Source organism: Scyliorhinus torazame, chromosome 6 (assembly GCF_047496885.1).
Source record: "Scyliorhinus torazame isolate Kashiwa2021f chromosome 6, sScyTor2.1, whole genome shotgun sequence".
NCBI classification, from domain to species: domain Eukaryota; kingdom Metazoa; phylum Chordata; class Chondrichthyes; order Carcharhiniformes; family Scyliorhinidae; genus Scyliorhinus; species Scyliorhinus torazame.
The window spans coordinates 123171134-124157694 of NC_092712.1; the positions used below are offsets into that span (position 1 = coordinate 123171134).

The 986561-nt window shown below is 46.1% G+C and overlaps 1 protein-coding gene across 1 annotated transcript; it reads left to right on the forward strand.

Moving 5' to 3' along the window:
- The first annotated feature begins 59874 nt into the window (after positions 1-59874).
- tbc1d5 (TBC1 domain family, member 5) lies at positions 59875-843292 on the forward strand. Its single transcript, XM_072508754.1, has 25 exons — positions 59875-60011; positions 228535-228611; positions 256016-256090; positions 294124-294196; positions 398722-398873; positions 448602-448671; positions 494261-494369; positions 501434-501523; positions 501612-501686; positions 505417-505484; positions 515193-515295; positions 516065-516153; positions 517058-517108; positions 517195-517264; positions 534134-534306; positions 609384-609526; positions 611645-611751; positions 683855-683940; positions 702825-703072; positions 717069-717134; positions 731463-731629; positions 766205-766304; positions 790886-790965; positions 823058-823243; positions 838059-843292. Exons 5-25 carry the CDS (start codon positions 398756-398758, stop codon positions 838383-838385), a joined length of 2526 nt encoding a protein of 841 aa, XP_072364855.1. The 5' UTR covers positions 59875-60011; positions 228535-228611; positions 256016-256090; positions 294124-294196; positions 398722-398755; the 3' UTR covers positions 838386-843292.
- Positions 843293-986561: the final 143269 nt, after the last annotated feature.

Genomic DNA, 986561 nt, shown 5'->3' on the forward strand with positions numbered 1-986561 from the left:
AATGGTTGACCGGTACGGCTTACGCGCAACGTTCCCGTATCTGGATAACGTCACCATCTGCGGCCATGACCAGCAGGACCACGACACCAACCTCCGAAAATTTCTCCAGACCGCGAAAATCCTTAACTTAACGTACAATAAGGATAAATGCGTATTTAGCACTGACCATCTAGCCATTCTAGGCTACGTAGTGCGAAATGGAGTTACTGGCCCCGACCCTGAGCGCATGCGCCCCCTTATGGAGTTCCCCCTCCTTCACTGCCCCAAGGCCCTGAAGCGCTGCCTAGGGTTTTTCAGTTACTACGCCCAGTGGGTCCCGAACTACGCAGACAACGTCCGACCCCTAATCCAGTCCACAACCTTCCCCCTGTCGAAGGAGGCCCGCCAGGCCTTCAGCCGCATTAAAGCAGACATTGCAAAGGCCATGATGCGCGCCATCGACGAGTCCCTCCCCTTCCAGGTCGAGAGCGATGCGTCCGACGTAGCTCGGGCGGCCACCCGCAACCAAGTGGGCAGGCCCGTGGCCTTCTTCTCCATGCTTCTCCATGGAGGGTACCTCCATGCTTCTGAAATTCGCCATTCCTCGGTCGAAAAAGAGGCACAAGCCATTGTTGAAGCTGTGAGACATTGAAGGCATTACCTGACCGGCAGGAGATTCACTCTCCTCACGGACCAACGGTCGGTTGCTTTCATGTTCGATAATGCACAGCGGGGCAAGATTAAAAACGACAAGATCTTGCGGTGGAGGATAGAACTCTCCACCTTCAACTATGAGATCTTGTACCGTCCGGGGAAGCTAAACGAGCCCCCTGATGCCCTGTCCCGCGGCACTTGTGCCACTGCACAAGTGGACCGCCTCCGAGCCCTCCACGAGGACCTCTGCCACCCGGGGGTCACTCGTTTCTTCCACTTCATCAAGACCCGCAACCTGCCCTACTCCATCGAGGAGGTCAGGACAGTCACCAGGGACTGCCAAATCTGCATGGAGTGCAAACCGCACTTCTACCGACCAGAGAGGGTGCACCTGATAAAGGCTTCCCATCCCTTTGAACGCCTCAGCATGGATTTCAAAGGCCCCTCCCCTCCACCGACCGCAACACGTATTTCCTGAACGTGATTGACGGGTACTCGCGGTTCCCATTCGCCATCCCCTGCCCAGACATGACCACAACCACCGTCATCAGGGCCCTCCAGGGTATCTTTACACTGTTCGGTTTCCCCGCGTATATACACAGTGATAGGGGGTCCTCCTTTATGAGCGACGAACTGCATCAATTCCTGCTCAGCAGGGGCATTGCCTCAAGCAGGACGACCAGTTACAACCCCCGGGGAAATGGACAGGCGGAGAGGGAGAACGGAACGGTCTGGAAGACTGTTCTACTGGCCCTACGGTCCAGGAATCTCCCAGTCTCCCGCTGGCAAGACGTCCTTCCGGAGGCCCCCCACGCCATCCGGTCGCTGCTCTGTACAACTACCAATCAGCCACCTCATGAACGTCTCGTTTTCCCCAGGAAGTCCTCCTCCGGGACCTTGCTCCCAACCTGGCTAGCGACACTCGGACCCATCCTGCTTCGGAAGCACGTGCGGGTGCACAGGTTGGACCCGTTGGTCGAGAGGGTCCACCTGCTGCACGCTAACCCTCAGTATGCCTACGTGGCGTTCCCTGACGGCCGGCAAGATACAGTCTCCCTTTGGGACCTGGCGCCCGCCGGAACCCCACGCACACCCGAACCATTACCCCCACCCCCACCCCCCCCAACAGCACCTCACTGGAGGGTCAGTTCTCCCGCCGCTCCTGCCTAGGCCCGCCACCCACTGACGCCCCCTACAGGCGCCCCCCCCGTGTCAACCGTTTGCCCCAACATCGCCGCCTAGGGATGACGAAGCTGCCAGGGAGGCCAAAACCACGCTCCCAGAGTCGCAACCACCTGGACTCCCACCAGAATCACCACCGAAGCCCAAATGATCCAGAAGGACGACCAGGCCACCCGATCGACTGATTGCTTCGCTGTGACTTTAACCGTGAACGAACACTTTGTAAATATTCTCGACAGCCCTGTAAGGAGGTATCACGGTACCTCCATATCTGATCATACCATGTTAAAGGCGACTGTTACCACTGGCCACCACCCTCGCAGGACTCTTTTTTTTAACAGGGGGTGAATGTGGTATTATCCAGGTATTGCTGACCTAAGAGGCTGATGAACATTGGTTAAACCTAGGAGTTTACCATTGGCTGTTGATATGTAGCTCCGCCCTGAGAGGCAGAGTATAAGAACCGGTGCCGTCCCAGCAGCCTTCACTTTCTGTACCGAAGTTGCTGGAGAACAAGTTCTAGTCGATTAAAGCCTTCAGTTATGAAATCACTTCGTCTTGAGTGTAATTGATCGTGCATCAACGCCTGAGGGATTAAACTTGTGAGACACTGAAAAATAAACAGCAACTTCGGGAGGACTGTCATTTTCACAGTCTGTAACCTCCCCACCAGAGACAGCGGGAGCACGTCCCACCTCCGGAAGTCCCCCTTCATCTATTCTACGAGCCTACCCAGATTCAGTTTATGCAGCTGTCCCCATTCCCGTGCCACCTGGATACCTAAATACCTAAAGCTCCCAGATCCAAAAGTAGCCAAGGCGTGAGAGGACGGGATAGACCGGGAGGGGAACAGCTAAACCTAAGAGAAAAGAAAGGTGAACCACAGGAGAAGAGGAGGGTGGAAGGGGGGCAGAATGGGGGGGAGGGGGGGGAAGAGAGAAGAGGGAGGAGACAGGGAACAATAGAGGGGAACCAGAGAGGGAGGGGGGAGGCAAGCGAATGATAGCCGGAAGGAGAGCACAGGAAACGATAACAAACTTGGCAAACACAGGAACAGAGAGCAAGAAGAATACCAGCAAAAGACGGGACGAACGGCTGAAGCTGAGGTGAATCCGAGACGACAACAGCAGCAAAATCCGACCAGGAGAAGCAAGTAACAACATCAACACCAGATCCATTCTCGTATTGCCCTCTCTGTACTGGACATATCCAATGTAATTGTTTCTCTGGCACCCAGATGTATATGTAACTGCCCAGTCCCCCCGCCCCCCCCCCCCCCCCCCCCCCCACAAACAGGTGCCTACTTAAGTGTTAAAAATAATATTGTTAACTGTACAGAGTTGCTGTTGTTGAGCTAGTGCACAATATCCTACCAGTTTTTTTTTCTTTGGTTTTCTTCTCTTCTATGTAAATATATTTTATTCTGTGTACAAAACTGCAAATACACTTTGTTCAAAAACCCAATAAAAAACATTTATAAAAAAATGCTCCCAGGTCCATTCAGCTCATTTAAATCTGTGTTTGCAGGATTCATCCGGGGCCCAGGATTCACCAGCCTCGTCAGCGAGGCATCAACCAGGTGCCATTTGGTACTGGGACATAAAGTCGTGAATCAGTCGCGATGGCTCCTTGTGGGGGAGGTCCTCGCTGGGGAGTTGAGGCCCCAGGTGGTCGGGCACTGGATGCTGATACTCCCTCGACACCTTGGCACTGTGAGACAGGCACCTCGGCACTGCCACCCAGGCACCGTGATGGTGCCAACCTTGCATTGCCAGGGTTCCTGGGTGGCGCTGCCAGGCTGGAAGAGACACTGACAGGGTGCCAGGCTGGATGTGCCATGGTTACCATGTGTCAGGTTGCCCGTGCCAGGGGCCAGGCCCAGGGGGCCTTGCCCATAAGAAGGGGGCTCGAGGATCCCGGAAGAGGTAAGTTGGGGAAGTGGAGGGGGGTTCCTGAGGCCGTGGTGTGGGTGCTGATGGATGTCGAAAGATCGGAGCTGTCTTTAATAATGGCACCCCAATCTGCAACTATTCTTCCTACATTGGCGAGCTGACAGGAAATGACTTAAAGACTGGCCTCGATGGGGATTTCCTTACTGAGGCCAAAAAACACGGTAAAGTGCAGTTGAACAGCTCCAAGAAACACCCTGTTCGACATGCCATTTGACCTCCGAATCGCGCCCACTGTTTCTCTCTCCACAGGTGCAGCCAGACTTGCTGAGTTTTTCAAGTACTCCCTGTTTTTATGTCAGATTTCCAGCATCTAGAGCATATTGTTTTTTAGGTTTCCAGCTGGTTACAACTACAGCTGCATATACGGTCAGAAAGCATTTTGTTCGCTGTTTAAAATCTGATTTGGAATTGAATTGCTGACAAATGGTGCATGTGCCGATCATATGAGCAGCAGTTACAGTAATCGGTTGGAAACGTTCTTCATTCTTAGACAGACTGAGAAAGGCATTTAAACCTATTGTAGGCTTAATTTAAAATTTTTATTGTAAAACACTCCTCTCATGAAGAGCAAAATATCTACTGGGTCACCATAAGCAATGCCAAGGGAGAACCACAAGTATATAAAATATTGCATTTGAGACTTCCGGATGTGACCATGGAGTGAGTAGTCACATACAGGGTAGGGGGTCACAGATTTGGGAGATCGAAGGAGTGACCTCGGACCACAGCGATCATGTGGTGGCTCTGGAGGCGGAGGTGGGGCTCCTGGGGGACCTGTGTAAAACGTTGAGGGCAACGGTGGAGGAGCCGGAGAATGTCTCGAGAAGGCAGAACCTGCAAATAGTGGGCCTGCTGAAGGAGTGGAAGTTGTGCGTGCCAAGAAGTATGCCTTGAAGATGCTGATGGGGCTGGTGGCAGAAGGGGTGCTAGATAAGGCGCTTGAAGTGGACCGAGCGCATAGGTCCCTGAGGCAGAAGCCTAGAGCTGGGGAGCCGCTGCGGGCGGTGATCGTGAAACTCCACAAATTTGTGGAGAAAGAGAAAACTCTGCGATGGGTCAGGGAGAAGCGTACCTGCGACTGGGAGGGAAATAACGTCCGAATTTATCAGGATATCGTAGCTGTGTTGGTAAAGTGGCGAGCAGGCTTCAACAAGGCCAAGGCGGTGCTGTACCGGCGGCTGATCAGGTTTGGGTGCTCTACCCGGCGAAATTATGGGTGACGTTCGGAGGCAGGAGTATTATTTCGAGACTCCAGAAGCGGCCGAAGACTTCATTAAGGAGCATAAACTGGGGGAGAACTGAGTGGACAATGCTTGGGAACCGGGGTGCTGGCACTATGTAATGGTCGGGAGCATGTTTGAAGTGGGTGTAGGGATTGGGGGATTTTCATCTTTTTTTGGTGGGGGGGTTTGCTGTTTAGTGTTGAGATTGTAAGGAGTTGTAGGGGTAAAAAGTTTATGTGGGGATGGATGTTCCAATCCCCCCTCCTGTTTTATGGGACTGTTTGTGTTTGACATTTGTTTGTTTGCTTTTGTAGAAGGCTGCCTCGAAGTCAGGAGAAGTCCTTGTTTGGGTGGGGGAGGGTAAGGTCAGCAGGGAGCCTCTTTCCTTGAGCTGAGGAGTGGAGTGGAAGGGAGGGGGAGGTCATTGGGAGGTGCCTTTGGGCCGCGCAAGCAGGTTATACTGATAATCGGAAGTGAGGTGGTGGGGAGAAGACTGAGAAGGGTGGCCGGGGGGGAGGGGAGAGGGGAAGTGGGGGGAAAGGAGGGGAAGAGGGAAAGTGAGGGGAGGTTGCTGCGACGTTACAGGGGGTGAGACATGACATGGTCAGAGGAGGAGAAAGGGCCCATCTGGGATGGGCTAGGTAAAGGGTGGAATTAAGGGGCGGGAGTTAAGTAGGGAAGATGTTGGACGGTCGAGGGGATTGGAGGTGTAAGCCTTCCGTAAGGCTGGTAACATGGAACGTCCAGGGACTGAATGGGCCGGTTAAAAGGTCACGGGTGTTCACGCACCTCAGGAGCCTGAAAGCGGCGGTGGTTTTTTTGCAGGCCATGTGAAGGATCAGGTTAGGTTAAGGAAGGGGTGGGTCGGGCAGGTTTTTCACTCGGGGTTTGATTTGAAATCGAGGGGAGTGGCAATTTTAATGAGCAAAAAAATGGGATTTGTGAGTGCGAAGGTGGTGAGGGATCCGGGAGGGAGATATGTGATTGTGAGTGGAGTATTGGAAGGGGCACCGGTAGTGTTGGTAAATGTGTATGCCCCAAATTGGTATGGTATGGGTTTTATGAGGGGGTTGCTGGCAGCAAACCCGGATTTGGCCATGCACCAGTTGATCATGGGAGGAGATTTTAACTGTGTCCTGGAGCCGAGGAAGGATAGGTTAAGCCACTGGTCAAGGGTATTGTACGAATGGCGAGGGAGCTGGGGGGCTTATGCAGAGGATGGGTATGGTGGACCCATGAATCCAGGGGGAAGGGAGTATTCCTTCTTTTAACACATCCATAAGATGTATTCGAGGATCAACGACTTTGTAGTGAGTCGGGAGATTTTGGTTGGGGTGGAGGAGGCAGAGTATGTGGGAATGGTTATCTCGGATCATGCGCCCCACTGGCTGGAGATTCGGGTTAGAACGGGACAAGAGGAGAGGTCGGGGTGGAGGTTTGATTCAGGGTTATTGGTGGATGGAGGTTTTTGTGATAGGTGTGGGCGGCGATTAAGGAGGATGTGGAGTTGAATCAGAATGGGGAGATCTCGGCAGGCATTTTCGGGAAGCACTGAAGGCAGTGGTCCGGGGAGAAATTATTTTGTTTCCGGCTCGTGCGGATAAGGAAAGGAGGGAGGAACATGACCGTCTAGTGAGTGAGATAGTGGAGGTGGACAGGGAATATTCAAGGGTGCCTACCGTGGAGGGATTGGCGAGGAGGAAAAAGTTGCAGGGGCAGTTTGACAGGCTGACAACGGGGCGGGCGGTTGGGCAACTGCGTAGGGCAAGAGGGGTGCAATATGAGTATGGGGAGAAGGCGCACCAGCTGCGGAAACAGGTTGCGTCCAGGGACATATTGGATACAGACTGGGGCTGGGGATGTGGTGTCAGAGCCAGGGAAGATAAATGAGGCATTCAGGGAGCACTACCAGGGACTTTACGAGGTGGACCCGGGGGAGAGGAGGGGGACATGTGGTGGTTTCTGGACGAGCTGGAATTTCCCCAGGTGGAGGAAGCAAAGAGGCAGGCATTGGAGAAGCCCCTGGGGCTGAGGGAGGTACTGGATAGTAGCAGGGGTATGAAGTCGGGGAAGGCCCCTGGGCCGGATGGGTACCCAGCGGAATTTTATAAGGAATTTGCGACGGACTGGCAACACATCTGTTGGGGGCTTTAATGAAGCACTGGAGAAGGGGGAGTTGCCGGAGACGATGACGCAGGCAGCAATCACACTAATCCCCAAAAAAGGGAAGGATCCGGTGGAATGTGGGTTGTATAGGCCTATATCACTATTGAACACGGATGTGAAAGTTGTTGGCGGGGAGGATGAAGGACTGTGTGCCGGGGGTGGTTGCAGGAGATCAAACAGGTTTTGTGAAGAGCAGGCAGCTTGAGAGTAATATATGTTCGCTGTTAAATGTGGTGATGAATCCGCCAGGGGCTCTGGTACCGGAGGTGGTGGTGTCCATGGACGCGGAGAAAGCATTTGATCGGGTGGAGTGGCAATGCCCACGAAGCTTTGGGAAGGTTTGGGTTTGGACCAAGATTTGTGGCATAGGTGTGGTTACTGTATGTGGCACCAAGGGCGAGGGTGAGGACGAATGATATGAGCTCACAAAGCTTTGACTTACACAGGGGTACGAAGCTGGGGTGCCCACTGTCGCCGTTGCTGTTTGCACTAATCATGGAACCGTTGGCGATGGCTCTCAGGGGGGGTCAGCGGAGTGACAGGGGATTATGAGAGGACAGAGGGAGCACGGGTGTCGCTCTATGCCACTGACCTCTTGCTGTATGTTTCGGATCCGTTGGAGAGTATGGGAAGTATTATGGGCCTGTTGGAGAGGTTTGGAGGGTTCTTGGGGTACAAACTGAATGTCGGGAAAAGCGAGGTAATCCCGGTGAATGAGCTGGCACAGCGGGTTAATTTAGGGGGGATGCCATTTACGGTAGCAAGGCATATGTTTAGGTATTTGGGGATTCAGGTAGCGAGGGAATGGATGGGGCTCCATAAGTGGAACTTAACAAAGTTGCTGGAGGAGGCCAGGGAGGATCTTAGAAGGTGAGATATACTGCACTTAACATTAGCGGGGAGGGCCCAAGTGGTGAAAATTAATATTCTGCCAAGGTTCTCGTTTATCTTTCAGGCTCTCCCGATCTTTATACCAAAGGCCTTTTTTTGGAAAATGAACACGATCACCTCGGACTTTGTATGGATGGGGTAGATGCCAAGGGTGTGGAGGACCCTGCTACAGAGGCAGAGGCAGCAGGGGGGTTTGGCGTTGCCGAACTTGCTTCATTATTATTGGCAGCGAATGTGGACAAGGTGCGACGGTGGTGGGAAGTAGGAGGGGTAAAGTGGGATAGGATGGAGGAGAAATCTTGTAAGGGATCTAGTTTGAAGGCTCTGGTGACGGCAGCGTTGCCAATGGCTCCGAGTAGATTTTCAGGGAGCCCGGTGGTGCAGTCCATGGTGAAGATATGGAATCAGCTGAGGAGGCATGTTAGGATGGAAGGGATGTCGGTGCTAATGCCGCTGTGTGGGAATCACGGGTTTGAGCCGGGGGGATGGATAGTGTATACAGGAGGTGGAGGGAAGTGGGGTTAAGGTGAGGGATTTGTATTTGGAGGAAGGGGTCACCATCTGGAGGAGCTAAAGGTGAGGGTAGAGCTGTCGAGGGGTAGTGAGTTCAGGTACCTGCAGGTTAGGGACTTTGCGTGAAAGGTCTGGAGGAGGTTTCCTAGGTGCCGGGATACACCCTGCTGGAGCGACTGCTGCTCCCGGATATGGAAGGGGAGGGAAGAATTGGGGATATATACAAGTGGCTGGGGGAGCAGGGAGGCGAACGGGTGGTGAAGATCAAGGAGAAAAGGGAAGCGGAGTTGGGAGGGGAGATCTACTGGGAAGTATGGAGTGAGGCACTGCAAAGAGTAAACGTGTCCTCCTCTTATGCAAGGATGAGCCTGATACAGTTTAAGGTGGTGCACAGGGTGCAAATGAGTTGGGCCAAGAATGAGAGGGTTCTTTCAGGGGGTAGCAGATGAGTGTGAGAGGTGTGGCCGGGGGCCAGCGAATCACACGCACATGTTTTGGAGTTGTGGAAAATTGGGAAGATTCTTGCTGTAAGTGTTCACGGTCTTAGCCAGGATAGTGGAGGAGGAGGTGGACCTGGGCCCTTTGGTGGTGATATTTGGGGTCTCAGAGAAGCCGGAGCTCATGGAGAGGAGGAAGGCTGATGTTGTGGCCTTTGGCTCTCTGATTGCACGGCGCCGAATTTTGCTGGAGTGGCGGTCGGCATCGCCACAGGGGGTAGCAGCTTGGTTGGGTGACCTGTACGACTTCCTGCGGTTGGAGAAGATTAAGTATGAGTTAAGGGGCTCAGCAGGGGGCTTTGAGAAAAGTTGGGTAATGTTTGTGACCGTGCTTGAAGGAGCTGGTTGTCACAAGGGGTTGGGGTAGGGGGAAGAGGGGAGGAGGGGAGGGGGGAGGGTGAAAAAGGGAGAAAATCTGTATGGACTATATAGTTGATTGTTGGGAAGTATGTTTCCTGTGGTGTTTATTTGCTGTAACCTGCTTTGATACATGTTTGTAATAAAATTAATTTGTTTTGAAAAAGATATTGCATTTGACCTGCACTTTCTCTAACACTTTGTGAGTCACAGTTTAGGCATCGCACCTACATATACATATGCATTAATACAAATCCCTGTGTCAAATTTGCACAACATTGGTTCAAATTGAATATTTATAAAACAGCAACATATCACAACTGAATGATTCCAATAGAAAATCTTCTGAATGATTGATTAAAAAGAAAATAAATAGTGAGCAAATCCTACCAAAAAATGGCAGAGATGAAATCAATGAAATTTCGTCAACTATCTTTTGAAAATGACTTCCGGTGACTGCGGGCGGGAGGCGGCCGCACAATGGAGGGCTCCCGTTCGGGAACGGCATTTTCGGGGCTTCAAGCCCGGTCCCAGGGTCCACGGAGGTGGCAAAAGCAGGAAGAAACAGTAAAGGCACAGTGAAGAAGAATGTCGAGGGTAAGTGTAGCACCATCGATCACGCACGAGGCGAGACGTAAAGAACTTCAATCGAGGCTTTATTGAGCAGACTTGTTCAGACTTGTTCCCCAGCAGCTCAGTCACAGAATGCAGCTGCGTGGAGTAAACCGGGTTCTTATACCCCGCCTATCTGGGTGGAGCCCAGTAGGCGGCGGATCCAATCGGGATCCAGCATCAGTCCTCCAATGGCTCCTCGGCATTCATGGTGTACCGTATTACCCCTAATACATACCACCACATTCTCCCCTTGTTAAAAAAGAACCCGGCGGGGTGGTGGGTGGTATGGTGGTAGCGGTTTACAGGGTCGGTACCTTAACCATTGAACTATATACAATCATGCCGCTTTTACTGGGCCACCGAATTATTCACATTTTACCCGATTTGCAGCGTTAACTATTTACAACAATGCCGCTTTACTGGGCCACTGAATTATATACATCGTAAGTCGATTCGATGAGTCGAGATGGTGCTCTGGTCGCCCTTTCCGATCGTCTCAGCCCGGGTGGTGGTGGTGCTGGCTCGGGTCCGTTCGATTCTGGGAGCATCGCGCTGTCCCCTTCTGTTTCCTTACTCCTGGACTGGCCTGGGAGGAGGACCGATCCCCCCGGGAAGCGGGTGGCTGTGGGGTGCACCGGCAGGAGTGAGGGAGAGGTGATTTGTGTTGGGGGGGGGGGGGGTGGGGAGCTCCGGCGGGCGCCAGGCCCCGCAGAGAGTCCGTGTCCTGTCGGCCGTCTGGGTACGCCACGTAGGCGTACTGCGGGTTTGCGTGGAGTAGATGTACCTTTTCCACCAGAGGGTCTGATTTGTGCGCCCGCACATGTTTCCGGAGAAGGATGGGTCCCGGGGCCGCCAGCCAGGTCGGCAGCGATGTTCCGGAGGAGGACTTCCTGGGGAAGACAAGGAGGCGCTCGTGAGGCGTTTGGTTAGTGGTGGTACACAGCAGGGACCGGATAGAATGAAGTGCATCCGGGAGGACTTCCTGCCAGCGGGAAGTTGGGAGACTCCTAGACCGTAGGGCCAGTAGGACGGTCTTCCAGACCATTCCGTTCTCCCTCTCTACCTGCCCGTTCCCCCGGGGGTTGTAGCTGGTCGTCCTGCTCGAGGCTATGCCCTTGCTGAGCAGGAATTGACGCAGCTCGTCACTCATGAAGGAGGACCCCCTGTCGCTATGGATGTAGGCGGGGAAACCGAACAGGGTAAAGATGGTGCCGAGGGCTTTAATGATCGTGGCCGCGGTCATGTCAGGGCAGGGGATGGCGAAGGGGAAGCGGGAGTATTCGTCAACGACGTTAAGAAAGTACGTGTTGCGATCGGTGGAGGGGAGGGGGCCTTTGAAATCCAAACTGAGGCATTCAAAGGGATGGGAAGCCTTTATCAGGTGCGCTCTATCTGGCCTGAAAAAATGCGGTTTGCATTCTGCGCAGATTTGGCAGTTCCTGGTGACTGTTCGGACGTCCTCGACGGAGTAAGGGAGGTTGCGAGCCTTTATGAAGTGGTAGAAACGAGTGACCCCCGGGTGGCAGAGGTCCTCGTGGAGGGCTTGGAGACGGTCCACTTGTGCGAGATAGGGCATCGGACGGCTCGTTCAGCTTTCCGGGACGGTACAAGATCTCGTAGTTGTAGGTGGAGAGTTCGATCCTCCACCGCAAGATCTTGTCGTTCTTTATCTTGCCCCGCTGCGCATTATCGAACATGAAGGCTACCGACCGTTGGTCAGTGAGGAGAGTGAATCTCCTGCCGGCCAGGTAATGCCTCCAATGTCGCACAGCTTCCACTATGGCTTGGGCCTCCTTTTCTACTGAGGAGTGGCGAATTTCTGAAGTGTGTAGGGTCCGGGAGAAAAAGGCCACGGGTCTGCCTGCTTGGTTGAGCGTGGCCGCCAGAGCGACGTCGGACGCGTCGCTCTCGACTTGGAAGGGGAGGGACTCGTCGATGGCGCGCATCGTGGCCTTTGCGATATCCGTTTTGATGCGGCTGAAGGCCTGGCGGGCCTCTGACGACAGGGGAAAAGTAGTGGACTGGATTAGTGGGCGGGCCTTGTCTGCGTACTGGGGGACCCACTGGGCGTAATAAGAAAAGAAGCCCAGGCAGCGTTTCAGGGCTTTGGTACAGTGGGGGAGAGGGAACTCCATGAGGGGGCGCATGCGTTCGGGGTCGGGGCCTATCGCTCCATTACGCACTACGTAGCCCAGGATGGCTAGACGGTCGGTGCTAAACACGCATTTTTCCTCGTTGTAGGTGAGGTTGAGGGCGTTAGCAGTCTGGAGGAATTTGCGGAGGTTGGCGTCGTGGTCCTGCTGGTCGTGGCCGCAGATGGTGACGTTGTCGAGGTACGGGAACGGTACCGTGCTGGTCGACCATTCGGTCCATCTCTCGTTGGAAGACCGAGACTCCGAATGGAACCCTTAAGAAGTGGTCTCGCCGCCCGTCTGCTTCGAAGGCAGTGTACTTGCTGTCACCCGGGCGAATGGGGAGCTGGTGGTAGGCGGACTTAAGGTCCACGGTGGAGAAGACCTTGTACTGTGCAATCCGATTGACCATGTCGGATATGCGGGGAAGAGGGTACGCATCTAGCTGCGTGTCCCTGTTGATGGTCTGACTGTAGTCTACGACCATCCTTTGCTTCTCCCCTGTCTTCACTACTACCACCTGGGCTCTCCAGGGACTATTGCTGGCCTGGATTATGCCTTCCTTCAGCAGCCGCTGTACTTCGGACCTGATAAACGTCCGGTCCTGGGTGCTGTACCGTCTGCTCCTAGTGGCGACGGGTTTGCAATCCGGGGTGAGGTTCGCAAACAGGGAGGGCGGTTCGACCTTGAGTGTCGCGAGGCTGCAGATAGTCAGTGGGGGTATAGGGCCGCCAAATTTGAATGTTAAGCTCTGGAGGTTGCATTGGAAGTCCAACCCCAGGAGGGTGGGAGCGCAGAGGTGGGGAAGGACGTACAGCCGGTAATTTTTGAACTCTCTCCCCTGCACCGTTAGGTTTGCGATGCAGAACCCTTTGATTTCAACGGACTGGAACCCCGCCGCCAGGAAGATTTTTTGGGTGCTTGGCCGAATTACAAGGGAACAGCGTCTTACCGTGTCCGGGTGAATAAAACCCTCCGTGCCCCCCGAGTCGATCAAACACGGCGTTTCGTGGCCGTTCACCAGCACCTTTGTCGTTGTCGTCTGGAGCGTCCGGGGCCGCGACTGGTCGAGGGTCACTGATGCCAAACGTGGTTGGTGTATCAGACTGTTGTCTTCAGGCAGTGTGGAGCCGGCCACACCGGGGTCCTTGCCTGCCAGCCAAGATGGCGGCGTCCATGGATCGCACGCGGTTGGGGGTGGACAAAATGGCCGCTCCCATGAGTCGCACGCGGCCGGGGGTGGACAAAATGGCCGCTCCCATGGATCGCACTGTGGGTGGGAAGATGGCGGCGCCCGTCCCCCCCTCGTGGTGTCCGGGGTCCAAAATGGCGGCGCCCGTTGGCCGCCCGTGGGTCGCTGGGAGAGTTGAGCCCGTGGTCCTATTTGTTCCCCGGAGATAGCGGCGACCCCACGGGACTGGCACACCGCTGCGTAGTGCCCCTTTTTACCGCAGCTTTTGCAGGTGGCCGAGCGGGCCGGGCAGCGCTGGCGGGGGTGTTTTGACTGCCCGCAAAAGTAGCAGCGGGGGCCCCCCGGGTGGTCTGGGATTCTGGCTGCGCACGCTTGCGGAGGGGTTGGGGTTGCCGGGGGGTCAGTCGCGGCGGGGGTCCACGGAGCCCAAGGGGCTGCAGCGCGGTCGGGGGCATAGGCGCGGGCGTGCGGAGGGGTTGGGGTTGCCGGGGGGTCGGTCGCGGCGGGGGTCCACGGAGCCCAAGGGGCTGCAGCGCGGTCGGGGGCATAGGCGCGGGCGTTTTGGGAGGCCACGTCGAGGGAGGCTGCGAGGGCCCGTACCTCTGTGAGTCCAAGAGAGTCTTTCTCTAAAAGCCTCTGGCGAATTTGCGACGATGCCAAACCTGCTACGTAAGCGTCTCTGATCAGGAGGTCCGTATGTTCGTTCGCCGTAACCGCTGGGCAGTTGCAGTTTCGTCCCAGGATCGTTAGAGCGTTGAAGAAATCGTCTAGCGATTCCCCGGGGATTTGTCGTCTCGTCGCGAGCTGGTAGCGTGCGTAGACCTGGTTGACGGGCTTAATGTAGATCTCCTTCAGCAAGTTGATCGCCTCTGGGAATTCTTCCGCGCCCTCGATGAGTGAGTAGATTTCGGGACTCACCCTGGAATGCAGAACCTGCATCTTCTGGTCTTCTGTTGGTCTGCCGGGGGCCGTTCGGAGGTATCCCTCAAAACACACCAGCCAGTGTTTAAACGTGGATGTTGCGTTTGCTGCGTGGGGGCTGATTCGCAGGCACTCCGGGGTGATCCGGAGCTCCACATTCCTTTTTAAGTCTGCTCAATAAATTGTAGCACCATCGATCACACACGAGGCGAGATGTAAAGAACTTCAATCGAGGCTTTATTGAGCAGACTTGTTCAGACATGTTCCCCAGCAGCTCATTCACAGAATCCAGCTGCGGGGATTAACCCAGGTTCTTATATCCCTCCTATCTGGGTGGAGCCCAGTAGGTGGAGGATCCAATCGGGATCCAGCATCTGTCCTCCAATAGCTGCTCGGCATTCCTGGTGTACCGTATTACCCCTAATACATACCACCACAGTAAGCAAAAAATTGTCCGTAAAGAAAACAGCTGAAGGTCTGTCGGGGAGTGGAAAGGTCACCGCGGGGTCACCAAGGAAAATGGAGGCTGGAGCACCAGTGGAGGCCGCATTGCTTATGGCTGAAGAAATAACTAAGGTGATGGCTGCGGAATTCGAAAGGCAGTTTACAAGATACATGGAGACAATGAGGAAGGAGATGAGAGAGGTTTTGAGTGCGCTGGTGGAGGAGGCGATTTCCCCGGTGAGGACGGAGGTGGCGAGCGCAGTGGCGGAGGTGCGAGAGCAAGGGGAGGCGCTGAAGGAAGTGGAGGAGACATTATTGCAGCACGCTGATCAACTTGCCTCGATGGGGAAGGAGATGCGGAAGGTGATGGACATTAACAAGGATCTGCGAGGAAAAATGGAAGACCTGGAAAACAGGTCCAGGCGACAGAATTTGAGAATTGTGGGGCTGCCCGAAGGAGTTGAAGGACCGAGGTTGATTGAGTATTTTGCTGCGATGCTGGCGAAACTATTGGGGGAGGATCCCTCCCGATATGAACTGGATCGGGCTCGTCGATCATGGAGGCCTGTACCAATGGCGAGTGAGCCGCCAAGGTTAGTGACTCTGTGCTTCCGTAGGTACAGTGTGAAGGAGAAGGTCCTGAGCTGGGCCAAGCAGAAGCGGGTGGTGCAGTGGGCTGGAGCTGGTATACGTGTATACCAGGACTTTACGGTGGAGCTGGCGAGGAGGCGGGCTGCCTTCAACCGGGTGAAGAGGGCACTGTACATTAACAAGATGCAGTGCGGCATTGTATATCCAGCAAAGCTGAGGGTGACTTGCAAGCTCAGGGACTTTTATTTTGGAACGGCGGAAGCAGCGGAGGAGTTTGCAAAGGCAGAAGGACTGTGGCAGAACTGAGAAATTGAGAAATGGCCGTGTGCCGATGTGGCCTCATGACTGACTGTATTTTCTTCTTTTTTTGTTTCACTGCATGCAGGGCTAAAGGAGCCAATGTTGTATATATTTGGACAAGGGAAGTGATGGGACTTTCACTCGAAATGAGGGCTCTTTGGGGTGTAGGTGGATATGCGAGGTTTGTGTGCTAAAAGGGGATTTCTGGGCATTCCTAGGGCTGGTTTAAGCCGGCCAGTGAATGGGAGTGAGGTGGGGGGTGGGGCTGTGGCCATCGGAGCCTGGCAGAACAGGGTCCGAGTGGACTAGCCGGGGTGGAAAGTTGGGGGGAAGGAACCGAGGTTGGGGGGAGGAGTTTTACAAGAGGCAGTGGACGGGAGGAGCTGGAGACTGGGGAGGCGGGGGGAGGTGTACAACTCTTGGGTATCATGTAGGGTACTCTTTCAGAGGTTGGATGGCGTTGAGTGTAGTGGGGGGAGGGGGCGTGGACTCTAGGTCAATGGTGACCATGGGCGGTCCCGGACTCCTTTTTCTTTTTCTCCTTTGTTTTTTGTTGCCACCGTGGGAGGGTTTGTTTTATTGGATGCATATATTGACAGGTGGGCCGTTGTTTGGGGTGGTGGGAGGATGGGATCTGTGGGTGGGGTGTAAATTTTGAAGGAAAATGTGAAAATGGAGAATAAAAACATTTTAAAAAAAACTATCTTTTGAAAATCCTTCAGTTACCATTTTGAGTTCACACCAAATAGAGAAACCTATTAATGTACAGATGTACCGGATAGTTCTGCGCAGTCTCTAATTTTATATTGTACCTTTGACAGGAGGTTAGCAAAATTCCTGAAGAAACAACTATAAAGAAGTCCTTTTACCAAAAATGTGTTTCTGCCATAGTTACAATAGGAGAATCTGTTAAGAGTTTTATGGGATACTCTCCTCTTGCCTGGATGATTGTAGCTCCAACAACACTCAAGGCGCTTGACACAATCTGGAACAAAGCAGCCTCATCAGCACCCCATCCATCACCTTAAACATTAATTTCCTCTATCACCTCGCACAGTGGCAGCAGTCTGTATTGTACATAAGATGCACTGTGGCAACTCATCAAGGCTCCTTCAACAGTACCTTACGAACGAGTGATCCCTACCACCTAGAAGGACAAGGCCATCAGATGCATGGGAACACCATCAATTGCAGGTTTCCATCCAAGCCACTCACCATCCTGACTAGTGTAGCCATCTGGGATGGCCACTTCCCGATTACAAAATGAACACTTTGCAAAGATTGCAGGGAAAATGGACAATACTGAGAAAGCAAGCAGGTGCAGGGTATGTCTGTTGATTGGGGCCGCAGCTCCCAGACAAGACCGAAACTGCAAAACCATTACCATACTAATGAGCTATCCCCGGGGACAAAAGAGGAATATTTAAGTCAACGATACCAAGGCAGACACCCCGGCGCCAGAGGAGACCAGAACAAAGCAGGCCAACGGCCACCTAGGACACGCCCAGCCATCAGGGCACCCACCCCTTTATTGGAGGAAATTGATAGGAACGATTGGGAAACGGCCCAATTAATTGAGGCCAAGTTCAAGGCCTGCCCAAAAGCGCGCGAAGCCCCTTTTGGGTATAAGAAGGATCCCCCAAGAGAGAATCGCTCTCTTGACTCCGGCTCTCACCAAGGAAGGACCTGCCAAAGCTGCATCAGAACAAGTAAGCCCAAGGTCAATGCACGCTACCAGACAGACGCTCTTAGATGTTATCCCATAACAGTTCAACCCCAGCAGCTTCAGAACCGAACAACGGCCATTGTTCCTCTGACCGAATGGGCACCCGAAGCTAAGTATAGGCTTTTAGCAGTAGTGATAGTTTAGTCTGTAGAGCTTTGTGCATGAGTAGATTTGACTGTGTGTAAATAAATGAGCATTGAGTTTGAACTTACTAACTGGTGTATCGAGTCTTTGATCAGTATTCGGTTTTGAACCTTGTGGCGGTATAAAGAGATACCTGCAGACTCTAGAGCAAAACATAATTAGAATTCAGGAAAGTGACCATATTGGCCGCCACATTCAGAGCCAAATTAAGTGAAACACAATTAGCAACATTTACTGGCAACTCCGCCAGGACTCGACTTAGAAGTGGCCTAACCACTCCGAGAGAACCCAAAATTTGAATTGGAATCCAATTAGAAACAGAAAACCCCCCCACAAGTGTAAGAACAATACTGATCAAAACTCCGAGATTCGGAAGTGTGTTAATGCATGGGTACTAACAGGGATATAAGGTAAACCTGAGAGATTTTGTTGCGTAAAACTGTCGGGAGTTTTGTAGGCCAGAAATTAACGTAAGCCGTACCCGTGTTTACATCACCACTTTATCACCCCCTGTTCCAAATTCAGTAGAGAACCCAGATAGAGAAAATGGCAATGAAGGCAATGGAACGCCTTATGAACCCCCAGGAATTCGAGGTCGCAGCGACCAGTAGAGTAGGACAGTGTCCCGTATGGGAAGAGGAAATCAGAAAGTACCTCAAAGAGAAAGGATGGCCCCTTTGGACCAAATTCTGCGTGAATGATGAAACAGGTCCCGGGAGTACAGGACATACTTGGTGGGAGAACCTGTCAGAGATCCACAAGAAGAGCTTAGGGAAAGCTCGCAAGCCGATGGCAATCGTGTCCTGCTTGGCACAATTGCGAGGCACAGAGGAGGTCGTTAGGACGCTCCGTAGAGAGATAGAGGAGAGAGACAGAAATAGTGAGGGAGATATGAGCGAGTTTGAGAAAGAGAACAAAGATTTGAGAGAACAGTTAGCAGCGAGGGACAGAGAGGTGGATGATGCCAAGTGGGCACATCAGTCATGTCTCGCCCATTTGAGTAGTTTTCAGACCCAATATGATAAGGCCTACCAGGACACACAACGCACGGTCTTGGTAAGACAAGAAACCGAGCAACAGGTAGAGAAATTGCAGAAACAGTGCAATGATTTGAAAGCAGCCCTACAAGCGCTCCACACTTCCACGACGGAACAAAGGCAGAGCTCCGTAGATCACGCAAAGTGCCGGAAGCAAATTGCAGAATTGCAATCTCTGGTTTCTGTCCAGAATGGGTTTCAAAGTACGTTTGGACCCCAATTAGACCAGGAAAACGGCCACGATTGGCAGGAGTTAAATGAAACTGCCCACAGATACGTACACGGGACATGTATGCAAGAAAAACCTCAAAAGAGAAAAGCACCCCAACCCCCGACTGAACAGGCAGAACACACCTCCATGAACCCTGTAACCACACACCGCAAGGCCGCAGCAGAAGGAAACGCAGATTTCCTGTATACAACCCCGTTAACCGTGACCCAATTACGTGACGCGTGTGGAAAGATTACACCATTCCCTCCTACATCAGACCCCACCAGTTTTTCGCTAGAGTTGAACAGCAGGCTACCATGTACGGCCTGAACGAAAAGGAGCAAGTGAAGCTCACAATTTTAAGCCTCGACCCTTCAGTCGTGGCAGCCCTTCCCGACCCACAGAATGTAGGAGGAAGCACATTCCAAGAGATGCACACAGTGATCCTAGATGCGATCAGCTATAACAGAGGAGACCCCGTAGAAGGCCTAAACAAGTGTAGGCAAAAGAAAACAGAGCACCCCACAGCGTTTGCTGGACGCTTGTGGATACATTTCAGAGCAGTATTCGGAGAGTTAGCCCGCGCCCATTTGTCTGCAGATAATATGGCCAAATGGACTCGCATCCTAATCTCTCATGCGACAGAGGCAGGACAGAGAGCTTGCGCAAATTACGACCCCTCAGACAAGGCCCACAACGAGAAATGGGTTTTGAAGAGATTGTCCCGTGCTTGGGAGCAATCAGTCCAAGGCAAAACCGCATTTGCAAAACCCGAGGAAGAGCAGGCAGACATGAATCCAGTTAAAGCGCACCAGAACCCCGCATGGGTAAACGAGGGCAGGAACAGTCCACCACAGCCAAAATCCCAGGAATGTTACAACTGCAGACAATTAGAACACTTTGCACGAGAATGCAACGCGCCCCAAAAGCAGCAGAGAAACCAACAGACAAGCATCCTAAATAAAAATAGGGCAAAGCCAATCCATAGCGTTAGCGCTCGTTCAGAGAACATAGACTTGAACGGCACCGACTGACGGTGTTCGGGCTCCACAACTTGGGTCTGCGGCACCCTTTGGGACAAGTCCAGTAGACCGGTCATAGCAGGCAAAGTCCGGGGACACCCCGTAGTATTTTTCCGGGGCGCAGGAGGGTCCCGCACCACACTCAATTCCCATGGCCCACAACAGACACCATCACACTCAGCAGCTTTACAGGTCATTTACAACAAGGACACATCACAGCCCCTGTAGCGATACAAATAGGGAACATTACAACTAAACACCCCGTAGTTTTGGTCGATCTACCCCAGACAGCTGAACACATCCTAGGAACCGATTTTATGAGCTCCCACAAACTCTCTTTTGATCCAGTTAATAAATGCATATGGAGAATGGCAAAGGCAGCGTGAGCCCCCGCCACGCTCACAGTTGGAGACTATGAAAACAGGATTAACTCAGTAGGAGACTTCTGGTTCGACCCTCGAGCCATTAGTCAGGACAAACAGGTTAGGAAAGTCCTGCAGCAACACAAAGCAGCATTTGCACAGCACAAGCACGACTGTGGCAAAATAGCTGGCTTGGTGAACATTACAGGTCCTGACCCCAGACCCCAAAAGCAGTATGGTTTTCCCCAAGAGGCAGAGGGAGAAATATCAAAGGTAATAGTGAGTTTGCTTGATCAAGGCAAACTCAGATCAGTAGCCTCCACAAACAACGCACCGATTTTGGCCCATCAGGAAACCCGATGGATCATGCCGACTGACCATTGATTGCCGGGAACTGAACAAAGTAACCCCAGTAGCAGCCCCCATCATAGCCACGAGTCCCGAGACCATGCTCAAAAAGGGACTCCAGTCAAAAAAAAATTTGGTTTTGGACATTAGCAACGACTTTTGGTCCATTCCATTGCCAGTACCAATTCGCCTTTACATTCCAGGGACAACAGTATACGTGGATGTGCCTTCCACAAGGCTTCCACAATTCCCCCTCCATTTTCCACCTGTGGCAAAAGGACTAGCAACATTTTCCCACCCCGATTGTCTGGTCCAGTATGTAGATGACTTGCTACTACAGACAGACACAAAGGGAGAGCACATTTCACTTCTCACCGAACTCCTAGCACTCCTAAAAGAAATTGGATGTAAAGTGAACCCCAAGAAGGCCCAGATTTTGCAAGAAAAAGTGATTTATTTGGGTACAGTAATCACACATGGTAAACGCGAGATCGAGCAAAAAAGAATTGACTCGATCGTCAAATTGCCCCTTTCCCATAACGCGACAGCCCTCCGGTCATTTTTAGGACTGGTGGCTACTGCCGAAACCACATTGACGGTTTCGCCACAAAAGCAGCGCCACTATCCGACCTTCTCAAGAAAAAGGCACCTTGGGAATGGCTTCCACAGCACATGGATGCTGTGAATGCTTTAAAACGAGCCCTCAGCATTACAGGTCCCAGATCCACTTTCCCCGTACACAATTGAAGCTGCAAGCACTGACCGAACCCTTTTGGCCGTATTCCTCCAGGAACGCCATGACCAATTACGCCCCGTGGCAGAATCCTCACGTGTGTTAGACCCCGTCGAGCAAGGATTTTCTGCCTGCGAAAGGCACCTGCTCGCAGTTTTTTGGGCAGTACAGTACTTTGCCTACATTACAGGACTCAACCCCATCACCATTCTCACTGAACACTCCCCAACACAGCTATTATTAGACGGTCGACTTAAGGATGGCACAGTCAGCCAAATCCGCGCAGCCCGTTGGACCCTTCTTTTACAGGGACGGGACATTACAGTCAAAAGAACCAAGACCCACACTTTCCTAGCCAATAATTTGCAATATGCAGGTCCCCACATGAGTGTGAGATCATCACCACAAAACACAACACAGGCCCATTTATACCTAAGTCAGCTCCCAGGAAAGCAGGTAATACACCCCAGAGACCCCAGCCCACAGACACGTGCGCACCCCTGAAAATTTATGTGGATGGCTCCTCCACAGTTTTGAACGGAGAGAGAATTACCGGCTGCGGCATTTATGTAGAGGACACGCAGAGACGCGCCATAGATGAGGTTTCACTAAAATTGCCAGGACACCTAGGCTCGCAGGCAACAGAACTGGCAGCCATAGCTTACATTGTAGACCACCCTGACTCATTTCCGAACCCGGCAGACATTTATTCGGACAGTTTATATGTCTGTAATAGCTTAACGGAATTCCTACCCCTGTGGGAAACTAGAGGATTTGTTTCCACAGACGGAAAGCCCCCACCCTCAGCCCCATTACTCCGACATATCCTAGAGACAGCCAAAAATAGGAAATATGGCATAATTAAGGTTCGCAGTCATCACCGTTCTTCCCCCCCCGGTAACGTTAAAGCAGACGCCCTAGCGAAGGCAGGTTCCAGACATGGTTACTTTTGGACAGCCCCCCCCCCGGAGAGCACCCCAGTACACGCGGTTCAGGTCTCACAGACCAACATTCAGGATCTAGCAAAGGCACAGAAGGAAGATGAAAAACTCAGGGAAGTTTTAAAAGGAAGCTTCCCAGCCCCGTACGACAAGTTTAAAAACGCAATCACCACACACGACGGTGTGATTTTAAAAGAAGGCATTTATGTAGTTCCCAGCCAGGACAGGAACCAGATTATTTGTCAGTTCCATGACAATCATGGACACCAAGGCATTGAACCCACCCTAGCCCACCTCAGACCGCTCTGCTGGTGCCCTGATTTAAAAGCCTATGTTACTCACTACATTGAAAATTGCTTGATCTGTGCCCAGAACAATCCGGACAGATATGCAAGAAAGGCTCAGCTTAGTCACACCCGCCCCGTTAATGGCCCCTGGACGAATTTGCAGATAGACTACATAGGATCCCTCCCCCCTGCAGAAATGGTTATAAGTATGTGTTAGTGGTCATCAACACCTTCACAAAATGGGTGGAAGCTTTTCCATCGAGAACGAATACGGCCAAGACAACAGCTAAAATACTAACACAGCACATCTTTACAAGATGGGGCCTCCCCCTCAGCATAGAGTCTGATCAAGGCTCCCATTTTACAGGACAAGTAATGAAAAACGTCCTCACAATTTTTGGAATCAGGCAGAAATTTCACATAGCCTACCACCCCCAGTCAAGCGGCATTGTAGAGAGGATGAATAGGACTTTAAAAGCCACTCTCAAGAAAATGGTACAACGGAACAACAGCACCTGGGATTCAGTCCTCCCATTTGCTTTAATGTTCCTAAGAAACACGGTATCCACGTCCACAGGATACACCCCCCACACTCTCATGACCGGACGTCCCATGAAAGGGACAAAGTATTTATTAGGACTGGATTTGGCCAGCCCCGCAGTCACCGCCCTCACGCATGAAAATGCTGCACAGCAGTTACTTGAGAATATAAAGGCAGCCCACCTCGCAGCAGCTGTGAAACTTGGGACCAGGTGGAAACAAAGGAAAGCTTGTTTTGATAAAAAGGTACACGTTACCGAGTTTGTAGTAGGGCAGCAAGTGATGCTTTCCCTATACAACCCCAGTTCATTCCTTTCCCCCACATTTCCTGGACCGTACTCCATTTCGGACAAAGTAAGCCCCTCGGTATACAAGATCACATATCCCAATGGCAAGTCTGCATGGTTCCACATAAACCAGCTCAAGGCTTATGGCTCGCAGAACAACCATGCACACCACATCTTGCTCGCAGAAGCAGACGAGCACGCCCCGCCCACAGATGACGTATTCCTACCCTCCACCATCCAGTCCAGCCCGTCCTCAGACACATCTTCAACTCCACCCTCAGAGGCACGACTCCGCCTCTCCTTTCCTTCAACCAGCAGCGACAGCAACAGTGATAGTGACAGCAATGACGACAGCCACAGCACACCACGTTATAATTATACCCCCACACCAGGCCCCACTCCCAGCGAATCCGAGCATGATTCCAGCGACCCCTTCGAAATCACATACATCAAAGCCCGTGACCCAGACCCACTGCCCGACAATTACGGATTAAAACCTAGCAGCTCCAACCTCGACACACGGTTCTGGCACCGTGACAATTCGTTCAGGCTCATCCGGAATGATGGGATGGACCCCAGTTCGCCCCAAGCAGCTTTCGCCAAATGACTCCAGGCAAGAGTATGGCAGCCTGGAGAAGATGATGACTTAGAGTCTGACTCCCACCAAACAAATCCCTTTGCGACTCTGTTAGCTACTGAGCAATGAGGTGTCCACATGATGGGAAAAAAGGAACCGATGGAGAGATACGGTGTCCTTTCTGATGGAACCTGCACCATGTTTGTCGTATGTTTGTTCGTTTAATGTACATGTTTGTTGTTTGTAAATTTAAAAGTTTTTCATGGCCCCACACCACCACCCTTTTGACGCCCAATGACTGTTAATGGAATAAGTTTGTCCACATACAACCGTTCAGAGGAACTAGTTTGTTGACAGACAACCATTCAGAGGAACTAGTTTGTCGACAGACACCACTCATAGCTACTCTCCTGATCCGATCACGAGAGGCAGCCCCTCACGACGACCACATTCTTACCCGTTGTTGCCGGTTGCTCAGGCAGTGAAGAAACGGCACTGGTCTCTGCCCTGCCTGAGGACCCCCCTCTGATCAGCTATGCTCGGGTAGAACACATACGGCACTGGTCACTGTCCTACCCGGGGATTCCACCCATTTCTTACCTGCCGCAGCCCATACGCACCCCATTTTGGCACTTTCAGTTCAAAATTCTTTTGTTTGTTTTTGGCGACCCTTAGGTTGCTTCCGTATGCTATTTACATCCTCAAATATTAGGATGGTAGATCGCACCGGCTGCGAGACAGCTTGCACTATGTCAGTATTTTTCTCAGATGTCTTGTCCCAAATATTTGTTTTTTTTAAAAAAATGTAGGAGTCACAGATGGTGACCAATCATAATGGGTAATTGGCAACTAAGGATAGACAGACAGACATACAAGATCTTAAGCAAGATAATAACAGATATTATGCTTGTGTCCATAGAACTCCGGAACCTCAGGAACCCCAGAGGAAGAAAAAGAAGAAGACAGAAAGACAGAAAAGATAAAGACAACCTTCATGTTCACCTGGATCTTAGCGGGATCCCTTCAGTTGTGCGTGGACGCTACCCCCCTGACCCCTACCACACAGGCCGTGAATGATTCCCAACCCTACCGTACACCGTACCTCAACATAATTAACCCTGAGATAGTTAACAACACCCCGACCTGGTATGACAAGTTCATAACCTGGTATTCACTATCGTACATAGTAGAATCACTCTTAGTACTGGCGATACTCTGCAATGTCGTGCAGACACATAGGCTCAGAAAATGGCAAAGGAGAGCCTACCGCCCTAGCACCCCGGTATACACGTTTAGGTCCCCTATTTTCAGACTTCACCAAACCCCCCAAACCCTCGAGTGAATTAAAGTGCATCCGCTTCTCTTTATGTGTGTTTTGTTCAATAAAGAAATGTAAACCTCTGTGCCTGACTGCCAAGCCAGTGAAACTTGTGTTGTTGCTATTTGTACATTTTAAAATGTTGTAGAATTATTGTTGATTGTTGAGTGAGGATAGTTTATTGAGGATAGTTAGAGGTTCCAGTTCTTTAAATTTTGTAATGCATGCCTGAATGTCATAGCGCCCTGTAGAGTTTTATAATGATGTATGTATGTAAAATGATTTGAGGTAAAAAATTGTGTTTCATAGGATAGGGCAGTGTAGAGCCCGTGAAGTGCTTATGTGTGCCCCATTTGGTCAGAGAACGAAGATGACGCAGTAATGTGATCCTTCACGCTTCGCGTTGAGGATCACAAGGAGGGAGTGTAGCCATCTGGGATGGCCACTTCCCGATTACAAAATGGACACTTTGCAAAGATTGCAGGGAAAATGGACAATACTGAGAAAGCAAGCAGGTGCAGGGTTTGTCTGTTGATTGGGGCCACAGCTCCTAGACAAGACCGAAACTGCAAAACCATTACCATACTAATGAGCTATCCCCGGGGACAAAAGAGTAACATTTAAGTAAACGATACCAAGGCAGACACCCCGGCACCAGAGGAGACCAGAACAAAGCAGGCCAACGGCCACCTAGGTCACGCCCAGCCATCAGGGCACCCACCCCTTTATTGGAGGAAATCGATAGGAACGATTGGGAAATGGCTCAATTAATTGGGGCCAAGTTCAAGGCCTGCCCAAAAGCACACAAAGCCCCTTTTAGGTATAAGAAGAATCCCCCAAGAGAGAATCGCTCTCTTGGCTCCGGCTCTCACCAAGGAGAGACCTGCCAAAGCTGCATCAGAACAAGTAAGTCCAAGGTCAACGCACGCTACCAGACAGACGCTCTTAGCTGTTATTCCATACCAGCAGCCTCAGAACCGAACAACGACCATTGTTCCTCTGACCGAGTGGGCACCCGAAGCTAAGCATTGGCTTTTAGTAATAGTGATAGTTTAGTCTGTAGAGCTTTGTGCATGAGTAGATTTGACTGTGTGTAAATAAATGAGCATTGAGTTTGAACTTACTAACTGGTGTATCGAGTATTTGATCAGTATTCGGTTTTGAACCTTGTGGCGGTATCAAGAGAAAAACTCTAGAGCAAAACGTAATAAGAATTAAGGAAGGCGACCATATTGGCCGCCATCTTCAGAGCCAAATTAAGAGAAACACAATTAGCAACACTTGGAACTATACCGTCATTCCTTCACTGCCGCTGGGACTAAATGCTGGAACTCCCTTCCTCATAGCACAGAAGGTGAATCAACACCATATTGACTGACGTGGTCCAAGGAGGTAGTTCACCACCACCTTCTCAAGGGCATTTAGGGATGGACAAAAAAGATTATGGCGTAGCTAGCGACACTCTCATCCAATGAAAGAATGTTTAAAAAAACACAGGGCTGAAGATTATCATTTAATACAGGGAGAAAAATATTTATGATATGAACTCAACACTTATACATGGGTTGCTGGATTTTACGTTTTTCAGTGGAGTGAGGGAGGCGGAACAGAAACTGAGTGGTCCGCTCACTCTCACCACCACCTTCTCAGCTCATTGATTCAAATGTCAAATGGTCAATTATTAGCCATACTGCAGGAAGGGAGCCAATTAGAGGTGAGGAGTTTGGAGGGTTCCATGCCCAATCAGGACTGTAGGCCAAGACGTCAAGCGGCAGAGGGGTATTGCCATGAACAGGAAGTCGGTCATGGCTACAAGTTTAAAAGACCCTACTCTCTAAATCTTTCTTAATTTCTTATGGTACCTTCCAAAAAGTGAAAGAAAAGAGATAAAAAAGCATACATCAGCTGTTACCTTCACCAGTAGAAGCTGGTGCTACATGCAGTCAGGCCACAGCTGTTTCTGCCCTGGTGCCATCTTAGATTTCATAGATTTCATAGAATTTACAGTGCAGAAGGAGGCCATTCGGCCCATCGAGTCTGCACCAGCTCTTGGAAAGAGCACCCTACCCAAGGTCAACACCGCCACCCTATCCCCATAACCCAGTAACCCCACCCAACACTAAGGGCAATTTTGGACACTAAGGGCAATTTACCATGGCCAATCCACCTAACCTGCACATCTTTGGACTGTGGGAGGAAACCGGAGCACCCGGAGGAAACCCACGCACACACGGGGAGGATGTGCACACTCCGCACAGACAGTGACCCAAGCTGGAATCGAACCTGGGACCCTGGAGCTGTGAAGCAATTGTGCTATCCACAAGGCTACCGTGCTGCCCCTTGTTATAATTGCAGTAAAACACTTGCAAATCTTTCACATCTAGCACTCAAAAAGTACAGTGGCAGTGAAAAGTTGCAGACAATTAGATGGTTAACAAGTTCAATTGGTTTGTTGATTGGTAATTTCAAAATGGCAGATGGGCTTTTGATTTTTGAAACTGCTTGCTTTCTGTTATTTTGGAGACTGGCATGATGACCCATGTATTGTCAAACTCTTTTGTTTTTTAAAATAAATTTAGAGTACCCAATTAATTTTTTCCAATTAAGGGACAATTTAGCTTGGCCAATCCACCTACTCTGCACATCTTTGGGTTGTGGGGGCGAAACCCACGCAGACATGGGGAGAATGTGCAAACTCCACACAGACAGTGACCCAGAGCCGGGATTGAACTTGGGACCTCGGTGCCGTGAGGCAGCAGTGCTATCCACTGTGCCACCCTGCTGCCCTCCATGAATTGTCAACCTGACATCATCATGCCCTATTTTACATCTGTGTGTGTGTGTGTGGGGGGGGGGGGGGGGGGGGTTGTTCAAACTGCCCAATTTGAGGACATACAGTCCAGTTCACGGAGTAGTATTTTATACTTGAAATGTGCCTAATAATGCTTTTATTCAGAGAATTTCTGCTGCCCTGAGAAGCCTTGGCCTTAAATTCAGTAGGTTTCTTTTCCCTATCATCTTATGAAGAATTATAAAAATATAGCGGCGTACAATCGCAGAATGCATCTATGCTAACAATTGCAATAATTTATTTTCAGCAAGATCAGACAAACATTGCAAGACTTAATACCACCTTCTCTTTCCCAGAGTAAGGAAATACGGAAGAAAATGAGGTGCAGAGCAAAGGTCACAGAGATAATACGAATGAGTGTTTTACATGAGTGCAGAGTCCAGAATAAAAAGTTAAATGGTGTTGTCCTTCACAGGGATCAGCAGGTAGAAAACTGATGCTGGATTATCCATTGTTCCAATAGAGATGACTTCCATGATGAGTCGGGCACAGAGGCTGGTTAGTCTTGTAGGTGGTGGCACAGAAGTTTAGAGATCCCAGTAGTTCCCGTAGAAACTGTGTAGATGGGGCACAGGCATTTACCTGGACCAACCCTTGTTCTGAGCTGCCCTCCTGGCAGTCTGCTTTGCAGCTCCACAAGGCAGGGTAACTGGTTCTCCAAGCTGCGGATCATACATGGCTTCCACTTCTCAACTTTTGTTTGGACAAAGGATGCATATTCCTTTGACTGGATTGACTTAAGATGGTTAACATTTCAACCATTAATAATTTCAAAAGAGGTTTTGGGATCCTTTGACCTGTCAGACTGTTCCTCTCTGTTGAACAGGCCTTGGTCTTAGAACAGTATTGTACAATTCCCTTGGATTTAATCTCTGCAGTCATTGGGATCATGAGCATATCTTCATAGATAACTAAGTGGCAGCTGTTCTGAATGCCAGAAAGTTCAGTTTGTTTGAGTCACAGCCAGCAATGGCTTTAATTATTTTAAAGCCTTTGGCCAGTTTTTCGAAAAATGTTATAAATTAGATCTGATGGTATGTGTATATCTTTAATAAAAATATAGAGTGAGTTCTTAGCTCCAGGACATCCTGGACAACAGAGGAGCTGGATGTCTGCCATCGATGAGGGAGAGAAAGGACTACTTCTTGGAGAGTGGCAGGAGGCTACTTCATCACCAAGCAGGAGAATGTCTCTGCTCAGCATCATCTTCCTCTAGTTTGCCCTCCTCTCTTACCTTTTGCTCTTCCACCGATGAGTTGTCCCCTTCTCGGGCCTTCCCATCCAACACCTCTCCGGAGGGCAATGTTATGGAAAGCAGCAAACCATCACAAAGATTGAGACTCTTGCAGGAAGACATCACCAACATGGATCATAGAATAGATAGAATTTACAGTGTAGAAGGAGGCCATTCGGCCCATTGCACGGTCCTTGCAAACAGCACCCTACCTAAGCCCACACCGCCACCCTATCCCCATAACCCAGTAACCCCACCTAACCTTTTTGTGCACTGAGGGCAATTTAGCATGGCCAATCCACCTAACCTGCACATCTTTGGACCAGGCAATTATCCGAGTGACCTCTGAGCCTGCAATGCTCCATCAGTTGTGATTTGATGTGTTATCCAGCAAGAGTGAATAGGACATTTGTCACCTGGGTGATGCATCGCCATGCAGCCCCATCAGATAATATAGAGATCAGTATTGATGAGGGCACAGATGTCTGTGACCATCTGCCTCGAGAGTCGCAGTCTCCTTTGTCACTAGTTCATCGACAGATCTCTTTGCCTCTGTCTGCAGACGCTGTGCTCAGTTTAATGCCTCCTCCTTCTTTGTGCCCTTGTCTCTCACCTATGACCTCCTGATGCATCCGCACTGCCCCTCTTCTGCACGCAGACACCTCTGATTGGCAATGGCCTCAATTTCTGAGGAGACTGCATCCATTTCCAGTTGCCTCCTGCCTGCTCAGGTGGAGTCCAAACAGTCATGCCCACTGCTTTGCTGCCTGCACAATGACAGGATGGTGGCAACTCCCTGAACTGGCAAAGTTCCTAATTCTGGCTCCTCTCCTGACCTGTGCTTGGCTGCTGCAAATTTAATTTCAAAGGATTAATCCCTTTAAACTTTAAAAGCATTCATATTTAACTTTTTAACCTATTCCCACCCCACACACAGTCCTGCTTTCATGAGCTAGCCTGATTTAGATGGCTGCTAATCTTTGGCAACATGTGGGAAAATTAAAAAAGTTGTGATGAGTTTGGAGGTCTGTACTCTCCCGTGCTCTTGGGAAAACCGGCGATGGCAGAAATGGAGACGGAATTTGTGACCTTCTGACATCACAGCCATTTTTTTCTACCCGCCCACCTCAGTTCCAACCTGATCATAGAATTTTACAGCACAGAAGGAGGCCATTTGGCCCGTCTTGTCTGCACCGGCTCCCAAAAGAGCAACCTAGCATATCCCATTCCCCAGCCCTTGCTCCATAGCCCTCTAAATATATCACTTTTGCTCTCTTATGAAACCAACCTATGAAATCCATCTCCACCCCTCTCCCAGGCAGCGCATTCCAAATCCCAACAACTCTCTGAGTAAAGTCATTATTTCGAAGGAGGAAGTGTTAGGTGTGCTAAAAAGCATTAAGGGGGGGGGAGGGGGGAAGATGATCTGCTGACGAGGGAGGTAACTGAACCAGGTAACAGGGAAGAGGTTAGGGGTGGGAGCTGCCAAGAGGCGGACCAGGGGAGGCGCGGCACATGGGCAGGGGATGGGCCCAAGAAGGGGGGTGGCTGATCAACGTAGGGGGGGCAGGGTGCCCTCCAACCAGACTGATCACCTGGAATGTTCGAGGGTTAAACTGGCCGGTCAAGAGGGCACGGGTGTTCGCGCACTTACGGGCTCTGAAGGCGGATGTAATGTTGCTGCAGGAGACACATTTTAAAGTGGCGGACCAGATTAGATTACAGAAGGGCTGGGTTAGCCAGGTCTTCCATTCGGGGCTTGATGCTACGACCAGAGGGGTCGCGATCATGATTAACAAACGGGTTCAATTTGAGGTGGACAGCACAGTTGTGGATGGGGGTGGTAGGTTTCTCATGGTCCGGGGTAAGCTTGAGGGGGTGAGGGTGGTCCTAGTGAATGTTTACGCTCCAAACTGGGATGATGTAGATTTCATCAAAAAGCTGCTGGGGAAAATCCCCGACTTGGATTCGCACAAGCTGATTATGGGTGGGGACTTTAATACAGTCCTTGATCCCGACCTGGATCGGTCGTGCTCCAGAACAGGCAGGGTCCCGGCAATGGCAAGGGAACGGAGAGGGTTCATGGAACAACTGAGGGGGGTAGACTCCTGGAGAATCAGTCGGCCAACGGGGAAGGAGTTTGCGTTCTGTTCACATGTTCACAAGGTTTATTCTCATATTGACTTCTTTATTTTGGACGTTTTGGAGGGGGTGAGGGATACAGAATACTCGGCGATCACTATTTCGGACCATGCTCCACATTGGGTTGACCTGCAGGTCTGCAAAGAAAGTTACCAGCGTCCACAATGGAGGTTAGAGGTGGGATTGTTGGCAGATGAGGGTGTGTGTGAGAGAGTGGGGAAATGCATGCAGAACTACCTGCAGGTCAACGATACAGGGAAAGTCTCAGCAGCGGTGCTCTGGGAGGCGCTGAAGGCAGTGGTGAGAGGGGAACTGATCTCAATCCGAGCCCATAGGGACAGAATGGACAGGGCAGAGATGGACAGACTGGTTCAGGAGATGAACCGGACGGACAGGGATTATGCGGAGTCCCTGAGGGCAGAGCTACTTAGGGAACGACGGAGACTGCAGGCGGAGCTGGGGGCGCTATCCACTGGGAAGGCTGTAGAGCAGCTCAGAAAGGCAAGGGGCGCGGTGTATGAGTATGGGGAGAAAGCCAGCAGAATGCTGGCACAGCAACTTAGGAAGAGGGAGGCGGCCAGGGAAATAGGGACGGTAGTGGACGGGCAGGGAACCGGGTTGGAGACCCGGTAGGATTGAACAGGGTATTCAGGGACTTTTACAGCAAGCTGTATACCTCGGAACCCCCCACAGGGCTGGAGGGGATGAGGCGCTTCTTAGATGGGCTGACCTTCCCAAAGGTGGGCAGGGGGATGGTAGAGATGCTGGGGGCCCCAATTAGGGCAGAAGAAGTAATGGGGGGCCTGAAGGCCATGCAGCTGGGTAAAGCCCCGGGGCCGGACGGGTATCCAGTGGAGTTCTACAAAAAGTTCTCGCCAATAGTCGGACCGGTGTTAATTAGGGTGTTTAACGAGGCGCGGGACAAGGGGGTGTTACCCCCGACGATGTCGCAAGCCACCATCTCGCTGATATTAAATCGGGATAAAGATCCGGAAGCCTGTGGGTAAATAGGCCAATCTCCTTGATGAATGTTGACGCTAAGCTACTGGCCAAGATCCTGGCGTCCAGAATCGAAGACTGTGTACCGGACGTGAATGTGGAGGACCAAACGGGGTTCGTAAAGGGCAGACAGCTGGTAGCCAACCTAAGAAGGCTACTCAATGTGATTATGATGCCCCCGGAGGGCAGAGAGGTGGAGGTAGTGGTGGCAATGGATGCTGAAAAGGCTTTTGACCGGGTGGAGTGGGACTATTTATGGGTGGTGCTGGGACGGTTTGGGTATATCAGGCCCCGGAGGCTAGTTTAAGGACGAACAGGACGACATCTGAGTATTTTCGACCATACCATGGGACAAGACAGGGGTGCCCCCCTCTCTCCATTGCTGTTTACGTTGGCCATAGAACCGCTGGCAATTGCTCTGAGAGCGGCAAGGGGATGGAAGGGAATGGTCGGGGGTGGGGGGGGGGGGGGGTGTAGAACACAAGGTCTCGCTCTACGCGGATGACCTGCTTTTGTACGTGTCAGATCCAGTTACAGGGATGGACGGGATTATGGAAATCCTTGGACAATTTGGCCGGTTTTCGGGGTACAAGTTGAACATGGCTAAGAGCGAGATGTTTGTGGTGCAGGCGAGGGGTCAGGAGAATAGGCTGAGGGAGCTACCGTTTAGGCTGGTTGGGGAAAGTTTTAGATATTTAGGGTACAAGTGGCGCGGGACTGGGGCAGGATGCATAAGTTGAACTTGTCTAGGCTGGTGGAACAAATGAGGAGCGAGTTTTGGAGATGGGATGCACTCCCCCTGTCACTAGCGGGGAGAGTACAGACGGTGAAGATGACGATCCTCCCGAGATTCCTTTTTATTTTTCAGTGTCTCCCTATTTTCATTCCGCGGTCCTTCTTTAAAAGGATCAATAAAATCATCCTGGGGTTTGTTTGGGCGGGGAGGTCCCCGCAGGTAAAGACGGGGATGCGGGAACGGAACCGTAGTGAGGGGGGACTGGCGTTGCTGAACCTCAGCAACTACTACTGGGCGGCTAACATAGCCATGTTAAGGAAATGAATGGTGGGTACGGAGTCAGTTTGGGAGCGGGTGGAGGCTGCTTCGTGCAGGGGCACCAGCTTGGCAGCCCTGGTCACGGCTCCTCTGCTGCTCCCGCCGGCCAGGTACTCCACCAGCCCTATATTGGTGGCGGCTCTGCGGATTTGGGGCCAATGGAGGAAGCACGCGGGGGAAGTGGGAGCATCGGTCTGGTCCCCAATATACGACAACCACCGATTTGTCCCGGGGAAGATGAACGGCGGGTTTCGAGCGTGGTGGAGGGCGGGGGTGGGAAGGATGGGTGACTTGTTCCTGGAAGGGAGCTTCGCGAGCATGATGGCGCTGGAGGAGAAGTTCGGGCTGGCAAGGGGAAATTACTTTCGGTACTTGCAGGTGCCTTCCACCAAGGGGGATCCAGGACAGGGTAGTTTCCAGGGGAGAGGTAGGAGAGGGGAGAGTCTCGGATATTTATAAGGAGCTTATGGGAGCGGAGGACATAGGGACCGAGGAACTGAAACTCAAGTGGGAGGAGGAACTTGGTGGGGAGTTGGAGGGAGGTGTATGGGCAGATGCTCTGAGGAGGGTAAATGCAACCGCAACATGTACCAGGCTCGGCCTGATTCAGTTCAAGGTAGTTCACCGGGCCCACGTGACGGTGGCCCGGATGAGTAAATTCTTTGGGCTGGAGGACAAGTGTGCTAGATGTGCGGGAGGACCAGCGAACCATGTCCACATGTTCTGGGCGTGCCCAAAACTCAGGGGGTACTGGCAGGGATTTGCGGACGTCAGGTCCCGGGTACTGAAAACAAGGGTGGCGATGAGTCCAGAGGTGGCGATTTTTGGGGTGTCGGAGGACCCGGGAGTCCAGGAGGGGATAGAGGCCGACGTTGTGGCCTTTGCTTCCCTGGTAGCCCGGCGACGAGTACTGTTGGCCTGGAAGGACTCAAAGCCCCCAAAGACCAAAGTATGGCTGTCGGACATGGCAAGTTTTCTCGGCTTGGAAAAAAATCAAGTTTGCCTTACGAGGATCACTATCGGGGTTCGCCCGGAGGTGGCAACCATTCATCGACTTCTTCGTGGGGAACTAATCATCAGCAAGGGTGGGGGGGGGTGTGGTAGAATAGTGTAGAGTAGGGGGGAAGAATAGGCGGGTCTATTTGCGAGAGGAACTGTTATTTGCACTATGTTTTTGTCATTGAATTTTGCACACTAATGTATATTGTTACTGTTTACAATGCCAAAAATACCTCAATAAAATTGTTTGATAAAATAAAAAGCATTAAGGTCGACAAATCCCAAGAGCCAGGTGGCATCTATCCCAAATTACTGAGGGAGACAAGAGAGGAAATCTCTGGGCCTTTAACAGAAATCTTTCTTCCTCGATGGCCACAGGTGAGGTCCCAGAGGATTGGAGGACAGCCAATGTTGTCCCATTATTTAAGAAGGGTAGCAAGGATAACCCGAGCAATTATAGGCCAGTGAGCTTGATGCCTGTGATAGCGAAATTGTTGGAAAAGCTTCTCAGAGATAGGATCTGTGCACATTTGGATTTGAAAGGTCTTATTAGCGACAGACAGCATGGTTTTGTACGAGGGAGGTCATGTTTCACTAATTTAATTGAGTTTTTTGAGAAGGCGACAAAGATGATTGACAAGGGAAGCCAATGAGTGGGCAGCACGGTAGCCTTGTGGATAGCACAATTGCTTCACAGCTCCAGGGTCCCAGGTTTGATTCTGGCTTGGGTCACTGTCTGTGCAGAGTCTGCACATCCTCCCCGTGTGTGCGTGGGTTTCCTCCGGGTGCTCCGGTTTCCTCCCACAGTCCAAAGATGTGCAGGTTAGGTGGATTGGCCATGATAAATTGCCCTTAGTGTTCAAAATTGCCCTTAGTGTTGGGTGGGGTTACTGGGTTATGGTGATAGGGTGGCGGTGTTGACCTTGGGTAGGGTGCTCTTTCCAAGAGCCGGTGCAGACTCGATGGGCCGAATGGCCTCCTTCTGCACTGTAAATTCTATGATAGACACATGAACAGATGGGGTATAGAAGGATACAGGCGATTGGTCTAGATAGGACACGTGATCAGTGCAGGCTTGGAGAGCCGAAGGGCCTGTTCCTGTGCTGTACTGTTCTTTGTTCTAAAGAGGTTTTTCCTCATCTCACTCCTAGCTCTTGAAATTGTGACCCCTAGTTACTGACCTGCTAACTATTGGAAACAGAATATAATTCTTTACCCTGTCAAAATTGTTCATAATTTTGAACACCTCAATAAGGTCACCTCTTAATCTTCTCTGCTCTAAAGAGAACAAGCCCAATTTCTCGAATCTTTCCTTATATCTGAAATTCCTCATTCCTGGTATCATTCTGGTAAATCTCCTCTGCCCTCTCTCTTGGGCTTTAACATCCTTCCTTAAATAAGATGCCTAGAACCAAACACAATATTACAATTGTGGTCTGACTAATCATTTGTAGAGGGGTAGCATTGTTTCCCTGTTTTTATATTCTGTGCTTCTATTTATGAACCCAAGGATCCTATAGGCCTTCTTTACAACTCTTTCAACTTGCCTGGCCACCTTCAAGGAATTATGCACTTGAACCCCAAGGTCTCTCTGCTCCTGTACTCCCCTCAAAGTTGTACCATTGAGCCGATATTGTCTCCCCATGTTTCTTCTGCCAAAATGTATTACCTCAGATTTCTCTGTATTGAAATTCATCTGCCAAGTATCTGCCCAATTGGCCAACTTGTCAATGTCCCTCTGAAGTCGCTCAGCGTCATCCTCACAATTCACTATTCTCTCTAGCTTAATAATATTAATAATATTATCTGCAAATTTAGAGATTGTTTCCTCAACACCCATCTCTAAATCGTATATATAAATCCGAAAAAGCAAGGATCCCAACGCTGAGCCCTGGGGAACACCACTTTCAACTCGTCTCCAGTCTGAGAAATGCCCATCTATACCTACCCCCTGCTTCCTATCACTTAGTCCAGTGATTTTCAAACTTTTTTTTCCGGGGACCCATTTTTACCAACCGGCCAAAGTTCGGGACCCACACCTCCAACCTTCGACCCATGCTGGCCGACATTCGCGACCCACCATTTTCTCTTACCTTTAATGTGAGAAGTGAGCCTGCTTGGTCCTCATGATCTCATTCCAATCAGGTTCACAGGAGGAGAGCGTGGATTTCGTACCTCAGTTCGTAAACTCTGAGTAGCTCCCCTGTTGACTGATCATTACAGTAACTCTTCAAGCGGATGAAGTCCACCTCATTGGGACTGACCGGTCGCTGTTTCGATTCAATGCTTTAATGTAGTCTAAAAGGTCAGCAAAAAACTTATAGCCACCCTTCAGTACACAGAGGGTGATGATGTGATGATTTCCCATGGCTTTCATTCTATCCCTTGCCAAACGTTCAGTTCTGTCCATGATTAAACCATGAGGAATATATACTCTCTCCAGATCATTACAGTAATGATGTGGAGATGCCGGCGTTGGACTGGGGTGAGCACAGTACGAAGTCTTACAACACCAGGTTAAAGTCCAATAGGTTTGTTTTGATGTCACTAGCTTTCGGAGCGCTGCTCCTCCCTCAGGTGACTGAAGAGGTATGTTCCAGAAACATATATATAGACAAATTCAAAGATGCCAGACAATGCTTGGAATGCGAGCATTAGCAGGTGATTAAATCTTTACAGATCCAGAGATGGGGTAACCCCAGGTTAAAGAGGTGTGAATTGTGTCAAGCCAGGACAGTTAGTAGGATTTTGCAGGCCAGATGGTGGGGGATGAATGTAATGCGACATGAATCCCAGGTCCCGGTTGAGGCCGCACTCATGTGTGCGGAACTTGGCTATAAGTTTCTGCTCGGCAATTCTGCGTTGTCGCGCGTCCTGAAGGCCGCCTTGGAGAACGTTTACCCGGAGATCAGAGGCTGAATGCCCTTGACTGCTGAAGTGTTCCCCGACTGGAAGGGAACATTCCTGCCTGGTGATTGTCGCGCAATGTCCGTTCATTCGTTGTCGCAGCATCTGCATGGTCTCGCCAATGTACCACGCTTCGGGACATCCTTTCCTGCAGCATATGAGGTAGACAACGTTGGCCGAGTCGCACGAGTATGTACCGCGTACCTGGTGGGTGGTGTTCTCACGTGTAATAGTGGTATCCATGTCGATGATCTGGCACGTCTTGCAGAGATTGCCATGGCAGGGTTGTGTGGTGTCGTGGTCACTGTTCTGAAGACTGGGTAGTTTGCTGCAAAGGTTTGTTTGAGGTTGCACGGTTGTTTGAAGGCAAGTAGTGGGGGTGTGGGGATGACCTTGGCAAGATGTTCATCGTCATCAATGACGTGTTGAAGGCTGTGAAGAAGATGACGTAGTTTCTCCGCTCCGGGGAAGTACTGGACGATGAAGGGTATTCTGTCGGTTGTGTCCCATGTTTGTCTTCTGAGGAGGTCGGTGCGGTTTTTCGCTGTGGCGCATTGGAACTGTCGATCGATGAGTCGAGTGCCATATCCCGTTCGTACAAGGGCATCTTTCAACGTCTGTAGATGTCTGTTACGCTCCTCCTCGTCTGAGCAGATCCTGTTTATACGGAGAGCTTGTCCATAGGGGATGGCTTCTTTAATGTGTTTAGGGTGGAAGCTGGAGAAGTGGAGCATCGTGAGGTTATCCGTGGGTTTGCGGTAAAGCAAAGTGCTGAGGTGACCGTCCTTGATGGTGACGAGTGTGTCCAAGAATGCAACTGATTTTGGAGAGTAGTCTATGGTGAGTCTGATGGGTGGATGGAACTTATTAATGTCATCGTGTAGTCGTTTCAGTGATTCTTCGCCGTGGGTCCAAAGGAAAAAAATGTCATCGATGTATCTGGTGTATAACGTCGGTTGAAGGTCGTGTGCGGTGAGTAGGTCCTGTTCAAACTTGTGCATGAAGATGTTGGCGTATTGGGGTGCGAATTTGATCCCCATGGCTGTTCTGTGCGTCTGGGTGAAGAACTTGTTGTCGAAGGTGAAGACGTTGTGATCCAGAATGAAGCGGATGAGTTGCAGAATTGCGTCTGGAGATTGGCAGTTGTCGGTGTTGAGTACTGAGGCTGTTGCAACAATGCCGTCGTCATGGGGGATGCTGGTGTAGAGTGCCGAGACGTCCATTGTGACGAGGAATGTTCCTGGTTCAACTGGTCCATGGTTGCTGAGTTTCTGTAGGAAGTCTGTCGTGTCGCGACAGAAGCTGGGCGTACCTTGTACGATGGGTTTCAAAATGCCCTCGATATAGCCGGAGATGGCTATTACAGTAACATAACATTAATTACAGTAATGTTTAGGGATGCAAAACAGATCACGGTCATAACCTTGTTCATCATCGGAGATCACCACACAGTCAGCCGCCGCCATACTGTGATTGCACTTTGACCCCGGGTTCTGGTCCCAACCCTCCCGGGCCGCATGCACATTGAAGAGTGAACATGCATGCATAGTGCACCCGCATTTTTTTAGCTGGTCACAGCCGCCATTTTCAAAGCCGCTAGCAGCCGGCATTGTTAAAAGCTGGCTGCTGCGGCTGTTGTGCGTGAATTCCCACGATTGGGAACGCTGCGATGGCTGGCTCCATGACCCTCTTGACACTCGCCCATGACCCACCCGCGGGTCGCGCCCCCCACTTTGAAAATGCCTGACTTAGTTAACTTCTAATCCATGCTGCCAAGGACCCATCAATCCCAAATATTTCTAATTTGCTAACCAACCTGCCATGTGGCTCTATATCAAATGCTTTATGAAAGTCCAAATATACAACATCCACAGCACTACCCTAATCAAATAACTCAATTAAATTGGTCAGACATGACCTGCCCATGACAAAGTTATGTTGGACTGTCTAATATTGACTTATATTTCTCTAAATATATATTTATCTTATTCCTATTATGGCCTCTATCAGTTTTCCCACTATTGATGTCAAACTGACAGGTTTGTAGTTTCCTGTGTTATCTTTTGCCCCTTTCTTAAACAACGGTGTCACATTTGCAATCCTCAAATCCCCCGGGACTAACCTTGTGTTCAGAGATGCCTGCAAAATTTCTGTCAAAGGCTCTGCAATTTGCTCACTTGCCTCTCTCAGCAATCTAGGATGCATCCCATCCGGGCCTGGCGACTTCTCACCTGGAGTGCTGGCAGCCTTTTTGCGACCTCTTCTTTATCTATCACGATACTGCTCACGTTTTCAACTTGTCACCATCTTCTATTTTGGTAAAGACAGAAGCAAAGTATTCATTTAGTACCACTGCCAGACCCTCTCCTTCCGTAAGCAGCTTACTCTGCTTGTCCCTCATAGGTGCCACGCTATCCTTCACTAATCTTTTACTATTAATATGTTTGAAGAACATTTTATATTTGTTTTAGCACAGCCTGCCATCCTTTCCTCATGCTTCCTCTCGGCCTTTCTTATTTCATCCTCAGCTTCTCTCCTGCATTTGAGGTTCTCTTCTCGATTTCTAAAGCTGTTATTACTCTGGATCATATGCCTCTTTTTTCTTCTTTTAAAAAAAAAAAAATTTAGAGTACCCAATTCATTTTGTTCCAATTAAGGGGCAATTTAGCGTGGCCAATCCATCTACCCTGTACATCTTTTGGGTTGTGAGGGCGAAACCCACGCAAACACGGGGAGAATGTGCAAACTCCACACGGACAGTGACCCGGTGGCCTGCCTCATTTCTTCGGGCCAGATCCAGCACAACTTGCTCCCTGGTAGGACTGGAAATGTACTGTTCCAGAAAGTTCGCTTGCACACACTGCAGGAATTTCTCCTCTTCTGTGTCCCACACTCTACCCTTCTCACAGTCTATTTTAGGGTAATTGAAATCCTCAACTATTACAACCCTACTTGTCCTGCAGATTTCCATAATCTGCCTACAAATGCTCTCTTCTACTTCCTCCCCACTATTTGGAGGACTAAAGTAAGTACCCAACAAGGTAACCGGTCCCTTCCTCTTTCTCACCTCCAATCATATAGATTCTAATTCAGGAACTGCATCTCGTTGAAGGCTTATGATACTATCTTTGACCAAGACAGCCAGACATCATCCCTTTTTGCACACCTTGTTTCTACTAAAAACCTTATAACCCGGGATGGTAAGTATCCAGTCCTGTTCTGGCCTGAGCCAATTTCCAGTTCCCCAATTTTGTTCACTATACTCCTTGCAGTTACATACATACAGTAACCCTGCCCTTATCTCTCTTGGCCTTTGGGAGGCCACCATTTCTTTGTTCACTGTCAACACTCAAGCCTTCCCCCACTCCTTTTCACTATTCTCCATCTTCTCTCTTTTGCTCTCACAGGTATTTCTAAAACTAGGCACATTAGTCAACCCATGCCGCTGCCGTACAAGTTTAAATCCACTCCCACTACACTATTTACTCTCTCAGCCAGGAGATTAGTCCCGTTTCGGCTCAGGTGAAACCCATCTCTTCTGAATAGCTTTCCCCTTTCCCAAAAGAGATCCCAATGCCCCAAAAATCTAAACCCCTCCATTCTACCTCATCCCTCAAGTCACACATTAACATCCCTGATCTGCCATTGCCTAAATGGTGAAGCACTTGACACAGGTAGTATTTCTGACATTACTACCTTCGAAGTCCTGCATTTCAACCCACTCCCTAACTCCTGAAACTGACCCTGCAAGATCCCCAAGCTGTGCCTCCCTATGCTGTTGGTTCCCACATGAATCACAACCTTTGGTTGTTCTCACTCCCTTTCCAGATGATTTTCCAGATGTTTTTCCAGACAAGTTGTTATGTCCCGAACCCTTGCACTCAGGAGGCAACAGACCATACGGGACTCATGATCTTGGCTACAAACTATTCCTCATCTATCCCTCAAATTATTAAGTCACCCACTCCTACTACCTTTCTAATCTGCTACCAGCCTCCCTCTCTTTTCCCAGAGTTGCCTCAGGCACCAGGGTACAATGGTTTTCCCTCGAGTCATCTGACCCTGACTCAGTCGTGTTGCTCACTTCATAGGCATCTAAAATTTCATACCTATCAGATAACTCCAAAGAGTCTTGGGTTTACTGAACCTGCTGTCTATTTTCCATTCAATGAATGGTCACCCACTCTCCTTCTATCCCTACACTGCTCTTTGCCTGTCTTTTACGGTGTGGAATGACGACCCTCTGGTACGACTGTTGCAGAAACTTTTCTCCCCCTTGTATGGTACACTGTGAAGAGAGTTGATGCTCTAAATCAGCCAAATGTTGTTAAAGGATTATTACCCTCTGGCACTTCATGCAGATGTGACTGTCCTGGGTTTCTTGTGGATCCAAAACCTCCCACATCTTGCATACCACACACATCACAAGCTTTTGCAGAATCCCAGCCATCTTTACAGGTAACGCACACTGCAGAGGTTCTGCTGTTTCTAAGCTACAACCATTTATCGAACAGCCCCTCTCGATCTGTCTCTCTGATCAAGGCCAGGAAAATCGAGCCTCAAGTGTTTCAAAATTTTTCTGAGGTAAATTTACTAGAAAAACAATAAATGTTATTGCATTGAAGGAATCAGTTCATTTAGTAAAATCAGCAAATTAAAATTTGCACTTCAAAAATGTATAATTCTTTCATTTTTTAAAAATGTAGCATTCTTTTCTAAATCCTCACATTGTGGCCAGAATTTTATCAACTTACTTCCTGCTGGAATGATGGGACCATTTTTGGGTTGGGAAACCAGAGACATAGCAGTAATTTTTCTTATTTGTTCATTTTTACGGGATGTAGGCTTCGTTGGCCAGCATTTGTTGCCCTTCCCAAATTGCCCTTGAGAAGATGGTGGTGAGCTGCCTTCTTGAACCACTGTAGATACACCCACAGTGCTGTTTGGAAGGGAGTTCCAGGATTTTGAATCAGCGACATCGAAGGAACGGCGATATAGTTCTAAGTCATGATGGTGAGTGATTGGAGGGAAACTTCCAGGTGGTGGTGTACCCAAGTATCTACTGCCCTTATTCTTCTAGATGGTTCTGGTCGTGGGTATGGAAGGTGCTGTCTAAGGAGCCTTGGTGAGTTCCTGCAATGCATCTTGTAGGTGGTACACAAGGCTGTCACTGTTTGTCGGTGGTGGAGGGTTTGAATGTTTGTGGATTGGATGCCAGTCAAGGGGGCTGCTTTGTCCTGGATGGTGTCGAGCATCTTGAGTGCTGTTGGAGCAGTACTCATCCAGGCAAGTGGGAGTACCGCGTCACACTCCTGACTTGAGCCTTGTACGTGGTGGACCGGCATTCGTGAGTCAGGGGGTGAGTTACTCAATGCAGGATTCCTAGCCTTTAACCTGCTCCTGTAGCCACAGTAATTACATGGCTAGTCCAGTTCAGTTTCTGGTCAATGTTAACCCCCAGGATGTTAATAGTGGGGGATTCAGTGATGGTAATGCCATTGAATGTCAAGGGGCAATAGCTTGATTCTCTCTTATTAGAGATGGTCATTGCCTGGCATTTATGTGGCACGAATGTTACTTTCCACTTGTCAGCTGAAGCATGGATATTGTCCAGATCTTGCTGCATTTGCACATGGACAGCTTCAACATATGAGGAGTCACAAATGGTGCTGAACATTGTGCAATCATCAGCGAACATCCCCATACCTGACCTTATGTTGGGAGGAAGGTCACTGATGAGGAAGCTGAAGATGGTTGGACTTAGGACTATCCTGAGGAACTCCTGCAGTGATGTCCCAGGACTGAGATGACAGACCTCCAACAACCACAACTAGCTTCCTTTCAGCTAGGTATGACTCTCACAAGTAGAGTTTTCCATTGATTCCCATTGGCTCCAGTTCTTCTAGGGCTCCTTGATGCCATACTCAATCAAATACCTCCTTGAAGTCAAGGGCAATCACTCTGATCTCATCTCTGGCATTAAGCTCTTTTGTCCATGTTTGATCCAAGACTGTAATGAGATCAATGGCTGAGTGACCCTAACAGAACCCAAACTGAGCATCAGTGAGCAGGTTCTATCTAAGTTAGTGTCATTTGATAGCACTGTATCCTATCTCTAGGTTACTCTACCAGTTAGGGAGGAAGGATGAGATGACTTGTCCATTCAGTCAAAGGATGGATATTTAATTAAAGGGGCAACCACATGCGTTACAAGGCTCACCAGCATTTGGATTTTGAGGCTGCAGAGACCACAGTAATGGAGAGTGTCAAATGAGAGTAGTTTTAAGAAATGGGTGTTTATAAATGGGTGAGTATATAAATATCTGTAGTGAGAGTACCTTCAAGAAATGGGTGTTTACTACTGCAGTGATGTCAGAGAGTGGGTGGAGCTGGGCTGTCTGTCAGCTTTTTACTTTAGTTTTTGAGCAGGCTGCAGGGTGTGTTTTAGTTTTGCTTTCAGTGTTGGAGCTAAAGCCAGACCAAGCAGGTGTACTGCTGCTCTCTCTGCCAACTGCTGTTCTCTCTGCCATCAAAAGACTATCTCTTGATCATTTGGTGAATTCAGAATTATAAATGTTTTCAGTAATGACTTTAACCTGATGTGCTTCTGATAAAGGTTTTGTTTTTAAGTCGAATGGATGTTAAAAAGGAAAGTTTAAAGGTTTACTTAGTGTTGTAGTCTTTGGGGGTTGTATTTGAATTAATGGTTGCTAAGATGTTCACTGTATGTTTTAAAAAGGTTAACTTGAGTTCATAGAATAGACATTATTTTGCTTTAAAAAATACTTTTCCATTTCTGCTGTACCACAGCTGTAGAGTGGGCCATGTGCTCCCATACCACAATCTAGTAAACGTTGTGGGTCAGGTGAACTTCATGATACACTTTGGGGTTCTCTAAACCCTGGCCCATAACAAATTGGGGGCTCGCTGTGGATAAAAGTCTATCTATTGGATTGGCTTAGTGAACTTAAAGACAGTGAGGGGTGAGCATATTGGGGTGCTTTTCAGGTGTGGTATTCTACTTTAAGTAGAGAGTGTGTTGTGGACAATGGCTCTTTCAGAGGCTCAGATGTTTTTGGGGGTGGAGACGGTCACACGCAGTACCTTACGGACAGAGACTAAAAGCAGACTGTTAGATTTGGCAAAAACATTGCAGTTAACATTACCTGACAAAATGCGAAAAAGATGAGGTAATTATGGCGGTGGCTAAGCATTTAAAGTTACCTGAGATAAAATTAGACTCATTGGAAATAGCAAAAATTCAGTTGCAAATTAAACAAATGGAACGTGAGAAATAATTAAAACAGCTTGAATATGAAAGAGAGAGAGAGGAAAAAGAAAGAGAGAGAGAAAGAGAGAGAGGAAAAAGAAAGAGAAAGAGAGAGAGAGGAAAAAGAGAGAAGAAAGGAAAACAGAAAGAATAGCCCTAGCAGAACAAAAAGAAAGAGAAAGGGAGATACAGATCAGGGAAAAAGATAAAGAGAGAGAGCTTGAACTTCAGAAAATGGCCATAAAACATGACAGTCAGTTAAAATTGGCAGACATAACGGGAACCGTACAGTTGGTGGATAGTGATGAGGATAGTGAGAATGAGTGTCAAAGTCGAAGGCTTGGTTGGAATCTATTTAAATATGTCCAAGCATTGCCAAGGTTTGATGAGAAGGAGATAGAAGCCTTTTTCATTTTGTTTGAGAAGGTAGCCAAACAAATGAAATGGCCACAGGAGATGTGGGTATTACTGATTCAAACAAAGGTGGTAGGTAGGGCTAGTGAAGTGTATGCATCACTACCGGAGGAAATTTAGGGAACAAATTTGGTCAAACACACATGGAGTTTGAAAGGATCAAACAGAGTAATTTTGATAGGTGGCTAAGGGCTTTGAAAATGGATCAAACGTATAAAGCTCTCAGAGAAATTATACTTTTAGAGGAGTTTAAAATTTGATTCCTGATGTAGTGAGAACTCATGTGGAAGTGCAGAGGGTTAAAACTGCGAGAGTAGCAGCAGAAATGGCAGATGATTATGAATTAGTTCATAAATCAAAGCTTGGTTTCCGACATCAGTTTCAGCCTGTGAGGGACATGAGGAATACTCAAGTGGTAAAAGTAAAGGTGATCTGATGGGAGATAATAAGGAGAGTGTACCTCAGACTAAAAAAGAAATCCAGGAGGGTGGAAGAGACATGAAAAGTTTCAAATGTTTTCACTGTAATAAACTAGGCCATGTAAAGTCACAGTGTTTGTGGTTGAAGAAAAGCACTGGGAAGGCTGATGTGGTAAAACAGGATAAAACAGTGGGGTTTGTGAAAGTGATAAAGGAAAGCCCAAGTGAAGCGAAGGAGGTGCAAAAGATCGTACAGCCTGATCAAGAGGTGATTGATAAGAAGGTGCCAGATCTCTTTAAAGAATTTACTTGTGAAGATAAAGTTTACTCATGAGTATCAGGAGGAGCAGGTAAAGTAGTCACAATTTTAAGAGATACGGGAGCTAGTCAATCTTTAATGGTAAGAGATGAGGAGTTATGTAGTCTGGGAAGAATGTTGCCAGAAAAGGTGGTAATATGTGGAATTCAGGGTGAGAGGAGTAGTGTTTAATTATATAAGGTAAGGTTGGAAAGTCCAGTGAAGAGTGGTGAAGTGGTAGTAGGAGTAATAGAGAAACTATCTTGTCCAGGAATACAGTTTATCTTGGGTAATGATATAGCTGGATATCAGGTGGGAGTGATGCCTACTGTGGTTGATAAGCCAGTGGAAAATCAGACAACTGAAGTGTTAAAGGACGAATATCCTGGGATTTTTCCGGATTGTGTAGTGACAAGGTCGCAAAGTCACAGGTTAAAACAAGAGAAGTCAAAGAGTGAAGATGACATTGAAGTGCAATTGTAAGAAATGATCTTTGATCAGATGGTTGAAAAAGAACAAGAACAGGTGCAGGATGAGGCGGATATATTTAGTTCAGGAAAATTGGCGGAGTTACAACAGAAAGATATAGAAATGAAACGGATGTATCAGAAAGCATACACAGAAGAGGAATCTGAGTGTATACCAGTGTTATTACTGTAAAAGTGATGTCTTGTGAGAAAATGGAGACCTTTACATATGCAGGCGGATGAAAAGTGGGCAGAAGTTTATCAAGTAGTATTGCCAGTAGGATACAGAAAGGAGGTGTTGCGAGTTGCACATGAGGTACCAGTGGGAAGTCATTTGGGAATAAGGAAAACTCAAGCTAAAATCCAAAAACATTTTTATTGGCCTGGACTACATAAAGATGTAGTTAAATTTTGTCAATCATGTCACACATGTCAAGTGATAGGGAAACCTCAAGCAGTGATAAAACCAACGCCTTTAATACCCATTCCAGCATTTGAGGAACCTTTTACAAGGGTCCTAATTGATTGTGTAGGCCCGCTTCCCAAAGCAAAAAGTGGGAATCAATATCTTTTTACTATAATGGATGTATCTACTAGGTTTCCAAAGGTCATTCCAGTGCGTAATATTACAGCCAAAAAAATTGTGGAGGAGTTACTTAAATTATTTACCAGATATGGACTACCCACAGAAATACAATCGGATCAAGGATCGTATTTTACCTCAAGGTTATTCAAAGAAGTTATGGATAGCTTAGGAATAAAACAATTTAAATCAACTGCATACCATCCAGAATCGCACGGAGCGTTAGAAAGGTGGCATCAGACATTAAAGATAATGTTGAGGGCTTATTGTCAAGATTATCCAGAGGATTGGGATAAAGGAATTCCATTCGTACTGTTTGCAATTGGGGATGCACCTAATGATTCAACCAAATTTAGTCCTTTTGAACTAATTTTTGGTCATGAGGTAAGAGGACCACTTAAATTGATTAAGGAAAAATTGGTGAGTGAGAATCGGAAATTACATTATTGGATTACGTGTCAAATTTTAGGGAACGATTAAATAGAGCAGGTGAATTGGCTAGACAACATTTAAAAGTTGCACAAAATGCGATGAAACAGGTAGCGGACAAGAAATCCAAAGTTCGTAGTTTTGCCAGTGGAGATAAAGTTTTAGTGTTGTTACCAGTGGTCGGTGAATCTTTAAAAGCTAGGTTTTGTGGACCTTATTAGATTGAAAGGAAATTAAGTGAGGTGAATTATGTGGTAAAAACACCAGATAGAAGGAAGACTCATCGAGTGTGTCATGTGAATATGCTTAAAAGATTTTAATGATTTTAACTCAAAGTGATGAACCAAATCCAGATGACTTGGAATTTGACACACCTCAAATTAAATTGGAAAACAAGGATGTTCTTAAACATTGGGATAAATTGTTGAGTTACCTGCCAGAGGAAAAACAAACTGACCTGAAAGAGTTATTGATATCACGTGGGCAAGTTTGTGGAGATAAATTGGGAAGTACTAAAATGGCTATACATGATGTAGATGTGGAAAATGCTGTTCCAATCAAACAACATCCATACCGACTTCACCCTTTAAAATTGGCACAGGCTAACAAAGAGATTGAGAGTATGCTTAAAAATGGCATAATTGGACTTCCGGGTGCGGCGATGACCAGCTGAGTTGCACGTTTCGGCAGCTTCCGGTGTAACAGACTTTTGGGCTTTTAATAAGAGCCCCAACGGCAATTTCAACGGCTAAAAGTACTGTGCGGTGAACCAGAAGGGAATCCCCCCTGGATACGGATGGAAAAAGGAGAGGAAGGTGGCCGGATTGCGGTGGATCCTTTAGAGCAGCGGCAAGGAAGGCAAGCAAAAACCAAGATGGCGTCGGAAGGTGGCAGTTTAATATGGGGCCCTGAACAACACGAGTTTTTGAAACGCTGCGTGGAAGAACTCAAAAAGGAAATGAAGAAGGAGCTGTTGGCCCCGATATTACAGGCGATCGAAGGGCTAAAGGAGGAGCAAAATACCCAGGAGCGGGAGCTTCGGGTCGTGAAGGCAAAGGCTGCCGAGAATGAGGACGACATACAGGGCCTGGTGGTGAAGACGGAGATGCACGAGGCACACCATAAACGATGTGTGGAAAGGCTGGAGGCGCTGGAGAACAACGCGAGGAGGAACAACCTAAGGATTCTTGGCCTTCCTGAAGGTGCGGAGGGAGCGGACGTTGGGGCATATGTGAGCACGATGCTGCACTCGTTAATGGGAGCGGAGGCCCCAGCGGGTCCGCTGGAGGTGGAGGGAGCATACCGAGTGATGGCGCGAGGACCGAGAGCAGGAGAAATTCCTAGAGCCATAGTGGTGAGATTCCTCCGTTTTAAGGACAGAGAGGTGGTCCTTCGATGGGCAAAGAAAACTCGGGGCAGTAAGTGGGAGAACACGGTGATCCGCGTATACCAAGACTGGAGTGCGGAGGTGGCGAGAAGGAGGGCGAGCTTTAATCGGGCCAAGGCGGTGCTTCACAAAAAGAAGATAAAATTCGGAATGCTGCAACCGGCAAGACTGTGGGCCACATATCAAGGGAGGCACCACTACTTTGAGACGGCGGATGAGGCGTGGACTTTTATCGTGGAAGAAAAATTGGAATGAGCGGGTTATTAAAAAAAAACGTTTGAAACAAAGTGGTGGGGCGAGTATGGGGGGCGAAGAAGGGGGGAAAGAGGAGTTTTATGTTATTAATCCTGCGATGTGGTAACTTTTCTCTCTTCCACAGGAGGTGGTGGGGGGAGGAAAGGAGGTGGAAGAGATGGGGCGTTGGCCATTGGGGGCGGGGCCAAGGGGGAAGCGCGGGCTCGGTTCCCGCGCTATGATAATCATGGCGGGAATAGGGAAGCAGGAAGGAGGGGGCATCGCACGGTGCGAGCCGAGGTCACGGGGGGGAAGCCGAGGTCGGCCAGAGTTTGCTAACTTCTGGGAGCAACATGGGGGGTGTCACTACGCTAGTGGGGGATCTAGCGGGGGGGGTGGGAGGGGGGAATTATTGGGCTGCTGCTGCTGGGGAGAGGGGGGAGCTGGTCTGGGGTGGGATGGGCGGTGGGGCACCGCCTGGGGGGACACAGCTGCGTGGGAACCGGGTGAGGAGCTGGAAAAAGGGGATGGCTAATCGACAAGGTGGGGGGGTAAAAAGCCCCCCAACCCGGCTGATCACGTGGAACGTGAGAGGGCTGAACGGGCCGATAAAGAGGGCACGGGTACTCGCACACCTTAAGAAACTTAAGGCAGACGTGGTTATGGTACAGGAAAAGCACTTGAAACTGATAGACCAGGTGAGACTACGCAAAGGTTGGGTGGGGCAGGTGTTCCATTCGGGGCTAGATGCGAAAAACAGGGGGGTGGCTATATTAGTGGGGAAGCGGGTAATGTTTGAGGCAAAGACTATAGTGGCGGATAGCGGGGGCAGATACGTGATGGTGAGTGGCAAACTACAGGGGGTGACGGTGGTTTTGGTAAACGTATATGCCCCGAACTGGGATGATGCCAATTTTATGAGGCGTATGCTAGGACGCATCCCGGACCAAGAGGTGGGAAAGTTGGTAATGGGGGGAGATTTCAATACGGTGTTGGAACCAGGGCTGGACAGGTCGAGGTCCAGGACTGGAAGGAGACCGGCAGCAGCCAAGGTGCTTAAAGATTTTATGGAGCAGATGGGAGGAGTAGACCCGTGGAGATTTAGCAGACCTAGGAGTAAGGAGTTTTCGTTTTTCTCCTATGTCCACAAAGTCTATTCGCGAATAGACTTTTTTGTTTTGGGAAGGGCGTTGATCCCGAAGGTGAGGGGAACGGAGTATACGGCTATAGCCATTTTGGATCACGCTCCACATTGGGTGGACTTAGAGATAGGGGAGGAAACAGAAGGGCGCCCACCCTGGAGAATGGACATGGGACTAATGGCAGATGAGGGGGTGTGTCTAAGGGTGAGGGGGTGCATTGAAAAGTACTTGGAACTCAATGACAATGGGGAGGTCCAGGTGGGAGTGGTCTGGGAGGCGCTGAAGGCAGTGGTTAGAGGGGAGCTGATATCAATAAGGGCACATAAAGGAAAGCAGGAGAGTAGGGAACGTGAGCGGTTGCTGCAAGAACTTCTGAGGGTGGACAGGCAATATGCGGAGGCACTGGAGGAGGGACTGTACAGGGAAAGGCAAAGGCTACACGTAGAATTTGACTTGCTGACAACGGGTACTGCAGAGGCACAGTGGAGGAAGGCACAGGGTGTACAGTACGAATATGGGGAGAAGGCGAGCAGGTTGCTGGCACACCAATTGAGGAAAAGGGGAGCAGCGAGGGAAATGGGGGGAGTGAGGGATGAGGAAGGAGAGATGGAGCGGGGAGCGGAGAGAGTGAATGGAGTGTTCAAGGCATTTTATAAAAAATTATACAAAGCTCAACCCCCGGATGGGAGGGAGAGAATGATGGGCTTTCTGGACCGGCTGGAAATTCCCAAGGTGGAGGAGCAGGAAAGGGTGGGACTGGGAGCACAGATTGAAATAGAGGAAGTAGTGAAAGGAATTAGGAGCATGCAGGCGGGGAAGGCTCCGGGACCGGATGGATTCCCAGTTGAATTTTACAGGAAATATGTGGACTTGCTCGCCCCGCTACTGATGAGGACCTTTAATGAGGCAAAGGAAAGGGGACAGCTGCCCCCGACTATGTCTGAGGCCACGATATCGCTTCTCCTAAAGAAGGAAAAGGACCCGCTGCAATGCGGGTCCTATAGACCTATTTCCCTCCTAAATGTAGATGCTAAGATTCTGGCCAAGGTAATGGCAATGGGGATAGAGGATTGTTCCCGAGGGTGGTCCATGAGGACCAAACTGGGTTTGTGAAGGGGAGACAGCTGAATACGAATATACGGAGGCTGCTAGGGGTAATGATGATGGCCCCACCAGAGGGGGAAGCGGAGATAGTGGTGGCGATGGATGCCGAGAAAGCATTTGATAGAGTGGAGTGGGATTATTTGTGGGAGGTGCTGAGGAGATTTGGTTTTGGAGATGAGTATGTTGGATGGGTGCAGCTGTTGTATAGGGCCCCAGTGGCGAGTGTGGTCACGAATGGACGGGGATCTGCATACTTTCGTCTCCATAGAGGGACAAGGCAGGGATGCCCTCTGTCCCCATTACTGTTTGCACTGGCGATTGAGCCCCTGGCAATAGCATTGAGGGGTGCCAAGAAGTGGAGGGGAGTACTTAGAGGAGGAGAAGAACACCGGGTATCTCTGTATGCGGATGATTTGTTGTTATATGTAGCGGACCCGGCGGAGGGGATGCCAGAGATAATGCAGACACTTCGGGAGTTTGGAGAATTCTCAGGATATAAACTGAACATGGGGAAAAGTGAGTTGTTTGTGGTGCATCCAGGGGAGCAGAGCAGAGAAATAGAGGACTTTCCGCTGAGGAAGGTAACAAGGGACTTTCGTTACTTGGGGATCCAGATAGCCAAGAATTGGGGTACATTGCATAGGTTAAATTTAACGCGATTGGTGGAACAAATGGAGGAGGATTTCAAGAGATGGGACATGGTATCCCTGTCACTGGCAGGGAGGGTGCAGGCAGTTAAAATGGTAGTCCTCCCGAGATTCCTCTTTGTGTTTCAGTGCCTCCCGGTGGTGATCACGAAGGCTTTTTTCAAAAGGATCGAAAAGAGTATCATGAGTTTTGTGTGGGCCGGGAAGACCCCGAGAGTGAGGAAGGGATTCTTACAGCGTAGTAGGGATAGGGGGGGGCTGGCACTACCGAGCCTAAGTGAGTACGACTGGGCCGCCAATATCTCAATGGTGAGTAAGTGGATGGGGGAAGAGGAGGGAGCGGCGTGGAAGAGATTGGAGAGGGCGTCCTGTAGGGGGACTAGCCTACAAGCTATGGTGACGGCCCCATTGCCGTTCTCACCGAAGAAATACACCACAAGCCCGGTGGTGGTGGCAACTTTGAAAATTTGGGGACAGTGGAGACGGCATAGGGGAAAGACGGGAGCCTTGGTGGGGTCCCCGATAAGAAACAACCATAGGTTTGCCCCGGGGAGAATGGATGGGGGATTTGGAATATGGCAAAGAGCAGGAGTAACGCAACTGAAAGATCTGTTTGTGGATGGGAAGTTGGCAAGTCTGGGAGCGCTGACCGAGAAATATGGGTTGCCCCAAGGGAATGCATTCTGGTATATGCAACTGAGGGCTTTTGCGAGGCAGCAGGTGAGGGAATTCCCGCAGCTCCCGACGCATGAGGTGCAGGACAGAGTAATCTCAAAGACATGGGTGGGGGACGGTAAGGTGTCAGATATATATAGGGAAATGAGGACGAGGGGGAGATTATGGTAGATGAGCTGAAAGGGAAATGGGAAGAAGAGCTGGGGGAGGAGATTGAGGAGGGGCTGTGGGCGGATGCCCTAAGTAGGGTAAACTCATCGTCCTCGTGTGCCAGGCTAAGCCTGATTCAATTTAAGGTGTTACACAGGGCGCATATGACTGGAGCACGGCTCAGTAAATTTTTTGGGGTAGAGGATAGGTGTGCGAGATGCTCGAGAAGCCCAGCGAATCAAACCCACATGTTCTGGTCATGTCCGGCACTACAGGGGTTCTGGGTGGGGGTGACAAAGGTGCTTTCGAAAGTAGTGGGGGTCCAGGTCGAACCAAGCTGGGGGTTGGCTATATTTGGGGTTGCACAAGAGCCGGGAGTGCAGGAGGCGAGAGAGGCCGATGTTTTGGCCTTTGCGTCCCTAGTAGCCCGGCGCAGGATACTGTTGATGTGGAAGGAAGCCAAGCCCCCGGGGGTGGAGACCTGGATAAATGACATGGCAGGGTTTATAAAGCTGGAACGGATTAAGTTCGTCCAAAGGGGATCGGCTCAAGGGTTCACCAGGCGGTGGCAACCATTCGTCGAATACCTCACAGAAAGATAGAGGGAATGGAAAAGAAGAAGGCAGCAGCAGCAGCCCAGGGGGGAGGGGGGGGGGGAGGAAACAGAAGTAGTCTCAGGGTTATTAATATATATGTATAATATGTATAGGTCGTTGCTATAAATAATTGTATATTGGATTGTTAAACCATATTTTTGGAGAGTGTTTATCTGAGACAAGGCAGTTGCTATTTAGTTTTAGTTTTCGTTTTTGTTATATATTATTTATTCTTTGTTTATAAAACAGGTCATTGTTATTTATACTGTTATATTATTGTGTAAAGGATACACAATGTACTGTGATGGTTGACCAAAAATTTTCAATAAAATATTCTTAAAAGAAAAATGGCATAATTGAAGTGGGTTACAGCCAATGGAGCTCACCCATAGTGATGGTACCAAAACCAGATGGTACCCAATGGTTGTGTGTGGACTATAGAAAGGTTAATGCAGTTACAAGAACGGACTCTTATCCTATCCCACGTTTGCAGGATTACATTGAGAAAGTGGGACAATTAGCTTTTATTTCCAAACTGGATTTACTTAAAGGTTACTGGCAGGTACCTTTATCCGTAAGGGCGAAAGAGATTTCAGCTTTTGTGACTCCAGATGGTATATACCAATTCAAAGTTATGCCATTTGGCATGAAAAACGCACCAGCCACATTTCAACGGTTAACTAACAAAGTTGTTTCAGGATTACCCAATACATCGACAATCCGGTAATTTTCAGCCGGACATGGAAAGAACATTTAAAACATCTGATGGAGTTATTCGATCGACTTCAGGAGGTGGGTTTGGTGGTAAACCTAGCCAAAAGTGAATTTATAAAAGCCCAGGTCACTTTCCTTAGCCATACAATCAGACAGGGTTGAATGGTCACACGGGATGTGAAACCAACAGTTATTGAGGAGTTCTTGGCATGAGTGGATTTGATCGAACATTTGTGCAAAGGTTTTGTGGCCTGATTGTTCCACTGATGGACTTACTGAAGAAACGTCAAAAATTTCAGCGGACAGCGGCGTTTCAACATGCATTTGACTATCAGAAAGCTGTGATAACCAATGCTCCTGTATTGGAGAATTACAAGGGACTCTGTGATCAGATTGAACTAAAGTATCTGACTTTAAAGAGAAATGCCGAGGCGTAGAGAAATGGAGGGATCATGCAGAGACCTTCTTGTTCAAAGAGACTATCAATTGAGAAGAATTTCAGTTGGAGGAAGAAAAACGAAAAGGAAATGGACTATATTATTATACCTGTCTGTGTGTGTTGTCTTTTGAAACGATAAAGTATATTTACTGTGTGCATTTCTTAAAGGATAGTGAAAAGGTGAAAAATTAAACCATCTTGAAGTTGATGTTTTTTTTTTCTTGGGGGGAGGTGCCATGTGAGAGTGCCTTTAAGAAATGGGTGTTTATAAATGGGGGTGTATATAAATATCTGTAGTGAGAGTACCTTTAAGAAGTGGGTGTTTACTACTGCAGTGATGTCAGAGAGTGGGTGGAGCTGGGCTGTCTGTCAGCTTTTTACTTTCATTTTTGAGCAGGCTACAGGGTGTGTTTTAGTTTTGTTTTCAGTGTTGGAGCTGAAGCCAGACCCAGCAGGTGTACTGCTGTTCTCTCTGCCATCAAAAGACTATCTCTTGATCATTTGATGAATTCAGAATTATAAATGTTTTCAGTAGTGACTTTAACCTGATGTGCTTCTGATAAAGGTTTTGTGTTTAAGTTGTCTGGATGTTAAAAAGGAAAGTTTAAAGGTTTACTTAGTGTTGTAGTCTTTGGGGGTTGTATTTGAATTAATGGTTGCTAAGATGTTCACTGTATGTTTTAAAAAGGTTAACTTGAGTTCATAGAATAAACATTGTTTTGCTTTAAAAAACACTTTTCCATTTCTGCTGTACCACACCTGTAGAGTGGGCCGTGTGCACCCCATTCCACAATCTAGTAAAAGTTGTGGGTCAGGTGAATTCCATGATACACTTTGGGGTTCTCTAAACCCTGGCCCATAACAAGAGGAGGTCTGGGAATTCTGCTGCCCTGGATGACACACTATTAGGAAAACAATGTTAGTTTTAAGGAATTTATATTTGCATTGGTAAACATTAAAAATAAGATATGGGGCGGGATTCTCCTTTCTGGGGTCTAAGTCCCCACCCCCGACGGAAAATGGGCGAGAATCACTCCGGACTCGAAGGGGTGATTCTCTGTTTTCCAGGGGGCTAACAGAGCCCAGCATACGTCCCGCAGCTCTGGCTGCCGGCAGGGCCCTGCTAGCCAGACCGCACAGCCGTGCATGTGCATGGCGGCCGCAAGCGAGGCCCACCTCTGCACGGGCGCCGCCGACATGGTGGAGCTGCACAGCAGACCCGCATGGAGGAAGGTAGGTCCCTCCCAGAGCGCGATGGCCCGCTGATCGGTGACCCCCGATCGCGGGCCTGGCCACCGCTGAGGCCCCCTCGGAGTCAGATACCCCCCACCAGGACCGCCAGCGCGGCCATGGGTCCCAGCTCCCGCCTGGTGGCACCACATGTAAACCATGGTGGCGGGGGTTCGGCCGGTCGACCGCGGAGAATCGCAGCGGGGGCCTGTTCCAACGGAACCCGACCGGCGCCGCATCGACCGTGCACGCAGGACTGGCGGGTCTGCGGAGATTCGCGGAAGCACCTTCGCGCCGGATATCCGTCGTGAGCGGCTATTCTCTGCACCCGAGCTGGCCGCGATTCCGGCGCAGAGACTCCCGCCCCCAGTTGTAAATGGGTTTAATTTAATGTTTCTGTGCCTGGAAGAGTAAAACAAAAGGTTTGATTCATGCTGGACAGAGGTGTTTGTATGTGTGGGGATTGGTTAAGTTCCATCTGTGTTTCTATTGTGGTGAGAGAGGGCTATGATATGAAGAACAAATAAACCAGCAGTGGTTGCTTAGCAACTGGGGCCTTGTAAGGTAGAGAAGCTTTTCAATTTTAGTTTAGCTAGTTTGCAGATGGAGAAAGATAGTGAGCGAGAATGCAGTTTTCACAGCTCTTCTAGAAGCAGTTGGTTTAGAAAGCTCGAGAGGCAACATCTCTCTCAGCTTTGCTCGCAGAAAAGCTATACCATGGAGTAATGGTTAAGAAAACAAGTGCAGATATCTGAAGAGCAGCTAATTAAGGAAACTATAGAAATACAGAAGTCTGAGGTTAAAGGTACTGGAACAGAGCATTCTTCAATAAAGACAGACTGAGTTGAAAAGAAGGCTGTGACACCAGAAAGATATCTGCAGTGATTTTCAGGTTTGTGAGATTTTCCTGCAGCCTGTGGAACATGAGTTGAACTAGCTATGGAAATCAATGGCTGGATCTCAAAGTTTGTGGAAAAGCAGCTAAGACAAAGGAAACCTAAAGTGGATGATGTACAATCCTGGACTGCATTCACTGTTAAAAATGGAGCAAAAACTTTGTTTGAAAGTGTCTTTTGGAAAATCTGGTCTGAATTTCGGCATGCAAAGCACTAAAGGAAAGAATAATCATGAGAGAAGATTTTAAAGCCTGTTTTTGGGAGTGGAGTTTTGGAACCTCTCATGTGATAATAATCTGGGGGTGGGGATTCTGAGGAAACATCCACAAACATTTATTGGGGTTCAGAGTGGAGAATGTATTTGCCCACAGTCATCTTCTGTGCCTTGTGTTAATGAGATCATTGTAATTAAGATGTACTTTGTAATCCGTGTTAATTCTAAAACCGATGTGTATAATTATTCAACTAAGGGGTTGGGAGTAAAGGAGTATTATATCATAATCCAATTTTATTCCTGTTTAATAAAATTTTTTTGTTTTGTTAAAATTAATATGAGCCGTCCAGTGACTCTATTCCTCCATGTTTTAAGAAAAAAAACCCTAAAAGTTACAGTCTTTTGAGCCAGGGTACCGTTCCGGGATCTTCCCATCCAGTTATAATGCCAACTGGGACCGTAGCAACATTCTAACCCAGAGATCCTGCAGTGGGACCTGAGGGACTGAAGAAAGGTGAGTTCAACGAAGGATGAGAGGGCAGCAATAGTGTCTCCAAACTTGCAGGCTGGATAGAAATAACCGGGGAAATCAGCATACGAAATTCATAGGATCCCTATAGTGCAGAAGAAGGCTGTTCAGCCCATTGAGTCTGCACCGACCCTCCAAAAGAGCATTCCACCCTATCGGAACAACCTATCAACCTAACCTACACATACTTGGTCACTAAGGGCAACTTATCATGTCCAATCCCCCTAACCTGCACATTGTTGGACTGTGGGTGGAAACCGGAGCACCCGGAAGAAACCCATGGGGAGAGCATACAAACTCCACACAGAGAGTCACCTGAAGCCGGAATTGAACCTGGGTTGCTGGCGCTGTGAGGCAGCAGTGCTAACCGCTGTGCCACCATGGTCACTCAAACCGGGACACAGTACACCAAGAGAATCCAGCGACCTCAGGATGATATGGGTGGTGAGCAGAATAATACATTCAGAGCCCCACTGACTGTCACAGCATCCACCTGCATAGTACTCCTCAGGACCATCTGCCTTGCAGCTCCACTCATTCTATTCTGTGCAGGCCCCTCACATCCCCATCTGAACACATCCTCAACTCGCACTGAAACCTCACGGCCACCCTTCACAAATGATGTCCTTTGTGTCTCTCCACACAAAGCATTCTGAACATTCACACATCGCATGAGAAGAGGGGATACAACTTAAAGAGAGGCACGAAGGGTGACTAGAAGACTAAATTAAAGGCCCTGTGTCTGAATGCACACTGCATTCATAACAAAAATGATACATCGATAGTACAATTAGAAACAAATACGCATGACTCAATAGCCATTTCAGAGTTGTGAATGCAAGGTAACCCAGGCTGGGACCTAAATATTGAAGGGTTTGTGACATTCTGGAAGGATAGGAAGCTAGGAAAAGGTGGTGATATAACTGTTAATTTAAAAAAAATGAATTTAGAGTACCCAATTATTTTTTTCCAATTAAGGGGCAATTAGTGTGGCAAATCCACCTAACATAGAACATAGAACATTACAGCGCAGTACAGGCCCTTCGGCCCTCGATGTTGCGCCGACCTGTGAAACCACTCTAAAGCCCATCTACACTATTCCCTTATCGTCCATATGTCTATCCAATGACCATTTAAATGCCCTTAATGTTGGTGAGTCCACTACTGTTGCAGGCAGGACAGTTCACGCCCTTACTACTCTCTGAGTGAAGAACATACCTCTGGCATCGGTCCTATATCTATCTCCCCTCAATTTAAAGCTATGTCCCCTCGTGCTAGCCATCACCATACGAGGAAAAAGACTCTCACTGTCCACCCTATCCAATCCTCTGATCATCTTGTATGCCTCAATTAAGTCACCTCTTAACCTTCTTCTCTCTAACAAAAACATAACCTGCACATCTTTGGGTTGTGGGGGTGAAACCCATGCAGTCAGGGGGAGAATGTGCAAATTCCACACAGAGTAACTCTGTTAATTCAGGATACCATTAATACAGTAGTGAGAAGACCTTAGTTCAGAAGGTCAAGATGTAGAATCAGTTTGGGTAGAGACAAGAAGTCACTTGTGGGAGCACTTTTTAGGCCCTCTAACAGAGTGACACTATTGGGCAGAGTATCTAGGAAGAAATAACAGGGGCTTGTAAGAAATCATGCCTGATTTTAATTGTCATATAGATAGAGCAAATTAGATTAGCAAAGGTAGCCTATCTGAGCTCAAAGAGTGTTTTGGGGACAATTTTGCAAAGCAGTATCTTCTCGCTCCAAACGGGGAAAGCTATTTTAAACCCAATAATGTGCAATGAGACAGGATTAATTAATGACCTTATAATAAAGGAACCTTTCTTTGCAACTGTGACCACAACATGATGGAATTTCACATTCAGTTTCAGGGTGAGAAATGTGGGTCTGAGACTAGTGTTTTTTTTCTCAAAAGCTTGGCATATTCAGAGCCTATAATTCTGTATGTTTTGCCATTAAGAACATACAGTGCAGAAGGAGGCCATTCGGCCCATCAAGTCTACACTGACCCACTTAAGCCCTCACTTCAACCCTATCCCCTTAACCCAATAAATCCTCCTAACCGTTTTTGGACACTAAGGCAATTTAGCATGGCCAATCCACCTAACCTGCACGTCTTTGGACTTTGGGAGGAAACCGGTGCACCCGGAGGAAACCCACGCAGACACGGGGAGAACATGCATACTCCGCACAGTGACCCAGCAGGAAATCGAACCTGGGACCCTGGCGCTGTGAAATCACAGTGCTAACCACTGTGCTACCGTGCTGCCCAATCTTGCAAACCCTGCTCTTATCTGCTGGTGCACTCTTAAGTTTAAATATTCTGTCCTTCCTGCCACACTATGGTTATTACCCATATCACAACCCTGCTCTTTACCTTGTCCCTTCTCTTTAATGTATTGAACTCAAATAAAGGCAATTTAAAGATAAAGGGCATGAAGACATAGTTGGCTACAGTGAGTTTATTAAAGTGGTGACCCCAGCTCCAATAACCACATGTAAGAGTAAAATACACTTTGCGACGCAAATTTTAAAATAGACATGTTTCAGTTGCAGATTTTTGTTGAACTTGCACTTTCACTGGGTGCAGCAGACACCATCCACAGTTTTGTTTCCATGATTGCCTTGACGTGACGGCGCTTGGCCGCGCGTCCAGCTGCGGGCGGGCGCCGTTGCTGGGAGTGCGCAGGCGCGGTGCCGGTCGCCCGGCGGGAGTACGCAGGCGCGTCGCCGGTTGGCTGGCTGGCTTGCAGCAGCGGCGCGAGGCGGCTGTAGTCGCCTGTCACTGGGACGGGGTTGGAGGAGGCGGAGTCCGTGCGGCGGACCAGGTAAACAAACACCATTACCTGCTGCCTCAGAGGGCCCCCCGGGGAAATGAGGGGGGCTTTCACATTGCAAGCCTCTGAGCGCCCCAATGACATGTTGTCAGGCCTAGAACTAAAGGCTTTTACTGAGGTCGAGTAAAACCCGAGCCGAGCTCTTAAGATATGAGGACCTGCCTGATTCCAATCCCCCAAGGAGTTTCCTTCTATTATTTCTGGTGAATGATGAAACTTTGAATTATTGAAGACGACATTGACTTGCAGAGGTTGAGGGGGTGGGATTTCAACTGAAACTGGGGAAAAAATAAACTTTAAACCCACCCCCTCCCTCCGCCTCTTCATAATTAATTTCTCTCTGCTTGCAATTGCTCTCAGCAGGGAAATGTTTTCGAGGAGGGTTAAATTAATCATACCACGAGGCCAGTCAAATTTCTAAAGCAAATGAAGGACATTAACTGGGAAACATCTGCAGTTTAAAATGAGTAGGTCCAGAATGTATGCAAAACGTTGACGAGTGATATTTTGTATAAGTAAACAAGCTCTCATTTTCATTAGTGGAATTGTGTTTTGAGTCACGGGTTATGTACAAAAATAAAACTCCTTTCATAGAAGTCAAATGTATTTATATCAACTAAGTTACTTTAACTGAAAAGAACAGTTTGAAACTTAACTATTTATACTGTGATTTCCGCTAAGCCTGTAGTGTGGAAATTAAGCTGCAGAACTTCGATTGTATTCTTGTATCATAGTTATGAAACAAATTTGCATTTTGTTCTTGCAATCTGATGGAAGCTGGCAGTGCATTCCGGTTATGTTCCACAGCATAAAAACCAGTTAACAGGGTTATGGTAGAGAATACTTATGATGAACAATATGGATGTAGGCATTGTAACTGCCCCTCAATTAAGGAGCATTGTGCTTTACAATTGTAGATATTAACCAACTAGAGTTTGTTTAAAAAATGGTATGTCATCATGTATCAATATTACCAAGTGTCACGTTATGTTACTCTATGATACTGGATAATGGGGATACTGTAGGTAGGTTATGTGATGTGCAATCCTTTGGGCATGAAACTTTCAATAGCAGTAGTGGATGGCTTCATATTGTACACAGGGGCACCTTTCTGGATTTTGTGTTTGAAAGCACTGCGCCAACCTTTCAACGTTTTGGATTTGTAAATTGAGCTTCCTACTCAAGGACATCGAAGCCTTCAGAGGATGCAAAAGAGATTTACCAGAATCATACCATGATGAAGGACTTCAGTTAAGTGGAGAAACTAGACAAACTGGGATTGTTCTCCTTAGAGCGGTGAAAGTTAATGGGAGATTTAATAGACATGTACCAAAGTTTTGGGAAATTTTGATAGAATACCGGAGGATGAACAATTTTCACTTGACAGGAGGATCACTAACTAGTTAGAGGATATAGAATTAAGATAATCGATAAAATAACCTGACGAGATTAGTTTTTTTTTTTGCACAGTGAATTGCTAGGAGTTGAAAAGCATTGCCTGAAAATGTAGTGGAAGAAGATTTAAAAGTAACTTTTCAAAGGGAATTAGATATGCAGTCACCACCACTTCTGATGATGGGTTCATATGAATGTGGTTTGCCTGCTATATGCAGTGACCAATGAAAGAAACTATTTTTTAAAAGCATGAAACCTCCTCTCCTGCTTCCAGCCTCTACAAAAGAAAACAATTAAATGTGATAATTATTCACAAGAATGTTTTTGTGAATGTAGTCTTTAACCTAATTGGACAATATACCCCAAAGGTCAGATGCCAAATCTCACTCATTAGGCATGTCAGTGGTTTGCAATTTATTTTCGTCTGTGTTATAATCATACTTATGCAAAATATTCCTTGCTACTGATAAATTATACAATGTGGAAGCTTTTCACATTCTCAAGCTATGAAGAGCTGAATGGGCTGAAGCAATGATTCTCAACCTTTTCAGTAACGCTGCACACTTCGATGAGAGAAACAATTCCACGGCACACCCATTTTTTCAGTTTGAATCAATTGCTCATATATGCCATATTTACTTATATTTACCACGGTCATGGTCTTACTAGAAGGCAAACTTCATAGCAAGTTCGCTAGATTGCAATCTTGGGGATTCTGCCTATATTTGAAGCTTTGCTCGAATTTGAAAACTGATCGTTTGCCGGATGCCCGGGGCATTGATGTTTATACATTTTGCAGTGATGTGCTGTTCATCTTGTTGTATTTCTTAGCCAACTCCTGTACGTGAAATGGTTTAGTTATTCTTAACCATGTGTCACACATGTCTATAACTCACTGTCCATTCTCAGCAGGACAAAGTATTCATGAATGAACGTGTCTGCAGTTTAACCACAACTGTTGAAGTGCAACTTTGGAGCTGCAGTGTCTACATGACTGAGTCAAATAAAGTTGCACTGATACCATTAAGCATGTTGCATTCATGGGGAATTAAACAGGAATGATGTGAAGGAGCTTTTTATTTACATGTGCTTTGCAGTGGGGAGCGAGACGGAGGATAAGCATACAATTACTCCATCATATTGTCAGACTTGTGTTTTACTGCTGAAGTGAGCTGCTAAGGCTGAAGGGACTGTGCCTTTCGCTGTTATTTACTGTGCAGACATGTCCTCTGATAGTTCCCACTGCGGGTGATGAGGAAAATGGGAATGCACTTTTTCAAAAACAAGGGAAAACTTTTATCACCTGTGAGGCAAGACCCCAAGGAATGTGCCAAGAAAATGAAGACGTTTCTGGAAAGCGAATGCTTCAGCAGCATTGGGCAGGTTTTACTGCCCCTCGGAGATATTGTGGCTGCCAAGCGATCGCTGATCACTGGGCTCACAGCAGCAGTCAGAGTTCTGGGTCTGCCACATTCCTGCTACCCCCTCTCTTCCCCCCCAGCTCACCTCGCCCATACTTCAGCTCTGGGCCTGCCACGCTCCCGGTTCCCCCTCCCCCTGCTCTCCTCAGAGCCACACTCCCAGATCCCAGTCCTGGATTTTTTATCCATCTTTCTCAGGCTCCAGCATATGCAAGCTTCTGTACCATGGCACAACAGTTGGGAACCACTGGGCTGAAGTATAAAACTGCTTGAACACCCCATTCACCCCTGCTGTGTTCAAGACTGTGTTCCCCCCTCTGTCCTTCACTCCTCCTATCTCCCTGGCTGCCTCCCTCTTTCTTAGCTGGTGTGCTAGCATACTATTGGCCTTCTCCCCATACTCGCATACCGCCCCCCTAGTATTCCTCAACTGCCCCGCCGCCTTCCCTGTGAATAACAGACCAACTCCATCTGCAGCTACTGCCGCTCCTTCAACAACCCCGCCTCCGGGGCTTCAGAATACCTTCTGTCGGCCTAGAGTATTTCCCTAACCAGTCTATCCATCTCTATCTGCTCCACCTTCTCCCTATGAGCCCGTATTGAAATTAGCTCCCCCCGAACTACTGCCTTCAGCACTTCCCATACCGTTGCTGCCGAAACTTCCCCCGTATTGTTTATCCCCAAATAATTCTGCATGGCCTCCCTCACCCGCCCACACACCCCTTCATCTGCTAGCAGTTCTACGTCCAATCTCCATTGCGGGCGCTGACTCCTCTCTTTGCTCACCCGTAAATCCACCCAGTGTGGGGCATGGTCCGACACAACAATTGCCGAATACTCGGTATCCACCACCCCCGCCAGTAAAGCCCTGTTCAAAATGAAAAAATCAATCTGGGAGTACACTTTGTGCATGTGGGGGAAAAAAAAGAAAACTCCTTCGCTCTTGGCCGTCCTAATCTCCACAGGTCTACCCTCCCCATCTGTTCCATAAACTCCTTAACCCCTTCGCCGCGGCTGGCACCCTCCCTGTCCTTGAACTCGACCGATCCAACCTTCGATCAATGACCGTATTGAAGTTCTGTCCCCCTCCATGATCAGCTTTTGCAAGTCCAGGTACTGAATCTACCCTAACACCCACCTCAGAAACTCGTCCCAATTTGGTGCGTAAATATTCACTAATACCACCGGCATCCCCCCAAGCTTCCCACTCACCATGATATACCTACCCCGCTGTGTCCGTCACTATATTCCCTACCACAAATGACACCCGCTTATTGATCAAGATCGCAACCCCCTCTAGTTTTAGTGCGCAGCCCTGAGTGAAATACCTGCCCGACCTACTTCCTCAGCATAGTCTGATCCACTACCCTCGGGTGTGTCTGTTGTAACATTGCCACGTCTGCCTTCAACCTCCTCAAATGCGTGAACATGCGAGCTCTCTTGACCGGCCCATTCAGCCCTCTCATGTTCCATGTGATCAGCCTGGTCGGGGGAGCACCACCCCCCCGCCGCCGCCGATCAACCGTCACCCGCAGGCCAGCCTCCAGCTCGCGTCCCGCGCCTCCTCAGACCTGCCCTCGGGCGCCCATTGTCCTCGACCTCCAATTTGTCACCCCAAGCCAGTCCCTCCCGTCAGCGGAACAATTCCCCCCCCCCCCCCCCCCCCCCCACACTAACTAAACAACAATCCCAATCCCCCATATCAAACTAGTCACCTGCTCGCCTCCCACTGCGCTTCCGTGAGCTAGCCTGCCCAGCTAGCCTGGTAGCCCCCGCCCACGGTGCCAAGCATCCTACCCCCTATTGTTCTCCCTCCCCCCGCTCGAACATACATATGAAAAATATCACAATCCCCAACAAACACAAAGAAGAAAATTCCACCCACCGCCCGCCCACAAGAAAAAAGTTAACCTACATACAAAACTGAGCAACTGCCCAAAATTGGTACAAAAACACGACGTACACAGCCCATAAAGAAAATAAATTTTAGCAGCATAGGTACAGAATTACTCGCCCACAAGTTCAATGTCCTCCATCACCTGCCAGTCCTTAACAAAGTTCTTTGCCTCATCCGGCGATCCAAAATAAAGTTCTTGACCCTTGTAAGTGACCCACAAACGAGCTGGGTACAGAATGCCGAACTTCACCCCCTTCTTGAAGAGGGCCGATTTAACTTTGTTAAAACTCGCCTTCTTTTGGTCAGTTCCGCACCCGAGTCAAGTCCTTGTAAATGCGTAGCTCATTATTTTCCCATTTACAGCTCCTCGTCTGCCTGGCCCACCTCAAGATCTGTTCCTTATCCAGGAACCGTTACATTAATACCACTATCGCCTCGGCAGCCCATTCATCTGCGGCTTCCTTGCAAGCACTCTCTGTGCCCTGTCCACTTCCAAGGCTCGAGCAAATGCACCTTCGCTCAGCAGCTTCTCGAACATACGTGCCACGTATGCCCCTGTGTCCGATCCCTCGATGCCCTCCAGGAGGCCAACAATCCTCAAATTCTGCCCGCGCGACCTATTCTCCAAATCCTCCACCTCCTCCTGCAGCCTTTTCTGGTGGTCCCTCATCAGATCCATCTCCGCTGCCATCACGGTTAGCTGGTCCTCGTGCTCAGCCGCCTTCTCTTCCACCTCTGGTTCGCCAGCCCCTGGGCTTCCAATCTTTGCTCCACCCGATCGATCGCCATCTTAATCGGGTCCAGGTACTCCTGTCTTTGTTTGGCAAAGCTCTCCTGAAGGAATTTCACCAGCTGCTCCGTCGACTACTGGGCCGGCAATCTCAGCTCCTGTGCCTCCACCGTGTTTTCCTGTGCTGCAGACTCCACTCTCTTCTTTGCCCAACAATCTCTTCTTTGCAGCTCACTTCTGGTCACACTAAACTGGTGGGGGATTCCTCCTCTCTACCTCATCAGTCTCCAATTTTACCAATCAAATCCCCCATAAGTTGGGGGAAAAAGTCCCAAAAGTCCGCCACGAGCGGGAGCTACCAAATAAGCCACCTCTCACGCCATGGCCGCCACCGGAAGACACGTGTACGGTTGATACATGTTTTGCTCCTTGTCTCATTAGCATCTCATTTTGTCTTGTACTATCATCCATTTCATCATTTAGCCTCTGCTGTTTTCACCCTAATGTAACCCTTCACTTCTGTTCTTTCCTTTCCTTCTCCCCATTTCTTTCTGCCATGCTTAAAACTATAATTTCCATGCATAAGAACTAGGAACAGGAGTAGAGCAGTTGAATCCACCCTGCTATTCAGTATGATCATGACTGATCTTTGACTTCAACTCCAATTTCCTGCCATTTACATTGATTCTCTGAGAGATTGAAGATCAGATAATCTCAGCCTTAAATGTGTTCAGTGCTGGATCATCCTCCGGGGTAGAGATTTCCAAAGGTTCACAATCCTTTTGAGTGAAGAAATTTCTCCTCATCTCAGTCCCAAATGATTAGCCCTTTATCCTGAGACTGTGCACGAGTTTTAGATTTCCCCAGCCAGAGGAAACAATCTTTCAGTATCCACCCTGTCAAACCCCTTCTAATATTGTTTTCTTCATTCTTCTAAACTTGGCCTCCCATCATAGGGCAGCCTTCTCATCCCAGGGACCAATCTGGTAAACTTTTACTGTGCTGCCTCAGTTCTCATGAAAGGCCATGGGAAGTCTTCAGAGTGTCTGCCAGACTTGCTGAGTATTTCTATCATTTTCTGTTTTTATTTCAGTCTTCCAGTATTGGCAATATTTTACTCTAAGATTTATTGGTTTTCTGTTTCAAAGAATCGGCGTGGGCTGAATGGCCGCCTTCTGTGCCCGATAACCCCATTATTTTTAGACAGTGATTGTAATAAATGTTCATTTTTTTTCAGACTGCAGTAGCTAGCGCCTTCTAGGGTGCATGCATCAGGAGGGTCATGTGAACCAATCATCCAATAGGGAATGAGTGCGGGGATTTCTACAGAGCGGGGGCTTTTGCAGCCCGTTTTGTGATCCTAGCGCTGAAAATGAAGACATTGATTATAGTTCTCTGTATAGAGTTTGTTTTGATAATAAACCCGTCATTGCTAGTTAGCTAACTGGTCGTTGCCAATTAGTGCAATTTACTACACCACAGACATATTAGGTGATTAGAAAATATACAATGCTTTTCAAAAGCTATTCGAATAGTATCAAAATAAAATTGGAAAGCCCAGAATATACTTTACTTTTGAATTCAAAAATGTATTTTCCACAAGAAAATTATACTGTGAAGTAATTTGATTTGGATGAACTACCTTTTGAGTTCTCCTGCCATATAGAAGATTTTCTACCTTACAGGACAGTTCATGTCTTCTGGGTCATTGTGGATTAACTGTGATTGTTTTACACTAATTACAAGATAAGTTCATTGGTCTGCCCTTTTTTGCTCTATCTTGTTTGTTCATAGTGGTGAAATATTGCAGTACATCAAGGTGATATTTTCAATAATTGGTAATGTATGTTGAATGTACATGTCAAAGATACAGGAGATGGAAATCTTTCTGGTTATTAAGAATGCTTCCTGAGGTTAGGCTTTTTCTCTGATACATATTTATTAATGTAAGTGTCAAATTAGTATAAATTACTTTGTAGTTTTATTTGTATTAATAACAGATTGATCATTTTAGATGGCTGTTCAGTACAATTTAATTTGCACATTGGAAATTTTTATTTTCTTCCAGTTCTCGTGTCCCATCACATAACTTGCTGCCGAGCTGCAGGTTTCTAAATAGCAAAAATACATGACCATGATTTGCCACAAATTGCCAGGCAGGGTTATTCTGACTGTTGTTCTAAGTTCTATTCACAATTCTATCAGAATTCCAGTAATTTGCACTCGATAGATAATTGTATATTTTTATTAACTACACTGTGATCAAACTTTAACTTTTATTTGAACTTTACCATTTTTAACGTTAAAATGAACTATTGAGTAGTTAGCCCTCAGTAAGGGAAAACATGTCTCCCACAATTTTCTATCCATGAACTAAGTTCCCACTAGAAGACGTGCAAGTGTAGTATTGGTGAGGACATGATTGGACTTGGTTATCATGCCTCCTGTTAGATTATTAATCATTGTTGGTTGACCATTTTCCTATCAGACACTGCCTTTGTAAGGCAAGCTAAAATATCCTTGTGATGCAATGGCTCTTTTCATTACAGAAAACAGGAAAACTAGACTTACAGATAAGAGAGCCTACACACTCCAGAGGACAATAAAAGACAGCAAGGCACTGTTGAATGTTGAGATTAGAATGCGACTTAAAACAGATTATTTTGAATTGGTAGCATTGCTTCAGCTGGGTAAGATAACTGACAACCAGAAGATGAGGACAGAGATGTGTGCATGCAGCCCAAGGCAGCCAAATAGTTTAATGATAAAGCACATTTCTGTCTCAAAGTTGGAACACTCCGAAGCCCATTGTTTCATGATGGAGATCAAGCGTGATAATCTTGAAATGTGCGGGGAAACAGGTTGTATTAGTTGTTTGTCACTTAATGTAAACGAGCAGAAAGATCCTATATTGATAGAATTTTTTATCAATATGGAGAGTGAAGTAGTTGATTCGGAGACTAGGGTGCTGAATCTTAATAAAGGGAACTATGAAGATATGAGGCGTGAGTTGGCCTTGATAGATTGCGGAGAGTTACTTAAAGGGATGACAGTGGATAGGCAATGGCAAACATTCAAAGAACGCATGAGGGAACTACAGCAACTGTTCATTCCTGTCTGACACAAAAACAAAATGGGTAAGAGGGCCAATCCATGGCTTACAAAGGAAATTAGAAATAGCATCAGATCCAAGGAAAAGGTTGAAGATTGACCAAGAAAAATAATAGGTCTGAGGATTGGGAGCAGTTCAGAATTCAGCAAAGAAGGACAAAGGGATTGATTAAGAAGGGGAAAGTACAGTACGAAAGTAAGCTTGCAGGGAACATGAAGACTGACACTAAGAGTTTATATTGATATGTGAATTGAAAGAGATTGGTAAAGAGAAATGTAGTCTCCCTACAGACAGAAACAGGGGAATGCATAATAAGGGGCAAAAAATGGCTGAGCAATTGAATACATACTTTGGTTCTGTCTTCACAAAAGAGGAATGTTGGAGAATGAAAGGTTTAGTGAGAGGGAAGAACTAAGGGAGATCAACATTCGTAGAGAAATGGTGCTGGGAAAATTGATGGGATTGAAGGCGGATAAATCCCCAGGGCCTGAGAATCTGCATCCCAGAGTGCTTAAGGAGGTGGCTCTGGAAAAAGTGGATGCATTGGTGGTCATCTTCTGGGATTCTATAGACCCTGGAACAGTCCCTGCAGATTGGAGGGTAGCTCACGTCACTCCGATATTCAAAAATGGAGGTAGAGAGAAAGCAGGGAATTATAGACTAGTAAACCTAATATCGGTAGTGGGGAAAATTCTTGAATCCATATCAAGGACTTTGTAGCTGAACATTTAGAAAGCAGTGGCAGGATCAGTCAAAGTCAGCATGGATTTATGAAGGGGAAATCATGCTTGACAAATCTGTTGGAATTCTTTGAAGATGTAACCAGTACAGTTGACGAGGGGGAGCCAGTCGATATGGTATATTTAGACTTTCAGAAGGCATTTGACAAAGTCCCGCATAAGAGATTATTGTGCAAATGGGATTGGGAAAGTGTATTGAGATAGATAGAAAATTGGTTGGCAGAGAGGAAACAAAGAGTAGAAATTAATGGGTCCTTTTCAAATTGGCAGGCAGTAACTAGTGGGGTGCCAAAGGGATCGGTGCTGGGACCCCAGCTATACACAATATATATTAATGATTTGGATGAGGGAACAAAACGTAACATCTCAAGGTTTGCAGATGATACCAAGTTGGGTGGGAGGGTGAACTGTGACGAGGATGCAGGGATCCTACAGCATGTTGTGGACAGGTTGGGCGAGTGGGCAAATCAATGGCAGATGCAGTATTTTTTGGATTTGTGTGAGGTTATTCACTTTGGAAGCAAAAACAGGAAGGCAGATTACTACCTGAGAGGTTGTAAATTGGGATGGGGAATGTGCAGTGGGGCCTAGGTGTCCTTGTGCACCAGTCGCTGAAGGTAAGCATGCAGAATGCTAATGGTATGTTGGCCTCCATTGCGAGAGGTTTCGAGTACAGAAGCAGGGATGTGTTGCGCAATTATACAGGGCCTTGGTGAGGCCACACCTGGAATATTGTGTGCAATTATGGTCTCCTTTTCTGAGGAAGGATGTTCTTGCTCTTGAGGGAGTTCAGCGAAGGTTTACCAGACTGATTCCAGGGATGGCTGAACTGTCATATGAGGAGAGATTGACTAGGTTCGGATTGTTCTCGCTGGAATTCAGACGAATGACTGGGGATCTCATAGAAACTTATAAAATTCTAACAGGACTAGACAGGGTAGATGCATGGAAGATGTTACCAATGATGGGTGTGTTCAGAACTAGGGGTCACAATCTGAGGATTCAGGGTAAACCATTTCGGACAGAGATGAGGAGACATTTCTTCACCCAGAGAGTGGTGAGCCTATGGAATTCATTTCCACAGGAAGTAGTTGATGCTAAAACATTGAATATATTCAAGAGGCGGGTAGATGTAGCACTTGGGGAGAATGGGATCAAAGATTATGGGGAGAAAGCAGGATTAATTAGGCTATTGAGTTGGATGATCAGCCATGATCATGATAAATGGTGGAGCGGGCTCGAAGGGCCAAAAGGCCTCCTCCTGCTTCTATCTTCTATGTATCTATATAAGAACAATACCGTTATTTGTCGGTATATTGCCGGGTTTCTTTAAAGTAGCCTGTGAACTAAGAATGTGAGTCGTGTGTGTGCATATGTGCGTGTGTGGTGTAACATAAGAACTCGGAGCAGGAGTAGGCCATCTGGCCCCTCGGGCCTGCTCCGCCATTCAATGAGATCATGGCTGATCTTTTTGTGGACTCAGCTCCATTTACCTGCCTGCTCATTGTAACCTTTTATTCCTTTACTGTTCAAAAATCTATCTACCGTTGCCTGAAAAAAACATTTTACGAGATAGCCTCAACTGCTTCACTGGGCAAGCAATTCCACAGATTCACGACCCTTTGGTGAAGAAGTTCCTCCTCAACTCAGTCCTAAATGTGCTCCCCCTTATTTTGAGGCTATGCCCCCTTGTTCTAGTTTCTCACACCAGGAGAAACAACCTCCCTGCTTCCATCCTATCTATTCCCTTCATAATTTTATATGCCTCTATACGATCCCCCCCTCATTTCTCTAAATTCCAATGAGTGTAGTCCCAGTTTACTCAGTCTCTTCTCACAAACTAATCCTCTCAACTCCGGAATCAACCTCGTGAATCTCCTCTGCACACCTTCCAGTGCCAGTACATCCTTTCTCAAGTAAGGAGACCAAAATTGTACACAACTCCAGGTGTAGCCTCACCAGCACCCTGCACAGCTGCAACATAACCTCCCTGCCTTTAAACTCCATCCCTCTAGCAATGTAGGACAAAATACCATTTGCCGTCTTAATTACTTCACCTGCAAACCAACTTTTTGCGATTCATGCACAAGGACACCCAGGTCCCTCTGCACAGCAGCATGTTGCAATTTTTTACCATTTAAATAATAGTCCATTTTACTGTTATTCCTACCAAAATGGATGCCCTCACATTTATCAACATTGAACTTCATCTGCCAGACCCTTGCTCACTCACCTACCAACCAGAAAAACACACATTTATCCCCATGCTTGCTTTCTGTCAGTTAACCAATCCTCTATCCATGCTAATACATTACCCGTAACGCCATGCACCTTTATCCTATGCAGCAGCCTTTTGTGTGGCGCCTTGTTGAATGCCTTCTGGAAATCTCATCTACCTGTTCCCCGTTGTCCACCACGCTCGTAATTTCCTCAAAGAATTCCACTAAATTAGTCAAACATGACCGACTTTTCATGAACCCATGCTGCGTCTGCCCAATGGGACAATTTCTATCCAGGTGTCTTGCTATTTTTTCTTTCATGATAGATTCAAGCATTTTCCCCACTACAGAAGTTAAGCTAACCTGTCTATAGTTACCCGCCTTTTGTCTCCCTCCCTTTTTTTAAACCTTGGCGTCACATTTGCTGTTTTCTAATCTGCTGGAACCACCCCAGAATCCAGCGAATTTTGGTAAATTACCACGCGCGCATTTCCTATTTCCTCCGCCACCTCTTTTAGTACCCTGGGATGCATTCCATCAGGGCCAGGAGAGTTGTCTACCTTTAGCCCCATTAGCTTGTCTAGTGATAATGATTGTTTCTAGGTCTTCATTTGCCGAAGCCTCCTTGCTAACAATTATTGGCATGTTATTTGTGTATTCCACTGTAAAGACTGACACAAAATACCTGTTCAATGCTTCAGCCATTTCCTCATTTCCCATTATTAAATGTCCCTTCTCATACTCTAAAGGACCAATGTTTACCAATGCAGGGCATGCATGGTAGCACAATGGTTAACATTGTTGCTTCACAGCGCCAGGGTACCAGGTTCGATTCCCAGCTTGGATCACTGTCTGTGCGGAGTCTGCACGTTCTCCCCGTGTCTGCATGGGTTTCCTTCGGGTGCTCCAGTTTCCTCCTGCAAGTCCCGTAAGATGTGCTGTTAGGTAATTTGGACATTCTGAATTCTCCCTCCGTGTACCCGAACAGGCGCCAGAATGTGACGATGTGGGGCTTTTCACAGTAACTTCATTGCAGTATTAATGTATGCCTACTCATGACAATAAAGATTATTATTATACATAAACTACTCTTTTTCATTTTATATATTTGTAGAAACGTTTGCTATCTTTTTATATTCTGAGCGAGTTTACTCTCATAATCTATCTTTTCTTTATAGCTTTTTCGTGGCTTTCTGTTGACCTTTAACGATTTCCCAATCCTCTAGTTTGCCACTAATCTTTGCCACTTTGTATGCCTTTTCTTTCAATTTGATACCCTCCTTTATTTCCTCAGATATCCATGGCTGATTATTATTTTTCCTACAGTCCTCCTTTTTAATTGGTACATACGTTTTCTGAACACTGAAAATTCTCTTTGAAATTCCTCCACTGTTCCTCAATTGTCACACCACAAAGTCTTTGCTCCCAATCTACTCTTGCCAACTCCTCCCTCATCCCATTGTAGTCTCCTTTGTTTAAGTACAAGACACAGATATTAGATTTTACGTTCTCACACTGCATCTGTATTTTAAATTCAACCATACTATGATCGCTCCTTCCGAGAGGATCCCTAACTATGAGATCATTAATTATTCCTGTCTCATTACACAGGACCAGATCTAGGATAGTTTGCACCCTCGTAGGTTCCGTTGCATACTGTTCGAGGAAACTATCGCGGATACATTCTATGAACACCTCCTCAAGGTTGTCCTGACCGACCTGGTTTGACCAATCGACATATAGATTAAAATCCCCATGATACTTGCCGTACCATTTTTGCATGCATCAGTTATTTCTTTGTTTATTGCCCGTCATACCGTAGTATTATTTGGTGGCCTGTAGACTAGGCCTTTCAGTTAACCTTTCTCCTTACTATTTCTAATTTCCACCTAAATCGATTCAACTTTTTTCTCCATCGAACCAAATCATCTCTCACTACCGCCCTGATGTCATACTTAACTATCAGTGCTACACCACCTCCCTTATCTTCCTGACTGTCCTTCCGAATAGTCTGATGCCCCTGGATATTTAACTTCTAGTCATGACCATCCTGCAACCATGTCTCTAAAGGCCACTAAAACGTACTCATTTGTGATGATTTGTGTCGTCAACTCGTTTATCTTGTTTTGAATGCTATGAACATTTAGATAAATTGCCTTTATGCTAGTTTTTATACGTTTTTGAATCCTAACACCCCCATTAATAACATCTCCTGAGTTCTTCCCTTTATCTTTTGTCATAACTTTCCATGTAGTTGAACCCACCTTCCCACGTGCTAACCTGCTGTCTTGCTTCCCATTAACCATTTTACTTTCCGTAATGTTACCCTTCCCTTTCCCCCCACTTGCTAGTTTAACGTCCTTGAGACCACCCTATTTGTGTGTGCATACGTGCGTGTAGCGTGAATGGTTCAATTTAAAATTAAGCCATCAGACAAACATTATTCTGAAGATAAAAGGATTCCTGAATGTTACTAATGGAGATAAAGAAAAATAGATACTTAGGGGCCTGGATAGAGTGGACGTGGAGAGGATGTTTCCACTTGTAGGAGAAACTAGAACCAGAAGACACCATTTCAGACTAAAGGGACGATCCTATAAAACAGATGAGGAGGAATTTCTTCAGCCAGATGGTGGTGAATCTGTGGAACTCGTTGCCGCAGAAAGCTGTGGAGGCCAAGTCACTGAGTGTTTTTAAGACAGAGATAGATAGGTTCTTGATTAATAAAGGGATCAAGGGTTATGGGGAGAAGGCAGGAGAATGGAGATGAGAAAATATCAGCCATGATTGAATGGCGGAGCAGACTCGATGGGCCGAGTGGCCTAATTCTGCTCCAATGACTCATGGTCTGAGATGAGATTCAAATCAATCTCTGAGATATTGTTGCTTGAATTCATCGAAACATAGAAAATAGGAGCAAGAGGAGGCCATTCGGCTTTTTGAACCTTTTTGGCTGATCATCCAACTCAATAGCCTTATCCTGTCTTCTCTTCCCCCCCCCCCCCCCCCCCAATATTCTTTGATCCTCTTTGCCCCAAGTGCTATAGCTAACTGCTTCTTGAAAACATACAATGTTTTAGCCACAACTACTTCCTGAGGTAATGAATTCCACAGGCTCACCACTCTCTGGGTGAAGAAATTTCTCCTCATCTCTGTCCTTAAACGGTCTGCCCCGTATCCTCAGACTGTGACCCCTGGGTCTGTACACCCTCACCATTGGGAACACCCTTCTTGCAACTACCCTGTCTAGTCCTGTTAGAATCTCTTCTCATACGTCAGTCCTGTCATCCCAGGAATCAGTCTGGTAGACCTTCTCTGCACTCCCTCTAGAGCAAGAACATCCTTCCTCAGATAAGGAGACCAAAACTGCACACATTATTCCAGGTTTAGCCGTACAAAAACCATTCCCTTGCTATGAAGGCCAACATACCGTTTGCTTTCTTTACTGCCTGCTGCACTTGCATGCTTACCTTCAGTGACTGGTGTATAAGGATACCGAGGTCTCGCATATTTCTCTCTCTCAACCTATAGACATTCAGATAATAAACTGCCGTCCCTTTTTTACTACCAATAACCTCACAAAATCCAAATTATACTGCATCCGCCATTCACTTACCCATTCAACTTGTCCACATCACACTGCATCCTCCTCACAACTCGCCCTCCCATCGAACTTTCTTCTTTCCAAAGTGAGGGGTTTGAAACTTGAATTTCGGTTTAGCAGCTGCGATGATTTCTGTCGTTGAAGAGTATGACTTTGGAGGTGGACTCAACCACCAGAAAAGGTCCTGGGAATGAGTGACAGCGCCTATTTTCATGATACTGGAGGTGGCGGCCCTTAGTGGCCGACAGCCGTCCGAAAGACTGTTTCTGGAAACATTCCTCAGTCTCTCCCTGTTGAGAAGCAGTTTCTGTTTCAAAGTGTGTTTCATGGTGTTTAAGACTGTTCTGCACACCAAAGTCTGTCAGCAGCCAGACTTTATACCGTTCCAAAACTAAAATGGCTGCTATCCCAACTGTCAAATCATACTTTCATATTGGGTATCGGGTTAGCCTGAGAGCATAGATCCATGCATTGGCTTTTTAGCTAAGGCAATTAACCTTTTAAAGGTTTCAACCATTAACTTCAATGGGTCCCATTCACCCAGTTTTGAGGGGATAGGAAAGAGCTATTTCCAGGGAAGCAGCAATGTGTTTCTGTTTACCCTGATGGAAATGCAAATTGAATTTCAAATGTCTGAATATGTCTGCCTGCAATTCAGTTGGAACTTTCTGGGAGATTGAACACATTGCATTGGAAAAGGTGAGGTGACTTTTGGCAACCAACTTTAAAGCTTCTTGTGTCCATTTAAAGAAGTTTAACTTTTTTTTACAAAAAGTATATTATCACAACTACACGTTTGTGACAGAAGCCTTGAAAAAATCCCTCCAAATATTGATGCAGACTTTTATATGCCGAGTACATGAGTGAATCGCTGGTGTGGATGGTCTTGACCCCTTGCTTCCATTTATAAGTTACTGTTAAGTAAAACATCCGTTTGTGGAGTGAGAAATTGTGGCTGGCTACTAATGTGAGTATAGCTGAAAATGGGGGTTGCATTATAGGCCAAGTATCTATATAAACATGATTTTGGGGGCTGAAGAAATGAGATTGTCTTCTACGCCAAAGTTGACTTGTGTTCTGTGATCCACAGTAAAAGTTGCTGTTTAAAATTACTTCATAGAATTTACAGTGCAGAAGGAGGCCATTCGGCCCATCGAGTCTACACCGGCCCTTGGAAAGAGCACATTACCTCTACCGTAGCCCCCCAACTCAGTAACCACACCTAACCTTTTTGACACTAAGGGCAATTTAGCATAGCCAATCCACCTAACCTGCACATCTTTGGACTGTGGGTGGAAACCCACGCAGACACGGGGAGAAAGTGCAGACTCTGCACAAACCGGGAATGGAACCCAAGCCGGGAATGGAACCTGGGACCCTGGAGCTGTGAAGCAACTGTGCTAACCACTTGTACCGTGCCCCCCTACTTGAGCTTGAACCACACATAGGTTGTTATTGAAAGTGTAACAGTTTTATTTTGCAACAGATTAGATAGAGAAAATGTTCCCACTCGTGAAATGATCAAGAATGAGAGGGCACAAGGCAACACGGTGGTGCAGTGGTTTAGCCCTGCTGCCTCACAGCACCAAGGTCCCAGGTTCGATCCCGGCTCTAGTTCACTGTCCGTGTGGAGTTTGCACATTCTCCCAGTGTCTGTGTGGGTCTCACCCCCACAACCCAAAGATGTGCAGGTTAGGTGGATTGGCCACGCTAAATTGCCCCTTAATTGAAAAAAAATGAATTGGGTACTCTAAATTTATTTTAAAAAAAGAATGAGGGGCTGGTTTAGCACAGGGCTAAAGAGCTGGCTTTTAAAGCAGACCAAGGCAGGCCAGCAGCACGGTTCAATTCCCGTACCAGCCTCCCCGAACAGGTGCCAAAATGTGGCGACCAGGGGCTTTTCACAGTAACTTCATTTGAAGCCTACTTGTGACAATAAGCAATTTTCATTTAATTTTTTTTTTCATTTTGAGAGGACACTAATGTGAGGGTGGACTGGGGGACCAAAATAGACAAGTAGAAAGAGGGAGGGGCTGGGTGCGGGGGAGGGGAAGGAACCTATGTAAGAGGAGGAGAGGCTACAACCCAGAACACGGGAAATAGGGTTGGCGGCTAAAAGGATGTGTAGGAGGGGAGCACAGCCCAAGAAGGATACCCAAAACAGCAACAGAAAGGGCACACCTGGGGACCGCAAGCCCCCCCTTGGTATGTTCCAATACCAGGGAGCCACACAAAATAGTAGAACAGAGAAATCGGGTACCTGACCGGGGGCCTGAAGCAAACAGCAATCCCCTCTGCCGATATGTTTTCAAGGTAGCTGCAACAAAATACTTTAACCCCCCAGTTTGCACTGTATTTTATACTGTACATGCTCAATGGATCCCTTGTCATTTATAGTTGCTTCTTGTAAGTTTAATGACTAAGGTACCAATGCTGCTATTCGCCAAATGTAAAGAACCAATAGAAATCAATGTTAAAAAGGTGGGGGAAGGGAATAGGGGTGGGGTTAGGTTGTGTGATGGGGTAGACTATGATTCTGAGATTTATGTTTGTACCGGTGTTTTATGCTGTCGTCTTGTTTTGCGCTATTACGTATTGTATAAAATGAAAATCCGACTAAAAGTATTAAGAAAAAAACAGAATGAGAAGGCACAGATTTAAAGTAATTGGTAAAAGAAGCAAAAGTGACATGGGGAAAAGCTTTTTCACGCAGCAAGTGGTTTAGGTTCTGGAATGCACTCCGAGTGTGTGGTGGAGGCAAGTTCAATTGAAGCATTCAGAAAGGAATTAGATTATCATCTGAAAAAACAAATGTAAGGTTGCGGGGAGAAGGCAGACATAGACATAGAATTTACAGTGTAGAAGGAGGCTATTTGGCCCATCGAGTCCGAACCGGAACAGGAAAGTGAATTGCTCTTTCTGAGAGCTTGTGCAGGCATGATGGGCTGATTGGCCTCCAGTGCTGTAACATTTCTGTGATTGACAGTAACTACAAGAAGAGACCTGCTGACCTGTGCACCCATTGTGAAATACCCTGCTGATGTAATGTAGGGTCAGAGTTGCATGTGATGAATAGCCATGTCGATCAGGTAATGAAGGATGCCTGATATCTTTGGAATTGCACTCTGGCATTATCAAAATAAGTTTTTAATTTTTTTTAAATTGGGGAAGAATTTTCCAAAAATAAAAACTTGTATATGGTCTGTGCAGCTTTTTGGACCATGTCTTTCTAATCACTTGAGCTTGACAATGCAGAAGTTGGTATTGAAAGCCTATCAGTCTTATGTTGCAACAGAGTAGATGACTTTATTGTTGAACAAAATCTAGAATGGATTTATAGAGTGGAATACCTGGGTAGGAATGTAAGAATGAGTGCAGAATTTTCAGTCGGTCCATCTTGATCTGTACATTTGTTTTTTCAGAGCATGCATTTACGTAGATAGGGTATACGGCACAGAAACGGACCACAAAAACAGACCATTCGGTTTAACCAGTCCATCTAGAATTTAAGCTCCACTCAAGCTTCCCTTCTTCATTTAACACAATTATTTATAACTCTATTTTCTTCTTCCTCATTTGCTTTTCTAGTCTCTCCCTTAAATGCAGCAACCCGCTGTGAGTGCAAGTTCCACATTCCCACCACTCTCTAGGCAACATTTTTCTGCTTAGTGTCCTATTTGATTTCTTGGTGACTATCCTATATTAATGGTCTCTAGTTTTTGTTTTCCCCACAAATGGAAACATTCTCCGTATCTTCTCTATCAGCATTTTAAGGTCCCACTTGGTCATCCTCCAGAATTTTCTTTTCAGGAGAAAAGACACCTAGAGTGTCCGACCTGCCTGTGATAGGCATGTCGCTGCATTTCTGGTATAATCCTTATAAATCTTTATGTCGCATCCTCTCCGGTGCCTCTATATCTTTTTTTACAACATGATGACCAGAATTGTATGCAACATTCTAGGTGTTGTCGAACCAAGGTTTGAAACTTGTTTAACTTCATTTTTCAATTCGATCCCTTTAGAAATAAATCCTGGTGCTTGGTTTGCTTTTTTAAGCCTGGTTAACCTGTGTTGCTATTTGTACAGATTTGTGTATTTTTACTCCCAGATTAGCATTGTTTTAAAGATTTTTTTGTAATTAAATATTAATTTTTGAGCAATAGAGGGTAGAACCCATTTGCAGTTTTGAGGATTTTATAGGTTTCTCCATTGTATTGTACCATAGAAATTGACAGCACAGATATTTAGCCTATCTTATCTGTCTTGGTTCTTCAATAGAACAATGCCTATCTAATTAGGCAACACCCATACTAGTGCGTACTAATGCCCTGAGTTTGCGTTATTTTCAACTGAATAGGGTTAGAACATAGAACAGTACAGCACAGAACAGGCCCTTCGGCCCTCGATGTTGTGCCGAGCATTGTCCGAAACCAAGATCAAGCTATCCCACTCCGTCATTCTGGTGTGCTCCATGTGCCTATTCAATAACCGCTTGAAAGTTCCTAAAGTGTCCGACTCTGAACGTCCACTCGATCTATCCCCCTCATTATCTTATAAACCTCTATTAAGTCGCCTCTCATCCTCCTCCGCTCCAAAGTGAAAAGCCCTAGCTCCCTCAACCTTTCCTCATAAGACCTATCCTGCTAACCAGGCAGCATCCTGGTAAATCTCTTTTGCACCCTTTCCAATGCTTCCACATCCTTCCAATAATGAGGTGACCAGAACTGCACGCAATACTCCAAATGTAGCCTCACCAGGGTCATGTATAGTTGCAGCATAACCCCGCGGCTCTTAAACTCAAGCCCCCTGTGAATAAACGGTAACACACTATAAGCCTTCTTCACGGCTCTATCCACTTGATTGGATTGGATTGGATTTGTTTATTGTCACGTGTACCGAGGTACAGTGAAAAATATTTTTCTGCGAGCAGCTCAACAGATCATTAAGTACATGAGAAGAAAAGGGAATAAAAGAGAATAAAAGAAAATACATAATGGCAATCTTCAGAGAACTGTGGACATGAACCCCAAGATCTCTCTGTTCCTCCACATTCCTCAGGACCCTGCTGTTGACCCTGTATTCCCCATTCAAATTTTTTCTACCAAAATTAATCACCTCGCACTTATCAGGGTTAAACTCCATCTGTCATTTTTCGGCCCAGCTCTGCATCCTATCAATGTCTCTTTGCAGCCTACAACAGCCCTCCACCTCATCCACTACTCCACCAATCTTGGTGTCATCAGCAAATTTACTGACCCACCCTTCAGCCCCCTCCTCCAAGTCATTGATATAAAATCACAAATAGCAGAGGACCCAGCACTGATCCCTGTGGTACACCGCTGGTAACTGGTCTCCAGTCTGAAAATTTTCCATCCACCACCACACTCTGTCTTCTATGTGATAGACAGTTACTTATCCAATTGGCCTCTATTGTAGGCAGGGACTTCCATTGTTCTCCCCCCCCCCCCCCCCCCCCCAACTTTTGTTTGCCTTAGCAAGCGAGCTGTCGGCCATTGATTTGAGATCATCCACCAGATAGAGGGGGATGGAGCGTGGGAGGCGAGGCCACAGGGTGTCCTTCTATGTGGACGATTCGCTACTATATATCACAAACCCACTTTCCAATGTGGAGGAGATAATGCGGCTGCTCAGGAGTTTTGGCTCCTCTGGGTACAAACTGAATCTGTGCAAGTGAATATTTTCCGGTCAACCTCACTGGGAGCGGAATTGATCTGAGGAGATTGCCGTTTCGCCTGGCCAGGGCTAGCTTCCGTTACCTGAGAATACGCATGGCCCATGATTGGGCCGCGCTCCATAAACATACGAGGCTGGTGGATGGGGTGAAGGTCATCTTGAAAAGGTGTGACACCCTCCTTCTGACCTTAGCGGGAAGATAAATGTTCTCTCGAGGTTTTTGTTTTTGATCCATGTCTCCCAGTCTTTCTTCCCAAGACTTTCTTTTGCATGGTCAATAAATTGATATCTGCTTTTGTTTGGGCGGGTAAGACCCCACGGGTTCGTACAACGTTTCTGCAAAGGGATAGGCAGTTGGGGGGTGTTGGCACCACCTAATCTATTTTGTTACTATTGGGCGTCAAATGGTGATAAGGGGGTGGCTCAAGGTGCCGGATTCTATATGGGGGTGGATGGAGGAGGGTTTGTGCATAGGGTCGAGTCTGAGGACTCTGGTTACTGCCCCACTCCTGTTTTCTCCTGCAAGATTCACTTTGAGCCTGGTGGTGATAGCCACTTTGAGGATCTGGAATCAGTTTAGGCAGCATTTTAAATCGCTCCATGTCACTGTTGGCTCTGACTGCAGGAATCATAAGTTTGTGCTATCTGGCTTTGATTGTCCGTTCAGGGCATGGAAAAGGGAGGGGTTGGAGATGTTAGGGGACATGTTTCTTGAAGGTAGATTCGCTAGTATTTAGAGATGCAACCACCGTCACAGAATTCATCAATAAGTGTGTCTAGGACTATGTACCAAAGAAGACAATACGGGTGTTCCCCAATCGGAAACCCTGGCTCAACCAAAGGGTCCACTCCCTGCTGAAGTTCCGGACGAAGGCATTCAAGTCTGATGACCCTGACCTATATAAGAAATCCAGGTACAATGTATGGAAAGCCATCAGGGATGCAAAAAGACAATACCGCATCAAACTAGAGTCCCAGACCAATGACACTAACCCACAACGACTATGGCAACGACTGTGACAAGATCACAGGCTACAAAGCAAGGCCAGGCGGAATATCTGGGGCTGGAGCATCCCGACCCTATGATCTGAACAAGTTCTATGCCCGCTTTGAGCAGTCAGCCAATGCATCAGTGTCACCCGCCCCAACAGCCCAGGACACACCCATACCCACTATTACAGCCTCTGAGGTAAGAGCTGCCTTCTTGAAAGTGAATCCGCGGAAAGCGACGGACCCCGACGGAGTCTCTGGACGAGCACTCAGAGCCTGCGCCGACCAGCTGGCGAGTGCATTCGCAGATATCTTCACCACCTCACTCCTCCGCTCCGAAGACCCCACCTCCTTCAAGAAGACCACCATAGTACCAGTACCAAAGAAGAACAAGGTAGCCTGGCTCAACGACTACCGCCCGGTGGCCCTAACGTCGGTTATCATGAATTGCTTTGTGTGCCTAGTCATGAGACAGATCACTGCCAGACTCCCAGTCTCGATCCACTGCAGTTTGCCTTTCACCGCAACCGGTCCACAGCAGACGCTATCTCACTGGCTCTGCAATCAACACTCGAACATCTCGACACAAGGACACCTATGTAAGACTGCTGTTCATAGACTACAACTCCGCCTTCAACACCATTATCCCGACAAGACTAATAACCAAGCTCTGCAATCTTGGACTTGACCCCTCCCTGTGCAGCTGGATCCTTGACTTCCTCACCAAGGGGCAGCGCGGTAGCACAGTGGTTAGCACAATTGCTTCACAGCTCCAGGGTCCCAGGTTCGATTCCGGCTTGGGTCACTGTCTGTGCGGAGTCTGCACATCCTCCCCGTGTGTGCATGGGTTTCCTCCGGGTGCTCCGGTTTCCTCCCACAGTCCAAAGATGTGCAGGTTAGGTGGATTGGCCATGATAAATTGCCCTTAGTGTCCAAAATTTCCCTTAGTGTTGGGTGGGGTTACAGGGTTATGGGGATAGGGTGGGGGTGTTGACCTTGGGTGGGGTGCTCTTTCCAAGAGCCGGTGCAGACTCGATGGGCCGAATGGCCTCCTGCACTGTAAATTCTATGATCTATGACCAACAGACCGCAATCTGTCAGGATAGGCAACAGCACCTCCTCCACAATAGTCCTCAACACCGGAGCCCGGGAAGGATGTGTGCTCAGTCCTCTACTGTGTTCCCTATACACACATGACTGTGGCAAGATTTAACTCTAACTCAATCTATAAGTTTGCGGATGATACGACTGTAGTGGGCTGTATCTCAAACAGTGATGAATCAGACTACAGAAAGGAGATAATTCACTTGGTTGCTGGTGTACCGAAAACAACCTTTCTCTAAATGTCGGAAAGACCAAGGAACTGATCATCGACCTCAGGAAGCATAGCATGACACACACTCCCATCAGCATCAATGGCTCCGAAGTGGAGATGGTCGATAGCTTTAAGTTCCTGGAGGCCACCATCACCAACAGTCTGTCCTGGTCCACTCACGTTGATGCAACAGTCAAGAAAGCCCAACAACGTCTCTACTTCCTACGGAAGGTAAAGAAATTCGGCATGTCTGCATCGATTCTCACCAGCTTCTACAGATGTGCAATAGAGAGCATCCTATCTGGCTGCATCACAGCTTGGTATGGCAACTGCTTGGTCCAAGATCCCAAGAAACTGCAGAGTGTGGTGAACTCAGCCCAATGCATCACACAAGCTTGCCACCCTCACGTTGATTCTGTATACACCTACCGCTGCCTCAGGAAGGCAGACAGCATTGTCAGAGACCCCTCCCACCCAGGCATTGCCTTCTTCCAGACCCTTCCATCAGGCAGAAGATGCAGAAATCTACCGGTTTGTCCCGGGGAAGATGGACGGGGGGTTCCAGAGCTGGCATCGGTGGGGATTGGAAGAATGGGGGACCTGTTCATCGACGGGACGTTTGCGAGCCTAGGGGCACTGGAGGAGAAGTTCAAGTTACCCCCGGGAAATGCCTTTAGATATATGCAGGTGAGGGCTTTTGTGAGGCGACAGGTGAGGGAATTCCCGTTGCTCCCGGCACAAGAAGTTCAAGATAGGGTGATCTTGGGTGTATGGGTCAGGGAGGGCAAGGTGTCGGAAATACACTAGGAGTTGAAAGAAGAGGGGGAAGCGCTGGTAGAAGAGTTGAAGGGTAAATGGGAGGAGGAGCTGGGGGAGGAGATCGAGGAAGGTCTGTGGGCTGATGCCCTTAGGTAGGGTTAATTCCTCCTCCTCGTGTGCCAGGCTCAGCCTGATACAATTTAAGGTGGTCCACAGAGCGCACTTGACGGGGGCGAGGTTGAGTAGGTTCTTTGGGGTAGAGGACAGATGTGGAAGGTGCTCAGGGAGCCCGGCGAATCATGTCCATATGTTTTGGTCATGCCCGGCACTGGAGGGGCTCTGGAGAGGAGTGGCGGGAGCAATATCTCAGGTGGTGAAAGTCCGGGTCAAGCCAAGCTGGGGGGCTAGCAATATTTGGAGTAGTGGACGAACCGGGAGTGCAGGAGGCGAAAGAGGCCGGCATTCTGGCCCTTGCGTCCCTAGTAGCCCGGCGAAGGATCTTGCTAATGTGGAAGGAGGCGAAACCCCCCAGCCTGGAGGCTTGGATAAATGATATGGCTGGGTTCATAAAGTTGGAGAGGATTAAGTTCGCCTTGAGAGGGTCTGCGCAGGGGTTCTACAGGCGGTGGCAACCGTTCCTAGACTATCTTGCGGAGCATTAGAGGAAGGTCGGTCAGCAGCAGCAGCAACCTTGGGGGGGGGGGGGGGGGGTGGATGAGCAAGAGATAACATGAAGGGTTGGGGAAACTGGCACGTACGGGTGAGGGCCAGTGTACAAAGCTGTGTAAATATATCATTTTGCCATGTATATATCTTGCTCTGCGTGATTTCTTGTTTTTTTTGTGGTTTTTTTTTGTTACCGGGGGGGGGGGGGTTATTGTTTGTAAGGGAGAAAAATTGTGTTAAAAAACTTTAATAAATATATTTTTAAAAAAAGAAGAAGATGCAGAAATCTGAAGACCCGCACATCCAGACATTGGGACAGCTTCTTCCCCACAGCTACAAGACTCCTCAACGACTTCCCCTCGGACTGATCTGTTGTTGATGTACCATTTGTCAATGTACTCTGTTGATTATTCTTTTTGTCTACGTATTGTATGTATTGTGCATGTTCCCTCGGCCGCAAAAAAATACTTTTCACTGTACTTCGGTACATGCGACAATAAATCAAATTTTTGGAAAAATTCCAACTCCCAGGATGGAACATATTCGTACTGGTTCGCGACTTTCTACGTAAGGAGCCTCCCTAATTTCCCTTGGTACCATCGCCCTCGCGATCGGTGGTCCTGTCCTTGGCTGAGTTCGGGGAGGATGTGATTTCAGATATGGGCAAATGTTGTCGACGGAGCAGGCTTCGTTGGAAGAAGTAAAGGGGAAATGGGAGGGCGAGCTGGGTTTGTGTTTTGAGGGGGAGTAAGGCTCTTCACAGGTCAACTTCACTGTGAGGTTAAGCCTGATTCTGTTCAAGGTGGTGCACAGGGTGCACCTGGCCAGGGCACGTTTGAGTGGGTTCTTGGGGTGGAGGAAAGGTGTGAGTGGTGCTCCAGGGAGCTGGCAAATCACAAGCACATGTTTTGATCTTGCTCCAAGCTTGTTAGTTTCTGGGTCTCCCGTTGGTGGCCATTCTGGGGTTTCGGACTCAATGGTGCTGCAGACGGGACGAAGGTAGATGTCCTGGCCTTCACGTCCCTAATACCCTGGTGGCGAGTTCTGCTTGGTGGAGGTATCCGGTGCTGCCTAAGGCTTCGGCCTGGCGGGGGTCCTGATGGAATTTTTGTACCTTGAGAAAATCAAGTAAACCATGAGGGGGGTTGGGGGGTCAGTCGAAGGGTTCAACTCGAGGTGGTAGCCTTTTATCTCCTTTTTCAGGGAACTGGTTATTGTCAGCTGTTAGTGAGGGGGAGGGGGTTGTCTTTTTGTTCAGGTTTTGCTTTCTTTATGGGGGATTGAGGAGGGGGAGGTGGACTGGGATCGGGTGGGTGTAGTTTGTGTTGTGTTGGGGTTTGCTGTATTGTTATGATGAATCTTTTTTGAATAAAAATATATTTTTAAAAAGTCATGCAAAGACCATGGGAGGCACGGTAGCACAGTGGTCAACACTGCTGCCTCATAGCACCAGGGACCCAGGCTCAATCCTGGCCTTGAGGGTGACTGTCTGAAGTTTGCACTTTCTCCCCATGTCTGCGTGGGTTTCCTCCGGGTGCTCCGGTTTCCTCCCACAGTCCAGAGATGTGCAGGTCGGGTGGATTGGCCATGCTGAATTGCCCCTTGGTGTCCAAGGAGTTGGATGGGGTTACCTGGTTGCAGGGATGGGCTGGGGTGCATGGGCTTAAGTGCTGTGCTCTTTCCAGGAGCCGGTGTGGCTGCAATGGGCTGAATGGCCTCCTTCCGCACTATAGGGATTCTATGATTTGGTATAAAAAGGCTGGTCAAAATTAAGTCAGGCAGGGTAAGTTTTGGAGATAGGAAGAGAAAGTTAAATAGGGATATAGATAAAGTTTCTCGGTTAGTGAGCAAAACCATTGGTGTGCTACTGCTGTTAAACTTACTTAAAATTAATCACACGTCCTCCCCGTGTCTGCGTGGGTTTCCTCCGGGTGCTCCGGTTTCCTCCCACAGTCCAAAGATGTGCGGGTTAGGTGAATTGGCCAATGATAAATTGCCCTTAATGTCCAAATTGCCCTTGGTGTTGGGTGGAGGTGTTGAGTTTGGGTAGGGTGCTCTTTCCAAGAGCCGGTGCAGACTCAAAGGGCCGAATGGCCTCCTTCTGCACTGTAAATTCAATGATAATCTATGATTAATCTAGGACAAAGGTTCGGCACAACATCGTGGGCCGAAGGGCCTGTTCTGTGCTGTATTTTCTATGTTCTATGTTCTATTAGGTTTTTAAATTTTTACAAGTGCTGAATTGTTTGGAAAGGTTAATTCGTTCATAAGAAGGGATCAGATTCAACACTGATGGCTAAAGATAAACTGCAGTTTTGTGAATTCTGTTGCAATGTCTCATTATGACAGTTTATCATTAGAAAAAAATGGTTGTAATATTTTCAATCCCATGATCCTAAAGTGGGGTAATTCCCTCCTCAACCATTGAGATTAGAGAATGATTTCTGATTTACAGAGGTTTTTGTTTGTTAACGTAATTAACTTAAGTGTAGGCCACAGACGATGCGGCGCGTCATCAACAATCGAAAAGAGCAGGAGAGATGATATGACTCCTAAATTGTATAATGCCAGCATTTTATTTTAATTTCAAACATTGCCGCCTTTTCATCATGCTCCAGTTTCTCACTTTTGTTTAAAAATGCCTTTTGAAGGATATACATCTGAACCATCAAAACCTATCTTTTTCTTTACAAATGCTGGCTGGCCAACTGTGATTTGACAAATGATGGCAGGTGATGGCATCTGTAGAGGGTGCCATCTCTGCTACTCCACTACTGGGCCGATATCTGGAGTTTGAGTATCTGTGTGTGTCTCTCTCCAGCTGGCACTGAAACTTCAGAGGCCAGGGGATGCCGCACTGGGACACCTCCACGGAAGAGAGCACTGAATCAAGCCTGCCGTTTATCCCTAACCGGAAGCCTGAGGCTTATATCACACAGATATCCAGACCCCTACCAATGCCCAGGTGATTCTCTCTCTTGCCGGTGGTGCAACACCCACCCGGTTCCTACTTCGCTGGAGTAGCTTTCCCAAGAGAGAGAATAGGACACTGCTGTTTATTACCTAACCAGCAGCCTGTCCTGAGTGAATCGCTCAAGATGACCCTAGATTCTTGAACCCGGAATTAAGGTGAGGAATATTTTAACAATGACTTGGTCAGAGATCGCTGGTGAGAGATTGAAGAATTTAAACGACTCCAATTATCAGCAAATCAAGGTTTATTGCAAAACCCAGGTCAAAATCATCAAACAGAAGAAATTATAATAAAATCTTAAACTCTAACACAAACTAAGTCTATTCAGAAAGTACTATAACGGACACAACGAAAAATCTTATTGTTACACAGTTTTAGCAATGACACAGAACACAAATCAAGTCCCCTTCCCCAAAGCCTCAACCACTATCAAGGTCAAGGGAGTTTCGCAAGCTGCTGCAGGGTACTTACAGTCACAGGCTGCAGAGGTCAAGTCAAAGGTGGAGAGGTCGAGCCAAGAGACCCTCAATCGAAACACAGCCCCTTTTATATTCGTTTTACCTGGCCCTTTCCTGTGTTCGGCCAGCCCCTTTTGCATTGAATTGGTAAGGTTTAAAGTTCCCACTGGTCCCGCCCCCTTTGAGCCGGTCAGAGCTGTCGACTTCCGGGTTTTCCTCCTCCTTTGCGTTGTATCAGTCCAAGTTTAAAGTTCCCGCTGGTCCCGCCCCCTTTGAGCCGGTCAGAGCTGTTTGCTTCCGGGTTTTCCTCGCAGGTCCGCTCCTTCCAGCCAGGCAGACCTGCCGCGATTTGAATTTGGCGCCGACTCCGCCCCCTCCACCCAGTGAGTTCCTGCCGGTGGCTTCTGTCAAGATTGGAGTACCTCCCCCAGGTCCGCCTCCAACTTGGTTTTTTCTACCGCTTATCTTCAAGGGGCTTTTCCAGCGCAATATACTGAGCCCAGACAGTCTGTTTTTTAGGATAACAAGGTTAAGCTCTCTTGTGAAGATTTTCAAACGTCTTCCAGCTGCTCCGGAGATGGCTGCTATTCTCACCTTGCTATGTTGATGGGGTGTTAATTGGATTCTGCTCTGGTGGAGGCCAGGTCATTTACATCTGCATGGGGCTATGACCATCCCATTGTCCTGCTTGCAGGCAGGCCCCCTGTGTATTCCCGTGCCCCTTTGTCTGTGTTTTGATCTTATCTCGTTGTCTGGCTCCTTCTTCCTTGTAGCTCCTAGGGGGGGTTTGTAAATACCTATGCCCCTACTCAGCTCAGCGGACCAAGCCTGCTGGGAAATCTGGTTACGTTCTCTTGGCTGAAAAGTCAATTTACAGTCTCTGGGTTTTATTCTTGGGCAGTCCAAAAAGGGCCGAATTGCCCGAAAACCTTACACATCCTATAGCTTAGAATCCTGTAGGTTTTGGGAGGAAAGAAAGAGTAGAGAGATCCATAGTTTTGAGGTCCTTTTCTCCTTTGTTTTTTAATCTTATTAGATTAATCAGATTAATCTTAATCAGAAAGTGGGGAAAGTAGCAGTTTGCTTTTAAGGTAGTTCTTTGTCAGCTCTTTTCTCTCTTTAGTCCTTCTTCCTTTGGCAGTCCCACTGGATTGTGGATGAATAGCTTTGATTCGATGGGTTCAGAGATGGCTGATGAGCTCAATGCACAATCTGCAGACTCTGCCACATAAAGAATCCGGCAAAGGAGGTGTTTGGAGGTTTGTGCTTTCTCCAACACCTCAACTTCACTCTGCATGATCCCGATGAAGTCTCTTGATGTATTTTGTGCCTTCTTGAATAAACTGTTATGGGTCAGGGTTTCGAGAACCCCAAAGTGTATCATGGAGTTCACCTGACCCACAACTTTTAATAGATTGTGGTATGGGGAGCACACGACTCACTCTACAGGTATGGTACAGCAGACATGGACCAGTTATTTTTTAAAAACAAAACAATGTTTATTCTATGAACTCCAGTTAACCTTTTTAAAACAAAGTGAATATCTTGGCAACCAGTAAATCAAATACACCCCCCAAAGAATACAACATTAAGTAATCTGTATGCTGTCCTTTTAACATCCAAAAGGCTTAACAAACCTTCAAACAGGAGCACATTAGGGTTTACATTCAAGACTGAAAACATTTATAATTCTTCTGAATTCACCAAATGATCCATAGATAGTCTTTTGATGGCAGAGATCAGCAGCAGTGCAGCTCACTTTTAACTTCAGATTCAGCTCACTGAAAAACACACAATCACCCAAGCTTTCTCAAACTGAAACTAAAAAGCAGAAGTGGAGCTCAGCTCCACCCATACTCTGACATCACACCCGTAATATGAGCAGCTCCATTTCTTAAAGGTACATTTCTTAAACACCCACTTCTTAAAGGGTACTCTCACATGACAAAACCTCTTCCTTTTTGGTTGGTCACAAATCAGGGACTTCCATGAGTCGACGGGGATGTTTTAGTCGCTTCATTGGTGCTTTAAGAAAATCTCTGAAGCATTTCTGTTGCTCCCAGTAGAGCAGTTGCTTCAAGGGTCTGGCGTCATCCACACAAATGACATGTCCCACCCAGCAGAGCTCATTTTGTGCGATTAGCCTCCTCGATCCTGCACATTATGGCTTGCTGCTGTTGCTGCTTTCTTGCCACCGGCTTTTGGGGATCTTGTGGAGGCACCTTGGTGGTACTTCCCCAGTGCTTTGAGGTCTCCGCTGTAGTAGTCCACGTTTCCGAAGCATCTTGGAATATGGGAACCACTGCTGCCCTGTAAATCAGGTGAGACCTTGGTTCCCACATACTCCTTTCCCCAGTCGGCCGAATGCCATAAACCATTGCGGACGGATATTAAAATATTGTGATATCAAAGATATTTCTAGATTAACAACTGAAATTGATTTTAAATGGCAGCATTTTTAATTGTATAGGAATATGATTTGCTAGTATAAATAAACCATTAGCTAAAGCAAATCACTGAATTCACCATGAAGTGCCGTATTCAGTTTATTTATCATTCAGGTACATCTTCAAATTAATTATGTACTAGTATCCAAATTTCAAGTGCTGATTAAAAAGAATGCTATTAGATACAGATTCAGGATTACAGTGCTCGCAGCGAAACAATTCCAGTGTTTAAATGTTGATGTACTTTCATTAGCTTTGCACAAATACTTGTTTGTTTGCTTCAAATGTCCAAAGATGTACAGGTTAGGTGGATTGGCCATGATCAACGCACAGGCTTATGGGGATAGGGTGGGGAGTGGACCTAGGTAGATTGCTCTTTCAGAGGTTTGGTGCAGACTTGATGGGCCGAATAGGCTGCTTCTTCACTGTAGTGATTCTATGGAAATGGGAAACTGAGAACTGCTCTTTTATCTGAGATAAAATATTAAATGCCTAGAACTTCCTGGTTCCAAGCATCACATGTAGGGGTACCCCAAAGATGCACTGGGTTCACAGGCAAGGGTTTAGCCGGCAATTATCCAAAAGTGCTACTTCGGATGGTTCTGCCAGCTATACCCTGATAGTTACTCTGAAGGAATCACAAGGGGAAAAAAACTTCTAACTCCAGAGTAACTATATTTAAACACCCAGGCCGAGCCTCGTACAGACACCCCCCCCCCCCCCCCCCCCCCCCAAAAAAAAATCTGATCTGCCAGGGGAGGAAGTTACAGGTTAATGTGTTCCTGTAAAAATTATATTTTTTACTTTACAAAGCTGTCATGACTGCTGTTAAGACTCCAGTCATTTATCTGTGCCATGAGCTCCTTGTGATCTTTGGACATTGAGGGAATGGAATCCCATTCGGTTCTGCGACATGGCAGAGTAAACAAAACTGTTAATTAAATACAAATGACATTTCTATTGTATTGTGTTTGTAATGGCAGGGATTTGAAGTGACTTTTTTCTTCTCTATATCCAAGTAGCCATTCCTGAGTCAACTCAGGCCAGCAATCTATTTTTGGGGCAGAGATCACATATCCGGTTCTTACATCATGCCTACATCAACACTTAACATTATGGTTTACCATATAGCAATAAGATTGAGAATATTGTTTTTTCTCCCCCTAGCTAGCTAATGATATTAATTCAGTCGTATGCAATTGTGGTAATAAGCATTTCTGCTTCCAACTCCCATTTGTGACATTTAAAAGGACCATCAACTACTTACAGGTTAGTTGCAAATTTATTTATATATTTGTTGATCTTATAAGACATCGGAGCAGAATTAGGCTACTCGGCCCATCGAGTCTGTTCCTCCATTCAATCATGGCTGATATTTTCTCAACCCCATTCTCCTGCCTTCTCCCCATAATCCCTGCAAGGATTTTGTGCTTTGTATAATTGTGACAAGTTGTACATCTACACGAAGTGGTGTGATAGGTACTGAAGGATGTTTTGTGATTTGAAGACAGTTGCTCACAAATATTGGTACACGACTTGTCATTTTGCTTGGAATTCCGTATGGCTTCAGGAATGAGAACGAACAGAGACTGTGCAGAGCAGGAGAAATTGCAAGAAGAGGGAAAAGGAGAAGAGGGAAACGGAATCTCAGCAGGCACCTATAATTCCTCCCCCACCACTCCCGTGGTGTGTTCTGAGACCCAATTCTCCTCTCGGCACCTCAATAAGGAGTAATGTGAGATATGTCAAAACTTCAGTAAGAAAATCTTCACTGAAATCTGTGATTTGTTGCAATTGCAACGCAGAACAATTACATTTGCATTGCTAGTGGCTGTGAAGGTGATCTTGGCAATGGACTTTGTATCTGAGTTTGCATACTGTCTTGCAAATGCTGAATATCGACTGTACTTGAACTGAAAGGCATTCCATTCCTTCAATATCCAGCTGACATGTGACCATAGGCAACGAAAGGCACAGGTAAATACCAGATATCTAGGCAGCAGTCATGATAGCTTTATTTTGTGGAATTTTCAGTGAAATCTGCAAATGAGCCACCATGGCAGCCACAGGGTGGTTAATAGGTTATGGTGGTAATCCACTGACAATGTAGCTGATGACTCCAGTGTGCAACCTACCCGCATATGTACATAAATTGAAAGCCGTGCTGCCACACTTGATGGAGCAGACCAGTGGTGGACTGCAGCATGCTGCACCATCTCTGCTGTTAAAAGGGGGCAGCTGTTGAAACCGAGTCAGTGAAGGAAATATTCGGGCAAGTGACCAAAAGCTCAGTCAAACAGGTAGTTTTTAAGGTTTGTTGCTTCCAAATGAATTCCAGAGTTTAGAGTTCAGACAACTGAAAGTATTGCTGCTAATGGTGAGGAGATGGAAGTTTGGGATTCAAAAGACGACAAAATTGGAGCAACATGGAATTCTTTGGAGGATTCTAAGGCGAATGAATACACTGCTTCATACAAAATTGTAGCACAATCAATCACTCACGAGACGAGATGAGGAGTCAATCGATGGCTTTATTACGCAGACTTGTTCCCCAGCAGCACAGTTACAGAATGCGGCTGCTGGGAGAACCCGGGCTCTTATACTCCGCCTTACTGGGTGGAGCCAGTAAGCGGCTGATCAAATCGGGACCCGGCGTCTATCCACCAATTGCCTCTCGGTATCATGGTACCGTAATACCCCTAATGCATACCACCACATTCACCCCTTGTTAAAAAAGAACCCGGCGGGGGTAGTGGGCCATATGGTGGTAGGGGTTTACAGAATCGGTACCTGGGATGCCACTAACACAGCAGCTATGCTCCGATATCAAACTACTAACACTATTTACAATGCCGCTTTTACTGGGCAACTGAATTATTTACAGAGGCATTTATTGCTTTGTTATAATGATTCGATGAGTCGAATGGGTGCCCTGGTCGTTCTCCCCGATCGTCTCAGCCCCGGCGGTGATGCAGGCGTTGGCTCGGGCACCGTCGTCTCTGGGAGCAGAGCGATGTCTCTTCCTGCTTCACTACCCCTAGGCAGGGCCGGGGGAAAGACCGATCCACCCGGGAAGGGGGCGGCTGTGGGGCGCGCCGGTGGGAGGGAGGGGGTGATTGGTGTTGGGGGTGTGTGTAGATCCGGCGGGCGCCAGGTCCCGCAGATAGACCGTGTCCTGTCGGCCACCGGGGTACGCCACGTAGGCGTACTGAGGGTTCGCGTGGAGGAGGTGAACCCTCTCGACCAACGGGTCCAGTTTGTGTACCCGCACATGTTGTCGGAGCAGGATGGGTCCCGGGGCTGCCAGCCAGGTCGGGAGTGACGTTCCAGAGGAGGACTTCCTAGGGAAGACAAGGAGGCGTTCGTGAGGTGTTTGATTTGTTGTGGTACACAGCAGCGACCAGATGGAGTGAAGGGCGTCCGTGAGGACTTCCTGCTAGCGGGGGACTGGGAAATGTCTGGATCGTAGGGCCAGTAGGACTGTGTTCCAGACGGTTCCGTTCTCCCTCTCTACCTGTCCGTTACCGTGGGGGTTTTACTGGTCGTCCTGCTCGAGGCAGTTCCCACTGCTGAGCAGGAATTGACGCAGTTCGTCGCTCATGAAGGAGGACCCCCTATCGCTATGTATGTTGGCGGGGAAACCGAACTGTGTAAAGATGGTGCAGAGGGCTTTAATGACCGTGGCCGCGGTCATGTCGGGCAGGGGATGGCAAAAGGAAAACGGGAGTACTCGTCAACCATGTTCAGGAAGTACGTGTTGCGGTCGGTGGAGGGGAGGGGGCCATTGAAGCCCAGACTGAGGCGTTCAAAGAGACGGGAAGCCTTTATCAGGTGTGCTTTATCTGGCCTGTAGAAGTGCGGCTTGCACTCTGCGCAGATTTGCCAGTTCCTGGTGGCTGTTCTGACCTCCTCGATGAAGTAGGGCAGGTTGCGGGTCTTCATGAAGTGATAGAAACGAGTGACCCCCGGGTGGCAGAGGTCCTTGTGGAGGGTTCGGAGGCGGTCCACTTGTGTGTTGGTACATGTGCCGCGGGATAGGGCATCAGGAGGCTCGTTTAGCTTCCCGGGACGATACAAGATCTCATAGTTATAGTAGTTATAGGTGGAGAGTTCGACCCTCCACTGCAAGATCTTGTCGTTCTTGATCTTGCCCCGCTGTGCATTATCGAACATGAAGGCAACCGACCGTTGGTCAGTGAGGAGAGTGAATCTCCTGCTGGCCAGGTAATGCCTCCAATGTCACACAGCTTCCACTGTGACATGGGCCTCCTTTTCCACTGAGGAGTGGTGGATTTCAAGGCGTGGAGGGTGCGTGAGAAAAAGGCCACGGGTCTGCCCGCTTGGTTGAGGGTGGCCGCCAGAGCTACGTCGGACGCATCGCTCTCGACTTGGAAGTGGAGGGACTCGTCGATGGCGCGCATCGTGGCCTTTGCGATATCCGCTTTGATGGCTGAAGACCTGGCGGGCCTCTGTCGACAGGGGAAAGACAGTGGACTGAATTAGTGGACGGGCCTTGTCCGATTAGTTGGGGACCCACTGGGCGTAATAAGAGAAAAAGCCCAGGTAGCGTTTCAGGGCCTTGGAGCAGTGAGGGAGGGGGAACTCCATAAGGGGGCGCATGCGTTCCGGGTCTGGGCCTATAACTCCGTTTTGCACGACATAGCCGAGGATGGCTAGACGGTCGGTGCTAAATGCGCATTTCGCCCTGTTGTATGTTTGTGGTCTGGAGGAATTTTCGGAGGTTGGCGTTGTCCTGCTGGTCGTGGCCGCAGATGGTGACGTTATTGAGATACGGAAACGTGGCGCGTAAGCCGTACCGGTCAACCATTCGGTCCATCTCCCGTTGGAAGACCGAGACCCCATTAGTGACGCCGAATGGAACCCTTAAAAAGTGATAGAGCCGCCCATCTGCTTCAAAAGCAGTGTATATGCGGTCGCTCGGGCTGATGGGGAGCTGATGATAGGCGGACTTAAGGTCCACTGTGGAAAATACCTTGTACTGTGCAATCCGATTGACCATGTCGGATATGCGGGGGAGAGGGTGCGCATCCAGCTGCGTGTACCTATTGATGGTTTAACTATAGTCTATGACCATTCTCTGCTTCTCCCCGGTCTTCACAACTACCACCTGAGCTCTCCAGGGACCATTGCTGGCCTGGATTATGCCTTCCCTCAGCAGCCATTGGACTTCTGACCGGATAAAGGTTCGGTCTTGGGCGCTGTACCGTCTGCTCCTAGTGGCGACGGGTTTGCAATCCGGGGTGAGGTTCGCAAACAGGGTAGGTGGGTCAACCTTGAGGGTCGCAAGGCTGCAGATAGTGAGTGGGTGTATAGGGCCGCCGAATTGAAACGTTAAACTCAGGAGGTTGCACTGGAAATCCAACCCCAGGAGTGTGGCAGCGCAGAGGTGGGGAAGGATGTAAAGCCGATAGTTCTTGAACTCCCTCCCCTTCACCGTGAGGTTCGCGATGCAGAACCCTTTGATCTCTACAGAATGGGATCCTGCTGCCAGGAAAATCTTTTGATTACTCGGGTGGATCGGAAGGGAACAGCGTCTTACCGTATCGGGATGTATAAAACTTTCCGTGCTCCCAGAGTCGATCAGGCAGGGTGTCTCGTACCCGTTTATGAATACCGTCGTTGTTGCCGTTTGGAGCATTCGGGGCCGCGACTGGTCCAAGGTCACCGAAGCCAGTCGGTTTGGTGCTGCATCGGGGCGTTTTCCTCGGGCCCCATGGGGCCGTCCATCCCGGGGCCCTTAGCCGTCAGCCAAGATGGCAGCGTTCAAAGGTCGCACACTGTCGGGGGTGGACAAGATGGCGCCGCCCATTGATCGCACGTGGCCGGAGGAGCAGAAAATGGCGGCGCCCATCCCTCCCGCATGGAGTCCGGGACCCAAGATGGCGGCGCCCGGTGGCCGCACATGGATCGTTGGGGGGGTTGAGGTTGGGGTCCTGGTTCTCCCCCAGAGATTGCGGCGACCCCCCGGGCCTGGCACACTGCTGCAAAGTGCCCCTTTTTGCTGCACCCTTTACAGAGGGTTGAGCAGGCCGGGCAGCGCAGTCGGGGGTGTTTCGCTTGCTACAAAAGTAGCAGCGGGGCCCACCCGGGTGATCTGGCACTCTGGCAGCACAGGCCTGCGGGGGTGCCGGGGGTTCGGTCGCGGCGGGGGTCCACGGTGCCCAAGGGCTGCCGCGCGGTCGGGGGCGTAGGCACGGCGTTCTGCGATGCCACATCGAATGAGGCCGCGAGGGCCCGTGCCTCCATGAGGCCTAGTGAATCTCTTTCCAGCAATCGCTGGCGAATTTGGGACGAAAGCATACCTGCCACGAAAGCATCCCGAATCAGTAGCTCCGTATGTTCATTAGCCAGGACCGGTGGGCAGTTGCAATTTCTCCCCAGTATTAGCAGCGCACTGTAGAATTCGTCCAGCGATTCCCCAGGATTTGCCGTCTCGTCGCGAGCTGGTGGCGTGCATAAACCTGGTTGACGGGCCGAGCATAGAGTCCCCTCAGCATGGCGAGCGCCGCCTGGTAATCGTCCGCGTCCTCTATGAGAGTGTAGATTTCCGGGCTCACACTGGAATGCAGGACCAGCATTTTCTGGTCTTCTGTAGGTACGCAGGTGGCCGTTCGGAGGTATCCTTCAAAACACGCTAACCAGTGTTTAAAAGTGGCCGCTGAGTTTGCCGCATGGGGGCTGATTCGCAGACACTCCGGAGTGATTCGGAGCTCCATGTTCTTTAAAGTCTGCATAATAAATTGTAGCACAATCAATCACTCACGAGACGAGATGAGAAGGAGTCAATCGATGGCTTTATTCCGAAGACTTGTTCCCCAGCAGCACAGTTACAGAATGCGGCTGCTGGGAGAACCCGGGCTCTTATACTCCGCCTTACTGGGTGGAGCCAGTAGGAGGCTGATCCAATCGGGACCCGGCGTCTATCCACCAATAGCCTCTCGGCATCACAGGGTACCGTAATACCCCTAATGCATACCACCACAAAGATCTAAGGGGATTGGGTTAGAAACTGGACTTTTCCCTGTGGACCTTCACATAATGAAGAGATGAGAACCTTGGGTGGAAAGGACTGGCACAAAATTGGCTTCCAAATGCTGTAACCAGATTATTGTGGTTAGAGGTCTACAGCATAAAACTATCAGTTTCTCTTGAGAGGAATCACTTGGTGGCTTCTGTGGGAAATACCACTGGTACAGCAAATATTTTGAATATTGGGCATTGCAGAAAGAGCAGTTTAGTGCATTTCAGTGTACTGTGCCTAACCTTGCAATGCTTGAAGTTGCAAGGTGCTCAAAATGGAAATTGATTATGCCTTGATGCTCACATGTTTCACCTTATAGCACAAGAAATCATAAGAGTGAAAAAACAATAGAGTGATGCCAGAATAATTGGAAGGCAATTGATGCCATTAGATTAATTTACTAGCTCTTTTACCTAATGAATTGCACTTAACGCATCATTCTCCAAGACTTTCCTTAACCAAGTCTTAACTCTTCACAAATTTGGATTATGAAATCTATTGGTTTCTCCTAAAGATCGGAGCACTTTTGTCTGTATTTGCAGTTTTCTTCTTGGTTTGAAGAAGCTTTTAGGACGAAGCTGTGACTAGAAATAAGATTTAAAATACATAGATTTAAGCATTAGAGGACTGAAACTGCTTAGCAAGCAGATAAAATAAATGGCTTCAAAACTGGCACCCGTCAAATTCAACAATAATGAAGATATATAAAACATTAATTAGGATGTGTGATTATTATACCTTTGGGTAACTAATCTTCATATATTCAAGTTGGGTTTCTGTTCGTGGTAATGTAAAAGCTGACTTTACTGCACACAAACTTCATAGACCATCAACAGTACCTTCACTGATTTTGAATGTTAGACGTTGTCCATGCTTGCAATATTTGGTGTCCTCGGCCAACTCTTCTTCAGCTGTTTCATCAATGACCTTCCCTCCATCATAAGCTCAGAAATAGGGATGCCTGTTGATGATTGCACAATGTTCAGCACCATTTGCAACGCCTCCCATACTGAAGCAGTTTGTGTCCATATGCAACAAGACACCACACCACATGGGTGCCAGGCAAATGCCATATTCAACAAGAGAGAATCTGACCGTCTCCTCATGTCCCCATTGCGAATCCCCCCACCCTGAGGTTCCCATCAGCCAGAATCTTAACTGGATCACCCATACAAATGCTGTGGCTACAAGAGCAGGTCAGAAGCTAGGAATTCTGTGATGAGTAATTAATAAAGAACAAAGAAATGTACAGCACAGGAACAGGCCCTTCGGCCCTCCAAGCCCGTGCCGACCATGCTGCCCGACTAAACTACAATCTTCTACCCTTCCTGGGTCCATATCCCCCTATTCCCATCCTATTCATGTATTTGTCAAGATGCCCCTTAAATGTCACTATCGTCCCTGCTTCCACCACCTCCTCCGGTAGTGAGTTCCAGGCACCCTGCGTAAAAAAACTTGCCTCGTACATCTACTCTAAACCTTGCCCCTCTCACCTTAAACCTATGCCCCCTAGTAATTGACCCCTCTACCCTGGGGAATAGCCTCTGACTATCCACTCTGTCTATGCCCCTCATAATTTTGTAGACCTCTATCAGGTCTCCCCTCAACCTCCTTCGTTCCAGTGAGAACAAACCGAGTTTATTCAACCGCTCCTCATAGCTAATGCCCTCCATTCCAGGCAACATTCTGGTAAATCTCTTCTGCACCCTCTCTAAAGCCTCCACATCCTTCTGGTAGTGTGGCGACCAGAATTGAACACTATACTCCCAAGTGTGGCCTGACTAAGGTTCTATACAGCTGCAACATGACTTGCCAATTCTTATACTCAATGCCCTCAATACTCAATTCTCCTAACTCCTCAAAGCCTGTGCACCATCTACAAGGCACACTTCAGGATTGTGATGGAATACTCCCACTTGCTTGCTTGAGTGCAGCTCCAACACTCGCGAAGCTTGACACCATCCAGGACAAAGCAATCCGCTTGATCAGCACCCCACCCACAAACTTAAACATTCATTTTCTCCACCACCGACACACACTGACAGGAGTGTGTACCGTATACAGGATGCACTGCAGCAACTCATCAATGACAACCTCTTACAAACCCTTGACCGTTATTATCTAGAAGGACCAAAGCAGCAGATGCATGGGAACACCACCTACAGGTTCCTTTCAAGCTATGCGCCACCTGACTTGGAACGATATTGCCGTTTATTCTCTGTCACTGGGTCAAAATCCTGGTATTCCCTCCCTTACAGCACCAAATATACCTACAAAACATGGACTGTAACAGTTCAAGAAGGCAGTTCACCACCATCTTTTCAAGGACAATGCGGGATGAGCTATAAATGTAGGCCTAGCCAGCGACGCCCACATCCTTTGACAGAATATAAAAAGAGAAACACCATGATTTTGTATAGTTGAAAATGTTTCTACATATTGGGTGCATTTTTTTTTTTTGGAAAAAAAAATGATCTATTCAATTTATTTTCTGTGCAGTGATCATATTGCTGTTGTTGCTTAACAATTAATACAGCAATTTTAATATCTCTGCAAAGTGACATTTGTTTGGCTTCAGTGTTTAAACAAAAAGCTGCAGTGTAAATCTGGAGTTCGATGTTGACTAGTGTTTCACTTGAAATAATCTTTGTGAGGGCCTTGGAGGAGGTAGTCTGACAACTGGTGTTGTTATTCAAACTGACTTGAAAAGTACCTGAGGGGTCTCTGGACTGCTTGAGCAATTTTCAATACCTTGATTTGATTTTTAAGGAGGTCTGGACACTTGTCTGAAGTCTCAAAATATTTAAATTGCATCAATAAATGTATGAAGCTCCCTAATGGAAAGAATAATCCAGGCAGTATTAAATCCTGTTCCTGTAATTCCGGGTCCTACATCTTTGGTGTTGTCAGGTTCTGTTCCAGATCTCCTCCACAAAATCGTTTTGACTCGTTGCTTGAGGTTATTTGTCTGACTGTTCCTTTAAATCTTAGGCGTTGGTGGAGTAACTCAATCTTTATCTTTTGATATTTTTCTGTGTTATTTCTTGTTAATGTAGCACCCAGTGCAGGTGAACTTTCTATACCACCTCTCAATGGAACCGAGTAATCTGTTGCTCTTTCTAGCTTTATTCTATTTGCTCTGTTTCGGTCACCTTTGCTCATGAGTCGCCAGGTATCTTTATGATACCGCCACGTGGTTCAAATTTAGGTTATGATTAATAACACAGCACACCGCTTAGTAAGGATTCAAACAACGGTCATTTATTCTATACAACAAGCAATATTAATACCCTAATACTACTTTCTATACAACAAACCTATCACTACTGGCCAATACTTAACTTGGGAAGAGCCCACCAGGTCAGGGAAACTAATGGCTTGTCCAATCAAATCTGGCCCCCGGGATTCAAAAGGCTGCTACAGGTCGGTGGCTAGGTGTCTCTACCGGATAGCGATCGTTGGATTCACACTTATAGTTGCCGGTTTCTGGTCTTGTGAAGGTCTCGAGCAGGCGAAGATGAGAGAGAGAGAGAGATCTGAACTTGGACCTTTACTTTTATAGGGCCCAGGGGCTTCCCGCCTCCCGGGGCGGCCCTTGACCCTGAGTCCCAAGTGATTGGATTCTGTCTGCAGTCTCTGGGGTCGATGTGTCCAATGGTGAGGCGATTCCTCGATCGGGGGGTGGTCGCTCACCTGTCTTTGTTTCGGCCACTGCAGGCGCCGACAGGTCTGGCCCGGTATTCAATTGCTAATATGTTACAATTGTACCCGGGGATAGCCGATTTAACTGTGGATGTCTGAGTTGATTAGGTGTAAACAGTCCTGAATGAAACTGCGGATACCTGGGTTGAAGGGCTGTTGATAGCCCTGAGTATCGATCTGGGCTACGTTCCCAGAGCTGAATATGCAAACCTGTCTGCAGCTGCCTGCCTGTGTCTTCTTGGCTGCTTTTCCCAGCAGTCTTTCGGGTTAGCCATTTAAACTGGGTTTTGGTCAGATTAATCGGAACGCAGCCATTTTACATGGCTACAGTGTTATTTCTTTTTAATGTAGCACCCAGTGCAGGTGAACTTTCTATACCACCTCTCAATGGAACCGAGTAAGTTTGGATGAGCCGAAAGGACAACTATGTAATCTATTCTGATTTTGCAATTTGTCCTGTAGTGACCCTTGTTTAAAAAAAGAGTTTCTGATAGCTGAGCAAAGGCCATCTCTTTATGTAGTAAACAATGGACCCACTTCATAAATTCAGGAAACTGGATCAATAAGTGTATGAAACTCCCTTTGGGAAAGAGTAATCTCGGCAATGTAAAGATCATGTTCCATATGTGTATTTCAGGCATTGTGGCATAATATGTTATGAAGCTTGGGTGGGTAAAGTTGTTTATCTATGAAATAAAACTTGTTTTACGCACAATTGTCCTTTTCAGTTACCAAGGAAAACATGTATGGTTTAAACGTTCAATCACTTTACAACAGGTAGCATCAATGCAAAGTTAATTTCTTTTTCATGCTAATATTGCACTTTAAATGAAAATGTAACTTGATTCTGGAGTCAAGGTGAGAGATCAGTTCCCCAGAGGCTCTTGGTGGAATGAGTTTGGCTTAATACCTTGGTTCGCCATCAGTGGAAACATAAAAACACTTTTCCCCATTGGAAACTTAACACTGATATATTGTGAATGCACATTGGTTGGGTTGCTTAAAATTAATTTGCAGAAAAATAAGATTTTCCTGAACTTTTAAGTATTTATTTTAATCATCTTAAAACATAAAATGCATGCTCTTAACATTGAAAAAGAAAATAACTTTTCTGTAAATTTTGTACATGTAGCTTGCATTATGCTGGCTTGATTCTTCATATTATCTCATTTATTTATTGTTTAGCTTTATTTGGGAATTATTTATGAATTTTATTTATTTGATTATTAAATTATTTATTTGTAAATTATTCATCTCGCCTCATTTTTAAATTATTTAAGTTTTAATTTTGGCAGTGACAAAGGCTCTAATACTGTTGCACAACTTTCTTTGCATTGTAATAAAGTACTGAATGCTAATAATATGGCCTCTTAAGATTGTTTTGCTGTGATTCGGAATAGTGTATGCCAGTTGTCTGTCATGAACTCAGCTATTATTGCTGATGTGTTATACATTTTATTGTTTTTCATACTACTGCTTTAATTATTTTCCAAAATACAGCCAGCACAATAATAATAATGCGCTTGAAGTGATTTTTGAAATAATTTTTAGTTCTAGTACTGGCCTCTCTTGCATGATTACCATTGACCCTCAACTCAATGGAATAGAATGATACGCAACAATATAGAAGAAAGAATGTCCAATTATATAGCACCTTTCACAACCTCGGGATGCTCCAAAATACTTCTGAAGTGTAGTCACTGTTGCAGTGTAGGGAAATGTCTGGCCGATTTGTGCACAGCAAGGTCCCTCAAACACTAATGAGATAAATGACCACACAATTTTTTTCTATTAATTTTGGTTAAAATCACAGTTTGCTGGATGCAGAAGCTGATCAAGCTTGCTTGTCAGATGGCAAACTTCCTCTTCGTAGGCAATTTTGACCTCTATGCATATCCACAGCCCACTAAATTAAAGTGAAGAGAAAGGGAGTCTTGCATTTAAAGAAGTGCCTTATCGTTTTTCTAAAATGTACCTTAAAGTGTTTAATAGACTCAAACGCATTAATATGAGCCCATTTTGAGCAAGATCAAGTTCCCAGCAAAGTATTGCTAGGTCAATGGCTTAAGCTTCTGATTGTGTCAGAAACCCTTTTCCTTCATATGTTCTCCCATTGAACTTTTTATCCGCTGCTCGCAATACAATACAATGGCGGTTATATGGAAAATTGGACATAATATCTGAAATTAACATGGATTCCCAAAGAAAACAGCTTGGATGTCACATCCAAAACTAGTTAATTACCCTGCACCAATAAGAACCATTTCCATTCAGCACCATCATCCTGGCTGGTTATTCCAAATGGAGCAAGATAAATTTGTATTCTTAGAATTTCTGGAATTAAACAATTGATGAAGATGAAGGGTGGGGAAATCATATCATACCTGCTGTTGCTATCTCTATGGGGGACTTCAAAGGAGAGTCAACACTCAGTTCTGTGGGGCTCACCATAATTGCTGTCTTCTTATGGATGATCCTCAAAGTAACAGGAAATGAGAACATATACAGGCACTGACATTCACTTCCAGAAAATGAATGTATTTCTCAGACTAACTATTTATCTTGGCTCCTGAAGCTAGATTTTGATAGATGTTTGTTTAGAAACCATAATGAAGAAATGGTATAGTGAAGGATACCATTGGAAATAATGCAAAGTGTGTCGAGCATGAACTTGAGGACTTCACTTCTGTTTCAGTGTGTGACTTTAAAAGGGTGAAGCTTTGTTGACACCAGTCTGTATTGTGACTTAGTCACTGTCGTCATCAGTCCCTTGAAATGAAGGTGGCATCATAGATTATCATAGAATTTACAGTGCAGAAGGAGGCCATTCGGCCCATCGAGTCTGCACCGGCTCTTGGAAAGAGCACCCTACCCAAGGTCAACACCGCCACCCTATCCCCATAACTCAGTAACCCCACCCAACACTAAGGGCAATTTTGGACACTAAGGGCAATTTATCATGGCCAATCCACCTAACCCGCACATCTTTGGACTGTGGGAGGAAACCGGAGCACCCGGAGGAAACCCACGCACACACGGGGAGGATGTGCAGACTCTGCACAGACAGTGACCCAAGCCAGAATCAAACCTGGGACCCTGGAGCTGTGAAGCAATTGTGCTATCCACAAGGCTACCGTGCTGCCCCTACCAGGCATCTACCAGGCTTGATGATTTGTGTGCCCTTTGGTGATTCAGCAGACCAATCCTGAAGTCACGGGTCTTTGGGCAGAGAGGACAAGAGTTGCCCTAAGGAACAGAAGTTCTTGAGCCAGGGTTCTCTCTCTCCTACTTTTGTTGCTTCTCTGCAGAAAAGTTTATGCGGTTAGTTTCCGACTGTTATGGTTTGTTGATTGAGGTGCCATCACATGGCATGGTTTATGACAAGTTTCTCCCACACATTGATGTCAATTTGTTCCCTTTACAGTGAGGAGTCAGAGTGCCCATAAAAATGTTTTTCTGAATTTGGAGGCAGCTTTGCCAACACTTCGATTTGGGGGCAGGGTCAAGGGAAATGCCGATTCGGGGGAACCACAGATTTAAGCCAGAGAAGTGGGACGGAGATTTTCGGAAATGGGAGGAGAAGGGGATTAAGACACTAAAAGATTTGTTTCTTGGGGATTGGTTTGCAGGATTGAAGGAGCTGGGAGCGAAGTATGGGCTGGAGCAGGGGTATGGGCTGGAGCAGGGGTATGGGCTGGAGCAGGGGGAATTTTTAGATACGTGCAGGTTAGAGATTTTGCCAGAAAGGAGAAACAGAGCTTCCCGGTGGAGGCGGCCTCCATATTGCTGGTGGAGGTGCTGACGACAGGGGGACTGGAGAAGGAGGTAGTTTCGGCAGTTTACGGGTTAATTTGGAAGAGGAGAAGCCACACACCACTGGAAGGGATCAAAGCAAAGTTGGAGGAAGAGTTGGGAGAGGGTACGGAGGAGGGGTTCTGGTGTGAGGTGCTCTGGCGGTTGGGGCTGATACAGCTGAAGGTGGTACATAGAGCACACCTTACAAGGGCGAGGATGAGCCGGCTCTTTGAGGGAGTAGAAGATGTGTGTGAATATTGCGGGGCCTGCCCGCCCGCAAATCACGTTGATATGTTTTGGTCCTGTTCAAAGCTGGAGGATTACTGAAAGGAGATTTTTAGGGTAATCTCTAAAGTGGTGCATATGTGGGGTGTCAGACCAGCTGGGGTTGGAAATTGGCAAGGAGGCAGATGTTGCAGCCTTCGCCTCGTTGATCGTCCGAAGGCGGGCCCTGTTGGGATGGAGAGCGCGCTCTCAACCCTGTGCCCTGGTGTGCCGGGGGGACCTGTTGGAATTCTTGACTCTTGAGAAGGTTAAGTCTGAACTGAGGGGAAGGATGGAAGGATTCTACAATTCTTGGGCGTTATTCATTATGCACTTTCAAGAATTGGAGAACATCCAACATTAGTTGTGGGGGGAGTTGGGGGGAGGGGGACTTTGTGTTAATGGTGACAGTGGAGGATTCCTAATTCCTTTTTGTTATTCATTTGGGAGAAAATGTGAAAAAGGAGGAGAATAAAAATATATTTTTAAAAAAATATATAATTCCCCCGTCAGGGGAAACATCCTTCTTGCATCTACTCTGTCCTCTTGACAGAAAAACCAGGTGCCACCTTAAATTTTGAAAGAGTATCTGCATGCGGATGCAGTATCCAGACCAGTAAAGGGGCTGGTTTATGGGGCTGGTTTAGCACACTGGGCTAAATCGCTGGATTTCAAAGCAGACCAAGGCAGGCCAGCAACACGGTTAAATTCCTGTACCAGCCTCCCCGAACAGGTGCCGGAATGTGGCGACTAGGGGCTTTTCACAGTAACTTCATTGAAGCCTACTTGTGACAATAAGCGATTTTCATTTTCTAAAGCTGATTTTGCACAAGTACAAGGAGAGTGTGTCTCCTTATTGCTTTATTTAATGCACCACCGCAATGTTATTGCTTGAATGTCTCCACCATTTCCATGTGACTTCATTCTTGCACCTTCAGATTGTTTCCTATGCCAAGGAGACAGGCCTATGTCACCAAAGGAAGACGTTGACTGAATTTGTAAAAGCATTCTGCTTCGAATGTTGGACTTAATACCTGTTTGTCGAGCATTATCCTCACTTTCATTTTGACAATGTGAATGTTGCCAGCATCAACCCTACGACTAGCAAATTTCTGAATCCTCCACATTCAAAGGAAGATGTGACAGCGAAGGTGTTTTGTTGTAAAGCAATCCTAAATCGATTTCAAAGGTACCTTCCTTTGAAAACAAAACCTGCATTGTTCCTTGCTGGCATTTTCCGTGAGATATCAGGAATCTCAGCTTTCTTAGCATACTCCAAACATGTTGTAATTGTTTATTATGAACAGTTGCGTCATGTGTCTAAATGCCGATGTCAAGGTGATAAATTTAAAGTGCTGTTAGGAATATTTGGGTTCTAACATTGTCAGATGAGATTGCATTGTACTACTGATGTACCTTCCTGCCTTATAGCAAATATTATAGCAGTGGTCATTTTCCTGCCATTATTCATGATTTAGATTCCTTTACCTCAAGTTAAAAACTTATTTTGCTGGATTGGAATGTTTCAAAGGTAGGTATTCTTTAAACAGTAGGACAAAAACACTTGTGAAAATTAAAGTCTTCCTCACAGAGACACTTCTTCATGAACCCAATACAGCCATAACATTTTAACTTGCCCTCTACAAGCAAATAACTGGGGCCTCTTCAATGCCATCTTCCTGGACTATCATTGTAACCCTTGATGTCATTGGAATCTAGAGATCTGTCAATCTCTGCTTAAAATGACTGAGCCATCACAGGCCCCTTGAGAATTCCAAAGATTCACCTCTTGAGTGAAGAGATTCCTCCTCATCACGGTCCTAAATGGCCAGCCCTTTATTCTGAGAATATGTCCCCTGGTTCTAGAGTCCCCCGTCAGGGGAAACATCCTACTTGCATCTACTCTGTCGAGCTTTTTAAAGCATTTGTACACTTCAGTAAGATCATCTCTCATTCTTTCAAACTTTGGAGAATATAGGCACTGCCTCCTCGATCTTTCCTCCAAAGGCAATTTGCCATCCCAGGGATTAGTCTGATGAATTTTCATTGCACCCCCTCAATGGCCAGCATATCCTCTCTTGTTTAACATTGCACACAATGTTGCATTGTGGTCTCACCAAGGCTCGATACATCTGCAGCAAGACTTTCTCACTTGTACTCAAATTCCTTTGCAATAAAGACTTGTTGCATCTGCATGTGAACGCTCAGTGACTTATGACCAAGACCACCCATGTCCTTTTGGAAGTCAAAAATTTGAAAATTAAGGTTGTGCTTTTGGATAATGCCATCAAGTAGTTGAAAACTAAGAGGGTGGCAAGGATAGAGAAAGTAGAGAGGAATGAGTTTGGAGAGGTGGGGAGGAACAATATAGGAATTTTGCTCAGGTGGGTTAATGATTGGGAGGGGCATGGCAAAGGAGGTTGGTCTCAGTCTTGGTGACAAAGAGGACCATGGGCTTCTTGCACTGAATTTTGGAAGTGAGCATGGAGGGGATAATTGACTAGTGGAGAAAATAAGCTGGTGGTTACTTTTGCATTCCTGGGAGAATGAACAGTTTAAAATCTCCAATTTGCCAAAGGCGGTTCCTCCCGAAGCAAGGGATCTCTTAAAGTTTTTGCTGTATGTCACCAGGGAGACCTGAGATTCATCGCAAGATATGCTAATTGATTCAAGCCATAAATTTGCCCTATGAATGTAGCGGCACATAAACTGGAGAGCAAACGTGAGCAATTAAGTTATAAGGCAAATCTGTTGCCTGATCCATCTTGTCAGTCCTATCTATCCTTTATGGTTTGGTTTTACAAAGAAACGGCACATGTGGGGTATTTGTTCATGGAATTTGCGTGTTGCTGGCAAGGCCAGCATTTATTCCTTCTTCCTAATTGCAATTGAGAAGGTGGTGGTGGGCTGCCTTGTTGGCCACTGCAGTCCATGCAGTTTGGGAAGCAGTTCATCGATTTTGACGAGTAACAGTGAAGGAATGGCGATATGTTTCTAAGTCAGGATGGTGTATGACTTAGAGGGGAATTTGCAACTTTTGGGTTTCCCCACACACCCAAGATGGTAGAGTTCTGGGTTTAGAAAGGTTTTTGGCAAGTTGTTGCAACAATTAGCTTGCTGTGGAGGGAGTGATTATTTAAGGTGGTTAATGGGATGCCAATCAAGCCCTCTGCTTTGTTCCTGATGGTTGGAACTTCTTGGGTGTTATTGGAAATGCACACATCCAGGCAAGTGGAGAATATCCCTTCATATGCCTTGTGAATGGAGGATAGGCTGTAGAGAGTCAGAAGGTGATTTGCACACTGCAGAATTCCCAGCACCTGACCTGTTCTTGTAGCCACAGTATTTATAAAGTTGTTCCAGTTACGTTTCTGGTAACCGGTGACGCCCCCAGGATGTTGTTGATGGGGAATTTAATAATGGTTACATTTTTATTTTTATATTCTTTTATGGGATGTGCTGTTGCTGTCTAGGCTTTCATTTGTTGTCCATCCCTAACTGCCACAACACTTCAGAGAGCAGTTAAGATGCGACCACATTGCTGCAGAGCTGGTGTCACATGTAGACCAGATCAGGTAAGGTTGGCAGAACAATATGGGTTTTTGCAACAATTAATGGTGTTTCATACTGACTCTAGCTTTATAATTCCAGATTGATTAGTTGAATTCAAATTCCACCAGTTGTTATGGTGGGATTTAAACCCGTGTCTCCAGAACATGAGCCTGGGCTTTTGGATTACTAGTCTATTGACATTAGAATTACACCACTGCCTCCTCCTCTCATTGAAAGTTAAGGGGGGGTGATCAGATTATTTTTTGTGGGCGATAATCATTGCCTGGTAATTATGTGGCATGAATGTTACTTTCCACTTATCTGTGCAAGACAGAATGCAGTCCAAGCCTGGCTGGATGAGGCTTGGGCTTATCTGAATGGTTCTGATTGGAATTGGAACAACGTACAATCATCAGTGAACATGCCCACTTCTGGGGGCGGGGGGGGGGGCAGGTAGGTCATTAGTGAAATAGCTGAAGATGAATGGGCCTGAGACAATGGCCTGAAGAATTCCTGGGACAAGCCAAGCACAATCATCATCCTTTTGTGCTAGAATGTGTATCCAGATCCCATTAACTTCAATATTCCTTGATGCCACATGATCAAATATTGCCTGGTTATCAAGGACAGTTAGCGTCCTCCGACCCTGCCCTCTAGAATTGCTTATATTTGGACTACAACCGTAGTGAGGCCTTTAAACCAAGTATAAAGGCCGGGATTTCAAACTGAGCATCAGTGAGTACGTTATTGATGAGATGCAAGTGTCATTTGAGAACATTGTCAATGACACTTTCCATCACTCTGCCGATGAGTGAAGCTTGCTGGGGTGGTAATTGGCCAGATTGGATTTGTCCTGCATTTTGTGGACAGGACATAGCTGGCAATTTTCTTCTTTGCTGGGTAGATGCCAGTGTCGTACCTGGACTGGAACAGTTTTGCCAGTGGTGTAGCTATTCTGGGGCAGAGGTCCATATCCACCTGCTTCATCAATGACCTTCCTTCCATCATAAGGTCAGAAGTGGGGATGTTTGCTGATAATTTAAAAAAATGTTTAGAGTAAATTTAGTGTACCCAATTAATTTTTTCCAATTAAGGGGCAATTTAGCGTGGCCAATCCAGCTACCTTGAACATCTTTGGGTTGTGGGGGCGAAACCCATGCAAGCACGGGGAGAATGTGCAAACTTCACACGGACAATGACCCAGAGCCGGTATCGAACCTGTGACCTCGGCACCGTGAGGCAGCAATGATGTTTGCTGATAATGATTGCACAATGTTCAGTACCATTGCGACTCTTCAGATGTTGAAGCAGTCCAGGTCCAAATGTAGAAAGACCTGGACAATATGCAGGCTTGGGCTGACAAGTGGCAAGTAATATTAGTGCCACAGAAGTGACAGGCAACGACTATCTCCAACAAGAGAGGATCTAACTGTTGCTCCTTGATATTCAATGGCAACACCATTGCTTAAACCCCCACTATTAACATTGACCAGAAACTGCATTGCATTAGCCATATCATTTTCTCTATAACAGATCATAGAATCCCTACAGTGCAGAAGGAGGCCATCTGGTCCATTGAGTCTGCACTAACCCTCCGAAAGCGCACCCTAACCTAGGCCTGCTCGCCACCCTATCCCCACAACCCTGTAGTCCCACCTAACCGTTGGACACTAAGGGACCATTTGGCATGGCCAATCCATCTACCCTGTACTTTTTTGGACTGTGGGAGGAAACCAGAGGAAACCCATGCAGACACAGGGAGAACATGCAAACTCCACACAGACAATCGCGCAAGACCAGAATTGAACATGGGTCCCTGGCACTGAGAGGCAGCAGTGCCAACTGGTCTACAGTTTCCTGCTTTCTGTCTCTAAATACTGTGGCTACAAGAGCAGGTCAGAGGTTTGGAATCCTACAGTGAGTAACTCACCACCTGACTCCCCAAAGCCTGTCCACCATCTATAAGGTACACGTCAGGATTATGATGGAATACTCTCCACTGACCTGCCTGAATGCAGCTCCAACAACACTCAAAAAGCTCGACACCATCCAAGACAAAATAGCCCACGTGATTGGTATCCTTTCCAGAAACATTCAATCCCCCCACCACCAGCAAACAGTGGTAGCTATGTGTGCCGTCTACAAGATGCACTGCAGCAACTCTCCAAGGCTCCTTAGATAGCACCTTCTAAACCCACGACCACTGCCATCTAGCAGGACACGAGCAGCAGATACCTGGAAACAACAGCACCTGGCACCCGGTTCCCCTCCAAGAAACTCATCATCCTGACTCCGAAGAGCAACTGAGGGCTGGGCAATAAATGCCGGCCGAATCAGTGACGCTAGCATCCGGTAAATACATTTTTTAAAAAACCTACAGGATGTTGTTGGAGCCCACAGCCTTTACTGTATGCAGTGCTTTCAGCTGTTTCTTCATCACATGAAGTGAATTGGATTGGCTGAAGACTGCCACCTGTGATGATGGGAACTCAAACAGAGACTGAACTCTCTGATCTGCATTGTGGATGCCACTAGTTGTATTCGCACAAACCCTGAGGCAAGAAGAAAATCTCAGAAATCTTAAGGGGCCATAACCTCCAAGCTCCCCAGTGTCAGATTGGAAGGGGGGGGGGGGGTTGAAACAAACTCAGATGTTTCTGATAGGGTTACTCCAATAGTTACACTGAAAACATTAGAAGAATAAAACCACATCTAACTTCGGGCCAATTGTTGCAAAGAACCCAGGAGACCCACTCTGACCTGCCCAACCACAAGTTCAAGCCCTCCACTGTAACTGCCCCTGCCCCACCAAAGGCCTGATTGTCTGCCCTTCTCTGGACTGGACCGCCAATGCCCCCACTCAAATCCTATCCGTTTACCTTCTCCCTGACATGTAAAAGCCTTTTAAATTTCAACAGAATCTTTAAATTTATCTGGTTTGCGGCAGCTAGTCCTCTTTAACTTTGGTATCGGCTGGACTTTGATGCTGGGCCTCAAGGATGAGCTGGGCTGCCTGCATCTCACCTGGCCTGAGTTGGAAGGTTGGGTGAGTCGGGCTTGGAATAAAATCGATGCAAGTAATTGGGCATGAGTGGCAATCTGATGCTGATTGCCATTCTGAGGAAGTTATGTCCCCTTGTTTACTTCAAGGACAGAAACCCACGGCCGCTACCATCTAGAAGGACAAGAGCAGCAGATACCTGGCAACCCCACCACCTGGAGGTTCCCCTCCAAGTCATTCACTACCCCGACTTGGAAATATACCGCCGTCCCTTCACTGTCACTGGGCAAATCCTGGAACACCCTCTCTAACAGCACGTTGGGTATACCTACACCTCAAGGACTGCAGCGGTTCAAGAAGGCAGCTCACCACCACCGTCTGAAGGACAACTAGAAAATTAGGGATTGCAATAAGTGCTGGCCTAACCCGCGACACCCACATCCCATAAAAAATACAAGTGGATCATTGTGAGACAATTCCAAGTGGAGGCTGTGTCGTCTGATAGAGCTGTTCAATTTGGGAAAATAAGAGCTGTTCAATTTGGGAAATTCTGTTTTCTTTAGTTATTGAGCTGATGCCTGGAGGGCATAAAATTAAGTCATCACCCAAAGAATGAAGGGAAAGGTAGAATAATTGTTTTATTTTAATTTTTTGGAGTGGTAGTGAAAGAAGTGTCAAAAAGTGAAGTGCATAAATATCTGAAAGACTAGAATTTAAAAGGACACTGAATGCAGGAAAAATCAGAAGTGGTTGGCTCTAAACTAAAATTTTGTTTCTGTTTCTTACATTCTAAATACTTTCATATCATAAATTCACTTTCTGCAAACCCTCAGACTTGTGCAGTAATGTTTTTTGTTTAAATATCAGTATGCAGTTGCAACAGAAGGGAATATTCACTAGACTTTTCTAAACATGTTTCTTTTATGAGAATTGAATCCCAGAGTTAACATTCTTTTCTCATTTAGCTTGTGCTCATCTTTTATTTGGCCTTTTTCTCTTAGTCTGTTGTTCTGGATTCAGATGTTTCACTTTCTGTGCATGTACTCTTCTAAGTACTTTGCCAGAAGAGATGTGCAATATTAACACCTACAGTCTGTTCAAAACCTCAGTGAAGGACTATTTAACCCAACTGCCTAGGCATTTGACTTAATCATGCATAGTACCAGTCTCGTATAAGCATCTGTTTAGTAGGTAAACTCCCATCAAATCCATTCTTGCACTACATAAAGTAGTCAATTTAGTATTCTTCTTGAAACTTAAATGCTAAAATATGTTTCATTAAATGTCCCCTACTACAGTTTATTACTTTAACTTATTGCCTGTGGTCATACTATATTATATATGAGCCCCTCAACCATTTTGCCTCCAATTTACTTGGTTTTGTTTCACAATATCTGTTTTCTTTCACTTCTGATTTTAGCATGTTAGATTAATAAAGAAGGACCAGAGATTTCAGATTATTTTGTTGCATTACTTTCAAAATATATTTGAATATGTTGCTGCTTATATGAGCTTCCAAAATTATTTTTTATTTTGATAAAGCATTAATGATTGTAGCATCAACGTAGCTCGCTTTTTTCATAATAACTTAATTAACCGGATCTCTCCAGTTCTTTCCTAATGTCCTTGATTTACAAGCTTTTAAAGGAAATCCTTCACAAACTAATCATCCCAACTATGTTTAGTCATAAACTCTTTTGTTTTCTTCTGGACCAATTGTGTTACTACTGTGTGTCTGCAGGAGTAAAATTTGACAAACTTTTGCTTATTTTACCCTATTGAAATTAACCTGTTGCTCAATTTATACATGATTTTGAAGAGCTTTGAAGCCATTTGTAATTTGTATGTGGTTTTTGATGGAATTCTGAAGGCAAAAAAAGCCAGTTGGAAGTAAAAGAAAAATAGCGTAATGTTTTAATTTTTTTCTATTGTATCATGCTTTTAAGGAAAAATAAAAGTCACAGACAAAAGAAGACATTTCAACCCATCAAAATTTCATGTATTCTGTCATTTAGATATAGAATCCAGCTGAATTTGCAGCGCCAATGGTACTTTTACCTTTCTTTAACCATTGCTGTATCTTAATGAAAAATGTATATTTTACAATGTATTTCATTCTTTCAGAATTTGCTTGTTAACAATCAACTTAATAGCCAAAGAATAGTTACAGCACAGAAAGAGGCCATTCAGCCCACCAGGTCCATGCTGGTTCTCCGCAAGAGCAATGGCACCCAGTCCCTCTACCTGTAGCCCTGCAAATATTTTGTTTGAAGTGCATGTGGAATTCCCTTTTGAAAGCCACAATTGAATTTGTCTCCACTTCCCTTTCAGGCAATGTATTCCAGATCATTATAACTCTACATGAAAATGTTTTCCCCCATTTCCCCTTTGATTTTTTTGCCAGTGACCTTGAATTTGTGTCCTCTGGTTCTCAACTCTTCCACCAATGGGAACTGTTTACCTCTATTTAGTCTATCTAGACCCCTCGTGATTTTGAACTCTTCTTTCAAATCTCCTCTTAACCTTCTTTTCTGTAAGAAGAACAATCCTAAATTCTCCACCTTGTATCCTCTGCCTTTAAATTAAAATAAAACTGAAAAATAATATTCTGGTTTTCATTTTTTTAGAGAAGGAAGTGTAATTGAGGATAGGGGGAGGAAAACTAGTACAAAAGGCAAATGCTGCAGATGCTGACCACTTCATGCTGGAAGGACTCAGCACATCTGGCAACATCTGTGGAGAGAGAAACAGAATTGATGTTTCAGATTGATAACTTTCCGTTAGTGTTCTGTAAAAGATGGGGTCAATCAGTGATATCCAAAGAAAAAATAATCTCACACTCTGGTTTGGGCAGACGTAATTAGCTCAATGAGCATTTTCCCTCAAGATTTTTAGGTGCTCTTACACAGGCTTGAACGTTTGTGAAAATATTATTGTCTGCTTAGTTCAGTGGAGGTGCTTAGAGTATAACAAAGGATTTAATATTTTTTGTCCTTGGATAACCGAATAGTAACTTGTTTCCTAAACTATATTGCTGTTTTCACCATACTACATGTCTGGGGAGCTGGTTTAGCACACTGGGCTAAATCGCTGGCTTTTAAAGCAGACCAAGCAGGCCAGCAGCACAGTTCAATTCCCGTACCAGCCTCCCCGAACAGGCGCCGGAATGTGGCGACTAGGGGCTTTTCACAGTAACTTCATTGAAGCCTACTTGTGACAATAAGCGAGTTTCATTTCATTTAATTTCATGTCTCCTCAGATATATACTCAATGAAGTAATTAATAGCATTTATTGAATGAATCCACCACCTATTTTTTATTTGCAGAAAATAGTTAAAATGCTTGATTTTGATTAGGTAAGATGCGTTTTAATATTTTGTTTGATATCTCACTGAAAAATACAGGTATTAAGCACTTGTTAATGCGAAAAAAAGCTACACGAATGGAAGTGTGGGCAATCACCAAAGGATTTCAATACAAGAAACTAGGAGAGCTGAAACTTAGTAAAATGTAGGTTTGATTAAGTTTCTATCCAAAACCACAAATGAAGCAATTACTATGTGCAGAATGTTTGGTACTGAAACTATCTAAAGCTTTATTTTTCCAAAAAGCTGGAAGGCAATAAATCTTTACTGGTGAAATAGGGCAAAAAGAATACCCAGTATTAAGCATTCTTCAATGTGAAAAAGCCACCTAAATATTGTTTGTGGTAATGCATTATATAGCCAACAGATGCCATGACAATAAGTTCATACATTATGCACAGAAGAAAAAAATCATTTTTACTGAAGCTTTGTTTCACAATTTATATCACAACAGTAATGGATTCTGATATGTTTTTGTTGACATATTTTACATTATTTACGAGAAGATGGTGATGCATAATCGAGTTGAAATTGTGGTCCTGTTTACAGAAATGGTGGTGCTAACATTCCAAGTGAAATATGGAGCTTTCTAATAAAAAAGGTGCATGCTGGTTTATCAGGCTTCTTGACTGAAAGCATTGCCTTAGTTTTACCGTTTCTTCTTTGTTAAGTATCTTGTATAACTCTAAGATGCTCTCTCTGAGGTATTTTTTGAGGCTTGCGTCTTGTCTTTCTCTTGTGCACTTTCTCAAGCACTGGTATGATGACAGCCAAAATTATATGACCAGATAATTTATTTTGTAGTAATTGGTGACTAAATATTGTCCAAGGTACTGGAGGTAACTTTCCTGCTCTTTTTCAAAATAATGTCATGGGGTCTCTAAAGCACACCTGGGGGGCAGATACCACTAATTGTATATTAATTGTTCTTAATTGTATTCACGTGGTAGGTATTAACTAAGGATTCACTTGTGCTCCTATAAATAGGATCAGATTGAGCCATGGCTGACATGGCTAAAATGCAATGAGATTTTTTTGCCCTCTCGGTGTCATTGGCTATCCCTCAATTTGAGCATGATCTCTACTAACCATCGCAGGTTTCTGTTGTGGATCTTCCTGTGCCTAACCAGGCCAATTCTTGACTCTCACATCTTTAGGCACATGGGGTAGATGTCGTATGAGTTGGAATCTGGAATGCAGGATTTGCTTCCTTTTCTTCTCTTTGCCGTCGCTCTGCCTCATCGTTGGGACGTGAGACTCAGACCATGATGCAGTTTGAGGGACAAGTTGTAAAATGATTGGTAGCAAGCTCCTGTCTGTCATTAAGATCAATGCCGCTGTACTTCAAGGAGTTTGTCAGGGTGCCTTTGGAATAAGAACATAAGAACTAGGAGCAGGAGTAGGCCATCTGGCCCCTCGAGCCTGCTCCACCATCCAATGAGATCATGGCTGATCTTTTGTGGACTCAGCTCCACTTTCCGGCCCGAACACCATAACCCTTAATCCCTTTATTCTTCAAAAAACTATCTATCTTTATCTTAAAAACATTTATAAGAAAATGTTTTCGTTGTCCACCCTTGGAACATTGGTCATTTGAAAGTTGAGGTCCGGTGGGGTAGACATTGTTTGGTCATCCGGACACTGCGCAGTCCATTGAAATTGATTTTGCAGGAGTTTTGCATAAGTGCTTATGGCACTGGCTTCAAAAAGGACAGTAGTGGTTGTTCGACAGTCCTCCCATTGAATGCAAAGGATCATAGAATATACAGTGCAGAAGAAGGCCATTCGGCCCATCGAGTCTGCACCGCCCCTTGGAAAGAGCACCCCATGTCCATGTCTCTGAAGCCATTGGATTTCAGTTTTTTAAATTGAATAAAGTGATCTCGCATCAATTAAAAAATGAACATGGCACTCTAGAGCACATTTCCACTATGCTGTGTTAACCCAATGTTCTTACAATTACACAGTTCATCCTTGAGGATTTTCCCTGCCTGGCTGATGCCCTGTAAGTATAAAACTGAATGAGAAATATTTTTATCAAGAGCTTCCATTTCACTGAGGTGACTGCAGGCTAATAACGAGCTCTGAATACTCAGCTCACACTGACAGCTGGGATAAATTCCACCAGAGCAGATGAGGCAATCCCAAGCATTCTAAAACTATAAACTGCATTCTAAATCAAATAACCCACAACTTCTTAAAATAAGTAAATTTGCCATACCTCCCGATGGTAGTCATGATGTGGAGATGCCGGTGTTGGACTGGGGTGAGCACAGTAAGAAGTCTTACAACATCAGGTTAAAGTCCAACAAGTTTGTTTTGAATCACTAACATTGAAACAAACCTGTTGGACTTTAACCTGATGTTATAAGACTTCTTACTGTATCTCCCGATGTTAATGTATAGATCCTTTTTTTAGAAAAACATTTGAGGATCCGGATCAGTTCTCCCTTGTGCCATACCTTGTCAGGATTCATTGAACCAAATTAATCTCTTCCAGCTCAGACTCTTTCTTGAGGTGACTTGGTGAACAGGATCGACAAATCTGCAGCAAACCTCAATGTCCTCATAACCTTGGAACATCTCTGTTAACTTTCTCTGTTCTCCACTTAACTGAAATTACTAATTCCTGACTAACCTTTAGCTCTTCATCTACATGATGACCCTTGCTTTTTGTGGATGATTGCATGACATTGTGGCCTTGATGGACCTCTGACTGAGGGGTGATGATACCATCCCCCTAAATGAACTCCCCCTGCCCAGCACCTTCTGGTCCTCTGGTGCCTTCTGCTCCTTTGAACACCTTCCCCTTTTCCATTTCGGTCTCCTCTCATTTAAAATCTTCACCTCTGCGCCCACTCAAGTATCATAAAAGTGCACTCACCAAAATATCTTCACAACTTTCCTCCCACATCCTCTGCAACGAGGAACTGTTCATCCTCCTGTGATTTCAACATCCAGCTCAATTCATCATGCTCTACTTCTGTGAATTCACTGCCCTCCAAACCTCCCTTAATTTGCCCCTCCATGTATCTCTCAAACCACATTCACATCCAACCCTTTGAACTGTGTGCCAATCACACGGTCTCCCAGGTCATTTCCTTCCATTGCTCTCCACCTACATCCCCAACCCCACTCAAATTCTATATGATATTGCTCCTGTGCAACATTGATATTTTACTACATTTGAGATTCTATATAAATATAAACTCTTGAATTAAAAATATCCATTTCCGTAACACCACTTTACACCCGCCTGCCAAACGAGATGAACTTGGTTTACTAATCCTGAGGCCGTAAATTTCAAAAGTGGGGGGGAAGCTATTGTCATCCAATCTAAAAGTTATGTGATGAGTGGATTCTGAAAGTTTTTTTCATTTTAGCCAAAATCTAATCCATAAGCAGTTCTCCAAAGTTCGTTCGTTATGAGAGGTTGAATAAACTCGGTTTGTTCTCACTGAAACGACGGAGGTTGAGGGGCGACCTGATCGAGGTCTACAAAATTATGAGGGGCACAGACAGAGTGGATGGTCAGAGACTTTTTCCCAGGGTAGAGGGGTCAATTACTAGGGGGCATAGGTTTAAGGTGCAAGGGGCAAGGTTTAGAGGAGATGTACGAGGCATGTTTTTTACACAGAGGGTAGTGGAACTCGCTACCGGAGGATGTGGTGGAAGCAGGGACGATAGTGACGTTTAAGGGGCATCTTGACAAATACATGAATAGGATGGGAATAGAGGGATATGGACCCTGGAAGTATAGAAGAGTTTAGTTTAAACGGGCAGCGTGGTCAGCGCAAGCTTGTAGGGCCGAAGCGCCTGTTCCTGTGCTGTAATTTTCTTTGTTCATTTGTTTCTTTGTTCTTTGTATTTCCTCGGGCTTCATTCGACCTGCTCTGGGTAATATTTTAAAATAGCTGGCTTTTATCCTCATTTCGGCTAAAACCATCCTGCTTCATCTGAAAGCCTTGAATTCTCACTTAGTAAAGCTGAAGCAGTTTGAAAAGCTAGCATGTTTTCTAGAACAATAATTGGTCATCCATTTTACATATTTTTGGAGGGAAATAACTTACTTTCTGATCAAGGGGTGGAATATCAGAAAAATATGCATTGTTATTATCTCTCAACATATCTTCCAGAAGTATGACAAAGTGCTTTGGGCGCGATCTTCCGGCCACGCTGCGCCAGAAAAGCAGCTTGCCGTGGCGCAGTGTGGATGGTGAAAGCCAGGAGATCCCGCTCGCATCGCGTCGCGGGATTCAACACAATCTCGCGAGACGTTGCAAGGGGAATCCCACCCACAATGGGCGGGATCAGTATTTGGAAAATCTGCATATTAGTGCGAGGCAATAAGCCTTGCTCTAATGTGAAGATTCCCAAGGTACTGGAGACTTTGGGACTCAATCCCTTTGCCTCGGGGACCTCGGGCGAGTGCCGTTTGGTACTGGGCGCCAAAAATGGGGACCAAAGGGAACGGCACCCTTGGGGGGTCTTCCCCCAAGGGGATCGGAGGCCCCCAGCTGCATGCCCTTTGGGCAGTGTGGTGTCCTGGCACTGCTGGTGGCAGCCTACCACCCTGGCAGTGCCACCTGGGTGCTAGCTTGGCACAGTCAAGGTGCCCAGGTGGTGCTGGCAGGGGCACTGCCAGGGTGGCAGGTTGGCACTGCCAGGGTGGCAGGTTGGCACTGCCAGAGTGCCAAGCTGGCACTGCCAGTGTCAAGCTGGCATTTTTGCGTGCCCTGATTGGGCTGGGGTTGCCCGCTGTTGGTGTTGGGGAGGGGGCGGGCGACCCTGGGTTCCAGGATCTCGACTCAATGATGGGGGAACTCATATCAGGGAACAAAGAAATGTTTGAAGAACTAAATTCGTATTTTGCTTCTGTCTTCACAAAGGAAGACATGAATAATGTACCGGAAGTTCTGAGAAACACAAGGTTTAGTGAAGAGCTGAAGGAAATTAGTATTAGTAAAGAAATGGTTTTGGGAAAATTAATGGGATCAAAGGCAGACAGATTTCCAGGGCCTGATAATCGTCATCCCAGAGTACTTCAGGAAGTGGCCCTCAAAATAGTAAATCCATTGGTGGTCATCTTCCAAAATTCTTTGGACTCTGAAATGGTTCTTACAGATTGGAGGATAGTGAATGTAACCCCGCTATTCAAAAAGGGAGGTAGAGAGAACTATAGACCAGTGAGCCTAACAAGGGTAGTAGGGAAGTTGCTAGAGTGCATCATCAAGGATTTCATAGCACAGCATTTGGAAAGCATTGGTGTAATCGGACAAAGTCAGTATGGATTTACAAAAATAATATCATACTTGACAAATCTACTAGAATTCTTTGAAGATGTAACTAGTAGAGTTGACCACGGAAAAACTGGTGGATATAGTTTATTTAGACATTCAGAATGCTTTCAACAAGGTCTCGCATAGCAGATTAATATTTAAAATTAAAACGCATGGGATTACGGGTAGTGTCTTGAGATGGATAGAAAGCTGGTTAGCAGTCAGGAAGCAAAAAGTTGGAATAAATGAGTCCTTTTCTGATTGGCAGGCAGTGACTAGTGGGGTATCGCAGGGGTCTGTGCTAGGACCCCAAGTGTTCACATTATATATTAATGATTTGGACGAGGGGGCTAAATGTATTATCTCCAAATTTGCAGATGATACAAATGTGGGTGGGAGGGTGAGCTGTGAGGAGGATGCAGAGATGCTTCTGTGGGATTTGTACAGGCTGTGTGTGTGGGCACATGCATGGCAGATGCAGTATAATGTGGATAATTGTGAGGTTATCTGCTTCGGTCGCAAAAAAAGGAAGGCAGATTATTATTTGAATGGGTGTAAATTGAGAGTTGGATACTCAGCGAGACCTTGGTGTCCTCACGTGTCAGTCGCCGGACGTAAGCGCACATGCAGCAGGCAATAAAGAAGGCGAATGGTATTGTTGCTAACTTTTGGTTGGTTCTTAGTAAATGTTGCTTGTTGTGTCTTTACTTAATTTGCTCTGTTTTATAACCTTTGCTCGAGAGTCGCCAGGTATCTTTATGATACCACCACGAGGTTCAAGTTCAAGTGCTGATCAATAACTCAATACACCAGTTAGTACGTTTCAAATCAAAACACATTTATTATACCCAGTCAATCACTACTCATGTATAAAACTCTACTTACTAGACTATCTCTAACACTAGAAGGCCTATACTTATCTTTGGAACTGGCCCACCAGGTCAGGGGAACAAAATGGCCTTTTGTTTGATTCTGAGTCTGCAGGCTTCAAAGCTGGTATAGACTGGTAGCTAGGAGCGCCTATCTCGTAGCGTGCGTTGACTGGAGACTTACTTGGTTGGTGCAGACACTAGGCAGGTCACGATCAAGGGTTGTTTCGAGCTGCTGAGAGATCCTGCCAAGAAGGACAAATTGAACTTGGGGACTCTATTTTACAGTCCCCAGGGGCTTCGCGCCCTTTTGGGCGGACCCCGTACCTGGTTCCAAGTGATTGGACTAAGTTCTGATCACTTGGATCGATTTCTCCAATACTGGAGCTGTTCCCTGATCGCCGGGCGGTTCCTAAGTGTCCGTTGGCCTTGCTTTGTCTTGGCTCCTGCTGGCGCCGAGGAGTCTGGCTAGGCCTTGTTTACCTTAACTGTTTCCAATTGTTCCCGGAGATCGCTCATCAGTATGAAGATGGTTGTTAGTTTCAGTGCTGTCTGGGTTCCTGCAAGTTCTGATTACAGGAAGCTTTGCACCTGCTTGTTTTTCCTGCGTTAGCTGAATTTCCCTGCATTCTCCATTTTAAAGTCGGCAGCTCCCGCCGGGAACGGACTTTTGGGCTCTCCAGAGGGGCCCCAACGGCAATTGTTCGACGGCTTCCAGTGTGGGGAGGTGACAGCAAGGTCCCCCTGACATTATATGGATTGGACCAGGAGTGGAGCGGTGAAAAAAGGGATCTTGGAGCAGCGAAAAGTGAGAAGGAGAAAAAGCAAGTTGGCGGCAGGTGGAGACCAAGCAGCATGGGCGCAGTGGTTGCAGGAGCAGCAGGAGTTTCTTAAAAGCTGCTTTGAGGAGCTGAAGACAGAAATGCTGGCGTCAATGAAGGCGGTGATTGAGAAGCTTGTGGAGACCCAGAAGGCCCAAGGGGCGGCGATCCGGGAGGTGCGGCAAAAAGCCTCGGAGAACGAGGATGAGATCTTGGGCCTGGCGGTGAAGGTCGAGGCGCTACACAAGAGGTGGGCGGAAAAATTCGAGGACCTGGAGAATGGGTCGAGGAGGAAGAATCTTCGGATTCTGGGGCTCCCTGAAGGAGTGGAGGGGCCCGATGCCGGGGCATTTCTGAGCACGATGCTCAATTCGCTGATGTGCGCGGGAGCTTTCCCGAGGCCCCTGGAGCTAGATGGGGCTCATCGGGTTCTGGCAAGGAGACCCAAAGCCAACGAGCTGCGAAGGGCTGTAGTGGTGAGGTTCCACCGCTTTATGGACAGTGTGTGTCCTGAAATGGGCCAAAAAAGAATGGAGCAGCAGGTGGGAGAACACGAAGATCCAAATTTACCAGGACTGGAGTGCGGAGGTGGCTCAGAAGAGGGCTTGTTTTAACCGGGCTAAGGCGGTGCTCCATCAGAAGGGGATGAAGTTCGGGATGCTGCAGAGAGCGTGATTGTGGGTCAAGTTCCAAGATCGGCACCACTATTTTGAAACGCCCGATGAGGCATGGAACTTTATACAGACTGAAAAGTTGGACTCAAATTGAGGGTTGGTCGTGGGGGGATGTTTACTGTGTTTATTGCGTTTGGGGAATGTTCTCTGGGTTTGAGTGCTGGGTGGGGACGGGTGAATGGATTTGATGTGGGGGCTGTGGGAGAGTGTGGACGTCGGTGTGGAGGGGCAGGGCCCCACGGAGGAAGAGGGGGGGTGGAGGCGCGGGGATGGGGAGTTGGGGTAAGGCCGCAAAAAGGAGCTGCGCCAGAGGGGGGCGGGGCCGGCTCAGGGAAGCGCGGGCTTTTTCCCGCGGTAGGGAAGGATGGGGGGGGGGGAAGAAGGGCGGTGCTGGAGAGGAGCGCACACTGACTGCCAAGGGATGGGGGGATTCTCACACTGGGAGGTCGATGGAATGGCGGTAGAGGCCGGGGTCAGCAGGAGTCAGCTGACTTACGGGAGTGTCATGGGGGGAGCAAACTGGCTAGATGTGGATCTGGAGGGGGGAGGGGGGGGAACAGGGTTGCTGCTGCATTGGCCAAAAGGGAGCTGGAAGTAGGAGTGGTAGTCGGGGCGAGGGCCCGCTGCCTGGGGGACTGGAGGGTGTGGGCACGTGGCTGGCCTAGAAAAGGAGATGGCTAGTTGGGGGGGGGGGGGGGGGGGGGGGGAGGGGGGGGGTTGAGTAGCCCGCCAATCCGGCTTATAACTTGGAATGTGAGGGGCCTGAACAGGCCGGTCAAGAGGGCCCGGGTGTTCGCGCACTTAAAGGGACTGAAGGCAGACGTGGTTATGCTCCAGGAGACACATCTGAAGGTGGCAGATCAGGTTAGGCTGAGAAAGGGATGGGTAGGGTAGGTCTTTCATTCAGGGCTGGTTGCGAAGAACAGTGGTTGCAATACTGGTGGGGAAGCGGGTGTCGTTTGAGGCAATGAATATTGTAGTGGATAATGGAGGTTGATATGCGATGGTGAGCGGTAGGTTGCAGGGGGTGTGTGGGTGATACTGGTGAACGTATATGCCCCAAATTGGGATCATGCCAGATTTACGAAACGCATGCTGGGTCGGATTCCGGATCTGGAGGTAGGAAGCTTGATAATGGGGGGGGGGGACTTCAACACGGTGCTGGACCCAGCACTGGACCGCTCGAGGTCCAGGACGGGTAAGAGGCCGGCTGCGGCCAAGGTGCTTAGGGGGTTTATGGACCAGATGGGGGGAGTGGATCCATGGAGGTTTGTCAGGCCACTGGCCAGGGAATTTTCCTCCTTTTCCCACGTCCATAGAGCCTACGCCCGGATAGATTTTTTCATTTTGAGTAGGGCGCTAATCCCGAAAGTGGAGGGAACGGAATAGTCAGCCATAGCCATCTCGGACCACGCCCCGCATTGGGTGGACCTGGAGTTGGGGGAAGAGAGGGACCAGCGCCCGCTGTGGCGCCTCGATGTGGGACGATTGGCGGATGAGGAGGGGTGCGGGGGTGCATTGAAAGATATTTGGAGGCCAACGTCAACTGGGAGGTGCAGCTGAAGGCGGTGGTCAGGGGAGAGCTAATCTCCATTAGGGCCCACATGGAGAAGAGAGAGGGTAGGGAGAGGTTGGTGGGGGAGAGTTTAAGGGTGGACAGGAGGTATGCAGAGGCCCCCGAGGAGTGGCTACTCCGGGAGCGACGGAACCTCCAGACGGAGTTCGATCTGTTGACCACAGGGAAAGCAGAGGCACAGTGGAGGAAAGCGCAGGGGGCGACGTATGAGTATGGGGAGAAGGCGAGTCGGATGCTGGCACACCAGCTTCGTAAGAGGGAGGCAGCGAGGGAGATTGGTGGAGTTAAGGATAGAGGGGGGAATACGGTGCGGAGTGCGGTGAGAATAAACAAGGTATTTAGGGACTTCTATGGGGATCTGTACAGGTCTGAGCCCCCAGTGAGGGAGGAGGGGATGGGATTCCTAGATCAGCTGAGGTTCCCGAGGGTGGAGGAGGAGGTGGCTGGTTTGGGGGCGGCGATTGGGCTGGAGGAGCTGGTTAAAGGATTGGGGAGCATGCAGGCGGGGAAGGCCCCAGGGCCGGATGGGTTCCCGGTTGAATTCTACAGGAAATACGTGGACCTGCTGGGCCCGTTGCTAGTGAGGAGTTTCAATAAGGCGAGGGAGAGGGGGACCTTGCCCCCGACAATGTCTAGGGCGCTGATTTCTTTGATCCTGAAGCGGGACAAGGATCCACTGCAATGTGGGTCGTATAGACCGATCTCACTCCTCTATATTGATGCCAAGTTGCTGGCAAAGGTGCTGGCTACGAGAATTGAGGACTGTGTCCCGGGGGTGATTCATGAGGACCAGACGGGATTTGTGAAGGGTATGCAAATAAATACAAATGTGCGGAGGCTCCTCAATGTGATTATGATGCCCCCGGTGGAAGGGGAAGCGGAGGTAGTGGCAGCTATGGACGTGGAGAAGGCCTTTGACCGGGTGGAGTGGGAGTATCTTTGGGAAGTGTTGCGGAGGTTTGGATTCGGGGAGGGGTTCATCAGCTGGGTCAGGCTGCTATATAGAGCCCCGGTGGCGAGTGTGGTTACGAATCGGCAGAGGTCGGAGTACTTTCGGCTGTACTGGGGGACGAGGCAGGGGTGCCTCTGGCCATGGCACTAAGGGAGTCCAGGAAATGGAGGGGTCTGGTCCGGGGGGGGGGGGGGAGGGGGAGGAAGAGGAACACCGGGTGTCGTTGTATGCTGACGACCTGTTGCTGTATGTGGCAGTTCCAGTGGAGGGGATGGCGGAGGTCATGCGGATCCTAAGGGAGTTTGGGGACTTTTCGGCGTATACACTCAACGTAGGGAAGAGTGAGCTCTTTGTGGCGCATTCAGGGGACCAGGGAAGGGGGATAGACGAGCTACCGCTGAAGAAGGCGGAAAGGAGCTTTCGGTACCTAGGGATCCAAGTAGCTAGGAGTTGGGGGGCCCCTGTACAAGCTCAATTTGACGCGGTTGGTGGAGCAGATGGAGGAGGATTTTAAAAGATGGGATATGCTGCCGCTCTCACTAGCGGGCCGGGTGCAGTCGGTCAAAATGACGGTCCTCCCGAGGTTTCTCTTTGTGTTCCAGTGCCTTCCCATTATGATCCCCAAGGCCTTTTTCAAACGGGTAAGAAGGAGCATCATGAGTTTTGTGTGGGCGAATAAGACCCCGAGAGTGAAGAGTGTGTTACTGGAGCGTAGCAGGGACAGGGGGGGGGGGCGCTGGCGCTGCCGAATTTGTGCGGCTATTATTGGGCAGCCAATGTGGCGATGATCCGTAAGTGGGTAATGGCAGCATGGAAGAGGTTAGAGATGGCGTCCTGTGTGGGCACGAGCCTGAGGGCGCTGGCGACGGCACCGCTGCCGCTCTCGCCGACAAGGTACACCACGAGTCCGGTGATGGCGGCGACGTTGAAGATCTGGGGGCAGTGGAGACGGCATAGGGGCGAGGTGGGAGCCTCGGTTTGGTCCCCGATTCGGGAGAATCATCGGTTCGTCCCAGGAAGGATGGATGGGGGGTTTCGGAGCTGGCATCGGGCGATGGAGGAGAAGTTTGGGTTACCCCCGGGAAACGCTTTCAGGTACATGCAAGTGAGGGCATTTGTGAGGCGGCAGGTGAGGGAATTCCCGCTGCTCCCAGCACAGGGGATTCAGGGCAGGGTGATTTCGGGTGTATGGGTTGGAGAAGGCAAAGTTTCGGCGACTTACCAGGAGCTGAAAGAAGAGGAGGAAGCCTCGGTGAAGGAGTTAAAGGGCATGTGGGAGGAGGAGCTTGGGGAGGAGATAGATGAGGGTCAGTGGGCTGATGCTCTGAGTAAGGTTAATTCTTCTTCCTCCTTGCGCCAGGCTCAGCCTAATACAGTTCAAGGTTATTCACAGAGCGCATATGACAGGGGCGAGGTTGAGTAGGTTCTTTGGGGTGGAGGACAGATGTGGGAGGTGCTCGGGAAGCCCGGCAAATCACGTCCATATGTTCTGGTCGTGCCCGGCACTGGATGGGTTTTGGAGGGGTTTCGCGAGGACTATGTCCAAGGTGGTGAAAGCACGGGTCAAGCCGAGCTGGGGGTTGGCATTATTTGGGGTAACGGACGAGCCGGGAGTGCAGGAGGCGAAATAGGCTGGTATTCTGGCCTTTGCGTCCCTGGTAGCCCGGTGGAGGATTTTGCTATTATGGAAAGATGCGAATTACCCTAGTGTAGAAGCTTGGACCAATGACATGGCAGGGTTCATCAAGCTGGAGAGGATAAAGTTTGCCTTGCGAGGGTCTGTGCAGGGGTTCCTCGGACGGTGGCAACCGTTCCTAGACTATCTCGCGGAGCGTTAGGAGGAGGTCAGCAGCAGCCCAGGGGCGGGGCGGGTGTGGGAGAGGGAGGGGGGGGTTCTTTTGGGGGGGCGTTTGGGTGGGTGGGGGGGGCGTTTGGCTGGGTAGGGGGGGCGTTTGGGTGGGTGGGGGGGGGTTTGGGTGGGTGGGGGGGGGTCTTCCCTATTGGTGCTTTTAAATGTCATTTAGGGGGTTATTGTATATGGGGGAAATCCAATGTATAATTGTTGTGTTCTTGTTTCTTTTTGTTTGGGGGGGGGGGTTCGTTGAAAATCTGTTGAAAAATTTGAATAAATATATTTTAAAAAAAAAATAATAATTGGTCACCATGTGTGACTCCCTCATTTAAAAAAAAAAAAAAAAAATTCCCGAATATTTGGACTAGACATCTAAGAAAATACTGCCGTACTGCGAGCCGTCTCGCAGCCTGTGTGATTTACCATCCCAGTGTTTGACGATGTAAATTACATAGGGAAGCAACCGAAGGGTTACCAAAACCAACCAAAAGAATTTTGAACGTAACGAGCCAAAATGGGGTGCGTATGGGCCGCGGCAGATAAGATTTAGATGGAATCCCCGGGTCGGACGGTGATCAATGCCGTATGTGCTCTACCCGAGCGTAGCTGACCAGAGGGGGGTCCTCAGGCAGGGTGGGGACCAATGCCGTTTCTCCACTGCCTGAGCAACCGGCAAGAACGGGTAAGAATGTGCTCGTTGTGGGAGGCTGCCTCTCGAATTAGGAGAGCAACTATGAGTCTGGTTCTGTCGACAGACTAGTTCCTCTGAACTATTGTCTGGGACAAACTTGGTCCATTAACAGCCGGGGAGCGTTAAAGGAGTGGTGACGTGGGGCCGTGAAAACTTTCGAGTTTACACACACTTAACGATAACATTAATGAACAAACATTCAACAAACATGGTGCAGGTTCCATCAGAAAGGACACCGTTTCTCCCAAGCGGTTCCTTTTAAAACATCATCTGGACACCTCAGTTATCAGTTGCGAACAGGGTCGCAAAGGGGTTCTCGTTTTGAGAGTCACACTCAATGTCATTATTTTCTCATGGATGCCATACTCTTGAATGGATGAGGGTTGCTAAAGCTGCATGGTGTGACTTAGGGTCCATCTCGTCGTTTCGGGCGAGCCTGTACGAATTGTCACGGTGCCAAATAGTCGTGTCTAATTCTCTGGAAATGGAGTTGGGGTCGTCATCGTAGGGCGGTGGTCTTTGGTGAGGTTTGTTAAGGAATGTGATCATGAAGGGATCACTCAAATCGTGTTCAGATTCGCTGGGTGTGGGGCCTGTTGCATGGGGATAGTAAGCGCTGCTGCTGCTGTCTGTGGGCGTTCCGGTGCGGAGTCTAGAGTTCGGGGGTGGAGTCGAGGTCGAGTCCGTGGATGGGGTGGACGTGTTGGGGGAGGGTAGGGATACGTTGGCTGTGGGCGGGGCGTGGTCTGCTGCGTCGAGCATGACGTGGTGTGCGTGGTAGGCTGCGAGCCATATGCCTTGAGCTGGTTAATATGAAACCACGCGGTCTTCCCGTTGGGGTACTTGATCTTATAAACAGAGGGGCTTACTTTGTCCGCAACGGAGCACGGACCCGAATACTTAGTTGACAGGAACGTGCTGGGGTTGTAAATGGGGAGCATGACCTGCTGTCCTACATCAAACTCAGTCGCATGCACTGTCTTGTCGAAACAGGCCTTGCTCTGTTTCTTCCTGGTGCCTAATTTTACTGCGGCTGCTAGCTGGGCCGTTTTTACATTCTCTACTAATTGTTTCATTGCATTCTCGTGTGTGAGGGCCGTCACTTCGGAGCTGGTCAAGTCAAGTCCTAATAAAAATTCTGTGCCTTTCATGGGGCGTCCGGTCATGAGAGTGTGTGGATGTATCCTGTGGATGTCGAAACAGTGTAATGCAAAAACATTAGTGTAAAAGGGAGGACTGAATCCCAAGTTGTGCTGTTTTGTTGGACCATTTTCCTGAGGGTTGCTTTTAGGGTCCGATTCATTCGCTCCACGATACCACTTGACTGGGGGTGGTATGCGATGTGGAATTTTTGGGTAATGCCAAATATCGTGAGAACGTTCTTCATGACACGTCCCGTAAAATGGGAACCTTGGTCGGATTCAATGCTGCGGGGGAGTCCCCATCTCGTAAAGATGTGGTGGGTTAAAATCTTAGCTGTAGTCTTTGCCGTGTTTGTTCTAGATGGGAATGCTTCTACCCATTTCGTAAACGTGTCAATCACAACTAACACATACTTGTGACCATTCCTGCAAGGGGGCAATGGTCCGATAAAATCAATCTGGAGGTTAGTCCAGGGGCCATTAACGGGGCGGGTGTGGCTAAGCTGAGCTTTCTTCGCATATCTGTCCGGATTGTTTTGGGCACAGATAAGGCAATTTTCTACATAGTCTTCCTTTAAATTCGGCCACCAACAGAGCTGCCTGAGGTGGGCTGTAGTGGGGTCAATTCCCTGATGCCCATGACTTTCATGGAACAAACAAATAAGCTGATTCCTGTCCTGTTCAGGAACCACATAAAGGGTGTCTTTTAGGACCACACTGTCATGTGTGGTCAGTGCATTTTTAAACCTATCGTATGGGGCTGGAAATTTTCCTTTTAAAATCTCCCTGAGATTACTACCTTGCTTCTGGGCCTGCACTAAATCTTCGATATTTGTCTGTGAGACCTGAACTGCATTCACTGGGGCGCTTTTGGGGGGGTTCCAAAAATATCCATGTCTGGAACCTGCTTTAGCCAGTGCGTCGGCTTTTACATTTCCAGGTGGGGAGGAACGGTAGTGACTTCGTACTTTAGTAATACCAAATATCCTGACCTGTGCTTTATCCAAAATGTGCCGGAGCAATGGGGCTGAAGGGAGGGGTTTTCCATCCGCGGAAACAAATCCTCTTGCTTTCCACAGGGGTAGGAATTCTGTGAGGCTGTTGCAGACATAGAGGCTGTCTGAGTATATGTCTGCTGGGCTGGGAAAGGAGTCTGGGTGATCTACAATGTATGCAATGGCTGCTAGTTCTGCCGCCTGCGCGCCGAAGTGTCCTGGCAGTTTTAACGAAATTTCTTCTGGGGCGCGTTCCTGCGCGTCCTCAGCATAGATGCCGCATCCTGTAATGCGCTTCCCGTTTAATATAGTGGACGAACCATCCACATATATTCTCAAGGGTGCGCACGTCTTTGTGTGCTGGGGGCTCTGGGGTGAACTACCTATCTTTTTGGGGGGTGTTTGCGCGATAAAGGGGTCTGTGTTGTGGTGAGGTGAGATGATTTCACATTCGTGGGGGGTGCCTGGGTACTGAAGGTTGTCGGCTAGGAAAGTGTGGGTCTTGGTCCTTTTAACAGTGATGTCCCCTGAAAAAGAAGGGTCCATTTGGCTGCTCTGATCTGGCTTACTGTACCGTCCTTCAGTTGTCTGTCTAGTAAAAGTTGGGTGGGGGTGTGTTCCGTGAGGATTGTGATGGGGTTTAGTCCGGTGATATATGAAAAGTATTGAACTGCCCAGAAAACTGCGAGCAGGTGCCTTTCACAGGCCGAAAATCCCTGCTCCACAGGATCTAAAACTCTGGAGGCGTAAGCCACGGGTCTTAACTATTCGTGCCGTTGCTGGAGGAGCACGGCCGAAAGGGTACGATCTGTGCTAGTTATCTCTATAGCATAGGGGGAAAGCGGGCCTGGAACCTGTAGTGCGGGGGCTGCAATGAGTGCGCGCTTTAAAGCATCCACAGCATCCGTGTGCCGCGGAAGCCATTCCCAAGGGGCTCCTTTCTTTATGAGTTCCGAGAGGGCTCCTTTCTTCATGAGTTCCTGCTTTGGTGGCGAAACCGTCAATATTGTTTTGGCAGTAGCCAACCAGTCCTAAAAACGACCGGAGGGCGGAAACATTCTGGGGAAGGGGCAATTTGACAATCGAGTCAGTTCTTTTATGCTCGATCTCGCGTTTACCATGCGGGATAATCGTTCCCAAATATACAAATTTGGGCCTTCTTGGGGTTCACTTTACATCAAATTCGCTGTAGGAGTTCCAGGAGTTCGGACAGAAGCGTGATGTGCTCTGCCTTGGTGTCTGTCTGCAGTAATAGGTCGTCTACATACTGGGCCAGACATTCGGGGCGAGAAAATTTTGATAAACCATTGGCCAGCTGTCAGTGGAAAATGGAGGGGGAGTTGTGGAATCCTTGTGGAAGACATGTCTATGTGTACTGCTGACCTTTAAATGTGAAGGCAAATTTGTACTGGCACGCTTTTGCCAATGGAATGGACCAGAATCTGTTACTGATGTCCAAAACCGTAAAATATCGTGAGTTGAGTCCCTGTTTGAGCATGGTCTCGAGACTTGTGGCTACCGTGGGGGCTGCTGCGGGGGTGACTTTGTTGATTTCCCGGTAATCGATGGTCAGTCGCCATGATCCATTGGGCTTTCTCACTGGCCAATTCAGGGCATTATTAGTAGAGGCTACTGATCTAAGTACGCCTTGTTCTCATAAACTATCAATAACTTTTGAGATTTCTCCCTCTGCCTCTTGGGGAAATCCGTATTGCTTCTGGGGTCTAGGGTCAGGTCCTGTTATTTGAACCGAACCAGCCATCCTGCCGCAGTCATGTTTATGACTTGCAAATGCGGTCCTGTTTTTCTGGTGAACTGCCCTAATTTGCGCTAATCGTGGTCGGGTCAAACCAAAAATCGCCGACTGCGCTAATCTTATTAGCACACTCACCTACTGTGAGCTTTGCGGGGACTCTTGCTGACTTTGTCATTTTCCAGACACATTGATTTATTGGGTCAAATGACAGGTTGTGGGAGTTCATGAAATCAATGCCCAAAATGTGTTCTGCTGTGTGGGGCAGATCGACCAAAACTAGGGGGTGTTTTGTTGTAATGTTGCCAATTTGAATGGGTACAGGGGCTGTGATGTGTCCCTGTTGTGAGTGGCCTGTGAAGCCGGTGAGGGTGATTGTGGCTGTAGTGGGCCACATGTCTTTTTGTAACATGGTGGAGGAATTAATTGTGGTGCGAGACCCTCCTGTGTCCCAGAGAAATTCGATGGGCTGTCCCCATATTTTCGCTGCAACGACTGGTCGGCCGGACCTATCCCAAAGGGTGTCGCAGACCCAGGTGGGGGAGCCCGAAAACCGTCAGTCAGTTCCGTTCATGTCTGTCTGGTCTGAACGGGTGCTTACACTATGTATGGGCTTTGTCCTGTTTCTATTCAGAGTGCCTGCCTGCTGGGCTCTCTGTGGCTTTCGTGGGGCATTGCACTCTCGTGCAAAGTGACCTAATTGTCCACAGTTGTAACACTCCTGTGGTTTCTTTGGGGGGCTGTTCATGCCTTCGTTCACCCATGCGGGGTTCTGGTGCGCTTTAACTGCTTGAATATCTGCCTCTTCCTGCTGTTCTTCGGGTTTTATAATCATGGGGTTGTTGTTGTCAGATTGCCCCCAGGAGCAGGACAACATTTTTAAAACCCACTTTTCGTTGTGCGTTTCTTCCGAGGGGTCATAATTAGTACAAGCCTTTTGTCCTGCCTCTGTGGCATGGGAGATAAGGGTGTGGGTCCATTTGGCCATGTTGTCTGGGGATAAATGGGCGCTGTCTAAGTTTCCGAAAACGGCTCTAAAATGGATCCACAGGCGTCCAGCAAACGCTGTGGGGTGTCCTGTTTTCTTCTGCCTGCACTTATTCAGGTCTTCTACTGGGTCACCTCTGTTATAACCGATCGCGTCTTGGATCGCCGTGTGCATCTCTGCAAGGGTGCCTCCTCCTACATTCTGTGGGTCAGGACGGGCTGCTACAACAGAAGGGTCTAAGCTTAAAACGGTGAGCTTCACTTGCTCACGCTCATCCAGGCCGTACATGGTCGCCTACTGCTTCACTCTAGCAAAGAAGTGGTGGGGGTCTGAGGTGGGGAAGAACGGTGTGATCTTTTTGCATGCATCCCTTAATTGGGTCACGATTAAGGGGGTGGTGTAAAGCAATTCCGCGTCTCCGTCCGATGTGACTGTGCGGTGGGTAGTTACTGGATTCATGGGTGCCTGATCTATCTGCTCTGTGGGGGGTTGGGGTGCTTTTCTCCTTTGGGCTTTCCTTGCGCACATGTTCCCTGTACATATCTATGCGCTGTTTCGTTTAGTTCTTGCCCATTAGGGCCGTCTTCTTCATCTAATTGGGATCCAAAGGTGCTTTGAAGCCCATTTTGCACTGAAAGCAAAGACTGCAGTTCCGCAATCTGCGTCCGGCATTTTGCATGATCCACTTTGTCTGTGCTCCGTGGTGGCAGCATGGAGTGCTCTTAACGCTGCTTTTAGATCGCTGCACTGCCTTTGCAATGCCTCTACCTGTTTCTCTGTCTCTTCTCTTACCAGGACTGCACGTTGCGTGTCCTGATAGGCCTTATCGTATTGGGTTTGGAAGCTGCTCAGATGCGCTAGACAAGACTGGTGTGCCCACTTGGCATCATCCACCTCTCCGTCCTTTGCTGCCAACTTCCTTCTCAATTCTACATTCTCTCTCTCGATCTCACTAACATTGACCTTGCTCATTCGATGTCCCTCTTCTATCTCTTTGCGGAGTGTCCGAACGACCTCCTCTGTGTCTTGCAATTGTGCCAGACAGGAGACGATTACCATCGGCTTGCGAGCTTTCCCTAAGCTCTTCTTATGGATTTCACTCAGGTTCTCCCACCAAGTATGTCCTATACTCCCGGGTCCTGTTTCCTCATTTGAACAAAAGTCACTCCAAAGGGGCCATCCCTTCCCTTTGAGGTACCTTCTAATCTCAACTTCCCAAACGGGACACTGACGTACTCTGCTGCTGGTCGTTGCGACAACAAATTCTTGAGGGTTCATGAGGCGTTCCATTGCCATTTTTCCTATCTGAATGGTCTCTTTTAAAATTTGGAATGAGGGGTACTAAGGCGGTGCTGTAAACACGGCGTTCGCTATTTTCCGGAATACAAACTCACGACGGTTTTTCGCAACATAATCTATCAGTTTTACCTTATAGCCCTGTTAGTTACGCAGGAATTAACACGCTTCCGAATTATGAGGATTGATCAGAACTGCTTGAACACTTGTGAATGTTTCTGTTCCCAATTGGACTCTCAATTCAAATTTCGAGTTCTCCCGGAGTGGTTAGGCCACTTCTAAGTCGGGTCCCATCAGGAGTCGCCAGTAAATGTTGCTAACTTTTGGTTGGTTCTTAGTAAATGTTGCTCGTTGTGTTTTTACTTAATTTGCTCTGTTTTATAACCTTTGCTCTAGAGTCGCCAGGTATCTTTCTGATACCACCACGAGGTTCAAGTTCAAGTGCTGATCAATAACTCAATACACCAGTTAGTACGTTTCAAATCAAAACACATTTATTATACCCAGTCAATCACTACTCATGTATAAAACTCTACTTACTAGACTATCTCTAACACTAGAAGGCCTATACTTAGCTTTGGAACTGGCCCACCAGGTCAGGGGGACAAATGGCCTTTCGTTTGATTCTGAGTCTGCAGGCTTCAAAGCTGGTATAGACTGGTAGCTAGGAGCGCCTATCTCGTAGCGTGCGTTGACTGGAGATTTACTTGGTTGGTGCAGCTACTAGGCAGGTCACGGTCAAGGGTTGTTTCGAGCTGCTGAGAGACCCTGCCAAGAAGGATGAATTGAACTTGGGGTCTCTATTTTATAGTCCCCAGGGGCTTCGCGCCCTTTTGGGCGGATCCCGTACCTGGTTCCAAGTGATTGGGCTAAGTTCTGATCACTTGGATTGATTTCTCCAATACTGGAGCTGTTCCCTGATCGCTGGGCGGTTCCTAAGTGTCCTTGGCTCCTGCTGGCACCGAGGAGTCTGGGTTGGCCTTGTTTACCGTAACTGTTTCCAATTGTTCCCGGGGATCGCTCATCAGTATGTAGATGGTTGTTAGTTTCAGTGCTGTCTGGGTTCCTGCAAGTTCTGATTACAGGAAACTTTGCACCTGCTTGTTTTTCCTGCGTTGGCTGTATTTCCCTGCATTCTTAGCGGATCTCCATTTTAAAGTCGGGAAGTGGCCAACCCAGGTGGCTACAGTATGTTGGCCTTGTAGCGAGAGGATTTGAATATATGAATAGAGATGTTTGACCGCAATTGTGTAGGGCATTGGTGAGGCCACACTTGGGAGTGTGGTCTGCAGATTCGGTATCTTTATTTGAGGAAGAATGTTCTTGCTATGGAGAGAATGCAGCAAAGATTTACCAGGCTAATTCCTGGGATAGCGGGACTGTCATGTGAGGAGAGACTAAGTCGGTTAGGATTGTATTCATTGAGGGTAGCACGGCGGTGCAGTGGTTAGCACTGCAGTCTCACGGCGCCGAGGTCCCAGGTTCGATCCCAGCTCTGGGTCACTGTCTGTGTTGAGTTTGCACATTCTCCCTGTGTTTGCATCGGTTTCGCCCCCACAACCCAAAGATGTACAGGGTTTGTGGATTGGTCACGTTAAATTGTCCCTTAATTGGAAAAAAATGAATTGGGTACTCTAAATTTATTTTAAAAAAGGATTGTATTCAATGAGTTTAGATGAGTGCGAGGAGATCTCATAGAAACTTACAAAATTTTAACAGAATTAGGCAGGGTAGATTCAGAAAGAATGTAGGGGAGTCCAGAACTAGGGGTTATAGTTCGAGGATAAGGACTTATGGGACTGAGGTGAGGAGAAATTTCTTCACCCAGAGAATAGTGAATCTGTGGAATTTGGTATCACGGAAAGTGGTTGAGGCCAAAACATTGTGTGATTTCAAGAAGGAATTCGATATAGCTCTTGGAGCTAATGGGATCAAGGGATATGGGGGGGGGGGGGGGGGGGGAAGGTGGGATCAGGGTATTGAACTTGATGATCAGCCATGATAATGAATGGAGGAGCAGGCTCCAAGGGCCAAATGAATGTATTTTCTATGTATGTTTCTAAAACAGGTGCTTCAGGCACATGATAAAGCTTGTCTGTAGCACATACAAATAAAATTTGACAGTTCAAGAAGACTTATTGGTATTGTGCTTTGGGTTACAATTCAATATAAATTGTATTACTCCTTTTTTCTTAACACTACCATCAATCCTATGAGAAGTAAGATTGTGAATGTTGGTTGAGACAGAAGTTCAAAATAGACATCTTGGAGGAAGCCCAATGGAGTAAACAATTCAAATATAATTCTTATATTATACTTAAGTAACTTATCTCTATCTTATATTGTTGCCTGGTGCCTAAAAATGTTTGTAAAAATTAGAAAGCTAATTTTTGAAAAATCAAATGGAGAGCATCTTCTTGGATTGCTTTGTCAAAAGTGTGACTTCTGCTTAGGTTTGCTTCTGAATGATGAATTTAAAATTGGCAATTAAGTGTCAGGATTTAAAAAGTGCTCAGATTTTTAAAAAAACTTCCTCAAACATAATCCCTTTTCTAAATATTTATTTGTTTATTGCTGTAACATTTGGGCATTTAAAATTTTCAAAAGTTAAAAGCTAAGGGGTGGGATTTTCTGACTGTTCCCATTGGTAGGATCTTCTGGTCCTGCCAATGGCGACCCCCCACCGCGGGGTCCCTGGCCGCAAAGAGTGTGAACAACGGGAGACCCCGTTGACAGTGGCGGGACCGGAAAATCCTGCTGCCGGCCAATGGGGGGTGGCTTCCGCCACAACAAAACACGCTGCATGGGGGGTGGCAAATTCCACCCAAGTGTTCCTGTAACCATATTTGCCAGCTCACCTAAGTGTGCTTGGAATTTTGATAATAAGAGATCTGCACAAATGTTATTTTTTCCAGACAAATAGTTCTTCCCCATTAATTTTAAAATTCAGATATTGTTTCGGCTGATTAAGGCTGTAAAATTAATTTTGAAGCCATATCGCTACCAAAGAAATTGCTGCAAAACACAAGTTTGCTTCAGTTCCAGCTTTTGGCTGGATGTAGTTATTCATAAATGACATGCAGTGGGTGCTGATGCACATGTGCACCGTGTGTGGCTTTTCTAAAATCAATAAATAGATTATCTCAAATTAAAATTCAGTGAATCTGAGTTTTAATTACTTAAAATTAAATTGCTTCATTTGATTAGATCTTTAGGCATGTACGACTTTTAAAATTTCAAATTTACAATCTGAAAGACAAAACTGAAAATGGGAGTTAATTTTACACTCTGGGCCTATTTCTTCAATATAGGTTTTAAAGGAATTGAGAAGCGTTGCTGGACTAATCGCACTATTTCCACAGCTTTTGATGCAGAATTATTTAAAGCTAATCAGGAACAGCAGCATATTTTCCTCAGCATCATCAGTGACAATGAAATTGGCAGCATTCCAGGTGGCTACATTAATATATTGATAGAATATTATATAGGATATATTGTGCTTTTGGTATGACTACTTAACCTTTATATACTGTTAAGTGGGGAAAAATCCCTTTGTATTGTATATTAATGCTATGAAATACCCACCAGAGTTTAATGCATTTTGGATCCATGGAGAAGAATTAATGATTTGAAGACACTGACTCAGTAAATTATTTATTCTGGCCCCGAGGAAGCTGAGTGAAAGACTAATAAATCATTTGTGGTGCTGCTGGTTGTCACTTCCAATTATTTTCGATGGTTTTGTGATAAACTACAGCACCTGCTAGACATCCCCATTCTATCCCTTGGTGCTTGCAATGCAGCTTGTTTTGTGATTGTCAAAGACAGGTTCTTAGAATTATTCTATCATTACAAAAATTATTCTGTAAGATTTGGCATTGCTTAAATTCTACTTCCCCTGGGGACTATGACACTGAACTCTTAAAAGATTATCATGAGAAACTGTTTTAAGGAAGTGTATGTTAGTATGCTATACAAAAATAGTAATCTTTAATGATACACAGTGGAACAAATGTTCATACTACGCAAGCTTCAAATGAAATGTGATATTGAAAGGCAAATCAAAAATTAGAAAAGACAATTTTAAAATGTTCTATTTAATTCGATATTTTTAGGAAGCAAACTGGTTGACACTTAATAAGTATTAAGTTAATTTTATAGAACTTGGCTTACAAGACAAAACTTTTCAGTAATGCAAATAGATTGAAAGATAGATCTGTTCAGATGCAGTTTTGCAAATCTTAGTTGTATGGAACTTGTTGACATTGAAATCAAGTAACACTGTGTAGCTGGATGAGAAAAGGCTGTTGCACCATGAAACCTGTTCACTACAAAGACCATTGCTTTATGTCATTCTATACAAATCACTTGCTCTGCTGAGGCAAGTGACCCTCCACTAATCCAGAAAATTCTGAGAATACAAGGCTTTGTAAAGCTACTTCTGATTTCAGTGGATGTTTGGTTTGGTGTCAGGTGCTCATCATACTATTTTGGCACATCTGACCTTGATAATTCAGTGTTAATCATCACTATCAATTTTTAAAAAAATGAAAACAATATCTGTAAGTAATGAAAGTAATTGATTATAATAGTGGTGTTTAGTGCCTTAAAAGCCTTTCCAGCATTGGAATTATCAATTTGTATTTTTGAGAAATTGTCACTGGAATTCTTCAGTTCAGTTGTGTCTTTTTTTAAATTTGTGGGCGTCGCTGGCTGTACCAATATTTATTGCCCATCCCTGAGGGCATTTAACAGTCAACCGCATATCACATTTGGAGTCACATGTAGGCCAGACCAGGTAAGGACAACAGATTTCCTTCCCTAAAGGACATATGGGGCTGGTTTAGCACAGTGGGCTAAACAGCTGGCATGTAATGCAGAACAACGCCAGCAGTGCATGTTCAAATCCCATACCGGACCCCCCGAACAGGCGCTGGTATGTGGCGACTAGGGGCTTTTCACAGTAACTTCATTGAAGCCTACTTGTGACAATCTATTATTATTATTATTATTATTATTTTTATTAGTGAACCAGATGGGTTTTTACGACAATTGACAATGGTTTCATAGTTATCATTAGACTTAATTCCAGTTTTTTATTGAATTAGCATTATCCTCATTCTCCCCATGTTTTTGTGGGTTTCGCCCCCACAACCCAAAGATGTGCAGGTTAGGTGGATTGGACACGCTCAATTGCTCCTTAATTGGAAAAAATGGTACTCTAAATTTATTTTTTTAAAAGAATTAGCATTAACCTGGGTCTCTGGATTACTAGTCCAGTGACAATACCACTGTGCCACTGCCTCCCCTGTCTGTAAGGAGCTTGCATTTTGGTCTTGAACGTGTTTCACCTATTGAGGTTTTTTCACAGATTTTATTTCTCAACACATTTATTGGACTGATTTTAAGCCAGATGTTAGAGGAGTCATTTAATCAGAAAGTATCAACCATTATAAATGTTTGTGAATTGCAGTTTTCAGTGAGTTAGCCCTGTAATTTGCTTCTGCTGAGTTAAACGTTACAATTTGGGCAAGGGGAGGGTTTGGTTGGGGAAAATTTACATTTGCCCTTAAAAAAAAGGAAGCATTTTGCAGGGGATTGCCCCAGGAAATAGTGAAGATTTTTTTGGTTCCTATTGACTGCAAGGAGAGATATGTAAATAAATCTCTGCCTATAATATTGGTTTACTTTATTTAAATTTTTAAATAAATTTAGGGTACCCAATTATTTTTTTCCAATTAAGGGGCAATTTAGCATGGCCAATCCACCTAACCTGCACATCTTTGTGTTATGGGGATGAAATCCACACTGACACGGGGAGAAATATTGGTTTACTTTTACTATCAATAAGGTATTAATTTTTAGAATGAAAGTTAATAAACATACATGTTTAAATCTGGCACAAGGTGGTATGGTCCTTTCATAACTTTTGTTTTGTTAATACGAACAATGTTTTTTAAAATTCAAATTGTAAACAACTGAGAGAGAGACAGCTGAATGGAATACATCGGAATGAGACTTGCTTTTGATTTGTTCCTAAATAGCTTTCCAGTAGATGGTTTTCTCTTCAGCTGCGTGTGGTTATTTACCCCGTCTTTCATTTGAAGAACCACATCTACTATAAAACATACACCATTTTGATTTCAAAGTTATCTTTGAAGAACATTTTAGTTCTTGCTTACTTAATATTTGTTTTGTGCATTGAAAATTCAGATTGTTTATACTACTTGTGATAGTGGTTTTCATTCATGCTCATTCTACAATTCTGTTGAGATTTGTTACTGCTTTTAATCAGTAAAAACAACAATAATTTATATATAGTGCCTTTAATGTAATGAAACATCTCAAGGTGCTTCACAGGAGTGTTATAAAGTATGATACTGAGCCACAGAATGAGATATTAGGTCAGATAACCAAAAGCTTTCCGGAGTGCCTTAAAGGCGGAAAGCGAGATGGAGAAGTGTAAGGAGGGTAGGTATTCCAGAGCTTGGGTCCCGAGGCAACTAAAGGCATGGTCTCCAATGGTGGATCATCAGTGGTGGAGCAGTTCACATTAGGGATGCACAATTAAAGGAATGCAGATATCTTTGAGGAATGTGGGGCTGGAGAAGATTTCGAGATAGGGAGGGTCAAGGCTGTGGAGGGATTTGAAAACAAGGATAAGAATATAAAATCCAAGACGTTGGTTGACCAGGAGACAGTGTAAGCCAGCGAGTACAGGGCTGATAAAGAGATGGGACAGCTAGCAGAATTTTGGATGACCGAGCACTGCTGCCTGATGGTGCCGAGGACCTGGGTTCAATCCCACCCCGGGTCACTGTCCGTGTGGAGTTTGAACATTCTCTCCTTGTCTGCTTGAGTCTCACCCCCACAACTCAAAAGATGTGCAGGGTAGGTGGATTGGCCATGTTTAAATTGCTCTTTAATTGGAAAAATAAAATTTATAAAAAAAATTTAAAAAAAATAATTTTGGATTACCTCAATGAAGTGTAGAATGTGGGAGACCAGCATTGGATTAGTTGAGTCTCGAGGTAACAGACCCATAAATATGACATTTAAAGATAATTTAGTGTAACTTAAAAACATGCAGGTTTCATACAAAGTTGAAGACAAAATGTTTAGCCTTTTTAAATGTTAAATCTCCCATCCAAGAAAATTGTGTTTTTATATTAAGGCGGATATGGCATGGTTGTGACAGAAAATAAGACTTGTTCAAAGCAGTTGAGCTGTCACTGAGGCATGCTTCATTGTTATTTATTTTGTTTGATTTGTGAATGATATCCTGCACCTGAAGCTGCTTTAGATATATTTATCAAAATGTATTTAATTCACTAATTTACTATTGGTGCTCTTCTGCTAACACCTGATATGCAGGATATGAATGTTGAATTCATTAATTCCCAATTGGCCTGCTTCTGCCAAACCCTGCTTGTATGTATGAGGGTGAATTGACTTATTAAATCAATTATCTGCTGGCTACATTTATTATTTATTTAATTCTTGGTTGTTGTGCTACCCCTGAAGCCCATTGGAATAGATTTGAGCCTAGATTGACGTGTTAATAAAAATTGTGGCGGGTGTGCTTCCCTTGAAAGCTGATTTAAAAAAAAAAAAAAAATTAGGCTGCATTTAATTTTAATACCTACTGGAAACCCTACATACCCTGATGCCCAGCTGCATTTAGATCACATTTAATTCCCAACTGATTTAAGTTCATCTCAATGTTAGTAGTTAAATTGTCTATATGTTCCAATAATTATAAAAAGAATTACAAAATACGAATTTACGAAGTAGATGTCATTTAGTGTCAAGAAAATTATTTGTGGACATGGCTGGCAGATGAAGTTTGAGGTGCCGGGGCTAAATCTTTTACCCCTCTGCTTGCAGATTTGATTGCAGGGCACATAAGATCCAGCTAGTGAACGTGCCCTACTGCTCATGACCTTCCTAAAATTTTACGAAGGTGGGGAAGGCGTCAGGCAGCCTTTGAACCTTTTGAGCCTCTTAAGAGGCCATTCAAGGTCCATATTAAGCTCCCGGTGGTATTTTACCCATGGTTAGGGTGGAGGCCACGTCATATTGGACTGAGATCCCAGATTTACCAGGACCCTTTGTGGTGGGAAGTGCCTGTAGTGATGATTGCTTCTGACTGCTGCTGCGGGGACTGCAATCAGATGGCTGGCAGCTCTCTATGGTGGGACTTCTGCCCAAGAAAGGGATGGAAGTCTCGCTTTAAAGCACTTGACGATAGGAATTCACTAGTGAGCCACACATCATAAGCACATGGTTCATTTTCCAAATTTTGCGAAACAGTTGGTTCCACATTCACAGTAATTCCAGATTAAAGGATCTCCATGTTAAACTGCTGAAGCCCTTTACAGTACTGTCACAAGGTCATTTTCCACTGCTGCCAAAAACCTAGAATAATTTTGGTTACAAAAAATTGTGATTGTTTCAAACTTCTGGGAACTACAAGACATCGCATGGTAGGAGCAGATATTTGTGAGTAACTGTTACTGTTGAATTTGATTGAGGAAAATCAACTCTTAATACCCGAGAGAGGCAGATCTGAGTGAATTGTACGAAAACAAAATGGCCACTGCTGCAGCAATAAATGCTTGATTCCAGCTCAAGATGAATTGGGAGGCTGATGATGTTGTGCAAGCATTTGAGAAGTTTAACGAAAGTACAGATTGACTTTGTGATAAATTACTGTATTGTACTGTACTGTTGTATTGTTTCATGCCTGGGCTTGTCCCTGCTGGCTCCGCCTGTGGCTCCTCCCCATGGGCTCATGTATAAAGGTGGCCAACCTCCAGTCCTGCCCTCATTCTGGGACCGGCTGCCAGCAGGTGTCTTTAAGCTGATTAAAGGCACAGTTTTTCTCCCGACTCCTCGTCTGTCGGTTAATTGATGGTACATCAATTTAATCAGCTTAACATTTTCAGATGGATCCATCGCTAAAACCTGATCGCCTGGAGCTGGACCCCCAAGCAGCCGACGCCACTATTACGTTTGAACACTGGCTGCGCTGCTTCGAATCGTACGTCGAGTCCTCCGCGATCGGCGAGACCCACAAGCTGCGAATCCTCAACTCCCGGGTGAGCCCGCAAGTATTCCTTATCATCAGGGACGCTGACTCGTACGAGGATGCGATAACGCTGTTGAAAGGGCAGTATGTTAAGGGAGTCAACGAGGTGTATGCTAGGCATCTCCTTGCCACGAGGCGACAGCGCCTCGGAGAATCGCAAGCTGAATTTCTGCGTGCATTGCGGGTACTCGGCCAGAACTGCAGTTGTAAGGTGGTATCGACTGCCGAGCACACACAGTTGCTGATCCGGGACGCCTATGTCGCAGGCATAAAATGGAATTACATCTGCCAGTGCCTACTAGAAGGGAGTACACTCGACCTCCAAGAAACAGTACGGATTTCGGACTCATTAGAAGTGGCCTTCCGCAACTTGGATGCCTACAACCAGGTGGGCAGGCTTTCTTCTCCCTTCCCTCAGGGCTCCGAAATTCAACACTCCTCCGTTGAAAAGGAAGCCCAAGCCATTGTGGAAGCTGTGCGACATTGGAGGCAATACCTGGCCGGCAGGCGGTTCACTCTCCTCATTGACCAACAGTCGGTTGCCTTCATGTTCAATAACACACAGCAGGGCAAGATCAAGAATAACAAGATCCTAAGGTGGGGGAGGATCGAACTCTCTACCTACAATTATGACATCTTGTATCCACCTGGGAAGCTCAATGAGCCCCCAGATGCCCTATCCCGCGGTACATGTGCCAGCGCACAAGTAGACCGACTTCGGGCCCTCTACAATGACCTCTGTCACCCAGGTGTCACCCGGTTCTTCCACTTCATCAAGGCACGCAACCTGCCGTACTCCATCAAGGATGTCAGGACCATGACCAGGGATTGCAGGTCTGCGCGGAGTGCAAACCGCACTTCTATCGGCCAGACAGAGCACACCTGGTAAAGACCTCCCGCCGCTTCGAGCGCCTCAGCGTCGATTTCAAAGGGCCCCTCCCCTCCACTAACCGTAACGTGTACTTCCTCAATGTCATTGATGAGCACTCACGTTTCCCTTTCGCCATCCCATGCCCTGACATGACATCTGCCACAGTCATCAAGGCCCTGCACGGCCTCTTCACCTTGTTCGGTTTCCCCACCTATATCCATAGTGATCGGGGTTCCTCTTTCATGAGTGATGAGCTGCGTCAGTTCCTGCTGAGCAAGGGCATCGCCTCAAGCAGGACTACTAGCTACAACCCCCGGGAAAACGGACGGGTGGAGAGGGAGAACGCGACGGTCTGGAAGGCCGTCCTTCTTGCCCTCCGGTCTAGAAGTCTCCCTGTCTCCCGCTGGCAGGAGGTCCTGAGTTCCTTCCCGATGCGCTCCATTCCATCCGGTCGCTCCTGTGTACCGCCACCAATGTCACCCCTCATGAGAGGATGTTTGTCTTCCCCAGGAAGTCCACCTCCGGGGTCTCGCTCCCGTCCTGGTTGACGGTCCCAGGGCCCGTCCTCCTCCGTAAGCATGTGAGGAGCCATAAGTCGGATCCACTGGTCGAAAAGGTCTTTCTCCTCCATGCTAACCCCCAATATGCCTACGTGCCACACCATGATGGGCGGGAGGACACAGTCTCCCTTTGGGATTTGGCACCCGCAGGTGCCCCATTGACCATCACCACTACCCCCGATCCTACACAGTCTCCCCCCATTGCTACTCATCTACTGCGAGACGCAGAAGACGCCACGCTCGGGGACACGCAGGCCTCAACACCTCATCTGACACCAATATCCACACCACAGCCGGGACTGAGGCGGTCACAGCGGAGAGTCAAAGCCCCCAACAGACTCTATCTATAATTCAACCCGTCCACTTCACCCCTGCCGGACTCTTTTTTTAACAGGGGGTGAATGTGGTAAACCACTGTATTGTACTGTTAGATCATAGAACATAGAATTTACAGTGCAGAAGAAGGCCATTCGGCCCATCGAGCCTGCACCGGCCCTTGGAAAGAGCACCCTACCTAAGCCCACAACACCACCCCATACACGTAACCCAGCAACCCCACCCAACCCCTGTGGGCACGAAGGGCAATTTATCATGGCCAATCCACCTAACCTGCATGTCTTTGGACTGTGGGAGGAAACCGGAGCACCCGGAGGAAACCCACGCACACACGGGGAGAAAGTGCAGACTCCACACACACAGCGACCCAAGCCGGGAATCGAACCTGGGACCCTGGAGCTGTGAAGCGATAATGCTAACCACTGTGCTACCGTGCCGCGTATTGTTACATGCTTGGGCTTGTCCCTGCTGGCTCCGCCTGTGGCACCTCCTCTCAGGCTCATGTATAAAGGTGGCCAGCCTCCAGCCCCGCCCTCATTCTGGGACCGGCTGCCGGCAGGTGTCTTTAAGCTGATTAAAGCCACAGTTTTTCTCCCGACTCCCTTGTCTGTCGTCAATTGATGGTACATCAATAGTTTTCTAAAAGGAAGTACTGAAGAAGAAGGAATTAACTACGTCCATTTGTGGACAAGAGAGAAAGGTTGAGATTTGTTTAGTAGCTGGGAGATGAGTGGGGATAAGAGGAAAAACCCAGACCACGTTTTTGAGGAATTCAGCACAAATCTCCAGCCAAAGTCAAAACACTGATCCACCGACATGATTTTCAAAGCCTGATGCAGGGAGCCAAGCAAGTCTGTTGACAATTTCTTAATGAGATTGAAAAATGAAGCCAGCAAGATTGAAGAAAACTGGCTGAAGAGCTGGTAGATTAGCTCATTTGGGGCTCTGCACACTCTGAAGTAGAAAAAGCTCTGGACTGAATAAGTTCCGAATATCGCAGGCTGCCAGAGCACATGAAGCCAGAAGAAGACAGGTGAAGATACTGACTACCCAAATGACTAACCTTCAGTTAAGTTAAGGGAAAAAGCAACAGGATTGATGCAGTGAAACAGCAACAAAAGAATAAATCTTTATTAGTGTCACAAGTAGGCTTACATTAACACTGCAATGAGGTTACTGTGAAAATACCCTGGTCGCCACATTCCGACGCCTGTACAGGTACACTGAGGGAGAATTCAGAAAGTCCAATTCGCCTAACAGCACGTCTTTCGGAACTTGTGGGAGGTGCACACCAGACGGAGAGAAAGGCGTGTAAGAGCTGTGGATGATCGCATTGAGTTAAAAGGCAGAAGAAAATATCCCACCTGCAGATCAAACTGCAGAATGTGTGGAAAATCCATTCACTGGAAAAGACATGTAGAATAAAGTAAGATGATACCAGAATTGCCAGAGGCAGTGCAGCATAGTGAATATGAAGGAAAATAAACCAAATCATCCAGACACTGGATTTAAAAAAAAATGTTTATGGGATGTGGGTGTCATGGCTAGACCAGCAGTTATTGCCCTCTTCTTGTTTCCCTTGAGAAGATGGTGGTGAACTGCCGCCTTGAACCACTGCAACCCTGAGGTGCAGGTACTGCATCAGGGCTGTTAAGGAGGGAGTTCCAGGATTTAGACCCAGCCACAGTGAAGGAACAGTAATATACTTCCAAGTTAGGATGGTGAGTGACTTGGAGGGGAACCTCCATGTGGTGGTATTTCAAAGTATCAGCTGCCTTTGACCTTCTAGAGTGCAGTGGTTGTGGATTTTGAATTTGCTGCCTAAGAAACCTTGGTGAGTTCCTACAGTGTATCTTATAGATGGTACACACTACTGCCACTGGGCGTCAGTGGTGGAGGGATTAAACGTATGTGGGTGGAAGGGGTAGCGATTAAGTGGGCTGCTTTGTCTTGGATGGTGTCAAGCTTCTTGTGTTGTTGGAGCTGCACTCATCTAGGAATGAGGAGAGTATTTCACCACACTAATGATTTGCGTCATGTAAATGGTGGACAGGCTTTGGGGAGTCAAGAGGTGAGTTAATCGCTGCAAGATTCTGAGTCTTTTACATGTTCTTGTTGCCACAGTATTTGTATGGCTATTCCAGTTCAGACTCTGATCAATGGTAACCTCCAGGATATTGATAGTGGGGGATTTGGTGATCGTAATGCCATTGAATGTCAAAGGGAATGACGAAGAGTTTTATTATACAATTGACATAGGAAGTATGCAATTGCATAAAATGGTTGAATGCCCTCGTTCCCAGAGAAAAGAAATTCACATAACTATTCAGATCAGGAAGAAGTTGGGAAATGCCCACAGCCTTAAGAGGCTTGATAACGGAACACAGAGTGACATAATTCCACTCAGACTATCCCAGAAGCCTTTCCTGAAAATTTTAAAGACATGGGTACCCAAAGAAAGGTCCTCTGAAACCGAGCAATGGTGGAACTGAGATTCGGCAACGAGGAACAATTCAAATATGAGGGACACACAGAAGCAAAGACATGTTCTACATCATGGAAACAGAGAGCTATATATGCGATTATAAGGGATGCAGATGGGTTACGTGAGGAGCACAAATTTGGCAGATGGAGTATAATGTAGGAAAATATGAACTTGTCCACTTTGGCACGCCAAATAGAAAAGCAGCATACCAAATAGAGGGGGATTGCAGAACCCGGTGGTACAGAGAAATCTCTAAAGTTTAGCCTGCAGGTATAGCAAGTGATTTGGAAAACAAATATAATGTTGGCATTTATTGCAAGGGGAATTGAATAGAAAATTCGAGAACTTTACTGCAACTGTACAGACCCTTGGTGAGAATACATCTAGAATACTCAACAGTTTTAGTCTACTAATTTGAAAAAAATATATAATTTGTCATGGGCCAGGGTTTAGAGAACCCCAAAGTGTATCATGGAGTTTACCTGACCCACAACTTTTAATAGATTGTGGTATGGGGAGCACACGGCCCACTCTACAGGTGTGGTACAGCAGAAATGGAAAAGTATTTTTTAAAGCAAAACAATGTTTATTCTATGAACTCAAGTTAACCTTTTTAAAACATACAGTGAACATCTTAGCAACCATTAATTCAAATACAACCCCCAAAGAATACAACACTAAGTAATCTGTAAGCTGTCCGTTTAACATCCAGAAGACTTAAAACAAAACCTTTAAGTGGAAGCACATCAGGTCAAAGTCACTACTGCGAGAAGTTATTAGTTTTAAATCACCAAAGGATCGATTTACATTCTTTAGATTACAGAGAGAGACTCTAATGCACCTTCTGGCTGTGACTGCAGCTATCCAGCTCTGAAAACGAAACTAAAACATAACCTGCAGCAAACAGCCTAAAACGAAAGTAAAACGCTGACAGACAGCCCAGCTCCACCCACTCTCTGACATCACTGCAGTAGTAAACACCCATTTAATAAAGGTACTCTCACTACAGACACTTATATACACACCCATTTTTAAACACCCATTTCTTAAAGGTACTTTCACATGACACCTCCCCCCCAAGAAAAAATAAATAAACCATCAAGATGGTTTCATTTTTCACCTCTTCGCTATCCTTTAAGAAATGCACACAGTAAATATACTTTATCGTTTTAAAAAAACCACACGCAAATAGCTATAATAATATAGTCCATTTTCTTTTGTCATTCTTCCTCCAACTGAAATCCTTCTCGATTGACAGTCTCTTTGAACAAGAAGGTCCTTGCACGATCCGTCCATTTCTCTGCGCCTCGGCATTTCTCTTTAAAGTCAGATACTTTAGTTAAATCTGATCACAGAGTCCCTTGTAATTCTCCAATACAGGAGCATTTGTTATCACAGCTTTCAGGCAGTCAAATGCCTGTTGAAACTCCACTGTCCACTGGAATTTGTTACGCTGCTTGAGCAAGTCCCTCAGTGGAGCAATCACGTGACAAAAGTTTTGCACAAATGTTTAATCAAATCCACTCATGCCAAGAAATCACATTATTTCCCTCGTCTTGAGGGAAAACTCCTCAATAACTGTTGGTTTCACATCCCGTGTGTCCATTCGACCCCGTCCTATTGTATGGCCAAGGAATGTGACTTGGGCTTTTCCAAATTCACTTTTGGCTAGGTTTACCACCAAACCCCCCCTCCTGAAGTCGATCGAATAACTCCATCAGATGTTTCAAATGTTCTGTCCATGTCTGTCTGAACATTACCAGATCGTCTATGTATACCGCACAATTGGGTAATCCAGAAACTACTTTGTTCGTTAACCGTTGAAATGTGGCTGGTGGATTTTTCATGCCAAATGGCATAACTTTGAATTGGTATCTACCATCTGGAGTCTCAAAAGCTGAAACCTCCTTCGCCCTTTCGGATGAAGGTACCTGCCAGTAACCTTTCAGTAAATCCAGTTTGGAAATAGAAGCTGATTGTCCCACTTTCTCAATGCTATCCTCCAAACGTGGGATAGGATAAGAGTCTGTCTTGTAACTGCATTAACCTTTCTATAGTCCACACACAAACATTGGGTACCGTCTGGTTTAGGTACCATCACTATGGGTAAGCTCCCTTGGCTACAACCCACTTCAATTATGCAATTTTTAAGCATACTCTCAATCTCTTTGTTAAACTGTGCCAATTTTAAAGGGTGAAGTCTGTATGGATGTTGTTTGATTGGAACAGCATTTCCCACATCTACATCATGTATAGCCATTTTAGTACTTCCCAATTTATCTCTACAAACTTGTCCACGTGATATCAATAACTCCTTCAGGTCAGTCCGTTTTTCCTCTGGAAGGTGACTCAACAATTTATCCCAATTTTTAAGAACATCCTCATTTTCCAATTTAATTTGAGGTATGTCAAATTCACAGTCATCTGGATTTGGTTCGTCACTTTGAGTTAGAATCATTAAAACCTCCTCCTCTTCCTCTCCTTCCCTTTCAAAGTACCTTTTAAGCATATTCACATGACACACTCGGTGAGTCTTCCTTCTACCTGGTGTTTTTACCACATAATTCACCTCACTTAATTTCCTTTCAATCTGATAAGGTCCACAAAACCTTGCTTTTAAAGGTTCACCTACCACTGGTAACAATACTAAAACTTTATCTCCACAGGCAAAACTACGAACTTTGGATATCTTGTCCGCAACTGTTTCATCACATTTTGTGCAACTTTTATATGGTGTCTAGCCAATTCATCTGCTCTATTTAATCGTTCCCTGAAATCTGGCAGGTAATCCAATAATGTAATTTCTGATTTCTCACTCACCAAATTTTCCTTAATCAATTTAAGTGGTCCTCTTACCTCATGACCAAAAATTAGAAAATAGAACATAGAACATTACAGCGCAGTGCAGGCCCTTCAGCCCTCTATGTTCGTCTGACCTGTGAAACCACTCTACACTATTCCCTTATCGTCCATATGTCTATCCAATGACCATTTGAATGCCCTTAGTGTTGGCGAGTCCACTACTGTTGCAGGCAGGGCATTCCACACCCATACTACTCTCTGAGTAAAGAACCTACTTCTGACATCTGTCCTATATCTATCTCCCCTCAATTTTAAGCTATGTCCCCTCGTGCTAGACATCACCATCCGAGGAAAAAGGCTCTCGCTGTCCACCCTATCCAATCCTCTGATCATCTTGTATGCCTCAATTAAGTCACCTCTTAACCTTCTTCTCTCTAACGAAAACAGCCTCAAGTCCCTCAGCCTTTCCTCATAAGACCTTCCCTCCATACCAGGCAACATTCTGGTAAATCTCCTCTGCACCCTTTCCAATGCTTCCACGTCCTTCCTATAATGCGGCGACGAGAATTGCACACAATACTCCAAATGCGGCCGCACCAGAGTTTTGTACAGCTGCAACATGACCTCATGGCTCTGAAACTCTCTCCCTCTACAAATAAAGGCTAACACACCGTACGCCTTCTTAACAACCCTCTCAACCTGGGTGGCAACTTTCAGGGATCTATGTACATGGACACCGAGATCTCTCTGCTCATCCACACTGCCAAGAATCTTACCATTAGCCCAGTACTCTGTCTTCCTGTTATTCCTTCCAAAATGAATCACCTCACACTTTTCTGCATTAAACTCCATTTGCCACCTCTTAGCCCAGCGCTGCAGCTTATCTATGTCCCTCTGTAACTTGTAACATCCTTCCACACTGTCCACAACTCCACCAACTTTAGTGTCATCTGCAAATTTACTCACCCATCCTTCTACGCCCTCCAGTTCATTTATAAAAATGACAAACAGCAGTGGCCCCAAAACAGATCCTTGTGGTACACCACTAGTAACTGGACTCCAGTCTGAACATTTCCCATCAACCACCACCCTTTGTCTTCTTCCAGCTAGCCAATTTCTGATCCAAACTGCTAAATTACCCTGAATACCATGCCTCCGTATTTTCTGTCGTAGCCTACTGTGGGGAACCTTATCAAACGCTTTACTGAAATCCATATACACCACATCAACTGCTTTACCCTCATCCACCTGTTTGGTCACCTTCTCAAAGAACTCAATAAGGTTTGTGAGGCACGACTTACCCTTCACAAAACCGTGTTGACTATCTCTAATCAAATTATTCCTTTCCAGATGATTATACATCCTATCTCTTATAAACCTTTCCAAGATTTTGCCCATAACAGAAGAAAGGCTCACTGGTCTATAGTTACCGGGGTTGTCTCTACTCCCCTTCTTGAACAAGGGGACAACATTTGCTCTCCTCCAGTCTTCTGGCACTATTCCTGTAGACACAGATGACTTCAAAATCAAAGCCAAAGGCTCAGCAATCTCCTCCCTAGCTTCCCAGAGAATCCTAGGATAAATCCCATCCGGCCCAGGGGACTTATCTATTTTCACACTTTCCAGAATTTCTAACACCTCCTCCTTATGAACCTCAAGCCCTTCTAGTCTAGTAGCCTGAATCTCAGTATTCTCCTCGACAACATTGTCTTTTCCCTGTGTGAATGCTGACAAAAAAATATTCATTTAGCACCTCTCCTATCTCCTCGGACTCCCAAGTACAACTTTCCACTACTGTCCTTGAGTGGCTCTACTCTTACCCTAGTCATTCGTTTATTCTTGACATATCTATAGAAAGCTTTAGGGTTATCCTTGATCCTACCTGCCAAAGACTTCTCATGTCCCCTGCTGGCTCTTCTTAGCTCTCTCTTTAGGTCCTTCCTAGCTAACTTGTAACTCTCGAGCGCCCTAACTGAACCTTCATGTCTCATCTTTACATAAGCCTCCTTCTTCCTCTTGACAAGTGTTTCGACTGCTTTATTAAACCACGGTTCCCTTGCTTGACCACTTCCTCCCTGTCTGACAGGTACATACTTATCAAGGACACGCAGTAGCTGTTCCTTGAACAAGCACCACATTTCCATTGTGCCCATCCCCTGCAGTTTTCCTCTCCATCCGATGCATCCTAAGTCTTGCCTCATCGCATCATAATTGCCTTTCCCCCAGATATAACTCTTGCCCTGCGGTATATACCTATCCCTTTCCATCACTAAAGTAAACTTAATCGAATTGTGGTCACCATCACCAAAGTGCTCACCTACCTCCAAATCTAACACCTGTCCTGGTTCATTACCCAGTACCAAATCCAATATGGCCTCGCCTCTCGTTGGCCTATTTACATACTGTGTCAGGAAACCCTCCTGCACACATTGGACAAAAACAGACCCATCTAAAGTACTCGAACTATAGCGTTTCCAGTCAATATTTGGAAAGTTAAAGTCCCCCATAACAACTACCCTGTTGCTTTCGCTCCTATCCAGAATGACCTTTGCAATCCTTTCCTCTACATCTCTGGAACTTTTCGGAGGTCTATAGAAAACCCCAAACATGGTGACCTCTCCTTTCCTGTTTCTAACCTCAACCCATACTACCTCAGTAGATGAGTCCTCATCAAACGTCCTTTCTGCCACCGTAATACTGTCCTTGACTAACCATGCCACCCCTCCCCTTTTACCACCTTCCCTGAGCTTACTGAAATATCTAAACCCCGGCACCTGCAACAACCATTCCTGTCCCTGCTCTATCCATGTCTCCGAAATGGCCACAACATCGAAGTCCCAGGTACCAACCCATGCCGCAAGTTCACCCACCTTATTCCGGATGCTCCTGGCATTGAAGAAGACACACTTTAAACCGCCTTCCTGCCTGCCGGTACACTCCTGCAACTTTGAAACCTTCCTCACGACCTCACTACTCTCAACCTCCTGTATACTGGAGCTATAATTCAGGTTCCCAAGCCCCTGTTGAACTAGTTTAAACCCACCCGAAGAGCATTAGCAAATTTCCCCCCCAGGATATTGGTACCCCTCTGGTCCAGGTGTAGACCATCCCATTTGTAGAGGTCCCACCAACCCCAGAATGAGCCCCAATTATCCAGAAATCTGAAACCCTCCCTCCTGCACCATCCCTGTAGCCACGTGTTCAACTCCTCTCTTTCCCTATTCTTCGTCTCGCTATCACGTGGCACGGGTAACAACCCAGAGATAATAACTCTGTTTGTCCTAAATCTAGGTTTCCACCCTAGCTCCCTGAATTCCTGCCTTACATCCCCATCCCTTTTCGTACCTATGTCATTGGTACCTATGTGGACCATGACTTGGGGCTGCTCCGCCTCCCCCTTAAGGATTCCGAAAACACGATCCGAGACATCATGCACCCTGGCACCTGGGAGGCAATACACCAACCGCGAGTCTCTCTTGTTCCCACATAATTTCCTATCTATCCCCCTAACTATGGAGTCTCCAATGCCTAATGCTCTACTCCTCTCCCCCCTTATCTTCTGAGCAACAGGGACAGACTCTGTGCCAGAGACCTGTACTCCATGGCTTACCCCTGGTAAGTCGTCCCCACCAACAGTATCCAAAGCGGTATACTTGTTACTAAGGGGAATGACCACAGGGGATCCCTGTACTGACTGCTTCCTCCCAGCCCCTCTCACCGTCACCCATCTATCTTTATTCTTCGGAGTAACTACATCCCTGAAGCTTCTATCTCTGACCACCTCTGCCTCCCAAATGATCCAAAGTTCATCCAGCTCCAGCTCCAGTTCCCTAACGCGGTTTCTGAGGAGCTGGAGATGGATGCACTTCCCACAGATGAAATCAGCAGGGACACTGACGGCGTCCCTCACCTCAAACATTCTGCAGGTGGAACATTGCATTACCTTCCCTGCCATCCCCTCTAGATGAAAAAAGAAAAAGAAAGAAAGAGCGTACCTGTTATTCACTCCCCTTCTCAGCAAGCACTCAGCAATCTCTGTGCCCCGCACGTTAACACCTGAGGGAAAATAAAAGAACAACTACTTACCAGTCACCAGCCAGTCCCTTACCTGCAGGCTGTGACGTCACGGTTCAACTTTTTTCGACTTCTACCTGCCCTTGAGCCTTCCTCTTGATCTTAACAGCTGTTGGGGTTTTTTTTGGTTAGAGGAGGGGTTAGGGAGAGAAAAACTGAAGAAGTGTTTTGGGTTTCAGTGTCACTTGACAACAGCTCCTCCACAAACCACCTTCAAGTTAGGGTGAGCACACGGACGTATGCAAATTTCTGCCGCAACAGCCAATTAGCAGCTCCGCTCTACTGCCCTCTGCTGGATGCGTGTCTTCACTTGAACAGCTAGGGTCTCCTGCTGAGATACACCGACAAGTTAGGGTGAGCACACGGACGTATACAAATTTCAGCCGCAACAGCCAATCAGCATCTCCGCTCTACTGCTCTCTGATGGTTCAAAAGTTAGTTCAAAAGGACTAAATTTGGTTGACTCATTAGGTGCATCCCCAATTGCAAACAGTACGAATGGAATTCCTTTATCCCAATCCTCTGGATAATCGTGAGAGTAAGCCCTCAACATTGTCTTTAATGTCTGATGCTACCTTTCTAACGCTCCCTGCGGTTCTGGATGGTACGCAGTTGATTTAAATTGTTTTATTCCTAAACTATCCATAACTACTTTGAATAACCTGGAGGTAAAATTTGATCCTTGATCCAATTGTATTTTTGTGGGTAGTCCATAATCTAGTAAAGAATTTAAGCAACTCCTCCGCAATCATTTTAGCTGTAATATTACATACTGGAATGCCCTCTGGAAACCTAGTAGACACATCCATTATAGTCAAAAGATGTTGATTCCCACTTTTTGTTTTTGGAAGCAGTCCTACGCAATCAATTAGGACCCTTGTAAAAGGTTCCTCAAATGCTGGAATGGGTATTAAGGGCGCTGGTTTTATCACTGCTTGAGGTTTCCCTATCACTTGACATGTGTGACATGATTGACAAAATGTAACTACATTTTTATGTAGTCCAGGCCAATAAAAATGTTTTTGTATTTTAGCTTGAGTTTTCCTTATTCCCAAATGACCTCCCATTGGTACCTCATGTGAAACTTACAACACCCCCTTTTTATACCCTACTTGCAATACTACTTGATGAACTTCTGCCCACTTTTCATCCGCCTGCATATGTCAAGGTCTCCATTTTCTCGTCAAGACATCACTTGTACAATAATAACGCTCTGGTATACACTCAGATTCCTCTTCCGTGTATGCTTTCTGATACATCCCTTTTATTTCTTCATCTTTCTGTTGTAACTCCGCCAATTTTTCTGAACTAAAAATATCCGCCTCAACCTCCACCTGTTCTTTTTCAACCATCTGATCAAAAATCGTTTCTGATAATTGCACTTCAACTTCATCTTAACTCTTTGATTTCTCCTCTTGTCTTAACCTACCTGTGACTTTGCGACCTTGTTACTACACAATCTGGAAAAATCCCAGGATATTCGTCCTTCAATACTTCAGTTGACTGATTTTCCACTGGCTTATCAACCACAGTAGGCATCATTCCCACCTGTGATCCAGCTATATCATTACCCAAGATAAACTGTATTCCTGGACAAGATAGTTTCTCTATTACTCCTACTACCACTTCATCACTCTTCACTGGACTTTCCAACCTTACCTCATATAATGGAACACTACTCCTCTCTCCCTAAATTCCACATATTACCTCCTTTTCTGGCAACATTCTTCCCGAACTACATAACTTCTCATCTCTTACCATTAAAGATTGACTAGCTCCCGTATCTCTTAAAATTGTGACTTCTTTACCAACTCCTCCTGATACACATGAGTAAACTTTACCCACACAAGTAAATTCTTTAAAGAGATCTGGCACCTTCTTATCAATCGCCTCTTGATCAGGCTGTACGATCTTTTGCACCTCCTTCGCTTCTCTTGGGCTTTCCTTTACCACTTTAACAAACCCCACTGTCTTATCCTGTTTTACCACATCAGCCTTCCCAGTGCTTTTCTTCAACCACCAACACTGTGACTTTACATGGCCCAGTTTATTACAGTGTAAACATTTGAAATTTTTCATTTCTTTTCCACCCTCCTGGATTTCTTTTTTAATCTGAGGTACACTCTCCTTATTATCTCCCATCAGATCACCTTTACCTTTACCACTTGAGTATTTCTCATGTCCCCAGTTTCTATCCCTCACAAGCTGAAACTGATGTCGGAAACCAAGCTTTGATTTATGAACTAAATCAGAATCATCTGCCATTGCTGCTGCTAATCTCGCAGTTTTAACCCTCTGCTCTTCCACATAAGACCATAAGACATAGGAGCGGAAGTAAGGCCATTCGGCCCATCGAGTCCACTCCTCCATTCAATCATGGCTGATTTCAACTCCATTTACCCGCTCTCTCTCCATAGCACATGAGTTCTCACTACATCAGGAATTGAATTTTTAAACTCCTCTAAAAGCATAATTTCTCTTAGAGCTTCATAGGTTTGGTCTATTTTCAAAGCCCTTATCCACCTATCAAAATTACTTTGTTTGAGCCTTTCAAAGTACATGTATATTTGACAAAATTCTTTCCTTAAATTTCTAAACCTTTGTCTGTAGGCTTCAGGCACTAGTTCATATGCACCTAAGATGGATTTTTTCACCTCCTCATACGTCCCAGATACCTCCTCCGGTAGTGATGCAAACACTTCACAAGCTCTACCTACCAACTTTGTTTGAATCAGTAATACCCACATGTCCTGTGGCCATTTTCATTTGTTTAGCCACCTTCTCAAATGAAATGAAAAAGCTTATACCTCCTTCTCGTCAAACCTTGGCAATGCTTGGACATATTTTAAATAGATTCCCACCAAGCCTTCGACTTTGACGCTCTTTCTCACTATCCTCATCACTATCATCCAACTGTACGTTTCTCTTTACGTCTGCCAATTTTAACTGACTGTCATGTTTCATGGCCATTTTCTGAAGTTCAAACTCTCTCTCTTTATCTTTTTCCCTGATCTGTATCTCCCTTTCTCTTTCTTTTTCTTCTGCTACGGCTATACTTTATTTTCTCCTTTCTTCTCTCTCCTTTTCTTTTTCCTCTCTCTCTCTTTCTTTTTCCTCTCTCTCTCTCTTTATTTTTCCTCTCTATCTCTTTCTCTCTCTTTTTCCTCTCTCATATTCAAGCTGCTTCAATTCTTTCTCATGTTCCATTTGTTTAATTTGTAACTGAATTTTTGCCATTTCCAATAAGTCAAACTGTATCTCAGGCAACTTTAAATGCTTAGCCAATGCCATAATTACCTCATCTCTTCACATTTTGTCAGGTAATGTTAACTGCAATGTTTTTGCCAAATCTAACAGTCTGCTTTTAGTCTCTGTCCGTAAGGTACTGCGTGTGACCATCTCCACCCCCAAAAACTTCAGAGCCTCTGAAAGAGCCATTGTCCACAACACACTCCCCACTTAAACTAGAATACCACACCTGAAAAGCAACCACAATATGCTCACCCCTCACTGTCAATAGATAGACTTTTATCCTGGACGAGCCCCCAGTTTGTTATGGGCCAGGATTTAGAGAACCCCAAAGTGTATCATGGAGTTCACCTGACCCACAACTTTTAATAGATTGTGGTATGGGGAGCACACGGCCCACTCTACAGGAGTGGTACAGCAGAAATGGAAAAGTATTTTTAAAAGCAAAACAATGTTTATTCTATGAACTCAAGTTAACCTTTTTAAAACATACAGTGAACATCTTAGCAACCATTAATTCAAATACAACCCCCAAAGAATATAACACTAAGTAATCTGTAAGCTGTCCGTTTAACATCCAGAAGACTTAAAACAAAACCTTTAAGCGGAAGCACATCAGGTTAAAGTCACTACTGCGAGAAGTTATTAGTTTTAAATCACCAAAGGATCGATTTACATTCTTTAGATTACAGAGAGAGACTCTAATGCACCTTCTGGCTGTGACTGCAGCTATCCAGCTCTGAAAACAAAACTAGAACACAACCTGCAGCAAATAGCCTAAAACGAAAGTAAAAAGCTGACAGAAAGCCCAGCTCCACCCACTCTCTGACATAACTGCAGTAATAAACACCCATTTCTTAAAGGTACTCTCACTACAGATACTTATATGTACACCCATTTATAAACACCCATTTCTTAAAGGTACTCTCACATGACAAATTGCATTAGAAGCAGTTCAGAGAATGTACGCTTGACTCATTCCTAGGATGAAGGGCTTTTCTTTTGATGAAAGGTTGAACAGGTTGAGCCTGTACCCTTTGGAGTTTAGAAGATTGAGAGGTGATCTTATTGAATCATATAAGATCCCTGAGGGATTTGATCGGGTGGATACTGGGAGGATAGTTACAGGATCTTGACCCAGCAATAGAGGAATGCGATATCATTCCAAGTCAGGATGGTCTTGTGGAAAACCTGTAGTTGGTGGTGTTTTCCTGCTTCTTCTGTCCTTGTTCTAGGTGACAGGGATCACTGGTTTGGACGTTTCTGTCAATGAGGGCATGGTGGCTTGCTGAGTTGCTATAGTGCATCTTGTAGGTGGTATACCCACAAGATACCTATACTGCAGGCTCTGTGTGCTGGCAGTGGAGGGAATGCATGTTGGAGGTGGTAAATGGGGTGTCAATTAAGCCGGTTGCTTTGATCTAGATGGTGTGAAGTTCTTGTGTTGTTGGAACTGCATTCATAGACTGGCTTTGGGGGAGTCAGTAGGTGAGTTGCACTCTGCAGAATTCCCAGCCTCTGACCTGCTCTTGTATCCACAATATTTATATGGCTGGACCAGTTCAGTTTCTGGTCAATGGTAACCCCAGGATATTGACAGTGGATGATTCATTGATGGTAATGCCGTTGAATGTCGAGGGATATGGCCAAATTCTCTGTTGTTGGAGGTGGTCATTACCTGGCAATTGTGTGATGTGAAAATTACTTGCCACCTATGAGCCCAAGCCTGAATGCTGTCCTGTCCTTTCTGCACATGGGTACAGACTGCTTCTGTATCTGAGGAGTCGCAAATAGTGCTGAACATGGTGCGATCATCAGCGATGATCCCCAATTCTGACCTTATAATGGAGGGAAGGTCATTAACTAAAGATGGTTGGGCCTAGGACACTACCCTGAGAAATTCCTACAATGAAGTCCTGGAGATGAGATGACTCTGTGTCAGTGAGCAGGCTATTGCTGTGTAACTGCACTTGAAAGCACTCTTGACAACTCCTTCCATCACTTTGCTGATATGATATGAGAAATATCCTTCAGCATTTGAGTTGAAGTGTGATTATTTTGAACTTCTAGGAACCACAGGACATAGCACTTAGTGACACGAGTTAAGATGAGGGATACTGTCTTGTCTGTCTCACATTCACTCACTCTATCTGCCTGACAGCTGTACTTAAACACATTCAAATTACTATACATATAAGCCAGATCATAATTAGGTGATCTAATTTAAAAATAATTTTTTTTTTTACAGAATGTGGACATCGCTGGTTAGGCCAGCATTTATTGCCCATCCTTATTTTCCCTTCAAAAGGTGGTGGTGAGCTGCCTTCTTGAAACTGCAGTCCACGTGGTGGAAGTACATCCGCTATGATGTTAGGGAGGGAGTTCCAGGATTTGACCCAGTGACAGTGAAGGAATGGTGATATATTTCCAAGTCAGCATGGTGAGTGGCTTGGAGGGGAACTTTCAGGTGGTGCTGTTCCCAGGTATCTGCTGCTCTTGCCCTTCTAGATGGTAATGGTCATGGGTTCATGCTGCCAAAGGAACCTTGGTGAGTTCCTGTAGTGCATCTTGTAGATGGTACACACTGCTGCTACTGTTCATTGGTGGTGGAGGGATTGAATGTCGGAGGGGAGCAATCATGCGGCTACCAGGGACGCAAAGGCCAGTATACCAGCCTCTTTCGCCTCCTGCACTCCCGGCTCGTCCGTTACCCCAAATAGTGCCAACCCCTAACTCGGCTTGACCTGGACTTTCACCACCTTGGACATAGTCCTCGCGAAACCCCTCCAAAACCCCTCCAGTGCCGGGCACGACCAGAACATGTGGACGTGATTCGCCAGGCTTCCCGAGCACCTCCCACATCTGTCCTCTGTCCTCCACCCCAAACCTCCCACATCTGTCCTCCACTACTCAACCTCGCCCCTGTCATATGAGCTCTGTGAGTAACCTTGTATTGTATTCGGCTGAGCCTGGCGCAAGAGGAAGAGGAGTTAACCCTACTCAGGGCATCAGCCCACAGACCCATATCAATCTCCTCCCCAAGCTCCTCCTCCCACTTGACCTTTAGCTCCTCTACCAAAACCTCCTCCTCTACTTTCATCTCTTGATAGACCCATACACCTGAAATCACCCTGTCCTGAATCCTCTGTGCCGGGTGCAACGGGAATTCCCTCACCTGCCGCCTCACAAACGCCCTCACTTGCACATAGCTGAACGCATTTCCCGGGGGTAACCCAAGCTTCTCCTCCAGCGCCCCTAAGCTCGCAAATGTCCCATCTATAAACAGCTCCCCCATTCTTCTGATCCCTGCCCGATGCCAGCTCCGAAACCCCCCATCCATCGTTCCCAGGACGAACCGATGGTTCTCCCGAATCGGGGACCAAACCGAGGCTCCCACCTCGCCCCTATGCCGTCTCCACTGTCCCCAGATCTTCAACGTTGCCGCCACCACCGGACTCGTGGTGTACCTTGTTGGCGAGAGCGGTGCCGTCACCAGCGCTCTCAGGTTCGTGCCCCTGCAGGACGCCATCTCCAACCTCTTCCACGCCGCCCCCTCTCCCTCTATTACCCACTTACGGATCATCGCCACGTTGGCTGCCCAATAGTAGCCGCACAGATTCGGCAGAGCCAGCCCTCCCTGTCCCTGCTACGCTCCAGAAACACCCTCTTTACCCTCTGGGTCTTATTTGCCCACACGAAACCCATGATGCTCCTACTTACCCGTTTAAAAAAGGCCTTGGTAATCACAATGGGAAGGCACTGGAACACAAAGAGAAACCTCGGGAGGACCATCATTTTAACCGACTGTACCCTGCCCGCTAGCGAGAGTGGCAGCACATCCCATCTTTTGAAATCCTCCTCCATCTGCTCCACCAACCGTGTCAAATTGAGCTTGTGCAGGGCCCCCCAGCTCCCAGCCACCTGGATCCCCAAGTACCGAAAGTTCTTTTCCGCCCTCTTCAATGGTAGGTCGGCTACCCACCTTCCCTGGTCCCCTGGATGCACCACAAAGAGCTCACTTTTCCCTACGTTGAGCTTATAGCCCGAGAAGTCCCCAAACTCCCTTAGGATCCGCATGGCCTCCATCATCCCCTCCACTGGATCTGCCACATACAGCAACAGGTCGTCTGCATACAGCGACACCCGATGTTCCTCTCCCTCTCGAACCAACCCCCTCCATTTCCTGGACTCCCTTAGTGCCATGGCCAAAGGCTCGATTGCCAATGCAAACAACAAGGCGGCTCTATGTACATGGGAGAAGAATGAGAATTCCCTGGCCAGGGGCCTAGCAAACCTCCATGGATCTGCTCCCCCCCCATCTGGTCCATAAACCCCTGAAGCACCTTGGCCGCAGCCGGACTCTTCCCCATCTTGGATCTGGAACGATCTAATGCTGGGTCCAACACCGTGTTGAAATCCCCACCCATTATCAAGCTTCCTGCCTCCAGGTCCGGAATCCGACCCAGCATGCGCTTCATAAATCCGGCAACATCCCAGTTCGGGGCATATACGTTTACCAGTGCCACCCACACCCACTGCAGCCTACCGCTTACCATCACATATCGACCTCCATTATCCACTACGATATTCTTAGCCTCAAACGACACCCGCTCCCCCACCAGTATTGCAACCCCTCTGTTCTTCGCATCCAACCCCGAATGGAACACCTGTCCTACCCATCCCTTTCTCAACCTGACCTGGTCTGCCACCTTCAAATGTGTCTCCTGGAGCATGACCACGTCTGCGTTCAGTCCCTTTAAGTGCGCGAACACTCGGGTCCTTTTAACCGGCCCATTCAGGCCCCTCACATTCCAAGTTATCAGCCGGACTGGGGGGGCTTCTCACCCCCCCTCTCTCCCCCCCCCCCCCCCCCGCCAACTAGCCATCTCTTTTTCTAGGCCAGTCACGTGCCCGCGCCTCCCGTACCCTCCAGTCCCTCAGACGGCGGACCCCCGCCCCGACTACCTCTCCTATTTCCAGTTCCCCATTGGCCAATGCAGCAGCAACCCTATACCCCAACCCCCTCCCCCGCTAGATCCATATCTAGCTCTTTTGCTCCCCCCCCCCATAACACTCCCGTAAGTCAGCTGACTCCTGCTGACCCCGGCCTCTCCTGCCTTCCCATCGGCCCCCCAGTGTGGGAATCCCCCCTCCCCTTCAGTCAGTGTGCGCTCCTCCGACCCCCACCACCATCCTTCCCTTGCGCGGGAAAAAGCCCGCTCTTTCCTGAGCCGGCCCCACCCCCTCTGGCGCAGATCCTTTTGCGGCCTTATCTCAATTCCCCCATCCCCGGGCCTCCCCTCCCTCCAACACCGGCGCCCACACTCTCCCACAGCCTCCCCATCAAATCCCTTCACCCATCCCCATCCAGCACCCAACCAAGCGAACATTCCCTACACGTAGTTAAAACCATATATACAGCAGACATCCTCCCCACAACCACAGACCCTCAATTTGAGTCCAACTTTTCAGTCTGTATAAAGCTCCAAGCCTCCTCAGGCGTTTCAAAATAGTGGTGCCGATCTTGGAATGTGACCCACAATCGCACTGGCTGCAGCATACCGAACTTCACCCCCTTCTGATGGAGCAAGGCCGTGGCCCGATTAAAGCCAGCTCTCTTCTTGGCCACCTCTGCACTCCAGTCCTGGTAGATTCGGATCTCCGTGTTCTCCCACCTGCTGCTCCGCTCTTTCTTGGCCCATCTCAAGACACACACTCTATCCATAAAGCGGTGAAACCTCACCACTACAGCCCTTGGCGGCTCGATGGCCTTGGGTCTCCTTGCCAGGACCCGATGAGCCCCATCTAGCGCAAGGGGGCTCGGGATGGCTCCCACGCCCATCAGCGAATTGAGCATCGTGCTCACATATGCCCCGGTATTGGGCCCCTCAACTCCTTCAGGGAGACCCAGAATCCGAAGATTCTTCCTCCTCAACCTATTCTCCAGGTCCTCAAATCTTTCCGCCCACCTCTTGTGCAGCGCCTCGTGTGCCTCCATCTTTACCGCCAGGCCCAAGATCTCATCCTCGTTCTCTGAGGATTTTTGTCGCATCTCCCGGATCGCTGCCCCTCTGGGTCTCCACTAGCTTCTCAATTGGCGCCAGCATTTCTGTCTTCAGCTCCTCAAAGCAGCGTTTAAGAAACTCCTGCTGCTCCTGCGACCACTGCGCCCATGCTGCTTGGTCTCCACCTGCCGCCATCTTGCTTTTTCTCCTTCTCACTTTTCGCTGCTCCAAGATCCCTTTTTTCACCGCTCCACTCCTAGTCCAATCCATATAATGTCGGGGGGACCTTGCTGTCACCTCCCCACACTGGAAGCCGTCAAACAAGTGCCGTTGGGGCCCCTCTAGAGAGCCCTAAAGTCCGTTCCCGGCGGGAGCTGCCGAACGTGCGACCTATTCAGGCATGGCCGCAACCAGAAGTCCCGGTGTTGAGCTTCTTGAGTGTTGTTGGAGCTGCACTCATCCAAGCAAGTGGAGAGTATTCAATTAAACTTCTGACTTGTGCCTTGTAGATGGTGGACAGGCTTTATTGGGTCAGGAAGCGAGTCACTCGCTCCATACTTTCTAGCCTTTGGCCTGCTCTTGTAGCCACAGTATTTATATGGCTCGTCCAGTTCAGTTTCTGATCAATGGTAATCCCCAGGATGTTGATTGTGGGGGATTCAGCAATGGTAATGCCATTGAATGTCAATGGGCGATGGTTAGATCCTCTCTTGTTGTTGATGGCCATTGCCTGGCACTTGTGTGGTGGGAATGTAACTTGCCACTTGTCAGTCCAAACCTGGATATTATCCAAGTCTTGCTGCATTTGGACTTGGAGCCAGTTTGCTATAAAATTCAATAAATTTTGTTTTTCTTCCGAAATGAATTCGCGGATTGTGAAAGACACTCTTTCCTTAAAGTGCATTTCTGTAGAACATCAAAGCTACAACTGTAGAAAATTAGTAGAGCAATGTGGCTATAATAGTTACAGTAACAGGTCAGAGACTGGCTGTTCCAGTGTGTGACTCGTCACCTGACTCCACCATCTTCAAGACTTGGTGTTGGGAATATGATGGGATACACCCACACTACCAGCTGAATGTAGCTTCAACCATGCTCAAGAAATGCAACACCATCCAGGGAGAAGCAGCCTGCTTGACTGGTACCTGATCAACCAGCTTAAATGTTCATTTCCTCTACTACTGGCACAACATGAATCTATGTGTACCATGTACAAAATGCACTACAGCTACTCCACCAGGACTGTTGCCATTTAGGATAAGAGCAGCAGGCGAACGGGAACATCACAGCCTGCAGGTTTGGTAGCCACGCCCCTGCAAAAAAAAAAGACCAGATCATCCTGACTTAAAAATATATCACCATTTCTTGTCACTTGGTCAAATTCCTGGGCCTATCTCTCTAACAGCATTGTGGGTGCGCCACATCGCCTGCAGTGGTTCAAGAAGGCAACTTGCAGTGCCTTCAAAGCTATATTCGAAATTTTACCTCAACCATGTTTTTGATTTGTTCCTTAAATTTTAATCAAATAAACAAGAACCAGCGTCAAAACTGCAAGAAGTGAAAGAAAATGTTGAATTAACATAAATGCTTGAATATTCCTGATGCACTCTGGAACATTATGCATTCTTAGGTTGAAAAATCAAATCTTGCCACGTAATATCAGAACAAAATATCCAGTCCAAACCCAGGGTTTTGTAAGCGGATATGGCTTTCAAGTAATAAATAGTGACCTAACGGACAATTCAGTGATATATCCAATTATGTTGTGAAGTTTTTTTAAAGTCAAAAATTATTTGCTATGCTCTAATTTTGGACATTAATAAATTCAGTTACTGAGGGAAAGAGAGGAAAGTTTTTCAAGTATTTGGTCTGTTTTGTTGGAGAATGATTATGCAGCACCACCTGATGGTCAGAATATGTAATATCATAAGTTGACATGGATAGTTTCCGTTATAAGTGCAGTCAAACAATTGACAGGACATTAACAACGGGAAAAAGTTTTTATAAATAGGGAGTTTGTGAAGACGCAAGATAAAGTCACAAGTTAAAATTATAATTCAAGTCCTAATTAAATGATTTTTAAGCGTGTGGCTTTGCACAGTTAGCACTGAACTCAAAGGCTGGTAGAATTTAATCCTATATCACCGAAGTCAAAATTTCCTGGATTAGTTTAAAAATTAATTTTCTTTGAAATATTAGAGGTAGATAGATTAGCGTAATAAACTGATCTTGCATTGTAACTTTGTTTCAGTTTTGAAGTACCACTGAGGTTATGGCATTGTGTTTTTTGATATTTAAGTAACTTCTCCAATCCTAGATTCTTAGATGCCCTTGATAACATAGTGATTTGTAATATTGCTGAAATGAAAGTCACCAAAGTCCCAGAGGACCATTGGCTGCCTTCCCTTTTTTGAATGAGAGCTGACTGATTTAACCTGAGGGTCACCATGCCTCGGTCAAGTTTGAGAAAGAGGGACCTTCATGAATAACCTCAGTCAGTACAAGAAAGTGACTTGGCCTGCACAGCCTTCTCACAGAATCACAGAATACTACAGTGGAGAAGAGGCCCTTCGGCCCATCGAGTCTGCACTGCACTTGAAAGTCCCTGACCAGCCCACTTAATCCCACTTGCCAGCACTTGGCCCATAGTCCTGAATGTTATGGCGTGCCAAGTACTCATCCAGGTACTTTTTAAAGGATGTGAGGCATCGTGCCTCCACCACCCTCCAGGCAGTGCATTCCAGACCGTCACCACTCTCTGGGCTAAAATATTTTTCCTCCAATCCCCCCATAACCTCCCACCCATCACTTTGAACTTGTGTGTCCCCTCGTAACTGACTCTTCAACTAAGGGGAACAGCTTCTCCCTATCCATCCTGTCCATGCCCCTCATAATCTTGTGCACCTCAATCAGGTCACCCCTCGGTCTTCTCTGCTCCAGAGAAATCAACCCAAGCTGATCTAACCTCCATAACTTTAAATGCTCCTGGGGTAGAGAATTCCACAGGTTCGTTACCCTTTGAGTGAAGAAACCTTTCCTCATCTCAGTCCTAAATGGTCTACCCCGTATCCTGAGACTGTGTTCCCTAATTCTAGATTCCCCAACCAGGGAAACATCCTCCCTGCATCTAGTCTGCCCAGCCCTGTTATGCTTTTCATTTAGATGTCCTCTCATCCTTCTAAACTCTATTGAATATGGGCCCAATCAAACCAATTTCTCCTCTTAGGAGAGTCCCGCCAACCCTGATGGGTAGCACGATAGCAAAGTGATTAGCACTGGTTGCTTCCCAGCGCCAGGGACCCAGGTTTGATTCCCGGCGTTGTTCACTGTGTGGAGTCTGCGTGTTCTCCGTGTGTCTGCGTGGATTTCTTCTGGGTGCTCTGGTTTCCTCCCACAAGTCCCGAAAGACGTGCTCGGAGGTAATTGGACATTCTGAATTCTCTGTCTGTACCTGAGCAAGCGTCGTAGTGTGGCAACTAGGGAATTTTCACAGTAACTTCATTGCAATGTTAATGTAAGCCTACATAAACATAGAACATACAGTGCAGAAGGAGACCATTCGGCCCATCGAGTCTGCACCGACCCACTTAAGCCCTCACTTCCACCCTATTCCCGTAACCCAATAACTCCTAACCTTTTTGGTCACTAAGGGCAATTTATCATGGCCAATCCACCTAACCTGCACGTCTTAGGACCGTGGGAGGAAACCGGAGCACCTGGAGGAAACCCACGCAGACACGGGGAGAACGTGCAGACTCTGCACAGACAGTGACCCAGCGGGGAATGGAACCTGGGACCCTGGCGCTGTGAATCCACTTGTGCTCCTAGTGACACTAATTAAGATTATTATTATATTAGCCGAGTGAACCTTCGCTGCAGTGCCTTTATGAAAAGTATATCCTTTCTTTTCATGGGGAAATATTTTAATTGAAATTTTAATGATTTTTATACAGTTTACTGAAAACCAAACAATAACAGATAAGAGGAATAGCCGCCCCTCCACAACAATATAAACTAACACCCCACCCCAACCAACAGCTGACCGTGACCAACTCTTAAAAGTACATTATAAACTGCCGGCATCTACGGTAAAACCTGTCCACCTACCCTCTCACAGTGAATTTACCATTTTGTGGTGCAAAATCTCCATCAGGTTACCCAGCCACGCCGAGGCACTTGGCGGTGTCCTTGACCTCCAACTTAAGAGGATCAATCCGGCACATCCAAAACCCCAAAATGTGCTCCAAGCGGGCACGGTTCCATTCCAATGTTCTAACATGGTGTCAAAAAGGGACCTCCAGAAGCCCACCAGCTTTGAGCACAACCAGAACATATGCGAATGGTGCTCCGGGCCCCTTAAACAAGGATCGCATCTATCCTCCACCCCGTTGAAAACCGGCTCATTTTAGCCTTTGTGAGGTGTGCTCGAAACTCTACTTTTAGCTGAATGAGACTCAGCCTCGCACAGGACGAGGTCGCGTTCACCCTCCTCAGTGCCTCGCTCCAAATCTCCTCCTCCAAAATTGGCTATAGCTCTTCTACCCACTTTGCCTTCACTCCCTCGACTGAGCCTGTCTCCTCCCCCACTATCCCCTGGTATATGCTCCTTCCAACCGCGAGCAGGATAAAATCCACTCGAGCAAGGTAGAAGACTGCTTCACCGGGAAGGCTGGAAATTACATTTTAACTCAGCTGCTCACCTGGAAATAACTGAACCCATCAGCGTTTGTAAGCCCATATTTCTCCTTCAGCTCCCCAGGCTAGTAGCCGATCTTCTAAAGATAAATCTGCCATATTCTCCAACCCTTCTGCTGCCACTCACTAAACCTCGCATCCAGCCTAGCAGGCTCGAATAACTGGTTTGCACAGATGGGAGCTAGCCTTGAGGCAACCTTCAAATTGAAATGTTGGTGGTGCTGCATCCACATTTTTTAACATGGCTACGACCGCCGGGTTAGTCGAGTGTTTCTTCAGCACCACCGAGAGCGGAGCAGTTATCAACACCCCAGGTTTACCCCCCTCACAGACTCTGCTTCCACCTTGACCCACAGCTCCTCCGAGTCCCCGCACCACTCCAGCACCTTTTTCAGCATTAGCCGCACAATAGTAATATTTAAAGTTTGGCAAGGTCAAGCCCCCTGCTTGTCTCTGCAGCACCACTCTCTGATCCTCGGGTCCTTACTCGCCCAAATGAACCCAGTAAGCATATCCTTTCTTGGGTAGGAAGACAACAACTGCACATAATACTCCCAAGTGTGGCCTCATCAGGGCCCCGTATAATTGCAGTAACAAATCACTACTTCTGAACTCAAATCTTCTTGCAATGAATGCCAACATACCATTTGCCTTCCTAATTATTGCTGTACCTACCTCTCCACTTTCAATGACTGGTGTACAAGGACGCCCGGATTCCTTTGTACACCACATTTCCCAATATATCACCATTTTGGTAATACTCTTTCTTTTTTTTTTACACCAAGTATATAACATCACATTTAGCCACAGTGTGTGAAGCCTCCTTGCATCCTCCTCAGAACTCTCAATTCAGTCTAATTTTGTGTCGCCAGCAAACTTGGAAATGTTACCTTTGGTTCCCTCACCCAGGTAATTTACACATATCGTGAACAGCTGGGGCCCAAGCACTGATCCCCACAATACCCCATTATTCGTTGTCTGCCACTCAGAAAGAGACCCATTTATTCCCACTCCTTGTTTCCTGTCTGTCAACCAGTTCTTGATCCATGTCAACACATTACGCCCATCTCATGTACTTTAATTTTGTCCACTAACCTTATGAGGGACCTTATCAAAAGCCTTCTGAAAATCGAGATATGCCACATCAACTGGTTTTCCCTTATCTATTCAACTAGTTACGTCCTCAAAAAGCTCAGTAGATTTGTTAAGAATGATTTGGCATCCATAAACCCATGCTGGCTTTGTCCAAACCGTTGATGCTTTCCAAATGTTCTGTTCTCACGTCTTTTATAATAGACTCTAGCATCTTCCACACTTCTGATGTCAGACTAACTGGTCTGTAATTCTCCCTTTTTTTCTTTCCCTCCCTTTTTAAATAATGGGGTTACATTTGCCACCCTCCAATTTGTAGGAACTGCTCCTGAGTCTAGAGAATTTTGGAAGATGACCACCAATGCATCTAATATTTCCAGGGCCACTTCCTACTTTGGATTTAGACCATAAGACCGTAAGACATAGGAGCAGAATTAGGCCACTCGGCCCATCGAGTCTGCTCCGCCATTCAATCATGACTGATATTTTCTCATCCCCATTCTCCTGCCTTCTCCCCATAACCCCTGATCCCCTTAAATTATCAGGCCCTGGTAATTTGTCTGCCTTTAACCCCATTAATTTCCCCAGCACCATTTTCTTACTAATACTGATTTCCTTCAATTCCACCCTCTCACTAGACTCTTGGTTCCCAAACATTTCTGGGAGGTTATTTGTGCCTCTGTTGTGAAGACACTTGTTGTAAATGATATCAAAATACACACCTTTAGGATACCGTTTTTAAAATTAACTTTGACTTTGTAATGCATGCTAAATTGTAACCTTTATGTTGGATAACAATCAACACCTTTGAAGATTTAATTGACTACTAAGGGACATGGTAGTATAGTTAAGTTATTAGAATTTTAAGCCAAAACCATCCAATAGCGATTGACTAAAACCTCACACTATATTTTTATTATATATATGTATATGGAGTCATCGGACTCGGAACATTAGCTCTTTTCTCTCCCTACAGATGCTGCTAGACCTGCTGAGATTTTCCAGTATTTTCTCTTTCGTTTCAGATTCCAGCATCTGCAGTAATTTGCTTTTATATATGTATATATACTCAGTGCTATTTCTGAAATTTAAAACTGAACTTTGGGTGAATTAGATCCTTAAAGTAGCTGAACCTATGTCTGTCAGCCATGAGTGATCACTTGTTCACTGTAGAGCTCACTTTAAAGGGAGCTATACAAAGACAATTTGTATTTAATAACTTTACTGGCCCACAGGAGGCCGATGTTCTGCTGAGACAAAAGTCCCTTAAATATTCTTTTTAACTCCGAATTAAAGTGCATGGGATTAGGTATAGTGTATTGTGATGATAGAAAACTAGTTGGCAGATAAGAAACCAAGAGTAGGAATTATCGGGTCTTTTTCAAATTGGCAGGCAGTGACTAGTGGGGTACCGCAGGTATGGGTGCTAGGACCTCAACTATTCACAATATATATTAATGATTTAGATGAGGGAACAAAATGTAATATCTCAAAATTTCCAGGTAACACCACATTGGGTGGGATCTTGAGCTGTGAGGAGGATGCAGAGATCCTTCAGTGCGATTTTACAAGTTTGAGTAAGTGGGCAAATGAATAGCAGATGTAGTATAATTTGGAGAAATGCAAGGTTATCCACTTTTGTAGCAAAAAACAAGACTATTATCTAAATGACCATAAATTAGGAGAGGGGAATGTGCAACGAGACCTGGATGTCCTCGTACACCAGTCACTGAAGGTAACCATGCAGGTACAGCAGGTGGTAAAGTAGGCAAATGGTATGTTGGCCATCATAGCGAGAGGATTCAAGTGCAGGTGCAGGGATACGTTGCTGCAATTATACAGGGCCTTGGTAAGCCTACACCTGGAATATTGTAAGAAGTCTTTACAGATCCAGAGATGGGGTAACCCCAGGTTAAAGAGGTGTGAATTGTGTCAAGCCAGGACAGTTGGTAGGATTTTGCAGGCCAGATGGTGGCGGATGAATCCCAGGTCCTGGTTGAGACCGCACTCGTGTGCGGAACTTGGCTATATTTAATCACCCGCTGATGCTCTTATTCCAAGCATTGTCTGGCAACTTTGAATCTGTCTATATATATATATATATATTTTTATGTCATCATTGGATACAGGAATAGTGCCAGAGGACTGGAGGATAGCAAATGTGGTCCCTTTGTTCAAAAAGGGGAGCAGAGACAACCCCGGCAACTATAGACCGGTGAGCCTCACGTCTGTAGTGGGTAAAGTCTTGGAGGGCATTATAAGAGACAAGATTTATAATCATCTAGATAGGAATAATATGATCAGGGATAGTCAGCATGGCTTTGTGAAGGGTAGGTCATGCCTCACAAACCTTATCGAGTTCTTTGAGAAGGTGACTGAACAGGTAGACGAGGGTAGAGCAGTTGATGTGGTGTATATGGATTTCAGTAAAGCGTTTGATAAGGTTCCCCACGGTAGGCTATTGCAGAAAATACGGAGGCTGGGGATTGAGGGTGATTTAGAGATGTGGATCAGAAATTGGCTAGCTGAAAGAAGACAGAGGGTGGTGGTTGATGGGAAATGTTCAGAATGGAGTTCTGTCACAAGTGGAGTACCACAAGGATCTGTTCTGGGGCCGTTGCTGTTTGTCATTTTTATCAATGACCTAGAGGAAGGCGCAGAAGGGTGGGTGAGTAAATTTGCAGACGATACTAAAGTCGGTGGTGTTGTCGATAGTGAGGAAGGAAGTAGCAGGTTACAGAGGGATATAGATAAGCTGCAGAGCTGGGCTGAGAGGTGGCAAATGGAGTTTAATGTAGAGAAGTGTGAGGTGATTCACTTTGGAAGGAAAAACAGGAATGTGGAATATGTGGCTAATGGAAAAGTTCTTGAAAGTGTGGATGAGCAGAGGGATCTAGGTGTCCATGTACATAGATCCCTGAAAGTTGCCACCCAGGTTGATAGGGTGGTGAAGAAGGCCTATGGAGTGTTGGCCTTTATTGGTAGAGGGATTGAGTTCCGGAGTCAGGAGGTCATGTTGCAGCTGTACAGAACTCTGGTACGGCCGCATTTGGAGTATTGCGTACAGTTCTGGTCACCGCATTATAGGAAGGACGTGGAGGCTTTGGAACGGGTGCAGAGGAGATTTACCAGGATGTTGCCTGGTATGGAGGGAAAATCTTATGAGGAAAGGCTGATGGACTTGAGGTTGTTTTCGTTAGAGAGAAGAAGGTTAAGAGGAGACTTAATAGAGGCATACAAAATGATCAGAGGGTTAGATAGGGTGGACAGTGAGAGCCTTCTCCCGCGGATGGAAATGGCTAGCACGAGGGGACATAGCCTTAAACTGAGGGGTAATAGATATAGGACAGAGGTCAGGGGTAGGTTCTTTACGCAAAGAGTAGTGAGGCCGTGGAATGCCCTACCTGCTACAGTAGTGAACTCGCCAACATTAAGGGCATTTAAAAGTTTATTGGATAAACATATGGATGATAATGGTATAGTGTAGGTTAGATGGCTTTTGTTTCGGTGCAACATCGTGGGCCGAAGGGCCTGTACTGCGCTGTATTGTTCTATGTTCTATGTTCTATGTTTCTGGAACATACCTCTTCGTTCACCTGAGGAAGGAGCAGCGCTCCGAAAGCTAGTGACATCGAAACAAACCTGTTGGACTTTAACCTGATGTTGTAAGACTTCTTACTGTGCTCACCCCACTCCAACGCCTGCATCTCCACATCCTGGAATATTGTATGCAGTTTTGGTCTCCTTATCTAAAGAAGGATATTCTTGCTCTTGATGGAGTGCAGCAAAGGTTTATCATACTGATTCCTGTGGTGGCGGGACTGACGTATGAGGAGAGATTGAATCAGGATTGTATTCGCTGGAGTTCGGAAGAATGAAGGGGGATCTTGTAGAAGCCTATAGCATTCTAACAGGGCTAGACGGGATAAATGCAGGAAGGATGTTCCCGATGGTGGGTGTGTCAAGAACCAGGGGTTACAGTCTGAGGATACGGGGTTGACCATTTAGGACAGAATATGAGGAGAAATTTCTTCACCCAGAGAGAGGCCGGCCTATGGAATTTGTTACCACAGGAAGTAGTTGAGGTCTAAACATTGTATGTTTTTAAGAAGCAGTTCGCTAGCACTTGGGCGAAGGGGATCAAAGGATATGGGGGAAAACAGGTTTATGCTATTGAGTTGGATGATCAGCCATGATCATGATGAATGGCAGAGCAGGCTTGAAGGGCTGACTGGCCGCCTCCTGCTCCTATTTTTTATGTTTCTATAATGGCTGGAACGTTTAGCAGTCATCAAGACCCAGCTGAGTTCCAGACGATGGATAAACATCCTTTGGAGAAGACCTGATGGAGCGGAGGGGTCATATGACCCAGGTATCTGGCTTGTTGAACAAGTTAATATTACCTTGCTGAGCTGAATAGCTCAGCCTGCTCTTCAGCATCTGACTAGCAGCTACACAGAACAGAAATCTACCCAGGTTGGACATCTGGCCCCATCTACACTGCAACTACACGGTTGAAAATTCTCAGAAAATCCTTCCATTGCCTCCAAGACTGAGTCACCTCAGCATGCCTATCTCACTATTAGAAAAGTTGACATCTGTTTTCAGCCAGCAGTGCAAGTATACCTTATTTGATTTTGATTCTGGACTCTGGGACTCGCATGAACCAACATTTATTTTCTCTTGAACCCTCTTCGCCGTATTTTGAGTGTGCTTAAATAAATTAACCCTTTGAGTTCATTCTTAGTCAAGTTACTGAGGGGTTGGAGAAATATGCCACTCCTTATAAAGAGAAGAACCAATCAAAACACCTTTGTGTTTATTAGTGGGTGGTGAGAGGAGAAATTAGTGTTGTTTACATTAATAATAGTAATAATAATAATAATCACTTATTGTCACAAGTAGGCTTCAATGAAGTTACTGTGAAAAGCCCCGAGTCGCCACATTCTGTTCGGGGAGGCTGGTATGGAAATTGAACCTACGCTGCTGGCCTTGTTCTGCATTACAAGCCAGCTGTTTAGCCCACTGTGCTAAACCAGCCTACTCCTCCTTCTGTCCATAACACAGCGAATGAGAATTCAAACTGCACCATGATTGAGTTTGCAGTTGAGAGAAAGTTTACTAGAACTTTGACAAAGGGTCATCTGGACTCGAAACGTTAGCTCTTTTCTCTCCCTACAGATGCTGCCAGACCTGCTGTGATTTTCCAGCATTTTCTTTGGATACTAGAACAGTACCTGGAATAGGCGGGTTGTTTTATGAGGAAAGGTTAGACAGACCAGGCTTGCACCCACAGGATTTTAGAAGACTACAAGGTGACTTGATTGAAACATATAAGATCCTGAGGGGTCTTGACAGAGTGGGTGTGGGAAGGATATTTACTCTTGTGGGGGAATCTAGAACCGGGGGACACTTTTTAAAAATAAGGGGTCACCTATTTAAAATGGAGATGATACATTTTCCCGCGAATTGAAGTGCCTTTGGAACTCTCTTCCTCAAAAGGCAGTGGAAGCAGAGGTTTTAAATATTTTTAACCCAGCGGTTGATTGTTTCTTGATGACTTTTCACCCCTTTGCTTATTGGAGGTACGTGGAATTGTGGAGTTGAGGTTATAGTTAGATCAGCCATGAGCATATTGAATGGTGGAGCAGACTTGAAGGGCTGAGTGATCTACTCTTGTTCCTAGTTTATATCTTCATTTGAGAATTTGAATTCAATTTTTAAAATCTGAAAGTAAAAAGTTGATTGACTCTTAATTGTCTTCTGAAGTGGCTGAGCAATGCACTCCATTGTATTAAGTCCAACCACCACTTCTCAGGATGTGCAATAAATACTGGCCTTGCCAGTGATGCCGAACATGCTGAGATTGAATTTTAAATATCTAGACAGTAGAAATGTAACTTCCCTGGTAAATTAAACGTTTAACAATTGTCATAAATAAAACGTTTAACATCTGTAACTTCATGATTGATGTAAATCGTTAATATATAAAGATGCATGAGGTGTAAGATAGAAGGATTTTCTGAGAGATTGCAACAGAACGGAAGTAAAATTTAGTAAATTATATATAAATACAATTGTGCAAAAGTGAATGTGATTTTTAAGTATTGCAATAAATGTCATAAATTCATCTTATTAGTAAGATGGGTCCTCCTAAGTCTTTACTTCTCTTCTAGAATTAAAATGCTGATTTAATGCTTTAAGCATATGCAGTAATTAGAAAATTATGTTGCAGTGATATTATTTATTTAAAGCAGAGCTTTTTAGCTGATCAGGTTTTTCATATTTAATTTGATTTAGCAAACCACAGAGACAAGGTAGTGCAATTTCCACTTAAAGTAACATTGCTCTGTTACGCAAGTTGTCTGGTAAGTGAAATTTGAACAATTTGGTTGCCTTCCTTGGAAAAATCTCTGGAGGTTTTATGTACTTTTTGAACCTTTTTGTGCTATTTGTATCATTGCTCCATCTTGACAGTTCTTTTGTTTATAATGTGTCAGACCTAATACTACATTTTGAAGATTTTGCAAATAGTTAGTCCTTTAAAGTATACAAAAAAGCTGGATATTGAACATCTTTATAGTATTAATAACATATAGAAAAGTTTTTGGGAGTTTGGTAAATTCTGTATTAATATGTAGAGATCTGTAGACCGTTACTCAGTAAGAGTCCCAATAACTGACTTGCAAATTGGTTTCACTGCAGAATCTGCAAATACAAATTCCAGAACTAGTGGAGAGCAGAATGAAAGGAATGTTTTTACCAAAAAAAGTTTCCATTAAAGTAAACAAAATTGGTTGCTGCTCTATTTGTGCTCTCTCTTTGAATGTCAGTGCTTTAATTCACTGGCTGCTCACTCCCTGGTAGTTTACTTTGGGTATTGCCTTTCTATCTGGACTTTGGCTCCTCAAAGCTATAGTTTTATTTAATAAAGTTGCATACTTCGCTAAACATACATTAAAACGTTTGCTGTATACAATATAAAGTTTCAGCTTCTATGTCCCTGTTTATTATTAGATTTCATAGTAATAGTTTCTGAAAAATGCTATATATTGTAGTTGACACCTTTTATTAAAGGGCTTCATCATTCAACTGTACACAATTCTTCAATTTGTGAAAGGCATATATGAGTTGTATCAAAAATGTAATTATATACTAAATCATCTTGTGAAAGAATAAGGTCTTCCTTGACTATGGTATCTTGGTTATAACCAGTTCAGTAGTTTAAATGGACAGTGCTTGTAGCTCTATTGGCACTTGATAGGTACTTGCTTGGATTAATTTTGCGTTTGACTCTACTGCTTCTTAACTGAACTGGCTCACCGCCCTCACTGCAGTGCAATCCTGTTCATGCCACTTTCAATTTGCCAGTAAAAGAAGGGATGAGCAAGAAGTGACAAAATGGGATTTCAGTTCAACACAATACTTACCTTTTCTGCAGGCTTCAAAATGAAATATTGTGCAATAAAATATGTTGTAAATAATGTTTTGTTGAAATTGGCTACGTGGTATGTGACAAACATGAAATAGTGCTGTACATTTTTCATCTGGCAGTTACCCCTTTAACACTGGTTAGAATATGCAATATTTTAAAAAGCCACCTGCATTCTTAAATTATTCATAAGTTTGTTACAGTCTCCTTGGTAACAAGCTAGAGAGTGGGGCTAATACAGTTTCGATTAGTAGATGTAAGTTTTGGGCAGTAATTCAGTCTGCTGTTCTGTAAATAGTTATGGGCCGCTCAACATGCGGCCTTTTCTTTGACATGTTTGAAACTGGGTAAATTCGTGCAAGCTATTGTTATAAAGTAAAGAAATTCTGCCCCATGGTAATTCATAGATAAAAATGAACAACTGCAGCAAATTGATAATGTCACTCGCTATTATTTCTTGCTTATTTTTGCTTTGCCATTTAGCATTGTTAGTCAATTTTTAGCTAACTGCTAAGCTTAGGTTGTCTCTTGCCAGATGGAATTGCCACAACCGGTTTCTTGTAAACCATCAGTACAATTGTAGAATGTACTTCATGTAACTAAAATCAAACAACTTGATGCACTGGCCATGAATGATTGACAAATAAGCTTGTTTGTAGGCTGCATCAGAGGTATATTATTGAAATGTTTAAGGGCTATTTTACTTGATGACCAAAAGAACAAATCACTATTTCCTGTAAGATATTGGTTCAAACAGAGTGACATCTGGGTTAGTATTTAGTATTTATTTCCACATGAGTTAAGCTGCATTTCAAAATGGGAAACCACTGATGAAATGGAGTATTTAAATTGTTTTTGAGGACACAATGTCATGGTTTCTGACGAATGTAGAAATTATGATCTGGTGACAATTTCAGTATTTATGTCATTCAACATTACTGACTGACTTTATTTTGAAAAATTCTGAAGTATCAGATCTTAGTATTAAGCCACAAATATGAATATATTAGTAAATAGCTTTTTAGTTGATAATGCAATTCCAGTTAAGAATGTATTTTTGAGCTAGAATGAACAGAATGCAGAGCTGAAGACTTAATATAATTTGGCAGAATTGAGAGAAGCTGGTTGAAAGCATGGAAAACGACTGCTCAAGACCAGATATGAGATGTTGTGCTACATAGTTGAGAAGGATAAACAGCTAGGTCTTTCAGCATCTAATTTTAGCAGAGGAGAGTTACCAGTACTTTGAATATGGATGTAAAGGAGCTGTTAACCGGGGGGCGGGGGCACGCAAAGGAAAGAGACGAAAATCTGTATTTGAAAATGGCTTTCTGGAATTTGTAAAATAAATGTGTACATACACTTCTTAAGTGTTCCTGTCCGAAAGAGCATGTCACAAGTATGGTGCTGCAATTCTAGAGGGCAAAACTGCAAATGAAATTCTTTTTGTATCAAAATATTGTTGCATAACTCTTTTAATTCGTCTAAACAAGACAACAAAATTTAGTGGGGCAAGGTTCCTATTGGGAATAGCCTCGTAAGTATTTAATGATCTGTTATGTGGCAGGACACAATTTTCAGTCGCTTTGCATCATGTTTAGTTCTATCCTAACAAATATGCATGTTTTTCTTCCACTTACTGTAAATGGATTGAGGCTGTTTGATTAAAAATATTTTTGTTGTAGACATGGGAACTGAAGGCCCTTATACAGTTGTGAAGATTGACACTGGTGACTTTGGTAATTGTAACAGATCTGTGAATCCATTAAGCTCCAGATGGAACTTTAATCAGGGTTCTGATTGAACCTGGTGTCCTTGTAAAGTCTCTCAGCATCTGCTAGGAAAAATATAAATGACATTATTCAAAATTTAAACAGAATGCGGCTATCTGAGGACCATAATTTTGTTTTTGTTTAAAAAAAAAAGTGTGCCGGTTATTATTCAGAAATTTTAGTATCAAGAGCTCAAGAACAAAATTGCTTTCATAATTTAAAAAGATCATTAAGTCTACAGTTGTGCACAAAGCTTTTTTTTAAATAGTACGACAAAATTGAACCCAACTGCCTGACATTATTACTGTACTTGGAACAACAGTATAGCGAGCAAGTACTTTGCCTCATTTATATCCAAAAATAGTAGCTGTATTCGCATATTACTTATTTTTCAATCGCCCTTGACCCCACTGCCCTTGCAAACTACTACCCCAACTCCTGTCACCATTTTGGCTCCCAAACCTAAGCCAATCTTTTCCAGATTCCATATCCGAAACCCCCCAATCTGATTTCTGTCCCTACAAGAATACCAAAATAACATACTTTGTGACATTGTCAAAGGTGAGCTATTACTTCTCGTTCTTCTGGATCTGTCTGCGACCTTCAATGTGATTGACCACACTATCCTTCTCCAGTGCCTCTCCACCTGTTCATGGTGGGACTGCACTCACCTGGTTCCATTTTCACCAATCGATTTGTAGCCAGAGAATGATCCGAAATAGCTTTTCTCCCAACTTTCACGTAGTTACCTCTGACGATCTGTTCTTGACCCGATCCTATTTCTCACCTATATTCTGGACTTCAGAGACATATCTAAAAACGGGTGCGATATGTTTATGCTGGCAAGAGCCAACTCCACCTCACCACTGCCTCGTTCAGTTCCTCCAATTCCTCTGATTTATCACATTGCTTGTTTGATTAGATGAGAAAAAATTACTCTCCAATTAAATATTGGGAAGATCAAAGCCATTACTTGAGTCCCTGCTTAAGATGGGATGCTAAGGTTGCAAATGGGTTTGCCCATGCCAGACCATCCCATTTGCACCCTATTGTCATTGAGACGAGCTTCTGAGCCCATATTTCCTCCTTCACCAAAGCCACCTACTTCCAACTCTCTAATATCATCCATCCTCACTCCTGCCTCAGCTTATCTACTGAAATCCTCATCCATTCCTTTGTTACTACTAGACTCAACTATTCCAAACTCTCTTCCTCACGTTGCACCCTCCATGAACTCCTGAAGTTATTCAAATCTCTGCTGCTCATATCCTAACAAACACAAAGTTGTGCTCATCCACCATCCCTGTGTACATTGACCTACATGGTCTCATGGTTCCGCAATGCCTCATTTTTAAAATTTGAATCCTTGTTTTGAAATTCCTCCATATACTCGCCCCATAATTTTCTCTGTAACCCCCACATACAATCTCCCAAATCTGTGTTCCTCTCACCCAAATGGCCTTTTAAACATACGCACCCTTTGCCCAACCATTGGTAATTCTGTTTAATTACTTGGATCCTATGCAACATGATTCCCTACTCAAACCAGTAGCTCCATGTGGTGCTGTAAAACCCTCCTTTAAAACCAGCTGTTTCATCGTGGTTTTGGTTTCTGTTCTAATATGTTACTCGAGCTTGGTGTTCATTTTTTGCTGGTGAATCGGCAAAGTGCCCTGAGACAATATTTTAACTATGTTAGGCATTTAAATGTTTAGATGTAGATGGAACAGGAAAAATAAATATGCAATAATAAAAGCACCAACTTGCATTTATATAGTGTCTTTAATGTAGAAACATATTCCTGTGCGCAGAAGAGGGTGAGGAGGAGGAAAGGGGAATGGACTTGCAACGACTAGGGAGTGGCATAGATCGCCCGGGAGGGTGGGGGATCTCTCCCACACTACCAGGTAAGCTAACACTAGGAAAGACTGGGGGGAGGGGTGGGGAGGGGGGCACATCTCCCGCCGGAAAGAGGAACAAGGGGTGAAGGGCTCCAGGCTGGCTATGACAGATCCCATGGAGGTTCACACACCCAGGGGAAAAGGAGTTCTCCTTGTCCTTGGTTAAGTCTTGGCGCAGAAGGGGGTGAGGAGGAGGAAAGGGGAACGGACTTGCAACGACCAGGGAGTGGCATAGATCACCCGGGAGGGTGGGGGATCTCTCCCACACTACCAGGTAAGGTAACACTAGGAAAGACTGGGGGGAGGGGTGGGGAGGGGGGGCACATCTCCCCACCCCTCCCCCCTTCTCCTTGGTACACCGGGGTCTACACCAGGATCGACTTCTTTATAGTGGGGAAAGGAATGCTTCCAGAGATAGTAGGAGCGGAGTACTCGGCAATCGTAATCTCCGACCACGTTCCATATTACATGGATGTGAGGTTGGAGACGGGCCGGGCCCAACGCCCCTCATGGAGGTTGGACACGGCCCTCCTTGCCGATAAGGGATTCTGCAAACGGATATCACAAGCCATAGACGGGTACGTTACCAACAACCAGAATGGGGAGGTCTCCCCCTCCACATTCTGGGAGGCTCTGAAGGCAGTGATGAGGGGAGAAATTATTGCTTACAAAGCACGCAGAGATGGGAAAAAGAGGGTGGCGATGAAGCAGCTGGTCAGCTCCAGACTGGAGGTGGACTGACGATACTCCATGGCCCCAACCATAGAGCTATTGGCAGAAAAGAAGAAGCTACAAATGGACTTTAACCAGCTCTCCACAAGGAAAGCAGTGCACCAGCTCTGTCGGACATGGGGGATCTTTTACAAACATGGAGACAAAACCACCTGCTGGCTCACCAGCTGAGAAAGCAGGCAGCCACGAGGGAAATAACTCTGGTTAGACTCTGGTAAAGCCTCCGAGACTTTCTTTTGGGGGCTGTACACCTCTGAGCCCCCGGAGGGGCACTCTGGGATGAAGCAGTTCCTTGACGGATTGGACAAGCTGGTCCTGGGGGAAGATAGAATACGGGGCCTCGAAGCACCATTAGAGCTGGGATAGGTACGAGCAGCACGGTGGCGCAGTGGGTTAGCCCTGATGCCTCACAGCGCCGAGGTCCCAGGTTCGATCTCGAGTCTGGGTCACTGTCCGTGTGGAGTTTGCACATTCTCCCCGTGTTTGCGTGGGTTTCGCCCCCACAACCAGAAGATGTGCAGGGTAGATGGATTGGCCATACTAAATTGCCCCTTAATTGTAAAATATTAATAATAATAACCGCTTATTGTCACAGGTAGGCTTCAATGAAGTTACTGTGAAAGGCCCCTAGTCGCCACATTCCGGTGCCTGTTCGGGGAGGCTGGTACGGGAATTAAACCCGCGCTGCTGCCTTGTTCTGCATTACAAGCCAGCTATTTAGCCCAGTGTGCTAAACCAGTCCCAGAGATCTTGGGTACTCTAAATTTATTTAAAAAAAAGAACTGGGATAGGTTATGGAGAGTATCAGCTCCATGCAGGCAGGGAAGACGGCGGGACCAGATGGATTCCCAGTGGACTACTACAAAACATTCACCACAGCACTGTCCCTGCAATTGCAGGAGACGTTCGCAGACTCGCTGGCAAGGGCACCCTGCCACCAACACTGGCACTAGCCTCAATATCGATGATCCCCAAAAAGGACAAAGACCGGACTGAGTGCGAGTCCGACAGATCCATCTCACTACTCAAGGTCGATGCAAAAACCCTGGCTTAGCGGCTGGGGAGTTGCATGTCAGAGGTGGTCGCGTAGGACCAAACGGACTTTGTCAAAGTCAGGCAGCTAACCATGAACATCAGGCGCCTGCTGAATGTGATAATGACCCCATCTGGGGAGAGAACACCAGAAGTGATCATCCCCCTGGATGCAGAAGAGACCTTATTCAGAGTCGAATAGAAGTACCTCCTGGAGGTACTGGAATGGTTTAGGTTTGGGCCAGGGTTCACCTCCTGGGTGAAACTACTGTACAGTGCTCCCATGGCAAGCGTGTGGACTACCATACTTCCAGCTGCACAGAGGCACGAGACAGGGATGGCCCCTGTCCTCGCTACTATTCATTTCGGCAATCGAGCCACTAGCGATCGCCCTCAGAACGGCGACGGGCTGGAGAGGTATCCAGAGGGGGGACAGAGAGCATGGAGTCTCACTCTATGCAGATGATCTGCTCCTCTGCATCTCATACATCTGAAACCCCCAAGCCAGCAGGAAGGGATAATGAAGCACTTAAAGGGGTACGGGGGTGTGTGCGTGTCCATCCGGCTAACCACATCTACATGCCCCAGATATCGGATTCTAGATGACCTTCCTTAAGGCAATGTCCAGTGGGAATGAGGGTGCTGAATGTCCAAGGTTGTGGAGTGAGGGTGCTGGCAGAACTGTGAGAGCCCACAAACTGGAGGACAGCAGATGCTGCTCATGTGCAAAATTTACTGAGGAAAAACCGCAACCCGGCAATATGCAACAGAGGACAAGTGGCCACAAATACGGCACAATCCTGTAAAATAAGGAATGGTTGTTCACTGTGGATGCAGGGTTCAAAAAATGGGGGCAGTGGGCAAATTTACTCTGGGAACCTTTAAATAAATTTGTACCTGACACTAAGTTAGCAATCTCACTTAGGTGTGCCAAAGGATGGCCTGAATGGGAAGTGGAAAACTAGTAAGAGTGCTCTCCAACAATTGAATGATGATGAAAAATTAAGAAAGGTTCCCCCCGCCTGTGAATTTTGATTTGGTTAATTTCCCATGGGAGGATAACATCTGGATCTTATCTGGTTACATATCAATCATGACAATGAAGTATTGACTGCAGAGATCTGATAATGTTAAGGAGCCTAGCCAATTTATTGAATTCTTAATGTGAATTCTTAAAAAGATTTATTTGCACATCAGGTGAGGGCTGTTACTGCTTGGAAAAGGATCACTTTCCATTTCAAGCATTTGATGTCAAAATCAAATTTTTCCAGATCTGGTTTAGGATGATTCTTATGCATTGTAAATGTGGATGGACAGAACAAGTTTTCACATCTATTACTTGGTTCTTAAAGAGGAGGTTTGCATTGAAGAATAGTTAAAATATATTTTACTCTACCTCTACAGAATATGGCTTAACGCTGGTTCAGAAGAGCACCAGTATTACTTTTCCACTTCCAATCCAGGCCATCCTTTGGCAGACCTAAGTGAGATTGCTAACTTAGTGTCAGGTACAATTTTATGGTGTAGCCCATGCCCATAATGAACTGAATCAGTGCTGCCAAAACCCATTCCATTTGCAACCCAAATACTGACTTTTTAATCTTCATTACAGGTGAGTTCAAACACCGATTCCAAAGTTGAAGACCACTGTCCCACCAAATGCCTGACTAAAGGTATTTTTTCATTCAAATAAGGATTTCCTGCAGCACAAATAAGATTTGTTTATTTATTTTTTAAAATTTAGAGTACTCAATTATTTTTTCCAATTAAGGGGCAATTTAGTGTGGCCAATCCATCTACCCTGCACATCTTTTGGGTTGTGGGGGCGAAACCCACGCAAACACAGGGAGAATGTGCAAACTCCACACGGACAGTGACCCAGAGCCGGGAACCTGGGACCTCGGTGCCGTGAGGCAGCAATGCTAACCACTGCGCCACCATGCTGCCCAGCACAAGTAAAAATGACCACATGGCACCAGAATGGTGTAACAAAAAGCTAAATTTTATTGGTGCCCCCCACCCCAACCCATTTTGTAAGTACATAAACAAACGTTTGTGATCAACTCAGCCCAGAAAAGCTCTTTGCCATTGCTTTTGGTGATTGTATTGCATTTGCCTCTACAGTTGACTTTCAGAAGCTCTCAGGTAGCTCTTTGTTTACTTCACCCCTGTAGCACAATAAACTAAATAGGACACATGATTTTTGGAAATCACCTCACCTACAGATGTTCAATAAGAACCCAGGAGACATGATTGGTGAATCTGTTTCTACTCCTGTGGGATATTGTGTGCAAGTGCAAATGGGAATCACTATTCTAAATAGGCTGCTTAAGACTATTGCCTGGCAACTAGTGTACATTGATTTTGCTCTAATATTTTAATAGTTTTATTTGGATTTTTATTATATTATAGGTCCAAATTAACACACCAGGTTATTGATTTATAGGCCTTGCATAGCTGGCTGCAACATGAAGATGAACCTGTTGAGATTTGCTGATGTTTATGGCCATACTTGTTGGTAGTGTAAATTTAGTTGCAGGTGGCAACCAACTTGGGAGTAGGCCCATGCTTTAAAAGCAGGAGGTTCTAACATTTGTCTTGCATTGTGTTAAAACAGTTGTAGACGATGGCTTGTTGAATTTGCCCCTGCTTCGTTGGTATTGGTACTGACAACTTTGTCAAAGATCAATGGAACACCATAGAATCTATGCATATCATAATTTGCCTCTTCTGTAAGTGCTTTATTTCTATGAATTGGTTTTTTTAAATGAGCTCTATCATGTATATAGAAATAATTTATTATGGTCAATTTTCTTGTTTCATTTAAGCACCAAATAAAAGCCTTTTATTTAGAAGTTATGTTAATTGACGCATTAGGAAGCTTGTGAAGTGTAGATAAAAATAGTCACATGTTTCTGCCAAAACTATAACTGACTCATACATTGATTTAATCTTGTACTACTGGATCTCAAGAAAACCTTATCAGAATGGTGAAAAATGACAACATTTCTCTGTCGAGTTAATATCACATCAGTTGAAGCCCTTCAGAGGCAGACTAGCTTAAAAAAGAGATTCATTTCTGATTTATTTCTCATGAATAGATTTGTGATTTCCACTCCTAAGTTTATAAAAATAGGACAGTTGTCAAATTATCTGGTGCAATTTATTGTAAAGGTACTTGATAGACTAAGACAATGACCCAGATTTTGCGGTCAGCAGCAAACGAATGGTGCAAATGATGTTTGTTACACTTAGTTGCCTACAGAATTTATCTGGGCTTTTGCCCTGGAATTTGCACTAATTAGGAATCCATTTCAGCACACCAGCAACCTTTGGTTTACAGGAGATTTAGAATTGCGTGAATAGGGTATCTGTCAGTGTTCAGATTTGAGAATCCCTACTGTGCCAAGCAGAATCTAAACTAGGAAGTATAAGCTAAAGTATTTATTTCATTGTGAAATGATGTATAAAAAGCAAATTAAGGAAAGTAAGTTAAATGGGTTGAGAGGGAGAAAGATAAGAGACAGGAGAAAAGAATCTCCACCAGCAATTAAAACCTAAAAGAATGAGGGTCCAAACTTTTTGAAAGAAAACATTTCAGTGGTAGAGATATTTTTTGCAGTAATAGTCATATTGAGTTATTAGAAATACAGTTATACAAGAATGGACGGGCCTTCACTTTGGCTGGTTTAGTGGGAATCTATTGGGTGTGTACAGCAAATTCACAGATTCCTGTGCATGGGGGAGGTTAATGTATTGCAACTTCTGGAGAAGCAGACAAACTCAAAGCAGCTTCCTGATTTCCACATCATTGGAAGTTGCTACCCTGTTTAATTTTTGTTAACTGTAAATGCATTTTTACATCAAAATCAAGGCCAGTGTCATAATGGATGGATGAAGATGGAGTGAGGTTATGTATCAATAGGTTATGGAATAGCCTGGTGGCCTTTGCAAAGAATGCTGCTCATTCGTGTGCGACATGTTCAGACCCCTTATAAACAATGAGATCACGAGATGCTTGCAAATAAATAGTACCCACACTGCAGTTATACTGGGGGTCTAACATCCATAGTTTAACCTTTGGATTCTTGCATCATCAAGACATTCAATCATGATGTTCTCACCAAATGGAATAGTGTAAATAAAAGCAAATTACTGGGATGCTGGAATCTGAAACAAAAACAGAAAAAAATACACAATCTCAGCAGGGGTAGAGAGTTGATGGAGGGAAAACTTTCACAAAGAGTATGCTGGCTGCCCATTTTGAAGCTTCATGTGGTTTCATAATAAGAACAGAAGAACTAGGAGCAGGAGTCGGCCGTCTGGCCCTCAAGCCTGCTCCGCCAGATCTTTCTGTGGATTCAGCTCCACTTACCTGCCCACTCACCATAAGCTTTTATACCTTTACTGTTCAAAGATCTATCTATCTTTGCATTAAAAACATTTAACGAGGTAGTCTCAACAGCTTCACTGGACAGGGAATTCCACAGATACACAACCCTTTGGGTGAAGATGTTCCTCTTGAACTCAGTCCTAAATCTGCTCCCCATTAATTTGAGGCTATGCCCCGTAGTTCTATTTTCACCCGCCACTGGATATGACCTTCCTGCTTCTATCCATCTGTTCCCTTCACAATTTTATATGTTTCTATAAGATCCCCCCTCATTCTTCCAAATTCCAATGAGTATTTGGGCAGCACGGTCGCACAAGTGGATAGCACTGTGGCTTCACAGCGCTAGGCTCCCAGGTTTGATTCCCTGCTGGATCACTGTCTGCACGTTCTCCCCGTGTCTGCGTGGGTTTCCTCCGGGTGCTCCGGTTTCCCCTCTCAGTCCAAAGACATGCAGGTTAGGTGGATTGGCCATGATAAATTGCCCTTAGTGACCAAAAAAGTTAGGAGGGGGTTATAGGGTTACAGGGATAGGGTGGAAGTGAGGGCTTAAGTGGGTTGGTGCAGACTCGATGGGCTGAATCGCCTCCTTCTGCACTCTATGTTCTATAGTCCCAGTCTACTCCGTCTCTCCTCATAAGCTGATTCTCTCAACTACGTAATCAACCTAGTGAATCTCCTCAGCGCACCCTCCAGTGCCAGTATATCCTTTCTCAAGTAAGTGCTATATTACTGAATTGAGTCCACTCAAATTCAGTGTTTTTCTTAATCAGTTGACGTAGCGCAACAGTTCTGGAAGATAGATTGGAGATGAATTTCCCGAGGAAATTGACAAAACCAACCTTAGTGCAGCTTTCTTGTCTTTTGGTTGCTGCATTTTTTTGATTGCTTCTATCTTGTCTTCATCCGGTCTGATACCATTGGCTGTGATGTTATCAACTAGAAATTTTACCGGTGAGGTAGCAAATGTGCATGTTGACTGGTTTAATTTTAAACCATACTGATGTATGTATGTGTTTGCAATGTGCTCTTCAGTGGTAGACCATATAATAATGTCGTATACATAGACTCGAACCACCATCTATGTTTTCGGTCATTTGCTCCATAAATCGGTGAACAATCCCGGAGGCAGAGATGATCCCGAAGGACATTCTATTAAAGCAATACCTCCCAAAAGGCGCGTTGAATGTACAGAGGAGCTTGCTTGAGTCGTTAAGCTGCATCTGCCAAAAACCTCGTGATGCATCCAACTTTGTGAAAATTCGCGAATTCGCCATTTCAGAAGTGATTTCTTGTCTTTTGGGAAATGGGGAATGTTCTCTACATATGTTTTTGTTCCGATCCCTGGGATCCATGCAAATTCTGATATCTCCTGATGGTTTTTTTACACTGACCAAGGAACTATCCCAATCAGTCAGTTGTGTGACCTTGGATATGATACCTTGAGATTGTAATCTCATGAGTTCTGCTTTCAATCTCTCTCTCAGAGGCGCTGTAACTCTTCAGGGCGGATGGATTATAGACTTTGCATCCTTTGTTAGCAGAATTTTATACTGATATGGCAATGTGCCCGTAATGAAAAACATCAGGGTATTCACTGAGTAACTGTTGAATGTCACCTTCTAATCCTGATGTCTCATTCGTGTGCATGAAAATCCTTTGAATCAACTGCAACTCCATGCATGCCTGAGCACCTACTAAAGACGATCGGTGATCATCCACAATCTCAAAATGCAGTGTTCTCTGTATTTCTCTGTTGAGAGCTGTTAAATGACACAAACCATGTGACATACTTTGATTGCCAATATAATCTTTAAGTTTGTATGCCGCAGGTAAAATCTTGTAATCCCCTTGAATGGATGATACATCCTGACAGTTGAGCAAATTGGCAGAAGCACCGGTGTCGAGCTTAAATAATATAGGGCTGTTATTGTCCATTCATTGACGTGATGAATGATGTTTACTTGATGAGGAACCTTCTTTGTTCATTGAAGATCTGTCGTTGTTGCTTGAAGATCTGTCGTTGTTGCTTGAAGATCTGTTGTTGTTTCAATTACTCCAACAAAAAATGTGTTTTAAGGAAAACTTTCATCTTCATCTGAAAAATTATTTTGTGAGTTTTTATTTTCAGTTTTATCAATGTATCTTACATTGAAATACTTTTTCTGTGCGGCAGGGAGACAAATGCTTATGATTTACATTGAGAAGCAAAGTGGTTTAATTTTGAGCATTTTAAACAACGTTTTCCTTGAGCAGGACAATTCTCCTTTAAGTGGGCGTTACCGCATCTGTAGCACGTCATGACGTCGTCTCCCTGATTCATGAGTGACGTTCGCGCATGCGCAGACTTCTTCTGTTGAGTCTTGCATTTCTGAACGAACTGTGCATGTCCCGAGTTGGTATGTGCGCATGCAAGATAGCTGCCATCCCGAACTTGTTTCTTTGCTGCCTGCGACACCATTTTAACATTTTCAACCTCGTGGTGGACTTTTTCTCGTGGATAAAATTCCAAGTACTGGTTTTTAGTCTGCTCATTTGAAATGCACTTTTCGATAGCAATTTTTAGAGTCTAATCATTTTTCCGTAATAGAGCTTCTCTTAGACTTTCGCCCGTTATTCCATAAACTATCTGATCTCTGATTTAAAAAGTCATGTAAATCAGCAAAATTACAAGTCTGGGCTAGAAGTTTAAGATCAGTGATAAAGCTGATGATGGATTCTCCATTTTTCTGTAAACACTTGTGAAACCTGAATCGCTCCAGAATTTCATTGGTTTGCATTTTGCAATGATCATCAAATTTTGTGACATTTACACCAAATTTTACTTGTCTCTTCGCCTTAAGCAAATATGAACGAATTATAAATTTCGATAGCTGAGGGCAGCACGGTGGTGCAGTGGGTTAGCCCTGCTTCCTCACGGCGCCGAGATCCCAGGTTCGATCCCGGCTCTGGGTCACTGTCCGTGTGGAGTTTGCACATTCTCCCCGTGTTTGCGTGGGTTTCGCCCCCACAACCGAAAGATGTGCAGGCTAGGTGGATTGGCCATCCTAAATTGCCCCTTAATTGGAAAAAATGAATTGGGTACCCTAAATTTAAATAACAAATTTTTTTAATCCTGATATTTTGCTGACCTGCCAGGGACAGAAGCAAAGCTATGTATCCAGCTTCAGAGGCTGTATTTTAAGTCATGAGCTTCTATATAGAGCTGGAATTGCTGTTAAATAACTTGCAATTAAGATTTAAGTCACCGGTAGTCTTCAGATGTCTGGGAGCCTGCACTTGGTCCATCAAATCGATTTGCTGTTGAAGATCCGTTTGCTGCGATGACTTCCACAGTCGAGCAGTCAGTATCGGAACTTTTTTTTTTCTTCTCTAATCTTTTTATTAGTTCTCAAAGCTTGTTTTTACCTGGTACCATGTTATATTAATGAATTGTAATGTAAATATTACTGTCATAGATTATCATAGAATTTACAGTGCAGAAGGAGGCCATTCGGCTCATTGAGTCTGCACCGGCTCTTGGAAAGAGCACCCTACCCAAGGTCAACACCTCCATTCTATCCCCATAACCCAGTAACCTCACCCAACACTAAGGGCAATTTTGGACACTAAGGGCAATTTATCATGGCCAATCCACCTAACCTGCACATCTTTGGACTGTGGGAGGAAACCCGGAGCACCAGGAGGAAACACGCACACATGGGGAGGATGTGCAGACTCCGCACAGACAGTGACCCAAGCCGAAATCGAACCTGGGACCCTGGAGCTGTGAAGCAATTGTGCTATCCACAATACTACCATGCTGCGCCTTAAATTGCCCCTTAAACTGTCATGGGAATGTCACTTTAAGAAATGTTTCTCTTCTCAAGTGGCTGCAGTAATGTCAGTGTGTGGTTGGAGCTGGTGTCTGGCTCTGCTTTTTTCTTTCGTTTTGAGCTGGAAGCTGTTTTTGGCTCTGAGTTTTAGTTTCGTTTTCAGTTGGAGAACTACATTACAACCAAGGAGGTGTATTTTGGTCTCTCTCCCTCTGCCTGCTAAAGAATGTCTCCAGATCACTTGATGATTTCCAAATAATGTTTCTAGAAGGAATGCGAACCTACTGTCTTTGTTTAAAAGGGTCTTTGACTTAAGGATGTTTTAGGAAAGTTATCAAAGGTTACCTATAGAGTACTGTATCTTTGGGGGGCTATCCGTGTTGGTAGTTGATAAGATGTTTACTTTGTGTTTATAAAATGTTAACTGGATTCATAGAATAAACATTGTTTTTGTTTAAAAATACTTTAGATCTCTGTTGCATCACACCTGTAAAGTGGGCCTTTGTGCTCCCCATAACCAAAATCTATTAAAAGTTGTGGGTCAGGCGAAGTCCATGATGTACTTTGGTGTTCTCTAAACCCTTACCCATAATAAATTAGGGGTTCGTCCGGGATAAAAGTCTATCTTTCGTGATTGGGTTGGCTTAGTGAACTTAAAGACTGTGAGGGGTGAGCATATTTGTGTTTGCTTTTCAGGTGTGGTATTCCAGTTTAAGTAGGAAGTGTGTTGTGGACAATGGCTCTTTCAGAGGCTCGGAAGTTTTGGGTGCTGGAGAAGGTCACATGCAGTACCTTACGGACAGAGACTAAAAAAAGGCGTTTAGATTTGGCAAAGACATTACAGTTAACGTTACCTGACAGCATACGAAAAGAAGAGGTACTTAGGGTGGTAGCTGAGCATTTAAAATTGCCTGAGATATACAGTCTGACTCATTAGAAATGGCAAAAATTCAGTTACAGATTAAACAACTTGAACATGAAAAAGATTAAATCAGCTTGAATATGAAATGAGGGAAAAGGAAAGAAAAGCCCCAGCAGAACAATAAGAAAGAGAAAGGGAGGTACAGATCAGGGAAAAAGAAAAAGAAAGAGAAAGAGATAGAGAGGAAAAAGAAACACAGAAAGAAAGAGAGAGAAGAAAGGGAAAAATAGAGAATTGAACTTCAGAAAATGGCCATGAAACATGACAGTCAGTTAAAATTGGCGGATGTAAAGGGAAAAGTACAGTTGCAGGATAGTGATGAGGATAAAGAGAAAGTGCATCATGGTCGAAGGCATGGTGGGGATCTATTTAATTGTGTCCAAGTTTTGCCAAGGTTTGATGAGAAGGAGGTAGAAACCTTTTTCATTTCATTTGAGAAGGTAGCTGAACAAAATGAAATGGCCACAGGACATGTGGGTATTGCTGATTCAGCAAAGCTGGTAGGTAGGGTTGTGAAGTGTTTGCATCACTATCAGAGGAGGTATCTGGGATGTATGAGGAGGCGAAAAAAATCCATCTTTGGCGCATATGAACGAGTGCCTGAAGCCTACAGGCAAAGGTTTAGAAATTTAAGGAAAGAACCTGGTCAAACATACATGGAGTTTGAAAGGATGGTGGATAAGGGCTTTGAAAATAGACCAAACGTATGAAGCTCTGAGAAATTATGCTTTTGGAGGAGTTTAAAAATTCAATTCCTGATGTAGTGAGAACTCGTGGAAGAGCAAAGGGTTAAAACTGCGAGGTTAGCAGCAGAAATGGCAGATGATTCTGAATTTGTTCATAAATCAAAGTTTAGTTTCCGAGATCAGTTTCAGCCTGTGAGGGATAGAAACTGGGGAAAAGAGAAATACTCAAGTGGTAGAGGTAAAGGAGATCTGATGGGAGATAATAAGGAGAGTGTACCTCAGTTTAGAAAAGAAATCCAGGATGGTGGAAGAGAAATGAAAAGTTTCAAATGTTTTCACTGTAATAAACTAGGCCATGTAAAGTCACAGTGTTGGTGGTTGAAGAAAAGCACTGGGAAGGCTAATGTGATAAAACAGGATAAGCCAGTGGGGTTTGTTAAAGTGGTAAAGGAAAGCCCAAGTGAAGCGAAGGAGGTGCAAAAGATTGTACAGCTGATCAAGAGGTAATTGATAAGAAAGTGCCAGATCTCTTTAAAGAATTTACTTGTGTGGGTAAAGTTTACTCAGGTGTACCAGGAGGAGTAGGTATAGAAGTCACAATTTTAAGAGATACGGGAGCTAGTCACGCTTTGATGGTGTCCGATGAGGAGTTATATGGTTTGGGAGGAATTTTGCCAGAAAAGGTGGTAATATGTGGAATTCAGGGTGAGAAGAGTAGTGTTCCATTAAATAAGGTGAGGTTGGAAAGTCCAGTGAAGAGTGGTGAAGTGGTAGTAGGAATAGTAGATAAACTATCTTGTCCAGGAATACAGTTTAACTTGGGTAATGACATAGCTGGATCACAGGTGGGAGTGATGCCTACTGTGGTTGATAAGCCAGTGGAAAATCAGACAACTGAAGTGTGTAGTAACAAGGTCGCAAAGTTACAGGTTAAGATGAGGGGAAATCAAAGAGTGAAGATAAAGTTGAAGTTCAATTATCAGAAACTTTTTGATCAGATGGTTGGAAAAGAACAATAACAGTTGGAGGATGAGGTGGTTATTTTTAGTTCAGGAAAATTGGCGGAGTTACAACAGAAAGATATAGAAATAAAACGGATGTATCAGAAAGCATACACGGAAGAGGAATCTGAGTATATACCAGAATATTATTACTGTAAAAATGATGTCTTGATGAGAAAATGGAGACCTTTACATGTCCAGGTGGATGAAAAGTGGGCAGAAGTTCATCAAGTGGTAGTGCCAGTAGGGTATAAAAAAGAAGTGTTGCGAGTAGAACATGACATACCAGTGGGAGGTCATTTGGGAATAAGGAAAACTCAAGCTAAAATACAAAAACATTTTTATTGGCCTGGACTTGCATAAAGATGTAGTTAAATGTTGTCGATCATGTCACACATGTCAAGTGACAGGGAAACCTCAAGCAGTGATAAAACCAGCGCCCTTAATACCCATTCCAGCATTTGAGGACCCTTTTACAAGTGTCTTAATTGATTGCGTAGGACCGCTTCGTAAAACAAAAAGTGAGAATAAATATCTTTTGACTATAATGGATGTGCCTACTAGGTTTCCAGAGGCCATTCCAGTATGCAATATTGCAGCTAGAACGATTGTGGAGGAATTACTTAAATTCTTTACCAGATATGGACTACCCACAGAAATACAATCGGATCAAGGATCAAATTTTACCTCCAGGTTATTCAAAGAAGTTATGGATAGTTTAGGAATAAAACTATTTAAATCAACTGCGTATCATCCAGAATCGCAGGGAGCGTAAGAAAAGTGGCATCAGACATTAAAGACAATGTTGAGGGCTTATTGTCAAGATTATCCAGAGGATTGGGATGAAGCAATTCCATTCGTACTGTTTGCAATTAGGGATGCATCTAATGAGTCAAGCAAATTCAGTCCTTTTGAACTAATTTTTGGTCATGAGGTAAGAGGACCACTTAAATTGATTAAGGAAAATTGGTGAGTGAGCAGTCGGAACTTACATTATTGGATTACATGTCAAATTTTTGGGAACGATTAAATAGAGCAGGGGAATTGGCTAGACAACATTTAAAAGTTGCACAAAATGTGATGAAACGGGTAGCGGACAAGAAATCCAAAGTTTGTAGTTTTGCCAGTGGAGATAAAGTTTTAGTATTATTACTAGTGTTAGATGTACCTTTAAAAGTAAGATTTTGTGGACCTCATCAGATTGAAAGGAAATTAAGTGAGGTGAATTATGTGGTAAGAATGCCAGATAGAAGGAAAACTCACCGAGTGTGTCATGTGACTATGCATAAAAGGTACTTTGAAAGGGAAGGAGAGAAAAAGGAGGAGGTTTTAATGATTCTAACTCAAAGTGAAGAATTTGACATCCCTCAAATTAAATTGGAAAACGAGGATGTTCTTAAAAATTGGAATAAATTGTTGAGTTGCCTTCCAGAGGAAAAACGAACTGACCTGAAAGAATTATTGATATCACATGGGAAAGTTTGTGTAGATAAGTTGGGAAGTACTAAAATGGCTATACATGATGTAGGTGTGGGAAATGCTGTTCCAATTAAACAACATCCATATAGACTTAACCCTTTAAAATTGGCACAGGTTAACAAGGAAATTGAGACTTCCGGATGCGGCGATGACCAGCTGAGTCGCACGTTTCGGCAGCTCCCGGTGAAACGGACTTTTGGGCTCTTGATAGGAGCCCCAACGGCAATTTTGACGGCTAAAAACACTGCGGTAAACCAGAAGGGAATCCCCCCTGGATACGGATGAAAAAAGGAGGAGAAAGTGGCCGGATTTAAGTGGATCCTTTAGAACAGCGGCAAGGAAGGCAAGCAAAAACCAAGATGGCGTCGGAAGGTGGCAGTTTAACATGGGGCCCTGAACAACAAGAGTTCTTGAAATGCTGTGTGGAAGAGCTCAAAAAGGAAATGAAGAAAGAGCTGTTGGCCCCGATACTACAGGCGATCGAAGGGCTAAAGGAGGAACAAAAGACCCAGGAGCGGGGGAGCTTCGGGTCGTGAAGGCAAAGGCAGCTAAGAATGAGGACGACATACAGGGCCTGGTGGTGAAGACGGAGACGCATGAGGCACATCAGAAACGATGAGTGGAAAGGTTGGAGGCACTGGAGAACAATGCAAGGAGGAACAACCTGAGGATTCTTGGTCTTCCTGAAGGTGCGGAGGGAGCGGACGTCGGGGCATATGTGAGCACGATGCTGCACTCGTTAATGGGAGCGGAGGCCCCGGCGGGTCCGTTGGAGGTGGAGGGAGCATACCGAGTGATGGCGCAAGAACCGAGAGCAGGAGAAATTCCCAGAGCCATAGTGGTGAGATTCCTCCGTTTTAAGGATAGAGAAATGGTCCTTAGATGGGCAAAGAAAACTCGGAGCAGTAAATGGGAGAACGCAGTGATCCGCGTTTATGAAGACTGGAGTGCGGAGGTGGCGAGTAGGAGGGCGAGCTTTAATCGGGCCAAGGCGCTGCTTCATAAAAAGAAGATAACATTTGGAATGCTGCAACCGGCAAGACTGTGGGTCACATATCGAGGGAGGCACCACTACTTTGAGACGGCGGATGAAGCGTGGACTTTTATTGTGGAAGAAAAACTGGAATGAGCGGGTTATTAAAAAGAACGTTTGAACAAAGTGGTGGGGCGAATGTGGGGGGCGAAGAGGGGGGTTGAAAAGGGGGGAAAGAGGAGTTTTATGTACTAATCCTGCGGGTGGTAACTTTTCTCTCTTCCACAGGTGGTGATGGGGGGGGGGGGGGGGGGGAGGGGAGGTGGAGGAGATGGGGCGTTGGCCATTGGGGGCGGGGCCAAGGGAGAAGCGCGGGCTTGGTTCCTGCGCTATGATAATCATGGCGGGAATAGAGAAGCAGGAAGGAGGGGGCATTGCACGGTGCGAGCCGAGGTCACGGGGGGAAGCCGAGGTCGGCCAGAGTTTGCTGACTTCTGGGAGCAACATGGGGGGAGTAATTACGCTAGCGGGGGATCTAGCGGGGGGGGGGTGGGAGGGGGGAATTACTGGGTTGCTGCTGCTGGGGAGAGGGGGGAGCTGGTATGGGAGGGGATGGGCGGGGGGGCACTGCCTGGGGAGATACAGCTGCGTGGGAACCGGGTGAGGAGCTGGAAAAAGGGGATGGCTAATCGACAAGGGGGGGGGGGGTAGGAAGCCCCCCAACCCGGCTGATCACGTGGAGCGTGAGAGGGCTGAACGGGCCGATAAAGAGGGCACGGGTACTCGCACACCTTAAGAAACTGAAGGCAGATGTGGTTATGTTACAGGAAATGCACCTGAAACTGATAGACCAGGTTAGGCTACGCAAAGGATGGGTGGGGCAGGTGTTCCATTCGGGGCTAGATGCGAAAAACAGGGGGTTGGCTATATTAGTGGGGAAGCGGGTAATGTTCGAGGCAAAGACTATAGTGGCGGATAACGGGGGCAGATACGTGATGGTGAGTGGCAAACTACAGGGGGAGACGGTGGTTTTGGTAAAAGTATATGCCCCGAACTGGGATGATGCCAATTTTATGAGGCGGATGCTAGGACGCATTCCGGACCTAGAGATGGGAAAGCTGATAATGGGGGGAGATTTTAATACGGTGTTGGAACCAGGGCTGGATAGGTCGAAGTCCAGGACTGGAAGGAGGCCGGCAGCAGCCAAGGTACTTAAAGATTTTATGGAGCAGATGGGAGGTGTAGACCCGTGGAGATTTAGCAGACCTAGGAGTAAGGAGTTCTCGTTTTTCTCCTATGTCCATAAAGTCTACTCGCGAAGAGACTTTTTTGTGCTGGGAAGGGCTTTGACCCCGAAGGTGAGGGGAACGGAGTATACGGCTATAGCCATTTCGGATCACGCTCCACACTGGGTAGACCTGGAGATAGGGGAGGAAACAGGAGGGCGCCCACCCTGGAGAATGGACATATGGCAGATGAGGGGGTGTGTCTAAGGATGAGTGGGTGCATTGAAAAGTACTTGGAACTCAATGATAATGGGGAGGTCCAGGTGGGAGTGGTCTGGGAGGCGTTGAAGGCGGTGGTTAGAGGGGAGCTGATATCAATAAGGGCACATAAAGGGAAGCAGGAGAGTAAGGAACGGGAGTGGTTGCTGCAAGAACTTTTGAGGGTGGACAGACAATATGCGGAAGCACCGGAGGAGGGACTGTACAGGGAAAGGCAAAGGCTACATGTAGAATTTGACTTGCTGACTACGGGCACTGCAGAGGCACAATGGAGGAAGGCACAGGGTGTACAGTACGAATATGGGGAGAAGGCGAGCAGGTTGCTGGCACACCAATTGAGGAAAAGGGGAGCAGCGAGGGAAATAGGGGGAGTGAGGGATGAGGAAGGAGAGATGGAGCGGGGAGCGGAGAGAGTGAATGGAGTGTTCAAGACATTTTATAAAAAATTATATGAAGCTCAACCCCCGGATGGGAGGGAGAGAATGATGGGCTTCTTGGATCTGCTGGAATTTCCCAAGGTGGAAGAGCAGGAAAGGGTGGGACTGGGAGCACAGATCGAGGTAAAAGAAGTGGTGAAAGGAATTAGGAGCATGCAGGCGGGAAAGGCCCCGGGACCGGATGGATTCCCAGTCGAATTCTATAGAAAATAGGTGGACTTGCTCGCCCCGGTATTGACGAGGACCTTTAATGAGGCAAAGGAAAGGGGACAACTGCCCCCGACTATGTCTGAAGCAACGATATCGCTTCTCTTAAAGAAGGAAAAGGACCCGCTACAATGCGGGTCCTATAGACCTATTTCCCTCCTAAATGTAGATGCCAAGATCCTGGCCAAGGTGATGGCAATGAGAATAGAGGAATGTGTCCCGGGGGTGGTCCACGAGGACCAAACTGGGTTTGTGAAGGGGAGACAGCTGAACACGAATATACGGAGGCTGTTAGGGGTAATGATGATGGCCCCACCAGAGGGGGAAACGGAGATAGTAGTGGCGATGGATGCCGAGAAAGTATTTGATAGAGTGGAGTGGGATTATTTGTGGGAGGTGTTGAGGAGATTTGGTTTTGGAGAGGGGTATGTTAGATGGGTGCAGCTGTTGTATAGGGCCCTGATGGCGAGCGTGGTCACGAATGGACGGGGATCTGCATATTTTCGGCTCCATAGAGGGACAAGGCAGGGATGCCCTCTGTCCCCATTATTGTTTGCACTGGCGATTGAGCCCCTGGCGATAGCGTTGAGGGGTTCCAAGAAGTGGAGGGGAGTACTTAGAGGAGGAGAAGAACACCGGGTCTCTTTGTATGCGGACGATTTGCTACTATACGTGGCAGACCCGGCGGAGGGGATGCCAGAAATAATGCGGATACTTGGAGTTTGGGGATTTTTCAGGGTATAAATTGAACATGGGGAAAAGTGAGTTGTTTGTGGTGCATCCAGGGGAGCAGAGTAGAGAAATAGAGGACCTACCGTTGAGGAAGGTAACATGGGACTTTCGTTACCTGGGGATCCAGATAGCCAAGAATTGGGGCACATTGCATAGGTTAAATTTAACGCGGTTGGTGGAACAAATGGAGGAGGATTTCAAGAGATGGGATATGGTATCCCTGTCACTGGCAGGGAGGGTGCAGGCGGTTAAGATGGTGGTCCTCCCGAGATTCCTCTTTGTGTTTCAGTGCCTCCCGGTGGTGATCACGAAGGCTTTTTAAAAAAGGATTGAAAAGAGCATCATTGGTTTTGTGTGGGCCGGGAAGACCCAGAGAGTGAGGAAGGGATTCTTACAGCGTAGCAGGGATAGGGGGGAGGCTGGCACTACCGAGCCTAAGTGAGTATTATTGGGCCGCTAATATTTCAATGGTGAGTAAGTGGATGGGAGAGGAGGAGGGAGCGGCGTGGAAGAGATTAGAGAGGGCGTCCTGTAGGGGGACTAGCCTACAGGCTATGGTGACAGCCCCATTGCCGTTCTCACCGAGGAACTACACCACAAGCCCGGTGGTGGTGGCTACACTGAAGGTTTGGGGACAGTGGAGACGCCATAGGGGAAAGACTGGAGCCTTGGGGGGGTCCCCGATAAGAAACAACCATAGGTTTGCCCCGGGGGGAATTGATGGGGGATATGGAATGTGGCAAAGAGCAGGAATAACGCAACTGAAAGATCTGTTTGTGGATGGGAAGTTCGCGAGTCTGGGAGCGCTGACCGAGAAATATGGGTTGCCCCAAGGGAATGCATTCAGGTATATGCAACTGAGGGCTTTTACGAGGCAACAGGTGAGGGAATTCCCGCAGCTCCCGACACAAGAGGTGCAGGACAGAGTGATCTCAAAGACATGGGTGGGGGATGGTAAGGTGTCAGATATATATAGGGAAATGAGGGACGAAGGGGAGACTATGGTAGATGAACTAAAAGGGAAATGGGAAGAAGAGCTGGGGGAGGAGATCGAGGAGGGGCTGTGGGCAGATGCCCTAAGCAGGGTAAACTCGTCGTCCTCGTGTGCCAGGCTAAGCCTGATTCAGTTTAAGGTATTACACAGGGCGCATGTGACTGGAGCACGGCTCAGTAAATTTTTTGGGGTGGAGGATAGGTGTGCGAGGTGCTCGAGAAGCCCAGCGAATCATACCCATATGTTTTGGTCATGCCCGGCACTACAGGGGTTTTGGATGGGGGTGACAAAGGTGCTTTCAAAAGTAGTGGGGGTCCGGGTCGAACCAAGCTGGGGGTTGGCTATATTTGGGGTTGCACAAGAGCCGGGAGTGCAGGAGGCGAGAGAGGCCGATGTTTTGGCCTTTGCGTCCCTAGTAGCCCGGCGCAGGATATTGTTAATGTGGAAAGAAGCCAAGCCCCCGGGGGTGGAGACCTGGATAAATGACATGGCAGGGTTTATAAAGCTAGAGCGGATTAAGTTCGTTCTAAGGGGGTCGGCTCAAGGGTTCACCAGGCGGTGGCAACCGTTCGTCGAATACCTCGCAGAAAGATAGATGGAATGGAAAAAAGAAGGCAGCAGCAGCAGCCCAGGATCGGGGGGAGGAGGGGGGGGGAGGGGAGGGGGGGAGGATGAACCAGAAGGACTCTCAGGGTTGTTAATATATACTGTATAATATGTATAGGTCGTTGCGACAGATAATTATATATTGGACTGTTAAATTATATTTTTGGAGAGTGTTACTTGTGATAAGGCAGTTGCCAATCAGGGTTAGTTTTCATTTTTGTTATTTATTATTTATTCATTTTTTGTTTATAAAATAGGTCATTGTTATTTGTGTTGTTATAATATTGTGTAAAGGATGCACAATGTACTGTGTTGGTTGACCAAAAATTTTCAATAAAATATTTATTTAAAAAAAAACAAGGAAATTGAAAGTATGCTTAAAAATGGCATAATTGAAGTGGGTTGCAGCCAATGGAGCTCACCCATAGTGATGTTACCGAAACCAGACTGCACCCAACGTTTGTGTGTGAACTATAGAAAGGTTAATGCAGTTACAAGAACTGTCTCTTATCCTATCCCACGCTTGGAGGATTGCATTGAGAAGGTGGGACAATCAGCTTTTATTTCCAAACTGGATTTACTTCAAGGTTAATAGCAGGTACCTTTATCCGAAGGGACGAAGGAGATTTCAGCTTTTGTGACTCCAGATGTTATATACCAATTCAAAGTTATGCCATTTGGCATGAAAAACGCTCCAGCCACATTTCAACGGTTAACTAACAAAGTTGTTTCAGGATTACCCAATTGTGCGGTATACATCGACGAACTGGAGATTTTTAGTCTGACATGGAAAGAACATTTTAAGCATATGATGGAGTTATTCGATCAACTTTAGGAGGCGGGCTTGGTGGTAAATCTAGCCAAAAGTGAATTTGAAAAAGCCCAAGTCACTTTCCTTGTCCATACAATCGGACAGGGTTGAATGATCCCACGGGATGTGAAAACAAAAGTTATTGGTGAGTTTCCAATACCCTCGACACGAAGGGAAATAACGCGATTTCTTGGCAGCCGAACTTTAGCAGTGTGGTCGCTCCACTGTCGGACTTGCTAAAGAAGCGTAGTAAATTTCAGTGGACAGCGGAGTGTCAACAGGCATTTGACTGCCTGAAGGCTGTGTTAACCAATTCTCCTGTGTTGGAGAATTACAAGGGGCTCTGTGATCGGATTGAACTAAAGTATCTGACCTTAAAGAGAAATACCGAGGCGTAGAGAAATGGATGGATCGTGCAGAGACCTTCTTGTCCAAAGAGAAAGTCAATGAAGAGGGATTCCAGGTGGAGGAAGAAGAACTAAAATGGACTATGTTATTATAAATGTTTGCGTGTTTTGCTTTGTTAAACAAACAAAAAAAAGAACTGTCAAGGTTGTTTAAAAGAAAGTGAAAAGGTGAAAAATGAAACCATCTTAAAGTTGAAGTTTTTTTTTCTTTGGGGGGAGGTGTCATGGGAATGTCACTTTTAAGAAATGTTTGTCTTCTCAAGTGGCTGCAGCGATGTCAGTGTGTGGATGGAGCTGAGCTCTGGCTCTGCTTTTTACTTTTGTTTTTAAGGGGTAAGCTGTTTTTGGCTCTGCGTTTTAGTTTAGTTTTCAGTTGGAGAGCTGCATTAAAACCAAGGAGGTATATTGTGGTCTCTCTCTCTCTCTCTCTGCCTGCTGAAGAATGTTTCCAGATTACTTGATGATTTCAAAGTAGTACTGTTTCTGTAAGGAATGCAAATCTACTGTCTTTGTTAAAAAGGGTCTTTGACTTGTGAATGTTGTTAGGAAAGTTACTAAGTGTTATCTATAGAGTACTGTGACTTTGGGGGGATTATTGGTGTTGGTAGTTGATAAGATGTTTACTGTGTGTTTATAAAATGTTAACTGGATTCATAGAATAAACATTGTTTTGTTTTAAACATACTTTAGCTCTCTGTTGCATCACACCTGTAAAGTGGGCCCTTGTGCTTCCCATAAGCAAAATCTATTAAAAATTGTTGGTCAGGTGAACTCCATGATATACTTTGGTGTTCTCTAAACCCTGGCCATAATATTACTCTTTTGTCTTGCCTAGTTGTATTGAATTCTGCTGACAAACAGCCAAAGTCTTCCAGATGAAGACAAATTATTTATTGAGTAATATAATCATATGCTCATGAGTTCTTTCACTTTAATACTTTCACTTTAATACTCGTGAAACAAATAAGTAAGATTAGATTAAACTAACAATTATGATAATACACTACACTCTGATCTGATCACGTCTTCACTCTAGCTGTTCGCCACACACACTAACGAAAGAAAGAGCGGGAAACTCCTTATATGGCTCCTGTTAGTGTTGCCATCTAGTGATCATCTGTACTTACTTTACATTAACTAAACATGTATTAACACATACCAGAGATCACTACAGTAAGGAGACCAAAACTGTATAAACTATTATCACTAAGTGACATTAGATCAATCAAAAAATAGGAACTATCCAATGCAGAAGATGGAGAGGAAGATGAATTGTGGTGGAGGATTGATTCTGAATCCCGAGTGATCCTTACGATGATGCCAAAGCCAGAGTGACTCAATGAATTTAATTAACCCTTTGTGTTGGATGCTGATGGCAATTAAGTTTAGTGTTTTTAATGGTTTGCTTGTAGTTGAAGGTACCTTTGTACAATTAATTAATTCAATAAACTTTTGTCACCTTGATTTGATATGAATTACCGGTTTTATGTTGTTTTTTCATATTTCAAAATGGCAACCACCCACATCGGCGGTTCCCATTTTATACTTGGTATATAAGTCTCTCTCGTTTTTGAAAGGATTTTTGGAGGTTTCGAAGGCTATGATCTCGCGATCTACAGTAACATTTATGCTTTTGTAAATCAACCCCTGAGATTTTAATTGCTACTTAAATAGTCGGATACAAATTTCCCATGGAGCGTGGTTCAAAACATCCAGGACATAATTAATTTATTATGGCGGCACAATGGTTAGTACTGCGCCTGACAGCGCCAGGGTCCCGGGTTCGATTCCAACCTTAGAGTTTGCGTGTTCTCCCCATGTCTGCGAGGGTTTCCTCTGGGTCCTCCCACAGTCCAAAGATGCGCATGTTAGGTTACGGGGTTGTTGGGATAGGGTGACGGAGTGGGCCTGGGTGGATGCTCTTTCAGAGGGTTAGTGCAGTCTTGATGGACCGAATAGCCTCCTGCACTGTAGGGATTCTATGATCTATTATTCTCATTGATGAATTGTATGACTTGTCTGAGGGCAATACGGGAAAACTGGAGTTTCAAACATAGAACATAACAACGCAGTACAGGCCCTTCGGCCCTCGATGTTGCGCTGACCTGTGAAACCAATCTAAAGCCCATCTACACTATTCCATTATCATCCATATGTTTATCCAATGACCATTTAAATGCCCATTTGTTGCTTTGAATATTTTTGCAATATTTTGTGTCTTGCCGCTTTGCTTTTGTTTTTCAAAGATATGTTCGTGTGTGCATTATTGCTCAAAATTACTTATCTATGCACCACCCAAAGTTTTCATTGGAAATAATGGATAATGAAATTAAACCATGGTGGATATTGTCAATTTTTGACAGAATTTATCAAATCTTATTGCCATATTGAGCAGAGGCCAATGTGAGGGAGTGAATATTTTAAGTGGTGGATAGGCTGTAAGAGTGCCAATCAAACTGGCTAATTCATCCTGGATGGCGTCACGCTTTGAATGTTGTTGGAGCTGCATTCCTCCAGGCAAGTGGAGAGCATTCTACCACATTGTTGACTTAACGATGTTGAATAGACTTTGGGGATCAAGAAGCGAGTTCTCGCTGCAGAATTCACAACTTCTGACCTCTTGTAACTGTACTATTTATGTCGCTAGTCCAGTTACGTTTCTGGCCAATGGTAACTCCGCAGGATGTGGTGGTGTGGGATTCAGTTTAATAGAAAGAGCAGAGATTTCAGCCCATGAAACCGTCTGAGAAGTGGGGAGAGAGAGAGTGGGGACTTTTGTCCATAAAAAAACACTAAGGGGTGAGAGAGCCGAGACTTCATTCCGTAAAACAGTTTGAGAAAGGGAGAGAGAAAGAGCAGTGACTTATGCCCAAGGAAACAGCACGAGAAGGGAATGGAGAGTGTGGAGACTTCAACTCCTAAAACAGCATAAGGGGAGAGAAAGAGGCCATAACATAATCGCGAGAAGGGGGAGAGAGAGTGAGAGAGACAGGCCATAAATCAGCAAGAGAAGGCGTTGGGGTAGAGAGAGAGATCATAAAATATTGTGAAAAGAGTGGGCTGAGAGAGAGACTACTAAAGTGTGACAGGGGGCTGGGGAGAGAGGGAGAACATAAAACTGTGAGAAGGGACAAGAGAGAGGCCAAAAAATAGCGTGAGAAGGAGAGAACGTGAGAGAGGAACCATAAAATAGCACGAGAAGGGGAGAGAGATCATGAAATAGTGTGAGAAAGGGAGAAAGTGAAACATAAAATGTCATGAGCATGTCTGTAACTATGACTATGACTCCTCGGCGCTGGGGGGGGGGGGGGGGGGGGGAGATAGAGAGTTAAAATGAGTGCAAGAAGGGGAGACCATGAAACAGCCCGAGGAGGGGCGAGAGACCACGAAACAGCATGGAAAGTAGAGAGAGAGAAACCATGAAATAGCACGAGAAGGGGGTGGGGAGAGAGAGAGAGACAGTAAAACAGTGAGAAGGTGAGAGAGAGGGACCATAAGACAGAGTGAGAAGGTGAGGGGAAGAGAGAATGGAGATGTCAGCCCATAAAACAGCAAGGTGAGAGGAGACTTTGGCCTGTAGAACAGCACAAATAGGGGTGAGAGAGAGCAGAGAGTTAGACGCATAAAAGAGCTGGAGATTGGGAGACAGTGACCAAGCAGACTTCTGCCCATGAAACAGAACAAGAAGAAGAACGAGAGGGAGCCGGGACTTGGATCCATAAAGCAGCTCAGGAAGGCGCGAGAGAGCAGAGACTTCTGCCCATGAAAAAGCATGAGAAGGAGTGAGAGAGAGAGAGGCTTCAATCCATAAAAGAGCTGATGAAGGTGACAGAGCATTGGGGGCTCTGTTTTGGACCGACTGTTCGGAGAAAAATCGAAGTGACTTCAGACAAAAACAGGTGAGTATGTTGCTCATTTAGCTTTCAAATAATTTACTAGTAATTGTTAGGTTTCATTGATAGTATGGTTTACTAGCAGTAGTAAAATCTTTTGGGAGGAGTAGGGTTTCTTAATTATAAATGAAGAATAATGTGATAAATTAATTGACACAATAAAGATGGCAGGGAAGGTAATGTGTTGTAACTGCAGAATGTGGGAGCTCCTGGACATGATGTGATCCAAGGCAAATATCTGCAGTAAGTGTCTGCATCTCGAGGAGCTTTCGCTCAGAATCATTGATCTGAAGGCTGAATTGCAGACACTACAATGCATCATGGAGGGAGACTGTTACTTAGGATACTTTATTATCTTAGGATTGACAGAACTTTAGAGTTGGTAATTGGTCAGGGACAAGAAGGTGTGACTGTGAGTCAGGCAGGTATGGGAAGCCAGCATGTAGTGATGGAGAAGCTTCAGCCCTTGATTTTGTCAGATATGAGGTGCTTATTACCTGTGTGGATGAGTAGAAAGACTGAAAGGTGGATGAATAGACTGACCATGACATCATGGTGAAGGATGCCATTTAAATGGGGGATGAGTAAAGATTCAAGTGGTTGGCATAGGAGACAGTATAGTCAAGGGATAGATACTGTTTAATGCATCCGTGATCGGAAGCTCCAAAGATTGTGCTGCTTGCCTGGTGCCAGTGTTAACGGCATATCCTCACAGTTGGAGAGAAAATAGGAGGGGGAAGATTCAGTTGTCGTGGTCCACATGGGAACCAACGACATGGGTAGAGTCAGGAATAATGTTTGCGAGAATTTGAGGAATTTGTATCTAAATGAAATGCAGAGCACGTGAACATCTCTGAATTATTACCTGAACCATGTATCAATTGACATAGCATCAAACAAATGGAGCATTAAAACGTGTAGCTCAAAGAATGGAGTGGGAAGAAGGGGTTCAATTCATGGGGCACTGGCAACGGTACTAAGGGAGGAGGAGTAAGCTATTCTGTTAGGATGGGCTCCACTTGAGCCAGGCTGGAGCCGGAGTCCTGTCCAGTCATATAATTAGGGCTGTGAACAGGGTTTTAAACAAACAAGATTGGGTGAAGGGAGATTTAGAAATCCAAAGAGAAATGTTGTGGCATTGGAACATTATCATGATGTGGATAAAGACAAGCAGAGGGACAGAGTTCATCAAACATTATACATCCGCGCATAAGGTCATTGCAGGGAACAGAATGTTTTAAAACAGTAATTAAAAATTAGTTATCTGGATGCATGAAGCACCTGCGATAAGCTGAATTAGCAGCACAAATAGAGGTAATTAATTGTATCTAATCAGTATTTATAGAGACATGGTTACAATGTGATCAAGGTTGGAAAATAAATATTCCAGGGGTACATAATATTTTGGAAATACAGATGGACTGGCAAAAGAGGAGAGGTAGCCCTTATAATAAAGCATGACATAAGGACTTGAGTGAGAAAGGCTCTGGTCTCAGAAGATCATGAAGTAGAATCAGCATGGATGGATATTAGAAGACACTGGTGGGAGAAGTTTATAGGCCCCACCAAAAGTTATGCCATTGGGCCAGAAATTATTAGAGCTTATATAATAAAGGGAATGTAAGTGTGGGAGACGTTAATCTTTTGCCAATCTAACTGTCCCAGTCTATACAGAGTGGCCTAAAGACAAGTTTGTAGAATGACAGTTTAGGACCGTTTCTTTGAGCAATACATTGTGGAACTGACCAGGCATAAAAGCTATCTTTGATCTAGTATTATGTAATGAAGCAGGGCTAATTAGTAATGTCATAGCAAAAGTTCCACTGAGAAATAATGATCATAATACCATTCAATTCCATATTAAGTTTGAAAGTGATATATTCCAATCACAAGCAAGAATCTTAAACTTTTGTGAGTGCCACGAAGAATCCAGCACGAGTTTGGAGAGTCAAACAGAAAGCTACTTTATTTACAACAAAATGTATACAGTACCAGCAATTCACGATTGGTTCCCTGTAGAAACCCGCTGTTTCCGAATACATCTAATAGGTAAAAGTGATGGTTAGAAAAATAGCTATTTAGTATTGAGGCCCTGGTCTATTGAATCACTCATAATCTCAGGTCATTTAAAAGCACACATTCAGCATTTCAAAAAAATAGAGCAGCAAACAGAAATTCCTACTCGGCTAACAAATACATTTGCAGAATAAAGTGACCAAGGACAGGGCAGTCTCCATGGCAATGCCACAGGAGCCTAAAGGCGCTATTGTATTCAATAACAAACCAGTTCAGGTCATTTGCGATAACAGCATTCCATAACTCATACAGGAATTCATTTCAGGTTCATGTTGCATATTAAAGTGGATGGCATGCCGTCAAATCAGATGTGTTTGAATCTAACCCAAACCAATTAGGATTATGTTGGGGTGTAATTAGATGGCTAAAGACAGATATGATACAGTATAACTGTGAAGTTTCGGTCGGCCATTTTTAGCTGGATTTCTCTCTATTTCCGGAATCAATCTATACTTTGACTGAACTATTCGCTGTCTCCCTGTCTTCATATTTCATTTTTCAGACTTTGACATCTAAAGTTATTGCGAGCTGTTTGCCTAAGCAAGAAAATCATTTCTGTGATTCTTTGAAAATTTCAATTGTCTACGAGTTGCCTTTTAAATTACTTTCAATTGTAATTAATAGAAGACAAATAAAACAATTCTTATTTGCACCTGAGAAGTTTTAACTTAAATTTCTACTGAGATTTAGCATACTGGCACTGGAGGGTGTGCAGAGGAGATTCACTCGGTTAGTCCCAGAGCTGAAGGGGTTGGATTACGAGGAGAGGTTGAGTAGACTGAGACTGTACTCGTTGGAATTTAGAAGGATGAGGGGGGGATCTTATAGAAACATATAAGATTATGAAGGAAATAGATAGGATAGATGCGGGCAGGTTGTTTCCACTGGCGGGTGAAAGCAGAACTAGGGGGCATAGCCTCAAAATAAGGGGAAGTAGATTTAGGACTGAGTTTAGGAGGAACTTCTTCACCCAATGGGTTGTGAATCTATGAAATTCCTTGCCCAGTGAAGCAGTAGAGGCTCATTCATTAAATGTTTTTAAGATAAAGATAGATAGTTTTTTGAAGAATAAAGGGATTACGGGTTATGGTGTTCGGGCCGGAAAGTGGAGCTGAGTCCACAAAAGATCAGCCATGATCTCATTGAATGGTGAAGCAGGCTCGAGGGGCCAGATGGCCTACTCCTGCTCCTAGTTCTTATGTTCTTCTTATGTTCTTATGATTCGCAAAGTGTAGCTAAATCCGGATGGTAGATCTATCATTCCCTCTCGAGCTAGTACCACACTGGTCAGCTCTATTTATACAGCTGCACAGCTAATGATTGTCCCTCCATAATTGGGGGAGCTCATATTCCTCAAGAAACATAGGGGCCGGGATTCTCCGCCCCGCCGCGCCACATTTCTGCCCCGACCGGCCGGCGGGGTTCTCCGTTTCACCAGCCGGTCAATGGGGTTTCCCGTTGTGGGGCAGCCCCACGGTTTGGGAAACCCCTGGGCACTGGCATAACGGAGAATCCTGCTGGCGGAGAATCCCGGTCAGGGTCACCAATTGTCCCCAGCCAATAGGATCTGGGCAGGTTATAACATGTACACAACCAATTGCATGGCGGCTGCGGACTCAGTCCGCGGCTGTCCTGGTTTTGCGGGGCGGGAGGGGGGGCGAGGGGATCCTTTACCGGGAAGGGGGGGGGGAAGAGGGCCTCACAGACAGCCAGGTTATCGATAGGGGGTCACCGATCTGCAGGCGCGCGCGATCTCTGGGGTGAGGGGGCCTATCTTTTTGGTGCTGGTCCGTGGTGTGGATCTGCCATGTCGCGTGGGGCGGCCGCTGCCGTGCACATGCGCCGACCCCCAACCGGAAGTGCAGGGCCCTGTATCGGCAGCCGGAGCTGCGAGGACTACTCCGGGGCCCTGCTAGCCCCCTTCAGGTCGGTGAATCACGCTGGACTTTCTTCAGCAAAGTCCAGAGTGAATTGCCCGCGGTTTGACGCAGGAGTGGGGACATAGCCCCATTATTGGAGAATCCCGCCCATGGTGTTCACCCAAGATCTGCTAGCTATCCACGTTTCAAAGCTATACCTATGCAGATATTCCAAAATTCGGCCCCAAGCATTTCGAATAAGGGTGCTCAACCTGTATCTATCTTATCAAAATCTTTCATGATTTTAAAAATATCTATTAGGTCAGCTTTATCTTTTTTTTCAAGAAAAAAAGAGTTCCTGCCTGTCGATCCTTTACAAAATGTATACGTACCTATTTCTCGTTAAATCTTGTTTAATCTTCTCGGTACTCACTCCAGCGCCTCCATATCATTTGTATAAAATGGTGAATTGAATTGCTTGAGGAACTAAAATCTGTCAAATCCCTGGGATTTGTCAGCCTACACCCTAGGGTTCTACAAGGGACAGCTGCAAGATGGTGGATATGCTAGCTATGATTTTCCCAAATTCCTTAAATTTTGGAATGGGCCCATTAGATTGGAAGTTGGCAAATTTTACACTGCTTTTAAGAAAGGAGGGAGTGCGAAAACAGTGAACTAAGGTCTGAAAGTCTAACATCAGTTGTTGGGAAAATGCTGGAATCTTGTCAAGGAGGTCTTAATATTGCACTTATCTCAGCATGATTAGAACAAGTCAACCTGGTTTTACCCAAGGGAAATCTTGTTTGACAAATTTATTAAGAGTTTTTTTGAGGATGTAAGTAATAGAGTAAATAAAGGGATGTAGTATACCTGAATTTCCAAAAGACATTCGATAAGGTGCCACACAAAAGGTTAATAGGCAAGATTTGGTCTCCTGGAATTACGGTTAATATATTAGTATGAATAGATGATTGATTAATAGAAGGGCGCGCAGTGGTTAACACTGCTGCCTCACAGCGCCGAGGACCCGGGTTCGATCCCGGCCCCGGGTCACTCCCCGTGTTGCGTGGGTCTCACCCCACAATCCAAAGATGTGCAGGGTAGATGGATTGGCCACGTTAAATTGCCCCTTAATTGGAAAGAAATAATCGGATACTCTAATTATATTTTTTTTAAAACCAAAAATAAAATGAAATAAAGTAAAATATAAAAATTATTGATTAATGGAGATAAAGCAGAGGGTGGGCATAAGCAAGCTATTTTCAAATTGGTAGGCAGTGAATAGTGTAATACCACAAGAATTAACTATTCACAATCTATAATAATTACTTCAATGAAGCGACAAAGTAATGGATCTAAGTTTTCTGATTATACCAAGTTAGGTGGAGAAATAAGCTTCGGGCAGGACACAAGCTGCAATCCTGTGATCACAGTCACAATTGGTCACAATGCTGGACCTCCCTTCCTAACTGCGCTGTGGGTGTACTTACACCATATGGACTGCAACAGTTCAAGAAGGTGGCTCATCACACTTCCTCTAGGGCAGTTAGGACTGGATAATAAATACTGGCCTATATCCTGTGAAAGTATAATGAAAAGGATATTCTTGCATTGGAGGCAGTACAGTGAAGGTTCGCTATGTTGGTTCCTGGGTTAAGAGCATTTCCTGTGCTAAGCGACTGAGTAAATTGGGTCTATATTCCCTGGAGCTTAGAAGACTGGGAGGTGATCTCATTGAAACCTTCAAAATTCAGAAGGGGCTTGGTAGGGTGGAAGCTGACAGATTGTTTCCACTGGTCAGGGAATCCAGCACACAGGGACACAGTCGCAGGATAAGGAGCTGATCATTTTAGGTCAGACGAAGAGAAATTACTTCACTCAAAGAAATGTGCACCTTTGGAGTTCACTGCCCCAGAGGGGTGCGGATGCCCCATCGTTGAGTATATTCAAGGCTGAGATAGACAGGTTTTTGGTGTCTCAGCAAATTTCTGAGCTGGCAGGAAAATGAAGCCCAAGATCAGCAATGATTCTTGAATGGCGGAGCAGGCTCAATGGGCTGTGTTGTCTACTCCTGATTCTATTTCTTGTGTTCTTGTGCAATGCTGATGGATGCAAAAGGAGATGGTCATATTCTATCTTGTTGGAGATGGTCATTGCCCAGCACATGTGTAAGACAAACCTGCCACCTGTCACCCAAACCTGAATATTGTCCAAGTCTTGCTGCATGCAGGTAAGGATCGCTTCATTATTTAAGGAGCTATGAATAGGATTGAACACTGAAATAATCACTGAACATCCCACTTCTTACCTTATGATGGAGGGAAGGTCATTTTTGAAGCTGCTGAAGATGGTTGTACGTAGGACTGTGCCCTAAGGAACTCCTGCAGTGCTCTCCAACAATCACAATATCTTCCTTTGTGCTAATTATGACTGGCTAGTGGAAATTTCTCCTCCTGATTCCTATTGACTTCAGTTGTACAAGGTCTCCTAAATATCTCACACTGCCAAATGCTGCCTTGATGTTAAGGCAATCGTTCTCACCGGACCTCTGGCCGTCAGCTTTTATGGACCAAGCTGTAATGAGGCATGGAGTTATGATCCCAGGGAACCAGGGCCATTTCTAATATTATGCCACTCTCGGATTACGAATTGCAATGGATTAAAATAGTCAACATTGTCATGTAGAATGCTAAATACACGTGCAAATTTCTTTAGATTTGACTGCAGGCTTTTTATTTTTAAAAATGCAGTTTTTAAAAAATGTTCAAAACCCGAAGTATGCATCTTAATTGTACATGTTCAATGTTTTTAAAGCAATTTTTTGACATGTTGATATAACACAATTGCTTTTATTGTTTTTGGACTTGTCGTGGCAAAATTATTTTGGGTGTTCTATGATACATAATTGAATTGTGGTATTTCATGAAAATGAATTCAGTGTTGAGGTAATGAACTCATGTGTGATGTGAAACAGTATGGCTTGAAATAATTGTTTTTTTAATGTTTGATACTAATAGATGGATGGTGAGGAGCAATTATTTTGTGTAGTGGAGTGTGGCAGTCCATTGTCGACAGTTGGCATGATAAGCAGCAATTTAAAACACTTCAATCATTTATGAATGCGTTGTAATGCATTGCATAACTTTGGGGAAATTGAAACTTAAGTCCGGAATAAGAACTGGCCATTTGGCCCATCAAAATGGGCCCCCATAAGCATTAAATTACCAGGCTCAGAAATAACTTTATGATAAACTACATTTATTCCACTCGAGTGGTGTAAACCCTTGAGCATGAACAACCAACAAATTTTCTGGCAAATGCAGGTGAAACAATTGAGAATTCAGATACATCATTCTTGTGGTTCAAATGGGGTTGTACAATACTGTGATATACATTCAGTGGTAATGTTTTATGATGTATGATATTCATGTTTCTGCAAGGAGCTTTGTATTTTAACAATATTATGCACTGCATGCTGTACAATTCAAATGATGATATTTGAAATCTTTTGTGTGTGTGTGTGTATATATATATTATATATATATATTATATATATATATATAATATATATATATAGTCTGTATGTGGTGTATTTATTTTATTTTATGTTGCATTGAAAACAGCTATGTAAACATTTTGTAAAAAATTTGAAAGGTTAAAATGTACACTTAATTCTCACATCTGTAGGTAATTATTTTACCGAATTTGCTGTATTAATCTGATCAGGGAGTTGTCAAGGCTCCCTGTCACACCATGGGGTCCAGCTGTGCCACCAGGTAGATCTGTTGATCCTGCTGGTCTCTTTCCTCATAGCTGTAGCTTGTAGTATTGTAAATAACTGAATTTACCAATGTTTGTTCAGCGTTGAAATTTATACCTCCCCTTTTGCCAGGTCAGTTCTTGAAGGTAGCTGTCAGGAAACGGTTTGATTCATTTTGTTGTTTATCTGGCCTGATGGTATACAGTTTTCACTATCTGGCTGCCCTGTTAAGCCTAAGCCGTTCCCAAGCTTTCATACGTCTTTATTTCCAGTGTGATGCAATGCCTTTGGCCGCTACTGCTTAATCTTTCTAATTTTATTTCTCACCAAAAAGTAGTATACCCCACAGCCAGCACTCCTACTACTAGATCTGTAAATTATTTTCACCCCATCTTCAGACTTTGAATATGCCTCGGGGTGGCTCTGAAGCTTGATGGCTTTTTCGTGGGAGCTACCCATCGTGACTTTAGTCTTCAAGAAGTAAAATCCGCAAAAGGCAACCACTTCAACATCAACTTTGTGTAGCTGCTCTAACATAATAAACATCCCAAGGTGCTGCACAGGAGCATTATAAAGAAAAATAGCTTGTCAATCCATCAGGAGATAGTTGGGCAAGTGACCAAAAGCATGGTCCAAGAGGTTGGTTTTAAGGAACATCTTAAAGGAGGGAAAGGAGGGAAGAAAGGCGGAGAAGTTATGGTGTGAATTCCAGAGCTTCGGATTTCAGCAACTGAAGTACAGGCAGTGGTGGAGTAATTAAATTTGGATTTGCTACAAGCAGCTAGAATTGAAGTAGTGTGGAGATCTTAAAGAGTTGTGAGGCTGTACGCTATTGCTATCTCTGTAAAACCTAATACTGTCTTACCGAATGTAAAACCTAATACTGTCTTCTCAAATGTCACTGAGAGGTAGCATTTAAATGAGAATAACAGGGACCAAGAATAAATCCTTGGCGTTCAGCAGAGTTAGCAGTGTGGGAATGTATAGGGAAGGTGATGATACTCTTACTATGGTTGGATAGACAAGGATAGAAACAGGCAAGTGCAATCTCACTATGTTACAATAGTGATCATGTTTCAAACGCACTACACCTCTGCATGTTATCTTTGTAACTGAGAAAAGAATAGCATTTTTGAAAAAGGCACTCCACCAGCTGAGTGCTTGGACCATTCGAGAAGTCTTGCGGTCTGGGAGCATTTGGTTGGCCCTCAGATCAAGGAGCTTTTGGAATGCAAATTGGGGGAATTAACAGCATTTGAGGATGGATTGCTATGACTGACGTGGACAACAGACAATGGGAAAGAATACAATAATTCACCCAAATCCGAGATGGCTTACATTAGAAAAACAATTCCAATCCTTTTCAATCCTGGGGAGAAAAATATTTTCCTTTTTTTTTTCTTCTCCAATTATTAATTAAAAAATATTTGCTAGTCAGCACTGTCTGAACATGCTGCAGAATAAAGTTAATACACCTTGAGAATTAATTTTCCAGTCTATTTCAATTGTTTGGAAGAAAACAACAAAACTTTCAGTAACTTGGTGTGGAGACCCATCCTGGCGCATGCTGATGTGTAGATTATAGGCTGGAAAATTCTGCAAACTACATGTACTAATAATGTCCAGATAAGATTTTTTTTTAATCTAGTACCCAATTCTTTTTTTTTCCAATTAAGGGGCAATTTAGCATGGCCAATCCACTGAACCTGCACATATTTGGGTTGTGGGGTTGAGGCCCACGCAGACACGGAGAGAATGCGCAGACTCCACACTGACAGTTACCCGGGGCCAGGATCGAACCCGGGTCCTCAGCGCCGTGAGACAGCAGTGCTACCCACTACGCCACCATGCCGTATTTACCCCCCCCCACCCCATTCAGATATAATTTAAAGTAAAGGCCTGTCCAACTGAGGTAAAAATATTCTGTTGAAGCCTCAGTCTTTTTAAGATGATTCGGTGGGTACGTGTAGACCCTCTTGGGAAGCACGGTAGCACAGTGGGTAGCATTGTTGCTTCACAGCGCCAGGGTCCCAGGTTCAATTCCCGCTTGGGTCACTGTCTGTGCGGAGTCTGCACGTTCTCCCCATGTCTGGGTGGGATTCCTCTGGGTGCTCCGGTTTTCTCCCACAGGTCCCGAAAGACGCGCTGATGGGTAATTTGAACATTCTGAATCTCCCTCTGTGTACCTGAACAGGCTCCGGAATGTGGCGACTAGCGGTTTTTCAGTTACTTAATTGCAGTGTTAATGTAAGCCTACTTGTGACAATGAAGATTATTATTATTATTAATAAACATGAAGGTATAGACGCACCAGTAACAAGCTTTCTTTAAGACAGCCCCTTCATTCTGGGTATGAACCAAGTGAACCTTCTCTGCACTCTGTAAAGTGAAAACATTGAGTTATTTAATTAATTAATCTGTAAAATGTAACATGCTGACAGTTTTCTTATTTTAAATATTGACAGGAAGTGTGTATCATGTGCACGATTTTGTGTATAGTATATACAGCAATTCGAGAAATAAGGATTGTTCCCCTTGGAGCCGAGGAGTTCAAAGGAAAATTTAATTTATGTTGTATTTGATAAAGCGGAAAGTGTCTTGAAGATGCTCTTATTCCAAATAGTGCTTTTTAATCCACTGGCTGGAAACTTAGACTGGAAGACTTTTAAAAACAAACTTTTAAAAAATAGGCTGGAAAGGATGACTGGAAATTACAGCCAAAAATGGCTGACCAATTTGCATTACTATGCAATCTACATTTCATAGGGAGGGGATGCTGAGTCTGTGAAGACTCCACCAGAGACAATAATCTCCTGAGGAATGTGAAAGACCCGATCTCCTGTGCCATTAATAAGACATTAAGACAAACATCTGAGATTCAACTGTTGGAAACAGAATGCTAAACATAATCATTTGGGCCATGAGACAATGGCTAAGGTAACTTTGTAGGCGTGAGCTAATCAAGCTATCTTTTGAAATGCACGAATAATGCATATTTGGATTCTACCCTCTGACAATGTAAAGAGCAAGTCTTTCTTGACAGTGCTCAGAAATTACTCACGTGACCCCTGAGTCACAGTGAAATAAAAGTAGAAAGTTTTGGAAATGCACAGACGATCAGTTGACATTTATAGAGATCAGAAAGAATTGCAAATTGGCAGCTGGACCTTTCTTTAGGAACAAAAAATAAGAGGCTGAAGATTTTTTACAGATCCTGCACCTAAATTTTAAAACTTCTCTACTCTGTACAGATGGTGACAGACCAGCTTTGGGTTTCCAGACTTTGTTTTTTTTTTGTTTCAGAAATTCTTTTTTTGCTTTATTTTGTTTTTACTTTTTTTGAAGTTATACTGTTGCTTTTATGCCATTCTATAAATTCATAGTAGGCTTATAAATGTTGTATTTTGTAGTTAGTCGCATACATCTCAGTTGCTGATTATATTTTGTGTTTGTGCTGCTTTTGCTGTTTTTTAGTATAAAATCTTTCTAATCACTTTCAGCTAAAGGATACAACATAACAAAGATAATAGGGAAAATTCTCTTACTGTTATTCTATTGCTAGCAGCACAATTTGGGGTTCATTAGGGCTCGTTCATGTAGCTTGTTCAACAAGAGGGCAGCTTGGTAGCACAGAGTTGCTTCACAGCACCAGGGTCCCAGGTTCCATTCCCAGCTTGGGTCACTGTCTGTGCAGAATCTGCATGTTCTCCCATTGTCTGCGTGGGTTTCCTCCGGGTGCTCCGGTTTCCTCCCACAAATCCCGAAAGACGTGCTGTTAGGTGAATTGGACATTCTGAATTCTCCCTCTGTGTACCTGAACAGGTGCCGGAGTGTGGCAACTAGGGGATTTTCACAATAACTTCATTGCAGTGTTAATGTAAGCCAACTTGTGACAATACTAAAGATTATTATGAGAACAATTTCAACCATGTTGTAAATTTCAAACTTTCACCAAGACGTATTCAGGAATTTCAGTTCAGAGTGCATATCTTTTAAGCCTCCCTTTCTGTCATGGGACTCATCAATGGATAAAGTAAATTAAAGCAATGTAGCTTTATGCATTAAAACAGATTTTTATGCCTCACTTGATTTCTAATGTAAATTAGTAGCAACAGCCATTATCCATTTGAGAGACTGTGTTCCCATAAAAATATAAATGCACTTACGGCATCAAGTGCACATTTACTTTGTTGGAAATAGTTTATTGTTTTTGTTACTTTTGCTGCATTGTCACTGGCTACAGGTGACATAAAAAAATTAACTTCAGCTCTAAGTGGTGGGAACAAAATTCTAATTTTAAACTTTGAATGAAGAAGCTGTTGATGTGTGCCTGTGCACACCAAGAGAACAAAGTAACAAATTCAATTGCCTAAAGTATCACAATGAAAATGTCATAACTCTTTTCATTTGGTCTGTCCTGGTCCTGCATCTCCTAAATCGACTGACGGGTGGACTTTTTGTTGTAAAAAAAATATTTTGGCCATTGTCTTTAAATCCAAAATTGAAATTTTAAGACTCCATATGCAAAATTAGGAGTCAATAGCAAGTTTGTGTTTGAAAGATTGTAAAGTATTCTACAATTTTAAGCTCCTAAAAACAAATGTAAGACCCTGATAGTAATAATAATCTTTATTAGTGTCACAAGTAGGCTTACATTAACACTGCAATAAAGTGACTGAGGAGGCTTGATTTCAACAGAAAGAGGAAAACAATGGGGTATTACTTATTTGTGGCTTAGAAGGACGACACAAGCTAAGTTCAGAGGAAGAAACTTCATTGCAGTATCGTAAGTGCTCACTTGAAGTTGTGGTTGCATTCCCGAAAATCTTTAGGTAATTCCTCCTCCCAGATTCAGGCCTTGCTTTCTCCATGTAGCCGCGGCCTCTGATGGCTGGCCTAGAACGCAGTGGGGCAGCAGACAAGGGCTGGAACCGAGTGCAGACACTATAAGATTGAAAATGGCGACGTAAACTGACAAAAACAGGCTTTGAGAAATAAACAGCATTCAAGTGAAGCAACGTTAAACAGAGTGATTTGATGTGGAGATGCCGGTGTTGGACTGGGGTGAGCACAGTACGAAGTCTTACAACACCAGGTTAAAGTCCAACAGGTTTGTTTCGACGTCACTAGCTTTCGGAGCGCTGCTCCTTCCTCAGGTGAATGAAGAGGTATGTTCCAGAAACACATATATAGACAAATTCAAAGATGCCAAACAATGCTTGGAATGCGACCATTAGCAGGTGATTAAATCTTTACAGATCCAGAGATGGGGTAACCCCAGGTTAAAGAGGTGTGAATTGTATCAAGCTAGGACAGTTGGTAGGATTTCGCAGGCCAGATGGTGGGGGATGAATGTAATGCGACATGAATACCAGGTCCCGGTTGAGGCCGCACTCATGTGTGTGGAACTTGGCTATAAGTTTCTGCTCGGCGATTCTGCGTTGTCGCGCGTCCTGAAGGCCGCCTTGGAGAACGCTTACCCGGAGATCAGAGGCTGAATGCCCTTGACTGCTGAAGTGTTCCCCGACTGGAAGGGAACATTCCGCATACGCGACAACGCAGAATCGCCGAGCAGAAACTTATAGCCAAGTTCCGTACACATGAGTGCGGCCTCAACCGGGACCTGGGATTCACCTACCAACTGTCCTGGCTTGACACAATTCACACCTCTTTAACCTGGGGTTACCCCATCTCTGCTAATGCTCGCATTCCAAGCATTGTCTGGCATCTTTGAATTTGTCTATATATATGTTTCTGGAACATACCTCTTCATTCACCTGAGGAAGGAGCCAGCGCTCCGAAAGCTAGTGACATAAAAACAAACCTGTTGGACTTTAACCTGGTGTTGTAAGACTTTGTAGGGTGATTTGAAGCCAGGACTTTGTAATCAAGGAAAAAAGATTGAGAGAGCAGTATTGCTAAGTAGGTGAGATTTTTTTTTCCATCTTATTTTTAATAAACTTTGAATTGGAGTAGAGAATTTATCAGGGCTACAAACACAAAATCCAATATATATTTTTCTATCTCAGGACCACATTCCACTTGTCATCTTGTTGCCATCCTTTTTGAGATCTGCAATTCAGCTCAAGCTGGGAATGGAGGTAACTGTGTCTGTCGCATGTGGAATATGTGAAATATTAACCTCTCATTCAGAGTTAATGATCTGTTGTGACAACACAACATCTTGGGCGGGATTCTCCGATGGCTGACGCTGAAATCGCAAAATGCAATTGGGCGGAGAATAGGTTTTGATGCTAAAATCGCTGCGGGCACCGATTTGACTCGGAATTCCCTGTCACCTTGACAGCGGCGTCAATACGGTCTGGACCGCACGTACAGTAAACACCATTTGCATGTCATTAAAGGGCCGACCTGCTATTCTCCGGGGCCTCTGCGATGCTCCGCTTCCGATGGGCCGAGTACCCGATGCCGCGGTTCACTTGTGCTTTTAAAAATCGTGAAACTGGCGCTTGGCTGCTGTGAGAGAGAGGGTGGGGGGTATGGAAAGTGTCCAACATCACCATAGTTTGCTGACAGTTGTGCGGCTCGCCGGGCTTTGGGGGGGGGGGGGAGGGAGGGAGGAGTAACAGGGGATGGCCAGGAGGTGGGCTGTGGGGTCGGGTGGACGGGCACGGACGCTATTGCTGCAGCTGGAAAGGCAGCCATGCAGCTGCACACACCGCTAACAGCCCACTTAGGGCCATGGCACATATAGGTGTCCCCCTAGGTGCCCTCTGGTCCGAACCAACTCATGGGCACTCTCCAGCACAACCAGTGCCATCTTGTTGGTTGGGATGAGTGTGTGTGGGGGGATTGTGATGTGTATTTGCGACTGCAGCTTGTCAGCCGCCCAAGTGTCAATCACGGACCTGGCAAATCCTGCACCATTTTTTATTGAAATCGATTGTGTTCCACGTGGCTCCGATGCTAGCCCCTCTACAGTTGCTGAATCGATCCAGGTTCGGTGCCAGTTTTGCTGTTGTGAAAGTCCACAAATTCTGCATCGCCGCCAAAACTTAGTCTCAGAAACGGACAATCCCACCCTGTTTTGTAGGACAGTACTTGAGTATTGTTGTTACCTTTACATTTTGTATTCTTGTGAGTTGTTGTGATGAGTGAAGATGTACAGCTTCGGCAATGTCTTTTTTCAACATTCTTATGTTTTCATGCAAATTTCATAGTATATTTGCCTGAGTTTTTTGCTTTTCATTAATAACGGTTAAATTTTTAAAAAAATGCCTTTGAGAAGTACCTTAGTTTCATTAAAAACATGACTGATTTGCTTTGAGTGGAAAACAGTGTCATCAATTCTTGTGCAACCAGACAAATCAGCTGTTCAATGAAGCCCACTTGCTTTGTCTGAAATTGAACTAAAAAGATTCAAAATGTTTGTGCAGTTTCAAGAGTATTTATCTGTCTGCACTTGGAACTCATAGTTGTTTGGTTAAATTCCCAACCTGCTGTATTGCTTAGGGAGGGATGGGAGGAAAGAGAAAAATTGTTGCTTTGATTTTTTTTCTCTTCACCTCCTGAGTTTATTGTGTGTAAATAAACTGCATGAACTGCAGTCATTAAAATTATACATTAATAATACATTTTACCATCTGAGAAGATTTAAATTGCATTAGATTGGATTATCTGTGCTTAAATAATGAATTTGTTTCTGCTTTTAGTTCATTGGCTTATTTCAGGTTTAACTACACTATTTTAACCATCTGTAAACTTTAGGCAAACTGTGGCATCGGCTCATGTTGCTTTGGTGGGGACACAGTGGTACACAGTTGGGAGGGAGTTGCCCTGTGAGTGCTCAACATTGATTCAAACCCATTAAGTCTCGTGGCACCGGGTCACCAAGGGCAAGGAAACCTCTTCCTGATTACCACATACCGTTCCTGGTTTAACCAGGTCGGTCAAGGCAGCCTTGAGGAGGAGTTTATAGAATGTATCCGCGATAGTTTCCTAGAACAGTATGTAATGGAACCTACGAGGGAACAAGCGGTACTAGATCTGGTCCTGTGTAATGAGACAGGATTGATTCAGGATCTCATAGTTAGGGATCCTCTCGGAAGGAGCGAGCACAATATGGTGAAATTTAAAATACAGATGGAGGGTGAGAAGGTAAAATCAAGCACTAGTGTTTTGTGCTTAAACAAAGGAGATTACAATGGGATGAGAGAAGAACTAGCTAAGGTAGACTGAGAGCAAAGACTTTATGGTGAAACAGTTCAGTTGAGGACCAGCGGAGAACCTTCCAAGTGATTTTTCACAGTGCTCAGCAAAGGTTTATACCAACAAAAAGGAAGGACGGTAAAAAGAGGGAAAATCGACCGTGGATATCTAAGGAAATAAGGGAGAGTATCAAATTGAAGGAAAAAACATACAAAGTAGCAAAGATTAGTGGGAGGCTAGAGGACTGGGAAATCTATAGGGGGCAACAGAAAGCTACTAAAAAAGCTATAAAGAAGAGTAAGATAGATTATGAGAGTAAACTTGCTCAGAATATAAAAACAGATAGTAAAAGTTTCTACAAATACATAAAACAAAAAAGAGTGGCTAAGGTAAATATTGGTCCTTTAGAGGATGAGAAGGGAGATTTAATAATGGGAGATGAGGAAATGGCTGAGGAACTGAACAGGTTTTTTGGGTCGGTCATCACAGTGGAAGACACAAATAACATGCCAGTGACTGATGGAAATGAGGCTATGACAGGTGAGGACCTTGAGAGGATTGTTATCACCAAAGAGGTAGTGATGGGCAAGCTAATGGGGCTAAAGGTAGACAAGTCTCCTGGACCTGATGGAATGCATCCCAGAGTGCTAAAAGAGTTGGCTAGGGAAATTGCAAATGCACTAGTGATAATTTACCAAAATTCACTAGACTCTGGGGTGGTCCTGGCGGATTGGAAATTAGCAAACGTGACACCACTGTTTAAAAAAGGAGGTAGGCAGAAAGTGGGTAATTATAGGCCAGTGAGCTTAACTTCGGTAGTAGGGAAGATGCTGGAATCTATCATCAAGGAAGAAATAGCGAGGCATCTGGATGGAAATTGTCCCATTGGACAGACGCAGCATGGGTTCATAAAGGGCAGGTCGTGCCTAACTAATTTAGTGGAATTTTTTGAGGACATTAACAGTGCGGTAGATAACGGGGAGCCAATGGATGTGGTATATCTGGATTTCCAGAAAGCCTTTGACAAGGTGCCACACAAAAGGTTGCTGCATAAGATAAAGATGCATGGCATTAAGGGGAAAGTAGTAGCATGGATAGAGGATTGGTTAATTAATAGAAAGCAAAGAGTGGGGATTAATGGGTGTTTCTCTGGTTGGCAATCAGTAGCTAGTGGTGTCCCTCAGGGATCAGTGTTGGGCCCACAACTGTTCACAATTTACATAGATGATTTGGAGTTGGGGACCAAGGGCAATGTGTCCAAGTTTGCAGACGACACTAAGATAAGTGGTAAAGCAAAAAGTGCAGATGATACTGGAAGTCTGCAGAGGGATTTGGATAGGCTAAGTGAATGGGCTAGGTTCTGGCAGATGGAATACAATGTTGACAAATGTGAGGTTATCCATTTTGGTAGGAATAACAGCAAAAGGGATTATTATTTAAATGATAAAATATTAAAACATGCTGCTGTGCAGAGAGACCTGGGTGTGCTAGTGCATGAGTCGTAAAAAGTTGGTTTTCAGGTGCAACAGGTGTAGGGGAAATGGTGAGGGAACCAACAAGAGGGAAAATCATACCTGACCTCATCATCACCAGCCTACCTGCCGGAGATGCATCTGTCCATGACAGTTTCAGTAGAAGTGACCACCCCACAGTCTTTGTGGAGACAAAGCGGCATGGTGGCGCAGTGGTTAGCACTGCTGTGTCACAGCGCCAGGGACCCGGATTCAATTCTAGCCCAGAATAATGCAGGAATTTACACCTGCAAATGGCCCAATCAAGGTGATTAAAGTAACAATGGGACCATCAGGTCCATCGCATCATCTTCCCGACTAGGCGGCACCGAGCTCCTACACAGAGCCCTCCCAGGATTGGCCACCGAGTGCCCACCCCAAAAGTGATGTGGCTGCCCCTGATTGGATGTGATCAATCAGAGGGCGGAGCCCTGAGGAATTGATTGACAGTGACCCAGAAACTACCCACAAAAGGGGCAGGGAAAACTCAAGCCAGTTAAAAGACAATGCAGCCATGATTTCTGTCTCTTTGGGACCGGCCTCTGCACAACTACAGCACCTCGACCAGCCAAGTTCAAGGACCCACGATCGCCTGCTGAAGGACGAGCCGCAGCCGAGACGAACCTGAAGACTTCCAGCCGACACACGTGTGGATCCACATAAAGGCCTTGTCTAACCTGCACAGAGCCGGTCACTTGGAAGTTAAGTAAAGGTCATTTTAGTTGTTAGGTGTAGTTTAATAACTAGCTGCGTGTAGATTATTACTCATAGCACCAAGCCTGTGTTTAATAATAAACAATAATTGAACTAACATACTGGTTGTGTGGTCATTTACCCTTCGTGTCCAAAATTGCCCTCAGTGTTGAGCGGGGTTACTGGGTTATGGGGATAGGGTGGAGGTGTGGACCTTGGGTAGGGCGTTCTTTCCAAGAGCTGGTGCAGACTCGATGGGCCGAATGGTCTCCTTCTGCACTGTAAATTCTATATACAAGAAATATACTCGCGTCTTGTTGTTCAGGTAAAAGAGCAACACCTCCATCGTGTTGTGCAGAACTACCACCATGCTAAATGGGATGGACCTTGAACAGATCTAGCAACTCAAGATTGGGCATTCTGAGGCTGAGAGAGCCACCAGCAGAAGCAGAACAGTACTCAACCTGGCATATCCTCCACTATACCATTGCTACCAAGCCAGGGATCAACTCTGGTTAAATGGAGAGTGCAGGGGGGGGCATGGTAGGAACAAAACCAGTCATACCTATAAATGAGGTGTCAACCTAGTGAAGCTACAACACAGGATTAGGTGCATGCCACGCAGCAACTAATAGACAGAGTTGAGCAATCCCATACCAACGGATCAGACCTAAGCTCTGCAGTCCTGCCACGTCCAGTCATGGATGGTGGTGGACTATTAAACAACTACTGGAGGAGAAGGCTTCACAATAACCCCATCCTCAATGATGGAGGAGCCCAGAACATCTTTGCAAAAGTAAGGCTGAAACATTCACAACAATCTTCTGAGTGAATGATCCACCTTGGTCTCATCCAAAGGTCCCCTGAATCACAATGCCAGTATTCAGCTGATTTGATTCACTCCACGTGATATCAAGGAAAGGCTGAAGGCACTGGATACAGCAAAGGTTTTGGGTCTTGACAATATTCCAGGAACAGTACTCTGTGCTCCAGAACTTGCTGTGCCCCTAGCCAAGCTGCTCCACTACAGCTATAACACTTGCATCTACCTGGCAATGTGGAAAATTGCCCAGGTATATCCTGTACAGAAGAAACAACAAATTCAACCCGGCCACTTACCGCCCAATCAGTCTATTCTCGAACATGAGTAAAGTGATGACAGGGGGTCATGAACAGCTGCAAAACCTGCTTAGCAATAACTTGCTCACTGGTGCTCAGTCTGGGTTCTGCCAGGGCTGCTCAACTCCTTACTTTATTACAGTCTTGGTTCATACATGGACAAAAGAGCTGAATTCCAGAGGTGAGGGGAGAGTGACTGCTCTTGACAGCAAGGCGGCATTTGATCGAGTGTGGCATCAGGGAGCAAAACTGGAGTCAGGAAATCAGGAGGAAAACATAAAGGAAGATGGTTGCAGTGTTCAATCAACTCAGTTCCAAGACATCACTTCTGGAGTTCGTCAGGGTAGTGCCCTAGGCCCAAACGCCTTCAGCTGCTTTTTCAAAGACCTTCCTTTCCATCATAAGATCATAAGTGGGATGCTCGCTGATGACTGCCCGATGTTCAGCACTTTTTGTGACTCACATACTGAAGCAGTCCATGTCCAAATACAGCTTGGACAACATCCAGGCTTGAGCTGACAAGTGGTGAGTAACATTCACACCACAAGTGCCAGGCAATGACCACCTTGGACAAGAGAGAATCTAACCACTGCCTCTTGACATTCAATGGCAATACCATTGCCTACTATCAACATCCTGGCGATTATTATTGACCAGAAACTGAACTGGGTGAGTCATATAACCACTGTGGCTACACGAGCAGGTCAGAAGCTAGGCATCCTGCAGCAAGTAATTCACTTCTTGACTCCTCAAAGCCTATCCACAAGGCACAAGACAACTAAATAGTGAGGTGGAGGGTTCAGTTGTATGGAAAATTAGAAAATCTAAGTTAGAGGAGAAGTTGGGAGTGCACGTTAATTAACTGGTTAAAGGGGTCGAGGGCTGAGGAGAGGTTAGCAAAAGTTTTCAGAATTCACATTAGAACAGAGAGTATAGAAAGTGGCAGGAATCAATCTAACTTCAGGCACAGCAAAAAAGGGACAACTATGAGAAGTGGGAGATCAATGCAGGACTGAGGATGTTGTACCTAAATGCACACAGTATACGAAACATGGTAAATGAACTTGTTGTGCACATTGAAATTGGCAGGTACGATGTGAGCATCAGACGTGGTTGCAAGGTGATCAGGACTGGGATCCACATGGTATGTCACCTGCCCGGTGCCAGGGTGAAAGACATCTCTGACCGGCTTGAAAGGATATTGTAGAGGGAGGGGAGGATCCAGTTTTTGTTTGGACAAACAACATAGGCAAGACTAGGAAAGAGGACCTGGTGGGAGATTATCAGGCACTAGGAACTAAATTTAAACATCAAGTCCTCAAGGGTCATAATCTCTGGATTACTACGCGAATCACGCGTGAATTGACATTGGGATGAGAAAATTAGGGAAGTAAACCCACGTCTAAAGGAGTGGTGCGGGAAGGAGGGGTTTCATTTCATGTGGCATCGGTATTGGAACAGGAGGGATCTGTACCGTTGGGACGGTCCCCACTTGAACCAATCTGGAACCAGTGTTCTGGAGGAAAGGATAAATAGGGTGGTCTCAAGCACTTTAAACTAGCAACTAGCAAGTGGGGGGGAGGGAGAGGGGGAGGGAAGGGTAACACAGTGGGAAGTAAAATGGTTGATGGGAAGCAAAGCAAAGCAGCAGGTTAGCATGTGGGAAGGTAGGTTCGACTAAATGGAAAGCTATGACAAACAATAAAGGTAAGAAGAATTCGGGAGTTGTTATTAATGGAGGTGTTAGGATTCAAAAAGAAAGTATAAAAACTAGCATAAAGGCAATTTACCTGAATTCTCATAGCATTAAAACAAGATAAATGAGTTGATGGCACAAATCATCGCAAATGAGTATGATTTAGTGGCCATTACAGAGGCATGGTTGCAGGATGGTCACGACTGGGGTTAAATATCCAGGGGTAACAGACTATTCGGATGGACAGACAGGAAGGTAAGGTGTAGCACTGATAGTTAAGGGTGACATCAGGGCGGTAGTGAGAGATGATGTAGGTTTCATGGAGAAAAAGGTTGAATCCATTTAGGTGGAAGTTACAAATAGTGAGGAGAAAAGGTCACTGATAGGCATAGTCTATCAGCCGCCAAATAATAACATCATGGTATGACAGGCAATAAACAAAGAAATAACCAATGCATGTAAAAATGATACGGCAATGTACAGGTTAGGTGGATTGGTTAGGTCCAAAAGAATGCAAGTTAGGTGGATTGGCCATGCTAAATTGCCTCTTAGTGTCCAAAAGGTTATGTGGGGTTATAGGGATAGGGTGAGGTGTGGGCTTGGGTCGGGTGCTCTTTCCAAGGGCTGGTGCAGACTCAATGGGCTGAATGGCCTCCTGCACTGTGGATTTTATGAAATATGGGAGATTTTAATCTACATGTCGATTAGTGAAGCCAGGTCGGTCAGGGCAGCCTTGAGGAGGTGTTCATAGAATGTATCCACGATAGTTTCCTCAAACAGTATGTAACGGAACCTACGAGGGAGCAAGCTATCCTAGATCTGGTCCTGGGTAATGAGACAGGAATAATTAATGATCTCATAGTTGGGGATCCTCTCGGAAGGAGCGATCATAGTATGGTTGAATTTAAAATACAGTTGCAGTGTGAGAACATAAAATCTAATTTCAGTGTCTTGTACTTAAACAAAGGAGACTACAATGAAATGAGGGAGGAGTTGGCCAGAGTAGATTGGGAGCAAAGACTTTGTGGTAGGCCAATTGAGGAACACTGGAGGGCTTGCAATGAGATTTTTCACAGTGCTCAGAAAAAGTATTTACCGGTGAAAAAGAAGGACTGTAGGAAAAATAATAATCAGTCATGGATATCTGAGGAAATAAAGGAGGGTATCAAATTGAAAGAAAACGCATACAAAGTGGCAAAGATTAGTGGCAAACTGGAAGATGGAGTACAATGTTGGTAAATGTGAGGTCATCTATTTTGGTAGAAATAACAGCAAAATGGACTATTTTAAATGGTAAAAAATTGCAGCATACTGCTGTACAGAAGGACCTGGGTGAGAGATGATATAGGTCCTTGTGCATGAATTGCAAAAAGCTGGTTTGCAGGTTCAGCAAGTAATTAAGAACGCAAATTGGATTTTGCCCTTCGTTGCTAGAGGGACGGAGTTTAAAAACAGGGATGTTATGTTGCAGCTATGCAGGGTGCTGGTGAGGACACACCTGGAGTATTGTGTACAGTTTTGATCTCCTTACTTGAGAAAGGATGTACTGGCGTTGGCGGGTGTGCAGAGGAAATTCACTAGGTTGATTCCGGAGTTGAGAGGATTAGCTTACGAGGAGAGACTGGGACTATACTCATTGGAATTTTGAAGAATGAGGGGAAACATGTAAAATCATGAAGGGAATAGGTAGGATAGAAGCAGGGTGGTTGTTTCCACTGGCGGGTGAAACTAGAACTAGGGTGCATAGCCTCAAAATAAGGGGGAGCAGATTTAGGACTGAGTTTAGGAGGAACATCGTCACCCAAAGAGTTGTGCATCTATGGAATTCCCTGCCCAGTGAAGCAGTTGAGGCTCCTTCATTAAATGTTTTTAAGGCAAAGATAGATAGATTTTTGAACAGTAAAGGAATAAAAGGTTGTGGTGTGCGGGCGGAGTCCACAAAAAGATCTTATTGAATGGTGGAGCAAGCTCTAGGGTCCAGATGGCCTACTCCTGCTCCTAGTTCTTGTGTTCTTATATGCAAGGATATGTGTCCTATCGAAAGTACAAGCAGATGGGCAGAGGGGGTGGGATGGCATTGTTAGTAAGAAATGAATTTAAATCGATAGCAATAACCAATATTGGGTTAGAAGGCATAGAATCTGTGTGAGTAGAGTTGAGGAATTGCAAAGGTAAAGAGTCTCTGATGGGAACCTGCACGTTCCCCCTGTGTCTGCGTGGGTTTCCTCCGGGTGCTCCCGTTTCCTCCCAAAAGTCCTGAATATGCGTTTGAATATTGCAGCAAATCAGCAAGGTGGTACATTAAAATTATTGTGAAATTATGTAAATGGAATATCTTTACTGCGTTATATACTGTCATCTGTATTTCTAGACAATCGCACATCATATAGAAATCATGTTTATAACTGTTTGGTGATGTATCTCAAGGAAGGAAATTTGTGTCCCTCAGTTCTTCAAGGATTGTTCTTTTTTGTCTTCAAAGAGTTCATTAATGATAAAGTAAAACTACACAGTGCAAATTGTTAGTATAGGAAGTCTACAGGCTAACCTCACACTTTTTAAAAGCTATTTGACAGCATATTTGGTTTCCTAATTTTTTGTTTTTCTCTTCTAGATGCTGATTGGCTGCATGATCAGTTATTAACTTGGGCATCTAATAAGAAATTTGGAGTAAACATTAATCAAAGATTGGTGAGTATATTTGCTATTGGATTGTTATTTTGTAAGACAAAGCATCTTGAGGAATAATTTTCACTGTGGACATATTACTTGCATCAAATTGGCATATGAAACAAGGAGCTGGAGTAGGCCATTCAACCTCAAGCCTGCTCCGCCATTTAATAAGCTCATGGCTGATCTGATAGTAACCTCAAATCTACATCCCACCTACCCCTGATAATCTATCACCCCCTTGCTTACCAAGCATCTATCCACCTTTCTGCCGTCAAAATATTAAAAGACTTGTTGGACTTATATCTTTATTAGTACCACAAGATGCGAGTACGTTCCATGTATTGGACAAATGCCCACACAACCAGTATATTAGTTCAGTTATTGTTTATTATTAGACATAGGATTGGTTCTATACTTAATAATCTACACGCTACTACACATTAAACTATACCTAACAGCTTAAATGATTTTTACTTAACTTTAAAGTGACTGGCTCTGTGCAGGTTAGATAAGGCCTTAACTGCTTCCCCGCGTGTGGCGGCTGGAAGTTATCAGGTGCGGCTGGGCTGAGGCTCATCCTTCTGGTAGCGATCGCGGGTCCTTGAACTTGGCTGGTCCTTAGGTGCTACAGTTGGTGGGGCAGAGGCCGGTCCCAAAAGAGAGCAAGCATTGGTCACGCAGTTCCTCTTATCCTCCGATCTTTCGCACCTTTTTGGGCGGTCCCAACTCGGGATCCAATGGATCAATAGGGTTTTGATCACCCTAATCGATTCTGGCCAGTTAGATACGGGTACCTTGATAGCTGGGCGGGTCCTGGTTTTTATTGTCCAAGACACGTATGCACTTACAAATAAGGTGAATAGGCACTCCCGAGTCTGTTACTACTGTTATTTTTCAATCTGAGTCCCATTGTCCTGGGGAGATTGGTGATTGACCTTTAGCAGGTGCAAGTTTCTGTTTAGGCCTGGTTTCCTTTGCACAATACACATGAGCTGTGTATCGTCTGTGTCCCAACCTGACCACAGTTCCCATTATCCTTTGCGGGCGGCCATTTTAGATGGCAACAGACTGCTTCCACTACCTCTTCAGGAAGAGAATTCCAATGACTCGAGACCCTCTGAGTGAAAACCTTTTTCCTCATCTCAGTTTTAAATGGCTGACCCTTTATTTTTAAACAGTGACCCCTCATTCTATATTCCCGCATAAGGGGAAACATCATCTCCACATCCAACCAGTCAATAATACCCCTCAGGATCTTGTATGTTTCAATCAAGTCACTTCTTACTCTTCAGAACTGCAGCAGATACAATCCTAGCCTGTCCAACCTTTCCTCATTAGATTACCCACCCATTCCAGGTATTAGTCTGGTAAACCTTCTCTGGACTGCTTCCAATACATTTACATCGGATTTCAGAATTTTTTGGTTTTCGGAATATACTGCGCAGGTGCGGTACGCGTGGGGAAATGCGCACATGCGGTGCGCGTGGGGAATTGCGTATACGATGAGCATTGGGAACTGCGCTGTTGGGAACTGAGCATGTGCAACATGCTCGGAAAAAGGTGCAGATTTTAGAATTTTCCGGTTTTCGGAATTTCAGATAAGGGATGCTCAACCTGTATTATCTTTCTTAACTACTTGCTGAACCTGCATACTAGCTTTTTGTGATTCATGGACTAGTATTTCCAGACCCCCCCCCCCCCCCGCACGTCATATGTCATAAGCAAAGTGTTTAACTTTGGAAAATAAAATATTGTATGTTTAACCTTTGGTACCCACAAATATGAATGCTGCATGTATGTTGCTACCCTGGATAAGTGCCTATTACATGATGTGGGGGAAGGTGGTGGCATAAGTGGTATTGTCATTGGACTAGTAACTCAGACCCAGGTTATCACTGGGGACCCTAGTGCGGATCCCACCATGGCAGATTAATGTCTTAAAAATCTGGAATTAAAAGTCTAAGGATGACTATGAAGTCACTGTTGATTCTAGAAAAGACCCAGCTGGTTCGGTAATGTCCTTTAGAAGAAGGAAATATGCCATCCTTACCTGGTCTAGCCTACATGTAGGAATCTGTGTGTGGAGCCGAAAGACATAGGTGAGGTATTAAATGAGTATTTTGCATCTGTGTTCACTTTGGAGAAGGATGATGTAGATACAGAAAGCAGGGAGGGGGACTGTGATATAGTTGAACAGATTAACATCGAGAGGGAGGAGGTGTTCGATGTTTTAGCAGGTGTAAAGTGGATAAATCCCCAAGCCCAGGTGAGATGTATCCCAGGTTGCTGTGTGAGGCAAGGGAGAAGATTTCGGTGCTTTGGCACATTTCCAAATCTGGCCACAGGAGAGGTGCCAGAAGACTGGAGGACAGCTAATGTGGTACTATTATTCAAGAAGGAAGTACGGAAAAATCTAATTCCAGGCCAATGAGGTCTAACATCAGTGGTAGGGAAATTATTGGAAAAAATTCTGAGGGACCGGATTAATGAAGGATAATCAGCATGGCTTTGTCAGGAAGGATCATATCTAACAAGTTTGATTTAATTTTTCGAGGAGGTGACTAGGTATGTAGTTGAGGGCAGTGCAGTTTTATACATGGCTTCAGTAAAGGGAATTCATTGAATGTTTACAGGAGGGCTTTTTGGAACAGCTTGTGATGGAGCCCACGAGGGAACAGGCCATTCTGGACTTAGTGTTATGTAATGAGCCAGACTTGATTAAAGATCTTAAAGTAAGGGAACACTTAGGAGGCAGTGATCATAATATGGTAGAATTCAATCTCCAATTTGAAAGAAAGAAGGTAGAATCAGATGTAAAGGTGTTACAGTTAAATAAAGGTAACTACAGGGGCATGAGGGAGGAACTGACGAAAATCGACTGGGAGCAGAGCCTAGTGGAAAAGACAATAGAACAGCAATGGCAGGAGTTTCTGGGAGTAATTGAGGACACAGTACAGAGGTTCATCCCAAAGAAAAGAAAGGTTATCAGAGGGGGGATTAGGCAGCCATGGCTGACAAAGGAAGTTAGGGAATGCATCAAAGCAAAAGAGAAAGCCTATAATGTGGCAAAGTGTTGTGGGAAGTCAGAAGATTGGGAAGGCTACAAAAGCAAACAGAGGATAACAAAGAGAGAAATAAGCAAAGAGAGGATCAAATATGAAGGTAGGCTAGCCAGTAACATTAGGAATGATAGTAAAAGTTTCTTTAAATACATTAAAAACAAACGGGAGGCAAAAGTAGATATTGGGCCGCTCCAAAATGATGCTGGTAATCTAGTGATGGGAGACAAGGAAATAGCTGAGGAACTAAATAAGTACTTTGCGTCAGTCTTCACAGTAGAAGACATGAGTAATATCCCAACAATTCAGGAGAGTCCGGGGGCAGAGTTGAATATGGTAGCCATCACAAAGGAGAAAGTGCTAGAGAAACTAAGACGTCTAAAAATTGATAAATCTCCGGGCCCAGATGGGCTACATCCTAGAGTTCTAAAGGAGATAGCTGAAGAAATAGTGGAGGCGTTAGTTATGATCTTTCAAAAGTCACTGGAGTCAGGGAAAGTCCCAGAGGATTGGAAAATCGCTGTTGTAACCCCCCTGTTCAAGAAGGGAACAAGGAAAAAGATGGAAAATTATAGGCCAATTAGCCTAACCTCGGTTGTTGGCAAGATTCTAGAATCCATTGTTAAGGATGAGATTTCTAAATTCTTGGAAGTGCAGGGTCGGATTAGGACAAGTCAGCATGGATTTAGTAAGGGGAGGTCGTACCTGTTAGAGTTCTTTGAAGAGATAACAAATAGGTTAGACCAAGGAGAGCCAATGGATGTTATCCATCTTGACTTCCAAAAGGCCTTTGATAAGGTGCCTCACGGGAGACTGCTGAGTAAAATAAGGGCCCATGGTATTCGAGGCAAGGTACTAACATGGATTGACGATTGGCTGTCAGGCAGAAGGCAGAGAGTTGGGATAAAAGGTTCTTTTTCGGAATGGCAACCGGTGACGAGTGGTGTCCCGCAGGGTTCAGTGTTGGGGCCACAGTTGTTCTCTTTATATATTAACGATCTAGATGACGGGACTGGGGGCATTCTGGCTAAGTTTGCCGATGATACAAAGATGGGTGGAGGGGCAGGTAGTATGGAGGAGGTGGGGAGGCTGCAGAAAGATTTAGACAGTTTAGGAGAGTGGTCCAAGAAATGGCTGATGAAATTCAACGTGGGCAAGTGCGAGGTCTTGCACTTTGGAAAAAAGAATAGAGGCATGGACTATTTTCTAAATGGTGACAAAATTCATAATGTTGAAGTGCAAAGGGACTTGGGAGTCCTAGTCCAGGATTCTCTAAAGGTAAACTTGCAGGTTGAGTCTGTAATTAAGAAAGCAAATGCAATGTTGTCATTTATCTCAAGAGGCTTGGAATATAAACGCAGGGATGTACTCCTGAAGCTTTATAAAGCATTAGTTAGGCCCCATTTAGAATACTGAGAGCAATTTTGGGCCCCACACCTCAGGAAGGACATTCTGGCCCTGGAGCAGGTCCAGCGGAAATTCACACGGATGATCCCAGGAATGGTAGGCCTGACATACGATGAACGTATGAGGATCCTGGGATTATATTCATTGGAGTTTAGGAGGTTGAGGGGAGATCCAATAGAAACTTACAAGATAATGATTGGCTTAGATAGGGTGGACGTAGGGAAGTTGTTTCCATTAGCTGGGGAGACTAGGACCCGGGGGCACAGCCTTAGAATAAAAGGGAGTCACTTTAGAACAGCGATGAGGAGAAATTTCTTCAGCCAGAGAGTGGTGGGTCTGTGGAATTCATTGCCACAGAGGGCGGGGGAGGCCGGGACATTGAGTGTCTTTAAGACAGAAGTTGATAATTCCTCGAGAAATCAAGAATTTAAGGGCTATGGAGAGAGAGCGGGTAAATGGAGTTGAAATCAGCCATGATTGAATGGTGGAGTGGACTCGATGGGCCGAATGGCCTTACTTCCGCTCCTATGTCTTATGGTCTTAGACAAGGTTCCGTATAGGAAACTGATCAAAAAAGATACAAAATGGGCTTGGTGGAGGATGATGGTTGAAGGTTATTTTTGTGACTGGAACATATTGAGAAATCCACAGAAATTAGCACAGCCGTAAAAATGCGCTTTATCCACCAGGTTTGCTGAATCTTATTTGCCCAATGACTTGAATATATTGAAAGGTTTCCAAACTGTGGTTCTGAGTCTAAAAATCACCTAGCTTCTGTATTGTTTTCTTATCAATGTCAGAAGCAATGTTGTTTGTGCATGGCATGTGAGAGAATTAGTGGAGGTATTTTAACTTAAGGAGTTCAATAGAAAAGAAAATCAAGCCGGGAGTAAAAGGGGATTGCCGATTCATTTAATGCATGTTTATCACTAAGTGATAATTTTAAATTACTCCCGTTATTGTTAAAAAGCATCATGCAATTCCATCCACCAGTCAAATGAAAATCTTAGGTATCCCTTTCCTTTCTCTTCCTAATATAGTCAAACACTTTTGTCTATTTTTATAATTGTATTAATGGGCAATATTTTGAAATGTACAACTACTGATCTGAGAACTCTTTTGTTGGGGAAGAAGCAAATGGGAGGAGTTGAAATTTCAAGGACAAGTGCTTAATCCCTGCAGGATGCTGAGGAATTAACGAGAAATTAATCAAATAACGTTATTGTTTGTATATTTACAATATAATTGTCATTTTAAACTGTTAGCTGTGAGATCCAATGCAATTAAATGGCAATTTTTAAGGGGTATTATTTCTCTGGTTTGGTAGAATGGTGAAGTAGACCGTGTCCTATTGAACAAGGTGTCACCTTTATTTCCGATTAAAATGTTCATTAAATAAAGACATTCCAAGTCGTTTGGAAAACAATATTTTACTCAGCTCGCTGTCTGTCTACTCAAAGAGGCTCCTTATCCTTATATAACAGTGAAAATATCCTGCTTTGAAGTATTTTGTCTGTAAATATGAGATCAATGTTTTTAGATTGTTTATACGGTGGATAAAAGGCATCAGTTTACAATGTGTTACAGTATTTGGATTCTTTTAAAACTATAACATGTAAATAAACCAAGTAGATAAACATTTCAAACAAATTAGTTGTTGCTAATTTCTTTATATTTTACTACATTTTACCTTTTCAAAATTGAGAGCTTAGTAAGGATAGATTATTTTAACTGAAGCAAGATGTATCATACTGGTACCTGAAATGGATCAAAAATCGACTTTGTGAACTACAAAATAGCATTCGGGTCACTGGTACAATTTCCAGATCTGAAGTCTATTACTTTTGCCGTCCTTTACAACGTTGATGCTACAGCACACGGACCTGTCCTGTGCAGTTGAGATAAATTAATATGTAACTAAGCAGCTACATAAATGGCAGCTGTGATATGTTGCTGCTGGGTGACTTTTGGGAATTGGGATAAACAAGCAGAGAGTTGACAGAGTGCATCCAGCCCAGTTGACCCTGCATGTCAATGTCTTATTAATTACATTGTTAAGGTCCAGTGGCAATCACTTTGTTACATGGCAATTACATTGGAAAGGTTTATGTTTCATCGACCCAGTTTTCACATTTTGATTTAATGTTTTTAAGTTTCCGTTCCTCTTTTTTTGGGGGGGCTGTGCTCGGGTTGTTTTTTCGGAGCGGCCCCTTTTAATTTATCCCTCAGTTAATATCGGTTCTTCTATTTAGTTGATTGGGCCTTAAAATACAACATTGGAAATGTTTAATGGCAATTACATTGTTAAGGCAGTTGCATTGTTATACGTGTGATTGATATTGGTCACCTATAAATGGGGACATTAATTGATTATATGCAAAAGAGCATAAATGGGGACAGCTGGAACACTGAGGGAACTCTTTTGCTTCACTGGCTTGGAAATAAACCTATTTTAAGGTGCAGGTTAGCTTCAGACTAAATTCTTCCTCAGCGTGCAATTAGTGGAACTGACATGGTCGCAGGAGATGAACATTAAACTTTGGTGATTTGTTGCTGAATAAGAAGTTTGAGTCTGCTTTTTCTCAAATGATGCTTACTGCTGCTGACAATTTCAGATGCAGAATACCAGAAGGACAGACTCTGGGGGCCTGTATTGCTGTTGAGATTATTAGATTGTGCATGCATTTCTCACGTCGCAAGACTTTTGGTATTGGCGGCGGTTCAGTTCTATGACATGCACTCGAGCGGCCCTAAAAATTATTTGGGAAGATGGTAATTTCCAGCTACTTTACTATCGAATAAAACAACTCTGCAGTAAAGCAAAGAATGGAGGGTTTCCATGGTGGCAGAATTCAGAGGTCGACAAAATATTAAACACAGATTCCAGTACCAAGATGGAGTTTCTGATGGTTGCAGTTTTAGCCATTTTGAGAATTGAGAAAGAAAGCGGACCTGGGACGGTGACCGTAGGTGCTTGATCCTGACAAATACATGAGGAATAGTGATTTCCAGTATCATAACACAATGAATTGCCTGCAGCGAAAGAAGTAGCACTTGAAATAGGTCGCTGACTCATCCAACTGTACAGCTTTGATTGGCTTTCTAAAGTGTGTGGGGTGGATTGGCTTAACTGCTGCATGGAGTCTTTCCGTAAAGCAGATCGGAGGAAGATTAAGGAGTATGGAAGCTCTACCTGCTTCAAGATTGGTGAAGATAATGTGCTAATTTCTTGCAAAAGTGTAATTCTCTCTTGCAAGATAGAATCACAGAATTTACAGTGCTGAAGGAGGCCGTTCGGCCCATCGAGCCTGCACCGGTCCTTGTAAAGACCACCCTACTTAAGCCCACACCTCCACTCTATCCCAGTAACCCCACCTAACCTTTTTGGACACGAAGAGTGATTTAGCATGGCCAATCCACCTAACCTTTTTTTTTCTAAATTTAGATTACCCAATTATTTTTTCTCCAATTAAGGGGCAATTTAGCACGGCCAATCCACCTAGCCTCCACATCTTTGGGTTGTGGGGGCGAAACCCACACAAACACTGGGAGGATGTGCAAACTCCAAATGGACAGTGACCCAGAGCCCGGATTGAACCTGGGACCTCGGCGCCGTGAGGCAGCAGTGCTAACTACTGCACCACCATGCTGCCCACAATCCATCATTGGACTGTGTGAGGAAACCGGAGCACCCGGAGGAAACCCACGCCGACACGGGGAGAGCGTGCAGACTCCGCACAGAGACCCAAGCCGGAAATCGAACCTGGGACCCTGGAGCTGTGAAGCAACTGTGCTAACCACTGTGCTACCGTGCTGCCCACTGGGATAGCTGGGATCCATCTCAGAATCAATACTGAAATGGTCTCGAACAAGATACCTCTATTGTTAAGCAGACATTTGATGAAAAAAGCTTGACATGGAGAATAACGGAATGATTATGTTTGTGAAAACTGGGGATCTACATTTTACTCAGTCAGGCCATGACTGCCTGCCATTAAGGAAATCCGATACTTCTCGTCAAATAATTTGTTCCGTCTTGTTAACTTCTGAAGATAAAAGTTTGGTGGACAGAAAGATGATTATTTGGAAGTTGCATAGACAATTTGCACATCCTGAGCCATAAAAACTGAAAGCTCTACTGAGAGATGTTGAGTGACTGATGAAGAATACAGTGACCTTATTGAGTAAATCACGGCTCAATGTGACATTTGTCTTAAATATCGGATGGTACCAACATATCCTATTGTGCGCCTGCCACTCGGGAGCCCGGGGGGGCGGGGGGGGGGCTTGCTGAGGTAATAGTCTACCATTAGATCTACAGAAGTAATCCAAAGTTGATGTTGGATGCCTCACCATGCTCGTAGAGGTAATTGGCATCATCTCTACTTTTTCACCTCCCTTGAATATCTTGCATGCAGGTAGAAAAGCTCTCATCAAAGATGAGGTTTCAAAGAAAATTCAATGAGTCTTACGGCATCATAAAAGGCCATCAGGTAAACAGTTTAGTCATGGAGCTATGGTGTATTACAAAGGGAAAGGCAGAAAGAACCTGGTAATTTTATAGGAAGTGATGCAAAGACCATGATTGTACAACATGGGCATCACACTCTTGAGGTACATTCTTCAAGGCTAATTGGCATTGATTATATCTTTATAGATTCTGAACAGTGCACAGAAAGCAAAGTGCCGTACACTTCACACATGCATCTATTGGGCAGTTATGAGGAGCAGATTATTGTAGATAGTGGGGTGACTGATTGCAAAAAGTAACTTTGAAGCACATGATACGGCTACTCATCCAAAAGGCAGCTAGGCAAAGTGGGAACGAGATCAACATATTTGCCAGTAGGGTAGAGTGTTTCGAGGGATGCCACAATTATCGGGAGATCAGATATCACTTGAATATTACTCCAAGTTGCTCTGAGCTGTGGAGAAGGTGCGGAGCTGGGTCAGAGGGGTTGATTCCCAGTGGGTCAGAATGGAGGAGAGTTTGTGCAGGGGGTCGGGATTGAAAGCACCAGCAACAGCGCTGCTCCCGATAGCTCCGGGGAAATACCCGGGGAGAATAGCTTCATTGAGAACTTGGAGGCAGTTTCGCCAACACTTCAGGTTGGGGGCAGGGTCAAGGGAAATGCCGATTCGGGGGAATCACTGATTTGAGCCAGGGAGGTGGGATGGAAATTTTCGGAAATGGGAGGAGAAGGGGATTAAGACACTAAAAGATTTATTTCTTGGGGGTCGGTTTGCAGGACTGAAGGAGCTGGAAGCGAAGTATGGGCTGGAGCAGGGGGGAATGTTTAGATACATGCAGGTTTAGACTTTGCCAGAAAGGAGATACAGGGCTTCCTGGTGGAGCCGCCTCCACATTGCTGGAGGAAGTGCTGATGACAGGGGGACTGGAGAAGGGGGTAGTGTCAGCGGTTTACGGAGCTATTTGGGAAGAGGAGAAGGCACCACCAGAAGGGATCAAAGCAAAGTGGGAGGAAGAGTTGGGAGAGGATATGGAGGAGGGATTCTGGTGTGAGGTGCTCCGGAGAGTGAATGCCCCCCCAGGGGTGGGGGGCGCTAATCACATTCATATGTTTTGGTCCTGTCCAAAGCTAGAGCATTACTGAAAGGAGGTTTTTCGGGTAATTTCTAAAGTGGTGCACGTGAAACTGGACCCGGGCCCCCGGGAGGCCGAATTCGGAGTGTCGGACCAGCCAGGGTTGGAAATAGGTGCAGAGGCAGATGTCGTAGCCTTCACCTCGTTGATCACCCGAAGGCGGATCCTGATGGGTTGGAGAGCAATCTCTCCACCCTGTGCCCTGGCGTGGTGGGGGGGACCTGTTGGAATTCTTGACTCTTGAGCAGGTTGAACTGAGGGGAAGGATGGAGGGGTTCTACAATTCATGGGCATTATTCATTATGCACCTTCAAGAACTGGATAACATCGAACATTAGTTGGGGGGGGGGAGGGTTGGGGGGAGGTGTGTGTTAATGGTGACTATGGGTGATTCCTGGTTCCTCATTGTCATTTGTTTATGTGAACATGCGGGCTAATGTTTTGGGTTTGGTGGGAGGATGGGATCGTTGTTATTGATAAGGGGATTGACATATTTGTTACTGATTATTGTTTATTGTTGGTGGGTGTAAATTTGGGAGAAAATGTGAAAAAGGAGAATTTTTAAAAAAAAAATGTTTTTAAGTTGCTCTGAGCTACCATTGTATGCACAAAATATAATATTGAAAAATACATTTCAAAATATTTGCCTTCTATGCCCATTCCTGCTGAAGATTAAAATAATTTCTCTATAAAATTATTTTTGAAAAATCTATTAAGGTATGCAACCGATTGAAGATTTGCATGATTTGAGTTGCATATTCAGTAGGTTCTTTGTGGTAGTTCTTCGTGGCTTGCCTTAATGCAGTCAAACTCCTTCATCGTTTTTGCTTTCTGGCTCATGTCAGGACTTGGGATGTTCGACAGGGCTCAGAGCCATGGTGCAGATGTTGATTTCACTGCAGAATTGATGATTTGTTGAGGACATCTGTTTTGCTGCTCTTTCACACACTGGTGCAGTATTTCTGCTGAGGAATACACAAGAGCAATAGCACAGTGGATAGCACTGTTGCTTCACAGCTCCAGGGTCCCAGGTTCGATTCCTGGCTTGGGTCACTGTCTGTGCGGAGCCTGCACGTTCTCTCTGTGTCAGCGTGGGTTTCCTCCGGGTGCTTCGGTTTCCTCCCACAAGTCACGAAAGTCGTACTGTTAGGTGAATTAGACATTCTGAATTCTCCCTCTGTGTAGCCGAAAGGCACCAGAATGTGTCGACTGGGGACTTTTCACAGTAACTTCTTTGCAGTGTTAATGTAAGCCTACTTGTGACAATAAAAATTATTAAAAAGGCGAGTGTTATGGGCGAGGCGTTTTCAGAACCCCTAAATCTATCATGGAGTTCAACCAACCTCTCCCTTTAATGTATTTGTTGCTTTTCCTAGCACACAATTATTACACGTGGGTTTTTAAACACAAAACAATGTTTATTCCATGAACTCAACTTAACATCTTAAATAAACATTGGATCTCTTAACACCCCTTACTTCAAAGATAACTCAGAAAATATTGCAACAGTAAATAATTCCTCAAAATGTTCCTTCAAACTTCCAAGAGACTTAACACCTTTAAACAGAATCACATCAGGTTAAAGGCTTTACTATTATGAGTTTAAATCACCCAAATGATCCAGAGATAGTCTTTCATGGCAGAGATCCAGCTCACTGCAAGACAGACACTCCCAAGCTCTTTTCAAACTGCAAAATGGCTGTCCTCTGCTCCACCCACTCTGACATCACTGTTTTCTTAAAGGTACATTGCTTAAACATCCATGTCTTAAAGGTAATCTGACATGACACCTCCCCCAAGAAAAAAAAATAAACCATCAACTTCAAGATGGTTTCATTTTTCACTTTTGCACCATCCACTAAAATGTACACAGTAAATATACCTTTTCATTTTTTAAAGAAACCAACAAACGCAAACCGGTATAATAATATAGTCAATTTTTCTTCTCGATTGACAGTCTCTTTGAACAAAGCCTCTGCACAATCCATCCATTCCTCTACTCGGCATTTCTCTTTAGAATCAGATACTTTAGTTCAATCTGACCACAGAGTCCCTTGCAATTCTCCAATACAGGAACATTGGTTACCACAGCTTTCAGGCAGTCAAATGCCTGTTGAAAGTCCGCTGTCCATTGACATTTTTTACGTTTCTTCAGCAAATCCATCAGTGGAGTAATCATGCCACAAAACGTTTGCACAACTGTTCGATCAAATCCACTCATGCTAAGAAATCGCATTATTTCCCTTTGTCTTGAGGGTATCGGAAACTCCGCAAGGAAAGTGATTCGGGCTTCTCCAAATTCACTTTCGGCTAGGTTCATCACCAAACCCGCCTCCTGAAGTCGACCGAAGAACTCCATACGATATTTTAAATGTTCTTTCCATGTCTGGAAGTTGGAAATAAAAGCAGATTGTTCCACTTTCTCAATGCAATCCTTCAAACGTGGGATAGGATAAGAGTCCGTTCTTGTAACTGCATTCACCTTTCTGTAGTCCGCACACAACCGTTGGGTACCGTCTGGTTTAGGTGCCATCACTATGGGTGAGCTCCATTGGCTGCAACCCCCCCACTTCAATTATGGCATTCTTCAGCATACTCTCAATCTCTCTGTTAACCTGTGCCAATTTTAAAGGATTAAGTCTGTATGGATGTTGTTTGATAGGAACAGCATTTCCCTCATCTACATCATGCATAGCCATTTTAGTACTTCTCAATTTATCTCTACAAACTTGCCCATGTGATACCAATAACTCTTTCAGGTCAGTTTGTTTTTCCACTGGAAAGTGACTTAACAATTCATCCCAATTTTTAAGAACATCCTCATTTTCCAATTTAATTTGAGGTATGTCAAATTCACAATCATCTGGATTTGGTTTGTCACTTTGAGTTAGAATCATTAAAACCTCCTTTTTCTCTCCTTCCCTTTCAAAGTACGTTTTAAGCATATTCACATGACACACTCAGTGATTCTTCCTTCTATCTGGTGTTTTTACCACATAATTCACCTCACTTAATTTCCTTTCAATCTGATATGGTCCACAAAGCCTAGCTTTTAAAGGCTCCCCTACCACTGATAACAACACTATAACTTTATCCCCACTGACAAAACTACGAACTTTGGATTTCTTGTCCGCTACCCGTTCCATCATATTTTGTGCAAATTTCAAATGTTGTCTAGCCAATTCACCTCTATTTAATCGTTCCTTAAAATTTGACACGTAATCCAATAGTGTAATTTCCGATTTCTCACCCACCAATTTTTCCTTAATCAATTTAAGTGGTCCTCTTACCTCATGACCAAAAATTAGTTCAAAAGGACTAAATTTGGTAGATTCATTAGGTGTATCCCTAATTGCAAACAATACGAATAGGATTCCTTTATCCCAATCCACTGGATAATCTTGACAATACGCCCTCAGCATTGTCTTTAATGTCTGATGCCACCTTTCTAACGCTCCCTGCGATTCTGGATGGTGCGCAGTTGATTTAAATTGTTTTATTCCTAAGCTATCCATAGCTACTTTGAATAACTTTGAAGTAAAATTTGTTCCTTGATCCGATTGAATTTCTGTGGGTGTCCATATCTAGTAAAGAATTTAAGTAACTCCTCAACAATCCTTTTAGCTGTAATATTACTAACTGGAATGGCCTCTGGAAACCTAGTAGACACATCCATTACAGTCAAAAAATATTGATTCCCACTTTTTGTTTTAGGAAGCGGTCCTACACAATCGATTAGGACCCTTGTAAAAGGTTCCTCAAATGCTGGAATGGATATTAAGGGCGCTGGTTTTATCACTGCTTGAGGTTTCCCTATCACTTGACATGTGTGACATGATTGACAAAATTTAATTACATCTTTATGTAGCGCAGGCCAAGAAAAATGTTTCTGGATTTTAGCTTGAGTTTTCCTTATTCCCAAATGACCTCCCACTGGTACCTCATGTGCAACTCGCAACACCTCCTTTCGATACCCTACCGGCAATACTACTAGATGAACTTCTGCCCACTTTTCATCTGCCTGCATATGTACAGGTCTCCATTTTCTCATCAAGACATCATTTTTATGGTAATAACACTCTGGTATACTCTCAGATTCCTCTTCCGTATACTCTCAGATTCCTCTTCCGTATATGCTTTCTGATATATCCGTTTTATTTCTACACCTTTCTGCAAAACTAAACTGCAAAATGGCTGACCTGACCTCAGCTCCACGCACTCTCTGACATCATTGTTTTCTTAAAGGTACATTGCTTAAACATCCATGTCTTAAAGGTACTCTCACATGACACTAGCAATGTGAAGAGTGCCGTACACTGGATACCTAGGTGATGCTTGCTAATTTCTTCGATCATTTTTACTCTGGTCTTGGCCCTTTCTGTAGCACTTTTAAGATGTTTGCAGTACGTGAGGCAGCGGCCCAGGGTGACACCGTGGTACTTGGAGAATGGTTCATTCTTGACCAATTTACCACAAAACGAAAACTGCAGTCCACTGTTGGCCAATTGCTGTTATTTGTGTTTGGACAGAGATACCAATAGTTGAAATATTGTTCCATCACTTCCAAATCCTCAAACAAAATTCGCAAGGTTGGTTGCCTACAGAACGGTCCAGATCATGTGCAAGGTAAGTTCCTAGAGGTGGTGAGAAGCCTGTTGCTCACACAGATGTTGAAGAGAATTGGAGACAAAACAGAGATTTAGGAAAGTACATCAATTAGGACAAATGGTGCAACTTTTGGGATGACACCAATGACATCAACAAACATTTTGACAGTACAAACTCCAGGTTTCAACCTCCCTCAAACAGTGGCCTACACTTAAGAGCTGCATTCTCCATGCAAGGACATCTCACCTCCGGCACACATCGAATTTCGAGGAGAGCCCAGCATATAACATTGGTCACCCAGATCAAACTGTTCACACTGTGAAAAAAATGTGGCCTACAAATTTGCCACAGGATTCTAGGCACAGTGTGCATCCAACACAGTGCTGTGACTCAATTGCCTAACTTGGAACTAGATTTGTAAAGCTGCAAGATGTCATACGCAAGAAGGTTGAATGAGAACTTCTAATGTTAAAACCAATTAAATATTTTATAGACAAAGCTGATTTGGCCCACCAGAACGATTGGTGGATAAGGTTGAAAGCCGCATAATGTGTTACAGTTGGAAAAGCAACCTGCACTGAAGGGTTCAGTTGTAGGGGAAATTAGAAAACCCAAATTAGAGGAGGAGGTAAGAGTACAGGTTGGCAATCTGGCGGATGGATACCAGAAAATAAAGGTGAGGGATAGAATGAGTGAATGACTTTGTGAACCAAGGAATTATAAAAGACTAGGGAAATTTAACAGTGGAACAAATTTAATAGCTTTGTATCTAAATGCATGAAGCATTCGGAATAAACATAATGAGTTAAACGTCACAAATAGAAACAGAAGGGTATGATTTTGTGCCGATTCTGAAACATGGTTACAGGGCGACCAGATCTGGGAGTGAATATCCAAGGGTACGCAGTATTTTGTAAAGATAGACTGAAAGGAAAGGGAGGTGGCGTAGCCCTGCTGGTGAGGAAAGGGATCATCAGTGCTGTACCGAGAAATGACAAGCAGTAGAGATCAAGATGTGGTAGAAATAAGAAATAGCTAAGGAAAAGGTTCTTGGTAGGAATAATCTATAGGTCTCCAAGCAGTAGTTCTGCAGTGGGGCACAGTGTAAACCAGGAAATACTAGCTTGTAAGAAAGGTACGGCAATAAAAATGGGGCATTTTAATATGCACATGGACTGGCAGAATCAAATTGTCAAAGGTAGTCTGGAGGCAGAGTTCATTGAATGTATCAGAGATTGTTTATTGGAACAGTATGTTGGGGAACCAACCAGGGAACAGGCTATTCTGGATTTGGTATTGTGTAATGAGAAGGGATTAATTAATGACCTCATAGTTAAGGATCCTCTGGGGAGTAGTGACCATAGTATGGTTGAATTCAAAATTCAGTTTGGGGGCGAGAAAGTGGAGTCCCACACTTGCGTTCTGGAATGAAACAAAGGAAATTACATAGGCATGAGGACAGATTTGGCCCGAGTAGAGAGGGCGGATAGGACAGCTGATGAGCAGTGGCAGTTGTTTCAGGAAATACTCAATCCTCACAACTAAAATATATCCCAGTGAGGAAGAAAGATGATAAGAGTGGTATAACAAAATCCATGGCTAAACAAGGAGGTCAAGGGCAATGTAAGGACAAAAACTAAGATATATCATATTGCAAAGGCCAGTGGCAGGCTGGAAGATTGGGAAACTTTCAAACATAAATAAAAAGTTACGAAAAATGTAATAAAAAGAGCTAAGATAAACTACAAAAGAAAACTAGCGCAAAATATCAAAAAGAATAGCAAAAGCTTCTATAAGTACATAAAAGGGAAGAGAATCGCTAAAGTGAATGTTTGTCCCTTGGAAAATGAAACCAAATGTTGGTCGCTTGGAAGATGAAACCGGACAGTTAATAGTAGGGAACACAGAAATGGCAAAGATGCTAAATCAATACTTTGTCTCAGTTTTCTCAGTGGAGGACACTAGTATCATTCCTATAGGAACGAGCAATTCAGCAGTAATAGAATGGGAGGAACTTAGAACAATCAACATCAATAGGGAAACAGTACCCAATAAACTATTGGGATTGAAGGCCTGGGCCTGATGTTGTGGACAGCACGGTAGCATTGTGGATAGCACAATTGCTTCACAGCTCCAGGGTCCCAGGTTTGATTCCGGCTTGGGTCACTGTCTGCGCGGAGTCTGCACATCCTCCCCGTGTATGCGTGGGTTTCCTCCGGGTGCTCCGGTTTCTTCCCACAGTCCAAAGATGTGCAGGTTAGGTGGATTGGCCATGATAAATTGCCCTTAGTGTTAGGTGGGGTTACTGGGTTATGGGGATAGGGTGGAGGTGTTGACCTTGGGTAGGGTGCTCTTTCCAAGAGCCGATGCAGACTCGATGGGCCGAATGGCCTCCTTCTGCACTGTAAATTCTATGATAATCCTAGGGTGTTAAAAGAAGTGGCAGCAGAGATAGTGGATCCATTGGTTATAATACTCCCCAAATTCACTAGACATGGGAAAGGTTCCAGTGGATTGAAAAAATGTTAACGTATCGCCTTTATTCAAAAAGAGAGGAAGGCAAAATGTGGGAAATTACAGTCCAGTTAGTTTAACATCTATTGTTGGGAAATTGTCAAGGAATTAATATCAGGACATCTGGAAAGTCAAAACCCTATCCATCAGAGTCAGCATGGTTTTATGAAGAGCAAATCATGTTTGACTAATTTGCTGGAGTTCTTCAAAGAGGTAACAAGCAAAGTGAATAATGGGGATCCTATAGATGTAGTATATCTGGACTTCCAAAAGGCGTTTGATAAGGTGCCGCACAGAAGGTTAATTCACAAGGTTAGATCACATGGGATTAGGTGTAATTTATTAGCTTGAATAGAAGACTGGCTGACGGACGGAAGACAAAGTTGGGATGAATGGGTATTTTTCTGGATGACAAGATGTAACTAGTGGGGTGTCACAGGGTCCATTCAGTCCTTGGGCCCCAACTATTTACAATCTATATTAACGACTTGGATACAGGGATAGAAGGTTCTATAGCCAAATTTGCAGATGACACAAAAAATAGGTGGGACAGTAAGTTGCAAGAAGGAAATAAGAATCTCACAAAATGATATAGATATGTTTGGAGAGTGGGCCAAAATATGGCAGATGTAGTTTAACATGTGTGAGTGAGGTCATGTATTTTGGTCAGAAAAATGGGGAGGCAACTTAGTATCGAAATGGGCAGAGACTTTGGGGTGCTCTGTTGCAGAGGGATCTGGGGGTACTTGTTAATGAGTCGCAGAAAACTAGCATGCAGGTGCTGCAGATAATAAAGAAAGCAAATGGAATGTTGGCATTTGTAGCTAAAGGAATAGAGTATAAAGGTAAGGAAATACTGTTGCAACTGTACAAGGCATTGGTGAGACCGGACCTGGAGTATTGTGCATACTTTGGTCCCCTTATTTGAGGAAAGATGGAGTGGAGGCAGTTCAGAGGAGGTTCACTAGTTTGATTTGAGAGATGAGGGGTTTGGCGTATGAAGAGAGACTGAACAGTTTAGGACCATACTCTACAGAGTTTAGAAGAATGAGGAGAGATCAAATTGAGGTATACAAAATGATAAAAGGTATGGATAAAGTAGACGTGGAGTTGATGCTTCATCTTGTGGGTCGTTCTATAACAAGAGGTCATAGTCTTAGGATAAGAGGCAGTACATTTAAAACTGAGTTGAGGAGAAACTACTTCTTCCAAAGGGTTCTGAATCTGTGGAATTTGTTACCCAGAGTGCGGTGGATGCTAGGACAGTGAATAAATTTAAGGCGGAGTTAGACAGATTTTTAATTGGTAATAGGTTGAAGGGTTATGGAGAGCGGCAGGATGGTGGAGTTGAGGCCAGGATGGGATCAGCCATGATCGAATGACAGAGCAGACTCATGGGCTGAATGGCCTAATTCTGCTCCTATATCTTACGAACTTGTATATGCAAGAAGCATTATATTACAAATTGATTAAGAATCATTGTTCAATTAATTTACAAATTACTGTTCTTCAATGCAGGTTGCAGTTTATCGAAATGTAATTTGGATTATGAGAATATGGTCTGGTTTGGCAAACTCTCAATTCCCTTTAGAGAACAGTGATTAATCATTATTTCTTTACTGGGTATGCAGGGAAAAGGAAACCTGCATTTCACACCTCTGAAGCAATTAAACCCTGTGATCTTTGCCAGCCTCCTCTTAGTGATAAGTCTAAAGAAAAAACTGTACCTAATTTATTGAATTGTGCATGGCAAAAAGTCTAAAATATATCATTTCTTTTCCATTATTTACCGGGCTGAAAGTGAAAACGTGAGTGCCAAACACTGCGTGGATAGCAAACTGAGTTGGGTAGCTGTGATTACAATGTAGCAACTACTGCTTTTTTTCAATGTGCACATCTGGCGTGCTTTTTCATTCACTTGCTGGCATTTTTTAGTGATTGTGGCATAAATCATTTTGCTAATCAGAAACACAAGTGACTGAAAGTCATTTCTTCTTTGCACAATAGAAAAAAACATATGGCTTTCCAGTCATTTCTGGTAAACAAAAAATCCATTGACATGCAGGTTTGCTGCTTTTTAATAGAAAAAATTGATAGCATGCTTTATTTAGTAGCTTAAATTTAGAAAGTCAGCTTTTTGCTTGTATACATTGTTATTTTCACAAAAAATGATATAACCTGGCAGTAAAGTTAAATCGCCTAATAATTCCAAATAGCAAAAACATGTACTATTTTTAGGTTTTCAGTTGTCAGTGGTATTTAACAGCAACTTTGCTTCCTCTTTAACAGATGCCTTAATGTTATGTTTTAAAGGGAAATATGTGATTTTTATTTCACAACCAGATGCTTTATGATGCACATCATAAACATTACCGTCTAAATTAAGTCCACTCACAGGCGACTGTAATCCTTATTGTTTTTAGTTTTTGAACGCCATTTTTCTTTTGTACTGTGTAATAGTCATTAACTAATTTAATCATCTACCCTTTATCATGCATTGTATCAGCTAATCTGGTTACATTGGCCTGGTTGGATGCATACCAGGGGCTGGTTTAGCACAGGGCTAAATAGCTGGCTTTTAAAGCAGACCAAGGCAGGCTAGCAGCACAGTTCAGTTCCCGTACCAGCCTCCCCGAACAGGCGCCGGAATGTGGCGACTAGGGGCTTTTCACAGTAACTTCATTGAAGCCTACTTGTGACAATAAGCGATTTTCATTTCATTTCATATTTTATTTCATTTCATTTCATTTTTTTCATTCTTGCCTCCGAATCAGAAAGTTTTGGTTTTAAGCCCCCTCCGATACTTGAGTGCATAATGTAGGCCATCACTTCACTGCAGTACCAAGGGAGTGCTGCACTGTTGGAGGTGCTGACTTTTGGACAATAAGTTAAACCAAGGGTTTGTCTGCTCTCTCAGATGGATGTAAAATATCTCTTGCCACTATTTCACAGAGAAGCTTCCCCTGGTGTCCTGGCCAATATTTATCCTTTAACCTATTTCACTATATATGGATTGTGAGATTGTGCTATGCAACCTGGTTGCTGCATTTCCTACATGACAGCATGTTAATGTACTTTGTTGGCTGTAAAGTACCTAGGACATTCTGAGTCACGTATGATGTTATATAAATGCAAGTTTGTTCATTCTATCAATGCAGAAATATGTTTCAAAGGTGTGACGATAATGAGAAAATTTAGTTTTAAATCCAATATTTGTTAAAGTATATTGTTTGCCCACTGTCCGTGTTGCCTTGTTTCTTCCTGCTCCATGTTGCTTGAATCAGGTTGTTTGAATAATGGTGTTGGGTGAATTGTATATCTTATTTTTTTAATATTGTCATTGGTAGGAAGTGGTTATTAACTGTAGACTGGGAACTGGGACTGGAAATGATTTTAGGGATATCCTCAAAGCATCCCTGAAGAGATCAAACATCCTCACCTATTCATTTCATCGATTCATGGGAGACCCTGATTTGTGACTGTTATGGACCAGGGTTTAGATAACCCCAAAGTGTATCATGGAGTTCACCTGACCCACGACTTTGAATAGATTGTGGTATGGGGAGCACACGGTCCACTCTACAGGTGTGGTGCAAACAGAACTTTACAGTACTTTTAAATTAAAACAATGTTTATTCTATGAACTCAAGTTAACCTTTTTAAAACATACAGTGAACATCTTAGCAATCGTCAATTCAAATACAACCCCCAAGGAATACAACACTAAGTGATCCTTAATAACTTCCTAAACAACATCCAGAAGCCAGAAGAAACCCCTTTTAACAGAAGCACATTAGGTTTACATTCACTACTGAGAACATTTATAATTCGGAATTCACCAAATGATCAAGAGATAGTCTTTTCATGGCAGAGAGATCACCAGTACACCTGCTCTGTCTGGCTTCAGCCCCAACACTGAAAACGAAACTAAAACACACCCTGCAGCAAACAGCCTAAAACTAAAGTAAAAAGCTGACAGACAGCCGAGCCCCACCCACACTCTGACATCACTGATAAATACCCATTTCTTAAAGGTACATTTCTTAAACGCCCATTTCTTAAAGGCACTCTCACATGACAGTGACCGACCAAAATGGAAAAGGCTCATTCGAAAAGTCATGAACACATTGAGAGACTTTTTCGGAAACTTGTTGAAGCAAAATCAAGGCATTGGAGGGAACACACAAACCTCCAAACGACCCATCTACCTAACCTTTGAAGCGCTATCTGCCTCACAGAGTCTGCAAATTGCACATTGGACTTGGCAGGCATTTCAGAACTTATTGAATCAGCGTAGAAGCAAGTCATCCTTGATCCCGAGGGACTGCCTAAGAAAGAGTGGCGGTATTGGGAGACTGGTTGTCTTTATAAGTACAGCAATGCTGGGTGATTAGACACTGCTTTGGATGAGCTGAATGTTCTATATGGGTGGAGGCAACCCAAGGGAACAGTGGAACAAGCGAGTTTTGAAGTGACAAAGGCATGAGTGTTTCAATGAAGTGGAAGCAGGTTACTTATGTTGCCTTTTTTACCTGCTATAAACATGGCAATCAATAAGGCTGCCCTTTCTTTAGATATCGATATTATATTGCTCAGAGTCACCAGGTATCAAATGATACCACCACAAGGTTCAACCGGATAGCGATCAAAGAGCCAAACACCAGTTAGTTAGTTCAAGATCAAGGGTACTTAATTTATACACACAATTAATCATGCAATATAGACACTACTAGTTAAACTACACCTATCAACTATGACAACCTGTACTTAACTTCAGGCACCCGGCTTAGGTCAGAGGAACAGTGGCCGTTGTTCGAATCTGGGCCTATCGGGTCTGTAGAAGTAACTGCTGCTCAGCTGGGCGCATCCATCTGGTAGCGGGCCTTGAACTTGAACTTGCTTCTGCTGGTGTTGCAATTGGAAGTAGACGTTGCCGGAGCACCAGGCCCAAGAGAGATCGAACACATGGTGGTCTCACGCTTTATCCTTGGGGAGTTTCGCGCTCTTTTGGGCGGTCCTTCGGTTTGGACCCCATTAATTGGGTAATTCTTGATCACTGGATTTGATTTAAGCCAATAAAGGGGCAGGTGCCTCGATGGCCGGGCGTATCCTAAGTGGTCATTGACCCTGTTGTTGATGCGTCCTGGGTACAAGGAGTGGCGCCGAAATGTCTGGGGTTGTATCGGTTGCTCAAGTATCAGTCTTTTGTCTTACGGAGATGGGCCATCAAAATGCTAATCGGTTGGGGCCATTTTTCCCGTTATGCTTTGCGACCATCCATGTTTCTTATTGTAAGTGGCCATCCCAGATGGCTACAGACCGTCCTCTTGATCCTCAATGCGAAGCGTGAAGGATCATACTACTGAATCTTCTCCTGTTCTCTGATATGCCGGGTACCCTCAATCAAGGAGAGATTCTATCTACTCTGTCCTATGTGTCGAAATATTTACCTAAGTTTTCCCTAATACAACACATATCTCTAAAAATTCTAAGGGGGCACTATAACATTCAATTATATATTTCAATTTCTTTACACAAAAGGGGATCTCTAACTGTCCTTAACTAAACTACACTCATGCTGCTATCTAATAGCCAAAGCACTTCTATTACTGTACAAAATAAACACTAGCAGCATCACATTCCTACCTAACACTAACGCCAATTTACAGAGAAAGTAACTTTATTTTAAAAAACAACCGTGGAATTTATTGGGGAGAAAAGGTTCAGAAAGAGTGTGGGGTTTGCTGAAGTCCGAGAAAGGGGGCTCTGAGTGTGTATACTGGAGGGCAGGGGGGCTCTCCTTCGCCATTTCCGAAGTCTGATCGTCTGGATGACACTGCAAAGTATAGCTATAATCAATAGGGCTTCTACTGTGTACGAAAGGGAATACCACTTTATGATATTGTCAAACCGTGTGGGGGTATCAGTGGCTGTGTCCATGTGTGGTGTGTCCGGGCTAGGGGTATCAGGTTGGGTGGTCATGTTTAGGGCCTGTGTGGTGAGGGGTATAGGGTCGGATAATGCACGCAACTGTATTGATCCAACGATGATCATGATGCAGATCATCAGGTCCGTCTTCATCTTGTCTGTATCTTCCTCTGTCTTCTGGTATATTCGTATCTTCCTGGGGGTACAAGCATAATATCTGTTATTATCTTGTTGTTTTAATATCTCGTTTGTCTGTCTGTTTCTCCTTAGAATCAACACCATATGTGACTCCCTCATTTTTTTTTTGAACAACCATTTGGGAGACGAGACATCCGAAAAAAAAAACCTGTCCCAGTGCGAGCACTCTCGCAGCCTGTGTTTGATGGGCTGAGTGGGCAGACTTCTCAGTCCCGTGCAAAATCGTTTCAACCAAGTATTTCAACATGTAAATAGCAGGTGGGGGTTAGCAACCGAAGGGTCGCTGGAAAGGAAACAAAAGTTGTGGCAAAGTGCATTCTTTAAACCAAATTTTAAAAAGAACAGCAAAAGAGTTGCAAAATTAATTTTCCAAATGGGGTGCGTATGAGCCGCGCGCAGGGCAAGAATGAGTGGAATCCCCGGGTAGGGCGGAGATCAGTGCCGTTGCTCCACTACCCGAGCTTGGCTGACCAAATACATAGGGGGTCCTCGGGCAGAGCGGGGATAAGTGCCGTTACTCCACTGCCTGAGTGACCTTCCAAGAACGGTAAGAATTTGAGTATATATGGACTTTCAACAAACTTGTGCCTTTAACTACCATGTGGCTTCAAAGGAGTAGTCATAACTGTATCAAGAAATGTGCCTGAGATGACTCACAAAGTCGTACAAGAGAGAAACATTCAACATTAAAAAAACAAACTAAAGAAGAAAGCGGGCAGGTTCCATCAGGGAATAGGACACCGTAAATCTCAATCGGTTCCTTTCTCTCATCATCTGGACACCTCAAGGTTCCATTCCAAAAAGGGTTTCAAAGGGGTTAGCATAGTGGGAGCCAGACTCTCAGTCATCACCATCTCCCGGGTGCCAAACTCGTGCCTGGAGTTTCAGTGCCAATGCGGCGTCGGGCCAATGTGGGATCTATCTCGTCGTTCCTTGTCAGACGATAAGAATTGTCGCGGTGCCATTGTTTCGTATTCTGTAGGGCGGTAGGGGCAGGGGGGTGTCGCTATCGTCAGGTGGTGGGTCAGGTTCTGTTCACTGCAAATAAATTGTGTCTGAGGGGCTGAACATATCGTGGTCGGTGTCACTGGGGCTGTAGTGACTGGGGCCTGGTCTGTTTTTCCATTGTTTGGGAGTAGCAAGGGCGTCCGTTGTGCTGTCGCTATTGCTATCAGCCAAATCCAGTGTTAGGGTGAAATTCGACCCTGGGGGCATAATTAAGGTCGTGTCTGTGAACATGCTGTCCTGGCTGGGGAGGGCTGGATTGGGTTGTCAGTGGGCGGGTCCTCGTCTGCCGTTGCCAGTGAGAGGTGGTGTGAGTGGCTGCACTGCGTTCCTTAAGCTGGTTTATATGGAACCATCCTGATTTTCCATTAGGATATGTGATCTTATAAACTGAGTGGCTTACTTTGTCGGAAATTGAGTAGGGTCCTGCGAATTTGGGGGAGAGGAATGAACTAGGATTGTTCAGGGAGATCATGACTTGCTGTACGACTATAAATTCTATTGGGTGTACTGTCTTGTCAAATCAGGTCTTACTCTGCTTTTTCCTGGCGCCTAGTCGAACAGCTGCAGCGAGCTGTGCTGCTTTAATATTCTCCATTATATTTTGGGCCGCTTTTTCATGGGTAAGGGCGGTGACTGCGGGACTGGCCAAATCAAGTCCAAATAAATACTCTGTACCCTTCATGGGTCGTCCGGTCATGAGAGTATGGGGAATGTACCCTGTCAAACTCGACACCGTGTTTCTAATAAACATCAGTGTGAATGGGAGCACTGTGTCCCATGTCGTATTATGCTGCTGTACCATCTTCCTCAGTGTTGCCTTTAGGGTCCGATTCATGTGCTCCACAATGCTGCTGGACTGCGGGTGATAGGCAATGTGAAACTTCTGTTTTATGCCAAAAATCGTCAGGACATTTTTCATAACCCTGCCTGTGAATTGCGAACCTTGGTCCGACTCAATACTACGGGGAACTCCCCATCTAGTGAAAATATGTTTGGTTAGAATCTTTGCCGTGGTTTTTGCCGTGTTTGTTCTTGAAGGGAATGCTTCTACCCATTTTGTGAAGGTGTCGATGACGACCAACACATATTTGTATCCATTTCTGCAGGGGGGGAGGGGACCAATATAGTCTATAACTGCAAGTTCGTCCATGGGCCATTAACAGGGCGGGTGTGTCTTAGCTGACCTTTCTTTGCATATCTGTACAGGTTGTTCTGGGCGCAAATCAAACAATTCTCAATGTAATGGGTTGCATCGGTTTTTAAATCGGGCCACCAGCAGAGAGGTCTGAGGTGGGCAAGGGTGGATTCTACCCCTTGGTATCCGTGTCCGTCACGGAATTGGCAAATAATCTGGTTCCTGTCCTGGGTGGGGACCACATAAATACCATCCTTTAAAACGATTCCCTCATGAGCAGCACGGTAGCATTGTGGATAGCATGATTGCTTCACAGCTCCAGGGTCCGAGGTTCGATTCCGGCTTGGTTCACTGTCTGTGCGGAGTCTGCACATCCTCCCCGTGTGTGCGTGGGTTTCCTCCGGGTGCTCCGGTTTCCTCCCACAGTCCAAAGATGTGCAGGTTAGGTGGATTGGCAATGGTAAATTGCCCTTAGTGTCCAAAATTGCCCTTGGTGTTGGGTGGGGTTACTGGGTTATGGGGATAGGGTGGAGGTGTTGACCTTGGGTAGGGTGCTCTTTCCCAGAGCCTGTGCAGACTCGATGGGCCGAATGGCCTCCTTCTGCACTGTAAATTCTATGATAATCTATGAATCGTTAACGTGTCTTTAAACTTATCATAGGGAGCTGGGAAGTCTCCTTTTAAAATTTCTTTTAGCGTATCATCTTTTTGTGCCTAGGCTAAATCTTGAATATTGGTCTGTGAGACCTGGACCGCGTGTATTGGGGCACTCTCTGGGGGGGTTGCCAAAAGTGGCCATGTCGTGAGCTTGATTTCGCTAGGGCGTCTGCTTTCACGTGACCGGGTGGGGAGGAACGATGGTGGCTTCTAACTTGTTTGATTCCGTATTCCCTACCTTTCGCTGTCTGGAGAATGTGTTTGAGTAATGGTGCTGAGGGTAGGGGTTTTCCATCGGCGGATATCCCCTAGATTCCCACAGGGGCAGGAATTCTGTCAGGCTGTTGCACACATGCAAACTGTCTGAATATATGTCTGCTGGGGTTGGGAACGAATCTGGGTGCTGCACAATGTAAGCAATGGCTGCTAACTCGGCTGCCTGCGAACCTAAATGTCCAGGCAATTTTAATGAGATTTCCTCTAAAGCACGTCCCTGCGTGTCCAACACACAAATTCTACATCCTGTAATCCTTTTTCCATTTGGAACTGTGGAAGAGCTATCTACATAAATTTTTAGAGCTTTGTCTGTGGGCTGGGTCGTCTGGTCGGATGCCTGTCTTTTTCGGCACCGATTTGGGAACAAAGGGGCCTGTGTTGTGCTTGGGTGCAATGATTTTGCACTCACGGGGGGGGGGGGTTCCTGCATTTTGTAAATTGTCGGCCAGATACTTGTGCGTCTTTGTCCTTTTTACCGTAATGTTACGTCCTTGTAGGAGTAGGGTCCAGCGCGCTGCTCGAATTTGGCTTACTGTGCCGTCTTTTAATGTACCATCTAATAGTAGCTGTGTCGGGGTGTGTTCGGTCAAAATGGTTACGGGGTTGAGTCCTGTTATGTATGAGAAGTATTGTACAGCCCAAAAAACTGCGAGCAAATGCCTCTCGCAGGCTGAAAATCCCTGCTCTACGGGATCTAAAACTCGCGAGCCATAGGCTACGGGTCCTAAACGATCGTGCCTTTCCTGTAGGAGTACGACCGGAAGGGTTCGGTCGGTGGCCACTACCTCTATTGCGTTTGGGGAGTGTGGGTCTGGTGCCTGTAATGCGGGGGCTGTGCTTAGGGTGCATTTCAATTAATCTACGGCATCCGTGTGCTGTGGAAGCCATTTCCATGGGGCCTGTTTCTTAAGGAGCTCAGAAAGTGGGGCTGCTTTTGTGGCGAAACTGTCTGTGTGGTTCCTGCAGTAACCGATGTTGCTCGTTGTGTCTTTACTTAATTTGCTCTGTTTTATAACCTTTTCTCTAGAGTCGCCAGGTATCTTTGTGATACCACCACGAGGTTCAAGTTCAAGTACTGATCAAAAGCTCAATACACCAGTTAGTAAGTTGGAAATCAAATCACATTTATTATACACAGTCAATCACTACTCATGTATAAAACTTTACTTACTAGACTATCTCTAACACTAAGAGGCCGATACTTAGCTTTGGGACTGGCCCACCAGGTCAGGGGAACAAATGGCCTTTCGTTCGATTCTGAGTCTGCAGGCTTCAAAGCTGGAATAGACTGGTAGCTAGGAGCGCCTATCTCGTAGCGTGTGTTGACTGGAGACTTACTTGGTTGGTGCAGCTGCTAAGCAGGTCACGGTCAAGGGTTGTTTCGAGCTGCTGAGAGGCCCTGCCAAGAAGGACGAATTGAACTTGTGGACTCTATTTTACAGTCCGCAGGGGCTTTGCGCCCTTTTGGGCGGACCCCGTACCTGGTTCCAAGTGATTGGACTAAGTTCTGATCACTTGGATCGATTTCTCCAATACTGGAGCTGCTCCCTGATCGCTGGGCGGTTCCTAAGTGTCCGTTGGCCTTCCTTTGTCATGGCTCCTGCTGGCGCCGAGGAGTCTGGCTTGGCCTTGTTTATCTTAACTGTTTCCAATTGTTGCCGGAGATCGCTCATCAGTATGTAGATGGTTGTTAGTTTCAGTGCTGTCTGGGTTCCTGCAAGTTCTGATTACAGGAAACTTTGCACCTGCTTGTTTTTCTTGCGTTTGACTGAATTTCCCTGCATTCTTAGCGGATCTCCATTTTAAAGTCGGGAAGTGGCCAACCCAGGTGGCTACACCCCCTCCTTGTGATCCCTAATGCGAAGCGTGAAGGATCACATAACTGCGTCGTCTTCACTCCGTGACCCAGCGAGCACTCTTCCATCGCCTCCAGACTGACTGTAACTATGCAAGAAACTTTTAACTGACAATTCAAAGTGACGCTATGTCACAACAGGGACATGCAGTACAACATATTAAAAAACGGTACCTCTAACTATCTTCCATAAACTACACTCACTTAAACATCCAATCATACTAACTTCCTAACAATACAAAAATAATGGCAGCATTCACGTTTTCCTGTGGCTTGGCGGTCAAGCACAGAGTTGTACAATCTTTCAGTTGCAAATGAGACATATTTCTTCATTCACAAATGACGCAAAACGAATGTCCTTTATTGTAAATCATGGCGTTCGGGGGTCTGGTGAAAACCGAAAATAGGGGATCTTATCCTGTATACCGGGGTGCGAGAGTGGTAGGCTCTCCTTCGCCATTTTCTCATGCGGATTGTCTGCACGATGCTGCAGAAATCGCCAATGCTAAAAGGGATTCAATTACATATGAAAGTGAGTACCACGTTATAAACCTATCACACCATGATGTTGTGTTACTTGTCATTGGGCTCTGGGTGCTATGAGGAAGTGAATCATTGACGGCCGGGGGGTTGGGGTCGGGGGTTCGCGTTCGTGCGTAACCGAATACAATTTATTTGATAACGAAAAACGCGTATGATGTCTTCATTGTTCTCTTCTTTCTTCTCTTCTCTTCCTTTTCGTCTCTTCTCTCTTCCTGGAGCTTCTGGAATTCTGTGGATTAAGCATAGTTTCTGTTACTATCTTGTTTAATATCTTGTACGTTAGCATGTCTGTCTTTTAGTGCCAATTTCCCTTTATAATTGGTCATCGTGTGTGACCCCCCTCTTTTTTTTTTTTTAAAAACCGAATATTTGGACTAGATATCTAAGAAAATACTGCCGTACTGCGAGCCGTCTCGCGGCCTGTGTGATTTACCATCCCAGTGTTTGAGGATGTAAATTGCATAGGGAAGCAACCTAAGGGTTGCCAAAACCAAACAAAAGAATTTTGAACGTAACGAGCCAAAATGGGGTGCGTATGGGCCGCGGCGGGTAAGATTTAGATTTAGGACGGTGATCAATGCCGTATGTGCTCTACCCGAGCGTAGCTGATGAGAGGGGGGACCTCAGGCAGGGCGGGGGCCAATGCCGTTTCTCCACTGCCTGAGCAACCGGCAAGAACGGGTAAGAATGTGGTCGTCGTGGGGGGCTGCCTCTCGAATTAGGAGAGCAACTATGAGTCGGGTTCTGTCGACAGACTAGTTCCTCTGAACTATTGTCTGGGACAAACATGTACCTTTTACAATTTTCTGGGGACAAGCTAGTTCCTCCAACAGCCATTGGGCGTCAAAGGGGGTGGTGACGTGGGGCCGTGAAAAACTTTCCGAGTTTACACACAACACTTAACGATAACACGAATCGAACAAACATTCAACAAACATGGTGCAGGTTCCATCAGAAAGGACACCGTTTCTCCCAAGCGGTTCCTTTTAAAACATCATCTGGACACCTCAGTTATCAGTTGTGAACAGGGTCGCAAAGGGGTTCTCGTTTTGGGAGTCAGACTCAATGTCATCATCTTCTCCCAGATGCCATACTCTTGAATGGATGAGGGTTGCTAAAGCTGCATGGTGTGACTTAGGGTCCATCTCGTCGTTTCGGACGAGCCTGTACGAATTGTCACGGTGCCAAAGAGTCGTGTCTAATTCTGTGGAGATGGAGTCGGGGTCGTCATTGTAGGGCGGTTGTCTTTGGTGAGGTTTGTTAAGGAAAGTGATCAGGAAGGGATCACTCGAATCGTGTTCAGATTCGCTGGGTGTGGGGCGCTGCTGCTGCTGTCTGTGGGCGTTTCGGGGCGGCGTCAAGGTAGAGTCCGTGGATGGGGTGGACGTGTTGGGGGAGGGTAGGGATATGTTGGCTGGGCGGGGCGGGGTCTGCTGCGTCGAGCATGACGTGGTGTGCGTGGTAGGCTGCGAGCCATATGCCTTGAGCTGGTTAATATGAAACCACGCGGTCTTCCCGTTGGGGTACTTAATCTTATAAATGGAGGGGCTTACTTTGTCCGCAGCGGAGTACGGACCCGAATACTTAGGAACGTGCTGGGGTTGTAGATGGAGAGCATGACCTGCTGTCCTACATCAAACTCAGTCGCATGTACTGTCTTGCCGAAACAGGCCTTGCTCTGTTTCTTCCTGGTGCCTAATTTTACTGCGGCTGCTAGCTGAGCCGTTTTTACATTCTCTACTAATTGTTTCACTGCGTTCTCATAAAAGTTGGGTGGGGGGGTTGTTCCGTGTGGATTGTGATGGGGTTTAGTCCGGTGATATATGAAAAGTATTGATTGAACTGCCCAGAAAACTGATGCAGATGCCTTTCACAGGCCGAAAATCCCAGCTCCACAGGATCTAAAACTCTGGAGGCGTAAGCCACGGGTCTTAACTGTTCGTGCTGTTCCTGGAGGAGCACGGCCGAAAGGGTACGATCTGTGCTAGCTATCTCTATAGCATAGGGGGAAAGCGGGTCTGGAACCTGTAGTGCGGGGGCTGCAATGAGTGCGCGCTTTAAAACATCTACAGCATCCGTATGCCGCGGAAGCCATTCTCAAGGGGCTCCTTTCTTTAGGAGTTCCGAGAGGGGTGCTGCTTTGGTGGCGAAACCGTCAATATGGTTTCGGCAGTAGCCAACCAGTCCTAAAAATGACCGGAGGGCGGAAACATTCTGGGGAAGCGGCAATTTGACAATCGAGTCAATTATTTTATGCTCGATCTCGCGTTTACCATGCGTGATAATCGTTCCCAAATATACCACTTTGTTTTCCAAAATTTGGGCCTCCTTGGGGTTCACTTTTCATCCAATTCGCTGTAGGAGTTCCAGGAGTTCGGACAGAAGCGCGATGTGCTCTGCCTTGGTGTCTGTCTGCAGTAATAGGTCGTCTCCATACTGGACCAGACATTCGGGGCGAGAAAACTTTGATAAACCATTGGCCAGCTGTCAGTGGAAAATGGAGGGGGAGTTGTGGAATCCTTGTGGAGGGCATGTCCACGTGTACTGCTGACCTTTAAAAGTGAAGGCAAATTTGTACTGGCACGCTTTTTCCAATGGAATGGACCAGACTCTGTTACTGATGTCCAAAACCGTAAAATATCGTGAGTTGAGTCCCTGTTTGAGCGTGGTCTCGGGACTTGTGGCTACTGTGGGGGCTGCTGCGGGGGTGACTTTGTTGAGTTCCCGATAATCGATGGTCAGTCGCCATGATCCATCGGGCTTTCTCACTGGCCAAATCGGGGCATTATTAGTAGAGGCTACTGATCTAAGTACGCCTTGTTCTAATAAACTATCATTAACTTTTGAGATTTCTCCCTCTGCCTCTTGGGGAAATTCATATTGCTTCTGGAGTTTAGGGTCAGGTCCTGTTATTTGAACCGAACCAGCCATCCTGCCGCAGTCATGTTTATGACTTGCAAATGTGGTCCTGTTTTTCTGAAGAACTGCCCTAACCTGTTTGTCTGCGCTAATCGTGGTCGGGTCAAACCAATGATCGCCCACTGCGCAAATCTTATTAGCATACTCACATTTTGTGAGCGTTGTGGGGCCTCTTGCTGACTTTGTCATTTTCCAGACACATTGATTTACTGGGTCAAATGACAGCTTATGTTCATGAAATTGATTCCCAAAAAGTGTTCTGCTGTGTGGGGCAGATCGACCAAAATTAGGGGGTGTTTTGTTGTAATGTTGCCAATTTGAATGGGTACAGGGGCTGTGGTGTGTCCTTGTTGTGAGTGGCCTGTGAAGCCGCTGAGGGTGATTGTGGCTGTAGTGGGCCACGTGTCTTTTTGGAACATGGTGGAGGAATTAATTGTGGTGCGGGACTTCCTGTGTCCCAGAGAAATTCGATGGGCTGTCCCCGTATTTTTGCTGCAACAACTGGTCGGCCGGACCTATCCCAAAGGGTGTCGCAGACCCAGGTGGGGGAGCCCGATCACCGTCAGTCAGTTCCGTTCATGTCTGTCTGGTCTGAACGGGTGCTTATAGTCTGAACGGGTGCTTACACTATGTATGGGCTTTGTCCTGGTTCTATTCAGAGTGCCTGCCTGCTGAGCTCTCTGTGGCTTTCGTGGGGCATTACACTCTCGTGCAAAGTGACCTAATTGTCCACAGTTGTAACACTCCTATGGTTTCTGTGGGGGGGCTGTTCATGCCTTCGTTCACCCATGCGGGGTTCTGGTGCGCTTTAACTGCTTGAATGTCTGCCTCTGCCTGCTGTTCTTTGGGTTTTCTAATCGCGGGTTTGTTGTGGACAGATTGCTCCCAGGAGCGTGACAACCTTTTAAAAATCCACTTTTCGTTGTGCGTTTCTTCCGAGAGGTCATAATTAGTACAAGCTTTTTGTCCTGCCTCTGTGGCATGGGAGATAAAGGTGCGGGTCCATTTTGTCTGGGGACAAATGGGCGCGGTCTAAGTTTCCGAAATCAGCTGTAAAATGGATCCACAGGCATCCAGCAAACGCTGTGGGGTGTTCTGTTTTCTTCTGCCTGCACCTATTCAGGCCTTCTACTGGGTCACCTCTGTTATAACCGATCGCGTCTAGGATCGCCGTGTGCATCTCTGCAAGGGTGCCTCCTCCTACATTCTATGGGTCGGGAAGGGCTTCTACAACAGAAGGGTCTAAGCTTAAAACTGTGAGCTTCACTTGCTCACGCTCATCCAGGCCGTACATGGTCGCCTGCTGCTTCACTCTAGCAAAGAAGTGGCGGGGGTCTGAGGTGGGGAGGAACGGTGTGATCTTTTCGCACGCGTCCCGTATTTGGGTCACGGATAAGGGGGTGGTGTAAAGGAATCCCGCGTCTCCTTCCGATGTGACTGTGCGGTGGGTAGTTACTGGATTCATGGGTGCCTGATCTGTCTGCTCTGTGGGGTTTGGGATGCTTTTCTCCTTTGGGGCTTTCCTTGCGCACGTGTTCCCTGAACATATCTATGCCTGGTTTCGTTTAGTTCTTGCCCATCAGGGCCGACTTCTTCATCTAATTGGGATCCAAAGGTGCTTTGAAACCCATTTTGCACTGAAAACAAAGACTGCAGTTCCCCAATCTGCTTCCGGCATTTTGCATTCTCTGTCTCTTCTCTTACCAGGAATGCACGTTGCGTGTCCTGATGGGCCTTATCGTATTGGGTTTGGAAGCTGCTCAGATGCGCTAGACAAGACTGGTGTGCCCGCTTGGCATCATCCACCTCTCCGTCCTGTGCTGCCAACTTCCTTCTCAATTCTACATTTTCTCTCTCTATCTCACTAACATCGACCTTGCTCATTCGATGTCTCTCTTCTATCTCACTGCGGAGCATCCGAACGACCACCTCTGTGCCTCACAATTGTGCCAGACAGGACACGATTGCCATCTGCCTGCGAGCTTTCCCTAAGCTCTTCTTATGGATTTCGCTCAGGTTCTCCCACCATGTATGTCCTATACTCCCGGGTCCTGTTTCCTCATTTGAACAAAAGTCACTCCAAAGGGGCCATCCCTTCCCTTTGAGGTACCTTCTAATCTCAACTGACCTACTCTGCTGCTGGTCGCTGCGACAACGAATTCTTGAGGGTTCATGAGGCGTTCCATTGCCATTTTTCCTATCTGAATGCTCTCTTTTAAAATTTGGAACGAGGGATACTAAGGCGGTGCTGTAAACACGGGTACGGCATTCGCTATTTTCCAGAATACATACTCCCGAAATTTTTTCGCAACATAATCTATCAGTTTTACCTTATAGCCCTGTTAGTTACGCATGCATTAACATGCTTCCGAATTATGAGGATTGATCAGAACTGCTTGAACACTAGTGAATGTTTCTGTTCCCAATTGGATTCTCAATTCAAATTTTGTGTTCTCTCGGAGTGGTTAGGCCACTTCTAAGTCGGGTCCCATCAGATGTCGCCAGTAAATGTTGCTCGTTGTATCTTTACTTAATTTGCTCTGTTTTATTACGTTTGCTCTAGAGTCGCCAGGTATCTTTATGATACCACCACGAGGTTCAAGTTCAAGTACTGATCAATAACTCAATACACCAGTTAGTAAGTTTGAAATCAAAACACATTTATTATACACAGTCAATCACTACTCATGTATAAAACTCTACTTACTAGACTATCTCTAACACTAAGAGGCCGATACTTAGCTTTGGAACTGGCCCACCAGGTCAGGGGAACAAATGGCCTTTCATTCGATTCTTAGTCTGCAGGCTTCAAAGCTGGTATAGACTGGTAGCTAGGAGCGCCTATCTCGTAGCATGCGTTGACTTGAGACTTACTTGGTTGGTGCAGCTCCTAGGCAGGTCACGGTCAAGGGTTGTTTCGAACTGCTGAGAGGCCCTGCCAAGAAGGACGAATTGAACTTGTGGACTCTGTTTTATAGTCCCCAGGGACTTCGCGCCCTTTTGGGCGGACCCTGTACCTGGTTCCAAGTGATTGGGCTAAGTTCTGATCACTTGGATCGATTTCTCCAATACTGGAGCTGTTCCCTGATCGCTGGGCGGTTCCTAAGTGTCCGTTGGCCTTCCTTTGTCTTGGCTCCTGCTGGCGAGGAGTCTGGCTTGGCCTTGTTTATCTTAACTGTTTCCAATTGTTCCCGGGGATTGCTCATCAATATGTAGATGGTTGTTAGTTTCAGTGCTGTCTGGGTTCCTGCAAGTTCTGATATACAGGAAACTTTGCACCTGCTTGTTTTTCCTGCGTTTGACTGAATTTCCCTGCATTCTTAGCGGATCTCCATTTTACAGTCGGGAAGTGGCCAACCCAGGTGGCTTCACCGACCAGTCCTAAAAATGACCGGAGTGCTGTAACATTTTGGGGCAAGCGCAATTTTACAATTTAATCTATCCGTTTCTGTTCTATCTCACGCTTACCATACGTGATGACCGTACCTAAATAAGTGACCTTTTCCTGCAGAATTTGGGCTTTTTTGGGGTTAATTTTGCATCCAATTTCTGTTAGGAGTCCTAATAGTTCCGAAAGAAGGGAAATGTGCTCTTCCTTGGTGTCAGTCTGGAGGAGCAATTCGTCAACATACTGAATGAGGCATTCAGGTCGGGAAAATTTTTCTAATCCATCGCCAATTGTCTGTGAAAAATGGAGGGGTGTTGTGGAAGCCTTGTGGAAGGCGTGGGTGACTAGAATACGGGTCCATTTGGCCGTATTGTCTACAGATAAATGGGCGTGTGTTAAATCACCGAATACTGCGGTGAAGTGGATCCAGAGGCGTCCAGCAAATGCTGTTGGATGCTCACCTTTATTCTGTCTCCACCGGTTGAGTCCTTCTACTGGATCTCCTCTATTGTAGCCAATGGCGTCTAAGATGGCTGTTTTCATATTTTGGAGACTACCTCCTCCTACATTTTGTGGGTGGGGAAGGGCTGAACTAACAGACGGGTCAAGGCTCATTACAATGAGTTTTACTTCTTCCTGCTCGTCCAGACAATACATGACGGTCTGTTGCCTAACTCGTTCAAAAAAGTGATGTGGATCTGACGTGGGGTGAAAAGTTTCAGTTTTATCGCGGGCATCTCTTAACTGGGTGATGGTTAATGGGGTGGTGTACACAAAATCGGGTTGATCTTCTGTTGTTACTCTGCGCTGCATGGTGATGGGATTCATTGGGTTGGGTGCTGCCTGTGCAGTCGGTGGTGCGGATGCTTTTCTTTTCTGGGCCTGGGGGGCTCTATTCTGACTTTCTGTCTCGTTCACATGTCGATGGGCCATTTCATTAAGTTCCTGCCAATCGGGGCCATCTTCCTGACCTAACTGTGAGCCAAAGGTATCTCTGAACCCGTTCTGAACGGAGAGCAGTGATTGCAATCTTGCAATTTGTTGCCTGCATTTGGCATGGTCCACCGAACAGAGTTCGGTGGAACTTTGGAGTGCTTGTAGGGCTGCCTTTAAATCCTCACATTGTTTTCTCAACTGTTTTGCTTGGTTTCCCGTATCCTCTCTTACCAAAACCGCACCATGCGTGTCCCTGGTAGGCCTTATCGTATTGAATCTGAAAGCTACTTAGGTGAGCGAGACAAGATTGGTGTGCCCGTTTGACATCAGCCATCTCCATGTCCTTCGCCGCTAGCTGCTCTCGGAGTTGCTCGTTTACTCTCTCACATTCGCAAACATTTCCCTCTCCACTCCTCTCTTTCTCCTCAAGCTGTCTACGGAGCGTCCTCACGACCTCCTCTGTGACTCGCAATTGTGCCAAGCAGGACACGATTGCCATCGGCTTACGAACTCTACTCAAATTTTTCTTGTGGTTCTCAGTCAGGTTGTCCCACCAAGTTTGACCGATGCTACCAGGACCTGTTTCCTCATTCGCACAAAACCCGGACCATAGGGGCCATCCTTTCCCCTTTAGGTATTTCCTAATCTCCTCTTCCCATATGGGATATTGTTCTGCTCTGTTGGTCGCTGCGACCTCGGGCTCTTGTGGATGCATAAGGCGTTCCATTGCCTTCATTGCCATCTCTCCGATTATCTCTGTTTCTACCGGGAATTTGGGACAAGGGGGAATAAAGCGGTGGTGCAAACATGGGTACGGGTTTTCCGGTTGAAGCTATTTTCCGGTTGACGCAACTCCCGAAAGTTTCACGCAACAAAATCTATCTAGGTTACCTTCTATCCCTTGTTAGTACGCATGCAAATTACACACTTCCGAATCTGGAGGTTTGCTCGATACTGGCCTTACGCTTGTGGTTTCTTTTACTTTGCCAATTTGGATTTCCTATTCAACCGTTTTGTGAGTTCTCTCGGAGTGACAGTCACTTCTGGGTCGAGTCCCGTCAGATGTCACCAATAACTGTTGCCTTTTTTACCTGCTATAAATATGGCAATCAATAAGGTTGCCTTTCTTTCTTTGGATATCGATTTATATTGCTCAGAGTCGCCAGGTATCAAATGATACCACCATAAGGTTCAACCGGATATCGATCAAAGAGCCAAACACCAGTTAGTTAGTTCAAGATCAAGGGTACTTTATTTACACACACAATTAATCATGCAATATAGACCTACTAGTTAAACTACACCTATCAACTATGACAACCTGTACATAACTTCAGGCACGCGGCTTAGGTCAGAGTTACAGTGGCCGTTGTTCGAATCTGAGTCTATCTGGTCTGTAGAAGTAACTGCTGCTCAGCTGGGCTCATCCGTCTGGTAGCGGGCCTTGAACTTGAACTTGCTTCTGGTGGTGCTGCAATTGGAAGTAGACGTTGCCGGAGCACCAGGCCCAAGAGAGACCGAACACATGGTGGTCTCTCTCTTTATTCTTGGGGAGTTTTGTGCTCTTTTGGATGGTCATTTGGTTTGGACCCCATTAATTGGGCAGTTCTTGATCACTGGATTTGATTTGAGCCAATAAAGGGGCAGGTGCCTCGATGGCTGGGCGTGTCCTAAGCGGTCATTGACCTTATTGTTGATGTGTCCTGGGTACAGGAAGTGGCACCGAGATGTCTGGGATTGTATCGGTTGCTCAAGTATCAGTCTTTTGTCTTACGGAGATGGGCCATTAAAATGCTAATCGGTTGGGGGTTTCGATGCTGTCTGGATTCTTCGCTCACAAATATACCTTCAGGCTCTGAGCCTATCTGACTCTTACATTGGCCATTTTTCCTGTTATTCTTTGCGACCGTCCATGTTTCTTATTGTAAATGGCCATCCCAGATGGCTGCACATAATGGAAATGGCAGTTGAGAGTCTTGGTGATGGACAAGATTTATGGTCAATCAAATAGAATGTAAGGGCAGCACGGTGGCGCAGTGGTTTGGAGTGCTGCCTCATGGCGCTGAGGTCCCAGGTTCGATCCCGGCTCTGGGTCACTGTCTGTGTGGAGTTTGCACATTTTCCCCGTGTCTGCGTGGGTTTTGCCCCCACAACCCAAAAGATGTGCAGGGTAGGTGGATTGGCCAGGCTACATTGCCCGTTAATTGGAAAAAATAAATTGGGTATTCTAAATTTGTTTAAAACAAAATCAAATAGGATGGCAAGATTGAGAATGGTTTGGTTCAGCCTGAGACGGGGACCAGGGAGAGGGCTGGAATCAGGACCAAAGTTTTGAAGGACCGAAGATGTCGGTTTTGGACCTCGCAGTTTTGGGAAAACAATTTGGGAAAATGTTACCTATCACTGACATTGGACAAGTAGTCTGTCAAAGAGACCGAGTAGGGGCTGAGAGAGTTGGTGGTGAGGTAGATGTTCTCAGCATATTTTTGGACCTAATATATTGTGTTTTCAGATTATGTGGCTGAGGGCAGTATGTAAAGGAGAAGTAGGAGAGGATCAAGGACAGATTATTTTGAGAGACCCCAGAAGAAAATATGTGAGGACATGAAGTGGAACCATTACAGGAGATTGCCTGGATATTTGAGAATGGAGCTAGGCTGGAACACTGTCATTTCCAATGAGGGAAGTTGTTAGAAAAGGATGGCATCGTCAACCATGACAAAATCTGCATGGATATTGAGAAGGACATGGACAAATAGTGCACCGCAGTCGTAATCAAAGGAATTTAATTTATAACGCGGAATAAGGTCCATTTCAGTATTTTGTCAACGATCAGACTGATCAGAGAGATTCAAACAAGAAGCTACAGGATGAATGTGTACAGATTTGGGAGATGACAGCCAATTCAAGAACTTAGAGATGAAATGGAAATTGGAGATGGACTATAGTTTGCAAAGAGTCAAAGGTGTTTTTTTAATGAGAAAGATATTTTGAAAAGAAAGGGGACAATACCTGAGTAAAGGGAGTATTGTAAGCTAGCCATGGAGTCAGGAAGGGAAGTTAGTTAGTGATGGGTAATTTAGTGGGAACACATCAATAAGCAAATTGTGTGTATCATAAACAAGATAGGAGAAGCTGAAAAAAGATGAGGATTCAGGACTTGGGCAGGAGAGAGAGCTTGGGAGAAATTTGTTGGCAAAGAGCAGTGGTGGATCCGGAAAAGACAACTGACTAGACAGGCTCCATCTCGCAATTAAACATCCTCACCATCGTGAAATATGAGGATGGCGGTGATGGGAAGAGGTAGGAGATGATTGGTGGCGCAGAAAAAAAGGCACTGGGATGATCCTGAAATAATTTCTGATTCTGGGACGAGCAAGGTGTGATTGTGTGTGCCATGGCTTGGAAAATCTGGCAATAGATGGCTTGACTGGATACACTGAGGTCTCTGATGCTTGATGTCAAAGAATGGGCTCTTTGGGGAACTGTCTGCAATGGGAGAGTTATCAATGAAAGACCTGAGATGGCTGTTGAGCAGATTCAACAGCTGTAGAAGTATTGTAGGAAATACAGGGCCAAAGGATTGTTCAAGTTAGAGAATTTGAAAGGCAGTTGTAAGTAAGGGAACAATACTCAAGTAAAGGGGAGAATTTTTTGCTGGGGACAGACACAGAGAGAAATGGGATTTTGGAGATATGGGTGGTAACAATATAGGGAAATAGTTGGAGATAGCGACTTGAGATAATGGGAGTAGATAGATTATATCAGTCAAGGGGTGGCAAGATGGCGCCGAGGACCCAGATTCCATCCCGGCCCTGGTCACTGTCCGTGTGGAGTTTGCACATTCTCCCTGAGTCTGCGTGGGTCTCACCCCCACAACCCAAAGATGTGCAGGGTAGGTGGAATGGCCATGCTAATTTACCCCTTAATTGGGAAGAAAAAGATTGTTAGTCAGCAAGTTGAGCTGTGCGGCCAAGTTAATATGGTTGGGGAGATTGGAAGGCTGTAGAATGCGTAAGTAAGGCAACACATACAGTTCTAGGAGAACTATTTATCAGCATTTCATAGTGCAAGATGGCGACTAGGGGCTTTTCACAGTAACTTCATTTGAAGCCTACTTGTGACAATAAGTGATTTTCAAGATCACTGCTTTCTGGGAAGGCAGGACTGACATATGAAGAAAGACTGGATTGACTGGGCTTGTACTCACTGGAGTTTAGAAGAATGAGAGGGGATCTCATAGAAACATATAAAATCCTGATGGGACTTGACAGGCTAGATGCGGGAAGAATGTTCCCAATGTTGGAGATGTCCAGAACTAGGGGTCACAGTTGAAGAATAAGGAGTAAGCCATTCAGGACTGAGATGAAGATGAACTTCTCTCAGAGAATTGTGAACTTGTGGAATTCTCTACCACAGAAAGCTGTTGGGGCCAGTTTGTTGGATATATTCAAGAGCGAGCTGGACGTGGCCCTTGCGGCTAACGGGATCAAAGGGTATGGAGAGAAAGCGGGAGTGGAATACTAAGTTTGCATGATCAGCTATGATATTGAATAGTGGTGCAGGCTCGAAGTGCCGAATGGCCTACTCCAGCACCTATTTTCTATGTTTCTATGACAGGGTGCTCAACTGTGTCTGATCATTCCCCATATATTTGCCCGCACCCCTTCCCCTTACCTTCCAGATTCATAATCGGGTTCCCCCTATCCTCACTTTCCACTCCACCAACATCTGTATTCAAAGGATTATCCTCTGCCATTTCTGCCAACTCCAGCAGGATACCACCACCAAAAACATCTTCTCCCTCCCCTGTCAGCATTTTGAAGGGAACATTCCCCCTGCACACCCTAATCCACTCCTCTATCGTCGCTAACACCCCTTCCTCTTCCCATGGCATCTTGACAATATGGTCACAATTCTAACTTGGTACAGTTTAAATTAGTATTTCATTTTCAATTTTCTGTCAATCTTTGGCACTTAACCTATTTCAATACTTGCTGTTCTGTAATCTGTAGTGCGTATCCAGAGTTGATTATCTGCCTAAATCTGGAGACCGATAATCGGACTATAAAAATCATTGTGCATAGCTGAACCTCCCAACAACAATGTGAGGAAAATTGTTTTGCGGCATTTACTGACAGCAGATACTGGACATTTTTAGCTGTGGCATGTAGTCTAAAATATATTTTTCCAATACATGAGAGAATGACTTGCGACATCTTCTGTCACTGAGTTATACAGCTTTATTTTGTTAAATGATAGGCTGGTTTAAAAAAAAAATCATAATCAAATGACTAGATCAGTCAATTTCATTAAATGAAGCTTCCCAACAAAGCTCCTTTCTCTTCATATTTGCATTTAAATGTAATTTTTCTGCTTCAGAATTGAGAATTAAATTTAATGCAATGTCATGTGTTTTAAATTCTAATTCTGCAATTGTGTAACACAGAATTTATTTCAAAACCATTGTACTTGTAACAGTAGAAAAAATAACTTATTTATAAAGCACCTTGAACACCTTCAATACATTAATTAATTTTAAAATATTGTCACTGTTGTTTTATAGCCAAACATGGCAGCCAGTTTTTTTCACATCGAGATAATGCACACAGCAACGAGATGCGTGAGCAGTTCATGTGCTTTAGTAATGGTGGTTGAGGGATGAAGTACTTTTACCCTACTTTGCAGCTAGTCAAACATGACCGAACTACGCACTGAGCCAAGTTTTATAGCTAACACTTCAGTTTATTTCCAGTTATAAATATTACCATTAATATTGTTGTGAACCAAGTCACTTGATCGAGCACAAAGAATCAAAAGCTGAAGGTAGCTGGAAGAGCAAGCTCATGCAGATATAGAGAAAACTGTTCCTTGGATAATTTTGCCAAATAATTTTATTCACTTAACCATTGTACTTTTTTTTATTAGTTTTGTCAGTTTTATCAAGTTTGGCAAGAAGATGGCAATGAAATGCAAATTGCATTCTAATTACATTACTGTTAAAATAATCACATAGTTGATATGGATAACTAAGTGTATTTATGCCATTTGCATAATTATACAAGCATATCAATTATATTTTTTTATAAGAGGCCACGATACGAGAAAACTTCAGCAATTTTACTTTAAAAATCTGGGAAATCTTTAGCTCATTCAACATTGCAGTTATTCTCACCTTGCAAACAAGACAATCATCTTCTTGAGCGGTGCCAATTCCATTATTCAGTTTCTGCCAGTTTGTTGCTGAAGGGTTTTGTGCCACTAAACATAGGTGAGTTATAGGCATCATCATAAAGCTAAGCATTAACTCCTGATAAGGTGGCTTTAACAGCTAACAAAAGTGCTTGGCATAATAATTGCCAAAATACTCGAGCCCAACAATGTACTCAAATGAGATCAAATGAAGTCAGAAAAAACACTGAATTGGTCAATAAATGATTTTTATATCTAAATTAAAAATGTTTCTAAAAATATTCTAACACATTGCCTAAAGAAATTTAACAGTTTAAAATAAATAAATCAAGATTTCTGCAATTCATTTAAACGTTTCATTCATTTAGCAGAGACCGCTATCACTGGAAAAAGTTAGAAAAGAGATTTGTGTTGGCGGTTTTGTCAACATTTCGATCTTTTATCAGTTATTCATTAAGTGGGCTTGACTGCCTTTGCTCACAGTAAGTGGCCAAGGTTACGTGATTCTGATGAGGCATTTATTTTGCAATGTACAGGAATTTGAGTTAATAGAGACAATTTCTTTCTCAGTTTTTTACTGTTTTACATAGACCATTTATTCCTTTAAAAATATTAGGAATTTTAATTACCTAATGCTTTGAAGTAATTTGCTGTAATATGGTTTCATCTTTTGGTGAAGCCAAATTTTGAGTGTTGAACCTAGATAAAAGCCTAGAACAGTGTCTGCTTAAATTTAATCTCTTCTACTTGAATGAGTTCTAAACAAGTTGCTGGTGAATAATTGAGTAGATGATTAACACAGGACAATACACAGCAATAGAGAAGTTTCTCTGGCATGCAACTCTTGTATTGAAAATGGCTTCACATATTTGTATTAATGTATTCAAGGCTCTAGAAGGAAAGTTAATTTTGCAGCTTAAATATTTAATTCAAGCTTAAAATTTAGCCTGTAATTAGAGCTCCCAAATGGCAAGAACATGGGGTATTTGTCCATTTTAATTAGATTGTTGTTTACCTATTAATTATATAGCATATCTTGTCATATAGTTTTGATGATAACAGATGGTGCTAGGAGTTAGTGAAGGTTTCAACAAAATAAAAATACACATGATTTATTAAGTTGCACTTTATTATTGACTGGTTTGCCCAAATCAGAGAATGCAGTTTTGAAAATTTCTTTAAATTAATTTAGGTTAATAGTAGGAAGAATCCCGCAGTTTGAAGCCATCTTTTCATTGAATTGAATGCATTGTGCTCATTGTTATTTAAAATATATTGTAAGAAGGTACCTGCGTGATAGCTGTTTAGAGGTATGCTTTGAAATGTTTTTCAGAGTTTAGTAGTGAGCAGCTTTGGCAGAGAAGAGCAAGGCTATATAGTGCTTTATGCAATCCAGCCAAATCTGGCGATGAATAGCCATGAAGTATTGGACTTAAATAAGTGGAAGTGGGCTATGTTATCTGGAACAACCAAGACAGCAATTTTAGTGAATAGAAGAGCATCAAAGATGGAGGTAAGGGTGTGGTTGAGCAAATCAGTGGCTGCAGAAATGTCCGAGATGATGGCACTGTAGTAATGTCACTGAACTAGTAAGCCAGAGGACCATGCTAATGATCTGAGAATACAGATTTAAATTGAGAATTTAATTTCAATTAATAAAATTGGGAATTGAAAGGCAGTCTCAGTAATGGTGACTATGAAACTATCATCAATTATCATAAAACACATCGGGTTCACTAATGTCTTTAGGGAAGGAAATCTGCAAACCTCACCTGGTGTGACCTACATGTGACTCTAAACAGCCCTCTAAAATTTCCATTCAGACCAAGGGCAATAAATGCTGGCCTCACGAACGGTACCTGTACCCCATGAAAGAACACATTTTTAAAAAGGTCATAGCTTATTGAGGGCCAGTGGAGAGGAGCAGTGGGGACGGGACGGTTGAATGATGAGGGCTACATTGCCACCACTGTGATTTGGGAGGGTCAGGTGGTGGGAGATATTGCTAAGCAGAAACACGTCATGAAGGGGAGGCCTCATTACCTGTGAGTGAAGTTTCCATTAATTCCATGTTATTGATGCCATCATCCACAACAAGTTCTTGGATAACAAGGACTCCATTCACACGTGGCCTTGACACCCTTGCTTAGGTATAGTTGCCAAGAATGGAATACACTACACCAGCGAGGCCTGACCAATGATTTTTTGAAAAAAATTATGAAAGATTTTCAATTGCACCAAATAGTGCAACAAAAAAAATTTTTTTTTTACAATGCCACAGATAGAACATACAAAAAAATATATTGAATAAAATATAACCACATGCAGCTCATACCAACCCCCCCTTTTCCCTACCACCACTCCCTCCCCCATCTCCCGGCAACTGACCGTGATTAGTTTCTTAAAATATGCAATGAAAGGCCCCCACCTCAGGTACAGTCTCTCGACCAATCCTCTCACTTGACCTTCTCCAGGTGCAGAAATTCCATTAGGCCCCCTAACCATGCTGTGGCGCAGGGTGGGGTCGGAGACCTCCACCCCAGCAGAACTCTCCTCCAGGCAATCAACGATGCAAAGGCAAGAACATCCGCCACTGCTGCACCCCTGAATATGGTAACTAGAGGTCAGGACTCCAATTCGACGTTCAGAATCGCCAACATGGTGCTGAAGAAGGAGACCTAATTTGGAAGTACCCAGAACTCAAGTGTTGGTATGCATACTAGCCGACTGCTGGCCTTCTCCCCATAGTCATAAATGTCCCCCCTCAAACACCGCAGCTGGCGCACTGCCTTACCCGTAGACAACAGATCGAACTGCATCTGCAGATTCTTCCTATTTGCTAGGCGCTCCGGGTTTGATTCACTCGAATACTTGCGGTCCACCTCCAGAATATTGTCAACTAGCTTTTGGTGCTCGTTTACCTCCCTATCCATGTGTGCCTTGTATGAAATAATCTCCCCTCTGATGACAACTTTCAAGCCCTCCCACAGCATGGTATGAGAGACCAAGCCCTTTCCATTGAACCCTATATAGTCATCTGTAACCTTGGAAATATACCCACAAAACCTTGTATCTGCCAGTAGCCCTATGCCCAGCCTCCATGCCGAATGTTGAATATGGCCCACCTCTAAAACTAAGTCCAGCAAGTGAAGAGCATTGTCCAAAATGACTATAGCTGAATATTCTGCTTTCCTCACCCTGGGAAGAAGAGACATACTCATCTAAAAGTCTATCTTGGAGTATACCTTATGAACTGGGGAATCTATCTTGGAGTATACCTTATGAACTGGGGTAAAGAATGAGAATTCTTTATACCTAGGATGCATGAACCGCCAAGGGTCCGCGCCCCATCTCTTTGATAAACGCTAACAGTGCCTTCACTACCCCCGAAGGAGCCAACGACTTCAGCCTAGAGCGGTCTAACTTTGGCTCCAGCACACAGTTTAAGTCTCCCCCCAAGACAGGCCAATGTGTGTCCAAGTCTGTGATGGAGGCCAATAGCTTCCTTACAATTGCCATATCATCCCAATTCGGGGCATATATATTTACCAAAACTACCAACTTATCCGTCAATGACCCAGTAACAATCTCATACTTGCCACCCGAGTCTGCTCTGATCTTATTTGCTAAGAATTGTGCCTGCTTGTCACCCTGCAGGCTCTGCTATCGAGGCCAGAGTGAAATATCTGGCTCTCCGCCCGCCGGAGTCTGGTCTGGTCTGGTCCCTCACCTGCAGGTGAGTCTCCTGCAAAAGCACCACATCGGCCCTTAAATTTTTCAAGTGAGAGAAAACTCCCTATCTCTTCACTGGACTCTCCAACCCCCACATGTTCCATGTGACCATCCTGAGCGGGTGTCTCTCACCCTCCCTCACCCAAAGTCAGCCATTTACACCTATGCCCAACCAAGATGGCTGCCAACTCACTCAGAAAATGAGACTGTTGGAGGGAAAAAAAACCCTCAAAGTCTGTTCTCGACCGCGTGGTGTTGGTAAAACTTTGTTTAATTCAGAAAAACTGTGTGTACACATGCGAGGCAAGTTCTGCTGCTAGCTTTAGCTTGCAAAAGTCAGCTCTGATCATAGTCAGAATTACATGCATATATATTTACAGTTCGTTGGAGTCACAAGCAGGGATTGGATTGGATTGGATTTGTTTATTGTCACGTGTATCGAGGTACAGTGAAAAGTATTTTTCTGCTAGCAGCTCAACAGATCATGAAGTACATGGGAAGAAAAGGGAATTAAAGAAAATACATAATAGGGCAACACAACATATACAATGTAACTACATAAGCACTAGCATCGGATGAAGCATACAGGGTGTAGTGTGAGGCGCAATCAATTTGACTGGAGACGAAGTTGAATCCAAACGGAGGCTTTATTAGTATCCGATGTGTGGCCTCCCATAGCAGCTGCCGAAATGGCTGCGAGCTGGAGGCCACGCATATTTATCACCCGCCTCCTGGGCGGAGCTAGCATGCAAGGGTCACAGGTGAAGCTGTAGTTCAGGTTCTACCGTACAACCTCTAATATCAGAACACAGTGGTTTACCACATTCACGCCCTGTTAAAATTAAGTCCGGCGGGGGTGGTGGATAACTATATACAATTAGCCATTTTTAATATTTACAGAGCAGTAAAAAAAAAAAATGTCTGGTCATCCGGCGGGCCGGTCAGAGGTTCAGCTGGTCCGGTGCCTTGATGGCCCTTTGAGATCGATGAAGTGGTGACGGCGATGGTGGCGCCGTCGTGGTCGAAGTTGACTCCGGGAGCCTGCCAAAATCCTCTTCACCAACGGGGGTGGGCAGGGGGAGGCGGACGGTCCTAGGGGTGGTGATGGAGGCAGCGGGGGAGGGGAGGGTGGCGCTGGGGGCGACGGGGGTGGTGTGGGGGTGGAACCTGCTGGTGCCAGGTCCCTGAAGGAGACGGTATCCTGGCGGCCGTTGGGGAATGCCACGTAGGCGTACTGTGGGTTTGCGTGGAGCAGGTGAACCCTTTCCACCAACGGATCCGCCTTGTGGAGCCGCACATGTTTACATAGAAGCACGGTTCCCGGAAGCTGTGAGTCAAGTTGGGAGCGATACCCCGGATGTGGACTTCCTGGGGAAGGCAAAAAGACGTTCATGTGGTGTACTGTTAGAAGCAGTGCAGAATAATGAGTGAATGGAATGTAGTGCATCAGGGAGGACCTCCTGCCAGCGGGAGGCCGGGAGATTTCTGTACCGCAGGGCCAGCTGGACGGCCCTCCATACCGTCCCATTCTCCCTTTCTACCTGTCCTTTTCCCCGGGGGTTGTAGCTCGTCGTTCTGCTGAAGGCGATACCCCTGCTGAGCAGGAACTGGCGTAGCTCATCACTCATGAATGAGGATCCCCTGTCACTGTGGATGTAGGCGGGGAAGCCGAACAGAGTGAAGATAGAATTAAGGGCTTTAATGACAGTGGCAGACGTCATGTCGGGGCATGGGATGGCGAAGGGAAACCGGGAGTATTCATCGATCACACTGAGGAAATATGTGTGTCAATCGGAGGAGGGGAGGGGGCCTTTGAAATCCACGCTGAGGCGTTCAAAGGAGCGGGAGGCCCTCACCAGGTGTGCGCGGTCCGGCCGGTAGAAGTGCGGTTTGCACTCCGCACGGACCTGGCAGTCCTTGGTGATTGTCCTTACTTCCTCGACGGAGTAGGGCAAATTTTGTGCCTAAATGAAATGGTACAACCGAGTGACCCTTGGGTGACAAAGGCTGTCGTGCAGGGTCCGGAGTCGGTCTGCTTGTGCGCTGGCACGTGTACCTCGGGATAGGGCATCTGGAGGCTCGTTGAGTTTGCCAGGGCGATACTTAATCTCGTAATTATAGGTGGAGAGCTCGATTCTCCACCGCAAGATTTTATCATTTTTGATCTTGACCCGCTGTGTGCTGTCGAACATGAAGGCTACTGACCATTGGTCAGTGAGGACAGTGAATCTCCTGCCGGCCAGGTAATGCCTCCAATGTCGCACAGCCTCAATGATAGCCTCAGCCTCTTTTTCGACGGATGAGTGCTGAATTTCAGAGGCATGGAGGGTGCGGGAAAATAATGCCACGGGCCTGCCTGCCTGCCTGGTTGAGGGTGGCGGCAAGGGCGACGTCCGATGCGTCGCTTTCTACTTAGAAAGGAAGTGTTTCGTCTACAGCGTGCATTCCAGCTTTGGCAATATCAGCTCTGATCCGGGCAAAAGCCTGTTGGGCCTCGACCGTCAGGGGGAAATGAGTGGGCGCGCCTTGTCCGCATAGATTGGGACCCACTGCGCGTAATATGAGAAGAACCCCAGGCAACGTTTGAGGGCCTTGGGTCAGTGGGGAGGGGAAGCTCCATGAGGGGGCGCATGCGGTCGGGATCGGGCCCCAGAACTCCGTTCTGGACCACGTAGCCGAGGATGGCTAAACGGTTTGTGCGGAACACACACTTCTCCTTGTTATACGTGAGGCTGAGGAAAGATGGGGTGCGGAGAAATTTAGCGAGGTTGGCGTCGTGGTCCTGCTGATCATGGCTGCAGATGATCACATTGTCTAGGTACGGAAACGTGGCCCGCAAGCCGTACCGGTCGACCATTCGGTCCATCTCCCTTTGGAAGACCGAAACCCCGTTGGTGACGCCGAAGGGGACCCTAAGGAAGTGATATAGCCGGACATCTGCCTCAAAGGCAGCGTATGGCCAGTCCGATTTGCGAATGGGGAGCTGGTGGTAAGCGGATTTCAGGTCCACCGTTGAAAAGACCTGGTACTGAGCAATCTGGTTAACCGTGTCAGATATGCGTGGGAGTGGGTACGCGTCGAGCTGCGTGTACCTGTTGATGGTCTGGCTGTAGTCCACGACCATTCGGTTTTTCTCCCCAGACTTAACCACTACCACTTGAGCTCTCCAGGGGCTGTTGCTGGTCTCGATGACGCCCTCCCGAAGCAACTGCTGGACCTCGGACCTGATGAAGGCCTTATCCTGGGTGCTGTACCGTCTGCTCCTGGTGGCGACGGGTTTGCAATCTGGTGTTAGATTGGCAAAGAGGGAAGGAGGATCGACCTTTAGGGTCGCGAGGGGTGGTAAGGGTCCGCCGAATTTAAGGGTCAGGCTCTGGAGGTTGCACTGGACGTCCAGGCTGAGGATAAGTGCAGCACAGAGGTTAGGGAGGACGTAGAGGCGAATGCCGTGGAACTCTACGCCTTGGACTGTGAGCGTGACCGTGCAGTAACCCCGGATCACTACGCGATGGGATCCGGAGGCCAGGGAGATACTTGGATTGGTAGGGTGTACCCTAAGGGAGCAGTGCCTTACCGTATTTGGGTGTACAAACCTCTCGGTGCTCCCGGAGTCCAGTAGGCAGGAGGTCACATGGCCGTTGACTTTCACGCTGGTGGATGCGTTGGTCAGATTATGTGCTCGGGACTGGTCGATTGCCATGGAGGCGAGCCGTGGTTGATTGTCGGGTAGGGAGGCGGCCGTTGAGTTGAGGCCCTGGAACGCCGTTGGTGTCCATGTGCTGCGGGGTGGACAAGATGGCGGTGCCCGGAGATCCTGGGGATTACAAAATGGCGGTGCCCATGGAACGTACGTTGCGGGGGTGGAGCAAGATGGCGGCGCCCATGAAACGCAGGTGTTGTGGGGGGAGAAGATGGCGGCGCCCACTGGTCGCACATGGCCTGGGGAGGAGAGGAGGATGGCTGCGCCCATTGTCAGTGACCGGGGGGTGGGGTGGGGTGGTGGCGATCGCAGTCGCTGAGCAGGCCTGGCACACCGCAGGGAAGTGGCCCTTCTTCCCACAGGCCTTACAAAGGGCCGGGCAGCATTGGCGGGGGTGCTTTTGCTGGCTGCAAAAATAGCATCGGGCCCCCTGGAGACCACTGGCTGGTGCGTAGCGCAGGCGTATTGGGTGGGTAGCGCCCCCGCTGGGGCGGCTGCGTGTGGGGCCCATGAAGCGTAGGAGGAGTGGGCGGCGCAGATGGGGGCATAGGACTGTACATTGTGCAGGGCGACCGTCATGGAGAGCGCTAGTGTTTTAGTCTCTGTGAGGTCGTGCGTGGCCCCTTCTAGGAGCCGCTGCCTGATAACATCAGACCCAAACCCAGTTACAAAAGCGTCCCGCATAAGGAGATCTGAGTGCTCCTTAGCTGTAACGTCCTGGCAGTCACAGTCCCGAACTAGTGGAATCAGGGCCCTCCAGAAGTCCTCAATTGACTCACCAGGTAGTTGAATACGCATTGCGAGCGCGTGTCTGGCGAAGAGCGTGTTCGTCCTCTGTTCATAATTTTCTTTCATAGAATTTACAGTGCGGAAGGAGGCCATTCGGGCCATCGAGTCTGCACCGGCTCTTGGAAAGAGCACCCCACCCAAGCCCACCCCCCTATCCCCATAACCCAGTAACCCCACCCAACACTAAGGACAATTTTTGCACACTAAGGGCAATTTATCACGGCCAATCCACCTAACCTGCACATCTTTGGACTGTGGGAGGAAACCGGAGCGCCCGGAGGAAACCCACGCACACACGGGGAGAACGTGCAGACTCCGCACAGACAGTGCCCCAAGCCGGGAATCGAACCTGGGACCCTGGAGCTGTGAAGCAATTGTGCTAACCACTATGCTACCGTGCTGCCCTTTGAGTCGGGTCATGGCATCAGCGTAATTGGGCGCATCCTGGATCAGCGGGAAGACTTTGGAGCTGAGTCTGGAGTACAATATTTGGATCTTCTGAGCCTCTGGAACAGGGGTCGCCGCCGCGTTGATATACACTTCAAAACAAGCTAGCCAGTGCTGGAAGTCCTTTCTGGCATCGCTTGAGTGTGGATCCAGCTGCAGGTGATCTGATTTAATCCGGAGGTCCATCTTCTGAATCTGATACTAATAAATTGAGGCACGATCAATTTGACTGGAGACGAATTTGAATCCAAACTGAGGCTTTATTAGTATCAGATGTGTGGCCTCCCACAGCAGCTGCCGAAATGGCTGCAAGCATATTTATAACCCGCTTCCTGGGCGGAGCTAGCATGCAGGGGCCACAGGTGAACCTGTAGTGCAGGTTCTACCGTACAACCTCTAATATCAGAACACAGTGGTTTACCACATAGTGTTAATGAGGTCAGTCCATAAGAGGGCCATTTAGGAGTCTGTTGACAGTGGGGAAGAAGCTGTTTTTGAATCCGGTGGTGCATGTCCTCAGACTTCTGTATCTCCTGCCCGATAGAAGACGATAGAAGAGTGAGAAAGCCGGGTGGGAGGCAGCTTTGATTATGTTGCCCGCTTTCTCCAGGCAGCGGAAGGTGTAGATAGAGTCAATGGGTAGGAGACAGGTTCGTGTGATGGACTGGGCTGTGTTCACAACTCTCTGAAGTTTCTTGGCGGTATTGAAGTGTTGACATCACTGAATCATTCGGAACAATACAAAGTGATCAGTATGCATATTTTCTGGTCCCCATAATGGGAAAACGTTTAAAGAATACAATGTTTCCTTACAACCTCATGGGTTTGTGCTTAACATTTCATTTCTAGAAGAGGTGCGAATGTGTTGGACAATGGATCCCTTAGACTTACTGGGGCCTCCTGTGTTTCCCTTTTCACATTCAAATGCTCTGTGAGATGATTAAATCATTTCCAATGTGGGTGACTTTAACCCCTTGCTTGCTGGTTTTCCCTTGGTATATGTTTAACCTCTTGCCTGCTGGTTTGCCCTTGACCTATGCTATTACAGTACTTTGAGACGGCAAGCTGCGTCCAGGGAAATATTGAAGATCCGGGCTGCGTCCTGGGAAATATTGAAGATCCGGGCTGGGGATGTGGTGTCAGAGCCATGGAAGATAAATGAGGCATTTAGAGAGTATTACCAGGGACTTTATGAGGCAGACCCAGGAGGAGAGGACGGGGACATGGGGTGGTTTCTGGAATTTCCCCAGGTGGAGGAAGCAAAGAGGCAGGTGTTGGAGGAGCGCCTGGGGCTGAGGGAGGTGCTGGATAGTATCAGGGCTATGAAGTCGGGGAAGGCCCCTGGGCCGGATGGGTACCCGGCAGAATTTTATCAGGAATTTGCGGCGACCTGGCACCACATCTGTTGGGGGCGTTTAATGAAGCACTGGAGAAGGGGGAGTTGCCGGAGACAATGAAGCAGGCAGTAATCACACTAATCCCCAAAAAAGGGAAGGATCCGGTGGAATGTGGGTCATATGGACCCATATCACTATTGAAGACGGATGTGAAAGTATTGGCTCAGTTGTTGGCGGGGAGGATGGAGGATTGTGTCCCGGGGATGGTTGCAGAAGATCAAACAGGCTTCGTGAAGGGCAGGCAGCTCGCGAATAATATAAGATGGCTGTTGAATGTGGTGATGAATCCGTCGAGAGCTCTGATACCGGAGGTGGTGCTGTCCATGGACGCGGAGAAAGCATTTGATCGGGTGGAGTGGCTGTACTTGTTCGAAGTTTTGGGAAGGTTTGGGTTTGGGCCAAGATTTGCGGCATGGTGCGGTTGCACTGTATATGGCGCCAAGAGCGAGGGTGAGGACGAATAATATGAGCTCACGAAGCTTTGACTTACGCAGGGGTATGAGGCAGGGCTGCCTGCTGTCGCCGCTGCTGTTTGCGTGGCCATAGAGCCATTGGCGATGGCTCTCGGGGGGGGGGGGGGGGGGGGGGGGGGGGGGGTGGTCGGCAGAGTGGCAGGGGATAATGAGGGGACAGAGGGAGCATCGGGTGTCGCTCTATGCCGATGACCTCTTGCTGTATGTTTCGGATCTGTTGGAGCGTATGGGAAGGATTATGGGCCTGTTGGGGAGGTTTGGAGGGTTCTCGGGACAAGCTGAATGTAGGGAAAAGCGAGGTATTCCTGGTGAATGAGCTGGCATAGCAGGCTAATTTGGGGGGGATGCCATTTACGGTAGCGAAGGATAGGTTTAGGTACTTGGGGATTCAGATAGTGAGAAAATGTACGGGGCTCCATAAGTGGAACATAGAACATAGAAAATACAGCACAGAACAGGCCCTTCGGCCCACGATGTTGTGCCGAACCTTTGTCCTAGATTAATCATAGATTATCATTGAATTTACAGTGCAGAAGGAGGCCACCCGGCCCCCCGAGTCCGCACCAGCCCCCGGAAAGAGCACCCCACCCAAACCCAACACCTCCACCCAACACCAAGGGCAATTTGGACATTAAGGGCAATTTATCATTGGCCAATTCACCTAACCCGCACATCTTTGGACTGTGGGAGGAAACCGGAGCACCCGGAGGAAACCCACGCAGACACGGGGAGGATGTGCAGACTCCGCACAGACAATGACCCAAGCTGGAAGCGAACCTGGGACCATGGATCTGTGAAGCAATTGTGCTATCCACAATGCTACCGTGCTGCCCTTAAGAACAAATAAATCTACACTATATCATTTTCCCGTAATCCATGTACCTATCCAACAGCTGCTTGAAGGTCCCTAATGTTTCCGACTCAACTACTTCCACAGGCAGAGCATTCCATACCCCCACTACTCTCTGGGTAAAGAACCTAGGTCTGATATCCCTCCTATATCTTCCACCTTTCACCTTAAATTTATGTCCCCTTGTAATGGTGTGTTCCACCTGGGGAAAAAGTCTCTGACTGTCTACTCTATCTATTCTCCTGATCATCTTATAAACCTCTATCAAGTCGCCCCTCATCCTTCTCCGCTCTAATGAGAAAAGGCCTAGCACCCTCAACCTTTCCTCGTAAGACCTACTCTCCATTCCAGGCAACATCCTGGTAAATCTTCTTTGCACCTTTTCCAGAGCTTCCACATCCTTCCTAAAATGAGGCGACCAGAACTGTACACAGTACTCCAATTGTGGCCTTACCAAAGCTTTGTACAGCTGCATCATCACCTCACGGCTCTTAAATTCAATACCTCTGTTAATGAACGCGAGCACACCATAGGCCTTCTTCACAGTTCTATCCACTTGAGTGGCAACTTTCAAAGATGTATGAACATAGACCCCAAGGTCTCTCTGCTCCTCCACAATGCCAAGAACTCTACCGTTAACCCTGTATTCCGCATTCATATTTGTCCTTCCAAAATGGACAACCTCACACTTTTCAGGGTTAAACTCCATCTGCCACTTCTCAGCCCAGCTCTGCATCCTATCTATGTCTCTTTGCAGCCGACAACAGCCCTCCTTACTATCCACAACTCCACCAATCTTCGTATCGTCTGCAAATTTACTGACCCACCCTTCAACTCCCTCATCCAAGTCATTAATGAAAATCACAAACAGCAGAGGACCCAGAACTGATCCCTGCGGTACACCACTGGTAACTGGGATCCAGGCTGAATATTTGCCATCCACCACCACTCTCTGACTTCTATCGGTTAGCCAGTTCGTTATCCAACTGGCCAAATTTCCCACTATCCCATGCCTCCTTACTTTGTGCAGAAGCCTACCATGGGGAACTTTATCAAATGCCTTACTAAAATCCATGTACACTACATCCACTGCTTTACCTTCATCCACATGCTTGGTCACCTCCTCAAAGAATTCAATAAGATTTGTAAGGCAAGACCTACCCCTCACAAATCCGTGCTGACTATCCCTAATCAAGCAGTGTCTTTCCAGATGCTCAGAAATCCTATCCTTCAGTACCCTTTCCATTACTTTGCCTACCACCGAAGTAAGACTAACTGGCCTGTAATTCCCAGGGTTATCCCTAGTTCCTTTTTTGAACAGGGGCACGACATTCGCCACTCTCCAATCCTCTGGTACCATCCCTGTTGACAGTGAGGACGAAAAGATAATTGCCAACGGCTCTGCAATTTCATCTCTTGCTTCCCATAGAATCCTTGGATATATCCCGTCAGGCCCGGGGGACTTGTCTATCCTCAAGTTTTTCAAAATGCCCAACACATCTTCCTTCCTAACAAGTATTTCCTCGAGCTTACCAACCTGTTTCACACTGTCCTCTCCAGCAATATCGCCCCTCTCATTTGTAAATGCAGAAGAAAAGTACTCATTCAAGACCTCTCCTATCTCTTCAGACTCAATACACAATCTCCCGCTACTGTCCTTGATCGGACCTACCCTCGCTCTAGTCATTCTCATATTTCTCACATATGTGGAAAAGGCCTTGGGGTTTTCCTTGATCCTACCCGCCAAAGATTGTTCATGCCCTCTCTTAGCTCTCCTAATCCCTTTCTTCAGTTCCCTCCTGGCTATCTTGTATCCCTCCAATGCCCTGTCTGAACCTTGTTTCCTCAGCCTTACATAAGTCACCTTTTTCCTCTTAACAAGACATTCAACCTCTCTTGTCAACCATGGTTCCCTCACTCGACCATCTCTTCCCTGCCTGACAGGGACATACATATCAAGGACACGTAGCACCTGTTCCTTGAACAAGTTCCACATTTCACTTGTGTCCTTCCCTGCCAGCCTATGTTCCCAACTTATGCACTTCAATTCTTGTCTGACAACATCGTATTTACCCTTCCCCCAATTGTAAACCTTGCCCTGTTGCACGTACCTATCCCTCTCCATTACTAAAGTGAAAGTCACAGAATTGTGGTCACTATCTCCAAAATGCTCCCCCACTAACAAATCTATCACTTGCCCTGGTTCATTACCCAGTACTAAATCCAATATTGCCCCTCCTCTGGTTGGACAATCTACATACTGTGTTAGAAAAGCTTCCTGGACACACTGCACAAACACCACCCCATCCAAACTATTTGATCTAAAGAGTTTCCACTCAATATTTGGGAAGTTAAAGTCGCCCATGACTACTACCCTATGACTTCTGCACCTATCCAAAATCTGTTTCCCAATCTGTTCCTCCACATCTCTACTACTATTGGGGGGCCTATAGAAAACTCCTAACAAGGTGACTGCTCCTTTCCTATTTCTGACTTCAACCCATACTACCTCAATAGGGTGATACTCCTCAAACTGCCTTTCTGCAGCTGTTATACTATCTCTAATTAATAATGCCACCCCCCCACCTCTTTTACCACCCTCCCTAATCTTTTTGAAACATCTATAACCAGGGACCTCCAACAACCATTTCTGCCCCTCTTCTATCCAAGTTTCCGTGATGGCCACCACATCGTAGTCCCAAGTACCGATCCATGCCTTAAGCTCACCCACCTTATTCCTGATGCTTCTTGCGTTGAAGTATACACACTTCAACCCATCTCCATGCCTGCAAATACTCTCCTTTGTCAGTGTTCCCTTCCCCACTGCCTCATTACATGCTTTGGCGTCCTGAATATCGGCTACCTTAGTTGCTGGACTACAAATCCGGTTCCCATTCCCCTGCCAAATTAGTTTAAACCCTCCCGAAGAGTACTAGCAAACCTCCCTCCCAGGATATTGCTGCCCCTCTGGTTCAGATGCAACCCGTCCTGCTTGTACAGGTCCCACCTTCCCCAGAATGCGCTCCAATTATCCAAATACCTGAAGCCCTCCCTCCTACACCATTCCTGCAGCCACGTGTTCAACTGCACTCTCTCCCTATTCCTAGCCTCGCTATCACGTGGCACCGGCAACAAACCAGAGATGACAACTCTGTCTGTCCTGGAACTTAACTAAGCTGGCGAAGGAGGCCAGGGAAGATCTTAAGAGATGGGATACACTGCAGTTAACATTGGTGGTGAGGGTCCAAGTGGTGAAATTGAATATCTTGCCGCGGTTCTAGTTTATCTTTCAGGCTCTCCCGATCTTTATACCAAAGGCCTTTATACGGAAAGTGGACACAATCATCTCTGACTTTGTATGGGCGAGGAAAATGCCGAGGGTGGGGAGGACCCTGCTGCAGAGGCAGCAGGGGGGGTTGGCGTTGCCAAACTTGCTTCATTATTATTGAGCAGCAAATGTGGACAAGGTGTGGCGGTGGTGGGAAAGAGAAGGGGTAGATTGAGTTAGGATTGAGGAGGAATCTTGTAAGGGGTTTAGTTTGAGGGCTGTGGTGACAGCAGCATTGCCAACAGCTCCGAGTAGGTATTCAGGGAGCCCAGTGGTGCAGTCCACGGTGAAGATATGGAATTAGCTGAGGAGTCATTTTAGGGTGGAAGGAATGTCTGTGCTCATGCCGCTGAGCGAGAATCATGGATTTGAGCCGGGGGGGGGGGGGGGCTGTTGGATAGTGTATACAGGAGGTGGAGGGAAGTGGGGCTGGTCAAGGTGAGGGATTTGCATTTGGAAGAAGGGTTCGCCAGTCTGGAGGAGCTAAGGGAGAGGTTGAGCTGCCGAGGATAGTGAGTTCAGGAATCTACAGGTTAGGTACTTTGCACAAAAGGTCTGGAAGGGTTTCCTTAGATTGCCGGGAGCGACTGCTGCTTCTGGATGTGGAAGGGGAGGGAAGAATTGGGGATATATATAAGTGGCTGGGGGAGCAGGGAGGCGAGCGGGTAGTGAAGATCAAGGAGAAATGGGAAGCGGAGTTGGGAATGGAGATCAATTGGGGAGTATGGAGTGAGGCACTGCGAAGGGTAAACGGGACCCCCTCTTGTGCAAGGATGAGCCTGATACAGTTCAAGGTTGTGCACAGGGTGCGTATGACTCGGGTGAGAATGAGTGGGTTCTATCAAGGGGTAGCAGATAAGTGTCAGAGGTGTGGGCGGGGGCCAGCGAATCGTGCGCACATGTTTTCAGGTGAAAAATTGGAAAGATTCTGTGAGGGAGTGTTCGCTGTCTTAGCCAGGATAGTGGAGGAGGGAGTGGACCCGGACCCTTTGGTGGCGATATTTGGGGTTTAAGAGAAGCTGGAGCTCATAGAGAGGAGGAAGGCTGATGTCTTGGCCTTGACCTCGCTGATTGCACGGCGACGAATTTTGCTGGAGTGGCGGTCGGCATCGCCACCGGGGGTAGCAGCATGGTTGGGTGACCTGTATGACTTCCTGCGGTTAGAGAAGATAAAGTATGAGTTAAGGGGCTCATCAGGGGAGTTTGAGAAAAGGTGGGGGATGTTTGTGACCGTGTTTGAGGAGCTATTCGTCGCAGGGAAGTGGGGGGGGGGGGGAGGGGCTAAAAAGGAGAAAAGTCTGTACAAACTGTATAGTTGATTGTTGGGAAGAATGTTTCCCGGGGTGTTTATTTGCTGTAACCTACTTTGATACAAGTTTGAATAAAATGCATTAAAAAAAAAACCAATACTTTGAGACATATTTATTATACTAATCCTGACACATATAGCAATTTCTTCATCTGACAGAGATAAAAATATCCGTCATCATCCCCCTCTCCCCAACTACTACTCCTCCCTTGAACCTGCTGATCACCACCCAGAGAACAATGCTCCCTCCTCTCCAACCCCATTCCCTCACACCAAACAAACGAGCTAGGCACATCGAACCAGGTCTAAGCAGGTCCTACAGGTCGCAGCTCCTCACCGCACTACATTCCCGTTTGCTAGCTGAAAACCTTGCTACTAGCGAAGTAGCCTCTACTCAGGGTGAATATTAAGAAACGACAAGAAAAAAAGCTCCCTAGCTCATCCTCGTTTTATATATATATAATATATATATATATGAAACAAAATCCAACACCATTGAAATGTTCAAATTCCCATTAGGAACCATGTATTCCCATTGCTATTACCTTAACCACTGCCTCCTACCCAAATTGGTTCTCCCCCACCCACATATACGCAAACCCCGAGTAACAATAAATGTACACAGTATATAAAAATTACAAACAAACCTATCCCACCAACAACCATAGCAGTTCCCACAGAACCCTTTTAACTGAGTCTGAGACCATGTTCTTTAACAAATACCTCCGCCTCCTCTGACATATCGAACTAGTGGTCTTTCGGTCCATATGTGACCCGAAGCCTCGCTGGGTACACCACCCCGAACCTACTCCACTCTGGTATAACGCTACCTTCTCCTTATTAAAGGCCGCCCATTTTTTCGCCTGCTCTGCTCCAACGTATTGATATACCCGGATGGCGTTCCCTTCCCATCTCAAGTCTCGGTTCTATTTAGCCCACTTCAGGACCCGCTCCTTCTCTTGGAAGCTGTGGAATCTTACAACCGCTGCCAGTGATGGCCTATTTGCCCAAGGCTTCTGCCGGTGTATTCGGTGCCGGAGGGGACATCTGTCCATCCCCTCCACCAGCTTCCCAAACATTGGAGAAAAATACTCAGTGGGACACGGGTCCTCTATCCCCTCTGGCAACCCCACAATTCTGAGGTTTTGTCTCCTTGACCTTGTTCTCCAGGTTATCCACTTTCTACTTCAGGATCTTGTTTCTCTTCCTCCACCAACGAGGTCTCTTCCTCCACCAACGAGGTCTCTGCCTCCAGCGAGGCGATTTGATCGCTGTGTTCCGACAAACTTTCCTCACCTGCTTCGCACCTCTCCTTGCTCCTTCACAGCCTTCAGGATTTCCTGCACCTTCTCCCGAATCGAACCAAATGCCTCCTTAATCGACTTTTGAGGGTTTCCATCATCACCTGCCCTTGTTTTTTGAAGTACTTCCCAAAGTTCCACCAGCCTTTTTTGAAACTTTTGACATTTTATTGACTGGTTCAGTAAACCTTTAGATGAGCCAAGTTTGTTCACCAAAGTTCCCTAGGATCCAGCAAAAACTACGAAAAAAACAAGTACCCTGGCAGGAACGACTAATGTGTGACCTTCTACATGCCGCTACTGGATGTCCTGACCAATGTTTTATGTAGGAAATGGAATGGAAAACCTGGAAAAGTCATAGAATTTGTAAATGATTTTCCCGAGCCTGGAAATGCCATGGGAGTTTCCACAAAGACCCAAGTCATTGGAAAGTCATGGAAATTTATAAAGGCAGGGATGAAACTTTACTGACTTTGGATGGAATTCCATACTTTTCCGATGATTTTCTAATGTCTTTCGATGTCTACTTCCCACTCGCTAAATTTTCCAGGCCCCCCTCTCTTGCTTGCCTATGTGAGGTGTATTTGTTAGCATCGGTTGCAGATTTTTGTTACGGAGATGGAGGACTCAGCAGGTACTTTTTTCAGAGCCGGAGCATGATAAGCGAGGTAAGGCAGAGCAGGAATAAACACTTAAGTGGAGGAGAGGGTGTTGAAAATCATGCTGCATGTCAGCATTCGAGAACTACTTGCTCTGATCTTGTGGGTAAGACCCACTGACAATTTATTGTTCATCATGGGTAAGTCATGGTCACTGTCTGTGTGGAGTTTGCACATTCTCCTAGTAGCTGCGTGGGTCTCATCCCCACAACCCAAGGATGTGCAGGGTAAGTGGATTGGCCATGCTAAATTACCCCTTAATTGGAAAAAAATGAATTGGGCACTCTAAATTTTAAAAAAAACATGGATAAGTCATGGAAAGTCACTGAACTTTAATTTACTAAAAGTGCACCCTGTTTGTACTTCTGTGTTTAATCTGCCATGAGTCTGTTCAATTTCACCAGTCTGTCTTTATCCTCTTGAAGTTGACTATCCCCATTGCCTATTACATTTGAGTTTTGTGCCATCTGAAACTCGAACGTTATGCCCTCTATATCGAAAAGAACAGGGGTCCTAAGACTGACCCCTGGGAAACACCATTGTGCACAGGAGAACTACTGATGGATTATAAATATTTTATGAACACGTCCTCGTTTTCTTGTGGTTATGAACGCAATATTTCTGTGGCTTTGAATAACATTGTGTAGTCAGTTATTCGAACCTGTGTATGCACATTTATCTGTATTGCTCATTTATTTGCTTTGTTTGCTCATGTATTTGCTTTGTTTGGCCCCTTGTTCCGCACTGTAAGCAATCACTGTTTGTCGATGTACCATTTGTCAACGTTCCCTGATGATTATTCTTGTGTCTACTATGTACGTACTGTGTATGTTCCTCGGCCGCAGAAAAATACTTTTCACTGTTCTTCGGTACATGTGACAATAAATCAAATCAAATCAAAAGCAAATCTGTTTGAAATTAAGATGAGTGCTGAGAATTTAAAATTGGCCTTACAACATTGTTTTTGAGGAGATCATGGCCCGTTACTTCCGAGCTCTGGGGCAGTGTATCTGGTGGATACCCCAAAGATGCAGTGAGGAACCCACCTCTCCCACCGGAGGATCTCTGATAAGGATTCATGGAAATTGCCTGGGAAGTTTCAAACCTCCGATGGGCAATTGCCCTGCACTGGGAACCATCAAAAAATGCAATTAATAATGCAAACTTCGGCTGGCTCTGACTGTCTTCCATCAATAGTTACCCAGAAAAAAAAAAGGGATCCCCGATACCAACCCCAACCTGCTGCAGGATCCCCTGACTAATCATCCCCCATCTTCACACTCCCCTGATTATGCCACCTCCCTTGCACTCCTTCCTGATCCTGCCCCAATCCTACCCACTTACCGTACAAACCTGGCTTTAATGTGGTTGGGCCTTTAAACTGATTTATGGCAGCTAGTGCTGTGAAAAAAGGGGCCTGGTCACTTTATTTTCGACTGTGCAGCCTTGACTGAAGGTCCCACATGGTTCTTGCTTGGCTTGGTAGGCCGGCGAGAGAGGATTGCTTTGATATTGTGGTTGGAAACTAGGAACAGAGTGGCAATTTGACTCTGATTATCATTTCACAGACTTTCATGCCCCATGTGATCCTTACAGTGAATCTGAGCTTTCATTGATACAAAGCTACTGTTCTTGGGACGAGGAGCTTAATTCTGTGAGGGGATTTGGGAATAAAAGTTGTTACATCTGTTTTGGCAATAAAATAATGTTTTCTTAGGATATCAAATTGTCATTTTTGCCTCCTCAGTTTAGGATTCAGGTTTTAGCAATGAAGGCTAAGGAATATAAATTTAGGATCTGTGGAACTCATTGCCACAGGAGTCTGTGGAGGCCAAGTCACTGGGTGTCTTTAAGACATAGACAGATAGGTTCTTGATTAATAAGGGAATCGAGGGTTATGGGGAGAAGGCGGGAGGAAGGGGATGAGAAGCATATCAGCCATGATTGAATAGCGGTGTAGGCTCGATGGGCCAAATGGCCTAGTTCTGCTTCTATGGTCTTATGGCATAAACTGATTTGCAGCTTTCTTATTGAATTAGTTAAAAAATCAGCTATATAAATCCTTATAATTATAGAACAAAATCTCCCATCAAACATAAATAATAGTGTTTCCAGAGGTTGACAGTTATGAATGAATGATATTGTTCTCGTAGTTTTAATTTCCATGACCAATTTAACTGAAAAAAGTGCACCTGGTCAAACCATTTGAATATATTTAAAAATCTGAAGACTTGGTTGAACCATTCCCACCTGAATCATTTCCCACTTACCAGTTTTCTCCTTGGCTGTTTCTTTATTTTACTGTACTTACTGTTCATATGCAAGTATACATAATTCTTGCTTTTAAATTTTATCACAAATAAGTTGCGTTTTAAACAGAAAATGCTGGCTAAACTCACCACATCTAGCAGTATCTGTTGGGTGAAACATTGTTAACGTTTCGGGTCTAAATGATCCTTCTACAGAAGGGTCTTTGCTTTTACCATGCTTTTCATGGAAAAGAAAATTGCTTAAGATTTTACTGCGCTTACTTTGTCCACAATTCTCCATTGATGCATAGGTCTTGGCCATGTTCTGTGAATGGCCAATCTTACTCGTTGTGGGCAGCAAAGTAGGTTGCACCCTTGTTGAAGCTCCTGAGCTGAAATTATGACTTTGGGGATATGTCACTCAGGTGGATGTAAATGATCCTGTGACACTAGTTTGAAGAACTATTTTGGTGAAGAGCTCTCATTCAAGATCACAAGGACTACTGGTTGTTATCACTTTACAGATTGTGGGATTTTTTTGTGTACAATTTTGTTTCCATGTTTCCTAAATCTCAACAGGGATTATGCTTCATTGGCTGCTGGAGACATCTGGGGGTCATCAATGGCACTATATAAATGCAGTACTTCTTCTGTTTGGTGCAGAATGTACATGCTTTCAGTCGTGTCTCAGTTGGTATCACTCTTGCCTGAGAGTCAGAAAATTGTAAGTTCAAATTCCACTCCATGTACTTGAACACAAAGATCAAGGCTGATATTCCAGTGCAGTACTGAGGGAATGCTGCACTGCTAGAAAATGCCATGCATTTTGGATGAAATGGTAAACCTAGGCCTCCATCTGCATTCTTAGCTGAATGTGTATGAACATTCATGGCTCAATGTCAAAGAAGAGTAGCGGAGTTCTCCATTGGCACCTGGCCAATATTATCCCTCAATCAACATTGTTAAAAACAGATATGCTGATCGTGATCACATTGCTGCTTCTGGGAACTTACTGTGTGCTCATTGGCTACCGCGTTTCCTGCATTACAAGAGGGTCTATCTATACTTCAAAAATGTTTCATTGGCTGTAAAGTACTTTGAGACTTCCTGATGTCATGAAAGGTACAATATAAATGTAAGTTTTTTTCTTATAAAAGTTTGATGTCTGCTGTGTGATACCTAAAGTGTGATGGAAAATGTACAGCAGAAGTACTTTGTATGATATTCAATGTTGGACACACTTCTTGTTGCTGAGCTCCTCATTCATATTTGTATTACCTCCTGTCTGCTTCAGTGTTCTCCTGGTTGTCATCCCTTCTTCCATTCTCTAAACTTGTGCTCACCCAAAGCTCTGCCACCTAAACCCTAATTTCACCAAGTCCCGTTCTGCTCACTGGCCTACATTGGTTCCTGGTCCAGCATCGCCACACCTCGATTTTAAAATTCACACTCTTGTTTTCAAATTCCAATTCTGGCCTCTTGTGCATTCCTGATTTTAATTGTTCCATCATTGGTTGCTATGTCTTCAACTACCCAGTCACTAAGCTCAGGAATTATCTCCCTAAGCCTTCCTGTCTCTCCAAATGTAAGCTAGTGGTTTTCAAACTTTTTTTCCCGGAATCCAGTTCGACCAGCCTTTGAGACCCACGTCGACCGACCTTCGTGACCCACCATTATTTCTTACCTTTAATGTGCAGGTGAGCCTGCTTGGGCCTCATGATCTCACTTGCTTTGTCATTCAATTTTACTTTTCTGCTGAGGACTTCAGCTGACGATTTAAGTTCTTGCTGCATCCTTTGAACAAAATCAAGTGGTTTGTCCTTGAACTCGCCCTGCTTAGTCTTCAAATGCCTTTGACTTTTTGAGGGTATTAAACTTCCATTTGCCAGTACTTCCCTGCATATAACACTCGGGCTTTGTATCCTGATTTGCATTGACATTTTAATAAAACCAAAGCTCAAGAAATCATCTTTTATACTGCGTTATTCTTGATTTCAGCTTCTTCTTAATGGGTCCTTAAGAGGTCCTGAACCCCTCACCAGCACTGCTTTGTCCTGCCGTGGACTCTCCTGAGCAGTGCTGTCCAGCAGATTTTGTTGTGAGATGCTGGATGTGTTTGTGTCTCTGGCCCTCTCTTTCTTATTTTGAAATGATCCATCTTCAGCTCTTCACAGTCCTGTTGCCTTGCTTGAAAGCAGCTACAAAATGGAGGAATCTCTCCTCTGTGATTATGCACCCAAAGCATGGATATACAGGGCGCGTGATGTCAGTGTACACAAGGGCGCATGACCTGCTCTCTGCCGCCGCTTCTGGCAGGAAGACTCCATTGTTTTTAAAAAAGAATTTGGTCCTGGGACAGCGTGCTGATGTCCGGAGGTGGTGGTCTGCCCCGCTGGGTTTCAGGCATGTACACTGCCAGATCCACCTGAGGGGGTACAGTCTAGCTGGTATTCTAAAGCCAACCGCGGCTGGCATTTTTAAAAGCCGGTCGTGGCCGTTGGATGCCTCCCAAGATCGGGAACCTGCAGGTCGCAACTCTGAGTTTGAAAAACCCTCCTTGAAGCCTACATCTTTCACTTATCCTAATATCACTTTATGTGATCCTTATTACGTTTTGTCTGATAATTCGCCTGTTAGCACGGAGCACAAGTGGATAGCACTGTGGCTTCACAGCGCCAGGGTCCCAGGTTCGATTCCCCGCTGGGTCACTGTCTGTGCGGAGTCTGCATGTTCTCCCCGTGTCTGCGTGGGTTTCCTCCGGGTGCTTCGTTTTCCTCCCACAGTCCAAAGACGTGCAGTTTAGGCGGATTGGTCATGATAAATTGCCCTTAGTGACCAAAAAGGTTAGGAGGGGTTATTGGGGTTGCGTGGATAGGGTGGAAGTGAGGGCTTAAGTGGGTCGGTGCAGACTCGATGGGCCGAATGGCCTCCTTCTGCACTGTATGTTCTGTGTTTAAAGGTATTACAAGTTCCTATTTGTCGCACCATCCATGTCAAGATTTTGTAATGCCTTGATTATGCCTGATTATTTAAAAATTATGTTAAATTTACCCTTCCTAATTTTTCAGGTCACCCAGCACTTGGCGGTACAGCTACTTACTAAATTGCCATTACCATCTTTGTCTTTAGGTGGCACTGTGGGTAAGTTTCTCTTATATTTATTAAACTGTTTATTTTTCTCAAAGTGAGGATTATTTAAATTCATCAGTGCGCTGTCAGAAATCAGATTTTACATTCTTATTTATGTGTTTCTGCTCCTCCTTTGCGCTTCTGTCTTTTTCCTCGATCTCTGCTGTTCAGTCACAGTCATTCACACCATTGCTAAAGCCATCTTTTGATTTGACACTTCGTCTCATTGTCACCTCCTTTCGTCCTTTAATTATTCCTGCCCTCCACTCTGTTGTCTTTGTTATTTTTCTGCCCCCTTTTCCATGGATCTGCACAAGCATTAAAGCTGTTTACCTGTAATCATTAACCTCAAACATTAACTCCTTTTCGCTCTGCACAGGTTTATTCTGATGGCTTGAGTGTTTCCAGCATTTTGTATTTTTATTTCCTGTTGCCAGTATCCACATTTTATTTTGCTTTTTGGTTTGCTTTCCTCCTTTCCTTCTCTTCCCTCCCTTTCTCTTCTCTTCTGGTTTTCCATTCAATTTTATTCTCTGTTTTTGTTCTGTTTTAATGTTTTCTGCCATTGGTGGGATATGGCGGCACGGTAGCACAGTGGGCAGCACTGTTGCTTCACATTTCCAGGGTCCCAGGTTCGATTCCCGGCTTGGGTCACTGTCTGTGTGGAGTCTGCACGTTCTCCCCGTGTCTGTGTGGATTTCCTCCGGATGCTCTGGTTTCCTCCGGGCGCTCCGGTTTCTCCCACAAGTCCCGAACAAAATAAGCCCATCAATATAAAAAAGAAAACAGTGCCCCACCCCAATTCAACGGCAATGACTCCCGAAAGTGCATAATAAACGAACCCCAAGAATCGTAGAACCCCTCCTTCTCCCCTGTCATGTGAGAGTACATTTGAGAAATGGGTGTTTATAAATGGGTGTGTATATAAGTATCTGTAGTGATACAGATTCAGATTAAGAAATTGGTGTTTATTACTGCAGTGATGTCAGAGAGTGGATGGAGCTTGGCTGTCTGTCAGCTTTTTACTTTTGTTTTAGGTTGTTTGCTGCAGGGTGTGTTTTAGTTTCGTTTTCAGAGCTGGATAGCTGCAGTCACAGCCAGAAGGTGTATTCGAGTCTCTCTCTGTAAATCGATCCTGGTGAGTTAAAACTAATAACAGTAGTGACTTTAACCTGATGTGCTTCCGGTAAAAGGTGTTTTAAGTCCTATGGATGTTTAAAGGAAAGCTTAAAGGATTACTTAGTGTTGTATTCTTTGGGGGTTGTATTTGAATTAATGGTTGATGAGATGTTCACTATATGTTTTAAAAAGGTTAACTTGAGTTCATAGAATAAACATTGTTTTGCTTTAAAAAATACTTTTCCATTTCTGCTGTACCATACCTGTAGAGTGGGCCGTGTGCTCCCCATACCACAATCTATTAAAAGTTGTGGGTCGGGTGAACTCCATGATACACTTTGGGGTTCTCTAAACCCTGGCCCATAACACCTCCATCAGCTCAAACTTCACCTTCTCCAGGGTGAAAAACTCCAGCAGGTCCCCCCTGCCACACCAAGCCACAGGGTGGAGACGCTGGCCTCCACCCCAACAAGCGATCAGTGAGTGAAGGCGAAAACATCTGCCCCCGCCTGCGGCTCGGGCCGATGCGACACCCCAAAAATGGTTTCTAAGGGAGCGGGCGCCACATCCATATGCAAGACTCCCGAGGTTGTGGTAAATACCTCCTGCCAAAAACTTTCCAGCTTCGAGCAGGACCAGAACATATGAATGTGGTTTGTGGGGCTCCTCCCACATCGCTCATGGACATCCTCCACCCCCTCAAATAGCCGGCTCATCCTCGATTTGATCAGGTGCGCCCTATGCATGACTTTCAACTGTATCAAATCCAGCCTCTCTCACGAGGTTGAGGCATTTACCCTCCGCAGCACCTCACACCACAGTCCCTCTTCCATCACCCCACCCCACCCAGCTCCTCCTCCCATTTTTCCTTAAGTCATCTTCAGGAGTCATCCCTCCAGCCTTGCCGCAAAAGCCTTTGCCAATATGTTGGCATCTACATTCAGAAAGGATTTGGGCCTATACTCCACTGGGTCCTTATCCTTCTTTAGTAGCAGGGAAATCAAAGCCTTCCCCAATGCCTGTGGCAAGACACCCCTGCCTATCGCATCCTCGAACATTCTCACTGTCAGTGGCGCCAGCTTATCCTTAAGTTTCTTATAGAATTCAACGGGGAACCCATCCGGTCCTGCCACCTTCCCTTCCTTCATCCTCCCAATTGATTCCTGTACCTCTTTACCCCCACCGGCCCCTTCAAGCCTGCCCTACCCTCTTCACCCAACCTTGGGTACCCCAATCCGTCCAGGAACGCACTAATCTCTTGCTTCTCTCCACCCCTGGTGGCTCTGACCTATATAATGTCTTATACAACTCTTCAAATACTTCATTGATCTGCTCCAGGGTCATCACCAGTTTCCCCCATCTTATCCCGCACCTGAACTATCTCCCTCACAGCCGCTTCCCTCTGGAGCTGGCTGGCCAACATACGCCCTGCCTTCTCCCTGTGCTCATAAACCGGCCCCCTCACCCTTCTCAACTGATGCACCGCTTTCACTGTGGACAACTAATCGAACTTCACCTGAGGCTCCTTCCTCTTGGCCAAGAGGGCCGGGTCTGGGTCCTCTGCGTACCTCCCATCCACCTCCAGGATCTTCTCTATCAATTTCTGGCACTCCTCTCTCTCCTTGTCCAACTTAGCCTTGAGCGATATTGCCTCCCCCCTCACTATGCCTTCAGAGCCTCGCAAACCACCGACTGCAAAACTTTCCCGTGCAATTAAACCCCACATATTCCTTGATCGCCTTCCTGATCTTATCGCAAAATCTCCAGTCTCCTAACAACCCCACGTCCATTCTCCACCCTGGCCTCTGAGCCAACCCCTTCTCCAAAACCACATCCACACAATGCAGCGCATGGTCCAAAATCAATATCGCTAAATACTCTGACCTCCTGACCCCAGCCAATAACACCATCCCCACTATGAAAATGTTTATTCTCGAGTGCACTTTATGTACCGGGGAAAAAAATGAATACTCCCATTCCTCGACTGCAAGAACCTCCACGGGTCCACTCCTCCCATTGCTCTCATGAGTCCAGCCAGTGCCTTCGCTCCTGCTGACTGGGCCAGCGAGCGTGGCTGAAACCTATCCACCATCGGCTCTTACACCATATTTCAATACCCCCCACCCACTATTAACTTGTGGGTATCCAAATCCGGAATGGCACCCAGCACCCTCTTCACAAATCCCGCATCATCCCAGTTGGGGCCATATATGCTCGCCAGCGCCACCAACCTCTCTTCCAACGCCCCTGTTACTATCACGTATCTGCCCCTCTGGTCCGTCACCACCTGCTCTATCTGAAACCTCACTATTTTGCCCGCCAATATCACCAGCCCCCGAGCCCTACCATCGAACCTCAAATGGAAAACCTGACTCACCCAGCCTTTCCTAAGCCTCACCTGATCTTTCACCCTCAGATGGGTCTCCTGCAGCATCACCACGTCGGCCTTTAGGCTCTTTAAATGTGTAAAGATCCTCTATCTTTTCACTGCCCCCCCCCCCAACTACCTCACGTTCCACGTTACTATTCTGACCTCATCTCCCCCGTCCCTCCTATCCGTCATCATCATAACCCCGGCCCCACTCCTTTGTTGCCATCGACCCCCTCATCCCCCTCCCAGAATCTCCCATCCACTTTCTCTTGAAAACGCCGCTCCAGTATCAATCCCATCCCCCCACCTTTCACACCACCCAAGCCCATCAAAACCTGTTTGACCAGGTTCCAATGACTGCGTCCCCTCCCCACCACACTCCTGTTAACTAGCCAACCTTCGCTTGCAAGTGTGGAGGCCCCTGCCTAGGACCCCCTCCCCCCCAATCCCCTCCCCCATGACCCAGTCCCTGAAAACAAAGACCAGCAAATACAACCAGTGTAAAAAAAAATGCGCCCCAGAAAACCACCTTAATGCCCAAGCCCAATATATTCATACCCACTGTAACCCACAGCAAGGGTAAACTACCCTTTCCCATTAACCAACCCAACTGTTTCCCTCCACAAATACAAAACAAGTAAACCACCTGAAACCAGAAATAAAGGCTGTACACACAACATTTAACCCCCCTCCTCTCAGTCTGAAGCTAAATCTCAATCCCATTTCTCATTTCAACCCCAGTCCTTCGGCCGTCACAAACACCTCCACCATCTCAAAGTAGAAATCCCTTGAGTTATAGGTCACCCTCAGCTTCGCTGGGTAGACCATGATGAACCTCCCATCGTTGCTGTAGAATACCGCCTTCATCAAACCGAACACCGCCCGCCAACTCCACAGTTAAGTCCTGGTATGTACAAATACCAGCTCCTTCCCACTTCACCTCCTGCCGATGCTTCATCCAACTCAGGACCTTTTCCTTAACATGGAACTGTGGAAGCAAATTATGACCGCCCTTGGCGGCTCGTTTGCTTTCGGCTTTGTCCTGAGCGACCAATGAGCTCTACCCAGCTTGTACCCCGAGGGTTCTTCCCCGTCCCGCAGCATCTCCGCCAACATCTTCGCAAAGTACTCAGTCGGCCTCGGATCCGCCAGTCCCTCAGGCAAGCCCACAATTCGTTAATTCTGCCACCTCAACCTATTCTCCAGGTCCTCCATCTTGGCGCTGAGTTCTTTGTTGGCCTCCACTATCCTCCGCAGCTCCTCACCCATCGAGGTGAACTGGTCACAATGTTGCGACAGAGCTTCCTCCACCCACTTCAACTTCTCTCCTTGCTCCCATACCTCGGCCGATGTCTTCAACATTTCTGTCTTCACCGGGACCATTGCCTCCTCCGGGGCCATCGCCTCCTCCACCCACTCCTTCATCACAGCCATCATCTCCTTTCGCATTACCTCCATGTGCTTGATGAACTGCCTCTCACATTCTCCAGCCATCACCTCAGTCAGAGTCCCCACTGTGAAGGGCGTGGCCCCACCCAGGATCCAGGCTCCACCATCTTTCCTGCTGCCGGGCTGACCTGTTCGCTCGCCCCTTCTTCCCAGCAGCTTTTTTCTTGGTCTTAGACATTCCCTACTTTCCTTATGCCTTCCTGCATCAACTTATTCAAAAACTGCCCTGGAACCGGGCATTACACTCAAAACCAGAGCCTCGAGCAGAAGCTACCCAACGTGCGACTTCCACCTACTTGCTGCCGTCGGAAGTTCCACAAAAATATGATTGCTGGGAAATTAGTCAATGTAAAATTTATTCTGTTTTCAGATATTGCCCTCTTGTGTTTCAATGAAATATTTTATCCTTCCAACCATGTAATTTTCTTTGTGCAATTGTCAACTTTTGCTTTTTACCATGTCATTATTTGTTTTCTGTCTGTCCATTTCTGCTCTACTGCTTGTTTATTTCTTGACAGCCTGATTGTTTCATGCCACTCTTTTCTCCTCTTTCCGCCCCCCCACCCACCATTGCATTTTTAATTCATTGTATATTTGTTGTCAGATATAGATTGGTTTATGTCTTCCTACAAATTTATGTGAAGCACTCCAGCACAGTCGTACCTGGACAAGGTTTTATGCTGTTTGAACTGATTATTTAAAAGAAGGTTCATGACTCCTTGTATTGTAGGAAATTTCATTTGTTCAAAAAAACTTTGCGTAAGTCCAAAATAGTAATATAGCAATGTTTTTCAGCATAAAAATGATGTATGCCATCAATAGCTTTGCTAAATGATTTTTCCCTGTAACAGATGTACAGTAGTTGGATTATCAAGTCATAATGGCATTTTGATGCAATTACCTTGGGCTGATTCAGACACTTTCATACCCTTCAATAAAAATTTGAATATTCTGCTTATGTCAGGGTTCTTTAGAAACATTTATGTAGGTTTATTGAGTTAAAGTACTTCAACTAAGGAATTCATCTATTTGTAAAACATTCTTCTGTTTGAAATGGAATAAAATGCTGGCTTTGTTTTGAAATTAAAATTTTAAGAAGAAGCTGTGATGGCTTTGCAGTGCTGTTATCTTGACCTTTTTCTATCTTCTATTCATACAGTCTGTAAATTTCTGATGTTCTTGACCTGTGCAGATCAAGATTTCAATCCTGAGAAATGTGGAAGCTATTTCATGAAGCTTGTTTGTGTGACTGGTTAAAGCATAGGGCAAGCAATTTTCACAGCCTCCATCACTTGCTCGCAGCAATGTGAAAGAGAGGCAAATGTACAGGCCACTCCCTGCCACTAAATAGCTTCTCCATCAGCAGTTGTCAACTGTATCTCCTCATGGTGACACATGGAAACTAGATCCTGTTCAGCCACAGGCTAAAGTTTCAAAGAAACGCAAAACAAAAGTCCTATGCCCACTTTAAGCAGTCAGCCAATGCAACATCAGTGCCACCCGCTCCAACAGCCCTGGGCACACCCATACCCACTATTGCAGCCTCAGAGGTAAGAGCTGCCTTCTTGAAAATACATCCGTGGAAAGCGACAAACTCGACGGAGTCCCTGTGCGAGCACTCGGAGCCTGCGCAAACCAGCTGGCGAGTATTCGCAGATATCTTCAACACCTCACTCTTCCACTCTGAGGTCCCCACCTCCTTCAAGAAGACCACCATAATACCAGCACCAAAGAAGACAAGGTAGCCTGCCTCAATGACTACCAACCGGTGGCCCTGACATCTGTTATCATGAAATGCTTTGAGCGGCTAGTCGTGAGACGGATCACTGCCAGCCTCCCAGACGATCTCGATCCATTGCAGTTTGCCGATCATCGCAACCGGTCCACAGCAGATGCTATCTCCCTGGCTCTACAATCAACACTCAAACACCTCGACAACAAGGACACCTATGTAACACTGCTGTTCCTCGACTACAGCTCCGCCTTCAACACCATTATCCGACAAGACTAATAACCAAACTCTGCAATCTTGGACTTGACCCCTCCCTGTGCAGCTGGATCCTTGACTTCCTCACCAACAGACCGCAATCTGTCATAATAGGCAACAGCACCCCCTCCACAATAGTCCTCAACACCGGGGCCCCGCAAAGATGTGTGCTCAGTCCTCTACTGTACTCCCTATACACACATGACTGTGTGGCAAGATTTAACTCCAACTCAATCTATAAGTTTGTGGATGATACAACTGTGGTGGGCCATATCTCAAACAGCGATGAATCAGACTACAGGAGGGAGATAAGCTGGTTGCATGGTGTACCGAAAACAACCTCTCTCTGAATGTCGGAAAGACCACGGAACTGATCATCGACTTCAGGAAGCGTAGCACGACACACACTTCAGTCTGTATCAATGGCTCCGAAGTGGAGATGGTCGATAGCTTTAAATTCCTGGGGGTCACCATCATCAACAGTCTGTCCTGGTCCACTCACGTTGATGCAACAGTCAAAAAAGCCCAACAACGTCTGTACTTCCTACGGAAGGTAAAGAAATTTGGCATGTCTGCATCGATTCTCACAAACTTCTACAGATGTGCCATAGAGAGCATCCTATCCGGCTGTATCACAGCCTGGTATGGCAACTGCTTGGCCCAAGATCGCAAGAAACTGCAGAGTGTGGTGAACTCAACCCAGCGCATCACACAAACTTGCCACCCCCACATTGATTCTGTATACACCTCCCGCTGCCTCAGGAAGGCAGACAGCATTACCAGAGACCCCTCCCACCTAGGCATTGCCTTCTTCCAGACCGTTCCATCAGGCAGAAAGTACAGAAGTCTGAAGACCTGCACATCCAGACATAGGAACAGCTTCTTCCCCACAGCTACAAGACTCCTCAACGACTCCCCCTTAGACTGACCTGTTCCCTGTAAGAACACTATTCACAACGCTCTATGCTGCTCTTGCTCATTTATTTGCTTTGTTTGACCCCTAATTCTGCACTGTAACCAATCACTGTTTGTCGATGTACCATTTGTCAATGTACTCTGTCGATTATTCTCTTTGTCTACTATGTCCGAACTGTGTACGTTCCCTCGGCCGCAGAAAAATACTTTTCACTGTACTTTGGTACATGTGACAATAAATCAAATTTTAAAAAAAATCAAATCTCTCTCCCTCTGAAGGCTGCCCAATGGCTGACCAATGGGGCATGATCGTCCCTCACACCGGAGACAGTCTGTAGCACCCATTCTCTATATTAATCGAGTTGGACCTATCACTCCTGCACAGGCCTGTCCTCCATGCAGTGTTAATGCTCTGCAACAAAACTGGAATGCCCCCTCTGGGACACAAGCCTGGGCATAATTAATAAGACACTGGCCTAACCAAATGTCAGTTTCTCTCTGGACTTCCACTGTTAAGTCCAAAGAAATGCAAAACACTACGTCAGACACCAGCTTGGTTGCAAGAGTTGCTGGAAAGATTACATTTTAAGTCACTAATCCACTCCAGATGCCTTGCTAGGATTTACCTAAGGCTCTTAGCCTTCAACTCTCAAGTATCCACTTGACCGCGGAGCTATTCACCCAGTGTTTCGGGAGGGGGGGGGGTGGTGCACTAACATTCCAGACTGAGAAACACCAGCAGGGGCAAAAGGTCACTCTCTCATGCTTGTATAGAACTTGGTTTGACCATCAGCATCATGAAGGCACATGTCATAGTTCAGGATGTTGCCATATCGCCATCTATCAGCGTTGACAATGAGACATTGGAAATTTAGCATTGCATACCTAAGCTCCACAGCAATCTGTCACCCATATGCTGAAATCAACACATGCATCCAAAAGCTGCAGAAAAATGACTGAACAGTTCCACCTTTGCGATCTCAGATGCTTTCTTGGCAGTACAAGATCACCCAACTCGAGAACAAGCTAATACTTTCAGCATAAAATAATTGCTGAGCCACAAAATCACGGTGTTTACAGCACAGAAGGCCATTCAGCCCATTGTGTCTGTGCTGTCTTTCCGAAGGAGCAATGCACCCTGTACCCCTTCTCCCTGTAGCCCTGCACATTCTTCCTTTTCAGATAATCAAAGTCCTTGAATGCCTCAATTGAACTGCCTCCACCACAACCTGAGGCAATGCAATCCAGGTCCTAACCATTTGTTGTGGAAATTTGTTGGGTGGCACGGTGGCACAGTGATTAATACTGCTGCCTCACAGCACCAGGAACCCAGGTTCGATTCCGGTGACTATCTGTGTGGAATTTGAACATTCTCCCCATGTTCGCATGGGTTTCCTTCAGGTGATCCAGTTTCTTCCCACAGTCCAAAGATGTGCAGGTGTTTGATGGATTGGTCATGCTGAATTGCCCCTTGGGGTGGGGTTGCAGGAATAGGGCGGGGGATTGGCCCTACGTAGGGTGGTCTTACGAAGGGTCGATGCAGACCTGATTGGCTGAATAGCCTCCTTCTGCACTGTAGAGATTCCATGATTCTAATTTTTTTTTTCCTTATGTCACCATTGCTTCTTTTGGTAGTTATCCCTGGAACCATTCTCCTGTTTCTTTTCTGCCCTCTCTCAAATGGCTTCACATCCTTCTTAAAGTGATGATGTGGAGATGCCGGCGTTGGACTGGGGTGAGCACAGTACGAAGTCTTAGAACACCAGGTTAAAGTCCAACAGGTTTGTTCCTAAAGTGAGCCACCAGAGCTGGATGCAGTTGTGGCCAAGCAAGTTTAACTTGTTCTTGTGATCTAAACAACTGCCAATAAAGCCCAAGATGCGCATGCTTTATTAACCAACACCTGCCTTTGCTCGACCATGTTTATTAGAATCATAGAGTCCCTACAGTGCAGAAGGAGGATATTTGACCCATCAAGTCTGCACCAATCTCCGAAAGCACACCCTACTTATGCCCACTCCACCACCCTATCCCCGTAACCTCCCTAATATTTGGACACGATGGGCAATTTAACATGGCCAATCCACCTAACCTATACATCTTTCGACTATTGGATGGATGACAGTCGTATACCCAAAGGCCTTCTATGTGGTGAATTGACAAATGGGTCGCAACCTTTTGGACATCCTTATATTTGCTAATAGGACACCTGTGAGAGAGATATAACGATGATGGACATTGTTGCTGACAATTGGAAGACGGTTGTTGGCGGCTCTGACCGCTGAAGGCTGGCCGTTTGCAAGGGCATCGGACAAGGCAAGCAGAAACAAGAAACCTAGAAGACTGTCAGAGAAAGTAGAGGTCAGCAAATTTAGCATTTTTTCAGCCCACTGGATTCCTCAGCAGCAAATGTCAGAGTGAGCTCATGAGGCACAGCAAAGCAGCATTCCTACTCATAATACAATAGTTTGTGAGTCAACCACTGCACAAACCATTGTCTTATGAGTTGCTTTGCTGCCCTCAACAAGTAATTGAAGATGCAGTCTTTTTTTATTCGTTCATGGGATGTGTGCATCGCAGGCTGTGCCAGCATTTATTGCCCATCCCTAATTGCCCTTAAGAGGGCAGTTAAGAGTCAACCACATTGCTGTGGGTCTGGAGTCACATGTAGGCCAGACCAGGTAAGGATGGCAGATTTCCTTCCCTACAGGACATTAATGAACCAGATGGGTTTTTAACCACAATCAACATTGGTTTTATGGTGATGATTAGACTTTTAATTCCAGATTTTTATTGAATTCAAATTTCACCATCTGCAGTGCCACGATTTGAATCTGGGTCCCCAGACCATTATCCTGGGTCTCTGGTTTACTAGTCCAGTGATAATACCGCTATGCCACCACCTCCCCCATCTCTTACAGCAATACATCCATATGAATCTTTGCTAGCTATGAATTTGCTAAATTATCAGAATAAAATGCTCAGATTTTACTCATACTATTTTTCCATTGAGATAACTGAATCTTTTTTCAGTATGTTTTAACTCTCGAGCCAATTCTGTTGCAACAATGTTTTAATGTTCTAGGTTGTTGGAAAAGAGTAAAAACAACAGGGTTGTGGTGATGGGAGACTTCAACTTCCCCAATATTGACTGGGACTCACTTAGTGCCAGGGGCTTAGACGGGGCAGAGTTTGTAAGGAGCATCCAGGAGGGCTTCTTAAAACAATATGTAGACAGTCCAACTAGGGAAGGGGCGGTACTGGACCTGGTATTGGGGAATGAGCCCGGCCAGGTGGTAGATGTTTCAGTAGGGGAGCATTTCGGTAACAGTGACCACAATTCAGTAAGTTTTAAAGTACTGGTGGACAAGGATAAGAGTGGTCCTAGGATGAATGTGCTAAATTGGGGGAAGGCTAATTATAACAATATTAGACGGGAACTGAAGAACATAGATTGGGGGCGGATGTTTGAGGGCAAATCAACATCTGACATGTGGGAGGCTTTCAAGTGGCAGTTGAAAGGAATTCAGGACCGGCATGTTCCTGTGAGGAAGAAGGATAAATACGGCAATTTTCGGGAACCTTGGATGACGAGAGATATTGTAGGCCTCGTCAAAAAGAAAAAGGAGGCATTTGTCAGGGCTAAAAGGCTGGGAACAGACAAAGCCTGCATGGAATATAAGGAAAGTAGGAAGGAAGGAACTTAAGCAAGGAGTCAGGAGGGCTGGAAGGGGTCACGAAAAGACATTGGCAAATAGGGTTAAGGAAAATCCCAAGGCTTTTTACACGTACATAAAAAGCAAAAGGGTAGCCAGGGAAAGGGTTGGCCCACTGAAGGATAGGCAAGGGAATCTATGTGTGGAGCCAGAGGTAATGGGCGAGGTACTAAATGAATACTTTGCATCAGTATTCACCAAAGAGAAGAAATTGGTAGATGTTGAGTCTGGAGAAGGGTGTGTAGATAGCCTGGGTCACATTGAGATCCAAAAAGAAGAGGTGTTGGGTGTCTTAAAACATATTAAGGTAGATAAGTCCCCAGGGCCTGATGGGATCTACCCCAGAATACTGAAGGAGGCTGGAGAGGAAATTGCTGAGGCCTTGACAGAAATCTTTGGATCCTCGCTGTCTTCAGGGGATGTCCCGGAGGACTGGAGAATAGCCAATGTTGTTCCTCTGTTTAAGAAGGGTAGCAAGGATAATCCCGGGAACTACAGGCCGGTGAGCCTTACTTCAGTGGTAGGGAAATTACTGGAGAGAATTCTTCGAGACAGGATCTACTCCCATTTGGAAGCAAATGGACGTATTAGTGAGAGGCAGCACGGTTTTGTGAAGGGGAGGTCGTGTCTCACTAACTTGATAGAGTTTTTCGAGGAGGTCACTAAGATGATTGATGCAGGTAGGGCAGTGGATGTTGTCTATATGGACTTCAGTAAGGCCTTTGACAAGGTCCCTCATGGTAGACTAGTACAAAAGGTGAAGTCACATGGGATCAGGGGTGAGCTGGCAAGGTGGATACAGAACTGGGACCTTTGCTCTTTGTAGTATATGTAAATGATTTGGAGGAAAATGTAACTGGTCTGATTAGTAAGTTTGCAGACGACACAAAGGTTGGTGGAATTGCGGATAGCGATGAGGACTGTCGGAGGATACAGCAGGATTTAGATTGTTTGGAGACTTGGGCGGAGAGATGGCAGATGGAGTTTAATCCGGACAAATGTGAGGTAATGCATTTTGGAAGGTCTAATGCAGGTAGGGAATATACGGTGAATGGTAGAACCCTCAAGAGTATTGAAAGTCAAAGAGATCTAGGAGTACAGGTCCACAGGTCATTGAAAGGGGCAACACAGATGGAGAAGGTAGTCAAGAAGGCATACGGCATGCTTGCCTTCATTGGCCGGGGCATTGAGTATAAGAATTGGCAAGTCATGTTGCAGCTGTATAGAACCTTAGTTAGGCCACACTTGGAGTATAGTGTTCAATTCTGGTCGCCACACTACCAGAAGGATGTGGAGGCTTTAGAGAGGGTGCAGAAGAGATTTACCAGAATGTTGCCTGGTATGGAGGGCATTAGCTATGAGGAGCGGTTGAATAAACTCGGTTTGTTCTCACTGGAACGAAGGAGGTTGAGGGGAGACCTGATAGAGGTATACAAAATTATGAGGGGCATAGACAGAGTGGATAGTCAGAGGCTTTTCCCCAGGGTAGAGGGGTCAATTACTAGGGGGCATAGGTTTAAGGTGAGAGGGGCAAGCTTTAGAGTAGATGTACGAGGCAAGTTTTTTCCACAGAGGGTAGTGGGTGCCTGGAACTCGCTACCGGAGGAGGTGGTGGAAGCAGGGACGATAGTGACATTTAAGGGGCATCTTGACAAATATATGAATAGGATGGGAATAGAGGGATACGGACCCAGGAAGTGTAGAAGATTGTAGTTTAGTCGGGCAGCATGGTCGGCACGGGCTTGGAGGGCCGAAGGGCCTGTTCCTGTTCTGTACATTTCTTTGTTCTTTGTTTGTTTGTTGTAATAGTTCTTAACATTTTGGTGATAACTTGAGATTGAAATCACGTTACATCTCGGGTTTACTGTTGAAACAATAATGTCCTTTCTCCCTAAGCAGAAAATGCTGAAATTGGTGTCCATTGTTTTCGGTGCAATAGAAATAAAGATTGTAAAAATAACAGCTGTTCTATAATGGCCATTATGGTGCATAATACAGCAATATTTTTTGTTAATATTCAGAAAGTGCTTTTCTTCAAAGTAAAAGTTGCTTTTAGTCAGCAAAGTTACATAGAATTTAATTTATTTGTCAAATTGCACCGAAGTTGACTGACTGCTATAGAAAAGTGCATTTTTGCACCCAATATCTTTGAGATGAAGGAAAAATTTTGGCACTGAAGTTCATCAAAATATAATTACAAATTTAGTATGTAAATGTATCATAAATTTAGTATGATGTTTAAATAATGGAACAATTTGTGGTGAGCAAGAAATACCCCAAGTGTTTAGGGTGGCACGGTAGCTCAGCAGTTAGCACTGCTGCCTCACAGCGCCAGGGACCTGGGTTCGATTCCGATATTGAGTGACTGAGTGGAGTCTGCACGTTCTCCCCGTGTCTGCGTGGGTTTCCTCCGGGTGCTCTGGTTTCCTCGCACAGTCCAAAGATGTGCGGGTTCGGTGAATTGGCCATGATAGATAATTCCTTAGCGTCCAAAGATTAGGTAGGGTTGTGAGGGAGTGGGGCTTAGGTAGGGTTCTCTTTCAGAGGGTCGGTCCAGACTCGATGGGCCTAATGGCCTTCTCCTACACTGTAAAATTCTAAGGTTACATATCGCCACAAATTGCTGGATGATTAGCATCATTCTGTTAGCCTTGCAAAGTAGGCTGTAAATAAATTACTTCAATTCTGCGATTAAAACATTACATTTGCACAATAAGTTGGGGCTAGCACTTAGGTTAAGGACACTTTTATGTACATGATTTATGTTCTTGCAATATTATTCAACCTCGGGTTAGAAAAGGAAATAATGGCGTTATGAAGTCTCACTCTGTAGGTAGTAATTTGTTCTTTGAAGTTTTTAAGATCTAGAAGTTTACTTTTTATGTTTTTGCAAAGAGCATCACAGGAACATGCCCTTTGGCCCACCAAGTCTGCGCCGATCCAGATTCCTTACTTAAACCTACTACTTATTGTCCAAATGATCTGCATCCACCCATTTGCTGCTCGTTCATGTGTCTACACGGGGAGAATGTGCAGACTGCACTCAGTCACCCAATATCGGAATCAAACCCAGGTCCCTGGCTCTGTGAGGCAGCAGTGCTGACACTAAGCCACTGTGCCACCCTAAAGACTGGGGGTATTTCTTGCTCTCCACAAATTGTGGTGAGTAAGATACATCTTAACGTTGCTGTCATGCCTGTCTCCTCCACCTCTGCTGGCAACGCATTCCAGGCACCAACCACCCTATGCGTGATAGAATTTCCCCGCACATCTCCCCTAAACCTATCCCCTCTCACCTTGAACCTGTGCCCCTTTGTCTTCCACCCTGGAAAAAAGCACCCTGTCTATAGCTCTCGTAATTTTGTAGACCTCAATCAGGTCTCCCCTCGGCCTTCTTTCCAATGAAAGCAATCCGAGTTTACTCAACCTCTCTTCATAGCTAACACCCTCCAGACCAGGCAACATCCTGGTAAACCTTCTTTGCCCTCTCTCCAATGCATCCATGCCCTTCTGGTAGTGTGGCGACCAGAACTGCATGCAATATTCCAAATGTGGCCTAACTAAAGTTTTATACAACTGGTTTTTTTTTAAATTTAGAGTATCCAATTAATTTTTTTCCAATTAAGGGGCAATTTTAGCGTGGCCAATCCACCTACCGTGCACATTTTGTGGGTTGTGGGGGCGAAACTCACGCAGGCACGGGGAGAATGTGCAAACTCCACCCGGACAGTGACCCAGAGCCAGGATCGAACCTGGGACCTCAGCGCCATGAGGCTGCAGTGCTAATCACTTGCGCCACTATGTGGCCCAAGTTTTATACAACTGTAACGTGACATGCCAACTCTTATACTCAATGCCCCGGCCGATGAAGGCAAGCATGCTGTATGCCTTGACCGCCTGATCCACCTGTATTGCCACTTTCATGGAACTATAGACCTGAAGCCCAGATCCCTCTATATATCAATGCTCCTAAGGGTTTTGCTATTTACTGTATAATTCACACCTGAATTTGATCTTCCAAGATACATTACCTCACATTTGCCTTTCTTTGCTGTGTTTTTTCCTCTATTTGGTCCAATCTTATTTCTCTTTCTATGCCTAACTTTACTCTAATTCACACTATTTCCACTTCTGTTGCTTCTCTGATTCTTTGTCAATCCTTAGATCTCATTGCTAATGAGATAAGACTCCTGATCCTACTTCATTGTTCACCAAGGTTCTACATGTCCTGTTGACCTTGGCACACGATTGTCCTCTCAGAATTTCAGCAATTTATGCACAAGATGCCATGTTTCAGTAGATTCTGGGCCAATGAATCCCAGATTTGAAGCAACTAGAAAAAAGTTGTGAAAATAAGCACCAAAAGTCTTCAAACTTGAGCATCAGCAGCTAGAATCTCTAACCATTATCTAATGGTAATTTTCTGGTTAATGGTAGTTTTCTGATTAATCTAATGGTAATTTTCTGATTAGATACATATAGAATCATGGAACTATGCATAACTCTCCAACCCATTGTAACTGTGCCAGAACGCTGTTAAAGTAATCCAATGTTACATAGCTAACATGCAGGGTTGCGTACTGGTTTTTAAACACTGTTCTTTGGCAGCAGACAATAATTTGTATTGTAATATTTTTCATTGTCTGAGTTTAACTTGCCCTCTGATTGTTAATTTGTGTTCTGTACAATAGTTGATGGATCTTTTCTTTTTGTTAATATTTTGAATGCTAAACAACTATGTTGTAGAAAATGCAGTTCTTCGTCACAGAAATAGCAAAATTGCTCACTACAATTCTTTTTAAAAATAAATTTAGAGTATCCAATTAATTTTTTCCAATTAAGGGGCAATTTAACATGGCCAATCCACCTATCCTGCACATCTTTTGGGTTGTGGGGGTGAAACCCACGCAAACACGGGGAGAATGTGCAAACTCCACACAGACAGTGACCCAGAGCCGGGATCGAGCCTGGGACCTCTGCGCTGTGAGGCAACTGTGCTAACCATCTGCGCTACCGTGCTGCCCTTTGCTCACTACAATGAACACTAGGCGTCAGTTTTTTAATTGAAACCTCATTTCTAAAAGCACCATAAAGAAGTTCACAATGCAGAAAGCTTGTAAAAGTACCAAACAAATTTATAACAGCGGAAAGTTCACTGAAGGGTTTGCGTTTCTCATTATGAAGGTACTTCTGCTGCTGCGATTACACTAAGAGCATCTTTAATTGCTTAAAAATCTGAATGCGTGATAAGAATGGATTAATTTGATTTTTCTGTTACTACAAGTGGCAGATGGTTTATGTCTCTGGAATGCTCATGTTGTTAAAAGAGATCCCTGACTTGCTTGTGATTGGTTGCTGTTAATGAAGCATGCTGTGCTGATTATTGATTTAGAAAATGAGTATGACATGAGTATTGTGTGTGTTGCTGTAATAAATTAAAGAGGAGTTTTCTAATAGCCAACAGACATACACCTTAAGTAACATGAAATCTTTGCATTCTATTTGGGTGGTCTCTGCACCATATAACTGGTTTTATTGCATAGTGAAAAGGTGCATATTGCTAGTTTAGAATACCAACCAGATGGTCTTCTTTTGACTTGCTTCTCTGAATTTTTGTTTGACAGATTAGAATCATGATAGGAACGCAAATTAGTCTAGCATAGAAAAAAAAAATGATAGAGCCTAAATATTTTTGTTCTTATTTTGTCCTGAGCTTCTCTTCTGTACAGTTAAAGCAAACTAATTGTACAATGCTCAGCATCCTCAACCTATCATTGTAGTTAGCCCAGAAGGGCCAAGAAATGTTCTGTATGAATTTGGCTGTGAAAGTGCTAGAAATTGTGGCAAAGATTGGTCCCTTTTTTGTTCACTCAATTTTTAAAGTTTTGTTGCTATCTGGATCCAAGAGCCTCCAGGAGGTCAATCTAAGGTGGGTTGGGATGTTCAGTATTCACGGAAGTGAGATTTTACCTCAGCCAATGTATTCGTTTATTTCTAATTTTATGGACTGCAGATATGTTGTTATGCTCACTCATTTTCTGAATTGTTTGGTATTTGCTTTGACAATATTACTATTTTAAGATCTGGAAAAAGTATAGACACTGCTCTTCAGTTGTCAGTTGATCATTCCATCAAAGAGTTATTCAGCAGTATTTACCTTATCTTAAGCTGGAGTGGGAAAATATAATTCAAGACATAGTTATGACATAATTGAAATCAGGGTTTTAGGCGTTGGTACAGTAGAGGCATTCCAGAGAAGGTCCACTTGGTTGATCCTGGATATGGAAGCATTTTCTTATGAGGAGAGATTGACTGGGTCGAGCTGATACTCATTGAGAAAAATGAGAAACGACCTTATTGCGATGTATAGGAATCTCGGGGGGGCTTGACAGGTAAGATGTTGAGAGATTGTTTCCCCTTGTGGAAGAGTCTCTGACCAGAAGCCATAATCTCAGCGTAAGGTGTGAGCCATTTAAGACACATAAGAAGAAATTTATTCTGAGGTTAGTGAATCTGGAATTATTTACCACAGCGAGCTGTAGAGGCTGGGCCATTTAAGAATGTTCAAGGCTGAGTCGGAGTCCCGAAAGACGTGCTATTTGGTGAATTGGACATTCTGAATTCTCCCTCTGTGTACCCGAACAGGCGGCGGTGTGTGGCGACTTGGGACTTTTCACAGTAACCTCATTGCACGTTCTCCCTGTTCCTGCGTGGGATTCACCCCTACAACCCAAAGATGTGCAGGTTAGGTGGATTGGCCACTCTAAATTGCCTTTTAATTGGAACAAAAAATAATTCTAGGATTTAGGTATTCTGGGAGTATGGAGTTGATGTGCCTCATGACCAACATCTTGAAGCACTTCATTACGGTCGATGTCACGACCACCAGATGATAGTCATTGAGGCGCGTTGCCTGGTTCTTCTTTGACACCGGGTGTATGATGGTGGTCTTCTTGAAGCATTGAAGTAAGTTTGAATTAAGATTACGATAAAGATAAAGGGAAAGTAAGAAACCATTTTTAAACCACCAATAATTGATAATCTGAAGGAATGAATCTCCAAACTTAAGTGTTCACTGTCATGTGAGAGTACCTTTAAGAAATGCGTGTTTTTATAGAATAGCAGTAGTGGGGTGTATCTTTAAGAAATGGGTGTTTAGGTAATTTCATTTAAGGGGTACAAGTTGAACCTAGACGAGTGAGTATTTTGTGGTGTCTCGGCCGGGGGTGGAGGCAGGGGTGGGGGGGCTGCCATTCCGTAGGGCAGGGACTCCCTTTAGGCATCTGGGGGTGCAGGTTGCCTGGGAGTGGGAGAGGCATCGTAGGTACAACATCACTAGTTTGGTGAGAGAGTGAAAGCCGATCTGGCAAGGTGGGATGGTCTCCCTCTGTCACTAGCGGGTCGGGTACAGGCGGTTAAAATGACTCTGTTGCCGCGATTTCTGTTTATCTTTCAATGACTACCGATTTTCCTGCCAAAGGCCTTTTTCAGGTAGATTGAGGGAAGGATTACCTCGTTCACATGGGGAGGGAAGGTGGCCAGAGTGAGAAAGGTGCTGCTACAGAGGGGAAGGCAGGCAGTGGGTTTGGATCTTCCGAACCTGGTGTATTATTACTGGGCGGCGAATGTGGAGAAGGTGCGGAGCTGGGTCAGAGGGGTTGATCCCCAGTGGGTCAGAATGGAGAAGAGTTTGTGCAGGGGGTCGAGACTGAAAGCACGAGCAACAGCGGCGCTCCCGATAGCTCCGGGGAAATATTCAGGGAGTCCGGTAATAATAGCTTCATTGAAAATCTGGAGGCAGTTTCGCCAACACTTCGGGTTGGAGGCAGGGTCAAGGGAAATGCCGATTCGGGGGAACCACAGATTTGAGCCAGGGAGGTGGGATGGAAATTTCCGGAAATGGGAAGAGAAGGGGTTCAAGGCGCTAAAAGACTTGTTTCTTTGGAGTCGGTTTGCAGGATTGAAGGAGCTGGAAGCGAGGTATGGGCTGGGGCAAGGAGAAATGTTTAGATACATGCCGGTTTGAGATTTTGCCAGGAAGGAGGTACAGAGCTTCCCGGAGGAACCGGCCTCCACATTGCTGGAGGAGGTGCTGACGACAAGGGGACTGGAGAAGGGGGCAGTGTCAGTGGTGTACGGAGCTATTTTGGAAGAGGATAAGGCACCACTGGAAGGGATCAAAGCAAAGTGGGAGGAAGAGTTGGGAGAGGTCATAGAGGAGGGGGTCTGGTGTGAGGTGCTCCGGAGAGTAAATGCCTCCACCTCATGTGCGAGTTTGGGGCTGATACAACAAAGAACAAAGAAATGTACAGCGCAGGAACAGGCCCTTCGGCCCTCCAAGCCCGTGCCGACCATGCTGCCCGACTAAACTACAATCTTTTACACTTCCTGGGTCCGTATCCCTCTATTCCCATCCTATTCATGTATTTGTCAAGATGCCCCTTAAATGTCACTATCGTCCCTGCTTCCACCACCTCCCCCGGTAGCGAGTTCCAGGCACCCACTACCCTCTGTGGAAAAAACTTGCCTCGTACATCTACTCTAAACCTTGCCTCTCTTACCGTAAACCTATGCCCCCTAGTAATTGACCCCTCTACCCTGGGGAAAAGCCTCTGACTATCCACTCTGTCTATGCCCCTCATAATTTTGTAGACCTTTATCAGGTCGCCCCTCAACCTCCTTTGTTCCAGTGAGAACAAACCAAGTTTATTCAACCTTTCCTCATAGCTAATGCCCTCCATACCAGGCAACATCCTGGTAAACCTCTTCTGCACCCTCTCTAAAGCCTCCACATCCTTCTGGTAGTGTGGCGACCAGAATTGAACACTATACTCCAAGTGTGGCCTAACTAAGGTTCTATACAGCTGCAACATGACTTGCCAATTCTTATACTCAATGCCCCGGCCAATGAAGGCAAGCATGCCGTATGCTTTCTTGACTACCTTCTCCACCTGTGTTGCCCCTTTCAGTGACCTGTGGACCTGCACTCCTAGATCTCTCTGACTTTCAATACTCTTGAGGGTTCTACCATTCACTGTATATTCCCTACCTGCATTAGACCTTCCAAAATGCATTACCTCACATTTGTCCGGATTAAACTCCATCTGCCATCTCTCCGCCCACGTCTCCAAACAATCTAAATCCTGCTGTATCCTCTGACAGTCCTCATCGCTATCCGCAATTCCACCAACCTTTGTGTCGTCTGCAAACTTACTAATCAGACCAGTTACACTTTCCTCCAAATCATTTATATATACTACAAACAGCAAAGGTCCCAGCACTGATCCCTGTGGAACACCACTGGTCACAGCCCTCCAATTAGAAAAGCATCCTTCCATTGCTACTCTCTGCCTTCTATGACCTAGCCAGTTCTGTATCCACCTTGCCAGCTCACCCCTGATCCCGTGTGACTTCACCTTTTGTACTAGTCTACCATGAGTGACCTTGTCAAAGGCCTTACTGAAGTCCATATAGACAACATCCACTGCCCTACCTGCATCAATCATCTTTGTGACCTCCTCGAAAAACTCTATCAAGTTAGTGAGACACGACCTCCCCTTCACAAAACCATGCTGCCTCTCACTAATACGTCCATTTGCTTCCAAATGAGAGTAGATCCTGTCTCGAAGAATTCTCTCCAGTAATTTCCCTACCACTGAAGTAAGGCTCACCGGCCTGTAGTTCCCTGGATTATCCTTGCTACCCTTCTTAAACAGAGGAACAACATTGGCTATTCTCCAGTCCTCCGGGACATCACCTGAAGACAGTGAGGATCCAAAGATTTCTGACAAGGCCTCAGCAATGTCCTCTCCAGCCTCCTTCAGTATTCTGGGGTAGATCCCATCAGGCCCTGGGGACTTATCTACCTTAATATTTTTTAAGACACCCAACACCTCGTCTTTTTGGATCTCAATGTGACCCAGGCTATCTACACACCCTTCTCCAGACTCAACATCTACCAATTCCTTCTCTTTGGTGAATACTGATGCAAAGTATTCATTTAGTACCTCACCCATTTCCTCTGGCTCCACACATAGATTCCCTTGCCCATCCTTCAGTGGGCCAACCCTTTCCCTGGCTACCCTCTTGCTTTTTATGTACGTGTAAAAAGCCGTGGGATTTTCCTTAACCTTATTTGCCAATGACTTTTCGTGACCCCTTCTAGCCCTCCTGTGACTCCTTGCTTAAGTTCCTTCCTACTTTCCTTATATTCCACACAGGCTTCGTCTGTTCCCAGCCTTTTAGCCCTGCCAAATGCCTCCTTTTTCTTTCTGACGAGGCCTACAATATCTCTCGTTATCCAAGGTTCCCGAAAATTGCCGTATTTATCCTTCTTCCTCACAGGAACATGCCGGTCCTGAATTCCTTTCAACTGACACTTGAAAGCTTCCCACATGTCAGATGTTGATTTGCCCTCAAACATCCGCCCCCAATCTATGTTCTTCAGTTCCCGCCTAATATTGTTATAATACAGCTGAAGGTGGTATACAGAGCACACCTCACGAGGGCGAGGATGAACCGATTCCTTGAAGGAGTTGAAGATGTGTTGCGGGAGGGGGGGTCCCGCTAATCACGTCCATATGTTTTGGTCCTGTCCAAAGCTGGAGGATTTCTGGAAGGAGGTTTTTAGGGTAATTTCCAAGGTGGTGCATGTGAAACTGGACCCGGGTCCCCGGGAGGTCATATTCAGGGTGTCGGAACAGCAAGGTTTGGAAACGGGTTTGGAGGCAGATATCGTAGCCTTCGCCTCGTCGATCGCCCAAAGGCGGATCCTGTTGGGATGGAGAGCAGCCTTTCCACCCTGTGCCCTGGCGTGGCGGGGGGACCTGTTGAAATTCTTGACTCTTCAGAAGGTTAAGTTTGAACTGAGGGGAAGGACGGAGGGGTTCTACAAGTCATGGGCATTATTCTTTATGCACTTTCAAGAACTGGATAACATCGAACATTAGTTGGGAGGGTTGGGGGGGGGGAGGGGGGCTGTGTGTATTAAGGGTGACTATGGGTAATCCCTGATGCCTTTTTGTCATTTGTTTATGTCATTCGATTTGGCAAAAACATTGCAGTTAACATTACCTAATAAAATGCAAAAAGGTGAAGTATTTACTGCGGTAGCTGAGCATTTAAAATTGCCTGAGATACAATCTGACTCATTGGAAATGGCAAAGATCCAGTTGCAGATTAAGCAACGTGAACATGAAAAAGAATTAAAGCAGCTTCAATATGCAATGAGAGAAAAAGAAAGAATAGCCCTCGCAAAACAAAGAGAAAGGGAGATACAGATCAGGGAAAAAGGAAAGGAGAGAGAAGAAAGAGAAAAAGAAAGAATAGCCCTAGCAGAACAAAAAGTAAGAGAAAGGGCGATACAGTTCAGGGAAAAAGAAAGAGAGAGAGAGGAACAAGAAAGAGAGAGAGCGTTTGAACTTTGGAATATGGCCATGAAACGTGACAGTCAGTTAAAATTGGTGGACGTAAAGGGAAACGTACAGTTGGAGGATAATGATGAGGATAGTGAGAAGGGGCGTCCAAGTCGAAGGCTTGGTGGGGATCTATTTAAATATGTCCAAGCATTGCCAAGGTTTGATGAGAAGGAGGTGGAAGCCTTTTTCATTTCATTTGAGAAGGTAGCTAAACAAATGAAATGGCCACAGGAGATGTGGGTATTACTGATTCAAACTAAGTTGGTAGGTAGAGCTAGTGAAGTATTTGCATCATTATATGAGGAGGCAGCTGAGTCGTATGAGGAGGTGAAAAAATCCATCTTAGGTGCATATGAACTAGTGCCTGAAGCCTACAGAGAAAGGTTTAGAAATTTAAGGAAAGAATTTGGTCAAACATGCATGGAGTTTGAATGGATCAAACAGAGTAATTTTGATAGGTGGATAAGGGCTTTGAAAATAGACCAAACGTATGAAGCTCTGAGAAATTATGCTTTTGGAGGAGTTCAAAAATTCAATTCCTGATGTAATGAAAACTCATGTGGAAGAGCAGAGGGTTAAAACTACAAGATTAGCAGCAGAAATGGCAGATGCTTATGAATTAGTTCATAAATCAAAGCTTGGTTTCCGACATCAGTTTCAGCCAGTGAGGGATAGAAACTGGGGAAAAGAGAAATACTCAAGTGGTAGAGGTAAAGGAGATCTGATGGGAGATAATAAGGAGAGTGTACTGTGGTGATGTGCATCAATGTAAATACATGTAGGCTAGCTAGACACAAGAGGGAGCACCAGAGACATCACACACACACACTCAACCAATAGATCAGTTAGATAGCACACGACCAATGGACATTCACGATACACACAGGTGACACGACCACAGGAGGGCTTTACACCAACACATATATAAATGACACCCCACACATGATCTGTCTCTTTCCAGTGGAGACAGTCAGTGAGTACAGACACAGGGTTGATTCAATATCTCTCCCACCACATGGATTGCAGCAACTGGTTAGTCAGTCTGGGTAGCTATAGTAGGATTAGCAGTAGTGTCGAACCCGAGTAAGAGAAGTGTAAATAGTTTAATAAACGTGTTGAAGTTATCTCCACGTCTGAACCTTCCTTTGTCAAGTGCACCACAAGGAAGCCGCTTATGCTACACCTAGAGCATAACAAATCATGGTACCAGCAGTGAACTGTTTCAATCCATATAGCCATACCTCAGCGTACAGTGACAACCAGCAACGATACCGAGGCAAGATGTTCGAGATCCGGGTTCCGCAGCAGCTCCAGTGCCACGGCGATCTCGGTGAAAACTGGCGGATATTCCGGCAAAGGTTTGAAATCTTCCTGGTAGCAGCCGACCTACAAGACGTGGCCGATGCTGAAAAGACAGAGCTTCTGCTCACCATCGTCGGTGCCAGAGCAGAAGAAATATTTTTATAATTCAAGTTCTCCAAAGGGCAGAACAGAAGCGAGTTCCAGGCAGTCCTGGACAAATTCGGCAAATACTGTGAGGAAAACACACTCCAACCAGCAAGAAAATGTAAGAGAAGCGCCAGTACTCACCACAAAGCCGAGATCCCAGAACAGAGAACAATTTTGATCGGTGGCCATCTTTCTAAAGGGACTGCAGTTGTGCAGTTGCGTGAGAAGCGTACAGAACGGGAAGGTCCATTTGCACATGCGCGAGACACCGCGCATGCGCAATCACGAAAACGGCCCCCGGTACAGGAACAGCGATTTAAGAATGCGCAAACGCTTCCTACGTATGATGTCACATGCGTAATGACGTCAGAGGCCCCGGACCCCTCCCATTTAAAGGGGAAACATCCCAAATCAAAGAAAAGATCTTTTAAAGCCGTAAAACAACCTTCTTTCACCTGGAATGACAGCACAATGCCTCAAATTGAACCAGGAAATGAAATTAACCTCCGAAGAACCCTGCAACAAGCAGTTACCTATGCCCAAACCGATAATTCCGACCTTGAATACTTCGAAACCGACCTTTACATTTTCTCTGGACCTTGCGAGCCCAATGCCAGCTCCGACGCAAACAGTGATGATATGGTCCTAGAAGACAACGACTCAGATGAACATTTCACCTTGGGAGGCTACCCCAGTACCAAATCCGAACCGCAACTAGACGTGTGGCACATTGACGACCCCGACGACGAGTTCATCAGATTTGAGGATCTTCAGACCAGCAGATATGACATCCCGACTCATGAATGCAGGATTATGCTGCGGCCTGAAACCAAGAGACAGAGAGCGTACAAGCCCACAGAGAGCGGCCTGCTGCCACGTAGAGCGTGGTCCACGCACTGCTCAGGGTTCCCGACTCTACGAAAGAAGACACGCAAGACTCCACACCGCAGTCCTTGCATGAACAAGAAGTGACTCCAGTGTCACAACCCTCCGCAGCGAGCTCGTGGACAGCCTCCATGATAGAAGCAACACAAGACTCCGACGTGCAGTCCTTGCAGGAACAAGACCATGAGGATCTAGCAACCTCCTCTGACCAACTAGCGGCAGACGATGCAAGTCTGCCCTGCTCAAGTAAACAGCAAGAAGACTGACAGCCTACCACACTCCAGTGCACAGCAGGACGACCATGACGGTCTATCATGCTACAGTGAAGAACAAAGCGACGATGACAGTCCAAGCCCAAATGAAGGACAACAGCAAGACAATAACAGTCCACCCACATTGTTTGCACCACCAGATAAAGACACTGACAATTTGCCCAGCCCAAGTGAACAACAAGCAGCTACTGAGGCTCTACCCACAGTATGTGAGATGAGTGACGGCAGCATCCCACTTCCCATGCAAGATGTGCAAAGTGACAGACCTCAACTAGTGTGTACAGTGGCACTCGACGATCGCTGTGAGACCACTGGTGACTCCGGTGACACCATGATACTTCCACCCTCATTCGCTCAAACCTCTCCACAAGTCAATGCATTCCTGCATGTTCCGACTCCAGACATGCAGTTTCAAGAAATCTCAGCTGACTCCAGTGAACCTGCTAAGACTCCGGACGGGGAGCATCAAAAAACCAACACTGGCTCAGTTAAAACAGACCAGACTCCAGATGGGGAGCAACCAAACGCCGACTCTGATTCGCGTAAGCCGGACATTACTCCAGACAGGGAGTGCCGCAATCTCAGTGATGGCACGCTCAGGGTGACAGCAGATGCCACAACGACAGCTGATGGATCACTTAACAATTACACTGGGTCAGTAATAACAAGCAGCGGCTACAGTCCAAGAGGAATACACCAATATTCACCACAGCTATATCCACCCATTTTTTTCCCCCACCAGCAGTGCCGCCAATGACAGCTCATGCTGGACAAACCCAGTATTCAGGCATGCAGCAGCCAGCAGTCTATGCAGCATATTCTCAAACAGGCCAGCACTACGGATTGCCCACGAATGGAATCAAGACCGAAGGAGGACTACTGCAAGCGCAATCTGCACTACAGACTGGATGCCTTAGTTGCAGCCCAGGATTTGTTGCACCCGAGCCTAGCCAGACGGCATATTCCTATCAGATGCAAGGTTCTAGTTTCACACCATCACCAGGTATTTATGCGAGCAGCAATTCTGTTTCCAAGTTGACAAGCTTCAACGGTTCTCAGCAGGATCACCCTTCCAGCACAGCATGTGGCCAGAACCAGTATGTACAGTCTCATCCAACTTCAACATATGGCACATCCATGACCTCGAATGATACTGTTGATGGTACCTCTTCAACGTCAACACCTTCTCAGCTACAAGATGCCATCCGACAGCACCATCACAACATCGAAAAAGAAAGGAACTCCAAATCAGAAAGCAAAGTGATTTTACCACTTTTTGGTTCCTGGGACGTTGATGGCGTCCATAACCAAGAGAGATATTTGACCATGATGATTGATGGTTTTTGGACTCACACGAATGATTTGGACTTACTGTTTAATCACTGTTCCCATGACTTGTATATACCTTAACTTATCTCTCTGTTTTTTGTTCAATTTTCTTAAAGTGTGCAGAAAAGATGTAACATATAAAAAAGGGGGGAATGTGGTGATGTGCATTAATGTAAATACATGTAGGCTAGCTAGACACTAGAGGGAGCACCAGAGACATCACACACACACACACTCAACCAATAGATCAGTTAGATAGGACATGACCAATGGACATTCACGATACACACAGAGGTGTCTCGACCACAGGAGGGCTTTCCACCAACCCATATATAAAGGACACCACACACATGATCTGCCTCTTTCCAGTGAAGACAGTCAGTGAGTACAGACACAGGGTTGATTCAATATCTCTCCCACCACATGGATTGCAGCAACTGGTTAGTCAGTCTGGGTAGCTATAGTAGGATTAGCAGTAGTGTCGAACCCGAGTAATAGAAGTGTAAATAGTTTAATAAACGTGTTGAAGTTATCTCCATGTCTGAACCTTCCTTTGTCAAGTGCACCACAAGGAAGCCGCATATGCCACACCTAGAGCATAACAAATCATGTAACTCAGATTAAAAAAGAAATCCAGGAAGGTGGAAAAGAAATGAAAAGTTTCAAATGTTTTCACTGTAATACACTAGGCCATGTAAAGTCACAGTGTTGGTGGTTGAAGAACAGCACTGGGAAGGCTGATGTGGTAAAACAGGATAAGACAGTGAGGTTTGTTAAAGTGGTAAAGAAAAGCCCAAGTGAAGCGAAGGATGTGCAAAAGATTGTACAGGCTGATCAAGAGGTGATTGATAAGAAGGTGCCAGATCTCTTTAAAGAATTTACTTGTGTGGGTAAAGTTTACTCGTGTACCAGAAGGAGCAGGTAAATAAGTCACAATTTTAAGAGATACGGGTGCTAGTCAATCTTTAATGGTAAGAGATGAGGAGTTATGTAGTTTGGGAAGAATATTGCCAGAAAGGTGCTAATATGTGGAATTCAGTGTGAGAAGAGGAGTGTTCCATTATGTAAGGTAAGGTTGGAAAGTCCAGTGAAGAGTGGTGAAGTGGTAACAGGAATAATAGAGAAACTATCTTGTCCAGGAATACAGTTTATCTTGGGTAATGATAAAGCTGGATCGCAAGGGGAGTGATGCCTACTGTGGTTGATAAGCCAGTGGAAAATCAGACAACTGAAGTTTTGAAGGACAAATATCCTGGGATTTGTCCGGATTGTATAGTAACAAGGATGCAAAGTCATAGGTTAAGACAAGAGGAGAAATCAAAGAGTGAAGTGGAAGTTCAATTATCAGAAACGATTTTTGATCGGATGGTTGGAAAAGAACAAGAACAGGTGGAGGATGAGGCTGATATTTTTAGTTCAGGAAAATTGGCGGAGTTATAACAGAAAGATATAAAAATCAAACGGATGTATCAGAAAGTATACACGGAAAAGGAATCTGAGTGTATACCGGAGTGTTATTACTGTAAAAATTATGTCTTGATGAGAAAATGGAGACCTTTACTTACGCAGGCGGATGAAAAGTGGGCAGAAGTTCATCAGTAGTATTGCCGGTAGGGTATAGAAAGGAGGTGTTGCGAGTAGCACATGAGGTATCAGTAGGAAGTCATTTGGGAATAAGGAAAACTCGAGCTAAAATTCAAAAACATTTTTATTGGCCTGGACTACATAAAGATGTAGTTAAATTTTGTCGATCATGTCACACATGTCAAGTGATAGGGAAACCTCAAGCAGTGATAAAACCAGCGCCCTTAATACCCATTCCAGCATTTGAGGAACCTTTTACAAGGGTCTTAATTGATTGCATAGGCCCGCTTCCTAAATCAATATCTTTTGACAATGGATGTGTCTACTAGGTTTCCAGAGGCCATTCCAGTACGTAATATTACAGCTAAAAAGATTGTAGAGGAGTTACTTAAATTCTTTACTCGGTATGGACTACCCACAGAAATACAATCGGACCAAGGATCAAATTTTACCTCCAAGTTATTCAAAGAAGTTATGGATAGCTTAGGAATAAAACAATTTAAATCAACTGCGTACCATCCAGAATCGCAGGGAGTGTTAGAAAGATGGCATCAGACATTAAAGACAATGTTGAGGGCTTATTGTCATGATTATCCAGAGGATTGGGATAAAGTACTTCCATTCATACTGTTTGCAATTAGGGATGCACCTAATGAGTCAATGTAATTTAGTCCTTTTGAACTAATTTTTGGTCATGAGGTAAGAGGACCACTTAAATTGATTAAGGAAAGATTGGTGAGTGAGAAATCGGAACTTAAATTATTGGATTATGTGTCAAATTTTAGGGAACGATTAAGTAGAGTAGGTGAATAGGCTAGACAGCATTTGAAAATTGCACAACATGTTATGAAATGGGTAATGGACAAGAAATCCAAAGTTCGTAGTTTTGCCAGTGGAAATAAAGTTTTAGTATTGTTACCAGTGGTCGGTGAACCTTTAAAAGCAAGGTTTTGTGGACCGTATCAGACTGAAAGAAAATTAAGTGAGGTGAATTATGAAAGATAGAAGAAAAACTCACCGAGTGTCATGTGAATATGCTGAAAAGGTTTTAATGATTTTAACTCAGTGATGAATCAAATCCAGATGACTTTGGATTTGACATACCTCAAATTAAATTGGAAAATGAGGATGTTCTTAAAAATTGGGATAAATTGTTGAGTTACCTTCCAGAGGAAAAACGGACTGACCTGAAAGAGTTATTGATATCACACGGGCAAGTTTGTTGAGATAAGTTGTGAAGCACCAAAATGGCTATACATGATGTAGATGTGGGGATTGCTGTTCCAATCAAATAACATCCATACAGACTTAACCCTTTAAAATTGGCACAGGTTAGCAATGAGATTGAGAGTATGCTTTAAAATGGCATCATTGAAGTGGATTGCAGCCAATGGAGCTCACCCAGAGTGATGGTACCAAAACCGGACGGCACCCAATGGTTGTGTGTGGACTATAGAAAGGTTAATGCAGTTACAAGAACGGACTCTTATCCTATCCCACGTTTGGAGGATTGCATTGAGAAAGTGGGAAAATAAGCTTTTATTTCCAAACTACATTTATTTAAAGGTTACCGGCAGGTACCTTTATCCAAAAGGGCGAAGGAGGTTTCAGCTTCTGTGACTCCAGATGGTATATATCAAATCAAATTGTGCCATTTGGCATGAAAAACGCCCCAGCCACATTTCAATGGTTAACTAACAAAGTTGTTTCAGGATTACCCAATTGTGCGGTATACATCGACGATCTGGTAATTTTCAGCCAGACATGGAAAGAATATTTAAAACATCTGATGGAGTTATTCGGTTGACTTCAGGAGGCGGGTTTGGTGGTAAACCTAGCCAAAAGTGAATTTGGAAAAGCCCAAGTCAGTTTCCTTGGCCATACAATCGGGCAGGGGCGAATGGTCACGTGATGTGAAAACAAAAGTTGTTGAGGAGTTTCCAATACCCTTGACACAAAAAGAAATAAAGGAAATCTTGGCATGAATGAATTTGATCAAACATTTGTGCAAAATCTTTGTAGTGTGGATGTTCCACTGATGGACTTGCTGAAGAAACGTCGGAGATATCAGTGGACAGTGCAGTTTCAACAGGCACTTGCCTGCCTGAAAGCTGTGATAACCAATGCTCCTGTGTTGAAGAATTACAAGGGGCTCTGTGATCAGATTGAACTAAAGTATCTGACTTTAAAGAGAAATGCCGCGGCGTAGAGACATGGATGGAGAGACCTTCTTGTCCAAAAAGACTGTCAATCAAGAAGGATTCCAGTGGAGGAAGAACAAAATTAGACTATGTTGTTATTAAATCTTTGCGTGTTTTGATTTGTTAAAAAAACATATTCATTGTCCATATTTCTTAAAGGAAAGTGAAAAGGTGAAAAATGAAACCACCTTGAAGTTGATTTCTTGGGGGGGGGGGCGGGGGAGGTGTCATGTGAGAGTACCTTTTAAAAAATGTTTTTTTTAATAGAATAGCTGCAGTGGGTGTATCTTTAAAAGATGAGTGTTTATTACTGCAGTGATGTCAGAGTGTGGGTGTAGCTGGGCTGTCTGTCAGATTTTACTTTCGCTTTGGATTTGCAGCTTCAGGGTGTGATTTAGTTTCGTTTTGAGAGCTGGCAGCTGTAAGGATCCCTCTCTGCAGGCTACAGACTGACTTCAGCTCATTTGGGGATTTCAAAGTGGTACATGTCTCAGTAGAGAAGTTAAACCTGATGTCTTTCTGTACAAAGGGTTATTTTTTTTGTCTTCTGGATGTTGCAAGGAAATACTAAGAGTTACTTATAGGGTACTGTATTCCTTGGGGGGATTTATTGGTGTTAATAGTTGTTAAACTGTTTACTGTGGGTTTATAAAGTGTTAACTGGTTTCATAAATAAACATTGTTTTAATTTGAAAGTACTGTAAATCTCTGCTACATCACACCTATAAGGTAGGCCCATGTGCTCCCCATTACCACAATCTATTCAAAGTTGTGGGTCAGGTGAACTCCATGATACACTTTGGGGTTTTCCTCTCATAATATCACCTTTTGGACTAGAGAGGTTGATTGGCCATCATTAGCAATTGGCGTAAAAATAAAATACTGTGGATGTTGGAGATATGAAATAAAAACAAAGTGCTGGAAAAATTCAGCAGGTCTGGTAGCATCTTTGACAAACGAAACAAGTGTTAATATTTTGAGTCCAATATGAGTCTTCTATCAAACTCTTCTGCAGTCGAGTCATATTGGACTCAGAAGGGATAACTCTGTTTCTTTCTCCACAGATGCTGCTTTGAACTTTTACAACACTTTTTCTGTTTCTATGAACAATTGGCATGTTTTTTAAAATTTTAGAGTAACCAATTCATTTTTTCCAATTAAGGGGCAATTTAGCGTGGCCAATCCACCTACCCTACACATTTTTGGTTTGTGGGGGCGTAACCCACGCAAACACGGGGAGAATGTGCAAACTCCACATGGACAGTGACCCAGAGCCAGGATCGAACCTGGGACCTCGGCGCCGTGGGGCAACAGGGCTAACCCACTGCGCCACCGTGGGTAACATGCCCTAACAATTGGCATGTTAAGAGTACACATGCAGCTAATTACTAGATCGCTGTCTGTGGTGGGTTTAATGGGCAATAAATGTGAAAATACAGAAACTGTATGAAAATCGTGGAGGGGTTTAGGGTGAAATTTCGGTGAAATTTTAACAATGCTAATGATTCAGCAGCATGATTAGCCAGTTACTTGCCATGTACAGTTCATGGATATTTCTCAGAAATGTGTTATTCAAAATTGGCAACCTCTGCTACTCTATTTGTCTTTTAACTTGACATATTTGTTCCTCTAAACGTGGTCACTTTATTGTTTTTTGCAAACCACTTCATGATCCAAAAGAACAATGCCTTTTCATTTGTGAAAAGCAATTATCAAGGAGAATAATATGGCTGACGTATTAAGTGATAAGTTACAGTCTCCCTAGTTCTACCATTTTTGTTTGGTTGATCACGTAGGTGAATAAAATATGGTCAAATCAAACCTATTGGGTGTAGATACATTTCATCCAGCGTGCTGTTAAACTTAAATAAAATGCATACAATAAAATGCATGTTCTTTTAACTTTCATTCTTTCAATGAAAGTTCTTAATTATTGACACCTTTTATATTTGGTAAATTGTATAATTATACATGAAAATTATCAAGTTAAACCAAACAGACTGTAGTTAATGGTACTAGTTTTAAAAAGCGCGGGAGGAGAGAGCCGGGACAGCAAAAACAGCGGCGGAGGAGAGAGCGGGAGATTTAAAAAGCGAGAGCTGGGACAGCGAAAACAGCGCCGGAGGAGAGAGCCGGGAGATTTTAAAAGCGCGGGAGGAGAGAGCCGGGACAGCGAAAACAGCGCCGGAGGAGAGAGACGGGAGATTTTAAAAGCGCAGGAGGAGAGAGCCGGGACAGCGAAAACAGCGCCGGAGGAGAGAGCCGGGAGATTTAAAAAGCGCGGGAGGAGAGAGCCGGGACAGCGAAAACAGCGCCGGAGGAGAGAGCCGGGAGATTTAAAAAGCGCGGGAGGAGAGAGCCGGGACAGTGCTGGGAGAGGTGAGTGCACAAAAAGTGTGGCTGGAGTGCCTTTAATCATGGAGTGCTGATTGGAACAGAGTGCATCTGAGTTTAGGTGAGTGACTGAGTGCTGATTGGAACAGAGTGCATCTGAGTTTAGGTGAATGACTGAGTTCGGGTTAGTGGCGAGAGAGGGCTGTGTTTTTGTTGGTGTTCGGGTTTATCCTTGAGGTTCTATAAAGAAAATTTAAAAAAGAAATATTTAACTAGTTGAATATGGCTGGACAGGTGATGTGCTCTTGCTGTATGATGATGGAACTGGTGGATCCCATTGAGACCGTCAGTGACCACATCTGCAGCAAGTGTTGGCTGCTCGAGGAACTTCGGCTCCGAATTGATGAGCTGGAGACCAAGCTGCACACACTGCGGCACATCAGGGAGGGGGAATATAACCTGGATGTTTTGTTTCAGGAGGCAGTCACACCCGGTAGAATAAGTACTGTTAATTCAGACAGTGGTCAGGGACAGAGTGGTGTGACTGCAAGGGAGGCAGGTAGGGGGATCCTGAGTTTAGGAGTTGAGGAGCCTCAGCCCTTGACCTTGTCCAACAGGTATGAGGTACTTGCCCCCTGTGTGGATGAGGAAAAGGGCTGTAGGGAGGATGCGTTGACTGACCACTGCACCGTGGTACAGGAAGCCATTCAAGAGGGGGGAGCAAAAAGACAAGTGGCACTTGTAGGGGATTCTATAATTAGGGGGATTGATGGCATCCTTTGTAAGCCAGATCGAGAGTCCCACATGGTATGTTGCCTGCCCGGTGCCAGGGTGAGGGACATCTCTGATCGGCTTGAAAGGATTTTGGAGAGGGAGGGGGAGGATCCAGTTGTTTTGGTCCACGTTGGGACTAACAACATAGGTAAGACTAGGAAAGAGGACCTGTTTGGGGATTATCAAACACTAGGGACTAAATTAAAGAGCAGGTCCTCCAGGGTTATAATCTCTGGATTACTACCCGAACCACGTGCCAATAGGCATAGGGTTGAGAAAATTAGAGAAGTTAACACGTGGCTAAAGGAGTGGTGCGGGAAAGAGGGATTCCATTTCATGGGGCATTGGCATCAGTACTGGGGCAGGAGGGACCTGTACCGTTGGGACGGTCTTCACCTGAACCATTCTGGGACCAGTGTTCTAGCGAATAGGATAAATAGGTTGGTCACAAGGACTTTAAACTAGCAAGTTGGGGGGAAGGGAAGTGTAAAGCTATGGACAGTATAATGGTTAATGGAGATCAAGGCAGCAGGTTACGTGACAGGTTATTATGTAGAGATATGGGTTCAAAGACAAGGAAAATTAGGAGAAAGGGTAAGAGGAAAAATAAATTGCGAAAAGTTACTGATCAAGGTGTTAGGATTCATTACAAAGACATAAAAAACAGCATAAGTGTACTTTACCTGAATGCTCGTAGTATACGAAATAAGGTAAATGAGTTGATGGCGCAAATCAGCGTGAATGACTATGATTTAGAGGCCAATACTGAAACATGGTTAAAAGATGGTCACGACTGGGAGTTAAATATCCAAGGGTATCAGACTATATAAAAGGATAGAATGGACGGTAAGGGCGGTGGTGTAGCTTTGTTGTTTAAGGATGGCATCCGGGCAATAGTAAGGGATGATATTGGTGCTATGGAGGACAAGGTTGAATCAATTTGGGTGGAAATCAGGAATAGTAAGGCGAAAAGGTCACTGATAGGAGTAGTCTATTGGCCACCAAATAGTAACAGGATGGTAGGGCAGGCAATAAGCAAAGAAATAACAAATGCATGTAGAAATGGTACAGCGGTTATCATGGGAGATTTTAATCTGCATATCGATTGGTTTAACCAGGTTGGTAAAGGTAGCCTTGAGGAGGAGTTTATAGAATGCTGCCCGGGATAATTTCCTGGAACAGTATGTAATGGAACCTACAAGGGAACAAGCGGTCCTAGATCTGGTCCTGTGTAATGAGGCAGGATTGATTAATGATCTCATAGTTCGGGATCCTCTTGGAAGGAGCGACCACAATATGGTGGAATTTAAAATATAGTTGGAGGATGACAAGGTAAAATCAAACACTAGTGTTTTGTGCTTAAACAAAGGCGATTACAATGGGATGAGAGAAGAACTAGCTAAGGTAGACTGGGAGCAAAGACTTCATGGTGAAGCAGTTGAGGAACAGTGGAGAACCTTCCGAGTGATCTTTCACAGTGTTCAGGAAAGGTTCATACCGACAAAAAGGAAAGACGGTAGAAAGGGGAAAAATCGACCGTGGATATCTAAGGAGGTGAGGGAGAGTATCAAATTGAAGGAAAAAACATACAAAGTGGCAAACATTAGTGGGAGACTAGAGGACTGTGAAGCCTTTAGGGGACAACAGAAAGCTACTAAAAAAGCCATAAAGAAGAGTAAGGTAGACTATGAAAGTAAACTGGCTCAGAACATAAAAGCAGATAGTAAAAGCTTCTACAAATATATGACAAAAAAGAGTGGCTAAGGTAAATATTGGTCCTTTGGAAGATGAGAAGGGAGATTTAATAATAGGACACGAGGAAATAGCTGAGGAGCTGAACAGGTTTTTTGGGTCAGTCTTCACAGTGGAGGACACAAATAACATGCCAGTGACTGATGGAAATAAAGATATGATAGGAGAGGACCTTGAGATGTTTGTAATCACTAAGGAGGCAGTATTGGGCAAGCTAATGGGGCTAAAGGTAGACAAGTCTCCTGGCCCTGATGGGATGCATCCCAGAGTGTTAAAAGAGATGGCTAGGGAAATTGTAAACGCACTAGTGATAATTTATAAAAATTCACTAGACTCTGAGGTGGTCCCAGAGGATTGGAAAGTAGCAAACATGACACCACTGTTTAAAAAAACGAGGTCGGCAGAAAGCGGGTAATTATAGGCCGGTAAGCTTAACTTCGGTTGTAGGGAAAATGCTGGAATCTATCATTAAGGAGGAAATAGCGGGGCACCTGGAGGGAAATTGTCCCATTGGGCAGACGCAGCATGGGTTCACAAAGAGTAGGTCGTGTCTGACTAATTTGGGAGAATTTTTTGAGGACGTTTCCAGTGCAGTAGATAACGGGGAGCCAATGGATGTGGTATATCTGGATTTCCAGAAAGTTTTGACAAGGTGCCACACAAAAGGTTGCTGCATAAACTAAAGATGCATGGCATTGAGGGTAAAGTGGTAGCATGTGTAGAGGATTGGTTAACTAACAGAAAGCAGAGAGTGGGGATAAATGGGTGTTTCTCTGGTTGGCAACCTGTAACTAGTGGGGTCCCTCAAGGATCAGTGTTGGGCCTGCAGTTGTTCACAATTTACATAGACGATTTGGAGTTGGGGACCAAGTGCAATGTGTCAAAGTTTGCAGACGACACTAAGATGAGTGGTAAAGCAAAAAGTGCAGAGGATACGGGAAGTCTGCAGAAGGATTTGGATAGATTAGGTGAATGGGCTAGGGTCTGGCAGATGGAATTCAATGTTGCCAAGTGTGAGGCTATCCATTTTGGGAGGAATAACAGCAGAATGGATTATTATTTAAACGGTAAGATGTTAAAACATATGCTGCTGTGCAGAGGGACCTGGGTGTGCTGGTGCACGAGTCGCAAAAAGTTGGTGTGCAGGTGCAACAGGTGATTAAGAAGGCTAATCGAGTTTTGTCTTTCATTGCTAGAGGGATGGAGTTGAAGACTAGTGAGGTTATGCTGCAATTGTATAGGGTGTTGGTCTGTAGTATTGTGTTCAGTTTTGGTCTCCTTACCTGAGAAAGGACATATTGGCACTGGAGGGAGTGCAGAGGAGATTCACTAGGTTGATCCCAGAGTTGAGGGGATTAGATTATGACGCGAGGTTGAGTAGACTGGGACTACTCATTGGAGTTTAGAAGGATGTGGGGGGATCTTATTGAGACATATAAAATTATGAAGGGAATAGATAGGATAGATGCGGGCAGGTTGTTTCCACTGGTCGGGGAAAGCAGAACTAGGGGGCATAGCCTCAAAATAAGGGGAGGTAGATTTAGGACGGAGTGTAGGAGGAACTTCTTCACCCAAAGGGTTGTGAATCTCTGGAATTCCTTGCCCAGTGAAGCAATTGAGGCTCCTTCTTTACACATTTTTAAGAAAAAGATAGATGCCTTTCTAAAGAATAAAGGGATTCGGGGAAATGGTGTACGGGCCGGAGAGTGGAGCTGAGTCCACAAAGATCAGCCATGGTCTCATTAAATGGTGGAGCAGGCTCGAGGGGCCAGATGGCCTACTCCTGTTCCTAGTTCTTATGTTCTTATGTAGTTTGTACAATGTACTTAATCTGTACTGATTTAAAAACAGAACTTCTGAAGATCGATCTGGGAAAATCCTATTTAAAGCATGTGGATAAGAAACACAGTCATTGAAGCAACTTCTAAAGTAAATGCTGCTGTGCATTCCAGCTCTTCATGGGTTAATGTATTGAGTACTACCAGGGGATGTAACTTTGAAGCACATTCTAAATGCAACCCTAACTGTATGTAGTTACTATTCACCTAACCAGTTGTTTCAAGCCTGAAATGTGATATTCAAGCTTGGCATTCTCTGCTTCTCTATTTGACTTTTAAACTGTGTGCAGATGAGGCAATTCTCAATGTAATGGGATACATCTGCCTTGAGACTTGGCCACCAACAAAGCTGTTTGAGGTGGGCTGCAGTGGGATCGATTCCCTGGTGTCCATGACCATCATGGAATAAACAGATTAATTGGTTCCTATCCTGCTCAGGAACTACATAAAGGGTGTCCTTTAACACCACACCGTCATGTGTGGTCATCGTATTTCTGTACCTCTCGTATGAGGCTGGAAACTTCCCTTTCACGATCCCAGTGAGAGCGCTATCCTGCTTCTGGGCCTCTACTAGATCTTCGATTCTAGTCTGCGTGACCTGAATTGCACTCACTGGGGCGCTTTCGGGGGCCTTCCAAAAGTACCCATGTCTGGATCCTGCCTTAGCCAGTGTGTCGGCTTTTACATTTCCAGGGGGGGAGGAACGATGGTGGCTGCGGACTTTTATAATGCCAAAAGTCCTGTCCTTGGCTTTTTGCAAAATATGGCGGAGTAATGGGGCTGAGGGGAGGGGTTTCCCATCCGCGGAAACAAATCCTCTTGTTTCCCAGAGGGGCAGAAATTCGGTGAGGCTGTTGCAGACGTATAGGCTGTCTGAATATATGTCTGCTGGGCTGGGGAAGGAATCTGGGTGCTCTACAATGTAGGCGATGGCTGCAAGCTCTGCTGCCTGCGCGTCTAAGTGTCCGGGTAATTTTAATGCGATTTCCTCGAGGGCGTGTCCCTGCGCGTCCTCCACATAAATCCCACAACCCGTTATGCGTTGCCCATCCAGGACTGTGGAAGATCCATCCACATAGATCCTAATGGGGTCACACGTGTCCGGGTGAGGGGGGCTCTGAGATGGAGTGGCTAGTTTTCTGGGGGGTGTTTTAGCTATAAAGGGGCCTGTATTATGGTGGGGCGAGATGATTTCACACTCATGGGGGGTTCCGGGGTACTGTAAATTGTCCGCTAAGTATGTGTGAGTCTTGGTCCGTTTGACTGTGATGTCCCGTCCTTGTAAGAGAAGGGTCCACCTAGCAGCGCGGATTTGGCTGACGGTGCCGACTTTAAGTCGTCCGTCTAGTAAAAGTTGGGTGGGGGTGTGCTCGGTCAAAATGGTGATGGGGTTCAGTCCGGTAATGTATGAAAAGTACTGGACTGCCCAGAAAACTGCGAGCAGGTGCCTCTCACAGGCTGAGAATCCCTGCTCCACAGCATCTAAAATTCGGGAGGCATAAGCCACGGGTCTTAGCTGGTCGTGCCGTTCCTGTAGGAGCACGGCTGAAAGGGTGCGGTCTGTGGTCGCTACCTCTATGGCGTACGGGGCAAGCGGCTCAGGAACCTGTAGTGCGGGGGCGGCTATGAGTGCCTGTTTTAATGATTCCACAGCATCCGTATGCTGCGGAAGCCACTCCCAGGGGGCTCCCTTCTTTAGGAGGTCTGAGAGGGGCGCTGCCTTGCTGGCGAAACCGTCGATGTGGTTTCGGCAGTAGCCAACCAGTGCTAAAAACGACCGGAGGGCTGAAACGTTTTGGGGAAGTGGCAATTTAGCAATTGAGTCAATTCTTTTTTGCTCGATCTCGCGTTTGCCATGTGTGACAATAGTACCCAAATATACTACTTTCTCTTCCAATATCTGGGCCTTTTTGGGGTTGACTTTACATCCAATGGAATGTAGTAATTCCAGGAGTTCGGACAGAAGCTCAATGTGATCTTCCTTTGTGTCTGTCTGCAGTAGTAGATCATCTACATACTGTACCAGACATTCGGGGCGAAAAGATTTCGCTAGTCCATTTGCCAGCTGTCGGTGGAAAATGGAGGGGGAGTTGTGGAAGCCTTGTGGCAGGCATGTCCACGTGTACTGCTGCGCTCTGAAAGTGAAGGCAAATTTATACTGGCACGCCTTTGCCAATGGAATGGACCAGAACCCATTACTGACGTCCAAAACCGTGAAATATCGGGCATGGAGTCCCTGTTTGAGCATGGTCTCGGGACTTGTTGCAACGGTGGGGGCTGCTGCGGGGGAGACTTGGTTGAGTTCCCGATAATCAATGGTCAAGCGCCATGATCCGTCGGGCTTTCTTACTGGCCAGATCGGGGCATTATTAGTTGAGGCTACCGATCTTAGGGCGCCCTGCTCTAATAAGCTTTCTATAACCTTTAGGATTTCTCCCTCTGCTTCTAGAGGGAATCCGTACTGCTTTTGAGGTCTAGGGTCCGGCCCTGTTGTTTGTACGGAGCCAGTCATCCGTCCACAGTCGTGCTTGTGGGTCGCGAATGCTGCCCTGTTCTTTTGCAGGACTGCCCTAACCTGTCGGTCCGTGCTGAGTGTGGTGGGGTTGAACCAAAACCCGCCTACTGCGCTAATTTTGTTCATGTAGCCCCCTATGGTGAGCGTTGCGGGGGCTCTAGCGGATTTCGGCATCTTCCAGACACACTGGTTGACTGGATCGAAAGATAGGTGGTGGGAATTCATAAAGTCGATTCCCAAAATGTGTTCTGCTGTTTGGGGCAGGTCGACTAAAACTACGGGGTGTTTTGTGTTAATGGTTCCGATTTGGATGGGTACAGGGGCCGATTTGGATGTGTCCCTGCTGTGAGTGGCCTGTGAAGCCGCTGAGGGTGATAGTGGCTGTAATGGGCCACGTGTCCTGACCAAGGGTGGAGGAATTTAAGGTGGTGCGGGACCCTCCTGTGTTCCAAAGAAGCTCGATCGGCTGTCCCTGAATTTTCGCTGCGACTACGGGTCGTCCTGACCTATCCCAAAGGGTATCGCAGACCCAACTGGGGGAGCCTGTACACCGTCAGTCCGTTCCGGTCAAGTCTGTCTGATCCGACCGGGCGCTAACGCTATGTATGGGCTCTGCCTTTTTCTTACTGAGAGTGCCTGTCTGTTGGGCTCTCTGTGGTTTTTTAGGGGCATTGCACTCTTTGGCAAAATGTCCCAACTGTCCGCAGTTGTAGCATTCTTGCGGTTTTGCTGGGGGCTGCTCTTTCCCTCGTTTACCCAGGCGCGGTTGTGAAGAGTGGTTCTTACTGCCTGTACGTCTGCGGCGGCTTGCTGTTCCTCGGGGGTTTTAGCGGGACAATCTTTTTACCACCCACTTCTCATTATGAGCCTTCTCCGAGGCGTCATAATTACTACAGGCATTCTGTCCTTCTGTGGCATGGGAGATAAGGGTGCGGGTCCATTTGGCCATATTGTCTGGGGACAAATGGGCACGGTCTACGTTTCCGAAAACGGCTTCAAAGTGAATCCACAAGCGTCCTGCGAACGCTGTGGGGTATTCAGACTTCTTCTGTTCTGTCTGCACTTATTTAGGCCATCCACGGGGTCACCCCAGTTATACCCGATCGCATCCAGGATCGCGGTATGCATTTCTGCAAGGGTGCCTCCTCCTACGTTCTGTGGGTCGGGAAGGGCTGCTGCTACCGATGGGTCTAGACTTAGAACCATGATCTTTACATGCTCTCTCTCATCCGGGCCGTACATGGTCGCCTGGTGTTTGACTGTGGCAAAGAAATGGTGTGGTTCTGAAGCGGGGAGGAACGGTGTGATTTTCGCACACGCGTCCTGTAATTGGGTCACTGTGAGGGGGGGTGGAATATAGGAATTCCGCCTCGTCTGCTGTGGCTGTGCGGTGGGTTGTTACAGGGTTCATGGGAGCCTGAACTACCTGCTGTGTGGGGGGTGGGGTGCTTTCCTCCTTTGGGGCTTTCCCTGCGCACATGTTCCCTGAACATATCTCTGCGCTGTCTCCTGCAATTCTTCCCAATCAGGGCCATCTTCCTGTTCTAAACTTTCCCCAAAGGTTTCTTGGAATCCCTATTGGACAGAAAGCAGTGATTGCAGGTCTGCAATTTGCTTTCGGCACTTCGCATGGTCTATGGTACTCTGCCTTTGTTCCGTGGTTGCAGCGTGGAGCGCTCTCAAGGCTGCCTTGAGATCACTACATTGCTTCTGTAGCGTCTCCACCTGCTTCTCTGTCTCTTTCTTTACCAGGACTGCACGCTGCGTGTCCTGATAAGCCTTCTCATACTGGGACTGGAAGCTACTCAAATGCGCCAGACAAGACTGGTGACCCCGTTTGGCGTCAGCCACCTCTTCGTCCTTTGCTGCTAATTTCCTTTTTAATTCCAGGTTCTCTTTCTCAACCTCGCATACATCGATTTTGCTCATACGATGTATGCCTTCTATTTCTTTCCGGAGCATCCTGACGACCTCCTCTGTGCCTCACAATTGTGCCAGACAGGACACAATTGCCATTGGCTTGCGAGCTTTTGCTAAATTCCTTTTGTGGATTTCACTCATGTTCTCCCACCAAGTATGCCCTATACTTCGTGGACCTGAGTCGTCATTATTACAGAAATCATTCCACATGGGCCATCCTTTGCCTTGGAGAAATGTCCGAATTTCCACTTCCCAAATGGGACACTATCCCACTTTAATGCTGCTGATCGCTGCGACCGCAAATTCTTCGGGATTCATGAGGCGTTGCATTGCCTGCATGGCCATCTCTCTTATCTGCTTGCTTTGTTCGAACTTGGAACAGGGGGCTAAGGTGGTGTCGTAGATGCGGGTACGGCTTGCACTAATTTCCGAAAATACCGGCTTCCGACAGTTTTGACGCAACAAAATCTATCAGTTTTACCTTATAACCCTGTCAGTTAAGCATGCATACTCACACTTCCGAATTGTAAATTATTAACCAGAACCACTTGAACACTTGTGGGTTTTTTTTTGTTTTTGATTCCAATTGGACTTCTAATCCAATCCAATCCAGGGTAGGTCCAATCAAGGACAGTAGCGGGAGATTGTGTATTGAGTCTGAAGAGATAGGAGAGGTCTTGAATGAGTACTTTTCTTCTGTATTTACAAATGAGAGGGGCGATATTGTTGGAGAGGACAGTGTGAAACAGATTGGTAAGCTCGAGGAAATACTTGTTAGGAAGGAAGATGTGTTGGGCATTTTGAAAAACTTGAGGATAGACAAGTCCCCCGGGCCTGACGGGATATATCCAAGGATTCTATGGGAAGCAAGAGATGAAATTGCAGAGCCGTTGGCAATTATCTTTTCATCCTCACTGTCAACAGGGGTGGTACCAGGGGATTGGAGAGTGGCGAATGTCGTGCCCCTGTTCAAAAAAGGAACTAGGGATAACCCTGGGAATTACAGGCCAGTTAGTCTTACTTCGGTGGTAGGCAAAGTAATGGAAAGGGTACTGAAGGATAGGATTTCTGAGCATCTGGAAAGACACTGCTTGATTAGGGATAGTCAGCACGGATTTGTGAGGGGTAGGTCTTGCCTAACAAATCTTATTGAATTCTTTGAGGAGGTGACCAAGCATGTGGATGAAGGTAAAGCAGTGGATGTAGTGTACATGGATTTTAGTAAGGCATTTGATAAAGTTCCCCATGGTAGGCTTATGCAGAAAGTAAGGAGGCATGGGATAGTGGGAAATTTGGCCAGTTGGATAACAAACTGGCTAACCGATAGAAGTCAGAGAGTGGTGGTGGATGGCAAATATTCAGCCTGGATCCCAGTTACCAGTGGCGTACCGCAGGGATCAGTTCTGGGTCCTCTGCTGTTTGTGATTTTCATTAATGACTTGGATGAGGGAGTTGAAGGGTGGGTCAGTAAATTTGCAGACGATACAAAGATTGGTGGAGTTGTGGATAGTAAGGAGGGCTGTTGTCGGCTGCAAAGAGACATCGATAGGATGCAGAGCTGGGCTGAGAAGTGGCAGATGGAGTTTAACCCTGAAAAGTGTGAGGTTGTCCATTTTGGAAGGACAAATATGAATGCGGAATACAGGGTTAACGGTAGAGTTCTTGGCAATGTGGAGGAGCAGAGAGATCTTGGGGTCTATGTTCATACATCTTTGAAAGTTGCCACTCAAGTGGATAGAGCTGTGAAGAAGGCCTATGGTGTGCTCGCGTTCATTAACAGAGGGATTGAATTTAAGAGCCGTGAGGTGATGATGCAGCTGTACAAAACTTTGGTAAGGCCACATTTGGAGTACTGTGTACAGTTCTGGTCGCCTCATTTTAGGAAGGATGTGGAAGCTCTGGAAAAGGTGCAAAGAAGATTTACCAGGATGTTGCCTGGAATGGAGAGTAGGTCTTACGAGGAAAGGTTGAGGGTGCTAGGCCTTTTCTCATTAGAGCGGAGAAGGATGAGGGGCGACTTGATAGAGGTTTATAAGATGATCAGGGGAATAGATAGAGTAGACAGTCAGAGACTTTTTCCCCGGGTGGAACACACCATTACAAGGGGACATAAATTTAAGGTGAAAGGTGGAAGATATCGGAGGGATATCAGAGGTAGGTTCTTTACCCAGAGAGTAGTGGGGGCATGGAATGCACTGCCTGTGGAAGTAGTTGAGTCGGAAACATTAGGGACCTTCAAGCAGCTATTGGATAGGTACATGGATTACGGTAAAATGATATAGTGTAGATTTATTTGTTCTTAAGGGCAGCACGGTAGCATTGTGCATAGCACAATTGCTTCACAGCTCCATGGTCCCAGGTTCGATTCCGGATTGGGTCATTGTCTGTGCGGAGTCTGCACGTCCTCCCCGTGTCTGCGTGGGTTTCCTCCGGGTGCTCCGGTTTCCTCCCACAGTCCAAAGATGTGCGGGTTAGGTGAATTGGCCAATGATAAATTGCCCTTAATGTCCAAATTGCCCTTGGTGTTGGGTGGAGGTGTTGAGTTTGGGTAGGGTGCTCTTTCCAAGAGCCGGTGCAGACTCAAAGGGCCGAATGGCCTCCTTCTGCACTGTAAATTCAATGATAATCTATGATTAATCTAGGACAAAGGTTCGGCACAACATCGTGGGCCGAAGGGCCTGTTCTGTGCTGTATTTTCTATGTTCTATGTTATGTTAAATCAAATTTCTTGGGTTCTCCCGGAGTGGTTTTCCACTTCTATTTCGGGTCCCGGCGGAGTCGCCAATTTGTTGCTCTTATTAGCCTTAGTTTTATTAGCTCTAATTCTGTCACCTTTGCTCATGAGTCGCCAGGTATCTTTCTGATACCGCCACGTGGTTCAAGCTCTAGTTATGATTAATAAGACAGCACACCGTTTAGTAAGAGTAAAATCAACGGTCATTTATTATGTACAGCAATAAATACTTACACAATAATCCTACTTTTTCAACTACTACCTACCACTACTGGCCAATACTTAACTTTTGGGAATGGCTCGCCAGGTCAGGGAAACGAATGGTTTATCGAATTGGGTCTGGCCTGCGGGATTCAAAGGCTGATACAGATCGATGGCTAGGAGTCTCTATCGGGTAGCGATCGCTGGAGTCAAACTTACGGTTGCTGGTCGATGGTTCTTGCGAAGGTTGCGAGCAGGAGAAGAAGGAAGGGGGAAGGGAAAGTCAGGGAACCAAGAGGTGAAGTAATCAGCGGGGAGCGTAGCTGCTTAGGAATACAAAAAAACACGAAAAGACAAAACTCAGGAGAGGTTACGATAGTCCCCATCCCACAAAATATGACAGTGTATGGAAAGGCTCAGTAAACCAAGGTCCACCACACTAAGAAAACAAAAAGGGACTGTCAATAGAGAATTAAAGGTGCTATATTTAAATGCGCGCAGCGCACAGTGTACGGAACAAGGTTGATGAGCTTGTGGCCCAGATGGTGACTGGCAGGTATGATGTGGTAGGCATCACCGAGACATGGTTACAGGGGGTTCAGGACTGGCATTTAAACATCCAGGGATTCACAACCTATCGAAAAGACAGAGAGGTGGGCAGAGGGGGCGGGGTTGCCTTGTTAATTAGGAATGAAATTAAATCAATAGCACTAAACGACATAGGGTCAGATGATGTGGAGTCTGTGTGGGTAGAGTTGAGGAACCACAAAGGCAAAAAAAACATAATGGGAGTTATGTACAGGCCTCCTAACAGTGGTCAGGACCGGGGGCACACAGTGGACCACAAAATGGGGATAGTCAGAGGCTTTTCCCCAGGGTAGAGGGGTCAATTACTAGGGGGCATAGGTTTAAGGTGAGAGGGGCAAAGTTTAGAGTAGATGTACGAGGCAAGTTTTTTACGCAGAGGGTAGTGGGTGCCTGGAACTCGCTACCGGAGGAGGTAGTGGAAGCAGGGACGATAGGGACATTTAAGGGGCATCTTGACAAATATATGAATAGGATGGGAATAGAAGGATACGGACCCAGGAAGTGTAGAAGATTGTAGTTTAGTCGGGCAGCATGGTCGGCACGGGCTTGGAGGGCCGAAGGGCCTGTTCCTGTGCTGTACATTTCTTTGTTCTTTGTTCTTTGAAATAGAAAGTGCATGTCAGAAAGGCAAGGTCACAGTGATCATGGGGGACTTCAATATGCAGGTGGACTGGGTAAATAATGCTGCCAGTGGACCCAAGGAAAGGGAATTCATTGAATGTTTACAGGAGGGCTTTTTGGAACAGCTTGTGATGGAGCCCACGAGGGAACAGGCCATTCTGGACTTAGTGTTATGTAATGAGCCAGACTTGATTAAAGCTCTTGAAGTAAGGGAGCACTTAGGAGGCAGTGATCATAATATGGTCGAATTCAATCTCCAATTTGAAAGAGAGAAGGTAGAATCAGATGTAAAGGTGTTACAGTTAAATAAAGGTCACCACAGGGGCATGAGGGAGGAACTGACGAAAATCGACTGGGAGCAGAGCCTAGTGGGAAAGACAGTAGAACAGCAATGGCAGGAGTTTCTGGGAGTAATTGAGGACACAGTCCAGAGGTTCATTCCAAAGAAAAGAAAGGTTATCAGAGGGGGGATTAGGCAGCCATGGCTGACAAAGGAAGTTAGGGAATGCATCAAAGCAAAAGAGAAAGCCTATAATGTGGCAAAGAGTAGTGGGAAGTCAGAAGATTGGGAAGGCTACAAAAACAAACAGAGGATAACAAAGAGATTAATAAGGAAAGAGAGGATCAATTATGACGGTAGGCTAGCCAGTAACATTAGGAATGTTAGTAAATGTTTCTTTAAATACATTAAAAACAAACGGGAGGCAAAAGTTGACATTGGGCCGCTCCAAAATGACGCTGGTAATTTTGTGATGGGAGACAAGGAAATAGCTGAGGAACTAAATAAGTACTTTGCGTCAGTCTTCACAGTAGAAGACATGAGTAATATCCCAACAATTCCGGAGACTCAGGGGGCAGAGTTGAATATGGTAGCCATCACAAAGGAGAAAGTGCTAGAGAAACTAAGACGTCTAAAAATTGATAAATCTCCGGGCCCAGATGGGCTACATCCTAGAGTTCTAAAGGAGATAGCTGAAGAAATAGTGGAGGCGTTAGTTATGATCTTTCAAAAGTCACTGGAGTCAGGGAAAGTCCCAGAGGATTGGAAAATCGCTGTTGTAACCACCCTGTTCAAGAAGGGAACAAGGAAAAAGATGGAAAATTATAGGCCAATTAGCCTAACCTCGGTTGTTGGCAAAATTCTAGAATCCATTGTTAAGGATGAGATTTCTAAATTCTTGGAAGTGCAGGGTCGGATTAGGACAAATCAGCATGGATTTAGTAAGGGGAGGGTGTGCCTGACAAACCTGTTAGAGTTCTTTGAAGAGATAACAAATAGGTTAGACCAAGGAGAGCCAATGGATGTTCTCTATCTTGACTTCCAAAAGGCCTTTGATAAGGTGCCTGACGGGAGACTGCTGAGTAAAATAAGGGCCCATGGTATTCGAGGCAAGGTACTAACATGGATTGACGATTGGCTGTCAGGCAGAAGGCAGAGAGTTGGGATAAAAGGTTCTTTTTCGGAATGGCAACCGGTGACGAGTGGTGTCCCGCAGGGTTCAGTGTTGGGGCCACAGCTGTTCTCTTTATATATTAACGATCTAGATGACGGGACTGGGGGCATTCTGGCTAAGTTTGCCGATGATACAAAGATAGGTGGAGGGGCAGGTAGTATGGAGGAGGTGGGGAGGCTCCAGAAAGATTTAGACAGTTTAGGAGAGTGGTCCAAGAAATGGCTGATGAAATTCAACGTGGGAAAGTGCGAGGTCTTGCACTTTGGAAAAAAGAATAGAGGCATGGACTATTTTCTAAACGGTGACAAAAGTCATAATGCTGAAGTGCAAAGGGACTTGGGAGTCCTAGTCCAGGATTCTCTAAAGGTAAACTTGCAGGTTGAGTCCGTAATTAAGAAAGCAAATGCAATGTTGTCATTTATCTCAAGAGGCTTGGAATATAAAAGCAGGTATGTACTTCTGAAGCTTTATAAAGCATTGGTTAGGCCCCATTTAGAATACTGTGAGCAATTTTGGGCCCCACACCTCAGGAAGGACATACTGGCACTGGAGCGGGTCCAGCGGAGATTCACACGGATGATCCCAGGAATGGTAGGCCTAACATACGATGAACATCTGAGGATCCTGGGATTATATTCATTGGAGTTTAGGAGGTTGAGGGGAGATCTAATAGAATCTTACAAGATAATGAATGGCTTAGATAGGGTGGATGTAGGGAAGTTGTTTCCATTAGCAGGGGAGACTAGGACCCAGGGGCACAGCCTTAGAATAAAAGGGAGTCACTTTAGAACAGAGATGAGGAGAAATTTCTTCAGCCAGAGAGTGGTGGGTCTGTGGAATTCATTGCCACAGAGGGCGGTGGAGGCCGGGACGTTGAGTGTCTTTAAGACAGAAGTTGATAAATCTTTGATTTCTCGAGGAATTAAGGGCTATGGAGAGAGAGCGGGTAAATGGAGTTGAAATCAACCATGATTGAATGGTGGAGTGGACTCGATGGGCCGAATGGCCTTACTTCCGCTCCTATGTCTTATGGTCTTATGGTCTTAAGGGAGAGAAGAGTCGATCTGAACTTGGCCCCTATCCTTTATAGGTCCCAGGGGCCTCCCGCCTCTCGGGGCAGACCTTGACCCTGGTCCCAAGTGATTGGACTTGTTCCCAATCACTGGGTTCGATATGCTCCAATAATGGGGTGATTCCTTGATCGGGGGGTGGTCGTTCACCTTTCTTTGTCTCGGCCACTGCTGGCGCCGAGAGGTCTGGATCGGCATTCAATTGCTAATATGTTGCAATTGTTCCCAGGGATAGCCGATTAAACTGCAGATGTCTGGGTTGATCTACTGCTAATGGTCGCAGGTATCGATCTGAGTCGACTTCCCCAGAGCCGAATACGCTATTCTGTTGGCACTGTCCGTTTGTGCCCTGTTGGCTGCTTTTCCCATCAGCCTTTTCGGTTAGCCATTTTACATCGGGTTTTGGCCAAATTAATCGGGAATCAGCCATTTTAGGTGGCTACAATTTACAGCAATAATGTTGCTCTTTGCCTCTTTTGTGTTGAGTCCTGTTTCTCGTGACTAGACTTGTTCATAGTTTCTCGCTCTTCCTTTATTCTGACTAGGAGTGTGGTATTGTCTGCATACTTGAGATTTATTATGGTATGACCCTGTGATGCAGCCACATTTCTTTGATGATTCTTTCTGCGCCACAATATTATAATCATCATAATCTTTTTAGTGGTCACAAATAGGCTTACATTAACACTGCAATGAAGTTAACATCCCTGCCTGACTCCTGCTTTGTATGCTTATCACCAACTCTGCTAACTTCTGAAGGCTTTTCAATGCAGCCAAACCAATACAAAGTTGGACACACCAATGTTTATAAGTATCTTTCATAGAGCATCATGTTGGACCGTGTCAAAAGCTTTGGCATAGTCTATGTACATGTGCAAAAGCTGACATCCTGCTTATTTTGATGTTTCTCCATGAGATTTCTGAGCACAAACATTGTGTCAGTTGTACCCTTTCCAGGAATAATGCCAAACTGCTCATTTGCCACTTCTCCTTTCATACGGAGGTAACTCACTGACTGGACATCGGCACTTTAGATGGGTGATTGATGAGACTTTGTATACAATGTTTTGAACAGCCCTGTGTGCCTACTATGTTGGACATTGTGACCATCTCCGATATAGTCCACTCTCAAAGCTATTTACCTGTATTCCTTATCATATCAGCAATCTTTCATTGCATCAGCTTCTTTAGCTCTTTCGCTCAGCCAGTTGTTTTGGATTTTATACAGGCTTTCTTCACATCAAGCCACATTTGAGGTAAATACCAAAATCACATTCAAGGATGAAATCCAGGTTAGGTTAGATTAGCTATGGTAAGGAGGCATGACCAGTGACTTAAGTACCAACTTGAAGTCCCAACAAAATGTCCACTACGATCCATGGTGTGGAGTTTTGTAGTCCATGGATGTGAGAGTCAGACTCTGAAGAGAAAGATGATCACTTTTGAAATGTGGGTATGGTGGAGGATGCTCCGAAACAACTGGATGGACAGAAAGACAAATAGACTTTTGAAACAAAAGCCCACAGCTTTGTCCTGGCAACAACTAGAGAATTAATTGAGTTTAAAAAAAGATCAAATGGGTGGATAACATTGAGAGGTGGACTGAGGGAGGCTTGAAGAAAGCCAGAGAAGAAGCTGGTGGGTTGGGGCTGGTTGAGCACACTCTGCTAAATCGCTGGCTTTTAAAGCAGACCAAGGCAGGCCAGCAGCACGGTTCAATTCCCGTACCAGCCTCCCCGAACAGGCTCCCCGAAAAGGGGCTTTTCGCAGTAACTTCATTGAAGCCTACTTGTGACAATAAGCAAGGTTCATTTTCAAGCAAGGTGATACCAGCTGTGAGACTATGCGGAAAATGAACAAATTAACTGCAGTTGGGTATTTATCCAGGAATACAACCTGTTTATCAAAGAAATCTCAAACTGTACAGTTGTTATGCGTATGTGACATTCTTAGTATTACTAAAAATATGGCAGGATTTTCATCCCCGCTCTGCAGCGGCAGAGGGCGCTTGCCAGTGGGAACTTCTGGTCCTGCCAAAGTCAATGGGGTTTCCCATCCATTTCTACTGAGAAACCCACGGCTGGGGTGCACCGTTGGTGGGACCGTAAGAAAATCTCGCCCAATGAGTTTTCAACTTTAAATGTCGCCCCAAATGTTCTACAAGAATGCCAAAGGACTCTTACAGCACCGTATGTTTTTAAAGGGCTTGGTATGTATGAGACTGATCAGATTTAATTCCCGTTCCTTTAAAGCCATTGTAAGACAAAAATCATAATTTCAAGTTGAAAGTTTATGCAATGATGTATGACATATTTAGATGATTTTGGGGTAGCAAATGCATTTAAACTACATTTATGTTCTGCTAGCATCCATCTCTGCTGTTTAAATGTTTTCCACAATTTGTTTGGTGAAACAGTCTTCTCAAGATCAGGTACACCATGTGACAAGTTCTGTCAGCTTCATCGCTTTCCTTGTGGGCAAATACGGCAGATGCTGTGATCTACAAGCTACATAAACCTGCTCCCAAACCCAAATGATTAAAGTAGTGTTCCGGAAAGCCTCGAGGTGAAGCATATGTGGCATAGAGCCAGTTAGTACTTGGTATCCCAAAAGCTGAAAAGAACAAAGATTCACACTGCATACCTGAAAACAGAGTAAAAAGGACCGCATAAATTGTGAATCGGATGTCAAGACAAGGTTGGAAGTTTGTTCTGAACAGTGTCCATCCTCCCCGACACTTGATCTTGATCATAAAAATATGCTGGTATTCCAGCCAGTAGTATTAATAAAGTACATAAAATGATGTCAGTATTAGTATTGTATAAATGTTTGCTGCTTGGGCCGTTGAATAATAAAATTGTCAATGTAGAAACTGCTGTAAAACTTTGAAATATGATAATTATTATTGAACTTCGAGTTCAACTAACTGAAAGAAAATGAAAAGCACTGCTGTGAAGGATAATCTTTCTGCCAGTTTAAGACCAAAGAACGCAACTTGCCATATTTAAATGGAGCCATAAAGCATTTCAGTGAAGTCCAGCTGAACAAATTTTCTTCAAGTTTATTTTACTTGAGAACTTGGGACTGGGCTTTTCTGCAGGTTTCGAGACCACTGCATGAAACCAAATGGGAGTCCTGAGCCAGGCCAAGGGAACTATTTTCCCAGAGGTGGCCTCCTAATTGGCAGCCTCTGGTATAGGAGAACCTCTCTGGAAGCGGTTGGGTCGTGGGGATCGCCTTTTCTGCCAACTGCCCCCCCACTTTTGGGGGAAGGGCTATCGCAAGGAGGCAACTCCATTCAGCCGGTATCTGCATGTGGCGAGGCCCTCTCTGCCACCAGCAAATTGCTTTAAATGGCCTCTAATTGGGACCTTAAATTTGCAGATAGGCTGAGGTATGAACTTCCTGGACAATTCTCGAGCAGTCTTTGCGTGGGGACTTCAAAGCGTGCCCCAGCGCACCTTTGGGGTACTTCCTAGGTACAAACCCCAGAGATCAGAAGTTCTGGGCCCATATTTTCAAATATTAAATTTATTTTGAGTATTCTATTTTCCTGCTACTTTGTATAAAAATCAATTGGTACGTACAACACAAACGGTTGGTGCAACATATTAGGTTCTGTATCAAATGATGCATGTTAAAAAGGCATGACCATTCTTAATTAGTATTTCAAATATGCCAAAATCTTCCACCTTTTTTAATGTTTTTGTACATTTTTGACCATTTGATCTGAACTAGTGAAATGTTTAACTAAGTTCCATATCATGGTAAGGTATAATATTGATCAATCCATTAGCCCTGATCTGACATTTGTCTTCCCACTTCAAATCTTGCCCATGAGACCATAAGAAATACAGGAGTAGGCCTTTCGGCCCCTCGAGCCTGCTCTGCCATTCAACAGGATCATGGCTGATCTGACATCCCTCAAGTCCACTTTCCTGCCCTTTCCCCATAACCCTTGATTCCATTACTGATCAAGAATCCGTCTATCTCAACCACAAGGTCTCTGGCCCACAGCTCCCTGTAGCAAGGGGTTCCAAAGCCACTCAACTCAACTCTCTTGAGAGAAGAAATTGATCCTTATCTCAGTCATAAATTGGCACCCCTCTATTCTGAGACTATGCCCTCTGGTCCTAGACTCCCCCATGAGGGGAAACATCCTCTCAGGATTTACCCTGTTAAGCCACCGTGGACACTCCTATTTTACGACAGGGGTGAGTTTTTCCCCTGATTTATTCAGTATGTATGATGAAAATAGTCTTAGTGATTGAATGTTTTCCTGGATTATTAGTTGGAGTTTACAACTTTAATGATATAAGATATGCTGATGATGTTGTTTGTTTTGCTGACTCTTAAAATCAATGCAAATCATTTTGGATAAAGTTGAGTGAAGACAAGAAGAAAGGGCTCAGTGTACATTATAAGAAAGCAAAATGTCCAGTAATGTCCAAAAGGAAAGTCCTATCAGAATGTAAGATTACAGTGTAGAATGAATAGGTCACAGAGGTAGACAAATTTTTTTCCTCCTTTTTCAAAAATAAATTTAGAGTACCCAATTCATTTTTTCCAATTAAGGGACAATTTAGTGTGGCCAATCCACCTAGCCTGCACATCTTTGGGTTGTGAGGGCGAGACCCACGCAAACACGGGGAGAATGTGCAAACTCCACACGGACAGTTACCCAGAGTGGGGATCGAACCTGGGACCTTGGCGCCGTGAGGCAGCAGGGCTAACCTACTGTGCCACTGTGCTGCCCTGAGGTAGACACATTTTGATACCCAGGAAGTATGTTAACATCAGATGGAAAATGCGAGCAAGAAATAAGACAAAGAATTGGAATGGCAAAAGATGCATTTCAAAGAAATGAAAATATTATGATCAACTCAGAATTAGCCATAAAAACAAAGTTGAGAATCCTGGACTGCAGCAGCACATACATTTTTACACACGGAAGCAAGTGTTAGTTGATCAGTGAAGCTGTTCAGAGAAGAATTGAGGCTGCAGAGTTGTGGTTTTTGAGGTGAATAATGAAGATATCTTGGAGAAGTTGCATTACCAACGAAGAGGTACTGGTAAAATCTTGTGACCAGAAGAACTCTACTGACCAAGTTCACAAAGAGACAGTTAGAATTTCTTGACCATGTAATAAGAAAGTATGATTTAGAAAGTTTGATACTGATGGAAAAGATTGACGGTAAAACAGATCAAGGTAGACAACAAAACATCGCTCTCAAAAGAAAATTGCATGAATGAACCATCAGCGAAGATTATCCACGCCTCCAGAGAAAGATTCCATGGAGGTCCATGATCCCTTGTGCCCTGTTAGAACATGGTTCCTGAAGAGAGAGAACAAGAGAGAGTATTGAGCGCAGGAGCGTAAAGTGTTGGGTGCTCTGAGGTACAGACGAACCAACACGGTTGCGATTGGTACAACGCAGTTTTATTCCATTAAACTATTTATACATCAAACTTGGTACTCAGCACGTTGTGACTGTGTGAGTGTCTTGCTTTGAGGTCCTGGCCCTGTGCCGTCTCCAGATGGACTGCCCAGGAAATGTCGTGTTTCTTGTTTTATACTGTGTCTGCTCTTGTCTGTGATTGGCTGTCGTGTTATGTGTGCTAATTGGTCCGTTGCTTTGTCTATCATTATATATGTGTTATGATGTATGTTTGAATATCATGACAGAGCGTGATTTGCTTTCATATATCAGAACTTAACTTGAGCTCTGGTAACTGATGGGCCAACTTTGCTGGGCATGTGGAAGATTGAATGTGCAACCATGCTAGCAGTAATTGATTATCCATCAGAAATATTAATTGACCCAAGTAAAAATACAGATGATTGTCATTTGGTTAAATACCCAAAGATCTATTGTAGTTGAAACATTTTCCCGAACATAAGCAATATTAAAGCTATTTCTTTTTTAAAATAAATTTTAGAGTACCCAATTCATTTTTTCCAATTAAGGAGCAATTTAGCGAGGCCAATCCACCTACCCTGCACATCTTTGGGTTGTGGGGACGAAACCCACGCAGACACGGGGAGAATGTGCAAACTCCACACGGACAGTGACCCAGAGCTGGGATCGAACCTGGGACCTCAGCGCCGTGAGGCAGCTGGGCTAACCACTGCGCCACCTTGCTGCCCTTTAAAGCTATTTCTTTCCACTCTTTTAGAGACTAAGCTTTTTGCTTAACAATTCCTCTGCGTAATTTTCCACTCACCACTTTGCCCAGAGGGATTTCTTTTGAACATATGGAACCACTTTGTAGTTGTTACCTTGAATTTCCGAGTTTTGATTTCTCCTTCCATTTTAATTAGATGAGTTTAAAGCTGAAATGTCCTAGAAAATAAACTTAAATTCAAGATAGACATTTAACTAAAATAAAATGCTTAATATTGGAAATATTCAATTTCCTCACTAGGTATACCAATAAAATTATAAACCAATCTTTCCTGGTTCTAATATTTACCGAAACCCTCTAACACCTCTTGCTTACCTAGTCTTTCCATGGAGTGTTGCAATCACTTTCTGCTGCTGTATGGAGAAATCATATGACCAATAATTTGTGTGCATTGAATGAAACTGCAGTGAGTCCTTGACAAACCTCCCAAAAGTCACACGATTTAAGTTTGTATTCATTTCTACCAACAAACACCAAGATGTAGCCCTGCTAAAGCACTGTTCGCATAAAAATGGATATTTGGTATTTAGGCATGTTGTACTGGGCATAACTTAGTGATTATTTAGTTTGAATATCTAATATGTTAGACATGTGTAATAGATTGATCTACTTTACCTGTTTCACTTTTTAAAAATGAAATCTACATTATGTATTTAAATACAGCTGCGTTCTGGAAACTTAAATCATAAGGTGCACATAAAGTGGGATTTGTAGAACAAGAAGGTATTAACTGTTGTGATGGTATTTTAATTACACTTTGTTTTCTGTAAGCATGAGGGCATTCCTTTCAAAAAGCATCAAACAAATGTTTAATTTCATGCTTGTTAATGGTCTGTTTTTCTTAAAACTGCTTGGATCCTTTAATAAATAGTCAAATGTATGTTATTCAAGTTTGATAAGTAAAAGTTGAAGATAGCACAGTGTTAAATAAGTGTCAAATGTATGTTTGTTATAACATAGGGTTGTTTGAGATTCATTTTACCTTTGACTTTTAATTTTTAAACTCTTTGTTCTATGTTCAGTCCCATGTAATTTTTTTCCTTTATTCTTTCATGCGATTTGGTTGTTGCTTGGAAAGCCAGCATATCGAACATAGAACAGTACAGCACAGTACTTGCCCTTCGGCCCACGATGTTGTGCTGACCATTTATCCTAATCTAAGATCAACCCAACCTACACCCCTTCAATTTACTGCTATCCATGTGCCTGTCCAAGAGTCGCTTAAATGTCCCTAATGACTCTGACTCCACCACCTCCGCTGGCAGTGCATTCCACGCACCCACCACTCTCTGTGTAAAGAACCTACCTCTGACATCTCCCCCATACCTTCTTCCGATCACCTTAAAATTATGTCCCCTCGTGACAGCCATTTCCACCCTGGGGAAAAGTCTCTGGCTATCCACTCTATCCATGCCTCTCATCACCTTGTACACCTCTATCAAGTCACCTCTCTTCCTTTTTTGCTCCAGAGAGAAAAACCCTAGCTCCCTCAACCTTTCTTCATAAGACATGCCCTCCAGTCCAGACAGCATCCTGGCAAATATCCTCTGCACCCTCTCCAAAACATCCACATCCTTCCTATAATGAGGCAACCAGAACTGGACACAATATTCCAAGTGCGGTCTAACCAGGGTTTTATAAAGCTGCAGCAAAACCTGACGGCTCTTAAACTCAATCCCCCATCAATGAAAACCAACACACCATACGCCTTCTTAACAATCCTATCAACCTGGGTGGCAACTTTGAGGGATCTATGTATGTGGACCCCCAAGATTCCTCTGTTCCTCCACACTTCCAAGAGTCCTGCATTTAACCCGATATTCAGCATTCAAATTCGACCTTCCAAAATGAATCACTTCACATTTATCTAGGTTGAACGCCATCTGCCACTTCTCAGCCCAGCTCTGCATCCTGTCAATGTCCTGTTGTAACCTGCAACAGCCCTTGGCGCAATCTACAACTCCACCAACCTTCGTGTCATCAGCAAACGTACTAACCCACCTTCCACTTCCTCATCCAAGTCATTTATAAAAACCACAAATAGTAGAGGTCCCAGAGTAGATCCCTGCAGGACACCACTGGTCACCGACCTCCAGGCGAAATACTTTCCATCCACTACCACTCACTGTCTTCTTTCAGCCAGCCAATTCTGTATCCAGACAGCCAAATTTCCCTGTATCCCATGTCCCCATACTTTCTGAATGAGCCTACTATGCGGAACCTTATAAAATGCCTTACTGAAATCCATATACACCACATCCACTGCCCGAGCTTTATCAATGTGTCTCGTCACATCCTCAAAGAATTCAGTGAGGCTTGTGAGGCATGACCTGCCCCTCACAAAGCTATGCTGACTATCTTTAATCAAACTATGTTTTCTAAATAATCATAAATCCTATCTCTCAGAATCCTTTCCAGTATTTTGCCCACCACAGACGTAAGACTGACTAGTCTGTAATTCCCAGGGATTTCCCTATTCCCTTTCTTGATCATTCGCCTCCCTCCAATCATTCGGTACTACTACAATGGAGAGTGAGGGTGCAAAGATCATCATCAACGGCGTAGCAATCTCCTCCCTCGCTTCCCGTAGGAACCTTGGGTATATCCCGCCTGGCCCAGGGGACTTATCTATGCTGATGCTTTTCAAAATTTCCAGCATATCCAGCACATCACGACGCCTTATGCTGCTCTTGCTCATGTATTTGCTTTGTTTGGCACCTTGTTCCGCACTGTAACCAAACACTGTTTGTCGGTGTACCATTTGTCAGTGTACTCTGTTGATTATTCTTTTTGTCTACTTTGTACGTACTGTGTACATTCCCTCAGCCGCTAAAAATAATTTTCACTGTACTTCGGTACATGTGACAATAAATCAAATCAATCAATCAATCAAACTTCTTCCTTCAAAATATCAACCTGTTCGAGTCTATTAACCTGGTTCACGCTATTCTCATGAGCAACAAGATCCCAATGATCTACATATCTAAAGCCTTCCCTCCTGCACCAGCCCTGTAGCCACATGTTCAGCTGCTCTCTGTTCCTTGCCTCACTTGCATATGGCACCGGCAGCAATCCTAAGATTACTGCTCGTCCTGCTCTCTAGCTTCCAACCTAAATCCTTAAAATCACTTTTTAGATCCTCGGCCCTTTTTTTAGCTATGTCGTTGGTGCCTATGTGCTTCTGGTTGCTCCCCTCCCCATTAAGAATCCTGTAGACTCGATCCGGGAGACATCCCTGACCCTGGCACCCAGGAGACAACGTACCTTCCGGGAGTCCCAGAATCTCCTATCCGTTCCCCTAACCATTGAGTCTCCTATCACTATTGCTTTTCTATTCTCCCCCCTTTCCTTCTGAGCCACACAGCCAGGCTCAGTGCCAGAGATCCGGCCGCTATGGCCTTCCCCTGGTAGGTCACCCCCCCCACCACCACCACCAACAGCATCTAAAACAGTATACTTGTTTTGAAGGGGAACGGCCACGGGGGATCCCTGCACTGTCTGCCCGTTCCCTTTCCTTCCCCTGACTGTAACCCAGCTACTCTTGTCCTGAACCTTGGGTGTGGCTACCTCCTTGTAACTCCTCTCTATCACCCACTCTGCCTCCCGGATGATCCGAAGTTCATCCAGCTCCATCTCCAGTTCCCAAATGCAGTCTCTGAGAAGCTGGAGTTGGGTGCACTTCCTGCAGGTGTAGTCAGTGGGGACACTAGTGGTGTCCCTCACCACCCACATCCTACAGGAGGAGCATGCAACTACTCTAGCTTACATCCCCTCTAATCTGAATTCCCAAAGAGATTTAAAAGGAAAAAATAAATAAATAAATAAAAATGAAAGATTACACACCCATTACACCCTTAAAAAATATATACATATACTGCTGCTACTCTCTCAAGTGAACCCTCTAAAATTGGTGATTCTGCAGAATGATACAAATATAGCTTGATGCACCCCGCCCCCCCCAAACAAAAACCCACAATTCTTACCTACAGAATGCAGCTGAGATTCTGCCCTGTGAACCAGCTGGAACTCCACCCTCCAAATCTGCTCCCAGTCAGCTGTACTCCTTGTAAACTCCCGGCTCCCCTCACGCTCTTTGAGGAAATGTAGGAAATGAAAGGAGCACCTTGCTCCCTCCTCACCAAACTCCATCAGTCAGTGAACTCCCACTTTAGCACTCTTTAATGCAGCTCAAAGTCAGCACTCCAGTGCAAATATATTGCCCATTCTTTATTGCTCTTGAAATGAATGGCTTGTTAGGCCATTGAAGCAGTTCAGAGTCAACCTTGAGTCACATATAGGCCAGACCAGGTAAGAATAGATTTCCCTCCCTAAAGGACATTAGATGGTCTTATAAGAATTGACAATGGTTTTATGGTCATTATTACTGGGACTAGCATTTTAATTCCAGATTTCTTAATTGAATTCAAATTCCACTAGCTGCTGTGGTGGGATTTGAACAGGGCATTAGTCTGGACCTCGGGATTACCAGTCCAGTGATTATTACCACTATGCCACCGCCTTCCAAATTACCCGTGGGCGTTAAACTCACCGCACCTCTCATTCTGGACTTAAACTCGGTTCACTTTCACCCCACCAATGGAAGGACTGTGCAGCATCAACATGGATTTATGAAAGGGAAATAATGTTTAACAAACCTGAGTTTTTTGAGGATATAACTAGCAGAATAGGGGGAACCGGTGGCTGTGGTATATTTGGATTTTCAGAGAGCTTTTGATAAGGTTACACACTAGTTTAGTAAACACAGTTAGAACACATAGAATTGGGGGGGAATCTACTGGCATGGATTAAGTATTAGTTTTTGGGTCATCTTCATGTTGGCACACTGACTAATGGGATACCATAAAGATCAGTGCTTGGGACCGAACTATTCACAATCTATATTAATGATTTGGATGTGGGGATTAAACCTAACAAGTGGAAATGTGAGTTGTGAGGAGGATGGTAAAATGATTCAAGGGGGATTTGGAGAGGCTAAGAGAGTGGGCAAAAATTTGGCAGATGTAATACAATATGAAGAAATGTGAGGTTATCCACTTTGTTAGGAAAAACATAAATACTGCACATTTCTTAAATGGTGAGAGGCTGTGAAGTGTTGAACTTTAAAGGGACTTGGGTGTCCTGGTTCATGGAAGCTAACATGCTGGTGCAGCAAGCAATTAAGAATGCTGACCTTTATTACAAGAGGATTTAAATATAGGAATAAAGATGTCTTACTTCAATTACATAGAGCCTTGGTGAGACCACATCTAAAGAAAGAAATTCTTGCCATAGAGGGAGTGCAATAAAGATTCATCAAACTAATTCCTGTGATCAAGTAATTCCTGCGATAGCAGGATTTTCTTATGAGGAAAGATTAAATAGACTGGGCCTTTATTCTCTGGTGCTTAGAAGAATGAGAGATGATCTCATTCAAATATACCAAATTCTTAGTGATCTTATAGGGCGCACACGTAGGTGCAGGAAGGATGTTTCCTCTGCTTAGGAGTTCTCAAGCAAGTCTTAGAATAAGCGACAGGCCATTTAGGACGGAAATTAGGAGGAACCTCTTCACCCAGTGTGGTGAATGTTTGGACATGTCTGCCCTAAAGGGCTGCAGAGGATCAGTCATTGAGTATTTTCAAAACTGCGATCAATAGATTTCTAGATATTAAAAACATCAAGGGATATATCAATAGTGCCAGAAAATGGTGGTGAATTGCAGAGTGACGCGAAGGACTGAATGGCCTACCCCTGCTCCTATTTCTTTTACTCCTATGTTCTTAAGGCCGCTGTGCCTGAACCAATCTAGGCTCTAAGGTGTGGAATTATCTTCTCAATCTACTTTTCCCTCCCCACATACCTCTCTTTCTTGAAGGGCTACGTTCTTGACCAAACGTGTAGTTTCCATTTATAAAACCTTTATTTTTAGTTTGTTCCACCTCGGTTGATCCATATTCTAGGCATTCTAAAAGTGTACATTTTTGTGGTTGTAAAGACTGTCCTTTATTGTTGTTATTGTTTGGTTTAATAATATGAGCCATGCATTCATACAAATCTTTTTGGCGATCAGTAATGGAAAAATAGAAGGGCTGATATTCTGAAAGGTGGAATCAAATGTCCTAAAGGTCATCTTCATCTGTACTTGTGTCAAGTGATTTTGGGATTATTCTCCCTAATAATAAAAGTAGGTTAACTTGGCATATTGTTGTCTCATCTATGTTCTGATTGTAGAAGAAGAATCATAGAATTTCTACAATGCAGAAGGAGGTCATTCGGCTGAGTCTGCACCGACCCTCTGAAAGAAAACCATACCAGGGCCCACTCTCCTGCCCTATCCCCGTAACCCCACCTAACCTGTACATCCCTGGACACTTAAGGGGCAATTTTATCATGGCCAATTCACCTAACCTGCATATCGTTGGACTGTGGGAGGAAATCACAGCACCCGGAGGAAATCCACACAGGCACGGGGAGAAAGTGCAAACTCCACACAGTCAGTGACCCAAGGCTGAAATTGAATCTGGGTCTCTGGTGCTGTGAGACAGCAATGCTAACTACTGGGCCACCCATGATATTGACAATTTATTCTCTATCATTCCACATATAGATAAATAGGTTCTTGATTAATAAGGGGATCAGGGGTTATGGGGAGAAGGCAGGGGATTGGGGATGAGAAAAGTATCAGCCATGATTGAAAGGCAGAATTGACTCGAGTGGGCTAATTCTGCTCCTATGTCTTATGGTCTTATGGGGTTAAAAAGCTTTACTTGGTGTTGTGATCCCCATAGAGACTAATAACTTAAAATAAGATATTTGGATTCCCAGCAACTGACTGGAAGGATTGCTCAAGAAGATTTGATGTTTTTGACTTTTACTGTAACAAACTAAACCATGTTGAAATACTGTTTAGTAGACAACTTGTACTCTAAACTACAGAAAAGATCCCTATTTCATTTTTAAAATTACTGAAAATTGCCCTCCTTGGTTATTCTTTATCCTGTTCTTTAAGTGGTCACTTGTTCTCCAAGAATCAATCCAAAACTATTCTCTGATCTCGATGGTTTGCTTTCCTTTCCTTTTCCAGCCAGATAACTTCTGATCTCCAAACGGACTCTCATCGTGAGATTTACCCTCTGCATTGCTCCCTGTAGACAAAGCTAAAATAGCAGGATGATGTAGATACATCATGCAGACAGTAATCTTTTTCAAATTAAAATACAAGATGTTTGGGATTTTTATTAAACATTTTTTCAGCATTATCAATTACTCCCATTGGTGGCATAACAATGCTGTACTAAATGTTTATTGAACTGCTAAAAGCATTCATTAATGGGTTTATAAAATCTGACATTCCTATCACCTTGGAGACTTGGCAACTATGGTCTACCCAAAGTCAACACCGATGCTCTGACCATTGTCTGCAAATGTGAATATCTTGCACCTTCTTCTCATTAAGGTGTCAGTGTCCAAATAGCTGAAAATATGCCAACATGGTATACCTGTGAATATCCCTTCAATTTGATAAGCTGTGGATAGTGTCGTGTTGGGTGTTCCGATACACAAATGAACCAACGTGGTTGTAGATGGTACAACTCTGTTTTATTGATCTGTACAATAATAACTATTAACTTCTGGCTAAGGTTTGTACTTCACCAGCTAACCTGTGAACCCAGCCCTTGCACTATCTTGGTGAGGCACTCAGCACATGGTGTATGTCTGAGTGGCACGCTGTGAGCTCTGTGCTCTGAGCTATCTCCTGTTAGAATGAGCGGGAACTGTGGTTCCCTGTTTTATAGTGCGTGTGCTCTCACTGGTGATTGGCTGCGATGTTGTGTGTGTGTGTTGGTTGGTCCAACTACCTGTCCATCAGTGTGTGTGTGTGTTTGCACCATGATATGTTAATGTGGATATCATGACAGATAGTTGAACCCACACAGCACAGTTTGTTGCTTCCTCAGGAGAAGGAATAAGAAAGTGACTGAAAGTGAAGTCAAATAAATAGCTTTTGTGCAGGCTGTTGGAAGTGGTAAGTGGCAGGCGGGCTTTAAAAAGGGAATTGTGCAGTGGGAGGCACCATGATTGAACACTCTGACATCAGTAATGGAACAAAAGTGCTTGAGAATGCCCACTCAGTGAAGGGAGTAAGTTGGACTACAGGGCTGGGAGAGCTTCATAGGCAGGGTAGGACAAAGCTTTGGAGGAATCTAGAAAGAAACCATGGGTTTTGAAATTGATGTGCTATTTGACGGGGAGTCAGTGAAGGTCGATGAAGAGAGGAATGATAGATGAGCAGAACTTAGTAACGGTCGGGATCCATAGGTTTGAGCTCTCTGATTTGGAGATTGTGGAAAGTTTGAGTTGAGGAGGCTGAACATTGGATATTTGAGCCTAGTGTTGGTATAGTTGTAGCAAACGGGTGTTGGAAAACGGGTACGGTGGGGATGCCAGGCAGGTGATATTCCAAAGTGAGTTTGGTGCATTGGTGGTGGATTAGACACCAGGGTTCAGTCTTGGCTTAAGTTGAACAGAACACCAGACTTCAACCTCAATAAGTAGCTGAGGATGGAGTTGGAATCTGGGCTCAGGTGCATTGGTGTGGTGTAGCCAGGGTTCAATGCAGGTTTAACGTAAATTCCTTACTTTTCAAATCTGTCCCTCTCGAAATGAACCTCGTGCTTGGCTTGCTTTTTTTTTATGGCTTCACAAACCTATGGGACAACTTTTAATGATTGGTGTATTTGTGCTCTGTAATCCCTCATGTTACTCTACCCCTCCTGATCTTGCACCTTCTAAGTGACAAGTGGTTTCTCTATTTTTCTTGCCAAAGTTTACTACCTCACATTTATCTGTGTTGAACTGCATTATTAATTATTTTCCATTCTGCAAGTTTCATGTCCCCTTGTAATTTGTTGCAGTCCTCAGTATTGAATATCCGCAAATTGAGTTTTTGATTTCAAAGTATCATTGTAACTTGTGAATATCAAAAACCCCAATGGAACACCACTTCCCACTTTCTGCCACTCTGAACAACTACCCTTGGCTCTTGCTATCTGATTTCTGTCGTGGTGGCAGCTAGCGTTCCATTTTAGACATTGAAGTCTCCTACCCAAAGTACATTCTGAGCCTTTACTCCTCTCAGTGCTTCTTCCAAGTGATGTTCAATGTGAAAAGAGTGCTGATTCAGGGAGGGCAGCAGATAGTAATTGGCAAGCGGATATGTTGCATTTGTTTGCCCGCATGCATTGAGTCTTCATGATATATGGAAATAATGTTTGTAGATTTGCAGGGCCCCTTTCTCTTTGTTTAAAAGTTATTTTATGGCATTTGAGCATTGTTGGCAAAGTCAGCATTTGTTACCAATACTCAATTGCTCTTAAGAAGGTGGTGGGGAGCCACCACCATGAGCCAACTGACAATTGTTCATCCTGTTTTACTCTCATATAGGACTTTGTCAAAAGTCTTCTGAAGTCCAAATGAACCACATTCACTGGTTCTCCCTCGTCAACTCTACGAGTGGCATCCTCAAAGAATTCCAGTAGATTTGTCAAACAATATTTCCCTTTTGTAAATCAATGCTGACTCTGTCCGTTCCTGCCACTGTTTTCCAAGTACTCTGCTAAAATCTTTTATAATGGACTCACATTTTCCGCACTACCGACATTAGGCTGACTGGTTTGTAATTCCCTGTTTTCTCTCCACCTCCCTTTTTAAAATAGTGGGGTTACATTAGGTACCCTCCAATCTGTTGGAACTGTTCCGGTGTCGATAGAATCTTGGAGGGTAACCACCAATCCATCCACGATTTCAAGTTCCACTTAAGCACTCTGTGATGTAGATTTCAGGCTCTGGAGTTTATCAGCCTTCAATCCCATCAATTTCCCCAACACTATTTCCCCACAAATACGGATTTCCTTCAGTTCCTCCAACTCACTTAATCCTGTGTTCCCAACATTTCTGGTATGTTATTTGTGTCTTCCTTTGTGAAGACAGAACCAAAGTATATATCTAGTTGATCAGCCAATACTTTGTTCCCCCATTATAAATTCCCCTATTCCTGACTGTAAGGTCTTCACCAATCTTTTTCTCTTTTTCACATACCTATACAAGTTTTTACAGTCAGTTTAATGTTCCCCACAAACTTAATCTCATACTCTATTTTCCCCTTTTTAATCAATCCCTTAGTCCTCCTTTTTGAATTCTAAACTGCTCCAAATCCTCGAATCTGCTGGTTTGTTTCTGGCCATTTTCTGGCCTCTTCTTTGGACCTAATATTATCTCTAATTTCTCTCATAAGTCATGGTATGGCCACCTTTCCCAGTTTATTTTCCCGCCAGAGAGGAATTAAAATTCTTGCAATTCACCCATACGCTGTTTGAATGTTTGCCATTGCCCATCCACCGTTATTCCTTTAAGTATTGTTCCTCAATCCATCATAGCCCACTTGTGCCTCATATCATCATAGTTTCCTTTATTTAGATTCAGGACCCTAGTCTCAAAATCAACTGCATCACTCTCATTTAGAGTGCCCAATTAATTTTTTCCAATTAAGGGGCAATTTAGAGTAGCCATTCCACCTACCCTGCACATCTTTGGGTTGTGGGGGCGAAACCCATGCAAACACGGGAGAATGTGCAAACTCCACTCGGACAGTGAGACAGAGCCAGAATCGAGCCAGGACCTCGGCACTGTGATGCAGCAGTGCTAACCACTGTGCCTCCGTGCTGCCCATCACTCTCTATCTTGATGAAAAATGCTATCATATTATGGTCACTCATCCCCAAGGGGCCTCACACAACACAACTTCGGGGCAGCACGGTAGCCTTGTGGAGAGCACAATTGCTTCACAGCTCCAGGGTCCCAGGTTCGATTCCGGCTTGGGTCACTGTCTGTGCGGAGTCTGCACATCCTCCCCGTGTGTGCGTGGGTTTCCTCCGGGTGCTCCGGTTTCCTCCCACAGTCCAAAGATGTGCAGGTTAGGTGGATTGGCCATGATAAATTGCCCTTAGTGTCCAAAATTGCCAGTAGTGTTGGGTGAAGTTACTGGGTTATGGGGATAGGGTAGAGGTGTGGACCTCGGATAGGGTGCTCTTTCCAAGAGCCGGTGCAGACTCGATGGGCTGAATGGCCTCCTTCTGCACTGTAAATTCTATGAAATCTAGATTGCCAATTATTCCTTTCTTATTACAAGTAACCAGTCTAGGATGGCCTGTTCACTAGATGGTTGATCCAGAAAACAATCCAGTCTACACTCCAGGAATTCCTCCTCTCTGGTATTGTTACTAGTTAGATTTGCCCATTCAATAGAATCATAGAATTTACAGTGCAAAAGGAGGCCATTCGGCCCATCGAGTCTGCACCGGCCCTTGGAAAGAGCATCCTTCCCAAGCCCACACCTCCACCCTATCCCCGTAACCCAGTAACCCCACCCAACCTTTTTGGGCGCTAAGAGGCAATTTAGCATAGCCCGTCCACCTAACCTGCACATCTTTGGGATGTGGGAGGAAACCGGAGCAGCCGGAGGAAACCCACGCAGACACTGGGAGAACGTGTAGACTTTACACAGACAGTGACCCAAGCCGGGAATCGAACCCAGGACCCTGGAGCTGTGAAACAACTGTGCTAACCACTGTGCCACTAACTATGCAGATTAAAATCACCCATAATTACAGATGTTCCTTTATCGCATGCATTTCTAATTTATTTCTTAATGACACCCACAACATCACCACTATAGTTTGGGGATCTGTATACTACACCTACTAATGTTTTTTGTCCCCTGGTGTTTCTCAGCTCTACCCATACAGATTCCACATCATTAGAGCTAATATCCTTCTTTGCCTATTTCATTAATTTCCTCAACCAGCAATGCAACCCCACTCCCTTTTCCTTTTTGTCTGTTCTTTCTAAATGCCAAATGACCCTGGATGTTCAATTCCCATTCCTGGTCACCCGACAGCCATATCTCTGTAATCCTGGCTGTACCCTACATGTTGACATATTTTTGCATGATTAATTCATCCACTTTATTGTGAATGCTCTGTGCATTAAGGCACAAAGCTTTAAGACTTGTCTTTTTCGCATTCTTTGTCCGGTTCCGATTATTTTTCACTGTAGCCTTGATAATTCTGGCCCTTGGTTTCTCTGCGTATCACTTTTCTTATTCCCCTTTCTGTCTTTTGTTCTTGTCCATGTTCCCCCTCCTCTGACTCCTTGCATAGGCTTCCATCTCCATGCCATTTTAGTTTAAACCCTCCCCCTGCACTCTAGCAAATACCCTCCTTTGGACATCAATTCCAGTCCTACTCGGGTATAACCCGACCAGTTCGTACTGGTCCCACCTCCCTTGGAACTGGTCCCAACATCCCAGGAAACTGACTCCCTCGCCCTGGCACCTTCTCTTTAGTCACGTATTTATCTGATATAACCGGTGATTTCTGCTCTGACTAGCATGTGGCATTGGTTGTAATCCTGAGATCACTACCTTTGAACTCCTACTTTTGAACTTCCTTCCTAACTTATGCTTTTAGCACCTTATCCCTTTTTTAACTATATTGTTTGTACCAATGTGTACCATAAACTCTGGTCGTTTACCCTCCCCCTCCAGAATCTCCTGTAGCTGCTCTGAGACACCTTTGACCGTAGCACCAGGTAGACAAGATACCATCTTGGAGTCTTTGCGGCCACAGGAATGCCTAACTATTCCCCTTACAATTGAATCCCCTATAACTATTGTATTCCCACACATTTTACTCTCCCTCCCCTCCCCCCTCCCGTGCAGCAGAGCCAACCATAGTGCAACAAATTTGTCTTTTGCTGCTTTCCCCTGAGAGGCCATTCCCAAAACAGTATCCAAAGCGGCATATCTGTTTGCAAAGGAATGTCCACTGGAGATTCCTGCACTGTGTGTCTAGGTCTCTTGCTTTTGCCTGGTGGTCACGCATTCCCTTCCTCCCTGTGGAGTCTTTTTTTCTTCTTAAACTTTAGAGTACCCAATTCATTTTTTCCAGTTAAGGGGCAATTTAGAGTGGCCAATCCACCTACCTATCCTGTGGCGTCTTAACCTGTGATGTGACCACCTTTCTATATGTGCTATACACTATATTCTCCATCTCGCGCATACTCCACAGTGTATCCAGCTGCAGCTCCAGCTCCAAAACCTAGACTTCCAGGGACTGCAGCTGGAGGCACTTGTTGGCACACATGTTGGCCATGGGCACGGGAAATGTTCCTGGCTTCCCACATAGAGCAGGTGGAGCACACCATGCTTTAATGTGACTTGAGCTATCCTACCATGACACAACCCTGTCAATTAAACCTTTTTGAAGATACTCAAAATCAAATAATAATTACTCTCGGGGCCCTTCTTCCTGGTTGTCGTTGTTACAGAATACAGCTTTTGCGAATTATGGACGACAAAATATAGACCGTACAAACTATTAGCGATAAGAGTAGCAAATACTTACCGACCATATTCACCGTTTATTAGAAGATGTTGTATGGATACAGGGTGTTGTAAAGATTCCTCTGTCCTATTCCAACAATGAGCCCTACTTAACCCCAACTTTAAAAGATCATATTTGAAGTACATTTTTGGCCTCCTGTACATTCCTATTATAATTGCGCCACCATTGGTTGCCTTGCGTTCAGTTGCCAAGCCCCAAGCTCTAGAATACCCTCCCTAAACCTCTCTGTCTCTCTACCTTGCTTTCCTCCTTGAACACACTCTCCTTAAAACACAACACTTTGACCAGGCTTCTGATCATTAGAATCTCCTTATGTGACTCAGTGTCACACTTTGTTTTATTATGCTCCTTTGAAGCACCATAGGATGTTTCATCTCTTTATTGTTTTGTAAATCTGTGAACAAAAACATGGCCTTACACTTGAAGCATGAGCGATAACGTATCATTAACAAACAGTGAAGCCATCAACATGATATGGCTTGCCCATTCCGTCTCCCAGAGTTCTGATTTGTTGAAACGCAATGTTTACATACCATATAGCTCAGGCTAAAAGTTGTTCTTTATAAAATTCTTTACAACTAAAAATGATGTTTCATTTTTCATCAGTGCATTTAGATAACAAATAATTAATATTATTTTCTTAAGCAAGTACTCAATCTGAGACTTCCTTCTAAAACCTAGAGATTTGATGGAACTTTATGAATGCAATTGAACACCTCGAAAATGTTTTTCATATTTATTCGGAAGTAGTTTCAATTTCTGAATACAGAACTATCAGTGAAGAAGAGGCTGGCCTCTCGGATATCTGATGTTAAACTTTTATGTATCCCGACCACCTGTGAGACAGCCTTTAAAGACAAGAGACAATAATGCAAAACTGTAGTTTTCTCTACATTTAACAAATCGGGATCTGAACCAAATGCTGCTCAGTTGATTGTTCAGGCAATCCATATTAATTTCTTGACTCGCTCTAGTAGGCTTGGTTTCTTGTAAAACATATCAAGTGATCAAATGTGCCATTTACCAGCCATGCTTAAGGTGGTAGCACTGTTGCCTCAGGAATCAGAGGTGCCGAAATTCAGCTATGATATAATACTGGGATGATTTCAGGCAGAATGGTGCAGTCAGTGAAAGGTGGAAGCAAGCTCTTCTTGGACACAGTTTGCAAAGATGAGTTGAATTTTGACTGTGATTAAAATGTTATATTACAAGGATAAAATCACATGTTGCAAGCTATCTTTTTCTAATTTGAGGTGAAACAGCATGTTAAGGAACGGAGGATGTGAAATTGTGCTGAAATCTGCCCAAACTCAGGCTTGTATGATAAAAGCGAATTACTGCGAATGCTGGAATCTGAAACAATAACAGAAAATACTGGACAATCTCAGCAGGACTGCCAGCAAACAAATCTTCCCCTCTCTCCCCCTGTCAGCATTACAAAGGGAACTGTTCCCTCCGGGATACCCTTATCCATTCCTCCATCACCCCCAACAACTCATCCCATGCAATCGCAGAAGGTGAAACACCTGCCCCTTTACCTCCTCCCTGCTCACCATCCAAGGACCGAAACATTCTTTTCAAGTGAGGCAGCGCTTCACATGCACCTCCTTCAATCTCGTCTATTGCATTCGCTGCTCCCAATGTGGACTACTCTACATTGGAGAGACGAAATGCAGACTTGGTGATCGCTTTGCAGTACACCTATGGTCTGTCCACAAGACCTCCCTGTCGCTTGCTGTTTTAACTCACCGTCCTGCTCTCATGTCCACATGTCTGTCCTTGGCCTGCTGCAATGTTCCAGCACCTCATCTTCCATTTAGGCACGTTACAGCCTTCCGGACTTAACATTGAGATCAAAACTTCCGACTGTGAACTTCACCCCATTTTTATTTCTACCAATTTATTTTAATTTCTTCCATCAATCTGTTTCTTCCCCCCCCCCCAGGTTTGATTCCCGGCTTGGGTCACTGTCTGTGCGGATTCTGCAAGTTCTCCCCCTGTCTGCATGGGTTTCCTGCGGTTGCTCCAGTTTCCTCCCACAAGTCCCGTAAGACCATAAGACATTGGAGTAGAATTAAGCCACTCGGCACATCGACTTTGCTCTGCCATTCAATCATGGCTGATATTATTCCCATCCCCATTCTCCTGCCTTCTCCCCATAACTCCTGATCCCCTTATTAATCAAGAACCTATCTATCTCTGTCTTAAAGACACTCAAGTGATTTGGTCTCCACAGCCTTCTGCGGCAGAGTTCCACAGATTCACTATCCTCTGGCTGAAGAAATTCCTCCTCATCTCTGTTTTGAAGAATCGTCCCGTTAGTCTGAGATTGTGTCCTCTGGTTCTAGTTTTTCAAAGAACAAAGAAAAGTACAGCACAGAAACAGGCCCGTCGGCCCTCCAAGCCCGTGCCGACCATGCTGCCCGACTAAACTACAATCTTCTACACTTCCTGGGTCCGTATCCCTCTATTCCCATCCTATTCATGTATTTGTCAAGATGCCCTTTAAATGTCACTATCGTCCCTGCTTCCACCACCTCCGGTAGGGAATTCCAGGCACCACTACCCTCTGTGTAAAAAAAACTTGCCTCGTACATCTACTCTAAACCTTGCCCCTCGCACATTAAACCTATGCCCCCTAATAATTGACCCCTCTACCCTGAGGAAAAGCCTCCGACTATCCACTCTGTCTATGCCCCTCATAATTTTGTAGACCTCTATCACGTCGCCCCTCGACCTCCGTCGTTCCAGTGAGAACAAACCGAGTTTATTCAACCGCTCTGCATAGCTAATCCCCTCCATACCAGGCAACATCTTGGTAAATCTCTTCTGCACCCTCTCTGAAGCCTCCACATCCTTCTGGTAGTGTGGCGACCAGAATTGAACACTATACTCCAAGTGTGGCCTAACTATGGTTCTATACAGCTGCAACTTGACTTGCCAATTCTTATACTCAATGCCCCGGCCAATGAAGGCAAGCATGCCGTAGGCCTTCTTGACTACCTTCTCCACCTTTGTTGCCCCTTTCAGTGACCTTTGGACCTGTGCACCTAGCTCTCTCTGACTTTCAATACTCTTGAGGGTTCTACTGTTCACTGTATATTCCCTACCTGCATTAGACCTTCCAAAATGCATTACCTCACATTTGTCCGGATTAAACTCCATCTGCCATCTCTCCGCCCAAGTCTCCAAACAATCTAAATCCTGCTGTATCCTCTGACGGTCCTCATCGCTATCCGCAATTCCACCAACCTTTGTGTCGTCTGCAAACGTACTAATCAGACCAGTTACATTTTCCTCCAAATCATTTATATATACTACAAACAACAAAGGTCCCAGCACTGATCCCTGCGGAACACCACTAGTCACAGCCCTCCAATTAGAAAAGCATCCTTCCATTGCTACTCTCTGCCTTCTATGACCTAGCCAGTTCTGTATCCACCTTGCCAGCTCACCCCTAATCCCGTGTGACTTCATCTTTTGTACTAGTCTAGATGTACATGAGAAACCTTGTCAAAGGCCTTACTGAAGTCCATATAGACAACATCCACTGCCCTACCTGCATCAATCATCTTTGTGACCTCCTCGAAAAACTCTATCAAGTTAGTGAGACACGACCTCCCCTTCACAAAACCATGCTGCCTCTCACTAATACGTCCATTTGCTTCCAAATGGGAGTAGATCCTGTCTAGAAGAATTCTCTTCAGTAATTTCCCTACCACTGAAGTAAGGCTCACCGGCCTGTAGTTCCCGGGATTATCCTTGCTACCCTTCTTAAACAGAGGAACAACATTGGCTATTCTCCAGTCCTCCGGGACATTAACTGAAGACAGTGAGGATCCAAAGATTTCTGTCAAGGCCTCAGCAATTTCCTCTCTAGCCTCCTTCAGTATTCTGGGGTAGATCCCATCAGGCCCTGGGGACTTATCTACCTTAATATTTTTTAAGACACCCAACACCTCGTCTTTTTGGATCTCAATGTGACCCAGGCTATCTACACACCCTTCTCCAGACTCAACATCTACCAATTTCTTCTCTTTGGTGAATACTGATGCAAAGTATTCATTTAGTACCTCACCCATTTCCTCTGGCTCCACACATAGATTCCCTTGCCTATCCTTCAGTGGGCCAACCCTTTCCCTGGCTACCCTCTTGCTTTTTATGTACGTGTAAAAAGCCTTGGAATTTTCCTTAACCCTATTTGCCAATGACTTTTTGTGACCCCTTCCAGCCCTCCTGACTCCTTGCTTACGTTCCTTCCTACTTTCCTTATATTCCACACAGGCTTTGTCTGTTCCCAGCCTTTTAGCCCTGACAAATGCCTCCTCTTTCTTTTTGACGAGGTCTACAATATCTCTCGTTGTCCAAGGTTCCCGAAAATTGCGTATTTATCCTTCTTCCTCACAGGAACATGCCGGTCCTGAATTCCTTTCAACTGACACTTGAAAGCCTTCCACATATCAAATGTTGATTTACCCTCAAATATCCGCCCCCAATCTAGGTTCTTCAGTTCCCGCCTAATATTGTTGTAATTAGTCTTCCCCCAATTTAGCACATTCACCCTAGGACCACTCTTATCCTTGTCCACCAGCACTTTAAAACTTACTGAATTGTGGTCACTGTTCCCGAAATGCTCCCCGACTGAAACTGCTACCACCTGGCCGGGCTCATTCCCCAATACCAGGTCCAGTACAGCCCCTTCCCTAGTTGGTCTGTCTACATATTGTTTTAAGAAGCCCTCCTGGATGCTCCTTACAAACGCTGCCCCGTCTAAGCCCCTGGCACTAAGTGAGTCCCAGTCAATATTTGGGAAGTTCTATCTGCTCCTCTATCTCCCGCTGGCTGTTGGGAGGCCTGTAGCAAACCCCCAACATTGTGACTGCACCCTTCTTATTCCTGATTTCTACCCATATAGCCTCACTGCCCTCTGAGCTGTCCTCCCGTACTACAGCTGTGATATTCTCCCTAACCAGTAGCACAACTCTGCCATCACTTTTACATCCCCCTCTATCCCGCCTGAAACATCTGAATCCTGGAACGTTTAGCTGCCATTCCTGCCCTTCCCTCAACCAGGTCTCTGTAATGGCAACAACATCATAGTTCCAAGTACTAATCCAAGCTCTAAGTTCATCTGCCTTACCCGTAATACTTCTTGCATTAAAACATATGCACTTCAGGCCACCAGACGCGCTGTGTTCAGCAACTTCACCCTGTCTGCTCTGCCTCAGAGCCATACTGTCCCTATTCCCTAGTTCTCCCTCAATGCTCTCACCTTCTGACCTATTGCTCCCGTGCCCACCCCTTGTCATGCTAGTTTAAACCCTCCCGTGTGACCCTAGCAAACCTTGCGGCCAGGATATTTATGCCTCTCCAGTTTAGATGCAACCCGTCCTTCTTATATAGGTCACACCTGCCCCGGAAGAGCTCCCAGCGGTCCAGATAACGGAAACCCTCCCTCCTACACCAGTTGTTTAGCCACTTGTTTAGCTGCTCTATCTTCCTATTTCTAACCTCACTGGCACGTGGCACAGGGAGTAATCCCGAGATTACAACCCTTGAGGTCCTGTCTTTTAACTTGCTGCCTAGCTCCCTGAACTCCTGCTGCATGACCTCATGCCCCTTCCTGCCTATGTCGTTAGCACCAATATGTAACATCGACCTCTGCCTGTTTGCCCTCCACCCTTTCGGAGACATCCTGGACCCTGGCACCAGGGAGGCAGCATACCATCCTGGAGTCTCTTTCACGTTCACAGAAGCGTCTATCTGTGCCCCTGACTATAGAGTCCCCTATTACTATTGCTCTTCTGCGCTTTGACCCTCCCTGCTGAACATCAGAGCCAGCCGTGGTGCCACTGCTCTGGCTGCTGCTGTTTTCCCTTGATATGCTATCCCCCCCCCCGACAGTATCCAAAGGGGTATACCTGTTCGAGAGGGGGACAACCACAGGGGATTCCTGCACTGACTGCCTGTCCTTTCTGGTGGTCACCCATTTCTCTGCCTGCACCTTGGGTGTGACCACATTTATATAACTGCTATCTATGACGCTTTCCGCCACCTGCATGCTCCTAAGTGCATCCAACTGCCACTCCAACCGAACCATGCGGTCTGTGAGGAGCTCCAGTTGGGTGCACTTTCTGCAGGTGAAGCCATCTGGGACGCTGGAAGCCTCCCGGACCTGCCACATTTCACAGTCGGAGCACTGCACCCCTCTAACTGACATTGCGTCAATTAATTAGTAAATTAAAGTTAAATGCAAGTGGAAACATCTTCTCCACGTCCACGCTATCCAGGCCTCCCTGTATCCTGTAAGTTTCAATAAGATCCCCCCCCCCTCATCCTTCGAAACACTAACGAGTACAGACCCAGAGTCCTCAACCATTCTTCATCCGACAACCTCTTCATTCCAGGGATCATTCTTGTAAACTTCCTCTGGACCCTTTCCAAGGCCAGTACATCCTTCCTTAGATACGGGGCCCAAAACTGCTCACAATACTCCAAATGGGGTCTGACCAGAGCCTTATACAACCTCAAAGGTACATCCCTGCTCTTGTATTCTAGAACTTCCTAACTGCCGACTGAACCTGCACGTTAACCTTAAGAGAATTTTGAACTAGCACTTCCAAGTCCCTTTGTGTTTCTGATTTCCTAAGCATTTCCCCATTTAGAAAATAGTCTACGCCTCCATTCCTCCTTCCAAAGTGCATAACCTCACACTTTTCCACATTGTATTCCATCTGCCACTTCTTTGCCCACTCTCCTAGTTTGTCCAAGTCCTTCTAAAGCCTCCCTGCTTCCTCAGTACTCCCTGTCCCTCTACAGATCTTTGTACATCAAAAGTAGCAACAGTGCCTTCAGTTCCTTCTGCCAGATCATTAATGTATATTGTGAAAAGTTGTGGTCCCAGCACTGACCCCTGAAGCACACCACTAGTCACCGGCTGCTAGCCTGAAAAGACCCCTTTATTCGCACTCTCTGCCTTCTGCCAGTCAGCCAATCCTCTATCCATGCCAGGATCGTACCCTTAAAACCATGGGCTCTTAACTTATTTAACAGTCTCCTATGCGGCACCTTGTCCAAGGCCTTCTGGAAATCTAAATATATCACATCTACTGGTTCTCCTGACAGATTTGTCAGATATGACCTCCCGTTGACGAAGCCGTGCTGACTCAGTCCCATTCTATCATGCACCTCCAAGTACGCTGCAATCTCGTTTTTAATAATGGACTCTAAAATCTTACCAATGCCCGTCAGGCTAACCGGCCTATAATTTCCCGTCTTCTGCCTCCCTCCCTCCTTAAACAGCGATGTTACATTAGCCACTTTCCAGTCATCTGGGACCCTCCCTGCCTCCAGTGATTACTGAAAGATCACCACCAATGCCTCCAGAATATCCTCAACTATCTCTTTTAGAGTCCTGGGGTGTAGTCCATCCGGTCGAGGTGATTTATCCACCTTTAGACCTTTCAGCTTCCCTAGAATCTTCTGTTTAGTGATGGCCACTACCTTCACCTCTGCCATTTCTTTGTTTCCTATTATTACTTCTCCAGCCACATTTTCCAGTGGTCCAATGTCTATTTTTGCGCCTCTCTTACCTTTTATATATTCTTATCTTCTTTTATATTACTAACAAGCTTGCACTCATATTTCATCTTCTCCCTCCTTATTGCTTTTTTAGTTGTCCTCTGCTTGCTTTTAAAGGATTCCCAACACTCTGGCTTCCCACTAATGCTCGCCACTTTGTATGCTTTTTCTTTTGCTTTTATGCTGTCCTTGACTTCCCTCGTCAGCCATGGATGCCTTGTCCTCCCCTTAGTATGTTTCCTCCTCCTTGGGATGAATTTCTGTTGTGCCTCCCGAATAACCCAAAAATCTCCTGCCATTGCTGTTTCACTGTTTTCCCTGCTAGGCTCCTTTTCCAATCAACTCTGGCCAGCTCCTCCCTCATGTCTTTGTAGTTACCCTTATTTAATTGTAATACCGTTACATCTGATTGCAGCTTCTCCCTCTCAAACTGCAGGGTAAATTCTATCATATTGTGGTCACTGCTCCCTAAGGGTTCCTTCACCTTAAGTTCCCTAATCAAGTCTGCCTCATTACACATCACCAAATCCAGAATTGCCTGTTCCCGAGTAGGCTCTGGCACAAGCTGCTCCAAAAAAAAATCTCTTAGAATTCTAAAAATTCCTTTTCTTGGGATCCACTACCAACCTGATTTTCGCAGTCCACCTGCATAGTGAAGTCCCCCATGATTATTGTAATATTGCCTTTTTTACATGCTTTCTCTATCTCCTGATTTATTTTCTGCCCCACATGCTGACTACTGCTAGGGGGCCTGTACAGAACTCCCATCAGGGTCTTCTTACCTTTGCGATTCCTCAACTCTACCCACAGTGACTCTATGCCTTCTGATCCTAAATCGCTCCTTGCTATCGATTTAACTTCATTCCTTACTAACAGTGCAACCCCACCCGCTTTGCCCATCTGCCTGTCCTTTCGGTAGGACACATATCCTTGTATATTTAAATCCCAGCCCTGGTCCCTTTGCAGCTAAGTCTCTGATGCCCACAACATCCTACCGACCAATTTCAATGTGCGCAACAAGCTCATTTACCTTGTTCCGTATACTGTGCGCATTTAGGTACAACACCCTCAGTCCTGCATTGACTACATCCCTTCTCACACTTGTCACCCTTTTTCTCTGCCTGAGGGTGATGTTGTTCTCATTTTTTGGTTCTCTATTTCCCCTTCAGTTATTACACCTTCCAAGCGAACGCTCTGGTAAACACCCCCCTGCCATGCTAGTTTAAATCCTCCCGAGTGACTCCAGCAAACGTCCCAGCCGTGATATTGGTGCCCCTCGAGTTTAGATGTAACCTGTCCTTCTTGTACAGGTCCCACCTGCCCCAGAAGAGAGCCCAATGGTCCACAAATCTGAAACCCTCCCTCCTACACCACCGGTTTAGCCGTGTATTTAGCTGCACTAACCTAGATTTCATAGAATTTACAGTGCAGGAGGCCATTCGGCCCATCGAGTCTGCACCAGCTCTTGGAAAGAGCACCATACCCAAGCCCACACCTCCACCCTATCCTCATAACCCAGTAACCCCACCCAACACTAAGGGCAATTTTGGACACCAAGAGCAATTTAGCATGGCAAATCCACCTAACCTGCACATCTTTGATCTGTGGGAGGAAACCGGAGCACCCGGAGGAAACCCACACAGATATGGGGAGAACGTGCAGACTCCGCACAGACAGTGACCCAAGCTGGGATTCGAACCTGGGACCCTGGAGCTGTGAAGCAACTGTGCTACCGTGCTGCCCATAAGATGAGCTAGTCAAGGGAAAGGGCAACATTTCATCATTATTTTCTTAACTTTTTTAAATTGTTAAAACTCTTCAAATTTAATTTTTATTTAAAATTATTTAAATTTTTGAATCACCTTTTAAAATTATTGGCTTTTCATGACTTAACTTTAGGGATTTATAAATGGTTTGAAATTGATAATACCTGCTACTTGTTTCCATATGGAGATGAAAATATCTTTAAACCGTTGCAGTTCATTTCAGTAAATTATTCAGTATTGAATCTCCATGTGTATATTGATGAAGTTTCCCAGAGTAGATATGACAACTTATACCCAAGAGCATAAATTACGATTTCCCTGTACAATCTTTTTGTTATAATTAGGGAGCATTAACAGCAAATGTTTGTTTTTGTAAATTATTCAGAACATTTATTTTACTTGTCAAAGGTTATTTTAAATGGTTTTAATACAATTATGGCTGGATCTGAAACCATCATTTTCAGAAATTATTCCTCCTTCTGTCATGTGATTTAAAATAAATAAAGCACACAAAAATTGTCTAAGTTCTTCAAATGCAAAGTAATTGTTCTGACCAAACACTCAGACTGGGGTAACTTAAATTTGCTGATTTGATACAAAAATGACTTGCATTTGTTTAGCAGCTCTGAAATGTTTTCAAGTGCTTCACAGAAAATTAATTTATTTGAAGTGTAATCACTGCTGTTATGCTTTTTGATCTATATGGGTTGTGGGTCAGGCAGGAAGTGGTCAGGCAGGAATTGGTGTGAAGGCCACGATCAGATCAGCCATGATCTTATTGAATGGTGGAGAAAGCTCGGGCCAAATGGCCTACTCCTTCATTTCTTGTGTTCTTAGGTTGATAGAAATAGTAGCCATTTTGTGTTCACCAAAGTTAGATCAATGACAGGCCAATCTAGTTCCGAGGTGTTAAATGAGTTGCAAAGACATGAAAAGAAAATGTCTGAACAGAGCACTAAATCTGCCATGGTTTTTAGTTGACCAGTGCATGAGCATAGCACACATCTACCGAGCCATCCTCAAAAATCCTTTCTGATTGCCTCACTGGTTTTGTCCCTTATCTTTGGTAGTGGTTTCAAGTTCATACTGCACCCATGATTGTGCTTTGTATATTGCACAACTTTTTAAATGTTGCATAAGGGTTAGACATTGTCATGATATTTAGATCAGCATATCATGGTGCAATCAAACACACACTGATGGACATACAGTAGGACCAACCAACACACACACAACATCGCAGCCAATCACCAGTGAGAGCACACGCACTATAAAAACAGGGGACACTACAGTTCCCGCTCATTTTCCAGCAGCAGCCAGCTCAGAGCACCAAGCTCAGAGCCTGCCACTCAGGCATTCACCATGTGCTGAGTGCCTCACCCAGATAGTAATAGGACAGGGTCCACCGATTAGCTAGTAATGCACATACCCAAGTTAACAGTGTGCTGTTATAGTTAAGAAGTAAATAAAATTGAGTTACACCATCTCCAGCCGTGTTGGATCGTTTGTACACCAGAACACCCAACACGACAGACATTTTTCGATTTTATTTTTAAATCCATGTAAACTGCAGACTAGTATTTTCTAGTGTTTGTGACTTTGTGACTCCTTCGAGATTTTGGAACTTCCTAAGCTGAAATTTGAAGATGGAGGAATTCATTACATGCCACCTTTGTGTCATTTTGCATGTGATGAGAAGTTGGCGAATACATCAACTGAAGAAAAGCTGTATGTCCATTTTTTTCTACACGTGGACAGCAAAAACTGCAATTTAGAGCAAATGCATAAAAAACAATATTCCCTCCAGCAGGGTTCTTTATAACCCTGTTGGCCATTAAATTTCTTACCTTGTTTGTGGACGTAAATGCACTGCAGCTTCAATTCCACATAACACCACTGGTTTATGGATGTGACCATGGATCCCTGAAGCGCTCAGTTCTTCAGAGGGTGTAGTGTGGATGATGAATTAGTCCTGGAGGTTTAAGAAGGCAGGTTGTGTGTGCAATGTGCCTGAATGTTAGTGCGCAGTTCTTATTCTAGGAAGCTGCAATAGAGTTTGGTGACTCGGATATTGCAGTCATGTTTTGTGCATTGTTGACACAACATGCAGCAGTGCATCAAAAAGTGGCAATACCAATCTAACTTTGTTCTTAAATTAGACATTTTTAATTATATGCTTGTAATCTTACCAATTTGTTTTTTTTTCTACTTTGGGCAGTTGACAGTGGACAGTGGCATCAACCTTGGCTTACCTTTGCCACAGTCCCTCTGAAAGGATTCGAACCTCACTCTGGAGCATTGAGTACATAATCTCAGCCTGCCACCCTGCCAGTACTGCACAAATGTACCACCTTTAGGATGTGAGGTTAAACAGAGGTCCCATAACCCTTTCAGATGGACATGCAGGGTTCCAAGGCACTAATCAAAAAAGAACAGCAGAGTTCTCTGTGTTATGGCCAATATTTATCAATTTCCCTAAAACAGCATGGTTGCTGTCTTTTCAGCATATCAGCAGTGACTACACTTTCAATGTAATGAATTGGCTATAGAATGCTTTGGGACTCCTGAGGTCTTGAAAAGTACTCCATAAATGAAGTTCATTCCTTTATTTTAGAGTCTGATTGTGTCAACAATGGCTCTTTGAGCAATTTGAAAATAGCTGAATGAATTTGGTAGGAGTTAACTTTACCATTAGAGGACAGCAGTTACGTGCTAGGGGGAGAGAAAGGTACAGCAGTATTTAAATTTACTTCAAAATAAACTTTCAAAAGTGTAACTTTCTATCGATAAACTTGTTCTTGACTTTTGCTCCACTAAAAAGGGGTATATATATTCCAGTTAATTAGTGCAGGTGCCACCATAAGAACTGACCATTGTGAACATCTTAATTGAATAAATATTCTTCCATGTGTATGTGGTCACAGCATCTTTCCCAGCTACACATTTGTGCGACATATCCGTCCAAAGCTAAAAACATACATTTGCTGTTCTGTTTCCACTGGTTTCTGTCTCAAGCCTCGCTGATGCTATCTGTGAGGGGTCCCGACTTGAAACACCAGTTCTTGGGCATGTATAGTTTTGTTTTTGGAATGGTGTGTGGAGTCACATGGAACCTCATTGAGAGTAAGCAGGCCAGTCATCATGTAACAACTTTAAAGAGTATTTAATTAAGGAAAAGGCAAATACATACAAACAGGATTACAATACTCAAAGATAATTAAGTATATGGATCAGTAAACACGCACGCAGGTTATGTAGAACATAACCCCTTATTCCAAAATATATCTACGATTGCTGAACTCCTTAAGACTTCCCCTTTCCACAAACAACATCCAAATTAAATAAATCTATATGTCAAATCCAGCTTATAGTTGCCACACAATTCAGGGCTATAATCAAGTCTGGGAAACTTCTATTCTTGGTCCAGTGAAGATATTTAAACTGTCTTTATGAAGGTTTCTGATGACCTTGGCCCTAAAAGACTTTGATGCGAGCCGAGCCTCCTGGCTCTGAGTTGTGTACAGCCACTGAGGCTGTTAGATATAAACTGACCTGTATGCTTTTGAGGGTGCTGGCAATTATGCCATTTGCCACTTTGATTCTCCATTCTGTGTATTGGGCTGTCTGCTTCTTTCACATTCTTTGATTCTAGAGATTAGCATGTGTATACCTCCACTGATCTCTCAGTTGGCTAGGTAAGCTGTTTCACTCAAAAGGCGATTTACACCTGATTCTGTGTAGATGCCTGCTAATTTTATTCCTGGGAAAGTCACATTTCATCATGCCTTTTGAATGTTGTCTATTGCTGTCATTAGTGTAGATTTCAAACTGTTGTTGAGCAGATTTCATCCTGTAATGCCTTGTTAAAATAGTTTTACTGCTGATACTAGGCAGATCCATAACAGTCCTCATTTACTTTAATGATGGAGTCAACTAAAGATCAAAATGTTACCTGGAGGGATCTTCACCCATCATTGATGAGCCAGTTAATGAAGAGAAAGGAAATTGGTAGATGATCAAATCCCTCGCTGAGATTTGCATCATGTACAGCAAATTATACTGCACCTTTTAATGAATGAAGCTTCCCAAGAAGCTATTTAGATGCATTATAAAATGAAATACCTGGCCACTTTAGGAGATATTAGGTTAGAAAGCCAAAGCTTTGTTCAAAGAGGCAGGTTTTAAGGAGTTGATTAACAAAATAATGCAAGACAGAGAGGCTGAGAGATGTTAGAGAGGGTATGCCAGATCTTGGAGTTTAAGCAACAGATGGCGTGGCCACCAATAGTGGAGCGATTAAACTTGGGAATATCCAGGAAGCCAGAATTAGAGAAGCGCAGATGGTTGTGGGCTGGAGGAGATTACAGTGATTGGGCGGGGCAAGGCCATGGAGGGATTTAAAAACAAGAATGAGAATTTTAAAATCAAGACCCTGCTTGACTGCAAGCTTGTGTAGATCAGCGAACACAGGGATGTTAGGGGAATGGGACTTGTGGCAAGTGAAGATACAGTTAGCAGAGTTTTGGTTGACCTCAGGTTTGCAAAGGGTAGAATCGGGGAGACCTGTCAAGGGTGAGTAGGAGCAGTAGAATCTAGAGGTGATGAGGGTTTCAGCAGCAGATGAATTGAGGCAAGGGCAAAGTCAGGCAATGTTATGAAAGTGGAAATAGGTGGTCTTAGTGATGGCATGAATAAGTCCAAAAGCTCATCTATGGATGAAACAGTGTTTGCTTTGTCCTGACCGTATTTGGCATCCTTGCATAACCTATCTCTGTGATCATTCTACTTCAGATCCTCAAGGAACAAATAGTTTCTAACAATTCTATGTCCATTATTTGGTTTGCATAATAACCCACTCAGTTCATAGAATTCCTACCGTGCGGAAGGAGGCCATTCAGCCCATTGAGTGTGCACTAACCCTCCAAAAATGCACTCTATCTAGACCAACTTCCCTGTCCTATTCTCATAACTCCGCCTAACCTTCGATTCACTCCACATGATGTCAACAAATAGCTGAAGGCACTGGATACTGCAAAGGTAATGGGCCTTGGCAACATTCCAGCAATAGTACTGAAGAGATGTGCCTCTTAGCCAAGCTATGCAGTCCACCTGCAACACTGGCATCCACCCGGTAATCTGGAAAGCTGCCCAGGTATGTCCTGTCCACAAAAAGCAGGACAAATCCAACCTAGCCAATTACCATCCCATCAGTCTACTCTGAATCGTCAACAAAGAGATAGAAGAGGTTATTGACAGTGTTATCAAGCGGTACTTACTCAACAGTAACCTATTCACTAATGCTCCATTTGGGTTCTACCAGTCAACTCCAAACCTTATAAAACCATTAGTCTAAATGTGGACAAAAGAGCTAAACTCAAGAAGTGAGATCAGAGTGACTGCCCTTGACATCAAAGTAGCATTTGACTGAGTGTGGCATCAAGGAGCCCCAGGAAAACTGGAGTCAATGGGAATCCGAGGGAAATATTCCGCTGTTTGGAGTCATACCTAGCACAATGGAAGATATTTGTGGTTGTTAGAACCGTAGAATCATAGAATTTACAGGCATAACATAACAAGAACTAGGAGCAGGAGTAGGCCATCTGGCCCCTCGAGCCTGCTCCACCATTCAATGAGATCATGGCTGATCTTTTGTGGACTCAGCTCCACTTTCCGGCCTGAACACATAACCCTTAATCCCTTTATTCTTCAAAAAACTATCTATCTTTATCTTAAAAACATTTAAAAACATCTACTGCTTCACTGGGCAAGGAATTCCATAGATTCACAACCCTTTGGGTGAAGAAGTTCCTCCTAAACTCAGTCCTAAATCTACTTCCCCTTATTTTGAGGCTATGCCCCCTAGTTCTGCTTTCACCCGCCAGTGGAAATAACCTGCCCGCATCTATCCTATCTGTTCCCTACATCATTTTATATGTTTCTATAAGATACCCCCTCATCCTTCTAAATTCCAATGAGTACAGACCCAGTCTACTCAACCACTCCTCGTAATCCAACCCCTTTAGCTCTGGGATTAACCTAGTGAATCTCCTCTGCACACCCTCCAGTGCCAGTACGTCCTTTCTCAAGTAAGGAGACCAAAACTGAACACAATACTCCAGGTGTGGCCCCACTAACACCTTATACAATTGCAGCATAACCTCCCTAATCTTAAACTCCATCCCTCTAGCAATGAAGGACACAATTCCATTCGCCTTCTTAATCACCTGTTGCACCTGTAAACCAGCTTTTTGCGACTCATGCACTAGCACACCCAGGTCTCGCTGCACAGCAGCATGTTTTAATATTTTATCATTTAAATAATAATCCCTTTTGCTGTGATTCCTACCAAAATGGATAACCTCACATTTGTCAACATTGTATTCCATCTGCCAGACCCTAGCCTATTCACTTAGCCTATCCAAATCCCTCTGCAGACTTCCGGTATCCTCTGCACTTTTTGCTTTACCACTCATCTTAGTGTCGTCTGCAAACTTGGACACATTGCCCTTGGTCCCCAACTCCAAATCATCGATATAAATTGTCAACAATTGTGGGCCCAACACTGATCCCTGAGGGACACTACTAGCTACTGATTGCCAACCAGAGAAACACCCATTAATCCCCACTCTTTGCTTTCTATTAATTAACCAATCCTCTATCCATGCTACTACTTTCCCCTTAATGCCATGCATCTTTATCTTATGCAGCAACCTTTTGTGTGGCACCTTGTAAAAGGCTTTCTGGAAATCCAGATATACCACATCCATTGGCTCCCCGTTATCTACTGCACTGGTAATGTCCTCAAAAAATTCCACTAAATTAGTTAGGCATGACCTGCCCTTAATGAACCCATGCTGCGTCTGCCCAATGGGACAATTTCCATCCAGGTGCCTCGCTATTTCTTCCTTGATGATAGATTCCAGCATCTTCCCTACTACCGAAGTTAAGCTCACTGGCCTATAATTACCCACTTTCAGCCTACCTCCTTTTTTAAACAGTGGTGTCACGTTTGCTAATTTCCAATCCGCCGGGACCACCCCAGAGTCCAGTGAATTTTGGTAAATTATCACTAGTGCATTTGCAATTTCCCTAGCCATCTCTTTTAGCACTCTGGGATGCATTCCATCAGGGCCAGGAGACTTGTCTACCTTTAGCCCCATTAGCTTGCCCATCACTACCTCCTTCGTGGTAACAATCCTCTCAAGGTCCTCACCTGTCATAGCCTCATTTCCAACAGTCACTGGCATGTTATTTGTGTCTTCCACTGTGAAGACCGACCCAAAAAATCTGTTCAGTTCCTCAGCCATTTGCTCATCTCCCATTATTAAGTCTCCCTTCTCATCCTCTAACGGACCAATATTTACCTTAGCCACTCTTTATATATTTGTAGAAACTTTTACTATCTGTTTTTATATTGGGAGCAGGTTTATTCTCATAATCTATCTTACTCTTCTTTATAGCTTTTTTAGTAGCTTTCTGTTGCCCCTAAAGATTTCCCAGTCCTCTAGTCTCCCACTAATCTTTGCTACTTTGTATGCTTTTTCCTACAATTTGATACTCTCCCTTATTTCCTTAGATATCCACGGTCGATTTTCCCCCCTTCTACCGTCCTTCCTTTTTGTTGGTATAAACCTTTGCTGAGCACTGTGAAAAATCGCTTGGCAGGTTCTCCACTGTTCCTCGACTGTTTCACCATAATGTCTTTGCTCCCAGTCTACCATAGCTAGTTCTTCTTTCATCCCATTGTAATCTCCTTTGTTTAAGCACAAAACACTAATGTTTGATTTTACCTTCTCACCCTCCATCTGTATTTTAAATTCCACCATATTGTGACCGCTCCTTCCGAGAGGATCCCTAACTATGAGATCCTGAATCAATCCTGTCTCATTACACAGGACCAGATCTAGTACCGCTTGTTCCCTCGTAGGTTCCAATACATACTGTTCTGGATACATTCTATAAACTCCTCCTCAAGGCTGCCTTGATCGACCTGGTTAAACCAATCGGCATGTAGATTACAATCCCCCATGATAACTGCTGTACCATTTCTACATACATCAGTTATTTCTTTGTTTATTGCCTGCCCCACCATAATGTTACTATTTGTTGGCCGATAGACTACTATCAGTGACTTTTTCGCTTACTATTCCTGATTTCCACCCAAATGGATGCAACCTTATCCTCCATAGCACCGAGGTCATCCCTTACGATTGCCTGGATGTCATCCTTAAATAACAGAGCTACACCACCTCCCTTACCATCCACTCTGTCCTTCCGAAAAGTTTGATACCCTCGGATATTGAACCCATATCTTCATGTAACAACCTGCCGCGTCGCTTACCATTAATGTTTTTTCTTCCCATTTTATTCCTTTTAGTATTCCTGGTCCTATTCACTGAGCTCCCCTCAGTCACTGTACCTTGTACTGTCGCCCTTTTTGATTTTTAACGATGGCTTCTCTGCCTTACACTTTCCCCCTTACTGCCTTTTGTTTCTGTCCCTGTTTTACTATCTTCCAACTTCCTGCATCGGTTCCCATCCCCCTGCCACATTAGTTTAAACCCTCCCCAACAGCTCTAGCAAACACCCCTCCTAGGACATCGGTTCCAGTCCTGGCCAAGTGCAGACCATCCTGTTTGTACTGGTCCCACCTCCCCAGAACCGGTTCCAATGCCCCAGGTATTTGAATCCCTCCCTCTTGCACCATCTCTCGAGCCACGCATTCATCCTATCTATCCTGACATTCCTACTCTGACTAGCTCGTGGCACTGGTAGCAATCCTGAGATTACTACCTCTGAGGTCCTACTTTTTAAGTTTAACTCCTAACTCCCTGAATTGAGCTTGTAGGACCTCAGCCCGTTTTTTACCTATATTGTTGGTGCATATGTGCACCACGACAGCTGGCTGTTCACCCCCCCCCCCCCCCCCCCCCCCCGAATGTCCTGCAGCTGCTCCAAGACATCCTTGACCCTTGCACCAGGAAGGCAACATACCATCCTGGAGTCTCTATTGCGTCCGCAGAACCGCCTGCCTATTCCCCTTATGATTGAGTCCCCTATCACTCGTGTATTTACAATTTCCCCAGCCATCTCTTTTAGCACTCTGGGATGCATTCCATCAGGGCCAGGAGACTTGTCAGCCCATTGACTCTGCACCAGACCTTAGAAAGAGCACTCTACTGAAGCCCACACCTCCACCCCATTCCTGCAACCCAGTAACCCCACCTAATCTTTTTGAACACTAAAGGGCAATTTAGCATGGCCAATCGACCTAACCTGCACATCTTTGGACTGTGGGAGGAAACCTGAGCACCCGGAGGAAACCCACGCGGACACGGGGAGAATGTGCAGACTCCACACAGTCACCCAAGCGGGAATTGAATCCAGTTGAATCCAGTTCCAGGATATCATGCAGGAGTTTCTCAGGGTAGTGTCTTAAGGCCCAATAATCTCCAGCTGTCTCATCAATCACTTTCCCTCCATAATAAGGTGAGAATGGGGGTGTTCTCTTTTGATTACAGAATGTCAGCACCATATGTGACTCCTCAGATACTGAAGCAGTCCATGCCCATACAAAACTAGACCTGGACAACATTCAGCCTTGGGCTGATAAGTGACGAGTAATATTCATGCCACCCAAGTACCAGGCAATATATCTCCAACAAGAGAGACTCCAACCATTTTTCCTTGCTATTCAATGAAATTACCATTGCTGAATCTCCCACTATCAACATCCTGAGAGTTGTCATTGACCAGAAAGTGAACAGGACCAGCCATATAAATATTGTGGCTACAAAAGCAGGTCAAAGGTTGAAATTCTGCAGCGTAACTTGCTTCCTGACTCCCCGAAGCCTGTCCACCACCTACAAGGCACAAGGAGTGTGATAGAATATATTTCACTTGCCCACATGAATGGAGCTCCAATAATACTCAAAAAGCTCAACACTATTCAGGACAAAGCAGCCTGCTTGATTGGCAAGCCATCCATCACCTTCAACATCCACTCCACCGCCAATGCACAGTGGCATGTATGTGCCACCTACAAGATTCACTGCAGTAACACACCAAAGATTATTCAAATAACATCTTCCAAACCTGTGATCTCTACGATCTAGAACGACAAGGGCAACAGATGCTTGGGAGCACCACCACCTGGGAGTTCCCCTGAAAGTCACTCACCATCCTGATTTGGAACAATATCGTTGTTCCTTTACTGTTGCCTGGTCAAATTTCTGAAACTCCCTCCTTAACAGCACTGTGGGGCACCTACACCACATAACTGCAGCCATCAAGAAATAGGCTTTTCCAGGGAAATTAGGGATGGGAAATAAATATTCTAGCAGAGCCAGGTTTTGCCTTGTCCCATGAAAGAGTTTTTAAACGTTTTATGGAGTTGGGAGGTTGTACCAACTTTAATAACAGGTTAGAGAGGTGGTTGACGAAAAGGGGACAAAACAGTACAGATTCAGACAGTACAGAAGAGGCCCTTCGGCCCATCAGGCCTGCACCAACAAAAAACACAACACTTTATCAACACTAATTTCTCTTCCTAGCACTTGGCCCATAGCCTTGAATGTTATGACATTCCAAGTGCTCATCCAAGTACTTTTTAAAGATTGCAAAGTTTCCTGTCTCAACGACCCTCCCAGGCAACGCATTCCATCCTCTGGGTGAATTTCTTTTCCTTCAAATCCCCTCCAAATCTCCTGCCTTTCACCTTAAAATTATCCCCCTGTCCATGCTCCTCATAATCTTATACACCTCAATCAGGTCCCCTCTCGTCCTCCTCTGCTCCAAAGAAAACAACCCAAACTTATCCAGCCTCGCTTCATAGCTAAAATGTTCCATTCCAGGCAACATCCTGGTGAATCTCCTCTGCACCCTCGCTAGTGCAATCACATCCTCCCTGTAGTGCGGTGACCAAAACTGAACACAGTACTCCTGCTGTGGCCTAACCAAAGCCGTGTACAGCTCCAATATAGCCTCTCTGCACTTATAATCTATGCCACAACTGATAAAGGCAAGTATCCCGTATGCCTTCTTTACTACCCTATTAACCTGTTCTGCTGCGTTCAGGAACATGTGGACAAGCACCCCACGATCCCTCTGTTCCTCTGAGCTTCCAAGTGTCTTGCCATTCACTGAGTGCTCCCTTGCCATGTTTCTCCTTCAAAAGTGCTTCACCGCTCGCTTTTCAGGGTTCAATTCCACCTGACCAATCCGTCTGTATCCTCCTGTAACCTAAGACCTCCTTCAGATTTACTGATCAAACCCCTCCCCCACATTTTCTTCTACACATTGATCCCTGTGTTACACCAGCGGACACTGGCCTCCAATCACACAAACCGGCTTCCATCACTACCCTCTGTCTCCTATCACAAAGCCAATTTTGGATTCAACTTGATCCAGTTTGCCACGTTTATCCTGTGCCTTTACGTTCCTTATCAGTTTCCCCCGTGGGACCTTGTCGAGGGTGATGTGTTAAGTAAGTTGGTTCAACGTTGACTGCAACTGGATGCGGTGAAACTAGAAACAGGCTTCCGACACAGGAGATGGTCCAACACTGTTTTATTGAACCTCCTGATTGCTGTACATAGTCTGCTGTGAGTTGACACTCTATCAATCTAACTGATAACCTCCTACTGGCTTGACCAGACTAACTTTCTACCTCATGGTGATGGTGCTCACTGGCATGTGCACTCTTACTATCTCAGTAGCTAAGTCCTGTAGAGAGAGGGAGAGTTTTAATGCCCTGTGTGCTTTATAGTGGTGGTGTCCTGTCTGGTGATTGGTTGTTATGTGTTGTGTGTGTGTTCATTGGTTATCCTGTGTGTCAATCACTGCCTGTCTGCATCTCATTATATACATGAGTGGATATTATCACAGAGGGCGTTGCTGAAATCCATATAAACTACATCAACTGCACTACCCTCATCGACACACATGGTCACCTCTTCAAAAATTCAGTCACCTTTGTTGGGCAAATAGTAACAGGTTGAGCGCAAGAGATTAGGCCAACTGCTCATGAAAAACATAGCTATTTCCACATTAGTATATCCACAAGAGAAATTATATGAAAAGCTGAAATAAAGAGAAAGCTAGCATTTATAGGTTTTTTTTCATTATCTCAGGATGTCCCAAACTACTTTGCAGCTGATTAAGTATTTCTGGAGTGTAGTGTCTGATTTAATTTAGAGAATTTAAAGCAATTGATTTGTTTTCCTCATATTTGGGGAATTATTTTAGAAAAGATCAGTCAAATATTTCCACATCACTTCAAAAAATCTAATCAGTCAGAAATCCTGTCACAGAACAAGCAATGTTACCTATACAGTGACAAAGTCTGACCAATCAGGTGGGAAATTGTGCACATCAGTTTCTGAAACTGACACCTCCTGGACCCTAGAAAGTTGTCAAACCCAGATCAAATACAAGCATCAAGGCTAGACTTTCAAGTAAAAATGTTAATAAAACTACTAAAATGACTGGAAAGGGAACTTTTTAGTTTGGTTTAATGTTACTGTGGAATATGAAGTTTTAAATTCTTAAGTTTAAAATTTTATTTTGTGAATAACCTCACACTTCCCTTCATTATGCTTAACCTGCCAACTTGTTGCCTACTAATGTACCCTGTCTATATCTCTTTGTAAACTCTGTGCCCTTCTGACTACTTCTATTTCCACTCAGCCTTTAGATTTACATTACTTCCTCTTTCTTTGTCTAAGCTATTAATGTTACTGTAATAAAGTCCCATGTTGCTCCTTCTGAAAAATATATGATATATAAAACTTGTAATTAGTATATGCTGGGCTGAAAATATAACATAAACAGCATCTTGTGTTTATTTAGCAGTATTAACATATTTCCACAGCCCTTCACAAAAATCTAATCAGATAGAAATAGACACTCAGCCAAAGAAGACGATTAATTGATGGGGTGACTAAAAGTTTTGTCAGAGTTAGTTTTTAAGAGAGAACTTAGAGAGGTTCTGTGCTGATGGAGAAGTGGAGCTTAGTGTGGTTGTGGGTAGCAGAGTTTTGGAGGTGGCGAAAGCTTGTGGAGGTTAGCATGGAAATAGTTAAGTCTTGGGTGAGAAAAGTATGGATGGAGCAGGTGGGTGAGGCATAAGTACGGTAGGGCAAACGTGCAGCCTTTGGAATTTTTAAGAGGAATAAGATGCCAATGGCCTGGTAAGATAAAACCTGGCTCCACCTCTTTGGATGATGCCACCAAAAGGAAATGTAGATTGGAAAGGGCCGAGGATAGATTTTTGCAGCTCCAGATATATTGCTGCAGCAGGAAGAGAGCCATTGCTGGAGATATGCTTGCTATATTTGGATAGGTAAGGGTGGAAACAAACAAGATTAATCCCACTGAGCTGGACATTAGATGTGAGGTGTAATAATTTAAAACTTGTAATTTAGTAGTTTAAAGTTTATTACATTTTTGTGAGTGCTGAACTTTAATTAGACTTATCGGGCAGGCATTTGCAACTTTAAAATGAAATAATGCTGAAAACTTTGTATAATTAATACAATTTATTGTAGTATTTCTTTGGCTTCAAGTAGTTACAGCAAGTTTTGTCGTACGTCAGTGTTGGGTGCTTGGACATAAGGTTTCAATATTTGTTTCTAATGATACTTAAATCCTAACTTTCTCCTCATCATTATTAATACCTGTTGAGTCTTCAGGTGTTGACACAAAAGTGTCAGAACAACAGCAAGTATCACAATATAATAAAAGCAAAATACTGCAGATGCTGAAAAACCCAAATAAAAACAAAATGCTAGGAAAAATTCAATAGATCTGGCAGAATCTGCGAGTTGAATGTCCATATAACTCTTAAGAGCTCAAATCTACTGGGTGTTGCTGTACCACCTGGGTGAGAAGCAACACTAATAGCATCCATAGAACTGGGCAGGACCATCCACCTTTCAAATCAAATATTCTTTAAGTATGGGAAATACTGGTAGCAACAGAATAATTCCAAGTGCAAACCATTGTATTTCGAACTGGCTACAGTCAGAGAAGAAATAAATAACCAAGTGGAATCTGCTCCATGCACACAAAGACATTTGTGTGGCCCTTAATGAGATTAGAATGTGTTCCCTGTTGTTATGGGACAGGGTTTAGAGAACCCAAAGTGTATCATGGAGTTCACCTGACCCACAACTTTTAATAAATTGTGGTATTGGGAGCACATGGCCCGCTCTACAGGTGTGGTAGAGCAGAAATGGAAAAGTATTTTTAAAAACAAAACAATGTTTATTCTATGAACTCAAGTTAACCTTTTTAAAACATACAGTGAACACCTTAGCAACCATTAATTCAAATACAACCCCCAAAGAATACAACACTAAGTAATCCTTTAGGCTTTCCTTTTAACATCCATACGACTTAAAAACAAAACCTTTGACAGAAGCTCATCCGGTTAAAGTCACTACTGAAAACATTTATAATTTTCAATTCACCAAATGATCAAGACATAGTCTTTTCATGGCAGAGAGATCAACAGTACATTTGCTCTGTCTGGCTTCAGCTCGAACACTGAAACCAAAACTAAAACACACCCGGCAGCAAACAGCCTAAAACAAAAGTAAAAAGCTGACAGACAGCCCAGCTCCACCCACACTCTGACACCACTGATAACCGCCCATTTCTTAAAGGTACATTTCTTAAACACCCATTTCTTAAAGGTACTCTCACATGACACCTCCCCCCAAGAAAAAAAATAAACCATCAACTTCAAGATGGTTACATTTTTCACCTTTTCACTATCCTTTAAGAAATGCACACAGGAAATATACTTTTTCATTTCAAAAAAACAACACACGCAAACAGGTATAATAATATAGTCCCATTTTTTTGCCGTTCTTCCTCCAACTGAAATCCTTCTCGATTGACAGTCTCTTTGAACAAGAAGGTCCCTGCAGGATCCGTCCATTTCTCTACACCTCGGCATTTCTCTTTAAAGTCAGATACTTTAGTTCAATCTGATCACAGAGTCCCTTGTAATTCTCCAACACAGGAGCATTGGCTATCACAGCTTTCAGGCAGTCAAATGCCTGTTGAAAGTCTGCTGTCCATTGAAATTTTCGACGTTTCTTCAGCAAGTCCATCAATGGAGCAATCACGCGACAAAACTTTGGCACAAATGGCAAGAAATCGCATTATTTCCCTTTGTCTTGAGGGTATCGGAAGCTCCTCAATAACTGTTGATTTCACATCCCGTGTAACCATTCGACCCTGTCCGATTGTATGGCCAAGGAAAGTGACTTGGGCTTTTCCAAAATCACTTTTGGCTAGGTTTATCACCAAACCCGCCTCCTGAAGTCGATCGAATAATTCCATCAGATGTTTTAAATGTTCTTTCCAGGTCTGGCTGAAAATTACCAGATCGTCGATGTGTACCGCACAATTGGGTAATCCTGAAACAACTTTGTTAGTTAACCATTGAAATGTGGCTGGTGCGTTTTTCATGCCAAATGGCATAACTTTGAATTGGTATATACTATCTGGAGTCACAAAAGCTGAAATCTCCTTCGCCCTTTCTGATAAAGGTACCTGCCAGTAACCTTTAAGTAAATCCAGTTTTGAAATAAAAGCTGATTGTCCCACTTTCTCAATGCAATCCTCCAAACGTGGGATAGGATAAGAGTCCATTCTTGTAACAGCATTAACCATTCTGTAGCCCACACACGAACGTTGGGTAACGTTTGGTGTAGGTATCATCACTACGGGTCAGCTCCATTGACTGCAACCCACTTCAATTATGCCATTTTTAAACATACTCTCAATCTCTTTGTTAACCTGTGCCAATTTTAAAGGGTTAAGTCTGTATGTATGTTGTTTGATTGGAACAGCCTTTCCCATCTACATCATGTATAGCCATTTTAGTACTTCCCAATTTATCTCCACAAGCTTGCCCATGTGATATCAATAATTCTTTCAGGTCAGTTCGTTTTTCCTCTGGAAGGCAACTCAACAATTTATCCCAATTTTTAAGAACATCCTCGTTTTCCAATTTAATTTGAGGTATGTCAAATTCACAGTCATCTGGATTTGGTTCGTCACTTTGAGTTAGAATCATTAAAACCTCCTCCTCTTCCTCTCCTTCCCTTTCAAAGTACCTTTTAAGTATATTCACATGATACACACGGTGAGTCTTCCCTCTATCTGGTGTTTTTACCACATAATTTACCTCACTTAATTTCCTTTCAATCTGATAAGGTCCACAAAACCTAGCTTTTAAAGGCTCACCTACCACTGGTAACAATACTTAATCTTTATCACCACTGGAAAACTATGAACTTTGGATTTCTTGTCCGCTACCTGTTTCATCACATTTTGTGCAACTTTTGAATGTTGTCTAGCCAATTCACCTGCTCTGTTTAATTGTTACCTAAAATTTGACACATAATCCAATAATGTAATTTCTGATTTCTCACCAATTTTTCCTTAATCAATTTAAATGGTCCTCTTACCTCATGACCAAAAATTAGTTCAAAAGGACTGAATTTGGGTGACTCATTAGGTGCATCCCTAATTGCAAACTGTATAAATGGAATTCCTTTCTCCCAATCCTCTGGATAATTGTGACAATATGCCCTCAACATTGTCTTTAATGTCTGATGCTACCTTTCTAACGCTCCCTGCAATTCTGGATGGTACGCAGTTGATTTAAATTGTTTTATTCCTAAGCTATCCATAACTTCTTTGAATAACCTTGAGGTAAAATTTGATCCTTGATCCGATTGTATTTCTGTGCGTAGTCCATATCTAGTAAAGAATTTAAGTAACTCCTCCACAATCTTTTTAGCTGTAATATTATGGACTGGAATGGCCTCTGGAAACATAGTAGACACATCCATTATAGTCAAAAGATATTTATTCCCACTTTTTGTTTTAGTTAGCGCTCCAACAGAATCAATTAGGACCCTTGTAAAAGGTTCCTCAAATGCTGGAATGGGTATTAAGAGCGCTGGTTTTATCACTGCTTGAGGTTCCCCTATCACTTGACATGTGTGACATGATTGACAAAATTTAACTACATCTTTATGTAGTCCAGGCCAATAAAAATGTTTTTGTATTTTAGCTTGAGTTTTCCTTATTCCCAAATGACCTTCCACTGGTACCTCATGTGCAATTCGCAACACCTCCTTTCTATACCCCACTGGCAATACTACTTGATGAACTTCTGCCCACTTTTCATCCGCCTGCATATGTAAAGGTCTCCATTTTCTCATCAAGACATCACTTTTACAGTAATAACACCCTGATATTCCTCTTCCGTGTATGCTTTCTGATACATCTGTTTTATTTCTACATCTTTTTGTTGTAACTCCGCCAATTTTCCTGAACTAAAAATATCAGCCTCATCCTCCACCTGTTCTTGTTCTTTCCCAACCATCTGATCAAAAATAATTTCTGATAATTGCACTTCACCTTTACCTTCACTCTTTGATTTCTCCTCTTGTCTTCGGGAAAAATCCCAGGATATTCGTCCTTCAACACTTCAGTTGTCTGATTTTCCATTGGCTTATTAACCACAGTAGGCATCATTCCCACCTGCTATCCAGCTATATCATTACCCAAGATAAACTGTATTCCTGGACAAGATAGTTTCTCTATTACTCCTACTACCACTTCACCACTCTTCACTGGACTTTCCAACCGTACCTTATATAATTGAACACTACTCCTCTCCACCTGAATTCCACATATTACCACCTTTTCTGGCAACATTCTTCCCAAACTACACAACTCCTCATGCCTTACCATTAAAGATTGACTAGCTCCCGTATCTCTTAAAATTGTGACTTCTTTACCTGCTCCTCCTGACATAAATGAGTAAACTTTACCCACACAAGTAAATTCTTTAAAGAGATCTGGCACCTTCTTATCAATCACCTCTTGATCAGGCTGTACAATCTTTTGCACCTCCTTCGCTTCACTTGGGCTTTCCTTTACCGCTTTAACAAACCCCACTGTCTTATCCTGTTTTACCACATCAGCCTTCCCAGTGCTTTTCGTCAACCACCAACACTGTGACTTTACATGGCCTAGCTTATTACAGTGAAAACATTTGAAACTTTTCATTTCTTTTCCACCCTCCTGGATTTGTACTCTGCGGTACACTCTCCTTATTATCTCCCATCAGATCACCTTTACCTTTACCACTTGAGTATTTCTCATGTCCCCAGTTTCTATCCCTCACAGGCTGAAACTGATGTCGGAAACCAAGCTTTGATTTGCGAACTAATTCATAATCGTCTGCCATTTCTGCTGCTAACCTTGCAGTTTTAACCCTCTGCTCTTCCACATGAGTTCTCACTACATCAGGAATTGAATTTTTGAACTCCTCCAAAAGCATAACTTCTCTGAGAGCTTCATATGTTTGGTCTATTTTCAAAACCCTTTTCCACCTATCAAAATTACTCTGTTTGAGCCTTTCAAACTCCATGTATGTTTGACCAAATTCTTTCCTTAAATTTCTAAACCTTTGTCAGTAGGCTTCAGGCACTAGTTCATATGCACCTAAGATGGATTTTTTCACCTCCTCATACGTCCCAGATACCTCCTCCGATAGTGATGCAAACACTTCACTAGCCCTACCTACCAGCTTTGTTTGAATCAGTAATACCCACATGTCCTTTTTAACATAGAATTTACAGTGCAGAAGGAGGCCATTCGGCCCATCGAGTCTGCACCGGCACTTGGAAAGAGCACCCTACCCAGGTCAACACCTCCACCCTAGCCCCATAACCCAGTAACCCCACCCAACACTAAGGGCAATTTTGGACACTAACGGCAATTTATCATGGCCAATCCACCTAACCTGCACATCTTTGGACTGTGGGAGGAAACCGGAGCACCCGGAGGAACCCACGCACACACGGGGAGAATGTGCAGACTCCACACAGACAGTGACCCAAGCCGGAATCGAACCTGGGACCCAGGAGCTGTGAAGCAATTGTGCTATCCACAACGCTACCGTGCTGCCCATTCTATGTAAATTCTATGTTAATCTACCATCCAACTGTACATTTCCCTTTACGTCTGCCAATTTTAACTGACTGTCATGTTTCATGGCCATTTTCTGAAGTTCAAACTCTCCCTCTTTATCTTTTTCCCTGATGTGTATCTGCCTTTCTCTTTCTTTTTGTTCTGCTAGGGCTATTCTTTCCTTTCTCCTTTCTTCTCTCTCCTTTTCTTTTTTTCTCTCTCTTTCATATTCAAGCTGCTTTAATTCTTTCTCGTGTTCCATTTGTTTAAATTGTAGCTGAATTTTTGCCATTTCCAATGAGTCAAACTGTATCTCAGACAACTTTAAATGCTTAGCCATCGCCGTAATAACCTCATCTTTTCGCATTTTGTCAGATAACGTTAACTGCAATGTTTTTGCCAAATCTAACAGTCTGCTTTTAGTCTCTGTCCGTAAGGTACTGCTTGTGAAGTCACGTCTGAAACATTTATAATTCTGAATTCACCAAATGATCAAGAGATAGTCTTTTCATGGCAGAGTGATCAACAGTACACCTGCTCTGTCTGGCTCCAACACTAAAAACGAAACTAAAACACACCCTGCAGCAAACAGCCTAAAACTAATGTAAAAAGCTGACAGACAGCCCAGCTCCACCCACACTCTGACATCACTGATAAACACCCATTTCTTAAAGGTACTCTCACATGACACTGTTCTAACTGGCTATTCCGTTCTGTCTTGTATTAATTTGGGTAAAAAAAAGCAAATTACTGCGGATGCTGGAATCTGAAATGAAAGACAAAATTCTGGAAAATCTCTGCAAGCCTGGCAGCATCTGTAGGGAGAGAAAAGAGCTAACGTTTCGAGTCCGATGACTCTTTGTCAAGGCTGGAAATATTTGGAAATAATTTGGTGTTGGATGCATGCAACTTTTAATAGAAGGAGATAATATGCTTGCAAATTGCCTTATTATAGATATAGATTAAGGCACGTGTAGGTCAAGGAGAATATTGTTCTGCTTCCTAACAGTGATATTCTCCAATGCCTTTTGGCTGGTTAGCTTTCAAGGCAAATTTGAGCTAGATAATTGGCTACTGCTAATGCCTATCACGCCATGATTTCTCTACATTTCAACACTGTTGGTTGACACAGTAGTTGTTTTCTTCTGATAGTACAAGGGTATTTGGGTCAAAAAGGATTAATTAGGAATGGGGAAGTCGTATCGCACATATTATGATGTGGAGGGTCACAGAATGACAGACCAGGTATAGAAAGAGTCTGAGAGAAGTCAGCAAATAGCATCTTGTTAGGGCTATACCTTGGAGATATAGAACATAGAACATGCAACATTACAGCGCAGTACAGGCCCTTCGGACCTCGATGTTGCGCCGACCTGTGAAACCACTCTAAAACCCATCTACACTATTCCTTTATCGTCCATAAGTCTTATCCAATGACCATTTGAATGCCTTCGTGTTGGCGAGTCCACTACTGTTGCAGGCAGGGCATTCCCCGCCCTTACTACTCTCTGAGTAAAGAACCTACCTCTGACATCTGTCTTCTATCTATCTCCCCTCAATTTTAAGCTATGTCCCCTCGTGCTAGACATCACCATCTGAGGAAAAAGGCTCTCACTGTCCACCCTATCCAATCCTCTGATCATCTTGTATGCCTCAATTAAGTCACCTCTTAACCTTCTTCTCTCTAACGAAAACAGCCTCAAGTCCGTCAGCCTTTCCTCATAAGATCTTCCCTCCATACCAGGCAACATTCTGGTAAATCTCCTCTGCACCCTTTCCAATGCTTCTACATCCTTCCTATAATGCAGCGACCAGAATTGCACGCAATACTCCAAATGCGGCCGCACCAGAGTTTTGTACAGCTGCAACATGACCTCATGGCTCCGAAACTCAATCCCTCTACCAATAAAAGCTAACACACCGTACGTCTTCTTAACAACCCTCTCAAACTGGGTGGCAACTTTCAGGTATCTATGTACATGGACACCGAGATCTCTCTGCTCATCCATACTACCAAGAATCTTACCATTAGCCCAGTACTCTGTCTTCCTGTTATTCCTTCCAAAATGAATCACCTCACACTTTTCTGCATTAAACTCCATTTGCCACCTCTCAGCCTAGCGCTGCAGCTTATCTATGTCCCTCTGTAACTTGGAACACCGCACTGTCTACAACTCCACCGACTTTAGTGTCATCTGCAAATTTATTCACTCATCCTTCTACGCCCTCCTCCAGGTCATTTATAAAAATGACAAACAACAGTGGCCCCAAAACAGATCCTTGTGGTACATTACCCATCAAGCACCACCCTTTGTCTTCTTCCAGCGAGCCAATTTCTGATCCAAACTGCTAAATCATTTGCTGAAATCCATATACACCACATCAACTGCTCTACCCTCGTCTACCTGTTCAGTCACCTTCTCAAAGAACTCGATAAGGTTTGTGAGGCATGACCTACCCTTTACAAAGCCATGCTGACTATCCCTGATCATATTATTCCTATCTAGATGATTATAAATCTTGTCTCTTATAATCCCCTCCAAGACTTTACCCACTACAGACGTGAGGCTCACCGGTCTATAGTTGCCGGGGTTGTCTCTGCTCCCCTTTTTGAACAAAGGGACCACATTTGCTATCCTCCAGTCCTCTGGCACTATTCCTGTAGCCAATGATGACATAAAAATCAAAGCCAAAGGTCCAGCAATCTCTTCCCTGGCCTCCCAGACAATCCTTGGATAAATCCCATCAGGTCCCGGGGACCTATCTATTTTCAGCCTGTCCAGAATTGCCAACACCTCTTCCCTACGTACCTCAATGCCATCTATTCTAATAGCCTGGGTCTCAGCATTCTCCTCCACAACATTATCTTTTTCCTGAGTGAATACTGACGAAAAATATTCATTTAGTATCTCTCCTATCTCTTCAGACTCCACACACAACTTCCCATCCCTGTCCTTGACTGGTCCTACTCTTTCCCTAGTCATTCGCTTATTCCTGACATACCTATAGAAAGCTTTTGGGTTTTCCTTGATCCTACCTGCCAAATACTTCTCATGTCCCCTCCTTGCTCGTCTTAGCTCTCTCTTTAGATCCTTCCTCGCTACCTTGTAACTATCCATCGCCCCAACTGAAACTTCACACCTCATCTTCACATAGGCCTCCTTCTTCCTCTTAACAAAAGATTCCACTTCTTTGGTAAACCACGGTTCCCTCGCTCTACGCCTTCCTCCCTGCCTGACCGGTACATACTTATCAAGAACACACAGAAGCTGATCCTTGAACAAGCTCCACTTATCCAGTGTGCCCAACACTTGCAGCCTACTTCTCCACCTTATCCCTTCCAAGTCACGTCTAATGGCATCATAATTGCCCTTCCCCCAGCTATAACTCTTGCCCTGCAGTGTATACTTATCCCTTTCCATCATTAACGTAAACGTCACCGAATTGTGGTCACTGTCCCCAAAGTGCTCTCCTACCTCCAAATCCAACACCTGACCTGGTTCATTACCCAAAACCAAATTCAACGTGGCCTCGCCTCTTGTTGGCCTGTCAACGTATTGTGTCAGGAAACCCTCCTGCACACACTGTACAAAAAACGACCCATCTAATGTACTCGAACTATATCTTTTCCAGTCAATATTTGGAAAGTTAAAGTCTCCCATAATAACTACCCTGTTACTTTCGCTCTTATCCAGGATCATCCTCGCCATCCTTTCCTCTACATCCCTAGAACTATTTGGAGGCCTATAGAAAACTCCCAACAGGGTGACCTCTCCTTTCCTGTTTCTAACCTCAGCCCATACTACCTCGGAAGATGAGTCCCCATCTAGCATCCTCTCCGCCACCGTAATACTGCTCTTGACTAGCAGCGCCACACCTCCCACTCTTCTGCCTCCTTCTCTGAACTTACTAAAACACCTAAACCCCGGAACCTGCAACATCCATTCCTGTCCCTGCTCTATCCATGTCTCCGAAATGGCCACAACATCGAAGTCCCAGGTACCAACCCATGCTGCCAGTTCCCCTACCTTATTTCGTATACTCCTGGCATTGAAGTAGACACACTTCAAACCACCTACCTGAACACTGGCCCCCTCCTGCGACGTCAAATCTGAGCTCCTGACCTTTATACTCTCATTCTCCCTTACCCTAAAACTACAATCCAGGTTCCCATGCCCCTGCTGCATTAGTTTAAACCCCCCCCCATAGAGCACGAACAAATCTCCCCCCCCAGGATATTTGTGCCCCTCAGGTTCAGATATAGACCATCCTGTCTGTAGAGGTCCCACCTTCCCCAGAAAGAGCCCCAGTTATCCAGAAATCTGAACCCTCTCGCCTGCACCATCCCTGTAGCCACGTGTTTAATTGCTCTCTCTCCCTATTCCTCATCTCACTATCACATGGCATGGGCAACAACCCAGAGATGATAACTCTGTTTGTTCTAGTTCTGAGCTTCCATCCTAGCTCCCTGAAAGCCTGCCTGACATCCTTGTCCCCTTTCCTACTTATGTCGTTAGTGCCAATGTGGACCACGACTTGGGGCTGCTCCCCCTCCCCCTTAAGGACCCGGAAAACACGATCCGAGACATCACGTACCCTTGCACCTGGGAGGCAACATACCAAACGTGAGTCTCTCACGCTCCCACAAAATCTCCTATCTGTGCCCCTGACTATCAAGTCCCCAATTACTAATGCTCTGCTCCTCTCCCCCCTTCCCTTCTGAGCAACAGGGACAGACTCCGTGCCAGAGGCCCGTACCCCATGGCTTACCCCTGGTAAGTCGTCCCCCCCACAAGTATCCAAAGCGGTATACTTGTTTCTCAGGGGAACGAGCGCAGGGGATCCCTGCACTGACTGCTTCTTCCCAGTCCCTCTTACAGTTACCCATCTATCTCCAATCTTTGGTGTAACTAATTCCCTAAAGCTGCTATCTATGACCCCCTCTGCCTCCCGAATGATCCGAAGTTCTTCCAACTCCAGCTCCAGTTCCCTAACTCGGGCTTGGAGGAGCTGGAGATGGCAGCACTTCCTGCAGGTAAAATCAGCAGGGACACTAACGGCATCCCTCACCTCAAACATCCTGCAGGAGGAACATTGCACTCCCTCCCCTGCCATCCCTCTAACTTTCTACCAAGATCTGGCTAACAACTAAATTACATTTTTTTAAAAAATAATAATAATAATAAAATATGGTACTTACCTCACACCAATGGGTTTTATTATTAGGTTAGAGGAGGAGGGCGGGTGGGAGACACTGCACGTGTAGTGTCTCGGGTTTCCTCTCCACCAGAATTTATTGGTGAGGGACTTCCCCGAAGACAGACTCTGTGCCAGAGACCTGTACCCCATAGCTTACCCCTGGTAAGTCCCCCCCCCCCCTCAATATGTATATAATTATATGTTAACAATAAGCAGTTCGACCGCACAAACCTCCAGACCTCTTGGTGAGACATCAAACAACATTACAACAGATTCTGACTTTTTTTTGAAATTATTTTTATTGCATTTTTAGCATTTCATACCAAAGTATACATAAGACATGAGCCATAACAAATATCCTTTAACAAGATTCTGTCAACAAGGCGGCACAGTGCTGCAGTGGTTAGCACTGCTGCCTCACTGTGCTGAGGTCCCAGGTTCGATCCTGGCCCCGGGGGCACTGTCTTAATGGAGTTTGCACATTCTCCCCGTGTCTGCTTGGGTCTCACCCCCACAACCCAAAGATGTGCAGGGTGGGTGGATTGGCCATGCTAAATTGCCCCTTAATTTGAAACAAAATTTGGGTATTCTAAATTTATTTTCAAAAACAAGATTCCATCAACAAACACCTTTTACAAAGACTCTCACTAGATTCTGACTTTGACTCATGAACATACAAATTAAGAGCAGGAAACAGCCCCTCAGTCCCTCAAGCCTGCTCAACCGTTCAATAAGATCATGGCTAATCTGATTTTAACCTCCTGCCTAACCCCAATATCCTTTCATTCCCTTGTTTATCAAGAATTTACCTCTGTTTTAAAATATTCAAAGACTCTGCTTCCATTGCCTTTTGAGGAAGGAAGTTCCTCAAATCTTTTGAGAGAAAAAGATTCACCTCATCTCTCTCACTTAAATGAACTGTATTTTTAAACAGTGGATGCAATTTATTGACCTTGTCACGTCGATTCGGGACGTGACGAGGCTGGTAAGTCTCGCGAAAAGCCTCACGTGAAGTTTATCACACTCGTTATGCCTCGCGAGTTCTAGCATGATCTCATGAGGTGTCTCGATCTGGATCCCGCCCACAATCCGCAGGATCAAGATTTGCATATTCAAGTGTGCTGAACTGCTCACTTGAATATGTCTGCACCGAGTTACCCAAGGCACGTGGTCTAACGCCCATGCCTCGGAGACCCCGAGCGAGAGCTGTTTAGCACTGGCCTCCACAAACGTGGACTAAGCATACTGACATGGGGAGAGGGGTCTCCCAGGCGATCAGGGACCCCTGGTTGCTCGGGCTCTGGGCAGGGTAGTACCCCGGCATCCCTCAAAGACGCCGGGGCAGTGTGGCCCTATCAGCCTGACACTGCAGTGGCATCTGGGCACCCTGGAGGTGCTACCTTGGCATTACCAAGGTGCCCAGGTGATTCTACTGGGCTGGCAGAGGCAAGGTGTCCAGGTGGCATCTTGCCTGCGTTGGGATCAGGCCTGGGCTATCCTGCCCATATGAGGTAGGGGCGGGGGGAGGAAGGATTTGGGTTTCAAAGAAGCACGGGTAAAATGGAAACTAGAAGAAGGTGGGGGGGGCGGGGAGGTAATTTAGAAATTAGTTGTTGGTTGTGTGAGGAAGACCTTCTTGAAACAGCTGTGGTCTGGGAGAAGGTACAGTTTGCATCAGGTCTCCAGTCAAGTCAGAAAAACCTTGGCCTGCAAAAAGCAGTCTTGTTTCTGAAGGTTCCTTGGATTTCCACAGCAGAGTGGAAGTGATTTTGAGAGGTCATCTGGTATACCTTATGAAAGCAACAGCAGTTTTGCCGTGGGTAATACTGGATTTTTATTGTTGACCATCTATGAGGAGGTTTTGCACTGCTTGGATGATGTTTACTTGTGCATCTGAAAAAGTAGGGAATCTTTTTGGGGGTAATGTTTATATATTTATTTTTTATTTTATAGTACCCAATTCATTCTAATTAAGGGGAAATTTAGCGTGGCCAATCCACCTACCCTGCACACCTTTGGGTTGTGGGGCGAAACCCACGCAAATACAGGGAGAATGTCTAAACTCCACACGGACAGTGACCCAGGGCCGGGATCGAACCTGGGACCTCGGCGCCGTGAGGCAACAGTGCTAACCACTGCACCACCGTGCTGCCCCAGGGGGAATATTTATAAGACTAATTTTAACTATGTAACTATAATCTTGTATGCTGAAGTTTTCTTAATTTTTAAAATCCCGAAAGTGTGACTGGATTTCTTGCTGCTGAGGTTGGGTATGTTTTCCTCTAGTTTTCAGAATGCAAAGAAAAGGTGTTGCCCATAAGCCACGTTCCCTCAGGGATTTGGTTTGCTCAGCAATTAACATCTGCTGTGGTCATAACATTTGGTCAAACTGCTTTCAGCAAGCTTTATATCCAGATCAATTATATAAACGAGAAACAAAATGATTTCTGGCATCGATTCTTGGGGGCCCTCCGCCCAACTAACCTGAAAAATATTAATTTCCCCCACTTTATGACCACACAAGATTTGTTTCCCTGTTCCAAATTGTTCCCTTAGCATATGGTTATACTTCTTTTAATACCACATGGCTTAGTTTGTGACCCAGATTCCTATGTGACAGATTCATATATTTTCTGAAAATTAATATACTTCTGTAATAATCTACTGTATTCTGAATTACTGCATTGTCTTCTTCCTTCTGAAACAGTCTCCAGTGACACCAGAGGTCTTATGTGGGTACTTGTGCAACACTAAGCCATACAGTTCAGTGTTAGTCAATCAAGTAACTGACATTGATAAATATATTTTTCAGTGCCAATATATTAATCTTTTCTGCTTGCAGGTAATTCAATTGGCGGTTACAGGTAACAGGCAAGATGTTGTCCTCTTCGAGTAGGATTTCAACTTTTGAACCTAGACACCCACTGGAAACAGATGTTCAAGAGACTGGGATAGATCCATTACAAAATGAACTGATAAAAGGCGACGACAATGGTGAGTTAAAAAAATCCTGAGGTAGCACTTTGATCATGTCTGATATACAGGAAAAAGAGAGTCATGGGCCATTGTTGCCGACTGTTACAATTTGATAGGATTTTAAGATTATGTATTTTTATTAGTATTTTGCTTCACAAGACTTTAATTGTGAAATGTGAATATATCAGAAAACTATTGCATGACAATATTTCTTGAAATGATCCTTCACAACATATTACTTTTGAAATGCGCATGATATGACCACAGCGGGCAGCTTTGTATCCATGTTGCTCAAGAATTCAAGTTGCAACTGATTTTGAACAGGATAGTTGCTTTGACTGGTAAGAGCACAAGAGTTCTCAAATTGTGTTGCTTGAACAATGTGAAGGTGTAAAAACTGCTTTTGAAATAGCTATACTAGCCTTGTAATTGGGCGCAGATTAATTCATTCTACCTAGTTAACTACATGAAAGTGAACATAGTACTCTTGCTGTACAAATCAGTTACAGTCTGAATGGTTCTCTTAAATAGCATTTTTTAAATTCTCCCAATTAATTAATATATGTGTAAACAGGATCCCATTAACTACCATGTAGCATGAAACTGTGTTTATTCATGTGATAAAGAATCCACAGAATAATGATCTGATTTTCACATATTTAGCAGTTTTTAGAAATCATTTCTTATGTACAACAGCAGAGTTCTCGAGTTGCTTGAAACTAGTTATATTCTTCGCAACATGAAGGTCCTTTTGTTTGGCCCCTTTTTAATTAATCCATGGGATGTAGGTGCCACTAGCTGGGCCAGTATTTACTACCCGTCCCTAATTGCCCTTTCTCTCCCACTCTATGCGGCCTGGCCCTCTCCATCAGTGTGGCTACCCTCAGTCTCTTTTTCCACCCCCTCTCTCCCTCCCCCCTCCCAGTCGGTCTATCTTTTCTCTCTTCTCGTTTTCGCCTTATCTCTCTTCTCTCTTTCGCCTTCTCTTTCTTTCTCTTATCCCCCCCTCAAAGGATGTGTGGCTTTTCCTTTCTTTGCATCTCCAACTCACTGTTTTCTCTTCCTGTGCCCTCCCAGGTTTCTTGACCTTTCCCCCACTTCCCTTTCCACCTCATCACTGCCCACCATTTAATTAATCTGTCCTATCAATCCACTCCCTGTGTCACTCCCCCTCTTTTTTTTAAACCACCTGCTCTTCTTGGGTTTCATAATCATTGTGAAATTCATAGAATACAAAAAAGATCTACCACAGTCTTCTTCCTCTGTAAATTCAAGTGCAAAGTATTTGGTTAATACCTCCACTTTTTATCCTGCCCCCATGTGCAAGACCAGTGAAGCATTTTTGAAGTGTCGATTGTAATCTAGGAAATACGACAGCCAAAGTGTGCACAGGAAGCTCAACAAACAGCAATGTGATAATGACCAGATATTCTGTTTTTTATAATGCCAAGGGATAAAGATCTACCAGAAGTTTAGGGATAACTCGCTTGCTCCTCCATGAAATAGTGCCATGGGATCTTTTGTGTCCAGCTTAGAGGACAGACACCGTGTTGGTTTGAAGTCTCATCCAAAATGTGTGCTGCGCATACCCAGCAGTGCACTGGAATGTCAGCCTTAATTTTCTGTGGAGAGAAAGTAAAAGTTAACATTTCAAGTCTGATCTTTCATCAGACTCCAACTCTATGTGAAAAGGATGAGCGGGACAAGGTCTATGACCTTCCTTTTGTGGTGAATTGAGGAAACTCAGGTTCAGCTCTTTACCCCTGTTGATATTCTGGCTTTTGCTAGATTGAAGATGCCTGGCCATCAGGTAAAACAACGAGTGAAAGTGGAGTGTTTGCCTTATGGGAGCGAAGGAGCTATCTTCCAAGTTCACAATAGAATCTGGTCACTTGAACAAGAATCGTTTTGATATTGTTTCTGGAAATAGGATAAAGTGATGGAGAGTACCTCCAGTGTGCATATTTAATCAAATAATAACTCTAGAAAAATAGAACTCCACATCCTGGATCGTAGAACCATTGGATTTGGATGTATGGTTATTTTCTAAAGTTGTTTACTGTGCATGATGTTCTGTTTGTAGGTCTGAGTTTCAATTATACACTTGTAGAAATCATTGGTTTGTAATTTTAATAAAGTCACCAAAGTCCCAAATGACCATCAAAGATAAAAGTAAATGACTGTGGATGCTGGAATCGGAAATAAAAACAGAAAATTCTTGACAATCTCAGCAGGTCTGACAGCATCTGTGGAGAGCGAAGGGAGCTAACGTTTCGAGTCTGGATGACTCTGTCAAAGCTGGCCATAGGCTGCTTTCCCCTTTTGAGGAGGAGAGCTGACTGGTGGTGATTTAACCTGAGGATCAGCACACCTCAGGCAAGGGCCAAGGTTGGAAGAGTGTGGCATTTATTTTCTTCAGCTCGGAGTGAACTTTTTGAAATTGAAAAAAATGTCAAATTCAAAGTTTTTTTTGTGGTGATGCGTTTTGGAAGGACTAACAAGGCAAGGGAATACACAATGAACGATAGGACACTCGGAAGTACAGAGGACCAGAGAGACCCTGGGGTGCATGTCCAAAGAACCCTGAAGGCAGATAAGGTGGTTAAGAAGGCATATGGGATTTGTGCCTTTATTAGCTGAGGCATAGAATATAAGAGCAGTGAGGTTAAGATGGAGCTGTATAAAATGCTAGTTAGGTCACAACTAGAGTACAATGTGCCGTTCTGGTCGCTTCACTATAGGAAGGATGTTAGAGTAAAGAAAGGGTGCAGAGGAGATTCACCAGGATGCTTTCTGGGCTTGAGTGTTTCATTTATGAAAAGATGCTGAATAAGCTGGGTTCTTTTTCCTTTCAGCAGAAAAGGCTGAGGGGGGAACCTGATTGAGGTGTACAAAACTATGAGGGATATAGATACGGTACATAGGAAAAAACGTTTTCCCTCACTGGAAGGGTCAATAACCAGGTGCACAGATTTGTAATAAGGAGATTTACAGAGGATTTGAGGAAAGACTTTTCACCCAGAATGTGGTGAGAATCTGGACCAGGTGCTAGAAAATGGGACTAGCATAGATAGGTATGTGATGGCTGGCATAAACAGGATGGGCCTCTTTCTGTGCTGTAAAACTCTGACTCATTTTTCATACTGTTCTGTCTCTATTTTTCTCTCCAATATAATGCAATCAAAGAATTTACAGTGCAGAAAGAAGCCATTCAGCCCATTGAGCCCTCACCGGCCCTCAAAATGAGCACCCTACTTCAGCCCCATGCCCCTACCCCATCCCCATTATCCCCATATCCCAGGAAATACACCTAACTTTTCTGGACACTAAGGGCAATGTAGCAGGGCCAATCCACCTAACCTGCACATCTTTGGACTGTGGGAGGAAACCAGAGCACCCGGAGGAAACCCACGCATACACGAGGATAACGTGCAGACTCTGCGCAGACAGTGACCCAAGCCGGGAATCGAACCTGGGACCCTGGAGCTGTGAAGCAACTGTGCTAACCACTGTGCTACAGTGCTAATTGTCCTTTCCCATGTTTTGTTACTCTTTTGGTACCTGATGTAACATTGAATTTACCTCCTTAAATTAATTCTCCTCCTCAGCTCTTTGTCTTCTCAGTTCTTTAATCTCTCTGTTAAGGTGGTACATTATTTGCCACATCATTCACCAAGGTTCCAGGTTCCCCAATGGTGTGACTGTTGTTGAGAGCTTGCACATCCAGCAACATACATGCCAAATCTTTTTTTTTAACTGCAAGGAAAAAGTTTAATTTACTCGTTCCAGTAAATTCCAGCCGAGATTGTAAATGTTCAGTTTGACGGAGGATAATTCTTGAGAATGAGAAATGTGTATCAGAAATTGTTTTGATGCTGGATATTACTGTCATGTTGGGTGTTCTGGTCTACAAACAGGTCAACACGGCTGGAGATGGTGTAACTCTATTTTATTAACAACTCAACTGTAATAACATACTGTAAGCTTGGGTATGTGCATTACCAGCTTATCTGTGGACCCTGTCCTATCACTATCGGCGAGGCACTCAGCACATGGTGAATGTCTGAGAGGCAGGCTGTGAGCTCTGTGCTCTGAGCTGGCTGCTGCTAGAATGAGCGAGAACTCTGGTGTCCCCTGTCTTTATAGTGCGTGTGCTCTCACTGGTGATTGGCTGTGATGTTGTGTATGCTGGTTGGTCCTACTGTATGTCCATCAGTGTGTCAGTGTGTGTGTGATTGCACCATGATATGCTGATGTATATCATGACATCCCCCCTTTTCACAAAGAATATGTGCCTACATGAGAATAAATAAAGTGTAGTGAGTGTGTCTGATCATGTGTGTGCATTATTTACATCAATATGTACATGTGGCTATGCTATATACACGGGAAGGTGCCAGGTGCAGAGGAAAACTATGTTACACCAAGAACTAAACAAATGCTATTAACAAACGATGAAAAACTCTTAAACAGTACGGCAGAACAAGTCAGTGAGTCCAAAAGTGCAAGGTTTATAAATCAAGTCTTTGGGGTGGGCAACGAATTCGGGTTGACCGCCTCAAAGGTGGTTCAGGATCCACCGGCTGAGGAATGGGCCGGGCCACGGTCGAGTGAGGAGGAGGCAGGGTATCCGGAAGCTCAACAAAGTCCATGTCAGGGACAACAGGAGGGCGTGGCACCGGTGTAGAATTTCGTAGCGAGTGTGTAACCAGACGAAGGGCACGCTGATTGCGGTGGCGAATGGAGCCATCAGGCAAACGAACCAGAAACAAGCGGGGAGCCACCTGTCTAAGAACCTCAGCGGTTGCCGACCAACCACCCTCCGGAAGATGTATGCAGACATGATCTCCAGGCACCAAGTCAGGAAGATCAGTCGCCCGAGCATCATGAGCCGCCTTGTGTTGCTCACGCTCTTGTTGCATCCGCCGAAGTACCGGAGCATGGTCGAGGTCTGGGACGTGAATGGACGGCACAGTGGTCCTGAGGGTGCGGGTCATAAGCAGTTGGGCCGGCGATAGGCCCATAGACAGTGTGGCCAAGCAATAGGCCAGCAAGGCGAGGCAGAAGTCAGATCCTGCATCAGCAGCCTTGCAGAGGAGCCTTTTTACAATGTGGACGCCCTTCTCTGCTTTGCCATTTGACTGAGGGTGCAGGGGACTGGACGTCACATGTGCAAAGTTGTATGCACTAGCGAAGGAAGACCATTCCTGACTCGCGAAGCAGGGGCCATTGTTTGACATCACGGTGAGCGGAATGCCGTGGCAAGCAATGGTCTCCTTACAGGCCCGGATAACAGCCGATGAGGTGGTGTCGTCCCGGCGTATGACCTCAGGATAGCTGGAAAAGTAGTCGATGATGATGTAGTCCCTGCCGAGCGCATGGAACAGGTCCACGCCCACCTTCAACCAGGGGGATGTGACCAACGCATGGGGCTGAAGGGTCTCACGTGGTTGTGCCGGCTGGAACCGCTGACAGGTGGGGCAATCGAGCACAGTGTTGGCAATGTCCTCATTTAGTCCCGGCCAGTATACAGTCTCTCGGGCCCTCCGCCGGCACTTCTCAACGCCGAGGTGGCCTTCGTGCAGCTGTTCTAAGACAAGCCAGTGCATGCTGTGTGGGATCACAATGCGGTCCAGCTTCAGGAGGGCACCATCCACGACTGCCAAGTCGTCCCGAATGTTGTAAAACTGTGGGCATTATCCCTTGAGCCACCCGTCCGTCATGAGGCGCATCACATGTTGCAGAAGGGGGTCAGCCGCAGTCTCACGTCGAACGTGGGCAAGGGGCTTGCCAGTGGCCGGAAGATTGGCAGAAGTGAAGGCTACATGTGCGTCGACTTGGCCAACGAACCCCTCTGGGTCGGAAGGAGTGTCGACTGCCCTGGACAGAGCGTCTGCTATGATCAGGCCCTTACCCGGGGTGTATACAAGTTGGAAGTCGTACCTCCAGAGTTTGAGCAGAATGCGCTGGAGGCGAGGGGTCATGTCATTAAGGTCTTTTGGATGATGCCAACCAGCGGGCGATGGTCGGTCTCCACAGTGAACTGGGGAAGGCCATACACATAGTCGTGGAACTTGTCAATGCCAGTCAACAGGCCTATGCACTCCTTCTCAATTTGCGCATAGCGCTGCTCTGGGGGTCATGGCACGTGACGCATAGGCGACAGGGGCCCATGATGAGGCGTCATCTCGTTGCAGGAGGACCGCCCCAATGCCGGATTGGCTGGCGTCAGTCAAGATCTTCGTCTCCCGTGCAGGATCGAAGAACGCCAGTACCAGGGCGGTGGTAAGCTTGACCTTGAGCTCCTCCCATTCACGCTGGTGGGTGGGAAGCCACTGGAACTCAGTTGTCTTCCTTACAAGGTGCCGGAGAGCTGTGGTGTGGGAAGCGAGGTTAGGGATGAATTTTCCCAGGAAGTTGACCATTCCTAGAAAGCGTAGCACCACCTTCTTGTCTGTCGGCTTCTGCATAGCCGTGATGGCTGCCACTTTGTCGGCATCCGGCCGCACACCCAACCGGGAGATGTGGTCCCCCAAGAACTTGAGTTCGGTTTGGACAAAAGAACATTTGGCTCTGTTAAGGCGCAGGCCCTGGTCACGTATCCGTTGAAAGATGCGTTGGAGGCGACTGATATGCTCCTGCGGTGTGGTAGACCAAATAATGATATCGTCCACATAGACGCGCACGCCTTCGATGCGCTCCATCATCTGTTCCATGATGCGATGGAAAACTTCAGAGGCCGATATGATTCCAAATGGCATCCTATTGTAGCAGTATCTGCCAAATGGAGTGTTGAAGGTACACAGCTTCTTGCTGGACTGATCCAGTTGAATCTGCCAGAAGCCCGTTGAGGCATCAAGCTTGGTGAATATTTTTGCCCGAGCCATCTCGCACGTGATCTCCTCACGTTTGGGTATAGGGTAATGTTCCCTCATTATATTGCGATTTAAGTCTTTCGGGTCAATACAGATCCGGAGCTCGCCGGAAGGCTTCTTGACGCACACCATGGAGCTGACCCATGCAGTTGGCTCCGTCACCCGGGAAAGCACTCCTTGGTCCTGAAGGTCCTGCAGCTGCTGCTTGAGGCAGTCCTTGAGGGGTGCTGGGACTCTGCGAGGTGCATGAACTACCGGGGTGGCATCCTGTTTGAGCAGGATTTTGTATGTGTAGGGCAGTGTACCCAAGCCCTCGAAAGCATCCTGGTTGTGAGAGGGGATTGAGTTTAGTTGCGCCCTGAATTCCGCATCTTGGAAGTCAGACGTGCCTTCTGGAGAGAGAGAGTGTACTCGCTGAACGAGGTGGAGGAGTTTGCACGCCTGTGCGCATAGCAGAGAGTCCTTTGAAGAGCCCACGATCTCGATGGGTAGGATGGCTTTACGCGAGTTGTGCGTCACTTCGAGTTGGCACGACCCCGTGGCGGGGATGACGTTGCCATTATAGTCGACCAATTGACAGATTGATGGAAGAATTGCTGGTTTGACCCTCAGGGTTTGAAATGCTGACCATGCGAGGAGATTTGCGGAAGCACCAGTGTCCAGGAGGAATGTGATCTGGGATCGGTTGACCGTCAGGATGGCACACCACTCGTTGTCCGGATCAATGCTGTGCACCGACGGCGGCTGGTGCGTTTGACTCGGGGACAGCTTGTTCTTGTTGATGACAGCAATGCGGAAAGGCTCCCTGTCCTCAGTGTCACTGGTCTGTATGATGTCAGGATCGGACTCTGTGAACGTGGGTAGAATTGCCTGAACATTTCTGCGAGGCTGGTTAAACTGTTGCGAGTTGGCAGGCTGAGGTGCTCGACAGCAGGCAGCATAGTGGCCAAGCCTGCCAGAGCGTAGGCATTGTCGCGCTTTGGCTGGACATTGCCGCTTTAAATGAAATGAAATATGAAAATCGCTTATTGTCACAAGTAGGCTTCAAATGAAGTTACTGTGAAAAGCCCCTAGTCACCACATTCCGGCGCCTGTTCAGGGGGGGGCTGTTACGGGACAAATGGGCGGAGCCACAGTTCCCGCACGTCATGACGTCCGTGCGTTCGTTGCGCCTGCGCAGTGCGGTCTTGCATAGTGCGCGCCTGCGCATTGCGTTCCTCCGTGTCAACGTCCCCTCTTTTGGCGCGTACAAGCGCGGGAGGCCTCGGAAAGCGCGCAAAACGGCCGCCCTCCTCTGGGCCGGCAGGTACTCGATCGTTTGGACCCGCTCCGCCTTGTGGGGCCCCTGCTGCGCCGTTTCAGCCGCCTGGATGTGTGAGTACCAGCTGGTGGCGTTCTCATGCAGGACGCAGGTCTTGATGGTCGTCATTAGGGTGAGTTGCTTGATTTTAAGGAGCTGTTGCCGCAGGGTGTCCGACATGACCCCGAAAACTATCTGGTCGCGTATCATGGAGTCAGAGGTGGGCCCATAGCCGCAGGACTGCGCGAGGATGCAGAGGTGTGTTAAATAAGACTGGAAAGGCTCGTTCTTACCCTGCAGGCGCTGCTGGAAAAGGTACCTTTCGAAGCTTTCGTTGACTTCAACGCTGAAGTGTTCATCAAATTTTAGGAGCACTGTCGTGTATTTGGGTTTGTCCTCGCCGTCCGCGAATGTAAGCGAGTTAAAGATGTGGATGGCGTGGTGCCCTGCCGTAGAGAGAAGAAGGGCAATCTTCCTGGTGTCCGATGTATTCTCCCTTTCTATGGCCTCTAGGAAGAGCTGGAAGCGCTGTTTAAAAAGCTTCCAATTCACCCCGAGATTGCCAGCGATGCGTAGCGGCGGGGGGGGGGTTGATGATCTCCATGCTGCAGGATGGCGGATTGCTGATAAGTTGCAGGTAGGTCTCACAGGGGCTAGTATGCGTCCACTCCTGGAACCATGTCGTGTTGGCTGTTCTGGTCTACAAACAGGTCAACACGGCTGGAGATGGTATAACTCTATTTTATTAACAACTCAACTGTAATAACATACTGTAAGCTTGGGTACGTGCATTACCAGCTTATCTGTGGACCCTGTCCTATCACTATCGGCGAGGCACTCAGCACATGGTGAATGTCTGAGAGGCAGGCTGTGAGCTCTGTGCTCTGAGCTGGCTGCTGCTAGAATGAGCGCAAACTCTGGTGTCCCCTGTCTTTATAGTGCGTGTGCTCTCACTGGTGATTGGCTGCGATGTGTATGCCGGTTGGTCCTACTGTATGTCCGTCAGTGTGTGTGTGATTGCACCATGATATGCTGATGTATAACATGACAATTACTTTCTCTTTTCATATCATCAGCGTATAAAGAATTATAATCTTCAGAAACCATTTTGTTATAATTTAAATACACTTTTAGATAAAATAAAGGTCAGTAACTAGTTTATTTGAAATATCCTAGTGTTGCTATTCACGGTTATCTCGGAAATAAAGTCTACAAAGAACGTTCAGCTTTGCAGTGTACTATATTTGCAGAACCCAGGTGCAAAATGAATCATTTATGCACTCAATAAATTTGAGTACAGGCATTTTGACTGGTGACGATTCCTTGTGAAAAAAAAGAAACTCATTGCGTTACACAAAGTTATTAACGCTGAATTGATACTTACAAGTGTCATTAATACATTTACCACAAATGTTCATTAGCAATGTAAATTTATGCTGATGCACTCTGAGATGAGGTAGTGACTAATGACTGTAAAGACTAATTGCACTGAAAATGGGTAGAAAGTTTAGTTAGCAAATCTTTCAGGATAAATTAATCAAGGTCTGTATTCAACTTGGTATCAAAATATCTCTATACAACAAAGCAGCTGCTGTTAGCACAAATTGGACATCTAAAATAACACTTAATCAAAGTCTAAAATCCTCTGGACTGTTAATCCAGATGTCTAGAGATCAATATTGATGTTTTCTTGATTGAACATACAATATTGAATATGGGACATTGGTATTTTGAAAGTTTATAGAATCATACAGCATAGAAGGAGGCCAGATGGCTCATTGCGCCTGTGCCGGCTCTTTGAAAACGATCCAATTAGTTCTACCCCCCCCCCCCCCCCACAAACTATTTTCCCCATAACCCTGCAAATATTTCCGTTTCAATGATATTTCCAATTCCCTTTCAAAAAAATTACTATTCATTGCAATAAAGATTTGTGTGCTGGAATGGTTTGGTTCTTAGCTTTGTGTTTTAGTTTTTAAGTTTTAAATCTTTGATAGGTTTTCAGTATTTTTGATATAGTTAGATGCACTGCCTTCTCCAATTATAAGCTGTTTCGTGCCTACAGTTTATCATGCTAGGAAGTTGTGACCCGCTGAGCTGAATGATTACTGATATATTATATTGTATCATATTATATCAATAGTCATGAAATGTTACAAGGCATTCAATAAAAATGTATTTTAGATCGTCTTTTTCCACATTGATCAATTACAGTTTGCCCATAGGTCAGTGGGCAATCCTACTCTGACCTTGGTCCATCAGATCCAACGGCACACAGATGGATTAGGCATCTATGTTCACATGCCTTTATTGATTTCTCTTCAACTATTAATACCATGCAACCATTCACGTTTATTGAAAGATTTGAAGACTTTTGATGCCAATCCTCCTCCTACTTTGGAGCAGTGGTTTCCTTCATGTTAGTTTCTGGGATTTACACAGAACTCTCCTGTTAATGAATACGAGATGATCTCAGGGCTGTGTACTGTCACCTTGACTTCTCATCCCCTATATTAATAATTGTCGATCAGAGCATGATAGCGATATAATCCTGGAGAATGTAGATGATGCAGTGCTTGTGGATCTCATCGGGAATAATGAAGGAAACTAGGAACTGAACACAGTAGCTCAGTGGTTAGCACTGTTGCTTCACAGCGCCAGGGTCCCGGATTCGATTCCTGCTTGGGTCACCGTCTGTGCAGAGTCTGCATGTTCTCCCCGTGTCCACGTGGGTTTCTTCCGGTGCTCCGGTTTCCTCCCACAAGTCCCGAAAGACATGCTTGTTAGGTGAATTGGATATTCTGAATCCTCCCTCAGTGTACCTGAACAGGCGCCGGAGTGTGGCGACTCGAGGATTTTCATAGTAACTTCATTGCAGTGTTGAGCTTACTATTAAAGATTTTAAAAGTGGAGAAGTTTGTAAAGCGGTGTCTTAACAACTTCCTTAGATTGAACGAAAACAAGACAAAAGCACTATTGTAGGCATTAAGAAAAAGCCAGTTCTTATTGTCCCTGTGAATAATCATGATGTGCACATTGAAATAATTACTACAAGTATCTAGTTGTCAAAATAGATGTTAAGTTGAATTGGAGGGAATAAAGTACATTTTGGTGGTGATTATACTACCTCAGGAAATTAGAATCCTTTTGCATAGTAGCTGCAATCATGAAACTCTTCTATATGGCTTTGTGAGAGTGCTATCTTTTTTAGATGCTTCGCCTGATATTGTTGTGTTCGGAAAGCAGACTCTTAAAGGATACTTAATGGTTATTGAGCCAGGCAGGAAGGGCATTTAATGAGCAGATCTTTATGATGAAATCTGTTCCTGAAGAATTTTAATGGAGTGTCATGAACAATGAGAATTAGCCCTTGTTTCAGTATTACTGCTGGATTCGTCCAGGGAATATGCAGAAAAATTGGTCCCTGAGCTTATTTGTGTACTCTTCCATATGAACTTTTAACAGGAGTTTGATGTGCGAATGAGGACATGCACTCAGGGTGGGACTAATTGATTATTATATTACATAGATTTTACGTTTTGATTAAAGTTAAATATCTGTGATGGGTAATTGTCTTTTTTTTGTTATCATTCATTTCTATGTAATTTTTAAATTAGTGAGGTTGTGTATCCGAAATGAATTTCCTTCTGAATAATAAAATTAATTGATTGGTTGATTGATGAACTTTACTACAAATGTTAACTTTTGTAAGATTATTTTTTAAAATGTTTCTTTAACTTGGTAAAATGGAACAGCGAACAGGGTCATGTGATCGACTACAAGTTCTGTTCGCCATAAGCCTCTGGCTTGGTGTGTGTCTCCCCCTCCTCAGGCGCTGTGTTCTCCAGTGGCTGAGAGTGGCTCACCAGTGTCCGGTGGCGGGAACTTCTGATCCCGCCATTGTCGATAGTATTTCCCATTGAACATACCCCTCACCGCCACAAAACCCACAGCGGAGGTGCATCCGTTGGCGGAATCGTAAGCTGTACCAGTGCGAAGGGCCAGAAAATCCTGCCCAAAGGAAGGAACAGCTGGTCTGACTGTGGACAGGCTTTCTGCCTCCCGGGTTCTTGGACAAAAAGAAAGAGAGAAATCTCACAGGTTGCAGCTGTTATGGCCTGCAGACAGCAGGCTCTGTTCCTCAGTAAGCTATCAGGCACAACATAGAAGGAATGACAGTCTCAAGGAACAGAGAACAGTACAACACAGGAACAGGCCTTTCGGCCCTCTAAGCTTGCGCCGATCGCGTGTCCTATCGAGACCAACCGCTTGTGTTCTTCTATACCCCGTCTGTTCATATGTCTATCTAGATAAGTTATAAAGATCGCTAACGTATCTGCCTCAACCACCTCACTTGGCAGTGCATTCCAGGCCACCACCACCCTCTGTGTAAAAAAACTTCCCTCGCACATCTCCACTGAACCTATCCCCCCCTCACCTTGAACTTGTGTCCCCTTGTAATTGTCATTTCTGCCCTGGGAAAAAGCCTCCAACTGTTCACCCTATCTATCTCCCTAATAATTTTATAAACTTCTATCAGGTTGCCCATCAGCCTCCGTCTTTCTAGGGAAAACAATCCCAGTTTATTCAATCTCTCCTCACAGCTAATACCCTCCAAATCAGGCAACATCCTGCTAAACCTTTTCTGTACTCTCTCCAAAGCCTCCACGTCCTTCTGGTAGTGCGGTGAGCAGAATTGGACACAGTATTCCAAATGTGGCCCAACCAACGTTCCATATAACTATAACATAATTTGTGAACTTTTATACTCGATGCCCCGTCCAATGAAGGCAAGCATGCCATATGCTTTCTTTACCACCATTTCCACCTGTGCTGCCACTTTTAAGGATCTGTGGACCCACACGCCCAGATCTCTCTATGTCTCTATGCTCCTGATGGTCCTGCCATTTATTTTATAGCTCCCACTTGAAATGGATCTACCAAAATGGATCACCTCGCATTTGTCCGGGTTAAATTCGATCTGCCATTTCTCGGCCCAATTTTGCAGCCCATCTATATCCTTTTGTATTCTCTGACAATCTTCATCACAATCCGCAACTCCTGCAATCTTAGTATCATCCACAAACTTGCTAATCGGACCCGCTACGTTTTCTTCCAAGTCATTTATATATGTTACAAAGAGCAGAGGCCCCAGTACTGATATTGGTGCGGAACACCAGTAGTTACAGACCTCTATTTGGAAAAACACCCTTCCACTGCTACCCTCTCTTCTATGGCCAAGCCAATTCTGAATCCATCTAGCTAGTTCACCCCTGACCCCGTGTGATTTAATATTTTGCACCAGCCTGCCATGAGGGACCTTGTCACGCAGCCACGGGGAGAATGTGCAAACTCCACACTGACAGTGACCTGGGGCTGGGATTGAACCCGGGTGCTCAACGTAAAGAGGCAGCATGCTAACCACTGCGCCACCATGCTGCCCAAAATATTATGACTTGGCAGGATGAGGAGACATTAACTTATTGGAAGCTGGGATTGACCATGAACTGTCTCCTGTAAAGACTGTAATCTTGGTGAGCATGCTGTGAAGTGTGTGTGTGTGTGTATATGAGGCATGGGGTTATGGGTCATGTTAAGATATCTTCTCTGCAATATGGACTTAGTTGCAGACTAGGTAATGTTTGGTTGACGTTGTTTGATACAGTAAAAGTCATAACATTTAAAATCTTGTGTAATTTCTTTAAATTGGTCATTGGGACCAATCGCATGCATTAGGGTTTTAAAAAATATATTTACGGGGTGTCGGTGTCACTGGCTCGGCCAGTATTTATTGCCAATCCCTAATTGCCCTTTAGAAGCTGCTGAGGAGTTGCCTTCCACAGCATTCACTCGCGTCAGAATTCAGAGGCTGGATGAGTACACTGGAATTTGTCAGAGTTCAAAAAACAGACAAAATCTCAAGTTACTTTTGCTGTATTAATTGAAAATGTTTATTGCTCAAACATTTCTCAAAAGAGGCCTATCTGTGAATCGTTTACAACAGTTAACAAAGCTTAATTTGAAGGCTGTAACAGAAATTGGAAATAGATTTTAAAATAAGACACCAAAAGGTAAAGCTTATTGAAGTATTGGACCTGAACCTTGTAGAAGATAAAAATAATCCCGATAGTGCACAGGTTGAGTTACCTAACATTCAGCTTCCAATAAAACAACTGGAACTAGAGTTAAAAGCAGTTTCTTGAAGGAAAGAAATGGGGGGAAAAAGAGTTTAAAAAAAGAGAGATGTAAAATCATAAACTTGAACTCCAGAGACAAAAGGAGCAAGAATCTGTTATTCAAAGAGAAAGCAGAAAAATAGAAAGGGAGAGCATTGAATTCCAGAGGAAAAAAGAAGTGGGAAATTTGATTTTGACAAAGAAAAGCTTGGATTACACAAACAAGGAGTCGTAAGAAAACTTGACGATGAATCAGATTTAACTCCTGGTTTGGATTTCGCTTCGAATATTGGCCTGAATTCAGGGAGGAATGAGTTACAATGTGTTTTGTGTTATATGAGAACATTGTAAGAAGTCTTACAACACCAGGTTAAAGTCCAACAGATTTGTTTTGATGCACTAGCTTTCGGAGCACAGCTCCTTCATCAGGTGAATCTTCCATCATCTCCAATGTGGGACTTTGTCGAAAGCCTTTTGAAAATGCAAATGAACCACATGGCTCCCCTTCGTCAACGCTACTACTTTCATCCTCAATGAATTCCAATAGATTTGGCAGGAATGATTTCCCTTTTGTAAATCCATGTTGACTCTGTCCGATTCCGATACTGTTTTCCAAGTGACTCTCAAATGTTTGAGTAGCAGCAGACTATTGTTTGCAAACTCATCCAGAAACTAGAGATAAGAGATCTTATATTGAACAGAATACTGGTTTCAGTGAGGAAGATTTCAGAAATGAAATGACAGATAATTAGCGTAGTTAAAAAGTAATGGGCTGGTTTAGCTCAGTGGGCTAGACAGCTGGTTTGTAACGCAGAACAAGGCCAGCAGCGCGGGTTCAATTCCCATACCAGCTTACCCGAACAGGCGCCGGAATGTGGTGACTAGGGGTTTTTCACAGTAACTTCACACTTGTGACAATAAAAGATTATTATTATTAGTAGGTATGGAGGATAAGCCTGATTCGAGGGAATCAAATGTATTAATTTTGTTATGAGAGGACATCAGTGGGCAGATTGTTTGAAATTAAAGGCCAAAGCTAGCATATGGGGGCATGCATAATGACTGTGGGAAATTGTTTCTAGTTGGTGCAGCTTGTGCGAAACTAGTGGCTTCAACTGTATTTACAATCAAAGATACCAGATTGTTGATTATAAGGGTTGTGTGTTCAAGGAAGACGTCTCCAACATTTTGTCCAGTAAAGCAAGCAAATTAATTAATATTCTGAGATACGAGTCAGACAAATTGTTAATGGTAGTGGGTGAAGGGGTCATCCCTCTATTTAAGTGCGTTGCTTAAGGGTGTTAATGGGTGTTATTTAACTGCTTTAGTGCATGAATTGTTTAATTTCCAGTGTTGCAGTTGTGGGAATTGTTTCAAAGTTGCCTATTGATGGTGTTGATTTTATACTTGGAAATGATCTCACTGGAGGTGAAGTCCTTCTGTCTTCAGTGATGTCAGCCACATCCACTGTTGAATTTGATAATCTGCAGGGGAAATCAAGTGACATGCAAAAATCCATGACGATCTGTAATCCTTTGAAATTTTTTTTTTTTTTTTTTTAAAGAGTACCTAATTCATTTTTTCCAATTAAGGGGCAATTTAGTGTGGCCAATCCACCTACCCTGCACATCTTTGGGTTGTGGGGGCGAAACCCACGCAAACACGGGAAGAATGTGCAAACGGACAGTGACCCAGAGCCGGGATCGAAGCTGGGACCTTGGCGCCTTGAGGCAGCAGTGCTAATCACTGTGCCACCGTGCTGCCTGACAATCTGTAATCCTGCTGTGAAAATTGCAGCTTCTACTAAAGATGTGTCCAAAGACTCAAAAGCTCTGACTGCTGAGGTTTTGCTGACATTGGAGCATCAGACTGGTGAAAAGAGCTAATAGCAGCTGAAGAGGAATGATACTAAGCAACTGGCATCAACGCAGAGAGTACCAGCAGTCAAAGCTTTTATTCATTCATGGCATGTGGACATCACTGACTTGGTCAATATTTAGTGTCCATCCCTAATTGGCCTTGGACTGAGTGCCACTTCAGAGGACAGTTTACAGTCAACTACATTGCATGTCACCTGTAGGTCAGAACAAGTTAGGAAGTGTTGCTAACTTTTGGTTGGTTCAATTAGATCTGTTTTATAACCTTTGCTCTAGAGTCGCCAGGTATCTTTATGATACCGCCACGAGGTTCAAGTTCAAGTAATGATCAATAACTCAACACACCAATTAGTAAGATTCAAATCAAAGCACATTTATTATACACAGTAAACCACTACTCATGCATAAACTCTACTTTCTAAGCTATTTCTATCACTAACAGGCCTATACTTAGCTTTGGACTGGCCCATCAAGTCAGGGGAACAAATGGCCTTTCGTTCAGGTCCTGAGTCTGCGGGATTCAAAAGCTGGTATGGACTGGTAGCTAGGAGCGCCTATCTCGTAGCGAGCGTTGACTTGAGACTTACTTGCTTGGAGGCCGCTGGACAGTTCACTCTCGGGGGTTGCTTCGTTCCAATCACTTGGCCCGATTTCTCCAATGCTGGAGCGGTTCCCTGATCGTTGGGCGGTCTTTAAGTGTCCGTTAACCTCTTTTGTGTTGGCTCCTGCTGGCGCCGAGGAGTCTGGCTTGGCTTTGTTTACCTTAAAATGTTTCAATTGTTCCCCGGGATCGCTCGTTAATATGTAGATGGCTGCTACATTACTATGCAGATGGCTGCTGGTTTCAGTGCTGTCTGGTTCCTTACAGGTCTTAATACACATGATTTCTGTATTTGCTAGTCTTTGCCTGTGTTGGCTGAATTTCCCTTCAGCCTTTGCGGTTCTCCATTTTAAGTCGGGAAGTGGCCAACTCAGGTGGCCACAGAAGGCAGATTTCCTTCCCTAAAGGATATTAGTGAACTTGATGGGTTTTTAACGACAATCGACTATGATCTCATGGTTATCGTTAGACTTTTAATTCCAGATTTTTATTAAATTCAGAACGTTAGCCTGGATCACTGGTGACAATAGCACTTTGTCACTTCCTTCCTCCAGAACGTTGATGGAACAACGGAAAGCAGGTTTGTGAAAGTGAAAGACTTAGCTACAAATAACAAATACTGATACCATTGAGTTTTTTAATTAATACTTCAGAAATATACAGCTGTTGCTCTCAGAAAACAAGAATTTGACGAGGCTCATACTGAATGGGAACATGGAAAGCAAAAAAAATTGGAACATTTTGTAAACTGGCTAGAATAGACTACTAGGATATAGAGCACGATTCACTTAAAAAATGACTTGAGTGTCATCTTGAACGTGTTTGGCAGAATGTTTCGCGCCTGCTGTAATGGCGAGATCGTGACCTGTATTCCCCTGCACTTAGTGCAAAAAACGAGTCCCTATTTGAATCTCACCAGTCCTGACTCCCTTGGCATCTGATTTGCCTGACTCGCGCCTCAGCTGCTCGCTGCTAACTGCTTTTAAACACTCCCTCAGCACTCAGTCCAAGTCAAGAAACGAGTATGGCAGCGTGAAGACCTGCTCCTCGCTTTGGGGATGCTGACCTGACCAGGCTTCTCGACGCAGTGGATGAAAGGCAGGGGACCCTGTTCCCCCAAGATTGTCGGAGATCCAGCAGCACGGTGAGCAATGCTGCCTGGGAGGCAATGGCAGCTGCAGTGTGAGTGTGGGCAGCATGACCAGGAGGACTACCATCCAATGTGAGGAGAAGATGAACAACCTCCTACGAACTGCAAGGGTAAGTTACCAACTTTCTGCTGGCATCAGTCCCGCCTGCCATCTTTCAACCACCCCCAAACTGGCTGACACCCCTTACTCTCCCAACATCCGATCTCCAAGCTTGTTCCTCAGAGCCCCCGGCACTCACAAGCACAAGCCCTTCATGTCTAGGTGCATTCCCCCAAACATGACACCTGCTATAGACCACCTTGACATTCAAGCATGGGCTCACAATGCCCTCTCTCTGTCCTCACGAGAGAAGATAGCACATAATATAGAACATAGAACAATACAGCGCAGTACAGGCCCTTCGGCCCACGATGTTGCACCGAAACAAAAGCCATCTAACCTACACTATGCCATTATCATCCATATGTTTATCCAATAAACATTTAAATGCCCTCCATGTTGGCGAGTTCACTACTGTTGCAGGTAGGGCATTCCACGGCCTCACTACTCTTTGCGTAAAGAACCTACCTCTGACCTCTGTCCTATATCTATTACCCCTCAGTTTAAAGCTATGTCCCCTCGTACCAGCCATTTCCATCCGCGGGAGAAGGCTCTCACTGTCCACCCTATCTAACCCCCTGATCATTTTGTATGCCTCTATTAAGTCTCCTCTTAACCTTCTTCTCTCTAATGAAAACAACCTCAAGTCCATCAGCCTTTCCTCATAAGATTTTCCCTCCATACCAGGCAACATCCTGGTAAATCTCCTCTGCACCCGCTCCAAAGCCTCCACGTCCTTCCTATAATGCGGTGACCAGAACTGTACGCTATACTCCAAATGCAGCCGTACCAGAGTTTTGTACAGCTGCAACATGACCTCCTGACTCCGGAACTCAATCCCTCTACCAATAAAGGCTAACACTCCATAGGCCTTCTTCACAACCCTATCAACCTGGGTGGCAACTTTCAGGGATCTATGTACATGGACACTAGATCCCTCTGCTCATCCAGACTTCCAAGAACTTTACCATTAGCCAAATATTCCGCATTCCTGTTATTCCTTCCAAAGTGAATCACCTCACACTTCTCTACATTAAACTCCATTTGCCACCTCTCAGCCCAGCTCTGCAGCTTATCTATATCCCTCTGTAACCTGCTACATCCTTCCACACTGTCGACAACACCACCGGCTATAGTATCGTCTGCAAATTTACTCACCCACCCTTCTGCGCCTTCCTCTAGGTCATTGATAAAAATGACAAACAGCAACGGCCCCAGAACAGATCCTTGTGGTACTCCACTTGTAACTGAACTCCATTCTGAACATTTCCCATCAACCACCACCCTCTGTCTTCTTTCAGCTAGCCAATTTCTGATCCACATCTCTAAATCACCCTCAATCCCCAGCCTCCGTATTTTCTGCAATAGCCTACCGTGGGGAACCTTATGAAACGCTTTGCTGAAATCCATATACACCACATCAACTGCTCTACCCTCGTCTACCTGTTCAGTCACCTTCTCAAAGAACTCGATAAGGTTTGTGAGGCATGACCTACCCTTCACAAAGCCATGCTGACTATCCCTGATCATATCCCTGATAATGAGAAGAAGAGGGCGAAGGTGGGGAGGGGGGATGCCAGAGATCCGAGTCTTCGGCCCCTATGAACTTCATTGCAGTGTTAATGTCAGCCTGCTTGTGACATTAATAAAGATTATTATTATTATGAAGAGCGGGCCCTGCAGGACACAGGGTTGCCTGAGGAGAAAGCAGTGACCGACAGTGAGGTAGGCATGCACCAGAGATGTGAGGATCCACTGCCCTTCACCCAGGTGCGCTGTCTCAAGTATGTTGTTGATGTCCCACAAAATTATCCTTCACTTTTGCTGAACACATGTCCACTGTCTTGAGGCCAGGTCATCCACCCAAGAGGATACCTTGGAGGAGATCTCCCTGGAGAACACCGCTAATGCATCACAGCTGTCTTCTGCACTTGCCCCCAGCGCAGAAACACACACCTCGGGGGACAACATTAGTGGACAGGTTTCGAGAGTACTATCTGGTGAGCACCACACAGCTGCTGATGCACATCAGGTAGAGGCAGGGACATCCAAGGGAGACGACATCACAGGTCTGCTGGATCCCAGGACTCAGCTGGGTCCCAGCCAGATGTCGAACCTCTGGACAAGTTTCTCCCAGAGCTGATGCAGTTGATGGGACACAGCCACAACATTCAGGAGGGTATGTCAGATACATTCCATCTACTGCAAGGCCAGTTGGAGAAGTGGCAAAGCCTTTAGGGGATGGTGCAGACATTGCATGGCACCCAGCCTAAAACTGCTGGGGTGACGACCTCAGTGGAAAACCTGGACGACCACTCCTTGAGAGAGGTGGTGTCCAACACGTTGCTCAATCTGTGACGACATTGGTTGAGAGCCCAAACATCATGCCCCATTCGCTGAGAGACACGTACCCGACATAGGTAGACAGTGCTGAGGCCCTGCAGCGCATGTCCCAGTCACTGAGGACCATCGTTGGCAATGTTGACACCATGATTCAGAAAGTGGGGAGCCTCCAGGATTGGCAGTGCCAGATGACTCTGGGGTTTCTGGAGCTCACTCCAGCTGCCCCTCCAACCCATGGTGTCACTCAGGGCCCTACAGGCATCCTTTGGGGAGGGGGTGGGGGGGAGAAGCGCTGAGGCCTTGCATCAAGGACTCTAAGGTGTTCTTCTGACTCACCCGCTTCTGACACCGGTACATCTTAAAGGGCAGCAGGCAGATCAGGGTGACATGGCGACGCCTACTCAATGACCGCTCGAGTACCACCGTGGACCTCCTTATAACTGGTCTCCTCCTCGGTCTCAGGCCTCTGCACTGGTATCATCAGCCATGACCTCAGTGGGCATTCCTTGTCCCCAATCGAGCCAATCTGTCATCATTGGGTGATCCTCAAAGAAACCGGGGGTCTCCAAGTGCCCCAGGGTGTAGCTGTCATGCACGCTCCCAGGATAGTGTGCCCACACATGCCTGATCCTGAAGCGTTGTCATACCCAATCTGAACATTCAGGTTAGAGCCCCTTCCTGTTGATATCGGGCACCTTCTGATGCTGCGGTGCTCGCATATGCATGTCATCGATAGCCCCTGCACCTGGTGCTTCCGATGATGGCCGTGAATCCTGCAGCTCGTGCATCTCGGTGAGCCTGGCCCAGGTCGAAGGTGATATAGTCAGATGCCTGGGCATACAGAGCATCCATCACCTCCCGGATGCACCTGTGGGCTGACAACTGTGAAATGCCTCCGCAAAGCCACCCGAGATGCCAAGCGAGAATATCAGACCAAGCTAGAATCACAGACTAGCGTTACCGACTCTCGGCGGTTATGGCAAGGCCTAAACAACATAATGGGCTACAAAGCGAAGCTGAGCAGTATCTCCAGCAGCAGTGCACCCCTTCCCGATGAACTCAATGCATTCTATGCACGGTTCGAGCAGGAAACCAACAATCCGCTGTCGAGTGCCCCAGCAGCCCATACCACACCCATACCCACAATCACAGCTTCCGAAGTCAGATCGGCTTTCCTGAAAGTGAACTCTCGGAAGGCGACGGGTCCGGACGGGATCCCTGGTCGTGCACTAAGAGCCTGCGCGGACCAGCTGGCAGATGTGTTTGCGGACATCTTTAACCTATCCCTACTCCGCTCCGAGACCCCCACCTGCTTCAAGAAGACCACCATCATACCGGTGCCAAAGAAATACCAGGCAACGTGCCTGAAGGACTACCGTCCGGTGGCCCTGACTTCAGTCGTAATGAAGTACTTTGAGAGGTTGGTCATGAAGTGCATCACCTCTATACTCCCAGAACGACTTGATCCACTGCAATTCACATACCGCTGCAACCGGTCCACAGCAGATGCCATCTCCCTGGCCCTACACTCCTCCCTAGAGCATCTCGACAAGAAGGACTCCTACATTAGACTCCAATTTATTGACTACAGCCCCGCCTTCAACACCATAATCCAGCCAAGCTGATATCAAAGCTCCAAAACCTAGGACTTGGCTCCTCACTCTGCAACTGGATCCTCGACTTTCTGACCCACAGACCACAATCGGTAAGAATAAACAACAACACCTCCTCCACAATATTACTCAATACCGGGGCCTTGCAAGGCTGCGTATGTCACCCCCTACTCTACTCCCTGTACACACACGACTGTGTGGCAAAATTTGGTTCCAACTCCATCTACAAGTTTGCTGCCGATACGACCATAGTGGGCCGGATCTCGAACAACGACGAGTCAGAATACAGGAGGAAGATAGAGAACCTAGTGGAGTGGTACAGCAACAAGAATCTATCCCTCAATGCCAGCAAAACTAAAAGAGCTGGTCATTGACTTCAGAAAGCAAAGTACTGTACACACCCCTGTCAGCATCAACGGGGCCGAGGTGGAGATGGTTAGCAGTTTCAAATTCCTAGGGGTACACAGCTCCAAAAATCTGTCCTGGTCCACCCACTTCGACGCTACCACCAAGAAAGCAGAACAGCGCCTATACTTTCTCAGGAAATTAAGGAAATTGGGCATGTCCACATTATCACTTACCAACTTTTACAGATGCACTATAGAAAGCATCCTATCTGGCTGCATCATAGCCTGGTATGGCAACATCTCGGCCCAGGACCGCAAGAAACTGCAGAGAGTCGTGAACACAGCCCAGTCCATCACACGAACCTGCCTCCCATCCATTGACTCCATCTACACCTCCCGCTGCCTGGGGAAAGTGGGCAGCATAATCAAAGACCCCTCTCACCCGGCTTACTCACTCTTCCAATTTCTCCCATCGGGCAGGAGATACAAAAGTCTGAGAACACGTACGAACAGACTCTGTTATCAGACTCCTAAACGACCCTCTTATGGACTGACCTGATTAACACTACACCCCTGTATGCTTCACCCGATGCTGGTGTTATCTAGTTCCATTGTGTATCTTGTGTTGCCCTATTATGTATTTTCTTTTATTTCATTCTCTTTTCATGTACTTAATGATCTGTTGAGCTGCTCGCAGAAAAATACTTTTCGCTGTACCTTGGTATACGTGACAACAAACAAATCCAATCCAATCCAATCCACTCTGAGCTCCAACCCTGGAATGACCGTGTGACATAGAAATTTAGGGCTGAAATGACCTTCACGGCCGTCGGGAGTGGATGTCGTCCTCCTCCACCACGGAGTGCCACGTTCGCGCGGACTTGGCACAGGTACCGCAATGTCTCTCAGTTGAAACAGTCTTCTGCGGCATGTGCTGTCTGGCAGCTCGTTTAAGGGCCAACGAATCCTGTACACCTTGACATGTCACTGACCTCCTTTTCTGGCCCCCTCCTCAGCCTAATGGATGGCTGGGCCCCCTGCACATGTGGTGCCGTCACCAGCCTGTGTTGGTCTCGCTGTCTTCTTTGGCGATAAGCGCAGTGAAGGCAGCCTCCACGGGATGTACACCAGCAAACATTTTTGTATCTGGAAAGAATTGACGAAGGACAGTGTTACGACACCCTGGACTAGTGCACGGTGAATTCTAGCCCTATGTGCCCTGCTGTCGCAACTCAAGTGAATTAATCAATAGCTCTTCTAAAAAAAATGCCCAAAGTCTTTGGGTAAGCGGAGATTAAAAGAGTTATTTTTTTAAGATGATATACTTTAGCACATTTTTCCTCACAGCAAGATGGCAGATTAAAGTTTTTGGTTCACAGCCTGTAATCATCTTTGTAGATTCATTCATTCAGGTACTCTGTAGGTTAAAACTGCATCACTCACAGCTTTCCCTGAAGAGGCACACTATTTCTAATCATACTGTGCTTTCAGTTTGTGGTTTGTCTTCAAGCCTGTAGTTCCAGGTAAACAACACAGAGGCTTTCTGGAGAGAGAGACTGCCCTCACTGTGGCCTTCTAGATGGAGGTAGCTGGATCTTTCTGAAGAGAGTTAGCTGGAACCCTTCGCCGTGCTGCCAGAATCAAAACTGAAACCAAACGCAAACCTTGGAACTCTGAAAAAGCATCCCAGTGGAATAGGATCCAATCACCACCTGTTACCAGTCAGAGCACAGCCATTGGGCAAATGCATTAGCCACCAGCCAATCAATCAAACCAAGTCCCAAACCATCTCTCTGTCTCTGATGCCAGCCAGTCTTCAAGTCTAGTGTAAACCAGCACTGCCTTCCGGATTCTTCCTGTGTGAATTAAAGATACAGGCTTTTTGCCTTAAAAAGACATGTTCAATAATCATCCATGGATCAGAAATGTAATGCCAAAATTAAAAGAAAGGGGAAATAAGGGAATAAACAGCGAATAAAGAGGAAGCACCCTTACAACAGAGACCAACAATTGTTAAGTTCTTCCATTCCAGGACCCTCATACCTCCCACACCTCCCCCCACCCTTACCAGGACTGTCCTGCCTTCTCTCAGTGCCACCTGGTGAGCCAATTGTGCTGGCAAACGTCCGTCTGCACACTCACTTCCGGCCAGATCAGAAACTCCTAGAACCCAGACCTCCTCTAGCAGCATTAGGGACATCGTGCTCAGCTGTCCTCTCATTCAGACGCTTACCCTTTAGCTGTGAGAGGGTCCTCCGTGGTAAAGCCATGCTCCTTCGTGTTTGATTGTTGGCAGCTGCCTTGATGGTGCTGACACCGTTCTGGCATCAAATGTTTCAGGACATCCAGTCCACTAATCATCCTGTCAGACATGCACCTGTTCCTTCAAGGAGGCACTCAAGAGTTCAGGAGCATGAAGTGCCATCACAACTAACAAGGCAAATCCCTCCTTTGAATAGCCTTCAGCTGTGAAGCTAGTGGCTGCACACAGTCAGAGGGGGTGAAATTGACTTTCATAAGAGAAGCCGCAGCGTGGCTCTGCTCTGGGAGAGTTTGGTAGGACAGTGTGCGCTTAGTGCATCAGACAGGCAGGCTGCAGCTGTGGTTACCCCAGTTATGGGTCGCCACAATATTTAAAGATGGGTTGAAGGCCTCACAGACGCAAAGCCCCCCCCCCCCCCCGGCCCAGGGGTGACTCCCGACCTGGATCCCTCCATTCCACCTTATCAACCCCAATCCCCCTGAAGGACCCCACTCCACTCCGAGCGGCAGAAACTCCAATGCCCTTGAGATGCATGTTGGTAAATGGACAGGACTGCTCACCTCCTCACTTCACCCTCTCTAACCATTGCTCCAGGTTTCCGTTTTTGTAGAGGAGTACTAAACGACCCCCGCATGACTTTTCGCTGGGGAGCCGGGTAATTCCGGGAGGCCGCTGCATTCGATTTCAATCTTGCTAATGAACGGATGAATCGCAGAATGGTTGGTGAATCTTGATTTTGGCCTCTCCCGCAATTCACCCGATCAGCACCAGGGGTAGAAAAGTCGCACCCATTGTGTCTGATCATGGACATCACCTTAATGAGGTTCTTCATAGTTCTGGGAGTGCAGCTCTCCTTTGGTGCTGGCCTTCCAGTGGTGCGCACTCCTTCAAATCATGGAGCCATAATGGAAGTCACTAAGATGGACCAGAGACAAGATTGCATCCAGGTCTCCCATACCTCTGCCTGATTACCCCACTGCCTGGAACCACCCACTCCTTCTCCAATCACCTTGAGGGACACCAACAGGACAGGAAGAGTTGGGAACTTCTCCCTGGGCTCTGCCTCAAATAACACTGGCAGAATTCAACTCTGGGCAGATGGGACAACATCAACTGGCCCAGCCAGGCGAGGTCCATAATCATCAAAGCCAGAACCAAAGGCGATGCATGAGAGAAACCTTCTGCAGAATTCCTTCTGTATGAGCATGAGTGACAGCTCGCCTGTATCCTTCCGTAGGGTTGAATAGGCAGGCCCATTGAACAAGATGAAGTTTGTCGAAGGAGGGAGGAAGCTACAAATAGTTGGTGCCTTCATTACTACGTTACCAGGACTGAACAATTGAGTGTATCCATTGTTCAGTATGAATCAGAATTAAAAATTCCAATTTAATGTTTTGGTTAATCTTTCTGTAGTTAGAAATTATGTAATAGTATGTAAATAATGTTAGATTGTATGTAAATAATAATACGATGAAATCACGAGTGATATTATTGAAATATTTGATATGATAGCCAATGAGACTTGTTAGAAAAATTCAGGCATTTAGTTAAAAAATATAGAAGCATGGACAAAAGGTTTCTTGATAGACCCGTTCCTGTTTAGATTATCTCTATTTTCTTGCATGGGATCTCATGCATGTGGCCTACTTCCTGCTCCATAAAAACTCTCCCCCAACTTGTTAACTATCATCCGCATCGTCAAATCTCTTTGAACATGCTGCTACCCATTCTGTCCACAACTTCCTTTGTTTCTTTACACTCTGACTTCCACCCTTTGCACAACAATGAAAGAAGCCAAAGCCCCAAATGCCATTTTCTGTGATTTTGACCATGTGGCATTATTCCTTGTCATGCTCTGTTTCCCTGTAACTTTCAACACAGTTGATTGCATTGTGCTCTTGCAACATTACCTGACCCCCATTGTCCTGCCCCCTCGGGCTGTCCACACTTAGTTTTGCTCTTACCTGTCCAATTATAGTCCGAGCATCTCTTAACAATGGCTTCTGTTTCCTCCCCAGACCAGAAATTCCTGAGACTTCAAAGTTCATCCTTTCCTCTATTTGTTCAATTACCGACTACTGATTAGCACGGACGGCTGAAGACCGGAGCTCTGCTTTGACACATATGGCCATGACATTCAATTTTGAAGCCATCATTTGGCCTTGAGCTAAGGTTTTACACTTAGATCCTTCCACCACAAACACTGTATGCTTCCACATATATAACAGTACTGTCCTCACCCTCACATTGGCCCATTTGTGGCTGAAACTATTATTCAAATCTTGTCATTGGGTAACTTATTTACTTAAGTGCTCCACTGTCTGGCCTCTGATCCTTTAACTGCAGTTTATCCCAAATCCTGCTGTCCTTATCGTACCTTGCGCTAGTCCTGCTCATCTATAATTCCAGATCTTTCTTACTGTATTTTTGCCTTGTCTCTGAATGCCTGAAATTAAAATTTTTTGACTACATTCTCATTTTTTTTTCATATAATCATAGGATCCCTGCAGTGCAGATGGAGGCCATTCGGCTCATTGAGTCTGCACCAACCCTTTAAAAGACCACCCTACCTAGACCCAATCCCCCCCTTTTCCTCCAACCCCACCCTAAGGGGCAATTTATCATGGCCAATCCACCTAACCTCCACATCTTTGGACTGTGGGAGGAAACTGGCGCACCCGGAGGAAACCCACGCAGACACGGGGAGAATGTGCAACCTCCATACAGACAGTCACCTGAGGTCGGAGGTGCTGTGAGGCAGCAGTGCAAATCACTATGCCGCCCATGGCCCTTGTCATCTCGATGACCTGACTCCAATCTTACAAGTCTCCCTAGCTTTCGGTTCCTCTGGCTTTGGACTCTTCTCTATCTCCCCCTACTCATTTTTTGTAATACCTTCCCTAAGTACCTTCATCTTGTTACCTTCCTCCTTTAATATTCTCTTTAAAGTTATTTTTTTTAATGAGGCTATTGTTCAAAGCACCTAATCTCTCCTTTGACTCTATGAAATTGCTTACTATGTTTTTGATATGATCCCAGTTGAAATGAAATTAAAATCGCTTATTGTCACAAGTAGGCTTCAAATGAAGTTACTGTGAAAAGCCCCTAGCCGCCACATTCCGGCGCCTGTTCGGGGAGGCTGGCACGGGAATTGAACCGTGCTGCTGGCCTGCCTTGGTCTGCTTTCAAAGCCAGCTCTTTAGCCCTGTGCTTATAACTGGATGGAAAGATTCAAGCATGGAACGCTGGCTCAAAAGATCGTAGACTTTATTTTATTAAACATGGAGGGACAGAGTCACAGGACCGTTAATTAGTTTTATCATCAAGAAAAATATGTATTAAACATGAAAAATATGGATTATGGAAGCAATACACCTTTACTGCCGCCTTAGCTCAACAGCTGCACAGGTTTTGGGATTAACATGGATTTTTTAAAAGTTCATTTTAACGGGATGAGGGTGTCGCTGGTTAGGCCAGCATTTATTGCCCCATCCCTAGTTGCCCTTCAGAAAGTGGTGGTGAGTTGCTTTCTTGAACCGCTGAAGTCCTTGAGATGTAGCTACACCCACCGAGCTGTTAAGGAGAGAGTTCCAGGATGTTGCCCCAGTGACAGTGAAGGAACGGCGATATATTTCCAAGTCAGGATGGTGCGTGACTGTGAGGGAATCTCCAGGTGGTGGGGTTCCCAGATATCTGCTGCGCTTGTCCTTCTAGATGGTAGTGGTCGTGGGTTTGGAAGGTGCTGTCGAAGGAACCTTCATGAGTTGCTTCAGTGCATCTTGGAGATGGTGCACATGGCTGCCACTGTTTGTCGGTGGTGGAGGGTTTGAATATATGTGGCAGGGGGAGCAATCAAGCGGACTGCTTTGTCTTGGATGGTGTCAAGCTTCTTGAGTGTTGTTGGAGCTGCACTCATACAGGCAAGTGGAAAGTATTCCATTACACTCCTGAATTCTACCTTGTAGAGGGTGGACAGGCTTTTGGGGGGTCAGTTACTCGCGGTAGGATTCCTAGCCTTTGACCTGCCCTGGTAGCCACAGTATTAATATGACTAGGCCAGTTCAGTTTCTGATCAGTGGTAACCCCCAGGATGTTGATTGTGGGGGATTCAGCAATGGTAATGCCATTGAATGCCAAGGGGTGGTGGTTAGACCCTCTCTTGTAGGAGATGCTCATTTTCTGGCACTTGTGTGGCAGGAATGTAACTTGCTACTTGTCAGCTGAAGTCTGGATAATGTCCAGGTCTTGCTGCATTTGGACATGGACTACTTCATTATCTGAGGAATCGCGAATGGTGCTGAACATTGTGCAGTCATCCACAAACATCCCTACTTCTGACCTTATGACGGAAGGGAGGTCATTGATGAAGCAGCTGAAGGCGGTTGGGCCTTGGACACGACCCCAAGGAGCTCCTGCAGTAATGTCCTAGAGCTGAGATGATTGACCTCTAACCACCTCAGCCATCGTCTTTTGTGCAAGGCATGACTCCAAGCAGCAGAGAGTTTTCCCCAATTCCCATTGACTCCAGTTTAGCTATGGCTCCTTGATGCCACACTCGGTCAAATGCTGCCTTGATGTCAACAGCAGTCACTCTCACCTCATCTCTGGCATTCAGCTCTTATGTCCATATTTGAACCAAGGCTGTAATGAGGTCAGGAGTTGAGTGACCCTGGCGGAACCCAAACTGAACGTTCGTGAGCAGGTTATCGCTCAGTAAGTGCCGCTTGATAGCACTATTGATGACTCCTTCCATCGCTTTGCTGATGATGGAGAGCAGACTGATAGGGCTGTAATTGACTGGGTTGGATTTGTCCTGTTTCTTGTGTAAAGGACACACCTGGGCGATTTTCCACATTGCCAGGTAGATGCCAGTGTTGTATCTGTACTGGAACAGCTTGGTTAGGGGTGCGGCAAGTTCTGGTGCACAGGTCTTCAGTACTATTGCTGGGATATTGTCTGGGCCCATAGCCTTTGCAGTGTCCAGTCGTTTCAGCTGTTCCTTGATATCACGTGGAGTGAATCATAGTGGCTGAAGACTGCCATTAGTGATGCTGGGGACATCCAGAGATAGATCCACTCAGCACTTCTGGCTGAAGATTGTCTCAGCCTTGTCTTTTGCACGTGCGCTGAGCTCCTCCATCATTGAGGATGGGGATTTTCGTGGAGCCTTCTCCTCCAGTGAATTTGTGCACCACCATTCGTGGCTGGATCTGGCAAGCATGCATTTGTTGTGGAATCGCTTTGCTCTGTCATGCTGTTTGGCTCACAAGTAGTCCTGTGTTGTAGCTTCATCAGGTTTACACCTTATTTTTCGGTATGCCTGATGTTGCTCCTGGTATAATAATCATATTCTTTATTGTCACAAGTAGGCTTACATCAACACTGCAATGAAGTTACTGTGAAAAGCCCCTAGCCGCCACATTCCGGCGCCTGTTCAGGTACGCAGAGGGAGAATTAAGAATGTCCAATTCACCGAACAGCACGTCTTTCGTGACTTGTGGGAAGAAACCGGAACACCCGGAGGAAACCCACACAGACATGTGGAGAACGTGCAGATTCCACACAGACGGTGACCCAAGCCGGGAGTCGAACCTAGGACCCTGGAGCTGTGAAACAACAGTGCTACCCCTCCTGCACTCATCATTGAACCAGGGTAGATCCCCTAGCTTGATAGTAATGGTAGAGTAGGGAATATGCCGGGCCATGAGGTTGCAGATTGTGGTTGAATACAATTCTGCTGCCCAGTCTTGAGTTGCTAGATCTGTTCGAAGTTATCCCACTTAACACGATGGTAATGCCACACACTACGATCGGGGGTATCCAAGATGGGACTTTTTCTCCACAACAAAGACTGTGCAGTGGTCACTTCTACCGATACTGTCATGGACAGATTCATCTGCAGCAGGCAGATTGGTGAGGATGAGATGAAGTTTGATTTTCCCTCTTGTTGGTTCCCTCACCACCTGCTGCAGTCCCAGTCTAGCAGCTGTCTCCTTAGGACCCGGACAGTTCAGTCTGTGGTGTTAATACCGAGCCACTCTTGGTGATGGACATTGAAATCTCCGACCCAGAGCATATTCTGCACCCTTGCCACCCTTAGTGCTTCTTCCAAGTGGTGTTCAACATGGAGGAGTACTGAGTGATCAGCTGATGGTGGCCGGCATGTGGTAATCAGCAGGAGGTTTCCTTGCCCATGTTTAACCTGAAGCCATGAGACTACATGAGGTCCAGAGTCAATGTTGAGGTCTCCCAGGGCAACTCCCCCCTAACTGTATACCACTGTGCCGCCACTCTGCTGGGTCTGTCCTGCCAGTGAGACAGGACATACCCAGGAATGGTGATAGTGCTGTCTGGGACATTGTCTGAAAGGTATGATTCTGTGAGTATGACTATGTCAGGCTGTTGTTTAACTAGTCTGTCCCAACTTTGGCACAGACCCCCAGATGTTAGGAAGGAAGACTTTGTAGGTTTTGCTGTTGTCGTTTCCGGTGCCTGGTTTGATGCTGGGTGATCCAACCGGTTTCATTCCCTTTGTGTTTTTGTAGCGTTTGAATATAAGTGAGTGGCTTGCTAGGCCATTTCGGAGGACATTTGGGAGTCAGTCACATTGCTGTGGGTGTGGAATCACATGTAGGCCAGACCAGGTAAGGATGGCAGATTTCCTTCCCTAAAGGACATTAGTGAACCAGGTGGGTTTTTACGACAATCAACAATGGTTTTTGAGTTTAAATTCCATTACCTGCCGTGGTGGGATTCAAACCCAGATCATTATCCTGGGTCTCTGTATTACTAGTCCAGCGACAATACCACTATGCCAACCCCCACTGTACATCTTAATCGACAATGGTCTCATTTACACAAAGTCCCTTTTAAGCACAGAAGATGACCCTGAACAAAAACACTCCACTCGAACCCCAAGTGAGTGTTTGTGGCTGTCTCTTCAGAATACCCCAGATGATTGTCACATAAGAATTTCCAAACTCCACTCCCAAAAAATACACTTTAAAATCTTCTTTCATAATTATGCTTTCCCTTTGCGGTTTGCATTCTGAAATCCAAACCAGACTTTCCACATGACACTTGAAAACAAAACGTCCGCTCCACTTTTAGCCACAAATCCAGTTCAGGATTCCTTCAGGATTTCTTTCTCTTGACTGCTAGACAAACTGTTCACAATTGCTTTAACTTTTGATTCCCAGACTGTATTAAAATAACATCAGACATTCGATTTACCTTTGAAGGCAGCTGTCCCACTTCAAATCTGCTTACTACAATTGTCTCTTTAACTCAGAAGATTTTGATTACTCTTCCTTGAGTTCTCCTGGCCAATACTTTGGTCTCTATTCACTTAACCCCAATCATGTTAAACATTCCCTCTGTCCGAATTCCCTGATTATCTGGACTGTAAATTGTACTTCAAGAAGACTGCTGCTTTGCAGCTGCCATCCTGTCCTGTCTTCTGGCAGGATTGAGAGATGTTCACTTCCCAAGGTCCTGTGCCAACTATAACCAAATTTGCTAAACTAAAACTTAAAAACTTCTTTACCTTACAAGACCCCAGTTGCTAAGCAACACCCACAATACCTCTGCTGGCTAATTTATTCTTCACGCTGTAGTCCTTTTTAAGCACAATGGAAACACAATGGTTAACCAACCCCCATCCACACACACACCTTTGTCCAGCATCAATCTAACTGTAGATTTTACGCTACCAGGCACAGAAACATTAAATTCAATTCAAACTATACCTTATTTCTACTGTTTACCAATACAAATATTCTTTAAAGCGACCTTTAAACAGTTTTTGAATGTTAAACCTAGGCAAAAGGGCAGTTAAAACAAGGCTAATGATGGATCCTCTCTACCTCCTTCACTATTCTGGTCAACTGCATTAGCGATAGACAGCATGGTTTTGTGAAGGGGAGATTGTGCCTCACTAACTTGATCGAGTTTTTTGAAGAGGTGACAAAGATGATTGATATGGGGAGGGCGGTGGATGTTGTTTACATGGACTTCAGTCAGGCCTTTGACAAGGTGCCTCATGGCAGACTAGAACAAAAGGTGAAGTCACATGGGATCAGCAATGAGGTGGTAAGATGGCTATAGAACTGGCTCAGTCACAGAAGGCAAAGGGTAGCAGTAGAAAGGTGTTTTTTTTAAATTCAAGATTGTTTCTCGTGGTGTTGCACAGGGATCGGTGCTTGGGCCTCTGTTGTTTGTGGTGTACATAAACGATTTGGAGGAAAATGTAGCCGGTCTGATTAGTAAGTTTGTGGATGACACCAAGGTTGGTGGAGTGGCAGATAGTGTTGAGAATTGTCAGAAGATACAGCAGGACATAGGTAGGTTGGAGACTTGGACAGAGAAATGGCAAATGCAATTTAATCCAGACAAATGTGCGGTAATGCATTTTGTGAGGTCTAGCATAGAGGGGAAAAATACTGTAAATGGTAAAATTCTTAGGAATATAGGAAGTCAGAGAGATCTGGGCGTGTAAGTCCACAGATCTTTGAAGGTGCAACACAAGTGGACAAGGTAGTCAAGAAAGCATACGGAATGCTTGCCTGCTTTGGACGGGGCATCAAGTATAAAAACTGGCAAGTCATGCTGCAGTTGTATAGAATCTTGGTAAGGCTGCACTTGGAATATTGCGCACAATTCTGGTCACCACACTACCAGAAGGATGTGGAGGCTTTGGAGAGGGTGCAGAGGGTTTACCAGGATGCTGCCTGGTCTGGAGGGTGTTAGCTATGCGGAGAGGCTGAATAGACTCGGACTGTTTTCATTAGAAAGACGGAGGTTGAGGGGTGACCTGATAGATGTCTGCAAGATTATGAGGGGCATGAGTAGAGTGGATGGGCAGGCACTCTTTCCCAGGGTGGAGGAGTCAATCACCAGGGGGCATGGACTTAAGGTCCATGGGGTAAAGTTTAGAGGAGATGTGCGAGGCAGATTTTTTACGCAGTGTGGTGAGTGCCTAGAACGCGTTGCCAGGGGAGGTTGTGGAAGCAGATACATTAACGATGTTCAAAACGCATCTTGACAAACACATGGATAGGATGGGTATAGAGGGATACAGCACAAGGAAGTGCTGAGGGTTTTGGCATGGGTTGTTATCATGACCGGTGCAGGCTTGGAGGGCCGAAGGGCCTTTTCCTGTGCTTTATTTTTCTTCTTTCTTCTTTATTCAGTGGGCTCCTCTTTTAAAATGCAGATCAGGCTGCACTGACATCCCAAGTCTGTTTCACTTTTGCTATAATTGCCATTCATTCACCAAAGACTGACCAGATTAAAATCAACCCCTTACTTCAATCCTTGTACTAATCTATTACAGTTGATTGATCTGCTGGAATGTGTTGAACATAAGTTGGATAGCTAGAGCTGTAATATTAAGGAACTTGACAGTTTCCTTTGTTAGCAATCTTATGCAGACTGCAAAACTAAAAACTATGGCAGTAATTTGGAGTGATTCTTCACTGATCTGTTTTATTTTTTATCATGTACTCCTCGTAATAAGCTTTATTGGTGCAATTTTTTTCATTTTTGTATCAGTGTCTGACTGTGTTGTCCATGGAAGGTATAATGCAAAGTTAGGTGGAACATGAGCTCTCTCTATGGCCTCACCCATCCCTATCTTTGTAATCTCTTCCAGCAAGCCGTCCCAAGATATTTGCACTCCCCTAATTTTGACCTCTTGAGTATCCCCAGTTTTATTCACTCTACCATTAGCGGGCCACACTATCTACTGCTCAGGGCCCAAGCTCTGGAATATCCTGTCTACACTTCTCTACCTCTCTACCACACTTTCCTCCTTTAAGGCATTCCTCCACCTCCCTTCTTGACTAAATCTTTGGCCATCTGACCTCGTATCTCCTTATATGTCTCGGTGTCATACTTTGTTTTATTCACCTGAGGAAAGAGATGCGCTCTGAAAGCTAGTGATTCGAAATAAACCTGTTGGACCTTAACCTGGTGTTGTAAGACTTCTTACTGTGTTCACCCCAGTTCAACGCCAGCATCTCCACATCTTGTTTTATAATGTTTTTGTGAAATGTCTTGGGACCTGTATAAATGTAAGTTGATGTTGTGCTGGCAGCACAAAATTAACAGTCACATGGACAAATATGAATTAATTAAGGAAAGCCGACACGGATTTGTTTCGGCCAAATCATGTTTAGTTAACTTGCTTGAATTGTTCAATAACAATTTATGGGTTTGTGATAACAATTTATGATGAGTGGCATGGTAGCACAGTGGTTAGCACTGTTGCTTCACAATGCCAGGGTCCAAGGTTCGATTCCTGGCTTGTGTCACTATCTGTGTGGAGTCTGCGAGTTCTCCCTGTGTCTGCGTGGATTTCCTCTGGATGCTCCAGTTTCTTCCCACAAGTCCCGAAAGATGTGCTGTTAGGTGAATTGAACATTCTGAATTCTCCCTCTGTGTACCCGAACAGGCGCCAGATTGTGGCGACTCGGGGCTTTTCACAGTAACTTCATTGCTGTGTTCATGTTAGCCTACTTGTGACAATCAAGATTATTAAAAAATAAGATAATATAGAGGGTTTGATGACGGTGATGTGGTGTACATGGATTTCAAAAAGACATTTGTTCAGCCTAACCAATCCATATCAGTGTTTATATTCCACTCAAGCCTCCTCCCATCTTTTCTCATTTAAATTACCAGTGTAACGATCTTCTCCCTAATTTGCTTGTCTGCTTTCCTCTTAAATGGACATCTAGTTCAGTCAGTGGACTCCTCTTTAGAAACTTGCACTCCTCTAATTCTGATCTCTTGAGCATCCCCAGTTTTTTTTTCTCTCTCCCATTGGCGGGTCTCGCCATCTGATGTTGAGGGCTCAAGCTCTGAAATATCCTGGAAGGTACAAAATATTTGAACAAGAGCTGTAGAAATAGTGCAGAGTGATGATATCTGAAGCTGTTGAACCATCAGTACTGAAAAATTATTTACATCTATTTGTAAGAATAGTTTCTATCTTAATATGGTCACCGTAACATTTCTTCAAATTTAGAATGGCATAAATTATTTTTTAAATCCTCAGTTTGCTACTTTATGTTATAATTGAATGGTGAAGGTGCTCTTGTATGGTAACTATTTTGTGATTTTATTTTAAGAGGGATAGCTTATTTAACTTATTTTAATCCTTCCTGTTCATGCCTATTCAATGCAGAACAAGGCAGCAGCACGGGTTCAATTCCCGTACCGGCCTCCCCGAACAGGTGCCGGAATGTGGCGACTAAGGGCTTTTCACAGTAACTTCACTGAAGCCTACTTGTGACAATAAGCGATTATTATTATTATTATTATTATTATTATTATTATTATTATTATTATTATTATTCTCTCCAGAATTCTGTATCAAATGGCTACAAAGTTTTGTTTGTGAGAGAATGCATGATTTTAGCAAGCAAATTTAAATTTGAATTTTTAATTGCTCTCTCCTCAGTTGTGGGCAGAGTGAGAGAATATAAGCAATGATATTGAATGATTTAATTAATCATTTTAATCTGGACTTGTAGACTACACTCATGATTTGAGTATGGTACTTGGAAAACGTCATTTGACAACCTAATCTCAAGCTCAAAGCTCTTGTGATCAGAACAGTTCGGCTCAGTAATCAGTTATGTTACTTTACATTTATTTTTAAAGAAATTAAAGTTTAAGTAATGGAGGGAGTGATATAATTCTGGCATTTCATGTCTTTAAGAACTATTAGATGTCCTTCTGCTATTTAAATCAATGCAAATTGTCTCCTGCTAGCTTTAAATCAATCAGTGCCAGTAATTGTCATTTTTCAAAATGTATTTAATCTTAACCGTGGAAATTAACTGTCTCAAGTTGTAATTTCCATTATGCCCATCCTGACCTGCGATAAGGTATGCTTTGGAACATTGTATTTTTTCCTGTAATTCAGTTTCTTGAGGCAAAACATGGTAAAGGCTCCATATTGAAAAAGGAAAGTCAAAAGCAGTCGTGATGTGGCTTGAATGTGTAATCACAAAAATAACTGAGCAATTTTATTGCCCCTTCTAACTGTTTCCAAATTTCATTACATTAATATTTTTCCTTAGTACATATTTGGCATGCTGTTGTTAGGATTCCAGAATGGAAACCCAACAACTTGCAATTTGTAAGACTGTGAGGGAAGGATACTTCGCCACAGGCATGATAACACTGACCAATACGTATCTTTTATGTTAAAACACACTTTGATTCTGTATTCACATTAACAACAAATAAACAGCTTTGCAGTTTAACAGTTCATACATTTCTTAAATAAAAAGAAAAACTTTAACTTACTCCCTACTCCTGAAACTGTATATATATTCCAATGAAGCAAACCAATATAGTTCAAAGACGACTTAGAAAGAAAGTTAACAATCAGGTTTACTTGCTCTTCCTTGGACTTTGGAGAGATCCTATCAAGAGCCAGCTGTAGCTCTGTCTTTTCAGACAAAAATCCTATGACAAACTGCAAAACCAGAGATAGACCTGGCTCTACCCCTTAATTACATCATTAAGCATTCTTCGGCCTCCTCCCACTAAGATGTACTGTGACCTGTTTATCCAGGACTACATACCTGCACCCCAGTGATCCTCAAAAATCAAAATAATGATCCATTTGCCATCTATCTGTAAATGCGTAAATAGGTAAAATCAATGAATATCTTTTACCACCCCTTAATCACAGCTTTAGCAGAAATGCTGCTTGTACGTATCTTAAACCATGTTTTTTAACAACATTACCACAACAAATATAAATTATAATACATAATAGTTTCCTGCACTCATCACATTGTCATCACATGGCTGTGAATTATGTGGGAGAAGAGGTGTCGGGAGGTCACTGGAGGGGGCTGGTAGAGTTGCCGGTAGTGGTCGTGGGGTGACAATGGAGAGAGGTGGGGAGGGGATATTTGAAGGGGAATCGATGCCAGGAGAGTTGGTGGTTGGGTTACCAGAGTAGAAGGGGGAGGGGGCACAGTAGTGGTATACCAGGATATACTGACATTTTTCAGCAGTCTGGTCAGATGACCTGAGGACTTTGTTTTTCTGAACCGGAAGATGTTTCCATTTCTCAGCGCAGTAGAATGTATCATCTGTAGGGTCAGAAGCCAGAGGATATACTTCCCTTCAGAGCTCACTCAGGAACCTGGCCTTTAGCAATGATTGCAGAATTAAACTAGTAGATTTTTTGTGACAACCATTCCTTTTCAGATTTAAATCTATGATCCTTTAGTGGGTTATTCTCAAGATAGATGGGGACATATTGCGCATCAGTCTGGAGTGCTGAGTGACACATTGACTTTGTGGAACCTCCAGTGCAACTAAAGAAAGAGGCTTGACCAACCACAGCTATTTCCGTGATTTCTCCTGGCATTTAAGATCTGGAGCGCTGCAATCCTGCAGAAGGATCAATCGTTGAATAATTAGTCAGAAAGGGAGTCTCCATATAAACTGCACTCTGATATAACTGTCTTACGTAACATGTTGAGTAAAGTTTATGCATTAATAAATAATTGAAATCAACCAGTTACTACCATATTCCTCTAGAAGTTAGGAAGGAGAAGTAAACTGCATATTTGGGTAGATACATTGTTTCTCATGCTTTACTTGTAATTTATTTTAATAACTGTATCTGAACTTTGGATATCTCAGGATATCGTTCCATTTTTGTTAACCATTGAGATGAAGTATTAGTTGGTGATTGGTAAGTGACGAGTTTTTGCTTTCAGGACAATTAGAATTAAACACACCCAGTCTAGAAATCACTTGCACTGCGATTTCTTTTAAACTCAATTTTGAAGTGGCAGTTTCGAGATTTGGAATGCATGTGATATGAATGACCAAAGTCCATTTATACCATCTGTAACTCAACTGCCGGGACTGATGTACATACCTCCAAATATAAAATTGCCATTTTATACTGCAGTGTTGTTATAGATTGAAGGCTCTGCTTTCAGTTTCTGCCTCATTTTGCTTTATTTAGAAATTAAGCTTAAATTAATTGAGGAAATGAGTTAGATTCCATTGTGTAAATCTACAACCTTTTTCAGTTTATGAAGATGTTCAATCTTTGGGTACAGTGTTGCTACCCAACTTGATGTTACTTGAAGTTTTTTTGTGTCTTTCACTATTCTTGTGTTTGGACTCTGAATGAGGCATTCACTGACTGAACAATTAACGTACAGTTCAGAGCAAACGCTCAAATATAGTGAAACTGACAAAAGGTAGCTGTGCATGACTCAAAGCTTTACAATCCTTAAATGATTTTCTCTCTTCTTTCCTTGGTGTAATGACAGTAAATTCATCTGAATCGAGTAAGTAACCAGAGCAGTAATCTGGTGTTTTCTTACATCGTTAGTCATTTTATTTACCTTGGGTTGTTTTTTTTTTTGGAGATATTGCTAACTATCTAAGCTCCTTTAACACTTGAACGTTGACCCTACCATTCAGATAATGCTAAGAGCACCTGTAGCGTTGTGGTTATGTGCCTGGACAAGTGATTCAGAAGTTAGGGCCATGCTCTGGAGATATGAGTTCAAAGTCCACCATTTTTCCACCAAATTCAATGAATTAAATAAAGCTGGAAAAAATGTAGTCTCAGGGTGGAATACTGTGCCCTCCCATTGGGAATTTGGTGATGGGGATGGCATTTGATCAGGTAGGAAGGTGATGGATGGGGACGCAGCAATTTTCAAAACTCCACCCCATTAAGTCTGAGGTGGGAGCACCCATGAGTGGCCTTCCCACCCCACTACCAAATTGAACCCAGCTTACATGCTTCAAGAAGGGCCCTTGTTCAAAGGCACAATGCTCGATTGAGGGACTTGGGATCGGCAAAGGGGAGGGGTCACCTGAGTGGCAGTCCCTGCCCTTGCTGCAGATCCTCTTCTCCCTGAACCCCCTCCTTCCCACTCCTTTGCCATGAATTCCCTTTTGCCATCCCTCACCAGTGGACTAAGAGCAAGCATCAATCCTAGGCCTTTGGTGGATGTCGTACTGTGAGCAACCACAACCTCCCTCAGTAGCCCTGCCGTTGGCAGCAGCCTGTGTGTTACAGAAAAGTGTTGAAAGTATCAGGTCATAAATAGTTATATTGTAAACTGAACATCTAGTTCATAGATAAAAGAGAAGTGGGATCAATAGTAACTAATCAGCACTTCTACCTAGATACAAGGCTAATGAGTTTCATCTTTCATGGGGAAGAGTGCAGAGGAGACCATTTTTGGAGATCAGGTTACAGGCTTCCCTGCAAATCAGAATATATAATGTCGCAGGCAGACTACAGTTTTCTGTGGTCAGCAGAGTTAAGGAATGCATGGCTTTGCGAACTGCCACAGCTGGATGCGTGAGGGTATCAAATTCCACATAAGAGATTAACGTGTAAAATTGAAATGCTTGGGATTTAGACAGGATACAAAAAGTAGGAATAAACAGTCTTTTTCTGAATAGCGGGCAGTGACTGGTGGGATACTGCAGGGATCGGTGCTGGGACTCATGTATATAATATATACATGATTTAGATGATGAACTAAATGTAATATCTCTAAATTTACAGATGACAGGAAGCTGGGTAGGAGGGTGAGCTGTCAGGAGGATGCAGAGATGCTTCAGTGTGATTTGCACAAGCTGGGCAAATGGCTGACAGATGCAGTATAATGTGGATAAATGTGATGTTATCCACTTTGGTAGCAAAAACAGGAAGGAAGATTGTTTTCTGAATGGCTATAGATTGAGAGATGGGAATGTGCATCGAGATCTGGGTGCCCTCGTACACCAGATGCAGATGATACGCTTGCAGGTGCAGCAGGTGGTAAAGAAGGCCAATGGCATGTTGGCCTTCATAATGAAGAGGATTTGAGTACAGGAGCAGGGATGTCTTACTGCAATTATACAGAGTCTTGGTCAGACAACACCTGGAATATTGTGTGTAGTTTTGGTTGTCTCTTATGAGGGATTATATTCTTGCTATTGTCAAGAGTGCAGAGAAGATTTACCGAACTGATCCCTGGGATGGTGAGACTGACGCATGAGGAGAGATTGAATCGGTTAGGATTATATTCGCTGGAGTTCAGATGAGGTGGGATCTCATAGATCCTCAGGGATGTGTACTAGGCCCAGTCATCTACAGCTGCTTCATCAGTGATCTTTCCTCCAAGATAAGACTGATCTTTTCTGATAATTGCACAATATTTTCAGTTCCATTCGCAACTCCTCAGAAAATGAAGCAATTCATACTCATGCTGCAAAACCTTGACAATACAGTAAAATTCCAATGAGTTGAATCCTAGAGGATCTGCCCACAAATTTGTGTTAAGCGGATCTTCGTGACCACTGAGGAAGCCCCACTCCCACATGAATGCATCTCTCTGTAACTCAGTAAGCCTATAAATGCAGTTTATGTTAAAAGAACAGATTCAGATGCCAAATGAAAACCTAGTTAAACAGTAAATGTGTGGAAAAAGTCTTTATTCAATTTGTTCACACCTTATAATGGCCTGACCTTGTAAAAGGCTGGAGCTTTGCATTAAAAAATGTCAGTTGGTGGCTCTGGAAACTTTTTATTCTGAGCTTCCTGTATCTGGGCGTTTGCAGAGCAGTCCACCATGTTGTTAATGCGGTCAAACATGTTTTTGTGCTGCAGTGCGAAATCTTGGAGCATCTGTATGGCCTTTGAGGCATGGTTAGAAAAGGCTGCAGATATTTATCAAAGTCATTGGCCTCCTTGAATTTGTCGGTTGAGAAATGCACTGCACCTACAATTGCATTGTCTGTCAATTCTGTCGTGTTGTGTACAGCATTATCCACCTCCACATAGGTTTCTATGGTTGTTTCCTGTAAATTTTCCAGCTGGCCTCCCACAACCATGCGAAAAGTGCCTTGTCATTTATTTGGTTACCTTCTGTTGAATCAATCGATTAAGGGCCTTAAATGGGCAATAATTAACCACTTAAAACTTTCAAAAGGCCGAAGGGCTAGTGGATGCCTTCCCTTATCCCCTCCCCTTCATATTAATGATGTGCCACTACGTTTTAATACATGTCATACAAAAGACCGGGTTGGACATGATGGAAATTATAAAATAAGACTGTTCATATTTTTTCCTGTTATGATTAAAGGAGCCTCCAAAATGCCAATTACTAGCACTGATTGATTTAAACAGCCAACAGAAGGAGGCAATTTGTATTAATTTAAACAGAAGCAGTACTTTTAACAACTTTTAAAAATGCAGAATTATGTCAATCTCACTAACACTAAAACTTAATGTTGGTGACTGATTGCTGTGATGAACTGTTTTATTCACGAGTGCACTGAGCACAAGATTAGATTTTAGTACTCGAGTTGAGTTCAGTCAACAAGTTGAGAACAAAATTGTTCATTAAGTCACTTAATCTCTGCTTAGATTCTGAACTGTTTGCGCGTGAACTGAAAAGAGAGCGATTATAACATTCAGCTTTGCAGCTGGGATGCTGGCGAACATGTATTGTCATGTCTATATATGTTTGTCTGCATAACGTATACATGTATGGGTGCTGGTGAAACATACATTGTACTGTCCCGATACATATTTTAAATGTTTAACCAATCATGCAGTAGTGGCTCCGTGCATCATTGGCCACCATTTTATCCATGCCCTGGTGCTCAACTGCTAACATTCCATCTCAGGCCTCTGCTCTGTTCCCCAATTCCACCATCTCATCACAAGCCTCAGATTTTCAATATACAAAATATACTAACAATATATCTGAAAATGAATGGGCAGATTTTAACAAAACTTGATGCACAGAAAGTTATAGCCCAAGGAAGAACTGATTAGTTTTTGGTGAAGATGCAGATCTGGATCCTGGAATTTCTTTTTCTTATAAATGTTTTTATTAAAGCTTTTTCCAACCAACATTTTTACATAACAAAAATAAACGAGAATTATTGAACAAAACAAGGTAGGTGCTGTCTTTATACAACACAAAATTCACATTATATCCACAAGTCAAGGAAAGGTTGCCACTGCCGGGAGAACCCCATCAAGGACCCTCTCAAGGCGAACTTTATTCGCTCCAGGCTGAGGAACCGCACCATATCGCTAACCCAGGTCTCCACACTCAGAGGTTTCGAGTCCCTCCACATTAACAAGATCCGTCTCCGGGCTACCAGGGAGGCAAAGGCCAGTACCTCGACCTCTTTCGCTTCCTGCACTCCCGGATCCTCTGACACCCCAAATATCGCTACTGTTGGACTCGCGATCACCCGAGTGTCCAAAATCCTAAACATCGCCCTCGCAAAGCCCTGCCAGAATTCTTTAAGCGCCGAGCATGCCCAAAACATATGGGCATGGTTCACCGGACTCCCTGCACATCTCGCGCACCTGTCCTTCACCCCAAAGAACTTACTCATCCTTGCCGTCGTCATGTGAGCCCTATGCACCACCTTAAACTGAATTAAGCTGAGCCTGGCACATGATGAGGAGGAGTTCACCCTGCCCAGGGCATCAGCCCACAGGCCCTCATCCGGCTCCCCGCCCAGCTCCTCCTCCCACTTGCCCTTCAACTCCTCCACTGAGGTTTCCTCCGCCTCCTGCAGCTCCTGATATATGCCCGACACCTTCCCCTCCCCTACCCAGATGTCAGACACAACCCTGTCCTGTATCCTACGCGGCGGCGGCGGCAGCAGCGGAATGTCCCCATCTGCTTTTTAAGAAAGTCCCGAACCTGGAGGTACCTGAACGCATTCCCCGGGGGCAGGCCGAACTTCTCCTCCAGCGCCTGCACGCTGGGGAAAGTCCCGTCTATAAACAGGTCCCCCATTCTCCTAACGCCTGCCCTATACCAGCCTTGGAACCCCCCCCATCTATCCTACCCGGAGCAAGTTTGTGGTTATTCTGTATCGGGGTCCACACTGAGGCCCCCTCCTCCTGCCTATGCCTCCTCCACTGCCCCCAAATCCTCAGTGCCGCCGTCACCACCGGACTTGTGGTGTATCGTGCCGGCGAGAACGGCAGCGGCACCATGACTAGTGCCCCTAGGCTGGTGCCTCTGCATGACGCCGCCTCCAGCCGCCCCCATGCCGCCGCCTCCTCCATCATCCACTCTTCCTAATCATGGCAACATTGGCCGCCCAGTAATAGCTGCAAATGTTCGGCAGAGCCAGTTCTCCCCCTCCCCGGCTACGCTCCAAGAATGCCCTTTTAACTCACGGGGCTTTATTCGCCCACACAAATCCCGTAACAATCCTATTCATCCGCTGAAAAAAGGACTTGGGGATAAAAATGGGGAGGCACTGAAAAAAGAAGAGGAACCTGGGAAGAACCGTCACCTTCACAGTCTGCACCCGTCCCGCCAGGGAAAGCGGGGCATGTCCTACCTTTTAAAATCTCCCTCCATCTGCTCCACAAGCCGGGTTAAGTTGAGCCTGTATAGGGCATCCCAGTTCCTAGCCACTTGTATCCCCAAGTACCGACAGCTCCTCTCCACTATCCTGAGCGGGAGCTCCCCAGTCTCTCCTCCTGGCCCCTAGCGTGGACCACGAACAGCTCACTCTTCCCCACGTTCAACTTGTACCCCGAAAAGCGCCCAAAGTCGCTTAGGATCAGCATGACCTCCCCATCCCCCTCTAGCGGGTCCGAAATGTACAACAACAGGTTATCCACGTAGAGAGAGACCCGGTGTTCCTCCCCCCCCGCACACCAGCCCCCTCCAGTCCCTTGAAGTCCTGAGCGCTATGGCCAACGGCTCAATTGCCGGGGCAAACAGCAACGGGGACAGGGGGCACCCCTGCCTCGTCCCCCGGTGCAGCCTGAAATACTCCGACCGTAGCCGGTTTGTGGACACACTCGCTACAGGGGCCTGATACAGCAGCTTGACCCACCCTATGAATCCCTCACCAAATCCAGACCTGCTTAACGCTTCTCACAGGTACTCCCACTCCACCCTGTCAAAAGCCTTTCTCCACATTCATTGCAGCCGCTACTTCCACATCCCCCCCCCCCCCCCCCCCCCCCCCTCCGAGGGCATCATGATAATGTTCAGGAGCCTCCTCACATTTGTGTTCAGCTGCCTGCCCTTGACGAAACCCGTCTGGTCCTCCTCAATCACTCCCGGGACACAGTCCTCCATTCTGGTGGCCAGAATTTTCGCCAACAATTTAGCGTCTACATTCAGGAGCAATATCAGCCTGTAGGACCCACATTGAAGCGGATTCTTCTCATTCTTCAAAATAAGCGAAATCAATGCCTGCGACATCGTCGGGGGGAGGGTCCCTCTCTCCTTTGCCTCGTTAAAGGTTCTTAGCAGGAGTGGGCTCAGCAGCTCCGATAACTACTTATAAAATTCTGCAGGGAAGCCATCCGGCCCTGGGGCCAAGCCCGACTGCATGCTTGCCAGCCCCTTAACTACCTCCTCCAACTCAACCAGGGCCCCCAATCCCTCCACCCGCTCCGCTTCCACCCTTGGGAACCTCAGTCGGTCCATAAATTGCTTCATCCCTTCCCCTCCCCTCGGGGGTTCCGACTCGTATAGCTTCCCATAGAACTCCCTGAAAACTTTGTTGACCCTCTCGGGGCTCAACACCGTGTTGCCTTCCTTATCCCGCACTCCCCCAATCTCCCTAGCCGCCTCCCTCCTGCGCAGTTGGTGCGCCAGAATCCTACTCGCCTTCTCCCCATACTCGTAGACTGCCCCTTTCACTTTCCTCAACTGTGCCTCCGCCTTCCCCGTGGTCAGCAAGTCGAACTCCGCCTGCAGTTTCCGGCGCTCGTTTATCAGCCCCCCCTCCGGGGCCTCCGCGTACTTCCTGTCTACCCTAAGTATCTCTCCCACCAGCCTCTCCCTCTCCTTCTTCCCTCTGTGGGACCTAATAGAAATTAACTCCCCCCTAATGACCGCCTTCAAAGCCTCCCAAACCACTTGCCACTGTTACCTCCCCTGTGTCATTCGCTCCTACATAGTTCTCGATGCTCCTCCTTATCCCCCCACACACCTCTTCATCCGCCAGCAGCCCCACATCCAGTCTCCAGAGAGGGCGCTGACCCGCTCCGCCCCCAGTCGCAGATCCATCCAGTGCGGGGCATGGTCCGAGACCGCAGTGGCCGAGTATTCGACCCCTTCCACCCTCGGGATTAGCGCCCTGCTCAACACAAAGAAGTCTATCCGCGAATAGACTTTATGGATGTGGGAGAAACAGGAGAACTCCTTCGCCCTTGGCCACGCAAACCTCCACGGGTCCACGCCCCCCATCTGGTCCATGAACTCCCACAGGGCCCTGGCCGCCGCCGGCCTCTTTCCGGACCTGGACTTGGAACGGTCCAAGACCGGATCCAAGACTGTATTAAAGTCTCCTCCCATAATCAAGTTACTTGACTCCAAGTCCGGGATCCTACCCAACACGCGCCTCATGAAGTCCGCATCATCCCAGTTCGGGGCATATACATTCACTAACACCACTCGGGCCCCCTGCAGCTTGTCACTCACCATTATGCATGCCCCCCTTGTCCGCCACGATGCTCCCCGCCTCAAACGCCACTCGTTTACTAACCAAAATTGCCACCCCTCGATCCTGGAATGGCATTGTCAATTGGACTTCCCTCTCCTAAATTCAAGGCCTGCTTACTATCTCCTAACAGCATTTGCTCCCTGTGTCCAATTGCCACCCTCTTATTATATTTGTTTAGTGATTGGTTAATCGAAGTTCAATATTTGGAAAATCTTGGTGAAGAATTAAAATTAAATGGTAGGCCTACCATGCAATTAAATTGCCAATATAGAGTGACATCTTTGATCACATTGAATCATTCGGTAAAGTGCCTGTCAGATTCAATTTCTTTTGGCCTAGAAAGGCTGTAAGTTTTGTTATTTTGGATATAATGGAATACAATTCTTCATGTTTAAGTATTTAAATTGAATTTTGTAGCATTATTTAATTGCTTGAAGTCTGAAAGAGAATTAAAGCAATCGCGAGAAACCTATTCATTTTCCCACAGCAGGTATAAACCTGATCAAAATGTCGCATGATGCAATTTTGCATAGTGACCGTTGTATATTGTTTCCATGACTTTACAAATCAAGAAGGCGGGAAAGTAAGTATTTTGGCATGTAGAGGGGATAAGATGCAATATTAGTGTGTTAGTGCAGTGCAAGCTTTTGGAAATCAATCAACCATAATTTTTAATTTATTTGTTCAAAGGATATGGGTGTCACTGGCTAAGCCTGCATTTATAGCCATCACTAATTGCCTTTGAGAAGATGGCAGTGAGCTGCTTTTTTAAAATGCGACTGGCCAGGTGGCGAAAAATACACCCACAGTGCTGTTAGGAAGGAAATTCCAGGATTTTGACCCAGAGACAGTGAAGGAATAGCGGTTATAGTTCCAGTCCGGAATGGTATGTGACTTAGAGGGGAACTTAGAGGTGGTGATGTTCCCATGCATCTGCTGCCCTTGTACTTCCAGGCAGTAGAGGCCGTGGGTTTGGAAGGTGCAATCAACAAAGCTATGCTGAGTTGCCGCAGGGCATCTTGTACATGGTATACACTGTCGCTACTGTGCGTCGGTGATGGAGGGATTGAATGATTAAGGTGGTGAATTGGCACCAATCAAGAGAGCTGCTTTGTCCTGAATGGTGTTGAGCTGGTTGAGTGTTGTTGGAACTGCACTCACCCTGGCAAGTGAAGAATGTACTCCATCACACTCCTGACTTGAGACTTGTAGATGGTGGGCAAGCTTTCGGGAGTCAGGAGGTGAGTTACTCACCACTGCTTTCCCAGTGGCGAACCTGCATTTTTAGCCACAGTATTTATATGGATTCAGTTCAATTACTTGCCAGTGGTAAACCCCACAATGCTGATAGTGGGGAAGTCAGTTATGTTAATGCCTTTAAATATCAAAGAAGAGTGGTTAGATTCTCTTGTTAGAACAGAGAACAAAGAAAAGTACGGCACAGGAACAGGCCCTTCGGCCCTCCAAGCCTGTTCTGACCATGCTGCCTGTCTAACCTAAAACCTTTTACACTTTTGGGGCCTGTATCCCTCTATTCCCATGCTATTCATGTATTGTCAAGACGCACCTCAAACGTCACTATTGTACCTGCTTCCACCACCACCTCTGGCAGTGGGTATCACTTCCCTCTGTGTAAAAAAAAAAAAAACTTCCCCCGCACATCTTCTCTAAACTTTGCCCCTCTCAATGATGGTTAGAGATGGTCTTTGCCTGGTTGTGGCACAAATGGTACTTGCCACTTATCAAAGTTTGAATGTTGTTTTGGTCTTGCATGTTGACACTGACTGCTTCAGTATCTGATGAGTTGAGTGGTGCTGAATATTGTGAAATCATCAGTGAATCCCGTCGTTCCCCCCTCCCCCTGCCTGAAGATGGTTAGGCCTTGAACGTGCCCTGAGAAACAGTTACAGTCATGTTCACGAACTGGGACGATGGACCTCCAAGAACCACAACTAGTTTCCTTTGTACTTGGTATGCTCGAAGCAGTGGAGAGATTTCCCCTGATTTCCATTTACCTGTAAATTTGTTAGGGCTCCTTGATGCCACACTCTAGTCAAAAGCTACCTTGATGTTAAGAACATTTACTATCACCTCATCTCTTGAGTTCAGCTCTTTTGGCCAGGTTATAAGATACAATAATCATCTTCCTACAAATGGAAGTTGTCCTAAAGTGTCATTCGATGGTCAGACTGAGATAATTCATTTAATAAAATTTTAATTCTGCAAAAAATCATGAGGATGTGTAATGAAGACAAACACTTACATCCCATGAAAGGACTGACTTCAGTTATCAATGATTAAGTTACTCAGTATAACAATTGAAACATCGACAAACCCCATTATTTGGTTACAAAAGCAAAATACTGCTCATGTCAGATATCTGAAATGAAAACAGAAAATGATGGAAATACTCAGCAGTCCGGCGGCATCTTTGGAGAGAGAGTTAATGTTTTTGGTTGATGAAGGGTCTGCTGAGTGTCTCCTGCATTTTCTATTTTTATTTCATATCTCAAGTAAAATAACTTTGATGTGAATTGTAATTTGTATTCTAGCACCAAACTAGAATCCTTTTTCAATTATTATGTAATCAATGAAATAAAAAACATATTTTATAGTAACCACGTCATCAGCTATGGTCTAAGAAAAATCTTGCTTTATTATTGTCCTGCCATCAACAAGAGATTGTGAATTAAGTTGGAATTGGATGGCAATTATTTTAGAAATGCAGGAACGTTGGATCAAGAGCAGGTAATTCAGCCTGTTTTACATCTGTACTTTGGGGCAGGATTTTCCGGCCCTTCCCACCGGTGGGAACTTTCAGAAGCTCTTCCTGATGTTATTCCTAGTTGGCCGAAGTATTTTGAAGTGTTGCAATCTCCTATTCTTGTCTCTTCACCAGGGAAAATAGTGGTCGGCATTTTCAGTCACCCGTACTCCTTCGGGACGTGCTGGAAATTTGAAACTGCAAGTGCAGGAGGGGAGTCAGGAACCCACTTGCTTCCAAACATTGGCCTGTTAATTGACCAGAAGACAGGTTCAATGTATATTCAACAAACACAAACTGTCTGGTGCATGTTAGGGCAGAACTGTTACCATCAAAATGTGGATTTCTGTTTTTTATGAGAGATTTTTGCCACTAGGAATTTTGAATCAGATTGAAAATAGCACCTTTCATTTGGCCATTTGTATGCATCGTGAGACAGTTGGCCCTGTCTCCTCTTTTCTATAAGATAACAAGAAATAGGCCGCATCATGGCTGCTGTCTGCCTTTATCACTTGTGCTCATCAGGTAGCTTCGGTCTTGCTGCCAGCCCAATTGGGACATTTCCATTTGAAGATTGCATTATGTGAGTGACAGTGTGTGGAATTGGGTCCCAGAAATGATCCAAACATCAGTTTCCCGAACTTGGATTGAAAATTAAGCCCAGTCTCTCTGTAACTGTCCTATAAGATCCTTTTATCATTTTAAAGTTTATCAAGGTTTGCCAAGTCTATAACAATTACGTTTGATCTTTTTAAACTTTTTGTTCCGAATTATTTTCCATTTTGTTAACTATGACATTCATTAATTGTGCGTTTTTATGTGTTCCATAGGTGAGAATAATGAAAACCAGCAAATAAAAATGCTTTCAGAGTTGGACAGTGGGAAATACAGCTCTTACAGGTATATTTGATACTTACAGAAAATAGATAATTGCATACTTCCGTGGATTATATTATGCTGAAAGAAATTTTTTTTAAAAAGCGGTTTCTTATTGATTTGTTCTGAAATTATGTTTTCTTTTGTATTCGAACTATCTTATTGTTTCACAAATATAAATATTTTGCTACGGTCATTAAGATAGGATATGGGATGAGTCTAACGTGATCACGTAAGATGTCAAAAGAGAAAGCCTTATTTGATCAACGTCATTAAATTCTTTGTAGACATAACAGAGAATAAAAATGGGTAATACAAATGTAGATGTAATTTATTTAGATTCGCAAAGGGTTTTCGATGAGGTGCTAAGAATAGAGCAGTCAGAGTTAGGAGAAAAGGAGTGGAATGGATAGCTACCTGGCTGTAAGACAGATAACAGAGACTAAGGATGAAGGCTGACTATTCAGAGTGGCAGGAGGTGGAAAGTGCAACTCCAAAGGATCAATGTTTGGACCACTGTAGTTCACAATTTATATGAATGATTTAGACTTTGGAATCAAAATAACAATTTCTAAATTTGTAGACCGCTCTAATTGGTTGGGACATTTAACACTGGGCAGGATGACAACAACTTACAAGAAGAAGACATAATAAACTTGCAGAATGAACATGTAATTAGGAAATGTATTTCAATATGGATGTGTTATATTTTGGTAAGTGTTATGGGCCAGGGTTTAGAGAACACCAAATTATATCATGGGGTTCACCTGACCTACAACTGTTTATAGATTTTGGTTATGAGGAGCATAAGGGCCTACCTTTCAGGTGTTATTCAACAAGGCCTTAAGCACTTTAAATCAAAAACAAAGTTTATTCTACGAATTCAGTTAACATTTTATAATCACACAGGAAGCATTTTATCAACTACAAGCATAAATACCCACACAGCTACAGTACTCTATATTTAACCCTTAATAACTTCCCTTTACTGTTTCACTCAAGTAACAACGTCCATAAATCAGACAATCCCTTTTACCCAAAACAGTAGGTATGAATTCTTTACAGAAAGCAGTTATCACTTTTGAATTATCAAGTGATCTGGACCCTTTTTGACATGCAGAGAGAGAGAGACCAAATAAACCTTTGTCTGAATGCAGCTTCCAACTGTCTAAACCGAAAGTAAAAACCAGAGCCACCGTCCAGCTCCACCCACACAATGACATCACTGCAGCCATTTGAGAAGACAAACAGTTCTTAAAGGGACATTCCCATGACATAAGGACTATATTAAAATACTATTAAGTTAAAATTTATATGTGGTAGAGGAGCACTTAATTTCAGTGACCGTTCAGATACTTATATTAGTAAGAAGATATAGGCGTAAAAAATTGTGAGGTTATAACTCAGCAAAGGATGAACAACAGCCGTGGATATTTTTACTCTTGAAGGATGAGCTTATAGGTATTTAAAAATTATGAATGGTTTCAACAGAGTGGACTGAGGCTATGTGCCGACGCCAACGGAGGATCCGTGGTGTTTCGCGACGGGAAAATCAGCGCGAAACTCTCACCGGTGACGGGCTGCCATCGGTGCCGCGTGAAACACCCACGGAACATGCAGAAAATGGTTAGAGAAACTAAACATATACTTTGTGTTTGTCTTCACCGAGGAGGATGTGAAAAGCCTCCGTGAAATACTAGAGAACCAAGGGGCTAGTAGTAATGAGGAACTGAAAGAAACTGTAATAAAACGCAGCATTGGAGAAATTAGATGGGACTGAAAATCGATAAACCCCTGGACCTGATGAAAGAGGTGACTAAAGATAGTGGATGCATTGGTGGTCATCTTTCAAAATTAAGGTAGCAAATATAACTCAACTATTTAGAAATAGTTTCGAAATCGGCAGCACGGTAGCACAGTGGTTAACACTGTGGCTTTACAGCTCCCAGGTTCGATTCCTGGCTTGGGTCACTGTCTATGCAGAGTCTGCATGTTCTCCCCGTGTCTGCGTGGGTTTCCTCCAGGTGCTCCGGTTTTCTCCCACAATCCAAAGATATGCAAGTTTGGTGGATTGTCCATGCTAAATTACCTTTGGTGTCCAAAACAGGTTAGGTGGGGTTCCTAGGTTACGGGGATAGAGTGCATGTGTGGTCTTAAGTAGGGTGCTCTTTCCAAGGGCCGCTGCAGACTCGATCGGCTGAATGGCCTCCTTCTGCACTGTAAATTCGATGATTCTATGAAAAGGAGGGAAGAGAGAAACCAGGAACTACAGACCTGTTAACCTAACAGTAGTAGGAAAATGCCAGAATCTGTTGTAAAGCATGTGGATAACTGGACACTTAGAAAATAACGGTCGGATTGGGCAGAGTCACCATGGATTTATGAAAGGGAAATCATGTTTGACAGCCCTGTTGGAGTTTTTTGAGGATGTAACTAGCAGAATAGATAATAATAATCGCTTATTGTCACAAGTAGGCTTCAATGAAGTTACTGTGAAAAGCCCCTCGTCACCACATTCCGGCGCCTGTTCGGGGAGGCCAGTACCGGAATTGAACCCGCGCTGCTGGCATTGTTCTGCATTACAAGCCAGCTGTTTAGCCTACAACCGATGGGCGTGGTCTATTTAGGTTTTCAGAAGACATTCGACAAGGAAGTTGTGAATACAATTGGAGCACATGTGATTGAGGATAATATATTGGCATGGATTCAGAATTCGCTATAGGACAAAAAACAGAGTAGGAACAAATGGGTCATTTTCAGCTTGGCAGGCAGGCTGTGACTAGTGGAGTTACGCAAGGATCAGTGCTTGGGGCCTCAGATTATTATTATTCACAATCTTCATTAATGATTTGGATATGGGGCCAAAATGTTGTAGTTCCAAATTTTCTGATGACAGAAAACTAGGTGCGATGTGAGGCTGTGGGGAGGATGCAAAATGGTTTTAGACAGACCAAGTAAGTGGGCAAGAACATAGCAGATGGAACATAAAGTTGAAAAATATGAAGTTATCTACTTTGGCAGGGAAAATTAAAAATGCAGAGTATTTTTTAAATGGTGAGAGATTGGGAAATGGTGATGTCCGAAGGAATCTGAATGTCCTTGTCCATGAGTCACTTAAAGCTAATATGTACATGCAGCAAGTAATTAGGAAAGCAAATGGTACTTTGGCCTTTAAATGAACCTGCACTGCTGGCCTCACTCTGCATCACAAACCAACTGTCTAGCCAACAGAGTTAAAATGGCCCCCAAAGAGAGGATACAACAAAGGTTCACCAGACTGATTTCCAGAATGTCAGAATTGTCCCATGAGAGAATAAGGCAAGAGAATGTGAGTATAGAAGTAAAGATATCTTGATGCAATTGTATAGAGCCTTGCTAAGATCGCACCTGGAATATTGCATACAGTTTTGGTCATTTTACCAAAGGAAGTGTAAAGCAAAGTCATCATAGTCCCAGATTACCATTGGCTGCTTTCCTCTTTGAGGGGGAGAGCTGACTGATCACCATACCTCAGGCGAGGGGCAAGGTTGAGAAGGCAGAGCCTTCATGAATAACCTCAGTTGTCTAGCCAACTGAACTAAAATGGCCTCCAAAGAGGGAGTGCAGCAAAGGTTCACCAGACTGATTCCCAGGATGTCAGGATTGTCCTATGAGGAGAGATTAAGGAGTTTGGGCCTGAATGGAGTTCAGAAGAATGAGGGCTGATCTCATTGAAACACACACATTTCTTACTGGGCTCGACAGAGTAGATGCAGGAAGTTGGGAGTGGGGAATGTTGTCTAGAACTAAGGGACATTGACTCAATAAAGTGTAATCCATTTAAGACTGCGGTGGGGAGGAATTATTTCACTGACAGTGGTAAATATTTGGAATTCTCTACTCCAGAGCACTGTGGAAGCTCAATAATTGAATATGTTCAGTGGAGAGATCAATAGATTTTTACTTATTAAAGACATCAAGGGATATGGGGCTAGTGCAGGAAAATGGCATTGAGGTAGAAGATCAGCCATGATCTGGTTGAATGGTGGAGCAGGCGTGAAGGGCTGAATGGCCTATTTCCTATGTTTATGATAGAGGGGGAAACAGTCATCAGCCTGAAGTTTCTTTTGGGGTGGGGGGTACCCCACTAATTGGCATGAAAGGTAATTTGGTGGGGAATTAACAGTGGCAGATGTGGAAAGGAGGCAGGACTGCTGAAGTGCAGGCCTGATTCACAAAGACCCCTGTCAACCATTACTGTGGCTGTCTTTTTAATGCTCTAGCATAGCCTTGCAGGAAATTATATTATGTGGAAATTGGAATGTCTCAGGAGAGCTAGGGGCCTGGCTGCCTTCCTTGTCCTCCGATGTTCCCCAGTCTGTTTCTCAACCTTTCCCCATCTCCTATATGACTGTGATGCCAAGAGCTTGTTGACCTTCTGCACTGGCTTATTGGCAACTCTTCCTGCCACTTAAGTTTCCTAATGGCTGAGGCCCCCTTTGCATTGTTCATCCTTTCAGGGGGCCCAGCTAATTTGATGGGGCAGCCATCACCAGCTCCACACTGTGTTCTTCTTCATTCAACTGGTCTGCCCTAGACAGCAAATGCAAACAATATGCCTCCAAAAAAGTTACAGCCTGTCCCTTAACAAGCCCAGTGACTTTCTTAACATTGTTAATTAGCCTCCAAACTGAATCGAGCTAGATCTCTGATCTGCCTTATCTTCATACTGCGTTGGGATCTGCATCCCCCACCCACCCCATTCCCACCCCTGTGGGGAACCAACAATACAAGGAGTCATAGAGCTTTACAGCACAGAAAGAGGCTCTTCAGCCTACCATGTCTGCATTGGCCATCAAGCACCTATCTATTATAATCCCATTTCCAGCATTTTGTCCGTAGCCTTGTACGCTATGGTGTTCCAAGTGCTCATCTAAATGCTTCTTAAATTTTGAGGGTTCCTGCCTCAACCACCCTTTCAAGCAATGAGTTCCAGAATTCCGCCACCTTCTGGGTGAAAAGGTTTTCCTCAAATCCCCTCTTTGTCTTCTGTCTTTTACCGTAAATCTGTGCCCCTTGTTATTGACCCCTGTACAGTCCCATCCTGATTATTACTCTTGGGGTGCCTGACAGGCTGACTTATTCCTCAGTTGTAAATACTGACGATGTAATTATTCAACATACCACCACTTCCTTATTTTCATTAACAAAATTACGGTTAACAGTTTTCAAGAGGCCCGCATGAGTCCCGATCATCTTTTTCCCCAATACAATTGTGAAAATCTTGATTTAATTTTGGCATCCTTGGAAGTTTCTTTTCATATGCCCTTTTTGCAGCTCTGACTATCTGTTTTGTCACCTGTTGCTGCACTTTATATCTTTCCCATCCATGACTCTGCTAATTAAGGACTCTTGTACCTCGGGAATATAAACTGATTGTGTCAAATGAAATTATCTTTTGAATACCTCCTACTGAACCTTCGACATTTTTTCCAGTTTACTGGGACAAACTTTGTACCATTATATTGAAGATAACCTTAACTAAATCTAGTATCTTAGTAAAAGCAAAATACATCAAATAATGGAAATCTGAAATACAAATGAAGTGCTAGAAATACTTTGCAGGTCTGGTCCCATCTGTGGAGATACTCAGCAGGTCTGGCAGCATCCATGGGGAGAAACAGGGTTAACATTTCAAGTCGGATAGAAATTTAGTAGATCATTCACATTTCTCTGTGACGAGCACAATATTGAACCCAACCATATTGTAATTGCTATTCAATAAATGATCAGAGTCTAACAGTTGACGGTTAACTAAATCTGGCCCATAAATCTATTGTGGCTCAACCTTTGTTGGCTCAAGAACATATTGATGTAGAAGACTATCCTGTGCACTCAAGAGACCCCTGTTTCTGACGTGGTAGTTACTAAAAAATAACACTTTTTATTGCTTATTAATCCAAGAAATGTATAACCTTTCATCCCGAGGTACAGTCTGCGGTTTACTGAAATAAGCTGTTGTAGGAGTTATTTCCATGTTGTGAATAACGGTGAATTGCTGTTGAATTAGTGTGCATTCTGAGAATATAAATGTGTAATCTGGGAATCCAATGTAGCAATTTACCTGAGACTAGCCACGCTGTAAGATTAAATCAGTGAGCAGAAATGTGTAAAAATAAATGTATCATGGGAATGAGGAAGGCTGGTGTGTGACCACACAACTTTATGATGAAAGTGGTCCAGAATCTTAATCTTGTTCCCTTTTCAGGCAGTTACTGATAACCATGGGATTTCCAATTATTTACCTTAAAAGATATCCTGGCACCGTCTGCATATGCAGTTTTCTATTTATATTTTAAAGCATTTATGCTTGCTATTGCGCATAGATATCTAATTATGTTAACATACTATAGGTTTGAAGTATTGGGTGTGATTGGAAGTTGCTTTATTCCTGCAAGTGTAGTTTGTTTTAAATAAGACCAGTGTATATATCTTTTATGCAGTAATGTTAACCAAATTACAGGGTAATCAATCTTGCCTTTGTACATTTGACAAGGTGGATCAGTGAAGGAGGGATGGAAACTAGCTTTAAAGTAAAATGATTAATTTACAGTATTGTATCACTTTAGCAAGTGATATCTTGTGTTATAAACCACCAAACATAGTGTCCCAAGGGAGACAAATCCTTACAGATTCTTTATGTTAGAATTCACACAAATTGTCAACAGCTCTCTTTACACAAGATTAGTTACTGACAGAAGATCTTGTTAAAATGTGGAGGTTTTTAAAAATAGCTGAATTTGGACATGAGAATTGAATATGGTATGTTATCTTGCAATAATACAAGAAGTAACCAAGCAGGGTTTGCTAATAGTGTTACACATTTGTCCTAATATACAAAATAAATGTCATCTACTGACCAAGTTTGTGGCATACTGACAAATTGATCATTTCACTGAATATTTTCACTACAAATTTCTGGTAGCCTTACAAAGAGAAGGATCTCACTGAAGTTTTATGCTTTTCGCATTTCTGTTCATTACCCATGAGTTATTATTCGTAGTGAGTTTTTAAAAATGTGTATGCAATAAGCAAATTTCTACACCAAGGAGCACAGTACTGTGACGAGCTGCATTTAGTCTGAAGAGCTCTGTTCCATCATGCCTTGCACCAAATGGCTCTGTTCAATGGATCAATCCAATGTTCCATTACATATCTCTAAATCTACAGCAACTATACCCTGATTCACTCATTAATTCTGCATTTGCAACCTTATCAGCACCTCTGGAGAACATAATTGATGCCTCTTTGCAGACAACTGTGTACTTAACTGAAGTGTCCTGTAGATAAATATACATTAGTTGCAATCAGCTGTTTGGAGAGAAGTAATGATTATGTTCTTCACCAATCCAAACCATTCAAATTATAAAATTATTTTTTTAAATCCTGCAATTAATTATTTTTAAATATATCTTGAAGACTGTAGTTCAGACAGTTAATAATGTTAAAAAAAATGTGCTTAATGTTTGCCTGCCAATAACTGCTGAAGCTTGTCTTAAAATGCTGAAACACCTCACTACGTCTTTACGATCAAGTGGCTCTAACCATACTCTTCTTCTATTTTGCAACAGTCTGATGTTGTTTTTAAATGGCTTTTTAAAAAAATGACCATTTCTGTTTCTGGTTTATATTTATTCCTGTTTGTATCAGGTACTTTTAGTATAGTTTATGAAGTTTTTTCCTGGATGTGTGGGAAAAAGTCATGTAACGGAGCTCAGCCAATAGAAGAACCAACTGTGTTGCATCCCAACCAGTTAAGGTATTGAGGGCAAATGGATGACCACTACTAACAAAAGCTTTATTACACAACATAATCAAGACACGTTAACCAACAAAATTATAATAACAACCTCTACACAGTCTAATCATCTCAAAATTAAACATACTGGATCAGTGTAAATGCTGGTAAATCTCATTTTATGTTGGTGTGAGAAAAAGGCTATGATACAGTGCAAACAATCCCATCCGACCAATTCACACGAGTGTTAAAAGATACATTCTTCTTTTTGTATTGGTGATTCACACCTGTTGTGCCTCATTGCCAGGTCTAGCTTTCTACTGTGTCTTCAAATCCACATATTCAAATTTGGGAGAAATATTGCCAGTGATTCTCTCAGAGGGGTCCAACAACTCCTCCACCCGAGATGAGTTTTACCTTTGTTATACACTTACATGTAAAAATTCCTCCACAGTTAGGCACACTTTCATGTTACCAACGAATCTATGTGTAGGCCTGCTTTAATGTTGCTAGTAATGTGGCGTACTTGGACATGAAATCAAACCCAAGAATCATCCAAAGTTGTGAATGAGGGAGGAACTTTAAAAATTAACTGTTACCAGATCACCAGTGTGTTGCTAGGTACAGTAGTTTAAGTTGCATTCATCAAGACTTCCGGTTGCGGCTATGCCTAGGTAGGTCGCACGTTCGGCAGCTCCCGCCGGGAACGGACTTTTGGGCTCTCTAGAGGGGCCCCAACGGCAATTGTTCGACGGCTTCCAGTGTGGGAAGGTGACAGCAAGGTCCCCCCAACATTACATGGATTGGACCAGGAGTGGAGCGGTGAAAAAAGTGATCTTGGAGCAGCGAAAAGTGTGAGGGAGGAAAAACAAGATGGCGGCGGGTGGAGACCAAGCAGCATGGGCGCAGTGGTTGCAGGATAGGCAGGGGTTTCTTAAACGCTGCTTTGAGGAGCTGAAACCGAAATGCTGGTGCCAATGAAGGCAGCGATTGAGAAGCTAGTGGAGACCCAGAAGGCCCAAGGGGCGGTGATCCGGGAGGTGCGGCAAAAAGCCTTGGAGAACGAGGATGAGATCTTGGGCCTGGCGGTGAAGGTGGAGGCGCACGAGGCGCTGCACAAGAGGTGGGCGGAAAGATTTGAGGACCTGGAGAATAGGTCGAGGAGGAAGAATCTTCGGATTCTGGGTTTCCCTGAAGGAGTGGAGGGGCCCGATGCTGGGGCATATGTGAGCACGATGCTCAATTCGCTGATGGGTGCGGGAGCCTTCCTGAGGCCCCTGGAGTTAGATGGGGCTCACCGGGTCCTAGCTCTTACCAAATGTTCCTTTGGTTTGGGTGCTGGATGGGGATGGGTGAAGGGATCTGATGGGGAGACTGTGGGGGAGTGTGGGCGTCGGTGTTGGAGGGGCAGACCCCCACGAAGGAAGAGGGGGAGTGGAGGCCCGAGGATGGGGAATTGGAGTAAGGCCGCAAAAGGAGCTGCGCCAGAGGGGGCGGGGCCGGCTCAGGAAAGCGCGGGCTTTTTCCCGCGCTAGGGAAGGACGGGGGTGGGGGCCGGGGGGGATGGGCGGTGCTGGAGAGGAGCGCAAACTGACTGCCAGGGAGGGGGGATTCTCACACGAGGGGGGGGAGTCGATGGAATGGAGGGAGAGGCCGGGGTCAGCAGGAGTCAGCTGACTTACAGGAGTGTTATGGGGGAACAAAAGGGCTAGATGTGGATCTAGCGGGGGGGAGGGGGGGTTGCTGCTGCATTGGCCAAAGGAGAGCTGGACGTAGGAGAGGCGGTCGGGGCGGGGGTCCGCCGTCTGGGGGGACTGGAGGGTGCGGGAGGCGCGGGCACGTGTCTGGCCTAGAAAAGGAGATGGCTAGTCGGCGGGGGAGGGGGGGGGAGAAGGAGAAGAGCAGCCCCCCAATCCGGCTGATAACTTGCAATGTGAGGGGCCTGAACGGGCCGGTCAAGAGGGCCCGGGTGTTCGCGCACTTAAAGGGACTGAAGGCAGACGTGGTTATGCTCCAGGAGACACATTTGAAGGTGGCAGATCAGGTTAGGCTGAGAAAGGGATGGGTAGGACAGGTATTCCATTCAGGGCTGGATGCGAAGAACAGAGGGGTTGCAATACTGGTGGGGAAGCGAGTGTCGTTTGAGGCAATGAATATTGTAGTGGATAATGGAGGTTGATACGTGATGGTGAGCGGTAGGTTGCAGGGGGCGCGGGTGGAACTGGTAAACGTATATGCCCCGAACTGGGATGATGCCGGATTTATGAAGCACATGCTGGGTCGGATTCCGGACCTGGAAGTAGGAAGCTTGATAATGGGGGGGGTGGTTTCAACACAGTGCTGGACCCAGCACTGGATCGCTCTAGGTCCAAGACGGGTAAGAGGCTGGCTGCGGCCAAGGTGCTTAGGGGGTTTATGGACCAGATGGGGGGAGTGGATCCATGGAGAGTTGTCAGGCCTTTGGCCAGGGAATTTTCATTCTTTTCCCACGTCCATAGAGCCTACTTCCGGATAGATTTTTTTATTTTGAGTAGGGCGCTAATCCCGAAAGTGGAGGGAACGGAGTATTCGGCCATAGCCATCTCAGACCACGCCCCGCACTGGGTGGAGCTGGAGTTAGGAGAGGAGCAGGACCAGCGCCCGCTGTGCTGTCTTGATGTGGGATTATTGGCGGATGAGGAGGTGTGCGGGCGGGTGCGGGGGTGCATTGAAAGATATCAGGAGGCCAACGACAACGGGGAGGTGCAGGCGGGGGTAGTCTGGGAGGCGCTGAAGGCGGTGGTCAGGGGAGAGTTAATCTCCATCAGGTCCCACAGGGCGAAGAGAGGAGAGGGAGAGAGAGGTTGGTGGGGGAGATTTTAAGGGTGGACAGGAAATATGCAGAGGCCCCCGAGGAGGGACGATTCGGGGAGCGGCGGAACCTCCAGACGGAGTTTGACCTGTTGACCACAGGGAAAGCAGAGGCACAGTGGAGGAAAGCGCAGGGGGCGACGTGTGAGTATGGGGAGAAGGCGAGCCGGATGCTGGCACACCAGCTTCGTAAGAGGGAGGCAGCGAGGGAGATAGGTGGAGTGAAGAACAGCAGGGGGAATACGGTGCGGAGTGCGGTGAGAATAAACAAGATATTTAGGGACTTCTATGGGGATCTGTACAGATCTGAGCCCCCAGCGGGGGAAGAGGGGATGCGACGAATTTTGGATCAGCTGAGCTTCCCGAGGGTGGAGGAGCAGGAGGTGGCTGGTTTAGGGGCGCCAATTGGGCTGGAGGAGCTGGTTAAAGGATTGGGGAGCATGCAGGCGGGGAAGGCCCCGGGGCCAGATGGGTTCCCGGTCGAGTTTTACAGGAAATACTTGGACCTGCTAGGCCCGTTGCTAGTGAGGACTTTCAATATGGCAAGGGAGGGGGGGACCTTGCCCCCGACAATGTCCGGGGCGCTGATCTCTCTGATCCTGAAGCGGGCCAAGGACCCACTGCAATGTGGGTCGTATAGACCGATCTCGCTCCTCAATGTGGATGCTAAGTTGCTGGCAAAAGTGCTGGCTACGAGAATTGAGGACTGTTTCCCGGGGGTGATACATGAGGACCAGACGGGATTTATAAAGGGCAGGCAGCTAAACACTAATGTGCGGAGGCTCCTCAATGTGATTATGGTGCCCTCAGTGGAGGGAGAAGCGGAGGTAGTGGCAGCTATGGACGCGGAGAAGGCCTTCGACCGGGTGGAGTGGGAGTATCTTTGGGAAGTGCTATGGAGGTTTGGGTTCGGAGAGGGGTTCATCAGCTGGGTCAGGTTGCTATATAGAGCCCCGGTGCCGAGTGTGGCTACGAATCGGCGGAGGTCGGAGTACTTTCGGCTGTACCGAGAGACGAGGCAGGGGTGCCCCCTGTCCCCTTTGTTGTTTGCATTGGCAATTGAGCCTCTGGCCATGGCACTAAGGGAGTCCAGGAAATGGAGGGGACTGGTCTGAGGGGAAGAGGAACATCGGGTGTCGCTGTATGCGGACGACCTGTTGCTGTATGTGGCAGATCCAGTGGAGGGGATGGTGGAGGTCATGCGGATCCTAAGGGAGTTTGGGGGCTTCTTGGGGTATAAGCTCAATGTCGGGAAAAGTGAGCTCTTTGTGGTGCATCCAGGGGACCAGGGAAAGGGGATAGACGACCTGCCGTTGAAGAGGGCGGAAAGGAGCTTTCGGTACTTAAGGATCCAAGTGGCTGGTAGTTGGGGGGCCCTGCACAAGCTCAATTTGATGTAGTTGGTGGTTCAAAAGATGGGATGTGCTCGCTAGCGGGCAGGGTGCAGTCGGTTTCTCCCGAGGTTTCTCTTTGTGTTCCAGTGCCTTCCATTATGATTCCCAAGGCCTTTTTCAAACGGGTAGGTAGGAGCATCATGGGTTTCGTGTGGGCAAATAAGACCCCGAGGGTAAAGAGGGTGTTTCTGGAGCGTAGTAGGGACATGGAGGGCTGGCGCTGCCGAATTTGTGCGGCTGTTATTGGGCAGCCACCGTGGCGATGATCCGTAAGTGGGTAATGGAGGGAGAGGGGGCGGCGTGGAAGAGGTTAGAGATGGCGTCCTGTGTGGGCACGAGCCTGAGGGCGCTGGCGACGGCACCGCTGCCGCTCTCGCCGACAAGGTGCACCACGAGTCCGTGGCGGCGACGTTGAAGATCTGGGGGCAGTGGAGACGACACAGGGGCGAGGTGGGAGCCTCGGTTTGGTCCCCGATTCGGGAGAACCATCGGTTCGTCCCGGGAAGGATAGATGGGGGGTTTCGGAGCTGGCATTGGGCCGGCATTAGAAGAATGGGGCGTTTGCGAGCCATGGGGCGCTGGAGGAGAAGTTTGGGCTACCCCCGGGAAATGCTTTCAGGTATATGCAAGTGAGGGTGTTTGTGAGGCGGCAGGTGAGGGAATTCCCGCAGCTCCCGGCACAGGGGACTCAGGACGGGGTGAATTCGGGTGTATGGGTTGGGGAAGGCAAGGTCTCGGCGATCTACCAGGAGCTGAAAGAAGAGGAGGAGGCCTCGGTAGCGGAGTTAAAGGGCAAGTGGGAGGAGGAGCTTGGGGAGGAGATAGATGAGTGTCTGTGGGCTGATGCCCTGAGTAGGGTTAATTCTTCCTCCTCTTGCGCCAGGCTCAGCCTAATACAATTCAAGGTTACTCACAGAGCACATAGGACAGGGGCGAGGTTGAGTAGGTTCTTTGGGGTGGAGAACAGATGTGGGAGATGCTCGGGAAGCCCGGTGAATCTGGTCGTGCCCGGCACTGGATGGATTTTGGAGGGGTTTCGCGAGGACTATATCCAAGATGGTGAAAATCCAGGTCAAGCCGAGTTGGGGGTTGGCACTATTTGTGGTAACGAACGAGCCGGGAGTGCAGGAGGCGAAAGAGGCCGGTATCCTGGCCTTTGCGTCCCTGGTAGCCCGGCGGAGGATCTTGTTATTATGAAAGGACGCGAAGCCCCCCAGTGTGGAAGCCTGGATAAATGACATGGCAGGGTTCATTAAGCTGGAGAGGATAAAGTTTGCCTTACGAGGGTCTGTGCAGGAGTTCTTCAGGTGGTGCCAACCGTTCCTAGACTATCTCGCGAAGCGTTAGGAGGAGGTCAGCAGCAGCAGCAACCCAAGAGTGGGATGGGGGGGGGGGGGCTTCCCTATGGGTACCTTGGAATGTACCTTGGGGTTACTGTATATGGGGAAACCCAATGTATAAGTGTTGTATAATTTTTGACTGTTGTGTTTGTGTTTCTTTCTTTTTGTTATTGGGAGGGGGTTTGCTAAAATTCTGTTGGAAAATTTGAATAAACATATTTTTTTAAAAATAAAAATAAGTTGCATTCATCACTAGTTAATAAAACCTTAACAAAATATGAATTATTAATAAAACACATTTATAAATGCAGAACTTTATGCTAAACTTGTCTATTTGAGTAGCTAAATTTTGATGTCGATTAAAACCAAGTTTAGAGTTCAAGTCTCCATACTGCATTGAAAAACTGCACCATTTGGATTAGTGAGTCTCAGCTTTAATACGCTTTTGAAATGTATAAGCTTGGAACCATATTTTTTTAATTTAAATTTGCAATTTTCTCTGTTGTTAACATTCAGTAAATTGATAGTCCTCGCTATAATGAAGTTGCTGAACTAGTATATCAATTCTCTGCACATTTCAATCGTCCCAGGATTTTCAGGATTTCTCATGAGAGATAATGCAAAGTCCTTATTTGCAATGATTACAGGCAGTACCATAATAACAAGGTAGAAGGGGTGTGTAGGGCCCTCCTACCTCTGTTTTCTGTGATTGTATTCAGCGCTCCCATTTCTAGTAGTGGACCATACGTGGGCAGCACGGTAACACTGGGTAGCACTGTTGCTTCACGGATCCAGTGTCCCAGGTGCGATTCACTGTCTGTGTGGAGTCTGTATGTTCTCCCTGTGTCTACGTGGGTTTCCTCCGGGTGCTCCGGTTTCCTCCCACAAGTCCCGAAAGTCATGCTGTTAGGTAATTTGGACATTCGGAATTCTCCCTCTGTGTACCCGAACAGATGCCGGAATGTAGTGACTAGGAGCTTTTCACAGTAACCTCATTGCAGTGTTAATGTAAGCCTACTTGTGACAATAAAGATTGTTATTATTATTATTAAAGCTTGAAGTTGTTTCTGTGCCAGAAGCCTCTCTCATGAGAGGGTCTGAGAGAGTCTGGTGGCAAAGTGCAGAAGGGCCAAAAAATAAATGATCTTCCTTTGTTGGATCCGTCAGATTGTTGGATGCTTTCTATATTCCATTGACAAGAATGTCCTGCTGCTGGTGGCCATGGTCACAGGTGTGAAAGGCTTGCATCTCTCTTTCCATATCCCATCACTCGGAGTCCAGCACAAGTCCTTGCTGGAGACAGACCTAAGCCAGGTATACAACTGGACCAAGTTAATGTCAAATTTTAACATATTATACATCAGATGCTGGCATCTGTCCAGTGCTCAGGAAAATCAGCCCCAAAATATATTGGCAAGGGTGCAAAAACTCATGTTCCAAAACTATATTTGCAAATAGTATATATTTGTCTGAAGTTAGTAAAGCTAACCTATACCCCGAAAAAATTGTAATCAATTTTGTGTAATTGTAATGGCAGCTAAGAGATAATTCTAGAGTAAATTTGCAATAGAGTTAATTTACAGTATTTCAGCATAGTGTCGGTTTATATTTAACTTGGAATCTTCAATGTAGGATTTAACATTGTGAGGATTGTTCTATTTCTTATGTGGAATAACATTGTGGAATATCTGAATATTGGTTAATATTATGGCTACTTATTGCCTGTGTTGCTAGCCATTACTTGAAACTTTGCATGGTCACTGTGAGTGATGTTGCTTGATTTTGCATTTTCATTAATAACATACATGCACTTGGTTATCAAAACCTGCAATTATAATGGCTGTGTTGTGGCACATGTAATCTTCAGGTAATTTGATCTTCACACTATGTGCCTTTGCTTTGCTCTTCTGACTAATTTATGTACGAAGCCTCTGTTGAGTATATTGATGCTATTTGTTTTAACCACTTCATATGGCATGTTCTCACCATTTACTATGAGAATAAATCCCTCCTAAATTCTGAATTGATGTTCTATATCGCTGAAAAAGGTACATGTTGTCGAAGCTTTACATCTTGCACTTGGACAAATGCAAGAATGCCAGATTTTAAATGATCAAAACAATTTATGATACATGAGAAAAGGGTGCTGATTTGTTGGCAGATTGATTCTGATTAGCTGGGGCATTGCCATGGAGAAAGCAGTGGGGACAATAGGTTCCCCCTATCCTCGGTAATTTAAAAACAACCACAAGGCTAGAACGTATTCCTTTGTTTGCAGAGAATAGGTCTTTGCATATGAATGTATGTTGCCTCTAGCAAGCATAAATGAGCCATGTTACAAGTTCGACTGGTTACCTTAAATTGGTTGTTAGTGAGCTATTAGCACATTCGGGATTGTTCAGCAATTGCAGAACAATTGCAGAATTGGATTTAGCAGTACACATTTTATTTTGGGTTTTGCAAGCGCAGATTGGTTGAGGAAGGTCTGTACTCTGGCTATATGGACAATCTCTTTGTTTCTAATTGGAATGTATGGCCTACCCATCTGGCATCACACCAGCACCGGCTTAATTCAATTTCAGTGATTTTTTTTCCCCAAGCTCATGCACCTTTTCACATGTTTCATTAAAACACCGATGACCATAGATTGGGGAGCCCCTTAGCATAGAAAGGCCTAGTTACATTAAGGGCACATGCCATTTTATAGTGGTGGGTGACTTGCTAGCCGTATCTGCTAATGGCGTACCTTTTACAATAGACAGCGAAGATCTGTACACAAATATAGAAACAGACAGTATGTTTAATAAATTTCCCCAGCCTGACAGATGAGATGGAGCTGTAATCCTGTGAATATATTTAAGTTGAACAAAAAATGACTTTGAATTCAATAATGAATTTCATCCTCAAATCAAAGGCACAGGCGTGGGAAAGAAAATTTCCCCAGCCTATGCAAATAAAACATGGCAGTGTGGTATTTTAAAAACAAATGTGCCAAATTCCCTATGTATTACTACAGGCATTTGGATTAAATACGGGATATTTGGACTCATCGGAAGCAGAATTCGAAGAATTCATAAATACCTTCAATAATTATCACCCTTCCATGAAACTTGAAGCTACAAGATATAAGGAAAATATTATTTTCTGGGACAATTTAAATTACATTAAAAGCAGGCAGAAGTTAGCAACAAAAGGTTTTTTTTTTACAAAACAATTGCCACACATTTCTACACAAAAAGCCAACACGCAAACAGACCTTCCATGGACTGGTGAGGTCACAGTTTTCATTGCATATGCACAACGTTAGAATATTTCAACAAGGCAGTTACTACCTTTTCTCTCCCTTGCTGAACCCCTCATCTCTGTCCCTTCATGAACCCCCAGTCTATCGCCACTGCTGCTCTGGTTTTGTGCTGCTATTCACTTTCCCGCTGCTCCTCCAATCCCAGGGTCTTTGTCTCTCGAGCTGACTGCTAATGGGCTGAACTGCACCTCACTGCAAGCCTGTTCAGCAGCTTGCATGGCAGAGGAACCGTCTGATTGGAGGAGCAGCTTCTCACAGATTCCGTTGTTCCAACATTTGGCGATGTTTCCTCTCATTTGTCCGCCCCATCGTTGATTTTCCACAGGCTATTTGGGGGCCCATATATTTTGAACCATGTGAACATGCTTTTTGAGTCAATAAAATGAGACAGTTTGCTGTTGTAATATTCCACAATGCTTCTTTTAAGAAAATGTGACAGTTATACATCAACCAGCAGGAAGAACAATCTACAGTTAATGTAGCAGATTTTACTTTACGTCTTGGAAGTTAGTTTATAATTTATATAAGTTTTGGTTTGTGACAGAAAGGAATTGTTGCTGTGGAATAAAAATAAAAGATCATAGATAATTAAGATTCGTTCTTCTCCTTACAAATACGCTTAAATTTTAAATTCTCATCCTTTTCAAATTTCTCTATGGTCTTACCTTTCCCTATCTTTGTAATTTTCTCCAGTCCTATAACCAAGTTCTGTGCAGCACGGTAGCATAGAGGTTAGCACTGTTTCGCAGTTCTAGGGTTCCAGGTTCGATTCCCAGCTTGGGTCACTGTCTGTGCAAAGTCTGCAAGTTCTCCCCGTGTTTGTGTGGGTTTCCTCCGGGTGCTCCGGTTACCTCCCCCAGTCCAAAGATGTGCAGGTTAGGTGGAATGGCTATGCTAAATTGCCCTTAGTGTCCAAAAAAAGGTTAGGTGGGGTTACAAGGATAGGGTGGAGGTGTAGGAATAGGGTGGAGGTATGGGCTTACGTAGGATGCTCTTTCCAAGAGCCAGTGCAGACTCAATGGGCCGAATGACCTTCTTCTGCACTGTAAATACTATGACTCTATGATTTTTCCTTTCTGGATTCTTGCACATCCACGTAACATATTAGTCACTCCACCATTAGGCCATGACCATCTCCAACAACAGAGAATCTCCCCTTGACATTCAATGGCATAACCATCACAGAGTCCCCCACTTCATCATCCTGGGGGTTGCTATTTCGACCAGAAAGTTAACTGGGTCCAACCATTATGTTCTTAGCTATGAAAACACTGGACAAGTCTGATACTTGTTAGGATCTGGCTTGATTGATCATAATCATTTAATGAATTTAAAGCGTTGAAGGGAACAAAGGTAAGAAAATAAATGGCAGGACACCAAGATTTTAAATTGAAACAGCAGAGGAATCTTTACTATGCAACTTGAACAAAACAAACCAGCAATTCTGAGTAAATAGGTACACTAAGGGACAAAGAACAATACAGCACAGGAACGGGCCCTTCGGACCTCCAAGCCTGCGCCGACCATGGTACCTGCCTAAACTAAAAGCGTATGCACTTACGGAGTTCGTACCCTTTCATTCCCACCCTATTCATATATTTGTCTAGATGTCCCTTAAATGCCGCTATCCTACCTGCTCCCACCACCTCCCCAGGCAGCGCATTCCATATATTTACCACCCTCTGTGTAAAAAAAAAAAGACTTGCCTCGCATATCTGTTTTAAACTGTTCCCCACGCGCTTTAAACCTATGTGCCCGAGTACTTGACTCTCCTACGCTAGGAAAGAGCATCTGACTATCCACTCTGTCCATGTGACTCATAATCTTGTAGACCTCTATCAGATCGCCTCTCAACCTCCGTCGTTCCAGTGAGAACAGACTGAGTTTATCTAACCTCTCCTCGTAGCTAATGCCCTGCATAGCAGACAACATTCCAGTAAACCACTTTTGTACCCTCTCCAAAGCATCCACATCCTTCTGGTAGTGTGGTGACCAGAATTGTACACAATATTCCAAATGAGACTTAAGTAAGGTCCTGTACAGCTGCAACATGACTTGTCATTTTTTATATTCAATGCCCTGACCGATGAAGGCCAGCGTGCCGTATGCCTTTTTGACCACCTTATCCGCATGCGTTGCCACTTTCAGTGATCGGTGGACATGCACGCCCAGTTCTCTCTGCCTGTCAGTACTCGCAAGAGTTCTACCATTTATTGTGTAATTCCTACATGCATTGGACCTTCCAAAGTGCATTACCTCACACTTGTCTGGATTAAACTCCATCTGCCATTTCTCCGCCCAAGATTCCAACCAGTTTATATCCTGCTGTATCCTCTGACAATCCTCTTCACTATCCTCAACTCCACCAACTTCTGTGTCGTCTGCAATAGAAATAGAATAATGAATCTAAACAATTTGAGCTTCTACTTTAAACTCAATCCAGTTTCACATTTTTACTGCAGTCTTCACTCTGATGGGCTTTAAATATACTCAGAATCTGGAAAGCAGTCATTTTTTTTCTGAGTCTAGCTCGGGTATGTGGTATATTCCTACAAATATGGTTCCTGATCAAAGTATGGGTGTTACTGATAGTCACACACCATGACCCATCAGACACATACAGACACACTCTTGGCATCTATTCCATAGCTGGACCTCTCTTTCCAAGTTACTTGGTTCTACCCAATTCTCTTGAGCTCCTCTTTCCTCTATGAACATACAAAATGGAGTTTTCTGGTTAAACAAAACAGATTGGATATCTGCAACCTCCAAGTCAGCTTCCCTTGCATTTCTTTCCTAAAAAAAAAAAAATCCAAATCCATTAGTTTTCCTTTTAGAGCATTGCTCCAACCTCAACAATTTTCTCCCCAGGAACCTCAGGGTTTTCTTTCTTCTAAAAGCTATGGCATAATTCAAAGATTGTTTGTAAACACACCAGGCATACTAAACCAAATTGAACATAATCAATCCCCAATTCACCTTAAACTGAAACCAAAACTCTACATTCTTAACCCTTAATGTAATCCAAAATGAGGCAATTGTAACAGCATATAAATGAATAATGTGTCTACAAGAGCAGGTCAGAGGCTGGGAATTCTATGACAAGTAACTCACCCCCAGACTCCCTAATACTTTCTATCATTTACAATGCAGGCATGTGATGGAAGACTCTTCACTTGCCTGAACGAGTGCAGTCCTTAACAATGCTCAAGAAGCTTAAGATCATCCCGGACAAAGCAACCTGCTTGATTAGCATCCCATCACCACCGTAAACATTCACTTCCTCCACCACTATCACAGTGGCAGCAGTGTGTACCCTAAACAAGATGCACTGCAGTTACTTGTCAAACCTCCTTCAATGGCACTGTTGCTCTATTAATAATGTTGGTGAACCACAAGCCTTCCCTTCTATCGATCAAATGACCACACAACCAGTTAGTCAGTTCAAAAGCTGGTTTATTTACATAAGAGTTATGTCAACATGCAAACACAATATCTACTACGAGTTAAACTACACCTATCAGCTACAATAACCTATACTTAACTTCAGGGCAATCAGCACTGTGCAAATGGATAAGGCCTTTATCTGGATTTCACTTGGCTGGTTCGAAGAAAGTGGCTCTGTCTCTGCTGGGCTCATCCGTCAGGTAGCGATCGTTGATCTTGAACTTAGCTGGCTGTTCCTGCTGCAATTGGGTTGGCACAGGCCGGATCCAAAAGAGACAGAACACATGGCTGTGCTCTCTTTTATCTCTCTGGGATTTCGCGCTCTTTGGGGCGGTCCTTAACCTTAGACCCAATAGTTCGACAGGATTCTGATCACTGTCTTCGATTTCGGCCAATAAAGGGGCAGGTGCCTTGATGGCTGGGCGGGTCCTTAGCGGTTATTGACCTTGGCAATTGGGCTTTCTGAGTAAAGGGAGTGGCGCCGATCAGTCTGTGGCTGTACCGCTTTCTTGGAGTTCTATTGTCCTGGGAAAATGGGCCATTAAAATGCAAACGAGCCGGGGTTTCGATCAGGCCTGGTTACCTGTGTTTCAGATACACATAGGCTTTGTATCTGTCTGAGTCCTGGGTTGGCCATAATTCCCATGGTCCTTTGCAGGTAGCCATAGGCTACAGCACCATCTAAATATGCACATACTACCACCTAGAATGGCAAGGGCAGTGGATACATGGGGACACCACCTGCCAGTTCCAATCCAAGCCACACACCATCCTAATCTGGGATTATATTGTCACTTCTTTACTACATTTTATCAAGATAAACCATCTTAAAATGGATCAAGCATAACAAATTCCATGCTGATGTCTTCTACATGCAAGCAATGTCTGGCATCAGTTATGTGACTTGATGTGGGAACAATGAGATGAAAAGTTTGGAACTGCTGCTGTTGGAATTAAAGTGCAATGGTCCTTTCATGACAGCTCTTTTGCTTCAGGGTGGCTTCAGTGTGGACCATGGATAACGTGAGGACTTTTTTTGATCTCTTGTTAGAAGTTAGTTTTTAATAGTTTAATGCTTTCATTTTGGTTAATAGCTTAATGTTATGTTTAATAGGATTTTAGATGATTCTAAATTATTTTCATGAGTAAGGGAATTTGTGATTAAAAAGCTTTTTTATTATAAAAGTGGTTTGAGCTTTTAAATTAAAATTGCTGATACTTACAGCTTTAAAAGCCATTAATGCTTGATTGCAATAATGATTAAGTTAATGTATGATTGTAAGTATAGTTTATTTTTATGGTATGTTTCTCAATAGCAAGTAAATACATTTTCATAATATAAAAATAATGTTACCATTCTTGCTGCAAAATATATGTTTTCTTGCTGCAGAAATTGGTTTTCAGCTGCTGCAGAATTCTAGAGATTCTGGCCATACAATACACCTCCAAATGAACTTTCTGGGCCAATTTGCACTAGTACCTAATGAATTAAATGTTGGTCATGACTAGTCCTTGGTCATTCCTGCTAATTAGAATACATAGGGCAGATTTCAAGAAAAAGAGTACAGTTCCTAAAGACGAGATTGGCTTGGCTGTCGGGAGCTGCAACACAGAATCTGAATGCAAATTTTATGTGTGCGGTGGGCATGTTTCCCACATGCAATCATGTGACAGGGGATCACCCTCAGCAGCCTCCTCTTCATCAGCTGCTGATTTGGGGGTTGCCACAAGGTACTGTGGTCATAAAAGAAAAACTAGTACGTTATTAAGGACAGAGGGTGACCTTGGTGCTGAGACACTGTTAAGCTGTTTACGTAGGTAAACGATAGGTATCACAATATATTTTGTTCACTTGACTATTGTGTGCATTATGTACATTTGACAAAGGGGACTGAGAGACATTTCACCTTTGTAGGCAACTATGTGGCAATGTCTCAGAGATCATGTATGTGGAGTGAATTGTATTCCCAAGGAAATGCAACATGGCTGCAAACCGGCATCTGTTGGCTTCCCCATAAATGGCTTGCTAAGCAGATTGGCCAAGGTCACTGATGAGTGAGAGAATTAATGTGCTGCTCGTGTAGTCATTGCCTTGGCAGTGTGGGCAAGGAGCAGAGAGATGGCTTATGATAGCTTCAGTGACTTGAGTGTCAATTCAAAGTCAGTATCCCTGGGGGGGGTAGTGATCTCTTTTCACTTCCTCGTGAGAATAGTTCACTCCTCTTCTTGGGGGTAGGGGACGTGTATTGTGGTAGCTCTGGATGGTGGCTGGCTGAGATAGGTGCACACAATTGGAGCAGGCAAATGTTTGCAGGTCAGGAAATCACAGTCAAAACATGATGTTGGCACTGACAGCCCTGGCATGACTCTGCATAGCCCTGGCATCTGGTAGAGTTGCCACAAAATCTCTGTTGTCCTATTTAGAACATAGAACATAGAACAATACAGCGCAGTACAGGCCCTTCGGCCCACGATGTTGCACCGAAACAAAAGCCATCTAACCTACACTATGCTATTATCATCCATATGTTTATCTAATAAACTTTTAAATGCCCTCAATTTTGGCGAGTTCACTACTGTAGCAGGTAGGGCATTCCACGGCCTCACTACTCTTTGCGTAAAGAACCTACCTCTGACCTCTGTCCTATATCTATTACCCCTCAGTTTAAAGTTATGTCCCCTCGTGCCAGCCATATCCACCCGCGGGAGCAGGCTCTCACTGTCCACCCTATCCAACCCCCTGATCATTTTGTATGCCTCTATTAAGTCTCCTCTTACCCTTCTTCTCTCCAACGAAAAGAACCTCAAGTCCATCAGCCTTTCTTCATAAGATTTTCCCTCCATACCAGGCAACATCCTGTTAAATCTCCTCTGCACCCGCTCCAAAGCCTCCACGTCCTTCCTATAATGCGGTGACCAGAACTGTACGCAATACTCCAAATGCGGCTGAACCAGAGTTCTGTACAGCTGCAACATGACCTCCCGACTCCGGAACTCAATCCCTCTACCAATAAAGGCCAACACTCCATAGGCCTTCTTCACAACCCTATCAACCTGGGTGGCAACTTTCAGGGATCTATGTACATGGACACCTAGATCCCTCTGCTCATCCACACTTTCAAGAACTTTACCATTAGCCAAATATTCCGCATTCCTGTTATTCCTTCCAAAGTGAATCACCTCACACTTCTCTACATTAAACTCCATTTGCCACCTCTCAGCCCAGCTCTGCAGCTTATCTATATCCCTCTGTAACCTGCTACATCCTTCCACACTATCGACAACACCACCGACTTTAGTATCGTCTGCAAATTTACTCACCCACCCTTCTGCGCCTTCCTCTAGGTCATTGATAAAAATGACAAACAGCAACGGCCCCAGAACAGATCCTTGTGGTACTCCACTTGTGACTGTACTCCATTCTGAACATATCCCATCAACCACCACCCTCTGTCTTCTTTCAGCTAGCCAATTTCTGATCCACATCTCTAAATCACCCTCAATCCCCAGCCTCCGTATTTTTTGCAATAGCCTACCGTGGGGAACCTTATCAAACGCTTTGCTGAAATCCATATACACCACATCAACTGCTCTACCCTCGTCTACCTGTTCAGTCACCTTCTCAAAGAACTCAATAAGGTTTGTGAGGCATGACCTACCCTTCACAAAGCCATGCTGACTATCCCTGATCATATTATTCCTATCTAGATGATTATAAATCTTGTCTCTTATAATCCCCTCCAAGACTTTACCCACTACAGACGTGAGGCTCACCGGTCTATAGTTGCCGGGGTTGTCTCTGCTCCCCTTTTTGAACAAAGGGACCACATTTGCTGTCCTCCAGTCCTCTGGCACTATTCCTGTAGCCAATGATGACATAAAAATCAAAGCCAAAGGTCCAGCAATCTCTTCCCTGGCCTCCCAGAGAATCCTAGGATAAATCCCATCAGGTCCCGGGGACTTATCTATTTTCAGCCTGTCCAGAATTGCCAACACCTCTTCCCTACGTACCTCAATGCCATCTATTCTATTAGCCTGGGGCTCAGCATTCTCCTCCACAACATTATCTTTTTCCTGAGTGAATACTGACGAAAAATATTCATTTAGTATCTCGCCTATCTCTTCAGACTCCACACACAATTTCCCATCCCTGTCCTTGACTGGTCCTACTCTTTCCCTAGTCATTCGCTTATTCCTGACATACCTATAGAAAGCTTTTGGGTTTTCCTTGATCCTTCCTGCCAAATACTTCTCATGTCCCCTCCTTGCTCGTCTTAGCTCTCTCTTTAGATCCTTCCTCGCTACCTTGTAACTATCCATCGCCCCAACCGAAACTTCACACTTCATCTTCACATAGGCCTCCTTCTTCCTCTTAACAAGAGATTCCACTTCCTTGGTAAACCACGGTTCCCTCGCTCGACGCCTTCCTCCCTGTCTGACCGGTACATACTTATCAAGAACACGCAGTAGCTGATCCTTGAACAAGCCCCACTTATCCAGTGTGCCCAACACTTGCAGCCTACTTGTCCACCTTATCCCCCCCAAGTCACGTCTAATGGCATCATAATTGCCCTTCCCCCAGCTATAACTCTTGCCCTGCGGTGTATACTTATCCCTTTCCATCATTAACGTAAACGTCACCGAATTGTGGTCACTGTCCCCAAAGTGCTCTCCTACCTCTAAATCCAACACCTGGCCTGGTTCATTACCCAAAACCAAATCCAACGTGGCCTCGCCTCTTGTTGGCCTGTCAACATATTGTTTCAGGAAACCCTCCTGCACACACTGTACAAAAAACGACCCATCTATTGTACTCGAACTATATCTTTTCCAGTCAATATTTGGAAAGTTAAAGTCTCCCATAATAACTACCCTGTTACTTTCGCTCATATTCAGAATCATCTTCGCCATCCTTTCCTCTACATCCCTCGAACTATTAGGAGGCCTATAAAAAAACTCCCAACAGGGTGACCTCTCCTTTCCTGTTTCTGACTTCAGCCCATACTACCTCGGAAGAAGAGTCCCCATCTAGCATCCTCTCCGCCACCATAATACTGCTCTTGACTAGCAGCGCCACACCTCCCCCTCTTTTGCCTCCTTCTCTGAGCTTACTAAAACACCTAAACCCCGGAACCTGCAACATCCATTCCTGTCCCTGCTCTATCCATGTCTCCGAAATGGCCACAACATCGAAGTCCCAGGTACCAACCCATGCTGCCAGTTCCCCTACCTTGTTTCGTATACTCCTGGCATTGAAGTAGACACACTTCAAACCACCTACCTGAACACTGGCCCCCTCCTGCGACGTCAAATCTGTGCTCCTGACCTCTATACTCTCATTCTCACTTACCCTAAAACTACAATCCAGGTTCCCATGCCCCTGCTGCATTAGTTTAAACCCCCCCAAAGAGCACTAACAAATCTCCCCCCCAGGATATTTGTGCCCCTCAGGTTCAGATGTAGATCATCCTGTCTGTAGAGGTCCCACCTTCCCCAGAAAGAGCCCCAGTTATCCAAAAATCTGAATCCCTCCCGCCTGCACCATCCCTGTAGCCACGTGTTTAAATGCTCTCTCTCCCTATTCCTCATCTCACTATCACGTGGCACGGGCAACAACCCAGAGATAACAACTCTGTTTGTTCTAGTTCTGAGCTTCCATCCTAGCTCCCTGAAAGCCTGCCTGACATCCTTGTCCCCTTTCCTACCTATGTCGTTAGTTCCAATGTGGACCACGACTTGGGGCTGCTCCCCCTCCCCCTTAAGGACCCGGAAAACACGATCCGAGACATCACGTACCCTTGCACCTGGGAGGCAACATACCAAACGTGAGTCTCTCACGCTCCCACAAAATCTCCTATCTGTGCCCCTGACTATAGAGTCCCCAATTACTAATGCTCTGCTCCTCTCCCCCCTTCCCTTCTGAGCAACAGGGACAGACTCCGTGCCAGAGGCCCGTACCCCATGGCTTACCCCTGGTAAGTCCCCCCCCCCCACAAGTATCCAAAGCGGTATACTTGTTTCTCAGGGGAACGACCGCAGGGGATCCCTGCACTGACTGCTTTTTCCCAGTCCCTCTTACAGTTACCCACCTATCTCCAATCTTTGGTGTAACTAATTCCCTGAAGCTGCTATCTATGACCCCTTCTGCCTCCCGAATGATCCGAAGTTCTTCCAACTCCAGCTCCAGTTCCCTAACTCGGTCTTGGAGGAGCTGGAGATGGCAGCACTTCCTGCAGATAAAATCAGCAGGGACACTAACTGCATCCCTCACCTCAAACATCCTGCAGGAGGAACATTGCACTCCCTTCCCTGCCATTCCTCTAACTTTCTACCAAGATCTGGCTAACAACTAAATTAAATTTTTATAAAAAATAATAATAATATAATAAAATATGGTACTTACCTCAGACCAATGGGTTTTATTATTAGGTTAGAGGAGGAGGGCGGGTGGGAGACACTACACGTGTAGTGTCTCGGGTTTCCTCTCCACCAGAATTTATTGGTGAGGGTCTTCCCAGACGTCCGCGGGTCGACTTCCTGTTCCCGCCTAAAAAACTAATTTAAAAAAAAAGAAAAATTCTCAGCTCCTGCTGAAATTGACTAACCAGCCAGCTCCACTCCCGCTGAAATCGACTGGCCTGCCCCTGCAAAGACAAGTGCTTTTAAAGGTTGACTTACCTCCCAGCAATCTCCTTCCGCAATGCTCCCGCTGAAACTGACTCACCAGCTGTTCTCCCGCCGAAATCGACTGGCCTGCCCCTGCAAAGACAAGTGCTTTTAAAGGTTGACTTACCTCCCAGCAATCTCCTTCCGCAATGCTCCCGCTGAAACTGACTCACCAGCTGTTCTCCCGCCGAAATCGACTGGCCTGCCCCTGCAAAGACAAGTGCTTTTAAAGGTTGACTTACCTCCCAGCAACCTCCTTCCGCAATGCTCCCGCTGAAACTGACTCACCAGCTGTTCTCCCGCCGAAATCGACTGGCCTGCCCCTGCAAAGACAAGTGCTTTTAAAGGTTAACTTACCTCCCAGCAACCTCCTTCCGCAATGCTCCCGCTGAAACTGACTCACCAGCTGTTCTCCCGCCGAAATCGACTGGCCTGCCCCTGCAAAGACAAGTGCTTTTAAAGGTTGACTTACCTCCCAGTAACCTCCTTCCGCAATGCTCCCGCTGAAACTGACTCACCAGCTGTTCTCCCGCCGAAATCGACTGGCCTGCCCCTGCAAAGACAAGTGCTTTTAAAGGTTGACTTACCTCCCAGCAACCTCCTTCCGCAATGCTCCCGCTGAAACTGACTCACCAGCTGTTCTCCCGCCGAAATCGACTGGCCTGCCCCTGCAAAGACAAGTGCTTTTAAAGGTTGACTTACCTCCCAGCAACCTCCTTCCGCAATGCTCCCGCTGAAACTGACTCACCAGCTGTTCTCACGCCGAAATCGACTGGCCTGCCCCTGCAAAGACAAGTGCTTTTAAAGGTTGACTTACCTCCCAGCAACCTCCTTCCGCAATGCTCCCGCTGAAACTGACTCACCAGCTGTTCTCCCGCCGAAATCGACTGGCCTGCCCCTGCAAAGACAAGTGCTTTTAAAGGTTGACTTACCTCCCAGCAACCTCCTTCCGCAATGCTCCCGCTGAAACTGACTCACCAGCTGTTCTCCCGCCAAAATCGACTGGCCTGCCCCTGCAAAGACAAGTGCTTTTAAAGGTTGACTTACCTCCCAGCAACCTCCTTCCGCAATGCTCCCGCTGAAACTGACTCACCAGCTGTTCTCCCGCCGAAATCGACTGGCCTGCCCCTGCAAAGACAAGTGCTTTTAAAGGTTGACTTACCTCCCAGTAACCTCCTTCCGCAATGCTCCCGCTGAAACTGACTCACCAGCTGTTCTCCCGCCGAAATCGACTGGCCTGCCCCTGCAAAGACAAGTGCTTTTAAAGGTTGACTTACCTCCCAGCAACCTCCTTCCGCAATGCTCCCGCTGAAACTGACTCACCAGCTGTTCTCCCGCCGAAATCGACTGGCCTGCCCCTGCAAAGACAAGTGCTTTTAAAGGTTGACTTACCTCCCAGCAACCTCCTTCCGCAATGCTCCCGCTGCAACTGACTCACCAGCTGTTCTCCCGCCGAAATCGACTGGCCTGCCCCTGCAAAGACAAGTGCTTTTAAAGGTTGACTTACCTCCCAGCAACCTCCTTCCGCAATGCTCCCGCTGAAACTGACTCACCAGCTGTTCTCCCGCCGAAATCGACTGGCCTGCCCCTGCAAAGACAAGTGCTTTTAAAGGTTGACTTACCTCCCAGCAACCTCCTTCCGCAATGCTCCCGCTGTAACTGACTCACCAGCTGTTCTCCCGCCGAAATCGACTGGCCTGCCCCTGCAAAGACAAGTGCTTTTAAAGGTTGACTTACCTCCCACCAACCTCCTTCCGCAATGCTCCCGCTGCAACTGACTCACCAGCTGTTCTCCCGCCGAAATCGACTGGCCTGCCCCTGCAAAGACAAGTGCTTTTAAAGGTTGACTTACCTCCCAGCAACCTCCTTCCGCAATGCTCCCGCTGAAACTGACTCACCAGCTGTTCTCCCGCCGAAATCGACTGGCCTGCCCCTGCAAAGACAAGTGCTTTTAAAGGTTGACTTACCTCCCAGCAACCTCCTTCCGCAATGCTCCCGCTGAAACTGACTCACCAGCTGTTCTCACGCCGAAATCGACTGGCCTACCCCTGCAAAGACAAGTGCTTTTAAAGGTTGACTTACCTCCCAGCAACCTCCTTCCGCAATGCTCCCGCTGAAACTGACTCACCAGCTGTTCTCCCGCCGAAATCGACTGGCCTGCCTCTGCAAAGACAAGTGCTTTTAAAGGTTGACTTGCCTCCCAGCAACCTCCTTCCGCAATGCTCCCGCTGAAACTGACTCACCAGCTGTTCTCCCGCCGAAATCGACTCCCATCATCTTCAGCTGAGGAGGTTCGCAACCTCTCCATAATCTCAACTGACCTTTCTTCCCCCTTTGCAACGCTATGTTGTACACCATATAGCAGATAATGATAATCCTGAACAGCCTTTATGGCGAGTGTTGCAAAGCTTCGTGTTACTGGACAAGAAATCGCAAATACATTTTAAGCAATCCTATGGTCTGCTCTATTATTGCACTTGTTGAGCAGTTTAATGTGCCTGTGCAGGGGCTGAAATACTGGTGCCATGAGCCATGTTTTGAGAGGATAGCCCTGGTCACCCAGGATCCACTCCAGACTTGGTCAGGGACCTCACATAGCTGCTGCAGATGGAGGTTTTTAAGATGTAAACGTCATGAGAGCTCCCTCATAAATGAGCACTCACCTGCCTAACCCTTTTTCACTGGTTGCAACAACTTGAACGTGAGGGAAATGAAATCCTTTCAGGTCGACACATGGAGCTGACTGTACCCGTGGAGCTCTAATGGCCACCACGTACGCATGGTTGATTACACCATGTACCTGTGGGAACCACGCAGTGGCCCCAAAACCAGCCATCAGCATCTGTTGAGATTCCTGTGAATTCTTTGGCCCTTCTAAACAGGACATTTGCCACCTTCCACCTGTGCGTTGCAGGCTGGTAAATGCCACATATGCCCCTGCAGAGCAGAGCCACAGGCATAGAAATTTAGGGTTCCAGGTATCTTGAGCGCAACTGGCATGGGGTACCTTCCAAAACCTGTTGCATGTCTTGTTTTGGATCATGTACAGGTCAATAACTGGGTCCTGAGAAAACCTTAGCTATGTCCGACATTGCTTCTTAGACATCTGGAGGTAGTTGGTTTGCATTCTGATCATGCGTTAATGCTCTTTGGTGACAAAGATGGTCTCGATTGAGTTCCACGTGCCTCTGACCACCCCCCCCCTCGATGGACTTGTTGCCTATGTTGTGCGGTGGAGGTCGCCGTCTGGCAAATCCTGTCCTCCGCAGCCCAAGATCGTAAAAAGATTGGGTGTATGAGGACTGTTGCTTTCACCCCCAGCCCCTTAACATGCCAGTGCCTTCATGTGCTGCCGCTTGAGGATCATAGCACAAGATCCACCCTCTTGTCAGCCCAAATGCTGCATCATTTGAGGACCTGAGCACTCGATACCAGCCTCATCCTTTCCGCTGTCTTTTCCTAGTAATGTTCCTCATGCTGCTGAGTTTGACAAATACAAAATTTCACCTCCAATCCAAAGATTGAATGACCTCACCTGGCGACGTACCATCTTTTTGCTATTGGGAAACTGGAAGCACGTGTTTACAATGCACCACAGATTTAATCTTGAAGTTGGGACTGAATTTGCCGTGCTTCCCAATTAATGAATATTCATGATATGCAAATGAGGGTGCATAGGCTCCTCCTATCTGGCAGCGTATTGGCCACTCCGCTTCTGACACTCTGCCCACTATCATACAAATGCAGCTTAATGTCGGGGGAAATTGACATTAAGTCCACCTGCCTGCTGCATTCCTGCTTTCAGGTCCCATTAAATGTCTCAAAGAACAACGAAAAGTACAGCACAGGAACAGGCCCTTCTGCCCTCCAAGCCCATGCCGACCATGCTACCCGACTAACCTACAATCTTCTACACTTCCTGGGTCCGTATCCCTCTATTCCCATCCTATTCATGCATTGGTCAAGATGCCCCTTAAATGTCACTATCGTCCCTGCTTCCACCACCTCCTCCGGTAGCAGAGTCCCAGGCACCCACTACCCTCTGTGTAAAAAAACTTGCCTCGTACATCTACTCTAAACCTTGCCCCTCGCACCTTAAACCTATGCCCCCAAGAAATTGACCCCTCTACCCTGGGGAAAAGCCTCTGACTATCCACTCTGTCTATGCCCCTCATAATTTTGTAGATCTCTATCAGGTCGCCCCTCAACCTCCGTCGTTCCAGTGAGAACAAACCGAGTTTATTCAACCGCCCCTCATAGCTAATGCCCTCCATACCAGGCAACATTCTGGTAAATCTCTTCTGCACCCTCTCTGAAGCCTCCACATCCTTCTGGTAGTGTGGCGACCAGAATTGAACACTTTACTCCCAGTGTGGCGTAACTAAGGTTCTATACAGCTGCAACATGACTTGCCAATTCATATACTCAATGCCCCGGCCAATGAAGGCAAGCATGCCATATGCCTTCTTGACTACCTTCTTCACCTGTGTTGCCCCTTTCAGTGACCTGTGGACCTGTACACCTAGATCTCTCTGACTTTCAATACTCTTGAGGGTTCTACCATTCACTGTATATTCCCTACCTGCAATAGACCTTCCAAAATGCATTACCTCCCATTTGTCCGGATTAAACGCCATCTGCCATCTCTCCGCCCAAGTCTCCAAACAATCTAAATCCTGCTGTATCCTCTGACAGTCCTCATCGCTATCCGCAATTCCACCAACCTTTGTGTCGTCTGCAAACTTACTAATCAGACCAGTTACATTTTCCTCCAAATCATTTATATATACTACAAACAGCAAAGGTCCCAGCACTGATCCCTGCGGAACACCACTAGTCACAGCCCTCCAATTAGAAAAGCATCCTTCCATTGCTACTCTCTGCCTTCTATGACCTAGCCAGTTCTGTATCCACCTTGCCAGCTCACCCCTGATCCCGTGTGACTTCATCTTTTGTACTAGTCTACCATGAGGGACCTTGTCAAAGGCCTTACTGAAGTCCATATAGACAACATCCACTACCCTACCTGCATCAATCATCTTTGTGACCTCCTCGAAAAAGTCTATCAAGTTAGTGAGATACGACCTCCCCTTCACAAAACCATGCTGCCTCTCACTAACACGTCCATTTGCTTCCAAATGGGAGTAGATCCTGTCTCGAAGAATTCTCTCCAGTAATTTCCCTACCACTGATGTAAGGCTCACCGGCCTGTAGTTTCCTGGATTATCCTTGCTACCCTTCTTAAACAGAGGAACAACATTGGCTATTCTCCAGTCCTCCGGGACATCACCGGAAGACAGTGAGGATCCAAATATTTCTCCTGTAATATTTAATTTATTTTTTAAAAAAATTTAGAGTACCCAATTATTTTTTTTCCACTTGAGGGGCAATTAGGCGTGGCCAATCCACCTACTCTGCACATTTTTGGGTTGTGGGGGTGAAACCCACGCAGACACGGGAAGAAAGTGCAAACTCCACACAGACAGTGACCTGGGGCTGGGATCGAACCCGGGTCCTCAGCGCTGTAGGCAGCAGTGCTAACCACTGGGCCACCGTGCTGCTCTCCCGTAATATTTAATTAACTGCTTCTTGCGGGTTGCAAAGTCTTCTGCTGTATTGTTGAAAACTGTTGGATCAGATCTTGGTGTTGCAGAGCAGCTTATTGTATGTTATTCGATCCTTTTTCTGCACCCTTTAGCTCATAATCTGTTTTGCACCATAACAGGAAGTGGGAGCCCATGAAAACCTGCTGAGGGCAACAGGGCATTGTGATGTTGGTGAACAGTGTGACCAACAGTGTATCTACTGAATGAGATTTGAGCTTTGAAATGGACGCAAAGCAAATGTAGAAAAAGCAGGTCAATTAGAATTGGTGAATTGGACTCAAGTCAGGTACAGGAAGAGAAATAAAGCGAGTGAAGGAATGAATAGATTCAGAGAGAGAAAAAAGAGATAGCTAAAATAAGAAAAATATTACTACACACAGGAATAAGTTTGAACGGTTTAAATTGTGCTCTTTCTTGACCAGTGAAGTTGATTGGCATTACACTAACAATTGTCGTGTCTTTGAAAATGTACTTGGACTGTCTAGTGCTGATTTCGGTCATTTAATGGACCGAGCCAGCAAATTCTTAAAAAAAACAGGTGCTAAGAGCACATAAATTGATTAAACTCTGAGATTCGGAACTCCACGATTTCTCTTTATTCCCTGGACTTGGTCGCCATTTTGTGCAGTAATATGACATGTACCGTTAACATACCGTTATTTTTCCAGCAAGATCCAGCCCATTAATTTTATCTTTATCAACTCGCATAACCACTCTGCAATAATTCCGTTTCAAACTGCAAAATACACAAATGACCTCTGTTATCCTTGCTAAATTAGTTTAAAAAGAGTAATTAATATTTTGTGTAAAATAAAATAAATAAAATGGTTGCTTAAATTGTTTACTCTCCCATACATTTATGTCTTGAAAAGAATTAACAGAAATCTCTGTGAAGAGGATATCACAGAATCATATCTGTTGCATGCTAAAACTGAACATTAATAAGAACCTTGGGTTTCTCATGTTTAAGTTCATCCAGAACAACAAAAAAAACACTGCTTCAGATCTGTCTGAAAATTGATTGTTTTTGCTCTCGTCAATGCTCGAGTATCAGATGTGCTCCATGAAGATTGTTTCCTTGTCTAATGTAACCTGAGTGAATCTCCATCATTACGATGTGTGTTCAGTTCCGAAGAGAAGAGCCCTTCAGCTACTGATTTCTCTGAAAGTAAAAAGAAGTGCTTGAAAAGTGGAACACATAAAGAGATAATTAGTTTACATTGAAACTACTTGTCTCCACAGTTACCTTCTCCTTTAAAGGGCCTACTCTATTTAGAATAAGCATTCACTGAATAGTTGGGGAGAGAATTATTTTGGTACAAAAATAGTATTTTAGCCCTCAAATGGTTGTTATGAACATGGTATGGCTAAATGAGGTTGGCAGCTTCCAGCTATATATCAGCCTGTTCATCAACTGCAATATTTTCCTTCTCGGTACTTAAGTTAATTCCACAGATAGGAATTCCATATGTACTAGGCACCTGCTGACATCCCCGCTGAGCTGAGTTACTAACAAACAACATGTAATATTTCTTTTTGTTTCTCCCAAGAAAACCTTTCAAGTTCCTCTTGACAAAAGAGGAATTTGAACTTGGGGACCTCATCAAACCAACAGATCACCCAATTGTTGATGACTTCTTGCACAATTGGGTGAAATTGTTTTTCAATGAAAGTCATTGCTGTTATCACAACCCATTAACATTTATAATGTGAATAGGAGTAACTGGGCTCACTCAGGCCAGTTGAGTACAAAAATAAATCAGTACTTGGTTTTCCAATTGATGTAACCAAGCTTTTATGGTTTTAAATTGGTAAACAAACTCAACTACATTGGAGAAGGAAGAGAAAGCCAAATAATTGCTTTTATAACAGTAAAGTCATTCTGTAATTCAAGTACTTCATTTTCAGCATTAATTTTATTTATAAAACAATTGTTGTTGGTGATAATTGAACATACTCAATACAGGCATAGTGACCTGTTCAATGGAAATATGCAATTAAAAACTCTAGTGAAAATCAAATAATGTAGACATTTTGATTTTCTATAAAATATGGAATCCTTTTTATTTTGGCTATCCACAATTTCATATTGGGTTTGTCCATCTATTTAGATGAAAAGGCAAATTTCCAGAGGTCTTACAATGAATGAATGGGAAATCAGGTTTTTTATACCCAATTGGATATTTTTGTTAGTCAAAATTAGACCATGCTACCGACGTACGTTGGCCTTACTAAAATTGAATATTTACGAAAATTGGCTCTTTTGCTTGAGTTCTGGACTATTGACAAAGAAGTGTAATGGTTTGCGGCTTAGCAAGTTGAACATGGGTACTGTGGATCTTGGAAGCTAGCCTGTGCAAACAGACTTTTAAAAAGCAGGTACACGTTGTAATCTTCGGAAAACACACTTTCTGTTTTCTCAGTGTTTCAATTTGTTCCATGCATTAATTTTGCTTTGTGAAATCTACTAGTTTTGCATTTGGGTTCTTTGTTGCCAGCATAATCCTTTATTATCTTTATTGCTCTGGATATTCAAGTGACATTGTATATAGTTATGACAAGAGAAGCCCATTCAACCTTTTGAGCTTGTCGCACAGATTATTGGCAAAGTTTGAGTTATTATCTTTCAGATAAGGAAGGATTTTGAGGAGCCACGAAATACAATTGCAATAATACCCATTAAATGCTGTTTGCACTTGTTCCAACTATGCTCACAGACACCTCCCCATATACCTCGATATGTCCAGGGAGTCCAATCTTCATTACCTCCTCATGTTTCATATTTATGCTGTCATTCATTATTAACATATGTTTCAAGATGATCTGCAGAAAACGTTTGTAACAAGACTAACTTTTCCAATGGAAGTGAAGTTAACAAGGCAAAAAACTCTCATAGTTCTACAGCTTCTCAAGCCATGCTATATGTGCTACATTTGGCTCTACCATTGCAGGTAATGTTTTTGCCCTTATTTGTTAGTCTGATTGTCTGAAAACAATATATTGCAAAACCTAATGGATGAATGCTCACAAAACTTAGGTGCATCGATAGGGTATGGTCCAAGAGAGAGATGATTAGTTTTTTGTGAAGGTAGCACAGTGGTTAGCATTGTTACTTCACAGCATCAGGGTCCCAGGTTCGATTCCCGCTTGGATCACTGTCTCTGCGGGGTCTGCACGTTCTTCCCGTGTCTGCGCGGGTTTTGTCCGGGTGCTCCGGTTTCCACCCACAAGTCTCAAAGACGTGCTTGTTAGGTGAATTGAACATTCTGAATTCTCCCTCAGTATACCGAACAGGCGCCGGAGTGTGGCGACTAGGGCATTTTCACAGTAACTTCATTGCAGTGTTAATGTAAGCCTACTTTTGACAATAATAAAGATTATTATTAACCTTTCGGATCCTGGATTTTAAAAAAAGACTCTGTCAACATTGAGAGATGAAATGAATTGTGTTGTTTTATTTAGAATTTTGTTCATTGTTTTAGAATGTGTTGAAAAAGGTAGACAAAAGGTAGGTAACTTTAGGTCTGTTAGCTTAACTTCTGCAGTGGGGAAAATGCTTGAATCTCATCAAGGAAGAAATAGCAAGACATGTGGATAGAGAATATCCCATTGGGCAGACACAGCATGGGTTTATGAAAGGCAGGACATGTTTCACTAACTTACTGGAATTCTTTGAGGACATTACAAGCGCGGTGGACAAAGGGGAATCGGTGGATGTGGTGTATCTAGATTTCCAGAAGGCAGTCGACAAGGTGCTGCACAAGAGGTTGCTGCATAAGTTAAGGATGCACGATGTTATGGGTAGTGTATTTGCATGGCTAGAGAATTGGTTAACTGACAGAAAGCGAAGAGTGGGGATAAATAGGGGGTTTTCTGGTTGGCAATCAGTGGCTAGTGGTGTGCTTCAGGAATCAGTGTTGGGACTGCAATTGTTTACAATTTACATCGGTGATCTGGAGTTGGGGACCAAATGTAATGTGCCAAAGTTTGCAGATGACACTAAGATGAGAGGTACAGCCAAGTTTACAGAGGACGCTGAAAGTCTGCAGAAAGATATGGATAGTTTAAGTGAGTGAGCAAGGATCTGGCAGATGGAATACAATGTTGGTAAATGTGAGCTCATCCATTTTGGTAAGAATAACAGCAAAATGGACTATTATTTAAATGGTAAAAAATTGCAGCATGCTGTTGTACAGAAGGATCTGGGTGCCCTTGTGCATGAATCGTAAAAAGTTGGTTTGCAGGTGCAGCAGGTAATTAAGGTGGCAAATGGAATGTTGTCCTTCATTGCTAGAGGGATAGAATTTAAAAACGGGGAGGTTCTGTTGCAGCTGTATACGGTGTTGGTGAGGCCACACCTGTAGTACTGTGGTCTCCTTACTTGAGAAAGGATGTAAAGACACTGGAGGGTGTGCAGAGGAGATCCACTAGGTTGATTCTGGAGTTGAGAGGATTAGCTTATGAGGAGAGATTGAGTATACTGGGTCTATACTCATTAGAATTTAGAAGAATGAGGGAAGATCTTACAGAAATATATAAAATTATGAAGGGAATACATATGATAGCATGGAAGTTGTTTCCACTGGTGAGTGAAACCAGAACTGGGGGGGGGGGAGGGGGGGCAAAGCCTCAAAATAAGGAGGAGCAGATTTAGGACTGAGTTGAGGAGGAATTTCTTCACCCAAAGGGTTGTGAATCTGTGGAATTCCCTGTCCAGCGAAACAGTTGAGGCTACCTTGTTAAATGTTTTTACAGCAAAGGTAGATAGATTTTTGAACAGTAAAGGAATAAAAGGTTATGGTGAGCAGGTGGGTAAGTGGAGCTGAGGCCACAAAAATATCAGCCATGATCTTATTGAATGGTGGAGCAGGCTCGAGGGGCCAGGTGGCCTACTCCTGCTCCTAGTTCATATGTTCTTATGTAACTTGTCACAGCTGTCAAAATGTGAGCAGAGTTTTCAGAGCAGGTTGTTGGATCGGGATGGCCTGAAGCCTCCTCAGTGAGATGGAAGCTATTAATAAACATATTTATTTTTCAGCTTTGTGATCCCTGTAGTGACTGATACATTTTCGGGAAAAAAATGAATTTTCAGTGACTGATGGGAAAGACCACACAACAAGGTTTTAAGTTTTAAGGCGTTTACTAAAATAAACTCACTAAAAATGGCACTGTTTAAACACTATTCAGTTGTAAATCTATTATAGGCCAGGGTTTACAGAACACCAAAGTATATATGGAGTTAACCTGACCCACAACTTTTAATAGATTTTGTTATTAGGAGCACAAGGGCCCACTTTACAGGTGTGATGCAACAGAGAACTAAAAGTATTTTTAAACAAAAACAATGTTTATTCTATGAATCCAGTTAACATTTTATAAACCTACAGTAAACATCTTACCAACTACCAACACTGATAACCGCCAAAAAAGATACATTACTCTATAGGTAACCCTTAATAACTTTCCAAACAACATCCGTAAGTCAAAAAAAACCTTTTTAACTAAGAAGTAGGTTTGCATTCCTTACAGAAACAGGTATTACTTTGAAATCATCAAGTGATCGGGAGACATTCTTTAGATTGCAGAGAGAGAGATCAATACACATCTACTTGGTTTGAATGCAGCTCTCCAGCTGAAAGCGAAACTAAACTCAGAGCCAAAAACAGCTCCCAGCTTAAAGCGAAAGTCAAAAGCAGAGCAGAGCTCAGCTTCACCCACACAATGGCATCACTGCAGCCACTTAAGAAAACAAACATTTCTTAGAGTGACATTCACATGACAAATCTCTAACCTAAACTACAGAAAAGATCCCCAATTGAATCTTTAAAACATCCAAAAATCCATCTGCATGGTTATGCTTTATTCTGTTCCTTAATTATACACTGCATTTGCAAGGAATCAGTCTAAAGCTATTTTAAGGTCCCAATAGTTTGCTTCTTTTTTCCTTTTCCAGCCAAGTAATTTGTAATTCCTGAACTAGTTTTCACAGTGAGGGTTACTGTGGAGATTACTCCCCATAGCCAAAGCTGGGTGAATCTTCTAGCCTTCTTTATATCGTCACGTATTTGGCCTCTTCAATCTGAGCACAAGTTCCCATCCACGTTCTGCATTGTGATCAAAATAGAAACTGGCTGTGATATCTTAGGAAAACTTGTAATCTGATACTACAATGGCTTTCTATGACCTTTTCCTCTCGCAAAGCCCACCTCAATCATAATATGAATCGCATAGGCCCTGTATCCAGGAAGAAATGTTGATTATCTTCTAAACCACAAACTCCAATCTACCTTGGAATTAAATCGACAATATCAAGTAGAACATTTTATAAAGCCTGTCATTCTTAACACTTCCCTGTTGTACTTGAACACAAACAGTGCATCCACCATCAGCACAGATGTTCTGGTCATTATTTACAGGTGTAAACCTTTTATACCTTCAGGATTCCAAAATATAATAATCCTATTAACATCTGTATTTGTAAAAGTAATTACAGAGCATCAACCAAGCAGGGAAAAAACCTTGAGGAAGAGCTGCGTAATTGTAATAATGTTGAGTTAACACAGCGTGGCGAGTCATACGCTCTATTCAATGCCCCTCTTCACTTGTCTCGTCTAAAATGCACACCTGCACCAAAGTTACAAGTGCCATGTTTCCAAAGGGCAATACATTCAGCAGATCCCTTGTGGAAAGAAGGCATCAGCTGGTTAGAACTTTGACAGATTGATAAGACATCCCTGAAGTGCAAAATATTGCAGATGGTAGTCATTTGAACTGTCAAGATTTTTCATATTAACAGTATGGCCCATCTGCGAAGAAAATGCTTGCACTTAATATTTAATTGCTATCTGACCATATAAATATTGTATGCACTTTAATTGCTGTTGTCCAGGAAGCAGGCATAATATCATCAGTAAGAGACAATTCCTAATGATTGCATGTTTGAGAGGAAACAAACAATCACAGGGAGGAAGATGACTCTTAGAAATCCATGGCTAATGTCAGTTGCAAACCCCATTGAACAACAGTGTGGGCCATAACTTCCTTGCTCTCCAGTATTGGATTTATGGGGTACCCCAAAGATGTGCTTGGGAAATCCCTCTGAGTTTCATAGAATCCTACAGTGCAGAAGGAGGCTATTCGGCCCATAAGAGTCTGCACCAGCCCTTGGAAAAAGTACCCTACTTAAGCCCATACCTCCACATTATCTCAGTAACCCCACCTAACCTTTTGGACACCACGAGGCAACTTAGCATGGCCAATCCACCTAATCTGCATATCTTTGGACTGTGGGAGGAAACCGGAGCACCCAGAGAAAACCCACGCAGACACGGGGAGAAAATGCAAACTCCACAGACAGTCACCTGAGGACGGAATTGAACCTGGGTTCCTGGTGCTGTGAGGCAACTGTGCCACCGTGCTGAGAATTTTCCACGTAAGGGTTTATGTGGCAATTGTTGAGAAGTGCTAACTTCCCCGCCAATTGCGCTGCGCTGGGAACCATCCAGTTAAGTGGTTTAGTTTGGATAGTTCTGCCAGTGATATGTTAATAGTTACTCTGGAAGAGTTAGAATAAATTAAACTGCTTCTAACTTAGTGTAACTATTTTAACCACACAGACTGAGCCTCGCACGGAATAACCCCCAAACTCCAGACCTCCTTGGGGATTCCGCCATACCACCACCACCCCAACTTCATTCCTAGTAATTCCCCACGGTATTCCGCACCACCGATTTCCTCCACTCCCCACCCCCCCCCTCTGCCCCGGCCTCCCCCAATGTCCAAACCCCACATCCCATCCACTTACCTTAGACATTTACCTTCTCCCTGGCCTGTTAATTTCAATGGGACCTTTAAGCTGTCAGGAAACAAAGATCGTTTTTAAGTAATCTACATTTGTATTTGTGGGTATTAGAAATAAGGTGTAGCTTTAAAGAAGCTTAATTTTGTGTTTCTGCATAAGAAAGGTTTAAAACTTCAGTTAGTTCAGATTAAACAGAGGTGCCTGCATGTCTTTGGATTTTGGTTTAATTTTAAACTGTGTCTGCATTTTAATTAAAGGTTTATGACATAAAAGCAATCATAGAAGTAAAGAAATAACGCTGTTTCTTAGCAAGCAGTGACCCACACTGTAGCACTTGTGGTTCAGTTAGAACCAGGTATCTGAGAAGAAAGCAGCTTTCACAGAAGTTGCCAGCTGAGGCAGGACACTGGAATAAGAGGCAAAAAGCAAATTCCAGAAGCTACAGAACAGCTTCTTTTGGAAACCAGAGAATGATTTTTAAAAGTCCCAGGAAGACTGAATTCAAAGGGACAAAGCTGGAATCTGAACAAGGTGCTGTTCACTGCAGTTAAAGAAAGGAGCAGGGAGAGCTCCCAATTAAGGGAACTGGGACAACGGAGGTTGATGGGCGACCTGATAGAGATGTACAAAATTATGAGGGGCATAGACAGAGTGAATAGTCAGAGGCTTTTTCCCAGGAGAGAGGGGTCAATTACTAGGGGGCATAGGTTTAAGGTGCGATGGGCAAGGTTTAGAGGAGATGTACAAGGCAAAGTTTTTTACACAGAGGGTAGTGGGTGCCTGGAACTTGCTGCCGGAGGAGGTGGTGGAAGCGAGGACGATAGTGACATTTCAGGGGCATCTTGACAAATACAAGAATAGGATGGGAATAGAGGGAAACGGACCCAGGAAGTGTAGCAGATTTTAGTTTACACGGGCAGCATGGTCGGCACAGGCGTGGAGGGCCGAAGGGCCTGTTCCTGTGCTGTACCTTTCTTTGTTCTTTGTTAAAGACAGAGCTGCAAGGTGCAGTTCTGATGGAGTTGGCTCGCAAAGTAATCCTAAAGTTGGTGATACCTTAGTACAGCCTGTGAAGCAGTGGTGTTCTGTTGTCATGTCTGGGTACCCGAGAGATTGTGTGGAAGCCTGAATGCATGTGGCAATTCGGGGCAGGGGAATACTGAAAGGTAAATTGAAATCCGAAAAGTGGATTCTTGGTGAAGGCATCCAAAAGAAAGCGTTGTTTGGGAGAAGGTACAAAATAGTGTTCTTCGAGAGTGGAATTTGGAAACATTTGTGTAGAGGTGAAATTCCAGTGAGATCAATTGGTTCAACAGTGTGATAAGCATCTCGGGCATTTGATGAGAAATCCACAGAAGTTGTATTGAGTGGCATCTGCCACTTGATGTGGTGGATTGTTGGTTTACATGGGCTGCATACTTACCAAGAACACATATTTTGTAACTTGTGTTATCCTTACAAATCTGTGTCCATCTGCGAAGATATAGATGGGGTGAAGGAGTAGTATTATGGTCAATCTTTTCATGTTTAATAAATGTTTTATTAATGTTTAATAAATGTTTTATTCTTTTTTAAAATGTTAATTGGCAGTCATGCGACTCTGTTCATCCACGTCTCTAAACAAAAAATAAAAGTTACGGTCTATTGAGCCAGAATTCCATTCTGGGACCTGACTGTCCAGTAGTGACATCAGCTGGGATTGTAACAACTCCCCTGCTTTACAGAAGCTTGTGCTGTGAGAAAGCGGCATGTTCTCCTTCGCTCCACTTGTTTTATACTTTGACGCTGGAGCTCACCCAGCCTGAGGCAGGCAAGACAGCCACTTAAGAGTTTTCACACAGCTAAGTCAGTACTGAGTGGCAATCCAAGCTGATTGCCACTCCAAGAAAGTTATGGCCCAGTGAAGGCAGATGAAATTTAATGCAGAGCACAATGAAGAGCTACACTTCGGTAGGAATAATGAGGAGAGGCAATAAAAAATAAAGGATGCAATTTAATGGGAATGCAGGGACAGAGGGGCTGGTGTATGTATATGTACAAACCATTGAAAGCGGCAGGGCAGGCTTAGAAAGTGGTTAATAAGGCATACTGATCCTGGGCTGTAAAAAATACAGGCATGGAATGCAAATGGAAGGAAGTTGCATTTATAAAACACTGGTTCAACCTCAATTAATGTATTATCTTCAATTCTGGGCACCCAACTTTAGGATGGATATGAAGGTTTTAGAGAGGCTGCAGAAAATTTCACAAGAATGGTTTCAAAAGGGATGGACTTTAGTTGCATTGATATTTTGGAGAAGCTGGGGCTGTTCTTAGAGAAGAGGTTGAGAAGAGATTTGATAGACATGTTCAAAGAAAATTGGAAAGGAGAAAATATGCAGGACTTTGGGGAAAAGGCAGTGGAATAGGAGAAGCTGAGTTATTCTTGCCGAGAGTTGGCATGGATCTGACAGGCTGAATGGATTATAGCGACTGGGATTCTACACCAGCAAAATCTTGGGCTGGCTGCCTGAAAACCAGCTGTTCACATCATGTACGTACAAGAATAGTGTGCCATGCAGCATTGGTACAATAGAAAAGCATGAACAAAGGGGCAGAACTTTGTACAATTGGGTGTGTCTCGTGGATAAGAGAATTTCCATATTAGGTTTGTGCAATCCTTAAGTGGTCCAAAAAGAAATGTATGCATTGATAAGGGGCTGAATTCTCCATTTTGCCGGCAGCCTGGGGGTTTCCCAACGGCGTGCGGCTGCCCCACCAATGGGAAACCCCATTGACCGGTCGGCGTAATGGAGCATCCCACCTGCGGGATGAAATGAAAATATGGCACGACGGGGTGGAGAATCCATCCCAAGGAGTGTGTAGTATTACTTTCTTCCTGATATCAGCATGCTTCTTGATGTGCAACTGTATGAAATAGATCTGAAAGATCATTCAGTACTTTTCCACAAGTGTGGTTTTCACTTCAAGGAAGGTCATCCTGTGGGCCCAGTCCTGTAACAGGTAGGAAAGAGGCCAGTGTTAACTATGCCTTTGTTCTGTCATTGTAACCGTCAACTCCAGTTTTCTATCTGCACATCAACTTCTACTCTCACTGTTAACTTCTTGCCTTTGAGAGAAGGCCCTTTGCCATACTTTCCAATCATCTGTCAAATGATTCTGAGTTCAAATTCTGTGGAAAAATTTACATTGTGTCATCAGCATAAGATGAAACTATAGGTAAAATGCTCCTTAGTCAGTTCAACTGCACATTCCTCCCTCATTGAAATTGAGGCTATGAAGTTATATAAAAGTATATTTGTTTTTAAACTGGGCTTTAAGAAGATTGTAGCGCATGACTGAATGATGAATCATTGCAGCATATGTTTGTTTTGTACATCATTATAGGATCTCAAATGGTTAGCACTGGTCCACTTCTCTGTCAATGGTTTGGGACAATTAATTTCTAATTGTTCCCATTGGAGAATTTATTCGTTCGTATATTAATGAAGCGCAGGTGTTTGTTCCCTAGTGTTTCCAAGCCTTGGAGGCATATTAAGTTGTTTATCTAGGGGCTCACAGCAGGCACTATAATGTATTGTGGCGTGTAACCAACAGTTAAAACAATGAGGCATTCTTGCATTTTTTCAAGAATGTAGGATAAATTTTAAGTTTGAATTCTTAAAATAGAACTTGGGATGATGTGCAAGTACATTTTGATCAGTAGCCTCGTGTAGTAAAATATTTTCAGCCTGATGTTTGCAAACTTTATTTTTGTAATTCATGTTGATATGTTGCATTCTAGTGATACTAATCGACTGCAGACTTAATAGTTTAATGGGTCTTGACCTTAAACATAGACTCTTGTCCATTGGGCTGGCTCCAGGATACTATTGCTTCAACTTCTCAAGCCTTCACACACAAAAAAGAGAAAATGCTGGAAATACTCAGCAGTTGAGGCAGCATTTGTGGAAAGAGAAAGAGAGTTAACGTTTCAGAGCAATGACCTTTCATTAGAACTCAGCCCATTGTCCTCAAATATTAATTAACTGGCTTGACCTCAAACAATCTTGCCGCATCTAAATTCTCCTATAACTCCATGATTATTCTCAAATGCAAAATAATTCTCAGACTCATTTGCTCAACAATGTTTTACTTCCTCCAAACTGTTCCCTCACCACTGCATCCAAATTTCCAACATCACTTGTGAGCAGCCAATAATGTTTTATGCATCCTGTTCCCTCCTCCCTAGCCCTTGCCTTCCCACTCCTGGCCTAACCCCAATTATTTTTTTAACTTCCCTGCATCCTTAATTCGTCCACGAGATCCATCTCATGTTTTGTTAACTCCCTCCCAACCCAAGTCAGCGCACAACTAGTTTTCCTTGCCTCAGTCACTCTCTAATGCTCAAAATGTTCACTGTTACTTGCTTCTTCAAAACCCCAAATCTTCAATTATTGCTCTAATTTTCCTTTCCCCCTCAACTATTTGAATGTATCCATTACTATCAATTTCAGTAGCTTCTTGTGCAAATGTACTTTTGAATACTTCAGTCCCATTTTGCACCCTGTGCACAATGCACTGAATTGCTCTGGTCAGAACATTGACGACATAGAATTCCTACAGCGCAGTAGGAGGACATTCAGCACATTAAGTCTGCACCAACCTTCTGAAAGAGCACCTTACCTTCTGAAAGAGCACCTTACCTAGGCCCACTCCCCCATAACCTCACCTAACCTTTGGACACTAAGGGGCAATCCACCCAACCTGCACATCTTTGGACTGTGGGAGGAAACTGGAGCACCCGGACGAAACCCACGCAGACACAAGGAGAAAGTGCAAACCCCACACAGAAAGTTCCCCAAGGCTAGAATTGAACCCAGGTCCCTGGTGCTGTGCGGCAGCAGTGTTGGCCACTGTTCCATCGTGCCGCCCCACATGCATCCTCTGAGTTTGCTATGGTGCCCCTTCTTGTCCTTCATCTACCGGCTATTAAATAGTCAACAACTCGAATCTTCCTCCATAGGATTGCCCTTGCTTGGCTCACTCCCAATGTGTTCATTATATCTGTAGCAATGACTTATCTTCCCTTCTTGAAGTGAAGATTGTATTTGTATATCGTGTTCAAGATAATCATAAAATGTTCCTCAAATAACTGAGGTGTGATTTTTTTCTAAGTATGAAAATCTACTATCAAGACTAAGAGCATAAGATTCTTACTGTAAAGTACTCAAACGTTTAAAATATTGCTAATAATGAAACCTCACCAGTTATAAAAAATTTGCATTTAGGCCCAAGTAACCCTTCATTGGTTTTGTGTGTTTTCCTGGTTCAAAATTGCACAATCAATGGCTACCAGATATCTATTAATATATTTTTTAATGAATGCCGACTTGAATTCAGCCAAAACTATACATTTTATGCATATATTTCACTTTTCAATTATTAGCAAAGAATGGGAAGACCTGTTTGGACATAGTAATTATTTTTCAAGAATCAAACTGAAGGGGATTAATGGGCAACTGAGAAGCAGCAGATTCCGCAGTGTTTGTTGGAAGGTAACAATTTTCTTTACATGAGAAAACTTTATTGATTATTGTGCAAGAACAAGTAAAATGGGCCCGATTTTAACTACTTCAAATCCCATCCACTTATAAAGAGTTAAAATCAGGCCCATTGACTTTGAAACAATATTTGTACTTTGTCATGCATCTCGAAGTATGTCTCAGGTGTGTATGAAAATCTAATATGTTTAAGTCTGAAATATTGTTGCTATGACTACATCCCATCTTTGTTTCACGTGATGGCATTACTTTCAGAGGTAGCCCTGCCTTTGGGCCAATGTTGTTGTTTTAAATGAGACAACTTGGATGTTAGCAAGTGTTACCGGTGGCAAAAGGTAAATTTCTACCAGTTGTGTTGTTTGACATTATAATCTATATTGTACTTTCACCCTTTCATGCCGTCATGTTCATTTTTCAAAAGTTGCTTTTGACATGATCAAAAATCATGCGCTACTGTTATACTTCACACTGTCACTCAAGAGGATACTCATTCACCAGGGACCAGTTCAAAGTTATTCTCTGCTCCCAATGGCTTCCTTTCTTTTCCTCTTTCCTGTCGGATAACTTCTAATCCCGAAACTGACTTTCACTGGGAGGTCACACCAGATATTCCTCCCTCTAGCCCAAGCTAGGCGAATATTCCAGCCTCCTTTAAATCCTCATGAACTTGGCCTTTTCTATCTGAGCTTTCTGTGATGACCAAGAGTCAGTATTTCCTCTGTTTTAGTGCAGAACTGGCTACCTCTGCCTTCTTGCTCTCCCTTTCTCTTGGATTCTTGCAGACTGACTTGTGTCTGTGAATTTTGGTGATTTCCGAAGAAGCTTACAACTCGATACTACAATGACTCTTGATTGACTTTTGCCATCCCAAATCCCATCACTTTTGTAACATGAACCATTATGGGCCTTGTATTCATGTAGAAATGCCTATTTACTTTCTTATCGACCCCTAACTCCATTTGATTTTGGAATTGAGCAGTTTAAAGTATATCAATTTATAAAGCCTGACATTCCTAACACCGCACTGTAAGACATAGACACTAACAGCCTCCCACAATCGGCACAGCTGCTCTTGCCTTCACCTACAGGTCTGAACATCTTGCACCTCCTTCCCAGTACGTCAACCTGGACTCCTTTTCCCCCATAGTTCCTAAGTCACCCAGGCTTGTTGTTGGGCATAATTATAACGTATCACATTGCCCCATCGCTACTCCATTTTATCTTAAATTAAAGAGACATCCCCATAACATAATAGTCTGAGAAGATTTGGGTACAAACCTGTATGTGGTATTGGGAAATAAACTCTAGTTGTAAGCCATGCATCAGTTCTTAAAAAATATTTTTATTGAATTTTTACATCTGTACACTATGCAATAGTAGACTGTTCGTATGTACAATTTACATGTTTTGTTTCCTATCATCCCCCCTCCCCCGCCCCCACACCCCTTTTGTTGTTTGGGCTCTATCTTGGGCCCTTTCCTCTGTCGTGGATGCTGTAGACTCTCTTTCATTTTGTATTTGTTGCTGTTGCAGTTGCCCCTATGGCTTTGTTGTGTGTGTGTGTGGGGGCGGGGGGGAGGGGGGGGGGTCCTCTGGTCCCCTCCTGGGTCTTTCCCCATGCCCTCCCCTGATGTTTCTCTGGGTTCCTTCCTTGCTGTTCTCTCCCCCTCTTTGTTCCTATCTGCTCTGTGTGGTCCTGTCTGCCCTCATTCGGCCCCAACTCCCCTCCTTTCCTAGCTACTATTGGCCTCGAGCAGGTCTTTGCACAGGCTGATGAATGGCCCAAACGCTTTGTGGAAGCCCTCGTCCAACCCTCAGTTGGTGTATTGGATCGGCTCCTGATGGAGAAATTCCAACAGGTCTGCCAGCCAGTCCGCAGCTGTAGGTAGTGCTGCTGATCACCAGCCGAGCAGGATTCTCCGGCGTGCGATTGAGGAAGCAAAAGCCAGGGTATTGGCCCTCTTCCCCATATTCAGTTCTGGCTGGTCTGATACCCCGAAGACTGCCACTCTCGGGCATGGCTCCACCCTCACCACTACAACCTTATACATTGACCTGAAGAAGGCTTCCCAGAACCCAACAAGTCTGGATCAGGCCCAGAACATGTGGGCGTGTTTGGCCAGGCCTCCCTGGCACCATTCACACTTGTCCTCCGCCACCGGGAAGAACCTGTTCATTCAGGTACTGGTTAGATGCGCTGTGTGCACCACTTTAAACTGTGTGAGGCTTAGCCTTGCACAGGGGAGATAGAGTTGGCCTTGCTCAGTGCTTTGCTCCAGAGTACCCACACTACTTCCGTCCCTAGTGTGTCCTCCCATTTCTGTCTTTTATGTCTAGTGGTGGCCTTGCCCTTTCCAACAGTTGCCCGTAAATGTCCCCACAGTTCCCCTTCTCCTTACTGTCCGCGTCCAGCGGTTCCTCCAGCATTGTGTCTCTAGGGGCCCTGGGGTACCTTGTCATCTCCTTGCAGAGAAAGTTTTTGATTTGTACATGTCGGAGCTATTGTCCGTTCGGTGGCCCCAGTCTTTCCGTCAGCTTGTCCATGGTTGCAAGTCTGTCCCCCATGTAGAAGTCTCTAATCGCTAGCATCCCCCCTGGCCTGTCTCCACTTAAAGTGGTGTCTAGCATGGCTGGTGGGAATTTGTGGTTCCCACAGATGGGGGCCATGGTGGACACCTCGGTTAAGCAGAAGTGTTGTTTCATCTGGTTCCAAGATTTTAACCACCACTGGTCTAGATGTGTACTTTGCCAGGGGGGAATGGGAGAGCTGTCATGGCTAGTGCTCGGAGGGTCATTCCTGTACAGGAGGACTCCTCCAGCCTCACCCATTCGTTGTTCGGCTCCCTTATCCACCCCCTCATTCTCTCAGGTGTGGCTATCCAGTGGTAGTATTGCATGTTCAGAATGGCCAGGCAACGGCCTATGTTGCTCCTCCTCTGCAGTGTAGGTTTGGGGATTCTTGGAGTTTTCCCCTCCTCTCCTGCCCCCCACACGCATAATTATTTTATCTATTCCTTGGAAAAGAGCCTTGGGGATGAAGATCGGAATGGATCTAAACAGGAAGAGGAACCTTGGCAGTACGTTCAGCTTGATCATCTGCACCCTCCCTGCCAGGGAAAGGGGGAGTGCATCCCATCGCTGTTGGTCCTTTTTAATTTCCTCTGCCAGACTGGACAGATTCCACTTGTGATCCGTGTCCAGTAGTGGGCAATCTGGATCCCCAGGTAGCGGAATTTGTTTTGGGCTAGTTTGAATAGTAGACCCTCCAGCTCTGTCCCTCCCCGTTCGGGTTCACCGGGAATACCTCACTTTTGTCCAGGTTGAGTTTCTTTGGCTGTTCTTCCAGCCTTTTGCGTCTCGTAGAGCGATCGCCAGGGGTTCAATTGCCAGGGCGAACAGGAGCGGGGACAGAAGACATCCCTGCCTTGTGCCTCTGTGCAGCTGGAAGTATTCAGAGCTAGTGGTGTTGGTCCGAATGCTCACTTTGGGGGATTTGTACAGGAGTTTCACCCACGAGGTGAACCCCGTCCCTAGCCCAAATCGCTCCAGTACCTCAATGAAACACTTCCATTCGACTCTGTCGAAGACCATTTCTGCATCCAGGGAGGCGATGACCTCTGGTGTTCTCTCCCCGGATGAGCATCCGTATGATGTTCGCAGTTAGCTGTTTACCCTTGATAAAGCTCGCCTGGTCCTCTGCAACCACAGTCTTCCAGTCTCTTGGCCAGGACTTTCGTGAGTATTTTCGCATCTACAATAAACTGCGAAATGGGATATGATCCGCATTCTGTAAGGTCTTTGTCTTTCTTGTTATCAATGATATGGTGGCCTGTGTTAGCATAGGAGGCAGGGCAGGGAGCCCCTTGCTAGCGAGTCTGCGAACATATGCTGTAGGTGCAAATGTTTTTGAAGATGTCTGCTGAAAACGATGTCGGCTTTCAAACTTCTCAAATGAGCGCAGACTCTGGATATTTTCACTGGGCATTAAGTCCCTAACGTTCCAGGTGATAATCCTGGTGGTGGATTTTTGTCTCCCCCCCCCCCCCCCCACACTTTCTGCAGGATCAACCATACTTACCTGGTGGGCTCGTCCTTGCACTCCGGGGTTTCCCTTTGTTAGGGGGCCGTCCAAAATGGCCGCGGTCACCGTTCTCACCATTTGGCTTGGTCCCTGCACTCCGAGGTTTCCCTTTGTCCATGGGGCACCCAACATGCCTTCGAACTGTGTGTACACCTTGTGGGTGCGCCCCTGCACTCCGGGGACTCCCTTTGTAAAGAGATCCTCCAAAGTGGCTGCTTTTGGCACCATCTTGTTCCTTCAATCTGCACCTTACTTGCTGAAGGCAATCTGAGAGCCATCCCTTTCTTGTCCTTGTATTCCCCTTGTGTTTCCCCCCTATGCCCTCTTCCCCATCTCCCCACTTACCTTCCCCATCTCCCCCCTTACCTTCCCCATCTCCCCCCTTACCTTCCCCATCCCTGCCCTTGTGGTCCTCCCTCGCAGTCCCCCCTTAATTTCATTCTTCGTAGCACTAGCTTTCCCTGCTGGTGTGGTGGCCTCTCCTGGGGCTGATCTTGCCCCTTTCCCAGGCCCGCTAGAAACCTGTTCCCTCCGTCTCTTCCCCATCCTCTCCTGCATTCCGCTGCCCTAGTCTTTCCCTGTCGTCTGACCATTCTGTTCAAAGTGAGGCAATACAGTCCCACACAAACATAGTGTGCGTCCATCATAGTTCTTTCTCTCTTTCCCCCCCCTGTTTCCTCCTCAGCTTCGCCCTCAGCGCTGCCTTGTCTGCCCCTTGTTCAGGCGGTTCGTCCAAACAAACACGTCCGCCACTGTCAGGTTGTTGAAATAGTATTCCTTGTTTTAGAACCTGACCCAGAGTCTGGCTGGGAACAGCTTTTGTACAGGACCAATTTCGCCTGGTTGAACTCAGCCCTGCACTTTGCCAGGTCTGCCCCAATATCCTGGTAGACTTGGATTCAATGTCCTTCCCAGCTGCTCGTCATCTGCCTGGCCCACCGCAGGAGCCTCTCAAGATCCTGATAACGATGCATTTTGCATTTATTGCTTTTGTTTTGGGCTTTTGTCGGAGTGATCTGTGTGCCCTATCACCCTCCTACAGTTTGGGGAGGCTGTCCCTCCCAACTAGGTTGCCCAGCATCTGGGCCACATAGCCCGTGAGGTCCCCGACCTCGAACTCCCCTGGCAGGCTCACGATCTGGAAAATCTGGTGTCGGGACCTATTCTCTTGGTCCTCGACTTTCCCTTACAAGCTCCCCTGGGTTGCCACCAATCTTTTGATGTCGGCCTCCAGATCGACAATCCTGTCGCTGATGTCCGCCGACGCCTTTTCCGGCTCAAGGATCGTCTTCCCCTGAGCCTCCAATTTCTTCCCTATTCCATCGATCATCTTCTGCATGGCGACCAACGCCTCCATCACTGCCACCTTGACCCCCACCTGGATTTCCACCTTTATCGTCTCCCTCGTTGCTATCAGTTCCTTTGTCAGGAACGCCTTCCATCCAACTCCAGGGCGGAGAGAGAGAGGCCGTTGTTCAGGTCGTCAGTCTCCCTCTCTCCGCGGAGGGTGGTCAGGGTCTGTCAGCTTGTGGCCTTTCCCTCCGCTCGTGCTGTCTCTGCAGCCTCTCGAGCTCCCGCTTGCTGGCATGGTATCCTTTCCCTTTCTTAATTATAGGTGAGATAAATCCAAGTTTACGGGCTAATTTTGAATAAAATGCCTATTTGGTTGTGTTGTTGGGGAGAGCCACCTGATGTGCATCTGCTCAGCACATCACTGTCACCGAAGTCACCCATGCATTAATTTTAAATTTGGAACCCCACTCCTCGGGACAGAATTCAGGCAGAAGATTAGTGGAGGTATCATAATTAGTGATGGAACCCAGATATATTGAGTTTCTGCCTTGTTAACAAACCAAAGCAGCAAATTTTGGCCAAATGTGGCAGGCATCACCTCTCTCCAATCAAATTTCACTTTTTGACAATCGTTTGGCTGAATAGAGCCAGGGCCGCCTTCAGGAAGTGATTATTGCTGTTCATAGTCAAATGCGGGTGGATGGAGCGGCATGTGGCACAGTGGATAGCACTGGGACTGCGGCGCTGAGGACCCGGGTTCGAATCCTGGTTCGAATCCTGGCCCTGGGTCACTGTCCGTGTGGAGTTTGCACATTCTCCCCATGTCTGCGTGGGTTTCACCCCCACAACCCAAAGATGTGCTGAGTAGGTGGATTGGCCACGCTAAATTGCCCCTTAATTGAAAAAAAATAATTGGGTACTCTAAAATTTAAAAAAAAAAAGAAATGCGGATGGATAAAGCAGCCATTGCAAATGACAGTCAGATACAGAGGGATGACTTGGCATTAGATCCTGGGTCTGTGATTATTGGCCCAATAGCTACCTGAATTCTGTGGCCTGACTAACCTGTGGCACCCTGTTAGTGCAAACAATTGCGTTCCAAAATTCTGACTGGTGTGCAGGATTGGTGCTCTTATTGCATCACTTTTGGCACTTCTGCAATTTCTGCCCTTTATTCATGCCTGTATGAAAAGTAGATGAAAGAATGCAGTTCATTCAAATATGCATGTGCTGACTAATAGGTAGAGATGTGCCCAGAACTGCAATTTTGGAAAACATTTTTTAATGAATTTATTAATAAAAGCCTTGATTAAATCAGTATTTTTAATATATGACTAAATTAGAGACACATCCTGTTTAATCCCTAATGTTTGTGTCATTCATTTTTTGTTTTCAGTTGTAAAGAATCTTCACTGCTATTGGGATTATTGCCTTTTTGTCGATATGTCTGCTTATCTACTCAAACAGGGTTGGTTGTTATATATGCATATATTCTTTGTATTGAATAAATTCAATTGGAATAAATTTCAGTGGGGTAGAAAGTTTACTTCAGTGTTGTTCGATTTATCGTAACCTGTGAGTGATGCCTTTCTTTCCCCGATGGATAGGTTTTGTTTCTCACTGGAAAGCAATGATGTATTTTCTGTTTACTTTGTTCTAACTGGTGAGATTTGTGTCCTTGCAGCTGTTCTTGGATGTTCTGCCTGAGGACAAAAAACAGTGGCTTAATAAGATAGCAGAATTAAGATCTCACTACGAGCAGATAAAAGAAATTGTAAGTATTTTTGCACTTTTTCCATAAACTATATATCTCATTATTTAACAAACACTGAAGTACCAACAGTAGTCTTGTCTGACCATAGCATATCACAAACCCTCGGAAAGCTGCTGGACAGCAAGATCTGGTCGTCAACAACCCACTTTCACAGGATGAGGGGGTGAGTATGATCAGATTTGTTCCTGTCATTTAATTTCTTGAAGATTGCTGCTTAACCCATAATATCTTCAGCTATTTAGCTAAATCAAATTTGATTCAACTCTCAGCTAATATATCAAACCAATGTCATTTGCTTGAAATAACCTGTGCCATGCCTTTTGCAATAGAAACATGTGAACTAAACAAGCTGCTTATTTTGAATTTCAAATGCCATTCGTTATTGCGTTCTAAAAGTTTGCGTTGTACTGACTAGCCACCAACTCCATCCCACTCCCTGGCCACTGTCTGAGGCTGAACCCGGCTGTTTGCAGCTAATTTTGTGAGATGATATATCTGCATAATTAACTGCTACCCCATATATATTACAAACACCCCCTGAGCTGAACTCTAGACCACATATCCCCTCCATCATGGCTGCCTCACTTACCTTCGTCATATTGGCCACCCCACCTTAGCTCATCTTCTGCTGAAACCTTCATCCAAGACTTTCTCCTTCCAGACTTGACGATTAAATGGCCAGTTGCTTACCTTCCATCTTCTATAAACTTGAGCTCATTCAAAATTCTACTGTTCATCCCTAGGCTGCACCAAGTCCTTTTTGCCCATGTGCTCTACTTCTGGCCACTTAAGCAATCCAAATTTTCATCCTCCACCATTCACAGCAATTCGTTCATATGCATAAGGCATCCCAAAACCTTTACATTTTTCTTCCTCTCCTCCTTTAATCACACCTTAAAACCTACCTGTTTGACCAGCAAATCTGCCCTGACAACTGCACTCACTGCAAGTTATTCAAGAAATGTAGAAACATACAACAAATAGAAGCAGGAGTAGGCCATTCGCCCCTTTGAGCCTGCTCCGCAATTTATAGTGATCATGGCTGATCATCAAATTCAGTACCCTGACCCCATCTCCCCCCCCCCCCTCCCCCATATCCCTTGATCCCTTTAACCCCAATTGGTATATCTAATTCCTTCTTGAAATCACATAAAGTTTTGGCCTCAACTACTTTCTGTGGTAGTGAATTCACCACTCTCTGGCTGAAGATATTTCTCCTCACCTCAGTCCAAAACATTTACCCCTTATCCTCAAACTATGACCCCCCCCCCTTGTTCTAGACTCCCTCAACAGTGGGAACATTCTTTCTGAATATACCCTTTCTAATCCTGTTAGAATTGTATAAGTTTCTATGAGATGCCGTCCTGCTCCTCTAAACTCCAATGAAGATAATCCTCAACCGACATAGTCGCTCCTCATATGATAGTCCCGCCATCCCAGAAATCAACCTGGTAAATCTTCGCTGCACTTCCTCCATAGCAAGAACATCCTTCCTCAGATAAGGATACCAAACTACATACAATACTCCAGGTGTGGCCTCGCCCAACGCTCTGGACAATTGCAATAAAACATTCCTGTTCCTTTACTCCAATCCTCTCACTATGAAGGCCAATATACGATTTGCCTTTTTTACTGCCTGCTGTACCTGCGCGCTTACTTTCAGCGATTGATATACAAGGACACCAAGGTCTCACTGAATATCCACCTCTCAATTTACGCCATTGAAATAATAATCTGCTTTTCTATTTTTTCTATCTATTTTTTCTATCCAAGTGGATAACTCACATTTATCCACATTATGCTGCATCAGTCATGCGTATGCATACTCACTCAGCCCATCCAAATCATGCTGAAGCATCTCTGCATCCTCCTCACAACTCACCCTCCCAATCAACTTTGTACTGTCTACAGATTTGGAGATAATATATTTAGTTTCCTTGTCCAAATCATTAATACATAATATGAGCAGTTGAGATCCTAGCAAAGATCCCTGTGGTACCGCACTAGCCACTGGCTGCCAATCAGAAAAAGACTCATTTATTCCAACTCTTTGCTTCCTGGCTGCTAACCAGCTTTCTAGCCATCTCAAGACAACACCTGCAATCCCATGTGCTTTAACTTTACATTGTAATCTTCCATGTGAGACCTTGTCAAAAGCTTTCTGAAAGTCTAAATAAACCACATCCACCGATTCTCCTTGGTCAACTCTACTAGTAACATCTTCAAAACATTTCCGTAGATTTGTCAAGCATGATTTCTCTTTCGTAAATCCATGTTAACTTTGTCTGATTAAACCACTGCTTTCCAAATGCTATGCTATGAAACCCTTGATAATGGACTCCAGCAACTTCCCATTGCTGATGTTAGGCTCACTGGTCTGTAGTTCCCTGTTTTCTCTCTACCTCCTTTTTGACTAGCGGGCTTAAATTAGCTACCTTCCAATCTGTGGGAACTATTCCAGAGTCCAAAGGATTTTGGAAAATGATCACCAATGGATCTGCTATTTCTAGGGCCACTTCGTGAAGTACTCTGGGATGAAGATTATCAGGCCCCAGAGATTGATCCGCCTTCAACCCCATTAATTTCCCCCAAACCATTTTTCTATTAATACTGATTTCCTTCAGCTCCATGTTTCTCAGAGCGTCTTATTAATTTCTTCCTTTGTGAAGACAGAAGCAAAGTACGAATTTAGTTCCTCGGCCATTTCTTTGGTCCCCATTATAAATTCCCCCATTTCTGACTGTAAGGGGCCTACATTCTTTTTTGTCAATCTTTTTCTCTTTACATACCTATAGAAACTTTTACATCAAGATGTTGACATCTCTGTGTAAAGTAAGCCTTTGTGTAGTTAATTTTGTACCACCCATGAGGAATATTACTTTGACATAAAATTCATTGCAATTTCTTGAAGTTTAATGTTTTTATAGTGAAATTAACTAAGGAGATGTGCAAGGAGGTTATTTTCCACATGTTTAATCTTACTGTATCAATTATATCCCCCCCCCCCCTTGTCATTCCTTGTGCCACTTGTTGACTTGGAAATATATCTTAAGAAAGATTATGTAGCCACCTGGTCCCAATATTTTTTTTTCTTTCAGCCTTAGAATTTTATTCATATTTGTGGTTCTTGTGTAAATTCGATGGTAAATTTAATGAATTTCTAGTCCCGTCATGAAGTTGCACCTGCATGAAATGCATGTGAAGATGTTCGGCACAGGTCAACAGGGTTTCTATCCATTACAATTATAATTGAATGGCCACACCCAAATACCTAATATGGACACCTGACAGGCAAAACTGTGTGTTGATAATGTCATTTTGTAAAATGTACCTTTTGTACAACACTCTAGATGCCAGCTGCAGCTCATTTTACAGTAAAATGCATGTTCTCTTCTTCATTCATCCCCAACTATTTCCTTTTGGTGATAATTTTCTGCAAATTGAATGAAGACTGCACAATACATTACAGCTAATGTAGAATAACAAAAATATTTGAATGAAAAATTAAAAGAAATGTGAAAATTTAATTTTAAAGCTTTTTGACATTTTTGCATAACATTTTGTCTTGAAGTCAAACATTTGATCCTGCATTGCTATAGCAGTGACATAGCTTTTTTCAAAAATAATTAAACACTATACTTTTTGCTTCCACGTGTTTGAATAAGATTTTAGTAGAAGCACATATTGTTTATCCGTACATTGTAATGCCATGTTATCTTTGCTTGGAAAATTCTTGGTTGTATCATGAGTTGCAAGGCTGCAGTTAAGGTACATGATCCTAAGAAGATGAACAAGAGGCAATTGAAAAAGACTATCAAGTAAATATGTTACCTAGTAAAGCATTTGGTTCAATTTTTTTGCAATTAATATTTATTGTCCAATTTCTTTTCCAGAGTCTTTGGAACAGGTTTTTTCAAGATAAAGAACTTCGGGCAATGATTCAACAAGATGTGACTAGAACGTATGTGCAACATTAAATCTGTAAATGAATCATAAAATGCAAGCCATGTGTTGATATTTAAGATGTTTGCTTTCAGTAAATTGCTGCCCATCCTTTTTTTTAGATGGTGTATCTGCATAATTCGCTGCTGTCCAGCATAAGGATATTATTTCTTTATCAAATTTTGTGAAGATTTTGATATTAGGCTTTATATGACCCCCTTAAGTATACGCAATATTCTTCATAAATGGTTTTGTATTTCTTTCCTATTTCTGTCCTCATTACTGATTGTATACTGAATATTCCTCTCAAGCACATGAGAAGGATAGTCGTGGCGCAGTAGTATTTCAGGACCAGCAGGAAGGCAATAGCACAATGGTATTTACGCTGAACTAATAATCCAGAGACACAGGGTAATGCTCAGGGGACCCGGGTTTGAATTCCACGACAGATGGTAAAATTTGAATTCAATTTAGAAGAAATCTGGAATTAAAACTCTAATGATAACCATGAAACCATTGTTGATTGCCATTAAAACCCATCTGATTCACTGATGTCCTTTAGGGAAGGAAACTTGCCGTTGTTACCTAGTTGGCCTACATGTGACTCGAGACCCACGCAGCAATGTGGTTAACTCTTACAAATACCCTCTGAAATGTAAGCCACTCAGTTCAAGGGCAATTAGAGATGGACATTAAATGCTAGGTCTTGCCAGTGACACCCAGATTCCATGGCCGAATAAAAAAAACAATAGGAGGCTGTCTTGAGGAGAATAAATGAGCCTCCAATTTTATTTTGAATGAGATAAATTCTTCAGTAGCTTCTCAAACTGCACAACTTAATTTTTTGAAAACATTTGTATTTAATCAACTAATGAAAGCAAGTTCAAGCAATATGAAATCTGCAACTCAAATCTCAAAGCTTCCTGTTTCTACAACAGTTGAACTACTGGGCCACCCCACCTATTCCAAATTATGTTTTTGCTTTTGCCTGCAAAATACCATGGAGATTTATTCAGTCATTTGTAGCTATGATGCTGTCAGTCTGGTTTGCAGTTTAGATATGAGATATCAGTGTCATTTCATAACTGTTGAATAATGCAAAACAAATCTGGAAATCTAGTGAAGGTCTAATAATTTTGAAAAAGGAGGAAATATTTCAAATCCTTTTTGAAGGCAAAAATTAATATTTTGTTCTGCCATTTGTGATCCAGCGGTAGCGCTCTCACTCAGAGTCAGAAGGTTGTGGATTCAAGTTCCATGCAAAGAACTTGAGCACAAAACCAAGGCAGCTACCGCAGTGCACTACTGAGAGAATGCTGCACTGTTGGAGATGCCATCTTTCAAATGAGACATTAATAAAGACACCATCTACTCAACCATGTGAATGTAAAGATCCAATGGCACTGTTCTGAGAATCAGTGGAGTTCTCCCAGATTGTTAGTCCAGCGACAATGCCACTGTGCCACTGCCTGGTCAATATTTATCCCTCACCTAACGTCTAAAAATCTGTTAATTATCACATTTCTGTTTGTGGAGCTTTGCTGTACATACATGTTTCCTACATTACAATTACTACATTACAAGTGCTTCATCGACTGTGAAGCATTTTAGAACGTGAAACATCTGATTCACACTCCGAATTTCCCCAGATTTTTTAGATTAGGCCATCGGTGACTTTTTCTCAAAGTGTCTCCTGTAATTTTTATTAGAATTCCTTTCAAACAACATTCTATTTGGGCAGCTCCAAAGTTCCATTTCATCGTTTTACAAAAGTGTTAATATGTATTTTTATGGTCAGTAAGTGCACAGCATCAAATTTAATCAGATTCTGGACTTGCCCGGCCTGTGCTGCTATTTTGTTTTGCTTTTGTTTGTTATTTTGTAAAAATATTAAAATAACGAACTAAGTTACAACCCATCATTAATTTTCATTGTTAATGTGTACTTGAGGCAATGTAATTATGTATTTTCAATCTCAAATTAACAGCACCCCCAATTCGTTTATGCTCAATAGGTAACGAGTACTCATTGAAGTGAATTGTATTGGCATAACTGACTTTTCTGTACACTAAAATGAATAGGGGATTCTGGGGACATACTTGTAAATTAAGGAAGACGCACGATAAATGTCAATGTAACCTGGAAATGTATACTGATATCATCCATGGCACAGACTGCCACCTAGTGTAATAAATACTCTCTCAATTTAAGCTTTCAAAGATTAATCAGATCGATTTCCAATTTAATGCAATATAAATTGGGGTTGTGCTGACAGGTGATTTTCTTTAATGATCAGATCCAGAGAAGGACTTTATTGTTTCAACAAGGAACCCGTGTTCCTGCATATTTACCTTTTTAAATGCATGTCCCTGTTTTTAACTGAATGACCCTTGTTGGCAAGTCTGTGCTTATGTCTTTATACACATTGTATTTTGTGTTTGTAAGTCTTTCTCATGAAGTTGTGCAGAATGAGGTAGAGGATGCAGTTTTTGATAGCAATTGGTGTTCATCCATTGATTTTATAGTAAGAACATTTTATTTTTGTTAAATGGTATTCTGTGACTTTTGCTGCCCCTTTGGTATGGGCTCTCCATTGTTCTCTGAAAATTATAAATCTGTGGCCTGTGTAGAATACACAAATATGTATATTTAGTTCTGAATACACCAAAGCAAGTGGTCCTGCTGATGCCTTCAGCTTTAATGGTGGAAACCTGCCTAACCGAATAACCCATCCCTTTTTCAGGCTATTGTAGTGTGTTAAGAATTGGGGAAAATTCAGATTGAAAACAAAGTAAGACAGGGAGTTTTTTAGATGCAGACACCTGGAAAAAGATGAGATGTGAAATTTGCCTATCAGTGGAAAACAAGTATTTTACACATGTGACCAGAAAAAACAATGGGGCTATAGAGGTGGTAGCTTCAATAATAATAATGGAGTAGAGAGATAATTAAATTGACATGTATCTGCCAAAAGCAAACTCCACAGGGCAAATAACAGCAAAGGGAAAGAAAATATATAACTGTAGAACACTAACTAGGGGGAAAAGAGGGAGAGACAGCTAACATTGGAACTGCAGATATTGTCTTCTGAAAAGAATCAGCCATTTTCCGCCTTAGCTGAACCGGAAGACTATTTCCTAGATGTGGCCATCTTAACCCGAGCGTGGCAATTATTTGTTGGATTGAGCTCACAGAGTTACTTAATATTGGCTGTTTATGAAAAAGGGGTATCTCAGAACTTAGGTAGTTGGGGACGAAGGGATAATTTCATGTAAAATTGTGTATAGTCTTCAGTGTACTTAAGTGGCATTGTGTATAATAGTCCTTCTTGCATGCCTTTGTGTTTTAAGTTATTAAATATTCTTTATCAATTGTTCGTGCACGACTGAACTGTTCCCCTCACTGGCTTGTCCATCGTTCCTGACATTATGCCAAAAACACACATAAGCCAACAATGAACCAGTGTTCCAAGTTACCCTTCTGGGTTTTGGGAAACCCTCGCATTTAACACCAGTGTGGTTCTTAACAAGTGTGACCACACTGACATCAACCATAAATGCGTTGTATTCCCAAAAAGCAACAAAGTCTAACACTGTCAACCAGCGCCCTATCAACCTACTTTCATTTACCAGTAGAATGAGTCACTGATGACATTAATTCACCATTACTCCTTTCCCAAAATTCAGTTCAAGTTCCACAAGAACAAGGCATCTGCTGACTTCTTCACAGCCTTGTTGTTGGAGAAGATAAGAGAGGAGCTGTCTTCATTATCAAGGCACCAGTAGATTTCGCATTGCAATAAAGATGCTTAGCAAAACTGAAGTTAAAGGGTAAACCTTCCATTGATATAATTCGTACAAAGTAAGATGGTCACGAAAGCCAGTCATCACAGGCCCAGGATGTTGCAGCATAAGTACTTGAGGCTGGCATGGTATGTCCAATGATCCTCAACTGCTTCATCAGTCAACAGTGTCTTCATTCAGCATAAGATAAGCAATGGGGTTGTTCGCTGATGATTATACCATGTTCAGCTTTATTGACAAATGCTCCAAACCAGCATCTAGCAGGATTTGTACACAACCAGGCAAAATCTAACACTGCCAACTGGCATCAACCTACTTTCATTCACTAAAAGATATAGAAGGAATCACAGATGACATCAATTCATCGTTATTCCTTTCCCAAAGCTCAGTTCAAGTTCACAAGAACCAGGCATCTGCTGACGTCTTCACAGCCTTGTTGTTGGAGAAGATAGGAGAGGAGTTATCTTCAATATCAATGAGTCAGTGATGACATCAATGCAATGACAAGTGGCAAGGAAATACCATCTCCATAAATAGAAAAAAAGCACCAACTAGCTGAACTACAGGCTTTGCGTGGGAGTATAATGTTCTGCTGATAACTGAAACCTGTCGCAAAATCAAGCAAACAAAAAATGCTGTAAATACTCAGCAGATCAGGCAGCATCCGTGGATTGAAGTAGAGTTTAATGTTTCCGGATGAGATGACCTTTCATCAGATGAGACATACAGGACAGGATGTATTCCATGGGCCTTTGACTATTGGGAAAGATATAGAGGGACAAATATGCAAAGAAATTAGAGAGGTGCAAAAACTATAGCATAGATATATTGAGGGACTTTAATTGCCCTAATGAAGACTGGGATAGTACTACTGTAAAGGGCAGAGAGAGGAAGGCTTGCTAATGTGTTCAGGACAACTTTTTCCATCAATATGTTTCTCCTTCAATGAGAAGGGAGGCATTGCTAGATCCAGTTCTGGGAAATGAGGTAGGACAAATGAATGAAGTGTCAGTCGGAAAACATGTAGGGGATAGTGATCAGAGTATCATATGGTTTAGATTAGTTTTGGAAAAGAGTAATCCAGAGGAAAAACTAATTAATTGGGAGGGGGGCGAGTTTCGATGGGAATGAAACAGATCTAGCCCAGGTAAATTTGAATCAAAGATTGGCAGAAAAATCATAATTGAATAGGCTGTCTTAAAGAAGAGTTAATTTGGGTACATTCTCACATGGGGGAGCAGTATGACAAACAAAGCCAGACCTCCCTGGATAACAAAAGAGAGAGTAAGATGAAGCAGAAAAACAGTGCATATGGCAGGTGTCAATGTTGATAATACAAGTGAGAACCAGGCTGTATATAGAAAGTTCAGAGGAGCTGTTAAAAAATAAATAAGAGCAGCAAAGAGACTGACAGCCAACATAATAGAGAAATCAAAAGGCTTCTGTGGATATGTAAATAATAAAAGGATTAGGCCCGATAAGGAACTATAAAGGTAACTTATGGAGGCAGAAGGCACACTGAGCTACTAAATTACTATGCATCTGCCTTTACCAAGTAAGAAGATGTGGTCAAGGTTTTGGGGAAGAGGAGGTAATTGAGTCACTGGATAGGCTAAAATTTGATAAAGGCTGCTGGCCCTAAAATTGATAAGTCACCTGGACCAGATGTGATTGATGCAAGGATACTAAAGTGAATGTGGAAATTGCAGAGGCACTGGCCATAATTTTCCAATCCTCCTTAGATACAGGGGTAGTGCAGGGAATTGGAGAATTGCAAACGTTGCATCCTTGGTCAAAATGGGGTGTAAGGATAAGCCCAGCAACTGCAGGCCAGTCAGTTTATCTTTGGTGTTGGGAAATTATTAGAAATCATAATCTGAGACCAAAGTTAACTTGTCATTTGGATTAACTAAGAAAAACCAGCACAGATTTTTTTAAAGGCAAAATGTCTTTCTTCCTCTCTGTTACTCCATTGAAAAAGTCAATCAAGTTAGCTAATGAGTGAATTGTGATTAATATGGTGTGCATAAACTACCAAAATGTGTTTGTACCAAATGCTATTTAACAGGCTTGCTCGCAAAGTTGAAACTCATAGAATTAGGATATAGTGGCACTATGATTACACAATTGACTGAGTGGCAGAAAAGTAGCAGTGAGCAGTTGTTTGATAGGCTGGGGAAAAGTAGATAGTGTGGTTCCCAAAGTTCGGTATTCAGACCACTTATTTTCTTGATATATATTCTTGATGACTTGTGTGCAGGGCACATATTCAAAATTTGCAGGTGACAAAACTTGGAAGTACTGTGAACTTTGAGGAGGATATTGGCGGCTTGGTAGGACAGTGGTTAGCACTGTTGCTTCACAGCACCAGGGTACCAGGTTCGATTCCCGCTTGGATCACTGTCGGTGCGAAGTCTGCACGTTCTCCCCCTGTCTGCATGGGTTTCCTCCGGGTGCTCCGGTTTCCTCCCGCAAGTCCCGAAAGACGTGCTTGTTGGGTGAATTGGACATTCTGAATTCTCCTTCTGTGTACCCGAACAGGCGCCGAAGTGTAGTGACTAGGGGGTTTTCACAGTAACTTCATTGCAGTGTTAATGTAAGCCTCCTTGTGACAATAATAAGATTATTATTATTATAAGGACATAGGCTGGCAGAATGGGCAAACACGTGGCAGAAGACATTTAGTGTAGAGAAGTATGATGCAATACATTTAATATGGAAGAACAAGGAGGCATGGTACAATTGTAAAAGGTGTGTAGGAGCAAAGGAACCTGGGGGCTAAATGTGCACAAATTGTTGAAAGTGGCAAAGCAGGTTGAGAAAACAATTAATGAGACATAAGGGATCCTCGATTTTATAAATAGAACAAGGAATACACAAGAAGGATGTTATGGTCAACATTTTCTAAGACACTGCTTTGGCTGGAGTATTGGGCTGCTCTCTTTAGAGAAAAGAAGGTTGAGAGGAAATTTGATGAAAGGTGTTCAAAATTATGAATCTGGACACAATAGATACGGAGAAACTGTTCCCATTGTTAGTAGCATTGATAATCAGAGAGTATTGATTTAAGGTGATTGGTAAAGAACCAGAGAAGAAATTAGGAAAAACCTTTTTGTGCAGCATATAATTAGGAGAGGAGGATAATAGCTTTTGAGATGTGGGTATGGCCCAAGATCAACTAGATGGACAGAAAGACAAATGAGCTGGTAACAGTAGATGTTCAGGAATCAGAATGGTTGCTGAGTACAGTTAGATAAAGAAAGATAGTCAAGTCCGGACATTGGAAACAAAGGCTCGATAGCCTTGTCTCAGCAACAATTGAAGGAGAAATTGAGGGTAAAAACAGAAGAAGGAGGAGAAAAATCTGATGGAAGGATAACGTTGAGATGTGGACTGAGAGGCTTGAAGAAATACAGAGAAGAAGCAAGACATGCCAATGGCCCTACTAAGGCTACGGTGAAAATAAATGAATGAATGTTGTTTGGACCTGGAATTCAATAAAAAACAAAAATTCTGGAAAAGCCTAGCAAGCCTGGCAGCATCTGTGGAGAGAGAAACAGTTAACGTTTTGAGTCTAATATGGCTCCTCTTCAGACTTGGAATGTGCTGTCTGCAAGTGTGTTGAAGCAGACTCAATTATGGCTTTACAAAGAAAATTGGATAATTATTTGAGGGAAAAGACGGTGTGGGACTAGCCGAGTTGTTCTTGCGTAGTTACATTGGACAAGAGGTCCTAATGATGGCCTTCTGCACTATCATGATTATATGATTCACTCTCCTCCCTCTGATCTTTAAGCATGCTGCCATCACCAAGCCCCTGATCAGCAGCATATTTTGGAACAGTGCTGACCAGAAAAGTAACTGGATAAGGCATATCAATTCTGTGGTTACAAGAACCCAACAAATCTGGGTAATCTGAAAAGTTGCTCATTTTCTAATCCTTTACTATCTTTCCACCATACACAAGGCTCCAGGGGGATTGTGTTGGAATATGTATTGATTTACTACATTGATGAACCAACACAAGAAGCTCAACATCATACAGAAAAGAGAGATCTGATGGTCAATGAAATGAAATGAAATGAAAATCGCTTATTGTCACAAGTAGGCTTCAAATGAAGTTACTGTGAAAAGCCCCTAGTCGCCACATTCCGGCGCCTGTTCGGGAGGCTGGTATGGGAATTGAACCGTGCTGCTGGCCTGCCTTGGTCTGCTTTCAAAGCCAGCGATTTAGCCCTGTGCTAAACAGCCCCGCTTGTACTGGACACGGTAGCCATACTCTACATTACTGGATAATTTAGTTTGCAGTATGTGGCTGAGAGGGTGCATTGCACCAATTCACTTTATTAAGTTTACTTCAACAGCACTTTACGATTTCTATCATAAAGTATTAGAGAAGCAATGTCATGGGAATGCCAGCAATTCTCACACAATCATATTTTGGACATTTTACACAGGAAAAAGGCCATTCAGCGAACCTAGTCCATAACCATGTTTACACTCCACTTCAGACTTCTCCTATCCTTCGTCATCTAACTCGAACATCATGATCCTCTATTCCCTTCTCCCTAATATGCATATCTAGCTCCCCTTAAATGCACCAATACTATATACTTCAGCTGATTGCAAAGGTAACGAGTTTCACATTCTCACCTCTTTCTGGCAAAAGAACTTCCTTATGAATTCCTTTTTAAATTTTCTTCTTCTTTGCTGAGTTGAAATCCTAAAATACCTTGCCTTGCACCATTGCCATAAGAGCCACAGTTGTTCAAGTAGGTGGCCCACCACCATGTCCTGAGGGCAATACATGCCATGTTGTTAATAGCCTGAGAATTTTTTTTAAATGGAGAATGGGTCATGGCAGACTGTGGTTCTACTGTGATGTCACTCAAACTTCAACAACATTCAAACAATTGCCCAGGTTCTCATGAAATATACTTGTTAGTATGATACTGGAGATGTGTCCAGCAATTATAGAACATGACAGAATTTTCCTGACGTCAGGTTGGTGGGATTGGACATGCGGGAGCCATGTTGGTATGGCTCCCTGACCCATTTGTGCCATCGGGCAAGGGCAGGCCGGGGAATAAAATGGCTCCCGACTGAAAGAAAGCTGACAGTCCGCCTGCATATTTAAGGCCCCGATTAAGAGCCATATAGAGTGCTTGGCAGCATTTTGCGGGCATTAGAACAGTGCCACATCTGAAGGCTGTCAGCATAATGGACTTTGCAACAGTTCAAGGGACATTGGAGCCATATCCTCCAAAAGAGGTGGTCTCCAACAGGAAGGCTGCCCTTTTGTCCCGAAGAACCACCTTGAGGGGTTTCTCCTTCAATCTGAGAGTTCTGACTACCTGACCACTCTTAAATTTTATTTCCATCTTAGTCCTCTGAGGATGGCTTCCGAGCTGCCGGTCCTCTAATTGGACCAGTAACAACGGAGCCCTCCCACTATCCTTCATTGGACAGAAAATGTGGAGGCAGCCAATTAGGAGACAGCTTCCAGGAATATCTCTGTTCTGATCTTGCTGTCAGCAAGTGTGGGCTCAGGACCCGAATTTAGTCCTGTGTTGGTTCAGCACCTCAATTCAGTCCCAACTTCAGGATCCCAAAGCTTTTTTCCAAAAAAGGAAATCCTATCCATTGTTTCCATAAGAGGATAAAACTCCAAGTGAATTTGTCTGATTATTTTTAAATAGATGGAAATTAATATTTAAAAGCTACAAAAGTTTAATTGATGTACCTTAGGCAAAATTGTAATTGGCCATTTTAATGTTCATTTCAAACTGGTTTAGTTCAAATAGAATTGTAACGAGATCACAGTGTTAACAGAATGTTGTCTGATGGCATTGTGAAAAATAACCTGAGGAGCAAAAAGGAACAACATTTCTTGAGATGATGTGCTGAAATTGTGTGTCTTTCAGGTTTCCTGAAATGCAGTATTTCCAACAGGAAAGTGTGAGGCAGATCTTGACAGATATCCTGTTTTGTTATGCGAGAGAAAATGAGCAGCTGCTTTACAAGCAGGTAATGAAATACTGTACAGGTTTGGTTGAATAATTAAGCAGTTTAAAATTGGACTGTAAGAAAAAGTGTCTTGTGACATTTACTAAGAATAAATATGCATTCGTTCTGGGCATAACATTCTGTCCCCAAAGCATTTAAGTCTGCTGCAAGTTACACGTTGCATATGTTTTAGTGTTGTGTTCCAGTACATTTTTATAGAAAAAAACATTCCATGCACAGAAGATTTCGTAATTTTCACATTAATGTTTTCATTATTCTGTCTTTTCCCAATGTGTTTCTATCTGCAGAGTTGCCTGCTTTTAAATTATAAAGCAAATATACTCTACTATTTCTTTTAATGTTTAAGTGAAGGCTATAAGAGATTAAATCTGTAATTAATTGTCCATTTACTAAGGCAATTGCATTTGAAAATCGTATATTCATATCAGTTTTAGGCTATTTGTGCATAAATATGAACAAAGAGAAATAACCCCTTGATTTGTATGATGTATACCATGCTAAATTGTAAAATGTTTCAAAACAGAAAATTCAGGGTGTGCAAAGCAGCCCCATCGGCATCTGTAAAGAAAAAAGGCTGATTTACATTTTAGGTGTAGAACTGTGTCATCTATCTGGTCTGCATGCTTCTTGCACTTTGTAAATTCATTGAGCAGTTGAAGCGACTCCACTTTAATAGATCCTCATTCATTTTCCAGAGTACGCATTTTATTTTTTAATTTGAGTAAGAATGCTCCGTCTCTGTTGATTTTTTTTTATGCTAATGTTTTAGGGCATGCATGAACTGCTGGCTCCTCTTGTCTTTATTCTGCACTGTGATCACCAAGCCTTCTCACATGCCAATGAAACAGCAAATCCAAGGCAAGTTTTATCTATACAAGTCAACCTGAAATAAGTACAACATTACACTTAATGTAGGACGTAAGTCAGCTCCAGAGAGGGGAAGCTAGTTCAGCAAAAGGGTAGTTCATTAATTGCAATGCTAGCTGGATTGTCAAGATTTTACTAAAGTGCAGTTGGAGTAGCATGATGCAGCATTTGAGTCTTGTCTGCCATTAAGAGGAGAGTCAATTTTTATACCCTTCTTAAGCCAGTCTACTGCAAACCTTAGACAACTGGTAATGTGAATTCTGGAAGGACGGATGACAGGAGAATGGAAAAGAGGAAACATTTTGAAATAATGTTCAATATAAAAAGTTTTCTATCATATCAGGTACAAAACTCATGTTGATTGACCATAATCTTTTTGTTACTTGAATGTTTCATGTGCGTAAAATAAAGTACTGTGAGCCAACTGGATTGGTCAATAACCCCACCACCTATTTGCTACCCAGAGTGCTAATAGTTTTTAATAAACAGTGCTGACTCGTAATAAAAAATCAAAGCTTAGCTTTTAGTCTTGACTAACAATCCCACGGGTTTCCCATGGAGTTGAAAAACCTTGGGAGAATGAGAAGACTTCTAAAATCAGCATATTCTTCCTGGCAGAAGAACAAACTGTATTTGATGGGCTGGCCAAAGAAACAGTGGAATTAATGCATGGGCTGCTTTTAGGACAGGGGGAGGGAAAATCCTTTTTTAAAAATGTCTATCATTTTATTTTGTGAAAAATTACCGTAGTTTTGCAACTATAAAAGATTATTACACATCGCTGTTTTTGATGATGCGCAATGTGAATACTTAGACTTTGGCAGTCATTGTAGGTCAAGCAGAATACTGGTATAGAAAGGAATATTTTGCTAATTTGCAGTTTCTATCTCCACAGCGAGGAAATGAAAGCTCTCCTCAACCCTGAGTTCTTGGAACATGATGCTTAGTAAGTTAAACAATGACATCATTCTTTTTGTTATTGCTATCGTTTTGCTTCTTGTTGTTTTGAAACGTGTCATCTTATCTCTTCAGTGCAATGTTCTCACAACTTATGGACACTGCTGAACCATGGTTTTCAAGTTTTGAAAGAGAAATAAGAAAGGTATGCTCGTCTTGGTTGTCAGTTAATTATAAATTAAAATACTTTATTTATGCTCATTTTCCTCAAGAGTTATTTAAGATAAAGTGACTTAATTATTTATTTTGATTTATGCAAATCAGCTTATTACTTCTCTCCCTGATCTCACACATTACCCCTGTGGATATTGGAAAATTCTCATGGATGCATTCAAGGTTTATGTGTTGCTAAAGAAATTGTCATATTTTATATATTTTGCAATAATATTAAAACCTGGGTTAAGATGCATACAGTCTGACTGCTTGAGGTGTGAGTAAGGTGTTGTAAAAGTGAGGTCATCATTGATTTGCAGGTGGAGTGTTCTGCTAATATATCTTGAGGACCATTTACTTGTTTACAGATGGCTAGCTAATGGAATACTGATTCCTGAGGTGTAGATAATTTATGGAAGGCTAAACAAGCCAAGGGACATCTTGGCAGAAGAGACAAACAAATTCCTTATGCTTTGGGTACAGAGGATGTAGTTAATGGATGGAATCAGAACTTTCTGAAAAGTCAGTTGGTCCTAGAACTCTCATTTGAACAGAAGGGCTTCGGTTTGGTCCTGAACAGTTCTCTCTAAAGATTCTGCATAGAGGAAAGCAAGTAGATACCTGGTTGTTAATTTTATTACTGAGTGGTTGTGGAGATTCTTATTTTTCTCTTCCAATAAGAATCGGTAGTCCGGTTGGTGGAGGTGTCAAGAAAACAACTTTATTGTCAGTTACTCACTGGTATACACTTGAATAAGAAGTGCAGAACTGAATAAAAACTTATAAACAAAATATTAAACAATACAGAAAAAAGTCAAGCACATGGCAAAAACATGAGCACAAAAACAAACACTAACGAGAAACAAACGTGATTCAAGAATTCAGGAACAAAGAACCTGCACCATAAGATCTTGGGAGGAATTCTCTGATAATGGGGCTATGTCCCCACGCCCACGGGAAAACAGGTGCAAATCACTCTGGAATTTTTCTAGAAAATCCAGAATGATTCTCCATTTTGAAGGGGCTAGCAGGGCCCCGTTGTAGTCCACGCAGCTCCGGCTGCCTGCGGCGGCGGCCGCGCCCAACATGGCAGACCCACACAGCGGGCCGGCCCCGACAATATAGGCTCCCCCCAGATCGCACCGGCCCGCCGATCGGTGGCCCTCGATCGCGAGCCTGGAGGCTCCCCCCGGTGACTGATCCCCCCGCCCCCCACCAAGGTGGTCGTGGACATGAGTGAACCACGCCGGCGGGAACTCGGCCAGTTGTTGGCGGAGAATCGCCGCGGGGGCCTCTTTCAATGGCCCCTGACCGGAGCCGCGTCGACTGCGTGCGCGCGATTGGTGGCAATTCTCTGGTCCCGGAGAATCGCGGGAAGACAGCGGAGCCGATCGCAGGTCTGATGCCCCATTCTCTGCCCCTGTGCCGAGCATGATTGCGGCGCAGAGGCTCGGAGAATCCCGTCCCTTATCTTTAAGGGAATTCTTGGGCGGGATTTTCTGCCCTGCCGCAGCAGATTTCTGGCACACCGTTGGAATTCTCCGTTTCGCCAGCTGGTCAATAGGGTTTCCCATTGTGGGCAGCCCTACACCATCCGGAAACCCCGGGCTGCCAGCTAAATGGATAATCCCGATGGCGGATAATTCAGCCCCTTATCTCTGTTTAACCCCTCACTTGCATTCATTGGCTTCTAATTCGTAGCTAGAAACTTCTGGTTTGTTCAAATCAATGTTTTTTTTTAAATAATATTTTATTGAAAATTTTTGGTCAACCAACACAGTACATTGTGCATCCTTTACACAACATTATAACAATACAGATAATAATGACCTTTTTTATTTAAACAAGAACAAAAGAAAACAACAACAAATAAATAAATATTAAATAACAAAAAATAAAAACTAGCCCTAATTGGCAACTGCCTTGTCTCAGGCCACCCCCCCCCCCCCCCCCCCACCCCCCACACCCCAAGTCCTGGGCTGCTGCTGCTGCCTTCTTTGTTCTCCCCTATCTATCTTTCCGCAAGATATTCGACGAACGGTTGCCACCGCCTAGTAAACCCTTGAGCCGACCCCCTTAGGATGAACTTAATCCGCTCTAACTATATGAACCCCGCCATATCATTTATCCAGGTCTCCACCCCCGGGGGCTTGGCTTCTTTCCACATTAGCTATATTCTGCGCCGGGCTACTAGGGACGCAAAGGCCAAAACATCGGCCTCTTTCGCCTCCTGCACTCCCGGCTCTTGTGCAACCCCAAATATAGCCAACCCCCAGCTTGGTTCGACCCGGACTCCTACTACTTTCGAAAGCACCTTTGTCACCCCCATCCAAAACCCCTGTAGTGCCGGGCATGACCAAAACATATGGGTATGATTCGCTGGGCTTCTCGAGCACCTCGCACACCTATCCTCCACCCCAAAAAATTTACTGAGCCGTGTTCCAGTCATATGTGCCCTGTGCAATACCTTAAACTGAATCAGGCTTAGCCTGGCGCACGAGGACGACGAGTTTACCCTGTTTAGGGCATCTGCCCACATCCCCTCCTCAATCTCCTCCCCTAGCTCTTCTTCCCATTTCCCTTTTAGTTCGTCCATCATAGTCTCCCCTTCGTCTCTCATTTCCCTATATATATCCGACACCTTACCGTCCCCCACCCATTTCTTTGAGATGACTCTGTCCTGCACCTCTTGTGTCGGGAGCTGCGGGAATTCCCTCACCTGCTGCCTCGCAAAAGCCCTCAATTGCATGTACCTGAATGCATTCCCTTGGGGCAACCCATATTTCTCGGTCAGCGCTCCCAGACTCGCAAACTTCCCATCCACAAATAGATCTTTCAATTGCGTTATACCTGCTCTTTGCCACATTCCATATCCCCCATCCATTCCCCCCGGGGCAAACCTATGGTTGTTTCTTATCGGGGACCCCCCCAGTGCTCCGGTCTTTCCCCTATGTCGTCTCCACTGTCCCCAAATCTTCAGTGTAGCTACCACCACCGGACTCGTGGTATAGTTCCTTGGTGAGAACGGCAATGGGGCTGTCACCATAGCCTGCAGGCTGGTCCCCCTACAGGACGCCCTCTCTAATCTCTTCCACGCCGCTCCTTCCTCCTCTCCCATCCACTTACTCACCATTGAAATATTAGCGGCCCAATAATACTCACTTAGGCTCGGTAGTGCCAGCCCCCCCCTATCCCTACTACGCTGTAAGAATCCCTTCCTCACTCTCGGAGTCTTCCCGGCCCAAACAAAACCCATAATACTCTTTTCTATCCTTTTGAAAAAAGCCTTCGTGATCACCACCGGGAGACACTGAAACACAAAGAGGAATCTCGGGAGGACCACCATCTTAACTGCCTGCACCCTCCCTGCCATTGACAATGCTTTCAAATCAATGTTAACCTGTTAATCAAACATAGAACATACAGTGCCGAAGGAGGCCATTCAGCCCATCGAGTCTGCATCGACCCACTTAAGCCCTCACTTCCACCCTATTCCCGTAACCCAATAAACCCTCCTAACCTTTTTGGTCACTAAGGACAATTTATCATGGCCAATTCACCTAACCTGCACGTCTTTGAACTGTGGGAGGAAACCGGAGTTACCGCAGGAAACCCACGCAGACACGGGGAGAACGTGCAGACTCCGCACAGACAGTTACCCAGCGGGGAATCAAACCTGGGACCCTGGCACTGTGAAGCCACAGTGCTGTCCACTTGTGCTACCGTGCTGCCCTAGACATTGGACATTACTTCTGATTGATTGGTGCCTATCAAACATAGCTTAGCGTTTGCGTGCACAGTCTTAGAAAAAATACTGGGTATGTCTTCTCACACTTTGCCATGTTTCATAGCTTTGCGGAGGCCTAACTACAATTAATTAGTTGATTGCACAAAGAACACTCCATTCTCAGCACTGAATACAATGGAATATAATGTTTAATTCATTATATGAGGAAATGACTGGGTTCCCACAGTCAAGTCCCTTTTAATATTTTGCTTATTAGTTTCATTCATTCAACTAACCCCTATATGAATACAACTAGAATTAAAACTAGACTGTCAGTAGTATTTGAGATGTATTGGTCTGCTTAATTGGAATATAGTGACAGGTGTAGCACGTAAGCTAAGGTTTTCTCTTTTACTTAAGAACAGTCATGATGTCATGATATTCAAACACACATCACAACACACACATCATGATAGACAGACCAACAGACCAATTAGCACACACAACACGACAGCCAATCACAGACAAGAGCAGACACAGTATAAGACAAGAAACACGACACCTGCTGGCCAATCCATCTGGAGACAGGACAAGGCCAGGACCTGATTAACAAGACACTCACACAGTCACCACGTGCTGAGTACCAAGTCAGATGTGTAAATAACTAGTTGGAATAAAACTGCGTTGTACCAATCGCAACCGTGTTGGTTCGTCTGTACCTCAAGAGCACCCAACACCACATGGTACCAGTGAGTGAATCGATACTTACCGGCAAATCTGCCATCCTGAGCCATGGACACCCACAACAAACCGCAGCCGTTGCAAGTCGCTGGGAACCTGGGCACCAATTGGAAGCTCTTCAAGCAGCGATTCAAACTGTTCATGCGAGCCAACGAAAAACAGGGCGCCTCGGACGAAACAAAGATTGCCATGCTCCTCACTACCGCAGGTCAGCACGCCATCGATGTATACAACTCCTTGGTGTTCGCGGAAGGCGAGAACAAATCTAAATATGACACGGTCCTCCTCAAGCCCGACCAGCACTTCAACGTTGAGGTCAATGAAAGCTTTGAGAGGTATATCTTTCAGCAGCGCCTACAAGGTAAGGATGAGCTCTTTCAGTCCTTCCTGACGCACCTCCGCATACTCGCGCAGTCCTGCGATTACGGCACCGCCTCAGAGTCCATGATCCGGGACCAGATCGTTTTTGCCGTTGCCTCCAGTGGCCTACGCCAGCAGCTTCTAAAAATTAAAGGCCTGACCTTAGCATCTGCAGTTGAAGCCTGTGTCCCGCATGAAAATGCGACCAGCCGCTATGCCCAATTTCAGGCGACCAAATCGGCACGGAGGGGGTCCCAAGCGATCGAATCGGCAAGCCAGGACGCCCACGAGGCCGAACGCATCCAGGCAATCGAGTTTCTCCCGGCCCGCGACCCGGACGAGGGCGGCCGTTTCGCACGCTTTTTGAGGCCTCCCGCGTTTGTGCGCGCCAAAACCTACGGCAACACTGAGGGACGTGCTGCGTAGGCGCGCCCGACGCAAGACCGAACTGCGCATGCGCAGTGGCATAACGAACGCCATGACGTGCGGCAACTGTGGAGCTGCACATTTAAAAGGGCAATGTCCTGCAAAAACCCGACAATGCCTACGCTGTGGCAAGATGGGCCACTACGCTGCCTACTGTCGAGCGGCTCAACCTGTGGATCTTCCACATCTCCGACAACCTCGCAGACACGTGCAGACCATCCAGCCTCCACATCACGACATCCAAACCGACGACCAAGACGCCTTCCTGGTTGCGGTCATTGATGTGAACCGGGTCAACATCATCAATCCGGCCGATGAATGGTGTGCCACCCTGACGGTCAACCCGAATTCGTCACCCACCTACTAGACTGGACTTATGAGACTGTTCACACGTCAAATTTTAGCAACTACTGTATTGTAACATGTCACTGTTTTATCGTTCCAGGCCTCGTTTGATCGGTCCAAATTTCAACGTACTTCTTCTTTTGTTATGGTACAACCTCGTTAGCATGTCACACCTGACATCGCCCCTTGTATATAGTTACGCTACATGTACATGCTGTAAATATCACGCACACACACCTTTAGCTGCACTCAGGACACATTTATATTTATAACCACGTAGGCACATAATCTTGTAAAAAAAAGGGGGGGATGTCATGATATTCAAACACACATCACAACACACACATCATGATAGACAGACCAATTAGCACACAACACGACAGCCAATCACAGACAAGAGCAGACACAGTATAAGACAAGAAACACGACACCTGCTGGCCAGTCCATCTGGAGACAGGACAAGGCCAGGACCTGATTAACAAGACACTCACACAATCACCACGTGCTGAGTACCAAGTCAGATGTGTAAATAACTAGTTGGAATAAAACTGCGTTGTACCAATCGCAACCGTGTTGGTTCGTCTGTACCTCAGAGCACCCAACACCACAGGTGGCACATTAGCACAGTGGTTAGCACTGCTGCTTCGCAGCACCAGGGAGCAGAGTTCGATTCCCAGCTTGGGTCACTATCTGTGACGTTCTCCCCGTGTCTGCGTGGGTTTCCTCTGGATGCTCTAGTTTCCTCCCATAAGTCCCGAAAGACGTGTTTGTTCGGTGTATTGGACATTCTGAATTCTCCCTCGGTGTACCCGAACAGGCGCCGGAGTGTGGCGACTAGGTGCTTTTCGCAGTACATTCTTTGTAGTGTTAGTGTAAGCCTTCTTGTGACACTAATAAAGATTATTATTATTATTAACTGTAAAGCCATTTCTTTGTTGCTGATGTGATTAATTATGTGTTTAAATTAAAGTTTGTTTCAACATAAAGGATACCTATTGGGCAGTGTTATCCTGTGGTGCAGTAATATTTTCTCACATGTTTACAAATGGCAAATAGTTGGGTTCTCGCCCGGGATGCTAACAGTATTTATTATATATTCAACATAAATATTTTTAACATTTTCTATGGAATTAAATATTGCCACTCCGGTCCAATATATTAGCAACACTCTCAGTTTCACTTCTGTTTACAGGAACAGCCCACGCTAATTATCTTAATATTTCTCACCGTAACCAATCCCCTCATTCTCTGGTGCATATAATTGCAGGAAATATGTTCATTAACATTTCCATCCTGGAAAGAGAAAGAGGCATGATAATTGGGAAGATTGGTATCGACTACACGAGCAGATTTTGTCTTTACAGTCATTAGTATTTTAAAACCAGGAGTTTTTGGTCTTCTGTTCAGGAACCAAAAGGATAAGTGGTCTTCAAAATTGCTAGTGATGATCATTGCAACAAATGTTTTGTCCACAGCAGCTGCAGCATTGAGAGTTCATACTGAAGACGAGAAATGTCTTTATTATAAACTGAAATTTGATTTTTTTGAGAGGAAGCTTGCTGATTTGTATTAGATCATGAACATTTATTTTAAATTGATATCATGTGAAGAATGGGGAAGAAATGTTAATAGAGAACAAGAATGGTTCCGAAGGGTAATTTAGCCATGAATGGCGATGTATGAAGTACATGGTGTTGTTGTAAACTTTATTCTCGCTTTCAAAATGATCAAAGTGTGTTTCAAATAATAGTATGTTAAATTTGCACTTGCAGGTATTAATCAGGTTAAGAGTATAGTAACAGTACTCAAGAAAATTTGGAATACTGTAGAAGAACAGGGGATGGCAAATAAATCTAGAATGCAGACTGTTGTAAAATAATTTAAGTTGGTATGGAAATATGTACGCAATAAAGCAAAGAAATGATCTGAGTGCAATTATTCATCAGTCAATGAAAGTGTCCAGAACTCCCTCCCACCTACCTCTTCCCCCCCCCTGCCTGACCCTCCTGCCTGCCCCGCCCCCTCCTGCCTGCCCCGCCCCCTCCTGCCTGCCCCGCCCCTCCTGCCTTCTCCGCCCCTTCCTGCCTTCTCCGCCCCTTCCTGCCTTCTCCGCCCCTTCCTGCCTTCTCCGCCCCCTCCTGCCTTCTCCGCCCCCTCCTGCCTTCTCCGCCCCCTCCTGCCTTCTCCGCCCCCTCCTGCCTTCTCCGCCCCCTCCTGCCTTCTCCGCCCCCTCCTGCCTTCTCCGCCCCCTCCTGCCTTCTCCGCCCCCTCCTGCCTTCTCCGCCCCCTCCTGCCTTCTCCGACCCCTCCTGCCTTCTCCGACCCCTCCTGCCTTCTCCGACCCCTTCAGCCTTCTCCGTCCCTCCTGCCTTCTCCGCCCCTCCTGCCTTCTCCGCCCCCTCCTGCCTTCTCCGCCCCCTCCTGCTTGCTCCGCCCCCTCCTGCTTGCTCCGCCCCCTCCTGCTTGCTCTGCCCCCTCCTGCTTGCTCTGCCCCCTCCTGCTTGCTCTGCCCCCTCCTGCTTGCTCTGCCCCCTCCTGCTTGCTCTGCCCCCTCCTGCCTGCTCCGCCCCCTGCTGCCTGCTCCGCCCCCTGCTGCCTGCTCCGCCCCCTGCTGCCTGCTCCGCCCCCTGCTGCCTGCTCCGCCCCCTGCTGCCTGCTCCGCCCCCTGCTGCCTGCTCCGCCCCCTGCTGCCTGCTCCGCCGCCTGCTCCGCCGCCTGCTCCGCCCCCTGCTCCGCCGCCTGCTCCGCCGCCTGCTCCGCCGCCTGCTCCGCCGCCTGCTCCGCCCCCTGCTCCGCCCCCTGCTCCGCCCCCTGCTCCGCCCCCTGCTCCGCCCCCTGCTCCGCCCCCTGCGGCCTGCTCCGCCCCCTGCGGCCTGCCCTGCCCCCTCCTGCCTTCTCCAGCCCCCCTCCTGCCTGCTCCGCCCCCCTCCTGCCTGCTCCGCCCCCCTCCTGCCTGCTCCGCCCCCCTCCTGCCTGCTCCGCCCCCCTCCTGCCTGCTCCGCCCCCCTGCTGCCTGCTCCGCCCCCCTCCTGCCTGCTCCGCCCCCCTCCTGCCTGCTCTGCCCCTCTCCTGCCTGCTCTGCCCCCTGCCTGCTCCGCCCCCCCTCCTGCCTGCTCCGCCCCCCTCCTGCCTGCTCCGCCCCCCTCCTGCCTGCTCCGCCTCTCCTCCTGCCTTCTCCAGCCCCCCTCCTGCCTTCTCCAGCCCCCCTCCTGCCTTCTCCAGCCCCCCTCCTGCCTTCTCCAGCCCCCCTCTTGCCTGCTCCAGCCCCCCTTCTGCCTGCTCCAGCCCCCCTCCTGCCTGCTCCAGCCCCCCTCCTGCCTGCTCCAGCTCCCCTCCTGCCTGCTCCGCCCCCATCCTGCCTGCCCGCCCCCCCTCCAGCTGCCCCGCCCCCTCCTGCCTCCCCTGACCCCTCCTGCCTGCCCCGCCCACTCCTGCCTGCCCCGCTCCCTCCTGCCTGCCCCGCCCCCTCCTGCCTGCCCCACCCCCTCCTGCCTGCCCCACCCCCTCCTGCCTGCCCCACCCCCTTTCTGCCCCACCCCCTCCTGCCTGCCCCACCCCCTCCTGCCTGCCCCACCCCCTCCTGCCTGCCCCACCCCCTCCTGCCTGCCCCACCCCCTCCTGCCTGCCCCACCCCCCTCCTGCCTGCCCCACCCCCCTCCTGCCTGCTCCGCCCCCCTCCTGCCTGCTCCGCCCCCCTCCTGCCTGCTCTGCCCCTCTCCTGCCTGCTCTGCCCCCTGCCTGCTCCGCCCCCCCTCCTGCCTGCTCCGCCCCCCCTCCTGCCTGCTCCGCCCCCCCTCCTGCCTGCTCCGCCCCCCCTCCTGCCTGCTCTGCTGCCTGCTCCGTCCCCCTCCTGCCTGCTCCGTCCCCCTCCTGCCTGCCCCACCCCCTCCTGCCTGCCCCACCCCCTCCTGCCTGCCCCACCCCCCTCCTGCCTGCCCCACCCCCCTCCTGCCTGCTCCGCCCCCCTCCTGCCTGCTCCGCCCCCCTCCTGCCTGCTCTGCCCCTCTCCTGCCTGCTCTGCCCCCTGCCTGCTCCGCCCCCCCTCCTGCCTGCTCCGCCCCCCCTCCTGCCTGCTCCGCCCCCCCTCCTGCCTGCTCCGCCCCCCCTCCTGCCTGCTCTGCTGCCTGCTCCGTCCCCCTCCTGCCTGCTCCGTCCCCCTCCTGCCTGCTCCGCCTCTCCTCCTGCCTGCTCCAGCCCCCCTCCTGCCTGCTCCAGCCCCCCTCCTGCCTGCTCCAGCCCCCCTCCTGCCTGCTCCAGCCCCCCCTCCTGCCTGCTCCAGCCCCCCCTCCTGCCTGCTCCAGCCCCCCTCCTGCCTGCTCCAGCCCCCCTCCTGCCTGCTCCAGCCCCCCTCCTGCCTGCTCCAGCCCCCCTCCTGCCTGCTCCAGCCCCCCTCCTGCCTGCTCCAGCCCCCCTCCTGCCTGCTCCAGCCCCCCTCCTGCCTGCTCCGCCCCCCTCCTGCCTGCTCCGCCCCCCTCCTGCCTGCCCCGCCCCCCTCCTGCCTGCCCCGCCCCCCTCCTGCCTGCCCCGCCCCCCTCCTGCCTGCCCCGCCCCCCTCCTGCCTGCCCTGCCCCCTCCTGCCTGCCCCGCCCCCTCCTGCCTGCCCCGCCCACTCCTGCCTGCCCCGCCCCTCCTGCCTGCCCCGCCCCCTCCTGCCTGCCCCGCCCCCTCCTGCCTGCCCCGCCCCCTCCTGCCTGCCCCACCCCCTCCTGCCTGCCCCACCCCCTCCTGCCTGCCCCACCCCCTCCTGCCTGCCCCACCCCCTCCTGCCTGCCCCACCCCCTCCTGCCTGCCCCACCCCCTCCTGCCTGCCCCACCCCCTCCTGCCTGCCCCACCCCCTCCCGCCTGCCTCACCTCTCCGATCTGACCCAACCTTCCCATCTACACTGCCGGACTCTCTCCCCTCCCTCCCCCGCCAGACTTTCCCGCCCTCCCCCGCCAGACCCTCTCGCCCTTCCTTCCCCACCAGACCCTCGCCCTTCCTCCCCCGCCAGACCCTCGCCCTTCCTCCCCCGCCAGACCCTCGCCCTTCCTCCTCCGCCAGACCCTTTCCCACGGCCGCGCCCCCCTTCCTGCCAGTCTCTCTCCCCCATCGGGAGACCCCCAGAATACACTCTGAGCCCCCCCCAAATATCATAGATCATGGCATGTAGGTCTACCTGACTTATAAGAAGACTCAATTGTCTGGCCCCAAAACTAGTGTTTTTGCATATACTTGCCATTTTAAGCCCATGAATTTCAGTATATCCAGCAACCGAACTGTGGAGTAGTGAAGAACCACAGGTCATGAGAAGACTAGATTCACAGTGGTATTAGCCTGCATGGTAGATGGAATGAATTTGAAGTCTATGGTAATTTTCAAACATAAAACCATGGCCCATAAAATGTTAAAAATATCAACTCTCCTGCCAGCGGTTCTGTGCATGTCCATGACGGTGGTTGGATGGGTGAGGGTAAAATGGTTGTGGATTGATAATGTGTGAAATAGGCATCCCAGTGGCCTATGTAAAGAGTGCAGTTTATTAGTGTGGGACAAGATAATAATATAATAATAGCTTATTGTCACAAGTAGGTTTCAATGAAGTTACTCTAAAAAGCCCCTGTGAAATGATCTGATCTCATAAGAAAAATGCATGAAGAACGTTTCAGTTATACCAGTGGTTCTTGCATCCATTGTTCAACATTTGGATATATGCGTCAACAAGCCATCCAAGGATCTTGTTCACACTGAATGAAATAGAAAAATCTTTCAGAAAGCATGGAAATATACACTTGATATTTTTCCGTGGTCTTGTCATCAAATGTGTTGTTCGTGCACAAATTGTCATAAGATCATTCAAAAAGGCAGAGTATTAAATTCAATAGATCAAGAGGAAGATAATTTATTGATGATTCTGAAAACAAAAGTGGGATCCAAACCATGATGTCATAAGTGACTTGGAATGAATGTGATGCACTCTTTGTCTCTTTGATGCATATTTGGGGTCCCTCCCATCACCACATGACAACATTGTGAAGACAGTGAATTTTATAGGTTTTAAAATATTTTCATCCTGGTAAAGGTATCGTTGTACAATTAATTTATTCAATAAACTGTGCCAGATTAATTTTTTCCACATTTAAAAACGGCAACGACTCACATCCAGACCGGGATTGATATTTTATACTCACTGTTAGTCAATCTCAATTTTTAGAACACCTTTGTATGTAACACTGTACCCTTGTCATCGCGTAAGGTGATTTCTCCTTTAAGACCGGGCTTGGAGCCTTGAGGAACTCCGCCTCCGGCTCTGCCCATCTGGGAGCCGTATATAAGGGGCCGCCTTGTGGGCGGAGTAGCTGTTAGCACACGTCTCGGCACCAATCTAGTTCTTAGTTTATTAAAGCCTTCTTTACCGTTTACTCTCGAAGCGTCGTTATTGAGGGTACCACAATTTAATAAACTAAACTACATCAGGATGGACACAGGCCTTAAACCAGAGAAGCTCAACCTGGAAGCATGGACACCGGAGGCAAAGGAAATTTTTAAATACTGGCTCCGATGCTTCGAGGCTTACCTGGACTCCTCGGAGACTCCCATCCTGGGGCCGCGCAAGCTGCGTCTACTCCACGCCCGGGTGAGTCACAGAATCTCCGCCACGCTCGAAAAGACGACGACTTATGAAGAGGCGGTCGAGCTACTCCGCAGGCGGTTAGTCAAGCCTATCAATGAGGTGCACGCCAGGCATCTGCTCTCTACCTGCCGGCAGCGCTCGGGGGAATTGCTAGACGAATTTGTCGAAAAACTCACCGTGCTTGCCAGGGACTGTGACCACCAGGATGTGACAGGGGAAGTCCATATGAACCTGCACATCAGAGAAGCTTTCGTGTCCGGCATCCACTCGACCTACATCCGGCGGCAGCTGCTCGGAAATGGAGCAAAAGACCTCCAGAACACGCTAACGCTCGCCTCCTCGCTGGCGGTGGCCCGACATAACTTGGGTACATACCCCGCGGACTCTGCGAGCCCCCCCCGGACTTCCTCAGACTCAGCCATATTACAGGCCTGCGCCACGCGGCGACCCGCTCATCATGGGGGCACATCGTGCTACTTCTGCGGGCAGGGCCAGCACCCACACTCACGCTGCCCTGCCCGCTCCGCGATCTACAGCGACTGCGGGAAGAAGGGGCATTTTGCGAGGGTCTGCCTGGCCAGACCCAGGGGCCAGAAGAACAAAGAACAGCCGGCGCGAAAATCAGGCTCTCAGGCCCGCAGGCCTTGCAATGCGGCTGCGCACCGACCCGACACGCCCCCTTCTGACACGTCATCAGCCTCGTGCGAATCATGGGGGCGGCCATCTTGTCGCCGGCCATCTTCTCGATCCGACACGCGCAGCCGATGGCGGCGGCCATTTTACGAGTCCGGCTCGGCTGAGAACTCCGAATACCCGCGAGTGGGAGCGATCGCCCTCAACCAAACTCGGCCAAAACCCTACAGAACTCTATGATGCAAGTCCAGATCAACGGGCGTGACACTGCATGCCTCTTCGACCCCGGGAGCACGAAGAGCTTTATCCATCCTGAAACGGTAAGGCGCTGCTCCCTTCGCAACCATCCCGCGTCCCAAACCATAGCCCTCGCATCCGGGTCCCACTCGGTACAAATCAAGTGGTACTGTATTGCGGATCTCTCGATCCAGGGTGCCAAGTACACCCGTTTCAAATGTTATATCCTTCCCCACCTCTGTGCCCCCTGCTGCTCGGACTGGATTTCCAGTGCAGCCACCGAAGCCTGACACTGAAGTTCGGCGGACCCTTGCCCCCCCCTCACGGTATGCAGCCTTGCAACACTAAAAGTCGCTCCCCCCTCGCTATTCGCGAACCTCACTCCCGACTGTAAGCCCGTCGCCACCAGGAGTCGGCAGTACAGTGCCCAAGATATGACTTTTATCAAGTCAGAGGTCCAGCGTTTACTAGGAGAGGGGGTCATCAAGGCTAGCATCAGCCCTTGGAGAGAACAAGTGGTGGTAGTCTGGTCCGGGGATAAGAAATGGATGGTCGTGGATTATAGCCAGACCATAAACCGATTCACGCAGCTTGATGCCTACCCCCTTCCTCGCATCATGGAAATGGTCAACCTGATCGCCCAATACCAAGTATTTTCCACGGTCGACCTGAAATCCGCCTACCACCAGCTCCCCATCCGACCAAAAGACCGCCCCTATACTGCCTTCGAAGCAGCCGGCCGGCTCTTCCACTTCCTCAGGGTCCCCTTCGGCGTCACAAATGGGGTCTCTGTCTTTCAAAGGGCGATGGATCAAATGGTGGACCAGTACGGTTTGCAGGCTACATACCGTACTTGGACAATGTCACCATCTGCGGCCATGACCAGCAGAACCATGATGCAAACCTCAAAGTTCCTCCAGACCGCCCGAGCCCTTAACCTGACCTATAATGAGGAAAAATGCGTTTTCCACACAACCCGGCTAGCCATCCTCGGTTATGTCGTGGAAAACGGGGTCCTAGGTCCCGGTCCCGACCGCATGCGCTCCCTTAAGGAACTCCCCCTCCCCCGCAGCCTCAAGGCCCTCAAATGGTGCTTCGGGCTCTTCTACTACGCCCAGTGGGTCCCCAAGTATGCAGACAAAGCCCGCCCACTCATAAAGACCACCACTTTTCCCCTCTCGGCTGAGGCTCGATTGGCCTTCAACCGCATTAAGGCCGATGGCGTCAAGGCCGCTATGCGTGCGGTGGACGAAACTATCCCCTTCCAGGTAGAGAGCGATGCATCAGACATCGCCCTGGCTGCTACCCTCAATCAGGCAGACCAGTAGCGTTCTTCTCCCGGACCCTCACCGCCTCCGAGGTTCGACACTCTGCAGTCGAGAAGGAGGCACAAGCCATTGTGGAGGCTGTGTGGCGCTGGAGGCACTACCTAGCCAGTAGGAGGTTCATCCTCGTCACCGACCAACGGTCGGTCGCCTATATGTTCGATAACGCAACGGGGCAAAATAAAAAACGATATAATTTTGAGGTGGAGGATCGAACTCTCCACCTACACATACGATATCAAGTATCGTCCAGGGGAGCTCAACGAGCCCCCAGATGCCCTGTCCCGCGGCACATGCGCCAACGCCCAGGACGACCGCCTGCAAGCCATCCACAATGACCTCTCCCACCTGGGGTTACCTGGCTCGTCCATTTAATCAAGTCCTGCAACCTACCTTACTCAACCAAGGAGGTCAAGGCCATGATCAGGGCCTGCCAGATCTGTGCGGAGTGCAGACCGCACTTCTGCCGGCCAGACAGGGTTCGGCTCGTGAAGGCCTCGGGGCCCTTTGAGCGACTGAGCGTGGACTTCAAGGGGCCCCTCCCGTCCACCATCGTATTGCCTATTTCCTCAACATTATCGATCAGTTCTCCCGCTTCCTATTCGCCATTCCCTGCCCCGACATGACCTCAGCCACCGTGATTAAGGCACTGCACAGCATCTTCACTCTGTTCGGTTTCCCCGCTTATATCCACAGCGACCGGGGTACATCGTTCATGAGCGATGAACTGCGTCAGTATCTGCTCAGCAAAGGCATCGCCTCGAGCAGAATGACCAGTTATAACCCACGGGGAAATGGGCAGGTGGAGAGGGAGAACGCGACAGTTTGGAAGGCTGTCCTTCTGGCCCTATGGTCGAGAAGTCTCCCAACTACCCGCTGGCAGGAGGTCCTGCCTGATGCCCTACACTCCATTAGGTCGCTCCTCTGCACGGCCACGAATGAGACCCCTCACAACCGATTGTTTGTCGTCCCTAAGAGGTCTACCTCCGGGGTTTCGCTTCCACCTTGGTTGAGGGCTCCGGGACCTGTTCTTCTCCAGAGACACACGAGGAGCCGTAAAACGGATCCCCTGGTCGAAAAGATCCGATTACTCCACGCCAACCCCAGTTACGCCTACGTCGAGTAACCCGACGGCAGGCAAGATACGGTTTCCCTCCGGGATCTGGCACCCGCTGGATTCCCCACTACAGACGCCCCTTCCCGCGCCGCTCCCCTGCAGGACCCGGCACCCCCTACAGCACACCCCCTCCCAGCCCCACTCCCATTTGGTGAGCACCTACCGCGCGCGCCCCCTAGCGCCCCCCTTTTACACACCCCACCGGCACCGCTACCCCCGGCCCCGCCTATTCTACCTGCGCCCCGTTCCCCTGCCCTGACCCGGACCGAAGCTCCGACCGCCGTGCTCCCGGACGTACCCTCAACCAAGACGTCCGTGTCCGCCGCACCACCGGCCGCCGCACCACCGCCCGAACTGAGGAGGTCGATGAGGACGATCCGGCCACCGAGACAAATGGACTTATGATGGCACTTCACCCCTGCTGGACTTTTTTTAAACAGGAGGTGTATGTGATGAACGGTTACTGTAACACTGTACCCTTGTCATCATGTAAGGTGATGTCCCCTTTAAGACCTGGCTTGGAACCCTGGGGAACTCCGCCTCCGGCTCCGCCCATCTGGGAGCCGTATATAAGGGGCCGCCTTGTGGGCGGCGTAGCTGTTAGCACATGTCTCGGCACCAGTCTAGTTCTTAGTTTATTAAAGCCTTCTTTACTGTTCACACTCTAAGCGTCGTTATTGAGGGTACAGTTGGAGATTTAAAGCTTCACCAAAAATAAATAAAATGGGCCTTACTAAGACCACAATGAACCTTGGATTTTTTTCTCCGATTCTTAGCTCAGAAGGCTCCTTTGCTGTGTTCTTTCCAGTATGGTTGTATCTGGAGTAAATTCGACTCGGGCATATGCAGCAGTTATTTCAAGTTTCTTGTATATATCTTGCAATGAGAGTGCCAATTTGGATTTGAACCTAGATCACGGGAATTGTAACTTTGTGAGAAGAAGATTTTTTCTTTTCAACGCAGTTGATGATGTGAGCACAAGGGTGTCATTTTAAGACTATAATTAGAACAGATAAGGAAAAAGCAAGATCTAAGCGCTATTAATATGACCCATTTAGGAGTGCAGGAAGTTGTTATTACAAAAAGATTGTGTAACTAAGATATATGTTAATTGTCAAAGAGATTAGTTTTATTCCAAAATGAGCAACATTCGTGGTTCCTATCACTGTTTTGGGTCTGATTTCACGATAAAGACTTGAAATCTTGCTTGTAACTTTAGCAAGAATTAAGAGACTTAATAAAGATTTAGAAAACTGATGAAAAGTTATGGTTAATATTGTTTGATTGTTATTGATTGTAGGACATATATCTTCATCTGGACACTCATTTTATCTCTAGGGAAAAGAAGAGATGGTTACAGCTGTACCATTTGCAAGGCCTCAGGACATGGGACCGTCACTTGCAATAGTTTCCAAAGTAAATCGCATTCAAGACCAGTTGTTAAAGAAATACGACGCAGAGCTGTACATGCACCTCAATCGACTCGAAATTGCACCTCAGATTTATGGAATGTAAGTGATCCTATGTAACTTTAGTCTCACTTCACTGACATTTCTACATTTAAAAAAAAAAAGTAATAGTTTTACTTGTACAAATTGTGTAAGGAATCATATGTTCGATGAGTGCTGAAACACATAGTAATAAATTGTGCAAGTAACATGTGCAATAGGAATTGATAATTTTGTGAGCTATGCACAGGAAACAAACAACCTACTGAAAACAAAATTGGGGATAATGTTACCAATTTAGTTCATCCATGTAGCCTATTTCCCATAACTGCCAAATGAAGGTTTTTGTGAAAAAATAATCAAGTGAATGGACTTCAAATGTATAATTCTGCAGAAATGACGGCTGCAGAGATTCTTCTGAGTCTGTCCATATGATGTGTGAAATGAATGTCATTTTACAGCTTCAAGATATTGAAAAATTCACGTCATTTAATGCAAAAATGGCACCCACAATCAGTTTGATGTTTATCAAATGTGTAAAAATGGATGAACTGTTCAGCCAACTTGTGTGATGCTTCAGACATTTCACTGAAGTGATGTTGATACGTGATGGTGAGCGGTAGGCTGCAGGGGGCGTGGGTGGTATTGGTAAACGTATACGCCCCGAACTGGGACGATGCTGGATTTATGAAGCATATGCTGGGGCGCATTCCGGACCTGAAGGTAGGAAGCTTGATAATGGGGAGGGGGGATTTTAACACGGTGTTGGACCCAGCATTAGATCGTTCCAGATCTAGGACGGGGAAGAGGCCGGCTGCGGCCAAGGTGCTTAGGGGGTTTATGGACCAGATGGGAGGAGTAGATCCGTGGAGATTTGCCAGGCCCCTGGCCAGGGAATTTTATTTTTTCTCCCACGTACACAAAGCCTACTCCCGGATAGATTTTTTTGTTCTGAGCAGGGCGCTGATCCCGAAGGTGGAGGGAACGGAGTATTCGGCCATAGCCATCTCAGACCACGCCCCACACTGGGTGGAACTGGAGTTGGGAGAGGAGAGGGACCAACGTCCGCTGTGGCGTTTGGATGTGGGATTACTGGCAGATGAGGAGGTGTGCGGGAGGGTACGGGAGTGCATTGAAAGGTATTTGGAGGCCAAGGACAATGGGGAGGTGCAGGTGGGGGTAGTATGGGAGGCGCTGAAGGCGGTGGTCAGGGGAGAGTTAATCTCCATCAGGGCTCACAGAGAGAAGAGAGGGCAGGGAAAGGGAGAGGTTAGTGGGGGAGATTTTACAGGTGGACAGGAGAAAAGCAGAGGCCCCTAAAGAGGGACTACTCAGGGAGAGGCGAAGTCTCCAGACAGAATTCGACCTGTTGACCACAGGGAAGGCAGAGGCACAGTGGAGGAAAGCACAGGGGGCGACGTATGAGTATGGGGAGAAGACGAGCCGGATGCTGGCACATCAGCTCCGTAAGAGGATGGCAGCGAGGGAGATAGGTGGAATCAAGGATGGCAGGGGAACTGCGGTGCGGAGTGCGGTGAAAGTAAATGAGGCATTTAAGGCCTTCTATGAGGAGCTGTACAGATCTCAGCCCCCAGCGGGGGAAGAGGGGATGCAATGATTTCTGGATGACCTGAGGTTCCCGAGGGTGGAGGAGCAGGAGGTGGCGCCAATTGGGTTGGAGGAGCTAATTAAAGGACTGGGGAGCATGCAGGCGGGTAAGGCCCCGGGACTAGATGGGTTCCCGGTTGAGTTTTACAGGACGTACACGGACCTGTTAGCCCCGTTGCTGGTGAGGACTTTCAATGAGGCAAAGGACCCTGCCCCCGACAATGTCTGGGGCGATGATCTCTTTGATTCTGAAGCGGGATAAGGACCCACTGCAATGTGGGTCGTATAGGCCGATTTCGCTCCTTAATGTGGATGCTAAGTTGCTGGCAAAAGTGCTGGCTACGAGGATTGAGGACTGTGTCCCGGGGGTGATTCACGAGGACCAGACGGGATTTGTAAAGGGCAGGCAGCTAAACACCAATGTGCGGAGGCTCCTAAACGTGATTATGATGCCTCTGGAGGGAGAGGCGGAGATAGTGGCAGCTATGGACGCGGAGAAGGCCTTTGACTGAGTAGAGTGGGAGTATCTCTGGGAAGTGTTGCGGAGGTTTGGGTTCGGGGAGGGGTTTATCAATTGGGTTAAGCTCCTATATAGAGCCCCAATGGCGAGTGTGGTTACGAATCGGCGGAGGTCGGAGTATTTTCGGCTGTATCGAGGGACGAGGCAGGGGTGCCCCCTGGCCCCCCTGTTGTTTGCATTAGCAATTGAACCTTTGGCCATGGCATTAAGGGAGTCCAGGAAATGGAGGGGGGTGGTCCGAGGGGGAGAGAAGCATCGAGTGTCGCTGTATGCAGACGACCTGTTGCTGTATGTGGCAGATCCAGTGGAGGGGATGGTGGAGGTCATGCAGATCCCCGAGGAGTTTGGGGACTTCTCGGGCTATAAGCTCAATGTAGGGAAAAGTGAGCTCTTCGTGGTGCATCCAGGGGACCAGGGAAGAGGGATAGACGACCTACCGTTGAGGAGGGCGGAACGGAACTTTCAGTACTTGGGGATCCAAGTAGCTAGGAGTTGGGGGGCCCTGCATAAACTTAATTTGACGTGGCTGGTGGAGCAGATGGAGGAGGACTTCAAACGATGGGATATGTTGCCACTCTCGCTAGCGGGCAGGGTACAGTCGATTAAAATGATGGTCCTCCCGAGGTTTCTTTTTGTGTTCCAGTGCCTTCTTATTATGATCACCAAGGCCTTTTTTAAGAGGGTAGGCAGGAGCATCATGGGTTTTGTGTGGGCAAACAAGACCCCGAGGGTAAGGAGGGGGTTTCTGGAGCGTAGTAGGGACAGAGGAGGGCTGGCGTTGCCGAATCTGGGTGTCTACTATTGGGCAGCCAACGTGGCGATGATCCGTAAGTGGGTGATGGAGGGAGAGGGGGCGGCATGGAAGAGGTTGGAGATGGCGTCCTGCAAAGGAACGAGCCTGAGGGCGCTGGTGACGGCACCGCTGCCGCTCTCGCCGACAAGGTACACCACGAGTCCGGTGGTGGTGGCAGCGCTAAAGATCTGGGGGCAGTGGAGACAACACAGGGGTGCGATGGGAGCCTCGGTGTGGTCCCCGATCAGAGGTAACCATCGGTTTGTCCCAGGAAGGATGGACGGGGGGTTTCAGAGCTGGTATCGGGCAGGGATTAGAAGAATGGGGGACCTGTTCATCGATGGGACGTTTGTGAGCCTCGGGGCGCTGGAGGAGAAGTTTGGGCTACTCCCGGGAAACGCTTTCAGGTACATGCAAGTGAGGGCGTTTGTGAGGCGACAGGTGAGGGAATTCCCGTTGCTCCCGGCACAGGGGATTCAGGACAGGGTGATTTCGGGAGTATGCGTCGGAGAGGGCAAGGTGTCGGCGATATATCAGGAGATGAAAGAAGAGGAGGAGGCTTTGGTAGAGGAGCTGAACGATAAATGGGAGGAGGAGTTGGGGGAGGAGATTGAAGAGGGTCTGTGGGCTGATGCCCTAAGTAGGGTTAATTCCTCTTCCTCGTGTGCCAGGCTTAGCCTGATACAGTTTAAGGTTATTCACAGAGCGCATATGACAGGGGCGAGGCTGAGTAGGTTCTTTAGGGTGGAGGACAGATGTGGGAGGTGCTCAGGAAGCCCGACGAATCACGCCCATATGTTCGGGTCATGCCCGGCACTGGATTGGTCCTGGAGGGGTGTTGCGAGGACTATGTCTAAGGTGGTGAAAGTCCAGGTCAAGCCGAGTTGGGGGTTGGCACTATTTGGAGTGATGGACGAGCCGGGAGTGCAGGAGGCGAAAGAGGCCGGTATCCTGGCCTTTGCGTCCCTGGTAGCCCGGCGGAGGATCTTGCTATTGTGGAAAGGCGCAAAGCCCCCCAGTGTGGAAGCCTAGATAAATGACATGGCAGGGTTCATCAAGCTGGAGAGGATAAAGTTTGCCTTGAGAGGGTCTGCGCAGGGGTTCTTCAGGCGGTGGCAACCGTTCCTAGACTATCTCGAAGAGCGTTAGATGGAGGTCGGTCAGCAGCAGCAGCAACCCAGGGAGGGGGGCGGGTCTCTTTCGGGAGGGGGGTATATGGGTGGGCGGGGAAGGGGGTTTTCCTAGGGGCACTTGAAAAAGGAAAAACATAAACATATGGAAAGTCAATATGTGCGGGAGGAACCCATTGTACAAGTTCTGTATTATGTTGGATTGATATGTTTATGTCTTCTGTTACTCTTTTCTTTTTTTTGGTACGGGGTGGGGGGGGGGGGTTGAATGGTTAAAATTTTCGTTCAAAATTTCTGAATAAACATTTTTTTTTTTTTTAAAACACAAACAACTCATGTCCATGTTGGGTGATAGTTGTCTAATTTTTGTTCAATTTTGAGCTGAATTTTCATTGTGGGGCTCCAAATCCACTCAGACTGAAATGTGGATTGGGAACCCCAAGTGCCAGTGGTGAGAATCAAAGGATGATTTTCAATGAAATAGCCAATTAGGTGGCCTTAAATCAGGTGGGTAAAATGACTGGTTTAGGGCATGGTTTGGGGTAAAAAGAAAGGTTTAGGCCCTTTGGAGCTGATGGGGAAACCTCCTACCGTACTGAACACTGCAATGGTTACAGCTGGTTTTTGGAGCAGAGGCTTTCAAAGAGATTGGAGCCTCCAGCTTTATTGTCTCCCTGTACTGGGAGACTGCCACAGTTTTCATGGACAGCCTCCAATAGGAAGTATTGTACAAGATATTATTGCCCTGTGTGTTACATCGAGAATCTAGTTTGTGTCAGGAATGTGCCCATAATAAGTCCTTTAGGTCTTAATTGGTTACCCACTACAGACAAACAGGTAAGTAACCATTCATGCCGTCAGTCCGGCTCCACCATAATCTTGTGTAAACTGGCTGGCCAATGGGAATTCCCCTCCCCCTTCCCCCATTATCAGCATACCCACCTCCAATCCCATTACCACAGTCCATTGAAATTCAGCCATTTGTTTCCTCATGGTCTAAATTCTGTGAAATTGAACAGTTAGGAATAACATGAGCAAATGGAGAAAGGAAAATAAAATTGAAGCACATCCACATGTATATATCAAAGTATATATTATATATATATATATATATATATATACACGGGCAGCACGGTGGCGCAGTGGTTAGCACTGCAGTCTCACGGCGCCGAGGTCCCAGGTTCGATCCCGGGGTCACTGTCCGTGTGGAGTTTGCACATTCTCCCCATGTTTGCGTGGGATTCGCCCCCACAACACACAGATGTCCAAGGTAGGTGGATTGAACACGCTAAAGTGCCCCATAATTGGGAAAAATGAATGGGTACTCTAAATTTTAAAAAGAAAAAGTACATGTATATACATGCAGATATGTATTATATAATATGTACAAACATATATTTAGATGTGTATATCTAGCTCATCTTTTTCTTATCCCAATGATGAAAGAAATGCGAAGAGTATGCTATGCAGTGGAGAAAATTGAAGAGATTAGTTTTGCACCTTATCAGAATTGCTGCAAACAATTGATGCATAAAAGTAAAGTGTTTAAAGTGCTGTGATGTGTTCAGCATTGCAGTATTAGAATAAAGCTCAAATATGTGGGTCAGACAAATTTGAAATTGGCACAAACTTTATTCAAACTTTTATAACTGGGTTTCCCTATATTACGACAGAGACTATTCATCCAAAGTACTTAGTTAGCTGTGAAGCACTTTGGCACATCTTGAGTTCAGGAAAATGCTATATAAGTTTATGTTCTTTTTTCTTTCTTTCGGTTGATACAATGTCCACATATTTCAGTTTTAAGTTGACCCAGCTGATATTGCCAACCATTTACATTAATAAGAACGTAATTGGGATTGCCAGTAACTTGTTTGCTCATATCAGATACAATGCCATTGAGTGTATCTTTTATGAAATGTGTATAGCACCAAGATCGAAAGGGTATACCTGATATGTATTTGAAACATGATAAAATTATTCATCTATAATTCTGCATATCAATACTTTCGTAATTTAAATTTAAATATGAAGATGTCAAATTATGCAGTGGCTGTGAAGACTAGAATGTGGCACTGTACAACTTAATATGCTCAGTTTGTGTGGCACAGTGGTTAGCACTGCTGCCTCACAGCACCAGGGACCCGAGTTCAATACCAGCCTTGGGCCTGTGTGGAGTCGGCATGTTGTGTGTGTGGATTTCCTCCGGGTGCTCCGGTGTCCTCCCACAGTCCAAAGATTTGCAAGTGGCTAAATTGTCACTTAAGTGTCCAAAAGAAAAAAGCTTAGGTGGGGTTATGAGAAGAGGGCAAGGGAGAAGGCCTGGGTAGGATGCTCTTTCAGAAGGTTGGTGTAGATTCGATGGGCTGAATGGCGGCCTCCTGTACTGTAAGGATTCTATGATTCTAAATTTGGATACTTAACATTTTGGAATAACAAACATTGCACTAATGAACTACTTTATTTGCCTATTTTGTGTTTAAGCTTTCCTTTATCTGAATCACAACATTGTTATTAAAAACAGAAACCTCAAATGATACTGTTTTTCTGAGAATTGTAATCTTACTAGATGTACTTTTATTTCTATTGATTTTTTAAATATATTGGCTTGTCAAGAATGTTCACTTCAAACAAATGTGCACCTTAAATTGTTAGTAAAAGGTAGCGTTACTTTTTGAATGGTTTACTTTGGCAGAAAGTTGAACAAAAAAATGACCATGCAATATTTGTTATCATAACAACTTGGTGTAATTTTGATGTAAAACCAGAATAGCACAGTCCAGACAAAAGTCAGTTGAGTTTCGAACAAAAATATTTTGCAAAATGTTTTGCAGAATAACTTCATTCAGTCCATAAGCATGAGCCTGATTTTCCTGGCATTTTCCATTTCAAATCTTTCTCTCCTGCTCACATTTCTGCCCTCAGCCTGCTACAATTTTCCAGCGAGACACAATGCAAACTGGAGGTACAGCACCTTATCTTCCAATTAGTCACTTTACAGCCTTCTGGACTTTGAGCTCAACAACTTCAGACCATAAACTCAGTCCACCATTTTGATATTTTCACCCTCTCCCCTCTAAACACCACCCACACCAGTCCTCCACCTGCAGAAAGAACCAACCCGTATGCAAATTTGTCGTGTGCTCTCTATGCACCACTTTAAATTGAATTAGACTTAATCGCATGCAGGAGGATGTCGCACTTACCCTCCGCAGGGCCTCACTCCAAAACCCACCCTCAATTACTCCACCCAACTCATTCACCCACTTCTTCTGAACTTCCCCAACGAGGCCCTCTCCCCCTCCATCAACTGCCCACAGATATCAGAGACCCTACCCTCCCCAAATCATCCTGAGTCACCATCTTTTCAAGTAACGAAGGGGGCGGCAACCATAGCAACGTAGTCGGACCCTTCTCAACAAAATCCTTAATCTGTAAGAACCAAAACCCATTCCCCTTTGGCAACTCAAATTTCTCCTCCAATTCTCCCAACTCGGTGAACCTACCTTGCACAAATAAATCCTTAAACCTCTCAATCACTTCCCGCTCCCACACCTTATATGTTGCATCCAACCCTACTGGGACAATTCTGTGATTGCCACAGACTGGTGTCCGTAATGACATGCCCTCAAAGTGAAAATGTTGCCTGAACTGATCCCAGACCGTTAACGTGGCTACTACCAGCGGGCTTGTGGAGTCCTTAGCTGGCGAAAACAGAAGGGGCGCCATCAAGGGAGTGCTGCGAAGGTTTACCAGACTGATTCCAGGGATGGCGGGACTGTCATATGAGGAGAGATTGACTAGGTTAGGATTGTTCTTGCTGGAGTTCAGAAGAATGAGGGGGGATCCCATAGAAACTTTAAAAAATCTAACAGGACTAGACCGGGTTGATGCAGGGAAGATGTTCCCGATGGTGTGTTTGTCCAGAATCAAGGGTCACATTCTGAGGATTTGGAGTAAACCATTTCTGACAGAGATGAGGAGACATTTCTTCACCCAAAGAGTGGTGAGCCTGTGGAACTCATTACCACAGGAAGTAGTTGATGCTAAAACATTGAATATATTCAAGAGGCGGCTAGATATAGCACTTGGGGCAAATGGGATCAAAGTTATGGGGAGAAAGCAGGATTAGGCTATTGAGTTGGATGATCAGCCATGATTGTGATAAATGGCAGAGCAGGCTCGAAGGGCCAAAAGGCCTCCTCCTACTTCTATCTTCTATGTATCACCAGTGCCCTCAGACTTGTACCCCTACAATACGCCTCCTCCATCCGCTCCCACACCTACCCCTCCTCCACAACCCACTTCCACACCTTCTCAATGTTCACCGCCCAGTAATACTTCAGGTTCAGCAGAACCAGGCCTCCACTCGCTTACCTTCCTCCAAAACTACTCTCTGATTCCAGGGCACTTTTCCTGCCCATATGAAACCTGTGATCATCCCATTTACCTTCCCATAAAACAACTTCGGCACAAAAATCAGGAGATTCTGAAAAGTGAGTAAAAACTTTGGAAGCACCATCACCCTCACGGTCTGGACCTGCCCCGCCAGTGATAACAGGAGAACATCCCACCTTGTGAAATCCTTGCTCACCCCATCCATTAGATTAGCCAAGTTATGTAGTTGAGCCCAACTATGCGCCACCAATATCCCCAAATAACAAAAACGTGACTCGACCAGCCGAAATGGTAGCTACTCCAGCCCCCTCCCCTGTACCTGAGCATTGACCACAAATACCTCACTCTTTCCCACACTAAGTATATACCCCCAAAACGATCCAAATGTTGGCAGGATCCTCATAATACTACCTATACTTGCAATTGGGTCTATGACATATAATAGGAGGTCACCCGCGTACAAGATGTTACCTCCCTCTTTCCTCTCCACCCCAATGAAGCACTACGCGCCAGCGCCAATGGCTCAGTTGTCAATGTAAAAAGCAACGGGCACAGTGGGCACCTCTGCCTTATTCTCCGATGCAGGCAAAAATACTTTGAACGTATAGTATTCGTGCGTACACTCGCCTTGGGGGCCCTGTATAACATCTTGATCCAACCAACCAATCCTGGCCCCAAACTGGACCGCCCCAGTATTTCAAAAAGGTACTCAACCCAGTCAAATGCCTTCTCCGCATCCATGGATATTATCACTTCCATGTTTCGACCCGTCGGGGATGTCATCATCACATTCAACAACCTCCTAATGTTCAACAACAACTGTCACCCCTTCACAAACCCCGTTCGATCCTCGGTTATCACCCTCTGCACACAATCCTCTGAATGTATTGCCAACACCTTAGCCAACAACTTCACTTCCACATTCAAAAGCGATATTGGTCAATATGACCCACACTCCTCTGGATCTTTTATCTTCCTTTAAAATAAGCGAAATTCAGATTGCAAGGGGAGGCGGTGGTTCTGGTGAACGTATACGCCCCGAACTGGGATGATGCAAATTTAATGAGGCGTATGTTGGGACGTATCCCGGACCTGGAGGCGGGAAAGTTGGTAATGGGGGGAGACTTCAATACGGTGCTTGATCCAGGGCTGGATCGGTCGAGGTCCAGGACCGGGAGGAGGCCGGCAGCGGCCAGGGTGCTCAAGGACTTCATGGAGCAGATGGGAGGGGTAGACCCCTGGAGATTTAGTAGACCTAGGAGTAAGGAGTTCTCATTTTTCTCCCATGTTCACAAAGTATACTCACTGATAGACTTTTTTGTCTTGGGAAGGGCACTGATTCCGAAGGTGACAGGGACGGAGTATACGGCCATAGCCATTTCGGACCACGCTCCACATTGGGTAGACCTGGAGGTAGGAGAGGAAAAAGAACAGCACCCACTCTGGAGAATGGCTTATTGGCGGATGAGGGGGTATGTTTAAGGGTGAAGGGGTGTACCGAAAGGTACTTGGAGCTTAATGACAATGGAGAGGTTCAGGTGGGAGTGGCCTGGGAGGCGTTGAAGGCGGTAGTCAGAGGGGAACTGATATCCATAAGGGCACATAAAGGGAAGCAAGAGGGTAAAGAAAGGGAGCGATTGTTGAAAGAACTTTTGAGGGTGGACAGGCAATATGCAGAGGCACCGGAGGAGGGACTGTACAGGGAAAGACAAAGGTTACATGTGGAATTTGACCTGCTGACCACGGGTGAGGCAGAGGCACAGTGGAGGAGGGCACAGGGTGTACAGTATGAGTATGGAGAGAAGGCGAGTCGGCTACTGACCCACCAGTTGAGGAAGAGGGGAGCAGCGAGGGAGATAGATAGGGTGAGAGATGAGGAGGGAGAGATGGAACGGGGAGCGGAGAGAGTTAACGGGGTGTTCAAGGCATTCTATGAGAGGTTATATAAGACCCAGCCCCCGGAAGGGAAGGAGGGAATGATGTGTTTCCTGGATCAGCTGGAATTCCCGAAGGTGGAGGAGCAGGAGAGGGCGGGACTGGGAGCACAGATTGAGATGGAGGAGGTGGTAAAAGGGATTGGGAGCATGCAGGCGGGGAAGGCCCCGGGACCGGACGGATTCCCGGTGGAATTTTATAGGAAATATATGGACCTACTGGCCCCGCTTTTGACGAGAACCTTTAATGAGGCCAGGGAAAGGGGGAAGTTGCCCCCGACTATGTCGGAGGCGACGATATCGCTCCTTTTGAAGAAGGAAAAAGACCCGCTGCAGTGTGGGTCCTACAGGCCCATTTCCCTTTTAAATGTAGATGCTAAGCTCCTGCCCAAGGTGATGGCGACGAGGATAGAGGGCTGTGTCCCGGGGGTGGTCCACGAGGATCAAACTGGGTTCGTTAAGGGGAGACAGCTGAACACGAACATACGGAGGTTGCTAGGGGTAATGATGATGCCCCCACCAGAGGGGGAGGCGGAGATAGTGGTGGCGATGGACGCCGAGAAAGCATTCGACAGAGTAGAGTGGGACTATCTGTGGGAGGTGCTGAGGAGATTTGGTTTTGGAGAAGGGTTTATTGGATGGGTACAGCTGCTGTATAGGGCCCCGATGGCGAGTGTGGTCACGAACAGGCAGAAGTCTGACTACTTCCGTCTTCATAGAGGGACGAGGCAGGGGTGTCCCCTGTCTCCATTACTGTTTGCATTGGCGATTGAGCCCCTGGTCATAGCACTGAGGGGCTCCAGGAAGTGGAGGGGAGTACTCGGGAGGAGAAGAACACCGGGTATCAATGTATGCAGATGATTTATTGCTGTATGTTGCGGACCCAGTGGAGGGGATGCCTGAGATAATGCAGACACTCCGGGAGTTTGGGGAATTTTCGGGGTACAAATTGAATATGGGGAAGAGTGAGTTGTTTGTGGTGCATCCGGGGGAGCAGAGCAGGGGAATAGATGATTTACCGCTGAGGAAGGTAACAAGAGATTTCCGGTACTTAGGGATTCAGATAGCAAGGAGTTGGGGAACCTTACATAGGCTTAATTTAACAAGATTGGTGGAACAGACGGAGGAGGATTTTAAGAGATGGGACATGGTGCCCCTGTCACTGGTGGGTAGGGTGCAGGCGGTCAAAATGGTAGTCCTCCCGAGATTCCTTTTTGTGTTTCAGTGCCTTCCGGTGATGGTCACGAAGGCTTTTTTCAAGAGAATTGAGAAAAGTGTCATGAGTTTTGTGTGGGCCGGGAAGACCCCGAGAGTGAGGAGGCGGTTCTTGCAGCATAGCAGGGATAGGGGGGGACTGGCACTACCGAGCCAAAGTGAATACTACTGGGCCGCCAATATCTCAATGGTGTGTAAGTGGATGGGAGAAGGGGAGGGAGCGGCGTGGAAGAGATTGGAGATGGCGTCCTGCAAAGGAACCAGCTTACAAGCACTGGCGACGGCGCCGTTGCCGTTCTCCCCGAAGAGATACACCCCCAGTCCAGTGGTGGTGGCAACGCTAAAACTTTGGAGGCAGTGGAGACGACATAGGGGAAGGACGGGAGCCTCAGTGCGGTCCCCGATAAGAAATAATCATAGGATCGAGTTCTTTGAGAAGGTGACTGAACAGGTAGACGAGGGTAGAGCAGTTGATGTGGTGTATATGGATTTCAGTAAAGCATTTGATCAGGTTCCCCACGGTAGGCTATTGCAGAAAATACGGAGGCTGGGGATTGAAGGTGATTTAGAGATGTGGATCAGAAATTGGCTAGCTGAAAGAAGACAGAGGGTGGTGGTTGATGGGAAATGTTCAGAATGAAGTTCAGTTACAAGTGGCGTACCACAAGGATCTGTTCTGGGGCCGTTGCTGTTTGTCATTTTTATCAATGACCTAGAGGAAGGCGCAGAAGGGTGGGTGAGTAAAGTTGCAGACGACACTAAAGTCGGTGGTGTTGTCGACAGTGTGGAAGGATGTAGCAGGTTACAGAGGGACATAGATAAGCTGCAGAGCTGGGCTGAGAGGTGGCAAATGGAGTTTAATGGAGAGAAGTGTGAGGTGATTCATTTTGGAAGGAATAACAGGAATGCGGAATATTTGGCTAATGGTAAAGTTCTTGGAAGTGTGGATGAGCAGAGGGATCTAGGTGTCCATGTACATAGATCCCTGAAAGTTGCCACCCAGGTTGATAGGGTTGTGAAGAAGGCCTATGGAGTGTTGGCCTTTATTGGTAGAGGGATTGAGTTCCGGAGTCATGAGGTCATGTTGCAGCTGTACAAAACTCTGGCACGGCCGCATTTGGAGTATTGCGTACAGTTCTGGTCACCGCATTATAGGAAGGACGTGGAGGCTTTGGAGCGGGTGCAGGGGAGATTTACCAGGATGTTGCCTGGTATGGAGGGAAAATCTTATGAGGAAAGGCTGATGGACTTGAGGTTGTTTTCGTTGGAGAGAAGAAGGTTAAGAGGAGACTTAATAGAGGCATACAAAATGATCATGGGGTTAGATAGGGTGGACAGTGAGAGCCTTCTCCCGCGGATGGAAATGGCTGGCACGAGGGGACATAGCTTTAAACTGAGGGGTAATAGATATAGGACAGAGGTCAGAGGTAGGTTCTTTACGCAAAGAGTGGTGAGGCCGTGGAATGCCCTACCTGCAACAGTAGTGATCTCACCAACATTGAGGGCATTTAAACGTTTATTGGATAAACATATGGATGATAATGGCATAGTGTAGGTTAGATGGCTTTTGTTTCGGTGCAACATCGTGGGCCGAAGGGCCTGTACTGCGCTGTATTGTTCTATGTTCTATGTTTGTCCCGGGGAGAATAGATGGGGGATTTGGAGCATGGCAGAGAGCTGGGGTTGTGCAACTGAGAGATCTGTTCGTAGACGGGACGTTTGCGAGTCTGGGAGCGCTGACGGAAAAATATGGGTTGCCCCAAGGGAATGCATTTCGGTACATGCAACTGAGGGCCTTTGCAAGGCAACAGGTGAGGGAATTCCCGCAGCTCCCGACGCAGGAGATTCAAGATAGAGTGATCTCAGGGGCATGGGTGGGGGATGGTAGGGTGTCGGATATATACAGGGAAATGAGGGACAAGGGGGAGATTATGGTGGATGAGCTGAAGGGAAAATGGGAAGAAGAGCTGGGGAAGAGATTGAGGAGGGGCTGTGGGCTGATGCCCTACGTAGGGTAAACTCGTCGTCCTCGTGCGCCAGGCTAAGCCTGATACAATTCAAGGTTTTGCACAGGGCGCATATGACCGGAGCAAGGCTCAGTAAATTTTTCAGGGTAGAGGATAGGTGTGGGAGATGCTCGAGAAGCCCAGCAAACCACACCCACATGTTTTGGTCATGCCCGGCACTGCAGGGGTTCTGGGTGGGGGTGGCAAAGGTGCTTTCGAAGGTGGTGGAGGTCCGGGTCGAGCCAGGCTGGGGGTTGGCTATATTCGGGGTTGCAGAAGAGCCGGGAGTGCAGGAGGCGAAAGAGGCTGATGTCTTGGCCTTTGCGTCCCTAGTAGCCCGGCGAAGGATATTGCTTATGTGGAAGGAAGCCAAACCCCCGGGCGTGGAGACCTGGATAAATGACATGGCAGGGTTTATAAAACTAGAACGGATAAAGTTCGCACTAAGGGGTTCGGCTCAAGGGTTCACCAGGCGGTGGCAACCGTTCATTGACTACCTCGCAGAACGATAAAGGAAATGGTAAGGTAACAGCAGCAACCCAGGGGGGAGGGCTCGGGTGTGTCCTCAGGGGTGTTTTTGTATAGATATTTGTACTTGGTTATGTATATTGGATTGTTTGATTTTATTATCTGGAGAGTTATTATTTTGTTATGGCAGTTGCTATTTAGTTTAAATATTATTTATTTACTTGTTAAAACGGTCACTGTTATTTATATTGTTTTATTGTTGTAAAAAAAGGAAAACCTTTGTATTGTTTTGTTTGGCCGAAAAATTTGAATAAAATATATTTTGTTTAAAAAATGAGCGAAATTGATGCCTGCGCCAGTGTAGGCGGAAGTTTCCCCTTATCAAATGAATCATTAAATATTTCCACTAGGAACGGGCCCAGCTCTGTCACAAACCTTTTGTGAAATTCAGCTGGCTATCCATCCGGACCCGGGGCCTTCCCAGATTACATCGACCCAATCCACCTCATCATCTCGTCCAACCCAAATGGGCATCCAACCCTTGTACCTTCCCTTCCTCCACCATTGGGAAATCCAAGCCATCGAAAAACTGCTTCATGCCCGAGATCCCTCCGGGGGCTCCGACCTGTATAGCCCCCGTCGAAGGCCTCAAACACTCCACTCACCTGGCTCAGTGACCACCCTTCCCTTAGAGTCCTTTACCTGCCCAGTCTCCTTCGCCACTGCCGTTCAAATGCATTTTCCATGTCCATTAACACTACTATCTTTGTTTCCTGGCCTCCCAGGGGCATCATAATTGCATTTAAAACCCCCGGCTGAGCCCATTAGCTGACAAATGTTGCCCTTTCATGAACGCCGCCGTCTGCTCCTCCCATCTCAACGCAGGCTCACAGCCCTCTATACGCATTGCAAGCACCTTCACCAATAGTGTCACGTCCACATTCAACAGTGATATTGGGTGGTATGATCCACGTAGCTCCGGCTCCTTGACTTTTTAAAAAATCAGTGAAGTGGAAGCCTGATTGATTGATTGATTTTATTGATTTGATTTAATGTCACATGTACCGAAGTACAATGAAAAGTATTTTTCTGTGGCCAAGGGAACTTACACAGCACATACATAGTAGACAAAAAGAATAATCAACAGAGTACATTGACAAAATGGTGCATCGACAAACAGTGATTGGTGGCAGTGCGGAACAAGGAGCCAAACAAAGCAAATACATGATCAAGAGCAGCATAGGGTGTCGTGAATTGTGTTCTTACAGGGAACAGATCAGTCCGAGGGGGAGTCGTTGAGGAGTCTTGCAGCTGTGGGGAAGAAGTTGTTCCTATGTCTGGATGTGCGGGTATTCAGACTTCTGTATTTTCTGCCTGATGGAAGGATCTGGAAGAAGGCAATGCCTGGGTGGGAAGGGCCTCTGATAATGCTGTCTGCCTTCCTGAGGCAGCGGGAGGTGTATACAGAATCAATGTGGGGGTGGAAAGCTTGTGTGATGTGTTGGGCTGAGTTCTCCACACTCTGCAGTTTCTTGCGATCTTGGACCGAGTAGTTGCCATACCAGGCTGTGATGCAGCCGGATAGGATGCTCTCTATCGCACATCTGTAGACGTTTATGAGAGTCGATGCAGACATGCCAAATTTCTTTAGCTTCTGTAGGAAGTAGAGACGTTGTTGACTGTTGCATTAACGTGAGTGGACCAGGACAGAGTGTTGGTGATGGTGACCCCCCAGGAATTTAAAACTATCGACCATCTCCACTTCGAAGCCATTGATGCAGACGGGAGTGTGTGTCGTGCTGCACTTCCTGAATCAATGATCAGTTCCTTGGTCTTTCCGAAATTTAGAGAGAGATTGTTTTCTGTACACCATGCAACCAAGTGATTTATCTCCCTTCTGTAGTCTGATGTCGTCGTTGTTTGGGATACGGTCCACCACAGTCGTATCATCCGCAAACTTATAGATTGAGTTGGAGTTAAATCTAGCCACACAGTCATGTATGTATAGGGAGTACAGGAGAGGACTGTAGTGTGGGAGGAAGTTCTCCCTTCCCCACTGACTCATTACAAATCTCAACTAATAGGGATCCAATTCCAAACTAAACTGCTCATAAAACTGTACCAGGAACTAATCCGGACTCGGGGCCTTCCCTGACTGCATTGACTCCACACACCCCATTACCTCCCTCAGTCTAATCTGAACACCCAGCCCCTGCACCTTCCCCTCACCAATTGTCGGGAACTCCAATCCATCCAGAAACCTCCTCATACCTTCAACCCCGCTGGGGGCTCTCAACTGGACAATTTCCAGTAAAAAGCCTCAAATACCCCAATCACCTTTCTTGTCTCCGAGATGGCCTTGCCCCCACAATTCCTCATCCGCCCAATCTCCCTCGCCGGCTGCCTCCTCAGCTGGTGTGCAAACATCCTGCTGGCTTGTTCCTCATGCTCATACATTGTCCCTGGCCTGACACAATTGTCCCACTGCCTTCCACGTAGACATAAAGAACAAAGAAAAGTACAGTACAGGAACAGGCCCTTCGGCCCTCCAAGCCCGTGCCGATCATGCTGCCCGTCTAAACTACAATCTTCTACACTTCCTGGGTCCGTATCCCTCTATTCGCATCCTATTCATGTATTTGTCAAGATGCCCCTTAAATGTCACTATCGTACTTGCTTCCATCACCACCTCCTCCGGCAGCGAGTTCCAGGCACCCACAACCCTCTGTGTAAAAAAAAAAAAAAAAAAAAAACTTGCCTCGGACATCTCCTCTAAACCTTGCCCCTCGCACCTTAAACCTATGCCCCCTAGTAATTGACCCCTCTACTCTGGGAAAAAATCTCTGACTATCCACTCTGTTTATGCCCCTCATAATTTTGTAGACCTCTATCAGGTCGTCCCTCAACCTCCGTCATTCCACTGAGAACAAACCGAGTTTATTCAACCTCTCCTCATAGCTAATGCCCTCCATACCAGGCAACATCCTGGTAAATCTCTTTTGCACCCTCTCTAAAGCCTCCACATCCTTCTGGTAGTGTGGCAACCAGAATTGAACTCTATACTCCAAGTGTGGCCTAACTGAGGTTCTATACAGCTCCAACATGACTTGCCAATTTTTATACTCAGTGCCCCGGCTAATGAAGGAAAGTATGCCGTATGCCTTCTTGACTACCTTCTCCACCTGTGTTGCCCCTTTCAGTGACCTTGGACCTGTACACCTAGTTCTCGTTGACTGTCAATACTCCTGAGGGTTCTACCATTCACTGTACATTCCCTAACTGTATTAGACCTTCCAAAATGCATTACCTCACATTTGTCCGGATTAAACGCCATCTGCCATCTCTCCGCCCAAGTCTCCAAACAACCTAAATCCCGCTGTATCCTCTGACAGTCCTCATCGCTATCCACAATTCCACCAACCTTTGTGTCGTCCGCAAACTTACTAATCAGACTAGTTACATTTTCCTCCAAATCATTCATATATACTACAGACAGCAAAGGTCCCAGCACTGATCCCTGCGGAACACCACTAGTCACAGCCCTCCAATCAGAAAAGCACCCTTCCATCGCTACTCTCTGCCTTCTATGACCTAGCCAGTTCTGTATCCATCTTGCCAGCTCACCTCTGATCCCGTGTGACTTCACCTTTTGTACCAGTCTGCCAAGAGGGATCTTGTCAAAGGCCTTACTGAAGTCCATATAGACAACATCCACTGCCCTATCTGCATCAATCATCTTTTTGACCTCCTCAAAAAACTCTATCAAGTTAGTGAGACACAGCCTCCTCTTCACAAAACCGTGCTGCCTCTCGCTAATACATCCACTTGCTTGCAAATGGGAGTAGATCCTGTCTTGAAGAATTCTCTCCAGTAACTTTCATACCACTGACAAAAGGCTCACCGGCCTGTAGTTCCATGGATTATCCTTGCTACCCTTCTTAAACAAAGGAACAACATTGGCTATTCTCCAGTCCTCTGGGACATCACCTGAAGACAGTGAGGATCCAAAGATTTCTGTCAAGACCTCAGCAATTTCCTCTCTTGCCTCCTTCAGTATTCTGTGGTAGATCCCATCAGGTCCTGGGGACTTATCTACCTTAATATTTTTCAAGACGCCCAACACATCTTTTTGGATCTCAATGTGACCCAGCGTATCTACGCACCCTTCTCCAGACTCAACGTCCACCAATTCCTTCTCTTTGGTGAATACTGATGCAAAGTATTCATTTAGTACCTCGCCAATTTCCTCTGGCTCCACACATAGATTCCCTCCCCTGTCCTTCAGTGGGCCAACCCTTTCCCTGACTACCCTCTTGCTTTTTATGTACATTGTAAAAAACCTTGGGATTTTCCTTCACCCTATTTGCCAATGACTTTTCGGAACCCCTTTTAGCCCTCCTGACTCCTTGCTTAAGTTCCTTCCTACTTTCCTTTGGGCTAAATTGCTGGCTTTGAAAGCAGAGCAAGGCAGGCCAGCAGCACGGTTCAATTCCCGTACCAGCCTCCCGAACAGGCGCCGGAATGTGGCGACTAGCGGCTTTTTACAGTAACTTAATTTGAAGCCTACTGTAGCCACCTAAATTGGCCAGCTCCCGATTTAAAATGACGAACGGCAAAGGCTGATGGGAAAGTCAGCCGACACAGACAGAAACCAGCAGGTGCAGGTTTGCTGTGTATTTAACTCTGCAAAAGGCCAGACAACATCGATACCAGCGACCATCAGCATAACAATGTGGCAGCCATCTACATACTGATGAGCAATCCCCGGGAACAATAAGTAACATTTGGGACACACAAAGCAAAGCCAGACTCCCCGGCGCCAGGAGCCAACACAAAGGAGGTGAACGAACACCTCAAGACCGCCCATCGATCAGGGAACCGCTCCAGTATTGGAGAAATCGAACCAAGCGATTGGGACACAGTCCAATCACTTGGGACCATGTACAGGGTCCGCCCCGAAAGGCGGGAAGCTCCTGGGGACTATAAGAGTTAAGCCCCAAGTTCAAATCGCTCTCTCTTCGTCCTGCCCGGGTCACCCAGCAACACAAACCAACATTGACCGTGACCGGTGCAGTGACCGCCGACAGAAGTAAGTCTTAATTCAACGCTCGCTACGAGATAGGCGCTCCTAGCTACCAATCCGTACCAACTTCGAATCCCGCAGACTCAGAACCCGAACGAAAGGCCATTTGTTCCCCTGACCTGGTGGGCCAGTCCCAAGTTAGGTATAGGCCTGTTCTAGAAGTAGCTTAGACGTAGAATTTGTGGATGAGTAGCGATTACTGTGTATAATAAATGTTCTTTGATTTGAATCTTACTAATCGGTGTATTGAGTTATTGATCATTACTCGGACTTGAACCTCGTGGCGGTATCATAAAGATACCTGGCGACTCGAGAGCAAAGGTAATAAAACAGAGCAATTGAACCAAAGGAAAGTTAGCAACACTACTTGTGACAATAAGCGATTTTCATTTCATTTTCATTTCCACACAGGCTTCGTCTGTTCCCAGCCTTCTAGCCCTGACAAATGCCTCCTTTTTCTTTTTGACGAGGCCTTCAATATCTCTCGTTATCCAAGGTTACCGTAATTTGCCATATTTATCCTTCTTCCTCACAGGAACATGCCGGTTCTGAATTCCTTTCAACTGACATTTGAAAGCATCCCACATGTCAGATGTTGATTTACCCTCAAACATCCACTCCCAATCTAGGTTCTTCAGTTCCCGTCTAATATTGTTATAATTTGCCTTCCACCAATTTAGCACATTCACCCTAGGACCACTTTTATCCTTGTCTGCCAGCACTTTAAATCTTACTGAATTGTGGTCACTGTTCCCGAAATGCTCCCCTACTGAAACTTCTATCACCTGGCCGGGCTCATTCCCCAATACCAGGTCCAGTACAGCCCCTTCCCTAGTTGGACTATCTACATATTGTTTTAAGAAGCCCTCCTAGAAGCTCCTTACAAACTCTGCCCTGTCCAAGCCCCTAGCACTAAATGATTCCCAGTCAATATTGGGGAAGTTAAAAGTCTGCCACCACAACAATCCTGTTGCTTTTATTCCTTTCCAAAATCTGTCCACCTATCTGCTCCTCAATCTCCCGCTGTCTGTTGGGAGACCTGTAGTAAACCCCCAACATCGTGACTGCACCCTTCTTATTCCTGATCTCTACCCATGTAGCCTCGCTGCCCTCTGAGGTGTCCTCCCGCAGTACAGCTGTGATATTCTCCCTAACCAGTCGATCAACTCCTACACCCCTTTTACATCCCCCTCTATCCCGCCTGAAACATCTGAATCCTGGAACGTTTAGCTGCCAATCCTGTCCTTCCCTCAACCAGGTCTCTGTGATGGCAACAACATCATAGTTCCAAGTACTAACCCAAGCTCTAAGTTCATCTGCCCAAACTCCGTTTGGAACTTCTTCCTTTCCTTTAACTACACCTCCTCCGGGGTCTCTGCGTACTTCCAATCTACCGTCAGACTGGCCTCCACCAACCTCTGCCTCTCTAGCCACTCAACCGTCTCGCTGTGCGTCCAGATAGAGATAAACTTCCATCTAACCACAGCCTTCAACGCTTCCCCCAACACCAAGGCGGAAATTTTGTCCATCTTAATGTAGTCCACATAGTTCCCGATAGCCACCCCTATCTTTTTCCAAATCCAGCCAGCACTGTGGCCGCAATTGCACCCAATGTGGCACATGGTCGAACTCCATGATCGCCGAATATTCCGAACCAACCATCCCGCCAATAATGTCTTGTCCAAGACACAAAAATCGATCTGGGAATACGCCCGTGGACATGCGAGAAAAACAAGAATTCCTTCTCTCGCGGCCTCGCAAACCACTATGGGTCCACCCCGCTCTTCCGCACCATAAATCCCAGCAGCTCCTTTGTCATCGCCAACACCTTCAGGACCTGGGGCAGGACTGATCCAACCTAGAATCCAATACTGTATAAAACCATCCCCATAATCAAATAGTGTGTGTCCAAGCCTGGAACCTTTGCCAAAACCCTCTTTATGAATTCCATGTCGTCCCAATTTGGGGCATAAATATTCACCAACCATATGGGCGCGCCCTCCTACTTTCCACTCAACATCACAAATCTGACCCCAGGATCGGCCACTATGTTCCCCGCCGCAAAGGTACCCTCTTACTAACCAGCGCTGCCATCCCCCTCGTTTTCACGTCCAACCCTGAATGGAATACCTGTCCCACCCAAACTTTCCTCAACCTCGCCTGATCCACTATCTTCAAATGCGTCTCTTGTAAGAACACTACGTCCGCTTCAAACTCTTCAAATGAGCAAGGACTCATGACCTCTTAATGCGCCCCCCCCCCCCCCCCCGGGGGGCAGCAAACAACACGCCCATCCAGCCACAAATAAAAAGAACCATCCCGGCCCAACCAGCCATCCACCTTTCTCCCTCTACAGGTCTATCCCCCTCACTTCACTCCCATTAACAAGCCTACCTGATGGCATGGTGACCTCAACTCGAGGCAAAAGCTTTCACCATCCCAAAGCGTCCCTCCATCCCTTCTGCACATTCTAGCCCTCCCTACCTTCTCCGTCCCCATATCCCTCTCTCCCCCTACCCACCGAATGCTCCACAGTTTGATACATGATGGATTGTGACACATGAATAAATGTACAGTAGCCTGGCCTGACTACCTCACTTCTGGTGTTTGTGATAAACGAAGCAATCTACAAAATATAAATTAACTTTCCATCATATTGCACTGTTTCTTTAAACAGTTTATTTGCCATACCATAGCTGATAACTAATGAATACAACAATTACAGATCAACCAGAAAACAATTTTTTTTAAAAAGACTGGTTGCGTTGGTTTTATCTTCTCTCTCTCCCCCCCCCCCCCCCCCCCCCCAAAAGATGATTGTTGTACTGAAAACTTCTCAGCAATATTTTGTGGTCCAGTTTGGTATAATGTCGTAACCAAAATAAGTCAAAGCCATATCAAATGAATATATGAATCTGATAATTTAGAAAGGCAGGCTAGATAATCTAATGTTGCACCCTGCTTGTCTGTTTTATACATATACATTTTTTTCAGTTTATATTTCAACATATTTTTAAACTTCTTTCATTTTCTTTTATATGCAGGCATTATCCCCAAAATTCTCAAGTAGCTGGAGCAAACAGTCATTTAACAAAACATCTGTAGGAAATCCTGTTTTGTAGTTGCACTGCTTTTTTTAACCACCTCCATTGCAGCTTCTGTTACCTAAATTTTTTTTCTCATTATTCAGAGGATTAGGATCAGACATTAGGATTTCCCAGGAGATGCCTGTAAATTTAAAAGTTATCTGCTATTGATAGGAACTCTTAATTAATGGCTGGCATATGCAATAGTTAGGTGTGACTACTTTCTATTTTTATTATAACATATGGACAGTTACTTGTTTGCCAATAATTTAGCGGTTTGAGGGTTTTGCTGTGTAATAAATATTGCAAGCAAAGAGGTTTTTATTTACTGTGATTTATTTTTACTGTTTGGAAGAGAATCTTGTTTTCATTTCATGAAATTTATGGAACAATCAGCATTTGGAGATATGGAGATATGCCAATGGAAGTTGAGTTGATAAATGTAATTTTGTTTTTGAAGAATTGACCACTTGCAGATAAAGAGAATGCAGTAGATGTGATGTATATGGATTTTCAGAAGGTGTTCAATAAGGTGTTTCATAGTAAACCTAATACAAAAACTAAAGCAGATGATGTAGATGAAATATAGCAACGTAGATAGAAAGTTGATTGGACAGGAACCAAGTAATTAATGCTAATGGGTGTTATTCAAATTGGAGAAGTGACAGACGCGATGTACTGCAGAGGCCTGTGCTGGATCTACTTTTGTTCTCTGTAAATGTGATGGATATAGACTTAAGAGTATATTATTTGAAAGTTACCGAGGAAGCATAAAGAAAGGATTTGGCAAACAAGTGAATTGTAAAAGGCTCCAGAAGGACATGGGTAAGCAAGCAAAATAAGCAAGCAGGTGGCAGATGCATTTTAATATGGAAAAGTATGCAGTCATTCTTTTTGAGGGGGAAGAAAAACAAGGTATGAAATCATACCAACATCTGAATTAGGAGCAGAAGTAGGCCATTTGGCCTCTCGACCCTGCTCCGCTATTCAATAAGATCATGGCTAATCTGTGTTTTGAATTCCACATTCCCATTTACTGCTGATAGTCTTTGATTCCTTTGCCTAACAAGAATCTATTTACCCCTGCCTTAAAAATATTCAATGTCCCTGCCTCCACCGCCTTCTGAGGCAGAGTTCCAAAGTAGCACAACCCTTGGCAAAAGATATTACCCTCCTCTCTGTCCTAAAAAGGCGACTCTTAATTTTAAAATAGTGCTCCCTAGTTCCGAAACCGCCCACAAGAGGAAACATCCTTTTCCACATAAACCTTGTCAAGATCATTCAAGATCTTAAATACTTCCACCAAGTCACCCCCCACTCTTCAAAATGGCAGTGGAAATAAGCCCAGTCTATCCAACCTTTCCTCATAAAACAACCAATCATTCCAGGTATCAATCTCATAAATCTCTGAACCACCTCTAACGAATTTACATCCTTCCCTAAAAAAGGATACTAAAACTGAACACAGTATTCAAAATGTAATCTCACCAATGCCTTGCATAACATCCTTACTTTTATGTTCAATTCCTCTCTTAATAAAGGATGTGGAGATGCTGGCGTTGGACTGGGGTGAGCACAGTAAGAAGTCTTATAACACCAGGTTAAAGTCTAACAGGTTTGTTTCCCGTAACAGCCTCCCCGAACAGGCGCTAGAATGTGGCGACTAGGGGCTTTTCACAGTAACTTCATTTGAAGCCTACTTGTGACAATAAGCGATTTTCATTTCATTTCATTTTTCATTTCAAATCACTAGCTTTCGGAGTACTGCTCCTTTCACTCACCCATTCCATTCACCTGAGGAAGGAGCAGTGCTCTGAAAGCTAGTGATTTGAAACAAACCTGTTGGACTTTAACCTGGTGTTGCAACACTTCTTACTATAATAAAGGATAGCATTCCATTAGGCTCCTTAATTACTTTCTGTACCTACATACCAACTTTTTTTGACTTGTACTGGAACACCTAGATTCCTCTACACCTCGGACTTCTGAAGTCGTTCTCCGTTTAATTAATATTCTTGCTTTTTTTTTATTCTTCCTGCTGAAATTTACAACTTCACATTTTACTACATCTGCTAGATATTTCCCCACTCATTGAACTTATCTATATCCATCTGCAACCTCTTTATGTCCTCTTCACAACATACTTTCCTACCTATCTTGTGTCATCTGGAACTTTAAATACAATACCTTTGCTCCCTCCATCTAAGCCATTGATAGAAATTGTAAAAAGCTGAGGCCCCAGCACAGACTCCTGTGGGGTTCCACTTGTCACATCCTGCCAGTCAGAAAAAGACCCATTTATGTGTACTCTTTGTTTTCTGCCAGCCAGCCAATCTTCTTTCCATGTTAATATGTTACCACCTACACCATGACCTTGCGCAATAATCTTTAAGGTGGCACCTTGTCAACTGTCTTCTGGAATTCCAAGTACAGTATGTCTACAGGCTCTTTATCCACAGCGCATGTTATTTCCCCAAACACTGCCTGAATAGGCTGCTGGACGGTATGACTTATCAGTGAGACTGAAGAGTTCTCACATATAAAATTCTCTGAAAATGTAAATGCTGGTTCGCCAAGCCATAAAAAGCCCACTATAATTTGGGGTTTAATAGATGTGGAGTGGCACCGTGGTGCAGTAGTTAGCACGGCTGCCTCACAGCACCAAGGACACGGGTTTGATTCTGGCCTTGGTTGACTGTCTGTATGGAGTTTGTGCGTTCTCTCTGCGTCTGGCTGGGCTACCTTTGGGTGCTCCGGTTTACACCTACAGTCCAAAGATGTGCAGGTTAGGTGGATTGGCCATGATCAATGCGCGGGATTACGGGGTCAGGGCAGGGAAGAGGGCTCTATCTGAGGGTCGGTGCAGACTCGATGGGCTGAATAGCCTCCTTCTGCACTGTGGGGAATCCATGTATTCTACTCCTGTACTCCAAAGATGTGCAGGTTAGGTGGATTGACCATGATAAAATTGCCACTTAGTGTCCCGGGTTGTGCAGGTTAGGTGGGGTTACGGTGTTACGGGGCTAGGGCAGGGGAGTCGTAAAGTGCTCTTTTAGATGGTGGGTGCAGACTCAATAGGCCGAATAGCCTCCTTCTGCACAGTAGGAATTCTATGGTTCCATGATAGAGATATAGAATACAAAGCCGTTGAGTTAACAATGCATTTGTGCAGTTTTGGGCACAGAGAGATGTAATAAAGCCATAGAATCCATGCAGCGTAAATTCCCAAGATGATATAAGCAATGGGAACGTGTAGTTTTGAGGAGTAGCTTCTGAAACCAGGACTATTTCACTGAAGCAGAGAAGGCTAAAAAAAGAGAAAAATGGTAGGCAAATAGTAAAAAGATCTTTTGGTTTGGACAGTGAGTGACAACTGATTATGAATTTTAAATAGTTACTTTTTATTCTTTAATGGAAAGAGAGTGTCACAGGCAAGGCCAACAATTTGTTTCCCCTCCCTAGTTACCCTCAAGAAGGTGGTGGGCCGCCTTCTTGAACTGCTAAAGTACATCTGGTGCAGGTACACCAACGGTGCCATTAGGAAGAGAGTTCCAGATTTTTGACCCAACGACAGTAAAGAGTGGTGATACGGTGTGAGACTTGGAGAAGTTTCAGGTGGTAATGTTCCCATGCATCTGCACTCCTAGGTCGTAGAAGTTGTGGCGTTGGGAGTTGTTGTTAAAGGAATCTTAGTGAGTTGCTGCAGTGTATCTTGTATCTCGTCGTTGTTCGAGAAATAACTCACTATGGTTGTGTCGTCAGCAAACTTGTAGATGGAGTTGGAACCAAATTTTGCCAAGCAGCCGTGTGTGTACAGGGAGTACAGTAGGGGGCTAAGTACGAAGCCTTGCGAGGCCCCAGTATTGAGGACTTGCGGAACCCAAATTGAACACCAGTGAGCAGGTTATTGCTGTGTACAAGCGGCTTAATAACACTGTTGCAGACCCCTTCTATCATTTTGTTGGTAATTGAGTGTAGGCTGATGGGGGCCTTAGTAGACCAGAATAGGTTTGTTGTGTTTTTGTGGACAGGTCATAACTGGTCAATTTTCCACATAGTCTGTTAGATGCCAGCTGTACTGGAGAAACTTGGCGAGAGGGATAAATATTTCTGGTGTACAAGTCTTCAGTTCAACAGCCAGTATGTTATCAGGCTCACAGCCTTTACTGTATCCAGTGCCATCAGCTGTTCCTTGATATCCTTTGGAGTGAATTGAATTGGCTGAAGACTAGCATCTGTGATGTTGTGGACTTCAGGAATCTGCTGAGATGGATCATCCACTCTGCACTTTGCTGAAGATGGTCGCAAATGCTTCAACCTTATCTTTTGCACTGATGTTCTGGTCTCCTCCATCATTTAGAATGGGCTATTTGTGGAGACTCCTCCTCCGGTTACTAGTTTAATGATCCACAACCATTCACAATTATATTTGGCAAGACTACAGAGCTTCGACCTGATCCATTGGATTGTGCGATTGTGTAAATCTGTCCATTGCCTTCTGCTTCCTTTGTTTGGCAGGTGTAGCTTCACCTGGTTGGCACCTTGATTTTAAATATGCATGGTGCTGCTCCAGGCATGCTCTCCTGCATTCCGATTTGAACCAGGGTCGATCCCCTAGCTGTGGTTAGGATAACAGTTTTCCTTCCCTAAAAGACATTGGTGAACCAGATGGGTTTTTATGACAATCCAGTAGTTTAGGCTTACGAGAAATCACTTGATGCATTGAGTTCATAGAATCATAGAATTTACAGTGCAGAAGGAGACCATTCGGCTGATCGAGTCTGTACCGGCCCTTGGAAAGAGCACTCTGCTTAAGCCCACATCTCCACCCTATCTCCGTAACCCAATATCCCTACAAAGTTGCTGGAGCATGGAATGCATTGTCACAGGGAGTTGAGGCCCAGATCATTGCATTTTCTAAAGGAGCAGGCACAAGGGTGAGTGCACAGATGTTCTCTTCCAATGATTTAAACTCCAATTGTTCTGCGGTTTGCAATACAGATCCATGATAATGTGGGACTTGCCCCTCTATTATGACCACTGGTCTTATGGGTAGGGGAGTTCATGATGTTGTCTATGTTGACTTCCAGAAAGGGTCTGCAGAAGAGATGATTACAAAACGAGTGCACGTATTGGAGGTACTTTGCAACACAAGTTGTTAATTGATTAGGATGTGGGAAACTTGAGAATAGAGATAAGTGATCATTCTCTGGTGGAGTGCAAACTGTTGTGTTCCTCCAGGATCAATACTGGGACTTCAGTTTTTACCATACATATATATTCCATATATATATTTAGCATATATATTAATGAGTGAGGAAATAGTGTGTTGCATATATCCACGTTTGCAGATGACACTAAGTTAGATCTAATGAAGGTGCTTAAAATAATAAACTACAGGCAACATACAGTGAAGCAATATTCTTTGTCAGGAAATCAAGAACAAGAGGGAATAATCTTAAAATTAGAGCTAGGACAGTTAAAGTATGAAGTCAGGGAGTACATTTTGCCACAAAGGGGTCGTGGATCCTGGATCAATTGTAATTTTCAAGTATGAGATCAATAGATTTTGTTAGGTTTGGGCATTAATGGATATGGAGTAAAGCGGATAAATAGAGTTGGTGTACAGTTCAGACAATACCTAATTGAATGGCAGAGCAGACTCAGTGGACTGATGGCCAACTTGTTGTCCTCGGAAAGCATTTTGGTTCTTAGTTTTAAAGATTTATCCCTGAAAGGATTCACTAGTATGAAGTTCACATTCTATTAATTCAAGCAGAAACTGTTGACCTTAGGTTAATTTGATGTTTTGGGTTAGGACAACTGCTTTCTAATGAAATTAAGAGCTTTGACTCTTCAAATGCAAAATTCACATGCTGCTCTTGTTGAATTTAGTGCCATGCCACACACACTCTGCAATATAGACTCAAATAAAAATATTGTTCTGGATTCTATCATTAGAGACGAAGCAATGGTACTCTGCTCACCTCAGAGAAATCTTCCGACAGAGATCTCTCAGTGGCTTGGTTTTAACCTTTACTGACTTTAATATGAATCTGGCGCTAAGTCTCCAGACCTCCAGATTCAGTAATGTCATTAAGCAGGATAACCAACCAAACACAGTGAAAAGTTTTCACAGTTCGCAAACTTTAAAAGTAATAATTATCCTTTACTGTGTAATTATCATTTTATAGAGAAAATAAGAATTGAAATAGGCTGGAAGCTGAAATATCCATTTTTTAAAAAATTAATTTCCACAGATTTTAAAAAACTATAATGGTGAAATTTGACATTCCACCATTATATAATTAGTTTTTCAGATTTACAATGGTTGTTCAATGGGAATTATGAACTTGGTACATGAAACTTCATTCAAAGTATAACTTTTTTAAGAGTTTCAACTGCAAGACTAATGGCATTCAACATACAAACATATGAATTAGGAGAAGGAATAGGCCACTAGGCCCCTCAAACCTGCTCCGCAATTCAATAAGATAATGCCTGATCGGATTGTAACCTCAACCTCACATTCCTGCCTACCTATAATAATGTTTCACCCCCTTGTTAATCAAGAATCTACCAAACTGACTTCCGGGTGCGGCGATGACCAGCTGAGTCGCACGTTTCGGCAGCTCCCGGTGGAACGGACTTTTGGGCTCTTAATAAGAGCCCCAACGGCAATTTTAACGGCTAAAAGTACTGTGCGGTGAACCAGAAGGGAATCCCCCCTGGATACGGATGAAAAAAGGAGAGGAAGGTGGCCGGATTGCGGTGGATCCTTTAGAGCAGCGGCAAGGAAGGCAAGCAAAAACCAAGATGGCGTCGGAAGGTGGCAGTTTAATATGGGGCCCTGAACAACACGAGTTTTTGAAACGCTGCGTGGAAGACCTCAAAAAGGAAATGAAGAAGGAGCTGTTGGCCCCGATATTACAGGCGATCGAAGGGCTAGAGGAGGAGCAAAATACCCAGGAGCGGGGGCTTCGGGTCGTGAAGGCAAAGGCTGCCGAGAATGAGGACGACATACAGGGCCTGGTGGTGAAGACGGAGATGCACGAGGCACACCATAAACGATGTGTGGAAAGGCTGGAGGCGCTGGAGAACAACGCGAGGAGGAACAACCTAAGGATTCTTGGTCTTCCTGAAGGTGCGGAGGGAGCGGACGTCGGGGCATATGTGAGCACGATGCTGCACTCGTTAATGGGAGCGGAGGCCCCGGTGGGTCCGCTGGAGGTGGAGGGAGCATACCGAGTGATGGCGCGAGGACCGAGAGCAGGAGAAATTCCTAGAGCCATAGTGGTGAGATTCCTCCGTTTTAAGGACAGAGAGATGGTCCTTAGATGGGCAAAGAAATCTCGGAGCAGTAAGTGGGAGAACGCGGTGATCCGCGTATACCAAGACTGGAGTGCGGAGGTGGCGAGAAGGAGGGTGAGCTTTAATCGGGCCAAGGCGGTGCTTCACAAAAAGAAGATAAAATTCGGAATGCTGCCACCGGCAAGACTGTGGGCCACATATCAAGGGAGGCACCACTACTTTGAGACGGCAGATGAGGCGTGGACTTTTATCGTGGAAGAAAAATTGGAATGAGCGGGTTATTAAAAAAAAGAACGTTTGAAACAAAGTGGTGGGGCGAGTATGGGGGGCGAAGAGAGAGGTAAAAAGGGGGGAAAGAGGAGTTTTATGTTATTAACCCTGCGATGTGGTAACTTTTCTCTCTTCCACAGGAGGTGGTGGGGGGAGGAAAGGAGGTGGAAGAGATGGGGCGTTGGCCATTGGGGGCGGGGCCAAGGGGGAAGCGCGGGCTCGGTTCCCGCGCTATGATAATCATGGCGGGAATAGGGAAGCAGGAAGGAGGGGGCATCGCACGGTGCGAGCCGAGGTCACGGGGGGAAGCCGAGGTCGGCCAGAGTTTGCTGACTTCTGGGAGCAACATGGGGGGTGTAACTACGCTAGTGGGGGATCTAGCGGGGGGGGTGGGAGGGGGGAATTATTGGGCTGCTGCTGGGGTGAGGGGGGAGCTGGGATGGGCGGGGGGGCACCGCCTGGTGGGGACACAGCTGCGTGGGAACCGGGTGAGGAGCTGGAAAAAGGGGATGGCTAATCGACAAGGGGGGGGGGGTAAAAAGCCCCCCAACCCGGCTGATCACGTGGAACGTGAGAGGGCTGAACGGACCGATAAAGAGGGCACGGGTACTCGCACACCTTAAGAAACTTAAGGCAGACGTGGTTATGTTACAGGAAACGCACTTGAAACCGATAGACCAGGTGAGACTACGCAAAGGTTGGGTGGGGCAGGTGTTCCATTCGGGGCTAGATGCGAAAAATAGGGGGGTGGCTATATTAGTGGGGAAGCGGGTAATGTTTGAGGCAAAGACTATAGTGGCGGATAGCGGGGGCAGATACGTGATGGTGAGTGGCAAACGACAGGGGGAGACGGTGGTTTTGGTAAACTTATATGCCCCGAACTGGGATGATGCCAATTTTATGAGGCGTATGCTAGGACGCATCCCGGACCTAGAGGTGGGAAAGTTGGTAATGGGGCGAGATTTCAATACGGTGTTGGAACCAGGGCTGGACAGGTCGAGGTCCAGGACTGGAAGGGAGCCGGCAGCAGCCAAGGTGCTTAAAGATTTTATGGAGCAGATGGGAGGAGTAGACCTGTGGAGATTTAGCAGACCTAGGAGTAAGGAGTTTTTGTTTTTCTCCTATGTCCACAAAGTCTATTCGCGAAGAGACTTTTTTGTTTTGGGAAGGGCGTTGATCCCGAAGGTGAGGGGAACGGAGTATACGGCTATAGCCATTTCGGATCACGCTCCACATTGGGTGGACTTGGAGATAGGGGAGGAAACAGAAGGGCGCCCACCCTGGAGAATGGACATGGGACTAATGGCAGATGAGGGTGTGTGTCTAAGGGTGAGGGGGTGCATTGAAAAGTACTTGGAACTCAATGATAATGGGGAGGTCCAGGTGGGAGTGGTCTGGGAGGCGCTGAAGGCAGTGGTTAGAGGGGAGCTGATATCAATAAGGGCACATAAAGGAAAGCAGGAGAGTAGGGAACGGGAGCGGTTGCTGCAAGAACTTCTGAGGGTGGACAGGCAATATGCGGAGGCACCGGAGGAGGGACTGTACAGGGAAAGGCAAAGGCTACACGTAGAATTTGACTTGCTGACAACGGGTTCTGCAGAGGCACAGTGGAGGAAGGCACAGGGTGTACAGTACGAATATGGGGAGAAGGCGAGCAGGTTGCTGGCCCACCAATTGAGGAAAATAGGGGGAGTGAGGGATGAGGAAGGAGAGATGGAGCGGGGAGCGGAGAGAGTGAATGGAGTGTTCAAGGCATTTTATAAAAAATTATACGAAGCTCAACCCCCGGATGGGAGGGAGAGAATGATGGGCTTTATGGACCGGCTGGAATTTCCCAAGGTGGAGGAGCAGGAAAGGGTGGGACTGGGAGCACAGATTGAAATAGAGGAAGTAGTGAAAGGAATTAGGAGCATGCAGGCGGGGAAGGCTCCGGGACCGGATGGATTCCCAGTTGAATTTTACAGGAAATATGTGGACTTGCTTGCCCCGCTACTGATGAGGACCTTTAATGAGGCAAAGGAAAGGGGACAGCTGCCCCCGACTATGTCTGAAGCAACGATATCGCTTCTCCTAAAGAAGGAAAAGGACCCACTGCAATGCGGGTCCTATAGACCTATTTCCCTCCTAAATGTAGACGCTAAGATTCTGGCCAAGGTAATGGCAATGAGGATAGAGGATTGTGTCCCGAGGGTGGTCCATGAGGACCAAACTGGGTTTGTGAAGGGGAGACAGCTGAATACGAATATACGGAGGCTGCTAGGGGTAATGATGATGCCCCCACCAGAGGGGGAAGCGGAGATAGTGGTGGCGATGGATGCCGAGAAAGCTTTTGATAGAGTGGAGTGGAATTATTTGTGGGAGGTGCTGAGGAGATTTGGTTTTGGAGATGAGTATGTTGGATGGGTGCAGCTGTTGTATAGGGCCCCAGTGGCGAATGTGGTCACGAATGACGGGGATCTGCATACTTTCGTCTCCATAGAGGGACAAGGCAGGGATGCCCTCTGTCCCCATTACTGTTTGCACTGGCGATTGAGCCCCTGGCAATAGCATTGAGGGGTTCCAAGAAGTGGAGGGGAGTACTTAGAGGAGGAGAAGAACACCGGGTATCTCTGTATGCGGATGATTTGTTGTTATATGTAGCGGACCCGGCAGAGGGGATGCCAGAGATAATGCGGACACTTCGGGAGTTTGGAGAATTCTCAGGATATAAACTGAACATGGGGAAAAGTGAGTTGTTTGTGGTGCATCCAGGGGAGCAGAGCAGAGAAATAGAGGACTTTCCGCTGAGGAAGGTAACAAGGGACTTTCGTTACTTGGGGATCCAGATAGCCAAGAATTGGGGTACATTGCATAGGTTAAATTTAACGCGATTGGTGGAACAAATGGAGGAGGACTTCAAGAGATGGGACATGGTATCCCTGCCACTGGCAGGGAGGGTGCAGGCGGTTAAAATGGTAGTCCTCCCGAGATTCCTCTTTGTGTTTCAGTGCCCCCCGGTGGTGATCACGAAGGCTTTTTTCAAAAGGATCGAAAAGAGTATCATGAGTTTTGTGTGGGCCGGGAAGACCCCGAGAGTGAGGAAGGGATTCTTACAGCGTAGTAGGGATAGGGGGCGGGCTGGCACTACCGAGCCTAAGTGAGTACTACTGGGCCGCCAATATCTCAATGGTGAGTAAGTGGATGGGAGAAGAGGAGGGAGCGGCGTGGAAGAGATTGGAGAGGGCGTCCTGTAGGGGGACTAGCCTACAAGCTATGGTGACGGCCCCATTGCCGTTCTCACCGAAGAAATACACCACAAGCCCGGTGGTGGTGGCGACTTTGAAAATTTGGGGACAGTGGAGACGGCATAGGGGAAAGACGGGAGCCTTGGTGGGGTCCCCGATAAGAAACAACCATAGGTTTGCCCCGGGGAGAATGGATGGGGGATTTGGAATATGGCAAAGAGCAGGAGTAACGCAACTGAAAGATCTGTTTGTGGATGGGAAGTTCGCAAGTCTGGGAGCGCTGACCGAGAAATATGGGTTGCCCCAAGGGAATGCATTCCGGTATATGCAACTGAGGGCTTTTGCGAGGCAGCAGGTGAGGGAATTCCCGCAGCTCCCGACGCATGAGGTGCAGGACAGAGTAATCTCAAAGACATGGGTGGGGGACGGTGAGGTGTCAGATATATATAGGGAAATGAGGGACGAGGGGGAGATTATGGTAGATGAGCTGAAAGGGAAATGGGAAGAAGAGCTGGGGGAGGAGATTGAGGAGGGGCTGTGGGCGGATGCCCTAAGTAGGGTAAACTCATCGTCCTCGTGTGCCAGGCTAAGCCTGATTCAATTTAAGGTGTTACACAGGGCGCATATGACTGGAGCACGGCTCAGTAAATTTTTTGGGGTAGAGGATAGGTGTGCGAGATGTTCAAGAAGCCCAGCGAATCACACCCACATGTTCTGGTCATGTCCGGCACTACAGGGGTTCTGAGTGGGGGTGACAAAGGTGCTTTCGAAAGTAGTGGGGGTCCAGGTCGAACCAAGCTGGGAGTTGGCTATATTTGGGGTTGCACAAGAGCCGGGAGTGCAGGAGGCGAGAGAGGGCCGATGTTTTGGCCTTTGCGTCCCTAGTAGCCCGGCGCAGGATACTGTTGATGTGGAAGGAAGCCAAGCCCCCGGGGGTGGAGACCTGGATAAATGACATGGCAGGGTTTATAAAGCTGGAACGGATTAAGTTCGTCCTAAGGGGATCGGCTCAAGGGTTCACCAGGCCATGGCAACCGTTCGTCAAATACCTCACAGAAAGATAGAGGGAATGGAAAAGAAGAAGGCAGCAGCAGCAGCCCGGGGGGGGGGGGGGGGGGGGGGGAGGAACCAGAAGGAGTCTCAGGGTTATTAATATATATATGTATAGGTCGTTGCCATAAATAATTGTATATTGGACTGTTAAATCATATTTTTGGAGAGTGTTTATCTGAGACAAGGCAGTTGCCATTTAGTTTTAGTTTTCGTTTTTGTTATATATTATTTATTCTTTGTTTATAAAACAGGTAATTGTTATTTATACTGTTATATTATTGTGTAAAGGATACACAATGTGCTGTGATGGTTGACCAAAATTTTCAATAAAATATTTTTTTTTTTTAAAAGAATCTACCAAACTTTGCCTTAAAAAATATTCAAAAGACCCTGCTCCTGCCATTAGAGGAAGGAGTTCCAGAGACTCATGACCCTCTGAGAGAAAAAAATTCTTCTCCTTCCATCTGAAATGAGTGAGCCCTTTGGCAGGATTCTCTGGCCTCTCAGCAGCAAGAGGCAGCCTACTGTTGGCTGGTGGCAGGGTCTTCTGGTCATGCCGCTATTAATGGGATTTTCCATTGATTCTACCCCACGCGGCAAAGAAAGCCACGGGACAAGAAGATCCCACTGGCATGAAGAGCCGGAAGATTTCTCCCCTTATTTTTAAACACTGACTCCTCTAGATCCTCCAACAAGCGGAAACATCCTCTCTACACCCACCCTTCAATACCCCTCAGGATCTTAAAGGTATCAATCAAGTCGCCTCTTGCCCTAGTGGATACAAACCTAATGACTCCTCTCTTTCCTCAAAAGACATTCCTGTTATCAGCCTAGTAAACCTTCTCTAAACTGTTTCCAGTGCATTTACATCTTTCCTTAAATACTGTACAAAATAGTCCAGATATGGTCTCACCAATGCAATGTACAATTGAAGCATAACTTCCCTACTTTTGTAATCCGTCCTCCTCACAATAAGCGTTCACATCTTATTCGCTTTCCTAATTACTTGCTGTACATGTGATTCATGCACGAGGATACCCAGATTACTCTGCACGTCAGTGCTCTGAAATCTTTCACCATTTAGATAATGAGCTTTTATATTGTTCCTGCCAAAGTGGACAATTTCACATTTTTATCATAGAATTTACAGTGCAGAATTTACAGTGATTTGCCCGCATTATACTTCATTTGCTAGATTTCTGTCCACTCACTTAATCTATCTATGATCCTTTGTAGCCTCCTTGTGTCCTCTTCACAATTTACTTTCCTACCTATCATCAGCAAATTTAGCAACCGTACCTTTCAGCGCCGCAGGCAGCATGGTGACACAGTGGTTAGCACTACTGCCTCACAGCACCAAGGACCCATGTTCGATCCCGGCCCCGGGTCACTGTCCGTGTGGAGTTTGCACATTCTCCCTGTGTCTGCATGGGTCTCACCTCCACAACCCAAAAAGATGTGCAGGGTAGGTGAATTGGTCACGCTACAAATTTGCGCAGGGGGGGTGGAAATTAGGTACTCTAAATATTTTTCAAAACCACACATTCAGTCCCTTCATCCAAGTCATTTATATAAATTATGAAAAGTTCAGGCTCTAGCACTGATCCCTGTAGACATTCTTGTCAGTTCAGTGATTTCTTATTGATTGCAGAGACTTCAACAACGCACCATATGAAGTATAGAATCACTGACAGTAACTTTTCTATTTCTGTGTTTAACTGTACATGTGTGAACACCAGAATTGCTGTCAGTACCAGATGAGTAATGACAGCAAACACTGGCAGTTTTGCCATCATTACTACTACAAAACCCAATAAATTATGTTTTAGTTTCTGTAAAATGCGGCCAGAGACAAATTAGTCCACTTATTTGAGGAGAAAATATTTTTCATATACCTGAGGCTCAGTTAAAGAAACAAAGTTTTCATGAGAATCTATTTGGTCAACCTTTTCTGAGGAATGTAGAGTAACAGGACCTTGAAGTTCACGACCAGAGATCCTGAAAGGTAGCAAGACAAGTAGCTATGTGGTATGAAGGTTTGCAGGATACTTCCTTTTATTGCTGAGGAATAAAATATAAGAGCAGGGAGATTATGCTAAAAATGGCCACAGCTAGAGTATTACATACAGTTTTGGTAACCACCTTACAGAATGTGACTGTGCTAGACAGGGTATGGTGGAGATTTACGAGAATATTGCCAGAACTGGAGAAGTTTAGCTATCAGAAAAATTAGTTAAGCAGGAGTTGTTTTCTTTGAAACAGAAGAGGCTGAGGGCCGGATGGTAATTGAAGCATGTAAAATTAAGAAGACCTTGGGAGAATGGATAGTAACCTATTTTCCTCAGCAGAGGTGAATAACCAGGGCCAAAGATTTACGGTAATTTTCTGAAGGATTAGAGGGGAATTAAGAAATGTCTTTCACCCAGAGAGCATGGTGGAGGTTTGGAACTCAATGCCTGAAAGGGTTGTAGAGGTAAAGAAACATATAATTGCATTTTAAAACTATTTGGATGCACATTTGAAGTGTTGTCTGTATACTTCAAGGCTATCAAGAACTGGAAAGTGTGATTAGACTGGTAGAGAAGCAAAACGCTGGAGATCTGAAATATGAACAAGAAATGCTGGTAAAACCCAGCAGATCAGGTAGCATCTGTGGAAAGAAACAAGAGTTAACGTTTCAGACCGATGATTTGAAGAAAGATAGAAATGTAAGAGTTTTAAAGCTAGCGGAAGGGGGCGGGGAGCAGGAAGAACGGGTCTGTTATAACATGGAGGACAAGGGAGATTAAATATGAAATATTTTATTATTTAATCTACCTTGACCTCCACCCTGTCACAGGCCCTCTCCTTTGTTCTTCATGCCCCTACCCCTTCCAATGGCTTAAACACTCATGTTTCTATCTTCCTTCAGTTCTGATGAAAGGTCATGGACTTGAAACATTAGGCTGGATAGCTCTTTTTCCAACAGCACCTACGCAATGGACAGAATGGCTTCTTTCTGTGCCATAAATGTTCATGATTCTGTTTGTACAGATATTAAATTTAGGCTACAGTTTTTTCTGAGGTGTATTTTCTTTATCAGCAGAGACCGATTAGTCTCCTTTTCTGCCATAATGACTCTGTGACCGACCCGAAGAGCCAAAATTATGGTGGTGATGTGCTTGTGTTTCAGCATGATTCATGTATTGGCTGCTATTCATTAAAAAAAATACATTTGTCTTTACATTTTTGTGAGCACGATATAGCTTGTGCAGTGGGATTTTCTTAATGTAATGATTTAAATCTGTAGTTCTGTGAACCATTTGCAATATTTTGAGTTGATTTCTTGTTTTTGCATTTTTTAACATTCTTAAATGAGGGTTTAAACTATTATGGCATGGGGATGGGAACCTATGTAAGGATTTGGAGCAGGGGGAAATCAAGAACAAGAGAAAAACACAACAAGGAGAATAAGAAAGTAATAGGCAGCGAAACCAAGGGCCAGTATCAGATAACGACACTGTAAAAAATAGTAAGAACCACACAGGGTCTCGCTATATGCAGATGACCTACTCCTATATATTTCCGACCAGTTAGGGGGAATGGGGGAGATTATGCGGATCTTAGGGGAATTGGCCGGTTCTTGGGGTACAAATTGAATATGAGTAAAACTGAGGTTTGTGTGATCCAAGCGAGAGGGGTAGGAGAGGAGACTGGAGGAGTTGCCGATTAAGGTAGTGGGAGGTAGTTTTCATTACCTGGGTATTCAGGTAGCACGGAGATGGGAGCAGCTACACAAATTAAATCTGGGCCGATTAGTGGAACAAATGAAAGAGGACTTCCGGAGGTGGGACATGCTCCCGTTGTCACTGGCGGGGAGGGTACAGACCGTAAAAATGACGGTTCTCCTAAAACTTTTGTTTGTTTTTCAGTGTCTCCCTATTTTTATTCCAAAGACCTTTTTTAAGCGGGTGAACACGGTGAATATCTGGGTTTGTGTGGGCAGGTAAAACTTTGCGAGTTAAAAATGTGTTAGCGGAGCCGAGGTGAGGGAAGGCTGGCACTGCCGAACTTTAGGAACTACTACTGGGCGGCGAATATAGCCAAGATTAGGAAGTGGGTAGTGGGGGAGGGGTCGGTGTGGGAGCGGGTGGAGGCAGCATCATGTAAGGGCTGTTTATTGATGGGAGTTTTCCCGGTCTGGAGGATCTGGAAGTTAAGTTTGAATTGCCAGGAGGGAATGGGTTCCGATATCTCCAGGTAAAGGATTTAGTGCGAAGGCAGGTTTTTACCTTTCCACTCCTTCCGCCAGAGGGGATACAGGACAAGGTAGTTTCTGGAATGGGGGAAGGTGAGAGGAAGGTATAAGAAATTTACAAAGAACTTATGGAGTGGGAGGAGCCCCAGATATGGGAGACAAAACGTAAATGGGAAGATGAGTTGGGAAAGGAGTTAGAGACGGGTCTGTGGGAGGATGCTCTGAGCAGAGTTAACACGTCCTCATCATGTGCCAGGCTCAGTCTGATACAATTCAAGGTGGTTCACCGGGCACACATGACAGTGGCCTGGATGAGCAGGTTTTTTGGGGTAGAGGACAGGTGTGGGCGATGTGCAGGAGGGCCCGCAAATCATGTCCACATGTTTTGGGCATGCCCGAAGCTCAGGGGATTCTGGCAGAGATTTGCAGATGCATGTCCAGGGTGTTAAAGGGGAGGGTGGCACCGAGTCCAGAGGTGGCGATTCTTGGAGTGTCGGAAGACCCGGGAGTCCAGGGGGCGAGAGAGGCTAATGTTTTGGCCTTTGCCTCCTTGGTAGCCCGGAGATGGATCTTACTAGCATCGAGGGACTCGAAGCCCCCAAAAGCAGGGTTATTGGTTAGGGACATGGCTGGGTTTCTCAGGTTGAGGAAATCAAGTTCGCCCTGAGAGGTTCATCATTAGGGTTTGTTCAGAGGTGGCAGCCGTTTATCGACTTCTTCGGAGCAAATTGAACCGTCAGCGGATTCAATATGGGGTGGGGGTTAGGGTGCAAGTGGGGGTAGGCAGGAGGGAGTTAGACTATGTTGGTCTAGCTTAGGTGAGAACTGTGGGAGATGGAGCGGTGTGTTACACGTTAAACCATGTTTATATCAGTACTTGTGTCTTTTGTTATTATAAAACCATAAATGCCTTAATAAAATGTTTTTTTTTTAAATATTAAGAACCAGTCAAGGAACATTAAAAGCAACAGTGCTTGGAGCATTCAAAATAAAATGGATGAATTAGTTACGCAGACAGATGTAAAGTGATATGATATAATAACCTTTATTATGTCACAAGTAGGCTTACATAAACACTGCAATGAAGTTACTGTGAAAATCCCCTAGTCGCCACACTCCGCCGCCTGTTCGGGTACACCGAGGGAGAATTCAGAATGTCCAAATTACCTAACGTCACGTCTTTACATTGTATATCTTGTGTTGCCCTATTATGTATTTTCTTTTCTTTTCATGTACTAAATGATCTGTTTGAGCTGCACGCAGAAAAATACTTTTCACTGTACCTCAGTACCACGTGACAATAAACAAATCCAATCTAATCTTTCGAGCCTTTGTGGAAGGAAACCGGAGCGACCGGAGGAAACCCACACAGACATGGGGAGAAGGTACAGACTCCGCACAGACAGTGACCCAAGACACGGATTGACCCTAGCGCTGTGAAGCAACAGTGCTAACCACTGTGCTACCATGCCGCTGGGATTACGGAGACATGGCTCCAAGGTGACCAAGGATGGGAACTAAACATTGAGGGCTATTCAGTTTTTAGGAAGGACAGACAGAAAGGGAACAGTGGTGGAGTTGCATTGTTTATTAAATAAAATATTGATGCAATATTGAGGAAAGATATTAGCACAGATGATGTGGAATCTTTCTGGGTTGAATTTCGAATGACCACGGAGCATAAAACATTTGTAGGGGTGCTATACAGACCACCAAACTGCAGTGGTAATGTTGGGAATAGCAATGGACCGGAAATCAGAGATGTGTGTTAAAGGAACATCTGTGATTATGGGTGACTTTAGTCTGCATATAGATTGGGTGAGTCAAATTGGTCACAGTACAATTGAGGAGGAATTTCTCGAGTGTGTACGGAATGCTTTTCTGGACCAGTATGTTGAGGAACCAGCAACAGAACAGGCCATCTTGGTCTGGGTGTATTGCAATGAGAAAGGATTAGTTGGTAACCTAGTTGTGAGAGAACCCTTGGGGATAAGTGGCCATAATATGATAGAATTCCTTATCATGTTGGATAGTGAGGTAGTTCATTCTAAGACTAGGCTCCTGAATCTCAATAAAGGTAACTATGATGATATGAGGCCTGAGTAGGCTATGATGGACTCGGAAACATTACTGAAAGGTAAGACATTGGACAGGCAATGGCAGGTACTTAAGGAATGAATGGGTGAACTCCAAAAGTTGCTAGTTATTTCGCACAAGAGTACAAAGGGAACCGTAGCCAAACCATCGCTTAAAAGGCAAATTAGAGAAGATAGTATTAGATTCAAAGAAGAGGCATACAAGTTAAACACCGTCCCACCCTCCACCCACTTGCACACAAGACAGACACACAGGCGGAAAGGGGAAGGATCAAAATAATGGGGATTATTTGAGGATCTTCGCTGCTGGGGTTGAGGCCTTTGTAGGCGGTGATCTCTTCAGAATGCGAGGCGCTGAACCATTGGTTGGTTTGGATCTTCAAGCTGGGTCACTCAGGCAGATTCTCAGGCTGTGGGATCCCCTCTCGGGACATGCTTCAACTTGTTTTGAGCTGACCCTTACCCTTGGAAGATGCCCTTCAGGTCTGCCCAGTTTCTGATATGTGGTCAGCTTCAGCCGACTCCCCAACAGTTTGTCTCAGTTAAGCAGAATATCAGAGCAGCACTTTTCACAAGACCTTCCAGTGGTCTGGTCCCTTCAATGGGAGAGGAATCCGGAAAGTTCCCCCTCCCCAGCTCTATCTTCAGGCTTTGAATGCTCACTAACTGCTGTGTTTACCTGAGGGGAGGTCCAGCTACGATTTGAGAGAGAATTCTACTGCTTCTGGGCGAGAGATTCAAAAGGATTCTGCTCAGCTCTGCAGTCCCAATCAAAACCCTAACTTGGAAAAACAGTCTCACAGAGAATGCCTACCAGCTCAGCTGAGGAGAAAACATCCAACTCAAGAGAGGTCCACCCTTCAGGGAGAGAAAATGTAGAAGCCAGGTATTTCAAATACAACTAGTTTAGGTAAAAGATAGCTGTTTAAGCCTAAATATTAAGCCCAGTTTTAAATACCCATTTATACAGCATAATTCACTTTTACTGAGGTCCGTTGTTCTGGCAAATGCATATTTTCAAAGTCAGTGTGACATTAAAACAGCACAGTTGCAAGACAATTTGACACTGCTTGTGCTAATTGTCAAGGACAAGGACTGAATACCATAGCAACATGAAGGCACCATTGTTCACAATGCAGATAACAGCTAAGTCAGCAGAAGACCAGTTTTTGTTGGTCAGAATATCACATTCCATAACATGAAGACATGAAACAATTAAAAGCTAATGTTGCACATTGAAGATGGACGGCTTGCCATCAAATCAAATGTGTTTGAGTCTAACCCAAACCAATTAGGATTATATTGGGGTGTGATTAGATGACTTAAGACAGACATGAAAGTGTATAACTGAAAAGTTTCCGCCCGCCATTTTAGTCTTTCTGTTAGTTAGTGTTGTGTATGTTGTGTTGTGTTGTAAGTTGTCTTTCTGTTAGTTTGTTAGTCTGTCCTTAATTGTCTGTCTTTAATTCTCTTAGTCTGTCTGTTAATGTGAGATGTCTTTTCCGGGGTGTTAGTCTGTGTCACTGATGTTGTGTACTTTTGTACTTTGAGTTTGAGTTTAGCTGAAGATTAGCTCTCTCTCTCTCTCCATGTTTCATTTCCAGACTTTGACCTTTTAAAAGTTACTTTCGAGCTGTCTGCCTAAGCAAAAAAGATAATGTCTGTAATTCTCTGAAAGCTTCGAATTGTCTACGAATTGCCTTTTAAATGACTTTCAAATTGTAATCAAGCAACTACAAATAAAACAATTCTTATTGGCACCTGAGAAGTTTTAACTGCAAATTTCTGCTGAGTCCCAGTATTCGCAAAGTGCTACTGATAACCGAATAGTGGAAATGATATATATTCCTTCAACTTTACACAGTCGAATAATACTAGGAATCCAACAACTTGGCATAGTCCAAAAATATTATAAATCTTACAACTTGTCGTATTGCGCCAGGACTTTGATTCATCAACTAAGCTTCCCCCAACTTGGTGTAGTTCGGCAAGTTAAGATCCCTTCAAATTAAAGATTCTAACAATTGGCGAGCCAGCCAGGAGTTAACATTCTTTCAAATACAAGATTCTAACAATTGGCGTAGTCAGCAGGAAAAGATCCCTTTCAAATTAAAGATTCCAACAGAAAACTTAAAGCCTTCTTCAGCTCTGTCCCAAAATGAAATTGAAACCAAACAAACAGAGAGTCACCCAGCAGGGCATTCCAGAATAAAAAGCACCAGTCCGCATCAAGGATCTGTTTAGCCCCGGAGTGCTATATGGGGTGGGGGTTAGGGTACAATGGAGTTGATTGGTTGCTAGCGAAGTCAGTCAAGAGGTGTCACCGCTGATGTCAGCATATACTGCTACTGTTTTTTTTTAAGGTGTAGCCCCCAGAAATGCCCAGGTGCAGGAATTATAATAGGTAAAAGAACAGGAATTAAAACGGAAACAAGAGTCCAACGAGGATTCGCAATAGAGTTCCTTACATTAGCACAGCATTTGGAAACGCAGAGGTATAAACAGACAAAGTCAGCATGGATTTATGAAAAGGAAATCCAACTTAACACATCTACTTTGAAGATGTAACTAGTAGAGTTGACCATGGAGAACCAGTGGATGTGATTTATTTAGGCTTTCAGAAGTTTTCAACAAGGCCTCACGTGGCAGACTACTATGTAAAGTTAAAGCACATGGGATTGCGGGTAGTAATTGAGATGGATAGAAAGCTGTTTAGCAGACAGGGGGCAAAACATTGGAATAAATGGGTCTTTTTCCGATTGACAGTCAGTGACTAATGAGGCACTGCAGGGATCTGTGCTACGACCTCAACTGTTCACATATATTAATGATTTGGACAGGTGAACTAAATGTAGTATTTTCAAATTTGCATATGATACAAAGTTGGGTGGGAGGGTGAACTGTGAAGAGGATGCAGAGATGCGTCAGTGGGATTTGGACAGGGTGAGTGAGTGGGCATATGCATGGCAGTTGCAGTGTAACGTGGATCAATCTGAGGTTATCCACTTTCGTAGCAAAAATAGCAAGGCAGATTATTATTTGAATGGGTGTAAATTGAGACTGGTGTAAATTGATACTCAACGAGACCTTGGTGTCCTCGTGCATCAGTCACTGAAAGTAAGTGTGTCGGTATAGCAAGCAGTAAACAAGGTCAACTTGACCTACATAGCGAGAGGATTTGAGTATATGAATAGAGATGTTTTACTGCAATTGTATAGGACATTGGTGAGACCACACTTGTGTAGACTCAGAAAGAATGTTCCCGATGGTGGGGGAGTCCAGACGAGGGGTCATAAATTGAGGTCAAGGGGTAAACCTTTTGGGACTGGATGAGGAGAAATTTCTTCACCCAGAGAGTGGTGAATATTTGTTATTCACTACCACAAAAAGTAGTTGAGGTGAAAATATCGTATAATTTCAAAAAGGATCAAGGGATATGGGGGGAAGGCGGGATCAGGGTATTGATGATCAACCATGATCGTAATGAATGGGGGAGCAGGTTTGAAGGGCCGAATGCCTCCTCCTGCTTCTGCGTATTACCCATTGAACTTCTAAGTGGATTGTGGAATATTCGGTCCATATTCACTGTTTAATTGTGAATTTTTTTTTTTTTAATTTAATTTACACGATGTGAGCATCACTGGCTAGGTCAACATTCATTGCGTATCGTAAGAATGAGCAATGCAATGGTGAGCTGCCTTCTTGAACCGATGCAATTCCTAAGGCGTACGTATATCCACAGCTGTTAGAGAGGGGTTTCCAGGATTTTGACCTAGCAACAGTGAAGGAAAGGTAATATATTTTCAAGTAAATTCTATGATAACTATGAAGTCAGAATTAGGAGTGGCTTGTCAGGGAACTTCCAGGTGGTGGTGTTCCATGTGTCTTCTGCCTTGTCCTTGCATGGTAGTGGTTGTGGGTTTAGAAGGTGCAATCTAAGGACCCTAGCTGAGTTCACACTTCATAAATTTTAATTCCATTTGAAATAGTGAAATGAAAATCATTCAGGTTCTCCAAAAGGAGCTTCACAGGAGGTGAAGGTGAAAATCTACCCCACTGGCAATTCTTTCATCACCTTCCTCACTTTATACAGAGTATTTCAAACAACATTGTACATTTACCCTCTGATCGCCACAGTTATTGTATTGAATTTTAAATTAGTGGATTAATTATAAATCTACGCCAGCATAAGTATTGGCTAGTGACTTCTAGGTTAGTTCAAACAAAGTAATTAGTAAAATTATTTTTTTCTCTTGTGCTTTAAATTGTGAGAATTACTCTGATTATTCACAGAAAACCTTATCTGCAAAAAATGCATCAGCTGGTTCAAGGTTTTCATCATTTACTCAATAAACCATTAATATAGTGGCATTGCCCAGGCATTTTTATAACAACAAATTTGTGGTAATTCTAATCAGCCACAGCAGCTGGTATTAAGCAGCAGATGTTGGAGAGTCTACACAAATATCCTGATTTGACGCCATGAAGAGTTCATTTTTTGCAAATTTTCCTTAGCTCTTCCTCTCATTTTGTCAAATCTCCAAAAATCACTTCATATAGGCCAACAAAACTGCATCTCTAAACTCTAAATATGGCAATATTCATGCATATGTTTAAAGTTCCATATAGTCTGGATAGCAAAGGAAGCCAAATTTGTAGTCACTTAATGTTTGCAACTTAGGAAAAAGGTACTTCCGTAAGCAAAATATGAAGCGTGCAATATATTTCAGTCATGATCCTAAAAATGATTGCAAAAATCAAAACAGCTTTAATTAAGCCTGTCATTACATTGCATCTACATGTAAGCATCCACTTGATAGTTTAACATCTTCAGCTTTAATGAGTGATATGAAATTGTATAGCCAGAAATGAAGCACATAAGAATAGTCTACATATAATTCTGTCAAAATAAAGCATAACCTTTATTTTATTTTTTTACTAAGACTTCCACTTATTCCCTATTAATTACAAAGAATTACATTTTACTCACAAAGCACTTTTTTTATTTGTACCATCTTGTACGAATCATATCGGGTCGGTGAAGATAGACTGCTTAGGGTTGTTTAGCATATTTGACAAAAGACACTTTGATGTATTACCAAGTATGGTGGTGTGTTTGGCCTGACTAGAAGTAGCTCATGCTGCTTTGATTAATGGCATTTGTTTCAATGAAAAGCATGTTTTTATGTTATACTTCTGGAACTGGAAGGCAGAAGTAACACAGCAGTATCCATAATTGCTGATTTTAGTTTTGGAAAGAAAATGCCGTGCTCAAGTTATTTGTAGCATTGGTATGATGGCAAAACATCTTTTCTGTCACAAGTGAGACCTTTCTAGACAAAAAATTATGGGTTGCAGCTGTGATTTATGGGACTTCATTAGACAGCAGACATTGTTGTGGACTGGTGTTTAATTTTCCTGATTAATAATGCTGCATTGGCAGGTTACCAGACGACTCAGATTCAAATTCTGAAGCAGGTGTAATAAGGTGTGATATAATGTGGGGAGTCTGTTAGCTGTTGTTGCTTCAGATATAGAGGCTAGCCTCCACAGAGCTTTGATAAATAAACTGAGGTGTTTACTAAAACAGATACAGATGAAACAATTAGGAAACAAGTTCTGACCTACTTCAGCTCAACAGTGTGATATTAATACCATAGCGAAAATCTGTGCATTGTAAAATGGCATATTAAAAACTCATAAATCCAAATGTTTACATTTCAGGAAGACATCTATTTGTTTGGCACACGCTTGACTTCAAAACATTCTGTTTTACAGACATGCCATTTAAAAAATTATGCCCATCGAGAAACTTGATAGCTAAAGCTTTTGAAAACCGCAACCATTTCAGAATAGTTCTTCACTTGGACTCAATCAAACAAAATTTATCAGCTGGAGCTATGGACAAAGGAAGAGAGGGAAAATTCAAGAAACTGAAAGAAATAGACTGTGTCTCTATTATAACGTCTAGCTGTTCTTTCAGTGACTCTGAGATGGTCCTTATATTGCAGAACTTATGAATCCATCCCACACTCTGTGTGGAGAACTTCCTGGCATTAGTCCTAAATTTCCTTGTAACTTATTTTACCTCTAGTCCTAATGTCAGTTTTAACTTGTAGTAACCTAGCATATTTACTTAAGCTTTACCACTTATTATCTTTTGACCCTGTTTGAGCGTTCCTGTTAAGTTGTCTCTTCTCATGAGTGAAGTGGAATAGATGCCTTTTCACATCCACTTGTACCTTGGATCAAGCCCGAGATCAAGCTTGGATCTTGTATGTCTCTCTTGTGGGGACCATGAATTGGATTCAATTTGAATTTTAACTGGTTTTTGGAGCAAGGAGATGAAATAAGGGCTTGTCCTATCCACTCTGTGCATTGGCTTTGTAACTCCGAGAAAGAAATATATAGTTTTTTAAATTGAGTTTGTTACAGTCAATTCCACGTTGCAGACTGGAGGAGAGCTGAACAGCAAGTGAAAAATGGGGGCGCAGAGTTTAAGTAATATATATCCTAAAGATGGGATAGAATGCAAATCTAATGATTCTGGCTCAAAAAGATTAAAATTGTGATTATTAACTTCAAATAAAGTTTTTGAAAACCTCAGCAGGTCTGGCAGCACCTGTGAAGGGAGAAGACTCTAAAAAAGAGTCACGCGGACTAGAAAGGTTAACTCTGTTTCTTTCCACTGACGCTGCCATTGAGTTTTTCCAGCATGTTCTATTTATATTTCAAATTTCCAGAATCCCCAGTATCTTGCTTTTATTCAAGTAAAATTTGTTTTTTAAACAATATTTGCAGTTTTCTGATATTTGTCATGGTGTGGGGGTACTAAGCATTTCCGTGGATTGCCACCTTGCTGTGGTGGAGAGGCTTGAATGTTCCATTGATCCCAAGAGCAATGCACTTGGGAGTTTTAAGCACCTGGCAGGGTTACCTATGACAATAAGGTCAGAGGGGAGGAACCAGACAAACAGCAATCCAAAACAAGTCCTCAACAGCGGATCAGTGCATGGTATCAACGGCTGCGCTGACAGATGAAGGCTGCATCAGTAGGAGATCCCCAGTCATTGAGGTTCCCTTGCCACTGGAACTGGACCTAGCCTCTGTCAAGGACTGTGTGTGTGCTGATGTGCGACAGCATACACACGTGAAAAGATGTGCCGCACTAGGCATCTACCTAGAGGAAACCAGCATACCCCCTCACAATGACAAACCCTACAGCGAGAGGTGATGGGGGACAGGACCTTGAGATCTGGAAGTCCCTAGCTTCAGACTGGAACGTAGGCAGTGGAATTTGATTCAGTTGTCTCGCTCTTGGAATGGAAACAAGAGAGCATTTCAGCACCTTTCTTCACAACTGAGCAACCAGCTTCAGAATCCACTCTGCTCACCTGGCTTGGGTAAAGGGCTAGAAAAGATGCCTGTCCACACCCTGGCTGGAAAACCAAAGCCAGCAGACCCATCTACCTGCTGTCAGAAAATCAAAGTTAAACTCCACTTCGGAACGTGGAGTGTACAAACCCTTGTGGCTAATGAGCAAAACAATCGACCGGAACGGGGAACTGCCCTTATTGCACATGAAGTTGGGCACTTCAACATTGATGTCTCTGACTTGCAAGAGATCCAACGACCTGGCGAATGGCTGCTGAGGGCAGGTGGTGGCGGTTATACATTCTTCTGGAGTGGAGAACCCGAGGATCGGCCCGGGACGCCAGCAAGAATAAATTCATCAACCGACTCTTGGAGCTCCCTGTCTGCATCAACCATTACCTCATGACCCTCCGCCTGCAACTTGCCAAGAACCAACAGGCAACAGTCATGAGTGCTAATGCGCCAACCCTTGATGCCAATGGTGAATCCAAAGAAGACTTCTACTCCACCCTCGCCACCATGCCCACCAACACTTTAAAGGAAGATAAGATCGTCCTCCTTGGGGATTTCAAAGCTGGGGTTGGAAAAGATTCCTAAATCTGGAAAGGAAGCACCAGTAAGGAAGGAGTTTGGAATTGCAACTCCAACAGGGTTCTCCTGCAGGCCAAATAAACGGAACACCAGCTTGTCATCACCAACACACTGTTCTGCCAAAAAGACAAGTTCAAGACTTCCTGGATTAAAGAACTGGCACATCTTTATCATCATCCGATCCCAAGACCCAAAGGATGCCCATATCACCAAAGCGATAACCCTTACAAATGACTGCTGGACAGATCACAGGCTCATCCGCTCCTCTCTGTCTATCTAACTCAAACAGAAGCAGCGGAAGATGAAGAAATAGCTCAGAAAAAGATCAATATTGAACGGCTTCAAGAGCCAAGCATGCTAGTGAGCTTCCAACAATATTGTCTCCAAAATTTGCAAAGTGTCCATTCTAATGGAGTAGAGGAAAACTGGAAGGCGCTGAAGACAGCCATCATCTCAAACAGTGAAGAAACCATTGATACAAGACCAGGAAACACCAAGACTGGCTTGATGAGAACCCCTGTGCATTATTCATCCAATGCTCCAGTCACTCCTTGAATTGAATCTGAAATGCAGCAGCTGAATCCTGTGAGGCAGCTGTATATTTTCTTGACTTTGTTCAAAACCGTCATGCCATCTTTTCAGTTTTCACGCTGTTCTGGCTTTGAGACTGAACTTTGCCAATATAAAGGAATGCTTATCAGTCATATCCATATCAAATTCAGAGAAACCATGTTTGAAAGGTGAAGCAAAATCCTTAGCAGAGAAGTTTGAAAAGTACAAAATTGTAGTTTTTACTGTTCTGTGGAACTGCTGTCAGCTAATCGCTGCAAAATAGGCATACGACTTTATTCAATGCTTCACAGTTGTTACCCTCCGAGGTTTTGTCATGGAAGTTCAAAATAACCATACCTCAATGGAAGCAGCTACACTAACATTAACAAATAATACAGGTCCCTCTGATGATGAGAAGCATGCAAGAGACGGGAAGTTATTTTTTTATGAAACTAGAGACAATGAAAACACTTGAAAAGGGACTGGGAAGATCATTGTTGAGACTGTCATGTTATTTCTGACACAATAATGGTGCAGTTGCAGGCTAAAAGTGGATCTCTGAAGAAGACTTGAATTATTTTGTGTGCTTTTCGAAAAAGGTTTTCGATGAGAAGAGCCGCTGCACAAAGAGGTTAATTGAATTCTACCAGGAGGACATAGACACAAATCTTTGTGAAGATGAAGTGAAACAATTCATTCATTTTGTCAAGAATGATGAGGTCTGTGCTTCGAATTCACCTGCTGAGTTGTACAGACTTGTACTTGATGGTTTGCAGGTAATCTTTCCAGATGTGGAAACCATTCTGAAGATATTTTTAACAATACCTGTCACGAATGCTTCTGATGAACGTTCTTCACTGTATCGAAGAGAGTGAAAAATTATCTGCAAAGTACGAAAAGCAGGAACATTCGACAAGTTCAACAATATTGACAATTGAAACTGCATCTTTACAAGATTTTACCTATGATGATGTGATAATGTCCCTGACTTAATGAAAATCGTTTCACAGCATGCTAGAGATGGAGTTGGGTTCGCAACGCAGAATAAGTCCCTGTTACCGATTTGATCCTGCCTCCAATAGGAGAATCTGATCCTGTGTCTCCATTTATAAAACCCAAGATTCCACTTTGGGTACTGCCTCCAAGTTGGGTATTCTTTGTGAATATGGATAGTTAGTCTTGGTGGGTACGTTGATGGGATGGAGTCATGTTAAAGAGAATAGTAGATGAGACTTTATATGATACCCTCGTACATCCACGAACATTTCATGCGTTAGTCTGGATTTACCAACCTTAATGAGAACTAATTCTCACAAAGCAGAGTATAAAGCTTAGAATTTATTCGTGCTTATGGCTGTCCCTCCCGACGTTATCTATTTCCATATTGAGCCATGGCAGATACACCTTGGGTTATAAACTTTGATATTTTTCTTTGTGGTACTACTGATATTCATAGTTTGCCTCAATAAAGTGGAGTAGCTAGTGACAGATGATTTTAAAGTTGAATTCTAATTTATTTTCAAGTGATTAAGTAGAAGCTGCTGCAACCTTTGTAGATAGTAATTATTCCAACACAGGGACCATCTTGATGAAGTTCTCAGAATTCAGAAATCAAAATGTATATTTCTGCCTCAAAGCAAAATGTAATTTTGTTCACTACAATTTGTTCAACTACTTGTGGATTATGGTGGAGGGGGCTGAAGGTGGCAGGAGGAAAGAAAATTTGTTTTGGTTGCTACTCGAATACAAGAATTACCTGTAGGGTTATGTAACCAGCATAGTATGATATTTATTCTGTACTTTTTACATTTTAAAATATCCCTCTTCTCTACAATGCTGCATGCCTCAGTTTTGTGTTGGTACCATCTGGAGTATTAGAACAAGTTTAGCCCAGGAGAATACTGTGTAAATGGTGAAGTGCTGGAAAGATGTGAATTAATGTCAAAAATTGTGCTGGTCAAATCCTTTCCTTGAACATGGTCTTATTCTGACAGGCAATTTACTAAGCCACCTTGCGAATACCATTTGGTTTGATGGGTCGTCATAGACCCTGTTTGACATTTGTCCCCTGTAAGACCGGATGAATGTGAAAAATTTACTTGGGCAAGGAACTCCTAGGAATAAACTGTTCTCTAGTTTGGCACACATGGGATTGTGCAAGGTGAGTGGAACTTCAACTTGTCACGGATGCAGCACATCTGACAAACATAAGTAGATGCTAATGGCCAAATCGTGACAGAATAAAGTCCCACAACCATATGGCTAATTGCCACAACAATATCTTCAGTGTTATTAATCAAGTTTTCATCGTGTGCCATGATAATTGGAATAATTAGAAAAAGCATAGGCATAGCCAGCCTCCCCTACATTCTCTGTGAGCAGGGACTTGAAAGTACAGCATTTGCACTTCCTTCTGCATAGTTAAATGCTGTGGTTCCCAACAAAAGCTATAGTTAATTAGTGAATTAACTCCCTGTCACTGGGGCCTTTCTTGCCACCAAGGGCATTATAGAGCACAAAGGTAGCAAAGTGATCCGATGGAACACATTGCTTGCCATTTCAGAACTTTTATTAGCACTAATATATGAACTGGCAGAATTCAGCCCAAAATTTATTAGTGCTCGGCTCCAGTTTGAAAAATGCAACTTCACCTGTCAGTAGACACAATACAAATCTGTCAAACAGATGGGAAATTTGAACGGTGAATATTGAATTATGAATAAAATTTCATGATTTCTTTAAAGGCAAAGTTGTGGTCCAAGTTACAAATTATTTATTAAATTTAATGCAATTAATGGTAAATCATATATGAAAATATCCTTGAGTTTTCTCGTTATAGTAAGTTACTTTTTATTTTGACAGCTGTTTTCTTTGCTTGCTGAAAAATGTAAAACTAATTAAGAAAAGTATGAATGCACAGTGATCCTGACTGCGCACTTAGCAATGGCAGTTTATGTTGTGAGGAATCTAATTTCCCCTTCCCAACTGAGTGTTGCGGAATCCTATTCGCCCCAATGTCACCTTACACCCAGGCTACAATCCTACTGATAGTTACTAGTTCCTATCATTCTTCCACCCCATCTCCTTATTATCTACCTTTCTCAAGCCAATCCTGTCTTCTGTTCCACTTCATGATTCATCCATCTCGAGTTCTCTAATAGCTTCTTCCCATCCCCACCTTTCATCTTGGCCTTTAAAGAATGGCACAGATGGAACATTTAAATTAATTTCAAATGGTATTCGATAAGGTGCCACATGAAAGGTTGTTACACAAGATGTGATTTGGGATAATAAATTAGGACAAATAGACTACTGGTTGAAGGACAGAAAACAAAGTAGGAATAAATGGGTCATTTCCAGGTTGGCAGGTTGTTACTTGTGGGGTGTCATAAGGATCAGTTATGCAGCCCCAGATATTAACAAATTATATCAATGCTTTAGGTGAAGGGTCAAAGAATAATCTGTCCCAAGTTGGAGATGATTCTACCACCTTCCTGCCTCTACTGATTAAATCCAGGGCAGGAAAGTTTTTGGACAATCCATCCTACCTGGACACTAATTTAGGCCAAGGGCTTCATCCTACCACTGCTGGTGTTCAACCACCAGCCGGCAGGGGAGTTGCCTTGCGGGTGATCCGAAAACCAGATCTGTCAGGTTTTCTTCTGGGATGGGCCCCTCGTTCAAGGGCATTTGGTGCCTGGTCTGATATTGGAAAGGGGGGGGGGGCACTGTGAGCCACCTCCCTGCCCCTTCTTCCAACCCTATCCACCACAGGGTATCTGGCAGTAATTTCTGTGCTTCTGCATTTAATTGCACATGTGCGGATGCAAGAACTTACTATGGTGAGACCTGATAGCCTCACTGTTATAGTACTGCAAAGTTTGGGCCATTGAATACGTCAGGAAAGCAAAATACAAAAGCCACACAGACATTGGAGCCCCAAAGAGAGAAGTTAGAAGACAGGTCCAGAGTGATAGAACACCATAGTGAGAAACGTATACGTCTAGAGAGAAGGGAGAAGCTGAAGCAGCATATATTTAAAGTCTGGGAAGAGTTATAGTTACGCAGAAATAAATGTTTTTTTGGCCATTGCAAGATATCATAAGGTCAGCTAACTATTGGTTAAAGTATTAAGCAGTTTTTAAGGACAAACTGTTATATACTAGGCAATGGTGAGCCAAATATTCTTTTCCGTGGCAACAAATTGGCAGCAGTTATTTGTTACTTTTGCATTTTCTCACAGTGCGAGAGGATTTTGCAGTGGAAAGCACTGTAATTGCAGTACCTCTACAGAAGATCTTTGTAATCAGGGTAAGAAACTACATAACTAGTTAACCAGTCAGGTGAAGAATAGTTACTCAGCAATGCAAAGTCTGAGTCAGTTAAGAATATTTAAATCAATGTCAAATCATGTGCAGAAAATGGAAAAGGAAGGGAAATAAAAATAAATTAAGAGGGAGAGAAAAAGAGAGACAGGACAAATAAAATTGAAAATAGTAGTTACTTTTATTTGAAGTCTCCAACAATAATTAAACTGAAAGAATGAACGACACACTGGTAAGAGTTGACATTCAGTGCTAGAGATGTCTTTTGGCAGAAATTAATGCTAATACACCATTAAAATGCACCTGGAGAATGGACAAACCGGTTTATTTATTTATTTTTTAAAATCTTTTTATTGGCATTTTCGACGTTATGTACATTGACATTCGTGTTTATTTATTGTACAGTGTAAAGAAAAAAGGCTTTTGTCTTGTGTTACTTTATTTACAGATTGCTGCTGTCTAATTTGGCATGTCCTCTTTCTCCCCCCCCCCCAGCCCCCCTGTCCCTAACTACTCCCTTCTCCCCCTGCCCACCCCGCTTGCTATCCTCTTTGGTCGATCAAGGAGTGTGCTCCCCCTTCTCCTTGATCCCTTCCTTTCTCTTCTCCCTTCGTCGGCTTCAGCCATGTTCTTTATGTGGTGGGGGGAGGCAACCCCTGTGTTGTCCCACTTTGTCCGTCTCAGACTCTCTGCTTCCTTTACCCCCCTCCCCCCTGGGTTGTGCATCGCTGCCGTTCCTCCTTATCTTTTGTTTTTTCCCTCTCTAATCCCTCCAGTTCCCCCTCTATTGGCTGTAGTTGGCCTCAAACAGTTTTGGAACAGACCGACAAATTGCCCCCATGCAGTAAGGAAGCCTTCCTCCGACTCTCGGGCGGCGTATTTTATCTTCTCCAGGTGGAGAAATTCCGAAAGGTCAGCTAACCAGTCTGCAGCTAATGGGTGGTGCTGCTGATCGCCAGCCGAACAGGATTCTCCGGCGTGCGATTAGGGAAGCGAAAGCTAGGGCTTCGGCCCTCTTTCCCATGTGTAGCTCTGGCTGCTCTGACACCCCGAAGATTGGCACATTTGGGCATGGCTTCACCCTCACCCCCACAATTTTGGGCATTGCCTCGGAGAAGGCTGTCCAGAAACAAGCAAGTTTGGGACATGCCCAGGACATATGGGTGTGGTTGGCCGGGCCCCTCTGGCACCGTTCACATTTGTCCTCCACCTCCAGGAAGAACCTGCTCATTCGGGTTCGTCAGGTATGCTCTGTGCACCACTTTGAACTGCATGAGGCTGAGCCTTGCGCAGGAGGAGGTGGAGTTTGCCCTGCTCAGTGCTTCACTCCAGAGTCCCACCCCACTTCTGCCCCCAGTTCGTCATCCCGTTTCTGTCTGGTCTCATCCAGTGGTGTTCGGGCTCTGTCCAGTAGCTGTCCGTAAAGTTTCCCACAGAATCACCCCTCCTTACTATCCGTGGTCATCTGGTCCTCTAATACTGTGGCCTTCGGGGCCCAGAGGTATCCTACTGTCTCTTTGCGGAGTAAGTGTTTTATTTGTAAGTGTCTCATGTCCTGTCCTGTCGGCAATACCCATTCCTCTGTCAGTTCGTTCAGCGTCGCTAATCTGTGCCCTATGTAGAAGTCACTAACTGTCAGCGTTCCCCCGTTCTAGCTCCATTTTTTAAACATAGCGCCTAGCATGGCTGGTGCGTATCTGTGGTTACCGCAGATGGGGCCATAGGGGACATTTTGGCCAGCCCGAAGTGATGTCTTAGTTGGCCCCAAGTTTTCAGCGTGGCCATTAGCACTGGGCTCGATGCGTATTTCGCCGAGGGGGATGGGAGTGCTGCCATGGCCAGGGCCCGGAGAGTTGTTCCCTTGCTGGAAGCTTCCTCCATCTGTACCCACTCCGAGTTCGGTTCTTGCACCCATCCCCTCATTCTTTTCGCTGTTGCTGCTCAGTGGTAATATTGCAGGTTTGGCAGTGCCAGGCCTCCCTTAATTTTCCTCTTTTGCAGTGTTGATTTGGGGACTCTTGGATTCTTGCCCCCCCCCCCCCCCCCTCCACACACACACACACACACACAAAAACACCATAATTAAGCTTTCCAGCAACTGGAAGAAGGCCTTGGGGATGAAGATCGGTATGGACATAAACAGGAAGAGGAACCTCGGCCACACATTCATTTTGATGATCTGCACTCTCCCCGACAGGGAGAGTGGGAGTGCCTCCCAGATTGTGGAACCTTCCGGTTGTTAGTTACGTAGTCACCTACGGCTTGCGATGTTTTCTGGCAGAAAGCCTTGTCGGCCACGATGTCCGTGTCCAGTCTCCATGAGGGGCGCTGAGCACGGCCTGTCTCCAACCTCACAGTAGTGCGGAACGTGGTCGGAGAGCCATGCATGTCTTATTCCCCGTTCTGGGACTCGATCGGTCAGTGAGCGGGTCCTGTACACAGTTGAAGTCCCCCCCCCCATAATCAGTTGGTGCATGTCAATGTTGGGGATTTCCACCGTGATCTTTTTTATAAAGTCTGTGTCGTCCCAGTTGGGAGCGTACACATTTACCAGTACTACCAGTGCCCTGTCTAGGACACCACTGACCATGACGTACCATCCCCCTAGGTCCATAACAGTCCTGGTCTCAGTAAATCTCGTCCTCTTGCTGATCAGTATGGCTACTCCCCTAGCCCTTGTCCGGCATGAATGGTACGTCTGTCCCACCCAGCCCTTCGTTACCAGTAGTCTGTTCTTCTCCCTCAGGTGTGTCTTCTGCAGGTAGACTATGTCGGCCTTCAGGCTTCTCTGGTGGGCGAAGACTCTGGATCTTTTCACTGGGTCATTAAGTCCCTTTGCATTCCAGGTGACTATCCTGGTGGGGAGTTCCTGACACCCCAGTCCTGCGGGTACAACCATACTTACCTGGTGGACGCGCCCCTGCACTCCGGGGTTTCCCTTTGTGAGGGGGCCGTCCAAAATGGCCGCGGTCACCGTTCTCGCCATGAGGTTGGGCTCTTGCGCTCTGCCGATTCTCTTTGTCCAGGGGACACTCAAAATGGCCACTAACTGTGTGTACGCCACGTGGGTGCGCCCCTGCCCTCTGGCTGTCCCTTTGTTTAGGGACCCTCCAAAGTGGCTGCTTGCGGCGCCATCTTCATTCCTCGGTCAGCTCTATACCTGTGCCTTTCTCGCTGCCAACCCTTTCCTATCCTTTTGCCTCTTTTCTGTTCTGTGAGTTCCCCCCTTCACCTCCCTGTCTCTTCCCCCCCCCCCCCTGTATTTGTCCCCCTTTCTGTCCTACCCCAACCCCTTGGCCAGACGCTCCCTCTCCCCTGAGAGGTGCGCTGCGGCCCTCTTTATTGCTTGTCTTCCCGTGCTAGCCCTTCCTGCTAGTACAGTGGCTTCCATCCCTGGGCTGGTCCCACCATGTCTCTGTTCTGTCTGCCTGTCACCGTACCCTTCCTCACCCCCTCACCTATTTCCCCTATCCTCACTTCCCTCTCTCTATCTTCCTACTTTAGTCCGAGAGCAAGGCAGCACAGTCCTGCGCAAACACAGTCCATACAGCAGATCTTGGTCCCATTTCGTCCTCCACTTGCCATCTTTTTCCCGGCTGTCCTCACCATTGCCGCGTTTGTTCCTTCTCTGGACTGTTGGTTCTCGCGAACTCTTCGGCCTCTTCCAGGGTGCCGAAGTAATGTTCTTTCCCTTTGTGAGTTACCCAGAGCCTGGCCGGAAACAACATGCCGAACCTCTTGTAGAGTGCCAATTTCGCCTAATTAATTTCGGCTCTTTTTTTCGCAAGGTCTGCCCCAATGTCCTGATAAACCCTTATTTTGTGTCCTTCCCACGAGCACGACTTTGTCTGTCGGGCCCACCTTAGGATCTTTTCCTGGTCCTGGTACCGGTGCAGCTTTGCAATGATCGCTCTCGCCTGCTCCCCAGTCTGTGTGCCCTGTTGCGTTCTGGGGGGTTTGGGAAGCTGTCCATCCCGACCAAGTTGCCCAGCATTTGGGCGATGTAGTCCATTGTGTCCCTTCCCTCCACTGGAGGGCGGCCATCGCTTCCATCACCACCTCTTTCACCACCTCTTTCATCACCACCTGAAGTTCAAATTACACTTTAATGAGGGGTACCAATAATAATCTCACTGAAATTTCTAACTTGACCTTCTAGAGTTCATAGGTTTGGAAGCTGCTTTTGAAGGAGCCTTAGTGACTTGCTGCAGTGTACCTTGTTGATGGTACTCGCTACTGCCACTGTGGTGCTGCCACTGTGCATCAGTGGTGGAGGCAGTGAATGTTGAAGGTGGTGGATGGGATGCCAGTCAAACAGGTTGCTTTATCCTGAATGATGTTGAGTTTCTTGAGCGCCAATGAAACTTCACTCATCCAGGTAAGTGGAGAGTATTCCATTACACTCCTGACGTGTGCCGTTCAGATGGTTGACAAATTTGGGAAGTCAGGAAGTGAATTTCTAGCCACAGAATTTCTAACCTCTGACCTGCTCTTGTAGTCACAGTATTCACATGCTGGTGCAATTCAGTTTCTGGTCAATGGCAATCCCAGAATCTTGATAGTGGAGTTTCAGTAATGGTCATGTTAAGGGGAGATGCGTAGATTCTCTCTTGTTGGAGAAGATCATTGCCTGGCACTTGTGTGATGTGATTGTTACTTGCCAGTTATCAACCTGAATCCGAAAATTGTCCAGGTCTTGCTGCATATTGAAATGAACTGCTTCAGTATCTGAGGAGTTGAAAATGGTGCTGAACATTGTGTGCAATTGCCAGCAAACATTCTCACTTCTGACATTATGATGGAAGGAAGGTAATTGAAGACAATTGGCCCTAAGACATTATTCTGAAAAACTCTTGCAGCGATGTTCCTGGACTGAGATGATTGACCTCCAACAACCACAGATTGTTGGGCCTTAAGAACTCCCAACCCAGGAACTTCTGCAGTGATACCCGGGACTTGATTGACCTCGAACAACCACAACTATCTTTCTTTGTGCCAAGTATGACTCCAACCTCTGGTGCAATTCCCCCAATTCCTATTGACTCCAGTTTTCCCAGGGCTCCTTGATACCACAGTTGGTCAGTTGCTGCCTTGATGTCGAGGGCTGTCACTCCTCGCGTCTGGGGTTCCATTTTTTGTGTCCGTGTTTGGATTAAGGCTGTAATGAGGTTGTGAGCTCAGTCACCCTGGCGGGACCCAAACGGAGTGGCAGTGAGCAAGCTATTGCAGGGCAAGTGGCACTTAAGACCCATTCTATCATTTTGCTGATGATCAAGAGTAGACTGATGGGGCAGTAATTGGCTTGGTTGGATTTGTCCTGCTTTTTGTGGACAAGTTGTACATGGGCACTCATTACTCAGCAAAGCGAAGTCTAGGTAATTGCATTTCAGTAAATGCCAATGTCGTAGCTGTACTGGAACATGTTGGCTAAGGGCACAGCTAGTTCTGGAGCACAACTTTTCAGTATTTTTGCTCGAATGTTGTCAGGGCCCACCGCCTTTGCGGTATCCAGTGCCTTCAGCCATTTCTTTATGTTAGTTACTTATCCTCCTGGAACATAAGGCCACAACAATATTCCTCCATCAGATCCAGTCTTGTGCTGTGGCTTGTCCCTCGACCTACGCAAGTCCCATATCTTACAGTTCAGGCACCACAGTCCTATACCATGTTGATTTTGGACTGCCCCGTTTACATTTCCCGACTGGTGTCCATCATAGAGAAAACTTTGTTATTCACTCTTGGGTCACCCTTCGCATGAGCTGGAGCCATCTTATCCAACACTTCTTAATCTTAATGACAATGCTGTAACAACCAGCCTTGTCATTGGAAATCCTGCTTGACCAGTAGATGTTACAGATCTTACATAAGCAACTATTTGGAACAGTGCTAACCTTGGCCCATCTATGTTCACTACCCTCCAGTATTCAGATCCATGCAGCAGGACTGACTTTACATCACTGTTATAGAGTCTGATTTTAGTCTTAAGACCTTATTGTTTGGCCTTCCAGATGGTTGGAAGTCTGCTAAGTGCACCTCTAGCTTTATGTAGCGAGGCCTTGATGTCCTTCTTAGCACCTTTGTCATTGCTGAGAAGGTTCACGAGGTAAGTGAAGTTCTCGACATTCTCCACCGCTTCTCCATCGATAGTAATTGGAGGCACTTCTAGTATGTTGATGCTCATGGTTTGTGTTTTCTGCATGTTGATATGCAGACCAGTCTGTTTTCCATACATCCTGAGTCTGTCAGCTGGAGATGGATGTTTTTCGCGAAGAGGTGGCAGCAATATCTTCAGCAAATTCAAGGTCCTCCAAGTTCCCCTGGAACGATCTGATGTTGTTTGACACATGACGCAGTCGATGATGACGAGAAATAGAATAAGAGAGAGGTTGCAACCCTGTTGCACTTCTCTTCAAACAACTCAGACAATGTATTGCCAAGAATGACATGGCATTCAAAGCGTTCCTAGAACTTCCCAATGAGATTGACAATCTTGAGCGGAATTCCGTAGGCTTACTGAGAATCTTCCACAGGTTCTCACATTGAACACTACCAAATGCCTTCTTGAAGTCTATGAAGCTGTTACAGAGGGGTGCATTCCATTCAAGACATTGCTCTTTGATGTTGCACAGAGCAAATATCTGATGTCTGCAGCCTCTGCTTTAGCAGAACTCTGCTTGCCCTTGTCTAAGCTTGTCATCCGTGGCATTGTCAATTCTGTTCCTTGATTTCCTGGAGTGAACCTAATTGGTGGAAGACTGGAATCTATGACACTGGGGATCTCAGGAAGAAGCCAAAACAGATTTTCCACTTTGCACTATGGGCAATTTTTGTTTAATTTTTATATTTTTATTCTCCTTTTGCATTTTCTCCCAAATTTACACCTAACAGTAAACAATAATCAGTAACGAATGCAATGTCAATCCCCATATCAATAACAACGATCCCATCCTCCCACCAAACCCCCAAACGTTAGCCCACATGTTAACATAAACAAATAACAAAAAAGGAATCAAGAATCACCCATAGTCACCATTAACACATAGTCACCCTCCCCCCAACTCTCCCAACCACGCCCCCTAATGTTCGATGTAATCCAATTCTTGAAAGTGCATAATGAATAACGCCCATGAATTGTAGAACCCCTCCATCCTTCGCCTCAGTTCAAATTTGACCTCCTCAAGAGTCTAGAATTCCAGCAGGTCCCCCCGTCACGCCAGATCACAGGGTAGAGAGGTTGATCTCCATCCCAACAGGATCCGCCTGTGGGCAATCAACGAGGCAAAGGCTACAACATCTGCCTCCGCACCCGTTTCCAACTTCTGCTGATCCGACACTGTAACTATGGCCTCTCGAGGGCCCGAGTCCAGTTTCACGTGCACCACTTTAGAGATCACCCTAAAAACCTCCTTCCAGTAATCCTCCAGCTTTGGACAGGACCAAAACATATGAGCGTGGTTTGCGGGCCACCCCCCCACATCTTCTCCCCCTTAAAGAGCCGGCTCATCCTCGCCCTTGTGAGCTTTGCTCTATATACCACCTTCAGCTTTTTCAGCCCCAACCTCGCGCACGAGGTGGAGGCGTTCATCCTCCGGAGCACCTCACACCAGAACCGCTCCTCCATACATGCCATCTCCCAATTCAGCCTCCCACTTTGCCTTAATCCATCCACAGCGGTGCCTTCTCCTCTTCCAAAATAGCCCATAAACCGCCAACACTACCCCCTTCTCGAGTCCCCCTGTCGTCAGCACCTCCTCCAGCGATGTGGAGGCCGGCTCCACCGGGAAGCTCTGTATCTCCTTCCTGCCTAAATCTCGAACCTGCATGTATCTAAACATTTCCAGCCTTTAATGACTTATTATTCTTCCCCTTCTTTCTTCAATCTTAAAATAAATAATTAGTAATGAAATTAAAAATAAAATTAAAAATAAATTTTAAAAATAAATAAAAACTTTTTTTTAAATTACTTTAAAAAAATTCAAAAATGAAAATTCAACAAATCTCCTCTCCCGGGACCGGACTTCAAACATTCATTTTATTTTTCAGTGGGGGCCACCCGATGTGCTCTGCTCCCCCTCTACATTTGTCCTGGATTCGGGCCTCGCCTCGTGCCAAGCTCCATCCCCACCGCTCACTTCGGGCTCGATGGCCCCTGCTCCTCCGGCCGTGAGGCTCCTCACTGGCCCGACCCGGCGCACGAGCCTCAGGCCCCAAAGGCCGAAGAAGTCCCAATCGAAGAAACAACGGGAGAAACCCCGTTCCGCTCGCGAGCACCACCGGAAATCCATTATGGGCAATTTAATCTAAACTCTGATTTTAGAGGGTATTGGGTGCCTGTCAACTGCCAGGGCAGCTGGTATAGTAACCAACTGCCGATCTACTTCAATATTAGGCAAGCTTAGGAAGACAGAAAAGAGTCATTTTTAAACATGGAGCTGATTAAAATTGGGTTTGACTCCAATTCTTTTTCTTCCTCGTTATTTTTCTTTGTGCAAGACTTTTCTTGATTTTCTCCTGTCTTCTGACATAGGTTGTACCTTTATGTATGCCTTCTTTGATCTCTCTGGTATTCTATATCTAGCTTACCCTTTTTTTCTCTTCCTTTCTCTTTCACAGTTTCACTTTTTCTTACGTGTGTGCACATATATGTTCATATTGTAATCTTCCTACATCTCCTGTCCTATTGGTGATGATACAATTCCCGTTGAATGCGTACTGCCCAACCAACATCCATTTCTTAACCAGTGTGTTAACATAATGACCTGGATTTTACAGTCAGTGGCAAAGCAAAGCCACTCTCCACTAATCTTGAAGAAAGCTGACCACAAAGATCTCATGATATTATTGGTGGAACTTTAAACTTGCTTGACAGCAGTTAAATCTAGTGTCAAGTCAAGGCGATGTCTTGGCATGCTGCATGATGTCAGCAGCAGTTAGTGAGCCAATCGCATTGGCATATTCACACAAAACAAACCAGAAGCTTTTGATTGTTCAGGTTTAATTTAAAACTTCAGAAACTGAACAAATGTATGACTGTATTACGATAGCAACTAAAATTAAGTTGACTTTCCAAAGTAAATATATACTTTTAAATATATTTGGAATTTTTTATCATTATGGAGAGATTTGACATTCCAGAAATGTAAAATTAGCCTTTTAGGGCCAGTAAGGGTGTTCAGCAGTAATTATGATATTAGCATTTTGTTTAAAAACCCAGTTACACCTGCAGTTACAGCACGCCATCAGTGTAAGTTCTTGTCAGCTAATTATTGCGAGGGAGATTGCAGATTTTGGTCAGTTGTACAAGATGCCCTCTGAAGGGGACTAGCATTTGACAGAAACTTTTGGATGTCTGTGTTATTTGGATTTCCATGTTATTACAGTGCAGAAGGAGGCCATTTGGCCCATTGAGTCTGCACTGACCCTCCGAAAGAGCACCCCACCAAGGCCCACTCCCCATCTCCGTAACCCCACATAACCTCCACATGTCTGGACTCCTAAAGTTGCTATCAATTTCAGTGAAGTAATGACGGCAACTGCTGACAATTTTGCTGTCATTATTATAGAAAAATTCAGGTAATCATCCGGATCTCTATCACTCGTGGTAATCTATCCAATACTGATCGATAGCATAAAAATTGAGCAGGTTCCACAGTGGGTGGACAAGCCATTCTGTCAGACCACTCCCTCAAATGTTCCAAAATTCATGTTCTAGCTTTTTTTGATTTCATTTGGAGAATCAAGTTATAATTGCTGCTACATTTTCACTCGTCAGGTTGTAAAGTTTAGATTGCTTAAAGTTATGTAGCACAGAAAGAGGCTCTTCAGTCCATTGTGTCTGTGCCAGCCATTAAACACCTAACTATTCTAATCCCATATTCCAGCAAGTGGTCCGTAGCCTTGTATGCCATGGCATTTCAGATGCTCATCTGAATGCTTTTTGAATGCTGTGAAGGTTCTTACCTCCACCACCCATTCAGGCAGTGAGTCCTAGATTCTCACCACCCTCTTGGAGAAAGTGTTTTTCCTTAAATCCCCTCTAAGTGTCCTGCCTATTACCTTAAATATATGCCCCCTAGTTATTGACCCCTCTACTAAGGGGAAATATTTCTTCCTATCTACCCCATTTATGCCCATCATAATTTGATACACTTCAATCAGGTCCCCCCCCTCAGCCTTCTCTGCTCTTAAGGAGAACAGCCCCAGCCTAAGCTGCCTCTCTTGATATCTGAAATGCTCCAGCCCAGGCAACATCCTCTGCGCCCTTTCTAGTGCAATCACTTCCTTCGTATAGTGTGAAATGAAAATGAAAATCGCTTATTGTCACAAGTAGGCTTCAATGAAGTTACTGTGAAAAGCCCCTAGTCGCCACATTCCAGCGCCTGTTCGAGGAGGCTGGTACAGGAATTGAACTGTGCTGCTGGCCTGCTTGGTCTGCTTTAAAAGCCAGCGATTTAGCCCAGTGTGCTAAACCAGCCCCTAACTGTGGTGACCATAACTGCTAGTAGTCCAGCTGTAGCCTAACCAGCATTTAGACTGGTCCATCATAACCTCCTTGCTCTATATTCTGTGCCTCTTTAATAAAGATAATGATGTGGAGATGCCGGCGTTGGACTGGGGTGAGCACAGTACAAAGTCTTACAACACCAGGTTAAAGTCCAACAGGTTTGTTTCGATGTCACTAGCTTTCGGAGCGCTGCTCCTTCCTCAGGTGAATGAAGAGGTCTGTTCCAGAAACACACATATAGACAAATTCAAAGATGCCAAACAATGCTAGGAATGCGAGCATTAGCAGGTGATTAAATCTTTACAGATCCAGAGATGGGGTAACCCCAGGTTAAAGAGGTGTGAATTGTCTCAAGCCAGGACAGTTGGTAGGATTTCGCAGGCCAGATGGTGGGGGATGAATGTAATGTGACATGAATCCCAGGTCCCGGTTGAGGCCGCACTCATGTGTGCGGAACTTGGCTATAAGTTTCTGCTCGGCGATTCTGCGTTGTCGCGGGTCCTGAAGGCCGCCTTGGAGAATGCTTACCCGGAGATCAGAGGCTGAATGCCCTTGACTGCTGAAGTGTTCCCCGACTGGAAGGGAACATTCCTGCCTGGTGATTGTTGCGCGATGTCCGTTCATTCGTTGTCGCAGCGTCTGCATGGTCTCGCCAATGTACCACGCTTCGGGACATCCTTTCCTGCAGCGTATGAGGTAGACAACGTTGGCCGAGTCGCACGAGTATGTACCGCGTACCTGGTGGGTGGTGTTCTCACGTGTAATAGTGGTATCCATGTCGATGATCTGGCACGTCTTGCAGAGATTGCCATGACAGGGTTGTGTGGTGTCATGGTCACTGTTCTGAAGACTGGGTAATTTGCTGCACACAATGGTTCGTTTGAGGTTGCGCGGTTGTTTGAAGGCAAGTAGTGGGGATGACCTTGGCAAGATGTTCATCGTCATCAATGACGTGTTGAAGGCTGTGAAGGCTGTTAATAAAGATCAGTATTGCATATGTCTTCTTAACCACTTTATCTACCTGTCCTGCTACCTTCAGGGACCTATGGATATGCACCCAAGGTCCCTTCGATCCTCTGTACATTCTAGCGTCCCACTGTTCATTCTGTATTCCCTCGCCTTGTTAGTCCTCCCAAAATGCATCACATCACACTTTTCAAGGTTAACTTCCATGTAACTTCACAACTTGTTAAAAATCACGGCAATGCGTGCTGAGGGAGTGTTGTCCATGCAAACACAGGTACCTTTGAAATTGTAGGCATTGATGCATGTTAGGAGCTGTGTTTAAAGACATATTAGCTAACAAGGTGATGCTTGTTGGAAGATGAATTACTCAAGATCTGGATATTCTGAAAGAGGCACCCATATGTCATTTTAACATAGAAAATGCTGTAATGTAAGCAAATGTAGTTTTTTTATATGTATTGTCTTTTTTTATTAATGTTGTGTTTCTCAGATAGGGAAAATCGTTACCATTCGGCAAAAAGGTTTTTAATAAATTGTAGATCATTTTGTTTCATTGATAGTTGCTGCTGGCTGTCTGTTGTTGGTTTTCATTCTAGCATGCAACTTCCTGATTGGTGGTACTCGTATCCACTCTGTTCCAATTTGTTGCTGTTTTATGACTACAAAATGTGACCATATGCAATATGCAAAACAGCAATTTTGATGGATAGATAGAAAATTTGCACAGTTGTACCTTTATTATTTTTCTCACAACACATCTGATGATGGCCTGATTTATATTCAATCACTATAAATCATTGGCCCTGATGATATATTGCCAGTTGTATCCTCTGACTTTTATGATGGGCAATACCAAGGGGGATTTGTTAGTAATGCACAGACACAATATATCTAGTATGCACTTTCTGTCCTTCGCATTACACTTGGATGTCATTTTGATTTCAAATTTCTGTCATACGTCAAAGACAAGTATAAAGATTCACTCTGCAAGAGGATAACGTAATAATAAAATATATTGTAGTCTTAAGTGATGCTGTTTTTAACAACTTGTATTTAAATGGAACCTTTAATGTAGTAAAATGTTCCCAAGGTGCTTTACAGTAGCATTATTAAACTGAATTTGACGTTGAGCCACATAAGGCTATATTTGGGCAGAAGAGTTAAGTGCTTTGTCAAGGCGGTAAGTTTTGATCATCTTGAAGGACAGGAAGACAGGGAGTTAAGAGACATTGCAATTTCTTAGAGATGGGCAGTACGGTAGCACAATGGGCAGCACGGTAGCACAATGGGCAGCACGGTAGCACAATGGGCAGCATGGTAGCACAATGGGCAGCACGGTAGCACATGGGCAGCACGGTAGCACATGGGCAGCACGGTAGCACATGGGCAGCACGATAGCATATGGGCAGCCCAGTAGCACATGGGCAGCACGATAGCACATGGGCAGCACGGTAGCACATGGGCAGCACGGTAGCACATGGGCAGCACGGTAGCACATGGGCAGCACGGTAGCACATGGGCAGCACGGTAGCACATGGGCAGCACGGTAGCACATGGGCAGCACGGTAGCACAATGGGCAGCACGGTAGCACAGGTGGATAGCACTGTGGCTTCACAGCTCCAGGGTCCCAGGTTCGATTCCCCGTTGGGTCACTGTCTGTGTGGAGTCTTCACGTTCTCCCCGTGTCTGCGTGGGTTACCTCCGGGTGCTCCGGTTTCCTCCCACAGACCAAAGACGTGCAGGTTAGGTGGATTGGCCATGATAAATTGCCCTTAGTGACCAAAAAGGTTAGGAGGGATTATTGGGTTACGGGAATAGGGTGGAAGTCAGGGCTTATGTGGGTCGGTGCAGACTCGATGAGCCGAATGGCCTCCTTCTGCACTGTATGTTCTATGAAAAACAATCTTAATATACTGAATCTTTCAGACCTGCAATTCTTAGCTCTAGTATCATATTCCAGTTTGTAAAGTTTCCCGACTAAACAAAAGTTGCACTTTTGAATGACCAAACCCTCTGTGCCACTAGTAGCACTCCCCTTCATTTATACCCAAATACTACCGCAAATTCAGATGAGGGCTGGTGCATCATTAGACATGGAAATTCAAAGCTTGGTGTCCACGATGCGCTGCTCTGCCATTAGCTTTGCCAAAACAGCATCTTGCTGTCTGGCTCCGCATTGAAATACATTAAGTGGCAAAATGTTGCTGTATTTACACGGTACATACCAGCCGGAGGCCGGTTTAGCTCAGTTGGCTGGACAACTAGTTTGTGATGCTGAGCGAGGCCAACAGCGCAGGTTCAATTCCCATATTGGCTGAGGTTATTCATGAAGGCCCTGCCTTTCTCAACCTTGCCCCTCGCCTGAGGATATGGTGACCCTCAGGTTAAATCACCACCAGTGAGCTCTGCTCCGCAAAGGGGAAGCAGCCTATGGTTACCTGGGACCATGGCAAATTTACTTATTTACCAACTAATGTTGCCACAGAAAGTTAGATCTGATCTGAAGTGATGTCAGGAGCCTGTTTTAGAGCTATTTGAAGTACGTGCGTATTTAATTAAGCTTGGATTAGCTGTATGATGTTTGCGATGTGCGAGTAGCTAATTACTGGCAATGAACTTCTCTGGCATCAAAAATTAATTATTGTATGTTTGGAAAATGATTCTTTAAGATTTAAATTGTTAGCTATTTTAAAAATGAGATTTTATTTCTCGTTCTCTCTCTCTCTCTCTCCCTCTCTCTCTCTCTCTCTCTCCCTTCTCTCTCTCATTCTCTTTCTCTCATTCTCTCTCAGTTCAATCTATCTTTCCTTTTTATTTTTCTTTCTGTGCCTGGTTTGATATTTAATTTACCCACACTAATTTGCACTTCCTTCTCAGTCCTATGACTATTACTTCCACAAACCTTCAATATCATTGGTAAAGAGACACATAGATGCTTGTTCTGTTTACTTAGGTCCCAGGTGTCTAGTTTCTCTTGTTATGATAGCAGGAAGACAACCAATATTTTGGGGTATGCCGATAAACACTCACAGCAACAGAATTACTTTACTGACAAGAACGCCTGTAGTCTTACATCAGTTGTCAATGTTCCCATTTTACCACAAATCTTTGAAAGGTGTCTCACTTTCACATTGCGTGGGATGTGACCTCATTATCATGAAAAAAGATTATAGTCCCAAATCTGATTGAATCCAGGATACTATTTTTGAATCCTAAGAATGGAGTAATTTCACTGAAATTTCCCTAAAGCTTAATATTGGTAGGCATAGTGTTTGGCCTGTGTGAGAATTAGCAACAATAAAATTATATACTATTTCCTTTCAAATGTCTGTTGTGTTTGAAGAAAGAAATTTAATCTGTAAAATGTCTATGGATACGGGTCAATCACTGGTTGAAGAAGCCCATTTTATGGAATGAATTAGAACATCACAACATCAAAGTATATCAGCTTTATTGCAATTTTGTTGATGGTATATTGGTACCAAAGGCCTAATGGCAACCCTAGAATAAAGGATAAATGTGCTTTTGTGTTATACCTCATGTTAGGATACCAGATTATACCCTGACTTTTTCTAGAATTCCTGGACGAGAACCCCAAACAATTTTTCAATTTGTAAAACTGAGAGGAAAGAATGTTTCACCCTAGGAGTGATGACTCTGACAAAGACAAATAGGTATCCTTTATGTTGAAACAAACTTTAAACTCAGAATTAACCACATTAACATCAACGAAATAGCTTTGCAATTGAGTTACATATTTCTTAAATAAAAGGAAGGACTTTAACTTATTTTCTACACCTGCCACTAATTCCAGTTAAGAAACCCAATACAGTACAAATGCTACTTATAAATAAAATTAACAAAACAGGTTTATTTGCGGTCTTCAATGTAGAGACGATTTGGAGAGACCCTTTCAAGAGCAGATCCAATACACTTATGTCTTGCCAGACACTTCTGCTCAATCTAACCGCATTTGGCAAACCTAAAAACTACACACAGATCTGGCTTCTCCCATTAATTGCATCATCTGTGTCCCACTAAGATGTCCCATCACCTGTTTAGCTAGGACTAAATACAATTCCCTCACAAATAATAATAATCTTTATTAGTGTCACAAGTAGGCTTACATTAACACTGCAATTAAGTTACTGTGAAAATCCGCGAGTCCCAACACTACAGCGCCTGTTCAGGTACACTGAAGGAGAATTCAGAGTGTCCAATTCACCTAACAAACACGTCTTTCAGGACATGTGGGAGGAAACCGGAGCACCCGGAGGAAATCCATGCAGGCATGGGGAGAACATGCAGGCTGCGCACTGACAGTGACCCAAGCCGGGAATTGAAACCGGGTTCCTGGCGCTGTGAAGCAACAGTGCTAACCACTGTGCTACCGTGCATCCACTCTTCAGGGAATCTCCAGCTAATCAAAATAATATCCCATTAGCCATCTTTCTGTAAACAAGTAAATTGTTAAAATCAAATCATTATCCCATCTTTTGCGACTCCTTAATTTCAATTTTAGTAGACACACTGCCTGCATGTATTTTAAACCAGCATTTTTAATAACATTACTGCCACAAATATGAAGTATAATATACATCTTCCACAATCATCACACTTTCAAATGAAATATGTGGCCTTTGAAGTTGAATATTCTCACAATCCTAAAGTTCCAAGAAGATTGAATAATTTTGATCTCTTTGTCGTCCCATCTTCCAACATGAGTAAGACATTAATAAGACCAGAATCTCAAAAAATACTTCCCATTGTCGCCTCACCTGCAGCTCACCTGTTACCAATTTTGAGCCTTGAAAGAAGTGTATTGGGCTCCTGCTAGAAACGAGTGGTATCCTCACTTGAAAATTGGGATCCCAGGACCAAGAATCCCAGTGCTACCTTCGTGGTTCAATACAGTGCTCCCTCTAATCTTGCCCACTGCCCTGAGTGTTAAGCGACCAAATTAGTCTCCCTTAAAAGGGGTTACTGGCTGGCTTAAGGAAAATGTTGAAGTAATGGTTGCACGATCAGTACAGTTATTATTCCTGCACCTCTCTAAAGCTCCTCCAAAACTTGGACTTAATGTATCTGCCTGTTCACACACAAATCAGACTGGTGCTCCTGTTTAATCATGTTCCGCTCAGCTCAGTTGCACATATGGATTGCCAGACTCCCTTCCCACGCCCAGATCATTGACTTGGCCATTAACACCAGAGATCATTTCCATGCAAAGAGGTGCAACCAGGCAAAAAAATGAAGTCCACATTATCTTGATTTGAAAACCCATACAACAAACATCTTCGTGATGCAGTGCTTGGACTTCGATGATCAAAGCAGTCTTCAGAATTTCATCACCATTTTTAGTATTACATTATTGTATTCTTATTTGTTGGCGTTGAGCATGAAGGAATAATGGATTCTAAGCTGTAGTAATGAACTTCATTCTTTAATAAAAATGTAACCTTCACATTCAAACCTTAAGTTCATCCAATCCCTCTCCACTTTTTTTAGACCTGGTGTGCCTTCGACTATTGGCCCAGAATTTGCTGCAATGGTGACATTGGCGTCATGCACCATAAATCCTGCAGTCTTGTGCTTATCCTGCTATTGTTAACTTGCTCAAAATGTTACTGGTTGTTAAAGTACAATAGGAAGTGAGCATAGCAGTGAATCAGGCACTCAGCTAATGCGAATGGTTATTCCTGACCATTCCTCCTTCTCAATCTTGCCCCTCGCCTGAGGAGCGGTGACCGTTGGGTTAAATCACCACCAGTCAGCTCTCCCCCTCAAAGAGTCAAGCAATGGTCATCTGGAACTATGGTGACTTTACTATTTTACTTTAAAAAAAATGTTTTTTTAATTAGAGTACCTAAGTCTTTTTTTCCAATTAAGAAGCAATTTAGTATTGTAAATTCATCTACCCTGCACATCCTTTTGGGTTTTGGGGGTGACACCCACGATGACACGGGGAGAATGTGCAAACTCCACACAGTGACCCGGGCCGGGATCGATCCCGGGTCCTTGGCGCCGTGAGGCACCAGTGCTAACCACTGTGCCACCGTGCTGCCCACTATTTTACTTTCTAATGGCTATAGCTTCTTAAATAAGCCTTAATCTACAATTAATTTAAACTGTACTATTCTTTCCTAAGTTTGAGATTTTTGTCATTTACGCAGCTGTGTGAGAATTAATTAATTTAGGTCACTGCAAGTTATTACATTATCAATTACTGGTAATTTAGGAATAAAATAATTGCTGAGTTTTATTCTCACTGATTCGAAGAGCATAACATTCTGGATTTTGTATAAGATACTGACTTTTCTCAGTCAATGTGCTTGAAATGTTTTTTTAGATATATGTACACCAGTCTAACTGATTGAAACAATAGATTCTTAATGAAATTTGAATTAGCAGAAAATATTTGTTTACTGTGTTGTTGCCTTTAGTGAGGTTGAGCTCTGGAAAAAACAATATTTAAATTCTGGGAACAATTTCATAACGTCTCCTTCTGTGCTGTAAGAATTCTGTGACCCCCGAACAGTGTAAAAGGGAGAAATTATGGAGTAAGTAACTTCTGATGTCATTAATTACACCACTGTAATTTATTTCCCTGTGTCCTTTTTAAATTTTAAATAATAAGATGGCAATAATAAAACTGAAAATCCCAGGTACCAAAGGCACCTGGTTGTTTGATCTCTGCAACAGTAGTTCATTTTTAACAATAAGATTTGAACACAAAATTTGGAGCAATAAATGACACCACTGCCACGCCACTTATGTCATTATATTTGAGTTTGAGTGGCAGTATCATGAAAACGAATGTCAGAGAATGTCAGGATTAATATTGATTTTAATGATGGCAGAGCTGATTTAACTTATCCAGGTAATGATGAAGTTGTGTAAAAGTCACAGGAAAAAAATCACGGTGGTGTAATTAATGATATTAAGTTACTTTGTAATTTCCCCCTTTTACAGTGGTCAACGGGGTCACAGAATTCCAGCACAGGAAGAGGCCATTCAGCACATAATGTCTGTACCGTCTCCATGTAGGAGAATTTACCTAATGTCACTAAATCCGCACCCCCCCCACTGTAGTCCTGTACATTTTTCCTTTTCAGATAACAATACCAATTCCCTCTTGAATGCCTTGATTGTACCTGTCTCACTACACTCTCACACAGTGCATTCCAGATCCGAACCACTCACAGCATGAAAAAGATTTTCCTCATGTCACCATTGCTTCTTTTGCCAGTTACCTTCAATCTGTGCCCTCATGTTCTTAATTCTTCAATCAATGGGAGCAGTTTTCCCTCATGACTTTAATACCTCTATCAAATTTACTACCATCCTTCCCTTCTGCAAGAAAAACAGTCCCAACTTCATCAGTCTATCCATGTAACAGAAGTTCATAATCCCTGAAACTATTCTTTCAAATATTTTCTGAAATCTGAAGTGCCTTCACATGCCCAGAACTGGACGCAGTACTCCAGCTAAGTCCAAACTACTGTTCTATACAAGTTTGAGAAAACTTTCTTGCTAGATGCTGTATGCTTTATTAACCGTTCTCCCAACCAGCCCTGCCTCCTTCAGTGATTTATACACCAAGGTCTCTCTGCTCCTGCAGTTCTCTACCCCCCCCCCCCCCCCCCCCCGGCACCATAGAATTGTGCCCTTTATTTTTATTGTTTTTCCGTATTCTCCCTATCAAAATGTATCACTTCACACTTCGCAGCATTAAATTTCCTATGCCAATTATCTGCCCATTGCTCCAAGCTGTCTAGGTCCTTTTGAAGTTCTACATTATCCTCATTTCACAATGGTTCCAAGCTCCATACCATCTGCAAATTTTGAAATTATGCTCTGCCCACCCAAGATCTAGATTATTAATCTGAAGTCATAGAGCTTTACAGCACGGAAAGAGGCCCTTCGGCAAAGTGTCTCCGTGAGTTCAGGGAACAGGTTATATTTTGAGAACAAGAGGTATCTTCAGATAAAGCAGTGTGTTAACATATTCATAGTCTTTTGTTGTGTGTATTTTTTTCTTTTACTTTACTAAATATTCTTTATTAATTGTTTATACAATGACTGGACTGGTTTCTCATTGGGTTGTACATTGTTTCTCACATTATGAGAATCAGTGTTTCAAGTTACCCTTCAGGATTTTGGGATACTCTGATAACATCAGCGGGGTTCTTAACACTAAGGAAGACTGGATAATTATGGCCAGTGCCTCTGGAATTTCCTATGTCACCTCCCTCACTTTCCTTGAATGCATCTCATCCGGTCTTAGTGTCTTATCGACTTTAAATACCGACAATGTTTCCTATGCACCTCCTTATCAATTTTAAAGCCTTTAATTGTCTGAACTACCCTTTCTTTCATCCATTAATATTTAGTACCCAGCCCTTCTTTGAACCAGGTCACTTTATAGCTGCAACATTGTATTTTCAGATGTCAATCTACACCTGTAATTTACCAATCTTATTTACCACACTTTGCACTTTCACATACATGCATAATGGCACTAATTTGGACTTTATTACTTTCTTCCTGACTCTGAACCCACCTAATAACTTACTATTTCCTCCTTGTCTGTCCCTATGTAATATGGAACTATTCTTTTCTCTAACACTGTTTAGTATTCTATCTTTATGCACTTTATTTCCCTTTTCTACTACTATATGCTCTTGCCCAACCCCCTAGAATTTAATTTAACCTCCCACCAAACTCAAACTTCCCCACGAGATGTCTGGTCCCACTCCTATTAAGACCTTTTGTAGAATTCAATGGGGAAAAGATCACCTGACCAACTTGGTTGTATATTGGGCAGAATTCATAAAGGAGAGGCGTCAAAGCTATTTCACCTTGTACAAGAACGATTGTAGTTGATACTGTTATATTCCTTGCCTTGTTCTCCAAGATAACCAGATATGTAGTGCTGACAAAGAATATAAACTAATTTATTTTACACTACTGGTAGCATGTTATATCTCCACTACTAAACTTGATTAGGTTCGCACACTTTACTGAGTAACAGATAATAAAATAATAATACTGAATCTGCAGTACAGTAATTAATATTCTCTCTAACTATTAAACTATACTATAACTCAACTTCACACTATCCTTCTATCATCGACTTCTCCAACAGCTTCTCCCAGAATTCCTAGAGATGCAGCCTTATATACAATTACTTAGTAACGCCATATAGTGTTTGATTTACACACAGTTTCTGATGTTAATCCTTTATTACACTTGTACTATACATATCATTACAGATACAGCCAGTACTTGAAATGGGGATAATTTCAAAACTAATTTGTGAAAACAATATTTCAATGGTCAGTCTATGGGTCAGACTCTCTAGGGTGACTGTGGGAAGCAGAATTGCTTTATTCAAGTCCAAATTAGATAGATTTATTTCAGGAAATCATATTTTGTAACAGTGTATGCATAGTTTGAGACATGGCATGTGGTAAGTATAACATGCTTGGGACGCAAAAGGTGGCTTTGGACTTTATAGTCCCTAAAACTGTTCAACAGAGGTTTTCCTCATGTCTTTTCTGGATGTGCCGTAAGGACTAATTGATAGAGATTGATCACTACGATTCATCAATAGCTGCAGTATCATTGTATCATGTAACTGACTGGTAGAAAGCAAACTAGATGGACCTTGATATTTTTTCCAAGTATTAATTCTTTTGTTCCTAAAGTTATAAGAATTCAGGTAGTCCAAACCAAACTCCTATTCTTGAAGAGAGACTGCGAAGAGTCTGATTAAAAATAAGCTTAAAGAACAAGTTCATTTTTACTACCCCTCCTTCCCATAATCCCCCCCCCCCCCCGCCCCTTCATCTGTAAAACACATTCAGCAAATGAGTATGTTTGTCTTAATTTGAGCACAGAACGTAGAATTTTTGGAAATGAGGCAAATGGTGTGTTGACATTCGTGAACTCAACTTTTGGAAATCCCCCAAAAGATGCATTTTTTAACCTTCAGCCCATGAACTTGTTTTAATTGATTTGCGCAAGCATCTCTATCTGCCTTTTTAGTGGGAAAGATTTTATTTAGAAATATCATCCCTGGACAGTGTCAATCTATTTTCAGTGAGCGTCAAACTGAAAATCAGACAATTTTAATCCAACATTTCACCATCCAATTGATGATCTGTGCTTCCCAGCATAAAAAATAAAACCAAGGTCTGAAGTGATTATTCAAGAGTACTACATAACCGCCTTGGATTTTATCAAAGGTAATTGTTGAAGACCCTTTCTTACGAGCTCTTCGATTCAATGAGTATTTCAATAAAGTCTGAATGGATTTCATTATGTTACTACATGTAAAACTGTTAAATCTTTTGTTTGTAATATTATGTTATGTCTGTTTCGCTCCTGCAGACGTTGGGTCAGACTTTTGTTTGGACGAGAATTTCCTCTTCAGGATCTCTTGGTGATCTGGGATACTTTATTTGCTGACAGTGTCACCCTGGATTTAGTTGACTATGTTTTTGTAGCAATGCTGTTATACATAAGAGATGTTTGTAAGTATATGCATATATATATATATATATATATTACATTTTTATTGCTAATTTCCAATGCTTTTTTAAATACTTGATGTAATATGTATGATAAACTTGCAATGATATTTCATTATATCGAAATAGGAGTCAAGCTTTGAGTTTTTTGACCACTTCTACAGCAAAATATTCAGGTGACATTGGTTACTTTTTAAATACTGCATTTCAAAGAAGAGGGTAGTTACGCATTTTTTAAAAACGGTTCTCTGAGATAGTTATTAATATTTGTTTTCCCAAAGGTGTAAACATTAACAGTTTGTCTCTATTATCAATTAGCACTTCATACCTATTCTGTTTTGAAGTCTCTGGTTCTGGTACTTGGCAGCAGGTGTCTAAGCACACCTTCCTTTTCAGCTTTGAACAGACAGAAATGTTAAAATCCGGACCTGTTAATGCTGCCTATGCAGTAAGGCTTTTAAATTGGAAATCTATGAACGCATTCAACAAATCATAGAGATTAGAAATGCTGGAAAACTGGAAAGTCATTTTGTTTAAGTCGAGTAAGTCGGCCCACTGATGTGGGGAAACATGCTTTTTTCATATTATGCCAAGATAAATTGTGCTGATTGAAACAAGTGAGTTCGATCCCAACTGATAATTCTGTATGTTCACATTACTGTTCAATAAAGCAGCTTATTGATTCATATGCGACTTTGCTTTAATTGGTGTCTTATCGGTCCATCTTTAGAAATGTTTGAATGCCACTAGTAAAAGACATCAATATCCAGTTTAAGTCATGAGGGGCTATTATTGTTAAACCTTTTTTATGCTAATATATAAATATATGTAAAAGTAAGATACTTAAACCACATAAGGCAGCAACCAATGCCATTGGACCTGAGAAGGTTGATATTGTATATCTAAGTTTTAAACAGTAAGAAAAATAGGTATAGCAAAGCACAAGCATTGGTATGTGGAAGCCTGCCACCTTGTGACTAAAACATCATTCCAACTTGATTGAAATAATTTTATAGCCTGCAAGTTGCATTGTAAATATAGCAAAGCTTTTGTCTGTACATGCTTCGGGAATTAGATGAAAAACAGACCTTAATAAAGATCGATATCTTACTGCTTTAACTATACTACTTGAGGCGATTTTTTTTATTTATAAAGAGTCCAGATGTGTAGTTGATTAAATATCAAAACATACTCCTGACCGATTGGTTTAAATGTCAAGCTCATAAGTAAACAATAATCATTTAAGTTATGTAAGAACGCAGTACCATATAGTTTTCTGTTCAGATAGCACTAACTTGCATTATTAATGTACCATGTGTTTTGGGCTTTAATGACTTTCACAAAAAGTACAGTAAATGGTCACAAGAGAACAAAAGTATTATGGAACAGTGAGCACAGTAAGAGAGTGCTTCACAAATGAAACCAGATGTATGAAATTACAAGCTGTCAGATCAAAAAGGAAATGAAGATGATAAAGTAGTTCTCACTATAAAATATAATTATTTGTTTCAATTACTTTCAAAATTCTTTGCTCATAATCTTAAAATGTCCAGATTTGCAATGACTACTAGCATACAACAGTCAATTGAGTGATTGGAGCACACAATATTGCCTTGGATGTTTTAATTTCTCTATTTTTAAGGCATTTAATTTGGTAACAATGTAATGAATAACAATAATATTCAATTACTGAAATATTATCAGACATTTCATAGAATGGCTAAAATAAATTTGATGAAGGATCCTGAGGTTATTGCGAAAAGGTATATTATTCATTGTGTTGATGTTCTGTAAATATTGCTTTACCCTGATTTATATCTCACTGTTAAAAGTGGTCTTATCTTTAAGTAAAGCTGTTTTTCAAACATTATTCTGCCATTATTCTTTGTTCTTTATTTGTGTGATGAAAACTGTAGGATATCTGGCTGTTTCCCTACCCAAACAAAACTGTTGGACAAATGCCTTCTGGGATAATATTGTTTTTAATTCCTAGATTTTGCTGTCTTCTGTGGTTATTAAAGGTATACCTATATATGTATGTGTGAGAGTATACATATATATATATATATATATATATATGACTAAAAACACTTGTACTGTTTTGTGTTTTATCTTCCTCAGTAATTGCCAGTAACTATCAAACCTGTCTTGGACTACTTCTCCATTACCCTTCTGTAGAAGATGTACATTCCTTAATTCAGAAAGCACTCTTCTTACGAGATCCAAAGGTAACATACTATCATTTGAGTTACATTCTTATGTTTAAAAAAAATATTTTCAGAATTGCACTGCTCATTGGCCCTCTCTGAAATTGAACCGTATAGAGACCTAACTAATAATAAATTATGTAAAATTAAGATATGTTTATTAACTATGAAATAAATTGAAATCAATTAAGATGCATTTGTGATTCTAAATGTTGCATAATTGGGATTTGCATTTATTTTTGAGGTATAAAATTACAGGGCAATGCAACAGAATGTAGCATGATATGTTTGAATACTTAAAAATAATAATAAACAATGTGACGGTTGAGATTCAACCTTTAAACAATATGAAGTCAACCAAAGGAAAATCTATATTTGAAACATATATTTGTAGTACATTCTATGAAAATGGGTAAACTCTGTGAAAAATAGGAACATTATTGTGGCATCTCCACTATGGTTTGCTGGTTCAATAATGGTCATTTGCTGGCTTATAAAAAGAAGAAAATGTTCTGAATTATTGTACATTTGAGGGCACATCTGTAACCAGAGGGGTAATAATTCACCAATTATAGCTTCCGAGCTGCAGTCAATATTTGTTTTATTGTACCCATGAGCTAAATTTATTTTTCAAATGGGAAATGTTTTCACCCATTTTGAATGGTTAATAGCCTGTGCTTTGTGGTCTGTTCACTGAAGATTATTGCCTACTGTCATCAGTTATTTGCCAAGACTGAAAACAATTTCTCATGAATAATTTTCATCAAATCATGTATTTCAGGCCAAAATTATCACAAATATATAACCAAACCAACATTGTTCGTATTTAAAAAGACACTGTCAGTAAATGCAAGTAACTTTATTATCGGAAATATCTATAATTGTTTTTCTGTTTCTTGGCGGCCCTCATTTGTTGGGCTTGTTCTGTTACATCAAATTACCAGTCTTGGCTCAGTGATAATAATGTTGCCTATTAGTCAGAAGATCATGTGTTTCAAACCAACTACAGAAACTTTAAAGCACATAATTTTAGACTGGCGCTTCAGAGCAGTACAAGCTGCACAATCTGAGATTAAACCAGGTCCCATCTGTCTGCTCAGCTCGATGTGAAGGATCCAGTGGCAATATTGGAACAAAAGGAGGGGTGGTTTCCATAGTGTACTGGTAAATCAACTAACATCACGAAAAAGATTATCTAGTCATTTGACTCATTGCTGCCAATTGGACTTTGCTGTGTAGTGATTGGTTACATTATATTGCAGCAGTGATTATACTTCAATTAGACTTAATTGACTTATTGTAAAGCACTTTATAGGTTGTTTTAGAATGCACCCCTGGAGCGGAGTAGAGATAGGGGTGGGCTGGCGCTGCCCAACCTCTGTGGGTACTACTGGGCCGCCAATGCGACAATGGTGCGCAAGTGGGTGATGGAGGGGGAGGGGGCAGCATGGAAGAGGCTGGAGACGGCGTCCTGTGTGGGTACGAGTCTGGGGGCGCTGGCAACGGCACCGCTGCTGCTCCCTCCAAGGAGGTATACCACGAGCCCGGTGGTGGTGGCGGCCCTCAAAATTTGGGGGCAGTGAAGGCGGCATAGGGGGGAAGTTAGGGCCTCGGCGTGGACCCCATTACGGGGGAACCACCGGTTCGCCCCAGGAAGAACAGGTGGAGGGTTTTCGGGGTGGCACAGGGCAGGGATACGAAAGTTGGGGGACCTGTTTGTGGACGGGAAGTTCGCGAGCTTGGGTGAGCTGGAGGAGAAGTACGGACTCCCCCCGGGGAACACCTTCAGCTACTTACAGGTAAGGGCGTTTGCCAGGCGGCAGGTGGTGGAATTCCCACGGCTACTGCCACACACAGTACAGGACAGGGTGCTCTCGGAGAGGTGGGTGGGAGTGAGGAAGATTTCGGAAACTTACCAGGTGATGCAGGAGGAGGAGGAGGCCTCGGTGGTGGAGTTGAAAGGTAAGTGGGAGGAGGAGTTGGGAGAGGAGATCGAAGAGGGGACGTGGGCAGATGCCCGAGGGAGGGTGAACTCTTCCTCTTCGTGCGCGAGGCTGAGCCGCATACAGTTTAAGGTGCTGCACAGGGCACACATGACCGGGACAAGGATGAGCAGGTTCTTTGGGGGTGAGGACAGGTGTGTTAGGTGCTCAGGGAGCCCAGCAAATCACACCCATATGTTCTGGGCATGCCCAGCGCTGGAGGAATTTATGAAGGGAGTAGCGAGGACGGTGTCGAGGGTGGTAGGTATCAGGGTCAAACCGGGCTGGGGGCTCGCAATATTTGGGGTGGCAGAGGAGCCGGGAGTGCAGGAAGCGAAAGAGGCCGGAATTCTGGCCTTTGCGTCCCTGGTAGCCCGGCGAAGGATTCTCCTTCAGTGGAAAGATGCGAGGCCTCCAAGCGTGGAATCCTGGATCAGCGATATGGCAGGGTTCATTAAATTGGAGAGTGTGAAATTCGCCTTGAGAGGGTCGGTACAAGGGTTCTTTAGGCAGTGGCAACCGTTCTTAGACTTTCTGGCAGAACGATAGACAATGGTCAATGGCAGCAGCAGGTGGGGGGGGGGGGTTTACTTTATTTTTGTTTATGTTATTTACACTGGAAGGGTCTGAGGGGGTGTATACACCTGTTGTCTTAAGTCGGGGTGTTAATGTTAATTTATTATTTAGGTACGGGGGGGAGGGGTTTGGGGGTTGCATTTTTAGATTGTGTTTTGTACTTAACCCTGTTGGGTTCTTTTTCTTTCTCATTTTGTTATTGATATTTTCTGAAAACCTTTAATAAAAATTATTTTATAGAATGCACCCCATTTTCAGTGACTTAAAAAACCTTTTGGTGCAGTGTTATCTGCACTTCAGCCCCACACTGCTGATCTAAGGGCACCCAGTGAAGAGAGGAGGAGGAGGGAGGAAGGAGGACCTCCTCCTGAACCTGCTCCTGGGCCTGGCCAGACTTGTCATCAACAGGTCCAGGCAGCGGACGATTGAGGCAATTGTCCGACCTGACTGTATGCCCCTCTACCGCACTACATTCGGGGCCAGGTGTTCAACGAGAAGGATCATGCGGTGTCCACTGGCATCCACAGGGGCTGGAGTGCCTTATTAACCCCTCTAACCACATTTTGATTTGATGTTTTAAGTCTCATTTGTGATTCACTTTTTGTTTAAATCAGATTCCCTTTAATTTGCCCCTCAGTTTATTTAATTTAGTTTACTTGTTTATTTAAGTTGATCAAAATAGTTGGATGTCCAGTGGCCATGAACGGCACTGTGTAAATGCAAGTTCTTTATCATCATGGTTTTGCTGGCAAAGGATTTTCTTCAAATCCTTAAGAAACTGTAAAGGACAGTGTGATGAAGCAAGGTGATGCCAGCTGTAGCAAGTTCCCAACCCCAGTATCAAGGAGAAGTCCAAAGCCGAGATGAAGAGAATGTTCCCAGAAGGAGAAAAAAGTACCAGTGCACAAACTAAACTAGTACCTTTTAGATGTCTCAAGGTCGCTCGCTGAGTAGTAGAGGCACAACAGTAGGATTGTCCCTGAGCTTGGCTGATGCAAGAGATATTACCATGGGCAGTGAAGAAATGGCAGAGATGTTGAACAAATATTGTGTGCCTGTCTTCTTAATATAACACTCAAATTGCGTAGCAGAAGCACGGTGGCACAGTGGTTAGCACTGCTGGCTCACGGCACCGAGGCCCCAGGTTCGATCCCGGCCCTGGGTCACTGTCCGTGTGGAGTTTGCACATTCTCCCTGTGTTTGTATGGGTTTCACCCCCACAACCCAAAGATGTGCAGGGTAGGTGGATTGGCCACGCTAAATTGCCCCTTAATTGGAAAAATTGAATTGGGTACTCTCAATTTTTTTTTTAAAATTGCACAGCAGAAATGGAGGGTGACTAAGTGACTAAAAAGTGAAAGGAATTTTGTCAATTAATATCAGATGTGAAAAAGTATTTGAAAAACTTAAAGGATTGAAATCCAGCAAATCCCCAAGGGAGATGTGCAGGTTAGGTGGATTGGCCATGCTAAATTGCCCCTTACGTAGAGTTGCAGGAATAGAATGAGAGATTGGGCCTTGGCAGGGTAGTTTTTCACAGGGTTGGTGCCAACTCTGTGGGCCGAATGGTCTCCTTCTGCACTGTAGCAATTCTATGATTCCATTAACAATGGACTTAGAATATCATAGTGTGATCAGGCAAAGTCAACATGATTTTATGAAAGGGAAATCATGCTTGTTAAGTTCATTAGAGCTTTTCAGGTTGTGACTATGAGTTTCCAAAAGACATTCAATGCAAGGTGCCACACAAAAGGTTAATTCACAAGTTAAGGGCTCATGGATTTGAGGGTACTTTATTCTTAAGGGTAGATGATTGATTAACAGACAGGAAAAGAATATAGTGATCAAAGGAGCATTTTCAAGTAGACAGGTTATGCCTAGTGGAATGCTCCAAGGATCAGTGCTCGGACTTATCTGTGATAATAACTTGAATTGAGAGGCTAAGAGTTGTGTATCTTCGCTTGTGTTAATAACTTGAATGAAGAGGCTGAGAGTAGTGTATCTTAGCTTCATGAGAATGTAAGCTGTGAGGACGCAAAGGAGATAGAGACAGGTTAAGTGAGTGGGCAACAAAGTAGCAGATGAAGTGTAACATGGGTAAGTGTGAGGTGTTCACTTAGGCTATAAGACTGAAAAGCAGAATATATTTTAAAAGGCATGAAAACTGTAAATATTGACATTCAGAGAGACTTGGGTACACTTGTACAAGGAATGCAAGCATTTAGCATGCAGATACAGAAATCAATTTGGAAGGTAAATGCCATGTTGGTCTTTATTTCAAGGGGCTTGAAGTATAAGAATAAGGAAGACTTGCTGCAATTATACAAGTTTTATGGAGACCACACTTGGTTTTGGTCTCCATATTTAAGGAAGAATATGCTTGCATTGGAGGAGGCATAGGAAAGGTTCACTAGATTGATTCCTGGGGTGAGAGGGTTTTCCTGTGATTGAGAGACCAAGTAAATTAGGCCGATCCTCTCTGGAGTTTAAAAGAATGAGAGGCCACCTCACGGAAACATACAGGATTCAGAAGGGGCTTCATAGAGTAGATACTGAGAGTTCGCTCCCCTGGCTGCAGAATCTAGAAGATTGGGCACAGTCTCCGGAAAAGAGATGGATCATTTGGAACTGAGCTGAGAAACCTCTTCACTCAGAAGGTTGTGGATCTCTAGAAATCGCTACTCCAAAGGTGTGTGGATGCTCCATAGTGGGATTTATTTAAAGCTGAGACAGATTTTTGGTCTCGCAGGGAATCAAAGAATATGATGAGTAGGCAGGAAAGTGAAGTTAAGGCCGATGATCAGCCATTGATCATATTGAATAGCAGAGTAGGATCAAGGGGTTGCCTTGTTTAATCCTATTTTTCATATTCTCATGAGGTTCTTTGGGTCATTGATGTCGTAATAATAATTAAATTGGCAGGGTGTAATGCATATTTTTTATTGAGTAATTTTTACAAATTGCTAAAATTAAGTGGCAAGATAGAGCAAGCACATGAAATACAAAAGCAAAATATTGCGGATAATAGAAAATATTCAACATGCCCAGCAAGTTGGGCAGCATCTGTGGACAGAAAAATAGAGTGAACTTTTCAGGTTGATGACGTAAGCACACAAAAAACTTAGAAAGCCATGAAAAACAGGAATGGGGCAAGAAGTAATTCAGGAATATTATCTTAAAGCAAAGTCTTACAAGGCATGTTTTATTCAAAGCATGTTCTCCATTTTTTTGCAAATACTTTGTCACAAATAAAATAATTGCATCATAAAATATTGCATTTTCTGATGGAATGTTGATGTGGTATGTTGGGACCCATCTTCCCAAACTCTTCTGGTGACATCACTAACAAAGATATTTCCTGTTTCTCTGAGTGACTCCATTTGTTTTAACTGAGAGAACAATGCTGGAGCTTCACAAGAGCAGATCCAGAACTAAATGATCCCAGGGAAACTATGCTTCATTCTTTGTCAGTACAATGATTTCCCAGAGTCTATAGCTTTGCACACACATGAAGCAGCACTTCAAACAAAATGGAGCCCTTTAAATTCCTACTCTTTAAGTCTACAAATTTGTGTACAATAAATGTGATTTTATACCTTAATTACTATTCTAGCATAAATCCATGCAAGTAGAATGAAGTCATTATTGCGCTTATTACACACAAACTGGCTTAATTTGATTAATCGGTGTTTTTCTGTAAAGTACTTTATCATAACATTATCTAGGATACTTGCTGTACATTTAAAATCTTTTATAACTATTCAAGCAGGGTTTACAAAAATCATTGTGAATTTTTTGCATTTTCTTCATTTTCTTTGTTATTTGTTTTGAAGGGATTGTTGAAGTAAAATGTTAAATAGGGCAGCAAAATTTACTATTGGCAAAATCAGGCTTCATTTAAGATTGTAACAAATTTTAGCTTTGATGCAAGAGTTTATTCTGAAAAGAATAACTGAAGTAGGAAGCAGCAGAGCAACAAATGTTGACCTTGATAATTTATCTTGATACTGTCTTTTAGTATGTAGCTAAGCAACCACTATTGATAACAAATGCATCACATTGCAAAACTAATTGCAATAATGAAAGTAGTAACTGGCAATTAATAGAGAACAGCTAAACAAAAATAGAAGACTGGATGAATTCAGCCTGTGTGACATAACTGGCTAATATGTTTCACCTATTAGTAAATCTCGTTGTTTTAATATTTTTTTCAAAATGTAAAATTCATTACTTATTGTAGTTGCTTCCATCCGTTTTAGAAGATTATGGACTGTGCCGGGTGTATGTCACTTCTATGTTGAACATTGTCTGTTGTAGCTATAATAAAGGCTGATTCGTGAGTGGCAGTCCCTTCCGCAGCTGGTATAGATGAATAGCGCGCTCAGCCTGTGATCGACTGATTTTTTAAAACTTTCAGCCAGGCTCTCTTTTCCACCATCTGGTCATTTCTTTTGCCCTTTGCTTTTTCCACACCCTTATTAACTGCTCGTCTCCAGGCACTCGGTCAGCAGCCAGAACTTCTCATAGAATCATTGAGTTTACAGTGCAGAAGGAGGCCATTCAGCCCATCGAGTCTGCAGCGGCCCTTGGAAACCGCACCCTACTTAAGCCCACAACTCCACCCTAGCCCTGTAACCCAGTGTCCCCACCTAACTTTTTTTGGACACTAAGGGGCAATTTAGCACGGCCAACCCACCTAACCTGCACATCTTTGGACTGTGGAAGGAAACCGGAGCACCCGGAAGAAACCCACGCAGACACGGGGAGAAAGTGCAAACTCTGCACATAGTCACCCAAGGCCGGATTTGAACCCGGATCCCTAGACGTGGACAACCTGTTGGTCTCATGTCAGTGGCAAACTCGCCATAGAGCAAGTCTTTGGGAATGTGGCTGTCTTCCATTCAACACACATGATCCAGCCAACAGAGTCACAGCTGAACCATGAAGGCAGACATACTGAGGATCCCTGCACGTTGGTGTACTTTTGTATTCCTGTCCATCCATGAGATGGCTAATAATCATCCAGGGCAATGGAGGTGGGTGCTATTCAGCCACTTTTCTTGGCTTTCATAAGTTGTCCATGCTTTATTTCCATAAAAGAGAGCGCTGGGAACATAAACCTGGTACACAAGTAGTTTTGCATTTTTGGTTAGTTTGCTGTTGGTGCACTCTCACCTTCTCAGCTTTGACATGGCAGTTATGGCATTGGCAACCCTGTTGCTGATTTTGGTATCAAGGGGCAATTTGCTGGTGATCGTTGATCCAGGGTATATGAAGCTGTTGACAACCTCCAGAGTGATGGTGATGGTGGAAGATGGAGTCTCCATGTTCTCACTCACAGCCATGCCCTTCCTTTAAAAAAATAAATTGAGTACCCAATTCTATTTTTTCCAATTAAGGAGCAATTTAGCGTGGCCAATCCACCTACCCTGCACATCTTTGGATTTGTGGGGGGTGAAATCCACGCAGACACAGGGAGAATGTGCAGACTCCACACTGACAGTGACCCAGGGCCGGGATTGAACCCGAGTCCTCAGCGCCGTGAGGCAACAGTGCTAACCAGTACTGTCCTTCCTGACCCTGATTGCCAGCAGAAACATGTTGCAGGTGTGGGAGATTCGATCCACAAACGTTTGCAAATGATGGGATATCAGTATGGTGTCATCAACAAACGGTAATTCATGGATAAGGACCTTGGGCACTTTGATCTGAGCACAGTTTTGCAAAGTTGAAGAGCTTGCTGTCACATGTGGTGTGCAATTGAACATCTTCATTTATGTCACCAAAATCATACCATAACAGCGTGGAGAAGAATATGCCAAAGAGCATTGATGATAGGACGCAGCCCTGCTTTACCCCGCTGCTAATCTTGAAAGTGTCTGATGATGATCCATTGTATCTGACAGCATGTTCTTGTGGAAAGAAGAAATGAAGCCCAGGAATCTAGGTAGGCAGCCTAATTTCTGCAGCAGTTTGAGGAATCCGTCTCTGCTGAGGAGATCAAAGGCCTTTGAAGCCAAAGTAGAGTGGTCTACGCCGTTTGCGGCACTTCTCCTGTAACTGCCAATGTTTGAAAATCACATCAATTTTCAATCTGCCAGTTCTGAAGACGCATGGAATCTCCAGGTAGATGAGTGTCTGCACATGGTCAGAGTGACAGCAGCAAAGACCTTCCCCACAATACGTAGCGAGGAGATGCCTCAGTAATTTAGGTCATGGCTGACCCTTTTGTTTTTGTACAAGGTAACTATGCTTGCCTCACAAGTCATGCAAATGTTACCTAATTAAATAGATATTTACACATTAATTTGATACATGTAAGTACAGTGCTTTGTATTTACCGAGAATTAACTAAAGGGATGTATCCTATTTTTTTAATGGCCTATTGCTAAATCTTAGGGATGTAAGATTGGGCAGAACCCAACACAGATGCAAGGATTGAGATGCAGGTTTATCCTGTGGCTGGTGATTCCATTGCAGGCAGCATCCAAACTTTGTGCTTCCTTTTTCTTTTATTCATATACAGGATGTAGGCGCCGCTGATTAGGCTAGCATTTATTGCCCATCCCTAATTGCCCTTCAGAAGGTAGTGGTGAGTTGCCTTCTTGAACCGCTGCAGTCCTTGAGGTGGAGGTATACCCACTGTGCTGTTAGGGAGGGAGTTCCATGGTTTTGACCCAGCGACAGTGATGGAACGGCGATATATTTCCAAGTCAGCGTGGTGAGTTACTTGGAGGGGAACCTCCAGGTGGTGGGGTTCCCAAGTATCTGCTGCTCTTGTCCTTCTAGAGGGTAGTGGTCGTGGGTTTGGAAGTTGTTCAAGGAACCATGTAGGTGGCACTCACGGCTGCCATTGTTCGTCGGTGGTGGAGGATTTGAATGTTTGTGGAAGGGGTAGCAATCAAGTGGGCTGCTTTGTCCTGGATGGTGTTGAGCTTCTTGAGTGGTGTTGGAGCTGCACTCATCCTGGTACGTGGAGAGTATTCCATTACACTCCTGACTTGTGCCTTGAAGATGGTGGAGAGATAGGCTTTGGGGGCGGGGATGGGCCAGGAGGTGAATTACTTACTGTAGGATTCCTAGCCTTTGACCTGCCCTGGTGGTCACAGTATTAATTTAAGTAAGTGCAGTCAGCATAAGCATGCTTGTGAGTGGCTCAGTGCCTGATGGGGTACAAAACCGTGCAAAACTAGCACAAGTTAAAGCTAATCTGCGTTACTTCTTAAAAGAGAGGCGATTTGTAGTTAGAGCAGATGCTGGATATCATTTTAATATTGATATGACATGGAACAGTTAATAATGGCACAATATTGCAGCAAGTGGCTTGGTGAGACCAGATAGTTGTGGCAGTCAGTGCCAAAGGACTAGCCATGGGAATCTGGATGCAGTGCTGCAAAAGGTACAGTGACCTCACAGGAATGCTCAAGATCCAGAGCAACTGACTCCATTCCTTTCCCTGGCAACTGTCTGAGGCTGAAGCAGACGATAAACTTCCTAGCACATCTGCACCATCATTACTTCTAAAGTTAATCACTGTTGTAATTTAGGAAACCGAAATGAAGCATAGCAAAATGAAGCATCTCCTGATGAAGGGTCACAACTCAAAGTGTTAACTCTGTTTCTCTTTCCACGGGTGCTGCCAGACCTGTTGAGTATTTCCAACACTTTCTCTCTTTATTTCGGAATTCTAGCATTCACAGTAATTTGCGTTTGAAGTGTTGCAAATGTGGTCGCTTTTTTTTTTCCTTTCCGCCCTTATTCAAGAAAGTGTACAAGAACAGTCCTAACAACGACAGACTACTTAGCAGTAAGTTTAATATCCCTGAGCAGTAAGGCTTTAGAAACAATAATGGTGGGGGGGGGGGGGGGGGGGGAAGAGTCAACAGACACATGAAGAGGTTTGAATTAATAAAGGATAACTAGCATGGATTTGTAAAAGACAGATCATGCTTGATTAATCGAACTTAAGTTTTTGATGAAGGAGCAGGAAAGATGGATGAAGGAAATGTGTGAATGTGGTCTATATGGATTTTAAAAAGTGACAAAGTACCATTTTTAAAAACTTGTTAACAAAATTGTTCTAGAATGAAAGGTTAGTGTCAACTTGGATAAAATATTAGCTTAAGGACAAAACTAGTTACGATTAATATTTATTTCTCAGATGGAGGATGGTAGACAGTGGTATCCACCAAGGGTCAATGCTAAGACCAATGCTTTTTTTGTGATTTATATAAATTACTTGGATATCGGAATACAAAGTAAGATTTGCCTGTGGAGATTTAAAAAGAGCAGGAGCTGCGAGTCGGAGCGGAGATATAAAAAGATCGCGGCCTAGTTTCGGGAGCCGTTCGGAGGAGGAGGAGCAGTCTCTGTCAGGGAGAGAACCTGAGAACATCTAAGACCCTCAGAAGGTAAGAAGGTAAGTAAGTGATTTTTACTCATTTTTACTTTTATTATCTTTTCAAATTGTGGGGGTGGGGGGGGGGGGGGAGAAAAGTGGAGTGACATCACAGAAAAGCTGTGACCTGAGTGGCTGGTTGGGAATCTACACTAAATTTGAAAAAAAAAAAAATTTTTATTAAATATTTTATTGAAAATTTTTGGTCAACCAACACAGTACATTGTGCATCCTTTACACAATATTATAACAACACAAATAACAATGACCTATTTTATAAACAAAAAAAAAACAAAAAAATGAATAGATAATAAATAACAAAAATGAAAACTAGCCCTAATTGGCAACTGCCTTGTCACAAGTAACACTCTCCAAAAATATAATTTAACAGTCCAATATATAATTATCTGTAGCAACGACCTATACATACTATACAGTATATATTAACAACCCTGAGAGTCCTTCTGGTTCCTCCTCCCCCCCCCACCCCGATCCTGGGCTGCTGCTGCTGCCTTCTTTTTCCCATTCCGTCTATCTTTCTGCGAGGTATTCGACGAACGGTTGCCACCGCCTGGTGAACCCTTGAGCCGACCCCCTTAGGACGAACTTAATCCGCTCTAGCTTTATAAACCCCGCCATGTCATTTATCCAGGTCTCCACCCCCGGGGGCTTGGCTTCTTTCCACATTAGCAATATCCTGCGCCGGGCTACTAGGGACGCAAAGGCCAAAACATCGGCCTCTCTCGCCTCCTGCACTCCCGGCTCTTGTGCAACCCCAAATATAGCCAACCCCCAGCTTGGTTCGACCCGGACTCCTACTACTTTTGAAAGCACCTTTGTCACCCCCATCCAAAACCTCTGTAGTGCCGGGCATGACCAAAACATATGGGTATGATTCGCTGGGCTTCTCGAGCACCTCGCACACCTATCCTCCACCCCAAAAAATTTACTGAGCCGTGCTCCAGTCATATGTGCCCTGTGTAATACCTTAAACTGAATCAGGCTTAGCCTGGAACACGAGGACGACAAGTTTACCCTGCTTAGGGCATCTGCCCACAGCCCCTCCTCGATCTCCTCCCCCAGCTCTTCTTCCCATTTCCCTTTTAGTTCATCTACCATAGTCTCCCCTTCGTCCCTCATTTCCCTATATATATCTGACACCTTACCATCCCCCACCCATGTCTTTGAGATCACTCTGTCCTGCACCTCTTGTGTCGGGAGCTGCGGGAATTCCCTCACCTGTTGCCTCGCAAAAGCCCTCAGTTGCATATACCTGAATGCATTCCCTTGGGGCAACCCATATTTCTCGGTCAGCGCTCCCAGACTCGCGAACTTCCCATCCACAAACAGATCTTTCAGTTGCGTTATTCCTGCTCTTTGCCACATTCCATATCCCCCATCCATTCCCCCCGGGGCAAACCTATGGTTGTTTCTTATCGGGGACCCCCCCAAGGCTCCAGTCTTTCCCCTATGCCGTCTCCACTGTCCCCAAATCTTCAGTGTAGCCACCACCACCGGGCTTGTGGTGTAGTTCCTCGGTGAGAACGGCAATGGGGCTGTCACCATAGCCTGTAGGCTAGTCCCCCTACAGGACGCCCTCTCTAATCTCTTCCACGCCGCTCCCTCCTCCTCTCCCATCCACTTACTCACCATTGAAATATTAGCGGCCCAATAATACTCACTTAGGCTCGGTAGTGCCAGCCCCCCCCTATCCCTGCTACGCTGTAAGAATCCCTTCCTCACTCTCGGGGTCTTCCCGGCCCACACAAAACCCATGATGCTCTTTTCAATCCTTTTAAAAAAAGCCTTCGTGATCACCACCGGGAGGCACTGAAACACAAAGAGGAATCTCGGGAGGACCACCATCTTAACCGCCTGCACCCTCCCTGCCATTGACAGGGATACCATATCCCATCTCTTGAAATCCTCCTCCATCTGTTCCACCAACCGCGTTAAATTTAACCTATGCAATGTGCCCCAATTCTTAGCTATCCGGATCCCCAGGTAACGAAAGTCCCTTGTTACCTTCCTCAACGGTAGGTCCTCTATTTCTCTACTCTGCTCCCCTGGATGCACCACAAACAACTCACTTTTCCCCATGTTCAATTTATACCCTGAAAAATCCCCAAACTCCCCAAGTATCCGCATTATTTCTGGCATCCCCTCCGCCAGGTCCGCCACGTATAGTAGCAAATTGTCCGCATACAAAGATACCCGGTGCTCTTCTCCTCCCCTAAGTACTCCCCTCCACTTCTTGGAACCCCTCAACGCTATCGCCAGGGGCTCAATCGCCAGTGCAAACAATAATGGGGACAGAGGGCATCCCTGCCTTGTCCCTCTATGGAGCCGAAAATATGCAGATCCCCGTCCATTCGTGACCACGCTCGCCACTGGGGCCCTATACAACAGCTGCACCCATCTAACATACCCCTCTCCAAAGCCAAATCTCCTCAACACCTCCCACAAATAATCCCACTCCACTCTATCAAATGCTTTCTCGGCATCCATCGCCACTACTATCTCCGTTTCTCCCTCTGGTGGGGCCATCATCATTACCCCTAACAACCTCCGTATATTCGTGTTCAGCTGTCCCCCCTTCACAAACCCAGTTTGGTCCTCGTGGACCACCCCCGGGACACATTCCTCTATTCTCATTGCCATTACCTTGGCCAGGACCTTGGCATCTACATTTAGGAGGGAAATAGGTCTATAGGACCCGCATTGTAGCGGGTCCTTTTCCTTCTTTAAGAGAAGCGATATCGTTGCTTCAGACATAGTCGGGGGCAGTTGTCCCCTTTCCTTTGCCTCATTAAAGGTCCTCGTCAGTACCGGGGCGAGCAAGTCCACATATTTTCTATAGAATTCGACTGGGAATCCATCCGGTCCCGGGGCCTTTCCCACCTGCATGCTCCTAATTCCTTTCACCACTTCTTCTACCTCGATCTGTGCTCCCAGTCCCACTCTTTCCTGCTCTTCCACCTTGGGAAATTCCAGCCGATCCAAGAAGCCCATCATTCTCTCCCTCCCATCCGGGGGTTGAGCTTCATATAATTTTTTATAAAATGTCTTGAACACTCCATTCACTCTCTCCGCTCCCCGCTCCATCTCTCCTTCCTCATCCCTCACTCCCCCTATTTCCCTCGCTGCTCCCCTTTTCCTCAATTGGTGTGCCAGCAACCTGCTCACCTTCTCCCCATATTCGTACTGTACACCCTGTGCCTTCCTCCATTGTGCCTCTGCAGTGCCTGTAGTCAGCAAGTCAAATTCTACATGTAGCCTTTGCCTTTCCCTGTACAGTCCCTCCTCCGGTGCTTCCGCATATTGTCTGTCCACCCTCAAAAGTTCTTGCAGCAAGCGCTCCCGTTCCTTACTCTCCTGCTTCCCTTTATGTGCCCTTATTGATATCAGCTCCCCTCTAACCACCGCCTTCAACGCCTCCCAGACCACTCCCACCTGGACCTCCCCATTATCATTGAGTTCCAAGTACTTTTCAATGCACCCCCTCACCCTTAGACACACCCCCTCATCTGCCATTAGTCCCATGTCCATTCTCCAGGGTGGGCGCCCTCCTGTTTCCTCCCCTATCTCCAAGTCCACCCAGTGTGGAGCGTGATCCGAAATGGCTATAGCCGTATACTCCGTTCCCCTCACCTTCGGGATCAATGCCCTACCCAGCACAAAAAAGTCTATTCGCGAGTAGACTTTATGGACATAGGAGAAAAACGAGAACTCCTTACTCCTAGGTCTGCTAAATCTCCACGGGTCTACACCTCCCATCTGCTCCATAAAATCTTTAAGTACCTTGGCTGCTGCCGGCCTCCTTCCAGTCCTGGACTTCAACCTATCCAGCCCTGGTTCCAACACCGTATTAAAATCTCCCCCCATTATCAGCTTTCCCATCTCTAGGTCCGGAATGCGTCCTAGCATCCGCCTCATAAAATTGGCATCATCCCAGTTCGGGGCATATACGTTTACCAAAACCACCGTCTCCCCCTGTAGTTTGCCACTCACCATCACGTATCTGCCCCCGTTATCCGCCACTATAGTCTTTGCCTCGAACATTACCCGCTTCCCCACTAATATAGCCACCCCCCTGTTTTTCGCATCTAGCCCCGAATGGAACACCTGCCCCACCCATCCTTTGCGTAGCCTAACCTGGTCTATCAGTTTCAGGTGCGTTTCCTGTAACATAACCACATCTGCCTTAAGTTTCTTAAGGTGTGCGAGTACCCGTGCCCTCTTTATCGGCCCGTTCAGCCCTCTCACGTTCCACGTGATCAGCCGAGTTGGGGGGCTTCCTACCCCCCCCCCCCCCCCCCCCTTGTCGATTAGCCATCACCTTTTTCCAGCTCCTCACCCGGTTCCCGCCATGATTATCATAGCGCGGGAACCAAGCCCGCGCTTCTCCCTTGGCCCCGCCCCCAATGGCCAACGCCCCATCTCCTCCACCTCCCCTCCTCCCCCCATCACCACCTGTGGGAGAGAGAAAAGTTACCACATCGCAGGATTAGTACATAAAACCCCTCTTTGCCCCCCACATTCGCCCCACCACTTTGTTCGAACGTTCTTTTTAATAACCCGCTCATTCCAGTTTTTCTTCCACAATAAAAGTCCACGCTTCATCCGCCGTCTCAAAGTAGTGGTGCCTCCCTCGATATGTGACCCACAGCCTTGAAAGTTGCAGCATTCCAAATTTTATCTTCTTTTTATGAAGCACCGCCTTGGCCCGATTAAAGCTCGCCCTCCTTCTCGCCACCTCCGCACTCCAGTCTTGATAAACGCGGATCACCGCGTTCTCCCATTTACTGCTCCGAGTTTTCTTCGCCCATCTAAGGACCATTTCTCTATCCTTAAAACGGAGGAATCTCACCACTATGGCTCTGGGAATTTCTCCTGCTCTCGGTCCTCGCGCCATCACTCGGTATGCTCCCTCCACCTCCAACGGACCCGCCGGGGCCTCCGCTCCCATTAACGAGTGCAGCATCGTGCTCACATATGCCCCGACGTCCGCTCCCTCCACACCTACAGGAAGACCAAGAATCCTCAGGTTGTTCCTCCTTGCGTTGTTTTCCAGTGCCTCCAGCCTTTCCACACATCGTTTCTGATGTGCCTCCTGCGTCTCCGTCTTCACCACCAGGCCCTGTATATCGTCCTCATTCTCGGCTGCCTTTGCCTTCACGACCCGAAGCTCTCGCTCCTGGGTCTTTTGTTCCTCCTTTAGCCCTTCGATCGCCTGTAGTATCGGGGCCAACAGCTCTTTCTTCATTTCCTTTTTGATCTCTTCCACACAGCATTTCAAGAACTCTTGTTGTTCAGGGCCCCATGTTAAACTGCCACCTTCCGACGTCATCTTGGTTCTTGCTTGCCTTCCTTGCCGCTGTTCTAAAGGATCCACTGCAATCTGGCCACTCTCTCCTCCTTTTTCCATCCGTATCCAGGGTGGATTCCCTTCTGGTTTACCGCACAGTGTTTTTAGCCGTCAAAATTGCCGTTGGGGCTCCTATGAAGAGCCCAAAAGTCCGTTTCACAGGGAGCTGCCGAAACGTGCAACTCAGCTGGTCATCGCCGCACCCGGAAGTCCTAAATTTGAAAAATTAAGCATTGGTAACTAATTAAACATGATTACTTAATTTAGGGGGGTATCTCAGGCAGAGATCGGAGAGTACTATATTTAGCTTTCACATTTATAGTAGAAATCTAGTGCTAGGAAACAGATAGTTAACAGTAACTTTTTTTTTTAAATTTCATTTTTTTTTCTTAACTTTTAATTTTAATTTACTAATTAATTGACGCAATGTCAGTTAGAGGGGTGCAGTGCTCTGACTGTGAGATGTGGCAGGTCCGGGAGGCTTCCAGCGTCCCAGATGGCTTCATCTGCAGAAAGTGCATCCAACTGGAGCTCCTCACAGACCGCATGGTTCGGTTGGAGCAGCAATTGGATGCACTTAGGAGCATGCAGGTGGCGGAAAGCATCATAGATCGTAGTTATATAAATGTGGTCACACCCAAGGTGCAGGCAGAGAAATGGGTGACCACCAGAAAGGGCAGGCAGTCAGTGCAGGAATCCCCTGTGGCTGTCCCCCTCTCGAACAGGTATACTCCTTTGTATATTGTCGGGGGGGATGGCCTATCAGGGGAAAACAGCAGCAGCCAGAGCAGTGGCACCACGGCTGGCTCTGATGTTCAGAAGGGAGGGTCAAAGCGCAGAAGAGCAATAGTAATAGGGGATTCTATAGTCAGGGGCACAGATGGACGCTTCTGTGGACGTGACAGAGACTCCAGGATGGTATGTTGCCTCCCTGGTGCCAGGGTCCAGGATGTCTCCGAACGGGTAGAGGGCATCCTGAAGGGGGAGGGCAAACAGGCAGAGGTCGTTGTACATATTGGTACTAACGACATAGGCAGAAAGGGGCATGAGGTCCTGCAGCAGGAGTTCAGGGAGCTAGGCAGAAAGTTAAAAGACAGGACCTCTAGGGTTGTAATCTCGGGATTACTCCCTGTGCCACGTGCCAGTGAGGCTAGAAATAGGAAGATAGAGCAGCTAAACACGTGGCTAAACAGCTGGTGTAGGAGGGAGGGTTTCCGTTATCTGGACCACTGGGAGCTCTTCCGGGGCAGGTGTGACCTATATAAGAAGGACGGGTTGCATCTAAACTGGAAAGGCATAAATATTCTGGCCGCGAGGTTTGCTAGTGTCACACGGGAGGGTTTAAACTAGTATGGCAGGGGGGTGGGCACGGGAGCAATAGATCAGAAGGTGAGAGCATTGAAGGAGAACTAGGGAATAGGGGCAGTGTGGCTCTGAGGCAGAGCAGACAGGGAGAAGTTGCTGAACACAGCGGGTCTGGTGGCCTGAAGTGCATATGTTTTAATGCAAGAAGTATTACGGGTAAGGCAGATGAACTTAGAGCTTGGATTAGTGCTTGGAACTATGATGTTGTTGCCATTACAGAGACCTGGTTGCGGGAAGGGCAGGATTGGTAGCTAAACGTTCCAGGATTTAGATGCTTCAGGCGGGATAGAGGGGGATGTAAAAGGGGTGGCGGAGTTGCGCTACTGGTTCGGGAGAATATCACAGCTGTACTACGGGAGGACACCTCAGAGGGCAGTGAGGCTATATGGGTAGAGATCAGGAATAAGGGTGCAGTCACAATGTTGGGGGTTTACTACAGGCCTCCCAACAGCCAGTGGGAGATAGAGGAGCAGATAAGTAGACAGATTTTGGAAAAGAGTAAAAACAACAGGGTTGTGGTGATGGGAGACTTCAACTTTCCCAATATTGACTGGGACTCGCTTAGTGCCAGGGGCTTAGACGGGGCAGAGTTTGTAAGGAGCATCCAGGAGGGCTTCTTAAAACAATGTGTAGACAGTCCAACTAGGGAAGGGGCGGTACTGGACCCGGTATTGGGGAATGAGCCCGGCCAGGTGGTAGAAGTTTCAGTAGGGGAACATTTTGGGAACAGTGACCACAATTCAGTAAGTTTTAAAGTGCTGGTGGACAAGGATAAGAGTGGTCCTCGGATGAATGTGCTAAATTGGGGGAAGGCTAATAATAACAATATTAGGCGGGAACTGACGAACCTAGATTGGGGGCGGATGTTTGAGGGCAAATCAACATCTGACATGTGGGTGGCTTTCAAGTGTCAGTTGAAAGGAATTCAGGACCGGCATGTTCCTGTGAGGAAGAAGGATAAATACGGCAATTTTCGGGAACCTTGGATAACGAGAGATATTGTAGGCCTCGTCAAAAAGAAAAAGGAAACAAATGTCAGGGCTAAAGCTGGGAACAGACGAAGCCTGTGTGGAATATAAGGAAAGTAGGAAGGAACTTAAGCAAGGAGTCAGGAGGGCTAGAAGGGGTCACGAAAAGTCATTGGCAAATAGGGTTAAGGAAAATCCCAAGGCTTTTTACACGTACATAAAAAGCAAGAGGGTCGCCAGGGAAAGGGTTGGCCCACTGAAGGATAGGCAAGGGAATCTATGTGTGGAGCCAGAGGAAATGGGCGAGGTACAAAATGAATACTTTGCATCAGTATTCACCAAAGAGAAGGAATTGGTAGATGTTGAGTCTGGAGAAGGGTGTGTAGATAGCCTGGGTCACATTGAGATCCAAAAAGACGAGGTGTTGGGCGTCTTAAAAAATATTAAGGTAGATAAGTCCGCAGGGCCTGATGGGATCTACCCCAGGATACTGAAGGAGGCTGGAGAGGAAATTGCTGAGGCCTTGACAGAAATCTTTGGATCCTCACTGTCTTCAGGTGATGTCCCGGAGGACTGGAGAATAGCCAATGTTGTTCCTCTGTTTAAGAAGGGTAGCAAGGATAATCCAGGGAACTACAGACCGGTGAGCCTTACTTCAGTGGTAGGGAAATTACTGGAGAGAATTCTTCGAAACAGGATCTACTCCCATTTGGAAGCAAATGGACGTATTAGTGAGAGACAGCATGGTTTTGTGAAGGGGAGGTCATGTCTCACTAACTTGATAGAGTTTTTCGAGGAGGTCACAAAGATGATTGATGCAGGTCGGGCAGTGGATGTTGTCTTTCTGGACTTCAGTAAGGCCTTTGACAAGGTCCCTCATGGTAGACTAGTACAAAAGGTGAAGTCACACGGGATCAGGGGTGAGCTGGCAAGGTGGATACAGAACTGGCTAGGTCATAGAAGGCAGAGAGTAGCAATGGAAGGATGCTTTTCTAATTGGATGGCTGTGACCAGTGGTGTTCCGCAGGGATCAGTGCTGGGACCTTTGCTGTTTGTAGTATATATAAATGATTTGGAGGAAAATGCAACTGGTCTGATTAGTAAGTTTGCAGACGACACAAAGGTTGGTGGAATTGCGGATAGCGATGAGGACTGTCAGAGGATACAGCAGGATTTAGATTGTTTGGAGACTTGGGCGGAGAGATGGCAGATGGAGTTTAATCCGGACAAATGTGAGGTAATGCATTTTGGAAGGTCTCATACAGGTAGGGAATATACAGTGAATGGTAGAACCCTCAAGAGTATTGAAAGTCAGAGAGATCTAGGAGTACGGGTCCACAGGTCACTGAAAGGAGCAACACAGGTGGAGAAGGTAGTCAAAAAGGCATACGGCATGCTTGCCTTCATTGGCCGGGGCATTGAGTATAAGAATTGGCAAGTCATGTTGCAGCTGTATAGAACCTTAGTTAGGCCACACTTGGAGTATAGTGTTCAATTCTGGTCGCCACACTATCAGAAGGATGTGGAGGCTTTATAGAGAGGGTGCAGAAGAGATTTACCAGAATGTTGCCTGGTATGGAGGGCATTAGCTATGAGGAGCGGTTGAATAAACTCGGTTTGTTCTCACTGGAACGAAGGAGGTTGAGGGGCGACCTGATAGAGGTCTATAAAATTATGAGGGGCATAGACAGAGTGGATAGTCAGAGGCTTTTCCCCGGGGTAGAGGGGTCAATTACTAGGGGGCATAGGTTTAAGGTGAGAGGGGCAAGGTTTAGAGTAGATGTACGAGGCAAGTTTTTTTCCACAGAGGGTAGTGGGTGCCTGGAACTCGCTACCGGAGGAGGTGGTGGAAGCAGGGACGATAGTGACATTTAAGGGGCATCTTGACAAATACATGAATAGGATGGGAATAGAGGGATACGGACCCAGGAAGTGTAGAAGATTGTAGTTTAGTCGGGCAGCATGGTCGGCACGGGCTTAGAGGGCCGAAGGGCCTGTTCCTGTACTGTACATTTCTTTGTTCTTTGTGATTGCAAACTTGGGGGAGTAACAAACATTGAGGGTGATGCGGCGGCACGATAGCACAGTGGTTACCACTGTTGCTTTACAGCTCCAGGGTCCCAGGTTTGATTCCTGGCTTGGGTCACTGTCGGTGCGGAGTCTGCACGTTCTCCCTGTGTCTGCGTGGGTTTCCTCCGGGTGCTCCGGTTTCCTCCCACAAGACCCGAAAGACGTGCTGTTAGGTGAATTGGACATTCTGAATTCTCCCCCTGTACACGAACAGGTGCCGGAATGTGGCGACCAGGGGCTTTTCACAGTAACTTCATTGCAGTGTTAATGTAAGCCTACTTGTGACAATAAAGATTATTATTATTATTGCCTGCAACAGGACGTGGAAAGGCTCTCAGAATATGAAGATAAGTGACAGATGGAAATAGAGAAGTGTGAGCTGAAGCATTTTGGTAGAAGGGAAGGGAGAGGATGGGAATTGTGCAGGGACAGCGGAATGTGATGGTGAATGTGCATTTATTTTTTGAAGGTGCAGGACGTATTGAGAGTGTGATTAGCAAAGCCTATGGAATCTTGGGCTTCGTTAATAGCGGCTTTGAGGACGAATGCAGGGAAAATATGCTGAACCTTTGTAAATCTCTGGTAGGGCCACAACTAGAGTAATTTCTGGTAAACATGCTTTAGAAAGGATATGAGGGTCACAGAGAGAGTCTGAGGAGATTTACCAGATTGGTTCCAGCCATGGGAGATTTTAGCTACCAGATTTGGTTGGAGAGGCTGGGTTGTTCCAAGTTGGGTGAGGAAAAACAGTTTCCATTATCTGAAGGTAGAAGAATGTGGGTGGGAGGGCACAGATCATAGAATTTGCAATGCAGAAGAAGGCCATTTGGCCCATCAAGTCTGCACTAAAGAGCCCACAACTCCACCCTATCCCAGCAACCCCACCTAACCTTTTTGGACACTAAGTGCAATTTAGCATGGCCAATCCAGCTATTCTGCACATCTTTGGACTGTGGGAGGAAACTGGAGAACCCGGAGTAAACCCACGCAGAGACGGGGAGAACGTTCAGACTCCGCACAGACAGTGACCCAAACCGCAAATCGAACCTGAGACCCTGGAGCTGTGAGGCAACAGTGCTAACCACTATGCTTCTGTGCCGCCCTAAAGTTCTGGGCAAGAAATGCAGGAGAAATTTGAGGAAGAACTTTTTAACGCAGCAAGTGGTAATGACCTGGAACTCGCTGTCTTACGAAGGTGTTGGAAGCAGAGATTATCAATGATTTCAAATGGAAATTGGATTGGCACTTGAAGGAAATAAACCTGCAGGTCCAAGGGAATAGAACAGGGGAGTGGGACTGAGTGAATTATTCCATGGAGAGCCAGCATAGACCCGATGGGCCAAATGGCAGCCTTCTGTGACTCTGACTGGTATGTATGATTTGACTTGAGATATTTTGCAAGTGGCTTTTGGCCATTAAAATTATTGAGACAATGTGAACATGTGCAATCTTACACATTCAATAGCACAACATGGTTGAATACAATTATGGTATAACACCAACAGTTTTGAACAATATATTAATAGAGAAAAGGTAGTGTATCATTGGAAAATTCAGTCATATTCCATAATTTTGTTTCGTGTGGAATTTATGGAGAATCAGAATTGCATTTGTATTTTTAAAAATTAGGAAATTCATATCAAAACTCAGCCATTTTTACTGGCCAACACAATTCACAAGTGAGTTTTTTTTGCCACTTGTGAGTTACTGTAATGCTTTGCATGAACAAAATAAGATGTAGCTTTCAGTTGCTTAAATGGAGAATAAATATATAGATAGGAGTGTGTTGCAAAGCTTTATTGGCCATATCGGCATCATTTGATCTAAGAGCTTGGTACTCTTCAAAACATTTTGCTTTGTTGTTCTACAATCGGATATATGTATTCCTATCAGACAATTGGATGAGATTGATTATTGAAGAAACAATTAGTGTATTTTGAAATTTGTTTTCAGTCATTTTACAATGATAATTGTTCATCTTTAATTACTGAGATTCAGGTTAAAAGTCCCAATTCAACTGGGCTATAAATATGTATCCCATATAATTTCAGTCAAGGTGTAGTATTCTTACACAACAAATCTCCATGACACATACCTGTGCGTTTTTGTGTTATATGATTCATACCACAGTGGTATAAAGTTTAACTTCATCAAATATTACTGAGAAATAATATGCCCGACATGTTCCGTTATGCTATGTAAATATGGGTGGGATTCTCTGTCCATCCGGAGACCGGAGAATCCTGCCCGTGGTCAATGGAGTTCTCCATTCTACGCGACGTGCCCGTGGCGGGCGGAGTAGGAGAATCCAGCCCTATATTTTACCTGATATAAAACTTATAGGTGTGTACATGCTGTATTTACAGTGAAGACATAGGTTCAATTTGTTTGCATTATTTTTGTCAATGGTTGTGTTCGAAACACCACACCTTCATTATAGTTCAATCACCAGACGTCACAAAGAGAAATAACGAGAGAACTTGTGTCTGATGACGGTTGAACCTTTTTTCACATCCACTGTACTTTGCTCCTCAGAATTAAAATTGTGTAAACCCAGTGTAGATTTCATCTCTCATCTCCTGCAAATTATTTTCAACAAATGATTTATGATATCATTAAGGACTGCAGTACACTAATGTGAATTATGTTCAGCATAACATTGGGTCTTTGGTGCATTCTGGAAACCACATGATTTTCATGAAAACATTTCAAAATAATAAATTGCTGAATATCATCCACAATATCTTGGCATCCCCAAGATTCTATATGATTGATTCCTCTTTGTCTTTGGGGTTGCCATAATGTTGGTTGATGACCTTCATTAAACCACCATTTTTGGATTTGGCAGGTGGTTTTATAACCAGGTGCCCTTCTTGCTGCTAACTCTTCGCGTTCCTCTGGGCTGATAACCCATAATATTCTATATATCTATAATATGTTAAAAGTCACGCAAGGAACAGAATGCAACAGTCGACTGACACATTTACTTGAAAAGCTCTAGGAGGATTTTAATTCTATCTGTCCTATGGAAACTGTTTGATCTGCTTTTCTGCATGTTGCCTGGAGCTTTCAGCTCACTTTGCTGAAGTTTGTAGCTCCTCATTCTTTCAGTAGTTGGCACTGTATTGTCTTTTGACCACAAATCATTCAAACCATTCTCTGAAAAAACTTTCAGTAATTTTTCCTCATTCACCCAAATTTCTGAATTCCAACATAAATACACAAAACCATTGAGACCGATTTTACGATAAATACATTTGTCAATTGGATTACCTTTTTGATTCTTTTAAATCTTCAGCAATGGCTCGGTTGGTGTCACTCTCATCACAAGGTTCCATGTTCAAGTCCCAGTCAAGGATTTGAGCACAAAAATCTACACTGATAATGCAGTACAAATCTACACTGATAATGCAGTACACTACTGAGAGAGTGGTGCATTGTCATAAATGCTGTATTTCTGCCTGTTCAGGTGAATATGAGTGACCCCATGGTACCCTGAGGTCCTGTTAGATATTGATCCCTCAGTCAACAGATTACCTGATTATTATCAGTGCTATTTGTGAGGGTTTGCTGTACGCAAGTTGACTGCCACAGTTCCTACATTACAGAAGTACTTCATTGGATGCAAAGTACTTTGGGACATCTGTGGTCATGAGAAGTGTTACATGAATGCAAGTATTTCTAATGGAAGGGGTAAGGATTCTTCAACTAAGTTTCCGTCTCTTTACCTTCACAAAGACCCATACCTTTCATCGCACTGTCAACTTGTTCCTGTCAAAAATTCCTACTATTGTGCCAGACCAATAGCCCTAGATTCCCACATTATTATTCTTTATTGCAATACGCCACTGTCAGTGCCACCTCATCTTGGTACTCATTTCCCCAATACTCTTCGGTCACACATCCTTGTCAGTTTGGGATCTTCAGCCATCATCTTTGATCCCACTGTTCTATTACTGGGTCTAGTAATATGTATCGTTACTAGTTGCTCTTGATGCAGATGGTCTGAAAGTGTGATCCTGAAAAAATCGCGAGTCTTCAACTTAAAGCAAACTAATTTATTGAAGTAACGATTGATTATATCTGAGTTCGACACTCTACAGAACTATCACTCGAAATCAAGTAATTAAATATGATTATATTAACTGATTCACAACTATAAATACTAACTATACTGAGAGCTTTCTATCATGCACTACTGCTTACTCAACACTTCTGGGTTGAAAGAGACCAAGATCCTCTGGGAGCTGATACTTATAGGTGGATCTAGTGTTACAGCTGGCTGTTATAGTTAACCTTTTAGAGGGCGGCATGTGGCACACTGGATAGCACTGGGACTATGGCGCCGAGGACCCGGGTTTGAATCCCGGCCCTGGTTCACTGTCCGTGAGGAGTTTGCACACTCCCCATGTCTGTGTGGGTTTTACCCCCACAACCCAAAGATGTGCAGGTTAGGTGGATTGGCCATGCTAAATTGCCCCTTAATTGGAAAAAATATATATAATTGGGTACTCTAAATTTATATATATTTTTTAATTAACCTTTTAGTTATCCACACATATACATATCATTACACCCACCATATCAGATACCCATTTCCACATGACACTTAGGCCGGAGGACCTCTATTATTCATCATTACCCATCAACCTAGTGCTTCATATCTTTGCATCTCATTTAAGCGCTGATATCTCAGCATCGTCCATCCCTCTTAAAAACTTCATCCCATTCTTAGACTAACCCTGTAACTCCTTCCCACTGATTCCAAACACCAAGAGTCCATTGATTATTCAAGCCTCCTTTCCACTTCTCTAATTTTGTATCTGCTCCTCTCTAACAGACCCTCGGACTACCATATCCAAAGAGTCTTTATTCAGTATTCTGTATTGAAATCTACCTCCACTACTTTAGAATTTCACAACCAACTATTAGTTCTAATATATCCCCCACAACCCTTTCACTACTGCCACATACTGCATCCATCTCTCCATGCATATTGCACACTTACACGCCATTTTATATTCATTCATTTATTCACAGGATGTAGTCACTGCTGGCATGGCGAACATTTACTTCTCATCTCTAATTGTCCTCGAAAAGTTGATGGTGAGCCAATAGGTAGTGACTAGGAGGATCTTGATGATGGGTGAATGGCCTTCTACTTCTAAGTCAGTGTGTGACCTCAAGGGGAACCTAGAGGTGGTGGTTTTCCAATGCACCCACTGATCTTGCCCCTCTGAGTGGTAGAGTTTGTGGGTTTCTGAGGTGCTGTCAAAAAAGCAGCACATCTTATAGATAGTACACACTGTAGCTTTGTTGCACTGGTGGTGGAGGGAATAAATGTTTAAGATGATGGATTTGGTGTCAATTAAATAGCTGCTTTGTTCCCTGGAGAGCATCGAGCTTCTTGAGTGCTGGAGCTACATTTAGCCCCTGAGCCAGGCAAGTGGAAAGTATTCCATCACACTGAGTTGTACTTTGTAGACAGCAGAAAAGTTTTAGGGGAGATGTGAGACAAATCATTTGTTGCAGAATATCCAGGCTCCAATCTCCCCAAATATCTTCTGCTTCTTCCGCTGTTTAGCTTGCATGAAGTCTTGTGTTGTCATTTTGGCATCTCATTTTTAGGTATGCCTTGTGCTACTCCTGGCATGCTTTCCTATACTCCTCATTGAACTAGAGTTGGTCATCTGGCTTGAAGGTAATGGTAGAGTGAAGAATGAGTCTGTGCGGACTTTGCATCGACCATTTCTGCCAATACTGTCATGGATAGAGATATTCGTGACAGGTAAATTGGTGCGAACAAGGTATTTGCCTTTTTTGATGTTCTCACACCTGTTGTCCTTCAGAACTTAGCCAACTTGATCAGTCGTGGTGCCACTGAGCCAAAAAGTATGCGTTCTTGACTGAGACTCCAGAAATCGAGTAGCCTGTTGTTGAAACACTTAAGCCCCAGGGAAAACCTTGCTTGATTGACAGCTCTGGCTGTCTAATTTCTGCTGTCAATTGCACAATGTTTATTTACACAAGATGGAGGTTTTAGTGCTTGCAGTTTCTGCTGTTACCTTTAAGGTTCTGGATGATTGACACTTTTAATGCCCTGTACTAAAAGGATGTTTTTAGCATAGTGGAAAGTTATGAAATAATTGCTTTTAAGGCTTTTTTTATTTACACATCCCATTGTCACAATATGGTTCACTAGTGCTATACAGTGTACAGTTGATCAATTGGCATGGCAGTGCCACAGCTTGGTATAGGGAGCATGAGGGACCATGAAGGGGTATATGTGTAGGGACATAGCCTGGCATAGGGACCATAAAGGGCTATGGGTGGGTGGGTAAATGGGGTAGAGAGCCCTATCTTTTAAAAAATTATACCTAGGCCAAAGTCCCATGGTATCGAGGTGCATCTTTTAAATAGCCTACCTCAGCACCTGCTCCAAACTCTTTCCCCGGTCGGCGGCCTGACTGCAACCCACACCTGCCCCCCCGGCAATGAAGAACCCGTCTTTGCAGGCAGTTTCTCCTGAGGCGGGCACATGAAGCCAGGAATTTTCCCAACTCCCGCTTTCCGTCTCAAAGATTAATATCCAGAACATGACGTCAATTCAACACAGCAGTTGATCAGACTATTTAAAAATATATATACAGGAGCCTTGGCTTTATAAATAGAGGCATAGAGTGCAAATGAAAGGAGTTATATTAAAACTTCATAAATTATTGGTTAGCTGAAGCATCATGTCCAGTGCTGGGCATTGTACTTTAGGAAGGACGTCAAAGAGAGGTGCAGAAGAGATTTACTTGAATGGTGAAAGCTAGATTAAATGGGGTTGTTTATCTGGGGGGGTGGGAAGCGAGGGGGAAGGAGCGATTTAATAGAGATACTTAAAACCATGTTAGGTTATAGCAGAGTATATAAAGCGAAAGTGTTGCCAATGGAGAAGCGGCAGAAACCAAAGAACATGCGTAAATAATTGTCAAAAAGGCCAGAGGTGTAATAAAGAGAATTTCTCACGCAGCAAGTTATCATGATCTGGAATGCACTGGCTAAAAGGCTGGTAGAAGCAGATTCATTGCTAACTTGAATATGTGAATTGGATGAATACTCAATGGGGGGAAAAGCAGCAGAGTAGTTCTGCTGGGGATAGCCCTTTCCATGAGCCAACATGGGTATGGTGGGCTGAATGGCCACCTTCTGTGCTGTATGATTCAATGAAATCATAGCCATCTTTCACCAGTATTTTTAACCTTATTAAATTTCATTAGAAAGTAATCAGATTTTCATTGTGATATATTACTGATATCAGTGTGCCAATAGGAAAATGTTAAAAGATACCAGAGAGCAACATGTGAACTAATTAAAATTTTACAGGGTCTTTGTCAAGTTTTATTTGTTAAAAATGATCAAGTTCATTAGCTTGATAACAGATGTTTTTTAATAGCATAATTATAATGACCTTGTTTGTACCCATCAGGTACATAATTTCTCACTGTTGGAATACTGCCCATTTTGAAATGCATAATAATAGTATTAACACTTGCAATGCTAAAATGCAGAAAAATAACCTGTTTAATTTCAAGAACTAATGTGTGAGACGTAATGTGGACTTTAAAAATATTCCTCCAAGTATAAAAGAGACGTTTTGACATTCACATTATGAGATAGAAGAATAGCCCTCTCTCATATATGCCTATATGTAGTAGCAAGAAATCATCAACAGCATTGCTGTTGTGTGGATGTGTCAGGAAAATATGTGACTGATCAATCATGGGAATCTTGGGGAATTACAACAATTAACAATTGTTTGTCAGAACAGTGAATCTTAAAGAATTGAAACTGTGGATCAATAAGTCTCAATTCTTTAAGGCATGTTTCTGCTTTATTCGCAAAGCAGTTGCTTCTTTACTTCCAAATTCTCATAGATCAATGAATCATGCCTTTTCCAGCATGTCCAAATTATCTACTGCAAAGTGATTTTTACCCACATGCTGCCATTTGCTATATGTAGCAACATACCTCAAAATTAATCTCCAAAGCATTGCAACAGGCCTATCCCACTGCATCTTGCAGCATAAACTCGTTTGCTACATTTTACTAATATGACATACTAGTTTACCACAATGGTACTACAGCATATTGGTATTTCATTCTCCAAGCTGAGCATGGAAAAGGTGGCTGAAGGAGCTAAAGGTGGACCTTTTAAATCTGCTGTTGTCAGGGCAGGATTTCACATTTATTCTAAACCATTAGTGTTGGAACGGTGTTGATAATAGAACAGCATCTCTTAAAGAAGTCTTTGTAGCCTTCAATAGGTTAACAACAAGCCTTCCTTCATTACTTGTAACTATGTACATATATGCAGTAAAGGATACAGGCAAGGAGCTCTTTCCATGCCTAGGTCTTTACACACCTTTGCTCAGCACCCAAGGTCTGAGCCATGTGCCATTATGCATCATTGTGTGGCCAGTATTGTACTCAGTCTCATTGTGCCCTTACACGATCTATTATTGGCTGTCTTTAAAAAAAAAACATTTTTGCTTTATTCAAGGAATATCATAGTTTAAGAAATTGCCTGTTGTCCACTTTCCTGTCATTTCATGTTTGAGATGCTGGACAACTTATTTAAAAATGATTCTTCCAGTGGGACTGGGAGAGGGGGGATATATAATTTGACTTGTAACTTTGTCCTTGAGATCATCATTTCAATTTATCATTTCCTTGAGCATTGTTGCACTTGTTTTCATTAATATTTTCTGTGGATTGTGATGGTGCTATGATTACTCCATAATGCTTCTATTAGATTATGTAGTTATATAGAAGTACTGTATTCCAAAATGAAACTTGGCAATGTTAATCCAAGACATTTTATCTTTGCAAATAGATGGTAAATGTTAAATAGCATGCAATTCTATGCTTTAATTTTTATTGGTCATACATAAAAGTATATATTTTTTCTAGTTTCTATAATAAGTTCCCCGAATCTTAGGATTGGTGGATAGGTAGCTTTAGCACGCAAACCTTTGAATTTTCCAGTGATTTTGCTTAAAGAAAAATCCGATCTCATGATTAATGACATCACATAAGTTGCTTGATGTATATGATCTGTGTTATATACAGCATTCACATCACGTGTTGGTAATAGATTTGATTTTTCAACTCCACATTCCTGTCTCCAGGCGTTGAATTCATGTCACTGTTTATGTTAATCATGTACAGGTTTGTGTAGCCCTCTTTAGGCAACCAGCACTCTTGCTGGTAAAGCTACTGCTCATGATGTCGCATGGCAATTGATACTAGTGCCTGGGAGTTGGGGCTGTTGAAGAAAGCCAATCTTTCTGATTGGCTACTGAGTCTATTGATAACTGCAATTTTGGAGCATTTTTAAATTGAATTGCCTTTATTTGGTTTGGTGAAACAAGTTGCAGTTTATACATTTAGATTGTATGGAAAATAAATTAGTTGCATTGAGCATTTGGCTTTTTGCTTAATTTATTCATGAGATGTAGGCAATGCTGACTGGGCTGAATTTATTGCTCAACCCTTTTGGCACTGAGGAGGTAATAATGGGCCTTCTCTTTGAATCACTGCAGTCCTTGTGGTACTGGCTGGCATCCTTGCAGTAATGTGAGATAAGGAATTTCAGGATTGCAACCGAATGACAGTGAAGAATCAGCAAAGTATGTCCAAGTTAGGGTGGTGTGCATTTTGGAGGGGAAATTGGGGGATGATGGTTTACCCCGGATATTATTGTGCATGCCCTTCTTGATGATAAAGACTCCGTGGTTGGGAGCTGCTATTGAAGCAAGCCTAATGTGTTGTTGTCGTGAGTCCTGTAAATCATACAAACAGTGGCTGTAGTATACTGCATGTAGAGGGAGAGGGTGTTGAGTCATGTGGCAGGGCTGTCAGTCAAGAAGACAGCTTTATATCTGTTGCAGCAGCAACCATCGGGATAAATGTAAGTATTCCTGACTTGAACCGTACCACTTCATACCCGACCTCTGCTCTGCTTTTACAAAATATTTACAGCACGGAATAGGACCATTCGGCTCTTACATCAAGAGTATTATTGGTCCAGTTAGGTATCTAGTCATCAGTAGATCTGACAAGGATGATGGCACTGAAACTCACAACTAGGTGCTTGTTCTTGTTGTTGAAGAAAATATTATTTGATACTTGTGCTGTCAAATATTACCTGCTATAGTCTGAATATGGAAAAAACACATTCAAAATAAGTAAGGGGTATTGAATTGAATCAATCAAGACATTATTATAGACTATGAATAAAGTCAAAACTAAAAAAAAATTTTTTAATCATTTCTTTCGTACATTTTTTGGGGGGCTGCTATTTTGCACCCTACAAATCAAACCTGAAAAAGCCTTCCTTTTTTTAAATCGCCACAAAAATCATCTTTATTGATATTATATATATCTTACATACTTGTTTCCTAATGGGCATCATTTTGAATCTTTTATTTATTCAAATGTTAATTTTATTTATATGGTGTTCCTGAAGACCAAAACCCTTAAGGTATTGGTGGCTATATTAACTTTTTATTGGGGTGTGTTAATCATCTGCTGCAACTATTATAATTCAATTCTAAATTTATAGTAATGCATTGGCTGTCAATAACAATCAGAAATCTTAATATTCCAGATGTTCAGAGCTTAGTATTCATTTAATCTTCAACAGAAGCAGGCTTAGTTAGTTTGCTCCATGAGGTTGAAAGCTTGTTAATGCTTGCTATCATGGCTGGCATATGAATGTTAATCGAGAAAAGGTGCCAAAGAGAGGAGTTTATTGTTGATCTTGATTTTTCTTTTGTTCTGTGAGCATGAGTGGAACTTTTATGTTAACCAGTGATTTATTGGTGAAGAAAAATAAAGCATGTTGCTATTCTAGACAAAACGCAAAAGGATAGTGAGACGCAACATTGTTCAATTTTTTCAAAGATAACCTTTTGGAGATAATTTTCCAGGACGAATACAACAGAAAATTTTACATGCTGAGTACTGTCATGAAAATTGTATTTGTCTTTTCAAACTCTTAAAAATGTTCTTTGGAACATTTGAATTGATAATGGTAAATATTTATGGTGAGCCAGTAAATTTCTTTTTTAATGGCTGCATTGCAGAGATTTTTGTAAATCATACGAGATTCATTTAATTTGTTCATTTCCTAAACTGTTCGCTGCCGAATAATTATTTTGACGGTGGTCCTGCTTAACCGGCTGATTCTGAGCAAGCACCAACTTTGTTATTATTACAACTGCACCATGTGTGCATTTAGATTTTCCAAATGAGACAGCAATTATTGTGTGCTATGAAGGTTACCTCGGCAGCAAGTAATATCCAACATTGTTCCTCGGATCGTCAATATTTTACTTTGGTGGTTATACATAGAAAAACAAAGGCTCGACCACATAGTCAGTACCAAGCCTGTTATTAGAGGAAGCTGTCTACTTGATGGTTATACACCGGTCTGCGTTTTGCTCCTTCACATCTTTAAATTGAGTCTGTTAATTGCTAGTTAGGTAAAATACCCTATTTTGTGACACTTTCATTCCACATTTTATGCATCGGCATCGTATTTACCTTAGAATACCTTGCCTTCTGGGACAAGTAAAGAAAAACTAGTAGACTTAAGAAGTAAAATATTTACAGTGCTATGGGGCATGAGTAGAGGAGTCGCAATAATTGGATTGCTCTTTTAAAGAGCAGACACAGGGACAATGGGCTGAATGGCCTCCTTCTGTACTGCAAGATTCTATGATTTGGGTACGTCTAACTTTCTCAGTGAGCTTTCCAGCATTTCTAATGAAAATTAACCTGTCTTCTGCTATAATGACAGGACAACTTTCATTTATTTTTAGATTTCGTTACTTATCTTTACACAAAGAATATTCTCTGGTATGTTAGTAAATTGCTTACTTTTCTAGAGTTGTGCTCAGTAATTTATTCTGAAGCTGTGACCAAGTATTCAGAAAGATTTTTCAATGTTGTCCTTTTTACCTTTTATCAGCCTGCGATAGCAAAGTATTTGCCATTAAGGAAGACAAATTTACAGTTACACCATGAGGGTGGCACGGTAGCACAGTGGTTAGCACTGTTGCTCCAGTGGTTTGCACTGTTGCTCCACAGCGCCAGGGACCCGGGTTTGATTCCCGGCTTGGGTCACTGTCTGTACAGAGTCTGCATGTTCTCCCCGTGTCTGCATGGGTTTCCTCCGGGTGCTCCAGTTTCCTCCCACAAGTCCCGAAAGACGTGCTGTTAGATAATTTGCACATTCTGAATTCTCCCTCTGTGTACCCGAACAGGCACCGGAATGTGGCGTCTAGGGGCTTTCCACAGTAACTTCATTGCAGTGTTAATGTAAGCCTACTTGTGACAATAATAAAAATTATATTATTATTATGTAAAATTTTGCACTGGAAAGAGCATTGTTACGTTAAGAGAGTTCTTTGGAAGAATTAATAAGCTTCATCTAGGATTCAAAATACATGGGCTGGCAGTAAATCCGCCCTCAAAATATCACTAGTAGTCCGCAAAGAAGACGGGGGACAAATTCAAGAAATGTCACTCCTGGCTTATCTTACATTATGGCTCCTCTTGGTCTGTGGCTGAGCAATTGCAGATGCACAATCTTGTTGAGTTTGATTAGAGGAGCAGCAAGCGTGGGAGAAACCGAACCTGTGAGGAGCTGCTCCTCCAACTGCAAATGCAGTCTCTCCCAGGCTCACTGCTGCAGCTCCTTGAATCAGAGGGTCCTTCTCACTCGATCTTGCTTCACCTCTAGAAGCAAATGTATGATTGGAGAAGCAACAAGGGTGAGGGGGAAGGAACCTATGATAGGAAGATCTGAAACAACATGGGAGACACAGGAGAGAGGGAGGTCAAGATGGTGGCAGATCAAATGCAGGTAAAGCAGCTCTGGCTGTGTCGGAGAGAGATAAGGAGGGGAGAAAGAGAGAGAGTTTGTGTGTTTGAGAGAAAGGAAGGGAATGAAAGTGGGGAAGGAGAGGGAGTAATGGGGGAGAAGGAGAGTGTATTGGAGGAGAGAGAGAGACAGTGGGCAACATTGTTCACTTTCACACTTAGCCAGCTTTTATTTATTTAGGCACATGATTTCTAAACTTTTTTTTAAATGTCTTTTTTCCTTCTAAAACCTTCTTACTGGGCCTAGATTTCATGGTTATAAACTACCTCTGGAACAACAATAACCAAAGAAAAAATTTAATCCTTTCTGATGTATTTTTTATATTTATTCAATTTTTTTTATTTTTGTGAATGAAGTTTAAAACTGAGAGATCTGGGGTAGTGGGATAAAAAATATTGGGATGATTTTCAGCCTGTGTTAACTGACAGCAAGAACGGCAGTGCAGTGGGAAATCCCACGGGAATCGGAAAACGTGATTCTCTGTGTCGGGATTGCGTTTTCCGATTTTCTCCGCCTCCTCACCGGTGACGTAATGAGGTTCATGCCCAGAAAGGGCGGGAACCTAATCTAAATACATTTTAATAAGCATGTTGAGCATCCCTTGTTTGAAATACTTGGGGCCAAAAGTATCTCAGATTCTGGAATTTTTCAAAGATTGGAATACTTGTATAGGTACAGTTGTGAAATGTTGCATGGCTAACGAATCTCGGGTGAACACCATATTATTTTTTGCTAGAAAAATGATTTTGGCGCTCGAAAAAACATCTAGATTTCAGAGCTTTTCAAATTTCGAACTTTCACCCCCCTCACATTCAAACATCGCCAATGTGAAGTCATGTCGGCAAAGTTGACAACAGGTTTTGAAAAATGTAAATCAGTCAAGAGGATAAGTATAGCACATGGGGGGGAGAGGGACATGCCCAGGCAATGCCCTGGCACAGGTTGGTATTTCCCGTAGCTGTGCCAGGGGCAGTCTCTCTGGTGATCCCCATTGGGGGTGGGGTTTGCATTAGGTTTGTTGGAGGAGGAGGGGCCGCCAAGGCTAATGCTTGTGGTGGAGAAGGGAAGAGAGAGCCCTGATCAATCTGAAGGTGGATAAATCACGTGGACCGGGTGGACTCACCCCAGGGTTCTAAAAGAGCTAGCTGAGGAGATTGTGGAGGCATTGGTGGTGATCTGTCAGGAATCACTGGCAGCAGGGAGGGTCCCAAAGGGCTGGAAAGTAGCTAATGTAATACCCCTGTTTAAGAAAGGAGGGAGGCAGAAGACGGAAATTATAGGCCAGTTAGCCTGACTTCTGTCATTGGCAAGATTTTAGAGTCTGTTATTAAAGATGCAAAGTACTTGGAAGTGCAGGATAAAATAGGACTGAGTCAGGACGGCTTATTCAAGGGGAGATCATGTCTGACATATCTGTTAGAGTTCTTTGAGGAGGTAACAAGGAAGTTAAATAGGAGAACCAGTGGACGTGATTTATTTAGATTCCCAGAAGGCCTTTAACAAGGTGCCACATTGGAGACTGTTAAATAAGTTAAGAGCACATGGTGTTAAGAGTAAGATCATGGCTTGGATAGAGGATTGGCTGACTGGCAGAAAGCAGAGAGTGGGGATAAAGGGGTCTTTTTCAAGATAGCAGCCAGTAACGAGTGGTGTGCCACAGGGGCCGATGTTGGGACCACAACCTTTCACAATGTACATTAACGATTTGAAATAAGGAACTGAAGGCACCGTAGCTTCGTTTGCAGATGATACTGAGATATGTAGAGGGACAGGTAGTATTGAAGAAGCGGGGGGATGGGGCTGCAGAAGGACTTGGACAGGCTAGGCGAGTGGGCAAAGAAGTGACAGATGGAATACAGTATGTAAGAATTAATGGGTCTTTTTCAAATTGGCAGGCAGTGGCTAGTGGGGTACCACAACTTTCGGTACTAAGACCCCAGCTATCCGCAATATATATTAATGATTTAGATAATTGCTCACTTCAGCAGTACATATACTAATGATTTAGATGAGGGAATAAAATGTCATATCTCCAAATTTGCAAATGACACAAGTTGGTTGGGAGGGTGAGCTGTGAGGAGGATGCAGAGTGTGATTTGGACAAGTTGAGTGAGTGGGGAAATGAATAGCAGATGCAGTATAATTTGGAGAAATGCAAGGCTATCCACTTTAGTAGCAAAAACAAGAAGCCAGACTATTATCTGAATGGCCATATGTTAGAAGAGGGGAACGTGCAATGAGACCTGGGTGGCCTCGTACACCAGTCATTGAAGGTAACCATGCAGGTACAGTAGGCGGTAAAGTAGGCAAATGGTATGTTGGTCTTCATTGCTTGAGGATTCGAGTACAGGAGAAGGGATGTCATGCTGCAATTATACAGGGTGTTGGTGAGGTCACACCTGGAATATTGTGTGCAGTTTTGGCCTCCTTATCTGAGGAAGGATGTTCTAGCTATAGTGGGCTGCAACAAAGGTTTACCAGACTAATTCCTGCGATGGCAGGACTGACTTCAGGGAGAGATTGAATCGGTTAGGATTGTATTCGCTGGAGTTCAAAAGAATGAGGGGGGATCTCGTTGAGAAAATGTTCCCACTCATGAAAGGATCAAGACTGAGAGGGCATAGATTTAAAATAATGAGGAAAAGAAGCAAAAGTGATACGAAGAAAAAATCTTCACTCAGCAAGTTGTTAGTCTGGAATGCTCTGCCTGACAATGTGGTGGCGGTATGTTCAGTCGAAGCATTCTAAAGGGAATTAGACTGTTATCTAAAAAGGAAGAATGTGCAGAGATACGGGGAGAAGACAGGAGAATGAAACTAGGTGAGTGGCTCATTCAGAGATGCTCCTTTTACGCCATACCGATTTTGTGAACACAATGTGAGATTTTTATTAAATTCTGAGTGAATCACCCAAAGCTTAAAATGCATGACTGTAAGAAAGTTAATATTGTGTGTGTGGAGAAATGTAATTTATGCAATTTATAAAGTTCAGATACTATTTAAACTTAAGGAAGGTGAAAGATAATGGGCGGAATTTTCAGGCCCCATCAAAGGCGGAAAATACAGTGAACCATTCAAACGTTCATTCACTTTGGTGTGACAAGAAGATCTCGCCACGTCGGGGGTCTGAAAAATCCATCCAGTGAAAGTGACAGAATTGATTACGAGATGTATTCTTGGGTTGATTAGACAATTAAATAATTTTGAAAAGAGGAATGATGATTGGAGTGGGGGGGGGGGGTTGGGGGAATCCTGATTCTTGAAAGGATGAAAATGGAGGAAGAAGCAATTGTTAAGGCCGTATAAATTCTAAATGGGAGTGGTAATCCGGGAGTTCTAATGGCAGTGTGGCAATTCATGTATTTTTGGTTTGGTGACTTTAGGAAAAATCTTCTTAACGTTAGAACCGATAAGGCCAGCCTTCATCTATGGAACGATCTGTCTCGACTGTACAAAGAACAATACTTTTCACTGTACCTCAGTACGCGTAACCATAAATCAAATCAGAAGGAATTTTAAAGCAATCAATCATATGGAAACTTAAAAATACCTTTTAACTTTACTGAGTAGATAGGGTATATATAACTTGCAGACAGTAGGTTACAGTGATAGCAGTACCTCTAGTGGTGGGAGAGTTACAGTTACTCATTAAAAATAATGGATATGGGTTTTACTGTTGTACAAATTGCTATTTTGGTATTACTTGTCAAAGATTTCAGGTCTACCTCAAATATCTGACTATAGTCATGCTAATCATTCAAGTCATCAGATCGAGTGTCTTGAGTTCAAGAGCTTTCCCATGCTGTTCAGTATCTCATTGTACACTAGTGTGACACACGTAACGATAGGACAGCCCCAGGAACTGAACTGGTTATTGTGTTGTTCACCTGCTGTGATGTGTGCTTCTCCAATTCTTTCATGAGCAGCCTGAAACACACAATTCAGCAAGGCCAAACTGTTTTATTTTACAAGAAATAAATGAACACACAGATGTAATCAGATCTCATCTTGATTTAACTAACTACAGAACCCTTCTTGAAAACAAGAATTTGTCACACCTTCCTGAGCAGCAGGCTCATTTAACTTTTACTGGTCAGGGTTGAGATGAGTGAGTTTTCCCATGATAGACTGTAATTCTTCCCAAGACCCAGCTGGCAGACCTACTGCCCATGTTTAGCTGTTCCAGTTTTCATTTGTGCTTTTCATTTCATTACCAGTCTGTGAGAGGACAGTGCTTCTGAATTCTCCTCTCTTCAGTAATTCACCAGTAACTAACAATGGCTGCTCCCTACCTTGGACAGCACATTTCTGTACAGCATCTGCTTTCTCAGAATAGGATACTATCTTCGCTTTTTGAACCTAGGATACGACAATTTACCCTCATTATTGCATTAAAGTAGAAGGTAAATCACTGCATTCCACAAACTGCTTGTCAAGTTTAATGTGAACTTCAATGCCTGCAACCTATAGCACTTTATTAATTTATTATATTTTTTAAAAGTCTACACTACTTAAATATAACTTATTCTTAAATGAGTGAGAGTGAATAAAATTATTGAATAAAACTTCCAAAATGAAACATAAGTATAGCAAAAGCATTGTACAATGTGAGCCTGAGTACAAGAGAAACAATGGAGTGAATTGGCTATTGAACAGTTTGAAGTATTGGAAGGAAAGGAGAGGATGTATTTAAGTGTAAGACTGTATTTTCTAACAACAGGGAAAAGGATTAATTTTTAAAATATTTTTCAATTGATATTGCTAATGGTGAGTCATAAATCTGGCCTTACTCTTGTGTGTCTCTGCATTTGTTTTGATTATCCCTGTTGCTTATATCTTAAGGGCTCTTTGCCTTTATTTTAAATCAACAGTGAAGATGAAAATCAGGCTGCAGATGTCATGTGATGCATCATGAAGGTGATCAACTGGCCTGATCCAACAAGGCACTCTTAGCACAAATCAATCCACCGTGCAGAGGGAGGATCTGATCCTAGATCACTATGGAAGGGGAATTATAATTTGGGGGCAAAAATGGATTGAAGATGAATAAAATAACGTTAGAAGTGAAAGATAAAGGCCGCGATTCTCTTGCCGTGTTGTGCTCGAGCGAGAGCACAACAAGGCCAGAGAATTCCGGCAGAGCCTTCCAGCGGGCTTCCCCGCAGCCTCTGCACCTCACAGGATTCACCCAAATCCTGTGAGATGTCAGAGTCGGAACTCCACCCCAAAGGGGTAGGACCAAAAGGCGCTCCTGGATTTAGGTCATAAACCTACTTAAGACCTACCTGCACGATACACCGGCCTCCCTCGATTCTCAGGCCTCCCCAGGGAGGCTGAAGCCAGGCGCTGCTCAGCACTGGTCCACATTTGGAATAGCACCTGGGGTATCTCCCAGGCCATTGGAGACCCCTGAATGGTCTGGGGCAGTGCAGAGTAGCCCCCTGACCCTCTCCCTGGAACGTGGACACCTTGGCACTGCCCAGCTGGCACCCTAGCACTGTCAAGCTGGCTGGAACACTGCCTGGGTGCCAGGATGCCAGTGGAAAGGTGCCAGGATAGCACTGCCGAGGGTCAGGGCCTGAGGGGGCCATGCCACTAAAGGGGGTTTCAAGGGTGGGGTGTGCAGGGCAGGTAAGTAGGGGACCTCCGCATGGTTGGGCGGTGACGGGTGGGGGTCCTGGAAGGGAGATTGTGCAGTAAGGGGGCTTGGAGGGCCTGAAGAGGGGGCCCCCCAGGGGTACCATATCAAGTTGCCCTCACTTGGGGGGGGGGGGGGGAGTAGTTGTCCATGTGTGTAGGGGGTGACATTGCCCATGTGTGGGGGATGTGGGGACCCACAAACACATTTAGAGATCGGGGCACCCTTTCAAAATGGTGGCCTGATCTCTGAGTTCAGCTCCTCAGTGCTAAAAAAAAAAAAATTCTAAGTGTGGGCTAAACCAGTCAGAAACCCCTGAGGTCCCAAAACAATGATTAAGTGTCATTGAATAGCGGTGGGGAATCGCCGGTAGAGCTGGTGGGAAACTCCCTGAAAAAACAGCCATAAATGAACTCAGAAATGTTTCCAGAGAATCGCGCCCAAAGAGTTTTAGATGAAGGGAGTAAAAGGGATAAGGTTTAACGGGAAGGACAACTGCAGTCTTGAGAAATTAGTGTATTTCTGAGGGGTGGTAAGGGTAATAACCCAAGAAAGGTATGTTTAGCTGTGAGCAAGGAATTGAGTACAGAACATGAGGTGTAACGGGAAAGGTAGCAGGGGAGAGTGAGCTGGGGTCAGTGAATTCAGCAGAGTGAAGACGGAACACCAGCTGGGAGTAAAATGGAAAAGCACCTAACGTTGATGTAATAGCCTGCGTAGGAATCATTATCTTCCCCGTGCCTTGAAGAGTACAAGCTCACCCGCTAGGGGTAGGGAATCTCTATTAACCTCTGTATAAAAGGTCTGCCAGGAAGGCACTGACCTAAACAGGAACCTGGCAGGGATCTACTGGACAGTGTAAATAAAACTATGTTTCAAGACTTCTGGTGGCGGCCATGGAGTGAGTCGTCGCACATTTGGCAGCCCCCGCTCAAGGCGGATATTTTTTACATTTTCCCCGTTCACGCAGAGTGGAGCTCTGGATGAAAAAAAGGTGCAGGAGTGATGGGAGAAAGTGCGTCTCCACTGGTGTGGCTGGTGGCTGGATCCACAGACCAGAGGTGGATCGTGAAGAAGGGAGCTGGTGGAAAAGGAGAATATTTGTACACCGCAGGTCAAGATAGCAGAGGGTAAAGGGCCTGTCCTGCCCAGTGGTCGATGGAGCAACTGGTGGACTTCTTGAACGAGAAGTTCAGCCAGCAGAGAAGGAAAGCCCACGAGGACCGAGCCAGGGTGGTTGAGCCACTGAAAGCGGGGATTGACTGCGTGGAGCAGAGGCTGGAGTTCCAGGGTCAGGCGATTCAGAAAGTGTAGGAGACAGTGGGGGAGCACGGGCCGGCTTCATTGATGGCCAAGATGGGGTGATGCGGGAGACCCAAAAGCGGCTGAAGGAGAACGTGGAGGTTTTGGAAAACCACTCCAGGAGACAAAAGAGACAAAGGCATCGAAGGAGCGGAAGCTGGCAGGTATGTGGCCAAGGTGCTGGAAAAGTTGATGGGGGAGGAGGCCTTTGACCAGCCCCTGGAGGTTGACTGAGCGCACAGGGTGCTGATGAGGCCGCAGGCAGATGAGGCACCGAGGGCGATGGTGGTGCGGCTACATGGCTTCCTGGACACGGAAAGGATATTGCGATGGGCGAGGCAGACTAGGAGGTGCACCTGGGAATGCAATGAGCTGCGGGTGTACCAGGACCTGGGCGCAGAGCTGGCAAAGAGGAGGGCCGGGTTGAGCCAGATCAAGGCTGCCCTCTTTAAGAAGGGGGTGAAGTTCGGGATGTTGTACCCAGCCCGTCTCTGGGTCACCTTCCAGAATCGGGAACATTATTTTGGAACGCCGGAGGTGGCAACGGAATTTCTGAGGGACAATGGACTGGCAGGAGAGTGAGGACATTGCACTTTTGGGGAGGTGTTGTTTCTTCTCTTGATGGTTGTTGGAGAACTTTTCTCCTTTGAGTTTTGTTGGGCTTGGTGGCAAGATGCTGGGCGAGAGTCGAGGGTGAGTGCAGCTTTTTCCTGTTTCTTTGTTTCATGGGGGAGTGCAAACGGGGGGGCGGGGGAGGGGAGCTCAGTTAGGCTTGAAGGGCTTGGACGGGGGCTGCCAGGCTAGCTGGGCGAGCTAGTTTTTAAAAAAATATATATTTATTAAGAATTTCTAAATAACATTTTTCACCCTTCCAAACAAACCCCCCCTCCGTAACAAAAAGAAAGAAAGCTCACATAGCAAGACATGAACATGGTAAATCGATATGATACAGAGTTTTGTACATTGGATTCCTCCCGTACATGTCAGTTTTCCGGCTCATTCATGTATTTTCTTGCTCGAATGCCCCCCAAATAACCCCCCCCCCCGGGTTGCTGCTGCTGCTGACCGACCTTCATCTAACGCTCCGCGAGATAGTCTAGGAACGGTTGCCACCGCCTGTAGAACCCCTGCGCAGACCCTCTCAAGGCAAACTTTATCCTCTCCAACTTGATAAACCCAGCCATATCATCTATCCAGGCCTCCACGCTGGGGGGCTTCCAGATTAGCAAGATCCTTCGCCGGGCTACTAGGGACGCAAAGGCCAGAATGCCGGCCTCTTTCGCCTCCTACACTCCCGGCTCGTCCACTACTCCAAATAGTGCTAGCCCCCAGCTTGGCTTGACCCGGTCTTTCACCACCTTAGATACTGTTCCCGCCACTCCCCTCCAGAACCCCTCCAATGCCGGGCATGACCAAAACATATGGACATGGTTTGCCGGACTTCCTGAGCACCTCCCACATCTGTCCTCCACCCCAAAGAACCTACTGAGCCTCGCCCCCGTCATATGCGCTCTATGAACCACCTTAAATTGTAGCAGGCTAAGACTGGCACACGAAGAAGAGGAATTAACCCTACTTAGGGCATCAGCCCATAGCCCCTCCTCAATCTCCTCTCCCAACTCCTCCTCCCATTTACCCTTCAGCTCCTCTACCAACGCCTCCCCTCTTCTTTCATCTCCTGGTATATCACCGACACCTTGCCCTCTCCGACCCATACACCCGAAATCACCCTATCTTGAATCTCCTGTGCCGGGAGCAACGGGAATTCCCTCACCTGTCGCCTCACAAACGCCCTCACTTGCATGTACCTGAAAGCATTTCCCGGGAGTAGCCCAAACCTCTCCTCCAGTGCCCCTAGGCTCGCAAACGTCCCATCAATGAACAGGTCCCCCATTCTTCTAATCCCTGCCCGATGCCAGCTCTGAAACCCCCCGTCCATCCTCCCTGGGACAAACCGATGGTTACCCCTGATCAGGGACCACACCGAGGCTCCCATTGCACCCCTATGCCATCTCCACTGGCCCCAGATCTTTAGCGTTGCCGCCACCACCGGACTCGTGGTGTACCTTGTCGGCGAGAGTGGCAGCGGTGCCGTCACCAGCGCCCCCAGGCTCGTTCCTTTGCAGGACGCCATCTCCAACCTCTTCCATGCCGCCCCCTCTCCCTCCATCACCCACTTACGGATCATCGCCACATTGGCTGCCCAGTAATAGCCACCCAGATTCGGCAGCGCCAACCCTCCTCTGTCCCTACTGCGCTCCAGAAACCCCCTCCTCACCCTTGGGGTCTTATTCGGCCGCACAAATCCCATAATGCCCCTGCCTACCCTCTTAAAAAAAGGCCTTGGTGATCACGATTGGAAGGCACTGGAACACAAAACGAAACCTCGGGAGGACCACCATTTTGACCGACTGCACTCTACCCGCTAGCGAGAGCGGCAACATGTCCCATCGTTTGAAGTCCTCCTCCATCTGCTCCACCAGCCTCGTCAAATTAAGTTTATGTAGGGCCCCCCAACTCCTAGCTATTTGGACCCCCAAGAACCGAAAGCTCCTTTCCGCCCTCCTCAACTGTAGATCGTCTATCCCCCTTTCCTGGTCTCCTGACTGTACTACAAAGAGCTCACTCTTCCCTACATTGAGCTTATAGCCCGAAAAATCCCCAAACTCCCTTAGAGTCTGCATGACCTCCACCATCCCCTCCACTGGATCCGCCACATACAACAACAGGTCGTCTGCGTAAAGCGACACTCGATGCTCCACTCCCCCTCGGACCACCCCCCTCCATTTCCTAGACTCCCTTAATGACATGGCCAAGGGTTCAATTGCTAGTGCAAACAACAGGGGGGACAGGGGGCACCCCTGCCTCGTCCCTCGATACAGCCGAAAATACTCCGACCTCCGCCGATTCGTAACCACACTTGCCACCGGGGCTCTATATAGGAACTTAACCCAGCTGATAAACCCTCCCCCGAACCCAAACCTCCGCAGCACTTCCCAAAGGTACTCCCACTCTACGTCAAAGGCCTTCTCCGCGTCCATAGCCGCCACTATCTCCGCCTCTCCCTCCACCGATGGCATCATTATCACGTTTAGGAGCTGCCGCACATTGGTGTTTAGCTGCCTGCCCTTTACAAATCCCATCTGGTCCTCGTGAATCACCCCCAGGACACAGTCCTCGATCCTCGTAGCCAGCACTTTTGCCAGCAACTTAGCATCCACGTTGAGGAGCGAGGTCGGCCTGTACGACCCACATTGCAGTGGGTCCTTATCCCGCTTCAGGATCAAGGAGATCGTCGCCTCAGACATTGTCGGGGGCAGGGTCCCTCCCTCCCTTGCCTCATTAAAAGTCCTCACCAGCAACGGGGCTAACAGGTCTACGTACTTCCTATAGAACTCAATCGAGAACCCATCCGGTCCCAGGGCCTTCCCTGCCTGCATACTCCCCAGACCTTTAATCAACTCCTCCAACCCAATTGGTGCCCCCAAACCAGCCACCTCCTGCTCCTCCACCCTCGGGAACCTCAGTTGGTCCAAGAATCGTCACATACCCTCTTCCCCCGCTGGGGGCTGGGATCCGTACAGCTCCTCATAGAAGGCCTTGAATGCCTCGTTTACTTTCATCGCACTCCGCACCGTTGCTCCCCTTCCATCCTTGACTCCACCTATCTCTCTCGCTGCCATCCTCTTACGGAGCTGGTGTGCCAGCATCCGGCTCGCCTTCTCCCCATGTTCGTACATCGCCCCCTGCGCTTTCCTCCACTGTGCCTCTGTCTTCCCTGTGGTCAACAGGTCGAACTCCATCTGGAGATTTTGTCTTTCCCTAAGTAGTCCCTCTTCAGCGGCCTCTGCGTATCTCCTGTCCACTTTTAAAATCTCCCCCACTAACCTCTCCCTTTCCCTGCCCTCTCTCTTCTCCCTATGAGCCCTGGTGGAGATTAACTCTCCCCTGACCACCGCCTTCAGCACCTCCCATACTACTCCCACCTGCACCTCCCCATTGTCGTTGGCCTCCAAGTACCTTTCAATGCACCCCCTCACCCTCCCGCACACCGCCTCATCTGCCAGCAGTCCCACATCCAACTGCCACAACGGGCGTCGGTCCCTCTCCTCTCCCAACTCCAGTTCCACCCAGTGCGGGGCGTGATCTGAAATGGCTATGGCCGAATACTCCGTTCCCTCCACTTTCGGGATCAGCGCCCTGCCCAGAACAAAAAAATCTATCCGGGAGTAGGCTTTGTGCACGTGGAGAAAAAAAGAAAATCCCCTGGCCTGCGGCCTGGCAAACCTCCACGGATCCACTCCCCCAATCTGGTCCATAAACCCCCTAAGCACTTTGGCCGCAGCCGGCCTCTTTCCGGTCCTAGATCTGGAGCGATCCAGTGCTGGGTCCAACACCGTGCTGAAATCCCCACCCATTGTCAAGCTTCCTACCTCCAGGTCCGGAATGCGCCCCAACATACGCTTCATGAATCCAGCATCGTCCCAGTTCGGGGCATATACATTTACCAATACCACCCACGTCCCCTGCAACCTACCGCTCACCATCACGTATCGACCTCCATTGTCGACTACAATATTCTTGGCCTCAAACGACACCCGCTTCCCCACCAATATTGCCACCCCTCTGTTCTTCGCATCCAGCCCCGAATGGAATACCTGTCCTACCCATCCCTTTCTTAACCTGACCTGGTCTGCCACCTTCAAATGTGTCTCCTGGAGCATGACCACGTCTGCTTTCAGTCCCTTTAAGTGCGCGAACACTCGGGCCCTCTTTACCGGCCCATTCAGGCCCCTCACATTCCACGTTATCAGCCGGATTGGGGGGCCACTCTCTTCCCCCCCCCCCTCCCCCCGCCGACTAGCCATCACCTTTTCTAGGCCAGTCCCGTGCCCGCGCCGTCCTCACTCTCCAGTCCTCCAGACGGGGGACCCCCGCCCCGACCACCTCTTCTGTGTCCAATTCCCCCTTGGCCAGTGCCATAACACTCTCGTAAGTCACCTGACTCCTGCTGACCCCGGCTTCCCCCGCCATCCCATTGACCCCCCCCGTGTGGGAATCTCCCCTCCCCAACAATCCGTGTGCGCTCCTCCACCCCCCCCCCCCGCCCCCCAGGCCGCCCTTCCCTAGCACGGGAAAAACCCGCGCTTTCCTGAGCCTGCCCCGCCCCCTCTGGCGCAGCTCCTGTCGCGGCCTTATCTCATTTCCCCGAGCCTCCCCTCCCTCCAGCACCGGCACCCACGTTCTCGCACAGTCTTCTCACCCGATCCCTTTCCCCATCCATCACCCAACCCGTGGAACATCTCCTGTGCGTGATTAAAACCCTGTGTACAACAAACATCCAACACCCCCCCCCCCCCCCCTCCCCACCCCCACAAACCCTCAGTTTGAGTCCAACTTTTCAGTTTGGATAAAGGTCCAAGCCTCCTCAGGCTTTTCAAAGTAGTGATGTTGATCCTGGAATGTGACCCATAATCGCGCTGGCTGCAGCATTCCGAATCTCACTCCCTTCCGATGCAGCACCGCCTTGGCTCAGTTGAAACCCGCTCTCTTCTTTGCCACCTCCGTGCTCCAGTCCGGGTAGATTCGGATCTCCGCATTCTCCCAGCTGCTACTCCGCTCTTTCTTGGCCCATCTCAAGACCCTCTCTATGTCCGTGAAACGGTGAAACCTCACCACAATCACCCTTGGCGACTAGTTGGCCTTGGGCCTCCTCGCCAGCATCCAATGTGCCCCATCCAGCTCCAGAGGCCTCGGAGGGGCCTCCGCACCCATCTGCGACTCAAGCATCGTGCTCGCATGTGCCCCGGCATCAGCCCCCTCCACTCCTTCAGGGAGACCCAGGATCCGAAGATTCTTTCACCTCGACCTGTTCTCCAGGTCTTTGAATCTTCCCGCCCACCTTTTGAGCAGCGCCTCGTGCCTCTCCAACTTCACCGCCAGGCCCAAGATCTCATTCTCGGTCTCATCGACTTTTTTCTGCACCTCCTGGATCTTTACCTCGTGGGCCTTCTGGGTCATCCCTAATCCTTCGATCGCCGACAGCATAGGCGCCAGCATCTCTTTCCGCAGCTCCTCAAAACAGCGCTTGATAAACTCTTGCAGCTCCGGCCCGCATTCCACTTTATCTCCGGCCGCCGCCATCTTGTTTTTCTTCCCTCGCTGCTCCAACGCCGCTTTTTTAGCCGTTCCACTTCTTGTCCGCTCCACATACAGTGAAGGGGGACCTTTCTCTCACCTTCCCACACGGGACGTCTTCGAAAAATTCCTGTTGGGGCTCCTCTGGAGAGCCCGAAAGTCCGTAATCGCGGGAGCTGCCGAACGTGCGGCTTAGCTCCGCATCGCCGCACCCGGAAGTCCTGGGCGAGCTAGTTAATTGGAGCGCGGTGGGGGTGGTCAGGTGTTTGGTGCGGGCGATATTTTGTTTGGGGGAGGAGGGTACTGCTGACAAGGTTGTGGTTGTTGCGGCGCAGCAGGAAAGGGAATAATGACGGTGGGCCTAGAGGGTCGCATGACACAGGTCTGGGCTGGCCCAAAAAGGGATATGGTTGATCAGCAGGGGAGGGGGCAAGGTGCCCCCTAATCAGGCTGGTCATGTGGAACGGAAGGGGCTGAATGGGCCGGTCAAATGATGCACTTGAGGAGCCTGAAAGCAGACGTGGCTTTTTTACAAGAGACGCATTTAAAGATAGGCTGAGGGAAGGATGGATAGGGCAGGTGTTCCATTTGGGACTGGACATGAAGACCAGCGGGGTGAGTTTGCTGGTAAATAAGCGGATGGCGTTTGAGGTGGGGAGCATTGTGGCAGGTTCGGGGGCAAGGTTTGTGATGGTGAATGGAAAGCTGGAGGGGATGATGGTTTTGGTAAATGTTCATGCCCCAAACTGGGATGATGTGGAGTTTATGAGACGGGTGCTGGGATCTGGACTTGCAAAAGGTTGATCATGCGGGGGGGGGGGGGGGTGGGGGGGGGGACTTTACACGGTCGGGGCGTTTCACAGTAACTTCATTTGAAGCCTACTTGTGACAGTAAGCGATTTTCATTTCATTCATTGAGCCCGGTGGCGAAGCAGCTGAAGGGGCTTATGGAGCGCATGGTGGGGGTGGACCCATGGAGTTTAGGAGGCCGAGAACGAAGGCGTTTTCGTACTTTTCTCATGTGTACCGGGTGTACTCCCGGAATGATTTATTTGTTGTGGACAAGACGTTGCTGGCCGGGGTGGTCGTTCGGGGTATTCGGGGATCATGGTTTCAGACCACGCGCCGCACTGGGTGGATTTGAGTGTGGACGGGGGGTGTTGCCCAGCGCCTGCAGTGGAGGCTGGATGTGGGGTTACTCGCAGATGAGGAGGTGTGCACGTGGGTGAGGGCTGACAGTCCGGGGTAATGTGGAACTCTCATGATACAGGGGAGGTTATGGTCGCCACAGTGTCGGAGGCACCCAAGGCTGTGGTTAGGGAACAGTTTATTTTGATTCGGGAGCACAGTGAAAAGGAGGAAGGAGCAGAGATTGCAAGATTGGTGGATGAGATTTTGAAGGTTGATAGGAGGTGCTCGGAGGCCCCTGAGACGGGGCGGCGGGATTCTTCGGAAACCGACGGGGCGGGACGTGCGAAGGAGTGGCGTGAACCACTCCGGCGTCAGGCCGCCCCGAAGGTGCAGAATCCTCCGCTCCTTCAGGGGCTAGGCCGGCGTCGGAGTGGATTCACCGCGAGGGGCTTGGCGCCACGCCAACCGGCGCCGAAGGGCCTCCACCGGCCGGCGTGAGTTGGCACATGCACGGGAGCACCAGCATGTCCTGGCGTCATCCCTGTGCAGGGGGGGTTCATCTCCGCGCCGGCCATCGCGGACCGGTACATGAGCCGGCGCGGAGGATTAGAGTGCCCCCACGGCACAGGCCCGCCCGCAGATCGGTGGGCTCCGATCGCGGGCCAGGCCACCATGGGGGCACTCCCCAGGCCCAGATCCCATCGCGCGCCCCCCCCCCCCGGACGAACCCAGAGGCTGCCGGCGGAGCCAGGTCTCGCCGATAAGTACCTGTTATAACATACGTCGGCGGAACCTGCCGAAAACGGGCTGCCACTCGGCCCATTGCGGGCCGGAGAATCGCCGGTGGGGGAGGCACAGCCAGCGGCCGCCAACCGGCGCGGCACGATTCCCGCCCCCGGCAAATCCCCCGCGCCGGAAATTTTGGTCACCGGCTCGGCCGTTTTTCACGCCCCCCACCCGGGCGATTCTCCGACCCAGCAGGTTTTTGAAAGAGAGGCAGAGGCTCCAGATAGTGTTTGGGCTGGTGTCCATGGGGAAGACGGTAAGGCAGTTGCGGAGGAGAAGGCGAGTAGGATGATGGCCCACCAACCCAGGAAGCAGGAGGCGGCGAGGGTGAGCACATTTAATGAGACTACGGAAAGGGGGAACTCCCCCCTACAATATCGCAGGTGTCTCTTTCCCTGTTACTGAAGAAAGACAAGAATCCGGAGCAGTGTGGGTCCCACCGTCCGATATCGTTGCTAAATCTGGACGCCAAGCTGCTGGCAAAGGTGCGAATTGAAGACTATGTTCCGGGGATGATACGTGAGGATCAGACGGGGTTTGTGAAGGAGAGACAAGATTATGAGGGGCATGGATAGAGTGGATGGGCTGGCACTCTTTCTCAGGGTGGAGGAGTCAGTCACCAGGCGGCATAGGTTTAAGGTCCGTTTTACACAGAGGGTGGTGAGTGCCTGGAACGTGTTGCCAGGGGGAGGTTGTGGAAGCAGCTACATTAACGGCGTTCAAAAGGCATCTCGACAAATGCATGGAGAGGATGGGCACTAGGAAGTGCTGAGGGTTTTGGCCACAGGTAGTATTATGACCGGTACAGGCTTGGAGGCCTGTTCCTATGCTGTATTGTTCTTTGAGACAGTTGTTGGCGAATGTAAGGAGGTTACTAAACGTGGTGATGATGCCTCCGGAGGGGCAGAAAGTGGAGGTGGCAGTGGCAATGAATGCAGAGAAGGCTTTTGACTGGGTGGAGTGGGGTATCTGTGGAATGTGTTGGGGCGGCTCAGGAAGAGTTTGTGGATTGGGTCTGGCTGCTGATTAGGGCGCCGGTCGTAAGCACGTGGACGAACCGGGTGAGCTCAGGGTTGCACCGTGGGACAAGACAGGGGTGTCCACTCTCCCCATTGCTTTTTGCCCTGGCGATAGAACCATTGGCAATGGCGCTCAGAGCGTTGAGGGGTTGGAGAGGGATTGTGCAGGGGGTGTCGAGCACAGGGCTTCTCTGTATGCGGATGACCTGTTGCTGCATATTTCAGACCCACTGGTGGGCATCGGCAGAATTATGAGCATTTTGAAGGACTTTGGCCGGTTTTCCGGATACAAGCTGAACATTGGAAAGAGTGAGGTGTTCCGATTGAGACCAGGGCGCAGGGGAGGAGATCAAGGGGCGGGTTTCAGGTACTTGGGCATACAGGTAGGGCAGAGTTGGGCGCAGCTGCATAAGTTGTATTTGGCTCGGGTGGTGGAGCAGATGAAGAGGGATTTTAAGAGGTGGGATGTGCTACCCTGGTCGCTGACCGTGAAGGGGACGGTGCTGCCAAGGCTCCTGTTTGTATTTCAAAACCTTCCAATCTTCGTCCCAAAGTCATTTTTGGAATGAGGAAAGGGGGGGTTGCTGGCGTTGCTGAATAGAATGAATTATTACTGGGCGGCTGGCTAACTTCGCTATGGTTAGGAAGTGGGTAGTGGGGATGGATAGAAGCGGCCTCTTGCAGGGGAACGAGTTAAGGAGCATTGTTGATGGCGCGTCTGCTGTTCTCGCCGGCCAGATACTCCACAAGCCCAGTGGTGGTGTCGGCCTTGAGGGTATGGGGGCAGTGGAGGCAGCGTTTGCGATTGGAGGGTGCCTCCGTGTAGGCACCGATTTGTGACAGCCACAGGTTTGCACCAAGGGGGGTGGCGGCAGGCGGGGATTGAGAGGTTTGGCGACCTGTTTGTAGGGGCAGATACACTGAGGGAGAATTCAGAATGTCCAAATTACCGAACAGCACATCTTTCAGGACATGTGGGAGGAAACCGGAGCACCCGGAGGAAACCCATGCGGACACAGGGAAAATGTGCAGGCTGCACACAGCCAGTGACCCAAGCCGGGAATCGCACTTGGGACCCTGGTGCTGTGAAACAACAGTGCTGACCACTTACAAGTCCGGGACTTTGTGAAGAGGCAGGTGACGTCCTTTACCGGGTTGCCGCCCTCGGGGCTGCAGGATAAAGTGCTGTCGAAGGAGTTAGATGGGGAGGGGAACGTGTCTGAGGTGTATAAGGAGCCGATAGGAGCACCGATAGAAGATGTGAAACGCAAATCGGAGGGAGGGGGGGGAGAGAGGAGGAGTGGAGAATACGTCTTCGTCATGTGCAAAGCTGAGCCTTAATCAGTTCAAAGTAGTTCACAGGGTGCATATGATGGTGGCTAGGATGAGTAGGTTATTTGAGGGAGAAGAGGATAGGTGTGGGAGGTGCGTGGGGAGGCCTGCAAACCATGTCCACATGTTCTGGGCATGTCCGAAACGGAAGGGATTCTGGCAGTGATTTGCAGATGTAATGTCTGAGTGGTGGGGGTAAAGGTGGTCCCGAGGTCAGAGGTCGCGATATTTGGGGTGTCGGAAGACCCGGGAGTCCAGGGGGCGAGAGAGGCTGATGTCTTGGCCTTTGCCTCTCTGATAGCCCGGAGACAGATTTTGTTTGGGTGGAGGGACTCGAAGCCACCAAAATCGGGGTGGGGGTGGGTGGGGTAATAAATAACCTGGCGGAATATGTGAGTTTGGAAAAGATTAAGTTTGGCTTGAGAAGGCCAGTCGATGGGTTTGCCTGGAGGTGGAAGTCGTTCGACGACTTTGAGGAGGATTGAGATGTCAGCAGAGGGGAAGGGTGGATAAGGGGGCTAAAGTGGGGAAGGCTAGACGGGAGGAGGGGAAGGTGCAGGTGTTGGTTATTTATTATGTTGTACAAGTTTGCTGTTGTTCTTATTTGTGTGTTTGTTGTTTATATAAATGCCTGAATAAAATGTTTAAAATAAGTAAATAAACCGATGTTTCTTTATTTTATTTGGTGTGGACTCCTCATGTCTATATCAAAGTTGATTAAAATAGATGACAAAGTGGAGTAAGATGGTACATTTCTCATTTCACAAGTATCCATGGTGTAGATTTCAACCCACCACTTCTCTTCACTAAGCAGATAACAGTGGGGCAGTGTAGAATCAACAGGTAGGTCAGGATTCCCGTACCAGCCTCCCTGAACAGGCGCCGGAATGTGGCGACTAGGGGCTTTTCACAGTAACTTCATTGAAGCCTACTCGTGACAATAAGCGATTTTCATTTCATTTCATTGGAAAAGACCAAACGTAATGATAGCAATGGCTATGTGGATATATCAGAGAAGAATTGCCTGAAGGTCAAAAATAATTGCAGGATCACAAGGCAAAAGAGGAAAATGTATTTAAAATATTTCTATTAATTTGTAGACAAAGACTCACTGGGCAGATGGTGTGAGTTGCAACATGAGGAATAATCTAATTCACCTCACCTTCACCAATCAATCCAATACAGCATTGGTAGGAATGATCGCTGCACATTTTTGGACATCAAGTTGTCTTCTTTTTTTAAAAATAATTTTTATGAAAGGTTTTCATAAAATATCAATAACAAAATGAAAAAGAAACTCAACAGGGTTAAGTACAAAACACAATCCAGAAAAACAACCCTCCATACCCCCCTTCCCCCCTGTACATAAATAATAAATTAACATTAGCACCCCGACTTAATACAACAAGTATATACAACTCCTCAGACCCTCCAGTGTAAATAACAAAAACAAAAAAAATAAAGTGAACCCCCCCCCCCCCGAGTTGCTGCTCCATTGACCAATGTCTACCGCTCTGCCAGGAAGTCTCAGAACGGTTGCCACCGCCTGAAGAACCCTTGTACCGACCCTCTCAAGTCGAATTTCACCCTCTCCAACTTAATAAACCCCACCATATCGTTGATCCAGGATTCCACGCTTGGGGGCCTCGCATCCTTCCACTGAAGAAGAATCCTTCGCCGGGCTACCAGGGACGCAAAGGCCAGAATTCCGGCCTCTTTCGCCTCCTGCACTCCCGGCTCCTCGGCAACCCCAAATATTGCGAGCCCCCAGCCCGGTTCGACCCTGGATCCTACCACCCTTGACACCGTCCTCGCTACGCCCTTCCAAAATTCCTCCAGCGCTGGGTATGCCCAGAACATATGGGTGTGGTTTGCTGGGCTCCCTGAACACCTAACGCACCTGTCCTCACCCCCAAAAAACCGACTCATCCTAGTCCCGGTCATGTGTGCCCTGTGCAGCACCTTAAACTGGATGAAGCTGGGCCTCACGCACAATGAGGAAGAGTTCACCCTCCCTAGGGCATCTGCCCACGACCCTTCCTCAATCATCTCTCCCAACTCCTCCTCCCACTTACCGTTCACCTCCACCACCGAGGCCTCCTCCTCCTCCTGCATCACCTGGTAAGTTTCCGAGATCTTCCCCACTCCCACCCACCCCCCCGAGAGCACCCTGTCCTGTACTGTGCGTGGCCGTAATCAAGTTGTTTTCTATTGAGGGCATTCTCCATTGTATTGGCTGGCACTATCATCACACTAATTGAGAAATATTAGGATTAAGTTTAACATATAAAACTTGGACACTCTCAGGGCCATTAGCAGCAGCAGCAGAATTGTTTCCATCATAATCCAGTCCCGCAACCGTCAACACACTTGTGATTGCAGCGTCTACAACCCACCGGATGCACTGCTTCAAATTGCCACGATTACTTCAGCACGTCCCAACCTGCATCCTCCAACAACTAGAAGGACAAGGGAATTTATGGGAACACTTTCACCTTCAATTTTTCTTTCAAATCACCTGACTTGGACATATTACCTTCTGAGAAAATCATCAAATGGCCTAACATTATTGTAGGAATATTTTCACCACATAGGCTGTAGCCAAAATAAAGGTGGACCACCAGCATTTTCGTGAGGGCAACTAGAGTTGGGCAGTAAATATCAGCCTTGCCAATTATCCCCATATCCCAAGAGTTATTTTTTTAAATGTGAGCCATGCACTAGTGGCAAAGGCAGGTGTGAGGGAATCTATATTTTGGGATTCTTGCCTGTTTTGGTGTGGAGGCATGTTACGTTAGCGCCTCTGGTGGTGACCTTTGATTGAATGGAGATTGTAACCTTTAAAGTACAGAATGTAACATTAGACTCTGCCTCAGAACAGTAGGCTTTGTATTCTTAAGTATATGAACAGCAAGTCTTAAACAACTCATAACTATATACGTATATACGGTAGAGGGTACAGGTATGGAGCTCACTCCAGCCTAGATCTTTCCACATTAGGTTTCTGCTCTGGGTCACGTGCTTCTTAGATCAGTGTGTGGGTGGTACTGTACTCAGTCCCAAATTTACGCTTGATGTACCAGACCCTATTACTACACTCCCATCAAGTCTTTATCCTTTGGATACAGAGTTACTTTCGTTTACTTCAAGTTTTACAATGTTATAAATGCCATAGGCATTTACCTTATTGTTGCAACCTTAGTGTGATTCCGACACTACTGCTATTACAGCCTTACATTAACAACATTCTCACTATCCCATCTCCCCCTTCAACTCCTTAAGAAGATAAGATATAGGAGCTGAATTAGGCCATTCGGCCCATCAGATCTGCTCTGCCATTCGATCATGGCTGTTACAGTTCCTCATCCTGCCTTCTCCCCATAACCCCTGATCCCCTTATTAATCAAGAACCTATCTATCTCTGTCTTAAAGACACTCACTGATTTGGCCTCCACAGCCTTCTGCAGCAATGAGTTCCACAGATTCACCACCCTCTGGCTGAAGAAATTCCTCCTCATCTATGTTTTAAAGGATCGTCCCTTCAGTTAGAGGTCATGACCTCGTGTTCTAGTCTCTTCTAAAAGTGGAAACATCGTCTCCACGTCAACTCTATCTAGACCTCACAGTATTCTGTAAGTTTCAATGAGATCCCACCTCATCCTTCTAAACTCAAGTTCAGACCCAGAGTCCTCAACTGCTCCTCATATGACAAGCCTAATATTCTGGGGATCATTCTTCGGAACCTCCTCTGGAACCCATCCAAGGCCATCGCATCCTTCCGAGGTACGGGGCCCAAAACTGCTCGCAGTATTCCAAATGGGGTCTGACCAGAGCCTTATACAGCCTTGGCAGTACATCCCTGCTCTTGTATTCTAGCCCTCTCAAAATTAATGCGAACATTGCATTTGCCTTCCTAACTGACACTGAACCTGCATGTTAACCTTAAGAGGATCCTAAACTCGGACTCCTAAGTCCCTTGCTGCTTCATATTTCTGAAACCTTTCCCCATTTATAAAATAGTCTGTGCCTCTTCTTCCTACCGAAGTGCATAACCTCACACTTTTCCACATTGTCTTCCATCTGCCACTTCTTTGCCCATCCTAGCCTATCCAAGTCCTTCTGCAACCCGCATGCTTCCTCAACATGACCTGGCCCTGAACATATCTTTGTATAATCTACAAACTTAGCTTCAATGCTCTCAGCTCCGCCTTCCAGACTGTTAATGTATATCGTGAATAGTTGTCATCCCAACACTGATCCCTGCGGAATCACTAGTCACCGACTCCTTGATTAGAAATTCAGGTGATCTGGAGACCTTAAACCTTCTACATCTCATTCACTTTTCAGTCAGAAGGGTGATAAGTTCTGGCTCTTGTTATTGGCATTGAGGTTGAACTGGCATTTTGATATGGTTTCATCTGTTTCCTCCATTGATTGGTGTTAAGCCACAACTGACTGGTTTGGCGGTGCATGCTTGTTGTTGCTAATAATTGTTTCATGCGGGGAGAACAAAAATGGTATTTATCTGCTTGATGGTGTTTTTTGTGTTTCCTTTTGGACTGTCAGAAGCTCTCAAAGGCTGAGGCAGGGCGTTCCTTGACAAGAAGAAGATTGAGCAGCATGGTCACCTTGACCTTTGTTGATGGTGTAAGACTACAATGAGGTCCGGGCAGCTCTGTGGTTCTGACACACTGGCTGGAAGTTAGCAAAGTGGTTGATGTGTCTACCGATTATGCCATCGTTGTAGATGGAGATGGAGGCACCTCAGACTGTTAATCCTTGTGTGGTACCACTTCCACCAGGTGTTCTGGTCATGTGCAGTAGGTTAGTCTGACCATTGAGGACTTTACAGAACCTGAAATGGTGATGTACGAATCTGCTCTGCAAAAAGAGAAGGGAGCTGCAGGTGAAATCAAAGTCTGAATACTCCTGTGTTTGAGGACTCAGGACTGTGCTGTGTGGCAGACTAATTGCAGTGGCAGTCTTGACTCTTCTGCCATCTGGAGGAGATGTAGGGCTATGCAGAAATCCGTGCTCAAGAGAAAAAGGCCAATTCAGCTCAAAGATCTGGTGCCATACCTCAGTGGTGCAAGGATCATGCCAATGACCAGATGTTGGGCTCCCCTTGCTCCATAAAGTGGTGTCCATCTGTCACACTGGCATCTGAATCCAATTTAAAATTTGTTTGATAGCCATTTACCAGAATGTCAGCATTCCAAAATGAAGAACCCCTTTCTCTAATGTCACCCAGGAAGCATGGTTGTGTGTCTTCAGGGATTTTGTCTTGGCCTTGCGGATTACCTTTAGGTGTCTGCGCGGTCCTGGGGCTTTGATTTGCACAGTTTACCAAAGTGCCCCTGTCGGTTGCACTGGAAGCATTGGACAGTAATTGCTGGACACTGACCTTTCCCGTGAGGCTGCTTCACACTACAACACTGGCAAGTTCGCTCTTGTGTTGACAAATTTGATGGTCCCTGCATTTTCTGCAGTGGATGGGGAGGGTTTAAATTAAAATGGCATTCTGGTGACTTATTTCAAATTATGTCTTTTATTCTTCGAATATTTACCTCCTTTTGCTGGGATAAACTGCTGATAAACACACAAACCTGTGGTGGTTATATCAGAGCACGTAATTGAGCATTGTGAAAATCATAAGTTAACAATTAAAGTTTTGTTTGACCTTTGTAAATCACGGGTCAGTCCTCCGATGGAGTAGTGTGTCTAGTTCAGGCCACAATACTTTTGGAAATATACCTTGAGAGGGTAAAGAGGCAATTTATTACAGTGCTGGCAGGATGAGGGAGTTCAATTATGTGGAGAGGTCGAGAAGCTGGGCATAGTCTCAGAATAAGGGGTGCCAATTTAAGAATGAAGACAAATTTCTTCCCTCAGAGGGTTATGAGTCTTTAGAACTCCTTGCCACAGAGAGCTGTTTGGGCAGAGCCCTTGTATACATTTAAGGCTGAGATTGATAGATTCTCGATCAGTAAGGGAATTAAGCGTTACGGGCAAAGGGCAGAGAAGTGGATGTGAGGAACGTTGGATCAACCAAGATCCCGTTAAATGGTTAAGCAGGCTTGAGGGGTAGAATGGCTTACTCCTATTCCTATTTCTTATGGTCTTATGGTTCTGCTTAGAACAGAGAAGATTTAAAGGGAGATTTAACAGGGATGTTTAAATTATGGGACAAGATTTTCTGTTTGGGAGACTGTTATCTCGCCGGAAGTGAATCACTAAAGACCAGGCAGCCCGATACTGAAGCCCAGCGGCTATCTCCCCCTCCCTCCACAATGCAAATCCTGCCCCCCCCCCCGCTGACAAATAGGGTTGCCATCTCTTTCCCCCCTCCCCCCAAATCAACAATGCGAATTGCAGCCATCCCACCCTCACACATCATGCACACATGAGGGTGACAGAAACCCCCGGTTCAGAGACCCCTCCCACCAGAGTCCCTCATATCCAGAAACATTCCCCCCACATCAGAGACACCCCCCTCCCCCCCGCATTGTAGGCCCCCCCCTCCGCATTGGAGACCCCCCCCTCCGCATTGGAGGCCCCCCCCCCGCATTGGAGCCCCCCCGCATTGGAGACAACCCCCCCACATTGGAGACACCCTCTTCCCCACATCGGCGACACCCCACCACACCACATCAGAGGCTCCTCCCCCCCACCTGCACATCAGCGACATTCTCTCTCTACCCCCTCCCCCCCCAATATCGAGACCGCCATCCCCCATCTCCATTAGCCTCCCCTGCCTGGAAACTAAAGAGCAGTCCAGCAGAAACAGTGAAATATCACTGCTTTTTCACTTACCTTACACCTGTTTCCACGGTAGAGGTATAGAAAGCAGCATAACCACATAACAAGGCTTTAAACCCTCTCAGATCCATTGATATTCAAGACTTCTATTCACTTTCATAGATAATTAACCTAACCACAATGTTTATAGACATCTAGCTATGATTGACAGATCCTGACCACATCAAAAGCGGTTAAGAGCTTTTTGCAGAGACGAAGCGGAAGTGAAATACTTAAACTCCTCGATGGTTATAAATATTGAAGTTAGGTTCAAAGCAGGGTAGTTAGATGCATTCAAGCGTGAAGGAAAATGGAAATTAACAATCTGTCTGAAAGCTATTACTGAGGGGGCTTAAAAGCCCTGTGATGTGTTTTGGCTCTCTATGAAGTAACAACTGTTGCTTTCTACACCTCTGTCTGAGACAGCAGGTGTAAGGGTCAGGTAGGTGAAAAAGCAGTGATTTTTCACTTTCTGCCTGGAAGTAGGGGGTCTGCTGGGGGTCTCTGGTGTAGAGCTCTGATGGGGGGGCTGGGGATGGGGTGGGAAGGATTTGTGTGGGGGAAGGGGTCCCTCTTTTGGACTTTGGGGGCAACTACATTAAACACTTATCCCTTTGGCCCACTCCATCAAGGCGCACTGGCAAATACTTGCACAAATCCACACCTGCGAGAATCCTAGCCCAGAGACCCGGAGCATCTTGGAGGCGTGGAGAATCCGGTGTCCAGCCCGTTAATAGGATGCAAATGAATTGAAATTACATATTTGCATCCTCCTGACAGCGTTGTGCACGAACTTCGATGCCATCGCCAGTGGGAGACCGGAGCATCACAGCGCCACTGATACCATTTTTTGTCCAACGCAAGATTTTCCACATTGGGAACTCCGGTGCCGACAGTGGGCAACGGAGAGTCCCAGTCAAGAAGGATGTTGGTAGAGTAAATGAAAAGAATGTTGTCACCAGCAGAAGGGCCGGTCACCAGAGGGCACAAATTTAAGGCTGTTGGCATAAACAAAGCTCAGAGATGAGTTGAGAAGGCCTTTTTTTCATGCATTGCATTGTTATGGTTTGTAATGTAAAGCCCAAAACAGTAGTATAAACAGATTCAAGAGAGAATTTACTATAGGTGAAAGATTGCAGGGCTATTGGGAAAGAGCAAATTTGATCGTTCTTTCAAAGTGTTGCACAGACACAGTGAACCAAATGGCTTACTCCTGTGCTGTATGATTGTATGAACTACATAATACATACATATTCCCCAATAAATATTAATTTTAAGACTGCAATATTGCTGAGGGGTTCAAATAACTATTTGCATTCTATTATGCCCTCTAACCTTGCAATAATACTAACTTATAATTAGTTTCAGAAATGAATTATTCTACATGTCTGAAGGTATGCACTTACATCCACAAAAAGTACTATTCTTTGGAGGCATCAAAAATGTTTGCTTGCCTTTCCGAGCAAAGTTAACTTTCTCTAAAAGAAACTCCCTAATGAGAAATAAATTGAATTTCAAGCGTGCCCCTCAAGAAAGACCCAAACGAGATGACATTTGCGCATATTAAATTGAATTCACATGTCTACATGTGCTACATTTATTTTTCAAGAGGAAACTTCAACTTCTGTTAACAGCACAATTACATTAGATGTTACATGTTTAGTAAAAATGTCTGCATTTTCAGTACATGAAACAGTCTTCTCCATGTTAAATGTTGTTTAACAAATTGCAAGGGAGAAGGGGAAGACGAGGTTTGGGATGATCAGTGCCCGTAGCATAAAAATAATAGATTAATAATCACAGAGCAGCAACATGCCCAACCAGTCCTGTCTATTTAAATCTTTCTAATTTTGCTACATTACTGGCCCTGTAAAACATATAGCTGTGGGTAGGAAAAGCTGGTTGGGTAACAGCCACCCTGATGAAGAACATTAATTCTAATTGGGGGAACCACTGATGGTTGTGGAGACGTCTGAGGTCCAAATCCGTTAGTGGTGGGCTATATTAAACAAATTGGAAGTAACATTTTGTAACATTGTAAAATAATCTGAAGGTGTGGGTTGTTTGAAAGAGATTAATATAGCAACCAATGTTTTTACTGTTATTTTGACCATACAGATCTTTAGTGACAAAGTTTAAATGTGATATCCTTTGCAACACAATTTTTTACAACGGCCTTCTATGATTGCTATAACAATCAAGATCATCACAAAAGTTTTAGCAGATGTAAATTAAAATACCAGTATAACTGGCATGAAATTAATATGAAGAAGAAAGGCAATTTTTAAAAGAAAGAAAATAATGATGGGGAAAGAAATGTGTTGGTATAAGCATGAATATAAAGTAAAATGGAAAAGGACAGGAATACAGTCAATGGAACTCTGAGCAAAGTGGCAGAGAAAATCTGAGATCAAGAGAAAGCGTTTCATTTCAAGTTTCTGTTACAGCCCCAAGTGAGATCCAGTCCTGTGCATTGTCCTGATGATTCTTTGCTGACCCCAATGTTACTTTGATCCCAGATTTAAATAGGCCACCATATTTTGAAGAGTTAAGGTTAGGGAGTAGGCAGCTAAATAGGGAAGGAAGCTGCCAAAGAAAAAATGAAGGATATTTTCATGACCAATCCATCCTAGACATTGTGGCATGGTGTTTCTCATAATTGTGCAACGAGAGAATGCACTGGCAAAGTTATGCTGAAGTTTCCACACACACACATTAACATTAATCCAAATATAAAATCTCCCATGAATCTGTATGATCAAACAGATCATAATTGATTTGTGACTGGACTCAGGCATTCTCACAGAGGTGTGAGTTTCCCAAGATATTGACCATTCTTTAACTGACTGATTTACTGCTCTTGATCTTACTTTTTAATTGGCTTCAGCTGAATACTGGTCATTGCTGTCTTCAATTAACTACTGCACCAGATTGAGGCACAGTGTGGCTTTATTTTTTGGGGGAGAATATTTTGTTTATTAAATGGTCAACAGTAACAAAGATTTGAAAATCAGTTAATAACATTCCACATATCTATCACACTAACCATTAAACAACAAGGAAACGGCACCGTTCCATATTGGTCCCAGTACAATATCAGCTCATGTTCACAAAGAAACACAAACACACGGTATCACCCCTTGCCGGCTCCTCAACAGAAGTCTTGTGTATCCGATCAAGTGATCAAATTTAAAGTAATTGCAACAGAAGAAACAAACCTGGATCATGTTTCAGTTGACTGTTTGTCATTGAAGACCAGCCAGATGACTAATGGATTGAGATGGCCACAGATGACCTTGTCTAAGAATCTATGCACATGAACCTCCCAAATGAGCACAGTTGGAAGAGTCCAGCCATTTCAATCTGGAGTTGTGAACAGTTTTATGAGCCAGGACTGCTTCAAGAAAACAGATAGTTGACCTAGCTTCAAATTTTATAAAGTGGTTATAAGGGGTAACTCACTTACACGTAAAGTCCTCAATCTGACATCATCTGCAACAATGTTACATTTATTTGGTGTTTTTAAAGTAATAAAATGTCCCAAGGCATTCCACAGGAAATTATAAAACAAAGTTTGACACCAAGCCATATCAAGGAGAATTAGGGCATATTGTTGGCTGATGGTAAATGCCGAGCAGTTCAAATCCCAGAAGGGAAACTTGAAACAACTGCCCTCGGGTTTGTGTTTGCAATTTGTATAGTACGAGTAAAGGTTTAGAAATCCAGAAATGATGCCCGCGACTACTTGTGATGATTTTATAGTGAAGTAAATGTTTACTAAGAATTAAGGGGGGGGGAGAGATGTAATCACACTTGTATACAACAGTACCAATGCTTTAAGAAGTGTTATGGGACAGGATTTAGAGAACCCCAAAGTGTATCATGGAGTTCACCTGACCCACAACTTTTAATAGATTGTGGTTATGGGCTTACTCTGCAGGTGTGATGCAAATAGAAATCTACAGTACTTTTAAATTAAAACAATGTTTATTTATGAAACCAGTTAACACTTTATAAACCCACCGTAAACATCTTAACAACTATCAAAACCAATAAATCCCCAAAGAATACAGTACTCGACACATAACCCTTAATACATTCACAAACAACATCCGGAAGACAAAAGACCCTTTTAACACAAAGATCAGGTTTAAATTCACTATTGAGAACAGTCAGCACTTTGAAATCACCCAATTGATTTGGAGACAGTCCTTAGTTTGCAGAGCGAATCCTTATGCAGCTCCTTGCTTTGCCTGCAGCTATCCAGCTCTCAAAATGAAACGAACCACACCCTGTAGCAAACAGCCTAAAACTAAAGTAAAGCAGACAGACAGCCCAACTCCACCCACTCTCTGACATCACTGCGGCTCTCTAATAAACACCCATTTCTTAAAGGTACACCCACTACAGCTATTCGATAAACCCCCATTTCTTAAAAGGTACTCTCACATGACAGAAGTTCAAAACAATCTTTTTTTAACTACCTCCCCATGTGTTTCACAACAACTTATTTAAAAATCTATAAAAGTCCAGTAATTTTTACCCCACAAATGCCTTTAATTTTCTCTCGGGGTGGCTTCTGAGTTTAAGAGCAATTAGCTACATGTAGGCAGGAGGTCGCGCTTTTGGGAGCTCCGATCGGGAACCCATTTTTTAAAGAATCTTTGTCTTTTCGGAGGTTACTCACCAGGGAATTGCAGAGATCAGCAGAATAGCCCCCCCCCCCCCCCCCCCCCCACCGTGCCAATACCATGCCCAAATGCAAAGGAAGAAAGGTGTGGGTTGCCCAAGAAATTGACCATTCTTTAACAGAAAGCCTGAAATTGACTTGATCTCGAAGGACTTGGGAACCTCGTGAAATGCTTCAGCGCCTTAGATGGCGGCTGCAGGGCAGCAGTCAGTAGGAGCCCCAATCACGCTAGACATGCTTTCTGACACACTGGCCAAAGAATTCAGTAAACAATTCAACCTACACTTTGAGAAGCAGTGGAAGCTGACCTCCAACAAAACATATAAGTCAATAGAGGAGGTGCTGGGACCTGTCAGGGCGAAGCTCGACAAAGCTGTTGGAACGGCGCTGAGAGGTGTTGAGGCACTTACAAGACATGAGGACCAGCTTGTTTCGCTCGGTTGTGCAGTGCTGGTCCGAGGAAACAGAAGAGCTCTTACGTGACTGCTTAGAGACAGTGGACTGGTCCATATTTAAGAACTCAGCGACCAACTTAAATGAGTATGCCACCACCGTCACAGACTTCATCAGCAAATGTGTGGACGACTGCGTGCCAAAGAAAGCAGTACGTGCGTTCCCCAACCGGAAACCATGGCTCAATCGCGAGATTGACTCCCTACTGAAGGACAGATCTGAGGCGTTCAAGGCAGACGACCCTGACCTATACAAGAAATCCAGGTACGACCTCCGCAAAGCCATCCGGAATGCCAAGAGAGAATATCAAACCAAGCTAGAGTCACAGATGGACTCTCGGCGGTTGTGGCAAGGACTAAACAACATAACGGGCTACAAAGTGAAGCCGAGCAGTATCTCTGGCAGCAGCGCACCACTCCCCGATGAACTCAATGCATTCTATGCTCGGTTCAAGCAGGTAACCAACAATCCGCTGGCGAGTGCCCCAGCAGCCCATAATTCACCCATACCCACCATCACAGCTTCCAAAGTCAGATTGGCCTTCCTGAAAGTGAACCCTTGGAAGGTGACGGGCCCAGACGGGATCCCTGATCGTGCACTCAGAGCCTGCGCGGACCAGCTGGCAGAGGTATTCACGGACATCTTTAACCTGTCCCTACTCCACTCCGTGGTCCCCACCTGCTTCAAGAAGACCACCATCATACCGGTACCAAAGAAGAACCAGGCAACCTGCCTCAATGACTACCAGCCAGTGGCCCTGACTTCAGTCGTAATGAAGTGCTTCAAGAGGTTGATCATGAAGCGCATCACCTCCATACTCCCAGAACGCCTTGATCCACTGCAATTCGCATACCGCTGCAACCGGTCCACATCAGACACCATTTCCCTGGCCCTACACTCATCCCTAGAGCATCTCGAAAACAAGGACTCCTACATTAGACTCCTATTTATTGACTACAGCTCCGCCTTCAACACCATAATCCCAGCCAAGCTCATATCAAAGCTCCAAAACCTGGGACTTGGCTCCCCACTCTGCAACTGGATCCTCGATTTTCTGACCAACAGACCACAATCAGTGAGAATGAACAACAACACCACCTCCACAATAGTCCTCAACACCGGCGCCCCGCAAGGCTGCGTACTTAGCCCCCTACTCTACTCCCTGTACACACACGACTGCGTGGCAAAACTTGGTTCCAACTCCATCTACAAGTTTGCTGACGATACGACCATAGTGGGCCGGATCTCGAATAACGATGAGTCCGAATACAGGAGGGAGATAGAGAACATAGAACATAGAAAATACAGCACAGAACAGGCCCTTCGGCCCACGATGTTGTGCCGAACCTTTGTCCTAGATTAATCATAGATTATCATTGAATTTACAGTGCAGAAGGAGGCCATTCGGCCCTTTGAGTCTGCACCGGCTCTTGGAAAGAGCACCCTACCCAAACTCAACACCTTCACCCAACACCAAGGTCAATTTGGACATTAAGGGCAATTTATCATTGGCCAATTCACCTAACCTGCACATCTTTGGATTGTGGGAGGAAACCGGAGCACCCGGAGGAAACCCACGCAGACACGGGGAGGACGTGCAGACTCCGCACAGTCAGTGACACAAGCCGGAATCGAACCTGGGACCCTGGAGCTGTGAAGCAATTGTGCTATCCACAATGCTACCGTGCTGCCCTTGAGAACAAATAAATCTACACTATATCATTTAACCGTAATCCATGTACCTATCCAATAGCTGCTTGAAGGTCCCTAATGTTTCCGACTCAACTACTTCCACAGGCAGTGCATTCCATGCCCCCACTACTCTCTGGGTAAAGAACCTACCTCTGATATCCCTCCTATATCTTCCACCTTTCACCTTAAATTTATGTCCCCTTGTAATGGTTTGTTCCACCCGGGGAAAAAGTCTCTGACTGTCTACTCTATCTATTCCCCTGATCATCTTATAAACCTCTATCAAGTCGCCCCTCATCCTTCTCCGTTCTAATGAGAAAAGGCCTAGCACCCTCAACCTTTCCTCGTAAGACCTACTCTCCATTCCAGGCAACATCCTGGTAAATCTTCTTTGCACCTTTTCCAAAGCTTCCACATCCTTCCTAAAATGAGGCGACCAGAACTGTACACAGTACTCCAAATGTGGCCTTACCAAAGTTTTGTACAGCTGCATCATCACCTCACGGCTCTTAAATTCAATCCCTCTGTTAATGAACGCGAGCACACCATAGGCCTTCTTCACAGCTCTATCCACTTGAGTGGCAACTTTCAAAGATGTATGAACATAGACCCCAAGATCTCTCTGCTCCTCCACATTGCCAAGAACTCTACCGTTAACCCTGTATTCCGCATTCATATTTGTCCTTCCAAAATGGACAACCTCACACTTTTCAGGGTTAAACTCCATCTGCCACTTCTCAGCCCAGCTCTGCATCCTATCTATGTCTCTTTGCAGCCGACAACAGCCCTCCTTACTATCCACAACTCCACCAATCTTCGTATCATCTGCAAATTTACTGACCCACCCTTCAACTCCCTCATCCAAGTCATTAATGAAAATCACAAACAGCAGAGGACCCAGAACTGATCCCTGCGGTACGCCACTGGTAACTGGGATCCAGGCTGAATATTTGCCATCCACCACCACTCTCTGACTTCTATCGGTTAGCCAGTTCGTTATCCAACTGGCCAAATTTCCCACTATCCCATGCCTCCTTACTTTCTGCATAAGCCTACCATGGGGAACTTTATCAAATGCCTTACTAAAATCCATGTACACTACATCCACTGCTTTACCTTCATCCACATGCTTGGTCACCTCCTCAAAGAATTCAATAAGATTTGTAAGGCAAGACCTACCCCTCACAAATCCGTGCTGACTATCCCTAATCAAGCAGTGTCTTTCCAGATGCTCAGAAATCCTATCCTTCAGTACCCTTTCCATTACTTTGCCTACCACCGAAGTAAGACTAACTGGCCTGTAATTCCCAGGGTTATCCCTAGTCCCTTTTTTGAACAGGGGCACGACATTCGCCACTCTCCAATCCCCTGGTACCACCCCTGTTGACAGTGAGGACGAAAAGATCATTGCCAACGGCTCTGCAATTTCATCTCTTGCTTCCCATAGAACCTAGTGGAGTGGTGTAGCGACAACAATCTCTCCCTCAATGCCAGCAAAACTAAAGAGCTGGTCATTGACTTCAGGAAGCAAAGTACTGTACACACCCCTGTCAGCATCAACGGGGCCGAGGTAGAGATGGTTAGCAGTTTCAAATTCCTCGGGGTGCACATCTCCAAAAATCTGTCCTGGTCCATGTCGACGCTACCACCAAGAAAGCACAACAGCGCCTATACTTCCTCAGGAAACGTAAGGAAATTCGGCATGTCCACATTGACTCTTACCAACTTTTACAGATGCACCATAGAAAGCATCCTATCAGGCTGCATCACAGCCTGGTATGGCAACTGCTCGGCCCAGGACCGCAAGAAACTTCAGAGACTCGTGAACACCGCCCAGTCCATCACACGAACCTGCCTCCCATCCATTGACTCCATCTACACCTCCTGCTGCCTGGGGAAAGCGGGCAGTATAATCAAAGATCCCTCCCACCCGGCTTACTCACTCTTCCAACTTCTTCCATCGGGCAGGAGATACAGAAGTCTGAGAACACGCACGAACAGACTCAAAAACAGCTTCTTCCCCACTGTTACCAGACTCCTAAATGACCCTCTTATGGACTGACTTCATTAACACTACACCCTGTATGCTTCATCCGATGCCAGTGCTATTGTAGTTACATTGTATATGTTGTGTTGCCCTATTATGTATTTTCTTTTATTCCCTTTTCTTCTCATGTACTTAATGATCTGTTGAGCTGCTCGCAGAAAAATACTTTTCACTGTACCTCGGTACACGTGGCGATAAACAAATCCAATCCAATCCAATCGAGGCCGAGATTGCAGTGGTGGCCAATGAAAATAAAAGGTTGAAAACGAAGGTTGACGACCTGAAAATTAGTCATGGAGGCAAAACCTCTGAGTTGTGGGATTGCGGATGGAATGAAGGGCCTAAACCCCACGGAGTATTTTCATGGATGATCTGGAAGATGGTGGGTCGACAGGGCCCATCGGACGCTTAGGAAGAGGCCGGGACTGAATGAACCACCTCGCATGTTGATCATTCGGTTTCATCGTTTCCGAAATAAGGAAAAGGTCCTACAATGGGTCAAGGAACATCGTGACATGAAATGGGAAGGAAGCGCTATATGAGTGCATCAAGGTGTGGGTGCAGAATATGAAGGAAGCAGGCGGTATTTAACAAGGTAACAGCAGTGCTCTACGAGAAGGGCATTCGTTTCGGAGTGGTGGACCCATCGAGACTGCGGGTCGCGCACAAGGCCAAGGGCTTTTTTTTTTTTGAGACACCTGAAGAGGTAGATGTTAATCAACAAACATGGTCTGAAGTCTAATTTAACGAGAGGTGCTATGTGGGGGATCTCTTTGCAGTTTTTTGTAAAAGGTATGGGCTGAAGGGGGTGGTGGGTTTTATTTGACAATCGGTTGTTGAAGGATTTTTTTCTAGTTGAAGTAATAATGGAAGAACTTATATGTTGTATGATTGATGGAACTTTAACTTTTCTCTCCCTCGAAATAGTTTATTCTCCTGTTGGGCAATGATCTTGTCCCTTTCATTGTCCTGATGGGAGCTACCTCACTAACAGGGTATAATGCTGGTGAACGGGAGTGAGGTGGGAAGAGGAGCTGCTGTAAAACCAGTGCTAACTGGTTTGGCGTGCTTAGTGTCTGGGAGGGGGCTGAAAGTGTGGGTCTGGTTCCAGTTCAGGGATTATGGGGGGATTAAGGGAGGGGGGAGGTGTGAGGTGTTAGCTGGCTAATGGTTGTTCTGGAACATTCTTTGTGATTTTTCTGGGGGTGGTGTGGCTGTCATCTCTGGGTGGGAGGTCCCTTCATAAACACCTCTTTAAGGTTTAGTTGCTTATCCCTGATGGTGGAAATGGCTGACTCCGGAAAGAGTGGGGGGGAGGGTTTCTGCAGGAGACCCATTTGTGGGTGAGGGACCAGACCAGATTCCAGAAGGGGTGTGTGGGGCACGTGCTCCCCTCGAGCTTCGATGGTAGAGCCCGAGGCACAACGATTTTGATTGATAAGCGATGCCTTTTTTGACCACTGGGATTGTGGCTGACCCTAATGGTAGGTATGTAATAGTGAGTGGGTCCTTGACAGGTACTCTGGTACTTATGGTGAATGTATATGCCCCTAATTGGGACGATGTAACATTTATCAACGGTTTGCTAACCTCCATCCATGGGAGAGACACACATCAATTGATCTTGGGTGGGGACTTTAACTGTGTTTTGGAACCCAAAATGGACCAATCAAGCCCTTAATCTCTGGCACTTTCAGTAATGGAGATGGTCCTTCGAGCTTTCATGGAGCAGATGGAGGGAGCGGACCCATGGAGAATCCTGCATCCACATAATCGGGAATTCTCATTTCTTTCATGTACATAAGGTCTACTCAAGAACAGAATTTTTTTTGTTTGATAAGTCCCTGCTCCTGGACGTCAGAAAAGTGGAATATTCGGAGATATTGGTAGACCTTGAGCTGGAGACAGATCCCATCCAGTGGACTCCATGGAGATTAGATGTGGCACGAGTGGCTGAGACGGGATTCTGCGATCGCATAGCTGCGGCTAATGGAGAGTACATCAGGTTTAACAGCATTGGATCGATCTCTCCCTCTACACAATGGGAGGCTCGTAAGCTGGTGATAAGAAGAGAGGTTATCTCATATAAAGTACACTTAGATAGGGCAGTGAGGGAGGAACGGCAGTGTTTGGTAGGAGAGATCCTAGAAACAGACCGCTGCTACTTGGAGGCACCAACCAGCAAGGGGCTCCAGGTGCAGTTTGACTTGGTATCCGCTGGAAGGGTGGCGAAGCAGCTATAACGCATGAGGGGCATAGTGTCTGAGCACAGGGAGAAGACAGGTCGTCTGTTGGGGCACCAACTGAGGCAGTGGGCGGCCTCTTGGGAGATAATGCAGGTCAAGAATTCGAACGTTGGGTTAATGACAACACCAAGAGAAGTCAATGCGGCTTTTCAGGCATTCTACAGGGATCTGTACAGGTTGGAGCCACCAGAACGGGTGTCAGATACGACGAGAGTAGAGGAGGAAAGTAAGGAGGAGAGGCGGATTTTGAATGTTGTCCTCTTGCCTTCTTTGGCCCCCGAGCTATGGATGCCGAGAAAGCATTCAACAGAGTGGAGTGAACATACCTCATTGAGGTACTTGGGAGGTTTGGATTTGGACAGAAATTTATTTCATTGTGTAGCTGCTGTACATAAACCCCATGGCTAGCGTTCATACCACTGTGACAAGATCGGGACACTTTCGTCTGAGCAGGGGTACAAGACAGGGATGCCCATTGTCGGCGCTCCTTTTCACGCTATCGATAGAACGTCTGGCAATGGCAATGAAGGGCTTCTGGGGATGGAGGAGGATTGATCGGAGGGGAAGGGAACATAGGGTGTCACTTTATGCTGGTGAGTCGAGCCTCTGGGCTCTAGTAGCAGCACCACTCCCTCTCTCTCCAACGAGATATAACTCAAACCCAGTGGTGATCTCCACCTTGAAGATATGGAGGCAGCTCAAACAACATTCCAAACTGAGTGCCATGTCATTTTTGGCTCCTATAAATGGTAACCATTTGTTTCCGTCATCGGGTTTGGATTTGACTTTTAAGGCATGACAAGGGAAAGGGCGAGAGTGCTTATAGATCTGTTTATAGACGGATGGTTCACCAGTTGGAAGGAGTTCTCGCTGAAATTCCAACTATCAGGGTCACACCTATTTCAATATTTGCAAATGCCCGACTTAGTCCGCTGGGTTGGTCCTGCATTCCCCTTAGCACCGCAGCCTTCCCTGTTTAAGGAAATCTCATGGTTGGCAAGGACAGGGTGTGGGAGGGGGAGGATCTTGAACATCTATGAGTGGCCCATCTCATTGGAATTGTGGTTGCTTGATCGGGTGAAGGTGGAATGGGAGGCCCATCTTTGATGAGGATGTGTGGAGTGAGACCCTTTGTAGGGTAAATTCCACCTCATCCCTGTGCATGGCTCAGCCTTATTAACCTTAAAGTGGTTCCTTAAAGGGGACTGTTTAGGTCCTAAACCTTAAAGGGGCTGTTTAGCACAGGGCTAAATCGCTGGCTTTGAAAGCAGACCAAGGCAGGCCAGCAGCACGGTTCGATTCCCGTAACAGCCTCCCCGAACAGGCGCCGGAATGTGGCGACTAGGGGCTTTTCACAGTAACTTCATTTGAAGCCTACTTGTGACAATAAGCGATTTTCATTTCATTTCATTTCATTTCATAGAGCTCATCTAACCAAAAGTAGGATGAGCGAGTTCTTTGATGAAGTAGAGGACAGGTGCAAACGATGTTCTCATGCACCCGCCAACCTTATGCACGTGTTCTGATCTTGTCCAAAGATGGTGTGATTTTGGGTCTCCTTCTTTAACACCATGTCAGCAGTTCTTGACATTGACCTGGAGCCTTGCCTGTTGGTAGATATTTTTGGGCTGATGGACTCACTGGGGTGAGGGCGGATGTACTTGCTTTGCCTCACTGATAGCCCAAAGATGAGTTCTGCTGGGACAGAGAGCGTCCGTTCCGTCTAGTGCGTCGGCCTGGTTGGGTGACCTTATGGACTTTTTACACATGCAAAAGGTCAAGTACACCGTCAGGGGATCTACCTGAAGTGGCAGCCATTTAACTCATACTTCAAAGAGTTAATTACCATCAGCTGGGGGAGGTAGGATTAATGGATGGTGTTAGGATATAAGGAGGATTTGGATGTAGCTTTCGTTGTGTGGTTTTCTATATCTGATTTCTTGTGTTGTTGACATGACAATTGTACCTTGTTTGGACAATTTGCACAGTTGTGTCACAGTTCAGTTCATGTTTGTTAAATGTGAAACCTTCAATAAAACATGTTTTTTTAAAACAGCAATTAGCTTCTCAGATCTGGCTTCATTCACACTGCTTGTTAGGAGTTGGACTGTGATTGCTGCTATCTGTAGCGATCTAAAACAGCTACCTACATATGTTTCAGTATCTCCTTAAATACGTGCTTTCCCTTTGATCTCTCCATTGTCTCACCCAGAATTGATTACTTTCATCTCTTTACTTTAGCATTTGGAATTTAAATAAAAAGTAAACTCACTCTGTCCATACTTTACCCATGGCACATTTCTCTTACACCTTGCATATCTTCCCCTTTCGATCACAACAACCCATTCAAATCCACTCACATTCTGTAACTATCCTTACTAAATTACCTTATGTAAACATCTGTTTGAAGTCCTGCTAAACTCATTACTATATTAAACCCACAATTTAGATTTGCACAATCACTCTTTACTTTGCTTTAATTACCAACCACATAGCCCAACTACTGAAAAACATGACAAGAATATTACCGGCAGAAAAATATTACAATTTCTTGAGTTTTCCTGATAGGTTTTCTTGACAATATGACCAAAAGCTTGGTCAAGGAGTTAAGTTTTAAGAAGTGACTTAAAAGAGGAAAGCAAGGTTGATGTGCAAATAGGTATAGGAAGGCAATTCCAGAGATTGGGGCCAGGGCAATTGAAGGCATGGCCACCAATGGTGGAGCGTTTATGATTGGGAATGCAGGCCAGAATTAAAGGTGCGCAAGTATCTCAAAAGACTGTGGAGTTGGAGGAGTTTACAGAGATAGGGAGGGACAAGACCTTGGAGGGATTTGCAAACAAGGATGAAAATTTTAAAATCGAGATGTTGCTTGACAGAAATTGTGCGGAGACTCCAAAGCCCACAGACGGAATGAGCAATAAGTGAAGAGAGTCTATTGACCAGGCAACGTGATGACATATGATGTGTGTTGAATTAAATCAGCTGTGATGTTTCATGCAGGTTTCTTCATGTTTAAATAACTTATGACACAAGTAGGTTTGACCTAATTGCCTTAACACAACAATTGAGGCACTGTCATTGGGTTCTTAGTTGACAAGCTTTGTAGCTTTCATTTTTGAATATAAAATAGTTCACTACATTTTTCTGTACAGCCTATAAATTTGGTTCACACTTTTTTTTTCCCAGAACAACCCAAGACCTGTGAATTACCAGTTCCAACAGAATCTAGATTATTACATGGCACGTGGTGCAGAAATTGTAAATAAGACACGGTAAGATTTAGAGACAGATACAGAATTACTCTTGCTATTTCTATCAAATCTTTGGACAAAGTATTTATCTTTAAGATATATTAATTAAATTGCCATGCCGTAAAGAATTGGAGAAGGATATGCAACTCTGAGCCGGCTTTGCCATTAAATGCGATCATGACTGGGCTTTTACATCAACTCCTCTTTCCTGCCCAATTCCCTGATTCCCTTTGTGCCCAAAAACCTATTGATCTCTTGTTTTGAACATATTCAAGTGATCATCTACAAACCTTGAGGATAGAGAAATCTGAAGAATTAGAACCCTTTCAGTGAAGAAATTTCTCCTCACCAAATGATTATCCCTTTATCCTGAAACTTTGACCCCTGATCTTAAACTCTTCAGCAGGGAAAATAGACTTTCACCATCCATTTTGTCAAGCCTGCTAAGAGGTTTATACATTTCAATAGCATCTCTTACTCCGGAGAACATAGGTCATTTCTATTCTATCCCTCCTCTTAGGGCAGCCTTCCATTCCTGGAATCAATCTAGTGAATCTTAATTGCAACCTCTCCAAGGCAGGTCTATCCTTCTTTACATAAAGAAACCAGAATTGTATTAAGCTCCAGGTGTGGTCTCACCAATATTATGGGCCAGGGTTCAGAGAACCCCAAAGTATATCATGGAGTTCACCTGACCTACAACTTTAAATAAATTTTGGTTATGTGGAGCACAAGGGCCCACTTTACAGGTGTGATGCAACAGAGGGCTAAAGTATGTTTAAAACAAAATAATGTTTATTCTATGAACCTAGTTAAAATGTTATAAACACACAGTAAACAGGTTATCAACTACTAATCCTGACCAGCCCCCAAAAGATACAATATTCTATAGATAACCCTTGATAACTTTCCAAACAACATCCACAAGTTAAACCCTTTTTAAATAAAGGCAGCAGGTTTAAATTCTGTACAGAAACAGGTGTAACTTTGAAATCATCACGTGATGTTTAGATTGCAGAGAGAGATCACAACATCTTCTTGCTGTGAATGCAGCTCTTCACCTCTGAAAACGAAACCAAAAACATACTGCAGCTGCCAGCTCAAAAACGAAAGTGAAAGACAGACAGCCCAGCTCCACCCACATACTGACATCACTGCAGCTATTTGGTAAACACACATTTCTTTAAAGGTACATCCATCTGACACCTCCCCCCAAGAAACAAAAATAAACCATCAACTTCAAGATGGTTTAATTTTTCACCTTTCCACTTTCCTTTAAGAATTATTGACAGTGAATACATGTTTTTTTTTTAACAAAACAAAACACGCAAACATTTATCACAACATAGTCCATTTTAGTTCTTCTTCCTCCACCGAGCCTGCTTCCTTTCATCACATTCGTGACAAAGCATCGGCTGTCCAGTTTTCTCGTCCTGCCACATGTATTATTTTTAAATGAAATGGCTCTAACAATAAACTCCATCAAAACAGTCTTGCATTGTTATTCTGAATCGCTCCAAAAACATCAACAGATTATGATCAGTATATATAATTGTGTCAGACGGATGGCTGGTCACATAAATGTGAAAATGTTGCAAAGCCAGCACCAAGCTCAAAGTCTCCTTCCCAATCGTTGAATACTTCTTCCGGTGCTTATTTAATTTCTTCGAAAAATAACAAATAGGCTGCTCTTCGTCGTCGCCTTGTAGAAGCACTGCAACTACTCCCACATCACTCGCATCAACAGCCACTTTGAATGGTTTTGTATAATTTGGGATGGCTAACAAAGAGCAATGGTTAACACAGCCTTCAGCCAGTCAAATGCATGTAGACACTCCGCTGTCCACTTAAATTTGCTACGTTTCGTCAGTGAGGCAACCACACTGCTAAAATTCGGCACAAATTTCATGCCAAGAAATCGCATTATTTCCCTTTGTGTCGAGGGTATTGGAAACTCCCAAATAACTTTTCTTTTCACATCCCGTGGGACCATTCGACCCTGGCCGATTGTATGGCCAAGGAAAGTGACTTGGGCTTTTCCAAATTCACTTTTGGCTAGGTTTACCGCCAAACCCGCCTCCTGAAGTTGATCGAATAACTCCATCAGATGCTTTAAATGTTCTTTCCATGTCTAACTGAAAATTACCAGATCGTCGATGTATACCGCACAATTGGGTAATCCACAATTTGGTAGTTAACCGTTGAAATGTGGCTGGGGCATAACTTTGAATTGGTATATACCATCTGGAGTCACAAAAGCTGAAATCTCCTTCGCCCTTTCGGATAAAGGTACCTACCAGTGACCTTTAAGTAAATCCAGTTTGGAAATAAAAGCTGATTGCCCCATCTTCCCAATGCAATCCTCCAAGCGTGGGATAGGATAAGAGTCCGCTCTTGTAACTGCATTAACCTTTCTATAGTCCACACACAACCGTTGGGTACCGTCTGGTTTCGGTACGATCACTATGGGTGAGCTCCATTGGCTGCAACCCACTTTAAGTATGGCATTTTTAAGCATACTTTCAATTTCCTTGTTAACCTGTGCCAATTTTAAAGGATTAAGTCGATATGGATGTTGTTTAATTGGAACAGCATTTCCCACAGCTACATCATGTATAGCCATTTTAGTACTTCCCAACTTATCTCCACAAACTTGCCCATGTGATATCAATAGCTCTTTCAGGTCAGTCCACTTTTCCTCTGGAAGGTAACTCAGCAATTTATCCCAATTTTTAAGAACATTCTCATTTTCCAATTTAATTTGAGGGATGTCAAATTCAAAGTCATCTGGATTTGGTTCTTCACTTTGAGTTAAAATCATTAAAACCTCCTCCTTTTCCTCCTCTTCCCTTTCAAAGTACCTTTTAAGCATATTCACATGACACACTCGGTGAGTTTTCCTTCTATCTGGCATTCTTCCCACATAATTCACCTCACTTAATTTCCTTTCAATCTGATATGGTCCACAAAACCTTGCTTTTAAAGGTTCACCTACCACTGGTAACAATACTAAAACTTTATCTTCACTGGCAAAACTACGAACGTTTGCTTTCTTGTCCGCTATCTATTTCATCATATGTTGTGCAACTTTTAAATGATGTCCAGCCAATTCCCCTGCTCAATTTAATCGTTCCTTAAAATTTGACAGGTAATCCAATAATGTAAGTTCCGACTGCTCACTCACCAATTTTTCCTTAATCAATTTAAGTGGTCCTCTTACCTCATGACCAAAAAGTAGTTCAAAAGGACTGAATTTGGTTGACTCATTAGGTGCATCCCTAATTGCAAACAGTACAAATGGAATTCCTTTATCCCAATCCTCAGGATAATCGTGACAATAAGCCTCAATATTGTCTTTAATGTCTGATGCAAACTTTCTAACGCTCCCTGCGATTCTGGATGGCACGCAGTTGATTTAAATTGTTTTATTTCTAAGCTATCCATAAGTTATTTGAATAACCTTGGGGATGTAATTTGATCCTTGATCCGATTGTATTTCTGTGGGTAGTCCATATCTAGTAAAGAATTTTTAAGTAACTCCTCCACAATCTTTTTAGCTGTAATATTACGCACTGCACTGGCCTCTGGAAACCTAGTAGACACATCCATTATAGACAAAAGACATTGATCCCACTTTTCGTTTTAGGAAGCGGTCCTATGCAATCAATTAAGATCCTTGTAAAAGGTTCTTCAAATGCTGGAATGGGTATTAAGGGTGCTGGTTTTATCACTGCTTGAGGTTTCCCTATCACTTGACATGTGTGACATGATTGACAAAATTTAACTACATCTTTATCTAGTCCAGGCCAATAAAAATGTTGTTGGATTTTAGCTTGAGTTTTCCTTGCTCCCAAATGACCTCCCACTGGTACCTCATGTGCTACTCGCAACACCTCCTTTCTATACCCTACCCGCAATGCCACTTGATGATCTACTGCCCACTTTTCATCCGCCTGCAGATGTAACGGTCTCCATTTTCTCATCAAGACATCATTTTTACGGTAATAACATTCTGGCATACACTCCGATTCCTCCTCCCTGTATTTTTTCTGATACATCCGTTTTATTTCTACATCTTTCTGTTGTAACTCCGCGAATTTTTCTGAACTAAAAATATCCGCCTCATCCTCCACCGGTTCTTGTTCTTTTCCAACCATCTGATCAAAAATTGTTTCTGATAATTGAACTTCAACTTTATCTTCACTCTTTGATTTCGCTTCTTGTCGTAACCTGTGACTTTGCGACCTTTTTACTCCACAATCCGGAAAAATTCAGTTGTCTGATTTTCCACTGACTTATCAACTACAGTAGGCACCACTCCCACCTGCGATCCGGCTATATCATTACCCAAGATAAACTGTATTCCGGGACAAGATAGTTTCTCTATTACTCCTACTACCACTTCACCACTCTTCACTGGACTTTCAATCTTACCTTATATAATGGAACACTACTCTTCTCACCCTGAATTCCATATATTACCACCTTTTCTGGCAATATTCTTCCCAAACTACATAACTCCTCCTCTCTTACCATTAAAGATTGACTAGCTCCCGTATCTCTTAAAATTGTGACTTCTTTACCTGCTCCTCCTGATGCACCTGGGTAAGCTTTACCCACACAAGTAAATTCTTTAAAGAGATCTGGCACCTTCTTATCAATCACCTCTTGATCAGGCTGTACAATCTTTTGTACCTCCTTCGCTTCACTTGGGCTTTCCTTTACCGCTTTAAAAACCCCACTGTCTTATCCTGTTTTACCACATCAGCCTTCCCAGTGCTTTTCTTCAACCACCAACACTGTGACTTTACATGGCCTAGTTTATTACAGTGAAAACATCTGAAACTTTTCATTTCTCTTCCACCCTCCTGGATTTCTTTTTAATCTGTGGTACACTCTCTTTATTATCTCCCATCAGATATTCTTACCTATACCACTTGAGTATTTCTCATGTCCCCAGTTTCTCTCCCTCACATACTGAAACTGATGTCGGAAACCAAGCTTTGATTTATGGACTAATTCATAATCATCTTCCATTTCTGCTCCTAACCTCACAGTTTTAACCCTCTGCTCTTCCACGTGAGTTCTCACTACATCAGGAATTGAATTTTTAAACTCCTCCAAAAGTATAATTTATCTGAGAGCTTCATACGTTTGGTCTATTTTCAAAGCCCTTATCCACCTATCGAAGTTATTCGGCTTGATCCTTTGAAACTGCATGTTTGGCCAGGTTATTTCCTTAAATTTCTAAACCTTTGTCAGTAGGCCTCAGGCACTAGTTCATATGCACCTTAGATGGATTTTTTCACCTCATATGTCCCAGATACCTCCTCTGATAGTGATGCAAACACTTCACTAGCACTACCTACCAGCATTGTTTGAATCAGTAGCACCCACATGTCCTGTGGCCATTTCATTTGTTTAGCCACCTTCTCAAATTAAATGAAAAAGGCTTCTACCTCCTTCTCATCAAACCTTGGCAATCCTTGGACATATTTAAATAGATCCCCATCAAGCCTTCGACTATGACGCTCTTTCTCTTTATCCTCATCACTATCCTCCAGCTGTACGTTTCCCTTTACATCCGCCAATTTTAATTTTCTGCCATATTTCATGGCCATTTTCTGAAGTTCAAACTCCCTCTCTTTTTCCCTTTCCTCACTCTTTTTCTTTTTGTTCTGCTACGTCTATTCTTTCTTTGTTTCTTTCTTCTCCTTTTCTTTTTCCCTCATCTGTATCTCCCTTTCTCTTTCTTATTCTCTCATTTCATATTCAAGCTGCTTTAATTATTTTTCATGTTTAAGTTGCTTGATTTGTAACTGAATTTTTGCCATTTCTATTGAGTCAGACTGTATCTCAGGTAATTTTAAATACTCAGCTAGTGCTGTAAGTACCTCTTTTCGTATTCTGTCAGGTAATGTTAACTGCAATGTTTTTGCCAAATCTAAAAGCTTGTTTTTAGTCTCTGTTCGTCAGGTGCTGTGTATGACCTTCTCCAGTCCCAAAAACTTCCGAGCCTCTTAAAGAGCCATTGTCCACAACACACTCCCTCCTTAAACTGGTATATCACACCTGAAAAGCAAACACAAATATGCTCACCCCTCACTGTCTTTAAGTACACTAAGCCAACCCAATCACGAAAGATAGACTTTTATCTCACGAGCCCACTATTTATTATGGGCCAGGGTTTAGAGAACAATAAAGTATATCATGGAGTTCACCTGACCCACAACTTTAAATAGATTTTGGTTATGGGGAGCACAAGGTCCCACTTTACAGGTGTGATGCAACAGAAAGCTAAAGTATGTTTAAAACAAAACAATGTTTATTCTATGAATCCAGTTAACATTTTATAAACACAGTAAACAGTTTATCAACTACCCATCCTGACCACACCCTCAAAGGATACAGTACTCTATAGGTAACCCTTGATAACTTTCCAAACAACATCCACAAGTTAAACCCTTTTTAAATAAAGGCAGCAGGTTTAAATTCTGTACAGAAACAGGTGTAACTTTGAAATCATCGCGTGATGTTTAGATTGCAGAGAGAGATCACAACATCTTCTTGCTGTGAATGCAGCTCTTCACCTCTGAAAACGAAACCAAAAAAACACTGCAGCTGCCAGCTCAAAAACGAAAGTGAAAGACAGACAGCCCAGCTCCACCCACACACTGATATCACTGCAGCTATTTGATAAACATCCATTTCTTCAAGGTACATCCACCTGACACCAAAGCCCTATACAATTTCAGCAAGACTGTCTTACTATTATATTCCAATCCCCTTGCAAAAAAGGCTGTTGTTTTGCTATCCCACTTGATTATGATACCTACATGGTAATTTTCTGCCACTTGTTTACAATGTTACAATCCTTGTGGGTGAACCATAAACCAAAATAGCCAAAATTACGAAATGACCCCTCAAATACAGAAATTACAGACAAGATTTCAACTAACCTGTCAGCCGCGTTCGCCATGTGGTACATTTGCTTGTACTGGAAGCTATATATATTAATACACACGGCACTGTTCTTTGCAGACAGACAGAACATGTAGACACATTGCACTTAATTCAGCTAAACAAAATAAGTGACAGCCATTCACTGATTCATTCCCCAGGGCAATGCTTTGACCAATCAGGGTCAAGCTACCAAATATACATTTTTTTAAATTTCACATTTATCTGTCAGGCAACGTCAAGTGGTGCATACTCAATACAACGCCTCTACGAATCAGAGTCCACTTGCCAACAAATCCACATTCTCTTACAGCATAAATTGTTGTTTTCCTCTTTTATATACTGGTATTCTTGCGAAGTGTCCTAATGAGTGCAGGATGAAAAGTTTCATTTTTCAGCAATACTCAAGATTTAACTTTTTGGAACTTTTACTTCAACACAAATCAGAATAAACTTTTTTTTTAAACAAACAATTTTATTGAGGTATTTTAGGCATATAGAAAAAATGACATTGTACAGTACAAACAAAAAAAGAAGTCAAGACACAAATTACACATGAAACATAATGCAAACCACGGCTCTGTTCACGCACGGACCTGCTTCAATATCCCCCTACTCTACTCTACCCTAGCACCCCACTCCCCCCTGCTGACGCTTACTCCTCTGCGAAGAAGAATGGCTGCCACCTTCGGGCGAACCCAAGTAGCGAACCTCTCAAGGCGAACTTGACTTTCTCTAGGCCAAGAAAGCTCACCATGTCCGATAGCCATACCTCAGCCCTCGGAGGCTTTGAGTCCCTCCATCCTAACAGTATTCGTCGCCGGGCTACCAGGGAAGCAAAGGCCAGAACGTCGGCCTCTCTCTCTTCCTGGACTCCCGGGTCCTCCAAAACCCCAAAGATTGCCACCTCGGGGCTCATTACCACCCCAGTTTTCAATACCCGGGACATGACATCTGCGAATCCCTGCTAATACCCCCTGTGTTTAGGGCACGACCAGAACATGTGTACATGGTTAGCCGGCCCACTAGCGCATCTAGCACACCTGTCCTCCGCCCGAAGAATCTACTCATCCGGGCCACCATCATGTGGGCCCAGTGCACGATCTTAAACTGGATCAGGCTGAGCCTGGCGCATGTTGCAGTCGCGTTTACTCTGCTCAGGGCTTCTGCCCAAATACCGTCCTCCAGCTCCCCCCCCCCCCCCCCCCTTCCTCTCCCCCCTGAGCTGCTCCTCTCACTTAAGCTTCAGGTCCTCGGTCTGCGTATCGTCAGCTCTCATTAGCTCCTTGTAGACGTCTGAAACTCTCCCCTCTCCCACCTCTCCCCTAGAAACTACCCTGTCCTGCCTCCCCTTCGGCAGGAGACGTGGGAAGGACGGCACCAGTCTGCGTACAAAATCCCTCACCTGCAAGTATCTAAAGTCGTTCCTTCTCATCAGCCCAAACATCTCCTCCAGCGCCCTCATGCTCGGAAAGCTCCCTTCCAGGAACAGATCCCCATCCTCACAATCCCCACCCTCCTCCACAGTCGATACCCCCCGTCCATGTTCCCCGGGGCAAATCGGTAGTTGCCGCATATTGGGGTCCACACTGATGCTCTTATCTCCCCTACATGCCTCCTCCACTGGCCCTGGATCTGAAGAGCCGCCATCACTATCGGGCTGGTGGAGTACCGCGCCGGCGAAAGTGGCAGAGGCGCCGTAACCAGGGCTGCTAAGCTAGTGCCCCTGCACGAAACAGCCTCCATCCACTCCCAAACCGACCCCGCACCCACCATCCATTTCCTTATCATTGCTATGTTGGCCGCCCAGTAATAGTTGCTGAAGTTCGGCAACGCCAGCCCCCCTTCTCCTCTGTTCCTTTGAAGCATCACCCTCTTCACCCGCAGGGACTTCCCTGCCCATACAAATCCCAGAATAATTTTATTCAGCCTCTTAAAGAAGGACCGCGGGATAAAGATGGGGAGACACTGAAAAACAAACAAGAACCGCGGGAGAATCATCATCTTAACAGTCTGCACCCTCCCCGCCAATAACAGCGGGAGCGCATCCCACCTCCGGACCTCCTCCCTCACTCGTTCCACCAGTCGGGACAGGTTGAGCTTATGCAACTTGCCCCAGTCCCGTGCCACATGAATCCCCAAATATCGGAAACTCTCCCCCACTAGCCTGAAAGGCAACCCCTTCAGCCGACTCTCCTGCCCCCTCGCCTGAATTACAAACAACTCGCTCTTAGCCATGTTCAGTTTGTATCTGGAGAACCGGCCAAATTCCCTCAGGGTTGCCATAATACCGTCCATCCCCACCATTGGGTCCGATACATATAACAGCAGATCATCCGCGTATAACGAGACTCTATGTTCCACTCCTCCATCCCCCCCCCCCCCCCCCCCCCCCCCCCCCCCCCCCCCTTCCCGGACCAGCCCTTTCCAGCCCCTAGAAGCTCTCCGTGCAGTTGCCAGCGGCTCTATGGCCAGCGCAAAGAGCAGTGGGGAGAGAGGGCAGCCCTCTCTTGTCCCACGGTGCAGTCTAAAGTAGTCCGATATCGTCCTGTTCGGCCTTGCACTCGCCTCCGGGGCCTGATACAATAGCCTAACCCAGTCGATGAACCCCGCCCCTGAACCGGAACCGTCCTAGTACCTCCCACAGATAATCCCACTCGACCCGGTCAAAAGCCTTTTCAGCATCCATGGCTGCGACTATCTCTACCTCCCTACTCTCCGGGGGCATCATAATCACGTTGAGCAGCCTTCTTATGTTGGCCACCAGCTGCCTCCCCTTTACAAACCCGGTTTGGTCCTCCACAATTACATCCGGTACACAGTCCTCAATTCTAGTCGCCAGAATCTTGGCCAGTAACTTGGCGTCGACGTTAATCAAAGAGATCGGCCTGTATGACCCACTGGCCTCTGGGTCCTTATCCCGTTTCAGAATAAGCGCGATGGTGGCCTGCGACATTGTCGGGGGTAAACTCCCTCTGTCTCTTGCCTCGTTAAAGACTCTGACCAGCACTGACCCCATTATCCCAGCAAATCTTTTGTAAAACTCCACCGGATACCTGTTCGGTCCCGGGGCTTTACCCGACTGCATGACCTTCAGGCCCCCCAACACCTCTTTGATCCTGACCAGGGCCCCCAGTCCGTCCACCAACCCCCTCCCCACTCTTGGGAAGGTCAGTCCGTCCAAGAATCGCCTCATCCCCCCCCGGTCCCCTGGATGGTTCCGAAGTGTACAGCTTCCTATAAAAGTCCCTAAAGACCTTGTTCAGCCCTGCTGGATCACCCACTAAATTACCTTCCCCATCCACTACCCTCTCTATTTCCTTAGCCACTTCCCTCTTCCTTAGTTGCTGCGCAAGCATTCTACTGGCCTTCTCCCCATGCTCATAAATCGTGCCTTTTGCCTTTCTAAGCTGCTCTACACCCTTGCCTGTAGTCAGCACCCCAAATTCGGCCTGCAGCCTCTGTCGTTTCCTGAGTAACTCTGGCCTCTGGGATTCCGCATAACTCCTGTCTGTCCGTAGAATTTCCTTAATCAGTCGGTCTGTCTCTGCCCTATCTGTCCTGTTCCTGTACGCCCGGATTGAAATTAGCTCCCCTCTCACCACTGCGTTCAGTGCCTCTCAGAGCACCGCTGCCGAGACGTCTCCAGTATCGTTCACCTGCAGGTAATTCTGCAAGCATTTCCTCAGCCTCTCGCACACTGCCTCGTCCACGAGGAGTCCACCAACTCCCCATTGTCAATTCTGTTAACAACATCCTTTAAAATCTCCAAAAGGTTTGCCAAACATGATTTCCCATTTTAAAATCATATTGACTGTGCCCAGTCAAATCGTTATTATCCAAGTGTTCATTTATCACACCCTGTATAATAGATTCTAGTGTTTTCCCTACTACTGATATAATTCCCTGTTTTTTCTTTCCCTCCCTCCCTTAAATAGTGAGGCTACATTTGCTACTTTCCAATCTGCAGTAACTGTTACAGAATCCATAGAATTTTGGGAGACCAATGCAGCTATTATCTCCATAGCAACCTCTTTCAACACTCTGAGATTTAGAACATCAGATCCCTGGGGATTTATTATCAGCCTTCAACCCCATTAAATTCTCCAAAACAACTTTCATACAAATGGTGATTTCCTTCAGTTCCTCATTCTCCCTAGTCCCTTGGATCTCTAATTCTGGGCGATTTCTTGTATCTTCCTCAGTGAAGATAGACATAAAGTAATGAATTAGTTGCTTTGCCATTTCTCTATTTGCCATTATAAATTCTCCTGACTTACAATTGATGCAAATTTTTCGTCTTCTTTCAACGTTTTTAAAGACAATTGCAGATTCACCATTCATTTTAAAAATAATTACAAATTTTCTTTGTTTTTCTGCCTCCAGGGGCTGTTTAGCACGGGGCTAAAGAGCTGGCTTTGAAAGCAGACCAAGACAGGCCAGCAGCACGGTTCAGTTCCCGTACCAGCTTCCCCGAACAGGCGCCGGAATGTGGCGACTAGGGGCTTTTCACAGTAACTTCATTGAAGCCTACTTGTGACAATAAGCGATTTTCATTTCATTTCATTTCATTTCCAGGTCATAAGACCAAAAGATATAGGAGCAGAAGTAGGCCCTTTGGCCCAGCGTGTCTGTTCCGCCATTCAATGAGATCATGACTGACCTGATATGATAATCTTCAACTCTACTTTCCCACTTAATCCCCACAAAACCTGATTCCCTTACTGATTAAAAATCTGTCTATCTCAGCCTTGAACATATTTAACAAACCAAACAACCCACCCTCTCTCTGGTAAAAAATTCCACAGATTTACTATCCATTGAGAGAAGAAATTTGTCCTCATCTCTGTCTTAAATGGACGACCCCTTACTCTGATTCTTCTAAACCCCAATGAGTACGGGCCCAACTTACTCAACTTCTCATAAGAAAATACCTCCATACTTGGGATCAACCTAGTGAACCTTCTCCGGACTGCCTCCAATGCCAATATATCTTGCCTTAGATAAGGGGACCAAAATGATTTACAGTCTAACTAGTACCTTGATTTAGCAAGAGTTCCCTATTTTTGTATTCCATTCCTTTTGAAATAAAAGCCAACATTCCATTTGCCTTCCCTAGTACCAGCTGAACCTGCATGCTAGCTTTTTGTGATTTATGCACAAGGACTCCCAAATTCCTCTGTGCTACAGCTTTCTGCAGTCTTTCTCCATTTAAATAATATTCAGCTCCTTTATTCTTCCTACCAAAGTGCATAACTTCACATTTTTCTATTTTATTCCACCTGCCAAATATTTGCCCATTCATTTAACCTATCAATAGTCCGCTGAAGACTCTTTGCATCATCCTCACCACTTGCCTTCCCCCTTATTTTGGGTGCTCCCGTTTCCTCCCACAAGTCCCGAAAGACTTACTTGTTAGGTGAATTGGACATTCTGAATTCTGCCTCTGTAAACCTGAACAGGCACTGTAGTGTAGTGATTAGGGGACTTTTACAGTAATTTCATTGCAGTGTTAATGTAAGCCTACTTGTTATTATATTATTATTATTTTTGTGCCATCAAGAAACTTGACAGCAGTACATCTATTTCTCCATCCAGTCATTAATATGGTAAATAACTGTGGCCCCAGTACTGATCCCTGTTGCACTCCACTCGTTACAATTTGCCATCCTGAAAATGCCCTACTTATCCCAATTCTCTGTCTTCTATTAGTTAGCCATTCCTCTATCTCTGTTAATATACTACCCCCAACACCACGGGCTCTCATCTCATTAAGTAGCCTTTTGTGTGGTCCCTTATCAAACTCTTCTTGAAAATCCAAGTATGTCAGATTTACTGATTCCCCTTTATCCTGCCCGTTACCACCTCAAAGAATTGTAATAAATTTGTCAGGCATAATTATTAAGCTTACCCTTCACTAAGCCATACTGACTCTGCTTGATTATATTATGTATTTATAAATGTTGTGCTATTACATTCTTTAGAAAGGACTTTAACATTTTCCAACTGACAGACGTCCCTCTTTATTGTTTTTATTATTTGCTGGTTTCTAAACTTCCCCAATTTTCTGGCCGACCACTGTTCTTCAGAGAATTGAATGCCTTTCTTTCAATTTGAAACCCTCCTTAACTTCCTTAGTTAGCCTCAGAATCTTTTTTTATCAGTAGAAGATAGCTTTGTTGAGAGTTGTGAAACATCTCCTTAAATGTCTGCCACTGCTTCTCTCGGGTCTTTTCATCTATTTACCCATTCTACGTCAGCCAATTGTCATTTTACCCTTGTAATTGCTTTTATTTAAATTTAGAACAATGGTTTCAGGCCCAAATTTCTCACCCTGAAACTGAACGTGAAATTCTCCATGTTGCAAACACTCTTGCCTTTACTGTGAGGTGTTCAAATAATCTTATATTATCTACATCACCAGGTCTAAAATTGCCTGGTCCCTGGTATTATTCCAAAAACCGTCCCAAATATACTCAATGTTTGAGTTCAGTATCAGAAAACATCATGTTGATACATTGCTGTCAAATCCCCCTCTGCTATCTTAAGACATGTTAACCGATTTATTTTAGATGGGTTCAAAATTTAATTGAAATAATGGATAAAGAATTTGATAGTAACATGTTCACCACTTGTACTTTGCTCAGTTGTTCTTTTTCCAGTCTTTCTTTATTCTTTCATAGAATCATAGAATTTACAGTGCAGAAGGAGGTCATTTAGCCCATCGAGTCTGCACCGGATCTTGGAAAGAGCACCCTACTTAAACCCATGCCTCCACCCTATCCCCATAACCCCACCTCACCTGTTTGGACGCTAAAGACAATTTATAGTGACCAATCTACCTATCTTGTATATCTTTGGACTGTGGGAGGAAACCGGAGCACCCGGAGGAAACCCATGCAGACACTGGGAGAACGTGCAGACTCTGCACAGATAGTGACCCAAGCGGGAATCGAACCTGGGACCCTGGAGCTGTGAAGCAACAGTGCTAACCACTGTTTTACCGTACTGCCCCACATGGGATGTTGCTTTTTGCTGGCAAGAGCAGCATTTATTGCCCTTCCCTAATTGCCCTTGAACTGAATGATTTGCCAGAGTCAACCAAATGACTGTGGATCTGGAGTCACATGTAGGATAGACCAGGTAAGGATGGTAGATTTCCTTCCCTAAAGCACATTACTAAACTAGATGAGTTTTTACAAAAATTGATAAGACTATTTTTCAAATCCAAATTTTATTAGTTGAACTGAAATTCCACCAACTGCCATTGTGGTTTTTTCTTTTATAAATTTAGAGTACCCAATTATTTTTTTTTCCAATTAAGGGACAATTTAGCGTGGCCAATCCCCTACCTAACCAGCACATCTTTGGGTTGTGGGACGAAACCCACACAGACATGGGGAGAATGTGCAAACTCCACACAGACAGTGACCCAGGGCCGGGATTCGAACCCGGATCCTCAGCGCCACACTCCCAATGCTAAACACTGCGCCACGTGCCGCCCCCTCCGTTGTGGTTTTTGCACCTATGTTTCCAGAGCATTAGGGCCTCTGGATTACTAGTCTGATGACATTGCCACTGCACCACTGTCCTCTGTTGTCCATTCATCTATTCTCTTTATTTAACTTAAATGTTACTTTATTTCCCACCCAATCAATCTTTACTTCCACTTTCCAATATCAGTATACCTTTCTTAATATACCATCATATTCCCTTTTAAGCTAATGTATGGACTTCACTTCAGCAATGATTTGTGGCAAAATTCCACATTTTAGCCAACCACCACAGAAATAAATTGTTTCCAATCTCCTGATTAATTCTATGTGTGATCACCTTAAATTTGTACCATGTTTTAGGAAAGTGCTTTGTTCAAAGAATAGATTTATTCTTAGCATGGTGTGAACATTATTAGTTTACCAGTGGGATTCTCGGTTGAGAGACTAAGTGCTGTCGCCGTGACTGAATGGTGGCTGTTCCATGGTCCCGATGGCGGTGCCGGTCCCAGAGCATTTCAGGACATGAAGATAGACCAGCACTTGTACCATGTGAAATTAGTGCAATTCCCAATTTATGCCAGCGTCAGATTCGCTGCTGTCAGGATTGACACTCGAGAGCCTGACATGCTGGACATGTATATAAGCACTCCACTCCCCACACACACTCTTTCCAGCCGAGAAGGTGTCACCCCAAAGAGCAGCTCAAAATCCTCAGACGTAGAGCTGGAAATACTGCTGGATGCTGTGGAGGAGAGGCGGGGCACCCTGTTTCCCGGGGTGGGAAGGCGGCTGCCACCTGCCGCGTCAACCGGGCCTGGATGCAGGTGGCAGAGATTGTGAGCGCTGTGGTCCCCACTGCAAGGACCAAGCAGCAGTACTGGAAAAATGCTGAATGACTTCCTCAGGGCAGCCCAGGTGTGTCACCACCTCCGTGCCCCCGGCACCATCCCTGCCTCACACTCCCCCACCCACCCCCCACCCCTCCAGAGGACGACCACATTCGCACCCCACCCTGCACCACATCCCACCCACTAGCAGCCCCCTCGCACCCCACACTACACCACATGCCAACATCCATACCACCCGCTATGGCCGGGTGCCCCACATGCACTGGCCAACAGCCGCGGCCCCCCTGAGCTGCAGTTGTCCAGGTGTCTCACACTGTGCATTAGCTGTCTCCACAAGAAATTGCGTCCCACAACCATCGGAAGCAGGAGAAGACCGGAGGGAGCCCATCGGACCTGCAACTCCTCACCGTCACAGAGCAGAAGGCGTTGGACCTAGTCGGCGGGATGGGAGAGTGGGCGGTCGCAGAGGCAAAGATCGACAAGGCACAATCATGTACCAGGGCCACATGGACTGCGGTGGTCCAGAGCAAGGCCCAATCATAATTGGCCATGGCTGTGGGGGTCGAGAGCATTGGCCTGCCGCTATTTGACCTGAGCCAGTCACAGCGGGACCTGGCACGGTCAATGAGTGACATGGCCCAGTCCCAGGGAGATGTGGCATAGTCCCAGAGGGATACAGCTCATCGCGGAGCAGGTCGCCATCATCCTCCGCCCCATGGACCAGACCCACTGATACTGCCAACCCAGGGCCAACACCCTGTGGTGCAGCTGGTGGGGCTGGTGTGTGGGGCCTGCAGTACAGGAGAGAGTGTCCATTGGGGTGATGGATATGGGGTTGGGTCGGGACAGTTGAGCAGCCGGTGGCTAGACCCTGTCAGCAAACCTGGAGGCAATCAAATTGTCCCCTGTGAGGTGTCCCTGGCACACACACACCTGGTGGCCCCGTGCTTGCCCAGACCCCATGTCCTGGCCCTCCACATCCTCCTTGTAGTATGAGGCATGGCATTTCTCCACCTCCTCTTCCAGCATGTCACCCCTCTGCTGCGCGATATTGTGGAGGACGCAGCAGGCCATCACGATGCAGGAAACCCTCCAAGGGCTGTACTGGAGGACTACTCGAGCGGTCCAGGCACCTGAACCACACCTTCAATGCACCTATGTACTGCTCGATGACACCCCTGGTCGCTACATGGGCATTAATATAGCGGTTCTCAGAATTGGTCTGAGACCTCCAGATAGTCGTCATCAGCCACGACCGCAGTGAATAACCCCTGTCGCCCAGGAGCCAACCCCTCACCCGAGAGGGGGTGGGGGGTGGCGCCTCGTCGGGTCTGCTAGATCAAAGGTGTTGTGCACGCTGCCTGGATACCGGGTGCAGACGTACACGATGTGCAGCCGTTGATCACACACCAGCTGCACATTGAGAGAGTGGGACCCCTGGTTGATGAAGGGCACCCCCTTATGCGCCACTGCTCATAGGAGGACATGTGTCCTTCGATCACTCCCTGGACGTGAGGCCTGCCTGCGATGGCAGTGTATCCCACTGCCCGGGCAACCTGGTGAGCTCGATCCATGCCGAAGGCAATGTATTATGCTGCCCGGCCATACAATATACAGTAGGGGCTGGTTTAGCACAGGGCTAAATAGCTGGCTTTTAAAGCAAGGCAGGCCAGCAGCGCGGGTTCAATTCCCGTACCAGCCTCCCCGAACAGGTGCCGGAATGTGGCGACTAGGGGCTTTTCACAGTAACTTCATTTGAAGCCGACTTGTGACAATAAGCAATTTTTATTTTTCAGTACATTCGTTGGGGCGGCCTCAATGGGATCCCAGACAGGTCGGCACTTGGAAGGACCCTGTGGCTTACAGATTTAGGGCCACCGTCACCTTGTCGGCCACCGTGAGCGGGTGTCCTCCCCCATGCCCTAACTATTCCCGATGCGCCATGATCCGGCAGAGATGTTGCACGGTCTCCCTGCTCAGCTGCAGTCGGCAGCGGCACGCCCAGTCCGGCAGGTCCTCATACGACAAGTGCTGTCGGTATACATGAGACCTGATGCAACACCTCCTTCTCACCTCCTCCTCGGCCTGCTCTCCATTGTCAGCAGCTGGCTGCTGCTCCTCTGGGGCAGGTTCCTGTTCTGCAGCTCCAGCTCATGCAGCCTCAGTCCATCCGCCAGGGCTGCGGCGGCCAGGCAGATGCGAGCCACGCTCGGCTGTACACTGAAATCACTTTTCTGCAGTGAGTAATGGGCAGACATGTTAGCATGGTGAGTACTCCCATGCCCACCCACGTCCAATGGGCTACATGGTGGCCCTGGCCTGCACTGCAACCCCTTCCACTGCATGTCCCCCTCCTGCCCCACCATGCACCACTGCCAGTGGCCCCTGTCTCACACCCTCTTGTGGAGTCTACAGTGGCTGCTTTGGTGGGCTGCGTGATATCCCGCCAGCAGGGTGCCACCTGGTTGCGAAGGATGCACCATGTCCAACCGACCTGCCTGGCGGCATGTGTGCAGGCAGGGACCACGGACAGGGCTGGACGAGGGGGATGGGCTCCTGTTGGCACCGCAGCTATAGAGTGCCTTTGTTCCTCTGTGTGACTCACTGGTAGTGCCTAACTGTCTGGAGCAGGATGGCTGGGAGCAACGGCGCAGTTGGCAAGCAGGGCATGGTGCAGGCAGGTGTTCCTGTGGAGTGGGCGAGCTAATGTGCCACTGGTGGGGTTTCCGCCCAGTGGGGGGGCAGTGTGCCGGGGAGGTCGCAAGGATGATGATGAATGCATCCGTTCGGGCTGCTCTCTGCTCCCCCTGCAGTGGAGCAGTGTCTCGGATGGGTGAACTGAGGGGTGCCAATGCCACTGGCTGCGCTGGCCCATGCCATCCCATTGATGGATCGGCTGGCATCTGTAGGTTCCTGGAGGATGGCCTGGGTGAGGGGGGGGCACCCATACGGTCGGTGGTGCTCTGTACATTTATGTGACACAGTGGGCAGTGCAGTGCGCAGCCAGGTGGCTGCCTTGCAGGCCCTGGCAATGGCAGTCCGTGCCAGGACATCCCGGATCCAAAGCCGATCTCCTGGTGCCCCCACCACTCCCCCCAGCCCTGGTAGACACTCTCCCAACCAGCGGCATACATGGCAGCCCATGATTACAACTTGGCTTACCTCCTCGCATTGCCTCAGCAGCCATGGCACCTGGTTCCCATTTCAAATACCACAAGTGAACCACGCCAGTGTCACATCTGCCTGGCAGAAGAGGAGCATCGCGGGAGACCACCCGGTCGGGTGTTGATATATTAACGAGTGTTACTGTACGATTCGCATGCTCACACTGGCGCGGGGTGTGGAACACATTCATGCTGCTATTAAGGCACTGGAGCATGACGTTCCATTGGGCACCTGCGCCAATTCCTATTTTTGGCTGACATCTGATTCTCTGCCCCATTCACAATTCCAGCATCGCTTATTGGAGAACCCCACCCTCTATCTTTCATTCACAGACATGTCATTTTTAAATTGATTATTGATTATTGGGACCATTAAGGTATATAGATAAATTTTATATACATATTAAAAAATTCTCAAATATTTTATCATTTTTCAGTGCTGGGCCAAAGGTTGCTCCTCTCAACATCAATAAAGTGTCCAGTAGCTTAATGAACCTTGGACGGAAACTGATAAATCCAGCTATCTTAGTTGGTGGGGCCAGCGGTTTTCAAAATATTGGGACAAACTACAGCAGCAATCCTGCACCCCACCCATCCTCCCACAAAGTCATGGTGGAACACACCCAACAACATCAGCAACAGCGAATGATGAAATCTGAAAGCATGCCAGTGCAGCTCAGCAAAGGTAAAAGTTAATCAATTATAAATTATGTGTTGTAATTTAGTACCTTGGGTAGTATTACAAAAGAATGCATTTCTCTCGGGGTTTAGCACACCAGAATTATAAGTTGGAAAGTCACACGATGCAGATGTGAAAAACCATTTTTCGCATATTAGCACAGAGCCTGCAGTCTCTTCTAATTCTCGTGAACTCATTTATTTTGTGTTTACCACACTATTTTGCTGTTGTTTAATCAGCCCTGCTGAGGCATGAGGGCAGGGAATCTTTGAGACACACATGTCACTTTCCCACCTCTGAGTGATCTTGCTGAAGGCTGGGTGATACCCGACCCAGCCAGGATGTTACCGGTGATGTACAGGCCCACCTGCCACGGCCAAAGCACAGCAGGCACCTGGAGGCAATCTCCCAGTATCAGACCAGGACCTCTAATTCCCCCAACCTTAGATGCCTGAGGCCACAACTTTGGCCACAGCACATTCCGGGAAAGTGTTCCCCCACCACACTGATGGTCCGGCACCTGTGATCATGGGTTAGTTAACCTTTCTTCAAAGTCTTCCGAGGGCGTCTCCACCTTGAGGTGTCCTTCGTGGTGTCCTTACATCGACAGCACCCAGTTCTCTCAGAAGAGAGCCAGTCACCAGGATTCTCAGTGCTCCAAGTTCCCTTTCTGCCTATGACATGCGCTCATTACTCTTAATTTGGCCACCTCCAATAAGCCTGCACAGGCAGATGGACCTCAGAAACCATTGGGGCTTGGAAGAGGAAATAGACTTGTCCCTCATTTAAAAACTAAAGCTAAGTTGAAGCCAAAGGGAGCATTTACACTGCAGCATCTAAGAGCAGTAGCTGTCGTTTGGGTCCCAGTCAAACAGAATCATGTTTGCATTTCCCAGTTCCTGTCTGACCAGAGCAGTAAGAGTGCTTCATATACACCGTTCTCCCAACAATTAAAATATTTTAATGTTTATCCATTGAAATGGAGCGAATCCCTACATTCCAAATTTCTAAATTAAGATTAGCTGGGTTTTACAAAGTGCCCGGATGGTCCCACTGAATGCTTTGCAAATCAGAATCGACATGGCGCTAGTCGCACTTTGCATTTCATTTAGTGTCAAAGAAAAACAATATAAGCTTATCCTTCAGGATTTCACAATCTGTAGTTATGTTAAGCCATGTGTCCAGATTTTCATTGCCAGCAAATGCACCCTTGTATGCTTCTACCAAGGTGCCCTCTCAAAAAAATCTCTGCTCAAAGTTGAATAATTTTGGACTTTCTCAAAGCTCAGTCTGTTTGGTTTAATGCTAGTGGATTCTGGGTTTTATTATATTCATTTAGTGCTTTCTTTAGAAATTCCTTTATCCCTCTTTTCCTTTTAGATTTCTATGTGACTTCATGATCTTCCTTAATCTGTAAGTACCAAATGGTTGTGCCTTACACGTGAGACAGGATTTTTCCTGCAGACCTATGAATCCCACTGTCAGGCTCAATGGGGACCACTGTGATTTTCCCCAGCATGTCCAATTAATGACCAGAGGGTGGACACGCCATCCAACAAAGGGCGGTGGGCAGACTCCTGAATCTGCAGGTCCAGTAGGAAGCCGTCCATCTTGAAAGCAGCAGGCATGCCGTGGCAAAATGGAGACATTCTCTCCAACCTTTTTAAACTTAAAATAAAAAATCAATTCAGCATCCAGCCACCAGTGTGAGGATGGGTGGAGAGTGGTGGAAGAGTCTCCTTCCACAGGCCGGCTTGCAGCTACTGCTGCACCCAGTCAGCTAGGGAGAACTTCCAGTTCTGTCTAGAATGCTGGCCCCCACACGTCTCTTCAGGAGGCCACTGCTAGGCAGCAAAGTGTCCGCCGCCATATCTGGGAACTTGAGGAAGCCAGTCAACGTCCAAGAATTGACCTTAAGTGATTGAATTTATTTGGTTCAATTGGTTACCGATCGCCATTTACAAGTGGTAGCTCTGCTGCCTCCCCCGCCCTTGGGATGGGCTCAATCCAGGAAAAGTCCATGCCCGCCTCCATTCCATTCCTGCCCTCGGACTGGCCTTAAACTCCTCCTAATTCCTGATCAGTATTGGTGGTATTTCATAAATATGAAATAGGAGATCATCTTCGCAATCAGGTCTGATCGTAACAGCAATCTGTTTCTTCAACCCTTACTCCTTCCACACATGAGCTCACAAAGAGATAGAACTTCCCCCTGCACTGAGCAGTTTCGCCTTGAATACCAACAGAGATTTGTTAATAAAAACAGAAAATGCTGAAAAACTCAGCCGGTCTGGCAGCATCTTTGGAGAGAGAATCAGAATTAATGTTTCAGTTCTGTATGACTTCTTCAGAAATTGAGATTTGGCAATTCTTGTCCATTAAAATCAGCTGAATTTCAAATATCACTTGTTATGAAGTTATGCCTTCAGAATGATAGTCCAATTTTATAATAACACAAGAAATACGAGCAGGAGTAGACCATTCAGCCCATCATGCCTCCTGCCACTCAATACGACCATGGCTGATCTTGGGCTTCAACACCATTTTCCTGCCTTCTCCCCATTATCCCTTAATTCCCTCAGGGACCAATAATCTGTCTAGCCCACCCTTAAATATAGATAACGATGGAGCATCCACATCTCCCTGGGTTGGGAAATTCAAAAGATTCACAACCATTTGAGTGAAGAACCTTCTCCTCATCTCAGTCCTAAATGATCGACCCCTTATCCTGAGACTGTGCCCCCATGTTGTAGATTTCCCAGTCCGTAGAAATAACTTCTCGTTGTCTACTCTGTCGAGCCCTGTCAGAATATTGCATGTTTCAGCGAGATCATCTCTCATTTTGCTAAACTCCATAGAATATAGGCCCAATTTACTCAGCCTCTCATCACTCGGTAAGCCCCCTCATTCAGAGTCCAGTCTAGTGAATCTTTGCAATACTGCCTCCAGCACAAATATCTTCTTTCGTACGGAAACCAAAACCTCACACTACTCCAGGTGTGGTTTCATTAAAGCCCTGTACAATTGTAGTGGGACTTTGTTATTCGTGTACTCCAATCTTCTTGCAATAAAGGCCAACGTGCCATTTGCCTTCCTAATTGCTTGCTGTAACTGCATGCTAACTTCCTATGTTCCTTTTACAAGTGAACCCAAGTCTCTCTCAACATTAACATTTACAAATTTCACACCTTTCAAAAAATATTCTGCTTTTCTTATGACCAAAGTAAGCAACCTCGCTTCCCTACACCATGCTCCATCTGCCATCTTGCTGTCTACTCACTTAAACTTCTGTATCTCTTTGCAGCCTCTCTGTCCTCCACACAATTTAGATTTTCATCTATCCTTGTATGATAAAGGAATCTTGGTACCTTATGTTTGATTTTTAACTTTTTCTGAAAGAAAAAACAGGTTCACAAAATAACTTTTGTACCAATAGCAAAAATAAACAATAAGGTGAAGGTGGAATTACATCAAAATTATGCACTTAAAATTTGTTCCGATGAGTAAACGATCAGCCAAATCCCTGACCAAACAGGTATCAAAAAAGCAATTTGTAGACCTGTAAAAGTTGTACAATGTTCTAATTTTCTGTTCTTCTATTTAGCAAGAAATAAGATAGCCTTTCTTTGGGTTAGCAGTAACAATGAGTCACTCAAAAATATTCCATCTGAATAGTAGTAATCATGTTACCATTAATTTGGATTATACTTCATTGAATTATATATTGCCAGTGTTGTGGTTACTGCAGTGTTTGGGTTTGAGCACTAGGAGTGCTATTTTTCTCGCACTTAGAATTACTTCCTGAGGCATGAAGTGATGAAAAATGGGTCCAAAGAAGATAAAATTAATGAGCAGAGTGTTAATCTAAACATTGAATATAATTAAGACAAAAACAGAAAATACTGAACAATCGCAGCAGGTCTGACAGCATCTGTGGAACATCTGTGGTTTCCATCGATGCTGTGAGACCTGCTGCGATTGTCCAGTATTTTCTGGTTTTGTTTCAGATACCAACATCGGCAGCAATTTGCTTTTACGTTCGATATAATTTTTTTTTAATAAATGTTTTAATTGGGTTTTTGAACAAAGTATATTCAACGTTATGTACACGGAATAAGAAATATATATACATATATAGAAGAGAAGGGCACACCCAAACATACCAAAAAAAAAGTAATAATAAAAAATAAAATAAAAAATAAAATACAATAACTGGTAGGGTATTGTGCACCAGCTCAACAGCAGCAACTCTACAACTGGCAAAATTATTTACAACACATAAGTAGGTGACTGTTTGTGGGGGGAGGGAGGGGAGGGGGTGGAGACTGGGGAGGTAAATATACATTTGGGTGTCAGAGAAACAATTAGAGTGGGCAATACTCGAATGGGTTTGGTGTTGGTGTTGTCACTTCTCCCGGACGGATCTCGCTGCCGTTGTCGTCTCACGCTCACCTCTGCTTCAGCCGTTCCTCCCGTCTTTCGCCTGTATTCTCCTTGTTCTCTGTTCCTGGGGATGCCAAGTTTGTTATCGTATCCCATGCCCTCCTTCCGGCTGTCATTTCCCTGCCTCCCCCCCCCCCCCCCACCACCCCCCTCCACCACCCTGGTTCTCCTCTCTTGTTCGCTGTCCCTTCCCTCTCCTCCCCCCCCCCCCCCCCCCCCCCCCCTCTCCCACTCTATCCCTCACTCCCCCGCTTTGGCTTCTTTCCCCTGATTCTTGACTACCTGGCTGTTCTTCTGCTGTTCGTTGGCCACAAACAGGTCCCGGAACAATTGGGTGAATGGCTCCCACGTTTTGTGGAAGCCGTCGTCTGACCCTCGGATGGCGACTTTGATTTTCTCCATTTGGAGAGATTCCGAGAGGTCAGACAGCCAGTCTGCAGCTTTGGGTGGTGCTGCTGACCGTCAGCCAAACAGGATTCTACAGCGGGCGATCAGGGAGGCAAAGGCAAGGGCGTCCGCCCTCCTCCCCAGGAATAGATCTGGCTGGTCTGAAACGCCGAAGACCGCCACTTTCAGGCCTGGCTCCACCCTCATCCCCACCACTTTGGACATTGCCTCGAAGAAGGCTGTCCAGTACCCCGCAAGTCTGGGGCAAGACCAGAACATGTGGGCGTGGTTGGCCGGGCCTCCTTGGCACCGTTCACATCTATCCTCTACCTCCGGGAAGAACCTACTCATACGAGTTCTTGTTAAGTGGGCTCCATGTACCACTTTTAGCCGCGTCAGGCTGAGCCTTGCGCACGTGGAGGTGGTACGTTCGATATAATTAAGAGTTCAGGACGGATTAGCCATTATTAAAAGTATTCATTACATTGCTATGTAATCCTAAATGTAATAAGTATAGACTAGCTAATGCTTCTAATTTTTAATATTTTTTGCTTTATTTTAAAAAGTGAGTCCCAAGGCATTTTATGTAAACGTTTCTGTTTTCTGCAAATGGGGCACTGCCCTGTCCCAGTTACAATTATTATTGTCACAAGTAGGCTTACATTAACACTGCAATGAAGTTACTGTGAAAATCCCCTAGTCGCCACATTCCAGCACCTGTTTGGGTACACAGAGGGAGAATTCAGAATGTCCAATTCACCTAACAAGCACGTCTTTCGGGACTTGTGGGAAGAAACCGGAGCACCCGGAGGGAACCCACGCAGACACTGGGAGAATGTGCAGACTCCGCACAGACTGACCCAAGCCGGGAATGGACCCCGGGTCCCTGGTGCTGTGAAGCAAAAGTGCTAACCACTGTGCTACCGTGCTGTTGCTAACTTTGGTTGGCTCTTAATTCGTTGCTTGTTGTATCTTTACTTAATTTGCTCTGTTTCTATAACCTTTGCTCTAGAGTCGCCAGGTATCTTTATGATACCACCATGAGGTTCAAGTTCAAGTGCTGATCAATAACTCAATACACCAATTAGTAAGATTCAAATCAAAACACATTTATTATACTACTCACTACTCATGCATAATCTCTAATACTAAAAGGCCTATACTTAGCTTCGGAACTGGCCCACCAGGTCAGGGGACCAAATGGCCTTTCGTTCGATTCTGAGTCTGCAGGATTCAAAAGCTGGTATGGACTGGTAGCTAGGAGCGCCTATCTCGTAGCGTGCGTTGACTGGAGACTTACTTGGTTGATGCGGCAGTTAGGCAGGTCACTGTCGAGGGTTGTTTGGAGCTGCTGAGCGACCCTGCCAAGAAGGACGAATTGAACTTGGGGACTCTACTTTATAGTCCCAGGGGCTTCTTGCCGTTCGGGGCAGAACCCGTATCTGGTTCCAAGTGATTGGACTATGTTCTGATCACTTGGATCGATTTCTCCAATACTAGAGCTGTTCCCTGATCGCTGGGCGGTCCCTGAGTGTCCGTTGACCTTCCTTTGTCTTGGCTCCTGCTGGCGCCGAGGAGTCTGGCTTGGCCTTATTTACCGTAAATGTTTCAATTGTTCCTGGGGATCGCTCATTAATATGCAGATGGCTGTTGGTTTCAGTGCTGTCTGGGTTTCTGAAAGTTCAAATACACAGGAAACTGTACACCTGCTAGTTTTTCCTGGCTTGACTGAATTTCCCTGCATTCTTTGCGGATCTCCATTTTAAGTCGGGAAGTGGCCAACCCATGTGGCTACAGTGCCGCCCATGTTTATCTATTTGTTTTGATGGTACATTTATGTGTGAGAACTGAAACTTGGTTAGAATGGACTCAATCTGCTTCTTATTCCTAAAACAGTTGTGTTTGGCAGCCTTGATAAATGTATCTAAATACTGCTAGCTCCATAAATGTGTCACAGAATTTGAATATATTTTTAACTCTGATCTAGTGAACAAAATATTTAGATGGATATGTTTTTACTGGCCACTGAAGAGAACAGAAACATTTTTATTATAAAAGCAAAACTACTGTGACTACTGGGCCGCTCAAAATAAAAATAGAAATGCTGGAAATATTCAACTGGTCACACAGCATCTGAAGGAGAGGAACATTTCAGGCCAATGACCTTTAATCAGAAATGAAAAATAGTGATGTAGTGTTGGTGATTTAAGCAAGTACAGCGGCAGTTAAAGAGGGTCTGCGGGAGGGTGGGTTGGAGGTGAGGAAAGAATAAATGGGAAGCTCTGTGATGGGTTGGGTGGAAGGCAGAAATTATTAAATAACAGAAGGTGTAATGCAAAGGGGTCTGGTATTAAGATAAGGGGAGAAACAAAAGATACAAAATAAAACCTGAAAATAAATACCCAGCAGATCAGGCAGCATCTGTGGGGAAACAGAATTAATGGTTCAGATCGATAACTTTTCATGAGAACAAAAGTTCAGATCAGGCAGCATCTGTGGGGAAACAGAATTAATGGTTCAGATCGATAACCTTTCATGAGAACAAAAGTTCAGGAACATTGACATTGCCTGAAAAGGATAGAAGCATTGGTTATGATCTGAAATTGTTTGGTTGAGTCAGAAAGTCTTTTTCTGCTTGTGTTCTCTGCCTGAAGGCAGGTCCGGTGACTGCCACCACAGGTTGGGCAAGGAAGCAGGTTCTGACTGCTCCTCAAGTAGAGCGGGGATCAAACCGTGAGCTGTTGGCAGCAATCTCTTCAACGCATTTTCATGTAAACAAACAAAAGCAAAAGAACAAACCAACAACATTATAAACAACCAACACCCACTACCCCCCTCCCCCCGCTCCCCTAATACCGTCCATTTCTCCCATCCTTCCCTTACCCGTCTCTCATTTACCCCCCATCCCGCTGACCCCTCAAACCTCCTTAAAGAAATCAATAAACAGCTTCCACCTCTGAGCGAACCCATCCACCGACCCCCTCAAGGACTTGACCTTCTCCAGCCTCAGGAATTCCACCAGGTTGCTTACCCACACCCCCGTTTTCGGCTGCTCCGAATCCTGCCACCCGAGCAAGATCCGTCTCCAGGCTATCAAGGAGGCAAAGGATAAAACATTGGCCTCTCTCACCCCCTGGATTCCTGGATCTTCACAAACCCCATTTGGTCTTCGCTTCGCCTATCATCCCCGGGACGCAGTCCTCGATTCGTGAGGCCAACCCCGTCGCCTTCAACTTGGCATCAGTTCAACGATATCGGGCGGTACTACCTACACTTGTCTGGATCCTTGTCCTTTTTTAATATCAGGGAGATGGAAGCCTGCGACAATGTAGGGGGGAGTTCCCCCTCTCCCTTGCTTCTTTATATGCCCTCACCAGCAGTGGCCATTCACCCCCTCCAGTCCAACACCACCCTGTCCTAATCATCCCTTACTCTGCTAATCACCCTCGCCGCCTCTTGCTCCCTCAACTGGTGGGCCAACATCCTGCTCACCTTCTCCCCGCAGTCATATACTGTCCCTCTGTAACTGCCCCACCGCCTTCACCGTAGACACTAACACAAACTCCATATGGAGCCTCTGCCTCTCCTTCAACAACCCTGCCTCCAGGGCCTCCGAATACTTCCTGTCAACCCTCAAAATCTCCACTTTCTCCCTATGCACCCTAATTGAGATAAACGTCTCTCCCCCCCGCCCCCCCCGACCATTGCCATGAGTGCCTCCAACTTCATAGTGGCTGTGACCTCCCCCCGTGTCGTTTAGCTTCACGAACCCCAAATGGCAGCCTGCACCTGCTCGCACATTTCATCCGCCAACACCCCCGGGGCCACGTGCAAATCCACTCAGTGCAGCACGTGGTCGGTAACCATGATCAGCGAATACTCGGGTCGACCACCCCCGCCTGCAACGCTGTGTCTAACATGAAGAAATCGAACTCGGAGTACAACCGGTGCACATTGGGGAAGAAAAATTCCTTCGCCCTCGGCCTCCCAAACCTCCCCGGGTCCTGCACCCCCCCCCCACACACACACACACACACACACACACACGTGTTCCATGAACCCCTTCAGCTCCTTCACCACTGCCGACGCCTTCATTGATTTATGACTCGACCGGTCCAAGCCCAGTTCGCTAACCAAATTAAAATCCCCTCCGCCATAGTCAACCGGTGTGTGTCCAAGTCCGGAATCTTCCCGAACACCCACTGTATAAAATCAATATCATCCCAATTTGAGGCATAAACGTTTACCAAAGCCACCAGCATCCCCTCCAGCTTTCCACTAACCATCACAAACCTCCCCACTCCCACCAGATCTGCCACATGCTCCCCACCTTGAACGCCACCAGCTTATTCACCAACACCCACACCCCCCCTGATTTTCATGTCCAGTCCCAAGTGGAACACCTGCTCCACCCATCCTTTCCTCAACCTTGTCTGGTCCCCTATCTTCAGGTGTGTCTCCTGCAAAAAGGCCACATCCGCCTTCAGATTCCTCAGATGTGCGAACACACGTGAATGTTCGACGGTCCATTCAGCCCCTCACATTCACATGACCATCCTGGTCGGGGGGGGCTCCCCTTCCCCTGCCGATCAGCCATATCCCTTTTTGGACCAGCCTCTGGCCCGCGTCACATGACCCTCCAGGCCGCTCCTCGGATGCCCACCGTCATCGATCCTTTTCCAACTGTCACATCAACCACACCCTTGTCAGCAACCTTCCTCCCCCCTTGAACAAAACACCAACCCTGTTTTCCCCACCCCCTGACAACCCCCTTCTTCACTTCCGTTAACTAGCCCACCCAGCTAGCCTCTGCCCTCGCCCCCAGCCATATTACCCTAAAGAGTAACAAAAGGTGCACTCACCCTCGATGTTCCCCCATGAAAAACCTGCCCTCCAGTAAACCCACCATCAAAGACTTTTTTTTAAAGACTTTTGAAAAACATGCAAATTCCTCCAAAGTTCAATGTCATCACTTTCCTCCCAGCCCATTGTCCCTCATGAACTCCATCGCCTCTTCTGGCGTGCTGAAATAATTCTCTCGCTTCTGGAAAGTCACCTACAAGCAGTCCGGGTACGATACTCCAAACTTCACCCCGCTTTTGACCCGGTTGAACCCAGCCCTCCTCTTCGGCAGTTCTGCTCCCAGGTCCTGATACACCCACAGCTTGGTCCCTTCCCAGGTGCATTTCCTGGTCTGCCTCTCCCATCGGAGAGTCTTCTCCTTGTCCAGAAAGCGGCGCAATCGCATCACCATTGCCCTCGGCGGCTCCCCCGCCTGTGGCCTCATCAGAGCTCCGTGTGCTCGGTCGACCCCCAGGGACCGGGCAAAGGTCCCCATTCCTATCAGCTTGTCCAGTATCTTGTCCATGTACACGCCAGCCTCCGCACTTCGATGCCTTCGGGCATCCCCATGATCCTACGGTTTTGTCTTCTGGAGCGATTCTCAGATCCTCCACGTTCTCCTTCAGCCTCTTTTGGACCTCCCACAACACTCCCTTCTCAGCCACCGACGAGGCAAACTGCTCCTCCACTTTCTGGATCGCCTGGCCCTGAGACTCCACAGCCTCTGTTCCACTCTCTCGAACCCCGACTTAATTGGTTCCACCACCTTGGCTAGGTCTTCCAGAGCCTCTTTCCTCAGCTAACAGAACTAAGGAAATCTATTAACAGTTCCGTTGACCACTGGGCAGGAAGAGAAGCCGCCTTGCCCTCCGCCATCTTATCCTGTGGCGCACCATGAACACTCTCCTATTCCAGCAGCTCTTTCCTTCTTGCCCCACTCCTGGTCGGTGCATCCATCCACCGACTGCACCAGAGGAGTAAAACCTTCCCCAGGCACTCCTGCACCTCTTGCACTCAAATGCTTCGCCCTTCGGGCAGGGAAAAAACTGAAAAAATCCACCTTGAGCATGAGCCACCAAATGGCGACTGCTCATTCCATGGCCGGCACCGGAAGTTTCAGAATTGAACCTACGTTATTGGCATTATTCTGAACTACACGCTCGCCAACTGAACCAGCCAGCCCTCTCTTTAGGAAGGCTAATATGTCAATCAAAAAATGAGGTGGTGTTTCTCAAGATTTTGTTTAATTTCTTTAGAACCGTGTAAGGTGCCAAGGACACAGGAGTCAAAGTAGGATTAGGGCAGAGAATTAAAATGATTATTATTCCTCAAAAAGAAGCTCACGGATGAGACTGCGTTGTGACCAACAAATATGGTATACTAATTAAATTGAAGAAGCACAATGAAGTCATTGTTTCACCTGGACAGTGACCCGGAGCCGGAATCGAACCCGGGCCTTCGGTACTGTGAGGCAACAGTGCTAACCACTGCGCCACCATGCTGCCCAGAAATCCAGATGTGCCATTGAATAACGGCCGAATACTTATTTTTTTTGGTGCGAGTGAGAATGTAAATAGCAGAGGATGGTTACAATCCATTTAAAATCTGTTTGTAAAACTTTAGTACGCTTAGATGTGCAGGTAGATTGGAGTCAGAATTTTTCAAACCATATCTCAAATTCGATTTTCTTGTAGATTAGATCAAGTATAGCAACAACAAAAACTGCAGATTGAACTTGAGTTGATTCATCCTTATATTCCTCAAAAAGTATTTTATGTTGGTTCCCCTGGTAGTTTGAGAAGTAAAAAAGAATGTCAATGTCGCCACAGTCCCAGAGGACCATAAGCTGCTCTTCCTTTTGAGAGCTGACTGTTGATGTTTACCTGAGGGCAAGTGGCTCGGTTGAGAAGGCCAGTACAGGAATTGATGTTGGTATTGCTCCGCATCACGAACCAGCCGTCCAACAAACATGCTGTAAATATGTCCAGGATAGTCAGATTTTGCTAGTGGCATTCCTGCTACAGTCATGCATTCCAAGTGACCCCTTAGTTTCTTCCACCGGAAGCAAGTATCTTAAATCACTCTGGCCATTTGTTAGAATTTCTATAAGGATTGTGTACTCTGAAATTAGAGCTGAGACAAATACAGCATAAGAGTAGAATTTTAGATCTTGCATTCAATAACAATTGTGTATCTGCAGGCAGATAACCAGACATCATTAACAAAAATACGAATATGACTGTAATCTTCATTCTAGGCAGATTCTTATTTATTACAAAATAAATAGTTAATGTTGGCTCCCCTGAAGGTACAGGCAGTTAAACAATTAGTTCTTGAGATGTACAGACAAGGGCAATGTGAATTACTAAAGCTTGTATTCACTGGAGTTTAGAAGAATATGAGGCAACTTAATTGAAACTTTTAAGATCCTAAGGGGTGTTGACAGGGTGGATGTGGAGAGGATCTTTCTTCTTGTGGGAGAATCTAGAACTGGGAGTCACTGTTTTAAAAATAAGGGGTTGTTCATGTCAGACAGATCATTTTTTTTTCTCTCGAGAGCAGTGAGTCTTTGGAAATCTCTTCCTTAAAAGGAGGTGGAAATAGAGGGCTGGATTCACTGTTTTTCAGGCTAAGTTCTGACTCTGGCATGGGAACTGTGGCGTTTTACGACGCCGAACCCTGCGAGCGGTGATGTGCGAACAGCGTGCCGAGTAAAACTTCCGGCTCCCACGATATAAACGCCCCCTCGGCCGTCCCCCCCAGTCCTCGCAGGCCCGCCCCACCCTACCCGTCCAGCAGCACGGCTCCTGGCCAACTGTGAGCGTTGAGACCCCGTGTGGTCGGGAACTCGGCCCATCAGGAGAGGGCCTTCAAGTGATGTACCAACATCATTCCAATGGTGTGCGGCACGCGACGCGATGACGCTGTTTCGGAGGGGGCAGAGGATAGAAAACCAGCGTCAAACAGGCACCACCCCCGACTTGGGCGTCAAAAGAGATTCTGCGCTCAATCGCCGATTATGATATCGGCGTCAGGGAACTATTAATCCCGCCCAAAGTCTTTGAATATTTTTAGAACTAGATATATTCTTGATTAACAAAGGGGTGAAAGGTTAGAAACAGATCAACCATGATTTTATTGAATGGTGTAGCAGGTTCAAAGGGCTGGGTGGCCTGCCCCTACTCCATGTTTGTATGTATGTTGCAGGGAAACGTGTAGACTCTTTTAAGGACAGATTTGGAATCAGCTGTGATGCTTACTGTCATAAAATAGCCTGTTAATACTTGATGACTAAGCTCACAAAGAAATAATAGCTACTTGGATCAATGAGTGAGAATGTTTTATTGTAAAGTCAGTCTTGCTTTATCGGTTTCAGCTTGTTTTCCATTCTACAATCATTTATGCACATTTCCTTCTGGGCTGAGACAAAGCATACCAAGAAACTAAAGGAACATCTTGTCTTGGTGTTTCAGCAGGTAAACATAGCCCCCCCCCTATTGTGACATTGGGATCTGCACGCTGGGAAGGTTGGGTTTGATCCCTGATCGGGGCACACAGTGGCGCAGTCCTGCTTCACGGCGTCGAGGACCTGGGTTCGATCTCGGCCCGGGTCACTGTGCATGTGGAGTTTGCACATTCTCCCTGCAGAGTCCTCGGGAGGGCGCGGGGGGATCTGGCCCCGGGGGGTGCCCACATGGTGGCCTGGCCCGCGATCGGGGCCCACCAATCCGCGGGCGGGCCTGTGCCCACAACCCAAAAGGATGTGCAGATTAGGTTGATTGGCCACGCTAAATTGCCCCTTGGAAAAAAAAGGAATTGGGTATTCTAAATTTTTTTTTTTTTTTAAAGGGTTTGATCCCTGATCAATGTTTGAGTTAGCTGAACTCAATTTGGGTAGAAACAGAGGGACACTGCACTTGATCTCACTGCCTTCCAGCTGGGGGAAAATTAATCAGGTTCTCGGACCTGAGCACTGGAAAGGCATGTTTCTGTGTTGACTAGTTTGAAGACTACAGTGGGTTCGGCTGTGATTTTCCCCATGGGGAGAGCAGAGTGACACTCACTATTAAAGCTCATCGAGGGGGAAAGAAAATTGAACAAAAACAATTTGTCAAACTAAAATGTTTCATGGTTTCCTCATTGGTAGTTGATAGATTTATTTATTGAAGCTAAGTTGTTAGTATTCTACACTGTTACAAAAGCAACTTCGGATTTCTTTCCTTTGAATTTATTATGCAGAAGCAAAGTACAGATTTTTATAAAGGACTAAATTTAAAATGGCATAAAATAATTAGTTCTGCCTATGCAAATAACTTCTTTTATTCACTAGGACAGATAGTTACAGGAGATGATGCTAAGGCTTGTACCCCTGTCAAGACTATTACTGAGCTCCCAGGTAACAATCGCTGTGGTAACTCGCTTTTTAGCTGGCTGTTGTAGTGGCATTTGCTTGTGCTCATTGAAGCATTTTGTGGTTTGTTTCGATGTGCTCATTACGTCACATTCATTTCTAGTTGCTGTGATCCATTGTCAGGTTCTCGCCACTGTGGGGCAGTGTTATTCAAATAATTAATGAATTTCATGAACCTTTCTTATTGTGCTTGTTTGCATGTTTAATTGTCAAATTAAATCCCAAGTGCAAGTTTTCCCCCTTGATTTTATAAGCCAATGTACAATAATGTCTTTCTTAAAAGAAGTGTAACTACAATACTATATGTGTATGTGAATAGATTATTAAAGATTATTATTATTATGTACAAGAAAGTGGGAGAATTATTCCAATGTTGCTGCAAGTGGGGAATTAATAGTTATTTGAGTGCTTTAACATCAGTTTTACCTGCATATGCGAATATGAGCATATAATGATTGCGCATTCACATCGACATGATCAAAAGTCAAAATTGTCACCCTCGAATCAAGTGGATAACAAGCTATATGTATAACATAATGTTAGTGTGTTATCACATACTTCATTATGCTGTGGCCAGTTTAGCTCACTGGGCTAGATAGCTGGTTCGTTTAGCCAGCAGCTAAAGTCAAGGCCAGCAGCTGGGGTTCAATTCCTGTATCGGCTAAGGTTATTCATGAAGGTCCCGCCTTCTCAACCTTGCCCCTCGCCTGAGGTGTGGTGATCCTCAGGTTAAACCACCACCAGTCAGCCCTATGGTCATCTGGAACTATGACAACTTACCTTACCTTATTTCTGCACTGTAAATTCTATGATTTCATTATTCCAAAAAGACATATTAGAAATGGCTCCAGGTATACCATTTACATGGAAAAAAATAATTTCCTTGTTAAAATTACCACAGAATTGGGCAGCGACGGCACCGCTCATCAGCCGGGAACCCCGCACCACTGACCCCGCAAACCATGACCAGGTTTTATAGCTGGCGGGCAATAAATTGCCGAAAATCATGACTTCTGTCCACCTAAATCAGAATGTCCTTCCTCCAAGAGCTGCCGGCCAATCAAAGGGCCAGCAGCACCACCAGCAGCTGTGACCACTGCTCAGACTTTAGCATTCTCAGACCAAGGGCAATGGAGAAAGCCTCAGAGTCGGCACTTGCCGGGGCCAATCAGGCAGGTCCCAGTGAGAGAAGGGAGTTTTGATTGCGAGGGCAGGAGGGGGGTCTCCCAGCGGGGGCGGCCCTTGCTATATTGGTGGGGTGGCCCTCCATAAGCCACAGATTACCCAGTCAGTTGGAACCCCCCACCCCTCCCCACCCTCCCAAACCCACAAGGATGCTGCCAAGCTTTATTGGGCAGTCTCTCCACATGGCAAGATAACCATCCTCCATGAGTGAAGTACCAGTAGCAGAAGAAAGAGTTTAGGCTGCTTAAGGGCTTCAGATCGAAGGGTGGATGGGCTATCCTTTCCCACCACTGGTAAAATGCCAGCAGCGATGGAAAAAGATGGACACAGCATCTCTCATCATCCCATCCGAGTTTAGTGTTTGCCCTTCTGGAATATTGGACTGCTAAAACTCAGCTAACCTTATGTTACCAGAGCCCATTCCCCACCATCCTATTTAAACCCCTTCTAGCACAGGCCAGTCTTGCTGCTTTTTTCCTGCTTATGTTCCTAGGACTCGCCTATCATCAGTTCCACACATAGGCTGAGTGTATTCTTAAATACTGAAGCACTACTTGGGTTTGATGCAGTGAATTTCACAAGAGAACACAGAATTAAAATTGTAAATTGAATGAAGGTCAGAAATCTTGAAATTTATGAACAATTCACAGGCAAACTTCCAACTCCAAATCAATGTTTTAAAAATATTCATGTGGTACATCCTACTCCCCAATTTCATAAAGGAAAGCCTTGGTACCAGTATCTGTTTGGCTCATGTTGCTTAACCTGTGCGAGTTATTTCTTACATTATCTCCTCTCACCTCTCAACCCTGGAGAATGCACTTCTACATCACACTGGGACTGGAGAATGGCAGTACAACTTAAAAATTATATTCAATTCTTAATTTTTTGTTGAGAAATATAATCTACAGAAATAACTTTGCTCCACTGCAACCAATGTAATCCTATTAAATAGCATTAGACATCCAAACTTTCTGCATTATTTCATATGAAACTCCACAATCCCTTTGAATAAATGCAATTTGACCTTATTTCATAGTTTGCTGCTGTTTCCCTTTGCAGTGCTGCTTGCTCACCTCTTGTTCTTTGTTTAAAATAAACCTGGTACTTCTACATTCATGTTTTTAAATATTGGTGAGTCCCATTCTTTTGAAAACTCTGCACATACAAGAGAGCATACTTTTCAATCCCAAATAATCCATGTGACTGTTGAGGCCGCTTATCAGAGACATAAGTTAAAAACCGTCATATTGAGTTGTCAAAAGATTCAGATGTGAGCAACAGCTAACATGTTGGTTGTCACTATTTCATTTATCTGGTGATAAATGAAAGATACATGCCAATCAGCAGCACACAGTGGAACCTGATTGGGCGGGATTCTCCGTCCTCCCAGCCAAGTGTTTCTCAGCGGCGAGAGGCAGCGTGCCATTCACTGGCGATGGGATTCTCTGACCACTGTAAATAGGAATTCCCATTGAAGCCACCCCATGCCGCCAGGAAACCCACAGGCAGGGGTGCGCTGCCGGCGAGATTCCCACTGCCAACGAAACTGCAATTATTTCCTGCATCATCCCATGCATTGACTTATAAGGTTAGTAAGACATTCATTTCTGAGGTGAAAAATAATGATAATCTTTATTAGTGTCACAAGCAGGCTTACATTAATACGGCAATGAAGTTACTGTGAAAATCCCCTAGTCGCCACACTCAGGCGCCTGTTCGGGTACACTGAGGGAGAATTCAAAATGTCCAATTCACCTAACAAGCACGCCTTTCGGGTCTTGTGGGAGGAAACCGGAGCACCCGGAGGAAATCCACACAGACACGAAGAACGTGCAGACTCTTCACAGACAGTGACCCAAGTTGAGCAGAAAATGGGGGTCAATTTATACAATGAGTATAGGCCTAAATATGATTTTTGGTGCAATAAATGGAATCATCTTGTACGCTAAGTCGAATTATATGTCTTGAATTGTGGTACTTAAGTTGTAAAGTACAAAAATAAATAACAGTAAGAATTAGCATTTTTATGGAGATTTTCACATTCTAAATACGCCCTAAAAGAATTTAAAACCAGTGAATTTCTTTCAAAATCTATTCATTGCTATTTTGTCACCAAATGCAGATGTTAATTTGCATATCACAAAATTCCACAATTGTAAATGAGATAATTGACGAGTTAATCAGGGCAAGGTCACACTGATTACAAAATAGTATGCAAAGCTAATGTTATATCCCTTAAATGGGGGTTAAATTGGCTAGTTCCTGAAAATGGGTGGAGGGGCTGTGATTCGTGATTAAACTTCAGCCATTGACTGAAATGCAGAGAGAACACCAACTTCGTACCACCAGACATTCTAACTATTTCTGCTCATAGTCAGCATTAACTGTGCTATACATCAATTACATGCATCAGTAGAGGGCCCAAAAATCATAATTCAGGGGCCAACTCTGCTTAAATGCAGCTTGTACCTCTTAAAGTGAAAGTGCATTTGCAAGAGAGCAGGTGGTGGGAATTGTGCAGGAAGTGAATCTGTTGTGGAAAACAATGCCACAAGAAGTTCAATGACATCAGACAAGTGGTCAAGGTAAGTAGATACACCTTGGATATCTTATTGCTCTTTCCTAGCAGCTGCACTACTAACCTCAGGAGCTGCTCAATTGCCTAATTCCCATCACTCACCTACCAACAAACTCTGTCAATTGCAACTCACACCTAGCATTCATATACTGCACCTTACCGTCACACACTTCGCAGTGCTGCAAGCCGAACACGGACATCCCACAGCATTGTGTTCCATGGTTCCCCCGATGAAGAAGACACAGACAGAATATGAATGTATTCAACCAGCACGATGATTTATTGTCCAACATGTGGGAATATAATTAATAGATCTACGTACAAACAAAGTTACTCAAGTTCCTCGGGAGCTACAGTGCGAGTGACCTACTCCCCCCAACTAGTACTACCACCAACTGCCCCCTGTCCCGTCAGTCATGTGATGCCTCTCTGGTACCATCCACTGGCAGGAGGTCATACCCGTGATTACATAGATTGATACATGATTTTATATATTTGTACAGTTGTATCTAAATATGCATGCATGTACCCATATCAACCACATACAGCAGCGCAAGAACACCAACAAGAGAGTGATGATGAGGACACAGTACCATTATTTAATTTCACACTCCCAGTCACCAGCTCTGATTCTGACACTGCGCGTATCATAGAGGATACATTAGAGGTCAGATCTGCACGTGGTAAGACACAGTGCAAGTGTGCTGCAGCCAGAGAAGGGAACAAGGACAACAAAGGTGTCAGCTTTGCCAGAGGGTAAGGTCAGTTGTGATTTCCATTGCATAGGACTCAGACGAGTACTCAGGTTGATGGGAAAGCCTATAGAAAAATGGTAAGGGGTATGTACTGTGTGATACTTGGTGCAGTGGCAAGCCTGCATTCACTGTCAAGATGCATTAACAAATTGAGAACCAATTTGGCACAGGGCTTTGTGCAAAAGTGTCATAATGTCAATTGCAGCACAAGCAGCAACCACCCAACATCTGTGTACTGCAGTGGGGACTCAGATTGTTGTCTTACAATGTCACCATGATGCTATCATGACTGTGGATTATGATATTCAAAATGCGTGCAGTGTATAACAGCAATCCAACAATTGGCCCTCAGATAAGTAATAAGTAAAGTAGGGTGGCAATGGCTGTGTGGAGCATGAGTGAACCTGCTGTCCACACTCAGGCTGACAATATTCATCCTTCCACACCTGCTACTCCACCAGTGTCCCTGCTGCTGTCTGTCAGCCAGTCAACTCAGACGCCTGCCACCAATGCTGAGGTGAAGCAGTCCGCAGGGCTGTTTATAGTAGTCCCCCAAGACTGTTTACAGTCTCTTCCACTGAAAGTCAGCAATCTTTTACCATCTGGGTCGGAACCTTGTCGGAACATGAGGACAGATGGGGGCACACAGAATTGGCATTGTGATTGCTAGTGTTATGGGCCAGGGTTTAGAGAACCCCAAAGTGTATCATGGAGTTCACCTGACCCACAACTTTTAATAGATTGGGGAATGGGGAGCATACGGCCCACTCTACAGGTGTGGTACAGCAGAAATAGAAAAGTATTTTTTAAAGCAATACAATGTTTATTCTATGAACTCAAGTTAACCTTTTTAAAACATACAGTGAACAGCTTAGCAACCATTAATTCAAATACAACTCCCAAAGACTACAATACTAATAAACCTTTAACACCTTTCCTTTTTGACATCCATATGACTTAAAACACCTTTTACCAGAAGCACATCAGGTTAAAGTCACTAATGTTATCAGTTTTAAATCACAGGATCAATTTGCAGTCTTTAGATTACAGAGAGAGATTCATACACCTTCTGGCTGTGACTGCAGCTATCCAGCTCTGAAAACGAAACTAAAACACACCCTGCAGCCTGCTCAAAAACAAAGGTAAAAATCTGACAGACAGCCCATCTCCACACACTCTCTGACATCACTGCAGTAGTAAACACCCATTTCTTAAAGGTACTCTCACTACAGATATTTATATACACACCCATTTATAAACACCCATTTCTTAAAGGTACTCTCACTACAGATATTTATATACACACCCATTTATAAACACCCATTTCTTAAAGCTACTCTCACATGACACTAGTAGCACATCCAGACTAGTTCTTCTTGGACAAACTATTCAGAAATGCACCGTCATGGTTTTGGTTTTCTTTTCCCTACCTTTTTCTCCTTTTCCTTCTCACTGCAGAGCTCCTCCTAACAGTAAAGGAATTAAGGGTATGATGAGCAGGCGGGTAAGTGGAGCTGAGTCCACAAAAATATCAGCCATGATCTTATTGAATGGCGGAGCAGGCTCGAGGGGCCAGATGGCCTACTCCTGCTGCTAGTTCATATTTTCTTATGGATTGTACAGGCAGCAGAAGCATTGTTTCAGCACAGCAGAGGAAGGGGTGATAATATGTCATGTGATAGCTTGGCTTTCATTGGATGCTTGCTAAGCCCATGTCCAGGGATTGCACACCGTGAACTCTTGTGGCCAGAGGATAACCCTTGTCACCAGTAAACACCCTTTGGTTTGCCATCTTTGCATAGAGAGCCTCCTTCAAGCAACTGTGAGTTGTTGCAAAATCTCAGCTTCAGCCTGGAAGGAGTCAAGACACTCCTAAATTTATGTAAAATTTACTTACCACTACTACCTTCACAGCCATTGATAACATAGTCCTTTCCCTGCTCTATGATTGCAGTTGTGCCTGCTGCAGGTGGCAGAACTCTTGTGGCGTGGCCTCTGGATATTCTACCAATCATGCTGTATTTCAAGGGGAATGTCTGTTAGTGCATCCATGTCTGGGAGAAATTGGTCTGTGCAGAAGCTATTAAGTCACAAAATGTATTTCAGATCTGACCAGACCACTCCATGTAGATATTTTACAACTTGAAACAGTTAGAAAATGCACTAAACGCTGTGGGAAATATAGCAACAGCCAGAAGAAATCAACCAACAACTAATGTATAAATGGTTTATGACTCCTTTGGGTTGTACTTGTGGATTGGGGGTACAGGGTAGTGATTCTTCTCACTGATTCACATATCTTTAGCTATACAAGTATATGAAAGAGTATTGACTGGGGTGAAGAGCTCTGAAATGGTGCCACTGGCATCAACTCCGTGTTGACCACTGAAAATGAAGAAAAATGAAATGAAAAACGCTTATTGTCACAAGTAGGCTTCAAATTAAGTTACTGTGAAAAGCCCCCAGTCGCCACTCTGCATACTTGTAGTAGATGTTAGCTTTGCGCACACTGTGATGGGCAAACCAGCTTGGAGTAAAGAAGATAATGATGAAGATCTGTTCAAAAGTATTGACTGCAATATACCTCAACAGAAAGGTACAAATAAGCTCTGTAGCAAGTTTAAATGGATACCTGATGAGGATTAAAGAATTTGGTAGGAAGGGACTGTATCTTTTTTGCAGTTGGAACCGAGACCGTAGCTCATAACTGTTAAGTGATACTGGTTATGTGCTTGTTCTGTGTTTGATTGTTTGTTTGTTGTTTTGATTGGTCACAACGTCTTTGTGGTATATTGTAAAATTATTTTTATACTGGGATTTGGAGTACAAGTAAACACCTTTGCATGAAGGTGTCATTGTGTGCTTTGCCAGTATCAATATAGATACAATTTTTAGCCCACCCTTGGATCTACATTATCCTCACCCAAGCCTGGGTTGTGACACACAGTAACATTAAATTAAACCACTTAAAACTATACTTTATTTCTAATGTTCCCTCAAAAACTATACTTATTTCTCATGTTCCCTCTAAATTCCTCAAAACTACCTCTGTTTTCATAACACTGATCAGCAATCTTGTTATACATATAATTTATTGGAAAATAGTGCTAATCAAGTGTTATTAAAGTTTATTTTGTAACAACGGCATTCTTACCTGTTTCTATAACTCAAAAATCTGCCAGACTTTTGTTTGTCCAGAGGTTGGACATCATATCGTAATGTAAGCTTTAAAATAAAATTCCATTCATCTCCGAAAGAAATGATGAGGGAAAAAGGAAGGCTTATGGCAGATACAGAGGGCTCAAACAGTGGAAGCCTTAGAGGAGTATAGAAAGTACGGAGGGGAGGGAGGGTGGCGGTACTGGAAGAAATTAGGAGAGTGAAAAGGGCGCATGAAAAAACACTGGGAGGCAAAATAAAGAAAAATCTCAAATTGTTTATTAACATATAAAGGGCAAGCGGGTAACCAAGGAAAGAGTAGGACCCATTAGGTACCAAAATGGCAATATGTGTGTGGAGCCGGATAACATGCATTTTTTTGCATCTGTGTTCACTATGGAGAAGTACAATGTATAGAAATCAGGGATAGGAACTGTGATATAATTGAACAAATTAACATTGGGAGGGGTCGCTCCAGCAGGCTTAAAAGTGGATAAATCCCCAGCCCCAGGTGTGACGTATCCGAGGCTGCTGTGGACAACGAGGGAGCAGATTCCAGGGGCTCCGACGCTAATTCTCAAATTATCTGGCCACAGGAGAAGTTCCAGAGCATCGGAGGACACCTAATGTGGTAGCATTATTCAAGAAGGGAAGTAAGGATAAACCAGGTAATTACAGGCCAGGGAGCCTAACATCAGTGGTAGGGAAATTATTTGAAAAGATTCTGAGTGTTAGAAATAGTCACCACTTGGAGAGGCAAGGATTATTCAAGAATAACCAGCATGGCTTTGTCAGGGAGAGATCATATCTAACAAATTTGATTGAATTTTTCGAGGCGATGACTAGATGTAATTGATGTAATCTACATGGACTTCAGTAAGGTTTTTGACAAGACCCCACATGGGACACTGGTCAAGAAGATAAGAACCGATGGGACCCAGAGCGATTTGGCAAATTGGATCCAAAATTGGCTTCGTTGCAGGAGGCAGAAGGTTGCTTTTGTGACTGGAAGCCTATGTCCAGTGGTGAATCACAGGGATCATTGCTGGGTCTTTTGCTGTTCGTAGTGTATGTTAAAGATCTAGTTGTGAAAGTAGAAAGTATGATCAGTAAGTTTGCAGATGACAGAAAAAATGGTGGTCTGGTAAATAGCGAGGAGGAAAGCCCTAGCTTTCAGGACGATATATACGGACTGGTCTGATGGGCAGATTAGTGGCAAATGGAATTTATCATAGAATTTACAGTGCAGAAGGAGGCTATTCGGCCCATCGAGTCTGCACTTGCTCTTGGAAAGAGCACACTAACCAAGGTCAACACCTCCACCCTATCCCCATAACCCAGTAACCCCACCCAACACTAAGGGCAATTTTGGACACTAAGGGCAATTGATCATGGCTAATCCATCTAACCTGCACATCTTTGGTCTGTGGGAGGAAACCGGAGCACCCGGAGGAAACCCACGCACACACGGGGAGGATGTGCAGACTCCGCACAGACAGTGACCCAAGCCGGAATCGAACCTGGGATCCTGGAGCTGTGAAGCAATTGTGCTATCCACAACGCTACCGTGCTGCGTTGTGGACTTAGCCCTAAATAGTGTGAGATTATCCATTTTGGGAGGACATTCAATACAAGGGAATACATAATGAACGGTACGGCGCTAAGAAGTACAGAGGACCCTGAGGTGCATGTCCATAGATCTCTGAAGGCAGCAGGACAGGTAGATAAGATAGTTAAGGCATATGAAATACTGGTCTTTATTAGCCAAGCATAGAATATCAGAGCAGGGAGGTTTATGATGGAGCTGTATAAAAGACTTAGCAGGACACAGCTTGAGTACTGTGTGCAGTTTTGGTTGCCACACTATATTAAGGATATGACTACACTAGATAAGGTGCAGAGGAGTTTCACCAGGATGTTGCCTGGGCTGGAGCTTTTCAGCTAAGAATGTAGGCTGGGGGTGTTTTCCGTAAAGCAGAAAAGGCTGAGGGGAGGAACTTGATCAAGGCATTCAAAATTATGAGGGACATAGATAGGAAAGATAGGTAAGAACCCTTGGTAGAGGGGTCAATAACCAGGAGACATAGCTTTAATGCAAGGGATAGGAGATTTAGAGGGAGTTTGAGGAAAAACCTTTTCACCTAGAAGGTGGTGGGAATCTGGAGTTCACTGCTTGTAAGAGTGATGGAGCAGGGACCCTCGACATTTAAGAAGCATTCAGATGAGCATTTGAAATGCCATAGCATGCAACTACGGACCAAGGACTAGAAATGGAATTAGAATAGAGAGGTGCTTGATGCCCCGCGCAGACACAATAGCCCTCTTCTTGTGCTGTAAAACTCTGTGACTATACCTTATCTAAATTTGAGACTCCTGTTGCATATAAAATATGTGAAAGATAAATGAATGAGGCAGAGATTAAAATTATCTAGTTCTAGTTTGACTTTTCTCATTTCGTCCTTTCTCAAACTCTCCTAACATTATTTCTGTCTGTGATTTAGAGTCTTTAGATATCTGATTTTAATAATTAATCATATTACTATGTAACCACAGACTCAACTACAAGATGCCTTTCATGAAACAAACAAAATTAGGGCTAGGCTTTAATACAGCGGGTATACCACATAATGCAGATACCCTGAAAGTCAACCCCTTAGAGAGGAAATGGCATAGATTTTGTCTTCACCATCTTATGAAGTACACAGGCTACCCACATGGTATAGCACCCACCTGATCCATCTCCCATAATGATTCTGCTCTTAACTACCTTTGCATGTTTTGTTGTGTGAAAAGTATTATCAATATATGTTACTGTTATGATGAAATACAAACTATTCAAAGAATAAGAGGCTAAGAGATCGTTCTTCTCATGTTCTTTTTTTGAACAAACTACAGATTTGTGTGTCGTGTTATGCTTAGTTTTTCATTTCATTATTACATTCTAGATCATTAATGTTCTCATATTTGTAAAATATTTTTAATTTTGAAGAATTTTGGCACTTTTAAAAAGTATTTTCTACTTTATTGCATAAATTAAGAAGCATTGAACGTATGCATTTTCCAAATTCTGCGTGATCATTAGTTAAAAATATGTGCATAGAGTATTAGAAATATTGCAAAGAACTTTGTGTGGTCCAGTAGTTAAGTGCATCCCACTCTTCTCATTTCCCAAGAATTTGGAACATGAGATAACTTTCAGAAATTGGCAGTAGCATTAGAAGTTTTGATGGGAATAGTCATACAACACTTTAGTATTGATTTTTATTTTGAACAGGACTAGAAGAACCATTGTTTTGAACAAAGGGCAATTAGTTCACAGGATTTCTCAATTTAACTCACTGTGCGTGAAATCGCTTTCAGTTAGATTTGTGTAATTTTCATTCACAAATTAGCGTTGAGAAATTTTCATATTGATTTATATTCAGTGAGTTCATCGTGATCATGTTTAAAGAAATAAAGATGTGTGCTTATCAAACACTTTTCAAAACCTCAAGAAAGCACCGTAAAGCTAATTAAGTATTTTACTTGAATTTTAGTTTCAGTTGTAATGTCGAAAACATAGATTTGGAGAATGAGATGTACAATGAAGGTTGCATCTGTAATAATCTATTCATTCTGGTAGTTAAGAATCTGATTCTTTTTTGGGGTTCAATTCCTCCTCACATATAAAATTGAATCTGAAATCCTTATTATTTGATATACTAATGGACTGGCTAAATGGATGGAGGGGAGGGGATAGAATTGTGGTATTGTCATTGGACTAATCATTCAGAGACCCAGAGTCGTGCTCTGGAGACCCAGGTTCAAATCCCACCACTGCAGATGGTGAAATTTGAAATCAATAAAAAAATCTAGAATTAAAAGTCTAATGATGACCATGAAATCATTGCCGATTGTCTTAAAAACCCATCTGGTTCACTAATGTCCTTTAGGGAAGGAAATCTGACACCCTTACATTGTCTGGCCTACATATGACTCCAGTCCCACAGCAATGTTGTTGACTCTTAACTGCCCCTCAAGGCCAATTAAGGATGGGCAAGACATGCTGGCCCAGCCTGCGACACTTGCGTTCCATGAACAAATAAAATATAATGGCACAAGGGAATTTATGCATAGCAGATATAGTGAATCAGACATTTACTGGTACTCAAGGATATTGTAAGGATCCTTCCTGTTTGTTCCCTTATTTCTCCCCTTTATTTTGCAGTTATTATTTTTGATCCATGAATGATTAATGGACATGTGTCTTTAGAGGGTGGGGGCAAGTTAAAGTGGGGAGTTAGGAATAAGTTAATGGTTAACCAGTTATATTTGATGCCTAGTTCATATTAGTTCCTGATATAAATAACTAATTGTGTTTAAACTTACAAACCGGGTGACTGTAATTATTGGGCAACCAAGGGCCAAAGTCATTGGGTATTTTTACAAAAATTATTGACTCATTCATTTGTGTTGTGACTCCGGGGCAAGTGGGGCTGGAATTGCACAACGAGTCCAGATATCAGAGATTGAATATTAACTACTTTGATGCACATTGAACCTTAACATATACTCACCCAATGACACTGCTATATTTTAATAATGGGAAAACCAGTGGAGGCAACAACTGGAGGTTAAAAGATACTAAGTCTTCAATAAGGATCTAGCTTCAGAAATGTTTTAAAATTAATTTATGGCATGTGGGCGCCACTGGCTAGGCCAGCATTTAGTGCCCATCACTAGTTGCGCTTGAGATGGTGGTGGTGTTCGGAAAACAATGGTAGTTTTAAACAAAGGTATAGTTTTAAGTGGGTTCAATTTTATGATTCTGTGGAAGGAAGGATAGAACCTATTGTTAGAATCATGCTGGACAAAGGTGTTTGTATGTGTGGGGGTTGGTTCAATTCAAATTGTGTTTTGTTGTGCTGAGAGAGGGTTGTGACGTGAAGAGTAAATACAGACTGACAAAAGTAGCAGTTGTTGCTTCGCAACTGGGGGTCTTTTAAGGTAGAAAGACTTGAATTTAGTTTTTAGCTGAATTTGTTTGCAGTTGGAGACAGGACACCGGGGAGTGAATATCTCTCCACTCTGCCAGGGAAAGGAAGTTGGACAGGACAAGGCAGCTCCAAAGAGGCAAACTTCCCAACGAACCAGATGCAGCCCAGATAACTAGGGAATTGGGACAGAAAGAATGTCTTAACAAGACTGCAGTTAAGAGAACAGAGAACAAGGTGCTGTTCAGAAGAGAATTCAAGGGAAAGCAGACAAGATTTTATGAGAGAAAGAGACAGTTGCAGTAGCCACATGAATTTACTTCAGAAGTAAATGTAAAGTTTGATGATATTTCCATAGAGTCTGAGAATCAATAGTTAAAGCAATTGTGAACAGTTGGTACAACAATCAAGACAAATAAATCATTAAGGGGGAGTTGAAAATCCCGGATGCTGGATTTTTTTGTTAAAAGTAGAATGGACCTTTTATTTGAAAGAGTCATTTGGAAAACCTGGACTAGGATTTGGAATGCAAATTGCTGATGGAAGCATGGTTGTGAAAGAAGATTTCAAGGCAGGTTTTTGTCAGTGGCATTTGGAAATTAATGTGACAATCATTTGGAAAGATTTTGACGAGAAATCCACAGACATAAACTTGGGATCATGGCAAAATGTGTGTTTTGACCACAGCCAGTCTGTGTTTAAGGGACTTTGTGTTACTGAGACCATTGTAGCTTAAGATGTTCTTTCTAATCTGTATTAATCTTAAAACCTGTGTATGTTTGTTAAGATGAGAAGGGAGTTAAGTAGTATTGTATAATAATGCTGAATAAATGTTTGTTTCTTGTTAAAACTAATTAGCGATTCTGTGACTCTGTTTCCACGCTTTCTGAACAAAAAGGAAAAGCTAGTCTTTTGAGCAAGAGTTCCATTCTGGAATCTTCCCATTCAGTTATAACATTAACTAGTATCATAACAGTGGTGAGCTGCCTTTTAGAACCACTGGGTGCACCTACAGTGTTGTTAGGGAGTGAATTCTAGGATTTTGACCTAGCAACAGTGAAGGCCTAGGTCAATATTGGGTGGTCCATCTAGTTTCATTCCTTTTTATTTTTGTTGTAATAGTTAGATACAACTGAGTGGCTTGTTAGGCCTTTCCGAGGGAATTTAAGAATCAATCACAGTGCTGTGGGTCTGGAGTCACACGTTGGGCAGGCAAGGCAGAATTCCTTCCCAAGTGAACAAGATGGGTTTTTACGACAATCAACAATGGTTTCATCATTAGACTTTTAATTCCAGGTGTTTTATTGAATTAAAATTCCACTATCTGCAGTTTCTGGAATACTAGTCCAGCAACAATGCCCCCCCCCCCTCCCAAGGAATGCTAATATTTCCTCAAAACAACCCCTTCAATTGAATTGTTGTGGAATTGAAGTAATCATGACCTTTAAAAATAATGGAACGAGTTGCTGGTGAGTTCATACCTTGGAACATTGTTCACAGTTATGAATCATTCAAATATATTCAGAAAGTATAGTTATGGTACAGGAATCATTTTTCCCACTATACTAGTCTAGTATAGAACAGAACAGAAAGACCTTTGAAGCATACAGCATGAAATCACTTTGGTAATTGTTATGTCCCTTTGAACTCTTTGTTTTAGGTCATGGTGCCACTCATGTTAGTTCCTCGCCAAGTACCGAGAGTTTGCCTGCTGCAAAGGATAATACAGCATCACCTCCGTATTCTACTGCTAAAAAGGATTCATTCTTTAGTACAATCTCCCGTTCACGATCACACAGCAAAACTATGGGCAGCAGAAAAGACATGGTGAGTCCCTTCAGCAATCACCCATGTTAAAAGGTGGATTTTTCAGATTGGGCCGAATTGCATTCGAGTTAAGTGAATGTCAAGTGAAAGGCAAGGTCATGGAACCATGTACTTTTTATGTCCATTTTCATATTGTTTAGATATAAAAATGTTGTTTGCTCAATTTCGGGTATAGTGACACAGCTTTCTCTCAGGCATCTACTGGCACAGCACTGGATTATGTAATTATGCTGGGTATAATGTTAGCCGTCACTGTACATTATTTCTGATTGAACACCTGAGATCCGAAACTGTAATATAAACACATGCAAGATTAAACCCTTCCATCCAAATCATTTTGACATGGCCAGGAAAGATCTTTTTTTTTTCATGTGAGTTGAAACATTTCCACCCAGCAGTAATTGAAATTCTGGTTGTTAAATTTGACAGATAAAATCCTTAATTTTTTTTCAAATCACTTGATGACAAAATTGGATTGGTCTTTGGATCCACAAGGTGTCAGTCTCTACTTTCTCATTAAAGAAATTTCTTCTGCATATTTATTGTTTAAATTTTCACTTCTAAAATGTAACAATAATAAAAAAGAGATTCTTAGTAAACGTAGCTTGGAATAGCAGATTGAGACACTCTGAAAGAAAATGAAAAGGAAACTAATAAAAGTACTAAAAGTACTGTACTGGAACAGCTTGGCTAGGGGTCCAGTGAATTCTGGAACACAAGTCTTCAGTATTATTGCTGGAATGGGGTCAGGGTCCATAGCCTTTGCAGTATCCAGTGTCTTCAGTCATTTCTTGATATCACATGGAGTGATAAAAAGAAAAGTAATAAAAGTATCTGAAAAATAAAGAGAAAATGGGACTATCTAAACAGTGCTTGTTGCTCAAAAGGATTGTAAGAGTTGAAGGAGATGCTTGATAAGCATGTGAGAAAGAAAGGAATAGAGGGTGATGCTGATAGAATTTGATGGGGGAAGATGACTGAAGGTCAAGTGCGGTGTAAACAACACCATGGACTGATTTGACAAAAGTGAACTGTTTCTGTGCCCTTTATCCTATGTAAATAGTGATTATTTTTTAATTCTGCTGTGCAATCTTTCAGCCCAAGACTGAATGTTGTGCAAGTCTTCTGCATATGGACACGACTACTTCAGTATTTAATGAGTTGCAAATGGTGCTGTAAATTGTGCAATCATTAGCGAACATTCTACTTCTCACCTTATGATGGAGGGAAGGTCATTGATGAAGCAGCTGAAGAAGATTGGCCCTAAGATACAACCCTGAGGAATTCACGCAGCGATGTCCTGGGACTGAGGTGATTGACCTTCAACCACAACCATCTTCTTTTGTGCCAGACGTGACTGCAACCAGTGGAGAGTTTTCCCCCTGAGTTCCATTGACTCCAGTTTTGCTAGGGTTCCTTGGTGCTACACTCGGTCAAATTCTGTCTTGATGTCAAATCAGCCACTGTCATCTCGCCTCTTGAGCTCAGCTCCTTTCTTCATGTTTGGACCAAGACTGTATTCAGTTCAAGAGCTGAGTGGCCCTGGTGAAACCCAATCGTGGCCTCAGAAAGCAGGTTATTGCTGAGTAAATATTGCTTGATAGTATCTTCAACACCTTGCATCTCTCTGTTTATGATTGCTAGCAAACTGATGCAGTTCGGGGGGGAGGGTTGGATATGTCTTGCTTTTTGTGGCTAGGGCAATCCTGAACAATTTTCCACACTGTTGAGTAGATGGTAAGATGGTAGTATTGTAGCTGTACTGGAACAGCTTGGCTAGGGGTCCAGTGAATTCTGGAACACAAGTCTTCACTATTATTGCTGGAATGGGGTCAGGGCCCATAGCCTTTGCAGTATCCAGTGTCTTCAGTCATTTCCTGATATCACATGGAGTGAATTAAATTGGCTAAGGGCTGACATTTCTGATGCTGGAGACCTGGGAGGAAGCCCAGATGGATCATCCACTTGGCCCTTCTGGCTGAAGATTGTTGCAAATGCTTCAGCTTTTGATGGTGTCCCCCATCATTGCGAATGTGTATATTTCTGGAATCGCCTCCTCTTGTTGTTTAAATATGTACCACCATTCATGACTGGACATGGCAGGACATCAGAGCTTAGATATGAACCATTGGTTGTGGGATCACTTGGCTCTATCTGTAGCATACTACTTTTGCTGCTTAGCATGCAAGTAATCCTGTGTTGAAGCTTCACCTCATTTTTAGGTATGCCTGGTGCAGATGCATCAATCCTTGATAGATCATGGCACGCACTTCTGCACTATTCATTGAACCAGTGTTGATCCCCCTTCTTGATGGTAATGGTAGCATGGAGCTTATGCTGGGTCACGAAGTTACAGATTGTGGTTGAATGCAATTCAACCACTGCTCATGACCCACAGCATCATATGGATGCCCAGTTTTGAGTTGCGAGATCTGTTCAAAATCTATCCCATTTAACATGGTGGTACTATCACACAGCACAATGGAGGGTATCCTCAATATGAAGATGGGACTTCATCTCCACAAGGACAGTGCAGTGGTCACTCCTACCAATACTGTCATGGCCAGATGTATCTGCAACAGGTGGATTGGTGAGGATGAGTTCAAGGAGGTTTTCCCTCTTGTTGATTTCCTCACCACCTGCCAAAGAGCCAATCTAACAGCTATGTTGTTTCAGATTCAGCTAGTTTAGACAGATGTGGAGCAACTGTTGCTCTTTTTAACCTTAGTCTATTTGCTCTGTTTACGTCACCTTTGCTCATGAGTCGCCAGGTATCTTTATGATACCGCCACGTGGTTCAAGTTCAGGTTATGATTAATAATACAGCACACCGCTTAGTAAGGATTAAAACAACGGTCATTTATTATATACAACAAGCAATATTAATACCCTAATACTACTTTCTATATAATAAACCTATCACTACTGGCCAATACTTAACTTAGGAAGAGCCCACCAGGTCAGGGAAACGAATGGCTTGTCCAATCAAATCTGGCCCGCGGGATTCAAAAGGCTGCTACAGGTCGGTGGCTAGATGTCTCTACCGGATAGCGATCGCTGGGTTCAAACTTACACTTGCCGGTGGCTGGTCTTGCGAAGGTCTCGAGCAGGCGAAGATGAGAGAGAGAGCGATCTGAACTTGGACCTTCACTTTTATAGGGCCCAGGGACTTCCCGCCTCCCGGGGCGGCCCTTGACCCTGAGTCCCAAGTGATTGGATTCTGTCCCCAATCTCTGGGGTCGATGTGTCCAATGGTGAGGCGATTCCTCGATCGGGGGTTGGTCGCTCACCTGTCTTTGTTTCGGCCACTGCAGGCGCCGACAGGTCTGGCCCGGTATTCAATTGCTAATATGTTGCAATTGTTCCCGGGGATTGCCGATTTAACTGTGGATGTCTGAATAGATTGGCTGCAAACAGTCCTGAATGCAACTGTGAATACCTGGGTTGATGGGCTATTGATAGCCCTGTGTATCGATCTGGGCTACCTTCCCAGAGCCGAATATGCAAAACTGTCTGCAGCTGCCTACTTGTGTCTTCTTGGCTGCTTTTCCCAGCAGTCTTTCGGGTTAGCCGTTTTAAACTGGGTTTTGGCCAGATTAATCGGAACGCAGCCATTTTACATGGCTACATACCCGCCTTGTGATCCTAACGCGAAGCGTGAAGGAGCACATAAATTTTGTCCTCTTCGTTTCCCGACTGGGGGGGCACCTCCCACATGGCCGCTACTCTGACCCGAGCTATGCACAAAAATTTACCTAACCAATTCTTCAGGGCGCTATGTCAGGCAGGGGCATGTGTCTGGAAAAAAATAAACTGGGAACCTCTAAGTTTACCTAAACAATTCTTCAAACTTACAGTCTTATCTCTCTATACAATGACAATTACAACATTTACTATATTCTTTCCTGGCTTGGCAGTCAAGCTCAGGATCATACATTTCCACACATTCTCTTTTTTTATTTACAGGAAAAAACAAACTGCCAGTGCATGTTTTATTATTCATATGTCGCGGGGGTCTGGGGTCTGGTTGTAGCCGAATATCGGGGATTGGATCCGATAGACCGGGGTTCGAGCGCGGTACGCTCTCCTTTTCCACTTGCGGAGGCACATGGTCTGTACTGCACAACTGAGTATAGCCAATGCCAACAGTGCCTCAATGATGTATGATAGAGAGTACCAAGTTATGAACTTGGCACACCAGGATAATGCAGCGTGGTTGGTAACTGGACCCTCGGTACTACGGGGCAGTGAAGCGTTAACGGCAGGGGGGTTTGGAGTAATGGGGTCCGCGTTCCCGCGCCGCCAAATGTCCACAAAGATGTTGAGCACGATGAAAGGAGTCCTCATGGCTGTCTTCTTTCTTTCCTTTTCCTGTTTTTGCTGGTTTTCTCCGGACTTGGAGCTTCTGGAGTTCTGTAAGACAAGCGTAGTGTGTGTAAATACTTCGGTTTAATATCTGGTGTGTTAGTGTGTCTGTCCTTCTTGGGGCCTAATTAAACCCTTATAATTGGTCACAGTATGTGACTCTCCCCCCATTTTTTTTTTTCAAAACAAATGTTTGGACACGGCACACTTCCCAATGGTGGACCAGTGCTGAGTTTATCATCCAAATGTTCCAGGATGTAAATAGCATGTGGCAGCAACCCAAAGGTTGCCTAAATAAAATAAAACTGTTTTTGAAAGAAAAGGTCGAATGAGGTACGTGTGGGTCGCGACGGGTACGATTTGGGTGGAGTCCCCGGGTAGGACGGCTACCAATACCGTATCTCCCCGACCCGAGCGTTTTTGACCAACGGGGGGGGGTCCCCAGGCAGGGCGGGTCTCACGCCGTTTCTCCACTGCCTGAGCGACCAAAGAACGGACAAAAATGTAATCATCATGGTGGGGTTACTGTTCTGATTCTACCATCAAATCAGAAGAGAAGCTACGATCAGGCGTCTGGTCTGGTGACCAGGTATCAGCTGAAAAGCTAGTTCCTCTGAATGGGCGTCTGGTCTCGGTGGGCGTCTGAGGCAAGTCCTCAGAGGTATCGGCCGAATGGGCGTGTGGCCGCGGTGGGGGTCGGTGGGAAAAGTTAAAAAGTTCAGGTGAATGGGTGTGGGGCGGTGAGAAAATTCTCCTGTAGGACGAACAACATTTAACAAACAGACAGACAACATAAAACATTTAACAAACAGACAGACAACGTAAAACATTCTGCAGGTTCCATCAGAAAGGACAACACTTTTCACCAAGTGTCTCCTTTAAATCATCATGTGGACACCTCAATTCTCGTTCGCATTCTCTAACACAATGTCCCAATTTTCCGCAATTGTAGCACTCTTGCGGCTTGGCTGGGGGGCTGTTCTTTCCCTCGTTTACCCAGGCGGGGTTGTGAAGAGTGGTTCTTACTGCCTGCACATCTGCGGCGACTTGGTTTTCCTCAGGGGTTCTAGCTGCTGATTTACCGTGAGCCGCTTGTTCCCAAACGCGGGACAATCTCTTGACCACCCACTTCTCATTATAAGCCTCCTCCGAGGGGTCATAATTGCTACAGGCGTTCTGTCCTGCTTCCGTGGCATGGGAGATAAGGGTGCGGGTCCACTTGGCCATATTGTCTGGGGACAAATGGGCACGATCTACGTTGCCGAAAACGGCTTCAAAATGAATCCACAAGCGTCCTGCGAACGCTGTGGGGTGTTCAGACTTTTTCTGTCTGCATTTATTCAGACCGTCTACGGGGTCGCCCCGGTTGTACCCGATCGCATCCAGGATTGCGGTATGCATTTCTGCAAGGGTGCCTCCTCCTACATTCTGTGGGTCGGGAAGGGCTGCTGCGACCGATGGGTCTAAGCTGAGGACCGTGAGCTTTACCTGCTCTTTCTCATCCAGGCCGTACATGGGCGCCTGGTGTTTGACGGTGGCAAAGAAATGGTGTGGGTCTGAAGCGGGGAGGAACGGTGTGATTTTGGCACACGCGTCCCGTAATTGGGTCACTGTGAGGGGGGTGGAATATAAGACCTCCGCCTCGTCTGCTGTGGCGGTGCGGTGGGTTGTTACAGGGTTCATAGGAGCCTGTATTATCTGTTGTGTGGGGGGTGGGGGTGCTTTCCTCCTTTGGGGTTTTCCCTGCGCACATGCTCCCTGAACATATCTCTGCGCTGTCTCTTGCAATTCTTCCCAATCAGGGCCGTCTTCCTGTTCTAAACTTTCCCCAAAGGTTTCTTGAAATCCCTTTTGGACAGAAAGCAGTGCTTTCAAGTCTGCAACCTGCTTTCGGCACTTTGCATGGTCTAAAGTACTCTGCCTTTGTTCCGTTGTTATGGCGTGGAGCGCTCTCAAGGCTGCCTTGAGATCACTGCATTGTTTCTGGAGCTTCTCTAACTGGTTTTCTGTTTCTTTCTTTACCAGGACTGCACGCTGCAGGTCCTGATGAGCCTTCTCATATTGTGACTGGAAACTACTCAAGTGCGCCAGACAAGATTGGTGACCCCGTTTGGCGTCAGCCACCTCTTCGTCTTTTGCTGCTAATTTCCCTTTAAATTCCAGGTTCTCTTTCTCAATTTCGCATATATCGGTTTTACTTATCCGATGTGTGCCTTCTATTTCCTGACGACCTCCTCTGTGCCTCGCTATTGTGCCAGACAGGACACAATTGCCATCGGCTTGCGCGCTTTTGCTAAACTCTTTCTGTGAATCTCACTCAGGTTCTCCCACCAAGTATGCCCTATACTTCCAGGACCTGAGTCGTCGTTATTGCAGAAATCCTTCCACACGGGCCATCCTTTGCCCTGCAGAATTTTGCGGATTTCCACATCCCAAACGGGACACTGTCCCGCTCCTACGCTGCTCACTGGTGCGACAGCAAAATCTTCGGGGTTCATAAGGCGCTGCATCGCTTGCATTGCCTGCATGGCTCTCTCTTATCTGCTCGTTACGTTCGAATTTGGAACAGGGGGCTAAGGTGGTGTGGTAGATGCGGGTACGGCTTGCGCTAATTTCCGAAATACCAACTGCCGACAGTTTTGACGCAACAAAAAAGCTATCAGTTTTGCCTTATAACCCTGTTAGTTACGCATGCATATACACACTTCCGAATTGTGAATTATTAACCAGAACCGCTTGAACACTTGTGGGTTTTTTTTTTTGTTTCCGATTGGATTCTAATTCAAAATGTTGGGGTTCTCCCGGAGTGGTTTTCCACTTCTAAGTCGGGTCCCGGCGGAGTCGCCAATTATGTTGCTCTTTTTAACCTTGGTCTATTTGCTCTGTTTACGTCACCTTTGCTCATGAGTCGCCAGGTATCTTTATGATACCGCCACGTGGTTCAAGTTCAGGTTATGCTTAATAACACAGCACACCGCTTAGTAAGGATTAAAACAACGGTCATTTATTATATACAACAAGCAATATTAATACCCTAATACTACTTTCTATATAATAAACCTATCACTACTGGCCAATACTTAACTTAGGAAGAGCCCACCAGGTCAGGGAAACGAATGGCTTGTCCAATCAAATCTGGCCCGCGGGATTCAAAAGGCTGCTACAGGTCGGTGGCTAGATGTCTCTACCGGATAGCGATCGCTGGGTTCAAACTTACACTTGCCGGTGGCTGGTCTTGCGAAGGTCTCGAGCAGGCGAAGATGAGAGAGAGAGCGACCTGAACTTGGACCTTCACTTTTATAGGCCCCAGGGGCTTCCCGCCTCCCGGGGCAGCCCTTGACCCTGAGTCCCAAGTGATTGGATTCTGTCCCCAGTCTCTGGGGTCGATGTGTCCAATGGTGAGGCGATTCCTCAATCGGGGGGTGGTCGCTCACCTGTCTTTGTTTCGGCCACTGCAGGCGCCGACAGGTCTGGCCCGGTATTCAATTGCTAATATGTTGCAATTGTTCCCGGGGATAGCCCATTTAACTGTGGATGTCTGAGTTGGTTAGGTGTAAACAGTCCTGAATGAAACTGCGGATACCTGGGTTGAAGGGCTGTTGATAGCCCTGTGTAGCGATCTGGGCTACGTTCCCAGAGCCGAATATGCAAAACTGTCTGCAGCTGCCTGCTTGTGTCTTCTTAGCTGCTTTTCCCAGCAGTCTTTTGGGTTAGCCGTTTTAAACTGGGTTTTGGCCAGATTAATCGGAACGCAGCCATTTTACATGGCTACACAACTGAGCTACTCTTGGTGTTGGACATAACAGTCCTCCACCTAGAGTATTTCTGGTGCTAATGGAGGAAAGCTGATTCAGCAGGGGGGGGGGGGGGGGGGGGGTAGCCAACAAGAGGGTTTCCTTGCCCATGTTTGATGTGATGCCATGAGACTTCATGGGGTCCAGAGTTGATGTTAAGGACCCACAGGGAAACTCCCTCCTGATTGTATACGACTGTTCCACATCTTCTGGTGGCTCTGACCTGCCAGTAGGGCAGTATATACCCAATAACAGCAGCTAAAAGCTAATTACTACAGATGCTGAAATCTGAAACAGAAAATACTGGACAGTCATCTCAGCAAATCTGACAGCATCTGTGGAGAGAGAATGGAGCTAACTCTTCGAGTCTGAATGGCTCGTATTCAAAGCTTGGGATATACCCAAGAACGATGATGGTGGCGTCTGGAGCATTATCCGTAAAGTATCATTCCGTGAGTGTGACTATGTCAGTCTGTTGCTTGACTAGTCTGTGGGAAAGCTCCCTCACAGATAGCAAGGAGAACCTTGTAGAGTTAACAGGCCATTGTCGATCCAGATATCTAGGGCGATGCTCACGTGGCCGGTCCGGTTTCACTCGTGTGTAAGAACAAAATTGAACACTTGCAATTTGCCCTATACATGTGACTTAAAATGATGAGTTTTTTCATAAATTTGGATGTGAATTGATTTTGTATATTGATATTGTTGCTAAATAGTGGGAAATAAAAGCAAATATTTCTAGATGAGTTTTAATTGTTTGTTATTATACTCTAATTTGAATCTTCATTCCTGTTTATTCTTACACTAATTTATAAACCTATCCTTCAATGTATTTTTCTTCTTAACTTTACCATGAAGAAAGTTAGTTCTTTCTGTCCCTTTGTTGATATTTTCTTGTCAAATAGCTTCTTAGCCCATAGAACTGTTAACTATTTAATATAAAAGCAGAAAATGCTAAAAACAATACTTGACGATTCAGGTTGTGGAAATATGGGACTGCACTGTTAAGTTAAACTATTATTTAATTTCCTTTCTCAGGTTACCACTGAAATAAAAAGGTGGGAATTTATTGAAACATTTTCACATCTAACTGAGGTGTGAATAGTAATGTGATTAACCTACTGAACAGCATTCTCATTATGTCAAAGTAAATAGTCACAATAGTGATCCTATAAATTCACATCTGTTTAAAAACACTTAATTAGGCTGTTTTAACGTTTGGTCACTCCTGTTGTAATTTATGCATCGCAATTGTGGTGGATTTCTTCTAAAATCTACAGATGTTTACAACACTGATGGTGACTGCTGCTATGTCTGCCTCAATTTGTTGCTCGAGCAATGTAAAACAATCATGAAATCCAAATGGCTCTGTTTCTGTCAGGGGAAACGAAAGGAGTCCACACTGAGTTGTAGAGAAAACAAAACTTATTTTATTTAACACTTTAATTATTAATTACAGCTTCCATTGTTCCCTACTGGGTCTCCTCTAGTTGGTGCCTGAATGGCCGACTCTATATTTACAAAAGCACGTGAACTGTGTTAAGTGTTCCCTTCTTGGGGGAGCTCGTATTCTGCAAACTCCACGGGGTAGTGGATCATCCCCATGAGACTCATGCGGGTAAAAACACTGTTTTGATATAAATAGCTTGAGTTTAATCTCTATTCTCCTGATGTATTTATTTTGATACAGTTTGAATGTTAATTTTGCTAACTCAACACACCCTGGTCCGAGGACTGCATATTTTATAATTAAAGTATTTCTTATAAATTTAGGGCTAAATTATTGGATAACTAGAGGAAAGGAAATTAGAAATTTTCAAAACCATGGGTTGTCTATAACTTAGACATCGTTCATCCTCTCCATCCAAAAGAAGATTCTATCAACCTCAAGGAAACTGAAAAATACAGAACCTACTCAATATTTTTCCCCAGTCAATAATCAGTATTTTCTGTTCATTTGCAGCTGGAAAGTAATTAATCCCAATTTTACGGTTCAACTTTAATTAACTTTAGACTCATCATGTAGCTTATTACTTGATACTGATTGGTACTTTCTAAGTTAATTCAAGTGAATGCTTGTAAATTGACAGATTTCTTCAATGTTATTAGATTATAGTTACTTTATTTAATACAAAGGCAAAATACTACAGATGTTGGAAATCGCAAATGTAAACAGAAAATTCTGCAAATACTCAGCAAGACCAGGCAGCATCTGAGTTTCCATTTCAGGCTGGTGACCTTTCATCAGAACAGAAAAAAGCTACAGGCGTCACAGTTTTAAGCAAGTACAGGTGCAAAGAAAGCAGAGGGGAGGAAAGTTAATTAAGAAAGTTCTGTGATAGGATGGGAGATAGGAGTGATTAAATGAACAGAAGACGTATTACCATCAGTTGCCGCCTGAAAACATGGGAGCAGTGGATACTGTCTGGAAATGTTAAGCTTGGGGTTCAGTCCAAAAGGTTGTAAAATGTCTAATGGAAAGATAATTCCCCAAGCTTCTGTTGAGCTTTGTGAAAACAGTATAGAAGGTCATAGATTCATAGAATTTATACTGCAAGAGACTATTTGTTAGACGTTTACTGCTCTTGTATAAAGAGTCAAAGGTTCTGCTCCTTTTCACAAATATCTTTATTTCACTTTAACAAACTCTGCACAAAACTCTATCACCTGACACAAAGGCCACCTGAAGCCCCTTTACATGTCAGTGTCAATTATTGGATACTTAACATAAATGAGACAACTAATTGGAATGTCTCTTAACCCATTACTTAACAGTCTCCCCTTCCTTGGAGAAAAAAAATAATTAGGTGAAAATAAAATTACAAGAAACTCAAAACACGCATGCAATTTCCCCCCTTTTTTTTTTCATTTTTGGAAGAAGAAAAAAGGTTTCAGTGAACTAGCCCCTCTTTTTGTAAAACAGTCTGACAATTGATAGCTACTGTCGACCCATTTAATATTTGCTATTTCCCCTCTGTCCAACATCTACTTCAAACTTGCAATGTCTATCCTTAACCTTTTTTCATTGACACTTTTTGTAGAGTACATTTTCCCACAGGGATTTATTGTCAGTGTGGCATTCAATAGATATATTACCCAAATCCCAAAATTTCTGTCAATATCTGAGATATATAAAAGGCCATATCCACCGCCTCTAAAAGGCTTAACCTTTCAGCAGCCAAAGTGTTTTTGACCACTCTCCTTATTTTCTTTGTTTCCCACACAAGAGAGCAACATTTACCATTGTTCCCCAAAAGGAAAATTCTAAAACCTCCTGCGCTTGAAACCCCATCACATAAATTTGCATAGGACGCATCGCTATAAACTATGAGTTTCTAGTGCCTAAGGTCACCTAAAACCAGGAACCTCAAAACACACTCCTGTATTTTTAGTTTGACCAATGCTTTATTTGCTCTTATTATGTCTTCCACTTTGGAATCATTCATTTTTGTACTCAACTCTAAGACATCAAAACTCACGTCCAGTCTAGTCTGTCTACCTAAGCAATTCAGTTACCCAATTGAACTTCGCAGCTGCTCTTTTTCCATCTTTGAAACCATTGCAACTTTTTGTGAAACCCGGCCACGACTAATTACTATTGGGCTGATGCTTTCCAAATAAGATTGCTGACGTAAAGTTGCCCCGAACTTAGTCTGTCCGATTTTCAGTCCAATATATTTAAATGCACTGTAAGCCTGACTTCCAACTATGAACTCTTTCCTCAAACCAGAGATTACAATAGCTTCAAAATCACTAGTCCCACCCCACAAAACATCATCGACATGCATCATAAAGATACCAGAAAGATTTCCTTTATAGTGCCATTAAAACATTCCCGGATCTGCCTTCAACTGGCAACAGCCTAACTTTAGCAAAACTGACCTCACTGAAAAATACCATACTCTAGACACATCATTTAATCCATATACACATTTGTTTAACTTCCAGAGTACCCCTTCTCTGTTAGCTGCCTCTTGAGGAGGACGGAGAAAAATGTCTCTCTGGAACTGATGCCCCTACAAAATGGCAGCTTTTATATCTATAGAATTTCATTCCCATGCCTTTGTAGCTAATAGAGCTAAGAAGATCTTTAAAATAACCTTTCCTACCGTAGGTGAATCTACCCTTAAATCCTGATCTTCTAGGTTTTCGTCAATTTCCCTTGCCACAAGCCTGGCCTTTGCCTTATAAGTTCCATCCGGAAGAACCTTTTCCGTGCAAATCCATCTGTGGAACAGAGCCCTTTGTCCCCTATCCGGTACTTCCGTGTGTACCCCAAATTCACTCCAACTATGCAGTTCTTGCTGTTTGGCATCTTTGATAACTTTTTCATCTAATTTATTGGAAGCCACCAAAATCTCACGTGCATGTGGGCTTCTACTCCTATTAGTATTCGTAGTCTTACTCATGTTCCGAGACCTTGATAAACTACGTCCCCTCTCCCGCCTGGCATCTCGTTCTGTACTGCGACTGCTTGATCTTTCCCTTCTGCTGTGGGATGTCCTTTCAATCTTTCTCGTCCTTTTCCTGCGGACCTGTTCACTATCCGATGTACTATCTGATCTGGCACTGCGTTTCTGTGCCCTCCATTTTTGAACTTCGTGTTCCCAATCCATTATCTTGACTCCCTCCCCTGATTTCTGTACATTCAACCAATGTTTATACTTTCCAGTAGCCTTCCCTGCCCTACTAATAACAGTTGCATCCTTCCATTGACTAGATCCTTCAGGCAAGTATGTCACTTTTGTACCAATGTTTGGCAGTTGACCTTAAGGAAAATGGCCTGTTCTAGTTCATCAGAAGTGTTGTGTTCCTCTACAGAAACCCTGTCTATATCAGTTAACTGGTCCTCATAGTTCTGTAACACGTGCGTATCAGATGACCCTGGTTCCTCGTCATGTCTGCTCTGTCTAAATTTCAAAATTTGTAATCTGTACCTATTATCCTTGATTAATGTACCCTAACAGTTTGATTGCCATGTTTCAAAATAATTGTTTTGCCATCTACGCCTATGATCTTCCCTGGGCCTTTCTATTTATTAAAATTGTCTCCCTTATAGTATACTATGTCTCCTTCCTGAAAAACGGTATTTGATGGCCGTACATTATGCCTTAAAGCTCTGCAAATTCTTTCAGAGACTTCTGCTTCCAAAAAAACTTTTCTACTACCAAGTAATGCATTTGAATGCTCAGCAAAGGCAGAACTAATTGTAGTCCCTTCCCAAGCTGGAGGCTGGTCATCCAAAATGGATGGAATTTTAGGATTTCTACCAAACACTAATTGATAGGGACTATAGCCCCAACCATCTGCAATGAATTCTTTGCATGTACCGCCCATGCTAACGCTGAATTTAGCTTGCAGTTTGGTCTATCTGCCAAAATTTTCCGGAGAATGTCATCTATTGCCACATGGTTTCTTTCACACACCATTACTAAATGGGCTTTCTGTAGCCGTATTCATAACTGTGATATTCACGTTTTCACACATATCCCTAAACTCATCATTAGCAAATTCTCCCCCATTGTCCGTAAGGAATTTTGCCGGTGGGCCCACCCCTGTCCCTATCCATTTTTCCACGATTTAAACCAAAATTACTCTCTTTTCTTTACTTGGTACAATCGTTGCTTGACTAAATCTGGTTGCTAAATCTAAAAAATGCAAAATAAATATATTATTGGCTTTATCCCAGATCCATGGCCACAATGTCATTAAAATCCCTGGCCACAACAAGTTTTTCATCAGCTAAAGTCCCATTTTCAACTGCCATTAACACATCCTTAACAACTGTACTTGAAATATTATTTGTCAGTAATGGAATACAATAGTGTCCCGATTGTAAATCCACCATCTTTCCAAAAACTGTTGCCTTATCCTGTTCCATATCCAGTTTCATGTGTGCTTTCTTCATTGACGGTCTGCTCAGAATCAAAGATTATCATAGAATTTACAGTGCAGAAGGAGGCTATTCGGCCCATCGAGTCTGCACCGGCTCTTGGAAAGAACACCCTACCCAAGATCCACACCTCCACCCTATCCCCATAACTCAGTAACCCCACCCTACACAAAGGGCAATTTTGGACACTATGGGCAATTTAGCATGGCCAATCCACCTAACCCGCACATCTTTGGACTGTGGGAGGAAACCGGAGCACCCGGAGAAAACTCACGCGCGCACGGGGAGGATGTGCAGACTCCGCACAGACAGTGACCCAAGCCGGAATCGAACCTGGGACCCTGGAGCTGTGAAGCATTTGTGCTATCCACAATGCTACCGTGCTGCCCTAAGATATCTCACTTGATACAACATCCGTGCTAATGAAATGATTCATTCCGGCAATATTGCAAGGGATCACCACTCTTTTCAGCGACTTCAGAGTATTATCATCCCCAAACCTGAAACTTGTGGAAATTTCAAATTCCTTAACCTTGTTACGATTTTCAGCATTCAAGGAGTCCAGGTAACATTTTAACCAGTCAATTCCACACACAGTAGATGTGCAGCCACTGTCCAATACAGCACAATTGAAGGATTCTGCAACCAACACCCTCATTACCGCGTAAAACTGCTTGTTTATAGGACAATGCCTTCTTTCTGGTCACTATCTTTTTCCCCTTCTGACTCTTCCGTGTCATGTGTCGCTTCAAACACTCCATTATAACATGTTGGACAGTTGAAAGCATTGGTATTGAGAGTCACATCAAAAACATCAATTTATCATACCCCGTGCATTTCTGTGGTTCATCTTCCTATTGTAGGTTCTAACTGGGTTTCTGTCTTCATAATTTCCGGGTCCTAATCTCCTTCTATAGTCTTGAAACCTGTTCGAAGCCGTACAATTTCGCCATCCTGTTAGTAGTGTACCTTCCATATTCTGCCTTATTGCAGACTGACCTATTTGGGTCATCAGAGCCATCGGAATCGAATGTTTCCCCAGAAACTTTTTTAAAGCTTCTGTCATCTGATCGAATAAGGTATCCTTATCCGTAAACTGAACTCCTGTCAAAACCAGGAGCGTATCCATGTTGCTCACTCTAGCACAGTCAAGTAATTTAAAGGCCAACACAGACTGTGGAAATTCCAGGTTGTATTTCTGCAGCCTTTTATATAGTCTTCAGTGGAGAAATCCTCTATTTTCCATAACCTATCAAAATCTGACCATGCTCCATACGCACTTAACAAGTCATCCTTTTTATAAATCTTATCCATATAACGTAATAGAGTCTCCAGACCTTCTTCTGAGTCTAACTCTTCCAATTCCAGCTCAGAAAACACTTGGCTTCGGATTTTGCTGTCATAAATAGAGAAAGAGCCAATGCCATACCTTGTTTCCTCTTTCACATAACTACTGCAGTTCTCCATTGGTTGTACGATCCCCTTTCTGAAAATAAGGGGGGATAGTCATATCCGGCCATCTTTACCCGAGGTTCAGCCATATATCTTTTTTTTCTCATTCACTCCTTGGTTTGGTCTGGAAAAGTTGTATCTTTCAACCCTTCACATTTGCACAGCAACCATCCTCTGCTACCATTTGTTAGACGTTTAGCTGCTGTTGTGTAAAGAGTCAAAGGTTCTGCTCCTTTTCACAAACATCATTATTTTACGTTAACAAACTCTGCACAAAACTGACATGACATCACCTGACACAAAGGCCACCAGAAGCCCCTTTATATAATCAGTGTCAATTATTGGATACTTAACATAAATGAGACAACTAATTGGAATGTCTCTTAACCCATTCGGCCCATCAAGTCTGCACCGGCCATTGGAAAGAGCACCCTACTCAAGCACACGCCTCCACCCTATCCCCGTAACCCCACCTAACCTTTTGGACATTAAGGGGCAATTTAGCATGACTTATCATCCAACCTGCACATCTTTGGACTGTAGGAGGAAACTGGAGCACCCAGAGGAAATCCACGCAGACACGGGGAAAACATGCAGACTCCGCAGACAGTGACCCAAGCTGGGAATCGAACCCGGGCCCCAGGCTGCTCAGCCTGTCTCTCCCCTCCCCCCCCCCGGCCCTGGCAAGGGGCCTCCCACTGGAGCCAGCACAGCCGATGTCCGGGCCAGCAGCCCGCAGTCACTCCACGTCATTTCCTACCTCCTCTCTCTCGCTTAGCAGCCAGGATGCCAGGTTCATGATTTTTGAGACCACATGTGAACCATGCCGTCGGGAACTCGGCCCATCGGAGGTGGTGAATCTCAGAGGCTCCGGAGAATAGGGTGTCAGGCCCACTATTGATATGCCTACTGTACTTTAACCCCACGTGACGAGTGACACATTTATGCCATTTTCAGGGTGCCGGAGCATCTCTATTTGGCGTCAAACCGGCACCTACCCTGATTTTCGCATCGGAAGTTATTCTCCGGCCAATCGTGTTTCGCGATTCCGCTGTCGGTAAGCGGAGAATCCCGCGCTAAGTGTTCCTACCGCAACTGAACTCGTGTGCACGTTGCACGGGTTTATAGGGCATTCGTCACAGTGCGGATGAACCTGTGTATTATTATGGGCCATGGTTTAGAGAACACCAAAGTATATCATGGAGTTCACCTGACCCACAACTTTTAATACATTTTGGTTATGGGGAGCACAAGGGCCCACTTTCCATGTGTTATGCAACAGAGACCTGAAATATTTTTTAACAAAACAATGGTTATTCTATGAATCCAGTTCATATTTTATAAACACACAGTAAACAGTTTATCAACTACCAACACAAATAATCCCCACAGATACAATACTCTATAGGTAACCCTTAATAACTTTCCTAACAACATCCATAAGTCAAATATCCTTTTTAACAAAGACAGCAGGTTTGAATTCTCTCCAGAAAGCAATTATCACTTTTAAATTATCAAGTGATCTGAAGACATTCTTTAGCATGCAGAGAGAGAGAGATCAAAATACACCTTCTTGTTTGATTGCAGCTCCCAACTGTAAACAAAACCAAAAACTCAGCTACAAAACAGTTTCCAGCTCAAAACGAAAGTAAAAGCCAGAAACACAGCTCAGCTCCACGCACACAATGACATCGCTGCAGCTATTTGATAAACACACTTTTCTTAAAGGGACCCTCACATGACAGTGTGGATGTTTGCGAGATCCCACACATGACTCCGCTCGAGACCTGGAGTGAGCCAGAGGCATAAACGTTCAGGGCCTTGACAGCCATTGGGAGTGGGTGTCCTCCTCCATATCCTGTGGCGCCAGGTGCGTTACCATATGGCGCACGGTCTCAGTGGTTAGCCGGAGTCGGGCAGCTCTTCGAAGGGCAGGCGACGACGGTATACATATGCCCTGATGCAGCACCTCATTTGCACTCCTCGGCCTGATGGGCGGCCGACACTAGAGCCTCACCGACTGGCCCCTGCTCTTCGAGGGCAGGCTCCTCTTTCTTGTGCAGTGTCCGCCATGGGCTTCCCCTTGTGCTGTAGCCTTCACACATCCTCAACGGCAGTAGAGGCCAGGTAGTAGGTGAGCATAGCTGGCTGTACTTCAAAATACATGGGCTGGATTCTCCGGTCATCGACACCAAAAAGCCGTTCAGCAAACGGCTGGAGAATCCACGTTTACGACCAAATCGGGGGCAGTGCCGCTTTCACGGTGCTCCACCCCTCCAAAGCAGCATACTCGAGGAGGGTCTCTCATGGTCTCATCCGTCAAGAACTCAGAGTGGCGGCTGCGGACTCAGTCCAGCACCACCACAGTCGGGGGAGGGCCGATCCGCGGGCATGGGGAGGACATTATGCGGGGCTGGGGAAACTGGGGGGGGGGTTCCTCTGTGTCCTCTGGTTCTAGTTTTTTCTACAAGTGGAAACATCCTCACCATGGCCACTCTATCCAGGGCTCGAAGTATCCTGTAAACTTCAATAAGATCCCCTTCATCCTTCTAAATTCCAACAAGTACAGACTGTGGAGGCCAAATCACTGAGAGTCTTTTAGACAGAGATAGATATGTTCTTGAATAATAAGGATATCAGGGGTTATGGGGAGAAGGCAGGAGGATGAGAAACATATCAGCCATGAATTGAATGGTGGAGAAGACCTGATGGGCTGAATGGCCTAATTCTGCTCCCATGTCTTATGGTTGCCACTCCACAGAAGATTCAGCCTTTTTTCTTAATAAGGTGTGCAATTGCTTTCTGGGTAGCCTAGTGTCATGATAGACATGTTCATTTGATGACTGCTTAGGACTTGTATGAAACCAATTACATACTAAAATGCATACAAAATGATCAGAGGGTTAGATAGGGTGGACAGTGAGAGCCTTCTCCCGCGGATGGAAATGGCTAGCACGAGGGGACATAGCTTTAAACTGAGGGGTAATAGACATAGGACAGAGGTCAGAGGTAGGTTCTTTACGCAAAGAGTGGTGAGGCCGTGGAATGCCCTACCTGCAACAGTAGTGAACTCGCCAACATTGAGGGCATTTAAAAGTTTATTGGATAAGCATATGGATGATAATGGCATCGTGTAGGTTAGATGGCTTTTGTTTCGGTGCAACATCGTGGGCCGAAGGGCCTGTACTGCGCTGTATCGTTCTATGTCCTATGTTCTAATTCTTTTTCTCATTTAGTTATGTCTTATGTAATATAGCAGTTTGCGATTTTGGTTTAGATGTTTTATTTGTGGGATGAGTATTTATTGATTGTCACTCATTGATATTCCGCACCCTTTCCACAACATTTCTAGGGGCTTGCAACTTTTATAGATTTTTGTTTACAAGTCTATATATGTTTGAAACGTTACTTTATTTTCTCCTCTACATTTCATTATAATCCTGTCTGTAATTGATTTTCTGCTTCCAGTTCATTGGACTAGGTGAATGTTTGAAGTGATTGATTAAAAAACCTTTCTGCAAATCATTAGTTTTAGTCAATTAGCAAAGTTTCATTTGCATAACTGGGGGACACAATTGTGACATGCATTACTCTTGGTAAACCCGCCCTGCTGCCTTGTTCTGCATTACAAGCCAGCTGTTTAAGAGCTCACAGCTTGTATCTGCATTGGCAAGGTGGTGGCTTAATGGTATTGTCATTGAATTAGTAATCCAGAGACCCAGGATAATGCTCTAGGAACCGGGTTCAAATCCCACCATGGGATTTAATTCGTTAAAATCTGGAATTAAAAGTCTAATGATGACCATGAAACCATTGCCATTTTTGTAAAAACCCAACTGATTCATTAATGCCCTTTAGGGAAGGAAATCTGCCGTTCGTACCCTGTCTGGCCTACATGTGCCCCAGGCCCACAGCAATGTGTTTGACTCTTAATGCCCTCTGAAATGGCCCAGTCAGCCACTGAGTCCAAGGGCCATTCGGGATGGGCAGTAAAGCTGGCCTAGCCGGCAATGCCCAGACCCCATGAACAAATCAAAAATATATATATCTAACTCTATATAAAAGTTTTTATACATCGGTTATACTCAGGGCGATGTGCAATCTCAGAATTACAGTTGGACACCGCCAACTCTATCCCAGAATTGCTCATTGGAAGTTGATACTTCCCGGCTAATTCCCTGAACTTCCATAAGGTCCTGACATGCATACCAGTCGTGTGTCTGGTCTCCGACGACCCGGACACTGTAAAATTTGGGCCATTGTATTCTTGCCCTCCCCCTTTCCCACTATTGAATGTTGCTGCTCATTAAATCTTTGTTTTATTGCAACATTTAGCTGCTTAACTGACCTACCCACACCCTTGCTCAACATCCTCAAATTGGCCTCTCTGAAAAAACATTTCAACAAGAAAACATCAGCACACAGCAAAAACATAAGTAAACACAGTAAAACATAGTCTTTCTCCTTTCTGTACTAATAACAGCACTTGCTGCTGCCTGCACTGACATGTCAAAAATACAGCAATGAAACATTCTTGCAGCAACAGCTACAATTTAAGCACAATTTTAACAACAGGATGAACATTGTCAGTTCAAACACTCCCCAGCTCATCCTTCCTCTTAACAAACACACACCCCCACCGCCATGATTCCACAGGCTCCCCACCCCCACTGTTTCTGGCAACCCACTTCACACTGTTCGCCACAACCACCAACTAAATTTATATGCTGACTTGCCACTAAGCATGCAAACTAGTCAGGTTCCACTAGCTATAGAGCATCTTCACCGAACATCCCTGTGACCTTTTTTGTTAACTGCCTTGCAGAGTATGTTTATGTGTCACTGACCATGCTTGTCAGCCACCTCAGCTCCTCTCCCTACCCAACATGGATGTTTCTCACTGAATATGTTTTAGAAATAGCGTGTTTTTCCCAAAGTAGGCTGCTCATCCTTTCTCCAGTGAGTGGCATTGCTACCCCATCTGCCCTGAATCCTGGTCAACAAGTCCTCGCCCCAACTCTCGTTCAAAACTCAGAAGTGAAGATGTATAGTTCATGACATGAGTGCTCGGAAGGGGCATAGTTAAGTCAAATGGAACACAAGAGACTGAGTGAGCAAGAAGCAGAAATGATTGGGAAGTCCCTGAGGGGAATATTTTTCCTTAAATTGTCATCCCAAATGCAACCTGCAGATCTCAGGTGTCCATATCACTCACAAGCTCCCACCAAAAAGTAGGCCAAGAAAGAAGAAGATTGGGGCAAAGTGAAAGAAGCAAAAACAGTTAAGGGGATGGAACATCAGAGAGAGGAAAAAAACTGGGACAGAGGGAAAACAGCAACAAAAAGGCATCAGAAATCAGTAAGAAAGAAATGAGCATATTCTCAGACTTACTGCAAGCATGCCAGTGATCAAACAGTATAAACTGCACACACACATTATACTGAATTATTTTGATAGTTACTGTATGTGATTTGTTCAAATTGATAAATCAGCATGGATTTAAATATATTTAAAATATATTTAGCCTTTGTGTCAATAATGCAATTGTGCAACAAAACTTGTTCAAAATGAGCTTGTTTACATGTGATCTTGTGCATGTAATCCTTTTATACCAGTTTGCAGCTGTAATTCCAAACTGTCTCAAGGGCATTGTGCACAAGTAAATAATGTTTAGATTTTCTATCACATTAAAAATGAACATATTTATTCAGGTTTCTACACTTATCCATTTTAATAGGTGGGTTATTTAATTCATTTACCTATTCCAGAGCTCCACAATAGACCATTCATGTGTAAATGGAATACTTGGTTTGTGCAGCAGAGGGCAGCTTTTTAAAGCAGAACTTTTAAAGGAATAAGATTTATGACTGAGTTATGAGTAAAATCTCATGCTGTAAATGGAATACTGTCCCACTCAATTGGCTTATTCTAATAAGGAAACAATGGAACTAAATTACATTTTTTAGCAATTTAACCCATATGATTTTTGGAAAACAGAAACAACTTAAAACATCGCTGATAACCTTTCATTGGGAAGTTCTTTTAAGTCATTGTTTCATGTTAGAAAATCACTGGCGTTTTTAACAAATAAAAAATGTGATGAAGTGAACTTGCATTGATTCATCGGTGAATCTCAATTTCACGATTGATTTGAATTCAGAATTAGAATGTTAAAGCCCTCCTAATGGCTCTCTGGCAGCACCTTATAACTATTGTACCTAGGTCAAGTGCTGAGCACAGTATCCAACTTCAGTCCTCGTGTAGCCACAGTGTTGAGACGGCTGGTCCAATTCAACTCCTGGTTGGTGGTAACCCCCACCATTTGATGCAAATGGATTGTTGATGCAAAAGGAAAATGCTGTAAATCTGAAAAAAAAATGTTGAAACACTTAGCACATTAGGCAGCATATATGGATAGGAAAACAGAGTTACTATTTTACTGACTTTAATCAGAACTTTCTTCCAACAACCATAGTTATCTTCTCCTGTGTCAAATATGAATGGGACCATTTGAGTTGTAACGGAATCAAGGTCCAGTATTATGGAATTATTACAGGAATATTAGATTGAAAGTTACTCTCGGTAAACCCACAGTAAAGCATATTTTAACAAGAGTCAAAACTAGTTTGCAAACATATATCGTTAATTCCCTTGACAACAGTGTGAATTCCCTGATAAGAAATCTACGCAAACCTGAAAAACGAGAGAAAAGAATGTTAGTATTATTGTCATGCTGAACATGGTACCTTGACAAAGCAAAACTGACCAATATGACTGTTGCCTAAACTCCAGTTTTCAGGGATAAATTCCAAATAAAATTTCTTAGAAATCAGACGGGCACTCCCAATATATCGTTTCACCAAATATAGTACATTACTTAGGGATGGTCTATTAATCATCAAATGAACATTTTCTATCTAACCATTAATTATACAACTCAAAAATTCACTAAAAATATCTCAAACTAAACTCAAATAATGGGACAAAACATAGAATGCTGGAAAAACTCAGCAGGTCTATTAACATCTGTTGGGAGAGAAAACAGTCGACGTTTCTAGTTGGCTTGGCTCTTCCATCAGAACTAGAGAGAAAATGTGTTGAACGTTATACTGTAACTGAGAGAGATTGCAACAAAAATGTAGCAAACTTAAGAACAAGAGACAGGGCAATGTGGCAAGCCGGATAAAAAGTTGGCTTAGTAACAGGAAACAAAGGCTATGGTCGATGACTGCCCTTGCAAATGGAGAGTTGTTTCAAGTGGTGTTCCACAGGGCTCAGTGTTGGGAACCTTACTGTTTGTGTTACATATTAATAATTTGGACTTGAACGTGGGGGGCACGATTGGGAAATTTGCAGATGTACAAAAATTGGCCAAATGGTGGACTACTGTCCACATCTGCTAGAGGATAGCTATAATATCCAAAATGATATAGATGCATTGGTAGAGTGGGTGATAAAGTGGCAGATGGAATTGAACACAGAGAAGTGGGAAGTCCAGCAGCTATAGGGAATGCTCAATAAATGGGAATACACTAAGAGGGGTAGATGAAGTGAAAAATCTTGGCGTACAAGTGCACAGATCCCTAAAGGCAGCAGTTCAAGTAGACAAGGTTGTAAAGAAAGCAAATGGAATGCTCTCCTTCATTGGCAGAGGTATAGAATATAAAAGTAAGGATATAATGTTCGAATTGTATAAAACACTGGTGAGGCCACAACTGGAGTATTGTTTGCAGTTCTGATCACCACATTACAGAAGGACGTGATTGATCTGGAGAGAGGCAGAAGAGGTTTACAAGAATGTTGCTAGGGCTGGAAAGGTGTAGCTACGAGGAGAGTTGGATAGGTTGGGGTTATTTTCCTTGGAACAAAGAAGGCTGAGGGGTAACTTAATTGAGGTGTACAAAATGTTCAGGGGAAGAGATAGAATGGACAGGATAAAATTGTTTCCCTTGATGGGGAATTCTAGAACCAGGAGACATAGATTGAAGATAAGTGGCAGAAGGTGTAGAGGGGACATGAGGAAGAACGTTTTTTTATGCAGAGGGGAGTGGGAGTCTGGAATTCGCTGCCCGAGTTGATGGAGGATGCAGAGACCCTGAACTCTTTTTAAAAAGTGCCTGGATCTGCACCTTAAATGCTGTAAGCTGCAAGGATATGGGCCGGGTATAGAAAGGTGTCCTCGGGCAGGCATGGACAAGATGGGCCAAATAGCCTCCTCTGCTGTAGCTTTTCTATGGTTCTATGGCCCAGTTTGAGAGAAGGGGGCGTGGGGGGAGGGCTTCTGCATTAAGACAAGAAATGTATGGGATATTTAAAGAATGTATTAAGATTGAGGAGAAAGGTCAAATAATTGGCGATTTTCTAAACTGTTTAGATTGGCTTCAGTTCCGTTCTGAAACTGATGAGTCTCACACCTTGTGAATTAAGGTAACCTCACTCTAATATTTGATGGATATCCATATCCTTGCATTCTTTTTTTAAAAATCTTATGTATAATGAATAAAGTCTAAAGCTTGGATTCTCTTGTAAAACGAAGAACTAGCTATATTTTCCTTTTGGGATTTATCTAGTTTTGCCAGTTATGCTTTTCATATAACCACCAAATTTCATTCTTTCTTATTATAATAAATTTAGGAGTACTTAAAACTTAAATTGTCTCATTTAATCTTCTGTATCAAAGACTCATAAACCCCTTCTGGGGTCATTATAATCTAGCTAAAAACTGGTTGTAAATAAGGAATAAGATAATTCTGGCTGATTTCACTCCTTTGAGGTTTGGGTCGGATCAGGAGAACCCAGTTGCCGTCTTTGGGTCTGGCTCCCTCTAGCGGAAGTTGAGAGGAATTAATCAGGATATATATAAAAGCAAATGACTGTGGATGCTGGAATCTAAAACAAAAACAGAAAATACTGGACAATCTCAGCAGGTCTGACAGCATCCGTGGAGAGAAAAAGGAGCTAATGATTCGAGTCTGGATGACTCTTTGTCAGGATGTATGTCGGACCTTGAAAAACTTAATCTAAAATTGTGGTACACCGCAGAGTGTTTTCCCTTCAACTGCCCATTGACTTTCTCGCTGCTTGCTGTTATCATCAGCCAACCATTGTCTTGTTGAGTGCAGCTGGTCCCACCTCTCTGCTGGCATGCAGCTCCTGTGTCATTGTGCTATGATGGTGCCTTGAGCTTAATAGTTCTGGTGGAACTCAAATTGAGTATTGGCGAGTAGATGTTGCTTGATGACACTAGGGAGAAGTTCTCGGTGGTATCTGCATCATTTAGATTTTTTTTTTTGTAGATAGAACATTCATAGACATAGCAAACATAGAACATACACTGCAGAAGAAGGCAATTCGGCCCATCAAGTCTGCACTGACCCACTTAAGTCCTCACTTCCACCCTATGCCGATAACCCAATAATCCCTCCTAACCTTTTTGGTCACTCAGGGCAATTTATCATGGCCAATCCACCTAACCTGCACGTCTTTGGACTGTGTGAGAAAACCGGAGCACCCGGAGAAAACCCACGCAGTCACGGGGAGAACGTGCAGACTCCACACAGACAGTGACCAAGTGGGGAATCGAACCTGGGGCCCTGGCGCTGTGAAGCCCCAGTGCTATCCACTTGTGCTACCGTGCTGCCCTAATATGGGATCCGGGGCAATCCCATATATTGTCAGGTAGATAACAGTGTCATATCTTCCTGGAACAGCTTGGTAAGCAGTTCGGCTGCCTCTGATGTAGAGGTCTTCAGTTTGCTGCTGTGATATTGATTGGCATGATAATTTTTTTAATTTAGTGCACGCCACCACGTTTTAATGACATGTAGAACCAAACTGCCTGAACTCAGATGGTAGGGACTGTCATGATATTCAAACACACACATCATGATAGACACACCAACAGACAAATCAGAACACACAACACCACAACCAATCACAGAAAGATATAAAAGCACAAACACGACACCCGGTGGTCAGTATTAGCTGGAGAGGAGGACCAGGACAGACCTGCTACACGACACACTCAGGGAGACAGCACGTGCAGAGTATCCAGAACGAACTGTATTATAAGAGTTAAAATAAAATAGAGTTGTACCACATACAACTGTGTTGGCTCATCTGTGCACCAGAGCACCCAACACCACATGGTACAGGAGTGGATCGATACCTGCCGGCATACCTCAGTGTACACAGACAACCAGCAGTGCCCATGCAAAATGATAGAGCTCCCGGTTCCGCAGCTGCTCCAGTGCCACTGCGATCTCCGCGAAAACTGGCGGCGATTCCGGCAAGTGTTCGAATTGTTCCTGGTGGCAGCTGAACTCCAAGACCTGGATGATAGCGAAAAAATTGAATTTCTCCTCACCATCGCCGGTGCAAGGGCAAGAGAAATATTCACAAGGTTCAGGTTCTTCAGGAGGCAGCAAAGGTACGATTACCAGGCAGTCCTGGACAAATTCTCCAAGTACTGTGAAGAAAACGCAATCCAATCGGCAAGTAAAGGTAAGAAAAGCGGCAGTACTCACCTCGTGGGCGGGATCCCGGAGCCCGAATGCCCAGAGGCCGAAATCCCGGGCCTGAGAGAGGGCTGGGTCGAGGTCGGTGGCCATCTTGCTAAAGGTATCACGCTAGCACAGTTACGCGAGCAGTGCGCAGAACCGGAAGTTTCGTTTGCGCATGCGCGAGATGCTGCGCATGCGCAGTCAAGAAAACGGCCATCGGTAAAGGAACAGCGATCTGAGCATGCGCAGTCGCTTCCTACGTGCAACATACCGAGCGTCAGGATGTCAGAGGCCCCAGACCGCACCAATTTAAAGGGGAAACGTCCCAAATCCAATTTAAAAGGGAAACGTCCCAAATCAAAAAAACAAAAATCTGTTAAAGCTGTAAAACAACCTTCCCTCACCTGGAATGACAGCACATTGCCGCAAATTGATCCAGGAGATGAATTTGACCTCCAAAAACCCTCCGACAAGCAGTTACCTACGCACAAGCCGATGATTCCGACCTCGAATACTTCGATGACAATCTTTACAGTGTTTCCGGACCTCGCGAGCCCAATGATAGCTCCGTGGTCCTATACGACTATGACTCGGATGAACCTTTCGTGTTGCACATTGGCGGCCCCCACATTGAATCCGACGCAGATGCGGATTCATTTTTCGGATTTGAGGATCTTCAATCCAGCAGATATGACGTCCCAACTTATCAGTACCGGATGATGCTGCAGCCTGACATTAACAGACAGGGAGCGGTGCAAGCACACGGAGAGCGCCCTGCTGCCACACAGAGCGTGGTCCACGTCCCGCTCAACGTTCCCGACTCTATGAAAGAAGACATGCAAGACTCCAGAGCGCAGTCCTTGCATGAACAAGAAATGACTCCAGAGTCACAAGCCTCCACAGAGAGCTCGTGGACAGCCTCCACGATAGAAGCAACGCAAGACTCCAGAGCGCAGTCCTTGCACGAACAAGAAGTGACTCCAGTGTCACAAGCCTCCACAGAGAGCTCGTGGACAGCCTCCACGATAGAAGCAACGCAAGACTCCAATGTGCGGTCCTTGCAGGAACAAGACCATGAGGGTCTAGCAACCTCTCCTGACCAACCAGCGGCAGACGATGCAAGTCTGCCATGCTCACGTGAACAGCAAGAAGGCTATAACAGCCTACCATGCTCCACTACACAGCAGCATGACCATGACGGTCTCTCATGCTACAATGAAGGGCACAGCGCTGAAGACTGTTCAAGCCCAACTGAAGACAAGCCAAAGGAATCGCCTCTTCCAAGCCCGAAGAAAAAAGGTTTATGCGCTGACCTTCAGGATCATTATAGCCGAACAGAGATTAATAATGCTGCACGGCCACAGGAGGATGCTGAGGATTTGCTAAAGAAATTAATTGAATGTTTAACTTGCAAGGAGCAGACTGAGAATTGCCAGTGTTTTAGTACGGATCGAAAAAATGGACAAGACATTGATCCTCAGGTAATGGAAATAACACAACCTGAATCATATCTACAGCAGGGACAAATGTCTCCCTTCAACACAACGCCGCAAAGTCCCAACTTCGGAGACCAGCAGTTAGTCAGTAATGACTCTTCAAACCTTGAGGGGAACATTAATTGCATTGAACCTATACACACTCCACTGATAAATGAGCAGAACATTGGAGCAAGAATCCTGAGGACACCGACATCGAGTAGCCAGATAACGAATTTAAAACCCGCAGCAGTTTCAAGTGAACCAAGTGTGCTTTCCACTAATGGTGAAAATGCAGATAAGGTCGACCCAATTATCCATTGTACCACACTAACCCCAGTGATTAAGCAGTTATGTATGGGGAGTATAATGTGGGCAATTGAGAACAGTAAAAGAGAGACTGTGACCATGCCAGTCCCAGCAAAATCAGACCCAGAGACCATGAAGGCATGTACATTAGACAAAGATACATATGAGGTACCTGAGAAGAAAAGTGAAACGGAATGTTCTTTGGAAAATAGTACAATGTCGATAGAAACATTGGATCCTATATTCGAGACCATACATATGGGAGAATTTGGGGGTAATAAACAAGGTTCTGCACTGTCTGGGGGAAGATTTAAAATTCCAAAGAAGAAAAGCCCAAATGAAGGACAACGGCAAGACAATGACAGTCCACCGACATGGTGTGCACCACCAGATGAAAACTCTGACAATTTACCCAACCCTAGTGAACAGCAAGCTGCTAATGAGGATCTATCCACGGGATGTGAGACGAGTGACGACAGCATCCCACTTCCCATGCAAAAGGTGCAAGGTGACAGACCTCGCCTAGTGCGTACCGAGGCACTCGACGATCACGGTGGGACCACTGACGACTGCGGTGGCGGCGCACCGCTTCCACCCTCGATGGCTCGAGCCTCTCCACTGGTTGGTGCATTCCTGCATGTTCCGACTCCAGAAGTGCAGCTTCAGGGAATCTCGGCTGCCTCCAGTGAACCTGTTGGGACTCCGGACGGGGAGCATCGACGGAAGGCAGACCGGACTCCAGATGGGGAGCAGCCAAGCGCCGACTCTGATTCGCGCACGCCAGACCTTGCTCCGGACGGGCGGTGTCGCGGCCTCGGTGATGGCACGCTCAGGGTGACGGCGGATGCCACGGCGACAGGGAATGGATCGCGTGGCAGTCCCACTGGGTCGGCAGTGGCGACCAGCACCGGCGGTCCAAGACGGACACACCAATTTGCGCCATCGCCAGATGTTGATGCGAGCAACAATTCTCTCTCCAAGGCGACATGCTTCGACGTTTCTCTGCGGAGTCGCCCTTCCGGCACAGCAGGTGGCCGGAACCAGCGTGCACGGTCTCGGCCAACTTCCACATCTGGCACAGTCATCGCCTTGCATGATATTAGTGATGGTGCTACTTCGATGGCAACGACCCATCGGCTACAAGATGCCGTCCACCACAAACATAAAAAGAAAAAAGACTCCACCTTGTTCCTGGCATGCAGGGCAGATGGATTGGTGCGTAGGCGCAATCAGCGAGCTTTGCGCCGCCTTCCACGCTCGCAACTGAACTGTACGCACACGCCGGATCCTCCACTGGTTCCCAAGGATGACTTCGTGGAGATGCCACGGATCATGCCCCTTCCATCGCCACCAGAACCAAACCACAGCCAAGGCAACACTAACAAAGATGTTGAATGTTATATTTGCACGAATGAAAAACCGAGCACTGCACGAAGTACAACAAATGGAAAAGTAGAGACTTCGGCAACAGCATCACCTCCAACAGTCCAAGGTGAACCAGTGTGACCCCAAATCTCCACAGCTGAACCGGCTTGAGGACCAGCCTATTCTTGAGGCGGTCACCCATTAGACTGGACTTATAACGCTGTTCATACGTTCAAAAAGTCAAACACTTCTGTATTATAACCTGTTGTTGTTTATTGTTCCAGATATCGTCTGACCGGACCACTGTTCAAGTTTTTTTTTTCTCGCATTCATGTTTTGTTATGGTACAACCTTGTTAGTGTGACGCACCCGACATCGCCCCATGTAAATAGTTACGTCATATACACACGCTGTACACAACACACGCACACACTCTTAGATGCACTCACGACACGATTATATTTATAACCACGTAGGCACATATCTTTGTAAAAAGGGGGGATGTCATGATATTCAAACACACACATCATGATAGACACACCAACAGACAAATCAGAACACACAACACCACAACCAATCACAGAAAGATATAAAAGCACAAACACGACACCCGGTGGTCAGTATTAGCTGGAGAGGAGGACCAGGACAGACCTGCTACACGACATACTCAGGGAGACAGCACGTGCAGAGTATCCAGAACGAACTGTATTCTAAGAGTTAAAATAAAATAGAGTTGTACCACATACAACTGTGTTGGCTCATCTGTGCACCAGAGCACCCAACACCACAGGGACCTCGGGGGTAGGCCGAGTGGGATCATCAATTCAGGACTTCTAATTGAAGATGCTTGCAAACACATCAATCCTGACTCTTGGATTCTCATACTTACTCCATCATGGTTTTTTTTCTTCTAGATGTCTGTTTATTGGAGTTTTTCAATTTTTACACAAATTCAACAAAATAAGCAAAAGGGCAACTACAGGTGTCAATGTACAACAGGGACAGCACAGTCTTTACAGTGTTAGGAACAACAAGACTGGATTAATCTGAGACAAACCGATTCTCCCCCGCCACCCAGCAGATTAATGACCCGCGTGCACCCAAATAAGACGCAGGCAACAATTTAGATCTACATCACACCCAGAGCTTAAAAACAGAATGGCATAAGAAACAAATACCCTGGAGTCCCCAGTACAAAGGAGAATTTGGCTATACTTGCCACCCTCGCCTTCGAGATGGCAAAAGACAAAAACAGATTCAAGGAGCGAACCAGGCATAACCAGACCCATGTTAACAATCCGTCATCTCCCACAGAGAATGTAAAAAGAGAGCAAGAATTAGAGCTAAGAGTGAGGAATGAATCAAACCCCCACAATCCCATTTCCCAGCCCCAGGAACAAGGACAGAACAGATAATTGAACCACCAACCCCACTCCCAATACGGCATAAAGCAACCTTGGAGTCAAAAGTTGAGAGAAAAATAGCCAAGTCGAAGAGGTGGGGGGTGGGGGGGGGGGGGGGAATCCACACCAGGACTGGAGGACCGTCAGAGCGACCCGCCCCAGAGCTTTGGACCCCCCAGGCTCGAGGGACCATGGGACTATCAAAACAAGGAATGGATTTGGCCACTCAAAAAACAACAAAAATCGATATCAGTTTGACTATGCCCCCCCAGGCCCACCTTCCAACACTAAGACCACTGCCCATAAGGGCAGCAAAACTAAGCAGGAGATAGGTAACACTCCTCACATCTTGCCAGGTCGGAAGTAAAATGAGGAAGAAGAAGAGCAAGAACTCTCAGAAATAATCCCTCGGATTCACCATATGACGACAAAACAAAGACCAACCAACCGCCAGGTGGGCCTGCTTAACTCTCAGGAGGAATTAATCAAGGATAAAGACTGGGCCCTACCTTCAGACCTACACCATCTCAATGTCTCACCAAGTGTGAATCACTTATCCTGCACCCCCCCCCCCCCCCCCCCCCGACAGCACAGCACCCCAAAAGGACGTGCCGTCGCCCGAGGAGCAACAGGATAATGACCACAACTCCTGGCCTAACACACCACCCGTCACAAGAATATAGGCATTAAAAAATTAGACCTGAGGATTACCATGACACCTCTATCCAAGACCCCCCACAGGGAAGGCCGTACAGTCCTGTACGAAACACGGCACCTAAAAAAAACCTCCCGAGAGGGACCACCGCTTCAGACACACCACCTAAAACCAAAAATAGATGACACTGAGGCCGCCCTCGCCACAAAAGTTCTTACAGCAGATGAGCAATCGAAGAAGAAGACCTAATTTTGGATAACTGACCAAGCTCTCAAAGGGGAGCTCGTCAAATCCCTGTTCGCAACAGGATAAAGCACAATCCGCCTAGGCCTGAAGAAGAATAAGTGCACCCAAAAGAAAAGGATTAGATCTGCAAAGAACATTACAGCATAGGAACAGGCCCTTCAGCCCACCAAGCCAGCGCCGATCCAGATTCCTTATTTAGACCTACTACTTATTGCCCAAGCGATCTGTATCCCTCCATTCCCCACCTGTTCATGTGTCTTATCAAAATACATTTTAAACATTGCTATCGTGTCTGCCTGCACCACCTCCACTGGTAACGCATCACCCTCTGCGTGATAAACTTGCCCCGCACATCTCCCCTAAACTTTCCCCCTCTCACCTTGAATCTGTGCCCCCTTGTAATTGAGTCTTCCACCCTGGGAAAAAGCTTCCGACTCATCATCCTGCCTATACCTCTCGTAATTTTGTAGACTTCAATCAGATCTCCCCTTAGCCTCCGTCTTTCCAAGAAAAACAATCCTAATTTGTTCAGCTTCTCATAGCTAACACCCTCCAGAGCAGGCAACATCCTGGTAAACCTTCTTTGCACTCTTTCCAAAGCATCCTCGCCCTTCTGGTAGTGTGGTGACCAGAACTGCATGCAATATTCTAAATGTGGCCCAACTAAAGTTTTATACAACTGTAACATGACCTGCCAATTCTTGTATTCAATGCCCCGGCCAATGAAGGCAAGCATGTGTATGCCTTCTTGACCACCTTATCCACCTGTATTGCCATGTTCATGGAACTATGGTCCAGAACACCCAGGTCCCTCTGTATGTCAATGCTCCTAAGGGTTCTGCCATTTACTGTATAATTCATACCTGAATTTGATCTTCTAAAATGCATCACCTTGCATTTTTTCGGATTGAATTCCAGCTACAATTTCTTTGCACAACTCTCCAATCTATCTATATTCTACTCTATTCTCTGACAGTCCCCTTCACTATCTGCAAATCCACCAATCTCAGTGTCATCTGCAAACTTGCTAATCAGACCATCTACATTTTCCTCCAGATCATTAATATATATTACAAACAGCAGTGGTCCCAGCCCTGATCCCTGTGGAACACCACTAGTTACAGATCTCCGTTCTGAAAAACTCCCCTCTAATGTTACTCTGTGTCTCCTGTTGCCAAGCCAGTTCTTTATCCATCTAGCGAGAACATCCCAAATCCCATGCAACTTTACCTTTTGTACCAGTCTGCCATGAGGGACCTTGTCAAATGCCTTACTAAAGTCCACGTAGATGACATCCACAGCCTTTCCCTTATCAAGTAATTTTATCACCACCTCAAAAAAGTCTTATCAAGTTGGTAAGACATGACCTTCCCCACACAAAACCATGTTGCCTATCACTAACAAGTCCGTTCACTTCCAAATGTGAATAAATCCTGTCCTTCAGTTTCTCCTCCAACAGCTTCACTATTGATGTCAAACTCACCGGCCTATAATTACCTGGATTATCCCTGCTTCCCTTCTTAATTCAAGGGACAACATTGGCTTTTCTCCAGTCCTCTGGAACCTCGCCTGTGGTCAAAGATGTTGCAAAGATATCTGTTAAGGCCCCAGCTCTTTCCTCTCTGACTACGGCGGACCTTCCTCGAACAGAGTGAGGACAAAACTAACCTTACCACTCACACCCTCGACCCCTCACCCCACTCGGCTCAGCTTACCCTCCTCACAAGGTTGCAAAAGGGTGAAACTGTGCACAATCCCACATACAATACCCAGCTTAACATGATACAACCTTATTAATTTAGGATAATTGATGGTGTAAGACGTCACTCCCAAGGAATTCACTTCCTTGCAAGCAGATAGAATAACAACATTAGCAGACAACATCATGGTTATCAACAAGTAAAGTCCAGGATCACAACAGGAAAACGAGGTCGTCATCAGGATAAAAGATAAAAGTTCTCAAACTCGGCCGGGAACCACTCCACCATCTCACTGGAGACACCATGCTCCGCCTCATCCACATCCACTTCCCTCAAGCTGGACGACAGGCAAGGCAACAGGACCTCAACCGTGCAGAGGTGGGCTTCCACCAAAGACGGTGCTCTCTCTGTCGCAAGAGCCTCCTCGTGCGTTGCCCTTCATAAAGTCACCTCGCAACACCTGGACCTGACATCCCACATCACGGAGTCGTGTCATTCAGACGGATTAACTTCATCGCTGGCAGTCATCATCCACCGGTGAACACCATACCATCAGGGCAGGAATCCTCCAGAAGCTGCAACACCAATGACAGAATCCTCGCTGACTCATGGCAGCTGGATCCCCCCCCCCACCCAACTTCTTCCAGCCGCCATGAGTCAGCGATGATTCAAGCCTTTCAACTTGACTTAATAAAGCTGAAACACTGACCAACAACTCTTGGTACATTACATTAACCATGCAGACCAGGAAAAGGCACAAAATAGATGTGCACAAGGATAAAAATAAGGATTGAAAGATGTGCAGAGCCAAATCTCGCAAAAACACAGCCACTCCTGTGCTCACATCACGTGATCCCCAACTCTATCATGGTTGAGTCTTAGGATGTTCCATCACCATGTTCAGTCATATTGTAGTACATGTAGAGCCCACAGTCAAATAATTAATTATCGCAAAGCAATTCTGTATTTTTTTGGCTTTCTAATGTTTTAAGTAGTATTATCCATTTGTTTTTGAGTTGGAACAGATAAGCATTGAGAATGATCAAGTAGGCTACCCGAATGAAAGGCATTACACCATCCCAAAAGAAATTTCACAGCTCATTGGCATATTAAGTTTTTTTGTGGAAACTGAAGTTTGTAACTTTTTACTAAACAGAATATTTCCAAAAATTCTTCACAGCCAATAAGTAAGAAAGTGATTTTCTGCTCCATTTCATAATGTTTGAAACAAATAACATCAATGTTGTGAAGAGGTTTCATTTAATATCTTATGTCCCTCAGTAATATTACTAAAATTCTTTTTAAGTGCTGAAACCAAAATTAGTAAAGGTTCAGTACAACTTCTTCTGGAGAGGCAAGAGTGTGCCAGTATAATAGCATGTTCGAGATTTGTAAGTTTGTTTTTTTTAATTCCAGGAGGATGAATTGGAGGCACAAGTCTCATTTCTTCAAGGGCAACTGAATGACCTCGAAGCCATGTGTAAATTCTGTGCTAAGATGATGAATGTGCACATATGTAAGTATCGGTTGTATTATTCCTGGGCAAAAAATCCTACTATTGCACACAACATATTGATGCTTGTATTAATGCACATATTTAGTTGTTATTCTCAGCAACTGCCACCTATTTTTTGTTCTCCATTTATTTTGCAAATTAATCAATTATCACATTTCTCACTATATTAGTTTGAGACCAAATTTAATCAGTAGGATATCAAAGCTAAAATTTCAGCTCACGAAGCTCAGGCAGCAAGATATTGTGGTGCGTATAGGCACCAACAATATAAGTTATAAATGTGATGAGGTCCTCCAAACTGAATTTATTGAGTTAGGAGTTAAACTAAGAAGTAGGACCTCAAATGTGGCAATTCTTAGTGGTAGCTTAGTGGTAAAAACTGGGCGGCATGGACAAGTTGGGCCGAAGGGCCTGTTTCCGTGCTGTAAATCTCTTTGACTCTGTAACTCTATCCAGGTGAATGCTCTGAGAACCTGGGTTTGAATCCCACCAATGCAAATGCTGTAATTTGTATTCAACTTTTTTTAAATCTGGAATTAAAAGTCTAATAACCATTGTTGATTGGTGTAAAAAAGACATCTGGTTCACTATTGTCCTTTAGCGAATGAAATCTGCCATCCTTACCTGGTTTGGCCTGACTCCAGGCCCACAACAATGTGGTTGACTCCCCACACAGCAACGTCCACATCCCATGAATTAATTTTAAAAAGGGCTGGGATTATGTCAGGCCCTGATCAAAGAGCCAGAGGAAATCCCCATTAGTTCTGTGACGGACTTTATTGACCCCATTGAGCCTTCCCCATGTTTGAGGTTCCCAGTGGCGAAGGTTTAGCCTGCCAAGAGCTGCTGGCCAATCAGAGTCTGGCAGCTTGTCATTGCTATCAGCAGTAACCGTGTCTACTGGCAGCGCTGTATCCGCCTGAGATTGAGGAACGCGGTTTTCTCAGGCTTTCGGTGAGAGAAGGCAGGATGCAGATCACGGGATACTGGTCGCAGGAGAGAAGGCAGTAGAGGCAGTTGAAGGCAAGGTTAAGCTTTGTGATGTCAGGGTGGTCACCTCTCCCACTGTCCATAACTTTGGTTTGAGGTCACTTTTTATTTATCTCATGCTGGAAGCCATTTGTAGATAAAAGGGGTACGCAGGGCACAAGAAAGATTCCTGCTATGTTTATTGAGTCTAGAAACCTTAATTCGAGTAGCACAATAGTTGTGATCTTTATCACTACCTTGTCTTGGTCCCTGACACCTTGCAATTATTTGTTATTTTCTCCAGAGAGAAAGAATGCTGCACCAATTAATCCCATAAGAGTTTATACAATATAAAAAAATATTCCTTAAAGGTTGCTATTCCCTCCATTTCCCCCTTTGCGAAGGGAATATCTTTGTTGATTTGTCACATTTCCACACCACAAGCTGAATTTCCAAATTTCCTGATTAAGTATCGCAAGTACGAAACTGAAGCTACTAGGTTTAGTAATACCAGACCTCTTGTATTACCAAACATAAGAGTTTGCATCCTCAATAAGGGAGTTTGACTGACTTGTATACTAATTCATACCAGGCCCGTTTTCCTAACCTGAATTTCCTGTCACATTTCTTCATTCTGCTGGACCATTTTAATCGGGTGATTTTTCCATGGGACCATGACCATTCTCCCACTTGGTACTCAAATGGCCTGCTGACTTTTTAAGCATATTAGGCTGCAAAGTCATTTGATTTTTTTGGGATGTGTTCCACCCTTGACTCTAACCATTTCTGGTTAACCCAGGAGTAGGGTGAGAGGTAGAGTGTGCAGGTGGGCAGATGATCTCATTTGAAATAAAAACAGAAAATGCTGGAAATACATGGTAAGTCAGTCAGCATCTATAAAGTAAGCTCTGACAAATGATCTCAGCCTGAAACAGCATCCTATTTTGTTTGGGTTTTCAAGTTCTGATGGACCCATTGTGTGGTTACTGCATTTTCTGTTTTTACTACGATAGATTTCCATTATTGAACAGTAATAAATTTTTGAAATGGCCTGGGTGATTATTATGTTTCTTTGATTTATGAGCGTGGACTTACAATTCACTTGAGTGTGCTGTACTCCATTTATGTCTCATGGCTAGTGTTCAAAGAGCATTCTGTTTGTATTTATTTGCTTGAATACAAGAATTTACATTTTATAATTTATAGGTGCACTCGTTTTGTAAAGCAGAAATGTTGAACATGTCATTTACAAGTTTTGAAAGAACTTTTCATGAACCAATAAAACAAAAACAGAAAAATAAATTAGATTTCAGTATATTAAATACAGGTATCCGGTATTGAGATAGGTTCAAAAGAACAAGTATGCATAATTCAGTACAAACAGAAAATTCAAAACATTCTATAAACCAGCTTGTTTGTGTTCTGATTTTTAATCATGGTGCGATAAATTCTGCACAGAATTCTTTGTGTGTAGGATAATCAATGTGTGCAGAATAATCAATCCTCTATGAGCATAACATACAAGTATAAAATTCACCCAATTTGAAGAAGATACAAGTAAAAGAAAATTGAAAGATGAGTATCAATACCTACAGTATAGTCAGTATAGTGGGTTACCTGGGTTCAAATGCAATTTCAATTGATGAAAATCCGAGTTTGTTGACCGTACTATATGTGGAATAGATTTGGGCAGTTTCGAGTTAGTTCCTGGGGATGTTGAGTCACCACCACGAACTGAAAATAATTTTGCACTAATTAGTGATATACTTCAAACAGATTAGGTTAATATGGTTAGTTATGCTAGAGAAGAAAGAAAATGCTGCATTAGTAGAGTAACAGGTGCCCTTCCAGAATTGACTTGAGGTACTTTGTTGGGCCAAATAGGGCAACTGTTACTGTGCACCTAGCTGATCTGGGAGTGACTCTGGAAACCTGACATGGAATTCCCAAATTCATTTACATTAATGAGTACAAATTGCTTTTTCCAAAAAGGGAATGCATATTAAATTACAGTAACAGTAGATAAAACTGCAGTAACTTTAAACAGGCACCCAGAAATTGATAAATTGGTCAATGGGGGCAGTGGAGATTGACAGCTAAATATAGAAACAGTGAAGCAATTAAGTGACTGATTTTGAGACTGATATTGTTTAGTCTGGAGGGGCAGATGTTAAAAAAAACAACTGTGATGAAAGATTCAGTAGTAATATATGTGGATTATTGCATTCTGCAGAAAATATAAGTCAGGTTTTACATTGTTTATAGGTCAGGAATATAAAACAAAACCTGTCAGCTATTATCGAATCATAGAATTTACAGTGCAGAAGGAGGCCACCAGGCCCATCGAGTCTGCACCGGCTCTTGGAAAGAGCACCCTACCCAAGCCCACACGTCCACCCTATCCCCACCCTATTAACCAGGTTCTCTTGAGCTAAAGAAAGAGTGAGTTTATTAGTTAATAAAACTTGAGAGAGAAAAATAATTGTCATAACCCCCACGAGGACCGCCACCATTGATCTCCCTGTGAGACTCGTGAAGGACGAGCTCCCCCGATTGGGGGCAGAGGCCACCCGCCTGGACTATGAATATAAAGGCTGGGCCAAGGCAGGTGAGGTTCATTCTCCTAGCAAGGACTGTACTGGGAGCAATATGAGGCTGTTTAGCACAGGGCTAAATCGCTGGCTTTGAAAGCAGACAAAGGCAGGTCAGCAGCACGGTTCAATTCCCGTAACAGCCTCCCCGAATAGGCGCCGGAATGTGGCGACTAGGGGCTTTTCACAGTAATTTCATTTGAAGCCTACTCGTGACAAGCAATTTTCATTTCATTTCATGTACTGCTTTGAACAGAACTGTGTAAATAGTTAATAAATTGATGTTCACTTATCACCGGGGTCTTTGCGTTACTTAAGTAATAAAATGCAATACATGCGCACGTGCAATCACACAGATTAGAAATAAGTGAGTCCAAAACTGAAAGTTTAAAAAAGGATCCGTCTTTGGCTTGTCTGTGAGGAACCGATGATGATAGTTTGCGGTATTAAGTTGTGCGATTCTGGTGGCGCTGACTTCAGCAGTGGAACAATTGGTTTGGAAATTCTTGGGGCGGGCTTCTCCGTTCGCCAACGCCGAAATTGCGTTCGGCAATCGGCTGGAGAATCCCCGTTCACAACCGAATCGGGAGCGGTGCCGCTTTTGCGATGTTCTGCCCCCTCCAAAGCGGCTTACCCGCAGAGTACGCCACATGCCGTATCGATGCCCACCCCCCCAATGCTCCAGCCGAGTTCCCGACGATGTCGGTCGCGTGTGGTCTCATCCATCGGTAACTCGGCGTGGCGGCTGCGGACTCAGTCCAGCGCCACTGCAGTCGGGGAGGGCCGATCTGCGAGCATAGGGGACTTTGCCAGGGGCTGGGGACACTGTTGGAGGGTGGTCCAGGGTGCGCAAGCCGGCCAAAGGGGGGGGGGCACTACTTCGCAGGCCAGGTCCGCAAGTGGCTGGCACCATGTTGAAGGGCGCTATTGCTGCAGGCTGCCGCCGTGCGCATGTGCGGCCACGGAACCGGCAATTCTCCGGGCCGTATCGGCAGCTAGAGCCAGGTGCTCTATGCTGCCTTGATGCTAGGCCCCCAGCCAAATGGAGGATCGGTGGCCATTTTACACCATTATTTCTGTCGTAAAACGCCACCGTTCCCATGCCGGTGTGGGGACGTAGCCTCAAAATCAGAGTATCCAGCCCTTGGTTCTGCAGGTTAACTGAAATGAGTTGTTCAGTTTCCTTTTCGGCTGTGACTTTGCTAACTCGTGACATGCTTCCAGCAATCAGAGCGAGAAAGACTTTTTTTTTAACCTGAAAGCGCTGGGATGCCAAATGGGTGTTCTTCAGCTGTAACCTCACAGCACATGCTAACACATTAGAACTGTAGCAGCGGATTAGCACACATTTAGCAGGATTGCAATTGGTTTTTAACCCCTTTTATTGGGTATTCCTGGAAAGGGGAAACACAAACATGCCTTTCACCCAGAAACTGCTTTCTTTCAACTCACATCATGTCCACAGTCTGGGATATAACTCACAGGAGATGATTTCTGCTCAGATGGTAATATGTCTCCAATATCTCCACAGGAGATTACAATACAGTTTTTGCATTACTTCTTTTCCATTGAAGTGTCACTGTCTGAAGTTTCTTGGCACCCTCCAGGTGCGACATTCCATGGCCTCTTTTAGGACTGAGTAAAATCCACACAGGAGTTTTCCAGACAGTCACTGAATTATATTCTCAGACTTTACATTATTAACCATCTTTTGTCCTTCTTTCAAGAGCACAGGTCTTACTTAAAAGTTTATTATGCACATATGTAATTTGAGGCTATGGTCCATTGCGATGACATTAGTGAATTGTGGATTAGGCTTCAGGGGACAAATGGCCTTCTACTCCTATTTCTTATGTTTTTCGGATCTCCAACTCGCCAGCATTAAATGGTTGTCCTCATCTTTCTTCTATGCCTTTGTGAACAACCAGTTTACTTTTCCTTCAGTATTACAACTTCATCTTTTATAATGAACTACTTTAAAACATTGAGCACCTCCCAGCCAAGTGAGCTCCAGAATAAACTCTCGAAGCAAGCATTTTATTTACCAGTAATTTTATTTACCACTAAATCAAACAACCCACCACAATCCATGCCTCATATTATCAGCACTAAATTGGCTAGAATTGAAACACCAGAGTCTTTCAATATCGCAACCTGGAAAATAAAACCCACAGCCCATTGTTTATTAACCGTCGTTATTGACAGAAAGGAGAGTTTGTTGTCTCTTCTCTCAAACAGGACAATTTCAACTATTCAAAGTACCAACTAAGTTTCTATTGAAGTTAGGATTATGGGCAAGGGATTATATCATATAATTTCTGAAGGCAAGATCCCTGTTTCTAGACTTTTACATGCTGCAGAAATTGTCTGTCACTTGACCATAAAACAGATGCCTCAGATGCTAGCTCCAGTGCCGATTCAGTATCCATTTTTAAATGTCGCTCCGATCTCTATCTCCGAAACGGTACTAATTATGGCCTCGCCGGGAAATTTCCCACTGAGACCCTGAATCGAACCAGAGTCCTGGTAGATAGTGTGGTGTTTTTCAGCACACTCCTCCCGGAACTCTGTTCCGATTTAGTTCGATAGTGCCCCATGTTTCTGAGGAACAGGTTAAGCGCAGCTGTAGTTTCCAGAGGTTGTTTGCAAATCAGAGTTAAAGAAACCTTTCCCAGAAACTGTACCAACAAGACATAGGAAACAAACAAATACTATCTGTGTTTGTGGTTGAAGAAGATTCTGCAAGTACTATGGTAAACTGAAATTATTAGGCTGACATGCCTGTTGATGTGCCTATTTTCCTGTTTCCCAAGGCCAAAGCAAGTACTTAACCGATATCTTTATTGGTATTCAACTGAGTGACCAGTTAATTAACGGCAGCATCAGCTGTAGGAAAACTGACATCTTTGTATTCTATAAACCCATTAGGATTGGTTTTATTGAGTGGAGTGCAATATTTGATTGATCTCTGTAGGAAAAAGAACTGTAATGTGCATTCAAATCAATAACACACTTACAAATTAAGACCTTATATAATTACTATATATTCCAGCAGATAGTTCCTTTGTGACCTACACTCTGGAATTATATTCTGTTCTTGTTCTTGTTTCTCTAGTCTATCTCCAAATTGTCATTTGCAAAAGAGAGTTCCAAAACTGATGTTTTGGAGGAATGATATTATCATGTTCAGTCAATTTCAGAAGTTGGACTATAATGATTTGAGCCTTCAGTTTAACAACGCCATAATGCTGATCTGCATTATGTTGTGCATTATTGCTTTCACTCTCAGCTTGATCTTCACGTTAAGAATGGGATGTGAATATGGGCTTTCTCTTGTATACCCAACATTCAAGTGGCATTGTATGCAATTAATTCAACCATTTTAAGGAAGAATGTGCCTCCCAGGCCCTGGTGAAAAAGGAGGTAATTCAGACGTTAGAAGGGGTTAAATTTGATAAGTTGAAGGTATTGGGTAGAATGTTTGTCCTTAAAGTGGATAAGGGAAGGAATTGGTGGAATGTCGAAGTTCCAGAAGAAAGGTCAGGGAAGGAAGGGAACAAGCGAAAGTCCGCCAGCGAGTGCTGTTGTGAGTCCAACAGGAGGAAAGATGGCAGGTGTTGGTTTGTTGGGTGGGGCTGCTCCCATTGCGGTTGGTACTCCGATCGAGGTGGTATCAGGGGAGTTTGACAGGCTGTTCGCCAAGCATTTAGAGGTGCTTCGATGGGAGATGACAACTTCGCTCAAAGAGTGGGTGGGGGAGGCTCTTGCCCCGATAAAGGCTATATTGACGAAGACGTCGGTTGAGCAAGGAGAGACGATGAAGGGGGTGGAAGACATGGAGAACATAGCGACCAGTTCACCTCGACGGGTGAGGAGCTACGGAGGTTGGCGGCGGTCAATAAAGGGCTAAAAGCCAAAGTTGAGGACCTGGAAAACAGGTCCAGGTGACAGAATTTGAGGATCATGGTCTTGCCAAGGGGGTGGAGGGCCGGAAGCCGACTGGGTACTTTGTGGGCATCTTCCATGCTAGCAAACATAGGTTGGCTAGTGAATGGGAGTGGTGTGGAGAGGGACCACGGTCGATGGAGCCTTCGGGCAGGTTTCAATGGACCTGGTTGGTGAGAATGTTGGGGAAGGGGATCGATACTGGGTGAGGCGTTTGCAAGAGGAAGTGGAAGGGGGGATTCTGGGATGGGAAAGGGTGGGGGTTGGCGGTAGCAAAAGGATGGGGCAGGTCCAGCCAGATGAGCGGGGTTTGGAGTAATGGTGATAGCAGATAGGAAGGGCGGAGGTGGCTGAGAGACCCCCGGTCAGAATGGTGACGTGGAACATGCGAGGGTTGGGGGGGGGGACCGGTGAAGAGAGCGAGAGTTTTCGCGCACTTGAAGAGTTTGAAAGCTGGTGTGATGCTGCAAAATATCCATCTGAGGGTGAAGGACCAGATGAGGCTTGGGAAGGATTGGGTGAGCCAGGTGTTTTGTTCAGGATTTCGTAGTAGGGCCCAGGGAGGGTGGCGATTTTGAGTGGGTGAGCGAGTGAGGGTCCAGATGGAGATGGTGGTGGCGGATCAGGGGGGCAGGAATGTGATTGTAACGGATGCACTGGAGGGGAGTTTGGTGCCGTTGTTTACCGTATATGCCCCCAATTGGGATGATGCAAGGTTCGTAAACAAAATGCTGGCTACCATCCCGAATCTGGATACCCATCAGTAGATATTGGGGGGGGGGGGGGAGGATTGGAACACAGTGCTGGAACCGAGGGTGGACAGGTCCCAGCTGCGCTCGCTGATCCTGTCGTGGGGTGAGGCGAACAACAGCGTTGGCTGGGCTTATGGAGATGGGGGTGGTTGATCTGAGGAGATTTTTACACCCGAGGGATCGGGAGTATTTGGTTTTTTCGCCGGTGCACAAGGTGTTCTCAAGGATTGACATTTTTATGGTGGGGAAGGCATTGTTGGCTGGAGTTAAGAGACAGAGTATTCAGCAATTGTGATTTTGGATCATATTCCACATTGGATGGATGTGGTACTGGAGAAGAGGTTAGCTCTGAAGCCAGGGTGGAGGATGGATGTGGGGTTGTTGGCGAACCAGAGTTTCTGTGATAGGATGGCGAAGGTGATTGAGGAGTATGTGGGGTTCAATTGTGTGGGAGCCATCTCGCCATCGATGGTGTGATAGGCATTGATGGCAGTGGTGAGGGGTGATGATTTCATTTAAGGTCCCAGGTGGATAGTGAGGAGAGGGAGGAACGCCAATGGTTGATAGCAGAAATATTGGAAGTGGACGGGAATTACAAAGAGGATCCGGATCCAGGGCTCAGGCAAAGAGGAAGGAGTTGCAGGCGAGGTTTGGCCTGCTGTCCAAGGGGAAAGCGGTGCGTCAACTGAGAAGGGTGAAGGGGGGCGTCTGCGAGTATGGGGAAAAGGCAGGTCCTATGTTGGCTGGTCAGCTCCACAGACAAGCTGCCGCGAAGGAGGTGGTTTGCGATAGGACAGGGGAGTTGGTGGTAGCCCCAGAATAAGGTGTCTATGGGGTTTTATAGGAACTTGTATAAGTCGGAGACACCAGACGATGAGCTGGAAATGAGGGAGATTATGGGGAGGTTAGAGTGCCCGAGGTTCGGTGAAATGGAGAAGGCGGGGCTGGAGGAATCGATGGGGGTAGAGCTGGTGAGGGCAGCAATCGGGAAGATGCAGGTGGGGAAGGCGGTGGTGCCCGATGGGTTCCCGGTGGAATTTTCAGGAAATTTAATAATAAGCTGGTATCGTGGCTGGTGGAAATGTTTGAGGATGCGATGGTTAGGGGGGTTTTGCTGAAAACGATGGGACATGCCTCAATCTTGTTGCTGCTAAAGAACGATAAGGTCTCTGTGGAGTGTGGGTAATATCGGCCCATATCTCTCCTGAATGTGAATGCCAAGATATTGGCAAAGGTGCTGGTATCAGGGTTGGCGGTGTGCCTTCCGAGGTTGATTAGGGAGGATCAGACTGGGTTCATTAGGGGCAGACAGTTGTCATCGAATATGAGATGTTTCTGAATGTGGTGCTTTCTCCGGCAGAGGGAAGAGAGTTGGAGGTGGTGGTGGCATTAGATGCGGAGAAGGCATTTGATCAAGTGGGAGTGGAGTTATCTGGAGAATTTTGGGATTGGGCCTAAATTTGTGGCATGGGTGAAGTTGCAGTATAATGAGCTGATGCTGAACGTGCGCACATTATGAATTCAGGGTATTTTTCATTGCACCAAGGAATCGGGGAATGAGGCAAGGGTACCCCATGTCTCTCCTTTTACGTTGGTGATAGAGCCCTTGGCCATTGCACTGAGGAGTTTATCTGAAAAGGAAGAATGTCCAGTGTTATGGGAGGAATGGCACCATGATTTGCTTGTTTGGAAACCGGTGCAGACATAATGGACCAAATAGCCTTCTTCTGTGCTCTTCTGTTTTCATATCCTTCGTGGTCTTTCTCCCTATCTTTCTAATTTATTCCAGTCACAAAAGCCTCTTAGATATCTGAACTTCTACAATTCTGGCTCCTTGAACACCCCCAGTTTTAATTGCTCCACCATTGGTGGTCCCCAGCTACCTGTACCTGAATCTCTGAAATTCTCTTTCTTGATTGGAGGGAGGCAAATGTTGTACCCTGTTCAAGAAAGGGAATCGGGAAATCCCTGGGAGTTACATACCAGTCAGTCTTACGTCTGATGAGCAATATACTGGAAAGGATTCTGAGACATAGGGGGCGGGATTCTCCCAACAGGAGTCTATGTGCCGACACCGGAGTAAAACACTCCGGATTTTACTCCGCTGTCGGCACCCGTTCCCAGGCCCCTATTCTGGGGCCTCCGTGGGGCTGGCAGGGGCGTGGCACGATTTGCAGGGGCGGGGCCTCGGCGTGGCACCTTAGGTCCCGCGCATGCGCAGTTGGGCAGGCGCCAACTAGCGCATGCGCAGTGGCCGTCCTCTCCCAGGCCGCGCCTCACAACAATGGCGCAGGGCTATAACATTGCCGGCGGAGGAAAGGAAGCCCGCCGACAGAGAGGCCGGCCCGCCGGTCAGTGGGCCCCAATCGCGGGCCAGACCCCTTCGGAGGCCACCCCCCCCTCACCCCCCCCCCCGGGTGAAGGAGCACTCCTCCCCACCCCGAGTGTTCCCGCAGAGTTCCCGCCGGCAGCGACCAGGGGTGAACGGCGCCAGCGGGACTCTGTCGTGTCGGAGCGGCCGCTCGGCCCATCCGGGCCGGAGAATCAGCCTCGCCGATTCCAGCGGCCGGTGCCACGCCAAACGCGCCAGCGCAAATGGCGCCGATTCTTTGCACCTCGGAGAATCGTGCGCTGCCGTCGTGGCGCGGTTGCTCCGATTCTCCGGTGTGGGGCGCGGAGAATCGCCCCCAGGATTTATGATTATTTAGAAAAACATAGTTTGATTAAAGATAGTCGGCATGGCTTTGTGAGGGGCAGGTCATGCTTCACAAGCCTCAATGAATTCTTTGAGGATGTGATGAGACACATTGATGAAGGTCGGGCAGTGGATGTGGTGTATATAGATTTCAGTAAGGCATTTGATAAGGTTCCCCAAGGTAGGCTCATTCAGAAAGTCAGGCGGCATGGGTTACAGGGGAATTTGGCAGTCTGGATACAGAATTGGCTGGCCGAAAGAAGACAGCAAGTGGTAGTGGATGGAAAGTATTCCGCCCGGAGGTCGATTGGATTGGATTGGATTGGATTTGGTTATTGTCACGTGGACCGAGGTACAGTGAAAGGTATTTTTCTGCGAGCAGCTCAACAAATCATTAAGTACATGAGAAGAAAAGGGAATAAAAGAAGATACATAATAGGGAGGTTTAGCATTAAATTGTAAAAGATTAGAACGATTATAAGTTAAGTAAAAAGTGGATCTGTTTGTGAGAGCTCGCAGAGACTCGCCTCACTACGACGCCATCTTGGCAAAGTTTGACCAGTGGTGTCCCGCAGGGATCTGTTCTGGGACCTCTGCTCTTTGTGGTTTTTATAAATGACTTGGATGAGCAAGTGGAAGGGTGGGTTAGTAAGTTTGCCGATGACACGAAGGTTGGTGGAGTTGTAGGTAGTGTCAAGGGCTGTTGCAGGTTACAACAGGACATTGATAGGATACATGCATAGATACATAGAAGAAAGGAGCAGGAGGAGGCCTTCATTGGCCGGGGCATTGAGTATAAGAATTGGCAAGTCATGTTGCAGCTGTATAGAATCTTAGTTAGGCCACACTTGAAGTATAGTGTTCAATTCTGGTCGCCACACTACCAGAAGGATGTGGAGGCTTTAGAGAGGGTGCAGAAGAGATTTACCAGAATGTTGCCTGGTATGGAGGGCATTAGCTATGAGGAGCAGTTGAATAAACTCGGTTTGTTCTCACTGGAATGAAGGAGGTTGAGGGGAGACCTGATAGAGGTCTACAAAATTATGAGGAGCATAGACAGAGTGGATAGTCAGAGGCTTTTCCCCAGGGTAGAGGGGTCAATTACTAGGGGGCATAGGTTTAAGGTGAGAGGGGCAAGGTTTAGAGTAGATGTACGAGGCAAGTTTTTTACGCAGAGGGTAGTGTGTGCCTGGAACTCGCTACCGGAGGAGGTGGTGGAAGCAGGGACGATAGTGACATTTAAGGGGCATCTTGACAAATACATGAATAGGATGGGAATAGAGGGATACGGACCCAGGAAGTGTAGAAGATTGTAGTTTAGTCGGGCAGCATGGTCGGCACGGGCTTGGAGGGCCGAAGGGCCTGTTCCTGTGCTGTACATTTCTTTGTTCTTTGTTCTTTTGGGCCTTTGAGCCTGCTCCGCCATTCATCACGATCATGGCTGATCATCCAACTCAATAGCCTAATCCTGCTTTAGCCCCATAGCATTTGATCCTATTCTCCCCAAGTGCTATATCCAGCCGCCTCTTGAATATATTGAAAGTTTTAGCATCAACTACTTCCTGTGGTAATGAATTCCACAGGCTCACCACTCTTTGTGTGAAGAAATGTCTCCTTATCTCTGTCCGAAATGATTTACCCTAAATCCTCAGGCTGTGACCCCTGGTTCTGGACACACCCATCATTGGTAACATCTTCCCTGCATCTACCCTGTCTAGTCCTGTTAGAATTTTATAAGTCTCTATGAGATTCCCCCCCCTCATTCGTCTGAATTCCAGCGAGAACAATCCCAACCTAGTCAATCTCTCCTCGTATGACAGTCCCGCCATCCCTGGAATCAGTCTGGTAAACCTTCGCTGCACTCCCTCAAGAGCAAGAACATCCTTCCTCAGAGAAGGAGACCAAAACTGCAGACAATACTCCCAAGTGTGGCCTCACCAAGGCCCTTTACAATTACAGCAACAACTCAACCTCTTGCAATGAAGGCCAACATACCATTAGTCTTCTTTACTGCCTGCTGCAACTGCATGCTTACCTTCAGCGAATGGTGCACAAGGACACCCAGGTCCCGCTGCACACTTCCCTCTCCCAATTTACAACCAGTCAGGTATTAATCTGCCTTCCTGTTTTTGCTTCCAAAATGAATAACCTCACACTTATCCAAATTATACTGTATCTGCCATTGGTTTGCCCACTTGCCCAACCTGTCCAGATCTTGCTGTAGGATCCCTGCATCCTCGTCACAATTCACCCTCCCACCTAATTTGGTATCATCTGCAAACTTTGAGATGTTATATTTTGTTCCCACAACCAAATCATTAATATATATTGTGAATATCTGGGGTCCCAGCACCGATCCCTGTGATACCCCACTGGTGACTGCCTGCCAATTTGAAAAGAACCCATTAATCCCTGCTCTTTGTTTCCTCTCTGCCAACTAGTTTTCCATCCACCTCAATACATTTCCCCCAATCCCATGCGCTTTAATTTTGCACAATAATCTCTTATTTGATAGGATGCAGAGCTGGGCTGAGAAGTGGCAGATGGAGTTCAACCTAGATAAATGTGAAGTGATTCATTTTAGAAGGTCGAATTTGAATGCTGAATACAGGGTTAAAGGCAAGATTCTTGGAAGTGTGGAGGAACAGAGGGATCTTGGGGTCCAAGTACATAGATCCCTCAACGTTGCCACCCAGGTTGATAGGGTTGTTAAGAAGGCATATGGTGTGTTGGCTTTCATTAACAGGGGATTGAGTTTAAGAGCCAAGAGGTTTTGCTGCAGCTTTATAAAACCCTGGTTAGACCACACTTGGAATATTTTGTCCAGTTCTGGTTGCCTCATTATAGAAAGGATGTGGATGCTTTGGAGAGGGTGCAGAGGAGATTTACCAGGTTGCTGCCTGGACTGGAGGGCATGTCTTATGAAGAAAGGTTGAGGGAGCTAGGGCTTTTCTCACTGGAGCAAAGAAGGAAGCGAGGTGACTTGATAAAGGTGTACAAGGTGATGAGAGGCATGGTAGAATGGATAGCCAGAGACTTTTCCCCAGGGCGGGAATGGCTGTCACAAGGGGACATAATTTTAAGGTGATTGGAGGAAGGTATTGGGGAGACGTCAGAGGTAGGTTCTTTACACAGAGAGTGGTGGGTGTGTTGAATGCACTGCCAGCGGAGGTGCTGGAGTCAGAGTCATTAGGGACATTCAAGCGACTCTTGGACAGGCACATGGAGAGCAGTAAATTTAAGGCGTTTAAGTTAGGTTGATCTTAGATTAGGATAAATGGTCGGCACAACACCATGGGCCGAAAGGTCTGTACTGTGCTGTAATGTTCTATGTTAACCTTTCCACCCCCAACTCTGTCCTCCTTAAAACCTGCCTCTCCAACCAAGTTTTTGGCAGTTTGCCTTATATTCCCATAAGTGACTCGGTGTTAAAATGTGCTTTATAATGCTCTTGTGCAGCACCTTTTAAGTGTTTCATTGAGTTAAAGGCACTATAGAACTTTGTAAGCCAATACCTCACTAATTACAAAAGATCTTTCTGTACAGTCATAATCCCTCACTTTTCCATATTAATCACGGTCTTTAGCAAACAAGTTAATTTATTTATAGATCAGATGAGGAACAATATATTATGAATGCCAAACCATCTCATGCAGTGATGTGTGTTAATGTTGCTTGAGGGCTGTGTTTATTATTGCCCCCCAAAAATCAGCATTTGTGTTATTTTTGTGGACCCAGCTGCATGTAAACCCTCTTTAGTCATCATCAGGCTTAACACCAATGGTAGTCCAAAATGTTGTGGATATAGCTGGTACTTGTTTAGTGAACTCTGTACTCCAGAAATACCAAGATTTTTTTGCTGTGAATTCTGAGCAGTTATACACTACTCCAATTGCTATCATTTCAAGGTATTCAGGAATTGGATGGACACTTGGGTTGTAATGAATATTGTAAATTTTGTATTTAAACACTGGGACAAAAAGCAACAATGCAGAGATGAAAAATTTCAAAAAAACAAGCATTGGATCGATGAGTAAAGTTCTGGGGGAGTGAGGAACAGAACTAAAAAATCAAAAATAAATTAGACTTTTTGAAGACCATGGAAAAGTATATGGAAAGGATTTATTTAGAAGTAGCTATGGCCCATCCAGGTCTTCCACGAAGAAGCGATCATCGCGAGATTGCCGTTCCGCTTGAATGTTTTCACACCTAGGTGCAGCTCCGCATTTCTGTTTGTCTTCTGAGCCAAGCTTCTCCAGAAATACATAGTACAGCGTCCCTTTTAGAACTCCCATCACAGCACTGTAATGCTGGGGAAAGACAGGACGTGCCTTCTTTTTATAGCACTAGCTGCCGTAAGGTAAGTTTAAATTTCTAATGTGAATGCTAGTGAATGGGTAAATGTTAATGAATGGATAAGGGGATGGGGTGGGTAGGGTGGACGAGGTAAGTAGGTAGGGTGGTAGGTGGGTAGAATGGCAGGTGAGTGAGGTAGTAGGTGTATAGGTAGTTAGAGTCTGACTGATGATCTAAATTATGGCTTGAGAAAAACGTACCAGAGATCATAATCATAAAATCCCTACAGTTCAGAAGGAAACGGGTTGGCCCATCGAGGCTGCACTGACCCTCCAAAAGAACACCCTGCCTCAGCCCACTCTGCTGTCCTAAGTCCGTATTCCCACTTGCACCAAATTCCCAAGTATTATGTAGGGAATTGTGAATGGGAAGACAATAATAGAAAAACAGAACTTTCTTTTAGGTAAACGATGAACGCTGTCACTCAGAATTATTTGGGTGTCCTTTGCTCAAATCACAGAATGTGAACATCTAGGTGCAGCAAGAAATTAGCAAGGCAAATAGTATGTTCGTCAACATTTCAAGAGAGTTGGGGTTTGAGTACAACAAAAGGTCTTGTTGCAATCATATAAAGCTGAGGTGAGATCATAACTAGCTCAGGTGAGATCATAACTAGAGTAGTGTGTACAATTTTGATTTATTTACCTAAAGAAGAATATATTTTCCTTGGAAGGGATGCAGTGAAGGTTCATTAGGTTGATTTCTAGAATAAGAGGGCTGTCCTATGAGGAACGATTGAGTAGAATGGGGTCATATAAGTTTGAAAGTATGCAGCTCTGATAATTCCTACAGGGCTTGACAGTGTAGATAAATCATAGTGCAGAAGGAGGCCATTTGGCCCATCAAGTCGGCACCGGCCCTTGGAAAGAGCGTCCCACTTGCCCCACACTCCACCCTATCCCTTTTATCCTCGAAACCCAGTAACCCCACCTAACCTTTTTGAACACTTAAGGACAATTTAGAATGGGCAATCCACCGAACCTGGACTGTGCGAGGAAACCAGAGCACCCGGAGGAAACCAGAGCACCCGGAGGAAACCCACGCAGACACGGGGAGAACGTGCAGACTCCGCACAGACAGTGACCCAGGCCGGGAATAGAACCTGGGACCCTGGAGCTGTGAAGCAACTGTGCTAACCACTAGGTTACCATGCTGCCTTCTATATTAAGAGCAGTCTCCCCTGTTGCTCAATCAAACACTTCAGCGCAGGTCCAACTCATTATGTCATAATTAACATTTGTTATGTTACGGATACAAATGTACATTAATTGGTCAGTTTCTTGGTGGATGTCTGTCTCGTTTTAGGAGAACACAACGTTCAGGAACTTGGCTCTTGGGGTACTAGGAGTGTCTTCATGTACTCTGGTCAGTGTTACATCTGGCGAAACCAGTCAGAAACTTGTGTGGGTGATTCTGTCATAACAGATTCTGTAATTTTGTATAAATTGAACATGGTGAAAAGCGAGATGTTTGCGATCCAGGCAAGAGGTCAGGGGAAGAGACTGGGAGAGCTGCTGCGTAGGAGGATAGGGAAGAGCTTTTGATATCTGGGAATCCAGGTGGCCCAAGAATGGGAGGTACTGCACAAGTTAAACCTATCCCGGTTGGTAGAACAAATAGAAGGGGACTTTAAGGGATGGGACATGCTCCCGCTATCACTGGGGGGGAGGATGACAGATCGTGAAAATGACGGTCCTCCCCAGATTTCTGTTTGCCTTTCAGTGCCTCCCCATCTTCATCCCTAAGGCCTTTTTCAAGCGGGTGAATGAGATTATTTTGGACTTTGTGTGGGCGGGTAAAACCCCGCGAGTGAAGAATGTGTTGCTGGAGCACAGTCGGGAGGAGGGTATGTTGGCGCTGCCAAACGTCTGTAATTACTACTGGGCGGCTAATATAGCCATGATTAGGAAGAGGGTAGTGGGGGAGGGGTCGGCATGGGAGCGGATGGAGGCGGCGTCATGTAAAGACACCAGTTTGGGAGCACTGATAACGGCACCTCTTCCGTTCTCGCCGGCCCGATACTCCACAAGTCCGGTGGTGGTGGCGGCTCTGAGAATTTGGGGGCAATGGAGGAGACATAAGAGAGTGGAGGGAGCATCGATTTAGACCCTGATTTATAATAACCATAAGTTTGTACCGGTTAGGCTAGATGGCGGGCAGGAATTAGAAGGATGGGGGATCTATTTATAGATGGGAGCTTTCCCAGTTTGAAAGCCTTGGAGGATAAATTTAAACTGCCAGCAGGGAATGGTTTTAGGTATTTGCAGGTGCGAGACTTCCTGAGAAAACAGGGGCAGGCCTTTCCGCTGCTGCCGCCACGGGGGATACAGGATAGAGTAGTCTCCAGTACCTGGGTGGGAGAGGGGACAGTATTGGATATTTACCAGGAGCTTTCGGAGGCGGAGGAAACCCCGGTGGAGGAGCTCAAGGGCAAGTGGGAGGACGAGCTAGGAGGAGAGACAGAGGCGGGTCTGTGGGCGGACGCCCTAGGCAGGGTTAATACCTCCTCATCATGTGCCAGGCTTAGCCTGGTACAATTTAAGGTAGTTCACCGGGCACACATGACAGCGGCTCCTCAGTAAATGTCCTCAAGACCACATCAGATGGTTATACTGGCAGATACTCCAATTTCTAATGGTATGTTGATTTAGGTTTAAGTGATACTGCAGTGTCCTTATCCACTTCCATCTTAGTAATGTTCCTATTTAATTTCGGATCGACCTCAAATCATTGCTGGTCTGCTTGTACTGCTAGAACGCCAAGCTTACATTCCTTAAGCTGACTTGGCAATTTGGTATTTGGTGAGTCTTCAGTTGGATCACTTAGCTGGCAAACACTGTAGACTTTGCAGTATTTTTCTTGGTGCACTTTTATGCTGATGAAGGTTGGCATGACCAACGTGCCTTTGCAATGTGACCAACTTTACCACAATTTTTGCATTTGTTCTCCTTGCTCCAATAATCTCCAGCTATTTGTTCCACTTGGACGAGGCGATGACATGGTAGGTTCTTGGTGGGACTATTTTTCCCATACTCCATCTGATGGACTTTAGCTGGAACTTCAATCAGCGAAGCTTCCCTCATAGCAAGTTCCATAGACGTTGCCATATAGCAGATTTTAGGGTTAATGTGACTTCAGTCAACAATTTCCTTTGGATGGCTTCATTCCTGAGGCCACAAACTAATCGGTCGCAAAGTATATCATCCACAGTCTGGCCAATTTCGCAGTACTTTGCTGGCTTTCGCAGTACTTTGGTTTTCGCAGTGATACAACAAATTATGAAATATTTCCCCTTGTGCACAACGGTGAAAGCACAATCTTTCAGTTACTAATAGTGGGCGAGGAGAGAACTGCTCTTGCAAGAAGGTCATTTACTCATCATATGACTTGTCTCCAGGTTTAGCTGGATGGACTAAATTCTGTAGCAACATGAATATTTTCTCCCAACTCAGCTGAGAAAGGTCGCAGTATTGCAGGTCTGCTGGTGTCTGAGTGGCTTTAAGAAATGTTGTCTCCTCTTCATTAAACGTGTCCATGGCACCTTTTCTTCCCATGTTTTTGGATTGCAGCTCCCTGATCTGTGCTACTCAGCCTTCACTCTGTCTTCCCCGCCGTTTCTTTCCTCTCTGTTTAAAGCAGACCATCTTGCAGTGCACAAGCAGTCTAGCTGTTTCTTTGCCTCACTATCAATTCCCGGTGATGCGACCATCAATTCACACGAGACGATTAGTAGAAGTGAACAGTGGTTTTAATAAGCTAGATCTGTGCCTGCCTGCGACTGCTCTGTACTGAGTGCCGCCTACATGCTGCAGATCTATATACCACCCCCGAGGGGGCGGAGCCACAGGCGGAGCCCACAAGGGCATCATACAATACAATACAGTGGTGAATTGTAGCAGCAATATGTTCACCACATTCACCCTCTGTTAAAAATTGAAGTCCAGCGGGGGTGAAATGGGCTCACAGATCGGGTCTGTCCGGCGCCTTGATCGTTCTCTGTGATCGCCTCAGCTCCGGCTTCGCTGTGGGCACGGGTGTTGGGCTCGTTGACTCCGGGAGCGTGTCGGCTGGAGCTTTATCACGGTGGGTCGGGGAGGGGCGGAGGCGGTGTTCGGTGTAGGGGGGGGGCGTAGGTGATGGTCGCTGGGGAACCGGCAGGTGCCAGATCCCGGAGAGAGACTGTATCTTGTCGGCCGTCGCGGTGCACCACGTAGGCATACTGAGGGTTGGCATGTAGGAGCTGGACCCTCTCAACTAGGGGGTCGGACTTATGGCTCCTCACGTGCTTCCAGAGGAGGACAGGCCCCGGTGTTGTCAGCCAGGACGGAAGCGAGACCCTGGAGGTGGACGTTCTGGGGAAGAGAAATAGACGGTCGTGAGGGGTCTCGTTCGTGGCTGTGCAGAGGAGCGACCGAATGGAGTGGAGCGCGTCGGGAAGGACCTCCTGCCGGTGGGAAACCAGGAGACTTCTAGACCGTAGGGCCAGAAGGATGGCCTTCCATACCGTTGCGTTCTCCCTCTCCATCTGTCCGTTTTCCCTGGGGTTGTAGCTGGTACTGCTGCTCGAGGCAATGCCCTTACCGAGCAGATACTGACGCAGCTCATCGCTCCTAAACGAGGAATCCCGGTCACTGTGGCCGTAAGTGGGGAAACCAAACCGGGTGAAGATGCTGTGCAGGGCCTTAATGACAGTGGCTGCGGTCATGTCGGGGCATGGGATGGCAAAGGGGAAACGGGAGTACTCGTCACCGACGTTGAGAAAATACACGTTGCGGTCAGTGGAGGGGAGGGGCCCTTTTAAATCGACGCTGAGGCGCTCAAAGGAGTGGGATGCCTTCACCAGGTGGGCCTTGTCTGGCCGATAGAAGTGCGGCTTGCACTCCGCGCAGACTTGGCAGTCCCTGGTCATGGCCCTGACCTCCTCGGTGGAGTAGGGCAGGTTGCGGGCCTTGGTGAAGTGGAGAAGCCGGGTGACCCACTGGTGACAGGTCATTGTGGATGGCCCGAAGTAAGTCATCTTGCACGCTGGCGCATGTGCCGCAGGACAGGGCATCTGGGGGCTCATTGAGCTTCCCAGGACGATATACAATATCGTAATTATAGGTGGAGAGTTCGATTCTCCACCTCAAGATTTTATCATTCTTGATCTTGCCCCGCTGAGTGCTGTTGAACATAAAGGCTGCCGACCATTGGTCGGTGACGAGGGTGAACCTCCTACCGGCCAGGTAGTGCATCCAATGCCACACAGCTTCCACAATGGATTGAGCTTCCTTTTCGACAGAGGAGTATCGAATCTCAGAGGCGTTGAGGGTACAGGAAAAGAAGGCCCGGGCCTGCCTGCCAGGTTAAGGGTAGTGGCCAGGGCGACATCCGACGCGTCGCTCTCCACCTGGAAGGGGATGGACTCGTCCACCGCGTGCATCGGGCCTTGGTAATGTCTGCCTTGATGCGGCTGAAGGCCAGGCGGGCCTCAGTTGTCAGGGGAAAGATGGTGGCTTTGATAAGTGGGCGGGCTTTGTCCGCATAGTTGGGGACCCACTGGGCATAATATGAAAAGAACCCCAGGCATCTTTTCAGGACCTTGTGGCAGTGGGGAAGGGGAAGTTGCAGGAGGGGGCGCATGCGGTCGGGGTCGGACCCTAGGACTCCGTTTTCCACGACATAGCCGAGGATGGCTAGTCGGGTTGTGCGGAAAATTCATTTCTCCTTGTTGTAGGTGAGATTGAGGGCTTGGGCGGTTTGGAGGAACTTCTGAAGGTTAGCGTCGTGGTCCTGCTGATCATGGCCACAGATGGTGACGTTATCCAAGTACGGGAACGTGGCCCGCAGCCCATACTGGTCAACCATTCGGTTCATTGTTCTTTGGAATACCGAGACCCCACTGGTGACGCCGAAGGGGACCCTGAGGAAGTGGAATAGGCGGCCGTCTGCCTCAAAGGCTGTGCAGTGGCGGTCTTCCGGGCGGATCGGAAGCTGGTGGTATGCGGACTTAAGATCTACTATGGAGAAAACCCGGTAGTGTGCAATCTGATTTACCATGTCCGCTATGCAGGGAAGGGGGTACAGATCGCGTTGCGTGTTACGATTTATGGTCTGGCTGTAGTCTACAACCATCCGGTTCTTTTCCCCGGTCCTGACGACCACCACTTGGGCTCTCCAGGGGCTATTACTGGCCTCGATGATCCCCTCCCTCAAGAGCCGCTGAACCTCCGACTTGATAAAGGTCCTGCCCTGGGCAGTGTACCGCCTGCTCCTGGTGGCGACGGGTTTACAGTAGGAGGTGAGGTTCGCGAAGAGCAAAGGAGGGGCAATCTTAAGGGTCGCGAAGCTACATACGGTGAGAGGGGGTAGGGGTCCGCCGAACTTCAGCGTCAGGCTTCTGAGGTTGCACTGGAAATCCAGTCCTAACAAGAGAGGAGCGCAGAGATGGGGGAGGACATAGAGTTTAAAATCGGCGTACTCGGCGCCCTGTATCGCGAGGTTCGCGACACAGTACCCCCGGATCTGCACTGAATTGATCCGGACGCAAGGGAGATTGTTTGGGATGCGGGGGAAGTTGGAGGGAACAGCGCCTTACCGTGTCCGGATGGATGAAGCTCTCCGTGCTCCCAGAGTCAAACAGCCAGGGCGTTTCGTGCCCATTGACCCAGACGGTCATCATGGTGTTCGTGAGGTGCTTGGGCCGTGACTGGTCAAGAGTGACAGCGCCAAGCTGCGGGTAGCCGGCGTGGTCAGTGGTACCGGGGTGGTCCCAAGATGGTGGCTCCCATCGGTCGCACGTATTGGGAGGCGTTGAAGATGGCGTACAAGATGGCGGCCCCCGTCGGTCGCACGTGTCGGGTGGCATTGAGGATGGCGGCCAAGATGAAGGACCCCATGAGTCGCACGTGTTTGGTAGGGTTAAAGATGGCGCCCACGGATAGCACGAGGCGGATGACGCGTCAGAAGGGGGCATTACCGGCAGGCACGCAGCCACGCTGCGGGGTCTGCGGGCCTGTGAGTCGGGCCTGCGATTTTGGAACTTTGGGTTGGGCCAAGCAGACTTTGGCAAAATGTCCTTTCTTGCCGCAGTCGCTGCAGGTCGCGTTCTGAGCTGGGCAACGTTGCCTGGGGTGCTGGTTCTGACCGCAGAAACAGCAAGGCGGCCCCCCGGGTTGGGCGGGCAGCCACGTGGCACAGGCCTGGGGTACCCTCGGGTCGGATGATGGTCGCGCCTCCGGCGCCCACGAGGAAATCGCGTGGTCGGAAGGGAAAGCATTTAGGCTCTGGAAGGCTACTTCTAATGAGGTGGATAGTTTTACCGTCTCTTCTAGGTCGAGGGCGCCCTTTTCGAGCAGGCGCTGTCTGACATAGTTGGACCAGACTCCAGCCACATAGGTGTCCCGGATGGCGAGTTCCATGTGCTGCGATGCCATGACGTCCTTGTAGTTGCAGTTTCGAGTGAGCACCCTCAGGTCGCGTAGATATTCTCCCAGCGATTCCCCGGGGCGTTGACGACGTGTGGTGAGGAGATGCCGCGCGAACACTTCGTTCACCGGCCTCACGTAATGTCTTTTCAGAATCGCGACCACGTCTGCGTACGTGGTCGCGTCTTCGATTAGTTCAGAAATTCTGTGGCTCACCTGGGCGTGGAGGAGACTCAGCTTGTGTGTCTCGGTGACGGCAGGCGAGGAGGAGGCAGTGAGGTAGGCCTCAAAGCAGTGGAGCCAGTGTGGAGCCTTTTGCTTCAGCTGTGGGTCGAGTTCGAGTCGATCAGGTTTGAGGGCGACTTCCATTGCGATATCTTAGCTTATTAAATTGATGCGACCATCAATTCACACGAGACGATTAGTAGAAGTGAACAGTGGTCGTCAGGACCGGGGAAGTTGAACTAGTTTAATAAGCTAGATCTGTGCATGCCTGCGACTGCTCTGTACTGAGTGCCGCCTACAGGCTGCAGATCTTTCTACCACCCCCGAGGGGGCGGAGCCCACAAGGGCATCAACATTATACAATACAGTGGTGAATTGTAGCAGCAATACATTCACCACACCCAGGCAGTAGGTCTATGCAGTTCTAACTACTATAACAGTAAGTGTAGCGAGGACTTTGATCCTCCGTTTGAAGGATCCTCCCAGTAACTTGCAGTTCTGTTATAGCCGTTTTACTTGCACTAGTGGCTGTTGTGATCGACCAGATGATTCACCAACAACCCGCTACAAACTGTTCGGGGTTCACATATTGAGTTGAAAGTTGTTTTGACTTGCCACAAAGATTATTTCACCTTGAAGTCTACGATATTTCTCCTGACCTCTTTCCCGGTGGTGTTTGGGCCTGGATCTCCATTGAAAATCCCTTCTTCTGGCTCATAAAATAGTTGTGGAAAGTTGTTTTTCTCCTATTTTCCTTTCCCACCCAGACCTTGTCGGCAGTTTCTCTTTTGTTATTTTCTTTGTTGTTATTTTCTTTGTTGTCGCCACAAAGAGACAGAGTCCAAGGTGGCGTGCGTTGAGTTTGTATAACATAGTGCAAGATGTTTATTTACAAGAAGCTGCTGCTAAAACAGGGTACAATGGTGAACTCTACAAAAACCCACGCAAAGCTCCAATAATGTCATTGTGTAACACGTGACATTATACCAGCCAATGGGGTTACTCTGATACATAACAGTGAGGCTAGTGGTTGAAGAGCACAATTTGCCTAGCAAATTGTAGTAATTTTTAATTAGTAGAGCTATCTCTTCCTTTCCTTGCCAATAAGTTGCTGGTCGATTTACTCATCAATAACAGTGTGTGTCATTCAGACTCCTTTTTAAGCATAATGAGCCAATACTTATGCAATTTATTCCAAGATTGCTGTCCTTTTTAAAGTAGATTCTGTTGATGTTCTATCATGGAATGATGGTTGGAAGTTATTTTGTTGCCCTTCAAGTGCCCTTTTTAAATGGATTCTATTATCTAAATAATACCTCTCTCTGAGGTTTTGCATGGTATTATTATGTCAGTCTTTAATGCATTAATAACGTTATCAGTATTCGGCTGCTGTTTGCGTTTATCAGCTACCATTGCAGGCACAAAATTATGAAATATCGTTCAGATGCACCAATGTTTAGTGATTGTAGCTTATAATTCTGGAGGCTATGTTTTTAGATATTAACATTTTCCATTTATAAAATTCGAACTTCTATATATTTAAGTATATTTTAAAGGCCATTGCAATTCTAACACAATCTTGCATATCTTTTTTAGTAGGCCAAATTTACATTGAAGTAATGCATAATTATTTTTGGTACAGGCAAAATACAAGATGTTATTCTAAAAGAAAACCTTCAAAAGGAAGATGAAGTCCTGGTATCACTGGCTGGTCTTAAGCAGGTAAATATAATGCTGCATTTTTTTCTCTCCTACTCTGAAGCCTGATACTGTTTTCCCTAAATGCAGCTAAAATCCTATGTCGGCATTTCTACTATTTAACTTGAGAATGAACCATTTCATTCTTCATAATTTATTAAATCTCCATTAACAACGACTGAAAGATTACTTAGAAATATACGGTGGCCGGGCAGCACGGTGGCGCAGTGGTAGCACTGCAGCCTCACGGCACCGAGGTCTCTGGTTCAATCCCAGCTCTGGGTCCACTGTCCGTGTGGAGTTTGTACATTCTCCCCGTGTTTGCGTGGGTTTTGCCCCCACAACCCAAAGATGTGCAGGCTAGGTGGATTGGCCACGTTAAATTGCCCCTTAATTGGAAAAAATGAATTGGGTACACTAAAATAAAAAAAAAAAGAAATATACGGTGGGATTTACTGACCACGCCGCCACATGTTTTATGGTGGGTGAGGCCGCCCGTCAGTGGGATCTACCCGTCTCACCGCTGTCAACGGGATTTCCCATTGAAAGCACTCCTCGGCGTAGAGAAACCCGTGCACTGGTGTGGGACTGGAATTTCTGCCAGCGTGAACAGACGGTAAATCCTGTCCATCATCCACTTCAGAACCTTGTGCCTTTGCATGAGCCACGTGATCATCCCATACATTTCTGTTTAAAAGACCTAATACTGAATAGAATCTTTACTTTTTCCACCCATCTTCACTGGTAATCTTGGGTGTTGTTCAAAAACCTGCAAAATGTTCTTTCATTTAGTAATTCTACAGAAGTTTTCAAAAGCTTGTTTCCAATACTTAGTTTCCAATACATGCTTTTTTGTTTATTGCACCATAGTATCAACTTGCCAAAATCCACCGAAGATAAACGGGGTCAGTTGATTAATTCATATGCCTCTTCAGCCAATGCCCTTTCATTAGCTTATGGTCAGCAGAGAATGTCTCCAAGCCATCTCGACTGGAATCTAACACCTGCTTACTTTATCTTCTGATGTCATCAGTACAGTAGTTCTTAGCAGACATTAAAGAAAATTAGTGACCTTTTTTTGGACGGCTGGGAAATACGCAGCTAAACGTGCTCGCTATGGGACTTTGTTCCCATTTAGTTAAATCCCGCCCAGCATTTGGTTGAGTGTGGCATCAATGAACCCCAGCAAAACTGTAGTCAGTGGGAATCGGGGAATGCTGTTTAGAATCATACTTAAGCACAAATGAAGATGGCTGCGGTTGTTAGCTCCAGGACATCAGTGCAGGAGTTCCTCAGGGTAGTGTCCTAGGCCCAACCATCTTCAGCTGCTCCATCAATAACCTTCCCTCCATCAAAAGGTCAGAAGTGGGGATGTTTGCTGATAATTGCATAATGTCTAGCGCCATTCGTGACTCCTCCGATACTGAAGCAATTCTTGTCCATTTGCAAACCTGGACAATATCAAGGCTTGAGCTGGCAAGTGGCAGGTATCATTTCCACCACACAAGTGCCTGGTAATGACCATCTCCATCCAACAAGAGAGAATCTAACCATTGCCCCTGACATTCAATGGCATTATCATCACTGAATCCATATTATCAAAACCCTGGCGGTTACCATTGACCAGAAACTGAACTGGAGAAGCCATATAAATACTGTGGCTACAAGAGCAAAGCAGAGGCTGAGAATCCAGCTCACGGCCTGACCCCCCCCCCACCCCCCTCCCAAAAGTATGTTCACCATCTACAAGGCATGAGTCAAGAGTGTGATGGTATATTCCCACTTGCTGGATGAGTGTAGCTCCAACAACACTCGAGAAGCTTTATCCAGGATAAAGCAGTCCACTTGATTGGCACGCCTTTACAAACCCCTCCACCATTGATGCACAATACCAGCAGTGTGTACCATTTACAAAATGCACTGCAGGAACTCATCATCCTTCTTAGATAGCACCTTCCAAATCCTCAACGGCTAAATGGGCAAGGGCAACAGACACACGGAGCAACACCACCTACAAGTTGCCCTCCAAGCCATCCACACCCTGACTTGGAAAAATCACCTTTTCTTCACTCTTACTGGGTCAAAATCCTGGAACTCCTTTCCTAACAGCACTGTGGGTATACCCATACTACATAGTCTGCAGCTGTTCAAGAAGGCAGCCCACCCCACCTACTTGAGAACAATTAGGGATGGGCAATAAATGGAATTAGAAATATACGGCGGGATTTACCAACCACCACGCCAGCGATTACCACATCCCATGACTGAATAAACAAAAAAGAAATCCCGGGTCAAAGAGCAGTGAGTTGGTGGGAGTGTTTGGGTACAACAACTGGGGTTTGCTAATGTTTGTGCGGTGACTGCACTGCAGAAGGTAACCTATGATAACCTTGGTAACCTAGGGTGACACAGTGGTTAGCACTGCTGTCTCACCCAGGTTCAATTTGTGTGGTGGAAATGATACCTGCCACTTGCCAGCTCAATTGAGGGCAGCACGGTAGCATTGTGGATAGCACAATTGCTTCACAGCTCCAGGGTCCCAGGTTCAATTCCGTCCTGGGTCACTGTCTGTGCGGAGTCTGCACATCCTCCCCGTGTGTGCGTGGGTTTCCTCCGGGTGCTCCGGTTTCCTCCCACAGTCCAAAGATGTGCAGGTTAGGTGGATTGGCTATGATAAATTGCCCTTAGTGTCCAAAATTGTCCTTAGTGTTGGGTGGGGTTACTGGGTTATAGGGATAGGGTGGAGGTGTTGACCTTGGGTAGGGTGCTCTTTCCAAGAGCCGGTGCAGACTCGATGGGCTGAATGGCCTCCTTCTGCACTGTAAATTCTATGATAATCTATGAATTCCAGCCTTGGGTGACTATGGATTTGCATGTTCTCCCCGGATCTGCGTGTGTTTCTTCCGGATGCTCCGGTTTCCGTCCACAGTCCAAAAGATGTGCAGGTTAGGTGGATTGGCCATGCTAAATTGCCCCTTAGTGTCCAAAGATGTGTAGGTTAGGTTATGGGGTTATGGTGGGAGTGGGCCTAGGTAGCGTGCTCTTTCAGAGGATCAATACAGACTCGATGGCCAGATGGTCTCCTTCTGCACTGGAGGCATTCTATAATTCTATGATATTTGTTAAATGCAGTGGAAGATTTCTACTTTATATATGTGCTTGGAGTAGAGCTGGGGATGTGGTCATCAAGAAGAATCCTATTGTCTTGCAGCATTGTGGAAGTTGGCCAGCAGCACATGGCCTAATACCCTGATACCTAGTCGTTGGGTGGCACTGCAGTTTTCCAGTCCACCAACCTGAAATTGGTTTCCAAATTGTTCTGCATTGTAGCTGACAGTGATATTTTCATCAGTCTCTTTCCTTAAATTCAAATCTACATCAAACCATAATAACAATGAATGATTAACGTTATGCACTATCGGGATTCTATGATAAACATGATGGATAGGATCAAAGGTTGTACAATCTCAAAGTATAAGAAGCTTCATGTACTATTAATGTTCTCGTGGTAAATGTTACTTTCATATTTAATGTAGTACTGTCTACATTTCATAGTACTTTTTTCCTGAACCAAAATGATATTCTTGGTGATTGTTTGAATACAAAGCTGGAATTGTATAAGGAAGTTTGAAAGAGTTCCTATTTTCAGAACCCACATGCTTACAGTATTTTGTTTAGTTCGAGTTCTAATATCTAACTATGTACTCGGATGTGCATTTACCATACAAGAGAATTGATGAGAATCTTTTTCTTTGATGTTTGTTAGTCTTTGGTATTCTCTTCCATAGAGAGCATTGGAGGCTGGGCCATTGAATATATTGTAGATCGAGTTACATAGGTTTTTGATCAACATGGGTGTCCAGAGTTAAGGAGGGTGGACAGGAAAATGGAGCAAAGACCCCAACCAGATCAGCCATTATCTTATAGAATGGCAGAGCAGGTTCAAGTGACCAAATGACATACTCATACCCCTGTTTCTTAAGTCCTTTTTTAAAGTTCTATTCTGACAACTAGAATTATAATTCAATGAGAAGTACAAAACAGCAATATTTTCCCTACTTTTTAATTCAGTTGCTGTTAGAGCCCTCTGGCTACTTCAAGTGTATTGTCTATCTTGGTCCTCTGCGGACTTGCTTCTCAACTTTGGAGACAGTAGCATTGTGGCATTGTCACAGGTCTAATATTCCAGAGATCCAGGGTAAAGCTCTGAGGACGCAGGTTCGAATTCCACTGAGGTAGATGGGAAATATGAACTAAATAAAAATCTGGAATTTGAAGTCCAATGATGACCATAAAACCATTATCGATTGTCATTAAACCTCACCTGGTTTACAAATGTCCCTTCAGGGATGGAAATCTGCCACGCTTACCTGGTCTGGCCTACATGTGACTCCAGATCCATAGCAATGTGGTTGACTCTTAACTGATCCCTCAAGGGCGATTAGGGATGGACAATAAATGCTGGCACAGCCAGAGACGCCCACATCTAATGAAATAGTTTTTTTAAATTCTGCCGGTAAACCTTCTGCTGCAACATTTTGTTTTTTCAGACTCACTTGTAGATTGTTTTGTCAGAGGGCTAAGACCTCACATTATGTATTTTTTATAAAATCTAAACACATACATACATTGATTACGTGAGGTTTCACAGGTAAATGATGCAGTCCACGAGTGTTACCTTGCTATAAATTTTGGCAATTCAACTGTCGTAATTTGCACAAAAGTGCTATTCACCCACCACTACTGTGCTCGCTGACCTGCATTGGTTAAGCAAGACCCCTATTTTAAATTCTTTTTCCTTTTTTCAAATGCCTTCATGACTTTTCCCACCCAATCTCTGTAATTGCCTCCAATCACACAGCCCTCGAGATAATTCTGCCTTCATGAGAATCCCAAATTTTAATCTCTCTACCATTACTGGCTCTGCCTTCAGTTGCTTGGATCCTCAGCTCTGGAATTTCTTGCCCCTCTACCTTGCTTTCCTCCTTTAAGCCACTCCTTAAAACCTACTTCTTTACTGAGCTTTTAAACATCTAGCCTAAATATATCCTTACATGATGCGGTGTAGTTTGTTTCCTAAGCTGCTGGTCAACTGCGTGGTTGGACGGTGGTTAGCACTGCTGCCTCACAGCGGCAGGGACCCAGATTCAGTTCCAGCCTTGGGTGAATGTCTGGGTGCAGTTTGCACGTTCTCCCAGTGTCTGCGTGGGTTTCCTCAGGGTGCTTCGGTTTCCTCACACAGTCCAAAGGTGTGCAGTTTAGGTGGATTGGTCAAGATCAATAAGCAGGGTTACGGGAATGGGGCGGGGGAGTGAGGCGAGGTAGAGTGCTCTTTTGGAAGGTTGGTACAGACTTGAATGGCATCCTTCTGGACTGTATGAATTTTATGGATACAGCTAGGGGCTGTTTAGAACAGGGCTAAATCGCTGGCTTTGAAAGCAAATCGAGACAGGCCAGCAGCACGGTTCAATTCCCGTAACAGCCTCCCCGAACAGGCGCCGGAATGTGGTGACTAGGGGCTTTTCACAGTAACTTCATTTGAAGCCTACTTGTGACAATAAGCGATTTTCATTCATTTCATTTCATTCATTTCATTCCAAGAACAAATTTTGTAAAGCGCCTTGGAACGATTTGCTCTTTTAAGGGCAGCACGGTAGCATAGTGGTTATCACTATGGCTTCACAGCGTCCGGGTCCCAGGTTCGATTCCTGCTTGGGCCACTGTGCGGAGTCTGCACGTTCTCCCCGTGTGTGCGTGGGTTTCCTCCGGGTGCTCCGGTTTCCTCCCACAGTCCAAAGATCTGTAGGTTAGGTGCATTGGCCATGCCAAATTGCCCTTGCGTTAGATGGGGTTGCAGGATTACGGCGATAGGGTGGAGGTGTGGGTTTAAGTAGGGTGCTCTTTCCAAGAGCCGGTGCAGACTCGATGGGCCGAATGGCCTCCTTCTGCACTGTAAATTCTATGATTTGTAATTTTGTTTTGTATTGCTCGAATTTTGTTTCTCTACTTTAACCATTCAACCTTTTAAGCTATTGTGATATTTATTACTATTGTATCATATGTAGTATTCCTTTTAAATGTACTAACTACACAATTATACAATCCTATCCTGTTCTACTTTCGTGTAGAATCATTTTTAGAATAGTTGATAGATGGCTGAGCTGTATAATTAATGCCATAGATTCATAGACGTTTACAATAATAAAGGAGGCCTATCGCGTCTACGCTGGTCAACAAATATCTGACTACACTAATCCCAATTTCCAGCGCTTGGCCCATAGCCCTGGAGGTTTCAGCAGCGCAAGTGACTATCTAAATACTTCTTTAATCTGATGAGATTCAACAACCCTTTCAGGCAGTGAGTTCCACTGCCACCACCCTTTGAGTGAAAACATTTCTCCTCAATTCCCCTCTTAGCCTTCTACTTCTTACCTTAAATCTATGCCCCCTGGTTACTGGCTCCTCTACCAATGGAAAAGTTGTCATCTTATCCATCCTATTTAAGCCCCTCAAAATCTTTTTTTTTTTAAATATGTTTATTCAAGTTTTTCAATAAATTTTTACAAAACACTCCAAAAAGGAAAGAAAATATACATAAGAAAAGTAAAAAGGGAGGCCTTACGCCATCCCCTCCAACAACTTAACCCACTAAACACTAAACTATCTAACAAACTGAGAGAAAAAATGGGGTAAACGCCCCTTACAATAATAAAAACAAGCCAAACCCCCCCCCCTTCCTTCTCCCCCCTGGGTTACTGCTACTCTTGACCTCCACCTAACGTTCCGCGAGAAAGTCTAGGAACGGTTGCCACCGCCTAGAGAACCCCTGCACAGACCCTCGCAAGGCAAACTTTATCCTCTCCAACTTGATGAACTCTCCCATGTCATTAATCCAAGCCTCTACGATTGGGGGTTTTGCACCCCTCCACATTAGTAGGATCCTCCTCTGGGCTACCAAGGACGCAAAGGCCAGAACTCCGGCCTCTTTCGGCTCCTGTACTCCCGGCTCATCTGATACCTTGAATATTGCTATCCCCCAGCTCGGTTTTACCCGAGTATCCAAGACTTTGGACAAAGCCTTTGCGAAGCCCTTCCAGTACCCTTCTAGCGCTGGGCATGCCCATAATATATGGGCGTGATTCGCTGGGGTCCCCGAGTACCTCCTGCATCTGTCCTCCACCCCAAAAAACTTGCACATCCTCGCCCCTGTCATATGTGCCCTGTGAACCACTTTGAACTGGATCAGGCTAAGTCTGGCGCAAGACGAGGAGGAGTTAACCTTACCCAGGGCCTCCGCCAACAAGCCATCATCCAGTTCCTCACCCAGCTCCTCCTCCCACTTGCCTTTCAGCTCCTCCACCGAGGCTTCCTCCGCCGCCTGCAACTCCTGATAGATCGCCGAGACCTTGCCCTCTCTCAACCATACACCCGAGGTCACCCTGTCCTGAATCCTCCGTGAGGGAAGCAGCGGAAATTCTCTTACCTGCCTTCTCACAAACACCCTCACCTGCATGTACCTAAAAGTGTTTCCGGGGGGTAACCCAAATTTCTCCTCCAGCGCCCCCAGGCTAGCAAAAGCCCCGTCAATAAATAGGTCCTCCATCCTTTTAATTCCCGCCCGATGCCAGCTCAGGAATCCGCCATCTATCCTGCCCGGTGCAAACCTATGATTATTCCGTATTGGGGACCAAATTGAGGCCCCCAATTCACCCCTGTGCCGTCTCCATGCCCCCAGATCCTCCGAGTCGCCGCCACCACCACCGGGCTCGTGGTGTACCGTGTCGGCGATAGCAGCAAAGGTGCCGTCACCAATGCTCCCAAGCTAGTGCCCACGCATGACGCCGCCTCTAATCTTTTCCACGTCACCCCCTCTCCCTCCATTCCCTATTTCCGAATCATTGCCACATTGGCTGCTCAGTAATAACTACACGGGTTCGGTAGCGCCAGCCCACCCCTGTCCCGACCAAGCTTCAGAAACAGCCTCTTCACCCTCGGGGTCTTACTTGCCCATACAAACCCCATAATGCTCCTGCTTACTCACGTAAAAAAGGCCTTGGGGATGAGGATGGGCAGGCACTGGAACACCAACAGGAACCTAGGGAGGACAGTCATCTTAACGGACTGCACCCTGCCTGCCAGGGAGAGTGGCAACACGTCCCATCTCCTAAAGTCTTCCTCCATCTGGTCTACCAACCGAGCCAAATTAAGCTTATGCAGGGCCCCCCAACTCCTAGCCACCTGGATACCCAAATATCGGAAACTCCTCTCCACCCTCTTAAGCGGCAGCTCCTCCAGCCCCCTTTCCTGGCCCCTCACATACACCACAAAGAGCTCACTCTCCCCCACATTAAGCTTGTAGCCTGAGAAGACCCCGAACTCGCTAAGGATCCGCATGACCTCTATCATCCCCTCCACTGGATCTGCGATGTATAAAAGCAGGTCATCAGTGTACAACGAGACCCGATGTACCTCCCCTCCCCGGAGACCAACCCCCTCCAGTTTCTAGATCCCCTCAACACCATGGCCAACGGCTCAATTGCCAAAGCAAACAACAGAGGGGACAGGGAGCACCCCTGTCTCGTCCCATTGTACAACCTAAAATATTCTGATCTCCGCCGGTTCGTAAATACGCTCGCCTCCGGGGCCTGATATACCAATTTGACCCACCCTATGAATCCCTCCCCGAACCCAAACCTACCAAGCACTTCCCATAGGTACTCCCACTTCAACCGATCAAAGGCCTTCTCCGCGTCCATTGCCGCCACCACTTCTGCCTCCCCACCCTCCGAGGGCATCATAATCACATTCAGGAGCCTCCGCACATTTGCAACTAGCTGCCTGCCCTTCACGAACCCCGTATTGTCCTCGTGTATCACTCCCGGGACACAATGCTCAATCCTTGTGGCTAGGACCTTTGCCAGCAACTTGGCATCTACATTAAGGAGCGAGATCGGCCTATACGAGACTCACTGCAGCGGGTCCTTGTCCCGCTTGAAGATCAGCGAGATCAGCGCCCAAGACATTGTCGGGGGGAGAATCCCTACCTCCCTCGCATCGTTGAAGGTTCTCACCAACAGCGGACCCAGCAGATCCACAAACTTCCTGTAAAATTCGACCGGGAACCCATCAGGCCCCGGGGCCTTGCCTGCCTGCATACTCCCCAACCCCCCGTAACCAGCTCCCCTATCCCAATCGGGGCCCCCAGGCCTTCCACTTGCCCCTCCTCCACTCTTGGGAACCTCAACTGGTCCAGGAACCGCCGCATCCCCCCCCCCCCCTCCTCTGGGGGGTTCTGACTTATACAGGTTCCCATAAAAATTCCTGAAAACCTCGTTTATTTTAGCCAAACTTAGCACCGTATTCCCCCCTCCATCCTTGATTCCTCCAATTTCCCTCGCTGCCTCCCTCTTGCGTAGCTGATGCGCCAGCATCCGGCTCGCCTTCTCCCCATATTCGTATACTGCCCCCTGCACCATCCTCCACTGGGTCTCAGCTTTCCCCGTGGTCAACAAGTCAAATTCCGTTTGGAAGCTTTGTCGCTCCTTCAGCAGCCCCTCTTCAGGGAAATCTGCATACCTCCTATCCACCCTTAATATCTCCCCCACTAACCTCTCCCTCTCCATCCTCTCTTTCTTCTCCCTGTGAGCCCTAATTAAGATTAACTCTCCCCTAACCACCGCTTTCAGAGCCTCCCAAACCACACCAACCGGTACTTCCCCATTATCATTGGCCTCTATGTATCTCTGAATGCACCCCCGGATCCACCCACAAACCTCCTCATCTGCCAACAGTCCCACATCTAAGCGCCACAACGGGCGCTGGTCCCTTTCCTCCCCCAACTCCAACTCCATCCAGTGCGGGGCGTGGTCCGAAATCGCTGTGGCCAAATATTCCGTTCCCTCCACTCTTGGAATCAGTGCCCTGCTTACCACAAAGAAGTTTATCCATGAATAGGCCTTATGCACGTGGGAGAAAAAAGAGAACTCTCTGGCCGCCGACCTCGGAAACCTCCACTCCCCCCATCTGATCCATAAACCCCCTGAGAACCTTGACCGCAGCTGGCCTCTTGTCCGACCTCGACCTGGACCGGTCCAGCGCTGAGTCCAGTACTGTAGTAAAGTCCTCCCCATTATCAGGCTCCCCGCTTCCAGATCCGGGATCCGACTCAGCATGCGCTTCATGAACCCTGCATCGTCCCAATTTGGGGCATACACATTCACCAGTACCACCCGGGTCCCCTGCAGCCCACCACTCACCATCACATATCGACCCCCATTATCAGCCACAATGTTCAGAGCCTCGAACGACACCCGCTTATTCACCAGGATTGCAACCCCTCTATTCTTCGCATCCAGCCCCGAATGAAAGACCTGCCCCACCCATCCCTTTCTCAGCCTGATCTGATTCACCACCTTCAAGTGCGTCTCCTGCAACATCGGAACGTCTGCCCTCAGTCCCTTTAAGTGCATGAACACCCGGGCCCTCTTGACCGGCCCGTTCAGGCCCCTCACGTTCCATGTGATCAGCCGGATCGGGGGATTGCCCACCCCCCCTGCCGACTAGCCATCTCCTTTCTTAGGCCAGCCACGTGCCCACGCCTCCCGCACACTCCAGTCCCTCAGGCGGAGGACCCCCGCCCCGACTCTCCCTCTTACTTCCAGCTCCCCTTCGGTCAATGCAGCAGCAACCCAGTTCCCCCACCCCCTCCGGGCTAGAAAACCGCCTAGCCCCCTTGCTCCCCCCATTGCACTCCCGTAGGTCAGCTGACTCCTGCTGACCCCAGCCGCTCCTGTCTCTGCCAACGATCCCCCGTTTAGATTCCCCGTCAAAGTCCCCCCACCCCCCTTCAAATCAATACAGACACCCATCCGGCACCGCCCCTCCCGTTGGGCCACGCCCCTTCTTTAGCACGGGAAAAAAGCCTGCGATTTTCTACCTGAGCCGGCCCAGCCCCCTGTGGGGCAGCTCCTTCCTCCTGCAGTCTCTCCCCAATTCCCGACCCAGGGCCTCCTGCCCCCGCTCTCCCCTTCGAACGCGAGGAGCGGCCCCTCCAAAACAGTACCCATGCCCATTAAAACACACACATCACATCCAATTCCCACTCCCCAGCTTTCCCAAAACCCACAGCAAACCATTAGTTTGAGTCTAATTTTTCATTCTGAATAAAGGTCCACGTCTCCTCTGGCATATCAAAATAATGGTGGCGGTCCTGAAAGGTGACCCACAATCGCACTGGCTGCAACAGCCCGAACTTCATCCCGTTGAATTCTGCCCTCTTCTTAGCCAGCTCTGCACTCCAGTCTTGGTAGATGCGGATCTCCGTATTCTCCCACCTGCTGCTCCGTTCTTTCTTCGCCCACCTCAGGATGCACTCTCTGTCCGTAAAGCGGTGAAACCTCACCACTACTGCCCTTGGCGGCACATTTGCCTTACACCTCCTTGCCAGGACTCTGTGAGCCCCATCCAGCTCCAGCGCCCATTAGCGTATTCAGCATCGTGGTTACATATGCCCCAATGTCGGACCCCTCCACACCTTCAGGTAGACCCAGAATCCGGAGATTCTTCCTCCTCGACCTGTTCTCCAGGTCCTCAAACTTTTCCTGCCACTTTTTGTGCAGCTCCTCATGCGCCTCCACTTTCACCGCCAGGCCCAGGATCTCGTCCTCGTTTTCAGAGGCTTTCTGCTGCACCTCTCTAATTGCCGCCCCTTGAGCCTTCTGGGTCTCCACCAGCCTCTCAATCGGCACTTTCATTAGGGCCAGCATTTCTGCTTTCAGCTCCGCAAAGCAGCTTTTCAGGAACTCCTGCTGCTCCCGCGACCACTGCGCCCACGCTGCCTGGTCTCCGCCCGCTGCCATCTTACTTTTTCACGCCTGTTCTCCTCTCTTCTCCAAGATCCCTTTTTTGACCGCTCCACTCCTGGTCCACTTCATGCAATGCTAGGGGAACCTTACTGCTGCCTTCCCACACCGGGCATCATCGTCCAAGTGCCGTTGGGGCTCCTCGAAAGGGCCCAAAAGTCCGTTCATGGCGGGAGCTGCCGAACGTGCGACCTACCCAGGCATAGCCGCAACCGGAAGTCCCCTCAAAATCTTATGCACCTCTATCAGGTCCCCTCTCAACCTTTGCTGCTCCAAGGAAAACAGATCCAGCCTACACAATCTCCCCTCATAGCTCAGACCCTCCAGCCCAGGCAGTATCCTGGTAAATTTCCCCTGCACCCTCTCCAGTGCAATCAATTCCTTCCTATAATGTGCCATTTTTTCACTGCTGTAAATGTAAAAGTTATTCCAAGTTATTGCACCACTAGCTTCAGACACAAAGATGTTGCGCCTAATGAATCATTCGTTTTCTGGGCTTAGAACATAGAACATAGAAAAATACAGCACAGAACAGGCCCTTCGGCCCACGATGTTGTGCCGAACCTTTGTCCTAGATTAATCATAGATTATCATTGAATTTACAGTGCAGAAGGAGGTCATTTGGCTCATTGAGTCTGCACCGGCTCTTGGAAAGAGCACCCTACCCAAAGTCAACACCTCCACCCAACACCAAGGGCAATTTATCATGGCCAATCCACCCAACCTGCACATCTTTGGACCGTGGGAGGAAACCGGAGCACCCGGAGGAAACCCACGCAGACACGGGGAGGACGCGCAGACTCCGCACAGACAGCGACCCAAGCCGGAATTGAACCCGGGACCCCGGAGCCGCGAAGCAATTGTGCCATCCACAATGCCACTGTGCTGCCCTTAAGAACAAATAAATCTACACTATATCATTTTACCGTAATCCATGTACCTATCCAATAGCTGCTTGAAGGTCCCTAATGTTTCCGACTCAACTACTGCCACAGTCAGTGCATTCCATGCCCCCACTACTCTCTGGGTAAAGAACCTACCTCTGACATCCCCCCCTATATCTTCCACCATTCACCTTAAATTTATGTCCCCTTGTAATGGTTTGTTCCACCCGAGGAAAAGGTCTCTGACTGTCTACTCTATCTATTCCCCTGATCATCTTATAAACCTCGATCAAGTCGCCCCTCACCCTTTTCCGTTCTAATGAGAAAAGGCCTTGCATCCTCAACCTTTCCTCGTAAGACCTACTCTCCATTCCAGGCAACATCCTGGTAAATCTCCTTTGCACCTTTTCCAAAGCTTCCACATCCTTCCTAAAATGAGGCGACCAGAACTGTACACAGTACTCCAAATGTGGCCTTACCAAAGTTTTGTACAGCTGCATCATCACCTCATGGCTCTTAAATTCGATCCCTCTGTTAATGAACCCTAGCACACCATAGACCTTCTTCACAGCTCTATCCACTTGAATGGCAACTTTCAAAGATGTATGAACATAGACCCCAAGATCTCTCTGCTCCTCCACATTGCCAAGAACTCTACTGTTAACCCTGTATTCCGCATTCATATTTGTCCTTCCAAAATGGACAACCTCACACTTTTCAGGGTTAAACTCCATCTGCCACTTCTCAGCTCAGCTCTGCATCCTATCTATGTCTCTTTGCAGCCGACAACAGCCCTCCTCACTATCCACAACTCCACCAATCTTCGTATTGTCTGCAAATTTACTGACCCACCCTTCAACTCCCTCATCCAAGTCATTAATGAAAATCACAAACAGCAGAGGACCCAGAACTGATCCCTGCGGTACGCCACTGGTAACTGGGATCCAGGCTGAATATTTGCCATCCACCACCACTCTCTGACTTCTATCGGTTAGCCAGTTTGTTATCCAACTGGCCAAATTTCCCACTATCCCATGCCTCCTTACTTTCTGCAGAAGCCTACCATGGGGAACCTTATCAAATGTCTTACTAAAATCCATGTACACTACATCCACTGCTTTACCTTCATCCACATGCTTGGTCACCTCCTCAAAGAATTCAATAAGACTTATAAGGCAAGACCTACCCCTCACAAATAATAAACAGATTTTATTTTTTGCAATATATATTAGAAAATTAATTTCAGAGCATTAGTAGGAATTGCTGATTTTTGATAAAGGCTTAAAGGAAAGAATTCGCTTCCATTTTAATTCACTGACTGTGTTTTTGTGGCACGTGTTGAATATGAAGCAAGCAAGGTATTATTCCATTAACCATCCAGGGCTATGTGTACGCATTTTTACAAATATTTAAGTATGGTCATTCTCAGATGAAGTAACCATTTATTGCTTCAAAATGACATGTCAAGAGAAACTGATTTTTTTCCAATTTTCACCTTCCGTCGAAAAGGAACAGTTCAGTATCATCCAAATGTGGATAATCTTGGACTGTTTCATCGTAATTTGTACTGTTTCATCGTAATTTGTAATTTTAGTGTCAATAATGCAATGTGTTAGAGTTATAACAATGTTCCTGTAACTGCACAGATTTCAAAGTTGTAGGAATTGCATATCTGCACCCATTTGTGATGACTTAATATTAATCACAACAGATGAAATGGCTCACAATCTGCTCTAAAAGTAGTGAATTACAATCACTAACAAGGTCATACTTGTACAAATGCTGCTAAACTTGGCTAAGGTTATGTTATAGCAATAACAGTTCCATTACACTTAGAAGGTAATTTGAAACAAAACAGGTTTTTTTTAGTCCATTACTCTATTGTTCACCTCCTAAAGAAAGCTGGATTACACGAGAATGAAAACTGCATACCGTTTGTCAAGCAGGGCATAGCTAAACACAATTAGCTGCAGTACTAAATCAAAGTTCTGGAGCCATATATTTCTAAAGCCATTCTGGGCAATTGGTAGCAGTGTGTTGCATAATTTTAAATTAAGTTCATAGTATAGGAAAATTTACAGTAACTTATTTATTTGATTTATACCATTTTTAAAAATGTTTTTATTTTGTTGTTTTTTATTCTTTTAATGTTACAGTGATCAAACACAGGTAGCTTCAGAAATAGTTGCTTGATTGCATCAGTGCTGGAACCCACTTGAAAATACCTGTAAGGTATATGTGATAGGACACAGAGAGGTGACTGGGTAAGCGATGAGGAAGAAAGGCAAACACATGGAGAAGTAGAGAGAGCTTGGTGGTTGTCCATTACTGAGTCAGTAGAGAGATACAGGCACATGTAAATGATTTTGATCATCTCCTTTGTGCCTCGCCTTTCAAGAATGAGCTGGAAGGAAATTAAAGGAAATACCATGGCTCACACCAGATATTATCTCCATGTGCAGTCAGAGGAGACACAGAAACCAAAATCTTAGAACTAAGAACAATCTCACAATATTGCAAAACAGTGCAGATTAGCAGTTTTGCTAATACTAAGGTCATAAAACTGAAAATGAAATTTCTGTACAATTACCGAATGTGAACACCAAGATTTGTTTAACAAAGAAGCTCGGGTTTATAATTCCAAAAGCCATTCTCATAATGTAGGTTTAGTTTTATGAAAAGACAAAGTGGGGAAGTAAAAAGTGAGGTTAGATGGGCTAATTTTTTAAAATGCTAGTAGGTAATGTTAAATTAAATAATAAGAGCTTCTTTAAGCATGTAAAAAGTACAATATTAATCAAGAGAGAGAAGAACAGCTCCAGGATGAAGAAGCTCTAATTTTCACAGATGAAGTTATGGAGGAATCATAGAACTTACAGTGCAGAAGGGGACCATTTGGCCCATCGAGTCTGCACTGGCCTTTGGAAAGAGCACCCTACTCAAGCCCACACCCCCACCACATCCCCACAACTCAGCAGCCCCACCCAAACTTTTTTTTGGACACTAAGGGAAATTTAGCATGGCCAATCCACCTAACCTGCACATCTTTGGACTGTGGGAGGAAACCAGAGCACCCGGAGGAAACCCACGCAGACAGGGGAAGATCGTGCAGACTCCGCACAGACAGTCACCCAGCGGGGAATCGAACCTGGGACCCTGGCGCTGTGAAGCAACAGTGCAAACCACTGTGCTACCGTGCAGCCACATTAGCACTGGGCAGGATTTTGCAGTAACAGAACATTTAACTGTCTGCTTTTGCTTAGGCTTGTGCCTGCATTCTTAAGTCAGAAAATAAATTGGAAAAAAGTTGTTGAAAGCAGTGAAGGAAACCAGACACCTGGGGCCTGAATGTATAGGGCAACCAAAAAATGGCCTCGATGGAGGCAGAGCTTTCCTTGATTGCCAGCAGCTTCAAAAAGGTACAGGAGTAGACGAGCTGGAAAATCGAGAGCGGCGGCAGGATGTCCAGATAGTGGGTCTCCCGAAGAGGTTGGAGGGCTCGTAACCCTCGGAGTATGTGGCACAGATGCTGCAGAAGCTGGGAGGCGAGAAGGTTTAGAGTCACCCCCTTGAGATTGACCATGCACACAGAGCACTGAGAAGAAGGCCAAAGGCAGGTGAGCAGCCAAGGGTGATTGTGGTGCGACTGCAACGTTTCCTGCACAAGTAAATATTCTTAAGTGGGCCAGACAAGCAAAGAAGAGCTCGTGGGAGGGGAGTGTAATCAGGATATACCCCGATTGGGGTACGGAACTGGCTAAACACTGCGCCAGATTCAACAGTCAAGGCGGTCCTCCACAAGAAAGGTGTGAAATTTGGAATGCTGTACCCGGCCCATCTGTAGATCACCTTCCGTGAACTGGAATATTTTTTAGACACCTGGAGGAAGCGGATAAATTTCTTTGTGGCTAGGGTATTGGGAATTTGTAAATACATTAAAATGTTAAAATGGTGTTGTTCTGAGTGGTTGGGGATTGTGTTGTTAGTTTGATTGCTATGCATTCTTGTATCATTGCTATGTTCTTCTATCTACCACTCTCCTTCCTGTTTGTTTTGTGTTAATGAGGTGGGTCTGATGTTCGGGGGATGTGGAGGGTGGGATTGGGGTTATTTATTTATTGGGTTTTTTTTTGTTTGTGATTGGGTTTGGGTGTTATGTGAAGTTGAAGTTGCAGGCCTCATGCGGGGGGCCCCCATACTGGTGTGAAAACCAGTAAACGGAAGGGATTTGGCGGCAAAGTGGTGTGAGGAGGGCAGCGTTTCGTATATTTTTTGGGGGGTTCAGCCTGAAGGGGTGAGGTGGGGTATGGAGAAGCTGACGGTTTGAGTAATGTTAGAGTATTGAGATGTAGAAGGGGGCAGTGGATGCCTTGTCGAGATACATGCGGCTTAAAGGCAGCGTGGATCCAAGGCGCTTTGGGAGGCCTAGGCCAAGGGAGTTTTCTTTGTTTTCACACATTCACAAGTGTTATTCTCAAATAGATGCTTTTGTTTTAAATAAGACATTGATTTCTAGAGTTACGGAGACAGAGTATTCGACGATCGTGGTGTCTGACCACGTTCCGCACTGGGTGGACCTCCGTGCGGAGAAACCGTCCCCTTGCAGACCCCAGTGGAGATTCGAAGTAATTATATGAATCAGAACGACACCAGGGAAGTCTCCACCGGGGTTGTGTGAGAAGCACTGAAGGCTTTTGTTAGGGGAGAGCTCATCTCGATCCATGTGCACAGACTAAGGGTGGAGCGAGAGGACCAAACAAGATTGGTGGAGGCGATCTTAGCAGTCGATCGCAGTTACCTGGAATCACATGACAAGGCACTGTTGAAGGAGTGCCAGAGACTCCAGGTGGAGTTTAATTTGGTCACCTCAGATAAGGCGATGAGACAACTGTGCAGAGCTTAGGGGGTTTGTGTACAAATATGGGGAGAAGTCTGGTAGGATGCTCGCCCACCAACTGAGGAAGCAAACAGCTGCTAGGGAAATAGATAGGCTTAAGAGAGAGGTGTGGTGGTGGGTGGGGGTTAAGGACCCGGCAGGGATTAATAACATTTTTGAGTCCTCCTATCAGAGGCTATACCAATTGGAACCGCCAGCAGGGGACAAACTGAGACGACGATTCTTGGATGGGTTGGAGTTTCCGAGAGTGGATCGGGCGAGGGAGCAGGAGTTGGGGGCCCCGGTAGGTCGGCGGGAGGTGCTGGGATGTGTGTGTGAGTTTTGTGCAGTCAGGGAAGGAACCGGACGGATTCCAAGCCAAATCTTACAAATGTTTTGGCATGTTGCTGAGTCCGTTAATGGTACGGATGTACAATGAAGCACTGGAGAGGGGCTCGCTCCCCCCTACTCTATCACAGGCCTTCATTTACCTCATCCTAAAAAGGACTCCGGTTTCCTTCCACTCCTCAGGCGCCCGAAGCGCTATTGCCAATGGTTCGATCGCCAGGACAAATAGCAGAGGAGAGAGTGGGCACTCCTGCCTCGTCCCGTGCTGCAAAGTGAAATACTCAGAGTTAACCCCGTTAGTGGAGATGCTTGCTTTCGGATCTTAATCTTTATTAGTGTCACAAGTAGGCTTACATCAACACTGCAATGAAGTTACTGTGAAAAGCCCCTAGTCGCCACACTCCGGCGCCTGTTCGGGTACACAGAGGGAGAATTCAGAATGTCCAATTCACCTAACAAGCACGTCTTTCGGGACTTCTGGGAGGAAACCGGAGCACCCGGAGGGAACCCATGCAGTCACGGGTCGAACGTGCAGATTCTGCACAGACAGTGACCCAAGCCAGGAAACTAATCCGGATAATTGACGTTGTGGTTAGCACAGTTGCTTCACAGCTCCAGGGTCTCAGGTTCGATCCCCGACTTGGATCACTGTCTGTACGGAGCCTGCACGTTCTCCCCGTGTCTCCTCCGGGTCCTCCGGTTTCCTCCCACAGTCCAAAGTTGTGCAGGTCAGGTGGATTGGCAATGCTAAATTGCCCTTACTGTCCAAAAAGTTAGGTGGGTTATGGAGATAGGGTGGAGGTGTGGGCTTAAGTAGGGTGCTCTTTCCAAGAGCCATGCAGACTCGATGGACCGAATAGCCTCCTTCTGCATGGTAAATTCTGTGATTCTATGAAGCAGCAGTGCTAACCACATAGCTTAACCCAGCTTAGCTTAACCAACAGCTTAGCCCAGTCCACGAATCCCTGTCCGATAACCAAATCGCACCAAAATGTCAAAGAATACGCCTATTCCAGTCGGTAGAGGGGATGAAAGGGGAGTTTAAAAGATGGGACAGTGCTGCTATCTCTGTCCGTGAGAGTCCAGACAATAAAAATGGTAGTCCTGCCGTGGTTCCTTTTCGCATTCCAGAATCTCCCAATCTTTCTGCCCAAATCCTTTTTCAGAAAGATCAATAGGCTTGTTCTGGGCTTTGTATGGATGGGGAGGGTCCCCCCCTATTAAGAGTTTGTCTGGAGAGGAGTAGACAAGGTGGTGGCCTGGCCCTCCCCAATTTTCAAGGTTACTACTGGGCCGCGAATATTGTCATGGTCCGAAGACGGATGTTGGATCAAGGGTCGGTATGGCGCAGGGTGGAGGAGGCCTCGTGTAGAGAGACCTTCTTAAGGGCATTGGCCTTGGCTCCTCTTCCATTTTCGCCGAGTAGGTACTCATCAAATCCATTGGTAGTTTCCAATCTGAGGGTGTGGAATCAGTGCCAGTTACATTTTGGCCTGGAAGGGCATTTCCAAAAAGATCACGATTAATTACAGATTTGTCCCAGCGAGACTAGATACCAGGTTTAAGGAATGGGACCGTCTGGGGATCATATCATTTGAGAACCTGTTTTTGGGTGGGAAGTCTGCGGACCTAACTGAGCTGATGTAGGCCTATCAAATGTCCAGCAGTAATGAGTTTAGATACCTCCAGATAAAGGCCTTTTTGAGTAAAGAGGTGGGTTCGTGCCCAGTGTTGCCACCCTTGGATCTACAGGACAAGGGCGGCAATCATCGGAGAATGATAGTGGGGAGGGTAAGATCTCTAATGTGTATGCTGAGTTGGCCAGGAGGGAGGAAGTTTTGATGGTGACAGTGTGGCAAAAATGGGAGGAGGTATTGGAAGGCACAGTGCGGGGTTGGATTTGGGAGGAAGCACTGCGTAGGGTTAATGCATCCTCTTTGTGTGCTAGACTTAGTCTTATTCAGCTTAAGGTTGTGCATAGGGGACATATGACGATGCCATATGAGCCGATTCTTCCCAGAAATGGTCAATCAGTGTGCACGATGTGCCAGGACTCTGCAAATCATGACCACATGTTCTGGTCTTGTCCAAAATTGGTGGGGTTCTGGGAGGGTGTTACGGATGTGTTGGCTCCAGGGATGGGAATGGCAGTCAAGCCTTCCCATTGGGCTATTTTTGGAGTTTCTAAGGATCGGTGTGTCTTGGTGGGAAAGGAGGCCGACATTGTGGCTTTCACCTCCCTGTTAGCCCAAAGAACAATTTTGCTTACCAGCGTCCCTCAAATCCACCAAGTACGGGGTCATGGTTGTGAGACTTGGCTGAGTTTATTCATTTGGAGAGAAAGAAGTTCGCCATTAGAGGTATGGATGAGGGGTTCTTCATGAGGTGGAAGCTGTTCATCGACTTTTTTTTAAAAGTATTAGAACGTCAGTGGGGGCGGGCGATGGGGTGGGGTGTAGGGCAGGGTGACTGGGTACAGTAACTATTGGTTGTTAAGGGGTGGTAGAGTTCCTCTATTTTGTTTCTAAACATTTTCTTTGGGTGTCGGCCATGGAGTAAATGGTCGCACATTCAGCAGCTCTCGCCCTTAGTGTTTTTTTTAATGGTGTTTAAGCCGGACTTTTCAGAAAATTTCTCAACATAAGTTGATTGAAGGGAGAGGAAAAGGAGGTGACCCTCAATTTATGGAATTGTGTCCAAATAAGAGTTGAAAAAGGAGAAACCAAAAGATGAGTGAAAGCAAGAATCAGACGTCATCGAGCTCAATGATAAGACCATAAGACATAGGAGCGGACGTAAGGCCATTCGGCCCATCAAGTCCACTCCACCATTCAATCATGGCTGATTTCAACTCCATTTACCAGCTCTCTCTCCATAGCCCTTAATTCCTCGAGAAATCAAGAATTTATCAACTTCTGTCTTAAAGACACTCAACGTCCCGGCCTCCACCGCCCTCTGTGGCAATGAATTCCACAGACCCATCACTCTCTGGCTGAAGAAATTTCTCCTCATCTCTGTTCTAAAGTGACTCCCTTTTATTCTAAGGCTGTGCCCTCAGGTCCTAATCTCCCCTGCTAATGGAAACAACTTCCCTACATCCACCCTATCTAAGCCATTCATTATCTTGTAAGTTTCTATTAGATCTCCCCTCAACCTCCTAAACTCCAATGAATATAATCCCAGGATCCTCAGACGTTCATCGTATGTTAGGCCTACCATTCCTGGGATCATCCGTGTGAATCTCCGCTGGACCCGCTCCAGTGCCAGTATGTCCTTCCTGAGGTGTGGGTCCCAAAATTGCTCACAGTATTCTAAATGGGGACTAACTAATGCTTTATAAAGCTTCAGAAGTACATCCCTGCTTTTATATTCCAAGCCTCTTGAGATGAATGACAACATTGCATTTGCTTTCTTAATTACGGACTCAACCTGCAAGTTTACCTTTAGAGAATCCTGGACTAGGACTCCCAAGTCCCTTTGCACTTCAGCATTATGAATTTTGTCACCGTTTAGAAAATAGTCCATGCCTCTATTCTTTTTTCCAAAGTGCAAGACCTCGCACTTGCCCACGTTGAATTTCATCAGCCATTTCTTGGACCACTCTCCTAAACTGTCTAAATCTTTCTGGAGCCTCCCCACCTCCTCCATACTACCTGCCCCTCCATCTATCTTTGTATCATTGGCAAACTTAGCCAGAATGCCCCCAGTCCCGTCATCTAGATTGTTAATATATAAAGAGAACAGCTGTGGCCCCAACACTGAACCCTGCGGGACACCACTCGTCACCGGTTGCCATTCCGAAAAAGAACCTTTTATCCCAACTCTCTGCCTTCTGCCTGACAGCCAATCGTCAATGCATGTTAGTACCTTGCCTCGAATACCATGGGCCCTTATTTTACTCAGCAGTTTCCCGTGAGGCACCTTATCAAAGGCCTTTTGGAAGTCAAGATAGATAACATCCATTGGCTCTCCTTGGTCCAACCTATTTGTTATCTCTTCAAAGAACTCTTAACAGGTTTGTCAGGCACGACCTCCCCTTACTAAATCCATGCTGACTTGTCCTAATCCGACCCTGCACTTCCAAGAATTTAGAAATCTCATCCTTAACAATGGATTCCAGAATCTTGCCAACAACCAAGGTTAGGCTAATTGGCCTATAATTTTCCATCTTTTTCCTTGTTCCCTTCTTGAACAGGGGGGTTACAACAGCGATTTTCCAATCCTCTGGGACTTTCCCTGACTCCAGTGACTTTTGAAAGATCATAACTAACGCCTCCACTATTTCTTCAGCTATCTCCTTTAGAACTCTAGGATGTAGCCCATCTGGGCCCGGAGATTTATCAATTTTTAGACCTCTTAGTTTTTCTAGCACTTTCTCCTTTGTGATGGCTACCATATTCAACTCTGCCCCCTGACTCTCCGGAATCGTTGGGATATTACTCATGTCTTCTACTGTGAAGACTGACGCAAAGTACTTATTTAGTTCCTCAGCTATTTCCTTGTCTCCCATCACTAGATTTTGTATGGAGACAGGTCCCAAGCTTTCCCCGTCTCCCCCTGAGGGGACTGCAGGATAAAGTGTTGTCAAAAGCAGGGGTTGGAGGTGGGAAGGTTTTGGACATATACAGGGAATTGTTAGAGTGGGAACGGGCCCCTATCAGAGAGGTGAAGAGGAAGTGGGAAGAGGTGCTAGGAGGGAAGCTGGAAACTGAACTGTGGGGAAAAAGCCTTGAAGAGGGTAAATGCATCCTCGTCCTGTGCTAGACTTAGCTTGATTCAGTTTAAGGTAGTCCACAGGCCCACATGACGGTAGCTCGGATGAGTAGGTTCTTCGAGGAGGTGGAGGACAGATGAAATGAAATGAAAATCGCTTATTGTCACGAGTAGGCTTCAATAAAGTTACTGTGAAAAGCCCCTAGTCACCACATTCTGGCGCCTGTTCGGGGAGGCCGGTACGGGAATGTGGGTGGTGTGGGGGTAGCCCGGCCAACCATGTTCATATGAGGGAACTGAGGGAATTCTGGCAGGGATTTGCAGATGTTATGTCGGAAATCCTGGAAGGTAGGGTAACTCTGAGTCCAGAATTAGCAATATTTGGGGTTTCGGAAGATCCGGGGTTAAAGGGGAGGGTGGGGGGGGGGGGCAATTTCTTGGCCCTCTCCTCCCTGGTTGCCCGGAGACGGATCTTGCTGAGATGGAGAGACTCGGAGCCCCCGAAATCAGGAGTGTGGGTCAGCGATACGGTAGAGTTTCTCAGTCTAGAGGGAATCAAGTTCGCTCTAAGAGGATCAATACAGGGATTTGCCCGGAGTTGGCAGCCGTTCATCAATTTCTTTAACAAAAACTGAACGTCAGCAGTAAGGGGTGAAAGGAAAAAAGGGGGGGGGGGAGGAAAATAGGAGGCATGGTAATGTTAAATAAGGACAGGGAATTTAGTATACGGGTAATTGGGGATAGGGCGGAAGAAGTGGGGGACGAGGTTTATTGTTTGTTGTTACTTTCGGGGTTATTTTGTGCGTCGGCCCGCGTGGTTGTTTTAGAAATGTCAATGTGTTAAATTGTGAAAATTACAAATGCTTCAATACAATATTTTTTTTGAAAAGTATCTTCTGGTGTGATTCAGCAGCATAGCTCTGGCGTGACAGTCTCTGTGGCATTTTCTGCAGAGGAAGACAGTGGGCTGAGAAAGTGTAGGATTCACTGCACTCACTATCTCTGGGCCCTCTTCTCAGACAGCTGAGCTTATTGTTTTTGTTTGCCTCTTCTAATGCTCTTCCAAACAACCAGCCACCAGAGGTCACAACCATCAGCAACTGCCTCACAGTGGTCCGTGGTAATAGCCACCGTCTTCATATGTCACAAGTGTCCTTGTAGCGGATTTAGAAAACCAGATAAAAGCAAATTACTGCAGATGCTGGAATCTGAAACGAAAGAGAAAATGCTGGAAAATCTCAGCAGGTCTGGCAGCATCCAGATGACTCTTTGTCAAAGCTAACAGCCAGAGAATGTGGGGAATATTTATACTGTGGAGTGAGAATGAAAGATGAGTCATAGCCACAGAAACCCAGGGAAACCGGGTGCTAATGGCCACAGAAACGAAGTGGAAAGAGTGCTAATGGCAAAACTAGAAAACCAGAAGGTTGTGACCCAGTGGTGAATTCACCATACAGAAGACCTTTTGGTATATGACTTTAATCCATCTGATGAATGTGGCCATGCCAGTGCAGATGTTGTTGACTTAGCAATGAGTATATGTTGATCGAATAAGCTTGTTCCAGGATCTCTGAGTTTTTGATCATGTCCTGCCAAGAGATGCCACGGATATATCTGAGACAGCAAGGGTGAAAACTGTTCAAACTGCAGAGCATATGTTGTCCACGTCTCACCACTGTAGAGGAGTGCACTAAGGACGCAGGCTTGATAAACTTGCAGATGGTGTTCTCAGTCAGGTTGCTGCTATTCCACACTCTGTTACTCAGCTTGGACGTAACTGCAGCTTTTGAATGTGTGTGCAGATTTCTGCTGATTCAGGTGCCTGGACATGTGAAACTATGGACAACCTCCAGTATCACATGTTGACTTCTACCTTTATTACTATTAATAGCCACAATATACGAGTGTGTTCCGTGTATTGGACAAATGACCACACAACCAGTATTTTAGTACAATTATAGTTTATTATCAAACATAGGATTGGTTCTATACTTAATAACTTACACGCTACTACACATTAGACAAGTCTAGCAGTTTAAATTACCTTTACTTGACTTCCAAGTGACCGGTTCTGTGTAAATTAGATAAGGCCTTTATCTGGATCCCCACGTGTGGCAGCTAGAGGTCGTCTGGTGCGTCTAAGCTGAGTGTTGTCTTTCAGGTGGAGACCACAGGTTCTTGAACTTGGCTGGTCGATTTGCTGCAGTTGGTACACAGATGCCAGTCCCAAAAGAGACAGAATGTTGGTCGCGCAGTTCTTCTTATTCTCCGATCTTTTGCGCTCTTTTGGGCGGTCCCAGGTAGGGATCCAATGGATCGATAGGATTTCAATCACCCTGATCGATTCTGGCCAATTAGGGGTGGATACCCTGACAGCTGGGCGGGTACTAGTTGTTATTGTCCAAGGTACGTAGGCACTCCCAAATAAGGCAAATGGGCGCCCCTGAGTCTGTTACTAATGTTAAGTTTCAAACTGAAGCCCATTGTCCTGGGGAGACCTGTGAGTGGCCTCTGGCAGGTCCAAGTTTCTGCATAAGTCTTAGTTGTTTGCAATCCACACAGGCTGTGTCTTGTCTGTGTCCCAACCTGACCACAATTCCCATCACCCTTTGCAGGCGACCATTTTAGATGGCCACACACATGATCAATGCTGATGTATGACGATATGGCTAGGCTGAACCATTATATTTGTCTTCCGGTTGCTCAACCCAAATGCTTTACAAAGTGTGAGAGAGTCGCCATTTGCCACCGCAAGTGTTTTATCAGTATGGAATGTTAGTGTGGCATCAACAGTGCAGAGCAACTCTCTGATGAAGACTTGGCGCACATTTGTCTTGGATCTTAGGCGAGCAAGGCTGACCAGCTTTCTGACAGTTCCAGTTAGGATTGTCAGCCCTCCAGAATTGGCCTGGAATCTCCAGGAATTGAAGATCTATCTCCAGGGCAGTGCTGTGTGCAACCCTGGAGAAAAATCAGAGGAATATTTTTTTTAATTTTTGTTATTTTCTTTGAACATATCACTTTATCAGATATAAAAATATTGAAATTGGGGAAAAAAAGACTGTTTGGCTGACAGTCAAGCATCATCCAATTGGGTAAAGAGTCTTTTTGCTTTGCAATTAGCGTAGGAAGACAGTACATCACAAGGATGGATGTGTTGGCAGATGAATGGCTGTGGCATGGGGGTGGCCAAGTGGTCACTGACCCCTTTGTTTACGCGTCTCCTGAACAGGGAGTGGCGTCGAAATGTCTGGGACTGTACCGGTCGCTCGAGTACCAGTCCTTTGTTTTGGTGAAGATGGGCCATCAAATGCTAATCGGCCCCATTACAATGCTAATTTCAATACCGTCTGGACTTCTTGCTTACAAATATGCATTTCAAGCTCTTGAGGCTGCCTGACTCTTGGCTTGTCCATTTTACCCGCTAGGCTTTGCAAGTTTCCCTGTACATAGTTGTGAATGGTCATCCCAGGTGGCTACACTAGGTATTCTACGATTCTAGCCATATGCGGTAGGAGCAAGGCTGTGTCAACTTAGCTGTTTATTGCTCTAATAAATAGCTGGTAGAGACGTGATGGGCTAATGGCTCGTTTCAGTGTTATAAATTAATATGGCTCTATATAAAGAGGAGTAAAGTAACATTCTATGCTCTCTCCAAACTGGTGGGCAGCACGGTAGCATAGTGGTGTGCGGAGTCAAAGAGTCACTAAGGGCAATTTATCATGGCCAATCCACCAAACCTGCACATCTTTGGACTGTGGGAGGAAACCGGAGCACCCGGAGGAAACCCACGCACACACGGGGAGGATGTGCAGACTCTGCACAGACAGTGACCCAAGCCGGAATTGAACCTGGGACCCTGGAGCTGTGAAGCAATTGTGCTATCCACAATGCTACCATGCTGCCCTAGTACATGCATCAGTTATTTATTTGTTTATTGCCCGCCCCACCGTAATGTTACTCTTTGGTGGCCTATAGACTACTCCTACCAGTGACTTTTTCACCTTCCTATTCCTGATTTCCACCCAAATGGATTCAGCCTTATCCTCCATAGCACCGATGTCATCCCTCACTACTGCCTGGATGTCATCCTGAAATAACAGCAACACCACCTCCCTTACCATCCACTCTGTCCTTCCGAATAGTTTGATACCCATGGATATTTACCTCCCAGTTGTGACCATCCTTTAACCATGTTTCAGGGATGGGCACTAAATCATAGTCATTCACGATGATTTGCGCCATCAACTCATTTACCTTATTCAGAATACTATGAGCATTCAGATAAAGGTCATACTTAACGACCCAGCCTCTACAGCTCTCTGCAGTAAAGAATTCCACAGACTCACTACCCTCTGGGAGAAGAATTTCCTCCTCATCTCTGAGTTAAATTAATTGACAAACTGCACTATATCTATATGTACAATATTATAACTCAAGGATATATTATTAGCATCCCCTTGTGAACTGAACCAGAAACGTCTTTCACACGCGTATCTTGTTAGTCCCTCTGAGGATAAAATAAAACAGGTTAAACTAGGGTGAGACTTGATGGTAAGCAGTTTTTTCCACAAGAAGGTAAAAATGCAGAGCAGCTCTGTTTCACTAATTTCCACCACTGAAATTTCCTTTTCTCCACACGACACTCAGTGTAACTTGAACAGAATGATCCTCAGCAAAAAAACATTTGACTTTTGCTCATATGGAGGATAGACATCAACATAAACAGGGGCAAGATTTGTGCTACATTCCAAGACCCAGTTTCTCCCTGTACTTTCCTGTTTTTTTTTTTTGTTGTTGTTGTCCAAACCTGACTACAGCATCAGTTTTTAGTCACACCAAATCCTGCCCAAAGTAAAATCCACACCCAAGCAATTATTCTGCTGACTTCAAATGAATAGAGTTGTTGCAGGAGCATGAACAATCACTGAATTATTAAACTACCTTTCATTGTTTCCAAGATGCCGGTCAAAACACCCAGTCTGAAAACCTGCCAGTCCTGCTGTCCTGTAATTTAACCCCTTAAAGCTACGTTTAGTTCAATAGCTGTATTTTTAACATAAATTACAATAAGAGATAAGAATCGTCTGTGGCGGCATAATTTCAAATACTAAACTGTAGCATTTACTGAACAACCAGGAAGGAGAGTTAGCGTCAGAATAGATCTGCATCTTTGCTAAAGTCTTAGCTAAAGATGTGGATTGGATATTTGGTGATAACCAAACAATTTGCACATCATTTAATTTTGGAATCTAGGGCAGTGCTGAGCAGACGCACACACAGTGACTCCCGACGGGCCACTCGGTTTTCAGCCCTTTCCACCCGATGTTTTTTTTTGAGGAAACGGGAATTGTTCAGTGGTAAAAGATGTCCCCGTTCATTCAGCAGAAGCAATTCCAAGCAGAAGTCCAGCAAGGGAATGTCAACAGAGTCTGGAGCTCTTGGAGCCCCAGCAGAGGAAAACATGGCAGGTTCTGCTGAGGCTGGGGCCTCTCAGTGAACGACCAAGAAGTTAATTAGCTTCCTGACCGATGAATTTAGGAAGCAGCGACAGGAGTTGATCGAGGATCTAAAGAAAGCAATGGAGGAAGCTTTGGACCCAATCTAAGCGACCTTGGAGAAGTTGGACCGAGAGATTGAGGTACACGCGGAGACAATTCAAAAGGTGGAGGCGGCGCTCTCAATTGGCTGAGGAGCGGTGGGCGCTAAAGGTCAAGGTTGCCAATCTGGAGAACCGCTCCAGCAAAACTGAAGGATCATTGGGCTTCTGGAGGGCTCACAGACTCCACATAGACTACATGTCGAAGATGTTTCGAAAGTTGGTGAGCAAGGGGGGGGTCTTTTGACTCCTCCTGAGTTGGACCGTGCCCATAGATTGCTGAGGCAGAAGTCCAGATCAGGGGAGCCACCTCAGGCAGTTATAGTCAGGTTCCATCGATACCTGGATAAGGAGCGGTCCTGAGATGGGTAAAGGACCACCTGGACTGCAGATGGGTGGGTCATGGCATCAGGATATACATAGATCTTGGGAGAGAGCTGGTGAGAAAATGTGCGCCATTTAATAAGGCCAAGGCTGCGCTCTACAAGAACAACGTCAAGCTTGGTGTGATCTTCGGTAATTTTCATGGGCAGGTACTATTATTCTTTTTTTATTCACCTATTTCACTTTATATAATACAAAAAAAGGAAAGAATAACACACAAAAAAACCCCAAAGCATACACTAACCCCTCCCATAGCCCAGACCCCCCCCCCCCCTTTCCCTCTTAACAACTAACAGTGACCAATTCCTTGAAATAGACAATAGACGGCAGACATCTTCAGTAAAACCTCTCAATTACTCCCCTCATGGTGTACCTGACTTTCTGAGGTATAGGAATTCCATCAGATCTCCACACTGAGAGGGCAGCACGGTGGCGCAGTGGGTTAGCCCTGCTGCCTCACGGCACCGAGGTCCCAGGTTCGATCCTGGCTCTGGGTCACTGTCCGTTTGCACATTCTTCCCGTGTTTGGATGGGTTTCGCCCCACAAACCAAAGATGTGCAGGGTAGGTGGATTGGCTATGCTAACTTGCCCCTTAATTGGAAAAATGAATTGGGTACTCTAAATTTATTTTTTAAAATAAAATTTAAAAAGATCTGAGACACTGGGCGGGGACTCAACAGGCAATCAGCGAGATGAAGGTCAGGACATCAGCCCCTGTGCCCATCTGCAGCTCCGGCAAGTCTGACACCCCAAATATGGCCACCAAGGGACAGGACTGCAGCTTAATTTTCAGAATCGTCGACATGGTGCTAAAGAGGGAGACCAAGAATCCCACAAGCTTGGGGCAAGACCAGAATATGTGCAGGTGGTTAGCTGGACCTCTCGAACAGAGCTAGCACTTGTCCTCTATCCCTGCAAAGAAGGGACTCATTCTGGACTTAGTCAGGTGCGGCCTATAAACTACTTTGAGTTGGATTAAACCAAAGCCTCGCCGATGAGGGTGTGGAATTCACCCTGCGCAGAGCCTCTTCCACACCCCGTCATCTAATATGGGCCCTAGCTCCTCCTCTCACCAAGCCTTAACCTTCTCCACCGTCACTGAATTCTCCGACATAATCCATCGATAAATACCGGAAGTGCGCCCTTCCTCCGACCCTGCAAGCGAAAGAATCCTCTCCATTAGAGAGGCTGGTGGCACCATGGGGAATGTTGAGAAAATCCATTTTGCAAAGTTGCAAGCTTGTAAATATCTGAATAAGTTTGAACACGAGAGCCCTAACTTTTATCTGATTATCCCACCCTTGCAGACCGATCTTGACCCTACCTATCAGGCTAGTATAATTCAGTTTACAGAGACGGGTCCAATCCCAGGCCACTTGGACACCCAGACACCTAAAGTTGGAAGCAACCATGTGAAAAGATAGCACCTAGGTTGACTCGCTTCCCTGGGGGGGTTAACCGGAAAACACTCACTCTTTTCCAAGTTTAACTTCAACAGTTCCATTATGTCACCCATAGTGGGGATCGGATACGTCACTTAAAGTAAAAGATCATCAGCGTACAAGGACATCCTATGCGCTACCCCTGCCCTCATTATCCCTCTCCACTTACCTGAAGCCTCCATCACCAATGCAAACGAGGGGGGACATAGGGCACCTCTGTCTCGTTCCCCAATTTAATTGGAAGTACCTCGAGATCCTGGTATTGGTGCAGATATTAGCTGTTGGGGCCTTGTACAACAGTTGGATCCAAGACACAAACTTGGACCTAAACACAAACCTCTTCAAGACCGAAAAGAGATACCCCATTCTACCTTATCGAATGCCTTTTTCCCCAGCTAGATTCTCTTCTAGTCCAGTGGTGATCGCTACATCACTGATTTGGAATCAGTTGAGACAGCATTATAAGCTGGATTCCATGTCTTTTCTGGTTCCGATCTGCAGAAACCATATGTTTGTGCTGTCTGGCTCAGACTCATTGTTTAAGGAAGGGCGGAAGGGAAGGCTGGAGAGGTTTAGAGATATGATTTGTGAAGGGTAGGTTCACCGGCCTAGTCGAGCTATTGGAGAAGTTTCACCCCACGCGGGGGAATGTATTTAGGTGCTTGCAGGTGCATAATTTTTTGCGCAAGGAACTCCCTTCAGTTCCTGTGGTGCCATCGCCCTCGCTTATGGAAAGGATCCTGGCCATGGGTGAGCGAGGGGAGGGTACGATCTCGGAGATTTATGGCGATGGAGCAGGTTTCGTTGGAGGAGGTTTCGTTGGAGGAGGTAAAGAGGAAGTGGGAGGAAGGGCTGGGATTGGTCCTGGAGGGGGGGGATGTGAAGTGAGACTCTGCACAGACTGTCTGTGAGGAGTCTGCACGTTCTCCCTGTGTCTGCGTGGGTTTCCTCTGGATGCTCCGGTTTCCTCCCTCAGTCCAAAGATGTGCAGGTTAGGTGGATTAGACATGCTAAATTGCCCTTAGGTTAGGTGGGGTTACCGGTTAGCGGGGATAGGGTGGAGGTGCTGGGCTTAAGTGGGGTGCTCTTTCCAAGAGCTGGTGCAGACTCGATGGGCCAAATGGCCTCCTTCTGCACTGTAAATTCAGTAATCAACTTCACATCCTCGTGTGTGAGGTTAAGCCTGATCCAGTTTCAGGTGGTGCACAGGGTGCATCTGACTAGGACGTGGGTTCTTCCCGGGGGTGGAGGATAGGTGTGTTTGGTGTTCTTGAGGACCGGCAAATCGCATGTTTTGGTCTTTCCCCAAAGCTTGTCAGCTTCTGCATCTCCTTTATCAATACGTTTTCAGGGATTTGGGGCATTCACAATTCAACCCCAACCCGATCCTGTCCTTAAACTACACCCAGCCCGACTCCCCCGAACCCCTTCCCCTCCCATTCAGTTGGAACTGTGCCCATTGGTGGCCATCTTTGGAGTGTCCAACTTGCCAGGCCGCAGACGGGGACGGAGACGGATGTCTTAGCCTTCGCCTCGCTAATAGAAAGTTCTGTTTGAATGGAGGTCCCCAGTGCCTCCTAAATCCTCGGCTTGGTTGGGAGATTTGATGATATTTATACACCTGGAGAAGATTAAGTATGCATTGAGGGGGTTGTGGAAGAGTTCTACTCGAGGTGGCAGCCTTTCATCAGGTACAGCAGTTGTCTTCTTAGTTGGGTTAAGGGTTTGCTAAGGTTTTGTTTTCCTTTATGGGAGGGAAAGGGGTTCAGGGGGTCAGGCTGGTTGTCATTTAAGGATAGAATCCGGTTGGGGTTGTATTGTGGGTTTGGGAAGAAAAGTGTACATATATCTTTTAAAATCAAAGTCGTTCATATTTTGTTTTTAATTCAAACAAATGCCCATTTCCATTTGTTTCTATGCATTGACAAAACAGTCTTGTTTGCTTTGGAATTCTTGCTTAGCTTTGTTTTCTTAGAAAATTACCATTTATTGTCTTAATTACAAACAGATTAAAGACATTCTGAAAGGATCTCTGCGGTTTAACCAGAGTCAGCTGGAGGCAGAGGAAAATGAAGAGATTACAATAGCAGATAACCATTACTGTTCCAATAGTCGAGGAGAAGTTGCAGAAGGTGAGAACAACAAGTTGCGGAATGCTGACAGGGAGATGCAGGCCACTGTGAAAAGAGCAGAGGTAAATTCATTCAACTGTCTACCTAACCTAAATGACTAAACATTGGAAGGTGCTACATATGAATGTTGAAAGATAAATTCAGCTTCACCTCTGTGTTCAAAATGCAAATAATATACCCTATTTTGGGGAGAAGTAAAGATTTTATTTTTCATTATTATACTTGAAAGGGATTCAAAACTATTTATAGTTTAACATTTGTGTACAGTAAAATGATCTTTGTGTTTCAAAGGCATGACCGGGAACCTGCTGCTTTCTGATAGCTGTACACGTTAATCGCTGCCTGTGAATGAGGCACCTATAGTTTAGCTTTTCACTGAAGTGAAGTCTGTCAATGGCATCTATCTGGAAGGAAACTGTAAAAAATTGTGTGCTCTCTAGAAAAGATTGCAGGTCAGATCCTAACGGCTGATCCATTAATAAATGGCTCGGCCAGTGACAGCACAGAAATCAACAGTAATGTGGATTGTTGAAAAGGATGAATGACAATTTCACATTTTTAATGTCACATTAGTAAGGACGTTTAGTGTTCATTTCAATATTGAGACTCAAATACATTGTAGGCATTGTGCAACCTCATCCCCTCCCATGGGTTAAAAATGTACCCTTTGACTCATCTCATCTTTTTTTTTTAATATTTTATTGAAAATTTTTGGTCAACCAACACAGTACATTGTGCATCCTTTACACAATATTATAACAACACAAATAACAATGACCTATTTTATAAACAGAAAATTAATAAATAATAAATAACAAAAATGAAAACTAACCCTAATTGGCAACTGCCTTATCACAAGTAACACTCTCCAAAAATATAATTTAACAGTCCAATATATAATTATCTGTAACAACGACCTATACATATTATACAGTATATATTAACAACCCTGAGAGTCCTTCTGGTTCCTCCCCCCCCCCCCCCCCCCAAACCCGGATCCTGGGCTGCTGCTGCTGCCTTCTTTTTTCCCTTCCATCTATCTTTCTGCGAGGTATTCGACGAACGGTTGCCACCGCCTGGTGAACCCTTGAGCCGACCCCCTTAGAACGAACTTAATCCGCTCTAGCTTTATAAACCCTGCCATGTAGTTTATCCAGGTCTCCACCCCCGGGGGCTTGGCTTCTTTCCACATTAGCAATATCCTGCGCCGGGCTACTAGGGACGCAAAGGCCAAAACATCGGCCTCTCTCGCCTCCTGCACTCCCGGCTCCTGTGCAACCCCAAATATAGCCAACCCCCAGCTTGGTTCGACCCGGACCCCCACTACTTTTGAAAGCACCTTTGTCACCCCCATCCAAAACCCCTGTAGTGCCGGGCATGACCAAAACATATGGGTATGATTCGCTGGGCTTCTCGAGCACCTCGCACACCTATCCTCCACCCCAAAAAATTTACTGAGCCGTGCTCCAGTCATATGCGCCCTGTGTAATACCTTAAACTGAATCAGGCTTAGCCTGGCACACGAGGACGACGAGTTTACCCTGCTTAGGGCATCTGCCCACAGCCCCTCCTCGATCTCCTCCCCCAGCTCTTCTTCCCATTTCCCTTTTAGTTCATCTACCATAGTCTCCCCTTCGTCCCTCATTTCCCTATATATATCTGACACCTTACCATCCCCCACCCATGTCTTTGAGATCACTCTGTCCTGCACCTCTTGTGTCGGGAGCTGCGGGAATTCCCTCACCTGTTGCCTCGCAAAAGCCCTCAGTTGCATATACCTGAATGCATTCCCTTGTGGCAACCCATATTTCTCGGTCAGTGCTCCCAGACTCGCGAACTTCCCATCCACAAACAGATCTTTCAGTTGCGTTATTCCTGCTCTTTGCCACATTCCATATCCCCCATCCATTCCCCCCGGGGCAAACCTATGGTTGTTTCTTATCGGGGACCCCCCCAAGGCTCCAGTCTTTCCCCTATGCCGTCTCCACTGTCCCCAAATCTTCAGTGTAGCCACCACCACCGGGCTTGTGGTGTAGTTCCTCGGTGAGAACGGCAATGGGGCTGTCACCATAGCCTGTAGGCTAGTCCCCCTACAGGACGCCCTCTCTAATCTCTTCCACGCCGCTCCCTCCTCCTCTCCCATCCACTTACTCACCATTGAAATATTAGCGGCCCAATAATACTCACTTAGGCTCGGTAGTGCCAGCCCCCCCCTATCCCTGCTACGCTGTAAGAATCCCTTCCTCACTCTCGGGGTCTTCCCGGCCCACACAAAACCCATGATGCTCTTTTCAATCCTTTTTTAAAAAGCCTTCGTGATCACCACCGGGAGGCACTGAAACACAAAGAGGAATCTCGGGAGGACCACCATCTTAACCGCCTGCACACTCCCTGCCAGTGACAGGGATACCATATCCCATCTCTTGAAATCCTCCTCCATTTGTTCCACCAACCGCGTTAAATTTAACCTATGCAATGTGCTCCAATTCTTGGCTATCTGGATCCCAGGTAACGAAAGTCCCTTGTTACCTTCCTCAACGGTAGGTCCTCTATTTCTCTACTCTGCTCCCCTGGATGCACCACAAACAACTCACTTTTCCCCATGTTCAATTTATACCCTGAAAAATCCCCAAACTTCCCAAGTATCCGCATTATTTCTGGCATCCCCTCCGCCGGGTCTGCCACATATAGTAACAAATCGTCTGCATACAAAGATACCCGGTGTTCTTCTCCTCCTCTAAGTACTCCCCTCCACTTCTTGGAACCCCTCAACGCTATCGCCAGGGGCTCAATCGCCAGTGCAAACAATAATGGGGACAGAGGGCATCCCTGCCTTGTCCCTCTATGGAGCCGAAAATATGCAGATCCCCGTCCATTCGTGACCACGCTCGCCATCGGGGCCCTATACAACAGCTGCACCCATCTAACATACCCCTCTCCAAAACCAAATCTCCTCAACACCTCCCACAAATAATCCCACTCCACTCTATCAAATGCTTTCTCGGCATCCATCGCCACTACTATCTCCGTTTCCCCCTCTGGTGGGGGCATCATCATTACCCCTAACAGCCTCCGTATATTCGTGTTCAGCTGTCTCCCCTTCACAAACCCAGTTTGGTCCTCGTGGACCACCCCCTGGACACATTCCTCTATTCTCATTGCCATTACCTTGGCCAGGACCTTGGCATCTACATTTAGGAGGGAAATAGGTCTATAGGACCCGCATTGTAGCGGGTCCTTTTCCTTCTTTAAGAGAAGCGATATCGTTGCTTCAGACATAGTCGGGGGCAGTTGTCCCCTTTCCTTTGCCTCATTAAAGGTCCTCGTCAATACCGGGGCGAGCAAGTCCACATATTTTCTATAGAATTCGACTGGGAATCCATCCGGTCCCGGGGCCTTTCCCGCCTGCATGCTCCTAATTCTTTTCACCACTTCTTCTACCTCGATCTGTGCTCCCAGTCCCCCCCTTTCCTGCTCTTCCACCTTGGGAAATTCCAGCCGATCCAAAAAGCCCATCATTCTCTCCCTCCCATCCGGGGGTTGAGCTTCATATAATTTTTTATAAAATGTCTTGAACACTCCATTCACTCTCTCCGCTCCCCGCTCCATCTCTCCTTCCTCATCCCTCACTCCCCCTATTTCCCTCGCTGCTCCCCTTTTCCTCAGTTGGTGTGCCAGCAACCTGCTCGCCTTCTCCCCATATTCGTACTGTACACCCTGTGCCTTCCTCCATTGTGCCACTGCAGTGCCCGTAGTCAGCAAGTCAAATTCTACATGTAGCCTTTGCCTTTCCCTGTACAGTCCCGCCTCCGGTGCTTCCGCATATTGTCTGTCCACCCTCAAAAGTTCTTGCAGCAACCACTCCCGTTCCTTACTCTCCTGCTTCCCTTTATGTGCCCTTATTGATATCAGCTCCCCTCTAACCACCGCCTTCAGCGCCTCCCAGACCACTCCCACCTGGACCGCCCCATTATCATTGAGTTCCAAGTACTTTTCAATGCACCCCCTCACCCTTAGACACACCCCCTCATCTGCCATTAGTCCCATGTCCATTCTCCAGGGTGGGCGCCCTCCTGTTTCCTCCCCTATCTCCAAGTCTACCCAGTGTGGAGCGTGATCCGAAATGGCTATAGCCGTATACTCCGTTCCCCTCACCTTCGGGATCAACGCCCTTCCCAGCACAAAAAAGTCTATTCGCGAGTAGACTTTATGGACATAGGAGAAAAACGAGAACTCCTTACTCCTAGGTCTGCTAAATCTCCACGGGTCTACACCTCCCATCTGCTCCATAAAATCTTTAAGTACCTTGGCTGCTGCCGGCCTCCTTCCAGTCCTGGACTTCGACCTATCCAGCCCTGGTTCCAACACCGTATTAAAATCTCCCCCCATTATCAGCTTTCCCATCTCTAGGTCCGGAATGCGTCCTAGCATCCGCCTCATAAAATTGGCATCATCCCAGTTCGGGGCATATACGTTTACCAAAACCACCGTCTCCCCCTGTAGTTTGCCACTCACCATCACGTATCTGCCCCCGTTATCCGCCACTATAGTCTTTGCCTTGAACATTACCCGCTTCCCCACTAATATAGCCACCCCCCTGTTTTTCGCATCTAGCCCCGAATGGAACACCTGCCCCACCCATCCTTTGCGTAGATGGTCTATCAGTTTCAGGTGCGTTTCCTGCAACAAAACCACATCTGCCTTAAGTTTCTTAAGTGGTGCGAGTACCCGTGCCCTCTTTATCGGCCCGTTCAGCCCTCTCACGTTCCGCGTGATCAACCGGGTTGGGGGGCTTCCTACCCCGCCCCCTTGTCGATTAGCCATCCCCTTTTTCCAGCTCCTCACCCGGTTCCCACGCAGATGTATCTCCCCCAGGCGGTGCCCCCCCCCGCCCATCCCCTCCCATACCAGCTCCCCCCTCTCCCCAGCAGCAGCAACCCAGTAATTCCCCCCTCCCACCCCCCCCCCCCCACCCGCTAGATCCCCCGCTAGCGTAATTACTCCCCCCATGTTACTCCCAGAAGTCAGCAAATTCTGGCCGACCTCGGCTTCCCCCCGTGACCTCGGCTCGCACCGTGCGACGCCCCCTCCTTCCTGCTTCTCTATTCCCGCCATGATTATCATAGCGCGGGAACCAAGCCCGCGCTTCTCCTTTGGCCCCGCCCCCAATGGCCAACGCCCCATCTCCTCCACCTCCCCTCCTCCCCCATCACCACCTGTGGAAGAGAGAATAGTTACCACATCGCAGGATTAGTACATAAAACTCCTCTTTCCCCCCTTTCTAACCCCCCTCTTCACCCCCCCACATTCGCCCCACCACTTTGTTCAAACGTTCTTTTTAATAACCCGCTCATTCCAGTTTTTCTTCCACAATAAAAGTCCACGCTTCATCCGCCGTCTCAAAGTAGTGGTGCCTCCCTCGATATGTGACCCACAGTCTTGCCGGTTGCAGCATTCCAAATTTTATCTTCTTTTTATGAAGCACCGCCTTGGCCCGATTAAAGCTCGTCCTCCTTCTCGCCACCTCCGCACTCCAGTCTTGATAAACGCGGATCACCGCATTCTCCCATTTACTGCTCCGAGTTTTCTTCGCCCATCTAAGGACCATTTCTCTATCCTTAAAACGGAGGAATCTCACCACTATGGCTCTGGGAATTTCTCCTGCTCTCGGTCCTCGCGCCATCACTCTGTATGCTCCCTCCACCTCCAACGGACCCGCCGGGGCCTCCGCTCCCATTAACGAGTGCAGCATCGTGCTCACATATGCCCCGACGTCCGCTCCCTCCACACCTTCAGGAAGACCAAGAATCCTCAGGTTGTTCCTCCTTGCATTGTTCTCCAGTGCCTCCAACCTTTCCACATATCGTTTCTGATGTGCCTCATGCGTCTCCGTCTTCACCACCAGGCCCTGTATGTCGTCCTCATTCTCGGCTGCCTTTGCCTTCACGACCCGAAGCTCCCGCTCCTGGGTCTTTTGTTCCTCCTTTAGCCCTTCGATCGCCTGTAGTATCGGGGCCAACAGCTCTTTCTTCATCTCCTTTTTGAGCTCTTCCACACAGCATTTCAAGAACTCTTGTTGTTCAGGGCCCCATGTTAAACTGCCACCTTCCGACGCCATCTTGGTTTTTGCTTGCCTTCCTTGCCGCTGTTCTAAAGGATCCACTGCAATCCGGCCACTTTCTCCTCCTTTTTCCATCCGTATCCAGGGGGGATTCCCTTCTGGTTTACCGCACAGTGTTTTTAGCCGTCAAAATTGCCGTTGGGGCTCCTATCAAGAGCCCAAAAGTCCGTTTCACCGGGAGCTGCCGAAACGTGCGACTCAGTTGGTCATCGCCGCACCCGGAAGTCTCCTCATCTCATCTATTAACTCTGATAAGTGTTAAAATATATTTTTTATTAATTCCCCTTTTCACTATAAATTTATCATTGAAATTGGACAGATCTGAAAATGTGTTGTCCTTATTCACCCTTGCAGAAATCATACAAGCTCTTTCATCATGTAATGCATAATCACTGACTAGAGTTGCATTGTGATTCAGGATAATGGAGACATACACTAATTGCTGGTGAAGTATATGCAGCAAGGTACATCATCCAGTTTGTGAATTGGAACGTAAAAATCATTATGCTGTTTACAGTGGGGCAGTGTTTATGGAAATATTTGTGAGACAAAAATTCTAATTTGTTTGTTAGATTTCACCATAGCCTTAGTGGGTCCGTTGGCATCTTCTTGCATCGTCTCTGGCTTTCTTCAAAACTCCCTCAGTCTTCTCTCAATGTTATCCACCCATCCAATTTTTCTTCTTCCTCTTCTGTTTTTAACCTCCTTTTATCCTTCAATTATTGCCAGGACAAGGCTGTTGAGTCTTCATTTCCAGTATCCGTACTTGGCTCTCTTTCTTTCTCTAACTTCTCTAACTTAGCAACCCTTTTGATTCCGGAACTTCTTCGCTGAATCTAACCCACTCAGTTTGTGTCCACATTCAAAATCTGTTGTCCTCTTGTCTTCCTCTTCAGAGCCCTGGGCGAGATGTAATCGGAAATCGACAAAGGCCAATAGTGGGGGGGGAGCAGCTTTTAGCCTGCAGATGGTAATGGCGGCTTTTCCCATCATATAATGCAGCACTTAGTACCAAATATTTTCATGCACGAGTTCCACATCGTATTGCTGGCAGGGCAGTCTCTGATTTGCCCGCCCTGCCATCACCTTAGTGCTGCAACCATTGGGGGGGGGGGGGGGGGGGGCACATTGAAAGGCTGCCCCAGCACAGAACAGCCACACTTCGCAGTTTGGCAGGAAGTGATGGCTGCCAAGAAATCAGATCCCAAGTTTTCAGGCACCTGGAGAGATTGCTCGATGCTGTAGAGATCCACTGTGATTTGCTGTACCTGCGCTGAGGAAGAAAACCAGCCAGCAAGGTGACAATGGTGGTCAGCACTAACATCCTGCAGAAGAGGACAGCGATACAGTGCAGGTTGAAGATCAATGATCATCTCCGTTCTGCCAGGGGAAGTCATTCTTCTCATCACTCTCAACTCGCACATTCACACACCCATCACAAGGATCTTGCTCACTACCAACTCAAAGGAAACCACGACTCCCTCTCCCACACCACATCTTTATCTCCCCTACAGGCCATGTCCTCATCACTTTGTTGCTCCCACTTACCATATACACATGCCAGGCATTCTTATCATCTGCCCTGGCAAGAGCCTTGCTTCCACTCTCTCCATCTGTTCTCATATATGAGATGCTGGCTCACAACAAGGGGGAGAGATCCCAGATGGGTGGAACGAAACCAGAACAGAAGATGTTCACGGACATCGGGGTCAGAGCCATCCAGCTGGACGGGAGGACATTGTCCGCTCCTGTGCTGATGGTGAGGTCGGTGGCGAAAAAACAAGTAATGATCCATCATTGCAACATCCATCTTTCAACAATGCTGTGAGTCACGTCTCCTGTTTCTCAAGTCCTTGCCATGCGCTAATGAATGCTCCTTTCTTTCACAAGCCCATGGAGTCCCACCAGGTCCTTGATTTCAGCAGCACAGAGGGATTCATGGACCCCGAAATAGAATAACCTTCACAGCACTCACACACACCCACCACCAGCACAGAGACACACGCCTTGGTGGGACTTAGTTTTAGAGAAACCTCAGAGTCACAATCTGGTGAGGCACATCACACTCTCAAAGCCATAGGGTGACGTCACTGGGAGGATTGCTGGAGGCCAGGAATCTGCTGGATCCCAGTCAGGTTACGAGCCTCTGGACTTGGTCATGCTTCCGTTGCTGGAGCTCCAAAGTCGGAAACATCAGGAAGGAATGTCAGCTATACTCCTCAGATTGAGAGACAGAATAGAGGAATCCATCCGTCTTCTGTCTGAGGTGCTTGGGCTGACACAAAGAGGTCAACACGTGAGGGTGGTGGCTACCATGGAGACCTTGGTGCAAGACCTTTGTCCTGTACTGCTGCAGGTCATGAATTCCATGGTGCAGGCACTTGCTGGGATCTGTTGGTGCCAATGACAGAGGACAGTGGGGCTTTTCGAGCTCATTCCAGCTGCCTCTCTATCCCAAGGAGGAAGGCACAAGCCCTCAGATACCCATAGGGCGAGGATCAGCTGGTGCACATCCTGGGGCCATCCATCCAGGTGACTCCAGGAGTGTCCTGCCCACCCAAATCCCCTCTACTTGTGACCACTTTAGCTCCAGCTCCACAGGCCATACAGCAGGACCCAAAAACATGCCTGGCCCCCCCAGGGCTCGGCCCTCCACAGGACGCCCACCAAGGTCATCACAGACAACAGGGCGTGCAGACAGAAGGCTGACTCCACCTCTGCTGTGGATGTTGGGGATTTATCGAGATGGAGCAGCAAGGTTAGAAAGGTTAATGAGCTCCAGTTGCACAGCGTGGGCACTAGTGTTAGGCACCTGTACATAGCATTCACCTCTGCAAATAAACTTTCACTAATTTCACCCTTTCTATCGCTCTTTCTTCTGATGAGCTGTGTCCCTGTAGTCCCAACCTGAAAACCTGATTCCTACACCAGGAAAAGACAGGGTGCTCAGTTCAGGGATTCTTCCATGTGATTTGTGCAAGATTGCCAGAACATTGATGTTGTCCCTTCACACTGACTGAACACGTCAGTCATGCCTGTATCTCATAGGGAATGAGGATGTCTCCCACAATGGACATTCGACCCTCCAATGTGTAGCGTCACTCATTCTAGTCATTGTCAATGTGTGCTTCCATAGAAGGAGGCTATTCAGCTTATCGAGTCTGCACCAACTCTCAGAAAGAGCACACCACCTAGGCCCACCCCCCCACCCCATCCCACAACCCCACCCAATCTGCACATCTTTAGACACTATGGGCCAATTTCTTTTGTCATGGCCAATCCACTTTATCTGAACATCTTTGGACTGTGGGAAGAAACCGGAGCACCCTGGGAAAATCCACTCAGACACGGAGAGAGCGTGCAGGCTCCACACAGACATCCGAGGCCGGAATTGGCCATGAGTCCCTGGTGCTGTGAGGCAACAGTGCTAACCCTGTGCCGCACTGCACTCTGCACCTATCAGATGCAGCTGGACCCCATCCCATCTGCTCCATCTCCGGTGACGCTCAAACTCAAGGGTTCAGCTTACAAAGGATGCAGTAAGATCAGGGAAGGTGAAACTTTCTCTGCTGCATCACCATGATATGACCGCAGTCACTGAGAACAAGAGAGCTGCCATCAGTCAGACATTCACAGACGCTCTGTGAGAATTGGTGAACTGTCACAACTGCAAGTCGTCGCTGTCCTGTAATGTAGGGACTATGTGCATCCACTGTATCTGCATGCAGGAGCCTTATCACAGAGAGTGCGAGGTGCCATCAGTCAGATGGGACAGTAATGTTCAAAGAAGCCATGTGAAGATAATGGGATGTCCCCATTGGATGTCCTCATCACTCTCCGTGAAGCTAGAGGCAATGAACGTGTCCTAAACTCGTTGCCTTGTCTGGACATCGCGATTGCCTCATGGCCAATATCCTCTCCCTCAAGGTCCTCCTCAGCCTCATCCCCTTCGAAGTCCTCCTCATTGGAGGAAACATGCCGCTCCTCCATCCCAATCCTCAGGTAATTCCTCCCCTATTGCAGAGCCAGGTTGTGCAGAGTTCAGCGACCACGATGCGTGACCACCCTCTGCAGATTATATTGCAGGGCTCCAACAGACCAGTCCAGGTACCGGAACCTCACCTTCAGCATTCCTATGGTCTGCTCTACCAAAGTGCAAGTAGCAGCAGGAGCCTTGTTATCTTGTCTCAGCTGCACTCTGTGCCTTCCGCACAGGTGTCATCAGCCACCCCCTCAATGTGTAGCACTTGTCCCCGAAGCACCGACCCTGCAACCTCTGTGGACCCTGAAACATGTCAGGAATCTGGGAGTGGCTCAGAATGTAGGAGTTGTGCACACTGCCTGGGATGGAGCACACGTCTGCAGGATGTGTTTGGTGTAGTCACAGACCAGCTGAACAATGAGCAAGTGGAAGCCCTTGTGGTTCACTGCTTGATACTGTGGAGATCTGAGTGCCACATGAGTGCAGTCAATGACACCCTGCACCTGTGGAAAACCAGAGATTTGTGCAACGCCCGTCGATCTGGAATCTTGGTGTGCCTGATCCTGGTCAAAATGGACAAAGTTGTGTGCATTCACGAAGATTGCATCAGTCACCTCCTGGATGCACCTGTGTGCAGACTCCTGAGAAATCCCATACAGGTCACCTGTAGAGCCCTGGAGGGGAGCCACTTGTGTACAAATTGAGTGTTGCAGTAACTTTCAACGACACAGGCTATTGATATCTTCCAAGACCCCATGTTGGCAAATCCTGCAGAAGGTGGCAGAGGTGACCAACTAGCTCCATGGACATAAAGAACAAAGAACAAAGAAAAGTACAGCACAGGAACAGGCCCTTCGGCCCTCCAAGCCCGTGCTGACCATGTTGCCCGACTAAACTACAATCTTCTACACTTCCTGGGTCCGTATCCCTCTATTCCCATCCTATTCATGTATTTGTCAAGATGCCCCTTAACTGTCACTACATGTGTAGTCTTCAGTGACACTGGTCCTCTGACATCTGCAGGTATGTTAGGCACCGTCTGCAGACACTGAGTCTAGCGCAGTGCCTCTGAGTTCCATCCTCTGCTTTCGTAGAAAGCGCTGCCACTCCTTCCTTGTTACCGTTCTGCTCTTGCCTTTGGTGAGCCTGGTGCCTCCTTTGAAGTCGTCGTCTTCTCTCCTGCCTACAAGTAGGCAAAATTGTAGCAAGATCATCAAGAGAAAGACTTGATGGATAGCAGTTGTCTCTTGAGGACCAGGCTTTGTTTATTCATCACCTTGTGTCAACCCCTCCGGTATCCTGGAGCTAAACCTCCGGTATGGCTCGACTCGGCTCCACATGGCACGGTATCCCTCAGTCAACCCCCCGAAACGCTGTAGTGAATCCCCTGCCACCCCCGATACCCTGGAGTGACCCACCCTGTGCATCCCGACTAGGCTTCTGATACCTTGGAGTGAACCTCGGGTACCTTGGAGTCACCAAATCCCACCTCCCCACAATACCCTGGAGTCACCACCCCCTTATCCTGGAGTCACCGCCCCCCCCCCCCCCCTGTACCCTGGAGTCACCCCCCCAGTACCCTGGAGTCAACCCTCCCCCCCCCCCCCCCCTCCCACCAGTACCCTGGAGTCTCCCCCCCCCCCCCCCCGCCTCCCAGTACCCTGGAGTCACCCCCCCCCCCCCAGTAACCTGGTGGCACCCGCTTCCCCCAACATTTGTTACCTATTTCTAATTGCCCATGAGTAGGTGATGAGCCACCTTTATGAACTGTTATAGTTCATACCGTGTAGGTATATATCCACAGTGCTGTTTGGAAGAGAGTTCCAGGTTTTTGACCCAGCCTCTGTGCAGTTGGCTTATCATTAACTTAATTGTTTTGATTCTTAATAAACGCAAATTACTGCGGATGCTGGAATCTGAAACGAAAGAGAAAATGCTGGAAAATCTCAGCAGGTCTGGCAGCATCTGTAGAGAGAGAAAAGAGCTAACGTTTCGAGTCCGATGACTCTTTGTCAAAGCCTCTGTGACATGAATACTTCACCCAATTGATTAAATATGTCAAAATTCAACCAGTGGTGCAAATTTTGCAGCGGCCAAAGGAAAAAAAGCATTACAGTACATGTTACAAAAGGGAATCTTTATAAATGCCTCAGTATCTTGATTTAATTATTCAGTAAAATATGGAAAATGTGATTTTACATAGATACATAGAAGATAGGAACAGGACCTTTTGGCCCTTCGAGCCTGCTCCGCCATTCATCATAATCATGGCTGATCATCGAACTCAATAGCCTAATCCTGTTATCTCCCCATAGCCTTTGTTCCCATTCTCCCCAAGCGCTATATCCAGCTGCCTCTTGAATATATTCAAAGTTTTAGCATCAAAGACTTAACTTTCTTAACTTCAAATAGATTATTATACCAAATTTAACAAAAGCAAGGCGCTTCTTAGCTGAGCCAACCTGGAGAGAATGACTCGCCAAGGAGTTAGTGGAGAAGTTGATAGGTGAATTATGTTCTGATGCTCTGACATAGCATTTACTAGGTGAATGGTGTGATCTTCTCATAGGCCAAAGACTAAGTCACCTGCTCTATTGGTCATGAATTGGTAAGATTAGATGGCTTTAAAAAGCAGGATTTTTAAAAGTGGGTAATCAGTAATTTTACAAGTTATATACCATTGCTCAATTTTTCTTAAACAATATTGTTGCATCAAAGGAATATCTTTTCTCGTATTGAAGGAATGAAATTTAATACAAAACAATGTAAGAAGATTCTTTGAGAAAAAAATGAAAAATCAATGCACTCACTAAAGCAGCATTTCAGAGTTAAGATTGGCAGGAGAACATGAATAAAGGTGTGAGCAAGAGAAGTCGCATATGGAATCCTAGGATTTAAATAAACAACATTAAACCTATGATCATAGAATCATCCCAATGATTGCAATACTAACCCAATCCAAATCATATGCATTTTTGTGCCAAAGTGCCCTATTTCAGGAATGGTGTCAAGATCATGGAAAAGGTAGAGAGGTGACTTACTACGGTAATACCAAGAGTAAGAGGCTTTAATTAGGATATTATTTCGAGAAAACAGGTTTTCTTTCACCTGAAGGGCATAAAATTAAGATTATGAGAAGAGATGAAAGAGGTCAGGAGATTAGATATTTTTAAAGAAGGTTGTTGTGCATGTCCAGCAGCATCCATAATAAAGGAAATGGAAAACTATTTTAGAAAGAAAAATTTACCAGGCTATGGAAAAGGAGCAGTGGATTGGGACTCGCTTTCAGTGAGCCAGTACAGATGTTATTGGATAAATGGCTTCCTACTGTGCAGTAAATTTCTTTGTGATCTTTGGCGAGGAGTTTCATTTAAAAATGTTCGTAAGAGATGTTAGAGAAAAACTGGAGGACTTTTTACATCATCTCTTTATGACCAATACATGGCTTCAAACCTGGCCAGTTAGAATTCTGCTTGAATTTCCATTCATTTAGTTTCTAAAACACAGCCTGATTGTGAAATACATAACTTCTCTAATATTTTGTATAAATGAAGCTTAGTGGTGTCTGGAATGTAGGTTGTGCAAATACAGATGTAACATTCTGTAAATTCATTCAACAGCTGGACGTGTTAATCAACTTAGTGCTCCCGGCCCTGGGTCACTGTCCGTGTGGAGTATTCACGTTCTCCCTCTGTCTGTGTGGGTCTCACCCCCACAATCAAAAGATGTGCAGGGTAGGTGGATTGGCCACACTAAATTGCCCCTTAATTGGAAATTTTGTTTTTTTTAAACTTAGTATATCAATTTAATTTTTGATTTTTCTGAGTTTAAAGATTACATATGATTAATCAATATTATATTCTCAATTTTTAAAAGATTTTTAAAAAATCATATAATGGTTACAGCACTGAAGTCATTTGGCCTATTGTGTACGTACAGGGCGGCACGGTAGCACTGTAATTTGCACTGTTGCTTCAAAGTGCCAGGGTCCCAGGTTCGATTCCCGGCTTGTGTCGCTGTCTGTGGAATCTGCACGTTCTCCCTGTGTCTGCGTGGGTTTCCTCCGGGCACACCAGTTTCCTCCCACAAGTCCTGAAAGACGTGCTTGTTAGGTGAATTGGACGTTCTGAATTCTTACTCTGTGTACCCGAACAGGCGACGGAGTGTGGCGACTAGGGGATTTTCACAGTAACTTCATTGAAGTTTTAATGTAAGTCTACTTGTGACACTAATCAAAATTATTATTATTGCTAACTCTCAGTGAGAGGCACTGAAATAGTCTCATTCCCCTGCCTTTTTCCCTTAGTCCTGCAAATCCTTTCCCTTCAGATATTATTTTCCTTTTGAAAGCCACTATTGAGTCTGCCTCCAACACACTGTCAGGCAGTGCATTCCAAATCCAAACCAATCATTGCATTAAAAAGATTTTCCTCATGTCACCTCTGTTTTTTTGATAATCAGTTTAAATCGGTGTTTTCTGCTTCTCGGCCCTTCATCCAATGGTAAAGATTTCTTCCTGTCTTACACTCCAGACCATTATCAAATCTCCTCTCAACCTTCTCTTCCCCAAGGAGAACAACTTCTCCGATATATCCTTGTATCTGAAGTCCCTCATCCCAGAACCATTCTCATAAATCTTCTCTGCACCCTCTTCCATGTCTTGACATCCTTCATATATTTCTATTCCGAACCTTTTACTATGGTTCGCCATAAACTCCTTGCCTTTGGAGTTAGTGATCTCCTATTCTTTAACTGTTGCCATGTTTATTTCTAGGTCACGTCACTGACTTCCCTGAATTCAGATGGTCGAAGTTCAGATGACTACATCTTAGTTTCTAAAGAAGATGATGACTTGGCGCATGAGCTCCCATCTGTAAAATTGGAAACGACAGGAGCTGCATCAGAGAAACAACAAATTGCACAGGTGCCTAACACCTCTGAAGCAAATAGAAAACAAACACAAGAATCTCCAGGTTTTTTTGACCCTCTGACCAGTGGAGCTCTAGGGTCACCATCCAGCAACTCCGAATCCAGTCCAGATGACGATAGTAGCAACAGCAAGGATTCTGATTTCACCATTGTCAGCCCACTGGACATCTGAATTTGTTTCCAGTCAGCATTGGCCTCCATGTTGGTAGAAAACCTATTATCTGCACGCTAATAAATTTCTGTATGGATTGCTTGACAACTGCAACACTCCTTTCTCAGTCTGAAAATTATATAAAGTTCATAAGGCTCCTTACAGTGTGTCCTTGTGACTTAATAATGTGTATTGGATTGTAGTTGAATGGTGGATCATAGTTAAATGATGTGAATTTACATTTGGTGTCCATCTCACAGTCATGCCAGTTATTAGTTATCTTTATGCCTAAGGCGACCATATATTCCAAACAAGGTCTGGGAATATAAAGCTTGACATTCACCCGCACCATCCCAGGCCACGGAGAACTCTCTGACCCAGCTCCCAGGACATCCGATTCCAGCCACTCTTCAGTAGTAGTTACCAGCAGACCCCAATACTTGTACATTTTGGCTCCTGAGCCATTTCTCAGGAAAACTGCACAACCTGCGAAGTATTCAGGAAATGATTAGGGCAGGGTGAACTCCAAGAATGTGCACTGCAGCCACAGAGCGAGATCTGTACATAAAGTCTCTGGCTTGCCCACGCTTACAACCAGTCAAAAAGAGGAGATTGATGACCCTTCCAATAATCGGAACCCAGACCTGCCCACTATATTAATCACCACAGGGTAGCTCAGGTCATATGACTCTTGATTTGAACAGGCACAGCCTTTAATAGTTAGGGTATTCATGTGGGGATAAATTTCATGAACTGGGGGACTCTTCTGGAACACTTACTGGGACGATACATTATCTCATCCAGGAACTGTCCTCAAAAGTGGGGATGTATGGTCATCTGACTTTAACCTTCTGTCCCAAATAGTTCCAACTGCTCAGTAACCATTTTAACACTTCAGAGTTTAATTTTACTAAATGGACTTCCTGCTTGACGTGTCCTATAATCTAAATATTGACATGAAGGTTGTGAATATCTATGTTGATTAGAAACATGTCAGGCAGAATGTGTCTATCTCACCCAGGCAGCAATGTGAGTTTTCTGTGTGGGGCTAAATGGGGCTCGTAGGGAGGACTTACCAGAGGGAAGTCAGAGGGAAAGGCAGGGGCTAGCTTTCAGTGCCTTATCCCCTGAGGCGCTGACTACCAGTGAACAAGGGGCCTCCCCTTACAAGGACGCAAGCCAACACAATAGGGTTTTTTGCGCAGCCTTTGGGAGGTACAGCCGAGCCATGTGAGTCACGTTTAATCCCTGAGCCAACAAATTCCGGTGGGTTCAGTGGCAATTGGTGTTAAGTGGCTCATTAATGAGCCTAATTGACATACTGGCAGGCAGGATTCCCGTATCAGGCACTTCCGTTTTTGATGCCGAGAATCTGCTGCAGGTACTCCCAACTGATACTTCCACCCCCAGGATCATGCCCACTCCTTCGGCCACAATTGAATTCTGCCCATAGCTTCAAAGGCTGAAACTGGTGTGGGTATTTCTGATAATAAAGTAAGATATTTCGGGATAAAGAAGGTATTTATCAATTCTGGTCTCTCCGACTCTGTGGTGGCATTTTGAAATGCTGAGGAAGTATTAATGTCTAATCCCTCTGACTGCTGTAGAAGTGATGTGGTCATGAACATATAATACTGGAGTACATGAGCCTTTTATTCACTGTAGCTATCCCTTAGTAACGGAAATGCAATAAATCCTTTGCATCTGGTAATGATTAAACAATGAGCTTAGACTAATGCTATTTTATTAATCTGCCAACTTGATTTGGTGTCTTTGTGGCTTTGTTGCCTTTATGCTAATTGCTGTTTGATTGCACCAGCAATATTGCACTGAAATGGGTGTTTACATTGTGCTTCCAATTTTACAATATGGAAATGGTGTCTTTTTATTCAACTGCTGTATCTCGTGTATGTGCCCATACCTAGGAGCATTTTGCAAAGCTAGGAAGTGGGAATTTAATAAAACGCAAGTCAATATTGTTGAATAATTAGTCAAAAAGTAGCTGCCTGAATATTTTATACTGTTTCTACTCTGAGAACCTGCTTCCTGCTACAAAATGATTGTAGTAACACAGATAACCACGCATTTAACAGGATGTGTTCCTACAAGTTACTTTGCTGCAATGTTTAATTTGTAGTTCATACATGTATGATGTCTGGTGTATAACTGAGTAATCACGGGAATTTATTGTACCAACATTCACGGTAGTGATTTGGTATAAAATTGCATTTAATATAAGATCTCAAATGTTTAGTGAACCACCCACAAACTTCTTAGAATGTACACCAAATGCTACAACCAAATTATGTGCTTATTGAAGTATTGGCCTGTTATATAGGAAGTGATATCGTTAAACCAAATTGCCAGGTGAAGACTCTTCTTTATAGAATAGGCTTAGATTCATGCATAATAGATCATAGAATGATTACAGCATGGAAGTAGGCCATTCAACCTGTCATACCCATGCTGGTCATCTGACAGAGCAATTCATCTAGTGCCACTTCCCTACCTTTTCATGTTAGCCCTGAAAACGTTTCATTTCCAGATAAAGATTCTATCCCTTTGTGAAAGCCTTGATTGACACTGCTTCCACCATACTCTCAGGCAGTTCATTCCAGATCCTAATCACAAGCTTTTCCTTGTGTCATCCTTTTCCCTCTAGTTCTTGATCCTTCCACTAATAGGAACTGGGCTGGTTTAGCTCACTGGGCTAAATCGCTGGCTTTTAAAGCAGACCAAGGCAGGCCAGCAGCATGGTTCAATTCCCGTACCAGCCTCCCCGATCGGAATGTGGCGACTAGGGGCTTTTCACAGTAACTTCATTGAAGCCTACTCGTGACAATAAGCGATTTTCATTTCATTTCATTTCTTATCTACTTTGTCCAGACCCCTCATGATTTTGAATACCGCTATCAAATCTCTCAACTTCCTCTTCTCCAGGGACAACAGTCCCAACTTCACCAGTCTTTGTACATAACTGAAATTCCTCACTCTGGAACCATTCTCGTAAATATTTTCTGCACCCTCTCTAATGCCTTCATAATCTTCCTAAAGGGTGGGGCCCAGAACTGCCCATGGTACAACGGTTGAGGCTGGACATAACCTTACTCGCTTTTGTACTCTGTTTCTGTTGATAAAGCCCAGGATGCCAAATGCTTTACAAACCGAGCTCTCAACCTGTCCTGCCAGCTTCAATGATTTACATATGAACATACAAATTAAGAGCAGAAGTAGGCCATTTGGCCCTTGAACCTTCTCTGCCTAAAATTAAGATCATTGCTGATCTGATTGTCTCAGTGCCACTTTCCAACCTAACCCCTAATACCCTTTGGTAAAGAAGATGGAAAATATTAATTTAATACCTCAGCTATTCTCCCTACCTCTGTGCGCAAATCCTTTTGTTGGTCCCTCATCGTCCCACTCCTCCTTTTCACCTTTTGTACTATTTATAGGCGGGATTCTCTGTCCCGCCGCACCACATTTCTGCCCCAACCGGCCGGCGGGATTCTCCGTAACGCCAGCCGGTCAATGGGGTTTCCCATTGTGGGGCAGCCCCACGCCGTCGGGAAACTCCCGGGCGCCGGCATAACGGAAAATCATGCCGGCAGAGAATCCCGCCCTATATGTCTAGAGTAGATTTTTGGATTCTCTTTTATGTTAGCTGCCAGCCATGTTCCCTTTGCTTCTCTTATTTGCTTTTTTAATTTCACTCTGAACCTTCAATATTTGGTGTGGTCCTCAATTGTGTTATAGACCTAACATCTATTATAAACATAAACATAAAATAAAAATTACATACTGCGGATGCTGAAAATCTGAAAGAAAAGCAGAAAATGTTGGGAAAACCCTCCATATCTGACAGCATCTATGGAGAGAAGAACAGAGTTAACGTTTCGCATCCATATAACCCTTCACCCTCTAAGGTACTCTGCAGCCATTGAGTGACATTATTGACCCTTGCACTATTCTGAATTCACATTTGCATCTGGAGAAATACCTCTCTGCCCCCCAACTATTGAATCTCATAACTATTGCTCTTTCAATCTTATACCTCCCCACGCAGCTGAGTCAGCTGTGGCGCTATGAAATTGATTGGCTGCAGACGCCAGATGAACCACCGGTATTCAAATTGAATGCTGATAGGCAAGTGAGGTGCATTATGGACTCCTGTACTACCTCCCTGGTCCTTTTTGATTAATTGGTGGTTAGCCATTCCCTTTATACCTGCACACTCTTAACCTGCAGGGTGACAACATCTGTAAAGGTTGTGCCCACAAAGCTCCCAACCTCATGGAGGCACCACATTGATGCCAGTTATGCTTAATCTTGAAAATCCCGAACTCAAGCAGCTACAGATGGTGATACTTTCTGCACATAAGGTTATCCATGACATAAAATGTCCTGGAGTTCCCACATGAAACAGGATGTGCACTCCAGAGATCAGAGTGCCCGGTTATTCCTCTATTAGATAATAAAACTTACTACTCAAAAAAGACCCACCATGTACTTAACGTCTGTCACTTAAATATTGAGAAGTTAATTGAAATGCTTTACTTCCCTTATTATGAAACAAATAATATCTCAGCTCCTCTGTCTAATTTCCGAACTTGAAAGAAAGCTACTCACAAGCCAATCAACTCATAGCCTTGTGATTTTTTTTTTCTTTCTCAGTTCAGTGATCCTGACCTGTTGCACGCTCCTCTTGGTCTGCTTCACAGTAATTATGACATGCTGTATTCTTCTTCCAGCTTACAGGAGTCCTTATGTACTGTGCTAAGAGAAAACCAGACTCTCCACTTGTATTTTGTTTCTGAACTGCGGAACATGGTTTCATCCCGACTTATGATGGGGACTACTAATGAAGCAGAACATGTTTAATGATCTGATATATTGCTAACCCAATAAATAAAATAATGATCAAATCATAACTCACACTTGACTTATTTCAGCAGGCTGCTTTTAAAGGGTATTAGGTGTCTATAATATTGAGGCCCAAACAGTAAAACCTGAAACATGATAAACTGAGAAAATAGCTAAATATGTCCTTTTTTGGATTCTCTACATTTTATTTATTCTCCTGAAACAAATGAACTCACTTCACCACAGATAAAGGTTCCAAGCAGACAAAGTTTTAATTTATTTGTTCACAATGTGTGGGCACCGCTAGTAAGTCCTGCATTTGTTGCCAGTCCCTAGTTGCCGTTGTGCCTTTGTCATCCACTGCAATTCACATGGCGAAGGTAGGTGCACCACCACTGTTATGAAGATTTATGAAATGTCTCCCTGATACCAGAAATGATGTAGCAACATCACCTATACCAGAACAAATTAATCAATTGCTTCGTAAACTACTGAAGTAAGAACGACTTTGTACTTAATTAGGGCATCTTGAAAAAATAATAAACTCCTAACAATGAAGTGCAGTTGGTATGCAAGTGAACCAGTCTGCACACAGTCCCGAAGTTAGAAGATGGCATGTGTCAAGTTCAACTGATGGTGATGCTTGTGATAGAGGTAAAAGTAGTCATGAGGACAATTGGATCTCTGCACGTTAATATTACGTTTTTCTTTTTTAAAGGTTTCCATTTTAACAAATAACGATACAAAACCAAGGAAATGATACAGCGCAACAAAAATGTTACAACATGCATAGATACAGAAGAGGGCAGGAGAACGACAACATAGTTGGTCCAGCACAATCATTAGACTCAACTTGGTGCCTCGATGCGCGCCATCAGAGAACCAGGGAGAGAAGGATAAGGCCATGAGGGGATATTGGAGGGAGATCTTGGATGGTGGTCATTTTGTTAGCGTGAGAGAGACGGGGGGGGGTCAGCAAATGGGAGTGGAGTGGTGGAGGGAGAGGCTGTGGCCTGGGGCGCAATAGGTCTAGCTGTTTATTTGTGTGGTGGGAGGTTGGGGGAAGATGCAGTTACAGGCAGTCTGTAGTCCTGGAAGTGGGGTGGGGGGGGCAGGAACCAACAGTGACAACGGAATTTTCTTTGTCTCTCCCTTGGAGTGGAGCTGGTGGTCATCTTAGGTGGGCCTGGGACTGAGGAATCATAGAATTTACAGTGCAGAAGGAGGCCATTCAGCCCATCAAGTCTGCACAGACCCTTGGAAAGAGCACCTCTCCAAGACCACACCTCCACCCTATTCCTGTAACCCAGTAACCCCACCCCACCTTTTGGACACTAAGGGCAATTTAGCCTGGCCAATCCACCTAACCTGCACATCTTTGGACTGTGGGAGGAAACCGGAACACCCAGAGGAAACCCACGCACACACGGGGAGAATGTGAAGACTCCACATAGACAGTGACCCAAGCTGGGAATCAAACCTGGGACCCTGGAGCTGTGAAGCAACTGTGCTAACCACTGTGCTACCATGCTGCCCCAAATTGTGTCAGGAATATTGCATTAAAGTGAAAATAGCTGACTCGAGAGGGAGGGGTGGCAGAGACCCCCCCCAAGAAGGTTGATCACCTGGATTGAGCGGTGTTTGGTGGGGCTGTGAAGAGGGCAAATGTCTTTTCCCATTTAAAGGGTTTGGGCGCCGATGTGGTGTTCCTGTAAGAAACTCACCTGGGAGTACGGGACCAGATCAGGTTGCTGAAGGTCTGGGTGAGCCAGGTCTTTCACTGTAGGTTTGACAGTAGGGAACGGGGGTGGCGATTCTGGTTAGCAAGAGGGTTTGTTTTCAGGCTATAATCTCTCAGGCAAGCGACCACTCGGAAGCAACAACTGTAGAAAAAGTTAGATTTATCTCCTTATATACTTACTCCTTCTACTGCCTGAAGGGGAAATCCATATGGAGGCAGGGCCATGGCCAGCGGGCCATTCCCAGGGGTGAAGTAGGGGAGGGGGGGAGGAGGTTTTGGTGTTCCTGGCACCAGGTGCATTGCTTTGCTAACTTCTCGATATCTCCATCTATTCCGGGCCATCCCATAAAGCTTCGGGCCAACATTTTTATTTTAGAGACTCCTGGCTATTCCCAAGGATGCATTGGCACAGCTGGTGGGGCCTTCTGGTTCTCCTGGCATGGAGCGCAGCATTGGGCCACCTTCTCGATGTCTGAGTCTATCCCAGGCCACCAGACTTGACTGCGGGCAAGCACCTTCATCTTGAATACCCCCCGGTGTCCATTGTGGAGGTTTTGCAACAAGAGTTCCCGAGCGCTTTCCGGGACGACCACCCCTGTCCCCCACAATGAGACGCTACGCTTTGTCTTATAAGCCTGCAGATCGTCAAACAAAGCTCTGTGTTGATCCCCATACTGGACCATGTCTCGGACCCGAGATAGCTGTGGGCCCATCTGGGTCCACTATTCTATGCGAGAGGCCGTGACTGGCAAGGAATCCATGAAGTGGAGGGTCACTACTACCTCTGCGGCCAAGGAGGGAGCCAGTGTTTCTTTTGGAGAGGGGCAGGTGGCTCAATGCGTCGGCATGTGGGATCTGTGTACCCGGGCGGTGTTCCAGCGTGTATTCATACACTGCTTAGAATAATGCCCACCGCTGCACCCTGGCAGACGCGATCGGGGGATCACTCAATCCTCTTTGAATAGCCCGTGTAAAAGTTTGTGGTCGGTTTAGATCGTAAATGCGTGGCCGTAGACATACTGTTGGAACCTCCTTACACCAAATACAACAGCCAGGCCCTCCTTCTCGATTTGGGCCTAGTTCCGCTCAGCATTGGCAAGTGTGCACGATGCGAAATTTATCGGTCGTTCCGACGCACCGGGCATCTGGTGTGCGAAAACGGCTTCTCCGCCGAGGGAGAAGCGTTGCACGTTAAGAGAAGTGGTTTATCTGTCAAAGTGTGTCAACAGCTTCTCGGAGGTCAACTGCCGCTTGACCTCTTGGAACACCTTCTTGTGTGGGGCATTCCATTCCCACTGGTGTCCTTTTCTTGACTATGTTGGAGTGGGCTAAGCAGTGTGGCCAATTTGAGGATGAATTTCCCGCAGTAGGTGATAAGTCCCAAAAAGGAATGGAGTTTGGTGGTCCTTGAGGGATGGGAGCCTGCCAGATGGCCTGTACCTTGTCTTCCATTGGGTGAAGCCCCTTCCTGTCAACCCGGTACCCTAAATAGGTGACATCGGGGACGTTAAAAATGCACTTCTCCCTGTGGAGGCGGACGCCGTCCTATTCGAAACGCCAGAGGGCTTCGGCAAGGTTCACCAAATGTTCTTTTTCCGAGGCCCCAGTGATGAGTACATCATCCAGGTACACAGCCACCCTGAATAGATGTTTTCCATCACCCTTTAGAAAATTGGACAGACCGATGAAACCCAAAAAGGCAGTCTGCTGTATTCGTACAGCTTTCTCTGGGTGTTTACTCCGAGAGTCAGGGTGGTTGACTGGTTACCTCTGAGAGTCAGGATCCAGGACCAGATGCAATTACGCGTGGCTCATGTGGAGCTTCACGAGCGTTGTTTTCCCGCTGAGCTTGGCAATAGGTCCTCGATGCGTGGGACTGGGTAATGGTCAAGGCGAGAGCCCGGTTCATTGTGTTCTTTTTAATTTACGAGATGTGGGAGTTGCTGGTTAGGCCAGTATTTATTGCCCAGCTCTAGTTGCCTTCAGCAAAAACGCCTGGAAACTTTGCCAGCCCTCCTTCTGGGCCATGGCGGTACATGTGGCAGACATGTTGTCAGTCCAATTTTAAGTGGCGCTACCACCAAGGGCAAGCATGCCAACTGGTCAAATGGCCAAATTCATGTTCCATTTTGAGAATGAGGTTGACAAAAAGATACATAACACAGTTTCTAAATGTTTGACAGGCATTGTGACCTTCAAATAAATTAAACTTTTGAATGATATATATTCCGGAAAAGAGTCCAGGTGAAACACTTGACTGTTTTGTTACAGATCTCAGGCTCAAAGCGCAGACCTGTAATTTTTCCATTTGATTAGACTCCCTTTGCGTGATTAGATTGTATTTGGTGTAAAAAATGAAAAGCTGTGTGAAACATTACTCTGATAATCAAAGCTAACGCCAGAAGATACCATTAGTATGTGTAGTGCAAGCAAACTTGCTAAAAATCAATATTCTGAGATGTTGGTCCATGAAAGTGTCATGAAAACGGATAACGTGGCTGACGCCATTGAAACTGTGGCGCACTTGAAAATACAGCACACTCCAGACGGCGCCATTTTGCGTATGACGTAAAGAGTGTCATGACGTGCAAATGTGGCCACGCCCACCAAGTGAAAAAGTGCCCAGCCTTCGGTAAAATCTGTGAGAAGTCTCACAGACTCAATCATTTTGCTTCACAGTGTTGAACGGGAACTACAATGCATCAATATAAGATGAGTGCAGTTACTAAATTTAAATAAATCTGAAAACAAAGCAAGTAAACCCGACACTGTCCAACATGAATATGACTTAGAAGGCACTTTATTTGTCGGCATTGTTGAAAAAGTCAATAAAGTTCCACAGGCAATTTCCGAAGCGGACAATTTAAAACCAATTGCAATTGTTCATGATCAAGATGAGTGGACCATTCCATTAAAGATTAATGGAACCATTAATTAATGGGCAGCACGGTAGCACAGTGGTTAGTACTGTGGCTTCACAGCGCCAGAGTCCCAGGTTAGATTCCCGGCTTGGGTCACTGTCTGTGCGTAGTCTGCATGTTCTCCCCTTGTCTGCTCCGATTTCCTCCCACTAGTCCCGAAAGATGTGCTGTTAGGTAATTTGGACATTCTGAATTCTCCCTCTGTGTACCCAAACAGGTGCCAGAATGTGGCGAGAATCAGCTTTTCACTAACTTCATTGCAATGTAAGCCTCCTTGTGACAGTAAAGATTATTATTATGAACCAACATTCAATTCAAACTGGATACAGGTTCTCATGCTAATTTGATCAATCAATTGGACTTGGCCAAATTGAGCGCACAGCCTCAAATAGATGACAATGATTGTCAGTTAAGAGACTATCGTAGCAATGTCATTACTATGATGGGAACATGTCATCTCACAATCCAAGTTAAAGACATGAAGATGCCTATCAAGTTTGAGATCGTGGGGCCGAAGCATTCATTATTAGCTGTACAGGCATGTGAGCTACTGCAGCTAGTGAAGCAAATTCATACGTCAGACAAAATCTCAGCAAATGCAAAGACCAAATTGATGACATAATTGACAAGTTTCCACACGTATTTCATGGAGTGGGTACGTTACCATTCAAGTGCAAAATACAGCTCAGGGAGAATGCCAAGCTGGTTATTCATCCACCAAGGAGGGTACCAGCTCCCTTGAGGGAACACCTGAAACTGGAACTTAACCACATGCAGCAACTGGAAATCATGATGAAAGTGATAGAGCCCACTGACTGGGTTAGTTCAATGGTATGTGTCAAGAAACCAAATAGAGATCTCAGAATCTGCATTGATCCAAAAGATCTGTAGCCATCTCAGATGGCCACCTGCAAAGGACCATGGAAATGATGGCCAACCCAGGACTCCGACACACTCAGAGCTTGTGTGTGTATTTGCAACCCAGATAGCTAGACGCGATCGAAACCCCCGCTCGTTTGCATTCTAATGGCCCATTTCCCCAGAACAAAAGGGCTGTACTTGGGTAACCGATACAGATGCAGACTGACCGGCTCCACTCCCTTTGCTAAGAAAGCCCAAACAGCCAAGGCCAGTGACCGCTCAGGACACGCCCAGCCATCAAGACACCCGCCCCTTTATTGGCCAAAATCGAAGGCAGTGATCGAAGCTTGTCGAATTGTTGGGTCCAAAGCGAAGGACCGCCCCAAAGAGCACAAAATCCCAGAGGGATAAAAAGAGACACAACCATGTGTTCAGTCTCTCTTGGCCCCGGCCTACGCCTAAAACCAAGTGTAGCATTACGACCAGAAGACAAGTTCAAGACCAACGATCGCTACCAGACGGATGAGCCAAGCAGAAACAAAGCCACTTCTTCTACCCAGCCACGCAAGATCGAAGCAAAGGCCTTGTTCATCTGCAAAGAGCCGGTTGCCCTGAAGTTAAGTATATGTTATTGTAGTTATTAGGTGTAGTTTAACTTGTAGTGTTTTGTGTTGCATGTAGAAGTAATCCTTGTGTGTAAATAAACCATCTTTGAACTTGAACTGACTAACTGGTTGCATGGTCCTTTGATCGATATCCAGTAAAGCCTTGTGGGTAGTCGACTCTGAAAAGCAGTATTATCATTAATAACTGCCATATCTAGTTAATTTGCCAACATTATTGGTGACGCTGGTGGGATAGTATTCCATTATTAAAAAGAGCATCATTATTAATTGGCAACATTACTCCGGTGCCGTTGGCAACAGATCTCACCGAAAATATAAAGAGGGAACATTACCCAATTCCCAAATGTGAAGAGACCACAAGTGAAATGGCACATTCCAGAATTTTTACGAAACTAGCAGCACGGTAGCATAGTGGTTAGCACAATTGCTTCACAGCTCCAGGGTCCCAGGTTCGATTCCGGCTTGGGTCACTGTCTGTGCGGAGTCTGCACATCCTCCCCGTGTGTGCGTGGGTTTTCTCCGGGTGCTCCGGTTTCCTCCCACGGCCCAAGGATGTGCAGGTTAGGTGGATTGGCCATGCTAAATTGTCCTTAGTGTCCAAAATTGCCTTTAGTGTTGGGTGGAGTTACTGGGTTATGGGGATAGGGTGGAGGTGTGGACTTGGGTGGGGTGCTCTTTCCAAGACTCGATGGGCCGAATGGCCTCCTTCTGCACTGTAAATTCTATGAGATGCCACGGGAGGGTTTTGGCAACTGAAACTAGATGAAACCAGCAGAAAATTATGTACTTTCAACACTCCATATGGAATGTACTGTTTTAATAAAATGCCTTTCGGTATAATATCAACCTCAGAGATATTTCATCAAGCAATGGAACAAATGATAAAAGGTGTCAGAGTATATGTTGACGATATCATTACATGGTCAGCAGCTCAAAAACAATACAAGTAATGCAACAAAAAGAGAAGTTTGGTTTAAAACTCACTAGAACCAATTGCCAATTTGGTATATCCAAACTTTGTTTTTAGATGACCAGATTTCAGATCAAGGTGTGCAGCCAAACATTGAGAAGGTTGCAGCCATCAACAAGATGTCTCCTCCTAAAGACAAAACGGCGGTTCTTAGACTGCTAGGCATGGTAAACATTTTGGGAAAGTTCATTCCGAACTTATCATCACGTACGACAGCTCTGAAACAGCTGATAACGATAAAATGTTCTTTTCACATGGACTGCAGAACACAAAAAGAAGTGGTCTGACTTAAAGACAGCACTCACAACAGCACCAGTTCTGTCACTTTTTCTGTCACTTGGGGCCCGTTTAGCACAGGGCTAAATCGCTGGCTTTGAAAGCAGACCAAGGCAGGCCAGCAGCATAGTTCAATTCCCGTACCAGCCTCCCGAACAAGCGCGGAATGTGGCGACTAGGGGCTTTTCACAGTAACTTCATTTGAAGCCTACGTGGGACAATAAGCGATTTTCATTTCATTTCTTTAATCCTATGAATGAAACTAAGATATCAACAGGTGCAAGCAAGGATGGCATGGGAGTTGTGCTACTTCAGTAAACATCTGACGGGCAATGGCAACCAAAAGCGTTTCCACCAAGAGCGATGACACCGACCGATCAGCATTATGCGCAAATCGAAAAAGAATGTCTAGGTCTCCTCACTGGAATGGAGAAGTTCCATAACTATGTGTACAGATTACCTACCTTTACCGTGGAAACTGATCATCATCCTCTTGTATCAATCATCAAGAAAAATTTGAATGATATGTCACCAAGAGTCCAACATATAATAATGAAACTTCAATGGTATGACTTTGAGCTAGTCTGCACACCGGGTAAAGATCTTGTGGTGCTTGATGCACTGTCGCGTGCAACTGAAGAAGATACTGGGATGAACATAGTCCAGGCAATCGGAGCACAAGCTAACTTAATAGAACAAAATCTACCTGTCACGGATGAAAAAATGAAATTAATAAAATAAGAAACAGTCGAGGATGAAACATACAGTGTGTGATGTGTTATATGAGAGATGGTTGGCCTAAAGGTACGTGTTGATGACATAATTGACAAGTTTCCCCACGTTTTTCATGGAATGGGTACGTTACCATTCAAGTGCAAAATACAGCTCAGGGAGAATGGTAATAGGGCAGCATGGTAGCTTGGTGGTTAGCACAATTGCTTCACAGCTTCAGGGTCCCAGGTTTGATTCCCGGCTTGGTCACTGTCTGTGCGGAGTCTGCACGTTCTCCTCGTGTGTGCGTGGGTTTCCTCTGGGACCTCTGGCTTCCTCCCACAATCCAAAGATGTGCAGGTTGGGTGATTGGCCATGCTAAAGTGCCCTGAGTGTCCAAAATTGCCCTTAGTGTTGGGTGGGGTTACTGGTTTATGGGGATAGGGTGGAGGTGTCGGCTTGAGTAGGGTGCTCTTTCCAAGAGCCGGTGCAGACTCAATGGGCCGAATGGCCTCCTTCTGCACTGTAAATTCTATGTTTCTATGAAAACGTGTTCCAACAATAGGAACATTCGGGCTGATCTGAACAGCATCAACGGATTCCTGCTTAGGTAAGACAGGACAGTAATCCAACTTTGTTAAGGAACTGTCATAATATACACCAGTATATCATGGTGCAGACACACACACTGATGGACACACAGCAAGACCAATCAACACACACAACACCGCAGCCAATCACCAGTTAGAGCACACTCACTATAAAGACAGAGGGCATCAGTTTTCCCGCTCATTCGGGATGCAGCCGCTCAGAAGGACAGAGCTTACAGCTTACAGCACAGATCTTCACCATGTGCTGAGTGCATAGACTGGTTAGGATAGGCATAGGTTTTTAGTTTAATCTAACATCGTGTTAACCCACAGTGAAAGTATGTTCAACAGTTTCTAACTTAATAAAATAGTGTTGTTCTATTTTAAGTGTTGGTAGCCTGTATGTGTTCCACGGATCCAAAGCACCCAACACATCATGGTACCAGTAGTTGAGGGATGTTAGAACTTCTTAGACCTACCTGCAAGTGATCTGCCTTCCACCAGCATTCAGCCATCCTGCAAAATGGACAGCGTCCGCTCGCCGCCGCCGCTCCGCATCTCGGGTAACCTGGGGGCCGACTGGAAGATATTCAAACAACGCTTCCAGCTCTACCTTGAAGCCACAGACCGGGAAGCTGCCTCAGACACCAGGAAGATCGCTCTCTTCCTATCCACGGCCAAGGAACATGCCATCCACATTTTCAATTCTCTCACCTTTGTTGATGGTGAAGATAAATCAAAACTCAAGTCGGTCCTCCTTACGTTTGACAGTCACTGCGACATCGAGGTGAATGAAAGTTTCGAGCGCTATGTATTCCAACAGCGTTTGCAGGGTAAGGATGAACCTTTCCAGTCCTTTCTCACCCACCTCCGCATCCTTGCGCAGTCCTGTAATTACGGTCCACCTCCGACTCCATGATACGTGACCAGATCGTTTTCGGTGTTCAGTCGGACCCCCTACACCAGCAGTTCCTCAAGGTAAAGCAGCTCACCCTTCCGACTGCCATCGAGACCTGCGTGCTACACGAACACGCCACTGGTCGGTATTCCCACATCCAAGCGGCTGAAACGGCGCGGCAAGGTCCCCACGAGGCAGAACAGGTCCAAGCAATCAAGCAACTCCAGGGCCTCAGCCTGGATGAGGGCGGCCATTTTGCGCACTTTTCGCGGACTCCCGCGCTTGTGCGCACTGAACGAGGGGACGGCGACGTAGACGAATGTACTGCGCAGGCGCGCACCACGTACAACCGCACCACGCATGCGCGGTGGCACAGCGAACGTACTGACGCGACAACGTGCGACAACTGTGGCTCCGCCCACTTAAAGTGGCAATGTCCTGCCAAATCCCGACGATGCCTCCGATGTGGCAAACGTGGTCACTATGCTGCTTTATGCAGATCAGCTCAGCCTGCCAACTCTCTTCTCTCCAGCCAGCCTCGCAGGAGTGTCCGGCCATTCAACCCACGGTCACTGAGCCCGATTCGGACCTGCTACCCGATATTGACACCAAGGACCCGAAGGCACCTTTTCGAGTCGGTATCATTACAAAAAACAGGGTGTCCCCGAAGCAAAGAATCCAGCCTCTATCGGTATACAGCATCGATCCGGACGATGAGTGGTGTGCCACCCTTACGGTCAACCGGTCCCAAATACGATTCTGCCTGGACACCGATGCCTCCGCCAATCTCATTGCGTGGTCTGACCTCCAAAGCCTTAGTGTCAAACCAGCCATCCTACCATAAGCCTGCCAGCTATTAGATTATAAAGGCAATGCCATTGCTGCCAGCGGCTCATGCCAACTTGAAGTGACGCACAGGTCACGCAAAGCCATCCTTCCCTTTGAAATCGTGGGCTCGTCGAAAGCCTCCCTGCTTGGTGCGCAGGCATGCAAGCTGTTGAACCTAGTTCAGAGAGTTCACTCTCTCTCCCCTGATGACACGTCTGCCTTTCAGGACACTGACTTCAGGGCGCAGTCGACGCCATTATCAACCAGTACCACGACGTCTTCGAGGGCATGGGCACGCTCCCGTACACCTACAAGATTTTATTAAAACCGAATGCCAAGCCTGTGGTGCACGCACCTCGCAGGGTCCCAGCACCCCTTATGGACCACCTCAAGCAGCAGCTGCAGGACCTCCAGAACCAAGGAGTGATTTCCAAAGTCACAGAACTGACCGACTGGGTCAGTTCCATGGTATGTGTAAAAAAGCCTTCCGGCGAATTGAGAATTTGCATTGATCCCAAGGATCTAAACCGCAATATTATGAGAGAGCACTATCCAATTCCCAAGCGCGAAGAGCTCACATGTGAGATGGCTCACGCCAAGCTCTTTACCAAACTCGACGCCTCAAAAGGATTCTGGCAAATCCAGCTCGATAAATCCAGCAGGAAACTCTGCACATTTAACACCCCCTTTGGAAGATATTATTACAACAGAATGCCGTTTGGGATCATCTCTGCATCAGAAGTGTTCGATAGGATTATGGAACAAATGATGGAAGGTATTGAAGGTGTTCGCGTCTATGTCGATGACATAATCATTTGGTCCACCACCCCGCAGGAGCATGTTAGTCACCTCCAGCGCTTATTCAGACGTATACATGAGCATGGCCTCCGCCTCAACAGGGCCAAATGCTCTTTTGGTCAGACGGAACTCAAGTTCCTCGGGGACCACATCTCCCAATTGGGTGTGCAGCCGGATGCGGACAAGGTAGCTGCCATCACAGCTATGAAAACACCAGAGGACAAGAAGGCGGTCCTCCGATTTCTAGGTATGGTCAATTTTTTAGGGAAATTCATACCTAACCTCGCCTCTCATATCATGGCTCTCAGGAACCTGGTCAGGAAGACGACAGACTTCCAATGGCTCCCTGCCCACAAGCGCGAATGGAGGGAACTCAAGGCAAAACTGACCACAGCCCCGGTCTTAACCTTCTTTGATCCAGCAAAGGAGACCAAAATTTCGACCGGTGCCAGTCAATCCGGCATTGGAGCAGTGCTCCTTCAACCTGATGAGGCCTCATCATGGGCCCCCGTTGCATATGCGTCACGTGCGATGACCCCCACGGAGCAGCGCTACACGCAGATAGAAAAGGAGTGCCTGGGCCTTCTGACCAGTGTTGTTAAGTTTCACGATTATGTCTACGGACTTCCTCAATTCACCGTCAAGACCGACCATCGCCCGCTGGTCAATATAATGCAGAAAGACTTGAACGACATGATGCCTCGCCTCCAGCGTATTCTTCTCAAGCTCCGGCGATACGACTTCCAGCTGGTATACACCCCAGGCAAGGACCTCATCATTGCTGACCCATGTGACCCAGCGGGATATGTCTGCCAGGTTGACGCCCATGTGGCATTCGCGGCCTCCAATCTACCTGCCTCGGATGAACGCCTCGTCCAAATTCGCCGCGAGACAGCGGCTGACCCCTTGCTATAGCGTGTCATGCGCCACCTAACGGACGGGTGGCTCAAGGGCCAATGCCCTCAATTCTATAATGTCAGAGATGATCTGGCAGTAGTAGACAGGGTTCTTCTAAAACTGGACCGCATTGTCATCCCGCATAGCATGCGCCAGCTTGTCCTGGAACAACTACACGAGGGCCATCGTGGCGTGGAAAAGTGCCACCGACGGGCCCGAGAGGAAGTGTACTGGCCCGGCATTAATGAGGACATAGCCAACACAGTGTTCAACTGCCCCACTTGTCAGCGCTTCCAGCCGGCCCAACCACGTGAGACCCTGCAGCCCCATGAGTTGGTCACGTCACCATGGACCAAGGTGGGCTTCGATCTGTTCCACGCGCTGGGTAGAGACTATGTCCTGATCGTGGACTACTTTTCAAATTACCCGGAGGTGATACGGTTGCACGACATCACCTCCTCCGCAGTCATTCGTGCATGTAAAGAAACCTTTGCTCGACACGGCATCCCGCTCACGGTTATGTCGGACAATAGCCCCTGCTTCGCCAGCCAAGAATGGTCCAACTTTACCAGGCGGTACAATTGTGCCCATGTGACGTCCAGTCCCCTGTACCCACAATCCAACGGCAAAGGGGAGAAGGGAGTACATATCGTCAAACGGCTCCTATGCAAGGCTGCCGGTGCTGGGTCTGATTTCTACTTTGCCTTGCTGGCCTATCGCTCCGCCCCACTGTCCACTGGCCTGTCGCCAGCCCAGTTACTCATGAGTAGCACCCTGAGGACGACGGTGCCATCCATCCATGTCCCAGACCTCTACCACGTTCCGGTCCTTCGCCGGAAGCAGCTGTCTCGTGCACAGCACAAGGCGGCTCATGACTCCCGGGCAGCTGATCTCCCTGCTCTGGCTCCAGATGACAACGTCCGCGTCCATCTTTCGGATGGTGGCTGGTCTGCAACCGCTGTTGTCCTTCGGCAGGTGGCCCCCCGCTCGTTCCTGGTTCGTCTACCGATGGCTCTATTCTGCGCCGCAATCGACGCGCCCTTCGTCTCGTTCCACGCTCGCCACGTGATCCTCCAGTGTCGCCTCACCCTCCTGCTGACCCTGCCACGGACTATGCAGAGCTCCCTGTCACTCTGTCTCCCCCTAACTTTGACATAGTCCAGCCCGCTCCTGAACCGGCGGCTCTCGACCTACCCTTGAGGCGGTCAACCAGAATTCGTCGCCCACCTCAGACTAAATTTATGAACTTTTCAAATTTATGGACTCTCTGAATTGTTTTGTTGCTTTGTTTGATTGTTTCCCAGGTTTGTATATAGTGTTGATCTTGTTACTCTTGTTGCATACTGCTTCTCTGCACCAGGCACCTTCCCATGTAAATAGCTTAGTTCTCATGTACGTAGTCCTGTAAATATGTCTTCGCACCCCACACATAGTTCGGAACATTATTACCACACATTATTTTTTGCCACACACATACATTCTTTTATAAAAGGGGGGATGTCATAATATACACCAGTATATCATGGTGCAGATACACACACATTGATGGATACACAGCGGGACCAATCAACACACACAACACCGCAGCCAATCACCAGTTAGAGCACACTCACTATAAAGACAGGGGGCATCAGAGTTCCCGCTCATTCAGGATGCAGCCTCTCAGAAGGACAGAGCTTACAGCTTACAGCACAGATCTTAACCATGTGCTGAGTGCATAGACTGGTTAGGATCAGCATAGGTCTTTAGTTTAATCTAACATTGTGTTAACCCACAGTGAAAGTATGTTCAACAGTTTCTAGCTTAATAAAATAGTGTTGTTCTATTTTAAGTGTTGGCAGCCTGTATGTGTTCCAAGGATCCAGAACCCAACACATCAGGAACGTGATCCTCAGCAAGATGCATGAAGGCCATCTGGGGATGGAAAAGTGCAAACAAAGAGCTCGCCAATCAGGTATCAATGAAGACATCAATAACCTTGTGACAGAATGCAAAACATGTCAATGAATCCAGCAACAAAACAAAACATTGACGATGCTTCAACTAGTTAAGACTCCATGGTCAAAGGTTGGCATTGATCTTTTCTACTTCCATGGTAATGATTATTTACTAATCATAGATTACTTCTCTAACTACCCCGAGGTGATCAAAGTGTCCAATTCTAGTTCGGAAGCAGTCATAAAAACTACCAAAGAGGTATTTGCAAGACACGGAATCCCATTTACTATCATGACAGACAACGATCCATGTTTTGATAGCTGCGATTGGACAGAATTTTCACAAAAGTACAATTTTCAGCATATTACGTCATGCCCATTACTTCCAAAATTGAATGGGAAAGCTGAAAAAGGTGTTCACATAGCAAAGCAATTGTTAAAGAAAACTTTGGATTCAAGAAGCGATCCATTTTTAGCTCTACTCAGCTACAGAGCTACACCACTAGCTACAGGTTAGTCACCAGCTCAACTGCTGATGAATCAACGCTACGTACAATGTTACCATACTTACCAATGGCAGATAATGATGATGATGCTGTGCAGAAAATGAAGCAGAACAAGCAAACTCAAGAGCATTACTACAACAGGACAGCTAAGCATCTAGCAACACTAGAGCCAGGAGATAATGTGCGGGTACAGATTCCAACTGGAGGATGGTCCTGCATGGCACATGTGATTCGCCAAACAGCTCCACACTCACATCGTTCTGACAAACGAAGATTCAATCCTACAAAGGAATCGTAGAGCACTTCTCAAAGTGAAGACAGCTCAACCTGTATTTCCACACACAGAGTTTGACACACAGCTACTCAAGTCAACTTCTACAACTTCTACAGCACAACAATGAGATGTTGTCACACCAGAAAAGACAAAGACATCTGATGAACAACCACAATTGATAAGGTCCACTCGCATCAAAAAGAAGCCGGACAGACTCAACTTGTGAACTGTAAACAAACAAAATTGTTAACAATTACAGTAATCATTCACATGTACAGAACATACAATGCCCCTACCATGTATATATGTTTGTACCAGTCTCCAAACATCTTCAAAGGAAGGGGGATGTAACAATATGGATATTGTATGGGAGATGAAGCTATCTGTAATCTCCTTACATATTTTCTCCTCAATTTCCCACTGACTATTTGGGGGCCTGTAGTACAATTCTGTTAAAGTGATCCCACCCTTCTTATTTTTCAGTTCTACCCACATAGACTCAGTGGGCAAATGGTGACTATGGGTGATTCCTGATTCCTTTTTGTCACTTGTTTATGTTAACATGCGGGCTAATGTTTGGGGTTTGGTGGGAGGATGGGATCGTTGTTATTGAAATGGGGATTGACATTGCATTTGTTACTGCTTATTGTTTAGTGTTGGATATAAATTTGGGAGAAAATTTGAAAAAGGAGAATAAAAATATTTTTTACACAAAATAGAAAACAGGCATAGCTGTAAGTTTAATTTTTGTGGTTTTGTATTTGAAAGGGTTAATGAATTCAGTTTGGTTTAGATTTATGCATGGTAATCAGTTTACGATATGAAAACAAACAAGGTTTAAAGAAAGACTGGGCTATTGCTTAATAACCGGGGGCCACCCTAGGGTAGAAAGTACTGTTGAGGTTTAAGCTGGACCCAGGAGAAGGGATTGTGACATTATAGGAAATGTACAGATAACAAAGGGTTCATATAATGATGTAGATAACCACTAGATGGAGCTAGTTACAGAAGTATATAAAGCAGTGACTCACAGATCTCTGGGAGAGAGAGCTGATGAGGAGAGCTAGAGAGTGCATTGATAGAGAGTGCAGTACAGTATTAGATAGAATGTTGAGACTAGTGTAGTTGAGTAAAGATTGTAGATTAGATTATTGTTTACTTTAGGAGTAAGTGGTTTAGCTTTAATAAGTAGGGTAAATAAATGTTAGCTTTGTTTATGAACATAACTTTTGTGGTCTTTGTGAACACGACAACATCCACTCTGATAACAGAACCACAAAGAACACCACAGGGATAGGACCAGGGAGCTGCAAAAAGCTGACTTCTCAAAAGGAAGTCTAGAAACCAGTATGTCTCAGGGAAACAGTTGAGTTAAAGGAACAAGAAGTTGAGTTAAAGGAACAAGAAGCTGAGAAGTCCCCATTAAAGTAAAAAGCAAAGAAAGTGCTCTGAGTCAAAGAGGCAGCTGCAAAAGCCAGAGTTAAAGTTGGCCGGATGAGAAGTCAGACATCAGAGGTAAGCCAACAGTTTGGTGACGACTTAATAGTCTATGAAACAGTGGTGTTCTGTTCGAATGGTTGGATACCTGAGAGATTGTGTGGAAGCTTGAATGCATGTGGGAATCCAGGGCAGAGGGATACTGGAAGGAGAGATTGAAACCCTGAAAGTGAATCGTTGGTGAAGGCATCCAAGAAAAAACGTTTGGGAGGAGATTCCAAACGTGTTTTTTGAGAGTGGAGTTTGGAAATACTGATATGGAAGTCAGAGTTTCAGTAAGACATGTTGGTTCGCAATTTGACAGGTATTAAGGGGGAAAATTAAGGTTTAAAAAAAACAAAGTAAAACAGGGAATTGTTTAGACTACAATCAGTAAGAATAAACGACAACACCCCCTCCAAGATAGTCCTCAATACCAAAGCCCCGCAAGGCTGTGTATTTAGTCCACTATTATACTCCCTATACACACACGACTGTGTGGCACAATTTGGCTCCAAATCCATGTACAGGTTTGCTGATGACATGATCGTAGTGGGTCGGATCTCAAACAATGATGAATTAGAGTACAGGAGGGAGATAGGGAACCTAGTGGCATGGTGTAACAACATAAATCTTTCCCTCAATGTCAGCAAAACTAAAGAGCTGGTCATTGACTTCAGGAAGCGAAGTGTCGTACACACCTCTGCCTGCATCAATGGTGCCGAGGTGGAGATGGTTGACAACTTCAAATTCTAGGTGTGTATATCACCAACAATCTGTCCTGGTCCACCCACATGACTCGATGACTGAGAAAGCACAACAGCGCATTTACTTCCTCAGGAAATTAAAGAAATTCAGCGTGTCCACATTGACTCTTACCAATTTTTATAGATGTACCATAGAGGGGCTGGTTTAATACAGGGCTAAATCGCTGGGTTTTAAAGCAGACCGAGGCAGGCCAGCAGCACGGTTCGATTCCCGTAACAGCCTCCCTGAACAGGCGCCGGAATGTGGCGACTATGGGCTTTTCACAGTAACTTCATTTGAAGCCTACTTGTGACAATAAGCGATTTACATTTAATTTCATTTTTCAAGCATCCTATCTGGCTGCACCACAGCCTGGTATGACAAGTGCTCAGCCCAAGACCGTAAGAAACTGCAGAGAGTCGTGAACACAGTCCAGTCCATCTCGCAAACCCCCCTCCCATCCATTGATTCTGTCTACACCTCCCGCTGCCTTGGGAAAGCGGGCAGCATAATCAAAGACCCCTCCACCCTGCTTACTTACTCTTCCAACTTCTTCCATCGAGCAGAAGATACAAAAGTTTGATAACATGTACCAATAGATTCAAAAACAGCTTCTCCCCGCTGTTACCAGACTCCTGAATGACCCTCTTATGGAATGAACTGATCTTTCTACGCATCTTCTCTACAGTTGTAGCACCATACTCTGTATGCTTATGTGTATATATTTATATTGTGTATTTATAATATGTTCTATGTATTCATGTATGGAGTGACCTGCTTTTCACTGTACCTCGGTACACGTGACAATAAATAAATCAAATCAAATCAAAATGATGAGATGCAAATTCACCTATCAGTGGAAAACAATTATTCTACATAGGTGACTACATAGGTGGGGCTATAGAGGTGGGAACTTCAGAGTAAAGAGATAAGGAAACTGACAGGTACCTGCCAAAAGCCAACTCCACAGGGTGAACAACATCAAAAGGAAATGCATCATATAAGTGTTCAACATAACTAAGGAAAGAGAGAGAGCCATCTAGAACATAGAACAATACAGCGCAGTACAGGCCCTTCGGCCCACGATGTTGCACCGAAACAAAAGCCATCTAACCTACACTATGCCATTATCATCCATATGTTTATCCAATAAACTTTTAAATGCCCTCAGTGTTGGCGAGTTCACTACTGTAGCAGGTAGGGAATTCCACGGCCTCACTACTCTTTGCGTAAAGAACCTACCTCTGACCTCTGTCCTATATCTATTACCCCTCAGTTTAAAGTTATGTCCCCTCGTGCCAGCCATATCCATCCGCGGGAGAAGGCTCTCACTGTCCACCCTATCCAACCCCCTGATCATTTTGTATGCCTCTATTAAGTCTCCTCTTAACCTTCTTCTCTCCAACGAAAACAACCTCAAGTCCGTCAGCCTTTCCTCATAAGATTTTCCCTCCATACCAGGCAACATCCTGGTAAATCTCCTCTGCACCCGCTCCAAAGCCTCCACGTCCTTCCTATAATGCGGTGACCAGAACTGTACGCAATACTCCAAATGCGGCCGTACCAGAGTTCTGTACAGCTGCAACATGACCTCCCGACTCCGGAACTCAATCCCTCTACCAATAAAGGCCAACACTCCATAGGCCTTCTTCACAACCCTATCAACCTGGGTGGCAACTTTCAGGGATCTATGTACATGGACACCTAGATCCCTCTGCTCATCCACACTTTCAAGAACTTTACCATTAGCCAAATATTCCGCATTCCTGTTATTCCTTCCAAAGTGAATCACCTCACACTTCTCTACATTAAACTCCATTTGCCACCTCTCAGCCCAGCTCTGCAGCTTATCTATATCCCTCTGTAACCTGCTACATCCTTCCACACTATCGACAACACCACCGACTTTAGTATCGTCTGCAAATTTACTCACCCACCCTTCTGCGCCTTCCTCTAGGTCATTGATAAAAATGACAAACAGCAACGGCCCCAGAACAGATCCTTGTGGTACTCCACTTGTGACTGTACTCCATTCTGAACATTTCCCATCAACCACCACCCTCTGTCTTCTTTCAGCTAGCCAATTTCTGATCCACATCTCTAAATCACCCTCAATCCCCAGCCTCCGTATTTTTTGCAATAGCCTACCGTGGGGAACCTTATCAAACGCTTTGCTGAAATCCATATACACCACATCAACTGCTCTACCCTCGTCTACCTGTTCAGTCACCTTCTCAAAGAACTCAATAAGGTTTGTGAGGCATGACCTACCCTTCACAAAGCCATGCTGACTATCCCTGATCATATTATTCCTATCTAGATGATTATAAATCTTGTCCCTTATAATCCCCTCCAAGACTTTACCCACTACAGACGTGAGGCTCACCGGTCTATAGTTGCCGGGGTTGTCTCTGCTCCCCTTTTTGAACAAAGGGACCACATTTGCTGTCCTCCAGTCCTCTGGCACTATTCCTGTAGCCAATGATGACATAAAAATCAAAGCCAAAGGTCCAGCAATCTCTTCCCTGGCCTCCCATAGAATCCTAGGATGAATCCCATCAGGTCCCGGGGACTTATCTAACGTCAGAACTGCAACAAGCTGCAGAGTCTCCTGAAAGAAAGCATCTGCTGTCCGCCCTCACTGAACCTGAAAACTATTTCCAGGATGTGGCCTCCTTAATCTGGTTGTGGTAATTATTTGCTCAATTGAACTCCTAGAGTTACTTAAAATTAGATGTTGTTTGGGGAAAGGGGGCCGGGATTTTCCGAGCCCGCGCCGGATCAACGAATCGACGGTAACGCCGGAAATTCCTGACATGCCGGGACGCGTTCTCCGCCGACCGGAGAATCGGCACCAGTCGCGATTCTCCGCGATCGACCGGCCAAGTTCCCGCCAAGTTCCGCCGGCGTGGTTCGGAGCTCGTACCCGTGGCCGTCCTGGTAGGGGGGGGCAGGGGGATCAGACTCGGGGGCTACCGATCGGTGGGCGGGCATGATCTAGGGGGCCTATCTTCTGCGCCAGGCCGCTGTGTCGCTACACCATGTTGAGCAGCGCCGGCACAGAAACGGACGGCGCGCGTATGCGTGGATCCGCGCCAGCAGTGCAGGGCCGCGTATCAGTGCCGGAGCTGCGTGTGGGCCACTGAATCGCTGGGCCAAGAGGATTCTGGGGAAACCCGGCCAGGATATCTCAGAGTTCTGATAAACGTGGGGAGTCTATACCAGCGTTGTTGACAACAATTTCATGAACTATCCTTAGAATCTTTTTCCTATACTCGGGAGATAATACAATTTGATGTATTTCTGCCCATTTGTCATCTGCACTAACATGTGAGATGTAATTTTCTCATTAATGTGTGATTCTTTACATAACTTTCAGGAATACGTGGAGTAAGCTATTTGAAAGATTTGTTTTAATTTGGAATCGCCCTGCTGTATTCTATCACTCTTTCTACTAAACACATCAGTCCCTTTTCCTTCGACTGTTACATTGTCATTCAGTTTACTAAAGATTGTGTCAAGTAACCTTATCTTACTTATCTCATCCTGTGCTCTTAATTCTTCCACCTACACTAACAGGAAACACCCCGGGTTGATCTGTTTGCAATTTTTCTGTAGCTGGATTTTAAACCGGCTGTTCAGCCACAGTAGGTCTGTGATCCAATTATATAATTCCCTACAATGAATTAAATCCCTGCAATGGGCAATGTTTCCACCAGAGATGACGGCCATTCATTTCTTTCTTTAAGGACCTTGACTCATTAGGGGGCTGGGCGGGGTGGGGGGTGAGTAGAGGGGGTTAGGTTTGTATTTGGTTCTTTATGAAAGTTATATTGTATGTATATTTTTGACTGTGTATATTACAGTTTATATTTGATAATTCAATAAAATGTGTCTTAAAAAAAAACGTTACTAGCCCTACCTATAAGTTTATTCTGTAAGAGTAATGTCCACATATCTTATGACCATGGCTGTTTTTTCAAAGGACTTAAAACATTTCTTGACGTCCTTTTCGGCAAAGTATTGAAGTGCCTGCACAAATCTAAAGATCTCTCCACTAGGCTCATGTCTAGAATTACTTCCTTCCTGCACGTACTCTGGTCTCTTTACCCACTGCCCACGTTTGAAGTTGAAATTCTCTCTCTTTCCTTTTCCCTCTCCGCTATTGCTAACCTCTGCATTTCCAAATCCCATTGAAAAACATTCTCTTTTTCTCTTTAGTTTTGTTTTTCCTGCATTTCTTTTTTTTAATTAAATATTTTATTGAAAATTTTTGGTCAACCAACACAGTACATTGTGCATTCTTTACACAATATTATAACAACACAAATAACAATGACCTATTTTATAAACAAAAAATGAATAAATAATAAATAACAAAAATGAAAACTAGCCCTAATTGGCAACTGCCTTGTCACAAGTAACACTCTCCAAAAATATAATTTAACAGTCCAATATATAATTATCTGTAGCAACGACCTATACATACTATACAGTATATATTAACAACCCTGAGAGTCCTTCTGGTTCCTCCTCCCCCCCCCCCTCCCCCCCCCCGATCCTGGGCTGCTGCTGCTGCCTTCTTTTTCCCATTCCGTCTATCTTTCTGCGAGGTATTCGACGAACGGTTGCCACCGCCTGGTGAACCCTTGAGCCGACCCCCTTAGGACGAACTTAATCCGCTCTAGCTTTATAAACCCCGCCATGTCATTTATCCAGGTCTCCACCCCCGGGGGCTTGGCTTCTTTCCACATTAGCAATATCCTGCGCCGGGCTACTAGGGACGCAAAGGCCAAAACATCGGCCTCTCTCGCCTCCTGCACTCCCGGCTCTTGTGCAACCCCAAATATAGCCAACCCCCAGCTTGGTTCGACCCGGACTCCTACTACTTTTGAAAGCACCTTTGTCACCCCCATCCAAAACCTCTGTAGTGCCGGGCATGACCAAAACATATGGGTATGATTCGCTGGGCTTCTCGAGCACCTCGCACACCTATCCTCCACCCCAAAAAATTTACTGAGCCGTGCTCCAGTCATATGTGCCCTGTGTAATACCTTAAACTGAATCAGGCTTAGCCTGGCACACGAGGACGACGAGTTTACCCTGCTTAGGGCATCTGCCCACAGCCCCTCCTCGATCTCCTCCCCCAGCTCTTCTTCCCATTTCCCTTTTAGTTCATCTACCAGAGTCTCCCCTTCGTCCCTCATTTCCCTATATATATCTGACACCTTACCATCCCCCACCCATGTCTTTGAGATCACTCTGTCCTGCACCTCTTGTGTCGGGAGCTGCGGGAATTCCCTCACCTGTTGCCTCGCAAAAGCCCTCAGTTGCATATACCTGAATGCATTCCCTTGGGGCAACCCATATTTCTCGGTCAGCGCTCCCAGACTCGCGAACTTCCCATCCACAAACAGATCTTTCAGTTGCGTTATTCCTGCTCTTTGCCACATTCCATATCCCCCATCCATTCCCCCCGGGGCAAACCTATGGTTGTTTCTTATCGGGGACCCCCCCAAGGCTCCAGTCTTTCCCCTATGCCGTCTCCACTGTCCCCAAATCTTCAGTGTAGCCACCACCACCGGGCTTGTGGTGTAGTTCCTCGGTGAGAACGGCAATGGGGCTGTCACCATAGCCTGTAGGCTAGTCCCCCTACAGGACGCCCTCTCTAATCTCTTCCACGCCGCTCCCTCCTCCTCTCCCATCCACTTACTCACCATTGAAATATTAGCGGCCCAATAATACTCACTTAGGCTCGGTAGTGCCAGCCCCCCCCTATCCCTGCTACGCTGTAAGAATCCCTTCCTCACTCTCGGGGTCTTCCCGGCCCACACAAAACCCATGATGCTCTTTTCAATCCTTTTAAAAAAAGCCTTCGTGATCACCACCGGGAGGCACTGAAACACAAAGAGGAATCTCGGGAGGACCACCATCTTAACCGCCTGCACCCTCCCTGACATTGACAGGGATACCATATCCCATCTCTTGAAATCCTCCTCCATCTGTTCCACCAACCGCGTTAAATTTAACCTATGCAATGTGCCCCAATTCTTAGCTATCTGGATCCCCAGGTAACGAAAGTCCCTTGTTACCTTCCTCAGCGGTAGGTCCTCTATTTCTCTACTCTGCTCCCCTGGATGCACCACAAACAACTCACTTTTCCCCATGTTCAATTTATACCCTGAAAAATCCCCAAACTCCCCAAGTATCCGCATTATTTCTGGCATCCCCTCTGCCGGGTCCGCCACGTATAGTAGCAAATCGTCCGCATACAAAGATACCCGGTGCTCTTCTCCTCCCCTAAGTACTCCCCTCCACTTCTTGGAACCCCTCAACGCTATCGCCAGGGGCTCAATCGCCAGTGCAAACAATAATGGGGACAGAGGGCATCCCTGCCTTGTCCCTCTATGGAGCCGAAAATATGCAGATCCCCGTCCATTCGTGACCACGCTCGCCACTGGGGCCCTATACAACAGCTGCACCCATCTAACATACCCCTCTCCAAAACCAAATCTCCTCAACACCTCCCACAAATAATCCCACTCCACTCTATCAAATGCTTTCTCGGCATCCATCGCCACTACTATCTCCGTTTCTCCCTCTGGTGGGGCCATCATCATTACCCCTAACAACCTCCGTATATTCGTGTTCAGCTGTCTCCCCTTCACAAACCCAGTTTGGTCCTCGTGGACCACCCCCGGGACACATTCCTCTATTCTCATTGCCATTACCTTGGCCAGGACCTTGGCATCTACATTTAGGAGGGAAATAGGTCTATAGGACCGGCATTGTAGCGGGTCCTTTTCCTTCTTTAAGAGAAGCGATATCGTTGCTTCAGACATAGTCGGGGGCAGTTGTCCCCTTTCATTTGCCTCATTAAAGGTCCTCGTCAGTACCGGGGCGAGCAAGTCCACATATTTTCTATAGAATTCGACTGGGAATCCATCCGGTCCCGGGGCCTTTCCCGCCTGCATGCTCCTAATTCTTTTCACCACTTCTTCTACCTCGATCTGTGCTCCCAGTCCCACCCTTTCCTGCTCTTCCACCTTGGGAAATTCCAGCCGATCCAAGAAGCCCATCATTCTCTCCCTCCCATCCGGGGGTTGAGCTTCATATAATTTTTTATAAAATGTCTTGAACACTCCATTCACTCTCTCCGCTCCCCGCTCCATCTCTCCTTCCTCATCCCTCACTCCCCCTATTTCCCTCGCTGCTCCCCTTTTCCTCAATTGGTGTGCCAGCAACCTGCTCGCCTTCTCCCCATATTCGTACTGTACACCCTGTGCCTTCCTCCATTGTGCCTCTACAGTGCCTGTAGTCAGCAAGTCAAATTCTACATGTAGCCTTTGCCTTTCCCTGTACAGTCCCTCCTCCGGTGCTTCCGCATATTGTCTGTCCACCCTCAAAAGTTCTTGCAGCAACCGCTCCCGTTCCTTACTCTCCTGCTTCCCTTTATGTGCCCTTATTGATATCAGCTCCCCTCTAACCACCGCCTTCAACGCCTCCCAGACCACTCCCACCTGGACCTCCCCATTATCATTGAGTTCCAAGTACTTTTCAATGCACCCCCTCATCCTTAGACACACCCCCTCATCTGCCATTAGTCCCATGTCCATTCTCCAGGGTGGGCGCCCTCCTGTTTCCTCCCCTATCTCCAAGTCCACCCAGTGTGGAGCGTGATCCGAAATGGCTATAGCCGTATACTCCGTTCCCCTCACCTTCGGGATCAATGCCCTACCCAGCACAAAAAAGTCTATTCGCGAGTAGACTTTATGGACATAGGAGAAAAACGAGAACTCCTTACTCCTAGGTCTGCTAAATCTCCACGGGTCTACACCTCCCATCTGCTCCATAAAATCTTTAAGCACCTTGGCTGCTGCCGGCCTCCTTCCAGTCCTGGACTTCGACCTATCCAGCCCTGGTTCCAACACCGTATTAAAATCTCCCCCCATTATCAGCTTTCCCATCTCTAGGTCCGGAATGCGTCCTAGCATCCGCCTCATAAAATTGGCATCATCCCAGTTCGGGGCATATACGTTTACCAAAACCACCGTCTCCCCCTGTAGTTTGCCACTCACCATCACGTATCTGCCCCCGTTATCCGCCACTATAGTCTTTGCCTCGAACATTACCCGCTTCCCCACTAATATAGCCACCCCCCTGTTTTTCGCATCTAGCCCCGAATGGAACACCTGCCCCACCCATCCTTTGCGTAGCCTAACCTGGTCTATCAGTTTCAGGTGCGTTTCCTGTAACATAACCACATCTGCCTTAAGTTTCTTAAGGTGTGCGAGTACCCGTGCCCTCTTTATCGGCCCGTTCAGCCCTCTCACGTTCCACGTGATCAGCCGAGTTGGGGGGCTTCCTACCCCCCCCCCCCCCTTGTCGATTAGCCATCACCTTTTTCCAGCTCCTCACCCAGTTCCCACGCAGCTGTATCTCCCCCAGGCGGTGCCCCCCCGCCCATCCTCTCCCATACCAGCTCCCCCCTCTCCCCAGCAGCAGCAACCCAGTAATTCCCCCCTCCCACCCCCCCCCGCTAGATCCCCCGCTAGCGTAATTACTCCCCCCATGTTGCTCCCAGAAGTCAGCAAACTCTGGCTGACCTCGGCTTTCCCCCGTGACCTCGGCTCGCACCGTGCGACGCCCCCTCCTTCCTGCTTCTCTATTCCCGCCATGATTATCATAGCGCGGGAACCAAGCCCGCGCTTCTCCCTTGGCCCCGCCCCCAATGGCCAACGCCCCATCTCCTCCACCTCCCCTCCTCCCCCCATCACCACCTGTGGGAGAGAGAAAAGTTACCACATCGCAGGATTAGTACATAAAACCCCTCTTTGCCCCCCACATTCGCCCCACCACTTTGTTCGAACGTTCTTTTTAATAACCCGCTCATTCCAGTTTTTCTTCCACAATAAAAGTCCACGCTTCATCCGCCGTCTCAAAGTAGTGGTGCCTCCCTCGATATGTGACCCACAGCCTTGCCGGTTGCAGCATTCCAAATTTTATCTTCTTTTTATGAAGCACCGCCTTGGCCCGATTAAAGCTCGCCCTCCTTCTCGCCACCTCCGCACTCCAGTCTTGATAAACGCGGATCACCGCGTTCTCCCATTTACTGCTCCGAGTTTTCTTCGCCCATCTAAGGACCATTTCTCTATCCTTAAAACGGAGGAATCTCACCACTATGGCTCTGGGAATTTCTCCTGCTCTCGGTCCTCGCGCCATCACTCGGTATGCTCCCTCCACCTCCAACGGACCCGCCGGGGCCTCCGCTCCCATTAACGAGTGCAGCATCGTGCTCACATATGCCCCGACGTCCGCTCCCTCCACACCTTCAGGAAGACCAAGAATCCTCAGGTTGTTCCTCCTTGCGTTGTTTTCCAGTGCCTCCAACCTTTCCACACATCGTTTCTGATGTGCCTCCTGCGTCTCCGTCTTCACCACCAGGCCCTGTATATCGTCCTCATTCTCGGCTGCCTTTGCCTTCACGACCCGAAGCTCCCGCTCCTGGGTCTTTTGTTCCTCCTTTAGCCCTTCGATCGCCTGTAGTATCGGGGCCAACAGCTCTTTCTTCATTTCCTTTTTGATCTCTTCCACACAGCATTTCAAGAACTCTTGTTGTTCAGGGCCCCATGTTAAACTGCCACCTTCCGACGCCATCTTGGTTTTTGCTTGCCTTCCTTGCCGCTGTTCTAAAGGATCCACTGCAATCTGGCCACTCTCTCCTCCTTTTTCCATCCGTATCCAGGGGGGATTTCCTTCTGGTTTACCGCACAGTGTTTTTAGCCGTCAAAATTGCCGTTGGGGCTCCTATCAAGAGCCCAAAAGTCCGTTTCACAGGGAGCTGCCGAAACGTGCGACTCAGCTGGTCATCGCCGCACCCGAAAGTCTCTTTTCCTGCATTTCAAGTTCACGTTTTAAAATTTCTAGTTGCACTTGGATTTTAGCTAATTCGATGTCCTCACTTTTTGAAATACTTGGTCTGACTGACACCTCTTGTACATTTAAATCCATTGCTATTTCTTCAGCTGCCTCAGCTTTCTTAATCCGTAATCATTACTTATTTGCCAATTCCATCAATTTTGTATTGGGTACACGTTTCAAACTTTCCAAGGTGATATTGTCTACTCCCAAACAAGTCTTAGCCAGTGCAAGAGCCATGTTTGCAGTCACCTTACGCACCTCACACACAATCACGCACCTCACTTGGTTCCATGCTCCTCTCACTTGTTACAAGGGGCTGGTTTAGCACAGTGGGCTAAACAGCTGGCTTATAATGCAGAACAAGACCAGCAGCGTTGGTTCAATATCGGTACCGGCCTCCCCGAACAAGCGCCAGAATGTGGCGACTAGGGGCTTTTCACAGTAATTTCATTGAAACCTACTTGTGACAATAAGCGATTATTATTATTATTTATAAAGCCACAAATTCCCCACACCCAAGGATTTTACTTTTTAAAATCCCGGCCAGGAGCCTCCAATTTTTGTTACGAACCGCACTGATGTTAAATGTGAGGGTATGCCAAAACCCAGAAGGCTAACTTGGGACACCTGTTCATAGTGGTGTATGTGTTTTTGTTGGCATAATATAGGAAGGGTGTACAACCCAGAGAGGAACTGTCCAGTTATTGTGTGAACAATTGCTATGTAAATGTAATGAGACAAGAATCCAAGGTCCCGGTTGAGGCCGTACTCATGCTTGCGGAAGTTCACTCACCCACCACCACCTGGCCTGGGCTTGCGAAATTCTACCAACTGTCCTGGCTTGAAACAATTCACACCTCTTTCTTTTTTAAAAATATTTTATATTCTCCTCCTTTTTCACATTGTCTCCTAAATTTACACCCAACAATAAACAATAATCAGTAACAAATGTAATGTCAATCCCCATATCAATAACAACGATCCCATCCTCGCATCAAATCCCAGACATTGACCTGCATGTTAACATAAACAAATGACAAAAAGTAATCAGGAATCACTCACAGTCACCATTAAAACATACAGTCCCCCTCCTCCCAACCCTCCCAGCCCCCAACCCCCTAATGTTCGATGTGATCCAATTCTCGAAAGTGCATAATGAATAACGCCCATGAATTGTAGAACCCCTCCATCCTTCCCTTAAGTTCAAATTTGACCTTTTCAAGCATTAAGAATTCCAGCAGGTCCCCCTAGGGCACAGTGTGGAGAGGTTGATCTCACCCTAACAGGATCCGCCTTTGGGCGATCAATGAGGCGAAGGCTACAACATCTGCCTCCGCGCCCGTTTCCAACCCTGGCTGGTCCGACACCCTGAATATGGCCTCCTGAGGGCCCAGGTCCAGTTTCACCTGCACCACTTTAGAGCTTAATTCACACCTCTTTAACCTGTGATTCTTCCTCTCTCCAGGTGTACCATCTGGACCTGTAAAGACTTAATTACCTGCAAAGACTCACATTCCAAAAGTATCATCTTGCATCTTTGATTTTGTCTATATATAGATATATGTTTCTGGAACCCACCTCTTCATTCACCTGAGGAAGGAGCTGTTCTCCAAAAGCTAGTGATTCAAAGCAAACCTGTTGGACTTTAACCTAGTGTTGTAAGACTTATTGTATACACACATAATTTTACATGAAACTATCCCTTGGTCCCCAACCATCTAGGTTTACCTGAACTCTGAAATACCCATTTTTTCCAAACAGTGTCCCATTTTAAGTAACTCTATGAGCTCAATCCAGCAAATAATAACCACAACCAGGTTAAGGTGGCCATATCTGGGAAATAGTCTTCAGGTTCTGCGAAGGTGGAAATTGGCTGCTTTCTTTCAGGACATTATGGGGTTGATTCTCCGAGCCCCGTACCAGGCCAGAGAATCGGCGCAACTGCGCCACGACGCCCCGCGCGATTCTCCGAGGTGCGGAGAATCGGCGCCATTTGTGCCGGCGCGGATACGACAGAGTCCCGCCGGCGCCGTTCACCCTTGGTCGCTGCTAGTGGGAACTCTGCGGGAACGGTCGGGGGGGCTGCCTGTGCGGGGGTGGGGGGGTGGGGGGGGGGCCTCCGATGGGGTCTGGCCCGCAATCGGGGCCCACCAATCGGCGGGCCGGCCTCTCCTACCCCAGGCCTACTTTTTGGCGCGCCGGCCCCTGAACACTGACGCCATGTTGAGTCGGGGCCGGCGCGCTAAAGAAATCCCCCGCGCATGTGCAGGTTGGCGCAGCCCAACTGCGCATGCGCGGGTTGGCGCGGTGCCCATTTGGCATCGCGAAAGGAGGCTGGAGCGGCATGAACCGCTCCAGCGCCTTGCTGGCCCCCTGTGGGGGCCAGAATCGGTTGTACCAGGGCCCGGTTCGTGCCGTCGTGAAACACGATGGCGTTCACGACGGCGAGAACACTTGGGCTCCATATCGGAGAATCGCCCCCTATATCTGCAGCTTGCTGCAATTCTGATGTTATCTGGCTCTCTCTCTTTCCTTAGTCAGTGTTCTACAGTTATACGATTTATTTACCTTTCAACTTTTATAGAAAACAGCAAATGTGACACCACTGTTTAAAAAAGGAGGTAAACAAAAGGCGGGTAACTATAGTTAAGGTTAGCTTAACTTCTGTAGTGGGGAAAATGCTTGAATCTATCATGAAGGAAGAAATCGCGAGACATTTGGATAGAAATTATCCCACAGCATGGGTTCATGAAAGGCAGGTCATGTTTGACTAATTTAGTGGAATTCTTTGAGGACATTACGAGCACGATGAACAACGGGGAATCGGATGTGGTGTATCTGGATTTCCAGAAGGCATTCGACAAGGTGCCGCACAAAAGGCTGCTGCATAAGATAAAGGTGCATGGCGTTACAGGTAATGTATTCGCAGGATAGAGGACTGGTTAACTGACAGAAAGCAAAGAATGGGGATAACTGGGTGTTTTGCTGGTTGGCGATCAGTGGCTAGTGGTGTGACACAGGGATCAGTGTTGGATCTGCAATTGTTCACAATTTACATCGATGATCTGGAGTTGGGGACCAAGTGTAATGTGTCAAAGTTCACAGATGACACTAAGATGAGTGCCAGAGCCAAGTGTGCAGAGGACACTGAAAGTCTGCAGAGAGATATAGATAGTTTAAGTGAGTGGGCAAGAGTCGAGCAGTTAGAGTTCAGTGTTGATAAATGTGAGGTCATCCATTTTAGTAGGAATAACAGCAAAATTGACTATTATTTAAATGGCAAAAAATTGCAGCATACTGCTGTGCAGAGGGACTGGTGTCCCTGTGCATGAATCCCAAAAGGTTGGTTTGCAGGTGCAGCAGGTAATTAAGAAGGCAAATGGAATTTTGTCCTTCATTGCTCGAGGGATGGAGTTTAAAAGCAGAGAGGAGATGTTGCAGCTGTATAGGGTGCTGGTGAGGGCACACCTGGAGTTCTGTGTATAGTTTTGGTCTCATTACTTGAGAAGGAATATACTGGCACTGGAGGGGGTGCAGAGGAGATTCACTAGGTTGGTTCTGGAGTTGAGAGGATTAGCTTATGAGGAGAGACTAAGTAGGCTGGAACTATACGCATTGGAATTTAGAAGAATTAGGGGGGAATCGTATAGAAACATAAAATTACGAAGGGAATAGTTAAGATAGAAGCAGGGAGGTTGTTTCCACTGGTGGCTGAAACTAGAACTAGGGGACAGAGCCTCACAACGGGGAGCAGATTTAGGACTGAGTTGAGGAGGAACATCTTCACCCAAAGAGTTTTGTATCTGTGGAATTCCCTGCCCAGTGAAGCAGTTGAGGCTACTTCGTTAAATGTTTTTGAGGCAAAGGTAGATAGATTTTTGAACAGTAAAGGAATAAAAGTTTATGGTGAGCAGGCAGGTAAGTGGAACTGAGTCCACAAAAAGATCAGTCATGATTATTGAATGGTAGAGCAGGCGCGAGGGGCCAGATGGCCTACTCCTGCTCTAGTTCTTATGTTCTTATGTTATTCACCCTGTGGAGTTGGCTTTTGGCAGTTACATGTCAGTTTCCTTATCTCTCCACTTCAAAGTTCCCACCTCTATAGTCCCATTTCTTTCTCTAGTCACATAGGTAAAATACTTGTTTTCCACCGATTTTGCATCTCATCTTTGCTCCAGATGTCTGCCTCTAATCAACTCCCTGTTTTACTTTGTGTTTTTTTTTTTAATCTTAATTTTCCCCCTTCTTAACACAAGTATCTGGAGAGATTTGAGGAGAAATCCACAGAAATTACACTGGGTGGTATCTGTCAAAAGCAAGTTACTGCGGATGCTGGAATCTGAAACGAAAGAGAAGATGCTGGAAAATCTCAGCAGGTCTGGCAGCATCTGTAGGGAGAGAAAAGAGCTAACCTTTCGAGTCCGATGACTCTTTGTCAAAGCTTTCGCTAGTTTTGACAAAGAGTCATCGGACTCGAAACGTTAGCTCTTTTCTCTCCCTACAGATGCTGCCAGACTTGCTGAGATTTTCCAGCATTTTCTCTTTGGTTTTGGGTGGTCTCTGTCATTTAGTTTCAGAGTGTGCTGTTTCTGACCACAGTTGGTGTGTCGGTGTACATGGATTGTGTACTTTCCGAAAGCTTTAGAGTATAAGATATATTTTGTAACTTGTGAAATCCTGTCAAATCCATTGTCAAATCATTGATATAGCTGGGGTGAAGGAGTAGTGTGTTATAGTTAATCTTTTCTGGTGTAATAAAGATATTATTATGTTAAAAGTTAATTGGCAGTCCTGCGACTCTGTTCATCCATGTTTTTTAAAAACGGTTAGTCTATCGAGCCAAGCTTCCATTCTGGGACCTGACTGTCCAGTAATAACATCAGCTGGGATGGTAACAGTTGTTTGCGTAGTGTAACTGTCCCAATCAATGGCAACAGAAGAATGTGCAGGCCATGGTTTGGGTAGATATTCTCTATAACATTAGGGGAACAGGAAAATTGCTCTGTTCTATGATGCACCGGTCTTTGAAGGGCTGAAGTGTACACACATTGATAGCACACTCCCAAGTCAGATTTAACAGCTGCTTTATGTATTGTTGCACAGTGATGGTGCTCTGACTTTGAAGGGAGGTGCATAGAAGACATGAGCGCAGACAGGGCACATTCTAATTAAAGCTCTACAGTAATGAGTTCTTTTTGACCTCTTTATGTTCTTTATTGCACTTAGATGTGATTTGTTTATGCTGCACGTTATTTTAGATTTCTGATGAAATTTCTTAGACCTTGAGTGCTTTGTAGAATGAAAGCACTGCACTAGACCCAACTTCCTATGCTCCCAGTAAGTACTATTATTACCATGTATAATCATTTGAACTTCCCTCTATATTGATTGTGTTTACAAATCTCGACAAACGGCATTAACCTATCTATGTCTGTGTGAAAACTTAGCAAATTGAGTTTGTACGAACAATTCCCTCTTTCCCAAAACTGCGATATAGCAGCACTGTTAAATAATTAAATTTATAACTGTGCTCTGAGAGGAGGCATTTCTGTCCTTGATAATCTTATCACTGAAGCTTGCAGTAAATTACTTTTGTGAGAGTGAATCACAAGTCTTTTAGACAAAATACACAAGGGACTGAATTCATCGTTTAGGGGACTAAGGGCCGGATTCTGCATTTCTGAGGCGAAGGGCTGGATTCAACATTTTTGAGGCTAAGTGCAGAGGATCTGTGGTGTTTTACATCAAATAAATTGGCGCCGACCCCTCACCGATCGTGCGACTGGTGAGGGGCTAGCAGCCGTGCGCTTAAAACTCGCGGCTCCCACAATAAAAATGACAGGAGACATTACAATTCTGAGGACATTACAAATGCGGTAGACAATGGGGAGCCAATGTATGTGATATATGTGAATTTCCAGAAAGCTTTTGACAAGGTGCCACACAAAAGGTTGCTGCATAAGATAAAGATGCATGGCGTTAAGGGTAAAGTAGTAGCATAGATAGCGGATTGGTTAATTAATAGAAAGCAAAGAGTGGGGATTAATGGGTGTTTCTCTGGTTGGCAATCAGTAGCTAGTGGTGTCCCTCAGGGATCAGTGCTGGGCCCACAACTGTTCACAATTTACATAGATGATTTGGAGTTGGGGACCAAGGGCAATGTGTCCAAGTTTGCAGACGACACTAAGATGAGTGGTAAAGCAAAAAGTGCAGAGGATTTTGAAAGTCTGCAGAGGGATTTGGATAGTTTAAGTGAATGGGCTTGGGTCTGGCAGATGGAATACAATTTGACAAATGTGACGTTATCCATTTTGGTAGGAATAACAGCAAAAGGGATTATTATTTAAATGATAAAATATTAAAACATGCTGCTGTGCAGAGGGACATGGGTGTCCTAATGCATGAGTCCCAAAATGTTGATTTAAGGTGCAACAGGTGATTAAAAAGGCGACTGGAGTTTTGTCCTTCATTGCTGGAGGGATGGAGTTTAAGACTAGGAAGGTTATGCTGCAATTGTATGAGGTGTTAGTGAGGCCTGGAGTATTGTGTTCAGTTTTGGTCTCCTTCCCTGAGAAAGGACGTACCGGCGCTGGAGGGAGATTGCCTCCTCTTGCAGAGGAGATTCACTAGGTTAATCCCAGATCTAAGAGGGTTGGATTACGAGGAGAGGTTGAATAGACTGGGACTGTACTTGTTGGAATTTAGAAGGATGCGGTGGGATCTTCTAGAAACATATAAAATTATGAAGGGAATAGATAGGAAAGATGCAGGCAGGTTGTTCCCACTGGCGGGTGAAAGCAGAACTAGGGGGCATAGCCTCAAAATAAGGGGAAGTAGATTTAGGACTGAGTTTAGGAGGAACTTCTTCACCCAGAGCTTTATGAATCTATGGAATTCCCTGCCCAGTGAAGCAGTTGAGGCTCCTTCATTAAATGTTTTCAAGATGAAGATAGATAGTTTTTTGAAGAATAAAGGAGGTCCGCACCTGCTTCAAGAAGACCTCCATCATACCGGTGCCAAAGAAGAACCGGGCAATGTGCCTCAATGACTACCATCCGGTGGCCCTGACTTCAGTCGTAATGAAGTGCTTCGAGAGGTTGGCCATGAAGCGCATCACCTCCATACTCCCAAAACGCCTTAATCCACTGCAATTCGCATACGTCACAACCGGTCCACAGCAGACACCATTTCCCTGACCCTACACTCATCCCTAGAGCATCTCGACAACAAGTACTCCTACATCAATCTCCTATTTATTGACTATTGACCATCTTGTGGAACATGACCGAGAAATATTCAGTAGGTGTGTGGGCCTCGAACCCCTCCGGTAACAGCTGGTTAGCAGTTTCAAATTCCTGGGGGCACACATCAACTAAAATCTGTCCTGGTCCACCCACGTCGACGCTACCACCAAGAAAGCACAACAGCGCCTACACTTCCTCAGGAAACTAAGGAAATTCGGCATGTCCACATTGACTCTTAGCAACTTTTACAGATGCACTATAGAAAGCATCCTATCAGGCTGCATCACAGCCTGGTATGGCAACTGCTCGGCCCAGGACCGCAAGAAACTTCAGAGAGTCATGAACACCGCCCAGTCCATCACACGAACCTGTCTCCCATCCATTGACTCCATCTACACCCCCTGCTGCCTGGGGAAAGCGGGCAGTATAATCAAAGATCCCTCCCACCCGGCTTACTCACTCTTCCAACTTCTTCCATCGGGCAGGAGATACAGAAGTCTGAGAACACGCACGAACAGACTCAAAAACAGCTTCTTCCCCACTGTTACCAGACTCCTAAATGACCCTCTTATGGACTGACCTCATTAACACTACACCCTGTATGCTTCATCCGATGCCAGTGCTTATGTAGTTACATTGTATATGTTGTGTTGCCCTATTATGTATTTTCTTTTATTCCCTTTTCTTCTCATGTACTTAATGATCTGTTGAGCTGCTCGCAGAAAAATACTTTTCACTGTACCTCGGTACACGTGACAATAAACAAATCCAATCCAATCCAGTGGGGCAGTACTTCTGAGGGCTGCACTAAACTAAGGAATGCCAATGTCTGGTGGGCCAGTGATTGAGCATAGCCATGCCCATCCCCTTGATGGCTCTGCAAACAGAATTATTTTTTAAAACCATGTCCACTGCAGTTAACCACACTCAAATCCCAGGCTTTTATCCCTTAAATTGCTCAATGCTCAATATTCGTAAAGTCTTCCAATCTTTTCACTACTATCTCCAGCCCAGTCAGCCACCTCCAGCCCCCCCCCCCCCCCCCACCCCCAGCAAGCCTGACACATTTCTAGAGTTTGCAACCCTCAGCAGCCATGATGCCCAGGCCCCGCTTTTACATGCTTGTACCAATTGCGCCTGAGAGGGGCAGAGCATTGCAGAGGGGTGGAGCATACATGTGTCCAACGTACTAATGAGATTTAAATCCATGCAAATGACTGTTTTGCATGGGCCTGCCGGTGTGGGGTGCGAAGTTCACTAACACCGCCAGCGGGGAACGCATGGTGTCAGAATCAGCACCGAGCGCAAATCACGATTTTTCCATTACCGATCATGACCCTACCACCGTTTGGGAGGAGGAGAATTCAGCGCAAGATCATCAGGTTGCAGCTAATACATTGCCTAAAAGGAAAAGAGAAATTCAGCTATTTAAAACAGCAAAATGCTGGGTGCACACAGCTGGATAAATGGCGTCTGGAGAGAGAGAGAAAAGCAGAGTTAACTTTTCAGGGCATCACTTGAACTTTCACCAAAACTGGAAGAAATTCTAGAAGCAAGTGCAGATCAAGGGAACATGGGGAGGTGAAAGAGGCAGAAATCTAACATGGTTATATGGGGAGGGCAAGAATGATTCAATGGATCACTTGGTTGCATGGTGTACCTCAGGAAGGCAGACAGCATTATCAGAGACCCCTCCCACCCAGGCTTTGCCTTCTTCCAGACTCTTCCATCAGGCAGAAGGTACAGAAGTCTGAAGACCCGCACATCCAGACATAGGAACAGCTTCTTCCCCACAGCTACAAGACTCCTCAATAACTCCCCCTCGGACTGATCTGTTCCCTGTAAGAACACTATTCACGATGCCCTATGCTGCTCTTGCTCATGTATTTGCTTTGTTTGGCTCCTCGTTCCGCACTGTAACCAATCACTATCTCTCGATGTACCATTTGTCAATGTACTCTGTCGATTATTCTTTTTGTCCACTGTGTACTGTGTACGCTCCCTCGGCCGCAGAAAAAATACTTTTCACTTTACTTCCATACATGTGACAATCAATCAATCAATACCAAAATGAGTGCAAGGTAAAATGTATCGATAATGAAACATAAACACAAAAGATGGGTCCAGAGGAGGTTCAGCTGTTTACAGTACAATAGCATAGGAAGAGGGAAGCATGAAAAATGGCTCCTCCCAGTAATGTATTGGAAGAAAGGCAGGCAGACCCCAGGAGTGCAAACACCCTGCCTGCCCTGCCCTGGACGAATAGGAGATCCCCACTCAGTACCAGTCCATACCACCTTCACTTCCAGGGGCTCTGGTACAGCCATTCTCCACTACCAGTATCTGTTTTCTGATTGAAAATGGGATTCGTGTTTATAGCTTTAAAAGTTATTAAATTCAATGCCAAGGCAACAAGGCTGTAAAATGTATTGCCCATAGATGATACCTGAGTTTGTGTTGAACTTTATTTGAACAATGTGGAACGCCAATGTCAGAGTGGGATGGGGCATTAAAGTGAGAAATGAGCAGAAGTTCATGCCCCGCCGCTCCACCATCTCAGAAAGCAGGCTCCGCTGCAGGATGTTTTCTGCTTCACACTGCTCGTGCCAAGGTCTCTTAGTCACACTTCTCTTTCTCTTCCTGTTTCATTGCAATATACCCCACAATGGCTGCCACACCCATGCTCTTGGCTAGAAAGCCCACCTGGTTGATTCATTTTGTTTGCTATTGTGGTGCAGGCCTGACCTTAGTGAAGCAGTCTTTAAAATTCAGTGTACAGCTGTGGAATGCATCACATGTTTATTGTGACCTTAAAGATCTTGACAGGAAAAAACAACTTTTAGTTTGTTGTTTCTTAATCCATTTTGCAGAGATCAAAATTTTCAGAACAGCACTAAGTGTAGAGCCCGTGATGAGTGTTTACTGCAGGCATCACCATTTTTACATCATCTACATTTCCACTATGATTGTCATTAGTCCTAATCTGTCCCTGCGCAAATGAAATGGTTATATGTGGAATAGCTGCTTTACCCCTCACCTGCTTCCCATTCTTAATCCTAAACAGGTTTTGTTTATAATAATAGATGTGAAATATTATTTTTATACCCACGCCATGCTCTAGTTAACAGAGGAAATGGACAAATGACACTTCAGCTGAAGTTGCAGAAATTGTATTGACAATGACTGCTGAGCATTGATCATGGTCAATGTTCCAGTCGGTACTACAGTTAGTGACTGTAAATTAGATTTTAGGAACTATATTTCTTCTTTAATTTCCTCCCTCTTGTGGTAAACACCACTGATAACACATTGCATGTATTACGGTACTGCCACTGTTTTACAGGTACCACAGTCAATCCCAGCCTGCTGGCTCCTCCCAGCAGGCGGTGTACAAAAGTGTATGCTCTCCTGCGCTGCTTCCATTCTGGTTCCAGCTGCAGGAGGCACAACATCTTGTGCAATAAAGCCTCGATTGTTTCACCATTCTCGTCTTGTGGTAATTGACGGTACATCAATTTGTTGCACAAGATTTTAAAAGATGGATTTCCTAATCAAGCCTGATCGCCTGCAGCTGAACCCTCACACAGCCGACGCCACGTCCACCTTCGACCACTGGCTAGCCTGCTTCGAAGGCTACCTCAGAGCAGCCACTGAAGAACTCTCGGACCCACAGAAGCTCCAAGTCCTCTACTCACGGGTGAGCCATCAGATTTTTCCCCTCATTTGGGGTGTGCCCACCTACACAGAAGCGATGACGCTACTAAAGGGACATGACATTAAGTCGGTGAATCGAGTGTACGCCACGCACCTCCTGGCCACGAGACGGCAACTCCCGGGGGAAACTCGTGGATGATTTCTTGCGGGCTCTACAGATTCTCGATAGAACTGTGATTGCCAGGCAGTTTCGGCAGTCCAACACACCAAACTACTAATCAGAGACGCTTATGTCACGGGCATTAAGTCTACGTACATTCGCCAGCGACTATTGGAAGGGGGTATGCTCATTCTTGCAGGGACTGTGCAGCTTGCCAGTTCCCTGGATGTGGCCTCCCATAATCTGGAGGCCTACACCTCTGACCGCGCGGCACCCTCGTGGGCATCGTGGGCCCCACCAGCTGCCGACCCGAGTACACCACAAACCTACGCCGCGCAGCAGCCAGCCAACTCCAGAGGGCCCAAATGTTATTTTTGTGGCCAGCGCAAACATCCCAGGCAGCTCTGCCCGGCGCGGAGCGCGATCTGCAACAAGTGCGGGAAGAAGGGCCACTTTGTTTCTGTTTGCCAGGCCCGGTCGGTCGCCGCTGTTTCCAGGCCCGGCATTGCTACACCCCCCACGTGTGATCCAGGGGCGCTGCCATCTTCTCCACCACAAGCCACGTGCGGCCCGTGGGCACCGCCATCTTTGACGCCGCCCGCCATGTGCGCCCCATAGGCGCCGTCATCTTCGGCACCATTTTGGACCGTGCCTCAGGACCCCTGCTCGTCGGGCTGTTCACTGCCCGCTGATACCTCCACCACCACTGATCAGCCCGGGATCTCCCAACATCTTCCGCAGCTCGCCTCCATCACCCTGGATCAGTCTCGGCCCCGCAACCTCGCGACCGCTACGACGACGGTAAAGATCAACGGGCACGAGACGACCTGCCTCTTTGACTCCGGGAGCACAGAGTTTCATACACCCTGCTACGGTAAGGCGCTGCTCCCTCACTGTACTCCCCGTCACCCGGAAAATCTCCCTGGCCTCCGGATCCCATTCCATGGAAATCCGGGGGTACTGTGTCGCGACCCTTACCGTCCAGGGCGTAGAGTTCAGCACATTCCGACTCTACGTCCTCCCCCACCTCTGCGCTGCCCTGTTACTCGGCCTGGATTTTCAATCCCATCTCCAAAGCCTTACTTTGAAATTCGGCGGAACCCTACCCCCCCTCACCGTCTGCGGCCTCACGACACTTAAGGTCGATCCACCTTCACTGTTTGCAAACCTCACCCCGGACTGCAAGCCCGTCGCCACTAGGAGCAGACGGTACAGTGCGCAGGACAGGGCCTTTATCAAGTCGGAGGTCCAACAACTTCTGCGGGAGGGGATCATTGAGGCCAGTAACAGACCCTGGAGAGCTCAAGTAGTGGTAGTGAAGACTGGGGAGAAGCACAGGATGGTCATTGATTACAGTCAGACCATCAACCGGTACACGCAGCTCGACGCGTACCCCCTCCCACGCATATCTGACATGGTCAATCAGATTGCGCAGTATTGAGTCTTCTCCACAGTAGACTTGATGTCTGCCTACCACCAGCTCCCCATCCAGCTGGAGGACCGCCAATACACTGCATTCAAAGCAGATGGCCGCCTCTATCACTTCCTTAGGGTTCCCTTCAGCGTCACTAATGGGGTCTCGGTCTTCCAGCGAGAGATGGACCGTATGGTTGACCAGTACGGGCTGCGGGCCACGTTCCCATATCTGGATAATGTCACCATCTGCGGCCACGAACAGCAGGACCACGACACAAACCTCCAAAAATTCCTCCATACCGCCAAACTCCTTAACCTCACGTCCAATAAGGAGAAATGCGTGTTCCGCACCAACCACTTAGCCATCCTTGGCTATGTAGTGGAAAATGGAGTCTTGGGGCCCGACCCCGACCGCATGCGCCCCCTCTTTGAACTCCCTCTCCCCCAAGGCCCTGAAACAATGCCTGGGGTTATTTTCTTACTATGCCCAGTGAGTCCCTAATTATGCGAACAAGGCCCGCCCACTCATCAAGTCCACAGTTTTTCCCCTGACGGCTGAGGCCCGCCAGGCCTTCAACCATATCAAGGCGGACATCACCAAGGCCACGATGCATGCAGTCGACAAGACCCTCCCCTTTCAGGTGGAGAGCGATGCATCAGACGTAGCTCTGGCCGCCACCCTCAACCAGGCGGGCAGACCCGTGGCTTTCTTTCCCCGCACCCTCCATGCCTCCGAAATTCGGCACTCTGTCGAAAAGGAGGCCCAAGCCATCGTTGAGGCTGTGCGACATTGGCAGCATTACCTGGCCAGCAGGAGGTTCACTCTCCTCACTGACCAACGGTCGGTTGCTTTCATGTTTAACAATACGCAGCGGGGCAAGATCAAAAATGACAAGATCTTGAGGTGGAGGATCGAGCTCTCCACCTATAACTAAGAGATCTTGTATTGCCCGGGGAAGCTCAATGAGCCCCCTGATAGAACATAGAACATAGAAAAATACAGCACGGAACAGGTCCTTCAGCCCACGATGTTGTGCTGAACCTTTGTCCTAGATTAAGAACAAATTAATCTACACCCCATCATTCTACCGTAATCCATGTCCTATCCATAGCCACTTGAAGATCCCTAATGTTTCCGACTCAACTGCTTCCACAGGCACTACTCTCTGGGTAAAGAACCTACCTCTGATATCCCTCCTATATCTTCCACCATTCACCTTAAATTTATGTCCCCTTGTAATGGCTTGTTCCACCCGAGGAAAAAGTCTCTGACTGTCTACTCTATCTATTCCCCTGATCATCTTATAAACCTCTATCAAGTCGCCCCTCATCCTTCTCCGTTCGAATGAGAAAAGGCCTGACGCCCTCAACCTTTCCTCGTAAGACCTACTCTCCATTCCAGGCAACATCCTGGGAAATCTCCTTTGCACCTTTTCCAAAGTTGCACATCCTTCCGAAAATGAGGCGACCAGAACTGCACACAGTACTCCAAATGTGGCCTTACCAAAGTTTTGTACAGCTGCATCATCACCTCACGGCTCTTAAATTCAATCCCTCTGTTAATGAACGCTAGCACACCATAGGCCTTCTTCACAGCTCTATCCACTTGAGTGGCAACTTTCAAAGATCTATGAACAGAGACCCCAAGATCTCTCTGCTCCTCCACATTGCCAAGAACTCTACCGTTAACCCTGTATTCCGCATTCATATTTGTCCTTCCAAAATGGACAACCTCACACTTTTCGGGGTTAAACTCCATCTGCCACTTCTCAGCCCAGCTCTGCATCCTATCAATGTCTCTTTGCAGCCGACAACAGCCCTCCTCACTAGCCACAACTCCACCAATCTTCGTATCGTCTGCAAATTTACTGACCCACCCTTCAACTCCCTCATCCAAGTCATTAATGAAAATCACAAACAGCAGAGGACTCAGAACTGATCCCTGCGGTACGCCACTGGTAACTGGGATCCAGGCTGAATATTTGCCATCCACCACCACTCTCTGACTTCTATCGGTTAGCCAATTTGTTATCCAACTGGCCAAATTTCCCATTATCCCATGCCTCCTTACTTTCTGCATAAGCCTACCATGGGGAACCTTATCAAATACCTTACTAAAATCCATGTAGACTACATCCACTGCTTTACCTTCATCCATGTGCTTGGTCACCTCCTTAAAAAATTCAATAAGATTTGTGAGGCAAGACCTACCCCTCACAAATCCGTGCTGATTATCCCTCATCAAGCAGTGTCTTTCCAGATGCTCAGAAATCCTATCCCTCAGTACCTTTTCCATTACTTTGCCTACCACCGAAGTAGGACTAACTGGCCTGTAATTCCCTTTTTTGAACAGGGGCACGACATTCGCCACTCTCCAATCCCCTCGTACCACCCCTGTTGACAGTGAGGATGAAAAGATCATTGCAAACGGCTCTGCAATTTCATCTCTTGCTTCCCATAGAATCCTTGGATATATCCAGTCAGGCCAGGGGGATTTGTCTATCCTCAAGTTTTTCAAAATGCCCAACACATCTTTCTTCCTAACAAGTATCTCCTTGAGCTTACCAGTCTGTATCAGACTGTCCTCTCCAACAATATGGCCCCTCTCATTCGTAAATACTGAGGAAAAGTACCCGTTCAAGATCTCTCCTATCTCTTCAGACTCAATACACAATCTCCCGCTACTGTCCTTGATTGGACCTACCCTCGCTCTAGTCATTCTCATATTTCTCACATATGTGTAAAAGGCCTTGGGGTTTTCCTTGATCCTACCCGCCAAAGATTTTACATGCCCTCTCTTGGCTCTCCTAATCCCTTTCTTCAGTTCCCTCTTGGCTACCTTGTATCCCTCCAGCACCCTGTCTGAACCTTGTTTCCTCAGCCTTACATAAGTATTCTTCTTCCCCATAACAAGACATTCAACCTCTCTTGTCAACCATGGTTCCCTCACTCGACCATCTCTTTCCTGCCTGACAGGGACATACATATCAAGGACATGTAGTATCTGTTCCTTGAACAAGTTCCACATTTCAATTGTGTCCTTCCCTGACAGCCAATGTTCCCAACTTATGCTCTTCAGTTATTGTCTGACACCATTGTATTTACCCTTCCCCCAATTGTAAACCTTGCCCTGTTGCACGCACCTATCCCTCTCCATTACTAAAGTGAAAGTCACAGAATTGTGGTCACTATCTCCAAAATGCTCCCCCACTAACAAATCTATCACTTGCCCTGGTTCATTACCAAGTACCAAATCCAATATGGCCTCCCCTCTGGTCGGACAATCCACATACTGTGTTAGAAAAGCTTCCTGGACACACTGCACAAACACCACCCCATCTAAACTATTTAATCTAAAGGGTTTCCACTCAATATTTGGGAAGTTGAAGTCACCCATGACTACTACCCTGTGACTTCTGCACCTTTCCAAAATCTGTTTCCCAATCTGTTCCTCCACATTTCTGCTGCTATTGGGGGGCCTATAGAAAACTCCCAACAAGGTGACTGCTCCTTTCCTATTTCTGACATCAACCCATACTACCTCAGTAGGCAGATCCTCCTCAAACTGCCTTTCTGCAGCTGTTATACTATCTCTAATTAACAATGCCACCCCCCCCCCCCACACCTCTTTTACCACCCTCCCTAACCTTATTGAAACATCTATACCCAGGAACCTCCAACAACCATTTCTGCCCCTCTTCTTTCCAAGTTTCCGTGATGGCCACCACATCGTAGTCCCAAGTACCGATCCATGCCTTAAGTTCACCCACCTTATTCCTGATGCTTCTTGCGTTGAAGTATACACACTTCAACCCATCTCCGTGCCTGCAAGTACTCTCCTTTGTCAGTGTTCCCTTCCCCACTGCCTCATTACATGCTTTGACGTCCTGAACATCAGCTACCTTAGTTGCTGGACTACAAATCCGGTTCCCATTCCCCTGCCAAATTAGTTTAAACCCTCCCGAAGAGTACTAGAAAACCTCCCTCCCAGGGTATTGGTGCCCTTCTGGTTCGGATGCAACCCGTCCTGCTTGTACAGGTCCCACCTTCCCCAGAATGCGCTCCAATTATCCAAATACCTGAAGCCCTCCCTCCTACGCCATCCCTGCAGCCACATGTTCAGCTGCACTCTCTCCCTATTCCTAGCCTCGCTATCACGTGGCACCGGCAACAAACCAGAGATGACAACTCTGTCTGTCCTGGCTTTTAACTTCCAGCCTAACTCCAGAAACTCATTTATTACATCCACACTCCTTTTCCTACCTACGTCGTTGGTACCAATGGGCACTACGACTTCTGGCTGCTCCCACTCCCCCTTAAGGATCCTGAAGACATGATTCGAGACATCCCTGGCCCTGGCACCCGGGAGGCAACATACCTTCCGGGAGTCTCGCTCGCGACCACAGAATCTCCTATCCCCCTAACCATTGAGTCTCCTATCACTATTGTTTTTCTATTCTCCCCTCTTCCCATCTGCCCTATCCTGCGGTACATGTGCCAGCGCACAAGTGGACCGGCTCCAGGCTCTCCACTATGACCTCTGCCACCCGGGGGCCACCTGGTTCTTCCATTTTGTCAAGTCCCGCAACCTGCCCTATTCCATTGAGGAGGTCAGGACCGTAACCAGAGGCTGCCAAGTCTGCGCAGAGTGCAAGCCGCACTTCTACCGGCCAGATAGAGCGCATCTGGTGAAGGCCCCTTTGAGCGCCTCAGCCTGGACTTCAAAGGGCCCCTCCCCTCCACCGACCCACAACGTGTACTTCCTCAACGTAATTGACGAGTACTCCCGGTTCCCTTTCGCCATCCCATGCCCCGACATGACTTCTGCTACGGTCATCAAAGCCCTCCACAGCATCTTCACTTTGTTCGGTTTCCCCACCTACATCCAAAGCGATCGGGGATCCTCCTTCATGATTCATGAGTGATGAGCTGCGTCAGTTCCTGCTCAGCAAGGGCATCGCCTCGAGCAGGACGACCAGCTACAACCCCCGGGGAAACGGACAGGTGGAGAGGGAGAACGCGACGGTCTGGAAGGCCGTCCTGCTGGCCCTGCGGTCTAGAAATCTCCCAGTCACCCGCTGGTAGGAGGTCCTCCCCGACGCGCTCCACTCCATCCGGTCGCTCCTATGCACCGCTACTAATGAGATCCCTCACGAATGTGTGTTTTCCTTCCCTAGGAGGTCCACCTCCGGGGTCTCGCTCCCAACATGGCTGACAGTTCCTGGACCCGTCCTCCTCCGGAAGCATGTGCGGAGCCATAAATCGGACCCCTAGGTTGAGAAAGTCCACCTCCTCCATGCAAACCCGCAGTACGCCTACGTGGCACACCCCGACGGGTGACAGGACACAGTCTCCCTCCGGACCTGGCACCCGCTGGATCCCCACCCACAACCCCCGACCTGATAACGCTCCATCCCCCCACCTCCCCCGGGTTGCCTCATTCACCCCTGCGCCAACCACCTTCCCATCAGCGAACCTCACCGCAGCCCCCACCTCAGCAGGATCCGTCCCCTCACGGGATCCACTAAGGGGCGACGAAGAAGAGGACAACACGCTCCCGGAGTCACAGGTGACCATGTCGGCGCCCACATCACCACCAGGACTGAGGCGATCGCAGTGGAGGGTCAGAGGGAAAGACTCAATCTGTAACGTTTTTCTTCACCCCTGCCGTACTCTATTTTTTAAACAGGGGGTGAATGTGGTAAACACCACTGGTAACACATTGCATGTATTATGGTACTGCCACTGTATTACAGGTACCTCAATAAATCCCAGCCTGCTGGCTCCTCCCATCAGGCGGCGTATAAAAGTGTATGCTCTCCTGGGCTGCTCCCATTCTGGTTCCAGCTGCAGGAGGCACAACATCTTGTGCAATAAAGCCTAGATTGTTTCACCATTCTCGTCTCGTGGTAATTGACGGTACATCACCTCTCTTCCCTACTTTAGTGAAGACAGTAAATAAGTCAAATACATTCCTCAAATGCACTCCATTACCCATTCTGTGAGGATGTCTTGTGATGCAGTGGGTAGGGACCCTACCTCTGAGCAAGACGTTCGGGGTTCAAGTCCCACCACAGCACTGAATGGCAATGGAAGGTGTGTTTGTGACGTGGCCAAGCAGGTTGACTGTCAACCTATAAATCCTTTGGATATGCCTATGGCAGGTGATAAGACCGGGAGAGTTTCCTGGAAACTTTCCCGGTTAGTCAGAAGCGTGTGGTAGCTGCAGCTCAACGTCTTTCCTACGATAAAAGATTCCATGCACAATGGAAACAAGGGGCTGGTTTAGCTCACTGGGCTAAATCGCTGGCTTTTAAAGCAGACCAAGCAGGCCAGCAGCACGGTTCAATTCCCGTACCAGCCTCCCTGAACAGGCGCCGGAATGTGGCGACTAGGGGCTTTTCACAGTAACTTCATTGAAGTCTACTCGTGACAATAAGCGATTTTCATTTCATTTCATTTCATCCCTTGCCACGGACTCCGTGGGCGATTGTCTGAAAACAAAAACAAGAGGAAAACCAAAATATGCAACAAAACAAAGGAAACAAAATGAGGGGACAGAATGTACTTTTTTCACCCTGAATCGAAAGACTTCATCAAACTTGCTTCCAATTTCCACCCATCTCTCGGTTTCACATGGTTCATCTCCGACTGTTGCCTTCCTCAACACCTCTGCTTCCATTTCTGTCTATCTATCAACTAATATTCATTATAGCTCACTGACTGCCACAGCTACCTTCACTACATGTCCTCACATTCTCTATCTTGAATGGACTCTGTTCTGTTCTCCCAGTCTATATTGCATCTCTTCCACCGATGCAACCTTCCACACCAGCATTTCTCCTCGAATGAGGATTCCTGCTCCCACTGTGATTGACAGGATCATTGACTGTGCCTGTCTCACTCCTGCCTCTCCCTCCCAGAACCATAAAGGGCTTCATCTAAGCATTGCCAACTGTGATAAAATGTATTCCTGGAGGTTTCATCACATGACTCATCCCCATACTCTTTCCATTAATCAGCTAACACATTGATGCTTGTGGTGCACTGCCTTCTTAAGCCAATTGGAAAGCAAAACGACGCCTTGCCCAATTGGAAGGTGATTGACTGTCAACCAAACAGCCATTTTTCTGCCATTTTCAATATTTTTATATCTGGTAAAGAGAAATGTTCAAAGTAAATGACAAAAAAAAAATTGTTTTGGTTGTCCCAATGATTTTTCTCTAGGGTTGCAAAAAGCACCATCCTTGAGATTGATCTTCAATTCCCGGAGACTCCAGGAGACTCGGGGAGGGGGGGTTGCCACCTCAGTTCCTCTTCACCTCACTTTCCTGTCACCAGCCTCCATATTCAGCTAATCATTCTCCACCATTTCCACCACCTTTGATGCCACCAAACACATCTTCTCCTCCTCCCCGCTTTCAGCTTTCCGAAGTGACTGTTCCCTCCATGAACCATTCCTAAGTCACCCAACACACCCTGAGCAGGATTTTCCATAAGTGTTGATGCCAATGCAAAATTTGTGGACTTTCATGCCAGAAAAGCTAGCGCTGCACTGGGCCGATTCAGCGAGTGTTAAGGGGCTAGCACCGGCATCACGTGGAACACAATCGATTCCAATGAGAAAACGGTGCCGGATTTGCCAGTTCCGCGATTGGCAGTCAGGAGGCTGACAAGCTGCAGCCGCATATATCCACTTCACTCCCCACATACACCATCCCAGCCAACAAGATTGCAGTGAGGAGAACAGCCCTGAGCTTTACCGATGCGGAGATAGAGACCCTCTTGGACACAGTGGAGGAGCGGCGGATGACCTTCAACCCGGCCCGGGAAGGAGGCTGCCAGTCGCCGCGGTTCACGATGCCTGGGCGCTGATGGCTCAGTCCGTCAGCACCGTGGGTAACACCGCCCGGACCGGCTAGCAGTGATGTAAAAAACTGCACAACCTCCTCATGGCGGCCAGGGTGAGTAGGCAGCAGTGTGCCCCTGGCACTAACACCCATGGTCCAACCCCCCCCACCCGAGGGTGGTCGATCCCCCACCCTTCACCAATGTCAGCGCCCATACCTGGTGCCTTGGCCACTGAGGCCACCAGCTACCCACCCACCCACTGGTCTGGATGCCACAGACTGTCTAACACTGTCCTTTTCTGTTTGTTCCTCCCCCCTCCAGGAGAAGGCCGCGCATAACCGCCGGGAGCAGGAGAAGACAGGAGGGGAACCGCCCGACCTGCGGCCCCTCACTGTGCCCGAGCAGATGGTCCTGGACGTGTTCGGCGGACCGGAGGAAAGGGAGGGCGGCGAGGAGGAGTTCGGCCGCGGGCGAGGAAGTGCGACCCCGCTTAGTTGCGATTCCCCAGGTCACGTGTCAACCCGCCCCCAACAACACTCCCACAACGCTCTCACCCCCACAACACCCTCACCCCAACACAACCTCACCCCCACCCTCGCCCCACAGCACCTTCACCCCTACACCACCCTCACCCCCACTCCACCCTCACCCCCACACCACCCCCCGGTCCACGGTCTAATCATGTGTCTTGCTTTTGTCTTTCAGGACCTGCTGATGATAAGGCGGGTCCATCTGGTGTCTCCCGCTTCCAGCCAGTGCCACAGCCGGAGTCCCCCCCCGTGAACTAAGCAGTGACGAGGAGAGCAACTCGGACATTAGCCCTCCCCCTGAGACTCAGGAGACCCCGGAGCTCGGGTCGGAGGATGACACTGACTTCCTGTCACAGCTGCTTCCAACACCCTCCACCATCCCAGAGACATTCACCTCGGTTGGGCACTTTAGTAAAGAGGCTCCTGGGGCGCTATCTGGTGCTCACCAGATAGCTGACACGGTACAGCAGGTGGAGGTAGGAACTCCCGTGGGGTCAGATGGTCGGAGGGCAGGCCAACCCCAGGGACAAGCTGCTGTCCAGACGGGTATCGGGCTTCTGGAATGGGCAGTCCCATCGATAATGGAGATGTAGTTGCCGAGCCAGGGTCTGCATGAGAGCTTGTCGGCGAGCATCCAGCACCTGTAGGCACAGTCGGAGGAGTCTGACCCCGTGTAGCAGCAGGAGGTGGTGCCGACCATGCGTGCCACCTAGGTCAATACCGCACGAGTGGTGTCCGCGGTGTAGGCATAGGGGGCGACAGTTTCGGCTATGGATCAGCATGTCCAAGGCCGAGGGCATTCTGTGCAGGCACTGGGCGAGGCCCAGGACAGGGTTGCCGGTTCACAGGTGACCATGTCCCAGAGCCACCTGGAAATCGCAGCAGTGCTTCTGAGTGTGGCCCAGTCACAGCGGCCCATGGCTGGGAACATTGGCAGCAGTGCCCAGACACTGGCAAACGTGGCGCAGACACAGAGGGAGGTGGCCCAGTCCTAGAGGGCGATGGCGTAGTCACTGGCTGATGTGACACAAACCCAGAAGGTGGTGGCACAGTCGTGATGTGGTGCAGTCCCAGATAGAGATGGTCCACTCCCTGCGCTCCATGGCCAACAGCATGTAGAACCTGGCCGAGTCCATATCGGGTGGCAGGACTGGCAGTGCCAGGTGGCGGGGAAGCTTCAGGGGATAGCTTCGCTCACAGCCCCATCCCATGGAATAACGTCCTCACGATATTTGGCATCACCCAAAAATTCCACATAGCATACCACCCACAGTTGAGTGGTATCGTGGAGCGCATGAATCGGACCCTAAAATCCACCCTCAGAAAAATGGTCCAGCAGAACAACACCACTTGGGACTCAGTCCTCCCTTTTGCGCTGATGTTTTTGTGTAATACAGTTTCAACTTCCACAGGTTACACCCCACACACCCTCATGACTGGACGCCCCATGAAAGGCACAGAATATTTATTAGGTTTAGACTTGACCAGCCCCGAGGTGACGGCCCTCACACACGAGAAAGCAATTAGTTGAAAATGTTAAAACGGCTCAGCTAGCAGCCGCAGTAAAATTGGGCACCAGAAAGAAACAGAGCAAGACTTGTTTCGACAAGACAGTGCATGCGACTGAGTATAGTATAGGACAGCAAGTCATGCTCTCCGTATACAAACCCAGCACATTCCTGTCACCAAAGTACTCGGGTCCGTACTCCATTGCGGACAAAGTAAGCCCTTCCGTATATAAAATAAAGTATCCCAACGGTAAGACTGCGTGGTTCCATATCAACCAGCTGAAGGCATATGGAACACAGTCTAACCACCTTATGCTCGATGCAGCACACCACGCCCCGCCCACAGCCAACGTAACCCTACCATCCCCCAACACGTCCAGCCCAGCCACGGACTCGACCTCGACTCCACCCCCGAAATATACACTCCGCCCCGGAACGCCCACAGACTGCAGCAGCAGAGACAGCGACTGTGACTCGGACGATAGCCACAGCCCGCCTCCCTACTATCCCCAGGCAACAGGACCCACACCCAGCGATTCCGACTACGATCCGAGTGATCCCTTCATGATCACTTTCCTAAACAAACCCCACCGCCGACCACCGAACTACCATGACGACCCCGATTCTGTCCCCACACAACTAGACACCAACTATTGCCACCGAGATAACTCGTTCCGACTCATCCACAACGACGAGAGCGACCCCACCTCACACCATGCAGCCCTTTCAGCCCTGATACACTCAAGAGTCTGGCACCCGGAAGAAGATGACGACTTTGAGTCTGACTCCCAAACTGAGAACCCCTTTGCGACCCTGTTCGCAACTGAGAACTGAGGTGTCCAGATGATGTTTTAAAAGGAACCGCTTGGGAGAAACGGTGTCCTTTCTGATGGAACCTGCAGCATGTTTTATGTTGTTTGTAAGTTTGTTAAATGTTGTTTGTCAGACCGAAAAAAATTTCACGGCCCCACGCCTTTTCGGCCGAAACCTCTGAGGACTTGCCCACAGAGATTTGCTATTGGCCAGACGCTAGTTCAGCGGAACTAGTTTGTCTGCAGAGACTTGTTAAGGTCCCAGACACCAGTTCAGCAGAACTCGTCTGTCGACAGATACCACACGCCTGTTCATAACTGCTCTTCTGGTTCAAGGAAAGAACCACTACGGCAGCCCCACCACGATGACTACATTTCTTGCCCGTTCTTGTCGGTTGCTCAGGCAGTGGAGAAACGGCTTGGGACCCGCCCTGCCTGGGAACCCCCCCTCTGGTCAAGTACGCTCGGGTAGGGGAGACACGGCATTGGTAGCCGTCCTACCCGGGGCTCCATCCAACTCTTACCCGTCGCGGCCCATACGCACCTCATTTTGGAAATTTTAGTTCAAAAAGTTTTGTTATGTTTCAGGTAACCCTTAGGTTGCCAACCACATGCTATTTACATCCTGAAACATTTGGATGGTAAATTGCAGTCTGCGAGACGGCTCGCACTGGTTCATTATTTGAAAGTGTGTCTTGTCCTAAAATTTGGTTTTGAAAAAAAAATGAGGGAGTCACGCATAGTGACCAATTATAAAGGGAGTAATTGGCACTAAGGGACAGACAGACTGTCGTACGAGATGTTAAACCAAGATAGTTACAGACACTATGCTTGTTTCCACAGAACTCGAGAAGCTCCAGGACCGGAGAAGAAAAGAAAAGAAAAGGAAAGAGAAGAGCCATGAGGATTTCCTTCACATGGGTCACCATCATGATAATGGACATTTGGTCGCGGGTGAATGCGAACCCCATGACCTCAAGCCCCCCAGCCGTTAATGTTTCACTTCCCCACAGTACCCAGAGCCCAGTCACCAGCAACACCACACCATCTTGGTGTGCCAGGTTTATAACCTGGTACTCTCTGTCCTATGTAATAGAAACCTTACTAGTATTGGCGATACTCTGCTACATCGTGCAGACTATGCGTCTAAGAAATTGGAGAAGGAGAGCCTACTGCGCTCGAACCCCGGTATATAGGATCAGATCCCCTATTTTCGGATACGACCAGACCCCCGACCCCCGCGATCTAGAATAAAGAGCATTCATTTGCGGTTTTATTGTAAATAAAGAAATGTTAAAAAATGTTCATGAGCAAATTGTACGATCCTGAGCTTGACTGCCGAGCCAGGAAAAATGTGTATAAGCTGCTATGATTTTGTTTGTATGGTTGAGGAAGTTAGAATAATGAAATGTTTAAGTGAGTGTAGTGTATTAAGAATAGTTAGAGGTTCCCATTTTTATTGTTTTGTAATGCATGTCCCTGTTTGACATAGCGCCCCTTAGAATTGTCAGTTAAATTTTTTTTGCATAGTTATGGTCAGTGTAGAGGCCATTAAAGAAGTTCCCTCAGGTCAGGGAATGGAAAGCAACATAGTTATGTAATCCTTCACGCTTCGCGTTAGGATCACAAGGAGGGAATGTAGCCACCTAAATTGGCCAACTCCTGATTTAAAATGGTGAACGGCAAAGGCTGATGGGAAAGTCAGCCAACAAGACAGAAACCAGCAGCTGCAGGTTTGTTGTGTATTTACCTCTGCAAAGGCCAGACAACATCGATACCAGCGGCCATCAGCATAACAAAGTAGCAGCCATCTGCATACTGATGCGCAATCCCCGGGAACAATAAGTAACATTTTGGACGCACAAAGCAAAGCCAGGCTCCTCGGCGCCAGCAGGAGCCAACACAAAGGAGGTGAACGAGCATCTCAAGACCACCCATCAATCAGGGAACCACTCCAGTATTGGATAAAATCGAACCAAGCGATTGGGACAAAATCCAATCACTTGGGACCAGGTACAGGGTCCGCCCCGAAAGGCTGGAAGCCCCTGGGGACTATAAGAGTTGAGCCCCAAGTTCAAATCACTCTCTTCTTCATCTCTTCTTCACCTCTGCGTCCTGCCCGGGTCACCCAGCAACACAGACCAACATTTACCATGACCGATGCAGTGACGACCGACAGAAGTAAGTCTTAATTCAACGCTCGCTACGAGATAGGCGCTCATAGCTACCAATCCGTACCAACTTCGAATCCCGCAGACTCAGAACCCGAACGAAAGGCCATTTGTTCCCCTGACCTGGTGGGCCAGTCCGAAGTTAAGTATAGGCCTGTTAGTTGTAGAAGTAGCTTAGAAGTAGAATTTGTGCATGAGTAGCGATTACTGTGTATAATAAATGTGCTTTGATTTAAATCTTACTAATCAGTGTATTGGGTTATTGATCATTACTCGGACTTGAACTTCGTGGCGGTATCATAAAGATACCTGGCGACTCGAGAGCAAAGGTTATAAAACAGAGCAATTGAACCAAGGAGAAAATCAGCAACAGGGCCATCAGGCATCCCGAGGGAGGAGCTGGTGATGGGGCCCGTGCCGGTGACTCCCGCAAGGGTGGTGCCAGAATACCGTAGGATCTTGGATTCTCTGCCCCCGGAACACCCGAGCGGCAGCTGGGCCCATCGAGGCGTAGTTGCCCCTAAAGACACCTGCCATTAAAGACCCTTTTCGCATAGCGGGAATCACAGCAGGCCGCCTCCACTCCTACAGTACCGTCTGGGGAACCACCTAGACATAGCATGAGGGCCCGTAAGGACAGAAAGTTAGACACCTGTTAAGTTGGCATGGTGCAGGGCACAGTTTAGTTATAGGGGCTAGGGCATGTATCTGTGTAAATATTTGTTCACATTAAACACCTGTTAACACTGTTACAACCTGCCTCGGTCCTCTGTCACATGGGTGTGAGAGGTGGGCTGGTCTGGGCTGGTGAGGGAGATGGTTCTTTGGGGGGCAGACGTTGTGGTTGGGCTGGGCTCTCCACCCCCCCTCCCCCAACCGTCCAGACCAGCGTCACCCCAGGGATCCGATGGGACCATGTGATGGAATGGCCAGCTTGCATGCAGGGATCATCCAGATGGACAGTGGAAAATGCTACTGTGGGCAGGAGTCAGACATTGTCATACGATGCGGAGCACCAGAACTCACTACAGAGCAGGTTGTCATCATCCTCCATCGCATGGGCCAGACCCAGTGTTACACCAACCCAAGGCCCCAAACCCGTAGTGCGGCAGGTATGTATCACAGAAGGAGTTGTCATAATATACACCAGTATATCATGGTGCAGACACACACACACACACTGATGGACATGCAGTGGGACCAATCAGCATACACAACACCGCAGCCAATCACCAGTGAGAGCACACGCACTGTAGGGACAGGAGAGTTCCCGCTCATTCTTGTAGCAGCCAGCTCGGAGCACAGAGCTCACAGCCTGCAACACAGACATTCACCATGTGCACACTGCATCACCTGGTTAGGACTAGGCAAGGGTCAACAGTTAAAGCTGGTATTGCATTTACCCACAGTTCAAGTATGTTAGTATAGTTAACCTTATAATAAAATAGAGTTGCACCACTTCCAGTGTTGGTGACCTCTTTGTGATCCAGAACACCCAACACATCAGGAGTTGCAGGCTGGAGGTGGCCAGGGAATGAGGGGCGATCAGAGCGTCCTGAGCATGATGACCCTGGCGCATACGTCATGCAGCCTCGCTTGCCTGCCTGGGCCCCATGTCTTGCCCATCCTCGCCCTCTCCCGCATCCTCCTCATCGGGCGAAGCCTGGTGTTCATCCTCCTCCTCCAGCATGTCGTCCCTGTGCTGCGGGATGTTGTGGAGGAAGCAGCAAGCCTCCAAGGTGCGGTCAACCCTCTCAGCATTATACTGGAGGGCCGCTCCAGGACGGTCCAGGCACCTGAACCGCATCTTCAGAGGCCGAGGCACCGTTTGATCACACTCCTGGTTACTGTATGGGCCTCTTTGTAGTGGTTCTCCGTGTCGGTCTGTGGCCTCCGAATAGGTGACATCAGCCACGACCACAGTGGGTGGCCCCTGTCTCCCATGAGCCAACCCCCTAACTGGGGGGGGGCTTCTCAAACATGTCAGGAATCGGCGAGTGTGCCAGGTTGTGCACACTGCCCGGGTATCGGGCTCAGAGGTGAATGATGCGCAGCTGATGGTCACACACCAGCTGCATGTTCATCAAGTGGTACCTCTTTCGGTTTGTGAAGAACGGACCTGACATCTGCATGTGCTCATCGGGGGACATGCATGGAAACTTCAGATAGTCGTGAACACCGCCCAGTCCATCACACGAACCCCCTCCCATCCATTGACTCCATCTACACCTCCCGCTGCCTGGGGAAAGCGGGCAGCATAATCAAAGACCCCTCCCACCCGGCTTACTCACTCTTCCAACTTCTTCCATCGGGCAGGAGATACAAAATTCTGAGAACACGCATGAACAGACTCAAAAACAGCTTCTTCCCCACTGTCACCAGACTCCTAAATGACCCTCTTATGGACTGACCTGGTTAATACTCAGTCCTGTATGCTTCACCTGATGCCAGTGTTTGTGTATTTACATTGTGCACCTTGTGTTGCCCTAGTTTGTATTTTCTTTTCTTTTCATGTACTAAATGATCTGTTTGAGCTCCTCGCAGAAAAATACTTTTCACTGTACCTCGGTACACGTGACAATAAACAAATACAATCCAATGCATCCCGTTGATCACCCCATGGAGCCGGGCATCTCGGCGATGGCGGCGAATCCCGTCGCCCGGGCAGTCTGGTGAGATCGGTCCACTTTGAAATGGAGTATTGAGCTACCTGGGCATATAGGGACTCCATGATGGCACAATTGCACCTGTGCACCAAGGTCTGTGAGATCCTGGACAGGTCCCCACTCGCGCTTGGAAGGCCCCATCGTATAAAAGTCCAAGGCAACCGTCACCTTGATGGCCACTAGGAGCAGGTGTCCTCCCCCATACATCTGCGGTGCCAGGTGTGCCACCATTGGCAGATATGTCGCACTGTCTCTCTGCTCAGCCTGTGTCTCCAACAGCATGCCTGGTCCGGCAGGTCCTAGAATGACAGGCGCAACCAGTACACATGAGGCCTCATGCGCCACCCACTTGACACCTCCTCCTCCTCGGCCTGTTGGGCAGCTTGCTCTCCATCCTGGACGGCTGCCACCTGTTCCTCTGCTGCTCACTCCGCAGCTTCCCCCACAACAAAAATCCTGCCGGCCCCTTCCCACTAATAAGTAGGGGCATCCTCCCACCTCCCACCCCCACGGGAATTGCCGGGTCATTTCCACCCCCCACCCCGCCGCTCCCTACCAACTGTACGCATGCATGAGATTGACCCAACACCCCCACCCCCCCCAAGACCCTCCTCCAGGCCACCATCAGAGAACCCCCCCATATTAGTGGGGGCAGCACGGTAGCACAAGTGGAAAGCACTGTGGCTTCACAGCGCCAGGGTCCCAGGTTCGATTCCCCGCTGGGTCACTGTGCGAAGTCTGCACGTTCTCCCCGTGTCTGCGTGGGTTTCCTCCGGGTGCTCCGGTTTCCTCCCACAGTCCAAAGACGTGCAGGTTAGGTGGATTGGCCATGATCAATTGCCCTTAGTGACCAAAAAGGTTAGGAGGGGTTATTGGGTTACGGGATAGGGTTGAAGTGAGGGCTTAAGTGGGTCGGTGCAGACTCGATGGGCCGAATAGCCTCCTTCTGCACTGTATGTTCTATGTTCTATCAGTGACCACCCTATCAAAACCCCATTGAAGACGCCCTCATCATACCCCCACCCCCCCTGCATCAGACCTCTATATCAGCTTTGCCTTGTTGACAAGCCTGTGGCACTTTGTCAAATGCCTTTAACTGCATGATCCTCATCAAACTTTTCTGTTACCTCAATCAAGTTGAGCATGATTTGCCGTCAGAAAATATGTGCTGGTTCTCCTTAATTAATCCATTGTTTCTCAGGTGACTGTTATTTTTGTCCTGGGTTATCAAATCTAAACCCTGTTGATCTTACACTGTGTTGCTGGACTTATCCTCGCATCCCTTTTTGAATAAGGATGCAACCTTTGGCACCTGCCCTGCATCTAAAGATTAGAAGATTATGGGGAGAACGCCACCGCCAACAGCGATTGCCACCCTTTGGAAGTTTCAGTCCACACTGATCTACAAAACCCGCCTGAATGCACTTCAGAAACTCTTCTTTTCAATTATTATTTGATGATTGACACTTTTTAAATCATAGAATTATAGAATCTCTACAGTACAGAAGGAGGCCATTTGGCCCATCGAGTCTGCACCAACCCTTGGTAAGAGCGCCTTGCCTCAGTCCACGTCTGACCCTACCCCCGTAACTAATCTTTTGGACACTGAGGGGCAATTTATCATGGCCAATCCACCTAACTTGCACATCTTTGGACTGTGGGAGGAAACCGGAGCACCCGGAGGAAACCCACGCAGACATGGAGAGAGCGTACAACCACCACACAGACAGTCACCCAAGGCCAGAATTGAAACTGGGTCCCTGGCGCTGTGAGGCAGCAGTGCTAACCACCATGCTGCCCGCTTGTTTGCCTGTGTTCGTATTGAGTACGTTCTGCCCTCTGGGCCTTTATCTTTCACCTTGCTTTCATAATTTACAAAGGTATGGAGGATAACCAGGCAATTACTGTGTCAGTAGTTAACAAATGCAATGCCTTTTATTATTTCTCTGGCTCTGCATTTATGCACCAAGGTTTCAAGTCAAATTTATGTTGGTGTGACAAATGCTCAATTACTGCGGTGGCACATCATCTATCATTCGACTGGATATTTCCATTTATGAAACCAGACGCTGGACCTATTTAAACATGCAATTGCAATTTCTTCTGGAAGGTGCTATACAATGTAAAATAATTCAATCCTCAAGGGGAAAACAATAGTTTGGTTTCTAAAATGTGGGACAAAGGGAATTTAAAACAGTAAAAATGTGCCGTTTCACATTCATCTGCAAAGTGCTTATGATGATACATTAACAGAAGATGCAGAATCTTCAACATGGAATATTAATGATGACCAGAAAATATAAGTTCCTTTTAATGACCAGTTTACATTTATAAAATGTCCCAGACAGCACTATCACCATTCCTGGGTATGGCCTGTCCCACCGGCAGGACAGACCCAGCAGAGGTGGCGGCACAGTGGTATACTGTCAGGAAGGAGTTGCCCTGGGAGTCCTCAACATCGACTCAGGGCCCCATGAAGTCTCATGGCTTCAGGTTAAACATGGGCAGGGAAATCTCCTGCTGATTACCACGTACCAGCCACCATCAGTTGATGAATCAGTACTCCTCCATTTTAAACACCACTTGGAGGAAGCACTGAGGGTGGCAAGAGCACAGAATATACTCCGGGTGGGGACTTCAATGTCCATCACCAAGAGTGGCTTGGCAGTACCACCACAGACCGAGCTGGCCGGGTCCTAAAGGACATGGCTGCTAAACTGGGACTGCAGCAGGTGGTGAGGGAACCAACAAGAGGGAAAAACATACTTGACCTCATCCTCACCAACCTGCCTGCTGCAGATGCATCTGTCCATGGCAGTATCGGTAGAAGTGACCACCGCACAGCCCTTGTGGAGACAAAGTCCCCTCTTCACATAGAGGATACCCTCCATCGTGTTGTGTGGCACTACCACCCTGCTCAATGTGACAGACTTTGAATAGATCTAGAAACTCCAGAGTGGGCAATCCTTGCGCGCTGTGGGCCATCAGCAGCAGCAGAATTGTATTCAGCCCCAATCTGCAACCTCATGGCCCGGCATATTCCCCACTCTACCATTACCACCAACACAGGGGATCAACCCTGGTTCAATGATGAGTGCAGGAGAGCATGCCAGGGGCAACACCAGGCATACCGAAAAATGAGGAGTCAACCTGGTGAAGCTACAACACAGGACTACCTTTGTGCCAAACAACATAAGCAGCAAGTAATAGACAGAGCTAAGCGATCCCACAACCAAAGGATTAAATCTAAACTCTGCAGTCCTGCCACATCCAGTTGAGAATGGTGGTGGACAATTAAACAGCTCACTGGAGGAGGAGGCTCCACAAATATCCTTGATGTGCAAAAGACAAGGCTGAGACATTCGCAACGATCTTCAGCCAGAAGTGCCGAGTAGATGATCCATCTCGGTCTCCTCTGGTGGTCCCCAGCATCACAGATGTCAGGTTTCAACCAATACGATTCACACCACGTGATATCAAGAAACTGCTGAAGGCACTGGACACTGCAAAGGCAATGGGCTATGACAATATCCCGGCAATAGTACTGAAGACTTGTGCTCCAGAACTTGCTGCACCCCTAACCAAGCTGTCCCAGTACAGCTACAGCACTGGCATCTACCCGGTAATGTGGAAAATTGCCCAGGTGTGTCTTGTGCAACCCACCCAATTACTGCCCGATCAGTCTGCTCTCCATCATCAGCAAAGTGATGGGAGGAGTCATCAACAGTGCTATCAAGGATCTTCCGGTTGCGGTGATGCATCGCTAAGCCGCACGTTTCGGCACCTCCCGTTTCAACGGACTTTTGGGCTCTTATCGGGAGCCCCAACGGGAACTTTTTTCGGCCAAACCCACTGTGAGGTGACAAAGGAAGGAGTCCCCCCGGGGGTGGATGGAAAGGAGCGGCAATAGTGGCCAGATCGCGGAGGATCCTTTGGAGCAGCGGCAGAGAAGAGAAGGGAGAAGCAAGATAGCGGCCGAGGGAGCCCAGATGGTATGGGGCCCGGAACAGCAGGAGTTCCTCCGACGATGTGTGGAGGAGCTCAAGAAAGAGGTGCTGGCGCCGATGTTACTGGCAATCGAGGGACTAAAGGAAACACAAAAGGTCCAGGCGATGGAGCTCCGTGGAGTGAAGGCAAAGGCAGCCGAGAACGAAGATGAGATACAGGGCCTGGTGGTAAAAACGGAGACGCACGAGGCACTACATAAGAGGTGCATAGAAAGGCTGGAAACCCTGGAGAACAGCTCGAGGAGGAAGAACTTACGGATTTTAGGTCTCCCCGAAGGAACAGAGGGAGCCGATGCTGGGGCGTATGTGAGTACGATGCTCCATACTCCAATGGGAGCTGAGGCCCCAACGGGCCCCTGGAAGTGGAGGGAGCGTACCGGGTCCTCGTGAGAAGACCAAAGGCAGGGGAAACACCAAGAGCAATAGTGGTGAAGTTCCATCGCTACAGGGACAGGGAGATGGTCCTGAGCTGGGCTAAGGAGACACAGAGTAGCAAATGGGAGAACGCGGTGATATGCGTGTATCAAGACTGGAGTGCGGAGGTGGCAAGAAGGAGGGCGAGTTTCAACCGGGCCAAGGCGGTGCTCCATAGGAAGAAAGTTAAATTTGGGATGCTGCAGCCGGCGAGATTGTGGGTCACACATCAGGGCAAACACCATTACTTCGAGACGGCGGAGGAGGCATAGACATTCATTCAGGAAGAGAAATTGGACTAGACTTGAGAAATTGATGCCCGGAGAGGGGTAGCGAGGTGGTGGCACAGAAATGTAAAGTGGGGAGAGGGGAGGGCTACTGTATAATAATGTTGGACGGGGAATTTTTCTCCCCCCGATGGGGGGGGACACAAAGAAATGTGGGCGCCGGTGGAAAAGGGGACAGGGAAGGGGAATGAGGGAACTGCACCATTAGGGGCGGGGCCGAGAGGAAAGCACGGGTATTTTCCCGCACTATGGAAATTATGGAAGGAAGGGAGCCTCACACGCAGGGAGGTCAAAGAATGAACGGGGGAAGCCGAGGTCAGCCAGAGTTAGCTGACTTCCGGAAGCAATATGGGGGGAGCAATCAAGCTAGAGGGGGATCTAGCCGGGGGGGGGGGGATTAACAGGGTTGCTGCTGTTGAGGGTAAGGGGGAGCTGATACGAGACGAGGTGGTCGGGACGGGAGGGCGCCGTCTGGGGGACAGACGGGTGCGTGAGACCTGGGTGAGGAGATGGCTTAAAAAAGGGGATGGCTAGTCGACGAGGGGGGGGGGGGGTAAATGGTCCCCCAATTCGGCTGATCACGTGGAATGTGAGAGGTTTAAATGGGCCGATTAAGAGGGCAAGGGTGTTTGCGCACTTAAAGAGACTGAAGGCGGACATAGTTATGCTCCAGGAGACGCACCTGAAGTTGGCGGATCAGGTTAGACTAAGGAAAGGATGGGTGGGACAGATATTCCACTCAGGGTTGGACGCGAAAAACAGAGGGGTGGCAATACTGGTGGGGAAACGTGTATCGTTCGAGGCTAAGACCATAGTGGTGGATAGTGGGGGCAGGTATGTGATGGTGAGTGGCAGATTGCAGGGTGAGGCGGTTGTGCTGGTGAACGTATATGCCCCGAACTGGGATGATGCGGGATTCATGAAGCGAATGCTGGGACGTATCCCGGACCTGGAAGTGGGAAACTTGTTAATGGGGGGGACTTCAACACAGTGCTGGACCCAGGGCTGGACCGGTCCAGATCCAGGACCGGGAGAAGGCCGGCAGTGGCCAAGGTGCTGAAGGGATTCATGGAACAAATGGGGGGAGTAGATCCGTGGAGATTCGCCAGACCGATGGGTAAAGAGTTTTCCTTTTTCTCCCACGTCCATAAGGTATACTCCCGGATAGACTTTTTTGTTTTGAGAAGGGCACTGATCCCGAAGGTGGCAGGAACGGAGTACTCGGCTATAGCCGTGTCAGATCACGCCCCGCATTGGGTGGATCTGGAACTAGGAGAGGAAGGGGAGCAGCGCCCACTCTGGCGATTAGACATGGGACGACTGGCGGACGAGGGGGTATGCGGAAGGGTGAGGGGATGTGTCGAAAGATACCTGGAGGTCAACGACGATGGGGAGGTCCAGGTGGGGGTAGAATGGGAAGCGCTGAAGGCGGTGGTTGGAGGAGAGCTGATTTCCATCAGAGACCACAAGGGGAAACAAGAGGGTAAAGAAAGAGAGAGATTAGTGGGGGAAATTTTGAGGGTGGATAAGAAGTATGCGGAGGCCCCAGACGAAGGGCTATACAGGGAGAGACGAAGATTACAGACGGAGTTTGACCTGCTGACCACGGGAAAGGCAGAGACACAGTGGAGGAAGGCACAGGGGATACAGTATGAATATGGGGAAAAGGCGAGCCGGCTGTTGGCCCAACAACTTCGGAAGAGGGGGGTGGCGAGAGAGATCGGAGGAGTGAGGGACGAAACGGGAAAGATGGAGCAGAGAGTAGGGAAAGTGAATGAGGTGTTCAAGACATTTTATGAGAGGCTGTACAAGTCCCAACCCCCGGAGGGGAAAGAAGGAACGATACACTTTTTGGATCAGCTAGAGTTCCCGAGGGTGGAGGGGCAGGAGATGGCAGATCTGGGGGCGCAGATTGAGGTGGACGAGGTGATCAAAGGAATAGGGAACATGCAAACAGGGAAGGCCCCGGGACCAGACGGGTTCCCGGTGGAATTTTATAGGAAGTATATGGACCTGCTGGCCCCGCTCTTGGTGAGAACCTTTAATGAGGCTAAGGAAAGGGGGATTTACCCCCGACAATGTCGGAGGCGACGATATCGCTAATTCTGAAACGAGACAAAGACCCGCTGCAGTGCGGGTCATACAGGCCCATCTCCCTCCTAAACGTAGACGCCAAACTGCTGGCCAAAGTGATGGCGACAAGGATAGAGGATTGTGTCCCAGGGGTGGTACATGACGACCAGACAGGGTTTGTTAAGGGGAGACAATTGAATGCCAATGTACGAAGGCTGCTGGGGGTGATGATGATGCCCCCACCGGAGGGGGAGGCAGAGATAGTGGTGGCGATGGATGCAGAGAAAGCATTCAACAGGGAGGAGTGGGACTATCTGTGGGAGGTGCTGAAGAGATTTGGGTTCGGGGGGGGGGTTCATTAGATGGGTTAGACTCTTGTATGGGGCCCCGGTGGCAAATGTCGTTACAAACAGGCAAAGATCGGGATACTTCCGATTACATAGGGGTACAAGACAGGGGTGCCCCCTGTCCCCGTTACTGTTTGCGTTGGCAATTGAACCATTGGCCATAGCGCTGAGGGACTCTAAGAGGTGGAGGGGGGTGCTTAGAGGGGGAGAGGAACATCGAGTGTCACTATATGCAGATGATTTACTGCTATATGTGGCGGACCCGGTAGAGGGGATGCCAGAGGTAATGCAGATACTCAGGGAGTTTGGAGAGTTTTCGGGATACAAATTAAATATGGGAAAGAGTGAGCTTTTTGTGATGCACCCCGGGGAACAGGGCAGGGGGATAGATGCTCTGCCGCTGAGGAGAGTGGCAAGGAACTTTCGATACCTGGGGATCCAGGTGGCCAGGAACTGGGGAACCCTACATAAACTTAACCTGACGCGACTGGTAGAGCAGATGGAGGAGGACTTTAAGAGGTGGGATATGGTGCCCCTGTCATTGGCGGGCAGAGTACAGGCGGTTAAAATGGTGGTCCTCCCGAGGTTTCTTTTCGTGTTTCAGTGCCTCCCCATCCTGATTACAAAGGCCTTTTTCAAAAAAATAGACAGGAGTATCATGGGCTTTGTGTGGGCGGGAAAGACCCCGAGGGTAAAGAGGGGGGTCCTGCAGCGCAGTAGGGACAGAGGGGGATTGGCACTGCCGAGTCTGAGTGACTACTATTGGGCCGCTAATGTGTTGATGGTCTGTAAGTGGATGAGGGAAGAAGAAGGTGCGGCGTGGAAAAGGTTGGAGATGGCGTCCTGTAAGGGAACGAGCCTAAAAGCGCTGGTGACGGCGCCGCTGCCATTCTCCCCGAAAAGGTACACCACAAACCCAGTGGTGGTGGCGACCTTGAAGATATGGGAGCAGTGGAGACGACACAGGGGAGTGACGGATGCCTCGGTGTGGTCCCCAATAAGGAATAACCACAGGTTCGTCCCGGGGAGGCTAGATGGGGGATTTCAATGTTGGCAGCGAGCAGGGATTAGGAAGATGAAGGACCTGTTTTTGGACGGGACGTTTGCGAGTCTGGGAGCATTGGAAGAAAAATATAAGTTGCCACCAGGGAATGCTTTCCGATACATGCAAGTGAGGGCATTTACGAGGCAACAGGTGAGGGAATTTCCGCAGCTCCCGATGCAAGGGATCCAGGATAGAGTGATTTCGGGGGCATGGGTTGGAGAAGGTAAAGTGTCCGAAATATACAGGGAGATGAGAGACGAGGGGGAGGCGATGGTAGAGGAGCTGAAGGGAAAATGGGAAGAGGAGCTGGGGGAAGAGATCGAGGAGGGGCTGTGGGCAGATGCCCTAAGTAGGGTAAATTCTTCGTCCTCGTGTGCCAGGCTTAGCCTGATTCAATTTAAGGTTCTACACAGAGCGCATATGACGGGAGCAAGACTGAGCAGGTTCTTTGGGGTGGATGATAGATGTGGAAGGTGCTCAGGAAGCCCGGCGAACCACCGTCACATGTTCTGGTCGTGTTCGACACTGCATGAGATCTGGGAGGGTGTGGCAAGAGTGGTCTCAAAGGTGGTGGGGGTCCGGGTCAAACCAAGCTGGGGGTTAGCAATATTTGGGGTTGCAGAAGAACCGGGAGTGCAGGAGGCGAAAGAGGCCGACGTCTTGGCCTTTGCGTCCCTAGTAGCCCGGCGAAGGATTCTACTTATGTGGAAAGAAGCGAAGCCCCCGGGCGTGGAGGCCTGGATAAACGACATGGCAGGGTTCATAAGACTGGAACGAATAAAATATGCGTTAAGAGGATCGGCTCAGGGATTCACCAGGCGGTGGCAACCGTTCCTTGACTATCTCGCGGAACGATAATGGAAAAACAGAAAGGACAGCAGCAGCAACCCGGCGGGGGGGGGGGGGGGGGGGGGGGGAGTATTATCCCGTGTTTTTGTTTTTTGCCAGTTGTTGATATTCGCTTTTTGTTTATCTCTTTTTTCATTTGTTGTTAGTTTAATATGTTATTTAAATAATGTTTAATGCATATTCCTTTATTAAGTTGTAAAAACGGAAAATTTCTGTTTGAAAAATTTCAATAAAATATTTTTTTTTTTAAAAACAGTGCTATTCAGCAATAACCTCATGAATGCTCAGTTTGGGTCATTCAGCTCCTGACCTCATTACAACCTTGGCTCGAACATGGACAAAAGAGCTGAATGCCAGAGGTGAGGTGTGAGTGACTGCCCTTGACATCAAGGCAGCATTTGATTGAATATGGCATCAAGGAGCCTGAGCTAAACTGGAGTCAATGGGAATCAGGGGGAATACTCTCCGCTGGTTGGAGTCGTAGTTGGCACAAAGGAAGATAATTGTGGTGGTTGGAGGTCAATAATCTCCACTCCAGGCCATCACAGCAGGAGTTCCTCAGAGTAGTGTCCGAGGCCCAACCATCTTCAGCTGCTTTATCAATGACCTCCCTTCATAAGGTCAGGAGTGATGATGTTCACAGATGACTGCACAATGCTCAGCACCATTCCCGACTGCTCGGATAATGAAGCAGTCCATGTCCAAATGCAGCAAAACCTGGACAATATACAAGCTTGGGCGGACAAGTGGAAAGTTACATTCATGCCACACCAATGCCAGGCAATGACCATCTCCTGCAAGGGATGATATAACCATCTCCCCTTGATACTCAATGGTGTTACCATCGCTGAATCTGCACAATCAACATCTTGGGGGTTACCATTGATCAGAAACTGAACTGGACTATTCATATTAATGCTGTGGCTACCAGGGCAGGTTAAAGACTACGAATCCTACGGCGAGTTACTCACCTCCTGACCCTCCCAAAGCCTGTCCATCATCTACAAGGCCCAAATCAGGAGTGTGATGCAGTACTCCCACTTGCCTGGATGAGTAATAATAATCTTTATTAGTGTCAAAAGTAGGCTTACATAACACTGCAATGAAGTTACTGTGAAAATTCCCTAGTCGCCACATTCCGGCGCCTGTTCGGGTACACCGAGGGAGAATTCAGAATGTCCAAATTACCTAACAGCACGTCTTTCGGGACTTGTGGGAGGAAACCGGAACACCGGGAGGAAACCCACGCTGACACGGGAGAACGTGCAGACTTCACACAGACAGTGACCGAAGCCAGGAATCAAAGCTAGGACCCTGGAGCTGTGAAGCAACAGTGCTAACCACTGTTCTAAATATGGACCCTGGAGCTGTGTAGCTCCAATAGCACTAACGAAGCAGCCCACTTGATTGTTCCACCTTTCCACAAACATTCAAACCCTCCACCACCCACGAACAGTGCCAGTCGTGTTAACATCTACAAGATGCACTGCAGTAACTCACCAAGGTTCCTTAGACAGCACCTTCCAAACCCACAACCACTGACAAGAGCAGATACCTGGGAACCTCACCACCTGGAGGTTCCCTCCAAGTCACTCACCACCCTGACTTGGAAATATATCGCCGTTCCTTCACTGTCGCTGGTGCAACATCCTGGAACTCTTTGTACCTACACCTCAGGGACTGCAGCGGTTCAAGAAGGCAACTCACCACCACCTTCTGAAGGGCAACTAGGGACGGGCAATAAATGCTGGTCTAACCAGCGATGCCCACATCCAGTAAATTAATTTTTTATCAAACATTTCAAAAATTTCATTCATGAAACGTGGGCATCGCTGGCTGAGCCAGCATTTATTGCCCATCCCTAATTGCCCTTCATTTCAGAGGGCATATAAGAGGCAACTGCATGGCTGAGTGTCTGGAATCACATGTCGGCCAGACTAGGTAAGAATGACAGATTTAGATGCCCTCGTGTACCAGGTGGGTTTTGCAACAATCAATGGTTTCATGGTCACTATTAATTCCAGATTTTTATTGAATTCACATTTCACCATCTGACATAGTGGGATTTGAACCGGCATTATCCTGGGTCTCTGGATTACTAGTCCAGTGACCGCCTCTCTATAGTTAAGGACAATGTTCGTACTTTTTTACAAATATTGTTTATTCTGGTTCATTGCTGTACCTATGAATGTCTAGCTTTATAGGGAGTCAGACTCACCTGGTGAAGGACCTACGCTCCGAAAGCAATGATTCCAAATAAGCCTGTCGGACTTTAACCTGGTGTTGTAAGACTTCTTACTGTGCCCACCCCAGTCCAACACCGGCATCTCCACATCATACATATGAATGCTTGAATAATTTTAGGAAAGAGGGTCAAAATATGGAAGATCAAACAGAAAATATAGATAATGCTGATGTTCTGTCTAATTTGATCTATTATTGGCTACAAAAGGTAATCTGCCTGAAAACTCTATTTGTCTCTCCACAGATGATGTCTGATCGTGATTATGTTCAACATTTAACATCTTTATTTTAGAAACTATTCTCTTTGGGGGACAGTAAGAAACATATATTTGGGGTTAAACTGGTATCAGGATGATATGCCTGGTGACGAAAAACTGAGCTACCTCAATAGGGGCTGGATTCTCCCATAATGGGACTATGTCCTCACACCAGCGTGAAAACTTTGGAATTTTACTCTCGAGATTCCTGCAAAAAAGTACAGCTATTTAATTCAATGCCCTGCAGGGGGCTAGCCGGGACCCGGAATAAATCTCATAGCGGTAATTCCGCGGTTTTGAGTCCGCGCATGTGCACCGCGGCGGCCTCACTCGGCTGGTTGGGAGTGGAGGATCGCTGGTCTGGCCTCTGTCAATGGGCCCCCAGCCGCGTGGAGTACTCCACGATCACGCCGATTCCCGGGTCCCGGAGAATCTTCGGACCAGCGCTGGGCCCGATTTCGGTGTGAAATTGGATTCTCTGCCCCTGTGCCGAACGCGATTTTGGCGCGGTGCTGCGGAGTATCCAGCCCTTGATATTTAAACCAGGCAGATCTGTAGTTCCCCAGTTACTGTTAAGCATTAACCAGCCAGTCGAGCTAATTAATGAGATTTAAAGAGGCAGACTCGTCCCAGGGAAGTGGGGCCCGGGTTTGATTCTAACCTTGGGTGGCTGTCTGTGTGGACTCTGCACTTTCTCCCTGTGTCTGTGTGGGATTCCTCCGGGTGCTCCGGTTTCCCCCCACAGTCCAAAGATGTGCAAGTTAGGTGGTTTGGCCATGCTAAATTACCCCCAGTTGGGGTTACGGGGATAGGGTGGGGGATTGGGTCCAGGTAGGGTGCTCTTTCAGAAGGTCATTGCAGACTTGATGGGCTGAATGGCCTCCTTCTGCACTGTAGGGATTCTATGATAATGGGCTGGATTCCCCGCGCTGGTAGCAGAGGTCCTGATGCGGTGGAGGATTACGTGTCAGGCATAAAAATGTGCAGATCCCGTTCCGATGCTCCAGTCCCCGAACCAGCAGGAGGATGTAAATGGCATACTTGACGGGATTGGGGCAAGTATTTTAGAGTGTAACCCTGCCTCAGTGGAGCTCCCAGTGGGCCAAGGGGGTATGTAATGTTGGTGCCCCCATAGTTCATCGGAGATCCCCCTCCACCGAGAAGCAAATCCTGGCCACCCCACCCCGAGCCCTCCTCCATCAGACTCCCCCAATCAGAAAACTCCCATCAGAGACCCAATCAGAGACCCTCATCAAAATCCCCCTTCAAAGTCACCCCTCAGACCCCCCCCCAATCAGAGACCCCATATCTGACATCTTTATATCAGTGACCCTCAAATCAGTAACCTCCCGGTATCGGAGACTCCCATCTCACATTCTCGGGTTTTATAGACACCCCCATAACATAGGCCTCCATATCAGAGACTTTCATATAAGTGAACCCCATGTCAGTGATCTCCCGATATCGGAGACCTCCAATTTCCGAGACCTCCCATTTCAGAGACCCTCCATCTCAGAGACATCCCATATCAGAGGCCACCTCTTATCAAAGATCCCCATAGAGACTCCCCATCAAGGACCCCCATATTTGAAACACCCCAACTCAGAGACTACCATATTATTGACGCCGCTATATAATTTTCATAGAATTTACAGTGCAGAAGGAGGCCATTCGGCCCATCGAGTCTGCACCGGCTCTTGGAAAGAGCACTCTACCCAAGGTCAACACCTCCACCCTATCCCCATAACCCAGTAACCCCACCCAACACTAAGGACAATTTTGGACGCTAAGGGCAATTTATCATGGCCAATCCACCTAACCTGCACATCTTTGGACTGTGGGAGGAAACCGGAGCACCCGGAGGAAACCCACGCACACACGGGGAGGACGCACAGACAGTGACCCAAGCCGGGAATCGAACCTGGGACCCTGGAGCTGTGAAGCAATTATGCTAACCACTATGCTACCGTGCTGCCCCAAGTGACCAAGTGACCCCCCATATCAGAGCCCTCTCATCAGAGACCTCCTACATCAGAGGCCCCCACCTCAGAGACACCGCTCATATCAGATAACCCCCAATTCAGAGACCCCCAATCCCCCCAATCAGTCACCCCTGCCTGGAAGCTAAAGAGCAGTCGAGGCAGAAACAGTGAAACAGCTTTTTCACTTACCTGTACCTTACACCTGCCGCCTCATACAAAAATGTAGAGAGCCGCAAATATTGCTCCATAGAAAGCTAAGTTAGCACTGTTGCTTCACAGCGCCAGTGTCCCAGGTTTGATTCCTGGCTTGGGTCACTGTCTGTCTGGCATCTGCACGTTCTCCCTGTGTCTGCGTGGGTTTCCTCCACGTGCTCTGGTTTCCTCCCACAAGTCCAGAAAGATGTGGTGTTAGGTGAATGGGACATTCTGAATTCTCCCTCTGTGTGCCCGTACAGGTGCCAGAATGTGGCGACTAGGGGCTTTTCACAGTAATTTCATTGCAGTGTGCCTATTTGTGACAATAAAGATTATTATTATTATAAAAATACAACACAAAGCCTTAAACCCCCTCAGATCCTTTGAACTGTGAGGCTTCTATTCACTTTCAAAGCAAAGTAGCTTTTAGTAGGCTGTAATTGACAAACCAGGTGGCTGGATTGTTTATTTTCATCTCCCCTCATGCTTGAATACACTGCAAGCACCCGACGGCAATCCTAATCACAATGTTTATAAACAGCTAGCAATGATTTATAAATCCTGACCACATCAAAAGCAGTTAAGTATTTTCTGCTGAGAAGAAGAGAAAGTGAATGCACTTATCTCCTTGGTTATTAACATTGCGGTTAAAAGGTGCAGTCATAGCTTGGATATGTTGTTGGCTGAGTGACAGGGAACAGAGTAGTAGTGAATGTTTTTGAATGGAGAAATGTGAGGTTTTCTTAATATGTGTTAATGACTTGGAGTTATGTGTAGAATCATAGAATCATAAAATTTACAGTGCAGAAGGAAGCCACTCAGCCCATCAACTCTCCACCGGCCCTTGGAAAGAGCACTCTACTCAAGTTCACTCCTCCACTCTATCCCCGTAACCCAGTAACCCCACCTAACCTAAGGGGCAATTGATCATGCCCAATCCACCGAACCTGCACGTCTTTCCGTGGGAGGAAACCGGAACACCCAGAGGAAACCCACGCAGACATTCTGAGAACGTACAAATTCCACACAGCCACCCGAGGCTGGCTTTGAACCCGGGTCCTGGTGCTGTGAGGCAGCAGTGCTAACCACTGTGCCACCGTGCCGTCCATAAAAAGCACAATTTTTAAATTTGCTAATTACACAAACTTTAGAAATGTTGTGAACTGTGAATAGAATAGTAATAGGCTTCGGGAGGACACAGGTGGACAGACACATGTCAGATGTAATTTAATGCAGAGAAGTGTAAAGTGATACATTTTGGTAGGAAGAATAAGGAAAAACTATGGGCACAATTTAACCAGGAAGAAGCTATGTCCTGTTTTGGGTAGGTTAGCGGGGTGATTCCTGGTGGCTGCAGTGCCAAGAATCACCCCGATATTCAACAGCATTTTGCCCTTTATTTTGGCCTCAGGGAATTTCTCCGCCGAGGCCGCACTCAGAGTAATTTCCTGCTGGTGCCAGGAGAATCCTGTGAACGCATATCTAAATAGCTCATTTAAATATGCTGACCTGGATCTCGCCCAGTGACGGCGAGTTGCAGATTGCGACATTTTGCCACATTCCGTTAAATCTGCAAGTTGCAAATATCGCGAGGTGCAATGACCTCGTCCCGACACCAAGTTAAATCGCCCCCAATATAAAATAAAGGATGCATGTGTAAATGGGATGTAGGAGCACAGGAATCTGGGGGTATGTGCGTATAAACAGGACATAAACAGGTGCAACCACTAGGTGAATTAGGTGATCACCTGGGATGGCAAGATTAGGGAGGAGGGAGGGACGACAAAAAAAATTGTTCCTAAAAGCCACCCAGAAACTCACGAATGATGTGTGAGGCAGGTTGGTTCGATGTGGACTGCACTCGATGCAGTGAAGTTAGAAACAAACGTCTAACACAGGAGAAGATCCAACACTGTTTTATTCAACTAGATGAACTGCTGTACATATTCAGCTGTGGGTCGACACTATGCTGATCTGACTTGTGACCTTGGAGTAGCCTGACCAGACTTACTAACTACCGCATGGTGTTTGCACTTGCTAGCTCGTGGACTCTGACTGTCTCAGTAGCTGGGTCCCGAGAGAGTGGGAAACCTGTGCCCTTTGGCTTTATAGTAGTAATGTCCTGTCTGGTGATTGGCTGTGCTGTGTTGTATGCTTACTGGGTCAGCCTATGTGTGAATCACTGCCTGTCTGCATCTCATTATATACATGAGTGGATATTATGACAACGAAGATGTCCAAATGTCAGAAGCAGCAGTTCGTGCTCTGTAAGTTTCTGACAGTTACAGAGAGCAGGAAATGACCGTCGAGCTGTGATTGGAGGAGCTGCTGCTTTTGCTGCTCCTCCGCTAACCACCGATTATGGCTGGAATTTTCCAGACCTTCTCACCGGCGGGATCTTCCGGTCCCGACAATTGGGAACCCCCGCCGTGGGTTTGCTGCCAGCGGGGTAGGTGGTGCGGACAACGGGAAATCCCATCCTCTGTCTCTCGAGGTTCAATGTATTGTGGTTGTGTTTGAAGGAGTTGCCTGCTTCTCATGAACACAATTTGTTTAAGAAGTTGAATGAATGCAGGGAGGCAGCAGGTTTTCATTTACACATTAACAGCTTGAAGAAGATTGGAACTGAGCCAGAGGGTAAAACAAGTTCTCTAAGAGATAGAACTCTACCCTGAGATCAATAATTAAACAATGCCCCATTTTCTTTGGCAGCAATTTCAATTAAGCTGCAAATCCTGGCTGTTTATCCCGGTTATAAATATTACAGTATTTTATTTTCAAATTGGTAAAAGTTAAAACTTCTTGTCTCCTTTTTAACTTTTATAATTAATTCAGCTTTATCTTGCACTGAAACTTGTGCTTAGTGTTCCTTATTTTGTAGGTGGATTCAAAAGCAGCAATACTGATTTTGTACATGCAAACGTCACATTACATATATGAGCACATTTGAAAATAAACCAGTTTCTGGTTGCTTACTTCACAACGTGCCTACGAGCTGTGCTGGCTGTCACTACCAACATTTTCTTTTTTTAAATAAATTTAGAGTGCCCAATTAATTTTTTCCAATTATGTTGCAATTTTAGCGTGGCCAGTCCATTTACCTTGCACACCTTTTGGATTGTGCGGGCAGCACGGTAGCCTTGTGGATAGCACAATTGCTTCACAGCTCCAGGGTCCCAGGTTCGATTCTGGCTTGGGTCATTGTCTGTGCGGAGTCTGCACATCCTCCCCGTGTCTGCGTGGGTTTCCTCCGGGTGCTCCGGTTTCCTCCCACAGTCCAAAGCTGTGCGGGTTAGGTGGATTGACCATGATAAATTGCCCTTAGTGTCCAAAATTGCCCTTAGTGTTGGGTGGGGTTACTGGGTTATGGGGATAGCGTGGCGGTGTTGACCTTGGGTAGGGTGCTCTTTCCAAGAGCCGGTGCAGACTCGATGGGCTGAATGGCCTCCTTCTGCTCTGTAAATTCTATGAAGAAAACGCACGCAAACACGGGGAGAATGTGCAAACTCCACATGGACAGTGACCCAGAGCCGGGATCGAACCTGGGACCTCGGTGCCCTGAGGTAGCAATGCTAACCACTGCACCACCGTGCTGTCCGTCACTGCCAACATAGCACCATGTTTAACATCTGACAGCTGTGTAGCTCCAGAAGATCCCTCATATCTCTAAACTTCTTCTGACAACTGATTCAGTCAGCGAAACAAGATGGCACCTGCCAGACTCCACTGAGTCCAACCAGGTACTTAGCGGATTCAGCATCACCTCAGATGTACCTGCACAATCCGTGACTCGTAGATTAAAATGCGGTTACTATTTCTATAACTGTTCAAGAAATGAACCGTATTGATGACCCCCAAATGCACGTTGTACTTTTAACTCTGCAAATACTGCTTTCAACTCACTGAGGCCAAAAGTTAGAGGTTAACCAATGTTTCATCAGTTTGATCAGCACCCAGCCAAAACATAGACATACTCTCTGAAACTATAAAGGTGCCATCTTGTTTCTGACTAACTATTACATTGTTAATATTGTTTTAAATTCATTTCTCATAAAATTAGGGGGGCATTATTGAACTTGAGGCAACCAAAAAGACGTTTAGTTACCTTTTGCAATAACAATCATTATTCCCAGGAGGAAATGTATTCCCATTTTGATAAGCTAGATTATTGTTGTTACAATGACTAAAATTGGGTTGAATTTGGCAGAATAGATCTGTGCTATGATTTATATATGTGTGCAGTCAGCACCAAGGGGAAGATTACTCTATTAATGTGGTACCGCTGTTTAAGAAAGGTAGCAGGGATAATCCTGGAAACTATAGGCCAGTGAAGCTCACGTCGGTAGTAGGTAAATTATTGGATAGAATTCTCAGGGACAAGATTTATACTCATTTGGAAACAAATTGACTCATAAGCGATAGACAGTATGGTTTTGTGAAGTGGAGGTCGTGCCTCACTAACTTGATCGAGTTTTTTGAGGTGGCAAAGACGATTGATATGGGGAGGGCGGTGGATGTTGTTTACATGGACTTCAGTAAAGCCTTTGACAAGGTGTCTCATGGCAGACTGGTACAAAATTGAAGGAAAAAGCATACAAAGTAGCAAAGATTAGTGGGAGACTAGAGGACTGGGAAATCTTTAGGGGGCAACAGAAAGCTACCAAAAAAGCTATAAAGAAGAGTAAGATAGATTATGAGAGTAAACTTGCCCAGAATATAAAAACAGATAGTAAAAGTTTCTACAAATATATAAAACAAAAAAGAGTGGCTAAGGTAAATATTGGTCCTTTAGAGGATGAGAAGGGAGATTTAATACTGGGAGATGAGGAAATGGCTGAGGAACTGAACAGGTTTTTTGGGTCGGTCTTCACAGTGGAAGACACAAATAACATGCCAGTGACTGATGGAAATGAGGCTATGACAGGTGAGGACCTTGAGAGAATTGTTATCACCAAAGAGGTAGTGATGGACAAGCTAATGGGGCGAAAGGTAGACAGGTCTCCTGGCCCTGATGGAATGCATCCCAGAGTGCTAAAAGAGATGGCTAGGGAAATTGCAAATGCACTAGTGATAATTTACCAAAATTCACTAGACTCTGGGGTGGTCGCGGCGGATTGGAAATTAGCAAACGTGACACCACTGTTTAAAAAAGGAGGTAGGCTGAAAGCGGGTAATTATAGGCCAGTGAGCTTAACTTCGGTAGTAGGGAAGATGCTGGAATCTATCATCAAGGAAGAAATAGCGAGGCATCGGGATGGAAATTGTCCCATTGGGCAGACGCAGCAGGGGTTCATAAAGGGCAGGTCATGCCTAACTAATTAAGTGGAAGTTTTTGAGGACATTACCAGTGCGGTAGATAACGGGGGAGCCAATAGATGTGGTATATCTGGATTTCCAGAAAGCCTTTGACAAGGTGCCACACAAAAGGTTGCTGCATAAGATAAAGATGCATGGCATTAAAGGGAAAGTAGTAGCATGGATAGAGGATTGGTTAATTAATAGAAAGCAAAGAGTGGGGATTAATGGGTGTTTCTCTGGTTGGCAATCTGTAGCTAGTGGTGTCCCTCAGGGATCAGTGTTGGGCCCACAATTGTTCACAATTTACATAGGTGATTTAGAGTTGGGGACCAAGGGCAATGTGTCCAAGTTTGCAGACGACACTAAGATGAGTGGTAAAGCAAAAAGTGCAGAGGATACTGGAAGTCTCCAGAGGGATTTGGATAGGCTAAGTGAATGGGCTAGGGTCTGGCAGATGGAATACAATGTTGACAAATGTGAGGTTATCCATTTTGGTAGGAATAATAGCAAAAGGGATTATTATTTAAATGATAAAATATTAAAACATGCTGCTGTGTAGAGAGACCTGGGTGTGCTAGTGCATGAGTCGCAAAAAGTTGGTTTACAGGTGCAACAGGTGATTAAGAAGGCAAATGGAATTTTGTCCTTCATTGCTAGAGGGATGGAGTTTAAGACGAGGGAGGTTATGCTGCAATTGTATAAGGTGTTAGTGAGGCCACACCTGGAGTATTGTGTTCAGTTTTGGTCTCCTTACTTGAGAAAGGACATACTGGCACTGGAGTGTGTGCAGAGGAGATTCACTAGGTTAATCCCAGAGCTGTAGGGGTGGATTACGAGGAGAGGTTGAGCAGACTGGGACTGTACTCGTTGGAATTTAGAAGGATGAGGGGGGTTTTTATAGAAACATATAAAATTATGAAGGGAATAGATAGGATAGATGCGGGCAGGTTGTTTCCACTGGTGGGTGAAAGCAGAACTAGGGGGCATAGCCTCAAAATAAGGGGAAGTAGATTTAGGACTGAGTTTAGGAGGAACTTCTTCACCCAAAGGGTTGTGAATCTATGGAATTCCTTGCCCAGTGAAGCAGTAGAGGCTCCTTCATTAAATGTTTTTAAGATAAAGATAGATAGTTTTTTGAAGAATGAAGGGATTAAGGGTTATGGTGTTCGGGCCGGAAAGTGGAGCTGAGTCCACAAAAGATCAGCCATGATCTCATTGAATGGTGGAGCAGGCTCGAGGGGCCAGATGGCCTACTCCTGCTCCTAATTCTTATGTTCTTATGTTCTTATTAAAAGGTGAAGTCACATAGGATCGGAGGTGAGATGGTTAGATGGATACAGAACTGACTCGGTCACAAAAGGCAAAGGGTAGAAGTAGAAGGGTGTTTTTCTGAATGGAAAGTTGTGACTAGTGGTGTTCCACAGGGATCGGTGCTTAGGCCTCTGTTGTTTGCGGTGTACATAAATGATTTGGAGGAAAATGTAGCCGGTCTGATTAGTAAGTTTGCGGATGACACCAAGGTTGGTGGCGTTGCTAACTTTCCGGTTGGTTCAATTGCTCTGTTTTATTATCTTTGCTCTCAAGTCGCCAGGTATCTTTATGATACCGCCACGAGGTTCAAGTCCAAGTAATGATCAATAACTCAATACACCGATTAGTGAGATTCAAATCAAAGCACATTTATGATACACAGTAATCGCTACTCATGCACAAATTCTATGTCTAAGCTACTTCTACAACTAACAGGCCAATACTTAGCTTCGGACTGGCCCACCAGGTCAGGGGAACAAATGGCCTTTCGTTCGGGTTCTGAGTCTGCGGGATTCGAAGTTGGTACGGATTGGTAGCTAGGAGCGCCTATCTCGTAGCGAGCGTTGAATTAAGACTTACTTCTTTTGGTGGTCACTGCACCGGTCACGGTCAAGGTTGACCTGGGCAGGACGAAGAGAGCGAGTTGAACTTGGGGCTTAACTCTTATAGTCCTCAGGGGCTTCCCGCCTTTCGCTGCGGACCCTGTACCTGGGTTCTAGGTGATTGGACTTCGTTCCAATCGCTTGGTTCGATTTCTCCAATACTGGAGCGGTTCCCTGATCGATGGGCGGTCTTGAGGTGTTCGTTAACCTCTTTTGTGTTGGCCCTGCTGGCGCCGAGGAGTCTGGCTTTGCTTTGTGTGTCCCAAATGTTGCTATTGTTCCCAGGGATTGCTCATTAGTATGTAGATGGCTGCTACATTATCATGCTGATGGTCGCTGGTATCGATGCTGTCTGGCCTTTTTCAGAATTAAATACACAGTAAACCTGCACCTGCTCGTTTCTGCCTGTGTTGGCTGAATTTCCCATCAGCCTTTGCCATTTGCCATTTTAAATCGGGAGTTGGTCAATTTAGGTGGCTCCAGTGGAGTGGCAGATAGTGCTGAGGATTGTTAGAAGATACAGCAAGACATGGATAGGTTGGAGACTTGGACAGAGAAATAGCAAATGGAGTTTAATCTAGACAAATGTGAGGTAATGCATTTTGGGAGGTCTAACATAGAGCGGAAATATACCGTAAATTGTAAAACTCTTAGGAATATAGAAAGCCAGAGAGATCTGGGCCTACAGGTCCACAGATCTTTGAAGGTGGCTGCACAAGTGGACAAGGTAGTCAAGAAAGCACACGGAATGCTTGCCTTCATTGGACGGGGTATCGAGTATAAAAACTGGTGGATCATGCTACAGTTGTATAGAACCTTGGTAAGGCCGCACACAATTCTGGTTGCCACACTACTTTGTGGAGGCTTTGGAGAGGCTGAATAGATGCGGACACCTTTCATTAGAAAGACGGAGGTTGAGGGGTGACCTGACAGAGGTCTACAAGATTATGGGGAGCATAGAAGGAGCATAGATAGAGTGAATGGGCAGGCACTCTTTCCCAGGGTGGAGGGGTCAGTCACCAGGGAGCATAGGTTTAAGGTCAATGTGGCAAAGTTTAGAGGAGATGTGCAAAGCAGGTTTTTTTACACAGAGGGTGCTAAGTGCCTGGAACGCATTGCCAGGGGAGGTTCTGGTAGCAGATACATTTCCAGCATTCAAAAGGCATCTCGACAAACACATGAATAGGATGGGTGTGGGGGGATACGGCACAAGGAAGTGCTGAGGATTTTGGGAAAGGTTGGTATCATGACCGTTACAGGCTTGGAGGGCCGAAGGGCCTTTTCCTGTGTTGTATTGTTGCTAACTTTAGCCTTAGTTTAATTGCTCTGTTCTATCACCTTTGCTCTTGAGTCGCCAGGTACCTTTCCGATATCGCCACATGGTTCAAGTCCGAGTAATGGATCAATAATCCAACACACTGCTTAGTAAGAGTTAAATCAACGCACATTTATTATACACAGTAATCAAGACTTATGCATAAATTCTACATCTAAGCTACTTCTACGACTAACAGGCCAATACTTAACTTGGAACTGGCCCACCAGGTCAGGGAAACGGATGGCCTTTCGTTCGGGTTCTGAGCCTGCGGGATTCAAAGCTGGTACAGATTGATAGCTAGGAGCGCCTATCTCGTAGCGAGCGTTGAAGTAAGACTTACGATTTGAGCGGCTGTTGAAGCGTGCAGAAGGCTAGCAGAAGGGTGCGGAAGGGTGGCAGAAGGCTCGATTTGAACTTGGACTCTATTCTTATAGTCCCAGGGGCTTCCCGCCTTTCGGGGTGGACCCTGTACCTGGTTCCAAGTGATTGGACTTTGTCCCAATCACTTGGTTCGATTTCTCCAATGCTGGAGGGATTCCTTGATCGATGGGTGGTCTTGAGGTGGCGTTCACCTCCTTTGTGTAGGCTTCTGTTGGCGCCGAAAAGTCTGGGTTGGCTTTGTGTGTCTAAATTGTTGCACATTGTTCCCGGGGATTGCTCATTAGTATTCAGATGGCTGGTGTTTTGTTATGCTGATGGCTGCAGGTATCGATCTTGTCTGGCCTTCCCAGAGGTGAATACACAGTTTACCTGCAGCTGCTTGTTTTAGTCCTGTTGGCTGATTTTCCCATCAGCCTTTTCCGTTCGCCATTTTAAATCGGGGTTAGCAATTCTAAATCGGGAGTTAGCCATTTTAACTGGCTACAGTATTGTTCTTTGTTCTATTAATAAGAGGACTCTCACACTGCAGTCTGTGCCTACATCCACAGAGTGACGGAGACAGAGGCTTGGATTTTCCATTCCCATTCACGTCAGGCGGGTTCAGCAACAGGAGTGGAAAGTATCACGAGAAGTGTAAGTTGCTTTTTACGTTGGCATCAGTGACGGGCTGTGTTTCCTGATGTTTATCGTCAAGGCAAGCATTATAATAAATTTACATCTCATTGTCAGGCTCATGTGCTGGAATAATCCCCTCTCCCGCCATCAAAAAACCCATCCACAGCGGCGAGATAGCAGAATGGCGTGAAATATGACTGGTTTCCAAAGCCATGTGCCTGGCAAACAGACCCCCAAGGGGAGCTTAGAGGAGTACAGTGCACAGCAGGGAGCGGGTTATGCCTGGATACTGCCTGGGCTACAGACACCCCCTGGCTCTGCCCCCTTGATGCCCAGGTAGTGCCAGGGGTGTGCCAAGGAGTGCTGGGGGACCTGCCGGGGAGCTCCTGTGTGAACTGGTTTTATCTCTGTGTTCTGGGGCAGCCTATAAGTCCCTGGATAATTCAAAAAGTCTGCCAATGCCTGTGTGATGCTGGATACATTGTCTATATATTGGAGTGATTGGCTGATCAATCAAAACAGCATGATCCTTCAGTTCGTAATAGGTAGAGTACAACCAGCCCATGCTTGACAAAGCAAAAACAAAATGTCTATTGTTAGATGTGATTCTGCAATTGGGCAGCATTTGTTGAATAATCTTGAGTGCGTTAAAAGCTACGCTAACAACCAAAACCAACTTAAAATACTGAGTTGAGCTCGTATTCGGCTCATTTTGGCATGTTAGAGTGATCCACATTCAGAAACCTATTCTCTGCAAACAACAGGAATATGCTCAAGCCTTGCACCATTTTGAATAAAGCAGGCACTTTGGGAGCTGATGGTTTCACATTGCTTTCTCCATGGCTACACCTTGGCCAGTCAGAGTTCACTTGCCAACCAATCTGCACCCTTTTCTCCTGTAGTATAAATTGTTGCAATTTGGTATCCTACCATTTGTTCTGATGAGTGCAAGATAAAAAGCTTCAGTAACACATCTCTCTTTTCAGTAATATTCAAACTCTGACCCACTAAGTGACAGATTTTTAAAAAATGTACTTTATTACAAACGTGTATCAAAACAGGTTACAGCAAATAAACACCCCGGTAAACAAACTTCCCAACAATCAATTATTCGGTCTGTACAGATTTTTCCCCCTTTTCACCCCCCCCCCCCCCCCCCCCCCCCCCCATTGATGAGCAGCTCCTCAAACACAGTCACAAACACGGTCACAAAAATCCTCCACCTTTTCTCAAACCCCCCTGCAGAGCCCCTAAACTCATATTTTATCTTCTCTAACCACAGGAAGTCGTACAGGTCACCCAACCAAACTGCTACCCCCGGTGGCGATGCCGACCGCCACTCCGGCAAAATTCGTGCAATTTCTCAAATTCACACAGAACTCCGTGCAATCGGAGAGGTGAAGACCACGACATCAACCTTCCTCCTTCACGAGCTCCGGCTTCTCTGAAACCCCAAATATCGCCCCCCAAAGGGTCCAAGTCCACCTCCTCCTCCACTACCCTGGCGAAGACTGCAAACACACCCATCCAGAATCTTCCCAATTTTCCGCAACCCCAAAACATGTGCATGTGATTCGCTGGCCCCTGCCTACACCTCTCACACTCACCTGCTACACCCTGAAAGAATCCACTCATTCTCGCCCGAGTCATATGCACCCTGTGCACCACTGTGGTAGTCAGTATTAGAGGTATTATGGTACCCTGTAATGCTGTAAGACCATTAGTGTAGGAGGTACTGTTTTCATTGGTTAAGCCTGCCTGCTGGTTCTGCCCAGTAAGGCGGAGTATAAGGGCCCGTGTCTCCCCAGCAGCTTCCTTCTGTACCTGTGCTGCTGGGGGAAACATCTAGTGTAATAAAGCCTTCAATTGTCTCCAATCTCGCTTCTGGGGTTATTGATCGAGTATCAATTTATTACATTTGATTTAAAAGGATGGAGCTCCGAATCAAGCCGGAGTGTCTGCAACTCAGCCCCCACGCGGCGAACTCAGCGGCAACCTTCAAGCACTGGCCGGCGTGTTTCAATGGATACCTCAGGACGGCCACAATTACACCCACGGAGGACCAGAAAATGCAAGTTCTGCACTCGAGGGTGAGCCCAGAGATCTACACTCTCATCGAGGATGCGGACAATTTCGAGGCATCAATGAACCTGCTGAAAGGACACTATATTCGCCCTGTAAACCAGGTCTACACCCGACATCTACTAGCCACGAGGCGACAAATCCCTGGGGAATCGCTGGAGGAGTTCTACAGTGCGCTTCTGGTGTTGGGGAGGAACTGTAACTGCCCGCAAGTTTCGGCCAGCGACCACACAGAACTTTTGATCCGGGACGCATTTGTTGCAGGTATGCTGTCCACCCAAATCCGCCAGCAATTGCTGGAGAAAGAGGCACTAGACCTCAAGGAGGCACGGGCCCTTGCTAGCTCCCTGGATATGGCCTCCCGAAACGCCTGCGCTTATGTCCCCGACCGCGCGGCAGCCCCTTGGGCAGCATGGAACCCCCCCGCGACCGACTCCGATGCATCCCCCCACAAGCTTGTGCTGCGAGACTGTCAGGCAACCCCGGGGGGCCCCGCTGCTATTTTTGCGGGCAAGCCAAGCACCCCCGACAGCGCTGTCCGGCCCGCTCATCCCTCTGCAAAGGATGCGGCAAAAAGGGCCACTTCGTGGCAGTATGCCAGGCCCGGGCGGTCGCTGTGGTCTCCGGAGGCGAATCGAGACCTCCACCACAACCCTCTTCATGGGCCACATGTGGCCAGTGGGCGCCGCCATCTTCCTCCTTCAGGGCCACGTGTGGCCTCTGGGCGCCGCCATCTTGTCTCGCGGACACTACGTGTGATGGATGGGCACCGCCATCTTGTGCACCCCCGGCCATGTTCGACCAGTGGGCGCCGCCATCTTGGCTGGACTCTCAGGACCCCGACTGGATGACCATACACCGCCTGAGGAGAACATCCAACTTCTGCCATGACTAGCCTCGGTGACCCTGGACCAGTCTTGGCCCCGAACACTGTCGACTGCAACGACGACCGTGCTCATAAATGGGCATGAAACATCCTGTCTGATCGAATCTGGGAGCACGGAGAGCTTCATATACCCCAACACGTTAAGGCGCTGTTCTCTCCCCATTCACCCAGTTAACCAAAAAATCTCCCTGGCCTCCGGGTCTCATTCAGTGGAGATCAAGGGGTTCTGCATAGCGAACCTCACGGTCCAGGGAAGGGAGTTTAAAAAATACCGGCTCTACGTCCTTCCCCACCTCTGCGCTGCCACACTCCTAGGGGTAGATTTTCAATGCAACCTCCAAAGCTTAACCTTTAAATTCGGCGGCCCTATACCCCCCCCTCACTGTCTGCAGCCTCGCGACCCTCAAGGTCGATCCGCCTTCCCTGTTTGCGAACCTCACCCCGGGTTGCAAACCCATCGCCACCAGGAGCAGACGGTACAGTGCCCAGGACAGGACCTTTATTAGGTCGGAGGTCCAGCGATTACTGAGGGAAGGTGTCATTGAGGCCAGCAACAGTACCTGGAGAGCTCAAGTAGTGGTTGTGAAGACCGGGGAGAAGCATAGGATGGTCATCGATTATAGCCAGACCATCAACAGGTATACGCAGCTTGACGCGTACCCTCTCCCCCGCATATCCGATCTGGTCAACAGGATCGCACAATACAAGGTCTTTTCCACGGTGGATCTAAAGTCCGCCTACCACCAGCTCCCCATCCGCCCTAGCGACCGCAAATGCACTGCTTTCGAAGCAGATGGGCGGCTCTACCACTTCCTAAGGGTTCCCTTCGGTGTCACTAATGGAGTCTCGGTCTTCCAACGAGAGATGGACCGAATGGTTGACCGGTACGGTTTGCGGGCCACATTTCCGTACCTCGATCATGTCACCATCTGCGGCCACGACCAGCAGGACCACGACACCAACCTCCGAAAAGTCCTCCACACCGCAAAGATCCTTAATCTAACCTACAACAAGGATAAATACGTGTTCAGCGCCGATTGTTTAGCCATCCTCGGCTACGTAGTGCATGATGGAGTTATAGGCCCTGACCCTGAACGCATGCCCCCTCATGGAGTTCCCCCTCTTTCACTGCTCCAAGGCCCTGAAACGCTGCCTGGGATTTTTCTCTTATGCCCAGTGGATCCCCAACAATGCGGACAAGGCCCGCCCGCTAATCCAATCCACGTTTTTTCCCGTCGACAAAGGCCCGCCAGGCCTTCAGCCTCATCAAAGCGGACATCGCAAAGGCCACGATGCATGCCATCGACGGGTCCCTCCCATTCTAAGTTAAGAGCAACTCGTCCGACGTAGCTCTGGCGGCCACCCTCAACCAAGCGGGCAGACCCGTGGCCTTCTTCTCACGCACCCTCCAAGCATCAGAAATCTGCCATTCCTCAGTTGAAAAGGAGGCCCAGGCCATAGTAGAAGCTGTGCGGCATTGGAGGCATTACCTGGCCGGCAGGAGATTCACTCTCCTTACTGACCAACGGTCGGTGGCCTTCATGTTCGATAATGCACAGCGGGGCAAGATAAAGAACGACAAGATCTTACGGTGGAGGATCGAACTCTCCACCTGCAACTATGAGATCTTATATCGTCCCGGGAAGCTAAACGAGCCTCCTGACCCCCAATCCCGCGGCACATGTGCCAACGCACAAGTGGACCGCCTCCGAGCCCTCCACAAGGACCTCTGCCACCCGGGGGTCACTCGATTCTTCCATTTCATTAAAACCCGCAACCTACCCTACTCCATCGAGATCAGGACCGCCACCAAGAACTGCCAAATCTGCGCGGAGTGCAAGCCGCACTTCTACAGGCCAGAGAACGCGCACCTGATAAAGGCTCCCCGTCCCTTTGAACGCCTCAGTATGGACTTCAAAGGGCCCCTCCCCTCCACCGACCGCAACACGTACTTCCTGAACGTGATTGACGAGTACTCCCGGTTCCCATTCGCCATTCCCTGCCCCGACATGACCGCAGCCACCGTTATAAAAGCCTCCACACTATCTTTACGCTGTTCGGTTTCCCCGCCTACATACAGAGCGATAGGGGGTCCTCCTTTATGAGCGACGAACTACGTCAATTCCTGCTCAGCAAGGGCATTGCCTCGAGCAGGATGACCAGTTACAACCCCCGGGGAAACGGACAGGTAGAGAGGGAGAATGGAACAGTCTGGAACACCGTCCTATTGGCCCTACGGCCCAGGAATCTCCCAGTCTCCCTCTGGCAGGAGGCCCTCCCAGTTGCCCTCCACTCCATCCGGTCACTGCTGTGTACCACGACCAACCAAACACCTCACAAATGTCTCCTTGTCTTCCCGAGGAAGTTCTCCTCCGGGACCTAGCTCCCAACATGGCTGGCAGCTCCTGGACCAAGCCTGCCGCAAACACGTGCGGGCGCATAAATCAAACCCATTGGCCGAGAGGGTCCATCTCCTCCACGCTAACCCTCAGTACACCTACGTGGCGTACCCCGACGGTCGACAGGATAAGGTCTCCCTATGGGACCTGGCACCCGCTGGATCCCCACACACACCCCACCACAAATCCCATCCTCCCTCCCACCGGCGTACCCCACAGCTGTCCCCAACCCAGGTGGATCGGTGCTCCCACCGGTCCCGTCTAGGGGTGATGAAGCTGCCGAAGAAGCCAAAGCCACGCTCCCGGAGCCACAGATGCCCGAGCTAGCGCCTGCATCACCACCGAAGCTACGACGATCGCAGAGGACGACCAGGGCCCCCCATCGACTAATTGCTTCATTCTGAATTGTAAATAAATTTTGTAAACAGTTGCGATGTAACGAGGCAAAACCACTGTAATGATGTATACCAGGTACCTCCATAATCTTAACCTCTACCATTGTGTAATGCGAGGCCACCACCCCCGCCAGACTCTTTTTTTTAACAGGGGGTGAATGTGGTAGTCGGTATTAGAGGTATTACGGTACCCTGTAATGCTGTAAGACCATTGGTGTAGGAGATACTGTTTTCATTGGTTAAGCCTGCCTGCTGGTTCTGCCCAGTAAGGCGGAGTATAAGAGCCCGTGTCTCCCCAGCAGCGCAGGTAACAGAATGCAGCTGCTGGGGAGACATGGGCTCTTATACTCCGCCTTACTGGGCGGAACCAGCAGGCAGGCTCCACCAATGATACAGCAGTCTCAGGGGGGGTGTCTATAACAGGTGGCATGTGTGGGCGCCTCAACTGGACATGACGGGGTTGTGCTGGTGGGTGCCAAGGAGTGTTGGGGAATGTGATTGTCGGTACTAGGGGTAATACGGTACCCTGGATAATGCTGCAAGACCATTGGTGTGGGAGGTACCTGAGACTGCTATATCATTGGTGGAGCCTGCCTGCTGGTTCTGTCCAGTAAGGCGGAGTATAAGAGCCCGTGTCTCCCAGCAGCTGCATTCTGTACCTGCGCTGCTGGGGGAAACATCTAGTGTAATAAAGCCTTCAATTGTCTCCAATCTCACTTCTGGGGTTATTGATCGAGCATCAACCACCTTAACCTGTATCAGGCTCATCCTTGCACAAGAGGAGGTCCCGTTTACCCTACGCAGTGCCTCACTCCATACTCCCCAGTTCATCACCCCTCCCAACTCCGCTTCCCTTTTCTCCTTGATCTTTACCACCCGCTCGCCTCCCTGTTCCCCCAGACACTTGTATTCTTCCAATTCTTCCCTCCCTTTCCACATCCGGAAGCAGCAGACACTCCAGCAGGGTGTATCCCAACAACCTAGGGAACCCCTTCCAGACTTTTTGCGCAAAGTCCCTAACCTGCAGATACCTGAACTCACTCCCCTTCGGCAGCTCTACCCTCTCCCTTAGCTCCTCCAGACTGGCGAACACTTCCTCCAATTACAGATCCCTCACCTTGACCAGCACCACTTCCCTCCACCTTCTGGATACACTATCCACCCCCCCCCCCCCCCCCCCCCCCCGGCTCAAACCCATGATTCTCGCACAGCGGCGTTAGCACTGACATCTGTTCCACCCTAAAATGCCTCCTCAGCTGATTTCATATCTTCACCGTGGACTACACCACCGGGCTCCCTGAATACCTACCCGGAGACATTGGCATCACTGCAGTCACCATAGCCCTCAAACTAGACCCCTTACAAGATTCCTCTTCCATCCTAATCCACACACCCCTTCTCCTTCCCACCGCACCTTGACAACATTCGCTGCCCGATAATAATGAAGCCCAAGTGACAGTTTTTAATCTTTCATTGGCTGTGAGCATTGCTGGCAAGGACAATGTTTGTTGTTCATTGCCAGTGACAGGGAATGCAGTGCAGTGGTGGATTTTGGGTTTGTACTCGAGAGAAGAGAAAAATATGGCATTTACCACATGACAGGAAGGGAGCAAACCTGAGAGAAAGGCCCACAGTCGATTGAAACTAAGGGTGTGATCTAACCAAATTCGTTCTAAGTGTGGTAGCTGGCAGGAAATGCCGGGTGTTTCCCGACAGCTGACCTGGCAAGGCTATCACCAGTACCTAACGTTACTTATGCGATTTAACAATGCCCCCAAGGCTTCACGCTGCAAATGACTGTCTCGCCGGCTGAATTGCCGGGACCCCGCCCGACAGCTCCCTGCAATGAGGGGGAGCAGCACTTAAACTGACCCCGCAGATCAAATCCCAGACAGCTCGACGCCATGCCACCACACAGACCAGCTCCACGATTCAGGGATGCCAACCTGGTCAGAATGATGGACGCTGTTGAGTCCGTACAGGTTACCCTGCTCCTCTGACGGGGTTGGAAGGCCAGCCACAGGTCAGCCAGTGCCGCCTGGGAGGCAGTGGCAGCAGCCGTCAGCTCGGGGAGTGTTACCTTGAGGACTGCCACCCAGTGCCGCAAGAAACTGAACAACCTTCATTGGGCCACACGGGTGAGTTGGCATTGACTCGGTCCCTCCTACCCCAACAACAACCCTGCGCCTGGCACCGCCCCCCCAGCACAATGCAATGATGTGTCCCAGCACACCCTGCCACCCACTAGCACACCGCTCCCATGCCCAGCAGTGGTGCCCACACATGTCCCCCACCATAACATCCCCCCCAACCCCTGATGCTTGAACTGTGCAGCTCATGGGCAGCACAGTGGCACAGTGGTTAACACTGCAGCCTCACAGCTCCAGGGTCCCAGGTTCGGTTCCCGGCTTGGGTCACTGTCTGTGTGGAGTTTGCACTTTCTCCCCGTGTCTGCGTGGGTTTCCTCCGGGAGCTCCGGTTTCCTCCCACAGTCCAAAGATGTGTTTGTTAGGTTTAACATTGGCCATGTTAAATTGCCCCTTCGTGTCCGAAGGGTTAGTTGGATTTGCTGGATTACAAGGAGAGGGTGGAGGCATGGGATTAAATGAGGTATTCTTTCTCAGGGGAGTGCAGACTCGTTGGGCTGAATGGCCTGCTTCTGCACTCTAAATTCTATGATGCCCCCACAGAAGTTGGCCCACAATAGACGGGAAAGGGCACCAAGTCACCGGACCTCTGGGTTCTGACCCCCTATGAGGAACGAGACCTGGAGGTCACAGGGGGGCTGCGGAGAGATCGGTCACCACCGTCAAGGTGAGCTTCCATCGGCCCCCACCCAGATGGCCTGTCACATGTGAGTTGTTGATGCCAGAACAATGACCCTTCCCTATCACTGACCACATGTCCATTCCTCCACAGGATCTCCATTCAATGGTGCTGGCCCATCCGGATGGCCCTGCCCCATGCCATCCAAGGGAAATCCTTGAAGGAAATCTCCAAGAATGCCACCATAAATGCATCATGGCTGTCATTCCCACCCTCCACCAGCGCAGAGACACACACCTCGGTGGGTGAAGGTAGCGGACAGGCTTCTGGGGCACAACCTGGTGAGCACCACATAGTCGCAGAGGAACATCAGGTGGAGGCAGGAAAGTGCAGGGAAGACAGCAGTCGGAGGTCTGCTGGATCCCAGGTCTGAGGCCCAGTCTGATGCTGAGCCTCTTGTCCAGGCTATCCTTTTTTAAAAAAATATGTTTATTCAAATTTTCCAACAAAATTTTTAACAAACCCCCCTCCCCATAACAAAAAGAAAGAAACACAAACACAACAGTCAAAAATGATACAAAACTTTTACATTGGGTTTCCCCCATATACAGTAACCCCCCATATGACATTCAAAGGTACCCGTAGGGAAGCCTCCCCCAATCCACCCGAATTCCCCCCCCGAAAGAGACTCCCCCCCCCCCTCTCCCCCACCCTTGGGTTGCTGCTGCTGCTGACCTCCTCCTAACGCTCCGTGAGATAGTCTAGGAATGGTTGCCACCGCCTGAAGAACCCCTGCACAGACCCTCGTAAGGCAAACTTTATCCTCTCCAGCTTAATGAACCCTGCCATGTCATTTATCCAGGCTTCCACACAAGGGGGGCTTCGTGTCCTTCCATAATAGCAAGATCCTCCGCCGGGCTACCAGGGACGCAAAGGCCAGGATACCGGCCTCTCTCGCCTCCTGCACTCCCGGCTCGTCCGTTACCCCGAATAGTGCCAACCCCCAACTCGGCTTGACCTGGACTTTCACCACCTTGGACATAGTCCTCGCGAAACCCCTCCAAAACCCATCCAGTGCCGTGCACGACCAGAACATGTGGGAGTGATTCGCCGGGCTTCCCGAGCACCTCCCACATCTATCCTCCACCCCAAAGAATCTACTCAACCTCGCCCCTGTCATATGCGCTCTGAGAGTAACCTTGAATTGTATTAGGCTGAGCCTGGCGCAAGAGGAGGAAGAATTAACCCTACTCAGGGCATCAGCCTACAGACCCTCATCTATCTCCTCCCCAAGCTCCTCCTCCCACTTGCCCTTTAACTCCTCTACCAAGGCCTCCTCCTCTTCTTTCAGCTCCTGGTAGATCGCCGAAACCCTGCCTTCTCCAACCCATACTCCCGAAATCACCCTGTCCTGAGTCCCCTGTGCCGGGAGCAGTGGGAATTCCCTCACCTGCCGCCTCACAAATGCCGTCACTTGCATATACCTGAAAGCGTTTCCTGGGGGTAACCCAAACTTCTCCTCCAGCGCCCCCAGGCTCACAAATGTCCCATCTATAAACAGGTCCCCCATTCTTCTAATCCCTGTCCGATGCCAGCTCCGAAATCCCCCATCCATCCTTCCCGGGACGAACCGATGGTTCTCCCGAATCGGGGACCAAACCGAGGCTCCCACCTCGCCCCTGTGTCGTCTCCACTGCTCCCAGATCTTCAACGTCGCCGTCACCACCGGACTCGTGGTGTATCTTGTCGGAGAGAGTGGCAGCGGTGCCGTCGCCAGCGCCCTCAGGCTCGTGCCCACACAGGACGCCATCTCTAACCTCTTCCACGCCGCCCCCTCTCCCTCCATTACCCACTTACGGATCATCGCCACATTGGCAGCCCAATAATAGTCGCACAAACTCGGCAGAGCCAGCCCTCCCTGTCCCTACTACGCTCCAGAAACACCCTCTTTACCCTCGGGGTCTTATTTGCCCACATGAAACCAATGATACTCCGACCTACCCGTTTGAAAAAGGCCTTGGGTATCATAATGGGAAGGCACTGGAACACAAAGAGAAACCTCGGGAGGACCATCATTTTAACCGACTGCACCCTGCCCGCTAGCGAGAGTGGCAGCACATCCCATCTTTTGAAATCCTCCTCCATCTGCTCCACCAACCGCGTCAAATTGAGTTTGTGCAGGGCCCCCCCACTCCCAGCCACCTGGATCCCTAAATACCGAAAGCTCCTTTCCGCCCTCTTCTTTTAAAAAAAAAATATATTCATTAAAGTTTTTAACACAATTTTTCTCCCTTACAAACAATAACCACCCCCCCCCCCCGTAACAAAAAAAAGAAACGAGAAATCGCGCGGAGCAAGATATATACACGGCAAAATAGTATATTTACATAGCTTTGTACACTGGCTCTCTCCCGTACGTGCCAGTTTCCCCGACTCTTCATGTTATCTCTTGCTCATCCACCCCCTCAGGCAGCTCCCCCCCCTCCCCCTCCCCCTCCCCGGACTTCCCCTCCCCCCCCACCCCCCCCACCAGGTTGCTGCTGCTGCTGACCGACATTCCTCTAACGCTCCGCGGGATAGTCTAGGAACGGTTGCCACCGCCTGTAGAACCCCTGCGCAGACCCTCTCAAGGCGAACTTAATCCTCTCCAACTTTATGAACCCATCCATATCGTTTATCCAGGCCTCCAAGCTAGGGGGCTTCGCCTCCTTCCACATTAGCAAGATCCTTCGCCGGGCTACTAGGGACGCAAAGGCCAGAATGCCGGCCTCTTTCGCCTCCTGCACTCCCGGTTCGTCCACTACTCCAAATATTGCTAGCCCCGAGCTTGGCTTGACCCGGACTTTCACCACCTGAGATATTGCTCCCGCCACTCCTCTCCAGAACCCCTCCAGTGCCGGGCATGACCAAAACATATGGACATGGTGCGCCGGGCTCCCTGAACACCTTCCACATCTGTCCTCTACCCCAAAGAACCTGCTCAACCTTGCCCCCGTCAGGTGAGCTCTGTGAACCACCTTAAATTGTATCAGGCTGAGCCTGGCACACGAGGAGGAGGAATTAACCCTACCGAGGGCATCAGCCCACAGACCTTCCTCGATCTCCTCCCCCAGCTCCTCCTCCTATTTACCCTTCAACTCTTCTACCAGCGCTTCCCCCTCTTCTTTCAACTCCTGGTGTATTTCCGACACCTTACCCTCCCCAACCCATGCGCCCGAGATCACCCTGTCTTGAATTTCTTGTGCCGGGAGCAACGGGAATTCCCTCACCTGTCGCCTTACTAAAGCCCTCACCTGCATATATCTAAAGGCATTTCCGGGGGTAACTCAAACTTCTCCTCCAGTGCCCCTAGGCTCGCAAATGTTCCGTCAATGAACAGGTCCCCCATTCTTCTGATCCCCACCCGATGCCAGCTCTGGAACCCCCCATCCATCTTCCCCGGGACAAACCGGTGGTTACCCCTGATCGGGGACCACACCGATGCTCCCATTGCACCCCTGTGCCGTCTCCACTGGCCCCAGATCCTTAGTGTTGCTGCCACCACCGGACTTGTGGTATACTTTGTCGGCGAGAGCGGCAGCGGTGCCGTCACCAACGCCCCCAGACTCGTTCCTTTGCAGGACGCTATCTCCATCCTCTTCCATGCTGCCCCCTCTCCCTCCATAACCCACTTGCGGATCATCGACACATTTGCTGCCCAGTAGTAGCTCCCCAGGTTTGGCAGCGCCAACCCTCCTCGGTTCCTACTGCGTTCCAGGAACCCTCTCCTTACCCTCGGGGTCTTATTCGCCCACACAAACCCCATAATACTCCTGCCTACTCTCTTAAAAAAGGCCTTAGTGATCACGATGGGAAGGCACTGAAACACAAACAAAAACCTCGGAAGGACCACCATTTTGACCGATTGCACTCTACCCGCCAGCGAGAGCGGTAGCATGTCCCATCTTTTAAAATCCTTCTCCATTTGCTCCACCAACCCCGTCAGATTCAGTTTATGTAGGGCCCCCCAGCTCCTGGCTATCTGGATCCCCAGATACCAAAAGCTCCCCTCCGCCCTCCTCAACGGTAGGTCCCCTATCCCTCTTTCTTGGTCCCCCGCCTGTAATACAAAGAGCTCACTCTTCCCTACATTGAGCTTATAGCCCGAAAACTCCCCAAACTCCCTTAGAGTCTGCATGACCTCCACCATCCCCTCCATTGGATCCGCCACGTACAGCAACAGGTCATCCGCACATAACGACACCCGATGCTCTTCTCCCCCTGGGACCACCCCCCTCCATTTGTTAGACTCCCTCAATGACATGGCCAATGGTTCGATCGCCAATGCGAACAACAGGGGGGACAGGGGACACCCCTGCCTCGTCCCTCGGTACAGCCGAAAGTACTCCGACCTCCGCCGGTTCGTCACTACACTCGCCACCGGGGCTCTGTAAAGGAGCTTAACCCAACTGATAAACCCTCCCCCAAACCCAAACCTACGCAGCACCTCCCAGAGGTATTCCCACTCTACTCGGTCAAAGGCCTTCTCCACGTCCATAGCTGCCACTATCTCCGCCTCTCCCTCCACCGATGGCATCATTATCACGTTTAAGAGCCTCCACACATTGGTGTTTAGCTGCCTACCCTTTACAAATCCTGTCTGGTCCTCATGAATCACACCCGGGACACAGTCCTCGATCCTCGTGGCCAGCACTTTTGCCAGCAACTTTGCATCCACATTAAGGAACGAGATCGGCCTGTACGATCCACATCGCAGTGGGTCCTTGTCCCGCTTTAGGATCAACGAAATTGCCGCTTCCGACATTGTCGGAGGAAGGGTCCCCTCCTCTCTTGCCTCGTTAAAGGTCCTCACTAATAGCGGGGCCAACGGGTCTACGTACTTCCTGTGGAACTTCACCGGGAACCCGTCCGGCCCCGGGGCCTTCCCCACCTGCATGCTCCCCAAACCCTTGCTCAGCTCCACCAACCCAATTGGTGCCCCCAGACCAGCCACTTCTTGCTCCTCCACCCTCGGGAATCTCAGCTGGCCTAGGAATCATCTCATACCCTCTTCCCCCGCTGGGGGCTGGGATCTGTACAGCTCTTCATAGAAGGCCTAAAATACCTGGTTTATTTTCGCCGCACTCCGAACCGTGGCTCCCCTTCCATCTTTGACTCCCCCTATTTCCCTCACTGCCATCCTTTTACGGAGCTGGTGTGCCAACATCCGACTAGCCTTTTCCCCATACTCATAGGTCGCCCCCTGCGCTTTCCTCCACTGTGTCTCCGCCTTCCCTGTGGTCAACAGGTCAAACTCCGTCTGGAGCCGTCGTCTTTCCCCAAGTAATCTTTCCTCCGGGGCCTCTGCGTATCTCCTGTCCACTCTCAAAATCTCCCCCACTAACCTCTCCCTTTCCATGCCCTCTGTCTTCTCCCTGTGAGCCCTAATGGAGATTAGCTCTCCCCTGACCACCGCCTTCAACGCCTCCCATACCACCCCTACTCGCACCTCCCCGTTGTCGTTGGCCTCCAGGTATCTTTCGATACATCCCCTCACCTTCCCACACACCCCCTCATCCGCCAGCAGTCCCACATCCAGCCGCCACAGCGGGCGTTGGTCTCTCTCCTCTCCCAGCTCCAGTTCCACACAGTGCGGGGCATGGTCCGAAATGGCTATGGCCGAATACTCCGTCCCCTCCACCCTCGGGATGAGCACCCTGCCCAGAACAAAAAAATCTATCCGGGAGTCGGCTTTGTGTACATGGGAAAAGAAAGAAAATTCCCTGGCCTGCGGTCTTGCAAACCGCCATGGGTCCACTCCCCCCATCTGATCCATAAACCCCCTAAGTACCTTGGCCGCCGCCGGCCTCTTTCCAGTCCTTGATTTGGAGCGGTCCAGTGCTGGGTCCAACACTGTATTGAAGTCCCCTCCCATTATCAGGCCTCCTTTCTCCAGGTCCGGAATGCGCCCCAACATGCGCTTCATGAATCCTGCATCATCCCAGTTCGGGGCGTACACGTACACCAACACCACCCACGTACCCTGCAGCCTACCGCTCACCATTACATATCGCCCTCCATTGTCCACCTCAATAGTCTTGGCCTCAAATGACACCCGCTTTCCCACTAATATTGCCACCCCTCTATTCTTCGCGTCCAGTCCCGAGTGGAATACCTGTCCTACCCATCCCTTTCTTAGCCTGACCTGGTCCACCACCTCCAGGCGTGTCTCTTGGAGCATGGCCACGTCCGCCTTCAGTCCCTTTAAGTGCGCGAACACTTGAGCCCTCTTCACCGGCCCATTCAGGCCCCTCACATTCCACGTTATCAGCCGGATTGGAGGGGCTCACCCCCCACCCCCCCCCCCCCCCCCCCCCCCCCACGCCCCACCGATTAGCCATCTCCTTTTCTGGGCCAGTCCCGTGTCCATGCCTCCCTCACCCTCCAGTCCCCCAGACGGGGAACCCCCGTCCCGACCACCTCTTCTATATCCCATTCCCTTTCGGCCAGTGCAGCAGCAACCCTTTCCCCCCCCACCCCTTCCCTCCCCCCCCCCGCTAGACCCCTGTCTAGCTTTTTTGCTCCCCCCATGTCACTCCCGTAAGTCAGCTGACACCTGCTGACCCCGGCTATCCCCGCTATCCCTTTGACCTCCCCGTGTGGGAGTTCCCCCTCCCACCTTTCTTCCCGCGCGCGGGAAAAACCAAACCCCGCGCTTTCCAAAGCCCGTTCCGCCCCCTCTGGCGCAGCTCCTGTCGCGGCCTTGTCTCTCTCCCCCAGCCCATGTAACATTTCCTGCGCGTGATTGTGATTGACCCCCTATATACAACAACCATCACACATCAAACCTCAAATATCCCCCCCACCCTCACAAACCCTCAGTTAGAGTCCAACTTTTCAGTTTGTATAAATGTCCACGCCTCTTCACGCGTTTCGAAGTAATAGTGTTGGCCCTTGTATGTGACCCACATTCGCGCTGGCTGCAGCATTCCGAATTTCACTTCTTTCCGGTGCAACACCGCTTTGGCCCGTTTGAAACCCGCTCTCCGCTTTGCAACCTTCGTACTCCAGTCCGGGTATATTCGGATCTCTGCATTGTCCCACTTGCTGCTCCGCTCCTTCTTGGCCCATTTCAGGACCCACTCTCTGTCCGTGAACCGGTGGAACCTCACCACCATCGCTCTTGGCGGCTCATTTGCCCGGGGCCTCCTCGCCAGCACCTGGTGTGCCCCGTCCAACTCCAGCGGCCTCGAAGGGGCCTCCTTGCCCATCATCGCCCCGAGCATCGTGCTCGCGTATGCCCCGGCATCGGCCCCCTCCACTCCTTCAGGGAGACCCAGGATCCGCAGATTCTTCTCCTCGACCTGTTCTCCAGGTCTTCGAGTCTTCCCGCCCACCTCCTGTGCTCTGCTCCACTCTCGCCACCAGGCCCGAGATCTCGTCCTCGTTCTGACCAACTCTTTTTTGTACCTCCTGGATCTGAACCTCGTGGGCCTTCTGGGTGATCCCTAGTCCTTCGATTGCCGAAAGCATAAGCGCCAGCATTTCCTTACGCATCTCCTCGCGATGCTCCTCGAAGCAGTGCCTAATAAACTCCTGCAGCTCCACTTTGTCTCTGGCTGCCGCCATTCTATCTTTCTTCCCCCGTCCTTCCCGCTGCTCCAGCTCCTGCAGCTCACCTTTGTCTCTGGCCGCCGCCATTTGTTCTTTTTTCCACGGTTTTTCCCGTTGCTTCAATGCCACTTTTGTGGCCCTTGCGCTTCGAGTCCGTTTCATGCAAGTTGGAGGGGGACCTCCCTCTTACCTTCCACGGGTTAGTTTAAAAAGAAAATCCCGTTGGGGCTCTTCTAGCGAGCCCGAAAGTCCGTGGTAGCGGGAGTGCTGAATCGTGCGGCTCAGCTCTGCATTGCCGCACCCGGAAGTGTTTTCCGCCCTCTTCAACGGCAGGTCATCTATCCCCCTTCCCTGGTCCCCTGGATGCACCACAAAGAGCTCACTTTTCCCTACATTGAGCTTATACCCCGAGAAGTCCCCAAACTCCCTTAGGATCCGCATGACCTCCGCCATCCCCTCCACTGGATCTGCCACATACAGCAACAGGTCGTCCGCATACAGCGACACCCGGTGTTCCTCTCCCCCTCAGACCAGTCCCCTCCATTTCCTGGACTCCCTTAGTGCCATGGCCGGAGGTTCAATTGCCAATGCAAACAACAAGGGGGACAGGGGGCACCCCTGCCTCGTCCCTCGGTACACCGAAAGTACTCCGACCTCCGCCGATTCGTAGCCACACTCGCCACCGGGGCTCTATATAGCAGCCTGACCCAGCTGATGAACCCCTCCCCGAACCCAAACCTCCACAGCACTTCCCAGAGATACTCCCACTCCACCCGGTCGAAGGCCTTCTCCGCGTCCATAGCTGCCACTACCTCCGCTTCTCCCTCCACCAAGGGCATCATAATCACATTGAGGAACCTCTGCACATTAGTGTTTAGCTGCCTGCCCTTTATAAATCCCGTCTGGTCCTCATGAATCACCCCCGGGACACAGTCCTCAATTCTCGTAGCCAGCACTTTTGCCAGCAACTTAGCATCCACATTAAGGAGCGAGATCGGTCTTTGCAGTGGGTCCTTGTCCCGCTTCAGGATCAGAGAGGTCTGTGCCCCGGACATTGCCCCCGGCAATGTCCCCTCCCTTGCCTTATTGAAAGTCCTCACTAGCAACGGGCCTAGCAGGTCCACAAATTTCCTGTAAAACTCGACCGGGAACCCATCTGGCCCCGGGGCCGTCCCCGCCTGTATGCTCCCCAATCCTTTAACCAGCTCCTCCAGCCCAATTGGCTCCCCTAAACCAACCACCTCCTGCTCCTCCACCCTCGGGAACCTCAGCTGATCCAACAATCGTCGCATCCCCTCTTCCCCCGCTGGGGGCTCAGATCTGTACAGCTCCTCATAGAAGTCCCTAAATACCTCATTTATTCTCACCGCACTCCGCACCGTATTCCCCCCGCTATCCTTAACTCCACCTATCTCCCTCGCTGCCTCCCTCTTACGAAGCTGGTGTGCCAGCATCCGACTCGCCTTCTCCCCATACTCATACGTCGCCCCCTGCGCTTTCCTCCACTGTGCCTCTGCTTTCCCTGTGGTCAACAGGTCGAACTCCGTCTGGAGGTTCCGCCGCTCCCTGAGTCGTCCCTCCTCGGGGGCCTCTACATATCTCCTGTCCACCCTTAAAATCTCCCCCACCAACCTCTCCCTTTCCCTGCCCTCTCTCTTCTCCCTGTGGGCCCTGATAGAGATTAACTCTCCCCTGGCCACCACCTTCAGCGCCTCCCAAACTATCCCCACCTGCATCTCTCCGTTATCATTGGCCTCAAAGTATCTCTCAATGCACCCCCGCACCCGACCGCACACCTCCTCATCCGCCAATAATCCCACATCAAGACACCACAGCGGGCGCTGATCCCTCTCCTCTCCTAAATCCAGCTCCACCCAGTGCAGAGCGTGGTCTGAGATGGCTATGGCTGAATACTCCGTTCCCTCCACTTTCGGGATTAGCGCCCTACTCAAAATAAAAAAATCTATCCGGGAGTAGGCTCTATGGACGTGGGAAAAGAATGAAAATTCCCTGGCCAGGGGCCTGACAAACCTCCATGGATCCACGCCCCCCATCTGGTCCATAAACCCCCTAAGCACCTTGGCCGCAGCCGGCCTCTTACCCGTCCTGGACATAGAGCGATCCAGTGCTGGGTCCAGCACTGTGTTGAAATTCCCCCCCCATTATCAAGCTTCCTACCTCCAGATCCGGAATCCGACCCAGCATGCGTTTCATAAATCCGGCATCATCCCAGTTCGGGGCATATACGTTTACCAGTACCACCCGCACCCCCTGCAACCTACCGCTCACCATCACATATCGACCTCCATTATCCACTACAATATTCATTGCCTCGAACGCCACTCGCTTCCCCACCAGTATTGCAACCCCTCTGTTCTTCGCATCCAGCCCCGAATGGAATACCTGTCCTACTCATCCCTTTCTCAGCCTAACCTGATCTGCCACCTTCAAATGTGTCTCCTGGAGCATAACCACGTCTGCCTTCAGTCCCTTTAAGTGCGCGAACACCCGGGCCCTCTTGACCGATCCGTTCAGGCCCCTCACATTCCAAACTATCAGCCGAATTGGGGGGCTTCTTCCCCCCCCCCCCCCCTCTCCCCGCCGACTAGCCATCTCCTTTTCTAGGCCAGCCACGTGCCCGCGCCTCCCGCACCATCCAGTCCCCCAGACGGCGGACACCCGCCCCGACCGCCTCTCCTACTTCCAGCTCCCCTTTGGCCAATGCAGTTGCAAACCTATACACCGCCCCCCCCCCCGCTAGATCCACATCTAGCCCTTTTACTCCCCCCATAACACTCCCTTAAGTCAGCTGACTCCTGCTGACCCCGGCCCCTCCCGTCATTCCATCGACCCCCTCCAGTGTGAGAATCCCCCCTCTCCCTCCCTGGCAGTCAGCGTGCGCTCCTCTCCAGCACCACCCAGTCCCCCCCGGCCCCCACCCCTGTCCTTCCCTAGCGCGGGAAAAAGCCCGCGCTTTCCTGAGCCGGCTCCACCCCCTCTGGCGCAGCTCCTTTTGCGGCCTTACCCCAATTCCCCATCCCCGGGCCTCCACTCCCCCTTCTCCTTCGTGGGGGTCTGCCCCTCCAACACCGACGCCCACACTCCCCCACAGTCTCCCCATCAGATCCCTTCACCCATCCCCATCCAGCACCCAAACCGAAGGAACATTCCCTAAACGTAATAAACATCATATACACAGTAAACATCCCCCCACAACAAACCCTCAATTTGAGTCCAACTTTTCAGTCCGTATAAAGCTCCATGCCTCATCAGGCGTTTCGAAATAGCGGTGCCGGACCTGGAACGTGACCCACAGTCGCGCTGGCTGCAGCATACCGAACTTCACCCCCTTTCAAACAAAGAACAAAGAACAAAGAAATATACAGCACAGGAACAGGCCCTTCTGCCCTCCAAGCCCGTGCCGACCATGCTGCCCGACTAAACTACAATCTTCTACACTTCCTGGGACCGTATCCTTCTATTCCCATCCTATTCATGTATTTGTCAAGATGCCCCTTAAATGTCACTATCGTCTCTGCTTCCACCACCTCCTCCGGTAGCGAGTTCCAGGCACCCACTACCCTCTGCGTAAAAAACTTGTCTCGTACATCTACTCTAAACCTTGCCCCTCTCACCTTAAACCTATGCCCCCTAGTAATTGACCCCTCTACCCCGGGGAAAAGCCTCTGACTATCCACTCTGTCTATGCCTCTCATAATTTTGTAGACCTCTATCAGGTCGCCCCTCAACCTCCTTCGTTCCAGTGAGAACAAACCGAGTTTATTCAACCGCTCCTCATAGCTAATGCCCTCCATACCAGGCAACATTCTGGTAAATCTCTTCTGCACCCTCTCTAAAGCCTCCACATCCTTCTGGTAGTGTGGCGACCAGAATTGAACACTATACTCCAAGTGTGGTCTAACTAAGGTTCTATACAGCTGCAACATGACTTGCCAATTCTTATACTCAATGCCCCGGCCAATGAAGGCAAGCATGCCATATGCCTTCTTGACTACCTTCTCCACCTGTGCTGCCCCTTCAGTGACCTGTGGACCTGTACTCCTTTCGATGGAGCACCGCCTTAGCCCGATTGAAACCAGCTCTCTTCTTAGCCACCTCTGCACTCCAGTCCTGGTAGATTTGGATCTCCGTGTTCTCCCACCTGCTGCTCCGCTCTTTCTTGGCCCATCTCAGGACACACTCTCTGTCCATAAAGCGGTGAAACCTCACCACTACAGCCCTTGGCGGCTCGTTGGCCTTGGGTCTCCTTGCTAGGACCCGGTGAGCCCCATCTAGCTCCAGAGGCCTCGGGAAGGCTCCCGCGCCCATCAGCGAATTGAGCATCGTGCTCACATATGCCCCAGCATCGGGCCCCTCCACTCCTTCGGGGAGACCCAGAATCCGAAGATTCTTCCTCCTCGACCTATTCTCCAGATAGTCTCCAGATGTCTCCTCAAATCTTTCCGCCCACCTCTTGTGCAGCGCCTCGTGCGCCTCCACCTTCACTGCCAGGCCCAAGATCTCGTCCTCGTTCTCCGAGGCTTTTTGCCGCACCTCCCGGATCGCCGCCCCTTGAGCCTTCTGGGTCTCCACTAGCTTCTCAATCGCCGCCTTCATTGGCGCCAGCATTTCGGTTTTCAGCTCCTCAAAGCAGCGTTTAAGAAACCCCTGCTGCTCCTGCGACCACTGCGCCCATGCTGCTTGGTCTCCACCCGCCGCCATCTTGTTTTTTCTCCCTCTCACTTTTTGCTGCTCCAAGATCACTTTTTTCACCGCTCCACTCCTGGTCCAATCCATATAATGTCGGGGGGACCTTGCTGTCCCCTCCCACACTGGAAGACGTCGAACAATAGCAGTTGGGGCCCCTCTAGAGAGCCCAAAAGTCCGTTCCCGGCGGGAGCTGCCGAACGTGCGACCTACCTCGGCATAGCCGCAACCGGAAGTCCTGTCCAGGTTATCCTGGAGCTGATGCAGTCGATACGATGCAGCCGTGAGATTAAGAAGGGGATGTCAGCGACACTCCAGCTGGACCATTGCCAATTGGATGAGTCCCAAACACTACAGGTGCAGGAAATGCGCATCAAGGCCAACACAGCAGGGTGGTGACTGCAATGTAGAGCCTGGAGCACGATGTCAGCACCATGAGTGGTGATGTTCCAGAGGCTCAGAAGATCCAAATCTTGTACGCCACACTCAGCTCCAAAGTCTTCCCGCTGATCCAGGATGCGCCCAATTACGCTGATGCCATGACTCGACTCAAAGAAAATTATGAACAGAAGACGAACACGCTCTTTGCCAGGCACGCGCTCGCAACTCGTGCTCAACTACCTGGTGAGTCAATCGAGGACTTCAGGAGGGCCCTGATCCCACTAGTTCAGGACTGTGACAGCCAGGACGTTACAGCTAAGGAGCACTCAGATCTCCTTATGCGGGACGCTTTTGTAACTGGGTTTGGTTCTGATGTTATCAGGCAGCGGCTCCTAGAAGGGGCCACGCGTGACCTCGCAGAGGCTAAAACACTAGCGCTCTCCATGACGGTCGCCCTGCGCAATGTCCAGTCCTATGCCCCAACCGCGCGGCCCACTCCTCCTCCGCTTCATGGGTCCCACATGCAGCTACCCACCCAATACGCCTGCGCTATGCACCAGCCAGTGATCTCCGGGGGCCCCAATGCTATTTTTGCGGCCAGCAAAAACACCCCCGCCAACGCTGCCCAGCCCGCGCTGCCCCTTGTAAGGCCTGCGGGAAGAAGGGCCACTTCGCTGCGGTGTGCCAGGCCCGCTCAGCGGCCACAGTCGCCCCCACCCCCCCGGTCACGGACAATGGGTGCCGCCATCCTCCTCTCCTCCCAGGCCATGTGCGACCAATGGGTACCACCATCTTCTCCCCCGCACAACACGTGCGTTGCCTGGGCGCCGCCATCTTGCTCCACCCCGCCACCATTCTGTAATCCCCAGGATCTCCGGGTACCGCCATCTTGTCCACCCCGCAGTACATGGACACCAACGGCGTTCCAGGACCTCAACTCAGGGAGCACCGAGATTTTGTACACCCAAATACGGTAAGGCGCTGCTCCCTTAAGGTACACCCTACCAATCAAAGTATCTCCTTGGCCTCCGGATCCCATCGTGTAGCGATCCGGGGGTACTAAATGGTCACGCTCACAGTCCAAGGCATAGAGTTCCACGGCTTTCGCCTCTACGTCCTCCCTAACTTCTGCGCTGCACTTATCCTTGGCTGGACTTCCAGTGCAACCTCCAGAGCCTGACCCTTAAATTCGGCGGACCCTTACCACCCCTCACTTTGTGCGGCCCCACGACCCTAAAGGTCGATCCTCCTTCCCTCTTTGCCAATCATCCGGAGCTCAATCCATCTGCCCCTCCGTCCCAAGGTCCTACGGGCTCTGCTAGCTTCACATGTTTAAAAAGGTTCCACTGAATGGCAACCCACGTGATTGCTCACTGGGCAGGCGGTAAGATTACGGGAGGCTATTCGATCGGGGGTCCTTCTCTTTAATGGGATGCAGATTGGTCATAATTGGTGATTATTGGTTTCTCGCCACACCACGGCGGGATCCTGATCTCGCCAACGGGAGCCGGCCGGTTAGATCGGACATCAACTGCCGCCCGCCATGGTTCCTGATTTTGGCCTCTCCCGTTATCTAACCGGCCTCTGGTTTTCGCGCCCGGTGCGATGCGGCCACTAGATTGCGCCCCCAAAAGGAGGGAGCAGTAATGGAGCATTTCAAGGTGCCAGCCAACGTGCTGAGGCAAATTCTTAAAGGGCATTCTGATTGAAGCATGTTCTTGTCTTAAACCAAGGACTGTCTGCCTTACTGCAGGCACCTTATATTGCATAGATTAAAAGTTGCAATACAGAGAACAGTCTATACCCTAATGTAACAAAATATATTACATTATTTACTGAACCAACTGTCAGCCAACAGGTGTAAACCTCACTGCATCAACATTCCATAGAGCAAGGCTCACAATGACAGCAGTGAGTGATAGTCCCTCTCACATTTCCTTCGACAATGTCTGTTCACTCACACACTTTGCCATTCATATTGCTGTTCATTTCTTCCTTGCGCCTTTGTGAAATATTCATATAAAGCTGACTGAACGAGCGTCTATCTTTATTACAGTCCTTGGCATGACGATGACCTCTGTAATTCCAACATTCTTTAAAGCTCCTTGAGAATAAGGAGTCTTTCAGCAACAACCCATACTAAATTTGTTGTATCACAAACTATTTCTTCTCAACTTAACCTTATATTTAGCTTTTCTAATTCTGCTGCTTTGCAAATGATTGAAAGTTGGTTTCACTGCTTGTTCTCGGTATACTGTTGAAAAACTAGTTTGTCAAATGATAGATGTTCAGAGAAATGGGAGTGGCAAACTTACCTTTGGTGCGTTTGTACAAATACATGTATTTCTCTGTATAATTGTTTTTAGATTTCATGAACGGTTGTTTAATTTTTGGTTTGCCCTGGTCACCATTTTGGTCAGGTCCGCCCATATTTTTCAACAAAAAAGGTAAAAGAAGGGTATGGGCAGCATGGTGGCACTGGTTAGCACTGCTGCCTCACAGTGCCAGGGACCCGGGTTCAATTCTAGCCTCTGGTGACTGTCTGTGTGGAGTTTGCACTTTCTCCCCGTGTGTGCGTGGGTTTCCTCTGGGTGCTCCGGTTTTCTCCCACAGTCCAAAGATGTGCAGGTTAGGTGGATTGGCCATGATAAATTGCCCTTAGTGTCCAAAAGGTTAGGTGTAATTATGGGGATAGGGTGGGGAGTGGGCCAAGGTAGGATGTACTTTCAATGGGTTGGTAAAGACTCGATGGATTGAATGGCCTCCTTCTGCACTGTAGTGATTCTATTAGTCTATGGCTTTCTAAATGAACGACTTACATTTAAAATATATATTTATATTCAAATTTTTCTTTTTATATAATTCAAGACAACAAAACTGAATGAAACACCAGTACAAACATAAAACATAGCAAAACCCCTCTCAACCTAACCCCTCCCCCTCCCCTTCTCCCCCCCTCCCCCACTTAGTAACTAACGGTGACCAACTCCTTGAAATAAACAATAAACAGCTGCCACCTTCGCTAAAACCCATCAATTGCTCCCCTGACTTAGGAACTCCATCAGATTTCCCAGTCACACTGAGGCATTGGACGGAGATGCAGACCTCCACCCTGTGGTGTTGGGTGTTCTGACACACAGATGAGCCAACACAGTTGCATATGGTACAACGCTTCTTTATTTAAACTCACTATTTACAACTTGGTCTTTGCACTCTGCACGTGGGGGGCTCCCTGCTTGTGGTGTTTCAACAGCTCTTTCTTGTTTCCTTCTCCCCAGACCTACTGACCTCCAGGTGTCGTGCTCGTGCTTTTCATGTGGTTGGTGTTCTTGTCTGTGATTGGTTGTGGTGTTGTGTACTCTGATTTGCCTGTTAGTGTGTCCATCATGATGTGTGTGTTTGAATATCATGACATCCCCCCTTTTTACAAAGATATGTGCCTACGTGGTAATAAATATGATCGTGACGTGAGTGCATCTAAGAGTGTGTGTGTGTCGTGTGCAGCATGTGTCTATGACGGAACTATGTACATGGGGCGATGTCGAGTGCGTCACATGAATCCAGTTGTACCATAACATAACAGAAATGCGAACGAGAGAAGAAGAAAAAAAAATTTGAACAGTTGTCCAGTCAGACGACATCTGGAACGATAAACAACAACAGGTTATCATGTAAAATTGTCCAACTTATTAAACATATGAACTGTATTATAAGTCCATTCTAATGGGTTTGCGACGAATTCGGGTTGACCGCCTTAAGGGTGGATCAAGAACCACCGGCTGCTGTGCAGGCATGGCCATGGGTGGCGATGGAAAGGGCGTGATGTGCGGCAGCTCCACAAAGTCATCCTCGGAAGCCTGTTGAGGATCTGGCGTGTTGTGTGGCTGTGAGCGTGGAAGTCGGCGAAGGGCGCGCCGATTGCGGCGACGCACGGAACCATCCGGCATGCGAACCAGGAACGAGCGGGGAGCCACTTGTCGGAGGACTTCGGCCGGTGCTGACCAGCCACCATACGGTTGATGGACGCGTACTTTGTCTCCGGAGGACAGGGGGGGCAGGTCCGTCGCTCGTGTGTCGTACCGACCTTTCTGGCGATCACGCTGCAGTTGCATGTTCCGAAGAACCGCCTCATGGTCTGTTGTCGGTGCCAGGACGGAAGGTACCGTCGTCCTGAGGGAGCGACCCATTAGTAGCTGCGCTGGCGAGAGACCCGTGGATAGCGGGGCCGATCGATAGGCCAGCAAGGCAAGGTTAAAGTCCGATCCGGCATCAGCCGCCTTGCACAGGAGCCGCTTTGCGATGTGGACACCCTTTTCAGCCTTCCCGTTCGATTGTGGATGCAGAGGGCTGGATGTCACATGAGTGAAACCATATGCTGCGGCAAAGGACGACCATTCACGGCTGGCAAAACAAGGTCCATTGTCTGACATGACAGTCCTTGGAATGCCATGGCGAGCAAACGTTTCCTTGCAGGCCCCAATGACTGCGGACGACGTCAGATCATGGAGAGGCATGACTTCCGGGTAGTTTGAGAAGTAGTCTATGATAACAATGTAATCTCTGCCGAGCGCGTGAAATAGGTCAACACCCACCTTCGCCCAGGGGGACGTCACCATCTCGTGTGGTAGAAGTGTTTCCGGAGGTTGCGCTGGCTGAAACCTCTGACAGGTTGTGCAGTTGAGCACCATGTTGGCTATGTCTTCATTAATACCCGGCCAATATACCGCCGCCCGGGCCCTTCGTCTGCATTTTTCGACGCCCAAGTGGCCTTCGTGTAGTTGACGAAGAATCATCTGGCGCACACTGTGTGGAATGACGATCCTATGCGATTTCATAAGGACCCCGTCTATATTGGTGAGATCATCTCGCACATTATAAAACTGGGGGCACTGCCCTTTTAGCCACCCTTCCGTCATGTGGCGCATCACTCGCTGCAGCAGAGGGTCAGTCGCCGTCTCTGCGCGTATGTGGGCCAGACAAGGATCATCAGCTGGCATATTTGCTGCTGTCAGAGTCACGTGTGCCTCAATTTGACGCACGAACCCCTCCGCATCTGGTGGTGTGCTCACTGCTCGGGAAAGAGTGTCCGCCACTATGAGTTCCTTCCCCGGAGTGTAGATCAGTTCAAAATCGTACCTCCTGAGTTTAAGTAAGATGCGCTGGAGGCGAGGAGTCATGTCGTTCAGGTCTTTGTTAATGATGTTGACCAGGGGGCGGTGGTCAGTTTCGACCGTGAATCGTGGCAGGCCATACACATAGTCGTGGAACTTGTCCAGTCCAGTTAACAAGCCCAGGCATTCTTTTTCGATTTGCGCGTAGCGCTGTTCGGTAGGGGTCATGGCTCGTGAGGCATACGCAACCGGGGCCCATGATGACGTGCTGTCTTTTTGCAGGAGTACCGCTCCAATACCAGATTGGCTGGCGTCTGTTGAGATCTTTGTAGGGCGAGTCGTGTCAAAGAAGGCCAGCACTGGTGCCGTGACCAGTTTGTGCTTGAGCTCCTCCCATTCCCGCTGATGCGACTGGTGCCAGTTGAATTCCGTCGATTTTTTTACGAGATGGCGCATGTTTGTTGTATGAGAAGCCAGGTTGGGAATGAACTTCCCAAGGAAGTTGACCATGCCCAGGAATCTTAAGACAGCCTTCTTGTCAGCCGGTCGTGGCATGGCTGTGATGGCGCTAACCTTGTCTGCATCGGGACGGACCCCGGACCTTGAGATGTGGTCCCCGAGGAATTTCAGCTCCGTCTGGCCGAAAGCACACTTCGCACGGTTGAGACGCAGGCCATTTTGCCGTATGCGGGTGAAGACACGTCGAAGACGATGCATGTGTTCCTGCGGAGTGGTGGACCAAATGATGATATCGTCCACATATACACGTACCCCTTCGATGCCTTCCATCATCTGCTCCATAATGCGGTGGAATACTTCAGATGCCGAAATTATGCCGAATGGCATCCGGTTGTAGCAGAATCTGCCAAAAGGGGTGTTGAATGTGCATAGTCTTCGGCTGGCCGGGTCCAGTTTGATCTGCCAGAATCCTTTGGACGCATCCAATTTAGTGAATATGTTGGCTCGCGCCATCTCGCTGGTGAGGTCTTCTCGTTTCGGGATGGGATAGTGTTCCCGCATGATGTTGTTGTTCAGATCTTTTGGATCTATACATATACGGAGCTCGCCAGAGGGCTTCTTTACACAGACCATGGAGCTGACCCATGGCGTGGGCTCCGTGACCTTGGATAGGACCCCTTGGTCCTGAAGAATCTGCAGTTGTGCCTTGAGGCGGTCTTTGAGAGGCGCAGGAACCCTGCGAGGTGCGTGAACGACAGGGATGGCGTCCGGTCTGAGTCGAATCTTGTACGTGTGTGGCAATGTCCCCATGCCTTCAAAAACCTCCTGGTTGTGAGCGAGGAGGGAATGGAGATTCGCGTGGAACTCAGCATCCGGGAAGTCGGATATCTCATCTGGAGAGAGAGACATGATGCGCTGTACCAGGTGAAGGACCTTACACGCTTGTGCGCCCAGTAACGAGTCCTTTGATGAGCCCACAACTTCGAAGGGGAGTGTGGCCGTGTACCTCTTGTGAGTCACCTGTAGCTGGCAAGATCCTATGGACGGGATAACGTTCCCGTTATAGTCAACCATCTTAAGCCGGGATGGTGTGATGGGTGGTTTGACCTTCATGGCCTGGACTGCAGAGTAAGCAATCAGGTTGGCGGATGCGCCGGTGTCCAGACGGAAGGCGACGCGCGATCGGTTGACCGTCAGGGTGGCACACCACTCATCGTCTGGATTGATGGCATTGACCTTGTTGACATCAATGACGGCAACTCGGAAGTCATCCTGGTCTTCTGCATCACTTAACTGGAAGTCTTGATGCGTGGGCTGGACGGTCCTGACTCGTGTGCGAGGTTGTCGAGGATGCGCCGGATCCATGGGTTGAGCCGCACGACAGCGGGCTGCGTAGTGGCCTATCATGGCACATCTGTTGCACTGTCGGTTTTTTGCAGGACATTGCCCTTTTAAGTGTAGACCTCCACACTTGCTGCACGTCATGACGTCACGACGTTCGTTGCGCCACTGCGCATGCGCAGTGCGATCTTGCGGTGGGCGCGCCTGCGCAGTGCGTCCCTCGTTGTGGCCGTTATTCTTGGCGCGCACCTGCGCGGGAGACCGCGAAAAGCGCGGGAAGCGGCCGCTGTCGTCCGGGCCGTGGGGCGGGAAGAAATCGACGGCCTGGATGCGTTCAACGTCGTGGGCGGCCTGGCTTGCCGATTCGACGGCTGGGGACCCCCTCCGTGCCAACTCGGACGCCTGAAATCGGGCAAAACGGCAGGCAGCATTTTCATGGAGGACACAGGCTTCCACAGCAGACGCTAAGGTGAGGCTCTTTATTTTAAGAAGCTGCTGGCGTAGGCCACTAGAGGCAACGCCAAAAACAATCTGGTCCCTGATCATGGACTCTGTGGTGGTGCCGTAACCGCAGGACTGCGCTAGAATCCGGAGGTGCGTCAAAAAGGGTTGAAAAAGCTCCTCCTTACCTTGCAGGCGTTGCTGAAAGATGTATCTTTCGAAAGTTTCGTTTACTTCAGTTTGAAAGTGCTGGTCCAGTTTGAGGATGACCGTGTCATATTTGGCCTGGTTTTCGCCTTCTTCGAACACCAGTGAATTAAAGACATCGTTTGGGTGGGGGCCTGCGTAGAAGAGGAGCATTGCAATCTTCGAATCATCCGAGGCATTCTGTTTTTCGGTGGCACGGATGTACAGGTCAAATCGCTGCCTGTAGAGCTTCCAGTTGGTGCCTAGGTTCCCCGTGACTTGCATCGGCTGCGGTTTGCCGGTGTGGTCCATGTCCAGAATGGCAGGTTGGTAGGCAGGTATCGATCCACTCCTGTACCATGTGGTGTTGGGTGTTCTGACACACAGATGAGCCAACACAGTTGCATATGGTACAACGCTTCTTTATTTAAACTCACTATTTACAACTTGGTCTTTGCACTCTGCACGTGGGGGGCTCCCTGCTTGTGGTGTTTCAACAGCTCTTTCTTGTTTCCTTCTCCCCAGACCTACTGACCTCCAGGTGTCGTGCTCGTGCTTTTTATGTGGTTGGTGTTCTTGTCTGTGATTGGTTGTGGTGTTGTGTACTCTGATTTGCCTGTTAGTGTGTCCATCATGATGTGTGTGTTTGAATATCATGACACACCCCAGCAGTACTCCCCACCAGGCATCAGTGAAGCGAAGGCCAAGGCATGGGCCCCCACACTCGCCTGCAGCTCGGGCAAATCTGTCACCCCAAATATGGCCAGTTTAATTTTCAGAATTGCTGATATGGTGCTAAAGAAGGAGATCCAGAAACCCACAAGCTTGGGGCATGACCAGAACATGTGCACGCTGCTGGCCGGATCTCTTGAGCAGAGCTCGCACTTGTCTTCTACCCCTGCAAAGAAGGGACTTATTCTGGACTTAGTCAGGTGCACCCTATAAACTACTTTGAGTTGGATTAAACCAAGCCTCGTGGATGGGGTCGTGGAGTTCACCCTGCGCAGAGCCTCATCTACAACTCACTATCAAAACGGGCCGCAACTCTTCCTCCCACCGAGCCTTAACCCCCTCCACCAGCACTGACATAATCCATCTATAAATATCAGAAGTGCTCCCTTCCTCCGACCCTGCAAGCACAATGACAAAATGACCCTCTCCATTAGAAAGGTTGGAGGTTGGCGGCACCATGGGGAATGTCAGGAAAATCCATTGGGCAAAGTTGCGAAATATCTTGTGAATATCTGAATATGTCTGAACGGGAGGGCCCAAACTTTTCCGAAAATTCCTTTAGACATGCAAACTTCCCCTGCAGAAACAGATCACCCACCTCTCCAGCCCTTTCCCCTCCCACCCCCTGAATGAGGCATCTAATATCGCTGGCTCAAAAAAGATAGTTAGCACAAACGGGAGACAGCTTTGTCACTTCAAAATACTGTCAAAATTGTCTCCATATCTTCAAGGTGGAAACAACCACTGGACTTGCTGGTACTTTGCCCATGAACATGGGAGCGAGGCAGTAGCTAATACCTCCAGACCCTCTACATGACTTTGATTCCATCTGCACTCACATAGCTCCCAGATCACTACACCAACCCAACATCTTCTCCGCATTAGCCTCCCAGTGATAAAATATCACGTTCGGCAACGCCAAGCCCCCTGACTGTCTATCCCTTTGAAGGAATGTCCCCTGAGTCTTCGCAGTCCTGCCCTCCCATATAAAGGACGTAATCAACTTTTCAACTCCCCCAAAAAGGATTTAGGGAGAAAGACCCGCAAACACTTGAACAAAAAAAATTCCAGGCAAAATGTTCATCTTGACCGACTGAACTCTGCCTGCCAAAGCCAGGGGAAGATTATCCCAGCTCTGCAGATGGGTCTTGACCTTGTCTACCAAGCTCCTATACTTCAGTTTATGGCGATGGACCCAATCCTGGGCTACCTGAACCCCTAGATACCTAAAGCTGGAACCAGCCATATGAAAAAGTAGCACCCCTAGAATAACTCCCCTCCCCGGGGGCAGGGGGTGTTAACCAGAAAGCATTCACTTTTATCCAAGTTTAGCTTGTACCCTGAAAAATAGCCAAAGCACCTCAGCAGTTCCATTGCATCGCCCAAGGTGTGGACCGGGTCTGTCACATAATGTAAGAAATCGTCAGCATACATGGACACCCTGTGCTCCACCCCTCCCCTCATTATCCCCCTCCACTTACCTGAAGCCCTCAAGATGATGACCAAAAACTCTATCACCAATGCAAATAAGAAAGGGGACATAGGGCACCCCTGCCTCCCCCATTTAATTGGAAGTACCCCAAGCTGATGGTATTGGTGTGAACTAGCTGTTGGACATTGTACAATAGTTGTATCCAAGACACAGAATTGGGCCCCAACCCAAACTTCTGGAAAACCACAAAGAGATTCCCTATCGAATGCCTTCATGGCATCCAATGTGACAATTACCTCTGGATCGGGCCACTCCGACAGGGAAAGCACCATATTTAGTAACCACCACACATTAGACGACATTTGCCGACCTTTGACAAAACTTGTCTGATCTTCCCCGAAAACCTGAGGAAGACATGTTCCAGCCACAGTGCTAATACCCTGGCCAATATCTTGCCGACCATATTAAGTAGAGAAATAAGGCGGAACGACCCACATTCCACGGGGTCCTTATTCTTTTTTACTAGAAGTGAAATTGCTGCTTGAATCAGGATCTCAGGCAGGGAACCTTGTGTTATCGAGTCCTCGAACATCCCCACTAATAACAGCATCAGCTGTTCTACAAACCTCTTGTAAAACACCACCGGGAACCCATCTGGCCTCCATGGAACACATACAGGCCACCAACACTTAAAATAGTACAACACTATTTTATTAAGTTAGAAACTGTTGAACATACTTTCACTGTGGGTTAACACGATGTTAGATTAAACTAAAGACCTATGCCTGTCCGAACCAGTCTATGCACTCAGCACATGGTGAAGATCTGTGCTGTAAGCTGTAAGCTCTGTCCTTGTAGGAGGCTGCATCCCGAATGAGCGGGAACTCTGATGCCCCCTGACTTCATAGTGAGTGTGCTCTAACTGGTGATTGGCTGCGGTGTTGTGTGTGTTGATTGTTTTTGCTGTGTGTCCATCAGTGTGTGTGTATCTGCACCATGATATACTGCTGTATATTATGACATACCTGACCTTCCCCCTGGCGGCTCTGACATATCAAGGTTCTTATAAAACGTTTCAAACACTCCATTAACTTTGTCCGGAGTGGGCATCAGCCTGCCACCCAAGTCTCTGACCTGGATAATCTCTTCGGAAGCTGCCTATCATCTCAACTGGTAAGCCAAAAGATGACTGGCCTTCTCCCCATACGCATAATGTAACCCTCCCTCAAGCGCCACAACTGGTGCATCGTCTTACCCGTGGATAACAGGTCATACTGCATCTGCAGCTTCTTCCTGCTTGCCAGCTCTGGGATTGGGTCATTCGAGTACTTGCGGTCTACATCCAAGTTGTGGTTTACCAACTTCTGGCATTTCTCCCTATTTATATGCATTTGTGTGAAATTATCTCTCCTCCAGTCACTGCTTTCAGGTCCTCCCACAGAACTGAGGGCGAATCTGGGCTGTTCCCATTAAACCCCACATGCTCGCCTGTACCCCTTGATATCCATCCACAGAACCCCAAATCCGCCAATAACCCCACATCCAGCCTCCATGCCGGACGCTGAACCGAGTCTATTCCTAATACCAAATCTATTAGATGTGAAGCATGGTCTGAGATGACTATCACCAAGTATTCAGCTTTCCTCACCTCAGGCAGAAGAGACATTCCCATCCTAAAAAAATCTATCCTCGAGTATACTTTATGCACTGGGGAGATAAAAGAAAATTCCTTACCCCAGAGTGCATAAACCACAATGGATCTGCCCCCCTCCCCCATCCCCGTCTCCTCCATAAACGCCAAGAGCACCTTTGCCACCTCCAAAGGTGCCAACGACTTTGGCTTAGACCTGTCCAGTTTCAGATTCAAGACACAATTCAAATCTCCCCCCAAAATCAACAGATGTGTGTCCAAGTCTGGTATTGCGGCCAGAAATCTTCTCATGAATGTTCACCCAGCCCTTTCAAAGCATGGTCTGATCCCTCACCCGCAGGTGGGTCTCCTGTAGAAACACCAGATCGGCCCTTAAACTCTTCAGATGAGAGAAAATTCTTAATCTTTTCACCAGGCCGCCCAAACCCCTAATGTTCCAAGTGGCTAATCTGATGGGGGATCTCTCACCCCCAGTCCCTTTCAAGTCAGCCATTTCCACCGCAAGGGATTATCCCCTCTCACTTCCAGGTTCCAAGAACCGAGGCCCACCCATGATGGCCGCCAGCCCCACCTATAAGGTGAGACAAAGAAAAACCCATGGACAGTCAACAATCTACCCTTCCCCACCCTTCACCTAATCCAGAAACCTGCCAGCTACCTCCCATCGAACAATGCTCTCTTCTTACCACCCCCCCACCCCCCCATCAAACAAACCCTCGAGGCACATCAGAACCTATCCAAACATCCAACAGGCCACAGCCCTTCCCCCACCTCACTCTTGTTCACCAGTTAGGACCTAACTGCTGGTGAGGTAGCTCCCTGCCAGGGCCCACACCCAAAGAACAACGGAAAAAGACAGAACCCACCCACCCCCCCCTAAATTTCCCCTCCTCCCCCCTACAAAGGAATAACCGAAACCAAAGCTTTTACACTTCTCAACCTTCCACCTTGGGCGATATATTATCTACATTACTGCCTTAATCATTACTTCTTTGCCCCCCCAACAACATATACAGTCCAATACAGAACAATAAACCCCAGTTAACAAAGCATATAAACACATATTGAAACATTCCCAAACAAACCCATCCCACCAACACTCGTTAAAGTCCCATTCAAACCCACTCAATTCAGTCCAAGTCCTTGTTCTTTGACGAAAGCCTCTGCCTCCTCCGCCATCTCGAAAAAAAGGATCCTTTTGTGAGTGACTCAATCTCACCGGGTACACCACACCAAAACACACTCCTGTCTTGTACATTGCCAACTTTGCCTTCTTAAAGGTCGCACGCCTCTTTACAAGCTCTGCCCCGACACCCTGATAAATTCGACTGCTGCTGCCTTCCCACCTCACATCCTGGTTTTCAGGATCCGTTCCTTCGTCCGGTAACTGTGGAAACACACTATTACCGACCCTGGGGTCGGCTCATTCACCCATGGCCTCAGCCGGAGTTTTCTGTGGGCCGTATCCATCTCAGGATGTGACATCAGGTCAACAAACCCCCCCCACCCATCAACTTTGCAAACATCTGGGCCAAGTACTCGGTCTGCCTCAGGCTCTCCACATCCTCTGGTACCCCACGATCCTGAGGTTCTGCCTCTCGACCTGTTCTCTACGAACTCGACCTTCACCTTCAGGCCCTTATTCCTCTCCTCCATCACCAGCAGCTCAGCTTCCAGTGAGGCTATTTGGTCGCTATGACGTGACAAGGTCTCCTCCAACCCCTTCAGCACCTCTCCATGCTCCTTCACCACCCTCGAGGTCCTTCTGAATCTCTCTTTCCTCCCAACGAGCTTTGAAGCTTCTCCGTCTCTGCTTCAGGGATACCACTCATACCATCTTTTCCAACATTCTTTTTCACGGCTTTCAACACCTTCTCATAAAATACAGTTCGATGGGCCGGGATTGTGAACCTGCTTCCCCCAGGAACCGGTCTAAAAGGACCAAAAATCAAGGCCTCGAGGGGGATCTCCCTTCTCCTACATGCCGCCACCGGAAGTCCAAAAGACACTTATATCCCACCTTTCACAACCTCAGGACATCCCAGGGTGCATGTAGAAGCAGATTTGTACACAGCAGGATCCCACACAGCACTGTGACAATGACCTTTCTTTTGTTGATGTTGATTGAGGGATAAATATTGACCAGGTCCCTGGGAGAATTCCCCTGCTGCTCTTCAAAATAGTGCCATGCATCCGCCTGAGAGAGAGCTGATGGGGCCTTGGGTTTCACATCTCATATGGAAGATGGCACCTCTGTCTGTGCAGCTCTCTTTCCACGCTGCACCGGAATGTAAGCCTCGAGCTTTGTGTTCAAGTCTCAAGGGTGGTGCTTAAACCCAGAACCTTCTGAGTCAGAGAAAGAATACTACCAAGAGTCAACAGTGGAACCATGACTGAATCTGTCAGGAATCTCCAAAGCCAATTAATCGAGCTCCAATTTCTTCTAAGAAACAATGAAAAAAATCCTATGAAGTAAACCCTTGAGGCCAAAGCGTCTTTTCTGATATTTTGGAACTCATGAAAAGATGGTCCTGGCAGTGTGCCACAGGATAGGTTGGCAAAATTATTGTGGGCTGCTGTATGTATTACAATACAGCTCTCATTCGAGATCTTACAGGGGGATTCAATTAGAAAAACAAGATGAAAAGGAGGAACAGAAATGACATCAATCAGCAACCCAACAGTTAGAGCTGCAGAGAAAATTGATGTGTCAGGTATTCAATTATGGCCTTCTCAACAGAGAACAGCTCATGGGCCAGCAGCAAAATGAGAGATCCTACTCTTTATCGTAGAAAAGATATTTGCTGGGGTCACATCTGTAAAATCAGTAAATAAAATAGATGTTTCAAGAGTCTGGCTGATGATTGCTTTGTAGCAATTTTTAGGCATAAATTAGTTACTGAAATACTGCCAAAACATGGCTTCATAGAATTATTTTCATTAGTGGCTTTTAAAATATAACAGGCATAACATTTCTCACTATGTACACAATTTGTGACAATTGTGAATCATGCAATATGAAAACGATCTCAAATCCACAACAAGAGCAACAATGGTAGAACTTCAGGCACAAAATTAGACGCAAAATAGTGTAAAACCATTTTTATCAAAGTGCACTACATAACAGGCCCCAGGAGTGATTTCAAGGCAATAATTTATGTTTCAGGACAATGGTTACAAACTGAATTTTTGCTATCTATATTTATGATACTGGCTAACCCTCTCGTTTAGATTAATCCTTGTAAATACAGAAAAATATCTGTCATCCCTGTAGATTTGTATCTTCCATAAATAACACTTGCTCCAGTCCTTTAGACACAGTTCTTGAGCAGTTCCAAATTCCACGTTGTGCTGTCAATATTGTCTTCACTCATCCTAATGAACTGTGGCATAGTTTTCATTTTTATGGTTTCCAAATTGATTTTGTTCAACACATCCTTCCAGCAATGTATGACAACAAATATAAGTATAAAACTATGAAAAATTAATTGTTCGAATTATATTCATCAACCTGAATTATTTACTGTAAGTTTTAGGTAATTTAAGATAGGTGAACATTGTAAAACTGTCACTTTCAAAGTGTGGGCTATTATATACCACATCCGATCTCCTTTTCACTGAAGTCATTGGGCGTGATTTAGCAGCCTTGTCGCACCCGACTTGGTGTCGGGATAAGGCCGTTAATCTCACACGAGGCCTCGCGCACGATTTCCATCACTCAAAACGTCTCATGAGATTTAACGCAGAGGTACCCTCACTTGGCATGGTTCACATTGGCATATTTAAATGAGCCGTGTGGCTTATTTAAATGTACGTCTGCCAGGTTCACCCAGCGTCCGGACTCAATGGCCGTGCCTGGGAGACCTCGCCAGGGCGCCATTTAGTACTAGTCCATACAAACTAGTGGGCCAGGTGTCATGGGAGTGTCCCTTTAAGAAATGTTTTGTCTTATCACATGGCTTCAGTGATGTCATTGTGTGGGTGGAGCTGGGCTGTGGCTCTGGGTTTTACTTTTGGTTTGGGCTTGTTTGGTGGCTCTGAGTTTTTTGCTTTCATTTTCACTTTTGGCTGCTGTATTCAGGCAGTCAAGTATCTTGGAGTGTCTCTCTATCTTCAGTTTAAAAGCTGTTTCCAGACTGCTTAATAACTTGAAAATAAAGGAAGAAATGCAAACCTTCTGTTTTGCACAGGAAACAAGAGTGTCACTACCAAATCTTGGGTGCTGTGTGCTGGGCTACACCTTTGAAAAGAGTTTTCTGGTTTCTGGGACCTTGTTATTAAATTGGAACAGCTTGGGGGGAAATTTATTAAGGGTTATATATAGATTACTGTAGTTGTGTGGAGTATTTATGTTGGTAGTTGATAAAAATGCTTTCTGTGTGTGTTTAGAAAAATGTTAACTACATTGGTAGAATAAACGTTTTTGATTAAAAGTGCTTAAGACCTCTGTTGAATAACACCTGAAAGGTAGGCCCTTGTGCTCATCGTAACCAAAATCAATAAACAGTTGCAGGTCAGGTGAACTCCATGATATACTTTGGAGTTTACTAAACCCTGGCCCATAACACAGGTGTAATGGCACCTGGTGGGGTCTCCTAAGCCATTGGAGACCCCTGGGTGGTCAGTAACAGAGCAGATGGCCCCCTGGCACTCCCTCTGGTACCTGGGCACCTTGACATTGCCAGTCAGGCACCCTGGCAATGCCACCCGGGCACCCTGGCAGTGTCACTCTGGGTGCCTGGCTGTCAGTGCCAAGGTGTCCAGGTGCCATGTTGACACTGCCAGGGCTCAGGCCTGGGGGGGGGGGGGGGGGGGGGGTTGTGGCTTACTAAGTAGAATGGGTGGGGTGTTCCCCAGAACCTCCTCAAGGTTGAGGAATCGGCAATGGCGACCTTCCTTGCCAGTTTAGGGCAACCTTCCTTGCCGGCAACTTCCGGTGGTGGCCATGGCGTGAATGTTCGCACACAGAGCAGCTCTGGTTTGAAGACATTGGTTTGTGCTCTTTTTACCCAATAGCGGGGGAATTTTGACAGGAAGGTGTAGCTGAAGGTGTGGAGGAGCAGACCCCTCAATGAGTTGCATGTCTACTGGTTATCAGAAGAATGTTAAAGATCTGGTGAAGGAACTGGGAGAGACCTGTGGCACAGTAGCAATTGAGAAGATGGCGGAGGGGGAAAGCTTTTCACAAGTTGGAAAACCCCAGATGGAGCAGTTGATGCCGTTCATCAGAGAGGAGATCCGCCAGCAGCGAAAGGGGATGCAGGATGATCGGTCAAAGGCCATCGAAGGAGCGGTAGCACCTTGAAAGGATCAATGGAGAGAGTCGAGAAGTGCCTGGATGCACAGGGGACCCAGCTCCGGGAGATGGAGAAGGTGATGTCCGATCACTGTGATCAGGTGGTGGCGTTGGAGGCGGAGGTGGGGCTCCTCGGGGACCTTTGCAAGTCACTAAGGGCAAAGCTAGAGGACAGGAGAACAGGCAGAACCTGCGTATTGTTGGCTTGCCAGAGGGTGTGAAAGGCACAAGTGGCAGAAAATATGTCTCAAGGATGCTGGCGGGGCTGGTGGTGGAGGGGGTGGGGTAATACCAGGTATTGCAGTACCTGAGAGGTGGATGCCCATTGGCCAGACCTAGGAGTCTACCATTGGCCAACTGATGTAGCTCCGCCCTGAGAGGCGGGGTATAAGAACCCATGCCGTCCCAGCAGCCTTCACTTTCTGTATCGGAGCTGCTGGGTACAGTTCTAGCTGATTAAAGCCGATTAGTATGACTCCCCTTGTCTCGCGAGTAATTGATTGTGCATCAGGGTACTGGATAGAGTGCACAGGTCCCGAAGGCAGAGCCAAGAGTAGGGAAGCCGCCACGGGTGGTGATTGTGAGGCTCCATAGGTTTTTCGAGAAGGAGATGATGCGATGGGCCAGGTAGAAGTGGAACTGCGAATGGGAGGGGTATAGGATCTGAATCTATCAGGACATTGAAGCGGAGTTGGCAAAAAGGTGCACTGGGTTTAACAAGGCCAAAGTGGTTCTGTACCAAATGCAGATCCGATATGGGGTACTGTACCCGGCAAAACTGTGGGTGACGTTTGAAGGCCAGCACTACTATTTTGAAACCCCAGAGGAGGCCAATGACTTCATTAGAGACCATAAACTGGGGGCAAATTGAATGTTGATGGGAGATGGAGGAGCTGCACAACAGAGATCGGGCTGGCATTAGAGCCCTTTGCGTTGACCCTTAGGGGATCAGTAGTGTGGCAGGGAATTGTGAGGGGGAGTAGGGAACACCGGGTGTCGCTGTACGTAGATGACCTGCTGCTGTTCGTGTCGTACCTATTAGAGAGTATGGGGAGAATTATGGACATATTAGAGAGGTTCAGAGCCTTCTTGGGATATAATCTGAATGTTGGAAAGAGTGAGGTGTTTCCAGTGAATGCGGTGGGTCGGGGTGCCGATCTGGGGGTGTTGCCATTTAGGGTAGCCAGGGACAGGTTCAGGTATGTGAGGGTCCAGGTGATGGTGGAGTGGGTGACGATGCACAAATGGAACCTGACAAAGTTGGTGGAGTAGGTTAGGGAGGACTTTAGGAGATGGGATATGTTACACCTGACATTGGCGGGGAGGGTCCAGGTGGTAAAAATGAATGACCTGCCAAGGTTTCTGTTTGTATCCCGGAACCTCCCGATTTTCATTCTGAAGGCCTTTTTCAGGAAAGTAGGCGCGGCGATTTCTGAGTTTATATAGGCGGTGAAGGTACCTAGAAGAGGGCCCTGTTACAGAAGCAGAGGCAGAAAAGGGGGTCTGTTGCACTACAATTGGGTGGTGAATGCGGAGAAGGTGAGACAGTGGTGGGATGGAGAGGGGTTAGAGTGGGTTAGGATGGAGGAGGGGTCCTGTAGAGGGTCCAGTCGCTTAGGGCGTCGCTTCCGCATGCACCGAGGAGGTACATAGTGAGCCCGGTGGTGCAGTCCACGATTAGGGCGTGGAACCAGTTGAGGAGACACTTTCGGATGGAGGGGATGTCAATGCTGACACCGCTGTGTGGGAACCATGGGTTTAAGCTGGGGGAGACGGATGGCATGTATAGGAAGTGGAGGCAGATGGGGCTGGTGAGAGCAAGGGATTTATATCTGGAGGGGAGGTTTGAAGGTGTGGATGGGTTACGGGAGAGGATGGAGTTGCCGAACTCAAGCGAGTTCAGGTATATGCAAGTGAGGGACTTTGCCAAAAGGAATGGACAGGGTTTCCCAAGCTGCCAGGTATACCCTGTTTGAGCGATTGCTGCTCCCGGATGTGGAAGGGGAGGGAAGGATTGGTGATATATACTGGTGGCTGGGGGAGCAAGGGGTATAGAATGGGGAATGTGGAGTGAGGCGATGTGCAGGGTGAATTCGACCTCCTCATGTGCGAGGATGAGTTTGAATAAATTTAAGGTGGTGCATAGGGTGCATATGACTTGGGTGAGGATGAGTGGGTTCTTCCAAGGGGTGGCAGATGAGTGTGAGAAGGGTTGGCGAGGACCAGTGAACCACATATATATGTTCTAGGGCTGTGAGAAGTTGGAGAGCTACTGGGAGGGGGTGTTTGGGACGTTATCGAAGATTGTGTGGATAGAGGCCGGGCCTGACCCTATGGTGGCGATCCTTGGGGTATCAGAAATGCAGAGCTGATGGACGGGAGGAAGGCCGATGTTGTGGCCTTCGCCTCTCTTGATTCCCAGTGAAAGATTCTGCTGGATTGGCGATGGGAGAGGGTGAAAAGGGGGGAAAACTATGAACTGTGAGGAGTGGCGAATGTTTTTTTGATTTATTTATGTTTTTGTACCTTTGACTATGTTTGCAATAAAATACATTTTTTTAAAAACCTTCCTCGCCGGCAGGAACTCCCTCTAAGTTCGGCCTTGGCGGAGAGAATCTCCCCTAGGCCCCCAAAAATGTCAAAGTGTCTTTGAAAAGCTGGATGTTTCTCGGCACTGCAGGAGCTGAGGAACACCCCGCTAAATGCACCGTTCAGCGGACCTTAACTCCAGTCCGCTGAATCGGGCCTATTGTTTTTGGGTCAGTTTGCAGGCCAGAGACCTGCCCTATATTGAGGTTTTCAGTACAGAAATACCTCTTACTGTAAACTCATACTGAACAGAGCGGGAAGGAGCTGGTAAGCTGGAAAAATGGGTGAGTTTTCATCTTGACACCTGGGTGTAGAGCTTAACATGTAGCTAAGTCACTGCTTATAGTGACTGATTTTCACTTCCATTTTACCACGCAACTGGCTGTAAACCAGATGTTGAATGGCCAGGCTTATGAACAAAGGCACTTAGCACCTTCCTTCAAATTCTTGGAAAATTGTACTGAGCAAAGTGCTTGTGACTAACGGGAATTCCCTCCATTTGCAGATTATGGACACTGGGACTCTGGGAAAAGATAATTATCGCAATCACATTATGAGAGGTGACATGCGAACATCACACAGCGAAGCCTCCTCCAGATTGATGTCAATCTATCTTATCCTTCATAGATTGTTATGCTTGTAGGTTTAGGTGAAGGTAGGAGGGGATGCAGAGCATAAATTAGAACTGTTCCTGTGCTGTGAATTTGATGTAATTTCTAAAATGCATATTTAAAGGTAATTTTACCCTATTTGGTGCGGCTCACCCACTCCTAAACCTATCACTAAATTACCATATATGTGACATGTATGAGCAGCTCTTCTGAGGCTAATGGACAGCAAAAGACTGAACTTGCGTTTACCTAGCAGTGTATGTGAAATTCAGATACTTATGGCATTCGAACATAGTTGCGATTGCTATTCACAAGAGGGAGTATCTTAGTTACTAAAACCTAGGAAAGAGACAAGGTTTGCCTGCTTATGTGCTTGCTCTATATATACCCTTGAAACACCTCAGTGAACTCAAGGCAGCTGTGATCTGGCATATTAGGCCCCAAAGTTTGGCTTGGTGTTTCCCCTGGAGATACACTTAATCAAATCAAATAGGTAGCCCAAAAAATTGTGGAATTTTGGGGGTAAGTACAATAACTCTGAATCGCTTTTATAGAAAATAAGTGCAGGAGTACACCATACGACCCTTCGAGCCTGCACCACCATTCAATATGATCATGGCTGTTCATGCAAATTCAATATCCCACTGCCGCTTTCTCTCCATACCCCTTCATCCCTTTAGCCGCAAGGACCACATCCAACTTCTCTCTTGAATATATCCAACGAACTGGCCTCAACAGCTTTCTGTGGTGGAGAATTCCACACGTTCACAATTCTCAGAGAGAAGAAGTTCTTCTCCATCTCCGTCCTGAATGGCTTACCTCTTATTCTTCGGCTGTGACCCCTAGTTCTGGATGTCCTCAACATCGGGAACATTCTCCCGCATCTAGCCTGTCCAGTCCCATCAGGATTTTATATGTTTCTATGAAATCCCCTTTCATTCTTCCAGGCTCCAGTGAGTACAAGCCCTGTCAATCCAGTCTTTCTTCACATGTCAGTCCTGCCGTCCAGGGAATTAGTCTGGTGAACCTTCGCTGGACACTCTATAGAGAGAATGTCCTTCCTCAAACCAGGAGACCAAAACTGCATACAATACTCAAGGTGTGGCCTCGCCAAGGCCCTGTACAACTGCAGCAAGACATCCCTATTCCAATACTCAAATACTCTTGCTATGAAATCAGCATGCCATTAGCTTTCCTCACCTCCTGTTGTACCTGCATGCCAACCTTCAGCGACTGTTCCACCATGACACCCAGGTCTCGTTGCGCTTCCCATTTTCTTAAACTGCCACCACTTAGATAATAATCTGCCTTCCTGTTCTGCTCACCAAAGTGGATAACCTCACATTGACCCACATTATATTGTATTTTCCAAGTATTTGTCCACTCAGCCAGCCTGTCCAAGTCACCCCACAGCACACACTGCCACTCAGCTTAGTGTCGTCTCCAAATCTGGAGATATTTCATAGAATTTGCAGTGTAGAAGGAGGCCATTCGGCCCATCAAGTCTGCACCGACTCTTGGAAAGAGCACCCCACCCAAGGTCAACACCTCCACCCTATACCATAACCCAGTAACCCCATCCAACACTAAGGGCAATTTTGGATACTAAGGGCAATTTATAATGGCCAATCCACCTAACCTGCACATCTTTGGACTGTGGGAGGAAACCGGAGCACCCGGAGGAAACCCACGCACACACAGGGAGGATGTGCAGACTCCGCACAGATAGTGACCCAAGCCGGAATCGAACCTGGGACCCTGGAGCTGTGAAGCAATTGTGCTATCCACAATGCTACCGTGCTGCCCCAAAATTGTGTGCAATTCCTTCATCCAAATCATTAATGCATATTGTGAACAGCTGGGGTCCCAGCATTGAACCCTGTGGTACCCCACTAGTCACTGCCTGCCAACTAGTTATCTATCCAGCGGCATGGTAGCACAGTGGATAGCACTGTTGCTTCACAGCGCCAGGGTCCCAGGTTTGATTCCTAGTTTGGATCACTGTGCGGAGTCTGCACATTCTCCCCATGTCTACGTGTGTTTCCTCCAGGTGCTCCCGTTTCCTCCCACAGGTCCTGAAAGATGCGCTGTTAGATAATTTCGACATTCTGAATTCTCCCTCTGTGTGCCCGAACAGGCGCTGGAAAGTGATGGCTAGGGGCTTTTCACAGTAACTTCATTGCGATGTTAATGTAAGCCTACTTGTGACAATAAAGATTATTATTATTAGAATACATTACCCCCAATACCATGAGCTTTAATTTTGCTCATTAATCTCTTGTGTGGGACCTTGTCAAAAGCCTTTTGAAAGTCCAAATACACAACATCCACTGGTTCACCCTTGTCCACTCTATTGGTCACATCCTCAAAAAATCCCAGCATGATTTCCCGTTTGTGAACCCACGCTGACTTGGACCAATCCTGTCCCCGCTTTACAAATGCTCAGTTATTGGTTCTGGGTGGGGGTGACAAAGGTGCTTTCGAAAGTAGTGGGGGTCCAGGTCGAACCAAGCTGGGGGTTGGCTATATTTGGGGTTGCACAAGAGCCGGGAGTGCAGGAGGCGAGAGAGGCCGATGTTTTGGCCTTTGCGTCCCTAGTAGCCCGGCGCAGGATATTGTTGATGTGGAAGGAAGCCAAGCCCCCGGGGGTGGAGACCTGGATAAATGACATGGCAGGGTTTATAAAGCTGGAACGGATTAAGTTCGTCCTAAGGGGGTCGGCTCAAGGGTTCACCAGGCGGTGGCAACCGTTCGTCGAATACCTCACAGAAAGATAGAGGGAATGGAAAAGAAGAAGGCAGCAGCAGCCCAGGGGTGGGGGGGGGGGGGGGGGGGGGTGGGAGGAGGAACCAGAAGGACTCTCAGGGTTGTTAATATATCTGTATAATATGTATAGGTCGTTGCTATAAATAATTGTATATTGGACTGTTAAATCATATTTTTGGAGAGTGTTTATCTGAGACAAGGCAGTTGCCATTTAGTTTTAGTTTTCGTTTTTGTTATATATTATTTATTCTTTGTTTATAAAACAGGTCATTGTTATTTATTCTGTTATATTATTTTGTAAAGGATACACAATGTACTGTGATGGTTGACCAAAAATTTTCAATAAAATATTTTTAAAAAAACAAAAACAAGTGCTCAGTTATTTCATCCTTAATAATTGACTCCAGCATTTTCCCCACCACCAATGCCAGGCGAAACGGTCTATAATTCCCTGTTTTCTCTCTCCCTCCTTTTTTAAAAAGTGGGGCTACATTAGCAAACCTCCAATCCATCGGCACTCTTACAGAGTCCAATGAATGATGGAAAATGATCACCAATGCGTCCACTATTTCTAGCTTTCAATTCCTCATTCTCTTCCGTTCATAGTGCTGACCCTGTCTCCAAATTATTTATGCAATTTGCCTGCAAATAGCTTTTATTCAGAGATTCTCTTCAAATCATTCCAGGTTTACAGCTGAAGCACGAAACGGTTGGTGTTTTATTGCAATTTATTGAGTATTTTAAAAAGATCATCCTCATTAAGACCTGATCTGATGCTGTGCCAAATGTACACAACTGGGGCGGGATTCTCCGACCCCCGTCGGGTCGGAGAATCGCCGGGGGCTGGCGTGAATCCCGCCCCCGCCGTGTCCCGAAGTCTACGCCACCAGAGATTCGGCGGGGGCGGGAATCGCACCGGTCGGGGGGGGGCGGGAATCGTGCCGCGCCGGTCAGCGGGCCCACCCCTGCCGATTCTCCCGCCCGCGATGGGCCGAAGTCCCGCTGCTGGAATGCCTGTCCCACCTGCGTGGATTAAACCACCTTTTGAATGGCGGGACAAGGCGGCGTGGGCTCCGGGGTCCTGGGAGGGGTGCGGGGCGATCTGGCCCCCGGGGGTGTCTCCACGGTGGCCTGGCTCGCAATCGGGGCCCACCGATCCGCGGGCGGGCCTGTCCCGGGGGGGGGGCACTCTTTTTCTTCCGCCTCCGCCATGAAATGAAATGAAATGAAATGAAAATGAAATGAAATGAAAATGAAATGAAAATCGCTTATTGTCACGAGTAAGCTTCAATGATGTTACTGTGAAAAGCCCCTAGTCGCCACATTCCGGCGCCTGTTCAGGGAGGCTGGTACGGGAATCGAACCGTGCTGCTGGCCTGCCTTGGTTTGCTTTAAAAGCCAGCGATTTAGCCCACTGTGCTAAACCAGCCCCATGGTCTTCACTATGGCGGAGGCGGAAGAGACCCCCTCCCCTGCGCATGCGCGGGGATGACGTCAGCAGCCGCCAACGCTCCCGCGCATGCGCCGATCCGTGTCGTCCGGCGAAGACCTTTCGGCCCCGGCTGGCGTGGCGCCAAAGGCCTTTCCCGCCAGCCGGTGGATCTGAAACCTCTCCGGCGCGGGCCTAGCCCCTCAAGGTGAGGGTTTGGCCCCGAAAGGTGCGGAGACTTCCACACCTTTGGGGCGGCCCGACGCCGGAGTGGTTCCCACCACTCCATCACGCCGGATCCCCCCGCCCCACCGGGTAGCGGAGAATCCCGCCCTGGATGTCTGAATGCGTAAGGACGAAACATGTGGCGTGAGTTTGGTGCTCTCTGTACACTGATTCCACCCATTTTATATTATCTGCCTTCATCAGTGCAACTCCAGTGGGAGATGAAGAATTATAAAAACATCTTTCAGTTCATTTGACCTCCAGGGGATTCAGTTTTGTGTTTGAAGGGCAGGTGAGGAAACAATGTCCTGATATTAAATGGGAAATACCACCCTATCCGTCTACTCTCCATCATCTCAGCTCCAGGATATCACTGCAGGAGTTCCTCAGGATAGTGTCCCAGCCCCAACCATCTCCAGCTGCTTCATCAATGACCTCCCTTCCATCACAAGGTCAGAGGTGGGGATGCTTGCGGATGACTGCACAATGTTCAGCATCATTCATGACTCCTCAGATACTCAAGCAGTCCATGTTCAATTGCAGCAAGACCTGGAAAATATCCAGGCTTGGGCTGACAAGTGGCAAGTTACATTCGTGCCACATACGTGCCAGGCAATGACCATCTCCTCCAAGGGAGGATCTAACCATCGCCCCTTTACATTCAACGACATTACCATTGCTGAATTCCCCACAATCAACATCCTGGGGGTTACCATTGATCAGAAACTGAACTGGAATAGACACATTAATACTGTGGCTACCAGAGCAAATCAAAGGCTAGGAATCCTTCGGCGAGTAACTCTTCACCTAACCCCCCCCCAAAACCTGTCCACCATCTACAAGGCACAAGTCCGGAGTGTAATGGAAAACTCTCCACTTGCCTGGATGAGAGCAGCTCCAACAACACTCAAGAAACCTGACACCATCCAGGACAAAGCAGCCCACTTGATTGATCCCCCTTCCACAAACATTCAAACCCTCCACCGCCCACGAACAGTGGCAGCCATGTATACCATCTACAAGATACACTGCAGTAACTCACCAAGGTTCCTGAGACAGCACCTTCCAAACCCAAGTGCATTACCATTTGGAAGGACAAGTGCACCAGATACCTAGGAACCTCACCACCTGGAGGTTCCTCTCCAAGTCACTCACCACCCTGACTTGGAAATATATCGGCGTTCCTTCACTGTCACTGGGAAAAATCCTGAAACTCCGTCCCTCACAGCACAGTGGGTGTATCTACACCTCAGGGACTGCAACAGCTCAAGAAGGCAACTAACCACCACCTTCTGAAGGGCAACTGGGGATGGGCAAGAAATGCTGTCCTAACCAGCGACGCTCACATTTCTCAGCAATTTGCCCAAATATTTAGATTTCCTACAGTGCAGAAGTAGGCCATTCGGCCCATCAAGTCTGCACCGACCCTTCGAAAAAGCACCCCCCCCACGCCCACTTCTCCATCCACCCTGCCCTATCCCCGTAACCCCATAACCAAACCTGCCCATCACTGGACGCTAAAGCACAGCCAATCCACCTAACTCACATATCTTTGGACTGTGGAAGGAAACCAGAGAACCTGGAGGAAACCCACGCACACACGGGAGAAAGTGCAAACTTCACACAGACAGCCACCCAAGACCAGAATCGAACTCGGGTCCCTGGCGCTGTGAGGCTGCAGTGCTAACCGCTGTGCCACTGTACAGCCCTAAGCTGCATCTGCTTGTTTGTGGGTCAATAGTACACTCCAAGCAGTGTGATTGCTTCTTGAAGGTGGCCGCCAGAGCTACGTCGGACGCGTCGCTCTCGACTTGGTACGGGAGGGATTCAACAATTGCATGCATCGTGGCCTTTGCAATGTCCACTTTGATGCGGCTGAAGGCCTGGCGAGCCTATGCCGACAGGGGAAAAACTGTGGATTGAATTAGTGGGCGGGCCATAATACGAAAAAAGTCCTAGGCAACGTTTCAGGGCCTTGGAGCAGTGGGGGAGGGGAAACTCCATGAGGGGGCGCATGCGTTCGGGATCTGGGCCTCTAACTCCATCATGCACTACGTAGCCGAGGATGGCTAGACGGTCGGTGCTGAACATGCATTGTCTTTGTTACATGTTAGATTAAGGATTTTTGCGGTATGGGGGAATTTTCGGAGGTTGGTGTCGTGGGCCTGCTGGTCATGGCAGCAGATGGTGACATGATCGAGGTACGGAAACGTGGCCCGTAAACCGTACCGGTCAACCATTCGGTCCATCTCTCGTTGGAAGACCGAGACTCCATTTGTGACACCGAAGGGGACCCTTAGGAAGTGGTAGAGCCGCCCGTCTGCTTCGAATGCAGTGTATTTGCGGTCGCTAGGGTGGATGGGGAGCTGGTGGTAGGCGGATTTGAGATCCACCGTGGAAAATATCTTGTATTGTGCAATCTGGTTGACCAAATCAGATATGCGGGGGAGAGCTGCGTATACCTGTTGATGGTCTGACTATAATCGATGACCATCCTATGCTTCTCCCCGGTCTTTACAACCACAACTTGAGCTCTCCAGGGACTGTTGCTAGCCTCAATGATACCTTCCCTCAGTAATCGCTGGACTTCCGACCTAATGGCGGTCCGGTCCTGGGCACTGTACCGTCTGCTCCTGGTGGCGACGGGTTTGCAATCCGGGGTGAGGTTCGCAAACAGGGAAGGCGGATCGACCTTGAGGGTCGCGAGGCTGCAGACAGTGAGGGGTAGTATAGGGCCGCCGAATTTATAAGTTAAGCTCTGGAGGTTACATTGGAAATCTAACCCTAGGAGCGTGGCAGCGCAGAGGTGAGGGAGGACGTAGAGCCGGAATTTTTAAAATTCCCTTCCCTGGACCGTGAGGTTCGCTACGCAGAACCCTTTGATCTCTACAGAGTGAGACCCGGAGGCCAGGGAGATTTTCTGGCTAACTGGGTGGATGGGAAGAGAACAGCGCCTTAACGTGTTGGGGTGTATGAAACTCTCCATGCTCCCAGAGTCGATCAGGCAGGATGTTTCATGCCCGTTGATGAGCACGGTCGTCGTCGCAGTCGAGAGTGTTCGGGACTGACACTGGTCCAGGGTCACCGAGGCAAGTCGTGGCAAACGTTGGATGTTTTCCTCGGGCGGTGTGTGGTCATCCGAGTCGGGGTCCTGAGACTCCAGCCAAGATGGCGGCGCCCACTGGTCGTACATGGCTGGGGGTGTACAAGATGGCGGTGCCCAGGGGTCGCACATGGCTGGGGGAGTACAAGATGGCAGCGCCCATCCGTCGCACATGGTCCTCGGGGAACAAGATGGCGGCACCCGGAGGCTGCACGTGGCTCTGGGGAAGGAAGATGGCGGCGCCCGCTGGCCACACGTGGCTCGTGGAGAGAGTTGGGGTGGCGATCCCAGTTCGCCCCCGGAGACCGCAGCGACCGCCCGGGCCTGGCATACTGCCGCAAAATGGCCCTTTTTGCCGCACCCTTTGCAGATGGATGAGCGGGCTGGGCAGCGCTGCCGGTGGTGCTTGGCTTGCCCGCAAAAATAGCAGCGGGGCCCCCTGGGGTTGCCTGGCAGTCTCGCAGCACAAGCTTGTGGGGGGATGGGGGGTGCATCAGAGCCGGTGCGGGGGGTGTCCATGCTGCCCAAGGGGCTGCCGCGTGGTCGGGGTCATAAGCGCGGGCGTTTCGGGAGGCCACATCCAGGGAGCTGGCAAGGGCCCGTGCCTCCTTGAGCCCTCGTGTTCAGCAACTGCTGGTGGATTTGGGAGGACAGCATACCTGCAACAAATGCGTCCCGGATCAAACGTTGTGTGTGGTCACTGGCTGAAACGTGCGGGCAGTCACAGTTCCTACCTAACACCAGGAGCGCACGGTGGAACTCCTCCAGCGATTCCCCGGGGATTTGTCACCTTGTCGCTAGCAGATGTCGGGCGTAGACCTGGTTTACAGGGTGAATATAGTGTCCTTTCAGCAGATTCATTGCGGCCTCGAAATCGTCCGCGTCCTCGATGAGAGTCTAGATCTCTGGGCTCACCCTCGAGTGAAGAAATTGCATCTTCTGGTCCTCCGTGGGTGTAGTTGTGGCCGTCCTGAGGTATCCATTGAAGCACGCCAGCCAGTGCTTGAAGGTTGCCGCTGAGTTCGCCGCGTGGGGGCTGAGTTGCAGACACTCCGGCTTGATTCGGAATGCCATTCTTTAAAATATAGTACAATAAACTGATGCTCGATCAATAACTCCAGAAGCGAGATTGGATGACAATTGAAGGCTTTATTACACTAGATGTTTCCCCCAGCAACGCAGGTACAGAAGGCAGCTGCTGGGAGACACGGGCTCTTATACTCCACCTTACTGGCAGACCCAGCAGGCAGGCTCCACCAATGATATAGCAGTCTCAGGTACCTCCCACACCAATGGTCTTACAGCATTATCCAGGGTACCGTAATACCCTTAATAACGACAACCACATTCCCCAACACTCCTTGGCACCCACTAGCACAACCCCGTCATGTCCAGTTGAGGCGCCCACACATGCCACCAATTATAGACACCCCCCTGGTTCATCAAGTACACAGCTGACAAAGCCCTCTCTTCGTCCCCACATGAGAAGAAAGCCCCTAATCAGTGGGAAAGGGCCAAGACATGGGGCGTATTACCAAAGACAGCGAGGTTAGCCTGCGCTGCAGAGATGAGGATCCACTGCCCCTTCTGTCTCAAGTGAGTCGTTCATGTCAGACAAAATGACGGTTAGACGGTGCTCCTTCTCCCAGCATACAAGCAGAAACTCAAGCGGGAGAATCCAGCTAAGAAGGTTGTGCAGTGCTGGTCCGAGGAAACAGAAGAGCTCCTACATGACTGCTTGGAAACAGTGGACTGGTCCATATTTAAGAACTCAGCGACTAACATAAATGAGTATGCCACCACTGTCACAGACTTCATCAACAAATGTGTGGACGGTTGCGTGTCAAAGAAAGCAGTACGTACATTCCCCAACCGGAAACCATGGCACAATCGCGAGATTGACTCCCTACTGAAGGACAAGTCTAAGGCGCTCACGTCAGGCGACCCTGACCTAGGCAAGAAATCCAGGTACGATCTCCGCAAAGCCATCCGGGATGTCAAGAGAGAATATCAGACCAAGCTATGTCACAAACTAACGTTATAGACAACTTAACGGGCTACAAAGTGAAGCTGAGCAGTATCTCCAGCAGCAGCGCACCCCTCCCCGATGAACTCAATGCATTCTATGCTCGGTTCGAGCAGGAAACCAATGATCCGCTGTCGAGTGCCCCAGCAGCCTATACCACACCCATACCCACCATCACAACTTCCGAAGTCAGATCGGCCTTCCTGAAAGTGAACCCTCGGAGGGTAACAGGTCCGGACGAGATCCCTGGTCGTGCAGTCAGAGCTTGCGCGGACCAGCTGGCAATGTGTTTGTGGACATCTTTAACCTGTCCCTACTCCGCTCCGAGGTCCCCACCTGCTTCAAGAAGACCACCATCATACCGGTGCCAAAGAAGAACCAGGCAACGTGCCTCAATGACTACCGTCCGGTGGCCCTGACATTAGTCGTAATGAAGTGCTTCGAGAGGTTGGTCATGAAGTGCATCAACTCCATACTCCCAGAACGCCTTGATCCACTGCAATTCGCATACCGCTGCAACCGATCCACATCAGGCGCCATTTCCCTGGCCCTACACTCATCCCTAGAGCATCTCGAAAACAAGGACTCCTACATTAGACTCCTATTTATTGACTACAGCTCCGCCTTCAACACCATAATCCCAGCCAAGCTCATATCAAAGCTCCAAAACCTAGGACTTGGCTCCTCACTCTGCAACTGTATCCTCGATTTTCTGACCCACAGACCACAATCAGTAATGTTAAACAACAACACCTCCTCCACAATAGTCCTCAATACCCGGGCCCCGCAAGGCTGCGTACTTAGCCCTCTACTCTACTCCCTGTATACGCACGACTGCCTGGCAAAATTTGGTTCCAACTCCATCTACAGGTTTACTGATGATACAACCATAGCGGGCCGGATCTCGAATAACGACGAGTCAGAATACAGGAGGGAGATAGAGAACATAGTGGAGTGGTTCAACGACAACATTCTATCCGTCAATGTCAGCAAAACTAAAGAGCTGGTAATTGACTTCAGAAAGCAAAGTACTGTCCACACACCTGTCAGCATCAACGGGGCCGAGGTGGAGATGGTTAGCAGCTTCAAATTCCTCGGGGTGCACATCTCCAAAGATCTGTCCTGGTCCACCCACGTCGACGCTACCATCCAGAAAGCACAACAGGGCCTATACCTCCTCAGGAAACTAAGGAAATTCAGCATGTCCACATTAACCCTTACCAACTTTTACAGATGCACCATAGAAAGCATCCTATCGGGCTGCATCACAGCCTGGTATGGCAACTGCTCGGCCCAGGACCGCAAGAAACTTCAGAGAGTCGTGAACACCGCCCAGTCCATCACACAAACCTGCCTCCCATCCATTGATTCCATCTACACCTCCCGCTGCCTGGGGAAAGTGGGCAGCATAATCAAAGACCCCTCCCACCCGGCTTACTCACTCTTCCAACTTCTTCCATCGGGCAGGAGATACAGAAGTCTGAGAACACGCACGAACAGACTCAAAAACAGCTTCTTCCCCGCTGTCACCAGACTCCTAAACGACCCTCTTATGGACTGACCTCATTAACACTACACCCTGTATGCTTCATCCGATGTCGGTGTCTATGTATTTACATTGTGTTCCTTGTGTTGCCCTATTATGTATTTTCTTTTTATTTTATTTTCTTATCATGTACTTAATGATCTGTTGAACTACTCGCAGAAAAATACTTTCCACTGTACCTCGGTACACATGACAATAAACAAATCCAATCCAATCCAATCCTTCTCTCTAACTGACCACATGGCCATTCTCTCTCAGGACCTCCATCTGATGGGGTCAGGCCATCCAAAGTCGCCCCCCTCCCCCCGGCCAACCGAGAGCACCTCGAAGAGAGCTCTGAGGGTACCACCATCAAGGCGTCACAGCTAGCACCTCTACCTTCTACCAGTGGAGAGTCACACGGTGGGCAACATTAGTGGACAGGCTTCTGGGGCACAATTTGGTGAACAACACACAGTTGTGGATACACATCAGGTGGAGGCAGGAACAGCCACAGGAGTCAGCAGTCGGAGGTCTGCTGTATCCCAGGACTCTGCTGAGTTACAGTCAGATGCCGAGCCTCTGGATAAAGTTCTCCCAGAGCTGATGCAGATGCTGGGACACAGCCGTGAGATTCAGGAGGGGATGTCAGCAATATTCCAGCAAATGCAGAGCCAATTGGAGGAGTCCCAAACGCTACGGGTGCAGGAGATGATGTTGACAATGCGTGGCACCAAGGCCAACACTGCTAGGGTGCCAACCTCAGTGGAAAGCTTGGAGCAAGAGGTCAGCATCTTGAGTGGTGGTGTCCAAGGCATGGCTCAGTCTGTGACGACCATGGTTGAGGGCCTCAACATCATGTCGTAGTTGCTGAGGGACATGTCCCATACGTAGGTGGACATTGCCAATCTTTTATTACGCTCCTGTATTATCTTTGATTACACTTCTCTGTGTGTTTTAATATACTACGGAGTGTAATATGTGTTACTCAAACCTTGGTTACTGATGAGGTTTTCTGAATCTCGATGAAGAAGACTCGAACTCGTCCAGTAGTAACAAAAAGTTTATTGAGTAACTATAACAATAATTGCGTGAGTTCTTTACTTTAACATTGATACTAGTGATAAGGTTAACAAGATCTAACTACAGTAATTATGCGTAACTACACTAACCATCTGATACTCCTGTCCTGGTCATAGTACATCCAAAAGAGAGAGAGAGAGAGACCCAATGTGGTTTCTTTCATACCCCTGTTGGTCCGGCCCTCTAGTGATCATCTGGTGCTACTGATTACACATTAACCCCTGATGTACATGCACATACAGAGATCACTACAGCCAAGGCACTCCAGAGCGTGGCCCAGTCACTGAGAGGCATATCCCACACGTAGGTGGACATTGCCAAGGCACTCCAGAGCATGTCCCAGTCACTGAGGGGCATGTCCCAGACGCAGATGAATATTGCTGAGGCACTGCAGAGCGTGGCCCAGTCACTGAGGGGCATCGCTGAGGGCATCGATACCATGGTGCAGACAACGGGGAGGCGCAGGGACTGTGAGAACCAGATGACGCAGAGGCCTCTGGAGTTCAGTCCAGCTGCCCCTCCATCCTAAGGAGACTCCCAGGACCCTACGGACACAGTCAGGGAGGAGGAAGTGCTGGAGGTCAATGCCGGGCCTGCCACAAGGACACAACGGCGGTCTCCAGTAGTTCCGACTCCCTCCTCCACCTGACACCAGCGCATCCCAAGGGCAGCGGGCAGAACAGGGTGGCACAGCGAAGCTAGTGACACTTGTAAGTCGTCCCGGGCCCTCCGGCTCCAGACCCTCCATAAGACGTCATAGCAGTAGACCACGTAAGTTCAAGAAGATTGAGAAGCACTGAGTGGGCACTGCAGACACTGGCGGGGTGGGGGCCGGGGGGTCACTGTGTGTCGCTAAGGGAAATAGAAATGTCTAATGTTCACTATTAAAACATGTCATACCTGACACATGTGAAACCTCTGTCACGTTAATGTTCACAGTGGGCCTGCCTGCATCCCCAACCTCTGTTGACCTCTCCCGGCACCTGCCCTCTGGGCACAGTGGCCAAGATCAAACAGCTCCGATGCAGGCTCGATTCAGAGGATGGGTGTGAGCGGCTGTCATCAGGAAGACAGTCAGACTTTGGCATAAACTGAGGAGCATCGGAACTTTCTTCACAAAGAGTGATCATCACTCTCCTGCCTTGTATACTGACCCTCTGACAGTGCAGCACTCCCTCAGTACTGACCCTCTGACAGTGCAGCAGTCCCTCAGTACTGACCCTCTGACAGTGCAGCACTCCCTCAGAGCTGACCCTCTGACAGTGCAGCACTCCCTCAGTACTGACCCTCTGACAGTGCAGCACTCCCTCAGAACTGACCCTCTGACAGTGCAGCACTCCCTCAGAACTGACCCTCTGACAGTGCAGCACTCCCTCAGAACTGACCCTCTGACAGTGCAGCACTTCCTCAGAACTGACCCTCTGACAGTACAGCACTCCCTCAGTACTGACCCTCTGACAGTGCAGCACTCCCTTAGAACTGACCCTCTGACAGTGCAGCACTCCCTCAGAGCTGACCCTCTGACAGTGCAGCACTCCCTCAGAACTGACCTTCTGACAGTGCAGCACTCCCTCAGAACTGACCCTCTGACAGTGCAGCACTCCCTCAGAGCTGACCCTCTGACAGTGCAGCACTCCCTCAGAACTGACCCTCTGACAGTGCAGCACTCCCTCAGAACTGACCCTCTGACAGTACAGCACTCCCTAAGTACTGACCCTCTGACAGTGCAGCACTCCCTCAGAACTGACCCTCTGACAGTGCAGCACTCCCTCAGAACTGACCCTCTGACAGTGCAGCACTCCCTCAGAACTGACCCTCTGACAGTGTAGCACTCCCTCAGAACTGACCCTCTGTCAGTGAAGACACAGGCCCATCACCCTGAGGAGATATTACACAAACTCTCGGAGGGTGGAACAAGGAATTCGGGGTGGGAGGGATGGAGAATCAGCAGGGGCGGGGAAGGAAGGAGGGGACTGGGGGTAAGGAGGGGAATGGGGGTGTAGCGCACAAAGACTCCGTGAGACGAATAGAGTGAAGTCGATGAGGCTTTATTAAGCGTGTCTGTTCCCCCGCAGCTCGATAGTAAACTGGCCTGCGGGGGAAGACTCCGGCTTCTTATACTCCGGCTTCAGGGCGGAGCTAGAGGTCAACGGCCAACCAGGACCCTGGATCTGTCAGCCAATGACATTAGGGCTTCCAGTCCCACATGACCCCCAATACATACTACCACATTCACCCCTTGTCAAAAATGAACCCGGCGGGGTGATGCTTCGTATGGTGGTAAGGGTTTACAGGGCTGGTCCTGGGAGGACAAAACATTCACATGGCAATACAGTATTGGACAATTTCGTCCTGTTGCAACTATTTACAGAGGGTATAGGAAGAAAAGCAAAATGTTCTTGTGAACAGTCCATATTTGTTTTACATCGACGCCACGAGTCGGTCGGGCGGTCTGGTCGTCCGTGTCGATCGCCTCGGCCCCGGCGGTGGTGGTGGTGCTTGTACCAGTGTTGTCGCCTCCAGGAGCCGTACGGTTTCAGCTCGGGTTTGATTCTTGGTCGGTGCTGAGGGGAGGGGAACCGATCCTCCTGGGAAGGGGGCGGTCGCGGGGTGTGGCGGTGGCAGGAAGGGGGTGGGGTTGGGTTGATGGTGTCGGGGGGGTGTGCGTGTTGCCGGCGGGCGCCAGATCCCGCAGGGAGACCGTGTCCTATCGGCCGTCGAGGTACTCCACGTAGGCGTACTGGGGGTTCGCGTGGAGGAGGTGAACCCTTTCGACCAACGGGTCCGCCTTATGTGCCCGCACATGCTTTCGGAGCAGGATGGGTCCTGGGGCCGCCAGCCAGGTCGGCAGCGACGTTCCAGAGGAGGACCTCCTAGGGAAGACAAGGAGACGCTCATGCGGCGTTTGATTAGTGCTCGTACATAATAACGACCGGATGGAATGGAGAGCGTCCGGGAGGACCTCCTGCCACCGTGAAACTGGGAGATCCCTGGACCGTAGGGCCAGTAGGACGGCCTTCCAGACCATGCCGTTCTCCCTTTCTACTTGCCCGTTCCCCCAGGGGTTGTAGCTGGTCATCCTGCTTGAGGCTATGCCCTTGCTGAGCAGGAACTGGCGCAGCTTGTCACTCATGAAAGAGGACCCCCTGTCGCTGTGGACGTATGCGGGGTAACCGAACAGTGTGAAGATGCTGTTCAGGGCTTTAATGACTGTGGCCGCGGTCATGTCAGAGCAGGGAATGGCAAAAGGGAAGCGGGAGTATTCGTCCACTACATTAAGAAAATATGTGTTGCGGTCGGTGGAGGGGAGGGGCCCTTTGAAATCGAGACTGAGGCGTTCAAAGGGGCGGGAAGCCTTAATCAGGTGCGCTCCATCTGGCCTGAAAAAATGCGGCTTGCATTCCGCGCAGATGTGGCAGTCCCTTGTGACTGTACAGACCTCCTCTAAAGAGTATGGGAGATTGCGGGACTTGATGAAGTGGTAAAACCGAGTGACCCCCGGGTGGCAGAGGTCCTCGTGGAGGGTTTGGAGGCGGTTAATTTGTGCGTTGGCACATGTGCCGCGGGATAGGGCATCGGACGGCTCGTTCAGCTTTCCGGGACGATACAAAATCTCATAGTTGAAGGTGGAGAGCTCGATCCTCCACCTTAAGATCTTGTCGTTCTTGATTTTGCCCCGCTGTGCATTATCGAACATGAAGGCTACCGACCGTTGGTCCGTGAGGAGAGTGAATCTCCTACCGGCCAGGTAATGCCTCCAATGTCACACAGCTTCCACTATGGCTTGGGCTTCCTTTTCTACTGAAGAGTGGCGGATTTCTGAGGCGTGGAGGGTCCGGGAGAAAAAGGCCACGGGTCTGCCCGCTTGGTTAAGGATGGCCGCTAGAGCTACGTCGGAGGCGTCGCTCTCGACCTGGAAGGGGAGGGACTCGTCGATGGCGCGCTTCGTGGCCTTTGCGATATCCGCTTTGATGCGGCTGAAGGCCTGGCAAGCCTCTGTCGACAGAGGGAAGGTTGTGGTCTGTATTAGGGGGCAGGCCTTGTCTGTGTACTGGGGGACCCACTGGGCGTAGTATGAAAAGAACCCCAAGCAGCGTTTCAGGGCTTTTGGGCAGTGAGGGAGGGGAAATTCCATGAGTGCGCGCATACATTCGGGGTCGGGGCCTATTATCCCATTGCGCACTACGTAGCCCAGAATGGCTAGCCGATCGGTGCTAAAAACGGACTTGTCCTCGTTGTACGTGAGGTTCAAGGCTTTGGCGGTCTGGAGGAATTTTTGGAGGTTGGCGTCGTGGTCCTGCTGATCGTGGCCGCAGATGGTTACATTGTCGAGATACGGGAACGTGGCCCGCAACCCATGTTGATCCACCATTCGGTCCATCTCCCGTTGGAAGACCGAGACCCCGTTTGTGACGCCAAAAGGGACCCGTAGGAAATGGTATAATCGCCCGTCTGCCTCGAAGGCTGTGTACTTGCGGTCACTTGGGCGGATGGGGAGCTGATGGTAGGCGGACTTGAGGTCCACGGTGGAGAAGACTTTATATTGGGCAATCCGGTTGACCATGTTGGATATGCGGGGGAGAGGGTACGCGTCTAGTTGTGTGTACCTGTTGATGGTCTGGCTATAGTCAATGACCATCCTTTGTTTCTCCCCTGTCTTCACTACTACCACCTGCACTCTCCAGGGACTATTGCTGGCCTGGATTATGCCCTCCTTTAGTAGCCGCTGGACTTCGGACCGAATGAAGGTCCGGTCCTGGGCGCTGTACCGTCTGCTCCTAGTGGCGACGGGTTTGCAATCCGGGGTGAGGTTCGCAAACAAGGACGGGGGTTGCACCTTGAGGGTTGCGAGGCCGCAGATAGTGAGTGGGGGTATTGGGCCGCCGAATTTGAACGTAAGGCTCTGTAGATTGAATTGGAAATCTAATCCCAGCAAGGTGGGGGCACAGAGTTGGGGAAGGACGTTTAGTTTGTAGTTTTTGAACTCCCTCCCCTGCACCGTTAGGGTAACTATGCAGAATCCCTGGATCTGTACGGAGTGGGATCCTGCAGCTAGGGAAATCTTTTGTGCGCTGGGATAGGTGGTCAAGGAACAGCGTCTTACCATGTCGGGGTGTATAAAGCTCTCCGTGCTCCCGGAGTCGACTAGGCATGGCGTCTCGTGGCCGTTTATTAGCACCGTTGTCGTCGTCGTCTGGAGTGTCCGGGGCCGAGCTTGATCGAGCGTAATTGAAGCGAGACGTGGTTGTAGTAGTGGAGTGGGGTCCGTTGTTGCCATCCAAGGTGGCGTCGGGGATGGACAAAATGGCCGCCCCCATACATCGCACGTGGCTGGGGGGTCACAAGATGGCGGCGAGGGTGGACAAAATGGCCGCCCCCACGCGTCGTACAGGTCTGGGGCGGTCCAAGATGGCGGCGCCCCTCCTCCCCTCGTGGTGGCCGGGACCCAAAATGGCGGCGTCTGCGGGTCGCACATGGTGTGCTGGGGGGGCTGGGGAGCGCTAGGACCGCGAGCGCTAGGACCGCGAGCGCTAGGACCGCGCGGAGCTTCCTCACCGGGGACAGCGGTGGTCGGGGCCCAAGTAGGTGGCGCCGGCGGGCCACGCGTGGGGCGCGGGGTGGGGGTTAGGGTGGCGTTAGGGACGCGCAAAACTCCCTCCTCTCCGTGGAGAGTGTTGGCCGGGATCCAAAGCGGTAGCGCCGGTGGCGGGTCATACATGGGCTGCGGGGAGGGGGGTTGGGGAGCGTATGCGGCGTGCAGAGCTCCCAGTTCTCCCGGGACCGCGGTGGTCGGGACCCAGAGCGGCTGCGCCTGCGGGTCGTACATGGCGTGCTGGGGGGGTTGGGGCGCGTAAACGGCTTGCAGGGCTCCCTGTTCTCCCGGGACAGCGGCGACCTCGCGGGACCGGCACACAACCGCATAATGGCCCTTTTTCCCGCAGCTTTTGCAGATAGCTGCGTGGGCCGGGCAGCGCTGTCGGGGGTGTTTCGCCTGGCCGCAGAAATAACAGCGGGCGCCCCCGGTGCGACTCGGCGTTTGGACCGCGCAAGCCTGTGGGGTGTCCGGGGGGGGGGGGGGTAGGGGGTTTGCAGCGACGGGTACGTACGGGGCCCAATGGGCTGCCGCGCGGTCGGGGCCGTAGGCGCGGGTATTACGCGCGGCCACGTCGAGGGAGGCTGCTAGGGCCCGTGCCTCTGAGAGTCCTAGCGACTCTTTTTCTAGAAGTCTTTGGCGGATTTGGGAGGATTGCATACCTGCCACAAAAGCGTCGCGCATTAACATGTCCGTGTGTTCGTTTGCGTTCACCGACGGGCAGCTGCAGGCTCGTCCCAAAATCAGCAGCGCGGCGTAGAATTCGTCCATCGATTCTCCGGGAGCTTGCCGTCTCGTCGCGAGCTAGTAGCGAGCGTAGATTTGGTTAACTGGGCAGACAGAGAGACTTTTCAGTGCTGCGAACGCCGTCTGGAAATCTTCGATGAGGGAGAAAATCTCCGTGCTCACCCTCGAGTGCAGGACCTGCAGTTTTTGGTCTTCTGAGACCCGGCCGGTGGTCGTTCTGAGGTAGGCCTCGAAGCAAGTCTGCCAGTGCTTGAAGGCTGCTGCCGCGTTCACTGCGTGGGGGCTGATCCTCAGGCATTCCGGAATGATCCTGAGCTCCATAGTCCTTTTTAGGCACGCTTAATAAATTGTAGCGCACAAAGACTCCGTGAGACGAATAGAGTGAAGTCGATGAGGCTTTATTAAGCGTGTCTGTTCCCCCGCAGCTCGATAGTAAACTGGCCTGCGGGGGAAGACTCTGGCTTCTTATACTCCGCCTTCAGGGCGGAGCTAGAGGTCAACGGCCAACCAGGACTCGGGATCTGTCAGCCAATGACATTAGGGCTTCCAGTCCCACATGACCCCCAATACATACTACCACAGGGGGTAAGGAGGGGAATGGGGGTAAGGAGGGGAATGGGGGAAACATGAAAGGAAGGGAATGGGGAAGGAGGGGAATGGGGGGGAAGGAGGGGAATGGGGGTAAGGAGGGGAATGGGGGTAAGGAGGGGAGTGGGGGTAAGGAGGGGAATGGGGTAAGGAGGGGAATGGGGAAGGAGGGGAATGGGGAAGGAGGGGAAAGGAGGGGAATGGGGGTAAGGAGGGGAATGGGGGTAAGGAGGGGAATGGGGGAAGGAGGGGGAAGGAGGGGAATAGGAAGGAGGGGAATGGGGGGAAGGAGGGGAATGGGAAGGAGGGGAATGGGGGAAGGAGGGGAATAGGAAGGAGGGGAATGGGGGGAAGGAGGGGAATGGGGGGGAAGGAGGGGAATGGGGGTAAGGAGATGAATGGGGAAGGAGGGGAATGGGGAGGAGGGGAATGGGGAAGGAGGGGAATGGGGAGGAGGGGAATGGGGAAGGAGGGGAATGGGGGGTGAAGGAGGGGAATGGGAGGAAGTAAGGGAATGTGGGAAGGAGGGGAATGGGAAGGAGGGGAATGGGGAAGGAGGGGGAAGGCGGAGAATGGGGAAGGAGGGGAATGGGGGAAGGAGAGGAATGGGGAAGGAGGGGAAGGAGGGGAATGGGGTTAAGGAGGGGAATGGTGGAGAAGGAGGGGAATGGGGGGGAAGGAGGGGAATGGGGGGGAATGGGGGAAGGAGAGGAATGGGAAGGAGGGGAATGGGGAAGGAGGGGAAAGGAGGGGAATGGGGGTAAGGAGGGGAATGGTGGTAAGGAGGGGAATGGTGGGGAAAGAGGGGAATGGGGGGAAGGAGGGGAATGGGGGGGAAGGAGGGGAATGGGGGAAGGAGAGGAATGAGGGAAGGAGGGGAAGGAGGGGAATGGGGTTAAGGAGGGGAATGGGGGTAAGGAGGGGAATGGGGGTAAGGAGGGGAATGGGGTTAAGATGGGGAATTGGGGGAAGGAGGGGAATTGTGGAAGGAGGGGATTGGGGAATGGGGGGAAGGAGGGGAATGGGGAAGGAGGGGAATGGGGGGGAAGGGGAATGGGGGGGAAGGAGGGGAATGGGAGAAGGAGGGGAATGGGGGTAAGGAGGGGAATGGGGGGGAAGGAGGGGAATGGGGGGGAAGGGGGGGAAGGAGGGGAATGGGGGGAAGCGGAATGGGGGGAAGGAGGGGAATGGGGGGAATGGGGGGAAGGAGGGGAATGGGGGGAAGGAGGGGAATGGAGGAAGGAGGGGAATGGGGGGAAGGAGGGGAATGGGGGGGAAGGAGGGGAATGGGGTTAAGGAGGGGAATGGGGGTAAGGAGGGGAATCGGGGGAAGGAGGGGAATGGGGGGGAAGGAGGGGAATGGGGTTAAGGAGGGGAATGGGGGAAGGAGGGGAATTGGGGGAAGGAGGGGAATGGGGGGGAAGGAGGGGAATGGGGTTAAGGAGGGGAATGTGGAAGGAGGGGAATGGGGGGAAGGAGGGGAATGGGGGGAAGGAGGGGAATGGGGGGAAGGAGGGGAATGGGGTTAAGGAGGGGAATGGGGGGAAGGAGGGGAATTGGGGGAAGGAGGGGAATGGGGGGAAGGAGGGGAATGGGGTTAAGGAGGGGAATGGGGGAAGGAGGGGAATTGGGGAAGGAGGGGAATGGGGGGGGAGGGGAATGGGGTTAAGGAGGGGAATGGGGAAGGAGGGGAATTGTGGGAAGGAGGGGATTGGGGGGAATGGGGGGAAGGAGGGGAATGGGAGGGAGGAGGGGAAGGAGGGGAATGGGGGGAAGTAGGGAAATGGGGGGAAGGAGAGGGATGGGGGAAGGAGGGGATGGGGGAAGGAGGGGAATGGGGGAAGGAGGGGATGGGGGAAGGAGGGGATGGGGGAAGGAGGGGAATGGGGGAAGGAGGGGAATGGGGGAAGGAGGGATGGGGAAGAGGGAATGAGGGAAGGAGGGGAATGGGGGGAGGAGGGGAATGGGGGGGAAGGAGGGGAATGGGGGGAAGAAGGGGAATGTGGGGGAGGAGGGGAATGGGGGGGAGGAGGGGAATGGGGGGAAGGAGGGAAATGGGGGGAAGTAGGGGAATGGGGGTAAGGAGGTGAATGGGGGGGAAGGAGGGGAATGGGGGGGAAGGAGGTGAATGGGGGGGGAAGGAGGGGAATGGGGGGGAAGAAGGGGAATGGGGGGAGGGTGTGAGCTGATGGACAAGCACTCACCACACCAGCAACAAACGCATCAGCAATCTGTGAAAGCATTTCTTCAACGGCGCCATTAGGTGAACCATTTGGAACAATGTTGCACACCAAGTCCCACAGTGTCTTCTTGCTTCAAACCGGATTGCTTTTCAGACTCATACTTCCCCCTGAGCCCGGTTCCAGGTCCCAGGTATCTTTGGAAAAATGTTCCTCCTTTCCGGCTACAGAAAAGGAAGGAAACAGCAACAGCAGCTCCAGGTATTTGCAGCCACCAACAGGAGCAAGCAGCAAACACAACCTGAGCTGTGACGTGCTTTCACAAATAACAAGGTCAATTTCTCATGAGCAATGGCGTCAGCGACGAAGCTTGAGGCTGCTCACAGTCAAAGGGAGTTAAAGTGAACTTGAGCATACAACCAAGACCAGGGCTTTGTCCTGAAGTGTTTGGTAGGACAGGCAGAGCTGTAGTTGCCCCTGTTATGGGTCTCCACAATATTGAAAGATGGCTGGAAGGCCTCAAGAATTGAAAAGCCCCTCAACTATGGCTGCTCACCTCCTCAGTTCCCCTCAGCAGCCATTGCGCCAGCTTCATATTTTCAAAAAGGAGCACTAAACGATGCCCACGTGATTTCTGGTTCATTTCCAGGAGGCTGTTTCATTCGGCTTCAATCTTGCTAATGAGATGTAAATTAATGCAAATGAAGGTTAATGATATGCTCGCCATATTGGGGGAAGATCTGGAACTCGTCATCAGGAGTGGGCCAGTTTGATGGCAAACTGATACATGCCCAGCACAAATCTCAATTTTGACCTTTCTAACCAGCACGGCCAGATCTGCACCAGGCGCAACACGGTGGTTAAATTATGCCCTAAGTGTGGGTGAATACCGGTGTGGATCTCACCCAAAAAGCCAGTGGGAAACACCCCGCCAAACACGCCCAAAATAACTCATAGGGCACTATCTTCCGGCCTCATTACACTCTCAGTCAAGCAAAACGAGGCCGGTGAATAGCGGGAGAGGCAGTAAACAAGAATTGCACCTGGCCCAAAATAGTTTGGGATGCAACCGGCCCACTCCAGTCGGCAAAATCGGGATCTTGCCGTCGCGTGGCGAGAAACCAATTATTACCACTTAAGCCCAATTTCCATACAATTAACAGGAGCCATCCCTTATCCACCTATCACTCAGCAGCCTCCCAGCAAGTGCTCATGATGGCACCGATTAGTACGCCTTTTGATAAAACATGAACCTGGCGGTAGGGCTTCTACGAGGAGACGAAGAGGTGATTAGACATCTTTGCACACAGGCAAAGAGCCCGGGGCGCTGGGTTTGCCATTCCAGTGGTGGGCTGCCATGGGAGGGTGGGGGGGGGGTGCTGGGGGGTCAACCGCTCACGGCACCACCAAGTGAATTCCTGGATCGTGTGTGTCCGTTCCAGGGGCAAGTCCTGTCCCTGCCTGTCTACCCCGACAACCATCATAACTACACCGACTGCTGAGGCCTATGGCCATTGCGGCTGAAGGCTATTGCTAATAGGGAATTGGCAATTGTGGTTAAGTGAGCACTTCACACAACCCAAGTGGATACCTGCTTGTAGCATGTGGGAGTCATTGCCTAGCATCTCAATCACACTGTCATGTGAGAGTACCTTTTTATAAATGGGTGTTTATAAATGGGTGTGTATATAAATATCTGTAGTGAGAGTACCTTTAAGAAATGGGTATTATCAGTGATGTCAGAGAGTGGGTGGAGCTGGGCTGTCTATCAGCATTTTACTTTCATTTTTGAGCAGGCTGCAGGGTGTGTGTGTTTTAATTTTGTTTTCAGTGTTGGAGCTGAAGCCAGACCAAGCAGGTGTACTGCTGTTCTCTCTGCCATCAAAAGACTATCTCGTGATCATTTGGTGAATTCAGAATTATAAATGTTTTCAGTAGTGAGTTTAACCTGATGTGCTTCTGTTAAAGGTTTTGTTTTTAAGTCGTATGGATGTTAAAAAGAAAGCTTAAAGGATTACTTAGTGTTGTATTCTTTGGAGGTTGTATTTGAATTAATGGTTGCTAAGATGTTCACTGTATGTTTTAAAAAGGTTAACTTGAGTTCATAGAATAAACATTGTTTCGCTTTAAAAAACACTTTTCCATTTCTGCTGTACCACACCTGTAGAGTGGGCCTTGTGCTCCCCATCCCACAATCTATTAAAAATTGTGGTCAGGGGAACTCCATGATACACTTTGGGGTTCTCTGAACCCTGGCCCATAACAACACCTTAATGCCTGGGCACTGTGGGAGGCAACACTAGACACAGCAGCCACCATCCGAACACCCAGGAAATGGGACACAGCTCTGGGGAGATGTCCTCGGCCGAAGGGTGGGTGGGTGCCGGAGTTTAGGAGGTTGAGGGGAGATCTAATAGAAACTTACAAGATAATGAATGGCTTAGATAGGGTGGACATAAGGAAGTTGTTTCCATTAGCAGGGGAGACTAGGACCCGGGGGCACAGCCTTAGAATAAAAGGGAGTCACTTTAGAATAGAGATGAGGAGAAATTTCTTCAGCCAGAGAGTGGTGGGTCTGTGGAATTCATTGCCACAGAGGGCGGTGGAGGCTGGGACGTTGAGTGTCTTTAAGACAGAAGTTGATAAATTCTTGATTTCTCGAGGAATTAAGGGCTATGGAGAGAGAGCGGGTAAATGGAGTTGAAATCAGCCATGATTGAATGGTGGAGTGGACTCGATGGGCCGAATGGCCTTACTTCCACTCCTATGTCTTATGGTCTTATGGGCTGGGGGATGCCT

Excerpts from the sequence above, each read along its gene's own strand:
- tbc1d5 (XM_072508754.1), top strand. The coding sequence starts at position 398,756 with ATGTTGTCCTCTTCGAGTAGGATTTCAACTTTTGAACCTAGACACCCA. Across the intron at positions 516,154-517,057 it reads AATGAAACAGCAAATCCAAG|CGAGGAAATGAAAGCTCTCC; the intron begins GCAAGTTTTATC and ends CTATCTCCACAG. Across the intron at positions 823,244-838,058 it reads CCACTGTGAAAAGAGCAGAG|GTCACGTCACTGACTTCCCT; the intron begins GTAAATTCATTC and ends GTTTATTTCTAG.